The sequence below is a fragment of the Malaclemys terrapin genome, chromosome 2 (assembly GCF_027887155.1).
Source record: "Malaclemys terrapin pileata isolate rMalTer1 chromosome 2, rMalTer1.hap1, whole genome shotgun sequence".
NCBI lineage: Eukaryota > Metazoa > Chordata > Testudines > Emydidae > Malaclemys > Malaclemys terrapin.
Genome location: NC_071506.1, coordinates 269113876 through 270267308, shown reverse-complemented (window position 1 = coordinate 270267308; position 1153433 = coordinate 269113876). Strand labels below are relative to the sequence as shown.

Sequence of the window (1153433 nt, the reverse complement as noted above, 5' to 3'; positions counted from 1 at the left end):
ACCACCACCCAAACTTTAAAATCTACCAAAACAAGACACTCCAGAGCACATGCTTCTACTCCCCAGGGAGAGGATGAGAGAACAAACACATGACAGATGTGTATTCGTGGTGCTTAATACACATTACTGGAAGGTGCTCAAATACTATGGTGATGAGGATGGTATGAAAACCTAGAATAGAGCGCGACCTTAATTCAACTCATTTACGCATTTTGATAGTTTTTTAATTACATAATTATGCATTTAGTTTTGATACTGTCATTAATTACATGATCCCACAGGAGTTTTGGGGATAGCAAAGCATTGTCAGGTGGGGCCAGAACAACCACCATTTCTTCTGATCCTCTGTTTCTTCCCACCTCTGTCTGGGATTGGTGGTGTCATTAGACTTCGGTGAGTGGCTCTGAGCCTTTTATGTGCTCTGTCTACCCCTTCTCACTTACAAACATTCCCTGTAGCCAGCTCATTTGCTCCAACTGGTTATTTAGGGCAGGGGGCTGTATGTTTGGGGGTGGGGAGGGAGGGAGGAGAGATTATTTCTTAGTGTCTCTTACATCACTATGAACTATAGCCAGCAATTGTTCTATAAACTGCTTAATAGCTCAGCCATTTCACATTACATTTGCCTTCTTCAAGTCTCTCTGAGTCACATCTTTGCATTTGGTCATTGTTCCCTAAAATCTTCTCACTGGCTCATTAAGTTCTAATTTTTTGAGTGTAAATTTGAAGTGTTTGTGAAGGGAAAACTGACTGCATTGGCTAAAGCCAGGCATAGTTCATGGGTATCTATAGGTTTCTTCACAGAGCTCTACTATAGCAAGGAAGGATGGTCTAGTGGTTAGAACCCTAGGCTTTGCAAGAGCAATATTAGTTCCCTACTCTGCAACAGATTTCCTATGGGACCTTGAACAAGTCACTTAGTCTCAGTACCCACCAGCAGAATGGAGATAAAAGCACTGCTCTACCTCACAGGGCTGTTGTGAAGATAAATGCTTTTAAAAATTTGAATTCTACAGTTAGTGCTATGATGGGGGCCTATAGCGGGGTGGATATCTGCTGCTGCCCTGAGGGGTTGGAAAAGCCCTTCAGAGGGCTTGGGCTGGGCAAGGTAAAACCCTGGCTGTTTGGGGGAAGTGGCTGCAGCTGGGGCCATGCCCTAATCAGGCCCCAGTTAGCCCTATATAAGAGGCTGGGAGCCAGGAGCTCAGTAGAGTGTCTCTCTCTGGCTGTAGAGAGAGAAGGGCCTGGCTGCAGGGAGCTAGACACAGGGTACCTGAGTGGAGCAGGACTGGGGAAAGGCTGGGGAGCTCCAGCCTGGAAAGCCCCAGGCTGTGGCCTAGGAGAAGGCCAAGGAGTACTGGGGGGTTGCAGAGGGCAGCCCAGGGCTAGTCCAAGGCAGCAGGTCCAAACCTCCCTTGCCAGTGATGAGTGGCCTATGCTGCAGTCTGCCCCAGGGTGCAGGGGCTAGATGGTGATTGGCAGTGGCCTAGTGCTGAGGCAAGGTGGGGATAGTGGGCGGGGGTTCCCCAGGGAGGGGAGACCCAGATCTGTGGGGTACTGCCAGGGGGCAACATCCCAGTAATAGGGGCATCGGGTCCTGGGAGGGACACAGGCGCCAGCATAAGACAAGGCGGATCACTGGCCTGCAGAGGGCGCTCCAGAGGCTGGTGAGCTAATTCCCTGGATGACCAGTAGGAGGTGCCGCAGGGGTGAGTCGACTCCTCTACAGGGCCATAAAAGTGCATTAGGTGGTGTGACGGGGCAGGTGCCCCGCATTGCCCCTGAGAGGGTTAAAACTAGCCTAGGGAGGCTGAGTGGCAGGCAGCCAAAGGAGTGGCTACCGCTGGACTGGCCAATCAGGGCAGCAGCTGGACTGGCCAATCAGGGCCCAGCCAGGCCATATAAAATGGAAGCTTCTGACCAGAATGAAGAGTCTGCTGCAGGGCACCCTAGAGAGAAGGTGGGCTTCCTAGAGGACTCCTGGTGGGTTGCAAGGACTTACAGGCTCAAGGCCCTGGGAAGAGTGCAAAGGAGTTGGAGTCAGAAGTAGGAGCAGGAGGAACGGAGGCTGCGAGGAAGTGGCCCAGGGAATAGAGACAATGAGCTGGAAAGAAGAGGTAGCAGGAAGCTGCTGTTTGCAGAGTCCCTGGGCTGGGCAGGCCTGCCTCCCCCCTGGCACTAGCCGCCGAAAGAGCGGTCTGCTTGTGGACTGCCAAGTGGCTGCGAGGAGTGGCTGGACTCTTGTTGGAAAGTCCCGGAAGGGAGGGAAAACGGGTGGTGACACCCCAGGAGGGCTGAGCCATGAAGCAGACGCCGAGAGAAAGGAGCCGTAATGGCTCTGCAGGCGGCGATGCGGACAGCGGCGCCACCACCACCCGAGGGCACACCTACTGGGACTGAGCTAATTCATGAACCGCCCAGGAGGAGGTGGCAGTGTGGTGAGTGACCCCATGACAGTAGATAGAAGCCCTCTACAACAGCCTTCTCTAAAATGTATTTCTGAAGCACATTTTATGCATGCAATATGTTCCTTGTACCAGCTGCAATAAAAAATTCACATGAGCCTTTGCAGACAGAGTCAGTAGGGAGCTGTCTGCCTACATGTGGTTTTGAAACACGTTTCTCACAGGGGCGTTGTGAGGCACTCGTACTACAGTAATGGGGGCCATATCAGCAGGGCTGGCTCTAGGTTTTTGGCTGCCCAAGCAAAACAATTTTTGCCTACCTCCCACCCCAGCCCTGGGTTCTCTCTTTTTCTCCCCCTCCCCCCACCCCAGCCCTGGGCTCGCTCTCCCCCCATACACACCCACCCCCTGCTGCCCCAGCCCTGGGCTCTTCCCCCCCACCCCACCCCAACCCCATGCCACCCCAGCCCTGGGCTCCCCCACCAGTGATGACTCTGCCCGTTCCCCCCTCACCTCCAGCCAGTCCGGCACTGGCAGGGTCGGGGTAAGCAGCGGGGCTCCCGGGCTGCGCCTCAGCCCAGGGTCCCTCCATCCAGGGCTCCCGCCTCCAGGACCAGCCGGGATCCGGGAGGGCAGAGCCGGGGGACCGCCCAGGCTGAGGAGCTGGGGCAGGGTAGCCCCAGAGGCAGCAGAACCCCGGAGAGCGGGACGCAGGCCCCGCACGACAGTGCCCCGCCCTGTATGGCCCCACTGCTCCTTCTGGCCACCCTGCCACAGTCCCTGGGCAGCTTGGGCTGCAGTGCTGGGGGCAGCCACCCTGTGGCACCTGCAGGCGGCTCCGTGTGCCCCGTGGGGTGTCCCCCAGCCTGAGTGTCCCCAGCTCGAAGCCTGCCCGGCCCAGCCACAAGGTGTGGGTGCTGCTCCCCCGTGACGCGAACCGCAGCGCCTACACGGCGCCCCCCGTGCACGACGCGCTGCTGCTGCCAGGGCCGGCTCTAGGCGTTTGCTGCCGGAAGCACAAAAAAAAATGGCCAGAATGCTGCCCTTGAAAATGTGCTGCCCCAAGCATGTGCTTGGTTTGCTGGTGCCTAGAGCCGGCCCTGCATATCAGTAACTTAGGCCTTGGTTACACTGGTGCTGTACAGTGCTGCAACTTGCTGCGCTCAGGGGGTTGAAAACGCCCCCCCCCCCCCCCCCCCCCCCCGAGCGCAGTGGGTGCTGTAAGCGCCAGTGTGATCAGAGCCTGCAGCGCTGCACGCTCACTCACAGCACTGCAAGTTACTGGTGTGTGAAATTGTTCTGCTTGAATTTCCTAATGGTTAGCTTGCAATCCCTGGATCTTTAATTATTCAGTACCGTGCACAGCATTTATTAGGCAGTCTCATTCCTCTCCATAATTTTGGGTATCTTGACTTCTTCCAATAACTGTAACCTCATTAGCCATTATTTACAGTAAGCAGCCAAAATAAAATCAAGGTAGTAATTCCAAGTATGAGAACTAACAAGAGCCTTGCATATTAACACCATCACTTCTTTACACTTGGTTCATTTTCTGTCCTTCCATTGCTGTCCTCTATCCCCTATCATGTTCAATTTCTTCCTATATAGCTCATGCTGGTCTGTGAGTTACGGATATTTCCATAACTTATCCCTACATCATCAGCACTGTACATTGTATGGCTGCTTCATTTCATACATAAATACTTTTTAGCTAAATGGCCTCTCTGTTAGTTGCCATTTCATAGAATCATAGAAGTTTAGGGTTGGAAGAGACCTCAAGAGGTCATCTAGTCCAACCCCCTGCTCAAAGCAGGACCAACCCCAACTAAATCATCCCAGCCAGGACTTTGTGAAGCTGGGCCTTAAAAATCTGTAAGGATGGCAATTCCACCACCTCCCTAGGTAACCCATAGTGCTTCACCACCCTCCCAGTGAAATAGGTCTAGGTTGGATATTAGGAAAAACTCCCGCACTGCAACTTGAGACCATTGCTCCTTGTTTGGTCATCTGCCACCACTGAGAACAGCCGAGCTCCATCCTCTTTGGAACCCCACTTCAGGTAGTTGAAGGCTGCTATCAAATCCCCCCCGCACTTTCCATGTCTCTTAGAATCTAGCTTTGTTATTCACCATCATTTGTTGTTCTTCCAGGTGTGGGTAGAGTGAGTGAGTGGGTGAGGATCCTACCTACATACACATGTGTTGGAATACCCAGGCACAACCGGTTGGTTGTTGGATGTCACTTTTGGGTAGGATTTTCAGAAGTGTTTGGTGTTGGCCTAACTCTGTTTACATTGGAAATAGGACCATCCTTCATTGTTCTATTACCCGAGGGTTTTTAGATAGATACTAAAAGGAGTTTAGCCGATATTTTTAAAAACCAATGTGCCCATAATTAGGCCCTTAAATCCATGTTCAATTACTTCAGTGTAAGCTGCAGGTGCTCAGCACCTCCAAATCAGGCTACTTATTTGAGGTGCCTAAAATGTGGATTTGTAGGCCTCATGTTTGGAGGCCAGATTTGAATATGTTCCTCTGTGTGTGGAAAAAATTTCCTCTGAGGAGGAAATTTCAAACTTACCTTGCTCTGTTTGATTAAACTGATCTTTCTTGAGAGGAATAACCTTAAATACAGCATCCAATGAGTGTCTGGTTCAAAATACTTAGAGCCATTGAGAACAGAGAAATAATCCATGACCCAAAGCTTGCTACCTCCCTTCAGAAATATACTAAGCTTTTCTTGATGTGTGGAGAGTATATTTAATTACTTCTAAATTTATACAGTCAAAATCTATAATGCCAGTGCTTTTCTACTTTTTTTTTTTTTTTTTTTTTAGGGGAAATGGTAAATATGTAGCTTTTTATGGCTTTCTGGGAATAAAAACTAAGTCAAATGCACTGAACCTGTTAGCAGAAGATGAACCAATGACAAAGATGTAAGGGATACCCACAAGTGCCTTTCATCAAACACTGCACAATCAATATGACACTAAATGAAATCTAGACGGCTGGGGTAAAAATAACACATTCAAGATCACTTTGGAAATTGGGCTAAAAATAAAGATTAGGTTTTGTATTAGGATTAGATGGCTTAATAGTTTTTTAAACAGAGGAGGTCTAGAGACACAGTGCTTAATGTCCCTCGTGGGATATGGGGTTTTTTGTACATGCAGCTTAATAGAAAATTAAATGCGAAGAGAGAGAATTTTCATCTCATTCTGAACACCTGTTTTTCCCACACACAGATCCCAGTCCTGCAGCTCTTCTCAGCCTGTGTGCATTGTAATCTCTCTGAAGGCAATAGGATCGCATTCGTGCAGCTTCAGGTGCTCAGATGTGCAGGCACAACTAATTTCCTCTTGCGGGGGTAGCACCTGCGTGCACTACTCAAATGCAAAATTGCTTTCATGATAATCAGGCACTCAGCCAAAATACAGCTGGATGCCACAATTAAAGGAGCAGTTAGAACAGTTTAGCTAGAGTGGGGGTGTGGGAAGGTGGATCAAAAGCCACTTTCAACTTAGTTGTAGCGTTTAAGACCAGAAGGGACCACCAGATCATCTTGTCAGACCTCCTGTATATCCCAGGCCACCAACACTCCCCAGCACCCACACACTAAACCTGACAACTGAAATTTGGGCAAAGTATTACAGCCCATAAGAGACTAGAGCAGGGGTCAGCAACCTTTGGCGTGTGTCCCATCAGGGTAATCCGTTGGCGGGCCATGAGACATTTTGTTTACATTGACCATCCACAGGCACGGCCCTCCCCCAGATCCCAGTGGCCATAGTTCCTGGTCAATGGGAGCTCCGGAGTTGGTACTCGAGGTGGGGGCAGTGTGCGGACATCCTCCCCTCCCCCCAGAGGTTGCAGGGACATGCCGGCTGTTTTTGGGAGCAAAGCAATACAGAGGGAGGGAGACAGAGCAGGCAGGGAGTCGCCTTAGCCCTGCTACTTGCACGTCTCTGCACACCCCTTGGGGGAGAGGTCAGCGGGTCTCCGTGCGCTGCCTGGGGTGAGGGAAACGCACAGAGCCACGCCAGCAGCCGGCCGCTTCTGGTTGCGGTGTGGGGCCACGGCAGGCAGGCAACCTGCTTGCCTGAGCCCTGCTGCGCCACCGGCTGGGTCTCGAGGGCAGGTTGTCAGATATTTGTCCTGCATTTTGGGGGGCCACCCTGTCGTTGGGGGGGCGGGGCATGCCATTGCATGGTTTGTTTCATAGTAAATCTGCTCCTGAGGCAAGAACTAATCTTCTGGAGACAAGATACAAAAAACTCCTTTTAAAAACATCAGAAACAAGCTTCCTAAAGCAAGGCGGTTATTGCTATTGTTAATTACACCTGTGACAGTAAAAAACTGGTAAGTTTATAGCAGAAGGGAAGTGGAAGAAAGTGAATATGAGCATGCATGTGAACCTGACATTTTGTCTAATCTAAAGTCTCTTGTTCACAGTGGGAATTCATAGAAAAACTAATTGAATTTCCATCTGTGATACTACAATGAGAAGTGGATTTTAACTGTACAATGCAGTAAAACAATTTAAGTGAGATCAGTCTTGGGGGGGGGGGGGGAAGGAGATTTCATTTGTCTTGGAGTACAAGATAGTGGTAGTTTTCCATGTTTTTATAGTGTGACTTATTCCCTCAAAAGAGCTAGTGTACAACTAAAGAAATAGAGCACTGAGCATAATGTGATAACCCTGTGAAGCTAAATAGAAAAGGATGCTCTTTCAGTAAATCTAAGCATTCATCTAATACTGATATGTGGGCTCGATTTTTATTCTCCATTATTTGTTCAAGTAAAGGAATAGTTTAACTTTTTTGCTATTTGTTTTTCAAAAGCAAAACATGGAAATGTTTTTGTACTTTGATTACATTTAGTGCTATCTTCTAGTCCTCTTCATTGGGAAGAAGAAGAATAAAGAGTAATAGTTAATCTGTCTGCTGAATCAAAGGGCCATATTCATCCCTAGTGTAACCCCTCTGAATGCAGTGGAACTTAATGTAATTATACCAGCAAGGAATTTTGGCTCAAAATATTGGTCTACATGGTTAGCTCTAATGTGTCCTCCTAAGGCGTGCTGGTATGTGAATATATAATGAGTTCTGTATATATCCTCTCCCATCTCTCACACACACACACTCACTCTATCTCCAGAAGTCCAAATATCCTACAGTCTTCCCCCTTTGGTCTTATGTCTTTCTTTTTTTCCCTTTTATTGACATGGATACAAGCCTGAGAAGGACATTTTATGTTCCGTCTTCAGTAGTCTTTTAAATGTAATGCCTTGCATATTGATCTTTTCAGGAAGACCATTATTTCCAATTGAATGGATGGGTGGTAAGTATCTTGTAGGCATATAGTAGATTCACACTGAAACGGGATGTACAAGACCAAATTCTGTTCTGTTTTACCACTGTAAATACAAAGTAATTCTAATACTGGTGTTGCTCTGGATTTACATGGTGTAAAAAGCAGCAGAATTGGCCCACCGTGTGATCTTTCACTAATTTACTGTGAGTAAATACATAAGGAATCAATTGAAAAGGAAATAATCTTTTCTCCTGCCACTCTCCCACAAATGCTAATTTTTTTTTCTGTACATTGTTGTGGTGTTAAAGAAGATTCATGGCTGTGTTTAAAGCAATGTTTTCTCATTCCAGTCATAGTCTGATTCAGGAGACTTCTGTACTTGCTGGATGAAAATGGTTATGTTCGCCATCCATCATCAGCATGGAAGTCACAACACGAGAAAGGTGTCACCTAGGTTAGACTTGCCTTGTCAATCTAATCACACTGTCAATGCTAGGACACTGCTGAGCTGCAGTAAGTCATCAACCTGCCAAATGAAGTGGGAGGTTCCAGAACATTAGAATTTCCTTACTCATGCCAGCAATTTCTGAAAGAACAAACCGCTCTGCATACATATGGATGGGAGGGAAATATCTTGCTGGCCTCTACAAATTGCCATTTTAATAACCATGTTGATTGTTCTTCTTCTGCTTTTTGAAGCAGACATCATGCAAAAGATTGAGGGGGAACTCATCTTGAAGGACCACTCTTCACATGTATGTGATTATTTAAAAATGCATTTCTCTAAAGCCCCTGAATCTTTCATATTTCTCCTACATTTTTCTCCATCACTGCTGATTGCCAAGATACTTGCCTGTACGTTGGAAACTGTCTCTCCCTATAATCAGCTACCTGTTTCTGTTTGATTTATTTCTTCATTGATGTCATACTAAAATGTTTCTTCTAGCAAAATCACGCCTACCACGGTGGTAAATTATAATAGATGGGCTGTGACTTGATTGTGAATACTGAAATTTGACATTGCTGAGAAAGAGGGGAGGGGAATTATTATTAGGAAGTACATTAGTGTGCTGAGTAAGCTTTCTAATAGTGGCAATGGGAAAAATCACAAAATCCGTATGCCACAGTTTTGGTAAAAGGAGGGTGTAATAACTAACACTTACCTGATCTCAGGAGACTGAGTTACGGCTTCCAAGATCTGTCCTTCACTCTGTTCCTGTTTTGCTGAGGGAAGTTACTTAGCTTCTTTGTGCCCTGTGTACCCTCCTGTAGAGCGGGCACAATACTTTTTTCCTATTTCAAAGGTGTGTTGGGAAACCCAAAGACTTGATTAATAAGCATCTTCTTATGGAAGCCACTCTATGGGTCCAATGTGATGTCATTGTTGAAGTGTATCTGGCAGTGGTGGCAACTCTTCAATGCTGGAACGGAATTCAGAATTCCTCAAGCAACACGTTTATGCCGCATGTCATCTGATCTACCGGTGAGAGCTCTCCAATATGTTGTTGCCAAATGGTTAAGACGTAGTGTCTGGCCCTGTGTCTGTGCACTATGTTGTAGTATAGTACTGCAGTTTGGAAGCTCCGTAACAGTAATTGTCCTTTAGATTTGAGAGAGAGTTGAGAAATTGCTTCTCCCGCTATAGAAAGACAAGTGTAAGCAGAACTGACCTTGGGTCTAGAATGTATCCCATCTTACAGCAGAGTGGAGTTCAAATGTAGCTTAATGTGGGCAATAGTCTGCTCCTGGAGTTTGCCAATGATTTAAACAGTAGTGGCCAGATCCTCAGTCCTGCTATGGCATTAAACATGGCTTAAAGAGGCTTTGGGCAGTTGGGGGGAATGCTTGGTTAGTGCACAGCTGCTGTAGTGGCCCCTATATCTGTCTCCCAGGCAGGGGTTGTGGCTGGGTTATTCCTATGCCCAGGGAATCTCTAGCTGTGAAATGGTCCTTATGAACTGGGGGCAGTCAGCATGATGCAATGCAGCCTAAAAGGGGAGATTAGGGGAGCACAAAGTGGGTACGGATCTTAGATTTAATGTTCTTCTTTTAGAATGGGAGCTGCTTGGGGCAGGAACTGTCACTTACTTACTATACATGTACTCCTGTTGTTCTGTCTGTACAATGGAGACCTGGCCTGGTTAGGCTGTAGGTGGTGCCACACTGTCAATGTCAGACAGTAATAACATACAAAGCCTTGGCTACAACAGGCATGAAAAGCCTGGACCCCAGAGTCTAACCCTGGATGTATTAAAAGGACAGGTAGTTTCTTGTTCGGGGTCCATGCTCACAGTGGGGCTTTAAATCACGTTTCAAATACAACTATGCCCAACCATGGTGGGTAGAAGGCTTGCCCCAATACTCAACACCACTACAAGCCATTGGGCCTGGTCATGCCATTCTTTCTTAGTCCTTTGTCCTTGAAAAGTTGGGATTAATGGGAGTCCTGATAAGGGAAGGACTGTAAAGACTCAAGAATTGAGCTCCATGGTACAGTGGGGTTAAGGAGCCATGCAGAAACACTGCTACTGTGTCATTATGCACTCTTGCCTAGAGAGGAGGATGGTCTGGTGTTTTGGTCCTAGTGTAGGCCTAGGGTGATATGGGTGTTGTCAGACGGGCACTGGTGTGGTGCTCTGATCTGTTCAATGTTGATATCAGTGGGCTGCGTGCATGTGTTCCCTCTGTGTGCTGCCCTGGCTCTGCAGATCGCTGGTACAGCAGACCCCGAGAGAACCCCCAATGACCACAGACCCTGAGAAGGTACGAAGGCACCCGGACAGGTTTATTGTCAAATGAAACACAGTCTCTAGCTCCCCGGATCAGATGTCTACAGTTCTGCTAGTACATATGTGCTCCCTGACAATGGACCCGGCTCAGTCAGTGACGGGACTCTCCATTGCCCCCTAGGCCAGAGAAAGACACCGCCCCAGGGGTGCATTTTTATACACAGGTACAAACAAGTTACACATCACTCCTGACGTATTGAGGTGCAACCTCCCCTACGTAGTAAGGTGCTGCCTCTCACCTTGTACATGTTGGTTTGGACAAAACAACTCCATCCATCATATTACCCTTTTGACCCTGTCTTTAGGATGGGTCAGCCTGTTCCTTGTTATCTGTGTGGAATGTGCAAGTATCCAAATGTTCTGATATCTAGTGTCAGTATCTTTTAGGTATGTATCTTTTTGAAGCATCAGCCCTTTCCTTGCCAGCTCCTGTGAGCAGGGCCTTCCTCTGGCTCACAGCTTAACTTTGCTTTATGTTACCAAAGTCTTGACCATTATTTTAGTTCAGGCCTCATATCGGAACTCTGATACAAGGGTTTGTGTTTCAGGGCTTCATCTTACTACAGTGGGTTCAAGTCCCTTCCCTGCCACAGACTTCCTCTGTGATCTTAGGCAAGTCACTTAGCCTCCTTGTTCTGCCTATTTGTCCTTATTTGTAAAAATGGGCAAAAGTGATTCTCTACATCACAAGTGGCGGTAGGGATAAATAAATTAGGCAGTGTTGCCTAGTGGATAGAGCAGCTCACTGGGGTTCAGGAGATGTGGGTTCCTTTCCCAGTTCTGCTGCTGCGTGACCTTAGGCAAATCACTTCACTGCCTGGTGCCTCAGTTTCCCCATCTGTAAATGGGGGTAATGTTATGTATCTACTCTAAAGTGCTTTGATCTACTGTATAGAGCAAGGTGGTGGTATTCAAGATGGTGAGTTGCACGTATACTATGGCAATGAGGGCTATGTAACTACTTTAGATAGCAGACTTGTTTAAAATAAATCTGTCCCCACTGAAGGCCCAGACTGTAGTAAAGACATAACAATTAGGGCTGTCAATTAATCGCAGTTAACTCACACTGAACTGAAAAAAATAATAATCCTGATTAATCTCACTGTTAAACAATAGAATACCAATTGAAATTTATTAAATATATTTGGATGTTTTTCTACATTTTCAAATATATTGATTTCTATTAAAACACAGAATACAAAGTATACAGTGCTCACTTTATATTTTCATTGTTCAAATATTTTCACTGTAAAAATGATAAACAAAAGAAATAGTATTTTTTTAATTCACCTCATACAAGTACGGTAGTGCAATCTCTTTATCACGAAAGTGCAACTTACAAATGTAGATTGTTTGGTTACTTAACTGTTTTTGAAAGCAATGTAAAACTTCAGAGCCTACCAGCCCACTCAGTCCCACTTCAGCCAATCGCTCAGACAAACAAACTTGGTTACAATTTGCATGAGGTGTGGAGCATGCTTTCAGAAGTCTTAAAAGAGCAACACTCTCTGATGCGGAAACTACAGAACCCGGACCACCAAAAAAGAACATCAACCTTCTGCTGGTGGCATCTGACTCAGATGATGAAAATGAACATGCATCGGTCCGCTCTGCTTTGGATCGTTATCGAGCAGAACCCATCATCAGCATCGATGCATGTCCCCCGAAATGGTGGTTGAAGATGAAGGGACATATGAATCTTTAGCGCATCTGACACATAAATATCTTGCGACACTAGCTACAACAGTGTCATGCAAACGCCTGTTCTCACTTTCAGGTGACATTGTAAACAAGAAGCGGACAGCATTATCTCCTGCAAATTGTAACCAAGTTTGTTTGTCTGAGCAATTGGCTGAAGTGGGGCTGAGTGGACTGGTAGGCTCTGAAGTTTTACATTGTTGTGTTTTTCAATGCAGTTATTTTTTGTACATAATTCTAGATTTGTAAGTTCAACTTTCACAATAAAGAGATTGCACTACAGTACTTGTATGAGGTGAATTAAAAAATACTTTTTCTTTTTTACGGTGCAAATATTTGTAGTATAAAGTGAACACTGTAAACACTGTATTCTGTGGTGTAATTGAAAACAATATATTTGAAAATGTAGAAAACATCCAAAAATATGTAAATGATATTCCATTATTGTTTAACAAGCGATTAAAAAAATTAATCCTGTTGACAGCCTTAATAACAATCCATAATCTTTCTTACCAGTTCCCTATTCAGTGTTGGTGACTTTATAGCCTTCTTCCAAAACTCCTCATTGTACACTAGGCTGTCCTGCAGATTGATCTTTCTAAAGTCCACTGATATCTGGTTCATGTACTGAGTCTTTGGCCTCCCCCTTGGTCATCTTCCATCCACAATGTTGCAGGGGCCATCCTACTGATAACTCTCCAGTTGCTGCTGGATATGCCCATACCAACCTAGCCTAGCCTCCCTCCACAGGGCTTCAAGTGGAGCAACGCACATTTGGCCCCTTATAACCTGTTTCTTTTCCTGTCAGGTGCTATCCAACCATCTGATCATTTCAACATCTTCATTTCCATAGTGGAGAGCATCTTGATTTCATTTCTTGTGGCTTTCTCTGTTCCGTACATTAAGAGGGGTCAAATTTATACACTCACCTTTTAGCTTTATTGGCATCTCTGGGAACTATATCTGTTTGCAAGCAATTCCTGTGAAGTTGTTGGACAGGCGAAGGGTCTTGCACTGAATTCCAGAATGATGACCTCTCTGAAACCCGGATGCTGTTTATTGCTGTGACCAAGTCCTGTTTCGTGTACTCAGTGAGTGCCCCCAGGAATATTTCTGAAATGTATTGAGAGAGTTCATCTTGGAAAATGTAATTTCATGATTAGCAAAACATTAGACGTGGTGATAAAAGGCTTAATATATGGTGGGTTTTGTTTTTCTGTCAGCAGTAATTTTTTTTATTGCATTTTAGAGTGAGTTGCTTTTGATTTTCTTCACTGTTTTCTCAGAGAAATTTTAAAAGCAAACGTTTCTGCAGATCTCTGACTAACTTGTTCAGCTCTTAGCAGTGGCAGATTAATGATTTTGCTGCCCCTAGGCCCTGAAATAATTGCCGCCTCTGGCCCCATATGAACTTGTTTTAGTTTTTTTACAAATTTGTTTGAACTAAAATTAATCTAAATATCATTAAAATAATTGAACATTTACAAGTTTTATCATCAATAAAATTGCAAGTACAGCAGACACTCCCTTGAATGGCTGTCTGTATAGCACGATTTCACTTATAGCGCGGGACTGCATATGGATCCAAAACCCCGCGTTCAAGCGGGGGTCCTGTGCAGTTTAGGGTTCTTACGAGTATGTTTACTAAATGGCGTAGTGCCGTCATTGGTGGTTTCAATACGTGCTATGATCGGTAGAATTGCGGCGTTGCTGATGCCGCGATTACAAAAATGCTGCTATTATAAATTTGCCGCCCCTGCAAATTTGCTGCCCTAGGCCAAGGCCTTGTCAGCCTGGGCGATAATACAGCACTGGCTCTTAGACATATCAGCAATAGTAGCTTCTCTGCTATATGTACCCCAGCAAAACAACCCAGTCAGTGTAAATGAAGGTGATGTGACCTCTGAACAGTACAGCATGTCTCTGAGTTTATTTAGGCACTTGGAAATGTCAGTCTCTTGGCATTCTTAATTATGGGGTGAATATTCAAAGTGGTGCATAGAACTTTAGCTTTCCATGTCCTCCCAATAAAAGCAATGGAATGTAGTGCAGCTAAAACCATATACAGTGCTATAAAATCTTATCCTTTGTGCATCTATGCTTAAGCATTCTTCTCACATAGAGAATGACAAGAAGTTTATGAAACGAATTTTGAAACGCTTATTTTCCAAAGCCACACTGAACAACTTACAACAGCTCTAGATGTAGTAGAAGGTGTATATAACACCTGAGAGATAAATACCATTTACTGAAATGTAGTTGATCGGAACAGAAGAATTTTGAGTAAAGGAATGGTTAGATGAGATGGAGAGACAGATCTGGGAGTCAGTCAGTTCCGGATGGACCATTGTTCCTCACCCTCCTAGTAGCTTCGCTGTCACATTTAACAAGCAGACAATCCTCTAGAATACTTCAAAAAGAAAGGAGGGAGCCATTCCATAGCAGGGCTCAAGGAACTTGCGAGCAACCACAGATGTCATCAAAATGTCATGATTACCAGTGTCAAAGGCTGTTAATAGGTCTAAGAATGAGAATAGCTGCATCACCAGAAAGATGGCATTGACTAATGATACTGGTGCTGTTTCTCTAGTTAGGTATTCCCTAACCTCAGAATAGACTGAGGTCTCCTGGGAGTAATACGTTTGTGTCCACATCTTTCCACCTACTTTTCTGAAATAATTAGTGAGGTTCAAAAGCAGTCAGTCAGATAACAGGAGAGACCCAGGTCCCACCAATGCTTGAGGCCGCTGCAATGTCAAGGAATTGATTAGGTGAGAGATGCCCATAAGAATTCCCCACTCCTTGTAAAGCCTCACTCCTAGAAGCAACTGATTACAGGAGAAATCTCCACTTTCATTTAAACAAAAAGTTTCTGTCCCTCATGGCTGCAAGTAAAGCCTGGAAAATATGAATCATTTGGACCCTTAATGGCTAGAAGGCAAATAAAAAGAAACCAAGGTGTTTTTTTTTTTTTTTTTTTCAAATCTCACTTCTCGAAGACTTTCATGATTTATGAACACTTGGTTGGCAAATTAACTAAAATAATCTTCCACAACATCCCTGTGAAGTAGGGGAATACTGCTATCTCCCTTTCACGGATGGAGAACTCAGACACAGCTGAATCAGGGTCTAACTGACTTGCCCAAAGTCATGGAGAAAGTCTGAGATAGAACTGGGAATTGAATCCATATCTTCTGAATCCCATTCCACCGCCTTAACCCCAAGAACATCCTTCTTCTGCCGCCTTTTTCAGTTTTCACCAAAAAAAGTTAGCAGTGATCAGATGATTAACATAGGAACATCAGTGTAAATGGGGTAGGAGCTGAGGTTAACATAGGAAAAGAACAAGTTAAGAATTATTTATACAAGTTACAGAGGGTCCTGTGGCACCTTTGAGACTAACAGAAGTACTGGGAGCATAAGCTTTCGTGTGTCAGAACCTCACTTCTTCAGATGCAAGTAATGGAAATCTCCAGAGGCAGGTATATATCAGTGTGGAGATAACGAGGTTAGTTCAATCAGGGAGGGTGAGGTGCTCTGATAGCAGTTGAGGTGTGAACACCAAGGGAGGATAAACTGTTTCTGTAGTTGGATAGCCATTCACAGTCTACGCAAGAGGATAAATGGACACAAGTCAGATATCAGGAATGGCAATGTACAAAAACCTGTAGGAGAACACTTCAACCTCCCTGGCCACACAATAGCAGATGTTAAGGTAGCCATCTTACAGCAAAAAAACTTCAGGACCAGACTCCAAAGAGAAACTGCTGAGCTTCAGTTCATCTGCAAATTTGACACCATCAGATCAGGATTAAACAAAGACTGTGAATGGCTATCCAACTACAGAAACAGTTTATCCTCCCTTGGTGTTCGCACCTCAACTGCTAGCAGAGCACCTCACCCTCCCTGATTGAACTAACCTCGTTATCTCCACAGTGATATATACCTGCCTCTGGAGATTTCCATTACTTGCATCTGAAGAAGTGAGGTTCTGACCCACGAAAGCTTATGCTCCCAGTACTTCTGTTAGTCTCAAAGGTGCCACAGGACCATCTGTTGCTTTTTACAGAATCAGACTAACACGGCTACCCCTCTGATACTTATACAAGTTAGATGTCTTCAAGGTGGCAGAGCCTGATGAAATACATCTTAGATCACTGGTTCTCAAACTAAGGCCACTGCTTGTTCAGGGAAAGCCCCTGGCGGGCCGGGCTGGTTTGTTTACCTGCCGTGTCCACAGGTTCGTCTGATTGCGGCTCCCGCTGGCCAATGGGGGCTGCAGGAAATGGCACAGGCCAAGGGACATGCTGGCCACCCTTCCCACAGCCCCCATTGGCCTGGAGCGGTGAACCATGGCCAGTGGGAGCCGCAATCGGATGAACCAGCGGACGCGGCAGGTAAACCAGCCCGGCCCACCAGGGGCTTTCCCTGAACAAGCAGTGGCCCTAGTTTGAGAATCACCATCCTAGAGTACTTAAGGAACTGGCTGAAATCTTTGAGCCATTAGCAATTATCTCTGAGAACTCATGGAGGAAGGAAGAGATGCGTGAGAACTGGACAAGGGTAAATATAGTACTTATCTATATATAAAAAAGGGGAATAAGGACAATCCAGAGAATTCTAGACCAGTCTCAATCAATTTGTGAGCGCCTAGAAGAAAATAAGATACGTAAAAGTCAACATGCATTGTCAAAAACAAATCATGTCAAAGCAACCCAATATCCTTCTTTGACAGGGTAACAAGCCTTTTGGATAGGGGGGAAGCAGTAGATGTGATATATCTCAAGGCTTTTGATACGGTCTCAGATATCCTTCTCATAAACAAACAAGAGAAATATAGCCTAGACGAACCTACTATAAGATGGGTGCACAACTGGCTGGAAAAACTTACTCAGAGTAGTTATCAGTGGTTTACAATCAAGCTGGAAGAGCATATTGAATGGGGTCACCCAGGGATCTGTCCTAGTTCTAGTCAATATCTTCATAAATGATTTTGGATAATGGCATAGAGAGTACACTTATAACGTTTGCAGACAATACCAAGCTGGGACAGGTTGCAAGTGCTTTGGAAGACCGGATTAGAATTAAAAATGATCTTGACAAACTGGAGAAATGGTCTGAAGTAAATAGAATGAAATTCAATACGGACAAATCAAAGTACTACACTAAGGCCTGGTCCCCACTAACCCCCCACTTCGGATTAAGGTACGCAAATTCAGCTACGTTAATAACGTAGCTGAATTCGAAGTACCTTAGTCCGAACTTACCGCGGGTCCAGACGCGGCAGGGAGGCTCCTCCGTCGATGCCGTGTACTCCTCTCGCCGAGCTGGAGTACCGGTGTCGACGGCGAGCACTTCCAGTATCGATCCCAGAACATCGATTGCCTGCCACCGGACCCTCCGGTAAGTGTAGACGTACCCTCTGGAATGAATAATCAATTGCACAAATACAAAGGGTGAAATTTCTGCAGTACTCGTTCCTAGGTGGTCAAGAATCTAGGGGTCATAGTGCATCACTAACTAAATGTGGGTCAATAATGTAATGTTGTTGCCAAAAAAGAGAACATCATTCTGGGATGTTTTAGCAGGAGTATTTTAAGCCAGACACATGAAATAATTCTTCCACTCTACTCAGCACTGATAAGGCCTCAACTGGAGTACTGTGTCCAATTCTGGGCACCACACTTCAGGACCGATGTGGACAAATTGGAGAAAATTCAAACAGCAACAAAAATTATTAAAGGTCTTGAAAACATGACATATGAGGAAAGACTGAAAAAAATTGGGTTTGTTTAGTCTGGAGAAGAGACGACTGAGGAGGGACATAACAGTTTTCAAGTACATAAAAGGTTGTTATAAAGAGGAGGGTGAGTAAATTGTTCACCTTAGCCACTGAGGACAGGACAAGAAGCAATGGGCTTAAATTGCAGCAAGGGAGATTTAGGCTAGACACTAGGAAAAACTTCCTAACTGTAGTTAAGCACTAGAACAAATTACCTAGGGAGGTTATGGAATCTCCATCATTGGAGGTTTTTAAGAGCAGGTTAGACAAACTCCTGTCAGGGATGGTCTAGATAATACTTAATCCTGCCTCAGTGCAGGGAACTGGACTCCATGATCTCTCGAGGTCCCTTCCAGTCCTATGTTTCTATGATTCTTCAGACAGTCCTTGGTTAGCCAAGCTATGAAGTGGCCATAGCCACCAGTGTTGGCTAACTGCTTTTCTTGGAATAATAGCATCAGTGAAGACCTCCCTTTATACCAATGTCACTTGTGCTTAGTACATTTCAGTCATGGCAATGGAAGAGCAGCAGTGCACTCCTGCCCCTTCTGACATTGCAGCCTGTTCAATGATCCCAGGGATCATTGGCAACATTACTAGCGCTTATTGTGACCATGGTCAGTGTGAGGGTGGCATGTTGGCAGATGATATGCTGATAGATGGGACACTTCTGTTGGTCCATAGAAAACATCTGTGCCTTAATTTAATCAATTAATAACATTAGTCCTTCCTCTCTGTCTGGACAAATGGCAGGGAGATGTCCACTGCAGCAGTGAGGGTCACTGTGATCGCTAAATGGTCAGTATTTGCATGATGTTATTTACCATGTAGTTACATACCATGCATATTTTCCCATATACTTGTTAAAGGAAATAACTCTGAATAGCGTGGGACCTGATGGAAAATACTGACTTTCAGTGATCACTGATCTAGTCCTCTTCTTTTTTTTTTTTTCTTTCCCTCCCCCCCACTCTCCCAATGCCCCATTTTACTGTAACTTGTCGAGAGGACAAACTGTTGGGGTTTTTTTCTTTTTCTTTTTTAAATGCAGAGTGTGGCCTGGTGGAGGTCTGGGTTTTTCTTGTTGGGGTTTTTAGTTGTGTTTTCAAAACTTAAATAAATGGGACAACTGCTTAAGAATGCTGTTTCAGCTCTGACTACTTCAGTGACAATTATAAAGGGCTTTGGGAGGTGTTTGAAGCGTGGTCCATTAGGCAGAGCAGAGAACAATGCCCTTGCTGATATAATTGTACATGATTTGTTAAATAATTGCTTTCTCATAAAGACTGTGTTCAGTCATGTAGTAGGTAAAATCCCATCTGGTCTGTACACCCTGAAGAAACTGCTCCATTGGACACTTTTTCTCTGTTGGATCTAGGTAAGAGCAGTCTTGCAAAACTCTCATGACAATATACCAGCTCATGCACAGATTAGACTTGCCTGCCCTTTGTCATGATGATAATTCAAAAAAATTATGCCACTTTATTTCCCTAGCAAAAATATATATTAGGGCTGTCAATCGCAGTTAACTCCCGTGATTAACTCAAAAATATTAATCACGATTAAAAAATGTATCACAATTAATCACAGTTTTAATCTTTCTGTTAAACAATAGAATACCAATTGAAATTTATTGAATATTTTGGATGGTTTTTCTACATATTCAAATATATTTATTTAAATTACAACACAGAATACAAAGTGTACAGTGCCCATTTTATATTTTTTACAGTGCAAATATTTGTAATGATAAACAAAAGAAATAGTATTTTTCAATTCACCTCATACAAGTACTGTAGTGCAATCTCTTTATCATGAAAGTGCAAATTACAAATGTAGATTTTTTGTTGTTGTTATATAACTGCACTCCAAAACAAAACCATGTAAAACTTCAGAGGCTACAAGTCCACTCAGTCCTACTTCTTGTTTGTCTTTGCCATTGGCTGAACAAGTTTGTTTACATTTACAGGAGATAATGCTGCCCACTTCTTATTTACCTGAAAGTGAGGACAGGCATTTGCATGGCACTTTCGTAGCCAGCATTGCAAGGTATTTACGTGCCAGATATGATAAACATTTGTATACCCCTTCATGCTTCAGCCACCATTGCAGAGGACATGCTTCCATGCTGATGACACTTGTTTAAAAAAAAGTGTTAATTACATTAGTGACTGAACTCCTTAAAGGAGAATTGTATATCTCCTGCTCTGTTTTACCTGCATTCTGCCATATATTTCATGTTATAGCAGTCTCAGATGACTCAGCACATGTTGTTAATTTTTGGAACACTTTCACTGCAAATTTGACACAATGCAAAGAAGGTGCCCATGTGAGATTTCTAAAGATAGCTACAGCACTCGGCCCAAGATTTAAGAATCAGAAGTGCCTTCCAAAATCTGAGAGGGAAGAGGCATGGAGCATGCTTTCAGAAGTCTTAAAAGAGCAACAATTCGATGTGGACACTACAGAACCCGAACCACCAAAAAAGAAAATCAGCCTTCTGCTGGTGGCATCTGACTCAGATGATGAAAATGAACATGCATTGGTCTGCACTGCTTTGGATCGTTATTGAGGAGAACCTGTCATCCGCATGGACACATGTCCTCTGGAATGGTGGTTGAAGCATGAAGGGACATATGAATCTTTAGCACATCTGGCATGTAAATGCCGGCTACAATAGTGTCATGCAAATGCCTGTTCTCGCTTTCAGGTGACATTGTAAACAAGAAGTGGGCAGCATTATCTCCTACAAATTGTAACCGAGTTTTTGTCTGAGCAATTGGCTGAAGTGGGACTGAGTGGACATTTTAGGCTCTAAAATGTTACATTGTTTTCTTTTTCAATGCAGTTATTTTTTGTACATAATTCTAGATTTGTAAATTCAACTTTCATGATAGAGATTGCACTACAGTACTAAGGTGAATTGAAATACTATTTTTTACAGTGCAAATATTTGTAATAAATGAGCACTGTACATTTTGTATTCTGTTTGTAATTGAAATTAGTATATTTAAAACATAGAAAATGTCCACAAATATTGAAATAAATAGTATTCTATTAATGTTTAATAGCACGATTAATCACAATTAATTTTTCAAATTGCTTGAAAGCCTTAATATATATTATATACTCACCATGGAAGAGAAGAATTTGCAAGGCTGTGTGAGAAGCTCATGAACTGAATGGCTAAGTTGAGTGCAAATTTCACTATGCACATAGGAAAGGCACCATAATTTAGTGAATGGGGCATTAGACTGGGACTTGGAACACAGACGGGTTCTATTCCTGTCTGTCACAGACCTGCTGTGTGATCTTGCGCAAGTCACTTCATGTCCCTGTTTCCTGCCCTAGTCTTTGTCATGTCTAGCTAAATTGTAAGCGCTCTGGTGCGATCACCGTCTCTTACGATGCATCTGTACAGTGCCTAGCACAGTGGGGTCCTGATTTTGGTTTAGGGCCTCTAGGAGCAACCATCTTATAAACAATTGATAATAACAGCATGGTCACTTCAAACAAATTACAGACTGTGGATGTAAATGAGTCCAGAATCTCCCTAAGTGCTTGTGTTTTACTGATACTATTTTCTGAAATGAAGAAGCCTTCTGAAGTGAGCCAGTAGTTACAACATTCCATCAAACCCATCCCACAGCAAGAGCAGAAGGAAATGTTACCTAGGAGCACAGCCATTTTCTCTCGCATGTGTTGCTGCCTGAGTTTCTACTTAGGACTTGTCTACACTTACATTGTATTGTGCTCTAACTGATGCCACCAATGCCTGGCCCTGAAGCTATGCCAAAATAAAGAATGCTAGTCCACACCCTCTCTGTCAAAGACAAACTAGTATGCTGCTAGATTCCAGGCATTTGGCTATTGGTATACAGCCTGGCTTAACATCAATAACTTGCCTCATTTCTTAGTGGGCATGCTTGGGAAGGTGAATGGTGTAAATAGGGTCTTGACAAGCAGTATTATGGAGTCAGGCTGCCTGAACTAGCTAAGATAAGCAGCAACACCCTGATGCTAGGGACAATGGACAAGATAAACTTGGAGTGTAAAGATCAGGTTTCATGTGGCCACATCATAGGGATTGGTTCCTGCAAAGTAACCAAGCCAAGCCAAAAATGTGTGATGTAATTTATAGCAAATGCAATGTAATGTGTAAACGTATATCAAGGAAGAGGTTTTTCTGTGTAACTTTGGATGTGTGGTACATCCTATACCTACCTCTCTACATTTGTGTCTGATCAACTCAGCAGGGCTTGAAGAAATGCCACTGGGAAATGTGGGTAATGATTACACCACGGCCCTAGAGCACAGTCTGCCTAATATTCTGTTGGAAGACTCACTTTGCTGCTTAAAATAACAAGTGTGGGTAGGTGCGGTTGCTTCTGGCTCCAGGGAGATTGGCGGTGGTGTGCTGCCATTTATTTACTCTGGCGCTTTTTTCCTGAGCTAGTCCAGCGAATGTCTCGGCCTCCTGAAAGCTTGGGACAGAGACTGGTAGCTACAGCCAGGCATGGTTCTGTGCACAACAGGCATCCCTACCTCTCCACCAAGAGTTAATGTGAGTCTGAAAAGCACGTGGAGCCCACAGATTTGGACATCACATGCTTGAGCGTTACATGATGACGATGAGAATGTATCTCACATTCCCTGAAGGGTGGGTAGGAGGAGTGTTATGCACCTACCCTTGGGCACTCTGGCAAACTGGGCCTGGATTTTACAGCAGAGTCCCTGGATTCGGAGGCAAGCTGCTGCATCAGTCTGGAACTTCTGCTGCAGTCTCATTTAGAGCAACAAACACAAGGGTTTAAGAAGCTATGCAAACTGCATTGTAGAAGTTGTTGGGATCAGAGGCAGGTTTTTGAGGGCAGACATGGAGGCTTTAGGCAGTTGGGGAGGCAGTTTGGGATTAGCTCATTAGCAAGATACTTCTACTAAAATGATCAGCAATGAAATAGTTAACTGGCTGGGCATCTGAACGGTGATTGTTAGGTTTCAGAGTTAACACTGTGTTGAGGGGGAGGCCAGACATCATGGTTTCCATGTTTCTTCGGATGTCCTTTTGCAGCCTCTCACCTCAGTCCCATCATGCCTGGGGACCCAAGGGCCTCCAACTGCCATCTCATTTGTAGGTTTTTCCTTGTCAGAGTCTGGGTTAGAGAGGAACCCAGGGGATTACATAAGCAAAACCTACATACAAGTAATCGTTTTCCAGTGTAATCAGTGAAACAGATAAAGGTAGGCTGTTCCCTTTCTTTATTCTGCCATATTCTAGACTGGTCTACAAAAACTGTGTGCATTTTCAACGTGCTAAAATGAAACCACTTAAAACATGACTGATTAACAAGGAGAAACTACACTTCCAACAGCAAATGGATCAACTACTACTAGTTGTGGTACTGAGCTGTCTCTGCCATTGCATGCAACTGGATCCAAAAAGAAGTGGGTCACAGCTGAGATGTTGTTGTCCTGTATATTAGTAAGTTGCATCTGACTGGGGGCGGGGGGATTAGCAGGAGGTTCTGTAGCCCCAGAATTTGACAGTACTTCAGTCAGCCATTTTGTATGTTCAACCACTGCCAGCTGAAACCCAAACATCACGTAGCTAGGGATAATGTTAGGACCCTGAGATGCAAGGCTGTGCAGCTGCATGTTTGCAGCTCTGCTAATCAGAATGGGAGGTTGGGACAGGGAGTTTAAGGTTCCATGAAAATAGAAGCAAAGTTTGGACAGCTGACCTTAGTTTTAGGCACCTCTGACATGTAAGTTTTACTGGTATGATTAGAAATGCTTTGCTGATAAGGAGAATAATAAATTGTTGTTGGCTGTTGCTAGGGGAAATGTTAGCCTGTTAGGAGCTATTATGAGTTATGTGCTTTGTTCAGAGAAAATTTTATAAAAAGTTTAGTTACAAAGTGTGTTTTTGGAGCAATATGAGGAAGCTTTCTTTGGGCAAGGATCTGACACCTAAGTTCCCCAGCAGCTAGATGGAAGGAGCCCCTCCCCCTGCAAAAAACCCCAAACAGCCTGGCTGTTGATTCCTTGAAACCATCTTAACTTAAATATAAAGGTTTAAGATGCTCTGAACCTACTGCTACAGCATAGATATGTGCTTGAGACTTAATAAAAGTAGTTTTAGGTGAAAGCACTCTTGTTTGTATCAATCATATAGCAGACAGAGGAGCTGTGCCCCCATTGATTTATTCCTGACACCACTTGGATTGAAATAGTTAAGGTACCACTGTTTTGGGTTCTGAAACCCTGGTAACAGTTCAATCTTGCCTGTGTGTGCTTAGGGTGACCAGATGTCCCGATTTTATAGGGACAGTCCCGATTTTTGGGTCTTTTTATTATATAGGCTCCTATTACCCCCCAACTCCGTCCTGATTTTTCACACTTGCTGTCTGGTCACCCTATGTGTGCTGGAATTGGTTCTAGCCAATAAATCCCTGTGATCCTATAAGCGAATATTACACTATTTCAAAGGAGCTGAAAAAGAATCAAGAGAAGGCCAGTTATTCAAAAAACTTACGCGTTGTGTGTGTCTGTCTCTCTCATACACACGGTGTGTCTCCTCCCTCCATTCGTGCTACCTTGTAGAGTGTGAGGCTACATTAACAACAATGTGTTAACCCTTGATGGCTCAGCCAAATGCTAGTTCATCATCTAGCAGCAAGGCATTCCCTGGGAAATACCCCACCCTCTTCCACCCTCTAACTCCACCATCTCAACCAAGTTTCACAATCATCGTTGCTGTGTGCAGTATTAAATTTTTTGTTTAAAACTTATATTGTGTATATGCGTATAGTTTATTGTCTGGCAAAAAAAATTTCCCTGGAACCGAACACCCCCTCCCCAAATAAAATTAATTCTGATGGGGAAATTGGATTCGCTTAACATCGTTTCGCTTAAAGTAGCATTTTTCAGGAACATAACTACATAACAGATGAGGTCTGTCTCATCTTACGCAAGGGTTCTGTTCCGCGGTTAGCGCATAAAGCAAAAACCGCGTATAGCCAAAACCCCATTGAGTTCAATGGCGGGCAAAATCGCCCGCACTACAGGTATAGTATTAAAACTGTTTTTTTTTTTCCGACTGCGTAAAGTTGAAATTGCCCATGTTAAATGCGCGTAAGACGCGACAGACCTGTACAACGTTAACCAAGGAGTTACCGCACTGGTGGCTGTTACAGTAAGTGAGCATTGTTTCAGTGCTCTATACTATGTTAAAACATGGCTTGGATGCACAATGGGACAATCACAGCTCAACTAGTGTATGGTTTTACATGTACACAAGGATAAAACTGATGACTTACAGCCTATAGATGTTGCAAAATAATTCATTTCAAGAAACCCACTGAATGGAACTTTTTCATATTTATAAGTTCTTTTTAATCATGTTTACAAAAGTAATGCTCTCATGAATACTTTTATATTAAATTTGTCCACTTTTAACAAAGTGAGAGAAAAGAGCTTCTGGTCCAAAGTATGTTTCCTTTATGAATGCACTCGCTAATTCTGGGGGGATGGCACTAAAGCCCTCCAAGCCCCCAGTTGTCTATGTCCATGCAGTTTAATCAATAAGTTGTCAGAAATACAAGGTACTGCAATGGGTGAGGAGAAGAGTATTCTGCTTGGGATACAGTTGCTCTTTATGCTGCAACAGCAAAATGGGAATGAGTAGAAACTGGAGCAGACCCCATTGTTTTTCTTAATGGGGAGGGGACATAGATGGCTGGTTTTAATACTAGCTGGTACTATCCCTCCCCCAATACACACACACAAAAGCTCCTTAAATAGCTGCTCAGCTGTGGTCTCCCACACACGCTCTTTTTTTACACACCTGAATTTCCTAATAATACTGGAGCTAACTGCCACTTTTATGCTAACAAAGGCCCATGTGCTCTATTATATGAGATGGAGGGAGGTAGTTTGATATCAAAAGGGAAGAAGAGATAATAAGGAGAGCAGAAGAGGCAATAAGCTACCACCAAGCTGCCATCAATCCCAGTCACACATTCTCTTTACCTATACCTATCTCCTAGAGCTGGAAGGGACCCCGAAAGATTATAGAGTCCAGCCCCCTGCCTTTACTAGCAGGACCAATTTGGCCCCAGATCCCTAAGTGGCCCCCTCAAGAATTGAACTCACAAACCTGGGTTTAGCAGGCCAATGCTCTTACAGCAGACAGTCCTTGAAGAAAATAATAGGGTGGCCAGGTAACAAGGGTAGTGTGGTTAATGAAAGGTGAACTTGTGTTCAACAAATTATTCTTTTATTTTAACATTGCATCCACCTAGCTTAACTATGGCATGCAACCCTCCATCTGCTCACATCACGGTGCCTTGCATTGCAATGTGAAGGTTGACCCTTTGGACTCTCCACCCATCTCTCACATCCTCACAATAGCAGCTACTCCACACAGGTAGAAGTCAGAGAACCACAGCCTAAAACAAACTTACATAGCCCATTAAGATTTGACCTGAGCAGGTCAAGAAGACAAGGAGTCCTGCTCTGTACTTTTTCTTGTCGGCGACATCTTCTCTGTGTGATTCTACTAGGAATCATTTGCATGTTGGCAAATTCAAATGACTTAAGGGTGGCATCTGGATTAGACTGCTACCAGTTTTCTGTAACACTGTTACACCTTATGTCTCTGCCTATTGCATTTAAATGTGACCTTTCATCCACGAATGGCCACTTGCAAAAGTTACTTCCCTTCAGCACCTTGTTCTTAAAGTCATCACAACCAACTAGATTCCAGGGTCTTGTAAGAGACACTTAACTATGTGAGGACCTGAGACACATGGTATTACTATCAGAAAGTCCGTTTCAAAGAAACAAACACAACATTAATTGTTTGCCTGCTGTGACGGTTGACTTTTAAATTGATAAAGGCTAATTCAAATCATGCCTTCATTAAAGATGAAAACGCGCTTGGACAATCAGAATAAAAACTCAAGCACCATCCGAATTAAACTGTTAGGTTTAGAATTAACAGACCATACCCTCTCTTCAGATTGACAGAAAAATTACTCATTAAGTGGTGATAGATTGTCAATTTTTTTTCACCACGTATATTTTCTAAATTTGCAGCATGCTGCTCGGCCATACTAGTTGGAGAATCATAAAAATTGAATCCTGTTATTTACAGTTTGTAATAACAATCCCTCCCATTCCTGTAAATAATAGAAAAAATATACAGCACCCAGACAGATATGCTTTCTAAATAGGATACTAAGAAAATGCTACATTTTGGTATATCGCTTATTTTTCTGCTTCTAATTGCCAGTGGAAATTTGTTTACTGGACACAGGATCTAAATTGGGTTAGGATATTAATCTTTAACTGTCTTGTGCAAGTGGCTAATTAGACATATTTCCAGATTCAGTTACATGACTTATGTGCACCATTATGTTAGTTGCATGTGCAAATTAGGCGCACAATTGTGTTTCTAATGTGTGCATGCAGTTGTGTAGCTAACATGTTTGAAAATCTGTCCTTTAGACTTTATTTTTGAATAATAGCTTTTTAATATCTGTCTGAGAAGAGAGAATCTGGCTATTTTTTTATCTGATGCAATACCCGTTGAAGTCACTGGAGTCTTTGCATTGATTTAATAGAATCTCAGGTCTGGTCTATACTACCCGCCTGAATCGGCGGGTAGAAATCGACCTCTCGGGGATCGATTTATCGCGTCCCATCGGGACGCGACAATCGATCCCCGAATCGGCGCTCTAACTCCACCAGCGGAGGTGGTAGTAAGCGCCGCCGACAAAAAGCCACAGAAGTCGATTTTGCCGCCGTCCTCACAACGGGGTAAGTCGGCTGCAATACGTCGAATTCAGCTACGCTATTCACGTAGCTGAATTTGCGTATCTTAAATCGACTCCCCGCTGTAGTGTAGATGTATCCTTAGGCTAAGTCTTCACTACCCGCCTGAATCAGGGGGTAGAAATCGATCTCTCGGAGATCGAATTATCGCGTCTCGTCGGGACATGACAATCGATCCCCGAATTGATGCTTGTACTCCATCAGCACAAGTAGGAGTAAGCGCCGTCGACGGGGGAGCCGTGGAGGTCGATTTGCCGCCGTCCTCACAGCGGGGTAAGTTGGCTCGGATACGTCGAATTCAGCTACGCTATTCGCGTAGCTGAATTTGTGTATCTTAAATCGACACCCCCCCCCCCATAGTGAAGACGTAGCCATAGATATGCAGGGCTAGAAGGGACCTTGAGAGGTCATCTAGTCCAGTCACCCATGCTGAGGCAGGACAGAGTATACCTAGACCATCCCTGTTAGGAGTTTTTCTAACCTGTTCTTAAAAACTTCCAGTGGCAGGGATTCCACAACCTCTTTTGGAAGCATATTCCAATGCTTAACTATCTTTACAGGTAGAAAGTTTTCCTTAATATCTAACCTACATCTCACTTGCTACAGATAAAGCCCAGTGGACATGGAGAACAATTGATCACCACCCTCTTTAAAACAGCCCTTATCTAGGGCTGTTGATTAATCACAGTTAACTCTCATGATTAACTTAAAAAAATTAATCGCGATTAAAAAAAATTAATTGCACTGTTAATAGAATACCAACTGAAATGTATTAATTGATTGTTTTTCTATATTTTCAAATATATTGATTTCAGTTACAACACAGAATACAAAGTGTACAGTGCTCACTTTATATTCATTTTTATTACAAATATTTGCACTGTAAAAATGATAAACAAAAGAAATAGTATTTTTCAATTCACCTCATACAAGTACTGTAGTGCAATCTCTTTAGCATGAAAGTGCAACTTACAAATGTAGGGGTTTTTGTTACATAACTGCACTCAAAACCGAAACAATGTAAAACTTTAGAGCCTATAAATCCACTCAGTCCTACTTCTTGTTCAGCCAATCGCTAAAAGAAATAAGTTTGTTTACATTTACAGGAGATAATGCTGCCCACTTCCTAATTACAATGTCACCTGAAAGTGAGAACAGGCATTCACATAGCACTGTTGTAGCAGGCGTCGCAAGATATTTATGTGCCAGATGCGCTAAAGATTCATACGCCTCTTCATGCTTCTGACATCGTTCCAGAGAACATGCTTCCGTGCTGATCACGCTTGTTAAAAAAAAAATGCATTAATTAAATTTGTGACTGAAATCCTTGGGGGAGAATTGTATGTCTCCTGCTCTTTTTTTACCTGCATTCTGCCATATATTTCATGTTATAGCAGTCTCAGATGATGACCCAGCACATGTTGTTTGTTTTAAGACCACTTTCACAGCAAATTTGACAAAATGCAAAGATACCAATGTGAAATTTCTAAAGATAACTATAGCAGTCGACCCAAGATTTAAGAATCTGAAGTGCCTTTCAAAATCTGAGAGGGACAAGGTGTGGAGCATGCTTTCAGAAGTCTTAAAAGAGCAACACGCTGATGCGGACACTACAGAACGCAAACCACCAAAACAGAAAATCAACCTTCTGCTGGTGGCATCTGACCCATGATGATGAAAATGAACATGCTTCGGTGTACACTGCTTTGGATGGTTATCAAGCAGAACCCGTTATCAGCATGGACACATGTCCCCTGAAATGCTGGTTGAAGCATGATGGGACATATGAATCTTTAGCGCATCTGGCATGTAAATATCTTGCGACACTAGCTACAACTGTGCCATGCAAACACCTGTTCTCACTTTCAGGTGACATTGTAAACAAGAAGCAGACAGCATTATCTTCTGCAAATGTAAACAAACTTGTTTGTCTGAGCAATTGGCTGAACAAGAAGTGGGACTGATTGGACTTGTAGGCTCTAAAGTTTTACATTGTTTTGTTTTTGAATTCAGGTTTTTTTGTAGATAATTCTAGATTTTTAAGTTCAACTTTCATGATAGCACTACAGTACTTGTATTAGGTGAATTTAAAAATACTATTTTGTTTTTACAGTGCAAATATTTGTAATCAATAATAAAGTGAGCATTGTACACTTTGTATTCTGTGCTGTAATTGAAATCAATATATTTGAAAACATCCAAAAACATTGTTTAACAGTGCGATTAATCATGATTAATTTTTTTAATTTCTTGACAGCCCTATCCTTAACATATTTTAAGACTGTTATCAGATTCTCTCCTCAATCTTCTTTTCTCAAGACTAATCTTTCCTCATAAGTCAGGTTTTCTAAATCTTGTAGTATGTTTGTTGCTCTCCTCTGGGCTCTCTCAAATTTGTCCACATCTTTCTTAAAGTGTGATACCCTGAACTGGACACAGTAGTCCAGCTGAGGTCTCACCATGGTAATTAGAGTAGAACAATTAACTTCCGTGTTTTACAAGCAACACTCCTCTTAACACACCCAAGAATATCAGCCTTTCTTGTAACTGCCTCACACTGTTGACTCATTCAATCTGTTATCCACTATAACCCACAAATCCTTTTCAGAAGTACCATGCCTAGCCAGTTATTCCCCATTTTGTAGTTATGCATTTGATTTTTTTTTTTTTTCTTCCTAAGTGTACTGCTTTTTTATTGTATTTCATCTGGTTGATTTCAGGCCAATTCTGCAATTTGTTGAGGTCATTTTGAATTTTAATCCTGTCCTACCAAGTGCTTGCAACCCCTCCCTGCTTGGTGTCCTCTCTAAATTTTATAAACATATTCTTCACATTCTTCCAAGTCATTAACGAAAATATTGAATAGTTCAGAGCCTTCCATTGTTAAATACAATGTAATAGCTTTGTTTTGTGTCTCCCTCCAAATGCTCAGCAATCTAAGCCCTTCTTTATCTGTATAGCTGTGGTTTCAGAAAATCAGGGTCACCTCAGGGCTTGTCTACATTACCCGCTGGATCAACGGGCGGCGATCGATCCAGCAGGGGTCGATTTATTGCATCTAGTCTAGATGCGATAAATCAACCGCCGAGTGCTTTCCCTCTACTCCGGAACTCCACCAGGGGGAGAGGCACAGGCAGAGTTGGCGGGAGAGCGTCAGCCGTCGACTTACCGCAGTGAAGACAAGACACCGTGGTAAGTAGATCTAAGTACGTCGACTTCAGCTATGTTATTCATGTAGCTGAAGTTGCGTAACTTTAGATCAATTCCCCACCTTTCCCTCCCCCGCCTCCCCCAGTGTAGACCAGGCCTCAGTCTTAAATGGATGGGTCTTTAAATTAGCATCAAATCTTCCTTTGAAGATTGTCAGGACACAACAGTCCTTCCTCTTTAACCACAGAAAAATTTGAACTGACTAGGGTGTTCTAGAAGGACACTTAAAAATGTGAAAGGAATTTTGCCAAATGAATTTGCATCCCACCCCTTATCTGTCAATTGCTGTCTTAGATTATAAGTATTTAAGAGTAGGAACTGTCTCTTCTTACTTGCATGGTGTGTACAGGATCTAGCATGCTGGTGGCACCATGGCTTACATTTTCAAAATGTAACGGACCTTTTCTCTACCACTGCCAAGGGAGAGTGATTTGGTGAAAAAAGTGGGTAACAAAGTTAGGACTTCTGAGTTACAGGTTAGCCACTGATTTGTTGTGTGACCTTGGGCAAGTCATTTAACCTCTCTGCACCTTGGTTTCCTCATCTGTAAAGTGAGGTACTATCTATCGAAGCATGGGGCTGTGAAGCTCAGTAGGAGTTTGCCAAAGCACTTGTTTTGTTCCTAGAGGACAGGAGCTGGCAAAGGGGCAGGGCTCCTGTTGGAAGGAAAGAGGAGAAGGGAGAGCTGAGGCTATTCACCTTCAATCCCCGTGTGAAGACCACTGGAGTGTTGTTCTGGTATTCCAAGGGTTAAACACTGAAGGGAAACCTTTGGGATAAACATCGAGAATTGGGAAGCCCAATTCATGGGGCGCCCTCGATGCTACTCGGGTAAGGCCTAAATCAGATGGCCCTGGAATTAGTGCTGGAGTTTTTTGTTTTGACGGAGCGGGTAGATCATAAGGGGGGAAAAAAACGTGATGGGAGGGATTTGTTAAAAATGGGATATGTGGATTCTCGATGCCTATGAAGTGTAGGTCCATTATTTAGGCCCCTAACCTAAGAACCTGCAGGTCTAGAGCCTGGACCCATGGGGGTTGTGGGCTGCTGATGCTGCCACATCACCAAAGGAGGCTTAGGCTAAGCTTCCACGGAAGGACTCTGTGAAGCTGGCCTCAGGAGGAAGTACTGTTCAGCAGAACCTGAGTGACAGTTCCTTACACTCCACTGATTGGCTGGCACTAGTGCCTAAGCCAGGAAGCCGTGATGGGGGGCTGTCTGAGCACAAGCACAGCCTGCATGCATGCTTCAGAGCCTGTGTGTAGCAGACCCCAGACTCTGGCTTCTGACTCTGCCTGTCTCCTGACACCTGACTCTTGGTTTGTCCTCTGGTCTGTCTTGGACTCTGGCCTTCTGGTACCTGACCCGGCCTGACTCCCACTTTTTGATCGTGACATCCAAGTTTGACAAATTCGTTCTTGATGATGATCTCTAGTACAGGGGAGGCATGAGTGGAAGTGCACGCCTGTCCTGAGATCTCATGTGATTTCAATTGAGATAATGAGAAAATGTATTATCCATCAGGCATTTCATAGGGCATCCATGGCTTGTGGTCCTTGGATTTCACATCAATATTTCCCTACCTCCCAAGAGTGTTGTGAGGATAAAATCCATGAATGATTGAGAGGTGTTCACGTAGATTGGTGTGAGGGCCATACGAGTAAATAGAAAGACATCAGTACTTGATGGGAAATGGTGCAAAAATGGGGGCATAATTTATTTTTTGGGGAAGAGTTTTTGGTCCTGTTTTTATAAACATGTTACATTTGTTCCAAGAATTGTGAAACTCAAGCCAGGGCCACTTTATCAATTAAAACACTATGGCCTGAGACTACTGGGTGGTGCCATTAAGGCACTTCACCACTGTATCACTGGGTTGTTGGAGGATTTTCCCCTTCTGATTAGCAGCAAGTGGCATATTGCACTGGATACACTAGCATGTGTCTGTGTCCTTTAAGCAGAAAAGATATGGGGCTGGCTGGAACTTGCTAGTTTATTGAGAAAACTGAAAAATAGCCTTTGGGTGTGCTCATGTGCTGTCAAGGAGAAGATAAAACTCCAGGCATTCAATGTAAAAACATTCTGCCACCAGATTCAAGCAGTTCAAGGGAGCTATCAGCAATGAACACCTTCCCCCACCCAGTTTGTTTGCTTTACGTTTATTCCCACTTTGGAGAGCTCAGCAACACATTGTTGTCCTGCTGCATCTGGATCTGACACTGCGGTAACCAGTGCTTTGTAAACACTTGGGCAGACAGAGTTTATCTAATTCCTCAAAGTTTAAATGTCAGTGTCTGGAATATATTCTGAAAAGTGAGGGGCTGGATTAATACTGCTTCTACTGTGAAGCATGTGTTTTGCACTTTTTTTTATTTCCTACTGGCCAAAATCTTCAAAACAGGGTGCTCAAAGATAGGCTCCTAACACCATATTTAGGCACCTAAATCTAAGTGGCCTGGTTTTCAGAAGGGCTGAGTGCACACAAGGCCCATTGACTTCAGCTGAATGAGTTATAACGCTGTAATAATAGTAATTTGTTCTTCTGTAATATCTCCCATTGGAGGAACTCCAAGGCCTTCACAGAAGTATTAAAGATTGAACTTCATGACATCCCTGTGAAATAGCTAAGTTAGTTTATTGATGGGTGAAATGAAACACGGAGAAAGTAGGCAACATGAGCAAATTCACACAGTCAGTCACAGAGCTGGGAGTAGAAGCTAGGAATTGTAATTTCCAGTTTCCTTCTCTAACCATTTGGTACACTTCCCTCACTAATGCTAATATGCTCTGGCAAGTACTTCAGATCTCCTATGCTAATTTCCTCACCTTTGCAGAAACTCCCTCTGGGGTTGTAACTACCATAATTTTTTTTTTCTATTTCTCTTTTCAATTATGATCCACCTCTTGTTTACATTTATCAGCATTTGCAAGTCCTTTCTATGTGTTCCTTACACCTGTGTCTGTTAAGTTTAAATTCGGACGCATGTGTCTCACTTTTAATACCATGTTTAATACAGGAAGGCTATTGATCTAATAGTGTGAGCACTTACAACTGGTGGAAGGGAAATGAAGGACCATCCAGCTGAAATTGCAATTACACTGCATTTTACATTAGGTTGAATCATGCTCCCCGTTATCACTGATATTCCCCTATCAGTAGGAAATGTTTGTGTCAATGTTTCAATGTATCATGAGGGTTTTTTTTTGCAATTCTATATTTAGGAATAAGGATACATAGCCAACTATGGATTACTAACATATAGTAAAGTTGCCAGTTCATAGATTCATAGAGTTTAAGGCTGGAAGGGAACATGGTGATCATCTAGTCTGACATCACAGGCCACAGAACCTCACCCACCCCTTCCTGTAATAGACCCCTAAGCTCTGGCTGAGTTACTGAAGTCATCAAATCATGATTTAAAAACTTCAAATTCGACCATTTACTCTAGTTCAAACCTTCAAGTTACTCGTGCCCCATGCTGCAGAGGAAGGCAACCCCCTGCCTCCCCGGGTCTCTCCCAATCTGACCTGGGGGAAAGTTCCTTCCTGACCCCAAATATAGCAATCCGTTAGACCTTGAGCATGTCGGCAAGACCCACCAGCCAGACACCGAGGAAAGAATTCACTGTAGTAACTCAGAGCCCTCCCCATCTAACGTCCCATCTCTGGATTTGCTACTAGCAGTTGCAGATGGACCATATGCCGTTGTAGGCAATCTCATCATACCATCCCTTCCAGAAACTTATCAAGCTCAGTCTTAAAACCATTTAGGTTTTTTGCCCTCCACTTTGAAGGCTGTTAGAGCTTCAGTCCTCTGCTGGTTGGTAACCTTCATCAAATTTCAAGCCTAAACTTGTTAATGGCCAGTTTATATCCATTTGTTCTTATGCCAACATTGGTACTTTACCTAAATAATTTCTCTCTCTCCCTAGTATTTATCCCTCTGATGTATTTATGAAGAGCAAACCTATCTCAGCCTTTGTTTTGTTAGGCTAAACGAGCCAAGCTCCTTGAGTCTCCTCTCATAAAGTAAGGTTTCCATTCCTCTAATCATCCTAGTAGCCCTTCTCTGCACCTGTTCCAGGTTTGAATTAATCTTTCTTAAACACGGGGGACCAGAACTGAGCACAGTATTCAAGATAAGGTCTCAATAGTGGATTGTATAATGGCACTAACACTTCCCTGTCTCTACTGGAAATACCTTGCCTTCTGCAACCTAGGATTGCATTAACCTTTTTCACAGCTGCATCACACTGATGGCTCATAGTCATTCTGTGATCAACACTATATCCAGGTCTTTCTCCTCCTCAGTCACTTTCAACTGATCTATCCCCAGATTATAGCACAAATTCTTGTTGTTAGTCCCTAAATGCATGACTTTGCACTACTAAATTTCATCCCATCTCCCACTTTCAAAGTCATCCGATCTTCTTGTATATACACCTCTACCCCAATATAACATTGTCCTCGGGAGCCAAAAAATTTTACCACATTATAGGTGAAACCACGTTATATCGAACTTGCTTTGATCTGCTGAAGTGCACAGCCCTGCCCCCCTGGAGCACGGCTTTACCGTGTTATATCCGAATTAGTGTTATATCAGGTCACATTATATCGGGGTAGAGGTGTATTCCCGTCTTTCCAACTTTGTCATTTGCAAATTAGCACACTCCCTAGGTCATTAATGAAAATGTTAAATAAGATTGGTCCCAAGATCCATTTCTGAGGAACTCCTCTAGGAACCTCCCTCCAGCCTGATATTTCACCTTTCAGCATAACCCACTGTCGTCTCCTCTTTAGCCAGTTCTTCATCTACTGCATTTCCTTTGTATAAAAAAGATCAGTTATCTTCTCAAAGAAAGAGATCAGGCTGGTCTGGCACCATCTATCTCTAAGCCCATTCCTATTGAAAAAAATCTCCTTTAGAATATAACAGAACATACTAACATTTTTAACTACTCCATATCATTTAGTAGAAAATTATCCCTGCTATAGAATTCTGTAGGATGATTCCAAATATTATAGAAAGAATATCTTTCTTTATCAAATTCTCCAGGTTTTTAATTAATTTACAATTCTACAGATTTCATCCCTATTTACATTCAATAGGAGTTTCCTGTAAAGGAAGGATATCTCTTTCTACCTCAGTAAAAAGAACAGGAGAACTTGTGGCACCTTAGAGACTAACAAATTTATTAGAGCATAAGCTTTCGTGGACTACAGCCCACTCAGTGTTATCTTTAGGAAACTGGTCCAGAACTCATTGAAGGTTTGTAGTGACGTCTTCTTTTACTACTCCTACTTCTTCCAGTTAGGCTGGGTGGACTCCCAGTTAATTCCTTTCATTTTTAATTGGGCCATAGAATTTGAAATTGGAAAATAGCTATCAGCTCAAGTCTACCCCCCTTGTGATTTCAGGACACAGTCTCCCCAACTGAAGCTATATTGGCTATTAAATTTATGGTGCACTTCATCTTAGCTGAGATGCTGAGCAATAAATCACTGTAAAGCAGTAGAAAGGGTTACGCTGTAGCTGAAATGTTGGTGCCACTACTGCAATCTGGAGGTCATACTTAGTTAAGCACACTGTAAGCTTCTACTCTTGCTGAACAGGAGGTCAAGAGAAGTTCAACGTAATTAATAGTTAAGAGATACATAGGATGGAAAAGTACCAGGCAGCATTTATTTAAGGAACTATAAAACTAGTAAGAAATAGTTTCTCTGCCAGAGTGGGAACTATTAGATTCAGTCTTGGTTGGGAAAGTTTCTGTAATAGTGTTGTGATTTCATAAATGTGTGTGAAACTGTCTGAATAAAACTACATGAAACTGATTTCAGGAGCCAAGAGAGTACCAACTAATATTCAGCTCATTCTGCCTTATGAATGAGTGTGTTTGGGATGCTACTGACTCTTAAGTGGCAAGCATGCCACGATACACTAATAATCATTCCTAGCTCTTATAGCTCTTTTCAGCAGTAGGTCTCAAAAAGCTTTACAAAGGAGTTGAGTATCATTAGCCACAATTTACAGACGGGGAAACTGAGGCAAGGGACACAATCGCTCCAGGTCATCTAGAAGGCCAGTGGAAGAGCTGTGAATAGAACCCAGATCTTCTGAGTTCCTGTCCAGTGCTCTCTCAGTAGGCCACCCTGCCTCAGATATTTCCAAGGGGCCTGCTACTGTAGTATCATAGCACTGCCTAAGGGAGGAATCATCACTGTGCTTCGGTCACTTTACATTGGCTCTATCAGTGTAAAATGGCCTCAAAGCAGCCACAGTCCCCCCACCCTCAGGGCAGGTGCAGAGCCAACCCCATGGGCTCTGTATGGCTTTGCAGAAGCCCCATACTCAAGGGTGTGCCCATAGGAATGGGGAGGGCACAGATGTAGCCAAGCCATTCCTATGTCCTGCTGATTGATTGCTGGCACAAGCCCCATTGGGGCTATAGCAGCATGGACCATAGTTTAGGGCAGCACTCACGCTTCCCCAGCTTGCATTAGGGTCCAAACTGGGCCACACACCAGCTGAATAAGGATGGCACAAGCCACCTGCCTTCAACACCTGCGCTGGCCGTTGCGCTGCCACAAAGATGAATTGGGCTGAAGAAGGGTTACTTCGCATCCCCTCCCACTGCTACTGCCCTTCCATTGAACTCAAGGGCGAAGGCTTTCCTTCCTTTCTGATGGGGGCAGGCTGATGCGATCAGCTCAGCAAAGGGAAGGGAGAGGTGAAAGCCGCAAAGTTCAGATCTGCATGTGAAACGCCACAACATTTCAGCAGTGTCGAGAGCTGGGGGTAAGAGGTTATTTCATTCCATTATAAAGTCGGGGTGTTTTCAGAAAACAGGCACGTGTTTTCCAAGCTTCGAAATGTGGCTGTGCCAGTGAACTTCCATCCTGGTGGACAGCACCATTCCATGCCTGGGACTCCCTCCCTCCCTGTGCTCAAATCTAATTGAATTTTGTGGCTAACTAATGGTGACCATCAAATTCACCTGACCTTTGGGAACCAAACCAAAGTCTCTAGAGGGGCAAGGCTAGTACACACAGCCACTTAACTATTGCTGTGCCATTAATGTGAAAGCTCTGCTTGTCTTGTCTTGATGCTGTGTGTCTATCTTCTAATGCAAAGCCATAAAACAAAAATACAACGTTTGAGCTAAGAGCTTTGCAGAATAATGCTCTTAAACACCTATAATGTCCTTGATAAATATCCCTGAAAGCTGCTACCATTCATTTTGTAAACAGAATTCTATTATCCTTGCTGGAAGTTAGTTTAATATTTAATTTGATAGGTCTCGTCTTAAAATTGTTTTTCTTTCTTCCCTCCATTATAAATCCCCTGTCAAGGTATCCATGGGACTATAAAGCATCAGAAATAAACAAAGATACTGCATTAAAATTATGATTCATATTGCAAAAATAACAAAGGGTTGACAAATGAGCTGTCATTATTTAATGTGGACATTAACTCACAATGATAGATCAAATGCCCCTTTTAGTGTGAATATATATCACTTGTTTTAAATTCACCCTGTCCTCACTCTATTACAAGTGCCCAGCACGCTTTGGTGCTATATAAAATAATGACCATCATTAAATTCTGCCACATGTATAAAGTAGAAGTTTTGCCTCAGTCAGGACAGTGTAAAGACTACAGCGTTTGGCTCACTGTATTTTCCATTTTGTACAGTACTTTTATATGAGTTTTTGCACTTGCACGAAGAGACTGGAGCCTAGGATGGAAAAACTGATCCATGAAATTTCACATTACTATAATAAACGGGGGGTATTTTTATTATTAATATAAATTTATACAGCACTTTGCAAACCTAGCAAGATGCTTTCTATGCCCTAAATACCTTACAGTTTTAGAGAGACATGCCAAATCATGGATCAGTCATTCATGTTCCAAGCATCTGAAATCATTCTCTGCAACGTTTGCATTTGAGAGGAATTTCATAATCCTTTTTTTATAACTGATTGGCAGTACAGACTCTTGTGGCCTAAAATGGGGGTCTTGGTACACCCCCATCTCAGCTTCTCCAATGAAATGAGGTGGCATTGCTCTAGGTATTGAGTCAGAATGACTTAACAGGAATTCCTTGTGTGGCCCAGAGAATATCACCCTTTGGGAGTCAGGCTGTGCATTGAATTTCTAACACAGTAGAAACGTTCTGCAGGAGCTTGTAAAGGCAGAGCAGACTCTCAGAGGAAACCTATTCCCACTTACCCAGATAATTTAAGGAATTAACTTCGTAGAAATCACCGTCTACACTGAAGGTTTTATATAGCTAGCTCAGTGGCACTGGGCAGATCGTTTGGGTCTCGATGCTGTAAGGTGCTGAGCATTCGAGTCCTGATCCAGCAAAGCATTTAAGCACATGCTTAACTTTAAGCATGGGACAGGACAGTTCATATGCTTAAAGTTATGCAGCGCTTAAGTGCTTTGCTGATTGAGGGCCAGAGCGCTTAGCACCTGGCAGGATCGGGCCCTGGAATCGGACTACCTTTGTATGTTTCATGTTTCCAAACCTAATAAATGAAGGCTCATAAGATATAATTTACAGTACTTTCTTTAAGTGGAAGAATCTGTGGTGGTTTGCAGTGGGGAACAAGAACTGTTTGTGGGTGGCTTGTTTCTTCTTCAGAAAAAACAGCATTTGACTTTAACAACAAAATCTGAAAGCTGCCATCTAAAACATCTCTCTCCTTTGTGGTACCATGTGAGAGGCTGTCAAACAAAGGTTTAAAAGACTCAATGCAGAGTGAGTGAAGGATGGGAATTGTTATAAAGGAAGGATTACTACATGACTTTCTCCATTTTCTTTTCCTGTAGTTTGATGGTGAGCAGCAAGCAAAACTCAGTCCCCAGCAAGAGAATGCTGAATCCAAAGGTTTGGTCACATTGCTGCAGTAAGAAAAGGAGCAGCTGGGGTCATTTTAAAAACAAATTTGAATTTTCCTATTGAAAAACCTGGAACACTTCATCAATGTTGACATTTCCCGGGAAAAGTTTCTATTTCAACTAATCCCCATATGTCATCGGGGGGGAAATGGTCACAATTATTTCAGCTGAAGTTCTACAGTGCAGAGACTGTAAGTGTCCCTCACCTTGGGCAGGTTGTGCTGGCTGACACGAGAGCTCCTTGCTCCATCCAGCCACCACCTCCACACTCCCCACATGCACAGAGCACTTACATCTGGTTTCTGTTGGGAGCATGTCCACCCCAATCCCCATAACAAGAGAGAGGTTGATGTATGATAGTTATACTGTAGTTTTTGTTTGCCTATTTTTGCTCCAGGTTCAGTACAGCTTCCATCGAGTCAATGGGAGTCTGCAATTGACTTAAAGCAAAGTGAGTTTGGGACCTATAGCAGGATTATTTGTGCAATCTTGCCCTCAGTCTTCCCTTGTGCTCCCCTGTCTACAAGCATATGTTGTCTTTTGTCTTATACTTAGGCTCCCAGGGGTGGCGGGTTTGTGGAAATTTTGGTGGTGCCCAGAACCCACCCACCCTGAACTCCACCACCCCACCTGCCTAAGGCTCTGGGAGGGAGTTTGGGTAGGGGGAGGAGGTCTGGGATGCAGGCCCTGGGCTGGGGATTAGGGTGCAGGAGGGGTGCAGGGTGCAGGCTCTGGGAGGGAGTCGGGTGCAGGGTTTGGGACGGAGTTTGGGTGCAGGCTCTGGGCTGGGACAGGGGCTGGGGATGCAGGAGTGGGTGAGAGGTGCAGGCTCGGGGAGGGAGTTTGGGTGGAGGCTCTGGGCTGCGGGTGGGAGTGTAGGAGGGGTGAGGGGTGCAGGCTCTGGGAGGGAGTTTGGGGATAGGAGGGGGTGCATAGGTGGGGCTGTGGGGCTGAGGATGAGGGGTGTGGGAGGGGGCTTAGGGCTAGGGCAAAGGGTTGGGGTGTGGAGTGAGGGCTGTGGCTGGGGATGAGAGGTTCATGATGCAGGAGGGGGCTCAGGGCTGGGGCAGAGCATTAGGGTGCAGGAGGATGAGGGCTCTGTCTGGGGCTGGGGATGAGGGGTTTGGGACGTTGGAGAGGCTCAGGGCTAGGGCGGAAGGACAGGGTAAGGGCAGCCTGCCCAGCCATTAGTGGATGGGGTACTAGGACCCTGCGGCAGCAGTTGATGCCGGGAGCTGGCAGAGCGGAGTCAGCATGAGCTGCAGGCTCCAGGGCCCGGGGAGGTGAGCGGGGGCAGCAAGTGGGCTGGGGGACACTTGCGGGGGTGGGGGGAGGCTGGCAGGCAGGGCTGGGGGAGAGACTCAGCCCCCAACATTGGTGGAGCAGGGCCCCTGGGCCCTGAATATTGCTGGAGGCCGGGCACCACGGGCCCATACAACTCGCCGCCCCTGCTCCATCTACACTATGAGAAAGGGGTGTGAGTCCCCTGCTCCAGTACACATACCTGCACTAGCTCAATGAGAGCTAGCATGAGTATAAGTGGCTACAATAGCACCGGTAATGGCAGCAGAGGCACAGCTGAGCCATGCCAAAGTATAAACCAGCTGCCCATGCTACCATGGCTACACTACTATTGATCCTTGCACTAGCTCTCAATGAGCTAATGTGAGTATATGTACACAAGCAGAGGAATCACACCCTTAGCTTGTGGTGTAGACTTAGGTTGTAAACTCTTTGAGCACTGGACTATGTTTTTGGTGTGTGTTTGTATAGCGCCTAGCACAATGGGGTCCTGGTCCACGTCCTTGACAATGCCCCCACCTTGCAATGTCTTAAGTCCCGCAAGCCTTTCTGGGAACATTCGTTTAGTTTCATGCAATCAGTCTATGATCAGAAGGAGGCTTGGAAAGCAGATTGGGCTAAACAAGACTTAAAAAATAAGCACCATGCGCCGGATCCCATGCAGAAGGTTCCTGGTCATCTTGGTCACCTCTGAACCAAATCCAAACCAACCATGGTAGATGTGCACATCTATTGCACAAATGGAAAATCAAGGACTCCCCAGCATGCGAGTGTGGTTCCCCATGACAGACCATCAAACATATCACTAACTCTGCCCAATTTATAAATATGAATAAGGCATTACTGCAATAAATTCTGCTACTCCTGATGTAGCCATTTGGCTCAATCAACTTCAGATGAAATTGTACTTGCTGCTCTACACCAGCCATACGAAAGAAGAAGAAGAACTGGGGCTGCTAGGTGCTACAATAATATAAATAATTAATAGTAATAACAATCTACTTAGTGTGAACATAATGGATTTTAATAGTATGCTGCAAATTATTCTTTGTTGGTTAAGCACCAGCACTATACTTGGATTTGTAAGTACTGAAGCAGTGACTTGTTTTCTAATATTTGTATTTGTTGTGACTGGGTGAAGGTCAAAATGTGGTTGTTAGTACATAACTTTAACTCTTCATGCTCCATCTGACAAAGTTATTACTCAGCAGGCACTTTGGTAAGCCAGGATTTTCCGATAGTGGCAAGTCTGGGTTCATTACTGCTTTAATTTTCAAGAGTTTAAGGACATTTAGCCATACTTATAATAATGTTACAAAATGCAGAAGGTAAGGGATTGATTTGGTCATGGTTTCCATACACAGAATAATCTGTGTCCTGTTATGTTAGCATTTCTTCTAAGACCCCACAGTTACTACCTTTACAGCATGAAAGTATTGTGTGTATTAAAGGCAAGCTGCCCAGTAGCGATCACAACTCACTGTGGACACCCAAACTACCATGTCTTAGGTTCATCAATGATAATTCTGAGGACTTTATTGATCCATAAAAAATGAATTCAGCAGCTTAGAGAACATGGGTCCCAATCCTGTTCCCACTGAAGTTAATTGGAGTTTTGTCACCGATTTCAATCGGGATCAGATATGACTTCAGTAGGAGTACTGGCATGCAGGGTACCATGTAAGACCTGTAAGCTTGGTCAAGCTTTCATGTTTATCTGTGGGATCAATTTATAACAAAGGATGTTACTCTGTTACAATGCAGGGACTCTGCTTTTCAGTCTTTAATCTTTAAAGTGTTATGTTTTGTCATTTTGAGTGTTTGGGTTGGGTTTTTTTAACAGTATAAGATGTTCAGACACAACAGTGCTGAAACATCTAAATATAAGTTAGCAAATGTGTTTATTGTTTTATACACTTACATTTATGTTAACCCTCACACTAAGCTTTTGTGGTTCCCAAGAGAATTTCCAGGCACCCTGATGCACTTTCCAAGTACTAGGTAATTATTATTCATCATAAGCCCCTGAAGACTGGAATGAGAACAGGAGCCATATACCAGTCACCTTTCAAGTTCCCAGCTACGGAGCCTGGCCCAACTGAGGCTTGGGCCTGGGTTGGAGAGGATTCGAGAACATGGTCTGAGTTCAGTCTAGAGGGTCAAGGCCAGAAGCAGCAGTCCATAGTTGTGTCACATTGTAGGATAAGGTTGGATTGAGGTTGATGAACCACACCGCATTAAAGCCCAGGGAGTCAGCTGAAGTCAGGTTAGTGGAATGGAGACTGTGTGAGCTGTCAGGAGTGGAGCAAGGCACCAGGAACCAGGGCCTGGAATGAGGCCAGATATCCGGAGTGAACAGCAGGATCTGTTTGCAGCAGCAAGCAAGGGATCCACCTGTTTGCACAACCAGCCTCCAACTGTTTTCCCTAGGCCTTAAATAGTGTGCCTGGGCCAATCAGAGAACCATGGGATTAGAAGGGACTGCAATTAGGGAATGCGGTAGGCTCTGCCAGTAGGGACCTCCATGGGCAGGACATCCACTGGTGCTTGAACATGTAGGGCTCAGAGGCTGCAGCTCCCCATTTCACCGGAGCTGTTGGGCAGCAGTGTGGACACAGCAGCCGCCCAGGCAGCAGGAGACCAGCTCCCAGACCCATCATCACACAGACTTCTTAGAACCTTTCTTCTTAGTCACAGACAAATGCTTCATTATCACAACTCCACCAGACCAACATCTCCCATATACTTGTGCCGTTTTGTGAGCTCTCATCAGGCATTTCACAATAAAAGACTCAGGCCCATAGGCTTGGCCAGGGCCATAATCAGGGCAAGTAGGGCAACCGCCCACGGCACAAAGCCATGGGGATGGAAAAATGGGGTGGCATAGGGAGGCACGCAGATTCACATGCCCCCCCAGATTTCTGCCTTCCATTTAGCACACTGATTTTCAAACAGGGGGGGGGGGCATGCCCTAGCGGGGTTCTCCCCACAGTTTGAAAAGCGTTGCCTCCTGCCAGGAGCTGGTGGATCGGAAGCTGATGGGAGCCACCAGGCCCCTGGATCTCCACAGTGTGGGACCCGGGTCGTTGGCTGGCTGCCCAGCAGCCCTCCCTGTCTTGCTTTGCAAGCCGGGCTGCCTCTGCACAGCTGGGTGCTCCCCAGGCAGAGTGGGTGGCACAGATCTGAGCTGCACCCCAACACGCTCTTGCCTCTCCCCAGTGCCAGCCCCTGCCTGTGGAGCCTGGCTGCAATGAGATGCTCCCTGAGGCTTGCACTCACCCCATAGTTTGAAAACTTCTGTGCTAAATGGAAGGCAGAAATTGGGGCGGGGGCATGTGCCCCCCCAATGTATTGCATTGTGGGGGAGGGGGAGCGCAAATATGGTTGCTCACTCCGGGTGCTAAAATGCCTAGTTAGAGCTCTGGGCTTGGCTGTTTCCTTCCTCCAGCTCGCCATAGTCTGATAGTCCTCCTTTGTTCTGATCATTTGGCCGACTCCTCTGCTTCTGATTACTACTTATCTAATGGTAGGGCCTAACAGCCCCAGTTAAGATCAGAACTCCATTTTGCTAGGCACTGTTCAAGCACATGACACGTCCCTGAGCTGAAGAGCTCACGGTATAAATAGGTACAGTGGACAAAGTGGGGACGAAAGGAAGTATTAACCCCAATTTTACAGAAGGGGAGTAAAGACATTAAGGGTAAAATTTTCCAGTCCTGGAACTTAGACTCCTAAAGCACTTAAGCCCCAATTTTTAAAGGTATTTAGGCATTGCTCCGCTCAGCGCTGCAACACCCAACTGATTTAGGATCCTAAATGTCATTTTCAAAAATGACTTAGGCCCAGATTTTCAAAGGTATTTAGGTACCTAACTCCATTTCCTAAATGCCTGTTACTTTTGAAAATGAGATGGAGGCTCCTAAATTAGTTAGGCATCACAACACTGATTGGAGCCATGCCTAAATACCTTTAAAAATCTGGGCCTTAGGCACTTCTGAAAATGTTATCTTAAGGGACGTGCCCAAGGTCATGTAGGAAATCTGCCAGAGCTGGCAAATAACCCCAGATCTCCTGAGATCTAGTTTAACTGCAAGACCATTCTTCCTCTCTCTACTTCCACCTGCTGCACTTTGTGAAACATTACAAGCTTTCCCCTTTATTCCATCCAGCTACAAGTAGAATGCTTATCATCCTTCTGCTAAAGAGATTTTCTTACCTCTCACATTTCAAATTTCCCTTTATACAGCACAAGCCAAAGAACAAAATCACCTCAGTCCCCCAATGTCACTTCTGCTTTTGCATGGTTTGTCACTTGTTCAAATCCAACATTTTTGTGGGAGGTAAATTTAAGAACTCATTTCTTTAAGACCCCAAACTTTGCCAGTCCTTCCCATTTCTCACCCTGGGCAATTAAATACATGAATTACTTAGACTTTGATAGTTCATCAAAGGTCATCATAAGCTGCCTTATCAAAATAACTCAATTTTTTTCTTTTTAGTGATGACATTATGATTTCATGGGAAGAACTTGCCAAAAGTGCTTTCTGGTGGGTAATAAATTCATGTAGTAAACATCAGCTCAAGTAATACTGAAAGTAGAAGGCACTTTTGGAGATTAGCCAAAAGTAGCTATGTTTTAATACTAGCAGATGTTTTGCGTCCACAGCTATCATATTTCACAGCCAGTGTGTTATAATCAGAATTATTTTGAGACAATAAAAACAACAATCACACTCGCTGTTTCCAGTTTGTTTATAAACCATTCAATCTATTTGGCCAATTTCCTGGAAAATCAGCTCTGTATCCCTTTACCTTAGCTATGATGAGCACCAAGGCAACCATTTGGAAAGGTTCTTATGTGTAGCAATATTTCGCACTAAATCCACATCACAAATACATTGTCTTTCCAGAAGATACTGCATCCGCATGCAGCCCTGTAGTACTATATAAACAAACACTTTAGCAATCAAACAAATAGATTTACTGATATTTTGAGAAAGAGGCATTGTGACAACAAAACATGACCACGTACACTGAAGTCTGTTACCATCAATACAAAAACTATGGGATTAACATTTTTTAAGATGTGAAGGGACACTGTCAAGTACTGTACCTTTAACTCTGTTTAACTTGACTGTAGTTATGTTATTATTTGGCAAGTTCCATTGGTATGTTTAAAGGAAGATATGGTTCCTGCCCCTAGGAAATTGTCTTCTAAATTAGACAGATGATACAGTTTGATATATGGTCAAATGAAAAGCCAACATCAAAGCAATGTTGGTGACCGTTTTTAAAACAAAAATCTTCACCAGATTATCATTTGAAGGCTTTATAGCAGGTATGATTTTTGGGGAGGAGGGTTGAATGATAAGGGTGGTCAGTGTGCATAATACTTATTTAGAAGTTGGTTGTCCTGGGTAAAACTTTCAAAAGTGCTTAAGTGACATAGGAGCCTAGGTCCTATCCTCAAAAAATGACCAAGGCACTTAAGCCCAGATACAGGCCTTGAAATCAATGGGAGTTAGGTGCCTAAATGCCTTGTCACTGGTAAAAATGGGTCTTAGGCTCCTAAGTCACTTGGGGTATGTCTATACTTAAGCCATGTCTACTCTACAAAATAATGATGACTTAAGTTGTGTTGGCATACAGCCACCGCAGTTATTACATCACTTGTGCATGTCCACACTACACTCCTTCTGTCGGTGGTGCAAGTCCTCACCAGTGCTTGTGTCGAAGTAGCTTGCAGTGCACTGTGAATAGCTATCCCATTGTACAACTTGCCTCCTTGCAGCGCAGGGTGTTTTGGGAAGTTTTCACAATGCCTCATGGGGTCGAAACAAGTTGCACAGGGACCACTGGGAGCATGGTTCAACTTCCCATAATGCAGTGTTCTCTATCCCATAATTGCATCTACACTCCATAATGTTTTGTGCCTCTTTTCAAAATCCCACAAACCCACGCGTGCCCCCTCGCTGACCGCCATCTCCGACAGAAGCATGGAGCCCGCACAGCTCTGTACTGTTGTGATGAGGAGTGCAAGCCTGGGTCTACCTACCTGATCCTGCAATATTTACAGAGCCACAAGATGAGGCAAAGGGACCATGACGATTCCTTGGAGGTTAGATTGCTGTGGAACATAGAAAGACACAATTCAAGGCTGTTGGTGGTGTTCACAGAGTAGCATCAGAGAGTGGAGTGCTGCTTCTGGGCCCGAGAAACAAGCACTGACTGGTGGGATCACATTGTCATGCGGGTTTGTGATGACGAGCAGTGGCTGCTGAACTTTCAGCTGCACCAGGCCACGTTCCTGGAGCTGTGTGCTGAGCTCGCCCCAGCCCTCCAGCACAGTGACACCAAAAGTAGGAGTTTATCAGACCCAGATGGGCCTGGTTAGCATTTAATTCCTTGACAGGCTGAAAGAGCTCAATTGAGGTGGAGAGTTATGGGAAGCAGGTTGGTTATTGCAACAGGGGACTCCCAGATAGATGGCCTGTAAAAGGACTGTGGAAGAAGTGCCATGAGCAGGGAGGCTCTGGCAAGGAAGCCCGTGGGCCAGGGAATGGTAGCTGCTGGATTGATGTTGAAGTTTTTTATTTTGGCGTTTGCTGGAGGTTGTTGGTGCAACCAGTAAATGGTGCCCCGAAGGAAGGGCCTGAACAGCTTCTGGGTGTGGTGCTACTGTGTCCTGGGCTGGGGAAACAGGCTAGCAGCCAACAGTAACAAACAGCAAAGACTTTACACTCTTCACTCTAGCCATGGTGTGACACGTGAGTTAGAATCATAGAATATCAGGGTTGGAAGGGACCTCAGGAGGTCATCTAGTCCAACCCCCTGCTCAAAGCAGGACCAATCCCCAACTAAATCATCCCAGCCAGGGCTTTGCCAAGCCTGACCTTAAAAACCTCTAAGGAAGGAGATTCCACCACCTCCCTAGGTAACCCATTCCAGTGCTTCACCACTCTCCTAGTGAAAAAGCTTTCCTAATATCCAACCTAAACCTCCCCCACTGCAACTTGAGACCATTACTCCTTGTTCTGTCATCTGCTATCACTGAGAACAGTCTAGATCCATCCTCTTTGGAACCCCCTTTCAGGTAGTTGAAAGCAGCTATCAGATCCCCCCTCATTCTTCTCTTCTGCAGACTAAACAATCCCAGTTTCCTCAGCCTCTCCTCATAAGTCATGAGCTCCAGCCCCCTAATCATTTTTGTTGCCCTCCGCTGGACTCTTTCCAATTTTTGCACATCCTTCTTGTAGTGTGGGGCCCAAAACTGGACACAGTACTCCAGATGAGGCCTCACCAATGTCAAATAGAGGGAAATGATCACGTCCCTTGATCTGCTGGTAATGCCCCTACTTATACAGCCCAAAATGCCATTAGCCTTCTTGGCAACAAGGGCACACTGTCAACTCATATCCAGTCTGAGGACTGTGACCCCCAAGGAGGCTGTAAACAGGTCACGGGGTTGCAACCACCCCTCCCTGGTGGCTAGATGGGAGGAGAAGCCTGAAAGTCTGGGCAAGACTGGAAGATCTATTTTTCACTGTAATATTAGTTCACAGTGCAGAAAAACGTCAACATAACAGCAGAGACAGAACACAGCAGGGTAGGGCCTATGTCATATCACTGAGCATTTCTGTTTCTACCCAGCAGAGGGCAATAGTACATATGCATAGTGTGCGTGTCTATCCAGTCATCCTTGTTTGCATACAACATCCTACATGTGGCCATTGCTAATGCCCAGACAGACGTGTATAAATTTTTCTCTCTCTCCTCTCTGGCGGACTGCCTCAGCATTGCAGCATGAAGAAATAGGAAGCAGGTTTTTTTCAGTGGTTAGGACCAGGGGGTTAGAAGTCACAATACCTACATTCTATTTCCATTTCCGCCAGTGACACGTGACTTTGATCCAGTCACTTAGACCAGTGTGCTCAGACAAGCCAGGCACCTAAATAAGAGGCCTGATTTTCAGAGCTGCTGAGTACCTGCCACTCCCATTGACTTCAATGAGACTTCATTACAGTGAACCATTTACAAAGAAGCAACATTTTTGGGTTAGCTGTTTGCTACTCTTTAACATTAAGGTTACTTTTTAAATTGGATGAAGGTTTTCTGACCAAAAAGGAATGATTCCCATTACAAATAGTTTGTAACCTTCCTAAAAATTAAGACACAATCCACTGTGTATTTCTGCTAGAGAAGAGAACTCTCTCTAAAGCTGAGAGAGGAGAGTACTCGAGTGTGATGTTTTTAACTCGTGTAAAAATGTAACATTTTACTAGATCGTCATAAGTATCACACTTCCAGCATATACATAACTACTTTTTGATACAGGGAGTGTATTTTACAGCAATATTTAATAGTTGTGGAAATGAAAAGCCTGAGGGGGTGTCTAATTAGAATGTTTGTTTGGTTTTTTTATAGTCAGATTTAACAATTATCTTGTTTCTTTTATTTTGCATTAGCTAATTGCTTTTCTAATGAGGATGACTAGAAGTGGAGTTCCTTTGAGATTTTGATGGAATGCTTGGCGCGTGTCATGTTACAGCTGCTCATGTCACTTTGCATTGTATCAAACTTTGAAATGTAATGCTGTTACACTGCCACATGCAGTAAGACACATTTGTATTTGAACACTACAAATCCAGGGCCTGCTCCTGCTCCCACTGAAGACAAGGAGAATAGAACTGGGCCCTTTAAAAAGACTCCTTTTTAAATTTAAGTATCAGCAGTTTTAGATGGATGAACTATCTATGGTGCTAGTATTACTTATATCTTCCATTTCACAAGTTTATATATTGTTTCAACAATATGAACCTGATCCAAACTATTGACGTCAATGGTCTTTGGATCCAGCCCTATATGAATCGATTCACTGCAGGATTACAAGTGCCAGAGCACTAGTTAAAGAACCAGTATAAATTAACTCTGTTGAATATTGTTTATTACAGTACTGCCTAAGGCCAACCAAGAATGAGGCCTCATTGTGCTAGGTACTGTACAAACACTTAGTAGCAGATAGTCCCTGCCCCAAAGCGCTTACAATTCAAATAGACCAGACAGGCACAAGGTGTGGCAAGGGAGTGAACCATGTAATGGCAGTAAATGGCATGTTAGTCCTATGGTTTTATTTATTTATTTTTGAGGGGGTGCATTTAGGATCAAGTAAATGGAAAGAAGAGTGAAGGGAGAGGGCACGTTGGGGGAATTGGGGTAAAGGGGACAGGGTAGGAGGTAAGAGGATCAGGTGTGGAGCGAAGCTGAGGTTAAGAGACTGTGTGGGAGAGGGTTGAAGTAAATAGCCAATCAACACAGGACAGAGAAAGTCCGGTCAAAACTATAGTATGTTCTATGAAGGTCTCTGCTTTGGCTGCTTCCGCAATTGCTCCTTCTGGCTGGTTCCTACCAGGAGTTGTTCTCCAAGACAGTAAGGGGAGAGGGGGAGAAAGGAGGTGGCACCTGGCTCCTAGTGCCCCAAGAGTGTGTGTATTTGGGTCAACGCATACAGTTCTGGGTTGGGGTGCGTGCTGAAGGGAGAGGTTCCCCATTTCACCCCTTTCCCACAGTACTCCAGATGTTTCTATTCTCTGACGATCTGATGGAAAAATAATTAGGGCGTATGGAATGGCTGCCTGCGGTGGGGTGACGACTCACCGCCACGGTGCCTCCTGCTGGTCGTCCAGGGAATTAGCTCTTCCAGCCCAGAGCGCCCTCTGCAGGCTAGTGTCTCCCTCAGCAGGCTGCCGCTGGCCCCCATGTCCCTCCCGGACTCCAGTGCCCTTTGTCCAGGGTTTCTGCCCACCGCAGTACCCTTCACTCTGAGTCTCCCCTCCCAGGGGAACCCCCTATCCCCACCTTGCCTCAGTGGCTACTGCCAGTTTCCATTTAGCCCCCGCTCACTGGGGCAGACGGCAGTCTGTAAACTACTCCTCATCGGCAAGGGGGGGTTGGACCAGCTGTCTCTGCTTATATCTGGGCTGCGCCTCTGCAGCCCCAGTACCCTTTGGTGGGCCCTTAACTCGGCCTGCAGCCTGGGGCTTTGCTAGGCTGGAGCTCCCCAGCACTGTTCCACCCTAGATACCCTTCTCCGCTTCCCAGGCAGCCAGGTCCTTCTCTCTCTAGGAAGCTAGAGAGAGTATCTGTCTCAGTCTCTGGCCCTCAGCCCTCCTTTAGGGCCACCTGTGATCTGATTGGGGCGTGGCCTCACCTGTGGCTGCTTCCCCCAATCAGCCTTTCTTTTCCCAGCTGTAGCTCTCTCCAGGGCTGTTTTAACCCCTCCGGGCAGGAGCAGGGTGGCCATCCCGCTACACTGCCGTATGAGGAGAGATTAATAAGACTGGGACTTTTCAGCCTAGAAAAGAGATGCCTAAGGGGGGATACGATAGAGGTGTATAAAATCATGAGTGATGTGGAGAAAGTAAATAAGGAAGTGTTATTTACTCCTTCTCATAACACAAGAACTAGAGGCCACCAAATGAAATCAATAGGCAGCAGGTTTAAAACAAACCAAAGGAAGTATTTTTTTCACACAATGCACAGTCAACCTGTGGAACTCCTTGCCAGAGGATGTCGTGAAGACCAAGACTATAACATGATTCAAAAAATAAATTCATGGAGGATAAGTCCATCAATGGCTATTAGCCAGGATGGGCAGGGATGGTGTCCCTAGCCTCTGTTTGCCAGAAGCTGGGAATGGATGACAGGGGATGGATCACTTGATGATTACCTGTTCTGTTCACTCCCTCTGGGGCACCTGGCATTGGCCACTGTCGGAAGACAGGATACTGAGCTAGATGGACCTTTGGTCTGACCCAGTATGGCTGTTCTTATGTTCTTATGATCTAAAACAAATTGCAGCTTGAAAAATCTTTCAAAAACTTTAATGAATTGCTTTAAAAAGGTGAAAACAGTCCCTGGAATCACTCAAGTTTAGGTGATGAACCCTTCTGAATTTTGAGAAGGGTGCCAAATGGAAGGCAGACCGCAACACACTTCCATTTACCCTGGTGACCTTGTTAAAAAAGTTATATTGCACTGTACTTGGTAACAGATTGCATCTGAAACCTATGCAGAGTACCAAATTCATGCTGTCAGTGACATTAATTTAAATCTAGAGTAAGTCAGTGGAATTACTTTGGACTAAGGCTAATGGAAGTGAGTGGAGAATTTGATCCAGAATCTCTTCTTGAAACTTGTAATATAGATTGATTGAAACATTATTTCAGAAATATAGTGTAGTCGATACCATGACTTCAAGGCTCAATGTCATCTTAGCTCTGCTGGCATGAATACATGACATTTATTAATAGAGGTACAGAAGGACTAGCATATTTAAATCCAGTTGATGTCATCAGCCAAATTACTTCTCCATTACCTATTGATTAAAGATGTGCTTGGCATAGAATATGTGCTTTCTTCTTCTACCAATGGGAAATAGCAAAATACAATAGCCAACCACCCCGGTAGTTATCCAGTTCCTGACACACCTTAACCATGGCCAACTAGGAACGCCAGCTTACTCAACATGCAGCAATCCACCTCCTAAATGTGGGGAGCCATCAAGAACATATCACACTAGCGCTCCTCATGCTTCAGCAGCTCTTTCCCATCTGATGCTGGGCTGAATTCAAACGCCTAGGACAGATTAAGTCAAGGGCCGCTTTGTGATGTGTGATCCCCAAGTCAAGAGGGAGTCATCAGTAGAGCTGGTCAAAAAATGTTGACCAAACTGTTTTCCTCAAAAAATGGCAGTTTTATTGAAATTTTGTGGGAACGTGTTGAGTAAATTTTCAGTGGGAAAAAGTCAAAATGAATTGTTTTCGTGTTTTTTGTTTTGTTTCAATAAGGTAAAAACATTTCATTTCATTCAGATTTTTCGGTTCTAATAAAATATTAAGTTTAATAGATTGTGAAGGTGCTAGTATAGGAGCTAGGTATTATTATAATTTTATTACAATATTTCAACATTCTCAAAATGAAAGGTTTTTGTTCTGTGGGAAATTTTGAAATTTCAACTTTTCATTCTGGGGTGGGATGAAAACAAATTTCAAAATGTCATAATGTCACATGGCTCAAAAGCTCCATTTTCTGGCCAGCTCCAGTCATCAGCAACTTTAACTAGAGGGTGACTCATTGGAACTGGGGATAAGGCATTTTCAGTGCTAGGTCTAAGGTTTTGGAACACTATGCTTGGATCTTCTTAAGCGCTCTAGTCTGACCACCTTTCCGAGCTCAATGCAAAACCCACTTTGTGTGAAAATACCTAGACTATTATGATGTATTCATTTGTATTCTGGCAGCACCCACAATATAAAGTGTTTTCTAAACACATATCAGAACATAGCTATAAGGACCAAGAGGGTTCTTCATTGTTTTTAAGCCAGCTCACCCCTCCCTACAGAAAAATCCATAAAAGGTGCACAGCTATTATTCCTTCTAAATAAATCTTGTTGTCTCTTGCTCACTCAGAGGTGCTGTCTGACCATAAACTTTATTTACATTCTGGCTGCTTTTGAGCCTTTCCTAAGGAGAATGTACATGTAGCTGCTGCTCCGCTGTTGAAACCAGCAGCTCCTGGTCTAGAATGTATTATAGATAGCTGCTACTCCCAGCTGAAGTACAGTCATCTGCTGAGATGTATTTTTCATGATTGGGCAGAGAAGGCTCTTGATTTAAGGTATCTTGGAATTATTTGAAAAATTACTTTGAGGGTTGGTGGGTTGAACTCTGCTCTGATTTATATCCTGGGCGGTCCCAAAGACTTCAATTGACTTGTGTGGGGAGTAAATCAGGACAGAATTTGTCCCGTTGTTTATGCTCAATGAATATGTGACTGAATGGAAGCTCTTTGGATCTGGCAAGCAACAGCTGTGGGGCTTCATGAGCAATTTCAACATCCTGCAAAGCATAATGCAATAAAAAAAAATCTGTATTTTTCAAACTTAAAATCTATGCTCCTAGGGACAGAGCTGTCTGAATCACTGCAAAAAAAAATGCTAAATGAATTGAGCTTCTTAGGTTGAAAGAGAAGAGTGCACAAGCTGACTTACTTTGTTTTCCAGGCTCTTATTAATATTATTCTGGCTGTGATCTAGTCCTTGAGCAGCCCTGAAAGAAGCCTCTCAATACATTTATTTAAGAAAAACAACAATACAGAAACATTACTGAATATAAGTTTAAAAGGGAAAATTGCAGCCTTCCCTATACTGTATAGACATTGACCATTCTAAAGCATTCACAATCTTCTAATAACCATAACTCCACTGCCATCCTTTAATCCACCTGCTTTTCTGAACAGAAGAGGAAAACTATTATAGCAGTGGTTCTTAACCTGGGGTGCATGCACCCCCTGAGGGTGCGAGATGCCCTTTCTGGGGGTGTGAGACATGCCAGATTTTTTTAGAAGATAAATCATCGAAAACACAAATTAAGCACAGGCATGTAAGTACAACTACTTAGTTTCATCAAACTATGTATTTATTAACATTACAAATGTATAAACGATTACTATAATATACAAACAAAAATATATCTGGGTTTAAAGGGTGCGAGAACATATTTTTTAGGTTTAAGGGCTGCAAGAACATATTTTGAGAACCAAAGGGGTGCAGGCTGCAGTAAAGGTTAAGAACCACTGTCTTATAAGCAGAGGGGGTGGGGGAGGGGAGGGAAATCGTAGGATGCTATTTTGTCCAAGAGTGACCTGAACTGAGTGAGTGACTAAGTTATCTGTAGCTACTGGTGTGTTTATAAATGCATTGTCCACATGATGCCTGGCCAGCTGTTTACCATGGATGTTAGTTAATATCATGAATGGTTCGAGATGGCATTTTATAAGGAGCTGCCTGAATCAGTGTCTAGCAACCAATGTTAAGCTCCTAAATTAAGTTGACTGGTAACTGTAGTTATCGCTAATGAGTCCAGTCCTGCAAGTGCTCCACAGGCTTGCAGAAATGGACCCTTTACAGGCCCAAACTTGGCTGCTAGATAACCAGTCACTTGTCAGGTGGGCTGGTCACTTGTTGCATCTGTAAGTATGATTCACTGGCACGTAGGCATTAGTTGCACTGCACCATCTACCCTGTTCCATCAGGGGATATTTCCACATGGACAGTTAGGACATGACTGCTGCTCCGTCTTGCAAAGGCCCGACTGCTGCCACCCTATGTTCCCTGGGCTGGCCTGCTGAGATCTTCTGCCCAAAGCCTCCTGCCTTTGGTGCCTGGATGTTCCATACCCTAAGATGTATTCTGAAGCAGGAGGGGCAAGGATATAATATCCATACAGGAGCATGGCTACATTATAGCACCTCCCTGTTAAAAATGAGGGTTGCTGTTCCTGTTTCACTTGTCTGAACTGCGGGTAGCCTCCAAGCTGCTGGTAACGTGAATTCAGTGTTTGGTTGGGAAAAGCTTGGGTACCCTACCTTATAGGGTACATTATTACCCTGGTACAAAAGGCGTTACACAGTCATGTGCCATTATTTTTAACAGGCAATAATGTATGTAACTGTTTGTGCCCCATGTGGAAGATTTAACCACACATCCCAAACCCCAGTGAACTGATCGTTAGGAGCCATCTTTCATACCTGAAAGGCAGATCAATGAAGAGCTGTGAGCTTTTTATTACAGCTTCCGTATCTGTAAATATAGCCAGTAGATGACTACCTTAGTGTTAACAACTGCAAGTTAGGAAGGCTTGGAAATGTAGTACCGTTCTGTGCTCACTGAAGTAGAAAGGATAACTTTTCTGGAGTGATGGGGAAGTTTGAATGCTATTGCAAGCCCTGTGAGCATGTAGGTTTTAAGATTACAATTCCAGAAACTGAACCAATTGGGTGATACATCAGAGACTTGAGTCTGAAACCTAAGTCATGTGTGGGTCTCTGAGCAGAGGTCAGACCTGTGAAAGGCATGTAAAACAGCACCCAAAAGGTCTGCACATCTCCTTTAAAGCAATGGGCTTTAGCAGAAGTTAGGTAGATGGTTAGAGTTTCTGTGGGGTTTCTAAAGATTTCTCCTCCGAGAAAAATTGAGTGCAAGAAAACAAACAATAAGGTGAGGTTTTAATGGTCATGGATAAACACCATTCTTCCCTATCCCCCTAGCATGGGGAATAGACAAAATGGGTGTAATCAGGGTCCTATTGAAGTCAATGGCAAAACTCCCATTGGCCTAAATGTGGTCAAGATTTCACCCAATAACTGTACATTTCCAGATTATAGAAAACACACGAAGATCTCAGTACTAGATACCTGTTTGCCCAGTGCTTGAAATACGGTAGAAGGAACAGCACTTTACAGAATGAAAAGATCCCGTGTAGATCAGTGGTGTTTTATAATGGCTTGTTTCTCACACAAAAACTTCACTGCAGGCGGAGTTTCAATATCTCAGGTGAGGACCTGTCTGACAAAAATGATATCAGAGGGGTATAGGAGATGGCAGGAGGGACTCTATTCCACTCTTGTACATGTGAAGAGTACAACTGGAATCTGTGAGGATGGGAAGAGTGTCTCTCTTAAGAAGTCAAAACTTCATTCCCAGTGGCCAGTAGGGGGCAGCGCCCCTTCACAGCCCACTTACGCCAGTTGCTGTAGAATGGGGAACTAGAGATTATTCCTTCTCCATTTAACCATTTTTCTTCTCCTCCTCCTTCCCCTCAGGTGGGGTGTGTGGCCTTCACACTTACCAAAGGGCTGCATCCCACTGACATTAGCACAGTGGAACCTGTTTATAGGGCCTGATCCAAAGCCCTTTGAAGTCAATGGAAAGATCCCCACTGATTTCATTGGGCTTTGGATCAGGCCCATAGCATCACAGAGGCTATAAGAGGGTAAACTTCACTACCTAAGAGGCGTGGAAGTGCATTGAAACAAGTCAGGACTTACCCCGTGTTCAAGTTTGTATGGGGAGGTTACACTGTCTTTGATCAAATTCCTTTTTACTGCTGAGAAGCTGACACAGGAAGAACATAAAACAAATGTGTGCAAATCTACTTAATAAGCAGATAAAACAGGTGCATTATTACTTCACCAAGTACAATTTGCTTCATCAATGTGGTGACAGCAGCTACCTCTGATGTTTCTCAGCCTTTTAGCTTAATTGTCTGGATACAGGCAAAGCAGGACAGATATTCTACCATTGTTCAGCAATGCCCTTCCTCAGGAGCATTTGGCCCATGTTCAGCCTTCAAACATACTTTACACAACAGTACAAAATATAGCTAAGGCAAGTAATTACACCGCTGTGAGTCTAAACCTCATCAGCCTCCCACTACATGGCAAAGAAATGGGGAATGAGATAAAAAGATGAATACAGTCGGAAAGGTCTTTTTAAAATAAAAAACACCGAGGGATAAATGTCAGCCCAAAGATCAAAAGTTTATGATGCTTGGAGACAGGTTGTCGACAAGCAGAACACAGCCTGCCCATAGAGTAGCATACACGCAATTAGAAAATGTCCAGCCTGAGAAACCTAAGTCATCTTTAAAGAGTGCCAAGAACTGATACATAATGGATTTGATTCTTCATTCCTTCCACACCCAATGCTGTCCTTGGAGTCAGAGGGAATTTTAGTCATGCAGGGAGAGTGAAATTAACCCCCACGCAGGGATCCAGAATAAGGCCCAAGCACCACTTAAATTCCACTTACCCCTTATCTGTCCAATGCAGACGGTAGCCTGTGTCCAGGGGTGAATCTATCTATCGTAGGGTTTTATACTGCTGCCCACCCATCACCCTATTATCTCAGCTCCTATCTCAGCCACAAAACAGGCCAGGGACCTATCTAAATAAGATTGTACTTGATTTTGCTTCACTGGAAGAGAAGCGCTAGCTTTTGCAATTAATGATGGATTTTGGTGTGTTTAAAAACAGAAGAAAACGATTCATGGAATAAAAAGAGAGTGAGGATAAAGACCCTGGGTCAGGAAACTGCTTAGGTATGTGTTTAAATCCATCACTGTTCAGGATAGCACTTAAGCACGTGTTTAATTTTAAGCATATATTTAAGTCCCAGTGAGAACTAGAGTCCCATTACAATAAATGCCTGTGCTTAAGCATCCTTCCTGAATAGTGCTTAAGCACTTAATGGTGCTTAAGCATCCTTCCTTCCCCCTCCCATACACACATGCAGTGTTTATTTACAATGCCGGACAATTGTTTTAGGAGCTCGCCAGAAGAACTTTTATAACTTGTTCAGTCAAAAGCTCGCCATTGTCAATGACAGGAACGAAGCATGACAACAGAGTAGACAGGGACATATTTCACCCGAGTGCCACAATCAGACACCCCCTTCAATTTTACCTTGTCATTTATTTTTTTGGTGGCTGTTTTATTTGCGCATTTTGGTAAAAAAACAAAGAAGGGGAAATCAGGATACATCATTCCCATGACTGGAAGCACTTGGGTAACCTCCCCAATCTTTGCATCTCCTTCTGTTTAGAGTTAATGGTAGGGGTTATGGTATGGACAACAAGGGCATATATTACATGTGAACATCTGTCTCGTGTACAGCGGTTGATGGATCTTGTATGTTTAATAATAGTACTTTTCACTTATATAGTGCTTTCCTGCTGAAGACCTCCAGGTGCTTTTCAAAACTGGGTGATTATTATTGTCCCTGTTTTACAAACCGGAAGCTGAGGCACAGTGGCTGTGATGTGCCCAAGGTGACATGGCTTGCCAATGGAAGACTAAGACATAGAACTTGTGTCCTTATTTTCAGCCCTGTCTATGCTCCATCCACCAGACCACAGCTGCCTTTGTGTTCAGTAAATCACAGGGTAAGCTTATGGGCTCTATTATAAATAATAATCCTCCATATTTATAGTTTGATAATCTGAGTTTGTGGACTGGAGCATGAAATTGTTGCAGTAGCCTACAGGCTTCTCAAAGAGACAAAGGAGAGCAAAGTGAATCACCTGGTGCAATTGTGAGAATATGGGAGAAGTTCTAGCTGCTGAGCCGTATTTTAAAAGACCTTTTCAATGACAATCAATACACATTTCTCCTCCTGGTCTCAAATGAAGGTCCCACATAAGAATGTGAGCTTTGCTTCCTTTCAGGCAGGCTTCATTGACATCGGGGTATATCTGACACTTGGGCTTACCTCACCTGATCAATTCCCTTCCAGTACTGGGGCCATATACACAGTGAAACCTTGGTCTCTCCTATTCACTGCCTGTGGCACACAAGAGTTTAGTCTCCTGGGGACTGAAATGTTGTTATTGGGTTCAATATGGAGTAACTGGATGAAGTTTAATAGCCTGTGATATACAGGTCAGACTAGATGATCTACTGATTCCTTCTGCTCATTAAACTACTACACAAAGAGAGGACTAAACCAGTGTTTGGACAGGAGCAGGAGCAGGGGTGCTCAAAAGTGGCTTAAAGACACTTCTGCCAACCTGCTATGCCAAGTGGTCCTTGGTAGCATCTGAGCATCTGAGCAATAGCCTCCTTTCAAACACCTAATCCATCATTGCATGGAAGGGTAATGGACTCGGAATCTAGTCATCTGAATTCTTATATCTACAACATTTCTTGTCACCAAGTACCTTAACTCTGTCACATGCCAGCACTTCAACTCCATCACAAACACCATATGTATGTTAAAAAAAGCCAGTTACTTTTGACTTGATGACAAGAGTCCCAGAATGGCAGGTGAGCCAAAGGAGGAGACCTCTGAAGTACTTAGGAGTAGGTGGCATTCATTTCCATTAACAGAGCATGGAGTGATGTGTAGGTTATACTGATGTATGGTGCTTCTGACTGCCGGATGTTGGGACTGGATGACAGGGAATGTAACACTCGATAATTCCCCTGTTCTGTTCATTCCCTCTGAAGCACCTGGCATTGGTCATTGTCAGAAGACAGGATAGTGGGCTAGATGGACCCTTGGTCTGATGCAGTATGGCCGTTCTTATGTTCTTAAAAGGAAACCAACTGCTATTTAGCAGAGCTGTGTCTTTGCAATGTTAGAAAAAGCCCTAATTATTCTGATACAAGAAATTGTGGGCCAGATTTTTAAAGGTATTTAGGTGCCTAAAGATGCAGACAGATACCTAGTGGGGTTTTCAAAGTTCCTATGTGGATCTTCAGGTAGCTAAAAACATTTAAAAATCTTCTCCTGCATGATCAGATTAAGAGCAGACAAGGTGACAACAAATTGGACACTACACAAAGGGTAAAAAAACACACTGATTTGTTTGGGTTTCCTCCAGACAGCTGTTCACACCACCACCACTACCACCATAAGGATGAGATGTTTTTAGCTTGATAGAATAGATATAACTTGAAGTAATGGAATGAAACTGGGTGGAGGGAAGGCCAGTATAGTCTGAATATTAGTAAGTATTTCATAACACTGGACTAGTAATGGTCTTGGTAACGGTCCCTCAGGTAATGGAAGCTTCATCCCTGGAGTTACTTAAAATTGGACTAAAAAAGTACTGAATATGTAGACTATTTTCAAAGCTGACAAGGTGATTTTGATACCCAGTTGCCAGGTGTTCAAATCTTCCAAGAGGCTTTGAAAATTTTAACCATATTGTGATGAAAAACCCTGCACTGGCAGAGCAATGAAAGCATGGAGAATAGGTCTCTCCTATCTCTGACATATAGGTTTCCCTTTCATTTGTTAAACTGTACAAGAAGTGGAAGTTTCTCAAAGGCACAAATGGCAGCTGGGCTACTAACTCACTTTGTAACTCATTGGGAGTTGGGCACCTAACTACTGTCTGTGCCTTTGAAAATCTCCCCTGAATTCTTCAGGTTTTGATGACATTGTCTTTTATTACCATGTGTTCTGGTAACAGGCATAGGAAAATATTCTCCGCTCAGCTCATGAAGTTTTAAGTATGAATCTCTATTCATAAGAAAATATGCCCTTACACAGAGAAACCTGTTCAATTTAATCTCCTTAACTCTTCTTTTCTGTCCTTTCAATGACATGAGTCAGTAGCTAGTGCCAGTGGGTGTGCCCAGATATTGTTTTCAGAGATTGTGTTAACATTAACATGTCCTGGCTGTTGAGGAAGAACTTTCTGTGTTATGTGATGCTGCTTTTTCCTGTTTGATGGTCTCACTGGTACAACCAATGGAGGGGGAAGGGAGGCTGGGGACACAATAAATGCAGTCTGGCAAAGAGTGAAGACTTTGCTTTCCATCTGAATTCCCTTCTGGCTGTCTGCTGTTATCAGAAGCAATAATGCAGCAACCTAAATGCCACAGTACAATACAAGTTAATAAGTGCTGCTGTTTTACTTCTACATGATATTTTTTGTACTTTCAGCTCATGAGTTTTGTGTTTGATCTTTGAGCCTTTCAGCATGAGTTTTTATAATCTCTTTAGTGTACTTGTGTGGGGAAAAAATCTATTCAAAAACCTTTTGCAAGAATCTCACCGAAGCTTCCACTTGAGGATGCGCCAAGCACCACACACCAGTATAACATCTACACATCACTCCAAGTGTTGTTAATGGAAATGAATGCCACCAACTCCTAGTAAGTCCTTCAGAGGACTTCTTCTCTGGCTCACCTTCCATTCTGGGGTTCTCGTCATCAAGTCAAAAGTAGCTGGCACTAACTGATACTTTTATAACATACATATGATGATTGTGATGGAGTTGAAGTACTGGTATGTGATAGGGTTAAGATGCTTGGTGAAAAGAAATATAGATATTAGAATTCAGATTACTAGATTCTGAGTCTGTTACCCTTCCATACAGTGATGGGTTAGGTTTTTGAAAGACGACTATTGCCCAGATATTGAGAGGTGACCAAGGACCACTTGGCATAGCAAGGTGGCAGAAGTGTCTTTAAGCTACATTTGAGCTCTCTGCTCCTGCTCCTGTCCAAACACTGGTTTAGTCCCCATCATAAATTAAACAGCCTGTTTATTTCTCTTTGTCGCTCTGCATCCTAATGTCAAACAAGTTGGTTACTTCAGCCAAGGAATAGAGTTGGAGAAGATAGGGTGTAGAATCCAAGTCTAGACTTGACTTTGAAGTTGCTACCATTCCCTCCATAGCAAAAGGTTTAGACATAGTAGATGATGAAAAAGTGTCCCAAGGAACGTAGTGGATGCTCCATTGCCTGAGTTATTCAAATTGCACTGGGCTAAGCACTAAATAATATACTTTATTATTATTATTATATTATATTATTAATAATAAACATATATATTACAGTAACTCTAAGAGGCACCCAGGCCATGGCTCCATTGTGCTAGCTGCTGTATGAACAAATTAAAAAAAGTCCCTGCTCCAAAGAGCTTATGCTCTTAAAAAAGACATAACAGGTGGATGAGACAAACAAAGGTGTTGGGAGGGGGGAAGATCAGGGAGACAAGACAAAACGACACAAACAGTTAGCAAATCAGAGGCAGTATCACCTGCCTAGCCATTCCCTTAATCTAGGGAACAATCCATTACTGGTTAGTGAATAAACTATATGATGTAATTGGTCCATCCCATCTGTAAGTTAATCACGCTATGTGACTTTAAAAATATGAACTTGGTTATGAGAGGGTTTTGACTTTTCCCAGCAGTAATGTTGTCAGTGGTTAGTTTCATTGTGTGTCATTCTAAACATTCCCTCTTCTTAAAGGTGTTCCTGTTTGCTTCTTTGCTGTACACATTATCCGTATACTTGACAATTCCAAGGGGGAGGTTATTTTAAGGCACATGGGGCAGTTAGGCATCCAACTCCTACTGAATAGCAAGGAGAGTTGGGTATCTCATTTCTCTTTGTGCAAAGGAACATCAGTTCCCTTCTTGTGTTTTCTCATATGGCTGTGACTAGATGTGCTAGTGCAATAGATCTCAGTATACCAGGAATCTTATCCGAGCGCTACAATAAAGTCTTATACAATAAACCCTTACATAATTATTGATGCTTCATTTCCCTTAGAAAATCCCATTACACCTGACTTCACAAGATAAGGCTTTATCAGATATACCAGACAGCTAGTGACTGTCAGTAAATTCCATGTCTAACACCACCTCTCTTTTTTTATTGAAATGTAAATTATTATTTTGTTTTATTGGTTGGTATTTTCCCCCTTAAATACATTGCATAAACATATATCGTTCACTACCAAAGCATCAAAGCTAAGCTATGCAATGTTACTTGCAAAAACCAGACACTTACTGGCACTCTTCCACAGAATGTAGTGGCAAAAGCCCAAATTCTGTCCTGAGTTAAACCAACATAAGAAGGAGGAACTTCACTGATGAGTATTATTATTTATTTTATATTGCAGTCACACCTAGAGGCTTGATCTCTAGAATACAAGGGTACCTCAAGATTAGTGCAGATCAGTGTGGATACGTTATAGGCTGGAAGCATCCATGCAGAGCTCTATACTGCATGCCTCCCCACTGTCTCTAGGTTTTCCTATCTTCCCCTTATCTCCTTCCAGCTCCATCGGAATCACATTGGCACAGACTCCTTCGCCCACCTCTGCCTCTAGAAGACACCTCAAGAGGCTTCCACAGCAGTGAGTTGGCTTAGCTTCTGTTTGCATTCATTTATTATTATGTGGTTTACAATTAATGCCTCGAGCCCCAGTCAGGCATCAGTCGGATTGTGGCAGGGGTTCTAATATGCAGATTGTGTAAACCCTGGACAAAGATGTACCTTATATCAAGTTCTAAAAGTGGGGAAGTTGGGGATCACATGTACATTGAATGGGACACCAAGAGGCCACAAATGAGAACAACTTGTTTCCCAACCTCAATACTTGGGACAGACTGCTGAAAGCATCCCTCCTGCAGCTGCCAAAATGAACACAGGTAAAAGCCTACCAGTTTAGGGCTTTATAGATAGTATCCAGTGCATTATATTTTTAACTGGAAGTGGATGGGTCCCAGCACAGCGCACAGGGTGTGATGTGCTCTGGACAGTGTGCTCTACTCAAGAGATGGTTGGCCAATATGGCAAAAGAGCAAATTTGCCCAAATAATATTACTATCAATTAGTTATCGCCGCCAGACGCTGATGTTTGTCATTGCTTTACCACGGGGTACTGCTGTGGCACGTTTGCCATTATCTAATGTGGTAAAATCCATATCTATTTAATATTGAACTAAAGTTTAATATAGTTTGGGTTTTTTTTAAGTAATAGCACCCACAAATCAATGTGTATTGTTAGCTAGCCACAATGCAATAGTTAGTCCCTGTATGCCCATGCTTTGTGTGCTATCTGCATAAGCTATGCGTGGCATACCTAGCTTCCTGTATTAAATATAGGCAGTAATGACTACTTCCAATAAATGAACTCCATCGTAAGTGAGTTAAATGATATCTGTTCATTTGAATTTAGGGTTGACTCTAAATTAACCAACCAACCTTGCAAAGGGAACAGTGACCTCTTCAAATAAATGGATTGCCTTAAATTTCCAAGTGTCTTATGATTTTTGGATCTCTTAAATTTTGTGTGGGCAACTTGAGATGAGTTAAGTAGGGAGGAGTGCTCCTACCTGAGTTGTATTGACACTTAGGTCACTTTATTTTTGAAGTTATTTGTTCTTAGAAACATCTATATAATATACTCAAGTTAGATCTCGTGGTCTTCCATTACCGGAAAACCAGGCTTAAGGATGGATTGTTGGCAAAAGGAATACACTGTCAGAAAGCCATCTGGACAGTACTTTATTACATGTAGTTTTTTCCAGCATCCAACAAGTTGTTGATCTAATTTAACTAGCCTTAAGACAGTGTGGCTGGCCCCTTAAATGAAACTGGGCTCAGCTCTCCTGTCCCAGTCCAGTTGACCTAGTATAGTGTAATGAGGAGGATGGGCTGCCCCTGGTAGTTATAAATGAGAGTCCTGAATTCTGAGAGAGAGAGTGTGTGTGTAGAGGGATAGTTCAGAACCCAGAGTTCAGAAAGGGAGGGAGTCCAGAGTTCTGATTGCTCAGAAGACAGACAAAGCTGGGGTGAGAAGATGCCCCTGAAGAAGGGAGCAGTGAAAGTTCCCTGGCTGAGCAGTGGCAGCAGATCAGGCTGATGAAAGCAGAAGGCAATTGGGGGTCACCTACAAACTTCCCCAGGCCACAGCGCCATGGTCAGAGAGAGCTGTGAAGCCTGAGAACAGCAGAGGGAGGTGCTTGCTGGCTCTCTGAGCCAGAGAACTGAAGCCAGGGGACCAGAGAAGGCTGATGGCTGGAGAGTGATGGAGGTTGAGTCCACTGATGTTTCCAGGCAAGATCAGAACCCTACCTGGGAAGGAAACAGGGCTGAGAGGCATGGTGAGAGATGCTAGAGCAGTAGTTGATGTTGGATTGTTGGGGTGAATGTATTGTTTGGACTGTGCCATGCTGGGGGGATTCTGGTTGTTGGAAGTGGGACTGTGGGTGATAAATTAACTCCGCAAAAGGGCTATTTATATGCTCTGAAGGCTGTAATAAGTTTTTCTGAAGAATCAAGAGGTAAACTGCAGTGAGGAGCCGAGCCACTTGCAGGGCTGCCCTGCTGGCATCAGGGGATGCCTGGGCGGAGGCCACTTGTTTACAGACAGTCTTAGAGACTTGCAGTGTTGATCACTGTTGTGATTTGTATCACAAGCCTGGTAAACTCTGTTTTTTCCAAACCTCAGCTCCTGAAGTCATGTGATCACCTGAGACCCTCAGCTTTCTATTTTTAAAAAGTAAGTTTCTAGTTTTCCTGGAGAAATGCTTGGAAACATGACTTGAGTGCTCCCTGATAGCTGTTGTCATAGGATCAAGGTGAAACTGTTGCTGATGCTTTTCTCCACTGTTTTGTAGCATGGCTCAGATTAGGAAATAGCAGAAACTTGCTGCTGGTTGTCTTTCTGTGTTCCCGTAAAACGCCTCTCTGTCTTTCTCCGCAATCATTAGAGTGGCTATTAGTGTGCTGCTTACAAGACTTTGCATCTGTCCCTTAGGAGGGAATCTACGGTAGTGTTCAGAGTACATTTTTGGTCCTCCTAGAGGCCAAACTCTAACAGAAGAGGTATTTTACATTCTACTAACTCCACTATTTCCTGTGTAGAGAGAGAAGAGGAGTGGGCTGAGGTCAGGGCCTTGGAAAACCCCCACAAAGAAGAGGATGACAGCCCATCAAAAGAGATGCTGAGACAAATGCTTCTGAGAGGCAGGGAATGGTGGTCTATTGGCTGGAGTACGGGCGTGAGTGGCAGGTTACCTGGGTTCTGATCTCAGCATTGTCATTCTCTTGCTGTGGCCTTGGGCAAATCTCTTAACCACTCTGCCTGTTCTCCCATCTGTAATCTGAGGATAATAATGTCCACCAACGAGAGTGCTGGGACCAGTTACTGTTCGTGAAGTGCTTTGAATGTGCAAAGGTCTGTGTAAATGCTATGTTTAAATATTATATATTCTTGTTATTCAGGATTATGTGAACTGGAAATAATCTTAAAATTCAGACCTTTTCAAACAGAAGTTTCTCAGTTGCCAGTAAGCGATCAGAAAGGAGAGCATGACAAACAGAAACTATTTTAGAAGCTTTCACTTTCTTTACTTTGGATTTGATATCTCCTTTAATCCCATAGTTTTTACAAGTGGCAATGAAATTCAATTTACAGAGACTAGCAAACTCAGTGGTTTAACATTTCAGATGTGTGCCATTTGCTGGATGTATTATCCTCTTTACCTACAACCAAATGGAGTTTAGTAATTAAACCTCAGAAGTTTAATGTGAGAGTATAAAACTTCTGCTTTGAGATTTTTTCCCCCCACACAGGTACCCATCTGGATGCTGTTGTCTTAAAAATAATCCTTTCTCAGCGTTTGGAAATAGCTAGGATTGTGACTATCGGTTTAAAATGATAAGGATTCCCCTGCCTTTTTGCACTCTTGTTTTATGGCACATTCACTCCCAATAGAACCTTGTCACTCTTGGCCCTGTTTCTGTAGCCATTGTTCTATCATCTGCTACACTGCCTGCTGTATATCTCTTTGCCTGCAGTCAGTAGCAGATATCAACAGTCTTCATCAGTCAGACGGCTCGGTTTTAGGGATTTTATGTGTCCCTCTTCCCCTCTCCCTCCCCCCACCACCTGTCAGACTACTCTATCCTATCCCATGGTTTGCTTTATTAGAGAGTTATTTAATTGTAACATTCTGCCAGTGAGCTGGAGAATGCAGGGAAGAAAGCATAAGTATAAAAGGCTGATCCGGGGGGCAGGAAGGGCCCTCCATCCACCTGCTGCTGTACTGTGTTGTACCTGGAGCTTACTAATAAACAAATTTGGTGAAGGTACCTCAGTAGATTGTGTGTGCTGTATAATTCACCTGGACGCCTTATCAGCCCGGGTTTGCAGGAGCTTCATGGGGGCAAAAGGGGTAGTTTGCCCTAGGCCCTCCACTGGAGAGGGGCCCCAAACCCGAGTCACAGTGCCACTCAGGTTTGACCTGGCTTCCCCTTCATCTATGAAGGGGCGGATGGGTCAAATCTGCGGTGTTGCAGCCTGCTTTAGTCACTTGAAATATTTGGAGGAATGCAATATGCAGGGGCCAGAGCAGGCTCACAGTCCCTGAGTAGCTCTGCTGTGATCTCAGCTTCAACCTGCTTCCACCAATGAAGAGGTGAGCACTTGCTTTTGTAATGCATTATGGGGCATATCAAGACTTCATTCAAAGGCAGCTTCTGCTTTGGACCATCTGCAGGGTTTGAACCCAGGAACTTAATCATCTACTGCTTGAGCTAAAGGAGCTATAGCACTAGCTGATAGCTGTAGTAGACTCTTAACTTCTTACACAGAGTAGCCACAACAGAGGGAGAAAGACAATCAGCCAGCATGGCTTATATACGCAGAAAGTAAAAATGTATTGTACAGCATGGATGAGAAAAATTATTGACATCAATATCACTCTAGAAAGAAATTATCCCTCCTTTCCACCCCATATATATATACAAAACTCACATGTGGTCTCTCAAATCACGATTAGTGTGTATATGAGTCAGGCACATGTTCAATTCTGCATGTGCCCTTTGAAACAAATGCCTGTTTGTATGTTGTCATATCTTTGTAGGGAACATAATTACAGCAGGGCCAGTCCTGCAAAGTGCTGAGCACACAGGAGGTTTATTCCAACAACTCTGTGCTGTAACAATAGTGTTCTTCTCTTTCAGCATGGGTAAGTGAGACCTTGGACAACTAGAAAATGATACTGTTTCTTATCTAAACAAAATGATCTTTCTCCCTGAAAACAAAGGGTTGTGCTCTTCCTTAAAAAGGAGGTTCAGTGACTGTCCTTGCTCATAGAAAGCAATTGACATGGAAGACAAATTATCATTAGCGATTCTCCTGGAGATCTTCCCGGGAAAAATCTCCTGACTGAGAGGGTGAGAAATGCAATCTCCATCAGTTACACCTGACTGTCCAGGAAATTAAGCTTGTCATAAGAACGATAACAAATGTGTTTTCTGTCAGTGGGAAGTTCACTGTACAGACGTTAAAATTTATTTCAGAAATTGCTTTCTCCCATGAAGGATGCTGTTAATGTTTCCTTATGGAGTCTGGTATGTTTGGATTTCCTGCAGACAGCTTTCTACCTTCTACTCAGAAACAGTGTGATCAAGTGGCTAGAATACCGGACTACAGTTGAAGAAACCTAGGTTCTACATTGCTGACCTGCTGTGTAATGCAGTGCAAGTAATTTCTCTCTGGTGTTTCCCCTTCCATCCTCTGCCTTAGAGAGGGGCAGAAGGACTGTCTCATGCTGTGTGTGTGTACAGTGCATTGCATAAATGGGCCCAATTCTATTATGTGTGTTGTGGTAGCATTTAGGAGCTCCTGTCATGGACCAGGACCCCATTGTGCTAGGTGCCGAACAAACCCAGAACAAAAAGACAGTCCTTGCCCCCAAGGCACTTAGTTATTGGGGCCTTGAGATGCTACTGGAATACAGATAATAATGCGTAGACATGGATATTAGCCATTAGATTGATTTGTCTCATTCTTGTGTAACGTCATGTTCCTATTGCTGTCAGCCTTGGGGGCCGCCTCCTTCCCTCCACTGGGTTCTGTAATCAGTGGTGATGTCTCATCCCTGCTTAGGATCTGATCCAAAGCCACTGGTAATCAGTAGAAAGTATTTGCTTCAAATGTCTTTGGATTGGGGTCTCAGATTGTAACCTCTCTGGGGCTGGGATTTTAATTTTGTTTGCACAATGTCCAGTGTAATGAGACCCGATCCTGATTGTGACATCGGGATTGGGGGAGACCAAAGGAGGAGGAAAAAGAAGGGAACATAGGCTTGGGTAGAGGAGGAGGAACCGCTGGGACTCAAAGCAGAGGGGGTACATTAGGTGGAAGGGATCCTCCTCAGGGCTAGAGAAGGATGAGAAGGAGGCTGCTAGGCTCAAGGACGGGGTACCTTAGGGATCACAAGGTGGGTAGAGGAGGAAGGAAATCTGGGTTACAATAGGAGGAAGGGGGGCCCTCCCTCAGGGCTTGAAGAGGTTGGGTAAGGTAAGAGAGCCTCCTAGGATTCAAAGAGGCCCAGGGGATGGGGAACCTCAGGGATCAGAGAGCGGCCAAGGAGGAGCAGCACTGTGGATGTTTTTGGAAGAGCTCTGTTGGGGCTCTGTGTTGCTGGGGGTGATGGGTTTTGGAGAAGAGAGGCTGCATGTTGGGATGGAAGTTTGTGCTCCTTTCAGCAGTGTCTGTGAGCAGGGTTCGAGGCTGCTCTGTGGCAGAACCTCACTGACAACTGGGAGAACCATTGGTGAATTGGGGCAACAAAAGAGTAGACTGCCTTATGCCATCCTTACTGCCTCTGAGCAGAATGTCCTGAGGGAGAAAACATTATTTGGCTCCTGTCAGAGCTTTGCGATTATCCACTTGCTAGGGGACAGAGTCTGTAATGCTTATTTATTCCTGCTTCCCATTTCCTTCAGCAGGACTACCTGTCTGAGTTAGCATGACTCATGGTGAGCGAGGGCTGCAGGATCTGACCCATCTGGAAGAGAAAGATACCTGCACCATCTACAGTGAGTGAATAAACACAACTGAGGGCAGATCCAATCATTAACAAGCCCACAGAGGGCAGATGGAAATATTTTCCATGAGGATGACATTTCCCATGAGCCTTTGCAGCGCTGTTTGTTTTCTTCATCACTGCTATGTGGGTCACATACAGACGTCTTGCTCCCGAACTGTCAGGGTGTTTTTTTATCTGCCAGTCAGACTGCCTCAGTTCTACTTGCTATGTGCCTCCCTGCCTTGCTTTTGCTCATGACTGTTAACCCTTTGAGCTCATGAGATATGGCACAAGCTGCATTTTTCTCCAAAGCCATGTTCACACTATAAGGAGTAAACGGATCCTGGGTGGAAACTACACACAGCTCAGAACAAGGAATGGAACAAAGCAGATCTCTCTCCTTCCACCCCAGGAGCCTCCCCAAACTCCCTTGTGTGCAGGGAAAGAAACCCAGTGCTACACGCCCCTTCAGCAGGTGCAGCATGAACCCCAGTGTGCATTGCCCCTGCTGCAGAGGCCAGTGCAAGGAGGGGAGGTACAGCTGCACCCCACAACGTCTTGGGGGTAGACTGCACCACAGGGGCATAAACAGGAAGCAGTTTCTTTTCCCACACCAGGCACCCTCCTGCCCCTTCCCTGTTGTGCAACTGCTGTTTTGCTGGTAGAGTCTTCAGGACAGGGACTCTCTCTTACTCTTGTCTAAACAAACACTTAGTTCCCAGCAAGCTGGGGTGTAAATAGACTCTGCACTAGCCTGCCGCACACCAAGTGTCCCTGTGGGACGTGCTGCTCCACACTAGAAATTCCCTAGTGCACTTCAATATAGGTCCATTTTGGCGAGGGTAGATTAAAGGGCACTAGGGAACTTTTCGTGCACGTCAGCAGGGTCCATGCGGTCACTTCGCGTGCTGCAGGCTCCTGAGGAGTAGATTTACACCCCAGCTTACTGCCCTTACTGAGTGTGCGCATGTGCAGCACCTAGCGCAAACGGACCTTGATCCCAACTGGGACCCTCCAGGTATGGCTGTAATAGAAAGAATAATAATCTGTCCATCACTGTTTAAAGCATTTTAGCAGCCTGGCAGAGGTGGAGGATATTTGATTTGTGCTTTAGCTAGAACAATGAATTAGGCTGTTACTTACTTAGATATATTTAAATTACTCCCCCATAAATCACTCTAAATCCATTTATTTCCCCTAACACAGAAACACAGGGCAGATGGTTGTGTAGAATAGGCAGCCCAGGGGGTTCGGGAGCCTTCCCCTTCCTGCCCTTTACAGAGGTCAGCCAAGGTCCCAGTCTTTGTGCTCTCTGATCCAATTCATCTGCTTTGCAGAGTGGGGGCAGCACTAGGTGAATGCACTGCTCAGGTCCCACGTAGAGTCTCGGACTTGAAGGGTGCATAGCTTTTGAGCTGGCCCCCTGCACTGCTCTGGACTCGCCCCCTTGGGCAGGCGCGAGCAGCCCGGCAAAGGAAGGAGATGAGGAGGCAGCCTGTCATTGGGCCCGTGCTCCTCAAGAACTTGTCAACGATCCGAGCATCTGGCTCAGCTTGTCACTAATAACACAGGTGCTGCAGTCAATCAGGGAAAGGATCCGGCTCACTTATTTGTCCCGCCCCTCACCAAACTGGGGAAAAAGGAACAGAACAGAAATAAGTAAGCAAACCACCACCCCTCTCAGGTTATCAACAATCTCTATCACTAGCCCCCGAACAGCAATCATTGGCTATCCTGAACTGAGGTCTCTTCTCCTTTCCATATGCTGCCTTGTTAACTTGCTGCAGATGAGAACTCAATCCCTAATAGTCACTGGTAACCAACACCTCATTCCCAGGTGCATACAATCCACCGACCATCCAGACCTGTAAATGAAAAACAAACAAAGCCCCAGCCAGTCTCTTAAAGCACGTGCTTCTGCCGTGCTGTAGGGATCTTAGAAGAATTGTGGCTGACACTGCTAGAATTCCTCTTCTACTTGTTTTCAGATCCTCCCTTCATCCATTCCCATTTGCTCAGCCAGTGCATCTGTTCTGTGAACCCAGAGGAACAGAAACCTGGCAATGGCTTCTGAAGAGGTATAAAATTACTGTAAAGTTTGCCCTGAACTTTAATTTTTGTGGTGCTGGTTTTTTTTACCAGAATGTAGTTACATCTGGGTGTGCAGGTTGCTTAGTTGTGAGCATTTGGCAATTTCCCGTAATCCATCTTTATTTTAGGAAAAGAGAGAAAATGAGCATTTTGGCTCTTATATGTAATGTAATTGTTCAAATGATTGATATCCATAAGACAGAGCTGCTGTTGGAATGACAGTGCAGTTTTAGCATGCACTTATATTTCCCTTTATTCTCCAATAAGACAAGCTTTTTTTGTTTATACCTAGTGCAGATTGTATTGTGACGATAAAAGACTTGGGGATGAACAAAGAAAACAATGGGCAGGCAACAAAGAGAAGCAATGGCCCCCTTTGGTTAAGGATCACTATCTCACTTTCACACAGCATGGGATGTGTAATCAAATAGTTCTCCTGGCTAGGAAGAAAAGGACCCTCCCTTCCAAGTCAGTGCACTGTCTTGTCTACACTACAATTAAAAAACAGTGGCTGGACCATGCCAGCTGACTCCAGTTCCTGGGACCCAGGCTAAGAGTCTATTTAATTGCAGTGTAGATGTTTGGGATCAGACTGGAGCCCAGGGTCTGGGACCCTGTGAGGTGGGAGGGACTCAGAGCTTGGGCTACAGCCTGAGCCTGAACATCTACACTGCAATTAAACAGCCCGTTAGCCTGAGTCAGCTGGTATGGACCAGCCACAGGTGTCTAAATGCAGTGTAGAGACGCCATTCATTGGTGGCTCCAATGAAAGCAAAGCGCATTGCTGCTCAAGGAAGCTCTTTCAGACAGGGATGTGGGGGAGCATAATCCAAGTTGTGTGACTATATAATCTTTGGGGACACTGCATGTGGCTTTGCACTGTATAAACCAGAGATGCTGCAAAAGGAGAAGCTGACAAGACTGTAAATGACGGGATGAAACAAGGGGGTCACTGTTTGCAGTGTATCATAATTAAAAGAACACTGTCAAGTTATTAACTAAGGGTAGGATTTTTCAACGCGTTTGGTATTTGCCTACTTCTGTTTCCAGGGAAGGCAGTCATTGACTTCCGTGGGAGCAGAGTTAAGCCAATGCTGAATAATTCTGAAAATTCTCCCCTAAACGTGTGTGTGTTTATCTTGCTAGGATCAGTGACACCCTCTGAGGTTTTTGACTTTCTTTGCAAACTCTGAGGTCAGACTCTCCAGATTGTTAGCAACACTTTGCAGTAGGGTGACCAGACAGCAAGTGTGAAAAATCAGGACAGGGGGTGGGGGGTAATAGGCGCCTATATAAGACAAAGCCCCAAATATCGGGACTGTCCCTATAAAATCGGGACATCTGGTCACCCTACTTTGCAGTACCCTCCCGGCATGCAACTGCCTTAAAGCCGGCTGACCTGAGCACTAGAGGACAACCAGTGTGTGGTGGAGTCTTCCAGTGGCATAGAGCTACTGTAGCAGCTCCTACACCACCCTCCTCCAACCCTAACCCTGGTGTAGGGAGCATGTCCTGCGTGGGGCTGGCCAGAAGATGACAATTCTGTTCTATGAAGAATTTCAATGTTTTGGATCTTGTTTTCATTCTTAGAGTGTGGGAGAGAGTCTCTGCTTCCTTCCACCACCCTCTGCTACCCCTTGTTAATGGCCCAGTGGATAGGGTACTAGCCTGGGTGTAGTAAATCTAGGTTCAAGTCCCTGAGTTTCCTATGTCCCAAGTTATTAGGCCCCTCTCTCTCTTATTCCATGCTGGACCTGAGAAAGCTTCCCCAGGGAAATTTTTGTTGAAATTTGCATGTTTCTGTGGGAAAAAAAATCTTGTACAAATTTCTTTGGAACGGCTCTAATTCTGGACAAAGAGGCTGTTGCTGGAATGTGCCTGCAAACCAGTGCTACTAGAATGGCCTGAGGAGGCTATTGGCAGCTGGTGTGGTATAGAACAGTGGTTGGGCTGCTGTAATTTGCACCAGAAGACCAGACCAGACCAGCACTGGCTGAGGGATCTGTTAAAGCCATCTTTTCCTCTCCTTCTCCTCACAGGCTAACTGTAGGGCCTGGCCCTTTGCTTTCTCTGCTTAGCAGTCATTCAGAGCCCCATCACCTCCTCCTAGCCAACCCGTTTCATTAGCAGAGTGGGGGGACTGGCCTCTGGAGACCGCTCTGCAGCCTGTTTCCCAGCCCTGCAGGGGGACCGTAGGGGTGAGTGGAGGTACTAGGGGAGGACCAGTGTATTATCGGTCCTTAACGCCTATAGGAATTCCCCCCCCCCAAAACACAATGGTGATGAAATCAGCGCTATCTCACAGGTTCCTGCTTTGATTAATGTCACACCACTGAGCATGGGGGAGGCAGCAGCTAGCGGGGACTCATTGCCAGCACAGCTCCTTCAGCACTGCCATGTGGGCTGGGAGTGGCACCGGGAAGCCATGTGGAGGCCTTGACCTCTGTGAATCACCTGTCAACCCAGTGACATTGTACATCTGTTATCTGTTGTTTTCTGTGTGTAGTTCTGCGCCTGTTAATGGAGAGAAGGCCCTCTCCTTACCGTAGAGGCAGCTGCCATTTTGTTTCCAGGTGCAACCTGCTACAAAGGGGAGAAACATGCTGTGCTTTCTCATAGAGACCTTGCTTTTGGTTGGTTGTTATTCTTTTCTCAATATAAAGCAAATGGTGTCACGCTGTCTGGAGTGGCTCATGACTATGAGTGCCTTCCTCAGGGCAGACTGTTAGAAACCAGGCAGACACCCCAAACGAGTGGTGTGTTTTATAATCAGATTTCATTAAGCCAGTGACAAATGTGAACTCCTGGATCACTATACCAGTCTTACCGTGGAGTCACAGACAGTCCCCTTAGACTCTCCAGTCTATCTTGCCCTCCAGACAAACTGGACATTGTGATAAAATGGTTACTTACACCAAAAATCACATCATATTTAAGTTAGTTCCAGTCCCAAGGGACCAATCACTTACCCCAGATCTGTTGATACTTTAGATCTTACTGTGACGGGTTGGGTCACAGAAACCTGCTTGGACTGCCACCTGATGTGCTGAGACTACCTCTGAGCCTGTTTTCCCTGGCAGCTTGGGACTTCAGTACCCTGTCTTGTTGAGCCAGACACACTAGCCTGCTGCAAACACAGACCCAGGTCTGAACCACATCTCCCAAAAGCTGCAGGCTTACCAGAAAACAGCTTAGAAAGTGCTCTTGTCTTCGCTCCCAATGGGATCCAACCCCAAATAAATCCGTTTTACTCTGTATAAAGCTTATACAGGGTAAACTCATAAATTGTTCCACTGATAGAGAGATATGCACAGCTGTTTGCTCCCAGGTATTAATTACATGCTCTGAGTTAATTAATAAGCGAAAGTGATTTTATTAAATACAAAAACAAGGATTTAAGTGGTTCCAAGTAATAACAGATAGAACAGTAAGTTACCAAGCAAAATAAAACAAAAACACGCAAGTCTAAGCCTAATACATTAAGAAACTGATTTTGGATAAAATCTCACCCTCAGAAATGTTCCAATAAGCTTCTTTCACAAACTAGACTCCTTTCTAGTTTGGGCCCAATCCTTTCCCCTGGTACAGTCCTTGTTCCAGCTCAGGTGGTAGCTAGGGGATTTCTCATGACTGCAGCCTCCTTTGTTTTGTTCCACCCCCATTATATCTTTTGCACAAGGCGGGAATCCTTTGTCCCTCTCTGGGTTCCCACCCTTCCTTCTAGATGGAAAAGCACCAGGTTAAAGATGGATTCCAGTTCAGGTGACATGATCATATGTCACTGTAAGACTTCAGTATCCACTTGCCAGCACACAGGTATACAGGAAGACTTACAAGTAAATAGAGCCATTTACAACCAATTGTCCTGGTTAATGGGAGCCATCAAGATTCCAAGCCACCATTAATGGCCCACACTTTGCATAATTACAATAGGACCTCAGAGTTATATTTCTTATTTCTAGTTTCAGATACAAGAATGATACACTTATACAAATAGGATGACCACACTCAGTAGATTATAAGCTTTGTAATGATACCTTGCAAGAGACCTTTTGCATGAAGTATATTCCAGTTACATTATATTCACACTTATTAGCATATTTTCATAAAATCATATAGAGTGCAACATCACACTTAGAACAATAGCTAATTCTGTAATAAACTAATTAAAGATTTATTAGCTAAGAAATGGAAATGAGAGTTATTGAGAGGTTAAAGCAGGTAAAACATACACAGGTAAATTACAGTTTGTAATTCCAAATGTAATAAACTGCTAGTTTGCTAAAAGTCTTTTCAGGGTACCCAGACTGTCTGGTACACTTCCCTGTAAGAGTCCAAACAGTCAAGAGATCCAGGAACTTTCCATGAATCCATATTTATAGCTTCTTCTCACAGAAAACAAGCTGTCAGTGTCACTACCCATGTGGGCTTTTCCTTTGATGACGGAGAATGAGGAATTCATTTTGAGTCTTTGACCTCTGATCATCACACTTGCTTTGAAATTAGCACTTTTCTGTTAAAGTTCTTCGTTTGCATTCCACAAGGCTTCTTGTTCATTTGATGGGTTATTCAGTTACAGGAGTATACACAATGTAAATGTTTGCTACTATACAGTAACTTCTCGCTTAACACTGTAATTATGTTCCTGAAAAATGCAATTTTAAGTGAAACAATGTTAAATGAATCCAATTTTCCCATAAGATTTAATGTAAATGCGGGGGGTTAGGGTCTAAGAAAATGTTTTTAGGGCAGACAAAAGGCATTATATACTGTACATTACTGTACTGTACTATGGTTGGGAAGTGCCCCTGGCTTACCCCACACAGGCACAGCCCGCTGCAGGCAAGGACGCTAGGAAGCACCTTTGCAGTAGCAGAGGCAGCTTCCCCAGAGAAGAACAGGCTCTGACTTTGCCGGGAATGCTCCAGGCCCGCCTCTTCCTGTCCCCGTTCCACTCCAGGCCCACTTCTTCCCACCCCTACTCCACCTCCTCTCCAGAGCACGCCACATCCCTCCCACCCCCCCACCCCAAAGTCCTAAGCGCTGCCAAACAGCGCTGTTTGGCAGCGCTTAGGACTTTCTGGGAGGGAGGGGGAGGAGTGGAGATGTGGCGCTTCCCTGCTCCTGCCCCTCCCTCCCAGAAAGTCCTAAGTGGGGGAAGGGGGAGGAAGCGGACAAGCGGAACTTGCGCAATGCTCCCTTGTAAGGTCGCTGCTCTTCCACAGAATCTTACAAGCAGGCAGCCAAACGATGTTATAAGGGAGCATTGCACAACTTTAAATGAGCATGTTCCCTAATGGAGCAGGGCCGTAACATTGAAACGACGTTAAGTGGGACGATGTTAAATGAGGAGTTACTGTATTATAACATGATACAGAGAAGTAAAAATAATGCAAGTAACATCCCACTAGTTTTCATGAAGTTCAAACACCAAATACACTCTTACACATTTAACTATCACTTTGATCTATACTAACACACAGGTGATTTTGTAACCCAGGCCTGCTTGGTGTGGTGCTTTGTCCCCCTTTAGTAGCACCTAAAGCAGTGATTCTCAAACGGGTTTGTGTACCCCTTCGGATACACACGGGTCTTCCAGGGGGTACATCAACTCATCTAGATATTTGCCTAGTTTTACAACAGGCTACATAAAAAGCACAGTGAAGTCAGTACAAACTAAAATTTAACAGAGACACTGACTTGTTTATACTGCTCTGTATACTATACATTGAAATGTAAGTACAATATTTATATTCCAGTTGGTTTATTTTATAATTGTATGGTAAAAATGAGAAAGTCAGCAATTTTTCAGTAATAGTGTGCTGTGACACTTTTGTATTTTTATGTCTGATTTTGTAAGCAAGTAGTTTTTAAGTGAGGGCACACAAGCCAAATCCAACTCCTGAAAGGGGAACAGTCGTCTAGAAAGGTTGAGAGCCACTGGTCTAGAGATTGATGAGTCTGCTACAGCCTTCACTAATAGCCATGTGGTTTTTAGCTTCTGTAGTAGAGGCTCATACAATAAGGTTCAGAGATCCCAGGTTTGATCCTGCCTGCCAGCAAGCAGGGTCTGTCAGCCTTACAAATTGCTCTGGGGCTCTGGCATGAGGTGGCACCTGGTCTGCCAATGTCACAAAGGCATCCTGACTGAAAGTACAGGGTTGCTCTTTGTCTGGAAAAACCATGACATCCCTCCCATTTCCTGCTGGGGAGTAGGAGTAAAATGGCAGCTGTCACTGAGGAAGACAAAAGCTTTCTGTTGTGATGATAGTAAATTAGCTTCAGCTATTTCAGAAAAGGTGATGAAAAATCAGGTTGGATTGTGTGTGGGGGTGTAAACATAAAAGAGATGGAAAGAGTGTCAATATTTTATTAGCTATGTAACATTTTAGAATGAATCACTGTAGTTTAGCTTTCATGCATCATCAGATGACAATAACCTTAGGAGTCAAATATATGATCGGTTCAACAGATTACCTCATTGTAACAAAATACTGTTTGGGATTGTTAAAGAGTACAAGGGAAACCATGACTAGGCATGACAGACGCTCCATTGTTATCCTGTCTACTTTTAGACCTTCTTATGCTGTTAATAAAACGTTACAATTAATCTATAAACAGTGAGTAATTACTATGATCCCATCATCTTAACAGCAAACATGGGGGTAGTCAAAATCAAGGACCTCTGCAGCACACTGCATATTGTGCATTTCTTCATGTATATTTCCATGTGCTAATGCATACAAAGGTCCTGTCATGATGCACTAGACTAGAGCACCAAATCACAGCACATGGAGAGATGCTTAGGGACTCACTGCAATATTCATGCAACTATATGAGCAGTCCAGTCATACATCCCATAGACCAGCTCCCCGTTTGAAGTGCTGCTTGTATCTTCCTGCACCTCTGCCAGTTGTTGCAGTCAGCTCTGTTCCACTGTATCGGATATGTAATGAACACAGAAGCCTGCCTTGAAACTGTAACTTCTTGTTTCTGACCCCAATACCAGGAGTTCAAGAAACTGAATGATTCTGGAAGACTTAAACAAAATGGGGATTAACTTCTTTCCAATTTGCAACACTCAGTACCTCAATTTCATGGTTCAGCATTTGATCCTCAGTAAATAAGTTACATTACCAAACCCAGTGTGGGAAAAGGTAAATATGTGTCTAAAATGAAGGATTTTTCTTGGAATGGGAGACAGTTAAGAGGTGCCGCTTTTTGACCTACTTTGTGCTGCTCTTTTTCTGGTGAGAACTATCTGAATTTTGCCAAGAAAATCAGATGCTATATGGGAAATCTTGCCATAGGGAGCAGGTGCAGTTGGTCACCAGTGCTCCTGGCTAGTGACTCAAAACTCAAGGCTTTTAGTGATTAGTGCATTTTTATGTAATGTTTCTTTTTTTCACTCTTGTTGATGACAAAGTCAAAAATTGTTGGACTGAAAATTATCACATTTAGATTTCTTTTATGTTAAATGTGTCACTGAAGCAGCAAAGTGCTTTTTATGTTACTCCATTGCCCGAGGCATTTCTTAAAACCTCTCTTCATGAGCTACTTTTCCCAATGTATGAGCACAGCTATTCATTTTTAACACACATTTTGATTTTTTTCTTAAATGAAAGAGACCTAGGCTGTGAATATTATTGGTGCTAAAAGTCCTCTTCATTCATATTAACTCATATAATCATAGAGATTAGAGACAGAAAAGACTTATTGAGTCACTTAGTTCATCCTCTTGCCATTACTGGGCTGTCATCTAGTGCATATACAGTGTTTTGTCCAGTTTAAAATCACTGGAATGATGCAGTTTCAAACAGTTCTCTTAAAGTAGTAATTCCACGCTCTCATGTTGACCTGAAGAATAGGAAAAAATGTTCAGAATTTCTTTGCTTAATTATTATTATGTCTAGCTGTACCATTCGTACCACTGTAAGCCATTATCAGCACTTCTATCTTTTCAAATTAACACCTAACAGTACCACCCAGACAAGTAACTATGATTTTGCGTTCTGTGGGCTGCACCTTTAAATCTTTAAGAACTCTCCCTAAGGCAGTGGTCCCCAAACTTTTCAGGGTCACGCCCCCACTTATCCCTCTCCGCGCCTGCCCTGCCCCGGAGTCAGGAAGGGGGCCGTGGCTCCAGGAGGGGGGATGCAGACTGGGGTAAGGGGACCAAGGCTGGGGTTGCATCTGGAGGTGGGTCTGGGGCCGGAGCCTGGAGTGGAGCCCTGGCTGGGAACTGCAGCTGGAGGCAGGGCTGGGAGTGGAACCCGATCTGGGGGCCACAGCTGGGGGCAGGGTCTGGAGCAGAGCCCCGTCCGGGAGCCAAGAATGGGGGTGGGGCTGGGAGTGGAGGTGGTGCCCCAGCCTGGGGCCAGGGGCAGATACGGGGCTGGGAGCTGGGGTCTGGGGCCATGAGCAGAGCTGGGAGCAGAGTGGGGCTGGATGGTGCTCCCTCCCCATCCTCTGTGGGGGCTGGCCACTTTAGGCACCTAAATGCCAGAATCAGGCCCCATTCAGATTAAAACCCCCACTCAGCTGCCACTGAACCTTGTAGGCGCCTAACCTCAATCAATACCTACATTTTTGCAGTAGAAGTTCCCTAGGTGCCTATATTTCTGCTTCTGGGCATGAGCACTGCCACCCCAGGGTGATGCATGAGCCAGGTGAAGACAGTGTTCCTCCACCTAACTGACCTGTGGGACCCAATCTGGTAAGTAGGCTCACAGCTTGCCTATTGGATCAGGCCCCTATAGGTGAACTTACAAAAAATGGCCGGGGGAACTTGAACTGGGGGTCTCCCACACCCCAGGTGGGTACTTTAACCACTAGGCTAAAAGTTACAAGGGAGGGCTCCATCATCCGCCACTTCTTGCAAAAAATGGCGTAGGTGCTTAACTCCAAGAGAGGGTTTGTTTGCAGCTGAGAATCACATGGAGAGTGAGGTGCCTCCCTGCAGCCTGGTCTTAGGCCCCAAACTCCCTTCGGGGGTGGGGCTTAGGACACACGCCTCTCTTCAACATCTCCCACTGGCTAGCTTAGGTGGAGAGCGGACTAACAAGCTGGCTTTTGTGTATCCCATTCTGAGGCACCTGTCTCCCCACTGATTGTATAGGGAGTCTCAGCCACTGTGAATCGCATTGGTTTTTATAGGTTCCTAAAAGTTAGGTTTGATGATGCTGAACATCTCCATGCCTAAATTTCTTTGTGAATCTAGCCCTGGGTGCTCTCTCCTGAAGACTTTCCTTTTGTTCTCTTGGGATAAGATGGTCTAATTGAAAGCAGCTGGGTTTGTTCTTTGTATGTGATGACTACCAGTCAGGGTATGTCTACACTGCAAAAAAAAACTCACAACAGTGAGTCTGAGCGTGGGTCAGCTGACTTGGGTACATGTTAGGCGATTAAAAATAGGAGTGTAGACATTCTGGCTTGGGCTGGATGCCAGGCTCTGAAATGGGGGGGGGGAGCATCTCAGAGCCCAGGCACCAAGACCAGGCCCCCTTGCTGGAGCCCAACCATCTACACCGCTATTTTTAGCCCTGTTGCACAAGCCTGAGTCAGTCGACCTGGGCTCTGAGACTCACTCCCACGGTTCTTTCTTGCAGCGTAGATGTACCCTTAGTGTTCATGTCCTGCTCTATTCCCCCACCGGACATCCCTTTAGCTGTCATTTGGCTATATATTTAGACCTCTTTCATCTTTCCTCACAATTCTACTCCTCCAGATCTATAGTCAAGCCAATTGAGTCTTTAAGTTCCTTTCCATTTGCTGGTATCTTTGTGCAGTCTCATCAGTGCCATAGAGATAGCGACTCTTGCCTCTCTGCAACAGGATGTGGAGCCTGTGCGTGCACAGTCCAAAGTCACAGTGTCTTTTGTCTGCACCATTTTGAATTACAAACTCATGGCTGTCTGACAGCCAGACTACTCAGATCTCTCAAGTCCGTGAGGCAGTATAGGGGTAAGTCACAGCACAATCTGGCTCTAAGCACCCCCATATTAAATGTGCCGTTGGAACTTCCATAGAACTTTTTTGAAAAATCAGAACTAAAATTTTGACTCAGGTGTGGCATTGACTTTAGTATCTTGTAGGGCCAGAATATAAACAATTCAGTTAGTCATCTGGTACTCAATCCTCATGAATGTGCTTTATTTTTTATTGGAAAATATCATGCCACTCAAGCTTAGGTCAGCACAATCTTTACTATTTATATATTTTCCAGCTTCCATAAAACAGCAAAAGTCCTAGGCAAGGTGCTGCCTGTCCCTGTCCCTTTATATGGATTAGGGCCAGTTTACCAGGCAAAACTGTTCACTGGTTCAGTTTCTCCTTCTGCAGGCTGATGGAGCTCTGGTGGATTACAGAACTCCCTTCATGGACTGGTGCAGGGTTTGCTTGATACCATGTGTTCCTGGCTGGCCAATGAATGGGACAGTAATTGCATCAGGCTTACAGCAGATGAGGCCATTGGTTCAAAATTTCAACCAATGGATAAAATGTGATTGCAACAGCTGATGGTGGGAGTGGGGGAGGAAGAGTTTGGAAGGTTTTGCCCCCAGTACAAGAGGGATTTCTATTATCCATCTGATCCGATCTGGGCTGGGAACAGTGATGGATGGAGAATCCAGTTAGGTCACCTAAAGGAAAACAAAATTCTGGGTATGGAAAATTGTGCCTGGGAGAGCAACATTGCTAAGAGGGATTTGATTATTAGCAGGTAAATATGCCCGATAGGATGTTAGATGGGGTGGGACCTGAGTTACTACAGCAAATTCTTTCCTGGGTGCTGGCTAGTGAGTCTTACCCACATGTTCAGGGTTTAACTGGTTGTCATATTTGGGGTCTGGAAGGAATTTTCCTCCAGGGCAGATTGGCAGAGGCCCTGGAGGTTTTTCGCCTTCCTCTGCAGTGTGGGGCCTGGGTCACTTGCTGGAGGATTCTCTGCACCTTGAGGTCTTTAAACCACAATTTGAGGTCTTCAATAACTCAGGCATAGGTTAGGGGTTTGTTACAGGAGTGGTTGGGTGAGATTCTGTGGCCTGCGTTGTGCAGGAGGTCAGACTAGATGATCATAACGGTCCCTTCTGACCTTAAAGTCTATGAGCTGTCACGGAAGGTAAAAGATTGTTCAGCTTTTCACTGGTCGATTACGTGTGCGTGTGTGAATCCTATCGCCCATGGCTCACCTGCAATGGACAGGAGATTGTTGAAGTGGTCACTTGTAAGTATTCCCAGTGTTTCCAGGACAATAATATTCAACAGTTAGTTAAATACCATCTCTGACAGGCACCTGATACTATTCATGTCTCTTGGGTGTTCACTTAAGAAAGGCATCAGTGTAGCTTATTTATGGAACTGAAGGGATCATTTTCAAACTTGGGCCCCTAAACCCCTATTTAGACACCTAAAAAAGTGGCTTGATTTGTCCAGTGTGAGCACAGGCATCTCCCATTGACAGAAGTGGCAGCTGTGGGTGCTCCCTATCTCAAATCAGGCTATGTATTTAGAGGTGTAATTTTACACACAAGTTTGAAAAGTTTGGCCTAACACTATTAATAGCCACTAGCTCCCAGCCCCTCCAAAGCCTGGAAAAAACAAAAAACAGACCTTGCATTGTACCCCAAGTCAACAACCCACTCAGCATTAGGTCTCTACATTACCTGTGATACTAACTGGTACTGCCATTAGCACTCAGTCAAAAAGCTAATAATGCTTCTGTCTAGGACCTCCCAATGAGTAGGTGCCTTCTATGCCTCCTGTGAGTTTCCCCTCGGGGGCTGTCAGCTGGTGTCCCGTTTGATTATAGCTCATTGAGTGGTAAACAGAGGAAGAGGCAATCCCTGAAACAGCTTGGGCCTAATCCAGTGAGGTCTCTAAAGGGTCTGATCCTGCAATGGATACGGAGCCAGTGGGGAGCATTCCCTAGCAATAAGTGATCAGGCAAAATTGTAGGAAGGAAATCTTTATTAACTATGGCCAATAGCCACATTACATGCTGAGATGCTAGAGTTCTGCGTTTCAACAATGTGGGCTAGCTTACATTCCTGAGCCTCCTGGTGCCACGCCAAACTTTGTCCCTCCAGACATCTGACCTTGTTTCTCCATTTCCACTCATCATACTTCAGGGAGCACAAGCTACGCTCTTTCTTCTATCTCTCGCTTAGGAGGTGGGCTGCTGCAACCCATGTGGGCTACGCTGTCAGTCCCAGAGAGAGTGCATTTGCAGACACCCAGGCTGGTGGTGACAATTGCATGTAGCACAGCGACTAGGCACTCTTCAAAGAGGAAAGGACAGCGTCTCCTTATGGAGTCCATATTGTCCCATGGCACCACTTGAGAGATGATTGAGTCCTGCAGCACTCCAGAAATGGAGCTCTCAGAACAGGAAGAATCTGCTCATTATGACCATCTGCAGGAAGTTTGTTCCTTATATATGTTCACCGTTGGTTTGTCCTGGCCAATTCTAAACAAAAGCAATGAGGATTCCACCTTTTCCCTTAGACTATCCCATTCGATTGTAAGCTCCATGGGACATGGACCATCTCTTGGGCACTGTACACACACACAGCACAAGCACTAGGGGTCCTGGACCATGACTGGGGCTACTAGGTGGTGGCGGTGTTTGTTACTGTAGTGCCTAACTGATTTCACTATTGGAAACTGTGAAGTTGGGACTCACCACTACGGCGCCTCCTACTGGTTGTCTCGGGAATTGGTTTGAGCCAGTAGAGTGCCCCCTTCTGTCATCCTACCTTTAGTTGGCGTGTGGACCCGCGTTGCTCCCGACGTACAGTGTCCTCTTCTGGAACACTGCCCTCAGACAGTGTCCTTTTGTCCATTCACACCCTCTTCCAGGGGCTGGATGAGCAACAGTCCTACACCTCCAAGTCCGATCCCTACAGTCTAGGATCTGGTGTCATTTCAGCTGGCCACTCCCTGCAGCCTATGGCTGGGTGTACTGCCAAGGGGAACAAGGGGAGGGGGGTGGGGAACCCAGGCCCGCCCACTACTCTGAGTCCCGGTCCCGAGGCCTTCTAGCAACAGCCTCGCTGTCCTCCTTCTCCTTCCTCCTCTGTCTGTTCCTCTGGACCGCTTCCCCAACAGCCCTTCTTCCCCTAGGCCCTTTCCTTCAAGGCCTGCCAGGCTACAGAGTAGGACCTTCTCCCACTCTCCAAGGCTGGCCTGCACTGCGCTATCCATGGTGCTGGCCTCCCAGCTCTGGAGACAGACCTTCCCCTCTGAAGGCCTGGGACAGACTGCCTGCTTTCTCCCTGAGCAGTCTTTTATATGGCTGAGCTTGGCCCTGATTGGCTGTTCCCAATCTGGGCTCTGATTGGCTCGCAACAAGCCCTTCTCTTATTGGCTGCCGGGATATACAGGCACCCGGGCCTGCCATAGCCCACACTCTCCAGGCATGGGGCAGCCGCCCCACCACAGAAACGTTTCCTAATATTCAGGTTACTTTCGCCTTTGTTTAATTTCATGCCATTACTCCTCTTCACAGGGCCGGTGCAAGGATATTTTGTGCCCTAGGCGAAACTTCCACCTTGTGCCCCCCTTCCCCTCCCCTCCCCCGGAGCATCACTTAATATAAACTTTCAAAAATGAATACTGCATAATGTGGCATTGTTCATTAGAATTAATACACGTTCGGCTTGAAAATTTATTAATTTCATTATTTAGTCTACATGTTTAATGCAAATAAATGGCCTTAGGTCTCCTGCACGTGACTAGAGTCCCTCCTTCCTTCCCCCGCCCCAATGGATCTGGAAAGGGCTGTTTTGGGGATCAGAGCACAGAGCTGGGAGTCGGGATCTTGCTTCTATTCTCCACCCTGCAAAGGCAGGTCCATATACCCCCCTCAATCCACAGCAGATCTCCCATCAATAACAATACATGCAATCAGGAGAATGATGGGGGGCAGTTGGCCCAATGCTGGGAGTGGGGAGGATATGTCCCTAATGTGGTCACTAAACTTCTACCTAGTAAAGTTACTGGAGCATCTGCTGTCATTCAGTGGGAGAACAAAAATCTCTTGGGTGCTGCAGCCTGCCCAGGGTTCAGCTGCACTTAACCTGAGTTGCTTGCACACTTGCAGTGGTTGTGCACCACGCAACTGGTCACCCATGTTACATGAAAATCTGGCTCTGATGGTTTGTAATAAGACTTAACAGTTACTGCTGCATTTCCTAGAGCTGTTGTCCCAGGCTTGATGCAGACTCAGGCAGACAGAACTGTGTCGGCTAGACACCCATCACCTTTGGAAGATTTTCCTTGTAGCCATAAGGGCTCAAGACAGCCGTGTTTCTTCAATGAAAACTTGCAGTGTGCTGCCCCTGAATCCCAGATTAATACCATGTGTGGGCAGGTGCAGAGCTCAGGGCTTGAAGGCCTCTGGTCTAATGGTCTGAGCTAGCGCAGAGCTAGGAGCCTCGATCTCCTGTGTTCAAATCAGGACTCCGCCAATGACTCTCCGGGTGACCTTGGGCAAGTCACATCCCTGTTCTCTGCCTCAGTTTCCCCAAAAATGGGGCTCTATTTACCTGCTCCACCGGGCTGCAGGGATAGATGGGGATGAAGCCTTGGAAGGTGGCACATACTGAGGACGGTTGCACTTTTGCAGCTCTTGAACCCTGTATCTTCTGGCAGGGCCATGATCCACCCCTGCAGGTGGACCGGTGGTGGCCACAGTCTCCTCTTCCTTTTCCCCACCTCCGCACCCTCTCCCGCCGCTGCATTGCTGTCAACAGGGCCAGCTGCAGGCGGACTGATGTCACCTGCTCCGATCTGCAGCTGGCAGCCCTTGGGCAGCAGCCACTGCTGCAGCATGGGGTCTGGGACTGTCAGAGCCAGAGGGAGCGGGCTAGGGAGCGATGCGGCAGCTCGGGGAGGAGGCGGCTCCGGGCTGGCAGGGGGTGTGCGGGCGGGCAGTGATGTGGGGCACGGCAGAGGGAGGCGGTGGGGCCCACGGTTGCACAGGACGCCCGCAAAGGTAAGTGCTAACACGGCTGCGAGTAGCCCATCCCCCCGCAGGGAGCAATGGTGTAAAAAAAAATTGGGGGGCACCGCTTTTTGGCATCCCCAAATCTTGGCGCCCTAGGTGGCCGCCTAGTTCGCCTAGTGGTTACACCAGCCCTGCCTCTTCACCTCCTACATGCAGTGTGCTTTGCAGCACCTCTTCAGTGACGAAATATAAATCTCAGCAATCTGTTTGAGTTTCTTAGAAGTTTGGGGTTGAGAAAAGAAGCCACTAAAAAGTCTCACAGCTGTGACCTGACCATTCCTCTCAAATGCCTGGGTGTGGTGGAGGAGCAGTTGGCTGAGGCCAGTGAGATCTGCAGCCATACACACATTATGGTGCGTGTCAGTGGCAGAGGCAGGGCCACCCAGAAGGAGGACAATATGTCATAGGCCCCCTATTGAGAGGGCCCCCAAACTGAATGGAATTGTGACCTTTTGCTCCGGGTTGCAATGCTACTCATTGAAATTTGGCACAGTGGCTCCTCTGACATGATGGAGGGCCAGCCAAGCCAAACGGAGGGGGGCATGCTAAATTGAAGGGAGAGAGTTTCAGTTGTGCATACCATGTGAGAAATTTCTGGGGCGCTCCGGCTGAGGCCGTTCCATTCAGGGACCCAGGTTGAGGAACAACTGAAGAATGGAGGGAGAATGGGGAGTCATTTAAAAAGAAGACTGAGAATAATAATTCAGCTCTTTCTTGTGAGTAACTTTAGCTGGGAAGTGGCGGGGTTGTTTGTTTATTGGTTTTTAGGATGAAACTTGATAGAAGTGGGAAGATTTGCTCAAATTGAAGAGATTTCATCAAAACTTTGCTCTACTACTGAGGTTTGGGGTTTTTTGGTAGCTTTCCCTTCACAAAAGATTATGAAATGCACGATGCCAGAGACTGAGAGGAAAAGATCAAGGCAGAAAAAAGATAATTTTCTAATTTAAACTGTTGCTTCTAGTAATCATTGGAAATGAAAAGCTGTCAGATTGCCCTGCCTAGGCTTGGGGTCATAGAAAGACTCTGCTTAAGAAGTGAATGTACAGGATGTAAATCCTTTTAGTGAGTTTCTATAGACTTTCTGGGCCTGAGTCTCCATTCACATTGGTTTTACACCAGTGTTACCATCGAACTCCATTACTTTCCATGGAGTTTCTCCTGATTTACATTAGTGTAAGGGAGATGAGGATCAGGCCCTCAGGGTATGTCTACATAGCAATTAAGCCCAAGGTTAGCAGAACTGAAGTTAGCAGACCCTGGGTTTGTTAACCCAGGGCTTGAGCATCTACTCATTTGTAATGTTAGGAATTGTTGAATACTAGGTCCCAACTTGGGGATCTAGTGTCTACACTGCATTATATGGGCCCGAGTCCAACCACCCATAATCTAGACTTCCCAGCGCTCTCCTAGTATGTGGCCACTCTAGCCCTTTGGTGGTGGTGCAATGTGGGAAAACTTGACTGTTCACAAAACTTGACTGTCCAGAGGACAAAGACAATTGGCCTGTGGGATTGTGGGATACTTTTGGCCAACTCCCAGAGCAGAAGTCCGGTGGGATTGCATCTACACTGCAAAGCAATAGAGCTTGAACCCTGGGTCCTGTCTTGACTCAGTCTCAGAACCTCCACTGCCAAGGGGGCCTAGGACCCTGGGTCCAAGCCTTGCGTTAGGGCTATTTGTGTGTAAAAGGAAGGGGGCTAGGCTAGAGCCTGAGTTTGAACCCTGCAGTTACACTGCAGTGTAGCTATACCCGCCAACACCCGCAGCTGGGCTGTATCACCTGACTCAGGTTCATGGGGCTTGAGCTGCAGCGCTATAAAATTGCAATGTAGACATTTGGGCTCAAGTGGGAGCCCAGGCTCTGGGACGCCCACAAGGTGGGAGGGTCCCAGAGCCCGGGCTCCAGTCCAAGTCAAATATCTATTCTACATGGCAATTTTATAGCCCTGCAGCCTGAGCCCGAATCAGCTGACAGGCCAGCAGCGGTGTTTTACTGTAGTGTAGACATACCCTTAGTAGCTGGAAAAATCAGTATTAGATTCAACTGGCCAAATTCTATCCTATATCCCAGTGCAGAACACTCCTTGGTCTAAATAGAAGCTATAGGAGAAGATGCAGGAAGAATACGGTCCTTAAAGTGCAGTCTGCATTAATAAGGTATTGAGACACCAACTCCCTGCATTTTTAATGAACTGCATGGGGAATCTTGCCGCACAATTCCCATTAATGCCAGGGAAGGCTCTTTGCTACGCTTTGTGATTACCACTCTGAAATGTTGAGGCTAGATTTGTGTAGATTTGACCTAGGAGCATGGAGTATGTTTAGATGACTTGGAATGGATGGATAGATCTTAGTACAGCTTGTGATAAATCACAGGGTGGGTAAACATGTTGTTGTGTCAGATGAAGTCAATGGAACCAGGCCAATTTATGCCAGATGAAGTTTTGGCCCACTTTTTGTTTGATGGATTTACACCAGTGTTACTATCTAAGGGCTCAACCCTGCAAGGCACTGAGTACTCTGACACCAAAGTACTTAAGCCTTCATTGTTAGCATGTGAGTAGTCTTGTTGAAGTCTGTTTATTTGTGCATTCTTGTTTGTATTACTGTAACTCCTAGGTGCTCCAGTTCCCCATTGTGTTAGGCACCATACAAACACAGAACAAAAAGATTGTCCTTGCCCTATGGAGCTTACAAACTGGACCGCAGGTCTGAGTAGCCTATGTATGGTATATGTAGGTGTATGGAGGGTTCCTGCCACCCTGTTTGCCCCTGCACATGCTAATCTAGCCCGCAGGGAATAATATGCAATCATTGTTGCTTCTTGGGAGAATGGGTTGGGCTGCAATCCCCTCTAACCTTTAAGAAAATGAAATGGCGTTGTAAAAAAATGTTGCATAAAATACAAGTATTACAATAACATAGTATAGCAGGGACACGCTGTCCTGCTGTAATTCCCAAAACATCACCATTCACTGGATTTTTATAAATAAGAAAGATGCAAGAGGTCACTGAGTGGAAAATCAAAGGCAAGTTCAGCAGTCAACAGGATATAATAAGAACAAATAGAATATCTAAAGAGCATAAAGGCACCAGGACCTGCCCTTGTAATTTGTGTGTAAAATACCACATTTATTTAACAGATCTTCATTATCTCCCTGTGAAGCAATAAACTGATCAGACTAAGATTGTATTGGTGCGGGGAGGTGTTTGGGAAATGATGTGTTACTATTGTTCATTCTGAAGCACAGTGGAAACTAGCAGTGGGTACTCAATGATACATGATACTCAATGATACTAGGAGGGTGGTGAAGCACTGGAATGGGTTACCTAGGGAGGGGGTGGAATCTCCTTCCTTGGAGGTTTTTAAGGTCAGGCTTGACAAAGCCCTGGCTGGGATGATTTAGTTGGGGATTGGTCCTGCTTTGAGCAGGGGGTTGGACTAGATGATCTCCTGTGGTCCCTTCCAACCCTGATATTCTATGATTCTATCTGAGGAAGAACAGTTGTGAGGAGCTTTGGATAGAACTTCGGTATGAAAAAGGCTGAGAACTGCTTTCTCCAACTCATTGTCTGTGTCGTGCTAAATAGAAGCAGTCTCTTAATGTCTGTAGTTTGCAGCTATCTTAACATACACCTACACTTTAACAGGCTTCCACACAGCTTGAGTTCCAGTTTTGTCTCTCTTGTTTACACGGGACTGTGCTCTGCCTAGCACACTGCAGCATAGAGAGATATCTAGTGGCTGAACAATATACTGCAAATAAACATGTTAGTTTCTTATCAAGTTCCTTTCACTGTCCCCTCCTCAAGCTAGGACGCAAATTTTAAGTTTCACTTGTGATCTTTCAGGTACCATGAGACTTACTGAAGGAAACTTAATCTGCCTTTGGGCCACTGTGGTTTTAAATCTTCTGTGATTGTGACAGTTTGAGAAATTGGTCTATGTGAATTCTGGGTGATTTTACAAACTGTATCATTATGCCTCAATATATATTGAATCAGCCATTTGCTAACAGGGACTGTGGCACGTACTGCAAAGACCCATCTAGAGAGCTGTTACAGGAACATAAAGGCTCATTAGGAACATAAATTTGATCTCGTTGGTATTACTGAAACCTGGCAAGATGATTCACACAATTGGAATGTTAAAATCAACGGTTATAACCTATATAGGAAAGATCAAAGGAAAGTGGCACTCTATGTCAAAAATATTATTGCCTGTTTCCGAGTCACTCATCTTGAATGCTTATGGCTCAAAGTCCTAACAGATAAAGCACAAGAAGGGGTATTAATTGGTGTCTGATACAGACCACCACATCACACTAGGGAACAGGATGACCACATCCTTATGTATTTATCTATAATGTGTAAGAAAAAAGACTGCATATTCATGGGGGACTTCAATTTGAGTGACATGTGCTGGAAGTCTCATGCTGCCAGTAGTAAAACATCGTTGGAATTTTTAAAGATTATAGATGATGGTTTCCTATTTCAAAAAGTATTACAGCCAGCACAGGGGAATTCTTTATTATACTTTGTCTTAACAGAGAGAAAGTAATTGCTCACAGAACTAAAAATTAATGGTTGCTTGGGTACAAGTGATCATAACTTGATCACATTTATAATCAATTTACAATGAAGTACAAACCAGTAATATATTTACTTGGTACTTTAATAGGACCAGTTTTGCAAAGCTGAAAACAATTGAGCCAAATCAGCTGGGAGGAAGAATTTAATCAAAATATGTGAATTCTAATTGCAATCATTTAAGAATATCTTACTAGATGCCCAAATAGCCAGAATCCCACAATCGAGGAAAAAGACTATATTAGTTTTAAAAAAGATCTGGTTTGGAGAGGAAGTGAAGGCAACTATAAAACTAGTATATAACAAATGCAAGAAAGGGGCAATTGATAGTAATGAATATAAATCCAAAGTAGGGAATTTTAGAAAATCGATAAGGGAAGCAAAGAGACACAAGAAGAAATCTATTGCCAGCAGAGTTAAGGACAATAACGAGGTTTTTTAAAAAAAAAATATTAGGAACAAAAAGAATTCTGACAAGGTCCATTTCTAGCTAGAAATGGTAGAATTATCAGTAATAATGCAGAAAAGGCCAAAGTATTCAATACATATTTCTGTTCTGTATTGGGGTGGAGGAACAGATATACTCTCATCCTATGGTGATAACACTCTTTCCATTCAACTAGTATCTCTCGAGGATGTTAAACAGAAGCTACTGAAGTTAGACTTCTGGACCTACTGATTTAACAATAACTTGCATTCAAGAGTTTTAAAAGAGCTGGCTGAGGAGCTTGCTATACTTTTAATGTTGCTTTTTCAATAAGTCTTGGAGCACTGGGAAAGTTCCAGAAGACTGAAAGAAAGACTATGTTGTGCCAGTTTTTAAAAAGAGTAAATGGATGACCCAGATTTTTATAGGCAGTCAGCTTGGCTTCAATCCTAGGCAAGATAATGGAATGGCTGATATGGGACTTGATTAATAAAGAATTGAAGGAGGGTAATGTAATCAGTGCAAATCAACATGGGTTTATGGAAAATAGATCATGTCAAACTAACTTGATATCTCTTTGGTGAGATTACAAATTTGGTTGATTAAAAATAATGATGGAATCTCCCGTCGAGTTTGACAGATGAGTTGAAGTCACTTATCGTGAGTCCTAAGAAGAGGTAATAATGTTACTTAGATTTGTGTAAGATGTTTGACTTGGTATTACACACCATTTTGATGAAAAAACTAGAATGACATAAAATTAACAGGGCACACAAATGGATAAAAAAAAATTGACAAGTAGGTTTCAGAATGTAATTGTAAATGGGGAATCATCATTGAGCGCATGTATTTCTAGTGGGATCTCTTGGAGATTGGTTCTTGACCCTACGCTATTTAACATTTTTATCAGTGACCTGGAAGAAACATAAAATCATCACTGATAAAGTTTTCAGATGACACAAAGGCTGGGGGAATGGTAAAATAAATGAAGAGGACAGGTCACTGATTCAGACAGACCTGCATTGCTTAGTAAACTGGGTGCAAGTAAACAATGTGCATTTTAATATGGCTAAATGTATCCATCTAGGAACAAGCCATATTTACATGATGGGAGACTCTCTCCTGGGAAGCAGTGACTCTGGAAAAAGATTTGGGGGTTGTGGTGGATAATTAGCTGAATGTGAGCTCCCACTATCAGACTGTGGCCAAAAGAGCCAAAGTGATCCCGGGATGCATAGAGAGGGGAATCTTGAAGGAGCAGAGAGGTTATTTTACCATCCTATTGGTCACTGGTGCCAAACATTGCTGGAATATTGTGTCCAGTTCTGGTGCATACAATTCAAGAAGGATGTTGATAAATTGGAGAGAGTTCAGAGAAAAGCCACAAGAATGACTAAAGGATTAGAAAACCTGTTTTGTAGTCATAGACTCAGAGAGCTCGGTCTATTTAGCTTAACAAAGAGAAGGTTAAGGAATGACTTGATTACAGTCTGTAAATACCTACTTGGGAAACAAATATTTAATAATGGGCTTATAGCAGGGCAGTCACCCCGCTCCGGCCCTGAAGGGGTTAAAACAGCCCTGGGAAAGGACTGTCCCAGGGAACCAATAGGATAGGCTGATGGGGAAGGCAGCCACAGCTGGAGCCATGTCCAATTAGGAGACAGCTGACCCTATAAAAGGGCTGTGAGCCAGGAGCTGGGGCAGTCTTTCTCCAGCAGTGGAGAGAGAAGGACCTAGCTGTCTGGGAGCAGGGTACTTGAGGTAGGGCTGTGCTGGGGAAAGGCAAGAGGAGCTCCAGCCTGGCAACTCCCCAGGCTGCAGGCCTTGTGCAAGGCCTAAAGAAGGTGCTGAGGCTGCAGAGGTGCAGTCTGGGGTTAGGCAGAGGCAGCTGATCCTAACCCCCCTTGCCAATGATGAGTGGCCATGACAGACTGCAGTTTGCCCCAGTGAGCGCGGGCTAGATGACAACTGGCACTGAGGCAAGGTAGGTGAGAAGGTTCTGGGTTCCCCTGGGAGGGGAGACCCAGAGCATGGTGGGGTACTGCTGGGGCAGAACCTCAAGGTAAAGAGCACCGGAGTCCAGGACGGACATGGAGGCCAGCGGCAGGTGAGACACCGGCCAACAGGAGGTGCTCCGAGTGCTGGAGAGCTAATTCCCTGGACAACTAGCAGGAGGCACCATGCTGGTAAGTCTTGACCCCCGATACAGGGCTCTTCATTCTAGCAGAGAAAGGTATAACATGATTCAATGGCTCGAAGTTGAGGTAGATAAATTCAGACTGGAAATAAGGTGTACATTTTTAAGAGTGAGAGTAATTAACCATTGGAACAATTTACCGAGGGTTGTGGTGGAGAAAGGGTTATTTTTGCAAGGATCTTTAAGTCCCTTCTGCCTTCCCTGTGAGTAAAGTGCATGTATGTTTGGAAATTTCTTTGCAGAATCAGTGTGTCTGGCTTATAGTGTTGCACAGTCCCAAGAGGGGTATCAGACATGAAATCTGTACTTGGAGTGTACGTCTAGGAGGCCTGGAGCTCTCCCGGCTCCAGCAAGCCAAGTGTACATGGTTTGTGTCCAATACAGCAACGTGGTGAGTATCTAGCAGGGGGAGCTCCTCAGGAGTGGAGCAGCCATGTTTAAATTAACCCTGCATGTATCACGTTAAAATGTAATGTATTTCTAACCTCGGGCAGTTTGACTAAAGTGCCATGCCCTGGCATGCAGGAAACTTGCATGTGGAAACAAGGTTTGTACAGCATGTTTATGTAAAGAGTAGCCAATGATGTGCAGTTTGGAGACCAAACAAAAACCATCATATTCAGCATGGCATAAATACTAAAAGGACATTAAAGGGCAACAGCAGTGAGTACAGTACAGGTCTCCCACTGCCTATGTATTATATAGGACGTTACACAACCCAGGCTCTGCTGCTGCTCCTCTTATGGCCATAACAGGGGGGTTGAACTTCTTCCTCGGAATCTGGAACAGTGATGTGGTCCTCAATAGAGTCAAATGGGAGCTGAACAACTTCTACCGGAAGCCAGTGCCTAACGCTGTGTGACAGAGACAAACAGAGCCACTCTTTTCCCCCCTCTCCCCCGCCCCAATACATCAAAGACAAGCAAATAAAAATAACTTGAATTATCAGCGGCCTGCTGAGAAACCGCTGCAGAGAGAGAAAAACAGAATAGCCTAGTATTACAACAAAGGTTAGGAGTTAATCATCAGGCAAATTAAGCCTCTGCACTCAGCAAGACCTGACTGCGATGACTGAGAAACAGACCTGAAGTTGAAGTGTTGCAAGAAAAGAAAGAAGCTGGATCTTGGAGTGAACTTGGAGTGTTATTAAAGATGGTAGAAGCAGCTGGGATCATCACAAACAAGTCTGAAGAGAGAACTTTGCACCCAGCGCCCCAGGCCAGAGGGTCTTGGGCTTTCCTAGGGTGCCAGCCCAGCCAGGGGCAGTGGGGGAAGGAAGGAGCCTGCCGGCCAGGCTGTTGGTGAGCTGAGCACTCCGACCAGGGGCTGGTTTGCTGCACAGCGCTGGGAGCGGGATGCACCCCGCTGGGGGGGGGAGGGATATGGAGGAGCAGCGGGGCTGGGGTGGCAAAGGGGAAAAGCAGGAAGAGGACAGCAAGATGGGAAGCACGTTAAAGGGCTGCTGGGTGAGCAGCAGAGGTGACATGTAACCGGCCGCCGCCTGGCGCCTACCCACACTCACCAGCCACCGCATTTCTCAGCACGCAGCCAGCGCCAGCCAGAAACAGGACAGGGTGGGGTCCTGCTGTCCAAGAGCAGGTACGCAGTCAGGGCTTTGCTGATGGAGCAGCAGAGGGAGCTGCCGGCCCCGCGCTCTGCATCTTCACCCCATTACTAGCCTTACACACCCACCTCCATCGTCAGCCACTAGACTCCCCACTCACCGCTTGTGGGCAGGCAGCTGGTGAGCAGGGATCTTGCCAGTAGCAGGATCTTGCCAGTACTGATGCGGGGGAGGGGACTGAAAATATGGGACAATTTGTGTGTTTTAAAGAAAAAGTCAGCACACCTGCAGGAGGGTTTAGATAGGGGATTGTCCCTTTAAAAACAGGATATCTGGTCACCCTACTCAAGACTAGCTGAAACCTGGAAAAATTGCAAGCTGTTGCTTTCAGTTCTGGTCCTGCTTGCAGAGTGTGGGACTTTGTAGGAAAGTGTGAGATGTGAGCCTAGCAATCTCTTTGCAGCCAACTAGCATTTGGTGGGGTGGCTGGTACCTCTTTGTTTTAGGGAACCTCTATGGGGGTTCCTGTGCATTCTGAATTCTAAGAAATGAAGTTGTTACTTTGCAACCTTTCAGCACAAGTATTTTTCTTTTTATCTAATTTCTCTGTATGCTGTGAAACATAACATAAATCATCTAGTCCATCCCCGGCACTGAGGCAGGATTAAGTATACCCTATCCTGCTAAATTTTATTAAGGCAAAACTTCCATTAACATGTGAGGCAGTTTTGCCTGAGTAAGGGCTGGAGAAATGAGCCCCCTTAATGAGACAATAAAATGCTTCCAGTGGCAACGTGACTCCTTTACCCAATAACACACCCAAAGCAGACTGCAGGGAGTGCCTCCTCTTCTTCTGCTGGGTGCTGAAACATGTATAGAGGGGATTTCATCTTGTAGTCACTTCACATTTACACGATTGATGGAGAAAATTTTTGATCCTAAATTTTAACAGCTCAGCAAACTTAGGGATGCTTATTATATTTCTGACAGTCACTGCATTGTCCAGGAATGCAAGCAAGACAAGCCTTCAGTCACTTGTGTGGACAGAGCCAGCAATGTGCAGGAGGCTATCAGGGAAATTTTTTGACACTAAACGCACTGTGAAAACAGCAACCCATAATTTCAGGCCCTGTCAGCCCCACCATTGTATGGGGTGTCTTCTCTCATACTTCATTTTTGCCAAAATGCTGCAATTTTCTGACATCTGGTGACTTGATGAGAGACGCAGCAGAGACCTGATCCACAATGGCAGTCACAAAATCTATTGGCTGCAATGTATGAGCCCAAACTTGTAAAGAACCGAGCAGCATCTACAAAGTGCTGAGTGCCTTCAATTCCCATTGGCTTCAATGGAAATGGAAGGCTCTGAGCCCAACTGTCAGGGTTGGGTGTTTTGGAAGAGAATCTGCCCATAGCAGTGAGATGTGACTCTGCTTTTCGAATGCACTCACTGCCCAAACCACCTCTTGGTCTCAGAACTATAGGCGCTGGGGGATAACAGTAATGGCTGCAAGAGTTTTTCAGATCGCAGCAAATGCCAACACCGTTTGACCTACTTTTCTTGAACTTATTTGTGTTAAATTACCAGCCCAAAATCCCTAATTGAGACTGGGGCCCTGTTGTGCTAGGTACTAGACAGACACATTATGAGAGACAGTCCCTTCTGTTCACTTCTATGCGTCCGATGAAGTGGGCTGTAGCCCACGAAAGCTTATGCTCAAATAAATTTGTTAGTCTCTAAGGTGCCACAAGTACTCCTGTTCTTTTTGCGGATACAGACTAACACAACTGCTACTCTGAAATCTGAGTCCCTGCTCTGAACACCATGCAATCTAAATAGAAAAAGATGGGAGGGGGAAAGGTGCAGTGATTTGCCCAAGGTCACCCAGTAGATCAGTAGCAGAGCCAGTAATAGAACCCAGATTTCTTCTTCAAGTAGTGTCCCTACAGCTGCACCACTCTAGGTGCGCTAGCCCCCTCTGCACCTTTCATAGAATCATAGAACTGAAGGGACCTTGAGAGGTCATCTAGTCCAGTCCCCTGCACTCATGGCAGGACTAAGTATTATCTAGACCATCCCTGACAGGAGTTTGTCCAACCTGCTCTTAAAAATCCTCAATGATGGAGATTCCACCACCTCCCTAGGCAATTTATTCCAGTGCTTAACCACTCTGACAGGAAGTTTTTCCTAATGTCCAACCTAAACCTCCCTTGCTGCAATTTAAGCCCATTGCTTCTTGTCCCATCCTCAGAGTTTAAAAAGAACAATTTTTCTCCCTCCTTCTTGTAACAACCTTTTATGTACTTGAAAAGTAGTGTTATGTCCCCTCTCTTTTCTTCTCCAGACTAAACAAACCCAATTTTTTCAATCTTCCCTCATAGGTCATGTTTTCTAGACCTTTAATCATTTTTGTTGCTCTTCTCTGGACTTTCTCCAATTTGTCCACATCTTTCCTGAAATGTGGCACCCAGAACTGGACACAATACTCCAGTTGAGACCTAATCAGCATGGAGTAGAGCAGAAGAATTACTTCTGGTGTCTTGCTTACAATACTCCTGCTAATACATCCCAGAATGATGTTTGCTTTTTTTGCAATAGTGTTACACTGTTGACTCATATTTAGCTTGTGATCCACTATGACCCCCAGATCCCTTTCCGCAGTACTCCTTCCTAGGCAGTCATTTCCCATTTTGTATGTTGCAACTGAGTGTTCCTTCCTAAGTGTCAAGTATCAGAGGGGTAGTCGTGTTAGTCTGAATCTGTAAAAAGCAACAGAGGGTCCTGTGGCACCTTTAAGACGAACAGAAGTATTGGGAGCATAAGCTTTCGTGGGTAAGAACCTCACTTCTTCAGATGTTCCTTCCTAAGTGGAGTACTTTGCATTTGTCCTTATTGAATTTCATCCTATTTACTTCAGACCATTTCTTATCATTTTGAATGTTAATCTATCTTCAAAAGCACTTGCAACCCCTCCCAGCTTGGACCAATTCCCAACAAACTTTATAAGTGTTCTCTCTATGCCATTATCTAAATCATTGATGAAGATATTGAACAGAACCAGACCCAGAACTGATCCCTGTGGGACCCCACTCATTATGCCCTTCCAGCATGACTGTGAACCACTGATAACTACTCTCTGGGAATGATTTTCCAACCAGTTATGCACTTTGCTTGGAGATTTCTCATAGCCATGTCTGTTCAGCCTGCACATGTGTGTTAGTCTCGTGCCCCATGCCGTTATATAGCACTGTGCGGGCAATCAGCCCTCACTTCCTTCTCAACCATCATGGTCTGAGATGGAGCTCTGGCAGTTGTCTCGTTGCGATTTCCTTAACTTTATCCTCTGATCCTAATAGTTAGTCATAGTAGATCTTCGTGTTAGTTAATAAGTAGTGTAAGCAGGATCTGAATGAGTTCTCCCCTGACAGCTAGCTGGGAGAGGGAGAGACTTCAGGAGCAAACTGTATTTACATGAGCACACCTACTTTGCGTAGGTATCCTACAGACAGGAGCTGTGATCAACTTTGGCTGGTGTTGGGTTAGAAAACACTGTAGTACTGAATGCAGGGGTAGTGAAATGTTGTTATCCATGCTGATATCTTTATTGCATCAGTAAAGGGGAGCAGAACTGTGCTGAGCCTGTCATGATTGAGGGGTCACCCTCAGTTGAAAGAAACTCGCTAAGGCAGAGCTCAAATGCCAGAGCCCTGTGAAAATAAAAGAGGTGAGGACAGGTGCCCCAGGCAGGAGTTGTGGACTCTCCCTAAGGGTACCCAGTCTGGTTTAGCCTGTTCCTCCCCACTGTTCAAAGAGAGAGCTAAATAGGCTACATTGGGAACTCTTCGTTATTTTAAGTACTCAATAAGAGCTTCAATCACTTGTGGTGGGGCAGTGTTTCTGCCTGGCCTGCTGAGAGCAAAAAAATCACTAAGGCCCCTGTCTACACTGGCAATTTTCTGTGCAGTAAAGCAGCTTTGAGCGCTGTAACTCCCGAGGTGTACACACTGCCAAGCCACTTAGTGCACAGAAACTGCGCAGTTGTAGCACTTTAAAAAAAAGATCCCAATGAGAGGCATACAGCTTTCTGCTCCTGGGCTACAGTGCTGCGGTGCCAGTGTAGACACCGTGGCAATTACAGTGCTGTGATTGGCCTCCAGGAGGTGTCCCATAATGCCTGTTCTCACCTCTCTGGTCATCGGTTTGAACTCTACTGCCGTACCCTCAGGTGACCAACTGTCATCCCCACCCCGTAAATTCCTTTGGAAATTTGAAAGTCCCTTTCCTGTTTGCTCGGTGATGCGTCCGGTGGTCTCAGCTCATCTTTCCAGGTGGCCTTGCCTGCTCCACACACCAGGCAATCCCCCACTTAGAGCAACGCCGAGCTGCTGGACCTCATCAGCATTTGGGGAGAGGAGGCTGTCCAGTCCCAGCTGCGCTCCTGCTGTAGGGATTATGATACCTACGGATAGATTTCATGATGCATGACAGAAAGGGACCATGACTGGGACACATTGCAGTGCAGGGTCAAAGTGAAGGAGCTGTGCAACACCTACCACAAGGTGCAGGAGGCAAAACCGCCATCCTGGTGCTGCGCCCATGAGCTGCTGGTTCTACAAAGAGCTGGACATAATGCTCGGCGGTGACCCCACCTCCACTGTGATATTTGTGGATATTTCAGTGGCTTGTGTGCCAGTCAAGAGTGGACTGAGCCAGGAGGAGTAAATCTTGGATGAGGATATGGGCAGGGACCCAGAGGCAGAGGATGACTCGGAGGCCAGAGATGCATGCAGCCAGGAGCTCTTTTCTACCCCGAAGGAGGCTAGCCAGTCACAGCTGTCAGAGCTTGGCGAAGCACAAACAGGAGAGGAGGCCCCTGGTAATTGGCTTTGATTTTGGGAATCGCTGAAGCGAGTTGTTGGGGGCAGGAGGGTTGCAGAAAGCAGGCTTGTCTCCCACCTCATGCCTAGTCTGAGTGGTGGAACAGGCTGTTGATTGACTCCCTCACTTCACGTGACTCTCCCTCAGAGATCTCCAGGAAACTCTCGTGGAGATACTGGGCAATCCGCTGCCGCAGGTTCTTCGGCAGAGCTGCTTTGTTTCTTCCCCATTAACGGTAACTTTCCCACACCACTCTGCCATCACAGGGGGAGGGGGAATCATTGCTGCACACAGGTGAGCTGCACAGAGCCCAGGGCAGAAGCCACAGGCTTGGAGAAGACCCTCCCTTGATTCCCTGCTCACCCTTAGCAGCAAGGTATCTTCCATAATGATCAGAGCCTGTGGAAAGTGTGGGGACAGAAATGATTATCAGGCCTCTCCTACAGTGCTGGCTCTCCCCAAGAGCCATGTGCCCAGTGTACAGCAAGGTCCAGTAAAAGTGATTTACGCTGCCCTTGCGGCTACTCACCATTTTGTGGGTCTTGTCGCTCATGTGTGCTTGCCTGGGGTCAGCCAGTTAGTGACAGGTGTGTGAGTACTGGCTGTGTTTTAAATCACTGAATCAGTGTTGTGTGCGTTGCAAACAATACTGCTTCTGTAAAATGTTGCATTTAAACTTCAAAGAGATGAGCTTGGGGCCCAGCCTCCCTCTGTTATTGGCAGCTGAACAGCTGCGCAGAATTAGAAAGCGGCCAAGAAGAACTAAGGAAGACTTTCTGCGTGATGTGGTGATGCACTCCGCCGTCGAGAAACAGGAATTGAAGGAATGGCAGGACAGCGAGAAGAGGGACCAAAAGGAGAATGCGACACGCCAGAATGAAGCCACGGAGCAGCTCTTAAAGGTTATGGAGCACCAAGCAGACACGCTCCAGGCGATACTAGCTCTGCAAACCGAGCAGCTCCGCACCCGCCCTCCCCAGCAGCCGCTGTCGCAAAACTCTTTCCCGTGCTCCTCCCAGACACGCCAACACACTCTTATTGTTATACCAATAGAATAAAAACCAGCAGGATCTTATTAAGAGGGATAAGGCAAAGATGCCACATTTATTGTAAATATAATGATAAAGCAAAAGATAAAAGTAAACAACGTTGTTTTGACTACTTATTCCTTATATACACACACACACACATATATATATATAGAGAGAGAGAGAGAGAGAGAGAGAGAGAGAGATTCATTCACACAATCATTCATTCAAGTTCTGTATAGGTGTTATAGTTACCAGCCTAGAAGTTGCTCATGCCAAGTTACTGGCCAGGTATCTTGGTCATGAGGATGGAGCCGAGTCTGTGTCAGGTGCACCTGATGCTCCTGGAGGTTGGCAGCAGAACTAGAGACTCAAAATCCTCAGTCTTGAGAGTCCATTCTTATAGGAATTAATTCCTATGTTAGTCTATGGGAGCTGTTGAATCAGCAACAGCAGGATGAATCAGCAGATGGCACATTCCTGGTGGCTCCACACTGTACAAAGTTTGTGTTTCTCATCCTTCCAGGTGATGGGGTGGATCCCAGTTTACCCTCCGGGGGTTTTGGAGGTCCACTTTACACATTCTTTGGCCGATGGATACTCCCTTTCTAGGCTGGCACCTCACTAACCATTCATATATATCAAGCATTCATCAGCATACATTCCATATCTTAACCATATTTTAATTTACTGTCTCCACCACTTTCGGGGTGTGTGCTAATTCATTTGAGACTCCCGGCCCTTTAATCACAGAGGGTGGGGGTCTGTCCTAGGAGCCGTTGAATGAAGTGAAAGTCACTTAACAGCTTATAGTGTTTGTTTACATTGTATCAATCACTTCAAGAACAAAGTCAATTAACTCGTTTGTAAGTTTTACATAGTAACAAAGTATCTTTCACAGGATAGATATAATCAATGGTTTCTACAGACAGTAGCTTACAAGTTTTAACAGAAGACCCAAGAGATTTTTGTACTTGGTGAAACTGTTGGATTTTAAAGTGTGGGGGACAAATTATGAGGGGGTCACTGTCACTTGGGGGAATCACTGTTAGTACCTTCTTTAATATCCCTACATAATCAACCTCCTGGTTCCAGTCTATACCCGTGGCATTCCACTCCTCCCCCCTCACAGTCCAGCACTGCAGACTCCCACTACCCACTGCACTCAACACCCAGCCCTCTGCAGTTTGGCTCTGCTGAAGTACAGTACCCACTGTATTGTACTCCAAAGGAGAAGGTTGGATGTGATCCCTGGACATACACAAATCTTTAGCCATCCCGGTATGCCGCCTCCTCCTGGGACCTTCCCTTCCCCCCATTCCCCTCCCTGCTGATGTTTTTGTTGTGTTTGACTCTCTCCTCTGGTTGTTGTCTTTTAATAAAAGAATTGTGTTGGTTTGAAAGCAGTCTTTATTCTATCACTTGAACGCAAAAAGAGCACTGCAAAACAACATACAATTATGTTAAACCCCCTTATTGCATCATGTGCACCAATCACCTCCTAGCATTACAAGCACTGCTATCCCAAGCATAGCAACAACTATTAGTGGCTTTCGGCTTCAAATTGCTGCCTCAAGGCATTCCTGACCCTTATAGCCCCATGCTGTGCCCCTCTAATAGCCCTGGTCTCTGGCAGTTCAAACTCAGCCTCCAGGCACTGAACCTTTGTGGTCCAGCCCTGAGTGAAGCTTTCACCCTTCCCTTCACAAATATTATGGCGTGTACAGCGCGCGGCTATAAGCATAGGAATATTGTCATGGGCCAGGTCCAGCTTCCCATAGAGGCAGCGCCAGCGGGTCTTTAAACGGCCAAAAGCACACTCCACAGTCATTCTGCACTTGCTCAGCCTGTTGTTGAACCGCTCCTTACTTCATAAGCCACGGCATTTAGGGGTAGGCAGGGTCTCCTAGGATCACAATAGGCATTTTGACTTCTGGTCTGGGAAGAAAGTCCCTGCTTGCATCTTCCTGAACAGGCCAGTGTTCTGAAAGATGTGTGCGTCATGCACCTTTCCGGACCAGCCTGCTTTAATGTCTGTAAAATGCCCACAGTGATCCACAAGCACCCAGAGAACCATTGAGAAATACCCCTTCTGATTAATGTACTCGGTGGCTAGGTGGTCTGGTGCCAGAATTGGAATACGCGTCCCATCTATCGCCCCTCCGCAGTTAGGGAAGCCCATTTATGCAAAGCCATCTACAATGTCATGCACGTTGCCCAGAGTCACGGTCTTTCAGATCAGGATGCGATTAATGGCCCTGCACACTTCTGTCAACACAGGCCCAATGGTAGACTTTCCCACTCCGAACTGATTAACGATGATTAACGACTGGAGTAGCCAGCCTCCACAGTGCGATCACCACTCGTTTCTCCAACGGTAGGACAGCTCTCATTGTTGTGTCCTTGTGCCGCAGGGCTGTGGCGAGCTCATCACACAGTCCCATGAATGTGGCTTTCCTCATCCGAAAGTTTTGCAGCCACTGCTCATCATCCTAGACGTGCATGACAATGTGATCCCACCACTCAGTGCTTGTTTCCCGAGCCCAAAAATGGCATTCCACTATGGTCAGTACCTCCATGAATGCCACAAGCAATCTCATGTCATAGCTACTACACGTGATGAGATCAATGTTGCACGCCTCTTGCCTTTGTAGTTTAAAGAATGACGCCACTGCCACTTGTGATGGGTTAGTCAGAGCGAGCAGCATACTGGTCAACAGTTCGGGATCCATTCCTGCAGCCCAAAGAGGCAGGGCGCGCAAACCATTGAAAGATGGCACCAAATGCGGACGGAAGTTGCTGGTTCCTCAGGTACCCAGGGCGTGGCCTGACCGAAAGATGGCAAAGCCTTGGGCCCAGAGAGGTCATTATTACTGTTAGTAGACAGATGTGGCAAGAGCTCTTCCTCTGCTTCCCCTGTACCGAAGAAGCCCACTTGGGCTCCGACCACGCTTCCCTCAGAGAGCCCAATACCTACAGTTCTGTCAGCGCCCTTGGCCACAATCACCTAGGTACAGACTACAGGCTCCATACTGATAACACCCTCGGTACTGCAGGAGTTCTGTTTTCCCCAGGACCTGGCTGTATCTGAGACTCCTGAGTCTCCGCTGCTTGACTCTGACATGCTGTCAGTACCAAGAACATCAAGATCTCCTGAAGTTCTCCTGGTAGCCAATGGTCACCTCAGATCTCCCCAGATGGAGACTGGCTGACACGCATGCATGGGCTGAACAGACACTACTATGGGAAATCTCCAATCAAAGACACAGTGCGGCTAGTGCACCAAGAGCGGAGCACCCATAGGGACACACATCTTGAAGAACCACAGTTACTGCACAGGGTGAGTAACCATTTCTTTCTGAGTCCCAATCCGTTGTTTTCTCCACTAGATCACACTGCTGCCCCTAAGTTAGCCTGCCAAAACACTACCTAGTGGTTAGGCACTGGCGTGTCGTGATTATTGCGTATCAGGCTGACCAGTTCCATCTCCTTGTTACTTTGTGCTTCCCTATGTCTGTTCATGCCTTGTCCTCAGATTCTAACTTGTTCCAGGCAGGGACCATTTTCTTGTTATATGTATGTACATCACCTAGCACAGTGGAACCCTGATCCATGAATGGGGCCCCTGAGCACTACAAATAATACTGAGGGTTTCATTGTTTTAAGTTATTGTCTTTCCAGTGGAGGAGGGAAGGAAGTCAGCTGTTCATCACTTCTTTTATGCTCTGTGCAGATTTATTGAAAAAGCCCCATCCGTAACTTCTCATTTACTTCTGTCATTCCTACCTCTGTTCTATCCAGAATATTTTATCTTCAGTTGTTCTCATTCTATTTTGTTGTTTTGGCTTTGGTCCTGCACCCCTTTTCTCCACATAAGCTGCATGTATTTGTGTGTTCATTTGTTCTGTCTCCATATTGTCTTCCCATCTACTTTACTTTCTTCTTTAATTCCTGGCACTACACTCTTTGCCTGTGATTTTTTTTCCCCCTCTCCCTCCCCACTTCCCCCCTTAAGCTTACTACAAAGCCTATTGTTCTTCCCTGTAATGTTTGCATTTTTTCCTTCTGCTCAAGCATTGCTGTTATCTCTGTGATTCAGCCTTTATTTCACATTATCCCTTCTCTCTAATTTGTATTTTTGACAATATCTGAGGTGGGTTTTTTCCCCTGTGTTGTGGAAAGTTTCAGCATTGCACTTGTCACTCTATCTTTTCTTCATTCTATTCCATCTGTTCTTTTTTCCTATTTCCAGTATCTTATTTCTTGAGGATTGCCATTTTTCTTATTATAATTAATTCTTTCCCTGTGATTTTATTTCATTGTTTTTTTCTGTCATTTTATATTGTACTACACTTCTGGATTTAAGCTTTTTCAGTGGCATATTTCTGACTTGTCTGTATATTCTCTCACCCACCCACCCTCAGCCTATCTGCATTTCTTCTCTGTGTATGATAATATGACTCACGGCTGCTACTCCTTTCAGAAGTTGGGGGCTTGTTTGTTTTCCCTTTTGCTTCCTATCCAATTTGTCTGCAGAGTGACTGTGACAGCTCCTGAGGTGGATTCCTTTGATTATGTATTCACAGCCATGTAGGCCACGCTCCACCACAGCACTAGGGAGCTGATCCTGTACCCACCAACGTCAATGGGAGACTTGCCATTGCTATCAATAGGAGCAGGACTGGGTTCTTAATGTTGTGCCCATTTACTTGTTTCATCCTGACTGTCACAGAGCTGTGACGAGTGGCAACCACACAGGGTCCCTCACCACTAAGCAAAGCCCGGATACAAAAGGGTTTTCTTTGCCTGCAAGCAAAGTAGTAAAAAGAAAGCGGGGCTGATCCTCACGTGCTGAAGTCAATGGAGCTGTGCTGATTTACACTAGCTGAGGATCTGCCCCAGGAGGTCTGAGAAGTGACAGTCTCATTCCCCCCCATGTGCGTTAGGGCACTGGCACGGCTGACTCACAGCCGCTGTAGCTAAGTAGAAGTGGCAGATGTCTCAGCTGCTCCCTCACCAGCGGAGGTACTGGTGGTGTGGAATTCCACCGTATGACCAATGATTCCCACACATCTCAGTTCGCAGTTCACCCTTTGACTTCTGTAGGAGAGTAACGTGTACTTGGAGCTTCCATGCCTTGGTCAATCCCGCTCGCCCCCCACCACACACACACACAGCAGAAACACATCGTTTTCATTGCGTTAAAGCTTTTAAGGGCTTGCCTAAGCATTTTCAGTACTGGGATCTAAATCATTATTTTGCTGTCAAAACGTTCCATTTTCTTTTCCTTCCCCAGTCTATAATTCTTTTGTGAGTGGTGACTGCATAGTTAATCAGCAATTCATTATACGGCTGTGAAAAATCCAAGCCTGTGCTCCTCTTTATATACTTAATCAGTATTATTGGCTTGTGTACAGTAATGTGTGGTATTTTTTAGATTAAACTATTATTATTGGTTTTTAACAGGTTATACATCGAAAATGTAGTCATTGCAGGACTTTGGAGATGCCTGTGTGGATAGAAAGGGATGGGGTGAGCGGCAGAAAGAACACAAGCTATGGTGAATTAACAGGGAAGAGAAGTAAACGGAGCTCTTGCTACTTACTTCAGTCTAGCCCAGATCAGTAGTGGCTGAAAGACATGACCATCTGATGGATGTTCTGTACTTTTTGTGAAGGGTTTGCTGGTTTCAATCCAGTTTAAAATTATGCTGTGGAAAGAGGTGACAGCAACAGGAGACACCTAGTGGGGGGATGAGAATGAAGAAACTGATGCCCCCAGCAAGTCTCACTTTCCCTTTCAAAAAAAAGTAAGACTGGCACTGAAGCGGCAATGATAGTGTATCCCAAATCCATCTCTTAACACATATAGCATTCAGAGACCTTAGCCTGGCAAATGACGTACAGATAGATCACACCATTCCATCTTTCACCTTTAGATTATTTGTCCTAGAATTATTTTGGTTGTGTAGGGCCTCTAGCGTGGGCCTAATCTAGCTGCATTGTTAAGAATTAATTGCATTAGGTTGCTTAATTCAAAAAGATATATAAATCTGGACTGTTCATAAGTCACTACAGCAATTTTCCTCTTCATTCCAGTTCAGAAAAGTGCATGACTAAGTTAAAGGCAGCATAAATCAGTCTACACCCTAATGCAAAGTGTCAGCACATTAAAACAATATACCCCTTCTTAGCTATTCTGTGTATATCCAGTACCTAGCACGAGGAGGTCCTGGTCCACGCCTGGGGCTCCCAGGCACTACCACAGTACAAATAATGAGCAATAATCTTCCCATACAGGACCCAGTTCTGCCATTGTTACTCTTGTTGAGGAAGACCTTGCCCTTAAAATCAATGGATCTACTCGTGGAGAGATTCACTGCTCAGTATGAGGGAAGGAAGCAGAATCAAAGGGTCTTTCCCAGATGAGAAGACATGGATCAGAGGAGCAATGGTCTCAGTTCAATCATTTGTGTTGGGTGGTTAAAACCTACTGGTCCCCGAGTAGAAGCACACAAGTGATTTCAACATAATCTGACATGAGATGGTGAACTACAGCAAGCCAAGTAAGAACAGCTTTGATGCAGAAGAGCTTTGTCCTTCTCTCTCCTGGTGAGAGCGGAGTGTGATCTGAATCACAGAAGGCACTGGGCTGCTATTAAAACAGGTGAAATGGTTTGATAGTAAAGCTTCTGATGGATGAGAACTTTCAAAGTCAGGAGCCTCATTTATGCTACCACTAAAACTTAAAAACGACCAAGCGACTGTCTAGATTACTGTTGTAATGCAACAAAATGTATATTTATCTCTTTTTGGAAAGATTTGTTTCTTTTCGGCTGGGAAACGCTCATCAGCCTATAAATCACTTCTGTATCTATAGTACCTCTAATAATAGCATATAATCTGTCTGCTTGGGAATCTAGTACAGAAACTCTTGGTGAGAAAATCCAGGCAGGTCTTGAAATGCAGGTGCCTGCCTTGGGCGGCAGAGGTAGATAGTATAGCAGTGCTTACCACATTAGTTAACTAACATAACATTGGTTGATTGGGGATTATAGACACTTTAGTCTCCATATAGTTAGGGTGGAAGCTATCTGGTCATTGCAAGCCTGACTTTGATAAATACATGCTCACTCCTGACTTGGCCAAAACTAAAGTATTTCACCTGGTGATAGATTTGAACTCTTCTGCAAAGTGTAAGACAGAGAATAAAAGGCACTGGGGAAGAGAAGGGTTCAAAAATGGAGCTCATTTGGAAATTTTCCTAATGGCCTTCTGGCTTGTAATATCCCCACCCCGCAAAACCCAGCTTGGTCTAGAAATGCTAAATGTGTCTTAAATCTGTTGGTTGTGATGTGGACGCGTGCCTCTAGCTAGGTATGGGGCTAGGTTGGGGGAGTTGTGTGGCTATTAAACGCACTGGCAGTATTTCTGGTCGCACACAGTGTAAATGCAAGACTTAAGAAGCTTGCAGCCATTAACTGAAGACCTCCTAGAGCACAGCTCTGTGCTACAGCATGTGACCATCAATAACTCCACTATTCGTGGACGTCGGCTTCCAGCAGCTGCAGCAGCAAACCCTGCTGTGGCGTTCACTCGCTGCCATTGGCAGCATGGCCTAAAGAGGAATGAGTGCAGAAATGGAGCTGCTTTGAGTTCTAGTCTCACTCCTGCAATCTGGTCTTCACAGTATTTTACACATATAAAGTAGCACCCCTGTAAGGTAGATGAATATCACTGGCTCAGTTTTACATAGATTAATGGCTATACTTTTTCCCAAAACTCCATCTACATTTTGGTGCTTCCTTTCTTGGGTGTCTTGACTTCACAAACTTGCGTAGTGTTGAATTGGCACCCAATACTGGACTTTGGAAAACATGACCCTCATTGTCTCATCAGGACTCTAACCTTTTTGCTTTTACTCTGTGGCTACCTCTGTGACTTCCCAGCATGGGGCCTTTTGGTGCAACTGTCAAGTCATGTACTGTAAAGGCTTCTCTTAGTCCTGCTGCTGAACATGTCATCTCCTCAACCCTCTGACTGGTGTGAGAATCAAACCAGGTCCACTGAATGACACTCTAATGTATTCACTAGATGACAAGGCTGACAGTCTAGCACCAGGAGATCAACATATTAGACAACAGATCTCGCTATCGTACTAAGATGGCCCCCAGAACCAGAGCATCTGAGCACCTCAATCTTTAATGTAGTTATCCTCACAACACCCCCTGAGAGTGAGGAAGTGCTGTTATCCCCACTTTAGGGATGAGAAACTGAGGCTTGCAGAGATCAAGGGCCAGATTTTCAAAGGTAATTAGGCATCGAAAGCTGCAGATGGGTGCTTTGCAAAATCCACAAGGCATCTGTCTGCAGCTTTAGGTGCCAAAATACCTTGAAAATCTGGCTCTAAGTGACTTGCTGCCCAGGGTCATACAGGAAGGCTGTAGCAAAATGGGGACTCAAACCCAGGAATACTGAGGCCTAGGCTCGTGTGCTAGCCATGGCACCATCCTTCCACTTTCTACCAACCTGGCACTGATAGTCTCCTTACGTTTTTATTAGGGAAGTACTGGACTCTTATACCAGTTTTAGTCTATTTATACTCTCACCTACTTGAGACCTTGCCTCTATTGTGTATAACTGCATTGAAGCAGCCAGATAGCAGCTGGTGCAGTTGTGACAAGCCCCACTGGGAATGTCTACGCTGCCGTAAAACACCTGTGGCTGGCCCATGTCAGCTGACTTGGGCGCACAGGGCTCGGGCTGGAGCCTTTTACTGCACTGTAGACATACCTTCTCTTTACTCCTGGATGTAGTAGGCAGATGCTTTCTAACAAAGCCCTTCTAATGTTACCTGAAGAGCAAATAACACCTGTAAAATTATGGATTCTCTTTTTAATACATCTGAATATTGTCATCAGTTCACTATTATTTTTGTAGATTGGTTACATCTCACGCAATGTGCTGCTGTCCAGCTCCATTTCTTCACCAGTGTTAATACTAGTTTGGTTTGTTTGCAGCTCAGGATTTGGTTTTGAGGGTGTAGGAGGAGGAGGAGGGGCTCCCTTCTCACATACTCATAATGAGCCTGGTTCTGTAAGGTGCTGAGTACCTCCTGCAAAGTGCCAAACTCCCTGAGCTCCCACTGCACTCTGTTAGAGTGGAGGGCGCTCAGTACCGTGCAGGATTAGGTCTGCAAACTGGAGGAATAATTCAGCAGGAAAAGATGATCCAGTAGCGCTCAGCGAGTCTTTCCCAGGAGAATTAACGTTTATTACAAGAAAGCAAAAGTAGCCGGAAAGGAAACAGAACATTCTGCAGCATGGAGTCCAATCAACGTCTCTTACTCTGAGTGCAGAGCCCCACCTACCCACTGCCAAACTTCTTGCTCTTTCTCCCACGCAGGATATCTTTGCTTAAACCATTCTCCATGAAGCGGGTGTTCACATCTGCCTAGTTTTTTTATAGCACTGATGTTTCCCCATGTCGGGTGTTATAGCTATCCAACTGAGTAATTGGTGACTATGACAGATGGCCCTCTGTGCATGTGTGCACCCTCGGGAAAAACAATGTACACAGCAAATTAAATGTTCATTTGAGCAGACCTCTCTTCCTCTGCACAGTAGGCTGATGTGCAAGGTGAATATTTAGGCAGTGTTGAGTATAATATTTCTATAGCAAACAGAAATATGGCACTTGCTATGCTCCTTCTCTTGGTAATAGTGCCACCTGCAGCTTCCAGTGTGCACTTTAACTGAAGACACAGGCCCAGATTCTGATATTGCTTACGCCATGTTTCCTCAGTCTGTTGACTTTGGTGGAGTTGCTCTTGACTTTCACCAGTGTGAAGCCAGAAATGGGCCCTCCAATGTGGAGGGGAGGGATAGCTCAGTGGTTTGAGCATTGGCCTGCTAAACCTAGGGTGAGTTCAATCCTTGAGGAGATCATTAAGGGATTTGGGGCAAAAATCTGTTTGGGGATTGGTCCTGCTTCGAGCAGAGGGGTGGACTAGATGACCTCTTCAGGTCCCTTCCAACCCTCATATTCTATGAAGGGCAAGATATAAAATAGACATTCATAGCTGCTTTTTTATTTCTCACTTCATTAACTCATCATTTCCCTGTGCATCTCCACAACCCCTCACACATGTGTACTGTTAATCCAAGTAGACAGACAGTGTCTTAATGCTATAGCTCTGCACAGTATAGATGCCAACTACCCTGAATTGCAGTCATTCCCACCATGACTGCTTCTACAGTAGCATTTAAGGAAATGCTACAAGTTAGAATCAGAAGACTGATTGTCTCTGCATTACCCAGGCAGCTGGTTTGCTGTCACCACTGCTTATTACACACATTATCATCTCACTATTACCTTGTGAATACATCACCGAGGAAGGCATCTGTTAGCGCCAATAACTAGTTTGTAAGATCTTTGGGGCAGGGACACCTTTATGTTATGAATTGGAAAGCACCTAGTACATTGGGATCCCAGGGTCTTACTGGGCCTCTAGGCTATACCTCAAAACAAATAAGCAGTGATAATTGAAATGCTTAAGAACAGATGGGAGGGAAATGACATTGCAGTTTGTACTATTATGAGATACCTACATGAATGTGAAACCATCTATGTGAGTTTGGTGGTGGTCTTTGCGTTGATAAAACAGTGATCTGCTCTACAGCACCTCTTCCTTTCTAACTGGTTACACCCACTAGAAATGAAGCTGTGATGTTAGCTCAAGTAATGCTGTCATCTGAACCTCTGTAAGTAACTAATGTTCTCAGCCTAAGAAATCTTTATCTCATGGACTCCTGAGTTGGTTAAATGTAAATGGTTTGAAGAACATTTTTCAGGAAGGGATTGTTTGTTTTGATTATATGCTTTATACATATTACTTGAACAGTTCTTATCTAAAAGCTGAGTTGTTAAGATATCATTTTACTTCCAATAGCAGTGGTGAAAGACTGATAGATTGCCCATGCAATGCATGAGTAAAAGAAGCAAGTTAAACATCAGGGTCTGGATGAATGATTATTTAATCTGTTTACCAATGGCAATATATTATCAGCAATTTTTGATAAATTCATTTTATCCGCATCTGCTTTTCCATAAGAATGAGGATATTTAGTTTGATTCAAATTTCATGGTCTGAGGGAGCCTTTAATATCAATCGTGCCAATAATCTATGAATATAAATAGACTAAAGTACTAGAGAGATATGCAGGAAAATGTTATCTACCAAATGAAACTGGGAAGAAAGAGTAGGGAGAGACAAAGGTCTTTCTGCCTCCCTTGCAGTTGCAAAAGGGGCAGAATCTTAATGAGTTTTAAGCTAATACCCTCCCCTCTCTCTCCATTTGGGTTTCTCTGGCTACAGTCAGTCTCTGAATGGGACAGGAACTGAAGGTCTCTATTCCCCTGTAAAGTGCTGTGCACACATATGATGCTATATAAATAATATAACAGCAGCAACTGCTAATGTCCTCTCTAGACTGCCATAAAGGTTTAGCTTACCCATGATATGTTACAAAAACTGTGTGGTCTAGGCTTTTTTGGTCTACAGCCAACATAAGGGTGAGGGCGTTCAGCTGACACAAAGCCATGTGTAGTGGGGTTGCAGAGTCACCAGCCCCCAGGAAGAGCATTAAGAACTGCTTGAGGCACATGGGGAGTGTGAGGTCTGTGCCATCTCTAGGGATCATGTAGCTTGCTGCCTCTGGTGCACTGGCACTCTTCTGTGGGCTAAGGGTAGGGGTAGAGGTGGGGCATGGCCTCAATTTTTCCCTACCCCTTTCAGGTTGATTTGCTCTCTGGAGGGAGTAAGGACCATATAGTCTCTGCGCAGATGGACTGCTGATGTTCTCTGCTCTTCCATGTGCAAGAGCCGATCACATCTCCCATTTGGACACTCCCCGCTCTCTGAGCTAGTGGAATTTTCTGTATTGTCATTCCAGCTCAAGATGGTGGTGACATATATGCGGCCACCATTTCTGCCTGCACACTTATCAATCTCTTATATCAAGATTTGAATAACGTACTGGTTTTGGTGTTTTAGTTCCGCTCTGGCTCAGACAGACAATTGCTCAGTTAGGGAATGGGAGTTCATAAAAACAGGTCTTTCAGTCTGGTTCTGCAGGCCTCCTATAGCTTCTCTGTTGGCTCGGGGAGAGAGTTATTTAGTCCACAAAATTGCTTTTTCAGTATAGCACATTTTTTAGCTTGAAAGCAAGATATTCTAACACATAGGGCTTTTGTAAGTAATGAGAACATGACTTGTGTCAGACGTGTGAATTTCTCTCCCACCTGCTCTGTAGTCTACCTACAATCTTCTCTCCCCTTCCAGGAAGGACAGACTGCACTGGTCAGAAGTAGGAACCCTTGCTCAGCCAGTGGAAGGCGAACTGGGCTGGAGGGAATAGCAGCAAGGACAAGACTGATGTCCTTGAATCCTCCATTCAGTCTGTTTATAGAGGTTAGATACCAGCACATTATTCAAATCCCTTCAGACTATAACATTGGGGTGAGATGGTGTTCAGATAGATCCTGCACACTCAAGACCTCATTTTCTATTCCTAATGCAGTTAACCTAACACATTTCACCTTACTACGTACAGAGCAAACTCTCTAAATAAACACCGAGGAAATATAACTTAATAGGAAAGTTAGAACTTTGTTTAAACATCTTGTTTAAATGTTGTTTTTAATACCCTACAACAATAATGATAGGTTGGAGCATGTGTGCATCACATCTCCTATACTGCAATTGTAAAATAAAGGAAAATATTTTTACCATTTATTATACAGAAAAGGGCAGCTCCCAGATTTAATTTTAAGGCGCTATGTACCTGTCAGTAATTTAGTTGTTTGTTGGTGGCTGAAAATTACCAGTTTATAAACTAAGAAGCGTTAAAAAAAAGAAAAGTAAAAACAACGAGGAGTCCTTGTGGCACCTTAGAGACTAACAAATTTATTTGGGCATAAGCTTTCATGGGCTAGAACCCACTTCATCCGATGTATGATGTAGGCAGCCCCCCAACCTGAAGTAAATACTCACCATCAACTACACACCACACAACAAAAACACCAACCCAGGAACCAAACCCTGCTACAAACCCCAGTGCCAACTCTGTCCACATATCTATTCAGGGGATGCCATCATAAGACCTAATCACATCAGCCACACCATCCGGGGCTCGTTCACCTGCACATCTACCAACGTGATATATGCCATCATGTGCCAGCAATGCCCCTCTGCCATGTACACTGACCAAACCCGACAGTCTCTATGCAGAAGAATAAATGGACACAAATCTGACATCAGGAATCATAACATTCAAAACCCAGTAGGAGAACACTTCAATCTCTCTGGCCACTCAATAACAGACCTAAAAGTGGCAATTCTTCAACAAAAAAAACTTCAAAAACAGACTCCAACGTGAAGCTGTAGAACTGGAAATAATTTGCAAACTGGACACCAACAGATTAGGCCTGAATAAAGACTGGGAGTGGTTGGGTCATTACAAAACCTAAACTTAATTTCCCCAATACTAATTTCTCCCTACTGTTACTCACACCTTCTTGTCAACTGTCTGTAATGTGCCACTCTTACCACTTCAAAAGAGATTTTTTTCTCCCTTGGTATCTGGCTGTTAATTGATTTATCTCCTTAGACTGGCCTCACACTTGGTAAAGCAACCCCCCATCCTTTCATGTATTTATACCTGCTCCTGTATTTTTCACTTCATGCATCGGATGAAGTGGGTTCTAGCCCGCGAAAGCTTCTGCCCAGATAAATGTGTTCGTCTCTAAAGTGCCACAAGGACTCCTCGTTGTTTTGGCTGATACAAACTGCCACTCTTAAAAGGTAGAAATCTTGGCTAGATACAATGGTACAGAACAGGCTATTCCTTCTAGTGGCCTTGACCCTGCAGAAGACACACACACACACCATCACCCATCTGGTTTCAGTGGGGCTCCTTATGGGTGCAGGGCTCCTCCACATGGATCCAAGTCCAGGCTCAAATGCATGCTTGTAAAATCAAAGTCCTGCTAGATGTAGCAGGAATCTGAGTGGTGACACTCATACGCCCATTTAAGAGCATTAAAAAGTATTTAGTTGTAAAAATTCATAAATGAATCTGGAAAATATCTGAACCTATGTTGACTGATGAGCATTTGAGACTAAATTGACCATCTAGAAATGGCTGCTTACAAGAATTGATTAACTGTAGCATTCTCTGATCTCTACCCAGCAATTCCCCTTAGCTTTGCTGTAATTCCTGTATAGCAAGTAACTCAATCACAATTTTACAACCACAGCTGGTTCTTACTACCAGGGCCGGCTCTAGGTTTTTGACCGCCCCAAGCAAAAAAAATTTTGGCTGCCCCCCACCCCAGCCCTGGGTTCTCTCTCCCCCCCCCCCCGCCACCCCAGCCCTGGGCTCCCCCCCACCAGTGATGACTCAGCCCGCTTCCCCCTCACCTCCAGCCGGTCCAGCGCTGGCAGGGTCAGGGTAAGCAGCGGGGCTCCTGGGCCGCGCCTCAGCCCAGGGTCCCTCCATCCAGGGCTCCCGCCTCCAGGACCGGCCGGGACCCGGGAGGGCAGAGCCGGGGAACTGCCCTGGCAGAGGGCTGAGGTGCCGGGGCAGGGTAACCCCAGAGGCAGTGGAGCCCCAGAGAGCGGGACGCGGGCCCCGCACGACAGCGCCCCGCCCTCTATGGCCCCGCTGCTGCTTCTGGCCGCCCTGCCACAGTCCCTGGGCGGCTCTGGCCGCTTCGCCCAGCCCCGGCTGCAGCGCTGGGGGCAGCCACCCTGCGGCATCTGCAGGCGGCTCCGTGTGCCCCGTGGGGTGTCCCCCAGCCTGAGTGTCCCCCGCTCGAAGTCTGCCCGGCACAGCCACAAGGTGTGGGTGCTGCTACCCTGCGGCGCGAACCGCAGCACCTACACGGCGCCCCCCGCGCATGACACGCTGCTGCTGCCAGGGCCGGCTCTAGGCGTTTGCTGCCGGAAGCACAAAAAAAAAATGGCCAGAATGCTGCCCTTGAAAATGTGCTGCCCCAAGCACGTGCTTGGTTTGCCGGTGCCTAGAGCCGGCCCTGCTTACTACTATTAAATCAGAACTTTCCTGTCTCTCCAGGATTTCTGCAGCTGTCAAAACAAGGCTAAACTTGCACTAAACTTGAAATCTTGGACTTAAAAAAATCAGTCTTGCTATGACAGTCTGACTTGATTAAACATCAATGGGTCAGCCAACAACTAGCATATTAACTCACTCGAAATAACATTTAATCTCGCTTTATCCTTCCCAAAACAAGCTGAATGTTTCAGTCACCACTAGTAAAAAGCTGAAAATGATCAAACCAAAGTTTGTATCGCTAATGCAACTGGTGGTACAAAGCTAGAATAGAAGCCAAGCAACCAGGAGGCAGGGGCTTTAGGAGAATACAACAGCCTCATCTTAGCCTTTGACCTTCTATGTAGATCTCTTCTGGATAATCTCTTTGCTTCATCGTTCCCCTTCGCACTTTCTGTTTGTTCCAGGTAGAGAGAACAGACTCCAGCTTCATTTGTGCCATCGCCCCTTCAAAGCTCTTCTGTAAACCAGCTTCCTCCAAGCCATTCTGCAATGCACGACATTCAATGTAGAAATTGTACGTCCTATAGGTTCTGAGAAACTAGTCTGGAAATCTAAGCGTAGATCTTAATTAGATTGTAAGCTCTTTGGGCAGACCACTTTTTGTTCTGTTTTAGTACAGTGCCTAGCACAGTGGGGTCCTCGGCCATGACTGGGGCTCCTAAGTGCTACTACTACACAAATAATCTTCATGCTGCTAGCCTAGACAATTGTAACAACTTAACCCAAGCTGATTGAAGGCGTCTTCTAACTTCTGACAGCAGAGAAGCATGTAAAATCTTTGGCAAAATACAGTGAAGCCATCTGAAGCAGGAGGGCTATGATTATGGCTGCTGTGTGTCTGATATGAGCATTCTTTGCAGTTCACCCTAATTGAGTAACTCCAGTATGGCTCCCTGGGATCCGGGTCACACAGGGCAATTGCGTGGGGCCGCACGTCACGGGGGGCCCATGAAGCTAAGTTGCTCGGGCTTCACCATCAGCCCCAGGTGGTGGGGCTCAGGGCCCCAAGCTTCCCCACATAAGGTGGGGCTTTGGCTTTCTGCCCTAGGCTCCAGCAAGTCTTACACTGGCCCTGTTTGGTGGACCCCATGAAGCCTTCTCACAGCCCCCGGTCTCTGGTTGAGAACCACTGCTTTATTGCACATTATATGTACAAGAAGCCATGGACCAGAATTTTCAAAAGTAACTAGTGATTTTGGGTGCCCAACAGGAGGAACCACAAGGGGACTTGATTTTGAGAGTGCAGTTTCTGAGTATCAAATCCCTTTAGGGTGTCTGGAGTTGGGCACCCAAAAATCACCAGTCATTTTTAAAAAACTTGGCCCTATTCCATGGAAAGAATTGGGGAAATCATCAAGGCACAAATGGTAGTTAGGCTACCAATTCTCGCACCAACTCAAGGGGAGTTGGACAACTCCCTCCCCTATGTGCCTATGGAAATACTCCCTAGGATCTAAAAACTGCATAATGGAAATGAGAAATCAGCACACAATGTCTGCCTGTGTTTTGGTGATGCTGTTTCACTGCCCAGCTAAAGGCAGTTAGATGAGCAAGCATAGCTCCCCCCTTCTCCCCAAAAGCAGAGTCTATTTAATAGAAACAAAAATGAATTGCATTAGAATAAACATATTTCCTTGTCCTTGAAGGGTGATTAAACTTCTTTTACGGGTAGAAAAGGGAGCTTAATAGAGTTATAGGTGTTTTAAAACTCATAAAAGAAATTTTTACATTCCCCCTTCACGGGTGAGCTGTCATCAGTCATGTGTTTGCAAGCTTATTACTTTTTGCCATTCAGAGACTGGCAGCACGGTTAGAGAGCTTTGCGTGTACTTTCTTTCCTTTCCATGCTTCGCACCAGGGGTTCACGAGTGCTTTTGCTTCCTTTCCGGGAATTCTAGCCACTTGCAGTCCTGTGTTAAAAGAGGACAAATAATGGATTCAGGCACTCACTCTTTTTCTTGATTCACCCAGCTCTTTATTTGCCGGATATCTAGCCCTCTAAGCTCTGGTTGGTTTTCTTCTGTCAATTGATGAAAACTGTATAGGTGAATATATGTTAGACTGTAAGCTCTGCAGGCCAGGGACTCTCTCTTCTTGTTTTATGCTTGTACAGTCCCTAGCACAATGGGGTCCTGCCCTGGTTCATAACTGGGGATCCCCTACGGATCCCCCAGTACAAACAATATATATGTTCATGTTTTGACCAACTGTGTCAGATTGCTATGTTTCCTAATGCTTAGAATAGGAAGTAAATGCAGTACCTGAGACAGTAGAGTGTAGACAAATGACTTTTTGTTTTAGTGGTCACTATTGTATCTATAGAACTTAGAATTTAAAAGAAATATTCAGCAAAAAATATAAGGACTGGAGCTTTAGCGCTGTGGGCTACATTTCCATTTCTGAAGTGACTCGGTTCAGTTGAAGGATGGATTCCATAGGCTGAAACGTCAGAGAACTAGGGCTCCAATCCTAGAGAGAAGTAGCCGAGCACAGCTGGAATTTTCAGACGGGATTCGCATGCACACATCCAGAACAAGATTGTCAAGACCTCAGCTCCTATTGAACCATCTTCGTAAGTGGCCAGCTCTTCAAAAGCTCTCCGCACATTGAGCCAACATTGAATGTTTTTAAAATCTGCCCCCGCACCCCCCCTCCCATGTGTGAAGTGCTGAAGCCTTTAAGAACTATTTCTCAACACAGTAGCATGGGGGGGAGAAGCACGTGGCCTAGAAATCACCCCTGCAATGGTCTAAAAGATTCTCCCAACAAGTTCTGGAGGCATTTATTTTAAATACACTTCAGTCAACAAAAACATAAGCTTCTATAGAAGTGTTGGGTCAGTTGTGCCCAGTTTTTCTATTAGAAGATTCTGCATCATTCATCACATCATTACCTTTCTCCCTTTCTATACTTTAATAAACACTCCGTACACATCACACCCCACATGTTCAAACACATACTTTAGAGAGAATTTACCTTTAAAGTGCTCAGATACCACACTGAGGTAGGCAGTATATATACATGTATACATCTATCATCTCCATTTTATTTTGCTACATATACCAGAGTTCATTTCAATAAACCTGCTAAAGAAATAAAGCAGGTTTTTTTAAATCTTGGTACTGAAAATAACTTCTGAAGCAGTATAAATAACCTTAAGTCAATGTTCTTTTACAGGCTTAGCTCTGCCACAAGATAAAATATTGTCTATTCTGACATACACCCTCAGCAAACTTCAATAAACTTGAATGGGGGTACAAATCCCAGAACTTGGCCCTATATATGGTAAGATCAAAATGATAATGCGTTGATAAAATGTCACTTTCTAGACACAAGTCAACAAGCCAGAATGCTAGGATGGAGCCTAGCACACGTGGGTAAAACAAAAATGGAGAAGAATTTATTATTTTAGTTCACATAGGCTATATATTTAACAAATGTCTCCATCAGTCACAAATTCAATAAGCTCTCAGCATTCTGAATGGAGCCCAAGCATAACAGTTACTTGATGCCTGCTACTTTACTGCTCTCTATTATAACAAATCTCTAGTGTGAAATACTGTTAATTGATCACTATGAAATCCTCATCGTTTTAGTGCTGCTGTAAATTAAAAAAAAACAAGATTTTGTATTTGAGTTGCAGTGAAGGTATTATTAACTCTTACAACATGGGCAGGATTTGGGGGACCCATTTGATAGTCAATACTAGCTTCAAGCCCTGTATGTAAATCACAAACTCAACAGGTCATAATTCATTAGTCTGCATACTTAGTTGCCAATAAAAAGGCAAGGAAAAAAAGAACGGGAGAAAAATCTTTAACTCTATTCCCTTTTGTTGTGTGGTGGTGTCTCGTCTCAGAGGAGTATAAGTACACTATGGGCTTTAGCTACATCGGTAGCTTGACGCTGTAGCATCTTCAAAGGATCTGTCTATTATAGCCACAGGTTAGCTGACTCATCGGGGGGGTTGCTCTTTGAAGTTGCGGCAGCCTAGAGGAGATGCCAATGTGTTCACAAGAGACTGTTCCATTAAAAGACAATTATGTTGCTCAGCTCCAAGTTCTGAAGACATTGCACTTCCTAAAAATGCAGTTGTTTTTCCAGACACCACTGCAGCGTCAGGCACAGCAACTGCAAATCACCCACTGCCTAGGTAGCGGCAGGTGGAGAAGAAACCTGGCATGGTCTAGTGGCTTGACCATCACCAAGGAAACGAAGAACTCCTGGGTAATAATCTTGGCTCTTGGATATAACATGTGTTTTGTGGTCTGAGGCAAATCACGTAAGCCAGCGTTTTCAAATCCAGTAGTATAAATTTAAGTATATGGTCTGACTTCCCTCCACCCCTCACCAGGGCTGACAATGCAGAGCTGCCGTTAAAGTACCAATGTTCAGCAGTCTGATGATCACAGTTACGCTAACTGTTCTGTCTCATGCTGCATCTCTAGACAGATATTTGAAGTGTCTCCTATTTAGCTGCAGCATTCTCTGCTGAAGGCTCTTGCATAAGTTTCCTATTTAATCAATAAATTAAGATGCCAAATATCCAAGGGGTTTGAGGCCTTGTGTTTCTAAAAGGGCTCCTGAAGTTTACACTGAGAGCATCCACTCAGAATTTGTGGTGGGTCTGGAGAACCCACATTAGTGAGGGGCCCTGCATTTTTGGCTGCTCCAGGCCATGCTAGGCCTTAATCTGACATTCTCCTCCACTGAAATGGTTTGCTGGGTCACAGAGCTCCAGTGGTGCTGACCTGAGCAAAGACAACTTGAAGAGCATTGTTTGTGGCTTCAGACACAATGATCTGATCACTCTGACTCTTCACTCATTCAGGATAGGTATTACTGCTGTTACTGGTTCCAAAAACTAGGGGCTGCATCCAGTGGTGTAGTCAGCTTCTTAGTGCAGGGGGAGCAACCATAAAAAAGGCGCCCCCCCTTGGCTCCTCCTCTGGCCATGCCCCTCCTTGGCTCCTCCTCTGGCTGCTCCGCGCCCCCCCCCCCGGCTCCTCCAGCCACTCTGTGGCCATGCTGCGCCCCTCTCGGAGGGGCTGGGGAGGGCGGGCGCTGCTCACTTCTCCCGGGGGCTGGTGGGGGAGCGGAGCAGTAGGGTGGGCAGCAGCTGGCGAGATCCCCTCTCCGCGGCAGCTTCCTGGTTCCCTCGTCCGGGCAGCCCAGCATTTTTTTTCAAAAGCGGAGCCTGCTGGGCCACCGCTGGGCTCCTGCAGCCAAGTGGGGGTAGCACGGCTGGACTCCGGAGGAGCCATTTGGGAGGGCGGCGGGCGCGGCCGGAGGAGCGAAGCGGCCGGGCTCCTCAACCATCGCGCCCCACGCTCAGCGCGGCCGCCTCCTGCGGCGGCTCAGGGCTCAGCGGCCGAGCGCCGCACAGCTGGCGGGCAGATCCTCTCTCCCTGGCAGCTTCCTGCTTCCCTCGGCTCGGAAGCAGGAAGCTGCCGGGGAGAGGGTATCTGCCCACCAGCTGCGAAGCGCTCAGCCGCCAAGCCCTGAGCCGCCGCAGGAGGCAGCCGCGGCAACAATGTTGGAGCCGCGCTGAGCGTGGGGCGCGATGGCCGAGGAGCCGGCCCCTTCACTCCTCTGGCCGCGCCCACCGCCCTCCCCCCAATGGCTCCTCCGGAGTCTGATCGTGCTGCTCCCCCACTTGCTTGCAGGAGCCCGGCAGGTGCCGCTTTTGAAAAATGTACTGAGGCAAAGCGGCTGCTTCCCCTGAACCCCCCTAGCTACGCTACTGGCTGCATCATTCACATAGCAAAGAAGAGCTATGCACAGTGACTCCACTCCCTATGCGAGGCTACACTGCAGTAAACACTCTCAAAGGGGTGGAGGGGGGGAAGCGCATTGTCGGTGCTGATGAGCGCATGAGCAGGTGAGCCAGATGCTGGAGTCTGGCAGTTTGATTTCCCCCCAATGCCCATTAGGGAATATTAATATTATGGCTTTTGGCAGCTGAAGCACCCAGCATGCAAACCTCTTGCTAAAACAAATGCAAACGCAAATTGAAATTGAAAGAACACTGACACTGCAGTGATTTTACCCCTTAGCTGTTCACAAACATGCAGTGGGCGTAGTGTTGGAGAGAGAATGGAAGCTGGCCTGCTGCCACTGTTTTTCCTGCATTGCTGGCTTCTTATTGTATTTCAGCCAAGCAAAGTAACATAAAAATTTGTTCCATGCTCTATCAGACCCCACTGGTCCTCCTAGTTCAATATCTCATCACCTACCTTAGCTTCAAAGGAAAATGCCCATATTTATCTGTTACTGTCGGGATATGTAAGGGTTAAGCAAAAAACTGGGAGACCGCTGGTAAACAGAGATGGTATTAAGGAGTAGAGGCACAGGCAAGTACCACTTCTGTGCTTGATAGATAAAGTGCAGGCACCTCTCTGCACTGGACAGATTTAGGCAGGGCCGATTTTAGGACGTGCGGGGCCCGATTCAAAAGAGCTGCTGCCGAAATGCTGCTGAAGACAGCGGTGGCAATTCGGTGGCAGCTCAATCGGTTGCCACTGTTTCCGGCGGCACTTCAGCGGAGGGTGTGGGGCCCGATTCCCAGGAATTGGGAGAAATCACCCTAAAGCCGGCCCTGGATTTAGGGCTACCCCTCTCCCTTCCCTTCGTTAAGGGTTTGATAAGGTTGCAGCTGCCTAAGGAATGTGGGGATCTAAAGAATACCTTTTGGATAAAGTAGTGTTATCTCCCCCTTCCTTTCCCAGCTACACAGGTGAGTTTGGGATCATGGCCCCTTTCTCCCTTTCCTGCAAACTGCTAATCCAGGGAGTTCATGACTGCAATTATAGCAAAGAAATGTATCTTCAAAGTAAAAATTATCTGTAGAATATGCTCATGCTGTAATCGGGGGCGGGAATAATTATATTCAGTACAGGGTTATTAATATTCATTGTATGGGCGTTCATATTACTCCATAAGGGTTTTGGGGGTGTTGTAGTAAATATAGGAATTTACAGACCAACTTAAATAAAAGGAGTGTGCTGTGACTAATCCAGTGCTTACTCCACAACGGGGTCAAGGGGAACAAGTCCTGCAATAAAGAAGCCCGTCTACTCAAATCCACCTCTGGCTCAGCCAGTTCTTCTTCCAACAGTTACTCTAGCGGCCGAGTACCTCACAACACCCTGTGAGGTAAGGAAATGCTATGATCCCCACTTTACGTAAGGGGAATGGAGGCACAGAGAGACAAGCGGACAGATTTTTGAGGCTATTAGGCACCTATCTGTGTTTGAAAATCTGGCCCTAATTGAGTTGGTCAAGGTCCCGTGGCAAGTCTGTAACGGGGCAGGGAATTAGGTGTCCCAAATCCCTGGCTAGCACCTTAACTTCTAGATTATCCTTTCACTCTGTGGATAAATATGTACCAGCTTCTGTGTACAGAAAGTGTATCCCTATCCCCAGGCACATATGGGTTGGCATTTGCCTTCTGTGATGGGGTTCCCGCACCGCTCATGGAGCCTCCTCCTGGCCGTCCTGGGGATTAGCTCTGCCAGTGCTGCGCTCTCCTCAGCGGGCTCTCTACCCATCTTCTTCTCTCAGTCTGCAGCCTCTCTCCCTCTCGAAGCAACAGCTTCTGGTTCGTGGCTTGGCCCTTCTGCCAGGTCACTAAGGTCCTCCCCTCCAGACCAGCTATTCAGCTGACGTCTCCAACACTCTGTGCCACAACCCAGCAGTTGGTAGGGGAATCCAGGCCTGCCCTCTATGCTGGGTTCCAGCCCACAGACCCTGTAACATGCAGCCAAGGCCTGTACTGTCCTAGCCCTTGCTGCTGTTTCCTGGGCTTCTTCCTGCATAACTGGCTCCCCTCGCTCTTTTGGGTTTGCCAGCCCACTCTCCCACCTCTCCGAGAGAGGCTGCAGACTCCTTCCCTGCAGGCCCCCTTTACCACTTGCCGCTTCTGGGCTTTACACAGGCCCCTCCTGTTCCTGCCCAGCCAAGCCTGCTTCTAATTAGTGGCCTCTTTGTAGCCTACATCTCTCCCCTATGTGCTGCTTAATTGGTTAATTAGGCCTGCCTGGCCTAATTTACCCTCTCAGGGCCAGTGTGGGGAATACACATCACATCCTCTTGCATGAAAGTTCTATTGCTTATAAATGTATCATCAATGTAATGTCTAATCCTTTTTTAATCCTACTAAACTGTTGCCAGGAGTTCCAAATGAGTTCCATATTATTCATAATATGATCCAAACAACAATAACAAAAAGGATCCCCTGCTTTTATTTGTGAATCAGGTTTCTTATTATGGAAACTGTTTTGAAACATTAATTATATCAGTTGTTACCTATGTCCCTTCAAATTAAACCAAAAATAGGTACATATATTTGCTCCTTGTAAATACAGTTCTGAAATAAGCACTTTGGGAAAAAAATAAAGCTAAGGAAACAGCAGATTTAGGAAAAGTAATAAAAATGCTTTTGTTTTTCTTGGAGCAATCAGGCATGACTAGTTCCAAGGTGGCATTAACAGAAGAACCTGTGTTAAATGGGAAATAGCTCTGTTTGCTCAAAATAAATGTAAAGAAATTGTGAGATCTTCTTAATTCATTGTTGAGAAGACTAGGTCAAAAACTGAAGTGATGTCAGTGCAAGAATTATTAAACACAGAGAAGTCATTTCTCCTGTCAGTACTATGGGGATTCCAATAATGTCTATGGATTAAGCACCCTTTGTAGTAGGTTTCTGCACCCTGCTGATCCAGTAGCCATGAAACACAGCTGAGCAGTGGAAATTGCTTTAGTTCATTACTTCCCAAAGACTGGCTGCTTCTTGTCTATCCGAGAAGTGAATTAACAGCAATATTAATCGGAAGGAGTGGGATCCAAGTCATTCAGTCCTCTGACTTCTGTGTGTATGTCTACACTACAGTGGTGCAGATACAGCATTGCAGCTGTGCCGCTGTAGCGCTGTTGGGCAGACACTTCTTACCTTGATGGAAGGGTTTTTCCTGTCAATATAGGTAATCCAGCTCTCCGAGAGGTGGTAGCTAGGTCGATGGAAGAATTCTACAGTGAGGATTAGATCAACCAAATTATGTTGCATAGGGCACAACACTTTTTTTACAGTACTGAGTGATGTAGCTGGGGTCAACCTACATTCTATGTATAGACCAGGCCTCAATGAATCTTCTTGGGTTTATTGTAAACTCTTCAGGGAATGGCTCTGTATCTTGTACAGTGCCAAGCACACTATCAGCAGTTAAATAACTCCACAGTGGCTTCCAGTGGGGAATCAAATCTCATTATTTTATTTTAACTATTTTTTTAAACAAAATAAAAAGCCCCATACAGAAGTAAAAGTTATTCCTTTATAACCTGCTCTTTAGAACAAGGATTGTCTTTTCTTTGTGTTGTACAGAATCTGGCACAGTGGGGCCTTGGTCCTTAATTGGGGCCTCTAGCTGCTACCATAATACATCATAACATGACTATCAATAATGTTACTTCTATAGAGTCGCTCTCTTCTCCTTTAACACAAATGGGTGAGTTCAGGGTGGACAGACCTTTAAACGTTCTTGTGTAACTTGTGCCCTCAACATTCACATCTGACTCATCTACATAGTCTCTTGACTGCTCCCACAACCATCTGTTCACACGGCATGGTGCCCGCTCAGAAACTGGTCATACCCTCGCCCTTGGATACATGGTTGCAGCCAATGATGAGCTTAGAAAAGGACAGCTTGCATGATACTACAAGAGACCTATCCAGCAGAGATTCCCTTCCCTGTGTCTTACGGATAAGTGTAGGTGAGAGCTCCTCCTCTTCTCCCTTCTAGCTTTTTCTTAGTCCCTGCTGGTGATGTGAGAAGACACAGGAAGGGAGTCTTTCATTTCTTCCTGAGGACACTGAGGTCCCTGACCATTCTCTGCTCAGGGGCACTATCTCAAAATTAACCCCAGTTTCTAGGAAGAGCCTGCTCCTGCCCTCCTTGAATCCAATGGCAAAGCTTCCACAGACCTCCACGGCAGCAAGACAGGCCATAGTGAGTAGAGCACCAGGGTGATGTATGCGCAATGGCTGGTATTGCTTAGGAGACCAGCTGCTGCGTTTTGAGCTGACTGGTACATTTTTTTCCTTATGGCGGGTGCCACTATTCAACTGCTCTGGTACGAACCTTGGAGGTGCAAATTGTATCCATGAGAAGGAAGCTGCCCTTCTACAGATCTATCCCCAATTTAAACGAGAAATGACACATGATATCAGGAAGATTTTCTTTCATGTATTCATGCAGGCCATTTTTCACCATGTGGAATGTGAACAGGAGTAGCGAGCACTGGTCCTTCATTTTTAAGGAGGGTTAGAACAGAGAGACTTATTTGAAGGGAGTAAACATCCTCAGAGGAAAGCAGGTGGCAGGTCCAATTCAACACAAGATTAATTAAACTAGAGATTCTGGTAGCCAACCGTCAGCTGGTCCATAGATAGCTTGTAGGAACTTTTTCTATGAATTGATTTCAGAGAATGTTTATTGCAACTTTTTATTACAGCTAACAAAAGCTGGTCAAATACCGTGATAAATCTTTATCTCCTACCATGATCATAAACTCTCCGTGAACAGATAGTGATTTACGCTCCATGGTGGAATCCTCACTTCTATACGTAGTTCTTGGTCAGTAGCTTGTGTTCATTGCAAATATCCTGGCTGGGCTATTCAAAAGCACTCAGCATGGGCCTATCTCTGCGCCCCTTCAACTCAGGGGCAGGTTTCCCAGTGGCTTCTGTGAGAGTAGAATTATGACCACTGCTATCTTGGCTGACACACCAAAGATTAAACTGGCACCTCCAGAGCCAAAAGCATAAGTCTTTACAGCTTGAACTAAAGAATGTATCAATGCTGTACCTACTCCTTTTAACATACATGTTATATGTTCTCCCCTCAAGTCAGTGAATTGTGTCCAACTGGTATTTATGGTGGCCATTGTTATATTGATCATTTTTGGCTCTTAATATTCAGAAGCAGCAGGCATTGTATTGACAGTCAGTACCAAATCTAACTAGAGAAGCACTCTGATTACAGTATTTAATTAATTAAGGGTAAGTGCCTGAGCATTAGGGTAATTGGAATTATCAGTATTATGCAGTGTACTACTGTAAATTGTAATGCACTGAAGTCCTGCTCGCCTGACTTATGTGAGTAATCCCATTGAAGGTAACAGAACTACATGTATGTAGGATTTCCCCCTCCGGGCATACTGGTTTGATGGGATATTTAGGTTCTGCCTTTACTGACGGTCATATTAGCTGGGTTTTTTCTCTGTTTCATATTAATATTCAGTTACAGGGTCATGTAAGTTTCAAGGTCACACACTATCACCATAAACCTTGATTCTGTGCTTCATGCTCAGGCAAAGCTCTCATTGAAATGAATCAGTAAGGAGTGTCGGATCAGCTTCTTGATATAACTTGCTTGTCTTTTGGCTCCAGCTGAGCCCTGCTTAGCTGTATGATATCTCAGCTCCACTTCCCCATTGCTGTTCCTGAACCTTTCCAAGAATAGTATTAAGACTGAAGCCAAACACACATAAAATACTACAAATAATAGATTCAAGGCTTATCTGGGTTTCTCCTCACACTGGCTGAAATGCAGTTCACTGTCTCCAAGTAAGCGAAAATCGCTTTTATAGCAGTCACAGGTATAGGGTCTGGGTGCAGTTTTTACCTCCCAGCACCAGCCTTGCCTCTTATACTTGATTGGGGATCTACCCCAAGGAGAGCAGGGAGTTTCTATTAACTAGGAGTAGCTTTAAAATCTACCATGGATTCTACCATGAAGATTGAGGAGAGGATAATTTGCACAACCCTTGCCAACTCTGCTCATGCCGTTTCACTAACCAGTTTTGCTCGCTTCTGAGTTGCAACCATTTTGCATTGCCATAACCTCTGCTTGACCCCACCTTCACCTTGACTACTGATCAGGATCTATGATGGACCATGGACTGAATCTGTAAGCTTTGCTTAAATGCATAGCCTGATAGATTCACGGATTTATTTTTAAAGACTAAAGTGCAACCACTCTAATCATGCAGTCCAGTGGTTCTCAACATCTTCACTGTCTGACCCCATATTTCAACAGAAAAAAGTTTGGGAGCCCTCCCTCACCCCAACATCCCGTCTAGCTATAAAGTAAGGGGGAATGGTTCCAACCCCTAGGTTTAAAACACCCACTGTCTAGCCTAATTTCCTGGCTAATACAGGATGCCTGGTCACCAGGCCTAGATGCCACAACCACATAATAGATGAAGAAGGCCATACTGATTAAAAAACTATCTGGTTTAGAGGGGAAGTGAAGGCAGCTATAAAGTATAACAAAAATGGAAGAAAGGGGAAGTTGATAGTAATGACTATAAATCAGAAGTTAGGAATTATAGAAAATTGATAAGGGAAGCAAAGGGACACAAGGAGAAATCTCTGGACTGCAGAGTTAACAATTAAAAGGAGTTTTTTAAATATATTAGGAACAAAACAAATCCTGACACTGGTATTGATCCCTTACATCAACCATTGGTCAATTATTTGTCCACCTCTACTCCTTGCTCCCTGTCCTGTGCATTGAATAAAGTGGAATGACTCTGCCCAAGTGAGGGTGTCAGAGTGAGGGTGTCAGAATCGCTCAGACCCATGATGTTTGGCAGGCTATTAGAGATTAAAGGGACTTAGATCACTTAGTCCATCCACCAAGCCATGTGCATGCTAATTTCATACTGTGCATTTGTCCAGTCTAGTTTTATAGGGAATGTTCTTATTCTAGGGGTTCCCATAACTTCCCTTGGAAACACAGGATTGGGGACTTCAACGGTAGAGTCCAGGGAAGGGTCTTGCGGCCTGCAGCATGCAGGGGGTCAGACCAGATGATCATAATGGTCCCTTCTGACCTTAATGTCTATAAAGCTATGGTTAATTAACTCAGTGCTCAGAAAATGAACCAACAGCAGGAGCAAAGAGAAGCTGGAAAGATATATCCTTTAGTGTTCGGATCTTGGGAGAGGAAATACCCTTAATAAGAGAGAAAATAAACTGTACTGCAGCAGAACTATAATAAAGATGGGAAAAGGTGGAGGTGGAAACAGTTTTCTACAAAAAACCCTATGATGAAAATGTAATAGGTATCCAAAAAAGGGGAGGGAAATATACAGTCTGTATTAAATACAATCAGATCTACTGTAATCTCTGAAAATAAGAGAAACCAATGGGGTGGAACAGTCATGCAAAAATCACCATAAACTATAAAGAACATTAATCATTCCAAAAATATATCCTGTAAGGTTTGGGAATGTTAATTATGGCCTGATCCTGAGAGGTACTGAGTGCTCATCACTCTTCTTGCCTTCAGCAGGAACTGCTGGTACTTTCCGCCTTGCAGGAGGAGCTCAGCATCTTTCAGGATCTGGACCAAAATTAATGAGCAGTTAAGTTATTAGTAAAACAGAGGAACAAAACTTACAAGTGAACGTTTATTAAATCAACCTCCAAACTGAAATCATTCCTCATGTCTGTCTTGTCTGGATAAAGTGTCCAGTTCTAAATGGAGAATCAAAAATAACACAGCCCAAGTTAACTGCTATACTTATCTAGCATAGGAAACAAAACTGGGGTTGGGAAAGCAGTACTGATACATCCAGCCAAAATAACACTAAGCACATATGGCAAGATTTTCAGAAGTGCTGAGCATGTAAAACTCCACCTGAAGCCATTGGAGCTGCAGGTTCTAAATGCCTCTGAAAATCAAGCCCATATTGTTTCCATCTTCTAAGTGACTTACAAATGTTTAACTCTCCTGAATCCTTGCTAGGCAAGAAAATATTATCCCCATTTTTACAGATGGGAAAACAAAGGCAGAAAGCTTCAGGTGCCTAAAACGGACATTAGAAGCCCAATTTAGACTCCATTTAAAAGTAAAATCTCCACCCTAGTTGCTTTGGGTATTCTTAGAAAGGAAATGATCAAAGTCCCAGGACTGTATTGTGTGATTGCTGTATACACAAACTTACTCTCAGAACAGTAGGATGGCAATTCTATACCAACTACCATCAGAAGAGCTATTTTTTCCCCACAAATATCAATGAATACAATATTTCACAAGGAAACTGAGGCACGGAGAAATCATGTCACTTGCCAAGGTCATACAGGAAGCTTGAGACAGATCTGAGAATAGAAGCTAGTTCTGCCAGACCTCCTAGCTTTCAGTTCTATGCCTTAGCCACAAAACTATTCTTTCTGCCCGCCTATAAAAATCAATGACAGAATGTAGCCCATAGAAATGTATTTCAGGCCCTTTGTATGATCAATCATCCTTCACTTTACAGGGTAGACAATTGATACCTCTGCTCCTACACTTCAGATATTTCCTTAGAAAGAAAATTGTTTCCGTCTGTTTTGAGTTGTTTGGTTTAAGGTCTGGAAAAAGATAGATCTATTTACATGGAAGTAAATTTCCTTTTTATTTCTAGCTGCATCCATAATCCTGTCGTCTACTGCGGTTGAAGCAAAGTTCACATGATGTGCTGCTAGAAACAGGTTTATGATTATTTCCTTCGAATTATCTATTTATTTATGGGCTAGATTATCCTATTTTAAATAATGTACTTGATAATCCCCATTGTTTGTGTCAGGAATATACGATGCCATCACCATTCAAAAGGTTCATTCTGAATTAATACTCAACCCGTTAGAAATATTTTCCAATGTAGTACTTATTAGTGTTCCTCTCAAACCTCATTCATAGTCCTGACTGGGATAGCTTTCCAAGAGAAGTTATGGGAACCCCTAGGATGAGAACATTTCCTGTAAAACTAGACTAGACAAATGCACAGTATGGAATTAACCTGCCCCAGTGCCTGGGGGATAGACTAAGTGATCAAGGTCCCTTCCAGCTCTAATAGTCTAGCTAAATATCATAGGGGCTGAGTGACTCTGTCACTCTCACTCAAGCAGAGCCCTCCCACTTTTTTAAATTAATAGGACAAGGAGCTAGGCGTCTAGCTGGACAAATAATTGACTCGTTGTTTCGGTTAGCAAATGAGAAAATATTCCGTTCAGTTCTGAAAATGTTTAGAACTTGTGAGCAAATCAGGGAAGTCTACTTCTGGCCAGCAGCGTCTGTGTGGGTGCACACCTGCCTTTGTAACCTTTAGCCCAGTGGTTAGGGCACTTTCCCCGGGATGTGGCAGACCCAGCTTTGAATCCCCACTCTGGAGCAAGGACTTGAAGTCAGATTGCGCTGCTGCTACGTGAGCATTCTCCAGCCACCAACCTGCAGACTGCTTCTGGGTGAGTTGCTCTCACTTGCTCCTGTTGTTGGAGCTGTTCCACTTTGTATATATTCACTGAGCCAAAGAAAGGGTGAGTGAGAATGACTGGATAGCCTGAGCATTAAGGCACTCACCCCAGAGGAAGTCAATGGGGATTCAAATCTTCTCTCAGCCTGATCCAGAGGAGGGATTTGAATCCATAGTGCCTACCTCCTAGGGGAATGTCTTAATTGCCAGAGCCATTCTCTCTCTTTGACCCAATGAATATTTAAGTATTTACGGCTTCAACAGGAACAAGTGAGAGCACCCCACCCCAGAACAGCCTGATGGTTAGGATGCTCAGCTGGTAGGGGAATGTTATGAGTTCATTTGCTGCTCTAGAATGGGGATCGCAGGCAAGTGCCCTAGCTGCTGAGTTAAAGGTAATAGAGGGGCTCATACACAGAGTTTTCTGGCCCTGAATAACTTTTCCCCAGCTGAAACTATCGGATCAAATTCAAATATAGTTTTGGGTCAACCAAAACTGTATTTTTCAGCAAATACATTATTTTGTCTGAAGAAATTTGCCCAGCTCTAGCTAGGAGCTCTGCCTCAGACTCCCTGTATGAACCTGGGGAAAGTCCTGTAGCATCTCTATGCCTGCAGAATAGAGTGTTGTGAGGTTTAATTCTTCAGTCATGTTCCTCACAGAGTGAGGGCCTACTCAACGTGAGCCAGTCGGGGGAGGGAGGGAATCTGACTCTATGTCAGCTTCTGTTCTTACATTTTCCAGATTTTCTGCTCTCCTGTCAAGGAAACCACTGCACTCCATCAGGGTTTCACAAAAAAGCTGCTGTACAGAGAAGTCAATTGTAATATTTCTCCACCTTGTCAGTTTCGGTTCTGTTACTTCCAGCTTCTCCTCTGCAATAGTTAGCCTTGGGCACTAAGAATCAATTCTCATCTTCAGAGACATTAAAGCAGGTAATTAGGTGTTAAGGTCTTCAGATGATGCTGGCCAACTTTTGGCCATGTAGCAATAGCTCCGCCTCCACTAAAAAAAAAGCTGAATAAAAATCATCCCTTGGCCCAAATCATCCCTAGGCTTGGCAGTTCATCGCCCTGTCACCTCTGGGCTTGCCGTGTCATTTATGAAAGTAAAAAATTTGCTTGAGCTCCGGCACGTAATTGCTTGAGTCACAGCATCTCTTTCATTACAAATTAAGCACTGGCCAAATCACATAGTTCTTTGCAGCCACAAAGAATTGTGGGATATGATTGGTCACAGAACAGTTTGTTGCCCATTCTGTGGGTTGTGGTCCACAGGTTTAAACTATTGAAAATGAAATTCTGGGCCTCTAATTATCCATCAGCTCCTACTGTAGCTATCTCTTGTATCTTTCTTAATATCTAAGTATTTATAACAATGCCTTATCTTCATTGTATTTACACCCAATCCCAGTCATCACCACAGGAGTTTTGGGTGTACAAGGAATGGAGGATTGAGCCCTCTGTTTAGAACAAAAACTGGCACTAACTAAGGAGCATGCACAGTCTTCCCTGTATAGGTGGGAGAACCAATGGTTGCAGAATCTCTGTGTTTCCTCTGCACAAGGGAGGCAGTATTTGGAGTGGCTATATAGGAGGGTTGAGCACAGGTTTGCTCTGCAGGCTTAGTGCATAGGAGCTGCCCAGGAGCAGGGCCGGCTTTAGGAAGTGCGGTGCCCAATTTGAATACCCAGCGGTGGTCCAGGTCTTCGGTGGCACTTCGGCTGCGGGGGTTCCTTCACTCGCTCTGGGTCTTCCGCGGCACTGAAGGACCTGCCACCGAAGTGCAGCCGAAGACCCGGACCACTGCTGGGTGAGTAAAAAAATTAAAAAGGCATCTAAGTTACTATGTGGATCTTTCAATCCTCCCATCAAGAGAATGGCTGTGTCACTGAGTTTGGCAAGGACACATTTCACGTTGATCATAGACTTCAAATTTGCATAAAAAATGTAAATATATATCAATAAAACATTGTTTTATCCCTCCCTTAGGGGAGGGATAGCTCAGTGGTTTGAGCCTTGGCCTGCTAAACCCAGGGTTGTGAGTTCAATCCTTAAGGGGGCCACTTAGGGATCTGGGGCAAAATCAGTACTTGGTCCTGCTAGTGAAGGCAGGGGGCTGGACTTGATGACCTTTCAGGGTCCCTTCCAGTTCTAGGAGATAGGATATCACCATTTATTTATAACTGATACTTATACATGTTGTGACTAGGGAATCTAAAGTTCAGCATTTCATTTTAATCACAGAAAAAGATGGATTTTTATGTTTTTTATTGAAGAATTTGGGGGGGGTTATCACGGAAAAACTAGGATCCCTGGTGTTCACATAATTAAAGACATAGTGTCTGTGCGCAAGGGGGCCAAATTAAGGTTACACAAGCAACTTTCATTCTGGCATTTTCCTGGCTTTTGAGTACTTCACATTGTAACCTTACTGTTCTTTTAATATTGTGGGAGGGTGTGCGGGTGTGTGCGGGTGTGCATTTGCATGTGTCTTTGTGTGCGGGTGTGTGTGTGTGTATGTGTAATTTCCTTGATTTATAAAAACCAAACTAAATAAATAGAAAGTCGATCATGTAGCGTCATTGACACCCATATGGTTCATCAGCAGGGCTGGAACCTTTAGGTCCAGTGCACAGACCTCTGCCACTTGAGCTAAAGGAGTAATTGATAGTAGTACTAGGTGACCAGCTGCTATGTGGACCAGTATTACGAGGGGATGGGACACTTTACCAGTGGGTTTCACAGATATTTGCTGACAGCAGAAGGAGGATGAGCCTCAGGAATTTGGGGTTCCATTCCAGGCTCTGGAGAGGAGCATGATCTAGTGGGCACAGACTCTTCTGCCCATTTACCACCAAATTTGACACCTTTTGATGTGTTCCCTCCAAACTATTTTTGTCCTACCCTTGGCTCCTTGTCCCCAGTCTCCTTGCTCAGCCAGTCCCAATTCCAAATCCATAATACTCATCCTCTCTCTCTCGTCTTTGCCTCCCTGGGCTACTCATCTAATCAGTCTCGCACTGCCCTGTGCAGGGCTCCTTGTCCAGCCAGTCCCAGTCTCCAGCTACCCCCAGCTCCTTGTGCAAACTCAGGCTAGGTCTACACTACGGGGGGGGCGCGGCGGAGGGTCGACCTAAGATATGCAACTTCAGCTACGTGAATAGCGTAGCTGAAGTTGCATATTTTAGGTCAACTTACCTGGCTGTGAGTACGGCGGCGAGTTGACCGCTGCCACGATGCCGTCGACTCCGCTTCCGCCTCTTGCCGCGGTGGATTTCCGGAGTCGACGGCAGAGCCATCGGGGATCGATTTTATCGCGTCTTCAGTAGATGCGATAAGTCGAACCCCAATAGATTGATTGCTACCCGCCAATCCGGCGGGTAGTGAAGACGTGCCCTCAGTGTTCCCACCTTGTTCCCAATCATCCATCTAACTCCCTGCCCCACACACACACCCTGTTTCCCTCACTTCTCTCAGTTCCAGACCCAGCCTTCATCCCCCCTTCCCTCCCAGTCTGGATCTTGCCCCTCTGCATTTGAATCAAAAGGCTTCCTCCTCCATGATGCCTAGGTGCCAGCAGGGGAATCATTGAGAGCACACGAGACACATACTCTCTGTTCTCAGATCCAGTGCCTGACCCAGAGGAGCTGGAGGCAGCCATTATAGGACATGGACAGTCTGGTCAACACTAGGAGCTGTGAGAGGCTTGAGCATGCTCAATGTGGACAGAATATTTGGAGATTTTCTAGCTAGTCTCTACTGAGCATGAGCAAGCTGTGATTCTTATCCCCCTGCCCAGGTTTATAACTTGGCCAAATTTTGGTAGATTTTCATGGGGAATGGCTGACATAAGGGACACCCCCACCCAAATTTCAAGTCCCTGTTCCACAGCATGGGTGAGGATAATGTTGCCAGAATTTTTAATATGGGCAAAACAGTGCCTTTTCCCCTGGCCTTGTTCTCAGCGTGGCTGAACTACTTTGGCTGAAATGTCCCCCAAAAATCCAAGTTGAAGCAGACAGCTGGCATGTCAGCCCAAAGGATTAAAGTTTGGCAAAGTTAGAAGCAACTGAAAAGGGGTCTTATAATGGGAAGGGTTGGGCAGCCTTAACAATAGGCAGCGCTATCAGCCCTGCCTACAGGGTTTGTGAATTAAAATGTCTGGGGAAGTGTTTTCCATTGGGTAATCAGTTAAAATAGCCAGGGTGACCCCTTCAGTACAGAATCAAAAGCCCCCCAAAAGACAAGACATTCAACCCCCACCTCAGCCTACTTGCCTCCAGCCCTGTTGAACAAATATAGCTGCACTGGTTAATTAAAAAGTCATACTAGTCAAACCAGGGAAGGGATCCACACACACACACACACACACACTCTCTCTCTCTCTCTCTCTCCTAGGCAAATTCAGAAAATGGGATTTCCTTACAGACGAGAGCAGTGAAATCAGGTCCTGACCCTGCAAACTCTTGTTTGCATGAGTCATTCTGCTCAACTGGCAGGATCAGACTAATAAAAGGGAAAGAAATAGTGACCCACACTAATTCCTCTAGTATGGGCCATAACATACTCTTCATCTTTGTTCAGAATTCCCACCCATCTCACGTCACTTGTTACAAGTGTAGAAATGTATGGCGTACTACCTTTTTCAAATGAAAATGGTACGTATTTATCCAAATCATTAATCCGATTTTAAAGCCCAGCAAATGTGTAGGATGGAAATGGGTAGAGGAAAACCCAGGTGACTTCATGAAAACGAGGTTTTGCTTCACTAGCTTGTTAAAATTCTTTGAGTTTTACTGTCAGTGTAAAGGCTGCTGTAATGAAATGAACACTACACAGTGCTAGGATATTCATAACGCTTTTAAACACAATTCCTCAGTTTCCAATTAAAATAACATCTAAGGGCAAAGCCATGGAGCCATGAGATATTAGTGCAGTGCTTTAAATTAGACTAATGCTAGAAGCAGTAGTGGGGTTTTTTTTTTCCCCTTTAAGATTGTCAGAAAAACTCCACAGAAAGCAGCATTGGGACATGAGGTTTGTTACTGTTTATATTAACAATGTGCATAATGACACTGAAATCAACGTTTTCAGGTTTGTAAATTATGCTAAAGACCAGCAAATGATAATGAGCTTTGAAATTGGACTCCGAAGTAATATCTAAATGGCAAATGTGATTAAATATAGATAAACAGAGAACAATCAGTCATGGAACAAAGACCCAGAAGAGGAATTGCAAAATGGAAATGTACTGCTGCATAGTGCCAAGAGAAAAGCTTCGGGAGTGCTTGTAAGAGGGGGAGAAAATCAAATCCAGGATGTCCTGAGCTCAGGCTGTGGTTTCTCTAAAGAAGGCAAACAGGATTGTGGGTTGTGTTGCTAGAGAAACAGTAAATCAAAGGAAGTGGTAATACAGTGTTGCTATATAAGGTACTGGTTACAGGTCACCTAACGTGGCTGTCAGTATACCTTTGGAAGAATAGAACTCCTTTTAATGGGGCACAGCATGGAAGGAGTGAAAAGTTACACATCTCAAAGCTTTGAGTTATGAGGGAAGAGAATGAAAATTAAGCTTATTCCTCACCACCTGTGATTAAAGACCACCAGGCAACAGAGATGTTAAAATTCTCAAATGAGATTGATGAAACTGCTCCAAACTAACACTTCCCCCCCACGGGTATGATAACCAAGAGGGAAATGCATTCAATTTGGAAAGCAAGTGTCCAAAGGGACTCCTGCATCACACTGGGAGTGGACAGTGGAGCAGTACAAATAAGAGAAAATGGACATACAATGTTCAGCAGTCATCTACAGTTGTGACATGCTCCCTGGGAGGAAGGGTGTTCTTTGGATTGTTATTGTTATTAACTACTTGTAGTTAATTCCGGTAGCATCTTGAGGCCCCAACATGTTAGGGCCTAGGAAGAGACTGCCCCTGCATCAAGGGTTTACAAACTAATGGGACAAGATAGAAGCCAGACCTACCCACGGTCAGTGGTGGAGCCAGGAACAGAACTCAGATCTGCCGAATGCTAATCTGGTGTGTCTGAGTCTAGGGTCCAAGCTGCAGGCCCACGTTGCTTCTCTAAGGCAGAGAATTGGGCTGTAATTTGATCCTGGGGTCTAGCCCCACCTTTTCCATAGCTTCCTGAGTAACAATCTGTATCTCCATTTCTCCATCTGTCGAATGGTGGTGATGGTATTTCCCTGCCTCCCAATGGTACTGTGAAGCTTAATTCAGAGTATGTAGAGGGCTTAGAGATCCTCAGAGGGCAGGTGCTGTATAAATGCAGAGTATTATGTGTGGATTTTCGGGCCCCCACTAGATCCTGCTCTCTTTCCCATGTCATTGCTATTCATGGGTCTTGCACACAAAGTGGATAAGACCACAATGCAAAGGACAGGGAATTAGAAATGAATACAACTAAAATTCCAGATATGGTATTGCATAATGAATAGTGACTTTCTTCTCTCTGAAACCTCTTTCCGCTTTATGTTCAAATCAAACCGATTCATTTATTACCCTGTTTCTAAAAGAAATGCCTATTCTGCCCTCTACATCCTAATTGCTTTTCAGATTGTGTATATCATTAGTACTGTATATCTTCATTTATGTAGTAATTGAAAGTTCAGTCACTGTTATACTCACCATTCTGTCAACATTTATTAAAATGGAGCAATTAACTATTGTCTTAAATGGAATTTAGAGGTAAGGCTCATTGGGTTTAGACTCATTACAATTAACTGGGATGATAAATGTAAAAGTATTTTAGTGCAGCTTTGTACAGAAAAGTTGTTCGAACTGATTAGCTAGTGTAAATGTTCTTCCTGCACAGTGTGCTTAAACTAACGTTTCTTCTGGACTGGTTTAATAATAAAACTCTCCCTCTCTCTCTAAAACGGACCCTGTAAAAAACAGTAAATCTCACAACTGCTCATGTAGCATTTGAAACACCATGCATCTTGCCCGCTGCAAACCATTGTCAGAAAATGGGGATTCGCTCTGCTGCTTTTCGAAAGTACTCAGACTTTAAATCCCGGTGTCCATTTCATTCTTCACCCTGGCTCCTTTTGCATTTGATTTTCCATCATACTAGTTGTGAAGACCATAGTTCAAAATGGTCAGTGCAATAGCGCAGAAAGGCTATTATTCTTCTATTCCCTTGGCAAGTGCTCTCTGTGTTACCGTAAATGCTGTTCTGTCAGGGTTAATTGGCTCCAGTGTATAATGGTGTATCAGGAAGCCAATGAATTTTCAGGTTCCACAGCCCTACAAAGCATTGTACAGAAAATTCTCCTTCACTCCCATACCTAATGGTTAGGAATGGTTACTTTTCTTTCTGTGGGTCGTAAACAGCAGCTGGTCAAACTTATGGTAGGGTTTTCAAACCTGGATGCCTGACATTAAGCACCTAAATCTTGCTGTGGCATGGAGCGTGGCCTGACTTTGAGGCTGAATGCCCACCATTTTCATTTAATTTAATGGGAGTTGTGGGTGCTCTGCACCTCTGAAATGAACGTCATTTTCAATTAAGGTCCATACCATGGGTCTAGGCCCTGATTCAGCAACGTGCTTAAAAACATGCCCAGCTTCAAAGATCTGAGTAGTCCCATTGAAGCTCAATAGGACGATACATGTGCTGAAAATTTTGGCATATGACAAAGTACCTTGCTCAATTGGGGCCTTAGGTGCTAAGTTTTAAAATAGTGGCCCCAGCTCTTACAGTATGTTACATCTATGGTAACAAAGTTGTTGCCAGCTCCAGATCAATGCTCCAGACTCCATTAAATCAGTACGGAAGACGTTGCATTTGCTTCTCTCTTTGAAAGTTTCTTGTCTTTCACATAACTTCCAGAACTTTACTTAATTACTTTCCCTCATGTAAACAGGCCGTTTACTATTTAAAATGGTGGGTGGGGGAGGGGAAAGAAGTAGGGATATTACTAATAGATAAGAAACCAGAGACTGGAGAAAAACAAAACTATCAAACTCAATAAATGCTCCTCTAATGGTCAGACCATATCATGCAGTCTCTCTGTCTCTGTCCTTTCACAGTCTTCATAAGTGCTTTGGAGGTCTGTGAGAGATCCAGACAGTATGCATTCTTGGATTCATCTTGGGAGGAGCATATTGCTGCAGTTCAGATGTCATTGGACAGATAGGCTACAGCAGCAACCTTTCTAATACTCCTTTAGGGCAGAGTAGAAAAGCAATGGGAGTGGGGGAAGTCCCTAGATCTGTCCTTTCCCCCCCACCAACACACATACTGCAAACAAACTGATGTGGTTTCTGGTGAAGGTTGTGGGTGGCTTCCTGAAAGCTTCCTGTCTTCCCCCACTCTGCTGATAAGTCTTGAGAACCCCCAAAATGGTGTCCAAAATTCTATTGCAATGCTCGCTCTGGCCTGTCCAAGGCCCTGACCAAAAAATATCTTTGTCATTGACTTCAGTGAGGTCGGAATCAAGGCCAAAAGTGCATAAATAAAACCCATCAAGTTAGAGCAGGGGTGGGCAAACTACGCCCCGGGGGCCGCATCCACCGCTTCAGATGTTTTAATCTGGCCCTCGAGATCCCGCCGGGGAGTGCGATCTGGGGTTTGCGCTGCTCCATGTGTGCCATGGCTTTGCGCGGCTCCTGGAAGCAATGACATGTCCCCCGCTCCAGCTCCTACGCATAAGGGCAGCCAAGGGGCTCCACATGCTGCCCCTGCAGCTCCCATTGGCAGGGAACCACGGCCACTGGGACCTGCAGGAGCAGCGCCTGCAGATGGGGGCAGGGCACAGAGCCACCTGGTTGCGCCTCCACATAGGAGCTGGAGAGGGGACATGCCGCTGCTTCCGGGAGCTGCTTGAGGTAAGCACCGTCTGGAGCCTGCACTCCTGATCCCCTTCCATGCCCCACCCCCTGCCCCGGCACCGATCCCCCTCCCAACCCCTCAGTCCCAGCACAGAGCACCCTCCTGCACCTCCAACCCCTCATCCCCAGACCCACCCCAGAGCCCACACACCCCACTGGAGCCCTCACCCCCACCCTGTCAACCCCCTCCCCCAGAACCCCCTCCCACACCCTGAACTCCTCATTTCTGGACACACCCCAGAGCCTGCACCCCCAACCAGAGCCCTCACCCCCTCCTACACCCCAACCCCCAATTTCATGAGCATGCATGGCCCGCCATACAATTTCCATAACCAGATGTGGCCCTCAGGCCAAAATGTTTGCCCACCCGAGTTAGAGAATGACTTTGTTCATCATAGAAATATCACTGAAAAGCAAGAAAAGTTGCCTCTTCTCTCACAAATCCGATATGTAAAAGATTTGTCTCTCTGCCAGGTACATTTCTGATGCTGAGCAAATGTACAATCTTGAGGAGACATGCTATGTGACAGTGGTAGTTTTATTATGCAAGCCTCTGGGGAACTATGTGGTATCTGACAGGAGTCAATTCTTCATGCAGAGCTGCTCCCTAAGAACTGGACACTGGTGGAAAAAGGCATTACCCTGCATGCTGTTTAACCATCTCTGCTCCAGGACTAGTATAACTAAAACAAGTTACACTGGGCAGTATTCCCAGACTGCATCACTGATTTCTTTCCAATGGGAAATAGACCTGCAAAGCCCTGGACATCTGCTACCACTCAACATCCTTTCTCTGATGTTGCATTACTCTGTTGTGTCACAGCAACAACATCATAAGGCTCAGGAATCCAGCGTTCTCTCACTAGCCTCCAGGTGTAGTTTACAGAATGTGGGACATATCTGTGAAAAGTCAGGATCATGGTGCCAGGATGGGGATGGGTGGTACTGCTTAGCAAAGCATCTTCCAGTGGCAGCGAGTATTGTGGGTGCCAGAGCTGGTGCTGTACTGCATATTCAGTGGGACTTGCTTAAATTCACTGATCAGCTGAATGACTTTCTTACTGAACAATAATTAATAAAATCTAAATTACTTCAAAATTGTAGGCAGAGCTTTATGTCTCAGAGCAGCAACAGGAGAAAAGATGATATTTTTCATCTGTTTAATGGACGGGAACTTGAGTTAAAGGTTTCATTCTCTTCAAGCCAATTATGGGTAATACCAGTCTTTCATTCTACTCACATTTTCATAGAATGTTTTTCATATTTTAGAAACAAAAGGGAATCATGTACAAAACAGGATAGATGAGAATAGTGTGGAGAAGACAAAGATGTGTTCGTGAGAAGTGGGGGAAGAGACGGAGGAAAAAGACTGGATAAAATCTTGGCTCTCTTGAAGTCAATAGGAATTGTGCTATTGACTTCAGTGGGGTCAGGATTCTACCCTTTGTGTGTGTACACATACATCTGCATACTGGCAGGGGGAGACTTTTCAAAGGAAAAAAAACAGGAACGAGGTCCCCAACTCCTAATGAAAGCCAATGAGAGCTAAATTTGTTCTTTCAAAATTTTTTCCCAAATCACAAACCCTGCTAAACAGGGAGCAGAAATTGACTTTTAAAGTGTTTTGTACAGCACCGAGCACAATCCAATCCTAACTGGAGCCTCTGGACTTTGATTAATCAAGACTGTATAGTATAGCTGAGAGTGAACAATACTTGAAATATAATTACAGAGGTTATATTATGTTACTTGTAGAGCCGGTCAAAAAATTTCCAGGGAGTTTTCCATTGGAAAATGCTCATTCAACTGAATTGAAATGTTTTGCAAGGCCATACCAACTTCATTGAAAATTTCAATGGGAAATTATCAAAACATTTCTATAAAGGTTGAAATGTTTCATTTCAACCTGTATATTATAACTTATAATAAAAAACAAATCATTTCAACCTTATCAAAACAAAACATAAATACAATTAAAGCAAAATATTTCAGAATATTTTGTTTTGTGAAAAAATTCTAATTTTAGCTTTTCATCTGATTTGGGATTGAACCAAATTTTGGTTTCTTGGAATGTCCCACGGGATGGAAATTCCAGTTTTGGACCAACTCTAGTTACTAGTGTGCTGAAAGGGCGAGGGGAGTTAATGAGTTAGCAAACCAGAAGTTAGAAGAGCTATAGAGATTCATCCCCTCTCAGAGAACAGATGTCCAGAAACCTTGTAAACCTTCATTAGTGAAACAAATATTCTGTGCAGTTTTTAAATGTTTTTGGTCATATGCCACTGCATTGCTGTAACCAAGAGAAGAATTTAGTGCTTTCTAGGGAACATTCTCAGCATCATTTGCCTCTGTTCTTCAGTACCAAAATCACTGAAGCCAGCAGATTCATATTTGCAGCAAATAAATAAATGAAGCCAAGCTACTGGCTTCAGCAGTAAACATCCTTCCAGCAGGTCTCATTCCTCTTGTTTGGAAGAGGAATTTAAATAAAATACAAAGAATAAGACTTGCCCTGTCAGGCTGCGAATGCCCTATAATTCCTGTAAATTATTCCCTTTCTCCAGCTTTCACAAAGGCATATCATAGACTGTCTGCTCTTGACACTTAGCCTTGTGTTAAAGAAATGTTAGATGCAGGTGTAGGCATCTTCGATTGCCTGTTATAACCTAGGCATTCTGTATTTATAAAACAGACTGGAGGATTCACTGATTTACTAGACTGAATATTTCATATCCAGCTCAGAATAGAGTGATCGAAAATCATTATTAGTTGTTATCTGTGAAATGTCCAAAGTGAATTGAGACTTTGTGGTCTCATCTAAATCCCTAATGGACTATAATCCCTAAACATAGGGGCTGAGATGCATTGAAATGACGTAATATCATCTGTAATTGGGTAGCTTGGAATAGCAAAGCTACTTCAGCCTGCAGTGTAAATCCTGCATTCATCAGGCAATGTTTTTATACAGAATAAAGAGAGAGCAACAAGGAAATCACACGATTTAAAAAAAGAAATTGAACCAAATACTTCTATAGCTCCAATCCCTCCCCGCCCCCCGTTTGTTTCCTAGCAGAGCTTTATATGTTTGAAGTTGAATGATAATGTATAACATTGGCTTTTATTTAAAAAAATAGCACCTCCTTCTCATTAGAGGTGATTTGAATAGCTCAGTTATGAGTGTAAAGAAAAGGAAAGCAGAACCACATTAATTTAGATCCCCATTTCATGCACATTTAGATCATTGCTGACTTCAGCATCTTTGGAATGAATATGTTCCTACTTGTTGCAACTTACATGGCTGGACATCTGATTATAGAAGGCTTTTTCTCAGTCTTTCATGCTATCTTTTTTACTGCTAGCATTGATCCTGTGCTCTTGACTTTCATGGGAATGTTGACGGAGTAAAAGGGGAGTTTTGCATGACTTAGGATTGCAGGCTCCAGCCCGGAGTGCTATTTCACATTGCCTGTTGACATTTCAGTCACTCTGCAGCATTTTCACTGTTCAGTATCCAATCCAAGATTATCTGTGCCCATCTGTTATCTATCCTGCTGCTTATGTGACCTGTGCATCACCCTACATTTCTTTTCAAATCTAGTTCAGTTTGTATCCAGTCATTATTTGAGGTTTGTTACCTCTGTCCAAAAACTAACAGCACACACTTTCCTCTAACACGTATTTTAAACAAGAGTAACCTGCAGAACATTATTATAATAGAGGGATGTATGTATATGTATTTAAATCATATTATGTGTTTTACACTGGGTTACATCACTTCCTCTGGGTTTATATTACCCTTGTGCTAAATGGGCAATGGAATCATAAGAGCCAAATGATTGCAGGATGCAATGTCTCAGGAAAGCCAGATGGCCATCGTATTAGTCTTTGCCCATGAACCCGAAATACAGCCCCCTTGTGCATATGCATTATGATAAAGTCCTTAATTACTTCATTGCATACTATTTTTTCCACAGGACCCCTGCCTCATTCAGTGCACAGAAGGGGCCTGTTCTGGGGATGGAGCAGAGCTGTGTGGTGAAGGACATTTATCTGTGGACTTTTCTCCTCTTCATTCAACTTGGGCGGCTTTCCTCCTCCATGCTTCATGGATACAAAGGTAGGCTCCCTGTTCTGGTGCCCAGCCCAGACCTGCAAGGGCAAGGAAAGTACTTCTCAGCCCCTATGCAGATGGAATTTTCCAGGAATTTAGCTGTGAAGTTCTAGCAAGCACCTGTTGAGGATGTGCAAACTGTGACTTTTCAAAGGTATAAACTTGGCCACATTTGGGTGGATTTACATGAAGACAACAAAAGGCACATCCCTGACACAAAGGCCACCCCTTTCCTAAATGTCTTGTCTGAATCATGTGTGCTTAAGAACATCTCAAAAAAGAGGTTGCCAGAATTTTTTGAACATGGGCAAAACAATTTTTTATTTTTTCCCTTGCTCTTAGAGATGGCAAAACCAAACAATTTACACAGGGGCAGACATCCAGCATGGAAAACTTCTTCCCAAACACTTTAAAGTTTGGCAAACTTATAAGCAACTGAAAAGGTAAGTCTTATAATAGGAAGTGTCAGGCATCCTTAATAACAGGCAGGTAGTACCAGCCTGGCAGATGTCAATGGTCGCTATTGCTAATCCATTTAAAGGGGGGAACATACTTTCTTCCCCACAACAGCTTCCACTCCCTAGTGATACAGAATGAGGTCCATGGTCACACCCCGATACTTTGCAGACGGTGTGGTATTATCTGACCTAGTGCCTGTGTTCATGCTTCACTGCACATTATGCTCAGGGTGCAAGTCCCAGAATTCTAACTGCTACTTGTAGAAGTCAGGAAGGGCACCCTGGCCTCTTTCCTTTCCCACCCCACTCCAACCTGTGCACCTCTGCATGAGCAGGTGGATTCGTGCCCAGCATGCATAGATGTCTCTGCACTTTTGGAAGAAAAATAGCATCTCCACAACACCAAACTAAAGGCAACTTTCCCCACCCCCAGAATAATTTACAAACCATTGCCCGTCTCAGCCAGAGTATTACTGAAGCAGTCATGAGAAAGGAATTCATGTAGAAACATCACTTTGCTGGGAAATGTAAAACGGCAACAAGTGGTTCCCTCTTCAGCATGTCCAATACTTAGTATAAAATGATGTATAACTAACCTGCAGTGAGTTCAGTGCAGCAGCTCTCTTCTGGGATGCCTAGTTGTAGGTTTTGTGCTTGTTCTGAAAAAATAGAGCTTTTTAAAATAGTGAATGAAAAAGCTACATGGCCTTTTAGTTGTCAATGTGATCGTGGTAGGGAAATTTTTTTTTTCCATTCCTGATTATTTCATCATAGCTTTAACTCTCTCCCCAATTAACATGTGGCTTCCAAGCTATCGGCCAATTAAATCTATCAAGTCAGTGGTTGAGTCCCTTCCACTTCATTCTCTCCTCTTCCCTTCTTACCTTAGCCCCTCTCTCCCAATGCACAGTCTGTTTCTCCAACCCCATCTTACACCCAATAGCCAATTCATCTGCTCTTGAGCCACCTCTAGAGAAAGTTCCTAGTGACTTTACAGATGTCTGCCACAGTGAGTTTGTCTTGTGCTCTTTCATCTCTATTTTCTTTGTCAAACAAACAGTGTCTTTCCACCTGCATTAATTTCCACATCAACAAACCACATTGTCACTTGCAAACCTTTCTTAACTCTCTCTTTTTTTTTTAAACCCAAGGTCTTGTCAACATCTTCAAAAGAAGATTGACAAGATCCACCAAAATGTCCCCTCTTCTTTCTCTCTCCAACTCTAAGGTCTCTTGCTTGCTGTTTTCCTCCACACTATGGACTTCATCCTGGCCTGGCTACTGGTCTCCTTTCCCTCCTCTTTATCTTCTCTCTCTCCCTCCCCCACTCTTCTGATTCACCCCTTCAGAGTTCAAGTGTGTTCTGGTGTTCCATCCCCACCTGCTTCTCCAACTAATGCCACATCTCTAAATTCATTGTACATGCCATGTACAATCACTTTGAATTCCTTGTCCCCACCACAGTCCTGAATCCCCACCCCCTTCACCGAGACTGCTTTCAGCAAGGTTTTGAATAATCTCTTCCTGGCCAAATCACAGGGTCTCTGATCCCCATACTCTGACACCTGCTGCTTTTGACACTGCTTGATGCTCTTTCTCAACAGCTTGTGCTCTCCAGACTTCCACACTATTGGCTTCTCCTGGTTCTCTGCATATCTCTGTCGCCATTTCTTCAGTGCCTCTTTCAGTGGGTCTCCTGCCCTCTTCTACTTTCTGTGGGGGTCTCCTGGGCCACCTCCACTTCTCCCTTCACATTTTTCTGTGTAATCTTATCAGCTGATGTGGCTTCAGTGACTCTTTATACTGATGTCTCACAAATGTACCTCTGTACTCCTGACTTGTCTCCCTCCATTCAGTCTTGCAACACAGTCTCTGGGTGCATCTGGTCAACTTAAACATAAGATGACCCAAAATGGACTATTTTTCCTCCAAAGGCTTCTCCTTTCTCCCTGTTTTCTGTCTGGTGGTATGTTCAACTATGTCTCCCTATTGCCCAGGCCCACACCGTTTAACTCCCCCATTTCCCTCACCCCTCGCATCCAAGCTGTGTCTGAATTCTGCTATTGTCATGGCAAAACCCAAAGGGGCATATCTTCCTTGCAGATCAAGTGACATCCAGATTAATCTCTAGTTAGGTCCTTGAGATGGCAATAAGGCAGGTTGTCCTCTTGAGATGGGCCTCTTCTCCTTTTGAGTAATACATGGAGTCTCCATAGAATTATTGCTGAGAAAGCACTTCATACAGGAAACACGCAATATGTAACTGATTTCTCTGTGTTCTGCAAATTCAGCAGAGTTATTTGAACTTAACTGTTGCAGGAAATGCACTTTGTGTGGTCCAAACATTTGTAAAAACTAGGTCAGAGTCTAGCACTTCTTAATAGTGTGGTAGAAGTCCTAAGGCAGGAATTTTCCAGTTCCTACTAGACATTATTGCCTATTAAGATGATCTGTTGTAACCGCTGTTCTTCCCCTAAGAAGCAGTGGAGAGTGACTCTTATAAATTATCTGAGTTGAGCTCTAGGCTGAGTAAATATATATGGTAATCCTGAAAGTATCATTTTGCACCTCACTCCTTTTGTTTTAATCACGGTTGTAAGACACTTGTTTTGCAGGCATTTTCCATCATCGGATCTTTGGGGCTAGTAGCAGATCTCCAAATGTAATGTATGCATTTTGACGGGGAGGATACAGACAACATTTAAATGGAACTGATTTAATAAATAAATAAATAAACAAACAAACAAAACAAACCAAGGTGTTTGTCACCCAGACAAAGAGACAGCTGTGTATTGTACAGCTACGTCACTGTTTCTTAAACTGTCTGTATTTGAAAATCAATGACAGAGGAAGGTGCAATGTCCCTCTGGGCTTCCTGCCATTCCATTATCTTAATCGTGCTGTAACTTCATGGTCATTAAGAATACAAAAGGATTTTCAGTTATACTAAGGCCCCTTTACACCACACTGTAGAGTAAAGGATGTTATAGTGAGTAGGCCTGTCACAGGGAGGGCTGGCCCTTTCAGGAGGGTTGGATTCAGCCCCACCTGGGCCTAGTCATCTTGGTTTTGAGTGATTTGGGGCTGGGGTGGTAGTTGGGTCAGGTGACCAGGCATCAGTGGAGGCATTGCTTCTGATAAAAGGCAGCCCGTTCGCCTGGGAAAGACTGACAGGCAGGGTGTCAAGAGAGGCTCAGGAAGGGGTTCTCCACACCCGCCACAGGGAAAAGCCTGGCTACACTTACCTATAGCGAGGGGCACTAGGGAATTGATGGCCCTGAGGAAGGGTCTGGTCCTTCCAGAGGGAAGTAGCCTGGATTGGATAGAGCAGCTGGGTAGTGAAGGGAGTTGACACTTGTTTAGGAATCCAGACTGGGACATCCAGTGAGAATGGGAGGCAGTACACCTTCTCGTGCACTGGGTTTCTGAGTCCTGGGAGGGCACGTGGGCCAAACAGGGCAGGAGCCAGCGTGAGGCTGCTGGGCATCTGTCCAGTTTGTGTTGAACTGTGCTGTGTTAATAATAAAGTAGATCCTGGCAGGGGGGGGGCTACTTGACTTGCATGGTGTCAGGGACAGTTTTGAGAACCCCAAGAATGAGGAAACTAAGACAGCAGCCGGGTCTGATGCTGGATGAAGTGAAACCTTGTTACACAGCCCTCGTCTATTACCAGTGGTGTAAAGAGGTGATAGTGCACCTGTCCCTCTGGACCAGATAGGAGTCTTTTGCCCACCCCAGGCACCCGCCAGCTTGGCTGGCTGGCTAGTCTGGGTGTAGGGGGTGCTGTGCACGCCCTACCCACTTACTCATACTGACTCAGTCCTCACTCCCTTCTCCTCAGCTAAAGTAGTAGTTTGAGCAGGGCTAAGCATGTGAGCCCTATTCCCCTACCTGGCTGAATCAAAACCTCTGTTGAGAAGGATAGTCTGGTGATTAGCATGCTAGGGTAGGGTGCTGTAGAAGCAGGTTCAGCTCCCTACTTTGCCACAAATGTCATATGTGTAAGTCATTTAATTTTGTGACTCAGTTTCTCATCTGTAAAATAGGGATAGTCATCCCTAGCTCATAGGGGTGTTGTGTGAGGATAAATACATTCAGAATTGGGAGGTGCTCAGATACTATGGTAACAGACAGGGCCGGCTCTAACTTTTTTGCCGCCCCAAGCAAAAAGAGTGCTGCCCTCCATAGCGCCGCCATAACACACACCCTCAGCACCGCGCCGCCGAATTCCCCCAGCCCCCCATGGAGTGCCGAAGACCCCCCCCGCAGAGCGCCGCCAACCCCCCCCGCCAAACCTGCCAGCCCCCCGCGGAGCGCTGCTAAACCCCCCCAGCCCTCCGCAGAGTGCCGCGCAGCCGAACCCCCCCCGCCGAGCGCTGCCGAACCCCCCCGCCGAGCGCCGCGCTGCCGAACCCCCCCGCCGAGCACACACACCTCCCGATGAGCGCTGCCAAACACCCCCACCACCGAGCCACGCTGCCGAACACCCTCCTCCCCCGCAGAGTGCCGCTGCCGAATCCCACCCCCCGCGCGCCCAGCCGCCGAAACAAAAACAACCCACCCCACCCCCAGCGCCGCCCGACTGAACCCCCCCCCCAAAAAACCCTGAGCACCCCCTGCCACGCCAAGATTGGCCGCCCCTTACCATGTGCCACCCCAAGCACGTGCTTGGTCGGCTGGTGCCTGGAGCCGGCCCTGGTAACAGGGGCGATAGCAGTACCACAGACAAGACTGACAGCCTAGCCCTTCATTTTTAAATAACACACAGAACCTTCTCTCTGAAGGTCTCTGTTGCTGCTGCAAAATCCATGCATATGTGCACACACTGTGCAGTAATTTGATTAGGGAGACCAAGATAGTAACAATTAAACAAGTAAAGCCACATATTTATTCTGTCAGTCTGACTTGCTCACACTTCAGTTGACACTGTTTGAAAGTTCCACCACTTGAGAGAAAACCCTGTAGCTCAAAGGCATGAGAGGGGGTGAGGAATACGTAGATGAGATTTTGGTTTGTAGGGAGAGAAGCTCCAGTCTTGGAACTTTTGATTAGGATGATACGATACAAAGGTTCCTATCTTAATGTGCCATAATTGATTGATTGGTTAGTTCAAAGGATAGTGCTGGTCAGTCGATTCATGCAGGCTGAGATTTGCTCCGAATGGTTTAATGAATTTGGGCTCTCTTATTTGAATAGGAAAAAAAAGTGTGCATAGGTTTGGATCATCTGGATCTGAACCCAGGTATTAATTTGAGGTATCAGGTAGAAAGATGCTACAGCAAGTATTTCTGGGGGTTATGTTTTTCACAGCTAGAGAGCTAGTTTCACATTTTGGCTCTGGGCTCATGGGTAATGTGTTGGTTTGCAGGACTCTTGTCAGGGCCGGCTCCAGGCACCAGCCGAGCAAGCATGTGCTTGGGGCGGCTCCTTGGGGCAGGCGGCGCTCGATTTTTTTATTTTTATTTTATTTTATTTTTTTTATTTGGCGGCGCGGTGCTTGGAGCGGGGGCTTCGGGCGGTGCTCGGAGGGGGGGCGAGGGCTTCGGGCAGCGTGGTGCTTGGAGGGGGGGGGAATCTTGGGAGGGCGGGGGCTGGCGCGGTGCAGCGCTCAGATCAAAGGGGTAGCCATGTTAGTCTGGATCTGTAAAAGGCATGCGTCTGACAAAGTCAGTATTCACCCCCGAAAGCTTATGCTCCAATCCATTTGTTAGTCTATAAGGTGCCACAGGACTCTTTGTTCCTCATTTAAAGAGAATGGCTGCACAGCTGCCCTGTCCTGTTCGAAACAGGAGCACAGTATTCTGCTGTTGAATAGCAGAGGGCAAGAGCTGATGTTCAAAGTGTCGGGGTGCTCACACCTCAGGTTGAACCAGCCAATTTTCTGGGCAATTTGTTCTGAGTACTGACTTTGAGCACCAACTTCCTCACGTGGTTGCACGATATTAATGACTTGTCCAATGTCACACTGAGGTAAGCAGGGTTTGGGTCATGCTGCAGGCTTTGGCTGTTGAAGAAAACATTTAACTCATGGCTTGCGCTTGCCTTATGCAGATGAAATACACTAGAAGCCATCTTGGAAAAGCTCAGCGGCAGGCCGCACCGACTACAGCAGTCCACCATGAACTTCCTATCATTCAAGGCCTTGTCAGTTTTAAGAAGGATTAAGCATGGTAGCTGCAGCAGATGTCGTCAGCATAGATCAACTTGCGCTAGAGCGCAGCTGCTCATTGATGTACACATTGACCAGGATCAGTGAAAGAACTGAGCCTTTAGGAAGGCCATCGAGCTGACACTTCAACAGCTACAGCAGTTTCCCATGTGTACTCTAAACCGCCTGTTTTGGAGAAAGCTGTACTATTTCGACCACTCGGCAACTTAGAGAGTTTAAACAAAAGGCCTCTGTGCCAACCTGTGTCATAGGCATAGGCGTCAACTCTGTGGTTGCTCCGGGGCTGGAGCAGCCCCACTCCCCCTCCCCCAACAGCTCCCCCCCCCCTGCATGTTGTAGGGGTCCTTGCCTAGCTTAAGAATTGCAATAATCTTTGCTGGACGCCAAATACGTGGTAACTTCTTCTCGTTAATGACCCATATGTAGAAGATAGTAAGCCACTGTGATGCCTTTGGTCCAAGGTGTTTAAGGATTTCCGGTAAGATGTTATCAGAGCCCACCACTGTGCCTGGCTTGATGGAGTTAAGGGCCTTATCTAGTTTGTTGACCGTGAACGGCTCTGGTTGTCTCCTACCCACATTCTGATGTCGCAGTTGGTGCCATTTGTCATATACTTTGTGTTTCAATCGCTTCTCCAGTGGGATCTTTGCTACCTGCAGTAGATGGCTTGAAGTAAAGACAATATATGAATATATCAGCCACTTGGGTTGAAATTCACCCTCTTTCCAGGTCTATGCAGCAATTAATTGATTTTAAGGCCAGAAGGGACCATTAGATCATCTAGTCTGTCCTCAGGCATAACACCAGCCATGGAACTTCATTCAGGTTACTCCTATAACAAGCCCATTTTGAGTGTGTATAGGTGGTTCATAGGCCTTGTGTGAGCACACTTTCAGGAGGGGTGAATTGTTTAAGAATGAAACACTCTCTGGGCTACAAATTTACAAGTATCAAATTCCAACCTCTTCCTTCCCCCTTTTAGTACATGAACGCCTTCCCAAGGTGAAGAGCCAATGGCACCATCTTTTGAATGTTCAAACTGCTGTGATTGAAAGAAGTGGGTACTGTTTTCTTCCAACCATGTATAAACTTGGCAACATGCAAGGATGGAAGCTGGCTCATTTAAACTGCAATGGAACAGTGAGCTGCCTCTCTGTAGTAGTATGCTACATGCAATCAGGGATATGACTTAGTGGACCAACTAGGACCTGATAGAGAGCACATGAACTTTTACTGTGGCATTGTAATATTTTTGATGCCTATTGTTTGAGAGAACTCATTTAGAGCAATCCTTTGAATCATCTGAAGCTCTTCTCTTTTGGCTCTATGTTTCAGATTACAACCCTGCAACTGATTCCTAGGGCTACATATGGGTGCAGAGGGTCCATCTCTATGGACCCAATTGTATGATCAGGGCCTATGTATCCACAGATAGGCAAATGCTCATTATAATTTCAGATTATTAAAATTAGGCAGTCTGTTCTGTACTTGGCAGATCAAACATTACTTTGAACAGATAAAGTATACTCAACTATAGCAACACACACACACACATATATAGCTAGCTATTGGCTGAACAATGGCCATTCATTTCTGGAGTGTGGCACTTCAAACTCTTTCCCCATCCCTCAGGAAAGGTATTAGATCAAAGCTGTGCATGTCAGGGCCTGCACAGAGACTAGAATAAAGTTGAAAGCTAAGTGAAAATCTCCCAGATGGAAGAATTTTATCCTGAGTTTGGATTAATATTAACTGAAACCATTTCTGACACCTCTTCTCTTAAAATACATATGTAGTTAAAGACAGACTGAAATACAATATAAGGCCGAACTGTGGAATCTTTCATTCACTTCTGATAGTACTTTTGCTCCACGAACAGTTCCATTGACTCCAATGGGATGTCATCTTGGAGTATGGCACTGCCTCTGTACAAGTAAGGATATCACAATCTAGCCCTTCAAAAATCTGTATTTTAGAAAGCATTTCCCTAATTCTTATATATCAAAGACTCTTATCTATTGGGAATCTAACAATTTCAGAAGAGATGAATAGTATCGCTGTCCAGATTTGCATTTTTTGAGCTCTGCTAGAATATCAAAGGAGAATGGACATAAATTCTCAGACCTTTTAAACTGGTTATTAAAACAAAAAAAGAGCTTCCTTGTTCTGTTCCTTTGTGTCATTATAGGAAACATGCTATATTCTAGCACTAGCCTAAATTAGATACTTGGGAAAATATTGGAACAAATTATTAAACAATCAATTTGTAAGCATGGAGGATAATAGGGTTATAAGGAATAGCCAGCATAGATTTGTCAAGCACAAATTGAATTTCCTTCTTTGATAAGGTTATGAGCCTTGTGGGTAGGGGGAAAGCTGTAGCTGTGAAAGATCTTGATTTTTAGAAAGGCTTGGCACAGTCCCACATGACATTCACATGAGCAAACTAGAGAAACGGGTCTAGATGAAATTAATAGAAGGTGAGTGCACAACTGGTTGAAAAACCATACTCGAGAAGTAATTCTCAATGGTTCATTGTCAAACTGGGAGGTTGTATCTAGTGGAGTCCCGCAGGGGTCAGTTCTGGTATACTTCAATGTTTTCATTAATGACTTGGATAATTGAGTGAAGAATATGCTGTGAGGGATTACAAGCATTTGAGGATAGGACTCAAGTTCAAAGTGACCTTGGTGAATTGGTCTAAAAACAAACAAACAAACAAAAACAAAAAAAACAAGATTAAATACTATAAAGGCAAGTGCAAAGTACTTCACTTAAAAAGGGGGGAAAAAATCAAATGCTCAACTACAAAATGGAGTAACTGGCTAGGTGGTAGTACTGTTGAAGAGGATCTGGGGATTATAGTGGATCACAAACTGATTATGGGTCAACAATGTGATACAAATGCAAAAAAGCTAAGATTCTGGGGGTGTTGTAACAGCATGGCACCCACCTCTCACAAGCACCCCTTCTGATCAGGTGTGTTTGTGGTCTTTAAATAGTCTCAGCCCTGGTATCGGGCCATAGACCCAGTGCTTTGTCCCTGGAAACAACAATTTTGCCCTCTTAGTCTATTCTGGTCTGAGCTGGGTCACTAAGTAGTTCAGTTCCCTTTCTAGGGTTTAATCATTGTCTGATTGTAGGTCAGTTCCCCAGTGACCCATGTAGGGAGACCCAGGCAAACCCACTATTCTGGGTCCCAGCCCAGCAACCCGAAGAATAGCAGCAACATATTGCCATGTCCCTTTAATTACACAATTTTCAGTTCCCTGGGCCACTTCCTCACAGCCCCAGACTTCACCCTTACCTCAGTGCTCATCTAAGTTTAGGCCCACCAGATAAACAGGAGCTCTTCCTCACTGCCCCTCTCCATACCTGCACTGAGCTGTCCGTGGTGCTGTCGTTCTCTTTGGCTAGCCAGGAGCACCATCTACACTCCTTCCAAGCTCCAGCAAAGAACTGATTGTCTCTGCAGTTCTTTTTATATGGCCATCCTGGGCCCTGATTGGCTGCTCCCTGAAGCCTCTCTGATTGGCTGCTTCCCCTGCATTCACTCTAGGCTGCTTGGAGAACTCTTCTACTGCTCCTTTCCTGGGACAGGTGTGGCAGGACACTGAGGCCTCTTGGCCTACTCCATCCTGCCCCAAAAGTATATTAACAGGAGTGTTTATGTAAGACACAGAAGGTAATTTTCCCACTCTGCTCAGCACTGGTGAGGCCTTTGCTGGAATACTGTACCCAATTCTGGGTGAACAAATTGGAGACATTCCAGAAGAGAGCAACGAAAATGATAAAAAGTTCAGTAGAAAACCTGACCTATGAGGCAAGATTACAAAAATTGGGCATGTTGTCTTGAGAAACAAGACTGAGGGGGAACCAGATAACAGTCCAAATATGTTAAGCGCTGTTACAAAGAGGATGGTGATAAATTGTTCTCCATGTCCACTGAAGTTAGGACAAGAAGTAATGGACTTAAGGCAGATTTAGGTTAGATATTAGGGTAAACTTTCTAACTATAAGGATAGTATGTGGAAACCCCCTCACTTGAGGCTTTTAAAAACCAGTTGGACAAACACCTGTCAGGGATGGTCTAAGTTTGCTTGGTCCTTTCCAGCCCTACATTTCTATAATTCTATCATTTCTGTAATTTTATATTCAGGAAGCAATTCTGGGGAAATTATGGCTTCTATTCAGCAAAGCACGTAAGCACATGCTTAAGTCTCATTGACTGCAAGGTTAAGCATTTGCTTAAGTGCTCTGCTGAACTAGGGCCTAGTACACCTCTTATTACACCAAATTAGATAGTATTAAACACACAGGGCTAGATACTAACCAAGACTGTGCACTCAAACAGGGACCTAAGGGCGTGTAAGATAACAGTCCTGGATCAAGGGGAAATGGGGGAGAATCATGGCTCTCCCTGTAATGGTGCAGTAATGCACCGCTCCTTCCTATGAGCTGTATCCCACGGACATAATCTAGCCCAGAGATATCAATTATGATTCTGTGTTTTGAAAGCCTTTGGTATTGTGACTGTTTTTTAATGTGGAAGTTGTGCATTTATAAAGGTAAGGTTTCCCATTAATGCATCTCTCTGTCTGTCTTTGGCAGTGGAACTAAGGTACACAAGCTTAGTGCCAGGAGATGAAAAATATTGAAATTAATAGCAGTTGAGCTTTCTCCATCTGATCTGATCTGTTTTCACTCTCGCTCGCTCTCTTTCTGTGTTATTTTTCAATGCTTACTCTTGAAAGTGAAGCTCTGTCAGCTATGAGGCATCAACACTATCAGAGAGAAATTGTTGAGGTACATCTGTCTGCAATCTTTCTCATGTTGCTTCTTTTCTTCAGTCCCTTTACCAACAGCGGAATGTTTTGTTCTTGTCTGTCACTGTCACATTTTTTTTCACCCTCCTGGTAATGAATGTGCTTTCCAGGAGTTTGAAAGCTACTTGGGATTCTCTGGGTGCCACATAGAAAACAATGGGCTCTCTCTAAAGATACGTTAACAAAATGCACTATAGTGGGGAAAGGTAACAAGATCTGATTCCTTCAACTGGATTCTTTCAACTCACACTGTGAGACAAATAAATTATTTTTCATCACTTTAGAAAGAATGTTTCATGCTTAATACATTCCTGCTGCTCTTATTTACTCTGTACAAAATATAGATTGTGACCATTTCACTTCTGTTACCTATATCCTATGTAAGCAAAGTCTGAATGAACTCTCCCCTGACAGCTAGTTTGGGAGGGGGAGAGACTTCAGGAGCAAACCGTATTTACATGAACACACCTACTCTGCATAGGTATCTAGCAGACAGGAGTTGTGTTGCTACAAGTGATCAGCTTTGGCTGGTGTTGGGTTACAAATCACTTTAGTATAGAATGCAGGGGTAGGGAAATGTTATCTTCATTGTATGACTAAGGGGGAGCAGAATTGTGCTGAGCTTGTCCCAACTGAGGGGTCACCCTCAGCTGAAACAAAACTCAGAAAGCCAGGAGCTGGAATGCCAGACCCTTGTGAAAATAAGGGGGGAGGGGATAGGTGTCCTAGACAGGCTGCATGTACTCTTCCTAAGCGTTCCCTGTCTGGTTTTTAACCTGTTCCTTCCCACTGTTCAAATATAGAGCTAAATAGACTTCATTAGGAGCCTTGTCTTATCTTAAAGTACTCAATAAGAGCAGAAATCACTTGGGGTTTGGGATTCTCTGGATGCCACATAGAAAAGCAGTGTTTCTGCCCAGCCTACAAAGAGCTGAAATCACAGTAGAGAGGCAGGTGGCAGCAGAAGGTGACTGATAGTTGGCTGGCGAATGAAGAGGTGGTGAGCAGAATGAGTGGCTGGTGAGGCGGCCAGTGGAGAGGAACAGTGGCTGGTGGGATGGCCAGCCAGAGCAAGTGCTCAGATGGTGGAGCAAGCCAGGTATCTTCTTTCCGGGGTGGGAGGTGAACTCACACAGATCCACCTCTGAACCCTGGGTCCTCACTGACCAAGGACAACCACTGTGAGTGGGGTAGGGTGAGGGAGCAGAAGGGGGCACAGAAAAGGAACTTTTGGTTGTAGAACTCAAGAACAGGAGGAAGAAGATTGCCCCACACACTCTCTGGAGCGGGTCTCGTGCTCACAGTTTTATGATTATGAATCCTGCTTGTGGCATTTTCCCTTATTAATGCCAGGTGACTTCCCTCCTTTCATTAAAAGTTTCTTTTCTACACTCAGACTCTGTGCTTGTGAGAGGGGAAGTATTGCCTCTCAGAGGCATCTAGAAGGTGATGTGTAATTTTCCCAGGTTACTGGATGGGAGCTCGAGCCAGTTCTCTGTTGTATTGTTGAAGAGGAACCCCTAGATATTGAACCCGGCTCTGGTTGCTGCCGGCTCCACCTGGCAGCAGGGTTACATCGACCTATTGTTGTGGAAAATTAACCACTCGTGTTTGAATCAGAAAACACCTGAGGCTCCTTTATTTTATGCGAGCATATATGCAAGGAGAGTCAGCATAGCCCTCTGCAAGGTGGCAAGCTGCTCTGCCCTCCTTAAACTTTAACCATCTTATAAAGGTTAAAACCACAGACAAATTACACATACTTCCATATTCATTACCTTATTTGGAATACATTGCAAAATTAATACAGGCCAAAAGCAAAAACAAGCATCTCCCCCTCTAGGCCCCTCTTGTTACTCACTGTCTGTTCTTTTGCGGTTATGTATTTCATAAGCCTGGAAAATTACAAATTGTACTGCTTGGGGATTTTTTCCACCCTTCTTTCATGCCCTTTATGCACAGAGAGCCATAGTTCCGTTTTGGGAACTTTCCACTGTGACTCCTTCTACCCCTTGACACACAGAAGCAAGCAGGATCTTAGTTTAGGGCCTGCAAGCAAGCTTGACCAAAGTCAGGGCCTTGACATCCTGTTAATTTTCCCTCACACTATAAAGTCGTGTCCCTTCATTTCTCTTCTGTTTTATCTCTGTCTGCACAAATCGTGGTCCTAATTCTGACACTCTTCCTCTCATTGAGCTCTACCTTCTTCTACAAGCAATCCCAATTAAGGCCCCTGATCCTGCAACATGCATGTGCAAGTTTTACTCATGTGAGTAGTAGCATTGAGTTCTGGGCCTTATCTACAATTTGAGAAAAAAAAAACTCCCTGAAAATTAGATGAACAATTGCCTGCCTATTTTTTTCTCCAAAATAAGGGAACTACCCACATCAGTAATTGGCCTCCAATAAATAAATGTTTTTTTACATAATGTTGGTATCAATAGACCTATGTCAGTTTACACCAGCCCTGTATAATATTGCTGTTCTGCAATTAAGCACCTGATCCTGCAATCCTTTCACATCCAAAACTCACTAACTGTGTTATCCTTCTATTCGTTTTGTTCTGCTGTGCACTTTAATATACTAAAATGGCATTGATAAAAATCCAGGGAGTATACTGAAGAATAAAATAAGTATAATGTACATGGCAAACACATATGGAATCATGCATACTCCTAAATATACACAATATCTTAATTTAATTCAGAAGATTTCAAATGCAAGATACACACACTATCCATTTATTTTTGCTTTAATTTTGTGGAGGAAAGCAAATTTCTAAACTGCTGCCAGACTTACTCCTGGCCTTCCCTAATGGTTATCTAGTTAATGAACTGTTAGGTGTGGAGATGAAGAAATGACTACGGGGTTATTGCTCAGCCCAGGCTACCATTAACTACAGGGATTTGTGTGCCTTCAATGGGTAAGTCTCTTTAACTACTGTGTGACTATAGTGCTATGCTGTATTTGGAGTTTACAATATTGGGCATTAATTTTGCAGTATAAAAAAGGGTGGAAATCAAGCTAGATCTTAGTGCTATAGAAAGGTTTTGATTGAGATATTTTAAAATGTATTGCTTTTAGTATTACTTTGATGTCGGCTAAGTTATTTGTTAGTCTCTGGGAAAGCAAATGAAGTGGTTAAAAAATGAGGACATTGTGTGAAACCTTGAAGGGTAGTGTTTTTGTTAGTAATACAGACACTTAATAGGCACAGTCCTTCAGTCATCAACATGCATAACTCCAACAGACTTCAGTGGGAGCTGTGTTTGTGTAAGGACTGTGGTACTGAACCAGTAGTGATCTCAGGCACAGCTTTAGATGGGGAAAGGGCAATGCAGAAACCAACTACTGTATGTCAAAGAAGTCCTCCATAATTTTAAACTGTTTGAATAGAACACTCTTACGGCATCGTGTAGAGTACTGATACTGCACACCCAGCTAGCACAGAGCAGGCAACTGAACCTGGTTCTCCCACATCCTAGGTTAGTGCCCTAATCACTGGCTCTCAAATAATTGTCTGGATAGATGTTCCAGGAGAGGAGGTGTATCCCACGAAGTCCAGTGTAGATGTACATTGAATGCCATTTGATAAGACAGCACTGACAGAGTTACCACATTGTAATATCTGAGATACGGCAGTTATACCCTGTGATGGGGTGTACTAACCCCACACTGGACAACAAGGAGTTAAGGAACTGGTCTGGGCTCACCTGTAGGAAATGAACCAACTGGAGGAGGAGTTAAAAGGCAGGGAAGCAGCTTGCTTGGAGGCAGACCAGGGAAGAGAATAGACATGCAATCTACAGCTCCAGCAGAGAAGGGCTGAGAGCAAGGTAGACTCTCTCCTCATGACAACTGCCCCAAGGTCCCTCCCTGAGGCAAGGGAGGGCCTACTACAGAGACAGCCTGAGAGGGAAATGTTCCCCTCTCCCTCTCTACAAACTCTGGACTTTGGTAATTCCCTTTGTTTGGCTGGACTATACCAGCAGGGGAAAGCCCTAGGACTGAGCTGGCCCAGGAGGTTGGGCCATACCACAGAAGGAGGTAGTTGTTGCCTGAGAGAGGAAGAGAGCTACCATGCTACACACTGCCTCTAGAAGGTACCTTGGGGTATGTGGTCACCCTTCATACCACCTTAACCCAGACGGTGACTTTGGGAAAATCACAGGAGGGAAATAGGATGTGGCCCAGTGAGGGCAGCCTTAAGCAGCCCCCTGGCTGTCAGAGCATTGATAGCCATCAAAGGACCTGGGTTGGAGCCCAATGAAGTGGGAGAGCCCTGTTCCCTACCAAGTCCTGGGCCTAAGCCCTGACCACTAGGTGATGCTACCCTACCAACCTACTCCCCCAAGCAAGGACTGTATTTTGAATAGGAAATAAAGCCCCAGTTCAGCAAGACACATATGTACATGCCTAACTCTAAGTAATGAGAAGTCTCATTGAAGTCAGTGGTACTATTCATGTATTTGGTTAGTCATATGCTTAAGTATCTTGCTGAATTTGGGTCTAACTGCAGAATCTCCGTTACCCACAAGTATTGCATATCCCATCAGTAAGTGTTGACACCTCAGGGGTTACCACAGTCAGCAGGTGGACATTTGTGCTTCACTGATATAAGCAGGGTCTGCATGAGCATCTCGAGATGGGCTGGGGGAGAAGACTTCAGGAACTGACCTTGTTTTCATAGACACCCACTCTGCTTAGGTGCACAGCATGATGGAGCTGCTTTGCCCAAATGATCACTTTGACTTGTGTTGGATTGCAAGTCACTTTGTTATTGGGTGCAGAGGTAATAAAGTGTAGTGTTAAGAGCTGGGTTGAGTGATGGGAGCTCAAGATATCCCAGAGACTTCAGTAGAGAAAGCAGTGGCGGAGTGAGCAGCTGACGGAGTAAGCAGAGCAAGCAAGCGGCAAATGGTGGAGCAAGTGGCTGGCAGAGCAGCCGGGCGACGGCCAAGTGAATGGAGAGCAGCCAGACAACAGCGGCACAGCCAGGTGACAGCAGAGTGGCAGCTGAGGCATTGTTCAGTTCCTTCTCTCCTCACCTGCAGGTGGGAAGTGAACTCAGGTGAACGCACCTCTGTGCTCTGGGTCTTCGTTGACCAAGGACAACAACTGTGAGTGGGGTGTGGAGGAGGGATGGGGAGTAGCACATTGAAGGAACTTTTGTTTGTTGAACTTTCTCACCACAAAAGTTGAGTAAAGCACACTGCCCAACATACTCTGGGGTGGGTGTTTTGCTCATGATAATATGCTTCTGAATTCTGCTTGCAGCATTTTCCCAAATTAATACTGGGTTACTTTCCCCTTTTTTATGAAAAGTTTCTTTTCTACACACAGACTCAGTGCTTGCGAGAGGGGAAATACTGCCTCTTAGAGGTGCCAAGGGATAGTGTGTAACTTTCCCAGGTTACTGGGTGGGGGCTCAAGCCAGTTCTGTGTTGTATTGTTAAAAAGGAATCCCTAGATATTGAACCTGGCCCTTGTCGTTTGCGACTCCACCTGGGAGAAGGGTTACACTTTGTTAAGCAGTTGAACTACTCCTGATGTGTTCATCTCATATTTTGATAAGTAATAGTTGAGTATTTTGGCAATATAAATAGTTTTAATCTCTCCCTTCATCCCTGTACGTAGTGCGGCTACAACAGCAAATTAAAGCTGACTGCCTCTTTTTTTAGCTATCAGCTCTGTTGGGGGAGTGGAGAGGTTTCTATGCTTTGGAAATAATAATGAATGTACTACATATCTAGAGCAATTCAAGGGTTCCGTCATAGACTTTTCTAGTGATGGACATGAGTGAAATCTCTTTAGATAGATAATAAGAAAGAGAGCTTGTATTTTTCTCTCTATATGGGTGTAATCGGGATCATTACCCACTGAAATTGAGCAGTAAATCTAGTGTCAACTTCAAGGTTAGTATCATCTGGGGGGGTTCCAATAAAAACCCAGATTTGCTGGGTTGAAAAATTTTGACTTACTGCTGTTGAGCTACTCTTGATGTAGTTCTTCAGCCTTCTGAGGACACCTCTGGGGCCACTTCCCATCTCTGCCTCCTTAAGAAGATTTTGGGGGGAAGGTCATTTATGCACAAAGGATGACTTTACACACACACACACACACATCCAGGCCGGGAGTGGTCATTTGCTCATGCTGCCCCTCCTTCAGCTTTTTGAACAGTGAGTGGCATGAAGGAGTGCAGCCACACTTTACTAGGGTCTCCTCTCAGGTGCAGGGGGTGGAGGAAAGCCACCATACCTAAATACCTAGATCATTCACAGATGGTTGGGCAGGCTCTGCTGAGCCGCCATTGCTTTTCCTTATCTACACCTTCTCCAGCCTCCCTGCACTCAGGGCTGGTTACTAGGTTTCTCAGCTTGTTGCTTCACTGAAAGATTCTTAAAATTGCCTGCAGTGTGGCTCCAAAACAGGCTTTCATGGTGGTCCTGTGCAGGCCCTGAATCAGCAAAGCCCTTGAACACATACTTAACTGTAAGAAGTAGAAGTGGACTTAAGCATTTGCTTAAAGTTAAGTATATTGTTGCCCCTTTTCAACCTGAGTGGCTAGTCATGGTTTGGGGCCCAGGGAGTAGAGACTGGTGATAGGTATTTCTTTGATGCAGTTTTGTTTATTTACAAAGTCCTCTGTCTCTAAACACAGAAGGAATCAAATAGCAGGAAGCAACTTCTTTTGCTCATACCTAAGGCTGCGAGTTTGTCACCAAGAGGTCACAGATCCCATGACTTTCTGTGACATCTGCATTGGCCAGTGCAGTTGGCCCGGGGCCCTCTGAGCAGCTCAGGCAGTCCCTGGGCCAGCTCCTCCAGCTGCTGCTGGGGCAGTCTTGGCTCACCATCCCCTCCCCCGCCAGCAGCAGCAGGAGTTTGGGTGGAGGGCTCAGGGCTGGGTGTTGGGGAACCGGAAGGGGTCACAGCTCTGGGCAGTGCTTACCTCGGGGAGGCTCCCCGGAAGCGGTGACATCTCTCGGCTCCTAGAGGGAGGCATGACCAGGGGGCTCTGTGCATTGCCTCCACCTGCAGGCACCACCCCCGCAGCTCCCATTGGCCACAGTTCCCAGCCAATGGGAGCTGCGGAGCCGGCAAATGGGGAGGAGGCAGCGCGCAGAGCTGTGTGGCCATGCCTCCCACTCTGCCTAGGAGCTGAGGGATGTTGCCACTTCCGGGGAGGCACAGAGCCAGGTGGGGAGCCTGCCAACCTTCCCCTCCCCTGCACCACCGGGGGTCAGGAGCCGTGCACCGCCTCCTCCAGCACCAGCGGGGTTCCCGCCCCCCACCCAGCACCTGTGTGCCACCCCTGGGCTGCCCCCACCCCAAGATTTTGTCCAGGGTATATAGTATGAGTCATGGACAGGTCACAGGCCGTGAATTTTTGTTTACTGCTTGTCCATGACTTTTACTAAAAATATCCGTGACTAAAACGTAGCCTTACTTGTAGCACCCACAACTCTCTTCAACCTATACCCTAACCTAAAAATATTTCTCCTCGGGCTATTCCGGAATCACCCCCTGTGATTTCAGCTGTTCCTGTAGGCACGCCTGTGCGCACGCTCTCTCTGTTTTTTTAATTTTCTGCTCTCTCTGCGCGCGCACGCACACACACACACACGTCACAATACCCAATCAAACCCTCCATCAACCTGGGGCTAGTTTCTGGGCAGACTAATAGGCTATATTTTATGTGTGGCCTCTTGATTGTCTCTTACAGCTGTCTTAAATGGGGGATTCATTCACACATTTTAACTCCATCCATAACAAGATTTCACTCAGTTCATAACAATATGCTGAAGTGTTTTGCTGAATTAAGGCTATGTGGCTGATGGAGTTGGTTCTCTCTAATGCTGCCTCACCTCCAATTAGATTTGAAAGGTATCAGTGCAGCAAAACCTCTCCAAAAGAAACCAGAGAGGTTTCTCCAGCACTCTCACTTTGAAAGGCTGTATCCACTTTCTTATCGCTTGGCTTATAAGTGGCTCCAGGGCCTCCCAGATCCTAGCTCTCCTACTGAGACACAAATCTAGTGAAATAGAGAATTCTGCCCCAGAGGGATTATAAGGGCAGGAGCCTCATATTTATCATAATAAAGAACTGGTGAGACTGTAACTACAAATTATAAAATTGAGCATAGATTCTGAGCGGGTGTAATTACAGAAACCAAATTATACATGTTGGCTGCCGTTCCAGAGCAGCAGGCTTTAAATGTGGAGGGTCAAAACACAATGCTCAACAAATAAATTAATGGGAAGCCAGTGAAGGCATTTAACTGATGGAGTTGCAAGAGACAGTGAGAACAGTGAAAGCTAATTTCAGCCATTTTGATTCCTGACCATACTTGTACTATGCATACAGTGATATGTTTTGTATTGCCTGAGCACAGCACAAATGTTAAACAATTTACCCACACAATACCCCTGTGAGATAGAGAATTGAAGCACAGAGCGGTTAAGTGACCTGATGCAGGTCACACGTGAAGTCTGTGACAAAGTCAAGGACTGTAGCTAGGTCTCCTACGTTCCAACCCACAGCCTTTATCACAAAACCGTTCTTTCTCCCCAGCTGATACCGGAGAGCCCAGGGCCAGTGCAAGGAAGTTTCGCTCCCTAGGCGAAACTTCCACCTTGTGCCCCCCCCACCCTGCGGCAGCTCCCCTCTGCCCTGAGGCGCCATCCCCTCCCCACGGCAGCTCCCCCCTGCCCTAAGGCGCCCCCTGCAGCAGCTCCCCCCCCCACGGGGAGCCATATGGCAGCTCCCCACCCCAGCTCACCTCTACTCCACCTCCTCCCCGAGCATGCCACCCCCGCTCTAATTCTCCTCCCCTCCCAGGCTTGTGACGCCAAACAGCTGATTGACGCCGCAAGCCTGGGAGGCAGGAGAAGTGGAGCAGTGACGGCGTGCTCGGGGAGGAACGCTGTGAAAAAAAAATTGGGGGCACCGCTTTTTGGTGCCCCCAAATCTTGGCGCCCTAGGCAACCGCCTAGTTTGCCTTAATGGTAGCACCGGCCCTGGGAGAGCCTCCAATATTAGAATAATCCAACTGGAAAAGGACTATTGTGCTATCTTGTTTGCAGTATTGTTGTAGCTATGTTGGTCCCAGGATGTTAGAGAGACAAGGTGAGTGAGGTAATTAATATCTTTTGTTGGACCAAATTCTGTTGGTGAAAGAGACAAGCTTTCAAGCTGCACAGAGCTCTTCAACATTTCCATCTTCGCTACAATGCTTTATTCCCTCCTAACTCATTAAGATATGCTTGTAAAAAATATTGAAAGTACTGCTTTATGGCTTGCGGCTGGAGCCTGGGTTTATTCTATTGTTACACACCAACCCAAACATCAGTAAAGAGAGTTCTGAATAGGTTTTCTGTTTTTTTCTTTAGTCAAGAAAGTACTTGCGTAAGTCACATTATCTGTCTTATAAATCTGTCCCTGTGCTATATTTCATGAATCTTTCCCTGACTTAATGTTACATGGCTTTTTTCAAGCTTGACTAACTGTATTATGGCAAAATGCTCATGGAGGTAATTGAAAGGATCTCCGGTTCTGAATTGTGCAAAATGCTCAGAGTAAGCTAATGCAGTTATTTCTTCTAATATGGTTGAAGTCACAGTAACTCCCAAACAAATTCTACTCTCGTTTTACACCTGTGCAGAATTTCAGCCATGATATTTCAAAGCCACATTTGAATCACAAAGGTTTTTAATTTTGCAGAGCTCAATCAGACATTGAGGGTCAGATTTTCAGGCCTAATGCTCATGCATATTTTTAGGGTTACCATATTTCAGCGAGCAAAAAAGAGGACGGGAGAAGCCCCGCCCTAGCCCCGCCCCTGCCCCTCCCACTTCCCGCCCCCCCTGACCTCCCAACCCTCCCCCCGTTCCTTGTCCCCTGACTACCCCCTCCTGGGACCCCTGCCCCTAACTGCCCCCCAGGACTATCTAAGCCTCCCTGCCTCTTGTCCCCTGACTGCCCCAACCTTTATCCACACCCCCACCCCCAGACAGACCCCTGGGACTCCCACGCCCCATCCAACCACTCCCCACCCCCTGACAGCCCCCCCCCAGAACTCCCAACCCATCTAAACCCCTCTGCTCCCTGTCCCGACTGCTCCGATCCCTCTCCCCACTCCCCACCCCCTGACAGCTCCCCCCCAGAACTCCCAACCCATCTAAACCCCTCTGCTCCCTGTCCCCTGACTGCTCCGATCCCTCTCCGCACTCCTGCCCCCTGACAGCCCCCCCCAGAACTCCCAACCCATCTAAACCCTTCTGCTCCCTGTCCCCTGACTGCTCCGATCCCTCTCCCCACTCCTGCCCCCTGACAGCTCCCCCCCAGAACTCCCAGCCCCCTACCCCCCCGCTCCTTGTCCCCTGACTGCCCCCTCCTGGGACCCCTGCTCCTAACTGCCCTCCAGAACCCCACCCCCAACCTAAGACTCCCTGTTCCTTGTCCCCTAACTGCCCCCTCCTAAGACCCCCCCCCAACTGCCCACCAGGACCCTACCCCCTACCTGTACCCTGACTGCCCAAAACTTTCTCCACTCCCCCCAAAAAGCCCCCCCCCGGTTTCTTGACTGCCCCCTCCAGAACCTCCCTGCCCCTTCTCCTGCCCCCCTTACCCTGCTGCTCAGAACAGGGTGTTGGGCTCTGTGCGAGCCGGCACAGCTGGCTGAGCTCCCCAGCACAACAAAACCCGGTCCCTGGCCCTGCACAACAAAACCCGGTCCCTGGCCCGGACCGGGTTGCAGGAGAGAGCTGCCCTTGTATCAGCACAAAGTGCTCTCGCTCCCGTTTTGCTACGCTGCATGGCAGTAACCGCTCCCAGTTGCAAAAGGGGAGGGCTGCACTTTGTGCTGAGACACTTGCTCAGAATGCAGGGCGGAGCTCCTCTCCAGCTGCTCCGGAGTCCAGCCCGGGACTTCCCTGCAGCCCTCCCAGCCGCTCCGGGGGAGGGGGGAAATCCCGGACATTGTGAGTGCTTTACAAATTTCCCCCGGACGCTATTTTTAGCACAAAAAGGAGGACATGTCCGGGTAAATCCGGACGAATGGTAACCCTAATATTTTTCCACTTGCATACCTACATTTATGTATGCAAGTATCACAATTGCATGGGCAAATCAGGATTTTGCTCATACAAATGGGTGCTTAGATGGCTGATTTGTATACCTATTGTTGTACTTGTACTTGCAGAAAATAGATATGCAAATGCAAAAGCAGTAATGCACGTAAACCTCAGTCTTCATTTTATGAAGCTCCAGCCAGAGGTTTATTAGTAAACCTGGGTGAGAAGCAGAGTTCAGCAAAGATCTTTGCATGGTTGCTTTTATTATAAATGCCTGAAGCCTGCCATTGATTTCAGTGGGAGTTGATGTCCCTCTGCACCTCTCAAGATTTGGTCTGTTAGCATCACTCTATAATCTAAGGTTTCTATCTCTTGGGAAATGGGCTGAAGCATGGGCAGAATGGGTTTCACTTTACCTTCCTAAATAGAATGTATATAACATAACCCAAAATAATCAGCCTGTCTATGGTTGCTGTAGGAACTGGGTACTATTTTCTCCACAGGTTGCTCACTGGCATGATAACTTTATTTGGTAATATCTCATAACATGATTGACATGTCCATGTCTCCTTGTAGGGTCAGGATAATGGGGGCTTTCAAACAACATTGCCATGGCTTACTTGGAGATAAAATACCGTGTGTGCTATCTGGTAACACATGGACCAAGTTGATATTTGCAATATAGCATGTTTCCTTCTTTCTTCCTAATGTTGTTTTTAGTAGACAGCCTAATAATCTGTAACATACAATTATAATTTATTATAACTAATAGGCATGAATATTATCCAACCCAATCACAGATGCACTGAAACATGAAGGACACAGAAAAATAATCAAGCTGTGATTCTAACTCTTATGATGAATCAGAGCTCTACAAATGCTTTTTATGAATAAATACCTCAGCATGCTTTGGTGACTCAGAAAGAAAGTATTACAACTCAATATTTAGGAAATCTGAATAATTCCTAGTAAGGTGCTGTGTATTATTAGGCTTGGCAGAATTTTACTTTTATTTTCTATCATTTTGATGGATAACAATGTTAATTTTTAAGCATTTTTTCCAGTTTTATTTATGCAAAATTATGGGCTTCAAGTATTTTTTTTTTCTATTTTTTATCTATTAAATTTTCAGTTGTGAGAAAGTATGGAAGTAGATGATGATTATTTAATGACAGTAGACACTGAGATTCAAAAAGTTAAATCTTTATAATCATTAAAACACAAATTGTCAACATCAGATGTCACAATATCCTAAGTAAATATCCTTAAACCAAACTCTAAGTTTTCAAGCTGCATTTTTTTTCTCACTTTGCCTACTCTACATTTTGATTATTATTGATGGAAAGATTTTTTTTCCCCATCAGTTTGTGTGTATGTGGTGAAATCAACATTTACTGATAAAAATCTAAGCCTTCCAAGCCTCGTTATTATTCACCATTTTTATGATACCATATAATCCTAGTCAGGAAAGCACTTAAATATGTGCCTAACTTCCATCGACTTCATTGGGATGGTACGTGCTTAGTGCTTTGCTGATCAGAGCCTTACTCTGAAAGTAAGCCCATGGGAATCCACAGGATGTGAGTACTACTCCTCATGAGTTAGTGTAGCAAAATCAGAGCAGAAGGATGCTCCACTGGTTAGGATGCAAGTCTGGGGCTTAGAAACCAGCTTTAATTCTGTTTGACCCCACAGACTTCCTGCGTGACCTTGGGCAAGTCCCTTAGAGCAGTGTTTATCAACGGCCGGTCCCTGAGATCTCCCTGACACAGTTTAAGAAGGCAACAAGCCAGTCCCTGGTATCAAAAAGGTTGAGAAACCGTGACTTAGGGCGAGATTCACAAAGGGACTTAGGTGCAGTAAATCCAACATGGAGACACCATTGGCATTCACAAAACCCCTGCTCAGCTCCCACCTAACTCTGTAGGTGCCAAAGTCTTCACCATTAAAGTTCCCAAGGTGCCTATAGTTCGATAGCTGGGCAGGGTTGCCTCAGTCTTGTCACTGCCCTGCAGCTTGGCACCTAACTCACATCTAAAGTTCCAAGGAGGGCTGCAAATTGAGCATTACATCACTTATGTCTTGCTTGTGAACCCCACCCTGTGTGCCTCAGTTTCTTCACTTGTAAAATGGGGCTATCATCCAACCAACCTCACAGGGGTGTCGTGAGGATAAATAAATTAAAGACCATGAGGTGCTCAGGTACAACAGTGATGGGACCATTTGAGTACTTTAGACAGGTAGAATCAGACACTAAGCAATTGCATTTGCCTGAGAAGAGCCACCTGGAGGGAAAACCAGATCAAAGCCAAGAAGAAGATACAAATGGAAGGGGAGGAAAAGACCACCTCCACCCCTCAAAAATAGAAGGATTTCTATCTTAACACTCCACTGGACTTGTAAAAAGAATAACCCAATACAACAAACCTCCATGAAAATGGCATTGCTACTTTATCCCACAGTCTAGCTACGCTCTAAAACAGAACGTAAAACCAGTGCTTATATACAACATTTATATCTCTAGTTTTTTGGAAAATATTACAAATCCAGCAAGGAAAATCTCTCTAATTTCAGTGTTCTGCAGATAGGAAAACAGGTGAAACACACTTCTTGCCGTTTCACGAGTCATGTTTTCTTGGTTTTATCCAGAGACTCCTCAAAGTCATGATTTATGACTACATGGTTTAACCTCAAATCAGATTGTCAGGGAAGATTAGCTTTCCCTTTCTGTCCCATAATAGGCATTTAAAGCACATAGATCTTTCAATTTAATTGCAAGCTTCAGTCCCATACAGTCTAGTTTTTTGGGTTCACAGCGATCCTGTCCATTATGCTTTAGCTTTCATAGATAACAGCTAAAACTTGCTTTGGAGAAATATGTGAATGACTAATTTTTGATACAAAATTAAAAAACTAGAGACAGATGAACCCTACTTCAAATTTTCTGGACGCTTCATAATTTTGAATGAGTCAGAATAAAGGCTCTGATAGATGCCTGGAGGACAAAGTCGATTGGAGTTGTCCGTCCTTGTGCATTATATTGAAGAAGTTCACTTACTGCAAAACTGCTGCTTAGTAGAGTGGAACTAAAGCCCCAGTTCTGCAAGAAGTTCCATGTGGGCAGACTCCATTGAAATCAATAGGGTGCCACACGGATGCAAGGGGCTACCCCCTGCATGGGGCTCACTGCTGGATGAGGACTTGTGTGTGTGGTGCCTTCATTCACCGGTTTCTTAATTCTGTTAAGAACCAACCCCAAAAGGCTGAGACACAGATACTGGCAAGTCTGCTGTTGATCATTCAGAAGCTCTATTCCATGCTGCCATTGGAAACATTTCTGTGTTCATGAGTGTTGTTCTTTGCATAAGAACTCAGAACACTTTCCATTGTCTGTAATAGCCCAGATGCCTTAAGGGCATGATGCAAGGCCTATCCTTTCTTCTGGACCCAGTGGCAACTGGTAGAGGGCTATGACTGCAGGTGGATTCTGACTGTGATTTTCTTAGAGACTTACTACATTTCTTCCAACTGTCTGTGCCTTTCTATAGTGCTCCCTATGGATAATTGCTGGAATTCATTTATTTTAAAGTAGATATTTTTAAGAGTTTGTTGAGGAAGCCCACAGCTTGGGATGTACACACTTTTCTTTACTGCACCATACATTTATAAATAAATATTCCATTAAGAAACGTTGGTACTGAGACCACACTTACTTGCTAGAATTGGTATTAACATCGTATAATAATAATACTGGAATTCAAGCTCTTTGGGGCCAGGCTCCCTTCTCTTTTTGTGGTGGATGCTGTACAAATACAATGAGCCTCAATCCTGACAGTGAGGTCTGGCACTATCACAATATAAATAATTAACAGTGGATCCTGTGATGCTGTATAAAAAGAGTGATCACCAGATGTACATTACTTCTATGATCACTAATGTATCATTACGGTGGCACAATTGCACTAGATCTGATACGAAGTATGTCATTTAAGGTATCAATGGAAAAGTAATGTGCTAGGTATGATCATCCTGTTTATTTGCATATATCATCTTTGTATCTGAAGTTATGAATATTTGCCATGTATGTGTATCTCAAACATGCATTGTGTTCCTGGGTGACAACCCGCCCCCAGACAAATTTATGTTCAGACTAACCATCACTGGTTGATGGGCCATCCATGTGGTGATGGGCTGTTGAAGGGAATCAGCTCTTCAGTGAGTCTTTCCTGAGGCCGCCTCAGACAGCATGGAGCCAGTGGCTACCCCTGTGATTCAGCAAAACACGTAAGGACATATGATCTAAGACTCCATCTTTTGCCAGTAACTTTCCGTGCACATGAGCTGAGCTATAACTTGCAAGCTGGGACATCTCTGCTTTGTTTTCGTTCCTGCTTCTCTCTGAACTGTGATTTTTCTAAGGAAGCTTTGAACAAAGGACTGAATGGACCCCAACTTGCTTGGGCAAACCAGAGAGACTCATTACAAACAGGGCCGACTCTAACTTTTTTACCGCCCCACGCAAAAAAGAAGAGTGCCACTCTCCCCCCCCCGCGAGCGCCACACCGCGCCACCGTACCCCCCCAGTGCCGCCGAAATCCCTGCCCCCCCAGCACCACGCCGCCTGAATCCCCGCTCCCCAGAATGTCGCCCCCTCCGAGCACCGCGCCAACCCCTGCCCCTCCTCCGAGTGCCAGCCCCCGTCCTCCCAGCGCCGCGCCAGCCCCCGCCCCTCCTCCGAGCGCCAGCCCCCGCCCCCCCAGCGCCACGCCAGCTCCCACCCCTCCTCCGAGCGCCAGCCCCCATCCCCCCAGCGCCGCGCCGCACCAACCTCCGCCCAATAAATAAATTAATAAAAATCTGAGCGCCGCCCCGGCCCAAGGTGCTGCCCCAAGCATGTGCTTGGTCGCCTGGTGCCTGGAGCCGGCCCTGATTACAAATTAGCAGATTTATCACTGTTATTACCCTGATCTGCAAACTCTCTGAAAATGAGTTGTAATGTTTGTTTCCTTAACCATTTGACAACTCCTTTTCTTTTCTTTTTATATTATTAAACCCTTAGTGCTTAGTTACTAAAGGATTGGCTACAAAAGTGGTTTTGGGGTAAGATCTGAGCTATATATTGACCTGGGGAGGTAGCTGATCCTTTGGGATTGGAAGAACTTTATGAATCTGGTTTTCAGTAACCTCTCATCATAAAGACCAGATGTCTGGGTGGTGATAAGGGCTGGATATCCTAAGGGGACGGTGGTTTTTGGCTTCTTGTTAACCAGTGTGGTGTTACAGAAGCTCATTTTGTTACTGGTTTGGTGAACCAAAACTTCCAGTGAAATTAAAGAATGCAGGTCCTGCTGTTCTTAACATAACTTTTTGTATGGAACATGGTTCCTTTTTTAATGAAAGGCCTGATTCCTAATGTTATATGTGCGTGTAACTTCTGTTGAAATAAATGGGAGTTTTATGGGTAATGTTTCTTCAGTCCTCCCTGCACGGACTAATTCAAAATGTAACATGTCAAACAGAGCACATCAAGGGCTTTATTTGTAGAATCAAGAGTATGTGTGTTTTGATTGCTGATTGCCAATGTGTACTCCTAGGGTCTTGAAGTTGATTGTTTTTCATTTTGAATAATTCATCGCTAGAGGATCAATTTAATTTCACCCCTCTCCGTTTTCAGATAGACTGTAATTAACAAAGACCACATTTCTTATGAGAATTTACAATTTTATATGAAAAATATGTTACACTTTTGGAGTAAAAGACTGTTGTGTGTTCCTTTAATGTTAATTAGAATAAGATGGCATCTGTTTGTCCTGAAAGCCCTCTTATATCATTATTATGATGAATTTGTTATCACATCACAATGCAAATTAGTCTTTATTGATCTCTTAGATGGTGGTGGTGGTGGGGAATCTAGATGGCAGCTATGGGCCTGATCCATTGAGCTTTGGGTAAGGCCCTGTATGATCTGTGCCTTTTATTCAGTAAGAGTGTTTGAAAGAATTGCTTTTTAATAAACTGTTTTGGAAAGACAAAGAAACCACATTCGTATGACTTGGTTTTTCCTTTATAACTGTTCTAACACCTGCACTCCATCACATCTTCATTCCACTGATAAATGATACAATTGCTCCATGTGCTGGGCTTGGTGCAATGAGAATTTTTGTCTCAGAAAATCATGGTGGTACCTTCTCACTCTCTGCGCAAATTCTAGGAATGCTGAACACTTCTTTCATGCACTGTGGGTTTTCTCATCCTCTCGCAATTCATTTCTGGGACCACTAAAATATCTCTAATGCCTCACTCAAATTAGTTAGATACTGAGAGATGATATGCTCTGCTTTTTAAAAGAATTCAGCTGAATCATTATAGATTTTAGTGCTAAAGTGGATGTTACTATGTGCATTTTAAGCATTCACCCTATAATATCACCTTTACGTACCAATTTCTTTATACATCTCTGATCATCAGTAACTTTTAAAGTTAGCAGCAGCTCTATAAAGATACTACTACACAAGATACTGTCAGGGATGCCTGAAGATGTGATTATACTTTCTTTTAGTGTAATGAGTGATTGTGTTTAATATATATGGCTAAAACAGACTTACAAGGTAACACACCCTGCCATGGGCCCAATCCTGGAACCTATACCTAAGCTGAGTAAGAGGGTTCCACGCAGGGGCATTGCACTGGGGTGCAGATGGAATCCACCACTACAGAGTGCAGCTGAGCCATTCTGTGCATGCTGCTGCACCTTCAGGATTGCAGAAAACCAGTGCATACAGCCAGAACATGCTTAATCCCGATCCACCTCCCAGGGTCTTTCTCAAAGGTCACATGTATCAGCTCCCTGGTGCAGTTGTTGCAGGGGAAGAAGTCCATTTATATCACAGTCAGCCTGAACTTTTATATATGGAGATTATGCATCTAATTTCCTCCTGATTTCCCTCTCCATTAGATTTTTAGCAGCCTCCACTATTCCTCTGAAGATGGTCTCAGTTTGCCAACCAACACACTGGTATTGGGGCTGTTTTTAGTCTTTTAGTTACAGTTGGTGATGTAAATGTCTTGTCTTTCATTTTTTCTTTAAAGCCTCAGTGGTAAACCACAAAGTTTTTGTAACTTATATACTATGGAGAATAACTCAATACAATCTCTTGCTATAATTATAAGGTAAATTATGTACAGCCCGATACAATTTGTACAGAAAGTGCAAGGTAAAATCTTTAAGACATACAATGCCTTCCATGTAGTATTTATGAGCCATTATTGCATACATTGATGTGGCCAACCTGAGCCTGAGAAGGAGCCAGAATTTACCAATGTACATTGCCAAAGAGCCACAGTAATATGTCAGCAGCCCCCAATCAGCTCCTCCTCCCGCCCACCGGCAGCCCCACTGATCAGCGCCTCACCATCCCTCCCCGCACCTCCTGATCAGCTGTTTCGCAGCATGCAGGAGGCTCGAAGGGGGAGGAGTGAGGGCACCGCAGGCTCAGGGGAGGGGGCAGGAAGGGATGGAGCAGTGAGGACCTCCCAGCACATTGGAAAGTTGGCGCCTGTAGCTCCAGCCCTGGAGTCGGTGCCTATACAAGGAGCAGCATATTAACTTCTGAAGAGCCGCATGGAGTTCCGGAGCCACAGGTTGGCCACCCTTGGCATGCATTCTGTGGGATTTGTAACACATAAGGGTGAGCACCATATGACTTCATGTGAGCAGTACCTTCCCTAGAAAGACAACATCTAGAATTTTTTATTCCTGACAAAGTATGTTTGTTTGTGTGGGGGAGGGGGATGCGGGGGGGGGGAGGGAAATAGGTCTTATAGCACTTATGCTAGTGATTGCTATATTTAAGGATGCAACACAACTTCCATTCTAAACCTATTTGTTCAGTTGCTCATAATTTTTGTGAACAAATTTGCTATTTGAAGGTTGCTGAAATTTGCCATGTGTGGGCTTTTCCCAGATGTAATTTTTATTTTCATTTCCCAGTGGTTAAAAACAAATAAAAAGGTAGAACACACACTTGTGTCATAAGCAACAGAGGGTCCTGTGGCACCTTTAAGACTAACAGAAGTATTGGGAGCATAAGCTTTCGTGGGTAAGAACCTCACTTCTTCAGATGCAAGTAAGAAGTGAGGTTCTTACTCACGAAAGCTTATGCTCCCAATACTTCTGTTAGTCTTAAAGGTGCCACAGGACTCTCTGTTGCTTTTTACAGATTCAGACTAACAAGGCTACCCCTCTGATACTTGTGTCATAGATTCAGATCCTAAGTTGTGAACACGTATGGGTTTTGCTCAAAGTTGGCTTGTTTTGTAAATCTCACTGGGAGCTAAAGAACAAGCAAGTTTTTAAGGAAATTGGCTGAATGGTTTAGATGTTGAAAGCTTGCATGCTACAGTAGGAGTTTCTTTTAAGTCCCTTTGCTCAATCTTCTGTTCAGAACATTAGGGGCACAGATGTAACAGAATCTTTTGCTGCATAGTATTTAGTCCCTCTGAAGCTGTAACCTAGTTTGGAAGAACTTTAAAAGTGTTCAGAAAACATTGTAAATCCTGAAGAGGATGAAACTCTTTGGAGGGAACATGACCTACATGAATAACCCTAGGCTGTGAGACCAGAACTCCTGCATGTGGTTTCCTCTTCTAGCCCTTGATAGTGTTGTATGTTCGCTGTATACAGCACTTCACATGAAGGCTTGTCACCACACCTTTGAAGAAGGTAAATACCTTGAGTCCAGCTTTACACATGGTAACACTTACTGCACCTCAGTTTCCCCATTTGAAAAACTGGGCTGATAGTACTTACCTTCCTCACAACCCTGTTCCCTAATGTAAATGGCCCCCACTTTACTGGCATTTCATCTGTTGACTTGGGAATTACGTGGGGAAAACAATTCATCATACAGCAAATATAAGAGGACAGACCACTGGCAATAAACAGTTGTTAACCTGCTAACACTATGAGTCTGATTTGCAAGCGGTGTTGAGGACCCACAGCTCCACCTGATGCCAGTGGGAGCAGTGGGTGCTCAGCATTTCTTCCAACCAGGTCAGGTGTGTTAGCACATTCAGTTGGTCAGCAAAAAAAAAAAAAGGGGGGGGGGGGCGGGGGGACATTACACACTGGGCATCTAGTTTCCAATAAATAAATAACATTCTACCCATAATCTGCACAGGATGAGGCAGGTAGTGAATGCATCCACTGCCTCTCTCTCTACCTTGCTTTTGTGGCCTAGAGCTCTAAAGCCAATGGAAATTGTGTAAGGTTTTACTTCTGGGGGAATTCTGCACCACTGCACACACGTAGAATTCATGTCCCCCACAGATTTTTGTTTTCTGCACAATATAGATTCCGCTGGAGAACACTGCGGTTACGCCTTTTGTCCACCACGGGCTACTGTGGTACCAGAAGAGAGGGCAGCCAGCCGGTGGTGACCAGGTGAGGAGGCATGGGGCAGACAGAGTGAGGCACTCAGAGCTGCTAGGTGGTCACAGACTGGGATTCAGTGGGGGAGACAGACAGGTGTGGGCTCAGGAGTTAGTGAGGTGACAGCATTAAGCCAGGGCTGAATGGGAGGAGGGCTGCAGGTCTACATTGGGACAGAGAATAAGGGTGCAAGGATACACAGGGACAGGGTAGATGTGCCTGAATGGGAGAGGCTAGGGGTCAGCCAGGGTCTGCATGGGGAAGGCTCCCCAACTCCCTCCCCCACAAACCTGTTCCATACTTCAACCATACCCAACAACCCTCGAGGTCCACTCCCAGCCACCTTCCTACTCCCTCAGCTCCTCTGTTACCCCTGACTCCTCCAGGCCTTTGCGCTGCTTCTGAGGGGTGCCAGAAATACATTTCTGTATTGTAGCTTAAATCAATTACTCACAGTTCTGTATTAATATGCCTAGTAAGGAATCTATTTGTCAAAAAAAAACATTTCCTGAATCTTTTTTTGTTGTCTGTATTGTTACCGGTATTTTTAAATAAATTACCCAAATAATTGACACTGGTGTGACTATATTGTGTTATTTTGAGAAATAAAATAGGCAGAATTTTGCAGACTTTTAAAATATTGTGCATTTAAATTTTTGGCTCACATTTTCCCCAGGAGTAATGTGAAGTTTGTAGTAAAGTGGTGAACAATGGGGTAAAGTGGGTTACTCAGTATATTATGGGTTGGAGTATGCTCTCTTGTTTAGAGAGTGGGACACCCCTCCACCCATACCCTGTTGTTTGTTATGTACCTGAATAAAGCTGCAGGTTCACAGCCTGAAGTCCTGTGAGTAGAGTATGTTTCTTGTGCACTCGGCAATCCCTTTACAAGAATGTTGTTGTGTAACAACTGACCTAGACAGAGGCTCACATATGACATGGTTTAGGGGACTCTTGTGTGAGGCATACGGTCTAGTGCAGTGTTTCTCAACCTTTTTGATACCAGGGACTGGCTTGCTGCTTTCCTAAACTATTTCAGGGAGATCTCAGGGACCGGTGTCAGTCCATGGACTGGTCATTGAGAAACACTGGTCTACTGGACAGGACCTGTGACTGGGAATTACAAGACTAGGGTTCTGTGCCCAGTTCTGCCACTGATCTGCTGTGCAACCATGAGCAAATCACTTCATCTCTGTTTCTCTGACCATGCTTTGTTTCCTCCATTTAAATTGTGTGTTGTTAGGGGTAAAGACTGTCTCTTACTATGGCCATGTCTACATTTATCAGGGATTAACACTGATGCGATCGATGCAGCGGGGGTCGATTTTGTAGGTCTACTGAAGAAGACCCACTAAAATGACCACAGAGCACTCTCCGGTACTCCACCGGAACGAGAGGAGAAAGGTAAGTTAGCGGGAGAGCGTCTCCCGTTGACACAGTGCGGTGTCAACACCGCAGTAAGTCGACCTAAGCTACATTGACTCCAGCTATGTTATTCATGTAGCTGGAGTAGCGTAACTTAGGTCGACTTACCGCAGTAGTGTAGACAAGGCCTACATGTCTATACACTACCTAGCACAATGGGGCCCCTTAGTCCTACTGTTAGACAAACAACAAATAATCCTAACAATATCAATGTTCTGGTGGATGCACATAGGTCTGGGAATCCCAGTTCTAACTATCAGATTGAAAGCTACATTTGTGTACAGCATTTTATGACCAGCTTGCAAATTGTCATATCAATTACATGGCTGCAAGGCATCTCTCATTCCTTCAGAGCTGTTTTTTCCTCACAAAAGCTCACATACAAATTTTCATACAAAATCAGCAAATTGTGTACAGTGGGGTCACAACCTGTGAAATAAGGCAGAGATATCTGACAAACAGGCAGGGCCGGCTCCAGGCACCAGCCCACCAAGCTTGTGCTTGGGGCGGCACCTGGAGGGGGGCAGCGCGACGCTCCGGCCCCTGGGGAGAGCGGGGCCACGGCCGGGCTCGCTGCCCTCCCCCCGGCGCTCTGGCCACCCTCCCCCCCCGGCGCCCTCCCCCTGGCCGCTGGGGGGAGAGCAGCCGCCCTCCCCCCGGGGCTCCGGCCGCCCTCCCCCCGGGGCTCCGGCCGCCCTCCCCCCCCACGGGGGGGGGGGGGGGGGGCGGCCGGCGGCTTTTTTGCCTGAGGCGGCAAAAAAGCCAGAGACGGCCCTGCAAACAGGCCTTGTAATTGCTTTATTTTACTTCTTGCGTAGAATTTTAGGGAAGTATGAGCTGTCTTCAAATACAGAAGTTTTTCACTGTTGCACTTATTCAAGACTGGTTTTCTTTTTTATATTCAATTGCAGTGAAATTGAGAAGACAGATAGTCTGGTGCCATGTTAAAGGCATCTCATTTCACAGCATCACTTGCTGTTTCTAAAAAACTGATATTACCTCTAGATAAGAGTGTCTTTCTGTGTTGTGCCAGATTGTCTACTTTTCCTGCTTGACTCATACCCGTTGCTTTATGCAAACTTCACAAAGCTGGGCTTATAGCTCTGGGAAGGGTTTAAAGAAATATTTTCAGCTTCTTCCTCTCTTTGATATTGTATTATTGGCAGAAATTACTCCAAGTATGTCTTGACAGAGGGAAAAGGGTGTTTTTCAATTAACATAAGAATGGCCATACTGGGTCAGACCAAAGGTCCATTTAGCCCAGTATCCTGTCTTCTAACATTGGCCAATGCCAGGTGGAATGAACAGAACAGGTAATCATCAAGTCATCCATTCCCTGTTGCCCATACTCAGCTTCTGGCAAACAGAGGCTAGGGACACCATCCCTGTCCATCCTGGCTAATATGGACCGATTCTCCATGAATTTATCTAGTTCTTTTTTTGAACCCTTTTATAGTCTTGGCCTTCACAACATTCTCTGGCAAGGAGTTCCATGGGTTGACTGTGCGTTGTGTGAAAAAATACTTCCTTTTGTTTGTTTTAAACCTGCTGCCTTTTAATTTCATTTGGTGGCCTCGAGTTCTTGTGTTATGAGAAGGAGTAAATAACACTTCCTTATTTACTTTCTCCACACCCGTCATGATTTTATAGACCTCTATCATATCCCCCTAGTCGTCGCTTTTCCAAGCTGAAAAGTCCCAGTCTTATTAATCTCTCCTCATATGGCAGCTGTTCCATACCCCTAATCATTTTTGTTGCCCTTTTCTGAACCTTTTCCAATATATCTTTTTTGACATGGGGCAACCACAACTGCACGCAATATTCAAGATGTGGGCATACCCTGGATTTATATAGAGGCAATATGATATTTTCTGTCTTATTATCTATCCCTTTTTAATGATTCCCAACATTCTGTTTGCTTTTTTGACTGCCGCTGCACATTTGAGTGAATGTTTTCAGAGAACTATCCACAATGACTCCAAGATCTCTTTCTTGAGTGGTAACAGCTAATTTAGACCCCAATTGAGTTAACTTAAGATGGAGGCAAACACATTTGAAGTCTAGGCTTAACAGGACTTTTCAAAGGTTTTGAGCTAATTTAACTGCAAACGTGAATTGGAAAAACACTCCTTTTTAGTCTGTCTGGGCAGAGTCCTGGTGATCCGGAATTATTGTCTTAGAATGGATTCATTGTGAATCATTTTCTGGTTTTGTCACAATCAGCGCAATAATGAAAGCTGAGGCCCAAAGCCCTCCTGAAGATTCCTCTACTTAAAGCCATGCAACCCTATTGGGGCAGTTCTGCTTTGTCCTACTTCTGTAAACTTGGAGTAACTCCATTAACTTCATTGGATTTACACCAGGATAACTCAGAGCATTCATTTCTTGTACGTACTGTATGTCACTGTGCTTATCTAATTGTTCTGTGTTTCATGGAAGGAAAATTTGGATTTAAAACACCTTGGATGAAATCCTGATCCCATTCAAGTCAAAATCATGGTTTCACCCCTTGTGTTTCTCTTAAAACCAAATGTACACTATGGGCTTGATCCTGCAAGGTGCTGAGCATACTGGCCCTGCTCCAGCAAAGCACTTAAGCATGGTATTGACTGTAAGTGCTGCAATGGGACTACTTATCTGCTTAAAGTTAAGCAGGCACTTAAGTGCTTTGCTGGATGAGGGCCAATAGAGAATTGGGCCTATGGAATTTTTGTAAAGAAATATGAGGTTGGTTCTGTGACTTAGCTGGACTCTGCTGAAACACAAGTTAATATGTATATATTAAACATTTTTGTTAGTGAATTTAGACAGATTGTCCAATAGAAGTACAAATGAAGAAGTGGAGAGGTGCGATAAAACCACCTGCTAGGTGAGAAAAGCTTAAAACTGAAGAAGGATGAAAGTCTTCAGCTGGTATTTCTCCATCAGCGGATATAACAATAATAATATAGTAATGAACTACCACAATATCTTTTGTCTGATTATCTCAAAGTGCTTTATAAACACTTAGGAGTGGTCCAATTGATTTAAATGGAATTGATCACACAAGTAAAATTAAATATGTGCATAAGTACTTGTAGAAATCTGGAAGTGTTGAACATAGCGATAATCTTTAAGCTACTCCGATGTGTAAAAGAGAACAAGATTTTTTCCAGTACCATATATCTACTAAGTACCGTTAGTCTATCAGAGTCTATTCCTGGTCTTACTGAAGTTACTAGAAACACTTACATTGATTTAAATGGAAGCAGGACACCTGAAGAAGGTTAGATCAAAAGACTCAAAGCCAGACATCATAATGATGATGTCTTGTAAATTGCATTCATATTTTTTAAAAGTCTTTGATTTCATAGTTAACAAACACAATACGGTTTTTACAAGTATATGACCCTCTCACACCAATTACCACATGTGTGTTCCTTTGTTTATTTATATTTATATCTCTATACAAATAAATATAGGAACATAGATGTGCTAATTGTTCCACAATTGTATGCAAAGCTACTCGTAAACAGTGTTCTTAATGACCTATAAAATAAAGGGGTATTTAATGAAAAAAACATATTTATTTTAAAAATTGGCAAGGTCACCAGGCACAGAGAAACTTTTTAAAGCTGTGTATGAGTGAGAGCAGAGGTAGAGGGATAAGGTTGTATCAGAGAGGACTAGTGAAGCCAGACTGAGACAATCGGAGATCTATGTTAGCTGGAGGAGGAGGTGAGGTGTAGACTATGGCACACTGTGAGCCAGAAGCAGTTATTCATGGTCTGTGGCAAACTGGTTGGTCACAAGATGGTGACTCACCACCCTGGTTCCAGGTGCAATGCTAAGTTGCATTAAGAGATAGCTAAAAATACATTAAGGCCAAGATTTTCAAAAGCAACTTCATTGTTTTGGGAGCCGAACTTGAGGCTTTTTAAAGGGGCCTGGTTTTCTGCAAGTGGCTGATCACTGCTCAATACTTCCTGAGAGCCAAGCGTATTTAAGTTGTTTCAGGTAGTTAACCAAAAACGGAGGCATCCAAAATTACTGGTCAGTATGAAAATCTTAGCTTAAATCTTTTCCAGCTATTACTTTCTCATGTACGCAATTGTTGTAGTTACCTCAGGGATATTCTGTGTCCATGATGCACCCTCTTCATATTAAAATACAGATCTCGCAGAACGTGTACGAGAACTAAAACTGGTCACGAATTTTCCATTTATACTGTTTTTGAGAGAAAATTGGGTTTTTGATGCAATAAACTTTTTCATGAGAAATTTCTGCTTTCTGTGGAAACTTTCAGTGTTTTTTCAATTGAAAAACCGAAATATTTTGACTGGAAAAGTGAAATATTTTGATTTGGAAATGCTGCCATGGCACTTCGTAGGAGCTGTAGTTCAGTTGCCTCATGTCCCCATTCTCCTCTATGCTCCTGGTTGGGCTTCAGCTCCTGTGATGCACCATAGCCAAGGTCTCCCATGATGTTCTCCAAGAGGAGAGACTGCAATGCATCATGGGAGATATAGTCTGACCATGGAGCCTGGCCCATAGAGGAGAATAAGAACACTGAATTACAACTCCTGTGAGGTACTACGGCAGCATTTCCAAATGGAATTTTTTCAGTTTTAACCTGGAATCTTTGTTTTTGAATTTCTGTTGAAAAATTGAAAATTTCCATGGAAAACTTAAATGCAAATTTTTTTTGTCAAAATTTTCTTCTGGGAAAAAAAATGTTAACCAGGTCTCATGAGAAGCTCTGGCTAAGAGAGAGTCTTTTGACAGAACAACTTTTCCTCCCTTTTATGAATTTTCCACCTGATTTGAAAGATGTGAACAATGGGAATTTCAAAATGGTCTAAGTGATTAGAAGCACAGATCCTTTTGATATTTTGTGTGTGTGTGTGTGTGTGTGTAGCACTTACATTGCTAAATCACATGGTCACTTTTGAAAGTCTCATCCAACTTGTACAGTGCTAAAACACTGCATAATCCTGTGGAGGGTCGGATTAATAGAGTCACAGCATAAATCCTCCTCTCCTCCTCTTATCCTACATGTGGTGCCAGATCCTCAGCTGGTGTAAACCGCTTCGTTGACTTCTCTGCAGCTATGCAGACTTGCACCAGTTGAAGATCTGAGTTATGGTCTTAACCTGCACATTCCTGCAGAAGTGGGATCTAAGTAAAATAACTTCTTATGGACCTGTTAGAGTAAAAGGCAATGTATTCTTAATCTAGTCCCAGAAATATTCAAAGGAAATGTACAGTGGGTGATTTTTCTGATGTTTATATAATCTATAGAGATTAAGAAACCTTTTTGTAATGTGCCATATATCATAATGTGGTTTAATACCCCTTAGGTAGACTTTCAGACACAAGTAATGTGAAGATGGAAGTCTATGAAAGGCCATTAAGTACCAATAAATGAGAGTAAGATCTGTACTTGTACTGAATGAATAACCATCCTTGATAATCTTAAAGTCTAAAAGGTGTAAGTAGATTATTGCCAGAAGCATGCTAAGTGTTTTACTAACGAAGAGACAAGATCCCTGGCTCAAGGGTCTTACAATCTAAGGCCCCAGCTCGGCAGGGTGTTATGCACAAGTTGAACCATGTATCTGCATAGAGCGCCACTGAACTTAATGGAGATCCAAATGGATGCAAAGATGTGTTTGTGAGCAGACAAGGTCAGACTGAAAAGACAACAAGCAGGCAAGGGAGTGAGTGAGCAGTGTTATCTGCAGGCATTGTATGGGCCACTGTTTGTTTTTCTTTTCTTTGTGGTAGTTTTGAGTCTCTTCTCCTCCTCTCATTCTCACCAGCATCTCCTGGGGTTTGTAGGCCTTGTAGAAGAAGTAGGTTTGAGGGGGGTGAAAGATAGGCTTGGCTAGGATGGGGACTGTAGTTGTAGGGGCTACATGGAGGAAGGCAATACAGATTAAACACAGCATTGTATGTGTGCTTTATACATTTCATGGATTGTCAAAGCTTTTGGAAAGATCAATTGCGATACTCCTCCCAGTGTCAGTGCCTGTTCTAGGTCAAAGTTGTAGGTGAGTTTCAATAACTCACATTAGTTGCTTGTGTCCCTATTAATAAAGCCTGGAAGCCAAAGCAGAAGGGTCCTTTCATTGCTAACATCACAGAGGCTGTTTCTACGCTGGCATTTTCCCACCACTGCATTAGCACTGATTCAGCTCCACAGCTGGTAGCAACAACAGGAGCTCTAGTTTAGACCACCATTAGCATTTTACCACTGTGTCATCTAACTTTGCGTAGAGCAGGCCTAGAGAACACAGACTGTCAGCCTTTCAACCAATTTATACTAGTGCACCCACTGTTGCATTTACAGTGGTGGAAACGTTGAAGCAAAATGCTAGCACAGACGAGGCAAAAGGGTAGGGGGCATATACTCACAGGGGACATCCTGATTAATCATTTTTTTCATATCGGCCTTAGCTGAAATTGTGAATGATAATGTGACTCTCATCTGTGAAATCTTCATGAGCAGGCTTGATTGTTACAATTCTTCTCTTGCCAGGCTCTCTGCATTAGCTGTGTCCACTTCAGTGGATTCAAAAAGCTCAGCCTGGCTCCTGGCTATGACTAAATCATCTAATTATAGCATTCCCATGCTGTGCTTTTTGCGTTCATTCCAAATCCATCAACACATTGATTTTTGGAATGGCATTCTTTACTACTCTATAGTCTTGTTTCTCAAGACCTCCTTGTTCCCTGGGCTTCTTTCACGGGTCCAGGTTCTCCACCTACAGGCATCTCCTTTTCTCCAAGCCTTGCCTTTATTTTACTTGCCACCAGGTATATGCCCACAATTCTCCTCCTAGATGGAGCATCCTACCCAGTGTAAATTGTTTCAGTCCATGTGGATTCATACACTCTGGGTCAGATTCTCCATTGCCTCTACTTTTTGCATAGTCACTTATACCTGTGCAAAATGGGTATATACCATTACCATTCAGATGTGATTAACTCATTGTGAACCAGTGTGATTGACTGACTACACCTGGTGCAGAACAAGGGCGAATCTGACCATCACTGAGTTTTGCACTCAGTTTGCAGTGAAGACAAATGGAAAATTTCAGTCAAAATTACATCAAATCAGCAGGGTTAAGTTGAAAACCTGCAAAACCATGAAGTGCATATAACAGTGAAGCAAAACCCTAAGTAAGCCCAGTTCTATGTGACAATGAGCTACCTTGGAAGGCTCATAAACATTAGCAAATCTTTCAAGGGTCCTGGTCTAAGTCTGGAGCTTGTGATGAAACCAGGTGAGTATCCCAGCATTGCAATTCTTGCAGTCGTATCTCGAGTCTAGCAATATATGGGATTTCTCTTAAAGCCCTGACTCCTGACTTTGAGGCTGTCAGGTTGTTTTTTAAATATGTTTCTAGTCCCTCAAGGGTACAGAGAAAATCTGGGACATGTGTAATCTTTAGGCTCAAACCAGAAGGTAAATAAAAACCTATGGTATTATTTTTTAAACAAGAATCTCATGATTTTAAAGCCAGTCATGAGATTTCCTTTTTAAAATAATACATTTTGGGTTCTTTTTATTTTGGAGGGTCTAACTAATGCCTCGAGTACTTACAGTTGGCAAAATGATTTTGCATAATTTTGAGTTTGGTTGTGAATATTTTGTACAGCTCTAACTCTGCTCCCCAAACAAAATTATTAGATGTTCTTAAAAGTAGGACTAAGACCTCTCCTTTTTTAATACTGTTCTCAGCTGAGTGTATATATATAATCCTTTTCAAAGTGTAAAATGCCCTAGGATGTTTCAACAGTGCTTCTAAAATGACAGCATATGTTTGTTCTTTTGTACTTCACTGAACAGCGTATGTTGATCTATATGCTACTTTTTTGTCATACACATTTTAAAATTAATATTTGAATTTATACCACTTCTGGAATTTGTCTGTTTGCATAGCTTTCAAAGTAAGACATGCAGTATAATTTAGCCTAAAAAGCAATACTATAATTATTTTATTTGTATTATGGTAGTGCCTTGAGACCCCCAACTGAGAAAAGAGCTGAATTATGCAAAGCACTTTGTAGATACATAACAAGAGCCAGTCCCTGCCCCAAAGAGTTTACAATGTAGACATGACAGACAATGGCCGGGAGAAAATCCCCATATCATCCCCATTTTGGAGATGAGGAACTGAAGCACAAAAAGTTCACTTCCCTTAGGATGTACAGGAAGTCTGCAGCAAAGCTGGGAACATAAGAATGGCCATATGGAGTCAGACCAATGGTCCATCTAGCCCAGTATCCTGTCTTCTGACAGTGGCTGATACCAGATGCTTCAAAGGGAATGAACTGAACAGGCAATCATCAAATGCTCCATCCTCTGTCATCCACTCCCAGCATCTGGCAGTCAGAGGTTAGGGATACCCAGAGCATGAGGTTGCATTCCTGACCATCTTGCCTAATAGTCATTGATGGACCTATCCTCCATTCACTTATTTAATTCTTTTTTAAACTCTGTTATAGTTTTGGCCTTCATAACATCCCCTGGCAATGAGTTCCACAGGTTGACTTTGTGTTGTATGAAGAAGTACTTCTTTTTGTTAGTTTTAAATCTGCTGCCTATTAATTTCATTGGGTGACCCCGAATTTTTGTGTTATGTGAAGGAATAAATAACACTTCCTTATTCACTTTCTCCACATAATTCATTATTTTATAGATCTCTATTATATCCCTCCTTAGTCGTCTCTTTTCCAAGCTGAACAATCCTCGTCTTTTTAATCTCTCCTCCTACGGAAGCTGTTCCATGCCCCTAATCTTTTTTGATGCCCTTCTCTGTGCCTTTTCCAATTCTAATCTTTTTTTGAGATGGGGCGACCAGAACTACACACAGTATTCGCAGTAGGAGTGTACCATGATTACCACTGGAACTGAATCCAAATCTCCCAAGTCCCAGACAGTGCTTTAACCACAGGCACTACCTTTCTCTTTAATATTTTGATGTTTATTAGGCCTTTGAAACAATTAGACAAAACCAAAGTATTAACAGATTCTTTAAAAGCAAAGTTCTCCTCTTGTGAACATTGAACTCTAAGCTAATTGGAGGCTGCCATTTTTTTATGGCAGTGTGGTCCAATGCTCTTTTTTTCAGGGAAACTGATGAAATCCAAGATAAAAGTGCCTATTGGTGGGGAAGACATGTAATACCGGGTAGGCCTTTGTCTGGGTGAGGGATAGAATGCAAGACGACTTCCCTTCCTGCTCAGGGGCTTCTAGCCACCCCACTTGGGTGACACATAGAGAAGGCAGAGCCATAGCCCTGTGTCTCCTCCCTTCCCCTCATGCACCAGCTAGTGGAGCTGGTTTGCTGCAGCACTGTAGTGATTCTCCATGCAGCCAGTCTCTTAGGCCTGATCTACGCTAAGGGCTTGTCTCCACTACGGGGAGATGGACGCTGTTGCAATCAATGCAGCATGGGTCGATTTAGCGGGTCTAGTGAAGACCCACTAAATCGAAGGCAGAGCGCTCTCCGGTCAACTCCACCTCCAAGGGAAGCGTAAGGTAAGTTGACCGGAGAGAGTCTCCCGTCGACGCAGCGTAGTGAAGACACCGGGATAAGTCGACCTAAGCTATGTTGACTCCAGCTATGTTATTCACATAGTTGGAGTGGCGTAACTTAGGTCGGCTTACCCCGGTCGTGAAGACACGACCTAAGAAATTAGGTCAGTATAACTGCGTTGCTCAGGGGGGTGAAAAAACTACACTCCTGAGCAACACAGTGTAGACCGCACTAGGTCAGCCTAGCTTACACCTCTTGGGGAGGCAGATTACACTACTGTATTTTAAGTGCAGACAAGCCCTTAAAGACACAATCTCATACTTATATACCTGCTGTATCCTGCCAGTGGTGTTCAGGTGGTAACTCCTTTAAAGAAACAAATTTTAAATACAAAAGCCATTCTAAAAGAAGAAGACCTGCCAAGTATTCAGTCTGTGTAACAACAGTGTATGTGAGAGACTGAGGAGGAATATTGCTTTTAACACTCTTTTTTTGTTGTATTTACTTTTTGCAGACCTAAAAGATAGGAGGGGAGCAAAATAATAGAACTTTCTTCTGTTCCATACAGTGGGCAACAGGGTTTAAGACATTTAAGATCTCCTTTGTCAGTCTCACTCCCCACCCCGTATTTTGTAACTGCAACTGCTGATTGTTTCACCAAGGGGGCGCACTGCATGCCCCAGAGCAGCAAACTCTGCTAAAAGAATAATATGCAGCACTACCAATAAAATATGCAACTCGCAAATTATATCATTTGATTTATTAGGGGGCATCTTGCTCAGTAAAGTATGAAAACTGAGCCAGCAAACTATCCAGCCTGATCTGTAAACTTTAAATCTTAATCCGTATGAAAAGGAAGAGCCACCAGAGATGTGGACCAAAAAAACCCCCAAACAAACAAAAACATCACTGAGTGTGTAGTAAAGTTTGCCAGTCTAAGATGCCTGATCAGCGACTGTAATGCTCAAAGTGAACAGAAGTTTACTGATGCTGCTTCTCAGGAGGAGCTGAATGACATCCCTGGCATTAAAGATTGTTTTACTAAAGCAAGGGAAAACCTACCGAAAATTACAAGAACAGAGTATGGGCAATAAAACGTGAGAGCACATGGGGGAACAAGGGTTGGCCCCCGAGGAGATGGTTTCTTGCCTGGGGGACCTATTTCCACTATTGTGTATCCCTGGTGTGGTGTATGACACCGCCGACTCTCTTAAAGCCCAGGCCACCCTACTAAGAGGGAGGAAGAGAAGCTATTACATTCTGGATCAGGGACCAAACACTTCCCTGGCTAAGAAGTTAGAGGAGTGGCTCTGACTGTGTCTTTACCTTCTAGCTAAGCTGTTTTATGGTTAGCTATTTCCATGACCCTATTCTTGCCCCAAAGATCTAGAGTTGGAAGAAAAATTTGTCCATCCCCCTAAGCACACTACATGGTAGAGAAAAGAGCTCTTCTGGTTCCTGGGCTCCTCTTTGGAATGGTTGATGGAGGGAAAGAATATTTCTCTGGCCCCCTGGAAGGATCCATTTTACCACCCCTAACATGTGTGGTGGAGGGGGTAAGGGTCATATGAACAAAGGCTGCAAGGGGATCTTGTGGGCAAAACTGCACAGGTCAAAGGATGTAATCCACTGAGGCACCTTCTGTATCACATCAGAATCTTCAGTGAGTTGTGGATCCTTTGTTATCACAGGAGAAACTGGTGGCCCAACAGCTGAGGGGAGGAATTTTGGTGACTGCAATGTTCAGGTTGAGAAAGTAAGCACCCAGCAGTCAGGAAATCAAAGTCAGGAGATTGCAACATTATGGGTCTTAAAGCAGCTTTAACTCAGCCATGTAGGTTACTCACACAATGGACTCAGGTCTCCCTTCTTCTGTTTTATCTTATGGGCCAAATGGACCCTGGGGCAACCTCTGTGTAGTCAATGAAGTTACTGCAGGGATGAATTTGGCTCTATACTTGTAAATGTTTACCATGCCATGCCTGGGCAGTCCAGCATTGCTAACCCCTGCATTCATGAGGGAGGCACCCAAAAGCAGGAGACTGTCTTAAAAAGGGTGAGATTAAAAATAGTAAGTGTTGGGTTCTTTTTCTTTGCCCGCAGGTTTCTGAGTCTTCAGGGTGCCTTCGGGTCACATTTTCAAGCTTTTCTCTGCAATCATGAGGGCTACAAATGTATTTTCGTTTAAAAAATGAAAGCTGACATTTTTTCTTAATTAACTGATGCCCAGAGATGGGACTTTAAGAAAAATACCAACTATGGAGTGACTTGCAGGCATACTGAGAGTGTTGGCGATGCTAAGGGTATGTCTACACTGCGGTTGGGAGCATGCTTCCCCATGCAGCCCCGCCCCAGCCAATCCAGCACCTGGCTCTTGGCACTATTTGGTCCCCAACCCCAAACCATACAATCTAAACAGAAAACAAGTGTAATTGCTCTTACTCCACTGCAAACAGCTGGACCCTGATTCATCCAACCCCAGAGCAGCTGGAAAATGCTTCTCTGGTTCCTGCCAGTTTTTAACCCCGCTCTCTCGAGTCTTCTGGCTACACAGGAATAAAATATAACTGGTCCTTGCGAACACCCAGCTCTCGTGGCAATAGAAGTTTGGGGCCAAAATTGGGCAGGATTCAGACTTTGGGAGATTTTGCTGGCCCCAAACCTGCTGCCATCAGCCAGGGCTCGCTGCGCTCAGAAAGCGGCCGCTGTGCTAGTTAGTGCAGGCGCAGTGGAAGGAGTGGGGCGCGGGCCCCCACGCAGGCAGGGCGAGAGGGGTCCGGCTCTGCCGGGGAGCAGCCAGGCGGGAGGGGCCCCTCTCTGTGCGTCTTCGCCAGCGCGTCCCGCCGGTGCTCTCTGCTGCTGCTGCTTACGGGGGGAAGGCTCCTGGCAGAGCCTCGCGTGCCACCTCCTGACGGTCCCGGGAAGGCGGCCGCAGCTGGAGGAGGCAGGCGCGCGGCGCGTTCATTAACCCTTGCGCGTCCCTCTCCCGGCTCTGCAGGTGTCGGTGCGCCCCGAGGAGCCCCGGAGGCCGCGCGGGGGAGCGGGGAACGGTCCCTGCGGAGCAGTCCCAGCCGGAGAGAGGCGGGCTCTGCCCTTGCCACGCAGAGGGCGGGGGTCCCGGCTGCTGCCCAAACGCGCATGACTCGGGGCCTCCGAGTAGGAGCACGTTGGGGACCAGACAAGGCGGCATCCCGGAGCCTCCTCCTGCTCCCCGCCCTCTTCTCCGTCCAGGCTCGTCTCGTCTCCGGCCGGACCTGGCCGTGTCAGCAGCCGCCGGTGGAGGCGTGCGGGCCGGCCTCTCTTCGGGGGGGACGTGAAACGCCCGGAGCCCCAGGGCTTGCTCCGCGGGGCCCCGCGCTGCTTGGGCGGCCGGGGCCAGAGTGCGGGAATCCCCGGGAAAGTGCCCCGCCCTGCTGGAGCCCGACAGCGCCTTCTGCAACTCTCCGAAGTCTCCTGTCCGGGAGGAGAGGGCGCTTTGTGCTGCGGGCGAGCGCGCCAGAGGGGACCTTCCCAGCAACTTGCTCCGAAGATGAACCAGACAGCCGGAGTGTCCAACAGCGTCCGCTGCCCTAGCGGGAAGGGGCCAAAGGTAAGGGCAGCTCCGCGGCGCGCTCCGCGTTTGCAGGGGACAGGGCTTCGAAACAGCCCTTTGGAAAAGTTGTTGGTGCAAAGCAGGGGGAGAGGGGGATGGTGACATCGGCTAGTGATTCAGTGCCCGGGGTGCACAGTTATTACAGCAACACTAGGACAGTGCGCCTGGCCTGGCTGGTGTTTGCAGCGCTGGCTGCTTTATCGCGGTGTTGTGTGTTCCCCCGAGGAGAAGATGTTTGGGGGAGAAGGGGTTTCAGCAGCGCCGCTAAGTCCTTGACTCAGCCCGTCCTCTGTATTAAGAGATGCTCGGACTGCTCCCATCGGATCACTTCAGTGCAGTGTGTGTGTGTGTGTGTGTTGTTCTGCTGATAAATAGCAGCGTCAGTTTTTCCATACCGGAGAGCCTTGCTGGAGGGATGAAACTGTGATTTAGCGGCGGGAGGGGAGATGTGGGGAGTGGATGGGCAACACTGAAAACTCCTGGAAAACTGGAGTTTTGCCTTTCCCGTGTGCCCCTTGTGTGTGTAGCGAACGCTCTCGTCATTAGCGGGTGTGCATTCCGCAACCCAGTGAGCCACCGACAGCGAAGGGAAACCTTCTCCGGCGAGGAGTTAGTGCGACCCAGGCAACGCGAGGGACAGCGAGGAGGAAACACACGAGCACACGGGGCTGTGATGTGTAGGAACGAGGGGAAGCCCCAGGGAAAGGATCCTGAGTTGACACACTGTGATCTACTTTGCTCCTAGATATTCACTCCACAGGCATGAAAACCAAACTCCTCTGTCTTTCATTTAGCCGTTTATGCGGGGAACTCCGGCATCTCCGTTTCTGGCGCATCCCTGGCCGTAGCAGCTACTCACTTCATGCGAAAAAGCACCACCGTAAACTTTCCTAGAGAGACCTTGATAGTCCATGTGCTGTGCTTCGGGTTAGCTGCTTAACATATCTTAAAAGTTTCCTTAACAAAGACAAACACTGCTAACCACATGCTGTGCTATTTAACCAGGTACAGACACTTTGATTGCACCATGCGCGGTCTGTTCAGGATAACCTTTCTGATGTTTCCAGGGCAAGTTTTCCGGTTTTGTAAAGAATTTCAAATACGTGGCTGTAGCTGGAGTTTTGCATTGGATGTTCTGTGATAATGAAAGGGACGCATTTCAAAGAAACACGGAATCACAATTTTTTTCCAGAAACATTATACACAATTATTTTTCAACACTGAAATCGTTCTCTCTTCTGGGTTTTATTTCATGTAGTGTGGTTCGGTGCTGATTCTTGCATGTTCTGCAGTTTTGCTTTTTAACCACTGGAGTTCTGACCCTGCAAACACTTGTGCATGTTAATCTATCCTGTATCTTAGTTCCCCAGCTGTAAAATGGGGATAATTATACTGCCCCTCCTCACAGGAGTGTTGTGAGGCTAAACTCCATTAATGATTGAGTTCATGTGCTTATTCACATGATGAAGACCTACAAGTAAGGCTATGATTTAGTCCATGGGTATTTTTAGTAAAAGTCTTGGACAAGTCACGGTCAATAAACAAAAATTCACAGCCTGTGACCTGTCCATGACATGTACTATAAATACCCCTGACTAAATCTTAGCTGGGGATGGGGGGCACTGCTCTGGGGGACTGGGGGGCCGCTGCTGTCGGGGGGCAAACCCGGGGCTGCTTACCCGCTGCTGCTCTGGCCACTCCTGGGACCAATGTCAGGGGCTGCGGCTGCTCCTCCTGCCCCCAGGCCCGCTGCTCGGGCGGTCCCTGGGGCCAGTCGCACGGGCTGCTCGGGCGGTCCCCGGGGACAGCTGCCCAAAGCCACCTGAGCAGCAGCCAATGCAGCTGGCCCCGGGGCCACTCCAGCAGCACCGGTGCAGCTGGCTGCGGGGCTGCCCGAGCGTCTGGCTGAGGAGTCGCTCGAGGATTGGCCGGTGTGACATTCTGCAGAGCTGCTTTAGCAGCTGGCCCCAGAACCAGCCTCACTGGCCACTGCAGAAGTCACAGAGGTCATGGAAAGTCACGGAATCCATGACTTCCGCGACCTCCACAACAGACATGGAGCCTTACCTATATGTATCTAGAAAGATTAGATGAGCTCACTGAAATCAGTGGGCTCCTCTTCATGGCTAGTCAGTTAAGCAGATGCAAGACTGGTGCCTAAATCTGCAGAAATAAGTCTTGTAAATATTTTCAAGGCGAGGCCTCCTTTGACAACCCTGTTTTTATTCGGGTGAAGGTTATTATTTATTAATTTAATCATATCAAATGCTGCTCTATCATTTATTTAGTGGAAGGGGAAGAGAGGGAGTCCTATTTTGTGTTCTGCATTTATACAGTGCCTAGTACAGTGGAGTCCTGGTTCATGACAGGGGCTCCAAGGTGTGATAGTAATACTAATTAATAATACGACAGTGTGACCCGGTAGGTCAAACCCGAGTATACCTACCAGATAATTCATATAGTTTTAATTTAATTCAAAGACATCGGCAGCATATTTTCAAACATTGTAAGCTGTAGCCATTATTTCTTTTGGAAGTGTATTTCTTTTTCAAGACAGATGACTGATGATTTAAGCTTTTTAATTAAAACATACAAACTCTGTGCATGACTAATTCTGTTGCAAGGAAGCCTTCCAGAATTCAGACATAATATCACACAGGAAAGGGCTGAAACAAATAGCTATTTTGCCTCTTGTCTCTTTAAAATTAGTTAACTTGCCCGGGATGCTAGGTTTTGAAGAGCACAGAAGTTTTCAAGAAGTTTATTCCCGCGGCCCTCCCCCCCCAGATGTGTTGGCAGACAATGTCGATTCAGTGCCTTAAAAGAGCTGCGATTGCCAACTTGTTGGGGGCAAGGTCAGGCTGAGTCCTGGGGTAGATGTGTTTTGTTTTGTGTTTTCTCTCTCTCTGCAGAGTAAATCACTCAGACAATAACTTTCGTTTGCAAGATTTACAGCTTTGTATGGTTGCGATGATCAATGGAGCTAAAATTTTAAAGATGGAGATGCTATTAAATGAATGATACAAGTGAATAGATTGATTGTAGCAATATGTAAGCATCCACTAAAACCATTTGCATCTTATTGACAAAACCATTTGACTTCTTTAGCAGGCTTAATAAACATCTGACTCCATGTTACTCACAGTTACCACTGAAAGACTATAACTGGTTAGCACTGCTTTTGAGAAAATATTTTGTATACTCATAAAGGGCCTACTCTACTTGCTTTATACCATGTGAGTAACCCCATTGCCCTCACTGGGACAGCTGGTGTGAACAAGATGAGAAGAATTTTTCCACAATAGTACTCATCTGGAAACGTCCTCTATTTAAGCTTCCTAAATTTGCAAACATTATGGGTATGGGGTCCACCTCTGTTTACAATGAAGTCATTGGGGAAAATCTCCTATTAATTTCAATGGAAGCAAGATTGGACCCAAGTTAGTAAAGTCTCTATTAAAGGAAGGATGGTCCAGTAGTTGGGAGTATAGCTTAGGACTTGGGAGACCTGTATTCAATTCCCTGCCCTACCAAACTTTCTGTGTAACCTTGATCAAGGCGTGTAGGCCTTGTGGGTATGTCTACACAGGGAAGGGCAGCCGTGGCAGTGAGTCTCAGAGCCCGGGTCAAGGGACTTGCGCTATGATGCTATAAATAACTGTGTAGACTTTGTGGCTTGGGCTCTCAAGTACACCTCCCTTCCTAAGTTTCAGAGCCTGAGCTGCAATGTTTGCACAGCTGTTTTTAGGGCCATAGTGCAAGCCTGAGACTGTCATTGCATGCTCTGAGACTCATGGCCACTTGCTCTGTAGCTGTCCCCTCTGTGCCTTAGTTCCCCGTCTGTAAAATGGGATAATGTCCCTGCACTGCCTCACGGGCTGTTGTGAGGTTAAGTACAATACAGATTTAAGCACTCAGATACTGTGGTGATGGGAGGCATGTAAGCAGAGCTAAGCAGGAAATGGTTTTCTTATCCTGTGGATATTTTGTAGAATTTGACTGTTTTCCCCATCTCCGAATAGGACAAAAAGTCAAAATACTGAAAATATGAATAAGCTGATAACTGAAATGTTTTTCATGTTGGTTCAATCAAATGTTTCATTTTGATTCAAAACTTTTTTGGGGGGGTCAGTATAAGTAGCTTAAAATGTGAAACAAAATAATTTGCAACCAGAAAGCTGGAATTTTTCATTTAGAAAATGTCTGTGTTTGTTTTTTCATCAAAAATGCCAATTCACTGAAACCATGTATTGAAAATTTCTCAACCAGCTCTACCTTAGCTATCTAGGAAATAGAAAGGGATTCTGGAAGCTTCCAGATGGGAAAGCATTGTACCTGCCACAGATACAAGTAATACCTCCAGTCACTGTCACTGAAAGAAGCTGGGGGGAAAATATATCTTTGTCTTGTTTCCATCAGGGCCGGCTCCAGGCAGGGCCGGCTCCGGGGTTTTGGCCGTCCCAAGCAGCCAAACAAAACAAAACAAAAACACAGTGGGGGAGGAGAGAGAGAGAGCGCCTTTCTAGAGCACTATACAACTTTTGCCCTCGCTGTCCTCCTCCCCCATTCGGACGCTCTTGTCAGGGCCGGCTCCAGGCACCAGCTTACCAAGCAGGTGCTTGGGGCGGCCACTTCGGAGAGGGACGGCACGTCCAGCTGTTTGGCGGCAATTCGGTGGACAGTCCCTCACTCCTGCTCGGAGCGAAGGACCTCCCGCCGAATTGCCGCTGCAGATCGCGATTGCGGCTTTTTTTGTTTTGTTTGGCTGCTTGGGGCGGCCAAAACCCTGGAGCCGGTGTGGAGAGCTGTTTGCGTCATTACACCGGCCCTGGTTTCCATTGTGCCTTTGACAGGACCTTGTGCGTAGTCAGCTTCACTACTTTGCTGATGGTCAGTGTCACTTCCTGTCTCTTGCACTCATGTGATGATGGCATTCTCTTGTGCTGCCTGGAGGGTTGCTCAGGTGCACTCTCTTCCCCAGGTCTTTCAAGAGGGTGTTTGGGGTCAGGAGGTTGACTCCTTTTCCCATACTCCCTGCATGGAGCTGGGGTGGGGGAGGACTATGGGAGAACTTCCTCCTTCACTCAGTCCCCTGCATAGAGCTTGGGGGGGGAGGAGGGGGGGCAAATCAAGGGCAACCAAACTTCACTACCCAGTTCCCTGCATAGGGGTGGGGGGTGGGGCCAGGATCACCTTAACTCCTTGTACCTGGACTCAGAGTTGGGGTGCAATTGAAGGCTAATGGGGAGCAGCTGGGGACAGGGTCATTCTTTCCCTGGCACTCCCCTGCAGATCCCAGAGAGAAGTTCAGAACTGGGAGTGGAGCTTACCTGAATGCAGCTGCTTAAAAGCCTGGTAGGCAGCAGGCATGGGCACAGATGTGGCGGTGGTGTGGAGAATGGGTATGAGGAGCAGAGCGCTGTTTGACTTGTTCTTCCAAACATCGTCGGGGAGATTGAAAAAAAGTGTGTGTGTGTGGAGAGAGAGGTAAATTTAGGACATATTGAGGATGTTCTCTCAGAAAATTCAATTTTTAAAGACATTAGTCCATTCAAAAAGCTCATCTCATCCCTTTAAGGGCCAGATCCTATGCCTTTTGAAGTCAATGGGACACTTTCCATTGTCTTCCCTGCACACTGGGTCAGATCTTATAAATTGCCAGAGTATAAATCAAAAGACTGAAAAGGTTTGAAATCACTCACAAATAGAGTAAGCATGAATGATGCATTTTGGTCAAATCTAATAATATTGCATTAAAGTTGAGCAAATGGGAACTCAGGTGATGGAAATAGTCACTAAATGCTACTAATGGGACACTCTTTAGGCTATTGGGGAATCATTTACTAAGCATGAGCCATATCTTGGCATTAAAAATATAAGTAACAGGAAAAGTTGGTGCGTTAAAGAACTGGTTTTTTGCACAGCCGTCCAAATTATTGTAACCTGACCATTCCTTAGCAATAAAGAATGCCTGTAGATAACAATGAACGATTTATGCAGACTGTTTTGAGAAAAAAAAACTGTACTAATTAGCAATACCAGCCTCTAAAAAAGGGGCTGGGGAAAACAATTAAAGGGTTTTTAAATTGCTTGCTGCCCCTATATGAAGTCCTTGCTCCCTTAAGCTTAGGTTAAATAAGATGTTCAGGACTGAGTGTGCTGTTGGTAGCTACCCTACTACTGTGAAAAGAATAAATTTCATATATGAGAAGGACAAGCTGCTAATTTGTATAGAGTGGAATCCACAAACATACTTGGGTGCCTAAACACCATGTTTACACATCTGAGTCCTGGGTTTAGGCACCTAAGTCCCAGTTTTGGCTCCACTGTGATCCACAAAACTCTTATCAAACCCTGTGGACACCTAAGCTCACTCGCCACCTAAGCATACCTCTACCCCGCTATAACGCAGCCTGATATAACACGAATTCGGATATAACGTGGTAAAGCAGCACTCAGAGGGGATGGGGCTGCGCGCTCCGGTGGATCAAAGCAAGTTCAATATAACGCGGTAAGATTTTTTTGGCTCCTGAGGACAGCGTTAGGTCGGGGTAGAGGTGTATTTTCAAGCTCTGGGCAGGCATACTGCTGCTCCCCTCCAGATATCTGTGCACCGATCTCCCACATAAGCCTCAGAGTGATTCAAGAACCAGAGGAAGATTGGTCATCACATACCACTTAGGCATTTGGCCTATCTCATAGGTGGCCTCTGAGCACATCTACCAAATTGGGTCCAGTTCAGAAATCCAGTGGGGGGTGCGGGGGAGACTCATGCTATCTTTTAACTTTTACCCCATTGGTTAGAGCACTTGCTTGGAATGTGGGACACCCAGGTTCAACTCCCTCCTCTATGGCAGAGGAGAGATGATTTGAACAAGGGGTCTCCCACCTTTCAGGAGGCTGCTCTAACCACTGAGCTATGGGGTATTTTGATGTCAGGCTGTCTTCATCTTTCCTGTTGAAGCTGTTCCACTGAGGCTAAATAATGAGAGTGATGGGAGCAGGGGGACTGGACCTGGGTGCCCTAACCACTGGACTACAGAGTTAGTGTATCTCTCTCCCTCCCACCCACCCACCCACCCTGACAACTGTTCCCCTGTGGATAAATACTTACTACATCTTTCTGTGCCTACATTAAGGTTTTGAAATATGTTAGCTGGGACATTTTAAATATATACCTCCTAGGCTAGTCTAGCCAGTCCCTTAGTAATCACATTTCTGTCTGAACATTTTTACCTATTAATGCTGTATTACTGTAACACTCTGGGATTAGGGCCCCATTGTGCTTGATGCTGTACACACACATAAGAAACAGTCCCTGCCCTAAAGAGCTTACCATGTAAATAAGACAGTAAGTGGGAGAAATGAGAATTGTTATCCTTATTTTACAGACAAGTGAGCCGAGGTTCAGAGATTAAGTGACTTGCCCAGAGACAACAGGAGGTCTGTGACAGAACTAGGAACTGTTTGTTAAAAGTAACACCTAAGGCTACTATAATGACGCACTAGAAACATTTTTTTCGTATGTGTGTTTCATTTGATAGTATTTATGTAGAATCAATTTTACTCTTTCCTCTGTATTGTCAGTCAGTTTTCCCCCTTGTTTGTGTGGGTCTTTCACATGGCAACAGAGGAGAGAAAAACATGTCAAACATAGGAAAAAATATCCAGAAAACTTAAAAAAAAAAATTGACAGCAGGATTCTGGAGGGTCTAATCCTTGACACTACTTTTCTCTCTTTTTTTTTTTTTTTCAAATTGATGCTGTCTCTTTAATGAGTAAAATTAGTGGGAAATGTGTTTTGCAGCTGTTGATGTAAATTAAAAGAAGTTGCTTTTGTAAGCCTCTTAGCCAGACATTAATTAATGCTACAGTGAGAATTCTAGTATTAATGACTCCTTGTGAGGTTCTTGGCCAGAGCTTCTGTCTCACTTTATTTCAGACTTCAGAGTTTCTGCCCTCTTCATATTGTTCCTTGTAAGTCTAATGTTTATTTTCAGTGAACTTCATATATGTTGCAGTGGGGACTCATTTGGGTCAGTTCTACTATCAGCCTTCCTCCAAACTCCCATTACCATTAATGGGAATTTTACATACAGAACAATGGCAGATTCAGCCCCATAAATTGCAAAGAAAGTCTTGAGTCATCCTTTTAGAAACAAAATGACCCCCAATATATTCTCTCTTCAAGAGAAGAAGGTGACACCATAACATTTATTGGCAACATAAATATCTGTTAGTCACTAAACAACTTTTGAAAGTTAATGCAATAGATGACCCATCAATTTGTCTTCCTTTATCAGTCTTTCCAGGTTTCGAACACTCCGGCAAGGGGAGGCAACATGATCGAGTGGACGCAGCACTGGACTGGGAATCATGGTTAGGCCACACTCCTCTCCTTGGCATTTCCTATTGGTTTGCTTAGGCAGCTCCCTGCTCAGTCTGCTGCAGGGGGGCTGGAACAATTTGTATAGTGGGAGTGCTGAGAGCCATTGTATCAAACTGTAAACCCTGTATATAATGGAAACCAATCCGGGGGTGCGGCAGCACCCCTAGTTCCAGCACCTATGGTCTACTGGATTTTGTGAATCCCATTTTTGGGCTCCCAACTCTCCCCATGCATTGTATAGGGAGACTGGGTACCTAATTTGCAGTTGTGAATTCCACCAGGCGGCAGGGTGTTTAAACACTGTGCACAGCAATGCTCGGTGTTGCAGCACCTCAAGGTGCTAGCTAGTACATTAAAAATTGCAGTGTAGGTGCAGTGGCACGAGCAGTAGGATGGGGTAGCCGCTCCCGGGAAGGATGGTATTTGGGCGGCGAACCTGTCCCATTGCCTGCGTCACTGCAGCTACATTGCTATTTTTAGTGCACTAGCGTGATAAAGCTAGCACGTGTATATGTACCTGAGCTGGGAATGATGCCTCCAGCTCGAGTGTGGACATATCCTAATTCCCCTTTGTAAACCGAGCCCTATGTGTTTGTAGAAGTCTAGTGCAGGGGTCGGCAACCTCTGGCACGCGACTCGCCAGCGTAAGCACCCTGGCGGGCCGGGCCAGTTTGTTTACCTCCCGTGTCTGCAGGTTCGGCCGACCGCAGCTCCCACTGGCCACGGTTCGACACTCCAGGCCTATGGGGGCTGCGGGAAGCGGCGCGGCCGAGGGATGTGCTGGCCGCGGCTTCCTGCCGCCCCCATTGGCCTGGAGCAGCGAACCACGGCCAGTGGGAGCCGCGGTCGGCTGAACCTGCGGACGCGGGAGGTAAATAAACTGGCCCGGCCCGCCATGGTGCTTACCCTGGTGAGCTGCGTGCCAGAGGTTGCCAACCCCTGGTCTAGCGTAATAGGGCCCTGATCATATTTGGGGCATCAAGGCACTATAATACAAATAATAAGCTGATTGCTTAGTCCCCTCAACTCTGCCTAACATCAGTAGGAGCAGAGGGTGCTCATGACTGAGCCCTTTAAATCCCCCACCCCAAAGTAATCTTTCGGGAATACATTAGTGAGCCCATGTAACAATGAATAGGAAAGCAACTTAGAGTGAGTCTGTATCCAGCCTGATGCAGCGATCCATGCACTGTGGGGCTTAGAGCTGGGGAGGGGTTGGAAGGGATGAGCAGAGTCTTTCCTTGAGTTTCTTTCCCAAACCGGTTTAGAAATTCCTGACTTGGTTTTTTCCATCTGCACTGTATTTTTTTTTTTTATATTTTGCAGCATAAAGGGAGTGAGGCGCTCCTTGCCCCTGGCTTTTTCTCCCGCAGTGTGAGAGCTACCCAGAGCTTGGGCTGCTATTATCTCCAGGCTCTGCCAAGTGGGTTGTAATGGGGAGGGGGATGGTGCTCCCTGCAGCTCCAGGAGTTAATGTATTAGTTCCTGCTTCAAGCACACACCAGCTCTTGGGTTGGTGTATCACTGCACTGACCTCCAACACAAGGGGGTGAGAGAGCCCTCAGTGTATGTATCATTGAGGTTGTATGTCAGGTCAGCATTGGGAGGATTACAGTGCTATTCTGGTCTGTGGGTGCTGATCTCTGCTACTGTTTTTCATCACTAATGAGAGATAAACACATCATAAAATTTTATTGGGTGTTCATGCTAACAAAATTAGCTAACAGTTGGTGGTTTAAAAACTCCGGCAGAGCACCATCACTAGAATATGCAATGGCTTTTTAACTAGCGTACAGCAGAGAGATCTGCAAATGTCTGAGAACCTAATATGATTTAACAGCTTCATATTAATATATGTTAGTTAAAACAGGTGAATGGAAATTCATGAAAAATCTTACTACATATGCACAAATTAAGCGGCTTTCATCAGATTAAAAACTCCTTAAAGGAGCTCCGTCATTAAATAACTATGAGCTGTATTAAAGCAGTGATGTTAACTCGTAATATTGAGACTAGAACAACAAAGAGTCTGGTGGCACCTTAAAGACTAACAGATTTATTTGGGCATAAGCTTTCGTGAGTAAAAACCTCAAGACTAGTGCACTCGAGGAAAAAATAAACTAGCCTACCAACTTCAGTACTCAAACACTTAATTCAAATAACGCGAAGAAGATTTATTTTAGCATTTAAATGATTTAATGTCCCCATAAACCAAAAATTATATGCTGTGAATATAGTATGGGTCATCCAGGGCCATTGCCATTGATTTCATTGGGAGTCAGACTGGTCCCCCAGGCTAGAGGGGTGGCGAAGGCGGGGGCGGGAAGGTGACTTCATTTCAGGCTCCTTGTTCACTGGAATCAGGTTGGGTCATTTTGATATCAATGTTGTTATATCAAGAGGGGAAAGATTTATTTATTGAAACTTCACCAATGCTGGGCCCTTTTATTCTCAGTGAATATGCGGTCTGGATAGAGTTTGATTTTAAATCTCTAAATTGTGAAGAGACTCTATAGTCCTTCATTCCCACCTTTAAAACAGCAGGTAAGGTTGACCCACCTGTGTGGAGTTTTTTCCTGTGGATAAGTAGTCTGAGTATTAGTTAGCTTTCACTGAGTAAGGTGCAGGTGGGTGTGTCTGTCTATGGGTCTGGGTACATGTACAGCTGTCATCTCAATAGTGTCAGAGAGGAAGGATGGCCTTGTGGCTAAGGCATTGGGCTGCGATGCAAGCGTTGGGTTGATTCCTGGTGTTAGGACAGTTAGACTTAGAGCAGTGGCTCTCAACCTGTCCAGACTACAGTACCCCTTTCAGGAGTTGGATTTGTCTTGCATACCCCAAGTTTCACCTCTCTTAGAAACTACTTGCTTAAAAAATCAGACATAAAAATACAAGAGTCACAGCACACTACTGAAAAATTGCTGACTTTCTCACTTTTACCATACAATTATAAACTAAATCAATTGGAATATACATATTGTGCTTACATTTGTGTATAATATATAGAGCAGTATAAACAAGTCATTGTATGAAATTTTAGTACTGACTTGTGCTTTTTATGTAGCCTGTTGTAAAGCAAGGCAAATATCTAGGTGAGTTGATGTACCCCCTAGAAGATCGCTGCATACCCCCAGGGGTACGCATACCCCTGGTTGAGAACCACTGACTTAGAGTCTAATCCTGCACCATTGAATCAGTGGAAGATTTGCCATTCCAGGATTGGGGAGATTTGCCATTCCGGGATTGGGGCCATTATCATCCCTATTTTTATGATTGGGGAAATGAAGCACAGATAAAGTTTACTTTGTCTGTTTTCATTTTAAGTTATTAGGGGCAAGGACTGTCTCTTACAGTACCTAGCTCAATAGAGCCCTGATCCCAGGTGGTACTACTGTAATATAAAATAATACAAATCGGAGCACCTCACACACCTTAGTGTCATTAGTTAAGGGTATATAGTCTTTTTCCCAGGGGGGAAAAAAACACCTAGAAGGGACAGAAATGCATAAAAATGTGCACAAAATATGCATAGGAAGTTTCCATGTGTCATGCCATCAGATATGCAGAAAGAAATAAGTTGTAGCAAATCAAAGGTATGTCCCTTGTGAAAACCCCAGAGAGCTGAAACCTGCAGATCATGGGCTGGGGAAGATCTTAAGCACTGTGATCCTTCAGGTGTGCCTGCAAATTGAAAAGGAGGCAGGGGATCAATGTTTTTGAGCCCCTTACTGTGTGAGGTCAACAAACTCTCACATATTTGCAGATGGCCTTTCTGTGCTTGGCATTCCAGAGACATTGCTGAGAATAATTTACTGCTACCCAAGGCAGCAGTAACTTGCAATGTATTTTTTTTTTCTTTTAGTGAGTTGGACTGTGCTTGCAGGTTGCTAACTCCTGTACTTTGGCTTTACTCTGACTTCTCCCTAGACATCAGACATATCCTCATGTTTGCTAAGTTTTGGCCAGATATCTTATTAAAGCAGGAACTGCTCAATGTGGCATCATCCCGCATCTGAGGTTTTAAGAATCTCATGAGCTTTTGGGATAGAGTATCTGCCCTGCTCATCTGAACCTATGGAAACATATGACTTTACACAAAAAACAGTATAATAAACATTTGATAACTGCTACTCCATTCTAATACTACAATTTGTATTGAACTAGCCCCTAGGAGCCCCAGTCATGGGCCAGGACCCCATTGTATGGCTCTACAAACAGAAGAAAAAGATGATCCCTGCCCCAAAGACCCTGGAGTCAAAGCTAGTTTTGATTTGTTTGCTGATTTGTTTTTTCATGTGCTTATACCTTAGTCACATGAATTAAGCAGCATCAGGATAAATACTACCAAACTGCATATGTATGCATAGAACTTCTGCTAAGACATTGGCACCTTTCATTCCCTCCCCTGGTGTTCATCACAGCTTCTTCCCTCTTCCTGCTCTACCTCTGTATTTTTCATGGTGGGAGGGGGAGGGAATGGGACGCTGCATATGCTACTTCTAATGAAGTATTTTAAAAGTGAATTTAGCCTTTGTGAATATAGTGAAATTAGTTTTGCTTTGCCACAGAACAGGTATCCTTCCCCAGCTGTCCTGGTGATACCCCTCAATCCTGACTCGGGGGGTGCCTTTGGGGCCCCTCTAGAAGGTGTAGTTCAGTCTCCATTCCATTTTAGTCTGTGTGGCCTATACTGAGAGGGTTTTATTTGTTTAAGTGTGTGTGTCATTTGCTGCTTGCAAAAGGCCCTAGATGGATAGCCTCAGAGAGAGGAATGTTCTTTTTTTTTTTTCCCCACAGAAACAGCACAGCCAGCAACAGTTATAGCTACTCCACGCTGCCCTGGCAATGCGTCTAACTCTTGACCTGGAAAGACCACTCACTAATAGATACCTGTCCACTAGGCACTGGATCAACACCATCAAATTTCTTCTTGCATAGGACGCGGATAGGCCTCACAACTCGTGGTCACTCTTGACCTGGGCTCTTTAAGATGCCTTCAGTTGGGCATCCAGAAAAGCAAGGCACCTAAAATTACTAGTCACTCTGGAAAATGTTGGGCCTGTTCTAGCCAGTGATCTAGGTGAAAGACTCCATAGGCTGCCATTACTAGCTGCTTCAAAAACTGTATTTCTGACCATACTCTGCGTGGATTTTTTTCTGCAGATGAATGGAAGACTACAGTGCATTACTATGATTTTAATGCAATGAGCTAAATGTTATGTGAGATCACCTTATTATGATAAAAATATCTTGTTTGAAATTACACCTTTGACACGAGGACTATAAGTAACCTTCAGTTATTAGCTTTCCTCAGCCAAGTATTTTTCATGTTGTGGTTTCAGTGTATCTTGCAGTAGATTGTTCCCTGAGAAATTTTGATTGCTGACTAACATTGACACACAAAGAGATTAAAGCGATTTCTCCTTTTTATGCAAGGGGATTTATGTGTCTAACTCCCATTAATGTTAATGGGAGCAACACACCTAAATCTGATGTTCACTGATAGGAGAGAATAGCTACTAAAGCTTTTTCAGAATATAAAGCATAATGTTTATTGAAGAACTGGTAATGAAAACTATGCTTCCTGGCACTTATACTTCAGTGACTGTACAAAAATGAGGCCTCCAGCCCTTTAAATTATAGTTTGCAGTGACATTACCACAAATCACGTAATTTGTTATTAGAATAGATGAGTGTAGCACTCATCTAGTCTAACTTTCCTGTAGTCATTTATTTGGATGGTCTCCATATCAGAATCCAAATCTGAGCACAAAAATCAATGTGTTAGCCATGGGCTGTCACTTGCAGGTTGTTAACTCATGTACTTTGACTTTTCTCTGACTTCTCCCTTGACATCATCATAGATACATCCCCATGTTTGCAGATTTGGGCAGGGTATCTTAATAAAGTAGGAACTCATTCAATATGGCATCGTACCAAATCTGAGATTTTAAGAATCACATGAACTTTTTTGACAGTGTTGTTTTAGGTCCTATCTCTAGCAAGGAACTTGGTGAATTTTTTTGAGCTTGTAAACATTCACAACACTTAATGTACGCAGCTGAGAAATATCGACTTCTTGCAAGAGCTAAACAGGCAGATGCACCCAGATACTGAGATAAAAAGAGAAGATGTAAGTTTAATCAAAGCAGAGTCCTATGTGCAAACCGGAATATATGAGCTCTAACTCTGTACCTCTCCAGGTATAGTAAAGTCAATATGCATGTAATTTTCAATAATACAGTGCAGTTTAAGCGCCCATCAGGGCATGCCAAAAGGAACCATGATGCAACTGGAAAGAGGACTGGTGTATCTGTGGAATTAACTGGTTGGTTGGTTGGGTGTGTGTGTGTGTGTGTGTGTGTGTGTGTGTGTGTGTGTGTGTGTAAAACGTGAGGGCAGTTGGTCATTAACCGGCTGTTTTAATATTTTAGACACACAACTGGAACAGTGTTTCCCAAAGTGTGATTTTCCCCAGAGGACGATGTGAGAAGGGGGAGGCATTTAAAACAATAAGTAATAAGTTCTCCAGCTGGTATGGATGTAGAGAAAAAACATCAAACCATGAAGCAAGTGTAACCAATGCAGGGATGTCTGCCTGAGTGTTCAGAGAGGCTTAAACAATCACTCCTTATGACGTGCCTAAAACATTTCAATTGGTGGTCTGATCTTTACATGGCAGCATTGTTAACTATTTCATTGCTTGTCAATGCTTGTAAGAAAGGAAAAGAAGGATCATATTATAAAGAACTTCTCCGGCATATCCCAAATTGTGGGGCATGCCCCCTAGGAGAGGCAGCACAAAGCACCTGTTGAGGCAGTGTGTCCTACTGGATAGAGCACTGGACTGGAATTCAGGGAACTTTGGTACTATTCCCAGTTCTGCCGCTCACCTGCTGGGTTGTGACAAGCAGTGACGTGACTTTCCCAAGGTCACCCAGCAGGCTGTAGTTAGAGTCAGGAATAGAACCCGGGTCTCTTCAGTTCCAGTCCAGTGTGCTTGGACACGGTGCCTTCCTATATGTAGCTTAAAATGGGACTCAGGACGTTCAGCAATTTTTATCTTAGAAATCTGTGACTTCTTTGTCTGTCCCCCTCCCCCGCACACGCTTTACCCTACCTTGCGTGTGAAGAGGGGCCCTAACTCACACAGGATTGGGCCTTTCTATGTATCTCTGTATTTGGCTACCTTTGTTTTAAACTGATAGTGATGGCTACTGAGTGCTCTTCTAATGAAAAATGAATGTGCTAAAATTAATATACTGAGCACCATGGCTTTTCATTTTTAAACTAGCATTATGGTTTAGCTTTTTTTTTTGTTTGAGTTTTTGTTGTGATAAAGCCATAATTCGTCCCTCCTTTTTCCCCTCATGACAAATAACCAGCCTTGATCATAGCTGATCACAAAGCTGTCCTTTTTTTTGTCAGATACTCGACTTAAAGGCTTTAGTGTTTTTGCAGTTCTGTTTACTTGTGGTGTTATATTTAGCAACTAGGGTTTTTTGTTTGTTTGTTTATTTCCAAGAAGAGGTTCTATATCGGGCTCATTTCTTTCCTCAGTTGTTTAACATATATCTTGCCATTTTCCACATAATTACAGTGAATGGCCAAGATTTTCAAAAGTGACTGGTTTTTGAGGTCTTTGGTGTTTTGGCTCCTCAACCTGAGGGCAGCCTGTATAGAGGAGACAAGGTGGGGTGAGATAATATCTTTTATTGGACCAACTTCTGTTGGTGGCAGGTTCAAGTATTTGAGCTACACAGAGCTCATCTTCAGGTCTGAGGAAGGAAACCAGAGTGCAAAGAGGGTCTGATTTCCAGAAAGTGCTGAGCCTCCCACCTTCTGAAAATCAGGCCCTTTTAAATTAGTTAGGCAGCCAAAATGTGAGGAGTTAAGCACCTAACCACCTTTATCTCTCTTGAAAAATCTTGGCCAATGTGTGTGGATTGTCATTGACCATGTGGTTGGTTGGTTTATTGCATTAAAAGAATTTGCAAAGTCTCATAAAAAGGAAAGTGTTGCGTCCATTTTAACAAAAAGCAAATGTTCATCCTTCGACATTTCCTCCTGAGGAAAGTTCAGTTTTTGAGTGTTTTGGGTATTGCTTACAAGTGCAATTTATCTGTCAAAGATGCTTTCATTATGCATTTCCCCCTGCCTGGCCAAAAAAAAAAAAAGTTTTAGATCTAGGCCGCTAACTAGTTGTGTAAAATGCATGCAGGAAAGCCAGAGAATTTGAATAGACTATTGCTCCTTAAAATGTGTTTGTTTTAACAGCACATGGCTTCCAAGAGAATATATACATTTTGGTTAGCTAGGTGCACAATGACCTGTTTCTGGACTATAAGCAGCTTTCTTATTACAAATTGAGATTAGGATCCCAGTTCCTTGAGGTCCAAATCTTTTTGCTCAGAGCAGCACTGCCCAGGATGTAACGGAAGTGGTGCACTTCTGCTGTGTGGTGGGAGGAGGCAGGATGTGAGATGTTTACACTCAGGGATTTCATGGACTACCTTACTGCTGCACTCTGTCACAGACCTCTAACCAGGACCAGCTCTAGGCACCAGCAAACCAAGCACATGCTTGGCCGGCACAATTCCAGGGGCGGCACTCTGGGAGGGTGTTGGGTTTTTGTTTTTTTTTTCCTTCAGCAGTTGCGCTCTCAGAGGTGTGGTTGTTTGTTTGTTTTTTGTTTTGTTTTTGCTTGGAGCAGCAAAAAACCTAGAGCCGGCCCTGCCTCTAACCCCTAGTTGAAGAGCCTGGAAATGGGTCCTAGTCTGCCCCAGACCAGGAGGTCTTAGCCTTACACAGCAGCCTTTGTGTAGTCCTCTTCAAACAGTGCATTTCTGGGGGATATTTTATGCATGCAAAATATACCTTGAACCAGCTCCAATAAAAAATTCACATAAGCCTCCCCAGACACAGAGTCAATAGGGAAGTCTCAGCCTACATGTGATTTCCCCCCCCCCCCAACATCTTTCCACTAACTTGGAAGTCCAAATACAAAACCCAGAGCATGGAGCTATCCTGTGGATTTGTGACACATTTTAGGGAACTGTCTAAGGTCTCTAAAACAATGAATGAATGAATGACTTCAGTCAGTGCAGTTTTTTACTGTGATATGTATAACATGTATTCTTTGTTTAATAATCTAAAGTGATAGTTCAATACGTGACTGATATGTTAGGAATTAGAGCTGGGCTTGAGCTAAAAAGTTCAGCTCTGGGAGTCACAGGTGTTCAGGGCAGGGCTTGTGGTTTGGCCAGTGATAGTCATGAGGGCCCAACACATAATTCAGGTACCAATTAGGAATCATAGTGTTGAACTTGAGGTTTATGGTGCAGGTCCATCGCTTTTAGGATCATATAAATGAGGAAAAGTGGTCAAGTCAAGTTTAAGATGGGGTTAGCTAGCTGCCGCTCCTGCTTGTGATGTTATATAAGACTGATATAAACTTAACCTCTTCCCCAGTGCAGACAAAGCCCCCAAAACAAGTGTCCTGCCTGCTCCTCTCTGACTCAGTTTAATGCTGCTTTACTGTGTTCTCTGAAGTGCCAAAGCAGGGAGGATTTGTGACACTTCGGGTTTCAACCCAGACAAGTAAGAGGCTGTGTCACCCCCAGCTCTGCAGTTCTGGGTGCCTTACATGCTGTGGTGCTGTGGCTCACAGACCTGACACTAACATCAGGTCTTACAAGCATGCAGGTTGCACCTTGTCTTCCACTGCCCAGTAACTTTTTGCAGAGTGACCCCAACACCCTCTCAGTCCTTTTTTCCCCCTCAAAACTGTCTCCCTGCAGCGTCCAGCCCTCTCACTGAATACTTACAGAAGTTAAGTTAGTTGCTCCTTTAAAGAGACAACACTCTGCAGCTCATTCATTTAACTGGGGGTTGACTAACACTTTTATTTCAATCACAGCACTGAATTGGTTTATTGTAAAAGTAAAACAAGTTTATTAAATAAAAAGTCCTAGGCTTAAGTGATAGCAAGTATAAAGAGCAATGGCAGAAAGGGTTACAAACAAATAGTAAAAATACGGTTTTAAGACTAAAGTTTGCTTTAATGCATTAGAGTTTTTGAACAAAAGAATTGTTTCCCAATAAGTCTCTCTTTTCCAGCATGGCTGACCAGATCCTCTGGCTAGGACCCAACACACAGCGCTCAAAGTGCTGGGCTTCTTTGACTCCTCTGGTGAAGGATAACTTAGGGGTTCATTCCCCCTCTCTTTATAGTCCAGTAAATCTTTGAAATGTATTCTTCTGAAATGTATCCCCTCCAGGGGATGCCTTGCTGTTTGGTATAGACTCCATGCTGTCTTCTCCCCCAGAGGTGATTTTTATAATGAAAATGTTCTTTTCCTGAAACCTTTGGTACAGATGAATAGCCCACTGAATTTGGCCACACCTGCTTTGAGGTGTTGCTCTCTTTCCTTTGTCTGGAGAAAACCTGTTTATCAGTTCCCCCTGATATGCCTTGTTTAAATACATTTTAGTCACACATTTCCACCATATTACGATGAAGTTCTTTTTGGGTTTACTGTACATACATCATGCAAGAATATTAATATTCAGTGAGGTTTTTAGTTTTCCAGTGATATCACATGCCACTGTTTGAGCATATATCATGACAACACTGTGTTAGGTGTAGTAAGTATATCAGGCCTGACCAGAATTGCTGACATAGACTATGAACTACCAACAGGCCTGTGTGTGTCAGCGTTGTACCACGCTGTCTCCACATAGGAAAGTGTTACAGTCTGTCCCTTAGGCCATGCCCATTGTATGTTTTACCAAAGTCATTTCCTATTACAGTCATGGCCTCTGGGTAAACGAGTTCAGGCTCCTGATTATTCTGTACCATTTTTACATTTTATCGCCAAATAAATACTCCTCAATCCAAAGACCCTGTGCCCTTCTTTCTACAATAATTAATGTATTTTTTGCAGGCTAGAGATATAATTGTCCAGACTAGAGCGGTCCACCTGGAGCCAGTTCTGTCTGACTTAAAAAAAAAAAAAAAAGCTGAGGTCAGATTTTTATTATAAATCCTTCTTAACTTTATTTCTACTCTGTATCAAATGTGTATTATTGACAGGCTAAAGTCTTTCATTTTCACGGTCCTACTACTAGTGTTAGCTAAGGCTACTCTCCTTTAGCTAATGGGATAGAGCTCTGTGGATTTGGAGCTAAACGACCAGGGTTCTAATCCCAGCTCTGGTGTGTGATTTATCTAGTAATGATGGCTGTTGTATATGTGATGCTCATCAGAGCTAACTTGGAAGAGGCAGACTTCAGCAGTTGCTGGAGCCTATTTTAACTTTAGAGTGTGATCGTCTATTAACATTTGGTGCAATGGTTCAGAGTAGCAGCCGTGTTAGTCTGTATCTGCAAAAAGAACAGGAGTACTTGTGGCACCTTAGAGACTAACAAATTTATTAGAGCATAAGCTTTCGTGGACTACAGCCCACTTCTTCGGATGCATATAGAGTGGAATAAATATTGAGGATATATATATATATATATATACACACACACACACACAGAGAGAGCATGAACAGGTGGGAGTTGTCTTACCATCCTATTCATCCTCAATATTTATTCCAGTCTATATGTATCTGAAGAAGTGGGCTGTAGTCCACGAAAGCTTATGCTCTAATAAATTTGTTAGTCTCTAAGGTGCCACAAGTACTCCTGTTCTATTTGGTGCAATGTTTCAGCTTGTCTCAGAACGATAGCACATTCACCACTGTCTTGCTAGACACTCCTGACCGTGGAGTTCTGTTGGACAACCCTGAAGTTTCTCTCCAGCATGTGCAGTTAGTTCATTTCTCCTTTAATTCAGCTGTGATGTTCCTAATACCACTCTAGACCCTCTCTTACTATTGCTCTTAACACAACAATATGGAAAAATGAAAATCTTGCCCTCTTCCATATAGACACTTACAAAGCCATGACAAATATTTGTTGTGTTGCCCTTATAATGTCCAGTCCAGCTGTCATAGAAGCAAATGGCCAAAGTCCAATGATAGTAGGTTCAGGACCACCTATTCCAGTCATTCACTTTTTTCATGCTAAGGACAGAATCAAGACATAAACTACAAAAATCTTGTGAGTGTCTGGCTCCAAGCCTGGAACTTCTTGTGTGGAGGGGGGATTGCTGACACCACTCTGAGCCGGAAGTCAGTGGGACTCAGTGATGGCACAGCACTCTATCCATGGTTAAGAAACTGCAGAATTCGGGCCTTAGCATCTCTCCATCCATCCTAAATGTTGGTACTCAATCTGAGCATTAACTGGGCACAAGCTTTATTTTACAAGAAAACAATTGCAGCATGCAGTACAGTCATGCACACCTTTCTCGGGGGCAAAGGAAGGAGAATAACACAAAACTAGGTCCCATGAAAGAGAAATAAAATCTTTTATTGCCTATGGTGGAAAATTGTAGGAGTATAATTAAAGAGATATAGTCTGACCCTGGAAGCAAAGCCTTAAATTGTGCCACTGAATGCAGTCAGTAGATCCCAAGAAGCAATATTCATAAGGCATTGTAACACCATTTAGATATTTTCTACACATTGTATTGTAGATAAGTCATCCCACTTAGTGTATATCGTTATAATACAGATGCCACATAAAATCACAGAAATGTGACTTAGAATGAAGTATATGCATCTGCTAAGATCAGAGCTGAATTTGGCCCATTGATTCGACTCCAATTTTGCATTTGCTAATGTGAACAAAGCTTCTAACACAATTCATAATATGCAGTTAACAATACAGGGCCAGATTCACCCTGGGTTTTTGCCAGCTTCGACTGGAATAAACCCTAGCACAAGTCACCAGCAGTAGAAAGTCCACCAGTGGTAGGGGAGTGGCAGCCTCCTTTTTGCAGGTAAGAGGGGCTATAGGGGCAGACATCCTTTTCGTGTCAAGTCCCTGTGGTGGTGGCCTTGTCTTCACATAGGACTAAGTGATGGCATTTAGTTGCTGGCCTGAGGTAGGAGTGAGCCCCAGCAGGAGCTCCACAATAGCTTGCGTATCAGAGAGGGACAATTGGTCCCTGTGTGGCACAGTTTATGTGGTACCAACCAAGTTCATGGTGCAAGCTGGTGTAGAGATGGGCAGCTTCCCTGCTCACCCTCCTCGCCTCCTGTGAGACATTGGCTCCTTTTGGGGATGCGTGGGGGAAAGAGCTACGACAGAGACCAGCGCCACTCACGCTCCCTGTCCATCTGTGAGCCTCTGTAAGTAATTAATGGCAAGAAAAGCACTGCCCAGAAAGTGGGAGGGGAAGGCACTGGCTGGGAAAAATGGGCTTGGCTGGGGAGTGCACTGATTCAGTGCCTTAACTCAGTGGCTTCTGTCGGTGGAGCTCCTATAGAGCCCCAGTTGTGGATTTAAAAAATACTCCCCTCTCGAGAGGGGGAAAAGGTGCTGTTCACCCTGCCTGTCCCTTCCCAAATGAATACTCTGCAGGATGTAAGGGGGCTTGCTGGCTCAGGGAGTTATACAGTACGTCCTCCCTGCACGAGCTATGGTGAATCCAGCCCATAATAGAATGCCCGGTGTGATCTGAATGCAAAGCCATTCCCTGGCACCCGTTTCCAACAGAAATTTAATTTCTCTTTGCTATTATTTTTTTCATTGGCCCACTTAAACCCATCTACATCTGCCTTAACCACAGGGGGCCAGCAGCCAGACGTTGGGAAATGTGCTAGCATAGTTAAAATGTACTCCTGCTGCAAAAGAACCTTTTTACATTTCTGACTGTTAATTATAAGCAACTACTTTGATAGCAGCGAAAATAAATTAACTGTTCTCTTACCTCTCAACACGTGGCATTGAACTTGTCATTGTATTAAGATATGCATTCATACACAGTTTGATCACAAACTGGAATAAATAGGCTAAGACTAGGCTGTTGTAAATGAGTCTATGAAAACCTGAAAACATTCTTTTACTATTTGGAACTCCGTTTCTGTTGGAGATAATGAGCATGGTGCTATAAATATCTAATTCCCACGAATCTGAGAAATGAAATATGTGGGGGTGTCAGTATTCTGAGAGTGGCATATTTATTCATGCTGCTGTTGCTGCTGATTGCATAATATTAGCACCTAGAGGCCCCACCCAAGATCAAGGCCTCAATGTTTTGTAGGTGCTTTTTAAACACACAAGTCCCTGTTCTGAAGCGTATACGATCGAAATATCAAAGATAAAGGATGGAAAAGAGAGATTTGAAGTGACTCGCCCAAGGTCCCACAGTAAGTCATTGGCAGAGCCAGGAAAAGGAACCCAACTCTCCTTCCCAGTCCAGTGCTCTAGCCATTAGACCATGCTGATTGCCTTCAATAACTACTGTGAAGCTTAGGACATTGGTACACAAACTCTTATTCTTTGACCATTTGTGCTCCATAGAGCTTTACTGGTAATCATGGAGATCTGACAGGTCACATGTGCTGTCTCCTCCTTGCTTCCCAGTGCTTCTATAGGCATCAGTGCAGAGCCTAGAGATGACCTATAAATGTAGGTAGAAGCAAGGAGGAGAGGGCAGCTGGACGAGAATCTTCTCCCCCATTGCATTTCCGAATGCTTTATAGATTTGAAAAGGAAGCTATAGCTCTTCTCTGTAGGAATATTGGATTTGTCATTCTGGAACATTATTCTCATATTCATTATCCTTGCTTTGGCAGTGACCATTACCTGACACTCCAGAGGAAGGCAACATCTCCCATGTCATGTATTTGGCTAATAGTGCAGGGGGGAAAAGAAGCCCTCTCTACTTTCTGCAGCAATGGGCAAACAACCAGATATGGAAGGCCTGTTTACAATGGCTTTGGCATGCATACCTACTTGTAGTAATAGACCTAAATTACCCAGTGCCCACATGAACCCACCAGCAATATTAATGAGAATCTGATCCTGCGCGGAGGGGAGAATATACACCTCATACCGTCTGCTTGACAGCTTAAAATACATTTTGTTCTGAGCCTGTAGGATTGCTCGTACCAAGATAAACCACTGGCAAGGTGTGTTACAGGATCCCCTCTGTACCTGATCTGCAGAAGAGATGAGTCTGGGCTTACTGTCCCAACCAGAAAGCATTGGCTCTTTAACACAAGATATAGCAGCTCATAGAATTCTAGACTTTAAGGCCAGAAGGGACCATTGTGATCATTTAGTCTGACCTCCTGCAGGCCACAGAACCTCGCCCACCTCCTCCTGTACTAGATCCATAACCTCTGGCTGAGTTACTGAAGTCCTCAAATGGTAATTTAAACACTTTTTAAGGTACAGAGAATCCACCATTTCCACTAGTTTAAACATGCAAGTGGCCAGTGCCCCATACAGTAGAGAAAAGCACAAAAACCCGAGGGGCTCTGTCAATCTGACCCGGGGGAAAATTCCTTCCTGACCCCAAATATGGTGATCAGTTAGACCCTGAGCGTATTACCAAGACCCACCAGCCAGACACCTTGCAAAAAATTCACTGTAGTAACTCAGAGCTCTCCTGCTTTTATTTCGGCTGGTCTCCAGTTCACTCCCCTGTGCGTGGGGCAAGATGGCAGCTTGAATACTCTGAATGCTTCCAAACAGAGCAGGAAAGGCTCATGTTTCTGAACAGATGGAGTTAGGAGCTGAACTGGCAGGCTCTCCTGGACAGACGCACAGAACTAGCATTGATGTCAAGGGGGAGCGCTGTTCGTGGACAACTTGCAGGGTCAGAGCCTAAACTGATATTTACAACGTCCACTCTGGTAAGGTCAGAAACTCAGCTCTACAGGGATCTGCAGGAGGCCATGTGCCGCTGCATTACTTCTGTCCTCTCCATCTCCCAGTCCTCATTTCAGAGCTCAGTTCCCATTACTACCCTCCAGTCGTCCAGGAATAGTGGTCATATTGGGTTGAGTGAGCCAGTCAAAGTTAATGCTAGTGGAGTAAATATTAACTTACCCCTGGAATCCCAAAGGGGTTGAACAGGGAATGATGCCTTGAGAATGGTCATCCCACCCTTGTCAATGCTCTGTTCCAGCACTGTCTCGTCTCCAGAGCCCACTTCCCATAAAACACCTGCAGAAGGAGGAAGCATAGAATCATGGAAATGTAGGGCAGAAAGGGACTATGAGAGGTCACCTAATCCATCCCCCGGCACTGAGGCTGGACCAAGTATCTCTAGGCCAGAGACAGGTGTTTGTCTAACCTGTTCTTAAAAACCACCAGTGACCGGGATTCCACAAGCTCCCTTGGAAGCCTATTCCGGAGCTTAACTATCCTTCTTTAAAAAAAGGCACATGATAAAAACAATGTCATTCCACTGCTCTCAGTATCATTAAACCAGTTGGCAAGGGATCCCAACCAAACAAAAAAGTTTTTGAGAGGAATATAGTCTGCTAAATTAGTTTGCTGCTTCCAGATGTCTGGGGACAAGAACAAAGTACACTTATCCCTGCTCAAACTGCTGAATTGAAACTGCAAAAAGAACTGAAACTTTGTACTTCTGGTTTGCATTTTAATTCTGTTATTTAATTCTAGTACATTTGGCATAGGCTGTACATAATTATCACTGGACAGGTTTTGAGGATGTGTGGTGGTATAGTCTGAATAATTTGATACTTGTGAAATTGTTAATTCAGTGACATGCACCCACAGCAAGATTTCCCCCCTCCCCCATGGTCAACCCACCAGCAAAATCAGGCAATGTCAGGTGCTTTAGGTTCACCAGCAAATAAAGAAAATGTGGACTCCAACACAAAGCAGTTCTGGAAATAGCGCAGCACAGAAATAACTAGCACTAGCAGGCATACTCTAGAATATAGTGCCTTCCTCAGGGCACTCCTAATTAATGAAGGCTTCCACCCTCTACAGCCTCCACTCATATCTATGGGGGTTCCCGGTGAAAGTTAGCGCTGACCTTAGCATGGGGCTGGATGAGGGTCAGAATCGGCTGCAGAGGCACAGGACTCTTGTGTGGCAGGTCTTTACCATGACAGCCTTTTGTAACCCTGACCTATGTAATGGGTCTGAGGCCAGGCAATAAAGATCAGACTTTTACCAGTACACCTGTGCTCTTGTTACACCTCGGTTTCCCCATTTGGGGGATAAGCAGGAGCCAGTGTGATCTGGTGGACAAATAGGGCTGCCAACTGCCTAATCGCAGAAACCCAAACACCCTTGCCCCATCCCTTCCCCGAGGCCATGCCACCCGCTCACTTCATCCTCCCTCCCTTCGTCACTTGCTTTCCCTCACCCTCACTCGCTTCCCCCTGCTCCAGCCCGGTAATTGGAGGGGGTGTGGGCTGGGTGGTGGAGCTGAGGGGTTTGGAGTGTGGGAGGGGGATCTGGGCTGAGCCTGGGGCAGGAGTTTGGGGTGCGGGAGCGGGCTATGGGAGCAGTTTGGGTGTGGGAGAGGCTTCAGGGTTGGGGCAGGGGATTGGAGTGGGTGAGAGGTGTGGGCTCCGGCCGGGCGGCACTTACCTCAGGTGGCTCCTGGAAGCAACCAGCATGTCTGGCTCCTAGGCTCAGGGGCAGCCAGGCGGTTTTGTGTTCTGCCCCTTGCTGCAGGCACTGCCTCTGCAGCTCCCATTGGCTGCGGTTCCTGGTCAATGGGAGCTGCGGAGTCAGCGCTCGGTGCGGGGGCAGCGCCCAGAGACCCCCTGGCTACCCCTGTGTCTAGGAGCTAGAGGGATGTGCTGGTCCCTTTGGGGATCCACACAGAGCCAGGGCTGGCAGGGAGCCTGCCTTAGCCTCGCTGCACCGCCGACCGGACTTTTAGTAGCCTATTTAAAATCTCCTGGATTGGTTTCAATAGCCACCAGGAGATCGATTCCAATTCTGGGAGACTCCCGGCCAATCTGGGAGAGTTGGCAACCCTATGGACAGAGCACTGTACTAGGCAGCAGGACACCTGGACCCTAATTCCTACTCTGCCTCTGATCTGCTGTGTGACTTTGTGCAAATCACTTCACCTCTCTCCTATCTGTCTTGTTTCTCTAGCATGACAACTCTTCGGGACTCTCACTCCTGAATGTGTTGGTGGTGATGAGCTGTAACTCCCTAATGCCTCCTGCAGTGGCATTACATCCAGAAGCATCGCAAGGGGAAACTATTGCTCCATAAACAGTTTGAGTAAATCTGAAGCTGGGCTCAGCATCCTCGGTGCTTTCCAGTAATGCTGTTTAAATGAACAGGAATTTAAAAGGAAAAATAACATAAATGAAAACCGCTAATGAGGGCAAGCTGCAGTTCCCTGGCCTACCCTCCAGCACGGTCTTAAATATGTGGGGAATAACAGGAAGGAAATTACCTAACTGTAAACAGCTTATTAGAGTAAGTCAGCACCTGGAGAGAGCATCTGCCCTCCAATAACACTGTTAAATACACAGAAGGCAAAAAAATCTTGCAAATAGATGTATCTTATGAGGGTGAGCCATGGCACTGCAGTGCTAATGAAAGCTCTCTTTATAGGGCCACTTCAGCAATCCTAATAAATCCCAATAAAATAATTAGCAATCTGGGCCCCTTGTTGTAGCATAGTCTTATAAGGCTGAGTAGCACTAACCTATTTAGGAGCCCAATTGATGTCAGCGGAACTGCTCCCTTGAGTAAATATAATTAGTAGGAGTTGGGGATACAGAATCGGGTCCGTCTGTTCTCCCCCTCCCCCATTGCATTGTTGACACTTTCGAAAATACTTTAGGAGCCTGGATACGATAGTTATAGGCACTCTCGACACTGATAGCTTAGGAGCAGACCCTCAGCTGGTGTAAATCCGCATATTTCATTGAGTTCAGTGGCACTGCACTGTTCTACACTAGCTGAGGATCTGGCCTTAAACAGAATTACTTTCCATGTATGCTACTGGAAGGAAATGACTCCTTTCTTGAAAGTCAAGGACGAAAAATGAATTCAGGGCTGTTTTCATTTGTTAGGTAATTTTTAATAGGGTCTAGGTGGGGGGTTCTCTCTGTCCTACCACAAGGGACACTTATCTTGAATCTGTACAGTATTTCTGCTGTCCCTGAATGAGGAGTCTGCTTGGATTTTCTCCAATTCTGTTCATAGGCCTTCTCCTACCTACTTTCTTGAGTATTTCTTGGAATCTTCCTTGATGCTTCTGTGTTTATAGGTCCCCTTCTAGGTTAAGTCCCTCAGAATGCCAGGTGGGGAACCCTGGGTCTGTAGTTCAACCTGTAGCAGCTCATGCTCTTAGCTGTTTAGGTCTCCAGTTTGATCTTTGCTGTGTCAGCCTTTACAACAATTAATCTGGATAATAACAACAACGCTACTTACCATCCATGAAGCTTACCACTCTTTCTCACAGAATGCAAGTATCTGGATTTCTGTTTTACACACAGGGAAAATAAAAGCTAGGAGTGGATGAAATGTTTTGGCCGAAGTGGAGTTTTTTAGTGAAAACGCTATTTTGCAAGTTCATATCCATTCATTTTTTAAAAATCCCATCATTCCAAACAAATCAAACCATTTCCTTTCAACATTTTGAACATTTAAAATTTTCCTTTAATTTTGTTTTTGTTTTTTTTTAAATGCTCAAGATCAAAATGAAACATTTTGTTTGGGTTGAACAGAATGTTTCATTTGACCTGAAATTAATTTTTTTTACTTTTTTTGATTTGCCAAGAACTTAGAAAATTCTTGTTTTTTTTTTTTTTTTTTGTCCAACCCAAAATGAATTTCATTTCAACTTTTCAAAATTGCCAGCAAACCAAAAGGTCAGTTATTCTCCCAGCTCCGTTAAGAACCATGATCTGCTGCCCTTACTCATGTTGAGTAGCATCTTACTTCCCAAGTTTAATGGGAGGCAGAGATGTTGAGTGACTTGCCAAGGTCTATCTATCTGTCTTAAGTGCATCTATAGCCTCCATTGCTGTAGTTTGAGCACCTCACCATCTGCAATGTTTTTATCCTAACACTTTTCTACTTCTCAGTTGTTGTTGTTATCTCCATGTTCCAGAGGGGCAGACAGAGAGGCTATGTGACTAGTGCAAAGTCACACTGCTAGTTTGTGGTAGATCAAAGATTTGAATCCAGGACTCCCAAATTTGAGGGTAGGAGCTTAACCAGTGGGGGAGGAGGGATAGCTCAGTGGTTTGAGCATTGGCCTGCTAAACCCAGGGTTGTGAGTTCAATCCTTGAGGGGGTAATTTGGGGATTTAGTTGGGGAGTGGTCCCCCTTTGAGCAGGGGGTTGGACTAGATGACCTCCTGACATCCCTTTCAATTCTAAGAATCTATGGTTCTATCTACTTCTCTGCACGTTCTGCACAGATTGAAACTCAGTTAAGTGTCCCTGCAAGGATTTTCTCTGTGTAGGATGAGATCTAGCTCATGGGTTCTTTTTTTCTTTTATTATTGTTTTTCCAGGGCATGTTACCTTTTCTCTTTATTGATCAAAAGGTCTGGCTGTAGTTTTTTTTTTTTTTTTTTTGTTTTCCCTTTGTTTATACCAAGCTTGTATTGGCAAATTTGTCAATCTTATCCAAGTCTTATGTGCAAATGTTGAAAATCTGGCAACCTGAAGCTTACGTTCCACCAGCAACTTTTTCCATCGCTTCTGCAGGTATTTATTTTCTGCTGTGAATGCCCTGGGGGTGGGGAGGGAAATAGTTTCCACACACCCCTTGTACACAGGAAGAAACTAAACACAGGGAAGACAGAGCATTTCTGCTATTGTAGTGTTAATTTATAATGGTTTTCTAAATTTATGTGCAACAAAATGTTAATTTGAGAACAGGCAGCTTTTATAGTGAGAGAGCCATCTGTACAAACCTGAACTCAAATTTAATTTCTGTATTTATAAAACACAGCTATCACTCACATCCCCAGACCTGTACACCATAAAAACAGACACCAGACTTCTCACTATATTGTTTTGACAGCATGGGACTGTATAACTTGGCACTCTTCATGTGGTATAGTGAGCAAATGGGAACCTCTGTGACAACAGTCTGAGACTGTTCTGGCTTTTAGTACTTTGAGTCAGAGCAAAACTTGACTTGCTTGTGCACTACTATTTTTGTTTATGTATTTTTTTGTATAAAGCACAGAACATATGGCTGGCTCTACATTGATCAGTGAAGCCAGACCCTGCCTTGAAGAACACTGCGGGGGGAAAAACCCAACAGTTTCCACAATATTGTGCAGACTCATGAAACATGGATGCTGGTCTCCCTTTTGCTCTGTCATTTCCATGCAAACGAAGAGCTGATCCTGCTGAGATGCCCCTGCTTAACTTTATGCAGTGCATGGTCCATTGACTTCAATGAGACTACATGTGTGTATTACGCCTTTATCTCCTAATCCTGCATGCACAACAGAGTTTAGAGTTTTCTATCATGAATAGTCTCACTGGGATCATCCAAGCATTGTGGATGGCAGTGAGTGTTAGCAGGATCAGACCCTAATGCCCTTTCTTTCATGTAGTCCTTAAGCCTCCTGAAGTCCATTAGAGCTACATATGAGTAAGCAGCATTGAGTGAGTTAATGTTGCAATTGCAGGCCCTGAAATGGGGATCTTCATGAACAATTGTGGCTGCATTTCAGACCCCTTCCTGCTTTCAAGACTCTTTGAGGCAAATTCAGAATTGGTGTGAACAGTGACTTCACTCAAAGTGACTAACATGTGACTGGCGCTCCTGTACAGTTTAGTCACTCTTGAGGTATGTCTATACTGCAGTCAAAGGTGTGACTACAGCACTTGTAGACGCACCCAAGTTGGCTTTGATCTAGCTAGCTCAGATAATAGCAGTGAAGCCAAAGCAGTACCTTTGAATATGTTCTGAGGGTACTGGGTGGGTAGGGCTAGCCCCCCCTTCCATGCTGCAGGGCCGCCCAGAGGGGGGGGCAAGTGGGGCAATTTGCCCCGGGCCCCACAGGGGCCCCCACGAGAGTTTTTCGGGGCCCCTGGAGTGGGATCCTTTACTCACTCCGCTGGCCCCGGAAAACTCTCGCGGGGCCCGGGCCCCCGGAGCTTCTTCCGCTCCGGGTCTTCAGCGGCAGTTCAGTGGCGGGGGGTCCTTCCACCCTGGGACCCGCCGCCGAAGTGCCAGGTCTTCGGCGGCGGGGGCCCCCTGCCACCGAAGACCCCAGGTCCCCTGAATCCTCTGGGCAGCCCTGCCATGCTGCTATGGCTTAGCCTCAGTTACAACAGCAGTTAAGCAATTAACTTTGATCTAGCTAGCTGGGTATGTCTATACGTGCTGCAATCATCCCTCCCCACTGCAGTGTAGACATACCTTAGCTCTGGAGTTGACCCTTTGCATGGGTGGACAGGTCACGTTTAAAATGCTCATGGATGAGTAGAATTAGATGCCTTTATTTTGTGGTATGTCAAAACCTTCCCAATTTCTGAATGCAATTTCAGAGTTTGTTGCCACAGGCTTCTTATAAGCAAATACAAGAAAAATGGAGGGTGCTTTTTATTGAATGTCGGCAAAAAATGCAGTGTGTGTATAGTATTTAACAAAAATGCTGTACCTTGCTGTAAAATAGGTAGGAACATGGTATCTTGGAATCTAAGGGATTGAAATGTTACCAGTTGTTCTTGTATTGGTACCTCTTGGTATTCTGGGGGTGGGATCTATCAATTAAAAATTCTGTCTACTTTGCATAGCCCTTGGCTTTTTAGAACTAAAATTTCATAAGTATGTTTAACATAAGAATTCAGGATTAGTCTCACAACTCTCTGCACATTGACATGAGCGGGTATGCCCCTTAGGGCAAATGCCCCAGATGGATTCATATGCTAGATGTAAGACAACCCACCAAAAACTGACAGAAAAAAGGTTAAGGTAACAATAGCAATCCCTCTTGCCCAGACATTAGAAAGTGTCTGTGTATTTCTAATGGGTATTTTTAATTATGCTGTACAGATTACACCTGAACTGTGGCACAGGTGTTATAAACAGCCTAAAGACACAGACAACATAGCAGATCTTTGTCACTGTTTCTAGAGACGTCGCCTTTCCACACTGTGCAGCTGCCTTTAATTACAAATGCAGGCAAACTATCAGGAAAAATAGTTTAACAATATTTCTAGTTAATTTATGTTAAAATGGAATCTGTTACAGGTCTTTTGAATACAGTGTATCTAAGCAATGTCTTTTAGTTTTCATTTTCAAATGCAACTTCTTCCTGTGACCTTGGCCTCCTCTTGGATAATGCCCTGAGACCAGTTTCTCTAGACAGCTTGGCTTAAGCCAAATGATTATAGGGGAGACTTTCATGATTTACGTAACTACAAAGGAAAAATGAAATCGTGGGTTTTTTTGTTTGTTTTATATATATATATATATATATATATATATATATATATATATATATATATATATATATATATATATAATAAAGACACTTTGGACAGATGACTGACGTAAACCTACATTCCATATCCATTTCAAATGTATTAGTGGAGAACATATCTGTTGAAGGGGGATTATGTGAGGGGTTTCACCAGAGTCACTGAGAGTGCTAAGAGCTCACCCTTGGAAAGCAACTTTAAAAAGAAATACTGAAATATTGTTTTGGAAATGTTTCTAGTGCTGCCATACTAGCTAAGTTTTGGAGTCTTGTTCTAGTACAGCAATGGAGTCAGTGGCTAAGAAATGTGAAATAAACAGCTTTCTGTAATTGCAATCTTTCAAAGAAGAAAGATCTTTAAGGGACATATGATACAAACCTACAGGACTGGAATTAATGGCCCGGAAATTCCCATGAACATCCTTTCAAAGGGTTTCCATGAGAAAATACTTCCTCAGGAGAAAAGGCAAGCAGGAGAGGAAATTTCAGACCCAAAGCATGCTAAACCCTCCATGGTGATAGTTGATTTCTTCCCACCAACCTCAGTGTTGATATAAGTAAAAAGTAAGGCGTAATGGTACTTGAAGGAGAATTATCTCCTGCATGAATATCCACCATACTTGGTGGGGAGCATTTTACAGTATGGTGGATATTCAGGACCCACTTTTGCTGCCCTCTGACATGCTCATGTCTTATCTGAAGATCCAGAACGCCATGGACTTGGACAGAGGGGCTTCCATTGAACCAAGAGTGGGTGGAAGGAGAACATAAGAATAGCTATATTGGATCAGACCAAAGGTCCATCCAGCCCAGTATCCTGTGTACCGACAGTGGCCAATGCCAGGTGTCCCAGAGGGAGTGAACCTAAAAGGTAATGATCAAGTGATCTCTCTCCTGCCATCCATCTCCACTGTCTGACAAACATAGGCTAGGAACACCATTCCTGACCCATTAAGGGACTTAACCTCCATGAATTTATCTAGTTCTCTTTTAAACCCTGTTATAGTCCCAGCCTTCACAACCTCCTCAGGCAAGGAGTTCCACTGGTTGACTGCACTGTGTGAAGAACTTCCTTTTATTTGTTTAAATCCTGCTGCCCATTAATTTCATTTGGTGGCCCCTAGTTTTTATATTATGGCAACAAGTAAATAACTTTTCCTTATTTTCTTTCTCCACACCACTCATGATTTTATATACTCTATCATATCTCCCCTTAGTCTCCTCTTTTCCAAGCTGAAAAGTCCTAGCCTCTTTAATCTCTCCTCATATAAGACCCGTTCCAAACCCCTAATCGTTTTAGTTGCCCTTCTCTGAACTTTTTCTAATTCCAGTATATCTTTTTTTGAGATAAGGGGACCACATCTGTATGCAGTATTCAAGATGTAGGCATACCATGGATTTATATAAGGGCAATAAGATATCCTTCATCTTATTCTCTATACCTTTTTTAATGATTCCTAACATCCTGTTTGCTTTTTGACTGCCACTGCACACTGCATGGACGTCTTCAGAGAATTATCCATGATGACTCCAAGATCTCTTTCCTGATTAGTTGTAGCTAAATTAACCCCCATCATATTGTATGTATAGTTGGAGTTATTTTTTCCAATGTGCATTACTTTACATTTATCCGCATTACATTTTGCTTGCCATTTTGTTGCCCAGTCACTTAGTTTTGTGAGATCTTTTTGAAGTTCTTCACAGTCTACTTTGGTCTTAACTATCTTGAGAAGTTTAGTATGATCTGCAAACTTTGCCATCTCACTGTTTACCCCTTTCTCCAGATCATTTATGAATAAGTGGACTAGGATTGGTCCTAGGACTGACCCTTGGGGAACACTAGTTACCCCTCTCCATTCTGAAAATTTACCATTTATTCCTACCCTTTGTTCCCTGTCTTTTAACCAGTTCTTAGTCCATGAAAGGATCTTCCCTCTTATCCCATGACAACTTAATTTATATAAGAGCCTTTGGTGAGGGATCTTGTCAAAGGCTTTCTGGAAATCTAAGTATACTATGTTCACTGGATCCCCCTTGTCCACATGTTTGTTGACCCCTTCAAAGAACTCTAATAGATTTGTAAGACATGATTTCCCTTTACGGAAACCATGTTGACTTTTGCCCTACAAGTTATGTTCTTCTATGTGTCTGACAATTTTATTCTTTACTATTGTTTCAACTAATTTGCCCCGTACTGACGTTAGACTTTCTGGTCTGTAATTGCCGGGATCACCTCTAGAGCCCTTTTTAAATATTGGCATTAAATTAGCTATCTTCCAGTCATTGGGTACGGAAGCCGATTTAAAGGACAGGTTACAAACCATAGTTAATAGTTCTGCGGTTTCACATTTGAGTTCTTTCAGAACTCTTGGGTGAATACATCTGGTCCCGGTGACTTGTTACTGTTACGTTTATCAATTAATTCCAAAACCTTCTCTAGTGACACTTCAATCTGTGACAATTCCTCAGATTTGTCACCTACAAAGGACAGCTCAGGTTTGGGAATCTCCCTAACATCCTCAGACGTAAAGACTGAACCAAAGAATTCATTTAGTTTCTCCGCAATGACTTTATCATCTTTAAGTGCTCCTTTTGTATCTTGATCATCCAGGGGCCCCACTGGTTGTTTAGCAGGCTTCCTGCTTCTGATGTACTTAAAAAACATTTTGTTATTACCTTTTGAGTTTTTGGCTAGCTGTTCTTCAAACTCCTTTTTGGCATTTCTTATTACATTTTTACTCTTAATTTAGCAGTGTTTATGCTCCTTTCTATTTACCTCACTAGGATTTGACTTCCACTTTTTAAAAGATACCTTTTTATCTCTCACTGCTTCTTTTACATGGAGCATGTGCAGAGCTGCTATGCCACCTTTTACACCTTCCAGTCCCATTCTGGTTTTGCTCCCCTCATGCTTGTGGAAGGGAACCGAGGAATAAAGCATTAACTACCTGAATGCATCTCCCTATGCAACGTGTGCTCTCCAAAGCAAAAGCATAAAGTCATTTGGCCTTTTGACTTGCTTCTCTGCCATGGCACAACTGAAGAACATATTATGAGTGGAATTTTCTAAAGCACTTGATCTAATTCTGCTCTTAGTGAAGTCAGTTCGGGTTATATTATGAATGCTTTTCAAATATTTTTATATCTACAGTTCTGTCGCTTGCTATCAGAGATGTAGGTATATTTAGACACCTATGGAATATTTAATCCTCAGCAGTCTAATAGTTATACATTATTTTGTTACATTTTGGCCTTTGAAAAATCTTGATGTGCCTTTTTTAAAGTTTGCCTTAAACTAGTAGAAAGATGGACATGCAGAGTGAAAGCTAAAATTCTAGCTTTGCCTTGTTCCATTCTCTCTGTTACAGGTATAGTTTTAAAGGACCAACTTGTCAAAAAGAATAAAAACCCTTTCTTGTGTTGCGAGTTCTCATAAAAGGCCTTAAGAGCTTCTGTGGAGTTATTATTGTCTCTTGTGTACAAGAGATCAGTAAAATACTGACCCAGGGCTATGCTCAATGGACTGAACTCTGTTAGCATGATTTGGGAATCAGCTTATTTTCCAATGGAACTGGGAACCTTTTCCCCCGAGCACGCACATGCTCGCACATGCAATATTGCAGTCTGTTAGTACTTCACTTTGCTTTGAAACTGTTTCATGTTGGAGCCAACTGTTTAAAAAAACAAAACACTGCACTGTGACAATATAGCTACTGTGAGGTGAGGTTGAGAAAAATTAAATTTGTGTTCAGATTAAAAAAGAGGTATGTGAGAGGAGACTGAACGAGCTATATTAAAAACAAGGCCTCCAGAAAACAGCGGATGCCACAAAACTGTATGACGCTCAAAAACAAGAGACAGGAACTTAAATGGAACCAAGAAAGCTTTTAAGTAAAAGTAGCTGCAGCAGGTTATAGACCAGAGGGCAGTCCTTTCTGCACAAATTCAGTGACGTTCTTAATTTTGCATTTGGTTGATACATAGAAGGGCAAGGAATGCATTGAAATGTATTAGACAGAAAAGAAAGGAAGATGATATAGCAAGAGCCGGGAGAAATGTATTCTTTAACTGTCTAATTTTATTTTAATCACTGAAGATGCAGGATTTCTTAGGATATTAGTGTTTGTTTTTTCCCCCCAAACAAACAATGCACAATGAGCTTGTGGGACTTATTTTCACAAGATAGTGTTCAGTATAAGTCTGATGTTGCCACCCCTTTCTATCCAACTAACCCCTACCTAAAAAATAAAAACACTGCCCCTAATCCCAAACAGAGCTTTTATCCTATAAATTGAGAAATGCCTGAGACTCCATGAAGCCACTTGGATATTGTTAATGATTTTATATGAAGGGCACTTAGATCCTGTGCTAATGGGCAGCAGTATAAAACTCTAAGGACTTGTCTACACAAACAATTAAACTATGGCAAGCTGGGGTGTGAATCTGTCCACCTTAGCCTGCCCTGGTCTAACTATCCATGTGCACCCTGCTGATGTGCATTAAGTTTGTTAATATGCTTTGAGATATTCTGTTTCAAAGAGGACTAGATGAAAGTGCTCTAACGAACTGCTAACATGTGCCAGCAGGGTGCACATGGACCGTTAGACCATGACAGGCTATTGTGGGGTAGATTCACACCTCAGTGTGTCCTGGTCTAATTGTTCATGCATAGAAGCCCTGAGATAGCTAGATATCATTGAGGGCAAGAGCTCAGAAAGACTTAAACAAGGACTGGTTACGTATATGAATAGCAAGAACATCCAGAGTTATATTGGTGACAGACTGACATTGTCCTGATCAAACCTTATGGAATTAAGATAAACTTTATCGAATTAGGGCTAATACCTTTGAGGTACCCTGTATTAAAAATGCAAAGTGTGCATGTGTTGTAGCACTGGATGTACCTTCTCTAGTAGGGAGGGGGATGCTAATATTTTTCCTCCTATATCAGCCCTTTAAATCCACACCCACCCACCCCAGCATCAGATATGCATGTACTACTTCAAACTGGATTGCCAAGGGACCAGGAGACAAAAAATGCGCTTTCAGATAAACAGCCTGGTTTTAAAGTGGCGTATGGCCTCCTTCCTGATCCAGGAAATGGACAAGATCCCAGTCATTAGAGCACCCCAGCCCTTAGGGTAGGGTTGGAAGGACTGGATCTGCTGAGGCCTAAGAAGACTGGGGGCTTGTTCAGAGCAGGAGCTGTGACAAATTTGTAACCACAAGGAATCCCCTTGGGTGGGGTTTGAAGGACTGCTCCTGCCAGAATTCATGTTAGAGTTGGGGATTGTAACCATGTGGCACCTACCTCTTGCCAGTGCACTCTTCTGATCAGGTGTATCTGCAGTCTTTAAACTGTCCTGGTATTGGGTCATGCCCCCAGGCCTTCCCCCCCCTGGAGGCACTGGTTTCACTGTCTTGATTGTTTTGGTCCCAGCTCTCCAGCTGGGTCTCTTAACAGTTCAATTCCTCTTCCAGGGATTTATCACTGTCCGAGAGGAGGCCAGTTCCCCAGTAACCGCCTGTAGGGAAGACTCTACTCCAGGACACTACTCCAGGTCCCAGCCCAGCGACCCTACAAATAGTAGCCACATGACATCATATCCCTTTAACTACACTGCTTTCAGTTCCCTGGGCCACTTCCCGGCAGCCCCAACTTTCACCAAAGCTTCACCCTTACCTGAGGGCTCATGTGAATTCAGGCCCAGCAGCCAGCCAGGAGCTCTCCCTTGCTGTCCCACTCCCTGCCAGCACTGAGCTGTCCATGGTGCTGAAATTCCCTTTGACCAACCAGGAGCACCAGCTACATTTCTCTAGTTCCAGCAAGGTACCAACTTGTTGCTGGAGCTCCAGGTGCTTTTATATGGCCCTATTGGGCTATGATTGCCTCTGATTGTCTGCTTCCCCGCAGCCCCTCTAGACTCATCTATTGTACCTTTCCTGGGATAGGTGTGGCAGGACACTGAAGCCTTTCCAGCAAGGGGCCTAGTCCACCCCATCAAAGGGAAGAACTTAGATATGCTTATTGGCATGCATGCCACTTCATTTTTACTTTTAATATGTTTTCTCTGTAATGCGTTCTACCTTAAGAATAGAATAGGCTTGCACAGGAATTGCTGCATGGTACTAAGATGGGGTTTACAGACCCCACACTAAACCAGGACAAGGCATTGAGCAGTATTGGGGAAAGGCTGCTCCCCCTCAGTAGGTGCAGGGCATACGCCGGGTGGAAAAAGTTTTTTTTTAAAAGGGCATTGGCAGCTCAGGGGAGCAGACAGCAGGAGGTGCTAGTGTGAAAGAACCCCTGCAATGCTGTGTCCTGGTTCAAGAGAGTGCTCAGATGGTGAGCTCCCCCATTACATCTCTTATCTAAAGTTTACTATTGCCATATTAGCTTTTGGTGCCTTTCCTCTCCTGAGACTATAGAACTTAATGATATCATGGTCTTTATTACTTAATGGCCATTTTTGATTTATTTAGTAGCTTCTCTTCTTCTGTGTTCTGAACCTAGCTATTCCAAGCAGCAATCATTTAAGAGAGCAAGAAACTGCTTCTTTATCTGTCCCAGTGTGATATTTGATCAGTTTACATGTGGGTAATTAAAGTCTCCCATTATTACCATTTTATTGGACTTTGTCTCTTTGATCTCTCTGAAAGAAGTGTCCTTTTCTTGGTCTGGAGGTTGAAAGCCTAATCCTATCAATATATTTGTATGCATATGACTGGGGATTTAAAAATGTGATTCTCTTGACTCAGAATTCTGGTGACCTGAGATTATGTGGAATTTTTAGGTATAGTACTACTCACTGCTTTCTCACCTAATCTGTCTTTCCTATATATTTTATAGCCAGATATCACACTATCCCATTGTTTTTGTTTGTTATTCCACTGTGTTTAATGCTTATTATGTCAAGGGACTCTTCCCTTGCAAGCATTCTAGTTCACATGTTTTTGCTTTCAGAGTTCTTGCATTGACATGCAGACATATTGAACCAGATCTTGAGCTGATATAAATTGGCATAGCTACACTGATGCCAACAGAGCTACACCAGTTTACACCAGCTCAGGATCTGGCCCTCATGGTTTATATTTTTCACATGAGCTTATTTTTATTTAACTCCTCTTTCTGACATCCTGTTAATGTATCAGAATAAATCATGTATAATTAGGTCAAATTATACCTTATACAAGCATTACTTTGCGTTTGCCAACACTGAAATTCATTTGCTACTGTGCTGCCAATTCACCTAACTTAGTCAGATCTATCTAAAGTTTCTCATAGTATGTTCTAGTTCGGGCTCATCTAAGTAACTTTGTGTCACCTGCAGATTTTGCCACCTCATAGAACATGCCATGACCTAAAACATGATAAATATATAGTAACTCCTCGCTTGACATTGTAGTTCTGTTCCTGAAAAATGCGACTTTAAATGAAACGATGTTAAGCAAATCCAATTTCCCCATAAGAATGAATGTAAATGGGAGGGTTAGGTTCCAGGGGGAAAAGAAATAATAAAAAAATTATTGTGACAGGGTCAGACCAGATGGCTACAGGAGAGTGATAGAAGGTAATACATTAGCCCCAGACTAATCCGGTCCCTTTTTCCCTGAGTAAGATGGGCAGGGGGGAGCCTTTCCCCAATACTGAATAAAATGAAAGCTTTGGGAGGGGGCTTCTACAGCAGCCATGCCTGACACACCTAAAAGAATTTGGATTAGAAAATGGCCTAGAAAGCGAATTGCAGTTTTCTGTTCATATTTTTATAGCCATAAGGCAGCTTCACTGGTCGCAGGGTGTGTCCCTATCAACAGGCAGTAGTGGGAGGCACAGAGAAATGAAAGGAGAGAGACTATACTTATGCAGAATGCAAAGCACGGGAAGTAGGTGGACTCATGCGTCTCTGCACATGCTTCCACTATGCACCAGAATGGGTCAAGGCAGAGTCCAGTGGTGCACATGATGCACAAACTAGGTACCATGGGTGGGTGCCACAGGGTTAGGATCAGGAGGAAAGCTGCTTTGTTGGCTAGCTGGACCAGGATGCTTAGCAGGAAACAGCACAACAATGTGCTCTCTCCCCGGCAGCTATTGATAGAGCCCTGAATACACAGGTCACACCCTTTGACCCCCACTGATGAGGAATGCAGCTGGGAGGGGGGGCATGCAGCAGCAGGGAAAGGACAGTATGCCTCCTCTCTGTGCTAAGTAATCTCAATCTACTTCAAATTCCTCCACAAATTCCCTTCCTTCACAGGCTTTGCCCCACTAATCTTATCTCTGCCGCAATCTGCTCCCACCGTGGTACTTGATCACTAACAAAAAGAAATGTTATAGCTAAGAATTATATGAAACAAAACAAATGTGATTTGATTTCCTAAAACCCCAGACTCTTCCACGACCCTGATACCTTTCCCATTGTCTGCTGTTGTCTTTTCACACCCATTTTCTGTGCACCACAGCCTCTTTTATTTGTTCACGCTCTTGAATTTAGAATATAGGTCCTTAGTGCAGGGATCTTATTATCTTTTATGTTTGAAAACTACCATGAACGCACATGTACTATACAATGGGTGCACTTAAAAAGGTGATTCTGGTTTTAGAAATATTACCAGTTATGGCATTCATTCTCTATATTTAAAATGGAAGATCTTCAGTTCTAGTGAATAATCTCAAGAGCAGGGAATACATTTTTTTAAGTTCCTCCACTCTATAAATAATGAGTAATAATCGACCACCCTATGTTAAGTTCAAAAAAGAGATACAGTTTGTATTAAATAAGCACCCTGCTTATACTCTATCAGGAGAAGTTATGCATTGTTTTTGGTAACACCTACAAAGTGCTCGTTGCTTTCTAAACATAAAAGAAAACCCATTCCTTGCTCTGGAAGGCTTACAAGCTGAAAAAGAGCAATTTTGTCTGCTGTCCCTTGCTGTGTACATCTAACAGGATATTATTTTCTACCACTCATGGCAGATGATTTCCACTCCCAAGTGCCTTTCCCATGACAGGCTGGTTTCTGAGTAGTTTGGCTGGCCTTATTCCTCTGTTTGGAATGCTGCCTCATCCTGGTGTGGAGGTAAAGATCTGCTTTGTTACTTGTCAGAATGATCCAGTTCTGTTTCACCTTAAAATCTGCTTTCTCACATTTTGTCAAGACCGTGCCTGCTCTGAAGGAATTATAAATTACTGTTTTATTGTACTATGTTTATTTTCTGGTAAAACAGATGATGTGCCTGGTGCTGTACAAGACACAAATAGAGTTCTTGTCCCCAAAGAGTTCACAGTCTAAGGCTTTGGTCCAACACAGATTCAAGCATATGCTTAACCTTTAGGACACAAATAGTCCCTGGTTCATGGGACTGCTCACATGCTTAAAGTGAAGCAAATGCATAAGTCTCTGCACTACTGCAGGTAGATGCAGGATAAGATGAGATGCACTGGGAGGTGTGGAGGAAGGCGTTAACTTAGATGTATTGATTTAATTATCTCTCTCTCTCTTTTTCTCTTTCTCACTTCTCTTCTATAAAAGGTGGAGAAGGAATATGACTGACAGGTTAATGTGTACGGGCCTGGCAGAAGTAAAACTTCTGGAGGGATTTGAATGAGTGAAGAGTGATGGCCTGATGCTTTGGGATTGGGAAGCCATTCTGTGCATGGGGACCAGCATGGAAGAATGTACAGAATTTCACTGACATTTATCTAGGGAGTCTATATTGGTCTTGTACCTCCGTACATGACTAAAGAATCCTCTCGTCATATAGCCATTTTACAAACCTAATATATCTCTTCAGGCCCGTGTCTTCTATTAAAATGCTTCCTTACTGTTTTGAGCAGTGGATTATACTGTTCTGAGGCTCCCACGTGAAGCTGGTTGAAAATTATGCGATAGACCGGTTTTGTCAAAATTGAAACATGTCGTGGGAATGTGTCAATTTTGATGAAATTTTAGATGGGGGGGAATGGAAACAATTGTTTTGACTTTCTAATTTTTGTTAATGTTGAAGCATTTTGTATTGACTTTATTCTTTTGATTTTTGTTTTGACTTTTATATTAAAATATTTAATTTGTGTATACTATTTGCCGTGTGTGTGTGTATGTATACATAGTATGTATTTTGACATTATTAAAACAAACAAAATCAGAAAAAATTCTGTTTGGAAATTGAAATTTTCTTATTTTGTTTGTTGGTTTTGTTTTAAGTTTTGCAAAAAATTTCAAAATTCCATCTTTTTGTTCCAGTCTGGATTGCAGAGAAATTTCAGTGTCAGAATTTCCCATGAAATGGAAATTCTAGTTTCCAACCAGCTCTGCTCCCAGTGAGCCTCCTTTCCATAAATATGCAGGATATAGGTTCCCCAGATTTCCTCTCCGTTAAGCAAGTGAGTCAGATAGTTTCCACTAATACTGCCTCTGACGTCAGTGGAGTCTCACAGATGTCAATAAGAGCAGAAACTGGCTCAGTGGATATTGATGTTTCTTTAGCCAGAAGGTGATATATAGGACAAAGAGGCAGCAATAGGGACTGCACCTTTGTGTGTAGTTAAAAAAACATAAGATCAGTTCCAGGAAAGAAGAGTACAAAGATTACATGTGTGGTATGATGGATGAGCCTACGAGGGCCACATGCCCTCAGATGTTGCTGCCTTAAAAACAAATGACTGTAGCATGTAAGTTTTGAGGTTGATATCACACTATAGGAGAATGGATAGTACTATGTGACTTCTGAGTTCTTATTAAAATGTGGATCCAGCTATCTTTGCCATCAAGTGCAGTGCTAGCATTTCATTAGGTATGCCATTTGTGGAAAGTTTTAAAACCATATATTTCACTAAGGGTTATGCATCAAGTGTTTCCTTGGTTTTCAAGCCATGCTCAGACATATTTCAAAATGATTTGTAAATATTGATTTAGTGCCCTGCTTAAACATGCATCTCTAGCACAGACTCTACAGTATGTGTGCCTGTGTCAAACAGAGAATTCAATTCACAGCCGGAGTTCAGTATAATGATGATCTTATTTATCTGGTGCTGGCTTCTTGCTGAAAACACTTTAAAGTGTGATACAGCTCTGAAAAGTGATTGTAAAAATGATGTGGTGGGGTTCCATGTTCATTTTCTCTACATGATGGCCTGTTGTGTCTCATGATCTTCCTTGTCCATTTTAGGGTTACCATATTTAAAAACTAAAAAAAGAGGACACTCAACGGACTCTAGCCCCGCCCCGCACCTTTCCCACCCCTGGCCCCGCCCCAACTCCGCCCTTTCCCCAAAGTCCCCACCCTAACTCCCCCTCCTCCTTCCCAGCCATGCGAAAAGGGCTGCCCGAGCGCTATCGGCTTCACGGTTTGCCGGGCAGCCTCCAGACCCTGCGCCCCCGGCCGGCGCTTCCCCAGCGCAGCTGGAGCCCAGGAGGGGAAGCGCCCAGCTGGGGGCGCAGGGTCTGGAGGCTGCCCGGCAAACCATGAAGCCAGTAGCACTCGGGCTTCGGGCAGCCCCTATGCCTCCGGACCCTGCGCCCCCGGCCGGGCACTTCTCCTCCCTGGCTCCAGCTGCTCTGCTCCTCCCTGGACTCAGACTTCGGCTCTGTTTAAGAGCCAAGCTGCCTGAGCCAGCGCTACCGGCTTCGGGCAGCCCCCTTGACTCCAGACCCCAGCCGCCGGCTGGGCACTTCTCCTCCCCGGCTCCAGCTGCTCTGCTCCGGCGGCGCAGGGTCCGGAGGCACGGGGGCTGCCCGAAGCCGGTAGCGCTGACTCGGGCAGCTTGGCTCTTAAACAGAGCCGAAGTCTGAGTCCGGGGAGGAGCAGAGCAGCCGCGGGAGAGGAAGTCCCTGGCCGGTATTTTTCCCGGACATGTTCGGCTATTTGGCAATTCCCCCTGGATGGGGGTTTGATTGCCGAAAAGCCGGACATGTCCGTGAAAAACCGGACGTATGGTAACCCTATCCTATTTACAAATTAAATGATAGGTTGGTTTTTTTTTAATTGTTAGTACATCACACTCAACCTGAGATCTGCAAGCCAAGCTGGGCTCTTCTCTGCGTACATATCATCAGCAATAATGAAGGTTCTACAGCTAACTTTTGCTCTTGGTTAATCCAGTGAAATTCCACCATGTACAATGGGGATAGGGTGTAACTAAGTTTCTGTGGGGCTACACAGGTGAAATGGAGTTGTGATTTTACCCCGATGATTAGAGCATAGTTAACAATTATTTCCTGATGTGAAAGCAAACAAAATCCATCTCTCTCTATGCCAGAATTGTTAAACAACAGCAGGACTAAGGACAGGTAAAAAGTAGTAATAAATTGAAAGACACAAAGATATTTCTGAATAGACACAAGGAACTGATCTGTTGAGTAAGGTGGTGTCATTTTTGTGCAGTCCCTTTTCAGAGTAGAACCATGCTTTGGGACAGATTCTCAGCAAAGAATGTGCCCCTATATCCCAGATCCAGTTGAGCACTGGGCCATAGTTCAGATCTGCCTCAGGGCTGCTCTATATTCTGCTAGCTGTTAGTGGTCCAGAGGGTTGTTTTGGCATATGGGGATTGCCATGATGTGGGGAACAGGGCCGGCTCCAGCTTTTTTGCCGCCCCAAGCGGTGAAGGGAGGGGAAGAAAAACAAACAAACCCCGATTGAGCTGCCGCCGAAGAGGAAGAGACAGAGTGAAGGACCCGCCGCCGAATTGCCGCCGAAGACTAAAGTGGAGCGCTTGAGCTGTAGCCGAAGTGCCGCCCCAATAACGGAGGGAGTGCCGCCCTTTTCTATTGGCCGCCCCAGGCACCTGCTTCCTTTGCTGGTGCCTGGAGCCAGCCCTAGTGCGGAAATCCCATCTACATCCTCTCTTTTCTGGACATATCTCTGATGCTAGGGCCCTGAAGGTTCTGGAGCTGCTATGGCATTTCTACACCACTGGACTCCTTGATCAGCCGGATCCATGGGGCTTAATTCTTCTTGGGCTCAACAGTCCAGCACAAAACAGGCTTGACTTAAACCCTGGAATCATCATCATCATAATCATCATCATTCTTTTTTCAGTGCAAAAGTTTTTGTAGTGCCAGTTTTGAGCAGATTCCATCCATGTCAATTTTGAGCTGGCAGTTGGGCCTGTTGGGAGTTACGTGGATGGTTTTGAATACTGTGCTATGCCACTGTTGTCTTGGACATCCACATTGCACACGCACGCAGAAACTTAAAAAACAATAAAATAATGTAACCGCAGACAAACAGTGAGATAAAATTGGGAGGGGAGAAACCAAGTCAGCTTATCTGTGAAAGCACAGTAGCCTTGACCATCATTGGTCTTTGAATGACCGCCTTCTCTTGTTGGTACCTTCCACCGGTGTTGAGTGGAAGGAATATTGAACTCTTCCCCCCCAGACACACACACCTCCTGGTATGTTTGTGGGAGGGGCATTGTGAACAGGGTGATGCTTGCAGGCAGTTCTGCAGGGGCTACAGAGGGAATCTAGCCTCTAGCTGTTTTTCTTGATGCTCAACCAGATGCCTCAACATGTCTGATTGGTCCTTCGTAATCTGCAGCATCTCATCCTACGTGGAATGCTCTTGCTCCTGGGATGCTCTCCTATTCTCCGTGTCTATGTCCAGTTTTTCAGATAATGAAATCTTCCAGGCTCTTAGCTCTGTCTCAGCTGTCCCAGAGGTGTTCATTATCTTGCTGAACATGTCATCATGCATCCAATTTTTCTGCCTTCTAATCTGGAAAAGCCTCTCTCCCAGTGTGGAGGATGCGCTGAAGGACAAGCTTTCTGCTGTAAGGCATGCAAAGCACAAGGCAACCATTATCAGCATGTATCCTGGTGCAAGGTTGCTATGTAAACAATACTCCCCTTATTACACTCAAGTGCAAGCCAGAACATACTCAGAATCTCTAGCTAGTCAATGAACCGGTTCCAGTCATGGTGAGTATGGCCCTGCAGCAACTTGTGGCAAACTTGCGTTGGGAGCACAGGTGGACAGTGCTCCCTCCCCCTAGCAACATGGACATTGTTTTGAGACCAGGGATGAGAAATAAGCCTCACAAATTGCTGTCTTTGGCCCAGGCAACTCCAGGGTTGTAGGGATAGCTGCCACGAGAGAAATCAGGAAGCCCACCCACCCCCTTCCCTTAACGCTGCTGGCAGTAGTCACCCTGAACTTGCAGAATCTGAGGTCTATGCCAATCCCTACCAACCAAACCAACAGCATATTCGGGAAAGCATGGTTGAGGGACCCAGAAGTTATCATGGGTGGTGGATCACATGCTCTAAATGTTTGTGATATGAGCACTTGTAATGAAAACTTCCCCAATTTCCCCTAGGTGTCCCTATATGATATCAGTCTCCTGACGGTAACAGAGGCGGCAAGGGAGCAGATCCTGCAAGTGTTTTGGTACAGACCTGGTCCTTGTGCTGCTATGCTGTGTACCACAACGATGCCAGCAGAGTTAATACTGGAGTGATGTGGGAAAGTGTCGTCCTGTGGTAGAAGAGGGGCAGCCCTCCCTAGAAACCTGCAGAGTATCTCCCTGAAAGGTTCCTAGAGATCTCCATGGAAGATTCCCAGGCCACCCCATCCACATAAATGGTCTTTTCTGGGTGGCACCCTGTGTGTAGCTGGAGCAGCCACTGAGAAGCAGATACTCACTGCACCTCACTTTTTCTTCAGATTATACATAAACTATAAAAGTCCGTAACCCCTACAGTTTGATTGCAATTGCATACTTACCAGAGGTGCCTTCCCCAGCATCATGCTCTGCTATCATGCTGTTCTGGGAGGGACTAGGCTCCAGGGTTAAAAGCAGCTCCTGGCTCTTGGGGAGAATGGATCCACTGCTCGCCTGTCTCCCATTCTCCTTCTCCTCCTCCTCGTCCAGAATGTCCTCCTTGTTGTTGCCTCAGGTGGCCCAGTACTCAGACTCCTGGGAGGTGTCCACACCGCGTTTGGGGGTAGTGATGGGGTTGCCACTGAGAATCACATGCAGCTCATTGTAGAAGTGGCATGTCTGAGGTGCAGAACCAGAACGACTGTCCATCTCCCTTGTCTTCTGGTATGCCTGCCAAAGTTTTCTGATTTTCATGTGGCACTGCTGTGTGTCCCTGCCGTAGCCAGGGATGGTGGGTAATGGAGGCTGGGGGAGGCTAAGCCTCCCCAAACCTCTGCTAATGCTGTTTGCCGCAGCCCCGGGGCCGAGCCATGGCAGAGCTCAGAGCTCTTCTGGGTGACCTGCACTCAGGGTTTGGTGCTGGCTGGGGCTTGGGGCTCCTTCAGAGACTGCTCTGGGTGCCGGCGGTCCGGTAGGGCTATTCCGGGCACTGGCGGGGTGGCCCAGGTTCAGGACTGTGCTGGTGGGCCGGCTAGTGAGAGCAGCAGGGGCAGAGTGGAGGCCGGGCCTCAGGTGGAAGGAGCTGGGCTTTGGGTGGAAGAGGTGAGGCAGGGAGCTAGCCTCCACGAACAGCGGGGTACACATGCTACCCATGGCTGTAGACTTCTCCTCTGTGCTCCATCTGATCTTTTCATATATGTCTGTGTTTATTCACACAGACTCTTCTCCCCACACACCAATAGGGTCCACCACCTCCTATGTACTCCAGGCGGGAGCGCGTTTGGGGCGTTGAGTCGCCATGATCAGCTGGGCTGGTGAGCTCTCCACGCTGATCAAACAGGAAATGAGAATTCAAAAGTTCCTGGTGATTTGACAGGGGAGGGGCTGTTTCCTGTGCACCTGGCTGCTGTGCAGCGGAGTTGAAAACTATCTCCAAAGCAATCACAGTGGAGCATTGTGGGACGCCTCCTAGAAGCCTATTCAGTCGACTTGCACAAAGCTGCATCTAAACTGCCTCTCTGTTGACCCATCAACTTCAAATTGAGCGCTACGCCTCTCCTGGAAGTGGAGTAATGAAGTCAACATTATAGATGAGTTAGGTTGGCTGAAGGGATGGGTAGTGTAGATGCATACATTATTAGGTCAACATAAGGTGGCTTCTGTTGACCTACGTTTGTAGTGTAGACCAGGCCTTAGAACCCATGGGGCTGAAGAAGCCATGTTGGAAGCAGCCACAATAAAGCTGGAGTTTGTTCATTAATCTTGTGTCAGACTGAGGCCTTATATGGCCGATGGATCCGACACAATGAAGCATAAAACGCTAACCAGCCATTTCACAAGAACTGAACTGTGAATGAAGGACTATGTGTATGAAAGGACATAGCAGAAAAGGCTCAGAGGTGGATGACTAGGATGATTACAGGCATGGAAAGAGGTGAAGTAGATTAATTTAATAAATGTGACTTCCATGCTGTGAGAAACTCTACAAAGCTGTGCAAGCCCCACCAAAAATATTTTTTCAAGACATCAGTGGTGTGAATGGTGATGTACAGTATGATTTTGTTGAAGAGTGCTCAACCAGTAGCATTTAAATGTAACCCTCGTTTTTCTGACTGCGCAGTATTATAGGAATTTGGAATCCTTCACAAAGAGTATAGCGGTTGCCATACTGGATACGTTCATTAATCCATCCAGTCTGGTCTCCTGCATTCAGCAGAAACACCTAATGCTTCAGCCGACTGTGACCCCCTGTGGCCCTCATAAGCACAAACCTTTCTACGATCTGTCTATACACTATGAAACACGGAGGAGAAATTCCTTCCTGATGCATATAGATGTCAAACTTATGGTCTGAAGTATTAGTTTTGATGGGCCTTATTGTAGGGAGAAATTCTATCCAGTGGCAAAGGAGGCATGGGAAACCCACAAAGGAGAGGAAGTTTCCATGCTTGTAAGGTAGTAGGGGACAGAGCAGTGGAGCAGAGGGGCTTCACGTGGAGAATGTGGATTTCAGCCTTAGCTTGCATAGCAACCAGTGTTGTTGGAGATACTAGATGAAACTGAAGGCAATGGGGCCTTGACCCCAACCTGCTCAACTACTGCTGCCTGATCTACTACCCCCCTCTGAAGCAGTATGCCATCAAATTCACAGCCGTGAAAAATGCATCACAGACTATGAAATCTGCCCCCCACCCCCAGTGAAATCTGGCCTTCTGTGTGCTTTTACCCTGTACTATACAGATTTCATGGGGGAGACCAGCATTTCTCAAATTGGTGCTCCTGACCCAAAAGGGAGTTGCAGGGGGGTCGCAACGTTATTTTAGGGGGGTTGCGGTATTGCAACTCTTACTTCTGTGCTGCCTTCAGAGCTGGGTGGCTGCAGAGCAGCGCCTATTGGCCAGGCACCCAGCGCTGAAGGCAGCGCCCCCACCAGCAGCAGCACAGAAGTAAGGCTATAGTATACCGTGCCATCCTTCTGTGCTGCTGCTGGCAGTGGCTCTGCCTTCAGAGCTGAGATCCCAGCCATAAGCCGCCCCCTTCCAGCTGCCCAGCTCTGAATGCATCACCACTGCCGCCAGCAGCAGTGGAGAAGTAAGGGTCGCAGTACCACAACCGCCCCTTCAATAACCTTGCAACACCCCCCACCATCATCACCACACACACACCCACAACTCCTTTTTGCCTCAGGACCTCTACAATTATAACACTGTGAAATTTCAAATTTAAATAGCTGAAATCATTAAATGTATGATTTTTAAAATCCTATGTCCATGAAAGTGAACAAAATGAACTGTGAATTTGGTAGGACCCTAAGTATGCATCCTGCTACGGAGGATTAAGTGTCTTTCGGAAAGCATTCAGTAAGTGTTGTGTATCTTTCTGCAAACATCCTCAAACAACGAAATGCACATGATAGCTATCCGGCCACTTCTGCTTCCATCAACTTTCTCAGAAGTTTAACTGAAGTTTCTTTTGTCAGTTAAACTTCAGATTAATAAAGATGTTTAAGAAATCTGGGCCTAATGCTGATTCTTCTAGCACCCTGTTATTTTTATAACAGAGGCAAAATTAATATGGATCCCCACTGTATCCGCTGCTGCTTCTTTGTGATTTATCCCAACTTTTCTTCCAAAAAGCCTTGCCCTTAGTCCTCTCATTTACAAAGATGAAGGCCCACTATTTTGTGATAAGCACGGTGAGAGGTATTGAATGTATACTATGGTGACCAGACAGCAAGTGTGAAAAATCGGGACAGGGGTGGGGGGTAATAGGAGTCTATATAAGAAAAAGCCCCAAATATCGGTACTGTCCCTATAAAATAGGGACATCTGGTCACCCTAATGTATACTCGTCTGATGGCTCTGTGCAAGTAAGAGAATGTTTGTTTGTTACTTGTAGTGTTGTCACTTTAAGGCACTGATGGATCAGGTTGCAGCTTCAGAGAGACAGGTTGATGTCCTCAGGAAGATAGATGATATGAGAGGTTAATTAATGGCACATGGTTAATTTTAGATTTAGGAGGGGCACTAGCTGTAGAAGCTGCAAGATAGGTTTGTTGGAAGGGCAACACCATTGAAACTAGAGGAGCCAGATTCCCTCTTGCTGGACCAGACTGGCATATTGCATTTCCCTGTTCCAGCCTAGTTAACGATGGTCTTGGTATATTCATCCGAGAGGGAGTGATGTATTGGTTCCACCCTTGGCCTTTTATCTTTCAAAAGAATGTTTGGCACCAAAGCACTCCCAGGACCAGTGGTTCCTAAATGGCCAAGTTAAAATTGGTTCCTTGAGATAAGGCTCCATTCTGCAAGGTGCTGAGCACTTTGGCCCCAGTCCAGGAAAACACTTAAGCACCTGCTTACATTTTGGTATGCAGATAGTTCTAGTGAAGTCAAAGCATACGCTTAAGTGCTTTGCTGGATTGGGTCCAGGGAGCTCAGCACTTTGTGGGATGGAGCCCTATGGTGATCAAGTACTACTTATAATCATAACAATAATCATAATTAATTCCTAGCTCTTATATAGTGCTTTTAATCAGTAGATCTCAAACCAGCACTGATCTACTTTGTCAGTTGTTCTCTCCATTTTATAAATGGGGAGACATAGGCACAGAGGTGAAGTGCCTTGCCAATGTCACCAGGCAGGCCAGTGGCAGAGCTGAGAGTAGAGCCGAACTCTTCTGAGTCATGTGTATATTCATGGAGTGAGTACTGCTGTCCCGCTGGGAGGATCTACTTCATCAAGTTTGTTCAGCGGGGCCCTATTCCCTGATCGGAGTCCTTAGTGGAAATAAATGAGAAATTAAGATTAATTCCTGTCCTCCATCCCATGCTGAAACGCTGTAAAATGTAATGGCCTGGATCACCCTGGGCAGACTCAGGAGGTGGGATTCCTTCATATGTGGATCTCCACCTTTCAGCAGCGAAGGGGTGGGGAGAGGGGGAAGTGCCTCACTTGTGACTTCTTTGCCTTGTCTTGGAGCTCCATGGACTACAGGGGGTGGAGCCAGGTCAGGGGCGAGATGGGGAAGTTGAATGGAGGCAGGAGAGGTGTTGCTGACCCAAGATCTTTGCATGGTAATCCAGACAGGAGTTAATATTCCCTCCTGGGTGAATTCCCTGGCTGCTGTTGCACAGTCCTAGGAACCCTTGGCCTTGATGAAACCAGAGGAAAGCAGGACCAGCTGAGACAGGGGCTGTGCACGTATTGATGGCTCCTGTCCTTGTTGTTAGGACTGTCCTGTCTTGATCCTTGTTGTTAGGATATTCATGTTGCTCTGGAATTCAGCTCATTGAAGCAGGCAGGAGAGTAGTTTGACTTTTGTTTTGATCTGTCTCCCCCTGCTGGTTGCAGGGGTTGGTCCATTAGCTCTTTGCTAGTACAGAGAAATACCCAGGGAATCTATTTTTCAAACAGAAGAGGATTAATTTTCTGCCTATTAAATCCATCCAGCCATGAATCTTTTCAGCTAAAACCATTCCTTGTAAAAGTCCTGTTGGTTTTGCAGAGTTGTAATTAAGGGGTAATTTTTAAAATTTGTGCCAGAGGCAGCAGGTACTTTCAAAAAATGTTCTCAGAGTATCAAAGAATTGGATGTGTCATGGTGTGCCATTCTTGGAATAAATGTTGCTTCTTTAGACAGGAGCTAAGTGTTAAGGAAAACTGAGCTTGTTGAATGGCTAAATATACTGTCATTTACTCAGTAACAGAGCAGGAAAGTGAGTTCCTTGATTCTCTGTATGTACACAAAGAAACCTCCAGAAAATATGTATGCAATTATAATGAGTTCAGGGGAGGATTAATGGGATGACACAGTAGTTTACTGATATTTAATGTATTGTTTCTTGTCAGTTTGCTGATTTTGTAAAATGTTAACTGACTTGACTGAAAAGCCATTGAGTGACAGGTGCGATTTATGCTGATGCATCTCTTAAGCTCTGTTGCTACATGTTGCCACATATCTTTATAGGTTATCAGATGAAAGATAAACATCCAAAACCAACAGTTTTCTCTTACTGTCTTATGAACATTTTGAGAATATATAGACTAAGTTTGCCCTCTACTGGATGGCACAGTTACATCACTGACATTATGACCAGTTAGAGAAAAGGGACAATAGTTTAGAATACACAAGTATTACTTCCTAAGGATTTGCTCCCCTTTAGTATCACCTGTGCAGCCAACAGGACAAACTGGTCCTTGGATTTAAAAAAGCATGGTGTTCATCTGAAAAATGACCACATACAAAATTAGTGGCATACAGTATTCCTTTGTATAGACTCGAGGCCAGTCTATATATCAGCACACAGCATTTTGGCAGAGTTAGGGGCATCCATGTATTCAAATACAGGGTGGGTTTTTTTTTTAAGTGTGGGTGGGGCAAAATGGTTATAGAACCATGACAAGGAATTGTGTTGCAACCTACCAAAATTCTATAACCATTTTGTTACTTCCTCATTGCCAACAAAAGGGTTTTTGTAGTAGGTTGATGGTCTTAACAGTGCCAGGAGACCATACGCTAGCAAGGTTAGACTTATAGGGCCAGATGGGCCCTGAAATAAAATCTAAGCATCTTTTACATTTTTTTTTTAAACCATGTTCGTTCCTGTGTGGAAATGGTGTGGTATTTGTTGTTTTATAATAATTTCCCCCATTCAAACCCCTACAGAATGTTAAAAGAACTCTGAATAAATGTGAGGAAACATCCAACCTCTTCACATGATTCCTATTAAAGAGATACTTTGACGGTAGTGAGACCTAAACTAACACGGCTGTTACTCTGAAACTAAACATTGACTTACTCTGATTTTTGGAGCCTACTTAACAGTTTATTTATAATAAAAGACCGGAAATAGCAGGAGATGTGGGGAAGAATACAACCACCCATTCCACCCACTCAGGAAAACAGCTGATTTCCTATGCCATTTGCTGCCTGAAACTGTATGTGGGGAGAGAAGACAGGAATCAGGAGAAGGGAGAAGGTTAGGGAATTTTGCCTTGCTTTGGGTCTCCAATGAACAGCTGTGATCTTGTTTAAATCTCAACAGCATAACCGACGGCAACAGGAACTTTTAGGGTGTTGCATTTCTCCTAATGATGGAAGCAGGAACAAATAGTGTCAATTCAATGGAACAGCTGCAGCTGGTTGAATAATATTTGTGAGTAGTTTATTTGACAAATAATTGTTCGGGAATAAAATTTGTCATTATTCAGCCCACTCTAAAAATGATTTTCTAATTTTATATTTATAATGCAAGTCAGAAAAACTATAAAAGGGAACAAATTTTGCCTTCAGTTACTGATGTCACCTCAGGTTCATGGGGTCACACAGAGGTAACCAAGGGAGAAGTTTGCTCTTTAAGGAACAGTTAATCGTGTGGGGCCGGATCCTTGGCTGCTCTATTGGATTTCAGTGAAGTTATGCTGACTTACACCAGTTGAGGAGCTGCATCATTTTTCAAGTTTGTTTTTGTTAATAGGGGAAATTTTTCCTCCTTGGGATTGAAAGAGGGACTTGTAATGCACATTTACTGATCTCGTCTCACCATTTTAAACTGGTTCATCACTGTGTGATTTCAGAAAGTGCTGTTTTCCTACTGGTATATACATTATTTCAGAATGTTCTATTTTTCTCTCGAATAATACTGGCTGGGGGGAAAAAAAGCATTTATATTCCATCAATAGTCTGTACTATGGCCTGGAAAAGTCAGAAAGAAGTGAGCTCTTAGGGCAGAGACCTTTAGGTCTTCGTTTTGTGTGTGTGTGTTCAGCCCCCTACCACAATGATGTCCTGGTCCATGACCAGGGCTCCTAGGCAATACAAATAGTCAGTGATGTAGACGATAATTAAAGAGTCAGGTTCCTATCGTATTCACTGAGTCACTTCTGAAGTCCTTCTGGAGAGCATCTTCAAAGGAAAAACATGGACCCTTAATTTCCCTGGGCAGATAGCCACACTGAGAACTGTAGTGTTGACAGGACTCTGGTATCTTTACTCCCATGTCATGGCCTTCCAGTCCAGTGGAGAACTGTGTGTCTGAATTCTCAAAGTGCAGACAAGCCTATTCAAGCAAAACTCCTATTGCCCTGGGTCAAAAGAATGCCAGAGGGACGTGGGGAAGGGCTCTGGAGGTCAGAGCTGGTGCCTAGGCACAGGGTCGATGGTGTTGGTTTCCTGCAGATCATCTGGGTAAATCTTACTAAATCATTTCCCTGCCATTGCAGGGGCCTGGAGCATTCCAGTTAAGCCCTGGAACAAATTACTTACGGAGGTTGTGGAATCTCTGTCACTGGAGGTTTTTAAGAGCAGGTTAGACAAACGCCTGTCAGGGATGGTCTAGATATTACTTAGTCCTGCCTCTGTGCAGGGGACAGGACTAGATGACCTATCAAGGTCCCTGCCAGTCCTACAAGGCTATGATTCTGTGATTGGTGGCACAGGCGTTGACTTTTTTTATTTTTTCTGGTGTGTAATCCACCCCCCCCCCTTTGCCCGAGGCCCTGCCCTCCCTCGCCTCTTCCCGCCCTTGCTCTGCTCCCTCCCCTGAGGCCCACCAGTGCGGCTTGCTGCTTTCCGCTCTCCCCTGAGCACCTCCCACCAGCTGATCGGGAGCCCCGCCCAACAGCTGTGGCTGGTGGGTGCTGAGCATCCCCTATTTTTTGTGGGTGTTCAAGCCCTTGAGCAGCCACAGAATCAGCACCTGTGATTGGTCGCACCTCAGCACCACCTGTTCTCTCCCTGTGGAACGCACTATTTAGTCTCCTGAGGGATGTTGTGCTTTGGTGTAATTCTGGTTGTTGGGCTTCACTTGGAGGTGGCTGGGTGGTGCTGAGTAGCCTATGATATACAAGAGGTCAGACTAGAGGATGTAGTGGTCCATTCTGGCCTTGAACTTTGAGATTCCCAAGAGTCTGGGGAAGCCTTGTCTCTGAGGAGCGAAAAGCAAAACCTGCTACTTTGGCAGGGTGATCTGGGATGGATCTTCACAGAGCTTGCCTTTTCTAGAGCACTCTCAGAGCGTTTGAGTCCTACAGTGCAGAACTCAAAGGGAGCCATAAGAATCTATGACAGTAACCGTAAAACAGCTTTGCTGCACAAAAAAAGTCACAGATTAAAAGTCTGGTACCTCAGGCTGCTTTGAGGCTAGGCCCCATTAAGAAGTAGAAAGTCTTCCCTTTCCACTAGTATAAAGTTCCTGTCTCCTGCCATTTGAGGCTATGAGAAAATCAGCTTTAATGCCAGGACGTTTTCATGTATACAAAACCCGATACAGGCCCAGGACTGAATACTGCCACTTCTGGGCCTCGGGTAAATTTGGAGGTGGGGTGAGGACTCAAGAATTCTACATTTTGGGCTAAGAAAACAAACATTTATCTGGCAAGAAGACTTTTTTTACACAGGGTCTTTGTAACTTCTCAGTGCTTTGGAAGTTAGAGTAAGTCCCAGGGGAGATGAATTAGTGAGCAGAGGGCAGGTAAGTTGGTCAAAGGAACATGATAAATAAAATGTACTATATGGCTCCACAGTTTATCACAGGGATATCCAAACTAGAGGATAATATGGCTGCTTGTTGTATAGCAAAAGTCCTGCTTCTTCAGATAGGGCTTGGATTCTTAATCAATGAAAGGGGTGCTACTGTCTGTAACAAGGCCATCTGGACTTCCCCAATGTACAAACACACATACTTCATCAGTTTATATCACTCAGGATAGTAATGCCTGATGAATGTTCCGTTTCTGAGTATCTGTAAACCTCTGCTTTTGTTCCTGTAATTCACAGTTCTTATTTGAATGATGTCCCTATGGACGCTCCGCTATAGGTGCAGCAGCGCCTGGGATCGTGGCTCTTCACCAACAGTGCCTATCGGATTGCACATGTGCACTGCCCTCTCTCACGCGCTGTGCACGCAATGTATCTATAGGACTGTGTAGTCCAACCTCCCCCAATTCCTTCTCTACCACCTTTGGTCTGGGATGGAATTCTCTAGCAGAACCCGCTTCTCTTATTTCCTCATAGATAGTGCCTTACCTGTTAGTGTAGTTAGTATCTTCCTCTTCTTCTTTCTCTTTCTATCTTAAAAATAAATACATTTTTTGTTTTAACTTTATCTTTACAGTTCTTCTCATAGCTTAGGTTTCGTTTTTCCTACTTCCTGCCCTTCCTGACTGGGAATCCTTTTCCCTTCACACTTATGCCTGGCTCTCCCGGGTTTAAGAGGTTCGTTTTGTGTGAGGCCACCTTCTCGATAATGGACGGCCACCCGCAGTGAGGCCTGGACTCTTCCCCAGATAGGCCCTCATGCTCTGCCAGGTCGTTGGCTGACCCCTGACTCTCCACAATCTGTGAAGAGAAAGTTATCCTGTGATCGTGTAAATGACAAGAAAATGGCTTCCTCCTCCTCATGCTGTGAGGCACAGCCTGCTAGAACACCATTCCTGGCAAGGTCAGTGGCTTCAACCTTATCCGACAGGGGATATAGCTCCCGGGCTTGCCTGAGTACTTCTGGTACTCGCTCAAAAAATGGTCTAAAGTCCCTGTCTGGGCAGACCTTCAGCCCTTGGCGCCATTTCCCAGCTTTGGGGATTGAGGCGGCCCACTTGCAAGAGCCGTGGCATCGAAGCCATTTCTGGCACTGATGAAGCCATCAGCACTGACCAAGTCACCGGCACCGACCGAATCATCGACACCAAAATCTTCAGCACTGGGCAAGTCTTTGGCACTAAGTCTCTGGTGCAGACTACCTCTGGCCCCAATCCTGGAAGGGACTACTGTGGATGTAGACACATGTCACTCCCACCAAATTGGCCATATTGGCACCATGTTCAGGGCACAATTCGGGAACCCTCCCAGAGAGCAAAGAAGGAGACTTACACCTCTTGCTTCTCCATCAGTCTCTCGCCCTTGGGAAGTCGAACTACCACTGGTACCAACTGAGGAGGAAGAACAGGAGGAAGAGGAGGCTTCCCCAACTTTACTTTTTTCCTCCTCCTCCTCACCTGTTGAGGCGATTTATGCCTCCGCCCCCTACATCTGCCGATGACTTCAGGCACTTTCAAAATCTAGTCCATAGGGTTGCAGACTCCCTACAGATCCCATTGGAGGAAGTCAAAGGCCAGCAGCATAAACTGATATATATCTTCCACCCATCATCTTCCTCTGCCTCCACTATCAATCAATGAGGCCCTTCTCGAATCCGTTAAGGTTCTGTGGCAGACCCTGGCTTCTGTCCCTCCAACCTGCAAACGCGCCAACAGAAAATATTATGCTCTGGTGAAGGATGCTGAATTTTTATTTTTGCACCTCACCCCAAATTCTTTGGTGGTCAGTGTGGTGTAGGAGAAAGGCCATCAGTACCAATCTCGATCTAGTCATCCAGACAAAGACTGGAAATGCTTGGACTTATTTGGGCGCAAGACATACTCTTCAGCCATGCTCCAATTTAGGATTTCAAATTATGAAGCTCTCATGGCCAAGTATAATTATCCAAACTACTCCAAATTGGAGGAAATTTGCCATGATCTACCAGAGACCAAAAAGGAGCAATTACCCTTCTAATTCTACAGGATTAAACCCTTCCAGAAATCACCATGATTATTTTTCTCCATCACCGAACGATCCAGAGGCACTGCTCCATCTAAACAACGCCTCTCTAAATGGATCTCAGTGTATACATCTCTTATGAACTCCACAATACACAACCGCCTACCTTAATCAGAACACATTCCACATGATCATTATCTACCTTGATTGCCTTTCATAATAGTGTCCCCATTGATGATATTTGTAAGGCTGCCACATGGGCATCGACAGACACTTTCACCCGGCACTATGGTATTATGCACGATGCCGCAACGATCACTCTCCTTGGACATTCTGTCCTATCCTCGACAGTACATGTCGCTCCGAAGCCCCAGCCTTCCAACTAAGGGCACTGCTTTATAGTCCTCTACAGTGGAGCACCCATAGGGACATAACTCGAAGAAGAGAGGGTTACTCACTCTTTGCAGTTACTGAGGTTCTTTGAGATGTGTCCCCCTATGGATGCTCCACTACCTGCCCTCCTCCCCTCTTCTTCAGAGCTGAAAACAAGCTCTGCAACAGAGAAGGAACTGGGGGTGGTTGTACCGCACAGTGCTAGATATACATCCCGCCCACAGCATGCGAGAGGGGAGATGTGCATGTGCAGTCCATCTGGCACTGCTGACGAAGATCTCCAGTCCCAGGTGCAGCGGGTGTTGCCTCACTACAGAGGAGCACCCATAAGGACACACATCTCGAAGAACTTCAGTTACTGCATAGGGTGAGTAACCCTCTCTTCTCAGTCCCTGGTCTCTGTTAGGGTTTCCTTGGAGGCTAAGCAATTACTACTGGTTTCTTAGGCTGGATAAACTCTGATTCCAGGTAGAATTGGGTGTATAACCAAGAGTGCAAGTTGGTTCTGAGCCCTAAAATCAGCAGGTGTAACTGACTATATGCTGGGGATAGATCTGTCGAATAAGGGTTGTTTTTTTTATTTAAAGAACAAACAAACAAACAAACTTTCCAAGTAGTTTTTGCATACCAGAGTAAAGCTGCACCAGGGGTCAGATTAAGGTCTTTCCGCACCTGATTTCCTAACACACCAGATTTCAGCTCCCTCTTCTAGGATAACCAAAAGTGTCTCTTGGCAGTGGAACAGGTGCAGTTGTTCTGCATGAGCACAGTTGAATGTGGAGTACCATTTGATGTGGATCCCTGCTCAGTACAAATTCTCTATGTGGCAGTGCGAATGGTCTATATGGGAGCAGGGCACAAAGAACAGAAAATGGCTTGGGACTGCTGGTGCATGGATCCTCCCTCACCCAAATGGGCGGGGAGGGGGGGGCATGTAAGGCCAGGCAGAGGTACCATTGGTCTGAAATAACCTCTGTGATCTGAGAAAGACCCTCCCCTAGCTTGCGAGTTACCTGCCCAGTGCCTGGTACAGCTACTCTTTGGCCATACCCAGGGCTCTGGATTTGACCCTCCATGTATGCAGCTCTGTTAACATGGCTACAGGTATATTCTTGTTCTGTAATCTCGGCTCCCTTTTGCAAATTCTGCCTTTGATTTTATGCAAATTTTCCCTTAACATCACTGGGAATTCAGATGCACAATATGCACCTGCCATTAGGAGCTCAGTAGCATGGATCCAAGAGCAGGATTTTGAGCATAATAAAGTAATTTTTTGGAACAAAATATATTGATTGTGGTGCATATCCTGAACATTAATAACCTGCTCCACAGGTGTACACAACCTGAAAGGCAACAGGACCTGTGCGGTTTCACTGCATGGGGAGGAGGAGGCAGGTATGGAGAGCTCACACAGGGATCTGTGACTACCTGGACCTCCAGCAAATACCTGTGACATCATTTGTAGCTACTGTATGGACTACAACAGACCTAAAAGTGGAGTACCATGCACTGAGGAGGTCCACTGATACTCTGCATCCTGAAGGAGAGGAGATAAGGGAAAACTTTTATTGGGACTATGTTTTGTATCCTTCCACCTGTAAAGCCAAGTTGCCCTAGCACCCCAAGTGCTCCAACCACTGACTCGTCCTTCCTGTGTGCTACACAGATCTCCTACTGTACTATATTTAAAAAACCTAGGTACATTACCTAATAGCTTTCCTATGCATAACAACTTCACAGTAGCTTGGCTCCTTTTTAAGGATAGAAGCAAATTCTGTGTTCCCCCATCAGCAAGCTGTTCTTATCCCCCTTCTCATGGAACAATGATGAAGAGCTGAGATATAACAAATCTTAAACATCTCATTGCTCTAGGACTGAATTTTGCCCCCCCCACCCCGCCCCCATGGATCACAGGCCATTGTAACTTTATGGGGGTGGGGGGAATTAGACATGTGGGATAAAGAAGAAAAAAATTGTTGTGGTACTTTGATTGTTTTAAATGGATGTTTGTAGCTGCTCAGAGGTTTGGAAATGCAAATATACCAGGGGAGCTGGAGTAATGGGTTGAGTGCAAGCCAAGTTGTCAAAGGATCATAATGTAATTTCTCACAAGACTGCCATTAATCACATAGCTGTGCAATTTATCATATTGATATATAGTATATCATATATCATAGTGATATATCTAATCTCAAGAGAGGATGGTTAAATTAAAGAAGGGGTACTGGGCGTCAGGGTTATTCATATGTTCTTTGGCTAGTCCTTTATGTATAATGATTATGCAACCCAGTGGCGGAGGAGTCATGTTTTGCCATGTTTGTACTGTGTACAACACCCAACCCAATAGGCACAGGAGGATCCCGATGTGGTCTCTGAGCACTACTATAATACCAGTAATACTGTAAATACTAATACAGTCACTTTTAAGCATTTAAATTTAAGATGATTCTCTGAATGTGGCTCTGGCCTCCCATGCATCCCAGGGGATCAGCCAAGAATGGAGATGAGTCCCAAAGCCTTTTCCATGGGGAGCGCATAGCCCTTGAGGAGACAATATGGGGGGATTTCCATAAAGGGATCCTCTCAAATTCCCTTCCTACTGAGACCCTTACCATGTTGTTGTGTTCCCCTGCCCTTCTGCCCCACCTCCTGGAGGGGATGGTCTGGGCCAGTGGATATAAGTAGGAGCAGTACCATTAAGTGGTGTGTGAAGTCCCCATGTACCCCTGACAATGCACCTAATTTATGACTTAGAACTCCTCCTCTGATCCATGCTGTGGACAAAAGTCCACTAGGGGCCAGGCTGAGACACTCCCATTCATTTCACTTGCACATAAGCTTGGCTTTGAATTCAGTTCTTGAGATATCCCAGGCTAATGTATTGCCCTACTCTGCAAGCTGTAGTTCTGTTTTTACTTTTGAAAAACAGTAGCTGTAGTATTGAAATGAATTCACAAGCATTATACAGAGAGGAAAATTAATTTCTCTTGCATTCCATCATATTTGCTCTCATCTAATTTATTCACCACACATATGCATAAACCACAAAGAAGCTGGAGTCAGCTGAAAACAGAATGGAGGCAGCATTTGTTGTATATGCAAGATGTAAAGCATTCTAAGAATGATGCTGTGGGGGAAAGAGTGCAGAAGTGGGTAGCAGTAACCTCTGCCCTAAAAAGATGATTTTCACACTGTCCTGTGCAGGGGTGAGGGGGGAATTGTTGTAATGTCTGGGCAGTAGCTTTTCATTACAGCTGGCTAAAGAACACATTCATTCCTCTTACCAAAAAATGCCCCCATAAAATCATATTAGGTTAAATTTTATATTTTTGCAGACATTTAAGAGGAAATGTGTAACGACTGTAATTGCCAAATCCTGCTCTCAGATTGGAGCAGCATGAATGGAAGTGCAAACCAGCTTTGGTCCAGTATTGTATCATCATTTCAGAAATTATTATTTCACTTTTTTCTTTTAAAATATTTAAACAATTTAAGTACATGGGGGAGGAGGTGTTAGGCAGGAGGAAAAACGTTTCTGCATTTATGTGAGATTGAATGGGAGATGGACAAAAAAATCTTGTATTTTACTCAGATTATTATTTTTTAATTTAACTGTAGGTGGAAAATTTATTTTTCCATTTTTATTTTTTTTCTTACAAATATCCCACTTAGCTGGTTTATAAAACATATGGGAAAAAATAGCTATAATCTGATTCACAAAATAAATGATCTTAAGTCTAACTACCAAATGTAGAGGGGCTTGTGATGGGGTGTACCAGACATTTGCTGCTCCCTGCTGGAGGCCCTGCCGCCTTGGTGTACCCGCTCCAAGGGGGTGCCCTGCTGGAAAGGAAGAACATCAAATTCAGACCTCCAGGGACTGCCTAGAGAGGCCTTCCATGATCAACTACAGGCAGAACCAGTCTGAGTCAGTCCTTTGGCAACTAGAAGGGCCAGGAACAGGCAGAGGCCAATCAGAGCCCAGCGGACCACATAAAAAGGGCTGGCTGTTTTTAGTAGGATCTACTTTTGGGTGAAGCCAGACAGTGAAGGATGGCTCTCCCAGCCTTAACCCAAGTAAGCTGCCCCAGTCAGAGGCCTAACCTTGGCAGCATTTGCTTTGGACCTCGGTGGAGGACTAATATTTATGTTCTGGACTTCAATGCCGAGGTGGCTATTTTGAGTTCAGCATTAATTGGTGTTCTGTAAAAGCTGAGGTGAGCCTGCTCCATGGGGTAGTTGGCTCAGGCGAGCCCTTGACAGGGTCTTGTTCTCATTTACACTCAGTTATATTTAAATTCACTTTAAGACCCCTTTCCACTACTAGACTAGGCCTTTATTGTAAGTGAGTATCAAGCCCACGTAGTACAATGCAATTCTGAGTGCAGAATATATTAATACTGTGTGTTGAATTCTAAATTCAAGTAAGGTTTGAGGTTAACAGTTTTACCAATCTAAAAAAATCAAAAACCATTAGTCCTACTCTTGTCAAGAGATCAAAAATAATGCCTCAGATCCTAAAAGCCTTGATTGTCCCTCAAAATTATAAAATTTAGACCATAAAATCATGTTTTCTAGTCTGTTTTGACTTTAACCCTCCTCTATTCCTCTGCCAATGTTTGAGAGAGAATTTGAGATTGAAAAATCAAACTTTAATTCACACACAAAATACATACCTCTCCCTGGCTGTTCAGATGGACACTCTGCTTACCCTCTCCTTCACCCCTATGACGGGGGAACTGCCATCCATTTTCTGTTATTGTCTTGACTCAGTAAGAACACCTCTCTGCCCCCTGCCGCTACCTGGGTCCCAGCAGCACCACTCCCCTGACTCCCCACTCCCCTGCTGCCCTGGGACCCCCTCTCTGCTGTAGGGCTCAGTGACAGGCCAGGCCTCTGTCCTCAGTCCTGAGGCTCTCCCACACAGCTCTCCCCAGTCCTGAAAATCATGGGATTGGAGGAGCTTTTCATGCCATCACAACAGGATCCTGCAGGCATCAAAATCCTGTGACTCACAATCAGTTTGTGAGGATTGGCAATACCGTCTTCCTCTGGTCTGCTCAGAGGGGACTCCCCTGATCTGCCACCACCACCAGGCTGGAGGAGCTGCCATTCAATCCCTCAATCTTCTATCCTATCGCTATCCTCCTGCCCCCTGCAACCCATTCCTCTACACCCCTAAATCTATCTCCTTTCCCCACAGGACACCCTCATTCTCCCCATCAACCTTTCACAGTGTCAATGTCTCCTCTCATCCCCTGAACCATAAAGAGGCAGCCTGTGGGCACAAGCTTCAATCCATTGAAACAGTGGAAGGTGATAAGCCAGCTTTATTAACGGCAGTCTCACTTCCACAGACAGACAGGCTACAGGGAGATGGTGCCTATCTTGTTGGCTTCAGCCCCATTGACAGTACTAGGAGATGGTGGCCATTTTGAATAAGTGAAATGATTCACTTATAAAAATATTGCTCAGGCATGCAGGAGTGAAATCAGGAAGGCCAAATCACACTTGGAATTGCAGCTAGCAAGGGATGTTAAGAATAACAAGAAGGGTTTCTTCAGGTATGTTAGCAATAAGAAGGTGGTCAGGGAAAATGTGGGCCCCTTACTGAATGAGGGAGGCAACTTTTTGACAGAGGATGTGGAAAAAGCTAATGTACTCAATGCTTTTTTTTGCTTCTGTCTTCACGAATAAGGTCCGCTCCAAGACTACTGCACTGAGCAGCACAGTGTGGGGAGGAGGTGACCAGCCCTCTGTGAAGAAAGAAGTGGTTCAGGACTATTTAGAAAAGCTAGATGAGCATAAGTCCATGGGGCCGGATGCGCTGCATCCGAGGGTACTAAAGGAGTTGGCGGATGTGATTGCGGAGCGATTGGCCATTATCTTTGAAAATTCATGGTGATCAGGGGAGGTCTCGAATTACTGGAAAAAGGCTAATGTAGTGCCCATCTTTAAAAAAGGGAAGGAGGAGGATCCGGGGAACTACAGGCCAATCAGCCTCACCTCAGTCCCTGGAAAAAATTATGGAGCAGGTCCTCAAGGAATAATTATGAAACACTTAGAGGAGAGGAAAGTGATCAGGAACAGTCAGCATGGATTCACCAAGGGCAAGTCATGCCTGACTAACCTAATTGCTTTCTGTGATGAGATAACTGGCTCTGTGGATGAGAGGAAAACAGTGGATGTGTTATTCCTTGACTTTAGCAAAGCTTTTGATACGGTCTCCCACAGTATTCTTGCCAGCAAGTTAAAGAAGTATGGGCTGGATGAATGGACTATTAGGTGGATAGAAAGCTGGCTAGATAATTGGGCTCAACGGGTAGTGATCAATGGCTCCATGTCTAGTTGGGAGCTAGTATCAAGTGGAGTGCCCCAAGGGTTGATCTTGGGACAGGTTTTGTTCAATATCTTCATTAATGATCTGGAGGATGGCGTTGATTGCGCCCTCAGCAAGTTTGCAGATGACACTAAACTGGGAGGAGTGGTAGATATGCTGGAGGGTAGGGATAGGATAGAGAGGGACCTAGATAAATTAGAGGATTGGGCCAAAAGAAATCTGATGAGGTTCAACAAGGACAAGTGCAGAGTCCTGCACTTAGGACAGAAGAATCACATGCACCGCTACAGACTAAGGACCAAGTGGCTAGGCAGCAGTTCTGCAGAAAAGGATCTAGGGGTTACAGTAGATGACAAGCTGGATATGAGTCAACAGTGTGTCCTTGTTGCCAAGAAGGCTAACAGCGTTTTGGGCTGTATAAGTAGGAGCATTGCCAGCAAATCGAGGGACATGATCATTCCCCTCTATTCAGCATTCGTGAGGCCTCATCTGAAGTACTGTGTCCAGTTTTGGACCCCACACTACAAGAAGGATGTGGGAAAATTGGAAAGAGTCCAGTGGAGGGCAACAAAAATGATTAGGGGGCTGGAGCACATGACTTATGAGGAGAGGCTGAGGGAACTGGGATTGTTTAGTCTGCAGAAGAGAAGAATGAGGGCGGATTTGATAGCTGCTTTCAACTACTTGAAAGGGGCTGCAAAGAGGCTGGATCTAGACTGTTCTCAGTGGTAGCAGATGACCGAACAAGGAGTAATGGTTTCAAGTTGCAGTGGGGGAGGTTTAGGTTGGATATTAGGAAAAACTTTTTCACTATGAGGGTGGTGAAGCACTGGAATGGGTTACCTAGGGAGGTGGTGGAATCTCCTTGCTTAGAGGTTTTTAAGGTTAGGCTTGACGAAGCCCTGGCTGGGATGATTTAGTTGGGAATTGGTCCTGCTTTGAGCAGGGGGTTGGACTAGATGACCTCCTGAGGTCCCTTCCAACCCTGATATTCAATGATTCTATGAAAATTCATGAGTTGGTGCTTCTCGTCATGTTTTCATGATACAATTTAAATCCCCCCTCCTCCCCCGAAATCATGATGTATTGCCAACTAATGTGATTTTGGGGTTAATGGTTGGTATTAACGTGCCGCTTGCATAGGGTTGCCAGGCATCCGTTTTTTGACCGAACGCCCAGTCGATAAGGGACCCTGGTGGTTCCAGTCGGCACTGCCGACCGGGTCGTTAAAAGTCCAGTCAGCGGCGCAGCTGGGGCTTGGGGCTAAGGCAGGCTCCCTGCCTGCCCTAGCTCCGCATGGCTCCCAGAAGTGGCTGCCAGGCCTCTGCATATAGACACATGGGCGTCTAGGGGCTGCAGGGATCTTGTGGCGGCTTCCCGGGAGACGCGGTAAGCGCTGCTGGGATACTGAACCCCAAATCCTCTCCTGCACCCCAATACTCTGCCTCAGCCCAGAGTCCCCTCCTGCACCCAAACTCCCTCCCAGAGCCCGCATCCCTCCCAACACCCTGCCCCGGCCTCCTCCTGCACCCCAAACACCCTCATCCCTGGCGCACCCCAGAGCCACACCCCCAGCCAGAGGCCTCATTCCCCCCTGCACCCCAACCCACTTCTCCAGCCTGGAGCCCCTTCCTTCATTCCAAACCCCTCATCCCCAGCCCAGAGTCCACACCCCCAGCTGGAGCCCACACCCCCTCCTGCACCTTAAACCCCTCATCTCCAGCTCCACCCCAGAGCCCACACCCCCAGCCCAGAGTTAATGTTTCCCCTGCACTCCAACCCCCTGCCCTAGCCTGGAGCCCTCTCCCGCACCCCAAGCCCATCACCCCTAGCCCCACCCCAGAGCCCGCACCCCCAGTCGGAGCCTCACCCCTCTCCTGCATCCCAACCCCATTCCCCATCCTGGTGAAAGTGAGTGAGGGTTGCGGAGAGCAAGCGACGGAGGGAGGGGGGATGGAGTGAGTGGGGGCAGGGCCTCAGAAGGGATGGGGCAAGGGCAGGGCCTCAGGGAAGGGGCGGGGCAGGAGAAGGGGCAGGGGCGTTCGCTTTTATGTGATTAGAAAGTTGGCAACCCTGCACTTACATAGGAGGAGGTATTAAAATCATAGAGTTTTTTCAAAAGTTAATTGGATTTAGGCAAGTTACATTAATACTTGTTGCTTTAATATTTGTGTTGGGATAGCACCTAGAGGCCTCTATCAGAAATCAATGCCCCACTGTGCTGTAGACCCTGTACAGACACAGACAGACACACTGAAAAGACAATCCTCTGTTCCAATGGTCTTAGGCGTAGATCTTGTAAATGGATCCATACCGATGCAGAGTCCAATAGACTTCAGCCCTTAGTATATGACTGGAGACAACAGGTGGATACAAAAAACAACATGTGGGGAGCATAAGATAGCTGTGAGACAAGTGTGATCAGTGTAATAAGCAGGAGTCATTCCTTAGCTACTGTGTATTTTCAAATGTTTAGTCTTCCTTTCACATCCCATCCTTACACAATCTCAGTAATGATAAAATTTTGAACAAAATGTTTATACTTCTGAATTTATTCATCGAGCACTTACTACTTCTGGTGGTCAGTCTCTCTGAATCATAACCTAGTTGCTTTGATGTAGCCTATTTCCATCAGAGAACTGTTGAGGCTATCTTTCCCTTACTATGGTTTTGGGATTGTTTTGTTGATCTGTCTCTTTTACAGGAAGGATTTAGCTATGCTGTTTATGTTTGTGATAAATGAAAGTGTGGGTAGCTCCCTTTGATGGACACCAAGCCAGCCAGTTAGCTATAAAATCCCTTTACTTGCTTTACCTGTAAGGGGTTAAAAAGTCTCCCTGCATAGGTAAAAGGAAGGGAGTGGGCACCTGACCAAAAGAGCCAATAGACAGGCTAGAATTTTTTAAAATTGGGAAAAAACTTCCCCTTTCTCTGTCTGTTGTTCTTGGGAAGAAGCAGAGAGAGGGCTGGACCTATGCTGTAAGAAGCTTGGGACCAGGTATGAAAAATCCTCTGAATCATACCTAGAAATTATTCACTTGAAACCCCCAGATATGTAAGTAGATCAGGAAATGTCTAGGAAGATGTGATTAGGTTTATTTCTTTATGGCTTGTGGACTCTTTTTGTTTTGCTTGTAACCTTTAAGCTGGACCTCAAAAAGGTTATTCTTGATGCTTAATTCTTGTAAGTGTTTTTTTAAAATCTAGCAATAGCCTGAGTTTTCAGATATATTTCCTCTCTTTTTGTTTTTAATAAAATTTACCTTTTAAAAAAAAACAGTATTGGATGTTGTGTCCTAAGAGGTTTGTGCATGTTGTTTAATTAGCTGGTGGCAACAGCTGATTTCCTTTTTTTCTCTTTCTTTCTCAGCTCTTCCCAAGGGGGGGGGGAGTTGAAAGGGCTTGAGGGTACCCCACAGGACGGAATTCCCAAGTACGCCTTCCTGGATTCTCAAAGGGGTTTTTGCAGTTGGGTGGTGGCAGCACCAATCCAAGGTCAGAGAAAAGCTGTAACCTTGGGAGTTTAATACAAGCTTGGAGTGGCCAGTATTAATTTTTAGAATCCTTGCAGGCCCCCACCTTCTGCACTCGAAGTGCCAGAGTGGGGAATCAGCCTTGACAACATTTTGTATCTGTTGCTAATTCATTCTAGAAATCAGCTATTCTACTTCTACATTTTGTATGACTTTTTTTTTAATGATAATTTAGGTTAGTTCACTTTGTACAGTTATTCTTAGGAAAAAATAGCTTTCCTGGTGTAAGTATGCAACTGCTATTTACATAAGTCACTTTTTAGTCTTGTTTGTGAGGAATTAGGACCTGATTTTTCAGTTGTCTGTGGAACTCCAACTGAAGTCAATTGGAGCTCAGAGTGCTCAGCACTCGAGAAATCAGACCCTTAGTGTTGGATTGGTCAAAAAAATATTTGTCAAACTGTTTTTCAATGAAAAATTGGGGGGTTGACTGACTTAAATTTTTCATTAAAAATGTATGCTTTCAACAGGAAAATTGTTTTTTAATGAAAAAAATCAAAATATTTTTGGTGAAAACTGAAATAGTTCAATTTAGAAATGTAACCAAGATGTTTCATGGCAGTTGTAGTTCATTTGCTTCATGTTTCCATTCTCTTCTATAGTCTAAGCTCTCCTGTCAGACTACATCTCCCATAGTGCACCCTGGTCACAGACTCATATGATGAGCCACCTCCCCTCTCTTACAGGAAAGATTGTGGTATATCATGGAAAATGTAATCTAACCAAGGGGATAGGCCTATAGAGGAGAATGCAAACATGAGGTCCCCAAACTATGACTCCCAGGAGACAAAGTGGCTGCATTTACAAATCAAAATATTTCTACAGAAGAATTTTAGATAGAAAATTTTAACAAAAATAAAACATTAATTTTCATTGAAATTTTCGGGGGGGAGGGGGAGGGGAGGGAAACAAAACAAAGTTCTTTACCAGCTCCACCCTTGCACCCTGTTCTAAATACTTAATAAATTCTAAATTCTACCAATTTTGCATGCTGGTATTTAATAAATCTGGGTTTGTTTTTCAGATATGATAGGAGAAAATGAAGGTGCTTTGCTTTGGCTGAGTTAATTTAGATGCATTGTGTAATTAGAATTATGAGCCTGGCAGGCTGTGTTGTTACTGTTTATTGTTAATGTAGTAATGCAGTTAAGTTACATTTACATGTTTGTAGCTATATTGCCACACACAAACTTATACAAGGAACAAATGTCCAAGACTTCCCACGAGTCCTACTCTTCTCAGCAAAACAAATTAGACTGGAAATCCAAAATAAAATAATGCAGACAAAACCCACAGAACTAACAAAGCACATCCAACCCCCACACCATTCAATCAGTCTGCTTTTCATTACATCCCAGTCCCTGTTCATTTGTCCATTGTTAGTGTAATTTGAATGCTCTTCAGGCCAGTGATTTTGGCCCTGATTCTGAGCTCTGGGCAGCTTGGGGCAGAGGTGACTGTGCAACATCTTTGTCATCGGTTGGATTCTGGGAATGGCCACAGCCAATTTGGTCCTTGGCATAAATTACAGCAGCTCAAAGGCTGTTCTATGCCAGTGGTTCTCAGCCAGGGGTACACCTACCCCTGGGGTATGCAGAGGTCTTCCAGGGGGAACTCCGCTCATCTAGATCAGTGTTTCTCAACACGGGGGTGGGGTGTCGCAGGATGGGTTTAGGTGGGTTGCAAGTGCAGGGCTGGCGTTAGGGCAATTGCCCGGGGCCCCACACCTCAGGGGGCCCCACGAAGCCAGGTTATATGCTTCAGCCCCAGGTGTCAGGGCTCCGGCTTTAGCTCCTCCACTCAGGGCTCCAGCTTCAGACAATGCTCACGAGTGAAAAACAGACGCAAGTATCGCACTGAAATGTAAGTACAATATTTATATTCCAATCGATATATTTTATAATTATATGGCAAAAATGAGTCAGCAATTTTTCAGTAATAGTGTACTGAGACGTTTTTGTATTTGTAAAGTCTGATTTTGTAAGCAAGTAGTTTTAAGTGAGGTGAAACTTGGGGTAGGCAAGACATAGACTCCTGAAAGGGGTACAGTAGTCTGGAAAGGTTGAGAACCACTGCTCTATGCTGTGCTTGCCTGCCCACAGCCCCAAGGAGCTGTACGGGAAATAGCTATACCCCCTTTCCCTCCATGGATCCCTGACATGCTCCCTTCTATGAAAGAAGTGGTGGGTTGGGCCTTTGTGAATCCACACTGCCCAGAAGTCTCTCTGTGTAGGGGAATTCCCAGATAGCTGATTCAGCTAGTTCTCCTCCTGCTATGCCCCAGAAGAGTAACATAAAGCAGAAGGAGCAGGGCTCAGAATACCTGTCTGTAAAACACCTAGACAAGGGGTAGCATGAGTAATACATTAATGAATTAGAGAGAGAGGGAGAGTCTCTTTGTAAAGATTGTTAGATATGTGAAGAGCCAAGTTAGATCATGGTGTATCTGTTTAAATGGCAAATTTAAACAAGAGTCACAGCTAGTTCCAGCTCACCTCACACAGTGGAGAGCTGTCAGTGAATTTGCCAAATACCATTGCAGTCAATGGAACTTCTTGCATAAGTAAGGCAAGCAGGATTTGATTCATAGTTTGAAATCCATATCTCTGTCATATCCATCCATACCTCTTTATGATAGAATAGCATTTTCCTCCCTCATAGAGGTCTCTGTGAGGATAAATACACTGAAGACTATGGGGTACTTGGACTAACATGATCGGGGCCATATAAGTACCTAGATATATAGAAAGAGGGTCATGATAACCCATATGTTGTCTGATGGGACCACCTAGAGGGTTAGAAACCTTTTATAACATTTGTTCTCTGCTGTAGTCACTTTTTTTTCTTTACTTAACTCTTTACCCATATTTAAATGATTGTGCCCAGATATCACTTCCATTGCATTTAGAAAGTAAAGGGAGAAAATGTAATTATGTGTAAGTCCAGAAGACACAGAATTTAATGAAAACACAATCCCGTGCAGGATTAACGCTCATTCTCTGAGCCCAAAATTGGCAGGCATAGTGCCTAATCCTTCATCTAATTAATTTTGTTAAAACTTCCATTGATTTCCTTGGGAGCAGCACTGGGCCATAATTGTCACACTGCATAGAATCTGAACCTGCCCAAGGAGATCAGATCTTAATCCATACCTCCCAAAAGTATGTGGGTGTTCAGAGCCAGGGATTTAAGTTTGCGTCCATCTCTAACTGACATTAGAAAAATAAATATTCTGCTTTTATTTGTGTTATAGAACAGAGGCTAGGGCCCTATAGGCACTAGGCACTGTAAAAGCACATGGTAAAAGATAGTTCCTGACTCAGAGTTTACAGTTTACTGGAAATAAAGGATCAAGAGATGGAGGGGATGCAGAGAGGTAAAGTGATTTGCCCAAAGTCTCATCACAGATTAATGTTAGATCAGGGAATTAGGACCTAGGTTTTATAGTCCCAGGCCAGGACACTATCCACTGGACCATGCTAGTGCTGATCTTCTCCCATTGAAGTTAATGGAAGTTTTGCCATTAAATTCCATGGGATGGAAGTAGGCACTACTGTACTAGGTCCATGTATGTAGACTGCATCTCTTGTGATCCAAAACTTGGAGTTGCATTCATTTCAATTGCACTTAAAATTTAAGCACCAAAAAAAATTGTAGATAAGGGGGAAACAAGAGACAGCCCAGCAGCGAAAGGATTTAGCATTGTACACAAAGGTGTAAAAAGAATTTAAAATTCTTTAGTTCAAAATGCATTAACTAGCTTTGTCAACTTGGACCTGTATAAAAATGTAATACAATTCAGTTTAGCCTTATTTATTGAAACATTTTTGTCAGGTGCAGGGCGTTTCTGGCTGATTCAGATAATTAACAGTGATTTAATTATCCATATCTCAAAAAAAAAAATCTAGAATTTTTTTGTCAAAACACAAGCCTGACCTGATTTGAAATTAGAATGTTCTAAATGTAAGGCAGACACTAGGTCTTCTAGGATAGAGAGTCTGACTAAAAACTAATGGGAATTGGCAAGCGTTAAATTATCTTCCTGAAAAAGCCTATATAATTTCACGAATGAAATAATTTTGTTTTTGTAATTTTCAGTATATTTATACGTCTAAGGCTACAGTGTTCAAATGATAATTTTTTTCAGCTTATACCAAGAGCAACACATCAGATGTGCCACAAGCCATGTAACTAGCATATGTATTAAAATAAGTCTTCATGCATGGGGTCAAATCCTCTACTGATATAAATTTCCAGTTTACTCAGTAGAGTGGTGCCACTTTATACTAGCAGGTAATTTGTTCCACAGTGTTATTGTATAGTTAAAGTAAAGTTTTAGGGCTAGATTCTGTACCATATAATTAAATGACAAAACACTTCAGCAGAGCCAGAGCATTTGGCATAGTCATGGCAATATGTCAGATTCTCCATCAATTTTTGTCAAGCTAGTAATGGTAGAAGTGATTTGTTGCCAACTTGGCAGGAATTGCTGCCATGATTGAACATTTGAGTGAAAAGGGACTTCAATGTGTTTTGCTTTTCCAACATAGTTGTCATCAGATAATTTCAACTGTCAGACCAGTCCTGGAATTGAAATGTTTTAACATAGAACATTTGCTATAACAAACTTTCACATGTTTAAAATAAAATATTTTATTTCAATTACTAATAAAAATTTATAAGAATTTTATTTTTAGCATGTTATATTTTGAATATAGTGAATGTTTTCATGTTGTTCATTGTGTGTTGAATAATTTTGATTTTTTTTTTTGAAGGCCTCTGTCTACACCAGGAGAAGACATCTGATAATATAGGGTTCTTTAATTTAGCAGACAAAGGCATAACAAGATCCATTGGCTGGCAGTTGAAATTAGCAAAGTTAAAACTGGAAATAAAATGCATATTTTTAAAAGTAGGAGTACTTAACTGTTGGAACAGATTGCCAAAGGATATGGCTAATTTCCATTATTTGAAGTCTTCTGAGTCAAGACTGGATGTCTTTTTAAAGAATATACAGATCAACCACAAGTTGTTGGACTAGGTGCAGGAATCACTGGCTGAAATGCTATGATCTATGTTATGCAGGAGGTCAGACTAGATGATTATAATGACCCCTTCTGTATTTAAAATCTAGTAATCGATGAGCAAAAATTGTACATGAGCTTCCACACGTTATGGAAACTCAGTGATCTGGCTTCCACGGCAGAGCCAGAGGAAAATGTTAACTAAGGACTGGTCTACACTAGAAAATTGTCATCTTAACCACATTGTTCAGGGATATGAAAAATTCACACCCCTGAGTGGCGTAGTTAAGCCCCCCGTTTCCCCCCGCGAGGAGTCGGGCGGCAGCTCCCCACCAAGCTCACCTCTGCTCCGCCTCCTCCCCGAGCACGCTGCCCCCACTCTAATTCTCCTCCCCTCCCAGGCTTGCGGCGCCAGGAGAAGTGGAGCAGCGACAGCGTGCTCAGGGAGGGGGCATAACAGAGGTGAGCTGGGGTGGGGAGTCCTGCGGCAGCTCCCCCCTTCCGTCCTGAGGCACCCCCCGCCCATGGCAGCTTCCCACCCCCCCCGTCCCGGGGAGCCATGCAGCAGCTCCCCACCCAGCTCACCTCTGTTCCGCCTCCTCCCCGAGCACACTGCCCCCGCTCTAATTCTCCTCCCTTCCCAGGCTTGCGGCGCCAAACAGCTGATTGGCGCCGCAAGCCTGGGAGGCAGGAGAAGTGGAGCAGCCGCTGCACTGGGAGAGGGAGTCTGAGCTGCACGTGTCAGCGCACCGCCGGCAGCCCAGCCCAGGAACGCTGTAAAAAAAATAAATTGGGGGCACCGCTTTTTGGCACCCCCAAATCTTGGCGCCCTAGGCAACCGCCTAGTTTGCCTTAATGGTAGCACCGGCCCTGGTGGCATAGCTGCAGCTGTGCCATTGTGGCAGTTCAAGTGTAGACAAGCCCCAAGATCATCAAGTACTTTCAACAGCAAGCTACTCAAAAGGTGATTATTTTTAGATTAGTGTTTTCCTGTATCCTTCTAATCCCCCGCACCCTGCAATGCATCCTGATTCCCAAGAGTCCTAGAACCATCCCAGGGTTCTCACATTTTTATATAAAGTGGACCATATTTTCATACAGAAATGATTTCATAGACACACCTTCTCCCATTCATCATCACATCACGGATCTGTGGCAACGTCAGCAAGTTCATGCATGGAAGAGTAACGTTTGGAAAATATTCCATATTTTTTTTTTTTTAGTTTTTCATGGAGTTTAGCAGCTGGAAACATGGAGAAAAAATCAGCACTATGTGAGCATAACCCACATGTTTGTACAACAAGACTTGATATTGTTTCTTTTGAGTCTAAAGAGGGTAGAAAAGCAGTGGGGAGGAAACATGGATTTTTGTTGAATTCTCTTTGCCTCTGCACTTGTAGAGAGCAAGGCAGGGCACTTAGTTTGAAGGGCCCAGGAGCTTCTAGAGGAGGGAGTGTGTGGTAGTTGCTGGTCATGCTCAATATCTGTCTCTGAAGCTGTGCAGAGGGTTTCCATTAAGGGCAAAGAGTCTAGCAGGTTCCATGAATCTGCCATCTAAGAGCTGAGTCAATTGATGCTCAGCGGGGGAAAGGTTATAAATAAGGGGAGGGGTTTTTTGTGCATTTCATTTCTTTTATTGAGAATAAAAACCCAACTACAGGAAGCTCAAACCCAGCCCGCCCCACCCATCCGAGTGGTGTGGCATCCCTCCGAGGTCCTAGCCTCTCCAATCTATCTCCCCCTCCCTGCCATATTACACAAGACATATTACATATTTATATAAATATAGCCCCCACATACAATCCAGCATTGGGTGGAGAGGAGGCTGACATCCTTGGGAAGCCAAGTAGGGAGCAGGGGCTGTGCCCTGGCAGATAATGCCGCAGATGGGGAGGTAGCCCCAGCTGGTGCAGTTGGAGACAGCCCTTTGGACTCAGTGTTTGAGCAACATAGGACCAAGATCTGTTTGCTGTGAGAGCAGCATCCCAGAGCCTGTGCTATTTTGGATCCAGACCGTGGATTCCGTCTCACAGGAAGCTGAGGGCATGCCAACTATTGATACCAGGACTGGAATTGCTGTTAACTAGGAGGATCTTTGGGCTGTTTTTGCTGAGGAGATTGAGGAGTCTGGAGGGGAACTTTGGGGCTGCCATTCTTCTCTGGCTTTGAAGAATCTGGGTGACGCACACTGTCATGGAGTTTATGGGAGACAAGGCCCTGCACCTCCGGCTTCCTGCGATTCACCATGACTCTCAGCCAGCCAGTAAAACAGAAGGTTTATTTAGACGACAGGAACACAGGTCAAGACAGGTTTTGCAGGTACAGACAACAGGACTCCCTTAGTCAGGACCATCTTGGGGGGCCAGGGGAAGCCAGAGCCCTGTCTGGCCTCCCCTCCATTTCCCCAGCCAGCTCCAAACTGAAACTCTCCAGCCCCTCCTCTCCCTTTGTCTCTTTCCCGGGCCAGGAGATCACCTGATTTTCGTTCTCCAACATCTTCAGTTGGCACCTTTGCAGGGGAGGGGCCCAGGCCATCAGTTGCCAGGAGACAGGGTGTCAGCCATTCTCTGTGCAGACCCTTGCACACCCCTGACCTCTAGGGCTCTGCAACAATCACACACCCTTATCCCACCACCTAGATACTTAAGAAATGCATAGGGGAAACTGAGGCACCCACACAGTATTCAGAGAAAACGTTAAGAACATTCCCACTTCGTTACACAGGCACTGAACTTTTGATGCCACACTGCAGAGACTGAGAAGTCATCTCTGTAAGAAGATTGGAATGGAGGGGCAGGGGGTACTTGTGTAACAGCAACAAAGTGAGGAAATCTGTGTGGGGAACACCAAGTGAATTGGTGGGTAATAGTTGATTAAGAAAAAGTTTTCAAATGCTGGTTACAGGCAGAGGAGTGTGTGTGTGTGTGTGTGTGTGTGTGTGTGTGTGTGTGTGTGTGTGTGTGTGTGTGTGTGTGTGTGTGTGTGAGAGAGAGAGAGAAAAAATCCTTAAGAAGTTCTTGATTTCTCTCTCTCTCTGTAATACTTTTCTTTTAAAGTCCTGGAAAGACTGAGCTCTGGAATGTGCTTTAGCAGAGAAGTAGGCAGAGGTACAGGAAAAAAATGGAGTGTGTTCTAGTTCTACATAATGTGACCTCAGCACCCTGCAATCCATGGCAAGAGGAGACCACTGCAAGTGCTTCATAGGGCACAGTGTGAGAACCTCAATCTTAATCTGCTTTTCTGGGAGTTCTGTTATTTACTAACTTCAATCAGATCTGAACTGCAGTCACCTCCATTCCAATCTCAAAAGCTGTGCACAAAGTGCCTTTTCAACCTTCTTTGTACCCTCTCCTGCAAACCAAAACTGATGTGAGGGCAAAGGTTTATATTTCAAACAGGTGCTAAGTGTAAGATGTGGGTGAAGTCTCTCAAACAATTTCAGATCATATCTACCAATTCCTGTGTTGTCTAAAACCCAGACATCAAAGCACAAGTATGTACGTTTAGTGGTTGAATAGAGTCGATAAGCGAAACAGAAAGGCTTTCAGGTTCCCCACAGATTTTCAAGCAGAACTTTGAAGAATGAGAAATACACTGTCCGGTTACTCCCTTAAGGAAGTACTTCCTCAAACAGACCATCAGTGTTAACATCAGTAACCCTTTTCTAGTGCAGTAACTTTTCAGCTCTTATACAGTAAATTTTCATAGCATTTTAGGTATCTAAGTAATGCCTCTCATTGAATGAAATAGCTCCTGTATTTTATGGGAAGCACATTTTAAGAAAGCTGGAATTATGAGAAATGAAGGGAGAGGCTAAAGAAAAGGAAACAGGTGGAGAATGAGGGGAAGGAGTCATTGAATGCTAACAGTATTGCAGCTAATATGCCTATAACTTGGTGTGCTAGGATACAATACGATAAAATAATCAACATTCAGAAGATCAGTTTTTCGAAGACATATTGCCATTGAAAATTCAAAATTGTTAACATAGTGATACAGTATCTGGGTTAACACAGGTTTTTTTTATATTCGAACTATGAGGGATAGCCCACTGTGCAGCAGCTGCTGGCAAATGTTGACTTCTTAATAGCAACCAGTGTACAAATCAGTCCTAGTATTCTTGAGACAGCAGGGAGTCCCAGATGTCAATGAAATACTTTTATTTAACAATTATATCAACATAATGGACTAAACCAGATTAACTGTCTGATTCAGGAAACATTTAAACCTAGTCTGTCTGCATGTCTCCTTCTACTACTCTACACCTTACCTCTGAACTTCCTGTTAGAAGTTGTTCTTGCCCTCTAATTTCCTGTTAGATACATGTGGCGTCCACAAGATGGCACTGTACCACATCAGCCAATACTGCAAAGAGGTCCCAGTGGGGCCTTTTATTATACATTTTAGATATGGGTCTATGCTGCAAGATTTTGGCACAAATCCTGAACTATCAAGGATTAGGGGTGTTTGGATCTAGGATTGTTTTGTGTTTTGATATGGCCTGTTACAAACATAGGGGCAAGCTGCAAAATTCAGAACTGGATTAGGTCTTTGATTCTAAAACCTTCTAAACAGTGAGGGTGTTCCAATCCATAGCTTTGGCTTGTGTATAGTTTTAATACATACCCAACTGATTTTACAGATGTGATGACTCTTTCATTGTTTGACTAAACAGAGTGCTAGAGTCTATCACTTCTAATACAGCAGAACCTTGGAGTTACGAACACCTCAGGAATGGAGATTGTTCATAACTCTGAAATGTTCATAACTCTGAACAAAATGTTATGGTTCTTTCATATGTTTACAACTGAACATTGACATAATACAGCTTTGAAACTCTACTATGCAGAACAAAAATGGTGCTTTCCCTTTATTTTTTTTAATAGCTTACATTTAACACAGTACTGTACTCTATTTGCTTTTTCTTTTTGTCTTTGCTGCTGCCTAATTGCGTATGTCTGGTTCCAGATGAGGTGTGTGGTTCACTGCGCAGTTCATAACTCAGATGTTCGTACCTCTGAGGTTCTACTGTACTGTTATTTGACTTCATGCCTCTAATGCATTGTGATCCCTTATCAAAACTCTGGATTTTTTTAATGTATCAGTTTTGCTATCTACTAGCCAGTTCCTAAGGGATCTTACCATCCTCTGCAATGGGGTCTCTGCAACTTGCAAATTAATTGGCTAAGTTTAGGTCACTGTTCAGTATTTTCTATAGCTCTGTTAATCCTATCAATGTTTGTGTTATACATCGGTTTGCAGGAAATGGAAGTTCTACTTGTTTCTCCGTGATGGATAAGCAATTTTGTTTTCCTCTGAAAACTATGAGAATATTGTGGTATTCCCTAGTTCCCCTAGGATACCAATCCCATACCCATTGCAATCAATGGCAAAACTCTCTTTGACTTAACAGAAGCAGGTTGGGGTTGTAGATGAGTTTTAGCCAAGCCATGCTACAAGTTGACCCACGTTGGTGAGGGAAAGCATGCTAATTACAATAGTGTGTGTGTATATATACGTGGTTGTAGCAGCTACTAGTTATCCATTGTGTCCAGGGTCCAATACTAATGCCCTGTTCACGGTCTCCATTATTTCCTTGCAGGGTGGATTGATTTAAATCACCAACTTTAATCAGCTTTTCCATTTGTACTTCAGTTATTTTCTAAAGAAAGGTGCATTCTCATTGGTTGATTTAACCATTAAAACATATAAAGGCTCTACTTAGTTGTAAATCAACAGTAGATTTAGTACATCTTTTTGCTACCTGGAAGAGTACGCTATAACTGTATACATTTATTTAAACAATCATAATGCATAATATTTTCAGATTCTTATTGTTTGTACATTTTAGTACGTTAGAAAATGTTGAGTGATATATTTCTTATTTACTAGATAATTTAACTTTTTGCTCATGATTTGTGTCTAGCTGCATTAGGATGGTAACTGGAATTTAATGAAACACAATACAGCATATTCCATTCATTTTTATTAAACAAAACAATCTTAAATGTTTAGGACATGTAAACCTCTAATTATAATGTTTCACCTTTACAATTAAATTATAATAAGTTTAGGCCTTAACATATTTTGTATTAAATTAAGATTTCATTTTAAACAGGTTTATTTTTAAAGAAAAACTTGTAATAAATAACAAAATAAAAGTATCATTGGTGTTTATCCACCCTGCCATGCAGTATTACTCCCAACTATTTCCAGCATCTGACATCTGCGTGTTGTATTATTGATCACAATTCTCCCTAATATGGTAAACCAATTGTAAGGCAGATTCTACTGATAACCTGAAGCAGGCAAGCTCTTCATGGTGGTTCCCCCTCCCTCTCCACAGTGTATTTCTGTTGTCAAAATAGGATCATGTTTCCAGATGGTGTTACAGCCAAATAATAGATGTTAATAGAGTCACCATTTGGGATGGAAAAACTTGGTGTTTTGGATTTCACAAAACTTTTAAAACCATTTTTTAAACTTTTGGTTTTTGTTAAATGTTTTCACGTTTCACAAAATATGGTCCCCTTTGTCAAAGTGAGAGCTGGCCCTCTAGGGGCTTGGGGCTGAACAGCTGCACCCTGTGGTATGTTCAGACCACCTTCCCAGATGAAAGGGATAAGACCCAAACTGTGACCCAGAGCCAGGCCTGCTGGCATATAAAGGGCAGACTGAATTCAGGGAAGGAAGTGGAGAACCTTCAGCCTCTCCTTGACTGCTAGGCAGAGAGCTTAGGGGAGTACAGCCCTGCAGGCTAAAAGCAAGTTTTCTGGAGGAAAGCTTCAGTAGAAGGGAGCAGAAAGACTCTCCTTAACTTGCAAGCAGAGGGCCTGTGAAGTGAGACCTGCAGGTAGTAGACCACTGCAGGAGACCCTTGGGTAAGGGAAAAGCACATCGTTTATATGTGACACTTACAGTAAACTGTTTTGTTTTGGGGAGAAAATAAAGGGTTATCTTTAAGAATGGGACTGAAATCTTGATGCTCTTGGATTGGTTTTTAAATACACTGACTGGTGAGTTGGCCCACTGCCTTATAGCCTTAATATATATATATTTTAAAAATACCCTGAACAAATGAAAGTCTCTGCTATGCATACAATAAATATTCTGTTTGAAATTAAGTCTTGAAATTAGTACTTGTGATCTCTGGGGCTTTCCAGCCTCAACTGTATTCAGTGGGTTTGTATTCGATAAAACAAGTTCTCCCATGCCTGTTCATCACAGGTTTAAACAGAATACTTGTGAACAGGAAATAGTTCTTGTGATCTCTGTTGCTTTCCAGATAGTCCTCCCCATCATAATGAAACCCACACTGAGCTGAATATTTATGGTACAAGTGAGAAAAGTACTGTTTCTCAAACAGACCCATAAAAACGACAACATACAGGGTGCTATATTTGTTACCGTGATAGCAGCTGAAGTTTGGAGAAATAGTCTTGTTCAGGTTTATATAAATCCTTCTGAGTGTAAGAGTCTCCCATTGAGAAGTGTCTTTGCCTGTAATGGGTAGATCTTCCAAAGTACTCAGCAGCCAGTGGCTCCCTCTGAAATCTGGCAATTAAGGCCTGATTCTAATAACAACACTTTCACTTATGTAAAGAAGGAGTAAGTCCACTGAAGTATATAGTTAACACCAGTGAAATTGCAATGGGCTCCCACACAAGGAACAATTAGCCATACTTGTTCTGAAAGCTTACCTCTGACCCTATATAATGGTTTATATAGCATTGGCGTTAACTGTGTAGTTGGGAAGTGACAAAAGCTGCTATGATGAAGGCATTTTTTGTGCACACATTTGAACTTTCTTTGTGGAAATCCTCTGACTCCCACCATTTGGTCCTAAACCCAAAACAGCCACTGCTGACAATGGCCACTGTAGCAAATGTCCTGCCCTTATAAATCAAGACGTCCTGGACAATCCTTTCAACCTATTACAAGTGTGTACTAACAAAATAAATTTAACAAAATTGGAAGTGAAAAATAGCAGGTCATTTTCATGCAGCTCCCAGCTACCTACCTTGTCATGCCTGAGTCATAAAAGTCAATTCCTGCTCCAATAGAGCGAAGTATCACTTGGAACTATATAAAATTTGCCTTACAATGACATTTAAATAGATAGATGCATGACAGATATCCTCAGCCAGTGTCAGGAAAGGCAGTAGCCTGAATCTTGGCAACCTCTTGGAACATGATGGATACATGTGAAGGCATAAGAAAGTGTTCATCAGTAAAGAATATTCCAAAATCTCTTGGAAGATGATACAGGTGGCTATCTCTCATGTCAAGAATTTTACCTACCTCTTCAAATTCACTAAGTAGCCTCCTGGCTCTGTGTAAGGCACTATGATGGCCATTAAAAAAAAATTGCTTATGCCTTTCTGTGGGGGAAGCAGACAGTGTTTTGCATCCTATGGATCATAAACCTTTGGTGATCGGCTGCTGACTCAGTTCTGAAACCATCCTACCCTGGGGTTGGGTTGGGGACGATGTCATGGAGCAGAACTTGCCACAAAGACAGGAATTTCAGTTTTGTAAAGGATTTTTTTCTTTCCCCAATGTACCCACTCCCATTTTTTTGTACAGCATTGGAAAACATATATACTGTAATAAGTGACAAAGAGTCCTGTGGCACCTTATAGACTAACAGACGTATTGGAGCATAAGCTTTCGTGGGTGAATACCGACTTCATGAGATGCATATGGTGGAAATTTCCAGGGGCAGGTATAAATATGCAGGCAAGAATCAGTCTAGAGATAATGAGGTTAGTTCAATAAGGGAGGATGAGGTCCTCTGCTAGCAGTTGCGGTGTGAACACCAAGGGAGGAGAAACTGCTTTTGTAGTTGGCTAGCCATTCACAGTCTTTGTTTAATTCTGAGCTGTTGGTGTCAAATTTGCAAATGAACTGAAGTTGAGCAGTTTCTCTTTGAAGTCTGGTCCTGAAGTTTTTTTTGCTGCAGGATGGCTACCTTTAAATCTGCTATTGTGTGTCCAGGGAGGTTGAAGTGTTCTCCTACAGGTTTTTGTATATTGCCATTCCTAATATCTGACTTGTGTCCATTTATCCTTTTACGTAGGGATTGTCCAGTTTGCTGATGTACATAGCACAGGGGCATTGTTGGCATATGATGGCGTATATTACATTGGTGGACGTGCAGGTGAATGAACCGGTGATGTTGTGGCTGATCGGGTTAGGTCCTGTGATGATGTTGCTGGTATAGATATGTGGGCAGAGTTGGCATCGATGTTTGTTGCATGGATTGGTTCCTGAGTTAGTGTTACTATGGTGCGGTGTGTGGTTGCTGGTGCGAATATGCTTAAGGTTGGCGGGTTGTCTGTGGACGAGGACTGGCCTGCCTCCCAAGGCCTGTGAAAGCGAGGGATCGTTGGCCAATGTGGAAAAGCAACAGTGCAGTAATGCTAGCCAAATGGACCAGGAGTGTTTGTGCTGAAGGCGGAGGGGGAGAAACCTGAATGGTATCAGAAGTGAAACCAAGCATTTTGCCAGCAATCTCAACTTCAAACTAGACTCTTTTAATCAAAGCAATTGCTACAGCAATGCCAAAGACACATAAATTAGACCTTAAATAAGAGTAAGCAGACAAAACCAATATGCTGCATTATGAGAGATTGGGGGCGGGGGGGAAGACTGCTGCCAGAGTTAGTAAGTGATTCTGTTGGTATATAAAATCATTCAGGAGGCAAATGGGAACTACCTACGATGAAGCATGTATCAAATACTCTGTCTTCATACATAATTAAAACATCTGAAGATAAAGCACTCAGATGCAATAGACAAAGCCTGATAAAAATAAAAAATGAAGTAAAGAAAGCAGGAGGCAAGATTTTGGGGAGCACAGTGAAGACCTTCCAGTCAAGATGAACAACATACATTAGCTTTAAGCACCTACCCCATAAAGGCAACTGAACTGACAAAATCAACAAAGCGGGGGTGAGATGTTTGTAAATCTTCCTGTACGAGCAGGCCAGCCAGGCAGGGTTAGCTCTAGTACCATGTGCAGTTCCCAACCATAAGAAGCCGACCCAGGGGTGCCACCATGCCCTTCTTTTTGGAGAGTTGTCCTCTAGAGCAGATAGGCTTCTGACAGTGTTACAGAATAATTTGATTTTTGCATGTGTCTGTTTCTCTGAGCACTCTGACATGTGGGAATCCTAAATCGTAGGAGCAAGGCTTCTATCTGAGCCTCTTTCAACCAACAGTCCATTTTGTGGATAGTCACTTATTAATTAGTTTCTTTTAGCTACGAAACAAAGTAGGTTGTAACCCACACTAGGAGATTGTGGGTCTGTCTCTTCCTCTCCTGGCTGGTCCACCTAAGAAGCTAGTGAGTTTGCTACAGCTGCTAGTTAGGAGCCTTAGTTTTTGAGCTCAAGCTTGTGCTTTTAACAGTAAAGGTCCAGAGTATAAACCTTTTTGCAAAGTGAGTTACAAACAGAGGTTAAAGCAAAGGGGAAATATAGAGACATGCAGCTCCTCCTCCTCTGTTTAAAAAAAAGGAGTTTTGCCTCCTGTGCCTGGCTTGAATAGCAATGCACCCCCCCCCCCCTTCCTTCCGGTTTCAATCTTCTTTAACCATTGGTTACAATTCTCTTTTCAGGATCTTTTCCTTCCCCTTTGATTTAATGCATTCTTTTATTCCTACAGTCAATATTTATCTATCAGCACCAGAAGGAGCAGCAGAGCCCTGAAAAGTGAAATTGATAGCATCCTAGTCAGTTCCATTTTGCTCCTCCTAGGCAGACTACTTCCCTGAGTAGTTGTATCAGTTTCACTTTGCTGCTGTTCCTGACAGCGCCACTGGGCAAATTACACAGGTAGGAGGGAGAGCAGGAGCTGTTCTTCAAGAGGGAATTTTTAAAATGTTAGCTAGTTCAGGAATGTGTAGCTCCTGATCCAAATGCAACCCTATAGTCACTGGGGGTGGTTGGTGAATGGAAAGCTGATACATGTTTCAGAAGCAGGACATTGTACCTTTAAAAAGTCTGTCATCCCCTAAAAGTAACATTTGAACAGGTCAGCCAGTGAGCCCCCAGCTTGATTCTAGCGCCCTCCTCTGGTGTAGTGAGAAACAGAAACGGCTAGGTCCGCCAGGAGTCACCTCTAGCTTTCCTCCATTGGAGAAAGTAGTGATAGCATGAGGCCCCTGCTCACGTTAAAGAGGAAAATGAAAAAGTGAGGCAAGACTGGTAGGTGAACCAAGGAGTAACCAGCAAGAGACTGGCCCACGTTTGGCCTTATGAAATATAGACAGTATCTGCCCCTCTCTTGGCATTTCCCAAATTGCATCCTCTCTAAATCCCGCTTTTGCTGCCTACATCAGGGTTAAACCTCACACAATATATTGCTCCTGAGCCTTGACATTTTTGGAAAGCCTTTTCGATGATCATCCCAACATTTCTCTGATGCGGTGTTAAGCAGCCTCAGGTTTTATGCTAATAGGATTGTATTGAATTTTCTGCTGCTGTATATCCTCCAAATTGCCTGTTTTCAACAGCGTTGAAAAAGACAGGATGGGGTTTGTTTTACGTTACTAATAAAGGAGGCATAAAAACATAACACCCCCCCCCCCTACACCTTTAGGAGTCATCGTCCCTCTCTCCAAGCGATTTCTTTGCCCTGCCAGAAGAACCTGTGGAAGAAAACTGCAGCAGGAGGGTCATCGCATTAGAGTGACTGGCCTGTCAATGAATCCTGGCTCTCTCTCAGGCAGCCCAAGACCAAAGTGGGGTTGTGAATGCCGGGGGTAGCCCGAGGAGGAAGGGTCGGAGAGAGGAGGGGATGCACAGAGGCAGGCACCAGCGTGCTGAATGAAGGACAGGGGCTTGGGCCGAGCCGCAGCAGCCAGAGGGGCTGAGAGGGGTGTGGTTGACGAGGAAACAGTACCACCCTCCAGGGCGGCTGGGCTGGGTGTGTGCAGGCCACGCACCAGCCCCCCGGGGGGACGAGCTGGGGACGCGGCGGCAGGCGGGGGACGCTAGAATGCAGCAGGCGGGATGCGGCTGCAGCCCGCGGTGCCGGAGGAGCGAGAGCAGCAGCCGGGAGCCTCGGGGGAGGGCTGGGGACGTAGCCGCGGCTGGGCCGGGAGGAGGGACAAGGTGGCCCCGCAGAGCGGAGTCTAGGCAGGAGGGGCGGGGTGCAGCGGGGCAGGCGAAAGGAGCGTAACCATGGCAACGCGCCGTGCGTCCCCCGGCCCCCCGGTAAGGCCGGGATTTACAGCCCCACCCTGTGGGCAGCCGCCGGGCGGGTCCACTTCCTGCCTCGCCGCGGCCGGGCAAGAGTTAACGCCGGGGAGGGGCGGGTCCGGCTCCCGGGCCAGACGGCGCGGTTCCTGTTTGTGCTGAAGCCGTGCGCGCCCCCCCCGGGAGAGGGGCGGGAGGATGCTCTGCCCCTCCCTCCTCCGTATCGCTGTCCCCCCCCCCCCACACACACACACTCTCACACACTCCCCCGCAGCTGGGGCTGAATGTGCTGGACCTTGATGCAAGTGGCGCTTCCTCCCTTCCCCGGTGTGAGCCGCCTGCCCGCGGACCCGCCCCCCCCGCCGGCCGGCAGCGAGTACCAGTCAGCTCCCGCTCCTGAGACAAATCACACCGGCTACTCGCAATAGCCGCCTGCTGCGTGCGTGCGTCCGAGTGTGTGTGTGTGTGTGAGAGAGTGAGCGTGCGGGGCTGGGGCTGGGGCTGGTGCGTGTCTCTGTTTACCCGGGAGCTCTCGCAGGACAGGAGCTGAAGCTGCTGGGTGTTGACTGAGGATCCCCTCCCCCTCCTCCCGCAGGACGTTTCTTCTTTTTCCTTTGCAAAAGGGGAACAATTGTCAATTATCTTCTACAGAGGTGGAAAGACACCAGCCCCCCCCCCCTTGCCTCCCCGCCCCACCAAAGAGCCACCGCAAGGGCAAGCTGGCTCGTGGCTAAAGTGCTGGAGCCGCTGGATTAAGTAACTCTGGGGGAGCCGCTCTCACTCTCTCGCACTCACGCACACAGCGAACATGAAGGAAAAGCCAATGATAAAAACCGCTAAAATGCAAGGCAACATGATGGTAAGTGGCCGCTGCCGCCTCCAACGACTGTAAGTAATTGTGGGGCTCGTTCCTCGGGTTTGCTACTAGGCTCACCTCCCCCCTGTAGTGGAAGCATGTTGGGTGCCCCTGGCCGGCCCCCACACCCCCACTTTCGCTTTGCTCGGAGATCCCTCCTCTCAGGCTCGGGTGATGGTGAATCGTGTCTGTGGAGTGCAGGGTTTTGCTTCGGCAGAGGCTCCCCGTGTGTCCGGGTCCTTTCTCCTGCCCTTGTTACGCTGTGTGCCAGGGAGAGGGGAATTGATTTGAACCTGGGGGTTTGGAGGGAGCCCCCCGGAGCCCCCCCCCCCCTCAACGCAGGCGACAGCTCTGCAGCCTCTGCACTTTGCTGGGAGCTGCTGATGTTGTTGCCCGGACCCTTGTGGAGAGAGAGAAGCAGGCACAGGCTGGCTGGGTGATCGCAAGAACCTCGCGCCCCAGGATTACAAAATGTCTGGAGAAGGGGATGAGGTTGTTTGGGGGGGAGCTGGCGAGCAGAAGTGGATCGCTGCACAGACAACTTTGATAACTTGAGGGCCATAGTGGGGTTTTCCCTCTTCCTGTTCTGCTTCCTGCGTGACTATAGCGGTTGTCTTGATGTATGTTCTTTTTTCTCCGCCCATCCATCCCTGGATGCCTTCTCGTTCAGCCAAAGGGGATGGGGGGGAAACCCCCACCAAAGGCGGATGATCTCCCGGAGGAGGTGCCGGTTGCCATCTTGTGCTGCTAGAGAGATGTTTGTCTATTTTGTCTGCTGTCTTGAGCCGCTTTAGGTGTTTGGGTTTTTGCTTGCCTGGGGTAATTTCCCCCCCGCCCCTTGCTTGCATGAGCTGATACTCGCCGAACTGCAGGGATGCCATGGGTAGTGAAAGTGGATTGCAGCTGTGTCGTGGCGGTCTTTGTGCTGAGCAAGGGATGCCGTGAAACGTGATGTCTTTATAGAGGACTCGGCTTCCAAAAACAACTTATTGTAAATAACCCTGAAGCCTTTTAAAGACACCTGTTGATGATTAAAAAAACAACCACCACCACCCAATGCAAACATGTGAGATTTGTATTCCGCGTGCCCGCCTCTTAGGGAAATGCTCACATTTAATGTAACGAAGGCAGCACGCGTTTCCCCCATCCTGAAACGTGTAAGAAACGGCCAAGGTGTTCTAAATCCCGCGGTAAAATAACTCATTTTCTCTACTACTAGGGCAACCGTGTTGCTTTTTCTAGCATTAGTTTTAACAGCAAGGTGCAGTGCGATGTGACCTGTGAATTCAAGTAAGGGAACTGAACAGGAACTTCTGCAAACATTTCCCCCCTGGAATATTAGGTTAAATGTGATGGCAGCATATTCTTTTTTTATTATGCCTGTAAAAATACTTGGTGCTGGGGTTCGCTAGCACACGGGAATCTGATTTTTTTTTTAAACTACTGTTGTAAATGTCATTATAGTCCTTGACTAGAGTGGTATCTACCACTAAAAGAATAATGAACCACCTGAGATGATGCTGTCTGTTTAAAGGTCGGCATTAACCTAATTTACATTCACAATGTCACAGAATTAATAAAAAACTATAACATATTATCCTTTGGTCTCTACAGTCAAGAAATAATTGGAGGGAAGGGATCCCATTACTATTACTTATTCAAACTGCTGTATCTTCTGGTGGTGGTTCTCTGTGTGACAAAAATGGATCCATCTAAGCACTTCTGTGCTAGACATGCAAGGCTGGAGTGCCTGATTTAAAAACAAAATAATATTGTAGGAGCTGTCCGCCCCATCAGAGCCTGATGCGATAGGGACTCAATGGAGGTTCGGCCACTGACTTACGGGTTAGCAGGGTCTTGCTAAACTGCAGCCATAACATCTTATCGGCCACTCAACAGTCTGTCCCCCAAATCCAGTGCCAGTTTTTATCTTGGTTTTGAAAAAATATTTTTGAACTGAATTGTAATGCATACTCTGAGATTTTAGAAGAGCATAACTGTTAAACTGACATGGATGACTTAGATCCATACTAAATTTTGGTGGTTTGTTTTACTTGGAGGAGAGCTTGCTTCTGTCATAATTTGGCCATAAGCACTTATAATTGGTTTGTGGCAATTGAGCATGCAGCTAATATTTAAAGTGAGGGTTGATTTTTTTTTTAATGTGATGGTCTCAGAATATTTTAGCCAGAAAATACTAAATAGCTCTTACCTTTCCTCAAAGTAGCATTAGTGGATCCGATCCTGAAGTCTAGGGCAAAACTCCCATTGACGTTAATGGAAATTCTAGTAACTTCAACTGGTGCCTTTCTTATCGTGACCCACTTTTTGTAAAGTGTTATTTCAGTAAGTTTCATTTTACCCATTTATCATTTTTATTACTAGGAAAAAATGTAGTCTTTGGTCATTCATATTAAAGCCTAATATTTTAAGTGTCCTTGCTAGATAATGCACATGGCAATATACCGGTACTTAAAAAAAAAATCCTGCATGTGGTGTGTGTGCCTGTGTGTGTTGTCTGAAGTGACTCTGATTGTATTACAGTATGTATTATCTTAATTACCTGGCAGAATTTGAAAGGTCACTGAAAATTCAAAGCTCGCTGTGGTGGGTTTTTTTGACAGTTTCACTGGGATCTTGACAAGCAACTAAGTACATATTGATTTTCTTCCTCTCTCTTTAAAAATCTCTCTTAAAATGAAACTTTTCTTCTTAAAATGAGAATCTTGGTGTGTGAGAATCTTGGTCCATTGGCCTCTTACCTCACAATGCGCCCAAGAAGTGTGGTGATAGCTCACGGTGTCACTACATCTGGGGATGTCTTTTTTTACTTTAATTAGACCAGCCAAAAGAGAAGTCATGCTTGTGAGAGTAAGATAAATTTTTGTATCCCTGTGGCAGTCTTTCACACTATCTTAAAAAAAATATTACCTGGACAAGTGTCGTTTTTATTTTACTCAACTCTTTCCTATCCATCATTTGAGCTGAGGGACTATCCTATATGGAAACACAGTTCACAGCTTTGATAATGGAGCTTTTCTTATTTTCATAGGAATGTTTTGGCAAATGGTCAATTGTTTTCTTTTATAAATTAGGTCATATTCCATGAGCTTGTCAGGATATTTTTCAAATTGTGTGGTAGCAGGACTTGAATGCTCCTGTCCTTATATACAATTATTACTTATTAGTTAATTTTAATTAGAACTTTATTCCCTTCAGTTCCCCATCAATCTGAGCCAAGTCTGGCAAATGAATACAATTCCAAGTATGCATGTTTTATAAATCTATAGCTCCCTGGCTTTGCAGCGGCTGTCATCTTACACGTGCCAGGTTTCTTATACATAGCTGTTTGTTTTAGAAAAGAATCTCCAAAGCAGTGAGACCTACAGGACCAAAGACTGCTCCCACTTACACCAGTGAAAACCCAATGGGCCGAATTCATGGCAGGCACAATTGCATTGAAGTCAGTGGAGTTGCACCCACATTTGCCAGTTGTGAACTTGGCACTTAGAGTTCAGTGAGAGAACGGCTTTAGTGAAGTTGTGCACGAATAACGAAGGGCAGAACTGTATGGAGGGGACCGTTTTATGACTGTGTTTTGTCTAAGCAATTTATTATTCAAAGGAGCAGTGAGAGGAACATGCACATCAATAGAGCCAATTGTGTCTGTTAGCAACAGAGTGGTGCTGCTGTCCAGTTCTTGTTCTGAATTTCATCATCTGGCTACAGTATTGTCTGTATTTAGAAAGTATCTAGACATATCTTAGGCTGCTACATCACTTTTACATTTTACGATGATAAACACTGTGTATGTATATGCATGTATAGGGCCTTGTATCTGTATTATGCTAATGCTTAGTTGGAGGGCTAAGATGGTTAGGGTAGGAACATATGGAGCCTTTCACATCTTGGCTGAATTAAAATCCAGGCCACATTAGCTGTGGCCAAAAACTGTTGCTATTTAGAGGTGACTGTCAAATAAGATTAGTGGCAAGTGTTCATAACACAAGAACTCAGTTGGCATCCCGTTTGATGCCTCAGAGCGCCCAAGGATTGGACGGATATAGAGACCGAGCTACTCTCTCACCATCACCAGAGGACCATCCGTGTCATATTGGAGACATGTTGGTGCAACAAATTGAGACACTTGATTTGCCACTGCTCTTTCTGCTGTTCAGTCTCTGGTCTGTCAGTCTGGTGCCTGTCATGAGTAATAAATTCATATTAAAAAAATAAATAAAAGACATCAATGATCTGTTGTGATTTCCCTTATTCACCATATTTCATTCCTAGGGTTATTGCTTGAAGATATAAATCGCATCAGGCTGAAACTTGCCATAATGGTTCTCAGCCAGAGTACAGTTGTCTTTGCACTGATTCAGTGTAATCAGCCCATGTGGCAACTGATATGTCTGGAAATCCACACATTGAAGTACATTGTGAAATCTCCCACTTTTGACTATCCCTTCACCCTGGCTTCCTCTTCTCTGAGCCCCACATATCCTGTTTCTTTAGAGCGTGCAATACTTTGATCGCACATCCAGTTCATCGTTGGTGTGCTATTGGGGTGACTGCTATCTTGGCTGACACGCCAACGATTGAAGGCAGGATTTCCAGAACCGAAAGCGTGAGTCTCTACAGCTTGAGCGAAAGGGTCAGGCTCTGTGTCTGGGAGCTGTAACAGATTCACATCTCCTCTGGATCCGACATAGAGGGGAATATGTAACACACCCTGGCCAATGGATTACACTATGATGTTGTGTGCCCCAGACTGTGCAGTGCTCTAGGAAGTGCCAAAATATTCAAATTGCTGACACCGAGGCCTAGCAGAAAAGCCCGAAGACCAGCTGGGCTTGTTCTGTTGCTGTCTTACATGTAAGTGGAAATCAGCATCTTGACACACCTAAGATGGGATGGGAGAGGAAATCTCCCTGAGGACCCAGTCATGGAAATTACCCCACATCATTCCACAGGGGGACAGGTTCTGCTCCCCTGAAGCAGACATGGGACCTACCCATAAACTCTGCAGATCCTGTGGGAACCTCAAGAGGTCAGGCCCACTCTCACAGTTGTCTTGTGCCTCCATGGCAGCTCTGGTCCCAGTTGTCGCCTCCTTCCCCCCAGTGCCTGGCAATGTGAAAGGTCCAGGGATAACACTGGGGTGAGAAGCCCAGCACTCAATCTACCAACTTGGAAGGTGGAGCCAGTAGCGTATCAAGGCTGCAAAGGACCTGGTGCAATAATAGGTTAAGAGCCCCTTTCCTGATTCTGAAATTTGCCCCCTTCAGCTCCCCCTCCCCAAGCCTGAATTCCTTCCCCTTTATCATAGCTCTGGCCTAGCTCCCCCACCCCAATCCAGCCCCCGTCCTCTAGCTTCTCTCCAGACCACCCACAGCCTAATCCAGATCTCCAGCTCCCCCCAACTCCCCATATCCACAGTCCAGCCCTCCCATCTCCTCACTCTCCTGCATCCTCCTACAGCCCCCATTCCCCCATGGCCTCCCTTGCTCCCCTCCAGTTCTGATCCTGTCCCCTCCCCCTACTCTCCCTCAATTACCCCCCAGTCCCAATCCAATCACCCCTTCAGCCCCTTTTACCTCTCCACTGCCCCCCCTCCCCAATCCTCCTGCCCCAGCCCTGTTTCCAGCCCTCAGAAGCCATCTCTCAGCTTCGCCCCATCCCCTCCAGCTCCACTCCATCCCACATTCCCATTATCCCCCTCAGCTGTGCTCCAACCACCTCCCCCACCTTCATCAGCTCTGCTGCAGTCCCCTGGCTCCACTCAGTTCTGCTCCATTCTCCTTCCCCTAAACTTCCCCAGTTTCTCCATTCCATCATCCCAGTTTTTCTTTGTGCTCCATCTGTGGGCAGGGGGAGGAGGAAAAGGGGGGAGGGGGCTGCATCTTCTGCCTGTGCCCCTCCACATTTCCTGGTGCTGCAATTCCTGCATGCCTTCTCCATGTGTCCTTGCCAGCTGTGCGTGCTCAGGGCCTGGGGCTGCCTTGGCTGGAGGGGGGCCCCCCATTCCAGCCACCTCTTATTCCAGGGACCCGCAGGTTCCACTCTACTCTGGAGGCTCATCTGGTTGGGCCTTGATAATCTCCTTGGCCCTGGCGTGATTGCATCACTTGCACTATTGTAGTTACTCCACTGGGCAGAGGGATAGGAACTCATATCATGATACTTTCCATCATAATTCTGCCCCAGTGCTCCAACTTTCATATTAACCTTAGGTTAGCAAGTGTCTGATAAATCAGAGCTTTTCTGCCTCCTCCTGATAGCTAGAAAGGAGAAGCAGCATTCTCTTTGCTCATTCCCCCCCTCATCCTCTGAGTCTTCTGATTGTTCAGAGTCTAGTTGGCCCCTCCTCAAGCCTCCCTCTTTGGGGGTCTTCCTTTCCTGTGAATAGCTCCAATGCCTGCATCTGCTCCTCAAAGCTTTCCTAAGCAGCAGCAAAGGGGAAATTCACATGATTCCTGTTGATTTTACTACTACCCACAGGTTTCTGAATAGAGCTGTGACTGTGACCAGATCTTGTCAATTCCACTCGCTGTTGCTTCTTATATCTCTAAACAATGGAGGCCCCCGAGCTGTGTCTTTGCCTGCAGAGTCAGGAAGACAACACCACAGTGGTCCACATTTGGAAGGTTACTGTCACTAATAAAGTCTAGAAATTTTATTTATTTAAAAAAAAATCCAAATTTGTGCAGAGATTGATGGCTTAACCTCCTAACCCTTCACTTGCCTATCAAAGTTCCCTACTTTTCATTGATGAATTAATTTTTCAAGTCCTGTGAAGATATGGCATGTTGTCCTTTGTTGCCATGCTCCCTCCATGTGTTGTCACCGACATCTGTGCAAAATGAGTATCAGATGGTACTGTTCTGATTGGTTAGAATTTTGCACTCACTTTGCATGGGTGTAAGTTACTACACAAGGGGGATGGCAATGGAGAATCAGGCCCATAGTGACCACAGAGCAAATATCAGGTTGGGAGAAAATTTCTGATAATAAAAGGCTCTTTAATCTAGCAGAGAAAGGCGTAGCAAGATCCAATGGCTGGAAGCCAAAACTAGGCAAATTCAAACTAGAAATAAGGCACACAATTTTACCAATGAGGGTAGTTAGCCATTGGAACAGCTTACCTAAGAACCTGGTGGATTCTCTATCACTTGAAGTGCTTAAAACAAGATTGGATTTTTTTTCTAAAATATATCCTCTAGCACAGCCAGAAATTGTGGTCTTGATGCAAAAATCACTTGGTGAAATTCTATGGCATGGGTATACAGGAAATCAGTCTTGTTGATTTGTAATGGTCTGTTTTGGCTTTAAATCTATTAATGTAAGTGGTTTGATATCCTCAAAAGCACAGTACATATGTAAACATGTTCTGTTTTCTGGGATTCTGGTGCATGTGTGTTATCTATATATTACGCTGATACACAGTGGCTCATGTGAGATTACCAAGCAAAGCCAATTTATTAAATTGTTTTATGTATGGTAAATCTTGTATAATCCACTAATGCACAGTGCTGTCATTTAGAAAGTGAGGCCTTCCTACTGTGGAGTACCAAATACAGACGACTCGTATGGTGTTATCTTCAAAAGGAAGGTGATGGCTGGAAGTGAAGTTTTTAAACTATATCAAGCTTGCAGAACAGGGGCACGGATGCTGTCATTGTTTCTTCAGCAGCCGCCTTGGTTGGTTCTATGGAAACTGCAGGTCTGCCAGTCCCACCCATTTTGGGCGTGTCTACACTACTTTGAGGAAAGCTCTTGCAGGCATGGACTGCATGAAATATCTGGATGTCTTGCTTGCCCTTGCAATGGTTTAGCAAGTCCCCACTGAAATGCTGCTTCTAACAGAGCTATATTGGTGCATCCGTGGTTGTATCAGTGCAGTTCTGGGAATTCCTGAAGCAACTACAGGTGAGTCTCCTCTTACGCTGGGGTTACGTTCCGCTGTCAGCGCGTAAAGCGAAAATCGTGTATAGTCAAAATTACATTGAGTGTAATGACGGGAGGAATCGCCCACACTACAGGTACAGTATTTAAACTGATATTTTTCTTGTTTGTTTTTTGTTTTTGCCAACCGTGCAAAGCTGAATTCGCGCATGTTAAATGCACATAAGATGAGACTCGCCTGTATTCCATAATGCTTAATGCCATTGCTGTGGGTTGTGGGGGACCTACAGGTAACTTCCAAATGCTAGGCACTGCATTATGGGAACTGCCTATCTGTTTAAAGGGTTAGGGTGACCAGATAGCAAGTGTGAAAAATCAGGATGAGGTTGGGGGTTAATAGGTGCCTGTATAATACACAATCTTGAATATTGGGACTGTTCCTATAAAATTGACATCTGGTCACCCAATATAGGGTCCTCACTGCTGTACTATATGAGGGTGGGGTGGAGTTAAAAGAACTGAATGAGCTGGCAGTTGCAGCATTTGCAGCTTTTTGGCCTGTGGGAGAAACCACTGCAGATGGCAAGAGTTCAGCTGGATCTGAGTTACAACCAGTGCTTGTAAAACACTTAGGATTGCTGTTGTGTATGTCTGCAAGGTATTGTACAGGAACTGCAAACCCAAAGCTTTCCCATTGCAGTACAGAGGATGTGTGGGTTTGTTTTTTGTTTTTTTGTTTTTTCCCCACCTAATATAGATAAGGCCTCATGGGTGATGTGGCCCATTGTTTTCAGGTTTTTTTTTTCCAGGTGAAAATATCCTCCCAAACCTGTTAAAGAACAGGTCAATGTGAAAAGCTCCCACTAATTTGATCAAATCTCCGTGAGTCTGAAGATGGTCCAGAACTGGCAAACATCAGGCTTACCTTCAGATGCAGTAAAATCATCTGCACGCATGGCTGCTGCATGCCCTGATGCAGCAGACAGCATATGTGATAAGCAAAGTGGTCAGCTCTAGTGTGAGAAATCCCTTTTAGGTTGAGTTAGAATCATCTGCCTGGCAGATGATTCTATCAGCTCAGGCATGCATACAGACAGTATGTAAGTTCACTGGGGATGAATTCTGGTAACCCATTTAAGGACCTAATTCTGAAATCATTATTCAGCCTTTATTCAGGCAAAACTTCCACCAAACTTAATGGGATTACTTCTCCCATTGAACTCAATGAGAATTTACCTGAATAACTGACTTCAGGATTGAATCTAGAGACACCCTCTTATATTACAGTAAGGGTTTTTCATTATATTTTACAGATCTGAAATGGTGAAATATATTGAATTTTACCAAAAGAGGGAAGGGCAAGGAAAGAAAATAAAAGAAAAACAGAGCAAGACACTTAAAACTCAGGCAGTTACAATTTCAGGTCTTGATTCTGCAATTGACTGTGCACAGTCACGTATATATTGGAGTGAATGTGGTCTCATTCTGCATGTTTTCTACCTGCAGAACCTCATCAGTCCCTCAGATTGCTCACAGCATTTGCCAGACTCCAGGACTTTTGTTCAGCTATGACTTTACTGATGATGCAGATGTGTGCTAGAAATATGGCAATCAAGGATGATATCTAGCATGTTTTGTTTGGTTACCCTTTTGCACTGATGTTATTAAAAACACAGATGGAAAATGAAATTATAGTAGCGGAAACATGCCAAACTACAAATACTGAATGTTTTTTTCTGTAATATATAACACAACCAGAACATCCCAGAAATGAGTTTATATTGCTTTTTTTTGTGTGTCTAATTATGAGGATGTGAAAAACATACTTGTACTAATGTCTTCTCATCAGGCTTTAAGAGGGCTGAAAGTACCTTTCATGAAGATCTAGTTTGTGAAGCAAATGATTGTAATGCAAGAATATTACTCTTCATGAACTCTGGTTATTGATCCAGTTAAAAACAGATCTGTGGTCCATAGGAAGGATATCTGAAATGCTGGTGAATGGAGCAGTAGTTAAAAAATTACAGCATGTCTTAATTTGAATAGGGCCCAGTCCTGCCTAATGTTCCCATACATTGGGAGCTTTGCCAGTGAGGAAAGTTCAGTGTCGGTCAGTCCCATACTGTTCTCGTACTGTGTTGTTTCTGCATACTGTATGGCAACTTAATATTTTAAATTTGTTAAAATCCTTTTTTTAATAAAGATGCTTTTCTAGATGATCTGGACACCTTCCTTGGATACAAACATGTAAAAGAATCTAACAATGAGCTACATTAAAATTATTAAATTTTCTGTTGATCTTGTTTTCATTTCTTTTGAGCTCTAGAAAGTTGTTTTTATAGGTGTGTTTTGCCTTTATAAAGGGACTGTTTCTTACTGTGTGTTTTGTACAGCACCTAGCACAACAGGTACCCTGGTTGGGGGCTGGGTGTCTTTGGATGCTACCTAAGGCAAACAAACAAATACATGATATTTATAAGCATAGGTGCCAACTTTTTCCTGGTGCCGGTGGCTGCTCGACACCCCCCAAGCCCCGCCCCGACTCCGCACCTGCCTGCCCCCATTCCAACCCCTCCCATAAAGTCCCTGCCCTCTCCCTGCCCCTATTGAACTCCTTCCCCAAATCCCCGCCCCGGCCCTGCCTCTTTCCAGAGCACGCCATGTTCACCCTCCTTCCCCCTCCCTCCCAGCGCTTGCCGCCGCGAAACAGCTGTTTTGCGGCGGCAAGTGCTGGGAGAGAGGTGGAGAAGCAGGGATGTGGTGTGCTCAGGGGAGGAGGCAGAGGCGGAGTGGAGGTACAGTTGAGCTGGGGCTGCGGGGCAGGGAGCTGCTGGTGTGTGCAGAGCACCCACCAATTTTTTCCCGTGGGTGCTCCAGTCCTAGAGCATCCATAGAGTCGGCGCATATGTTTATAAGCAATAATGGTTATCATATACACCAGTGGCATATTCCCTATTTTGGCCTTACTTCAGCAAAATACTTGATTATGTGTTTAATTTTAAAGGGTAGCATATGCTCTGGTGCTTTACTGAATCAGGACCTATTAGAAGACTATAACACAGACACAACAGTCTAACACCCGTCCAGCCATCTGTCTTATAGTTCTGTACTGGTGTCCAGCACTGTGCTGGACAAGCACTTTCCAATTTAATTAGCTTGGTGTAACAAGTTCCTTAGTGGACTTCCCGGGATCTTCAGCTTGTCTATGTTTTATGGTTATAGAGGTTCTGTCTTGGGGTAGTGTAATTTTTGCTTTTTCACTTAGTAATTTGAAAACTGATGCACGGTTGTATAGCCAACACATTCCAAGGGATACTGTGAACACACAATAAATATCAATTCAATTCCATATTGCTAACATGAATTTGGAACATCTAACATACATGGTGTCCACCTAGGAGTACTTACACAGGGCTATCAGTAATGGCTGTGTTTTAATGAATTACATATTTATTAGCCCTAAACTGTACCTAACCCCAGTTTGGAATATTATTTAAGGTTTGAAGCTGGCTCTGAGTATGCGTGGTGGCTACTTGTGAGGATACTAAACTTTATAACAAGTTTCTTTGCAATGTCAGTCAAAGTCCATTGTGGCAATGGCTGTGGTAAAAAGTCAAAGGAATTCTGAGGCAGTGTAGGAAAATCAGGGCTGATGTTCTGAAAAGAAGTGAGGTAAAGCAAAGGTGTGTCAAGTCAAAGGAGATCCAGCCATGATGTAAAGAAAATGAGACTGTTTTCAGTGTGAAGGGATGGTTAGCACTTTACCCAACAAAGACATGCAAGTAACACCAAAGCAAGCCTATTGGCAACTAGCTTCAGTGTGGACAAAGTAGAAGCTATGGCAGTGAGAATTATGTTGTTATACCAGGAAGAGCCAACAGGTGTCAGTTCAAGTCTTTTGATGTGTATAAATGCAGAGAAAGGAAAACTCAAATCTAGAGAGATTAAATTATGATACAAGGAAAGGCACAATGATGTCAGTGATACCAGAATGTGCATTTAACTCTTTCTGTATTTTGGATGGGCGGCTCTTGGGTTTCTTTACAAGGTTCCCTAATTTGCTTTCTTATCTGTCTATCGAGTTTGAGATTTACAGCTTTTAACTACAGTAGAACCTCAGTTACGTACACCTCGGGAATGGAATTTGTTCGTAACTCTGAAACATTTGTAACTCTGAACAAAACATTATGGTTCTTTCAAAAGTTTGCAACTGAACATTGAATTAATACACCTTTGAAACTTTACTATACAGAAGAAAAATGCTGCTTTTACCATCTTAATTTAAATGAAACAAACACAAAGTTTCCTTACCATGTAAAATCTTTTTTTAATCTTTACCTTTATTTTTTAGTAGTTTACATTTAACACAATACTGCACTGTATTTGTTTGGAGTTTCTTTTTCATCTCTGCTGCTGCCTGATTGCGTATTTTTAATTCCAAATGAGGTGTGTGGGGTTGACTGGTCAGTTTGTAATTCTGGTGTTCGTAACTCTGAGGTTTGACTGTAGTAGAAAGCATTTTATTTTAGTGTGGGATTTGTTTTACCTGTACTCTTTAGGTTTTTAAAGATTTGTTGTGTACATTGTGACATTGGAACATAATGCTGACATAATGTCTTAACAGTTCGTGGTTGACAAATGCTTACACTGGTGCTGAGACCTCTGCTTTTTGCTATTGTAAAGAAGGCTTGTTGCGTGTAGCTGTGACTGAGGAAAGGTAAACGCTTACTGATATTAAGCAAGATGGAAGAGATTGGAGGCCTCGGGGTTGGTGATGGGGGTGTGAAACCTTTCACTTTTAGGTCAGTTTGAGTCCAGCCCAGGCTAGTAGCTGATGAAAGTTTCTAATATCCATTGACTGCTTGATGGTCTTAGTCCAGCTGTGGACTAGTGTCCCCATTGCAAAGAGTACCACCACAACTGGCACCTTCATTGGCAGACACAGGTGGACCTGACTGGGCAAGGAAAACGAATGATTTCCCCGCTCCTATAAGTGGTCCCTTTAGAGCAGGGTTAAAACACATTGGCGAGGTGGTTTGGGGGGGGGAAGTTGCATTGTTGTTTCCCAGGCTGTATCATTTCTGTGAATAAATGGGGCATCAATCACCAAGATGCTGGCATAAGCACTATAATGTAAAACAAAAATGACATCAAAATGCCAATCAGTGTTTGTGGCAAGGAAGCATGGATGAAAGTCTGGGGACAGTGGCTCTTATAAAATGAGGGAAGACGAAACAACATCAGTGAGAGAGTCTGGTCAGAATTCTACGGTGTCAGTAAAATAATGATACAACTTGGGTATCCATACCAGCATGGAAAGTAGTCTGGGAGTGTGGTGGTATTGTTTACTATACACTTCTTACACCTCTACCCCGATATAATGTGACCCGATATAACACGAATTCGGATATAACGCAGTAAAGCAGTGCTCCGGGGAGCGGGGCTGCGCACTCCGGTGGATCAAAGCAAGTTCGATATAACACGGTTTCACCTATAAAGCGGTAAGATTTTTTGGCTCCCAAAGATAGCATTATATCGAGGTAGAGGTGTATTTGCCAGCAGAAAGAATGTCATGTGATGGTGTGAGGAAAGGCAAAAATGGTATTCTACAGAAACAACTTTATGACGTGAAGAAAGGCAGTAACAATTCCCAGCTATTAAGAAGACATGCTGATATAAAAAGCAAAAGAATATTAATGCAACTCTATTGATGCAAAGCTATAGTGTGAGAAAATATAATTGAAAATCAGATGCCACATTTCTCCAATACAGAGATGCTTAAGAAGTTGTTAATGCAAATACCTCCTGCTCTGGTGGGAAAGGCAAGTCTAGAGACATAACTATAAACATGAGAAAGGACAAACATATGGTAATGCAATGCTAAAGGTCTGATCAACATGCAGATGTTCACCTGAATAGTGCGTTGTTGTTGTTTTTTTAATAAATGTGTCACTCGGCTCACATAGTCCACAAGATTCTCCTCTTACAGCATGAGCTGCCCTTGATATCCTTTTTGATTGCAGAGTCCAGTAAAATTTCATTGTTACCACTCGTTTGCTTGCACAGCTGCATGAACTCAAATTGCTTTGTCCAGTGGTTTCCTGACTCTTGCAGGCTGCAGTCCATGTAAGACAACTGTGACTTGTTTAAAATGGAAAGCTTGGGACATCTGCTCACAGATAGGCCCATTTATAAAATGTCAGTTTTTCCTTTTTTTCTACAGTGTATCCAGTCATAAAGCGAGGAAATGTAAAATGAAAACGACATCAAAATGCCAATAAAGGTAATACACAAAAGAAAAGAAACTAAGCTCTGGATGTCATGGTGGCCTTAGCTTTATATAGGTATTGATGTAACATTGTATAGTTCCTGAGAGGAAACCTTTGTCTTGCAGCTAAGGCACTGAACTGATGCTCAGCAAGTCTGGGTTCAACTCCTAGCTCTGCCACAGATTTCCTGTGTGACTATGGGTAAGTGTCTTAGGCTATGTCTACACTTACGATGGTATGTAGAGTACAGGCACTACACATGTAGCCACACGCTGCAGTGAAAGGCTCTAGCAGTTGGGGAAAGGCTCTGGCGGCGAGAAGCTGCCAGAGCCTTTACTGCCGTCATAACCTTTTCTCACTGCTGGAGTTTTTCACTGCGGCGCAGAAAGGCTCCAGCAGCCAGAGGCAGAGGGACACAACACTGTCAAAAATAGCAGTAGAGATGTGGGATGCACTGCTTGGGCATGTAGAGAGTCTTATAGGTATGTACTCTGGGGGTTCAGGTATGTAGGGCACTCTACTGTAGTCCCCTAAGCTGTGCCTCATCAGCTACAATGCCATGTATACCTATGCTAGCAGGGCTTGTAGTGTCCGTACACTACACACCATTATAAGTGTAGATGTACCTTTAAACTCAGTGTGTTAGTTCCCATCTGTAAAATGGGTGTACCTCCTTTGACTCTTTGTCTGTCTTGTCTATTTAGACTAAGCTCCTTGGGGTAAGGACTGTCTCCTGGTGTGTGTGTGTTACCTAGAACAGGATTCCATTGTGCTAGTTTGGGGTGTTAGAGTGCTTCTGTGTTTCTAAGAAATTAATAAGCTTTTGGTTGATGTATGGAAAAATTTTATGTATAAGAGCAATGAATAATTAGTTATAATAACATTTCTCCGTGCGAATCAAAATGCACCTACAGTATCTACTGTTTTATTTTCATTTACAAAGAAAAGTAAGGAAAATATTGTAGAAGTTCGATTTTTGCACGTGATTTTTGTGTGTTTGTGTTTGTTTAGTGTGTTTTTCATTTTCTTTAATCAAAAACCTGAGCAGAGTTTTTCATATGTGGTGGACAGCAATGTACTCTTATTCCTGGACCAGACATTATCCTATGTGTAAAAGTAAGCTATTAAATATTTTTAAATGGCTATGACAGTCTTTGAATGATTAGAACTGGTCAAAAATTTTCCAAAGGAATGTTTTTCTATTGGAAAAAGCTGTTTCATCAAAACCAAAACATTCCACAAGAACATATCAATGTTGATGAAATTTTGTTTTGAAAAAAATAATGGAAAAAAAGTGTTAAGATTGAAATACTCCATTTTGTATGCAGTGTTGTAGCATATTGGTCCTAGGATATTGGAGAGACAAGGGGGGTAATATCTTTTATTAGACCAACTTCTGTTGGTGAGAGAGACAAGCTTTTTAGCTACACAGAGCTCTTCTTCAGGTCCTATGTAAGCTCGAAAGCTTGTCTCTCTTCCCAACAGAAGTTTGTCCAATAAAAGATATTACCTCACTAACCATGTCTCTCTAACATTCAGTTTTGACATTTTGGAAATGGAAGGTTTTGACTCTTTTTCCCCCAACCCCCCCGCCCGCCCCGCGCACACACACACAATGACTTTTGGCTCTCTTATTACCCAAAAAATTAGAATGTTGAAATTTTAAATGAAACATTTTGATTGACCTGAACTGAAGTTTGTTTCATTTGAAATTTCAAATGTTTTTGTGTTTGGACCAATTGGGAACTAACAAATTTTGTAATTGCAGTATTTTCAGGAAAATGGAAATTCCAGTTACTGCACATATCTAGCGATGATACATATTAACACACATGTTCTTTCTCACACCATGCTTCATAACTCAGGCATACTCTGAAAAAATATTATTAGAACACTGAACTGCCTGAAGAAAGTATGCTGAGTTATAATCTATCAATTGGTATTTGTAGTTAACAAGTTTATTATGGCAGTGCCTAAGGGCCAACCAAGAATGGGGTCTCTGTGTGCTAGACACGGAACAGGGTAGTAGACAGTTCCTGCCCTGAAGAGTTTACAATCTGCAGGGACAAGACTGACACAAGGTTGGGGGAATGGATATAACACACAAGCAGAGTGATCAATATGATGGCAACAAATGTCGTGTTCCACAATTTTTTCATCCTTTACTCTTATAATCTATGTCAGGGGTAGGCAACCTATGGCACGTGTGCCAAAGGCGGCACGGGAGCTGATTTTGAGTGGCACTCACACTGCCGGGTCCTGGCTACCGGTCCGGGGGGCTCTGCATTTTAATTTAATTTTAAATGAAACTTCTTAAACATTTAAAAGTCCTTATTTACTTTACATACAACAATAGTTTCGTTATATATTAGAGACGTATAGAAAGAGACCTTCTAAAAACGTTAAAATGTATTAATGGCATGCAACACCTTCAATCAGAGTGAATAAATGAAGACTCGGCACACCACTTCTGAAAGGTTGCTGGGCCCTGATCTATGTTATGAGAGGTCACACACTTCTATATAATCCCTATAATATCCAGCACAATATTTTAAGCATGCATTGACTTCCGTTGAATATTTGCAATAATAAAGTGAACAGGATTTGGTCCAGAGTGGTTTAAATTACAGTAATGATGCTTTCACATAGTTGGGGGATTTCATTTTGTTTTCCTTTTATTAAAAAAGAAAATAAATCTGCCATTTGAGATTGTAATGGGTTTGGTAGATACCTGTGTGTTTCTGTCTCTTTGGAGCTGATCTGATTCCAAAGCAATCATTCTAGCCTTCCCAGTAAAAATGCATTGGGTGTTTTGCAGCTGTTATGATCCCTATAAAAACGTCCTGTTTAAGTCATTACCCAGCGTGCACAGAGGTGAACTGACATAATCCTCGGTGCCTTCTTCAAACACCATGGTATGGCTTCCAATGTATTGTTCCCAAATCTCCTTGTGGACAAATCTCCTTCAAATGTAGCCCCCTGAACAAAGTCTGCAAACCCTGCACTGGATGGTGAAATCCCTTCTCAGGCGCTACCACAAGCATAGTCTGAGCCTTTAGACTTACCCCTGCAGAAGGGGAGAGTCTAGCTGCATCTCCCCAGGAGGAGCGCAGTGAAGAGAACGTGACTCAGTCATAATTCCTCCTGGTTTGCCCTTGTTCTGGGGAGCAATTTGCTCCCCCTCTTTTCAGGATGTAACATAAGAATGGCTATATTGGGTCAGACCAAAGGTCCATCCAGCTCAGTATCCTGTCTACTGACAGTGGCCAATGCCAGGTTGAACCTAACAGGTAATGATCAAGTGATCTCTCTCCTGCCATCCATCTCCACCCTCTGACAAACAGAGGCTAGGGACACCATTCCTTATCCATCCTGGCTAATAGCCATTAATGGACTTAACCTACATGAATTTATCTAGTTCTCTTTTAAACCCTGTTATAGTCCTAGCCTTCACAACCTCCTCAGGCAAGGAGTTCCACAGGTTGTGCGCTGTGTGAAGAAGAACTTCCTTTTATTAAACCTGCTGTCCATTAATTTCATTTGGTGGCCCCTAGTTCTTATATTATGGGAACAAGTAAATAACTTTTCCTTATTCACTTTCTCCACATCACTCATGATTTTATATACCTCTATCATATCCCCCCTTAGTCTCCTCTTTTCCAAGCTGAAGAGTCCCAGCCTCTTTAATCTCTCCTCATACGGGACCTGTTCCAAACCCCTAATCATTTTAGTTGCCCTTCTCTGAACCTTTTCTAGTGCCAGTATATCTTTTTTGAGATGAGGAGACCACATCTGTACGCAGTATTCAAGATGTGGGGGTACCATGGATTTATATAAGGGCAATAAGATATTCTCCATCTTATTCTCTATCCCTTTTTTAATGATTCCTAACATCCTGTTTGCTTTTTTGACTGCCGCTGCACACTGCGTGGATGTCTTTAGAGAACTATCCATGACGACTCCAAGATCTCTTTCCTGATTAGTTGTAGCTAAATTAGCCCCCATCATATTGTGTATATATAGTTGGGGTTATTTTTCCCAATGTTCATTACTTTACATTTATCCACATTAAATTTCATTTGCCATTTTGTTGCCCAATCACTTAGTTTTGTGAAAATCAACAGAGGGTCCTGTGGCACCTTTGAGACTAACAGAAGTATTGGGAGCATAAGCTTTCGTGGGTAAGAACCTCACTTCTTCAGATGCAAGTCACTTAGTTTTGTGAGATCTTTTTGAAGTTCTTCACAGTCTGCTTTGGTCTTAACTATCTTGAGCAGTTTAGTATCATCTGCAAACTTTGCAACCTCACTGTTTACCCCTTTCTCCAGATCATTTATGAATAAGTGGACTAGAATTGGTCCTAGGACTGACCATTGGGGAACACCACTAGTTACCTCTCTCCATTCTGAAAATTTACCATTTATTCCTACCCTTTGTTCCCTGTCTTTTAACCAGTTCTCAATCCATGAAAGGATCTTCCCTCTTATCCCATGACAGCTTAATTTACGTAAGAGCCTTTGGTGAGGGAACTTGTCAAAGGCTTTCTGGAAATCTAAGTACACTATGTCCACTGGATACCCCTTGTCCACATGTTTGTTGACCCCTTCAAAGAACTCTATTAGATTAGTAAGACATGATTTCCCTTTACAGAAACCATGTTGACTTTTGCCCTACAAGTTATGTTCTTCTATGTGTCTGACAATTTTATTCTTTACTATTGTTTCAACTAATTTGCCCAGTACTGACATTAGACTTACCGGTCTGTAATTGCCGGGATCACCTCTAGAGCCCTTATTAAATATTGGCGTTACATTAGCTAACTTCCAGTCATTGGGTACAGAAGCTGATTTACTCCCTCTGCTTGCCCAGCCAGTTTTGGCTGTGGTGAATGTGTAGGGAGAGTGGAGCTAGGGGTCCACCTTTTCCCTACCCATTTGCCTACAGCTGGCAGTACTGGGTGCACAGTGGGGATGGAAGATCTTATGCCCCTTACACTCCTTTCTGTAACTGCATAGGTTTGGGGCACAGTCTATAGGCCATGGTGTTGATATCTGATGTACAGCTATGAGCACTTGTGCATAGAACAATTTGAACTACTCTGTGAGGGATCTGGATGTTGCACTGAGGTGTCCCCATTTGATCTATGTTCCTTATTATCTTTGGATTACTGACATGACATATGGAGACATGGTGGTGCATTATTACAAAATATATCATATAAACATTTAGTCTTAAGTGCTGAATTTTGCACACTAACCATATGTTGCTGTAGACAAAAGCAGGCACTGAACATGTGCAGTGGTGCTACACTGAGTGACATAACTTGGCCCTTTAAAAAGCAAAGCAATGATTTATCTTAAGGTCAAAGGGCACATAAGAGCCCTGTCTAACGGAAATGATACCTTCAGCCTTCTGTGTTCTATAGGTAGAAGACCACAGATGCTGGCTGCACGGCAAGCTGACCTGACCTAGTCAGAAAGCTGGATGGCCTATTACATAGAGCCATCTTCCTCTGAAGGAGTTCCAGGCCTGCACAGCAGGGACTTGTGGAGCACTCCTGTAAATGACCCTGATTATCACTTTCATAAATGACTCTGCATTTTCCAGCCTAATGGGTAATGATGTGAAAGACATTGAACAAGATTTTTAATTATAGCAAATGGAATCCGTACTCTCTAATCGGATTGCTGAATAGGTGGCTATTATTCATTGCTAAAGGTTAAAACATTAAACTTCTGGCTGTCATCGGGCATTCATAAAAGCAGTGGCTAGGTGTTTGTTGTTTTTAAATTACCGTCTCTTGCGGAAGCTCATAGTAAATCAGTTTTCCAGTCCTGTCTGAATGTATCAAGTCAATAGGTGCAAGGGGGTAGCAGCATAAGGCACAAATATCCATCATCTAGGATCAGTCATTTCAGGAGTGAACAAATGGATTAGAACTTGTTGCTCCCTTGTGCTTTCAAAAAGGCAAACTTTAGTAGCATGCACCGGACTTGGTGTGAAATTCTGAGAGAGATCAGAGTTAGGCTTTGTCTACACTACCTGCCTTTTAGCGACGCAGCTGTGCCGTTACTGCCGTGCTGCTAAAAGGCGAGCAGTGTAGCCGCTGTTTGTTGGCAGGAGAGAGGGCTCCTGCTGACAATACGTTGTTCACACTGGTGCTTTTTGTCAGTAAAACTTTTGTCGTTGGGGGGGGGGGGGGGGCGGTTTAACAACCCTGAATGACAAACGTTTTGCTGACAAATTTCCAGTATAGACAAAGCCTTAGTGGGTGATGCTTTTGAATCGCCTTCTTTCTCTCTCCTTCCTGATGTGTGCCTCTTTCCCATTGTTTTCTTTTTCTGGTCTGACTTGGGGACTGAGTGTCTGATCTCCTGCCTCCTTTTCACAGCCGCACTTTTAATTCACTGACTGTGTTTAGGCAAGCCAGGTAGGACTTGTCTATAAACGCATTTTTTGCAATGGTGGTGCATAAATACAAACCGCTAGAGTAGAAGTGCTGGTGCAGCTTATCCTGGTTTTTAGAGTAAGCCACATTGCTGCAAATCACCTTTTAGTCTGGTATCCCACATCTACACTAGGGATTTGCATTGGTGCAGTCACATTGGTGCAAAAATCCACATTATAAACAAGTCCCAATTAACCTGTCATATGTTTACCTATTTGTAAAATGGGCATCTTAGCACTTATCTATCTCACAGGGGTGTTATGAGGCTTAATTAATTGAGGCTTATAAAGTGTACGGAGATCCTTGGATGAAAGACATTGTATAAATGCTAATAACTCTTTGCCCCACTCCACTATTGCTTTTTTTTATTAGAATCAACTTGTCAGCAGCAGAGAAACTAGCACTCTGCTCTTGCACAAAAGCAACTTTGCCCACAGTTCTTATTGTAGAGTGAAATTTATATTAATCAGAAGTGGCTCTCATACAGCCTTGGAAATTAGACTAAAGGCCCACAATCGCTAGTCAATTTAACTCACAGCATGCACCACAGGTGAAGTGTATTCATACAGGAGCAAAGTTTTGCCAGCTGCTGGCAACATTTGTCTAGTGGAAGTTAGTTGCTGAGGAAAAAATTAATTCATGTGTATTTAAAGCTGGATCTCTGATGAGGGGAGGGGCTACTTTTCTTGTCAGTCCTGGTCATTTGGTATAATAGAAGCATCTACATACTTATATGGACCCATCACCATAGTGTCTGAGCATCCTTGTTAAGGGATCAGAGTTGCCTGCTGCTACAATATGGCTGAGATTTTTTCCAAAGCTCTTGATGGGATTTGGATATCCTGTTCCCATATATTTTAATTATCCCCGGGCGACTCTGACGATATCAGCCTGAATGTTTTGCCTTCAGAATGACCATTATTTTCTCTAAAACATTTTCTATATAAACCTTTTACCTTTCAGTTAGAATATATTTGTTTATGCTGGTCATTTTGTGAAGTTTTAGAATAAGAAAAAGGCAGGGAGGGTTTGTTCATTTCAAGTTAAGACTAAAGATGCCAGATTGATAGCACTGAAAACCAAAGTCCATCTGCACAGCTGGGATAGCATGAGTAGGTAAATTGTCTGTCATCATACTGCCCAGTCCAAGAGCATCTGCTCTGTTCCAGGGGATATTGCTTACAAGCCTGTTCAGTGCTTGGCCATTCTGCTGAGATTGCCAGTAAACCATTTGAAATGTGATGTGGAAACCTGTCCACTAGTAGCTGCACTGAGACCCATTTCACATATGCAACCAGTGATGGCGTTGAAATATGGTCCTGGCTGGCCATGACTGAAACACTGATCTCAAGGGATAAAGCAAATCTCCTAAGTCCCGACAGTCCCCACTAAGCATCTGATCCAGCTCCTGTTGACATTGATGGGTATTTTCCCATTGATTTTAATAGTCATAACATTTCAGTGGAAGCAGAATCAGAAACGAAGATCCTGATTCAGCAAGGTCGCTTATGCATGTCCTTAGCTTTAAGCATGGGAGTAGTCCCCCGACTAAGTGCTTTGAATCAGGGATAAAGTGCCTAGGCTTTTGCATGACACTTATGTAGTTGTAAGAGAAACTCCAATGACAATCTCTCTTCATAACTCAAAAAGTTCTTCTTTCCTTAAAAGTTTGTATCCATCTGGACAGTTCAGTATTTTTGCTGATTTGGCTCCTAGGTTCCTTAGCGCCTGCCTTGCAGAAAGCGACGTACTGATTACAGTTTTATTGCAGGAAGCAGGAGGATTTGGCTGTAACTCTTTTTAATTAAAATTGTTTGTTACTTATTTAGTAAGGATACATTTAAGCTGATCCTATGGAAATAATGACTCAAAGGGATCACTGGGGAATCACTGCACGACACCACACAGATTTCAGAGTTAGTTTGAAATTCACAGGTTTCTGCAGCAGGTGAAAACTTCTGTCAAATATGATAAATAAGATTTGGCATTTTAGTAAGGTCCCTTTTTAAAAAGATATATTCTTTAAAGATTAATACCCCTAAATTAATGGTTTTAACGTCTACCTAGATACCTAAAACTTATAATTGCAAGAATGACTGTTTTTGCACTTTGTTTTTTCCGCTGTCATTGGGCTGACAGAAGAACTGACATTTTAGCTAGATTGCTACTTGAAGGCTGAAAAATTCTGTGAAGCAATCTGAGTAATTATTTTATAACTTCTGTTGATGCCTAGGACAAGAATGAACTATCTGTGGGGTTTCTGCAAATACGAGGGATACTCTCAAGAATGCACAATTGTAACTCGTGATGAATATATATTATTTACCAGTGAGATGCAGGCATTCTTTTTTCTGTGTGTCCGAACTCTGGTGCTAGGTAACATTATTTTTGAATTTACTGACAAATAGAAAAATTAGTAAATTAAAATAAATTCATTAGAACAACCCCCCACTAAAAACATAACAAAGAAACCTTCTGTAGTGTTTAAAGAAAAAGGAAAAAGCTTCCTTTTAATGATCACAGCTTGGCTCTTCTGCTGCTAATTTGCAATGAGTTTGCACAGCTATAAAGAAGTATATCTATTTTATAAGGATTCATTTATGAATTGTTTGTAATAAAATGTAAACTGCAGTTTGGCACAGTTTAGACACAATTTTCCTCATCTAGGGCCCGATCCAAAATCCACTGAGTTTAATGCAAAAACCCTCCTTGACTTCAATGGGATTTGGATCAGGCCCTCTATCTCCTCCTATCCTGCCAGCGCTTGTGCATGTGAGTAACTTTACATATGAAAATAGTACAAAAGTATAGCTGGGTTCAAAAAAAGAACTAACTGGGTTCAGGGATAGGTCCACCAATGGCTATTAGCTAAGTTGGTCAGGGATGCAAACCCATGCTCTGGGTGTCCCTAAGCCTCAGACTGCCAGAACCTGGGAGGGAGAGACTGGGTGGATCACTCCACCTGCTCTGAACTGTACACTCCTCTTGAGGCTATGATACTGGCCACTGTCCGACACAGGATGTTGGGCTAGATGGATCATTGGTCTGACCTAGTATGGCAGTTATATTCTTAAGTGCTATTGAACTTATTGGGGTGACTTGTGTGAGTAAAGTTACTCACCTGGGTTAGTGTCTGCAGGGAGCAGCCCATTAGTATGTTTCACAGTTATGTCAAGTAAACTGATGCAACTTTTATTTTATATCCTTCAAGTCTTGCCACTGTGGCAAAGATGACTTCCCTTTAACTACTTGATTCTGTATTTTTAGTACAGGACTGTTTAAATTACAGGACCTGTTTAAACTATCTGTTCTGTCATTTGTAGTTGAGACACTCATTGGCTGTCACTAACAACATCTCCATGGTGCAGTTAATATTAGGATACCCCATGCACAAAATTACTTCACAAATGCATTTTTCTCCATTATGAATTGGGTTCTAATAGGTTAGCCTTGAACATTTATTATGGCTTTAAGCAATGCATTTCAATTGTCTTTAAAACATTTTTATAAAGAGATCTGAAGAGCAATGTCTAAATTGGTGTGAAGATTTTAGTATTTCAGCTATTTTCTTCTGCAGGCCCAATATTCAATGGAAAACACATAAAACATATCTGCCTTTGATTATTAAAGTTTAAAGACATTCATGGACTGGAATAAAGTTGCATCAGTTTTCTTACTAGTGTTTGAATATTGTGGATTTTCTAATTGTGCTGATCAGAATCTCAGTATGGGCCCAATTGATCAGATTAAAGACCTTTTTTATCAGACATTCAACTGAACAAAGAGCGGTACAAATAAAGAAATGAGGAATATATTTTTTTTAGCCTGATTTACAATTTTGTGGATAAGTTACGTACTTAAAATTTTTTTTTTATGGGAGTCACAAGTGACTAGTGATTTTGGGCTGCCTCAATTTTTGAGTACTGAATTTGCAATACTTTAACGAGGGTATGTTTTCAGGGGCAGATGCTCATCACTTCTGGAAAATCAGGCTCCTTTACAGTGTGACAAGATGGCCCAAAAATTGCTAGTTACCTTTTAAAATCTTGGCCTGTGGAGTAGAGAGGTTATTTTACCTCTGTATTTGGCACTGGTGCGATCACTGCTGGAATACTCTGTCCAGTTCTCATGGTCACAGTTCAAGAAAGATGTTGATAAGTTGGAGAGGGTTCAGAAAGGAGCCATGAAAATGATTGAAGGACTAGAAAACATTGATAGACTTAAAGAGCTTAGTCTTTTTAGCTTGACAAAGAGGAAGTTAAGAGGTAATTTGATTACAGTCTCAAGTATCTTCATGGGGATCAAATATTTGATGATGGGTTCTTCAGTCTATCAGAGAAAGTATAACCGGTAGATACATTCAGACTGGAAATAAGTTGTTAAATGTTTAACAGTGAGACTAATCAACCATTGGAACAATTTACCAAGGGTCATGGTGGATTCTCCATCACTGACTATTTTAAATCAAGATTGGATGTTTTTCTAAAAGATCTGCTCTAGGAATTATTTTGGGGAAGTTATTTGGCCTGTGTTATACAGGTGGTCAGACTAGATGATCACAGTGGTCCCTTCCAGGCTTGGAATCTATGAATGTATACAAATCTTCTACTCCCATCCCCCGTACAAACACGCTAATACATTTTTGTGTCACTGAAAAAGCACTGGGTGACCAGTCCCAGGATAACAAGCTTTGTTTCTTTCATATGCTTGTACTTTTCGGTGCTGTTAGTATATGGTTTTTGTTATGCTTTTTAAAAGAAAACAAACAAATGGAAGATGCTGGATGGATGTAAAAAAGAGCCATAAACTTTGAAAGGTCTCCACCAGGCATTTTTCATGTCTCTCCATCATTTCTACTATAACACATTATTGGAAGCTTGCAGGTACATCTAATATCCTGTGGTCTCCTCTTTTTGGCATGCAGTGATTGTTTGCCTGTATTTAGAATTAGAAGAGCATGGGCTTTTCACAATGCCGTTTAGATCCGGGGAGTACTACAAAATACTGAGGGATAGGGTTGCCAATTTTGGTGGGATGTATTCCTGGAGATTTAATCACATGGCATAATCACATAAAAATTGATCTTTAATTCCTGGAGACTCCAGGCCAGTCCTGGAGGATTGGCAACCCAACTGAGGAAGAACCTGGGAGTGCAGGGACTGTGTGGGATGGGCCGGTACACACTTAGCCACAGTGCTGGAGCTCGGTTCGCCAGCCACGTGATAGAATCCTCTGCACTGATCAATGGGAACGGTTCCAACTGAGATGGGAGCAGAGGGCTCTAGCGGGCATTTTTGCAAAGGGGGAAATCCTGCCTTTTCCTCTCTGGGTGTAGAGTTCCCCCTTGGAAGCAGAACTGGTATGATTCCAGTGCAGGAGTGTGTGTGTGTACATGTGTGTGGGATGTTAAATGGGGTAGGGAGGATACACACACCCCTCCATACAATGTGAAAATTGGCTTTGCAGGGGTGTCTATGCACAGTGTATGGGGTGGAGGTGGAGCTGCCAGATCTGCTCCTTGATGGATCCTATTAAGTCAGATACTGTGGTGAGTACCTGGATGGATGGATCCTCCCCTTAAGGGGCTACTTCAGCATGGTGGTAACAGCGCATCCAAAGCAGCGTCCCTGCCACTTCATGAAGTTGGGGGATCATTCCTTTGCCTTCATCCACCCACAGCTGATCTATCCAGAGCACAGATCTCAATAGTGTTGTGGGAAGCAGCATTGGAATTCGAGTAATGATTGACTTGCTCAGAATCCATTTGATCTAATACTTATGCAGTGTGACGAGACTGATTTCAGTCAGGAAAGTATCCCCAACAGAAGGGTTGATCCAAGTACAGTATTATGGGTGTGTTTATGGGTGCTTTGCTATTGGCTATACAGTAATGGGAACAGAGTTAGGCCAATGGAGTATGCTTTTGGAATTGCATGCATGTGGGTTTACTTCAAATGGCTTCCCCCCTAAGGCCCTTCTATCTTGCCCTGCTCACAATTTGATTCTTTTGTATGTCAATGTTTATCTTGAACATACAGGGCCAAATTCACCCTGTGTCACTAATATATATATGCCCATTCAAATCCATGGTATGATACCATTGCCTCCAGTGGGGTTGCACCAGGGATGAGTTTGGCCCACTGCCCCTTGTATCCTGTCAGAAAAACTGGCATTCTGTTTATCTTTTCCTCTATCTTGTAGCAGCAGCTATCCAGTCCTCAGTCTTCCCCAGCACAGTCAGCACCTACCACAGCCTAATTAAATTCTGCTACTGACAAGAGACTATACAAACCTGATTTAGCCAAGCAAATCATCTTAATTAAAAACTAGTAGAACTTGAACACAAAAGCACACTTCCCTTAAAGATGGCTGGAGAAGGTATTATCAGGCTCCCTACCTGTAATTGTAGAATTGACCCCACTCCACTTAATTCCCCCCCCCCCCAGTTTCTTTAGAGAAGGCGAGCAGAGCTATCCATCCTCAGCTAAAGCAGAGGACAGAGCTCCGTTTCTCTCCCTGGCTTGTTTAGGCAGTGCTCTCACAGAGCTCCCCCTTATCTGTGGCTGTTTCAGGCTGCTTTAACCATTGAATAAAGGGAAGCAGATGCTAGTCCAGGAGAGCTTCAGGAAAGCAAAGGAATGGGAATGGGCGACAGGACAGATCACTCGATAATTATCTGTTCTGTTCTTTCCCTCGGGGGCACCTGGCATTGGCCACTGTCGGAAGACAGGATACTGGGCTAGATGGACCTTTGGTCTCACCAAATATGGCCATTCTTATGAGACGGGAAACTTGGACCCCAGTGTCTGCAATCAGAGGGCTGGAAGTGTCTTCTAGAAAGCAAAAAAGATGGCATGGTATTGGGGTCTGGCTGGCTTCTAGTGGAATAGCTCATGGACTCGCTGGAATTTGGGTCTGTGTATCTGGGCAAGACACCCAGGGAGTTGAACCTCTTTGAAGTGTCTGTTAGGGTTGTTTGATTATCTAGCCCAAGCGCTAAAGATGAGATCAGTGTTGTTGTTATTTTGGTTCTTTTGTTGAGTCCTGAACATTATTGGTGAAATCCTCTAAGAGAGGGTTTTCTTTGATATTTTTTCCCCGCTTCGGTAAAACTCTGCTTTAATTTGTAGGGATTTGGAACTACAGCATTTTGTATATTTAAAAGCATATTCAAAAGAGGCTAAAAATGAGGAAAATCTAACACAATTCTTGCATGCAAGAAAGAATTCCGTGCACACATGAACTGTGCTCTTGAGCTTCAGTTCTGATGCCAGAATTCTGGCACCAAATAGCTCTGAGCTGTGGCGGAGCTGTGAGATGGAAAAAGCATTCTGGGGATTAGCATGCAAATAAGGACACAAGTGTAGCACTTCTTTTCCAAATTTCCGTATTCAGTACTGCTACAGCAAGTGTCTCTTTAAACTGGAGCAGAGTTTACCCACAAGGCAGATTTACAGGAGTACTTCTTGTATACCTGTTTAAGAGTGTTAAGGCTTATCACTCTAATGCAGTAAACCAGTCCAGTACACTGCTATTTCACAGCTATTTAATGTCCGAGCGCTGGGGACAAAATGTGAGATTTGGCCCAGTTAGTGTGGCCCAAAACTCATGGTGCAGCACGTGAATATACAGTTTTTAATTTTTTTTGATCAATTTAGTGCTGGTTAAAGGTACCAACTTAGCAGGTCTAGCAATTAAAGTCCTCTGTTCTGCCACAGTGCAGGCACATTATGGACATTGCAAGCTTCCAGACGTTGCCTTATCAGTGTGTGTCTAGCCTGACCTGGCGGGACCAGAAGTGGACATTCTCGATGACCATCCATGCTTGGCCTGCACTAAGTGTGCATTCGGTAGTATGGGCACTTGTCCACTAGGAACTGGAGTGAGAGCACAAACCTGCACAGCACTTAGCGCAGTAAGGCGCAGTCCTGAGTGGGGCCTTTGGAAACCACAGCAATACAAAGTGAATAGCAACCGCCCAGCCTGCTGCCTCGGGTGTTAGAGTTTTGAGAAGTCAGGAAGAGGGGCTATGGTGAAATAATCATAAGCCACTAATTAATTTAATCACATCTGAGTGACAAGTAAAGAGAAACAAGTAAAAACTTGTGAAGATCAGACAAAACATTACAATGATGCTGAATTGTAAGACCTTTTCTTGAGGCTCTTTAAATACCAAAACTAAACTTGAAAGGATGTGTAGCCCAATGTAAATGTAGCTAGTGACAATTCCCTAAACTAGGGAGAGGAATTAACAATTAAGGTATTACAAGGGGATAGATATGGCTAAGAATAAAGAGATGAAATCCAGCAAAGGATATAATTTAGGATGAATATCAGGAAAGGTTCCTGGTGGACTAACATATTTGGTCTGACTGATCCAAAGGACAGAAGCCCTGCTGTGCTGGGAGAGGAAGAGGAGACCTATACCTGACCTGTGGTCTAGTAGAGTGGTGCGATTTGGGGAAGGGTGTGGCAGTGACTGCTACTCCTTCCCCTGAGCAATCCTATATAGATCCTAACCCTTCCACCCTCACCCCTTTGCCAGGGTCCTGTAGTTACTCCAACCCTAGTGCTGTCTCCTCTGATCTGCCCACCCTGTCACCATAGATAAGGCTTCTTTAGTCCACATGGCCCTTCTCCGCCCTGTAGCTGAGGGCTCCATTTTGGAATTGTCAGGAGGGATCTATGTTTGCCTATCCAGCTCGTTCAGTCTTTCTCCAATTGTCAGTCAGCCATAGGTCCCCACCAGCTAAAGGGATGTTAGTGAAGCACAACACATGTCTAGGGCTTACCTTAGCAATACCCTCGAGGGACTGATTGCTATGTGCCCCTCAGTTGTGGTTGGTGGGTTGAGCCAAGGCGCTTCACAGATACCTTTGATGATTCCCAGGCCCCTTGAGACCTATGGAGCTGGAGAGCCCAGTAAACCAGCATAACACCAGCGCTGTTGGAGACAGTTTTACTCTCAGCCCAATAAGGTGCACTTTGCTGGTACACCATGCTGAACAATTAATGTAAGGCTGTGACAAAATATTACATCTAATTAATTTTTGTTTATTATTTGTATTGGGGTAGCACCTAGAGACCTGGCTACAGACCAGGACCCCATTGTGCTAGGCACAGTGCAAACACACAACAATGGTCTCTGCCCCAAAGAGGTTACAATCTAAGTAGGAAAAACTAATTACAAACAGGAGCTAGTCACCAGCACAACCGAAGGGCATGAAATACAATTTTGAAAAAGTCATTAACAATGCGACAGGAAGTCACCATCTGAAAGGCTGGATAGAATGGAGAAAATTGAGGTCCCACTAAAAATCTGACAGTGTCAAAGTTGTTGTAAGGTAAATTCTATTTTAAAAATATTTTCAGTTAATTTAGTAGTCCATTAAATGTTCGGTGGAGCTAGTTAATATTTGTTGAACAAAAAAGATTTTTCATTGGGAAAAAAGGCCTTTTTCCAGAAAGGAATTTTTCTGAGAAAAAAAATTTGCTTTATTTATTTTTCCATTTGTTTTGCAAATGTTATAAAAATGTTTGTCAGAATTTTCCATTTACTGAAATATATCCACAACCTTAATATGAAAAATTCTGATAACCATTTTGATAACTTTTTATATAAAACTTTAGAGAGAAAAAATTCGCAAAAAGGCAGAAAATGGCTTCATTACAAACAAGCCAAATGCTGGGACTGGATGACACAGGAGGGATCATTTGATAATTGCCCTGTTCTGGTCATTCCCTTTGAAGCATCTGGCATTAGCCACTGTTAGAAACAGGTTACTGGGCAAGATGGACCATTGGTCTGACCCAGTATGGTCATTCTTATGTTAACATCAACATTTCAAAAATAGGTTTTTATTTTTCAATCAGCAGATTGATTAACTTAACTAAGATTTTGTGAACAGATAACTTTGTAAAATAAATAGCTTTTACCTTACAACAGCTTTACAGTTATCTACTTTTCAGTGAGTTTTTTCTTTAGAAATGAAAAATATTAAGCTCTCATGTATCTCCATGGAGTCTGATGACCTGCTGAAATAGAGTGCTTTAGCATTAACGGTGAATGACAAAGCAAAGTGCTCTTTTTTTGCTTCTCGATTAGGAATAAGACAACATTTAAGGCTTTGTTTCCACTGGGGAAATTAAACATTTTTGACTGCTTCATCTATATTGGGTGCACTGGTATTGATGGGCCACTTGCTGCTGGCACTGTTTTAAAATTTGTGTCCAGTAACCCTGCTGAGAGCAGATCTAAAGTACACAGCAGTGATGGCCCATCTGTGCTAACAGTGATGGGAAGTACCAAGTGTAGAAGGAGCTGAAGGTATTTCTTTAAATGTTGTTTTCTTTTTGTTTTTTATATTAGGAATATCAGATCTTGATTTTCCTCTTTGGGTTGGAGAGCTTTTCTTACTGCTCAGGTAATCATGTAGTGTGTTCAGATGGTGCCAAATTATTATGAATTGCTGTGACTGATAAGAATGAATGTGGTAAGCATGAGTTTGGTATGGCTTGATACGCATGAATTTGCTAGAGGATTCTGGGAGCAGTATTCTCTTAGCATTAGATAAATGATGTGGAAAATTACTGGAAGTGTTGAAACTGCATTTGAATGGTTAATATAGGCTTGATCTGTGTGTATGTTTCAACATCAAACTTTGGGGGAACCAGCTCACCAAAGTAAAGAAGATGTAAAATCATGCGATCAGTGGGCTTGGTACAGGCTGACCTCTGGATGGCATCATGCTAAGAGTTTAAGTGAATGATTGATGAGAGGGTAAAGACTGATTGAGCTTTGGTCTGTGTCTGTTTTGCAGTCCCTTCTAAAATATTTATTAGATAAAACCAGTAACGAATGCCCACAAAGCATATTTCTGGGATACTTCACTCCTTTGAGGAAAAAAGGGTATAAATGCTAAGCAAAGTAAATTAGTTAGTTCCCCAATTGACATCTGAAGAGGTTCAAGACTGAGACAGAAGTTCTTGGGGCAACCTAAACCCCACTTTGAGGGATGTTTGTGAGACTTTAGAACCAGAGGACCTCAGGGTGACCTAGACCCTGCTTTGGGGGACACTTGACAGACCAAGTACCTGAGAGGGGAAAGAAGAGAAGAAAAGTCTCCGGCTAGAACTGATAGCTATACCTGCTTTGTTTGCTAAACAGGATACTGTGTAAGGACAACATAGTCACTGAGGGTTTATGCTTGGGGAATTGAGGCTTATTAAGGAGTGTGTGTTATGTAATCTTTACTGCTTGTGTGATTCTTTCTCAAATAAATTACTATGTATTAAGCATATTTGTTTTCCAAATTTTCACTGGTACCGGTAAGTAACTATCTGCCCAGCTGTGGGCTGTTAAAGATCCATTTCAACATGGTGCTGTAATCTAGGTCCTCCAAAGATCTTGCAGAGGTCTCTAGCCAAAAGAGGGAAATTGGGACCACCTGGTATTTCTCACGTAATAAACCGATGAGAAGAAAATTGAAACAAGCAGCACTGCGTTCGAGGACATCTGTGATGAACTGGGAAATACCAATATTATTTTGTCTGACTATGGTGCATGCCTGTGTGTGTTTATGATGGGTTATTTGTTATGGAGTTGGATCAAAGGGGATTGTGAGGGGAACTAAGCAGGAAAGATGAAATAAATGGCCTAAATAAGCAGCACTCCAACACATGCTGAAACTGAATAGCCAGGTTTATAGCTGGGAAAAGGTGACACTTCCACCACCCCAACCACTTCTGTTTTGCCACACCTGAGAAGAGAGCGAATAAAGGAAATGCTAAACCATTACAGGACACCTGGACCTAGAAAAGGACGGGGAGCTAAGAGGGCATATCTACACAGCACCTGGGAGCATGCTTCCCAGCATGGGCAGACAGACACACTCTAGCTCTGCTCAAGGTAGTGCGTTAAAAATAGCAGCAGCATAGGTAGTGGCTCAGGCTAGCCACCCGAATATGTACGCAGGGGATCAGGCGGGTTTGGGCTTGGGCGGCTAGCTCAAGCTATCACCTGGGCCACTGCAGTCACACTGCTATTTTTGAGAGGGGTAGCTGTGTTAGTCTGAATCTGTAAAAAGCAACAGAGGGTCCTGTGGCACCTTTAAGACTAACTGAAGTATTGGAGCATAAGTTTCATGGGTGAATGCCCACTTCATCAGACGCAAGTCTTGCAGTCTTGCGTCTGATGAAGTGGGCATTCACCCAGGAAAGCTTATGCTCTAATACTTCTGTTAGTCTTAAAGGTGCCACAGGACCCTCTGTTGCTTTTTACTGCTATTTTTAGCACTCTATCTCGAGCGGAGCTAGTACGTGTCTGTCTGCCCGTGCTGGGAAGCATGCTCCCATCTGCTGTGCAGACGTACCCAGAGAGGCTGCCCAGGGTGTCAGTGACGCCTAACAGGCTGGCAAGGAAACGCACCGAGACAGATAGAGCCTGCTGCGAGCAGGACAGTCTGTTTCTCTCAGCCAGAGATGGGCTGAGGGGCACTTACAAAAGCTGGCAAGGAAAGATTAAAGTGTAAGAAAGTCCCATGCATATATGCTTTTTATTGTTTTTACCCTTTGCTCCATGTGCTTTGTACCTATGGGGGAAGGAATACATGCAGCTTCATCTGAGAGAGACAGCCTTTGAGTCGCTTTAATCAAAATCACTGATCGTAGGTCCCTGGAAGGAAAGGGTTTGACAGGTGCCAAACACAGTTGTGCCTGTTGTATTAACATGGGTAGGAAATGAGGGCTGCAGCCAGAGACCCAGTTCCAGAGTGGTTGGATCATGTGGTTCGCCCAGAATGAGGTGCAGGAAGTCAGGCCTGTCACCTAAGGGGTGCACTCAAAAGATCCGGAAAGGGGTATAAGGTGCAGTTCTCTCGGTAACCGTGACAGCGTCTTTATGTAATAAAATACAGACACTGTACAGGGGTGACTGACCATTCATTTCTATGTTTTCATTGAGCTAGAATCTCAAAACTTTGTACCCTCATTCATTATAAGCTGCACAATGTTGGGGGAGGAACCTACATCTGTATTTTGGCCTTTCCAGAAGAGGTCAGTAGACTTTCTTAGTGGATTTCAATTGTTCAGGTATCTTATTGCGTTAATCTTGGGATAGTCCTTTCTTATAGGATGCTGGTTACAGGTTATAAACAGCACATTCCTAAGGGTTGAGAGCACTGTCCAGAGCGGTCACAATGGAGCACTCTGGGATAGCTCCTGGAGGCCAATACCGTCGAATCGCGTCCACAGTACTCCAAATTCGACCCGGGCCCAGCGATGTTGATTTCAGTGCTAATCGCCTTGTCGGGGAGGAGTACAGAAATCGATTTTAAGAGCCCTTTAAGTTGTCAAAAATGGCTTCGTCGTGTGGACGGGTACAGGGTTAAATCGATCTAACGCTCCTAATTTGACCTAAACTCGTAATGTAGACCAGGGTTAAGTATTTTTTTATCATCATAGGTCATCAGTCTAACAGTTAACAAAAACTATTTGTTTCTTGTATGTGGAGGTCAGTTTGGGTCTGAGGTTGCCAGTATGGAAAAATGAAGATCCCCGAAGGTCACCATTTATATTTATCAGATTTTAGCCAAGGACATAATTTCATAATGATACTACTTTGCTGGTATAGTATTTTTCACCCATAATTATATTTATCTAAGCAATTGGATCTTTATTTTAATTATTTTGGTGGGGAACAGAAGTGCGGTGACTTACTCAAGGACCTAAACCAGATCAGTGGCGGAGCTGGTACTGGAATCCAGGTCTCCTGGCTCCCAGTCCAGTGTATGATCCATTAGACTGCACTTTATGGTCCTGATCTTGCAAAGACTTACACACATCCTTAACTTTAAGCATGTGAATAGTGTCAAATGAATACAGTGGGACTACTTGTGCTTAAAGTTAAGTACATGTAAAGTCTTCAGGATTAAGGTCACTACAGGCAGTGACGCAAAGAGGTGCACCCACCTGAAGTATGAACTGTCAACTGGAATATCCTCAATGAGCTGTAAAGAGTACAAACCAAAGCAGCTGTGATGGAATCCACCCCAATATTCACAGTCTACACACCATTGTGATGATCTTTGTACAAAATATGCCTTGTAAGGTGGTATTTGAAAACGAATAACTCACTGGTCAATAATATCATGAAATACGTATATCAACATTATGTAAAATTATGAATTCCCCCTGAATGATGTTGGTGGCACATGTTCAACCCACATAGTCCTGATTAGGCCGGACTGGCAAACCAGATCCTAAACAAAGGAATGTGCATTTACCTCAATTTACATATAAGTAGTAAACAAGGTCCTTGAAACAGCAATAGGGAGACAAGGCAAATCTGCATGTTAGCAAACAAGGGCATGAAGCCTCTTTTCCGACAAGACTCCTTGTCTCTTCCTCACAGCAGGAATGAACTGTAACAAGGGGTACCCCTCAGGAAAATGCATTTCAAAGGGGAATGAACTATAAAAGAGCGTGGCAGAAACCCCGAGTTCTCTCCCTATCCACCTCTTCTTTTCTACCTAAGAAGATAAAAGAAACAGCCTATGGACTTGGGGAGCAGATCCAGATCTGAAATTTGGTCAGTCCCGTATCTGGAAGCATGTGGTAAGAACTTCACCTTGAACCCTGTCTAGTTCAAGTTTAGAAAGTGTTTTATCTTGTAACCATTTTTTACTCTAGTGCCTTATACTTGTACTCACTTAGAAGCTATGTCTTTGTAGTTAACTAGACTTGTTTTGTTCTTTAGTTACAACTAATTCTGTAACTTCATTTAAGGTAGCAGATTGTTGTATGCTGATCCCCTTAGAGGGACAAGGGACCTAATATATCTGGACTGTCCAGGAGAGGACTGGATGGTACAAAACACGCATTTTGGGGGGAAAACCTGGGACTAGGCATATGTTATGATCACCCTGCAAGTAGTAACCAAGGCTCCTGGAAGCCAATGTGTGGCTAATGTGTGCTAATAGGCTGCTGGGGTCAGAGTTGCTGGACCAGGGCTGTGGCTATACACACAGGGCCGGCTCCAGCATTTCTGACGCCCCAAGCAAAAAACAAACAAACAAAAAAACCCACGATCGGCGGCAGTTCAGCAGCAGGTCCTTCGCTCCTAGAGGGAGTGAGGGACCTGCCGCCCCCGAATTGCCGCAGGTGCCGCCCCTCTCCCTGGGTCGCCCCAAGCACCTGCTTGTTAAGCTGGTGCCTGGAGCCGGCCCTGTATACACAGACACTTGGGGTGTGACCTGCGTGCTGTTTGTGAGGAGTCCAGGTTGGGAGCTACAGATGCAAAGCATTGTGAGGCACCCCAGCTTGCTGAGCAAGTGGTGACACAACAGCTCACTGCTCTGGATTGCATCCTGAAATGTCATAGCAGCTTCTGGGCGTGGCTTCACAATTCACATTTAATTTGTCAGCCTCATCTCAATCAAGTATCTCTTTCAGTGAATGGCGAGGATGAAATAGTGACAGGTATTTCTGAAAAAGATTCCTATGTCTGCATGTAATACAAAAAAAAATAGGAAATATAATAGACATTTAATAAGTGTTTCATTTTGTGCAGTGATTTGTTTACAGTGTCTTAGTTTCCCTTTCTACTGACCCAATGGCCATTGAGATCAAAGTCGTCTTGCATGGGAAAAGTATGGAAGTACAGTATGATGTGTAGATCTCCTGAATATCCATAGACCAGTGATGGATTCACTTACTTTTTCCAGTCAGGAGAAATGCATCTGAACTTATTAAAGCCCAAATGTGGGGCAAAAATATAGAATGAGGGAGGCACAAAACCTACTCATTCAGGACTCGCAGCTGTGCAGGATTTATTCATGTAGTGTTAACAATGCTTTTCTGTAAATCACAGTTTCATGATTCTTTATTTCTGAAATGTTCAACAGGTAAAATGAGGGGGATGCCAAATGTGCGAGCAGCACATGCAACTTTGGGACTGAAGACTGGCCTACACTTAAAACTTCTGCTGGTATAGCTAGGTCAGTCAGGGGTATGAATTTCCCCCCCCCCCACCTCTGTGGCCGGTTCTAAAGCCCCTGCAGTCAGGTTCCCTGGGCCCTGGTGCACAATGCATCCTGAGGGCTTAACTCCTTCCTGCCCGCGCTATAGCTGGTATTTCTTTTTAACACACTAGTTCTTTTTAACGGGCCCAGTCAACTTGGTGTTAATTTGAACGTTTGTACTGCATAATTCTGATTGATTGCCATGAAACTCACTTGAATACGAGTAATTTTACCAGGTGTCCCATATTCAGCATAGGTAAATATGGTCACCCTAGTAAGTGGTGTAAGCTATACCAGCAAAAGCACTCTTCAGCCAGTATAAGCTGTACCTGTGCGAGGGGGAGTTTACCCGTTAACATTTCTAGTATAGACAAGGCCTAAACCAAGGGATGGTTGGTTGGTATGTTAGGAGTTTTTCCCTCTGATAGTTGCAATGCAGTGGAAGAAGCAATTGCTAAAAGGACTTTTACTTTGTCTGGCGATCTGAGGCCTGGCCTACATCTAAAACTTCGGTTGACCTAGTTACGTTGCTCCAGGGGTGTCAGAAATTCACACCTCTGAGAGGTGGAGTTAAGCTGACCTAAGCCTTGATTCTTCCGTAGATCTAGCTACTACCTCTCGAGGGGGTGGGTTTACTACAGCAACAGAAAAACTCCTTCAGTTGCTGTAGTGTCCAAGCTGCAGCATCGATATAACCTAAGCAGAGGTGCCGACTTTCTGATTTGCCGGGGGGTGCTCGACCCCTGCTCCGCCCCAAGCCCCACCCCTGCTCCTTCCTTCCCCCAAGAGCTCCGCCCAGTACCCCCTGCACGCTGCTGAGCATCTGCACCTCAGTGGGTGGGAGGCGCTGGGGGATTAAGGGGAGGAGCTGATCAATGGGCCCGTCAGCGAGTGGGAGGCTCTGGGGGGAGGGAGAGGATTGGTGCTGAGGACCCAGTATTTTATTTCTGTGGGTGCTCCAGCCCCAGAGCACCCACAGAGTCGGCACCTATGAACTAAGAACTTGTCAACACATGACCAGCAGAGCTGTAGTGGTATAATTGTTCTACTGTAGCTATGCCAGTCAATTTTCCAGTGTAGACAAGCGCTAAGAGTAACTTGCTTTGAAGCCTAGCTGCAGCATAATAAGTTAGATTAGATTCAGTGTGAAAACTAATCAGAACGCCACAGTCAGTAATGTAAAAGATACAGCTACCTCTTAGCACCTCTGAAGTCACACTCTATACCACTCCAGGCATACATGAGTAATCACTGTGTGAATTACCCTGAGTAGAGCATCATTTGAAACCATTTGTTGAAAATCAGTTCTCTGGTCCGTGTTCCAGTTAAGCAAGGGCCTCATTTAAACTACATGCCAATTAATGGGATTCTACTGCATACCCTTATACAGAGAAAGAGGTACCCCAACGAGGCGGTGTATTTATCTCCAGTAACCTTGGTTTGCTATTGAAAACAAAACACATATGCCTCAGCAACTCTTTGTTCATATCCTGCTGTTATAATATTTCTGCCTTTACTGATTTCATTGTATGTTGAAGTGGGTTTGACCCTTCGGTAGGGGTATTCTGTTCTCATGACTGAATCAAGCAGCCTGATATTATATTGTGCTAACTCTTTTGTTCCAGATCTGTCAGTTCATTAGAAAGTGATTTTGAGAGATGCCAAAAGAGGGATTTCATAATATTGGTTCAGTGTATTAGGTGCACAGCCTTCTATAATACAGAGTAGCAGACAAAAGGAGGAAATCCTAAAATAGGTTTGTTCACTGAAATCAAGTGAATTGCTGAGATAGATTCCAATGAGATACATTCCAATGAAACAATCCAATACATGCTACCAGTTACCAGCACCTGACCCACAAGACCTAAAGAGAAATGAAGGTGTTCTGAGCATAAGACTAGGAGGCAGGTAGTGGTAGATTTGAATCCCAGCTCTGATAGTGATGCCTTCTGTAGTTTTTTAGAGCAAGTCATTTAGGAACAAAGCAGGATATTGCCCTTAAGCTCTATGCCTCAGTTTCCCTCTGACTGCTATAGGGATAAAAATATCAGAGTTACTAGACAGGTCTGTATTAGTATTAATTATTGCTGCAAGAATTCACACCAGTGAAGACATTAAAATACATGTAGATATTGGGCCCTATATGGTTGTGGTATAAAGAAACTCAGTTCTTAGGGAGGGAGTGTTCCTTACTATTTTGTCTACACAGTGCCTAGCACAATGGAAGCCTGATCACGGTTGGATCACCGAGGGTACAAATAATAACAGTGAATCAATTGTGTCCATTTATGTGGAGATTAATTTGGCCTTACACATTGTAAAATTGTTTTATGTCTATGCCAGCCAGCACAACTGATTGACCTGGTGGTTTTGGGACTTTCTATTGAAATTTTAGGTGCCTTAATAATGAGGACACCTAGCACTTCCAAACACATGACAAACATTAGTAATGTGAGCTTGCTCTCTCTCTCTTCTTATTGCAACCCAGAGACAAGGTTATATGATTTTGATAATACTACTAGTAAAATGTTACACGCCTATTAAAAGCAGCTGGTTAGATACCTAAGTATACAAAATATGGAATGATTAGATACCTAACAGAAGCTGCTTTTGCTTTGCTGTGGATAGCATATGATATAGAACAGATGTTGAATTTTACTTTATACAGCTGTTTTCATGGTGTTGTGTGTTTTACTTTTGAATATGTCATCACTTCCCTATCAGAAAGGACTTTTGTAGAAGTATAGTGGTCATGTATTTACAGTATTATAAAATGTATACGTCAGGGATAAATCACTTTACTATGGTAAATGGGATCCCTTTTCAAAGGGATACTGAGAAGGAAACAGACATTTAGTTAGGAAGATCTTACACCATCACCTGTGTGTAAGATGTTGCTCATTAAACATTTCATTTATTCTAACCAAATTCAAATGTGTGATCCCCACAGGCTATCGCTTTAAACTACTATCAGCTGATCAATCTTTGAATAACTGATGTAACTTCAGAAGCGTGTAATTGAATACACTAAAGATTTTTGTCCATTACATTTTACTCTGAAAGTCTGCTTATGCAAAATCTATCTTGATCACCCCAGAATATAAGCATCAAGCTCATTTGGAAGTATTGGACAAGAAATATGCACGTTGTTCTCATCCTTCATTAGTCAGCAGAGCAAGTTGCTCAATAGTGCAGGGCTGAATTATTTTCCATCAGAAGCTAGTATTGATCTATACGGCCTAATATTCCAAATATTCAAATTACACAGAAGTTTTCTTGAATTACAAATATTTTTTCATATTAATCTGAAAGCAAGAACACTTGTGTTATTAACAATTACACACTGGTACTACCTATTTCTCTGAATCTTGGCATATTAGACAATACTTCTGAGAATGATGCTAAGTGTGATGAGGAACATGTCTCCAGTGGTGAGTTGGGTATCCAGATACATGGTCTTCTCCTTAGTTAGATGCTAATTCAGTTATTTGTACTGTGGTAACACCTAGTAGCCCCAGTCATGAATCTGGACCTCTGGATTCTAGGCGCTGTACAAAAACATGGTCTGGTGCATCCTCAGTTTCTTACTGGCTCTCATTTTGTCCAGGGCAAGTGGTAACCTTTTCAAGGGAAGTTTCTCTTGGATTCCAAACTCTTCACATGACTAATTTTCATCTAAGAGAAGAATTTTATCGTTTTGAAACATGAAAGAATCCATTCTCCCAAGAACCAGACTCTTTTTTAAAAAGAAAAGGCAAATAACGCCAGGGTGTCAGGCTTTAGAACCCTGCATGGAGATGCAGACCTATTCTGGTGACTCATCCAAGCAGCCAGACCAAAGAGGTCTCATTAGCTGCTACACAGTATGATTAAAAATTCTGAGGGCCTGATTCACATCAGTGTGAGATTAAACTCAGGCCCTGTGTGTGTGGCTGTAGAAAGAGACAAAGTGAGCAGTTGAGAGAAGAACAGAAAGAAGCCTTGCAGCCAAGGGTCCAAGCCAGCCCAGGAGGATCTCCCCCATGGAGGGGATCCTTAGGTGGCAGAGAGCCACTGTAGGAAGGAAAGCCTATGCCATCATCATTCACAGGACTGGCATAGAGGACAAGGCCATGACTCCCTGGCAATGCTTTGCTGCACTAAGAGTCCCTTGGCAAAGTGCGTACCCATCATAAGAGTACACGAATCTAAGATTTTTAACAACGTACAGAAAAAAATGAAATGTTTGATGGAGATTTTATATGCTCCATTTCTTGATGCCCATAATAAGGGGGAAATCTGAGCCCATGACACTTACATATTGATTACTGAATAAATTAATACAATCTGTATTGTCTTGTAATTGGGCTAAACCAATTCTACCAGGGAAGTTTGTATCCTAAAAGCCAAACATCAAACAAATACCAACAATTACAAATGAAGATGAGCAGGGAACACAGAAATTCCAACAGAAGCATACAAATAAGGTGTTTGTCTGCTCATAAAGGGCTTATAATATGAATTTTCCACTGACTTCAATGAAAGCAGCCCCAGACTCAGAGGGAAATATTTTCAAAAGATCTTGTTTAATCTATCTAGATGTTTCTTGTGAGCCCATTGTGACACTGGCAGACCAGGTGCCAGCTCATGCCAAGGTCCATAGGCTGTGTGGTTAGATGTTCGGCTGCGTGTGTGTGTTCTCCCTGTGTGCTGCCTCAGCTCTGTGCAGACAGCCACAGTAGACCGCAAGCAAACCACCCAGTGACCACTGGATTTCTCTTCCTACTACATTCCCCCACTTTTTGCCTTTTTATAGGGAGGATCTCTTTGCTGCTTGGACCTTGGGAGAGCAAGATTTCTAAGCAAAGGATCCCCAACCAGCTTAGCCTGGGTTAGCCCTAAAGGACCTATAGAGCTTGCATATTACAGCAGCTTCTATCACCTTTTGGAACCTAAGACTGTAACTCATTTGTGTGCGTATGTTTATCTGCTTTAACCTTGTAAATAACTCTTATTTTCTTTTCTTAGTTAACAAATCTTAGATGGTTTATTACAGGATTGGCTACAGTTTGTCTTTGGTGTGAGATCTAAGATACAGTTGACCTGGGGTAAGTGACCGGTCCTTTGGGATTGCGAGTAACCTGAATATTATTGTGATTTTTGGTGTAAGGGACCATCTGTCACAAAGGAAAGCTTGCCTGGGTGCCAAGATAGATCTAACTCCATGGTTAGGTTGTTATAGTGCCTGAGGCGTTAAAACTTGGTACTTGGTTGGTGAAATCTAAGTATAGAACTCACAACAAGTTTGGGATTTGTGCCCTGCTTCTTAAAGCCTTCCCTGAGGTTGGTCCTCATACTCTTTTTAGCCACTCCAGACAGCTTGACACCCATCACCATGGTGTTTGGGTGTCTAATCTAGCATGTAACATACTCTCGCTAGTGCCATAAAGTTGAACAAATTTATTCATGACAAGTTAATGTGCCTGTGAAAGTGCTTACTCTGAGTGCTCATTCAACGATGTGTGCCCTTGTTATAAACCACAGACACCCAGTCATTGAAAACATTTTTAACACATTTGGGCAGTAAATGCCCTCATTCGGTCATAACCATAAAAACATCCTGTTAATACTGTTTTGGTACTTATCAGATAGGTGATTCTCCAAAGATTTGCGGTTTGGGTTCATTTTGGGTGACCATTCTTGATACTTACCAGGCCTGGCTAAATCTGTTTCCTGAAAGATTCTGAAACGGATTTATTTCGTGCACAATGTGTTGCTGCTGGGATTTTGCATGTTACACATTTTGCAAAAGGCTCAGGAACTTTTTTACTCTGTACTGCGGTATTGTATATGATTGAGACACTTTCTCAGAGCAACCTTCTTACCCCTTTGCCTTAGCAAAAGAGAGACTTGTGGGGCTAAACTGGATGACAGCTGTCTGTCACCCCAGTCTGTTAGCCACCTAAACAATCTCCTCCAAAGCTCTGCTAGCCCTTACCTGCAAGGCAAAGTAACACTTGGTGCACCCTAATTCCCGAGCCTTCTGGAAGAGCATTCCCTAGGCGTATCCAGCTCCTCTCACTGGACACTCACAAAAATTACCAAATTCACTATCTCCAAAAAGACAGTGTAAACACCAGCTTGTCTGATTAATCTGAGAGTTCATACTTTGCGTAATATTAATGCACTGAGATCTACTAATGATAAAACAAAGAAGTTTATTAACAAAGGTAGAGGTGTATTTGATACTAAGTAAGGGCATGGCTACACTTGCAGATGTAGAGCACTGTGAGTTAAACCAGCCCTTGGAGACCGCAACAGGGAAAGTGCTGCCATGTGTTCACACTGTTCCCTGTTAAAAAGAAATACTGCGTTAAAAAGAAATACCAGCTACGTCACGGGCAGGAAGGGGTTAAGCCCTCAGGATGCATTATTAAGAAACCGGATGTTGGGGGAAGTGGGTTGGCGGTGACATGGGGGCACAAGGGAAAGAGTTTTGGGACAAGGGCTGCAGAGGAGGTGGCAGTGAATCTGCTCCGTCTGCAGTGCTAGGAGTGCCTGTATCGAGTCCGCTTGGAGCTCCATAATGCTTATGAGCTGCTCCGTGCTTTGGTGCCGGCAATCTGCATTCTGCTGGCGGAGCCTCCTTTCAGTCTCCCGCCACTCCTGTACTTTTTGATTTTGCGTACGCTTCCTGATTCTTCGTAGTCTTTCGGCCGTTAATAACAAGGATGGCTGGGATCTCAAGGTTGCATCTGTAAAGCCAAAATGCAACATTTAACAGAGACCCAGACAGAGCAATGATTTGGCCTTACTTAAGGACAAGCACAGTTTACACAATAGCAGAAATTGCCCGTCCCAAAGCGAGTACACACAACCCACATGAGCCCCAAAATCATGAGTAAGCACAGGGACAAGGGGGACTGATTGATTCAGGGCCGTACTGTCCTCTAGGGTTGGTTCTGTGCCTTGGGAAGAGCCAACAGCTGCAGGGGGCCCCTATACTGAACACTGTCCCCACATTTTCCACAGGATGAGTTCATCCTGGAAGATACCTTGCTGCTGAGGGTGACCTGGGAAGCAAGGGAGGGTCTTCTACTACAATGCGGCTTCTGCCCTGGCCCTTATGCCACTTGCCTGTGTGCAGCAATGGTCCCCCTCGCCCCTCACGGCACAGTGGCGCGGACATGTTAGCCTTACTGCGACAAGGAGCACAGTACCTCTGCCAAGGAACCTGCGCAAGCGGATTGCCCAGCTTCTGCATGAGACTTTTGAAGAGATCACTGAGGCCGATTACTGCGATATGTGAGAGCACATCAACACCCTATTCCACATCTAGGCATGCATGCAGCCCTAACCCTTCTTTCTGCAAGCCTCCATGCCCCAAAAACCCGCACCAAACAACTACCTTCCCAACATAAAAGCCACTTACTGGGCACCTCCTCTGCTGTTTGTTCTTCCTCAAGCACCATCTGCTGCGACTGGCTACCTTCCTCCTGGCTTGAAAACAACTCTTGGCTGCATGCATCTAGGAATGACGGGCCATCCTCTGGCTCTGGGCCCTCCTCCTCCTCAGCACCCTCACTTCCGCTTTCCTCCTCCTGCCTTGTTGAACTTTGTGCTGCTACAACCTGTGAAATGTCCATGCTGGTCTTTGGAGCGGAGGTGGGGTTGCTCCCGAGTATGTCGTCCAGATCTTTGTAGGTCGTGGGGGCAGCATTGGAGCGGCGGTTTGCCTCGCGTGCTTTGTGGTAGGCATTCCGCAGCTCCTTCACTTTAACCCTGCACTGCAGTGCATTCCGGTCATGGCCCCTTTCCATCATGGCCCTTGATATCTGCCCCTAGGTATCATCATTCCTACAGTTGGAGCGCAGCTGGGACTGGACAGCTTCCTCCCCCTAAACACTGATGAGGTCCAGCACCTCGCCATTGCTCCATACTGGGGATCGCCTGGCGCATGGGAAAGATGCTCTGAGAGCACTCCATGCCTAGCTGAGCGAACAGGAAGGGGAATTCCAAAATTTCCAGAGAATTTAAAGGGTGGGTCTGATGGTTGGTCACCTGAGGGCAGGGCAGTAGAGTTCAAAGTGATGACCAGAGTGGCTAGAACAGGCATTGTGGGACACTTCTGGAGGCTGATTAGAGCACATTAACAGACCAGGGTGTCCACACTGGCGCCGTGGCGCTCCAGCCGTGGTGCAACAAGCTTTATGCTTCTCACGGAGGTGGATTACCAGGGGCACTCCAGCCGCAGAGTCAGGGCGCTCTACATGCCTTGCCAGTGTGGACACCTCAGGAGTGAGGGCGCTAGGGGCTGATTTAAGGCACTCTAACTTGCAAGTGTAGACAAGGCCTAAGTATAGTGGAAACAGAGTTAGTTACAAATAAAACAAAAGCATAATATGACTAAGCATAACCTTAGGGCAGGGGTCTCCAAACTACGGCCCATGGGCCGGATCCGGCCCGGGGCTTCCATTTGTCCGGCCCTCCAACCAACAGGGGAGAAGTGAACAGCCGAGTAGACAGGGGGAAGGGCTGCCGGCAGCAGCTCATGTGGGGTGGCAGCACAGCTGAGCTGTGCAGAGGGGTGAGTGCCTCTGGGAGCCAGTGTCGCCCCAAAAGGGGAGCCAACTTAGGGGAGAGTTGCTGCTGCAGCTGAGCAGGCACGGACCCCTGCCTTAGAGTAAAAATACAAGCCAGATGCTTAATTACATCTCCAATAAAGGGAGTAAAGAAGATGGAAATTGACAATTTCAAAACGTTACATTTTAACAACAACACTAATAGAACCAAACAGTATTTGTATGATACAAATGTGGGTTTTTAGAAATGAAACAAAAAAAGTCAAATGATTTTTAATGTATTGACAAATATTTTGTGTGATTTCACAGTACCTGCAGCCATTAACTTTTATACCTGATTTAGAATTTAATGCAACACTGACAAAGTAGAGTAGTGTTGTTTTTTTAACAATTTTGCATATATTTGCATATATTTAATTTCTTTCACAGTCTCTTCAGCCCACAAAGCCTCTTCAAAAATCTAATATGGCCCTCGCCTCATAAAGTTTGGAGACCCCTGCCTTAGGGCATAGCTACACTTGCAGATGTAGAGCGCCGGGAGTTAAACCAGCCCTCGGAGACAGCAGCAGGGAAAGCGCTGCTGTGTGTTCACACTATGCTCCTTGTGACTGTGGAGCATGTCCACGTTAGCAGCTCTTGCAATGCCACAGAGAGCAGTGCATTGTGGTAGCTATCCCAGTGTGCAAGTGGCTGCAGCGTGCTTTGGAAAGGGTTTGCAAAGCATGGGGGGCAGAGTGGGTCAGCATGCTATCTTGTAAGTTCAGGCAGTGGCGGGGGAAGGAGGAAACCCGACATCAGCCCCCACCCCCTGCCCCTCTCTCACTCAACCACACACTCCTGCCTCTGCAGCAGGAGCATTCCACAGTACAGTAACTCTTCGCTTAATGTTGTAATTATGTGCCTGAAAAATGCGATTTTAAGTGAAACGATGTTAAGCGAATCCAATTTCCCAATAAGAATTAATGTAAATGTGGGGGTTAAGTTCCAGGGAAATATTTTTCACCAGACAAAAAACTAATATATATATATATATATATATATATATATATATACACAGTATACATTTTAAACAAACAATTTAATATTATTCACACCCATGATGATTGTGAAGCTTGATTGAGGTGGTGAAGTCAGAGGGTGGAAGAGGGAGGGATATGTCCCAGGGAATGCCTTGCCGCTAAATGATGAACTAGCACTCGGCTGAGCCCTCAAGGGTTAACATGTTGTTAATGTAGCCTCTCGCACAAGGCAGCACGAACACGAGGGAGGGGAGACAGCATAGCAGACCGAGACAGACTCACACCTGGTGTGTGGGAGAGAGAGAGATGCACACTGCCCCTTTAAGTAAGTTGACCCACTCTTAAGTGCAGTGTCTTTTTAAGTGGATCAGGAAGTTGAGACAGCAGTTGCTGCCCCAGGCTCTCTCTGTCTCTCTCAATCCATGTCCCCTTCCTGCTCTATATGGAGAAGGGGTAAGCGGGGTGCAGGGGGGAGGGGGACTCCCTGACATTAGCCCATCCTCCCCCCCGCCCAGCAAGCGGGAGTCTCTGGGAGCAGCTCCAAGGCAGAGGGCAGGAGCAGCACTTGGCAATGGGGGGAGGGACAGCTAGCCTTCTGGGCGGCTGCAGCACAGGGAACTTAGGGAAGCGGGGAGCTGATAGGGGGGCTGCCGGTCTACCCTGGTTCCAAGCCCCCACCAGCTAGCTGCAATGAGCTGCTCTTCCTGCAAGCAGTGGACAAAGCAGGCGGCTGCCAAACGACATTAGAAGGGAGCATTGCGCAACTTTAAACGAGCATGTTCCCTAATTGATCAGCAACAAAACAACGTTAAGCGGGACGACTTTAAGTGAGGAGTTACTGTAATGGTTTGCTTTGTGTCCCGGAGCAGATAAGCATGCGGGCTGTCAGAAACGGAGCTTTGAAAGGGGATATCTGCATGCCTGCTGCCGAGTTCAAAACAATGACCAGAGTGGCCACTTGAATTCAGGGGATTATGGGACATTTCTGGAGGCCAGTCACAGCGCAGTAATGCAACACGTTGTCCACACTGACACACCGGCACTCCAGCAGGAGTGCAGAAAGCTCTATTCTTCTTGTGAAGGTGGATTACCAGGAGCACTTCAGCCACGGGGTCCGGGTGCTCTAAGTGCCTTGCCAGTGTGGACACCTCAGGAGTTAGGGTGCTCGGGGCTGATTTAATGCGCTCTAAATGGCAAGTGTAGCCAAGGCCATAGCAAGCTACAATCTTTTGGCTAAAGCAGTTTTCTCCCCTTCTAAGTCGTTTTGTAGGAACAAACCATCCTGATGTGTAGAAATAATAGTAAATATGGCAGGCGACCAGCTTGGCTTAACAGTGAAATCCTTGCTGATCTTAAACACAAAAAAGAAGCTTACAAGAAGGGGAAGATTGGACAAATGACAAAGGAGGAGTATAAAAATATTGCTCAGGCATGCAGGAGTGAATCAGGAAGGCCAAATCACAGTTGGAGTTGCAGCTAGTAAGGGATGTTAAGAGTAACAAGAAGGGTTTCTAAAGGTATGTTAGCAACAAGAAGGTCAGGGAAAGTGTGGGCCCCTTACTGAATGGGGGAGGCAACCTAGTGACAGAGCATGTGGAAAAAGCTAATGTACTCAATGCTTTTTTTGCCTCTGTCTTCACGAACAAAGTCAGCTCCCAAACTCCTGCACTGGGCAGCACAGCATGGGGAGGAGGTGACCAGCCCTCTGTGGAGAAAGAAGTGGTTCAGGACTATTTAGAAAAGCTGGACAAGCACAAGTCCTTGGGGCCGGCTGCGCTGCATCTGAGGGTGCTAAAGGAGTTGGCTGATGTGATTGCAGAGCCATTGGCCGTTATCTTTGAAAACTCATGGCGATCGGGGGAGGTCCCGGATGACTGGAAAAAGGCGAATGTAGTGCCTATCTTTAAAAAAGGGAAGAAGGAGAATCCGAGGAACTACAGGCCAGTCAGCCTCATCGTAGGTGCCGACTCCAGGGGTGCTCTAGGGCTGGAGCACCCATGGGGGAAAAATTGGTGGGTACTCAGCAGCCACCATCAGCTCCCCATCCCCCCACCCAGCTCACCTCCGCTCCGCCTCCTCCCCTGAGCACGCTGCGTGCCTGTTTTCCCTCCAGCTCCCAGCATTTGTGCCGCGAAACAGCTGTTTCACGTGGCTGGGAGGGAGCGGGGAGAAGGGGAACGCGGCATGCTTGGGGAAGATGTGGGGCTGGGATTTGGGGAAGGGGTGGGGAAAGGGTGGAGTTGGGGTGGGGACAGCAGGGGCGCGAGCACCCACCGGCACCGGGGAAAGTTGGTGCCTATGAACCTCACCTCAGTCCCTGGAAAAATCATGGAGCAGGTCCTCAAAGAATTAATTTTGAAGCACTTTGAGGAGACGAAAGTGATCAGGAACAGTCAGCATGGATTCACCATGGGCAAGTCATGCCTGACTAACCTAATTGCCTTCTATGAGGAGATAATTGGCTCTGTGGATGAGGGGAAAGCAGTGGATGTGTTATTCCTTGATTTTATCAAAGCTTTTGATACGGTCTCCCACAGTATTCTTGCCAGCAAGTTAAAGAAATATGGGCTAGATGACCGGACTATAAGGTGGATAGAAAGCTGGCTAGGTCGTCGGGCTCAATGGGTAGTGATCAATGGCTTCATGTCTAGTTGGCAGCCAGTATCAAGCGGAGTATCCCAAGAGTCGGTCCTGAGGCCGGTTTTGTTCAATATTTTCATTAATGATCTGGAGGATGGCATGGATTGCACCCTCAGCAAGATTTCAGATGACACTAAACTGGGAGGAGTGGAGATATGATGGAGGGTAGGGATAGGGTCCAGAGTCACCTAGACAAATTAGAGGACTGGCCAAAAGAAATTTGATGAGGTTCAACAAGGACAAGTGCAAAGTCCTGCACTTTGGACGGAAGAATCCCATGCATTGCTACAGTGGCTAGGCAGCAATTCTGCAGAAAAGGACCTGGCGGTTACAGTGGATGAGAAGCTGGATATGAGTCAACAGTGTTTCCGTGTTGCCAAGAAGGCTAACGGAATTTTGGGGTATTAGTAGGGGCATTGCCAGCAGATTGAGGGACGTGATCATTCCCCTCTATTCAGCATTGGTGAGGCCTCATATAGAGTACTGTATCCAGTTTTGGGCCCCACACTAAAAGAAGGATGTGGAAAAATTGGAAAGAGTCCAGCGGAGGGCAACAAAAATGATTAGGGGGCCTGAAGCACATGACTTATGAGGAGAGGCTGAGGGAACTGGGATTGTTTTGTCTGCAGAAGAGAAGAATGAGGGGGGATTTGATAGCTGCTTTCAACTACCTGAAAGGGGGTTCCAAAGAGGATGGATCTAGACTGTTCTCAGTGGTACCAGATGACAGAACAAGGAGTAATGGTCTCAAGTTGCAGTGGGGGAGGTTTAGGCTGGATATTAGGAAAATATTTTTCAGTAGGAGGGTGGTGAAACCCTGGAATGGGTTACCTAGGGAGGTGGTGGAATCTCCTTCCTTAGAGGTTTTTAAGGGCAGGCTTGACAAAGCCCTGGTTGGGATGATTTAGTTGGGGATTGGTCCTGCTTTGAGCAGGGGGTTGGACTAGATGACCTCCTGAGGTCCCTTCCAACCCTGATATTCTATAATTTGCAGAGTTTGCTGATTTTCAGTCAAACCAGGTTCCAGATCTTTCGTGAATCATTCCCCTCTGCCAGGAGTGTTCCTCAGTGAAATGGATAATGAAATGCCTTTTTATTTCTCCTTATATCTCCTCCAAACTCATTGTTATGACCCCAGAGGCTAGACAACCCCCCCGTTATGGTTTTAGTTTCCAGTGTCACCCCATGGTAATTTCACATTCTCTCTTCCCCACCTCCCCGGAGGTCAACCTGGCTTTTCCTGTTGACTTACATGCAAATGCAGTTTCCTTTGTGTTGGTTTTCCAATGCTTAATTTACATTAGAGGCAGGGAGATAACTGATTCCCTCCTGTCTGTTTCTCCCTGTGTCTGGTTTCAGACTTTAAAGCACGATATCAGTAAAAATTCATAATTCCTTCTATGGTAATGCATGTTTCACAAAGATATTAGTAACCCCAGTGTCACTGGCTTTCATTTGACACATTAGAAAACTCTTGGTTGAACACCATGACAGTGACATGTTAGGTGTAGTGAGTTTGCTAGACTTGACAAGAGTTGCTGACACAGAGTAGTGAACCACCAATGGGCCTCTGTGTCACAGCGATCTACCCTGCTCACGCTTACAGTCCATGGAAAAAGTCTCAACAGTGCAGGGTCAGGCATTGTATGTGGTTGCATTAGAGTCCAATTCTGCCATCTTTACTCAGTCAGAAACTCTCATTCACTTGAACAGCAGTTTGCCTGAAAAAAGATTTGAGACCTAATTTTACAACCCTTGGTGGAGAATGAAATCCTGGCTCCATTGAAGTCAATGGCAAAATTGCTCTTGATTACAATGGGGTCAGGAGTTCACCTGCTGAATAATATAGTAAACCTCTACCTCGATATAACGCTGTCCTCGGGAGCCAAAAAATCTTACTGCGTTATAGGTGAAACCGCGTTATATCGAACTTGCTTTGATCCGCCGGAGCGTGCAGCCTCCCCGCTTCCACCCCCCCAAGCCCTGCTTTACCGCGTTATATCTGAATTTGTGTTATATCGGGTAGCGTTGTATCAAGGTAGAAGTGTACCTTTATTCTGGGAGCCGTTTCACAGATTTCAGTGGGACTACTCAAGGAGTAAGTATATTGCAAGGGTGTAATTGGGCTGTTAATAAGGACTTCAGAATTGGGTCCACTGTATAATTTTTCAGTGTGATCCAGCAGACACCCAGGATGTGCTGTAGTAGCACAGAGCATTTCCCAAACTAGCAAAGCTTGATTTTGGTTTGGTCTGACTTGGGTAGCCTGGTTCAGTTTGTCTAGATAAGGCTGATGAGTCATGTTATCCTTTCTGAACATAGAATAGGACCCAGGAAAAGTGAAGAAAAATATTCCCAGCTCTGTTCTGTCTTGAACAGCATTCATTTTTAGAAAGTATGAAGGCTTTCTTTGTATTGCACTAACTGTACTAAAAATGTGTCTTTAATATCAGTTCACCTTTTTGAGTGATCTCTTTCTTAGAGACATTCCATTCTTGTTGGACAAGGTGTCTAGTGGGTTTGTGCCTTGATAAGTGTCAGACAGAGAGAAAATGTGGTTTTTGTTTTTTCTAATTTTGTAGCGCTTTGGGGAGGTATAAAAAGGCATTAAAGACAAGAACAGCTTTAGAGACAGGCCAATGTGCAAGCTTCACCAACAGCAGAGGCAAATCATAAAGGACAGCAAAACAATATTGCTTTAGACAATCACTACTGACAAGTGATGATGCTTTCAATTTGTTTTATTTACATTATTAAACACACAAATGAAATGGGCCCGATCCTGCAGAGCTCATTAAGCCAAAACTCCCATTGCAATCAAGGGTGTCTGAAGGATCTGTCCCATGAGTCTATTGCATTTGCATGGCCCATGGTGATTTCTGTGGCTTTGTAATAGCTAAACCATTATCTCATTGTGCAGTATTTATGTGAATTTCAATCCAATCTTGGGAGAAAATCATAAACATAAATGGAAAATGCCATCAGATACACTATGTGGCTCTTTAAAGCTCACCTGTGTTTCCTTGATATGTCTGAGACACTCATTCTTGCAACCTAACCTTCAGATAATTAGAAATCATTGTTAATGTACTGCAGATTCCAATAAATAACTTTGTTCAGGGAGGGGGACCCAGTTCAAAGAAATTTTTTAATCCCAAATCTTCTAGATAAATTCAGGATCAATCAAATATTGTCTACTTAATTCCCTCCCTTTTCTTTGAGCACGTTTATTTTAATGCACACTGAGAACAATTGAATTGGAAGGTGATTATTTTCCAGAGATAAGGGTGGCATGCCGTTTGCTAGGATGCGCTTATTCTACTTTCATCAGCAATTGTTCCCCATCCTCCTTCATAGGATTGTGTTTTGGGAGGAAAGCTAAAGACTTTCTGCTGATTTTCTCCCCCCCCCCCAATGTAGCATTGATTTGTTGTCTGATTTAAATACAGAGATCAATATTCAGATATGTAAGTGCAACATAAATACAATGGCATCCTCTGCGGAGCCACAGGGGCTATCTCTTCCTGGGAGCTGCTATAACTTATGACAGGCGAGGCAACCGCATAAATATTGTTGGTGCTTTATCGCACCCAAACAGTAAACCACACTGGGCTGGTGGAAGACAGGTGGGCGTGGGAAAAGAAGAGAGAGGAAAACACACCCTAGGAGCTTTTGCAGCTCCAAGCTGGGGTGAAGGATTCTTGTCAGATTTGCCTTGGTGTAACTCTGAATAATTGGACCAGTGCTGCCCGCTGCAACACACGAGATCACCAGGTGAAACGAGGACGGTTTTCCTGAATGGGGGGAACAGAGATTTCATTTTGAGGATCCAGCAAACTCTGAGCAGGGGGGATGGCAAGATGCTGGCTGCCCTGGGTGTGATTTCCTGATGAGCAGAGGAGGGAAGATCGGACTCTTTGGCTGGGGAGGAGGGCATGGAAGAGAGAGACTGTTGATCTAACTGGGAAGGGGATCTCTCTCCTGCTTTGCCACAATGTCAGTGATGATTTCGGCTCACCAGAAGGTGACTACCTCCTTCTCCACAGCAGCCACAGCCGTCAGCAAGCTGGTAGGTGTCCTTCCATCTCATGCTCCCTGCAACCACAAACCTCTTTGTACACTTACCTTTCAAGTGTACCTGAACCAATAGCTGAACAGAGGGTGTGTGTTGTGCAGTTGCTTCTTTTTGATCCAGGCTGTGCAGACGGAGAGAGCCTTTAGTGCATTGTGTAGGGAGAAACTTTTCTGTGAGCTCTGTATCCTTGCTTTGTTTCGCTGATTAGTAGCAGGCAGCTCCATTGTGCTGTGGTGCCTGGGAAGGGAACTTTGCTAGCGGGTGAACATTATGCGAACTTGATTCTATCTTAAATACAGGAGCCAGGAGGAGCTCCTATAGAATCATAAAATGGAAGAATAGATGAATCTCCAGGATGCAGTTTCACTGTTTCAGCGAGCCACAAATTACTATGGAAATTGCATTTGTTTGTCCCTCTTTCCGAGGCATAAAAAAGAAGAGTCAGCTTAAAGCTGTGCGTGATGTATAGAGGTGTGGTGAGGTGGTGAATGGTGCGAGGTGAATTACTCCATTCATTCAAAACAGCAGCACCAGCATTTCTGCATTTGCTAAGTCTCCAGCTCAGCATTTACCCTGGGAATACTGTATGTGTCCTTCTAAAAAAGTGAGGATCGGGATCAAAACCGGGGTGGGGGGCAATCCCACAAAGAAAGAGACCAGGGAACCCCCTAAAAGGCGTCAGATTGGGATTTAATGCACAATGCTGTATCTCCCGCCTGTTCTTAGAGCAGGGGTGAAATGTGGATTGCTTCTGAGAGTCCTGCTGCTTCCTTACCCGTGTGCAATTTGTGTGGCCCATCGCGCCGTCCTGCACCATAAATCAGCAATTGATCCACGAGTCTCTGACACCAGCCTCCCAGCTGGGCAGGGGCGGAGAAGCTACAGCACCAGCTGGGGAGCTGTGCCCGGGGGCCATCCAGGCCCTCAACAGGCTGCATCACGCTGCCATCTCCAGCGTGTCCTAAACCACTGTCCGAGCGGCTCCTTTGCACCCCGGGGAGCAGGCACCCAGGCACGCTGACCAGTTAACACAAGTGGCTTTTTGGATCTTAGCAAGGGGTCAGCCTCTGTGTCTTTAAGTTGAAAGGGCAGCACATGCTGCTATGTGCTTCCCCCCTCCTGCCCAGTATATGAAACTGGAGCCCAGTACAGAGTGCCCCCTGGAGGAGTTGAGTTTCACGTGCATGCTGCAGGGTCATAACACTCCCCCGTTCTTCGTCTGCCCCGCTGCTGGCTGAGAGCTGGAGCTCTGGGCCAGCTTTGAGGGGCTCCCCCAGGTGGCAGTGTAATTCACAGCCAATAATTTGGAGATGCACTTAGATTGAAGCTGGGACAGGTTATTGGCTTGACTGCAGTGCAGCTGGGATTTCCCCCCCTCACCCGAGCGATTTCTGCCACCAGCAAATGTTGGCGGAATGCTTGGCAATTATGATGATTGTTTTTAAAGGAAAGACCTCTCCAACGCACACATGCTGCTCGGCTAATGCTCTTAGGTGGGAGCTCTGAAGGCTGCTAAACCACAGGGTACTTCTGAGGTTACATTTGTCACCTGCAGCTCTGATCACCTAAAATACATACAGAAAAGCTTTTTTAGAAGCCTGAGCCGTAATTGTCAGGTAGGAGACAGTGTAGGGGGAAGGCACTCTCCCGTACAGGGCATGAATAGCACTTCAATCACATTTTAGCACTTCCATGGCACTTTTAATGTTTGAAGCCCTTGACTAACAGCAGCTAATAAGTGGGTTGGTAACATGTTTGGTTTGTTTTATTTTGACTCCAACCAAGAGAAATGTATTTTCCCTGATTTTTAAATTGTTTTTCCTGTTATGATTTGAAAACAGATCAAAATTAATCTTAGGGCTTTTTCTTATTTAGTTATTTACGGTAACACCATAACCAAGTTGAATTTGTATCCCATCTCTCATATAAACTGCATGCTTTGCAGAGTTAAATAACAGCCAGAGCATTAAATTGTAAGTAATGGCAGAGGCAGAGACAAATTAAGAGCTGCAGGCAAGAGAAGAATAATGCTTTCTGCTGAGATTTGAAAATAGATGGTTTAGGCAACGATTAATATTATTTATATTCCATTAGTTCCTAGGTGCTCCAGGCTGGGACCGTGGCCCCATTGTGTTAGACAAGCATAGCAAGACACAGCCCTAGCCCCAAAGTGTTTACAATCTTGATTGAAGACAAGATGTAACAGGTGGATGAAACAGACAAATGAATAAGGAATGGAAGGGGGGGGGAGGATGATGTAACAATAATATGACCAATCACATTGGCTAGCTGTGTTCACAGTATAGCTTCCCAGCTGCCCTACACTGGCAGCAGTTCTGGGAGCAGCTTGGCATACGTGGGTTTAAGGAGAATAAGGTGATGGTGGGGTGGCTCTGGATTTTTTTTTTTTTTTTTCAATGGAGCTTGTTACATTCCGAGGGTAAAAAGCAGTGAGCAGGAAAGATACGGGAAGGCTGTTCCGAAGAGCAGGGGATGCAGAGAAGGTCCTCCCACCAGCAGGGCCTAGATTGTGCAAAGAGACAGAAATTAGGGTGGTGGCAGATAGATGGAGGGGAGCAATGACAGAAAAGATTTGTGTAATAGGCTGTGGCAAACAAGAATGAGGGCATCCTGGCTCTGGAAATGATGGGGAAGCCAATGGAGTCACATTTCCAACTTCCTTTTGCAAGCCTTCCCCTAAATATTTAATCATGTTGTCTGATATAGGAGTAAGTGATGTGTGAGCACAAACTCACACAAGTATCTGTGCAAGCACACTCCTAATTTTAACAAACATCCCATGTGCATGTGCAAATCGGACATTTTCATGGCCAGTTACTTAATGCAGTTAGCATGTATGCATGCCTATAGCTGACTTTTACATGCACATAGGATATTTGTGTACAAAAGTTAGTCATGGATAAATCTATACAGGCACTTGCTCATACCTAACTATGATAATCAGTCGCAGTTCCTACTACATCAACATCTAGACACTGTGGGCAAGAAGCACAGTTGTGCTCATGAGTAAGTCACACAGCTTTGTATAATAGAATCTGATAGAATATAGCTTTAGAATATTGCAGTCATCTATGCATTTCTTTTTAAATTGCAACCAAGATTGCCACTAAAGACGATATGACTGCAGGACCTTGGTATGACATCTGACCTGAAGTCTTGTATTATCTATATCTTTCAATAGTAGACTATCCTTAGAATAGCACTGCAGTTAGGTACAATCCCAAATCCTTGTGTGGGACTTGGACCCACAGTTGTCCAGCTGAAAGAGGAGAGTGTTGCCAGCTGAACCATGCTGACATTTTCAGATGAGAGAAAACAAGTACATGGGAAATGAATTGATAAAATTTCAAATATTAAATGTTTGTATGAATAGTTAATTTTGTTCATTAGTAACAAAATGTTGATCCAGTGCATTTAGATAATATTGGCATTTAATACATTACTCTGATCACTTTGCAAACATTTCAAGCTTACCTCTTCACTGCTTTGTGACTTAGGCAGTCACTAACACCCAGGTAAGGGGTGTAATACACTATCACATCAGAATGGTTGTGATTTATACTCACTTTGCACAGGTGCATATCGTTTCATGTACTGCATGCTGGGTATTAACATGAGGGGGCTCTATGTTTCTTCAACTAAACTGGCTCTTCATTAACAGAACTATTTACAGAGATGCCAGCCATGGGCAAACAGACTGACTTCCTGGTGCCTCTCCAGTCTCTTCCCTCCTGCAACCTGTGCTCCTCCTGCCAAGCTCCATGCAATTTTCTATATAAATGACTTAAGTTGCCAAGCAGCACAGAACTAGGCCCTTAATCTTATTTCTTGGGTGAAAACTAATTCATGAAGATTGTCCGCAACTCTGCAAATGTTTGTCTGTCATGTCCATTGCATAAATCCAGAGAGTTAGAAATGAAACATAAATATTCTTCCTGAAGGGTTGCAATGTAACGCTACTTTATTTCTTAGAATTCAGAAATCTACTGCACAGCAACCAAATACACAGAGAGACTTAGCAGGCTGCTACCTAAGGCAGAAAAGCACAACTCAACCTATGTTGCCCCAGACCGCCTCTTGTGCAGACTGAGTGCTGAGGATAGATCGCATGCTCCCCCCTAGGCTGCAAGAAGGATCATGAAACCCCTTAGAATTTAAAGTGATAGCTTGTAATTTTAACAGTTTTCCATATACCACATCTTCCACTGTCTATCCATCTCTTGGCATTGGTGATCGCCACAATTATCCCTTTTTGCATAAGATTATTGAGAAGGGGATGAGGTAACTTTGGTGCAATCTGGACCTGAGATTTCCTCAGTCCTTCTCAGTCTGGTTTTTAGCAAGAAGACTGTACTAATTTCAGTGGGCTTTGGATCAGTCCCCAATGATGGACAAAGGTCAAGTATTCGTACTTTTCTGTTAATAGCTTTTGGTGTCACGGACTATAACATTTTGTTGACTCTTGCACAGACCTTAGCTAGTGTTGTGGAATAAGCATGTTTAGTCTAGGGAGTGAGTCCTTAAAACTGACTCTTCACCTGATCAACGTCTAATTGATGGACACATGTGAGGACAGGAAGGAATTTTCCCTCAGGTCAGATTGTCAGTGACTTGGGGAAGTTTCGCCTTCCTCTGCAGCATGTGGGTGCAGGTGACTTGCCAGGATTATCTGGATATATCTCACTTAATCAGTTCCCTGCCACTACAGGGGCCTTGAGCACCGGTGCACCTCAGTGCCTTCTATTCTCTATCTGTGGCATGTAATAGTTTAGTCTTCTATGGGGTTTAATACGTTGGTCTCATTTCAGTTTTTGGCTTTAGTGTGTGGGTGCTGGTGGCCTGTGATACACAGGAGGTCAGACAGGATGATCTAATGGTCCCTTCTGACCTTAAATGCTGAACTTTAACATCAGCCAAATGTACAAATTCAGGCTTGAGTACGTGGGGGAGAATGGCCTGTGGGCAGAGCTGGATTAAGATTTATTGGGATTCAGGGCACAAAGAACATTTGAGCCCTCCACATCTCCCTTGCCATGGGGCTCCACCCCCTGCTCCTCCTCTTCTCCCCCAAGGCTCCACTCCCTGTCCAGACTGTAGATGGGAGCCGGGCGGTGGTAAGAGCCACCCAGGGAGCCCAGACCACTGTGGAGAGCCCCGAACCCTCCACTTGCCCTGGGCGGCATGCTCCATGGGAAATTACCCATGCAAACAGTAATCTTAAAACAAGATTTATTAAAAATAGTGAGAAAATGGAATTAAAACAAAATAAATGGTTTGCTTAACATATGAAATGTACATCTAGATAAGCTAAACAAGTGAAAGCATTCTCACCTTAGCTACAGAGACAAAATATCTTGTCTTTGACTCTTCTAATCAGTCTGTCAGCATTGTTTGCTATCCAGAGACAAATACCAGCTTAGATCCAGAGATTTCTATTAAGTCCACTCCCCAGCTGCCCCGATCTAGGCTGCTGCCCCCACTTTCCAAAACAGTTTTCTCCAGTTACCTACATGTACAGTAAGATTTGTTCTCACTGTTTTCTCAAGGAGATGGACTATTAAGGATACAAAGACCATTTATTAATGGCAAATAGCTATATTTCAAAGGCTTAATAACCCAGCTTGGTTACCAAGGGCCTCCTAAATTCCCATCCATTCCATTTCATAGAGCATTTGCCTAGTTTCAGTCAGACCTCTTGCTAAAACCCCATAAGCAATTTTTCTTTTGCTAAGAAATAGAATTTGGGGCTGTGTTGTGGGGTATGCGCACCCTGTCCTCCTTTGGGGCGGGGCACGATCCCACCGGGGTTACAGCCTACCAGACTGTCCTTTGGCGGAAAACAGCATGGCCTAGCGGCTGGAGTCAATATGACTGCCCTTAGGGTCAGGGCTGTGTGGCCTAGTGGCTGGAGTTGGGAAGCGGGCCGCCCCCTATGGGAGTCAGCGGAGAATCCTACTGCAACACGCTGACCTAGGGGAGTCAGCGAAGAATCCTACTGCAACACGCCTACCTTGCTTGGGTGGTAGATACCACTCCCCTTGCCTCCCTGGGCCACTTCCTACCACAGTTCCTGAGGTAGCCGCCGCTATGCCATCGGGACCTCTGGGCTCAATGGTGGGGTTAACTCCCTGCAACTCTGGCTCCCAGCTGCTCGCTGAGGGTAGCAGGTCACCAGTCTGGTCTCTGGGTCCTCAGGCTCCTGCAGTCCGCAGCTGTAGCAGCTCCTGGCCTGGAGCCTCCACCAAGCGTTCTCTCTCCTTGGCCCTCAGCCTAAAATGAACTGGGCTGCTCCTTTTTATTCTGTGGTAGCAGTTGGAGCGGGACGTCCACCACCCATAATGTGGAGTTAACCCTATCTTGCCCAGTGAGGGGTATGCACACCCCATCACAGGTTGTTCCCCAGACTCTCAAGTACTGGTTTCCAGTGCAGTTTTATACACTTAGGAGTCTTATCTGAGGTGACCCATAAATCCAAACTTGATTGCTTTTTGCACATCACTGCTTTTTTGGTTTGTCTCCATTGCACCATCTCTGACTAACCTCAGCAGATGAAGAGAGAAGAGTATGAATTACCTCCAACCACATCACCACTAAAACCAGCCATAGTGAGACAAGTTTCCTTACAGCACACCAAGCCCTGCCGGACTCCCCACAAGACTTGTCTCAGACACTGGTTAAATCTTCCTCTGCCAGCAAGTCACATGGTTAGAGGCAAGGGCAGGACAGTCACGTCACAGGAGACAACAAAGGGAAACCAGGAAGCATTGCCAGACTGAGTAAGATCTATTGTAATGTAAGAAGCCTCACTTCCAGGAATGGCCTCAAAAGGTTGCTGCTCTTGGGTTTTCAAAGAAGCCTGCCCAAATCCAGATGAGATTTGGGCATCTAACTGCCTTAGGCTCCTTTGAAAACTCTCAACCTCAGTTTAAAAGAGGAGAGGATTTAATCATGTATTCTTGGTCCAGCTCTTACACCGCCTTAGATTCGTGCCCCTGACAAACTGGGACAAGAAACTCTCCTGCACAGGTCATCTTCAAGGAAGACGAATCCAATGAAGCTGAGCCGGGAAGAATTCCCCAGGAAATTTGGGAAACAAAGGGCTAAAGGGCTGAGTTCAGACCTCTTCTCTTGCTTGCTCACTTCCAGTGAAGAAGCCACTTAAATACCCCTTTTGGACCTGGGGAGCGGGAAGAAGGAACAGGTCTCCTCTAGAAAATTTGCCTCTTTTACATAAAACTCTTTCTTTTCCTAATCATTTCTCCTTTTCCAACCCGGCCGTAGATATTTATGGGAGAATTAGCTCCAATTGCTGAGAGAAGAAAAGACCAAACAGCAGGCATTTCCCAGTCATCCCTCAATCAAGGCATTACTGACTAGCATGGGATCAGCTCCAGGTTCTGAATTCTCCCTCCCTACTCAGACAGGAACCATTTATTGTCTGCCATCTGGGAAGAAAGAAGTGTGGGGGAAGGAGCTGGCAAACATATTGGGAGACGGAGGGTCAGTTCTGTGCTCTGGAATTCTAAAAATAAAAACTTCTCTATGGAGAGAGACAGGCAACACTGATGGCGACTAACAGCCACGCCACCCACAGATGAGAATGGAAGGCTTCAGAATGTAAGGACAAACAAGGTGATTCACTATTCCAAAATCATTTACTGCTCTGTGTATTGTATCAGGGGGTAGCCGTGTTAGTCTGTATCTACAAAAACAACAAGGAGTCTGGTGGCACCTTAAAGACTAACAGATATATTTGGGCATAAGCTTTCGTGAGTAAAAACCTCACTTCTTCGGATGCATCCGAAGAAGTGAGGTTTTTACTCACGAAAGTTTATGCCCAAATATATCTGTTAGTCTTTAAGGTGCCACCAGACTCCTTGTTGCTCTGTGTATTGCAACATCTCGCCTAAGTCAATTGCACATAGTTGTATTCTAGATTTGTGGTTTGATGTGTGTAATCAGTGGAAAAACAGAGCAAACAGATTTTTGTGATTTAATTAGTTTTTTATTTTGAGGTGTAAAAATAGTAATGTATTAAAAAAATTAGAAGCTATGGGGCCAGTCTCTCAAAACTTATCACTTCTTATCCTAACCAGGCCTCATTTTTCTTAGACTGCAGTTGTTAGATGGTATTGCTTCCGCTAATTACCGCTTTCCCCTTATCTTCAGTAAGTCAACACTAACCTAATAAACCCATAAGCGCCAACTTTCTCCGGTGCCGGTGGGTGCCCGAGCCCCCCCGCCCCTGACTCCGTCCCCTCCCTGCCCCTATTGGATCCCTTCCCCAAATCCCCGGCCCCGCCTCTTCCCCCAGCACGCTGCATTCCCCTTCCTCCCCCCTCCCTCCCTGCTCTGCGAATCAGTTGTTTTGCGGCGCAAGCGCTGGGAGGGAGGGGAGAAAAGTAGGACACGGCGGCGTGCTTGCGGCAGAGGCAGAGGTGAGCTGGAGCAGGGGGGCAGGGCGGGGCCACCGCGACCTGCTGGTGGGTGCTGAGCACCCACCAATTTTTTTCTGTGGGTGCTCCAGCCCCGGAGCACCCATGGAGTCGGCGCCTATGAATAAACCTGTTAAATAGTAAGTGCCTAAGGGCCAACCAAGAGTGGGGCTCCATTGTGTTACACTGTATTAATAGAGTAGTAGATGGTTCCTGCCCTGAAGAGTTAACAGGCTGAGTAGACAAGATGGACACAGTAAACAAGCCAAGCAATCACTGTAATGGTAGCAAATGGCATGTTAGTTCTACAATTTTTTAAAGTTATTTATTTATGGGGTTAGTGAGGAGGCGACCAGCTAAATGGAAGGAAAAAAAAAGGAAGGGAAAGGGAGTGGGAGAACGGGGTAAGAGGGGCAGGTGTGGAGGTAGGCTGAGGTGAAGACACTGAGTAATATGAGAAGCGTGTTTGCTACGCCTAGTCTTTTACCCCTGCAATCTGGCCACGCAGACTGGCGATCCCTCTGATTCCACTCCTCCATGATTCCCCATACCTGTTACGTCTGAGGGTTCAGAAAACTGAACATTTTGTGCTAATGAACCATGCTCTAATTTGCATATTGAGGAACATACTTTACTTTATGTACATAAATGGTAGCCAATGTCCTGGTTCTCACTGAAAAGGCTGTCTCATAGAACTAGCTTTAGGAACACCGGAATTGCTGTGTTCCTGGCTGGTTCCCATCTCTCTTGGGCATGATGTCCAGTAAAACTCTTGCCCCAAAGCTACAAGTTTACCTGAAAACAGCTCACAGAAATGTGCTTGTCTTTAGCACTCAGATGCCCAACTCTCAATGGGGTCTAAACCTAAATAAATCCGTTTTACCCTGTATAAAGCTTATACAGGATAAACTCATAAATTGTTCGCCCTCTATAACACTGATAGAGAGATATGCACAGATGTTTGCTCCCCCAGGTATTAATACATACTCTGAGTTAATTACTAAGTAGAAAGTGATTTTATTAAATACAGAAAGTAGGATTTAAGTGGTTCCAAGTAGTAACAGACAGAACAAAGTAAGTCACCAAGCAAAATAAAATAAAACGTGCAAATCTATGTTTAATCAAACTAAATACAGATAATCTCACCCTCAGAGATGCTTCATTAAGTTTTTTCTCAGACTGGACACCTTCCAGGCCTGGGCACAATTCTTTCCCCTGGTACAGCTCTTGTTCCAGCTCAGGTGGTAGCTAGGGGATTCTTCATGATGGCTCCTCCCTCCCTCTGTTCTCTTCCACCCCTTTATATATCTTTTGCATGAGGCGGGAACCCTTTGTCCCTCTGGGTTTCCACCCCCTCTCACTGGAAAAGCACCAGGTTAAAGATGGATTCCAGTTCAGGTGACATGATCACATGTCACTGCAAGACTTCATTACCCACTTGCCAGCACACACATATACAGGAAGACTCACAGGTAAACACAGCCATCTGCAGACAGTGGGAGTCATCAAGATTTCAAACCACCATTAATGACCCCCACTTTGCATAATTACAATAGGCCCTCAGAGTTATTTCATATTTCTAGTTTCAGATACAAGAGTGGTACATTTATACAGATAGGATGATCACACTCAGTAGATTATAAGCTTTGTAATGATACCTTACAAGAGACCTTTTGCATGAAGCATATTTCAGTTACATTATATTCACTTCTTATTATGTTTTTATAAAACCATATAGACTGCACAACGTCACAGGCTCTTCACCCCTGCTGGTACTAGTCTCTAAAAGACAAGTAGGGAGAATGCCTTGTAGACATGTTTGAAGAAGGACAGTGATTCAGAAACTACAGTGGACCAGATGCTGTTTTCCTGAAGTCTGGTAGAGACTGGATGGATATCTGCTTGCATTTCAGAACTATTCTATTCATTCCTTGGCCACTTCCAGGGCAGAGAGAGAGGTTTCAGCAAAGATCTTCAAGATAGTCTCTAGGGCATTGAATAGATGGGCATCTATTTTGGCAGGTGTGCAACCTTTAGGTGCAGGGTTCTCCAGACTGTCCTGCAGAATTTGTAGTGTCCACCGCTACACTATTCTCTCTGACAGATTCTTCAGTCAAATCCTGTCCATTTCAGACTAGTGCTCTGAAGATGCAGAATGTAAGATTTGTATTTGTAAAGATGATCTTTACATATCAGAGGTGTGAGCTATGGTACTGATGCGACACTTCTGGGAATCTTTAGTTTTCTGTGAAGGAACAGAGTGCTGTTAGAATATTTCCCCCTTACTTTACTCTTGCTACAGAGTTGTTAGTTGCACTTACTTACATCACAGGTATTTGTTTAGAGCCACCTCCGTATAATCCTTTGCACGTTTGCACTATTCATGCTTCTAAAGGCTTTGTTTAGGGGTCGGGGATCTGGGTCCAAAAAGAGCTCAAAATTCTTGGTATTCTCACAGTTTCCTGTTACGTGTGTGATCTCAAAGTGCATCCCATCAGACCCTAGAGAGGCAAAATTTAGGTTAAATCTTGATTCTGGAGTTGCTGCTGCATACTGGTCTTGTTCTGTGGACGTTTCTGTGGATACTTTTTTTACAATGAAATTAATATACTCGGTTGCTTTTTTTCTTTTAGCAGTCTGCTGTATTCAGCAGTTTGCTGAAGAGATTTTCAATTTACCTGTATTTAAAAGCTGCTGGAGTGAGTGCTGCAGGGCTCTATGGTGGTTCATCTGTCTTTTTGTTACAGTGTAAGCAAGTGTGTCTCCAACAAGCACATTCATGCCACGCTCACCAAAAGGGATCATGAAGGCAATTTATATACCTATGCCCTGAAACCTAGAGGACACTAGTGGCTTGCCACCAAAAACCCCGCCCCAGAAGACTGAAAAGCATGCAGTCCCATGGCCTTGTTACATATGTAGGGTTGTTCCTGGTCTCACTTTGCCTGGTGTAAATCAGTAGTAACACCACTGTAATCAGTGGAAATACACCCAGGTGAACCCAATGTAAGTGAGAGTGGAAGCAGGCCTGTACTGTACTATAATGGAGGCCATCTTAAAATTTGATCACTTGAAGTGCCAGGTGTATTCTGAGTGTGGTGGTCTGAAGGTTAATGTGCCACTCTGTCACTGATTCCATATCAGACGTATTCAGTTTACATAAAAAAGATATTTTTCAAATGCCAGCATTGCAAACTCCCTCCGGGATCTGAAAGCCAGGCTGGGTGCTGATCTTCTTGAGCATCATCATCAATAATAATTATTAATAAATAGTGACAATACTTAGCTCTTCTATAGCACTTTTCATCTGTAGATCTCAAAGTGCTTTACAAAGGAGGTCAGTATTATTATCTCCATTTTACAGATAAGAAATTGAAGCACAGGGTGAAGGGACTTGTCGAAGTCACTCCACAGGCTAGTGTTGGGGCCAGGAATAGAACACAGGTCTCCTAAGTCCCTGTCCAGAGCTCTAGCTTTTAAATTCTACAGGTCAAATTATGCTTCCCTCAATTAACACCTGTAAAAATCCTGCTCCCCTGAGTGGTGGTTGCACCAGTGTAACTGGCTAGGACCATAGACGTGGGAACTAAGGGTGCGGGGGTGCTGCAGCACCCCCAGGTTTTACGCGGGACTCCGCATGCGGGGTCCCAGCTGCTGGTCCTGCACCCAGGGTCCTGGCTGCCAGCTCCAACCTTGGCCCCCTTACCACTGTGTGGGCCCCCTCCTCCCAGAGACATGGTCCTGCCCAGATTGGGAGGGCGTGGCTAAGGGTAAGGGGGCTGGCTTTCAGCACTCTATTAAGTGTTCCCGTGCCACTGACTGAGACTTAGGGTATAGTTCCGTTGATGATGCACCAGAAGGAAAAGAATCAAGCTCACATCCTCTCTGCTATGCTGACTCTCCAGGGTTTAATAGGCGTAAAAACATCTCTGTCACTGACATCCGCAGATCTAACTCTAAGTATGCACCGGGAGCAGATATCCCGTGGAAGATGGTGACATGTTTACATCACTTTTTGAAGTAAAGCCACATGTTAATGGCTCAGTCCTGGAAGTTGCTGAGTAACTTCAGTAATCTGCCAACCACCAGATATTCCCTGTGACTCTACTGGGGGTTGAGGGTCCTCAGCACCTTGCTGGGTCAGGCCCACTTCTGTTTTGTAAATAATGAGCTTCTACAGCATTTTCCAAACCATCTTATTAATAACCAGGAGGTGTATATGACAGTGATAAAAAATCACTACAGCCTTCCCTAGCTTTTCTATCGCTTCTCAAGCTGAAGGCATAGTAGAAAAAATGTATTTTTTTTTTCTGCAGTGCTTTTATCCTCTGAAAAAATCAAGGTGAACTCAAACCCATCAAAGCTGTGCTGAAAAAAATTTGCATGATGAGAATATGAATGCAGTCGTTGGGGAAATTCTATTCTCTGCCTCTGTACACTGAAAATACAAACCAGATGACTGAATTCTGCATCCTGGCTGTAGGTGCTTTGTGTATGTGTATGTTGGTCCTGGGTTCATAAGCACTTGCTTTTACATGTATAAACAGAGCACTATTATATACATTTGGGGAGAGATTTTGAAAGGCAAAAATGGCAAGTCAAAGGGAGTGGCGTGTCTGACTGACATTTGTGCCTTTGGAAAATCTCCTCTTGGATAAAATGTTCTAAAGCTCCTAAGTGACTTAGGTTCCTAAGCCCCGTTTCCAAAAGTCAGTGGCACTTAGGGTCTTAAGTCCCAGTTTCAAAAGTGACTTCAGGACTTAAGATCCTAAATCACTTAAGTATTTTTAAAAGTTTTACCCTTGAACTAGTGATTGAGATGATATGATGTGCTTGAGATGCCTTTTTTTATTTAAAATATACTGTAGAAACACCTATGCATGCTAGTAACAAAACCATATTTGGTTTTCTGTGATTTTTTTTTTAAATGCCTGGGATTGGTTTAACACTCATAGCAGTGAGAGGGGATAGTGCTGGTTAGAACCAGGGGGCACAAGTGTCAGAGTAAACACCATATTTAATGGTTGCAGTGTCTCTGTGCTCTGCAGACCTGATATTTCTGTGACTGTTCAGTGGATAAGGGACTGGACACTACAGGGAATGCTTCAAAGGGGCTCAGGGACTGGGATGCACCTGTTGTTAACAAGCAAGGAAAAGGAAGGGCTGGCATAGCCCCGAGGAGAGTGCTTGGATGGCTAACAGGCTGGGGGTGTCAGGGAGCTGACACCCAATTAAGCGCAAGCAAGTCTGCCTCTTGCTGGAGGCAGGATAACAAGGTGACCCAGAGTCCTAGGCACCCCAAGAACCATCACACCAAGTCCTAGGCTAATGCCCTCATCAGTCATTGGTCCTTTGGCAGCATGGGTGCAATAGCAATGTTGCCATGCATCTGTCCCTGTACCTCGGGGCGGGGGGGAGGGAGGAGTGCACGGGTGCAGAAGGTGAATGCACAGGACGTGATGCTAACTGAAGCACCAGCAGTTTGCACTGAAGTGCCTGGAGGGAAAGCAGAATGCAATGCAGTATGGCTGGCTCTCTGCATCTCCTTCCCGCTGACTCAGCCTGAAGACTGTTGACAATTTGTGAAGGGGAGCATTTGGTCTGTAGGATCAGAATATCAGGCATGAACACCAGTCCTTTTTCTTTTGCTGAATGTTTTAGTATATCCTCTTAGCTATCAAGGAGTTGGGTGAAGAGGAAAGACTTATTGTGTTGCAGCCTGGAAACTCTGAGGCTGGTGCTCTGTATTGATTTAGTAATAGTTGACAAAGAATACTAAAAAATTAGACCTGCTATGCTTGTTATGTCTTTCATCATAAAACCTTTATTGAGCAGCATGGGCCAATATTAATTGATGGAACTCTATTAAACCCAATGGTCCTGCAGGTCAAATAAAGTCTTCTCGAGCAACTTGTAAAAATTCTGCATAACATTCATTTGCCTATGTTGCTGCAGTGCAGTTTTATTGGATAGAGAGAATGCTTTGCTCTATTGTTCCCACCCCTGGATTGTACAAAAGTGCTGGTGTTTCAGGTAAGGGGACTCTAGCATGGGTCTGGTCCTTTGGGCACATGCATAACTCAACTTGACTGTTACATAGGTGTGGCCCTTTTAAGTTCTGAGTCTGGGGAAATTTAGTTGTTAGATAGAGCATGTGTCTGAGGGATGAAAGTGACTGGGGATCATGTGGATCTCTTGGGATTATATAGGACAATCTCTTGGCTTAGTGTGGGAGAGATCAGGGTTGGGAAAAGACCTAGGAAGTAGCTAGGCACAAGGCCTGGCCTGGTGAAGTTCTTAAAGCAGCGGGATGCTGGGGCAGATCAACAGGAGGTCTCGCTAGGGCGGCATGGCAAAGTTATCATTCATGATTGACAGCTGAAGTTTGAGATGAGTGAATATTATGGGGCAGGTCCTCTGTCTCTCCTACCCCCACTCAATTGCTTTCCAGCTCTTCTAATGAACCTGTGGACCTGTGAATTACTCTGGCATAGATGAGGTATTTGAGGAATTCCTGGATGGCGTAGAGCAGACATAGGTGGATTTATATCATCATAGCAAAGAGGATGTGACTGCATGAAGGGGATGTGAGGAGAGTCACTGTGCTCTGTTGATTCCAAGCTGTTTGAATGGCCCTGGGGGTGGGCATTGTAGCTGGGAACAAATGAGAGTAGCCCTGAGGGTGCTCTAATTTGTGCCCAGGGCATGCAGCCACTTTTGTACCCCTTCCCCTCAGACCCTTCACTATGCAGAAAACAGCTGGACCCAAGGGCCAAGCCCAGTGTCAATAGAGCAACAAAGAGAGGCATGTGTTTGGCTGACTCAGCGGAGACTCTAGAAATGAAGAAAAGAAAGTAAGAAACAAAATATGGTGAGCCTGACCCTGGAGTCCTTGCCCAGGGAAAACTCTCCTTGATTTAAATGTTAACAGTGCCAAGGATCAGGTCCAATCTTTTGGTTCAGCTATACACCTCCCGGGCAGTCCAGGAAATGCATGCACATTTAAAGGAGGCCTGTCAGAAATGCAGGTACTGTGGTGTAGATTTCAACTGCTCAGATACTGAACAGGAAAACAATAGTGGAACGGTTAGTGAAGGAAGCCTGTATCACCTCAAGGAATGGGATTATCCCCTTATGCAGTGGGCTTCATTTTCAAATAGATGTCCTTGTTTTTCTACACTCCAATCTGGTAACTGTGTACCAGATAACTGCACTTGCACTCTGACATCATCAACTGGTGGCTTTGAAGAGTTTAGAGGTTATTGTACATCCAAATGAGAGCCCCAAATCCTCAGGGCATCGAGCTCATTGGAAGGGACTGCAGGTGTACCCAGCTATGATGGTATGTACATTAAGTGCCTATTCAGAGTTCAGTCCAGCTGGTGTAGCAATGGATATTTTATCTTTGACTCCAATGGGAGTAGCTCTCAGAGCAGGTAGATGCCTAACTGGCCTTTTAAACCTAACTGTTGTATTTCCACATGGAAGTCATTATGTTTAAAAGCACTCTCATTGGAATGCTTTGTTCTCCATTGTCTTCAAATCCAATTATTGTGGAATTGATAAAAACTCAACCTCTTCAAGTGGGGTATTTCGAAGGCTGAGCCACTTCCCCAAAATGAAGTGGATTGACAGAGCGGTGGGTTGGTGTTGTGTGCTCTTGTGATGGTGGTGAAATAGGTAGATTCTAGCAATGGTTACGTTTTACTTTGGGGGAGCTGCTAGACTTTGAAGGTAGGTTAAATTTCAGGTCTGTAAACCATGACCATGTTTCTCTAAAAGATTTTAACTCTTGGTGTTTCTTCTCTTCTATCTTCCTAACAAAATCCTCCTCTCATTCCCTCAAAATCTTATTTCTTATAGCCTACTGAGAGTGCCTCTGCTGCTTTAAGAGAAGTTAAAAAAACAGAATTGTAAGGCTAATTTCTTAAGGGCATGAATTATGAAAATTTGGTGATATAAGGAATTTTACACAATAGACTGAAGCAAAATGATAAATTTATTTAAATATTCACTTGTGAATGGGAATCTTTCTTTGACTCTGTATTTTTATACACTGGGTGTGAGTGTATGCATGTGTAATGTATGCGTGCACAGGTGGGTGCATGTGAACATACCCATTCATACAGTACATTCCTAGGTGATCCTGGAATTAAAGCACCATCATCTAACTGTTGATGTAGTAACCGAATGCTTTCCCTTCATATGCCAAATGCTGTACAAACAACTCTAATACAAGCAGCCACGCACTGATCTGCCATCTGCTTGTCTTGCCATCTCTAAGGTAGAGACATCTCCTGAGAAGACGTGTCAGCTGTGAATAACTTTTTGGCAATCTCAGTTGGGACCAGTGAAATCATCATGAAGGGAAATTGGTGAAACCAATACAAAATAAGGGTCTTAAAATAGATGCTTATTTTTCTGCTGTCAAAAAGGCACATGAGTGAGGTGGGAGTGGGGGTGTGTGTTAATTTTTGTTGCCTTTGCTTGGTGGTCTTTATTTTTTCCTCAAATGACTGATTAAAGTGTAATTAAACTTAAAATGAGAACATGAATTATGCATAGAGGCATGTTAAGGGATTAGCAAAGTGCAGCCCATCATGTTTATAAATTATAAATGTATTATAAATTAGAACATAAGAGTCGTGGAGATGTCAAAGAGTGAGAGAAAATATTATTTATTTTCTGTAAAGTCTAGAATCCTGAAGTTTGCAAACAAAACTAGATTCAAACCATTTGCCACCTTGTGACCACGCTCAAATGCCTTAAGAGATGATTTAATGGCAAAAATCTTTGCATTCTCTCTGTAAGGGCTCACATTGTGTTGTTTAAGACATGCTGCAGAAGTGAAACAAAGATATTTGTCTATTCTTAGAACACCCTGATGAACCTTGCAGTTGTCCCCATACCTCTTTCAGTGGAGAGGATCATAAACATGGCAGGGAATAAATCTTCTTTATGCTTTCATGGGGTTATGGCGCCATATTGCAGGAGAAAAGGTGAACTACTTTTCTTTTATTGTCCTTTCTTTTTTTTTTTAAAAAAGAGAGAGAGAAATAGAGGACAAAGGAGCAATACAATTCTCTGGATTCCTGAAGAACTGTAGCTGAATAAGCTGGCCATTTCCATTTCATCATTTAGGTGTGATTCAGCTGCCTTTCTTTGCCCACTCACTATAGCTGAAGTAGTAGTGACTGTGATTCCACAGAGGTTAATATTGAAGGTGTTGAACTATTTGAGTTCATATTTTTGTAGTTATTTTAACTGACAGTGTGATCTAGAGGTTAGAGCGTGGTAGTGGGAGTTAGAGGGATCTGGGTTCTGTTCCTGGTTCTGCTAATGAGCTTGCTATTGACAAGTTAGTTCACTTTTCTACGTCGGTTTCCCTTCCCACCTTTACTTGTCTTGTCTCTGTTGTAAGCAATTTCCTAAAAGGTCTGTCCCCTCTTCTGAAATATGTTGTTTTACAATAAGGGAAATATTAGGAGATGTAGAGTTAAAGCTAGTGAAAGAAAAAACAAGATCATTATTTGTATTTCAGTAGCATCTGAAAGCCCCAACCAAAGTCAGGGTCTCTCTGGTGCCAGACACTTTACAATCTTGATAGTTCCCTTGTTGTAAAACATTATTTTGCAGAACTGGGGACAGACCGCTTAGGAAATAGCAATATGTCAGAGGCTCCATGCCTTTGAATTGCCTTTGAGATTCCCTGCCACACTTCGGTTTTGTAACAGTACCGCTCCAGAGGGGTGTGCTACTGTAGACTTCCCCTAGAACGCCACCAGGAATAACTTTGGTACAGAATCTCGGTGGGATTGGTGGAGAGATGATATGCAGAGAGCATCCACTCCTACAGAGGGGTATTTTTGGGGTCTGTGGAAATGAGGGACAATGCTGCAGAGTTGGGACTCCCCTCTGGGATCCACAAGGTTTTCCTTCCCAGATTGCCTTTGTTTTCCTTGCTTGCTTTCTCCCTCTTTTATTCGTTTTAGGCCAGTTGCTGGTTTTTGGACTAGCAAAGCCAAGCAGTGCAATCTGGAAGCAGCAGTGCAAAATACCATGTACCGATAAAACTTAACATTGACATATATCAGTCTAAGAAGGATGTATGGGGAAATGGAAAGCATCAAATATCAAAACCATAACTAAAGCCAAATCCTGCACCCTATGTAATCCAATAGAATTGTGTGAAGTTAAATCAGTACAAATTTGATCTATATTTTTTTAAAAATTAGTCAATGAGGAACAATCTATTTCCAGAGATCATGATGATACGTATAAGAAGTAAAATGTTTGCTTTTTTAAAAAAAGAAAGATTGATTTTTGATATAAGGAGAAAAGCTCAGTTTATTTGCAATGTTGAGATGAACCAAGTGAGTGGTGCCAAAGATTGGTTTCATTCAATTCTTTTTGTGCTGCATCAGTTCGCTGCATTATTTCAATGAAGAGAAACCAGAATAATGGTACGGGCCTGTGGTGTTGACATGGGAATAGGCCATATAGTATAAGAAATATAGAACATTTTTCTCTTCTTATGTATATGAAAACCTATTTCTTTTCATGCACTCGTTTGGTTTGAAAACAGCAGGAAGAAAATTGCCCATTACAAATGTTCAGTTCACTCAGCCTCGTATCATTTCATAACCTGCAATGCTGTTTTTTTTTAAACTAAGTTGCATTCCTAGCTTATACCATTTATGCATCTTCAGTGGGAGCCAGGTTTCTGAAATAATTTAGATGTATTATTTTGCTACAATATGTTGTACATCATACAGCAGTAAAACACACTAGTAAAATGGCTAAAAATACTTTTTCCAAAGAAACATGCAGGTATTAAACATCTGCTTTCAGTAGACAAAGTAATGGTTTCCATTTGTGCCATTCCAACTTAAAATATCATGGAGAGCGTACATGGAACACGACATGATGGATGAAGTTCGAAGTGAATGAAGAGAGTAAAATATTGCTCCATTTTAAATCTAACAAAAAAAGCATATTTTGAAAATATCAAAAGCCTTCCTGTTCATTTAGGCTGTGTTGTGGCTATCCTTTTCTTCTCATACAAATACACCAAAAGCCTGGTTCTTTGCTGTATAATAAACTCTAAGTTCAATACAGTGCATAGGAAATCCCCACTACCTTATGTAGTATTATCTGGCTATATAAAGTTGTCTATATAAAGTTAGCCAACATTGGGAGATATTCATATCTCTTCCACACATTGCACACAAGGCCTAATCAAATGCCTACGAGGTCAGTGGAGAAATTCCTATTGATGTCAGTGTTTCTTGGATCAGGCCCACAGTCATCAATGGCCAGACTCAGATCCATAGGTTGTAAAGCCAGAAGAGACTTTTGTGATCATCCAATATGACCTCCTGGATAACACAGGCCATAGGACTTCCCTGAGGAGAGCAGATCTCTCAGAAAAACATCCAATCTTGATTTTAAAATTGCTAGTGATGGAGAATCCAGCTTTAGTAGGAAGGGGTAGGGCTCTTTGTATAGTGCTGGTTTTTTCTTTGTTTATTACAGTGTGTGTTTGAGGCTTTTGGATTTGTAGCATTTTGTAAAGTAGCTTTTACTCCAAATTAATCTGATACATTTTAAAGCAAAACATATTAAAAACAGGCACAAGTAAAAATGTAATGAAAATTCCTCTGACCCGGGCTGTGGCATACCCAGGGCCGATTCTAGGGGTAAGTGAGCAGGGGGCAGGGATCACCCTGCGTGCCAACTTCCAGGGGGCATCATACTGTTGGACTGCTTGGTTCATTTTTTGTTTTTGTTTTTCGCTTTGAGGGACACACACTGAAAACATTTTCCGCACTGGCAAAACATCTATGGCCACTCCTGTGCGTGCCCATTGTCTAGTTGAGGTTCTAAATCCTGACATGTAATATGCACATTAATGCTTATATTTTGAAAATATTATAAAATGTAAAAATGGGTCAAGATTTTCAACAGTGAAATTTGGATCCGTGGGACACATCCACGGCCCCACCCAGATCCTTCTAAGGGTCTGCTGTTGGGTATCCAAAAATTGACACACGCCCCTCCCTCCCCCCCCCCCAATACTAGCCACTTTCCAAAATGTTGGCCATTGTGCATGTGCATATTACACACGTAATGTGGCATTTGGAACATTATCATAACCGTATTACAGGCAAGGATACAATTACTTCAGACCCTTCATGTGCCCCATGTCCGGAGTGACTGCAAAAGGGCAGTTACTCCAATCTGGTACTGCACTGACATTGTTATCCACGTAACCTTTCCACCCAAAGCATGTGTTTAAGCAGGTGGTATTTGTTTTTGTTTGTTTTTTAACTGTTATGCTGTGGCTGTGCAGGAGGCAAAGACAATTCTTTTCCTCCACTGCAGTATCCTCAAAATCTCAGATAGCAGATTTGTTTCATGTGGTAGATAGTCTGGTAAATCTGGACTGTCTCCGCTGTCTGAGTCTGTCCTGTTGTGAGGAAATGGCTTGTTGTTTTGTGGATTGATCAGATTAGGGATGGGCTGTCTGTTTCTGTGGTAGCAGAGCAAGGTCATGAGGGCACAGGCCTCCTCTTCTCTGGTGAATTTCAGCCAGTAATGCTGCCTGAGATACTGGAAGTGTGGGAATAACTTCGTCCCACAGTCTTTAATTGAATCCATGTCCTTCCTGGATGGTGAAGGCCAGTGGGTAAGTACTGAGTCCCTTACTTGTGGAGGTTGTCAACACCTCTCTTGGAAGGGGCAGGCTGCTTATGGCTTTGAAAGAATCATTTGCATGGCCTTGTGTAACACCGACAGACCCTGGTCGTTGGCAGGCGGGATTGAACCTGGGACCTCTAGAGCTAAATGCTTGAGCTAAAAGCCATAGAACCCTTAACTAAGGCTGTAGAGCAGACTTATTAATCTCTAAGTGGTCTTGGTGCCACTAGATGGGACAGAACACCACACCCTGGAGGTGTGTGGGTTACCTTTGCTCAAGAAGTCATCACTGGATGCTGACAGTCTTGCTAATTATCAACCAGTATCACATCTTTCCTTTCTGGCTAAGGTCATGGAAAAGGTTGTGGTTAGACAATTCTCATGGTATCTAGATTATTTTGATTTCCTTGACCCTTCTCAGTCTGGGTATAGACCTGACCCAGAGAGTGCACTGGTTGATGATGGATGAGGACCAGATATCCATGCTGATGGTATTAGATCTATCAACATTCAATATCTTTGGTCACAAGGTGTTGCTGACTCATCTGCAGACCCTGGTTGGAATGGAAGGGTCAGTTCTGTTCTTTTCCCACACAGATCTCAGTGGGTAGTTGTGGGCAGTTCTCTTCCCAAAGTCCCCTCAACTGTGGGGTGCCACAGGTTGCCATTCTGTCACCTTTTCTGCTCAATGTTTATATAGGGCCTTCAAAAGGGTTAATAAGAAGCCAGGGGGGTTGGAGTTTTTAGTATGATGATGACACTCAACTGTAGGTCTCTGTCTTGTCTGATTTGGATGATGAGGTTCCACGCCTCAGCCTTTGTCGGGATGAAATTGGGGCCTGGATGAGGGTGAGGTGGCTGAAGCTAGACTCAGACAAGACTGAGGTGGTGATGATGGGTTGGGGAAGCAACCCGAAGTGGTGGTGGAGGCGATATCAAGGAATATGGCTGCCATAAGTTATTAGTGTTCACAAGGATCATATTACAGCAGTGACCCTGTCCGCTTTTTACCATCTGCGCCTGACGAAGCAGCTGTGATCTTTCCTTTGGGATGTAGACCTTGCCACTGTTATCCCTGCTTTTGTCACCTCAAGACCAGACTATTGGAATGTGTGCTACGTGGGGCCATGCACTCAATAGGGTTTATGGAGAGGGCTGAGAGTTTGCTTCCCACAATGGTGAAGGGATAGAAAGGTGTCTCTGTAGTTGGCTGGCTGGATGTGTGCCTGTTAAATTGATTACTGCAGTGCTGCTGGGATTTTATTGTTGTTAGGGCATTGAGAGCCTTGCAGAGGTGTCTTTTTAAAAATTAATTTAAATCTACATAAATAAATTATGGTAGTGTTTCAAGTGTCTCCATCTGCTGTTGACAATGACCACCACCATCTCCAGAACTACCCCCCGCCCCTTTCTACTCTTCTGCAATCATTAAAGCAGAGGGAATATGCGTGCAGGGGTTGATCCATAGTTGTAATGCGCTGCAAGGGGGTACAAATTATGGAATAGCCAGGGCACAGAAACCCCACCCTTATGCCTTTTCCTTCCTCCAGCCTATCCTGTCATGCAGTCAACTCTACGGCCCACGTGCAAGGTTCTCTTTTAAGGTGAGGCATCACAGATTAGGTCAAGGGTAGGTGGGGTGTGCTGCTGCAGAGGAGGCATGGATCTGTGGTGTTCCTATGGCAACCCATAGTCTCAGGCAGGCCCAGAGTGGGAAGGGACAGTGCCTTCCCTCTGTCCCTGCACTGACAGGGATGAATTGTGGCTGCAGAATATAAAACAGCATAACACATGGAGCTCCCACTGCTGTGCCGGGTGATCTGTGAAGCCGTGGAGGTGATACATGAGCAGGTTATGATGGATGATGCTCTATTTACACACTGCCTCAGTGCTTAGCTCCTTGCAGGACAGGGTCCCAAGAGAGGACACCCTCTATAAAGCTAGAAACAAAATCCAAAAGAAAAATGGAGTAAATGCCTCAGAAAGGAGCAGGAATAAATACCTGGTTCTAATGTGTATGTGTTGTCAAATTCATCTTTAATCTTTTCTCAGCTAAGGTGTGGCATTAACTGCTAGCACTTTCCCTCCCTCCATACCATACATTGGCTCTTTGAGCATGTGCTGCCCTTAGCTTAGCTACTCTTTCCCTTTGCATCACTTGATTGCTTTGGTTATATTATGCATATTGCAGATATTAATGCAAAATAATTATAATACATCCAGTAGCTATAATCATAGTAACCAGAACAATCAAATGATACTAAAGGCCAACATTTTTCTCTGCTACACTATTGTAAATATGGAACCACCTCTGCTTAACTAAGGACAAACTCTACCGACCTTTGTGGAGTTGCTGTTTTTATACCAATGTAATTGAGAGCAGAATTTGTCTCCTAGTAAAAACTAACTAAACCAAGGGAAGTCCCATGACACATTCTATAGAGATTAAGCATGATAGTTACAATGTTCAGAGCAGATTCTCTTTAGCGAAGACCAACTCATTCCCCTCTATTCGGCATTGGTGAGGCCTCATCTGGAGTACTGTATCCAGTTTTGGGCCCCACACTACAAGAAGGATATGGAAAAATTGGAAAGAGTCCAGCAGAGGGCAACAAAAATGATTAGGGGGCTGGAGCACATGACTTATGAGGAGAGGCTGAGGGAACTGGGATTGTTTAGTCTGCAGAAGAGAAGAATGAGGGGGGATTTGATAGCTGCTTTCAGCTACCTGAAAGGGGGTTCTAAAGAGGATGGATCTAGACTGTTCTCAGTGGTAGCAGATGACCGAACAAGGAATAATGGTCTCAAGTTGCAGTGGAGGAGGTTTAGGTTGGATATTAGGAAAAACTTTTTCAGTAGGAGGGTGGTGAAGCACTGGAATGGGTAACCTAGGGAGGTGGTGGAATCTCCTTCCTTAGAAGTTTTTAAGAGCAGGCTTGACGAAATTCTGGCTGGGATGATTTAGTTGGGGATTGGTCCTGCTTTGAGCAGGGTTCTGGACTAGATGACCTCCTGAGGTCCCTTCCAACCCTGATATTCTATGGTTCTATGATTCAACTGTCTTTATTAACTAATTTTAGATGGAATTAATACAATTAGGAGCCATTAGTCACATGTTTGCTCCCACTGATGTCAGTGGAACCACTTGTGTGAACAACTGATCACTAATATGGGGAAGGAGTTTACAATCTGGCCCCTGATTTTAAATTTTGGTGTGGGAAAGTTCCAGATAGTCTAAACTACTTGCAAGTAATTGTGATGAGAGTTAAAACCTCAAAACATTTAAAAAAAAATCTTTTTCCAATTCTTTTATGATACTGGAGGAAAAATAGAAAACTGTCTGAGGGGTCCTTATTTTTGTATATTGGCAAAGAGGAAACTTACAGGGAAGATTATTTTAAAGGCAGAAAATGCATGTGTCTGAAAGCCAGTGGGACTCAGGCTTCTTCTAGTTAGGCTGAGATTTCCCCAACTGTTTGAGGTGTACGGACACTTAGTTTGACAGCTCATTGAAAAAAAATCAATGGAATGGTTTTGTCATTTCCCTTTGATAATGTCAAAACAATTTTCTATTATGTTATTAATTTTATTATATGTATATATGTTATAGTTAATATTTTAATATAATAGAAAAGTTAAAACAAAAATTAATTGAAACGATAAAGGCAAAACATGTTTCAAGGGTCCTGAATCAAATTTTTTCAGAATTCTTGTTTTGTGGGAAATTTTGACTTTTTGTTCAATGTGGAGTGGAAAAAAATTAGAAATGTCAGTTTGCAGGGGAACAAAAATGCTGGTACCTGGCCAGCTTTATCCAGTTCCCTTAGATCTCAGCCTTAGGATTCTAACTGATTTCACAGGGGATATATAGAATTTTATCAGTTAAGGGCAAAAGTTAAGGCCCCAATCCTGCACAGAAGGATCTCTGCACCTGCGCAGACCTTTCTGCAGGATGGGGGCATGTGACTGCACTTCTAATATCACACTATTCAAAAGTTTCTAACTTGAGGACCAATCCTGTTCTCATTGAAGTGATGGCAATAGTTTTATGACTGTAATGGTGCTGATTGGGACCACTGGTGTGGAGTGCATCCTGTGTGTATGCAAAATATTGTGAAATCTAGCAAAAATTGCACTGATCACCATAATTCTGGAGTGTGCAATTTCCCAGTCCCCGGCCCCCAAGCTTTTAATTTATCTTCTGTTCTAGCTCCTAAAGCTTTTACAATTTATTTTTTGTTATATGTATTTTAGTAAAACATTTACAATCTCTCTTTCATGCAAATTGTTTCAGAGAGGTAACATTGTCCCTGTTCTCCCAGTTGGGTCATGGAAAGAGAATATAGACCTGATTCACCATTGTGTTACTCTAATTCTACACAAACATTACACAGCATAAATCTGGAGTAATAGATTAGGTGATGAATCAGACCCTGTCTGTGCTGAAAACAAAAATGCTCAGCCCTTTGGAGTTTGGAGTAAGAATTAAATCCATTTCATATTGAAGCTATTAGAATTTTTCCCCAATGGAAAGTTCATTTTATGACACTTTGCCATAACTTAATAATATTAAATACTCTCTCTCACCCACAGGCGTGCACACCCAAATCCCAAACGGTTCATGCTTGGCATGAAAAATTTAAGCCCCAAGACCAACATTCTTCAGAAACTTCAGAGCATGTGAAAGCAGAATGTTTAATGGAAACTGTTTGGCATTCTCCGTTATAATGGGTGCATTCAGGCATCTGCTGTGATTCCAATATTGCACAGAAAGGAAAATTAGAAAAATTAGAAATTGTGATATAATTAAACTGAATGAACTGTAAGATAAGCACTCAAATAATACAAATGTTTAATTAAAAATTATGTGCCCCTAACATAATTCTAATACCAGAGAACCTAGAATGGCAGACATAATAATAAATGCACAATTCTCAGAGAGTTTTCTACAAAACATAAATCCTTTTTTTAAAATAAGGCATTGCAATAAATCACGTCATACTGGAAATAAATAATTTATGCAAGTTAGACTGTCTGAGTTGTCCTAGTATAAGAGGACGTCACACAGTTGTTACACTGACCTTTACGTAATCAACTATATTTACAATGTTGCATGTCGTCTGTTGTTAATTATGTCAATTTATTCAGATCTGTAGTTCCAAAACTCTTACCTAGATACCATGGATTAAATCTGAATTAATTGTAACCATCTGCTAAGAGACAAAATCGTCTGATTATTTTTCAGTTATAGACTTAAATAGAACAAACACCTATAATAATACTTCACATTTTCACACTAATTTCCCAATGCTAACCCTCACAAATCACTGTGGGCTAGGTAGGGATATTGTATACGTTTTATTCATGGGGAAATTTAAATATACAGAATTAAAGTATCGTGGTCTAAGGTAAAATTCTGGCCCCATTGAAGTCAAGGGAAATTGACAGGACCAAGATTCCACCTTCAGTGTCTAAGCCAGGATTAGAACTCAGGAGTTCTAGATCACCAGTCCTGTGGTCAGAGCACTAGACCATGCCACTGTCTTACCTGTCGTTCCTTTTGTGTGGGTCAAATCCTAGTCCCATTTAAGTCAATGAGAGTTTTAATCTTGCCTTTAATGTTGCCAAGATTTGGTTCTATTCTTCTTACAAAATCATCAGAGTAGAATCTCATTACAGTGGTTGCCATTAAAGTGTTTACTATTTTCTCTTTGCACACTGGAAATGTTCCCCGTGGCATTTGTGGTCTTAGCATAGAGAAGTTGGTGAATATTTATTCTGATAGCATTAAGTACTTGTAGAGCATTTATAAAGCTACCAGATGATGACTTCAGGTGCACCCTTTGTGAATTATTGAGATTTACTAAAAGTGAGTGTGTGAGTAAACACAATCTACTAGTAAATGTTCTATACTAAAAATCAACCTGGTGTCAGCACCGTCTCCATATTGGGTGGGTACTTTTTTTTTTAGGTGGACTTTGTGGGGGTTGTTCTAATTTCAGCTACCAAGGTGGGTTAGAGAAAGCTCCCTGTAGTATAGATTCAGTTGTTTAGTGTTCCTGCTTGCATGTGTGGTCAGAGGAATGAGCAGAGAGAGCTTACTTTTGTTGCCTTTTGATTTTGTATTCTAAATTTTAATTAATTAAAAATTTAAAGTATTAATTAAAAATTAAAAATTATTTTTATGGGGGGGGAGGATAAATGCACAATTTTCAAAGAGTTTTCTACAAAACATCCTTTCTTTAAAATAAGGCACTGCAATAAATCAAGTCATAGTGGAAATAAATAATTTATGCAAATTAGACTGTCTGAGTTGTCCTAGTATAAGAGAACGTCACACATTTGTTACACTGACCTTTACATAATCAACTATATTTACAATGTTGCATGTCATCTGTTGTTAATTATGTCAATTTATTCAGATCTATAGTTCCAAAACTCTTACCTAGATACCATGGATTAAATCTGAACTTATTGTAACCATTAGTTGTTTAGTGTTCCTGTTTGCATGTGTGGTCAAGGGAGTGAGCAGAGAGAGCTTAATTTTGTTGCCTGTTGATTTTGCATTCTAATTTTTTGGGGGGGGAGGGAGGTGAGATGTGCAGATCCCTGCTGTCTGTCCTTGTTGATTTTGATTTTTGTTCTGTGTTGTTTGATGTTGGCATCCAGGGAAAGAGGCTCTGGTAGGGAGGTTTATGAGGTGGATAAATGTGGTGGGAAGGGGCTGAACTAGGGGGTTTACAATTGCCCATCATCATGACTCTTTGTGGGGGAGGCAAGCCTTGGAGTTGGAAGAGATTGCCTGGACCAAACCAAAACCACTTGGTATGCACTGATGAATTCATGAATGGCCTGGCAGGAATAAGTTGATCTAATCCCATCTGTTTGAAACTACAATTGTGATGAAGGCCAACACTATCCATGATTCTACCAGAGTTGTCATGAATCTCTGATCAGGTGACAACATGGTTGTTGGAGACCACCATAGACTGTTGCTGCTGGAGTCTTTAATGCATGTGTGATATTAGTTTAGATGGGCCAGGATGTCTTTTCTTGGAAGTGAAGGATTCTCTGAGCTTTATCCAGAATATTCAGGGACATTCCCACTGGGAATTTCTCAATCTTGCCTTTGAGTATTTCAAGCAGCATTAGATCACTCCCCTATTGGGTGTTTATTATCCTGTGTATTTCAGCACAGAGGTTGCTTCTCCGCCATATCAGCGCCAAAGATAGTCTATTTCTATTCACATAAGAATCTGGTGGATTTCTGCAATCTCCTTCCTGGTGCTGAGTTAATGGCATTATTGATGTCTGGCTGCCAAATTGCTTCTGTCTATTAGCAGGAATAAGGCCAAAGAGGGGAGTGTGTAGCTAATCACCCCATTTGCATGCTGAGGTTCCAACTCATGTTATTAGACATGCCCATTCTTGGTGCATACTCCTTCCCTTTGTCCTCCTTTGCTGTAGAGAATGAGAGAGATGGCATGCAAGGGGTTTGGGGCTTGAGACTTTCTACCACTCAGTGCAGAGGTCTGCTGTTAGCATCTACCCCATCCTGCAGCCTCCACTCACACTTCTGCTGGAACACCAGAATGTTACTCTCTGTGCTAGTACCTTGTCAGGAGTTGCAGGATCAAGGTCCAAATTGTTGTCGTCATCGTCATTCTGAGTGCATCTATACAGCCTTCCCAGTTTGCACATGCAAATAGCCACATGCCAGAGAGAATTACAGCTGGGTGGGAAATGGTTTTCCCATCTCAAATTGGAATGAAAAGTTGAAATCTTGAATATGATCACAAATTGACAATCTGAAAAAAGGGATATGGTTTGGGTCAATTGAGACGTTTCGTTTTGATTTTGACCTTTTTTTATTTTCAATCTTTTTTGCTACAATTAGCTTACATTTTTAATCAAAAAATGTTTTAAACTGAAAGATGGAATTTGCATTTTGAACATGTCTAATGGGGCCACTTTGATTATTTCAAAACTTTTTCCAAAAATCTTTGAAAACAAGATATTCGCTGAAATTGACCCTCTCCTGTGAACAAATTCAGGTTCGACCAATTGACATTTTCTGATGAAAAATCATTTCATCAAAAAATTCCCAACCAGTTCTAGTGAGTGTGCTTGTATAATAAGGGCCAATAAGATACCGGAGCCAGTATCAGGAATTCCAAGCACCCCAAAACCTTAGAAACCTCAATTAAATTAGCATCATGACATTCTTGTTATAACAGGCAACTTTTCCCCTTTTTTACATCATTCACTCTCTTCTTTTCACACACACTGTCTCACACACCTGCATGTGCAGAACTGCCTTTATAGGAAAAGGAAGATAGTAACAAAATAGGAAGATCCATGGCAGGGGGGTGGGGTTTGACTCAATCCATCAACATAGGCTGTTGTGTGCCTTTTGAATCCTTATCTGTTGTGTTTATGGCTTGTTTTTTGTTTTATTGACTATTCAATAGGTCTTCTGCAGGGACTGGTCCTATTTATTTCCTATGGCAGAGACTATTCAAATGTCCTATAATCCTATACTAGTTTATAGCAAAATCAATGCACTGGAAATATTCTATTTTATGGCATTCAAATGAATGTTTTCACTTAGCCTCAGAATTTATATTTATGATGAATTTCTGAAGCATGGAATTGTGTGCATGTGCATTATTGATGTTGCCTTGTTCTTCTGTTAATCTCATTAAAAAAAGAGAGGGAGAGAGAGAAAGATGATCCCATTTGGTCACTCTAGTTACCCAGAAATGTCCAACCCTAGCCTTTGCTGTGAAACTAGTTCTAAACGTTCAGTGCATAAATTGAAATAATTAGATGAATTACTGCAGTGTAGCTCTGTGTACAAGTACCAGTCTCACAACACATTTTTGAGCTAATATTTTAAGAACTACTGTAGCACCCTCAAGTGGTGATGCTGATCTTTATGTATAGCTTTTTCTAATCTTTATTTCCAGGCCTTAAATAATTCAATTTCATGCATAGGGTTGAACTGTTTAGATATTAAGTCTGATCCTGCACTCTTAGTTCAGGTAAAACGGCCATTGATGATAGTTAGTCACACTGCAATCTGAAGTGGGGGCTTGGGAAAGATTTTCTTGCAGTGCCTGATGATTTTATGTGGCCCATAAAACATTTCCTGTACCCCTGGGAACTGGTGTTGCTGCTTTTTGTGCTGGCAAATACAAATGTGCCGATCTTTAGAACACTCTACAGAAAAGAGAAAAACTAAAGCTAGGACTTTCCATGGCAAAGGACAGAGATGGATGGTACGGCAGAAACTCAAGAGCACAGCGTCTGGAACTTGCTGAATTAGCTGCACCCTTTCAGTGAAGCTTACTGCAGTTACTTATGACATTTACTGTGTCTCAGTGAAGTTTTCTAGGTTAACCTATGAAGCACTGTGGTTTCAGCTTTTCTCTTGTGGCTGCCTGTTTAAGCAGGCTTCCATCGTCTGGCCCTCTGAATTACCCCTTGTAGATACCAACAAATGGGCAAACGCTTGCCTCAAAAAATAACAAGTAGCATCCTATATTCATGATGCCCTCCCCTGGGACTTCACCTCTTTCCCAGTACCCAAAGAAGGAGGAGTCAGTAGAACATAAAACTATGAGAGATCAGGGTTCTGTTCTGTGCTCTGATACAGATTTGTGAGACCCTGGACAAATCACTTAATCCCCCAATGCCTCAGTTTCTCATTTGTAAAATGAGTGTTGAGGCTTAATTCATGTTTGCAAACCACTTTCCGGTCCTTGGTTGAAAATACCTATAGGCCTGCTTGTTGTCAACCAAATATCTTACAAAGTCCGTTTTCTTGAGTACAGAGAATCTCTAGACCAGACTGGTGTCTTAGATGAAGGAATGTATATGGTTTTGTGGTTTGTGTGCCTTTTTGACCAAATGGTTACTAGATTTATGCCCTACCATTTTCAGTATATTTACCAATTTGCAGTTAAACGCTCATATAAAATATTCTACATAAAGCACAGATCACAGTAGCTAACACTTATATGCATCTTTCAAAAGACAGTATAAAAGAAAATAGCAGAGAATGTTAAAGCAAAGTAGATGTTATAAACCTGTATTCTAGAGTCTGTACAAACACATTTGAAGGTTTTAGCGCTCAGGAGGTGTTATCTTCTTTGACACTTTTGGTGTGTCCCTGGTTGACAGAAAGTACAGCTCTCCTAGGAGTTTCCTTAATTAGCTTGAAGATTCCATATAATGAAATAAGCAGCTAAAACATAAGCATGTGAGCTACCATGTTCTCCAAGTATGATGTGTATGAGAATAATTGTATCCTTTAAAAATTCAGTAAAGGCACAGGCAAGTTTGTAATAACCTAACATTATACGAATAAATTATTATAATTTTATTAACATTTTTGCATCAACAGTGTGCTGTTTTGTAGTTGGGAGATATTTTTAAATGTTAATTGACATCTATTCCATTGCTATATGCACAGAAATTCATTTATGTTTTTAACTACATGACCTAGTCAATCAAGATAAACCAGGGGTCTCAAACTCAAATGACTGCGAGGGCCACATGAGGACTAGTGCATTGGCCCGAGGGCCGCATCACTGACACCCCCCCCTCCCTGCCCCTGGCCCCGGCCCCACTCCACCCCTTCCGTGAGGCACCGCCCCTGCCCCATTTCTTCTCCACCTCCTCCTCCAAGCGGTTTTAATAAAATATATACACTCAGTAAAGTCCCCCCACTGCACTGGGCTACACCACCACTCCCCCCCTGCTCTGCCTCTTCCAGGGGTGGCAGGTTTGTAGAAATTTTGGTGGTGCCCAAAACCTGCCCCCCAAACTCCGCCCCCACCTGCCTAAGGCTCTGGGAGGTAATTTGGATGGGGGAGGGGGTCTGAGGTGCAGACTCTGGGATGGAGTTTGGATGCTGGGTGCAGGCTCCGGGCTGGGGCAGGGGGTGGGGGTGCTGGCTCTGGGATGGAGTTTGGGTGCTGGGTGCAGGCTCCGGGCTGGGGCATGGAGTGGGGGTGCAAGCTCTGGGATGGAGTTTGGGTGCTGGGTGCAGGCTCCGGGCTGGGGCAGGGAGTGGGGGTGCAAGCTCTGGGATGGAGTTTGGGTGCTGGGTGCAGGCTCCGGGCTGGGGCAGGGAGTGGGGGTGCAAGCTCTGGGATGGAGTTTGGGTGCTGGGTGCAGGCTCTGGGCTGGGACAGGGAGTGGGGGTGTAGGCTCTGGGATGGAGTTTGGGTGCTGGGTGCAGGCTCCGGGCTGGGGCAGGGAGTGGGGTGCAGGCTCTGGGATGGAGTTTGGGTGCTGGGTGCAGGCTCTGGGCTGGGGCAGGGAGTGGGGGTGCAGGCTCTGGGATGGAGTTTTGGGATAGGAGGGGGTGCAGGGGTGAGGGGTTTGGGGCATTGGAGAGGCTAGGGGCATTGGAGAGGCTCAGGACTAGGACAGGGGAAGGGCAGCCTGCCCTGGGCTTAGGGGAGGGGGGCACTAGGACCCTGCGGCAGCAAGTGATGCCAGAAGCTGGCAGAGCATAGCATGAGCTGCAGGTTCTGGGGCAGTGAAGGAGCAGCAAGTGAGGCTGGGGGACACTCGGGGGAGGCACGTGGGGGCAGCAGCCGGGGCCGGGGGAGAGACCCAGCCCCAAACATTGGGGAGCAGCGCGCGGGGAGCTTAGCTGCCACATAAAATAACTTGGGGGGGGGGGGGAGTGAGGGGAGTTTGACAGTGACAGGAAGTAACTGTGGGGCGGGGCGGGGGGAGCTTGGCGGGCCGCAGGGAAGGGCTCCAGCGGGCCGCATGTTTGAGATCCCTGAGATAAACCCAGGGTACACACAATTGAGAACATAAGTTTTGGGGAGTTGTTTGTGTAAGAAAACATATTGCTTAGTTAAGACTGTAAAATTTACATGGGCATAGTTAATAGGCAAAAGCCAAACCTACTTGCCTTGGGCATATAGAGCCAGACTTTTAAAGATATTTAGTTGCCTAAAGATGCAAATAGGTACATAAGTGAGATTTTCATAATTGCCTTCGTGCCTAACTCCTATTGATTTTAAAAGCCTACATTGATTTTAAAATCCCACTATTCACCTGTCTGTATCTTTAGAAATCTGCCCCATAATCCCTTCAGTTGACCCACTCTGAGGGAGTGGAGTAAATTTTTAAAAGAAAGCTTATATCCTAATAAAGTAAGTGCAGGAAGATTTTTTGAAATGAAATCTCTTCTTGTGTGACTAGCAAGTTCATGAAGTCTGATGTGCAGCTACCTGTACTCATAAATGTCTGTCTAGGCATGTCCTTACTGGTTTAATAATCTTCCAGCAGTATTTCATTCTTCTCCCCATGTCTTGTGTTCCATGAGAAATTAGTACATTTGCCTGGACACCCACTTATAAGCCAATTTATTTGCTGATACTTAATAACAATTGACCGAAAACATTAACAAACCCTTCAACTAGCGTCAGAGGTCCTAAATTGTTTCAGGACTTATGTGACCAGGAGTTGAATAAATGGGGCAATTTGCACTTAGAAAAGTATTTATAAATGGATTAATTAATTTCTTTTAACTTTTTTATGGAGATGAATGGGCAGGAAAAGCTATACACCAGCACTAACCTTCCTTCCTTTTCGTATTAATAATAATGTCCGACTGATCTTCAGTTGTACATCCACGTATTCAATTTCCTTCCTTTCATGCCAACAAGAAAGCTGTCTATCAGCCAGAGATTGGGTGACAAGAAGTCCCAAGAAACACAGTGCTGTTTAAAGGAAATCTTTTTTACCATAGGGGAGAAGTCTTGCATTTCACTAGAATTTTATTTTGTCTGCAAGTTCCTTTTGGGAGGTGGCAAATTCGGAATTTCTCTAAAGTCCATTTGTTCTGTGCTATAATCTTGATTATAGATTAAATATAAAGGGGTGGCACTGGACCATTCCAGAATGGGGAGTCAAAGAGGCCCAGACATATTTCAGGTGCTAGGATGGAGAGAGAGAGCCCTCTAAACCTGCATCACATGTACAGCTACATCACACCTCATACTTCTAGTCAGCAATTTAGAATGTAAGAATGGGAAGAATAATGTCAGCGGTATTCCTGCAATAGGGATGGAAGTGTTCCGGGTTATACAATAAATAGCGACTTTTCAAACATGACAATGTGTAGCTTCACAGATAACTTCTGTAGATAACAACCATCTATTCTTTATAAGGCTTCAGAGATAAAACTCACGTTTCTGTAACAGTCACCTCAGCCTTTAGAGCTTCTTTATGAAGCATCATCTGATCATTTTTTCCATTGATAATTTCCTTCAGTAATCACCTTAATCAGGCAGCCTAGCTGGCACCTCTACATGTACCCAACTTTACCATCAAATATTGGCAAAACTTTGCTGCACAGTGAACTAGTGAAGAATATACATGTTAGAGACTAGATTCCAGCATTTGCCCTATTCTGCAAGAAAGACTCAGACATTTTTTGTACTCTGAGGACAGCTGCATCTCTCCATTACTGTTACAATAGAATAACAGAAATGTAGGACTGGAAAGGACCTCAATAGGTCATCTAGCGCCGTCTCCTGCTCTCAAGGCAGGAATGTTTAGTGTCTCTGCCTGTCTTAATGACATAGTTTTGTAGTTTCATCATAACTTCTTTCAGGTAAAGGTTTTAAAGAGGGAAGTGCTTTTTTTGAATGAGAGGAACAAGCTCAAGCACAAATCATTATTTATTTATTTTATTTATTTGTATTGAGTAGGAGTAGTAGGCATGGCCCCATTATGTTAGGTACTGTACAAACACATACATCCAGTCTCCTTGAACTCCCTTTGCTAGTCAGGCTTCCCAACTGCCTCCACTGGCAGTGAGTGTGACTCCATCCTTGCCCCTGTACTCTCCTTTTCCTCAGTGTCGTTTGTCTGCATTTCATTACCTCTGCCCATTTGCAGAATTGTAGACATTAGAGCTGGAAATGACCTGTCCGATCATCTAATCAATCCCAACTAGTAGGATTGCCAACTAGTAAGATTGTTCCTTACAGTACATTTCCTAATGCTTTGCTGAGGACCTTTAAAAATAGGTTGAAGAATGGGATTTCTGTCCCTTCCTTTGGAGACTATCCTGTTCTTTGGCGGTCTCATTTTGGGAAGTATTTGCTGATGTTCAGCCTACATCTTCCATCTTTTTTATTTTTACCCAGTTACTCCTAGTTTATAGATTCATAGATTCTAGGACTGGAAGGGACCTCGAGAGGTCATCGAGTCCAGTCCCCTGCCCTCATGGCAGGACCAAATACTGGAGTTGGGACCTCTTCTATCTAATATATTTATCTATCTCAGGCATTTTTAGGATATCTGTCACTATAAAGTGCAGCATCCCAGGTAGCATTTTAAGGTAATTCATTTTCATCCTTGGTGTTTACAACATTGTCATTGCATGCGTTGCTATGGCACTGTCTTCATTCTACCTCTGCTCAGCCATTCCTTTATCTAGTCACCTTAATCGCTGAAATTCAGGTCTGTTTGGACCCACCGAGTCTCATCACTTCAGACAGCCATGTCTGTACAAGCAAAGCAGCATGATTGTGCCACCCCAACCTCAAACAACTCCACTAGCTTCCATTTCAGGAACTAGTTTATAATTTCCTTTGTTTTTAAAATCTTCTGTGGTGTGACTCCACTTAGTCTCACTGGGTTGTCTCTTTGTTCCCCACCCTGTTCCTCATTAACCTCCTCTCTGTCCACCCACACACACTATGGCTACTGCATGTGAGCCTTCTCCTCTGCAGCATTTGCTGTTTGACACAGCCGCTCTGTTCCCTTCTGCCTCATCGACTCTCCATCTCATTTAAAATCACCCCTGAAAACCAATATTTTTTCCTCTAGTCTGTACCTCTTAATTATTCTCTGTCTATTGTAGATCTAGGATTTTATAATGTTGGTTGATGGAGGAAGTAGAATCAATATCCAAATTAGATGCTGCTTTCAGAAAGTCTGCAATTCATTGTCTATCTCAGTGGTTCTCACCCCGGGATACATATACTCCTGGGGGGTATGCAGAGGTCTTCTAGGCGGTACATCAACTCATCTAGATATTTGCCTAGTTTTACAGCGGGCTACATAAAAAGCACTAATAAAGTCAGTAGAAACTAAAATGTTCATACCGACAATGGCCTGTTTATACTGCTCTATATATTATACAGTAACATAAAGCGCATATATACATGTATTGGACATGCATTTTATGTCATTTACTGATGTGTGCAAGCACGTTAATGACTTTGAAGTTGTCGTGGTGTGTATGTGGTTGCTATGTAAAAATGGATAGATTTTTTTTTTTTAAATGAAGAGCTGGAAGCGGCGGTAGTGGCAACAGTGAAAATTGTAAGAAATTGAAAATGACTAGGGAAAAAACCCATCATCAGTTCTGCCTGGAATATATTGCTTTTGGGTTCACATCTACAAATAGCAATCCACCTCATGCTTTGTGTTTCCTTTGAGGAGAAACTCTATCAAATAACAGTATGAAAAGGTGCATTTGCAATGACATTTGAAGACAAAACACTCTGTGCATGCTGGTAAGCCAGTAGAATTTTTTCAAAGAAAGCTTTCTGAGTTCCAGACTTGAGAGCTTAAAATGAAAAAAAAAGGTTTCAACTATTTCCACAAAAGCACTTGAAGCTTCCTATGTAGATCGTTTGGCCCACTTGACATCTGAGTTCAAGTGATATTTCCCCAACATTCAACACAACTCAGCTCAACTCGACTGGTAAGAAACCCATTCATTTTCTCAGAGGTTAGCAGCAGTAACCTCTCTGCCAGTCAGCAAGAAAATCTTCTTGAGCTGTCTTCAGACCGTGGTCTGCAAATGAAGTTTAATGACTTCACACTAACCCAGTTCTGGTGTTCAGTACAAAAAGAGAACACTGACCTTGGGAACCAGGCGTCGGATGTTCCATTACCTTTTGGGTCAACATTTCTTTATGAAGTCTCATTTTCTGCTATGACTGCCATCAAGACAAAGAGCAGAAATAGACCCACTGTGGAGAAAAACTTAATTGTGGCTGTCGCTTCACTGCCTCCCAGAATGACAAGACTCACAAGTGAAAAACAGGCTCAAAGATCACACTGAAATGTAAGTATAATCTTTAAATTCCAATCCATCTATTTTATAATTATATGGTAAAAATGAGAAAGTGAGCAATTTTTCAGTAATAGTGCACTGTGACACTCTTTTATGTCTAATTTTCTAAGCAAGTAGTTTTTAAGTGAGGTGAAATTTGGGGGTATGCAAGACAAATCAGACTCCTGAAAGGGGTATGCTCAAACCACTGAGCTATCCCTCCCCTGAAGCTATCCCTCCACTGAGCTCCCCTGAAAAACTCCAGATACACTACGGATTAACCCTGATGAACACTCATGAAGAGTTGACCCAAGACACTAACAATGGAGATCAAGTATCAGAGGGGTAGCCGTGTTAGTCTGAATCTGTAAAAAGCAACAGAGGGTCCTGTGGCATCTTTGAGACTAACAGAAGTATTGGGAGCATAAGCTTTCGTGGGTAAGAACCTCACTTCTTCAGATGCAAGACATTTCGTGGGTAAGAACCTCACTTCTTGCATCTGAAGAAGTGAGGTTCTTATCCATGAAAGCTTATGCTCCCAATACTTCTGTTAGTCTCAAAGATGCCACAGGACCCTCTGTTGCCTCTAACAACGGAGAGAAAATACAACTGACCTCTTCGCAGGACAGCCAAGATCTTTAAAGTTTGTTGCTTATGTGACACACGAGATAGACCAGCGGTTCTCAACCTTTCCATACAAAACCCTGCAACAAACCCCTGTGCCAACTCTGTCCACATATCTATTCAAGGGACACCATCATAGGACCTAATCACATCAGCCACTTCATCAGGAGCTCGTTCACCTGCACATCTACCAATGTGATGTATGTAATTTCCCCCATACTAATCTCCCCCTACTGTTACTCACACCTTCTTGTCAACTGTTTGAAATGGGCCACTCTCATTACCAATACAAAAAGTGATTTTTCCTCCCTTGGTATCCTACTATTAATTGAATTGTCTCGTTAGACTGACCCCCATTTGGTAAGGCAACTCCCAGCCTTTCATGTGCTGTGTATTTATACCTGCTACTGTATTTTCCACTCCATGCATCTGATGAAGTGGATTCTAGCCCATGAAAGCTTATGCCCAAATAAATTTGTTAGTCTCCAAGGTGCCACAAGGACTCCTTGTTGTTTGTCTGTCTGTGCAGTCTGTGCTAGCCCTAGCTTAAATTTCCAATACTCCAATTCCCTCTTATTCCATGACTGCTTACTTTGCTTAAGAGACTTTGGTGTGGGACTTTGTCAAAGACTTTCTGACAATCCAAGTACACTATGTCAACTGGATCACCTTGTCCACATGTTTGTTGACTTCCTCAAAGAAATCTAATGGATTGGTGAGGCATAATTTCCCTTTACAAAAGCCATGTTGACTCTTCCCCCAACAAATTGTGTTTGACTATGTGTCTGATTATTCTGTTCTTTACCATAGTTTCAACCAGTTTGTCTGGTACCGAAGTTAGGCTTGCTGGCCTGTAATTGCCAGGATCACCTCTGCAACCATTTAAAAAAAATCAGCGTTACGTTAACTACCCTCCAGTCATCTGGTACAGAGGCTGATTTAAGGTTACATTTCACAGTTGTTAGTTCTGCAGTTTCATATGAGTTCCTCTGGAACCATCTGGTTCTGGTGGCTTATTACTGTTCAATTCATCAATTTGTTCCAAAACCACTTCTATTGATGCTTTAATCTGGGACAGTTCCTGAGATTTGTCACCTACAAAGAATAGCTCAGTGTGGGAATCTCCCTTACATCCTCTGTGGTGAAGACTGATACAAAGAATTCATTTAGCTTCTTTGCAACGGTCTAGTCTTCCTTGAGCGCTCCTTTAGTACATTGATCATCCAGTGGCCTCACTGATTATTTGGCCGGCTTCCTGCTTCTGATGTACTGCAATTTTTTGTTGTTGTTGTTTAGTTTTTGTGTCTTTTCCTAGTTGCTCTTCAAATTCTTTTTAGGCCTACTTATTTGTATTTTTACACTCGACTTGCCAGAGTTTAGGCTCCTTTCTATTTTCCTCACTAGGATTTGACTTCCAATTTTTAAAGGATGTCTCTTTGCCTCTAACCACCTCTTTTACTTGGTTGATTAGCCACAGTGGCATTTTTTGGTCCTCTTACTGTTTTTTTTAAATTTGGGGTATATATTTAGTGTCTATGATGTTTTTAAATAGTTTCCATTCAGCTTGCATGCATTTCACTTTTGTGACTGTCATTTTAATTTCCATTTAACTACCTTCCTCATTTTTGTGTAATTCCCATTTTTTGAAGTTAAATGCTACTGTGGTGGGTTAAATGCTACAGTGGTGGGTATTTTCCCTCATGCAAGGGTGTTAAATTTAGTTACATTCTGATTGTTATTACTTACAGGTTCAGCTGTATTCACCTCTTAAGCCTGGTCTACACTGTGGGGGGTGGGGGGGATCGATCTAAGATGCGCAACTTCAGCTACGAGAATAGCATAGCTGAAGTTGACGTATCTTAGATCGACTTAGAATTAATTACTTCATGTCCTAGCAGCATGGTATCGACGGCCGCCACTCCCCCGCTTCCAGAGTCGACGGCAGAGTGATTGGGGATCGATTTATCACATCTACACTAGACGCGATAAATCGATCTCCGATAGATAGATCACTACCCCACCGGTCCGGCGGGTAGTGTAGACGTACCCTTAGATCAGATCATTTGCTTCGCTTAGGACTAAATCAAGAATTGCCTGTCCCCTTGTAGCTTTTAAAATGTCGTTAAAAAACATAATATATTTTCTCTGAAGTAGCAATTCTGTTTGTTAAAATAATACATTTATATGGAAGGAAATGTTACTAGTTAGGCATTTGTATTATGTATACAATATTGTATCCTAGACTACACAACCAGCAGGTGTTTGGAAGGAATCATATTTGTTTTTTATTCTTGTCTTCAGTTGGGGATGTTGGGGAAAGACAGGATTTTTTAAGAAGGAGATTAATTTAATTAAATACCTCAGATCTCAGTATTTGTATTTTTTTGGAAGCTTTTATGTTTGACTTCTAAATGTATTTCACAATACAAATTTCTTTCTTTACCAAAATAACATCCCAATCTGACTTGCTCTTTTTCTGCAACGAAACCACATTTGTGCAATGTCTGTAGAGGAGTTATTTATTGCCACTTGGCTGTTACATTTTAAATGCTGGCGCTTTTTCCTTTTTTGAGGGGGATCTATCCTGCTCTCTATGCCGCAATGGTGCATATGTATTATGATGCACTGTTTCATTACATAACCACATACACAGACCAATGCCATTCAGTGTACAGATGGACAGAGTGAATGACGCACAGAATTAAAAGAAGAAAAGGGGAACTCTGTTTCAGACATTAAATTGGGACTTGGGAGTGCTGGGCCTGTCCCTGGCTTTGCAACATGGACAAGATATCATAATTAGTCTTGGTAGAGTTTAGTTTTTAGTTTTTTAATAATTGTGATGGATAATATTGATGATTATTTTTAAGCATTTTTATATTTTTGTCCATATAAATTTTCACAGTGGAAACACTTCTGGGGGGTAATCAGACAATAGGGGAGGTCAGGCAACAATTATTTAATGATGATAGATATTGAGATTCAAAAAGTTAAAGCTTTATATCCATTAAACACAAATGGTCAACATCACATGTCAAAATATATCAAATAAATATCCATAAATTAAACTCTAATAAGTTTGCAAGCTTCATTTTTTCTTACTTTGCCTGTCTGTAAATTTCAATTAGTATTTATGGAAATATTTTTGTTTTTTGTGTGTACAGTGAAATCAATATTTACTGACATTTACTGATAAAAATCTAATCCTTCCAAGCCTAATCATAATGTATATGCACAAGGGGGCTTAAGTTAGGTTGCATGGTCAATTTAGATTACAACCCTGAGACTTCCTGTGAACAGGCAGCATTCCCTGCCCTGTGAGAACCCCATTGAAGATAGTGGGGTTCCACATGGGGACAGAAATTCACCTGTACACAAGAAGGTGCAGGATCAGGGCCTTAATCCTGCTATTTCCTAACTTTTGAGTATTTGACTTTGCAATCTGAATGCTCTTTTAATATAGTGTTTTGTATGTAGATATATATACATTATCATTTACGTTGTATGTGTGGGTATAGTCCAAATTTGAATACATGAAATCTCAATTGTTAATAATTTTAAAAATACTTGAAAGCTATTGAAATTATATGGGTTGCTCAAGAATCTTAATCTTTCCCTTTTAAACTGTGTTGGACCAGATATGTTTTCTTTTTTCTGTCATCAGTTATTTTTCTCACTTTTATACAATCATTCATGGTTTCTGTGCTATTTTTGCCTTTTTATAGATGCCTTTGATGCTTCCTTTATACCCATCTTGTTTTTTTTAAAAAACCCCAAAACTATTTTTCCTTTTAGTTTGGTTCTTGTTGTTACCCTTTTTTGTTGCTGTTTGTTGCTAATAGTTCCAATTAGTCATGAGATCCCAGGAGAGTTCATTGACTTGTTCATGCAATTTTCCAGTGATCATAATGAGATTTAAATGAGGAAACTGACAAGAACTCTGGACTAATGTTCAGTTCACTGGTGACAGAACTATGAATCAATCCGATGGACTGCTGACCTATGAAAAGTTGCATTGGTTACATTTAGGTAACTGTGGTAGAATGCATACCAAGACCTTTACTTCTAAGAGTCATGAGTTCACCTTCTAGTTTTAATTAAATGTCAGGATCTAAGTTCTGAAGATCAAAATGATTATTTCTTTCTTTCAAGTGCCGCCAGGAAGGAAGCACTGCATGTGTTCTCTCCCCCCCCCCCCATGAGATAAGGGTTCCTTTTCATCTAAATGTTATGACTTTCCATCCCTGACTTTGAAGACATAAAAATAGTGCATGAAATTTGTTTGGGTATAAAGTGATTTATGATCAGACTGGTGTTTTAACAGGAAAAGCAGGTTAATTGCACAACTGCTTAATTTTTTCTTCAAACTATAGGGTTTAAGTTGTTAATCTCATCATCCATCTATCTTTTTTTATTTTTGTAATCACACTAAAAGTTTCAGTAAGATCCAAGCGTTTAAAAAATGAATGATTTCTCCATGGGCTTCATTCCCTGAACTATAACTGAGGGAAAGGATTTTCTAAACAGCTTGAGTGATCTGTACCTAGGAATGGACAGGCATGGTATATGTTGGGTGTTGCTTGTCTAAAAGGGGGTAATTCCTATAGGGGTTGGTTCACTTGGCTATCAAAGGGAAGAAGACGACTTCTGGGAAGAGAAGGAGATTGCAACTCTGGCTCCTTTTCTCCTTGGCCTCCGACTTTAAAACCTAAGCATCTGTTGCTATGGAAACCCAGGAGCCTGATGCTCAGAGAAGAGGAATTGTAACCCTCTGCCAAAGTAATCACATTGGACACCAATTGCAGAAACCCCCGTGCCCACTTTAATCGTGTGCACATTTTCTCCTCCATTAGCTGTAAAAGTGCATTAATTAGTGGCCCCATTTAGCCTTGGAATTAACACCGCACGAAGGCCAGGTCGTATTGTTTTGCCCTGTAACTGAACAGTGGTGAGGGTGGTGACACACACAGAGCGAGAACCCCTCACAGTCCAATTCGCTCCCCACCCCAAGCAGTTCCCATTTGTTTATCGCAGGCTCCTCTGGCGAGGAGCACAGTTCGGGTGGATTTCCACAGAGGGGCGCTGAAGCACGTTTTAATGCAGCAAAATGAATTAATACAAAAATAGTATGAGGCACAATATACTCGATTTAATAAAATAAAATAAATCGTGAAGAGCGTGGGGGTGGGGGCGGGAGCGGGAAAGCCCCCCCCCCCCCTCCCCTCCGCTCGTTTCAGAGGGATCGCTGCTCATTGCCTGGAGCCAGAAATCAAAGCTCACTGAAACTGGGGAAGCAGCTCGCAGCCAGTGGCATCAGGCGACGCTTTCGTCCTCTCCCCCCTTCTGATTTTTTTCCCCTCCCTGGGAGTTTGCTGTGAGCCGAGCTGGGTTTTCAGGCATAGAAACCTCGTCTGGCTCCCTGCTCCCGGCCGCAGGGTCCTGCCTCCTCTGCTGCGATCAGGTGTCTGTTGCTCCTTTTCAAGTTCTTTCCCGAAAAGCCACAGGGAGATGGCTGGAGAGCAGCCCGCTCTTCCTCCCCAGAAGTGCAACGTGCTTTGAATGAGGTTCCCAGTTTGCAGCCTGCTCCGCTCGCGCGCTCTGTGGCACTCCTGGAATGCGACCTCGGAGACGCCTGCCCATCCCGGGGAGGCACTGACAGCTGGCGATCCACCCCCCCCCCCCGGCTGCCCAGGCACACCCCCCGGACCCCATTTAATACCGATCCTCTCCGGCGCCATTAGCGGGGGTTCGGCGTATCTGGGTGGCTTGCAACCTTGGCTGGTGCAACATTCCCGGGGCCTGTTCTTTGTTTTTTTTTTAAACCCCCCCCCCAATGCTGTTGAAGCCAGGGAGAGAAATAAATATGCGGTCTCCCTCCTCGCTCTGCCCTCCACCCCAGCTCCACTGATGTGCTACGGAGAAGAGCAGAGCTCACCTGTGTGTAGCATGCTGTAACCCCCTCACCCCACACACACACCCCAAAGCGTCTCCCCCCTCCCTTGGATTGACTTGATGGCTTCACTGTACCAGAGATTCGGTGGGAAGATCAACACCTCCCGGTCTTTCCCCGCGCCACCCGAGGCGAGTCACCTTCTGGGGGCTCAGTGCACCGAGGAGAACAGCGCTGCCGGCCAGACCGCCCGCCCGCTACAGCAGGAGAGCCGAGCCCGCTTCCAGTACCAGCCCCGGAGTGACGCCGAGGAGGAAGATGTAAGCCCCCAGCCTTGTTTGGGTTTTGCTCTGTGTGTCCGAGTGTGTGTCTCGTGTGTGTGTGTCCGGAGGTCGCTTGGCTGCCTTCTCTGTCTTGATCTGCGCCCCGCTTCCCCGCAAAAGGCCAGCGATGGTGCTTTATTACTGGCCATGTAAAGCCCCCAAACCCCCTCGGCTCCCGCTCTCCTGGGGTCTCTGGGAATGAGTGGGGTGGGGAAGGTCGGGCTGCTGTGCAACATGCGTAGGTTGGGTGCGTTTGGAAACCGCCCGTGTAAACGGCACCCATGCCCCTCCGAGTGAGGCTGGAAGTTTTTGCCTGGGGCAGAAGGCTCCGCTTTGCCCCCTTTTGTCCTTCCTGCCCAGCTCCAGAGCCCTGCCGGGGAGAACTTCGCATCCGACGCGGCCATTTTTGTTTTGGTTTTGCTCGAAACTCCTGGATAATGACACAACACGATGAGACGCGAGCCCCCGGGAACGTGTTGGATGCAAACTTCGCTCCCTGCACGTTCCCTCCCGCCGCGGCTGCGGGGAGTAGCGGTTTCAAAGGGTTTCATTTGCATATTGCCTTAGTAACAAATGACTCATCCAGGCCACTGGCTTGCTGCTGGGACTCCTGGATGGAAAGAGTTAAATCACCTTGGATCGATTATTTCTTGGGGGGGAGGGGGGAGAGTTAGAAAGGGGAGGGCCCCGGAAGAAGATCCAGACAGAAAATCAAACAGATGGTTCCCCATGACTAGTTCAGCCTTGCATGCTATTATATTTGTAAAGGGACGTGTGTGTGTGTGTGTGTGTGTGTGTGTGTGTGTGTGTGTGTGTGTAAAAACGGCAAGGGGGAAAGTAGCTGCAATTTTGGAATAATATTTCTATCTATTAAAATACTTATTTTCCCCAAAGGTAGGTTTGGAGCTGTGATCAGTTTTAATGATAAAAATCACTGGTAATAACCCTTATAAGTACCAACTCAGAACGTAGTTTTATGTCTGAATCCCTGAAATCCCCGTTGAGGGGGGTACTGTAGCCAAGGGAGTTGTGGGGTTTTGGTTTTGCCCTGTTTTCTTCCTTCCATGAAGACTTTTTGTGGCAGGTAAAGCGGACTAAGTTTTTCTAGCAGAGAGGAAAGTTGGTCTGAAATCCTCCGGCAGAATTTCCATTCTGTTCATTCCAAGGGCCAGTAGGTAGCTGGAGATGAGTTTACTTTTCCCGGTGACTGGTGAAATCCTCACTAACATCCTAAACACGACACACAATTCCCAGGGGTGGCGGGACGCACAAACTAAAAACACCCGAGACTTTTTTTAAGTGTTGATTTAAAAACTTTTCATTCTGAAACTGTATCTCCAGAGGGCTCTCTGTGATGTGACCCTGTAGCGGAAATGTGCCGAAACTTCAGCCCATTGGCCTCTAGGTGTCGCTACGAGAAAGCGAAATTGCTGCTTTCTGTTATTGGTCTCCGGAATATTTTTCTCCTCTGGATTTTTGTTTGTTTTAAATTTAGCTTGGAGCGTATCTTTGTGGGTTTTCAATAGGACAGATGTCTAGAACTGTTTGTCTGATCATCAAAAGCGTCGAGCCAAGAAACAAAGGGAATTTAACGTGCAGATGATTTTTGCTGACACTGCTCTAAAAAAACCAAACAAACCCTCTTTTCCAAAGTTAGGCTCATCAGCAGAGTGATCTGTATAACAAAAGTCTGCATTGCAAAGGCCTTTTCCCTTTAAGCGGGGGGCAAATATAGGTTATTTATGTGCACAAACAGTTCAGATTAATTCCAAAACCACGTTGCTAGACTGTAAACGGATTTATTTTATTTTATGTTTTTAGAAAAAGAACTGGGCCGTTGACTGCGAGAGTTAAGTGTACCATGTCAGGCAGTTAGCGCTTGGGAACTGCAATGCAAACGGAATTGATTCATACACTTCACATACATTTCCCTAGAGAATCATTCACGTAGTTAAGGTTAAGATGTAACCAGAAAGGAAGTAATGACATTTGCCTTTAGAGTGACTATTGTAGAAATATACAATGAATATTTCTGACTCAGGTTGGGGTAGGAATAGTTGAGGTAACAACCCTCGGTTTGTTTAGATCTGTACAGTAAATCGGCATTTGTTTTTGGAAACTAGTTGTGCTAAGGGTAGGAATAATGAGACACCTTAAAGGTGGTAAAATTTAATTCTGAAAATATATTTTTTCCAAGAAGCAGAGGCACAAATTATTCTATACACCTCCCTCCCCCGCACGCGCGGGCTCTCACACACTTCCCCTCTGGAGAGCTGTGACTTTGGGAGCTGTCCCAGGTCCTGGAGTGATTCAACTCTGCCAGGGAATGAGTACTCTCTCTCGCTTTGCACTGGGCAATTCAAACGGAAGCTGGTGGCTTTATTGCTCTGTTGTGCCTTGTTGTCAGTCTGGGAAGTGTGCTCAGATATACACTAGGCAGATTTCTGACCTTGGCCATTGAACACTCCTTGTAAACAGAACGTTTTTTTTCCCTTTTGCAACCGAACTGGCTGCTGAATATCTGGATGACAGCGGCAATAAGGCTCTTGCAGGACAAATTAATGCAGCTTTTGGCATAAAATCCCTAAGGGGAAAACAAAATGTGAGGCTGGCACAAGGACAAAACTGGGTGCATGAAGTGCAAAGGTTGTGTGATTTGGTGATATATATTTGCAGAATCTACTTACACTGAAGAGAGAGAATACTGGCTGCTGGCAGTTCTTTTGAATTGTAGTGGCATATGATATTGCTGTCTGTAATTAGGGGGGAGCTTGCCCGTGATTGTATGATAAACCCCTTTTGAGAGAATTAAATCTCTCGTGTAAATTTCACCCTGAGGCTGAAACTGAACATTCAAGATATTTTTCCCAGCAGAGGATTTTTTTTCTTTTCCAAATTAATCAGTTCAACAGTTTCTAAGTCAGAGGTAGGAAATAATAATAATAAAAAAAGCTTGTGTGTGTGTGTGTAGGGGGGAATACTTCAACTAAAATATAGCTAAGATTTCTTTTTAAAAACCACTAAATTGTTTTATAATGTGCTTAATAATCAGGCAGATTGAGAGGTTTTTTTGAAAAGGCTAATCATGATCATAAGGTTCTTATACCTTAAAGATATTTATTCTGCATTCTATATCACGGATTGGTTTTTATGGGTCAATTATTATCAAGTATTTCTTAAGTATCAATACATTCCCCAGTGCTATACAAGACAGAGATGAAGACAGGGGTCTGGCCTTTCCAATCCATGCTGTTGTTTTTATGCAATATTTCCCCTTTCCTATGTATTACTTTCAGTACTAGAGGAAACTTGCATGTAATTAAAATAAGAAACAAAAACCTGTATTGAAGCAATGCAAAGAGTTTGATTTGTACCCACACAATTAAAAATGAGGAAATGTCAGAGTTAAGATTGAAACGCCTCATCCCACCATGAAGTAGCTGATGAGAGTGAGGTGAGTTTCATCATGGAATTTGAACTTTTATAAATGAAAAATCACAGTTGTCTGGATGCAATTGGTATTTTGGCATCTAAACTTCACAGTATTTAATTCTGATAGCTGATTCTGCACACCAAAAAGAAACAAACATGTTCAGTGATTTGGGGCATCCTGAGTAAAATATTGATAAGTTTATGACATTTGTTCTTGATTTTGTTATACTTCTGTATCACCCTAAACTAGATCCCTGATTCAGTTCTCTTTGCACAAGTCAATCTCCCATTGGTTTCAGTGGAAGTACTGAGTTGGCCAGTTATTAAAACTGTAAAAAATGACTGGTCATGTAAACATATCCCAGACGACATAATAGTTTTTCTATAAATGTGCCTTTTCAAAGTAATTTATTGGAATATGGTACAGTACCTGTGAAGAATGTAACCAAAGTCCAGAGTGTTGTAATAGCAGAGTATTAATTTATGTTCTGGCAATATAATCACCTTTTTTTCCCTCTGAGATTCATGCTTTCCATATTATCATGTAAACAGGAGATCTTTCTAGATGTTGGCTTTAGACTCTTCCCCCCCCCCTCCACATAAAATAGAGCTTTTTCATTTTTCCTAAGCTTTCTTTTCTTTGGAGTCATAGTGATTAATGAGTTTAATTTTTGCAGGCAACTGCCAGGAGGTGCTGAGTAAGATGTACATGCTGATTGTGTATAACCCTGTTCCTTTTAATTACTGTGATGATAACAATGCATTAATCAAGTGCATAAGCAATTGAGCACTTCTCTGTAATACAGAATATTGATCTATTTCATAAGGCATTGACTATTAAAATGATAACCACAGTAATCCTTTTAAAATTAAATTCCTGATGATGAATTATGTGTTAAAGCTTTCTACTGAAGTGTCATATAGATTTTCTGTATAAAGAGCCAAATGCTGCATTTCTTTTTCATTTATTCTTCAGGTAAAACTCCTATTGACTGAATGGGATTTTTTGCCTGAGTAAAGGATTGGATCAAAATAAAGTAGCTCTCATTTTTACTTTGAAATGTGGAATACTTTTCATTCAATTGTATTTTGAATATTTGCCTCGTTGTATAAATTGATGCTAATTTTTAAAAGAAATGTAGCTATATTGTAGTTTTATAATTTTCAATATTGATAATTCAGACTGAGACTATTTTACAAAGTGATCATTTCAGTTGTAAATAGAAGATAAAAAGATCTGAGATTGCTGCTTTGAGAAGTAAATCAAAGGTTACATGTTTTATTATTGTTCAGCTTGTTTGAACAATATTATAAATATTACAGCCCCTGGAAATATTTGACACTTCATATGTCAGATTTGCTAACACATGCAATAAAAGTATTATTTTTCAATCCATTATTTTACTGTTGGAAAAGCTATTGCTTACCAGAAGAGAGTGTCAAGGTCAGTCTTGTATAAAGGGTTATGCAAGAGCTGCAGAACAACTTAAATGTCGGAAATGGCTCAGTCCTTTCCCAAACAGATGAATGTTTCTTATTTTATATATTCTGGAGTGGTCATAAATCAGTATAAAGTGAAGTAGTCCATATAGCTCCCAAAAATCTCTATATAGCTCAGATCAACAGTTTTCTTTCTGCAGTATTTGATGCATTCTAATAGTCTCTCCTGCAGCCTATTCATGGTAGGCTGTAGGATGTTGGGCGCAGTTATCCTGCTGCCTTTATGGGACTGAGGCCACTAACTTCAGTGGAAGCAGGATTAGGTCCCCATTGATTCGTTCAGCCCTTCTCTTGAAATTAATAAAAATGCAGTTTGGTTCTATGAAGAATAATAATTATACATTCATAAAGTTAATCTTCTCTCTGATTTGTCTGAATGTGAGTTAATTATATATTTCATTATGTAACTTAACATTGGATAATTTAAAATTACAGCAATAGGGGTTTTTCATGCATTGCTTTACAATTGCTATATTTGGAATTCAATGGCTTCATGATTTTTGTTGCTGGTTTAAAATTAACCTTCCTGTTTTGCAAGCCTTCCTAACAGTGATCAGGCCTTTGATGTATTATTATGCATCTATTAAAAATCTGCTAGGTAGAATATATTTTTAACACACAGTAACAGCTATGCAAAGAGGTTGACTCATCTCTCTAGTGGTAGTGAAATGCACAGTAACTTGAATCTCACCGAGTTAGAGTACTCAGCTCAGGTCCTTCCTCCTGAGCTTGCAGGGGCTGGGAGGAATGGGAAGAGAAGGTACAGAGTTCCAGGAGGGAGTACTATGCTTTGCTTTTAAAGGAACTTTCCAGCAGACTGAAAGAAAGACGCTGGCGGGCTCCAGATGAAGCTGTATACAGCTCTCCATTGTCATGGATTCAGTGAAAGGCAAGAAATGGGGGAGAGAAGAGTGGATTCTCAGAGCTTCAAGAAAGGCTTGGAAAACTCCCCTGGAGCACTAAAGAAATACAATCTGCAGGAGTAGAATCATCTATATAAATGTACTTTAAGGGCTCGATTCTACAGTCTGCAGTCTAGTAAAGATCCCCTTCAAGCCCAATGATTTCAAGTTGCTTTTACAGGGAGTTTTTGTCTAAGTAAGGCCTGCAGGATGTGATTGGCAGAGTGCAGTTCGACGTATGGATTTTCACATTGTGACCAAGGGGTGGCAGCATCTCTAATTTAGTATTTTGCCATAGATTACTTAACATAGCAATTTTTTTGTAGTAAGTCATGATCTATTTGTTCGGGGTTACCTATGTGTTTCTGTTTATTAAGGGTTAGTTTCCCAGATCTGAAGAAGAGCTCTGTGTAGGCTCAAAAGCTTGTCTCTGTAACCAACAGAATTTGGTCCAATAAAATATATTACCTCACCCACCTTGTCTATTTATTAAGGGTCATTTTTGTTGCTTATGATTTTCTGAAGGTTTTATAATTTTGCCTAAAATTTGGCATGCTCTCTCTGTCAGGGACTAATGGTATTTTCAAAGTTTCTTCAAAAATGGTTGAGCCATTTTAAAGCACAGGAGGAGTGGGGGAGAAATTCATGCGTTTGCTAAGAAAAAATGTTTGCTACTTTTTAATAAACATCTCTCACACCCCAGAGGAAAGGGATGGAAACTTTTTATTTGATAGGGTTATAGGATAAATTTTCAAAAGTGCATAAGGGATTTAAGAACCTAAATCTGTTTTTAAAAGTGACTTAGATACTAGGACTTAGGCTCCCAAGTCATGTAGGCATTTTTGAAAATGTTACCCATAATCCTTAGATTGTAGATATGCCAGTTATTGGTATAGTGAAAATTGGACTTCATTTGGCTAAGTTATATGGGTTAAAAGTGCACTTTGCCTATGTGCATTAGATTATGCTAATAAATCTGACATTCTCCTACTGGTCTATTGGCAGTATCCATGTGTGTATAAAATGAGTAGAAAAGTCCACAGAATAGTCAGTTTCTCAGGATCTCACTGGAAGTGCATGAGTATGCACCATGAAATAGAATGGAGTGTAAATATTAATAGGTACAGAATCGTATAGTACGATCTGGGAAGATTTTCTGGGGAGTGAATGTATTACACTTGTTCTGTGCTTGTTGTGTGGCGGGGATATCTGTGCGCACCCCTACTTGAATGCCCATTAAGTGGCTGGGCACATTCTGTCCTCCATCCCCCAATTTTAATTTTGTCTATTAGCTTGGAAGCACTTTGAGGCAAGAACTTTTTATTATTATTTATTTGTTTGTTTGTATAACAGTAGCACCTACATTTGAGATTGGGGCACTATTGTGCTGGGCCCCAAAGAGCTTACAAACTAAATAGAAAAGGCTGACAAAGAGTAGGAGAAAGTAAGTATCATTATCCCCATTTTACAAATAGTGAAACTAAGGCACAAAAGGATTAAATGATTTGCCCATGGTGACATAGGAAGTCTCTGGCAGAGCTAGGCACTGAACCCAGATCTCCTGAGATCCCAATCCAGTGCTGTTCATGCCACCTGACCTTCCTTCCTCGCTATTTCTTAGCTCTTACTTTGTCTTTTGAGGCTTAGATTTTTCAGAATCCTGCAGAATGCAGGACCTCCCCCCCCACCAAACAAAACAAAACAAAAAAACTACAGAGAAACCTAATATCACTGGCTTTGGAATATTCTTTTGTTCCTGGAGCTATTTTATTTGTTGGAGGGTTTTGCTGTGAATGTTTCAGCAGAATGCTTAAACATTCTCTCATGTAACTTGTCCCGTTAGTAGCCCTAGAGCACTTGCTTTTTGTCTGCTCAGGCTAAGCAGACAAAATAAGAACATAATAACAGCCATACTGGGTCAGACCAAAGATCTATGTAGCCCAGTATCCGGTCTTCCAACAGTGGCCAATGCCAGGTGTCCCAGAGGGAATGAACAGAACAGGCAATCATCAAGTGATCCATCCCCTGTCGCCCATTCCCAGCTTCTGGCAAACAGAGGCTAGGGACACCATCCCTGTCCATCCTGGCTAATAGACGTTGATGAACCTATTGTCCGTGAACTTATCTAGTTCTTTTTTGAACCCTGTTATAGTCTTGGCCTTCACGATATCCTCTGGCAAGGAGTTCCACAGGTTGACTGTGTGTTGTGTGAAAAAATACTTCCTTTTGTTTGTTTTAAACCTGCTGCTTATTAATTTCATTTGGTGGCCCCTAGTTCTTGTGTTGTGAGAAGGAGTAATAACTCTTCCCTGTTTACTTTCTCCACTCCCGTCATGATTTTATAGACCTCTATCATATCCCCCCTTAGTTGTTTCTTTTCCAAGCTGAAAAGTCCCAGGCTTATTAATCTCTCCTCAGATTGCTGCTGTTCCATACGCCTAATCATTTTTGTTGCCTGTTTCTGAACCCTTTCCAATTCTAATATATCTTTTTTTTTAAATGGGGTGACCACATCTACATGCAGTATTCAAGATATGGGCATACTGTGCATTTATATAGAGGCAATAGGATATTTTCTGTCTTATCTACCGCTTTCTTAATGATTCCCAACATTCTGTTTGCTTTTATGACTGCTGCTGCACGTTGAGTGGATGTTTTCAGAGAACTATCCACAATGACTCCAAGATCTCTTTCTTGAGTGGTAACAACCAATTTAGATCCCATCATTTCATATGTATAATTGGGATTATGTTTTCCAATGTGCATTATTTTGCATTTATCAAAATTGAATTTCATCTGCTATTTTGTTGCCCGGTCACCCAGTATGGAGAGATCCTTTGTAGCTCTTTGCAGTCTGCCTATGATTTAATGCTCTTAAATGTTCAAGATGTCATAAAGAGGATGGATCCTCATGAATATCTGCTATATTCTTAGCAGATTTCTGTTGAACATGCTCAGAAGTGTGTTTTTAATTGCTTATAACATCTATCTTTTTAAATTATTTTCCTCCAAACAAAGCAGACACTAATCAGTAGTATTCCTGCTTCTGTCAGTTATCTCAAAGCCCTTTAGAAATGCAGATAAGCATAAGTCAGTGGCAGAGCCTGAATAGCCCCATTTCTCCTGACACAGTCTGGTGCCCTGTCTAGTCAACTACAGTACATCATTTGTCACGGCTCAATCGAGTGAGGTACTGAGCACGCTGGACCCAATCCTGCCCAGGGCTTAACCACATGATGAGCCCCATTGACTCATTGAAACTATTTATGTGCTTAAAACTAAGTACATGCTTAACTGCTTTGCTGAGCCAAGTCCAGCATGCTCAGTGCCTTTCAGGATAGAGCCCTCATTGACGACAATATTCATGTGGCATTTCAAACATTAGGTGATTTCCTGTGGCTGCTTTTTAAGAAAAAATGTGGTTAGAATGTTTTTACAAGGAGAAAATGTTTGTGCTTTTTCTTGTTTTGTCAATAGGAACTGAAAGCATTTTGCTCCAACTTTCCAAGAAAGTTCAGCCCCAGACAGACACTAAACCAGGGATCAGCAACCTTTGGCACGCCACCCGCCAGGATAAGCACCCTGGTGGGCCGGGCCGGGAAGCGGCAGCCAGCACATCCCTTGGCCCACGCCGCTTCCCGCAGCCCCCATTGGCCTGGAGCGGCGAACCGCGGCCAGTGGGAGCCACGGTCGGCCGAACCTGCGGACGCGGCAGGTAAACAAACCGGCCCAGCCCACCAGAGTGCTTACTCTGGTGGGCTGCTTGCCAAAGGTTGCCGATCCCTGCACTAAACCATGAACGTTGCTTCTGAAAAGCTGAATATTTGGAAATGCAGAAGTATGTGAAATGGGAAGGAAACAGTGGAAAAATGCTTTGCGACCTTTACTCTTGTTATGCTGCAGACATTTATTTGTGGGAGTTTATACATAAATACATTTTTATTACTTATTTATTACTAAAATGAGTTCTAACCCCACGACAGCCCGTTGAGTTTTGCCCATCTTAATTTGATTGCTATTTATTGTTAAATCTCTCCTAATGTTCCTCTAGCTACAGATTCCATGATAAAATTACTTGTTTTTCTCCTACTTCTATTAGGTACCAGAAAAGAAAGAGGACACTTAAAAGACCAGGCATCTATCAAAGTGCAGATAGGAATGCTGTAGAAAACCACAGTGATGTTTCTATAGAACCATAAATGGCCTATAGTGAACCATGTCTCTATTCAGTTCTCATTGTTTTGCTGTTAGCTATAGTGAGTACAAAAGCATTATTGATACAGTCCTTCATTGTCATTCTCTGTTTTATATTAGGTAACACAGTATCTACTGGTCAGGCATTTGTAATCCTAGGTACAAAAGGGGCACCTGAAGAGAATTCTAAGGGTACTATAGTGCTTCACAATTATATCTCTAATAATACAGTCTCTGCTGAAACAGCTGTTTCATTCGCCTGCAAACCACAGGGTAAACAATACTTGTCAAAACACATACAGTGATTCATTGCAAACATTGCAATTAATGAAGACGGACACAGCCATGGTTTAAGGCCACAATAACCTGATCCATTGCAGTTCCCTTGTGAAATTCTGCTTTGCCAGGACTGCTTTATTGTCTGTAAGATGATTTTACTCAAAATACAGATGGAAGTTTAAATGTTATAGGTTGTCACTTATACAGTGACATGTTAAGGAAGGCAGCGTGGACTAGTGGATAGAGCCTTGGGCTGGGCGTTGAGGAACCTGACTTCTATTCCTGGTTTCTCTACTGATCTGCTGTGTCACTTTGGGCAGATTACTCCTCTTTCTGCCTCATCTATTTAGAATGTAAACTCATTGGGGCTTCCTATCTGTTCGTGTTAGAGTGACAAGGTGGGTGAGGTACTGAACCAGCGTCTGTTGGTGAGAGAGAAAAGCTTTCAAACCACTCAGAGCTCTTCTTCAGGTCTGGGAAAGGTACCCCAAGCCTCATGACAGCTCACACCACAGGGCCCAGATCTCAGCTGAGGCCTGTAGGTGGTGCTGCACAGTTAAAAAAGTGCTGCCTTTTGACCCAGAAGTGTCTGCACTTCAGTGGCATGGTGACGTAACTCTTGTATATAGAATTATAAAGTGCTTTGCCTTTGGGATGAGAAGGATCTGTAGAAATGAAGATATTGTTCCATTGATACTACTGTGGTCCAGTCACCCATTCTGTACCAAGCAACACTTGTCAGAGCATCACTAATCCCCCAAATATCTGATTATGCCCTGCTTGCGGTAGGTTAAAGGTCTTTCAGTCATTGCTGCATGTCACATGCAGTGCCATGAGTGGATAATCACTACAGTGCACATGTTCTTCTAGCTAAGGAACACTAATAAGCATCTGTAGCTTTGAAAATGTCAGAATGAGCCAAAGTGCAGGCAATTAGATAAGGATAATGTAGCAGATAATAAGAATATACATGATGCTGGATGAGTAGTTATCAGACTATTGTACTTTGGCTGTTAAAGTGCTATGTGTCATAAAAGCAAGTGGCTTGTTGGCTGTGGAGAACATGCTGCAAGTTGTCAGAGACGGAAACGAGTTAATGTGGTGTAGTGACAAGGTTAACCCTGGTGAATGTAAACATACATTTCAGGCTGTTGATAGATGGAAGTGTTGCCTGGGTTAAAAGTCACGTGCTTATAACATGAGAAAAGGTCAAGGAGAAAAGAAATGGGAGCAAATATGGAAGAGATGGCTGGCAGGCTGGGGTCCTTTCTTAGAAGGTGTTTCAGGGGATTCTGGTGTTCAGTTTCTATTGTCACTTGTTTTCAGTGGTGGGTGTTTGTTTTCTCTAGTTTAGTGCCTTTGTAAGGTTCTAGAAAACATCTTTCTTTGAACAGTTTCATTGGTTGTTCATACCCTACATTCGCACCCTGTGTGTACTCACAGCAAAAAAACAGCCACTTACCATGCCACTGCTGTGTGTGTCCAAGATGAGCACCTCAGGGTATGTCTGCACTGCAGTAAAGCAGCTGTGGCTGGCCTGCGTCAGCTGAGTCGGGCTGGGTCTGTGGGGCTATACAATTGCAGTGTAAACGTTTGGGCTCAGGGACCCTCCCCCCTCACAGGACCCCAGAGCCCAGCCTCCAGCCCGAGCCCAAATGTCTACGCTGCAGTTGTATAGCCCTGCAGCCCGAGCCCAAGTCAGCTGACATGGGCAAGCAGCAGGTGTTTCATTGCCTTGTAGACCTACCCAGCAGGTGAAATCCCAGCCAAACACAGCTCCGCTATTTGGGCTTTATATGGGGGTTGCATGAGGGAGGAGAAGGGAAGGTGGAATCCATGCTCCCAAGCCAGGGCCAGGTTGCAGTGCTGCAACACAGTTCCATCCCACCTCTTCCAACTTCAGTGCCAGATGGATGGCATGCTGGGGCCTTTGGTGCTGTGTTAAATGCAGATTTAGTGACCCCTCCCTTGACCAGTCCACACTGCAGCCTTCAGCACTAGCCATGGGCACTCTGATAATGTGGGAAAGGTGGCCAGATAAGTACATCTATCTATCATAGAATATCAGGGTTGAAAGGGACCTCAAGAGGTCATCTAGTCCAACCCCCTGCTCAAAGCAGGACCAATTCCCAACTAAATCATCCAGCCAGGGCTTTGTCAAGCCGGGCCTTAAAAACCTCCAAGGAAGGAGACTCTACCACCTCCCTAGGTAACGCATTCCAGTGCTTCACCACCCTCCTAGTGAAATGGTGTTTCCTAATATCCAACCTGGACCTCCCCCACTGCAACTTGAGACCATTGCTCCTTGTTTTGTCATCTGCCACTACTGAGAACAGCCGAGCTCCATCCTCTTTGGAACCCCCCTTCAGGTAGTTGAAGGCTGCTATCAAATCCCCCCTCATTCTTCTCTTCTGGAGACTAAACAATCCCAGTTCCCTCAGCCTCTCCTTGTAAGTCATGTGCTCCAGACCTCTAATCATTTTTGTTGCCCTTCGCTGGACTCTTTCCAATTTTTCCACATCCTTCTTGTAGTGTGGGGCCCAAAACTGGACACAGTATTCCAGATGAGGCCTCACCAGTGTCGAATAAAGGGGAACGATCACGTTCCTCGATCTGCTGGCAATGCCCCTACTTATACAGCCCAAAATGCCGTTAGCCTTCTTGGCAACAAGAGCGCACTGTTAACTTATATCCAATTTCTCGTCCACTGTGATCCCTAGGTCCTTTTCTGCAGAACTGCTACCTAGCCATTCGGTCCCTAGTCTGTAGCAGTGCATGGGATTCTTCTGTCCTAAGTGCAGGACTCTGCACTTGTCCTTGTTGAACCTCATCAGGTTTTTTTTGGCCCAATCCTCTAATTTGTCTAGGTCCCTCTGTATCCGATCCCTACCCTCTAGCGTATCTACCATGCCTCCTAGTTTAGTGTCATCTGCAAACTTGCTGAGAGTGCAGTCCACACCATCCTCCAGATCATTAATAAAGATATTAAACAAAACCGGCCCCAGGACCGACCCTTGGGGCACTCCGCTTGAAACCGGCTGTCAACTAGACATGGAGCCATTGATCATTACCCGTTGAGCCCGATGATCTAGCCAGATTTCTATCCACCTTACAGTCCATTCATCCAGCCCATACTACTTTAACTTGGCGGCAAGAATACTGTGGGAGACCGTATCAAAAGCTTTGCTAAAGTCAAGGAATAACACATCCACTGCTTTCCCCTCATCCACAGAGACAGTTATCTCATCGTAGAAGGCAATTAGGTTAGTCAGGCACGACTTCCCCTTCGTGAATCCATGCTGACTGTTCCTGATCACTTTCCTCTCCTCTAAGTGTTTCATAATTGATTCCTTGAGGACCTGCTCCATGTTTTTCCAGGGACTGAGGTGAGGCTGACTGGCCGGTAGTTCCCCGGATCCTCCTCCTTCCCTTTTTTAAAGATGGGCATTACATTAGCCTTTTTCCAGTCATCTGGGACCTCCCCCGATCGCCATGAGTTTTCAAAAATAATGGCTAATGGCTCTGCAATCTTATCCGCCAACTCCTTTAGCACCCTCTGATGCAGCGCATCTGGCCCCATGGACTTGTGCACGTCCAGTTTTAATAAATAGTCCCGAACCACTTCTTTCTCCACAGAGGGTTGGTCACCTTCTCCCCATATTGTGCTGCCCAGTGCAGCAGTCTGGGAGCTGACCTTGTTCGTGAAGAGAGAGGCAAAAAAAGCATTGAGTACATTAACTTTTTCCACATCCTCGGTAACTAGGTTGCCTCCCTCATTCAGTAAGGGGCCCACACTTTCCTTGACTTTCTTCTTGTTGCTAACATACCTGAAGAAACCCTTCTTGTTACTCTTAACATCTCTTGCTAGCTGCAACTCCAGGTATGATTTGGCCTTCCTGATTTCACTCCTGCACGCCTGAGCAATATTTTTATACTCCTCCCTGGTCATTTGTCCAATCTTCCATTTTTTGTAAGCTTCTTTTTTGCTTTTAAGATCAGCAAGGATTTCACTGTTTAGCTAAGCTGGTCGCCTGCCATATTTACTATTCTTTCTACACATCGGGATGGTTTGTTCCTGCAACCGCAATAAGGATTCTTTAAAATACAGCCGGCTCTCTTGGACCCCTTTGCCCTTCATGATATTCTCCGAGGGGATCCTGCCCATCTGTTCCCTGAGGGAGTCAAAGTCTGCTTTTCTGAAGTCCAGGGTCCATATTCTGTTGCTCTCCTTTCTTCCTTGTGTCAGGATCTTGAACTCAACTATCTCATGGTCACTGCCTCCCAGGTTCCCATCCACTTTTGCCTCCCCTACTAATTCTTCCCTGTTTATGAGCAGCAGGTCAAGAAAAGCTCTATGTACTGTACTGAGGCCCTCTCCACAGCATGCAGGGACTCTTGCTTGGCTGCTGTGCCCACAACCCATGCCTATGCAATGCAGTTCAAGACTTGCAATAAGATGTGCACACAGCCTTGCTCCAGGCCCCTCCTATCTTGGTGAATTTCACCCAGGGGAGCAGGAGTGACCGAGCTCCAGCTCAGTGATTGTGATGCTGTATGTGAATTTCCAAACCACATCCTGTTTAAATCATCACTAGGTGAAGGAAAGACACAGAGAATCCCAAAGAGAAGGAAAGCAGCAGGTAAAAGAGAACCACAAAAAGGCAACGAAGGAAGAGAAGAAAAAGAAAATGAATTGGGGGAGAGGGGAAGAGAAGCTCTGTCACACGGGGCTAGGTTCCAGCACTTACAGCCAGCTACACCCTGGAGGGGAATGCAGGGGAGCTGTGCTCTAAGCAGATAGCCAAGGGCAAGTAGGGCTGTAGCATGGGTTGCTTGCTAGACTCTGCCTGGAGTCTAGCAGGCAGCCCATGCTGCAGCCCTACTACCTGTCCCTCTCCCCAGATCTAGTGTTAACCAGATCTAGTGTCCATTTGTGGGGGTTGGGCAGGGCCCCCCAGGCCACCCCTTTTTGGGGTAGCTTACATCTATACCAACAGGGAGCTGTGCTTGTTTTCCTCAACAGCACTCTGCCCTCTACCCTTACCTGAATGTATTTGCGCCTGGGCTCTCCAAATGTGTCCCACAGAGTTCAGCGGAGTGACATGCATGTTGCTTATACATCTCCCTTCCTGCATCTTCCTGGGCAGACTTCCCTAGAACTCTATTAATTTGGAATACAAGGAGGGAGCCAACACACTGGCTCAGATCAGGTCTCCAGCATAAATGCTCACAGAAAATGATTTAAACATTCCCTTCTTGTGATTATTTGAGCATGTGGATTTAAATTCACGTTTCCTGAACATTTATAGAATCATAAAACCGTAGGGCTGGAAGAGACTTCAAGAAGTCATCTAGTTCAGCCCCCTGTGCTGAGGCAGGCCAAGTGTACCTAGGCCATCCCTGCCAGTTGTTTGTACAACCTGTTTTTAAAAACCTCCAGTGCCAGGGATTCCTCACTCTCCCTTGGTAACCTATCCCAATACTTACAATCCTTATAGTGGGAACATTTTTCCTAATATCGAACCTGAATCTCCCTTGTTGCAAACTAAGTTGATTACTTCTTGTCCTCAAGTAGTGCTCAGTTGCTCTGAATGTTCCCAGAAAGCAAATTCAAAAGCGGTGCATGCATAGTCTAAGTGATTAATTTCACAATCTGAATGAGTGCTTGTGGGAGAGTTAGGAGTGGTTGATTTTTTTTTATAGTTCAATCAGTAGCAAATTAGATGCCCCAAAATAAGTTGCTAAAATCTCTGCAATGAATACAGTGTTACATAACCCTTTATTACAGCCTCCCATGTTGTGGGAGATCTGCCTGCACCAAGATGAGTTCTGAAGACCTGTGCTTTCAGAGAGATGGCAGAATAGTGCTGGATTGGGAAGATATACAAGAAGGCTGCTGTCAGAAGGCTGCTAACTATGCAATTTAGTATAAAATTTAGGGAGCTGCAGTGTGAATCAGCAGGCTGAGTTTCCCCTAAAATTTCCACAAAAGGCTCTTCTTTTGTTAAAGACAGATTGTGCCACTCCAACCTGAACAAGTATAATTTAATTTGAAAGCAATGTTCTGCATTCCCTTTCACCTGATCTCAGTTGGTGACGAGCCATAAAATTTCTCCTTGGTCTACTGGAGTTCAATAGATGAGAATTTCCTAACTTGGTAAAATGATTAAAAGCACTCCAAATGTATATTATCAGTGAGGCTTCTGAGAAAGAGCTCATTCAGTGGTCTCTAGGAGCCAGGGTAAGAGGCTTTGTGAACATGGATTGAGTGGGAGATTGCCAAAGTAAATATTAATAGTAGGGAAGGTTAATAAAATGTAAGGCTTTATGTTCAAATTAAATTCAAGAACAAATAATGGCATATGTGTAAGAGAGAACTTTTACGGCTTGCTGCAGTGTATTTACATTTTGCAAGGCTCAATGCTTTTAGCAATGGTGAGAGGTAAATGGTATGCCTCCTTGGCTAGCAAACCTTTCCTGTGCCTTCTCATTTCAAACAACATTTGAAATCAAGGCGGACTGAGAAGATCAGTTTTGGTTTATTTTGTTTTTTTAACTACTCAACTAAGTCTCAGCTAAGAAACCCACCTCCAGCAGCAAGCCATAGGGTAAACTACATTGATTAGTGTTTTTACATGAACTGTTCTTGATTGGGGAATCATATCAGGAAAATCGTGCTCTATTCATGGATATTCCAGATCCAGAATAAAAAATGGTGAAATTGCGAAATGTGTGCTCGTCCCTAGTATCTAGAGCAGCATCTTCCTGCTTCCCTTTTCCCACATATTGGCCAAGATTTTCAAACTGACAAATGACTTTGGATGCCTCAATTTTTAGGTGAGACACATTGGAAGCCAAAATGGCTAGTCACTACTGAAAACCCTGGCTGCCACCTTTAGTGGAATGGATTGCTAACGGGCTGATCCAAAGCGCACTGAAGTGAGTGGGAGTCTTTCCATTGACGTCTGTGGGCTTTAGATCAGGCTCCCAATATGTATCTAGCACACTTAGCACTTACAAAGTGCTTTTCATCTGTATATCTCAAACAAATTCAGAAAGCTGGATCCCTTCTGAAAAATCTGAAGAGCTTATTCTAATCTCAATATACATGGAAGCTCCAAGGATGCTCAATGGAATTATGCATGTCTTCCGAGAGGCAAGTACCAGTAAGCTTTCTATACCTAGAGTAGGGATCCTCTTCTAAAAGAAGGACAATATAGCTGTCTGTGACACAGATTCTTCCTTTGTCTGGAAATTGTGGAAGTGAAGAACATCTTTCCATCTTTTAGGTGCCCATCTGGGATTAGGCACATGAACCTTGTCCTGTCCAGGTGGTCTCCATCTTTTTTCTGTTCTGACTCCACATTCAGCTTTCTACAGTCATTGCTCCAAATATGCATGTGGTGGCAGTTCCATCAGTATTTAATAGCAGGTGGTGCAGCCAATGGGGAAGACCCTGCCTCCAACCAGCAAGTGCCAAATAGAGCCAAAACACAATTGGACTTGCAGCTAGCAAGGGATGTGAAGGGTAATAAGAAGGGTTTCTACAGGTATGTTAGCAACAAGAAGGTCAGGGAAAGTGTGGGACCCTTACTGAATGGGGGAAGCAACCTAATGACAGACGACGTAGAAAAAGCTGAAGTACTCAATGCTTTTTTTGCCTCAGTCTTCAAAGCCAAGGTCAGCTCCTAGACTGCTGCACTGGGCAGCACAGTATGGGGAGGAGGTGAGCAGCCCCCAGTGGTGAAAGAACAGTTAAGGACTTTTTAGAAAAGCTGGACATGCACAATTCCATGGGTCTGGATCTAATGCATCCGAGGCTGCTGAGGGAGTTGGCTGATGTGATTGCAGAGCCATTGGCCATTATCTTTTGAAAACTCGTGGCAATCGGGGGAGATCGCGGATGATTGGAAAAATGCAAATATAGTGCCCATCTTTAAAAAAGGGAAGAAGGAGAATCCAGGGAACTACAGACCATTCAGCCTCACCTCAGTCCCTGGAAAGATCGTGGAGCAGGTCCTCAAGGAACATTTTGAAGCACTTGGAGGAGAGGAAGGTGATCAGGAACAGCCAACATGGATTCACCCAGGGCAAGTCATACCTGACCAACCTGATTGCCTTCTATGATGCGATAACTGGCTCTGCGGATGTGGGGAAAGTGGTGGATATGATATATCTTGACTTTAGCAAAGCTTTTGATACGGTCACCCACAGTATTCTTGCCAGCAAGTTAAAGAAGTATGGCTTGGATGAAAGGACTATAAGGTGGATAGAAAGCTGGCTAGATCATCGGGTTCAATGGGTAGTGATAAACGGCTCGATGTCTAGTTGGGAGCCGGTATCAAGTGGCCATTTTTGTTCAATATCTTCATTAATGATCTGGATGATGCGATGGATAGCACCCTCAGCAAGTTCGTGGCAGCAGAGGAGCAAAGTTAACCGGCAGGAGGCGGCTCCTGGCCACCGGCATGTCAGAGATCATCCCTCCTCTGGCCTTGCTGAGCCAGGAGCTCTGCTATTCCCCTACCCTGCAGAGCAGCTGCTTGGTCCCACTCTGGTCTCTGGCCTTTACTCCCGGACTCCCCCTGCCCTCTCTGGAGCTGCATGTGCAGGGGCACCTGGGCAGCATGCACTGTGAAGGCAGTGAGTGGGAGCCAGCCCCAAAACTTCCCTGCAGCCTCCCAGGGATCCCTTATCCTTACCACCCCAGGTGGGGCAAGGGCAGGGATAAGGGATCCTCAGGACATATTGCCTTTGACTGAAGCAAAAAGAAGGAACCCAGCTGAAATGAGAAAAAGGAATTAAAAAGATGTTGATGGCATTTTGCCAGCTGGTGGCAACATCTAATTTATGTCAAACTTGAAAACAAAAACACCTTCATTGAACATCCCATCTTAAAAACTAAGAATTGCAATATTTCATTTGAATAGTTTGACAGCCCTGGAGACTGATGTCCTGATTATCTTCAGAACCTGTGCACATGAGCATTTTCCTGCCACTTGTGACTCAGCCTAGAGGTGGAGAGCCCAATTCTCAGGTGAGATGGTAGTTCAGTATAAAACCTTCAAACTGCAGCCATTCTACTGAGACACCCACCAAAGGAGTTAATTATGCAGTTTATGGACTCATGCACCTTATGGGCACCTGAGTCCCATTAATAGCACCATCACAGTTAGAAAACAGGGTGGGCAGTAGAGTTTTCCCACAGTGCATCACATTTCTAGGGCTAGAGTGTCGACATTGAGGAGGCAGTGCTTGGCACTCTGGTATAGGGTTACTTTGACTTGGGTCTGTGCACTGCAGTGTGGATGTCAGAGCTGTGGGTTTGAGCACAGCTCAGAAAATCCTTAACCTTCAGTTAAAATGCAATGTAGACACTGAAGTCCATGTTCAGCTGACTCAAGTCCCACTAACCCTAGCCTTGCATTGCTGTGTAGGCATACCTAAGGAGGACTCTGGTGATGAGATTCTTGTGGCTGAAGCAGCACCTGCTTCAGCACTGAGGCCCACATCTGGTCTGCAGTCACCTTCGGATGTGGCAAGTGATGCTGCTCCACACTTGGGCTCTGCTGTTCCCCCCGCAGGAGGAAGAGAGGCCGTTCCCCCTCCTCTTGTACAATGAGAAAGAGGCCATAAAACAATCAGGACCATTCCAGGACTTGGGGAGACTCCTCATCATCTTTTAAGAGGACTAATGACCAGCACTGTACTCCCTCCAGCTTGCAGGAATGGAGCAGATCCATCTAACTGCTCCCTGGTACCGCACAAAGAGAGGCGAGACCCTGTATTGTTGACTCCAGTTCTGGCCAGGGGGCATCTGCTGAGTCCCATACTGATGACACTGGCACCAGCGCCAACTGTCTCCACAGTGGTGGTGTTGCCGGCACAGAGTGCCCGAGGACAGCAACAGCGGGGTCCGATGCCTGGTGTGCTTCGCGCCAATGAACACACCAGGGTCGAGAAGCAATCAAAGTTTATTTGAGATCTCAAAGTGGTGCAAGGAGACAGGCACATCTCAAATCAAGCACACCAACATAAGCGGCCTTTATCTTTTATACATTTTGCAGCTAACCCTTTCCCTTCGTCCCCCACCCTTTCTCACCCCCCCCTCCATTCCCACCTCTCCCCCTTTCTCCCTCTGGTTACATTACACGACCTTGGCTGTGCAGCTTGTTCTCACTGTTTCTTTCTGCAAGTAATCTTGTCCTTTAGCTAGAAGCATGTAGGTTTCCCTTATCACTACTGCTTCCCAGCTGCTGGTCTGTGAGGTTAGTAAAGTTTAACATGCAGGGGCTTTGATTCACTTTGGCCTAGAGTGGGGGGGCTTCATCGACTCTCAGGTCTTCCAACCCCCCCGAGTTACCTAGGGTGATGCCTAGTGACACCAACAGTGGCATACTAGGTGGCATCAGACCTTTGCCCCTCAGTTCTGGACTCCCCACTGTTTCAAGAGTTCGCTGGTGCCATGAGTCTGAGCGTTTGTTTCTCTATCAGGGTTGGCTCCTCCACTGTCACAAGAGAACCTCTTCAAGATCCAGATTGGGGTTGTCCTCTCCCTCAGCATTGGAAAAGCGCCAGAGTTTACCCTTGGATCACCATTAGTACCGAGATCAGCATCTGTTCCACAATCAGGATGGGGCTTTTGGCCTGGTGCCTACTGGCCACCAATACCTTTCCATACACCTGGTGGTCTCCTTGGAGTCCTTGGATTGCTCTTCAGTCCCTGAGGTCCCACTCCTCGACTTGCTCCAGCGTGAGATCACCAGTCTGGATGGTGACTCCTGCTCTCAAACCTTCTCAGCCACAAGCGACTGCAGAGTCCGGTCCCTCTGGATCTCTGGGGCTATTCTAACTGGAACCTGTGGTGCAAGAATAGTGTTTGCACAGCAAACCACCTCTTCATCCTCTCTGGTTGACTCTACCATGCCGGAATCTTCCTCTCCCTCAGTGCCCGAGGACTTTAAAGTGTATCAGGACTTCTTGAGGCATATGGCCACAATTTTGGGTATCCAAGTGGAAAACCTGCAGGAGACTATGCATAAGTTGCTGGATATTCTCCGATCGTCAGCTCAAGGGAGAGTAGCCCTCCTGATAAATGATGCTTTCTTGTACCCTGCAAAGGCCCCTGGAATGCTACAGCAGCTTTGTTGCCTCCCACAGTGAAGCATTTAGAGAAGTGGTACTTCATCTCTATTCAGAGTTTTGAGGGTTTTTACTCCCATCCAGCCCCTAATTTGCTAGTGATAACTGCAGCAAATGGTAGGGCATGGGAAGGGAGGTATAAGTCCACCCCTAAGGACAAAGAATCCAAGAAAATGAATTTAAGGGGGAGGAAGATTTATACCTCTTCTTCCCTGCAAATGCACATTGTGAACTAGCAGGCATTGCTCTCTAGATATCACTTTGTCAATTGGGCGGCCATGTCTGAGTTTGCAGACAAGTTGCTAGAACCCTCCAAGGAAGAGTTGATGGCATTCATTGCGGAAGGCCATATGCTGGCCAAGATCTCACTGCAGTCACCTCTGGATGTGGCAGATGCTGTATCCAGAATTATGGTGTTGGCTGAGGAAGGCCTCAGAACTGCAGAATTCAGGCCTTGCACCCAATATGCAGCAGACCATTGATGACTTACCGTTTGAAGGCCAGGTTTTGTTGTCAAAGAAAGATATAAGCCTGCACTCTTTTAAAGACTCCCGAGTTACTTTACATTCTTTGGGAGTATGTACTCTGGCCAAGAAGAGACACCACTATAGTGGTCAGCAGCAACAGCAACAAAACCACTCGCAGGATTTTTTCGGACAGTCCTCCTTTCCTGTAAGGCAGTGGGACTGCTCCCAGAAGAGCCACAGATCCCAGAGGAGAATGTCCTCCGGTTCTGGGTTTAACTAGCTGGCTCATCCGCACTCAGCATCCAGCAAGTGCCCATTTTGACTAGTATGTCCAGGACAGTGATCCAGTAGTAACCTCTCCTTCTCTGTCCTCCCATTTGGGAACAGGCTGATTTATATTTGGGATTCGATTACCATGGACAACTGGATCCAAAGCATTGTCAGGTCGGGTTATGCCATATAGTTCCTCTCCATGCCCTCTCCCCACCCCCTCACCCATCCCTCTTCAGGGGTCCTCTCATGAGATACTGCTCCTCGAGCAGTTTCAGCCTCTGCTGGCTTTGAGGGCTGTAGAGGAGGTTCCCCAGCAGCATCAGGGAAAGGGATTCTACTCCTGGTATTTGCTGGTTTCCAAGCCCATGGAAGGGATGAGACCTATCCTTGACCTCTGCGATCTCTACAAATACATCAGATATGTGAGGTTCTTTATGGTCACCCTCGCAAATATCCTCCCCACCTTAAACCATGACTGTTTGCTGTCCTGGACTTTCAGGACACTTATTTCCATGTAGCAATCTCTGGGGTTTCTTCGGTTTGTTGTGGTGGACGATCACTGCCTGTACACCATGTTGCCTTTTGGCCTGTCTTCCACTCCCCCGGTCTTTACAGCGTACCTCAAGAAAAGGGGAATTCATATCTTTCTGTGTCTTGCTCAGTTATAGAAAGCTGTCCTCCCAAGTGACCTACTCAGCCAAATGGAAGCAGTTCTCGATGTGGTCGTTGGTCTGGGGAGTTCAACTGAAACTAGGTGGTATCCAGGACATAATGGAGCAACTGTTACACGTTCTGTCTTCTGGTCTTGCGCTTAGTTCATTAGGAGTCCACCTAGTGGGGATTTTGGCATTTCATCTGCCTATCCATTGGAAGTCTTGTTACTCCTTTGTTTTAAGGTTTAGTTAGTAAGAGACAGGATTTTGTATTGTGTTTGTTAAGGAAATGAAAGGAACGTTGAAGGCCTGGGCTTTAATGTGAATTGTTTTGGTTATAAAATTTAGCAAAGTTTAATTTATAATTTTTTTTGCTTAATATAAAATACTGCTGTTTGTATTTTTAAAGGTTTTCGTAAAAACTGTTTGTGTAAATAAATGCATGCATTAAAAAGAAAGCTGTAAAGGCCATTGTTAACCACATGGTTAAAAAAGAAGGAGCGAAGACACTTATCAAAACTTACTAATGCCAAAAAACCGTTAACGTGCCTCCATAATTACGAAAGGGCAAATTAACGACCCTGAGGTGGAGGCTGGCACCCCTAAAGACAATTAATTAAATCAAATCCAGAAGAGAATAACCCTCTCGAAGTTATTCTAAAATGTTAACATAAAAAAATAACACCAATTAAGGAGTAACCAGACTAAAAACTAAAAAAACCCAATTTATAATACATATAAAAAACATAATCCCATAGTCCCAAAAAATCATTCCTTTCTGCTATTCAAAAAAAATAGCTAGCAAAATAAAATAAAAGCATACATTAATTTTCATAGTACAATTATAAAATTCTGCTCCTACAGTCTTCTTACCCCGTGACAGTGAGGTTCTTGAAAGGAGTCACTCTTTACCTAATGGTTAAAGAGCCCATTTCTTTGTGGGACTTTAATACTGATTTAGCAGCTCTTATGGGACCTCCATTCAAATCTCTGGCAACTCCGTCCTTCTCCCTTCTCTGTCAGAAAACTGCCTTCCTTGTGGCGATAATGTCTGCAAGGAAGGTGGGTGAGTTACAGGCTTGGATGGCGGAGCCCCCTTACGTGCAGTTCTCTAAAGACAAAGTAATCCTATCACCACACCCTAAGTTTTTATCCAGAATAGCTTCCCAGTTTCACTTCAGCCAAGCTATATATTTACCAGTGTTCTTCCCTAAGCCGCATTCAATCCTCAAATGTTGAAAGTCAGGCAATGTTTAGCTTTTTATCTGGATAGGACCAAACCTTTCCTCTCCACCTCTCATTTATTTGTTTCATATGTGACTGAATGAGGGGTCAAGGGCTCTCTTCACAGATGATCTCCAGGTGGATAACTTCCTGGATCATGACCGCATATGAAGTATACCAGGCTATGCTGCTTCAAAGAGTGCAAGCCCATTCCACAAGAGCTCAGGCAACAGCGACGGCATTTTTAAGTGACCTTCCTGATTTGGACATTTGCAGGGCTGCCCTTTGGTCCCGGGTGCATATTTTTACAAACCACTATGCCACCACTGCTGCATCCAGAACAGATGCAAACTTTGGGAAGGCAATCCTGCAGTCCTTGTTTAAATATACTCTGAGCCCCATCGCCTATAAGTACAGCTTGCAAGTCACATACATGGAATACATGGCTGCATCTACTCGAAGAAGAAACAAACAGTTACCTATCTGTAACACTTGTTCTTTGAGATGTGGTACAGACGTGTATTCCACGACACACCCTCTGGCCCTTCTGCATTGAAGTATGTGATTCTGTCGTTCACAGTAAAGGAAGTGAGGGGGTCAGTGTGGCATTGCCCAGGAGAGAGGCCAGGGCCACAGGGTATGATCACCACCCTTACGGGTACTGCATGGCAAAGTTCTCCAGTTCCATTGTGAGGGGCACACACACACCTAAAACAACAAGGAGTCCTTGTGGCACCTTAGAGACTAACACATTTATTTGGGCATAAGCTTTCGTGGGCTAGAACCCACTTCATCAGATGCATGGAGTGGAAAATACACACCTAAGTAGAACACATGTCTGCATCACATCTCAAAGAGAATTAGTTACAGGCAGGTAACTGCTTTTTTGTCCGATTTACCAGCAGTCTGATGATCTGTTTCTTAGAGAACTCTCCCCTTCCTATGGGCCAAATGCTGCTCTTTGCAGGAGAGAGACACATGGTGAAATGTTAATGGAGCTCTGCTCACTATAAGGGCAGTAGCATTCACAGCCCTTTTCCTTTCCCCCATTTTATGCTTGCAAATATGGCTCTGAGCATTTCTCTCTTTTACCTTTCTGTTATGCACTTTTATGACTTTGTTCCTCCAGAGTGCTTTGTTCTGCCTTTTCTATACAGGACAGGCTTCCTAAACGTTTCTTTACCTAAAAGAGCTTTGACAATCTCACTAAATACAAATGGAGGAGCCTGGATAATAGGAAAAAATAGGGCAAATGTCACATAAGCATTTCTTTTATGTAGCAGTACAGTGTATGAGTCACTGTCAGGGGCCCTGAGGTTTCACTTGAACATACATTATCCAAGTCACATTAATTAAAATGGTCAGGATTACTGCAGGTAAATATTTTGTCCTGTCTCAATAACACACAGTGGGGTTTCCAAAAGTGCTCCACATTCGCCTAACTCTGATCCCATTGAAGTCAGCCAGCAAAATTCAGCATTTCCGAGAGACTAATACAAACAACCATGTCTTCAAATATAGTGATAAGTGGTACAGGAATGCCTTTATGTGTGTGTTTGTGTACAAACACACACATACATATACACACTTAAATTTAGTTATAAAATTTAGTGAGTTCAGTGTTGTTGCCTGATTTTAGGAGGTTAATATTATTAATTTGGACATTATGGGTTATAGGCTCGCCAATTAATCTGATCAGAAGATAATAAGGTTCTTGTCCCAGAATCAGGCTACACAAAGTTTGCAAAGGCTCCTCAGAGGTATGACAGGATGCTCACACTGAGAGAAATATAGTCTTAAAGACTTTTATTGAGATAAATGGAATAGTACTCAAATAGTAATCAAATGGTAAAATAATCAGAGTTACAAATGCAGTGATATTGTTCTAGAGGTACATGTGATATTATATACTATAAAGCTTTTGATTAATATACTCACCCCCTTCTTTGATAACCTGGTGGTCAGAGATAAAGGACCAGCCTCACCTCTGGCATGCCAAGAGAGTTCAGGTCCAGGTTCTTGAGGTCTTGAGTGGGAGGTGCAGAGCTTAGGAGAAGCTTAAGAGCTATCAAAGCTGACTTACAGTTTTACTTAACTAACTGACTTAAAACTTACAAGTAGGAACCAACAGACCAATAGACTAATAAACAAAGAAGCCTTGAAACTTAAAAGCTTAGAAACTTAGAAGCTTTGGAACTCAGAAGCTTCCTTGACATGGTGGGTCACTGCTCTTGTAGAGCTTGAGCACTCGGGCCCTCCTTTTATGTCCAAACTCAGTTTCCTTGGGTGCACTTACTCCATAGGCTGTTTTGTTTGTAGGTACTGATGACATATTCATACATATTAATAACATGAGCTCATTCTCACATCTGTTATTTTTGTCGGTTCTCTCCTTGTGGTGAACCTCTTAAGTTTTAAAGGGTATGAACTTAGAAAGCCCCCTATGCCAAGCTGCTTCAACGCATCCTTTATCTATCTATTTTAAAGGTCAAAGCCATGTATGGACCTTATGCTTTAGCTCATCACCACTGATCTAGGTGAAAGGTCCCAAACATACGTATGCTAACTTTGCTATCTGGGTGAAAGGTCTCAGACATGTATGCTAACTTTGCCTTAGCTCAACATACAGGATGTGACCTGTGGGTCCCTTGCGTTACAGCCAAAATACTTTAATATAAACCAATAAACCTATTATAATAAAACAAATAAATCCATCAGAAACTAAGAAATCCATAAGAAAAGATATATAGGCAAGCAAGCTGGCTAGCCCTAGAGGCTACAGTGTATAGTGATGGTTTCTCTTGCTTAGCCACCTCACCAATTATTCCAGCACTATGGTAGTGGGAAAGGCTAATGTAGATAAGAACCCCCTCCCTTGTCGAGAGCGGCGGGAGGAAAGGGAGAGTTTGGATGGGGCAGGATGAGTACTCTATGGGAGTGACATACCTGCGGGATGTGGGTAAAAAAACATTGTTAACCCTTTCTATGACCATGAGAGCCTCACACAAAACAAGGTGGGGTGGGATATACGTGCTAGTTTTTGGTGAGTATGTTCAATATGGTGGGGCTCAGAAAGCTAACCATCAGTTAGTGGTGGGGGTCAGAAAGCTAACCACCAGTTATGACACCTCAGCGGCAGAGGGCAGGGAATGGCCCTTTACAGCATGCTATGTATGAGTAACAGTATGTTAGCCAAGAGTACAGTGGTTAGAGTTCACGATTGAGACTCAAACCATCTGGCTTTCACTTCATATGAGTCAGAAGCTTTGAAAACACGATGCAGCTTTGGACAGATTTTCCAGAAGATTTTGGTTTATACAAAGGAAGCTATCTGTGATAATGTGTCTGCTCTGCACTGAGGATAAAGTGTTCTTATTATATCCTATAATCTTACAGGGCTTTCTATTCTTGATGGTTTTCATAATCCCTGGACTAAAAGATATTGCGATGGAAAGGATTCATCCAACAAAGAAGTCAAAATTCTTAAGCACTAACAGTCATACAGGCCTTTTCTGTATTTCTGCAGACGTTACACACACGTTACGCAGACCATGCAATCCAATTTATACGATAGAAAAGTGACAATGCACATGGAAGTCTCCTCATTTTTATAGTTATTTGGACTGGAGTTACAGATGCCACCAAACACATGGCTTGTTTGAGTCAATGCGACTCCATGCAGACTCTGGAGTCTGCCTGCCTGCATGGAACTCCTTGAAGTGTAGGGGACGATCTGAGTAACATACACTAAATTACATTACATTAAATGACCATTATTAAGGTTGCCAATCAAGCATTCAAAAATTAGAAAATGTCAAAATAAAGGTTGCCTGTTGAACATTTAACGTGGCCCCCTTGTGTGCATATGCATCAGGAGGCAGTCTTTAATTACCTGATTACGTACTATTTTTTCCACCAGACACCTGCCTCTTTTAGAGACTAGACTGGTGCTCACTTACTGAGCAGCTATTCGATATTTTGTTTTCTCCTCATTGTTCAATGTGTGGCCCCAGGCCTTATCTAGTGCACGCTATTCAAACCCCATTCTGAAGACAGGATTATTAATTTCCTCATGAGCTTTTTCTGTTACATCAGTATAGTATCTGAGCGCTTCAGAAACGTTCATGAATGTATTTTCACAACTCCCCTGTGGGGGAAGGCATTATCATTATCCCCAATTTATGGCTGGTGAACGGAGGCACGGCAAGATTTAATGTCGTAAGTGTTCATTAATTTCGGAGCCTGATTTTTCAGAGAATGTAGCATTTTATAGCACTTTATATGTTCAGAGCACAACCCAATGTCCCACTGGCTTGAGTAGCAGACGTGACTGCTCAGTACTTCTGTGAATCAGATTGTAGGTGTCTCAAGTTGGGCACCCAGAAAATGAAGAACACACAGTTAATGGCCACTTCTCAAAAGTTTGCGTTAAATATCTTGCCCAGTATCACACAGGGACTGTATGGCAGAGTCAGGGACAGAAGCCAGTTCTCCAAGGTCACACTCAACTGCCTAAACCACAAGACCATCCTTTCTCTTCCTGTAGTCCCGTGCCCCATTAATTACACACCTTCCAACTGCTGCAACAAATGGGGGTGGGGTCATACAAACAACAGCCTTCTTCACTACATAACCTTCAGTCCCAGAGCACCATCCATCCCGTGGCAGGGGTTCTGTGGGAAAAATAGCATGTGGGAATGTAGTTTAAGATGCTCCATTTCCTAACTCTTGAGTGCTTGACTTTGCTTGACAATCATGTTCTTTTAGTGTAGTTTTCTTGTATGTAATTTCCTGTGTTTTTAAAGAAGCAAACTGAAAAACAGAAAATTCAGGGTGTGGAACCATATTGATGCCCAGATGGCTCATCAACAAGGTTAGAACTGTTAGATCCATAGCACAGACTTCTGCCACTTTTGCTAAAGGAGTGACTGATAGCAGTATTGTTATTTGTTAGTGTATTATCGTAGCCCCAAGGTGCCTCGCTCCTGGACCAGGACCCCGTTGTGCCAGTCACTGTACAAACAAACCAAAAAAAATGGTCCCTGCCTCAAGGAGCTTGGTCTCTCATATCCCAGGAGATTGCCCTAACCATCAAGCTATTGTCAGTCTCTTGTTTTCTTGCCAAGGGAATATTGAATTAATTATACAAAGTGGAACAGCAGGCGAGAGAGAGAGAGAGATTGCTTCCATATTCTCTGGTGCTGATGGCACTTTACATATGTGCGAAAAATGGGAACAGTCATGTCTTAAGGAGATGGGGGGAACGATGTCTGGGGAAAGATTAAAAGAAATGCATACAGCTTTGCCAAATTGTGACCACCTGTGAGGGGGGGAAACAACTTTCTAGAAGTGTTTGAAGCATGTAAACAGCCAGCATGAAGAGGGTTTTCTTGTGGTAGTAAAGGATGAAAACCAGAAAATATATAGCTTGATATAAGGAGAACTTTCTAATGGTGAGATCTATAAGGTCGTGGAACAGTCTCCTAAGGAAAGTGGCAAAAATTCCACAGTGTTGCCAACCTTGAGATCAAAAATCATGAGTTGGACCCCCTCAAGAGAGGAAAAATAATGAATCAGATTACAAAAATCATGAGATCGGCCCCACAAATCATGAGATTTTAAAATAATCATCAAACGGTGGTTTTTTCATCTGTCTTTTGACTTGTTAACCCCCCTCTACTCTTCTGCCAATGTGTGTGAGATAATTTCAGATTGTATTAATGCACCCTAAAACACACACCTCAGATTGAGACTCCCCTTACCCTATACTCACCCTCAATATCCTTTTTTCTTGTTTTCACTAACACTTAAAATAGTCTTTCTCTTCCCTTGCACCAAATGACCTTCCATTACTCCTTAAAATACTTCCTCAACACACGTTATTTCTGCAAACCCTTCCTTTGATTGCCTTAAGCTCATATTGACACCCAGATCTGACACCCGGATTTTAATAAGCTTTCTGGGGCATAAAGGCCTGGTTATGTTTGTATTTTATGGATTTCACAGATTTTAAAGCCAGAATGGCATCGTGATAATCTAGTCTGACCTCCTGTGTAACACAGGCCCTAGGCTTCCCTGAAATAATTTTTTGCTTCAAGTCCAATAGCTGTGATTGAACTAGAGCATATCTTTTAGAAAAATAGCCCGTGTTGATTTAAAATTTTTCAGTGATGTAGAGTCCACCACAGCCCTTAACGACTTGTTCTAATGATTAATTACTTTCACTGTTAAAAACTTAGTTCTAGTGTAAATTTGTCTAGGTTACACTTCCAACCATTGGATCTTGTTGTGTCTTTGTCTGCTAGATTGAATTATCACAACTCTGATCCCCATGCAGGTACTTACAGATTTTGGTATGACACCAGGCCCATGGCTGGTGCTTGATAAATACACAATTCATGCTACTGCCACTTTCTCTTCCTCATTTTTCCACAAACCTCATCTACTGTCTTGTTAGTGTGATGAGAAACCTGCCCAGATTCTGCATAGATTCATTATGGAGTCATATTATCCTAATTTATTTCCTCCTTCTCCCCATAATCTACCGCTATTGTCATGAAATCCAATTGAGGATTAATTCACACCGCTTAGGACTCCACAAGGAAAGTGAACTCTCATCTCCATCTAACTCTTGGCCCTTGGGAATGATTAGAATGGAAATTCTTCTGAAGATATTAATCCATTTTGAGTAAACTGCCCCTTCTGCTAGAATGTGTTGGCCTTAGATTTACCAAACAGTTGAGGCTGAGACTGTATTGCGCTGTTAAACAATGTTAATGAAATGTCTTAAAAACCGAATCGCTTAAACCCTAGAAACTCAGAAAACTTGCAGCTAGTTCAGACTCCAGCAGTTACTGCTGGGCTTCTGCTTGTAGACCCCTGACCCACATTCAAGGGGAAAGAGAGAAAGGGGTTGAAAACACCTATGTCTCCAAAGCTAATAGACACAAGAGAACAAACAGATGGTGGGGGGGTGGGGGAGGAGAGAGCAGAGGCAGAGTCACAATGCAGGTGAGAAAAGGTATAACAGTAGAACCCATGTGACAGAAGCAGCATCTTCCTTCCTCTGATGTACCTGATGAGCTGGATTTCACCTTTCAGTGTGTAGATTTTCAGTGGGGAAGTCTTTGGCCTGCATTGGAAGTGTAAATGGAATAAACTGATCAGGTTAACTTTGGGCAGATTAAGAGGTGGGTGTTGAAACCTTGATTGCAAATTTCTTGAGGGCCTGATTTACAGATATGCTCCTTTTGACTTCAGATAGAGTTGTGGGTGCATTGCTGAAAATTAAGGCTTGATTTTCAAATATTTAGGTGTTTTTAAGCAAACAGATCACAAAATTCTGCTAATATTGTTGCAAAGGGCAACACAGTCTTAAGCTGAACTCTTGCTCAACAGAGTTTCAAGTCTTGGAATGACTAGTAGAAATGGCAAAAAACAAGTAGGTAATCTTGTCTGTCTCCCTGCCTGCTACAGCAGGATGTTTCCTACAGTATTTTCCAGTGTTTTGTCTAGTCTAATTTTAAATTACTCAAACCATGGGCTTCTCAGAAGTAGCCTGTTCCGTGCTCTCTCTCCCCCGACTCCCTTGTAACTAGCACAACAGTAAATCTAGTGGAGAGCCATACAGATCCTGAGTCCACAGAACAAGCCCGCACTGATGCCAGTGGGCGATGTGTGTGCTGATCAGGGGTAGGTTATAGCCCATGGAATATAAATTCTTCAAGAAGCAAGAGTTCCATTTGTCCCCATGCTCCAGATTGTGGATCTTCCATTTTTAAAACAAAACAAACGAACAGTGTATAGATTAGTCTTTCTCTCATGAATCCAAAAGGCATTAATGACCTTGGGGAAAAATCTTGGCCCCAGCAGGAGTCCTGGTATTGACTTCAGTGGAATGAGGCTTTCACCCTTGGCATCTAAGCATCAACGGGGCTACCAGCAAACGCCATGCATCAACATTTGATTTGCTAGTATTCTGCCATTCTCTAAAAACTGCAGGTCTGTACATCTGCATTTATGATAGTAGATTCCTTCCCTTTAAAGGTCTGATCTGAAAGCCCATTGAAGTCAGTGGGGGTCTTGCCATTGACTTAACTAGTCTTTAAATCAAATGCCATAAGAGCTTGGTTTGGCACTTCAACACCAGATGCATTCTTAGTATTGTGCCTCCTGAAACAGTCATACCTTAAGGACACCTCTACCCCGATATGACGCGACCTGATATAACACAAATTCGGATAGAACGCGGTAAAGCAGTGCTCGAGGGTGGGAGGGGCTGCCTGCTTCAGCGGATCAAAGCAAGTTTGATATAACGCGGTTTCACCTATAATGTGGTAGATTTTTTGGCTCCCAAGGACAGCGTTCTATCGAGGTAGAGGTGTATCAGCTGATCTTTTCACACTGTCTTGCAGCATAAACTGCGGGGTCCAGAACTGAAAATGTATATTTTATTTTACTCCTGGGGGAATTCTGCGCCACTTTACATATGCGGGATTCATGTGTCCTACAGAATTTTTCTTTTTCCCACAGAAAATGCATTGTCTAAGAAGTGCTGTAGTTATGCCTTTTGCCCACCAGGGGTCACTATGGCACCAGAACAGCCAGCAGCATGAACACAGCTGGCTGTTCTGGTGCCACAGCTGTCTCTGGTGGGCAAAAGGCAGAACTGCAGCTCTTCTGGGGCAGAACGTATTTTCTGTGGGTGGCGGGGGGGAATTCTGTGTGCACACAGTGGTGCAGAATTCCCCTAGGAGTAGAAGCTCATCACAGCACCTTGCCTGCAGAGCCAGGCTAGGACAGATAGTGGGGCACACGGCGCTGCTGGGGTGGGTCACAGACGGGGGATCAGAATGGCTAGTGGGGAGGACAGACTGGGACACAGGCTCAGGAGCTAGTGGGATGACAGTGTTGAGCCAGGGACTGCATGGGAGTGCGGTTGTGAGGCCACATGGGAATGGGGGAGGAGGCTGCAGAGGCCAATGGGGATGAGTGGTCGGGAGACAGGAGAAGATGTGCCTGACTGAATGGGAGAGGCTTGGGGTCTGCCAGGGTCTCCATGGGGGAGGCTCCCAAACTCTCTAACAATCCCACCACTCCCCACGAAAAACCTGTTCCATATTTCTCCCACCCACTCCCAACAACCCCCTCCAGGTTCACTCCAGGCTCCTTCTCTCTCCCTCAGCTCCTCTGTTACCTCTGACTCATCCAAGCCTTTGCCCTGCTGCTGACAGGTGCAGGAAATACAGTTCTGTATTGTAAATTAAATGAAGTACTCAACGTTATGTATTAATATGCCTAGTAAGGAATCTATTTGTCAAAAAAAATTACCAGAATCCTTTTTTTGGTCTGTATTGTTACAGACATACTTGCTGACAAGTATTTTGAAATAAATTACCAAAATAATTGAAACTAACAAGATTGTATTGTGCAGAATTTTGCAGAATTTTAATTTTTTGGCACAGAATTCCCCCAGGAGTATTTATTTATATAAAGCTACTTCATTTATAACAAAGATGGGTTATTCCTCATATAATGCCACCCTTCTCACTGAATATTATGGGCTAAATTCACTGTTGGTTTAAATAGACATAGCTCCATTGAATTTCACCCATTTACACCAGTAGTGTATTTTGCTGTATGTCTTTAACAACGGTATGGACATACATATTGGTACGGCACCTTCCATCTGAGGAACTCAAAGCACTTTACAAACTATTGACTCTCAAAATAGTCCAGTTAATATGTTGGCTAATGCAGTAAAAGATGTGTCTGCAAAGCCCATTTTGAATTGGACAGTGTGTCTAAAGCACATTGTGTGGGGAAAAGGAGGGGTGCAAAAATTGTTGCAAAGTTATTGCACCATTTAGCGGTGCAGTCAATGTGAGACTGGATTTGCTGCCTCAGTGGCCCCCATGTCACCAATATGTGCCAGAGCTTAGAGAGAAACCACTGGTATCTCCAGGACAGCTTGACATGGGCAGAACTTTGGTAGGCAGCTCCCAAGTGAGAAGCATTTTAAAAATCTTGTCAGTTTCAAGCTGCTACAGAGGTAGCATTTGCAGTATGTGCTTGAGATGTTTGGAGGAATAGAAAAGGTGACGATAAAAGACAGGAAACACAGAAGAAGGGACAGAGGAGGGAGCTACATGGAAGTGGAAGTCTTGTAGCCTAAGAACAGGGCTGGCATGTGTGTGAATCATAATGGATTTGTCAAGCTATATGGTGATTTGCAGCCATGTAGAAAATCTGAGATTACAGTAAAACAGGAAAGCTGTCAGCCACATGGCCTGAAATCCATTCCTCTGCCCTGGCTTTAAGCTACCAAAATGCAATCAAAGCAGCATGAATAGTATAAACAGTATAACTCCCTGAAACAAAGACTGCAGTGTTCCCAGTCTTCCAGATGCCTCTTCAAGAGGGCTCACGAGAGAAGGCAAATCTCACAGGTGGTTGTACATCTCCCAGGTGTAGGTTTCACAGGCCAAAGGACCTGTAAGACCATCCAGTAATTAATGTCATAAGCAGATATGTTAAAAGGCGGCCAACAGGGGAAAAGAGGGAAGAATGGAAATGGAGGCAAAAGATAAATAAAATAGAGCCCCATTATTCCTTCCTCCTTTCCCAGTACTTTCTGTAGCACAAAGAGCAAGGCTCAGCGGGCCACTGAGGTTCTGCCTGCATTAGAGAAATTTGCACCATATCCCTAATGCAGTCTTGCTGAGCAGCAGTTTACCAAATGTAAATTGCACCAAGGTAAGCCCTGTGTTATATTCTTGCATTGTCCCTAATACAGATAGGACCTAAGTATCTTTTTAGAGCAATGAGGCCATTCACCATTCTAGTGCTGTACAGCCTGCTACAGTGTTGCAAATTCCAAAAGCTAAAAAAATCATGCCTCAAACCCCTCCAAAATCACGATATTGATCCAAAACACATGAGATTTTAAAAATATATCAATTAAATGTCTGTTGGTTTATCTTCTGATCTCTGATCTTCTCCCCTCAGCCTGTGAGAGACAATTACAGTGTGCCCTCTCTTGCAAACGTACAGTGAGCCAGGCGATTTTGGTCCTGCTGCAGGAGCTCTCTCTAGAACAGTGGTCACCAACCGGTAGAGTGCGATCGACTGGTCGATCCTGGAGTCTCTGCCAGTTGATCGCGATCTCCAGCAGCTAAAGTCCAGCGGGTCTAAGGCAGGCTCCCTGCCTGCCCTGGCCACACGCCGCTCCCGTAAGCAGCTGTCTTGTCTCTGAAGTCAACGGGGGGGAAGGCAGGCTGCTCCGCGCACTGCCGCTGCTCCGCCTCCCAGCAGCTCCCATTGGCTGGGAAGTGCGGGCAATCAGAGCTGCAGGGGTGGCGCTTGTGGGCATGGGCAGCGCATGGAGACCTGCTCTCCACCGGGTCCGCAAGTGCTGCCACCGCAGATCCCATTGCAGCTCCCATTGGCTGGGAGCTACAGCCAGAGTCGGAGCTGGGGGTCGGGGGCAGCGACAGCATGCGGCGCCTCCTGCCCTCCCCCGCCCCCCCCCCGTGGCTGCCTCTTCCAGGCACGGCACGGGGCCAGGGCAGGCAGATAGCCTTCTTTAGACCCGCTGCACCACCACCCGGGAGCCACCTGTGGTAAGTGCCTCCCAGCCGGAGTCTGGACCCCACACTTCCTCCTGCACCCCAACCCTCTGCTCCAACCCAAAGTCCTTCCTGCACCCCAACTCCCTCTCAGACCCCACCACCTCCTCCTGCATCCCACCCCTCTGCCCCAGACCTGAGCTGGCACCCTGTACCCAAACTCCCTCCCAGAGCTTGCACCCCTCACCTCCTCCCGCACCCCAATCCCTTGCCCCAGCCCGCAGCCCTCTCCTGCACCCAAACTCCCTCCCAAGGCTTGCACCCTTCACCCCCTTCTGCACCCCAATCCCCTGCCCCAGGCTCTGCCTGGAGCCCCCTCCCACATGCTGAACCCCTTGGCTCCATCCCAGAGCCTGCACCTCCTTCCATAAAATTTTCAGCAACATACTTCATATTTGTTGTCCAATCCAGAATGAGTTTTCTGCAACATCTTCCCCACAGTAGCTCTCAGACTTTACAACCCAGCATATATATATATGTATAACTCAAAAGTAGCTGGTATATGCCACCTTCCTGGTATTAATCAGTGTAGATGGAATGGGTTCTCATTGTGATTCTATGCTTCAAATTAACCTGTGTGCCCCTGAGTGTGGCCAATGTACCAATGCTGGAACACATACTAGCTTTCAGTAGAGCAGCTGTTCTCAGACATCGAATTAACATGCATGCTAACTTGACAGTTAATGAATGGCTTCCAAGGAGCTGTAGAATCCTAACATGAAAGGTGTTTTCTATGTGCAAGCTATTGCTAAAAATAAAATCTCATCAACAATAAACAAGAGAGAGCCCCTAGGAGACTGTGGAAGAGAGGACAATGGTGCTGCGAATACAGATAAGGCTATCTGTAAGGCAATCTGTAACTTGCTGAGATTGTTACAGGCCCAGAGAACCTTCCTGTCAGCCTCCACTGAGGTGCCAAATCCTGCCTCAAGAAACTATCCTGGGTGGTAAACCTGCTTCGTTAATCCCAAATGCCTAGCCCTCAACAGAACCTAGCACCAAGCGCTGCAAAGAACTATCATCCAACTTCACTGAAAAGATCATGCACGTTTGGGAAGTCTTCTCAGTCAGCATGGACCTGCTCCCCCTCTGCCAGCCACCAAACACCTGCCTGCATTCCCAGAGTTCAGTACATTTGCTCCTCCAGAAGTATTGCATGCTCGAGCCTTGACCCAAGTCCTGTACGTCTGACTCATGCCCTTCCGAGGGGATGAAAGAGCCATGAGCAACAGGTGCCACTCATGACGGAAATAGCTGATGTCTTGTTTGGGGAAGGATTCTTTCTTATCTCCTTCAAATTCCTTCCCAGTGTCAAAGCTTCCATTTCTGAGCAAGCTGAAAGAGAAGCTAGCCAAAGGGCAATGACAAGTTCATCTAATTGAATGTAATATCTTAGACCCAGCACAATCTGGAAACAGCTTTTGTAGTACTAAGGGATGATCTCCTGTCAATGGATGGAGGGCAAATATCCATTCTCATCCTCCTGGATTGCTGGGCAGCATTTGGCACTGTCGACCTATTGAATAGTATTGCCTGAGAGAGGTGGCAGCGACTGCTAAAATGGGTTGAGTCCTACCAGAAGGGAAAAGTAGTGATGGGTTACTGCACCCCCAAAACCTCACTTGCAGAATCCCAAAATGGTCAGTTCTCTCTCTAGGTCCTATTCAGTGTCTACATGCCAGCACTAGATGAACTGATCAGATTACGTGGACTCAAGTGCCAGCAAAGGACAGATGAAACAAAGCTCTACTTATTCTTCACACTACTACCACCATGACAGCCCAGTGTTGGAATAAAATCAGATCACAGATTAAATATAGCCAGTTGAATCTAAACCTAAGCAAAACAGAGGAGATGCTTGTGGTCAAAGGGAAGCATTTTGAAACATTTAGTTTGATGCAGTATCCTTTGTGTACCCACAATTAATTAGTCAATTCAGTCCCTATCTTAGGTGTGCTCCTGGATTTCTCCTTCCTTGAGGGATGACCACCTGGCCTCAATTATTCATGCCTTCAGTTCCTCTCAGCTGGACCACAGCAATGCAGGATAGCTGGGCATGAAGACAATAGCCTTTAGGAAACTCCAGATGTTACCAAATGCTGCAGCACATCTCCTCAGCCACACATGCTAATGGGAACACATCACACCTGTCCACTGCTCCCTGTGCTGGCTTCTCATAGACTTCTCATAGACCAAAGTCTTGGTCATTTTCTTCAATGCACTCAATGGCCTGGGCTACGCATATCTAAAAGATCGACTGCAACTTTGGGGTGAAGGCCATAGTCGATACCTTCACTCCTCAGGCACAATGTAACTTTCTACACTAAGGATAAATCTCATCTGTGTGGGAGACAGCTTTCTCAGGGGCCAGCCTGAGCCTGCAGTACAAACTCCCCCAGGATCTAAGGACTGTTGCAAACCTTATCACCTTCCACTCCAAGGACAAGGCACCCTTCTTCAACCTGCCTTCTCTACCATAAACACAGAGCAGTGTGTGCATTTAAAACTAAAACCCTACCAATCAAAACACTCTACTGCACGTGCAGTTCTCCCCCTGGGGAGATGTTAGTCACATCACATACAGTACTGGTGGAAGTTGTGCAGATACTATGTTGATGAGGACAATAGAAGAGCCTATATAGAATAAAATAGTCTGTCCTCTTAAATGTTCAAAGTGATGTGCAAGGTATGAGCCATGCAACTCATGATGGTGTTAGCAATGGAACAGTAAACTCTGGGTGCCTTTCTGGAAATGTTGTGACATACCAATCCCTGCCCTTGAAGTTCATGGGCCTGATTCTGTGGCCATTGAAGTCAATGACAAAGCTCCCATTAACTTCAGTGGAGTATGACTGGGCCTATACATTCATAGTATGACCCTTACTGAATAAAGTCCAGTTTACTTAATTTATACAAGTATCAGAGGGGTAGCCGTGTTAGTCTGGATCTGTAAAAGCAGCAAAGAGTTCTGTGGCACCTTATAGACTAACAGACGTATTGGAGCATAAGCTTTCATGGGTGAAAGCTCATGCTCCAATACGTGCATGCATCCGACGAAGTGGGTATTCACTCACGAAAGCTCATGCTCCAATACGTCTGTTAGTCTAGAAGGTGCCACGGGACTCTCTGCTGCTTTTAATTTATACAGTAGGCTAGTTCTAAATCTCTGTGTACTATTGGGATTCAAAAATATTACTTATTTTTAACAACATTCCAGGGTGTCGAGGGTTTTAGTAAAAATTTAGAACTTTCTTCTATTTCTATGAACCATGATTAGGTGACCTTATACACAATGGAGGGCCTACATTAGATGCATACTTCAAATAGAAAAATAGTCATTTTGTATTAGTCTGATATCTACCTGGGAATAGAATTTAGAGAAGAGTGGATTTACCTATGGAGTATGAACGTTGGAAAATGTTTCTTGCATATGATTATATGAACAGCTGGAATTCACAAGTATCTTCATTTCAGCAGAAAAGCTAGTAGCATTCTCCACCAACAGGAATAATAATGTGGCACAAAATAAATCTACATTATACATTATGTACAAGCTTTTAGTTTAGAAAAAAAAAGAGAAGAAATCTATAAATATATTTTAAAAAGCATCTCAAATGATCACCTCAATATATTTTTAAAAAAGGATATCTAATCTAGTTTTCTAATTTAAATAGTATGCCATGTCCTGTTTCTGTGACCTTAAAAACTGTTTAGTCTTGAAAAACCTAGGTTCCTGATTGGCCAGATGTGATAAGTTTAAGGCCCTGATCCTACCAAACATTTACACACATGCTTAACTTTTGCTTTGTGAATAGTTCCATTGCATTCAGGGAGACCATCCATAATGCATGGAGTGAAACGTGCACAAGACTTCGCAGGATTGAGGCCTAGTAAACATGTTTACTCTCCAGTGCGCTAGAAATGCCTGCTCCTGTTCCAGTGAAGTCACTGGGACTTGTGCTATTGCGATGGATGAAAGCCTTAAGGGACTTTAGTGGCATTCTGTGACCGTGTGGTGAGTCAGGGAAAGGGGGGTCAGTTTAGTGAAAGAAGGGCTGAATCAGAAACAAAATTTCTGTATATAATGCTCAGTGCTGTGCATCTCTTTTGTGGAAGAAATGTGAAAATGGAACACACTTCCCGTTTTTAATGATTACGGATTAAAGCTCTTAAGCTGAAGTATGCAAAACCCAGAGGGCTCACCCTGAACAGCTTTTTGTTTCATTGCAGTCTAATTGCAAAGAATGAAAGCAGAAAATCAAAGCAATGAGCAGAGACTGCACTACTGTGATATAGTCACCAGAGGGCAGAATTTGCTGACTGGAAATTGTTGCTGGTAAGAAAAATAGGGCTTGGAATGCAATAAATGAAGGAGGAATTTTACTTATTTAAAAGAACTCTTTCAAATTTCCTGGGGTTCAGCTGTGGCCTTGCTTCTTCTTACTTTGTCGAGTTTCTGTAGTTTGTTGTGGGTTTATTCCACAACATATTCTTAGGGCCCCAGTTGTTTAAGCATGTGCTGAATCAGGGCCTGTCTGCTAATTTTCATAAATATTTGTAAAAACAAATCACTCAAGTCACCCTCGCACTCTTGAGAAACCTTCAAATGACAATACAGTGCAATACAATAAAATTGCAATTCAATAAAATGAAGGGTGAAATTTATCTCTGAGCTGAGGGTCAGGAAAAAGCCTGTCTCTGAGAAGGGGTGAATTTCACCCACTGTGAACGAAAATAAAGTCCAGGCTTCTTTGTCTAAGTATGGTTATTAACAGCAGGTGGTATTGGAAATGAGAAGTTTGTTGACTGCGTCCCTTTACTCTATGGGGATATGTATACACTGCAGTCAAAGGTACCGGAGCTAGCTTTGATCTTGCTAGCTCAAATAATAATAGCAGGGAAGCCATAGCAACAGGAGCAGAAGCATGGGCTAGCAACTCCAGTAGACATACAGGGCCCCTGAGTAGGCTAGTACATCCCGTGCCACCCTGGTTTCATTACTATTGGTATTTGAACTAGCCAGATCAAAGCCAGCTCTAAGATGTCTACACATGCTGCAGTTACACCTCTGATTGCAGCATAGACATATCCTGGGTGATCATTCCATGAGATAATATTCGGTAGTCCCAAAATTCTTTTTGATTGCTATTTCCAAAGCCAGTTTGCTTCTAGGATTTGTTGATCTGTTAATAGATTTTAACCAAGAGCTGTATACTGGTAAATAAGTTTATTGAACCATCAGGGCTGAATAAAACAATAGTTCGCTATTCTCTTCCTATGGTCATAGGATGTCTCAGTCTTGGAGTTGGGATTTAAAAACGTTTTGGGGGGTTTCCTCTTTGGAGAACTGATTTCTTTTAAAACTGCCAGAAGGAAATCTTATGTGTGAGGAAGAAAAATCAACTTTGGGCCTTTCAACTTTGACAATGTCCCTTTAATGTATTGCTTGTGTCTAACGCAGGAATTGACTCCATGTAGATATTCCATAAGGTTGCACTCACATTGTGTATGCAGAATTATTCAGTAGGGAGAAAGAAACGTAATGGTACAGTATAAAGAAATAAGTGTGATGGGTTTGGTCACAGGGATCCCCTTGGGACTGTCACCTGATGTGCTGAAATTACCTCTGAGCCCATTTTCCCTGCCAGCTTGGGACTCCAGTACCCTTTCTTGTTGAGCCAGACATGCTAGCCTGTTGCAACATAGACTCAGGGTCTAGGCCAGGCCCCCAAAGCTGCAGACTTTAACCAAAAACAGCTCAGCAGGTTACCTCTCCAGCACCCAGACACCCAATTCCCAATGGGATTCAAACCCCAAATAAATCCATTTTACTCTGTATAAAGCTTATACAGGGTAAATTCATAAATTATCCGCCCTCTGTAACACTGATAGAGAGATATGCACAGCTGTTTGCTCCCCCAGGTATTAATCACTTACTCTGGGTATATTAATAAACGAAAGTGATTTTATTAAGTATAAAAAGTAGGATTTAAGTGGCTTCAAGTAATAACAGACAGAACAAAGTAAGTTACCAAGCAAAATAAAGCAAAAACACGCAAGTCTAAGCCTAATACATTTAGAAACCAATTACAGGTAATATCTCACCCTCAGAGATGTTCCAATAAGTTTCTTTCACAGACTAGACTCCTTCCTAGTCTGGGCCTAATCCTTTCCCCTGGTACAGTCCTTGTTAAGTTCCAGCAGACATCTCAGGTGGTAAGTCGGGGTTTTCTCATGACTGGCCAGCTTTGTCCTGCTCCACCCCTTTTTATAGCTTTGGCACAAGGCGGGAATCTTTTCTCTCTCTGGGTCCCCCACCCTCCTTCTAAATGGAAAAGCACCAGGTTTAAGATGGCTTCCAGTATCATGTGACATGGTCACATGTCCTGTGAGACCCCAGCCTCCATTCTTGCTGGGCTGGCCCACAGGTACACAGGAAGGTTGGCAAATAAACAGCGCCATTTACAGTTCATTGATTCTGAAGCATCTTTAATGGCTTCCACTTAATATGTTTACTCAGTAATACAAGCTTATATCTTATTCTCGTAACTCTAGACATAGAAATAATGCATGCAAACAAATAGGATGATCACACTCAGTAGATTATAAACTTTGTAATGATACCTTACAAGAGACCTTTTGCATAAAGCATATCCCAGTTACATCATATTCACATTCATACGCATATTTTCATAAAACATATAGAGTGCAACGTCACAATAAGTATTCTCCATATTCTCTCAAATATAAGTGAGATGGTTAGGTTTTATATTGAGCCCATTTCTGCTTTCATTAAGCTCAAAGGGAGTTTTATCTTACTTTATGTTTATTATTTGATGAGTTTTGTCATTGACTTCTGTAAAAGCAATTAGATTCTGTGGTAATGGATGTTCTAGAAATGCCTATAACAGCAAGCTAGAGAGCTGGACCTAGGGGATTAGGCATGCAAACTATGGAAGAGAATCCTTCCATGCTTTCTTAGAAAGTGTTGCCTGCACTTGGACTGAGCGCTGAACTGCTCTGGTTAGAATAAATAGAAAGCAACTCAGTGATAGGTAGATAGAGGGAGATGTCTCTCAAGAGGAGTTTGTTCAGGTACCACCTGACGTTCTGATGTTGGCATCTGCACTTGCACCCTTGTTATCCTGGGAATCTTCTGATTCTTAGGAAGCCTTATCTCATAGAAAAGAGGGATTTCCTTGCATTGGCTCCACTAGGCCTTGCTGCAGGAGCAACAGATGCTTCAATCACTTTCTAAAAAGAGAGCAGCAGCTCTATGCAGACTGCCAAGCAGAACAGCTGTACAGCACACACAGTGCACGCTGGAGGAAGCAATTGGGGAGTTGCAGCCAGGTATTGTGAATGTCACAGGATGGTGTGATACTATTTTGAAAAGCCCCATAACTATCAACTTATCTTACATACTTACATGGCCCCATTTCTGTAGTATCTGAGTGCCTCAAAATATATTTAACCTCCCAACACCCTTGGGACGTAGGACAGTGCTATTATCCTCATTTTACAGATGGGGAACTGAGGCACGGAAAGGCGAAGTGACTGCCCAAGGTCACACAGGAAGTCTGTGGCAGAGCAAGGAATTGAACCCCAATCTCCCAGCCTAGCATCTTTACCATTACACCATCCTGCCTCTCTCTAATACAACTAGTGACATTAATTGTCTCTATCTCAGGTGTTTCTAAGGCACTGTAAACACTTAAACACTGAGCTATTTGCACAGCTCTGCTCTTAAACAGATCTGTTCATAGCTACAGATTCACAGAGAAATATAAGAATGGCAAAATGGGTTCAGATGAAAAATAGTTTCAGAACCAAATTGTGCCTGAAAGTTAATTTTCACACTAAGCTGTAGATTTGTTGGAGGTTTTAGGATTACAGTGCACTGCAGTACATTGAATATTTTAGGAACTGTCAGTAAGGAAAGTCTGTGTACAGTATAAATTAGGACTCTCTAGAGACTGAAAAGATATGTGAGATTTTTTTTAAAAGTAGATAGTAGACTATTGAAAAATAATGAGTAGTTGCCATAGCAATGCCACTTTCTCATGGTGCACACATACCGTACCGACATAAAAAAAGAACAGTATCAAAGAAGGAATCAAACCTAAGCTTTGCACATTTGAATTCTATTCTCCCATCCCAAACTATCCATTTCCAAAGCAAAAATATTTTTTTCACATTAAATAATTATTATAATTTGCATCTGAATATATAGATATATATATATATATTAATTTGAAAAGGGGCGGAAAGTTAGAAATATTGCAGATAGAGGAATGTCCAAGGAAATAAGGGCTGTATCCTTTTATAATCTGCAGGCTGAATGAAGGGAGAGCACTTCAAACTGTCATCTTTTCCTGCCTGTTTCTATTTCTGAATCAAGTCCAGAATATACGTGAAGGCTCATATCATTTACTTCGTCAGCATCTCTCAAGGCAACATGACACACATGTTGCTTATAACTTGAGCTGTGCAAAGCATTTGTGGCAAAGCCCAAAAGCAAGCCAACTTCTTTTGGTCACAGATCCTCAAAACCCAGCCTAGATTTGTGCCAAGTGTTGTGATTTCTTCATGCAAACCTGGATTGATTTGTAATTACGCAGAGACCTACTGAAACCTACATGGTCTCAACAAAAATCCAGGTGACACTTGGTAATTTTGACTGAGTTTTGCTTTGGTCAGTTTGAATCCAAAACTCAAACAACTGTTAGGGGTTATGAACTCATGTGAATTGAAGCTGAAGAAAACTTGGAAGAACCAACACAAACTGAAACAGCCAGATGTATTTGACCCTATCCTCTTATCAGACATGCTGATCTTTCACTATATATGTCTTACTCTCTTTAAGAATCAATTACTAAATACCCAGAAATCCACAATCAAGAAAGAAAACTACTCTGGTTAAAAAACCAACCTAGCATAGAGGAGAAGTGAAAGCAGCTATAAAAAAACATATTTTATATAAATTGTGATATATATATATATATATATATATAATGTTCCCTCTATTTTTTTCATCCATGTGCAGAATGAATTTTATGTGCCCCAATATCGAGGTGATGTGTGCCACCAGTAGAAACAAAAAACCTAGATATAATATATATACTTTAAAGTTACCCTAGGGATAATTCCTCAGCCAGGACAGGTTAGGTATTTTAGAACTCACAACTCAAAGTATTAAATTTAAGCGTAAGAGAGAAATTAAAATTATGAAATGCACAGACCAGTCAAAAAACTAAAATAACACACTTTGAAACAATAAAATCACAGAGAATATATGTGCATTGCAGAAAGTACCAAGAAGTAACACCAACAACAATAATACAAGTATGTGTTGGGAGGTGAGCGGTGAAAGACTGAGTGTGTGTGTTTGTATGTGACACAGACTGTGTGTATGTATGTGTGTGTGTATGAGAGAGAGAGACAGAGACTGTGTGTATGTATATGTGGGTGTGCGCGTGAGACAGCGTGTGCTGTCTACTGAGGAAGTCTATGAGAGATTGTGCTCTGTCTTTTTAAGGCACTCACTCACCAGAAGGCTCCTCCAGACCTCAGACCACAGCATCTGCCAGCAGCTCTCCTGCTCCTGAGCCCTGTCCCCATTCCCCCGCTCTGTGGAGATGGGGTACATGGGCGGGGGGAGGGGAACACCCTGACATCAGCACCCCCCTCACCCTCTGCTCTGCACAGTAAGCAGGATGGTCCCAGGAGTGGCTGGCCAGGGGCTCCAAAGCAGAGGGCAGGAACAACACAGCTGCAAAACAGTGGAGGGAGGGGCACCTGAGCACATGCTGCCGTATGTGCATGGCTCTGCTAATGAAGTACGCAGCACTTGATTCACTCCTGGGTAACTGCACGACCGCACAGCTTAGAGGGAACACAGATATAGATATATATAAAAATAAATGGAAAAAAGGGGAAGATGATAGCAATAAATATAAATTAGAAGCTAAGAGTTGTAGAAAATTGATAATGGAAGCAAAAGGACACAAGGAGAAATCAATGGCCAGCAGAGTTAAGGACAATAATAAGGTGTTTTGTCAGTACATTAAGAATAAAATGAATCCTAACAGTGCTATTGGTCCATTACTAGATGGAAAGGTAGAATTATCAATAGTAATGTAGAAAAAGCAGAAGGGTTCAGTACATATTTATGTTCTGTATTTGGGGAAAAGCCTGATAATGTATTCATATCATACAATAATGGTATATTTTTCATTCCGACAATAAATTTGGTAACTGCTGTTTAACATCCTCCAAAGTTAGATATTTTAAAATCAGAAGGTCTAGATAACTTCATCTGTGTGTTCTAAAAGAGTTGGTGGAGGAGCTCTCTGCACTGTTAATATTGATTTTCAATAAGTCTTGGAATACTGGGGAAGTTCCAGAAGACTGGAAGAAAGTTAATGTTGTGCCAATATTTCAAAAGGATAAATGGGATGACCTGGGTAATTATTGACCTGTCAGCCTGACGCTGATTTCAGGCAAGGTAAGGGAATGAATGATACAAGACTCAATAAAGAATTAAAGGAGGGTAATACAATTAATACTAATTAATATGGCTTTATGGAAAATAGATCTTACCAAATTTGACATCCTTTTTGATGAGATTACATGTATGTTTGATAAGGTAATAGTATTGGTGTAATCTGCTTAGACTTCTATAAGGCATATGACCTAGTACCCCGTGACATTTTGACTAAAAAAGAAGAATGATACAAATTCATGATGACACACCTTAAATGGATCAAAAACTGGCTTACTGATAGCTCTCAACATGTAATTGCAAATGGGGAAATATGAAGTAGGTCTGTTTCTAGTGGGGTCCTATGAGGGTCGGTTCTAGGCACTATCCAGTGAAGATTTTTACAAATGACCTGGAAGAAAATATAAAACTATCACTGATAAAGTTTGCAGATGACACAAAGATTGGGGGAGTGGTAAATAATGAAGAGGACAGGTCACTGCTACAGACCGATCTGGATTGTGTGGCAAGCTGGGTGCAAGCAAACAATATGTGTTTCATTATGGCCAAGTATAAAATCCTACATCTAGGGCATTCTTACTGCACGGGGGACACTATCTTTGGAAGCAGTGACTCTGAAAAAGAGTCGGGAGATTTGGTGGAGAATCAGCTAAACATGAGCTCCCAGTGTGACACTATGGCCAAAAGGGCTAATATGATCTTTGGATGTATAAACGGGAATATTGAGTAGAAGTAGAAAATGTACATTACCTCTGTATTTGGCACTGGTGCCACCACTACTGGAAGGCCAATTCTCATGTCCACAGTTCAAGAAAGATGATGAACAATGGTACGGTGTTTAAAGAAGAGCTGAGATAATGACTAAAGGACTGGAAAACATGCCTTATAATGAAAGACTCTGGGTGCTCAGTCTCTGTAGCTTATCGAAGAGATGGTTAAGGGGATACTTGATGATAGTCTAAATATCTACACGGGGAGCAGGAATTTGAGACTAGAGGGCTCTTCAATCTAGCAGACACAGTTATGACAAGTTCCAGTGTTTGGAAGTTGAAGCTAGACCAGTTCAGCCTCAAAATAAGAGGTAAAACTTTTAAATCACAATTGAATGTTTTTTCTAAAAGATATGGTCTAGTTCAAACAGGAATTAATCAGAAAAGTCCTATGATCTATGCTAGGCTGGAAGTCCGATTAGATGATCGCAGTGGGCCCTTCTGGCTTTATAATCTAAGAATCTGTGTGTCTCTGCCACTCTCTAATCCTCATGATACCTGAGGATCTAACAAATTATGTAGAAGGTCTGCTATAGACATATTCTTTCTTCTCTCCCAATTTTCAGAAATGGGTGTTTATTATTTTTAAATAAAAATTGGCATTAGTTCCAATTTATCTGAGAGATCTGTTAAAATAAACCTTCTACAATATGAATGACTTAATATTTCACAGCAAAAATTCAAAAGGTTATTAAAATAATGAATTAAGATTTTGCTTTTGCAATAAAAATCCTTTTTGTTTATTACCATTTTTGGCACATTCAATAGCTATGACTTGGTATCTTTCACAATCGTGTGTTAAATTTTACTTTTAGGCCCCAATTTAGAAAAGCATTTAAGCATGTGAATAACATGCTAAGAACTTAAGAATTTCCTTACTAGATCAGATCGAAGGTCCACTTAGTCCAGTATCCTGTCTCTGATAGTGGCCAGAACCAGTTTCTTAAGAGAAAGGTGTAAGGGCCCCACAATAGGCAGATTTGGGATAATCTGCTTCTCTATAAAGAAGCACAAGGTTTAATATCCCTTGCAAAATTTGTATCCTCTTTATGGATAGATGTAAGCATAGCATTAAAGTAAAGCATATTCTTCAGTGCTTTGCTGTATTGGACCCATGCATTTACAGGGAAGATTCCTTCTTCCAAACTAGACTGATAAAAACGGTTGTTTTCCGTACTGGATTTTTTCCCCCATCCGTTTTTCTCACTGAAAATCCCGAATTCACCTTACTCATTGTGTGCAAAGAACTTTTCATCCAGGTTTAGTCCTGTCAAATATTAAAGTGCAAAGCACCACCCATAAGGGTCTAATTTAAAAGCCAGAAAAGCAAATTAATAGGTAAGTCCCAAACTTTCCCTAGCCTCTTATTAAAACTATTCTAGATGTGCTATTTAAAACCACAGCAGCCTTCTTGATAAAATACTGCTTAATGCCAAATGCTAATTATTAGTGGGAATACGCTTTTCTATAGCCCCAGGTTGTTGCAGAAAATGACAGCTCTTGCTGTTAATAAATAAAGTAATATACGATTTCTCCTGTGGCAATTCAGTGCATGCTACATACAATGAAAAGTGGATTTTTAAGGTCATTTCATTACTAATGACCGACCCCATTGGATTCTTTTTTGTATCTGATAATACAGTAATATATTTGTTGAAAACATAAGAACATAACCAAAGAATGGCCATATTAGGTCAGGCCATCTAGCCCTGTATCTTGTCTTCTGACAGTGGCCAGTGCCAGGTGCCCCAAGGGGAATGAATAGAACAGAGCAATTATTGAGTGATCTATCCCCTGTCATCCAGTCCCAGCATCTGGCAGTCAAACAAACAAACTTACAAGTGATTATTTTTTATCTGGCAAATATACTATGGTGTCTTGAACTCTGCAATTCTAACTATTTTTCTTGACATATATCGGAGCAAATATTTTGTCTTTGGCATAGATAAAAGCTGATCTAATTGGCTGAAGAAGATTCCAGTCCATATTTTTTCTGTACAGGTCAGAACTGTATTTCCTCTTCACCAGCCATATTGTTTGCTTTCCCACTGTTCTTATTTTTCAATTAATCTTTTTTTTTTCTTCTGCAATCTTTTGTATCATATTTTTAATCATTTCAGGAATCCTCTTTTGCTTCCAAGGCACTTGGATCTGTTTCAGATCATCCCCATGTGAGTTAAGTAAGGCTCCAGCTGCTACTGCTGTACCTGGAGCTCATTGGGAACTTGTCTTAACCACAAAAATGCTGTGTATAGATCTGATCCTGGTCCCATATGAGTCAATGGGGTGTTTTGCCATTAACTTAAGTGGGAGCAGATTGACTATAATGTACCAGATCTGTGGCACAAAATGAGATGTAGATTTAAGGATGAAGACCAATTGGCAAATAAACTGGGGATCCCAATGGTTCACAATCTCTCAAAACCCCTGGCCCTGTAATAACCCAAAGCAGGGAGGGCCAGGCCAGCATTTGAGACACTTGTCCTCTTTAAATATGTTCCTGGAACATGTGCTTGAGCTACTTCCTCATGCACCTGGTTTCACCTTTGGTACCACTGTTACAACCATAGAATGAGACTTTTATACCATTAAAGATGCTGCTAAAGCCTCCTGCAGCATAGAAGTGGTTAAATGATTTCCAAAGGCTGCTCTCAGTTCTAGGTGACCTCTGCTGATGGTTAGCATCTCTGGGACCACTTGAGTCTCCTCACAAGCTACCCAGCTGACCCATGCTGGTGTATCTTCTTCAAAGAATCAGTGTTGCAGCTGCCGCTCCCTTCTGTGCAGGGAGCCTTTGAAACTGTTGCAACTCTGCAACTCCTCCACCTCATCAGAGTAACGACCATTAAAATATTTTAAAAATCAGTTCATTTGTTTTGAATTTTGCTGGATTCCATGTAAATAATTTAAATTACGTTTATATCTCTCTATATATGGAACATTCCCTGGCAGTCTCGGTAGCTGAGTCACGCCAGTTGCTAAGATCCCCCATTTTCTTGCACAAACCTGGGTGGCCGTGGTGATGGAAGAATTCTTTGTAGAGGAAATGGCTCCAGGGGAGCAGGTAGGCAGACTTGGATGGGCTCTGATCGCCCCATGCACTTGGGAACTGCAAATGATCAAGCAGGCTCAGGTTCTGTGCAGTTAAAGGAGCTCCCTTACCTGACAAATAGCATTGTTTGAAGACTGGATCTTTCAGGGATCTAATGGGATTTGGTTCAAAGCAGCCTAGAATGGGGTGTAAGGACACCATTCACGGTCTGGCAGGGAGAAGATTAAAAACGTCCCCAGCCAGGCAATAACCCTTGTACTCTGCAAACAGGGCAGGTTCTGCTGGTAGCAGGTAGCCTATTATTTGATGGGAGGATATAAACCACCAGGAATTAAGTTGGAAGAGGGAAAGGGCTGGAATCTGAAGAGGAACTGGGAAGGGTGAGGGAGTTGGGGTTTTATCCCTCTCGTGGCTTGCGTGAGGATTGAGACAGTCTTACCACTGAGGCCTAGCTGTCTTTCTTTCTGTGATAGTGAGGCTGTGTCTACACTTACCAGGGATGGATGCTGCTGTGATCGATGCAGCAGGGGTTGATTTAGCGGGTCTAGTGAAGACTCACTAAATCGATTGTAGAGCGCTCTCCGGTCAACTTCGGTACTCCATCAGAACGAGAGAAGTAAGGTAAGTTGACAGGAGAGCAGTAAGTCGACCTAAGCTACATCGACTCCAGCTATATTATTCCCGTAGCTGGAGTAGTGTAAGTTAGGTCAATTTACCCCGGTAGTGTAGACAAGGCCTTAGTCTGTTACTTGAGTACCACATTGTTGTTTTCACCACAATTACAGTAGGGCAGAATTTGGCCCCTCTTCTTTAGTGTGTACCCTAAAGGGACAGGATATTTTTCCTATTTGTCTTTTTAAATTATTCCCACTAGCTGCTACGCCTTATGCCTCAGCACACCATGTCTATGTGTATATTAAATGACGAATGCTTGTCACTGAATGACAAGCACTGGGTTGCGTTAGACATGTCCCACTCTGTAGTGTAGTAGAGTTTGATCAAAGAGATTCAGTACAATACAACAGGTAATACACTAACCCTGTGATTTTTCAGAAAAGAGATTGATTTGAAAGAATCCCATCCCCACTTCTAGCTTTCCCATTTGGACTTGGACTTGTGCTACCACTCAAGAAAAAGATATTGGAGTCATTGTGGATTGTTCTCTGAAAACATCTGCTCTATGTGCAGAGATAGTCAGAAAAGCTAACAATGTTAGTAACCATTAGGAAAAGGATAGAAAATAAGACAGAAAATAGCATAATGCCACTATATAAAGCCATGGTACGCCCATGCCTTGAATATTGCATGCAGTTCTGGTCACCCCATTTCAAAAAAAGTATATTAGAATTGGAAAAAGTACAGAGAACGGCAACAAAAATGATTAGGGGTATGGAACAGCTTCCATGGGAAGAGCAATTAAAAAGACTGGGACTGTTCAGTTTAGAAAAGAGATTACTAAGGGGGATTTGATAGAGGTTTATAAAATCATGAACGGTGTGGTGAAAGTGAATAGAGAAGTGTTATTTACCCCTCACATAACACAAGGACCAAGAGTTACCCAATAAAATTAATAGGCAGCAGGTTTAAAACAAACAAAAGAAAATACTTCACACAACGCAGTCAACCCTGTGGACCTTGTTGCCAGGAGCTGTTGTGAAGGCCAAAACTATAACTGGGTTAAAAAAAGAATTAGGTAAGTTCATGGAGGATCGGTCCATCAGTGGTTATTAGCCAAGATAGCCAGGGTGTCCCTAAACCTCTGACTAAAACTGGACAAGAGAGAATGGATTGCTTGAAATTTGCCCTGTTCTGTTCGTTCCCTCTGAATCTTTTGGCACTGGGCACTGTCGGAAGACAGAATACTGGGCTAGATGGATCAGTGGTCTGACACAGGGTGGCCATTCTTATGTTCTTTCGAAGAATCAGAATTTCAGTCAAATTGTTTCTTACATCTCTGTCCTTAAGCCATGTTATGCAGTAATGCTTGGAAGGTAGTTAGCAATATTGTGCCCTGAGAGGTAATTTCAAATGCTATTGACATTTCCAAAGCTCATATTTGGAAAATAATGGAAAAGTATTAATAATTCATACTGATCTTTTGAATAATGGATACATTTTAAAAATACATTAGAGATTGTCTTCTACTGTGTCAGTAATGTGGACCGAGTCTTGTTGGTATTTGAATAGCTGCTGAAAGCATTGGCTCCATTAGCTCCAAAGGCGCTCTTTCTGCTTCCTCCGTGATCCTCATGCATAAATGCCATATAGACTATAACAGCTCGTGACGCGCTAGTGTCTTAAACCTGATTTTTCAACTGCATCCATTACAAACACTGGGTGTATCTGTGATAGAAATTTATATTGGGAGAGGCTGAGTCAAAGGTTCCCAGAAGAAAGAGGAGCAGCGTGAAGAAATTAAAATCAATAGGCCTGGTTCTCCTCTCATTGTGGGCCATCAGTGACTTTAGTTCTGATTTACCCTGGGGTTGATAGTATCTGAGAGGAGAGTGAGTAGCTAACACTCTTGTGTTAAATAACAGATCAGTAATAGACTACAACATCTTTAAGAAGATTTGAGTGATTTTAGATATGAACTCATAATTCACACTAAATGCAATCCTTCTCTGCTGTGTGGCTAATTTTCAGATGCTTCCATGCAGATATTTAGCTGCCAACAGGACAAGACCTCAGTTTAATGCTAACTAATATCTGAAGTTTAGGATTTTGAAGTAGTCTTGTATAACTGCATATTTTGGAAGTTGTAGGCTGCCTGTGACTAGAGCACTGTCTAGACCCCGGTGAACAAGGAGTTCATTTCAGCTGGACTTATTTACCCCTTTCCCTGCACAGGTGCTTAGGGGAAGGTCTATGAAATGGCTGCCTGGGAAGAATGAGTTTACAAAGGCCAATCTTCATGCCCATATTCACAGGGGACTTGGTTGAACCCCGAGCAGGAGAATTTTCTGTTTCTTCTCATCTTGAGAAAAAGACCTTGGTGACTGACTGTATCCTTCTGCCGATTCATTCCACCAGCCTGGACTCATCTTACAAAGCCACGTTTTAATTTGAAGAGAAAACAATTTCTGCTGTAAACTATATATTTATGATAAAGCCGACCAAATGTGTGCGGCATGCTGTGAAAACATTCTTAAGAGGTGTGTTGCAGAAGGATGGAAGTGCTGTGCAAAATGTTAGTATCAAAACCCAAATGCCAGCTCTGCCAACATGCCCCCATTGAGTCTTTTGTGCTTCTCATGTGTAGAATGTTGCTGCTATTGTATTAATTTGGGCCAGTGCCAATGCTATATTTGCATAACCTCTGCAGATCAGCAACATACTAATGATGCCTGGGCTAGTAAATATCCACTTCAGAACACGATTGCTTCTGTGTATAAGACAACCAGACAACCAGATCTTGCTCAGCAAACCCTATCATCGTAAAGTAATGGGAAAGACCAAAACCTGCTGTTACAAACAGAAATTCCCTACAGGTAGGTCTGTTTGTGGAGACCATCATTATCCCAGTGCTTGCTATCATTTAACTGAGTGCAGAATATGTCATTAGGTTTATGGTGGGGTTTGTGGTGTACCAAGGAGGTTTGAGGTCAGGTTAAAGCTTCAGGTGTAGGTGCAGTGACTGTCTTTCAGGGAAAGACTGCTTTCCTTTCAAGGTAGCTGAAGAGTATAGTAAATAAAAGCAGTCTTCCTTCCAGGTTCAGATAAACATAGTGAATAAACCCAGATTATCGTCTGCTTGACCTGTTCATGAACACCTACAATAACATATTAGAAAAAGGATTTTTTCCAGTGACACAGAATCTGAGCAAGTTCTTAGACTCAAAGCAAATAAAACAGGAGGTTGTTGGTTGGTTTTCCGCCTCTAGATTCTTTTTTAAGCCAGTGATGTTTGCAGCAGTTATATTACAAAACAGGAAGAGCTGTCAATTTTCTTACTCAACCGAGTGGAATGTAATAGGCTGAACATCTTTATACTGGGCAACAAGGCATTTTAAGGAGCACCCAGGATGGGTCAGGCATGTTTATGATCATTTGGTGGCGCTTGTGCCCATGAAGTGTTGTTAGGGCAACAAGTCAAAGCTGAGGGGATTAGAAAAATATATCATAACCCATAAAAGAGATTTAAGCCTTTAGAATAGATCTAAAACACTGACATTCTGTTTGAAAAATGGTGGTTTTGGCTATAAATAAAATCATGTACCAGCAACCAGCTAATTAAGAGAGCTCTTGTGACTGCTTTTGCTTTCCACGGTAAAATATCAGTGAACTGGGAAAACTATGTTAGTATTGTTGTTAGATCAGGTTGAATTATTCATTGACAATAAATTATCTAGAGAATTTAGTTCTTTTATTTCTTTTTGAATTGTTTGCAAACCAATACTGATTTCTTTTCGTGTACTTGTTTTCAGGGTTCATATCATGGTTTATACATGCGGGTTGTGTGCGAACTTTGACCTTTTGCTGAGTGTGACTGGTCACTTAAATCTGATGCCATTGTTTCTGTTCATTAATTGGATGACTGAACATTTTAAAAAGATATTTAATGATTGATAACAATGCATTTCTAGCAGGAATGTTCAGACAACTAATCATGCTAAAATCCATGAAACTTTTGTGATTCACAAACACACTCATTAATAAGCTGGTGCACATCTGAATATTTATGAATAACAGACACAGCAAACAGTAGCAGGGTGAAATCCTGCCCCCACTGAGTTACTAGAAAAACTCCTATCGATTTCAGTGCGGCCAGGCTTTCATCCATGGAATTTATGCACAAAAATATTTTCCAGTCACTCAACCACCTTTCACTGTTATTCCTCAGAAATCCCACTTATCAGCCAATGAATCATGTCGATCTCAATTTTCTTTCACCAGCCTCCGTCCCTGTAGAGCTGATCTTGCTCCCATTGAAGTCTACTGGAGCATTGCTGTTAGAACTGTATGAATTATGGTTTTTTTTCAGTTCATTGGCAATTTCAAAAAGTTTTAAAAAATCATTTCAGGTAGGACCAAAACCAATTTTTTTTTTAAATTTTCAGTGACTCAGGAAGTCAAAACAACTTTTGTTTAAGGTTGAACTTAACATTTTGTTTTGATAAAGTTGAAATGTTTAATTTTGATGTTGACATTTATTATTTTTTTAAGCATATAATTAAAGAAAGTTGTGACTGTGAACTTTAGTGGCAGCAGGATTGTGTCCTGTACTTGCCATGTTATGATCGCCACTCCCCAGATCAGTTTCCTCCTGGCAGCACGTTAGGCTGAGACCTCAAACCACTACTGAGGCACAATCGTTGGGTCAGGAAGAGAATAATTTAGTTAAAACTTCCAAAGTAAATCATAAAATAAACTGGCACTTTGGGATTCCTGTTATGATTCTTGCTGTTTTAGTGTTAAACCTTGGGAGATTTTACTATCTGAAAATTTTAGTCATTTTTATGAAGATAATTTGTCAGTGGTTTGAAAATTGGACATCCTAGATTTATGGGGCTGGCAAACTAATGATCTCTTTCTTCAGTGCTTTGTCAAAGTCTGGTACATTGCCCGTAAGCTAGTCCCTGCATTAGTTACTTCTTTGGGATGTGCTCTGGTGATTAATAAGGCACAGTTTTGATCTTAAAATTAATACACTGACTCCTTAAGAATTCTTTTGATTCCAACATGCCGTGATGGGGTTTACAAATCCCATACTGAGCATAGGCAGAAGGGAGACGAGAGTCTTCCTGCTTTACAGGCAACCAGGTTGACCGCACCCCAGCACAACTGCCAATCATGGAGGCAGGCACCCACAAGAGCTCAAGGAAATACTCCGCAGACACCCACTGTTCATAGTCCAAACTTCAAGAAGGAATTTGTATTGGGACAGATGCATCAGAGGTAGGGATGGGGGGGGGAGGGGTCCTTTCCCAAGAGGTAGATGGAGAAGAACACTTGATGATGTACATCAGCTGGAAACTCTTTCCTCACGAGAGGGTATACTCGATGATAGAGAAGGAATGTTTGGTCACCAAGAGGGTGAGAGAGAGCCTATGGTGCTACCTCCTGGGGAGTGAATTCACATTAGTTACCGATCATGCCTCCTTGTGCTGGTTGAATGTAATGAAAGAGATGAACCAGAGGATCATGAGATGGTATTTGTCATTGCAGCCATATGCCTTCTGGATACAGCACCAGGCAGGAAGTTTGCATTGCAATGCTGATTTTTTTGTCAAGAGAAGTAGCCTTTGTCAGCCAAGGCCAGGCCTCGGCCTTTAGGGGAAGGATATGTAATGGGGTTTACAAACCCCATAGACGGAAGGGAGAGGAGAGTCTTCCTGGCTTACAGGCAATGAGGCTGACCACACCCCAGCACAGTTCCCAGAACTGCCAATCATGGAGGCAGGCACCCACAGCTGGGACCAATAAGGAAAACAAGCCCAGCTATAAAGGAAGGAGAACAGAGAGAGATGGGGAGACAGAGAGGCCTGGGACAGAGGAGGTGCAAGAGCCCCATGCCAAGCTGTCTCTAAGCAACTGAAAAGGAGATACAGAAAGACTGCGAGCCCTGGAATTTAAGGGCTGATTGACTCATTTTAGGTTAAGTTGATGGAATGGGCTAATTTGAGATAAACACAGGGAAAGCATCTGAAGAAGTGAGGTTCTTACCCACGAAAGCTTATGCTCCCAATACTTCTGTTAGTCTCAAAGGTGCCACAGGACCCTCTGTTGCTTTTTACAGGGAAAGCAGTTAGGAGAAATCCGGGACCTATAGAGAGACTGTCCGAAGAGCAGTTGACACATGCTTATCCCTCTTTGTGATCTTTGTATATATAATACTATTGATCCCATTGTGATAAAAAAGCCTCAGAAAGATTGTATGTTTGCATGGATGTTATTTTCCACTTGTGGAAAAGTGAATTATTATATCATCTAAAAATACTGGGCTTTCTTAGTGTTCTGAGAGAGCCTTGCACTGCATCCTTCAGCCATCTGATAAATTCCCTGGGTCAAGTACGGTTGAATGAGTTTACCTTGATAAGTCAAAATAAAGAGGTGCTAGCAGCTGAGTTAGTTTGGTGAAGTTGCAAGGTGAAAGGAGAATGAAATTGAATGGCTTTTGAAAATGAAAAGAAGGAAGATGGGTGAGTTTGCACATCTGAACTCTGGAACTGTTCACCCTTGTGCAGGTTGTAACACTGATGAGTTAATTTCCCAGACAGGGAATTGTTTGTCCCCTTCTCTGTGTCTTTTTCTGTGATTTGCATTAACAGTATTATTCACTACATCTTATTGTTAAACACCATAACTCTGCACAGCACTTTTTGGAGTTTTAATAAGTCATAGGAGGAGATTTTGAAAGGCACAAATGGCAGTTAAGTGCCTAACTATCTTTAAAGGTCCGTGGGAGTTAGACATGTAATGGCCATGTGTGGCTTTGAAATGCTCCCCCATAGCCCCTGTCCCAAAGAACTTACAATCTGAGTGTCTGATTCTATGGCCATGTCTACACTAGAGAACTTACAGCAGCACAGATATATATAGAGAGATATAAGATCTCTCGTGTAACCACTTTGTGCTGACAGGAGAGAGCCTTCCCGTCGACATAATTAAACCGCCCCCAACAAATGGCAGTAGCTATGTCAGTGACATAGTGCTGTCCACACCAGCACTTCTGTCGGTGTAACTTATGTCACTCAGGGGTGTGGTTTTTTCACTACCAGACAAATGTGGTAGTGTAGACATAGCCTAAGATAGATAAGAACATAAGAACGGCCATACTGGGTCAGACCAAAGGTCCATCCAGCCCAGTATCCTGTCTACCGACAGTGGCCAATGCCAGGTGCCCCAGAGGGAGTGAACCTAACAGGTAATGATCAAGTGATCTCTCTCCTGCCATCCATCTCCACCCTCTGACAAACAGAGGCTAGCGACACCGTTCCTTAGATAATGTGGGTGTGGTAATATCTTACACTGGACCAATTTCTGTTGGTGAGAGAGACCATACCGAGCTCTTCTCCAGGTCTGGGAAAGGTACTCCCAGTGTTACAGCAAAATGCAATGTAGAACAGATTATTTAGCACAAGTAGTTAGCACATATCATGAGGGACCATTCAAGGTAGGGTGGCCCATTAACACCTCTGCAGTCATAGGACAAAAAGAGGGGGGTTAGTGAGTTACAGATTGTTTAATAAGCCATAAATCCAATGTCTCTGTTCAGTCCATGTTTTTTAGTGTCTAGCGGAGTAATGAATTCAGACTCCCAGGCTTGTCTTTGGAAAGTGTTGTGCAGGTTTTCTTTGAGGATGAAGACTGATAGGTCAGATAGTGATCATTTTGTGAAAAGATCTCACCCACAGGTGATCGGGTGTTTTTGTCGTTTATCATTTGCCTATGTGAGTTCATTCAAGAGCATAGTGATTGTCTGGTTTCACCCATATTGTTGTTATTGGGGTATTTAGTGCACTGGATGAGGTACACCACATGTAATAGGTATGTGTAGGATCCATGGATCTTGAAAGGTGTGTAATTGGGGCAGTTGATCATTATAGCAGTGTAGATATGTGGGCATGAGATCTATCACATATCTTAACCACCTTCTGCTCCAAGTGCAAGATGCACCTTTCCAGCCTTGCCTTTGCTAATATAAACAAAGAGCACAGTGTATATATAATTTTTAACAACCAAAACAAAATGCTACACTTCATGCACAATTTTCCCCTTGGGGAAAGAATGAAAGAAAGAAAGAATGAACCATGTGACTGAGTTATCACGGCACTTAATGCACTTCTGGAAGGTGCTCAAATACTACAGTGATGAGGGAGGTATAAGAACCTGTTTAGAATGAAGCATAATCAGAAGGGGCCCTAAATAAGATAAACACACAACACGAAGAGTTAAAGCAAAGGGATTAGGGTTCAAACAATATGAGTCAAAGGAAATCACAGAAGTTCTGATATTTTTAGACTTTGGGCTCAATTCTGCCCCTCCCCCCTTACTCATGATGAGTAGTCCTTTACTCTGTGAACTCATGCTGTCCCGCTGAAATTAGGCATTCATATAGAGCAGGGTTTGGTGAAGAGGACAGTTACTAAAATTGCAATTATTTTTTTTCCAAATAAACCATTCTAAAACTTACATTTTAAAATATTTTCAGAAGTATACTTTCTGCATATAATATACCATCTCTATTAAACTGCTGCAAGGTAGCTTTAAAAAAAATACTATGTGGCACCTGAATTTTTGGTGATTTAATCTGATCAAGCGATCTGCAAGGTAAACATGTTGTCCTGTGATTTGTTGATGGGTAATTTTGTTGCAAATATATTTCTAGCCTTCTGTGTTTCCACTTGTTTTGAGGTACAGGTTTCTTAGCTTTTAAATAATATTGCAGTATCCCCCTATTATTCAGGGTAAGATACCCGGCCTCCATGACAACATCATTCCCTTTTCCCCTAGTCCTTTAGAATAAGTAACAACAGAGCAAGATCACAGGTGTAAAAAGATAGAGCTCTGTCTCCTGCTTCTTAGAATGTATTAGAGCTTGGCATTTGATATGGAAGACATGAATGTAATTGTGTAGCTGACTGCTCATGGTGACTAATTTATTTTAATCTTTTTTTCCAGTTCATGTCAATATTTTTTGTAATCGTTAGGATTTTCAAGGCTGGAAACAGATTCCTATATGGAGGAAACCTTCAAGAAGGTGTGTGTGTATGTTGTAACACAAGCTAGATATGGAGTGTGAATTTTCCATATTATTTCAGATTGTTCCTGTAGTGACCTCTTCCTTTCAAGGCCTCAGCGGTGTCCTTGGAATTGATGCTTTTTAAAATGCCACAAGCCGAAGTTTCTTTTTGTAGGCAGGGAAAGGGTGGAAGAGGCCTAAACCCCTTCCAACTAGCAACTCCTTTATGAGGAAGACTTCAAATTCCCCTTCCTCCAGCAGCTCCTGAGAAGTGACCCTCTTGCACTAGCAGCTCTCCTTCAAATGGGAAGACCTGAGGTCCTCTCTCAGCTGTTCGCATGCTCCATGGTGTATTGACTGAATGTCAAATTTGAATTCCACAGCAGTTGTATGCAAGCAGAGACGCTGCTGGAGGTACTGGCGCCTGGAGCAGTGACTACTGAGGTAGATTAAGAAATTTAGGGAAGAGGAATATGAGTGATGTGAGGGGAAAAGGGACAGTGGTACATACCACTTACGAGGGTGTGGCGAGGGGGCTGAATCAGAGGATCATGGAGAATGCTGGGAGGGAGGTAAGGAGGAACTCTGTTTTATTCATACAGTAAATACTGTAATAATATGTGTACCAGCAGTATTGTGCAGCCACTAGAGGTCTCTGGGACCTCTACAGAGCTCAAGATAATGTCTTGTTCATAGTAAATAACATGGACAAAGCAGGAACTCAATCTGGGTAGAAGCCTGTTTGCTTCTGTAGTTCATAGTTGTTGTCTATATAAGATGCCTGTTTGAGAAGGGCAGTGATTTTATATATAATGACAGATACTGTGTGTAGTTGTTGAAACACCACTAAACCTATTTATTCATTCAGCTTTGCAAAACTGCCATGGAAATTTACCAGCCCAGGCACAAAGTCTAATCGCCTACCCTTAGCAGGCTGGAAAAACTGATGACATTTTACTTGTCCATCAAAAATAATTACCTGTCTCCGTTGAGTGGACAAGTAGAATTTGCAAGACTTGATTAAATGCCTACATTTGGGGGATTCTATATGATATTGTCGTAAAGCACTTTGATATTTGTGATCAGTGATGTATAAACTAACTACTTCAATGCTGCCTAAACTACCAGGTACATGGGCAAAACTCAGATTCATTGGTCTCTTATGTAGCTTCTACAGGATGTTTCTACTGAGAGCCCATGTTGGAAGATGGCAGTTGCAGCAAAGAAATTGCAGCCCAATGCTGCAGTGATAAATAAACACTAATAATTAAATGTTATGGCAGCATTGTGCTGAAAGGCCAATATTTTCTTAGTTTTGTGTGAGGTTGTGGTGCACTATGTAATCAGTGAGTAACAACAACTCAGTGAGAGAGGAAGTGTGGAGCTCCCAAGGCACAGCCCAGCACTAAGAGCATTGTAGAGCCAACCTGCCCCAGGGGAACTTGGGAAGGGGGTTTTTCTCAGTGAGATACGATGCCTCTCTGATCTCTCTGGTGTGGCTGAAGTGTGCATTCTGCTGTCCCTGATCTACCCAACTTGGTCTGCAGGCCAGTCTTGGGCAGGTGAGGTATATCCCTGTTTCTTCTTTCCCTGTGCATTGTGTGTCCCTGGGAGAGAGTGGAAGAGCAGGGTCTATTCTCCCCTGAGTACTGTGAGTCTCTGATGGTAGCTGGCCCTCAAACAGATTCTGCCAAGGAGAAACACTGCTTCCACTTCCTCGCCAGGTACAATCTGGTCATTTGTGTGCCATGTTCTTGATAAGGAAAGTCTTTGAAGATGGAAAGCTAATATTTGTGATGAATGTGTCACGTACAGCACTGAGGAATGAGATTATCCACTTGTCAGAAGCTTTAATTTTAGACACTGAGTCAGATAACGAAAGTTTTGGAGTAATAATGGTCCAATATCAGCCACCCACAATGACTTTGAATCAGCCACCTATGCCCTTCTCTGCATACTGTAAATAGAGTCCCCTGGTTCTGTTCTAGCACCCTCGCCCTCCTCCAGCAGCTCAGTCAAAGCCAGGTTCCGCTGTTGCTAAGCCAAATCTTCCTCAAGTAGGTGCTTGCAAGTCTAATTTCTGACAAATAGGAGCTTAGTGGAGGATTTATGCAACAAAGTCTTGTATGTAGGGTAAATTAAATCGCTCCGATTATTTCCTGACATAAGTCACAGAGCACCTGCAGTGTGAATGACTGTCCCTTACATGTCACAAGGACATTGATTATTCTGGAAACATTACAGATCTGCGTCATGTTACTGAATAGAATCATAGGAACTGGAAATCAAAGAGAGCTGTTAGCACATCAAGCCTGTCTCCCTGCCAATGATGCCAGTTCCCTATTACTCATCAAGCACGGTGTCCAATAACTAGAGTTATATTCTCCTCTCAGACTGCAGTTAGTGCAATACCTAGCTTGAAAGCTACCAAGGAAATATTAAGCTGTTTTATAGAAAAAGGCTCTGATCACACCAATGCATTTAAGATTTATTTTTTTTTAAAAAGAGCACTTCTTCCCAGGGAGCCCAGGGTGCTGTGAATAATTCTAAATACTATAAAATAATAGAATTAATAATGATATAATAAAAGCCCTCTCCTAACACTTCCGAACAAAGGAGACAATTAGCGGAAGATCTGAGTGTGTGGAGTGAGAAGTTTGATATCAAGTAGTGAGACAACATGCAGAAAATCTGTAAATAATAAACTATTTTGTCTTGAGATTTAAACAACCCAAAAAACCTCATCCATATAAAAAGCTCTAGATCACCTAACAATTAATTGAGCTTACGATAAAATGACCACCCACCAGCATTAACTACTCATAGTTAGGTAACAAATTAGCTCAGTCAGCCAGCAGCATTAAATAATCATTCAGATATACATAACCTCAGCTGGCCAATAAATCAAAAAACTGAAAAGCCCTTTTCCCCACCACCTCCTCCAAACCCTGTCAAACACACGGCTTCTGTACAGTGTCTGGGAGTCCATCGAGTTCTGGCTATTCTGGACCCGGAGGGGGAGCCAGTCCCAGAGTGAAAGGCTCTCATAGACAACACTCTACTGGCCGTTCGCTCCCTAGAGCAAGGGCTGTCCACCTCAGGCGCCTCTGGGAAGAAAAGCGAGCCCTCAGACAGGCAGCTGTGAAGGGAGAGGAAGGATGGGCCAATGGTTAGAGCATGAGCCTTGGCTGAGGGAGACCTGAATTCAATTCCTGCCCTACTACAAATATCTTGGGTGACCCTGGGCACCTTACTTCGGCTCTGTGCCTCAGTTCCCTATCAGTAAAGTGGGGATAATAGCACTTCTCTCCCTCGCAGTGAGGATAAAGACATTAAAGATTGGGCAGAACTCAGATACTACACCGATGGGGCCATGTAAGTGCCTTCCATAGACAGGTTGGTCCCTGGTCATTGAGGGGTTTCTAGATCATGGCTGAGGCTACGTGACCTGTCCTTGACTTACACTATAAATACCCCTGACTAATTCTTGGGGGTAGGTCACTGCTGGGTGGAGGGGGCGGCCTGGGGGGTTGCTGCTGGGGGCAGTGCTGGGGAGGGCGGGACTAGCGGCACCAGCTGCCAGTGGCCTCCGAGCAGCAGCTGCTCCATACATCCCGGTCGCTGCAGAAGTCACAGAGGTCGTGGAAAGTCACGGAATCTGTGACTTCTGCCACCTCCATGACAGACATGGAGCCCTAATCATAACTAACCCTTAAACTCCACCCAGAGACCAACAGGTGGCCAGTGCAGATCCCAGAGCACTAGAATCAGGTCAGATGCAAACTGCCACACACTGCACTAGCTTTTGTCTCTGGCTTTAAGGGGTGGCCTCATGAAGAGCACATTGCAGCAGGCTAATCTTGAAGTGACAAAGGCATGAATAGCTAGTAGCTAGTGCCACGTCCGAAAGCCTAAAGGAGGTCTTTGTGGCAGAACCTGTGTCCTTGTGGCCCCTAATGGCTCCGCACAACTGGAAGGGACTTCCTGCATAGATTAGCTTGCAGGATTGGGGCCTATATTTCCCAGCTGTAGGAAATCAGGCTTCTGACCAGCTAGCCACTGTGAGAGTCTAATGATCGTTTTACATTTAATACATAAAAACAGCCCCAAAGCACATCTGTGAATCAGTTAACAATGGAAGGCAAATGCTTCACGAAAATGCACTTTAAAAATATTACCGTTAGCAATGGTTTTGAAGTGTTTAAAACTTGTCACTTTCTGAATCTGGTCTGCTCCTCATGAGTATAGGGGAAGGAGGAGAAGGGTACAGACTCTGAAATAACAAAGGGATGAGACACAGATTGCTAAGTGTCCCCATAAGAAGAAACACATATTGGAGATTATGAGCGAAAACCCTCAGAATAGCTAATAGCCCAGTGGCTAGGGTGTTCATTTGGCACACAGGAGGCACAAATTCAACCTCCCTGTCCCAAGAAACAACCTAAAAAGTGACACGCTTAGGGTTGCGGGAAGGGCTATAACATACGGATGGTTGTGTTAACCATTTCCTATTAGGATCAGTACACTATTCCCAAATGATTCCTCAACCTTGTCATCATTAGCCAGCAATTGTGGCATCTTTGGTATTAAAGAAATGTGGTGTTTGATGAGGAAGTGTCTGAGTGCAGAATTAATAATCTTTAGTATGAAAGATTTCAAAAAGCCAGAATTTAAAACCCCCACATAACAGTACCAGCCTGTTGGGAACAGTGTCACAGTTCTAAAGCACTGGTCTATCAACTTGAACAAAGTGTGCATTGGTCACTTCAGCTCCAATTTTAGCACTAGTGACATGTCTCTTACAGATCTATCCAGAAATGTGAACAAAATACTAACTGATCAGGTATGCTGAACAAACCCAAACTGAGTTTGTTAGGTATTTAAACTCCCAGATATATTGATGGGAAATTCTTGGGAAATAAATAGCAGGAGAAGTTGATATTATAATTGCTTCTATTTGTGAACAACCTTACCTGACTATAGGACCTGATATGTAAGCAAGCACTCTCCAGCGTGGCTTAAGGAGGCAGTGTCGTATAGTGAGTAGGGTGCTGGACTGGGCGCCAGGAGACCTGAACTCTATTAATGATGCCACTTGAGCAAGTCATCTCACTTCTGTGCTTCTGTTTGGGTTGTCTGCCTTGTCTGTTCAGGTTCCTATCGCACAATTGATAGCACATGCATGGAAATCAATAGGGGTCCATACAGGCTCAGAAGTCTGTCTACATGGTATCAATTGCAGGATTGGAGCCTTAGACTGTAAATTCTTTGGGGCAGCTGCTCTTTCTTACTATGTGTTTATATAGTGCCTAGCACAAGGAGACCCTGATCTCAGCTGTGGCCTCAATTCACTACTGTAACAAAATGGATAAACTCAACGAGGTATATGCCCCAAATGCTGGCAGGATTGGGCCCATGAATTGCATCTGCAGAGGTCATGGTTCTATCTGACAAAATGTCTGTAATATGGTGTGTTGCCCTACTGGGAATTAGCCAATAACTTATTCCCTGGTTCATCCAGAAGACCATCATTTGCCAATTTATCCTTTAATAGAAATTAATACATGGACAGAGAGAGAGTGGTTCTTCGTGGGGTGTTAAAGGATTCAATAATCTAAACGAGCCAGAGAAAACTCTAACCACCCTGAAAAGATAAGTGTGACACGGATCTTTATTCATGGGGTGTATTTACTCAGAAAGGATTTAGAAAAACGACAGAAACGTATTCAAGTTACATATTTTTTTCCAGTTTATGAGACGATATGTCACTCAGCCTGGCCTGCGCAACCTTTGAAAACACACATAATTGCAGAAACAAAGGTATTAAGAAAAATAAAGGCCTTGGGAAATATGTATATTTGCTCTAGGGATGACAGGACACTGAACAATATTGTAGCATCATGGGTATCCACATAAAGAAGGAGCGACAATGTTGTCTTGTAAATTAACACGTTCTTGAATGCACCCTTACACAGCAGCCCCTGTCTCCCTCAGAGTGGGGTGCAGGCAGCACCATGCCAAAGAACATTTTCTTTTCCCCCTCTCCCTTTATTATAGTTGTTGTTTGAAATTTATATTGTGCTAGCAGCTAGCACTTAAAGGGTAGCACTGTGCTAGGTGCTGTACAAGCCTACCATAACTGACAGCCTCTGCCCCAAAGAGTGCAGCAGTCTAAACAAACAAGACAGACCAAAGGTGTGAGAAAAGCAATAGCATTATCCTCATTTTTAAGTTGGGAAAATTGAGCTACACACTTCACAAGTCACACAGCAGAGGAGCCCTACAAATAGGTCAGAGGGGTCAAAATGAATGGGGTACAGAATCAATCTATTTGGGGACTGGGGTGGATTTGAATGATTTGGGGGAATGAAGATGTTCCAAGGGAAATCAAATGTTCACGGATTTGGAGGGTAGGGCAACAGAGTTATTTTTCATTCAGACTACTAAGCTGAGCCCTATTTCCCATTCCCCCACCCTCTCACCACATCCACCTGCAGTCCAGTCAATGGAAACCCATTACACTAAATTTCCTTTAAAATACAAATTCCACTCTATTCTTAATGAAAGATCAGGAAAATCTCTATTGTGCATCTGAACCAAATACTGTACAGAAATAAATTAACATTGCTGCAAATTATATAGAGTCTAAAGAATCAGAAGTTTCAGAGTAGCAGCTGTGTTAGTCTGTATCCGCAAAAAGAACAGGAGTACTTGTGGCACCTTAGAGACTAACAAATTTATTAGAGCATAAGCTTTCGTGGACTACAGCCCACTTCTTCGGATGCATATAGAGTGGAATATATATTGAGGAGATATATATACACACATACAGAGAGCATGAACAGGTGGGAGTTGTCTTACCAACTCTGAGAGGCCAATTAAGTAAGAGAAAAAAACTTTTGAAGTGATAATCGAGATAGCTCAGTACAGACAGTTTGATAAGAAGTGTGAGAATACTTACAAGGGGAGATAGATTCAATGTTTGTAATGGCTCAGCCATTCCCAGTCCTTATTCAATCCTGAGTTGACTGTATCCAGTTTGCATATCAATTCCAGCTCAGCAGTCTCTCGTTGGAGTCTGTTTTTGAAGTTTTTCTGTTGTAAGATAGCCACTCGCAGGTCTGTCATTGAATGGCCAGACAGGTTAAAGTGTTCTCCCATTGGTTTTTGAGTATTATGATTCCTGATGTCAGATTTGTGTCCATTAATTCTTTTGCGTAGAGACTGTCCGGTTTGGCCAATGTACATGGCCGAGGGGCATTGCTGGCACGAGATGGCATATATCACATTGGTAGATGTGCAGGGGGCTCGTTCACTCCTGCTCTTTTTAAAGAATCAGAAGTAACATTTTTACTTTTGGAAGGGAGCTCACTTAATAAAAAAGTCAGCCACCAGTGTTGTGGGTTCTGCCTTAGTCCTTTTTGGAACTGTACCCCGGTTGGTTTGCTACGGGAAGAAAAGGGGCATGATGAAGATATAGGGCATGATTTTGGGAGTTATTGATTTCCTCTTATAATGTACTGAGCTTTCTCACCTCCCAATGGCTTTAGTGGGAGCCAAAGGTACTGAACATCTTGAAGGATCAAGCCCTTTACGAGAACCATAGTACGTCACACATAACTGGGGGTCAACCCTGTCAGATAGCAGCAAAAGACTGACAATGATAGCGATTCCAGCCAGCTGTCAGAGAACGTTTTCTATGAAAATAATCAAATGGGATGAAACCACTGATGACTCTATTATTGATACACAGACTGTGGAGTTCTGAGTAACACAATCAGATGGAATCCCAGGGGAGAGGGAATGCGACATGGGAAATGAACACTAGTCGGTAGCATTTCCTTTAATAATTCCCCCCAAGTCTATTATATGTGTACCACATCAAATAATTATATGTTGAATTTCCCTCTCTATTATGATCTGTTTGTTACCTAAGGCTATGTTCGATTTGAAAAAAAAATCTAGTTAAATAGTTTATTCTTTTAATACTGTTGGGCCCTGCTTCTTCACCGCCTTGTGCAGTTACTTGTGTCTGGGCAAAGTGAAAAAAAAGCAATCTCCGAACAGACGTGTAAATGACTGAGCAAGGTGTAAGGCAATGAGAATGAGGCCATTGTTTCTTGTAGTGCTTAGGCTCCATTGAATGTACTGATTTATGTGGGTACACGGTTTTCAAAAATTGTCCCTGCAAGTCGTTTTTATGCTGACCTTTCATTTTGCATTAGAATAAGGCAGAAAAATGTATCTATAACTTTGAATTTAACAAGAATGAAGAATTTTCTGTCTGTTTATTTGTAGTGATAGAACATCTTTCTCTATCTAAATATGGCCCCACTTTTGCAAAGTGGTGAGCACCCTCAACTTGGGAGTGAGTGGATGATGAGAGTGCTAAGCAGGATTGGTCCTATATGAACATAGTGTGGCCTCTTCTTCCAACAGCAGAATGCCACTACTAACATCAGTTGTACCCCTCTGCCAAGTGGTAGCAGAATTCTGGGTCCTTGCAAGATGGCTTTCCATTGGAGGAGAAATTGGTGATGTGGATTCTGGGTGTATTCTAAGTGTAATTTGTTTTATTTACACTAGTACTGGAACAGCATAAAGGGCAGTTCTCCCAGAAATCGCAGCCCTCACACCAATGCCGGTTTCCAGAAAGATACTCTGCTTCCAAAATTTCCTCCAAATATAGAGAATATAACTCTCTGTTATCTGGTACAGCTTCTATCAGAGAACTGCTACACACGGCTAACAACAAAGCATTTCCTCAAAGACTAAAAACCTGCTCTCCTACTAGGAAAAAGAAGTTACTTCCACCGTAGCCATAGGGTCATGTAGTTCACTCCATTCTGTGGTCACCTCCTTCTCCCTAAAGCTAAGTTCTCTGATTACTTTCTCCATACTGTAAAGGGACAGTGGAGACTTTCCATTGGCTGCTCAGGCAGAATACTTTGGGCCAAAGCACCCTGGTATAAGCAGGTGAAGCCCCTACTAAATTCAATGGGCATTGGACTTGTTTACACCAGGGCTGGAGGTGGATCTTTGTTTCTCCTAGGCTGGCCATTAGTCCAAAAGTCATGCTTGTCTTTGGAATAATTTGTTGGTTTTTTTAATCAGTTTGCAAAGCTGTGGTAAGCAGAGCATTTATTCTGCTGTGGAAGGTCCAAATTTCTTCAGAATTTGAATAGCATCTCTCAGCCTTTGGCAATTATCAGATGATTGTGTCCTAGTTGCAGTGATCTCTGGGGGCACTTTTAATAAAATGTTTTAAAGGAGACATAAAGGGCCAAATTGCATCCTCCACTGAAGGGTCCTGGGGAGAGAGGAATGAGGACAGAAAGATCTGTCCGCTATCGGGAAGGGCTAGAGAGTCTTTGAAAGAGGCTGGAAGAGTGGCCTCCCAAACCAATGGATCACTGGGGTTCAAAGGGTGTGGCACCTCCAGTCCAAATCCATTTTGCTGCTCCTCAGTGTTCCCATTGGTCAGGTGGCCAGGTGCCCATCTCCCCTCTTTGTGAGTGAGCTCCAGGCACAGAGCAGGGGTTAATTTTGCTTTCTGGAGGAAATGAGGGAATGCCCCTGGTCCCACTCTCTAAAACCCGATGGGGCCTAATCTCCACAGAGAGGGTTCTGAGAGTCTGGGAGAAGGAGGAAGATGCCCCTTCCCCTCCAAATCCGAGTCCCCTCTGCTTGAAGAAGTGGAGGGGAGGATCTGACCCAGGGCTGATCATTCCATCCATGTACAGAGTGCTTTAAATATTTCAGGAGTGTACACAGAAAAACTCAACATTTCCATCCTTGAAAATTGGTCCTAGGAAACAAAGTAATTGAAGTGGTGGGTGGCAAATTCTGTACCAACTTACAATCCATTGAATGCAATTGCCTTGTTACCAAAGCGTGTGCAACTGCACGGGGTGCAAGCACAGCATTTCACCTTGGAAACATAAATGGACGCTTTGGCTGTGGTTTGAATTTGTGTTTGCAGATGCATTGAAGCATTCAGTTGGATGGGTGAATTTTGTAAAGTTGAGTTCCTTTTCCAGAACAGCTTTGCATAGCAGTGTAATACCATGTTTGTGATAACATGAAAGCAAACACCACATTAAGAGGTCACAATAACTTCTTTGTACTACGAATGACAGCATTCACCATTTCATGCCAGATTACATGCAACTGAATGTGCATGCTGATTACCAACACCCCCTTAATTAAGCTGTTCTAGACTAGCCATAAATCTCCTCTCTATGTGGTGGTGTTTTTCAGCACTGCACCCTGTGGACTGCTGCAGTCATTCTGCAGGTGTGCTGCAATAAGCCATGAAATGTCTAGGAGTACAGGGCCCAAATTACTCTCACTGCATTATGTTGGTTTGATCAAAAGGACAAATTGTTTGACAAAAATACACAACCAAATTGAAAGACAGCCTTTGTAAGAGCTGTACAAGCTAAGCAGGAAAAGATAGGACAAGACTTCAGTCAAGAGCCTAACAATTAGATTGTCCATTTCTGTTTTATATCTTCACTAAATGCCACGAGACTTGTGTGTTCACTGATTATAACTGTAGATGGTATTATTGCAATAAGAGTAGTATGTGAAAGCCACAAGTGATAGCTTGTTTAGTGCTTTCCTTGTGGCTTCGGCTCATCGCATTTCTGACTTGGCAATTGTGCAAATGGGCACACACAGCGAGTCTTTTCAAACTGAGGACTGACATCATGGATTTAATTTTCAGTTAATTGAATCTTCTCTGCAACATACGCACGTGCTTTGCTAGTCAGAGGACAAGAGTGCAAGGTAGGCAGTTCCTTTGGTGTTAGTTCTTTGTACAGTAGCAGCAGACTGTTAGTGTCATGCTTTTGGGGGAATCAGGAGCAAGGATGGCTTGCTGATGCTTGCTAGAGGTGTCTCCAAGCGCTGTGTAAGTTATGTCTAAGGACGGCATAATGCAAAGACAGTCAGAGACAGGTAGGATATCGTGAGAGACTTGGAAAGGTCGGATTGGAATGAGGATTCTGGATAGCTGGAAATGTAGCGTGACTCCAGGGAGTGGAGTGAAGGAATTACTGAGGACAGTAAGTGTCAAACAGAGCCATAGGAGAAAAATCTGATGAGGAGTTTGAGGTGGCAGAAGTTGCTGTAGAGTGCACAGAGGCACGAGGGACATAGGACATAATAGTGTCTGAGGGCGGTAAGGTATTAGGATGCAATAAGGGCTTCTGAATGAATCCCAGATGATGAGAGGTGAAGAGAGACTGGAACCAGTAGACTGTGAAGAGAAATGAAGTAGCCAATAGACAACATGGTGTGATTTGAATAGGAGTGTTATACCCAAATCAAGGATGCATTTCACTGCTACCACAGAACCTCACAAAGTCTCACATCTCTAGTGTGCAACGCAGTCATTCTAGCGTGGTCTAGTGATGGGGCTCTGGTCTGGGTGTCAGGAGACATGGAATCTGTTTGCAGCCCTGCTACTGATCTCCTGTGTGATTTTGGGCAGGGCCACTTCTTTCTGTCTCTGGTTCCCCTCCACCCTTTGACTGGCTCGTCTGCCTAGGGTGAGACTGTAACTTACCCAATGGGGGTAAGGCGCTCTCTTAGTCTTCTGTACTGACTACCCATGTTGCAGGTAGAAGTACAGTGAGGAGATCAGCCTCCAGGCATATGTGAGTGGGGAACGGCAGAGCCTCAATTCCAACCAATTCCCCAATACCCTGACCAGCCTCCCAGAGGCAGTGAAGGAGGAGAAACAATCTACATCAGCTAAAGGGTCGTCATAGATTACTTCACCCTCTACCCTTCCCAGAGCTCTAGGGGAACCAGGAAGCACTATATAGGTTTAGGGGACTACAAGTTGTCATCAAAGAAAAAACACCATTGCAAAATGCTCCTTCTGCCGGATGTATTGCTTACACAGAATAGTTTTGAATACTTGATTAAAAACTATTTTATCTGATCAGTAATGCAACAGTAAGGAAGTCAGTTCTGTTCTTAATCTTCAATTGATTATAGCTATAGGAATTAATGTTGCCAAAGTTTGGGAGAAAATAAGGATTTTAGGACATTTTTAAGGAAGAAACTAATTTACATGTATGAAAATGCTCTCTTAGCACATTCCTGTTTGCTTTAAAACAAATGCATAATGCAACATGAAATGAGGCCTGTCTACTGTGTAAATTCCGATTGCAATTGAAATAAATTCCATGTAATAGACTGTATGCTGTTCTGAAAAGTTAAATAAGAGCTTGAAAATGTGAAAATAAATTGGGTCTTTTCATTCTCTCGCTAGCAAACTTTAACAAATAAAATGTAATATCCCTGAAGGACAAATGATTCAGAGCACTGAAAGCAAAAAGCCTCTATGGATTAGGGTCATGCACTCAATCATTTCTTCCAAACTTAAACATAGGTATGAGAAACGCTCTTAGGTCTTTATATATCAAATCCTGGGTCTTGACTCCATACTTTTGTCACAATTTGTTATTGGGATATAAATCACTCAACAGAATTCTCCATAAAGCCTCATTATAGAAAGGATTTCTGCTGGTACCACTGATTGATTTGCTGATTTACTGCTTGCTCATCATTGATCTGATCAGGTCATCCTTTCAGCTTGCTAAATATATTCCACATGCATCAAGTAAAATTTGTAATGTTTTCAAGGCAAATAAGTTGAGAGTCAGACACACATTCATTTTCCAGTACCCAAACCTAGCTCTGGCCTAACCAGTCAGTGCATTATAGGACTCCTCCAAAATTAGGGCCCCAATACAGGAATTACTTAAGAACATGCTTAACTTTAAGAATGCGCTTGTGTCCCATTGAAGTCAATGGGAATTAAGACTATACTTGGTGCTTTCTTAAATCTATATTTAGGTGCCTAAGAATGGAATGTCTAAAAGTGCCTAAGTGACTTCGGAGCATAAATCCCCAACATCCCACCCTGAGGTGCCTAAAATGGCGGCAAGAGTCTAGTTTTAGGCTCCTATTTTTCAAACATTTGGACCAATGTACTCAATGTTAGATTGAATCTAGAAACAATTTCCTTTACAAAAATCAGTTTTGTGCTTTAGGAAATATATAGACATCTTTACTGCTGGGCTTCTTGGTGGGCAACGCCAACCCCAGAAGTCAGATACAGGCTGATGTGCCGGTAGCATGCATATGATATCCAGCTCTGCATCCACTGTACAGTGAACAGCTTTCTCGGTGTGGTCTGGAAATGAGTGCCTGGGTAAACAGCAGTTGACTAAAGATCAACCCAGGCACAACACATGAAATGATAGACACCGACTCCGTGGGTGCTCCAGGGCTGGAGTACCCATGGAAAAAAATTAGTGGGTGCTTAGCATACACCGGCAGCAAGCTACTCCCTTTCTCCCCCAGTACCTTCCATCTGCTGGTGGCCCTGCCAATCAACTTCTCCCTCTCCCTCCCAGTGCCTCCTGCCTACAGCTGTTCCACAGCATGCAGGAGGCACTGAAGGGTGGGGGTGGGAGGAGCAGGGAAGAGGCACACTCAGAGGAGGGGGTGGAACTGGGCAGGAAGAGGTGGGGTAGGGGTGGAGCGGGGTTGGGAAGAGGCAGGGCAGGAGTGGGAGCTTGGGAGAAGGGGGTGGTGCCTGTGCATGAAATGCTGATTGAAAGAAAGAAATGTTTTGAGGAACTTGCCTCCTGTACAACATGCTTCGCTATGGAGGAGGCACATGCTCCAATGGGATCCTTTAGGGCTCCTCAATGGGTTCCCAAGATGGCAAAAAAGGCCCATGTCTGCTTCATCTGCACATGGCCAGAAAAATGTACCCGAATGAATTGGATGCTGACTGGGCACAGTGATGTACATGTTCATCATGATAGAGTCATAGTGGTTAAGGCCAGAAGGGATCATTAGATCATGTAGTAGTCCAACCTCCTGTCTATCACAGCCCACCTACACCACCCAGCACCCACACACCAAACCCAACAATGGAAATTAAACTAAAGAAAATGAGACTCACAGGAGACTAGACTATGATGTGCCCCAGGCAGCAAATAGGAGGGACCCAGGTGCACCCAGTGCCCAAGACCTCTGCAGTGGCTGGGAATGATTAAGTGAGATATACCCAGATAATCTTGGCAAGTAAACCACACCCACCTAGGAAGATGAAAAACCACCAAGGTCACCGCCAGTGTCCCCTGCGGGAAAACTATTTCCAGTACCCACACATTGCAATCAGTTATACTCCAAACTGAGCAAGAACCAGCCAGCCAAGCACCTGAGAGAGAATACTTGGTGCCACATCAGAGCCCTGGTCGATCTTGTGTCCCATCTCCAGCCGTGGCAATCTCTGATGCTTCAGAGGAAGGAAATTAAAAAACCCCTCCCAGAATACATTGGGGAAGGAAATACCTTTCTGACCCTCTGCAGGTAGTTGGCTGAGCTTTTGGAACATGATACAAACCAGAAGTGAGCCCCTGGGCTGTGGAGCCCTGCCCCCATCATCACAAGCAACCATGTTATATAATCACACTCCTAAATTTGCCCATCTTGCTCTCAAAACTAATTACATGTTTTTGCTCCACAACTCTTGCTGGGAGGCTGTTCCAGAACCTCACCCTTGGGATGGTTAGAACCCTTCTTCTAATTTCCAGCCTGAATTTGTTCATGGCCAGTTTATATCTATTTGTTCTCGTGCCAATGTTGTCTGTTAGCCTAAATAGCTCTTCACCCTCCCTGCTATTGACCCTCCTAATGTACTACTAGAGAGGGGGGAGGGATAGCTCAGTGGTTTGCACATTGGCCCCCTAAACCCAGGGTTGTGAGCTCAGTCCTTGAGGGTACCACTTAAGGAGCTGGGGCAAAATCAGTACTTGGTCCTGCTAGTGAAGGGTCCCTTACAGTTCTATGAGATAGGTATATCTCCATTTATTATTATATATCCCCTCTCAAACCTAAACAAGCCAAGCTCTTCCAGTTGCCTCTGGGACTGTCCATAAATTATATAACTCGCTATCGGTTGGGTGTGTCCTCAATTTTGTGTGTTTGTTTCCATGTTACAAAGGGGAGGGGAGTCTTGAAAAATCACCAAAAAATGTGTTCTGTAATTTATGGACATCCCCTCTCATAAGATAGGCCCTCCAGCTCCCTGATCATCCTACTAGCCTTTCTCTGAACCTGTTCCAATTTACATTTGTTTTCTGGTCACCCGTGGTCAAGAAATGATGCACAGTAATTCAGATGAGGTCGTACCAATGCCTAGTACAATGGTATTAATACTTCCCTATTTCCACTGGTAATACCTCACCTGATACATACTAGGAAACACTTCAGCATTTTCTGTCAACATATTTTAACCAATACACAAATGCAAAACTATTAGGACTGCTAAAGTTTGAGTTGAATTATTTAACCATTATGTACTTACCAATGTCTTAATTCTTTTAGTGCATATCTAGCATCATGAAAAAGCTCCAAATTGTAAAGGTTGAACAGTGGCCTCATGGTTAAGGCACAGGATTGGGACTCAGGTGCTCTGGGTTGAATTCTCAGCTTTGCTATAGACTTTATGCATCACTTCATCTCTCTGCACCTGCATCAGTCAAATGGGGATAATAATACTTCCTTTCTCCCTCTCTTTGTCTGATTTGTCAATTTAAATTGTAACCTTCTCCTTTCAGGGACCATCCCTAACCCTATGTTTGCATGTCAAACAACAGAAATAACTGCAGCATTAGTATAAACCAGAGGTGGGCCAACTACGGCCCACGGGGCCATCCTGCCCAGCCCCTGAGCTCCCGGCTGGCCCCAGCCCCTGCCCTGCTGTCCCCTCTTCCCCGTGGCCTCACCTCACTGTGCCAGCAGCGTGGCGGCGTGGCTGGCTCCGGCCGGGCAGCGCAGCTCAGGGGCAGATTTATAAGTGAACACATGGTGCCCTGGCACAGGCCCCCCAACAAAAGGAGGCCCCAGGACTGGGCACTCGGGCAGCTCAGCACCGGCGCACCCCCCGTGGGGGAGGGGAGAGCTGAACTGCGGGGGCAGGAGAGCAGGCGGGCGGTGCGGGTGGTGGGAGCGCGGAGAACGCGACCAGAGGACTCAGGAGGAGCACTGGGCGGCTGCGCAGTCGGCCGGAGAGAAGCGGTGCTTTGAAGGGGAAACCGCCACTTCTCTCTGGCTGCACGACTGCCCCCATTCCTCCTGAGTCCTCCACCCATGTTCGCAGGGCCACATTCCAAAAGGGGCTTGCAGGGGGGTGGATAGAGGGTGGGGTTCCGGGGGGCAGTTGGGGCGGGGATCCCGGGAGGGGGCGATCAGGGGACAAGGAGCAGAGGGGATTGGATGGGTTGGGGGTTCTGAGGGGGGCAGTCAGGGGGCAGGAAGTGGGAGGGGGTGGATGGGGGCAGTGGCCAGTCTATTTGGGTAGGCACAGCCTTCCCTACCCGGTCCTCTATACCGTTTTGCAACCCCGATGTGGCCCTCGGGCCAAAAAGTTTGCCCACCCCTGGGATAAACAGTTTGCCTGCTTTTCTGTGGTTTGGATTTACTATATGTTATAAATAGCCATAGAAGTAGCTGCCCACACATAGTGTACCATGTACTCAATGTGATTATCAATGATTTTTTGTCTGATAGCTTAACTACTTGAAAATACTCCCTATAGGAGAACACCACCACTAGTGAAATCAACAAACCAATGCAATGGGCTCCATTTCAGGCTAGTTAACATCCTGAAAAGCTTCTAAAATACTCACTCACTGTATACTTATGGTGGGAAGCACCTGATAGAAAAGGTGGACGATGTCCTCCGCTCCATGCACTCGTCACCAGTTCAATTAACTCCCTGTTTGAAATGATCACTTAAGATATGGGGATATGCAAGTTTAAGCCAAGTGCTAAAGCTGCTGACTTAGTATTTCCACTACTTCACCTTAAAACGAAAATGTACAGAGAATTTGAAGCCAAAGGAAGCAAAACTGCAACCTCACAGGTCGAGTGTCTGACTTATCAGATTTCTTTCAACTGCACAATTAGAATATTTGAAGAACAAGAATAAATAATATACCCTAGGGGAAAACACTGAATACCTGCTTTCATCCTGCGCAGAAAGATCGTTTGTAGTACAGTATGTTTTCTTCCCTGAGTTCCAGAGGAACTTGGACTGTCCTCGGACAGCTGTGCAGAAAAGAGCCAGATCTCTCCTGCTACATACCTGTGCTCTTAACGGGTGCTCCTAGAGCACTGGGCTTTACTGCTTTACTGTGGCCTGCCTCTCTTCTCACACAGCATGACATCTACAACATTGCAAGCGACAACAATGCAGGGTCACAACTCAAGCAAATTAAGAAGGGATTTTTGTACTGTAATGTACTTGCTTTGGGTTGGATTTCTGTTAGACTTGTATTTCTCTGAAACTGTTCATCCATCTATTATATTAAAACTCCATTAGGTAGCGCGCAACTTTTCCAAATGAATATTGCTAGTATTAATTCTTTTGTTTATTACAAATATTGCCACGACACATCATTCACACATTAATCTATCCTTAAATATACCCTCTACTCTAGATACCCAATTTAACATGATTATTGTGTATCATTATAATTAGTCAATACATTTTGACTAATGGGGGAAGGGGTAGCTCAGTGGTTTGAGCATTGGCCTGCTAAACCCAGCGTTGTGTGTTCAATCCTTGAGAAGGCCCCTTAGGGATCTGGGGCAAAAACAGTACTTGGTCCTGCTTGTGAAGGCAGGGGGCTGGACTTGATGACCTTTCAAGGTCCCTTCCAGCTCTAGGAGATAGAATATCTCCATTAAATTAAAATTTTCCACCTTCTAGTTAATACAAGCTTTGGAGAGTTTAAAGAAAAAAACAACAACCCAAAACATTTATATTAAAGCATTCAATCATATCTAATATAGTATCAGGTTTACCACGGACAACACAGGGATGAAATGTCTAGCATTTGGGAGTTTTAATATAATATTTTACTCTGGTTCTAATACTACACCCATCACCAGGGCATCTGAGCGCCTTCTGGAAGTGCAGTAAGTGACATGACTAATATCTGCTCTGTGCAATTCTTTCCTTTTTTCTCTCTTCCTTTTGCCAGGGGGAAAATTGGGTGTTGAGCTCGAAAATATTGTTATTTTCTTTAACATGTGGTATGTTCTGTGGTTTGATAGTGAAGAGACAGTCAAAGAAATGTCCCTGGCATTCGAAATAGATGCTGGTGGAATTTGTGGTTCTTCTGAGATGCTGTCAGGAGCTAATTTCACAGTGTTGTCTAGCTCCTTGAGAATGCTCAGTGTCCTGTACAAGGAAGCTTTACGCTTGTGGTAGATATAGTCCCACTGTGCCTGAGGAGTGGAGTTGTTGATTGGGGTCTGTGACCGGAGACATCCTTCTCCTGTCTTCTGCACTGTCTACACAGACTTGGAGATCTTCAGATGTTAGATACCCCAGTGCAGTTTATTCATGTTTTGCTCGTTTCACCATCTGACTGATCTATACACCATAATTATTTATGGTTGCACTATCTCCTCAATTTTCTGCCAACAAGAAGAGAGGTCTCTCTACCCAGAGAACCTTTCTAGTCCTGATTCTAGTTCTGCTAGCCTGCCTCTCTCTCTCCCCATGCATTTTCTTCCCCTGCCTTCCTATACCTCCCGTGTTAATGGGCCAATTTGCTTGTTAGTCCTCCCTCAGTCCATTCTAATCCAGTAAGTACATCCCGTCCGGTTCACTCTGGGGGGAATTAATTGATGTTTCAGGGACCAGAATGATGGCTCAGCTGTTGGTTCCCAGCACTCTGTCACCTACCCTTCTGTTTCCTTCCACACTTTTATATCCTTTCGGAAGATCCCTAGAAAGAACAAAACTAAGAAGACAAAATGGTGTGTGTCTTTCTGGGTCACCTAGCCCCCAGCAGTCAGTGTATGAGGCCTTTGCATCAAGCTGACATACAAAGGAAAGGTTGTGCAAAGGTCAAAATGAGGTGGGTGGGTGGGTGGAAGCAGCTCTTCACTTGGGGAATGAGTTTCCCATCTCCTGTGAACCACAGCTCCTAATTCTACCCCTCTCCCTCTTTTCCTACCCTCACCCTGTCAGTGGGGCTGGGTTGGTCACAGCACTTAATGCAATTCTAGGGCCTGTGTGTTTTCCATGAGGCAAAAAAAGAGAACTGAGTCTTGGACTGGGTTTGAGTTGCGACTGTTTCCACTTTTATGTTCACTCCTACCAAGGGGGTCTCTTGCCCTCAGTTATCAGAGGTGGTAGGTGAGCCCCCACTCTTTGAATCATGAAGGAGAAGGGGCTGTCCTGAGTGGAAGAGATTCCCCCATGATTGCTATTTGAGAAGGGAAATCTTCAACCTTCCAGGTTCTTATCAACCCTTTGAGCATGAATGGAGCTATCAGCCAGGGAGAAGCATTTCGGTCTATACACCTCCCCACCCTTTGCATTTTCTTCTGTGGCTAGCTGAGATCAGATCTCATCCTCCAGATGTTTTTCTTATGAGCCTGACTGTCTTATGTTGCAACAATGGGGAAGCGTGGAATCTGGCACTCCCTGTGGGTAAGCAGCCTACTTAAGCAATGGCAGCATTTCTGGTGTAGGGCCCTACTAATGACAATTCAGTTTCGTTCCTGATCGTCGGTTCCATGTCACAATGGTTCTATTTAGAGTATTCGAAAATATCACTTACCAAAATGTCAGTCCTTTCAGCTTGTTTAAATGCAGACATTTTCAAAGCAGCAAGAATGTGTGCAAGGTATGTAGGAGTCATTAAAACTCTAGGTAGGCAGAAAGTCACGAGTTAGCTATCTCCCTGCCCACAATGCAGAGGGTGACTAGCCTCTGAATCGCCTTCTCCAAAAAATGCCGGCATTTCGTGTTAAAATGCTTTGCTTTTTGGGCCCAGGTTTGGTCACTATTCTGTGTGAATACAAGTGTAACTCCTTTGACTTCAGTCTAGTCAATTCATGATTCACACTGAGATTATTGTCTGTTATTTGCATTGCAGTAGCACCTAGGAGCCCCGCTCCTGGATCATGACCCCGTTGTGCTAGGTGCTGTATGAACACAGAACAAAATGAAAGCCCGGGCCCTTTGTTGACTTTTACCCTACCTTCAAGTTGGAAATAAATACTGTCAAGCCAGAGCCACTTGTTAACTTCCCCTGATGACCTCTTGTTTTCAAATATGTTGCTTTCAGCTGAGATTTGCATTTCTTTTTTCTATAATGATCCCGTACAGCTTTTTAAAATCTTTCAGACTCTAAATGGTATAGTCCAACTCAATCCAATCCGTCCTCATTATTGATACCCCCTAAAAGCTATATCAATCTGGCAATTGTCTGTAGAATTACTCCTTGTCTACAAGTGCACTGGCATTTTGTATGGAAGTAGAAACATTTAATATATAATTCACTAGAGGAAATGACTTTCTGCTGCAGAGTAGTTATGAGAATTACAGTCTGATGTTAATAAAGTGCAGACACAGTATTAGGAGAATTGTTAGCTATTACTGGGCAAAAAATCCAATCAAATCCCAAAACAAAGTGCTATTCTTGTCTGCAAAGTGAGCAACAGCTTGTTCCAGGAGAAAGCAACATTTAAGGAACCAGCTTGCAAATCTCTCATAGTACCTATTGCCTTCCCTTTGCTGGGGAGAAGACTGAGAGCTCTCTCTCTCTCTTCTTTCTAGGGCTGGAAATTTTTTGCCAGAAATTTTGAAAAAAATTGTTTTTTAAAATTTCCCCCCATTTCCCTCCCCCTTTTTGACACCCCACCAAATGGTTTTGGTCTGTTTGTTTTTCCTGGCTTTCTGTCCCTTTTCCTCCCTTTTACAGTTGAGGGGGAAAGGAGGAAAGTTAGGGAAAAAGGGGGCAGGGAATGAAAAAAATTCACCCGTTCATATTTTCGCGGTTTGTTTTGTCACTGAAAAACTGTTAAGAACTGAAAAAATTCCACAAAAAGTGTGTTTGGGGAAAAAAAGGTAATTTTCCATTGAAAAATGTTTTCAATAGAAAAATTTTCAACCAGCTCTATTGTTGACCCTCCCTTTGTGTTTTTCCTCATTCCTCCTCTTTCTTCTCCTTCCACTGGTTGGTCTGTCCTTTTATATCCAGCCTCATTTTTCTCCCTTCTTCTATAGCCTGTGTGTCCTAATCCCCTTCCTTTATTATTTTATACGTGTCAAACAGGGCCGGCTCTGGCTTTTTTGCCGCCCCAGGCAAAAAAGCCTCCCGCCGCCCCCCGCGCCCCCCCCCCCAGCGCGGCAGGGGAGGGCACCGAGCCCGGCCGCAGGCCGCTCTCCTCAACCGGCCAGAGTCCCGGGGAGAGGGCGGCGAGCCTGCCGCGGCTCCGCTGGCGGCCGGAGCCCCGGGAGGAGGGCAGAGAGCCCAGCCGGGGCTCCGCTCTCCCTGGCGGCCAGAGCCCCGGGAGGAGGGTGGAGAGCCCGCCACGGCTCCGCTCTCCCCGGCGGCCAGAGTGCCGGAGGGAGGGCGGAGAGCCCGCCGCGGCTCCGCTCTCCCCGGTGTCCAGAGCGCCGGGGGGAGGGCGGAGTGGCAGCCAGAGCGCCAGGTGGAGGGCGGAGAGCCCGCCGCGGCTCCACTCTCCCCGGAGGCCAGAGCGCCAGGAGGAGGGCGGCGAGCCCAGCGCAGCTCCGCTCTCCCCGGCGGCCAGAGCGCTGGGAGGAGGGTGGAGAGCCCGCTGCGGCTCCGCTCTCCCTGGCAGCCAGAGCGCCTGGAGGAGGGCGGAGAGCCCGCCGTGGCTCCGCTCTCCCCCGTGGCCAGAGCCGGAGCACCAGGCCTCCCCCCTCCAGGTGCCGCCCCAAGCACAAGCTTGGTGGGCTGGTGCCTGGAGCTGGCCCTGGTGCCAAATTATACAGCTCTATATAGTTTGAAAGCTTGTCTCTCTGACCAACAGAAGTTGGTCTAATAAAATATATTACCTCATGCACCTTTTCTTTCCGAATTGTACTGGGCATTTTCCAGATAAAGATCAAGCCCATTTTCTGTCTTAAATGTAGATTGTAACCTCTTTCAAATAGGGGTTGGGTAATCTTGTATGTTTTTACAGCACCCAATGTAATGCTCTATTTGGAGCACTGTAATACAAATACATTCATTATAAGACAAGGTCCCTACCTAGAAGTCTTTTTTTTTGTCCATTTCTTTTCTTTTATTTTTTCTCTCTGCCCTATTTCTTTCCTTCCATTGTTACTGCCCATCTCTCTCTCTCGATGCTCAGTCCTTGTCTTGGGTTTTGTACCTTCTATCATTCTCCTCTTGTTCTCTACCTCCCTTGTTTCATCCTATCCAGCCATGTTCCTTCCCTGCTTCCCCTTACTTCAACCTTTCCATCTCCTCCTCTCCTCCTTCTCCAAATCAACGATTTCTGCCACCCCTGCTGATTTATCACTTGGCAATGGTGGGGAACATATTGCACCTATTTGCAGTGTTTAACTTATCAGCACATATTTACAGTGATAATCCAGGGGTTTAGCACGAGAATGCAGTGCAAATTTAAATTATATCAGTTTAGAGAGTATGCAATCAACTACATTAAAATTTACTGCAGAATTCATGAAAGTCACTGGTTCAGCACCTCATCCCAACTGGCAGTTATTATCAACACTTTATAACAAACAGATGCAGATGGTTCTTCTTCGAGTACATGTCCGTACGGGTGCAACACTGTAGGATATGTGCGTGCTATGCACTTTTGACCAGAGCAGCACCACATGCTCCCATATGCGGACATATAAGGAGGTGCGGACCTGCCATCACTCAATGCCTTCTCAGCTGCCTGTGGATTCAGATGGAGCACTTTTGGCATCAGCTGTTCTCAGCATCCTGCCTTTTCTCACTTACAGCGAACCATTACTTTTTTATTTTCTTAATTTTTTATTTCATTAGCTGTTATTTTTTTCTCATTTTCAGCACATTTGGGCTTTGACATGGAGGGTCCTCGCCTCCCATTGTCTGGACTTTTTATTTACTGCTTCGGCACTTCCCTGGGTTATGCTGAAAACCCCAGAGTTCCAGCCCTGCCACAGGCCTTTTCCCCAGAGCAAAGGGCACTCCAGCTGTTTATGGTGTCTCTGAGACACCCACATCCCGTCAAAGTGTAAGGTCTGCATGGGGTTTCAAAGCAGGTTTCAAAGGACAGAGAGGCTAGGTTGAAGCTCCTCTCAATGGAACGCTCCCTACTCCAGCAGGATCCACTTCCCTCCTCCCCGCTACATTGGCCTCAACATCTCAGGCTGCTCCAGCGATTGCCGGACCTGCAGCAGCAGTTTTGGAGATGAAGATGTTGAAGAAAAAGAAGCCCTTTTCTCCTTCCAGGGAGTCTAAGAAAAGGCTGGGTCACCCCATAAATCTGGCTCCCGGGAGACCTCGTGTCCCACAAAAGGCACCTCTGAGGCTCCGGCTGAAACCCATACTGAGGTATCTGCCTTGCCTAAGAAGCCTCAGTCTGGGAAGTTTTCTGCTAGGCAATACAGGGAAGCGCCCACCTCAGTACCATCTGACACCGCTTGGCATCAAAAGGTCCTTAGCCACTGCAGTAGTTATGTGGCAAGCATCTTGGCTCCAGTCTCCTAGACTCCCAAGAGAAGTACAGAGCTCCAGGGCCCAAGCTCTTCAGTGCTGACATGGACTTCTCACTCCACTCCCTTAAAGATTCAAGGGCAACATTAGACATACTCTCACTGTACTATACAGCATTGCCTTCAATGGGGCGGAGCTGGTAGCCAGGACACTTAACCTGTTTAGGAAAAAGTCCTATCATTATTTAAACTTTCTGCTTCTAGCGACTACAGGTCTGTCGCATCTTACGCGCATTTAACATGCGTGATTTCAGCTTTGCACAGTCGGCAAAAACAAAAACAAAAAAAAGAGAAAAATAACTATTTTAATACTGTACTTGTAGTGCGGGCGATTCCGCCCACCATTCAACTCAATGTAATTTTGACTATACGTGGTTTTCGCTTTACGCGCTAACTGCAGAACGGACCCCCCGCGTAAGATGAGACTCGCCTGTATATTTTGGGTTTGGATCATTCTGATCTGTGTACTTTTTGGCTTATGCTCGTCTCATGCGAACTGAGCTTTGTGTGCGTAGAAGAGGTACAGACTACTAATATTTAACGTATACTAGAGAAGTTCATTAAAAACCTACATAGCTGAAACGTAAGTCTATATGAGATACAACCCAAAATATTTAATATAATACATACTGACAGGAAATGTACTTCTCCAGCAGGAACTATTCTCAATGATGCTAGACAAGCATTTAATTAAACTAAATGGAATAATAGATTTATATAACATTCTGGTTAGAGTTCTTCTATCTGCTGTATTTTACTAAGTATACAATTATTTGAGGAGTCCAAAGCTATTGAACAAATGTTGTGAATCTCCAGAACTTGGGATGATTTCCATAACTTTCTTTTTCTGCATTCCTAAGAAGTACTGCTCCCAGAACCAGGGCTATATTCTGATATCCTCACTCATGGTGAGTACTGCCTTCCGCTGGGCACATTCCCAGTGAAATCAGTGGGGCTGCTTGTGGAGTAAGGTCCTATTCTGTTTGGGCGAGGGTGTCAGCATCTGCCCCCAATTATTTTAGGGGATAACATGATGTCATCTGACATGTTCAGAGAGATTAAAACTGTAATCGCATTCCAAGGCCCACAGTTTTCTGAAAGTGGTTGTTTTTGGAGCAATATCAAGAGAGAGCAACAGTCCCTGCGCTGTTAGAGGAGTCAGAGGTAGAACATTTTTAGTGAGCTCCTGCTAATGCCTGAGATTGTAGTATCCTCTGAATTCCCAATGTGATAGTATAATGCAAAATGTCTTAGTGCTCCCCACCAATTAGCGGGGGCCTGATACTGCCTCCTTTACCCCCTCGAGTACTAACTTACCCTGCAAGTAGTCCCACTTGGGAAATAAGATATTATTCAAGGGGAGATAAGTAACAGATGGCATCTTTGGACTGTAGAAGTTGTCAATGACCCCCAATAGGTTGAATAGCTTTTACTCTTTCCTCCAATAGTAATTGTGAAGGAGTAAGACAGTTTCTCAATTCCTCCATTTTGTTGCTCTTAATTGACCAAACAAAGGAAGACACATAGAAGGATTTGTTATATACATTTTCAAAAATTATCTCTGATTTTGAGGCTCAACTTGAGACACCCAGGGTCAGGTGTTCCGAAGTCGTGAAACCAGTGGGAGCTTCCGGTGCCCAGCAACCCTGAAAATGCAACCCACGGTATTGGAGAGGCAGAAACTGAGGCACCCAAAATCAAAAGCCCACTTTTAAAAAAAATTGTTTACTGCTGAATTAAACTACATTGTGTTTTTGGGAGCTTTATAAAAGGACTGCATGTACTATTGAAAGAGACACTGGAGTACATAGTGATTTATTTCAGTCACATAGTGTAGAAACTGGTGACATTTCTTGGGTAACTCTCCAGACAAAGGAAAACAATCGAGTGCAGAAATATCACTTCAGCCAGATAAGGTGTATTTTATCTACAAACGTTTCAAGAATAGCCCGGGCTGACATTGACATTGCCCAAAGAAACCAATCAGAACAGGAAGATAAAGCTTGCAATCACCCCTTGTATGCAGGTTGATATTCTTCTTGGCTACTCCTATTTGTCTTTTACTAGATAAACGTTCAACAGCCTTGTGGACTTTCTTAGCTCCTTGGGGTCTACTGCTTCACCTGACTCCTCCAGCTGCGGAGCTGCATTTCTAAAACCCCAAATCTTTAAGAAAGCCCAGCTCTTTTTCCAAATCTACACACGCCACAAAGAAAAATCTCGAAGCGAATTTTATTACTTGTACAATTGCTTTTGCTGTAAAGGATTGAGCCAGAGTTCTAATTGAACACACATAATACTGCTAAAATACATCTATATACCTTTCTCTATTTTGAGCAAAAAGAACAAGGCGTACTTGTGGTACCTTAGGGACTAATAACTTTATTTGAGCATAAGCTTTCGTGGGCTACAGCCCACTTCTTCGGATGCATAGCCCACGAAAGTTCATGCTCCAATAAATGTGTTAGTCTCTAAGGTGCCACAAGTCCTCCTGTTCTTTTTGTGGATACAGACTAACATGGCTGATACTCTGAATTCTATTTTGAGCCTAAGGGCAGGTCTTCACTATGGGGGGGGGTCGATTTAAGATACGCAAATTCAGCTACGCGAATAGCATAGCTGAATTCGATGTATCGGAGCCGACTTACCCCGCTGTGAGGACGGTGGCAAAATCAACCTCCGCGGCTCCCTGTCGATGGCGCTTACTCCTACCTCCGCTGGTGGAGTAGGCGTGTCAATTCGGGGATCGATTCTCGCATCCCGACGAGACGTGATAATTCGATCCCTGAGAGATCAATTTCTACCCGCCGATTCAGGCGGGTAGTGTAGACCTAGCCTGAGTCTACTTTCAAGTGACCTCTATAGGTGTGGGCTTGTACTCCATGCCAAATTAGGTGTAAATTCTGAGCAAGGGTTCTCGGTTTTTATAGCACATTAATGCAGCAACTCCAGAAACATTCAAAAAGAGACTTTTTTTCTTGATTTAAATATGCAAAGGAAGACTACAATTAATGCAGGATTTTGATATTAAATAACATCTATTGTCCCTTACCTTTTCTGTTTTCAGCGTAGCACAGATTTTTGTATTTGCAATTCATGAATGCCTTCCTGAAGTTGGCAGGGTGGAAGCTGGAGATTTTGGTAAGAGACATCGGGGGCTTTGGGCAACAAAAAGGCATGGGAGGCATTTTAGGATTGTAGGATAATACATTTGTTGGATTTTTCTGCTAAAGTGATCAGCAGTGAAATAGTTAACAACGTTGATATTTCCAATGTTATCTTTACGTTTCAGGGTTAACAACCTATTGAGATGAATTGAACTGCTTAATCCGTGAATTGTATTTGTAGATAGACCTTGCTGCATTCACTCAATTCACAGGCTTAAGGATTTCTTTGCAACCATTCAGGCTAAAAATAGTGTTTCTAAATAATACCTAGCACTTAGATTGAGGTCTGCTAATGAAAACCACTAAGTACTTTATAAAGGAAGGTATCATTATCCCCATTTTACACATGGGGAACTTGAGGCATAGGGAGGTGAAGTGATTTGCGCATAGTCATGCAGTAGGCTAGTCGCAGAGCCAGGAATAGGTCCCAGGTCTCCTGAGTCCCAGTGATATTTTCTTTTAATATACATGAAAGAATGCAACAGCACCCTGGAAACTGGGCCAGTCACATTTCTGTCCATAGAGACATGATAAGAAGAAAATGTTCGCAGCCTGGGTGGTAGGTTATTAATCACTGAATACACTTCACTGGGGCTAACAGGTGCAAGAGTGGGAATGAGCTATCCATATCTTAAATAATGTTTAGTTTTGTAATAGTGGATTGTTTAGGCTGTTAAAAATCTGATACCTTTCTAGCTATAAAAATACCCATGGATTATTTAAAGTGATCAAAGCCATAGAGGGATTTATAGCTTTTGGATCACTTATGATCATTGCTCTCAGCTCTGCTCTTCCATTCTAAACCCCATAAACCCCATTTATTTTTTCTTTTTCATTGTAAGTTTGACTTGGCATTGGGCAGTGTCACTGCATGACAATCCCATACCATTGCTGCTGTCTTCGACATTGTTGTTATCATACCTAGGCTGCTGCTAACAAAACAGCTGTACTGTTAATCTTGTATGTTATTTGGAGAATTACGGTTAGGGTTACCATATTTCAGCAAGCAAAAAAGAGGACGGGAGGAGCCCCGCCCTAGCCCCGCCCCTGCCCCTCCCACTTCCCGCCCCCTCAGAACCCCCAACCCTCCCCCCGTTCCTTGTCCCCTGACTGCCCCCTCCTGGGACCCCTGCCCCTAACTGCCCCCCAGGACTCCACTCCCTATCTAAGCCTCCCTGCCTCTTGTCCCCTGACTGCCCCAACCCTTATCCACACCCCCACCCCCAGACAGCCCCCTGGGACTCCCACGCCCCATCCAACCACTCCCCACCCCCTGACAGCCCCCCCCCAGAACTCCCAACCCATCTAAACCCCTCTGCTCCCTGTCCCCTGACTGCTCCGATCCCTCTCCGCACTCCTGCCCCCTGACAGCCCCCCCGAGAACTTCCAACCCATCTAAACCCCTCTGCTCCCTGTCCCCTGACTGCTCCGATCCCTCTCCGCACTCCTGCCCCCTGACAGCCCCCCCGAGAACTCCCAACCCATCTAAACCCCTCTGCTCCCTGTCCCCTGACTGCGCCGATCCCTCTCCCCACTCCTGCCCCCTGACAGCCCCCCCCCCCAGAACTCCCAGCCCCCCACCCCCCCGCTCCTTGTCCCCTGACTGCCCCCTCCTGGGACCCCTGCTCCTAAATGCCCTCCAGAACCCCACCCCCTACCTAAGACTCCCTGTTCCTTGTCCCCTAACTGCCCCCTCCTAAGACCCCCTCCAACTGCCCCCCAGGACCCTACCCCCTACCTGTACCCTGACTGCCCAAAACCTTATCCACTCCCCCCAAAAAGCCCCCCCCCGTTTCTTGACTGCCCCCTCCAGAACCTCCCTGGCCCCCTTACCCTGCTGCTCAGAACAGGGTGTTGGGCTCTGTGCGAGCCGAGCCGGACACATGGCTGCGCTCCCCAGCACAACAAAACCCGGTCCCTGGCCCTGCACAGTGCTGCTGGACCGGGCTGCAGGGGAGAGCTGCCGGCTCAGAATGCAGGGCGGATCGGGCTCCTCTACAGCTGCTCCAGAGTCCAGCCCGGGACTTCCCTGCAGCCCTCCCAGCTGCTCGCTCTGCTCTGCCGGGGGAGGGGGGGAATCCCGGACATTTTGAGTGATTTACAAATTCCCCCCGGACGCTATTTTTAGAACAAAAAGGAGGACATGTCCGGGTAAATCCGGACGAATGGTAACCCTAATTACGGTACTCCTCAGCCCCTCCCTAAAATTACAGCTATTTACTAACAAACTGCTTTCTGCAAGTGACAGCACTGTATTATTAAAACTTACACAGCCTCTCTGGTGGTATTAGTCAGAGTGATGAGTGATTGAGAAAACCAATGGACTAATGCAAGATGCTGTTTGATAAACATTTAATTTAATCAAGTAAAAGCAGGCAAGTGAGAGCCCCTTTCTCTCTCTCATCCTTTGTGGGAGCTCTAAAATAAAATTTCTTTCTCCTCCTCACACCAAACTCTTCCATTCCCTCCTTTTCCTTGTCATATAAGAAGTTTTTAAAGAATCATTTAGGATTGGATTCTGCGTTGTGGAAATTGTGGAGATTTCAGTGGGAGGAGAAATGGGCCCTGCATTTAAAGCAGTTGCCAGAAATGACGTTAGGAAGAATCACATGTGAAATCAAGTGTGATAACATTATATCAGAGAGGCAGTGTGGGCTAATGGTAGGACACTGGAATAGGACTCTGGAGACCTGGTTTCTACCACTGACCATGGGCTAGTCACTTCACGTCTCTGGGCCTCTGTTTCCCTCCCATTCTTTATCTATCTTGTCTGTTTTGATTGTAAGCTCTTCAGGGCATGGGCAATCTTATACTATGTATTTGTACAGCACCTAGCTCAATGGGTTCCAGTCTCAGTCGGGACAGCTCTATGTTTTTTGCCACCCCAAGCACTGCAGTCAGGCGGCCTTCGGCGGCATGCCTGCGGGTGGTCCACGGTCACGCTGATTCGGCTGCATTTCTGTGGGTGATTTGCTGGTTCCGCGGCTTCGGCGTACCTGCCACTGAATTGCCGCCAAAACCGCTGGATCGGTGGACCTCCCGCAGGCATGCAGCCAAAGGCTGCCTGACTGCCGCCCTCATAGCAACCAGCACGCCACACCCCGCGGCTTGCCGCCCCAGGCATGCGTTTGCTGCACTGGTGCCTGGAGCCGCCCCTGGTCTCAGTAAGGGACTCTAGGTGCTACCATAATATAAATAGTGATTATTATTCTTTAGCAATTTATTTAGGGTTGCCATCTGTCCAGTTTTCAACCAGAACATCTGGCGAAAAGGGAACCTGGCAGTGGCTGGTCAGCACAGCTGACCGGATGCTAAAAGTCTGGTTGACTGCAGTAACTTGCCTCCTCCACTGGGGGGTGGGAAGAGCAACAGCTATGGCTGGAGCCACATGGAGGAGCTGCTCTCTTCTCCGCTGCTGACACCTGACAGAGAGCAGTGGCTGGCTTCTGGACCGGGCTCCAAGAGGTGGGTGCCACTGCCCGGGGGGGGGGGGGATCCTGTTCGCCCCCCCTTCTCCCCCAATTGCCCCAGCCCTGACCTCTCATTAATTAACCGGTCACGACAAAGTGATCAATTCCTTCAGCTGACTGGCTAAAGGGTTTTAAGTCCAAAGGTCCCCTGACTTGGAAATCTTGTTGTGGTGTTTGTTGCATATCATTGCAGTATAATTAGTCTTAGCCCCGTAGTAAATGTAATGACATGGCAACAAGCATGGCCACCACAATTTTTTTTTTAAATGTAGTTGTGCATCCAAAATTTATTTTTTAAGGTGCACTTTAGTAGAGGTGGGCAAGTTTTATGGTGTGCTAAGGGTGTTGAAAGCACACTTGTGTTCATAGATTTTAAAGTTAAAAAAGAACTATTGGATCATCTAGTTCAGGGGTCGTCAACCTTTCAAAGAAGAGGAGCCATTTTTTTGGTTTTGTCTTTGACCAAAATATTTCAAGAGCCACATCACATGCAAAGCTACTTGTAGAGTTAGAATTTATCAACTAATAATAATTAAACATATTAAAGTTATTACTACTGACTAATACTTTTAATGCGACTTCTGCTATTTGACTTTGAATATAAACAGGAGGGGGCTCTGGGCTGGGGCAGAGGATTGGGGTGCAGGAGGGTTTGTGGGTTCTTGGAGGGAGTTTGGGTGCAGGACGGGGTTCTGACCTGGGCATGGGGTTAGAGTGTGGGAGGGGGTGCCAGGTGTAGGCTGCCTGTCTGCCCTGACCCCACGCCGCTCCCAGAAGTGGCTGGGTACTGACAAGTCTCTGTGTGCCCCTGGCAGGGGGGAGGCGGTGCTGCCCCGCCCCCAGCACTGTCCTCACAGCTCCCGTTGGCCCATTGGTGGTGGAATCTACCACTTCCCTTTGTGGTTTATTCCAATAGTTAATCACCCTCAGTGTTAAAAATATGTGTTTTAAATGACTGTGTATCCTAGTACACTATGCAATGAACGGGCTTTGGCAGGTACTGTGGGAGCTTGGAAGAAGAACAGATACTCAAGGTGTGTAGAGCCGGTTTGAAAGCAAAACTTTTGTCCCAAAGGAAAGTCTCATATTTTTAAATTTGTCTAATTCCCAAATTGGGACAAGATATCAAAATTTTTCACAGAATAGAAAGCTCACAATCATTTTGGTTCAGAAATGTCAGGAAATTCTGCATCCAACTGTAAAGAAACATTTCGACATTCCCAAATCATGGAGTTTCATTCCAGGTTGTTCAGTGGAATCAAAACAGTTAATTTTGGTTTGGTTTGCCATTAATCTGTGTCTCTTTGAGCCTCCTGCAGTGCCTCATGGAAGATATAGTTCTGAAACCTCATGCCCCCATTCTCCTTTGGCTGGACTACATCTTCCTGGTGCACACTGGTCATGTGACTCATACAACATACTACATTGTCAGTTTAACTAGAGGGGCAACTATGGTGCATCATAGGAAATGGTGTCCATCCAAGGAGACAGAGAAGAATAGGGGAATGAGGCCCTTGAACTTTACAACTGCCACAAAGCTTTAAGGTCAAAGTGATCCAAAATGTAACATTTTGATTTGGATTGACAAATCACGAGGTTTCATTTCAGTTTTCCTGATGGAAAATGGAAACATTTTTGCAAAATTGACATTTTCCCGTGGAAAATTTTGATTTTGCAGGAACTGTATTTGTCATTAAAAAAAAAAAAAAAATTTCAGTGGAAAATTCCCAACCAGTGCTAGTGTTCAGCCTGTATGAATCAGAGCATCACCATCTGGTGTGCCATTAGAGAAGTGCAATAACATGCATTTTCCTGATGTTACTGTTTAATACTTACAAGTAAGACAACATGGTAATATATTGTATTTGGGAATTCATGGGAACATGTTGTGAAAGTTCAATAGCTTTGCAGAACGGGGGTGGAGAGGAAGATGTTTTCAGTCTGAAAATAAAGAACAAACCTAAAACAGGTACTGTAGGTCTTGAAATAAAAAATAGACAAAGCACTGTAAAAGAAAGATTCCAGTCCTGCAAGACACTGAGCATCTCCTGCCAGGCATTGAACATCCTCAGTTTCTACTGAAATCAACAGGAGCGAAGGGCAGTCAACACCCAAAGAAACAAAAATGATTTTGGTGTAGTTATAGTGGTAAACGTTACTGTTTAAAAGTGTCACCATTTTATTCGTATCAAATCGAGATGGTCAAAAAATTGGGTTTTATTGTTGGAAAATTTTGATTTTTTTCAGAAGAAATTCAAATACTGAAAACTTGGGCCAAAATCCAAAGTATTTTGATTTGGAAATATTGCCACGGGGACTCTTTGGAATTGTCATTCAGGTGCTTCATGCCCCCATTCTCTTCTGTGAGCCAGGCTTCCTGGTCAGACTACATCTTTCATGGTGTACCACAGTCTCTCCGATTGAAGATACAAGGCAGTGCATCATGGGAGATCCTGTCCATTGTGCCTCATGGGAGATGTACCCCGGCCCCTAAAGTAGAACGGGACATGAGGCAACTGAACTGTAGCTCCCATGAGGCACCACAGCAGCATTTCCAAATCTAAACTTTCTGGGTTTTGACTGAAATATTTTGGTATTTAGAATTTCATTTTTTCAATGAAAAATCAAAAATTGTTTGCAGAAAGACACTTTTTGCGAAAAAAAATTCAATTCCGTTAATTCAATCAATTAACCCAATTTTCTGTCAAAAAAAGTTTAATTGGAAAATTTTCAACTAGCCTTAGTAACTACTATTTGTATCTCTCATCTGCAGACTTTACTGACAAGAAAAAGTCTACACTACCCTTAAACCTGCAGAGCCAATGTAGCTATGGACGATGATGCTGCATTATATTATAACGTATGTAGAACACACAACATTGTTGTCTCCATTCTAGTTTGTTATTATTTACTGATGGCAGAATTTTTATTACTGGCAGTGATTTCAGAGGCAGGTAGAGCATCGCCTGATTTTCAGATCTCAGACTGAGTTTGCAGCGATGAGAAAATCATATTTTGACATGTAAGCTAAAGAAGTTTGATATGGAACTCATTGAAGCCTGATCCAAAACTATTGACCTTTATGGAAAGACTCTCATTGATTTCAGCAAGCTTGAGATCAGGCCCTGAGGGACGGTATGAAACACCACAATGCTACTTTAACAGATCCACTTTTTAGAATACAACATAATTTAACAGATTAAACTGCACAACAAAGAAGGTCCTATTTTTAGACAGCAGTAGAGACTCTACGGGTCCTTTTTAGAGAATGTGTGCAAAGAAAATGAGACAGAACAAATGGGAAAGTATTTACTATAGAAGATGGCAGGCAATCTCAATCATTTTTTTATTGGCATGCTAACTAATGAGTCTTCTAAAGAAATAATACTGTGTAAATCTGCTATTGCTATGGAAGATAATAAAGCAGTGAGAGCCACTGGGTCAGTCAAATTTCATATCTTCTACATTATGCAAGAATTCAAATGCAGAAACACTGCAAAATTCTGTGTCCAATTAATAACCTGTTCTGAAGAACTGCAAGTGCTTGGTAAATGCAATTTGAAATGCAGATACAGTGTAAGGGCTGGTCCCCACTTAGTCCGGACTTCGGACTAAGGTACGCAAATTCAGCTACGTTAATAACGTAGCTGAATTCGAAGTACCTTAGTCCGAACTTACCGCGGTCCAGACGCGGCCGGAAGTCTCCCCCCGTCGACGCCGCGTACTCCTCTCGGCGAGCTGGAGTACCGGCGCTGACTGTGAGCACTTCCGGGATCGATCCGGGATCGATTTATCGCGTCTTAACCAGACGCGATAAATCGATCCCAGAACATCGATGGCGTGCCGCCGGACCAGCCGGTAAGTGAAGACTAGGCCTAAGTATTAGAGACATTAGAGGAGAGACATTAGAATTTCAAGTTGTGAAACTTAAAAAACTCTTGAGCTATCCTGGGTCTTGCAGCAGTAATTTGTTTAAATCTGGTGCAGAAGGTGAATGCTGAAAGGTAGGGGAGGCATTGGACATAGTCATTCCCTCCCGACCCTCCTGAGTTCATGGATTCTTTGAAGGCCCAGGTAGTTCAGCAGGAAAATATTAATGTTGAACACACTTCAAAGGGTTCGGCTGAGTTGAGATAAGTGTTTGAAAGTGTGGATACTTTTCTGAAGCTTAGAATAATTATAACAATAATATGTTTCACTTGTGTAATTAGTTAGTATTTGTTGAGCATAGTCAAGATGGAAATTTCTATATGGGTACCGAGAATTCTGTATTTTAGCATCTATTGTGCTTTTCACCCAAGCATCTCAACGTGTTCATGCATTATCTAAACCCCCACCGAACCCTTGTGAGATTGGGAAGGATTATTAATTATTTCCCCCCTTTCACAAATGGGGAAATCGTGGTTAAGTACATTATCTAGGGTCATGAGGACAGTCTATGGCAGAGCTAGGATTGTAACCCAAGTCTCTTAACTCCCAGAATATTAGATTGCACTGTTTCCTATCCCAATTATCCATATGTTTGAGTCTCCTTCCACTATCTTCATAACATCCTCTTTCTCCTTATTGTGTATGTCTCTGACAATCCTGGCTTCTTTCCTATATTATCTGCCTTGGCTTCTTCTACCCCTGCAAACAACCCATTTACGTGTCCGGCCTTTCAGCCCCTCTGGGTGTGCTGAATTAAATTTTTGAACACATGGGGGTAACAAACCCAAAATGCACTGTGTGCCTGAGAGCTCTTAGACAATACCATGGAATAGTACAGTGGTAATGAGAGAAGAGTAATTCATGAGTAAAGCCAGTAGCTGGGAATGCGTGACAGGGGGATAGATCACTTGATGATTACCTGTTCTTTTCATTCCCTCTGAAGCACCTGGCATTGGCCACTGTCGGAAGACAGGATACTGGGCTAGATGGACCTTTGATCTGACCCAGTATGGCCGTTCTTATGTTCTTAATGTGTTTATTCATGGGAAAAGACCACAGGGCCACATTGTGATCAGTGGAATAGAACAGGGGTGTAATTCAGGGAGGAATTTGTTCCACAAGATATATGGAAAAATCTATGAACCCACAGAGAACCTGATCTAGAACCTGTTGAAGTGAATGGGACTCTTTCCACTGATGTCTGTGGGCTTTGGATCTGCCCCACACCTAACTGTGACTGTAAATAAGCCCTGTAGGGCAGAGGTTCCCAACCTTTTTATTGCTGTGTTCCCCCTCGGGGAATTCATGTCCCTTGAATGCTCCCCTCTTTCTAATAACCAGTATTTTTGTGTAGAACAAGAGGGTCTGCTCCACAGCCTCGGGCGCCTGGCCAGGAGTCTCTGTGAGGGTGTTGATTGGACAGCAGCTCCCCTGGGCTGGGGGTTTCAGTCCACCTCATCCCTCCAGGCACTCTGGGCCTGGGGATGCAGCTCCCTTCTCGGCCACCTTTGGGCAGCAACAACCATTGTGTCCCTGGAAACCAACTGCTGGGCAGTCAAGGGCGGTGCTTTGGCCCTGTCAGGCTGCAGCTCCAGAGCCTCTGCTGAGCAGGGCCAGCACTGCAGAGTTCAGCTGTGCCCTTCACTAAGCTCCTGTGCAAGGGGTGTCCCTGAGCAGGTCACTGGGACTGGAGAGGTTTGTGGAGATGATCAGAGCAGGTTCATGCCTAGGGGACGTCTGCACTGCTGCTTGGAGGTGTGATCCCAGGTAGACAGACTTGTGCTATCTCAAGCTGAGCTAACACATTAAAAAGAGCAATGTAGATGTTGTGACACAGGTGGTAGCATGGGTTAACCACCTAAGCTCGGACCCAGGGGGTCAGTGGCTAATCTGAGCCATACTGCAATGTCCACACTGCTATTTTTAGCTCACGAGCTCAAGCAGAGCTAGCACGAGTCTATCTACTCGCTCTGGGAATCACATCTCCTAGCTGCAGTGTAGACCATACCCTAGAGGCAAACTAAGTATTAGAGACATGGATGAAGGTCCTGAAAGACAGCAGCAGAAACTTGACTGGTAGAAGAAATAGTTAGCCAGTCAGTGCAGCAATGTCTGCACTATTGGACATTGCCAATGCACGGTGACAAACCTAAACGAGAAACATTCTGAGGTGCATCATTCAGGCAGAAGATGTTCATATTTAGGAGATTATTGTTGTGATTGTGTGCAACAATATAAGAGATTCAGAAACAATACATGACCATCTCTGGGGGACTTGGCTGGCAAACACTAAGTTAAGCGAGACTGAAGAACATGGGACAAAGGAAATTATGAGTAAATGGAAAAAGAATAAATAGAATCAGAAACATTAACCAATAGTCGTTGAAAACTGAACTTTAACTGTAAGGATGTGGGGAAGAAAATATTATATATTGTCGTATTTGTGGACATATATACAAATCTAAAAGCTCATTTGAGCAAAAAGGGCTGCTAACAAGTCTTCAGCATTAAAGTACATGAATGTAAAAAAGTAAATGAATGATGGGTGGAAGTTGGCTCAATTGAATTAGGAGTTGACCTACTAGAAAATGAGGCACCAGCAATAAAATAAACAATGTAGCATAATTACAGTTGTGACCTCCCGTAATTAACAAAGTTACTGCTTAAGGTCTTAGTGGATTTATTGTACATTTTGTAGCAATCTTTTTTTTCCCTTCCCCAGAAACAACAAGCATTCCTAGACTTAGAGAGAACTAGAGATGGAAAAGATGGGGGAGGGATAGCTCAGTGGTTTGAGCATTGGCCGGCTAAACCCAGGGTTGTGGGTTCACTTCTTGAGGGGGCCACTGAAGGATCTGGGGTAAAAATCAGTACTTGGTCCTGCTGGTGAAGGCAGGGGGCTGGACTCGATGATCTTTCAAGATCCCTTCTAGTTCTAGGAGATGAAATATCTCCATGTAAAAAAAAAAAGATCATTTAGATCCGACTGCCATGCAGCCTTGTCCAGTTGGGCTGTGAATATACTCATGTAGTGAAGGATTGTTTCTTGTTTCACTTTCACTGGGAGACTGTTCTGCAGCCTAATTGATCTTGCCCTTTATTAACATTTTTGCTTCTATTCAGCTTATATTTGTATTTGCTCAATTCCATCCCATTACTACTTTTTATACTTTCTTTTACCACTCGAACTCAATATTATCCCGCCTTTAAATACCTCTGCATGATCACTTGGTTCCCCTTTATTGTTGTTTTCCCAAGCTCTAAAACTGAGTAGGGTTAAATTCTTCTGTCCTTGTTCATGGAGAGAGACAGAGTAGGTGAGGTAATATCTTCTATTCCAGTGGTTCTCAACCAGGGGTATGTGTACCGTTGGGGGTACACAGAGGTCTTGCAGGGGGTACATCAACTCATCTAGATATTTGCCAAGTTTTCAGCAGGCTAGATAAAAAGCACTAGCAAAGTCAGTACAAACTAAAATTTCATACAGGCAATGACTTGTTTATACTGCTCTATATACTATACACTGAAATGTAAGTACAATATTTATATTCCATTTGATTTCTTTTATAATTATATTGTAAAAATGAGAAAGTCAGCAATTGTTCAGTATAATGTGCTGTGACACTTTTTTGTATTTATATGTCTGATTTTGTAAGCAAGTATTTTTTAAGTGAGGTGAAACTTGAGGTACGCAAGACAAATCAGACTCCTGAAAAGGGGTACATTAGTTTGGAAAGGTTGAGAACCCCAGTTCTATTGGACCAACTTCTGTTAGTGAGAGAGACAATCTTTTGAGCTTACATAAAGCTCTTCTTAGGTCTCACTCTGAGTTAGTTTCCCAAACCTGAAGAAGAAGTTGGTCTAATAAAAGATGTTACCTCATCCACCTTGTTTCTCTTAATATTCTGGGACTGACATGGCTACAACAACACTTGTTCATGGAAGCAGTTCTACTTTAGTTAATATGACAACTCTTCTGATTTTGGTGCAAATATGGATGATTTTCAGTTTTGCACCCAAACCATGCAAAATTCATGCTATTACTTCTGCGTAATAAGATGAAACTTGACTGTTTTGCCTGGAGTTCGCTGTGAAATTATGGGTTCATTGTAACCTCAAACTCAGAGAAACTCCTGTGTGCCATAGTAACAATGGAAGCAATTCATAGGCTAAAAGAGACAGGTTTCTGCAAACCTCCTACCACACATATGGGGCCCACATGGAATCTTGAAAAGTCTGTTAACAACCACAGTAACAGGGAGGAAAATAGAAACAGCTACTGTAGCTAATACCTCACTGAGATCACACTTGTAGCCAATAAATGACTCACTGATACATGAAGATGATACTTTTGCACATCTCTGAGCTCCTGTTTTCTTTTCTCAGATCAGAAGTTTAAACAATTTTCAGAAATCCGCCATTAATGAGATATGGCTGATAAAAAGTCATTTAAAAATCACTCTTAAGGGGTAGTCGGAAGAAAAATTCAAGAGACTGACTGCTATACCAATAAATCAGCTGAAGTAAAATCATTATATGTGTGAATGTATTCTATAAGTATGCACACACACATTAGATGGTATATATATATAATGCACACATGAGACATATATAAGAAACCAACTGATGTAACTGAGATGCAAACAGCCAAACTTATATAAGGGTACATCTATACTTACTTCCTGGTCCGGATGTAAGCGATCGATCTTCTGGGATCAATTTATCGCGCCTTGTCTAGACGCGATAAATCGATCCCAGAAGAGCTTGCCATCAACGCCGGTACTCCAGCTCGGCGAGAGGAGTACGCGGCATTGACGGGGGAGCCTGCCTGCCGCGTCTGGACCCGCGGTAAGTTCGGACTAAAGTACTTCGAATTCAGCTACGTTATTAACGTAGCTGAATTTGCGTACCTTAGTCCGAAGTGGGGGGTTAGTGTGGACCAGGCCTTAGTAACAAACACATAACCAGCTGATAAAATAACTGTTAATTTTAAGGATGAATTAAGTATATTCAAATGGTTAGTACTCAAATATTAGTGAGTGGTAATTCCAGGGACTCTGAATAAAGAAATTCTGAACAAACAGGAAATATAGTTAAGAAAGGTAGAGAAAGAAAAAGTTAATGGCCCATCTTAATGGCTCAGACAGAGCTGATTGTTAATATACCGAGAGATAGTATAGAGTAATCAGGATAAAACAAGAATAAGAAATACAAGTAAGAACACTGCCTTATGAAAGACCAGACAAATAATAGAAAATAAATGCACTGAAGTTTCATGAAAGTGATTAACTAATTTGAAACATTCTCTCACAAGAGAATTTAACATTCATTGTAAATTGAAGATTTCCAGACATCACATACTTAAAGGGAGAGTAAGTGACAAAGGGACTTGCTTAGTATGAAGAAGTGATGTACTTAAGACACCAGACTAGCTGTTAGGAGACCTGGGTTCTATTCCCCAGCTCTGCTACAGACTTCCAGTGTGACCTTGGACATGGGGGGAGACACTTACTCTGTGCCTCCATGCCCTGTCTTTTCATTGCCTCTTTTGGGGATGACTTGCACTCCTGAGGGTGCAGAGAGGCAGTGATCCCTGGACCTTGGATGTGGAAGGCAAATCACAGTAGAGCCAGAAGCCAGATAAAATGTAAAAGACTTTGCTTGGAATTAAATATTTTACCCACATGAATAAAACATTGAACAGCTATATGGGGAAGTGTGCCTGATCTTTCTGACAGACCAAGTAATTTTTCAGCTAATCTCATAGCTGGCCCTCCAGAGCCGAGGGCTATCACCTGTCCTAAGGAATTCGGAAGGTAACATCGTGAATGATAATAGTATAATTTTTGAAGGAATTACTACCTTTTATGCAAACACATCCCTCTGAGGTCTTAAGTCTCATTTTCAAATACAGTCCTCCTTAGATAAGCTACTTCTGCCAAACTTCTAAAAACTCATTCAGAAGATTTAATTGAACCTCTCTCCCTTGTGAGGAGGTGCTACACATAGGCAAAGACTTCCATAATAACAAGTCCCCATGTCTAGATAGGCCCCCCTCTGATTGCTACAACAATTAGGCCTGTTACTACCTGCACAACTGGATGCACTACACAGCCATACTTTCCCTTTACTTTACTTAAAACTGGGATAGGAGCACATAGCTCTGTGGTGCTGAAGAAATCAGGTTGGCCTGATGTTCCTGCAGAGCATAATTTTGCATGATCTAAATTATCAAGTGTCCAATAATTCCCTCAGCTGGCCTATTTTAGAGCCAGGCCCCATTTTCCCCCCTCTCATAATAGTCAAGATATACAACTCTGTTGTGACAAATATAAAGGCGATTCTTTCTTGGAGCTGCTGGATACAGATATACCCTGTAGTTCTTGCTGGCACACTGCCTACCAAACTAAGATCTTACAGGGCCTCCCTAAGTCCTGTCCTGGATTCAGCAGTCATGGAATGGACTGTCAACTAAACCAGGGGTTCCCAACTGTGGTACATGTGCTCCTGTGAGTACGCAAGACATCTCGGGGGAGGGGGTACATGGGAGAAATTGTGCAATTGTGTAATGGTGGATTTTATTGATTAATTGTTTTATTTATTGCACTTTCATAATCAGCTACTCAGACGATTAAAACTCTGTGGAAATTTGGTACATCTTGAAGCGAATTGACTACCACATTTTGTATAACAATGAGACCACAGCTACACAGAGACGTTGATGTACAGAGCCCTCCCCTCCAATCACTATACAGCGCGGGTTCAGTTGCCCAGCAACTGTCCAGTCTATTTGAGCTCAGAATTTAGGGGGTTTGGTGGTGGGGTTTTTTTTGGTTGTATACCTCGCACTATAACTAGATCTGTACTTAACAGTGAAATATGGACAGATGGCGAAAGACAGGTAGTGTTCAGTAGAACACTCAAAGTGTCAGTGATGAGAAGGATAAGGGTACATGGCCAGCTAGTAGATCTGGAAGGGGGTACTCAATTAGAAAAGTTTGGGAACCTCTGAACTAGACTATAGGTCCTACTAGCAAAATGTATATCTCTATTCAGAGATTGAGGGTTACAGTTCAGGCCTATGTCTATTTAATATCAATGCGATGGACTTTCCAAAGCTGTAAATAAGGCACCCTACCATTTTATATCATAATATTAGAGTAGAGGTGTACAGGCAGTTTCAAAGAGACAAGCTAGCTACTAATTAGTCTTTTTAATCATTCTGCTTGTATATTAAATAGATTACATTCCTTTTGAGATGCTTGTAAAAATAAACAGAAATGGATAAAATTGGCCTATAATAGTTTGGATTTTATCTTTAAAAAATCCATAACTTTTTCAGAGGACTCAGCAGAGATATTACCTTCTCTTTTCTCCGCCCACCATTCATTGCATTCAGAATGGAATTAATGATTTTCTTAAAGGCCTATTCCCTACAGAAATGAATTTAGAAAAATCATCTGCCCTGACAAAACAGGCAGAATTTCTCTAAAACAAGCCTTGTGTTTTTTCTGACTAATGAACTGATCCTTGAACTTGGATGACCTGCACAAGCACTTCAGCTTGAAAGGTAGTTTTCATCACTCAGAAATTTCAGTATGAGCTTTCCAGCTATGCAAGCAAGGACATTTTTATGAATGTGCATAGCACCACAGATAAATGATGAATTGTCCCATATGGGCTTTATTATAGTCTTGAACTCACTGATTGTGACTGGTAACTGTAGTTGAAGAGGGATGAGGTTTTGATGGAGAGAACAGGGGAAAAGAGAAGAAAAGAAAAAAAGGGTGGCTGATATATAATATGCCATAATGTTATCTCTTACTCTGAGCAGTGGAGAAGATTGTGGTATCTCAGATACCTGTGTGGTGACTGAGAGTAGAAGCTGACTTTTTAATGGTGACTATTGGGCGTTTATTTGACTGGCCACTCACATTTTTTCACATTCAAATCTCTAACATCTACCTGAATAATAGCTTGTAGGCTGAGAGGCTTTAGTCCAAATGGAAATTTGTTCAGCAACTTATAAGTAAGGCTAAGATTTAGTCACGGGTATTTTTAGTAGAAGTCATGGGCAGATCATGGGCTATAAACAAAAATTAATGGCTCGTAACCTGTCCATCACTTTTACTATATAAATACCCCTGACGAAAACTTAACAGCTCCTGGGGCCTCAGGACACCGCTGCTCTGGGGGCCCCCGAGGGTCGACGACTAGACTCTGCACTGGCCACGGGGGCTGACTGCCCCCAGCCACCCGCTGCTCCGAGGCCCCGGGGAGCACTGCACAGGCTCTCCCCAGGACCACCCCACGACTGCTGTTTGGGCACTCCCCTGGTCCAGCCTCCCCGGGTCGGCTGCTCAGGGGCTGCCCCAGAGCCAGCCGTAGTGGCTGTTGCTGAGGGACCACTCCCAGGACTGCTGCTTGGGCACTCCCTGGGGCCGCTCCCAGGACCGCTGCTCGGGGGCTCCCCAGGGCCAGCTGCCTGGGGTCGCCCAAGCAGCGGTCAGTGCAGGCTGGCCCCGAGGACCACCTGAGCGGCTAGCCCTGGGGCTGCTCCAGCAGCTGCCGGTGCGGCTGGCGATAGGGCCGTAGGCTGCTCTGGCGGCCCTGGGGTCAGCTGCAGCAGCCACTGCAGCTGTGAAAGTCATGGAGATTGTGGAAAGTCGCAGAATCTGTGATTTCCGCGACCTCCGTGACAGAATTGCAGCCTTAGTTATAAGGCCTAGAAAATGAGCTTATAATGAAAGTGCACAGCTGTGATTATAACATCACGCTCCTGGGGTCTGAACTGTATGGGACATAGAGCACAGTAAATGGCTAAATGAAAAAAATGATTGTTTTGCTATCCTTACCTATATTGGTTCACATTCTGCTGCGTTCACTGTTAAGCTGGGAGTAGAACTGTGTGAATCTGTCATAATGAAACTCAGAGATTTGCCTCCTTTTTGGTTTTGCAACGAGAACCAAATGGGGCCCTGGCCAAAACCACTTCTGAAAAGTTCATCTGAAACTGGGCTCCTCCTGGGCTACACAATGTCCCTCTCTTCCATGAGAGACCATGGGCACATGGGTTAAGTGACTTGCCCAAGGTCATCAGGACATTTGTGGCAGAGTCGGGAATTGAGCCCCATCTCCTGATTTTCACAAGACCATCCATCCTCTTTCTATTTGTTATCTACCTTGCTTCCAAACATCTCTTGCTTCCAGCCTTTCCTTTACCAGTCTCCTAGTTTTCTCAGGCCAAAAGCATACATTTGAGAAGCTCTCCATATACCTCTGCTGTTGGTTCCTTACTACCCGTTCCTCTTCTCCCATAATTCAACTTACTTTCAACATGGGAACAGCCATTAGAGATGAAAGGATTAAATGGAACATCAGACTCCAAGTTTTTGGCTCCGTATAGAGATTGTGAACCTACTGTAAAAATGTGGCATATGTTTGGAAAGTGTGCTGTTCCCTTTACCCCATGTTACTTTTCATCCATTTGTATGGATACTCTACGACACCTCAGTCAAAATATTCCACTCAGTGCAGAGTACCAACACTTGACATTCAGGTAAGATTAAACAGTAAAGATCTACAAGTCACATTTCACAACAGAGAGATAAAAATCTCCTGGCTGCTATTCCCATGCTCAGTATATGCACCCTCGCTAGACTGGGTACAATCGGATCGCTCTCCACTCTGAGGCAGAAGAAGAATTCTGGCAAATGTAAATTGGTTACATAAGAGAGACATGATGGCAAGAAAACAAGGAGAACTCTAATCTGAGCAAGGCACAACAGTGCTATCTACCTCTGCTCCAGCTTTCCTAGCATTGGGCTATATTGTTCCTGGCATTCACATGGGTGCACAGGGAGGGTTGAAAGTCTTTCCCCTGCCCCTATATTCTGAGCTCCTTGCTCAAGATGTCAGGGAGAATTGCAGACCCTGCTTTTGATGGAGTGCAGGGACTGCTCTCTACATGTGCCGTCTACCCATTCCCCTTGCATAGCAGGGAGCACAGAGAGGGGTTGCGCTTCTGTAGCCACAATCTTTCTCCCATGTGTATCTGGGGTGGTGCAGCTTTGTACCATAACCTTGTCAGCGCTGTGCCTTCATGGCACTGTCAAACCCAGGGCAATTTAAGTATATAGCAAACTGCATTTAATAAGTAATACAGAAGTCATCATCATCAGTTCTCTAACCCAGCCCAAGCTAAGGGGGACCAAACCTGGGCTTAGAAGTTGCCCTCTATGGTTTTGAATGCATTCATGGCATTTATTTAAGAGGGTTGGAAAGCATTTCAAGTTCCAAATCAAGATGATCATAATGATTTTATGTGATATTTTTCTGTAAAAGTTACAGGGATCCTCATTTGCCCTTCACTGATCTTAGCTGGCAGAACAACAAATCTACTTTTTATGTTGTTTTCAGGCCTTGTTCAACTGATGACAATGAATGGGGTGAAATTATGTACTCCCCTTTTTTGGTGGTGATTTTTTTTAACAGTTCATACAATTTCTTGACTTGTAGCAGGGTTGCTCTACCAGAAACTGAGGCAATTTGCCAAAGGCTAATGATCCAGTTTTATGATTTAGTTTCCTTAGCCAGATCCTGAGTTTTAAAGGAACTACTAATTTATTACATCACTAATCTCTAAAATGCTTACAAAGCCTCCCATCTAACCGCATCAGTACTTTAAGCCTGATATTCTTTTGTTCATGTTTCTGTTCCATTTTGTTTGGAATCAATACATTAATGTAAGTACTGAACAGCTACTGGATTATATGACCCAGATAATTTTGCACAGCTTGCTACCACAAGGATTTATAAACAGAACTACATGATGGAGAGGCATATAGGAAACTGCAGGTTTCATTAGAGGAGAATGCTGGGGCTATGAAATTATCTTCCTTTTATATCATCTGCCATTAAGCTTGATGCTCAATCAAAATGGTTTTAAGTGGGGATGGAGCCTAATGTTCTGGACACCGCTGGTGTTTTTCTGCGGCTCCAAGCAGACTCGGACACTAAGCTCTCAATTTTCAAAAGTAACTAGTGATTTTGGATGCCTCAATTTTTAGGTCCCCAACTTGAGACAGTGAAAAGGAGCCTATGCCATTTGTATAATGTGCCCTTCTCTCTCTACACTCCCTCCTGCAAACACCAGCAGTCATGATTGGGGCTTAGCAGAGAACCTTTCAACACCTTATAGGATGTTGAATGTAATTATAAAAAATTGCATTTATATAGTGTTATCCCATCAGAGGATCTTTAAAAAGTGAAGGAAGTTTAGTCTCCCAGTGCTTCTATACTAAGGTATGCTATTCTACAGGTGAGGAAATGGGCACTGAGATGTTGAGTGGTTTGGCCAATGATACTTGAAGTTGGTTGCTCAGCAGCTGTGAAAATCAGTTCGCTTTTATTTGGAAGACTAAAGTTGGCTGTAGGAGCCTAACTTTAGTCTCTCGAGTTTGAAATGTTTTGCCCTTGTTGTTTTCTGAAATGCAGTGGTGTGAAACCCACCGTTTGCAAAACAGCACTCGCATTCTTCACACAGAAAAAAAAATCCTTTTCTTTTTAACAAAACAGCCTCAGTTGGGGTTTGTGGCCCTCGCCTATCTAAATTGTTGTATTAACATAGGAATCGCCAAATTGGAATGCCATAAACTAATATTCTATTGGGCCCAATGTTGTTTCTAACAGTGACTCATGCGAGGTATTTCAGGGGATTAAATGCTTCAGGGGAGGAAGAGGGAACTACCTAACTAAGTATCCATCCACTAACTTGATCATTGGGCCACCACTATCAAAATGTAGTAATAGACGGAGCCCACCAGCACTTCTGCTTCTCTAGTAAACAGCACAAAGAAATATATTTCCCTGGGGAACATCAGTATCTTACACCCACTTCTATGCACATACCTCCTCTCCCCTCTCCTGAGCACATCCATGCACATACCCCCAACTCTTGTCCTCTAAATGCAAGCAGTCCATGATGGTAGCAGTGCACAAGACACCACCAAGCTGAAAACTTGCTATGGTGACTAGGGTATGTTTACACTGCAGTTAGACACTTGCAGCTGGCCAGTGCCAGCTGACTCGTGCTCGTGGGGCTCCGGCTGTGCAGCTGTTTAATTGTGGTGTAGACATTCCAGCTCTGGCTGCAGCCTGAACTCTGGGACCCTTCCTCGGTATGTCTAAATGGCCAGCAGAAACCTGCAGCAGCGAGTCTCAGAGCCCGGGTCTGCAGACTTGGGTTTGCGCTGTGGCGCTAAGAATAGCTGTGTGGACATTCAGGCTTGGGCTCTGAAGCCCAGGAACGTGGGTGGGAAATGACTACATAGCTGCTTTAGCACGTAGCGCAAGCCTGAATCTGTAGACCTGGACTCTGAGGCTACGTGTCCACTTCACACGTGTGGTGGCATGTAAAGTATGTGTAGCTACATGTCACAGTGAAAAGCATGCTGAGTCCACGCTGTGGTGTGTAGCTACATGTCAGTGAAAGGCTCTGACAGGGTGGAGGAAAGACTCCAGCAGTAGGATGCTACACTGCTAAAACTAGCAGAGTAGCTGTAGGGGAGGCACTGCTTGGATGTGTAGAGAGCTGTGTAGGGTGCATACCCACAAGGTGCAGGTGTACCTTAACTCTACTCACCTCCGCAGTACCTCACTGTCTACACTGCTATTTACACCCATGCTAATGGGGACGAGTAGTGTTTGCACTCCACACACCACCGAAAGGAGTGTGCGGTGTAGCTGTACCTTCAGTGACAAAGCTAGCATTTTTAGAAGGATGGGAGGAGGAACTCAAAGGCTTAGCATCCAAACCAGTTAAGGCCTGGGGACGTAGTTCATTATATCCCTCTTCTTACCTCCCACTCCGGTCTAGGCAGTATCATACATCTAGCAGAGTATAGGTGGTTATGGTAATAGTGGAAGTAGCGTTTTGCCTCTAAATAGTCATCTCAGAATGACACAGCTCAGTAATGACCAATAGTTGTTAGTATTAGATGGCTGTGACATGGGTTGGTTGTGTCGCTAATGGGATGACGGCCAACATCGCACAAAACACTGTCTGAATTAGCAGCCTCCTGGGAAGTTTCAGCCAAAAAAACAAACAAAGCCCCAATAAACATTGATACTGACTGGGCTTAGATATCACCTGTACAGTTTGTTACTCAAATTCAGATGGAGAGATGGAATAGGGGACGCTTGTACTACTGCTGCCTGGGGATAAAGATGACTGCGTTCTCCAAGTCTGTTATTTTTTCAAAATCACCTCATTTACTTTTCTTAAAAACAAACAAACAAAAAAACCCTCTAGAACTGTGTTTTTAGACTTCAACATTGGTTAATTATAATGCAAGATTATTTTCCTCATACAAAAAAAAAGTACTTTGCTGTGCATGCTCTTAAAATCTGTCCTGTTGATACTTATTTAATACAACTGTGTTTGCTGTGGTAGAGGGCTAATTTACTTCTAAGTGGCCTCAAAATTGCTCAAAGCTTAAGCAACTGTGAACTGCGATGTAAATAATTCCATGGCTTGAAGCCCATTAACATTCATAACAATCTATGCCTAGAAAGGACATACGTACAAAAGCAGAAAACTGCAAGGCATCACATCGGGTGCAAAATGTTCTACCATGAATTAAAGTCATACAACAAGAGATATTAAAAACCTGCTGTAAAAATGCTTTACAAATAACAAAAAAGACTTCAGGAAAAGACTTGAGAATTCCTAGGTAGAACAACTGAAACCGTTTTGTTAAAAACAAAATGGTACCAGATATGAGACATAGAGCTGCTGTATGCATGGAAAATCAGTCTGAGAACTGTAAGGCCAAATTCAAACCTGGTGTAAATGGGTGTGACTTCACTGACATCAGACAAGTGGGACATTCTTGCATGAGGGATGAATTTTGTCTATTGCATATTATGCATTCAGACCGCCTATATATTTTTGTGGTTTCACTGAGCTCAGTTGAGCTACTCTAAGCTGGTCCTAAAAGTGACTAATAATTTGGGGACCCTCAGTTTTTGTAGGCCCAACTATAAACACTTGAAGGGGGCCTGAGGATGAGAGGGCAGGTGCTCAGCACTTTCTTACTGTTTTATCAGCACCTTTCAATACTCCTATGCGGTAAGGAAGTGTTATCCCTGTTCCACAGCAGGGATGCTGAGGCTCAGAAAGACTAAGGGCTGGTCCACACTAACCCCCCAGTTCGAACTAAGATACGCAACTTCAGCTACGTGAATAACGTAGCTGAAGGCGAAGTACCTTAGTTCAAACTACAAGGTACTTACCGCGGGTCCACACGCGGTAGGCAGGCTCCCCCGTCAACTCCGCGTACTCCTCTCGTGGAGCAGGAGTACCAGCGTCGACGGTGAGCACTTCCGGGATCGATTTATCGCGTCTAGACAAGACGTGATAAATCGATCCCAGAAGATCGATTGCTTACTGCCGAACCCGGAGGTAAATATAGACGTACCCTAAGAAACTTTACCAAGGTCACACAGGAAGCCTGTGACAGAGCCAGAAATTGAACTCAGATTAGCACCCCACCACTGGACTGTCCTTCTACATTTTAGATATCAGCTTTAGGGGGTCTCAAGCTGGACACCCAACACTTGAGGCATCCCGAATCTCTGGTAACTTTTAAAAATGTAGGAAAACATTCCTCCTTTACCAGTTTTAATCCAAACACACACTTTTTCAATGGCCAATATGTTCAGAAATATTTTTAACAATGAAAATTATTGGGAAGTGTTGCCTTTTGTTGGCATGTGCCTATTGTCCAGAGGATAAAGGTACAGCCTGTCACAGTTTAGGGCAACTGCACCTGTGTTTCCCTTTAGCATTCAACAGGCTCCCACTCTTGGCTTCCAGCTCCCCAGTCATTGCCTTGATGGATAGAGACCTGCATCTCACTGCCTTCTGAGCAGGGTATGTCCAGCCTGAACAGTCCTAGGCCTTCACTGTGTATTCTCCACCAAGGACAGTCTGCCTAAACAGATCTGCTTGCTTTCTCTTCAGAGATTGGCAATAAGTTACCACACAGATCTTTCTATGCAAGCCTATTTTTTTCTTAAGGTAAAAAGCATTATTGAGAAAACATTAAAAACAACCTGAACGCATGCTAACGTCTAAGTTTACCAGTATTCATCCCAACTCTAATATGGGCTTTGTCAGGAAAAGCCTTTCAAAACCCCACCCTTGCTGGTCTGTGTTTGGACCAGAGGTGCGTTTGCTGGATCAGGAAGAAGGCTCTGCGTTAGTTTAAACTGAGGCTATTTATCCAAAAGTCTCTTCTTTGTTTGTTGGTCTCTGGAGAATCCTGTCAGAGCTAGTATATGCGTATCTCTCCAGCGGGGATGGCTTCAAAGGCCAATGATGAGGAAGTTTGTTAGTATCCCTCCCCTCCCTACTAGAGAAGGTACATACAATGCCACAACACATATACAACTGCATTCTTAATACAATGTACCCCACAGGTATTGAGCCTAATTTAATAAGGTTTAACTTAATTCTGAGAGTTTATCTTAATTCCATAAAGTTTACTCAGGGCATTACAAGATATTGTCAGTCTGTCACACAGCCCATTTGGTTGTTGTGCTGTTCTGCCTGAGAGATTGGTGGAGGATGAAAATTGCTGGTCTCATTGCCAAACTGATTTGGGGAATTATGGACATAACTCTGAGCTATAGCTGAATGCATGTCAGGATCACAAAAAGTACTAGGTTTGCAACATTTGTGATGTACCAGGAAGATTAGTAAGTCAAACTTTTGAAAAATCGGTTAGTAAATACATCACTTATCAGCTGGTAAATGTAATTGGCATAGGGGGAAAAGATTGAATATCTGTAAAGGGGAAGTTTTATAGATGAGATTGTAATGGAAGGGTCAGAAAGGTACAGTCCTGTGGCCCTTCCTTAGAGGAATAAGGACTGGGTTCTTTCTTTGACCAACTATGTGTAAATAGAAGAGGATTTATATTCCACAAATCCACATGGCTTATAACATCAGAGTAATAATACTAATTTCCAAGATACATTTAGCTTGGGCACTCATGCTGGACTCCTAATTTTTCTTTGGTCATTAATGCCCAATTTTGTAATGGTCAAACAGAGCTTAAAAAACAACAACAAAAACACCTCAGGATAGAACAGGGTTTATTTATTTGTTGAAGTTCATGGGTCAGCTGCTTGGTTACTTCTGGCCTCTTTATATCACCTGAGGGATTAGAAAATAGCTGCTCTGGATAGATGAGAATTCCTGTGGCATGTGGGAGCTGTGAACTTTTTACAGGGCTAGTCTAGCTGATGCCTGATATTAGGGGTGTCACTAAAGCTCAATGTACTCTGGCTGTGCTTAGCTGGCAGATGGTCCCTTATCAGCCATTGTCAGAGAATGGAAGTTAGAGTAGCCCCTAAGCCACTGCTTGGGGCAGAACTGGGCCGATATGTAAAGTAGAACTCGGTTTAACTCTATCTCACATAAGTAATACAGTCAGGATAAATTTATGTCTCCACAGCTAATATTTCAGGAAAAGTCAAGCTAGCGTTTGAAATTTGACTTCAGCAGGTCTTTCAGTGGGGCATTGCATACAGAGGTGGCTGCAGGGGATAGGGTTAGGCACCACAGCAGTTAATCTACAAACACTGTGCACCAGACACAGCTTTGCAGTCAAATGTATAAATATAAATGTTTCTACATCTTTCACCACTCTTTGTGACGCATTGCACTGGAGGTGCTCTCCTCCAACAGTTGCTCCCTTTTTTCCACCGTCAACTACAGTACTCCTGGGTGGAGTAGGAAATCCTTAGCAAGTTACTTATGGTAGTATGTTAATAATTCTGATATATTTGTTTTTTTTTACTATTGTTTGTTTTTAAATGTATGCGCTAGTAGAGCATAGTCCAGTGGTATTACAGAGAGAGATTTATGGTATCAATACTGCCAGTTTGACTTTCCTGTGGCGGAGGAGTGTCTTCTTGATGGCACGTCCCTATGTCCCAATGAAAAGGGTACACTGTACTGGCAGTGTCACGCAATTAGTCAGCAGAAGCAAAACGGCTATCCTGTGGCTGATTTTCCACACATTAAAGTGGGCACAGAGAATAATCTTAGGTCTGCTGTAAACAATGGGCTAAAGTCTGCTTTCAGATAGACACGTGCAGCCCCACTGCTCTCAGTAGGGTTGCAGGAGTATAGCAGAGGATACAATGTGCAGTGTAAATGCACTGAGATGACTTTGGCTCATTGTATTTAACTGAAGTACTTCACTAATCCATAAAAGGTTGAGCATCTCAATGTACTGGAAATGAAGCAGCAAAAACAAAAAGTAACTCTTAAAATATTCTTGTCCTGAACTCGCTGTTATGGTCCTTTCATTCAGCCAGCAAGTTGACACTTGCAGCTCTGTGTATAGATTTGGCTAAACAAGTATTTCTGTTGTCAAATTTCTCATCTTGTGGCTTTGGAGTGTGTTATGCCAAACACCAGAATGAGTTTTTTACAATATCACTAAGAACGGTGGTGCCAACTCTGGAGATTTTATTGTGAGTCTTGTGATTTTTGGTGTATTTCTGAAAACCCCTGATGCTGGAATAGAGAAATGCATGGGAATTAAAAAAAAAAAAAAGTTCATGATACCCAAGAAAACTGCAAACATGAAGCAAGTGCAACCTAAAGGCTCAGAAACCAGAGGGCAAATAAAAAGGACCAAAATTTATATATAAAATCTCAAGTATTTTTAAGACAATCTCATGATTTTTAGGCCTGACTTATGATTTTCAAATGCTTGAGTTGGCCAGACTGTAAGAACCTGACAAAGACCATGTCTGGTTTTGGTCTTAGATTTTGACACTGAACGTCGGACACAAAGGGTGTTAGAGCATGTAACTGGAATCAGCACCTCAAGGAGCTAGTGACTGGGGGCTTGGTGTGGACAGTGGAGGATATTAGTTGCCCAGATATGTCTTTCCACATGGTTCACTGAGATTTAGCCACATGATTCTCATTCATGAGTTGTGTGGCTGAAGTCCCGAACACAGGGTTGAAAATATAGTTACAGTCTAATCATGTACTGATTACAGGACAGACAGTGGCCAATCCTGCAAGCTGGCACAAGGGAATAGAGGGAATATAATTAATCCTCCCTAATTTACTTTTTTGCACTTGTGCACCATATTCCCACTTCCTGTGTATGGCTGGGGGGGGAGGGAAGCAGGGTCCGCTGGGTGGGTGGAATTTTGACTCCTGTCATCATGCCTCAGTTAGTCAAAGCTGAGAATACCAGATTCAGGACAGACTGCTCAGACCTACCCCAAACTGGTGGTTATTCTTCCATAAGATATACCAAGCCAGTAACACAAGTAAACTTCTGTCTCACCATTCTGGTTAACAAGAAGTCAGAAATTCAGTCTCCTTAGATATCTCAGCCCGGGTTTCACCACCCAGACACTAGTCTTAATGATCACTGGTTGTTTAAAACTAATTTCATCACACAAAGGGTTCTTCTCATCACAAGAGATCAGCCACATAGCCAGGTCAATATACAACTCAGATCTTACCCAATAATCATGCTGATGCCAGTCCTTTAGTATCTAATATCTAAAGGTTTATTTATAAGAGAAAAGAAAGAGGAGAGAATTAAAATGGTTAAGGAAATCAAATACATACACTCATTGCAAAACTCTTTTGAAGCAATGATGGAATAAACTGCTGGCTTGTAAAATCTCTGGTAACTTAACATACAAAAGATTGGAAAAGTCCTCAGTCCATTGGTCAGAATGCTCCTTTTAGTGTAAGTAGAGATCAGAGCAGTAAAGAGGCAAAATGGAGATGCTTCTCCCGTGTGGAGGGACTGCTCTCATTCTTAGTTTATGGAAAATTATTGGCACAAAATGGAGTCCACGGTCACATGAGCAAGTCATATAACCTTGTATGCTCTGATGTGTCATAAGAGCAGCCATTACCCATACTCTGGCTAAGGCAACCATAGAAAGGCTCACCGGGCGCGGATAAACTTTATCCCATTGTGTTTGTTAATGGGCCACAATGTGCTGGCTAGACTGGCTGAAAACTACCTGGTGGGTGTTACCCCAGGAGCAAACACATTTGACATACTGGTACATAGTCAATATTCAGAACTTCAGATATAAAAATGATACATGCATACAAATAGGATAATCATATTCAGCAAATCATAACTTTACCAATGACAGCTTACATGATATACCTTAAAAAGCAACAGAGAGTCCTGTGGCACCTTTAAGACTAACAGATGTATTGGAGCATAAGCTTTCGTGGATGAATACCTACTTTGTCAGATACATGTAATGGAAATTTCCAGAGGCAGGTATAAATATGCAGGCAAGAATCACTCTGGAGATAACGAGGTTAGTTCAATCAGGGATGGTGAGGTCCTCTGCTAGCTGTTGAGGTGTGAACACCAAGGGAGGAGAAACTGCTTTTGTAGTTGGCTAGCCATTCACAGTCTTTGTTTAATCCTGATCTGATGGTGTCAAATTTGCAAATGAACTGAAGCTCAGCAGTTTCTCTTTGGAGTCTGGTCCTGAAGTTTTTTTGCTGTAAGGAAAGGAAGGGAGGAACACTTCAACCTCCCTGGCCACACAAAAGCAGATGTAAAGGTAGCCATCTTACAGAAAAAAAACTTCAGGACCAGACTGTGCCTCAGTTTTCCCATCTGTAAAATGTGGATAATGACACTGGTTTCCTTTGTAAAGGACTTTGAGATCTACTGATGAAGAGCACTATATAAGAGCTAAATGTTATTCACTATTATTATATATTTAAAAGAAAGAAGACGAGATAAAAATGTCCTGGAATGGATAAATTAAAAAGATAGCTATTGTATGGACAGATATTGCATGAAAGGAAAATACAGGAGAGATGAAATTAAAGCCAAATATAAAATTAAGAAAAAATATGCTGATTTGGGAAATAAGGCAATGGGAAAAAATAAAAAATAAGAAAAATAAATGTTAAAAGGTAGAAATTGCTTAACAGGAAATAGGTGGCAGTAGATGCCCATAGGGAAAGGAGAGTCTGGTAGCAACACTACCTGTATGATATTGAATGATAAATACATTTTTAAAATGTTTGACAATTATGTCTTTCTAGATAAAAATGGATACAGCTTTAAAGCTGTTGAGGCATGTAGGGCTATGGCTTACTGAGAGCTGACAGTGGGTTCTGCACTGCCCAGTAATTACATGTGAGACACTGCCCCTGCCGCTGTCCCAGGAGCTTACAAGCTGAACGGACAGTGCAGTAGGCTTATTATATACTTGGATCTAGTACAGGCTCGCAGCATTAGTGGTGTCCAAGAGAGGTTACTGGGGAAGAGATTGAAGAAAGGGAAGCAAGGCGACTGGGACATAAGATGAGGGAGATGCAAATGTATTCAAATAAATTTGGGGGAAGGTAGAAAGGGCACAGTCGGAATGGAAGCTTGGGAGGAGCAAGGGGAGCCAGCGAGTAGGCAGATGATAATGAGGCAGCAAGAGGTTGGCAATGAGAAGAGTTTGATCAATGTGGAAAACGAAGGGTTTTAATAAGGGAGCCATGTTGACAGAACTGAGGGAGAGGGCGGAGCTATAAGAATTCTGGGGGAAAGGATTTTGTTATGCAAAGTGGTATTTGTTCCATTTCCACATTTTTAGCCAATGTCAGTTTCCCTTTAGAGAATCCAAAGACTGGAGTTGTGTTCTCTCTCTCTCTCTCTCTCAGGTCTACTGTACTTTTCTTACAAAGTGTAGTTCATCTGGTAAATGATCAGTGGGTTAATAAAAGGAGGGCAGCTATTGATTTGAAGATAAAAACCACTGGACTGTTGGCACTTTTTTACTGAATGGAGCCTGAGTTTCAGGTCATGGTGTACAGAAAGAAGGGGTGGACTTAATGTTGATCAGGCTTGGTAATACCAACTGGGCTGCATTCTGCACCCTTTCAGGTCCCGCATCTTAATCAAGGTAGTTACTGAATGCCATTGCTTTAACATTTGTGGGCTTCAGCCTTTTGAATACAGTGACAAGTGATTTTTCTAAAGCACATGTTTCAGGTAAAGGAGTTTGGCAAATTAGGCCTTTATCCTGAAATCTACACCTAGAGAAAAAGTCAGATTGAAATGTTGGAAGCCCACAAAGCTGTCAAAGCATTTTGTATGATTCCAAATGGGATTTAATTCAGATGTAACCATAATTTCTCTTGGCTCTAATCACAATACCCAAACCACAAAGAAGAAAGCCGCAAGACTGAATAGTGTTCACCTTGACCTTGACCCAGGCATACAGTGCTATTTATAAGCATTGATCAATGCAAGTGAACGGATTGCACTGAACAATTTTCACCCTGTACACTCATTATAGGAAGTAAGGGTCAGAAGTTCCTATTATGCTTCTGAAGGCAAGGAACTGTAAGGTGGATTCTTTTTCTGCTTAAAGAGACTGGCTCAAATATGAGTAATAGATTTCATTTTGGATAGCCACTGGAATCTAGATGAATCACATACTGTGCTATGAACACCAATAGGAGAGAGAGGGTGGGCAGCATTAAGATAAGAACAGAATGGGCCAGGTTCTGGCCTCTTCTTCAGTAGTTTAATTGCAGCAGCTTAAAACTGACTACCTGAGGAGGGGAATCCCGCTCCCTGTGTAAGGAATCCCCAAGTGGCATAAGGCCAACACAGCATCTCTTATACTACTGCTCTCCCTGTTCCAAGAATAGAGGGAGTTGCTGGGACATGGGGGCATGGCCTGTGAGCCTCTATGTCTGGCTGATCCTTGGCTGGACCAGAGAACTTGGTCCATTGTCATCTTAATTCACAGCAAAACCAACCTACTTCCAGATATATTGATGGCCTTCATCCAGTGTCTATTAATTTCCCCCTTCTCATGTCCAGATCTTCCTTCTCCTTCCCCTTCCAAGCCTTGGAATTAGTACAAGAGTTCTGTCACAGAGACATGTGAGCTATGAGAACTCTGGAAAAATAGGAGACCTGGTCGTATAGACCTCATATTGTCTTTGGGGACTGGCTTGGATATTTAGGTGCAAACAAAAGTGCAAATTTGACCACTGAGATAAGAGCAGCTTTCACAGATCAGTGACTCAGTTCAGACCTAATGTACTGCACTTCCTTGAAGACCACACTCATTCTACAACATACATATAATCGGACGTTAAATCCTAAATGAAATAATCGGAAATCTCAGATGAAGACGCTAAGAGAAGAAACTATGTGTATTGTATAAGATTTTTGCACCATGTGATAAAAGGCAGGATGAAGTTTCCTACATCCCAACCATTTTTAAGGCATTGATTTGTCAAGGTGTCAGAGTCCCAGCCTGGTCCTGTTGATGCAGCTCTTACCGGTCAGCCATGTTTTTAGTGGCATATAGTGGATATCAGTTCAATTCTTATGGCTTTATTGCAGGCAATATAGTTACCTCAAGATTCTTGTTGCTTCATTTACTACTCCTTTTTTGAGGGGGGAAGGGTTATTCGACTGCTCCACTTTTCAGTATTAATTTATTTTGTCTCCATGTCATCACTGCTCTACATACAGCTTACCTGCAACTACTACATTCTTAAGTACAAATACCACATAACTTCAAGGGGACATGCTAGAGATTCTTGTACCTTCTAAATCCTGGGGTGCCTATGAAGATGAAATTGCTTTATCTGTCGTTTCAATATTAATTAGATTAATAACAAATTGTCAGCATGATTGAAAATAGAATTGGGATCCTATCCCGAATCAATGTGATTAGAGAATTTCTGAAACTCATTATTAAGTAAAGCATCAAATTAGATGTAATAAGTTTCTCTACCAGACATGAGGGGCTTTTATTCTTTATTAAATAAGGATCCAATCATGCGCCCATTGAAGTTAATGGTAAAACTCTCATTGGCTTCACTGGAAGTAGGATCAGGCCTTTGTCATCAAACATTAGAACAAACTTATCAAGAACTAAGGAAATCCACAAAACCAGTCTGTCACTTCTAAAAACGAATACAATTTTTTCTCTTACTGTATATGTGAACCAAACTTGATAGTCATTTTAGAAATAAAGTCTTACACATAGTATCAAATTTCTTTACGGTTACAAACTGTGGGCCAAATCCTGAACTTATTCAGTTTTTTATGTCCGGAAGGATTTTGCCTTCAGAAGTGCACTGATGACCCACTGCAACTGTTAGCAGCAGGATTTCATCCCTATAGCTTCAGATCTATAGATCTTTGCCTCTTGAGCTAAAGGAGAGTTGGTAGCAGTAGTAGGCTGTTAATCCTAAGACACTAGAGGGAGACATGAGATACACTTTACTAGTGTGTTTCACAAGAACTTCATGAGCTCTAATAAGAACATTGAGATTTGGTCCTGTGTACACTGGGATCACGGTACCCAGCAACACTATGCAATATTTCAGTTTCCAGTTAAAACTGTAGGTGAAGTTTAGGCAGGTGGGATGTAAATCATGAAGAATGAACTAGAATTTGAATAGGATACTGGGGATGTCCTCTCTGCTCTTGTGAAAAGAGCCATGTAATGTTTAATGACCATTACAAGTGAAGACCTGTTTTTGTGTTTCATCTGAACGACTGACTTCCAGAACCACAGTGCTCCATTGCACCATGCTTTGGATTACTGTTGGCTCAGAAAGAAAGGTGAAACCTACTCAATCACCAAGGGCACTTCCTGGAGCATTCTGTGGTTTTTCTTTTGCGGTCCACCTATCAGAGTCCTTACTATGGCTGATGTTGCTTATCTAGCGTGAAGTGACTAGACTGCATGCTGAAGTGATATAATTGCAGGGGTTTTTTTGTGATAGCTACTGGAACAATCAGATAAAGATCTGCCTCACAGTCAGTACTTGCTCAAAAGAAATAAGAATGTTCTGTAAACAAATATATTTACTCATTCCAGAAACGGATGATGAAATAATGTTATATTTTTTACTGAAATTGAGTTTCTGATGCTCTTAATCCTTCGTTTTCCATTTGCTGAATTTATGCCAAGGAACATAATTAAACAAAATCGAAGCTACTGCATGAGGAAACTCTTAGTATCATTCCACTAGAGATTATTTCAGACATTTTTTAATGTCTGTTCATTTCCATATATTTTGAAGCAGCTTTGGGTTTTATTAATATAGGATTAAAGCAATCCCTAAGTAAGTTAAAACTAAGCGCGACAGTATCTCAAACCACCACCCTTTTCAGTTCATGTGTCTTCTTAAGTTTGGATGTCTGACAATATTTTTTTCTCTGACCTAAATCAAGCATTGGATGGATCAAGACTGCTCCCTCTATGATCTCTGTAGAGCGTGGTGGTTTTTTTTAATGTCATGTTCAGCTATTGGTTACATTATGCTGAGCTGTGAACTGTGTGGTTATTGGAAGCAGCATTAAAAGCTAGGGAGTGCCTCTGTTTTCAAGAATAACTAGCACTTGACTGTTTTGGACATCAAGCTGATGTAGAACATACTTGCTGCTACATAGGAGACATATCTGATCTGCAGACATCAGGAATGAACAAATCAAAATTGTCCAGAGTGAAGAGATTTAAAAAATTGTGGAGGGTGAGTGAAAAATATACATTAGCCTACTCAAAAAAATGTAAGGGTAAAAAATAAATGATAAGCAAGTGATCTATTTCAGGACAAATGACCAGCTGCAGGGGCATTATCTGATCAAACTTAACAATGTAGAATTTGATTGTATATGCTTTGTTCCTTTGCAAATTAATTTCATTGTAACACATTTTTGGTAGGCACGTTCAGCTTCAATTTGATATGGTATGAGAAAAGTTTTAGAGAATTTGAACGAGAAGCAGTGTTTGTACGTAGAAAACACTTACGAATACCAGCCTGATTTCTTCCATGTCCATTAAAAAATAGATTTACTGTAACCTGTGTATAGAATAGCATTTTTTCACTCTCTTTCCACTGAAGCTGTATTTCAGAGCTAAGGGTAAGGCTGGTATGAAAAGTAAAACACAGTGTGAAGCAATCTTCTTAGTTTTACCTTCTTGGAAAGTGGAACAATTGAGGGGAGGAAAGTTTGAAAAAGCTGAAGTATTTTTTCTTGCCATTGATAATGAAGTATTTTTGAGATTATCAAGGAATAAATAATATGCATTACCCACACTGATATTATACACATTTCAAATTTACTTTGTTATCCACTGCAATGGTCAAATGAACTCAATTCTAATATCATAGCATCTTAATCCTAATAGATCTTGCATAGTTTGTGGGATTGTAATACGATCACAGAGAAATCATACAGATCATTCTTTGGAATAAGTAGGCTTAATTTGATGCAACAAGTGAAATGGTTACATCTGTCATGTCTCCTGAACTATTTTCTTCAGTTTTGATGGAACAGATTTGGAGTATTTTTTGTATTGTGAATACATATGACATAAACACATAAACATATGAGATAAACATAATTTATCTCAAAGCTTTAGGAAAGCTTTGAGATAAATTATCTGTATGTGTTCAGAATATGGGAACTGGTATCACTTAATGAAACTACATGAAGTGGCTTGCATACAGTTATTAAATAGCATATATATTTTCAGTGACCTGAAATCATTTTGATTTGCTTCACAATATTGATTTGGCTATTTAACGTTAGCTGTGATATTAACTGGGAAATGGATGATTTTCATGATTATACAGCTATTTGTAATCGAGAGCAGAGTAATATGGGATTTCCCTATTTTAAACGCTCTATCTTGCAAAGACAGTGATGTGTTTATTTAGGTATTTGTTTATAGGAAAATATGCATTACTGCTTGAGTGAAAATTACATTTTAATCACCAAACCATGTTTCAGTTGTGCAAAACAGAAACTATTTCCTCGAAAATTAAGGCATATCCATTACACATAAGTAGACATTATATCATATTAAGTGACATGAGATAATTACTGCTGTCAAATCATAGCACTTAAATGGGCTTAGGAAGCAGTTTAATTTTAAGAAGGCAAGATGTCCTCCTTGAATAGAAATATTTTATTTACATATAACTTTTTATAGTGTTCTGCTGCTCAGTATTTCATCTTTTAGCATCGGAAAAGCTGGAAACTGTTCGTAAGAGCTATTCAATTGTAAGAACTTAAGCTTCCTATATTTAGTGCACATACTGCCTACCTACCTGAAGCTCTTGTACCATTTCCATCACCCTGGTATCTGGTACTTTAAAGCTACATAGTTCTGGAAAGGAAAGTTTCAGTTTTCAGTTTTATTGTTTGAGGTTTTTTCCTACTTCGGACTATTCCAACTAGAAATACACCCAAGCCTTGCAGAGAGTTATTATGGCTGGAATTAGACTATAATGGATGGACAATTTACCATGAAGCATTTACAGTTATAACAGACCATAATATATTTAAGCAGTAGATTATATATCTGTATAATATGGCACACACTCCCTTCACCCACTTAACTCTGACCCTTAACTTGCTCAGTATTGATGGCTATATGAAAGTAATGTTTTACATAAACTGATCTTTAATATCCCAAACAGTAGCTCTCCAGATTTCAGAGTAGCAGCCGTGTTATTCTGTATCCGCAAAAAGAACAGGAATACTTGTGGCACCTTAGAGACTAACAAATTTATTAGAGCATAAGCTTTCGTGGGCTACAGCCCACTTCTTCGGATGCATATAGAGTGGAACATATATTGAGGAGATATATATACACACATACAGAGAGCATGAACAGGTGGGAGTTGTCTTACCAACTCTGAGAGGCCAATTAAGTTCTACTTAATTAAGTTCTACTTAATTGGCCTCTTAGAGTTGGAAAGACAACTCCCACCTATTCATGCTCTCTGTATGTGTGTATATATATATCCTCAATATATGTTCCACTCTATATGCATCCGAAGAAGTGGGCAGTAGCCCACGAAAGCTTATGCTCTAATAAATTTGTTAGTTTCTAAGGTGCCACAAGTACTCCTGTTCTTTTAGCTCTCCAGAGTTCTTCCCACCCTGTGGAATACAGTAGTAAACTGAATCCAATACCAGATAAACTAAATCCTTAATTGTTTTGTGATGATGAATTCACAGGATGATTGCAGAAAGGTTTAGAGAGCCTTCTCCTTAGCTGGTGTAAATAGTATAGCTACATTAAAACCAATGCGGTTGTGCTGTTTTACGCCAATTGAGAGTGTGGCCCATATCGTTAATTATCAACTCCCCTTTTAAAATTTATTAATAATAATAATTGAATGCGGGAAGTGTTTATTAAAATAAGAAAAATTTCAGAGATAATTCTGAAGTAATCTCAAATTAATTAAATGAAAACAATGCTTGAATATTATCAATTATATTCACATCAAAAAAGAAAATTGTGTGTTGCTGAATAAACATCTAATTTAAACCAGCAAAAGGCACTTGGCCTTTATCCTTTCCTCCGATGTCCATTGAAGTCAATGGAAAGCCTCCCATTCTTCTCAGTTGAGTCTGAAATCAGGCCCCTGGGGGCACTCTGGTCTCCAAAAAGTGGATGATTTATGTGACGGACGATTTTCAAAAGTGCTCAGCACTGAGCCGCTCCCGTTGAGGACAATAGGAGTGGCTGGATGCTGAGGATTTGAAAAATCGAGCCCTATTTGTGCTGTGCAGCTAGACTAATTGAGGACAGAGGGACAATTTTACTGCTGCTAGAAATCTGAAGAAACATTTAATCAAGGCTACATTTGTCCCAAGGTTGGCGGTGGGAAGAAACCCTACTGTGTTTGATTCTGAATGTGTTTGCTTTAAAAAAAAATCTGTTTGTACTAATTAAAAAGATTGAAGATAATAATTAATTTACATATGGGGGGTGTCTTGAGGATTCATTAGTAATGTTTGTTAATGTGAGCGAAGTGTTTAGTTAACATTTGTTCTGTGCTTCGATACACAGTGCTAAGTATTTAGTTATAAACAAGAAAAGGAATTGTCATGGAATCATATGAAAATTGTTATGAAAGGATATAACAACTTCTTTAAGGCCACCGCAGGCTTAGTCTTTAATTAGAAAATGTTTAAAGCACGCATTATTTACTCAATAGAATACCCCACTGTGAACGTACACATAAGCATTTAAGTGCTATTTCAAAATTGATTTTGACCCAATAGAAAAGAACAGCTATAAAAAAAACTATTTTGTGCCAAGTTTTTGACGGGGATGTGTACACAGTAAACATGCATTATAACTCCCTCGCACCGCTCCCCGGCCCCCCAAAATCCCAACCCTATAATTTATTTAGAAAAATACTAATGGTGCTGGATTGAGGCAATAGCCACTCTTCAACATCTAGCTCAAGGAATCATCAAGGTTTCCATCAGAAACCTGTATTTTCCCACCTTTATAATTTGTTCATACATCTGTTTTAAGTTGAAAATTGATATAAAAAGCATCAGCCCTGAAGCAATTTCTCTGTCTTTCTTTTTCTCTCCACCTTCAAAAAACAGTCCATGGGCTAGCTGCTTTTCAGTAATATGTACAGAGAAAAAGGGCGATGACCCTGATGTTCCTAAATCCTCAAAACCCCTCTTATTGAAACGGTTTAAAAAATTCTGTCACATTTTTAAAAATACACCTCAATCCTTCACCCCCTCAATCCAAAAAAGGTTAAAAATTTCAACTCACTACAGGCCCAATCCTGTCATCCTGATTTAGTGAAAACATTGTGACTACAGTGAGAGAGACAAGGTGGGTGAGGTAATATCTTTTATTGGACCAACTGCTGTTGGTGAAAGAGACAAGCTTTCAAGCTTCTTCTTTAAGTGACTACAATGGGAGTTTTAACTGACTACCGTTTCATTTGAGGGATGTTGCCCTCTACTGTCTCTCTCACAGACTAAAGGAGCTTCTCCTGATTAGTTACTAAAGGAGACCTCCCTTAGCTCAGGTGGTTTTTGTGTTGAAGGAGCAGGGTTCTAATACATGCCCCCCTGAGGGCATATTTACAAGGAATACTCCAGAAAGTTAAGGTGTATCAACTAAAGAGCTAAAGTGAATTAAACCTCTGTATGGTATCTCTTGCTCAGGGTTTTACTTCTTTGTAACTTTATCCTCAATTACACTGATGTAAAGCCACTTTACTACTGGGTGAAAGCATCCGTGGGGGTGAGGAGAGAGTTCACACAGCTTAATGTATGCACCTTGACTTCATACCTTTAGTAGATTCATTAGGTTTCCTAGGTTCCCCCAGGTAGCCAAGTTTCATGAGTGTGGCTTTATATAATAGTTGTGTCCATTTGCTTGTAGCACATAAAATAATTAGCAATAGGTTGCAGCTGCAACTCTGCTGAGAATTCTGTTGCGTCCATGCAGTGTTCAGGGTCTGCCTTTTCCACAATAGCATGACTTCTGCATGAGCCATAACCCCCCCGTCCAAAGGAGATGTGAGTACATAGGGTAAGTTAATGGCGCAAGACTTACACATGGACATACGATGGTTTTGAAGGGTGAAGGGAGCATGTTGCATAGATCATCTGCTCCTTGGTTCCTCTTCCTCCTTTCCCAGTGGTGGTTGCTAAGGAGGGGCTCACGGGACTAAGGTCCACCAGTTAAATAGCCTCTCCTTGATTAAGGAGGTGCCTTTCTTTTCTGTCATCTGTCAAGCAGGACCATGGACAAAGCAACAATGGGTAGGAGAGCGTAGGAGATGAAAGGAGGGACTGGAGTGTTCTCACTCTTCAGTGCAGCAGCATAGAGGGCAGGCTGGGAGGGGCCAGCAGCCTCCCCGGAGACCTCCTCCCTCCTCCATTGGCAGCATGCAGCAGTGCGGAGATCGCACAGGTTGCCCTGCAGTCTTGTTCGGGGCAGAATCAGAGTAGCCTCCCCAGAGCATTAACGCAGACCCAGAACCACGCCAAGCCTCGGGAGTGCACCAGGGAAGGAGACTGCTGAGCCTGAGCAGAGGGAGGCAGCCGGTAGGGGCTGGTGGTCAGGGGAAAAGGCTCTGACTGCCCAGGGAAAGGAGTGAGGGTGGGTGTGTGACCTGGCTGGGGAGAAGGGCGAAATAGAGGAAAGAGCAGTGGGAGCAGAGCAGGGAAGTTATTGGGAGTGGTATCAGAATGCCTTTACTGGGGAGGAGCAAAGGGAAGACCCACTCGTCAGGCTGGTTGGTGTTGGTTGATTGATTTTATCTGGGAGATCGGAAATATTTATGGAGGGGCAGAAATGTATTGAGGGGGGTTGGGCAGTATCCAAGTCCCACACCCCACCCCACCGGCCAACTCTTATTTTGGGCATCAGTCCCCAATTCTTGAAATCCCACATGTGGTGCGTATAGAGGGCAAGTCAGAAGCCCCCCTCCCTGTGATATGAAGCAGCACATCCTGCATTCAGTTAATCTGGGACGTAGAAAGCCAGAGAGAGATAAAGGGCATGTCTGTGTGTCCAGGGGCCTCTATGTTGTTTGGGGGAGTATAGGCCCTGGGTTGGCACTACGGGATGAGGCTCTATATATACCCCTTAATATCACATGTTTTAAAAGTAAACAGATGATCGTATTTTTACCTGCCAATACATGAGAGTCAGGGGCCTGTGTTTCTCCCCTTCAAACAGCCCATATTTTCAGGCTATGCAAAGGAACCAGAACTCTGCCCCATTAAAATGATGCCCCCAGTGTTTGTTCAAATCCACTTGGAAAGTGTTCAGAAGCGTGAGCCAGTAAAACTATTAAATATAAAACAATTTTATATAAATGGCAAATAGGTTATTTATTTATTTCCTTTTATGATGGTGAAAATGTCAAATTATTTATCTAAAGGAGACCATTTGGCACCACTACTTTGAATGCAATGCAATTTGCTGCGCAGAGAATGACTGAAAATAAAACATGCTTTGCTATAAAACAATAATGCAAAATGTTTTCAATTGTTTCGGCTGGTAATTAGTTCTAGGTAAGACATTAGATGCTTTTAAAGAACATTAGTGTTACATTTCATAAAGATTACTTTTGTTCAGCTGGGCCTATTTCCTATATGTTATGAAAATACTGGGACACTCCTTAAATAGGCAAGTTCAGTAATAGTTTCAGATGCTGTTGTACGTTGCATATTGCAGATTCTTAGTAATGTAACTGTTTCATTTCATACTTTAACATCTGGCTTTTAGGGCCAGATTGTGAACTCCTTATCTCATGTGTGAGCAGTGGGACTTTTCATGTGAGAGTGCATAATCTGTCCTCAAAGTTCAGTAACGATATTCAGTGTAAAATAAATTGAGCAAACTTCTGCAAGAATTAGTGAGTCTTGTAAGAATTAGTGAACTCTGATCAGGCTGGAATCACTGAAATCACTTGATTTTTTTTTAAATCATTGATTTAAATCAGACTTTGTAAAGCTCATTTGAAAGTATATCCTTCAGTGTTAGCTAGCAATGAAAAGCTATTTACATTTGCAATACAATGCAAACATATTGTGAATTTTTTTGTACCTATGAGCCAATTTTTTAAAAAAAATAAGAGCCTAAAGTTAGGCTCCAAAGGGTGATATTTTCAAAAGCACCCAAATAACTTTGGATATATGTTGTGTGAGGTAGTATATTTTATTTATTATTTACAGCTGTAGATCCAATAAAAAAATATTACCTTACCCACCTTGTCTCTCTCACGAGCACAAATCATATAGACTTCAAACTGTAAAGCAACCCCTGATGAAGGAGTATAGCCTTGTCAAAGCATTTCAGCTTTCTTAACTTGTGGAAGTCCAGTATATCAGAAGGTCAGGCTGGTTGCAAATACAGCAGGGACTACTTGATTATCAAATTTGTGTTTTGAGTTTTTGTTCCCAGCAGAAGGATGTTAATGAGGTCCCGGGCTTGTCTCCTTTGGCATAGGGTGAGCATTTCAAATGTGACATTTTATATTAGAAATAATCTCTGTGTAAAACTGAAACTCTGCTAAATAGGAAACTAACAAATGAAACAAATACAAAACAGCCACATTAGCAATTTAACATTACTAAATGGGAAGAAAGTAAAGCACTAGCAACATGTAAATAAAAAATCATGGTTTAAATATTAAAGATTTTTTTTTGTAAATCATGACTCTTATCCACTGATTCTCATTGTGACAGAAGATACTAAAAACCACCCATAACTCATCCATTTTTAATTCTTTTTGGCTGATGCAGTACTAATGTGTGTTTATAACCATCACTGTTAGCAGTGAAAGCACACTGTATAAAAATAATGTTGGCATTTCTATTTAGCATTCTGATTATGAATTAAAAGACTCTGGGTTACTGAGGTGAAATCCTGACCCCACTGAAGTCTATGGCAGAGCTCCCATTGACCTCAATAAGATCAGAATGTCACTTCTAATTTTTCCAGTAAGTTCACCCAATTGAAAAAGTTGTGCTGTACCTGAGCTTAGATGCATCAATTGCACAATCAGGCAGTTTGAAAGATTTTATGCTTATTCAAATGAGATGCAACATGTTCCTACTTGGTTTAATTTATTTTTTAATTGACAGCACTGGAAGCTCAAATGCTGCAGTTAGCCACAAAACAGGAGCAAGTGAGCAGCTGCAGTTGGAACTCCTTTGGAGGGACCATTTTCAAGCACAGCACAATCTCCTTGGCCTCTCTACTGAGACTGCCAGCGTGGGATATGTTGTTCTTTGTGGTTTGGGCTTTTCTCCATAAGGCACTGTCAGGGAGAAGCCATTAGTCCATTTCATGTAGACCTCTGGTTAATTTCAAATGCGTCACTAGATAGCCATGATGATCTTTCAGTGGCTAGCATCCTGGTTCGGAACTACAGCTGTACGTCATTATCAGACACTGGAACTAACCAGTCCTCCCCCCCACTTTTTTTTTTTAAATAAATAACAAGCAAAACAGGAAACAGACCAAAGTCTTCATAAAACTTCCCTTCTTAAATCTACTGTTTAATTTTGAAACATCTGTGAAGAGCCTACTGTTGGATGGTGAGATTGTAGTTGTTGAATTAATTGGCAAACAGCTGGGCTTAATTTATTTGCATTCAGCAATCATATTTTTACCTGGGGAGGGCTCTCTTTTTTCTGCTGATGTGACAGCATTAAGTTATAATGCTCTGGTGATGTTATTGTGGCAAATAACTTTCTTTCTTGCTGGCTGGCTGCAATATTTCCCATGTCACAGAAATGATTGCCGGTTATTTATCTGTACTTTGGTAGCACCTGGGGGGCCCTACTGAGACTGACATCTTATCTAAGTAGGTATTGCAGAAATGGTCTGTGGGACAGGGATTGCCTCATTCTAGGCTTACAATATAAACAGACAATAAGTGAGAAGGGAAACTGAGGCATATACAGCATAAGTCACATGCCCAAGGTCATAGGGCAAGCCAATGGCTGAATGAGAAATAGAACCCAGGTTTCTTGACTCTAATTCAAGGCTCTTCCCATGGGACCACACTGCCACTCAATTAAACAGTTAGTGAGTTCTACAGAATGCATTCTATTATAGCTCATGTGCCAGAGCTACCCTGAATGGTGGGGGCGACGAAGACCACAGCCTGAACTAGGGGTGAGGAAGAGCACAGCCTGAGCGGGGACACTGATATGTCCTAGGTGGGTCAGTGAAGGAGCAGGCATAAAGATGTTAAGGGAAGCATACTTCAGAGCAGCAGCCGATATGCTACTTCTATAGGCATAGCCTGTGCTTCCCCCACCGCTGTTCGGCAGCAACAAAAAGGTGCGCAGGGAATAGGAGGCAAAAACATCACTGACTGGCTGGTGCACCCTCTCTGGGCTTTAAGCATTGCAATCAGTGCTGCCTGGCCAATCTCAATCCCTCACGTTTCTGGCGTAGTGATCATGTAGCTATGGCTGACTCCAGGGTAAGCAAATGTGGCTGGGATGCTGCCTGAAGTCTCTCTCACCCCTCCCCAGGGCACACCAAATGGATACCCATAATTTGGCCTTGGGTGTTCCTGCTCTCTCAGAACTCAGCACTGGCATAAATAGATACTGCTTCATTGGCATTGGCCCTTTGTGTTCTCTTGTTAATCATATATACACATAGGCCTATTTGTACAGTGTCTAGCCATACTCAATCAGCCCCATAGATTACAGAATCATAGAATCATAAAATGTAGGACTCAAAAGGACCTCGAGAGATCGTCTAGTCCAGCCCCCTGCTCTGAGGCAGGACTAAGTAAACCTAGATCATCCCTGACAAGTGTTTGTCCAGCCTGTTCTTAAAAATCTCCAATGATGGGGATTCCCCAACCTCCTTTGGAAGCCTTTTCCAGAGGTTAAATACTCCTATTGTTAGAAAGTTTTTTTCCTAATATATAACCTAAATCTCTCTTGCTGTAGCTTCAACCCATTACTTCTTGTCCTACCTTCAGTGGACACGGAGAACAATTGATCACTGTCCTCTTTATAACAGCCCTTAACATAGATGAAGACTGTTATCAGGTCCCACCTCATTCCCTCCTCAGTCTTCTTTTTCTCAAGACCAAACACGCCCAGTCTTTTTTAATCTTTCTTCATAGGTCAGGTTTTCTAAACCTCTTATCACCTTTGTTGCACTCCTCTGGACACTCTTCAGTTTGTCCACATCTTTCCTAAAATGTGGTTACCCAGAATTAGACACAGTACTCCAGCTGAGGCCTCACAAGTGCTGTGTAGAGTGGGACAAATTACTTTTTGTGTCTTACATATAACACTCCTGTTAATGCATTGCAGAATGATATTAACCTTTTTTGAAGTTGCATCAGATTTTTGACTCATATTAATTTGTGATCTGCTATAACACTCTGATGCTTTTCAGCAATACTACGACTTAGCCGGTTCTTCCCCAGTTTATAGTTGTGCATTTGATATTTTTCCTTCCCAAAGTGAAGTACTTTGCACTTATCGTTATTGAATTTCATCTTGTTAAATTCAAACCAATTCTCTAATTGGTTAGGGTCATTTTGAATTCCATTATACAAGTCATTAATGAAAATATTAAATAGTATTGGACACAGGTCTGACCTCTGTGGGACCCAACTAAATATTCCCTCCCAGTTTGAGAGCAAACCTCTGATGATTATTCTTTAAGTATGGTCTTTCAACCAGTTGAGCACCCATTTATAGTAATTTGATCTAGATCACATTACCCTTGTTTGCTTATGAGAATGTCATAGAGTCCTACCTGTGGGACTATGTCAGAAGCCTTACTAAAATCAGGATATATCATGTCTACTGCTTCCCCTATCCACTAGGCTGGTAACCTTATCAAAGAAGGAAATAAGGTTGGTTTGGCATGATTTGTTCTTGACAAATCGGTGGGAGCTACTCCTTATAACCCTATTATTCTCTAAGTGCTTAAAAATTGATTGTTTAATAATTTGTTCCAGTATCCTTCCAGGTATCAAAGTTAAGCTCACTGGTCTATAATTCCTTAGGTCCTCTTTGTTCCCAATTTTAAAGATATGTACTATGTTTTCCTTCTCCAGTCCTCTGGGACCTCACCCGAGTCCTGTGAGTTCTTGATAATAATTGCTACTGGTTCGGAGATTACTTCAGCTAGTTCCTTAAGTACCCTAGGATGAATTTTATCAGGCTCCGCCAACTTGAATGTATCTAAATATTCTTTAACCTGTAGTTTCTGAATTTTGGCTTGCGTTCCTCCCCCATGGTAAATGTTGTTGAGTATGGGGTCACCATTAACCTTTTTGATGAAGACTGAAGCAAAATAGGCATTAAACACCTTGGTTTTCTTGGTGTCATCAGTTATTAGCTCTCCTTCCCTGCAAAGAAGAGGACCTACATATTTCTTCGTCTTTCTCTTGCTCCTAATGTATTTAAAATACCTCTTCTTGTTACATTTTATATCCCTTGCTAGGTGTAACTCATTTTGTGTCCTACCCTTTCTGATTTTGTCCTTTCATGCTTGTGCCATTCTTTTGTATGCCTCCTTAGCAATTTGTTCATATTTCCAGTTTTTGTAGTATTCCTTTTTTGATTTTCAGGTCATTATCGAGCTCCTGATGGGGCCATATTGGCCTCTTTCTATTCTTCCTATCTTTCCTTCACTGCAGGGTAGTTTTCAGCTTTGCCTTTAATATAGTTTCATTGAGAAACTGTCAGTTCTCCTGAACTCCCTTTCCCTTAGATTTTCTTCCCATGTTTGTTTACTTATCAATTCTCTGATTTTGTTAAAGTCTGCTTTTTTAAAGTCCATTGTCCCTATTCTCCCACCATCTCCCCTTCTTTTCCTTGTAATCATGAAATGTATCATTTCATGGTTACTTTCCCCAAATTCCTTTCTACCTTCAGAATCGCTACAAATTCCTCCCTGTTGGTCAGAATCAAGTCTAAAATGGCTGCCCCCTGGTTACTTCCTCCATTTTGTAAAACAAGAAGTTGTCCACAATACATTTGAACAACTTCTTGGAAATGTTGGGTTTTGCTGCATTACTTTTCCAACAGATGTCTGGGTAGTTAAAGTCCCCAATTCCTACCAGGTCTTGTGTTTTGGATATTTTTATTTGTTCTAAAAATGCCTCATCCATATCCTCCTTTACCATGTTGTCATCCCTATTTTCCCTCCTTTTATCTTCACCCAGAGACTTCCACTGTTTTCCCTCTCACTTCCTTCTGGACCTGAGAACAAGTGTGAATATTCTTGATGTATAATGCAACAGTTCCTCCCTTTTTATCCTGCCTGGCCTTCCTGAACAAGTTGTACCCCTCTATACCAGTAGAGGAGTCATAAGACTTAGCCCACCAAGTAATTCTATGATGCCAGTTAAGTCATAATTTAGGTTATGTACTAATACTTCCAGTTCTTCCTGTTTATTCCCCAAACTCCTCGCATTTGTGTCTAGATAGCTAAGATATTGAGCAGATTCCCTCTTGATTTCCCTCTTGTTACTTCTTGAACACAATGTAAATTTCTGTGTTGTTCACTTCCCTAACTCCCCCCCCCCCCGACCTTTTTATGGTTACCTGTTGGCTTTTTGTCATCTGGCCCTTTTGAACCTAGTTTAAAGTCGTCTTCACTAGTGAGTCAATGCATGACGATGCTGTTCCCCTTCTTTGTCAGGTGGATCCCATCTCTTCCCAGCAGACTTTCTTCCCAGAACAGCATCCCATGGTTGAGGAAGCCAAAGCCCTATGAAAGAAGCAGTGACCTTTCCCACGTTCACTACCATCTCCAACCAGCTGGGAAAGTCGATTTTCTCAATGAAGGGTCTTGTACCCTATGAAAAGTTTCATGCCAAAATACCCATCTATTTTGATTGTCACTCTTCAATATATCAGCACAGCTGAGCTGTGTTAAGAGTACCAAAATGGCATCCCATCAGAAATAAGTGGTTCAGGGACCACAGAATTACAGGGTTTGATAGTCGGTTACAGAGCTTCTCCCTAGGATGGTATTCAATTCTGGATGATGGCCCTGATTCTGTATTTATTGCAGGACTTGTACAGGGGTTAAGCCTTTTCAAAGAGACCACAAAATTGGCTTAGCTAGTGAGAAACCAGTTATTGCACTGGTCTCAGCTGGTAGGCCACGGACAGAATGGATATGGAGACTATCATCTGTGTGCCCATAGGGATCAGCTTCTAGCCCAAAGGTGGGACTAGTGCTAATCAGAAAGGGGAAAACATTTTTAGTGAGAATTTGTACACTTCCCTCCCCCATCCCACTTCCTCATGGAAACTTTGTTCTATGATAAATTTTTCAACCAGCTGTATCAGGGAAACATGGATGGGACAACATAGAAGATTCACTGTGGCAGCCGTCCATAGAATCATAGACTATTAGGGTTGGAAGTGACCTCAGAAGGTCACCGAATCCAATCCCCTGCTCAAAGCAGGACCAACACCAACTAAATCATCCCAGCCAGGGCTTTGTCAAGCTGGGCCTTAAAAACCTCTAAGGATAGAGATTCCACCACCTCCCTAGGTAACCCATTCTAGTGCTTCACCACCCTCCTAGTGAAATAGTGTTTCCTACTATCCAACCTAGACCTCCCCCACTGCAACTTTAGACCATTACTTCTTGTTTTGTCATCTGCCACCACTGAGAACAGCCTAGATCCATCCTCTTTGGAACCCCCCTTCAGGTAGTTGAAGGCTGCTATCAAATCCCCCCTCACTCTTCTCTTCTGCAGACTAAATAATCCCAGTTCCCTCAGCCTCTCCTCGTAAATCATGTGCCCCAGGCCCCTAATCATTTTCGTTCCCCTCCGCTGGACTCTCTCCAATTTGTCCATATCCCTTCTGTAGTGGGGGGACCAAAACTGGATGCAATACTCCACGTGTGGCCTCACCAGTGCCGAATAGAGGGGAATAATCACTTCCCTTGATCTGCTGGCAATGCTCCTACTAAAACAGCCCGATATGCCTTCTTGGCAACAAGGGCACACTGCTGACTCATATCCAGCTTCTCGTCCACTGTAATCCCCAGGTACTTTTCTGCAGAACTGCTGCTTAGCCAGTCAGTCCCCAGCCTGTAGCGGTGCATGGGATTCTTCCTTCCTAAGTGCAGGACTCTGCACTTGTCCTTGTTGAACCTCATCAGATTTCTTTTGACCCAATCCTCCAATTTGTCTAGGTCACTCTGGACCCTATCTCTACCCTCCAGCTTATCTACCTCTCCCCCCAGCTTAGTGTCATCTGCAAACTTGCTGAGGGTGCAATCCATCCCATCATCCAGATCATTATTAAAGATGTTGAACAAAACCAGCCCCAGGACCGACTCCTGGGACACTCCGCTTGATACCAGCTGCCAACTAGACATCGAGCCGTTGATCACTACCTGTTGAGCCCAACAATCTAGCCAGCTTTCTATTCACCATGTAGTCCATTCATCCAGCCCATACTTCTTTAACTTGCTGGCAAGAATACTGTGGGAGACCGTATCAAAAGCTTTGCTAAAGTCAAGATAATCACATCCACCGCTTTCCCCATATCCACAGAGCCAGTTATCTCATCATAGAAGGCAATCAGGTTGGTCAGGCATGACTTGCCCTTGGTGAATCCATGTTAACTGTTCCTGATCACCTTCCTCTCCTCTAAGTCCTTCAAAATGGATTTCTTGAGGACTTGCTCCATGATTTTGCCATGCTCTCTATCAGTTCAGTGGCACCTTTTTGAGAACTAAAAATCCCAAATAATGACTGTAATTAAGTGGGATATTAATGCCTATAACATCTACTACAGGATCAGATTGCAGCTGGCTCCAGTGTGTGGGTACCGGTGGGGAGGACACAAAAAGCAGTTGGATCCCTGGCACAGGTATAGACAGCTGTGGTCCCTTTGCTGTCCTGCGTGCAGAGATTGCTCCCCCCTGAGCCACATTGACTCCAACACAGGGTGGTGACTGACAACCACAATAGATGAGGAGAGATACTTCGATTATAAACTCACTGGGGCAGGGAACGTCTCTTCATATCTATACAGTGCCCTGCACAATGTGACTGGGACGTCTAGGTGCTACTGCAATGCAAATAATAAACAGCAATAATAAGGTAGAGATTTTCAAAATTCTCCAAATTCCTAAAGGATTTAGTAGCACAAGGTCAGTGAGACTTGTGTTCCTATATCCCTCAAGTGCTTTTGAAAACTTCCTTCAGTAGTTACTGGGCTCAATACAGGGGTAAGTGGGCAAAATTCTATCACTGGTTTTATACAGGAGGTCAGAGTAAATTATCTAATAGTCTCTTAGTTTTATATATGTACCTAGGTAAGTAAATAGGATGTTCAAGTCCCCAGCGTCCTGGGTCTAGGTGCAATAGTCCATATCACTGTAGCACAGAAGTACTTTTTATAGTCTGATAGTAAATACACCATATTTCAGTGTGAACTCTGTAAAAGTTTCATATTAATTGAGGGAGGCTTCAGAACTCGATTCCTTAAAAGAGAAGATAAGAGAGGCCATTTTTGCAGCTATGTTGTGTATCTCTTTGCACACTGTGCTTCAAAGAAGTGCTGCTAAGAAACGTGACACAGAGAATTCCTGCTCTCAATTTCAGTCGTATTTCCTGTCAGCTCTGCCAGTATCACTTGCTTGCACAGAAAAATGTGGTGTTAATGTTAAACATTATTAGGAATAAATTTAGTTATTTTTATAACAAAATAAAACACAGCTGAGATTTTTTTTATAAGGCACTTGAATGTCTCCCCACAATTATTGAACGTATGGTAACTCGTAAATTCTTTATAGTTTAGATTCTTCTTTGACAGGTTTTTGCCTGTTAAATATGATCTAGAGTTTGTTGTTTATTTTTCTAATTAGCTCCCTTTTCTTAGATACTGCACAAGCTGGTATGTGAAATAGTCATTGAAGTTAGGGATGGAAGAGACCTGTTATATAATCCCATCCAGCTCTGTATCAATGCAGGGTTGCTTTCTAGAGTGCATTTTCTAGTACAGGTATCTTGTGCAATCTGGTTTTAAATGTTGCAAGCTATGGCTGTGATCTTGCAAAGAATTAAGCACATGCTGAACCTGATGCACTGTAATTCCGTTTATTTCAGTGGAGCTTGGAGCTAGTCACAATGCATAAAATAAGCAGATGCGTAAATCTTTATCGGATCAAGTCCCATGTAACTTACTCTCACTGCCCTGGGATGCCTCTGTAGCCTAGTATTCTGCTTCTCACAGTTGCATTTTTCCTTATCAGTTTCATCCCTTTATACCTTGTAAAGATAGAAACATTAATTATATTCATATAATAAATACCTGCTCTCCAGTCTGGGTTTTATCTTGTGTGCCATATCCAAGTAGCTGAGCTTGGCCGATGTGGGTTCTGTGGGAGGAGACATCTGTGATTTGTGCTACAACTCTGGGCAGGGCCGGCTCTGGCTTTTTGGCCGCCCCAAGGAAAAAACAAAACAAAACAAACAAACAAACAAAAAAAACAACAACTGTGGCACGGCCGGAGCGCGGGTGCATGGGGACCGGCTTGGGGCCGGCGGGGGGGAGGGAGTGGGCGGGAGAGAGAGAGAGAGAGAGAGAGAGAGAAGGGGGCGGCCAGGGCTACAGCAGGGGTGCTGCCACGCGGCCCCTCCCGCTGCGCCGCCTCCTGCCACGAGGGCTCTGCTCCGGTCAGCGGGGAGGGAAGGAAAAGGACTGCCCTGCAGGGCACTCTGGTTCTCCGCGCCACCGCCCCCTACAGGGCGGCCGGAGCGGAACAAGAACAAAAAAAAAAAAGCGGCCGTGCCACCCTAGGATTTGGCAGAATGTGGCCTCCAACAATCTGCCGCCCCAAGCACCAGCTTGCTCAGCTGGTGCCTGGAGCTGGCCCTGCTCTGGGGCTCTCTCCTACTCTCTCTGCCCTATTAGGATTTGCATAATGATGGCCCTGCCTTGTCTCACACGATGCTTAATTGCTGAAGGATGTGCAAGAAACCTCTGCAGAGCCTGAGCTTCAAATCCTTCTCCCCCAACCCTGTGCTGCAGCACTGCACAGATTCCACTGCATTCAAAGCCCTTCTGTGCTGCAGTGAGGAGACAGGATTAACCCATTGGTGTCTACGCCCCTCAAATATTGTAGACTGTTACCATTCCCCTTCCCTCCCCCCACTTGGCCGTCTGTTACCCAAACTCCTGTCTGAATATTTAGCTCTTTTAATCTGTCATTGTAAATTAATACCTCCAGTCCTGTATTGCTTTTGTCGATCTTTTGTGATCTCCCACCAGTTTGTCAGTCTTGAAACATGGGGCCCAGAACTGAATGCAATACTCCAGGAGTGAATCCCTGGCCCCAATGAAGTGAATGGCAAAATTCTCATTGATTTCAATGGGCCAAGGATTTCCCGTTTTATGTGATAATGCCAGCACCACATAGAAGATGATTGCCTCTCTGCTTCATGACATAAGTCCTCTAAGTTGTTAGTTCAGATTTCCATTGGCCTTTCTTTGTGCAGTATCATATTGCAGATTGTTGTTTACCTTACTCTCTGCTATGAACTCCTAGGTCTCCTTCACTGGTATTGTTTCCTGGATCTCTCCTTCCTATTATATGTAAAGCAACAAAAGTGGTCAGGGAGTTGGAGTGATAAGTGTATGATAAAAGATTAAAAGAGCTAAATATGCATATAGTGGCTTGGCTAAGTAATGACTAAGAGAGACAGGTTATAACAGTTTGTAACTATATGAAGGATGGAAACACCAAGGAAGGTGAGGAAATATGTAGTGTGGTACATTGAAGTATAATGTAGAATAAGAGATGGAATTTTAAAAGGGAAATGCTGCCTGAGAGCTGCCTGGACCAACTACTCTACTACTATAGACTACTGTAGACTAGTCTCCCCAGGGAAATGGCTAAATCCCTATTCCTTTATTTGAGATTTCTAAAACTGGACTGAAGGAAACACTAGAGTATTGATTTTAAGGGAACAATCCTGCATTAGCAGGGTTATGGACTGGAGGATCTAATGATTCTTTTCCATCACTAGCTTCAGGGATCTGATGGTTCTCTGAGTTTACCAATATCTACTGAGGATAAACAAAATATAAAAGATGTGCCTTAGTTTGCTATATGATGCACTGAGAATATTCTGAATTTGAGGAATAAATTGTAGCTGCTGAAATTAATTCTGACCTTCATAATTAGTTATTATATCTAATCATATCCTCAAAGCAATTTGATATTGTTTCTCTTGATGCTCAGAAAAAAGTTGCTGCCTGTTTCTAACAGTAGTTTTTATTCCAAGGTGCTGTAATAATTCTAGTATAAATAGTATCAGTGCAGTATAACCAATATAAATATCATGGAAATTTTGCTCTTTCTGATTACCTGTAGGAAAGACTAATATTAAGCCCTTGCACAGTGTTTTAAATGTTCAAAGTGCAATATAAACATTAACTAATGTTTACAGCAGCCTTCTAAGGTAGGCATCAGTATCCTCATTCTGCAGACTGGAACAGTAGGACAGAGATTAAGGACAAAACTTTCAAAGATGGATGCCTAAAGTTAGGCAGGTAATTCACATGGAAGTCATTGGGTGCTCTCAAAACCAGGTCACTTTGATCTGGGTATCTAAATATGGGTGTAGATACCCTATTTTAGACCTTCAGATTGTAAAATTTAGTCCTTAGACACTAGCTCGAATCTACAAGAGTCTTTACCAAAACTGGGATTAGAACTCAGAAATTGACTCTCTCTTGTGTTCAATTCCATGGATAGGGATCCCCATCCCTCTAGTGATGTCAGTTTCTTCAAAGGTTTCCCAAGGGGCTACCCATGTACAATAACAATTCTCAAGGGAGAGAACATACATTACTGCAGTGAGGGAGGGGTGTTTTGAAGGAACTTCATATGCTGTAGACATTGCTGGAATGGGTTTCTCTTACTGTGAGTGGGAGGCAGATGAACTCCTCCCAAGTGATATGAACTCTCTGTAGGTTGAAAACCTCTCTCAGCAGTGCCAGATCTTTGAAGTGGAAACCTTCACAGTGTGAGGGAATGTTTGAAGTATGAACTCCGCTCTGCTCAGGACACCCACCCAGCTCTGATCAGTGGGACTGTATAATGAATGCTAACACCTGCACCACCGTTTTTCTTTATACTTGTACATTTTTACATGTCTCTTTATGGCTGCTGGTCTCCCAGGCTACACAGCAGTAATATGGGGCCACTGAAGACTTCCCACTTACTAGATGCAATATTGCAAGCCATTCCTATGGTGGCATTCAGTGCTTCCCCCCATACACACGCAACTCCTTGGCATGGGGTGGGGGCACATTCTCCTCTGGCTGGCTGACACTCAAAGGGTAAAAGTGTAAAGCGGCCACAAGACCAAGAGCCAGATCCTGAGTTGGTGTAAATCATTGTAGTGCTGTTGATTGAATGGAGCTATGTTGGGTTACATCACCTCAAGGTCTGGCCCCGTATCTCCCTGGCTGGTGGTATGAATAGAGAGCTTATCTGGGAAGATACAAAGGGTTCGTGGGGCTGAAGATTCCACCCTTTGGCAATAGTTGGGAGGAACAGCCTTCTCTGTTTGGGAAAGCCCTCCACAAAGGAGCTGGGCAATTGCCACCTCCTATGATCAAAGACAGGAGCCCCCACCACTCACCCGGCTGCATTGATAGGATGTGCTCTTGCATGAACATGGGTCAATAACCCAGCTTATGACTGTTGTAATTCTCATTGGATGTTCAGGCCCAGCAGTATCATGCTGCAGAGGCCGTGGTGGCAGGCGTGACATAGGTGGTCTAGCTATCTTTTGAGTAGGCTGTTCTTGAGTGAGAGATAGCATCCTGTGTCTGGAAGACCACAGATAACTAAAGCACTTCCTGTATTGTGCAAGATCAAGGGGACTGCAAGGCAATTCGGAGTGGCTCTATGATATTTTAGCAGAGAGTGAAATGATACTTGGGTACAGACATTAGAAAGTACTCATGGAGCATAGACATTTTTCCATAGGGAAAAAATAACTCCCTAAATCTATTTTTTCTTAACGTATCCTCCCTTCTCACCAGTAACCATAACATAATTATTCTATTAAAGAAATGGAGGTGATGACAACTCTTCAGGCAATTGGGTGATCTGATTGGCTGTGAATCTGTGAATGCTCTAATTGAAGCAGGATATTTAAATAAATATTTATTTTAAATGTTCTGCTTCAATTAGAGCCTTGCTGCACAATCCATATTTAGACTTCATTTTCAGCCAGAGCCACCATTCTGCTTCTCTTATCACAAAACTGGATCAAGAAAGTGGGTCGCAGGTGTTTTGATCCTTCTCACAAAGTTCTTTGCTGTTGTAGGCTCCTGTACAACCATCATGTGTTTTCACAGTCCGGAAGATGTCTCAGGGTGCCAGACAGAGGCATTGTAACTTGGCCTACTGCAAAGAAAAATATACTAGGTTCCAGTAAAAAAAAGGTTGTTAATGTAAAAAGTGCTCTGAATGCTTTCAAGGATGCTCTAAAGAGGAGGGCATTATTACTCATGTCAGAAATTGCTTCTTCTGTAGCATATCTGAACAAACAGGGTTCCAGGAATGAGTAGATGTCTCAAAATTGTCCATTGTATCCTCTCTGTAGAAGACTATTGGTCAGATCTCTTACCCAAGAGAGAAAGTGCAATCTTGACTTATGAATATTGTTTCTGCATTTTACATACACTGCTTGGAAACGTCCTCGTGGTAGCTTAGTATGTTATGGGGTTATTATTAATTTTTTAGGAGTATGCAATTTCCCTTAGGATGAGTGACTGCATTTGAGCTATTCCTGTTCTACGCAAGTGGTAAGCAAGACCAGAATCAGGCCCCAGAAACTTCCATAAGAGTTTTGGGTGCACAAGAAATGCAGTAGCAACTGCTTTGCTATTACTATGAGGGCCACTAAGGCTGATGCACAAATATAAGTTATCCCCGACCCATGTGTAATAGTTCCCTTATGCTCAATAATGGAAAATGTAATGAAGGGAAGAGAGGTATAGGTTTGAAGAAAGTTATGCCCCAGGGCTCCAGACAATTTTCTGGTTGGCCTACATACTGTGTTTATATCTACCAATTATCCATAAATATTCAGATAGAAAGCTCCTAGCCTGACCAGAGTATCTTAAGATATAATTTATTATGAGTGCATATTCTGTTTATGTAACTTTTTTTTCACTTTTTCATAACCACAGCTTACCTGTGATATTTCAAGCCCTGCCTATTTCACAGACCCCAGGATGATTTAACCCATCGGGATACATTATGGATAGTTTCTGTACTCATGTCTCACTTCTGCACACTATAATAAGTACTGAGCAATTGCTCTGTGCTTATATAATTTGTAAAATTGATCTGATAACTAAACGTCTGACTCATTGACAAAGGAAAAGGAAAGACAAATTAAATGTCTTATGCAATGGTTAAATGCACAGCATTATTTGTAACTGGGTATTGGTGATCTACCTAGCAGACTATGGGAGCATCTGAAGCTAGCACACTTATGCAGTCTCTCTATTTGTCATCACACACACGTATCAGCTACAACATATTTCAAGTGAGGGGAACTTATGCAAGTGCAACTTCCCCTGCCCACATGGAAGTGCTGGTTGTTGTAACGGATCCTTCTCCCTGGATCCCAAGGGATGTCCCTCTGCTGAGACACTGCAGAATCTGTGTTCCAGAGTAATGGGTAGAGGTAGTGAGAAACAAGGCACTGGCTGCTCTGTAGAAAACCAGCTGCGGTGTTAACATTGCTGAAAACCAGAACTCCTGGGGAATCCTCTCTGTGACTGCTCCTGACCAGCCACAGCATCCTAGAGTCATGCTGGCGAGGGATGGCAGAGGGATGTTGCTGAGGGATGTCTAATGAAACCTACCCAGAGTATTGTTTTTTTGTAAAGAACAATAATGATCCTTTCTTTCTGAAGAGAATTGTTCAGTAGTATATTTTACTGCAAGTGCGCTATTCCTGAGGGGTGGGAATCACTTAATAGATTAGAGATTTACAGTATTTTGTTAATGTGTATATTCATCTCCTATATGATAGGGTAGTGCAGGAGAAGGCCTTTTTAATTAAAAGGCAAGACATAATGTTAGGGGGCATAAAGGGGTGACTATATATGGTCACCCCCATGGCATCAGCAATGATTCCCTTCCATAAAAGGAAGCCACCTTTGCTTTTAGTTATCTTTTCTCTCTTGGGGCCAGTCTTTTTTTCTCCCAAATCAACTGATTTTTCAGAAACCACAAAATCCCACTAAGGTCCTATATTCTACCCTCAGTAGCCTTGTCTGTTCTGGGAAAATGCATAATGTTAGAAAACTTGTTAATATACATGTTCTAAATTATGATATTTAGATATCATTTTGCTCTTAATGTGAACAGGGACAACTTAGCAAAACAAACCGTTTCCCTGGGTTTCTATGACGTGTTAACCACAACCAGTCAACACATTTTAAAACATGGCTTGTCTAAGCTAGGTGCTAAATCCTGTTTAATGTATTTGTTCTCATGCCTACACTGGGAAAACTCATCATGATGCAAACCAAGTCCAATGTATGCACATAACTCCTGTTGATATTTAACAAGAGCTACGTGCAGGTGAGCTACTCTCGATGGCTCAGTGCCTTAAGACTGGGATGCAGAGCCTCTCCCATCAGGTCCAACAGTTTACATCCGGATCAGTAGTAGCCATCCCATTGCTGTTTGTTGGGCAATGTGAAGTGTTCCAGATGGGCCAGTGGCAGTGCCACAAATAGCACCATTCTAACTGGCACTAATTACCAGCCTCAGCTTCTCAAATGTTCATGGAGTCTGAACTTAAGTTAGAAATTGTCCCTCCAAAATAAGGTGGAGCCACATTGTTTGCCCAGCACGATCAAGCTTGTATTGCCACTGTTTTGTTATTTTGTTGATAACTGGAGGATTTCAGCCTCCCGGGCTGTCAGTCTGGCACTTTACATGGCCACTGCGTTAATTTTTTAAATTCCAGCATAAACTAAGAAAACCACAAGAATCTCAGGCAGGTGCTGAGGGAATACTGACCCAACACAATTTCAGTACATTTTACTTTGCAGGGGCAGATCAAAAATTGTCCAGGGTCTCCTACAGAATATCCTGTTTCTGGACTATAGATGGAGAAATGTGGCCAAGAACAAAGTTGAGCAGAGATTCTTGTGTCTGAGGATGGAGACTGACTGAAATAGTAGAGTAGAAACTAGACTGCTCAAAATTTTTATCCTGCAGTTCTGTATCTTTGTATTCTATAGACTCTGTTGTCAGTTTGTGTGTGAGAGCTGGGTTTTTTGAGTGTTTGCTTTTGAAAGCAATTGGGTAATTTCACTAAATCATAAATCTGCTGGCTGTTTCCTCTTTGAGGTTGTGGAGACAGATGGGGCAGATTCAGTTTATATTGTGCTTTCTTCAGTGAAGCACAGCAAATTTGTAATCAGAAAAAAAAACAACACCCCACAACCCTGCATAAGCAGCATTGCTTATACCAAATGCTGTCCAATTATTTAATGTGAAAATAATCTTTGTAGTTCCTCCCTGATGTCTAGACTGCAGTTCACCATATCTTTTCCATAGCCCACGTATCTTTCCTAATCTCCCTTCTTGAGTGGTAACAGCTAATTTAGACCCCGTAAGGGTGCGGACTCACCCCCTGCGGCACCTCCTGCTGGTCATCCAGGGAATCAGCTCAATCCAGCCCAGAGCGCCCTCTGTAGGCTGGTGATCTGCTTTGTTGTTTGCACTGGCCCCCTGTGTCCCTCAGAGGACCCCGGTGCCCCTTGCTCTGGGTGCTGCCCCCTGGCAGTACCCACACAGTCCCCCTCCCAGGGGAACCCCCACCCACATACCACACCTCGCCTCAGTATCAGGCTACTGCCAGTCCTCATCTAGCCCCACGCCTGGGGCAGACTGCAGTATCAGCCTACTCATCACTGGCAAGGAGGGTTTGGACCTGCTGCCTTGGCCTACCTCTGGGCTGCCCTCTGCAACCCCCAGTACCTTTGGCCCAATGCTAAGCCTCAGCCTGGGGCTTTCCAGGCTGGAGCTCCCCAGCGCCTCTGCCTTTCCCCAGCCCTGCTCTACTCAGATACCTTATCTCACACTCCCTGCAGCCAGGCCCTTTTCTCTCTGAATGCAGAGACAGACTGTGTGTGAGCTCCTGGCTCCCTGCCTTTATAGGGCCAGCTAAGTCTGTTTGGGGCATGGCCCCAGCTGCAGCCACTTCCCCCAATCAGCTCAGCCTTCAAGCTGCCTTCTCCCTGGGCTATCTCAGGCCCTTCCAGGCAGGAGCAGGTGTCCACCCTGCTACAGACCCCATTATTTTGTATCATTCCCATAATTGGAATTATGTTTCTCCATCTGCATTACTTTGTATACATCAACATTGAATTTCATCTGCCATTTTATTGCCCAGTCACCCAGTTTTGCGAGATCCCTTTGTAACTCTTCGCAGTCTGCTTTGGACTTAACCATCTTGAGTAATTTTGTAATGTCTGCAAACCTCACTGTTTACATCTTTTTTCCAGATCATTTATGAATATATTGAACAGCACAGGGCCCAATACATATCTCTGGGGGACCCCACTGTTTACCTCTCTCCATTCTGAAAACCAACCATTTGTTCCTATCCTTTGTTTCCCATCTTTTAACCAGTTGCTGATCAATGAGAGGACCTTCCCTCTTATCCCATGACTGCTTACTCTGCATAAGAGCCTTTAGTGAGGGACTTTGTCAAAGGCTTTCTGAAAGTCTAAGTACACTATATCCACTGGATCCCCCTTGTCCACATGCTTGTTGACCCCCTCAATGAATTCTAATAGGCTGGTGAGGCATGATTTCTGTTTACAAAAGCTGTGTTGACTCTTCCCGAACATATCATGATTATAGATGTATCTGATAATTCTGTTCTTCACTATAGTTTCAAACAATTTGCCTGGTACTGAAGTGAGGCTCAGCGGCCTCTAATTGCCAGGATTGCCTCTGGAGCCTTTTTTAAAAATTGGCATCACATTAGCTATCTTCCAGTCATTTGGTACAGAGGCTGATTTAAATGATAGCTTACATACTACCGTCAGTAATTCTGCAATTTCACATTTGAGTTCCTTCAGAACGTTTGGGTGAACGTCATCTGGTCCTGGTGACTTACTACTGTTTAATTTATCAATTTGTTCCAAAATCTCCTCTAGTGACACATCAATCTGGGACAGTTCCTCAGATTTGTCACCTAAAAAGAATAACTCAGGTGATGGGAATCTCCCTCACATCCTCTGCAGTGAAGACTGATGCACATAGATGATGGAACTAGAGGTGCTGGGGGTGCTGCCAGACCCCCTTTTAGAAGTGGTTTTCATCATGTACAGGGTTTACAGTTTGGTTCAATGACGCATACCCCCACTATATAAATTGTTTCAGGACCCCTGCTGATGTAAAGAATTCTTTTAGTTTCTCTGCAATGGCTTTATCGTCCTTGCATGCTCCTTTAGCAAGTTGATCATCCAGTGACCGATGGTTTCTTAGGAAAACTGTGGTTTCTTGGCAAAACAGAAACAATGTTTCATGAATTGTGGCCTGTACTTATCTTGTTTTATGGTAACATGGTCCTGGATTTTAACCTAGACTTAAACTATTTTTAAAATTAGGTACCATGTGGCCATTAATGTACATATATGAAGCTTGCTTCTTTGTGTTCTATTTATTGATTCTTTGGCACACAGTTTGCCAATCTAGATGTCACTTCATTAAGGAAAATGGAGAAAAAATAGTAAAGGGAAGGAATGAGTGGATGAATTGGAATTCTGAATATGCAATAATTATATGCTTCAGACTCACATATATATGAGTAAAAGACTACATCTGAAATTATAGTATAGTGCAAAAATTTGACATTTTAATCTATTAATATATGTTTAGTTTATCGTCAGTATAAAGCTAATTACTGTGAGCTAAAATGTAATTTTTTCTGGGTACAATTACCAGTGAGAACAATGGCTGTTCTGGTCAGGTAATTGAAAAGCTGGCACCATTCCTGTCACTGAGTACAAAAGAAATGCCACCAAAAAGCATAGCAGCTTTTCTCCTGTAGTTGTAATTTGAAACTGTGCATCCTGTTTTTCCCCCCTCCCCTCTAGATTAGACAGCTGTACAGCAATTGCTGTCAGCATGAATTGAGCAAGCTTGCAAATTGCCTTCAAAGTCATCCAAGAAAGCAACTTTATCCTCCAAAGTTATTGAAATATTATGTTGATATTATGTACAATTATTCAGATAATTTATCAGTTTTCTTCAGGACAAGTTAAGTGCACTCTGTGTGTTTTTATCTGGATGACTCCTAATGCATGGCAACTTGAATTATTCATAAATTGTCCTTTGGTTGCAGGAATCTTTATATAGCTTTTGTTTGCTAATGCATTTGATAGGCTCCTTTGTGCAATAACACAGCTGTATATTACTAGCAGTAAAATAAATGTTAAATTATACATTCCATAGTTCTGCATTAAGAGGTGGTACAATATGATTCATCATTTTTCCTGTCTTCCTGTTTACAGATAATTCATACTATGAAATTGTCTTGAAGTTCATCTAAAATACACTATTATTGTACAACTATAGTGTCGTGTGTTGATGCAGAATTGGCAGTGTTGACCATTCATTGTTAAAACAAAGGTAACACTTAAATCCCAAATTCCAAAGTTGGGAACCTCAGTATAACACCCAGATTCCATATTTAGCCCATACAACTTTCATGTAGACAAATACAACTGGAGTTTATATATGTAAGTGATGGTTTGATCATCATCGAAATGCAGAATCTGAGCATCATGTAAAGGTGCCCATGTGTGAATCTGAAGTTATGAAGGCACTAGTGGACAAAAAATTAGGCCTGGGGTCTGAAATGCTTGCAGACACAAATTCAGTTTGTTTCCTTTCATACGGTATATAGTTTCTTATGGAATAAAGGGCTAGCTGATGCAAAGATCTATAACTGCCTGTATATGCATGCCATCGTGAATCTATCTATCTATCTATTTATATGGTTGTCATCATCTGACGATATGATAATCTTGTAATCTGCATTGGATTTTAACTTCACAATATGTCTGTGAGGTATGGAAGAATTATTACCATTTTACAGATTGGGAACTGAGGTACAAGGCAGACAGTGACTTTCCCAAGGTCGTACAAGGTGTGTGTGGTTTAGCCAGCAATTGAACCCAGGTCATCTGATCCCCAGTTCAGTGCCCTATCTGCTAGACCTAGCGCCTAAATGACTATCAAGTAAGTTTATCAGAAGTAATAAAATAAAGGGTAAGAGGAAAGATAACGCAACTGAAAAAGGGCTAGGCTTTGTAGAGTAAATTGTAAAAGGAAGATTTTATTGTTTGAAAATAATATATAAAAATGGTGATTATTTTTAAAAATATCTTAATCTATTGTCTTAGAATTCCAATATTCTAAATTTCCAGGGGAGCATGTGGTTAAAAGTAATCAGAGAATTGTTATGAACCTCTCTTGAACTAAGAGGATGGATGGTTGAACAACCTTGGAGGGATTCCAAACCTTCATAAACTTTGTGAGTTAGGATATAATAGACTTGTTAAATCTTATCATGTTTCAATTAATCCTTAATATAAAGATTATTCCTTTTCTACAATTCATAATAATGTTTCGATGGCTGTTAGCCTACAAAACATTGCAGAGATCAGCAGGATATATTTAAAGAACAACTGCTTTAACTGAAGCTTATGGGCCTGGTTCCCCATTGCATTACAACCAGGGCCGGCTCTGTTTTTTTTGCCGCCCCAGGCAAAAAAGCCTCCCGCTGCCCCCCACCTCCCCCCAGCGCGGCAGGGGAGGGCGCCGAGTCCGGCCGCGGGCCGCTCTCCCCGACCGGCCAGAGCCCCAGGAGGAGGGCGGAGAGCCCGGCTGGGGCTCCGCTCTCCCTGGCCTCCAGAGCGCCGGGAGGAGGGCGGAGAGCCCGGCCAGGGCTCTGCTCTCCCCGGCGGCCAGAGCGCCGGGGGGAGGGCGGCGAGCCCGCTGCGGCTCCGCTCTCCCCAGTGGCCGGAGCCGGAGCGCCGCACCGCCCCCCTCCAGGTGCCGCCCCAAGCACAAGCTTGGTGGGCTGGTGCCTGGAGCCGGCCCTGATTACAACTTTGACAGTCATTTATACCTGAGTAAGGTGGGTGTGAAATGCCACTAGATCAGTGGCATTCACATCAGTGATAGTGTTTTACAACTACCTTGTGCTTGCTTTGCACACGTGTAATGACAAGACAAATGGTAGGGGCTCGTGGGTGGGTGGGTGAATCATTCCAACAATACTGTTTAGAGACAGGAGACTAGGAAAGTGCAACCTCTACCCTACCCCTTAGTGAGAATGCACCATACATACCCAATGCAGAGGGCCAGCACTGCTGGTCACTAGGGGGATTTGCTCCTTCCTATCCCTTTTTGGACCCTTTTGAGTGGCTAGTGCTTTTGAGGGCACCAGCTGCAAGCAGCTCTCTGAGCATGCCCCTGAGTGCAAGACCTGTAATTGTTCCAGGCCCTTGCATCTTTGGGGCAGGGACTGTCTTTGTGTTCTGTGTTTGTACAGTGCTTAAACAAGGGGGTCCTGGTCCGGGACTGGGGCACCCAGGCACTGCAGTGCTATAGCAGCTAGGTGCTATACAAATGATGACACAAGAGGGAATGAGCCTTCTCCTTCTCCTCCTGCCCCAGCTCCTTTATGTCCAAGGACCAGCCGGGTTTAGTCTTCAGCATACAGTGTGTTTGAAAGGTCATTTTCTTGGGGGAGGAGGGTTGGCTTTTCCAAACATGACTAAACTTTCACTACTAAACTAACTACACTACTAAACTGTCTTCCTGGGGGTCTGATGGAACTGTGATGACAAAGTGTGGCCCCAGGAAAATGCTGCATTAGACAAAAGTGTTAGAGTCAGATACTCCCTTCCATTGTATAGTATGAACGGGTAGCAAAGGACTGGAAATCCTTTCAGACAGGGTAAAAACTCTCCATTCAATCCTGTCCAAGCCCCTCTGTGTGAACACTATGGGGTTCTGGTTCCGCAGGTTTTGTCGGGCTCTCACCACTGCGGTATGATGGAGCCAGGAAGCAGTTACTTTGTATGGGGTATGCGCCCCTCTCAAACAAATGGGTATACTGCAAGGAATCCCTCTTGAGAACAGCGTTATCTTCAGCTCAGTGCTTTCTAGTCCCCTTTCGAGTGAGTTAGGTGTGTATGCAGCAAAAAAGTGCCTTGGGCTTAGTCTGCATGACAAAGTTGCATCAGTTTCACTCAAATCAGTTGTTTAACTAAGCTGATTTAAAAACGCAAACCTCTGTGTTGACAGGCTTATTTTGGTTTAACTTGAACCCATTCCTAATTTGGTTAGTTAAACTAAGTTAACCTGAAATCAGAGTGTCTACTCAACCTGTTGCACTATTTAAACTAAATCGATTTAAAATCAAAACTTTAGGTAAAGGAATGCAGATGAGGAATGTAAATATCGTTTAAAAAGTTAACCATTTAAACGATTTAAAATATTTCATTTAAATGGTTAACTGATTAAAGAGCCGGCTGGTTCGCCGTTCCTGGCCAATGGGAGGTGCGGGAAGCGGCGCGGGGACATGCTGGCCACCACTCTCCGCAGCTCACATCGGCCGGGAATGGTGAACCGCAGCCACTGGAAGCTGTGAGCGGCCATGCTTGTGGACAGTCAATGTAAACAAACTGTCTCACAGCCCGCCAGCGGTTACCCTGATGGGCCGCATGTGGCCAGCAGGTGGCAAGTTGCCCACCACTGAGTTAACTGGTTAACATTTTACATCCGTAGTGCAGGCAGGCTCGTAGACACCAATGGTAGAATGACTAATGAGCAAGTTGTACTGCTTGGGAGACGCTGGGCCATTGAGCAGTGCAGGATCAGGGATGGATTTCCCTAGAGATCCTTTTGCTCTGCATTGCTAGTGGCTCCACCCCTAACTACCTATACGTGGCTAATAATCCTTCATACTAGACAGCAGAATCCATTGATCTTTTTTTCTATGTGGTCACCTGCCCCAAGTTTTGTGTGTGTACTTTCCTCTGCTTTTAAAGGAGAAAAACAACAACCTTGTGGCAGTGAAAAATATAGACTAGGTCCCTACCAAATTCACGGTCCATTTTGGTCAATTTCATGGTCATAGGATTTTAAAAACCATAAATTTCATGATTTCAGTGATTTAAATCGGAAATTTTATGATGTTATAACTATAGGGATTCTGACCCAAAAAGGAGTGGTTTTTTTGGGGGGGGGGGGGGGTTGAGGGGTTGTAGGGGGGTTGTGGTACTGCAACCCTTACTTCTGTGCGGCTGCTGGCGACGGCGCGGCTTTCAGAACTCGGCAGCTGGAGAGTAGCAGCTGCTGGCCGGAAGCCCAGCTCTGAAGACAGCGCCGCCGCTAGCAGCAGCACAGAAGTAAGGATGGCATGGTATGGTATTGCTACCCTTACTTCTGCACTGCTGCCTGCAGAACTGGGCCCTCAGTCAGCAACCACGACTCTCAGGCCTCCCAGCTCTGAAGAAAGCAGCACAGAAGTATGGGTGGCATGGTATGGTTATGTACTGCTGGTAGGGCACTGCCTTCAGAGCTGGGCGCCTGGCCAACAGCTGTCACTCTCCAGCCGCCCAGCTCTGAAGGCACACTGACCCCCCTGCAACTCCCTTTTGGGTCATGATCCCCAATTTGAGAAATGCTGGTCTCCCCTGTGAAATCTGTATAATACAGGGTAAAACGCACAAAAGACCAGATTTCACAGGGGGAGACCAGATTTCACGGTCCGTGACATGTTTTTCATGACCATGAATTTGGTAGGGCCCTAATATCAGTAGCGTAGCTGGGGGATGCAGGGGAAGCAGCCACTTCACCTCGGCATATTTTCCAAAAGAGGCGCCTTAGTTAGGGGTTACCCTGGCGCCAGTGGGTGGGGCCCACGCTCCGCTCTGAAGCTTGGCCTGCCGGGCGGGCGCTGGGCTTCTGCAGGCAAGGGGGGGCCAGCACAGCCGGAGGAGCCATGGGGGGGGCGGCACGGCTGGAGGAGCGAGGGGGGCTCGGAGGTGCTTTCAGCGAGAAAGCCGCTTGCGCGCTGTGCACCCTGAGCCTTGGAGAGGTGGGGGCGCTGCGCCCTAGCGCACGGGCCCTTCCCCAGCTCAGGCAGCAGGGCCCTGGGGTGGTATCCGGTGCCTCCGCTGCTGCTGGCGAGAGGGAGAAGCCGCTCAATCCCCGGGGCCATCTCAGCGCCCTGGAGTCGAGCCGGTGGGTGGGGAGCCTGGCTATGGTGCCCGGCTCCCGGCTGCAGCACCCGGGGAGAGCCTAGCGGCGGCGCCCTGGGAGGCGAAGGAGAGCCCCCCAGCGCGGGGCGGTGATGCAGCTGGGAGCTGCGCGCCGGTGACCGTGGTGGGGCGGGAGGGGGAAGGTGGGAAGCTTGTGGCTGGCCCTGGCGCTGCTCCGCCCACCGCAGTGGTTCCCTGCAGGGGCTTGTACCATCCGGCTGCCGGAATCCCTGAGCCTCAGCCGCCGCCTTGCACATGGCAGACCGCAGTGCGGCCGGAGGAGCCATGGGGGGGGGGCGGCTGGAGCGGGGTGGGGGGCGCAGCACATGGCAGCCCACAGAGTGGCCGGAGGAGTCATGGGGGGCGGCGCGGCTGGAGTGGGGGGGGGGCGCAGCACATGGCAGCCCACAGAGTGGCCGGAGGAGCCATGGGAAGGGGGCGCGGCGCAGCCGGAGGAGCCAGACAAGGGGAGGAGGAGCCAAGGGAGCATGGCCAGAGGAGGAGCCAAGGTGGGGTGCCTTTTTAATGTTTGCTCCCCCTGCTCTTAGAACCTGACTACGCCACTGCCTAATATGGACCCAAATATCTAGAATCTTTTATATATATTGAATTATTATAACCTTGAATTCTGAGAGCAATTCTAATGGCATAAAAGTCTATTCCTTTCAAAATGGAAAGTGCAATATCTCCTAATATAGCAGTATAGATTGATTGTTAACTACATTGCGCCAATTTAGATAATCAGACCTAGAATCCCTTAACTTCATAAATCATGAAGTTGGTGTGGTCATGCTGAGAAGAAGAGAGAATATTAATAAGAAAACCATAAGATTTGATCTCCTCGAAATATTATTTGATTAGTTTTTATTTTAAAAAGCTAATTAGAAAAGTGACTCATATTTCACTGATTTCATCTCAGATAGTCTGTATAAGGATGTGAAAATTATTTATAAAATATCTGTGTAGAATACTAATTTTGGTATGTCTTTCTGCAAGTCCTATTTGAACTTTATGTTATATTTATTCTTCGTATACTGCAGTGCTTTATGGATGTGATTTTTTAAAAGACACATAGGGGATTTAGACACACATTTCCCTCTGAAATTAATGGAGTAATGTATCAGAATCCAGCAGGTGACTTTGAAAATCTCAGACCATATCTTCAAAGTGTTGTGGAAACATTAATTATTTAATCTTTGGAACTCCCCTTTGAGAGAGGTATATAGCCATTAAATATTGTATTTGTGTAAAGCTTGGACATCTAACATATGTACTAGAGTCAAATTATGTGTAACAAAAGGCAGGTCTACACGACCGCTTAAGTCAATGTAACGTCGCTCAGGGGTGTGAAAAAGTCCCCCCCCCCCGCGAGTGATACAAGATACAGTGATCTAAGCAGTGTCCACACGGGCGCTATGTTGGCGAGAAAGCCTCTCCCGCTGACATAGCTTCCACCTCTTGTGGAGGTGGAGTAATTATGCTGACAGGAGAGCTCTCTCCCATTGGTGCAGCTGCACTAACGTAGCACTTCTAGTGTAGACTAGCCCAAAGGGATGAAAGACATAATAGACCTGATCTCATGTCTATCCAAGTCAATGGATAGACTCCCTCTGACTTCATTTGGCACTAGTAGGAATCATGAGCCGGATCCATTATGTATTCTGGCCTATAGAAGAGAAGGGGACACGAGGTAACCAAACTACATCTCCAACGAGGCAAACCAAAATATTTCAGTTTGTGGGTGTTATTTCTTGACCAAAAAAACCTAAAAGAAAACAAAATTGTGTGCAGTAAGCAGACACATCGTTAAGTTGAAATCCTTATTTTTACATTGAAAGTTTTGATAGGAAATTTTTGACCAGCCCCACTGTTAACCTAATATGCTCTTATGCCAGTACAATTTTTTACTTTTAATACTCCTCTCCCTCCCCAAAGTAATAAGGATAATAGAGACTCCAGGCCCATCTTGTTGTAGCTAGGAGGGACAACCTCCCTTCCAGTTAAATTTAAAGGACTTTTTTTTAATTGGGCCATAGAGAGAGAGAGAGAGAGACGGGATTTGAATTCTGGAGCTCCTGGCTCGCAGCCCTATAGTAGACAATATTTACAACTGTTTTTTCTATTCTCTGTAAGTTGTGATCCTTTGTGTGGGTGGTGATGGCTGGTACAGACCTCAGAGGTCCTCACTGTTCTAATACACCCTTTATCTCAGTTTTCCCAATAAGGGGAAGCAGCATTGCTAGATAGGGCTCCTGGGGAAGCTCAAAGCCAGAAGAGTTGCTCTTTCAACTCTGGCCAGTTGAGAGGAATACTTGGATATTTCTGGAGCCTGATTCACTGAAGTCAAATGCTCTAACGGAAATTGTCTGGGGAGGTGCTCTCCACTTTCCTCTGGATCTTGAGCTGCCCATTCCTAGTGGCAGTTTCTGGAAAGTAAGCCCAGCCCGGGTAGGATATTTCGTAAGTGCTTGGATTTATTTTAGCCACCAGCATGCAGGCTCTGGGAGGAGGGACTCCAAGTCCGTTCCTTTTCTGTGTTGCTCTCCAAACCAAAAAATGAGCCTCTCTAAGGCCTCTTCTAAACTTAAAAGTTTTGCTGGTATAGCTGTACTGGGAAACCCTTCTAGTGTAGATGAAGTTTATACTGGCAAAAGAAACCTTTTGCTACTTTCACAAACTTTTTCACTGGTATAACTGTGTCTGCACTAGAGCTTTTCCTGGCATAGCTGTGCCAACAGACAGTCACACCCCAACCCACATAGATATGACAGCAAATTTTTAAAGTGTATACCTGGCCATAGAAGGCAATTTTGGAGACTTTTTGTTTTTTGTTTTGTTTTGGACGAATCTCTTGTGGGGGACTGGAAGTGTGGTTGACTTATGGTGTTTGACAGAAAACCATAACGTACCAGCCATCTTTAAATTACAAAAACCACATTGAATCTAAAAATCACACTATTGCCAACTCCCTTGGGTTTTATCGCCGGTATCGGAATTTCAGAGGGTCCTGCAGCCCATCTCGGAATGATGTGAGAAACTCCAGCCCTCTCACAAAGTTCAGCCCTGCTGAAAGCTGGTGGAGTCTCTCGCCCTCTGCTTGCAGTGTTCTCATGGGACGGGAGGAGGGAGCAAAGAGTCCAATGGCACTGAAATATAGAAAGCTCTGAAAGGTGGCTGATGTTGTAAAGATATTCTTGCCTGTAAAGATATGTAAATCTTTATTGGAAAACTTGATACGTAGAGTGAGCACTTTGTGTTACTTGGATGTTTGTTGTTCATTTTTCCAGCTCCGTTTTACAGGCCTTGTACAGTATATTTCTAAATATAGTTGTGAGTTAAATAAGTTTATCATATTTTAACTTTATCACACTATAGAGCTGCCCACTGAATACTTACGTTATACCAGTGTACAGGAACTTAAATATGCTCCACTTTTTCCCACCAGCATGGATGCCTTCTGTAATGGGGTTGGGACTCAACACTGCGGCGCCTCCTATTGGTTACTCCAGGAATTAGCTCAGTCCAGTGGAGCGTCCCCTCTTGGTGGTATCCCGCCCGTTGTCTTGCCCTCAGTTGGCTTCTGAGCCCACGTTGCTCACCAACTCGCGGCGTCCTCTTCAGGACCACTGCCCTCCGGCAGTGCCCCTCAGTCCATCCACACCCCCTTCCGGGGGTGGTGGGGTGGTGGTTGATCATCAGTCACTATGTCCAGCCACTGTAGTCAACCACACACCCCAAAGTCTAATCCCTCCTGTCAGGGATCTGGCGTGGTCTGTTATGGCCGCTCCCTACGGCCAATGGCTGGGTGTACTGCAAGGGGGGAAGGGAGGGACCCAGGCCCGCCCTCTACTCTGGGTCCGGACCCAGGGACCCTCTGGCGGCAGCCTCGCTGTCCTCCTTCTCTCCCCTCGTCAGTCCGCTTCCCTGGGCCGCTTCCCCTATGGCCCCTTGCACTGGCTAGGCCCTTCTCTTCAGGGCCTGCAGCCTGGCAGGCCTCAGGCTAGAGCTCCTCTCTGCTCCCTGAGCCTGGCCAGCACTGCACTGTCTGCGGTGCTAGTCTCCCTGCTCTGGAGACAGACCTTCCCCTGTCAAAGGCCTGGGACAGACTGCCTGCTCCCTTCCCTGAGCAGCCTTCTTATAGGGCTGAGCTTGGCCCTGATTGGCTGTCTCCAACCTGGGCCCTGATTGGCTCCCAGTAAGCCCTTCTCCCATTGGCTGTACGTCTGCGCAGGCCCACTGGCCTGCCGCAGTCCATACTCTCAGGGAGTGGGGCAGCTGCCCCACTACACCTTCCCTCCAGCCCATCTCTCCTCTTTTGAAGGGATACTTGAGAGGGAAAATCCATCCTAATAATGAGATACTATTAACAGAAGCATTTGAATTACCTTGAAACAAGTCTCTTGTTACCTAAGACGAGACCAAATAAAACAAATGCTTAACCATTTCACATCTTCTCCATTCTAATTCTCCTTAAATATGTTTGTGTACCTCCTGTATAAATAGAGTCTCCATTTGAGCAGCCAGGAAGAAGCATGTATGCAGTGTAGGTTGACTTTTCAACCAGAACTTATCACACATATGTTGCCAGAAGAGTAGAAGGGCGTTAAAAAGTCAAAAGATGTATTAAAAAGATGGCTTAACGTTTGTTTGTTAAATTTCATGATTTGTCGGACCAATATAGTGGTTTTTGAGGATCTGATTCATTATTTTTGATCTCTTGAGGTTGGCAATACTGTTATCAAATACTCCCATTTTGCATAAAAGGGAAAAGAACTGATTCCAGTCCTAACACAGAATGTGCTAATTCTCTGTACAGGAAATAAGGTTAAAGCAAAAGCTAAGCAATGTTTGTATCGAATGGCCAAACGGCAATACTAGCGCTATTACTGAACTAGCCAGACTAGTACACACTCGTGTGTGAAGGATTTTACCCACCTGACTGCAACCCTGAAATCTCATTCTCCAAAAGATTCCTCCTACTGTATTACATAAATAGAACTTAATTTGTTCTTTATGATAAAATGCAAGGCATTTCAGTGTTTAATTCATGATCATTTTACCATATGAACTTTTTAATCTCTGTCTGTGATGCTCACGTGTTGGGAGATAGCTCTGTTATGCCTCCATCTAGGAGGCAGAGGAGATTGACTTACTTTTTTAGAGGGTATTTCTGTGAGCCATTATGAGGAGATGAAGCAACTCTCATGGTGAAATTCAGAGGTTGACCCTGTGAGGAGATGTGTGCCCCCAAGTTCATTTAGCTTTAGTTAAGAGTGCTCAGTACCTCATGCAATTGGGCTTTGAGAGTTCATAGAAGGCCATAAAGGACCATTGGATCATCTAGTCTGAACTCCTGTATATCACAGGCAACTACATTTCACCCAGTTACCCTACCTGTATTGAACCCAATAACTTGTTTGACTAAAGCACATCTTCCAGAAAGGCATCCAGTCTTGATTTGAAGACTTCAAGAGATGGAGAACCCACCACTTCCCTGGGCAGTTTGTACTCAGTGGTTTGAGCATTGGCCTGCTAAACCCAGGGTTATGAGTTCAATCCTTGAGAGGGCCACTTAGGGATCTGGGGCAAAAATCAGTACTTGGTCCGCATAGTGAAGGCAGGGGGCTGGACTCGATGACCTTTTGAGGTCCCTTCCAGTTCTATGAGATAGGTATATCTCCATATATTATACCAATGTTTAATCACTGTGACTGTTAAAAATGTGTGCTTTGTTTCTAATGTGCATTTTTCTGGCTTCAACTTCCAGCCATTGGTTCTTGTTATGCCTTTTTCCACTAGATCAAAACAGCCCTTTTGTACCCAATATTTTTCCTTTCAAAGGTAGTTATATACTGTGCCATCAAGTTGCCTCTCAATTTTATTTTTGATAGGCTAAACAGATTGATCACTTTAAGTCTCTCAAAAGATCTTTAAGGCTCTTTTTCTAGTGCCTGAATCATTTTTGTGGCTCTTTTGTGCACTCCCTTCAGTTTTTCAATATCCTTTTTAAAATGTGGACCCCAAAACTGGATGCACTATTTCAATATATGTCTTGCCAATGCTGTATACAGAGGTAAAGTCACTTCCCTACTCGTATTCGCCACTGCCCTATTTATATATCCAATAATCGCATTAGCCCTTTTTGCCATACTCTTGCACAGGAAGGTAATATTGGGTTGCTTGTCTGTCCACTGTGACCCCCTAAATCCTTTTGAGAGTCACTGCTTTCCAGAATACAGTCCCCTATTCTGTATGTATGGCCTGCGTTCCTTGTTCCTAGTTGTATAACTTCGCATATGACTGTATTAAAACTCATTCTATTTGAATGCTCCCAGCTTACCGAATGATTCAGATCATACTGTGTGACTACCCTTTCCTCATCGTTATTTACCATTCTGCCAATCTTTGTCATCTGCAAATTTTATCCAGCAGAAACTTTTTAATGTCTACTTCCAAATCTTTGATGAAAGTGTTCAATAGCATCAGACCTAGTTCCAATCCTTGTGGAACATAACTAGAAACACCGCCATTTGAAAGTGATTCCTCACTGACAACTACTTTTTGAAATCAGTTAGCAAGTTCATTTAATGTGTGCTTTATTGATAGTGAATAGTGCTGATTTTGTAATCAGAATTTCATGTGGTATTAATCCAAATGCCTTACAAAAATCTAAATATATTACATCTGAACAGTTACTTTTATCAACCAAACTTTATACCATGTTGAGTGGCAATTATTAATTATATTCTTATCCTTTATTTCTTCTTCAGTGAAATCCTGTATCAGCTTTTCTATTATCTTTTTTGGGGTCGCTGTCAGGTTAACTGGGGTCTCCCCGCTTGCCCTTTTGGAGTATTGGTACAACACTAGCATTCCTCTAGTCTTCTGGAATTTCTTTGGAATACCAAATAAAAAAAATAACATCAGTAGACGAATGATGTCCTCAGCCAACTTTTTCAGGACTCTTGGGTGCAAGTTATCTAGGCCTGCTGGTGTTAAAAAAAAACATGTTTATCCTCAGTAGATGTTATTTAACGCCCTCCTTAGTTACTAATGGACTGGAAAATATCTCATCATCCTCATGTGATATGAGTACATCATCCTGCTTGTTTCCAAATGCAGAACAGAAATATTTATTGAACACTTTTGCCTTTTCTGCATCCTTATTAAGCATCTCCACCTCGTAATGGGCCTATATCCTCGCTAAGATTTCTTTCGTTCCTAATATCAGGGCCACCCAGAGGATTCAGGCGGCCTGGGGTCTTCGGTGGCAGGGGGCCCCTGCCGCCGAATTGCCGCCGAAGACCCGGCACTTCGGCAGCGGGTTCCAGGGCGGAAGGACCCCCCGCCGTGGGTCTTCAGGGCACTTCAGCGGCGGGTCCCGGAGTGGAAGGACCCCCCTGCTGCCGAGCTGCCGCCGAAGACCCGGAGCGGAAGAAGCTCTGGGGGCCCGGGCCCCGCAAGAGTTTTCCGGGGCCCCCGGAGCAAGTGAAGGACCCCGCACCAGGGGCCCCGAAAAACTCTCGGGGGAGCCCCTGCGGGGCCCGGGGCCTGGGGCAAATTGCCCCACTTGCACCCCCCTCTGGGCGGCCCTGCCTAATATACGTAAAAGAACAAACTAAAAACACACACACACACACACACAAAACCAACTTCCTTCCTGTTGTCCTTAGCCCTGCCAGCCATGGATTTTTCTTTGACATTTTTAACTTATCAATTTTCTACATTTCATAGCATTCTAATTTATATTGATTGCTATTTCCACTTTTTTTAATTTGTTATATATTGCTTTTTTTAAATTTCTAATTGCCATCTTCATCACTCAGCCACGGTGGGCTTTTAGCCAGAGCTATCCTCCTCCTTGATTGCAGAATTGTGGTATTTTTTTGGCCAACTAATGAATAAAAAGAATGAATTGCTGTGTCTGTAAAGGTTTCAAGGTAGCAGCCGTGTTAGTCTGTATCCTCAAAAAGAACAGGAGTACTTGTGGCACCTTAGAGACTAACAAATTTATTAGAGCATAAGCTTTCGTGGGCTACAACCCACTTCTTTGTTACAAGGATAGGTTCCTGGGTCAGTGTTTTTGTGCAGTGATGTGTGGTTACTAGTGAGTATTTGCTTTAGGTTGGGGGGTTGTCTGTAAGCGAGGACAGGTCTGTCTCCCAAGATCTGTGAGAGTAAAGGATCATCTTTCAGGATAGGTTGTAGATCTCTGATGATGCGCTGGACATTTTAAATATTGTGTAATACATTTTGAAATGAAGAATAACTTACAATAGTATCATCTCGAGGCCCCAACCAAGAGCAGTGATGTTAGGTGATATACACACACATAGCAAAGTAGGAAGGACAGTCCAGTGGGACTGAGCACTGGATTGAGACTCAAGGACTGTCTAGCGGACAGTTCATGAGATCAGACCAGTGTAGGCACCCTTTACTAGAGGGGCCTCTGAACTTTAATGGGAGTGTTCCACGATGCCTTGTGGAAAGGGTGAGAGTCTCTCTCTTCCAGGCAGTGCAGGAAGAGCAGGGATGGACTCCATTTTGGGAAAAGGAGTGAGATTGCTGCTGTGGAGCTCTGTCCATACCAGGAGCTGCTGTTAGGAAGCCAGAAGCTGCTGCTGAGAGCCTGCAGGGGCTTTGATCGAGCAGGGAGCCTCAGAGGCTGTTGACAGCTTCACTGGAGCCAGGGCAGAGACTACTGCTGTGGCTAGAGCTGACTGAGCTGGGCCTGCAGTGAAGGAACTATGAGTAACCCCCACTCTTGTTTGGGAAAGTACTTGCAAGGGAAGGGGCACAGCAGAGAGACTGAGTCTGAGGAGAGGCAGAAGGATCTTCCCACCAAACCAGGACCCAGAGCTGCTGACATTTGGTGGGGCCGGCTCCAATCGTCAGAGGGGTTGTGCAGCTTGTTGCCTTGGCTGGACTGATACACAGACCCGACAGAGTGCTGTCTCCAGCTGCAGATCTTCCAGTGCGCCCACGCAAGCAAGTGTCTAGGACTCTGAAATCCAGAGGAGTGGACAATCTGGGGTGGGGTAAATGGTGGCAGTGTAAATGCCAGTTAGAAAAGTTTCATTTATCACCATATATTATATTTGTTAATTGATTTTATTCAACTGCCCCCTGTGGATTTAAATTAGTAGTGACATTTAATCTTAGTCTGTTATACCTTGATTTTTTTAAGTTGTTAAATTAAGGTGTGTTAACTCTAATTGGATATATATATATATTGGATATATATTATTTATATTTGGTATTTGAGTTAGACCCATGCCACAGGTTATTTTTATTACTATTTGAAGGGATTTATTCCTGGACGTTCCCAAGGCAGGCCATTGAGTGTGTAGAAGGGCCAGCCAGGTGGAGCCACCACCAATTTTAACTTCCTTTAGGAGTAAAGGGACTGCAGCAGAGAGGTGAATAGAGGATTCCCACTTATCCAACATCACTACCGGGATACTCAGGATCGTCTTTAATGTCAACAACATCAGGAGCCCAGGCACACAGGTGAGTGTTGCCTGCTCCCGAGTAACCCAGGGAAGAAAGGGGGGTCACACCAGCATTAATCAGTGCCACTGGTACACAATAATGGACTAGTAGATAGTGCGCTGGACTGGGTTCAAATTCCTGGCTCAGCCACAGACTTTTTGTGTGACCTTGGGCAAGTCACTTAATCTAGTCCGTGCCTCTGTTCTCCAGCTGTAAAATGGAGATATTACTGTGCCTTACAGGGGTATTGTGGTACAATCCATAAATGATTGTAAGGTGCTAGGATACTACAGTGATGAAGGCCTTATTGGAAAAAAATCACAATAAGAGAATGTCCTTGTCCTGAACAGTTTACAATCTGAATGGACAAGATATAAAAAGGGTGTGAAAAACAGAACAAAGGAAGATTACAGATGGGGAAACAGAACAATAGATAGAATAAGTGATTTGCTCAAGGTCAGAGGGGAAAGTTTGTGGCAGAGCTGGGAACTGAACTCAGATCTTTCGATCCTGGCCAGTGCCTAAACACAAGACCAGTCACTCTTCCTCTTGTAGTATATAAATTCAAAACAAATATTATTGTAATTTAGTTAAAAATATAAAGCTCACCCTGGCAATTCATTGTTCCATTGCATGGTATCGTCACTAGAAGTGGTCAAGCACGCAGCCAGTGGATTAGCTTTTATGGTTTCATCATGGTGGATATGTCAGAATTTACAGTGCACTCCTCCTCCTTTCTCTTTCGCTGTGTCCAGGCCTTCTTCCACGTTGGCCAGGGCCATGCAATGCCTTCCCTTTCTTAGCTGACCAAACTACCACCCTCCCGAAACTGAAATCTTTCCTAAAGACTCATGACTTCCGTGCTGCCCAATTAATAATAACCCACCCCCCATGTTATTTCCTTGTCATGGCTTCCCGGTGTATCTTGACATGCCTGTGTCTTCTAGACTAGATGCTCTTTGGGAAAGGAACTGTCTATACTTTAGCTTTGTACAGATCCAAGCATCCCACCTGATACAATGCCAATTCAATCAATGAGCATTGAGTCTAAGGTCTGGTCTATACTACCCGCCTGAATCGGCAGGTAGAAATCGACCTCTCGGGGATCGATTTATCGCGTCCCATCGGGACGCGACAATCGATCCCCGAATCGGCGCTCTAACTCCACCAGCGGAGGTGGTAGTAAGCGCCGCCGACAAAAAGCGGCAGAAGTCGATTTTTCCGCCGTCCTCACAACGGGGTAAGTCGGCTGCAATACGTCGAATTCAGCTACGCTATTCACGTAGCTGAATTTGCGTATCTTAAATCGACTCCCCGCTGTAGTGTAGATGTACCCTAACTGGTGTTGGGTCAGGCCCCTGTCATTGCTTACATAACAATGATAATTACAGGTCTGTTGTGTTTTATAGCATTTGTTGAGGCCAGAGGCAAACTAGACAAAATAACTGATTTACTTAGTGAGATGAATTCAGCTGAGGGAACAAACAAAAACAATGTAACAAGGAGAGAGAGCAGATTGCCATCAAAGCTCTCTTACCAGTACTGAGTGACAGTACATTCAACCAATGACTCATCCGATTATTGCATCTTTGGATGATCCATGATGCCACTAGCAGGACAGGACAGTTACCTAGCAACTACTGAGTTGCTGTCTTTACAATTAACCCTTCAAAATGGCAACATATGCCTCAAAAACCTATTTATACAGACACTTCTGCTACAATTGAATCAATATTCTTATTTCAGTGCGCTCTGAGCAATATAGGGGGCAGGTTAGAGGGCTCTTGAAAAGTAACTTGGTTGAATCGGACAGGTCAGTGGAAACATGGCCTGCAAAACTTTCTCCCCTGCTCTCACCTCTCCTTTGCATTAATCCCTGAAGTGTGTACAAATCTCCATCAGGAGTCTCTCAGTTAGACTCACTGAAAAGTGCTCATGGTGTGAAGCAGGAGTGCTGAAGGCCAAGATGTCCAACCTAAAGAGGCAGTGAAGCCATGGGGCTTACCCTGGAGGAAGAATGAGACCCATAGGGGGTCTGGCACACTGCAGGGTTTCCTCCTAGAGACTGTTCCAGATCTGGGGCCATAGCACTGATACTATGGAGCCAAGAGAGCATGCAAACACCTTTTTCAAGAAAATCTGTGCAAAATCTTTCCCTCATTCATATGACATGTTTTTCATAGATTCCAGGGCCAGAAGAAACCATTGTAATCATCTAGTCTGACCTTCTGTATTACACAGACCATAAAACATCCACCAAATAATTCCTAGAGCATATCTTTTAGAAAACATCCAATCTTGATTAAAAATGTTCAGTGATGGAGAATCCACCAGAACTCTTGGTAAATTGTTCTAATCGTTTTCACCAGGAGCCCTATGAAAAGTTGAAAAGCCGCTGCAATTTCATGTAAAATTTTGACCAAGAGAAGGAATACTTATTTTTTAGAAGGACTGGGGGCAGGAGTTTGTGTCTTTATTCATAGGCGCTGACTTCTAGTTTTCCCCGGGGATGCTCCACCCCAAGGCCCCACCCCAATCTGCCCCTTCCCCCAAGTCCCGCCCTTGCTCCGCCTCTTCCTGCCCCCGCTCTGCCCCTCTTCCCTGAGGCCCCACCCTCACTCTGCCTCTTCCCACCCCCGCTCCACTCCATCCCCAAGGCCCTGCCCGCCTGCTGCTCGCTGCTCTTCGCCTTCCCCCAAGCCCCTCCTTGAGCTGCCAAACAGCTGTTTGCTGGTGGCTGCTGCTGAGCTGTTTGGTGGTGTCGCCGAAGAGCTGTAGCTGGTGGGTGCTGAGCACCCACTATTTTTTTTCCAAGGGTGCTCCAGACCCAGAGTACCTATGGAGTCGGCGCCTATGTCTCTATTTGTAAAATAGGGATAAGAATTCTTATGTTTCTTTCATACACAAAGTGCAAACTGACACCTTCAATCAGAAGAAGCTTTAGTTTTAGATTAAAAGAACAACAAAATAGCTGTTCTTGTGTGCTCATTATTCTCTCAGCTTGTAAACTCTTACTGAAGCAAAGCCTTGAATTGTTGATTATTTAAAGTTGCTAGAAACTTCTCAGCCCTGTCATTTTTCAGATTTACTTTGCTGACCAGAGGTGGGTGCACGATTTACCAAACACTGCATAAGTAGTAAAACAGTGCAGGAAAGTGGAACTTATTTAATTGCAGTGAGTTAAACAAATGCGACTATGGTGCCATTGACTTACAGATTTATAAAATGTAGTGTTCATTGTCTGTGTAGTTAGTTGGCAAGAAAAGCTATATATAAAATCAATAACAGTGAATGGATGGTTAGTGCACTAGCCACAGGTGCATGTACTGACCTGTCACTTCTGGGGACCCTAGCTTAAATTTGACTTGGGGTCACAATTGAAATTAATGTGATTTTTTTTGCCTCATCCCTAATGTGTACATACATGTGGGCATGTATGTACTTATTCACATTGCAAAACCAGCCCTCAGTCCTTTGCTTCTAGGTCACTGGCTTCAATCCAGCCCAGGTTCACTTGGACAGAATGAAGAAACTTGTCCCAGTCTGGATGGTTGTTCTATAGCCTGTGAGAAATGTGTTGGTCATATCAGTCCAGTGACCGGTGTGCATACATACAAAGCTATCACCGTGCTTGGCACTGGTTTGGCATCTTCATTGGGAATCTCATCCTGAAACACACAAGACTGAATAGACTCTAGGAGATAGGCAGTGGTGTTGTAGCCGTATCGGTCCCAGTATATTAGAGAGACAAGTTGGATGAGATAATATCTTTTACTGGACCAACTTCTGTTGGTGAGGGAGAAGCTTTAGAGCTCTGTGGAGCTCACCCACCTTGTCTCTTTAGGAGAGACTTTCAAAGGCTGTACTTAGACATCTGACTCCTACTGAAAGTCAATGAGAGAGAGACTGCTAATTGCCATTTATGCATCTGAAAATTTCCCCTGTGGTGACTGAGCCTCATTCTCGTCCCTACAGGGTGTCACTCCATCTCTTGATTGAGTTGCAACTGGTAGGGAAGGGTAGGTAGCAGGTACATGAGCAAGGAAATGTTACTGCCTCTGCTGTGTGTATTCTGAAGATAAATAAAGGAGTTCAGAGTACAGGGCTCTCATTTTATCAGCTCTCACCAATTCTAAACCCCAATAGCATTCACTTAAGTACATGCTTAACTATATGCATGTGAATAGTCCCATTGCAGTGGCACTATTCACAAGCAAAATTTTTTGCTGGAGTGGAATCTATCTTCTGGAAAGAAAAAAAAGTTACAAACCCGCCACAGTTTGATGTTATGTTGCAGATCTTGCTATATCTATTAAGTAGAAGCTCAGGGCTCAAATGCTAATTATACTACAACTTAAGAACGAGGTGATCTGGCAGAGTTGCCTGGGGAAGTTTTCATACACTAATATCTCTGCCTCTTGCCGGTGAAAATAATCTCTCATGAGAACTAAACTTTGCCTAACTCATCTAGAAATGTCAAGGAGAAAACAGAAAATCAATAATAATGAACACTATCACATAAGGAAGATCTAACTGGGAATTGTTTCCCCTTATTGCACTGATAATTGTACATTTTAAGAATGACATCATTACAGAATTCAATAGTTTAAGTATAAGAGAATGAATTAAAAAAAAAAACCCAAAAAACAAATGACCAGATCAATAGCTTCACACACCACAAGATTAGATTCTACAGAAACTCCCAATAAACACTACAGGCTGAAATGTGATATTCAATTTTAAAATAAATGGTAGGGAATTTTGTTCTTGTGAAAGTTGTTGTCTTGACATTTCTGGGGAGTGAGAAATGCTATTTCGCCTCATCACAAGCACAGCTTGGGCAGTGGGAATAAAAGCTTCTCTACTTGGACCTGTCTGAGAGTCAAAATTTGGACATGGAAGCAGCATCTTCCTGCAACCATCCAACAAATAAACCTGCTCAGAAAAACTGGTATTCTATCATGTGTTTTGTCTGTTTGTCTGTTGTTGTTGTTTTTTTTTTCGAGGTTGGGAACCAAAGAAACACTAGAAAAACTCAAATTCTTCCTCATCACTGCAACATTGTCCTTTAAATAACTTCCTTAATTTCTCCTAAAGACAACCCTAACAGCACCTTAAATGATCTTTTAGTTAGTGGAGGTTGGCCCAACCATAACCTTTGGCCTAGCCTCTCTCTACTCCACATGATCAAAGCAGCTCTTATTCTGCAAAAGTAAAATCCAAGCAATGAGATTTTGCAAATCCAAAGCATGGCTCCCTGGGTCTAATGCTTAGAATTCAGCAAGGTCTGGATTGGGCAAAGCACTGAAGCATGTACTGAAGTTATAATAATGTGCGGAGTATCTGTTCTATCCCATGGTCCAAGATATAATTTGCCAATGGCAATTTGAAAAAAATCTACACAGCTAATCTTGACTCAGTCTGCCCTCCCTCCTTGCATGAAGTTCCCATTGGGAAAGTAGGATATCTAATGTATAATCGCTCTAATGAGCCTATTGTTATGGTTTCTAAATAGAATTCCACCAGGCATATCTGTGAACAGATATTTCTGTATTCTCATTAGGAAATATCTTAGAAGGAGTAGTTATTTGGGAAGTTGCAATGTTAAATACATTTATATAAATAACAAAAATAGAAAAAAGATCATATTTGAACAGATGAAACCTACTATATAAAGAAGAAAATTACAAAATTATTTATTTAAAAAATAGCAGTAAAGTATTGCAGCGTATGTAAAAAGCGTAGCTAAAGGATGAAAGGACGAGATGAAATTTTCGTGGCAGAGGACATGCAGAGAAAAGATAAGAAACAACATACTGCATATCATATTTTTAACCATGATTTGAATGAAAAGAGCCTCAGTTATTGGAAATGGAGCTGAGTGCTGTAACGCACAGCTCTGCAAAAGGAGTTCATCGCCAGTAACAGAATTTGAATGACTCTTTACAAGATTTCCTGCATATGTCAAAAATAAATAATTGCCAATTGCCCTGCTCAGAAGTGCTGATGAGATATAATCATTTCACCTGAGTGCATAAGAGCAAAGCCAGAGACCGCTTGGGAAGGATCTGTGCAGAGAGACGGAAACTTCAAGAAATAGATGCTGAGAAATCAAAATAAGTTGAACAAAAGGAAAGGTCAATACTAGCATGGTTCTGGAATGGAGATGATCGGCTCTGAAAAGAAACTAAGGTACAGCACCACACAGTCTAATGTATTTATCCTAACAACAGTACATCTAGGAGCAAAGATATAGACCATACTTGCAGGATGGGGGACGACTCTATCCTGGGAAGCAGTGATTCTGAAAAAGATTTGGGGGTTGTGATGGATAATCAGCTGAACATGAGCTTCTAGTGTGATATTGTGGCCCGAAGGGCTAATGTGATTCTTGGATGCATAAGTAGGACTATCTCAAGTAGGAGTAAAGAGGTTCTTTTACCCCTGTGTTTGGCACTGGTGTGACTGCTGTTAGAATAATATGTCCAGTTCTGGTATCAGCAATTCTGGTGTCAGCAAAAAAAAGCATATAGATAAATTGGAGAGGGTTCAGAGAAGAGCCATGAGAGTGATTAATGGATTAGAATACATGCCATTGACAGATTCAAGGAGCTTGATCTATTTAGCTTAATAAAGAGAAGGATAAGGGGTGACTTGATTGCAGTCTGTAAGTATCAACATAGGGACAGATGCCTGATGATGGGCTTGTCAGTCTAGCAGAGAAATGCAATACTCGATCCAGTGGCTGGACAGAAGTTGAAGCTAGACAAATTCAGACTGGAAATAAGTTGCACATTTTTAACAGTGAGGGTAATTAATCACTGGAACAGTTTGCCAAGCGTTGCCATGGATTCTCCAGCCCTGGCAATTTTTAAATCAAGGTTGGATGTTTTTCTAAAAGATCTGTTCTAGGAATTATTTTGGGGAAGTTCTCTGTCATGTTATACAGGAGGTCAGACTAGAGAGGTTCCCAAACTTCTTTGCACCATGACCCCTTTCTGACAACAAAAATTACTTCATGACCCCAGGAGGGGGGAACGAAGCCTGAACCTGCCCAAGCCCCACTGCCCTGGGGTGGGAGGAGAAAGCCCGAATACCACCACTCCAGGCAAGGGGGCCAAAGCTGAAGCTCAAGGGCTTCAGCCTCTAATCAGTACCAGTACCATTATCCCCATTTTACAGGTGGGGAAACTGATGCACGAGCAGACTAAGTGTCCTGCTTGAGATAACACAAGAAGTTGGTGGCAGAGCAGGGAATTGAACCTGTGTCTCAAGCTAGCACTGGACCATTCTTCTTTTTGAAGGCAACTAGTTAAAGCATTTAATTACTGTTTGTTGTATCCATCTGTGGAAGGTTTATAGAATTCATATGGAAGCCAGTATATCATTTTTCCACCAATTAAAATGGGTATAATACCACGCTTGCAGAAATATCATGAGAGTTGGCTGGTGTTTGTGAAGTGTGTTGAGACCCTCCGATGAAAGGCACTCTCGAAATGCCGGGTGTTGGAGCATGACTGCCTTTGTGATATGTGGAACAGTGCACATAAAAACTAAATGTGTCCCCAATAAAAAACACTAAACTCCGTTTCAAATGGTACGTTCATGTTATGCTTCTAGGATCTTGCCTATCGATGCAGCTATCTACAAGACACAATGCTTGGTACAATAACAAAACTCCTATTGGCATCAGTGGGGCCAGGATTGGGCCTGTGACTCTAATAGCTGTAGCTTTTTAATAAATAAATTAATTAATAATTAGGAAATAAATAATAAACTGACTTGTGAGAGTCAGAGTAGATTGCAGATAAGGAGTATTGGGCATTCACTAGCATGTATCATCCTTATCCTTGCTTGCATAAATTTAAATTCTTAAGATCAGAGTTTTGCCAGCAGGGCTTGCAGAAAGTGTGCACAGGTCAGGGTCGATAATTCCCAAGAGGCACAGGAGACAGCAAGGTGGTCTCTTGCAGTAGAGAAGGGACAGGATTCTGTTGTATTGAGTTTAGAGGAGATTCTTTATCAGACAGCCAGACACAGGCAGACCCTGTAGCTTTCAGACTGGCTAAAATAGCCAGTGTCACCACCCCGGAGACAAGATCTGGCCATGGGAGATTTGTCCCTGCATTGGAGGATCCTGGGGTGGCACCTTTCTTCCCTGAAGCTGGCACAAGGGCTGTGGACAGGGCAGCCCTGTGCCTCGACAATCTCTGGCTGCTGTAATGGCTCCCTGTGGGGGCTTGTCAGCCCACTTTAAAACTTGTGCCGGGGACAAACGTAACCCACTCAATGGCAGGTCTGATGTCAAATGAATAAAATGGGTATTATTATTAACATCACTTCGTCTGGATATGTTCTTGGCCCACTCTCTTAGGTACCTTGTTGTTTGATCACACTGGAGTTTTCTTTCTTTCTTTTTAAAAATTTCTTCAGACCTTCTGAAATTCTCCAAGCTGTTCTTTACTAGCCTATGTGCTGGCTTAATAGCTTTTGGAGCGGTCTCTGGGAAGAAGGGGCTTTTAATCTAGTAAGGAAGTCACAGTACATTATTTAGAAACAGCCTGAAAGGAAAACTTAAGACAATAAAAAAGACAAAATCTATCAGATCAACTTGGTAGTTGGTAAAGAACACATTGTGAGAGCCCTTGGAGGGTAGGTGGACCCTATACATGAAAGTAATAGACGCTGTGAATGTGAAGAAATGGTCCATGCCCTGAAGCTTGTGACTAAGGCTGCACCGGAGACACTGTGACACAGAGACACCCCTTTAAGCCATAGTTCCTCCCCTGCTTGCTGGCCTGTACTAGCATGTAATTAACACACCCACAGCAAGGGCTCAGCTGTGCTGGCCAGTGAGTGGAGGGTTGCACCTGTTCTTCACTTGCTTGACTCTGGGCCTGTTTTCTCCCATCCACGGTCTGGGTATGGTAGCGTGCGTAATGATATAAAGGAGCAGTCTTACTTTTTACAGAGGCATGTAGTCCATCACAATCTAGCTTTAAGAATCCTCCTGCTTAATCCACTTAATTAAATTGTGGTCACTTACTTAGTGGCTCAATCACCTTAATTACTAAATTAACGTCTGTATATTACTTAGGGCTGTGTAATCCTTTTCCTTCCTTTCACCTAACCTCCTGTTTGTATAGCCAACAACCCTTAGATTTTCTCATCTTACCTATTATTATGAAGGCTTACCCTCAGTATTAGATAGCCCACTTTACAACTTTTTTGTTTTTTTGATGGAGGCTTTTATGCTTCTTGCATTTGTAGTTGCTGGGACAGAATTTGGCCTCAGTTACACCAGCTTACTCCTGATTTACACTGGTGTAACTGAAATCTGAGTCTTGTCCCTTATTTCTAATAGTATAGTGGTTATTTGTATTAACCTTGTCTTCCAGGCACCTTGGACTGGATTGCTTTTCCTTTTCCCTGCCTGCCATCCTCAAAGTTCAAATAAATACTGTCCTATCCCCTACTATTAGATACAGAGATTAACTAGTACCGCTGCTTTCCCAGAATTAATTGTCTGACCTAATTTTTCCAAAACATCTGCTGGCTTTCTCCCAACTCCTAGTTTAAACAATCTCCCAAACATTAGTAATTTTCATTATCAGCAGTCTGCTTCTCTTTCTCTTTAAAGTGAAGATCATTTCTTCTTTTACAGGCTCTTCCTTGAAAGGTTCCCTAATGACTATTAAAGTGAAACCCCTTCTTTCTATCCTCTCTTCTTATTCATGTATGGAGACAATGCAAATAAAACAGACATAGTGAGCTGAAATGACACAAACCTTTGTAAAATGCAACAGTTGCCAATTTAACTGGTTGTTGCTATTGGAATAAAGTAGTACACCACTACCTCGATATAACGCTGTCCTCGGGAGCCAAAAAATCTTACTGCGTTATAGGTGAAACCACGTTATATCGAACTTGCTTTGATCCACTGGAGCACGCAGCCTCGCGCCCCCGGACTGCAGCTTTACCGCGTTATATCCGAATTCTTGTTATATCGGATTGCATTATATCGGGGTAGAGATGTACTGTATTCAGTTCTTAAAGAGGTTAGCATGTTGATTCAAGCATCAGCTCAAAGGCACATAAATAATGCCACGTGTTTCCTATTTTACAGCCAGCTGAATTTTCCTCTGTGGGCTGGTAGTGCTGTGTGTCTTTCTTGAAAAAGGTCATTTCTAGAGTTGTCCAGATAAGTCCACTGACTTTTTTTAACCTTATGACCCAGTTTATGGATTCAGATCATAGTTCTGGAATGATGTAGTAGGCAGATCCAAAATAGTCTGAGAACAACGTCATTAATGCTCTAGATGGTGCCAACATGCTTAAAAAAATCTATAAAATCAGTAGCTTTCACTATACTAAAAATGTCATAAGAATATAAGAAAGGCCGTACCGGGTCAGACCAAAGGTCCGTCTAGCCCAGTATCCTGTCTACCGACAGTGGCCAATGCCAGGTGCCCCAGAGGGAGTGAACCTAACAGGCAATGATCAAGTGATCTCTCTCCTGCCATCCATCTCCATCCTCTGACAGACAGAGGCTAGGGACACCATTCCTTACCCGTCCTGGCTAATAGCCATTAATGGACTTACCCACCATGAATTTATCCAGTTCTCTTTTAAACTCTGTTATAGTCCTAGCCTTCACAACCTCCTCAGGTAAGGAGTTCCACAAGTTGACTGTGTGCTGTGTGAAGAAAAACTTCCTTTTATTTGTTTTAAACCTGCTGCCTATTAATTTCATTTGATGACCCCTAGTTCTTGTATTATGGGAATAAGTAAATAACTTTTCCTTATCCACTTTCTCCACATCACTCATGATTTTATATACCTCTATCATATCCCCCCTTAGTCTCCTCTTTTCCAAGCTGAAGAGTCCTAGCCTCTTTAATCTCTCTTAATGTCCCTTAAACTAGGTTCTTCTTCAGCCCTCTACCTCTTGGGAGTTACCCCTTCCCCCAAACTCAACAACCCACATACCAAAATGTCTGGGACATTTACAGAAGGATCAACAGGTAGCTCAAACATTCACTGCTCTCACTCTCAAGACTTTCGGGGCTTCAAGCTTGGAAACCAGCTTTTCCAACTAGTTCCAACTGTGGGAAGCCACCAATGTCACCAAAAGAAGTTTATGAAGGTTATTGGGTAGGTCAATGCAGCCCACAATTAAAATTTTCCCTTTATTCTGCCCCGGCCTCAATTAGATATGAAAAGAGTCCCTACATGAATCTGTCTCCAGATGAATCTAGCAAGCATTCAAAAGCATTTCTGATCTCCAAGAACCCAAAACCAGAGAGAGCAAAAACAGGCTGCTCTGGAAAGCAGTGAGGTACAACTCACCCCACCTTGCTTGAAGATGGCTTTTTCCACAATGACTCTGACTGCTTTCCTACACAGCCCTGTAGCCTGTAAGCAGGACCAGGAAACCTGCACTCCCCCTTCACTCTTAAAGTGATAGTTTGCAATTCCAACACAATCCTTAATACACCACACAACCCTCCCTAGTGTGGGTGAAACTATGTTGGTATAAAGGTGCTTTATACTGGTATAGCTATTACTGTACAGAAGGGGAATAAGATCTACTGGTGGAAGGCATCATTATTCTGGTCTAACTGCGTCCACACTAGAGGTCATGCCAATATTATACTTTTGGTAAAAAAAATCATTACCTTAACTAAAATAGTTATACTGGTACAAAAACTGTGTATAGACCAGGCTTCAGACTAAGACACTTACCATTTGGGAAACAGTAAGAAAGTAAATGGGAGAAACACTTTGATTTTCAATGGGGGAAAAGACAAAAAGTGTGGGAAGCCTTTTTGTTTCATTTAATTTACTTTGTTTCAAAATGTCATTATGAAATGAAACAAAAATTCTCAATAATTTTAGAAAATTCCTGCAGAGAATTGAAATTTTTCAAATGAAACATTTTTATAAATTCCATTTTCCAACCAGCTCTAATTTTAAGACTAAGGAATATCTCAGAAGCTATTATTTATGTACACCTCTACCTCGATATAACGCTGTCCTCGGGATCCAAAAAATCTTACTGCGTTATAGGTGAAATCGCATTATATCGAACTTGCTTTGATCTGCCGGAATGCGCAGCCCTGCCCCCCTGGAGCACTACTTTACTGCGTTATATCCAAATTCGTGTTATATTGGGTCACGTTATATCGGGGTAGAGGTGTATAATTTGGTATCATCTACGGACTCAATCTGAGATTTATTAATTGTTTGTATTGTGTTTGTAAATTCTACATGCTATTTAAATAGACAAAGGCGGGAGACAGGAAGTGTTATCCCTATTTTACAGATCTGTAACTGAGGCACAGAAAGATTAAGTGACTTATCCAAGTTGACACAGGGAATTTATGGCAGAGCCAGGAATAAAACCCAGGCCTCCTGAATCCTGGTCCAGGTCCTTAACCACAATATCATCCTTCCTCTGCCTGAGGTCCCATTCTGCTAGGCACGGTACACATAAATAAAACGAAGGCAGTTACTGTAACCAGAGTGGAGAACTTGCAATCTAAGATGAGGGCAAGATCCAACATATTGATAACAGACATATAGAGCAGGGGCAAAGAAAGGGGTATTTGGTAGGAGTAAAGATGGGTACCTTTCCATCAATTGTGACAAGGTAAGTGAGGTAACATCTTTTATTGGATCAACTTCTGTTGGTGAAAGGGACATGCTTTCAAGATTTACAGAGCTCTTCTTCAGGTCTGGGGAAGGAAATGTAGTGTCTGAGCTAAACACAAGTTGGAACAGATGGTTAAGCATAAGGGGTTCACATGTGATACAGAAGACCACTTAAAAATGAACTGAACAATTAACGGTTATCAGGCAGTAGGGGGGTGCAGGGACATGCGTAGGAATTTAAATTTGACTGCTTCTGGAGGGGCACGTTAGACACACACAAATGAAAGGTTCACGTTAACTCCCCTCCCCCTCCCAGAGTTCTCAGGATGATGCCAAGCAGCGAGGAGGCAACAGCTCCACCTGGCAGTGGTATTCTCTTTGTCCCTGCTGCCCGGGGAGGAGAAAACAGCAAGGGAGCTGGCGGATGGCTGAGCTCCTCCTTCCCCCAACCCTACAGCTTTGCTGCTTCTCTTTCCCTGCTGCTGGAGTCGCAGTGCTGCTGCCTGCTTTGCAGACCACCTGCTCAGGTGAGACGGGGGTGGAGACAGAGGCAACGTGGGACTCCAGCAGCAGTTTTAACAGGGGCGCCATTTCAAATTTTGGTAGGGGAGGGCAACTTGAACTGTGATTCCAGAGGCTACTTAGACAGCTGAAAACTCTAGTTTTTTTGCAGGTAATAACTTAGAAATTAGCTGACAGGAGCATTGTACCTAATTCCTATATAAAGAAAAATATAACAAACACCAAATAAAGCCACATTTAAGTTTATTTGTAAATAAACCCCCAAAACCTTACCCCCTGGCCTGAGGGGACAGTTCAGGGAATAAGGGGTCCCCCAAACAATTTCCCTGACTAGCTAACTAAAAGGTAATTCACTCACAAACGCCGTGAATTATCATTGGGTTCAGAGGTGGCTCTGGACTCCTCAGTCCCTGCAGAGGGGCTGACAATCACTGCTGGCAGGTTTCCTCTTCATGCAGGAGTCAGGCTACTGCTAGTGCCAGGATTTCCCCTCACCACAAAGGGGTGCAGGGCACAATCTTTAGTCTTCCATCTCAGCGCTCAGACACACTCACAGGAGGTGGCAGCCCTGGACTAGCAGCCAGAGCAGAGCTGGCCATGTGGTGACTGATCTCACCTAGGGGGAACATAAGAGTGGCCATACTGGGTCAGACCAAAGGTCCAGCTATCCCAGTATCCTGTCTTCCGACAGTGGCCAATGCCAGATGCCCCAGAGGGAATGAACAGAACAGGTAATCATCAAGTGATCCATCCCCTGTCGCCCATTCCCAGCTTCCGGCAAACAGAGGCTAGGGACACCACCACTGCCCTGGATGGTGGAGGGCTCACTCAGCCTGGCTGGGGGGAAGTTTTCCCAACAAAGCTCTACTAACTGGGTGTCACTTTGCAGTGGGAAAGGCTCAAGCTGAGGGATCTTGCTTTCAGGTCTTCAGAGGCCACTTTTCGGGGGGACCCTGCATACAATCCTGGGGCTCCCCACAAAGCCAGTCCTGCCTTTTTCCTGGCTGGCTCCAGACAGCCCCAAAATGGCTCCTCTCCTCTCCTGAGCTCCTAGGGAAGGGCATTTTACTCCCTATTGGTTGCGGAGCAGACTATGAGTCTGCCTTGGCTCTCCCTCCCCCAGGTCAGTGTGCTCCTCCCGGAGCTAACAGCGCTCAGAGCCCCAGGAATCTAGGTAAGCTCCTCGGGGGTAACAAATGTAATTAATATCAAGCTTCAAATGCTGTAATTCTTCAATCATCATTTTTGAAACAGATTCAGCGTTTAGATTTTTCCTGTGGAAGCAGCCGAGATATCTTTCCTGAATGATTCCTTTTCAACAGTAGTGTAAAAGGAGCCACAGCTGTTCTTTTTTATTTTTTGGATGAATTTTTAGTTTCATCAACAAGGACAGAAAGATACTTGGCTTGTCTTTTTCACCACTGTCATTTAGAGTGTGTCTACACAGAAAAAGCCATGCATGGGTTAGTCTATCTGAGGTAGCTTGAATCCAGCTAGCAGAGGTAACGATAGCAGTGAAGACAGGAAAGGCAGGCTTCAGCGTGGGTAGTGCAAGTCTGGTATGGCCTTTGGGTGCATTCCGAAGCCTGTGTTGTGCTGGGGTACTGGTCGATCTGTGTCGCCCAGCAGCACTGCCTTCATCCCCCGTGAGCTCAGCACCTGCTGGCAGAATTTGCAGCACAGAACAGACACACAGCTGTCCTTGAAGCCGCAACCACTAGTGGACATGATGGCTCTGGACCAGAAGGGTCTGTCCCCAGTCTCTTCCAAGGGAGAGAGGAGGGTGTTCCCTGATTCTCTAGGGGCAAACGGACCCCCAGACTTAGCTGCTCTTAACACCCCCCTTTTTTCAGCTCCCCATCCCTCAGGAGCCTTGCCCAGAGACTGTTCCGTCTCAGCTGCTTCTCCAACACTCACTGCCCCCTGTCCCAGGGCACAACCCTATGCCCTCACCTCTCCCTTCCCCTGGAGTTGACTCCCTTTCCCACCCCATTGCCCCCCACCAGGCTCCAACACCCCCCACCTGCCACTGGGGACTCTGTGCTCCCCCAACCACCCTGGCTGACCCCTTCCTTGCCCGTCGTACCCCCAGAGGCCCTGGGGACACAGAGGCTGTAGCCCTCCAAAAGCTTTGCTTTCTATGTGGTGCCCTGGTCGTAGGGCCAGGCTGTCATAGGCACTTGTTACATCAGCTGGGATGGCTGTCCTGTGTGGTAGAATGCTACTATTGGTTAGGAGGATTGTCACTCCAAATCATGTCTGTTGCTGATTGGTGCAGGCAGACAGCAGAGGTGGGGTAGGTAAGCTAGTGCTGTGCAGGGAACTGACCACAGACAAGATCTGTGCCTAGGACTAGGGTGTGCTCTGGGTGCAGACTTCCGGTATAAAATTTAACTTGCCCTCCCTAAATTGCGCCGCTGGCAGGAGGAGGCGCTCAGCTGGCAACCAGACAGCCTGCTGCTCCTCTCTCTCTCTGGGCTGCAGGGACACACAGAGATTTTGGGGGAGGGGGGATGCCCCAATTTGTCCCCCCTTGTGCACACCCCTGAGGGTGTGTTACAAATTGTTGTAGTGAGCCATAACCCAGTGTCTTTATTTAGTCCATGGTTTTTAGAGTCTAGCAGAGTTATGAATTTAAGTTCTCCCAGGCTAATCTTTTGAAGGTTTTGTGCAGATTTCCTTTGAGGATAAGTATTGAAAGATCAGATATGGAGTGATCACTTTGTGAAAAGTGTTTGCCCACAAGTGATAGGGTGTTTTTTTTATCATTTTTCTGTGTGAATTCATTTGAGAGCATGGTGATTGTCTGGTTTCACCCACATAGTTGTTGTTGGGGCATTTGATGCACTGAATGAGGTACACCACATGTTGTGATAAGCATGTGTAGGACTAATGAATCTTGGAAAGTGTGTTGTGGGGGTATTGAACACTGTAACATTGTAGATATGTCTGCAGGTTTAAGTGTGTATCCTGGACTTTCTCTTTGGAGAAAATTCTATGGTATCTGAGTGCCTGGGTGTAGATAAAAGATTTCTTTGTGTATTTGGGGTGTGTGGCTCAAGTGGTTGCTGGATCTGTGAAGGTACGTGTGGTGATCTGTGGGTTTTTTTCTATAGTCGTTTGTAGGGTGCCAGTGTTGAAGCTAATCATAGTGTCCAGGAAGTTGATGCTGGTGTGGAGTTTGATGGATGGGTGGTGATTGCTGAAGTTGTGGTGGAAATCTATGAGGGAGTTTAGATCTTCTGTCCAGAGGATGATTTTCATATCATTGATGTAGCTTAGGTGTATAATTTGTTTTGTGCTGCATTTTCCCAGAAATTCTTCCTCCAGGTGACCCATGAAAAGGTTGGCACATTGCACAAAGTGTTTGTTGTTAAATATGAAGTTGTTATGGATGAGGATGAAATAGATGAGTTTGGTGATGTGCTTAGAGTTGATTTCTGAGCATTTTAAATGATCTTACAGGTATTTTGAGAAAGGCAGTGATGAAGGATGTTGGTATATAAGGAGGTAATATCATGGTGGCAAAAATGGAGTTCTGGGGGAGATTGTTGATTTTGCAGAGTTTCTAGAAGAAGTCGGTAGTATTTTGGAGGAAGCTGACACTTTGAGGGGTGAGTGGTTTGAGGTTAGTTTCTATGAATCCTGATGTTCCTTCACTAAGAGGTCCGTGGACAGATATGATGGGTCTGCCTGGGTTCCCTTGTTTGTGTATCTTAGTAAGCATGTAGAAGGTGTCTGGGATGGGTTTGTGGGGGATGAGGTTGTAAAGTTTTTCTTGGAGTTTGGGAAAAGATTTCTTGATATTTTTAAATTCTTGTATGAGTTGTAGTGTATAGGGTCTTTGAGTTCTGTATAATGGGTTGTGTCAGAGAGCTTTCTGTTGGCCTTGTTGACATAATCATCATGATTAAGGACTATGATGGCACCCCCTTTGTCTGATGATTTGATCACTATATGGTGTTTGGATTTCAGGGACTGTATAGCTATCCTCTCAGTGGTAGAGAGATCGTGGTGGATATAATGTTCAAAGATTTCACAGTCAATTTTTTTTCCTGAGCAACTGATGTAATGATCCGCTGTGTGGTTTCATCTGCTGATTCTTTCTTCTTATGACTGTTGGTGGGAATGTGGGAGTTGTGGGCGGTGTCATCTTTGTTGTGAAAGAATTCCATAAGGCACAGTCAGTGGAAGAATTCATCTAGTTCTACACATGGTATATTGTATCAGGTTCTATGGTGGGGCGGAAGAACCGTATTTTCCGGCGTATAAGACGACTGGGCGTATAAGACGACCCCCAACTTTTCCAGTTAAAATATAGAGTTTGGGATATACTCGCCGTATAAGACTACCCCTCTTCCAACGCACACCAAAAAAAAATTAAAAAAACATCAGATTTGATTTCAATATGGTAATTTTAATTCAAATGCTTATGACATGCAGGTACTTAGCAGGAAAACTGTCACTTATAAACATAAGGCTGTTTGTCATCAAACATGTAAACATAAAACAGTGCAAGTGGATTAAACTTTTCCTAATTCACTCTAAAGCTGAAAGGAAGGATAAGACAATAAACCCATGGGAGCTGCCATGCTGTTTGTTTTCTAAGCTGTCAACCAAACTGGAACTGATGATGATAGGAGGAAGATAACAAACAAGAGAGAGAGAGCAAGTGCCGGGCAAGTCCCTGGCGAGTTAGCAACGCCCATCATAACTGCAAGCTACGGTATTTTTACAGGTTTTGCTGGCGTGACAGTTTCCCTTTAAAAGCCTTCAAAATCCTCCTGTTCGTCATCTGATATCATAAGTACATCAATGACATCTTGTGATACATTTGTAAGGCAGTCGTCGTATGGATCGAATTCCGTATCAGATGGTGTGGTCTCAGCTTCGGCTTCCTCTTCATCTTGCCACAAGTAGTCGTCCTCCATACCATCTAATGAATTTGATATGCCACACTTCTTGAAAGACTTGATTACTGTTTCTGCATCAATATCATTCCAGGCTTTTATGACAAACTTGCACAAAACATCCAACTGTGGAGCACGCATGTTTCCTTCTTTTGTGAATGACTTTTCGCCGCTAACCATCCATTCATTCCACTGTTCTTGAATGCGATCTTTAAATGGTTTGTTTAGGCACACATCCAGTGGCTGTACCAACGATGTCAATCCTGCAGGAATAACTGCCGCATCTGTGTTTAGTCTTGCAAGCATTTGCTTGGTGCTGGGAGTTAAATGAGCCCTGAACATATCCCACACCAGTAGACTACATTTTTGAATAAGTCCACCTGGTTGCCTGCTCCATACATTATCAAGCCATAGCTTTACCACTTCTTCATCCATCCAGCCTTTTTCATTAACATGTACAAAACAACCAACAGGGAACTTGAATTTCGGCATTGTTTTTCTTTTAAAAATAATCATTGGTCTCAGTTTGGCGCCATCAGCTGTGCATGCTAGTACCACTGTAAAACTGGACTTCTCATGTCCTGTTGTTTTAATTAAAATTGTTTTTTCACCTTTTTGATGGACAGTTTTATTTCCAACCATATCAAAATTCATTGGAGTTTCATCCATATTTCCAATACTACTTAACGCATAGCCATGTTTAGTGCGCTGTTGTATTACATATCGATGGAAACTATTTACTTTGCTATCAAGATCTGCAGGTAATTTTGGGGCAATTTTCATCTTTTGCCTCAGTACCATATTATGCCTTCCCATGAATCTAGTACACCAGGATACAGTGGCCTTAAATCTGTTGCTGTGATCTGGGTTAGATTTGGCCCACTGAAGTGCAAACAAATGTATTTTATTTCGTGTCACTACATAACCGTTTTGGCGATGCTCATTCACCATGTCTGCTACATGTTTTTCGAGTTCTGGCCAATGTGCAGTGCCTCTTCTTAATGCACACTTACCCCTTGGCATACTCTTTAATGCTTTTTCATTTGCTTTCCAGTCCCGAACCATCTTTTCTGTTACTCCATATTGTCTTGCAGCAGCGCAGTTATTATGTTCCATGGCAAAGTTTACAACTTTAAGTTTGAAACTGGCTTCATATTTCTTTCTTCTTGCTGGTGGAGCCATGATGGGGTTTTGACTGTTGGACATTTGTATACTGTACTGTATGTACTGGTGCTATACTGTATGAACAGGTACAGATACTGGTGCTGTACTGTATGTGGTACCCAGTATACAACAACCAGCCAATCACGGCAAGCGATGTACCTTACTGGCGATTGGCTGGTTGTTGTATACAAAGCCTGCTTGGATTGGTCAGCTCTCCCTGCCTGCCCAGCCCTCCCTGTCTCCAAGACTATCAGAGCGGTAGCGCAAACACGCCTCTTTCACCCGTCTGGCCCGCCCTTGTATCCTATTACCTCCTTCTCTGCCTCTCAGATCTCGCACATGCGCGCCTGCGCCGCTTCACTGCAGTCCTCAGGAGCGAGATCTGAGAGGCAGAGAAGGAGGTACGGTAATAGGATACAAGGGCGGGCCAGACGGGTGAAAGAGGCGTGTTTTTCTGGGCACAGCGCCGCTCTATCTCTTTTTTCCATACCCCAGGCGTCCCGGACGCCTGCAGCTTGCTCCGCCCTTCACTTACACCTTCCCGGTGAGGCGCCCCCTCACCTCGTCATCGGGCGGGGATGCAGCCGCGGCCGTTTTTGAGCTCCCCCCACCATATGCGGCGACCGCAGATTCTCCAGTCCGTCTCGGAAGTTTCAGCACCCGCCCTATAAGATGACACCTGGCGTATAAGATGACCCCCGACTTTTGAGAAGATTTTCCTGGGTTAAAAAGTAGTCTTATACGCCAGAAAATACGGTACATATATACAGTTCTTGTGAGGGGTAGTCTTGATAGGTTGATAATGATGGTGGGTCATGTAGTGTCCAAGAGATGGGTCCTGGTGTCATGGTTTCTCCCAGAGGTGGTGTTCTGTTGGTTGTGGAGGAGTTGTAGTTGGTTCCACCAATTAGTAATTTCAGTGCTCACAGTAGTTGCAGGTAACAGTCTCATCTGCTATTAGTGAGACCAACAATCTCCAAAAGAACAATGAGCTCTGTAATAGTCTACCCCCATTAAGTACCCAGAGAGATGTCTATTTAAAATAGCGTGTGTGTCAGAAAACTACTCAACCATTATCACCATCCTTTTCAAGTGCATTTTGTAGAAGGCTCAACAGACAGAAACAGATATTCACAAGGAAGATTAGTAACCTTCCTAACCTCATCAGCTGTTTCCCAGATTTTTATAAAATAAGAAATGAATGAAAGACTTAGTGAAATTAAAATGCAAAATCAAGTGAAAGAGGAAACAGCTCGGAACATAACGAAAACTCTTTTTGAACAATCTGAGAACCCACATCAAGCAAGCAAAACTTCCTTCTTCCAAAATGAGAGTGATAATAGCCCACTTCACTGCTTTGTTACTTTTGAAAGAGAAATACATTAACATTTTCTGCATTGTCTTTCTCTTGTAGTATCCTAAAATGCAAATTTGATGAGGACAACATGTAATGTCTATGAGATTTTTTTTTGCGGAAGTGATATGTTGTTCAGTATTTTTAATAGCACCATCTGTCACAGCAGCTAGTGCCAAGCTGCAATATTGATCTTGTCACTTTGGGGAACAGTATGATATTTAGGATTATAAAAACATTTTTCTTTGCTCTGTTCAGATTTTTAGTTTGTATATGGAAACTGAGCTCCAAAAAACACTACTGATATCACCTAATCAGACATACAAGTGCAGTCAAGAACTAGCATGGGCTTCCAAGGGAGGCTGTGAAATCCCCATCATTGAAGGTTTTTAAGACTAGGTTGGACAAACACCTGTCAGGGATGGTCTGAGTTCACTTGGTCCTGCTTCAACACAAGGGATTGGACTTGATGACTTCTCGAGGTCTCTTCCAGGCTACCGTTCCTATGATTCTATCTACCTTTTCAGAATCTACAAGAGAAGTATTACTGGATCCTGTTGATAATATTAGCTGTCGGACATTAGCACTGTGAATAACTTAATATGTCTACGGTATTTTATTTACTGCCAATCATGGTAGTAGCCTCGGCAAAGAAGATGGCTAATAGTTGTCACAAGGTCATCACTGGGCAGTAGCTTTCTCTGTTTAAAATAGGGATTGCTGTGCTGGTGAGATTTTAAATAAGGAACTTTCCATTTAGCTTGTAAAGGAGGCAAGTACTGCATTGCTATCTATCTTCTCCTTCTGTCTTAAAGTATTGAGTAACAGGCCCCCAGGTATTTACAAGGCCCTTATCACCTTGGTATCAAAGTGTCAATCATCAACTGGATTTTGTTTTAAATCTTCATTTGGGAAAGAAAAGCTGTCATACACGGCTGACTTTTGTTCCAGCTTCACTCTCTAGAGAGAATGGGGCATTGGAACCAGGTTGAGGTTATCAGGGAATTGGAAAGGTTAAAGCATATTGTTCTGCTTGATTCAAAATAGTGACTCTCTTTAACTGAAACAGTATCTGGACTCTTCTGTCAGTATGGAAACTTCTGCCTTTTGTCTCAGTTTGGGATCTGTTGAGTTGGATGCTTTCCTAAATCCATTGGGCTAAATTCTGCTTATAGTTATTTGATTGAAGACAGAGGGGCTCAAAAGGGGTAAATGCAAATTGAATTTGGCACGTATTTTACAAGAGATGCAGGGTTTGTGTACTTTCATCCGTAGTTCTTTCTTTGACATTTGACAGTGGAAAAATTACTGAGATTTTAATGAGGTGCCAATATTTTTTCCATTCCACAGTCTCCTCCTTTTTATTTTTTAAATTACATGGTGTGTTTTTGGCTAAACATAGCAGGGTTTCATTTGAGATTTGTAGAGTTAAAGTATTAGAATGGAAATGTTTTAATAGCATCATTTCTATGAGGACTTTTCCAGCTTCTCAATGTATATTTATCCTCCACAGAGCAATTTCACTCGCAACTTCAAGGCATCCCTCATAGCTCCATAAGTACTGTACTTTATAGATTGTCAGTGGTTGTCATTAAACGTCTCTCTTGAAAAAGCACTGATACAAAACATCAAATGACGGTGCTAAAATAATCCATTATGATCCCATTCTTCATTCTTGATGGGATGAGCAATGTTCAGATGAAGTCAATTTGCACAACTATGTACAAGGGGTGGTTAGGTGCCCTTTTCTTTAAAGAGATTTACTCTTACAAAGTGCAGTATTTTTTAATGGAAAAAATTGAAATCTTGTAAATGGGTTTCTAGATATAGATATAAAATATGGTATATTCAGCAGTGCAGTAAGGTCATTATTTGTGGACTTAAATGCAATATTTAACAGAAATCAACTAGCCACTATAGAAAATTATACATACAGTACAGGGTAAGGGCAGTATGTCAAAGACTTGACAGTGATTCCAGAGATGTTTGAAATCCCAGATTTAAATCTCTCAGCCTCACTGCAGCAAACCCACAGAGTGGAGGCTGAGAGAGGCTGCATGGAGAGGAAAGGTGGCTACAGGATAACAATGCTCCTCTGAGCAGCTGTCTCCAGCCATTACGCAGCCGCAGAGTGGGAGCTCAGTTCCACATTGCCAGTGCCTGGTCAGCTGCAGTAAGAAAATAGTAATGTGCCATTCACGGAGCATGTTACCCTTATGTAAAATTGTAACGTACAGTGCATTTTAAGCTACTGCTACTGTGTGTAGCTGTGATTCTCCCTCTGCAGCTTTTATGCTTTGTGGATGGATGGCTGCAGACTGCACAGCAGCTAAATGTTGCAGGAGTCCTGGGCAGAAAGCAGCCAACCTGAGATTCATGGGAACTGGCCTTGATCCCACAGATGTCAGCCTTTCAAAGGAACTGACAGCAAATGCCCCTGGCAGTTAAGCTCAGTTGCCACGGCACCACTGGGGTCTCAAGCAGGGGAGGTGAAGTCTAAAAAACTTACCGAATGTTTTCCGAAATTTTACTGAATAGTATCAGTATCAGTGTGTGACTAGAATCAGGGGCTGGTATGGAGGCCACAGGGGGTGGGTGGGAGATAGAATTTAGGGACTGGGGATCTGGGGGTATGGAGTGGGATCAAGGGGTTGGAGGGGAGGAGATTGGGGTAGATGCCCAGGGGTGGGGAGGGTTTAGGGGCCAGAGTCGGATGGGTCAATGGGAGTGGGAGATGGGTCTTGCCAGATCTGATCCCAATCCAAGAAGTTGAATTTCTGGGCGTGGTTGGTGTTTTTCTGCAAACCCTCCCCACCCCGTGCTGGTGCTCCCTGGTGGCCAGTTTGGCCTTTTGCTCCAGTCAAATGCCTGGCCCCAACCCATGCTGCCTCAGGTGATACTAGGAGACGTACTAGTGGTGGTGTTTGGGCTCCTGGGTGTGGGCTGCGCAGTAAAAAGGTTCTGGCAGTGGCAACGCCATTCCCCAATCTACCACGCCCCTTCTCCAGAGCCAGCGCTCCCAGAGCCAGCTCCCACACGGCACCCCCAGAGCCTCCGACTCCTAGGCATCCCCCCACCTCTGGGCAGCATCAGGGTAGCCCCAGGCAGGCAGTGCTGTCCCCACCAGCCAGCAGCAGTAGGAGCATGAGGTCCTCCACTGCTGCTGTTCTCTGTGGGCAGGGAGAGGAGACCCCTGGTTCAGCGCCGCACTGCCTCTGAGGCCGCAGCATCCTACCAGCTGGGACACAAATTTCCCCCTCTCTCCCCCACCCCCCTGCCTTGTGGAGCCCCTGTGGCAGCACCTCCAGGAGGGGTTTCTAGATGTGAGAAAATGAAAATGGCTTCACACTGGTGGATGCCAAAAGCAGAGTTCTCTCTTTCCATCCCCTTTTATGCATGAAAGAAAATGCCTTTTTGCTGTGGCAAAACTTTAGTGCAGAATATTGTATGCAAATATAAGGGTTCTCTGTATGGCATGGGAGCGTGCACCAGTGGGCTGTGAATTCTAATGCGCACCAACATGACATGCACTAAAAGTTCCCTAGTGCACGTTAACGTAGCACTGTATAAAACAGCTTGGTGGGGAGGAGCAGGGGCATCTTGGGAAGGAAAAGAATGAGACAGGTACAAGTGGCAACTTGGGGAGAGGGCAAACAAGGACAAAGCCCGCTTTGTTGGGGAGGGGAACAGGGACAGGGGAATTTCTATGAGTCTCTGTGACCAAATAAAAGTGTTGCTAGTGGTGGATTTGATCAGAAGTACATCTCCAGCTCATAGTGAGACACTCTCATCTGGGCTGGGTTATGCTAGCTGCATGCTCCTCAGTGTGCATTTCAAATGAAGAGAAAGGGATTTCTTCTCCTTGTTATGATCAAATATGGGAACTGTATGAAAATGAGTGTATCTGTCTGATTAGAACAAAATCCCAAAGGAGGCTAATTCTGACAGTGGTCTTTAAACAGGTGAAGCTTTGTACGCTGTATAAGCAGCCCACATAGATGGGCTATACGTGGGAGAAATGAGCCCTGAATATTGTCAGGGAGATAAGCAGAGCTGTGCAGAGACGCTGAGGTGGAAGGGGCAACTGCGTCATAAAGAGGATGCAGAGAAGAGCAGAAGCATTGTTAAGAGGAAAGATAAAGAAAAACATGCACTTTGAGTGGAAATCAATTAAGCAGCAGATTTAATGTGGAATTTACGGGCATTAATATGAAAGGAAATCATCTCCAAAACATATTCCTGTGGAAGTCCAGATATAGTCAAATGCACAAATCCCGACGAGCAACGAAAAGCAGCTGATCTGGAAACATATGGACATTCTAAATGTGACATTCTAGCTATTCCTGAGCCAATGTGATGAAATTGGCTCAGAATAATCGCTTGATGACTGATATTAAAAGTCACAGTTAAGAAGAGATGGGTGTTAATTGTAAGGATGAAGCACAACTTTATTTGCAAAAGAGAATTTTGTAATCCTTAAGGCAACATAAACTTTTGAGGGCAGGAATTGTCTCTTCTTAATTGTCCATGCTGTCCCTCGCACATTTTGCGTGCTACTGTAATATAAATAGTAATAATCTGGCAGAAACTGAGAAGAGAATCAAGTGGCACGAGGACCGAGATCTTCTGGACTGTAATGTCCTCTTAATGTTATAGGCCTCTTAATTAAAAAGAGCAACAGGACAATGAATAATGGTAGATATATATAAAAAAAAGCATGTTATGGAATTCAAGTGGCAGTTATGGGATATTTTGCTTTAGCTAAGTATGGTGTGAATTATAAAATGGGCTAATTATAAAATGTGACTTTCCCAATCACCTTTCACAATTTTCAGAAATGGCCATTCACTTTTAGTGCCTGTGGTGCCCCTTGTAGATGTCTCCAGATAGGCACCTATAACTGAGGCATCCAAAACTATTGGGAAGTCTTGAAAACTTTGGACCAAGATTATTGAGGTGCAGCAGTTGCCATTAAATACTCAGCACTTGCCTCTACTATGGTGCTTGAAGCATTTCCTGTACTTGTAACAGGAAGTTCGTAGATGCAGGAGAGACAACTGCTGCAGTGCACTAAATACCAAGGAACTGTGGGGAGAAACCGAGGCCAATGTGCAGCAATGGAGCCTTTTCGTGGCTCACAGTGCAGAGTTCGGGCTGCAATAGTCCTTGCTGCAGCCACATCCCCACACAAATGCCCTGTAAAATGTAGCCAGTGGATCTATATAGTGCCGTAGCATCTATCAAAACCCTGCGCACTGGGGTGACGGGAGACTCCACAGAGCACAGCTCAGTGGTATGAAGGGTGTGTGGACATCTTATATGAGCTCCTTCCATTGCGTGCAAAGCGCATCAGTGGGGAGTAGATAAGGCAATATTAATCCCATGCAAATCAGCCCACCTGGATGATATGCATCTTAGAAAATCATGGGGCCCTGCAAAAAATTCTCACTGGTACAGCACTTTATTTCCTACTCGGGAAGTAATTAGAAGACCGGAAATAAATAAATATAGTGACAGATCTTCAGAAACAGGAAAAGAGAGTGATCTTGTCAATCAGTCCTCACCTAATAAAGGTAACTTCTGCACCCAGTAAAATAATAGAACACATCTTACAGTGAAATGTTACGTGTGAATTGGCTTGGATAGAAACACTAATACAGTAAGTGGATTGAAAACTGGCTGAAGGGTTCTGATACACATTAAACAATCTATCTACAAGGAATTCTCTACTGTGGTACCCTAGGATCTGTATTAGGCTGGGTCTCGTTTAACATCTTCATTAATGATCCTGATGAGGGAATAAACAGCCCATTAATGAAATTTGTATGTGATGCTATGTGGAGAAGAGCTGCAAACAGACAGGAAAGAAATAGTACAAAGGGAGCTGGAGAAAGTAAACATTAACAGAAAAAAACAGAAGAAAGTTCATCTTGGAATAACACAGACTAATACATTGAGGGGGAAATAAACTGAAATGTAGATAGTATAGGGGAGAAACCATGACAAAAGTCATTTAGGAGGCTAGCAGGCAGCAAATTGGACATGAATCTGCAACATGATATGGCTGCAAAAAAAGGCCAAAGCAGTTTTGGGCTGCTTAGGGTTCGGCAGCACGTGTCACTAGTCAAGTAGGTAACAGTCCTTCTCTGTCCATTGTCATTTGACCACAGCTGGAATGTTGTGTTCAACCCTAGCTTGATACCAAAAAAAAAAAAAAAAAAAGATTTATATAGTGAGATAAGCTCAAAGAATAGTAACAAAACTAGTTAGGGGGCTGGATGAACTGATTTATGAGGCAAGATTAGAAACGCTAAGTTAAAGCATTGCTAAGTGTTAACTAAAGCTGGGGACAAAACAGAGATTTCGGGAGGGTGCTAACAGCAAGGAAGGAAAGGCAGCACTTAGGGTGACATGAGGGGATAAGTAGGAGTAATCAAATGAAATTAAGAACGGGGAGATTTGAGCTGGCTATCAGAGAATTCTTTCTGATAATCTCCCAGTGGAAGTAGTCGATGTCTCATCCAATTGATTAAGATCAGCCGTGGCAAAACACTAGAAAAGGTACAATGGGGAAAAATCCTACATTGTCAGAATGGACTAGATGACTTATAGGGTGTTACCCTGTGGACCTTGCTCTCGATGATACTAATCCTGCATCACTGTACATTACCAGAGTAGTGTTACAGGGGTTTGCAATGCCCCTCTGCCATGTATGTTGGCCAAACCAGACAGTCTCTACGCAAAAGAATTAATGGACACAAATCTGACATCAGGAATCATAACATTCAAAAACCAGTAGGAGAACATTTTAACCTGTCTGGTCATTCAATGACAGACCTGCGGGTGGCAATTTTGCAACAGAAAAGCTTCAAAACCAGACTCCAACGAGAAACTGCTAAGCTTGAATTGATATGCAAACTAGATACAATCAACTTAGGCTTGAATAGAGACTGGGAATGGCTGAGCCATTACAAACATTGAATCTATTTCCCCATGTAAGTACTCTCACACTTCTTATCAAACTGTCTGTACTGGGCTATCTTGATTATCACTTCAAAAGTTTTTTTTCTCTTACTTAATTGGCCTCTCAGAGTTGGTAAGACAACTCCCATCTTTTCATGCTCTCTGTATGTGTATATATTTCTCCTCAATATATGTTCCATTCTATGCATCCGAAGAAGTGGGCTGTAGCCCACAAAAGCTTATGCTCTAATAAATTTGTTAGTCTCTAAGGTGCCACAAGTACTCCTGTTCTTTTTAGGGGCTTTAGTGTAAATGAGAATCTGGTCCTATGATTCTCTTCTCTAGGAACAGGCTTCATCCCAGCATTTTAGCACTTCAGTTTCCTGTCCTGTCTGGATCCAGAAATGAAAATAATTAGCCAGGCATTTCAGTAACTCAAATGTTTGGACTGAATTCCCATCTAAAAATAGGTGATTTGCACACATTTGGATCTTAATTCATCTGGTTTGCCTGCTCTCTCCTGAGTGTCCCCAAATAACAGAAGAATATTTTGGGAATGTTCTGTACCTAAAACTAATATTTCAAAAACTGATTTCTAAAATGAATGGAGGCTGGTGTGTGTGTGTGTTGCTATTGCTAACCTTTCATAATGTTTTTAGGCCTCTTACCTAGGTAAAGTGCTCGCTGCATTTATTTTGCACTGTGCCTGATAACTCTTGTCATGTCATGCTGAGAGAGAAATAAATAATTGCCTTTTTAATATATCAGCAGGGAGGAAAATTTGAAAAAGACTGTGAAATTAAAAAATGTATCTAAAAACTTAAATTGGGCCAGCAGGCCAAGTAATAAATAAGTAATTCATAAAGAGCAACAATGTCCTTAACCAGCGTACAAGCAACTTGGCAGTCAAGAGGTCAGTGGGGGCATTAAGAGACATGAGTGGGAAGTGACGGATGAGGCTGATATTGCAGAAACCCTCCGTGAATTCTTTGCCGTCAGTATTAACAGAAAAAGCTGAAGGTCACATCGGAGAGACTAGAATACATTTTCCTAGGGGCAATGTGAAATGTTAAAAGGTTTTATGATTATGCCAGAGCAGATAGTTAGGCAATTAGAACTGTTTAAAGTTGACAAGGCACCAGGTCCAGATGAATTACATCCCAGAATTGAGAAGGAAGCAGCAAGTAGAGCTTTGGCAGAGATTTCTGATAGCCCTCCAAGGATAGGGTGGTTCAAGAGGACTGAAGGGGAAGAGGGGCTAATGCAGTTCCTATATTTAAACAGTGATCAAGAGGAGATCCAGGAAATTGCATCCTGCCTACAGTCAGTAGGTAGGAGCATAATGATATTGATAAAGGAGAAGCATATTCTGCTTATGCAAGTGTGTGATAATGGATTGTTTTCATGGATTCGGGGAAAAGAGCTGCTGGCTGATGAATGTGCTTGAATTTCTGAACCACATTATTGCACCAGTAGACAAAAGTCAAACAATGCCTATAATTTATCTGGATTTTCTGAGAGCCTCACATGCAAAATATTGATCTATTTAATAAGCATGCGTTAGCTACTAAAAATGATTCAAAATTAGTGTAGGTCGAAAGAACAAATAGTGTCAGTAACCAGGGGTGGATGTAGCCTCTACAATAAACTCTTTTTGGATGTGATTCTGAGTTGTAGTCAAGGAGGGGCACCGACTACCACAGCAGCGCCCTCTGCCTTGGCACTGCAACAGGGCAGTGGGGAAAGGGGGAGAGCGAGCTCATCCCACACTCACCCCACAGCAGTGGCTCCTGTCCCATGGACATGGACCCGGCTCCCCACTCCAGGCATTGTGCACGGGATCACAGCACCACTCAGGCCTAGCACCCTTGGTTTTGTGATTTCTGTGGGTGCAATGGAACCCACAAACCCACACTGAAGCCGCCCCTGTCAGTAACATAGTTGAGGGTAAAGAGACAGCAGGAGCGTGAACACACATTGGATGCTGTACTCTAGTATTAGACTTGCTTTTAAGGACCTGATCCTGCATTTCTTACACAAAGCTCTGGTGATTTGACACCGCATTCCGTATCGTGGAGAAAAGGGCCAGATCGTGCTCTTCTTTGTAGATGCTGAGGTGCTGTTCAGCTGCACAAATGTGATGGGCTATGCAAGGAGTGTGCAAGCCAAACATGGTAGCTAGGGGGCGACTGGCTATGCTATCTACATCCACCATTTTGCTAAAATAGCCTCAGTTGAGCAGCTCATTCTGGGTAGCTCAGCAGTGTGAACTAGGCTGAAAATTGATCCCCTGTGTATTAATGATATTTCAAATACTGCTAAATTTGATTCATCAAAGAAATGAAAGGGCGGTAAGATAGAATGGTTGAAACCATTTGCATAAATAATCCTTCCTGAGCAAGTATCCACTAGCACCAGTAATATTTTATCACTAAAAAAGTAAAGGAGACAATCTCTCTTAACTGCATCCTGTGTGGTGTTCTGCTTTCCTTTGATGTTACTAAGTATAGAAATCGAGGATTTAAATTGGTAGGCCTAATAGCATGTTGAGCTCCTGATGTGACAGTGTTCTGGCCAGAGGACAAAAATAATATTAGGAAATACAGTCAATCGTGAGCATGATATGGAATATGAACAGAGCGATCTGGGGGTGATCATGGATATAACACACACAAGGTATCTGCAAAATGTTTGGCATTATTTTTTGGGTTTTTTTAAAGACAAACAATGTATATGTTTGATGTAAAGCAGCCAAGATTATTCTGGCACTATCAATGGCACTAATGAGGCTGCATTTGGAATATTGTCTGAATTTCTAGTCACCATATTCTATCAAAGTTACTGAAGAAGTGTAGCAGAAGCCAGTGACAATGATTCAAGATGTAGAGGGTAGAAGTTAAGGGAGAACAGGTTAAACATCCCTAGTGTGAATGGAAGAATTGAGTTACTGTTTGTGATGTAACAAAAGAAAGGAATTGAGTAAAAGTTAAGGCTCTGATTCTGTCACCTTGAGATGTTGGGGCTACTTGCGAAGTAAAGTTCTCCTCAGTCCTTTTTGTGTTATAATGTGGTGTGAAAGGAAAATGGCGGTACTGATAAAGTGATGTTGCAATAATTGGCTTAAAGTAGGAGATTGTGGGTCAAGGTTAAGGAAGAGAGAAGCTGCTATACAGAGACATATTTATGGAACTGCAGAAGAGATGAGTAAAATTGGTCAAACTATAGGTCATCCTGTATTTGGCAAAGATTCTCCTCCTTCCCTTCTCACCCATGTCTGCTGTGTTACATTGCACTTGAGTAGCTGCTGTGAGTGGGTCCTAAATGTTAGAGTACTGGGCATATTAAAAGAATTGCCATTTGATTAATTAGATCAGTTCACATTGTGAAGGTCGCTGTGGTTCTGTTGTTTGTATCTAATGGCACAGTGTAGGAATCACTGTCGTTCTATGGCCTGTGGTATGCAGGAGGAGTCTGACGAGGTAATCATAGTGGTCTCTTCTGACCTTCACAGTTGGTCTCTGTCTAACTGTATTAGAATAGAAAACTTGGGTGCAGAACTGGACTTTTTCACTCTCAGGGCTGGAAAAGATGAGGCATGGCAAAGGTGTGTGTTGAGTCTATGAATGCAGCTGTCCTGACTCCACCGGGTCTCCTTTGCCAAATTTAGCAGCTCCTAAAAAAGGAATCCCATCTTCCATTGAACTCACTACAGAGCAGGAAAGGTTAGGAAATAAACAGGACGTGTTCTAAGGATGAATGGGAGAGAGAAAACCTCTGTGTCCTTCCACCCTGTACAGCAAGAGAAGAGTAAGCAGAAGAAAGGCCCACCATGGGGGGAAGATGGCCACCCAAGGAGAAACAATATTTGATAATGGTACATAACCTCTGACTGTGTGTTTCTGAGATTACTACTAATGTTGCTTAATAATGTCCACGTTTAAATGAGGTTATGGCCCCGGCCTTGCAATTGCTCCTGTGCAGGCTGATGTCAGTGGGGCGCTGCAGAGGACTGGGGGCCTGAAGTGATAAAGGTGAATTTGGATTGGGGTGGGGCACATAGTTCACATCTGCTTTGCAGCTGGAGAAAAAATTTCTTCATGGAAATTTTGAAAGCATTCTTCGCAATGGAACAAGCTACCAAACATATCTTTCAAATGAAAGCTTCAACTTTACAGAAAACAGCAGAAGGGTGTGGTCAGATCTTAATGCAGTGGCATCTGCCCCTTGATGTAGGGAAGTCCTCATCTTTTTTGGCTTGCCTTTGTTGTGGTTCTCTCTGCAGTTCTCCATGGTGTGCTTTTACTTATAACCCCAAATAGAAGTTGTAGGTTTTCAGCATCTTTGGGGAGCAGGCACTGGGATAGTCTTGTATTCCAGAACAATCTGCATAGCTGAACTGTTGCTAATTTGTTTATGATTCAGCTGTCCCAGTATGTAAATAGTGGTAATGACATGCTTTTGTAGTGGAGTAAGATGACCTTGAGTTTTGCTACAAATAGTAGAAAACAGTTGATAACTGACAATAGTAATTCACTGTGTTAAAATATGCCTCTGGAACTCATTGTCATTATGTATCATTGAGGCTGAGAGCTTATCAGGATTTGGAAAAGGAAGGGACAAAATGCAAATAAGAGGGTAGGATACATAAGGAAGGAGATGGAGAATTTTATGTCATCATGTAAATCTGTGTGCAGCAGCATCTGGAATACTATGCAGTACTGGTCACCCCATCTAAAAAAAGATATTGCAGAATTAGGGGGGATTTGGAGAAGACTAATTAGGGGCTTTGGAATACTCTCACACGAAGGATGATTGAAAAGTTTGGGATAATAAAATAATATAAAATAAGGACTGGTTTAGAGAAGGCAGATCAGGAGCTTGTCCTTTCATAACCCCAAAACAAGGGGACAGACCTTTAAATTAAAAGGCGGAAAATTCAATACAAGGAAATATATTTTGATATAACACATCATTAGACTGTGGAACTTATGGCCCCAGGAAGATATTGACTTAGAATTTAGCAAGCTCCAGAAAAAGAATGACTAGTAAGACTATCCAGAGTTGCTATAGTTAATCGGAACACATTTTGGAAGAGATAGTAAAGTTCATGCTTCAGGGCTTAAATCAGTCTCTATCAGAGACCAGGAAGAGAACTGATTTGAGGGTTTTTTTGGTGTGTGTGTGTGTGTGTGTGTGTGTGTGGCGGTGGAGACTCTTACACCTGCTTCTAAAACATTTGGTGCTGGACAGGATCCAGTCTGGGAATCCATGTTAACTAGATAACAAGAACATCCAGGGTTATAACTATAAAATTAGAAAAATAAAGTAGAGTTTTAGAAGGGGTATAAATACTCCTTCCTGGGGATGTCCTGAAGCATTTTTCCATCATCTTCTTCTTAATGTACGCACAATGTGCCTCAGGTGGCATGTTACCAGGATTCATCACTGAATTTGGTCCTCTGGTTGGATCATTAGTTTCTCTGGCTTGGACCGGGTACTGACAGGGAGTGTGATGTAAATTCTGATCCATGCCCCCCATAACTTCCTATTACAGGTTCTCTTGCATCATCCTCTGAAGCTAGTGCTGTCTGCTGCCAGAGACAGCACACTAGACGAGATAGACCATTGGTTTAATCCAATATGGCAATTTGTATTTTCTTACGGTTTGGTAGAACTATATCAGTTGCTCAGGATGTCTTCACCCAGCAGGTATCCTTGCATGGGCTCCAACTCAGGAAATTGCATGACAACACTTGGCAGATTGACACCCTCGTATCATTCTGGACTACTGTGTCACAGATAGTATTAGCATAACTATATAAATAAATAAATAAGCCTTTACATTGTAAAATATTCTTCTTATTGAAAATGAGCATAACTTCGTTATTTTGGCCAGAGGGCCTTCTACATGCTGTAGCGAGAAATGTTTAATTTTATTACAGTAGATTAAATTATGTTCTGTTCCTTTTCTACATGTTTTTTCCCACTAACAGAAAGCATCCTGTCTAAAATCTTCTATGTCTTGTTCATTTTGATCTGAAAAAAAAAAATCCAACAAAGAAAAGGGAAGTCTTACTTTGTGAGTGTCACAGCAATGAAACAAAGCTGTACACAGGTGTTGCTTTGCATGTAGGTTGCAATGGAAATGTATGAGTGTATTACTATTTTAAATAGCTCTGTACATGAAGTGGTGATGTGCCCATACTACTTTGGGCTCTGATGTCCTCAGCTCATAGAAACTAAGCATGGTCAGTACTTGGATGGGAGACTTGCAGGGTTGCCAGCCACAAGAGTTCAAAAATAATGAGCCTGGGCATTTCAAATCATTAAGAACCACAACTCTTTCAAAGCAGTACAGTTTGGGTTCTCTTTGCCTTCTAGTTTTGAGGCTTTGGAGTTAATGCTTTCAAACTTCTCTCCAAAGCCATAAAGGCTAGAAACTTGTGTTTTTAAATGAAATCTGAGTTTGTCACATAATCTCATGACTCCAGGAGCTGAGGCTTTAAGGAAAAGACTAAAAATTGTGACACTCATCAGATGGCTACCTTTACATCTGCTATTGTGTATATATATACAAAAACCTGTAGGAGAACACTTCAACCTCCCTGGCCACACAATAGCAGATGTAAAGGTAGCCATCTTACAGCAAAAAAACTTCAGGACCAGACTCCAAAGAGAAACTGCTGAGCTCCAGTTCATTTGCAAATTTGACACCATCAGTGCTAAGTATTGTTATAAATAATAATTGTAGTAATTAAAGCTCCCATAGCACTTATTACCAGTATGGGGCGGGGGAGTGTTAGTGTACAGCCTGTTTAAATTCCACTGAGAGTAATTACTTTCTGCTTGTCACATTTTCCTATGCCGTTTAAATTGGCTATGGGTCGTGAATCCTCGGGGGGCAGGGAAGTCATACAAGGCAATCAGTGGGGTTACAAAGTGTTGAACATTTTATTAAAATCTAAAGCAAAGAAAAACTTGCCCCCCTCCCCCATTTTCTGCACAGCCTTATCCTTCAAGGCCATGTATTCTCTGTCAAGCTCATGGAACGAACACACACACACAAATTTTACAGGCTTATCAGCGATACATGGTTTTACACCTACCTTTATAGTAAATGTAAGAAGGTTGTGAATATTTTTGATGTTGAGTATGGGGTCACGAACCTGGAAAGGTTGAGAAACTCTGGGCTATGGTATTCTTCACTTGCTGGCCGAAATTGTGGTCAAATGTTGAGCAACTGCTCAGTGTCACTCCAACGTTGGCTGCAGTTGTTGAAGCAGTTACCGTAGGCGAGGCTTGTAAATTCTGAAAGGTGATCTTCTGAGTTGAATGGTGACTTGGAAATGGATGCTAATAATAAAAATAATTACAAAAGAAGGCTCCTGGAAAGAATCCTGATCTGTAAGGAAAAAGTGACATTTTAAAAGAGCTATGTTAAAGGTCTGATCAGAATTGGTAGTGCCCTTTTAAAACCTCTTTACCTTTTCAAGCTGACACCACTGGTCTGATCAAGTCATATCAGCTATGTGGAATTACATTATGTTAAACTACTGCTACCTGAAAATGTACATTATGGCACAATGCAATAATTGACAATTTTCCCCCTGAATGTGGCTTTCGGAAAGAAGTGATTTTAAGGGGAGGGCCATTTGAATTATTTCCTGAGTACCTAGGAGCTTAGGCTGGTAAATTCCACTTTGCCATTAGGGAATCTCACTGCTGCAGAGAACGAGGGAAAATCTGAACCCCAGTGACTATTGCTAGTCACCTGGCCTGGTGTGACTGTCAGTATGCTTTTACAGACCAAAAAAAGTCAAAAGTAGAAAATGACAGGAATATGTGAATTATCTTGTGAAATTCAAGTTTCTCAGAAGCTTGTAATGTGAATGTAGAAAGTTGTGGGTTAATATGGAGTGTCCTTAATTTCTGGTTCACTTCTACCCCGCATAATGATTTAAGAGGCATAGTTTAGTGCAACAGCCAAAGAGTGCAGTTGGAAGAAGCTTTTAATCACTGTTATTAAATTAGAAGATTATTTTAGAGCTGTAATCCAGTTTTATACAGCGTGATAACACTGTTGGTAATGGTCCTGGACTCAGACAAAGTTATGTTGAATCAACGTTTGTCATTTAACATTTCCTGAATCAAGGTAATATTCAGTGATCCTTAATTGAATAAAACACAAAAAGGTTCAATTGGAATAAATGCAGATGTGAAGAATTTCTCAAAGGAAGAATGTTTTCATTTTTGTTTAAACCAGAGCATCAGCTTATTGAAAAATGTAATTGATACTGGCTTGAATAGTATTCCTAGAGTACATTAAGTGAGATAGCACATCAAAATAATATTGTATTTGGGGCAGAGCAATTTAAATAGTGCACAATTAACCATAATGGATTTCTGAAATGAAAATGTACTGTCCCTATTTGTGTAGATCAGATGTTCTTCATGAATGGCTCTCTAGACAAGTTCATCACTTTTACTGCTAAAAATAATGCTTCACTTTGAAATGCCCCCTAACATTAACTTGTGATGTGGCTATTATTTCTGTGGTACCAGCACGCTAGGCCCTCTACAGGCAAGGGTGAAGACTAGGGCTTTATCCCCAAAGAGTTTACAGACTCAGGGCTTACAGCCAATACTCATTGAAGTAAATGGGAGCAGTGCTACTGACTTCAATTGACTTTGTGTCAAGCCCCACATTATAGACAACTTACAGGCAGAGGATGGCACATGGGATACAACAGAAGCCAAATCTGTTGGGTAGCGATGTGATTTTAGGGATTTTTAGTTGGTTTTTGATACCAGGTATTCATATGTTTTAAAGAGGTGTCTGAAAGGAGGAGAGGGACAACACATAGCAGACTTGCCCAGGAAGGGTGTTTCAGCTGTAGGGTGCCTCAGAAGCGAGTGTTGGGGAGACACTCTTCTATCTTGGAAGATTTAATCAGACAGCTTGGTATTAGTAAAAAAAAAATGTACCCTGAGACAGAGCTAAATGTTGTACTGATGATAGCAATAATATTCTTACTTGGATTGTAAGCTCTCTGGGGCATGGGCCATCTTCTGGTTCTGTTTGTACAGCACCTAGCAAAGTGGGGTCCTGGTCCATGGTTGGCGTTCCTAGGTGCGAACACAATACAAATAATAAATAACATAATGAGTTCATCTGCTCATGCTTTAGCTTCAGTCCAGAATTTTGGCTAATACATAGATTTCTAACACACTAACTACAATACACAATAGAAATTTTCTGAATCGATGCCTTTTTCTGATCATTTTGGATACACAGGGCCAGATTCTCATTTCCACAAAGGCCTCTTGCTGTCACACAAAGCAGTGTAAAGTGGCCTTAGTCTAAATGAGAACAAGGCCCATGGTATTCTGTCTGGATAGATACAATATGTTTGTTTATTTATTTACCTTTTAATTAATCAGATGTTCCTAAAGATAAAATCTCAAGTCTTATCTACCATACAAAATTTGAAAGGAAAACATAGTTTCTACATCTCTAAAAATAAACGGATTTTCTAGAAACACCAATTTACTAACAGCTGTACCTTCAGTCAGGCAAAGCCTCAGAGAAGAGATGGGTCTTGCATTGTGCCATAAAAGTATGCAGACTTGGGCTCAGCAGAAGTCTAAATATATTTTAGGGGTCTGCTCTCCCATTATGATCTGTGATTAACTCCTGTTAGCTTCATAGCTTCAATGACTCACACTCACATCAAACGGAGAACAGAAGCTTTACAAGAAGCTATTCAGCATCCTATTATAACGATGATCGATCAAGAATATATCTATAGTGAATGATGTGATATACTACTTTATTTAGTAAAGAGGTACAGAAGAATTCATTTTTATTGTAAGTCATTTCATCTGAATGGCCCAGTGTATAGGAAAACAACCTTTACATTAAATGTAATTATACATAGACATGCTTCTTATGAATGCAGTCTATTTACCTTATATCACTAACCACAAAGGTAAACCAGTAATCTTCCTAGATGAGTGCATAACATGTAAAACACATACCTTAACCACAAATATTGAGCTATGTAATTCCACCTCTGATACCATCCTATATGAAATCACACTGAAGAAAAACATATCCTATTAGGACTGCAAGAGGCCTGTCTGAGGTTTGTGTAACAGCTCCTTTAAAAGGACATACACCTACTGTCTGTGACATCTAAGGGGGTAGGGGGGAAACCTTGTTGAAAATAAAACCATCTAGTTTTGAAATCTTGTCTGTTGATTTAACTCTTAAGCAGTAATTAAAGACCTTATTCTGCTCCATTGAAGTCAGTGGGAGTTTTCCAATTGACTTCAATGATCTTGCCTTTGTGGAAGGAAGACCTGTTTCCAACTTTAGGAAGGATCTTAGCCATGAGACAAAAGCCCAGGGTATAATTTGGACATTCTACATGATTCCCTGATGCTTGACTGCCAACCTTTTTGCCACAATTTCCTTTCCTTACCAGGATTATATTCACTGGGGAAAAGGAATGTGTCCACTTCCTCCAATTCTTTCCCCTCGTGTTAGCCCTTCTAGGGTGTCATTAGCATTTTTAAAACCATCTTGACACGTAATACAAAAATGCAGTTTGTGGTAAATCAGTGGTTCACCAACTATTTAATTCATTGCACTGCTTTGTAAAACAAGATATCATCATGGGTCAGCTTCCTTTCCCAACATTCCAATCTCCAACAGCTTCATTCACAAAATGTTTCATTCTACAGGCCACCAGGAACAGCCACTCCTCTAAATCAAGTTTCAGACCATTGCATACACAATACAAGTTTTGACCCATAAAAGTCATTGGGCTGGGATGAGGAGGGGAACAGAGCAAAGAGAAAGGTCCCGTTCCCTGTCTAAACAATATATACAATGTCTATCTTTAGGAAATATGACCAGAAGCCCATCTCCGCATAATATTTGAAATAAAATGATAAAGGTATTTGGGAGTATGATAAAATCCTGTCCCTGCAGTATCTCAGTGGCATACCTGTTCTGCAGCACAGTGCAGTGTGTGCTTTGCAGCTTGTTTTTTCTAGTGTCAGGCAAATCCTTACAAGCTTTCCTAACACAATCCCATTACAACTGCAAATATTTCCACATGTGGACACTAACACATGACGTGAAGCTAGGCATAAATCTTGGACCTTCCGAAAAACCATGTGTACAAAGCAGGCTGATTCTAGCTCATGATGATTCAAATACTGTTCTGGTATTGACTCCTGTACTTGACAGCAACTCTAAAATTGGATTTTCCTCCTCCTCCTCCTCCTCCCCTCCATCTGTCTTTCCAGAGTTCCCCAAGCAGATATTTCACAAGCTGTGCTAGTGAGCTCTAAAAGCCAAACTCTTGTGCATGTTTGCCCCATATGGACATATTGTTATATTGTAATACTGTGTGCATTGGTTGTCCCTGTGATTCTGCTGGTGGCCTTTTAGCATGTTCTAGTTCAATGATACTCAGACTGAGACTCAGGAGCCGCAAATGGCTCTTGAATGCGTTTCCTGCAGCTCTTTGCAGCACATGATATTAAAAGACTGTGTCATTTAATTATTAACCAATCCAAGTTATTAACCAATCAGGATGTTTTTACTATGTTATTAGCCAACTGTAGAATACTTGGTCAGTGATTTTGCTGTGAGAATTTATATAACTATGTAGAGTAAATGAAACAATGAATTCACACTGTTGTGGCTATTTTGGGTAATGTTCATTGCTAATTTGGCTCCTGAATCACTGAAGTCTGAGTATCACGGTTCTAGTTGCTTTTAGGAAAGCTGGAGTTGCATACTTCCTTGGGTTCTGGTTGGATGCTCATTTGTAAGGACTTTGCACATTCTTGCAAATTTATATGTTACATATGAGACAGACTGGGATACTGTAGAACTTCCTGTCCGTCCCCAAAGCATCTGAAACTTTCATCCTCATGCTATTTTATAAAAATAAAAAGTGCCTTGCATCAGGTGCATTTCAGGGATGTGCTCATTTTATTCTGTCATAAACTATCTTGAAACAATGATTGAACCATTATTTCGTCCTTGCTGCTCTTACAATATGGCAGAATGTACAGAACAATAGTATGATCAGAGAGCTTTTACTGCGCACAAACTCATTTGTGAGTAGTATAGCGTGGATGTGTAGCATCTAGTTGTCAATTCAGAGTTACATGGAGGGAAGAGCCTATTAAATATGTCATAGCAGACAGTCCCGTTTTCAGTGTTTCAGAAATGCTGCAGTGAATGTTATTCATATTAACACAAACATACATATGGACCACGCTGTGAGGTCGTTATGCAGGCAAACTCCAATGGGCCAACGCCTGAGCCAGATTGAGCCATCTCTTTTTAAGCAGTGCTCCCCAATGATTTTCTGGTATGATACTGCTGCGCACATTCAGTGCCCACTGAAGTCAATGGAAGTTTTAGATGTTCAGTACTTTACTGGAGGTGGAATTCACCTGATGCAGAGGATTTATAAACTGCCCATGCCCCACTTATATCCGTGAAATGAGGTTTATGTTGTACATAGGACTCATGCTGGCCCTCTGCGCAGGGGCAAATATTTCACCCATGATTTAGCTCAGAGCGAGTTCATCTGAATTAGGAGTGAATAGAGTAAAACTAATAAGAACTGTGGGATTTGGCCCATTTTTACGCCACTTTATGTAGCTTGGTATTGGTCGGTGTATTCAGGAATTATATATAGTAAAACTTTGCATGGCATGTGGTAAAGCATCTGCTCTCTACATGTTATCAGCTGGTTGCAGGGGAGTGGATCTGGTTTCATGCCGGATCCCAGCAGTGAGGGTGGAAATTGGTGCTATATCATTTTCCGAAAGCACTCAGCACCTTTCCAGGCGTGTCATGCTGGGCACCCAGAATCACGAGGCCATTTTGAAAATTTAGGGAAAGCAACTTATTGACTGATTTCATCGTAAGAAGTGAGTGAAATCTTGAGGCTTTGCCAGTAACAAGCAAACATCCTTCCTTTTTTTTACCCACTCTTCAAATACAGACACACCCAGCTTCCTGGTAAGGATTCTGGGCAGAATAGTCCAACAGGCCTTTCTAGTTCTTTAACTAGCATTTCCACTAGAGGGCATTAAAAACACCAGGAACATACCACAGCCATCATATGCTTTTAAGGTATATTCTAAAAAGACATGTAGGCCAGACATTTGAGCGCAATAGCAGCAGTGTGTATTGAGAATGCACAGTTATATAGAGTACTTAGTCCTTTCTCCCTCTGTGCCTCTTTGTTTCATTCTTGTGTGCAGCTACTAAAGTGAAATTACCTACAATCTTGTTCTGCCAACCCTCTTTGCACTTCAGAGCGCATTGCTTTTATATAGTTGATATTTCCGTGGTGTCTCTCTCTCTCTCTCTCAAAAAAAAAAAAAAAAAAAAAGCGGGGGGAGGGAGGAGAACAGGGAGGCACAGCAGGGGGAAGCAATATGGGCTTTTGTGTGCCTGTGAAGAGAGAGAAAGTGGGTCTCCTGCAGTGTGTTTGCTGTTTGTGCGCTTAAAAATGCTGCTTTGGGGGGAATAAACTGTCAGGGGATCAGATGAATGGTATCAAAAATGTAATAACATATGTTTACATGTAACACCTTTCAATCCTACGGGATCTCCAAATAACTGCAGCCATCATAGCCCACAGTGATAGTTCAGGGCAGGAAGTGTGGAAGAATACCATATGCCGTTAAACTTCAGTGGGTGTTTAGATTGACAGTATTCAAGGGCCTTTAACCAAGGTACCAAGAGCAACACCCCTGTACCTCTGGTATTAAGTGAAACCTTTGACAAGCAGGTGTCATTTTGAAGCTGTATATCTCATCCAGTGCTGAGGCATTGGTTCAGAAGTGACCTACAGGAAAGAGTGTCACCTCCTGCATCACACCACTTCCTCTAGCACCTGGGGGAGAACTCTCAGCCACTTCAGATCTGGCTTGAGCTCTCTGCTGAGCTTGTGAGATTTGTCACCTTGATCCTACTGGGTGATGAACCTCTCCCTGGAGGTGCTGAGTGCCCTCAGCTCCCATTGACTTCAATAGAAATGGAAGGCATTCAGCATGTTTCAGGATCAAATCTGACCTAGCCCATATCTGCTACTTGTGCAACCTCATAGGATGAGGTGGTATGAGCTGTGGCTAAATATGTCACTTTTAGGGCGGGGTTGTATATTAGACCTACAATGTCCATTTAATTACCTATTCTGTATCATTGTATTGCATGGGGTCTGTCACTGGAACCATAGTAATCTTATTGTGAAGTCAAGTATTTTTACCCTCTTTCTTGTTTTTAAGTCCAATATAAAATAAATGAAAAGCAACGATCATTGCAATGAAAAGCATACTTCATAAAACAAATGCTTAAATAGCCACTCACTCCAGCTGTGTCTTTTATGTACAAGGATCTCTGAGGCAATGGTATGTGCTTACATAAGATCTTTCATAACATTTACATTAAACCACTCATCATCTTACATGCAGATAATTTATTCAGCCTATAAATCTGTACAGTTAAGCCTGGGAAACAAGCAGGGAGAACTGGAAGTCCTGGCACAGTCAGGGAACTATGATGTGATTGGAATAACAGAGACTTGGTGGGATAACTCACATGACTGGAGTACGGTCATGGATGGATATAAACTGTTCAGGAAGGACAGGCAGGGCAGAAAAGGTGGGGGAGTTGCGTTGTATGTAAGAGAGGAGTATGACTGCTCAGAGCTCCGGTATGATACTGCAGAAAAACCTGAGAGTCTCTGGATAAAGTTGAGAAGTGTGAGCAACAAGGGTGATGTCGTGGTTGGAGTCTGCTATAGACCACCAGACCAGGGGGATGAGGTGGACGAGGCTTTCTTCTGGCAACTAGCAGAAGTTGCTAGATCACAGGCCCTGGTTCTCATGGGAGACTTTAATCACCCTGATATCTGCTGGGAGAGCAATACAGCGGTGCACAGGCAATCCAGGAAATTTTTGGAAAGTGTAGGGGACAATTTCCTGGTGCAAGTGCTGGAGGAACCAACTAGGGGCAAAGCTTTTCTTGACCTGCTGCTCACAAACAGGGAAGAACTAGTAGGGGAAGCAAAAGTGGATGGGAACCTGGGAGGCAGTGACCATGAGATGGTCGAGTTCAGGATCCTGACACAAGGAAGAAAGGAGAGCAGCAGAATACGGACCCTGGACTTCAGAAAAGCAGACTTTGACTCCCTCAGGGAACAGATGGGCAGGATCCCCTGGGAGAATAACATGAAGGGAAAAGGGGTCCAGGAGAGCTGGCTGTATTTTAAAGAATCCTTATTGAGGTTGCAGGAACAAACCATCCCGATGTGTAGAAAGAATAGTAAATATGGCAGGCGACCAGCTTGGCTAAACAGTGAAATCCTTGCTGATCTTAAACGCAAAAAAGAGGCTTATAAGGAGTGGAAGATTGGACAAATGACCAGGGAGGAGTATAAAAATATTGCTCAGGCGTGCAGGAGTGAAATCAGGAAGGCCAAATCACACTTGGAGTTGCAGTTAGCAAGAGATGTTAAGAGTAACAAGAAGGGTTTCTTCAGGTATGTTAGCAACAAGAAGAAAATCAAGGAAAGTGTGGGCCCCTTACTGAATGAGGGAGGCAACCTAGTGACCCAGGATGTGGAAAAAGCTAATGTACTCAATGATTTTTTTGCCTCTGTCTTCACGCACAAGGTCAGCTCCCAGATTGCTGCACTGGGCAGTACAGCATGGGGAGAAGGTGACCAACCCTCTGTGGAGAAAGAAGTGGTTCGGGACTATTTAGAAAAACTGGACGTGCACAAGTCCATGGGGCCGGATGCGCTGCATCCGAGGGTGCTAAAGGAGTTGGCGGGTGAGATTGCAGAGCCATTAGCCATTATTTTTGAAAACTCATGGCGATCGGGGGAGGTCCCAGATGACTGGAAAAAGGCTAATGTAGTGCCCATCTTTAAAAAAGGGAAGAAGGAGGATCCGGGGAACTACAGGCCAGTCAGCCTCACCTCAGTCCCTGGAAAAATCATGGAGCAGGTCCTCAAGGAATCAATTATGAAACATTTAGAGGAGAGGAAAGTGATCAGGAACAGTCAGCATGGATTCACGAAGGGGAAGTCGTGCCTGACTAACCTAATTGCCTTCTATGATGAGATAACTGGCTCTGTGGATGAGGGGAAAGCAGTGGATGTGTTATTTCTTGACTTTAGCAAAGCTTTTGATACTGTCTCCCACAGTATTCTTGCCACCAAGTTAAAGAAGTATGGGCTGGATGAATGGACTGTAAGGTGGATAGAAAGCTGGCTAGATCGTCGGGCTCAACGGGTAGTGATCAATGGCTCCATGTCTAGTTGGCAGCCGGTTTCAAGTGGAGTGCCCCAAGGGTCGGTCCTGGGGCCGGTTTTGTTTAATATCTTTATTAATGATCTGGAGGATGGTGTGGACTGCACTCTCAGCAAGTTTGCAGATGACACTAAACTAGGAGGCGTGGTAGATACACTAGAGGGTAGGGATCGGATACAGAGGGACCTAGACAAATTAGAGGATTGGGCAGAAAAAAACCTGATGAGGTTCAACAAGGACAAGTGCAGAGTCCTGCACTTGGGACGGAAGAATCCCATGCACTGCTACAGACTAGGGACCGAATGGCTAGGTAGCAGTTCTGCTGAAAAGGACCTAGGGGTCACAGTGGATAAGAAGCTGGATATGAGTCAACAGTGTGCTCTTGTTGCCAAGAAGGCTAACGGCATTTTGGGCTGTATAAGTAGGGGCATTGCCAGCAGATCGAGGAACGTGATCGTTCCCCTTTATTCGACATTGGTGAGGCCTCATCTGGAATACTGTGTCCAGTTTTGGTCCCCACACTACAAGAAGGATGTGGAAAAATTGGAAAGAGTCCAGCGGAGGGCAACAAAAATGATTAGGGGTCTGGAGCACATGACTTATGAGGAGAGGCTGAGAGAACTGGGATTGTTTAGTCTCCAGAAGAGAAGAATGAGGGGGGATTTGATAGCAGCCTTCAACTACCTGAAGGGGGGTTCCAAAGAGGATGGAGCTCGGCTGTTCTCAGTGGTGGCAGATGACAGAACAAGGAGCAATGGTCTCAAGTTGCAGTGGGGGAGGTCCAGGTTGGATATCAGGAAAAACTATTTCACTAGGAGGGTGGTGAAACACTGGAATGCGTTACCTAGGGAGGTGGTGGAGTCTCCTTCCTTGGAGGTTTTTAAGGCCCGGCTTGACAAAGCCCTGGCTGGGATGATTTAGCTGGGAATTGGTCCTGCTTTGAGCAGGGGGTTGGACTAGATGACCTCTTGAGGTCCCTTCCAACTCTGATATTCTATGATTCTATGATTCTATGATTCTACAGTTATAGATAAAATTAAGATGAAGCTGTCCCCTTTCCAAGCATTAAAGGGGACTACATAGTCAAACCTAATATGTTTGCAGCTGCTTAAGAGATGTGGATTCTCTGTTTTTGAGTATAGTGGGGTTTTTACTTCTTTCTTCCTTTCATTAATGGAGAGCTTACATTTCTTACTGTGTGTACTTGGAATACTTGAGTGGTCATTTTATGGATCTCACATTTTAATAATAAATTTAAAATTGTTAGTAAATAAACCTCCAAACTAGAAGCAAAAACCTCATTCAAGCAACAAGGAATTAGCTCAGAATCTATCAAAAAATAAACAGGGAGGATTTTTTTCCTCAGCGAAGACTGATTTATAAGACTGGAGGGAGCAGAAGGGCAAGCCAGGCCATGAGGACCCTATTTCACAGCTGGCACTGACATTGGGACCTCAGAACTCTCTCCCCTACAGATAAACAGCTAGAACTAAGCATCTGTTGCATTACAGCTGCCAAGGTCACTCCAGCAGGGACAGAGAAGGAGGGGAAAATGGTAGTAAAATCCATATTATAAGCAGCAGTAATAAAATGCCAAGTGACTATGATGATCATATGCGTGTACCTTTGGAGTTATACTGAGATAGTGAAAAGTGTTCAGTGATTCAAGGAACAACCCCAGTAAATAATCATGAGAAACTTTTTTGTAAAACGTAATCCCTTTAAATGGTGAATCCTGCGTATTAGCACATATGATTAATCTTTATTTACAAGGAGTCAGATTTTCACAGCCATGCTGCACACATTATCCAGATGGGTGTGGCGCAGAGATGGCTATCATGATGCATGGAGTCATAGTCCACTTTAGACAGGAGACATTTCTTACACAAAAGTGATACAAGTTACAGACAAACAAGCAGGCTTCTTCACAGCTTGAGTCCCAGCATTGTCTCCTTTGTTTACCAAGAACCACAGCCTGTCTGGAATTCTGTACAGCACCCAGAAACATCTAGTGGGCAGCAAATAAACCTTGCTTTATTATTCAGCAAGTAAACCTATTATAGTGATGTTACATTACCTTTCTACACCCACCCTCTCAATTATGGGATCACAGCTTAGAGCAACTTCTAAACTGTGTCAACAATAAGAGCCTCTTCAGGCCATTCTACAGGCCTGGGATTGCTCTGGCCACACCCACAAGGCAGTGGATGGGCAGTTCAGTATCATCCATTTGACGTATAGGAACGGAAGGCTTTCTCAAACTAGTAAAAACAGTAGAAACACTTTTAAATGTGGCCTCTATAGCAACAGATATTTATCTAAATACACAATTAACTGACATCTATTAAATAAACTAGCTGAAGCTATTGACCGAAAAGATTGCATTAAATAGGTTTCTTCCTAAGGCAGTTCATGGACAGGCCATGGATAATGGAAGCCTTTTGTATTTTCATCTGTAACTTCATCTTTGAACTGTTAACGTCTCTAACACACTAGATCTTTGGAGAGCAATCTGCGTGGGCGGGCCCTGTGCCCGTACAGAGTCCCACTGAAGTTTGTGGGAGTCCATGGTGTGTAGGCATCTCCAGAGGTATCTTTTTGCAGGATCAGGGCCTTACAGAGACGCCAGGAGATGGATACCAAGGGCAAGGCTATTGCAAGATAAAGCTCGTTTGTTCACATTATTGAACAATGGTGCTCTTTTTCCTTTCCAACAAAATATATTTTGTGACGCAGCAGGTCCTTTAAAAACTATCAATTCTTCTTAAGAGATGGGTGTTTGTTTGTGAGCAAGGTTATATGTGTGTTAGCTGTTCCACCGTCGGTAAGATATATAGGTGGCAAGTAGTGTGGAAGGTGGGATGGAGGTAATGACTATAAGTACTTCTGCTGCCCTTCAAAGGAGTAGAGAGGTGTGTCCACTGAGCTCGTCATTAAGTGTTTCAAGTTCTCCATTGTGACTGAGGCCATTATTGTAATATCCCTCGTGGTGAGGTCAGCACGTTCGTGAGAGGGGCAGGGTACAATGTGCACTTTCTGAACAAAAAAACAAATTCTCCTCATCAGAAGAAAGTCCAAAGAACAAATAACAAGCTAAAAGAATAAACAGCCAAACTACTCTGGTCCCCACAGACAGAAATCCTTTTAAAGAGGGTCTTTACTCGAAGGAATACCAAGCTGTAAATTATATAATCATGGCCCGGAGTTCTGGGATCTGATTCTCTGTGTGCTGGTAGTCCTTTGATTGTCATAGGTAAGGAGCCCGTGCTGTATATATCTGGGCGCAGCGATGAGTCTTCTAACATCCACCCACCAGCAAGCAAAGGAAGGCTACAATGTGCCCTTTTTGCTACTGAGTGTGTGCAGACTTCTCCAAAGGTACTCCGTGAGCTCGTGTAGGGCAACCGTACATTACACTGCCAGAAGAAGCTGAGGCGTATTTTGATGGAGGGGAGACACATTTAGACATGGCCATGGTCTTGCTAATGAGCTGCCATGCACAAATCCAGCTGTCTTGTTTTCCACCTGGCACTTAGGGGTAAGTTAAGCTCCCGCCTCTGCAGAAGAACTGTGATCAGGGAGGAGTGAGGTGGCTGCAGCCCTTCTCTGTCAGGCCTGAAGGATGAGCGGAGCTCCTTCTCCAGCAGGCGTCCGCCGCTGAGCTTAGGGGGCCCAGAGCACATTGTGACTGAGCAGATAGCTCAGCTACGGAGCAGAGCCACTGGGAGCTCCCTGCAGCTCGCTGCTGCTGCTTCTGCAAGACCTGCCAACCTTGTGTCCTGCTCTCCTGTTTCCTCTCCGGAAAGCAGCGACATTGCATATTGAACACCTTCCCCTCTGCCTCCTGTGGGTCTGTTTTGATCCAAGTTTAATCAGTCTCCTTCCACATTAATAACATTAACACATGCACAAAATAGAAATTCCACTGGCTAAATCATTTGACAAGCTCCTCTCCCCGCCCCACTGTGGACTTGACCACTCACAGGGTTGTTTCTTGCTGGTTCTCTCTTATTTACCTTGCTAACGCTTCTTAGGTCCACAACACCACGTTCTAAAACCTTCGCCGGGAGGGTCTTTTCTTTACAACCTGCATGTGAGCGAGCACGGGAAGAAGGGGATTGTACATTTGCTCATACACTGCCACAGATTGCCAGAGCGAGTGCTCCCTTATGTCACGTGACACTCCTGAAGTGAGAGGAGACCAGGCAAAACAACAGTGATTGTTACTGATTAATATCACAGAGGAACTACAGAGGGCTTCGTTTGCACAAAAGCAGACTACATTAAGTGTGACACTCAGGACTTCTGCCAAAGATGTGAATGATAGAATCCTCAGGACTAATGGCTTGGACTCAGTGGGGTTGCAGGTGCTCTGCACTACACTGCATTTAGTTCCACCTGTGCAATGCCATGGACTTCATCTTTCTCAATGTATTGATGACAGATGAGCAGATGGATTTGGCCCAGTCTGGGTCCTGTGTGGCCTGGGGGCAGAAGAGCCACCATGCAGCTGCTATTGCCGCAGGATGAAAAAAAAGCTTAAAAAATAATAAAAAAGAAAACCCAGACAAATACCTCTGATGCTGCTCAGCCTCCATTGTTTACCTCCCACTCAACTGCGGGCTACAGTAGCCTCATTTGGGCCATACCCTCTTGCTTTACATGTGGGGTAGGTGGGTTCCCAGTATGTAAGGGGTGGCCTTGGAGCTGGAGCGTGCAGTACCGTGGGGCAACATTTTTCACCTGAAACTATTTATCCTTAAATGGTAGATTCGGGTTGACCGAGACATCTCATGGATCTGTATCGAACAGTTACAGTAAAAAAAAAAAATCTTAAAAAGTAAAAACTCTGAAAACTCTGAAAATTCCAAATGTTTCATTTTGACATTTTCACAACAAAATGTTTCTATTTTTTATTTATATAATGACTGTTTCAAAATTTTTCACTTTTAGTTTTAAAATAAAAGAAGACTAAAGGTTTAGGGGAAAAAAAACAAAATATTTCATTTGAGGTGTTTGGTTTGACCCCAAACATTATTTTTTACTTCATGATTCGCTGAAAAATTTGATATCAAGTCGACCCCCTCCCCACAAATGTTTTATGATTTTTCTATATGGCCAACAAAGCAAAAAATAAGGTATATGCAGCGCTCTAATGTGCAAGGAGTATGGATGCCCTGCACTGACACCTTAAGTCCTACCTCCACCCTGTGTGATGAGTAGGGACTTCCACAGATATGGAGGGAGGGGTCAGGAGATAGCCTTTTGCAAACAGATTCCCTTAGGAATTCATTTAGGTGGGAAATAGAAAACAGGGTCTCTGTTCCTTCCGGAACACACTCACCACCTTGACGTGATGGTGGCCGTACAGAGTAGCTACTCTACTTCAGCTATTAAGAGATTCACAGGGAGTCATGGCAGTTCTAGTCTTTTTAAGCCTTCAGTCGTCTCCCTCTTATTGACCCCTGTAATGTTATCTTCCTTTGGTAATGAAGTAGTTTTTGTCAGACAGGAAACGTGTCCGTTGAAAAGATCAACACTGCACCAAGGGGGAGCTAAAATGCTGGTACTCACTTGGTTCATAATTTCCTAACAGTGCTGGGCAATTGCCATCTCTGAATTAGGCTAACTTCCAACTTGGTCAGACAGGATTATGAGAGCCCCACCAACATCTTTTTCTGTCAGCTCCTTTCCCCACTACTCTAACTGGTACAGTTGGTGTAAACTCCTATGTGTCAACAGCCACTGGACTCTGCAGAAAAAAGACTTTTGTCAAGTTACAGGAGTTTAGTTAACCTTTTGTAACTAGTGACTCAGGCCAAACAACGAAGTCCAGTCTCTAAGCTAGCTTGGTCAAGATAGAAGGCCTGAACACCACCTGTGCATGAGAATTATTCTGCCTGCATCAGTCAGTATTGTTTCTCAATGGCAATGGCTTTTGGTGCACATGGCCACTGCATGTTCTCATAACAGTTCCTTCTGCAACAACCTGTTTGTTGACTATCTGAATCCCTGTTTGGGAGGGAACTTGTCAGAGAACTGGAGAATATGGTTGCTTTGCTGCTTCTGTGTTTTTCTAGAAGAAAGTGGTATTGCACAGAAATCTTTGAGGATGAAATCCTCCATGCATCTAAGTGTGGCATTTCAAGAGGCAATGGATATCTACAGTACATTCCAGTGGAATGCTGGGATCCAGGTAAAAATGTCACCAGCAAAAAGCACAAGAAGCTGGCTGCCAGGTGAGAGCATAGAACATGAAGTTATGGACCTAGATAGCAAAGCTAAATGTGAATTTGGATAGTTAACTAATGGACTAATTTGGACAATGAACATGTTGTGTATCTGAGGCCACGCTTATTGGAAGAAATTAGCTTAACATTGCAAGCAAGGGTGGATATCTGCAAAGCTGGTGAAAACTGTGCTTAAATTTAAAATATTAACAGTGAAAGAATATGTAAATTGAAAAATGCATGCCAAGGGATGGAGGCAGAAGAAAAGGGTAAACGAACAGTACAAACCAAGTTTGTTTGCAATAGGTGTCACACCACACATCACAACACACTCCAGCACAAAGGGTGTGGCGCATGCATGCAATAAAAGCAGCCATTTTTGCAAAAGCTTGTTTTCCTAGGCACAAACTGCAAAGAAAAATACAAGCAAAATGTATTTTAAGTACTCCTATAAAGAGGGAAAGTCGGAAGTAAACATGACTCAAGTGCTATGCATATCTGAAGGAAAAATAGACAAAGTCGGGTGTGAAACAGAAAACCGCCAAAAGTTTACAAGACCTGGAGTATAATTCTAGTTGGGTAGGTGGGGAAAAAAACAAACAAACCAAAAAACAAAACCCAAACAACCTAAGTATTTGGACCATAGAACTGATATTGGTCCATGTGATGGGATTGTGATGAAAAGATTTTGTGTTACAATATCACACAGCATGAGATCAGAAATGCTAAGCATGATCCACAGTGCACATATGGCTACTGAGAAGTGTGAGAACAGAGTCCAAGATATCCTATTCTGGCTAGGTGTAAACGCTGCCACTGAAGATAATTATCTGCGTGTGAGATCTGCAGTGAATACAGGGAACAGAATGCAAAGAGTCCCTGGAACCACATGAGATTCGTGATCACCCTGGGTCCAAGTTTGGCCCAGCTCTGTTAGAATTAAATGTGAACCTTTTGTTAGAGGGCTTCTACTTTCAGTTTTCTTTAAGAATTAGCCACTGCACAGCCTCAGGTGAGTGGGGACAGGCCATAATATTCTGTTTCTTACCAGCTCTCCTGTGTTTCACACCTATTTCATGTCCGAGTTACTCTGAAGTTCAGTTTGCTGGTGGTAATGCCGAAATGCTTGGAAGGCCTTTGGTGAATTAGTGGAGAGACTCTTAGGAAAAATTAGCCTGATTTTGTCCCATCTTCTGCATTTAGGATCAAATTCACTATGGTCTAAGAGGCTCATCTCCGTCAACTTCAGCTGAGTTGTGCCCATGATGATTTTGACACCAAGTGATGAATTCTTGAAATAAAAATTGGACATTCGTCACCTGCCTGCCCAAGAAATACTCTGATATTCCACTTTCTTGATCAGCAATCTGAAGATTCATCAGGGGGCCAAGCACTGGACCTTGAGGAGGGGTGTGTAACCTTTCCAAAATGCTAGAACAAAGTGTAATCACATTCTGAACTACAATGTAAAATCCAATCCAGGGCTGTGGTTCAGCTGGCAGAGGAATGGTGGCAAAGGTGGCTTTATGTCACCTTCATAGCTGTCCAGTATTGGAGCTGATTGGAGACTGGCTCTGTGCCCAGCGTAATTTAGAGCATCCTCAGAGCTGCTCTAAATTATTCCCAACTGCCTGTGGCTCCAAAGGGGCCATTCAAGAGTTGTGGTTTGCTAGATATAGCAACCAACCATATGTCCCCTTTCTCCCAGGAATGCCCTTGTTGAGGGCTAGTTCCATGCAGCCCTAGGGATTCCCTTTATTCCAGAGGAATCTTCAGGGAGCTGGCCAAGCTGTAATGGACCAAAGCAGCTAGAGCAAGTGCTATGTGTAAGTTGACTTACAGAGACAGCTGGAAGTTAGTGTAAGACAGCAACAATAACCAAAAAATGTGAAGACAGCAAGTGTCTGTGTGGGGGCAGGAGCAGAGAAGTATGCTATACCCTTCTCAAAGTGCTGGTCTCTAGCCAGTGAGGCAAAGAGCTGAGTGCAGAGCAGTTTCTGATGCATGCATGATATCTGTTGGAATTTGCCCCAGAAAGGTCTGTTATATTCTCGGTGATTTGCCCCGTCTGCATTGGAGTGGGGGTTCGATGTCTGTGGAGTGCATTGTAACCCTTGGGATACATTTCCCTTATAGATAGGGGGTGCAAACAGGTGGGAGATGGGGGCACTTCCATGTAAGCAGATATGGGGGGAACAGCAGTTTTTGTGGAGTATGTCACTTTCATCAGAATCTGCCCGCTCTGGACAGAGGAAAACACCGGGGGAGGGGGGAGAGATGAGGGCAGTTTATGTGGCGTGCCCTGTGTCCCCTCAACATTTGCACCCCTAGATCCTTTATCCCAAATGCTGGGAATGATAGTGGCTGCTGAGCTACATTCTCAGAGGGAGGCACATTCTGCTACAACACCAGCTGGTGCATGCGCAGCTCCAGCGCTGACTGTGTGTGGAGGTGGGGGAGTGAGGACCACATCGCTGTCTTCCAGCTCTGAGCTGCCAGTTGCTGGTTGCCAAGCAGTTATCATTGTTTCTGTGACGATTGCAGAGGCTGTTGCTAATTGAAGAAGCCCCCACAGCATCCTTCTTTTCCTGATTTTATTTTAGAGGAACAGGGAGAGAGAGAGAGAGACTGAGATTTATTGCTTTACATTTTTATTTTATATTTTTGTGGGGGAGGGGGAAATTTCTCTCTCTCTCTTTCTCTCAGCTAGTGATTAAGTGATGGACTAGTTACACATCCTTATCCCTTTAGCTTTTGTGTGTGTCCCTGAAAACACACACACTCTGTAAAACCCTGCTTACCACTGCAGTGGGCACAAATAGGTGAGCATGACTACAGCCAAGGAACAAAATGCATCAGGGAAACAAGCCCAACAACAAGAACAGGTAATGCTGTTTATTTTCCTCAACTGGAAACAAATATAGATTTGAATTATATCGCTATCAATATGGCTTTTGTTTTTGTTGTTCTCTTTGTTGGCTGTTACTAAAATTGCCCCCTGAGTCACTAGGTAGCGGAGGGAGCAAAGCACTGTGGAGCAGGTGTGTGGTTCGCTTGTTTGGGGCTTTTTTTGTTATGTTTAACAGTAATCAATAATGTATAGGTGAAGAGCGTTCTGCTCTGTAACTTCCTTGCTCTGTCTGCTGTGTGGGGGTGATGTTTGGCACAGTGGGCTGGGATAGGGGTTCCTTGGAATAATCTGAGCTTTGCATGTGGAACTTCCTAGGCTTTTTACAACTACTTTGTAGTTGGGCACAAAATTGCAAAAGTAGATTTCAGTTGCTTCAGAGGCATGTGTGTATCTACACATTCAGGATGTATTTGCCAGATGTAGCCATAGTATAAAGTAGGCACAACTCCCATTGACTTAAATGGAAGTAGCAGCTGCTTACCCCACATCTGAATTTGATTTGCTATATCTATGTGTTTCTCTTCGCAGGTGTGTGTGTTTTTACATACAAGCAGACAGTTAAAGACTTTCTGTTCCATTGTCTCTGTCAGGTTTTTGAATATGTATCTCTGCTCATCTTCATTCTGTGCTTGTAGGCAAGGGGGAAACTTTCTCTGACAGAAAAGCAGGAGGCATGTCATTAGCCCTAAGTGATATGCAAGATAAGAAGTGGTGACATAAGGGGAAGTCAGGCTGAGATACAGCTAAGGACGGCAAAGATTTCAGAGATTCTTTATATGGCAGCATAGCTCCAGTTGCGTTCTCTCCACAACCCTGCTTTCCTCTACATATTGTCAGAGTCTACAGGGAAATAAAGATGAATCTTGAATTCTTGTATTTTCATTGTCTCCTTAAAAGATTGGAAGTTCACAGCTTTAATCATTGGTTAGGATAGCACGAGAGGATAATTTAAATCTCTCGGGACACAAATTAATTCTTAAAATAGTTTCTTCCTAGCTCGATACATTGAGAGCACCAAACATTTCCCCTGGTGTTACATTTTAAAGATAGGTGGGGAAGGGAGAGGTTGAAATCTCATTGGGTGTCCTGCCACCAAAGGTAGCACAATCTGATATTTATTTTCATTTTACTAATGGCCAGAGCTTTATCAGCTGTTCTGTTAAAATGTGAAGAAAACAACTTTGATCCTGAGAGCAGAGAGACTGCCTTTAACTAAACCTGTCATCTACAGCACACACGCTCTCTTTTCATTGTTTGTTTTTGGGACATACCCATTGTATTGCTGGCTGCAGATAAAAATGAACAAAGCTGTATGTCCAGGAGGAAGGAAAATAAAAGTGCTTCTTGTGAACAAAGGCAGCTATAGGGATTATTCTCCCCACGCTTAGTAAAAGTGTTGATATTAGTTAGGCTCTGTCAGTTCAGAAAATGTAAATCAGTTGTCTTTTGTAAAGGAGCCCTGATTTTGTTTTTAAGTATTGTTACCTTCCTAATGCCATTTTGTTATTGACTTGTCCCTTTGTGACCTTTCCCCATTGTTAGTGCACAGCCTGTGTGTCCACCTTTTCGCATGATGCAAAGGTTCTTGATTGTTTTCAATCAGTTATGGAATTAAGTAGCAATTCAGTCCATATGGTACATTTAATAATTCCAAAAGCGTGCATTGCCTCAGCACAGCCCTAACGTGAGTATGAAATAGAAATATCAGGCATATATCAATATCAGTGGATATTAATCTTTGAACCAGTACAAAAGTTTGCCAGCTGCTATAAAATGTTTGTTTTGTTTTCCCACTGCATAATCTGACTTGACACCCTGGGCCAGATCCTAAGTTGCTGTAAATGGGAACAGCGCCATTGACTTCAGTTGCACCCACTTACAGCAGATGAGGAACTGGATCCCATCAGACTGAAGTAAGTCGTTCATAATTGTAAAGTAGTACAGAGTTCGCCAACCATTTCCCACTGGGTGTTGGTTTGCGGCTGTTAAAAATGGCTGTTCTTCTCTTGAAACTGATCAAGCTGAAGATTTTCCCTGGGATAAAACTGAAGGTGAAATTGCTACTCTGACTGTGTAGAGGACTGAATGTTCTATAGAAGCAGCTGCTATTGTCACATAAGATTGTGACTGGTTCTTTTCTGCATTCCTCATTGTGACATCTTGATCCGGAGGCATTCAAGTTGCACTGTTGGCAGAGGTATATTTTCTTTCCTTATAATACTAAGCTAAACAGAAAATGGCCAGTAAATGACACTGCAGGAGGGGGTGGAGAAAGTTGTTGTTGTTTGTTTTTCCCACAGAAAAATACAAGCAAAGGTTTTATACTTAAATCTTAACCTTTATAGTGATCTGTATGCCTGTAAGGAAAATGAGGTGGTATTGAGATGAAGGTATGATTGCTCTTGAACTGTGAAATATAGAATTGCTCAGGACGGAAGATGTACTATGCAGAGATTCAGCAGCCTGAAGAAATGAATGAACACCCCCCTTGTTAATTAAAAATGTTTATTTCGATTTTCTTTTCTGATTGGCCACCTAATTTACCTTCATTTTGCTTACATTCTCCAGAATTGTAATAGACCTTCTACTTCCTTGCTTGCTGTATATTTTACCAACTTATAACATTAAACCTCCTAAGTAAAGGCAAGATGCCCTCAAGTGATTTTTGATGCTATCTAAAACCCACAGTTTGTGATGGCTTTACCAAGGTGGGAGTTGCAGTTTTCTATTTATGCTTAGTTACCTCTGGCACAATACTGATTTCCCCCCAAATGGTTGGAGAGCACTGCATACTAGTGACTGTGCAGGTTGTCACAGAACCTCATCCAGAGCCCATTGAAGTCAGTGGAAAGACCTCAGTGGGCTCTGATTCAGGCCCAGAGAAAATACCAAAACTTTGCCTGTGCCTTTGGGGGCTGCTAGCGGGACATGTGAATGAGCTCTGAGAGCTATTTTTGCATGTTAAAGATTTAAACAAGTGAATATGAAGAAAGATCCTTGGCTAGTGGAAATCAGCATAACTCCACTGAAGCCAGTGGAACTACAGTGACTTACATTAGCTGTGGATCTGGCCCAGTGACTTTAATGATAATCTAAAACAATTTGCTTGTTGCATGTAGCAGACCGTATTTTATATATGGTTAGTCTCATTTTCTGCTACTGTTACATGGCCTTTTGTGATGTGATAGGCACGGGAATGCACATAGTTCTGTATTCCTACATAAAAATAATTGGGCCAGTTTTCATCAAAATTTGGTACTCGGCCTAATGCTAAAAGGAGATGTTTAGACATTTTAAAAGTCGTGTATGACAGGAATAAAGAGAGAGAGTGAGGGAACAGTCCTTCTCTTTTGAAAACAAAAAGCCTATAATTTAAAAGGTTGCTGGGTTAGCGTCATACTTGAACATACAAAATTGATTAAGAGGCTGATCCTGCTTCCATTGTAGTTAATGAGAGTTTTGCCATTGACTTCAGTGGGAGCCGGATTTTGCTCAGACACATAGACATTTCCTAGACAAGCTTGAGTTAACAATGACCATTTATACCTAGTGTGTTGTCACATGCGCTGACCAAATGTTAGATAAAAAGGCAAGAAAGAGGAGGGCTGCTTTGGAATGAAATATATTCCCACAAGGAAATGAAATGAAGTGAGATCGATAGAATAGCTCTCTCTAATACTCATTAAGTTAATAATTTTTTAAAATTTATTTTCAAATGTGCCATTCTAATTTCAAATTATAGGAGTTTGAAAAGGGGTGTGGGGTAGTTAATTCAGGAAACATAATCTAAGCTCAGTGAGGAGTGGAAAGAAGGAAAGGTTAATATTTAATGCTCCCAATCTACCACGGCACAGTGTACTTCATAGGCAGAACTGTAGTGTGTTGTCAAAGAAGTACATTAATAGTGTCTTGTACAGTGCGCTAAAGTCTGCCTCTACTTCTGCAAGTTTGCTCGAAGACGGCCAAGGGGCACCAGGCATAATGTGGGTGGCTCCAGAAATGGTATTTCTGGTCATGTGCCAGAGCCCCATCTCCTGCCAGGATGGCTGCTTGGAGGGAGATCTGGGTAAGCCTATTTTACAGCTATAGCAGGGGTTCCCATCCCAAATATATTCCCTGAACTGAAAAATTTGAAAGGTTTGGTATTCCAAGTGATGCTACTTTAAATTGCTCTAGGCTCTGCAAACCTGATGGCTGGTCCCACAAGTTCTCACTGATGTGTGCTGCATATGGTGGGCTATACGATATGTACATTGTACTGAAGGGGATACAATAAATCCGAGTCTCAGTTACCCTAAAGCCTCCTCATGCCACCTTGGCAATATAAAGTGGCCTTAAAGAGTGTTAGACCACTCTACGTTGCCAGAGTGGTGTGAAAAGGCTCTAGCGTAGCTGAGAATCAGGCACAGTCTATCTTGCTCATGCCACTTTGTAATGGAAATTGTGAAGAATATTCTCGCCTGTCTATTGGGCCCATCACTTTGGTGTTGATGTGTCTTATGGGAGTTCTCCAATTGGTTTCAAGGGGAATGGATCGGAGCCTCAATGTTTCTTACAACAAGAAAGTTCTGATTCACTACGCAGGTTCTGCCTGCTTGTGCTGTCAGAATTCCTGATGCAGGGCTCTGGGAGCACAACCTCCACCTGGAATAGAATTGAGGAACACGGTGGCACAAACTGTCTATCTGCTACCCAACTTCCACAGGTGGCTAGGAGTAGTCTGGGGTGGACCAGGTAGGGCTATGGCACGCAGGAAATGAGCTAGTTCATCCCATCATCTCAGCAGCCTGGGATAGCAATGCTCCCACAGAGCCTTGGCTGGAGCTGGAAGCTGTCCTTTCCCAAAGGTGAATCCCCACATGTGCGTACCAATCTTTCTAGCCAACTCTACATAAGGTCTTGGCTCTGCTTACGCTAGTTATGCAGAAGGCAGAGAGGAGTGTCCTTCTCTGGATGCTGACATTCAAGAGTAGGAAAAGAGCAAGGATGCAACTGACACTGACTTAGACCGAAAACAAAGCTGGATTTTTTTTAGTGAAAAGTGTGTGTTAAATGCACATTTTATTTTTTTAAGAGAAAACTGTTGACATGAGAATAATTTTCTCATTTGATAACTATTCTATAAACCACGTATCATACAGGAGATCCAAAAAACGACTTTCTCCAGGAAGTCACAGTGAACATTTGTGTTTCATTCCATTAATGGTATCTGATCTATTTCACAAGAGATTAAATTTCTGTAATAGGGCTCCTGAGAACCCGTATTCAAGAACATGAAATTGCATCAAACTGTGGCAGTTTTTTCAAGCTGCTAAGTTGCTGTATGGAGAACAGGCCACTAAAAAGTGGTGGAGGACAGAGATGGAAAGGAGTAACTTTGGCACATAACCATTTACAATTATTAGTATTTAACATGTGTATTAAAGTAGAACCCAGAGGCCTCAACCAGATCAGGACCTTGCTGGGTTTGACACTGTACAAATACATCGTAAGTGGTAGTGTCTGTCCCAAGCATTTAAAATACATTGGGCTTGACTCACCCCTGCTTTATCTCCCATAGTCACCCTACACACACACGGCACATCCCTACTGCTGCTCTGACGGTTCCTCCCCTCTTTGGGGATTCCACTTAAGGGGAGTACATGTGTTAAGTTGTAGTCCTGACTCCGTGGGAGGCTTAAGCAGAGATTGCCTGTAGGATGTGCACATCTCCCTGCTTAGCCATCAGCATGCTCTATTGGGACAGATCTGGTTGGCTGTTGTCCCTACATCACTGCTGAGGAGGAGTTTGTGGGTAGCATGTGTTGCAATTTCCCCCTAGCTGCCTTTTCTGTAGTGGGATGCTCTGAATTTGCTGCTAGAAACCAGAGGAACCCAATTGTTCAGGTAGCCAGTTAACTAGCATTTGCAAGACATCGCTTTAAACTCCAAAAGAAAACCTGCTTTATCAAGGAAAAGGAATTAACTGGTTCCTTTTTGTCCTCGTGTAGGGCATCTAGCAGCTTGGATTCAATTGTGATGCGTTGGAGAAATGTTGTCATGCACTGCCGCAGTCAACCAGTGAACTAAGATTTTCTGCTTTGTAGTCTTCTGACTTTAATGCTGTTCCTTTGTGTGATCTTTGCAATATATTAAGTAGCTATGAATCATGATCACTTTAGACTGTGAATTCAAAACAAGGTAGCAAATTTAAAATAATTTAAATGACAAAATACCTTGTATTCATGTTTTGTACCATATATAATAGAAAAAACCCACTGAACTAAATGTTTCTCTTTAGTGTATTATCTGAAACACATCTTGTGACCAAATGCTGTGAAGAAGGAGTAGGCTAAATAAAAAAGGACAGTTTTACAATGGGATTTAAATAAGGAACAGCAGGGTAGCAAATCTGAGAGAATAGGCCCCATCTGTGAATTGTGGCTGGGAGGGCACAGACTGGAGGAGTGAAATGGGTGGTCAAAGCAAGTCCACAAAGTGTTTTGTAAATTAGAACGGCACTTTGGAGGTGGAGCTGTTTAAGAAGCCAGTGCAGGTGCTGGAGGATGGGGGCGACTTGGCACCACTCCCTAGCTCAAGAAGAAAGTTTGGCTGTGGCTTTATGGACTGCTTGACATTTAGAGAATAGACATATGGGGTAGACTGTAAAAGAGAGAATTGAAATAACTAGTATGCAAAGTAAAGGCATGAATGAAGATTTTGGCCAAAGAGGGTCAAGGTGAGGACAAATACTGGCAGGATTCCAGTGGTGGCAATAAACAGACTTGCAGACAGGAGAGATGTGGGAGGCAAATGGAAGCTTAGGTTTGTATATGACACTAAGGTTTCTGGAATTAGAAGCAAACAAGGTTGGAGTGAAGGTGCAAGAACAGAGGCATGCATCACTTTACATAGGGCAAAAGGACATTTTACTTACAAGGGAAACGTCAGCAGTAGGAGTGTGCAGTGTAGCTGGAAGTCGGCAAAGGTAAGACACATAGGCAGAGCTGCAGATGGGAGGAGTCAGGGATGATGGGAGAATTGGGTGGCATCCTGGGAATGGTAACATTTAAGGTTGAAGTGAGAACGTGCAGCAGGAGAAGACCTGACCTACATGGTGGAGAGAAGAGGGTTAAAGGGAGGGGCCAGACCCGTGGCAGTTGGGGCATGGAGCAATGGACATAGCTCCACCAAAGCCGATGGAGCAGTGCAGATTCACATGGGCTGAGGTTCAAGCCCAGGGGCTTGTGGCACTGCATAGTGAAAGGTAAAGGCTCTACCAAAAGCAAGGGGGGGGGAGAGAAAGATTCTTAAAAAGGTAAGATGGAAACTGAGAGAAAAGAGTGCTGGGGGCACCATCTCTTCTTCCTTGAAGCAGGATAGGAGGATGAATGAAAACCATTCAGAGACGAAGCAAAATGAAGGGAGAGAGGATCCAATGTCTAGAGAGGTGCCAGGCAGAGAAGGGAAGCCTCAGTCCTGTGAAAGGTGCCCGAGCGGAATGAATTTAGGTTTGATGAGGCGGTAAAGGAGGACCAACTTCTCCAGAAGCTTGCTGAGGAGACTGATGGTTAGTAGCCGAGCAAGGAACAATTGTGAACACCCTCTCTTCTGTCCCGCAGGGAGTGATGATGACAGTATCTGTGAGACAGGGAAAGATCAGATGAAGTGATTAATGGTTAGAGCCCCTGGTTTTTCACAAATATGAAACAACAGGAAAGAAAACAAAAAAGACATAAAATGAAATAACAAAACAAAACAAAAAAACACTTGTTACCGTAGCCACAATTTTTAGCCCCACCACTCCTTGGATGCTGCTGCCTGCTTCAGGGACCACCAGCCTCTCCGCAGCTGGATGCATGCGCCTCTGCTCCCTGCTGACGAGGAGAACAGCTCAGCTTGAAATGATGCCACTGCGTTGCAACCTTGTGCTCCAGGTCGCAACGCCACTCACTCTGGTTTGGCCTGACCACCGCAGAGTGGCTGGTCCCTGCTACTGGCAACAGTGCCCCAGCGCTGGTGGTGTTGAAAGGAGTCCCTGGCAGCCTGGCCCATTAGGGAGCTGTGCCATGGTGGGAGGGGGAGCCTGTGCAGTTACTGAGGCAGGGGTGCCTGGTCCATGTGCTCCTCCCCCGTGCTGCGATGGCAGCTCCCTCTCGGGTGGCAGGGGGAGGGGAGAGCAGGGCTTGATGTGGGGATTTATAGATGGTCATTTGAGGTATTTGATTAATGTAAATGTAATAAAAAGAAATACAATATTTTTAATGGATAAAATGAAATAACATGAAATTCCTGAAAAATAATGTATAAATTAAATAAATTTAATGGAGATATCCTATCTCCTAGAACTGGAAGGGAGCCTGAAAGGTCATTGAGTCCAGTCCCCTGCCTTCACTAACAGGACCAAATGCTGATTTTTGGCCCAGATCCCTAAGTTGCTCCCTCAAGGATTGAACTCACAACCCTGGGTTTAGCAGACCAATACTCAAACCACTGAGCTATCCCTCCCGCACCCATTATACAAATTAAAAGGATTTCATGGGGCTGTATTAATGATTGCTGTAATACAGGCTCTCCACTGCACTGCCCCTTGTGTAGTCCTTTGCACCCGTGCAGCATGCATGGAAAGCGTTACCAGCTTAGAATGGGAAAGCTTTGTACCCACGCTGCACACTTTTCACAGGTGACTGTGACTGCACAAGGTGGTAGAGAATCGGGCCCTAGGTGTTTCAGGTGGTCAATATCGAATGAGACATAAGCACATAAGAACATAACGTATAAGAACAGCCATACGGGGTCAGACCAAAGGTCCATGTAGCCCAGTATCCTGTCTTCCGACAGTGGCCAATGCCAGGTGCCCCAGAGGGAATGAACAGAGCAGGTAATCATCAAGTGACCTGTTCCTTGTCTCCCATTCTGGAAAACAGGGGAAGTACTTTTTTTAAAAGAATTAAGGTGGACTTGAGGAGGAAATGACCATAGAAGGCAACTTATAGAAAAGACCAATGGTTTGATGATTAGAATAGTAATAAAACAACAATCTGAGAATCTGAGACCTTAGTGTTTTCTTAATATACTCCTGGGGTTCCCCCTGCCCCGAGTTGGCAACAAAAATGTGCAGATTTTGCTATTTATAAAGAATAGCTCAGGTGAAAATAAAGGCAAATTTTATAAAAAGATTCACAATTGCATTGTCCTAGAGTAGTTTATATTACTTCTTAACTGCTATGGGGCTTGAAATTGGAGCAATAATAAGCGTTCAGCTGAAGCAATTAGTCTGCAGTTTTTGACTCCATTACCTTCACTTATGTCTGTCTTTGAATAGCTACGCTAAGATACTTAAAGCTTAGGTGCAGTATATTACTTGTCAAAAGTGAATTTACAACTTAGAAGTTGATTTATTGTTAACTTAGCTGAGCAAGATACCACTATAAACATGGGAGTTGACTGGTGGTGAATCTATATAGTTTCATATTATGCAGAATGCATTTTGCATCTTTAATTTAGCATAATCATACACTATGACCAGCCTCTCAACTCTTCTTGTGTAGAGCCTACAGGGACCAAATACTTAATCTGTGTATGGTTGTAAGAGTTAATTAGCATATATTAAACCACATAACTAGGCTTGGGTATGTTGACAACCTTAAATTTTTACCTTTCCATTTTTATGGCCAAGAGCAAATAGATTATCCTATGACATAGCATTGTCCAGCTACTAACGGAGAGAAGCAGATGGCTATGGAAGGAAAAAAATATTGAAATTTAGCCATTATTAAAATGAGAGAGAGGGGGGGACGACACAAAGGCATTCTTTGTTAGCTCTGCAAAATTGGCTGCTGCAAACCAGAACTAATTCTATAGCTTGAAAGAGGCAATAAGAAGGTAGGTTCTTTGTTATACTTAATAGAGACCAGAGTGGTGCTTAATATTTAGAAACCCAGTGAAACTTTTTTTTATTTTTGGTGTTCTGTAAATGTCAGTTTCTGTAGATGTCCCTGCATTGCTCATCATCACAGGAAATTTGTGTATTTCTTTCACTTAGGAAGTTCCGGCATTCACAATATATGCCAGTTCAGGAGAACCTAATAGTATTCAAAGCCTCTCTCTCTCTCTCTCTCTCTCTTTGTGTGTGTGTGTGTGTGTGTGTTAAATGTTGCAATGTGGTTGACACAAAAGCTCAACACACAAGTATTTCTTAGAATGTTGCTCCATTGAATGAAACGGCTTTCACAGATTAATCTTGGTGAAACTTAATCAGCACAGGATTCAGTTGCATTAAATCAGGGTCTTTTTCTGTGGTCTTTTCCTCTTACGGTGTAATACATGGTTTTACATGGATTATATTGATGCTTGATTTTATTGTTGCAGTCTCATTATCATTAGAAGTTTTATTACCCCACACTGAGAGTTAAACCACCCAGGTAAAACACAGAACAGTTGTGAATATAAAGGATAGCAAAATCCAAGGAGAAATTGATTGAAATAGCCCTGTAAAGTACTTAGCACATAAGGGTTGTCCATTAGTAAAATGTGTATTGATTAGTGAACCTTTTGACTTTCCTTGTTGGGAAGGTTGAAGATTTTTCAGTTCTTTATTGTCTAAATACTCAGCCATCCTCTGTTGGTAAAGCTCTTTCTAACTGCAACACCCTGTGGTATTTTTGTACAGATATCCCGTTCTGCTCTCACTGATACCCCTCCATCCTCATCTCCCCTAGCCCAGCTGTTAGTGGAGAGAGCTGTTTAGTGCTGATGCACTCTTCTCCCACAATCACTGTAAATGGCAATGCTTCTTGCTCTACCTGACACACATGGCCAAAGAGGGGAGCTGATTGAAAGAGGAACAACTGGTACTAAGCAGATTTATTCCCTGGGCAGTGTGTGGCTCCCCGGTCTGGCCAGATGTTTCAGGCAGAGAAGGCATTATGTGAGATTGCAGTAACAAAGAGAAAAGAAGGATAGTGGAGTAGCCCAAAACTTCCCAGATCCTCCAGCATGTTGGGAGAATTGTCCTTGAAGATTGCTCTAAAATATTAGATTCTATGGTATCGAGTCTCTTACTGGGGACATATGAGTATCATGACTTCACTCTGGGATCAGGAAAGAGACAGTGGACTATAAGGGAGCACAGCCTACCCTTGTTTAAAATACAGATGTCTTTGGTACATAGCAACACAAAGTTGGAAAACTTCTGAAGAGGAAATCGATTTAAGGTATGACGAGAAGCCTTTTGATCCAATAGTTTTCAGTGGGTATTGGATCAAATCCCTTAGCAAGTTTTTTTACTAGTATGGAAGTCCCTCTGAAGTAAATTGGGACCATGAGTCTGACGAACAGAAGAGCTTGTTGCCAGCACTCTACTTTCATCTGGATTCTGGGCTTCAAATCAGAGTGTTTTGAATATTGGAAATGATTTCTTCTCTATACATCTGACTCATTAAATGGTTTCCTGGTCAAATAGTGAAACTATTTCTACTTCCTCCTCCCCTTCCCTTCCAAAAATATATCCCGCCATTATCAAACAGGGAGCCCTTTTTCAGTTTGATCAAGCACAGTATCACCCTCCATCCATCATTCTGTGTTTTTTCCCCTTTGCAAAAGGTTTTAAATCAGGTGTATTTTGTTTTTCTAAGGGTCAGTGAAATAATGTTTTGAAATAAGGGAAGGGTGAAGAATAGCACCCTTTTCAGCCACTCCAGATAGGAAGAAACCCACTGGGAAACTCCACCAATAAGACAAATGCTACTTTCAACATGTGACCAATGTCTCTTTAATTTTCCGCTGCCTGAACTCGGTTGGTGTTTTGGCTAAGGACTGAAGGATCAGGACCATTGTGTAAATTACTTTACTGTATAGCTAAGCATCTGTCCAGTTATTTGTAACACACCCATCACAATAGTACCTTGGTACTATATGAAAAGAAATCAGCATCACAATATTTCCTGCCAGGAAGGCAAAATCCTTCTAGCTTGCCAGGGCATTGGTGTGAGCTACTGAAAATCTGATCATGCAACTGGCTCTCCATTGTTGTTAGTGTCTACTTGAGCCCCTTGTATGATTTAGTCTGTCACAGGATTGGTGCCAGATCTGGACTCTCCAGAATTCACATTAAGGCAGATTTGACATGGTTGGGAATTTTTCAATAAACCATTTTTACCCAAAATGCCCATTTGTTGAAACTGAAACTTTTAGAAAACAGGGTTAGTTTTAATGACTCTCCTGACTCAAAACTTTTTTTGGAAAAAATAATTTTGAAATTGTTGCAACATCCCATTTTGACTTTTTCAAAAATGGAGAATTTTGGTTCCTCAAGTTGAAATGACTTTTCATTTTGAAATTTTAGTAATTTGCACTTAAAGGCTAGAAGAATTAAAAGGTCAAAATCAAAATGAGATTTTTGAAATTATTGAAACTAAACATTGTGATTGACCCGAACCAAAAAATATTTTGCATTTTGATGTGTGAAAATTTTGGAGATTTCACTTTTTGTCCCAGTTCTGGATGGGCAAATTTTCAGAGGACAGGAAAACCATTTCCTACCCAATCCTATATAAATTATGGGATTTTGTTTTGACTCATTATAGAAGAGGGAGCAATCTGAAAAAAATATTTTTGGATCCAAACGTAAGAAGTGTTCAACATCCTCAAGAGCTAGTATTTAAGACATGAAAGAAAACTAAGTTATTAAAGTGAGAAAATAAACATTAAAAACCCACTCCAGTTTGGAGTTCAGTCCAGTCCTTTTTTCCCTTGGTGTGAAGCTAAGACTTATCAAAGGTATTGTCTTCGCTCTGTCACCCAAACATTTGTCCTTATAGCCATCTCTTTGGCCCCTGTGCAAGGAGAGGGGGACTCTGAGCTGGAATTAGTTTGTTCGTTTGGACAGTACTTCGGCACCCTGAGAGAGAGATAGAATGTGGCTGTGATCTATTATTATATGGAGCGTTTTGTTTAATAATGTAGACAAGAACAATACATGTGCTGGATACATATTATGCAAGTAGATATCGGATGAATATAACAGATCTGAATGAACTCTCTATTGCTCCTGCATGTCCATAGTGTGAGTGAACAGAAGTCTACATACTTCATCCACACTATGTATACAGGTTGATTGTTCTATTCTGTTCATTCTATTCAGCTGCTTCTACCGTGCTCATCACAAGTGCTCACAGGTTGCCACCTCTAATATCCAGCAAAGTCACGTTTTGCCATTTCTTCCCCTTTCTTGAGTAAATGCTTGGTGTCAGTTAAAGAGAAACCCTTCTTGTGGGTAAAAGGAATTAATTTGTTTCAAGCCGGGTATCAAATACTGTTTGTGTGTTTTACATTTGGTTGGTTGTTCATCGGCTGTAACGCATAACTTTTATTTATTTTTACTGCTGAAATGGTTGATAAAACAGGAAATGACAGGTGCTCTACAGAGACTGAATTTAGGTGATGCTACTATGTTTATATTTCATTACTTTTCACTGTCTTGACAGCTGCCATAGAGTTTCTTTCCATCCTACAACCCTTCAATAACCACATGAAGATTGGTACATGGCCTCAAGCCAAGAGACTATTGAATAGGAGTTTTTTTTATATTCTTCAGCAATGTGGACAATACAGCTGACTCAGAAAGATCAACCTCAATTAGATTTTCTTGGCGAATAATTGTCTTGGCAGAGTGAAAAAGTGAGGCCTAAGGTTGGAGTGCAAAAATGTGTGTGTGAGCGCTCCCTTGCTGCATTTGTGCACCCAGATGCAGTATTTGGGTGCACAAATAGTAGCAAGCAATTCCCCATGCATTTTTACATGCAGATGAAAGGATAGGAGAGGAAGCGGGAGTTGTCAGCCCCAGTAATGCCAGCCCCAAGTATTCAAAAAAATCACAAGCGAGGCCTTAAAAAGAATCTTGAGCTTGGTTTAAAAAACTGTTGGTTGGGTTCTGTGACGGAGCTCAGCTCACCACTGCGGCGCCTCCTGCTGGCTGTCCTAGGAATTAGCTCTGGTTCACCAATGCGCCTTCATCTAGTGGCATCTTGCCGCTGTCGCTTCTGCCATCAGGACCCTTGTCGCTCTCAGAACCGCAGTGTCCTCTTCTGGACACAGCCCTCCGGCTCTACCCCGCTCAGTTCTCACCTCCCCCTTTTGAGAGGGGCCGACAGTGCTCCCTCCAGTCACTTGTCTCAGTGGCAGGCTGCAGTCCAGGGTCTAGCCACCTGTGTCAGTGGCAACTGGGGCCATAGGGGTGGGGGACCGGCTTCCACACACCGCGTCACTTCCAACTCCTGCCATCTGTTTCCCTGGGCCACTTCCCTGCAGTTCTAGCACCTTCTTTGCCCTTGTATCGGGCCTCAATCTAGCAGCGGTCAGCCGGGAGCTCACTCATACTCCCCTGTCCCCACCCAGCACTGCTCGGACCATGGTGCTGTCTCTTCTCCCTCCTCCAGGGCAGCCAGTTCTCCATCCTCAAACTCCAAGGAGTGATTGAAGCTGCTCTGTTCAGCAGCCCTTCTTATATGGCCCAACGTGGCCCTGATTGGCTGTCTCTCTAAACCTTCTCCAGATTGGCTGTCTCTACAAGCCCTTTCCTAATTGGCTGCCTCCTGCGCAGGCTCCCTGAGCTGCTTTAACCCCTCTTCTGCCAGTGTGGAGCAGATGCCCCACCACAGGTTCTTTTTATTTACCTTCGGGTGTCAGAACCATTTAGCTGCACTTGAGTCATATTTTTAGGCTTTTCTCTGCAGCCACTAGATGGTTTATGTATTTATTTTTAAATAAAAGCGGAGATTCTTGCCTGCAGGATCAGGGGCTTTAAGGAAAGCAACAAAAATTGTGAGACTTGTGAGACTGAGCAACACTGCAGTCCCTTTCCCGAAAGTATTGCTCTGAAGCCTTTCTGGCCCCCTTATATTCAAATGTTAAATTTGTTGCCTATTCCCTGGCTAGTGTCATTTTCCCTCTTTCTACTGTGTTGTTTGAGTCTTCAGCAGAGAGGAGAGCAGTAGAGGCAGGGATGAGATAGGACTGAAGTAGCACAGGTACCTCCCAATGCCTTCTCTAGTGACAAAAGGCCATCTGCCCTGCCTTCTTCTTACTCAGCTGGTGCTCAGGACGTTGGCTGGGGCTCTAAATACCCACGAGAGGAGTTTACAAATGGGGAATAGCCTCAGATTTTTAAGAAACCACATGCGGGGGCAAATCCTGCCTTCCATTATTCCTGTGCAACTCAGTCGAAGTCTGTGGCAGTGTTTGTTTAGAAATGGAGTTGCAGATATGGACACCCCTGGCTGGCATTCTGCATTTAAAAAAAAATTATATAAAAACCTGCAGATCCTTATTTAGACAGCTGGGATTTGGCATGAGCTGACCAATTAACTCAAAAAGCCAGGAAAAAAATCAGATAGCTGTGGGAAACATTGAAGATAACAGATGAGAGAAAGTTGCCTGCAGAATCTTGATTCTACACAATAAATTATTGCAGTCAAATTGAACTCCTACCCACTTTTCTGTGGTATTAGAGAGCTGGAAATGATGCATATTTTGGCTAGGAGATCATTCACTATCTCTTATTGACAGGCAAGTAAAATTGGAACGAGGAAAAGCACTAATTAATCATTACTTTATGTAACCTTTACTAGGGTGTTCTAGTCCTGACATTTGAATCCCACTTTGCAATGTTCATTTTAATACAGTGTGTTTTTTATGCAATGTCATCTGAGGAAAAACATGCACAAGTAGTCGGAGTGGGATTTTCAGAGGCGCCTAACAGAATTAGAGGATCAAGTCCCACTGAAAATCACCGTCTCAAATCACATTTACTCATCGAGTACACCATAAACTAATTTAAGATAGTGTATGCCACATACCCATGGGAGACATTGTTGAACCATGTGATAAATTGTTGGGCTCCCAGCAGCTCTTGTTGAACTCATTGGAGGCTTCTGCACGCTTGAAAATCAAGCCATTTATTTAAGAGCTTCAGTATGGACTTGGTAGCCCCGCTATTCTTGCCTATGAAGAGGGATGTTTTTAATAGTATTCTGGTGAATTGGTCTTTATTTCCTAAATAACTTCATTTTAAAAGAAACTATCATCTAAATTTGGGAAAGGGTGGATAACCTTATGGCCAGTAATAATAAAGATGACAAGGGGAACTAAATCCAGAGTTTCAGGGCAGAAGACAATATTGCTGGGTTTGCTTTTTTCTTTGCACCCAACTGGTAATTGTGGCACTGCATTGCCATTTTAGTGGCAGCATAGTTATTTAAAAATTTCAGTGGGAGAGGCCTTATGAAAGGGGATGCTTTAAAATAACTATTCGTATTACTAATACTAATATTTGAATATAAGTAAATGGCTATATTGCTGTAATATATCCCCTTGCAGAATGGTGTGTTATTAAACCAGCTCTCCTAGAAAAATATAAGTAGTCAGATAATAATATTTAGCATTTACTACCTGGAATACTTTGTCTTCAAATCGCTTTAAAACAAACTATTCCACATGACATCCCAGAGAAGTAGGTAAATTGTAATATCCTCAGTCGACCGATGTGGGAATTGAGACTCTAGGGGGAAGTGAATTGCCCCAAGCCACACAGCAAGGCTGTGGCATAGTTGGGAGGAAAACATGGGAGTTTCTTTCTCCCACTTTCATGCTCAAACTATGCGACCATGCTTTCTTTACTCCAAGTAACGCCCCTTGTGGATAAAGGATATACAGTAATATTTTCAAAAGTTCGTGAATGACTTTGGAGTCAAAGAGCCTAAAGCTCTTTGGAAGAAGAGGCTTGGACTCCTAAGTCACTTAGACACTTTTGACATTTTTACCCATGATATTAATTTATTAATTCAGATTTCTGTGTATCTTTAAGTAAGATAAGATCCCACGCTCTGGGCACCTTTGGGGCACCTCTAGGGGTCTTGACAAACTTTTAGAACACTCTTTGTAAAATAGACTCCAGCAGTTACCCCGAGATCACAGTACCACTACAGCAACACAAATGATAAAGCTTCCATGTAAATCCCCACCAGAATTCCCCTACAGCTACAGCCTTTACCAATGTGAAAAGAACCTTCAGGGTATGCTACAAGACCTAACAAAGTCAGATTGTTACATACCAAGGAGACTGAAATTAGCATGGAGTATTAATGATTGTAGAGTGCAGAAGCCCCAAATACGATCAGGCTCATATTCTGCTAGGCATAATCTAAGAGCCAATCCCCGCCCCAAAGATCTTGAACTGAAATTATTACATGTGCAGTGTGTCCACAGTGTTGTGTTTGTGAAGCTCCTAAAGTGAGAGAACCTAAAATCTCAGTCCTTGTGGTGTCTGGGTGAATTCTAGAGCAGTGTGTGGCTGTGTGTGTGGTGACAACAGAGCTGGGCTCACGTTCAGTCTGTCCTGGGTACTTACTGTACATGGCTCCTGCTACTATACTATCTGAGCACCTCACAATCTCTATTGTAGTTAACCTGGCAACACGCCGGTGAGGTAGGGAAGTAGATTAATAGTTAATAAGGAACCATTGTGATCATCTGGTCTGAGTTCCAGCATAGCACAGGCCATAGGACTTCCTTCAATTAATTCCTGTTTCCCCATTTTACAGCTTGGGAACTGAGGCACAGGGAGTCTAAGCTAATTGCCCAAGATCACACATGTCTATGGCAGAGTAGACAATTGAATCCATGTCTCAAGTTTGGGCAGTTCCCTAATCACTGGATGTTCCTTCCTCATTCTGAATTCAGTTTCTCACTTCCTTGCTTGATAGAGGCCAGGGCACTAGAATCTATGTATATGCCCAGCTCCCTTGGGGACTGAGTTAGTTTTGTGTCACTCTGGAGGACTACCTGTAGACCGTCAAGTGTGGCATTAGTGAGCACTTTGGAGAGAGCTCCTTTTAACTCTCCTGGTGGGCAGATGGTTTTGTTGATGTGAGTCATTTGGGAAGAAGGAAGCTTATAAGGCTTTCAGAAAGGCCCAGGTTTGACCTCCTCCTAGCTTTTATAGCCTGGTGAGGTGCTCCCTTTTGTGCAACTTAGGAGGACATTTAGGCCAAGCAAGTGTGTGGAGGCTGATGGGGAAGGAGTCCTAGCATTGACAGTAGATGGAGGAAAAATAATATTAAAAACATCTAATGGAGCGTAAATCCCATCACTTCACCAGAAAGCCATATAGCGTCTCCATTTCCTTGCGTTGACTTTGGCAAAGCTGCAAATAAAACTGGAGACAGTGTCTGCGATGAAATATTCTGAATGGGATTTTTTCCCCTTTGGCTCTATGAACAAAAGCAGTTGTAATGGTGGCTAGACACAACCTGTTTGCCCTCAGAGCAGCCACTCCATTTTTAAGAAGAGAAGTGTTCTGGCAGTGGGAGGACTGTGATAAATGTTGTTTTGAGGAAATACTTTCCAATTAAGGAAGATAGCTCTTTGCCTCTAACTAATGATTGCAAATTACTCCCTTCTCCTGGCTTAATAGTTCAGTTTTAAACATACTTACAATACCTGCTCTGCTCTCCTGGTTGTTTGAAGAATTTGTACTCTTCTGTAAATGGTTTTAGGGTTGAACAACATTATGTTTTTCTTGTTTCCTAATTAGACTAATTGTCAATAATAACACCCTCCACCCCTCACTCCCCCAAAAAACCCTACCTGATTTTAATATACAGTTAAGGTTGTGAACACGTATTAATTAGAAATGGGGAGACGTGTTAGAACTGTAATTATAAATGTTTGAAACCTAGACAATTCTAATTTAAGGGTAAAGTTTTTAAAATTACACTTCTGGAAAGTCAGGATGGCCCTGCTCTGGGGCTGATTCAAGGTTGCTAAGTAAAGAAGGCTTTTGTCTGTAGGGCCACTGCCTCGTTTCATGCAGAAGTTGGAAGGTGTGCAGTGGTTGAGGCAGGGGAATACAGGAGAAGAAGGGAGGTTCTTACGGTTAAGGTTAACTGAGTGTTAATTCAACTGAATGTTGCCATGCAGTTCCTGTGTGATGCTGGGCAAGTCACTTAACCCAAACTTTTCACAGGTGGTCACTAACTGTGTCCTCCTAATTTTCTGGGTGCCCGACTGTAGACCTTGGTATCTGAAGAGCTGAGCACTCACAGCTGCAACTGAAGTCAATGGGAGCTGATCCCTGAGCACATAAAGTGCTATAAAATGCTAAGTACTCTGAAGAATCAGGTTCTAGGCATCTCAAATCAGGGACCCAGAAATCAGTGGATATGCTTGACCTTAATCTCTCTTTATGCTTCATTTCACAGTCTGTAAAATGAAGATAGTACCAACCCCTCAACTCATAGGGGGGTGGTGGAAATAAATCCATTGTGGTCTGTGAGACACAGATAGAATAGTGATGCACAACATTTGGAAATTAATTAGGAAATTAATAATGCATAGAGTTTAAGGCCAGAAATCTCATAGACCTGGGCATGGGTGGTCAGGCTTAGTGGTCAGAGCCGTGGTGGTCAGGAATCAGAAGCCAAGCAGGAGGGCAGGAGCAAGGCTGGGAACAAGACAGGCATAGGAGTGATCACAGCTGTGGGTGTAGCGTTCGGCAGCCCCTGCCTAAGTGCCCAATTTGCTGAGCGGCATTGCCAGGCCTGCTCTTAAACCCAGCAGTAGCAATCTGGCCAATTAGGGATTTCAGCTGCAGTTAGCTAGCTGATCCCAAGCCCAGATGCAGGCCCACACTCCTAACAAGAAGGGACCACCAGATCATCTAGTCTGATCTTCTGTATCTCACAGGCCACCAGCAGCACCCAACACCCGCACACTAAATCAAACAACCAAAATTAGTCCAAAGTATTAGAACCCTTAGGAGATAGATTATTATGTGCCATAGCCTGAAAATAGGAGGGATTGAGGTGCACCGGTCCTCAAGGGTACCACAATGTCAAGGAAATGATTAATTAAGTGAGATTGACATGGAGTTCAGAGTGCAATCCACACCAGTGAGGGGTGTGTCACCAACCTGCCCTGTAACCTTGCTGCAACTCCTAGCCTGTGATGCTCACAGCCAGCCTACAAGCATGCAGGTCACACCTGGAGTGTCTGTGTGCTGGACAGCCCTGCTTCAGCAGCTGTGATCCCCGTCAGCCTGCCCCAGCCCCACTCTGACTTCCACCAGCCTTGGTTACAACCAGCACGGTGACTCCAGCACACTCCCACTCCTGAATTTTCCCTACACCATGTGCTCTGCAATATCCAGCCCTCTGCTGGACAGTTCAGAAAAATAATTATGTTTGTTTGTTCCTTGTAAAGAGACAAAAGCACATCACAGCTTCCTAACTGGGGTAAATCCACCCTTCCCTGCAAACAAAGCACTGAGTTGATTTTTAGTAAAAAGAAAAATAAAAGATTATTAACAGGACGTAGGTTAATGATGCCAAATAAAGGAAATAATGTTAGAAAGGGTTACAAGCAAATACAAGTGAAAACAAGTCTAAAAAGTAATCTAGAAAGGTACACGCTTTGTTCAAGGTGGTTTTGCTTCTTCTTCCCAGCTGTGGCTGACTTTCCACAGAAGTACCAGATGCAGACTTCCCATATCTTCCTAGGTCAAAGATCTTTGCCTGAACAGTTTTCTCATTTGTATTTAATTTCAAGAGGCTTCAATCCCTCCTTGGTTGAAGGACCCATTTTCTCAGTTTGCCAGAGCTCTGGCCTCTTGTGTCTGTCTAGTGATAGATAACTTCGGGATTCTCTGCCCCTCCGTTTTCACAGTCCAGTAAATCTTTGGGAAAGCATTTTGCTCAAAGTTCATTGACCTTGCTTCAAGAGGCAGGATGACCTCATGCTGTTCCTCCCATCCTGTGCTCTTCTTATCCCCCTGATGATTTCTATGTAAATGGGGCCTCCACTGTTTTGGGGTCACACCTAGCTTAATTTATTTGGAGACAAGTAAATAGCTGTGGGGTACACTGAATGGTCAGGCCAGCTGAAACCCATTATCTGATACTAGTGAGCTCCCTGCCCTCTGGCATGGGGATGCCCATAGGCTCACACCAGCAGAGCACATGGTTTGGGGAAAATTCAGGGGTGGGAGTGTGCTGGGGTCATTATGCTGGTTGTAATCAAGGCTGATGGAAGCCAGAGTGGGGCTGTGGGCAGGCTCCTGGGGTCACAGCTGCTGAACCAGGGCTGTCTAGCACACAGACACTCATGGTGTGACCTCCATGCGTATAGGCTGGCTGCGAGTGTCCCAGGCTGTGAGTGTAGCTCGGAGCTACAGCAGCAGGACCTTTCAGGCACCCCAGGTTACAAGGCAGATAGTGACACACCCCCTCACTGGTCTAGATTGCACTCCGTGACAGAAAGAGTCCCAGTTAATCCAGGCAAGTGACTTGTTCGCTATGCTGCAGAGGAAGGTGACAACCCCCATACCGCACTCTCATTCTGCCCTGGTGGAAGATTCCTTCCTGATGCCACATATGGCGATCAGTTAGACCCTGAGCATGTGAGCAAGAACCAGCCGGGCAAGCACCTGAGACAGTATGCCCATCCCATCCAGTGTCCCATCTCCAGCTGCAGCCATCCTTGATGCTTCAGAGGAAGGAGACCAAGCTCTGCCCCCAGAATACATGGTGGGGGGAATCCCTTCCTGACCCATGTGGTTGGACGGCTGAAGCCCAGAAGCATGAGCTTTTAGAAAGACATATACTGGAAGCAACCTCCAGGACTGCTGAGCTCTACCATCTTAAGCAACCCTGTCATTCAATCACATTCATAAATTTGACTGACTCTCTTGAAACTAATTAAATTGTTTGCTCTCACAACTCCTTTTGGGAGGGTGTTCCATATCATCACTCCTCTAATGGTTAGAAACCTTTTAATTTCCAGCCTGAATTTGTTCATGGCCATTTTGTATTTGTTCTTGTGCCAACATTGTCCACTAGCTTAAATAGCTCTCCACCCTCCCGGGTGCTTACCCCCACCCCCAATGTATTTATGGAGAACAGTCATATATGCGTCTGACGAAGTGGGTATTCACCCACGAAAGCTTATGCTCCAATACGTCTGTTAGTCTATAAGTTGCCACAGGACTCTGTCGCTTTAGTCATATATATATTTCCCCTGATCATCCTAGTAGCTCTTCTCTGCACCTGTTTCAATTTGAATTAATCTTAGGCTATGTCTACACTACCCGCCGGATTGGCAGGTAGCGATCGATCTATCGGGGATCGATTTATCGTGTGTAGTGTAGACGCAATAAATCGATCCCCGATCATTCTCCCGTCGACTGCTGTACTCCAGCTCAGCGAGAGGTGGAAGCAAAGTCAACGGGGGAGCCACGGCAATCGACCCCACGCTGTGAGGACGCGAGGTAAGTTGAACTAAGATACGTCGACTTCAGCTATGCTATTCTTCTGCCATTAAAGTCAATGCGTGTTTTACCATTGACTTCAGTGGAAGCAGAGTTAGGCCAGTGTTGAGTGCGTTTAAGATCCCACATGATGACTGTAATACTGCTGAACCATAAGTGCTCTGAAAAATACACGGATAGAAAATACCGTCGCTTACTTCAATGTGTGAGGTCTGCAAAGGACTTGTTACTCCTAAGAGCTGTTTGATTTCTCTGTTAAAAAGCAATCTCATATGCGATATGCTAAAATTAGTTGTTGGCAGTGTTTACTGTTGTTTGCTATTGCTTAACATGAGTGTACACAATTTCTCATATTAACCTTGAATGCAGACTTTCAATAACCTGACTCTGAATTTTAGCCTCATTGAAGTAGCATAGAGTATTTTGTTTGGTATGCATAGGTTTAAAGGACCTAGGGTACAATTTTATTATATTATACTAGCACTGCAAGCCCCAAGCTAGACCAGAGCCTCATTGTGCTAAGTATTGTACCTACACGACTCTGAACAATTTACAATCTAAAGAAACACAAAATGGGAGAAAGGAAGTACAGTATTTCTTATTCCTGTTTTACTCTTGGGGAGCTCAAGTAAAGAAAGATTAAGTGACTTGCCCAAAGTCATACTGGAAGCCTGAGGTAGGACCAGTGACTGAACACAGATCTCCTGAGTCCCGTGCCTGTGCTTTAACGTCAAGACCCTTGTTCCTCACTTTTCCTTTAAGAACGTCATATTCAAAGTTGATGTATATGCTAAGCTATCTCTGTATCTTATTACGTTTTTTCCCCCAACTCTTTCAGTATGCGATATACTTGAGAATATTAGGATAGTGGCAAACGGTTGCCTCCCTCTACCAACAAGACATAAACATTTTATTGAAGCTAATGTTAAAAAAAGTATATTATACATAGGTTGAGAAAAGAGTGTCTGTACATCTGGGTATAGTGCTTAGGTTATCCACAAATACAGAGTTTGTTTTTAAAAGTCATATGATACATAGAGTACATAATCAGCAATAACCCAAATGTAGATGAATAAATTTAAGAATACAGTTTAGATATTAGCATCCAAGTATTCGGGTACATCACTCATGAGAAGTTGTACAGAGATTTGGTTGTGGAAAGCAAAATATATCAATGAGTGGAGATTGCCTTTAGTAATTGAGAATTAGGGTAGGTTGTCGATTTAGGAAATACAATCTCTCAGACAAGTCTTTCAGTTACTTTCTTATTGTGCTTCTCATCGACACTCCGGCTCATCCCTCCTGGTATTGTTGATGTCCGGTGATGTGTTCTATGTAGATGTCCCTCGGCCATCTGATGGCGTCCGACACCATGAGTGGCCACATCAGCCGAGTGTAGCATCGACCGATTCCGCGTTCTCACAACACTCACTCATTATTGGGGTCCGACGATCAGTGTGTCTGTCTGAACTTATAAAAAACAACAAAGAGTCCTGTGGCACCTTATAGACTAACAGATGTATTGGAGCATAAGCTTTCGTGGGTGAATACGATCAGTGCGTCTGACGAAGTGGGTATTCACTCACGAAAGCTTATGCTCCAATACATCTGTTAGTCTATAAGGTGCCACAGGACTCTTTGTTTCTTTTTACAGATCCAGACTAACACGGCTAACCCTCTGATACCTGTCTGAACCTGGTAACCCCTAACTCTCAAGGTGTCGGCCAGAGGGGCTTATTTCTCCACCTTTCGAGTTCGGGCATTGTGGAAGGCCGGGGTCCTGTTCTTGAAGGGAACTGTGATGTCCACCATGATGATCTTCTTCTGATCCTCATTGGTGATGACGATGTCCGGCTGCAGTTGGCTGTCAGTTCCGGGGATGGTGGGGTTCACAGCAACTTTCCCTACGGGTGATGGGATGGCTCTGACCAGGCGATCTTAGATGGCATTGCGTCGCAGCTGCCAGACTCTAGAATGGGGCTTGCAGCTAATACACAGGATGTGGGGTAGTGTCTCATTGGCATAGCCGCACTTCCTGCATCGCTTGTCCCAATTCCCGTGGTGAACAGCTCCGTTCAACAGAACACAGTTGAGCCAGGCCCTGTGGATGAACCTCCGGTCGGCAAATCGGCTGAAGCTGCCCCTGGGGACGAAGTGGTTGCTGGCGTCCCACTTGCATGTCACCTCGAACGCCTTGTCCTGGTCCGGCTTCCGCTTCAAGTTTTCAACATACTGGCAGCAGATGGCATCCTTCAGGGTCCTCTCCAGCATGGTTCTAGCTTTCAGACTGAGGATTGTGTGGTCCGTGTTCTTCACATTATTATTTCCCCATCCCACCTACCACATCCCTCTTTGTACTTTTAAACAATTGTAAATCAGAAGGTAGTCAGTGCTGACGCTACAGCAAATGACTGACTACACAAGAAGGAAAAAGTCACAACAACATATAAGTTCATGCATTGATTTTTTTTGATGTCATGCAAACATTTTCAACATTAAGAAACAATATTAATTAATCCTATTTTGTTATGATTTATTGTGCAATGCAAGAAAAACTTACTTTTCTTAAATATGTGTTACAACTTCAAGTAGAACTAGTCTTTACTGTGAGGCATCACAATGTATATAAGACAAGGTCAACTCACAGACTGCTGTGGTCAGCACAGTATGGGGAGGAGATGAGCAGACCTCAGTGGTAAAGAACAGTGTGGTGGGGCGGTGCCCCACCCCCTGAGAAAAAGGGCTAAACCAGGCCAGAGAGGCTGTGCCCACCCGCAGCCAATCAGAGAAGGCCTGGGGAGAGCCAATCAGGGTGGGGGGGGGAGGCAGCTAATCAGGACCGGGCTAGGTCCTATATAACGGCTGCCCAGCTAGGGAGATGCAGTCACTCCCTGGCCGGCAAGGGAGAAGGACGGGCTCCTGGCGAAAGGAGCAGCACCTTGGACAGAGCAGTGCTGGGCAGGCTTGGGGGAGCAGATAGGCGCTCCAGCCCATTACCTGCCAGGCTGCGGCCCAGCTGCAAAGGGTCAGGAAGGTGCATAGGGCCAAAGGGAAGTGGCCCAGGGGAACTAGGCAGGCGAGAGGGGAAGGAAGAAGGGCAGAGGGAGGCTGCCGCTAGAGGGTACCTGGGTCGGGGCCCAGAGTAGCAGGCGGGCCTGGGTCCCCCCCTTCTCCCTTTGTACTGCACCTCTGGCCATTGCGAAGAGGGGCCGAGACAGACCGCAACTGGCCCCTTAGATAAGGGGCTAGACTACAAGGTTGCGGTTGGCCACCGAGGCAGGTGCAGACAGAAGGACTGCTGTTACCAACACTCCCCCGGAAGAGGGAGAGACTGGACTAGTGGGCACTGCTGGAGGGCAGTGTCCTGAAGTAAATGGAGACTGTCCGGAGGAGGACGCCGCTGAGCGGGAGCCATGCAGGTCCCAGGACCTCAGAGGTAATGATGGGTCCGACATCATGTGTCAAGGACGCTCCGCAGCGGTTGAGATCTAATTCCCGGAGCGACCAGCAGGAGGCGCCAGCGGTGATGAGTCGAACCCCATCACAAACAGGTTAAGGACTATTTAGAAAAGCTGGACATGCACAAGGGTGCTGAAGGAATTGGCTGATGTGATTGCACAGCCATGGGCCATTATCTTTGAAAACTCAGGGAGATCGGGGGAGGTCCCGGATGATTGGAAAAAGGCAAATATAGTTCCCATCTTTAAAAAAGGGAAGAAGGAGAATCCGGGGAACTACAGACTGGTCAGCCGCACATCAGTCCCTGGAAAAAAATCATGGAGCAGGTCATCAAGGAATCCATTTTGAAGAACTTGGAGAAGAGGAAGGTGATCAGGAACAGTCAACATGGATTCATCAAGGGCAAGTCATGCCTGACCAACCTGATTGCCTTCTATGATGAAATAACTGACTCTGTGGATATGGGGAAAGCCTTGACTTTAGCAAAGCTTTTGATATGGTCTCCCACAGTATTCTTGCCAGCAAGTTAAAAATGTATGGATTGGATGAATGGACTATAAGGTGGATAGAAAGCTGGCTAGCTCGTTGGGCTCAACAGGTAGTGAACAACGGCTCCATGTCTAGTTGGCAGCCGGTATCAAGTGGAGTATCCCAGGGGTCGGTCCTGGGGCTGGTTTTGTTCAACATCTTCATTAATGATCTGGATGATGGGATGGATAGCACCTGCAGAAGGTTTGCAGATGACACCAACCTGGGGGGAGAGGTAGATATACTGGAGTGTAGGGATAGGGTCCAGAGTGACCTAGACAAATTGGAGGATTGGGCCAAAAGAAATCTGATAAGGTTCAACAAGGACAAGTGCAGGGTCTTGCACTTAGGACAGAAGAATCCCATGCACTGCTACAGGCTGGGGACCGACTGGCTAAGCGGCAGTTCTGCAGAAAAGGACCTGGGGATTACAGTGGATGAGAAGCTGGATATGAGTCAACAGTGTGCCTTGTTGCCAAGAAGACTAACAGCATATTGGGCTGCATTAGTAGAAGCATTGCCAGCAGATCGAGGGAAGTGATTATTCCCCTCTATTCGGCATTGGTGTGGCCACAACTGGAGTATTGTGTCCACTTTTGGGCCTCCCACTACAGAAAGGATGTGGACAAATTGGAAAGAGTCCAGTGGAGGGCAACAAAAATGATTAGGGGGGTGGGGCACATGATTTACGAGGAGAGGCTGAGGGAACTGGGCTTGTTTAGTCTGCAGAAGAGAAGAGTGAGGGGGGATTTGATAGCAGCCTTCAACTACCTGAAAGGGGGTTCCAAAGAGGATGGAGCTAGGCTGTTCTCAGTGATGGCAGATGACAGATCAAGGTGCAATGGTCTCAAATTGCAGTAGGGGAGATCTAGGTTGGATATTAGGAAACACTATTTCAGTAGGAGGGTGGTGAAGCCCTGGAATGGGTTACCTAGGGAGGTGGTGGAATCTCCATCCTTAGAGATTTTTAAGGTCAGGCTTGACAAAGCCCTGGCTGGGATGATTTAGTTGGGGTTGGTCCTTCTTTGAGCAGGGGGTTGGACTAAATGACCTCTTGGGGTCTTTTCCAACTCTAATCTTCTATGATTCTATGATAATTTAACACCTAGTATAAGAAGTGCCTGTGCTAGCCACTGGAAGCTGTCCAATTTGGCAGCCTAAAACGTGCTTTGAAAAAATACCTATTAGCTGTTTCCTCCAATGGAAGCAGCATTGCTCTGCTATATTTTTTTTCTCCATTGGTCTGCTGCTTCATATCTACCATATAGAGTTGGGATAAAGCTAATGATAATACCTAGCACTTCTCCTTTGCAAAGCACTTTACAAACATCATTATCTTAATTGCTCTTCAGAAAGCCCCATAGTAATATGGTTCCCACTTGCCAGAAGAACAAATTGAGATGCAGAGAGGTTAAGTGACTGGCCCAAGGCCAAGGTGGGAGGAGTCGATTCAAAGATGGATTAGAATTCAAGGAAAATGAGTAACTCCCATTGACATCAGTTGATCTCACTTACTTGAAACGGAATTATATATATCCTGCAGGAGATATACTACTCAACTTCTCACACCATTAGACTACTGCTCTCTCTCTCTCTGTGGCTTTCATTAGCCAGTGAGTAGAAGTTCTATTTCTGTTATTATTTTATTTATTTGTATTGTGGTTGCACCTAGGAGCCCCAGTTATGGATTAGGACCCTGTTGTGCTAGGCGCTGTACAAACACAGGACAAAATACTTAGACAACAGGTGGAGATAGACAGACAGGCAGTGGAGCACAAGGAAATAATCAGACAGTGGAGCCTGTTTTCCTCCCAGGAGAGGGAACAGGGTAGCAGATGTGTGATAAGTGTTTTACAGTGATCTATTAAAGAAGGTGATCCATAGCTAATAGCCTTGAAGAAAGTCCATAAAACTACAGATAAGTGAACAGAAACAAATGGGCCTCCCATGTGAAACTGAGCACTATTTTGGAACACAATGTTGTCTTCAAAGGGACTTCAAGTGGAATCCCTTCCCCGTCTTCGATTCAAGAAGAAAATCCAGAGTGCAGCTCAAAAAGGTCTATAATAGGGCTAGATAATCTAGGTAGTGGAGACACTACAATGCTTACTGCATGAAATGGCTACAGAATCATAATTCAAAGGGTACGTCAAACACTCTGCTTTCATTATTTCTCCTCTCCAGATATTTAACCCCTTCCTCTGCTGTATGAGTTTCAGAAATGTCCTATTTTAACTTGCTCTGAAAGTCCTAATCAAATTATGACAATCCACAGGACTGAGATTTTGAAATGCTAGGTACAGAATGAGTTCAAGTAAAGCTTCCAGCAAGCTGAGAGTCTGATCTTGCCCCACATAGGCAGGTACATGCCACTGTGCATCTTATAAAATTAGCCACCAGCCATGTGTGTAAAAGAACAGTAGCTGATTTCACATGATGTGCATTGATGCATGCCCACATCTGAGAGATAGGCCAAGCTCTATATGTCTGTTAAAATTCAGCAGAATGAAATCTCAGTCCTTTATCAACCACACATCAAGGGTTATCTCTGCAAGAGGCAAGCTTTCCACTGCCAGAATGTGTTGCAATTAGGTGGCTGAATTCTGCGCTTTAGTGCACACCTGTCAGGGCTGGCTCCAGCATTTCTGCTGCCCCAAGCAGAAAAAAAAAAAGCGATTGGAGCGGCAATTGGGGGGAAAAAAAAAAAGCCGCGATTGGCGGTGGCAGTTCAGTGGCAGGTCCTTCGCTCCTAGAGGGAGTGAGGGACTTGCTGCCCCCAAATTGCCGCAGGTGCCGCCCCTCTCCCTTGGCCGCCCCAAGCACCTGCTTGTTAAGCTGGTGCCTGGAGCCGGCCCTGACACCTGTGGTTCTTGTAGTCATCCTTGGGAATGCTACGCATACATCTGAAGGGAGAATTCAGCCCATCATCTCTAAATGCCTTTTTCAAACAGCTGATTTAATGAGCTGCAGCGTGAAAATTCTGCTTTTTATTCATCTCACAAGAGATTTTTGTAAAATAAAGGGAGACTTCTAGTGCAAACTGAATTATTGTCATGCGTTACAAAGATCTGTTCAGTAATAAAGGAAATTATTACAAGATTTGGATACAATGTGTGGCTAGAACTTTACCAATTTCTTCTGAAACTTTAGTTATTTACTTAGGGCTAGATTGAGACTTTACTCCCCATGCTGACTAAGGGACAGTATATAGCAGTGCCCTCCAGGAGAATCCCCGGGGAGGAATTGTGACTTCCCCAGACATCTGGAGGGAAGTAACTTACTGTAGCCCTAAAAAGGATTCAGTTTTATCTCTCCTTTTGTGCTGTCCCACCTCTGCTAGCTGGTGAATTCAAGGGTCTGTAGTGGCCCAAGGTTCTACCCAGAGATGGCTCATGTCTACCGATAGTGGGGTGGGGCGCAGAGTCAGGGCAGCTGACTTCAGCAGTGTTACTGAGCATGCTCAGTCCATGTGAGCATGCTCAGTACAAGCCAAGCAGCAAAGGGAGGCGGGGACACGTGACCCTTTATGCCCCCCCGCCACACACACATCAACTCTGCAGGCCACGATCCACCTTTCTCTACCTCCCCGTCACCCAGTTGTGTCAGGGAGTTTACAGAAAGTAGATTTTGCTCCTTTGCACAGCTGAATAAGACAAGGTCACTATCTAGCCCATAATGGATTAAAAATTGGGCCATCAATGGGAGTATTTAGTAAAGTGATCAGGATTTGGTCTGTTATCTAAAGTAATTGGAATAAATGCTCCAGTAATTGGTATGAAACCCTCTCTGAACAACTTCAACAAAACCCTCTAACCAAGCCACTATAAATACAGAACAAGTGTTAATCTTGGAAACTTGGATTACGATGCATTTAATGAGAGACAGAGAGAGAATTCAGTTTAACCAGTAATTGCATGTCAGCTCCATCAAATGTCTGGGTTATTTAAAACGCATCTACCACAGCAAGTGATATCTGGAGCCATTAAAGCCTGCTATTCGACACACTGTTATCCCTTTTAGTTACTTTGATTTTTTCACTGACTCTCAGATTCTTTCCCATTTGCTTACATTTCTCACTAAAACAGCATATTATCTGTCTTCCATAATATCTTGCGAGTCAGTGTTACTTCAGCAAAATTCCATCTCTTAGGGGGCTGCTCTAGATGGCATTTTTGCAATTTTTAGCCAAGATCTAAATTGTTTTCTTTTACTGAAACCCAAATTGTTCCAAGATCTGGGTGTCTTGTGAAGCACTGGTGGAGTGGACTATGTGGGGGTAGTGCTGAGTTGCGTTGGCCCAGGTGGTAGCACTGGCATGCACTCGGCAGACAGGAAAAGCAAGCCTACTCTCATCTCTCTTTGGGATGGTGCAGCATTCTTTTTTCTCTGCCCTGCGTCTGCTCTTCTGGCCAGCACATACATTTGGATGGAACTTCCTCCCTGCATCCTTCAAGATGCTTTGTGAACCTGAGAGCGCTAAGAGGGAACAGCTCCTATTATCAAGAGAGCACAGGAACTACAATTGTGATTGGCCTCTAGCTAGGAATATAACGGGATGGGTGAGTTCTTGCAGCATTTTCCCATGGGGCCATTACCAATCGAGCCCCAAGGAATTATTTATTAGGGTACAACTCTGATCTCAGAGACACAGGGATAGTTATCCATATATCATGATAAAGTAGATTTGTCTGTGCTGGTTTTTGTTACAAACTACATTCTCCTCCTCTCCATATATGTGATATCAGAAGGGGAAGCTTACTGCAATGCATTAAAGATTTTTTTTCTGTTCAGTTTAATTAATAATGACAGGAAACTTTTGCTAGGTTTTTCAAAAAATATTTTTTACTATGATTTTTGAAACACAAAATTAGCTGCCCATACCCATCTAGATTCAGTGACTGCATCAACTCAGTCCAGTCTCTTGTTGTACAATACAAGCCCTTGTCACATTAAGGATCAACTTGGTTACAATTAAAAAAAAATACTATATGAAACATGAAGGTTTCTATAGAATGTCAGTCTTACAAAGATTTCTGTAGTTCCCTCCTACATCTATTACAAACAGTGTTATATTTCTCACTTAGTAGCAGGTTGGTTTTAATTTTATTACATTTGAAAGTGGTATGAAGCAAAAATTCAGTGTTCCAGCCCCTTGTGGCCAAGTGACCTGAAAATGCCTGCATCCATTTAAACATTCCCAACCTACTGAACCGAGCCTAATTGTTTTCTGAAATTACACTGCCAATTATAACCAATGGTATCATTAATCACTGGCGTCATTATTAACTTAAAGGATTCGTCTGGTGAGCTTACAGTATATTTAAATTGCACAAAAAGCAGTTAGACATTTTTTTCTAAATAAAGAGCTTGTTGCAAATGTCTAAACAGTTATGTAATCAGAATGACTGTCTGGCCCTGGTGATTAGTAATGGGATCATCTTTAGGGGCCAAATGTCGGTCCCACTGAATTCAAAGGGAATGTTAGCATTGATGTCAGTGGGCTCCCAGTTTGGCCTTAAATGACTGCCTTGAAGTTAAAGCATGAATGGCCTTGAACATAAGTCATCATTACCCTGTAGTTATTCATTAGTTTTGTGAAATGAGTTGGTGTCTTCAGTTCAGTCCCTACTAGGATTATAATTCCATTTTCTTCCAGTCTCCTATAGAGATCAGTTATTGTTAGCTAAAACAATAGCAGTGATCATGGATTGATCTAATGCCCACTGAAGTCAGTTGAAATCTTTTCCATTGACATTGGATCAAGTGATGTATGAGCCAATGTATAAAGTGTCTTCTTCCCTGGCCACTTGCTGTTCTATAGGTCAATTCTACAGTGTGCCGAGCACTCCTTGGAGTGGTTGAGCATACTCAACTCTATCTACAGTGGACATTGAGGGTACTTGGGTATCTTGTGGGAAAGCAGCCCCTCATACTTCCTCCCACTGGTGTCGGTGAGAGCAGAATCTGGCTCAGACTGCCAATATCTGTGGAGCAACCTGTTTGTATTAATGATGCTCAGGATCTCAGCACTCAGTACCTCTCCATGCTGCCTGACCGCAGTTGGAAAATGGTGCTAGCTTTCAAGAAAGAGAAGAATTATGGAATGCCAGGAAATGAATCATGGGAGCTGTTTAGTTTGACCCCAAATCCCAGAATTCCAGTAGGTTCTGGTCGGCATCTCACACTGTATCATGAGAAAAATCCCAACGTGCACAGAGCCAAGTGTCAGAACATTGCACTATGGGATATCTGCCCAGAGTGCTGTGAGGTAGTTTTGAAAAAGTCCAAGGCTATGAGGACACAGCAATTCACAAGGGAAGTCGTTTAAACCAGCATAAACAAAGCATGTGGATGTACTCTTTCATTATAGCTATTCCATATTATTTATAGAGGGAAAAATTATTTCAAACAAACTTCTCTGTGTAAACAAGGCCTTGGACACTCTGTAAAACCCAGCCTGAAGGAATGAAATTTACTTAAAGATCTTAAAAGAACATATTGCCCTCTAGTTGGAGTGGTCTGTGTATGTTTGAAATGTTACATGAACATCTCTTATGATTTGGGTTTCTATAGGCCCAAACGTGTAACAGTTTCAAAACTTGAGAAATCCCAAAACAAGGAGTGGCCCCCTGAGCATCATGCTTGCCAAAATTAGTTTTCCTCAGTGTAATTTGCCTCACTTCTTCCTCATCCCCCATCCATTGCCACGCTCTGTTACAGCAGACACACATCTAGTTCTCTTGGCTTAAATTCATCAACGCTCTTTGGTTCAGTGACTGTTCTGAATAAATGATTCCATTGAGTTTTGTATGAATTTTGTTTTTATTCATGTACTCCTAATTAGAGATCTGCTCTGCTTTGATCGTACACGTGACAAAGTTACATCCTTATATACCATCTGTTTGCTACCACAATGAGAGATTTCCTTTATATATGAGTGCGAAGACATAAATGCCACACGGATTACTCCAAGAGTTGCTTCTTTTGTGAGGTCCTTAGAAAGTAAATCAATAACCACTGCCTCAGAGAGTTTACAGTCCTGAGCCCTGAGCCTGCAATTGACTCCGTGTGGCTGGACCCTTGTGCCCATGCAGAGCCCTTTTTGACTTCCTTGAAGCTCCACACAGCAGACACCACTTCAAGATCAGGGCATAAGACCTTACATTATTAATATCTATGTTGCCGTGCAGCTAACGACCACAACCAGGTTAGGCCTGTAGTGTAGGCTCTAGTACAAACATATGGCAAGTGACAGTTCCTGCCCCAAAGATTTATAATCTGAAAGACAAGATTGGATAGGGGGATGATACAAATAAAAAGGCAGAGGTGGGGTGGAGGAAGATTGTGCACATCCTATTAGTATTTATTTGTTACCTTTATGAGTACAAGGATAATAAATACTAATGATAGATGCACAGTACTTCTAACCCAGTAGAGCAGTTAAAATTAAAGTGCTATTTGTGTTCAGTACTTCAACAAGAAAATGATATTTTTATCATCAGGAATTAGCTCCAGTGGGACAAACTTGGTATACTGGGGACACCTGTTATCGCCTGCATTGTTATGATTCTCTGTGCGTGTTGATGCTTCTGAGTTCCATCACTTGCAAATGAGACAATGGATTTCCAGATAATATGTGTCACCATTAGCTTAAGTTTTCACAGTGTGTTAATAATACACATGGTTCAACTTCTGAACTAATTTACTTATTTATTAAAGATAAAACCAAAGAAGCATTGTGTGCCCTTCCTCGCCCACCACTGTTGGCTTCCTTCCCATTTCTAGTTACATAAACATATTAATTATACATTGTCTAATGACTAAATTATAAGATGTTATCACAGTTGCGGCTTTTTCAAGCCTTTACCTTACTAGTTGTACATCATATTTATGCGTGCTTTACTCATGCGAGAAGTCCCCTTAACTTCAGTGTGGTGACTTTCATGGTTAAAAATTACTTAAATATGGGTGGCAGGATTGGGTCCATATTTTTAGTGGCATTCAAACAGACCATTTTACTTCAACGTCCATCCAATATCTGCGGACAGAAAATGTTAAGTTACCCATGAAAGATAGGACAACAGATCCTATTCTGTTTTAATTTGGATCTTACATATAGAAAATACAGACTACTGGAACTTTAAAGTACCATCTGTCCTCCAGGAAGGAAGTGTCTCAAGATTAGCCGTACTGTAAATTCAGCAATCCACTGCAGGACAAGCAAAGGATTTTACAAAAAGACATGGTCCCTTTTTAGCTTCCATCTGATGTATAATGTAGACATGGAAGGTTCTTTGATTTATTTCCTTTGTACATAGATACATTTATAGATGCATTTTCTGCTTGTTTTTTTAGCTTACAGACATCAGGAATTCCCTGGTTTTGTTGGAGCCCATGGAGGCGGTCTCAGGGGTGCTTATTATGAGCTCTCACACTTTAATTGAAAGGATCCAGACTCTTTGCTCTCTAACAAAGGCTTCCTGCCCTGAAAATGTTAGTCATTGAAGGGCATTTTTATAAATATGATGAACTCATAAAATAAAATAAGAAGTTTCACTTGTTCTCTGCTCATCAGAGTCACCATAGAGTCTCAGGAGGTCATCTAGTCCAACTCCCTGCTTAAAGAAGGACTAATCCTTAGACAGATTTTTGCTCTAGATCCCTAAATGGCCCCCTTAAGAATTGAACTCACAACGCTGGGTTTAGTAGGCCAAGCCTCAAACCACTGAGCTATCCCTCCTCCCATGCATCAGAGGAAGCTGAATTTCTAATTTTAAAAAAACCAAGCAGGCAAGGGGAAAACAAACAACTACCCACCTTTTCAGGCCTTCTTCATACATAAAGAAGCATTAAAAGAAGTTAAAACTCCAATTTAATTTTCCTTCAGTAGGTCGCAAGTAAAACTCCAGAACTGCATGTGTCTGTATTATACATGCACGGAAGGCTTTCTATTTATATTAGATCTAAATAAGGAGCTCCCAGTTCATATATACTAACCAGAACTTCTTTGTGCTTTGCGTATTTTCCATCTTACAAGGTATGTGATTTTTTTAACCTTGTCTTCAATACTTCGCTGTTTCTTCTGGATGTTTTGAACATTATTTCAAGTATTTTTCAGCTTATTTACTGAATTTTTAGTATGTTTGCCCCAGTTTAAGGACCCTTTAACAAGCTACCAGCTGCGGTTGAATTCAAAGACTTAGGCTGTTAATATGGTAGTGTGGGTTTCCTTCACTGTGACAGCAGGTGTTGGCCTCAGGGCACTAGTTGAACAGGCAGTGGAGAAGGGGTTGAGATTAGGTGCAAGTGTGAGTGTTGGTTTGTATCTCCTGGTGTTCAGAATTTATTTGGAGACTATTTTTTTTACCCAGCACATTTCAGACTGGAGAGTTTAATTATTTTCTCTGCAGTGATGCTCTCAGTTGTAACTAACTGCTGGCATTTCATTCTCTCCTTCTGCAAAATGGTTATGGCTGCTTATCCTATAGGCTATTTTTTCCCTTCGGTTTCAGTTGTGGTGTTGTCTCTTAATGGAGCAATTCAGAAATATTAAGTACTTAATCTTAACTTGGTTCATCAGATGCAAACAAAGGGACATCTGATGACATTAAATGATAGTGCATTTAGGATCAGTGCAGTCAATACAGAAAAACTCTGCAACATCCCTGAGAACATCATCCTTGCCACAATGGATGTCACTTCCGTATTCACTAACATCCCTCACAATGACGGCATAGGTGCCTGCCTGAAGTATTTACGAGACACTGGACAACCCTCAGATATCCATCCCAAACACATCACCAAACTCATCCATTTCAACCTCATCCACAATTTTACATTCAACAACAAACATTTTGTCCAAACCTTGAGAGTAGCCATGGGTACTAGGATGGCTCCCCAATATGCCAACCTCTTTGTGGGTTGCCTTGAAGAAGAATTACTGGACATATGCACCATGAAACCAATGATATATCTGAGATACACTGGTGGTATTTTCATCCTCTGGGCAGATGACTCATAGATGTCCATCACAACTACAGTAAACATCACCCATCCATTAAACTCTCTGGAATACACCCACACTAGCATCAACTTCATGGACACCCTACAAACAACTATATCCAAGAAACCCATGGATCACCACACTTACCCCACAGATTCAGTAACCAGCGCAAACACACTAAGAAATCATAGAATCGTAGGACTGGAAGGGACCTCGAGAAATCATCTAGTTCAGTCCCCTCCTCTCATGAAAGGACTAAGTATTATCTAGATCAGGGGTAGGCAACCTATGGCACGCGTGCCAAAGGCGGCACGCGAGCTGATTTTCAGTGGCACTCACACTGCCCAGGTCCTGGCCACCAGTCCGGGGGGCTCTGCATTTTAATTTAATTTAAATGAAGCTTCTTAAACATTTTAAAAACCTTATTCACTTTACACACAACAATAGTTTAGTTATATATTATAGACTTATAGAAAGAGACCTTCTAAAAACGTTAAAATGAATTACTGGCACATGAAACCTTAAATTAGAGTGAATAAATGAAGACACGGCACACCACTTCTGAAAGGTTGCCAACCCCTGATCTAGATCATCCCCAGGTGTTTGTCCAACCTGCTCTTAAAAAGTTCCAATGACGGAGATTCCACAACCTCCCTAGGCAATTTATTTCAGTGCTTAACCACCCTGACAGTTAGGAAGTTTTTCCTAATGTCCAACCTAAACCTCCTTTGCTGAAAGTTAAGCCCGTTACTTCTTGTCCTATCCTCAGAGGTTAAGAAGAACAATTTTTCTCCCTCCTCCTTGTAACAACCTTTTATATACTTGAAAACTGTTACCATGTCCCCTCTCTGTCTTTTCTTCTCCAGAAAAACCTATTTTTTCAATCTTCCCTCATAGGTCATGTTTTCTAGACTTTTAATCATTTTTGTTGCTCTTCTTTGGACTGTCTCCAGTTGGTCCACATCTTTCCTGAAATGTGGCGCCCAGAACTGGACACAATACTCCAGTTGAGGCTTAATCAGCGCGGAGTAGAGCGGAACAATTATTTCTTGTTTCTTGCTTAGAACATTTCTGCTAATACATCCCAGAATGATGTTTGCTTTTTTGAAAGAGTGTTACACTATTGATTCATATTTAGCTTGTGATCCCAACTCTGTTTTTACAGCCAGGCATTCAGATACCACAGAATATGTTCTGAGGAGAAAGTCCTGGATATACACCTTAACACACTCAAAATTGTCTTCACCAAACAAAGACACTCTACCAGAAAAGTAGATCACATTGTGGAACAGGCCACCTGAATACCCTGGAGAACCTGCTTCAATACAGATATCACACACACACACACACACACACACACACACACACACACACACACACACCTTGTGACCCCCCCCTTCCCCCACAAATCCCCTTTGGAAGTTGGACCCCCAATTTGAGAAACTCAGGTCTCCCCCATGAAAACTGAATAATAAAAAGCACACAAGAGACCAGATTTCACAACGGGAGACCAGATTTCATGGTCCATGAAGTGTTTTTCAGGGCCATGAATTTGGTAGGGCCCTAATCAGAAGCAAGCTTCCCATAGAGCACTCAAAGTGGTATTAGACCCTGCCACAATGATCAATACCCCCCACAAACACAACTTTCAAGATCCATGGAGCCTACATGTGCCCATCACAACATGTGATGTTCCTCATCCAGTACATTAAATGCCCCAACAACAACTATGTGGGTGAAACCAGACAATCACTACACTCTCAAATGAATTCTCACAGGAAAATGATAAAAGACAAAAATACCCTGTTGTCTGTGGATGAACACTGTACAAAGCGATCACTCTATGTCTGACCTATCAGTCCTCATCCCCAAAGGAAACCTGCACAACACTTTCAAAAGATGAGCCCGGGAGCTTAAATTCATAGTTCTGCTAGACACTACAAATCATGGACTGAACAGAGACACTGGATTTATGGCTTATTACAACAATCTGTAACCAACTATCACTCCTCCGTTTTTTGTCCTGTGACTGCAGAGGTTTTAACAAGCCACTCCATCTTGAATGGTCCCTTAGAATATGTGCTAACTACCTATGTTAAATAATCTGTTCCATCTTGTAGTTAGCTGTGATGCTCTGAGTACTTTTCCCAGATCTGAAGAAGAGCTCTGTGTCATTCAAAAGCTTGTCACTGTCACCAGGAGAAGTTGGTCCAATAAAAGATATAACCTCACCGACCATGTTCCTCTAATACAGAAAAACAATAAATACACACAATTGTCTCCACAAGAGAAAGAATGGAGAGGAAACCTCACTCAACAGACATAAGTCTGTCTCTTTAATTTTAACTCAGATACCACGATGATGAGCATGGTATAAAGCCCTGAATATCATGGAATACTACTGGGGAGAAATCCTGCCTCTATTAAAGTACATGGGAATTACCTGGAGCCTTAAAATCCCTACTGCCCTGCAGGAAGGGAATCCTTTGTGGCATTTACTTTGCAGAGCAATGGAAATGTAACACTACGAGACTGTTTTTTGTGTGCAATACTTAACCCACTTGTGGAGTTCAATGCCATGGGAGATCTGTTAGAAGAATATGATGGGTGGAGTTTTATTATATTATGACTAATGTCAGCCTTTGTACTAGTAACTATGTGAGATAAAATTGAAGATAAAGCTTTTCTTAAAGAGACCACCTGTCTCTTCACTGGAAACAATAGTAGTAGTGATAAGCCAAAAGCCCTGGGAGTCCCGAGGTTTAAATAAGAGGAAGATGAATGCCTAGGTTTCTGATGATAGTCTGTGGGGTTTAGGATGTATTTTTCTTCCACTATGTGAAACATGGTGCAATTGTCTAGGTGCCTTATGAGTGGCATGTTTGCAATCCTCTGAAGCTATAGGTATCAGCTACTTCTGGAGACAGGATACCAAACTAGGTGGAGCAATGCTGTTATCCTGCATATGTATTCTAGTGTTCCATAGTTGCTTTAGTTACTGTGCTTGTGGTGTGTTAGTGATTTTCCTTGGTTGGGGTTTGAAGGTGCTGAGGATATTTTGTCAGTTTCCCAGTTCAAGTGAATCTCATTGATTCCTTCTGTTTGTATTGTATATAATCTGCTATAGTCAATAGCAGCGAGGCTGACCAGACGTCCTGATAAAATCGTACGCAAATTGTCCCGATATCCGCCAGCAGTGCTTTTTTTTTTTTGCTCCTCTGGCAGGGACTGATTTTTCCTTTCCCTCATCTGGTCACCCTAATAGCAGCATAAGTGAATTCCAGGCTCTTGCTTCTATCTATGATTGAGAAAATGTTGAAATTACACATTAGAGGCATTGAAAATGTTGACCTTGCAAAGGGCTTCTGAAGACTTTTTATAATGTGGCTCACATTTTAAGAAAGAGGGTGTCTCATGGACACCTCCCATCCCATTAAGAAGCACATAACATCCAAGTGGCAAGTGTGACAGCTATGGCAACTACATGCAGTGTCTTTTTATTGCATGTTTAAAGCATGACAACCTCAAAAATCAATATATTGCAATGGGCCAGACAATATGAGCTGTGGAGTAGTCATAGCCCTTTGTACCAATACATGTGGCAGCCATTACAGCAATACTTTATGTGGAATAAGTAGCATTAAACAAGTATTTAATATATATTTTAGCTGTATTTTAATGCAGTTGTCAACTTGGAAAAATATCATTAGACAAGTGTGCAATGTTATTTTTAGCGCAATCTAGCAGCTGGAAACAAAGAGGAGAGCAAGGACTATGTGAGCAACCAGCTCCATCCTCCACCAGCAGATATTTTCCTGATCGCCAGTGATCTATGGACCCACTTTGGGACTCTCTGAACTAAGATATTATCTCACTACTTCTTACAACATGAGCCATTTGTTCTCACACTTTTAATCCCACCATCTTGGAATTCGAAGGGAAAAGACGGTACAAATAATTTTGACTTGTTTTTCAGAATCATATGCACACAGTTGCCAGCAAATATTTATACGTTCTTAACTTGCTTACCCAAATATCCTGTGTGCGTGCACAGATAAGGATCTTGCACATGCGCATTGCCAGTTGGATACATGCACACATCGATAAATGTGCTTGTTGGATATGCACACACATGAGCTAACATTAAATTATAGGGGGGAATTTTCAATAGAACCTACCTTCAATAGAGCTAGGAATGCAAATTTCAATTTCCATTATTTTTACATAATGTCCTTAGTATACAGTTCAATACAATGTTTTACAGTGAGTCAAAACAGAGCAAAGTGACTCAGTGAGGGAAGATGATATAGGTAGGGACAGTCAAAACAAAAGCATCTGCTTTGCTGGGAGATGTGAAGATTGGAATAGGGGGATGTAGATTAAATCAGAGGGGTAAAGTAGAGCATGACAAGGGAGAGTTTTGAATTCGAGAGAGCAGTCTGAATTTGGTGAATGATATGGAGTCAATGACTAACGCATGGGCTGGAATGCTCCCATATTTTGTTTTGAGAGACCGTAACATTCTGGCCCCATTGATTTTAGAGAATAAGGATTTAGGGAGCAATAGATTGGGGGGGGGAATATAAGAAAAAAATATAAAATGTCCCTAAAAATAAGTTAAATGTGCTTTCCTTGGTAGAAAGGATTTTGTCTGTGAACTCACGTATTCTGTTTCATATTAAGGAGTTGGTTTCTAAAAAATAAATTCAGTATCGCACTCTTAGCATTTAAAATAATGTATGAACTGTAACAATACTTGTAATTTATCATATATAAGTAAAATAAACTCACTTTTTTATCCTCTTGATAAATGATTTACTTAGCTTGTTGAAGCAAGAATGCTTTATTGAATTCCAGTAGAGACCTCCATGAATGAAACATAAGATCTCACTTAATTGATCCTTTGGTCTTTCCATTTCATGCTGTATTCCCTTTGCTTCCTGAATAAGTTTAGTGTATATAATATATGAACTTGCTATTTGAAAGGAACGTTGCTATTAATATTGGAGTGGTTCTCAGAGGCCCCAATTAAGATTGGGGCTCCATTGTACGAGATGCTATAAACATGCATATGATTTCACAGTCATTGCCCCATACGAATATGCACTCATTGCTCCAAGAGCTTGCAGTCTGTGAGCCCAAATCTCCTGCTCTTACTCACCTTCTTCACTTTATTATTTTGAGTAACTTCTTATTCCATGAGTATTTCTTTTGAAATCATACCTTCTTCTATGCTACTACTACTCGGCAGCCTTGGGAAGGGTGGCAGAATCTGGCTTGTAATGATTGGACTAGGTATAGGAAACAGAGATCAATATGAGATTAAATAAATTTGTGCCTTCCTAAAATGAAATTGGAAAACACTGACTGTGTCCTCCTGGGGGCTGTGCGGAAGTAAGGGCTATTGAGTATGGACCCTTTCCTTCAGCACTTGGTCTCATGAATAGGTCTGGAATTCATCAGCGCTGCTCACATGAGCAAGAGCTGCAGAGCTGGACCCTGAGTCAAGAGTTGAGGTTTTGGCCCTGTGTCATTACTATATCATAACTATAACCTCTAGTTTATTCATAGAATTGAATGGCTGGATCACAGGTAGCCTCGCATGGGTTTGCAAAACAGCTGGTGGCTGGCTACTCTGATGAAGGCTGGCAGGAAAATGTATGTCCCTGATTTCAAGGTAGGTGCTATCATGGGCTGCTTGGAGTCTATAGGCTCGGTCCTGAGGAAGGGGTGGTGTGAAGTGGAGGCGCACAGGGAAGGAATTGCAACTTCAAATCACCATTCCTTCCCGGGGCCTCTTCATGTGTTAGAAAAGGAGTAATTTACCACATGCCTTTTTAGGCTGCACCACCTTCGTGCACTGGGGAGGAAGAGCCGTGGCCCCACCTATTTGCTCATGTTGGAGAGAACTGGGCACACAGACCTGATATCTTGCTCTGCACTCAGGTTCTGAGCTGGTCCTACCTAGCTGTGCAGGAGGGTGGGGCCTTACTGCCCTCACTCCCTGTATGACAGCGAAGGACCAAGGCACATTCTAGCCTTGTAGAACTACTATGACTGCAGGGTCTCTGTTCGATTGTAAGGCGGGTTTAATACCACCTGTACTACTGTTCAGATTCCAAATTCTATATTTGATTATACCTTTTATTTACACATTGTAGATTATAATTGGTTAACCAAGGAGTTTGCAGTAGACACTTAGGGAAATATGAAAATTAAGTGCTGCAAGGGCAGAATTAATATGCTTCCATTAAGAGATCTAACAGGTACCTCCACGGTGTTGGAGATAATCTGAACATCGCATTCAGTATGCAATAGCAGTGACTGTTCGGAGGTTACTGCGTGGGAACTGGAACTCCTGTGATGTGTTTCTAATTCTGCCACTTGTAACCTTGGGCCAATCACTTATCCACGCTGTGCCTCAGTTTCCTCATCTAAAGGCTGGGTACAGTGATTCATACTTCACAGGGATGCTGTGTGGCTTAATCGAATAGTGTAAAATGCTTTGAAATTCCTAGGTGAAAGGCACTTCATCAGTGCCATGTACTGTTACCACTTCACCCCAAACCTCCTTTTGAGAGGTTAAAGGTAGAATATCAGCATGTTTCCTTCGAGATCTGTTCCCTAATTCCAGAATTAGACCATTTTGCAGGTGTGGGCATCTCACAGGCCACCTGTCCCTGCTGTGCGAATGGTTCGATAATCATTCTATCTGCTCTGTTGGCCTGTGACTGTTGTGAATTGCCATTTGTGTCTGAGGGAAGAGGCAAGGAGACATTCACAAGAGACTTTCTACTGGGAGGAATCTGAGCCTGACCGGTGCGGTACAGCCCCTGCAATTCCTCAAACTATGTATATTTGTGATTTTTCTTCCAGTCTCGTTACCTCCTCGTTACATCTAGAAAATGTGATGTTTACCTATCCGCTTCCCTGCCATTGTCTCAAATATGTGAGCCTGAGGGAAAGATACCAATTACTCACCTTTTCATCGGTTTCATTTACTTGGAAGAAATGGGCAATTTTAAGGTTCTCCGTGGTTTAGTGTTTAATAGTAGCAGTGTATTTCTAGCACATTTCTATTTTTGGCTTGAACATACTTTATAAATAGGAGGAGAGAGGATCTTGCAGAAACAATAACTACAAAAGATGTTGCTGGTCCAATGTTGGGTTTTTTTGGCACTGATTCAGTGATGTTTTTAAAAAGGCCAAATTATTGTCACACTCGAACCATTTCAACTAACAGAGGAACATAAAACAGCAGGAAAAGCAGCGAGTGCTGAATACTTTTCCTTAGATCTGAGCACAATGCTCCCATTAAACTTCATAGGAGCTACACATAGGTCCCTCTCTGGCCAATTTGTGACATAGTGACATTATGCAGATGTAGTCCCTTCCTCAGGAACATCTTCCTGTGTGACTGCTTGGTCTCTACCTTACCATAGGTTGCCCCTTTACCTTTTTTCGGAGCATGCTTTTCTGTGGGCTTCCCCTTTAAATCAGGCAGAGACAAGCCATAGCTGCCCTGAGTGCTGTTTGCTGCATCTCTTTTCTTTCAGCTGGTAAGTATTCTTAACTTCTCAGATGTATTTTCTCCAGTTTTCCCCTCATCACTCCTGAGCAGATGGCACATATCTATTGTTTTCAAATGTGATGATCCCAAGAAGAAGGATGTTTGTAGTTAAGGCCCAATACTACTGGGCCTCAGGAACCATGAATCTCATTCCCAGTTCTGCCACAGACTTCGTGTGTGACCTTGGCAACTCACCTTATGATCTGATTTTTGGAAGCACTGAGCATCTCTAGCTCCAGATGGCTTCCATAGAGGCTCAGGTTGGTGAGCATTTCTAAAAACCAGACATTAAAATCTTTGTGACTCTATTTTATCACCTGTAAATTGGGGATCATATTACCAACATCTGTCACAAGGTTTTGCAAGCCTACATCGAGTAACATTTGTAATGTGAGATCAAGTATTTCATGAAGTAGGGGATACAATCAGACACATCCTCTTTGTTGCATGGGGAAGGCAGGGGAAGACTGGTAGCTTATTTCGAAATTGACTTGTAAATTGGGGGAGCAGATCAGCTGGTTCAACAAAGAAAGAACAGCCCTTAGGTCAGCAAGGTTTCCTTCCCGTGCTATTCTTGGGGTGTTACGGTATGTGGGTTACACGATAAAAAAAAATATATATTTATATAACTAAGAATCAGAGGAGGAATTCCAGCTTGCAATATAACCTGGCTCTTTAATAAAAAGCTGTGGCCTTCTCAAAGTTCTACTTCCCTCTCCCCACAATTTCTGCAAATCAAGCAGGTTTCTAGTTTCCTATGTTTCCTCTTGGCAGGGCTGGCTCTAGGCACCAGCGTTCCAAGCATGTGCTTGGGCAGCACTTTTGAAGGGGCGGCACTCCAACCCTTTGGGGGCGGCAATTTTCAAGGGACGGCACTCTGGGTTTTTTTGTTTGTTTTTTTGCTTCGGCGGCGGCACTCCGGCTTTTTTTTTTTTTTTTTTGCTTGGGGTGGCAAAAAAACCTGGAGCCGGCCCTGCCTCTTGGAGCCTGACCTGGCCTTAAATCCCCTGCCCTGGATTGTTCCTCCACCCTATCTGCTTCTGTAAGGTCTGGCGTAGATCCTGAAAGCTGTTCCCTGTGAGGGGAACTCTATGCCAGTGTGGAGCCCTGTTGACAACAGTAGGCTTACACACGGCACAGAAGTCTGCGTGTGCAAAGCAGCTTGCTGGCCTGGGGGGGCGTCTCCACTCGGCACTGGGGCTGGACTCTCTAACCCTACACAGGCTCGTACGTAAAAAGTATTTTTCTAAGGATAACTAGGACTTGCCTGAGGAATTAAAAAATAATTTGCATCACTTGGTGTGTGCGTGCATTAGTGGCCACTGAAGTACTGTATAAACTTTCTATGACCAAAACATGACATTAACACAAAATGAATTGTAATTAATCATAGCTGGCTGCTAATTACCTGTAAAATCCGATTAAAGGGAAAACTAAATTTACTGTAAAGTAATTAGTGTTTTGATACTAAGGCTGTGTCCGTGTAACTATGCCTACCTCCCCTTGCTAATTTATTACCAGTGATGTTTATGAGCATTTTATTTTTTTCCTTTTCAAAGGTTACAAAGATTGAAGGACAAAATTAGAATAATGAATGTTTGTTTATTAATACAGCAACAGAACAAATATTGCACAGACGTTTGTAGATGCCAACATTGTGATTCTGTCAGAGGAATGTAGCTTCTCAAACGTATTAGCATAGAAATAGGTTCTTTTCCTGTTACTTCAAATAATTTTACTTGCACTGGTTTGTCATTCAGCTGTCAGTGGCAAGGCAACAAATCTTCAGTGTGAATTGACCTCCCCCCCCAAGAAAGGTCCTGACAAATGGATCCTGAAATATTCATATAATTAAATCCCTTAAACAAACAGACTTCAATAGCTAATGGGGTTTCATAAGGCAGCATAAAATCACTTTATATTACTACAGCAGGACATTCTGGGGTGAATTTTCAAGGGAGTATGCAGGGGTATATACCACACACTTCTGTGGTTAAGAAAAGGATAATGCATAACTCCCCACTCCCTACAGATGCATACAATCCCACGGAGTCACTATAGAAATTACAAGTTTCAGAGTAACAGCCGTGTTAGTCTGTATCCGCAAAAAGAAGAACAGGAGTACTTGTGGCACCTTAGAGACTAACAAATTTATTAGAGCATAAGCTTTCGTGGACTACAGCCCACTTCTTGCATCCGAAGAAGTGGGCTGTAGTCCACGAAAGCTTATGATCTAATAAATTTGTTAGTCTCTAAGGTGCCACAAGTACTACTATAGAAATTGTTCTCCAGTGAGAGTGGCGTGAGCAAATGAAAGCTCTTCCCTGTTGTGGAGAAAAGAGCATGCTACGGTTCTTTCACAGGCTTTGCGTGGAGCAAAAGTAAGCATAGATTCTATTACTTATATAAAATAGCATTATGGTTTTCAGGCATCCAACCCCCAAATAAATGTAATTTGGAGTTCAGCCCCTTAACTCCGCCCTAATATGCCTAAAATTACAGCACAAATGGTCAATTAACATATGGTCTGATAACAAAATCTATTATATTATAAAGCACTGGCTGGGATGATTTAGTTGGGGATTGGTCGTGCTTTGAGCAGGGGGTTGGACTAGATGACCTCCTGAGGTCCCTTCCAACCCTGAGATTCTATGATTCTAGATCTACTGTGTGTGCTGATTTGAAAAGCTGTGCTGCAAGGTAAGGCATGATGGAACAGAGTTTTACTCCTGAGGGCATTCTGTGCCAAAAAAATTTGCAACAAAAAATTAAAAATTCTGCGCACAATATTTTACAATTCTGCACATTTTATTTGTCAAATCAATGTGGAGGCTCCAGCATGGCAGTGGGGAGCACAGGCCACTGGCTGCACAGAGGTGGAGATCACTGTGCACATGTGCAGTGGCACAGAATTCCCCCAGGAGTAAGAGTTTGTTCTCGTAAACGATGAATGATAACATATTTAATAAGCATGGTAAGCCAAATTCTACCTCTAGTTACCCGTGTGTTCCCAGGGGGTTAACGGGTGTAATGAAGGGCAGAATTTAGCCTCAAATGCAAAAATATGTGTTGTGAACCAGGCTTACTATATTGGTTAAAGTGTCCTGCTCAGGGTATATTTAATGTGGTATGCAACATTTCATCTATATGTCATGGATTTGACTCCGGTCCTGCTCTTCAGTGACCCAAAGCAGATACCCCTCTGATGACTCTTCAATCGCTTGTGTGAAGTGACTTGGTAGACTCCAGGCCCCAATGAAAGCTATGTACATCACAAAAACAACTATCACAACTGGCACCTTGGTTGACAGCTTCAGCAGAGGCCAAAGAAACAATGACCATGGAGACTCAACTGCTCTCTTGATCTTTGAAATGGTCCCTCCCAGGTTCAGGGCTGAGCAGAATAGCAGGCTGGTGTGGGTCAATGTTTTCTTCTGCTGTCCATCCTTTGCCTGTTCTGTGGATAAATAGAAGACTTCAGTCTTCAGGGCACTTTTCATGACCTTTAATTTAACTAAGAAAAAATAATACTATAATTCAAGCTAGCAGCTTGCCTGTTCAGTTCCATAATAAAGTTAACATTGATTTTGCAACAGTTGGGAGCCATCAAATTGTATAGCAAATACCTATGTAATGGCATGATCGTATTTTTGTTATCTTGGTTTTCCCTTCAGTCCTTCTGGTTGTCAGACTCACTGAGTTTCGATTGTTCAAATTAGATCATAGGCTCCTTTTAGCAGGGACTGTGTCTCTCAGGTATGGTGCCTGACACCATGGAGCCCCTGTCCTGATTGGGGACTATTGCAATACCAATAGGAATGCAATGGTAGCCAGTGAAAAGTGTAGAGAACAATGAGAATGCCTTGTATTTCATCCTCAAGGGCATATTTCCAGTCAACAGTGTCTATTCTTATTTTGAGATAGACAAATTGCTCCCACCTTCAAGGACCTCCACCACCTGCTTTGCCAAGCAAAGCCATGCTTTGTGCTTCTGGTACGTAGTTGTGATGATAATAACTTTGTTATTTTAACTAGCAGTAAGAGCTGTCACATATTTCATTATAATTCTCCTGTGTAATATTGCTGAGTGCTATAGGGCATGGGAATGTAAGTCTTATTTATAGTGGAGGTTAACCCCAGATTTGGTGGCATAGCCATTCCATGCAAGCCTCTCGTGTAGACAAGGAGAGCCACAATTGAAGTGGATGGAGCTCACCCAGGCTTCAAGTAGGAGTAAGCCATTGGTGCCATGTGCAGTCTTCACTGGTGCATCAATTACTAAAATCAGAGCTAACACCCAGACAAAGTCTCAGGTACTAATCAGATACCCAGAAATTCAAGAGATAGATACGATCTGGCCCAACCAACTGCTGTAGAATCCGTAGCACCAAACCCTCAGATGAAAATTGTTTGGCCCTCCTGCCTGCCCCTGGTAACCCTCACATCACAGGCTGATGTAGCTGAGGCCATATCTATGCTACAGCGGCACAGCTACGGCACTGCAGCTGTAGTGCAGACACTTCCTACATTGTCGGAAGGGTTTTTTCCATTGATGTAGGTAATCCACCTCTCCCAGAGGTGGTAGCTAGGTCGATGGAAGAATCCTTCCGTGGTCGTAACTGCATCTACAGTGGGGGCTAGCTTGACCTAACTATATTGCACAGGGCATGAAATTTTTCACAGCCCTGAGCAATATAGCTCAATCAATCTTAATTTTTAGGTATAGACCAGGCATGAGATGCAGCAAAATTATGATTTACAAGTAAAACTTTTCATTTCTGTGGCAGAAAAGATTTTGACAAATGGCTAAGCCTGCATCTTGTGAACATCTTCAACAGCTCTAAAAATGACGGAATAGCTTTAGATGTAAAAATTGTTTTGTCTCGGAGTCAAACCTGTAGATTGATGGCTTAGGCAGTAAAAGATGCAAAATGCAAACTGACTGGAACTGCCAAGTGAACTGTTACTATGTCACTATGGACGATTTAAGGACATTTCCGTGGTAATTTAATAGGGCAAAGGACACATTTCTGTTGATAACTGGTATGAAAGAGCTGATACAATATCTAACCAGATTAAAAAATCATTGGTTATTATGGACTGACTAACGGGATTTTAACAGTGCTCTCTTTATTCAATGGGCATTTGTTTTTGTTGGCACATGGAGGAGTTTTTTCTTGGTGTTGAGACACAGCTCTGATTACAGAGGCTGCGATTCTTCTTTTATATAAAAGATAAAAACAGCTAATGATTCAGTCTATTAAAGTCAAACTGCATCTAAATGAGTGGTGATTCTGTGTTCAAAATCAACACAATAGGCCACTGCTAGCATTAGAATATTGATCCAGGAGCATCAAGTCGGCATCTTTCAAAAATTCACAAGAAAAACAAAAGGAGTCAACTACAAAATTTATAAGATACTTAAAACACAGACTGAACCTCTCTCAGTGAACCAGATTTTCTCTTTTTCTCGCTCTGTCTGTCTCTTGCTCTCAAAAAAAAAAAGGAAATTATGCAAGCAGATACATATATATTTGAAGAGAACTATAAAAGGAACTAGTGGCAAACAGATTGTAAGCAAGCTCTATCCGTTTCTTAGGCAGGAATCCAGGTAGGATTAAGCCACTTGGCTTCAAATAGAGCAGTCTCTTCCTGGCTGTGAAAAGAGAATTAACAGGAGTGAGCACTGTGAGCCGAGCTGGTATAAATTCCAGTAGAGCTACCCAAGTGCCCCTTCTTGCTAGTGTTCTATCTGTGCCTGTACTGCTCCCACCTGTATGAACCAAAGCACCTGGGAGTTAGCAGTGCACTTGAAACATCAGATAAATAGTAAATAGCAGGGCTAGAATGTGCAGCTAGATGAGTTTGCTGAAAGTCAGGTGTACTGTTGAAGATCTTTACAAATTCTAGGAGAATATGAGTGAAAATGAGCATGTTCTTTAATCTACTATGTCAGCAGTTTCTCCTCCTCCTTCCACTCCCAAAAGGAGACAGTACTGAAAGAACCAATGCTGTCTTTCCCTACTGGAGATTTCTGGAAATCCATTCAGCATCGGCAGTTGTTTTAAGTCGCTAAAGGAGGTGTGATCAATGACAAGTCTGGGTGGAAGACAGGATTCTTAATTCAAATTGTGTCCCGTCATGTGGTCTAGCATCAAACTACTGCATATAAACTCTCTTGTCTTTGCTGGCTTTTCCTCTGTTTGAAAGGGATGCTGCCAAGGTAAAAAAACAAACATATACTTACACAAAAACAAAACGACAGCAAAACACTCAGAAGAGAGGAAGAAATTCCCATATCTCTTTCACAAATAACATTTTAGTTGATTCAAATTGAAAGAATATTAATATAGGGCCAGATTCTCAGCTGGTGTAAATTGGTATAGCTTCACTGTCTTCAATGGAGCTATGATGATTTACACGAGCAGAGGATCTGGCCCATAATGTACAGTACTTTTCACTATTTACTTACTCACTCTTTGCAACCCAAGAACTTCTTAATGCCAACTGGTAATAAGCCAACAAACTGTAACCCATAAGCCGCCCTTTTTGTCCTCTGGCTACAGAGGAGTTAATGGACCCACTTCACGTTGAATGGTCCCTTAGAATGTGTGCTAACTACTTGTGCTAAACTATCTCTTCGCTCTTTAATTTAGCTGTGACTTTCTTAGTACCTTTCCGAGACCTGAAGAAGAGCTCTGGGTAGCTCGAAAGCTTGTCTCTCTCACCAACAGAAGTTGGTCTAATAAAAGATATTACCTCACCCACCTTATCTCTCTAATATCCTGAGACCAATACGGCTACAACACTTCATGTCCAAATACTATGTAAAGAATTATGTATATACACCTCTACCCCGATATAACGCTGTCCTCGGGAGCCAAAAAATCTTACCGCATTATAGGTGAAACTGCATTATATCAAACTTGCTTTGATCCGCCGGAGTGCTCAGCTCCCCCACCCCCCGGAGCACTGCTTTACCGCGTTATATCCGAATTTGTGTTATATCGGGGTTGCGTTATATTGGGGTAGAAGTGTATACTGAAAATGTGTTTATAAAGTGCGTAGAGACTGATCACCAGCAGGTTTTCTGTCAGACAAGTGACGTTAATTCATCTATCTGTTTTCATGCAAATTGAGTATTGTCTCATTCACAGTGGGCTTCATATCACCCATCTGAACTGGATGCAAATAAAATATTGTCAGAACTTCAGAAAGAATCAAACAGGAAGAGAAAAATGGTGGGGGGAGAGACTCTTATCTGGAGGTGCACTTCAAAGGTTGGCTTAACTATATTTGGGGGCAGAGAGGACATCCATGAACCCTTCACTGAGGAAGTAAAGGGACAGTGGTTTTGCTTAATGAAAAGGGGGTCTCAAAGAGGCTTGGCTGAAAACATCGCAGAGGACTTTGGGTGAAATAAAACATCTTTAGACAAGAGGTTAACCTGTTAGCTAAGTTTAGTCTCTAGAAAGTGTTTTATGATTTTGCTTTATATGTAACCATTTCTTTCCTTTATTCTTACTCACTATTGCTTGAATCTCTATTCTTTGAAAATAAATGTGTTCTGGTTTTTTACTATAAATATATCTAAGTGCTGTAGTGTTAAACAAAATGATTGTCCTGAACTGCATCTTACAGTTCCTTTGGGAACAGCGGGCCTGGTAGTTCTGTGAGTGTTCAGTGGATAAGGGCTGGACCCTGCAGAAAGTGCTCCAAGGACTCAGGGGTTGCTGTGTACAGAGAGAGAATGAGGCCTGAGGAGGCCTACCTGTCAGTGCTGTGTTGTCAGAGGCTGCTGATTTCAGGGAGCTGATCCACAGCAAGAACAGAGAAGTTGACTTCACGCTAAGGGCAGCTGGTGATGAGGTGCCTCACAACTCTGGGTACCTCTCAAGAGCATCACCCTGTTTGTTTTGGCTCAGATTCTCAAAGGAGCCAACGGAATTTGGTAGTCTAGTTCCTTTAATCACCATTGGGAATTGAGTGTGTAATTCCCTTAAGTATCTTTGAAAATCCCAGCCTTTACTTTTGCTTTTCTCCCAGCTAGGACAATGAAAAATGGATGCAGTGGCATTTTTTCCTAGTAAAATGCATTCTTCTCAGGATACCCACACCCAATTGGTCATTATGTGGAAAGGTGGCAGGACCATAGCTCTGACCCTGTCCCTTCACACCTCCTTTGTCGTATCACCGCGTCTGCTAGTTCTAGATACTCTTGGCCTCCTGCACAAAAGTGGTAAAATTCGTGCCTCATTGAAGTCAATGGCAAAGCTCCCATTGAAGTCAATGGCAAAGCTCCCATTGACTTTCGTAAGGTTAGGATTTCACCCCTGAGCGTGGGCTTTATACAAAGGTAGGCGAGGCTCTTTGTTCCTTCATTCCCACCATCTTGTCACAATCTGTCCCTGGATATGCTCAGGTTTCTTATTCAAGATTAAGGCTAAAACAGATGTTTGAATGAATTGATTCTAATGATTTACATTCATGTGATATGATGAATGTAAATCAGATGAACCGCTGCATCTATCTACCTACCTGTCTAAAACCTAATGCTTGAATCAATAGAGTGAAGCTCAAGGAGATCTATTTGTAATAAACATCTCAAGAAAAGATACTAATTCTCTTTGAACTTGAACCAATACGTTTATAGTGGCTGTTTCGTTAATGCATTATCTCCCAAAGGTAACTGGGTTTGTCGGAGTCGAAATAAGATTAAATGAATCAGCTATTGTAGTTCATCTGTTAAATCACAGCACTTTGCTCTCCGTTTGTAAAACGATTTTCAGACTAATGAAGTAGGGTCAATCTCATGCATTTTTGCAGGAACCAAATTGCCATTAATTGTATCATAGCTTTGGTAAGGTCGATAATTGTTGCCTTCGTACACTGAGTATCACAATGGCAGAAAATAAAACCATTTTTCACTGTCGTGGGTACAGATTTAGGATAGGGCACAGATCGGAAGTCTAATTTCTACCATATAACAGGCTTCCCGAACAACTTGCATTGTTCACACAAACATCAATAACCTGAAAGTGTGCTTTGCCTAAATGTGTGCAGTGGAAGCGAGAGCGGGGATTGTGCAGAGTGCAAAGCTTTGAGTCCATTGGAAACAGTGGGCAGCTGGAGTAATCTTATAGTGTTCAGTAAAGGGCCGGATCCTAGAGCCATTCCACAGGTACAATTGCCATTGTAATGTTAGTTAGAGTTTTTTGTGTTAGAGCAACTTTTTGGGGGGGAAAAGTCCACAGCCATCCTGTTTTGGTCTATGACTCTCGCTAGCGTATGTGGGGGATAGGGGGGACTGATCTTTAATGATTTATAAATAAAATATTTTGAGCATGTATTGTGGTGTTTAAACATTATTGTAGGCATATATTGAGTTTGATTTGCTAGCAGGTTAGTCAGGAAATGAACCCAGAAAGGGAGGAGGTGTTGGATCCTGATATTCATACCCCCTGGCAAACACTTCAGGGTATAGGAGACAAGGCAGAGACATCCAATTTGAAGTGCACCTCTGACAGCCCGTGGAACTCTTGGATTTACCAGGCTCAGGAGACACTGGCGAGAACAAAGACCTTTTGCTGGATTTAAAAGGGGAGTCCTTGAAAGACAGGGAAGACTGAGGCAGAGACTACTGGGGACAAGTCTCACCACCTTTCCCCAGATCTTGGGTGTATGGGATAAAATAGGCCTGCCTACGTCTTTAGGTATGATAGACATACATAAGATGCTTTTATGTTATCCTTGCTTCCTGCTATCAAGATTGAACAGTCAAGGGGGTGCATTCAGAAAGACCAGTGAGGAGACACAGCTAGCTCTGTAATTGTCACAGTGAATACTTCTAATGTGCTAAATACCACAGTGTGGTCTCTTCATACAAAGTCTGATGCAGTCTCCTCATAAGGTAATAAACTGTTTACATAGGCACACAGGGAAAACTTGCCTCTGGTTCAAATACTGTATCTTGGTTTCAGCATTCAGCTTTCCCTTATGTGTGAAGAACTCCAACTGGTATCAAAAGAACGTCTGTAGTAGTGACTAGAGAGTAGTGGAGTGGAGCTGAGGCATTTCTGCTTAGGTGTGTGTTCAGTCAAATCACACTAAAATAGAAGCTCCAGGCCACCGATTTTTTTCTTGTTGTATTTGCTAGACACTGTCCAGACATTATTGTATTGGCTAGACTTTTTATCTGCCTTTTTATCCAGATACTGATATGGCTCTCATAAGTAGTATATGAGCACCTAATTTCCCTGCCCCTAAAAGCTCACGTCTTAATTTGTTGTTAATATACCTTGCGCAGAACAGCCAAATAGAAGAATCTGGTAAAAATGAAAGTAAGGTACCCAGAGCTGGTGGAAGGATGCTTCACGCCCTAGGCGAAACTTCCACCTTGCGCCCCCCCCGTCCCCGAGCCCCCGCCCTGATGCGCCCCCCCCCCCGGTGGCGGCTCCCCCCCTCCACTCTTGCTGCAGGCGGCCCTCCCCGCGCTCCACTGCCCCAGCTTCCTCCACCTAAATGCTGGCGGTGACCGGGGCGGCCAAAGATCTGGCCGCCGCGGTCGCTGCCGAAGAAAATGGTGCCCCCCAAATCCTAGTGCCCTAGGCGACCGCCTAGGTCGCCTAAATGGTTGCACCGGCCCTGAAGATACCTAATTCAAATATAGAAGAATAGAGGCCAAATACTAGGCTAAAGTGTGCTCTCACTTGACTCGCATGAGCTTTGCACAGGTATATACCAGGAAGGAATTGGGTCTCACGTTTGTTTTTTTAGGTGTAGGAATTGAACATATACCAAATCAGTATGAAAAGAGAACACCAAACTCTGGAAAGGTCAGTACACTTCAGCAAGTCAGGTTGTGTCCTCAGATGTACACAATTCCTTTGTTCTCTGCGTTCTCAGCTGAGTGAAAACTGAACACAGAATCTGGCTCACGAAGCAGATTGCTTCTCATCCCTATCTTCTAGTTGTCTATACCCTTTAAATTTGGTATATATCTACATTGTACAGCTGTTGGATCTCAGGGAGGCTAACAATCAAATGTAATACTTGGGACTCAATGCTGCCTTCAGTTTCCTGGTTGCAGCTGTCGTTAAAGTCAGTGGGAGGTACTCACCTGTAACTGAGGGCAGAACTTATCCCATTGGGTAAGAATTGGCAATAATGTTCCGTACTGCGGTGTTTTGTTTTTGAAAATTGTGATCTCTAGTACACACTCATGGATCCCTGTTGAAATTAATGAAGGTGGAGTGAGCTCAACTGAGAGCAACATTTGATTACTGCTTATACCGCCTGCTTACCTATCTTGAATTAAAACCAGGCAAGGCAAAGAGAATATTGTATTTGAGATCTTAAATAGAAAAAGGACTCATGATTCTGAACCGTTCTATTAGAGGGGCATGGGTTTTTTACACTTTAATAAGAAGAATGCAGCATGTTTGTCAGTGCTGCTGAAGTCTAGGCATGCTGTTAAATTCATCTAGGCAGCAGTGCTTGCCAAAAACTGGTATCCACTGGAAGCAAGTAAACAAAGAGAGGGTTTTTTAATTATTATTTTGATTAAAAGCAAAGCTACATGTGGTTGTCTTTATGCTCCTTTAGTCAGTCCCCTGCAGGGGCAAATGTGTAATAGCTGTTGTTTGAGGAGGGGAAAGGATATGTGAAAAGGGGATTTGACTCAGTGCCATGTGAATCATCATTTCACAAGGAGGGATTTTGTTTCTAAATGCTGTGTTACTGCAGTGCTGTTCCACAAAGCCAGCACCACATTCAGTGATTGTCACTGGAGACACAGGACTGGGCAATGAGGCAAATTGTATTTCTGCATGGGAGAGTGATTGTGGTAGCTGCACAGCATTCAGCATGGAGCAGCCAGCATGTCCAAGTCTTTGTAACGCATTTATTGTCTACTCTCATTCCTCTTGGGCATATGGTAGCAGAAGCCAAGCAACTCATTACAACCTAGAGAGGGCTCCTGGAAAGTCCACTTGCTGGGTGACCTATTAGAATGGGTAGCTGGGAATAATACCTCATGGTGAAACAATTTAACACCTTTTCTTTGCACTGTATTCAGCACAGCACTAGATTTCAGTAGCTATGACTTCATTACAGTTGCAAGCTGACATTGTTCCTCCTGGCTTTGTATCTTTAGGATCCCACATGCAGAGCCGTAATTGCAGCATGTTTACACTGCCAGGCAGAGCACTCACTCACTGGCTTGTGGGGGATGACTTCAAATGCTAAAATGAGGAAAATGTGTTTCACTGGCCCAGAAACTGCAGGCACAAAAGATCCAAAAGCAATAGCTGTTCTTTCATGGCCCTAGCAAGAGTCTCTGTGCCCCACCCCACCTGCCTCAGACTTAAGCCTGGTGCCAAAATACGGATTTGCACACACCATAAAAGTGTAATATTAACCGTACTGCATTTCCATAGCACCTTCCATCTGAGGATCTGAAAGTGCTTTGTAAACGTTACAATGCTGCCAGCCTCATGTGTTCAAAAATCAGGAGCCAGGTGCCCCCCAACACCAATGGACAGGATTACAAATCAAGACATTTAAGAAAAGTGATAAACGTGTATTCTTTTTAGTTGTCTTCTGGTTTTTGAGCCTTTAAGGATACACTTGGGTCACACTTTCAAAAGTCTCCACAACCATGAGGGAAGGAAACTGTAAAAAAAACAGCTGTGAGTCTCACATAATCACATGATTCCAGGAGCAGGGGTTTTAAGGAAATGACTAAGTGGGCATGATTTTCAGAAAGGCTGAGTGCCCTACAGCTTCCACTGAGTTCAGTAGGAGCAGCTGTTGGAGCTCTGAAAAGGAGAACCTAAATCATTAAACCTTTAACAATCTCAAAGGGATATTGAAAGAGCATCACCATTTCACAGACTGAAGCCTGGCCTGTCATCTCATTACTGTCCCTTGCTACCTCATCACCTGTCTCCGTATCAGAGCAGGGGCTGATCCAAAGGAAGAAAAGTACTGCGTACAGTGGTCTGGACCTGCGGAGCTGCTCTGTGAGCAGGAATTCAAAGCAGCCTCAAGGAGGCTCGTTCCTTGTTTTCACTGCACAGGCCCTGAAGAGGTTACTGAGGAATGGTGGAGCTGCTGCTGCTGAGTGAGAGAGGGGTACTATAATGGTTCTCCAACACGAATTAAAAAAATAATGATCTGTACCTTGGCATTGAGGGGCTGCTATATCAGTTTTCCTGCCCTTATCTCCAAGCAGGAGGAAGAGCCTTCTCCCCTCTAGGTGCCACCCTCTCCTTGGATGGGACAACTCTCAGCCATGATGATTCTCTTTACTCACACAGCTGTTCTGGCTGATTGACAGCTGGGAGAATGCCTTGAGTCAGCATGTGGCTTGTCAATATCCTCCAGGTGATGTGGGAGTCATGGGCCAGTGGCAGGAGCTGGGGGCTGCATGCTTACTATATGTTTACTGCCCCTGCTTGTATGTACAGTATGAACCATCATAAATTGGATAGAAAATGTATCAAATGATTATCTGTGGGGGGGATGAGGGGGATGGTCCAGTGGTTAGAGCCCTGACCTGCGACCCAGGTTCAATTTCCTGTTCTGCCACAGAATTTGTCTGACTGTGGGCAAGCCATTTAGGATGAAATCCTTGCACCACTGAAGTTGATGGGAGTTTGGCAATTTCACCCTGAGCATCTCTGTGCCTCAGTCCCTTTTCTGTAAAATAGGGACAGTACTTCATGACCTCTCAGGGATGTTGTGAGGATAAATGTATTAAAGATTGTGAGGCATTCAGGCACTGTGGTAATAGGGAGGAGGGCATATAAAAGAATCTTAGCTAGTATGATAAATGCCATACATGAAATCCTTATACAGGACTCACACTGAAGCCAAAATGAGTTTTGCCTGACTACTGACTGAAAGATCAGGCCCAAAGTCAGAGGAATGAAGCTGTGAAAGATGGTAGCTCTTTATGGATCTGACTTGCTTCCACTGAGTATTCCTGAAAGTGCGGATTTCCCTCCAGCAATCAATCTTATTTTAACAAGGCGAAGCAGGAAAAAAAGTCCCTGTGTTTTACATACCATCCCACAGGACCCAGCTGAAGCAAGCAATTCTACTCCCCTATTTCAAGAAATAATGGAATTAAGGAATTGATTAAACTACATTATTGATTGCAGATTAACCGCATTAAATTAAATGATTTCATTCAATATAAGATGATTTTCCAGATTTACCAAACTATGCATTATTTTAAACTTGCATGTCAATGAGAAAAGCCAAACATACATTTTAAATGGCTAAAAGAGTCGGAGTCCGAAAAATAACTTTCCAATCAAAATAAATAGGTAGGGTCAACTTCCAATCTTTGTTACTCCATTACTAAAGTTAACGGAGTTACCATAGAATTACACCCGTGAAGTAAATGTTAGAATTTAGTCCCTAGGGTTCTGCCAAAAGAAATACTACTTAATCCCTTCCCCTCCAGAATAAAAGATAATGAAATATGGGACATACCAAAAGAAGGCAAAATACATATCTTTAAAATGAACCAGAATCCAATCAAAACCAAGAGTGAAGGGGTATCTGTGGGATAAAAATCACACATCAGAATTACAAAGAGGAATTATACAGTAGTTTGCTTCTTTGAGTCCAATGGTTTCTCCAGGATTCATAGTTTAGATATAAAGTGTTTCTGACTGGTGGAGCTGTCCATGCTGACTGGTGTTCTCCCGAAACTGATACATTTAAATGTTATCTTAGCTGGATGACCTTGTTGATGGCCTGCAGCCCTATCATTTCAGACTACGTCAGGTCTCTAAAACGAAAGAAAGAGAGGTTTCATCAATGCCCAGAAAACCCCAGTTGTTGCTAGAAGCGAGGTTTATGATTTAGTGCATTTAACATTGTGAAAGGTATAGGACAGAAATGGCAAGAGTTGTCATCACACTGTTCCAGATCTGAAGAGCCTTTTACCTGTTCCTGGTCCCTCATTGCTCCCTCTGATTCTCTATTGAGTCAGTGGGCCAGTGTAATGCTAGTTGGCATATGCTGATGAAGGTGCTATTTTTCAGATGAGATGTAAAACCCTTGTTCCTGCCCATTGTAGTTTTTTAAAGATCCATGGCTTTCCTCCCAACCTTTCCCACCCCCCAAAATATAAAGGTAATATATACTTCAAATATCTTTGCTACGTTTCAGCTGAGGTCTGGTGGGTGTTCTATTAGCTGCCACATTACATCCTAGAGTTAGCTGGCCAATATAGTGACTGTTGAGTTACTTCTTATCTGTCTAGGCAGACAGGGCCACATGCAACCCCCGCTACTAAGAGTGGTGGTTAGCAGTGTTGTAAACCCTTGCGATTTTATCACAAGTCTGGCGATATATGGTGTGTGCTTAAAACCGCAGCTCTCATCTGTGAGTGACTATATAAAAACATCAGCTTCCATTAAAAAGATTTGAACGGAGTCAGTGCACTCTAAAGGCCCCCAAACCAGAAGGCAAATATCAAAATTCACTATTGCATTTCACGTCTCAACTTGGGATTGGAGGTGCCCATGATCCTTCACCACTTCTTGTGGTCCATAGCATGGGCGTGTAGGTCTTGGTGTTCCAGTCCTTGTGTCTTCAGAGTTCTCTCTTTCCATTGTATCCTCAGTCTTCCACATCCTTTCTTGCTGTCCTCTTCCTCCCATGCTTTCTTTGCTGTTCATTCCTCTCCCATTCTTATCATGTGTCCAGCACACCGCAAACGTGCACTCTGCAACCTATCACTGACAGTCTGTAGTCAGGTGTGGACTCACTCCTGCGGCGCCTCCTGTGGGTCATCTCAGGAATTAGCTCACCCAGCGTCCGGAGTGCCCTCTGCAGGCCAGGTGTCCCGCCTGTCATTGGCCCCCGTGTCCCTCCTGGACCCCAGTGCCCTTGGCTTGGGTGCTGCCCCCCTGGCAGTACCCCACTCTCTCTCTGGGTCTCCCCGCCAAGGGGAACCCCCACCCCCTATCCCAGTGTCGCCTCAGTTGGGGCCACTGCCAGTCACCATGTAGCCCCCGCTCCCTAGGACAGACTGCAGTCTATCAGACCAAAATATTTTAATTCCATTTTTCAATATTTTACCTTTGCCACCACATCCCGTAGTTTCCTGCAGACATAGGATATGGGTTCTCCTTCTAACCATTGCCTCAACCACCTTTCCTGACCTGCCTGTAACTGAACCCTGCGCTCCGTCACTCTGCCTCTGCGAAATGCTCCACTGCCCAGTGATGGTTAATAGTTGATACCGGTGAATGCTTGGTCCTCAGAGCTGTACTTTCCACTCATTGAGTGTTACCACCCTCTACTACATTAGGATTTTCCTTTTGTGGGAGTGGCACCATAGGGGCATTACTCAAACTCCTCCAGTAATTTGGGTGGGGGTGGGGGAGAAATTCATTATTTATATTTAAAAAATCAAAAATAAAAAACAATCAAAAAACCCCTCATGACTTTTAAGCCAGTTTCATGATTTTGGGGGGCCTGACTCATGATTTTTCATCACTTTAGGTTGGTGATACTGGATTAGCAAGTAAGGGGCGGGGGAGAAACATGGTTTTCCTGCATTGTTACATTGGCATCTGGACCTTGTTGAGGCCCTGCTGTAGAGTAGGGGCTCTGTTTGTGGAACTGGGGTTATGGATTTCCTAGTGGAAGTCTGCTTGCAAGTTACTATCATCACACCAGCAGTAACCTCTCCTACAGGACTCTGAACCTTTCTGTGGAAAGGATTTTGATTCAGCCACTGGTGAAGGAGGGAAGCTGCATGATTACTATATGGTAGCACTACCATAATGGAAGAGTGGAACCAATGGGCACTGTGAATGCCTTCCCCCTTGGGGCTATCCGGAGAGCCTTCTTCACCCTTTCATGGGTGACCTCCTTGCCATTTCTCTGGAGGTGAATTAGGGGGAATATCCAGCACATACTCACTGGATTTCCAAGTCCTAATGCAGGAAAAACTGTGTAGGGGTAGCACGGGTGGGCTTTCAGCTTGCAAAGCACTTTGGGTCCCTTTTGGTGAAATATGAGTTGGTTTGGTAATTACACTAAAAGTGTCCATCCATGGCATATTATTTTCTTGTTGGATTTAATTGCTGTCTGATGCTTAGCTGTGTGATGCTTCATTTGTGTTTTGTTTCTTCCAGCATATGTTTTCCCACATGGGCAATACAACGTGCTACAGAAAATGTTAAGTAATTAATAAAACTGTATGCTTTACTTCCCTTTCCAGGGAAAGAATGATGGCCTTCTTGTCTGTCACAGATATTAAGGCCGTGACTGTTACTCCCACTGTATTACTCACAACTTGTCCTGAGCTGCAGCAGCCAGGTTGGGGGAGGCCTGGGAAGGATTGTGCACAAGCTGCCTGTTGCACATGGAGATGATGGTGCAACCTGTTCTCCATAGAGGGTCATGCCCCCACTTCTTTCCACCTCTTTTGGGAATATGTGCTCACCCCAGGGTGCAGTGAGGGAGCCGTCTCTGTGCTTCCCTGAGCACAGTGTGCACTGTGGGGAAGCTCCTTGGGACACTCTCCTTGTGCACCCACAGAAAGTCCTGTTACAGCATGGCCCCCAAAAAATAGTCAGTGGAGGGGGAGAGGATTCCAGTCAGCCGTGATGCTCATTTAGCAGTTGTCTGTAGACTAATTGGCACAGACCCCCCCCCATATCTAAAGATGTAGGCTCATGTTTTTGAAAGGCAGGTGCATGAGTCAAGGATCCGGATGCACAGAGTTTTGCATGAGCACAATCCTGACATCGATGCATGTGGTAGGTCTTTTAAACTTTTGCATGTATGCTTTTTTAAAATGTGCGCCTTAAATATTCAGATCTATCCAGCATCTTAACCTTAGAGCTTTGATAGTGGCTTTCTCCCTCTCCATTCCAAGGTTCTGGCACACAGGGCCTATCTATCCTTCTGTGCGTATAGAGCTGTATATCCAGAACCCACCAGTAACCTTCTGGGTAGGCCAGAGTCCAAAAGGTGGAATGCACAAGCACTGTGTTGTCACCAGACAGGCACAAAAGCCTGGTGAAGTTTTTAACTACTCATGGGGAAGCTAAAAGAATTTCCCTAACTTGCTATTTTCTGATTCCAACAATTAGGAAGTCAAGTGGTTTGAAGATGGTTTTAAAAATGTAGCTTGTACAAAAGCAAATTACCATGGTACTAGTAAAGTAGGCGGGAGACTATATAATATAGCATCTAAGTATGCATAATTTAGCTATTCTCCAACTGAACATTTGTTTAAACATTTGAGTAGTTTTTGGGAGAAAACACATTTTTCTTTAGGCAGGTTTATTCTCCCTACTAATATTGAGGAAATTTTACTCCCCAAATGGAGCTATTGTTATATATTCTAGGTGGCACAAGTATCGATGCCTACAATTAAAGTAGCTCAAACACTTTCCATTATAAGACCCTGTTTTCAGTAGCTTATAACTTTGCCACACTTCATTGACTTGGGCTGAAATTTTCCAGGCGAGTATCTCGCTCAGCCTAAGGGTTTGTGGAAAGTTTCAACTAAAACGGTGCAGCCATTTCTCAGAATGAGGTTGGTGGGGGGGGGGAATCTGTTGTTTTCCCCATGTTAAAAACCTTCTTACAACCACTTTGTTGAGAAGCTCTGATACCTCTATACTTTGGAGCAGTGATTTGAAATTTGTCTAGGGCATGGGCAGTCTGTCCTCTCAGTGAGAGGGAGGTGCCTTTTGCCATCCCTGTGAAAATTCACAAGCAAAGTTATAAACCTCTGAAAAATCTCCGGTTGCACATGTTCAGCAGAGACTTGTTAGTTTGGCTTCTAAATTCTTTGAAGATTCCACCTGCACTGAGCATGCTCCATTGCCTGATAACTTCTACATGTCACCGCACTGTGTATGCGCCATCTCACGGAGTGACTGAGCATGCTCCATCCCAGGGCTGCTGGGGCTGGGCAGGGCTTTCCCTGCAGTTGCTGCTCTCAGGGGCCACTGTAGCACCTGGAACAAAAACTGAGAGCAGGGAGACTGTCCGTCCCCCTTGTGCCCTCAGTGCTCCCCCTGCTGGCATCCAGGCAGCAGGGAGAAAGAAGCATCTGCCCTGGAATGCTGAGGTGAAGAATTGGGACCTGAGGAGGGTTAGCAAGGTTGGGAGATTGGGATATGGTGTGAAGAGGAAACTGGGAGGAGAAGCTGAGGAAGGGTGGTGGTGGGGAACTGGGATGTCAAGCTGTGTAAAGGGGAATGGAGATGAGGAGCCAAAGGAGGGCTGTGGGAGGGATAGACAGACTGTGAAGAGCACCCAAGGTGTGTGTAGGGGTGACTGGGACGAGGAGCTGAGGCTGGCAGGGGGGTAAAGGGATGCTGGGACTGGAATAAGAGAGAGAGGATTTGTCCAGTGTTTAGAGCTCTAGACTGGGACTTGAGAGACCTGGGTTTAATTCTCTGCTCTGCCTCAGGCTTCCTGAGTGGCCTTCGGTTAGTCACTTCGAGCTGGAGGTGTGATTCCCAGCCTGAGGCGACATACCTGTGCTAGCTCCGATCAAGCTAATGCACTACAAATAGAGGGTAGTCACAGCAGCGCGAGTGGCAGGAGGAGCTACTTGCCTGGTCCCACCCAAGATGCTATGCACATCTTCAGCACAACTAGCCCCTCCTGCCACTTGTGCCACCACAGCTACACTGTGTTTTTAGCACGCTAGCTCGATTGGATCTAGCGTGGGTGTGCCGCCTTGAGCTGGGAATTACACCCGCAGCTTGATGTGAAGACACACCCTAAGGGCTTGTCTACACTACCGCGCGGGGTCGATCTAAGATACGCAACTGCAGCTACGTGAATAGCGTAGCTGAAGTTGACGTACTTAGATCTACTTACCGCGGTGTCTTCGCTGCGGTTAAGTTGACAGCTGACACTCTCCCATCGACTCGCTTGGGCAACTCGTTCTGGTGGAATACTGGAGTCGACGGGAGAGTGCTCAGCAATCGATTTATTGTGTCTATACTAGACGCAATAAATCCACCCCCGCTGGATTGATCACTGCCCGCCGATCCAGTGGGTAGTGTAGACAAGCCCTTAGTCTCTGTACCTGGGATCTGGGACAAAAATCTGTCTAGGGATTGGTCCTGCTTTGAGCAGAGGGTTGGACTAGATGATCTCCTGAGGTCCCTTCCAACCCTGATATTCTATGATTAAAGAGGACAAAATATCTTATGATAGTCTTTAATTTCAGGATCAAATGTTGCTTGTTCCACAGGACCCTGCTCTCATTCAGTGCACAGTTCAAGAACGTGCTCTAGGAATGAATCAGGTTGTGTAGTGAATGAAGCTGTTGTCTGTGGGACCCTTGCATCATTTGTTGCAGAAGTTGGAAGGTGTGCAGTGAATGAGGCAGGGGATTTCAGAAAGAGAAGGGATGTTCTCATGGTTAAGGCTGGTGGAATGCTGTCCTGAAGAAGTGGATTCTATCTGCCTCCGCCACAGAGTTCCTTTGTGATGTTGGGCAAGTGTTTTAAACCAAACTTTTCACTAACTGTTCTCTGGCCACTAACAGAGTTCCTCGTTTTCTGGGTGACCACGTAGGTCTGGTTTGTGCTCAGCACTTCTGCACATAACTGCAGCTGACGTCAGTAGGAGGTGTGCGCTAAACATAGCAAGTTCTGTAAAAATGCTAAGGTTTGTGAAAAATCAGGCTATCAGCATCTTAAGTGGGACACCCCAAATTTCACATTCATGTCTCTGTGCCTGCGTTGCTTATCTTTGAAAGGGCATAATACCAAATTACCTCACAAGGGTGTTGTGAAGATAAACTTCTTAATGTTGTGAAGCACTCAGATGCTAGGGTGAGGAGCAGTGTCAAAAAGCCCGGGAGGAAATTAATCATTGGTATTCAGAACAGGATTTGAATGGTGTGCAGTAAATACGGTAGGGGGGGACACAGGGAATAAAACTAACAGTTGAATAGTAGCTCATTCAGTGAGCTTCATCCATCCTGTGGACTGAATGAGTCCTGTGGCCCTGTGGGGAAAAAAAGTATATCATCATGTAATTAAAGACATAATGTGTATCTTCATGCATATGCCCAGGTGTTGAATGGGCAACCGTAACTCACACACACACACACACACACACACACACACACACGAGTATCTTCAAATGTGCTAGCATTTTTAGAGACCATATGCATTAGCACTCATCTGTAGCAAACATGTTGGATATTCAGATTGTTCATATGGTGCTTTGGAGAATCTGCTGGTAATGGGTAATTTGCTGGAGATTTGTGATTTGGGGCGAAGGACAGACTAGCCATGTATTTGAGCAGATGGTGGTCATTACTTTTGCCAGTATGTGACTGCATTTAATTATAATGGAACTGCTGAGACGGATCATTTTGCAGGGCTCTTTATTTTACATATACCTTCACAGAAAAAGGAATTAAGTATTCAAGGAGGCATGGAAAATAAAATGTCAGAGTTGCAATAAATTCATTTTAATCACATCCGTATTTAAAAACCAATTTCCAATGTTTAGAAAATCACAGTCTCACATTTATTTTCATGTAGATACTTGGCTCAGGAGTAAGAGTGCTTATTCTTCCTAATTTTACAATAGCCAGGAATTACGGTTCAGCACAATGAAAATTGCCTTTAATTGCAAATCCATCAGGCAGTACAGAGAAGAGTGTGCTTTGCACAACTATAACAATAAAGGTGGCTGCACATCTTAGAATACAAATACAACTTGCTGTTTTAAACCAAATTATATAGAATTAGCTTTAAGGCAATATGATTTCACCTTGGATCTCATGCTTTTTTATATGTAAATGATCTCTTTTAATCATATTTTCAGATTAATCATATTTTCAGATTTTTATGGATTATTTTATTATTGTTGTGCTGATGACATTCAAATCTACTCCTCTCTCTCCCTGAAAATGCACCTTTAGAGACAGGGAATTTGGTATCGTTGGCTGTAAAATTATGGTACTGGAATAACTTTAAAGAATTAAATACGGTACTGACTAAATTGCTTCTTCTGCTCCGTAACTGCATGGTGTAGAGAGGAGAAAAAAATTGCTGAAACAACTGTAATGGGGTAATGTGCAGGGAAAAGGGGGAGTATGTAGGATGCTTACTTCACATACCCAAATTATTTCAGGCACCTTTTTATAGCTTCACCAGCATCCTCTGGCCAACAACCCGTGTGGAAATGCTCCAAGTGGACTGTTCCATATTCAGTCAGATGGATGCTGCTCAGAGTAGGAATGAGATTAGCCACAAGCTTTGAGATGTGTATTGGAGGAGCTCAACGTTCCAGCCAGGGGCCTAGCAGTTAGTTGTAACTAGCCTGACAGTACTTCCAATGGCTTTGGAAGGTGTGCCCGGATGGGAACATGGGTGGGGTTCAGTGCTGTCCTTGTGCAGCCAAGAGCCAGTCTGCCTTTTTCACAGATAGCTCATCTCGGCAACTGTTCCTAGCTCTACATTGCCACATGGACCGGTGGTGTGACTTCAGCTGAACTCCAGCTCGTAAAGAGCCATTGACTTCACTCTGCTTGTACGCAGGAAGAGTTTGCTTGTGCACGATGGCACTCTAAGAGGAGTTTTGTCATTGATTTCAGCATTGGGGTTCAAGGGCCTAGCACCACCTTGGGGGCAGTATAAATAAAAATGCACCTTTATGATTCCTTGGTGTGTCTGTCACCTTTGCTCCTTTATAATGGTCATATTGTGACTGTCTCCTCTGCCAGAAATTTGCTTGTAGTTTAGATGCCAGGCTAATGGCGGGCCATGAATGCTCAGAAAATTGGGGTTGGGGTGCGGGAAGGGATGAGGGCTCTGGTTGGGGGTGCAGGCTCCGGGGTGGGGCCAGAAATGAGGAGTTCAGGGTGCGGGAGGGGGCTCTGAGATGGGGTGGAAGAGTGGGGTGCGGGAGCAGGGAGGTGAGGGCTCCAGCTGGGGGTGCGGGCTCTGGGGTGGGGCTGGGGAAGAGGAGTCTGGGGTGTAGGAGGCTGCTCTGGGCTGGGACCGAGGGGTTCAGAGGGCAGGAGGGGGATCAGGGCAGGGGTTGGGGTGTGGGAAGGGGTGCAGGCTCCGGCTGGGGGTGCGGGCTCTGGGGTGGGGCTGGGGATGAGGGGTTTGGAGGGCGGGAGGGGGATCAGGGTTGGAGTCCAGGGAAAGGCTCAGGGGTGCAGGCTCCGGGCGGCGCTTACCTCAAGCAGCTCCCAGAAGCAGCGGCATGTCCCTTTTCTGGCTCCGGCGCGGCCAGGTGGCTCTGCACACTGCCCTGTCTGCAGGCACTGCCCCTGCAGCTCTCTCTGGAGCGCCGGAGCGGGGCTAAGCCACTGCTTCCAGGAGCCATGTGGAGCAGCCCCCGACCCTGCTCCCCAGCTTGAGTGCCAGAGGGAGGCCATGCCACAGCTTCCAGGAGCCGCGTGGAGCGGCCCCCGACCCTGCGCCCCGACTGGAGCCCAGAGCCCGTTCCCTAGTGGGAGCTCGAGGGCCGGCTCAAAATAGCTGGCGGGCCGGATCTAAACTGTAGGCCATAGTTTGCCCACCCCTGTGCTAAATCAATGGAAGCCTTGAGCTTAACCAGGTCTCAGAAGCTACAATTTTGCCCAGGGCTCAACTAACCCAGCCTACTGTCCTATCCAATAGTGTATGCCAAGGTTTTGGGTACCATTACATGGTTTTTGTTAGAATTTTGCTAGTGTCCTTCAAAGCATTTCTGGAGCTTAGTCATTCTGATCTTTTAATTATATTAACCCCATATTTTTCACCCCATATTTTTGTATAGCTATTAGAGATGGGGCTGCTGTTTGATTCGTCATTTAATTTGATGGCCTTTTGAGGTTATCTGGCTGCTTCTAACGGCATTCTGCCATGGAGATTGGCAACTGTGGGGCTACAGTAGCTCTCGAGTGGAGGATTTCAGCTTGGTTACCCGGGGCCTGGGGAGATTCTTCTCTTGTTTAGACTTAGGGCCAGTTAGTGAGGGAAGTGGAGCAGACCAGCCTTGGAGTGGCTTCTTTGAGCCGTTGTGCCATCACAGAAAAGAATAGCTAAGGGAGAGTGGGAGATGCACAGTGCCGACTCATAGCACTCAAGGAGTCCTCAGGGGACTCATATTCTTTTGCTGAACACATGCACTGGAGGCCTGGGGAAAATCCTTCTTGCACCCCGTTCCCATTTTTATCACAACCACATCTCAGGGCAGCTTTACCCTTAATATTTACTTATTTGGTGGTATTTTAATTTTATTTGAATATGGAATTCTTTGAGACGTCTTTTGTTAATAGCACTAAACATTTTTTTATTGCAATGCATGCAGGTAAAAGACACTTCGGAACAATGTACATGCATAATTTTGCTGGTGATACAAACCTATTGGTAGCTGGAAAATCAACTGCTATTGTGGTGTGTTTATTTTTGTTTGCTGGATAGATTTGCCTAAGCTGCAGCTGTTATGTACTGTATTCCTTTGAGCCTTATCACACCCCACAACTCTTTAATTAAACTAAAATGACAAAAATTAGTTAAGCCTTACAGGAGGTGGTTTTACTCTTTGAAGTCTTGTCTACTACTGACCTTCACTTAAGCATTTTGTACTATATAAATATTTAAAGTGAGCCATGAATCAAGATTAATGCATTAGTGGCTACCAAACCATTAACATTGCAAGATGAAACAAGGGGTTTTATTAAACGGGGTGTGTCAATCATTAAGGATAAAAGGACAATACTGTGCGTGAGAGCAGCACCCAGAGTCCCCTAGGCATCCAGCCCAGTGTAGCTCGTAAATCTTGGTACTTTAGGTAAAAACAGCAGGGCTGTGTACCTAACTTGGCTGAAATCACTACTGTGACTGAATTCTGATTAGGTGATTTACTCCATCTCTTCCCACAATGATAATGATGACAATTTACTTTATTCCCCATCATCCTCAAAACCATAATCTGAATAGTGATGAGAGGAGATGGATTTGTTAGAGAGTCAGAAACAAAACATTGAAAAGAACAAAGTGCAAGAGTGCAATATAAAACTCACAGATTATAGCAGGTATTAAAAGTCTAATCTTTTTTTTTTTTTGGTGGGGATTGGAACAATAACAGACACTGAAACATTATTAATCCAGTCTCATGATAGACAATTCAAAAGATAAATGGAGAAAACCCAGAATCCTAATTTTGTTTACACTTTGAATTTCTGTAGCTCCCTTGAATGTAATTTGTTTACTTTATTTATTTTGTTTAGTTCCCCAAATAGTTAGAATTCTAGCTTTTGGCAAATACAACATAGAGAGAGAGAGAGAGAGAGAGAGAGAGATTTGCAAACATTCTTTTGAATAATAACTGCAAATTCACTTTGGTTTCATCTTCTTTTGCTTTTCATGAATAGTTTTTATGAGTGATTTTTTGTTTGCAAGTATGATGGCCATAGGAGAAAATATCACAGATATCAGTGTGAATATGTACTCAAGTGAATGGTGTGCATTATGCATGTGTATTCACACTGGAAGTGTTTGGCACTCATCTTGAAAACCTTTTTAGAGTTATCCAGTCAGGGAGCAGAATGACAGGACTCTAGGTGACTGGTCCCTAGTCTGGAATATGAGTTCCTTACCTTCCTTGCCAAACCTTCTCCAGTTTTCCCCTTTCTCTGTTACTGTTGACAATGTTGCCATCCCAGTGTTTCCAGTCATTTTCATTTTATTGCTAGTCTTGCGATATTTGGTGCCTTTTTAAAAGCCCCAGCTCCTGGAATCCTGTGACTGCATGAGACTATCAACTTTCAGTTTTAAAATGTAAGTTTCTAGCTTCACAAAGAAAAGTTTGAAAACATGAGCCAAGTGCACCCCAAAACCCAGAAGAAAAATAAAATAAACTCAACCATTATGATTTGTTAAAAATCTTGAGATTTTTAAGCTAGTCTGGTGACGTTTTGGAGGCCTGACTCATGATTGTTGAACACTTGGGGCAGCAATGTTACCATCTTCCCAGTCATTCAGGTCAGTGCTCTGGGGATTCTTTTTAACTCTTCCCTCTCCCCTGCTCACTCTCCAATGCCATATCCACATTCTGGTGCTACTTCCTCTTCAGCAGCTCCAAGCTCTATCCTTTTTCATTCCTTGCCCAGAGCCAAATCTCACATTCAGGTTGTTGCTATCACCTGCCTTGACAATGTGATGTGCCTTCTTAGCCCACACATTTAAAAAATGCAATATGAGTCAGTTGAATGTAAATTCACGACTCCATTAAATCCATATAGTTTTCAGGGGCAAGAATCTGAAGTCCTCACGATTTCAGCCACTTTACTCAAGGGCTGAACTCTGCATCCAGTGTATATGCACGATTCCCATTGACTTCCGGAGGGCACGCTGCAGTGGATAATTAGCACTTCGCAGCCTCAGGCCTCAACTGCAGCCAGCAGTTCAGGATTTGGCCATTGGCGAGGAAAGAGAACAGCCTGTACCTGGCCAACATTTTGTTCATCTCCTTGCTGCTAACATCTTTTGTCCACAGCACAACCTTTTTTCTTCCTGAAATATCATGTTCCCTTGAGATATCAGTTTTCTTTCCCCTAAGGTATGGGTGCATCTTTACAAACATGTCAGCCAGAAGGAGAATGCCAGTATTTGAAATGGCCAGATTTCCTGGAGCATCCTGGAAACCACTCTTCTCTTTTGGGGGGTTACAGAACAACTACTGTGATTTAGGATACTGATAAAGATCTGTATTCTACTCTTATTGACATCAATAGCAGAACTTCCAATGACTTGAATAGGATCAGGCTAAAAGAGAGAAAATTCCAGCAAGTTACTGTTGTTAAATATCATAAGATTTACATTGATTTGTGTTATAGGCGTGGTACTGTGTTGTAAAATGTTGCTGCCTTTTATATTACATTTTCCAGAGCTGAAGTTAGCATTTTTTGCATTGCTTATTTTTCATAAGCAATTACTAATGTGTGATTTAAAAGATCAATTTTTATTTGTCCGAGGTTTATGTCTTATTTCATAATGATTTATTTTTGTGTAGAATGTGGTTTTACAATATGTGACATTCTGATAGCAGATTGCAGTCTCTGGAGTCCTTGAACTATTTCCAAGCAGTAAACCTGCTGGGGTTTAAGCCAGTTTGGAAATCTGTCTGTTGAGTTGATGGATTATAGCTCATGTAGTGAGCACTCAGCCTCCACAAGGTTCATGGCATCTTCACCTTTAAGTATCTAATTTATGTAGAAATGCCGATAAATTATTTAGAACGACATTCTTGTTGATATCAGCAGTTCTGGAGCAAGTAAAAGAAAATGGTATGACTTTGCAAGTCATTGGAAATGTTGGCAGATCTTCAGCAATTCTTCAGAGGTTCATACTATTAAATATTTGGGAATTGAAAAGCATATTCCCCTTCTTCCCTCCTCCTCCCCCCAGGTTTTCCTGGCATTTATTTAGAACTCTGTTATCATGTTTTGGGAGTTATGTCAGCACTGAAACAGTAGAAATAAATTAGGGGAAAAAACAAAATAAAAAAATTATTTAACCTTGGTAAAAATATAAAAACTTCTTTCCTTCCCTTGGTTTATTAAGTATTCAGACTTGAGTTCACATAGTGGTTAGCCAGGTAGTCACTTTACTGCACAGCTGAAAATATGTTTGGCCACCAGAATCCTAAATGGTCTGTGGCCAAAATTTTCAAACTTAGGAACTTAAAATGAGACCCCCCAAATCCATATTTAGACATCTAAATAAATGACCTGATTTTTCAGAAGAGCTGCACACCCACACTCTTTGTTGAAGTCAACAAAAGTTTGACAATGTGACTCTGTGGACAGAATTGAGTGAATGTCTTGGATAAAAGTCTTGTATTGTCTTAGATAAAAAGTGCAAACTGTTATTATAATTTAATCATTATCCCCATAATACCATTCAAAGTTGGCCTTAAATTATATATCCAAGTAGACATGCTATATCAATCCATGCAGTGAAATATATTTTAAAGGAATATGACACAGTGCATTGATTTTCTTGCATCCTGAAATTCACTGAAACAATCATTCAATTCTATTTTTAGCTCAGATCCTTTTATATAAAACATTTATGATTACTTTTTGTGAAGCCTAATTGAATTTTCTAAACAGGATTAAATCTTTAAACTTTGAAGTGTAACATAGTAACGATTATGACAGGTAGATTAATGTAATTTGCTCTAATTCTTGACAACAGCATTGCAAACCATTCCCTAATGGTATCATTGTGCATACATCACCACTCTGTGGTCATGTGGCTATTGGCGCATGGCTTTGGGAATACTCTAATGATCTGGAAGTGTCTATACCTTTTCACTCAAGGCAGCAACTGCAAACCACCAGGGTATGATTTGTGTGTGTGTGCGCACCACAGAACAGCTGTCAAATAGCAGCTTTCAGTCCTTATTAACACAGGCAGAATTTGAACCAGCTACTTGCAGTTGTAATCCTTTGTACCCTGTTACCACTCCCCTGGGTCATCATGTTCCCCTGTTGCTATTTTTTAAGTTCTTGTTTTATTCATTAATGCGTTTTTTAGGCTATTGTCTGACTAGAAGGATATATCTGTCAGCTGCAAGCAATACTCTGACAGTAATCAGTAAACACATACAGTGAACATAGCTGTTTCTTCTCATCCTTTTGGAGTAGGCCATGAGACTGTAATTTGAGTATGTGATCTGCTCTAGGATACAGTACTGAGATATCAGTCATCAGAAGAAGATAAATGTTTTTCTAGCACTGCCTAATTCCCATAAATTGGACTGATCAACATGAACTCTCTGACCTTAAACTTCAGGAGCTGATGAGAAGCGGAGAGTGTCCCTCAAAGCATTTAATTATAGAGGAGGGTGGAAAAAATGCTTAACTTGCTTTAAAGTATTTCACAACTTCTTGCTGTTCTCAGTCTTGGAGATATGTTGGTGATGCAGGTGAGTTTCAAGTTGTCAACATCAAACTCCTCAGTTACTGGACTCAAAGCAATGGAATTCCTTCAAAGAGGATTTGTAATTAAGTTCTTTTTTTGTTCTGGGTTTGTACAGGACATAGCAAAATGGGGTCCTGGTCCCCGGCTGGGGCTCCTGGGTGCTATTACAAATAAATAATAATTATAATAATGGAGGTCTAGGTTTTCCAGGTAACTCACTTTCCCCTTAGCCACTGAAATAAAAGGCCAGATTTTCAGAAGCAATGAGCACATTAGATGCTGACTTCATTTGAAAATCTGGCCAATAAGTATCAGAATGAGAGATGCTGGGTTTTGAGTACAGTACTTCTGAAAATCTGGCTGTTCGTTAGGTGCCTGAATGGGAACGGAGCTCTTCTGAAAATCGGGCTCCCATTGTGGGTGCTGAGCACTTGAAAATCTGGTCTCTGAGAGGATCTTCAGTGATACACCCAGCACTAGTACCATCTGTTTTGTTGGTCTCTGATATGTCAGACTCTGATTGCTGCCCCAGTCTAGACCTCTGATATATGGTGATGTGGAGCCTCAATGGCACATTGGTGCACTAACAATGCCACAGCATCTTTTCTGCTAGTGGCAAATCCATCCAGCTCGCCTGCCACCTCACTTGGTAGCAGGAGGGTTATGAAGGCTTCTGATAGCAAGGACTGGGAGTGGGGCAGGAATCTATCGATGGCTGATTAATCGGAGAGAAGAGTGGCTTGGAATGGTGAAAAGGGCTGGTGTTCATATATTAGTTCTGGTTTTGCATAGTCGTGTTGATTTTAGCAATGAAATTTTGTTCTCTATATTTTTTCTTGGGGGCTGGGAAGTCTCTTTGAATTTGTTTCTGTGCATTCTTTTAAAATTATTTGGACTATATTAGGATCTTTCCTTTAGACATACACCTCTACCTCGATATAACGCTGTCCTCGGGAGCCAAAAAAACTTACCGCATTATAGGTGAAACCGCATTATATCGAACTTGCTTTGATCCACCGGAGTGCCAGCCCCGCCCCCCCCGGAGCACTGCTTTACCCCATTATATCGTGTTATATCGGGTCGCGTTATATCGGGGTAGAGCTGTATGTGCATCATGTCCTATAGAAATAGCTCTCTAATTCTGTAACAAATAATGACCTGTTTGGAGACCCCAACAACTGTGTTACTGGTCGCCCTTTTGATCAATAAACACCCACCTGTGGCTCAACAGAAGCTGAAATTTTATGGTTGGCAAGAATGCTTAGAGCTTTAAGCCAAAAGGAAACTGGCAGTGGTAGCCTATGGTACATTAATATATGGTCCGAGCAAGTCTTGGCTGTTAGACTGAATGGGTGTTGAAATGTTTAAATCTCTCAGAGCTCTCCTAGTCCAGGTAGTGAGAACTACACAAGCTATTATCATCCCAGAATGAGTAAATGATAAAGTAAAGAGGTAGATATGTAATTTACCTTTTGGTTTATGAAGATGCAGTACAGTAGGAAAAAAGTAATGAAAAAGGTAATCAGTACAAGGATGGAAGAACAAGATTTATATTTCTGTTTTAATTTTTAATCAGTAGCAAATCCATTAGGGAAGAGGAAATATAATATCACCAATTGATATAAAATGATATTTTCCAAAAATGTTAATGTCTGTATTATGTAGTAGCACCTGTTACTGCATAGAAAGTTATTGTACTGCATGTGCATGATATAATTCCTGTAGAAGAAATTAGATAAATAACCCATAATAAATCCTATGCCACAAGGGTATGTAGTTAATACCAAGATTAATTATGTACTGATTTGTGAGTCATTATAGTATAGATTACAATGTTGAGGTTTAATTTTTCTGCAAAAACTGATGAATTCTGATATAGTTGTTTAACTATTTAACTAAAACACCCTGGAGATGCAGGCTAAAGCAAGATGTGAAAACATATTACTACTACTTTGGTTTGCCTGGCACAGTGGAGTGGTTAAATCTACAATATCAATCATAATAAAGCTTAATTAGAGTTTTTGGTTTCTGACTCTACCTTATGAACGTCTCTTTGTTATTGTGTTTTGAATTTTACATTGTTTTAGAGAAAGATGTTAGTAAACTGCAGTTACTCTTTTTTAATCTCCTTGATAATTTTCTATTGAAATTATACCACGGTGGCACCATTTATATCTGATATATGAAACTGATTAAAAGCAGGAAAATACAATATAGATTCTGGCACCTTGATCAAGTTTTATGAGTTGTTAATATGCAGTTTGTGTCAAATGTAATTTGTTTTCTTGACTAACTATCATGTTAAAACTATACATATTCTTTTAAGGTGTGGTTGAAGGACTCAGGCCTTGATGCAGCAAGGCATCCCTCCCTATTCAGAAAAGTACTTAAACTCAGCTTTAAGTCCTATTGAAGTTCATGGGATTTGAGCACAGTGGCTGTCTGTATACAGATGGATTTAAGGATTTCCTGAATCATGGACATCTCTGGACCCTAGGAGAATCTAGGACAAAAGAAGGCTATTACTCTCCCCCAAGCACTAACCACATCATCATTCACCTCTATTTTATTAGGAAGGGGAGAGCATCCTATCAAAGAGATAGGAGAAGACTAACCATAGTAGAGTATCATTCCTTATTGATTAATTCCTGTTCTGATGGCACTGTTTTCTAATCTATACTGAAAAGAATTTAATTGGGTATTTCATCTCATTAGAAACTCTCCATAATATGCAGTTGTTAAAACAGAGAAATCAGCAGTACCATACGGCATAATGCAGTTACAGTTAAACAAACAAACAAAAATCAAACAAGCAAAATCAAAATACATAAAACCACCACAATACGGGACATGCTTTAGCTGCATCAGGAATGATAATGTTTCCTTTGTCTGACCAAAACAAACAAACCAAAAAAAAAACACACAGAGGGGGAAATTTACAATGCAGAAGGATCACCCACATCGTCCATGTACATCAGGGAAACTCTGAGCTAATTGAATGAACGAACACAATTTGTGGGAAATATTTTCCTGAGAGCTGACATGCAGCATGACCCTAATATCCTGAGGTGCTGGATATGTGTTACAAGGTGCCGAACACTTTCAATTCCCATTTACGCCTATGTCCGCTCCACTGTGTCAGTTCACGTCGAAGATATTTTCAGGATCAGACCTCATGAAAGAAATTATTAAGCATTCCACTGTGACCTCTCTAACAGTTAGAGCTCCCGAACATGGAAGAAGGATTCTTCTCTGCAACCAATATTTTAATAATTGATAATGAAGGTATTAATGTGAAACTAAACATAGTATTCATTCATGCAGCATAATAGGAGCTAATAAAATATACAGAGATTGGATCTACCTGTGTAAGATAATGGAAGACGAATAGTATGCCCAATGGTATTCTTCCAACAGAGTTGAAATGTTCCTCTCCTGACAAAGTAATGAGAAAAGCTCTGATTGTCTGCGGTAATGACAGTTGATTAACAGTAACTGCCTGCTTGCCTTACTCAAAATGATGCCCTTCCTTCCCCCACGCTGCTCACACCACAGCTGTGTTGCTGGTGGATATGGATGTAAGATTAGCTGCAGTGCTGGAACTTGGGCATAGGTGCGGGTGTAACTCCCACACCTCCTGGGTGTGGTGCTCTGTCCCATCTAGTGGCACCAAGACCACTTAGAGAGAGAGAGAGAGATTAATGAGTCTGCTCTACAGCCTTAGTCCTGGTCTACACTGGGGGGATCGATCTAAGTTACGCAACTTTAGCTACGTGAATAACATATCTGTCTGCACCTCTCATGACTCTGCCTGCGCCTCTCAGGGCGCTGGAGTACAGGAGTCGACAGGAGAGCGCTCAGGGTTCGATTTATTACGTCTAGACTAGACGCGATGAATCGATCCCTGCTGGATCGATCGCTGCCCGCCGATCCAGCGGCTGGTGTAGACATACCCTTAGCTAACAGCCATATGGCTTTTAGCTCATGCAGTAGAGGCTCATGCATTTAGTTCCCGAGGCCCCAGGTTTGATGCTGCCCGATGACGACCATGGTCTGTCGGTGTTACACGGGGACTAGGTGTTCTGGGGGTGCTTCTGCACCCCCTGGCCTGAAGTGGTTTTCATCATATACAGGATTTACAGTTTGGTGCAATGGCCCTCAGCATCCTCACTATACAAATTGTTCCAGCACCCCTGAACTCGGGTATTATATTATCTGTCCTCTGTTTGCAGTAGGGTGTAGAACTCTGTTGATTTTGGTGGAGTTGGGCCTGCATATGCTAGGAGTAGGCTTTGGCCTTTTGTGTTTCAGAGAAAACCAATGAAACTGTACCTTTCCTCAGTGCCATAGCCAGCAACCTGCTCCTGAGACTTTTCTGTTCTGCAGTCATTCCCATCTCTCAATATGTTTACACAGGCAGACGCTTTAGAATTGCACAGGCAGACTGGAGAGTAGTGTAGAGAAAACTGGAAAATGCTTCTACTTACACCAAGCCATACCATTCTACGTGTAAGATCAGTTCATTCTCACACTAATGCTGATCCTCAAAGGCTCCCTCCACGCTCTCAAAATCCTTGGGGAAATGGTTTTGTTCCAGACGTGGGCAGGGAACTAGTGGAAACATGGCTTCTAAAGGGAGTTGTTCTGTCACGGGTGATAAAGAACCTAGGGACCTGGCCTCAGTGTAAATTCCCAAGCCCCCCCTGTAGATGCCCTGACAGCTACAGTATTTTTCCACAGGCCACAGGGCAATCCATAGGGCTAGAATGTGCCATCTCCTCAGGCTGTGAAGAGGAGAATGAGGGGAGACGCATAGGAGTAGCTAAGGATACATACCTGCTAGTAGAGAAGGAGATGCAGAATGGCTACCTTAGGGCTACTGCTGCGTGTAGAGGCTCAGTTACCAGAGAGACATGCTGGGAGAGGTTCCAGCGACATAACAGTGAGGAGGGTCAGTATTGATCATAAAGGTGCTTATAGGCAAGGGCTGATTTTGTGTCCCTTCCACCTTCTCTCCCCCCAAAGTGGGATGACTTGGGGTCTTTACCCCAGTGGGTTCTCCTTTGAACTAGCCCTGGGCAGATTGAGCGCAGAAACCAGAAAATCAAACCACTATAGTACACAGAAGACAATAGTCAAAATAAACATTCTTAGTAAGTTCTTTCAGTTGGGCCCTTCTGCTCAGATGTTTCTGCAGCAGGAGCATTTTGCTGGTTCTCAATCCAGAGAGGGAATGGGAAGGCATTTGGGTTCCATAATTAAAAGGTACTTGGGTTGTGCAGGGCATAGAGCAGCTTAGAAGTATGTCTGGGAATCTACTCCCTATGTGATCCTCGTAGATGCTTGTGGCTTGATCTTTCAGGGGTCTGCATTCAGAAATACTTTTCGCTTCAGTGGGAATTGATGACATGGGTAGATCTGTAGGATTCAGTCATTCCCACAGAGAACAATGCCATCCTGAATAATGTCCTTGATGGCAAATGTGTGTCTTTCCTCTTCAGAGTTATTAGCCAAAGGTTAAATGCCTCTAAAAAATTCTAAACGGAGATTTGATTCAAGCCTCTGGCTACCTTTCTGTCTGTGGTATGCAGTTTTTTTGTTTTGTTTTGTTTTGTTTTGCTAGAACTCTGCCTTGTTGTGCAGTCAGTAACACAGGGGTTTGCTAAGACCTTGGAGGTTGATTATTTTCCAATTCATGTCTTTCGCTTGGAAAGGGGCTATGCTGTGGGACTGAGTAATCCATACAGAATGTGTGTACTGCATGGAACTTGTATCGGGACTCACAGCATCTTTGGAATTATGTTACTGGACCCCAGGGAAAACCACGCATCAGTGCTTATTACCTACAAGAGAGAATTCTTTTTTTTTTTTTTACTAAAGCATAAAAGGAGGTACAGGAAAGAGACAAATCTGAACTCCTTTTTCTCCCATCAGAATCTTTCTGCCAGGAGGAAGCCCAAATAAGTAATGAAGCAGCTATTAAAGATAAATCAAATTAAGGCGAGGTTTTGAAAGATATCTGAAGACTGTGGAATAGATGTACGGTGTCTGAACAGAGTGTAAGGCTCTTTCCCATCTCACATATTTTTCATTAATTAGTCAGTATGGTCAGAATCCCTCTCCACATTGGGAGGAGATTACCTGAACGACTCATTTCTGTTGCACCTTATCACGGTTGGGTCTGTGTGCGCACAGTGGGTGAAGCATGGGGCAAATGGCTCCAGCTATTGACTTGCTGAATATTTGTTGAGAGGCGCCAAGCTCCAGCACCACCCATCTAAGGAGGAAAAATTCACTTGTAACCCACCATCACCTTGCAGAAGGTGCCAAAAACTATGAACAGGTGGTAGACTTCAGCTGGATTTGTGCTCATATCAATGGGGAGTTGGAGGAAGAGAGCACCTGCTATGCTGTGGTCAGAAAGCAGAGTCAGCCTTTTTCTATTTGCCACTTTACCACAGCAATATACTGTAACAGATTCACTAGTGAAAGGCCAGTTGCTTTTTTTTACCCCACCAGCACCAGTGACAGTAGTCCAAAGAAGTGTGAGATAAATACTTGCAAATATTTTAGTATCATGATTTTCAATTTCCAGACCAGATAATGGGTTCTACCATTTCATTTTATCACAGTAACAGACAGCTGGTCCAGACTCTCCCTGAGTTGATCCTCAGACCAAGGTGTTGGTGGAAGGAGTAAATGATTCATAGTGAGCAGGCAGAAGACAGTAGGCAAATAGGATGGATGCACACCTACACCCACAGATAAGCTAAGGTGAAGGCCACACATGTTAGCAATTTAGAACATCCAGTTAGTTGTGGACCCATTTGGAGGACATGGTGTTTCTAGATGCCACATAATTGAGTTGGTAGCTTATGAAGGATGGAACTTCCATATCTCATGTATAACCACAACGAATTGCACTAATGTTATTCTGTATTATCGGCATTATGTTAATGCTCAAATATGTGATAGGCATATGCACTGCGGGCCCCAAAGAGCTCATCATTTGCAAAAAAATAAAAGACAATGGGAGTAGAATGGGGAAAGGGACACATCACACAAAGAAGTGTGTGTAGTTTTTCAAAATATAAAAGTACTCATTTTTTCACATGTAATGCTGTAGAAGTAGGTTTTTGGGTATGATTTGAATGAGGTAGGGGTGAAGAACACACACATTTCAAAAAGGGTGTTCGGAGTATAAGGGCAGCAGGAAGAAAGGCACAGAGACAACTGTGCAAGTGAGAGAGAGAGAAATCAAGAGTACTGAGGTTGGTATTTTTGGCTTAGCAGAGAGTGCTGAAGCGGTGGGAGATATGAAGAGGTAGCAGGGCAGAAATGCTGGCAGGGTCCTCTCTTATGATGAGACTTGAAATCAAGGGTGAGATGTTTGAAATTGATGTACAGCACCATGAGGAGCCAATGGAGTGACTTAAGAGGAGGGTGGCATGAAATGATGATCGAGAGAGTTTTGGCAGCAGCATTTTGAATGGACTGGAGAGAGGTGAGATTAATATGAAGAAGACCTGAGAGGAGATGACAGATATGATCAGGGCTTGAACAAGTGATTTGGCCATTGGAAAGGACAGGAAGGGAAGGATTTTAGAGATCTCACTTCTTCTTTCAGAAGTCTGGGATATGGCTTGGATGTGTGGAGTGGGGATTGCATGGCAAGAAAAGAAAAAGAGAAGGAGAGGGTCAAAAGATTATCTTCCTCACCCTCTCCTTCCCCCCGGTTGTGGGCTTGAGTCACAAGAACAGAGGATTTGTCAACAGTAATGGAGAAAGGATGAAGCAAGAGGGAGGAAAGATTAGGACTTTTGATTTGGCCATATTGAGTTTGAACTGCCATCAAAATCAGAATGAAATACAGTGATCACTGAGAGATCTGAGACCAGACAGCTGGCAGTGGGTCTGGAGTGCAAAGTAGACTCAAAAATCACTGGCACAGAGATGATAGATGATAGCAAGTGGATACAATCATCAATGACACGGTATAAATGGAGGAGAGGAGAGGGCCTGGGAGAGATCATGGGGAGGATCTCCCCCTGAGAGAAGGGTGGAGTAGAGGAAGATTTTCAGAAAGAAGCAATGGGAAAAAAATGTGTGAAGAAAAAAAAACAGGTGAAGAAGATATTATCAAAGGCAAGTTAAGACAAAATGTCTAGGATGAGAGTGCGAGTAACAGTTTCAAAGGCAGCAGAGAGGTCAAGGGGATTAATGGTGGGTACAGGTTCTGATACTTGGATGGTGTGCTTCAAGACATCATTTAGCAATGGCCAAAGACTCACTTCATGCTGAAAGGTAACTCAGTCTCATTGTACCATTGTATACCTACATCCCTTATAAATATAGATTTCATGGATGGACCAAATGAGAACCACATGCTATTAACAAGGTGTGAGGGATAAATTAGCCATTTGTATCTTTGAAGTAAAAAGAACATGACACAGCTGCTTTATCTTGACTCACCCATGCAATCTATTACCTTTGCCATGGCACGGCTGTCTTGCAGCACAATGCAATAAGGCTGGTATACCAAACCCACATTAATTGTCATATTCTTTTTTCCCCACTTCATTGGCAAACATATAACATGCCACAAAATATTGCCATCTTTAATATTATTTTTGAGAACCTAACTCCTTGGTGCAGTGAACAAAACCTGTCGGAGAGGTCAGCAGAAGGGTTACAAGTGATTCATGGGACACGGTGTATGGAGTAGTGTAATCTTGAACAGTCTTTCATATTATGTGTTTTTACTTGGGTCTTGCAGCGCCAACATTCAACGGATCAACTGCATAGGGATTAGGAACCAAATTCTGCCTTTAGTGGACCTACAGGCATAGGTAAAGTAGGGCTGAATTTGGTGTATGTGGTGACAACTGACAAATGTGATTTGTATCCAAAATGACCTTATATTGCACTAGATAAAATGCTGGGCTCTTCAGGCTGGCAGAAGAAAGAATGCTGCTTCTATTTACGACTCAACATTTTTTTCTCTTATAATAGCCTTTTTGTAGTCAAAGAATGTAAAAAATGAAATGGATGTTGCTGGTTTTTGAGTGCATTGATGAGCATTACAATGTAGTTTCAAATGAAATTCTTTGGTTCCCTATGTTAGTATAAATTTTGATTTCTCCCAGTGCCACAGCCTAATTTACAACAGAGAAAATTCCCTTTAATTGTTTTTTAAAAGTGCACTCACACCTGCTGCATTAACCTTTTCATTCCCTTACAATATGTATCAAAGGAAAAAGTGATTCTTCAGCTCTGGGTAGTATAGACACAATACATATGAAATATATTAATCTGATGGAGTTTCTATTCTGCTTTGAACAGAAACTATGCACACTGGGAGAAATCCTAGCTCTGCTGAAGTCCATCTTTGGTACTTCTGTCTCCCCATCACTCAGTGAGCACCTCACAGCGCTCCAGTGAAACAGGGCAGTGCTGAGGTACTACATGACTTGCCTGAGATCACACAGAAAGTCTGGAGGAGTGGAGAATTGAACTCCCATCTTCCAAGGGGAGGAAGGATAGCTCAGTGGTTTGAGCATTGGCCTTCTAAACCTAGGGTTGTGAGCTCAATCCTTGAGGGGGCCGCTAAGGGATCTGCTGCAGAATCAGTACTTGGAGGAAACTCCACAAGTACTGCCCTTTCCTTCTCCTGTGAGTTTTCCCATGGGTCAGGCAAACTGGATTATGGGACCCCAACACATCTTCACCAGCTCCACTGGGCTGTTTTTTTCTTTTCAAATCCTTAAATTAGTATAAAATCATTGTGTTTGGACTCTGTTCCCAGTGTAGAAGGGCCTTGTTAGATAGTCCTGCAGTCATTGATCCATTCTCTTGCCCTTAAATTCCTAAGCTTAGGTGCAAGAAGACATCCACCAAATTTAAAGAAAATACATTGCTAATGGAGGAAACTTCTGGTTTGAGACTACAATAGTATACAGGTCAACTAACAGCCTCTTCCAATAACAGAAGCATTTCTCTCTGGTCCATTTTTTCTCGACACTAAGAGGCTTAAATGAGTTACCATGCTGCAGGAGCAGCGGGGATTCAAATCACCATTACAATGCACTGGCTCTGCTGTTGTGCTGTAACTGAATGGCACGGCAGCCTTAATGGAATGGATTATATTATTTTCTAGCAGGAAAATGATGGTTTCTGTGTTTTTTAATTCATTTACCCTGAACCCGTTTCCAGGGTTTTATTTTATTTCATTAAGGATATTTCTTTTAGATTAATAGTGACCAAGAACAGTGTTTCTCAGATGTAAGAAGACATGTTCCTATATTACTGTGTCACAGATAAGATAACCTGATATATGAGATAGAATTAGCATATTGCTTTCCTAAGGAGAAATGACTTGCTATCTATTTGCTGCTGTCCAATAAGTTGCTCTTTGAAAATGAAAATGAATGAGTTCTTTACAAAACCTTTGCAATCTGCTGTAGAAGCCTTAATAAAAAAAAATCAATTAAAATAAACCAAGCATAAGACTTGTAAAGCTTTGAAGACCTTGGAGCCACTGTGTCTGATAGCGGCATTCTGTATTGAGCCAAAGTGAACTGGCATTTCATGACAAAGGCCCTAAAACCCTCCAATGAGTTATAATTCTTCAGATTGCATTTTTACCAAGCTAGAGCAGGACAAAGGCCTGCGGGGTCAAGACTTGTTTAAACTTGGAGACCATCAATCCGGAACATGCACATACTGCACTTGTAACACTGTTCAAGGAGAGCTGGAGAAACTATAACAACATGCCACTAGGAAAAGAACTAAGAGGGTACAAATGGCTCAGAGCCATTTTCAATAAAGCCATTAATTCCAGACTATGTTCTTCCACCACAGGATACAAGCAGCTCCCATTGAAATCAGCGGGGGTTACTGATAACCTGCAGAAGGAAAATCAGGTGTCATTTTATTGTCTTGATACTCAATTCTGCAGCTCTTTGCTTGAGAAGCACTTACTCAAGAAGTGCCAGTGAGGAAGCACTGTTCAGAGTGATGAAGGGTTTAAGAAAAGAACTGAGTTAGTAACTATGAGCCATACCTTCTCAGATTCCCCTTCTTTTTAATAGGAGCTTCATGGGTAGGTTCAGGCTGCATTTCTCATCAGGATCAAGTTAACTGATCACAAGAAATAGTTCAAAACACCTCACCCAGGTTGTTTGATGTGATGTCATTGTTTCGAGCTGAATAATAGTGACCATATGCAATCACATGATAGGTTTTGTTGGCTGCATTCTCATCCTGATGAGTGTGGGGGTTTTATTTGTTTTTAAGAAAATTATTTTGCAATTTGTTTTTTGTAAATTATACTTCATAATATTGGAGAATGGTGTAAATGGCAAAACAGCCTTATGTCCTACAGGCTTTTTCTCCCACGGACTAAATACTAGCAGTAAAGGGCCCGTTGCACTGAACGTTAGTCAGCAAGTAGCTCAATGGAAATAAAGCGGGCCATTCAAGGAGTAAGATATGACACACTATGAATAATGGTGCTAGAAACTGATCTAAAGCATCCCTGAATGAAATTCAGCGTTTGCTTTTTTTCTTTTTGTTATGGTCAGGGCCGGCTCCAGCCACCAGCCCACCAAGCATGTGCTTGGGGCGGCGCCTGGAGGGGGGCGGCGCGGCGGGGCACTCCGGCCCGAGAGCGGAGCCGCAGCGGGCTCGCCGCCCTCCCCCCGGTGCTCCAGCCGGTCGGGGAGAGCGGGGCCCCGGCCGGGCTCTTCACCCTCCTCTCGGCGCTCTGGCCGCCGGGGGCTCTCTGCCCTCCCCCTGGCGCTCTGGCCGCCAGGGAGAGCGGAGAGCCACGGCCGGGCTCTCTGCCCTCCTTGCGGCGCTCTGGCCGCCGGGGAGAGCGGAGAGCCCCGGCCGGGCTCTCTGCCCTCCTCGCGGCGCTCTGGCCGCTGGGGAGAGCGGAGAGCCCCGGGCTCGCTGCCCTCCCCACGGTGCTCTGGCCGCCGGGGAGTGCGGAGAGCCCTGGCCGGGCTCTCCGCCCTCCTCCTGGTGCTCTGGCCGCCGGGGGCTCTCCGCCCTCCCCCCGGCGCTCTGGCCGCAGGGGAGAGCGGAGAGCCCCAGCCAGGCTCTCTGCCCTGCTCCCGGCGCTCCGGCTGGTCGGGGATTGCGGGCCCGTGGCTGGGCTCGGCGCCCTCCCTTGCCGCGCTGGGGGAGGGAGGGGGGGCGGCGGGTGGCTTTTTTGCCTAGGGCGGCCAAAAAGCCAGAGCCGGCCCTGGTTATGGTGCACCCTCCTTCATGGTATCACACCAGATCTAGACTTGAATGGTGTTTTCCCAATGCCCGCACCTTTAGAACATATACAAGCAAGGCAATTGAAGCAGATTCCTTCCATAAATTATCATGAAAATCTCAACTATATGCTACAGATCTGAACAAAAGATTCGAGCCCCAAATGTGAAGAACTCACAAATCATTTCTCCTTTCTCTGCTTCAAGGCATGGCTCCTTTAGAAGTTCCTGAATTGAAGGATTGAGTCATTTAGTTTTATATTTTAAAATATAGAATATACATTTAGTCAAAATGTGATGCCTGTGGATTCTTTATGCACCCAAAACTCCCACTAAAATCATATTGAGCAGTAGGGTGTGTGAAGAATACAGACTGACTCCAGAGAATATGGGAGCACAGAAATTTATGGAAGGTTATCAAGAAACAGTGGAAGAGCTACAACAGCTTTAGCATAATTTTCATTTGAACCACTGAATGTTTACTGCTTTGAAAAATACAAGATGGATATATTACTTGTCATGTCATTTTACCATTAATATAATCTTCTTTTTCCACTCTTTCTAAGACAAAAAGCATTTGCTGTCCAAAATACCTTTTGAAGTCATACTTAACATTTGGGGCTCAAATCTTTTGTTCTGATCTGTAGCATATAGTTGAGGTTTTCATGATAATTTATGGAAATGGCCTGACGTGCTGGGAATATCTGGGGATTGCTGCAAATACTGTTATTTATCAACATGTAAGGCAAAGGGTACATTTTTAAGTGGTTAAGTGCCATCACTGTATTTAAACAAACAGTAACGAGAGACTCACCATTTTCCCATTTTTATTAACAGCATATGCTGAAAGTCTTTTATTGTTAGCTGGACCTGGAGAGGATTCCACAACCGTTCTCATTATAATGCTCCTTAAGCCATATGATTATGTACATTTCATAAGTATGCATTTTTGCACTACCCCTTCACTTGCTTCGTATGTTGCCAGAGCTTTCAGTTAATGCTGTATCCAAATTGTTTTTTTAGAAGCATTTCTGCTTAATGGTAACATTGGGCCTGATCCTCAGTTGGTATAAGTGGGTGTTGCTCCATTTTGCTCTAAAATCTTCAGAAGAATTGTCATCTGTTAAAGCTAACGGTTAGCCTGTATGTGTAAGCGGCAGATGGCGTTTGGTTTCTACTTTTGGCTCTGTAATAACAACTTGAAAGATTGGAGGCTTGATCTCAAGACATAAACTATGCAAGGATTATTCTTATTAAAGGCTGAAAATGACAGATATAGGCCTTTTCTCTATCATTCTCAAATATTCCCTTAACATCAAACCACAAAGCATTTTTAATGTATATTTTATGTTAAATGATGACAAGAGACATACCCGCAAAGGCAAAAACAATGGTTTACTGATATGAACAAAGGGGTTCCTAAGATGAGCTCTGAGGCTAAGATAGTGTATTGCAGTTAAGCAGGATACAAGATTCTGTCCCACAGTTTCACGCACTGGGCAATAGTGACGGTAAGTATAAAACTAAGCCATTGCTCCTTGCTAGGAAATACATCTTTTAGCCAGTCAGGTGAAGATACGCATAACCCGGTTGCCTTTTATCATTGCAGCGAGCAGGAAGTCATGGCCTGCTGTAATGTTTTCCATTCTGTAATCCTCTGAATCTTTCCAGAGGACACTTGTAATGAGGTTGGTATATTATCCATCCTTCCTCTAAAAGCAGGTCCATGCTTTTTAGTCTCTCCAGCACCAGAAAGTGAGGTGATTGTTAGCACTGTCACCTCTAGCGTCTGAAGCACAAGGGTTGAAGAAACCTTTTCCACATGGAAGAGGCTTGTTCTTTAGCATCACTCTTCAGCTGGAATACAAAAAACCAGAAATGCACAGGGAGTCTGAAGAAGGCAGGCTATTAGAAAGGGAATGGGAGAGAGATGAAAAAGTCACTCATGTAATTAAAAAAAAAATAAAAACTCCCTCCTGAAACCAGAGAGAAGAGAAGTATTGATATGTTATTGTTATTGGTAGTGTTGTTATTTAGTTGTACTACGGTAGTGCCAAGGAGCCCCCATCATGCACCAGGAACCCATTGTACTAGGCGCTGTGCAGACACAAAATAAAAAGTAGTCCTGGCCCCAAACAGCTTCCAATCACAGTATAAGGCAAGAAACAAAAGTGGGTACAGACAGACAGGAGAGCACAAGAAAACAATGAGGCGATAATGGTCAGCAGTATAGGCAGCGGTCTCAGCACCCCAGCAGACTGGGTTCAGGTTTTAAGTGTACTGCCATTATCCCCATAACAACCTTTTTTTTATTGCTACTACTGTTAGTACTGTATCAGTAAGAGGTGTCCATGCTGTAGCTCATTGTAGCAATGCTTAGCGGCTGATAGTAACCTACAACAATTTTTCATGATAAAGTACTAATTCATGGCTGGATTCCCACTTCCCTCCATTGGAGTTTTGCCAGGGACTTTGGTGTTCATAGGAGTAGATTCTAGTTCCTGAGGAATGCATTTACTTTGGGCCCAGTTGTAAAATCAATGAGATGACTTACCAAGTAAGATGCTGCTCAGCACGAGTAAGAGTTCCGTGAATAGCCCTTTATTTGTTGTCTTTATGAGTGTGCTCTTCATTATCATACTTCAGTTAATTAACATTTCTGAGCAGATCCTTCCCAGGACTAAAAAAGATGCCCACCTGAGGAAGTGGAAGCCCTAATCCTCATCCTTCTCCCTTCCCACAGCCCCAGGTGTGTATCTCCAGTGCTCCCACATGCCTGCAGGAGTGGGATTTTTCAACAAAACAGGCACTGCCTGGCAGAACTTGGTCTTCTGGATTGGAATAATGTGTTTTACAAATGGCTACACCTCCTTTCTGCCTACATCATATCTCCTTGTCCTATTTACATGCACACCTGAGGAGCAAGGCCTGTGTCTGTCACTCTTGCACTGAGTATTCATAATTAGATATACTACTTAGTAAACAGATGTAAATAAAAGGCATTTAATTTTATGCCTGTAATTACGTGGAGTGCACGTGTTTCTCTCTAAAATGTTATTAAGACTCTTCCAAACCTTGTAGCATGCATTATTCTGAATACCATAAGTACATAGTATATACCTTAAATTGAAAAAAATCATGTCATTTTTAACTGTTTTCTTCTCCACCAGCAGTTTAATTATTTTTAATTATAGGCATGAAGCAAGTTCTGTTGTTTCTGGTTATATATACTTAAATTTGGGATGTATTTGTTTTCTTTTGGTTGTAAAACATTGTAGCCTTTCACTGTGATCTGTGGCGGGTGGGCTGTATAAATGAATACATCATACCCCACCGTTGTTATTACTTAGAGGGTGCCTAAAAGTGAGATAGAATAATAATTATTATTCAATGAATAAAAGCAAATACGTGGACCCTACCCCCAAAATTTCACAATGTAAGTCCACAATTCTGCAAACACATGAGGCACGTTACTCAGCCCAGTGGTCCGAGATCCGTCCTTGATTTTAGATGTGACTCAGTGAGTGGGGGCCAGCTGAGGTCACTCAGTTAGGGTGAACTTCAAAGAATGGGGCAGACAAACCCCAGAGCTGATGGATAATTCAATACTTAGATTTACCGATCCAGCATAAAACAGCTTCTTTATTACCTCACTGGTTGCCCAAAAACCAACAACACAGTTCCCTTAAAGTAATCCGGCCTCAGGCCTCTATCCAGGTACCTGACTCAAATATGATGAAGATTTCTGAAAATTTTATTTCATCATATAAATAAAAGGTTCTACTAATCGCAAAGGATCAGACACATTACCTCTCAGGTTATTGAATATTCCAGATCTTACGCAAGTACACGCATACAGCCAATTCTTATTAACTAAACTAAAATTGATTAAAAAACAAGAGAGAGAGAGAGAGAATGATTAAAAGATCAATATACATACAAACATGATGAGTTCAATTCTTGAGGTTCAGATACATAGCAGAGATTATATAGTTTATGCCCAAATAAATTTATTAGTCTCTAAGGTGCCACAAGGACTCCTCTTCTTTTTTTTTTTTTTTCTGATACAGACTAACACGGCTACCACTGAAACATAGCAGAGATGGTGAGCTTTATAGTTGCAAAGAGTTCTTTTAGAATTTAGTTCATAGGTTATAGTCCAATGTCCAATATCATATTCAGGGTGGACCAGTCAGCACTGGGATCCTAATCTTGTGGTTTAAGCTTCCCCTGAATTGAAGCAGCAAGCAGATCTGAGCTGAACAGGATCAGGACCAATGGATCTTTTTAAGCACTGTACTAGCATCCACTAGACCACACAGTTGTGGGTAAACAATAGGCTTTTGATGTAACCTTCTGTTTTCTAAACACCACCAGTAATTAGTTACACAAATTAACCTAGGGCAATTTATTTATTAGGCAGTCTATCACAAACTTCAAAGAGACATATAGACAATGACATTACTTCACCCAAGATTCATCTAAATGTTAATATTCCCTTTTGATCTCTGAATTGGTAGCTATAGTGACAGACAGGAACTGTCCATTTACACGGGTAGCATCTAAGATACACAATTAATATTACCTCTAACTTTCAACAACATAGGTTTGCATTTCAAAGTTCTAGCCTATTTAGCATGCAGTGGCCCTAATTAACATTTCTAACACGTCTTTAAAGGTCGGCTTTGGGTTAGTTAGCCTGCAAGCTGTTTAACCCTATCTGGCCATGAGTTATATTTTGTATAAGATTCATTGCAGTTATATAACAGTGGTAGCAATAATGATTTGCATGGTTATATTTTAATTAGACAACGTCACAGTGAGATTCATAAACAATAAGAAGGTTGGAGAGAGGAGTGATATAGGTAGGTGTTTTCCCACCATTTGTATTATTATGAGAGCAATTTCTCATTAAAAAATGAAAACGGCTGCTTTTACAAACTCTTCAAGACAAAGACAGAGGCACTCAGCCATGATCTTGATTGGGGCTTTTGGGTGCTAACTTAATACAAATAATGATCCAACACTGATGGAAAGGAATAAAGAAAATAAGGCTGTGTTTGCTATGTAATTCTCACGCGTCTGAATGACACTGGTTTTCCTAGGGAACTGTATATGACAGATTAACATCAAAGTTTCAAGGAGCTTGTTATGCCACCATTTTGAATAACAGCGGCCATTAGTTGCGAATACTGGGGGTGAACTCCTGGCCCCATGGAAGCCAATGGGAATTTTGCCATTGACTTCAGTGGATTCAGGATTTCATCCTATGACTTTATACACTTGTTAAAGCACATACTGCAGTGCTAAACATTTTCTTAACCTTGGAATCATACAAATTGGAAAGAGAATAGATCTATTACAGTAGATCATCTTTTCCATCATCCCACTAATCACAATTATTCCCTTAACTATATTCTTGATTGCTTTGTGCAATCCAGTCTTAAATGACTTAAGCAATGGGGCTTTCTCTGGCTTCTTTGGCAGGTTATTACACAGTCAAATGAAACTCACTATGAGGAATTTAATAAAACCAAAAACTCAGCCTAAATTGCCCCGTGGTTACTGTTATCCTGTTATTCCGAGTTATAAACTCCAGGACCATCCTAAGCGATTTCTCTACTTCTTTGGGGTTGTTTTTTTAATATACAAATTTAAATAAAATGAGCCACATCCTCACCTGCTGCAAATAGGCAGAGCTGCATTGTGAAGTCAATGGAGCTGTACCAATGTACACCAGTTGAGAATCTGGCTCAATAAAAGGGCCTGAGTCTGATCATGCTTATCACTGGTTGTATACCATATATGGAATTTCATTTCAGTAGAATTACTTCTGAAGTACACAGATGTAACTCAGAGAAGAGCCAGGCCCTGAATGTGTTTATACATGTACAGTGTTACCCTGACTTCAGTGGAGCTACACCAGTTAAAGCACATCTTGTGCTGGTCCGGGGCACCACCCCTGCCACTGAAATCTCCCCTCTCTGTGGAGGGGACATTGCTATAAAACCACTCCATTTTGGGAGATACAGAGTGACATTAGTGCTGGCAGAAGGGACGGGCTGGGTCAACAAGCTGGGAAGCTGAAGGCCTCACACCAATGGGCCACAGAGAGCAAGGATGGCCTGATGGTTAGGCTATAAGCAAGTCCCTGCTCTGCTATGGACTCCCTGTGTGACCGTGGGCAAGTCTAGACTGCAGAGTATGTCTGGACTGCAGTTGCTGGGTGTAGTTGCGGCTTAAGCTGACATACCGGAGCTGGCTTGGGTCCCGGAGTGGTGAGGCTGTGGCAGGGTGGGCTGTACACCCTAGATAATGACTCACGAGCCTGGTCCGTGCTGCTGTGGCTTCGTTGTTCTGGTACCTGAGCTAGTGAGATTAAAGCTAGTTCAGGTATGTCTGTTTGGGTTGCCATCGCCCTGTGCCTCATTTCCCCATCTGCGCAATGGGGATAACAGCACTGCCTGACCTCACAGGGGTGTTGTGAGTGCACATAGGTTTTGAAGTTCTCACACCATCAACCAAGCTGTGCCAGTGCGAGCCGCTCTCCACTGGGGAGCCTCACACACTATGTGCTAGTGTCATTGCACAGCCCGAAGGGGGAGCTAACACTGTGGCTGGAGAGGGAGTACACAACATTGTTCGATTTTTTGTGGGTCCTGAAAAAATGGCAACTCCTTCTCAGAGAGAATATCTAAAAGACCCCACATGACTAGCCTAGCTTGAGCAGTTACAAACTACAGTAAGTTGGGATTGAGGAGCTAGTTGCTATGCATAGTATTAATCAGTTATATTAATATACGTGGGCATAAGTAGTACTGACAGGTAACATCAATATCTGTCCTTTGTTTTAAGTAGCCGTATAAATATTGCTAAATGAAAGGGCAACAGAAGCTATGCTTGATGAGCTTTTCTTTTAAGAGGGTTAGGTCTGTATATTATTATTCTAATATGGCCACCTAGCTGGCAGATTTTTGGCAGGTTTGAAATAAACATGCCAGAAATTATTTTGCTGACAGCCTCCCACATTGGAGCATTTCCAGTATTCATCCAGTGCATGCCAGTGCAGTGATTCTTTTACATTCATGAAAACAGCCCATCGCAGATCCATAGTCTAGAGTCTTAAAATACTGTAGGTGGCAGGGATTTATGGCTTCAAAGTCATCCTAGCAGGCGGACCACATTATGGTGCAATCATAAAGAGAGAGGAAAGCGGTAACATTTATAAGGTTTAATACGCAGCTTGAGTGAAGTGTGCTTATTTTAAAACCTACAGTAACATCTGTTTTACTTTTCTAATCCAGAAACAATTACGCTTTTTATGTAAGAGTCCGGGGCAGGGAGAATGAACAGCAAAGAAAAAGGGAGGGGGAAAATAGGGTTAAGGACTTTGATTTGTTTGCAGAGGTCTTTTGAGCTTTGTGTTAATTCTTCACCATTAGTAGCATTAAGCAAGGGAGTTCTTCAAATGATTGACATTGTTTTCATGTTTCCTTTGAGCTTATGTCGGTATTATTGGTGCTCTGTTAGAGTGGAAATTTTGTGCACTTGGTTTGTTTTCATTTGAGTAATAACCACTCAGACTCAAATGACATCGCTATTAAAAACAAAGCAACATCTTTAGGATTAACAGGCTAAGATGATTTATGAGTGGTGTCTGGTTGGTTTATTTTTTTATCTGCATGCTAGTATCTTTCAGTACTGGGCAGATTATGCTTCTCCTCCTCATGGTGGAATCAAATGGCTCTGAGACCCCAAATCTGAAAAGCACTTAAGCACCTGCTTCACTCCGTCTCTGCCCAGGACATGTGCTTAGGTGCTATCTGAAATGGAGTTGCTTTCCTGAATTAGGGCTGCAATGGAGTGGAACTGGTGCTGTTCCTCTGTGCAGGGATTTCGGGGGAGAGAAAGAAGGGAGGACGTGCAGGGGGTGCATGCATCTTTACTGGGGAAGCCGTACTGGGCAGGATGCCTGCCAGTGAAAATGACTTTGTGAAGTCACCAGCCAATCTCCCCATTCCCAGTGGAGACACAGTGTGGCTCCATAGCTTTACGAGACGGGTTCTTTCCATCTACACGCGGCAGAAGTGGCCCATGTGTAAGGGACAGATTCGGCCCCAGGTGAACTTCAGATAGCCCAAAAAACCTCACTTAGTCAATGGGAAATTTCATCTCCACTAAGGGTGAAATCATGACCCGTTAAAGTCAATGGGAATTTTTGCCATTGACTTCAATGAAGTCAGGCTTTCATCCTAATTAGTTCATCTCAGGAAGGACTATATGGGTGTCATCCAAAGTCCATTGAATTCAGTTGAAGCCTTTGCATTGACTTCAGTGGGTTTTAGATCAGGTTTCCTGTAAATGGTACAGGGTTTAGATCACAGGGTTGGTGTCTGTAAGAACTGTTTTCTAGCTTTCATTTTTTAATGTACTCCATTACATCACTTTATCTTCAGATTAAATCAGTTCCACAGAGGGCCTTAACATACCCTTTTTTGTGTGTGGTTTCACTGTTACACACAATTAGAATGATATCCAAAGTTAACTATAAATTGGGTACTTTGAATGTAATACATATTAATACCGTCGGGCCAAGAAGTAATAAATTAATCAGTGGTAATAATAAAATTGTGGTAGGCGGCATTGATCAGGTTCTGAATTCTGTATGCTATGTAGGTATGTTAACATCTCAAGATTTTCCCTCTTCTAATATCATCCTACAAGAAACAGAAATGATTAGAAACCTGTTTCATATGCCTGAGATGTATGCATCATTGGTTTTATAATTTGTTGTTACCCTCTCTATCCATGGTAAATGGCCCATGAAACATAAAATAAATGTATAGCATATCTTTTCAGCATCAACAAATATTAGGAGGAAAGTTTATTTGAACTATACCATGAAATAACTCAATGAAATATTTCTTAGCTCAGGTTCCCCTGCCCCTGCCCGTCCCCTGGACTTTATGTAGTTATTCTGTTGAATTTCAGTTGATTGTCTATCTGAATTCACTGTTTGTCATATGAATAATACAATAGCTTGTTTGATTTCCCCTCGAAAATTCGGGGAAAGGTATGGTTAAGGCAACAGATTGGCACAATGTGCATTTCAAAAGGGGGGGAGATTTGGATACTTAAAAAAATTAAGCTAAAGGTAGCAGAGGAAGGCTTCCTAGAAATAGGCTACTTAGGATAGGAAGCATGTCCCTATGGATAGGGCACTGGCCTGAACTTTCAGAAAACAGGGTTCAATGCCTGCCTCTACTGCAAACTTCCTGAGGAACCCCGAGCATGTTGCTTAGTCTCTTTATCTCTCTCTCCCCATCTATAAAATGAGGGTAAAAGAACTTCCTTTGTCTGTCTCATGTATTTAAATGGTAAGCTCTTTGGGGCAGGGACAGACTCTTATTACATGTTTGCACAGTGCCTAGCACCCAGGGGCCTTGATTTTGGTTGGGGCCTCCAGCCACTACCATAATGCAAACAATTAACAACAAAAATTAAATACTGGGGTAATAAGAAATAAGTGTTGTTAGACTTCATAGTCCCTTAATGCCACAGAGGATCCCATCAGTGGGATTAGTTGCTAGCATTTCTCTAGAACTACTTTAATGCTTTGCAGGGTCCTACCCCAACTTCTGTCAGTCTATGTCATGGTCATCGCTGTGAGCTGACAGCACTGTAAATCCTGAAATGTTGGAAGAGGCTTTCTATAGGGATGGAGCTCCCACCCCATAGGTCAGCAACAGAGCTGTGCAGACTGGCTCTGCCCGCAGAGCCCCGATTGGTTAAGGAATGGGGAGAAAGTAGGAGCTAGACTCTCCATCCCCGAGCCCTGGTTGGCTAGAGCCCTGGCAGGAAATCCCTTCCTACTGCTAGTTGAAATCCCTTCCTACTCCTGCCATTGAAAACCGAGACGCCATTCCATCAGAGACTGCAGGATTGGAGGAGAGGGTTTGTGCTGCAGAGTTTGAGTTCCTTTGTGAACAGGGCTGGCCTACAACATTTTGGCACCTGAGGCGGGGAGCTCAAACGATGCCCCCATGCCCCCTCACTTGGGTCAAAACTTTGAAAGGTCTCAATTCTGCCTTCTTCCTGTTCTACTCCTCTCATGGTACTGCTCTGCTACCTATCCCAATAAAGGAGAGCTAACAACTTAAAATACCTTGTTCGAAAATTTTAAGTAACTCAACTTTCAAACGCCTGAACAACAAATGTAACTTTTCTTGTCTGCATAGTAAACAATGGCATTTTTATCTGTTTGAATAATCAAATCTTTGCAACCAAAAAGGCACGGAAAGCACCACTTTGAACTGCTTCTTGAAGGTCCACAGTCTGGGCCAGCCATTGCTCTATTGAGATGGTTGCAAGGCCGACCAGCCTCTCTTGTGTCATTGTGGAGTGTAAATGTGTTTTTATTAACTTCGGCTTGGAGAAGCTGCGTTCTCCACTGGCAACTGTTACAGAAAGTGTTAGAAGTATTTGCAGAGCAGCAAAAGAATTTGGAAAGAGGATAATCATCTTATTTATGCACATATATTCCAGAACAGCCTTTGGAGTTGATCCTGCTGAAATGTATCTTGAAAGGGCTTTCAGTTCATCACCTAAATCACTCGCATCAATATTGCGCATGTGTCAACACTGTCTCTAGTGTCCTGCATTGCTGGTGTAGGTCTTCTTCAGGTATAGTGAGGAGTTTTGGAATATTGTACAACATCCCAGATATACTGCTGTGTTCCTTGAGCTGCATGAAACATTCTTCAACTGACTGTACTGAACAATCTAGCACCTGGTTAAAGAATTCAACTTTGAATTGTTGTTTGGGGTCTCTTATGGGATTATCCTGTGCCTCGTAATCAAAATGTCTTCTTCTTCGGTGACTCTTGTATACTTGAATGGGTGGGAAAATATCTTCAGTGTGAAGTTCCTCTGCCAACTTCTGTGCACTCTTCAGAACGTTTTGAAATCCCTCATCTGACCGGTAAGACTGTAGGTATGACTTTGCTTTGTCCAGTTATTCCATTGCTCCAGATATATCAAGGTCAACACCTTGGAGTCTCTTGCTTACAACATTTATTTCAAACAGTATGTCATGCCACAACACTAAGCCACACAGAAATTTGAAGTTATTTATGTTTCTGGTGATTCCATTTCCATCTGCCACTGTTCTCTCATGAACAGTTTCTGTCATAGCATTATCCTCCATAATGGTAACTATGGCATCATCTATCTTCCCAATTTGGTGTTTGATAGGCTTTATCGCCTCCATTCGACTTTCCCCTGGTGTGGCACTCGGTGGTTTCAGTATCAGAGAGGATGTTCCCAGATGTTGCTTCAAAATTTGCCATCAATGAGTTGAGGCAGAAAAAAATACATAGATGCTTTGAATTACATTAAAAAATTCAGCAGCCTCACTAGAAGCTAATGCTACTTCACTGATCCAAGTTCAATGAATGAGAGCTGCATGGGACAAAAAAAGCTTGAGTGTTTAACTCTCGGATCCGTGTCTGCATTCCTCTGTTCTTTCCTCTCGTGTTGGCATCATTGTTGTAGCCGACCTCTCATGCTATCACAATTCCCGTATCTTCCAGCTTTTTAAGAAGCACATATGTTATACCAGCTCCTGTAGTATCATCAATGTCAATAAATTCTAGAAAATGCTCTCCGACAGTCACCATTGCAGGGACATTTTCACTAGATTCTGTTGTTGTTACAAAACGCACCATTAAAGTAATTTGTTCCGCATGGCTGATGTCAGGTGTGCAGTCCAGAATAACAGAGTAATATCTTGCTGACTTCAGATCTGCCACAATCTTCTTTTTGACTTTTGTTGCCAGTAACTGTATGATCTCATTTTGAATTGTTTTTCCAAGGTAGTGGTGTGTGTACATTTCTTGGGTGGTGACTCTTCTTAGATGCTCCTGGAGTACAGCATCAAACTCAGCCATCAGGTCCACAATTTTAAGGAAGTTTCCATTGTTTGGCACATACAGCTGATCTGAAGTGCCACGCAGTGCTAGGTTTTGGATAGCGAGCATTCTCACAATGGCAATGAACCTTTTCATAACATTTTGCCAGTAAAGAGACTCTGATGCAATCTTCTCTTGATGCTGATCATCTATGGTGGCCTTTAACCTTAGTCTCATCTCAAGCTCTTTCCACCTATGGAATAATGATCTCTGGTGATTTGCTGCCTTCTCATGGCATGCCAGATTTCTAGCCAGATTTTTCCAGTCCTTTTTTCCTGTAGAACCCAATGTGGCTGGAACATTAGACTGGAAGAGTTTGCAACAAAAACAGTATGCAGTATTCTGGGTTTCTGAGTACATAAGCCATGGCCTCTCCACTTTGTCACCATTGGGGATTTCACGCCAGTAATGTGTTGGATGGAAACTTCTATTTTCATTGTCTTTGGGGAACATGAAATTTTTCACCTGCCCATGTAGTACAAGGAAGTCCTCAGGCTACTGCTCAAGTGGGTCCACAGTCCTGGATCATCTAGACTTAAGGAACTAAACTCAGCAGCAGCTATTTCTTGCCTGCACCACACTCTTCTCTGATCTACACTTTTCTTCAGGAATGTGCATGATTACATCCATTTGAGATGGAGATATGGATGCTGCAGTAGCTGCCAGGTCACCTGCACTCTGACTAACTGGAAGATCAGGCATCTCCTCACCACTCACATCCTCACTGGGGCCGGAAGACTCACCGTGGACATTTGTGTCTCTGTATCTCAGGAGAGCTCCTTCCTGCTTAGACAGAAAAGCTTTCTTTGCTTTCTTAATTTTTCTGAATGCTGCCCCAGAGGGGCCTTTTCTTCATTCACTCATGACTGCTGTTCTGTGCCAGCTATAGTGGCTCTCAACACTCAATTGAAGGGCACAAATAAGCAGGCTGGTAGCACAGCCTGAGTTAGGGAAGATATCAGCATCTTAAGGGCCTAACTGGCTCCTACTAATTCAGTTGACTGCCTGTTCTCCTCAAGTGGGTTCAGGGAAGCAGCAGGAAACAGGAAGCTCCATGAGGAGCTGGTGTTAATCAGCCCAGGCTCCTGGGGGTGCTAGAGAGGTACATAAGAGCAGGGCCGGTGCAAGGCCCTGCGCCACCCCCACTCCCAGCTAACCCCGCCCCCCCCGCGGCAGCTAACCCCGCCCGCCGCCACCCCCTGCCCGGGGAGCCCTCCCTCTGCAACCACCCCCACTCTGCAACTAACCCCGCCCGGGGAGCCCCCCTCCATGGCAGCTAACCCCGCCCACCGTGGCAGCCAACCCCTCCCGGGCTCCTGCCGCCGCGGAAGCTAACCCCGCCCAGGGAGCCCGCCCCAGCTCACCTCCGCTCCGCCTCCTCCTCTGAGCATGCCGGCGCCGCTCTAATTCTCCTCCCCTCCCAGGCTTGTGGTGCCAATTGGAGGAGAATTAGAGCGGGGGCCGTATGGTCAGCGGAGGAGGCAGAGTGGAGGTGATCTGGGGCAGGGAGCAGTTCCACTGTGCACCCCCCTGCCTGTTACTGCGGGCTGCCCTCCCCGCACCCCGCCGCCCCAGCTCACCTCCATTCCACCTCCTCGCCTGAGCGGGCTTGTAGGCGCCCTCAATCACTAGTTCGCTTAGTGGTTGCACCCTGCATAAGAGGATTCTCCTCCTCTCTCTATCTGCAGCTCCTGCTGCTTTCTGTTATTCCCTCTCACCTTTTCTCCTGCCTGCCTGTTATGTCTCTTGTGCCCTCTTTCCTCCAGCACAGCACTCCACCAGGAATTAATGGATTTATTAAAAAGTGACAACATTTTTCTGGCTAAAGGGAAGCCTCTTTTATATAGGGAACAGTTCCCAATGACTTAGCTGCTCTGTACACAGTTCTGTATCTATTTTTATCAGATTTTTTTCTTTCCCCTTCTCTGCTCAACCTTTTCAATCTCTATTTGTTTTTCACTCTGATGGCTTTCTGCTCTATAATGCACCATGTTCCCTTATGTTTTCTCTCTCCTCTCTGCTCCTGCTGTCATCCTGTCCTAGGTGGAGGGCAAACCCAGGAAAACTGGAATTTACATCAGACTTTCAAGTCATAATATTCAAGTAGATTCAGTTTTAGGCAGAGTGAATTCTGCCTTCCCTAGGAGAAACCAGCTGCTTTGACTTCCCCTTTTCTCTATTAATGCTACGTGGTCTGTGCCAGTTTGTTCTTACAACACTGTAAGGGCTAAGATATTTGAAACCTCAGGACTGCATATTCCCTGAAATGACCTTTTATCTATTGTCTATAAGTATTGTCTATAACGTTTTTCTTGGCATACAGGTTTACCTTGCTTCAGTTCCTTCTGTCACGCTGAGGGCTGTAAGACAATAACAATTGATTGTGACTGCATTAGTATGTTGATAGGATTACAACATTCTAGCCAAATGCTTCCACAAAATGTAAGATCTCAGATAAAATTCAATAAGTGTAGGATAAAATAAATCTTTGAAAAGTATATTGGTCTGTGTAGCAGCATCAAGACCTACACACGGCTGAAATCATCATTTAATGTATTCCATGTGCTGCATCCAATATGAATTTTTAATATTTAGGAAGGCAGAAAAGACACTGTGAGCTACATTTAGATTTTGCAGCTGGAACCCAACACTTCAGAGATCAAGCTTTCCAATATAGGATCATGCAAAAAATATGTATGGATTTGTTGCATCCCAATAGACCACCACATTGACTTGTTCAAATGGAGCATTAGATTAGCAGCTATTTAGAGCTTGTCTATAGAGTGAGTAACTTCTCATGCAAGCTGGGATATGAATCGTACAGCATACCAGCTTGCCACACAATAGCTCACTGCACAGAAAAGCCCTTAATCTGTGCAAGAAAATCCTCCTGAGAATGCAGAAAGGTTGGGTTTTGTGGGCAAACCTAAGCCCTAGAAGAACAAGTGCTGATACATTAACACTCCTTTTCATCTACAGTTTCTCCAAGGACCTAATCCAGCTGTCACTGAAGTTTTTCCAGTGATTTCAATGGGAGCTGGGTCAGGCTCTAAGGCATATAAAAGTCAGATATTTGCCTCAAAATGTTTCCACTTCTCACCCATAACTATGCTTTGCATTAGGATAACGCAGTGCAGTACAACTTGCTCGTTTGTTGAAATGTTTTCTCAGGTAACTCTGACAAACAAAATTCTACAGCTACCTTTTATAATTATACCAGGAGCTTTAACTCCTGGTACCACAAATGTGGACCACATGTTTCCATGGGAATGAAGGCCACAGTCACTACCAAGTGCTTCCTTTTTCCTGGGAGTGAATTTAATATTATAGGCTGCGTGGGTACCACAGGCCTCATTTTAGATTGTCAACAGAGTGACTTGGTGTGTGTTTCTTGTGGTACATTTTTTAAAACTAGAAGAAACCAGGATTTCAGAAATAAGGAGCCCCACTTTCTAGTGCTCTAATGTTCTTTATCAGCAAACCCCTCTTCTGTAGGATAGCCCCAGTTTTCATGAAGCAAAGTTGTGTTCTGTAAGCTAAACTGCACTTTGGGTTGCAGAATGTTGAGGTATCAGAGGTAGCCCATCATCCACAGTGTGGTTATCATGAACATCATCACAGAGGCCTTGATGGTCACAGCTTTTACTTGGCCATGTAGGGGGAGTAAAAAGCAATAACCCCTCCCGGCTCTCCTACTGAGACGGGGGGAGGGATAGCTCAGTGGTTTGAACATTGGCCTGTTAAACCCAGGGTTGTGAGTTCAGCCCTTGAGGGGGCCATTTAGGAATCTGGGGCAAAAATCTGTCTGGGGATTAGTCCTGCTTTGAGCAGGACGTTGGACTAGATGACCTCCTGAGGTCCCTTCCAACCCTAATATTATATTATTGTGAATATTGCCTTAGTGAGTAGAGCAGGGACATCTTGCCCAATACTACTTCCCCCAAAAGTGAGTGGGCAGGGAAAGAGATGAAGGGGGAGTAGATGGAGATTTTGCTTTGCTCTGCAGCTTCTCCCACCTTCCACCCCCTACCACAGCCAGAGAAGCTGTGTGAGAACATGGGGTTGAGTAATTTCCTCTGAGCCAGGGGGACCAGGGAGGGACTTTCAACTAGTTTTGCAAGCCCAGGTGTGACACAGGAGCTAAGACTAAGTCAGGCTTTTTTTGAAACTCATATTTTAATATTTCATTGCCCATTCCCACTCCCAGCTCCAGTGAGCAGAAGCTACCAATGTCATTGACCTAATGATTGATTAGTATACTTTGTGTAATGCACAGAATGTTACTAGAGAGTGTGGTATGCTTGATGGAATGAAACTACATAATTCTGCTCTGAAGTCACAAGGATTAGACATTGCCTTTGTCTGGTTAGTGGGAGAAGTAGAAGACACTGCACCTAAAAGAGTATCTTTAACAATTACTGCTGTTGCCAGCCTCAGCTCTCTCTTGTTAGTGCTTTTGCCATGTTTGTAGCAGTGCTTTGCAAGGGAGGAAGTGGGGAGTAGATCAAACCCTTGCTCCATCCTTCTTCCACCTTTGCCTATTGAAGAGAAAGAACTATTTGGTTAGGCTTTGGCTGCCCTCAGGTCGAAGCACTGTGCAATTCAGATGCTTTCTTTCCATATATCCCTCTGTTCCTTCTGCTCTTGCTGGGCCCTTTTACAGGTAAGGAAGAGTGGTCCTATGGATAGGTGGCACGTCCTAGATTCTTTTCCTGGCTGTTCCTCTGACTTCCTTGGGGAAAATCACAAAATCTCTCTGGGTCCTGGGTTTATCACCTGAAATATGGGGATTGCAGTGCAACCCTGACTCACAAGGGTGTTGGAGGCTACATTAATTAATGTTTGAAAGATGCTCAAATGGGAGGCACTGGATAATGTCAGGGCATTTCTATCCTCTCTATTTAGTTGCTGTCAGTCTTGCATTTCTCAAAGCTCCTGACCTACTTTTCAGATTCTTCTTCTAAATATCAATGATAAAACAAAATTATTTGCTCTTTCTAATTATATTTTTCTTTCAAGTACAAAGCCAAGAAACAGAATAAACAGCTGAAATACAGATGTCACTTTCAGATGCTTACTGGCATACAACATGGGTTCTCAGCCTGAGTTCAAGACCCTTTGTATGCCTTGATCCCAAACCACATTAAAGGAGGGTTCCAAAATTTTATTTGGTTGTGACGTGGGGGTCATGAGGTGGAAAAAGTTGAGAGCCACTGACATATAGCATTATCCCCAGCATTTCTCTAAGATCAAAGGGAGTGAGATTTTCACAAATGTCCCACTTTACTTACCGTTGGGGTGACATTCTTTGTACAAAAAAACCCTCCACATCACAGCAAATGGAATTACTCTTTTGAACTCCACATGCGCTTAATTTGGACAAAACACTTTTGCTGTCAAAAAAAAAAAAAAAAAAAAAAAAAGGGCACCTAAAACAAGAACCAGTGCAAAGCTACTTCTCCCCACCATCATCCATAATTTTTCAAAGCAGGCAAAATCCCAAATTAATAGAGTGTCTAAATGTGAAGGTTTTAGTGCTGCTCTAGCTATGAGCCCAGATTTGCTGAGTGATAATTCAACCTGGTCAGAAAGCAGAGTCCATTGGATGTTTCAGTGCTAAGGGAAATCCAGTGGAAGCTAGGAAAATAAGGCAGGGAGAAGGTGCAATAAATAATATTTAAGATCCTGTGAATGTGTTTGTTTCGGTCTCTGAGTGTTTCTAAGTCAAACTTGGTCCTGGTGAACTTTGGCCGGACGATTTTCCTTAGCCACAGCCAAAAATTTAGCATCACAAGGTCGTGATCACTTCCAATATCAGCACCAGGGAAGTTCCTTGTTTTAGGTCTGTTAATCCCAGAATGAGATTGGTTTTGCACCATGAGGTAGTCGATCTGGCTGTGATGTCGACCATTAGGTACGTGCCATATTGATTGTCTGGATGCTTTATGTGCGCCTAATGTGTTTGCAAGAACCAGATTGTTATAGCTGGCAAACTCCAGAAGTCTCAATCCTCTCTCATTGGTTACCGCATTACAGAAAGGACCACAATAATCTCGCCAGTCTGCCTGTGCGTCAGTACCCACTTTAGCATTCCAATCTCCTTGTACAATCAGGATATCTTTCTTGGTACCTTATCAATGATGTCTTGGAGCTGATTGTAAAAATCTTCAATTTGCTCATCGTCATAGTCTGTTGTAGGGGCATAGACTTGTTCCACTGTGATATTAAATGGTTAAAGCAATGATTGGCTGAAAATTTGCCCCGCTGCTTGTTCTAGAGGAAGACGTAGAAACAATAACCAACAATTTTGACTCTGTAATGAATGAGGCAGCAATGGACATCCTTGAGAAACATCGTAAGAAGACAAAACCATGGGTCACAAATAAAATACTACAAATGTGTGACAGTAGAAGAGAACTTAAGAGAGACAAGAACAGCACTTAGGGTGTTAATAAATACAGAGCAATTGGCAGAAAAATCAAGAAAGGAATGAAAGAGGCCAAGGAGATATGGATTGAAAAACAATGCTCTAAAACTGAAGAGTATCAATAATAAAAATAGCAAATGAGCCTCCCAGGTTGAAAAATATCTGATGAAGGAAAGATGGACCAAAGCTAACACAGTTCAAGACAAAGAAGGGAATAGTCTTATAGAAGAAAGGGACATCATCAATAGGTGGACAAACTACTGCTCGGATCTATACAACCACCAGACAAATGGAGATCCTAGTGTCTTAGACAGCCCAGATTCAACAGAGGACAATGACTTTCCAGTACTGCGTGAAGAAGTGGACACAGCTGTGAAATCATTCAAGAAAAGAAAGGCTACGAGTATTGACAACATCCCAGCCGAATTTATGAAATTCCGAGGAGAAATATAATAGATGTACTCACCAAGTTCTGCAACAAGAGCTGACAGACCAGTGAGAGGCCCTCCACATGGACACAGTCACTAATCATCACTCTGCCAAAGAAAGGCAACCTGCAATTGTGTCAAAATTACTGGACTACAAGCTTAATTAGCCATCCTAGTGAAGTGATGTTGAAAGTCATATTGAACAGATTGAAGCCACAAGCAGAGAATTCATTGCTGAAGAACAGGCTGGCTTTCATGCTGGAAGTACCACAGAACAGATTTTCAACCTTCATGTTCTATGTGAGAAGTACTTACAACACCAGGACAGCTACCACATCTTTGTTGACTTCAAGAAGGCGTTTGACAGAGTATCGCACAAAGTTCTCTGGGCAACCATGAAGAAGTACAATGATGGTCGTCAGCTTATTCGTACCATTAAACAGCTGTATGCCAAGGCCAGCAGTGCAGTTCTCGTCAATGGCACAATAGGAGGGTGGTTTTGTGCCACTGTTGGAGTCCAGCAAGGCTGCCTTCTTTCCCCCACACTGTTCAACATCTACGTGGAGCACATAATGATGATGCCCTAGCAGATCACATATGCACAGTCAGCATTGGGGGCGAACAATCTCAAATCTTCGGTTCGCTGATGACATTGATGGCCTGGCAGGCAGTGAAGATGAACTTGCCAACCTTGTGAAATGATTGGATGAAACCTCCACAAAATACGGCATGGAAATCAGTGCAGAAAAAAACCAAGCTGATGACAAACAAACGTGATGGGATCAGCTCACATATCACTGTCAGTGGACAAGAGCTGGAGACAGTAAAAAGTTCAAGTATTTGGGGGCAATCATCACTGATGAAGGATCCAAAGCAGAAATTCGGGCAAGAACTGCACAAACAGCAGCAGTGGCAAAGCTAAAGCCAATTTGGAGGAATAAGAATATCTCCCTGGAATCCAAACTGAAACTGCTGTTGGTCATCTCCATTATTCTGTATGCGTGCGAGACATGGACCCTTATGGCAGAATTTGAATGGAAAATACAGGTAGTAGAGATGAGATGCTTCCGTAAAATCCTGGGCATCTCCTACTTTGACCACATCGCTAATGAAGAGGTCAGCAACATCATCACCCAATGCGCTGGGTCATATGCGGACCTCCTGATGACTGTGAAGAAGTACAAGCTGAAGTGGTACGGTCATGTAACAAGACCATCTGGCCAATCCAAGATCATCCTCCAAGGGACAGTACAGGGGAAGAGAAGAAGAGGTAGACAGAAGAAGAGATGGATTGATGACATAAAAAAGTGGACAGGAATGGACTTTGCGGAGACTCAAGCTCTGACACACAATTGTCAGGGGTGGAGACAATAGGTTGATTGCTCATCAATGATGGTGTCCCAATGACTTATGTGGTTATGGCAGTGATGATGATGATGAATGTGTATGCAGTACTTCATAAAACCCTCAGTCAGAAATGCCAGAGAGATCAGAAACAGAACTATATGGTAAAACCTCAATAATGTCCAGCTTATCGGTAAATAGCAGTGTGGCTTTTTGAATGTTTGGGGCCAGGATCAGAGCTGATGCGTAAGACTCACATCCGATGTGTCAGTGAACAGAAGGAGGTCTACGTTGATGCAGTATGTTCTGAGGAGCAAGAAAAAGGTGTAAGTCAAGGAAGGGGGTGGCCTAGTTTATCTTCTATCTACTTACACCCTCCTGTATATTGCTTTTCTTTCTGTACTCCTCTCTGGTGTTTTGGTGCGAGACTTCCTGAGAGTCACATTAAAACACCTTACACTCAGTGAGGGGAAGGGAGTGAGTTGTTACACGGTGGTAAGTGGGAGTGAGTCTAAGCGAGTCTTGGTCTACATGAGGCTAAGCTGGTGCAGTATGTTGGGGCGTTGTAAGAAGGTGGTGTTTACATGACTGTAGCTCCCTCTAGACTTCTTGGACTCATTCACACCCACCTGTGACTCTGGCTCTTGGCCATTTTAAAGGAATGTGTATCACACAGCCCTTTTGATCTAACTTTTTTCCATTTTAGATATGATGACTACACATATTTATGAAGTCCTATTCAGTGAGTGCCAGATGATGGCTGCTCCAAAACCTGTGCCCTGGGGGAGGGGGCACCCACACCAAATACGCTCACAAAGGAAGAAGCAATGTTATGACCTCCCTCACTCTGCAAGCGCAGGGGTTTGGGGAGAGGACCCTAGCATAGCTGTGAGCGCTGACTAGCCCTGAGGAAGTATGCCTGGGCATTGCTGTCACAGCAGACAGAGGCTGACGAGCTGTGCTGGTAAGGCAGGGTGAGGAGGGAGGAGTGTGCTACCCCTTTTCCACAAGTGTAACAAGGGTAACAGTACAGGGGATACCCTTTCCTCTCTCCCTTCAAAGCATTCTGGCTGCTCCTCCCATGGATACACACAGTTACCCAAGAGGAATCATCTCAGATATGGATGTGGCCCATCATATTTATTGGTCCTATACTTTGATCGAGAGTGAATGAAATAAACACCAGAATATAATACTATGAAATAAACTGTAGTCTGAGTGACTGTTTGTGCCACTATGTTCACAGTGATATATGGTACTGTGTGAATTAGGGTGACCAGATGAGAGGAAGAAAATATCGGGACACATGGGGGGGGTCACCTGCGGAGCAAAAAAAAAAAAGGAGTGCCACGAAATATCAGGACTAATTGAGTCCCGACCAAAGATCGGTCGGGACGCGGGACAAACACCTAGATATTGGGACGGTCACCCTATTGTGATGGGTGGAAAAAGTGCACTGCTGTTTGGATTTTGTTGTTTGTTTCCTTATTCTGATGCCTTTACGTAATATTCCCTGTCCTTTGTTATTTCTAGGAGCTGGTGGGGAGTAATCCTCCACAAAGAAACTGGAAAGGAATTGCAATTGCTTTACTTGTTATTCTGGTTATCTGCTCCCTGATTGTCACCTCTGTTATACTCCTGACACCAGGTATTTATAACCTTTAACTCACTTGCGTTCTGTTTTTCTTTTGTAAGTTTGCACTTCCAAGGGCAGAGACATGATAAAGTGAATGCAAAGTAGAGATCAAATAGTTTCCTATTCTTTAGCTTCCTTTAACATTGGGTGCAGAACACTGTCCAGAACATTATTTTATATCAGGGCTCTCTAGAGTCCTGATCCAAAGCCCTTTTCAGTTGATAGAAGGATCCATTTGACTTCAGTGGGGTTTGGATCAGATCCCAGCTCTTTATTTTTCTAAGAATATAAAACACAACCGTGCAGTACACAGCTTTGTCGTGGAGTAAATAATTTATACTTCCCAATGGGTGATCTTTAAACTTCATCTTTCAGCTGTATTCTGTATGCCTAGCCTTTGTAAATTACTTCTCTTACGATAACTGCCAAGTACCAGGCAGAGGCCATAGGCTTGAATTTTAATGTGACATCATTATGTTTATTGATTATTACATGTTTCTATGGCTTGTAAATTTCCATGGCTATTTACAGAATAGAGGTAAGATGCTTTCCCTGCCCTGAAGAGCTGGCAATCCACACAAGACAAGAGAAACAAATGTAAGACAAGACATAGCACAACAATTCAGTAACAGGAAGGTTTAGTGGTTGCTAAAGATGGAGGGTGGAAGGTTTCCCTGAAGAGATGGGTTTGACGGAGGAAAAGAGAAGGTTCTCTGTGAACAAGAACAGATGGGTGGTTGCAGGCCTACCAAGCAACATGATAAGAAGCCCAGAGCCAAAACAGGGAAAGGAGACAAAGGGAAGCAACAGGAAAGAGAACATAGGGTATGCAAATGCAAGCTGTGGGAGCAACATTGCACCAAATTTTGTGCAGGTACCAGTGCTTCATGTACTCCTTAGTAAGTTTGACCTACCTTCTGTGGCAAGATGGCTGGAGTCTACAATCCCAGAGATTCTGTGTCAGCGTCAGATAAATCAAGAAATGCAGGTTTCTATTACACTCAATATGAAAATGAATTAGACAACCACTACATTATCCCTTCTGCTATTTAACTTGATACCATATTCAATTTATTGGATTCAGCTCTCTACATTTTAAGTGTGCTGCAGAATTTTGAACTAGGTCTTCAGCTGGTGTAAATGGACATGGCAGTATTGACTTAAGTATAGCTATGCCAAGATCAGTGGACTGACGATCTGGGTCCTAGTACTGGAAACACACCACTGCATTGTAGGATTTATCAGACAGAAGCTGGAGGTTTGGCTAGCTGGGGTAGGGGGCAGTTGTAGCGTTTGACACCTGAAAAGATGTAGCTGTCAGTTTGGCATTGTGGGATAAGCACGTTAGCTGGATGTTTGTGCTAAAATGATCCACAGCGAAGTAGTTAAGGTTACTGTTTAAACTTCATAATTAGGTTTCAAAGTTAACACCCCATTGAGATGAATCTGTCTGTTCAGTGCACAGTGAGCTATTTTTTTTAGATTTTCTGCGGACTCAGCTTGCATCATCTAGGTAGGCAGAAATTTTCCTGCACTGCATCTTCAGAGCTAGTAGTTGGTGAACAACTTGTCATTGAAGTAATCTGCTGTGACTCAAAAGACATGTAGGGAACAGATATGATGAGTAAGCTCTTATTTTTACATAATAGTGTGTGTATATAAGCACATGTGTGCATACAGATATACCTTTTCTCTCTTGGGATGTACATATATGATATAACTATAAGAACACACAGAGCAAATAAAATGTAGGGAAATTTTCCTGGAAATAATAGTGTTCCAGACTCAATCCTACAATTGCCACCCCTATAATACCATAGTCCTGTTCCTGTTGGCCTGCTGCTGAAAACCTCTTCCTTTCTTTGTCCAGTTACTCTTCCCTCATACCTACCTTTAATACATCTATCACTGACCTGGAACCAGCTCTCAGTTTAGTCCATTGCTTTGAGCCACTGCTCCAATGGCCCTCTCTACAGTGTTTCCCCCAGGCTTGCAGTGTATAGATCTTCAGGAATCAATCATGAGCATGATGCAGGTAGGTAGAGTCTGAGGCACTTTGGGAACCCACTGCAGAATGAAGGATTACAATACAGCTTTAAGCAAAGCAGCAGTGATTAATTGTATCCATGCCTAGCACATGATGGTGGGGTTTTCAGGCAGGGTCAGAGTCAGGGCATGCTCTTCAGAAAGAAGGGTAAGTGGGAGGTGTGGAGAAGGGGGAGGTTAGGTGGCTGGAGCCCAGTAATGGAGGAAGAGGGTTTTATATGCCTTTTTACATTTCTCTTCCAAATTGATCAAAACCTTTAAAAAAGGTTTAAACTCTGGGTTCAATTTCTGGTTAGGCTGAGATTTATGCTGGTTCAAATGTTTAAGAAACAGGTCACTCTCCCTGTTTTAAGCTAGCCCATAAATTATGAGCGGAGTTCACTACATGCATTAGAAAGTCTAATTAGTAACAGCAGTGCTTAATTTTCAACTGCTTTTTTATTTCTTATTTTACAAAACCCTACTAAAATGGTGAGATTTCAGTGATTTATATTCCTTTAGACTTGCAGGGGCAGCATTTTCAAGTCCCGTATCTGCTTGTCTTAGCAGATATTTGCTAGTGAGTATCTGCTTGTGCAAAATTGCCCACAAAACCCATAGTAGTTTGTGGCTTCAAATACAGGTTTGTGTGAGTGCAGCTGTTCCAACCTGCTTTGAAATGCAGGCTAGTGCCTGCTGCCCATTCACATCAATGAACCCCCCCAAACTTTGCTTGAGTCTAGTGTTGTAGGATTGATACTTTACCAACAATATTTAGCTCCCTTCTCACAAAAGGGTGATAGAAACTAATATGTAAATCAAAACGAAGTAGGAGAGACTTGCTATCAGTTGGCCCAATCCTGCAGTGCTTTCTCAATCAAAGTTCTCATTGACTTCAGTGGGTGTTTTGCCTAAGGAAGATCTTCAGGATCAGGCTCTGTATTCAGAAAGCAAAGCTAAGCAAGGACTTTATGCATGTTTCCTCTTAGGGTACGTCTACACTGCAGCTGGAAGCATGCTACCCAGTGCAAGACACCACCAGCTGTGCTCAAGCTAGAGTGCTAAAAATAGCAGCGTAGCTGGGGATTGTGTGTGGGGCAACTCAGAGACAAACCTGCCCAGACCCCGCCCCCATATACATACTTAGACAGCTAGTCCGAGCCATCGCCTGTGCTACCCCGGCTTTGCTGCTATTTTTAGCATGCTAGCTCAAGCAAAGCTAACACATGTCTGTCTATCCATGCTAGGAAACCTCCCAGCTGCTGTGTAGAGGTACCCTTAGTCTTTAACATTTTCTGGAGATACACTTCAAGATGGTTCCTTTCAAGTCTGACCTATAACTGTATAAGTAAGTGCATCCAATTCCCTATTAAATTTTTAGCAGATGTCACAGGCACAGAGATAGTCTGAAAGGCAGTCACTGTAAAGCATTAGCTCACTGAGCACTACCAGTAGCTGCACAGTCGGTGAGCCACGAGCATGATGCAGTGTGCCTAGCATCACACAGGCTGTTCTAAAACAGTGGCAAAAAAACCCCTCATATGTGTTTTCCATTTTATTTTCTGAATTTCTATTATTGAATTTCCTGTTGTTGTAATTGCCCAGAGGGGACCTGAGCATAAGTTAGAGTAACCTTTCCAGAATATGAGGCATGCAAAGGTGGCTTAAAGCCACCGTATCCTGCTGGGATATCAGTTTCTGTGTACCAGCAAGACACCAGAAATCCTATTTTTCTAGCTGCACAAATCTGGGTTTTACAGCTCTAGCTGTGGTAAGGTGTAACAGGGAGTCCTTAAGGGCTAGGGAGTCTGGGCCCAGTCTGCCTTTTTCAATAATCAGACCCAGCTGAGAAGGAGTCACATGTTTCCTATAAAGGGCTGAGAGAAATTGGTTGGTGGAGCTGTGGGTTCCTGTGGCTGGCTCTGGAGCAGTATAGGAAGATGTAAAGGGAAAGACCTTTGGGCCCTGCTTGGTCAGGGGAAGCTTTGTTTGTATTGCTTTGTGAGTGTGTGGTGTTGGCTCAAGGCACCTTATTCCAGCTGTTCAAAACACAGAACAGGGTCCTTGGTTAGTCTCCAACCTGAAAGTACATAGGCCAACACTAACTGAGGTTAATGTACTCCACAGCATGTTGTGGGCTACGTTGTACCCATTAGCGTGTTGGTGTGGAGCTCAAGGAGAGACTGCCACAGCAAGGCTGCTCTGTGTGTGTGATGGGAACAATAGTGCCGCCTAATCCTCCACTCCTTTGGAGTGTTAGGATTGCCCAGGCCCTATATAGAGAGAGTGGTCCCGGTGCTTGTCTGAGTGCAGTTGTCCCTGGCCTGTGTGGATAGGATCATGCCCTCTATCCATTCCCCATCCCCAGGCTCCAATGTTGAAACAAGGGAGTGTCTGTCCTTATGACTGTGCTGGAAGACTAGGGACCCCACGTATATATCCAAATGTTTGTTCCATAGTGGATTTTCCCATTAAATAGTTTCCCCCTCAACTGGTGGCCCACCTTGCTATTTAGGCTTTGGCAGCTCTACTGTTCCTCCCCCACCTACTCTGGTTACCCAGTTTGCTGCCACCAGGTACTAAGTATTAGCACCCTGCTGTTTATCACTCATTGAAGAGATCTGTTTCCTTGAGTTCCTCAGAATCTATATTGTTGGTTTAATAAAAATGTGAAGAGCATGGAAAAATATTATTGCATAGAGGGGTTTGACAGGGGATTTGCGTGAGGCTATTTCAGTTCCTGTAGCGAGTGAGGCCAAATCAAGTAAAACAATTAAAGACTCCATCATAGTTTGAAAATAGGAAAACTGAAAGAACATGTTATAACCTGGTACAGGATGTCTGAACACCTGCTAGTGAAACAAAACATGTTTCACAGTTATTATTAACTTTCCTTTAAGAATCACAAGATGTTGATCTTCTCTGCACTTGCTTTGGATTGTCATGAGACTTCTAATGCCGTATTGGTTCAGGGCCCACAGAGGAGACACTCACTTAACTACTTGAATCCTACATGCCATATTGCATTACACACTGGAATCAGAAGACTTTTTAAAAAAATGTCAGCAATGTCTGGGAATCTTGATGTCACTGCTGGCTCCCCCCCCCCCCCCCCCAAAAAAAAAAGACGCTAGATTGCTTTATCTGTACCAGTCTCAGGCTAGCCAAAGTATGTCTCAGCAAATTCTAAAGATGGGCAAGAGACTCAGAATTCAGAGCAGAAGGGGAACCATGAAAATATTGTGGTTCTTGCTGAAGAGTGCTGAGAAGATAGCATCTTAATGCCCTCGAGAAGTTCTGCCTCTTCAGTAGAATGCCCCCACTAGTTCTGTTTTCTAGCAGCTGGTACAAAATCCCTCTGTTGTATAGTGCACCAGTTAGGTGCCCTGTATTTAAGTTTCACTGCATAAGCACCTTCAATATGTGTTCAACACTACATTACAAGGGTGGGGATGGGGCACCATAAGAGAATAAATAGTACAGGAACCAGTTTTCTTTTTGCTTCTGCTATTCTCCTCTTTGTCTCTCCCCCTCCCCTGTTCCACAGCAATGAGGCTAGTTTCTGAAAAGACAGCGTTTGGCCCAACCCCAGCCAGCTGTGTTCAGGCAATCAGCTGGTGCCTCAAACACCTGACCTGAAGAATTACACATCAAAGCAATCTTTGTTTTAAAAAAGTGAAGTTAGTTCATACCTGAAGATACATGAAGATTTGACATTTCATTGTGTGAAATTAGTGCCAGACAATGAAAGACTTGCTCGCATTTATGTTTGAATTCCCTTGTCTCCCTATTATTGTATCTCAGTGTACCATTGGATGAGTTCCAGACTCAAAGGATTCTTTTTAAGTCCTTCTGCCATAGAGCAGTTGCTACTGTTTTGTGGTCTTCTGTACCAAGATTTCTACCCTTTTGATGTTGAAATTGATTCTCCTCCTATTATGTGAAGATGTATAGTGGGAGTCCTGTCCTAGTGCATGAGAGTTTGTGATGATAGCATCCAAGATATGTAGGAAGCATTTTTTGGGGGTGGGGAAGGAAGGGCAATAGAAGTAGCATCATCAGGAGACACAGTATGGGTGAATGATGCTGAGCCTATCCTTCTGCCATCTACTAAGAAGTCTTCCAGAGTCTCAAAATTATGTGCAAGTAATCCAGAGAGCAGCTTTGTTTTCACAGTTATTGCAAATGAAGTTTTGTCTTTTTATTATAAATGTACCTGAGTAGGGGGAAGATTTATAAAGGAGCCTAAAGATGCGAAGAATCACCTAGTGGGATTTGCAAAAGCCCAGTTTAGTACCTAACTCCCCTTGAAATAATTTGTAAATCCCACCAAGAACCAATCTATATCTTTAGGTGCCTAACCACCTTTCTCAATCTAGACTTGTGTTTTGTTTTTCTTTTCCCACTGTTTGAATGTTTAACTTATGGCATAATTTAACCAGTGGTGTTAGAACAATCTCTTCAATAATTTGTATTGCTGTGACGAATACATTTAAAAAAAAAACAAGTTTTGTTCAGAAGAAACACATACTTTGGATCAGACTTTGGTCCTTTTGTAGTCATTGGGACCAGGCATTTGCTCCTAATATACAGTATATATGAATTTCAGAATATTGGGCCAAATTTGACTTTACATTAAGGTCCCATTATACCACTCAGCCTGCCTACAGGGGCCTTAACATGACTGAGAATTCAGGCCATGGTGTTCTCCCATCTATTCTGAAATGTGGAAGAGCTCAGCATGGGGAGTTATATGCCATTCACAACTGTTGCATTTGCAGATACATTTCAAATTAGGAATAACGCCTATTTCCTTCTGAATATTTTACAGTTGAAGATAACAGCCTATCTCAAAAGAAAAAGATAACAGTGGAAGATCTGTTCAGTGCTGATTTCAAAATTCATGACCCAGAGGCTAAATGGATAAGTGGTGAGTCTTACACACACACTTGACAATAATTCTACTCTCACTTTTTCTTTCCTCTTCCTGTCTTTCTTTCTTCCTCCTTTTCTCACTCTTTCTCCTGACTTGTGTCTCTAGTACCCAAATTCTTACTCCAGCTTTCCTCAGGGTAAATGTGTAAATTATATTTCTCCATTATACACAGCATCACATATGTTTCAGTAACCCCTAGAGGCCCCAATCAGGGCTGTTGGTTGGTGCCATTCAGACATGAAGTGAAAAAGACAGCCCCTATCCCAAACAGCTTATAATCATGGTAGCTGACAAGATGCAACAGGTGGTCAAAACAAATGGTTAGAGCACTATCATGGTCAGTCTTTATTTTACCATAAACAAATCTTCTGATTTATATTTTCATAATGTATTCCCTCGCCAAAATATTTTTTTCAGGCAGAGAGGTGAAGCATTGCTAGGCAACTAGCAACACAGTGGTCCAGCAACAGCTGGTCTGCTCCTTGTATGTGAGCGATGTATTCTTTTTATCCTGTCTTGCGATCTATATTTTCCAGTACCAAGGGGAAGAGACAGAATAATACCAGAATTAATGCACACCATATTTGCAGCAGTGGAAATTGTTCTACAGATGCAAATTCCAGCCCCCCACTGGCATCTACTACAATCTAAATCAGCTCTTGCTGGAATGAAACAACAACGTGCTGTACCGCTCATTTAGGGACCAACCTGACTCTCATTAAAGTGAACGGGAATCTTTCTATTGACTTTAATTGGAGCTGAACCAGGTCCTTGCTGCTGCAATCTGCCTTTTGGGGGTGGGGATCTACCCTGTGGGAGCAATTTTAATCCCCGGAGAGGGGTGGGGAGAGAGATTGCCAAGGGAATAGGCTGGATCAGTGCATCCCCCAGTCACCCTAAGCACATCCATCTCTGGCCAACCCCATCCACCTTTTTTTCTGCTGCACTAGCCGCTGGTGGAGAAGCCATTGCAGGCAGTGACTGTCACTACAACCAATCAGCGACTTGCCAGAGGACTTCTGGCTGGTGAGTGCCCGTTTTCAGTTTCTGCACACCTGTTGGACTGTCTCTCCCAGTACTGCAATCTATGGGGAGAATAAAGGTGGAAATACTTCTTGCATTTAGGAGTTCAGAAACCATTCTTTAGCATTATTATGTAACCTTTTCATGCCTAAAGGCTCCAATCAAGAGGCTGCTCCACTGCTCTGGGCACTGTACAGACACCTATTATGAAACATTCCTTGCCCCAGGTGAATTTCTTTGATTATTTTGCTTCATAATATCCTGTTCCTATGAATATTTTTGCACCTAAACTCTGCCACTAGAATATTTGTGGGATGATAACGCAATATATTTTTTTTATTTGAACAAACATCAGGAGAATTTTCCAGCTCCACTTAGAGCTGGAAACTCAAAAACTAATTTCTTTCATGGTTAAAATGTGTTTTTCTGCACAATAATGTTCTTTTTTTTTTTCCTGTGCAAATACAAGCTTTCCCGAACTGTTTGCATGCTGGTAATATCTATATGTTTTTATTAGCCTCTAATTTTTGGCAGGCATTATAACTCCCACATTTAATTGTTGGTAAAGGTCTGGATCCAGGGCCCACTGAAATCAATAGACCCTCTTGGACTTCAGTGGGCTTGGATCATACCCAAATAATCTAAGGTTCTATAAAAGTAAAAAAAAAAAAAATTAAGCTGTCATTGGTCAAGCCATTATAAACATTTCTGATTAAATGATTTTCCCTTTGGTGGTGGTTATAATAATTATGTTTCAGATTCTGATGTCAGGTACACCAGTATAAATCTGGAGGAACTCCATGAAACCAGTGATATTCCTTTAGAGTCACACCAGTGTAACTGAGAGCAGAGTCTTGCAGTAAAATACTATAATGCCCTTCATCCAAGAACCTCAAAGCACTTTACAAACATTAATTAATTCTTACAATACTCCTTTGGATAGGGAAATATTACACTCTTTTTACAGCTGGGTAACTGGTAAATCAGGATTACGATGACCAACAGTTCAGTGGAAGAGCTTGAAATAGAGCCCAGTAGTCCAAAGTTCTAGTCCATGCTTTGCCTACTACCCCATCCACCCTCTGTCCTGTTGTACCCAGCTGTTCTTGGTTCTCAAAATGCAAGTTCTTCTTCCCTTAGGACTCACTGAAGAAGCCTATTTCGCACTAACACAGCTTAGTAGAAAATAGCGCTGAAAGATGTGTGTAAAAGTGGGAATTAATGGGTGGAAAGAACCCTGGTTGTTTTGGGATTCCGACAAAATAATTGAAACCGTAACAGTGTCATATATCCTTGTCCCCATTCTTCCCTTGTTGTTAACAACACAACATAAACCACTCTAATGTAAAGAGATCTGAAAGCTAGATTGCAAAAATCGATGCTCTTGGCTCTTTTCGCGTCTACCAGATTTCCTTTAAAGGGTATTACTCTCTCGTTTTATTTTTTGTGTTGTTATAAAAGACAAGAGTTTGTTAGCCTAGCCAATGATAAGCATGTTGCATGGCTAGGAGTATTCAAATGGTCTCAGTGATTTGCTTTCAAAGCAGTTCAGCTAATGAAATCTCTCAATTCTGATCCATTTGCTTCAGTGGGTTTTGGGGGTCTTTTCATTGATGTCAGTGAGCATTGGATCAGGTTCTAAAGTCCCAACACAAGAAGGCATCTCTCTTCAGGACAAAAATCCCATTGAAGTAAATGGAACATGCATAAGCACTTTTCTGAATTGGGGCTTGAATGCAGGAAGTGTGTGATTCTGACCTATACCGATGTAATCCCATTGATTTAATAGTAGTTAACAGAGAGAGTTAATTCATGGTATGCCCACATCTTGAATGCTGCATGCAGATGTGGTCGCTCCATCTCAAAAAAGATATATTGGACTTGGAAAAGATACAGAAAAGGGCAACAAAAATGATTAGGGGTATGGAACAGCTTCCATATGAGGAGAGATTAATAAAACTTGGACTTTTCACTTTGAAAAGAGATGACTAAGGGCAGATATGATAAAGGTCTATAAAATCATGACTGGTGTGGAGAAAGAAAACAAGGAAGTGCTATTTACTCCTTCTCATAACACAAGAATTTAAATGAAATTAATAGGCAGCAGGTTTAAAAACAAACAAAATGAAGTATTTCTTCACACAATCAACCTGTGGAACTCTTTGCCAGAGGATGTTGTGAAGGCCAAGACTATAATAGGGTTCAAACAAGAACTAGATAAATTCATGGAGGATAGGTCCAACAATGGTTATTAGCCAGGATGGGCAGGGATGGTGTCCCTAGCCCAGAGGTGGGCAAACTACAGCCCGTGGGCCACATCCGGCCCACGGGACCGTCCTGCCCGACCCCCAAGCTCCTGGCCCAGGAGGTAGCCCCCATCCCCTCCCCTGCTGTCCCCCCTCCCCCTCAGCCTCAGCTCGCTTGCTCCGCTGCCGGCGCAATGCTCTGGGCGGCAGGGCTGTGAGCTCCTGGGGCAGCGCAGCTGCAGAGCCCGGCCTGACCCAGTCTCTGGGCTGTGTGGTGGCGGTGGCGGTGTGGCCCGGCTCCAGCCAGGCGGCATGGCTGTAGCGCTGCCAGCCATCGGCGCTCCAGGTAGCGTGGTAAGAGGGCAGAGAGCAGGGGAGTTCAGGGTGGTGGTCAGGGTGTGGGGGTGTGAATAGGGAGTAGAGTGGGGTGGTTTGGGGGGGAACAGGGAGTTGAATGGTGGCAGGGGCAGTCAGGAAGGAGGGGGGGTTGGATGGGGCAGGGGTCCCGGGGAGGCCGTCAGGAATGAGAGGAGGGGTTGGATGGGGCGGCGGGGGTCCGGGGATGGTGAGGGGACAGGGAGTGGGGAGGTGTGGATGGGGCAAGGGCCCCAGAGGGGCCGTCAGGGAACGGGGGGGTTGGATGTGGCAGGAGTCCTGGGGGGGGGGCAAATACGAGGTGGGGGCCAGGCCATGACTGCCTCCCCAACTGGCCCTCCATACAATTTACCATGTGGCCCTCAGGCCAAAAAGTTTGCCCACCCCTGCCGTAGCCTCCGTTTGCCAGAAGCTGGGAATGGGCAACAGGGAATGGATCACTTGATGATTACCTCGTCTGTTCATTCCCTCTGGGGCATCTGGCATCAGCCACTGTTGGAAAACAGGATACTGGGTAGATACATCTTTGGTCTGACCCATTATGGCCACTCTTATGTTCTTATGAGATGAGAGTTGACCTCAGAGTGTGACACAGCTACACTTCAAGTGCTAAGAGTGCAGATCTTCCTCAGACTTTGAGTATCTCTTTTAAGTTGGTTTGTGTGTTTTTATTGTAATGGCAGGTAGTTATAAGTTAGATGATTTTCATAAATTCAAGAGAGGAGACAAAATTGGTACGTTGACTCTGAACCCTTGGAGTTTTTGAGGAGTTGGGGTGTTTTTGAATTCATGGATGCAAACCCTAAAGATTTTGGTTCCTGAATTCAGAGCAGCACAGGAATCTTCATGTCTCCATGGCCCATCTTTAATAATTCCCCATGGTTTCCAGACTGCTGACTACAGACGAAAAAGATCTAAATCAGCCCCACGAGATGTCTTCTGGAGGACAGGATCACAGTTCAGCTCTCAGTGGGAGTAGGCACAGCCTTAAAGAAAAAAAAATGTGGCAGTTGTCGTGTATGTAGCCATGTAAATGTAGGGGAGCAATGTTGTGGGCCAGATTCTGAGCTGGTGTAAATCGCCACAGTGTCATTACGTGCTGGGGAGTTAAAAAACTGTCCGTCTGTTTTCTGTATGCTGCACTTTCAGATCTCAGGAGCTTCCCTCCCTTTTCACAGGGAGACAGTATTGTGAGTCATGTCCAGGTGGCTGTTAACGAATGAATCACATACTGTACGTTTGGTCACTGAGACTTACATTTGTTCTTTGTTGCTTTTCCTCAAGTACATTTCCACACCAAAAGTACACGTTTTCTTTGTTAATGGGAAACATAACAGCGGTCTCTTCACTGGTTACTGCAATTGACTGGATGCAGTGTGCCGCCAGTGCCTGCTATTTACAACAGGATGTTTTTCCAGCCCCGGTTGAATTAGTGTTTGTGGTGACATCTGGCAACATGTGGTTCTTTATTTTTTGTATTATGGTAATGTTTAGAGGCTCCAACTGAGATCAGGGCCCCATTGTGCTAGGCACTGTACAAACACATAGTGAGAGCTGGTCCTTGACCCAAAGAGCTAACAGTCTAAACAGAAAAGACAGTAAAGGATGAAAGAGAGTACTATTATTCCCATTTTACAGATGAGGCCTGAGGAACAGAGACATTGAGTAATGAAATTGGGCCCTGTTCTCTTGAGTCCCAGTTCACAAGACTACCCTTTCTCACTGACATAATATTCCTCCTCCTACATGAAGAGGCACAAGGGGTACAGTTTTCAGAAGGACCCAATTCCCATTTTCAAAAGTGACGTAGGCACTTAGGAGCCTAACTCTCATTGCAAGTCAAAGGCTTTTGACTAAGTTACAAGCCCTTTCGAAAATGTTACCTAATAACTGAGATCTAAACAAAGCAAAGCCTTTTTTTGGGTTATGCTGAACATCACATTAGTTTTATTGTATATTTTACTAATACAATTATAAAATAAATCTCTAGGCTCTTTTAAAGTTTGATATTGAATTTAATGATCTAGAACTAATATGTTTTATTTACCATGCTGAAAAATGTTGTCTTGTACTAGCAGCGGTAATTTATTTCAGTTTACCTTTAGTAATAATGCTCAGATCAACAACACCCTGAGAGCCCTGATGTCCCCAAGCCTATTCCGCGTAATGGAAATTCATTGCACTGTATTGATAGAACCACTGATGCATTTCAAATGATGCAGATGCATGTGGAGTAAATGAATTATTTATGGTTCACTCTGCATAAGTATTAGAACTTTTTAAGTGCTAACATTTTTCACTTTTTAAAAAAGTATGAATTAAGGTGCCACAGTGACAGTCCTGGGGACTGGTCACAGCGGTATAGCACAGTTGGCTGGGATTGCAAGTTTCTCCAAACTGCTCTTGTAATGAATTTAGAGGACCAGGGGAGTGACTGAGTATGGGACCCACCCAACTCTTGTCAAAGTCAATGAGACTTTCATTGACTTCAGTGGGTGTTGGACGAGAAATAATAATAATATATGGAGATATGCCTATCTCCTAGAACTGGAAGGGAGCCTGAAAGGTCATCAAGTCCAGCCCCCTGCCTTCACTAGCAGGACCAAATACTGATTTTGCTCCAGATCGCTAAGTGTCCCTTTCAAGAATTGAACTCACAACCCTGGGTTTAGCAAGCCAAGGCTCAAATCACAGAGTTATCCCTCCCCCTTATAGGGTGTTGGACTGCTTCCTATAGGACTGGAGAATAGTTCATCTTCCTGGCCCAGTCAATCCCTGCCCCTTCTGATCCTAGTTCAGATGGTCTTGTTTCTAATCTTTCCTCTTAAATACGTCCCACTCATCTACTTTTTAAACTAAGTACATTTTAGTGTTCTCAGATGTGGGTGCTGGCAGATTAGGACAACGTACTTGTCCTGATTCTCCTGTCACTTACAGCAGTGTAAATTAAGCATAACTCCGCTGGCATTAATGCTGATGTGAATCTGGAGGAAGTGGGAAAAGAATCAGGTCTGTTATGTTTTCATTTTTGCTTGGCTCTTCCGCCATCTGAACTCCTAATTAATCAAGTTTTATTTCATTGCATTCTCAAATGTGTTGTGCTGAGATGGCTGAAAAGAGACCTCCCCCACCTCTGACCCCGCTGTGGCCAATGCTGGAATCATCATTCACGGCAGCCTATTTTTGTTCTACTCCGGTGTGCTTTTTGCCCTTTTGTATGCAACTGCAATGTTTTCTGATGGATGTATCAAAAACCACAGGCCCATTCTTTCACCACAGGGTGAAATCTTAGCTACCAAGTCAATTGTCGTGGTGTCTAAGAGCTTCTACCCCCACATGCAGAGGGTGGTGAAAGCCCTGCAGTGTAGCAGTTTCAGTGGGGAAGTAGGCTTGAAGGAGAAAGAGAAGCAGGTGGGGGAAGGGTCTGAGAGAGGCTGTAGGTTCCTCCAGTGTGCAGATACATTAGCCACAGTCCCCTAGGTAGGGGACGTGTTGGAGTTGCAGCCAGTTTTTGAACCATGGCAGGGATACCAAGCTGCCTTGCCCAGGGATTGAGCATTGGGTTCCTTCCATCCCAGCCCTTGTGTAATTCCTTTCATGAGGCTCATTTACTAGGGTTTTGTAGTTTGTGTGCACCAGTTAATCAAGGTGTTTAAGCACATGCCCAACTTTCAGTATGTGAATAGTCCTATGGAAGTCGGTGGGACTGTTCATGTGCTTAAAGATAGTTCCTATTCATGTGCTTAAGTGCCCTACTGAACTCAGGCCTAACGCTGCAAAACCAGAATTAATATGGGCCCATGGTCTGTCCAGCCTGAGCTTCTGCCCCCAAAGCCATGGAGATCATTCATTTTCAGTGCAGGATGTTACAAAGGGAATCAAAGGACAAGCATATTTACACGGACCACAAGCCCTGATTTGAGACCCCACCCTGGAATGGCTCCTCCATGACACTCTCTCTGCAGATTGTGAATTCCTGAGAGCACCAAAAATGAGCCGCAGTGTTCCTCTCCTGGCCTCAGCTTTCTGGGATTTGCCTAAGCACAGCCAAATTGGCCCCTAAACGAGAGAGAGAAAAGCCTGCAATTAGTTGTTTTTGAACGTTCCTTCTCCAATGAAGATAGGATGTGAAGGGAAACATTTCTATCATGCAGCTGTTTTGTTTTGTTGCTGCTAAAGAGAAGGAAAGAGGAAATCAATCTGGCCCTCCTGAAAATGAATGTAGTCCGCAGAAGCATGCTGGTGTGAGGCTACAGTCTGTTCTTTCCCTTTAAATGTATCCTAGTGCATTGCAGGGGAAGGCTGTGCTTCTCTGCAGCGCTAGAAATGCTCTGACGCTTCATATAGCTGTTAAACGGAAGGGCTTTGGGCATCCTTTGGCCAACCACAATTCTGCTTAGTACTTGTGTCTTATTGACAGGACTCTTTCTAGGCAAGTTCCTCCTCCTGGACCATCCGCTCCTAGGCATTGCCTTTAACATTATATTATACCATAATGTTATTGTTTATGGCTACAGTGTAATTGTGTGCAATGCACTTCACAAAAAATGGCAGGTCACAGCTCCTCAGAGTTTACAGTCTAAACTAGAATGCAGCACGGGATGACAATGAGCAAAGAGTGAGTGGGGAAGCTCTGGGGAAAATTGGGACTGCAATAGTAAAAGAAATGGACATTCTCTTTTTGTGTCTGCAGGCCAAGACTTTCAAGCTTGGATGACTAAAATAGGCACCTAACCCTATACTTAGGGACCTGGTTTTCTGAAGTGGGCTGAACCCCCATAACCCCCACTGACCTCAATGGTTGCTGTTGAGTCTCAGCACCTCTGAAAGTCAGATCACTTTCCCTAGCAACCCACTGATAGCCTGGCCTTGCTCCCATTGAAGTCACTGGCAGGATTCCTATTGATTTCAACAGGAGCAAGATCTGAATACATACATTTCCTTAACGCAAGGAGACCCATCTTTCACTGGGCCAACTTCCATTGGGGAAAGAGACAAGCTTTCGAGCTCTTTCCCCAACAGAAGTTATTGCACCCACCTTGTCTCTCTCAGATCCTGCAGGTGGGGTCAGCAAGCAGGATTTCTACACGTGTTACAGCTGTCAGGCATGCAAAAGTAATTACCCTGTTTCCCCTCACTCAGCAAAAGTAGTGCTTTCCTCTCAAACTAACACTCATACATACCTCCTGCTGTGATAGTGCCTCTGAGCGAGCAACGGGTATCAGGAGAACATTTTGGAATGGTACAGGTGTGGACTCCAGGAGGCTGCTTTTGCGTTATAAGTTTGCTCACAGGTTTGAGGTACAAATCCATGAAAATTAAATGCCTGCTCTCCCTTTCCGTTCCTCCTCCTCATCTGTCATCTTCTACCTTGTCACCCAAACTACATTTCCATCCTTTTTATAATGTGATGTGTGGCAGCACAGAATGGTCCCAGACAACGTCAAGATTATAGACTGCTAGTGTTAGTGGCTAACACATAGCTGTTGGGTGTAGTGCTTTATCTCTGTAAAGTGGCAGATGGACAGAATTATTGCTATTGCCCCCCTTCTCCAAGGGAGCCTCTTTATAAACAGGATAACAGTGGGGGTAGGAATGGCACACTGCTATGCTGAGCACCTCCATTTGTGGGGGACTTTCAAAGATGCAGCTCCCATGCATCTGTTTACCTCCTATAACACCACAAATTCAACATATGTGCTTAAGAATCTGCAACCAGTTAAAAGACAGGGCCTGATTCTCCTCTTACTTGTGGTTGTTTACATCAAGAGTTGCTCCTTTTGAAGGCAATGCAATTAAACTGGTTTTACACTGGTATAACTGGGGAAAAAAATCAGGCTTAATCTATCTAATCTATAATTTTAGAAGTCTGTGTGACTAATTGCCTGCACAACGGGAGTGCCTAATTTGCATGTGCATTTACCAGGTTTACACATGCATATCAGATGATTGTTTTTGTGGTTGGTGTTCACGCTAATTATACACCTAACTTCTTTAGAAAAAATCAGGTCAATGACCAGCTAATTTGGATACACTGTATCAAACTAACAAATAGCCATTTGAGCCACCTTATCCCAATACTGTTTCTGAAAGGGATATGAACAATGACAAAGTCTTAAGACTTAGAAGTTATTGCGGCGCTTATAAGACAGCAGGTCAACTCACCAACCAGTTTTAGGGTTGCCAACTTTCTACTCGCACAAAACCAAACACCCCTGCCCCACCCCTCCTCTGAGGCCCCCCCCCCATTCCCCACCCCTTCTCAAACACCCCACCCCCTGCTCACTCCATTCCCCTCCCCTGTCACTTGCTCTTGCCACCCTCACTCACTCGCTCATTTTCACCGGGCTGACTCAGGGAGCTGGGGTGCGGGAGGGGGTGTGGGTTCCATGATGGGGCCAGAAATGAGGGGTTTAAAGTACGGGAGGTGGTTCTGGGCTGGGGCAGGGGGTTGGAGTGGGGGCTCTGGCTGGGGGAGCAGACTCTGGGGTGGGGCTGGAGATTGAGGGGTTTGGGGTGTAGGAATGTGCTCTGGGCTGGAACCAAAGGGTTCAGCGGGCAGGAAGGGGATATGGGCTGGGGCAGAGGGAGGGGAGGGAGGGCTCCGGTTGGGAGTGCGTTCTCTGGGGTGGGGCTGGGGATGAGGGGTTTGGGGTGCCAACCACTTTAGCCCACAGCTATCATCTTGAGTGGAGCTTTCCAGAAATGTCTGTTTACAGCAGCCGAAAGGCTACCTTTAAGGTGACCCCAAGCTTTGTAAGGAACATTAGTTAGTAACTTACGCATGTTGCCCTAAAGAAGCTCCCAAGTTCTTCACCCCTCTCCACTTAGAAACATAGAAGATTAGGGTTGGAAGAGACCTCAAGAGGTGATCTAGTCCAATCCCCTGCTCAAAGCAGGACCGACACCAACTAAATCATCCCAGCCAGGGCTTTGTCAAGCCTGACCTTAAAAACCTCTAAGGATGGAGATTCCTCCACCTCCCCATTCTAGTGCTTCACCATCCTCCTAGTGAAATAGTGTTTCCTAATATCTGACTTAGACCTCCCCCACTCCAACTTGAGACCATTGCGCCTTGTTCTGTCATCTGCCACCACTGAGAACAGCCGAGCTCCATCCTCTTTGGAACCCCCTTCAGGTAGTTGAAGGCTGCTATCAAATCCCCCCTCACTCTTCTCTTCTGTAGACTAAACAAGCCCAGTTCCCTCAGCCTCTCCTCATAAGTCATGGGCCCCAGCCCCCTGATCATTTTCTTTGCCCTCCACTGGACTATCTTCAATTTGTTCACATCCTTTCTGTAGTGGGGGGCCCAAAACTGGACGCAATATTCCAGATGTGGTCTCACCGGTGCCTAATAGAGGGGAATAATCACTTCCCTCTATCTGCTTGCAATGCTCCTACTAATGCAGCGCAGTATGCCGTTAGCCTTGGCAACAAGGGCACACTGATATCCAGCTTCTCATCCACTGTAATCCCCAGGTCCTTTCTGCAAAACTGCTGCTTAACCAGTCAGTCCCCAGCCTGTAGCAGTGCATGGGATTCTTCCATCCTAAGTGCAAGGCTCTGCATTTGTCTTTGTTGAACCTCATCAGATTTCTTTTAGCCTGAACCTCCAATTTGTCTAGGTCACTCTGGACCCTATCCCTACCCTCCAGCGAATCTACCTCTCCCCCCCCACCAGCTTAGTGTCATCCGCTAACTTGTTGAGGATGCAATCCATCCCATCATCCAGATCATTAATAAAGATGTTGAACAAAACCAGCCCCAGGACCAACCCTTGGGGCACTCCGCTTGATACCGGCTGCCAACTAGACATCGAGCCGTTGATTACTACCCATTAGCCCGATGATCTAGCCAGCTTTCTATCCACCTTATAGTCCATTCATCCAATCCATACTTTTTTAACTTGCTGGCAAGAATACTGTGGGAGACCGTATCAAAAGCTTTCCTAAAGTCAAGGAATAACACGACCACTGCTTTCCCCATATCCATAGAGCCAGTTATCTCATCATAGAAGGCAATCAGGTTGGTCAGGCATGACTTGCCCTTGGTGAATCCATGCTGACTGTTCCTGATCATCTTCCTCTCCTCAACTCTTGATTCCCTGCTGGAATTCAGACTTGGCCCAAATAATATTTTCCAGGCCCAATTGCATTTATTGAGCAGGCAGTTCTAGTTGCACATGCAGACAAGTGGAAGAGTGCAGTCCATATTCCTCCACTGGCCCTGTGCTATAAAATATTAATTTCGTAATAATTCAGCAATGGGGAATACCATACTCCTGGTAATTAAATTTTATATCAGATATTTGTAATTGAAAATGTGCTGGGTAAAGTTTTATTCATCTAGCAAAGAAAGTCTCTTGTGACTTTCGGATGCCTTGATTGTAATGGTGCTCAATAGCTTAATGATATAAGCCAGAATGTAACTCTTCCCTCCCTCCCCCCCCCCCCCCCCCATGAGACACTATGTTGGATTTACATCATTCATTACAAGCAACTGTGGGAATTTATAATCAAAAGAACATCACAGGCTAATTAAGTGTAATCCAGCCTCTCAAAATGTGAGCCCACAAATCTCTCATATCTGTGAAGAATAAATTAAGAGTAGGAAAGAAGCACTAAGATATCATGATAATTAGAGTATCAGGGAGTACCGTGTTAGTCTGTATCCACAAAAACAACAAGGAGTCCAGTGTCACCTTAAAGACTAACAAATAACAATAACAAATAAATCTGTTAGTCTTTAAGGTGCCACCGGACTCCTTGTTATGATAATTAGAAGCAAGAGTTCCCTTAATATACCAGTAGTTAACTTGACCCAGAAGAAGAGCCAAAAGATTTTCAAGTTGCATTGTATTAGAATTCAAGACTATACGTCTCAAGACCTACTGTTTACATTGCATCACATAAAAAGTTGGCATAATACCACATAATGTCATACAATCTAGTACATCGTTCTGCCCTTCCCAGTTAGAGTGCCAGTTAGTTTCTGGGTAGAGATCAAGGTCTTGGTTCCTAAACTACTTAGGAACCGGTTACCTCAGTGTAAGGGGGAGTCCCAGCTAGATGGTGAAATAATCTTGTGGTGGTCCCAGAATGGAAAAGGGGGTTCTCTGAGGTAGGGAGAAATGGTGATTTAGTGTAATATGTCTCCTACAAAATTGTCTTCTGTTCCACTTCATATAGTATCTATACATTTTAAATAGCCCTATAATTCTTGCACTCATTTATATGAAATAGTCTCATTATTTTGTAATGTTTAGGTGTTTGACACTCATTCAGATTATTTGAAGCAAAGTGTGTAGAGTTACTTAGAATAAAACTTAACATGTTCTTTGTTGGATCTAATGGACAAAGTAAAACTTGGCATTCATTCAGAGGTGCGGGAACAATTTGTATGGGGAGGGGGTTGTGAGAGCTATTGAAACAAACTGTAAACCCTGCATAAGATGGAAACCACTTCGATCCACCCCTCATTCCAGCACCTATTTTAGAAAACTAATAAACAAAACTACTGCTGTCCTTTTAAGGGATGGGAGGAGTGAAATAATATGCAGTGACAAACTCCTGCTGGAGAGGCTACTGCCCAAAGCTTTTGACTGGCTGAGAGAAAGAGACCTTAACTTTAAAAGCAAAACTGTGATGTGTCTCAGTGTGGCCAGAAAGAGAGCTGGCATGTACAGTGTTGCAAGCTCTCATAATTTTATTGTGAATCTCTTGTTATTTCATGTTTTACTTAAAGGCCCCAACTCCTGGAGTCCAGTGACAGCTTGAGAATCCTGGTTTTCATTTAAGTTTGTAGCCCTCATGGTTGCAGAGAAAAGCTTGAAAATGTGACCAGGGGGCACTAGAATGGTTGAAAAATGAGAACACAAATGAAAAGAATGTGATATTTTAATTTTAAATTTCATTATTTTTAAGCCCATCTCATGATTTTTGAGGGAGCCTGACTCATGATTCTTTGCTGTTGGGGGCTGGCAGTATTGCAGGCAGTAAGCCTCAAAGCATGTTTGATTTCTAGAGCAAGCAGACCACATAAGAGACATAATAACAGTGAAGACAATCTAGGAGAAAGGCAGTGTTGCATGCTGAAGCAAAACATGGCAATGTTCCAGACTTGCCATGGGGCTTAAGTCACATTGAACGCCTTTTCAGACTCTCATTTACCCTTGGTTGCTGTGTGGGAGACTGTTATATTTTCTATCCATTCCATGAACATTCAAAACATTCCTTTCCCTCTCGCCCAGTCCTTCAGCTGGTTGTTTTGTGTTCTTACCATTTTATATCGTATTAACATAGTTGAAGTGAACTGATGATCTTCATCCAATCCCTAGCAGACCAGTGCCTGTATAGAAACCCCACTGCCACAACTGGCACTAATGGTACATCCTGTTGGCTGTGTCAGCAGGGACTGGAGACCATGGAGACTGAACTGTCATGTCATCGATAGCATAGCAAGGGTTGAAGCACATTAGCAGGGCCATATGTTAAAACCTTCGCTGCTGCTGTTTATTGCATCATTTGATTTATTTCTATTAATAAATTTAACATTTTGTGGAAGATTTATACATAAACCAAGACCCTTATTATTCATTTGGAAGGCTCTTTCCTTTCTTCACTTTCATTCCAGAAGGCAGGACTGATTCTGTTATTAAAATTGGTTCCTTACATTAAAAAAAAAATTCTGTATATGCAGTTCTGGTTGTGGATGGTGGGTGCGTGCGTGGGTGGGTGGATTTTCAGTCCTTCTTCCAGGTTCTATTCCAAGGGAGACAAGTGCAAACAAGTCCTTTGTGCCTTTTACTGCAGTCCTTACTTAGGCAAAATTCCAGTTGAAACCAGTACTCAACTAGATGGAGAATCTAGGATATTGCTATGACAACACTAATCAATTAAACTTTATTCTTTCTGTTTTCATGCAGGAAGGGATGTGGAAAAAAAATTGTGAGAAGTCTAATTTATGTAGGAATCAGCCACCAAGATATTAATTAGTCTTTTTTTCCTTCCGTACCCCCCATTTTTTCCTGATGGGAGCATTCTCATGAAAATGTCCATTCCATGTAGATGTGGGCATAAAAAAGGAGAGATGTGGTGTTGGAATTCTGTGGCCCCACATTTGTTTTTTGTCCCTTTTGGGCAGGCAATTGAAAACAGCTTATAAATGTGCTGTGCCAATCTAAAAAGCAAGCAAGATGATAGGCTGTGTTAAGAAAGAGTGCGCGAGAATAATACTGAGAATATAATGCTGTTATCTAAATTGGTGGGACACACTCACCTTGCTCACAAACTACGCTGGGTTTGGGTCAGCCATCTAAAAAGGATACATTGTAGCAGAAATAGAAAAGGTAAAGAGAAGGGTAAAGAAAATGATAAAGGCACTGAAAGGCATCCATATATGGAGAGATTTAAAAGATTACACCAATTTAGTATGGAATGGAGATGAATAAGAGGTGACGTAATACAGATGTTGAAAATAAGGAATGGTATAGAGAAGGTCACAGCTTATCATAATACAGCCATTCAGTAATTATAATGAAGCCCATTTAAAACAGGTCAAAGGAGATCCTTTTCTAAACAGTACATAGTTAACCCATGGAACTCATTGCCACAAGTTCTTATTGAGACTCAAAAAAGGATTGAGTGTTTTTTTGAACATAATGTTATCCACCACATTTAAACAACCTGCAATCAGAATTATAAACAAATCCCTCATGCTTGAGTACATAAACCAATGAGTTTGCCTGTGATTAGGAAGGAACATCTCTGGTAAGTGTGTTATTGCATAATAGTCTATTATGGGGGTTTATACCTCTGAAGCAGGTACATGCAACTGCAGGATACCAAATGTGATTGATCTTTGATCTGATGGGCTAAAGCATTTCCTATGGGAGAGGGGAGGGGGTTTGTGCAGTAGAGAAATTTGAGGGATCAAAGGAGAAGAAAACATTGTAGTTCATGCTCTTTCCCCTCTGTAGTTGCTGTTCAATTTAAAATTAATTCATGTGTTTGTATAATTCCAAACTACTTCTCGCAATGTGCATTACCTTGCATTTGTTTATGCTGATTCTCAGTTGCCATCATGCTGCCCACTTGCCTTCCTTTGCTAGGTCCTCTGCCCCAGGTCATATTCAATTAGTTAGCATCATTTCTCTGCATTTCTCAAGATGGTCCTATTGACTCTGTAGAAGAGTGCCCTCTTGTGGCCACTCTGACATCAATCCATTTCCACAGGCGGTTTAACGAAAGTGTGTAGGTTGTTGAATAAAGTGCCTGCCTTGCATCTCAAAGGCATTACGTTCAAATCTTTTGGCAGCTGAGGGTTGTTGTTTTTTTTTAATTTAGTTATAAACAGACTCTGATATTGTGGTGATCAGTGTGCTAGACATACCTTGAAGTAAAGGGAGCGTCCAATACTGCACTCGGGGATAATGAAAACAGTAATGCAGAGCTATAGGCACAATCTAATTTGCTTGTTAATATTCAAATATCGCCTTCAATCTGTACTGCAACTGCAGCACCCTGCCGGCCTGAACACGAACAGAAAGAGCGAAACTTCTTTTAACTGGCTTTGTGCTCTATCAGGACTGCTAACATCTTTAATACAGTTGGGAGCAGAAGCAAAGAGATAAGGAAACGCACAGGGGGATTAAGAGAGCCAGCCGTGGGGTCACATTTTAATGAAAATTTATTCATAGAGTCTGTTTCTTCTTGGTGTGAAATGGATTATTACATTTAAGGGTAACACTTAGGGTCACATGCTCCCCTGTGTGAAGCCAAGCTAAATGAGGCAGATAAGCCCCCATGCATTTGGGAGAGAAGAGCAATGTCCTGGAGTGATGCTCACACCAACATCAGACTGTTGGAGTCTCTCTGCGTGAGAACTGTGTGGGACTGGGGAAGTATGAAAGGGAGCAGACGCTACAAGGTGTCCTCGCCTAGGAGATTACCTGCATAGGGTAAGGCTGACCCATGGACTGCGTGCCATTTAGTTTCTGGGTGGAGATCAAAGTGTTGGTTTTAACCTAGATTGCCCTAACCGATTTAGGGCCTGGTTACCTGAGGGACAGCTTCTCTTCCCATGTCCATAGCACCATGTCTGGGATCTGCAGAGGCACTTGAGCTGACCACACCCTAGTTATAAAGGGAGGGGCCCTGTGCCAGGGCATTTCCAGGCAGATTCCTTGGCTTTGGAACGTCCTGTCTGTGCTTGGTGTGCCAGCATTGGTTCACCACAAAGCCCACCTTTCCCCCGGGGGTTTTGTGAGGTTTGTGGATGGTTAGAGGTGGTTTTGCTGCTGCTATTTTGGGGAGATTTTATATTGACCTGGATAGGTTGGGTTGGGTTGAGCAGTTTATGGGTATGCTTGTGGAGGGATTTTTGTTTGTGTATTTTTTGTCTATGTCGCAGGGTCCACCCTCTTGTGCCTGTATTGGCTGGTTAAATAAATAGACCTCACGCCTTCTTCAGTGCCTCACCCTTGCGTCTTTATTTACAGTGCAACAGTGCAACCCCACTGCGTTCCCCCAACAGTTATCCACATTTAGACCCTCCCGGGGTCTGCTGGCCCACGAGGCTCCTCTCCTTGGGTGGGGAGACAGAGATATGGCCCTCTTGTCTCCTTCCAGGCTAGCCTCCTGACTGAGCTTTCCTCAGGGCTTTTATAGCCCTCCCGTCCTCAGCCCAGCTGCTGGCATTTAACTCAAGTCATTGCTGTGAGTCAGCCCTCATTAGGGCCTGCAGCTGGGCCCTCTGCTGGCTGCCCGAGCCCCTGCACTTGGCCTCCTTACCAAACAGCAGGGCTTAGCCAGCATTTTAGCAGGGCAATTAAGGGCCTGCCCTGCCACAGTCTATTTTAAATATTTTGTACGTGCTGCCATATTGTAAAAGCAGCCAGAGCCAGGGTAGAGGCACTTCAGTGAAACTGAAATCAGTTCCCCATTTCTCATCCAGATCTTTAGAGAGCACAGCTTTACCAAAGATGGACACACCTGAGCTACAAAGCTGGGATCCCCATCCAAACCAGGGCTGTTCTGACCTGGGGGATTGGTTCAGACTCTTAGAGCTAGCTGCAGAATCTGGTTCTTAATCCGGAACTCCGCCTCATCAAATTTTGGGTTTAAGACTTGGCTTTGGGCCCAGTTCTTCTCCGTATCTGGACAAACTAATCTTTTTCTAACTTGGATTTTCCAGGGTTTGGGATCAGACAAAAGATATAAAGAGAATTTTGTATCTGATTTATATTTTTTTTTCTAGGAGGCCTCAGCCTGTCTTTTAACCTTGAACATGTAAATTTAAAGGGCTGCTAGATGCATGTAGGTGGGGGGAATCTTTCCACCTTTAATTTGCCTGGGATATAATTGTTTTTTACTTGAATGCTGCCACGGAAAAAGCATCAGATTGTTGCAGTGGGTATGTGCTGCATTGAAGTGATGAATGATTAAAACTGCTTCTTGCATAATAAAGCACACTCTGTCATGTTGTGCTTACTTAATGTACCAATGCAGTGTGATATTCAGCAGTTAGCTAAATTACAGTAAATCACCTGTTTAAAAAAGTTTTTTCATCTTAGCTCTTCATGCAAAAAGTGCTAAAGGCAGTAAAATGATAATGACCCATAATGCCAGAAAGATAAAAATGAGATTCCTCTTGGAATTAAGGGCTGTACTCCTGTTGTTATAGGCAAGCTGTTCCCTGGTCCTAGCTGCTTCCTTACAGCAGTGTCTGGCAGTATATTAAACGGTAGCTTATTTCTGAACTGCTGAGTAACAGCCCTCAAATAAAAGAGCTTGTTGGTGGAGAGCGGAGCTGAGTTGAGGCTGGAGAACAGTGTTCCTATAGAGCTGTATGAGGGGGCACACCTGTGTGCCATGGAGGCCAGCTCCATTGGACATTGTTCTGTAGCAATACTCATGGGTGAGGGAGGTGGGAAGGTACAATTGTGGGTGTGTCAAGGGTGTGCCTAGGGTGGGAGCTAGAAGTCTCCTGGTACATAGGTTCTCTTATTTCCTGATTCCCTCACTGCAGAGCAGCTTTAGTGCCAACCCAAAGACTGGGTAGATGGGAGGATTTCTCTCCTTTTCCTTGTTGTGTTTTTCCCAGCCTCTAATCAAGGTGCTTGGGGTGTGCATTGGGTTGTGGATTCACCAGTAATTTGGGGGTTTAATTGTAATTGTTTGTGACTAAACTTCATAGAAGATTGAAAGACACACTGAAGCATGGCTGGTAAAAATGAGATCTTAATTTTATAAGGCTTCATACTGCCGTTCCAGCTTTGCCCACATCTGGGGGCGAGCTGCAGTTTTTGTTTACGTGGATTACAAAGCAAGCATTTTAGGAGCGCAAGGCTTAGTGAGCTTGTACTGTGTTCTTTCTTGTTTGGCGTCATCTGAATCCTTGGTGCTATATTGAGGAAGACACAATGCCTGCCCCTCAGAGAAACTCTGAGTCAGCTCTGCCTCCTTTGCACTGAGTTACTATGCAAGTTATCCCATTGATTGCAGCAAGAGAGGTACTACCCAAAGTGAGTAATTGAGCCAGAACCAGACCTACACTCTAATATATTAAAAAATGACAGCTTCTCATATCGTGAATGCAGAATAAAATTAATATTACTTTCTAAGCTTGGCTATGCTAGTGCTTCTCTGCCATCCTGTTCTTAGCCGTTCTTTTCCCACTCATTGCATTTTTATTAATCTTCTCTGTTGTGTTTGTCTCCCACCAGAGTTTCCCTCGTTCCTGTTTCTGTTGCTTTAAATGTCCTCTTTTTTGTACTTGGCCTCATTCTATCCTCGTTTTCTCACCATCTAATTCCCCCGCTCTCGAAATCAGTCAGTGGGAGCTGTGGTTGCTCTGCACCTTGCAGGATTGGGCCCTTTGGAATGGCACTATTGCGTGCGCTGGTCACAGACAGAGCAGCCTCTTCACCTCAGCCTGTTGTGCTTGCTATTTCCCATCACTCAGAAAACATTGTTTTGACTGGAACTCCCAAGCCCCTCACAATTTACATTCCATGTGTGCGTGTTCAGATGTCCAGGTGAATCGTTTGGCTGGATGGTTGGCTGTTTTTAATCTGTAAGCCTATTGCAGACTCAGTGCTTGCAGGCTGCTTTATTACCTCAGTGGTTTGTTGAGAGAGGGCCTGGTTACCTAGTGAATACAAATGGGGACTCCAGGCAGACACCCCATTGCCATGCCACACGCAGCATTTCTAGGTACAAAGTTTGCAGGTTCTATTGCTGTTGTGACAATAAAATGTTATTCTTTAGCATAAGAGCAGAAATGCAGTTCCTCCCACAGGGCCTTAAATCCTCCCCCACAATGCACAGAGGCTACAGTGATCCCTTGGAGAGTTGCATCCCCCTGTGGTGTGAATGGCTACTGGATCTGTGTAGCCTTGGGTTTGCTGCCTCCATCCTGTCCCTTTTCTTCATCCTGTCCCCAAGCCTTCTACGCATTGAGGTGCAAGGACCTTGGTACTCTGTGCATGAGATTTCTGAATCCCATCTTCCCCCAGTGGATTGTAACCATACTGCTTCTGGAGGCCCTGTGTTTGTTAAGGTAGTGTGGCAGGATTTGAGCCTGAAAATAACATAAATAGAAACTTCAATGGGAAAGAGTGAAGTAAAATATTTTTCTCTCATTCAGTTCCATTGTGTGAATCATTTATTAATTCCCAATGAATATTAATACAGTTTGTGTCTCAAACACTATCTTACAGTCCTACATCCTGTCTGTTAGCTGGTTTGATTGTAAATGCTAACCAGGGAGGCCTGATTAACATTGACTGGGACAAAATCAGGGAAGTCCCAGGTAGGGGTAGGAATTGGCAGTGGTGATTCAGCAGATGGAATCTTCCCGCTGCCATAGCGCTGAGCCACGCCTCCCTTCCCCCCGGCATCTTGGTATTATGGGTCATTGCACTGCAGGAAGTGTTGTCTTTCAGATGCAATATAAAACCAAGGTCCTGACTGCCTGTGGTTATTAAAGATACTATGGCACCTTTCAGGAAGAGAACAGATGTTAATATTGATGTCTTGGCTCAATTCCAACTCAAGTAATTACATTCTTCCTATCTGAAAAGTTCTTTCCCAGTTAGAATTGGATACAGTATTTTCACTTCCTGTGAAGCTCAGTGGATTCATTGAGAGAATTCTGTAAGTCTATCAGATATTAACTATTAGCTAGTTAATGTGGCTAACATTAGTGGAAGTGGGATCTGTTGCAAATGCGCTCCTTCATGGGAGCTGCAATGGTGGGAAATAACACAACAAAAGATACCTTACCTTCCTTCCGATGGTCCAACAACATTAGGTATGCCCAGTGAACAACTAAACCACAGCAGGTTACATTGCCTACTCCAGAATAACTTCAGTCCTGAGAAAGCTGAGTCAAACTGCTCTCGTAGGGTGGTCTACAGCCTACTCTGTTGACATTGTCTAATTGTCATTGTCTGGAGATGTCATTTTTTCTTTGAGTGATTCTTGATTAGACCGCTAATTAGGGCATTCTCTGTCACAGACCGAACCTGTCCTAACAGTTCTAATGTGACCTTCTGGTTTTTTACTGTAATGTCTGAAAAGTTGCTACATGACAATTTTAGAATTTCTGTTTTTATGCCTTTCAATCATTTGCTGAAGTTTGAAAAGGTAACAAAAGGCTACATTATTTTGTATTTATCTGGATGAAATTCTTGTTGCTCTGTATCATTGAACAAATAGTTATGCTCTCTCGAGACAAATGTAATAAAAAAATTCTTCTCAAAAGTTTATCAGTCTCTCATGCATCTTGTGTTACTATCTCTGAGCTATAATATTGGATGTTATTACTGTACCAGTTTAATATTGATGGAATGGATGTACAATCATTATTTCTTTCTGTTCTTTGACACTGATGTAAATATTTGTCCCCTGTTCCCTGTAATTCCTTAGAACTTCTCATGTCCGGCTGTGGTCAACCTTATTTTTACCATGGGATATCTGGAAGGATCACCAGCACAATATTTCAACAGAGGTCAGTTATTTGGGTGCCCAACTTGAGACATCGTGAAGGGACCTGATTCTCAGACACCCAGAGCTCAGCATTTTCTGAAAATAAGGCCCCTTTAGGATGTGTCGAGTTGGAATTCTGAAAATGGAGGCACCCAAACTCACTACTCACTTACGAAAATTTGGGCCACAGTACAGTGTACCACCCCTTTAAGTGGGAGCTGTGTGTGTCTTCTTGGTTCACACTAGTGGAGAGGAAGCAGGATGTGCTGCAAGAGAGTAGAGAGCTGACCATTCTCATTCTCTCTCTCACACACACACACACACACACACAGAGTCGCTGACAAATGATGTCATGTATTGGTTACCCAGAACTCTTTCAGGTTTGAAGTTAAAATCCATTTAATTTCAAAGAAATATTGATACCCATTTAGTATGGTAGCCATAAAAAGCAAATGTAATCAGAGAGTGTCCTCGTTTAGATTGCTTATGACCCCTGGGCTGTGCTTGGTTATGTCCAAAGGGCATTTAGAAGCACAAATGTCGTTTTAACTATTGCCTTGTAAAACATACATTAAATTGTGTTGGCATAATGATTTCTTTCATTAGTTTCTCTGCATCTCTCCTTCTGTTCTTCTGTGGAATTGTTCTGGCTGGTGGCTAAAAAGGGCACAGAATATTGGGCCTTGTAAGCTGGCAGAAGTCCATAATAAACTGTGTAACGAGTTAAAAGGTGTTAAATGATTCTCAGTAGACACTCTCTTCGCTGACAGGATCTTTTGACAGATGATTTGAAGGGTGACTCTGGAAGAACAAATCATTAAACTGATATAAGTCCATCTAGTCAATTGGTATCTCTATAAAACATTCAGTTAGGTGCACGTAGTCCCTAAAATGATATTAATTTAAGCCTTTGGTGGTGGTGGTGGTAGTTGTTCAAGAATATATACATTGCTCTCCATTTGTATACAGCTCACTCCGTTTATTTTTTTAATCAAGGGCCAAATCCTGGGCCTTGTCTACACTTAAAAGTTTTACCAATGTAGCCATGTGTCACCAGATTTGCCCATTACTTTGGGGTATGCTCATTTATTAGGGTTACTCTTCCGGGGGAGGGGATTCTGTAATACTGTCAATGTACTGCTTGTGTCACTTGTGTTTTTAAATGGAGCTCTTCCTCTCCCGGCTGCAAGTTCCCTCCCAATGGAGCTATCCTGCAGGACCTAGGTTCCCAAGGGCTGGGTTCTTCCAGCCCCAGAATCAAACGAATGCGCACACACACACATTAACAGAGCATGCCTCAGCAGGCTGGGTTAAGCAGCACATTCAATCTGCCACCCTTATATGCCCCTGGACTCAGCAGGCTGGTTGAGTAGCACTTCCAAGCTGCCACCCTCATATGCCCCAGGTTCAGCACGTCCTTATCCCCACTTTTATGTTACAATTGTTCTGGTAGTAACCCACTTGATGAGCAAACCCCACAAGATTTTTTGGGCGCTGCAGGGATCTTTAGCTTAGGTATGAGGAGCGTTGCTGCAGAGAGAGAAGCAACCAGCTTAATCATGAAAGTTAGTTATTGCCAGGTAATAAACATATAAGGGGAGTCCAACAAAACAGTGATAATATTAAATCTAACTTAAATGTGATTACAAAAGTCAGATTTAGAAAACTATCACTGATCACACAAGTCAGGGTCAGAGAGAGAAAGAGAGTTGGGTTCTCACCCCACTCCGTGAAGCTTGAATCGATCCGGGTTCCCAGGTGGTGGTGGTGATAGCTGAGGGTCCGGAGTGCTGGAGACAGGCAGAGCCCCCAGCATGATCAGTCAGGAGAAGATTAATTCCAATGGAACTGATGCAGATTTTGGATCCAGGCATCAGAGCACTTACTTGAGCGTGGGTAGGGGGTTTTGTAGGGAAAGAACAATGATTCAAGGGAGAACACTAGATTTATTTGTGGGTAAACTGATGGCTCAAGGGAGTATACCAAAGTTGTTTTGTTCAGGCTAGACAATAGGAACTGATCATTCCTGGCTATGGGCAGTGCTCCTTACAGAGAGCTCACAATGCAGTTCGGCAGCTTCAGTATTTTGGATACCAATAAAGGATTTATTACTAGAATTGGTCTGATAACTACTGAGCTGGGTGTGTGCAGGCATGGGTTCATTAACAGCTGGAGCAGAGATCCCCCATCATGCAGTGCTTCCCTGTTTTTCTGGTCCCAGAGTTCCATGCAGTTCTTGCCTTGGTATCTCTGTTCTCCATTCTGTATGCTAATGAGGATGCCTCCCTGTCCCATCTCCTATGCAAATCAGGCTAGGGGCGTTTCCTTAATCCTGTCACGCTTGTCTGGAGGGGTTTAGGTGCGTCTCCCACGGCCTTTTCATTGCTCTTCGTAAGTCTTTCTTCTGATCAGCTTTGGTTCAAGCAGAGGTGGGGGGTGGGGAAGGTCTTTCGTGAGTCAGACAAGCTGAGTACTGCATCCTGGTTTCCCAAGAACACAGAGCTGATAGGTAACACATATCAATTAGGGGTCTGATTTTTTTTTTTTTTTTTTTTTTTTTTTTTTTAACCAAGAACTCTATACCAGTAAAAGCCCCAGTGCAGTTTTACTGGTATAACTGTGCTCGTACTAGTATAGCTTCGACTGGTGAGAGGAACCAATTTGATGATTGGACAGCCGCTTTTGTATCTGTGTTCGAGTGCGCTGGTAGGGCGTTTAAGCTCAGGGCAGGTTGTCAGCTTGCTCTTGTAAAATTCCTGGGATGGGAACCTGCAGATGTCCTTTTGCATGCGGTACTGTGTGTCCAGCATCTGGGCTTGGTCCCGGTAGCGTTCAAAGAGGGACATCTCCATGCCAAGGCTCTTGCAGAAATCGTTGTGGACCACAGGCCGCAATTGTTTATGGTCCCCAAGCAAAACAACCTTTTCTGCCTTCCCGTAGCTGACCAGGGGTATGAGGGTCTCTGGCTCAGTGGACATGGCGCACTCATCAATGAGGATCTGCTTGACGTTCAGGTTGTCAACAAGGCTGTTGGCAGAGGCAGCGGAGCACGTGCACAGGATGACATTATACTAGTATAAGCACTTGTATACCTATATAACTTCATCCACACTAGTTGGTCTTGCCAGTTTAACTACACTGGTATTACTGTACCAGCAAAACCTTCCCATTGTAGGCAAGGCCCAACTCTTTTTATTCATTTAAGGAGTTCCATGGATTCAGTGGGACTACATGCAGGTGTAAGATTAGCAGAATCTGTCCTATGTGTTTGTTCAGTCTAGGAGAGGTAATGATCGTACATTAGAGGTTCACTTGTTCATCTTATGCACAGTGAAGCAGGACTATATAGAATTCTTAGATTTAGGACAATGCATGGGAAGGTTTAATAATTTACATCATCAGTAACTTTAACAAAAAAAATCCTATCCATGCAGATAAAAAGCCTTCAGAAGAGGAGGTGGGTTACCGTGAAGTTTCCCTTTTAAGGAATGAAGCCAACATAGTTGTGGCCTGTTGTATTTCAATAAAGGCAAGTTCTGCATTATAGACATTGAGCCTTCAACAGCAAAATTCTCACCTAAGTCCCATTTTTGAAAGAGACATAGGCACTTAGGAGCCAAAGTCTCCTTGACTTTCAGTGGAATTGAATTCAATTGTTTGAGACTGTCAGTTGATTTCAGTGGCAGTTAAGTGTCTAAGCAGCTTAAGCCCCTAAATCCCCTTGAAATAAATTGAATTCAGCAGGATAGGTGCTTTTCGAAATCCTAGTGGGTGCCTATCTGTATCTGTACCTGTAGGCCTCTAAATACCTTTGATAATCTGGTTTAAGGCCCTTTTGAAAATTTTACTCCAAGTCCTTGTATAGGACCCAATCTTGCTCCATTGAAATCAATGGGAGTTTGACTATTGACTTTACTGCAGCAGGATCTGGCCCCTGTTGTGTCCAACAAGTAGAAGCTTCATGTAAGGTTATGCACAACCCATCTGCACTGGGTAGCAGAACATCTCAAGTCCTGTGTGCACCCTTTCCCTTATTTTCAAGTGTAGAGGGTGAATAAAAGAGGCAGGGCGAGGGCAGAGAATAGCCATGTCTGAGGAGGCAGGGACTTCAGAAGGATATTCAGCCTGCTGCTAAAACTAATTCCTGCTTCCCACCACACTCACTAATGCAGAATTGGGTTCTGTGGCATTGTCTGGTCTTCATGTCATTTTTTTTTTTTACCTTATGCCAATACTCTCAGTACTTCACACCTGTACTATGTAGGGTCAACCCATAAGGTTATTTCTGAGCACTTTTGTCATCATCAGTAATGGAGAAATGTGACAAGTATCAGAGGGGTAGCCGTGTTAGTCTGGATCTGTAAAAAGTGACAAAGAGTCCTGTGGCACCTTACAGACTAACAGACGTATTGGAGCATAAGCTTTTGTGGGTGAATACCCACTTTGTCAGACGCATGGAGAAGTGTAAATTTTTTTTAGAAATTCTTTCAAACAGTCAATTTCCTGGAAGTTGGAAGAGGGGGAGGAGTAATCTAAGTGACTTAAACTTCCGACTGGCTGACGGGGGATGGATCACTCGAAATTTCCCTGTTCGGTTCACTCCCTCTGAAGCATCTGGCACTGGCCACTGTCAGAAGACAGGATACTGGACTAGATGGACCATTGGTCTGACCCACTATGGCCATTCTTATGTTCTAACTCTGCTGTTCAAGAAATCCATTATATAGTGGAATAAACAACATTATGCCTAAAAATTACAATTTTCAGCAACATTTACACTGAATAGCAGCCACACTGAAAGGCAGTTATAAACAATGAGATTCAGTGATGACCTTTATCAACTACAGTGACAGCTATTAATCAGACTGCAAATTCTCATCAGCTCGCTGGACAGAATTCATTAGAGACAAAGATTGCTATGTTACTTTTGTCTTTGATTGAGGTACGTCCCATTAAAATGAATAGTCTTTTACTGGAACAAATCATACATTTCAAAACAAAAGCCTGGGATTCTTATTCACTGATTCGTTTGATAACTAAGATAACATGACTAGAAGACTAGCTAAACCTTATTGTGTTTTGCCTGGAATACAGTGCGGTTCAATTTGTTCTTCCTTTAAGCAAACCAATTTTCTGTTCATTAAATCGGACCCTTTATCAATGGCCTGTTTTGAATATAACAGCAAGATATAGAGCCTTGACAAATGAATGCTGGTTTTCTTTTTAAAATGTGTTTTAGTAATGCTAGAAACACATAGAAGAAATTAACACAAGATTTTAAGCTTGTTGAACTTTTAGGAAAAAAAGTTTTTCATCACTTACTTCCAACTACGGAATAGCATTTACAGAGTAACTGTGAAGATTTACAGTTCATTAAAGCATTTTGTTTTCATGAGGGTAAGTGTAACCAGGGAAAAAAGAAGTAATACAAGTTTAGTAGAGATTTCATTAGAGGGAGCAATATAACTCTTGTCAGTTTGTCTTATGGTCTGAGAAATAAGTACTAATTATTAAGTATCAAAGGGGTAGCCTTGTTAGTCTGGATCTGTAAAAGCAACAAAGAAGTGGATATTCACCCACGAAAGCTCATGCTCCAATACGTCTGTTAGTCTATAAGGTGCCACAGGACTCTTTGTTTCTAATTATTAATAAACCTACAGACCCATTTGATTAAAAATATACTTCACCTATGTGTTCAAGGGGATTGAGGTTCTGGAACAGCCTTCCAAGGGGAGCAGTGGGGGCAAAACACCTAACTGGCTTCAAGACTGAGCTTGATAAGTTTTTGGAGGGGATGGTCTGATGAGACTGCCTACAATGGCATGTAGCCAATCTGCGACTGCTAGCAGCAAATATCTCCAGTGGCCAGTGATGGGACACTAGATGCAGGGCCGGCGCAACCCATTAGGCGACCTAGGCAGTCACCTAGAGTGCTACAATTTGAGGGGCGGGACCTTCCGCTGCTTCTGTGGGGGGCGGCATTTCAGGGCGGGACCTTCCTCTGCCTAGGGTGGCAGAAAAGCTGGCGGCGCTCCTGACTAGATGGGGAGGGCTCTGAGTTCCTACAGAGAATTCTTTCCCAGGTGTCTGACTGGTGGGACTTGCCCACATGCTCAGGGTCTAACTGATTGCCATATTTGAGGTTGTAAAGGAATTTTCTCCTAATCAGATTGACAGAGACCCTGCGGGTTTTTTGCTTCCTCTGCAGCATGGGGCACTGGTCACTTGCAGATTTAAACTAATGTAAATGGTGAATTCCCTGTAACTTGAAGTCTTTAAACCATGATTTGAGGACTTCAGTAACTCAGTTGGATGTTACGGATCTATGACAGCAGTGGATGGGTGAGGTTCTGTGGCCTGCCATGTGCAGGAGGTCAGACTAAATGATCATGATGGTCCCATCTGGCCTTAAAGTCTCTGAGTCAAGCTTCCAGTTGGGGGTCAAGCTTTAATAACCAATTTACTTAATTAGAAAATATCCTAATATTTTGAATGGTGTATCTGACCACACTTAAAGTTGGCCTGTTGTATTGAATATAATATATAATTGGAAGATCTCGCATGTTGCTTACGTAACACGTTGGCTAATATCTGTGTGACTAAATACCCAATCTGTCTGAAGAGTTACCACTGTTTCCCAAATGCCTGGGACAATGAAACGTGGGACTGTTTTTTGTTCTTTTTAAATAATTATCAGGAATTTGGGAAGAATTGCACTGTTAAATTTTCATTTATTATCAGTTGTATCCCTTAGAAGACGCTGAGGCCTGGGGTGCATACACATAGCTGCCATTGATTCCATACAAGGAAGACTTTGGCACATCTGTCTTTCCTAGATTCCACTATAGCACCTATCACCTTGTATCTAAAGGGTAAGTGCAAGTCCCAGTGAAGTCAGTGGATGGAATCCCATGGATTTAAGGGTAACCCTACGAGCTGCAAATGCCTATTACTTAGGCATTTACCAATATGGAAAAGCTATCAATGTTAGGCTATTGGTACCCCCTTTTATTTCACCCCAAACAAGAAAAATACATTTCAAGCATGTACTACAGAGATTTGTAGAAATTACCCTTGACAATACAAAATGAGTAAACTAAGGCAATGTAAAGCAAAGCATACAAGTCTATAAATAAGATGTCACAGCCCTAGTTTATCTTTTGTGAATCTTGCACCTTTTAAATTCTTTTTATTGTGGTATTGATGATGAAAATAGCTGGGGTACATGTTTGTTCTGTAGGCTGCTGTTGTGGATTCATGCACTGATAAGAGATGAATTTTTTTTTCTACTTTATTACCATAAGACTTCTTATCTTCTACACTATGCCAATTAAATTGCAATGGTATTTTATTCAAAGGGAGGTGATGGGTTGCAGGCAGATATAGAAATATGCTAAGCAACGTTACTTGTACTACACCTCTACCTCGATATAACACTGTCCTCGGGAGCCAAAAAATCTTACCGCATTATAGGTGAAACCGCATTATATCGAACTTGCTTTGATCCACCGGAGTGCGCAGCCCCGCCTCCCTGGAGCACTGCTTTACCACGTTATATCTGAATTCGTGTTATATCGGGTCGCGTTATATCGGGGTAGAGGTGTATTAATGTTGTACACTTAAACAATACCTTCTATCCAGAACAGAGGTGCATAGACCAGATGGCTTTTGGACTCAGATTCGATTTAGGTTAGAATTTGAGGCCAGAATAAGGCTAGAGTTTAGATTCAGATTTGGATTTGACAGTCTTGGAATCTTGTGAGCTGTTCTCATAAGACTTTGCCCCAAGCTGGTAGAATTCTCATGAGACTACCTGATCACATTGGGCTGAAATCTCTTAAATGTGGCTGCATCCAAAACAAAAAGAGGCTCCACTTGGCCCAGGCTAGGGTTTAAATTAGTGAAAGGAGGTGAGAGAACAATCAGCTCCCTTCCTCCCCAAGCTAGTCAATGAGTGGCTAGAAACTCTGAAGGGGAGGGGCACCCTGCATCCCCTCAGCATGTATTCTCCTCCCCATTCAACTGGGATTGTCCCAGTCACTGCTGGCTTGATCAATTTTCCCACCTGTTAAGGCAGGTGTGTGGCATTTTAAGACAGGAAATGAATAATTTCTTCCCTAATTGGAACTGGAAGGGGGAATTTAGGCAGCTAGAATTTAATAGCTCAAGTTCTTAATTCAGCTAGGTCTGAAAAGTGTCATGGGATCTTTTAATGACAAAGTAGTCAGGATCTCAGTTTTAGGTTTTATTTGAAAGATGCTGTCTCCAGCCAGCAGCGGCTCCAGGCACCAGCGCTCCAAGCGCGTGCCTGGGGCGGCAAGCCACAAGGGGCGCCCTGCCGGTCCCTGCGAGGGCGGCAGTCAGGCAGCCTTCGGTGACATGCCTGTGGGAGGTCGCCCGGTCCCGCGGATTCGGCGGCAATTCAGTGGCGGGTACGCCGAAGCTGCGGGAGCGGCGGACCTCCCGCAGGCATGCCGCTGAATTCGTGGAACCGGGGACCTCCCTCAGGCAGGCTGCCGAAGGCAGCCTGCCTGCCGTGCTTGGGGCTGCAAAAAACCTAGAGCCACCCCTGTCTCCAGCAGCATGCTCTACTGGAATGCAAGGACATTACTGACTCTAGAGAAGAGATCCACCTTCAAACACCCCTTTGTGCAGTACCATGATTTTCCCTGGTGTTCGCCCATCAAAGTACTGATCAAGCCCAACCCTCATCTAAAGGGCCCTCACAAACCTCACCACCTTTCCTGTCATGGCTTTGTCCTGGCTTTCTATAAGATAAACATATAGTGCTCTTCCTCTTGCTCTGTGCATGTGTATGTGTATATCATTAAAAAATCTGAACGAAAACACTCCCTTGCACACACTTCTCCCGGGGAGAGAGGATGAGAGAACAGAAACATCACAGATGTTAGTACTGTTACTTAATGCACTTCTGGAAAGAACTCAGCGACAACAGTCATGAGCAGGTTTTTAGAACCTATACAGAATAGATTAGAATAAGTGTGGTATAAGAACAATAAATAGAATAGAAAACAGCAGGTTTTTTGGCACAAATCCATAGTAGTTCTCTGTAAATAAGCAACTTCATTTGCTAAAATCTGTCCAATTTCCTTAATGTTCTTTTTTCTTTTCCTGCAGATAAAGAATTCATTTATAGAAACCAGAATGGCACTGTGATCCTGCAGAATGTTGAAACAAACAATTCAATGGTATTAATAGAAAACAAAAAAATCGTAAGTATCTTCTTTAATAAGCAGGATAATTTCACAGTTTTCTTGCATTCAGGTCAATAAAGTAGAAAATGACACTTCATTTTCAACTTCATGTATTGCCAAGCAGAATACTATGGGCTAAGCAACTACAGATAATGTGAAATGGAATCTGTGCTTTCTTTGTTAAGCCAGAAGCTCAGTTTCCTTCTGTGTGCAGAAAACTCTCTACTACGGGTATTTGAAGCAAGCCTTGCAGATCATATGTCATTGAAAGAGACAGGGCTGGCTCCAGCATTTCTGCCGCCACAAGCAAAAAAAAAAAAAAAAGCCGCAATCGGCGGCGGCAGTTCAGCGGCAGGTCCTTCGCTCCTAGAGGGAGTGAGGGACCTGCCGCCCCCGAATTGCCGCAGGTGCCGCCCCTCTCCCTTGTTAAGCTGGTGCCTGGAGCCGGCCCTGGAAAGAGAAATACCTTAGGCTTTTACACAGTTACTTTACAGAACATTGCAATTATGTATTTATAATTTGCTTTACACTGCTAGGACTTATTCTCTCACCCTCCCTCCCCCCCAACACACACACAGCACAAATATTTCTTCAAACACTTGGGAGATGCTGATTTCATTTGCACAAAGTTTGAACTGTAATGAAATTATAAAAAGAAATGTTGTTTAAAACATCTGGAGCAATGTAATGGGGTTACTGCATGTCGGGTTACAGGGAAAAATTGAATGGGTTATTGGAATAAGGTGTTAGTAAGGGGTTCCTGTAGTAAGTTGAGAGAACCGATTGACGCGTAAGACAGAATTGTATCTATGCAGAAGATAATGAAAAAGTTTTGTAACATTAAATCATATACCAAATGAACACAGCGTGATGACGAAGCTAACATGTTAAATACCAGAATATTACCAACATTTGCTGTAAAAATGAATAGATCATGTTTGTAAAAACCAATTGCCTGACATAAAAAGTACTCTTGTAGTTACAGTAGTAATGAAAGATGAACCCCGTTCTCTTTCTAAAATTAATGCTCATGCATTTGAGCTGAAGACATTCTGGATGAGAAGCTAATACCGCAAATTAATATCATACACTACTCCATTATAGACAAGAGATCCCTATCACTTTGGACAACGTGTTCAGCCTATCTCATCTCTACAGTGCACTCTGGTTCAGATCATTCCCACATAATTGTATCCATCAAGGGGACACTAGAGGCATTTAAACACCTCAGTCAGGAACATGATATAAATACCTATCTAGACTGAGGTGAAAAGTGCAGAAGACCTCAAAACCCAATACTGTATTGGAGGGAGCAGAGCTGGATATCAGTGGTATATTGCCTCCTTCTCTGATGCTGTGAAAGCCCTTCTGGAGATATAAACCTGAAAGGATTAACTCTTCTAGTCATTCATCCCCTCCTGCTGAGTTTTTGAGGCCAGGCAAGGATGAGGGGAGACAGCAGCAATGCTCTAGATGAAGTTGTCTTGGAAGGCAGAAAGCAAGGTGGCTTGGGGGATATTGCTGAGGGTCTGATTCTTTGTTCAGATGCCCGAGTCCTCTGCTAATGCACTCAGATATGTAGAATTTCTCCCTTTTGCTGCACCCGAATGCCTTCAGAAAAGACTATGTAGCAGAAAGCAGAAAAGGACGTAGGGGTTACAGTGGACAAGAACCTGGATATGCGTCAACAGCGTGCCCTTGTTGCCAAGAAGGCTAATGGCATTTTGGGCTGTATAAGTAGGGGCATTGCCAGCAGATCGAGGGACATGATCATTCCTCTCTATTCAACATTGGTGAAACCTCATCTGGAGTACTTTGTCCAGTTTTGGGCCCCACACTACAAGAAGGATGTGGAAAAATTGGAAAGAGTCCAGCGGAGGGCAACAAAAATGATTAGGGAGCTGGAGCACATGACTTATGAGGAGAGGCTGAGGGAACTGGGATTGTTTAGTCTGCAGAAGAGAAGAATGAGGGGGGATTTGATAGATGCTTTCAACTACCTGAAGGAGGGTTCCAAAGAGGATGGATCTAGACTGGTCTCAGTGGTACCAGATGACAGAACAAGGAATAATGGTCTCAAGTTGCAGTGGGAAGAGGTTTAGATTGGATATTAGGAAAAACTTTTTCAGTAGGAGGGTGGTGAAGCACTGGAATGGGTTACCTAGGGAGGTTGTGGAATCTCCTTCCTTGGAGGTTTTTAAGATCAGGCTTGACAAAGCCCTGGCTGGGATGATTTAGTTGGGGATTGATCCTGCTTTGAACTAGATGACCTCCTGAGGTCCCTTCCAACCCTGATATTCTATGATTCTGTGAAAGCCTGCTGCCTCAAAGCTAAGTGTTTACTACCTAATGTTGCCCCCCTATATTGGAGGGATTGGGCCTTCTCTTAGCCATATGTGCTATCCTCCCAATCCTAAGCCATTTTGCTCTAAGTTGCACTGATTGGAAACATCCATCAAGAGGCCATTTTGCCAGCCAACAATCACATTCCCGTATGCAGGGGAATCCCCCCGTGGCTGGTAGAGCTGCTTTCTTGCCTGCTTTGCAGGGCTGGAATGGTGCAAAGCACTGTCAAAGAATCCACTGTCCTTTGACCGCAAACTTTTGTTCCTCAAAGTTTTGGTGCAGTCAAAGGTTCTTCTCCTTCCAAGATCCCAGAAATATGTCTGGTTGCAAAAACAGATAATTATGTTAAACTTACCTTAGCTTTGTTCTAACAGCTGTTAAAAAGAGCTCTGGAAATTGTGGACTGAAAAAAAAAAAAACCCACAAGAAAGCCTTGTTCAGAAATCTGTTTGGCTTCAAGAAAATACTAAAACCATGGTTTTCATATTTTCAGCTTGCAAGAAAGCCCATAGTCATCCAGCTATTTCTTTGTTTAGTAGTTCAGCTCTATAATACAGCAAATATTTCATGCTTTCCTCCTAGGAAACCCCCATGTTTTTTTTCCGTATTCATTTCCCACTAGCCTCAAAGGCCACATGCTGAGGTGCCTCTGTGCCCTGGCAATGACTGTTGAATGGAAGTTTCTCCAGAACCTGTGGGTTGTGCCTTTCGAGTCAGTGCGGAGCACTGTCACACAGTGTATGCTCCCCCTAATATGGCCTAAGAGCCCCATCAGCCCATGAACAGACTGAGGCTCATTGTCATTCATTCTCTGCGTGACAGCACCACGTGCTGGATCTAGACCAGCAGGCTGTCTCTGTTGAATACTTTCTGCCAACTGTATGTAATAATTGTTCCTATAACTGCTCTATGCTGTTTTTCCCCACAGAGAGCATCAGCTGTGCTCTGTAGAGAGGAATTGACTAGATTCCTTTAATAGCTGACTTTTCTTAGCTGAATTCATGAGTTTTATTTTCTATGGCTTCAAATAGCCTTTCACTGTGTGCTCTGTATTCCATTGGTTCTTAGTTTTTGGCCATACCATAAAAGAAAGATAGTCTCCAGACTAGCCCTCCTTCCAACTCCCCAGACCCCTACTACTTTGTTTTCCCCCCAAAAAATATTTAATTCTGCAGATTTCCAACGTGGGTTCTCCAGCCCAATTGATGGCAGTCCACGGACCTGGTATGAGAACCCCTGCTCTACCTTATTCAGATGTTACAATAATACTATGACTTACAATAACTCTTGATGATACGGTATGCAGGACCTCACACAATATTCTGAATATGTCCTCCTTTGTTTGGCGCTAGAAGATCTTCCTCTCTGTTACATTGGGACCGTGTCTCTAAACACTGCAAAGCTGTATTCACTTTCTCTTTACTGCTCCTCATGCTGGAGATTTTAGATGTGTTCTTTGGGGAAGACCCTTTTCTCATGCACTGTTTTATCATATAGCCACTGAAGGAACATCTCATTTTTGGTTGTTTTTTCTTTGTCTCACTACCTTAAACTGTATGGTATAAGCATCGTATCTGCCTATGCTTCTATGCTGCCTAGTTTGTCATGGATTTTATTATCCATCTTGTTTACATTGATTTATTCCTTCAATCCCATCCACCCACTTCTTTCATCCTAGTCTTGTGTCAGAGAAACTTTCATTGTCTTGGCACAGATTCCTTCCTTCACATTATTAATATATCAGCAAACAAAACCTGTCTTTGTGCTGCCTGGCACACTCCTACAGGCACCCCTCCAGTCTAAATCGCTTTCACTGCCCTCTGCCTTTGGATAGCTCGTCTGATTCTTAATGCACTCATGCAACTCGAACCCGCTCGCTGACCTTGTGAATACCGTCTGCTTGCACTATGTCCAAGATCCTACTTCATTGTGTTTCTTGGTAATCTCTCAAAAAATTCCGTCCAATTTGTTATGTGGAAGAAAAGGATTTAAAAGCAAGAGGATGAAAGGCATATTAGAGTGACCTCTCTTTGGCCTTGGCAGTGTTGGAGCTGGCACTGCATATTAAAACACAGAGGAAAGGGGAAGGGACATCTGCACTAGACAAATTAGAAGCAGAGGAGGGAAGAGACATCGCCAGACAAGTATCAGGAGTTGCTGTATATTAATGGTAATGCTAGGGCTAATTTTAGGCTCAGCCCTCAGGAAAGGCTGACGCATAAACTACATCACCCCAGAACCAATCTTGGGAGACATGGTGACTCAGAGATCCCTGTGAGGGACAATCCCGACCCTGATTCTGCCTTGCTCTCACTAGGGGTGGGTGGCGGTAGTGCTTTATGGTTGGCCTGTCCCAGCAGTGATTTACTATTCTCCCACCCCTATTTGGTGGCTCAAATACCTCGGCCAATGACTGGGGAGAATTGGGTGGAACCAAGGCTTCTCCCATGTCCCATTGCTTCTCATTCACTTCCTGCCCTTCAGCTACAGGAACAAGTAAACCAACAAGTAGGCCTGTTTACTCCTGTGCTGTCAGGCCCGAGATAGTCTGCATAGGCATGCAAGGGGGGTGCTTACTCCATGGGGCAGGCACATAGCCGAAGTCACAATGTAGCTTTTATGCAGCACCAACAGTGTGCTGGGCATGTCCCAGGTATAGAAGATCGCAGGGGTTACTGCCTCAGGAGCTTACACACTAAGGAGAAGACAACAACACAGGCTCAGCCACTGAGGGGAAGAGAAGAACGGAGTCCTCTCCAATTTTTACTATCCTGTGTTTTCTGTCCCCATCCTGACATTCATTCGCACCAAGTTCCCACCTCATCAGCTTTTTGCATAGGACTACACCTATGTGGCACTGTAGATGGACATTAGTGTGAGGGAAGGACATGAGCAGGGAAGAAAAACACGTGAGTGAGACATGGTGCTGAGTCTCCACAGGGTGTGCAAGTGTAAGGGGACATGCACAGCTGTGTATGATCTGTTCACCTTTTTATCAAGACAAAGTAGGATTTACAAGTGTCTTCTAAAAAAACGAAGTCAGACAATACTTCCCTCCCTCCCCCCATGATGAGCATGAAAATAGTTTGACATATGAGGCTTTAGAACTAAAAAATCACTTGTATTTTAACATCTGATTATTTTTTTAGGTCTCCTTAAAGGCCATTCGCTATGAAGTGTCACCTGATCGGGAGTATGCGCTTTATGCATTTGACGTTGAACCAGTAAGTACATTGATTTCATTGGCAATATACAATTAATCACTTTTTCCACTTTGATTCTGATACAATATTTAACTTCATTCATCATTATAAAACAAAGAAAGAAAGAAAAGCCCCTCACTGCCATAAAATATATTCTCCAAGTGGGTGTGACTGCCATCTACTAGAGGGGAAAGGTATAAATAACACCATGGGGTAACACCGTCAATGCCAGAGTTTTATAAGGTTTGGGAGGGAGATTGTAAGGATATGTCTTTGCTACAAGGATTTCTGTTCCCCTGTAGTGTAATTCTTTTCCATGACTCCTTCCTCAAGTCATCCCATACATTTCTTCCTAGGAGCAAAAAGCAACTGTCAGTATCTCCCACAACTGAAAGAATACATTCATTATAGTGTCACTGTTCCCAATGCTGCAGTTAAGGTTGAGCTATCACTTTCATTATAAAGCCCTTTTTTTCAGAGATTTATACATAAATCATCCATAAAAATTCACCTCTCGCAGCTACTAAATTTTAGATTAGGGCTATTTTTTTTCAAGTTAAAAAGAGAAAATTGTAGTTTGGTTACTTTTAAATGATCATTAAATAAGAGGAAATGAGACATTGCCTGGCTGCGGATGTTCCTTTTGGGCTTCCATAATGTTTCGTTTTCCTTTTAAATCTTGTATGTTTAAAATCTGAAAGTTCTGAGTGATGGGTGTGTAGTCCTATCTGGGGATGCTATAAACCACACAAGTTTTGCTTTCAGAGTTTACAGTAGCACCAGAAACTCACAGTGGAAATCATCCACTCTGCCTGTTGTGGAGGGGTTGTTGGTTTTTCCTGTATAATGACGTAATTACCCAAAGGGCCAGCACATTTCTGCTGCTTTAGTAGAGGTTGTGGTCCCGGTTCTCATTTTGCTTACTCCAATACCTTCACTGGAGTTATTCCTAATCCCCAGTAAGGAACAGGAGAATCATGCCTGGTGCTGTTAGATAAAGGTCAGGTAAAATTGTGGTGGAATCTTTGAGGGTGATTTTAAAGGCTGCTTGATGTGGGAGACTGCCTACTGGAAAATGGTCCTTAGTGCATATGTCACCATATGCTACTTTAAAACCCTTCTTAATGTACATTTCCACAGAAGGTTAGCACAGTTCAGAGTGAGCCGTTCCAGACTTGGAAGGCAATACAACTTTCTTAAATTAAAAAATACTGACACAGTGAAGACTGCCTAATGCTACACTAACCCAAGCAAGCAGAATCTGCCCCTGGGAATCCCCTGACTGTGGCTAGGTCTACACTACCCGCCTGAATCGGCGGGTAGAAATCAACCTCTCGGGGATCGATTTATTGCGTCCCGTCGGGATGCGACAATCGATCCCCGAATCGACGCTCTTACTCCACCAGCGGAGGTGGGAGTAAGCGCTGTCGACAGGAAGCCGCAGAGGTCGATTTTGCCACCGTCCCTACAGCGGGGTAAGTCGGCTGCGATACGTCGAATTCAGCTACGCTATTCACGTAGCTGAATTTGCGTATCTTAAATCGACCCCCCTCCCGTAGTGTAGATGTAGCCTGTGTCTCTGTTAATTATGACAGACATGGAGGAAAGGAGTGGATTAGATACTGCCAGTAAAAATGCTGGGCCCACATTGTCCGCTTCCGGGGTTAAACAGCACAAAAAAGCTGAGGGGGAGAAAACTCCCAAGATGTGTCTCGGTTTTCTCCAAATTCTTCTGAGAGTGAGGGTGGGGTTTGCATCCCTGCATAAGAAGCAGCAAAGCCAACAGATCCCCATTCCCCTGAAATCTGAACAGACCTCAGAAGATATACAAGATGCCAGGATCCTTTTACACAGTAGCTCTGCGACTCTACACCAGTTCAGGGGCCCTTGAGGATCAAACCAGGTTCCCTGTTTTCAGCAGAATTCCTGTTGCAAGGGAGAGGCAAGGTGCGTTCTTTCCACTGGCCCCTCCCCTCTCCACACTTGCAATCTCAGATCCATGAAGGGTTCTTAATAGGCTCCCAGGCAGGAGTTTTGAAAGTGGTGTGGAGGTGGAGAACCCTTCCCAGGGATGGATGGAGGATTCTGTCCACATGCAGAAGTAAGGAGCACCATCTCTTCATGGTTTGCACTCCCTCCTGATGCCTCATGCCATCAAAAAAGAAAAATGGTAGGTTTAAGGATGGAGAGTCACTCTTTGCAAAGATATCAGAATGTTTCACACTTGTGATTTTACAGCCATTTGTATGTTATCTGTATCTCTGCTTTTCCTGCCATGGTCCCTGTTTACAAACCTGGACACTTAAGTTAGGATGCTCCTTTCTAAATCTGAAGGTTCAAATGAGTTTTTAGGCATCACAAGCAGTTATTTGGGCAACTGGTACCACTGAGACCAATCTAGATCCATCCTCTTTGGAACCCCCTTTCAGGTAGTTGAAAGCAGCTATCAAATCCGCCCTCATTCTTCTCTTCTGCAGACTAAATAATCCCAGTTCCCTCAGCCTCTCCTCATAAATCATGTGCTCCAGCCCCCTAATCATTTTTGTTGCCCTCTGCTGGACTCTTTCCAATTTTTCCACATCCTTCTTGTAGTGTGGGGCCCAAAACTGGACACAGTACTCCAGATGAGGCCTCACCAATGCTGAATAGAGGGGAATGATCACATCCCTCGATCTGACAATGCTCCTACTTATACATCCCAAAATGCCATTAGCCTTCTTGACAACAAGGGCACACTGTTGACTCATATCCACCTTCTCGTGCACTGTAACCCATAGGTCCTTTTCTGCAGAACTTCTACCTAGCCACTCAGTCCCTAGTCTGTAGCAGTGCACGGGATTCTTCCTTCCTAAGTGCAGGACTCTGCACTTGTCCTTGTTGAACTTCATCAGATTTCTTTTGGCACAATTCTCTAATTTGTCTAGGTCCCTCTGTATCCTATCCCTACCCTGCAGCGTATCTACCACCCCTCCCAGTTTAGTGTCATCTGCAAGATTGCTGAGGGTGCAATCCACACCATCCTCCAGATCACTAATGAAGATATTGACCAAAACCGGCCCCAGGACCAACCGTTGGGGCACTCTGCTTGATACCGGCTGCCAATTAGACATGGAGCCATTGATCACTACCCGTTGAGCCCATGATCTAGCCAGCTTTCTATCCACCTTATAGTCCATTCATCCAGCCCATACTTCTTTAACTTGCTGGCAAGAATACTGTGGGAGACCGTATCAAAAGCTTTGCTAAAGTCAAGGAATAACACATCCACTGTTTTCCTCTCATCCACAGAGCCAGTTATCTCATGATAGAAAGCAATTAGGTTAGTCAGGCACGACTTCCCCTTGGTGAATCCATGCTGACTGTTCCTGATCACTTTCCTCTCCTCTAAGTGTTTCAGAGTTGATTCCTTGAGGACCTGCTCCATGATTTTTCCAGGGACTGAGGTGAGGCTGACTGGCCTGTAGTTCCCCGGATCCTCCTCCTTCCCTTTTTTAAAGATGGGCACTACATTAGCCTTTTTCCAGTCATCCGGGACCTCCCCCGATCGCCATGAGTTTTCAAAGATAATGGCCAATGGCTCTGCAATCACATCCGCCAACTTCTTTACCACCCTCAGATGCAGCGCATCTGGCCCCATGGACTTGTGCTCGTCCAGTTTTTCTAAATAGTCCTGAACCACTTCTTTCTCCACAGAGGGCTGGTCACCTCCTCCCCATACTGTGTTGCCCAGTGCAGTAGTCTGGGAGCTGACCTTGTTCATGAAGACAGAGGCAAAAAAAGCATTGAGTTTATGCAAAAAAGGTTTACACTTTTCTCATTCTGTAAAAAAAAAAAATTTAAAAATTCTTGCAACTTTAACAATGCTAGAGTCAAAAATGGCTGGGATTTAGAAGTTAGAGTTTGACATGGAAAAGGTCACCATTGTGCATGTTTTATTCTAGACGAGATTGGTTTTGCATTGACCGGCTTACGGGAAGACTTGGCAGAATTTGATTTTTATTTGTTGATAAATACACATAGATATGATCTGTTGAAATTGTAAGCATTTTTTTTTATTTTTATTGATTTAAGTTTTCTCCATTGCAGGAAGGTAGGAAGGTCACAGAATGGGGATGGGTGGGGGTAAGTGTCAGACAATAATTTATTGAATGACCATAGATGTTGAGATTCAAAAAGATAAAAGCTTTATAACTGTTAAAACACAAATTGTCAACATCACGTCAAAATATACAAAGTAAATATCCTTAAATGAAACTAATAAGTTCTCAAGCAGCATGTATCTTATTTTGCCTATCTCTAAATTTTAATTATTATTCATGGAAATATTTTTTCATCAGTTTGTTTGTGTGCAGTGAAATCTATGTTTATCGACATTTACAGACAAAAATCTAATCCTAATTGCAAAATCGTGCTGAGCATGCTCAGTAGATTTTATTCTGCTTGCTCAGTAAGTGCTCAGCTAAGGAAATGTATGCAGCTAAGTTAACTTTATAATTAGGGTCATCACCTGGGATCTGACTGAATCAAGGTGCACAGAGCAGAACCTTGACCTCATCCCCTGCACTCCATCTGAGGTTGTAAATGAGCAGGGATAAAGCCAGGGCAGTAGTAGACCTTGTGAGATGCACAGAGGCTGAGTTAAAGGTACACTGCACCAGATCCTCAATCTGGTTAAGTCCTCTTGGTACTGATCCAGTTTAAAGCTGCCTCAATCGGGCAGCCTGTATTGTATTGTAATATGGGGCAGAGTTAGGTCACTAATTGCCTGACTCTTGAGCACCTAACCTTGCAACCTGAGTGCAGCTTTTTGTATAGGATAGAGGCAGGGCCGGTGCAAGGAAGTTTCGCGCCCTAGGCGAAACTTCCACCTTGCGCCCCCTCCCCAGCCCTGCGGCAGCTCCCCGCCCGCCCCCCGCCGCCCTGAGGTGCCCCCCCCGTGGCAGCTCCCCCCCCAGGGAGCAGTGCGGCAGCTCCCCACCCCAGCTCACTTCTGCTCCGCCTCCTCCCCGAGCACGCTGCCCCCGCTCTAATTCTCCTCCCCTCCCAGGCTTGTGGCACCAAACAGCTCATTGGCCCCACAAGCCTGGGAGGCGGGAGAAGTGGAGCGGTGACTGCGCGCTCGGGGAGGAATGCTGTAAAAAAAAATTGGGGGCACCGCTTTTTGGCGCCCCCAAATCTTGGCTCCTTAGGCAACTGCCTAGTTCGCCTTAATGGTAGCACCGGCCCTGGATAGAGGTAATATATTTGCTAGAGATGGGAAGAGCAGGTGGTGTTTGTATCCTGGATTAAATTTAGATTAGAGTTTGGTTGTCTTAGCACCAAAATTTAAAAACACCACCATTTGAAACTTTGGCATTATTTCAGCTAGGAGAGCCCCTTTGCGTTTGGTTCTGACCTGGAACTAAAACTGTAGGATGTCAGTCGGGTGATCAGATACAAAGGCCGTAGCCCCCTGGAATTCAACGGAGTTTGGATAGAAGGGGATATACTCACTAGCATGCTGGCTTTTCTTTGGGATTCCTCTTTCTTAAAATATGCCTGGATTCTAGCCAAAAAGTTCAGTGCCTCCGAAATGCGTAGGCATATGATGCCATAGCACTTTGATGTTAAATACATCAAATCTCAAGGCCAGCTCAGCAGATTTATGCTCTGGCAGGAGGCCATGCTTGGATCCTGGGTGTCAGGAAAGGGCACTCTTCTTCACCATTTCTTTCTGCATGTTGTCCGCCCCCACTTGCCAGCTGTACTCCTGGAACACGCTCCTGAAGAACTGAAACTGCAGTCTACTGAACTGACCCTGCTCCATTCAGGTTGGGCATGTGCCACTCATGCAAGTTATAATGATTTGAACTTCTGCAGCGCCTGTCTTCAGAGAATCTCAAAGGGTCCTGCTGGGTTATGATTTCCACTCAAACTGCATGCCCAGCATGTTTATGGATAACATAGCTTTTAGTGACTGAATTTTAAAATATCCTGGCAAACAGACAGCTTTTCTGTATTCTGTCCCATATCCATAGCTTTTTGGATATAAAGAATAATAATTAAAAAAAATAAACCATAGTCTTGTGCAAGTTCTTCTGGTAATCTGAATAACCAGTGGAGTCCGTATAATTGGTAATAAAAGAACTAGAGGAAAGTAAATGAGGAGAAAAGTGGTTTTGCTGAGTGACACAATGAGATATTAAATAGAGAATACTTAATTGCTTTTGTTATGAATGGCTATTATTGTAATGTGGCAGCAAGGGGAAAAAAAATTGCCCAGATCCTTTTTAAAACTATTTGTTCTTCATTTCCAATTTAGCAGTCCATTACTGTGTGTGAGCTAGTTAAGAACAATAATATCCAGGGAATCCAAGCTGATTAATATGGACCAAACTACTAGAGTTTTCTGCACAACAATTAGGACTTAGGGACTTTTATGGCTGGTACAACAGACACTATTATCTATTTTGCAGCTAAAGCAGTTCATTTTATATTGCTGAAAACTATAAAGAATTAATCATTGTTATAATTAGAGCTGGTCCGACTGTTGAGAATAGTTTATTTGGTGAATTCAGCCTTTTGTTCTGTTTTCAAGTTGTCATAGAGCCCAGGATCATTTACAAAGTTTTTGTTTGTGTGTTTAATTTAGCATTGCATGACAAAAAGTTTGTGAACAAATACCAGCTCCTACAGGCTACTTACTCACAAACTGTTGCACTTAGTCAATTCCAAACAGTAAATAACTATGTAAATAGCTTTACTGGTCACATGGTATTCCTTCTGTGGAGCCATGACTGACCAAAGCACTTAAGCACATGCTGAACTTCAAGCGCAAGCAGACTTCAGCATTTGCTTTGCTCATTCTGGGCCTAGATGATTTAATTTTATAAACTACTTCTATGTCCACCCAGAAAAAAAAACTAGGCCATTTTGCTACTCAATGAATTTTGTTTCTTGATTAAATAAATCTCAGCTTCGGGTCTAGAACGTGTGAAAAATCGTGTCAACAAAACCGCACTCACATGAATATTTTCCAGGCCTAGATTTGTGCTTTTGACTCCAATCACACACTTATCCTACTTTAAATAAACATTTAAAAATTAATTGTTGCCTTCAAAGCACTAATGTTTATGGAAGGATGGTTCCTCCTGTCGCATTAGTGGATGTGTGTTCAGCTAGTGCTGACTTGAGTTCGGGGTGTGTTTGTTTTTATGGCTTCTCACATGGGAAGCGAGTCCAATCCGGGATTTGAAAATGGGGTTGCATGTCTTGCAAATGTAGTCGTCGTTGGGGAGTGGGTTTAAGGCATTGGCCTTACAAAATGCTTTCTTCTCCTGCAGACACCTCACACATCCCTCCTCAAAAGCATCTGGGTCTGTCCAGTGCCACAAGTTCCCAGGTTCTAATTTCTATCTTTCATGCTTTTCATGGTCTTCAAGGTGTCTTTATATCTGAGGATGGGTTGACCCTTAGTCTGGGTTCCTGTGCTCACTTGGCTGTAGACCACCTCTTTCAGTATATGGGAGTTCTCCATGCGGACCCCATGTCTGACCCAGTGAAGCTAAGCCCTGATGAGCACACTCTTGATGCCAGGGATTTGGCACCTCTCAAGGACTCCAGTATGGGGGATCCTGTGCTGCCACTTGGTGTTGCAGGTGGATCTTAGCCAGCGAGGATGGAAGCTCTCCAGCTGTTTGATGTGGCGTTGGTAGAGCATCCGTGTCTCGCAGCCATAGAGGAGCGAGCTGAGCACAACAGTGAGGTAGATCTTTATCTTGGTTCTGAGGCAGACTTCATGCTCCCTCCAGGGCCTGGCCTTTGCTAGGCACTGAGTGATCTCATCATCTAACAGGGTGTTGCTGCAAAGTATGCTACCCTCGTAGAAGAATTTCCTGACCTATTTAAGGGGTGTGTTGTCATTTTTGACAAAGGGTTAGTGGTGCTCGTGATGCTGGTGGCCTGGTGCTGACTGGTGCATGACCTCCATCTTTTTCAGGCTGACTGTGAAACCAAAGCATTTTGAGGCATAGGCAAAGTAGTCCATGATAAATTGATTGTCCTTGAACATGTGTGCAGTGAGGACAGAATCATCAGCAAACAGGAGCTCTCTTAATAGCTGTTCGTTAACCTTAGTGTGGGCCCGGAGTCACTGTAGATTGAATAGACGCCCATCCAATCGGAATCAGATGTATACACCTCTATCAAAGTCCTGGAATGCAAATAAAAGCATGGCTAAAAAGACAATGACAAAGAGGACTGGAGCCATTATGCATCCTTGTTCAGTGCCATTGGTGATAGAGAAGGCTTCTGATGAGTTACCACACTCCATCACCCTGGCTATCCTGCCATTGTGAAATGAATGGATGATAGCACTCGTCTTCTTTGCACAGACAAATTTATGAAGGAGTTTCCATAGGCCCTCACAATTCACCATGTCAAAGGCCTTCATCAAGTCAAAAAACACCATGTACACGTCCTTGTTCTGTTCACAAAATTATGTCCAGGGTGCCACAGCCAGTATGAAAGCCACACTGTGACTCTGGATATACCGAGTTCACTAGGTGAGAGACAAGCCTGTTGAGGACAACTCATGCAAGAATCTTCCCCACTGTAGACAGCAGTCAGAGTCCGTGATAGTTTTCACAGCTAGATATGCTTTTCTTCCTTTTGTATAGATGAACTGTGAAAGCATCCTTAAGGGCACTATACCCTGTTCCTGTATAGTCTTGAAAAAGCTGGTGAGTTTTCTGACCAGGTGTGCACCTCCACATTTGTACTCTTCAGGTGGAATACCATCAAGGCCTGCAGACATGCCTGTGGACAGAGGCTTGATGGCTTTAGTATCCTCGTCTAAAGGGGCCATGGACAGCTCCTCCAGGATAGGATGCTGCAGGTGTGAGTTAGTGACTTCATCGGACGTAGTGTCTTGACCGTTCAGGAGACTATCAAAGTGCTCTTCCCACGAGAGAGAATATTGTCTTTGTCTGTGAGAAGCCAGTTACCATCTACTGTGAGGACAGGGGCTGTACCATTGGATTTGGTGCCATACACAGCACAGAGACCTTCGTGGAATTCCTTCATGCCGTCTTGTCAGCTGCTTCCTGCAGTCCTGCAGCCTTCTCTTCCCATCAGTGGTTCTTCATTAGCCTTAATTGGGTTTGTAGTATATGTTTGGCCTCCTTCATTGCTGATTTATTTTCCAAGATGTAGGATTTGTGTGTGGTGTGCAAGGTCTCCAGTAGCCAGTCTATCTCAAGGTCATTCTCATTGAACCACTCTTGGTGTTTCTGCCTTACAAAGCCAAGAACCTTGGATAATGAATTATATGAGACAACTCTGAACTTCTGCCAGGTTGTCTCAATGGCTGAGGAGTTCTCTGGGACCTCAGCTAACAGTCTCTAGTGTCTGTTCCAACTTTGCTTGTTTGCTAGGGTCATTCATATCAGCCACATTGATCTTCTTTGGTAGTGTGAGGCATCTTCTGGGGCACTTTGGTGAGGAGTGTAGTGACACGATGCTTCTCACAAGCTGATGGTCTGACCAGCATCCAGTACTTCTCAAAGAGCAAATGATGTACACATCTTTAATGTCTTTAGACCACACAATTACATAGTTCAGCATGTGCTACTGTTTTGACTGGTATACATCCATGTTGTCTTATATTCGTTGGCACTCGGAGAGAAGAAGTTGGCTGTTGGAGTTTGACCTTCCAATGCTGTGATGGTCTAGCACAATGATCCATGTGAGCAAAGTTTAGAAATGAAGATATTGTACCAACCAACTACAAGGGCATTGTGGATGCCTTTCATCAGATAATAAGGGATGAAGGAGTCTTGGCTTTGTGGAATGGTACTTTCCCCTCCTTGCTGCTGGTCTTCAATCCTGCCATACAGTTCATGTTCTATGAAGGGTTTAAACGAAAGCTTTTGAAGACACGACTGCAGCTTACCTCTTTGGATGCATTCGTCATTGGTGCAGTAGCTAAGGCAGTTGCCACCACCATCACCTACCCCATGCAGACAGTACAATCAATTTTGCGGTTTGGACGTCACAGATTGAACCCCGAAAACCGGACACTAGGCAGTCTTAAGAATGTTCTCTATCTTCTTCGACAGAGAGTAAGGCGTTTTGGATTGGTGGGACTCTACAAAGGCCTTGAAGCAAAGCTCCTGCAGACGGTCCTCACTGCCGCACTCATGTTCCTAGTCCATGTGTCAGTTGACTCCCACACAAGCAGTAAAGTTTCCAAAGACGATGAGCTTGTCCTGGTGTGGCTCTGGTGAGATCTTCAAAAAATATCTCATTTCTGTCGTCTGAGAGTCATTGTCCATGTGTAAGCACTGATAATGGTGGCATACCATTCTCTGGACAAGTTTTATAAAGTCAATCATTGACTTCCTTGGGGAGCAAGTCAACCTTGTGGGCAATGTCAGACTATACCCTAACCCCAACTATCTCAGCTCATCCTCGGCCTGTAGGAAATGTAGCCTGCTTCCACCTCCTCAAGGTGATTTCGTCAGCCAGTCTGGTTTCACTGAGGGCAGCAACGTTTATGTTATACCTCTCCAGTGTTTTGGCAAGAAGGGCTGTTCTTCATTCCAGTCTTCGGTCACTGTCGAGAAGAATTCTGACATTCCATGACCCAACCTATGAATCTTTGTTTTTCGTCAACCACTGAGTGGGATGACCAGCCAGGAGCAGTAGCCTGTCAGGTATGGAAAGGGCAGGCAATGTTTAGGGTTCCTTTTCAGTCCCCTTTCCCCAGATTGGGGAGAGCAGCGCTGTGCCTAAAAAGGCCTGCTCTGTCACCTCAGGAGGATACCGGCTCCAGATCTGCCCTGATCTGTGGAGAATGACCATCACCCTGAGGCTGCCAGCGTACAGAGTTGTGACGAAGAGACTGCCAGCTGCATCCTCTGCCTGTCCCCTCACCCCTTCCCCATCACCACAGGACTCTGGTGAGTCGATTAGGTTAAATGAGTTAAATGAATTGAATGAGTTAGCTGAACAACCTGCACTATGAATGGATTTAAGTGAGAAAGGTTTGTGCAGAGCCTTTCCCACTTTCTCGTGCAAGCAGCTGGTGCAGTAGATGCCACAAGCAGCTAACGTGGATGCAGGATTTGTATTCAGAGTTGTCCTTCTCCTAGATGAGCTGCCAACCTGAGTTAAAGAGCCTTAGATGCCCATAAGTGTAATGATTGGCCAGTGACTGCATATCAACAGCGCCGGAACCGGGGTGAGGGAAACAGAGGGGCCATGCCCCTCCCCCCACTTTTAAAAGAGGATGGGCCATCCCCCCACTTTTTAACAAATGAAATGTGCCCTCCATATTTCTGCCAGGGTTTGTGACCAGCCACAGCCTTTCAGCACTGTGCGGGCAGGAAGCTGCTTCCAGCCGCAGGGAGGAGGAGGAGAGAGGCCCGTGGCTTTACAGAGCTCATCCCTTCCCATCTTCCTTCCCCCTGTGGCTGAAAGACAGCAAACACCTCCGGGTGAGCTCTGCTTAACTCCTGTCCCGTTCGTCCTTCTGCTTCCTGTGTTGACCTGGCAACTCCTACCTCTCCTCAGCCCACCCCTCCCTCCTCAGCCGGCCAGGCAGCCCATGGCATAGGGACACCACTGGGCTGTGATTTGTTCGCAGGGTTCAGCCAGTGTGTGCCCGCACCATGTCCAACCGCCTTGGGCCTGTAGGGGGTGCCGTGCTGCAAGGAAGGGCTGGCGAGCCCCGCTGCCGCCCCCGCTATGTACCCAGTGGTGGTGGATGTGGGCAGCACGATGCTGCGCTGCCACATCTACAACAAGGCAGTCACAGTCAGAGGCTCCAGCAGGAAGAAGGTGAATGGAGGGAAGAAGGGAGGAGGCTTCTGTGGGTAGGGGGAGGAAACTCAGCCCCACTCCCTACTACGTGCTGTGGGGGTCGTCTTCTTCCCCTTCTCCTCCCCCACCCCATTCCGCCCGTGGGCACGGTGTAACCCACGCACCCCCCCATCTGCATCTTGAAGATGGGGCCTTGCCCTCACTCCCTCCCCCAGCCCTGCCATGCATTGGCCAGACCCAGACCCCACCCCTCCATGGACAGACTCTGCCCTCCACACCCCCGGAGAGGGGCTTTCCTCACCTTCCTGTGGTGGTGGCTCAGACCCTGCCTCTCAGCAAGGTTAATTCCTACGGTGCAGGGGCTCTGTTCCAGCTCCTCCTAGTACAGGCTGCTCCTTTTCCCACTAATGGTGCCAGAACCAGGGGGGCCAGGAGGTCATGGCCTCTCACATGGGAAGCGAGTCCAATCTGGGATTTGAAAATGGGGTTGCATGTCTTGCAAATGTAGTCGTCGTTGGGGAGTGGGTTTAAGGTGTTGGCCTTACAAAATGCTTTCTTCTCCTGCAGACACCTCACGCCTCCCTCCTCAAAAGCATCTGGGTCTGTCCAGTGCAACAAGTTCCCAGGTTCTAATTTCTATCTTTCATGCTTTTGCTGCATATATAATGCAGGTTGCCCTTATATTGCCATCACAAGGCATGTCCTTCATTGCCGTTCTCTCTGTTGACACTAATGTGTTCTTCTGCATTGTCTGCCGATAAAGACTTTGTCATAACCCTAGCAGGGAGGCCTAGCGGGTTCCTCAGACTTATCCAAGATGTGACCCAAGATTAATGGAGGGCGGGAACATCACACTCTTCCCGTACAGACCTGTCAGATCTTCCTACTGCCCTAACTAATGTGCATAAATAGTAATAAATCTTCAGAACATCCCTTTGAGTTAGTTAAGGACTGTTACTATGATAAATATGACTCTGAAAATTAGATGTTATCACAGCTATCACCAGTAATACTGCTAATACTGTAGCCATGATATTGAATGCAAATTGAAATAGATTTAACCAGTTCAGTTGCATACTGGGACCTAGTCTGTAGAGAGAATTATTCCCTTTTATTTTATATGGGTGTGAAAATGGAGGTTTTGGTACTTGCTTATGGAGACTAGCTCCCTTGTGTACTTGGCAACTGCAAAACTTAAGAGGAATGTTGACTATCAGTGAATGCTAATTGCTAAAACTCAGGCGAAAAAAGAGCATTTAACAAGTTCTGCCTCTAACCAATCTTTTCTCGGATTATTGCCATTTTCATATCCAGAACATTTTAGCACCGCTAAATGTGAAAAAATGCGTACTTGTTATCTACCATAATTACTCACACATTAGCTGGATAAATGACTGCAGCTTTACTCATACCTACGAAAATTCAGCCTTGAGAATGTCAAACTTCTTTCATCAGCTGAATTGTTTTGTGAGGATTATGTCCAGGAACACGTGAGCATGCATCTCAGGCAATAATAGTTCTCTTTTCCTGTCTCAGTGAAGGACAATAATCATTCAGTGATTTTTTTCCCCCTCATTCTTTGGTTTGTTGCCATCAGACTCTCAGCAATTTCATGGAAACCCATGGGCCCAGGCGCCAATCCACTTTTTCTATCGGTAACAATGAATCAAGTTTTCTAATCAGTGTTGGATCCCTTCCATGGATATAGCAACTTCACTTCTTTTAGAATCCGTAACTATACATAGATTCTATGTCAAGTTTTTCATCCATTGACCACAAAGCACTTTGCAAAGGGTACTCATTAGTCTCTATTTTACGGATGAGGAAGCTGAGGCAAAGAGAAGATGCAGCCAAAATTTTCAAAAGAGGTCATTGATTTTGTGTATTTTTGGTTGTTCATCTTGGGACAAAAGTCCTAACTGGAACACAAGTCCTAGAGCTGATGAGAACTGGCTGCAAGTGTTCAGCTCTTCTGAAAATCGGGGCACTTGCATTTAGATGCCTAATTTAGGCACCCAAGTTTGAAAATGTTGGCTTTCATTTCTGGAACCCACTAGTACTTTAACCACCTTATGCCTTTTTTTATTCATAATACTCCATTTCCAAAGAGCAATAAAGTCACATCTTTTTGTTTAATCATGTTATTTTGTACCCTATTTATAGTGATAAGAATGAACAGAAAGGCTCCAACTCCATTTACATAACAAAAGCTGAGTCTTGTAAGCACTAAACTATTGTATTAACAAGAGAGCACTGGAAACACAAATGAGGTTAATTTTGTGTGTGATAGTTTATTTTAGATTCAATAGCTGTGGAAGTAGCTATTATTTGAGAGTACTAGAGGCCAGTCAATTGTTAAGACACTAATTTAAAAGTATGTTGCTTAATATTTTTAAAATTATGAATCTGATCTATTTACAAATGTGTTGCAAAATACTCTCTGCTTTTTCTAATCTCAAAATCACAATGAATAAATTCCCTGATCCCCTTTTTGCAATGCTGGGTGCACAGCACGAACAAAATAGGCAATGGTGATTTTAAAAAGCATCCAACAAAATTAATTTGAAAAGCAACCCCATGCTTTCAATCATCTTTCCAAACTGCCAAAATGGAAGTGTGCAACTTGTGCAGGAAACCAATGCTTCCCAGTCACGTTGAATTAAGTATGCTGTATTGCCAATGGGGTGTGAGGAGTAATCGGAGGAAGTGACAGATGTTACAGCTACTACAAATTAATCACTGTCCATACATGAATACCAATATTTCTGTCAGACATAACAGCATATGGAGTTTTACTTTACTGCATTGGTAGCATACATTAATTGGTTCAGGCTAATTAAAGCTTGATTTATGTTATGAAGCAAAGGGAGAGAACACAAATGCACAAGTCTTGAGGGACTGATGTTGCCTTTCGGGCCGAATTTTTACAGCCGTCCTCAAATTTTGTACAAATAACAGCTTTCCAAATGTCATATTTTGCAAGTTCTACAGCAAAGAATATTGAGTCAAGAATGATCAGTGCCTTTTCTCTGCCTTCCTTCAGTCACTCATATATTTATAACATTAAAATATTTAACTTGAGCTGTCCTGAGATGTACGGATTTCATCTGAGTAACCCCACTATTAAATTGCGGTAACCCTTGTTCCTTCCCGTTATCTGCCTCTTGTCAGTCACTCCCATTCTTGTCACATTTAACTTGGAAACTTTCATTTGGCCACCAGCACAGGATCGTGGGAGCAGAACTGGAGGCAGGTTGGACATCTATTAGTTCTTCTGAAGGAGAAGCTGCAGAGTGATTGGAGCAACAAGCATTCAGGGCTGGTTTTGAACTATCTTTATTAATTACAAACAAGAAGAAACGTGCACAAGTGCACCCTGTAATTTACTATGCCTGAGCACCATCAGGAGGAGCTCATTCCAATTCCTGACAAAGAAAATGTGTCCCTTGATGTTCTCTTCATATTGCTTTGCCCTTAAAAGTGACCTCGTTCACTGACGCAGTGCAGATTGATGATAGAGCATGTCTTGCTTTAAACAAGAAGGTGGTGAGTTTCAAAGGTGCCCCAGGAGGTTAAGCACTCAAATCCCATTGTAATTCAATAGGAGTTGGGTGCCTAACTTCCTTAGGTTCTGCTGAAAAAAATCCAGATTAAATTTAGAATCTGTCATTTTCAAAACATGCCCTCAGGGGGTGGAAACATAACTTGTTGCAAAAATGTGGTGGAAACTATGACTCCCAAATATAAGCTGTTTTCTTTTAATAAAACAAGTACATGATAAGTGGCTAAAACTGCTCACTGGGAGGAATTCCAGGTGACATTTAATAGACAGCAGCCGTCCATTGGCTCTCACATCCATTTCTACCGGTTGCTAAAATAGTGCTTTTCAAAACACTAACAGCAAGATTCTGGCTGTTGCAACATGGCTGAAAAAAGAGAAGGGAATCATAGAAATGTAGGACTGGATGGAACCACAAAATGTCATCTAGTCCAGTCCCCTGCATTCAATGCAGGACTAAGTAATAATAATTCCTGACAGGTGTTTGTCAAACCTGTTAGAAAAAAACCTCTAATGATGGAGATTCCACAACCTCCCTAGGCAGTTTGTTCCAGTGTTTAACCACCCTGACAGGAAGTTTTTCCTAATGTCCAACCTAAACCGCCCTTACTGCAATTTAAGCCCATTGCTTCTTGTCCTATCCTCAGCAGTTAAGGAGAACAATTTTTCATCCTCCTCCTTATAACATCCTTTTATGTACTGAAGACTGTTATCATGTCCTCCCTCAGTCCTCTCTTCTCCAGGCTAAACAAACCCAATTTTTTCAGTCTTCTCTCATAGGTCATGTTCTCTAGACCTTTAATCATTTGTGTTGCTGTCCTTTGGACTTTCTCCAATTTGTCTACATCTTTCCTAAAATGTGACGTCCAGAACTGGACACAATACTACAGTTGAAGCCTAATCAGCGTAGAGTAGAGTGGAAGAATTACTTCTTGTGCCTTGCTTACAACACTCCTGCTCATACATCCCAGAATGATATTCCCATTTTTTGCAACAGTGTTATACTATGGATGGAGGTAGGGAGGCTTTGCATGGAGGTAGGGGGGCTTTCTTTAGCCTCTATGTGTCCCTATGCAGGGACAATCAAAGAGAAAATGTTTGTGCTCCCTAAGTGAAAAGATTGAAGGGTAGCCAAAGCATGCCACACTCCCATAGGATCATGGATCAGCATGTTAGAATGGGGCTGTCTTGTAGCTGGAGGCATTTGCTGGGGGGCGCGCATGCTGCTCCTGTACTTAGATCACAGGCTCTTCAGGGTATGGACCATCTTTTGGTTCTGTGTTTTGTACAGTATCCTGCACAGTGGGGCCCTGATCTCTGATTGGGGCCCTTAGACACTACTGCATTGCAAATAATAAATAACCTCTGAAGGATATGTAGGATCCACTGCTTAGTGGGCTTCCAGACTCAGGTCAGCATGCCTTAGCCCTGCATAGACAGTTTCCCTATGGCCGTGGTTGCTGGAATGGTGCACCTCCACTCATACCCCTGTCATGGCGCTGGATGTAAAAACCACGCTAAAACCTCATTCATTTAGCTGTGTAGCTCCATATGACTCATTTGATTTTCAGTAGTAGGTGAAATTTACAATAGGCAGAATAAGAATATGAATACACACTCCCCATATGAACATAGCAACATAAGAATGGTCATACTGGGTCAGACAATGGTTCATCTAGCCCAGCATCCTCTCTGATTACTATGGCCAATACCAGATGCTTCAGAGGGAATGAACAGAACAGGGCAATTATCGAGTGATCCATCCCATCTTGTCCAGTCCCAGCTTCTGGCAGTAAGAGGTTTTGGGACACCCAGAGCATGGGGTCGTATCTGTGACCATCTTGGCTAATAGCCATTGATGGACCTATCCTCCGTGAATTTATCTAATTTTTTTTAACCCAGTTATGCCTTTGGCCTTCACAACATCCCCTGGCAATGAGTTCCACAGATTGACTGTGCATTGTGTGAAGAAGTACTTCCTTATGTTCGTTTTAAACCTGCTGCCTATTAATTTCATTGAGTGACTAATGGTTCTTGTGTTATGTGAAGGGGTAAATAACACTTCTTTATTCACTTTCTCTACACAAATTATGATTTTATATACCTCTATAATATCTCCCCTTTGTCTCTTTTCCAGGCCAAACAGTCCCAGTCTTTTTAATCTCTACTCGTATTTTTAATCTCTACCCGTACAGTTCCATACCCCTAATAATTTTTATTGCCCTTCTCTTTATCTTTTCCAATTCTAATATATCTTTTTTTGAGATGGAGCAACCAGAACTCAATGCAGTATTCAAGATGTGGGCATACCATGGATTTATACAGTGGTATTATGATATTTTCTGTCTTACTATCTATCCCTTTCCCAATGGTTCCTAACAGTCTGTTAGCTTTTTTGACTGATACTGCACATTGAGTGGATGATTTCAGAGAACTATCCACAATGACTCCAAGATCTCTTTCTTGAATAGTAACAGCTAATTTAGACCCCATCATTTTGTATGCATAATTGGGATTATTTTTTCCAGTGTGCATTACTTTGCATTTATCAACATTTAATTTCATCTGCCATTTTGTTGCCCACTCACCCAGTTTTGTGAGATCCTTTTCTATCTCTTCACAGTCAGCTTGAGTAATTTAGTATCATCTAACCCTATCTTGAGTAATTTAGTATCATCTGGAAACTTTGCCACCTTACTACATACCTCTTTTCCCACATCATTTCTGAATATGTTGAACTGGACAGATCCCAGTACAGATCTGTGGCAAACCCCACTGTTGACCTTTTCTCCATTTCGAAAACTGACCATTCATTTCCTACCCTTTGTTTCCTATCTTTTAACCAGTTACTGATCCATGACAGTGCCTTCCTCCTTATCCCATATCTGCTTATTTTACTTAAGAGCCTTGCAAAGGATTTCTGAAAGTCCAAATACACTATCTAGATCACCCTTGGCCACATGCTTGTTGACATCCACAAAGAATTCTAATAGATTGGAGAGGCATGATTTCCCTTTACAAAAGCAGTGTTGATTGCTCCCCCACATATCTTGTTCATCTATGAGTCTGATTATTCTATTCTTTACTATATTTCCAACTAGTTTGCCTGGTTCTAAAGATAGGCTTACCAGACTATAATTGTGAGTAAGAATGTTTTAGGTACAGATGTACCATAGCTCAGTTTCTGACTGCCATCTCCATTTTAGGAAATGCACTATTTGTGTCATTGACTGGATGCATGAAATTAACAGCATTATAAACATATATTGACTGCAACAGTTACATAGGAACATGTAGTTTCTTAAAGGATTAAACTCTTTCACTTTATAAACTAAGGGTTGGATTTTGTCTGGCCTCTTCTCCAAAAGGTCAAAGAAAACTGAGCCAGGGACAAAGAGTAAGCCCTGTGATTTGGGAAGATTCTCTTCAGCAGGTTTGCACACACATAACTGAGGGCAAAATTTAACAGTACGTTTTTCAGTGGAAGCAGGGCAATTTTGTTCACATAGCAGAAGCCAACAAATTCTCTTACCCATTTATTTACAGTTACAGATATACATCAGTAAAATCAAATCCACAGTGCCGGGGAACAAGAAAGCAATATCAAGAAGTCAGGAATAATTAGCCTGTCATGCAAGAGTACAGAGAGGTGCCGTGTATCAATATCAGCAATCAGCAATCTTGCTCTGTAAATATTTTGGTTAGCAAATTAGATTTACTTCAAACAGAAAAGAGGGAATTAGAAAGAATAATGATAAAAATATGTGATATAAAACTATGCCTCGCTTTGTTTGGGCAATATAACACCATTTTTCATTCTGGTTTTCGTTAACTCAAATATATTTTTAAAAAACCTAAACGAAACAGACACACAGAGATTACTGCCTTTACAAAAATTACCAGACACCTCAAGGGTGATTTAAAAAATAAAAGAGAAATGAACTAACTGTGCATGTTCCTCCAAATGGTTGATGGCAAAGGGGTATTCAACAAAGAACTGATTGGAAATATATTTTTCTATATATTTGTCTCAGAAGAGAGTAGAGTAAAACCCTTATAGAGGAGTCTTGTAGACTGTGATAGGGATGAAATAAATACAGTTTCATAGAAATTACTCTAAAAGCCTATATAACTTAATAGAAAATTATATCCCTTCTATTATGGCAGGGTGGTGGTGGTGGTGAAGGCTTCATAGTTGCAACTGCGTTTCTATGTTAAGTCCAATTTTGCCTGCCCCCATGCCTGTAAAATACATACTTGTCATCTGGGCCTGAAAATTGATATGTAGAAGTGATTGGGTTTGTTTAAAAATTTGGTCGACAGGAAAACTTTGAGACTGGAGCTCAAAATTGGAAAGACGAGCCCAGGGAAAAGGCACTAGAAAGGCAAAGTTTGAGAGTTGTGAGGTGAAATTCATTCTTTTTTCTGGGCACTGCACAGATACAGAGGCTATTTCTACACTGCACCTGGAAGCAAGCCATCCAGTCCAGGCAGACAGACCCACACTAGCGCCACTCAAGCTAGCATGTTAAAAATAGCAGCGAGGATGTTGCTGCTTGAGTGGTGACACAGGCTAGTCACCTGAGTCTAAGCCTGCCCCTCCCCCTGATCCAAGCTCAGGTGGCTACCTCTACCACCACCTCTTCCACAACATCCACATTGCTATTCTTAGTGCGCTAGATCAAGGCATGCTGCCAGCTGCAGTGTAGACATACCCATAGGAACAGAGAGGCCCTGCCTATAATAGTTTAAAACTTATTTTTTCTGATCCCCCCCATCCTCCTGCCCCCCCAACTGAAATCTGAAAAATATATTTAACACCAAATTTGGCTACATAAAGAATCCTCAGTTAAATTCAGGTGCTCAGAAACTCCAGTCTTAATGACACAAATGCTCTCCTTTTGCTTGAGTTATGTGACTAATTCCAGGGAATGTGTTGCTCTGTGTTTACCTTGAACAAGTCTCTTTAATCTCAGTAGCTGCCTGCAGAACTCTCTTGATCAGAGATTGTGTTAAAACCAATCATTAATGCTCCTCCTTGGGCAGCTAATGTCCCAGTTTTGGAAATAGGATCTCTTTCTATTTTCTTCTCCCATTCTCCTATCGCAAAGGGCCCTGTCCTGGAAAGGGGAGTAAATCAAAGGGATTTCTCATATAAAAATGTGCTTCAACAGAGTGGAGCCTGAATTCTCAGCCCTAATGTGTTTAAAGTGGAGGAACCCCTGCTTACCTAGTCTGGTACTGCTGCTATGGGGGATAAGCCATGCAGGGAGTATTATTATTATTTATTATTTCCATTATCATAGCTCTTAGGAATGTTAGTCATTGACCAGGACCCAATTGTGCTAGATGCTGTATAAACACAGCACAAAATGACAGTTCCTGTCCACTTATAGTCTAAGAGACAAGCAGTAACAGATGGATGCACACCGGTGGAGGAGTACGGGGAAACAATGAGACAATATTGGTCAGCATGATAGGCAATGGTCTCAGTACACCAGCAGCATAACCATGGTGAATGCTGCTTCCCTCTTAGTCCCATTCACCGTGCCCCAGCAAACATCCATGTTCCTCAAGAAGACACACCACTATGTCACAAGCATGACACACAAGAGGTGCAGAGTGCCCATGCTCTAGGGTCTTCTCTCTCCTGTTCTGAATTCCATTCTCGGTGTCTCTGAGGGCATGTCTTCACTACCCGCCGGATCAGCGGGTAGCGATCGAGCTATCGGGGATCGATTTATTGTGTCTAGTGTAGACGTGATAAAATCGATCCCTGATCGCTCTGCTGTAGACTCCAGAACTCCACCGCAGCGAGAGGCGGAAGCGGAGTCGGCGGGGGAGCGGCAGCGGTCGACTCGCCGCTGTCTTCACAGCCAGGTAAGTCGACCTAAAATATGCAACTTCAGCTACGCTATTCGCGTAGCTGAAGTTGCGTATCTTAGGTTGACCTCCTCCTCCCCCCCCGTAGTGTAGACCTAGCCTGAGATGTCACTGAGCACATTAACTTTATATAAGATTTCAAAGCCAGTGTTAATCTTCCGAGATTTTCTTCCCCCTGCATATCATTCACTCCTGCCATTTTTATATATAAAAAAGGACTTTTATACTGGAGCAAAGACTTAAAAAAACAGACCATAGATGAGGACGATGATTACTCTATATCTTACTCATTTCCATGTTGGCAGAAATTAGTGTGTAGGCCTTTCACTTAGAGGATAAAACACAAATTAGCAAACAGTTTTGTTTTCTTTTCTTTTCTGTCAGTTTGTTTTTGTCACTCATTTCCTGTATTCTGCCTCTGACACTGCAGGTAGATATTGGTGTTTGTTAGCATTTTAATTCTTTACCAAGCCTTGTTCTTCCTGCTTGAGTCTACAGCAAAGGCCTAATCCTAGTCTCCACATCATGAAATACATCTAAGGGAGCTGCATATGAACAAGCCAAGAAATGGTCACAGAAATAATCCAAGGTGAAATTTCCCATCTGAGACAGGGAGAGGCCCTTGGCCACAGTCATTCCCCCTAGGGGCGGAGAGGTGGACCTTAGCCACTATGCTGTCCCCAACACGGGTGGGGAGCCAGCCCTCAAGCAATACACCACTTAAGTCCCATCTGTGCCTTCAGTAGGACTTCAGTGGTGCATAGACCTTATGCTCACCCTCTGTGCAGGATGTGAATTTCACTCTGAGTTATTTCTGTGAATATTTCTTGTTATTTTGTGGATAGTCCTTAAGTCCCACTGGAAGCCTAGGTGGTATATAAACCTAGTGCTGGCTCCCTGCACAGAAGGGACATCACCTTGGGTGAATAATTTTGTGTTATAAATACACTCGAGAAAATTGCAAGCTATTCAGGGACAGTTGGTGAAAGACAAAGGTGACATGAATTGACTGTGATATTATGTGACTGTGAATTATTCGCCCAGCTCTAGTCAGTAAGAGTATTAAAAGTGAAAGAATTCTATAAATCTAATTTGGGGAGGGCTTCCTGCATTCCATTCAGGCCTTGATCTTGCACTTAAATCTTCTTACCTGGAGCCCTGCACCTGTGCAGAATCCCATTGAAGGTCTGCACTAGCCAACCCCAGTGCAGATTTGGGGGCCTCTGCTTTGGCAGAAAATATTACTACCTAGATCTTATGTCGTCTTTTTATTAGTAGACCTTAAACTGCTTCACAAAGGAGGTCAGTATCGTTATCCCAGTTTTACAGGTGGGGAAACCGAGGGCTAGTCTACACTACCCGCCCGGATCGGCAGGTAGAAATCGATCTCTTGGGGATCGATTTATCGTGTCTCATCTAGACAGATAAATCGATCCCCGAATCAACGCGCATACTCCCACCTCGTCAGGAGGAGTAAGCGCCATCGACGGGGGAGCCTCTGCGGTCGAATTGCCGCCGTCCTCACAGCGAGGTAAGTCGAATAGGATACGTCGAATTCAGCTATGCTATTCGCGTAGCTGAATTTGCGTATCTTAAATCGATCCCCCCCCCCAGTGTAGACCTAGTCTGAGACACAGACGGGGGGCAGGGGGGAGGCATAGCTTGCCCAAGATCCATGGCAGAGCTGAGTGCTGAACTCAGCTCTCCTGAAACCCATTTGGAGCTTGCTCCATTAATCCACAGTTAAGCTATTAATACTCAGCTGCATGTCTTTGTTCTCACGGCACTAGCATAGTGGTGCAGCATTTGGTTTGCAAAACGTTTTCCCTGCCATTTTAAGAAATGAGTGAAAGTATTTTTTGTTAATGTTTGGTTTTGTACCAACACCACCACAGCTACCTCCTTAAATAGGAAGCCTTTATTTGCTGGGTTAACTCCTTGTAATGTACCTTCGGCACTTAGTCTTGCGCCATCAAAGTCAATGGGAGTTTTGTGACTGACCAGTCAATACAGGATCTGGCACTAAATAGGTTTATGTGTCTGTTTGAGCCTGCAAGGTTCTGAGGCTTTTGCAAGGAACTTTATGGGCCATTTAACTTTGCTGCAATAATTTTTAAGAATGCGTGTGTATAGGTTTTTCTTCACTGATTTTTTAAACTATAACAAATCTGATTTTAACAGGATGAAGCCAAATTCTGAGAAGAATTATGCAAATTATCCAGGTTTACTTTACCTTTTTTGAGTATGCTTGGAAATATTTTAGAATTTTATTGGACTAAATTCTTTCCTAGTGTAACTCCACTGGAGTCAGTGAAGTTACACCAGACATGAATTTGACCCAATGTGTGTGGCTCTGCTAAGAACTCATTAGAGCAGAAGGGCTATAGGAATCTGTCATACAGAATAGGATTAGCCTACAGAATTAGATAAGAAACCATGTAGTCATAAAAGAACTGTTGACTCCATAATTAAGGTTGAGTTCTGTTTTGCATTTAAAGGGGTTCAACCACTTTGTTTTTCATGAAAAATACAGTGTGTCCTCCTCAAACTTGCAGAACTTGTTCTTTGAGGACAAAATTAATTTTCTAAAGTGTTTACAGGTAAATCATTTAATTAGTTAAAAATAATTAAAAACTGCATGATATCATGAAAGGGAAAAGTACACCTCTACCCTGATATAACGCGACTCGATATAACACGAATTTGGATATAGCACGGTAAAGCAGCACTCGGGGAGGGGCAGGGGGGGCCTGCACTCTGGTGGATCAAAGCAAGTTCGATATAACGTGGTTTCATCTATAACGCGGTAAGAGTTTTTGGCTCCTGAGGACAGCGTTATATCGAGGTAGAGGTGTATTTAAAAAGTAACATCTTTAAAAATCATTTAAATTTAATGGGGGACTACAAATGCTAACATGCCTTCTTCATAATGGTGTCTTCAGTGCATGATACCACCACAGAGCAGAAGATTGGTTGGGTGCCTTAACTGTGCATTTCTTACCTTGACATATTTGTATTTATTTTACATGTGACCATAACTCTGAATTTCCTGGGTTTGTAAAGCTGGGCTTTGGGATAATTACAATATCCCTGTAATGCTTTTTACCCTTAACTTTCTGATACCCTGAACTTTCAATCTTAACTGCATTTTAATGTAGTTTTTTTGTGTCTAGGAATACTGTATAACCTGGTAGAACAATAAGATTAAGCTAGAGTTCTGTAAGACCTTATCCTGTAAGTTCCTGTCCAGGACTTTATAACAGGCAGAGACATTACACCTGGAAAATCCATGCCTGGTTGTACACTGAGCTTGTTGCATGCCAGGACAGAGCGTTGGGAGTTTAGTCCGTGCCATGTGAATGCTTAAACATATATAAAAAAGTTATGAACAATAAATGCTCATGCCCTTCACTGTCAGTTCTCAGTACCTTGATTGCAGCTTCTCCTCAGTAACCTGGAATATGATCAGTACAAAGCACAAATGTAGGCAGGAAATGCTCAGAGTATTTTGAAGCTGCCATTATTTATTTAGCAATAAAAAATTAAACCGTACTTCTTCTGTAAGTCACTCAGTCACTGCTAGCTATTGCTGTTTCCAGTGGTGCCACTTCAGTGCTGTGAAGGACAGATGTCTCAGGAGCAAAAGCAGGTTTTTGTATTGCTTGGCAGGTCTGCTCTGTATTAGAGTAAAACAGCGGTTGGCAGATTGGATTTACATTCTCCTGAGGGCTGGATCTGGCACGCCAGCTGTATGTTTAATACCTGTAGGTCATATTGATTCCACACTGCATTTGTAAAGAAGAGCAGCCACTTTATCTCAGCTGCATCACAAAGGGCTCAGTCCTGAAGCCAGTGGAAGCTCCCATTCCTACAACATCCGCAGGATCAGACCCCCAAAAAGTGGGATTTGAAAACAAATATTTTAAAACGAAAAGTATAATTATGAAATAACAGAGCATGGCACTAGCTAGTTATGCTCTAGATAGTTCCGTTTGTACAACATTAACTAGCATTGTTATCTAGAGTCTATCCATGTTAGTCTGGCTAAAACACTTTATTTTACTGATTAGCACTTGACATACTAGAGCTGGGGCTGTCAGCTAATGGGGGTATTCTTTTAGCTTTGCTGGTTTAGAGGCATTTGACTTTGGAGCTGAGGAACCAGGATTCTGCTCCCAGCATCCTCTGCGTGTGAGATTTGCATAGTGATTTTGTCAGTTGCCTGCAGCATGTAGATTTATTACAACAGGTTTGAGTTCTAGCCACAAAAGCTTAAAATGTACCTGGACCAAGTGACCTTTGGCACAGATGTTTTTTCACTTCATGAGGCCACATCACCCTGGAAGTGTTTGTGCTCCAAGGAACCGGACCCAGAGTGTGGGTAGCAGAGAAGACCTGGGCAGTTCTGGAATCGGCTACTCAACTAGCTTCATGAGCCCCCTGCCTGTTGTGTGACGAGAAGGAGCCACCCGTCTCCACTGTCCATGCTCTGGGGATGGGCTCACAAAGTGAAGGCTGTTTTAGGCTGTTGTTGCATTCCAGTGCTGTGTCGTACAAACCCAGCATGTTTGGTCTAAGACTAAGTGGGCCACACCATACAAAAACAAAAATAAATAAAAATCAGCCCCTCGCACAGACTCTTCCTGCTGTTCCACCTCTCCTTCCTCTTCCTCTCAGGCTCCATCCCCTGCACAGACCATTCCTTTCTGTTCCACTTCCTTCAAAAAGCTCTTCTGTTCTTCCCAGTGCTTGGTAGAGTCCCAAGCCAATCTCTGATCTGTAATGCTAGCGTAACCCTGGAGTCTCTCCAGTGACATTCGTGGCGTTGCTCCATGTTTAAACTGGTGTAAATGAGATCAGAATCTAACCCTTAGTTTGTCCCTGGCTCAGTGTTCGGTTGGGCTCTTTCCACTGCCTAGCCGGAAACTAGGAGCCATCCTTAATCTTCTGCTGCTGTTCGGATTCAGCTGTGCAGTCTTAAGCAGATTGATTTGAGTGGATTTGGATAGGCTCCCTTCTCTCAACCCCAGTACAACGCTTGTTAAGTATCATTCACTGCCTTCCCTCTCCATGTGTATGGGAGGTGAGCTAAAAGCCCCTCAGGGGCTTCTGTGCCCTCTACTGCTACCTGAGGTATGAGTAGCTGGTGCCAGGGAGTAAGGATAAAGGAGGGAAGTTTATGCCCCCTCACTTCCCTGTCTGGCTGCACAGGATAGGCCACAATTTGGCCCTACACCTGTAAGTAGATATAAATGTCACTGGAACTAATATATATGGTCCCAAATTAAGTCAAGTCAGTTTCCAGAATATGAAGAGAATAGCAAAGATCCTCCGTGCCAAAATGCTTTGTCTGTCCATCAGTTCCAGCGACACAGACACAGCTATGTACCGAGCCCACTTCCACCATTCCTGCTCTGTCAGAGGCTCTGCTCACCTCTATATCCTTGTATAGGATGTTCACGGTAGGCTTTCTTTGTAGCAGTGGGTACATTACATGTGTCTATCCTTTTGTTTAGCCATGTGAGTACTGTGCAGTGGGACATGGGGAGATCTCCCTGCCAAATAATGCGCTTAACAGTCTCATCTGTTTATTTGACTGTCAAGTGAGCCGAGACACAAGAGGTGCCTGACCTTGATTAGTCTTCTTAATTTAGGATAGCTGCAAAGAACGTGCAGCGTTGCTTGAGGGATGTGATGACAAGCAGACACACCCAGTCCATAGCACAGTAGTTAGGGATATATTACTTGGGCAAGAAGAAAGCAAATAGAATTCTGTGATGGCCCTCACTAGGGGTAGGTTGGTAGGGAAGTGCCTCCTAGTGGTCAGGGCTTAGTCCTGATGTGCAGGGGGGTTGTTAGTAGGGGAGCCCAGGCCTCCCACTCCACCAGGCTCTGCCCCAGGACCCTTTGAGGGCTATCAGTGGTCTGACAGTTGAGGATGCTTAAAGTGGTCGTCCTGGGCCACTTCCTACCCATCTCCCCGCTGTTGTCCCAAGGTTGCCATGTGGGGTAAGGCAGTATGAGGGTTGTCTGTTCAGCCCAAGGCACCTTCTGGTGGCTGTGTGTAGCAGGTCATTCTCCTTTTGTTCTTGGATAACAACTGCCTCCTCCTGTGGTATGCCCCAGCCCCCTGGGCCAGCTCAGTCCAAGGCTTTTCTCCCCACTGAGGTAGTCCAAACAGAAAATAAAGGGGCTCAATCAAGTCCACAGTTTATATTCCCCTCAGGCTGTCTCTGGAGCAGGCCCTCCCTTCCCTCATGGAGGGCCCTTTGGGCAGTTGTTTAGGGAGAGATTCTGTCTTCCCTCAGCTCATCTCTCCTGGAGTTGCCAGTAGCCGGTCTGTTCTCTTTCCTGGTCTGCCCCCAAATGAGCTGCTCCCCTGCCTTTTAACTCCTTCTTTAGTTGGCATATTTACTACAGGTGAGCCCAGAGTATTTCCTTAACCCCTGGTTGCTCAGTGTGGGGTTTGTATACCCCTGTCACAGGTGCAGAGAAAAAGCAGAATCCTGTGCCACAGAAGGAAAGGTGACACATCAGAGAGACACTACGATAAATAAGAAAGATTGGAGAGGTGCAAATAAAGCCTCCAATTACATGAAATTATCTATTGGCTCTCTCTCCTTGCAAATAGCAGAGCTTCCCTGAGTTTAGGACACAGGTATAACTGCATGGATTCCACATTCTTGGATTGCAGTGACTGTAGAAGGTGTAAACATTTACATAGTTGAATTGGATTCTGCAGGAAACAAGGTTCTTACGGAACTCTTGTTAGCGGTAAAATGGCGATGGTGTTTTGATCCGATAATAATGATAGGTGGGAAGAGCGTTACCTCACAATCTGTCGTCATCTAGAGGGGAAGCTGAGAGCCATCTCCAAAGCAGTAGGAAATGCCTCACCTGGAGGTTGCTCTTGGTGATATAAGTCATTCATATATAAAAGTGTGAAGAAAAATGTAATTGCATTTTATGTGTTTGAAAAGGTAAAAAGTTTAACAGAACATTGCCATGGTTAATGTCCAGTTAACAAAACTGGATCTTTCCTGCCTATGAAGTAACACACAGTAGCCAGTACGAAAATAGGACTTTATTTACAGCATTTGGTTAGTAAACAGGAAAATGGTCCAAATGATGAACTGACTAGTCTCAGCCCATACAGTCCCATTAAAATCAATGGGATCTCAGGGTGGTTTACAATGTAATTAATCATACAGTGAAAATTTAGCCTTTTGTGTTATCTTTGTACAAACATACAGAAATACTACCCAGTGGGGTGCATTGATTTGTTCCAATTTTTTAAAGAATTTAATGAAGAGGAACGGCGATGATTTTTAAAATCTGACAATTAGTCTTTTCAGTGCAGGAAGATTTAAACCACCAGGAAGTAACAACCCAGTATTACTTCTTGGTGATTGATTGACTCAAGAACGGATGTGACAATAGACAAGTGAACTGGCTGTTACTGTGGGTCATCTGTTTTAGCATGCATAATGCACGCTATATGGAGGCAGTCTTAATAATGTGTAACAGAGTGAAATGCAAGCTACCACTAACACCCAGATCTTATTTCCTCTCTGAACACAGTTCTCCTGTTGATCTCTTTAGTAGATGATAAAGCAGGTCCCTTGCACCCCCACCTGTCCCCTAGTACAGCAGAGAAATATGCTGTCACTCTGTTCCACTCATGATCTTGTTTTTCTCCTTCTTGGTACTCTTAGTTTGTCAGCTTCAGAGCCTAGTTACATTCCACAGGCCTAAAGAGTGAAATGTCCCAAGACATCTTTTATCCTGAGTCTCCTGCATCAGAGTGTGGGTTACTGTTGTCAGGCTATCAGGTCCACTCTGAAGTGGTATTAATAGTTAACTCTCTTAAAGTGCCACAGCCTCATATGTTTGGTCTGACACTGATATATTCATTTCTGCATTGTACAAGTGCAGTGAAGATAGGAAAAATGAACTATATAAACCTTCTCCTGACAAACCACTTTGTTAGATATATTAATGGAGAACTTTGCTGGCAGATCTAGCAGCTCATTTCACACACCATCTGAGCTTTATGTGTACTGCTTGTCTCATTGGAGAGGGAAAGGAACAGATGATTACAAGAATAGTTTGGGTCCAAGGAGGATTCAGAGTGAATCTATTCTTTGGGGCTACTCTTCATTATTGCTGACAGAAATGTGGTGCCATTCACACAGAAAAGCACTGCGGGGTTCATGGTTAATCATTTAAAAACATTTAAGCCCCAATTTCCTATTGACACCATGGTGTTTCTGGTAAGTATTTAGAATGTTCACAGAAATTATCTAACTTGGGCCTTTCCAGAAATTGGCTGTCTTTTTTCATTGTGATGCTTTCCCTGGCATTTTCTCCCAAACTCCAGTTTTGTTGGTTTAAAAATCCACCACTTCATCTGCAAGGGCCAAATCATGTCCTTTCAAAGAACCAGACTGTCATAACTATAAAGGGAAGGGCAACAGCCCTCCTGTGTACAATACTATAAAATCCCTCCTGGCCAGAGACTCCAAAATCCTTTTACCTGTAAAGGGTTAAGAAGCTCAGGTAACCTGGCTGACACCTGACCCAAAGGACCAATAAGGGGACAAGATACTTTCAAATCTTGGTGGGGGGAAGGCTTTTGTTTGTGCTTTTTGTTTTTGGGGAGAGTTCGCTCTTGGGACTAAGAGGGACCAGACATCAATCCAGGCTCTCCAAATCTTTCTGAACAAGTCTCTCCTATTTCAAACTTGTAAGTACAGCCAGGCAAGGCGTGTTAGTTTTATCTTTGTTTTCTCAACTTGTAAATGTACCTTTTGCTAGGGTATTTACCTCTGTTTGCTGTAACTTAGAACCTAAGGCTAGAGGGGGGTCCTCTGGGCTCTTTAAGTTTGATTACCCTGTAAAGTTATTTTCCATCCTGATTTTACAGAGATGATTTTTACCTTTTTCTTTAATTAAAGGCCTTCTTTTTATGAACCTGATTGCTTTTCTTTGTTTTTAGATCCAAGGGGGTTGGATCTTGATCCGCTAGGAGTTGGTGGGAGAAAGGAGGGGGGATGGTTAATTTCTCCTTGTTTTAAGATCCAAGGGGTTTGGATCTGTATTCATCAGGGAATTGGCGAAGAGTCTCTCAAGGCTACCCAGGGAAGGGAATTAGCACATTGGGAGTGGTGGCAGCGGACCAGATCTAAGCTGGTAGTTAAGCTTAGAAGTTTTCATGCAGGCCCCCACATCTGTACCCTAAACAGCGGGAGAAGAAGTAGAGGATTCACCTCTAAGGCCCTGATCCTGTAATGAATTCTACCCAGGTGCATAGGTCTGCTCACATGGAATCATCTTCAAACGAAGCACACACAAAAAGGGGGGAGGTTATTCCTGCATGTGTAAAACACAATAAATAAATACATAACAATGGTACTAATTATGAGAATGACCAGGATTCAAGAACACTAGGGGCTTATCTCAACTCAGCCATCCCCTTCATACACTTGGGGTTAGGATTCTGATGGACTATTTGAGAAACTACCTGTGGGAGGATGGGGACGGGGCTGAATCCCAAACTTGAGAACGTTTTCTGTTACATTTTTTTATCTCTGCTTATGGACATCCTTGGAAGAAAACCTTTGCTGACCACATCCGTGTCTTGTTTGTGCAGAGTCAGCCTACCAGTTATAAAACAGTATAAGAAAAGTAAACTCCTCGGATAAATGTTAGTTACTGCTGATGCTAGCAAGAAGGTTGTTTACAAAACATGATAGAAACTAACATAACAGATGGAGGTCTATAATATAAAATAAACTCTTCCCATTCCTGAAGCAAGTGATAGATCAGGGGTCGGCAACGTTTGGCACGCGGCTCGCCAGGGTAAGCATCCTAGCAGGCCGGGCCAGTTTATTTACCTGCTGACGCAGCAGGTTCGGCCGATCACGGCCCCACTGGCCGCGGTTCACCGTCCCGGGCCAATGGGGGCGGCGGGAAGCGGCGCGGGCAAGGGATGTGCTAGTCGCGGCTTCCCGCCGCCCCCATTGGTCCAGGACGGCGAACCGCGGCCAGTGGGGGCCACGATCGGCCGAACCTGCCGCGTCGGCAGGTAAATAAACTGGCCTGGCCCGCTAGGATGCTTACCCTGGCGAGTTGCATGCCAAACATTGCTGACCCCTGTGACAGATCCTTGCTAGGTAATGTCTCTTTATGTTGTTCAAGCCAAGATGTGCTGAAAATGAAAGATTCCCACCACTTCCCCAACTTCCTTCTAAAATGTTTTTCCTCTTGTGAACTGCCAATAAATTGGACTTCTGAGTTCAATGACCAGTGGTGCAAGAGTAAGATAATTGATTGCCCTTGGAGGACCCTAGTGAGTTTCATATTTGAGTAGGATTTGGTGAGTTACCACGCCTTTGATTTTCCCCTTTTAAACTGGCCCAATGACATTCTTAATAAGTAATTTTTCAATTTATAAGGTGATAATTGTGTTTTCAGCTTTGAGTCTCAAGCCTTTCAGTTTGTGCTCCGTGTTTTTCTCATGGGCAGATATTACACATACCCTGGAGCCTTGGCGTCTAAGACACTTTCTGATCCTCAGCTACCCTGTTTCTGTTTTGTTTCTGAATCTTTCTAATTAGTGATTCATTTTTCTCTGAAATTTGATTACTTTTCCATCTGTAAAAGCAAATCCCTTGCATGGCAGCAGAGATAGCGGAAAATAGATCAGTCTTCTGTCCTTCTCTTCTAACCATTTCCTTTCCGGGAGGTGGTCTGATCTCTTAATTTGGTTTTCTTTCTCTTTATGTTCCTCTTTGGGATATAATTGTATGATGCAAAATCTAAAATCTTCTAGTGGCATTTTTAAAGAAGGTTAGGAAACCTTTAAAATCAGTGATGATAGGAAAGGAAACAACCATTGTATAGCCAGATTCTGGCTGTCTGTGTGTGGCTGTACTGGAAGATAGGAAGAGTGGAAACACACCCATGTTAGGGGCAGCTATGACCTGACTGTGAAGCACAGGAGCAGGGGAAGATGAGCTGTCTGCGCCAGAGTCTGGGAGGAAAAGAGAGCCATGCCCTCCTTTTGATCCTTGGAGCACTATCAGATGCTTCTGGGGCTGTGATGAGTTTTGGGGCAGGAGCAAGAGCTATGGGCTCCCCAGTCCAACACCTCATTTAAACAAGCACTTAACTTTAAGCACTCTCAATGAACAGGTGAAGTCAAATCCATGGAACTACTCATGTGCTTAAGCAGCACATGCTTAAGTGCTTTGCTGGCCCAGAGCTTCTATGGAGACATTATAGACACACTACCCTATTCCTCAGTGCTAGGGGCTGAAAGGTGCTTCCCATGCCTTGTGTTCCCCTGGCTCTCCCCACTTACTCCTTATTATGGGAGTTTAGCAAAGTGATTATTCCATTCTTGTATCCTCTTGTGTTTTGCATCCCCAGTATCAGGACCCAGTTCTACTCTTGGGTGGATGCATGTTTGAAATGAAGTCAATGGTTTCAGGGCAGCAGATAGTCAGATCTGTACATCTCTGAATTTTAGATAAAATAATTGCCTTTCAGGCTCATAGGTACTGAATCTGTCTTGTCATTTGGTACCATTGCAAAGAAGGCATGCGACTGTTGCTGTGGGTAATGTGGATGAGAAGTGCAAAAGACCTATGTAGCTGGCCACGGGATGATCAGCCCAATAGAGGGAGATCCTTTGATGGCATAGGTTTGGCACAGTGACTTCTATGCCACCTGCAGCTGGCATAGGGAACATGGCTGAGGATTTTCTGTCGCCTGATCCTCCTCGGACTCACTGGCAGCAGATATAATATAGAGCAGCTCTAAGCCTGCTCTACTTACACTTGGGAAATGGCCTGGCACATATCCAGACCAGGAGCTAGGGAATAAAATGAGGTTGCTTCAAACCAAGCCCTTTACACACACCCCTATCCTTGGTTGTGCTGCAAGCTGCTTGGGTTTAGGCAAGGATCAGGGCCAAGAGCTCCAAAGCTGTGAAACTCCTCACAATGCCCCAGGGAAGCAGATAAGTAGCATTATCTTCCCTCTTCCCCTCTTCTCCTTGTATTGGTGCAGAACCTGAGAGACAGAGAGATTTAATGATTTACCAGAAGCCACCAAGCGAGTCTTTGGCACAGTTGGGATTAAAACTAATGAGTTCCTGGCTCTCCCTTTGTCACTCACCTCACTAAACCATACTATCCCTCTAAATAAAAGTTTAGCCAACTTGTGTGAATGGAGAAGTGAACTGACCACTGGAGGGGAGAGAGTTCCCTCATGTCCATGCTGTTAGGAAAGTCTGATACTTATCATGAGAAATTCTTCAGTTGTTCTTTTATTGGAACGTGTAATTTGAACACATAGGAAATAACTTTTAAGAGTTGGCCAGCCACAAAGCCTGAGTCTTTGATTCCAGGTCGCTCTGTCCGGTGTTTTGCCCTGTGGGAGACATTTTGGCAGGTAAATAAGAAAATTGCTCCATCAGAAGTCAACAGGAGATATTAGATAACTCTAGCCATTCTCCCAGGACTTTGGACTAATTTAGTTCTGATTCTCATACCAAAGAAAGATGCAGCTATTTCATATTGCACCAAGGTATTATATTCTGTCTCTTTTGCATCCCTTTCTATTTTAGGAATATGCCTACCCATGTGTAATCTAAGCAAGTATGGGACAGTGGGAGTAACCAGGGCCATTGGGCCCATGATCTATTAAAGATAAGAAGTGAAGTAGTACAATTAGGACCTGTTCCTGCAAACTTTACTCTTGTAACTAGTCCTTTGATATCAGGGATTCAATGGGATGGCTCACATGAGCAACAGTTGCTGACATGAGTGAGCTTTGTAGGCAAGTCCCCTTCGGAGAGAGCACACCACAGGTAAAGCCAATGTAACATGGTAGACTCATAAGACAGAGAGAGATTGGTCTCTCTCTTTAATGAAAGAAGATCCTGTGTGCATCTGTAAGGGTTGGTCTCAGACCTGAGTGGGGGCGTGATGACAATCAGATAATAAAGCGGTCCTCACAGGAGGAGCAAGCTTGGACATTTGGCCCTCTGTGAGGCGCAGGCTCTTCCCTTTCTGCGGCTCCCGTACGAGCTCCCTTCCACTCCCATTTTCCCCACCCCATCCAGTTTACCCTCTCAATCTCTGTCTCTCTCTGCACTTAACAACCTCTGTGCCTCAGACACTGCTAATTGCTGTAGCGTTGCTCCGTCTAACACGGCTGCCTGTGTTCTGTAGTAACCACAGGAAAAAGCACTAGCCAATGCCTTTCCCAGCAGTTGCCCTAGCTGTTTGTCTGCCCGCTCCATTTGTCCTCTCCTCTCCTCCTCCTTTGTGTGAGCCTGACAGTGCTCATACTGGTACTTCAACTGTCTTCAGATACATGGGATAGTCCTGTCCTGTTTGAAAACCTGCCTGTGTTAATAAGCAAGAGGGTTATGTTCTAGTCCTGAACTTAACCTGTCTGCCCCATTTTTTCCCCTTCCTAGAGGATTTGGAGGAGTATTTAGTGTTTCCGAGGCATTTTAAAGATCAACAGTGCTCAGTATTTATGGACCCTGGTAGTTTTAAATACAGGTATGAAGGGAATTATCTTGAGGACAGTTTGGTCTGACTTCACATGAAAAATCTTACAGGACATTTCCAAAATGCTTTCTAGCTTAGCTGTGCCAGGATTTTACTGTATGGCTCCATGCAGCGTTTCTCCTTTGTATTCAGGATTCGCTATTCACATTCTTTCCCTTTGGGGAATCATAACAGCTTTATAACTTCAGTAACACTAAAGTAAAACCTAGGGACCTATGCTACCTTCAGATTCACACTGCAGCTCTCCAAGTTTAAACTTTGTGACCTCTGAGGAGACCTCAGCAAACTTAATGGAATTAAGGACTGGGAGGGAAATACAACACTAATTAGCATTGCACCATCTCAGACTGGTGGAGGGGACATGTTCAGCATAAATAAATGCAAACCTGCAACAAAATCATTTGCATTCCTGAGCCTTCTCAGGTGTGTAGTCATGAGGTAGTTGTCTAAGCTACAAGTGATTTTGCATATCTATCAAGTAAATCAGAGATGCAGACTCCTAACACACATTAATAGGATGTGATTTTGTGATACTCCCTGAAGGAGTCTGTGTCTGTAAAGGAATGAATGAATAGAGACAGAAGGTGCAGATTGCCATCTATAACCAATTAGATATTGGTCTGGTGTCAGACCTCCAGCTTTTGGGAGACACCTCCCTGATGGCTGCTTCCCCCTTGTATTCACTGGCTTTCATGCACTAGCACAAGGCTGCAATGTTTGGGTTGCAGTTGCTACAAAGGAGTGGCTGTGTTGGTAACCCCGTAATCAGTGTGTATTAGGTTTCCCTCTCTGCTCAATCCACAGAAGAGGTGGGTCTGTTAAAGCCACGTGCATGAGGCTAGCTCAAGCTGTAGCAAATCCTCATATCAGCTCTGGAGGTCTCCAGTTCAATCCCTGTTGGGTTAAGCAAGATGTTAGCCCTCATACTTTCACTTTTACAAATTTCACAAAGCTCTTCTATTATTATTGTTTTACTATCTATTTTGTAATGTATATAATGAAACCTACCCTTTTGCCCTAACCTACCTGACTTTGTCCCATTAATCACTGTCTACAACGTGAACAAAACAAGGAGCAGGATAAAGAAGAAAGGGAAGGGAAGCAGCTAGATACTGCAGCCAGTTTTTAAATGGATTTCTGCCATTGCTTCTCCTCAATTCTATAGCATCCTCTTGGGTTCTGTGGCCCTGGCTCTGGCATCACAATCAAGCAGATTTAAGTTAGCGCGTGAGGATAGCAATAGGTCTGTGTTATGGTCACATCAAGGCTTCTATCACCCTTAAGGGTAGCTGTTGGTCTGTGGGAATACTCGGGAAATTTTGTACAAGATAATAGGTAACTCCTGGAGAGAATACAGTGATGTTGTGTATGTATACAGGGCTACTATTCAAGAGGTCCCTCTCCATCAACCTAGGACAAAGTTCAAGTGCTTTACAAGCAATGGTGGGGGCCAAATAAACTAGACATTGAAATCAGAGTGGTATTCCAGATGCCATGGAGTGGTCTATGTGGGTAAATGTTGACTTTTTAATGTGCCCTCACCACCCAGAAAAGCCAGTGAGAGTTAAAGATGCTGTTCAGCATCTCTCAGGGTCAAACAGACCTTAAGTCATTGCTGAGCCCACAATCAGTCAGCTTTCCTCTGATGGCTACGAAAGGATGCTGCAGCATTCACTGTCATTAGTGAGTTTTATTCCCTGCTTGATTTATGGAGGAATAAAACAGGGAGTCTATACTATATCCCTGCTGTGTCTTGTTATAACCATGTAGCCTGTCTCCAACTGACCAACGTGTCCTCATTAATGATTGTTCTATATTTAGCCATTGCTGGGAGCATGTACCCCTACCTTAATCAAAGACCTGGTAGCCATGGCAACGACACAGAGCATCTGGATGGAGACAGTTTGCCAAACATTTTAACAAGGTGTGAGATGAATATCACACATCACCATTAGGTGAATTAATTTATCGTTCCTTTCCAGTACAGATTACAAAGTATTCATAACAGCTCCCTTGCCATGAAATGCTAGACTTTGCATTGCTAAGAGCCCCATTAACATAGATTACATGACTAATCTTGTTTTCTTTTACATTTCATTTTGCAGGTGTATCAGCATTCGTATACGGCATATTATGTCCTCAGCAAAATACCTTTTGGGTAAGTAATAATTCAGTCTTCATTTTAAAACATAGCAATTTAAAATTCTACGAAGTAATAGAAGATACAACTAATGGTTTGCCTATAACAATCCTGTGTAGCAGTCTAGCATCCAATGTAGAACAGAACACATAACCTGAAAGAAACAAGAGTAGTCCACTTCCTCCAGAGGGCCTAGTTTTCATGTTGTTGGCTGGAATGTAGTATAAACAGCTGAAAACTGGGAAGTGAACATCAATTTATGTGCTCTGAATATCACACAGGCTACTAGTCACATGTGCAAATTTTTACCAGTAAAAATGGGGAGATACAATAGACCTGTACTTTGCTGTTACTGGAATATTGTAAGTGCAATTCTCAGACTAAAGCTCTAGTTTGCTATTCATTGTATTCTTTCTCTGGTTTATTATTCCTATATAGAGTCTCCAAACAGGTGGTAAGTGTTTCGCATACCTATAAGTCAGCTCCTGCAAGGACTTGCAAGTGTGCCTAATGTCATGCTCCTGAGTAGTTTCGTTGAAGTCAGTGACACTACACATGGCCTTTACCTAGCAAAGCACTTAAGCACTTGCGTAAGTCCCACTGACTTCAATGGGATTTTTTACTTCAATTGAACTTAAGCATCTGCATGAAATTAAGTATGTGTTTAAGTGCTTTGTTGAATCAGGATCCTGCAAACAGTTAAGCATGTGCATAAATTTTGGCAGGGTAAGGGTCGAAGTAGACAAAATGGGAGGAGGAGAAGAGATGTTACATTCCTTTTTGTAAAGTGCTGGATTGCAATATTCTATAGTACCTTTCTCCACATGACGCCCCACTGAAGTCAGTGAGTATTTGATGAATAAGTTACCACCAACCACAAGGAAGGGGGTATCACAATGTGGCCCAAAAATTGGTTTTACATTTTTCAGTATGTTTATCCTACCCTATTTTTATATGTAACAGGAAAGTAGAAATACAAAATATTTATAATTATCTCTTGGAAAGCAATTATTAATATTGTACTTTATATAAAAATTCAAGTGTGAAAGAATTTAGTCACGTCGGCACACATTTTTAAAGGTATTTAGGTGTTGCTATGCTCAGCATGGCAATGCCTAAGCGATTTAGGAGCTTAAATATCATTTTCAAGAGGCATCTAGGTACTCAGCATCATGTTTAGTTTCTTTAAAACATTGGTAATGTGCAGATGTTGTGTCAAGGAGCTATCTCGGTATATTCCTCCACTTAATTAAAAAAGAGTTCACATTGAGAATTTCTTTCATTGGTATCCAATTAACAGCCAAGAAACATCATTATGCTTTCTTTATAGAAATTCTGTATTCGGCACACACATATATATATATATAAAATATTAAAATCCCCAAAATGTTAGAAACTCTCTAAATTAACAATTTAGGAATCCAGGCAGTTCCCTACTACCACAGAATCATTCATCATCAACCCCACCAAATTTACATCGCATATTGAATCTTTATTTTGTTCTGTAATGGAACCATGCTGTGGTATGAATACTTTTGATTTCATTTATTTGTTCAGTGCGAAGTGAAGATTCTGAAAGGAATATAGTTACAGGAAGCACTGAGTTATGTCAGAGTCAGGGCTGGCTCTAGGCACCAACGCTCCAAGCATGTGCTTGGGGCGGCACTTTCCAAGGGGCAGCACTCCGGCTCCTTTTTTTTTTTTTTGCTTGGGGCGTAAAAAGCCGGGAACCGGCCCTGAGCAGAGGTGAGCTGCAGCAGTGGGGGGTGCGGGGAGGGCCGCAGGAAGTAACCCGGGGGGGGGGGGGGGCAGAGGAACTGCCCTCCACAGCCGCAGCTCACCTTCGCTCTGCCTGCTCCCCTGAGTGTGCCGCCACCACTCCACTTCTCCCCTCTCCCTCCTAGGCTTGCCGCGCAAATCAGCTGTTTTGCGGCAAGCCTGGGAGAGAGGGGGGAGAAGTGGAGTGGCGGTGGCACGCTCAGGGGAGCAGGCGGAGCGGAGGTGAGCTGCAGCGGTGGGGGGTGCAGGGAGGGCTGCAGGAAGTAACCCTGGGGGACGCAGAGGAACCACTCCCCCCACAGCTCACCTCCTCCCCCGAGAGCGCCGCCGCTCCGCTTCTCCTCCCTCCCTCCCAGGCTTGCCTGGGAGGGAGGGGTAGGAGGGGAAATGCAGCGCACCCAGGGGAGAAGGCGGGGCTGGGGATTTGGGGAAGGAGTTGGAATGGGGCGGGGAAGGGGCAGAATTGGGGCAGGGCCGTGGGGGCGCGGGAAAATTTTTTTGCTTGGGGCGGCAAAAAACTTGGAGCCGGCCCTGGTCAGAGTCCTGTCTGTTTTCTCATACTATGATGTGTTGGTGGAGCAGGAAGATATTTTAATGGAGAGAATTGGTAGGATTGTTCTGTTTGGCGTTATAAAATGTGTTGATTACATAGTGTGGCCAGGTTGTGTAAGTGTATGTAGATCTTGCAAGCTTATATTTTTATCTGTATTGTAGAGCAATTAGCAAGTTGTTGGGTTTTTTCCCCCAGTGGGTAATGTTGCATGATGCAATAGTGGAATAAGTACATTGTAAATGCATCCCTTGAATAGGACTACTGAATGGGAATTTATAATCTAGTAATATATTTGGAATTTTTCATATGATTTAAGAAATTATAATGGGTATAGTTTAAAGGTGATCCCAACTGAGTGGAGTGATAGTGGGCAAGGAAAGATGATGCACAACCCAAAAGCAATGCTTTCATTTAGAGAACAAAATTCTCACATCACGCTGGGTGGGGGTGAGGAGGGAAGGCTGTTGGCCTAGCAGGGAGAGACACACACACACACACACACACACACACCTGCCTTAGAGCAAAGTATTTATTTTATTGTATTCCCTTAGATTTGACATTAACGAACAAAGCTCTTGTAAATGCTTTGAGCGCCTTGACAGCAATTAACTTACAATAACCACCCAGCAGCTTTAGTACCAATATGCAAACAAATTAATGTCACTAGCCACCAGCCTTAAATAATCAAATGGAGGTAACCATTTACCTCAGCTTGCAGACAGTAAAAATGACAAATCTCCCGGAAAGCTGTCCAAGAACACCCTCATGTCCTTCCCCCAAAGTCCTGGTAGGCGCAGGGCACCCTACTTCTGCTGCAAAAAGAGGCAGCCTATGTACCCTGTTAGTATGTGCTGCCAATTGGAGGGCTTGAGGCCTGATTGTGCTTCCAAGCCAGTGGCCATAGCTTGAGCGTAGGTGGCCACATTAGCTGAGACCCCAGCCCATCTCAGTCCTTCTCTTTCTAAATTCCACAGAACGTATACCCCATAGGCTGTGCCAGTGTAAGTTTCCCTGAACTGTCTCACCCACCTTCCTCGCCCGCAGCTCTGACCTTTCATAATGAGAGGAGTAGGTAGTTCAGCCTTCATGCTCATTCAGCCCTTGCTACCTCTGCTGGGAATTACTAATCAGGGAGCCAATTAGTGTCACCACTTTTAAAGAATATGGCATTAATTCAATTCTCTCCATAAATTGCATTTTTTTAAGGGAAATCACTGATTTTTTTGCTGGTTTCCTGCAGATCCTGGTTATGATTGCAACAGAGATGGATCCGAGCCACCAAAGTTTGGCTTTAAATTTGAACTTTCCCCAAGTTCAGGGGTGTTCCAGTTGGGAGCTTAACTTGGGCCCACTTCTAGTTTATAATATACAGTTCAAGTGAAGACACTGGCAAATAGTGTGTGAAATGTCCCAATCTGTTAACCCTTACTCCTATCAGTGCCTTTGGAGAAGTATAACAAACTGTTTGCGTGAGTAAGAGAAGCAGGTTTGGGCTCCTTGTGAAGAGTGAGTGATAAATGAGAGCAGAGATAAGCCCCATAGTATCTTATTAAAAACAAAGTATAAGGCTGAAGTAGAAAGGAAAATAATCCCGGCAGAGTTTTAAACCCTTCCCTTCCCCTCCTATTATCTGAACTTTCTACAGATTCTGTGTAGATTCAGGATAAAAATCCCCAAATTTGCCAAATTTCCCTTCAGATTTCTGTGGCCCACTGGTTTTAAGAAGGTTTTTAGGGTTTTTTTTTAATGAAGGGATTTATTTATGGTCTATAATTGTTCTTATTTTCAAGACTGAAGGGGTTTTTTGCCTCTTTTTTTTTAAAAAAGGTTGCTCAACAGAGCTGGAAACATGGCATCCGCTACCTGTACCCCTGTTTTCTTTCTATCAAGTGTCAGAGCAATGAAGCTCATACTGTTCTTGGGTGCCATCTAGTGGATTTGTTACTTCTGTAAAATTTATCAGTTGTTTCATTGGACACAGCTTTGTATCCCATGTTTGCTTTTTTCTTACTGGTGCTGTCAAGATACATGATGGAACTTGCTTGTTACCTGCATTTTAAAATATTTTTGCAAAGCTTCTAGTGCAACATGATGGCTTCGCTTGCCAAGCTGTCATTGGCAACCTGTTGTTATTATTTATTTATTATTTGAGTTGCATTTATTTATTATTTGAGCTCCATTCCTGCACCAGGACCCCATTGTGATAGGCACTGTACAAACACAGAACATAAAGACAATCCTGTTTGTTAATTTCTCATCATTGTTCTTTTGTTTACTCATGGGCGCATGAATTCTGCTCACTAGAGTTCCTCAGTGTAATTGATCCTTGCTAGGTAAGCTGGTGCCTGGAGCCAGCCCTGCCGGTACTGCCCAGCCCCGCAGACAAATCTTCCACTGAGATGGAAGAAATGTACGATTTGTGTACGGCCTGCAGGATGAGCACCATATTCTTCAGATAGATTGAAAAAATACCTATCTGCTTGACTCTTCCCCTTGAGAACCACTTGCCAAAGTTTTTGTACTGAACTACATCATATGAATCCCTATTTCTTGTTAGGTTGTATTACATGTTATTAGTGCTCTTGCTGTGTGGTGCCTGTTACTGATTTTACATTATTTAATAAACCAACACAATGTTTAATGGGTTGTCTGTTTTTTGTTTTTTGTTTGTCTTTTCCACTGGGGCTCTGCACTGGGACCTTGCACTGAATAATAATAATCTCTTATCTAATGTTTTTCATCCATAGCTCTCAAAGCACTTTACAAAGGAGGTCAGTATCATTATCCTCGTTTTTCAAATGGGGAAACTGAGGAGGAAGTGACTTGCCTAACCTCACCCAGCAAGACAGTAGCAGATCTGGGACTAGAACCCAGGTCTCTTGAGTGCTTCAGAAGGCGGGTTATTGCATGAGTGCCTACTGCACTGACTTCGAGGTCGTTGGTTACGGGCCGCTGTTGAAAACAGCTTACGGCACTAAATGGGCCACAAGTCTATTCTGGTATGGCAGCACCTATGGAAGAGGTAGTGTTTGATTGTTCTTTTACCAAGTACCGGTATCTGCTGCCATCACCATGGCCTAAAAAAGACACCATTTTCAGTTCTGCTTTGTTTTTAAAATGCCCAAAGTAAAACCTAGCATAAAAAGTACAGCCTGTCAAACTTCCTGCTGTTCATTAGTTTCTGAGCGGATTGTTATCCTTTAGCGCTACTGGTAGGAAAAGATTGCTACTGACCATCAAGCAATGAACCCTCGCCACAATATGTGAGAGTAAAAAAAAAAAAACCAAAACAGAATTCCAAATGTGCTTGTAAGGCTCAGACGGGGAGATTTAATAGCGATTATATTGTATGTGGAGAGGAGGGAATTGTGCACAACAGCTTCTAGGAAGGATTTATGCTTCTTGCCAGATTTATACTGTGTAACAAGAGGCAGCTGGCAGACCTATCCAAGGAGCAATCTTAGAGCACAGTTATACTCTTCATATCCACACTGTAGAACTCTATTCAATATTCCACACTCATCCCCCACACAGAACTCTGATTAGCATCAAGCGAAGTTCTGTGTGTGGACTAAGTGCCAAAGCTGCAGTAGAGATCCTCACAATGGATAAGAAATAGGAGAATTTTGCTCTTTGTGCTTCAGGGATACATTTTCAAAGCAGAGTGTGTAGATTTCACTGTACAACTCCCACTAATGTTCAAATTCACCCTGTGTCTCTTACACCAGCTATTGATAGTGAACAGGATAGTATAAAATAAAATAAAGCCAGATCAGACTTTGTATATAGGAAGATGGTTGTCACAAACACACAAGAATCTCATTGCAAAGCAGTAGAGGCTAAAATCTTTCCTGTTGAAGGTCAGCAAGATTTTATCATAACACTTTGTGTCTGTGACAGGAGGAAGAAATTATTTAATATTTAGTCTCATGGCTAAAAGAAATAAAAGTGCTGGGAGTAAAGAGAATTGGGTTCAATTCCTGGCTCTGCCACAGACTTCTTTTGATTTCACCTCTTCCTTTCTGATTTCTACACAATGGCCCATCACTATGGTATTTGAACACTGTGGCAAGTCAAGTAACTTCACCGTGCCTCGGTTTCCCCAACTCTTAAAACAGGGATGATAATGCTGTTTATCGACCATGCACAGGTGTTGTGAGATTTTATTCATTAATGTTGATAAAGTGCTTTGAGATACTTGGATGGGAAATGCTACAGAAGTGCAAAGTACTATTATTATATCTATTTTCAGCTAATCAGATTTTAACTAGAGGAAACGAGTGATTTTTCTCTCTCTCACGTACCTATTCATTGAAGCTGTATAGCTCCTCATACAACTGTATGTAAAAATTTAGCAACCTGAAGTATGTTAAACAAATATGGAACCAAATACCTTTCATTCACTTAGAAAATTCTATGCTCTCCTATCACTGCTACTTTCTTTTCTTCCTCCACTTGCCTAAGTATTGCTGCCATCTTTTTTGTTGTATGTATTGTTGTTGTAGCCTGACCTGAAGAAGAGAGGTCTGTGTAAACTTGAAAGCTTCTCTCTGTCACCAACAGAAGTTGGTCAAATAAAATATATCATTTTTGTTGTCTTTTCAATCTAATGTACACTGTGAGCTCAGGGACCTTTGCCTGCAAAGTTCCATGCACGCCTGTGACTCTATAAATAACAACATCTTCATGTTGCAACAGGCTTATTTTTTATTTTGTTCTTGAGAACAGAAGAATTAGCAGTGATCTCACCCTTTCAGAGGGTAAGCACAGTGTGATAAGGGTCTGATCCAAAGCCCACTGAAGTCAGTGTGAATCTTTCCGTTCATTTCAGTGGGCTTTGGACCAGGCCCTGATGGAGATGATGTTGGGCCAATGAACTTGTTTCTATTTTAAATTAATCTGAACCTCAAACTCTACAGGCCAGTGCATACTGGCTAAGTTATTACAAGGGCATTTGTTTGTTTGTTTTTAAAGCCCATTTTGTTTCCTTTAGTAAGAAAGCGCCAGCCATTTTATCCAACAGAACCCGTGTTTAGGGCAACATCCCCCATCTAGTGACTGTTTTGCAAAAGAGATTCAGATTTGAAATGCAATTCCATTTGGATCTCTGATGTGCACAGTTCGAGGGGAAATCCCTTTCAGCAGATCAACACCGCATCATCTCCTCAGGGGGATTCCCTGTTCATCCCCGGGGGTAGATTGTTTTCTACCATTTGACTTTTAAATGTGAAACATTTTGTCCATCTGTGTGCAGAGCAAATCTTGTCTCATCTGTCTTTTGCTGGGGTCCTTTATAACATGGGCAGGCACCTTAGAAAGATGTATAATAATAATAATAATTAATAATAGGCACTGAGTGGGGAATTTGATATTTAGAACTGCAGTAATGACTGCTGCAGCTAAAAATAATAATCTTTAGTAATTAATAGTTAGGAGCAGATGTTAATGGAAAGTGGGGAGCAGCCCAGCAAATCACCAGTCTGCTTTGTCACAAAGGTTAATAGCTTATTACCTGTCAGCAAACTGACAGTATATTTTTTTAAGTCGCTAGACTTAAAATTCTCCTGTGCTATAAGTCTGAACCAGTGCTCATTGATGTCAACGGAAGGACTCCCATTAAATTCCATTCTAGAATGAAATAGACAAAGTTTTAGACTTTCAGACCTAACAAAACTGGAAACTTGTCCCAGCTTTGCTGAGGTTCCTGTGCCTTTTTGGTGAATCTCTTCCATCTTCCCCCAGCCTAGATCTAACCCTCAACCCACACCCAATTCTGCAAGGTGTATACCCTTCACCAAACTGGCCAGCACCAACTCTCAGCAGCTTGGGTTGAGTTTCACTCCTTGTTTATATCCAGCATTTTAAACATGGTACAAGGACCACAGTTAGAAATGGAACAATGAGGATAGAGGAAAGTGAGAAGCATTCACCACAAAGCAGGCCACACAAGCTTGTAGAAGCCCTTTCAATTGTTCTGCTTTTCTGTATCTCACATCCTGAAATAGAATAGAAGAGAATGCATGGCGTTTTCTTTAGCTGGGACTTTTTCTGCCTTTGTTTGGAGGTTGGAGGAGCTGCTTTTTTTAGTTTCTTGTTTTGTTTTTGCTGATGTACAAGATGCCGTGTGATTTTCACGTTACACAGAAGTAAACCAGATGCGTTTCCCCAAGGGGCCCATTTGTGTGCTGGCCCCTATCACACAGTAGATAGACCCTAGAAGCATGAGCTTTGATTAACATTTGCAGCTATGCACGCTGTAGGCTCATAAAGTTGTTAAGCCCATTTAAAATCCGGGTGCATTATTGTTCAATTGTGTAACATGCTAATTTGTGCATAGCACATTGCAAAGCACAAACAAAGGCATGGTGGTCCTTAGAAAAAAATTGCAACCTCGGGGACCAATCGTGCAAGGTTCTGAGCAACTCCCCACTCCCATGGGTTTCAGTGGGGGCTAAGGATGCTAAGCACCTCTCCAAGCTGTGCACTAATGCATGCAATGATGTTAGTGTGTCTCATGGGCTCTGGTTCCCTTCACTCATCTTCTCCTGGCTACATGGTTCCGTTAGCACTATGCTACTAGGGATTCTTCTGGCTGCTGCTGACCCTGGGAGCGGATTCTCTGTGGAAAACATAATATGGTCCCTGGCTGGTGAGGCACTTTGAAACTGGAAGTGGGGAACGATACATATCCACACCGGGTCTTCCTTCTCCCCTCCCACTCCGTGGCACAGACCTTGGCCTCACAGAACACCCACCATGGAGTATGGAAGAGGAGAAGGAGCAATGGGACATAGAGGTGACTGATCTTCTCCACCATCATATATGTGAGGGGGAGATCGAGGCACAAAGGGTCCTTCCATTTTCCGGGGTTGCGTATGAGGGAGAATCCCCACCATGAGATTTCAGATGAGAAGACTTCCCCTTACACATATATTTCAGGTGTATACATTTCTTTTGTTTGGCAGAATTATAGGGATGGGATAGTATGTTGTTCCTTCTAAATAAGAAATGTGTTTTATAAATCCAGTTTTAAAATTTATCTAAAATCAAGTTAATTGCAGCATTGCCTATCAGTGATCATGTCCCCATTGACAAGAGTCTAGTAATAATGGCTCTTCTAAATGTACATCTTGGATCTTTTGTCTGATGAGTAAACCCATCGTGAGACGATGGCATTTAACAGAAAGGTGTGTTCCACTTCCTTGAAACAACAGAGGGTCCTGTGGCACCTTTGAGACTAACAGAAGTATTGGGAGCATAAGCTTTCGTGGGTAAGAACCTCACTTCTTCTTCCTTGAAACAAACACACACACACACACACACACACACACACACTCCAAGATTGCCTCTAGTCCTGTTGACTTGACATGAAAATGAAATCTGAACACAGTCTTAGCTTTCAAAAAGATAGGTAAAATACCAAGTCAGTCTTGTTTATCAGAAACCCACTAATACAAGGTGATAGATACAGCAGACAACAAACCCAAGAATCAATCTCTTGCCAGAACTGAGGGCCTGATCCTGCTTCCAGTGAATTCAAAGTTTGAGGTAGGGAATACTCATTGATTTTGGTGGAAGCAAGATTAGGTCCTTACTGATTTATCTCAACCATATCTCCTCTGAGATCTTGGTGCCCAGAATGGCTCTCTGCAGGCATTGCCTCCATGTGCTGTAATCCCATTAGATCTTACAAGTCAGTCCAGGGCAGTTGGATGGGAATCTCTAAGGCAGCAGTTCTCAAACAGCTTTTCTTGGTGGTAGGCAGAATTAACCACATCTAGGAACATCTGTAGTGGAGGGAATGAGGTGGGGTAGCAAGCAGTCCAGGGGGGGAAGGGAAAGGGACCAAACCTTTCTCAGTAGAGCTGCTGCACTAGGGAATATGTAGGTGCTGTAGGAAGGTATTGGGGCTTCAATAAGTGGTGCTTTTCGATCTGATTCAATGACCCAGATGATTTTTAGGAGATGCAATGCTGAGGTGTAAATATGAGGTTTGTTGTTCCTAGGATCTTCCAGAGATCACTTCTGAAGTATATAGGTTTTACATCAAGGTCTCTCCAGCCCATTCCCTTCCCATTTTCTTATTTTGGAGGGCTGATCTTCACATTATTATTTATTGTTTGCACTGTGGGAGCACTTAGGAGCCCCAGTCAAGGTCTGGGACCCCTTTGTGCTAGGCGCTGTACAAACACAGAACAAAAAGAGGGCCCCTGCCTTAAAGAGCATACAGTCTAAGACAAGTGGGAACAGATGGATACAGATAGATGGGGGAGTACAAGTGAACAGTGAGACAGTATTGATCAGTGTGACAGGTAGTGGTGTCAGCACCCCAGCAGCCTAGCCATTATCAAAGATGTTTGTATGCATCGTGACAAAGGAGCTTTTAGAGAAGGGATTTGAAGGTGGAGAATGAAGTAATTTCGTGGATCACCTTGCAAACATGGGGGGCAGCTTGGGAGAAAGCATGAAGGTGCTTGTTTGAAAAACTAACAAGTGGGCAGTGGAGGCTGACGTCATGGGTCAATTGGAGAAGGCACACGGCTACTGAAAATGTACGGTATCCCTTGTAGTCCTACTTGCTTTAACATTTCTAGTCTCCCTCTCAGGGGAGTCCTTTCAAGGTCTAGGTTTTATTGCTACATCTCAGCTGTTGATCCCTAACCTGAATTATTTGAGATCCTGCTGATTCCAGTGATAGATTCACCTTCTGCCTCATGGAGCCCCAAGACTAGATGGCTGCAAAAACTTAATGGAGTTAAACACCAGTCAGAAAAAATTGCTTTTAAGTGGCTTATTTTGTCCCGTGGAGGCTGTCACCTCTTCACCATCCCTTTGAGTGGACTAGATATGATTCCAGCAGTGGAAGCAAAAGTTTAAAAAAAAAAACAAAAAAAACCTGCCATCTACACTTTTGAGATATCACATGAGGAGCATGATCATGTCATTATTTTAAAAAGAGCCTTTCAGTATCTAAAGACTATTTCCAGCATCTGCAGATGCTTAGAGAAAACTAAAGATTCCAGTCAATGCCTCCATTCCTTCAGACTAGATTACTGTAACTCCTTACCATTTCCCAGTCTCTGCTGGATTTTTAAATCACCTCCAGTATTTGCAGAATTTCACAACAAAGACCATCCTGTGCCATGAATTTTACATCATTCCCAATGGACATTCACTGGCTCCTGCTATGACAGATGATTGATTTTAATGTTGTATTAGCATTTTTGCCAGGTTTTGCCTGGCCTGCTGCCAAATATTACATTGTTGTATGCGTTAGCCACCCAGGCAGACTGTAGTCAGCTAGACCGGTTAGACTCCTTACTTTGTGGCTGAATTTGACTGGGTTGCTAACTCTGTCGAGCAAACTTGTTTTGTTACCTGGAGCTTTTCTGTTTTATGCTCTATGTCTGGAATTCAGTGCCCTGTGGGTAAAATGTGTGGGATCCCTGGTTGTTTTTAAAACCAAACTACAGATCTGCTATATATCTGTACTTGAACCTTTAATGAGTTTGATTTGCTTTCATTGCCTGCATTTTCCTTTGATCACTGAAAAACACTGTTTGTAGCTTACATGAAGTGGGCTATACAATAAAATGTTGGGTTATTTCTCAAGACGTTTTAAATATGTTTGAGTGTGTGTGCTCACATACATTCATGTGCGCACTCACACATGCACGCTTAAGAGAGAAAGAGCCCAAAATATCTCAGGAGTGGTTTCCCAATCTATTTAAGCACTTACATTAAAATTCAGGGTGGGGGGTGCCTAGTGCTGCATCTTCAGACCGTCTAAGTCAGGAGTAGGCAACCTATGGCACGTGTGCCAAAAGCGGCACGCGAGCTGATTTTCAGCGGCACTCACACTGCCTGGGTCCTGGCCACCGGTCCGGGGGGCTCTGCATTTTAATTTAATTTTAAATGAAGCTTCTTAAACATTTTAAAAAATCTTATTTACTTTACATACAACAATAGTTTAGTTATATATTATAGACTTATAGAAAGAGACCTTCTAAAAACGTTAAAATGTATCACTGGCATGCGGAACCTTAAATTAGAGAGAATAAATGAGGACTCGGCACCCCACTTCTGAAAGGTTGCCGACCCCTGGTCTAAGTCCTTGATTAACTGTTCCAGCATGTCTTTGATTCCCTTCAATATTTTGTTTTCTTCTCTCTCTCTTTCTGTAGATCTGTGTGCCTCCTGGGAAGTGTTTTTCTTTCTGACATCTGTCTCTTCTCCTCCTTTGTGTACATTGAAGTAAACAAGTCATTTAATTGTTTAACAATGTCTTTTCCTTTTGTCAGAAATAACCTTCCCATCTCTTAGAAGATTTGCTTTCTCCCTCAGTCACTACTGTACCTTTGGTTCTTTGTGTACTTGGACACATTTTTAGTTACCATAATCTCTTCTACAATGATTTTTGTGCTCCATCGTGCTTTTCTTATCATACTTCACACATGCTTACCTTTTTAGTCTTCACAGTTCTTTAGAGTCCTCCTGCTTGTACATATCTACCAGCCTGTTTGGAACAATTTAGCAGTCTCTCCTCTAGAGAGACTTAGGCCTAGCATAGCAGAGTTGAAACAAGTCAACTTTGAGGCACATTGGGGATGTTTGAACACCTGCTCCATCTTATATCTGGTTCAAAATAGTGAGTATTGTTCCCTCACTTCCCAAGCACTAAAATCAATCACAAATTTCAGGGACTAAAGAAGAGACAATAAACCTTTAATAGGAATGTCTTCAGTGATTTCCAGGTTTGGAAATGAAGGCGAATGTACAGAGTGTTTGGTTATAGAAAAGGATAGTTTACAATGAAAATAATATAAATGTGTAATGGAAGTGGTTCATTAATAAACATTGTATGAACTAACTAATAGTGCATGAAAACTGCATCCAAAATCACCCATTTTGAAGCCAAAATCCTGTACAAATGAGACCACAAGGGAAGGTTAAAAAAAACTGCAAGGCCTACATATAGATAGCTGTGAGAAGCACAAGATCTTCAGAGAGGCCTGGGTGATTGTTATAAATGATAGTTCTATACTCCTGGGGAAAATTCTGCACCGCTGCACGCATGCAGAATTCATGTCCCCTACAGATTTTTTTGTTCCCCACAGAAAATAGATTCTGCCAGCGATTACACCTCTCACCCACCAGGGGCTGATGTGGTGCCAGAAGAGAGGGCAGCAGGCTCAGGGCCTGAGCAGCCAGCCACGGAGAGGGAGGAGGAGAGGCTGCTTTCCTCACAGCACCCTGCCCATGGGGCGAGGTGAAGAGGCATGGGATATGGGGGAAACAGACAGAGTGGGGCACACGGGGCTGCTGGGAGGTTACATAGACTGGGGTTCAGAAGGGCTAGTGGGGGGGACAGACTGGGGCAGGGACACAAAGGTAGTGTGGTGACAGAATTGAGCCAGGGGCCTAGTGGGAGTGGTGGTGCATGGACATGTGGGGGTGCAGGGCCACATGGCATCGGGGGGAGGGGAGTGGCTGGGTGCAGGGACATATGGAGACAACGGGGTGAGAGGTTCAGGGACACATAGGAACAGAGGAGGCAGATGGCTGAGTGGGGGTGCAGGGACACATGGGGATGGGGGCAGATGTGCCTGACTGAATGGGAGAGGCTAGTGGTCAGCCAGGATCTGCATGGGGGAGGCTCCCCAACTCCCTAACAATCCTGCTCTCCCCCTCAAAAAAACCCTATTCCATACTTCTCCCACCCCAACCCAACAACCCTCCAGGTTCACTCCCAGGCTTCTTCACAGCAATTTACTTCACTCTCCCTCAGCTCCTCTGTTATCCCTGACTCCCACAAGCCTTTGCACAGCTTTTGAGCTGTGCGGGGAATAAGTTTCTATATTGTAGTTGAAATAAATTACTACTCACAATTCTGTCTAGTAAAGAATCTATTTGTCAAAAAACATTTCCTGAATCTTTTTGTGTTGTCTGTATTGTTACAGACGTACTTGCTGACAGGTATTTTGAAATAAATTACCAAAATAATTGAAACTGGCATGATTATATTGTGTTATTTTGACAAAAATAGTCAGAATTTTGCAGAATTGTAGAATATTGGGTGCAGAATTTTTTAATTTTTTGGTGCAAAATTCTCCCAGAAGTAAGTTCTAGGAGATGATACACAAGGGATTGGAGACAGGAAGTATCTGAGAGAGTGGCTTCCACACAGGTATCTAAAAATTAGGGAATGCCACTGCAGTTTCAGGTAAAAGTTTAGCCCCAGCTGAGGGGATTCCGACGTTGGTACAACATCCAAGAAACCCAGGAGAGAATCAGAAAGGGCTGGGTGAGTCTAAGGAGTGTTTTATAGGGATTCAAATAGGAAAACAAAGCTGAAAATACTTTGAAGATTAAATAACAGCTTTTCCAGTGAAGTAAAAATAAAGAATTGTAGCCAGTTCCACTTGCAAATGTCATGGGTAGAATTTCATCTTTTTCCTGCAGATATTTTAACACTGGTCTTCGACTCACATGGACTGCAACACACACTTCTTCATCTCACAGCCATCCACCCTTGCACTGTGCATAGGGGGACTTGCAAGTGCTCCTGAAAGGGAGAGTGAGAGAAGAACCCAGGATTTTTCATACTTCTCTTGGAGGGCAGTGTGACAGATTTTCATTACCAATCTGTCTGGGCCCACAGTTGACCAGGCTGGGACCACAGGATCTTTTTGGGGAGGAGATGATGAGGCACACCACGTGTCTGAATTTTAAAGCTTTATTGATAAAATAATAAAACAATAGAGAGTGCAGGGAACGCTCCCACATCACTTAGGGGAAGAAAGAAAGCATTAGAGCCCCAAGCCCTAACCCACTTTCGTACTCACAAATGCCTGACCCACGGCTGGCCAGGCCTGGGTGTAACGTAAGAAGAAGAGGGGGAGGGTGGACGGGAGTTCTTGCCCTGGGCCCAGTCATCGGGGGAATCCGCTGTAATCTCCAAATTGTTGCAGCTCTCAGGAGAGTTTTAAGTCCTGGGTTCCTTTGGGGGTGTTGTCATCCAGGGCCCCCTGTGCCTGGTGCTCTTTGTACCAGTCCCAATCGGCTTACTGTGGCCTTCTCGGCTGCCCAAAACACATAGGCTTTGGATAATTTGTTTTTCCTTCTGTTGGCCTTCACCGTCGCCACCTCATTCGTTCTGTTTTCGCTGCTATCTTTGCAGCTCTGGACTTTGTTTTCTTCTTTGCTGGTCTTGCTGGCCTGCAGGTGCAGGTCTGTGTAGTTGGATTTTTGTTTTCACGGCCGCTCAGGCAATTTTCAAGTCCCCGTCTTTCTCGGCTGTCAGCCAAGTCTTGGCTGCGAGCAGTGTCCTTGGGCGGTGGCCAGCGTCTTATCTTTGAACTGAGCTTGTTAGCTGCACCATTCTCTGCTCTTTTCTTTTTCTTCTCCCCCTTTTCAGCCTCTTGTGACCTACAAAGAAACCTTCCACTCTCCACTCACACACCTTTAACCCTCCCCAAAATGCTTTGCGATGCTTGCAAAAGCGTTAGCAATATACAGTGCTGATCTGCCTTCCCGGGGGGACTCCCTAAGGGGAAGGGCCATTGCGGTGTGACAGCAGCTTCTGCAGGATAAGGTGGTGGGGCGAGGAACAGACTCAGTGGGCAGGTGCAGCTGGAGTCCCTATGCTCCTCAGAGTCTGATTTTCAAAAGAGCGTATCCCCATAACTCCCCTGGAAGTCAGTGGGGTGCTGAGGGTGCTCAGCACTTCCGAAAATCAGGCCTAGCAGAGCGCAGCGACTGCTCCCTTCTGGCTCCCCTTGGGCAGGCATTAGCTCAAAGAGGATAAGGAGAAGGTGGAGCCAGGGCTCTGCCCCCCCTCCACACTGCCCAGCACAGCTGGACTGGCACACAATGGGAGGCAGTATGTTGTATCCTTGTAGGGTGATGTAGCCCTGGGCGGGCCCCCTCTGCACACCTACCTGAGGCAGAATCCCTTCCCTCCCCCGAGGTCCTCCTGGGGTCATGTGACTTCACCTCACTCCCAGTGCAGACCACTGATTGCTGACTGAACCCTTCAGTTCAAAGCTGGCTAAGGCTGTAGTGCCTTTATGATGGATGCTTGGGCCTTAATAAGGCAGGACATTCCTGTCATTCCCTTTTGTTTCACACTAAAGCATACCACACAGGTGTTTATAGTCCTTCCCCTGTTTTCCTTGACCAAACCCTGAGCAGTGTCACCCCTCAGAGCATAACAGGGATGCTGCAGGGGATGGTCCTATCTGAGAGAGAGAAAGCAGCATTAAACCCGAAAACAGAATTATCAGGAGCAACTCAAACTGCAAAAGGAAAATGTTTAGGGGTGGATATTTATCAGTCTGTCAGTGTGCACCTGTAATTCTTATCCTAGTAATGGGAAATCCATGCACCCCTTGAAGACAGAAAAATAGGGCCAGCTTAGAGTAGGTCTGCACTGTTGCCAGTGTGTATCGTGTAGACACTACATGCCCAGCTAGCATGGGTATAAATAGCAATGTAGACGGTGAGGTGCAGGATAGGCGCGTAAAGTGCCCCACACACCTGAACTCTAGGGTATATTCCCTGCACAGCTCTCTACACATCCAAGCGGTGCCTCCCCCATCTAAACAGCTATTTTTAGCAGTGTAGTGTCCCGCTGCCTCCCCACTGAGAGGCTCCAGCAATGGGGAAAGGCTCTGGCAGGGGGAGGCAGCAGGAACAAGCTCTAACAGTTCCCTACTGCTGGAGCCTTTCAGTGGGGTGGGGAAAGGCTCTGGCAGCTCCCCCCTGCCAGAGCCTTTTTCAGGTGTAGTGAAAATCTCCAGGAACAGGGAGCTGCCGGAGCTTTTCCCTGCTGCCTCCCTGCTCTGGAGTCTTTCACTGCTGAGTGAGGCTACACACTGCAGTAAGTGTGAACACAGCCTGCCTTCCACTGTGGCGTGTAGCTGCTTGTACCCTACACACCACCTTTTAGAGGCTTTTAGAGAGGAGAAGAGGGATGGTCCAGTGGCTACAGTGCTAGTCTGGGATTAAGGAGACCACCACTCCACCAATGCCTTCCTGTATAACTTTGGGCAAGTCGCTTTATGCCTTAGTTCCCCATCTGTAAAATGGCATAATAGCCTTTCCCTATCTCAGAGGTGTGGTGTGAGGCACTCAGATATTACGGTAATGGGGTCCAACTGCCTAAGAGAGAGTTTCAGATGAGCTCAGGATCAGAGTTGCAGGTGCTTGGCACCCACAGTTGGGGCTGGATTTTCAAAATGGCTGCGGAGCTCTTCTAAAGATCTGGCCCATGCTGTGCTCCTCCATGCTGTGGCGACACACTGCACTGAGCAAGCTATTGCTCTCTGGTTTGTAGCACTGAAAACAGTGACTTTGAGCGCATGGCTTCTTAAATCCTGCAGCCGCACAGTATAATATGCTCTCCGTTATCTTTGCAGTTGGCAGCACAAGGTTTGGAAGCGAATAAGCGCAACTGCAGCAATGTTTTTGCTGCTATTTAAACCCCACAAACATCAGATAGTCACAGCTCAGCTACACAATTTAGGAGCTAGTTCAGTGGATAACATTCTTTTGTCTTTAAAAATAGGTGTGAGAGAAAGAGGATGACTCTTGCTGCTTCGTCACTAGCAGAGCACCTTTCTGGTAGAGTGAATTGGGGGGGAGGGATAGCTCAGTGGTTTGAGCATTGGCCTGCTAAACCCAGGGTTGTGAGTTCAATCCTTGAGGGGGCCACTTGGGAATCTGGGGCAAAATCAGTACTTGGTCCTGCTAGTGAAGGCAGGGGGCTGGACTCAATGACCTTTCAAGGTCCCTTCCAGTTCTAGGAGATGGGATATCTCCATTATTTTTTTTTTTTTCAATTGGTGGTCTTGTCCTTCTGTGTTGTGTTACCCCTTGTTAGTTACCAAAGTTTGTTTATGCTGCAGTTCTCATTGTAATAGAGTTTAGCTCTCCTGAAAGATGACGCCGTGAGCAGAACTGACATGACTTGTCTTTTATTGATCTGAATTATTGGCTATAATTGATATTCATGTCCCTCAGCTCCACGTGCTTTCTTTGATGTGTAACTGGTTTGAATTCTTGTAGTTTGTCCAATCTGTTCATTTGAGGGGAATATTTCAGTATTATAATATTTTACTTGTCTTATTGGCACAGGTGAAAAATTGACCTAAATAATTTGTGTAACAAGTAGTTGAAGTGTGTTTTGTCTCTCAGTAAATCACAATACAATTTCTCATAATTTATCAGCCCGCTACATTTCTGCCACACAAAGAGGCTACTCGCTGTTGAGGTAACCAAAATGACTAACCACATGCTGGAATTTTGATAGAAATGGCCGGCTAGTGGCTTAGGCATAAAGTACATGTAACCCTAGAATTAATCATAAACAGCTGTGAAGTTGTTCCATTGTGGTGACTGGGAGCTTTGTGACTGATTTTAATGGGAACAGAGAGCACTCAGGATAGAGTGAGTCATTTACTTGCTCCCCAGCTCATATCTTTCAAAAGCAACTAACGACTACAATAAGCCCTTTACAACCAAACCTTGCGGGACGGAAGCAGAATTTGTACTGCTCCTGAAGCAGTTCCAGGAGACATTCTGCCTTTGGAGGACAAAGGCCGTACGAATGCCACTGGGGTCATGCATGCTATGCTGGAGCAGCAAATGTTATGCACCTTTTAAAAATGAGTGCAGTGGCTTAATAGCTTTCTTTGACAGTGTAACAAGCTTTGTGGATAGGGGGAAGCGGTAGATGTGGTATACGGGCAGTCCTTGGAATTACAACACAATTGGTTCCTGAAAATTGCGTCCTAAGTCGAAACATCGTAACTCGGGACCGCAATCCACTCCGATTCAGAAATGTCGTAAGTCCTGTTTGTCATAAGTCGAGCGTCGTAAAGTCAAGGACTGCTTGTATCTTGACTTTAGTAAGGCTTTTCATACTGTCTCACAGGACCTTCTCATAAACTAACTAGGGAAATACAACCTAGATGAAGCCACTATAAGCTGGGTGCATAATTGGTTGGAAAACCGTTCCTGGGGAGTAGTTATTAGTGGTTCACAGTCAAGCTGGAAGGGCATCTCAAGTGGGATCTGGCAGGGATCAGTTCTGCATCTGGTTCTGTTCAGTATCTTCATCAACCATTGAATCGTAGGACTGGAAGGGGCCTCAAGAGACCCAGGATTTAGATAATGGCACAGAGAGTACACTTATAAAGTTTGTGGATGGTACCAAGCTGGGAGGGGTTGCAAGTGCTTTGGAGAATAGGATTAAAATTCAAAATGATCTGAACAAACTGGAGAAAAGGTCTGAAGTAAATAGGATGAAATTCAATGAGAACAAATTCAAAGTACTCCACTTAGGAAGGAACAATCAGTTGCACACATACAAAATGGGAAATGACTGCCTAGGAAGGAGTACTATGGAAAGGGATCTGGGGGGAAGAGTGAATAACAAGCTAAATATGAGTCAACAATGTAACACTGTTGGGGAAAAAAAGCAAACATTCTGCGATGTATTATCAGGAGTGTTGTAAGCAAGACACGAGAAGTAATTCTTCTGCTCTACTCCACACTCATTAGGCCTCAACTGGAGTATTGTGTCCAGTTCTGGGCGCCACATTTCAGGCAAGATGTGGACAAATTGGAGAAAGTCCAAAGAGCAATAAAAATTATTAAAGTTCTAGAAAACATGACCTATGAGGCAAGATTTAAAAATCATGGTTTGTTTAGTCCGGAGAAGAGAAGACTGAGAGGGGACATGATAACAGTTTTCAAGTACATAAAAGGATGTTACAAGGAGGAGAGAAAAATGTTCTCCTTAACCACTGAGGATAGGACAAGAAACAATGGGCTTAAATTGCAGCAAGGGAGGTTTAGATTGGACTTAGGAGAAACTTCCTTACTGTCAGGATAGTTAAACTCTGGAAAAAATTGCCTAGGGAGTTTGTGGAATCTCCATCACTGGAGATTTTTAAGAGCAGGTTAGACAAACACCTGTCAGGGATGGTCTAGATAATACTTAGTCTTGCCATGAGTGCAGGGGACTGGACTAGATGACCTCTCGAGGTCCCTTCCAGTCCTACGATTATATGATTCTATGTGCTTCCTCAAGCACTAGGCCACCAGTGCATGTGGCAAAGGGCAAGACTACGGCCTTGGTTACAGCCACATTCTATCATGCCCCATTTGCGGGTCCTGCATTTCTTGCACTGTGAAAGCCCCTGGTTTTAGCTGTCCTCTGGACAGGTGTGCAAGGGAAGGGCTCACTCTACCCTCATTTGTACACCCATGCAAGAACAGGCAGAACCTAGCTGTACATATCTTTGTTTGTTGCCAGTATCTCTAGACCCCAATACTGCAAACGTTCCACTGAGAGAACACCCAGAGAGGAAAGGAAGTTTTTGGCTAATTACAAAGAGCAAGATCAGGCCCTTATATATAGCATCAGCCACAAAATATAATGCATGTGAACTTACTGTGTTTTCCAGTCTAAAAGGGAAAAGGGCACACATTTTTAGACATAATTGGATTTAACTGGTGGTGTCTAATTATTGCCTTTCATTTCATTGTATTGTAAAAGAGGCAAGATAAAACAATGTGCTTACGGAAGGAATAAAAGTCATACAAGTGAAAGAAGAGAGGCAGTATGGTCTAGTGGTAGAGCACTGAATTGAGACTAAGGACACCTGGCTTCTATTCCCACCTCTACCACTGGGCTACTGTGTGACCTTAGGCAAGTCACTCCTCTGCTCTGTGCCTCAGTTTTCCCATCTATAAAATGGCAGTAATGATACTGACCTCCTTTGAAAAGCACTTTGAGAGCTACTGTGAATAACACTATATGAAAGCTTTATTAATATTCTTATTTATAGACTTGTTATATAAATAAAAAGGGTTGTAATAGCGACTTCAAAATATCAAAAATAATTATTTGCATTGAGTATAAGCACCATCAAAACAATGGAAGACAGCATGATGCCTATGATGTGACAAGATGACATTATGCAGCACTGACATTTACAGAAGCGCACTATTTTTGATTGCATTTGCCATGTTCACTGGTGTTCTTCTCTAAAACAAAGGTAACGGATGAAGGAACAGGAAAAGCATTTCAATTTATTTTTAACAGATTGAGATTCAGTATTATTAATAACAGCTTTTCCCCTGAAAGCCAAGTGTATGCGCTAGTAATAGAGATGCCAAAGTTCCCTGCCATCATGTTCAAAACGAAATTATCAGGCAGAAAAGCCATGGGGTGAAGAAGATGAAATTATATTATCTCATGGCAGTGTGTTTCAGAACTGTAATTATTGTTTGTCATTTGTAGATATCACAAGTGTTGATAAATACAATTACACCTCTACCTCAATATAACGCTGTCCTCGGGAGCCAAAAAATCTTACTGCGTTATAGGTGAAACCGCGTTATATCGAACTTGCTTTGATCCACCAGAGTGCTCAGCTCCGCCCCCACGGAGCACTGCTTTACCGCGTTATATCCGAATTTGTGTTATATCGGGTCGCGTTATATCAGGGTAGAGGTGTATTTTGTTTGCCTTCCCTTGACTAATACTTAAGGCTTAGGCTAGTCATTGGTAGAACTAATGTATTTCAGTCTTGTATTAGTGAGAAGAGGTATTTGTCAGCTGATCCTACCCACACTTGTTACCAGAAGTAGTGCTGACTACATGTTAAGGAGTCATTGAAATCCAGTAGTAAGTGCTGGCAGGTTCTAGCCAAAGAAACGGACGCAAGTGGATGTAATGGAACTTCAGAGTAGGGACTGCACAAGTTTAAAGGATGAAACTCTAGAGGCTGAAATCTTTGTTTGTCTTTTTTGCAGGGACCCCCAGAGTTTGTATCCACCCGAAGTTAGTAATGCAAAGCTTCAGTACGCTGGATGGGGTCCAAAGGGGCAACAACTGGTAAGATAGCACAAGCATGGAAATGAGTTTATACAAACACATACTGTTGTAATTTTGAAAAATAATTATTAATAGATATTGTGCCAATTACCCCCTTTTCTCTTAGAGCCATTCTTCACTGGCTGATTTCTTACAACCAACATAGCAGATCTGGGTCTGGAGCGTTTATGGTATATTGTCCTCACACTATTAAAATCCTAACTCATCTCTGAATGTTGTGGCCCCAACTTTTCAAAAGTGGGCATTCTAGGTTATGCCTGTCCATCAGCACACACCCAGCTTGTACATGTTCAATGCACTTGTTCGATGCATGGGGATACACTGGCATTTTGTGTCTGCACATACCATTGCTCATGTGGTATCAAATATCAAAACATATGTTTGTTGAGAACAATGCAATGAAGCCATGATCCCCTCAGTACTACTGCAGTGTAAATATTTAATAATAGAAAATATTCCATAGGCAATGTCACCAAAGCTTTGTTTCCCACTTATCTAGTATAAATTGTCTCCTTTCATAGATTCTAGGACTGGAAGGGACCTCGAGAGGTCATCGAGTCCAGTCCCCTGCCCGCATGGCAGGACCAAATACGGTCTAGACCATCCCTGATAGACATTTATCTAACCTACTCTTAAATATCTCCAGAGATGGAGATTCCACAACCTCCCTAGGCAATTTGTTCCAGTGTTTAACCACCCTGACAGTTAGGAACTTTTTCCTAATGTCCAACCTAGATCTCCCTTGCTGCAGTTTCGTGCTGGCTCTGCCCTGCTCCACTCCAATCCTTCCTCAAGTCCCTTCTATTGTTCAGTCCTGCATGTTTCTAAAAGGCGTTGATTTAGCAATAGCACCTGTACAGGGGTTGTTCTTAATATTAACAAATATATGTCATTTATTAATATTCTATAGTAGGAAGATAAATAGATTTAGTTCAAACTCCTGATTATTTGAAATATAGAAAACGAGTACTTTGTCAATTGTGACTTGAGATCCTGGATTTGATTCTCCTGGTGTCAGTTGTAGGGCAAACTTCTCTATCCCAGTCTCCCAATATACTTTAGGTGAAACATCCCTGCTTCATGAGAGGTTTCTGCTTCCATGGAGTGTCTCCAGATTTGCAATACTGTAATTATTTTGGCAGACTCAGAAGGGGACATCATCCTCTGGGGTAGCAGGGCCATGGCAGTTTAAGCCTAACATGTATTGACAGACCTGTGTAGAGATGAGCTATGTGTACACAGCAGCTTCCACAGAGCTACTCTGGATTTGCACCCGAATTTGGCCCACAATGGCTTGTGAAATGGACAAATGTAGACAAGGACCCAAATCTGCAGGGGTGAAAAAGGGAGCCCTCATGGAGTGCTTTGTTCCCAAAATTATCATGGTCTCTTCATGGCCCTTGCAGGTTTCCACACGGCGAGAGCTTGTGCAATCTCAACTATGTCAGCTCATACCTCCTGCCACCTTAGGCGTGTCCTTCCTTAGAGCAAGAGTCCCCGTCCTCATTTCCTGGTGCAAATCCAATATCTAAGCTTTTAAAGTGCCAACTGTCACCTTCTCTCCGAAGGCACAATTAAAAGGGGGCAGCCACAGGTTCTGTTAAGCAGGCAGTGAAGCCGTGATGTTTTTGCTTTTATAAAAAGCTTGTTTTAACGTTTGCTTGCAGGCTGATAGGCTTTCTGTGCAGTATAGCAGGAGGAGGAATCCCTGAATGTTTTTGATAGCGTTGTCAGGAGAACTTAACACCTCTCGTGTTGAAATCGTACCTTCCGGGAGAAAGTGTTTGTAGCCGGTTCTAAGGATTTGTTATCTGCTAGAGGCCTTTGTGCTACTGCACGTTCAAATGGGCTTTTACACAGAAAATTAATCTTGAAAAGTGGCCAGGGGAACCACACTTGTTTTCCTCTCAAGAAATATTCTCACAGGCTAGCTGTCAAAATGTTCAGTATGTGGCATTACTGGAAGATGGCTTCCAAAACACTGAAGGAGCCTTACATGCACTGCTGTGGTTCATGACAAAGAAATGTTAGCAGCTGCCACTGCTTGCGTCTAAGTCCTCTCTTCAGCACTGCGGCTTGTAGGAGACACAGGAATGACACTTGTCTTCTGCTTCACCAGAAAAGTCAGCTTTGACGCAGCTGCAGACCTAGAAGTTACTGCACAAAGAACTTAGCAATAATGATGCAGGGGTTTTCCCACATGTGAAAAATGATTAGAAAGAGATTCCTCTTCTCACTGCACATACTGACACACCCTTCTCTCACTCCATCTGCCATGTGTACCATTGGATGCCTTCAGTATGTTGACCTTGTGGCCATTGTGTTGTGGATTGTACTAGCACATGTGAGGTTTGGGTTTGAAAGAGAGCTTTGGACTCCTGACTAGTGGAAATGTGGGGTGTTCACACTGATGTAACTCCATTGACTTCAGTGGCATTCCTTCTGATTTCCACTGGTGTGGGTGGAAGGAGAATCAGGCCCTACTGTTCCCAAGATGTAAAGAATCTGTTGTCAGTTTTCTTGGGAACATCTTGCAGTCTTATAAGAAGAAACTTTTTTTGGTGACCTGAGTGAAATGACTTTGTGAGCCTCATTCTATTGGCTTCCTGTGCTATGCGTACCTTTTGTGCTGATAAATATCAGATGGCTGCTTCAAGAAGTAAAAATGTGGCACTTCTTATAAGGTATAAACAATAAGATACTGGTGTGGACCTTTAACACAAGAATGGGAACACTGAAAGAGGAAAGCTTGTAAAGAATTCAGTCATCTTATAACAAAAGCAAACACAGTTTAAACAGTTTTACTACTTTTATTTTCTGTTGGAAAAAGAAAAGATTATACCATGATAGGACTCTTTCTAGCATAAAAGGATAACACAGGCTCAATAGTTCTGGCTGGTAAGATTGTTTGAGGATGATTTCTGATGCTGACAGAACTGTTTGCAGTATATTAACTTTGGCAATGCTGTATCTATTTCATTGGGCTTCCAATCAGTACCTATAATGCCATATGTATAAAGACATTTTCATTAACAAGGAACTGCCTTTAGAAAAAGTGAAGAATAGAACAAAAGCAGTTTTTTTTCCCTGTTACTTAACTGTTTAATTTTTATTTTAGTACAAAGTGAGCTGTTCAAAGCATAACAAAAACTGCACTCTTCTAATCTGAAAGACAAGGCAACCTGAATTGTGCTTGGGCCATTCCTTATGTCATGAGTGTATCTTCCTTTCTTCAACAGATTTTCTGCTGGGGTCGATCACTATAGTTACCTGCCATTCACTCCTGGAATCATATTGTAATACTACCAGTTACTTTAGATTTATATGATGGTCATCAAGGCCAGCCCTCTGCACTGAGACAGGTGTCCAGGACCGAGACTATCCCTGAGAGGTGTTTGTCCAAAACCTTCATCAATGGGGATTCCACAATGGGCAATTAATTTGCATCTTAGAAAAAGGAACATAGCCATACCAAAACTCAGACTTTTAAACACAATGTTGTTGTTGTTGTTGTTTCAAAAAAATTCAAGTACATAGTCAGGCATTGAGATGCGCTAATGTAGACTCTCCAATATACAGAAAACAAATCAGTAACATATCGTGGCATAGATGCCCAGAAAAAAAAAGGTCAGGATAAAGAAGATGGAAAAACATTCTGTGCTCATTATTCAATATTCCAAAGCTACTTAAACTGCCCCAGTGTGTAATGGTCATCTGCTTCCCAGTGGACATAATGCCTTCTCATAGGGAAGCAATCCAAACTCCAAAACCAAAGGGCCTATTTTTTCTCTTTGAAAAAGGTTGGTAAGTTTCTGAGAGTTATACCCAGTCTCTCACACATTAAGAGGAGAACAGACTATTTGATTGTTTATTTCACTTGAGTCTTCCCAGTCTTCGTAAACTCCCTGGGCTCAGTCTTCAGCTGTGCTGAGCTTATACGTGGTACAGCTGAGAGCAGTGAAGGGCTGGGAGAAGATGGCTAGCTGTGAGCCTCATTTCTGCTCCCCCAATCCTGGCCTGCTGGAAGGCCAAAAGCCCTTGGAGTGACTCAGATCTGCTCTAAGCTGTGTCAGCTGTAGGCCCTCCATTAAGTGTTTTCTCCCCCGTGTGTGGGGGGGTGTTTTTAATTCTACCCACCCACCCCCACTCATCAAGTCACTCTCCCAAAGGTGCATGCAAAAAAACTAGACAAATAACTGCAGATTTGGCAGCCCTGAATGTCATGATTTGGTGCCTAGGACAGACAGCCTCATTGCCTGCCCCTAAGCCCAGCCCTGATGAGCTGGGGCCTATTGTTATGCAGGCCAGGGATCTGTCAGATCACCATCCCCTCCTGCCCACTTCCTTCCTTCTTTTCTCTTACACGGATTGGAAGGGACAGGTGACATGAAGCCAGCTGCACTGGCCTTGCACCAGCTGAGAATTCCTCTGTGTTGAGAGGAGGGTTGTCTCCCCCTTTAGGACAGCTTTCCAGCTGGTGTGTGCTGCTTCAGGGCAATAGGAGTGGAGGATCTGGCTCCAGTGGTTTAACCATTCTGTGGCTATTTTTTTAAAATCCCTTTCTTCACATTCCTCCTGGGGGAGCTTTCAGTCACTAACGTCAGCTACAATGCTGTCATCTCTTACTCTGTCTTGTGTGCCTAATTATATTAAAGAGAGAGAGACAGAGACAGAGACCTGAAACAGAAACAAACTAAATGATCTGCATTCTTTGTAAAAATCCTCTCCCAGGAGCAATTTCCCTTTGCCCAACTTTTCTTTTGTCTTTTCCTGTTATGTTACCTGTCTGTTTTAGATTAAAAACTCCTTAGGGCATGGTCCATAATATCCATTTATAGGAGCGTCTTACTCATCTGCAAAGTGCCATGCGCACCAGTGGAGCTAGCTCGATAACAAAAAATACCATAGCTGAGAAAAGCTTCTTGAGTTACAAAGCCAAAGTGCAGATGTATTTCACTTCTGACCCGTTGAAACAAATGTTTCTCAACCACTCTTCCTCCACTATTCGAAAATGAAAAATCCACTAACGGATAAAAATATCTCAGTGTGTGCTACCAGACTGGTGTAAAAATCAGCCACAAGTCCAACACCCAGGGGAGTCAATAGAAGGACTCTCGTTAATGTCATTGGACGCTGTAATAAGTCTCAGCTGAGAAGATATTACTTAAATACAGGTGACTTAATGGGCCTGATTTTTTATCATCCTGCATCCTGTGTGATCATTTCTGCCTGGGCAAAGTAAATGCAAAGCAGTGCTAAATCAAAATGGTAGTGTGTTATATTCACTTTCCAGAGGTGTAAATGACTGCACCAGGTGCCGGGCAATAGAGAATCAATCCCTTTCATCACTCCTCCTGTAGCCTTCACCCTTTCTCAAGTGTCACACCACCATCCTACAGCTAGTAACAGTACGTTGCTAGCTGGGTTTAAATTGATCATCTGTATTTCCGTCAAACTATCGAGATGCGATTTTCTAGAGATGTGGGGAGATTGATGGTAGACGGCACTAAAAGTATCATGGGATAATCTGTTCATTTGTGATGTCTTTGCCTTATTTAATTTATGCCTGTCTTTCAGGAATTCTTCTTCCCTTCATCCCACAGATATTGGTACCCATGACCCATCGCTCTCTACCTTCCTTCTCTCTAGATTCAAGTGCTATTCTGTCTGGCACAGAAGCCCCTATAAATTGATCTGATTGGACTCTTCTCTCTCTCTCCCAGTTTGTAGTTTTAAGTTTTTACGGTGAAATTCAGTCTTGTGCAGAGATCTCACACAAGGCTTCGATGGTACATAGCCCTCTTGAGAATCATCAGCACGGGTAAATTTCCCCCTTGGTGAATTCATTGATCTTGAAAGATGTGAGACTGACCAGCCTAAAGCCCTCTATTTATCCACAGGACAGGTGTAATATGAGCAGCAGCAGGCCAGGCTTCCCTGCCAACTTGTTTCAGCTTTGGCCTAGGGAACCACCTTTAGGAGCGAGTGTGTCACCACAGCTCAAATTCACATTTAGGCACTGGAATAAAAGTGCCCAAAGAATGCAGTGGATATTGGCCACTTTTATCTAGGTACTTAAATAGGGATTTAGGTGACTACATTCACATGCACACAGGTTTGAAATGTTTGCCCTACGGTATTACTAAGAATGTGTATGGCTACTGCTCTTCTGGCTAAGGCACAAGCAATAGGGCTTCTATAATTAGTTTGCTTAGAAATAGTACCGGCAAAATGTGCCTCAACAAGTTGAAAGCACATTTCACAAGAGTTAAATATAATGGAGATATCCCATCTCCTAGAACTGGAAGGGACCTTGAAAGGTCATTGAGTCCAGCCCCCTGCCTTCACTAGCAGGACCAAGTACTGATTTTGCCCCAGATTCCCAAGTGGCCCCCTCAAGGATTGAACTCACAACCCTGGGTTTAGCAGGCCAATGCTCAAACCACTGAGCTATCCCTCCCCCCCATTTTCAACTCCCATTTTGAAATCAGATGGATTTCTGACATGCTGCTATTTTCAGGTTTCTTCTGTGAGAATTCATAACTGTCTATCCAAACAGATATTCATGCTACAGTCACATATCAGATGCTAGGGGAGCAATTCGGTGGAGCCCTGTGGCCAGGAATTATAATCCAAATGTTCTCTCTTCCTCTGATTATACTACTCGTTCTAGACTGAACATTTATGCTGGTGCTCCCAGCCCTGTCTGTTCTTTGCTGTTTCCACTGTCTTTTTAAATTGCATGAAAGATGTGGAAGGGGATTATGTCTGTCCCTAGCAGCTAAATACTTTTTTTTGCTCTGGAGTTTATTACAAATCCACAGGATGGTCAAAATTCATTAGGGTTACCATATTCAAACATTTAAAAAAGAGGACACTCCACGGGGCCCCGGTCCCGCCCCTGGCCCTGGCCCAACTCCGCCCCCAGCCCCGCCCCTTCTCCGCCCCCAGCCCCACCCCTTCCCCAAAGTCTCTGCCCCAACTCTGCCCCCTCCTCTGAGCACCCCGCATTCCCCCTCCTCCCTCCTGCTCTGATCTTGGTTGGGGGTTGCTAAGTGCTTCCCTGCTCCCCACTCGCCCTGCAGTCCCTGCAGCCCCTATGCCCTTGCCTGCCCTGCTCCTCCTCACCATGCAGCCTCTGCACCCCCCTGCCCCTGCAGCCTCTGTGCCCCCTGCTCCCCACTCGCCCTGCAGCCTCTGCACCCCCTCACCCCTGCAGCGTCTGTGCCCCCTGCTCCCCACTCGCCCTGCAGCCTCTGCACCCCCCCACCCCTGCAGCGTCTGTGCCCCCTGCTCCCCACTCGCCCTGCAGCCCCTGCACCCCCCCGCCCCTGCAGCCTCTGCGCCCCCTGCAGCCTCTGCGCCCCCTGCCTGCCCTGCCCCTGCAGCCTCTACACCCCCCCGCCGCCTGCCCTGCTCCCCCCGCTCACCAGGCAGAGGGAGAGCTGCAGGCTCCATGTGGACTCAAACACTACCGCGCTGCTCTGTGGGGGAGGAGGGAGCGGGGGAGGGACTCTGGCTGCTAGAGGCCCTAGTGGCTCCGAGCGGCTTTCAATCAGGCCAGGCGTCCAATCAGCCGCGCCACACTCTGCATGAGGGGAAGGGGGAAATCCCGGACATTTCTACTTGATTAGAAATCCACCCCCGGACGGCCATTTAAAGCTGAAAAACCCGGACGTGTCCGGGGAAACCCGGACGGATGGTAACCCTAAATTCATCCCTCTTGCATTTCCACAGAATCTTTCCAAATGTAAACTCTTTGGGGAAGAGACGGTTTTTATTTTTGTGCCTTGTACAGCACTGAGCATGAAGTCAGTGCTAAACAAATAAATGATGGTGATGGAAGCTGTAGTAATTCCAAGAAGAAATCTCAAATTCACTGAAATTCTTATGCTAGAAAAAAAAGCAACATACATCAGCCAGTGGCAGATTAAGGTTTTGTAGAAGCCCTCAAGCAATGAACATTAATGCAGGTGAACAGCTCCCTGTAATTGATGGCACTGTATAGAAAGTGCAGTGTGGATAAGAGTAAAACGGGAGTTCTTATATATATTGAAGAGTTGAATCACAAAAGCTACTGCACAGGAGTAGGACATGCCTGCTTAATTCCTCCATATGGCTGGCATTGAATTAGTTCATCACTAGTACGTGTCCCAGCTAGCTGGGTTTTTCAGTTGCAGAATGCTGGTTAAGTGATGGCACCTGGAACTAAACTGGACTGACTCCTCTAATTAGCTTTTTTTCGCTTGCCTGAATTCATGCCTGTCAGTCTAGCTTAGTTCCAGGCAGAAGTGCTGAGCAGATATCAAGTGAGGAAGACCTCTTTCACAGGAGTAAGTGAATCATCTGTTGTTGCTTCTAATCCAACAGGGCCTTTGATCTGCAGTGAGAATATAAATCCTGGAGGTATGTTTGTTTCCAGCATTATATCATAGATTCTGCATCATTAATTTTTCATGCTGCCGTTCTCCTATATTTTCCATTGCAATGACATCTGAATCAATACTGAGCTGCAGTCTGCTATATGTAATTAGTCTGGTTTGGTTTGCTTGTTAGGAGCAAGGGGGAAAAGGTAGCCCTTCTGTAACGCCAAATCTGTCCTGTTTCAATGAAACATTATGGGGCAAATCCGAAGCCTAGCAGCCAGCTGATGCAGACAGACAGGGACCTGGGTAAATGAGCAGAGGTGGAGGAAAAGATTCCCTGCATAGGCTTCTGTAGCCAAGTGATTGAAGCAGTGTACACAAGTCCTCACCCAGTTCTTCTGTCATGGGGAAGACAGGAGGATAGGTGCAACCATGGATCATCCAATCTGTCTCTTCCCCTGCCATGCCCTGAACTCATGGTACTTCCTGATCCCCAAGTCCAAGGAAGGGATGAGACCTGTCCTTGATCTCTGCAGTCTCAACAAGTACATCAAATACACGAGGTTCCACGTGGTTACCCTAGCAACCATTCTCCCTGCATTGAATGACAATGACTGGTTTGCAACCCTCAATCTCGGGACACTTACTTCCCTGTCACAGTTTTCCCAAGTCACAAGAGGTTTCTGACATTTCTAGTGGCAAATCAGCATTATCAGTACAACATGCTTCCCTTTGGCCTGTCCTCTGCTCCATGGGTATTTACCAAATGTGTGTCTGCGTAGCAGCATATCTCAGAAAAAGAGGAATTCATGTCTTCCATGTGTAGCAGCATATCTCAGAAAAAGAGGCATTCATGTCTTCCCATGCCTGAACAATTGGTTAATTAGAGGCAAATCCAAAGAACAAGTCCTCAACCATGTCCAATTCACACCATGTCTCTTCGATCATCTGGGCCTGATTTTAAACAAAGGAAAGTCTATATTAATACCACCTCAAAAAATCAAGTTCATTGGGGCCCTACTAGGCCCTAGGAGTTCAAGAGCATTTCTGCTGAACGAATGATTTCAAGTAGTTCATCACCTGTGTCTGGCACTCCAATCTCAACCTTCTCTGCATATACCTGAAGTTACTAGGTCATGTGGCTGCATGTACTTACCTAGTCCAGCATGTGAGATTGCACCTTCTTCCTCTTCAAGTGTGGTTGAAGCTGATCTGTCACCTGAGTTGTCAATTGTTGAACAGGCTTGTCTTCAGCCATCCTGGAGACTCTGCAATAGTGGGCAATTCTAAGCAATGTGTGTCAGCGTGTTCTCTTTGCTTGTCCTCCACCAATCAGGACTATAGTCACCATGCTTACATAATAGGTTGGGAAGCACATCTAGTGACATTGAAAATTCAGGTCTTGTGTTTGTAATAGGAGGCTTCCTTTCATATCAACATTCTGGAGCTTTGAGCTTGCCGAGTGTTTCAGGATCACATCAGTGTCACAGCGGTTCATATACTCACTGACAACACCGCTGCGATGTATTATGTGAACAAGCAGGGAGGAGCTCACCCCAACCAGCTTTTTCAGGAGCCAATAAAGTTTTGACAGTTCTGCATCAAGGAGAGCATCATTCCTGCAGTCCCTCACTTACCAGGGATTCAGAATTACTTAGCTGATCACCTCACTGGAAATTTGTCCCAGAATCAGGAGCGGTCTCTGAAGACCAGTGTGTTCAGGTCCATCTTCACAGAATGGGGCATCTAGACTACCAGACTGTTTTCAACGAGAGACAGCTGTTTGCCTCTTGAGCGGGTCTCAGTCCAGGCTCCTTAACCGACACTTTCCCTCTTAATAGGGGATCAGCTCTGATGTATGCCTTTCCCCCATACCACTCATTCCTCATCTTATTCTCAAACCAAAGTTGGATCATGCCAAACAAAATCTCATTACACCAGCTTGGTTCTATGACCTATTCAGTCCATCGGTTCAATCTCCCATATCTCTTTCTCTTTCTCCTGATCTACTGACTCAGCACCATAGTCGAGTTTTGTATCCAATGCTGAGCAGAGTGCACCTCATGGCGCGGATGCTGCATGGCTTGATGAGTAGGAGGCATACTGTTTGGAAGCTGTTAGACAAATGCTACTCAATAATAGAAAATCCTCCACTAGAGCTACCTATTCTGCCAAGTGGAATCAGTTCTTGATTTGGTTACTAGTCTGGGGTATTCAACCAAAGCCAGCCCTCATTCAGGAAATTTTTGAGTATCTACTATACCTTCAATCCTCTGGTCTATCTCTCAGGTCCTTGAAGGTCCACTTAGCTGTGATTTCAGAGTTCCATCTTCTGATCCAAGGGAAGTCAATTTTTTTGAACTCCATGGGAGCAAGATTTCTAAGAGGAAATTACTCATCTCCACCTGCTGGTGAAAGAACCAATTCCCTTGTGTGGCCATAATACTGTGTTAGCTTCTGTTTGAGCCCCTGGTGACTTGTTCTCCATCAGCTCCTGTGCCAGAAGACAGCCTTCCTTGTTGCTTTAACATCTGCAAGGAGAGTAAGTGAGCTGCAAGCCTTACTGGCAAAGCCCCATATATGCAGTCACATCCAAAATTTTTGTTGAAAGTGATTTCCCAATGTCACCTTAACCAAGTAACAAACTTACCAGTAGCCTTGCCTAAACCATGCTCAAAGGCAGGTGAACAGCGACTTCATACATTGGATGTGAGACAATTTTATCTAGAGAAGACTATGTCTTTTTGTTCATTACCCTGTGTTGTTGCTATTACCACTGTGTCTAAGTCAGATGCAAACTTTCATTGTTTAAGTAGAGTCCGAGCCCCACCTCCTCTGAGTACCGCTTATGAGTCACTTGAGTGGAATACACATCTGCAACCACTGGAAGAAGAAAAAATGGCTACTACCTGTTGTTCTTTGAGATGGGGATGCAGATGTGTATTCCATGACCCACCCTCCATCGCCTCTGCATCAGAATCTCTACTCTCAAAGTTCAGCGTGGAGGAATTGAGCCAGGGGGTGGGAGGGAGGCATCAGGGCAGCACTGTCTTAAATATCCAGGAGAGGAGCTAAGCGTCAGAGGGCGCAAACACAGCCCCTGTGGGAACTGCTAATCAAAGTTCTCCAGCTTTGGTGTGCTGGGCATGCGCACACCTAAGTGGAATAATGTCTTCACCCACATCTCAAAGAAGAGCAGTTACAGTACAGGTAGGTAACGGTTTTGTCCAACAGGCCTGAAACATAATGCCAATTCTTTCTTTGGGTCTGTACAGAAGTATTTCTAGCACTTTATGAAGATGTAGTTGGTTGAAGCTGGCCTTTAAAATAAGTGTTTATGAAATTCAATGTTTCCCCTTGAAAGTTGCTGTTTTGCACCATGAAAATTGTCCCATTTACCAAGAGGGGTAAAATGCAATCTTAACTGTAACCAAAAGAGCATTGACTTAGTATGTTATCATGACAGCTGTTGTTGGCAGGTTAGCCCAAATGGAACAAAAGAGTGAAATCGAATGGATTGTTGAATAGTCTCTCAAGGGCAGTAGTGGAAGCCCCACCTTCATTAGGTGCAATCAGAACCAAACTGGACAAAGCCACACAAAATATATACCTTAGGGAACAATCTAGTACTAACAGATGAATGAAATAAGCAAGTTGACCTAACAGACATAGGGGATTTCCATTTCTAATAGCTTTTTTTGCAAGGAATGTCAAGTGAATTGTCCAAGATCATTTAGCATGTCGGTGAAGGAGCCCAGAATCTCAATGCTCAGTTCTGTATGCTAACCACTAGAAAATGCTCTCTTCTTAGTTAGACATTGTAATGTAATAAAATATTTTCAACGAAACAGCGTATCATCCCAGATGACAAAATCTAATTTACAATGGTGCCCTACATAGCCATCACTGGTATTAGGTTACAGAACAACAAGGTAATCCATCATGCAGAACTTAAAAGCACAATCAGAGTTCCATACTAAAGGGCACACTTACATATATACACTTCAAATAATGTAACAAGGCAGTTATAAATTAAAATAACCATATTAGAAACTGGGACAGGGAATTTCAATCAGCCGTGGTTCTATTAGAAGATATAGCATAGAACCCTCTTTTCAGTTCTGCAAGAAAGAAAACAGAGCTGCATATTTTTTAGAAATTTCCAAAAATACTATATCTGTTTATTTGGCTGGACACCTGAAATTAAAGGTCTGATTAGGATTCATACAGCTTATGGAACAGCTTGCTCACAGAATATAAATGTGAAATGCATTGCAGTCTGTAATGATGAAATATCTAAAATTAAAAGAAACTTGCAGAGGCATGTGGAGGACATTAAAATAATATATACAGACTAGCCTGGGAGTGCCAGGATAAAAATGAGAGGGAGAATTTTGGATGATAAGACCAGGTCATAGAATTCCATGAAATTGTTCTTGCTGGATCTGATCTATGACTATGTATCATGCATATCAGTTTTGACAGTTATGGATTCTCACAGAAGAACTTTGAAACCTGCAGCATGTCACAAATCCTTCTGATTTCAAAAAGCTGTCTTAGCAGCTCCCGTGAAAAGTGCTTTCAAGCTGTCAGTGCAGCCAAAAGCTATGGACACACTATTAAAATGGACTTCCAGGATCTGTGTCTTAATAAGAATAAAAGCAGATGTACATCCTTAGAAATACCTTAGCATCACGGGTGCTGAAGTATAGTACTTGAGGTTTTACAGAAAATGCTTCATAGATTAATATTGTTATCTATAGGCTATTGGTTTACATATGTTCTTCTTCTAAAATCAAGCTCTTTTACAAAAGAAAAAAAATTGTAAAGCCACTTCCTTGACCTCCTGCAAATCCCTCATTAAAACTTACTTTACCATATATCATACAGCTATGGTTGCTACTGGTGGTGTATTTATTTGGCCATGTTAACTTACAAGCCAATAAAAAAATACACTGTACTAATAATCTGTGCACACAGCTAGCGTATTAAAATAGCTCATATTACTGTTACCCTGATCTCCCTTTCCACCTGTGCCCAGGTTGATTGCTTTTACCTTACTGGTCTGTCTTATCTTAAACCAAAATTATAAGCTCTTAGGAAGAGAAATGGTATTTTACTATGTGGTAGTACAGCGTCTAGCACAATGGTGCTCTGAACTGATTGGAACCTCTCCGCACTACTGTAATACAAACATAAATAAATAAATATTTTTATGTTGAAGAATTGATTGAATTATTTTTCACCCACGCTGAATCAGAATTCTTCCCTGGGTTGCCCTTGTGCATTTCAGAGCAGAACTTGACCCTTAAATGTCTATTATAAGAGATACTGGAAACCTCAAAGATCTTTCGTTAAGTTGACATGGATTGTGCTCCATTTGAGTATGGTAAATGTTCTGCCATTTCTCTACTGACAGATGTTTAAACAAACAATCTGTCTGACGGTGCTTCCATTTGTCTTTTATAGTAACTGTGACTGGAGCCATTTCTAGCTCATTGTGTTGTATTGACCCCCAAGCACTTAATTTCTTAGGCTACTAACTTTAAACACATGTAAGCCTTGAAGCTCAAACAAGGAGACACACATGCTGCTTTTGATGTGTTTGCAGATCACCCAGTGGGCTTCGTGAACACTTCAATCTCTAGTGCTGTCTTCTGGGTTTTGAAGCATTTCATTGCCTTGCCCTTAGAACCTGCCCTGCTGCCCTGGCTTTGCCATTCACTATTAAAAGCCTTAGGGAGGAGTGAAGTAATCTTTCTCCATCCCTGAAGTCTTTGTTGATACCAGTTGACCAGCCTTCACCACCACTGGTGTCTTCTACCTTCAGGGAAGCTGCGAGGGCCGTGCAGCTGTCCTCCTCCCCTATTAATATCTGGTCATCTGCGGGGAAGACCCCCCCTCCTCTCATCATTGGTGCAGGGTAAGAGCATCTCACAAATATGACTCAATGCATCTCCTCACCTACTCCTATAGATAGGGAGCTGAGGCACAGAGACATTAAATTATTCACCTGAGTTTACACAACAGTCAGTGTCAGAGCTGGGAATTCAGACCAGATTTCATGTGACACACTTGCTCTCCTTCCTGCAGCCTCTGCCTCCAGGGGCTATACTAGAGATTCCAGAAGTCCTTCTGCGGCTCTGACCCGATTTGACAGCTCTCCCACCTCCTCTGGTGCGAAGTAGAGGGGGAGCAGCTAGCCAGTGCTCCTGAAATCCCAGAGAATAGTTGGAGGCCTGAGGGTCCCCAACCCCCAAGGTTTTATAGATTCCCAGGCCAGAAGGGACCACTGTGATCATTTAGTCTGACCTCCTGTATAACACAGGCCAGAGAACGTCCCTAAAATAATTCCTAGAGCAGATCTTTTAGAGCAGGGGTGGGCAAACACATTGGGGTTCTGAAACTGTATGGAGGGCCGGTCGTGTATTAAATTGCTCCCTGTAGGAATGTGCTACTTATGGTGTACTACTTACGGCTGCAAGTCCTGGTTCTCTGAGCAGCATGGTAAGGGGTGGGGAGGTTGGATAAGGGGACAGGGAACAGGGGCGGTTGGATAGGCGTGGCAGTCCTGGGGGGCCTGTCAGGGGTCGGGGGTGTGGATAGGGGTTGGGGCAGTTGGGACGGGGAGCAGGGGAGGTTGGATAGGTGGTGGGATCCTGCGGGGGGAGGTTAGGGCGGGGGGTCCTGGGAGGGGGCGGTCAGGGACAAGGAGTGGGGGGGGGTTGGATGGGTCGGGAGTTCTGAAGGGGGCAGTCAGGGAGCAGGAATTGGAAGGGGCGGATAGGGGGCTGGGGAGGCACAGCCTTCCCTACCTGGGTGTAATGTATTAAATTGCTCCCCATAGGAATGTGCTACTTATGGTGTACTACTTACCGCTGCCAATCCTGGTGCTCCGTAAGTAGCATATTCCTACAGGGAGCAATTTAATACACTACATCCCCGGTGGCTCTTGCAGCCGTGCTGCCGGGCAGGAGCTCGCGCCCTGCTGCCCAGAACGCTGGCAGCATGGCGCGCTGAGGCTGCGGGGGAGGGGCCGGGGGCTAGCTTCCCCAGCCGGGAGCTCAAGGGCTGGGCAGGAGGGTCCCTCGGGACGGATGTGGCCCACAGGCCGTAGTTTGCCCACCTCTGTTTTAGAGAAACATCCAACCTTAATTTAAAAATAGTCAGTGATGAAGAATCCACCACGACCCTTGGTAAATTGTTCCACTGATTAATTGCTCTCACCGTTAAAAATGTACGCCTTATTTCCAGTCTGAACTTGTCCAACTTTTTAATTGTGGGTGCCTGGGTGAAGAGAACTAAGGAGACTACTTTTTCCCTTTTTGGAGTTGTGGCAGGGTCTGTGAGGGGCTGGGAAGAAGAGCAGGAAATTTTGCAATGACATCTGTTCTGCTGCTTCAGCCATCTTGGTGGTTTGGCTTTGGATCCAAACTGCATTTGGGCTTTGGTTAACATTCCAAGCACTCATTTTAATACTAGCACTTTCCAGATACCAATCTAAACACCGCCTTTCTTTGCTGAATATGGCTCCAAAGGGACTAAAGTAAGCTATGCAACTATACAATATTCCCTCAGAAACAATCGCATTCCTCCATATTCTCTCCTTGCTAAGGAGCAATTTAGCCACCTACATTCAATTAACATAAATGGGGGTTTCAGAACTAAATCTCAGTATGATGAGTTGTGACTTTGATCTCAGTTAAATTATCAATATGTGATGGATCACATGGAAGATTTGCATGGGACCACCAGTGAAGATGCTAGTGTAAGGCTGGAATTTGTAGCTTATAAAGAAACATAAATCCCATTGAAAATCCCCTCCATCCCACACCTCCATTTTAGAATCAGAGAATATTAGGGTTGGAAGAGATCTCAGGAGCATAGGCGCTGACTTTCCCTGTTCCCGGTGGGTGCTCAACACCCCCCGCCCCTGCACCGCCCTCACCCGGCCCCCATTCTACCCCTTCCCAAAGTCCCTGCCCCCATTCCATCCCCTTCCCCCAAGTCCCTGCCCCACCTCTTCTCCACCTCCTCCCCTGAGCGCACTGTGTCCTCACTCCTCCCACTTCCTCCCAGAAAGTTATAAGCACCGCCAAACAGCTATTAGGTGGCGGGAAGCGCTGGGAGGGAAGGTGAGGAGCGGGAACGCGGCGTGCTGGGGTGGGTGGGGAGAAAGAGGTGAGGAGGGGGGAGCTTGGCTGTTGGTGGGTGCAGAGCACCCACTAATTTTTTCCCATGTGTGCTCAAGGCCCAGAGCATCCACGGAGTTGGCGCCTATGCTCAGGAGGTCATCTAGTCCAATCCCCTGCTCAGAGCAGGACCAACACCAAGTAAATCTTAATCTGGTATATTTCTCTTTCCTACCATGCAAAAAATTGACCATTTTGGTAAAAAAAATAGATAATTGCTGATGTTTTACCTCCATTTTCAAAACTTATTTTTCCCCCGGCTGTCAAATTTAAACAACTATCTTGAAAAGCTAATTGGAAATGCTAGGTGTCAGCAAAAGTCGTGCTCATTAGTATTCAATTTTGTCAGTGAAAACCAATGTTACAATTTTGTTGTAATCTATCTGAAGAAATGATAAGATCTGGCATAATTGTGTCAAATGCATAAAGAACAACACCAGCAGCAGAAGGTATTAATAGAAGCCAGCTGAACATCAAAGGTTGGATTGTTTTGTAGATCCAAAAGAAAAGATACATCAGTGAAGTGCTCATTAAATAATGCATACTCAATCAGCAACAAGCTTTAGAAATGATTGCTAGTTGATCATATAGGTTTATACTGCTGTCTTTGATGGGAGACTAGTAAAGGCAAAGTGACAAGACATTTTCTGTACAATATTTGTGAAATTTCTTTTGTACCCCAAAGAAAAAGCACTTGTGATTCTCTGATGTGCCTCAAGGTGCATTATGGGCAATGATCGGCAAGCTAGTTCCATTCAACAACAACTCTAAATCTGTCACCAAAATAAAACAGCAAGGACCTTTTTCTCTTCATTGTTTTTCATTTTCATGGGCCTCTGTGGGTACGTCTACACTGCAGTTGGATACCCGCGGCTGGCCCGAGCCAGCTGACTTGGGCTTGTGGGGCTTGGGCTAAGGGGCTGTTTAATTGCAATGTAGATGTTCGGGCTCAAGTTGTAGCCCGAGCCCTGGGACCCTCTCACCTCACAGCATCCTAGAGCCTCGGCTCCAGCTCAAGCCTGAACATCTACACCACATTTAAACAGCCCATTAGCCAGAGCTCTGTGACCCCAAGCCAGCCATGGGATTTTAACTGCAGTGTAGATGTATCCTGTGCTTCCAGGTTTCATTCAGGAGTGGAAAAGCCGAAGTACTCGAGACAGACTATAGTCAAAGTATTTGCCTGGAAGTGGGAAGTACTAGAAATCTCGAGACAGCCTGTTCTTCATATGCAGCCAGGGGACCCAATCTTGCTCCAGCTGAACTCAGTGGCAAAACATACATAGAGTTCAGTGCAAGCAGGTTCAGGCCCCAGCTTTGCAGAAATAAGAGTCAGATAGTTAGGTTAAGTGTCTATGAGGATAAGGACCTGGCCCAAGACGTGGCTCTGCCACGGATTTCCTGGATGACCTAGGGCAAGTCACTTAGTGTGCGTAAAGGGGATAATATTTCCCTACCTTCCAGGAGAGGGGTATATGAGGATACATCTGTTAATGTTTGAGTGCCTTTCAGATGCTGCAGTGAGGGAGACCATATATAAATAAGTACATAACAGTTACACAGTTCAACTCAAAAACCTCAGAGGCCCTAACATTTTTGCTCTTGTATGGTTGGCTAAAATAAGTTAACAGAAGATGCTGAAGTGTTTCCTATGGTGTATTAGGTAAGTTATTTCCAGTAGAGATGGGGAAGTATTAATACTACTCTATAAGGCACTGGTAAGACCTCATCTGGAATACTGTGTACAGTTCTGGTCACCCATGTTTAAGAAAGATGAATTCAAACTGGAACAGGTGCAAGAAGGGCTACTAGGATGATCAGGGGTTTGGAGACCCTATTTTATGAGAGGAAACTAAAAGAGCTTAGCTTATTTAGTCTGGCAAATTGTAGGCTGAGAGGCGATCTGATTAAGAACATAAGAACTGCCATACTGGATCAGATCAAAGGTTCATCTAGCCCAGTATCCTGTCTTCTGACAGTGGCCAATGCCAGAATTGTACATTTGGGGTGGGGGTGTTAAATACAAAGGAGGGAGATGAGGTGTGTAAGCTAAAGGACAATGCTGGCACCAACACAGATGGGCTATGAATCATAGAATATCAGGGTTGGAAGGGACCTCAGGAAGTCATCTAGTCTAACCCTCTCCTCAAAGCAGGGCCAATCCCCAGGCAGATTTTTGCCCTAGATCCCTAAATGGCCCCCTCAAGAATTGAACTCACAACCCTGGGTTTAGCAGGCCAATACTCAAACCACTGAGTTATCCTCCCTGGACATTATAAGAAGATTTCTAACTATTAGAGAAGTAAGATTCTTGAATAGCTTCCCCACAGGAGTAGTGGGGATAAACAACTGGTTTTTATATGACAGGGTTACCTGCGATAGCTGGGACTGGACTCGATGATCCTGGAGATCCCTTCTAGTCCTGTGTTCCTATGGTTTTTGATGAATCCTTGTTCAGTATCCCGTTGTGGGATTGCTCACATGCGTAACTGACAGAACAAACAGTGAAAACAGACTGCCGCCAAATGTGTGAAATAAAAAAACTAAAAATTATTTTTCTCTAATCTTTTAGTTACAGTGATTTTATGGAAGGTGTAGTTTGTGACAGTTGTAGGTAAAATATTTTCAGGCAGAAGTGTAATTTTGAAGTTGATGTTGCTCCAAGGTCAGACTGGTAGTTCATGAGAGAGCAGGGTTTAAATTTTGAATCTCCTGACTTCCAATCTTAATTGTTTAATCATTGTTACATAATAACTAGAGGAAGGCTGGTTTTGTGATTAAAGCATTGGATTGGGAATCAGGAGATGCAGGTGTAATTCCTGGCTCTGCACAGAATTCCTGAGTGACCTTGGGCAAGTCTATTAAACTCTCTGTGCCTCAGTTCCCCCATCGATAAAATGGGAATAATAGTATTTCCTTCCTTATACCTTTTGTCTGTCTATTTCGAGTGTAAGCTCTTTGGGGCAGGGGCTGTGTCTTTCTCTGTGTTTGCACAACAACTAGCCCTGTGGGGCCCCGATCTTGCCTCATAATGCAAATAATAAATGATCATGACAACACAGCCTGTATGTGCTGAAACTTTCACTGCTTCTACGGAATTTGTGTGAGCACTTTTCTGGGAAGTATAGAGTCTGCAGAGCAATCTGTTGTTTATTCTGCCAGAAGACTCCTTCATGCAAACTAGTTTGCCAGTTTTAAAAAATAGTTCTTTAGGGAGGAAAAATGAGTCATTAACGCTAAAAACAAGAGAGAGAGTGCAATGGAGCTAGCGAAGTCTGGTTGCAGGGCAGAATGCTGACTTGCTTATACATTTCCCCTGACTATCAATGGGACCTGTTAGTTCAATGTCTTTTCAATTTATTGGAATTTGGGGGCTGATTTGAGAGGGTTTTCAATTTTAAAATATCAGAAATACCAAGAAGTTAGGTCTGTATGGTACTCTCAATAATGCCAAAGCCCAAGCATGTGATCAGGGCTATAACCCTGATCCTTCAGTTGGATCTGTGTAGGCAGACACTTAAACTGGACAGAGACCTGTTGAAGTCAGTGGGCTTCTGTGTGAGTATGAAGGTTTTCCTCCAAATGCAGGATTAGAGCACAAATATGAGGCACACACAGAGAAATAAAAAAGGAGAACAAGAAGCTTAAAATGCCACAAGAGGTACCTCTAACTTGTATGAAAAGTTCCCTGTAACCATGTCAATAATGTAATACAATAAAGAGCCAGAACTCCAGGCTTGTGCTTGGTGGCGATACATTTGGGTAATGTTGCTCATTCAGTTGACAGGGTATACATGTTGGAAATTATAGGGAAAACAGAACATCAACTTCGAATCCTAACCTCAAATTGGAAAATAAATAGCAGCAGTAAAAAATACATAGGGGTAAATCGATTGTTCTGTCGTCTTGTGAGGAAATTGGAAATGCACTCACCTGTGTTGGGCGTTTTGACAAGGAGTGGGAATTGTAGTGCAATAGAAAGAGTAGGATATGAAACAGCACTGCTCAGCCCTGGCTGGTACGATACATTAAAGAGATTCTTATCAGTAGGTTCACAGAATGTCACATATTCAAAAAGTTCTAATTAGTCCACTATATTCGTTACTACAGCTTAAAATTGTTAATACTCTGGTAGGTCCAGTTCAGCAAGAGAACGTGCACTTAGAAGCCTGAGAATGACCAGAAATATTAAAAAACTGAGTTTTCCATAGCCATATTCATGAAGAAGCCCTGATGTCTTTTAAATGAATCAGGCTATTTTGTTGCAGTTAGTTTAAACAGTAATACTTTTTAAAGGGGTTAGATCTGAGAGTGTAGGCTTCTTATAGATCTTCCTCTCCTATGGACTTTTGCTACTTTTTGGCACCCTTTTTCCTGAGGCAGGAAGGAAAAGATGACCTAATCTGATCTCATTGGAAAAGTACCAGAGTTGTCATACTGGATCAGATTGGTCATCTATTCTAGCCCAATGGTTTTCAACCTTTTTTCATTTGCAGACCCCTAAAAATTTTTGAATGGAGGTATGGTCCCTTTTGGAAATCTTAGACAGAGTCTGCAGACCCCCGGGGGTTGAAAACCACTGATCTAGCCCAATATTTTGCCTGCAACAGGGCCCATCACCAGATGCCTCAGAGGAAAGTGCAAGAAATCCTGCAACAGGCTGTTCTGGAATAAATTGCCCATAGCGATATATTCTCCCAGTCCGTATCAAGTAATGGTTTGCTGATGCCTAAATGCATGAAGAATTTTATCCTTCCAGAACTTTTGGGGCAAATCCTGTTCACATTGAAGTCAGTTGCAAAAATCCCACTGACTACAGTGGAGCCAGGATTCCGCCCTTGGCATTTTTTTTTAATCCTTATTATAGTATCTGTGAATGTTTTTGTTATCTTTATAAATAGATGCCCAATTCTTTCAACCCTGCTATAAGAGAGGGTTTCATGTCTTTGATGATACCTGTGCCAGTGAGTTCCATAGGTTAATTATACATGGGGGGCGGGGAATCATTTTATCCATTTTAAATGTTTTGCCTCTCAGTTTCATTCAATGTCCTCTTGTTTTTGAAAAGGGGTGAATAGTAGTGCCCTGTCTACCACCTCTGCACCATTTGTTAGTTTATTATGTCCCACCCCATTGTTCTTCTCCACTCTAGAGTCATTTCAGTCTGTCAGTGTATGGAAGTTTTGAATTGCCTCTGTTCATGCCGCCTGTCTCTGAACCCCCTCGGTTTCTGCTATTTTCTTTTGGGGAATAAATTGACCAGAATGGATTGCAGTATTCCAAATGGAAGCATGTTAATAATATTATAATATGTTCTGCTTTATTTTCCATGCTATTAATTATGCATCTTAACATTTTGCCTGCTTTTTTTTTTTTAACCATTGTGGCAGTTTCCAGAGGCTGTCCACAGTAAAAAAGGTGGATAATTATGCATTTAATGCAGACACATAAATCCCATTGCAGTTGCATGTACACAGAAAAAGGAAAAGGCACCAGTAAATGTAGTGCTTGATTCTACTCCCATTGAACTCAGTGGGAGTCAGATCAAACCATCTAATTGCCATGCGTTATGTTAGAGTTGAAATGTACAGTACTATATAAAGTAAGCATAAAATAGTGTAGAATTAATGTCCATAAAACGTTGTTTCACAAATAATTCTTATCACGTACTGATTAATTCAAAGGAATCTGGTTATTTTAGACATTTCTCTTCTAATGTAAAAAAATTGAAAATATTGTAATTGTATTTCATAAAATCATCTAATATCTCTGTAACCTGGGATATGGAGTAACGTAAAGATATTTCTTTTTGATGGATAGCAAAAGTTCAAAAGCTTTTTCTTAATTTATAAGCTACTTACATAGAAGTCTTCCATGTGCTGCTTCAGTTATGTTTTATCTTGATTATGGTTGACATTTTCAGGGTACAAGGCAATGTAGTGAAGAGGATAATTTTAAATTCTCTATGAGGTGCTGCAGTTTGGCTCTAAATTATATGGAAGTTACTTTAACGTAAAAATGCTGTATTCATTTTCCATTGCAGCTCTCTGGTGCAGTGTGCACACTGATTAGTGTAGCCAAGCTCTGAAAGATGCAAAAAGTGAAGAAATATAAGCATCACTATGCAAAAGGATTGCTACTCAGCTTTGTTTACTTTTCCTGTAGATTTGTTTAAAGGTAAATAACATACAAAGTATGAAAACCACGAGGAGTCCGGTGGCACCTTAAAGACTAACACATTTATTTAACAGATGTTTTTATTTATTTATTAGTCTTTAAGGTGTCACCGGACTCCTCGTTGTTTTTATGGATACAGACTAACAGGCCTACCCCCTGATACTTGATACAAAGTATGGCAAGCCCTTCTGTTTCAATTACTGTGAAACTCTGAGCAAGGAACATGTTGCATCACTTGAATAATTCCTTCTAATCTGGATGTTTGATTGGATGATCTTTGCAGAAAAGAGTAATAAATCTCAGCTAGAGAAGACTAAATAGAGAATCCTCCTATACAATGACAAGGTCCCCAGAATATACTGTGTTCATTACTATTCATCTTATCATAGAAAGGAGGATGTTGTCCGGGAAAAGCTTCCATTAACTTCAGTGAGAGTTGGGGTGGGCCTAACAGTCAAAATCTAAGGCCAAAATTTTCAAACATGGGTTTCTAAACCAATAGTTCCTCCTGTATGTATAAGAGCTGGGAGTCTGGGGGACCCCCATGCTCTCCTGTCACTGGGAAGAGAAGGTGTTGGCAAAGTGCCCAGAGGCCAGCTATAATCTGTCCTTTTCCCTTTTGGGAGGCTCTTCTGTTCAGAAGTGTCGTCATCTAGGTTTGGATATAACCTAGTGTAATGTGCATGCTACCACAATCTAAATAAATAGCCATAATACCTACCACTAATGGTGCACTGCCCCATGTCTTTGGTACTTACAACATCACCGAAACCCCAGACAACTATGAATGTGGCTATCTATCTTAGGTACTTATGTGGCCCCTATTACCTTAGTATCTGAGCATCTCACAGTCTTTAATGCATTTATCCTCACAACACTCCTGTGAGGTAGGGAAGGGCTGTTATCCCCATTTTACAGATGGGGAACTGAGGCACAAAGAGAGTGACTTCCCTTAGGTTGCACTGGAAGTCTGTGGTGGAGCAGGGAATTGAATCCATGTGTCTCAAGTCCTAGGCTAGTAGCATAACTACCGGACTGTCCTGCCTCTCTCGCAGCAGAGATTGGGAGTTGCTAGAAGCTGACGTATCCTGGAGAGAGCTAGGTCTATTGTGGAGAGCAATATAATTTTTTTAAGAACCACTCCTACACACAAGGGAATTGTGGAACAGGTTGAGTGAAGGAAGGGAATTTGTACAACACTCACAACGTACCCTGCCCTGGATCCCCCACCTCTGCCACTGGGACTGCAGAACCTACAGGAGTTCCCACACCCCTAAAGCTGATATAAATGCTGTGCAACAACATTTTTCATTATTAACATTCCTCGGATTGCAGTAGCACCCACGATGTGCTAGTTATTTGACAGACAGGTGAAGACACAGACCTCCTGCCCCCACACACGCACGGTGGCCACAATTTGCTCTCTTTAATGCAAATTAGCTGTAGTCCTTTGGGCTCCTTGCTAGTTTACATTGTATCTAAGCAAAGTTTGGGCACCTCTGGGCTTGACTCTGTAAATCAAGAGTAGCTCCATTGAAGTCAGTGAATGGATTTATACCGATGGCGATGTGATCATAATCAGGTACCCTGGTTTTATGTGGCTTAGTGTTTGATTTGTGTTCAGTTTTCATGACCACAGCAATCACTTTGATTTTTTTTTTTTATTTCATCCATGAGGGAGAGTGCTGGTTTTAGAAGTGTAAAAGAAAAATCCAGTATTCTTCTTGCAGTATGTTATTCTGCTTAGTCCTGACTTTTTGTGTGCATCTAAACTTCAGCATATGCAAAATTGTTAGTTAATATAACAGTCTGTGCTCAGTACCTCTCATTTGTTTTATCTGCATACTAAAAATAAAAAAAAAGCCAGGAGAGAGAGGAGAATTTAATATCTGTCGCAGAATATTTTTACTTTCAGAATATATTAATTGGATGCAGCTCTTTTTAGCTCAAAAGCTCATGTAATCTGGAAAAGAATAAAACAAGGTACAATTTTAGTTCTACTTTTTACCCCAGGCAAACTCACCATAACAGCTGCTGAAATTAAATTAGGATCTATACTTGCTTTTGGCAGCTTTCCAACTCATCTCTAGTTGAAACACTACTGTAATAGGATATGAAACATGAATTGAAAGCAAATATTTTTTCCAGTTCTACCTTTTCATAAGTACAATGTAAGAAATTGCATTTTTGTATCATGGAAAGGATACTTAACATTTGTTCCAATATCATTAAATTTATAAAAATCCCATCCTTAAACGTCCATTAAATGTCATTAACAATTTGTCTTTCCCACTAAATCGCTTTGGTGATACTCCTGTGCCTTGCATCTCTGCAGCCTGGTAGAATGAAGTTTAATAGTATTTTTCAAAGCAAGAGTGTTATTTTTAAAAGGATAAAACTTGTTACAGAGAAAACAAAAAGAAGCCCCAAAACATCCCTTTATTGCATATGACAGTGATACAGGAAACAGAGTGTTTAGTCAGCGATAAGGACAAAGATTGAGGCCAAGGACCAAGATTTTCAAGAATGGGTGCCTACAGTTTTGCTCTCATGTCCATATTTAAATACCTAAATCAGTGGCCTAATTTTCAGAAGGGCCCAGCACTCATCAGGTTCTGTTGACGTAAGTAGAATCTGTGGATGCTTGGTACTTTGAAAACCAGGATACTTAGTTAGGAGCCTAGCTGCAGGCACCATTTTGGCAAGTCTGGCTTGAATTCTTGACTGTTCATAAATCAACGCTGCAAACCTGTACTCATGCCAGTAGCCTTTACTCAGGCAGATACTCCCACTGACTGAGTAGCGCTGCTTGTGTGAGTAAAGGTTTCCAGGGTCAGGCCCCTTGGTCCTGACCAGTCACTGTCATTACAGGAGGACAGACTAGATGATCACAGTGGTCCATTCTGGCCTTGGAATCTATGAATTAAGGATCCCCTGTCACCTTTCTCAAGAGTATGCATATTAATATTCATATCCTGGCCAAATTTCAGTATGGGTAATTACCTTCTAACAACCCAAAATTACCCGGTAATTTCAATAGGATGTGGCAGGAGATTTCACAGCCCTTTCAATGTGGGCCACATGTTAATAGAGAGATTGTCTTGTGGGCCACCTTCCAACCCACTAGTAAACATACAATGCACTTCCCCTCCTATTCAGGAGCACATGTCATTCTTGTAGCATCTACAGACGGACCTTGCATTGTAATCATTCTTTTAAAAGTATTTAATACACCATCAGCTATCTTTTAAGGAAACACATTCATCTGCAAACATGGAGAACCAGCCTTCTATGACCAGTCAGGTCTCCACACTGCAAAACATTCTGCAGACCACCAGTGGTCTATGCACCATGTTTCAGAAACTACTGGGAGGATATGGTATTTTTCACTTCTTGACCTTAAGCTGCAGATCATAGCTGTTTAACTGCCATAATTCAATATCTAAAGTGATGACAATATTTTAGTAATGAGAGAAGAAATACTTGTTTGTCAGGCCAGACCCTCAACAGGTTCTATTCAAGTCAATGGAACTATACTAACTTAAATCAGCTGAGGAGTTTGCAGTATAGTTGATAAAAGGCTTTGGGATCCTTTTTGTTAAAAGTTGCTGTAGAAATGTGATCTATCACCATGCACTGCTGATTGTTGTGAAGGCAATGCACTATTTTATAATGAACTCCCTGCTTAACCATGTTCTCTTTTCCTTTTCCCTTCAAATTAGATATTTATCTTTGAGAATAACATCTATTACTGTGCTCATGTGGGGAAACAAGCCATCCGAGTGGTCTCCACTGGAAAGGAAGGTGTTATTTTCAATGGCCTCAACGACTGGCTGTATGAAGGTAGGACACAATATTGAAGGCTGACGTTAGTTATGCGTTTAAGCTCTAGATTTGCAGTATAGGGTAAAATTAGAAGTGAAACATTTGAGTTCTCAGGACTATGGCCCATTAGTTGGAAATTCAGCTGTTCCAACACTTATCTTAAGTGCTGAACTGGGAATAATGTGAGAGGATGTAAGAATTGTATTTTCCAGGGCTTCCCCCTTGTTTCAAGGGTGATAAATCACAGGGTGTTAATAAACAGAATTGTTTCATTATGTAATGGCACCTGCAATAACTCAAGGTTTCCATCAGAAGTGCTTATTTTTTAATCACAGTAAGTGGCAGACGTGTGTGTGGGGAAGGGGTTGGGGGGCTAAGGGTGAGAAGTTAACAAAAAAACTGCTCTGATTTAAACTTCTAAAACCAGGTGCTCTGGCCCTTTTGTACCGGGCAGGTAGCTAGACCAGGTAGCACAAAGAAGCTGGGAGCTGTGCAGAACTCGGTAGCTAAGAATTTCCCTGGCATGGGGAAGTCCACAGCTGGCACAGAACCAGTGCAGTTGACTCCTACTCCACATAATGGTCCTGTAAGGGCAGGAGGGCCATAGCTAATACAATGTTGTGCATCTGCTATTCTCAGCTGGCAGATGTCCCCTTGTGTGCCACTGCTAGGTGGCATAGTGTAGAGCAGCCCCTAGGCTATTCTACACTGTGTCAAAGCTAAGGCTGGTAAGGAACTGGCCTCAAGAACCAGAAAACTAAAACCAGCCCTTTTGCAGTCATCACTCCCAAAGACTCAGGGCCCTCAATTATTCACACACATCAGTGGAAGTGTTTGCTACCTGTTTGTCATTGTTTTTGATGTTTAAATGTACGTTGAAGCTGAAATACTTATGCATCACAGAATACTTAATATTTTCCCTGTAATGGGACAAGGTGGGTGAGGTAATAACTTTTATTGTACCAAATTCTGTTGGTGAGAGAGACAAGCTTTCGAGCTTACACAGAGCTCTGTGTCTCTCTAATACCTGAAGATAAACATGGCTACAATGACACAGCATACAACATTTTCCCTGTAAAGCATTTTGCAGTTAGTCGGAGTGGCTGATGGGATGTTGCGAAATGCTAATTTAATCTAATTTTTGCTAAAGAAATGAGGTTTCCTTGTTGTGACTCTGTAGGTCAAGTGTACATGTCAGTATCTCTGTTTTGCTGATAAACAGCATTTAGTACATAAGGTCTTCTCAGAGTGTGCTGCATACAGGGCATAATGCTGACAGAAAGAGTTTATCATGTCAGTGAACTTCAAGTGATCAAGCTAGTACACAGTGATGTACTAATGTTGTGTTGTGCTGAAACACATTTTTATTCAATTACTGGATTGCTCAGCTTATTTCTTAGATGACATTGACTTTCAGTTTTGTCCTTTGTAAAAAAATGTCATGTTAAAGCCGTGTTAATTTACTGATTAAAATAAGTGATTCTTTGATCAAATCCAATGTAAATATACAGGGCCTGATTCTACAACCCTTACACTGAATAGCACTTACAAAATAAGTAACCCCATTGAAAGTGCTGCTCAGTGTGAGTAAGGGTTGCAGAATCAGGTCCACAGTATCCATTTATTTCTTGGTAATTTCATTGTTATATGATGATCATACTTAAGCCTTTTGTCTGTGATGCTAACAGTGTCACAGACTATGTGGCTGAAAACAGCTGACATTTGAATAATAGAGTGACCAGTCCCCACGAGAAGGGTAGAGAAGTATCCAAAGCAAAACCCCAGATACAAACACCCCCTGAGTTTTGAGGTGGAGTTCAGAATCGGAGTTTTGCAGGTTGGACCTGTCTCTCTGGCCTAGCTCATAGGCCCCACACTCCTCAGGGAATTGTGAGCAGGAGAACCAGGAAGCAGAGAGCTCTGTAAACCTTTGGAGCTCTGGATGGCCTCTAGTTCCCAGCTGGTCTCCATAAGTGAGCTCCCTTCCACATCGCAGCATCCCCCAGGCTTTCTAACTTGATTCCCAGTCTTCCCATGAGCCTGATGTGGTCTCCACTAGGTTCTACAGATTTAAAAAGTCTGTAGGAGGCAACACTGGGACTGGAAGTAGGAATCAAGATATTGATTGCTGGGGAGCAGAGAACTGTTGACTGGGTGAAACCAAATGGACAGTAAGCAAGCAGGAGGGCTACAGGATTTGGTGTGGCCCCAAGGCAAGGCTGTGGAGCTCAGGAGCCATGTAGGCACACTGAATTTGGGGTCGGTGGGAAGTCCAGAGGAACTTAGGAGCTCAGTAGTGCTAAAGGAATCACCAGGACCAGTGGAAGTTGGAGTCCAGGAATGAAATCCTGGCCCTATTGAAGTCAATGGGAGTTTTAACATCAGTTTCAGTGGAGCCAGGATTTACCCTAGCTGCCTGCATTGTGCTGTGTTGTTATATCCCAGCTGATGGCGGCCACCTTCCCACTATTAATATGTGCTCTGTGGTACTGCCTCTCTCTAAGAATGAGCCAAACCAAAACCTTCAATCCAAACATGCCTGATTGAGAAGCTAATTGAAATCTGGGCAAAGATCTAACTTTTGCTTCTCAGGATCATCTCTTAGTGCTCTGCCTTTTTCATGGGTTCCTATAGCAATGTCTCCCCAACCTCACCTGTGTAGACAGACCTGATATTCATACCATATTCATAGTTGTTTGTGCTGTTAACATCTCAGCAAGTTCTTGGGTGGATTCTGAACATATTCAAAGATCTCGCTCCATTTATGCAAATATATGCACCATATAGTCAGAGAATGAGCTACAGTGAAGGCTGCAGTATTGGCATAACGAATGAGAGTGTTTTCCTTTTCTCTTTTGTGTTCTTGTTGTCATTGATGTTTATGACCTCTGATAATGTTAGCAGCTGAGGCTCTATTGAGCAGTTATTTGGGTTACGGTTACAATTTATGACCTATTTAGTACCTTCTCCAAATGCAATACAAAAAACTTCCCAAATTTCAAATTTAAAGAGTAGGATTATAAAAACCTTTTACAGGTAGTCTGTAACTATGTGCTATCAAAATCCCTACTGTCCTTTCTCAGAGCTGTTTTTCATATTAGGCTATGCAAATTACAGCCCCAGCAGTGCTATCTATTGGTGTGCCCCTGCTACTGGTTAATACAAATGACAGCCCCCAGAGGGACCATTTTTCTTCATAACATGATTGCTTTTGTCACGATAAAATAGGTATTATTAGTATTAATCAGATGGTTTTGGTAAATCCAGAAGCAGAAGCAGCTTTAGAGTGGATGTGAAGGGTTTTTTTTCCCCCTATAAACATGCAGAAATTCATTGTGATTCACATTAAGCATTTGCTTTTGTAAATCTGCCAAAGGGGAAAAACTTTCTTCAGGGTACTTATGCTGAACTGTTGAGTCTTGATAATATAGTGAAAAACATTTCAAATCAATCAAAGCTGATGAAGCAGCTTAATCTACTTAGTGCATTTAGCTGGAAGGTTGTAGGCTGATATATAGATTACTATAACATGAAAGGCTAGATTAAGCATGGTTTTTATAAAGCTAAAATAAACATGTCTAGTGTTTTCGTATAGTCTGATATAACTTTTTTCTGCCATGCTGCTTACATGTCTAATGTAAAAATGAAGTTATAGCATAGAAGAAAGAAAACAGATCCATGGAGTCATTCCAGGTATCTATGTTGGATGCCCTTTGAGAGTCCTGGGGCTGTAAACAAGCTATGTATATAAATGAGTGTATAACCTGTCACTATAGAATGGTGTAGTTTGTTATGCATGACCACTGTCAGTTTGTGTGTGTGTTAGAAACAGTGAAATTTAAAGATAATTTTTAAAATAAAGAGAGGCATGATTGAAAGTGTTTTCTGTGAAATGGAGTGCTGTTTTGACAAAAGCATTGTACACTTCCATAAAAAATGTAGTGAATTTTAGAATGCATTGCACTCATGCATTTTGTTATAACACACTCTGACAGCCAAACCTAATATTCTCACCCACATTGTTATTAATGTCTCTTCATAACTGTCAAAATTCTGAACACCTGAACATATTGTCCAGAGGTCTTGGTAAGTCAGAGGACGGAGGGTCATGAGACCTAGACTCTGTTCTTGGCTCAGATTACCCGTGTGACCTTGGAAAAGTCACAGCCTCCTTGAACCTCTGTTTCCTCACTTGAAAATAAAGAGGTAAAAATATTTCACAATCTCACATGTTGTGAGGCTAAAAAATACTTAATTGTTCTGAAGTGCTGAGATACTGTGTTGCTAAGAACCATAGAAAGGCCTATGAATAAATACATGCCTACACAATACTGCAGTGCCTATAATGAACAGTTTGTGGTGTGTAAGTACTGTCGTTCAGGCCCAGTATACAAAGCACCAGAGAAGTTACACTGAATAAAAAGAAGTTTATCATAAAATCACTACCTTACCTTCTTTAGCCAGTTATAACCACAGTGTTCTCTAGAAGTTGGAGTCACTTTGTGCTGCTAGATGTGTTGCCTCCTACTGCTTGGAGAACATGAGGGGGTTTAAAAGAGACAAGGTAATGTACCAACTTCTGTTGGTGGAAGGGACAAGCTTTCAAGCTTCATAAAGCTCTTCCTCAGGCCACTTTAAAACATGAACTTCATTCATTTGTTGGCCATTTTCTGCAAGAGTGGAGGCACGGACTTTATTTAGGCTCTTATCTAGGTCTACCCTGTTTATATACCATCAAACTGAGCACTTCCTTTTTGTTTTTTGTGTACATTTCCTTGGATATAAAAAGTAGCCCCTCACAAAGTGACAGAAGCTGCTTTGTGAGTTGATATATAAGGCAGCGTGACAGAGTATACCCGGCCTTTGCGGCTCCACACAGGAAGCCCTGCAGTTCTACTATATCCAGACCCAGGAAAGGAGGTTGTCCAAGCCTTCTTAAGGAGGCAGCCAATCAGAGCCCAACAGGCTCAGATAAAAGGAGCTGTGGGACCTTAGCAGTTCAATTCCTGGTGGGGACCAGAAAGGCGAGGAAGTGTGCTCCTCTCTGGGCCAACAGATCTTGAGGGCCAACCAGGGTGTTTCTGGCTGCATTTGCTTAAGCCTGGTTTGCAGGGAGAGAGGACTAAATTACCTTAGCCCTGAGGTAAGGATGAAGATAAATGGGGCCAAATAGGAGGAGGCCCAGGGAACTCTCAGCAATGAACTGAAATCAAGCGGTGCATAGCTGCTATTTATATGGTGCCAGCCACAGGTAAAGTGGCGTAAACCCCAGGTAGGAGACAGGCCTTATTTTGGAGACAGAATAAAGGGCCAAATTTAAAGGGCTGAAGACACTAGTGAGGGCAAATAGGCTGTTATTTTTTGGCCTCTTTAATATCCTGGAAGGGATTCATTTGAACTTTGTGACGCAGCCAGAGGCCCAAGCCATGAAAGACCCACTAAGGTCAGCTGGCAGCCTGCAGGTGGCACCAGGGACCAGATGAGGTCTATGGTACCACACACAACCACTAGGAGGTGCTCAAGAGGTGAGTGCTGCCCATTACATGCAGACTATGTGATTTTTATGGACCTTGTTTTCCATCTGGAAAAAAATAGATGTTGAGTTTCTTCCCCATCTGGTGTGGCTGTCAAAGGGGATGATCAAGCAGGAAGTTGACCTGCGAGTCTGTCATCCAGAAACTGACATCCTCAAGTAGACAGATTTGTGTTGCCTCAACTTTAAAGCTAGCCCTGATTTTCTGGTTACAACACCATGCTGTTGGTGTTTGTCCCAATTGTGAGAAAGGGACCACCATATCTGCGGCACTGGGCAGCAACAGCATCTTAAATATCAATCTCTTACAGACTTTTATGCAATAAAAGATATTTGTATCCACAATTTACAATTGAACCTCTGTTCTTTTGTTGAGCTTCACACAAAGCAAGTGTTGTTATATTTTATTTTTGTCTAGCAGGGTAGAGAGCAAAAAAAAAAAAAGAAATGAAAAGAGATTATTTTACTCAGCAGTGACCTTTACATAGCCTCATAATCCACAGTTTGTCTGCATCGAATGTTATTGCTAGATACTGTAATGTGTCTTTGCAGTGACACCTGGTGGGAGAGGCCAGGATGTCATCCTCATTAAGACTAAATATCTTATAACCGTACAAAAATTTGCTGCAAGGTGTTGTAAAATAGCCCCAATGTCTGCCCTCAGATACTTCTATGCAATTCCCCCTGAACTTGTGGCAACTGCATATACACAGCTGCTGGCAGAATCTTGCCCGTGTAATTATGCACCCTTTCCTGACTTTAAGAAGACAATGCAGGATGTAATTATGAAAAGTCTTCCTCCGTAATTTAATCAACACCTTGCAAAAATTAGAGTATATTAAATCCTGTATTGTTATATTAGAGGTGCAGTGCTTCACAGTATCTGCCAAGTTATATAGTGTTTACTTTGAGGAGCATCTTTTATGCTTTTCACATTTTAAGTACCTGAAGTAGATATATTTCCCTTCTTAGTATAGACTGGTGTCAAATGAAGTATTAATACAGGAGGCTTGTAAGGTCTTGACATTGACAGCATGATAGATACAAGAACGTTATTAGAGTCTGCTGAAAATATTATCTTCATTTGTCTGTTTCTATAATGTTTAACATTATACTATTAGAACCGTGAGTCCCTCTTACCTGAAACTGAGAACTTTCACAGTCTGTTTATGCTTGAAGTTGAAGAAGAGTCAAGCACGACGACAGCTATAAGTGAATTACTCTTAAATTCCTGCTAGGTGTCGCCTGAGAAAGAAAACGGACATTGTAATGTTTCACACTAAAAGGTAAACCATAGCCAATAAATAGTAACCACACAGTGTGATGGGGCAGATGAAGGAAGAAGAATTAGCCTGAGTCCTCTCTGATGAATTATTCTCCAAAGGAGTGTCTGTCAAAAGTGTGTGAACCTTAAGGGCTCCAGAGACAAGGAGAACACAGCCCCTGTGGGAATATCAAATGGAGCAAGATAATCCATTTTGAGAATTCATGCTAAGAGTCATTGGTTCCACAAGGGCAATAAATGGCAAGATTTTTGAATACCTTAATTTCTTTACTCACCCAGAGCACTCTTCACCATGGGAGATGTAGAAATTCCACAGATCTTCCTCTAGCATAAGGAGGCAACCATGACACTGGGCCCTTTGAGTTTGTGCTTGAAGGTACCCCCAGTATGCCACAGAGTATGCGTCACACCTGGAAATCACCAGATTGCAAGAGATTTGATACTTAATGAACAGGGATGTTTTGTCATGCTGTCTTAATAATGTCAATTTAGTTCCAGGGGAGTTGCAAAGAATTCAGCCCATACTGTTTTATAGCCGGTTATTGAGTGGCTGACTGTTGGGGTATGGCCGAGGGCCTACATTTTCCATCTTTCTCTATGGCAGCAAAAATATAGCACTGCTGGAATGATATTCTCGGAAAGCTTAAATACAAAGTTTCCCCATGTTGTATGGAGGCATTATTCAGGCATTGTCAGATACATACCCATCATTAGGTTTGTCTCTACAGCAGCAATTTAGCACTTGGGGCAGATTACTCACATTTACTAGGACCCTACTCATCAGTTGAATTACTTGTAGGGTAAGGTACTAGTGAATGTGAAAGAGGATGGCTGTAACAACAAAGCTTGGTCCACACTGGGGCGGGGAATCGATCTAGGAAACGCAACTTCAGCTATGAGAATAGCGTAGCTGAAGTCGACGTTTCCTAGCTCAAACTGAGTTTACTTACTGCGGGTCCACGCGGCGCAGGCAAGCTCCCCCGTCGACAGCGCTTCCTCCTCTCAGCGAGCAGGAGTTCCGCAGTCGACGGGGGAGCGCTTCTGGGATCGATTTATCGCGTCCAGATGAGACGTGATAAATCGATCCCAGAAGATCGATCTCTACCCGCCAAATCAGGTGGGTAGTGTGGACCTAGCCCAAGTGGGAATGGCAGATTAGTTCTCACCTCAAGCACAGGTTTGAGGTGGGTGCCTCCTACTGTAAAGAATTCTGTTTCAGGGAAGATTGATCAGATTTGGGACAATCTTTCCAAAGTATCATGCACCGTACTATTATTGGAGGGAAAAGGCAACTCAGTCTTCACAAATCAAATTTCATCCAGTCATGCAATCAAAGGTTCTTGATGCATCGGAAGTTCCTTGTTCAATTTGATGCATGGGGTAAACTTCAGTTGTCAAGGTGAGTTATGCATTATAGATTGCATCAGATAGATGGACCGGCTCCTTGTCGTTCTCAGCTGGTTAAAGCCAGTGAAGGCTGTTTGGGCCATTTACCAGTCCAGACTGTGAATGCCTGCATGGAAAACAGAAAGCCCCTGAAGAATTTTAAACATGCTATTACCTGGTCCTTCCTCAAAAAATAGCACTGGGCAGCAACAGCCTTACCAACTTCATTTTTTTTTGGTGGGTGGGAGAGGCAGGTGAATGTAATCAAAGTATTTTTGTACAAAAAAAATTAGACCTGCAAATGCTTGCTTTCAGGGGAGGGGCATTTTTGAGGGGGAGGAGTAGGGGAATAGGGGTGAAAGGGGTTTGGGCTGCATCCAGGGGAGGGGGGATAAATGGGGGTGCGTGGTGTGGGAGGTCAGAGGCATTGGTGGCTCATGGGAGGGACATTGGGAAGGAAACCTGGGGGGAGTGGCATAGGGGCTGGAGGCGCCTCTCAGTCCCACATTCTCCCCTTCTGTGTGAGCCAGTATCTGGGACCCCTCTAGGGGAGTCTGAGCAACACTCTCTGTTTCCCCTCATGTGAGCTGGGATATGGGGATGCCTTGCCTCTCTTGGGGTTTCTGAGCCCTGCTCCTGGCCCCTCTGTGTGTGTGACAGGATCTGGGGGACATATGGGGATCAGACCCCCTCTCCATGCCCCCCCTCCTGTGAGTCACATTCTTTACTCCCTCATGTGAGCTAGGATCTGGGCCCCAGGGGGCATCTGAATTGTGTATGTTGTGTCAGTAGCAAGGTACTAGGATCTTCTTGCCATGGGTATTGTCAGTAGTGAGGTGGAATGTGAGAGCAGTCTGTGGATTTAGCAGTGGGTGCAGAAAGTTTAGATTTAGGTGGCATGTTCAAGTGTGAAGGGGTTGTAAAAGGGTATGAAGTGGTTGTTAAAGTCCAGAAGTGGTATCTGTTGAGCGAGTAGGCTCAGTTTTAGAGCTTAGGGCAGGTGCAGGTAGCGCCTGTCCATTACGGTGAAAAGGCCGAGTCGGAGTGTGTGTGTTATGGGTGTATTTGGTTAAGGTTGCGTGGCCATTTACCTGACCTCTGTATTTCCTGGGTTTCAGAAGTTTGAGTTTTGCTAAACTCAGTGTTCTGGAAGGGCAAGAGCTGTCACTGTCTTAACGCTGCGTTAATGAAGTTTTTGCCATTTAATTATCGGAATGGTTTGCAGTCTTGGGATTTTATTGGTTTCTGCTCTGTCTCTGGACATTGCAAGAACAGCGTTAGCCAGGAATGATGTCCTTCGTCTTTGACTGACCAAAAGATTGTGGTCATTGCTCTTGGGTACAAGCCTTCGCAGGTTAATCTATGCCTTTGTCATCTTAAAGTGGGACTAATGCAAAAACTCTACCATTGAATACCCTCCAAGTCTACTCTGAGTTTGTGACTATCCACTTGTGAGGCAGATTAAACCAAGATCATCTTACGCTTCTACAGCATACATTCTGCTGGATACCGGTTCACTCCGGGATGAAATTAAAGGTCACAACTTAAATGGGCTGAACTCCAGCTGTCTCAGAGACTGCCTTCCACTGTCCCCAGTTATGACAGCTAATTTGGAGGCTGTGTTTTGGCTAGATTCCTCTTGAGTGCAGCTCAAGGGAATGAGGGCAGGTTGTTGTCGGGGGCAGACCCTCCTGCCTGGAATTCTGTCCCTCCAGAAAGAGTCTGTATCTCAGCCTGGCTGCATTCAAGGTGAGATTTAAAATGAATCTTTCCAATTGGGCTCTCTTAGTCAATCGTCTAGATGTTACCCTCCTTCTTGAGTCTCTTCAAGGAAAATGAGTCAGCTACTGCAGAAAGGCACGGAGTAGGTGCTCTTCATTCTCATGGTATTTGGCTCGTCATAAATGGTTTATACTGTGCCTAGGTATCACAGTGATAGGAGCTTTGTAAATATTTGCAGCAATAATAGAAATAGTATCAGCATATACTGCTGCTGCTATCCAGAAGTGCCAGTATTTTGATGTTTTGAAGCAAACATAGCATTGACTGCTTTAGTTGCTGCAATTTAAGAGTCTGTTTAGCTGTTTGATTAAGCAGGTCACTGAACTTGTTATGGATATCCCGGGCATTAAAATAGGATGTATCATGTCACATACAAGAGGCTGAATTCTTCCTAGATACATCAGTTTAAATCTAGAGTAACTCCACTGACTTCAGTGGATTTACTGTGGATTTACAGTGGTGTAACAGACACAGAATTTAACCCCCAAACCCTGATCGAGTCTCTTCTCCTTTGCAGTAGTATTACATTGCAACTTTAGTAGACTTAGCTCCTGGTTTACACCAGGGTAAAGGAGAATCAAACACATCGTGTTTGCAAATAATTAACCTGAGAAGATAACCATAGAATATCAGGGTTGGAAGGGACCTCAGGACATCATCTACTCCAACCCCTTGCTCAAAGCAGGACAAATCCCCAGAAAGATTTTTATCCCAGTTCCCTAAATGGCCCCCTCAAGGATTGAACTCACAACCCTGGGTTTAGCAGGCCACTGCTCAAACCACTGAGCTATCCCTCCCCCCCTTATGATGCTTAAGTTAATTAAAAATATTCCCCAATATATGGTATTTAGATTAATCTCTGAAAGGTGAAAAATATACCTCCATGTAGGTATTTGAAGTTAGTTAACATCTCAGACAGTAAGAGAAGAATATTCCTGAAAAATGTAATGTTTAATGTTGCACAATATGACTATTTTGTGTTTCAGTTTGATTTTAATCTGTTTCTAATGTCACTTGTATTAGCCCCAGGTTGAATACAATACTCGACATTTCTGATGATGCTTTTATTTTTGATTCAAGAAATAATATACTAGCACATTTAAATATTACCAGCTAGATTTACTGGCTGTCATACTGGTCTAAGTCTGGAGTAACTCCATTGAAGTCAGTAGATTTCCTCTGGATTTACATCAGTGTAACTACAACAGAATTTTGTTCAAGTATAATGTTTATGCTCTCCATTCACTATAGCCATAGCTGCACAGGCTATGTTTTATACGTAGACATTATTCCTAGAAAAAGATGTATGACTGTTACATGCCACCTTGTGGTAAACTCACAGAATTTTAGGAGTTTCATTTTTTCCCCCTGAATTGTCAAATATTTGATCTGAAGATGCTTGTAATAAAGCAGAATAACAACAATTGTATCCAGACTGGACCAGAAATTTGTTCATGTTTTAAAAATACATGTGTGACACTATAAACATACAACATTTACATTGAAAAATGCTTTCAACTTATGATTTTTTTCTGCATATTGATTTTTTTAACAAACTTTGATCCAAATCCCTCTGCAGGAGTTTGTGGGTGAAATATGCATTTGTCATGTTAGCTATCGAATAAATAAAATTAAGGCATTTCTATGTATAGAAAACTATTTCAGGTTATTTTAGAAGGTGTTATGGCTTCCTCTCTGCAATTAGACTCATGACAGCTCAGAGGATTACAAACAGAGGGTAAAAGTAAAAATGAATGTATCCAAATTAAAACAGGTGAAGGCTACATGTGAGAGTAGGAAAATTTTGCTGAGGAGGGTGAATTTCACCAGAGAATTGACCTCCTCATTTCTACTGTAAAGTTTGTAAAATCAAAAAAGCATCCAGAAATTATGATTGAAGTTGGAAAAAAAAATCTATCAGCCCTAGGTTATGGAATTTGGACACACTATCCTTGCTACCAAAAAACAACAACGTAGAGCTTAACGAGCTACATCTTGAAGTCCCCAATATCAAGCTAAAACATTCACAGGTCACAAAGTTTCTGTGAGTGGAAAGCCAGAGGTGGCAGTGACCTGTGAAATGTAAAAGACAAAGTTACTATTGTATGTCATCTTTGGATGCCATCAGGTGTGGTCCTACAAAGTTGAAATTGACTCTTTCCTCCTGCTACGCTAAACTCCTAAACTTCCAACCATACTCTACTGTACTCTAAAATACAGAACAGTAGAGGCATTGAGATGACTGAGAAGTTTGGATGTTAGAGAGAATGTATATTATTCAAAGTGATCTGTACCAAAAACCACATGGAATTATTTGTTTCTATAGTGACTATAAAGTGACATTAACCAGGAGATGGAGGTGACTCAGTACCCTTTACCTACAACCAGCAGAACTGTTCAGGGTACATGGATTGAAGCAGGCCCTTTCGCTGACACACCAGCAATAAATAACAGATAAAGCATCCAGAGATTATGTCCCCATCAATGCTCAATTAGGTTTATATTGCCATAAGTAACTACCATATGGCATAGCTTCCACACCAGCTGTTTTCCAGTCATCAGTGGATATTAGTCTACAAAGGACACTTGAGCAAAGTTATGTCAATGTTTGACAGTGATTAGAAAAAAGGAGAGAACTAACACATTTCAGAGGCTGTCTTAAAACATGTAGATTAGTATCCAATATAAGGGGCCAGATGTGGTCTGACTGCACTGTAACACTCTGGGGACACCGAGTAGCTGTGAATCCATTTTAACTGGCTGGTTACACTGGGTGTATGGTTGTTTTGTGTCACAAGATTGGTAACTGGAATGTAGTCCAAAAAGTCCACAGCCGTATTTTTCAACTCACAAACCCACCATCCATCAAGTTGCATTTGCTGTGAATGCTGAGGGAATCCATCCCGCACTATCACCAGTGGAAGCTGATGTAAAAGGTTCTGCCCTAAAATACGTGTAAAAGCTGCAGCCATTGCTTGGACATTTTAAATTACCACTGAAATATATTTTTACTGCATCCACAATGGTAAACCTCTGAACAGTCTGAAATCTGAAAGGAGTTTTCACACACCAGCTTTTATTGTCCACTGATGTGGAGCCAGCGCAGCAGCTCCCAGAGTCAAGTGACATTGATGATTGTTAAGCCAATGCTGAAATGTCCAGCAGGAGGCCACTAGAGCCAAGGAAGAAACCTCCTGTCCCCATACCCACCATCTAGGGTGACCAGATGTCCCGATTTTACAGGGACAGTCCCGATTTTGGGGACTTTTTCTTATATAGGCTCCTATGACCTCTCGCCCCATGTCCTAATTTTTTACACTTGCTGTCTGGTCACCCTACCGCCACCAGAGCCGACCTGATGCCCTGCTTTGGAGGTATTGCTATGACTCTGCTTGGACGTGGAATGGGGGCTATGCTGCCACTCTTGCCACATGTCCTCTCTCTGCGGGGTGGCCCCAGGGCCCCATATAGAGTGTGAGTAGGGCCCAGGTTCTTTTAATCCAGCCCTGCAGTGTGAGGTCTTAGTGCACTGTGACCAGTTGCGCTTCCTGCTCATTCAGTCTGGTTCTCTCTCATGCTGACCAGCTTGGAGATCACTCTCTCCTCATTTCAGCAAAATTATGCACAGACTAAACAAGAGGTTTTAGCATTTTTTTTTTTTTTTTGTAATAAGGCTGGAAAATTAGCGTACATTCATCTCTGATCACAAACCATTTTAGGACTAAAAAATAAAAGATATTCTAGTTCTAGCTGCATTGAGATGCTAATGATGAGAAGTCTAAATGATGGTCCATTTGAATGATATCAGATAGCCCTTCAACACAAAATGCTGCTCTCTTTTTACCGTTGGACGATTCTGTGGCATACTGTTATGCATCAGGCACAAAACGACGTCTAGCTCTACATTGTTTTGGTCTAGTAGAGTGCAGTGCTGCTGACAGTGCCACTCTATGCTTGTGTAAATGCAGTTAGCCATAATGAATGCAGCTACATCCACCAAATGATTTCCTCTTGCCCTGTGCTCCTAGGCCTAAGTAAGATAAATATGCAACAGGTGCAGCTAAAGCTCTAGCATGCATGATATATCACTGTTCTGTTAGCAGCAGCATATTTCCGTCAGTGTGATATTCATGCCTGGGAGTAAATGTGTCAGAGGAGAAAATGGACACAAAGTTCATGAGTTATGGTCCTGTTTATATTTCCAGCCCAGGGCAAAAGTGTGTAGTATGATCAAATGCTACTGCAGCTTTGTTTGACATGTATACATTCAGCAGGGTATTAAAAGCTCACTACAGCGTAACAACTTCATCACATCTCAGACCATATTTCTATTCACAAAATGCACTGTGCAGAAGACAGTGCTGGGTTTTTTTCTTATTATTCTAATTAAGTTCCTTGTTCAGTGTTAGAAGAAAGTGGCTCCTTCTGCCATTATTTTTTTACTGTAATCATGTTAGAGGATGGGGCCCAGAACTCCGGGCCAGACAGAAGGGCTCAGAGAAATAGAGTCCTGGACACAGAGCAGGGGACAGGTCATGGAGACCTCAGTCCAAGGCAGGGGAAGGGGAAAGGAACCTCAGCGATTACCTAAAGAGAGGCAGAGTCTTGGTTTTTGAGCCCAAAGGGTTGCAACTGTGTTTATACCAGGGAATATGAATTAAGCCAGCACAGCCTGAAAAGTGGGAGAGGCTGGGCAGAAGGTGGCATAGACATTGTGGCTGGTGAGCACACTGATTCACTTGCACCGCATGACACCTTCCATTGGTGGAGCTTCAGTGTGAATTAAAGCTTTCCACCACCTCAGTGGAAACCCTGAGGGAGGACAGAGGGGGGAGCTGTACCTGCCCTCCCACTCCCCAAGCACAGGAGGTTAGCTAGCACAGAGAGGTGCAACTGACATCAACGGGGTAAACTGAGAGCTTCCCTACAACACTGACCTGTAACAAATGAGCACCCTCCTCCCACCAGCTTTACTGAATCTGGCCCTGAGTGTTCTTGAAATGGTCCTGCAGACATTACGCCTTGAATTGGATTGCCATAGTTGAATATAACCAATTAAGCCTTAAATTTGTGCTGTAGGAGCAGAAAAAAAGTGGGTTTAGGCTAAGCATAGTTAGGATTTTAATTTCAGTCTGAGAAGTGTCAGCAGTTTCCCAGAAAGTGAGGGTTAAGTGATACGTTAGTATATCAGTGCCATTTTGTAACTGGAATTTTACTTTTAAATACACACAGCAATCATAGTAATTAAAGACAGGGCAGGTTTACTCCTTGCAGTTGTTTGCTAATGTTTTGTCCAGTCTACCTTTAAATCTCCTATGCAACAGGTTTTCTACCACATTCCTTTCCACTCCTCTCTTTATCATTTTCACTCTGTGCCTGTGCCTTTCTCTTTTGTGCTTCAGGCCTTGCTCTTTTCATGAGTCATTTTAAAACTATTTTGAAATAATGGAAATTAGTTTTAAAAATATTATATTACAGAGAATAAAGGAGAAAAGGATTGAAAGGAAGGAGTTAACACAGAGAGACAAAAGAATGCATTGAGCAAATAAAAATAATTCCAAAGTCGTCATCTCAATTTTGGGTTTAGTTGCAGGTTTGGGGAACTTGTAATATTGCATTAACTGAAAGGGAAAAGCTACTACATAATAGTGTTTAGTGTTCTTTGAAATGAAATATAGTTTATTTGAAAAAAGAAACCCATTATATTTTAGTAAATTTCTAGAGGAAATGGAAAGCAACCACCTAAAAGATTCTAATGGCCACCTGCTAGGATAATGATGATTCTGGATAAGAGGTAATGAAACAGGAAATCAGAAATGTAACTTGTCCCCTTATCCATTAACAGAAAGATGGAAGTTATACTGCCACCTTGTGGTAGAAATATTGCAAGTTAGGAAACAGCACTTTGATGCTTTGCTTTAAGCAGCAATTATTTGACATAAACATTTCAAATGATTATAATTCTGAGTGATTATGTTGGAAAAATCTAACATGTAAATAACATCACCCTGATTAGAAATGGGAAGTAGTACAAGGAAAAAGCTCAGTTTGCTTATTGATTAGTATAGGCTTTTTACCCTGATTTTAGTTCAAATCTCTACCTCTATTAAATATTCAGGGGGAGAGGAGAGTGAGCAGAGTGTGGAGAAGAATAAATAAATTGTTCTCTGTTTTAAAATGAGGACATTTACAGGCCTTCATGAATGCAAAAATCCATCATCATGTTGTTTGTCTTTTGCAATTGTTTCCAAGCTTCTCCATGAATTTTGATTTTCTCAGATACTGCATGTAGTTCTGGGACACATTCCAACTCTATCACATTTAGAAACAGAGCCTCTGAAGCATCAGCAAAAAAAAAAGAAACCTGGAAAATTCTCTGCTTAAGAAATAATTATGCTCATATATAGTGTGTTCTAAATTTTCTTTTTGTTACTAAGAATATTAGTATTAAGAAGAGGATTTGGGTTTCCTAAGTATTTGTGTGAGCCTGTGCTTTTCCTCCAATTTTAGTTCATAATCCCTTGTGCTATTACAACTGGTTGCTGTGGAATTTATTGTGATGTCAGACATTTATGATTTCAGAACTTGAACCTGATGAGCTCTTAGCAATCCTCTTTTCATACCAATTTTGTATCAGATTATTGCTGACTTCTGTGCTAGCGTGTGTAGGCAGGGAGGACAAAATGAACCTCTCCACTGGCACCTTCCTGAAAAAGGGACTGGCCCCAGTTGTTCACTATCTAGCTTCCCACGTGTGTTCACTAACCCAAAGAGGGCATGGAGGAGATGGAGCAATGGTGGGGTGTTTCAGTGCTGCAGTGCTTAGTAGAGTTAGGGTAGCCACCTGGTGACAGCGAAAGAAAGAAATCTTTCCTGAAGTGAATTTTCTGGAAATCATTACATTTATTGCATTTATTTTGATTTTTCCAGCCTCTGTCTCAGGCTCTAACCACATCTCATTACTCAGAACAAAACATACAGTACATATTTTTTTAAATGTGTTTGATTATTGGACTGTCCCATGTTAACATGGTGATTATTAGTCTGATTTTATAGCACACGGCAGCATGCTAGGCACCACGAAATACAGAAAGGGAGACAGGATGCATGCCCCAAATAGCTTAAAAGCTACTTTAGACATTTGATGGCCGAGATTCTGTGCCATGCCTCTAATAGACTGGGCACATTTTCCATAAAATAAGATGCAGGAGACATATTTGGGGAAAAGTAGGTAAAGTAGTTATCTTCCATAATTTGAATGTGCTGAAGTTGAAAAAAATGTTTCCCGAGCTGAATTTTGAATATTGTGCCTTCTAAACTTGGGTTCAAAATTTAAGTAAATTTTGAAAATTAACATATTTCTATGGGTTTTATTCCACTACAAACAGTTACTATATATCCTGCACATTGTTTAGCCAAGCATAGTTTAACAGTTCCTACACATGCCAACAGACCCATTGCACTGACAGGCCCCAGTGCATGCCAGTGTCGCATTTCTGTAGCTATCCCATTGGGATATGCACCTTTTGAAACATCCACAGGCAGGGGCGCTGGAACGATTTGTGTAGTGGGGGCGCTGAGAGCCGTTGAGCCAAACTGTAAACCTTGTATATGATCGAAAACCCTTCAAGCCAGGGATGCAGCAGCAACCCCAGCACCCCTAGCTCCAGCACCTATCTCCACTGGTAACAATTCCTGCGCAGCTTTCAGGGATTGGCTCCAGGAACATTAGCTTGGGTACCAGTTCTCCACTGAGTTTGGTACAATTTATATTCTCTGATGAGGGTAGTGTGGGATTGTTGCAATTTGCCTGCATCCATGGCTTGAAAGTGAGTTATTTGGATACAATAGTGCAACACATCACTTGTTAGGGGCAGTGCCTCTGGTGATCAAATGGTTGGAGAACAATACCACCTATGCCTTGTTGCAGCTCTCCTCAGCAGGCAAATTGTACATGTTGCAGATGAACTTTCTGCTGAAATGATTGTTTCAGTCTATCAATCATCTTCCCCGCGTTTCTTAGAAGTCCATGTTTCTTCATGAATGTTGTCCAAGAAGTTTTCTTGCTGTGCCCAGCAATATGGGAAACAGTATCACAGCCTGTCAGTGCATGGAAGAAGAATATTGTTTCTATGTCTGCTTGATAAACAGGCAGAAGCTTCCCTCGAATAGCATGAACAGGATTTTTTTTTTTATGTTCCAGCCTTCATCTACAACTTGTTTCAAGGCATTTTGTCATAGTGTGCCACTAACAGAAGAAGATTATCAGTATCTTGTGCTGACACAATGACACAGTCATTATGTGTATGCATGCAGTGCAATACAATCCTGGTGTCTGCCTCTTCATAGTCAGCTTGCAACTGAATTATGTCCAGGGTTGGGTTTGATGATTTAACCATAGTGTCTTCTTTGAACCTCTGGATATGACAATGGTTTTGTGTTGTGGAACACTATCTAGGAGTTCTTGAGAGAAGAAGCAAGCCAGACCTGGCTTATTTTTGGGATGGGCCAAGAAGTCTGGCCATCTGTTAGGAAGTGGAATAGATCTGTCCTCAGTGATTTTTCTGAATTGACCTAGAAGCTTTGGAGTGCTTCTGTCGCATAATTCCTCTAATAGAATCCCATCGTAACCTATCAAAAGTTACATCAATCCTGTTGAAATGCTGTCCAGAATGAAGAACTGACTTAACAAAAATGTTTGCAAGGTCACCAAAGGTTGTATATTGAAGAGGTTTTCCCAGTGCCATTACAAGTGCTTGGCCATCCATCAGCACAGAGGATGTACTAGTAAGTGTTATCTCAGGAGAACAAAGGATGTGTCTGGTTAAAACATCTATCATAACAGACTTACTTCCAACTCTAAGACACTTGTACTTCAGCAAGAGCAAATGGAATGCAATATTTTATGCCGACCCATTGTCCTTCCCGCATAATAGGCACTAATGATGCGCAGTCGTATGAGATGATCAGCCTTTATTGTGACTTTCTTTTTTCTTTTCTTTTCTTTTCTTTTCTTTTCTTTTCTTTTCTTTTCTTTTCTTTTCTTTTTTTCCCCCCAACTGCATAGTGGGAGGAAAACGTCAAAGTCCATGTCTTTTTCTGTGGATCACAGAATTTGCTATGCGGGCTTCCCTCCTTCAGCATCATGAACCTTTCCTGACAGGGTCGGCTCTGGCTTTTTTGCCGCCCCAGGCAAAAAAGCCTCCCGCCGCCGCCCCCTCCGCCCCCCCCCCCCACGGGGAGCACGGCAGGGGAGGGAGGCGAGCCCACCGCAGCTCCACTCTCCCCGGCGGCCAGAGCGCCAGGAGGAGGGCGGAGAGCCCGGCCGGGGCTCCGCTCTCCCCGGCAGCCAGAGCGCCGGGAGGAGGACGGAGAGCCTGGCCGGGGCTCCACTCTCCCCGGTGGCCAGACCGCTGGGAGGAGGGCGGAGAGCCCGGCCGGCTCTCTGCTCTCCCCGGTGGCCAGAGAGCCCAGCCGGGGCTCCACTCTCCCCGGCGGCCAGAACACCGGGAGGAGGGTGGCGAGCCCAGTCGCGGCCCCACTCTTGGGCCAGAGCGCTGCACCGCGCCATGCCGCCCCCCTCCAGGTGCCGCCCCAAGCACATGCTTGGTGGGCTGGTGCCTGGAGCCAGCCCTGTTTCCTGAACAAAGCTATTCAGTTGCTCCTGGACAAATACTTTTTGTCATCAGCAGAGCTTCCTGAATTGTTTCTGTAGCCAAATCCTTCACTGCAATGTTTTGTAGTATGTTGGAGGATGGCTCACTAGTGAATAATTTGAATCTTTGAAGGGTCATTAACATTTTATTTTCATCAACATGATCACACTGCTTTCATGCTGGTATGGATTCATTGCATGTCATTAGGTCAGCAAGTTCAAGACTGAATAATTATCTGGTTTGGGCTGCAATTTGGGCATGTAGATTATACAAGAGAGCCCATAAGCTGAGGCTGTTCTTGTGAACCACTCTTGGGAGTGAACTGGATCTACCTGATTGAATCTTTGGTTGGAATCTTTCACAACCCATTTACCCCTATAGAACTCTTCAATTACCCCCAGAGTGAGCTGGTTCATTTTTGCTAAGTACACAGATCCCTATTGAGCAGAATTTGTGTGGTCATATCAGTAAAAGAACAGAAGCATTCTTTTGAAGGCATGCAGATGAAGCTCCCAGATTCCATCCCGTGGAGCTCTGGTGAAGTGTAGGAGGATGCACACCGTATCCATGTACTGCCATCACTACTGGAAATTGGGATGGTTGTGTTGCTCAGCAAAGATGATGCCATCTGGTGACCAAAAGTTGCTGATGACAGAATAGACGCTAGTTCATTGTGATCTTCCGCAGCATCAGATTTTGCACAGTCCAGGAGTTTTTCTTTGAGTTTCTTGTCATTTAGCTATAGATAGCTCAGAGGTACTGGTAATAACAGTTGCCTTGTTGCCTGTAGAGTGATCTTGTGAGCACAAGATAGCTTTTGCATCATTTTTACCAGCAATTACATGCTATATCATTCATCTACCTAAAATTCCACTTTCAGTCCACACACTTGACAATCCAGAATCTTGTGTATGCTTCCCCAGGGCTTTTAGGAAGTTCATCGATATGTGTAGACATCCTAAGTGTGGAATCAGGATATCTTTATATTCTTGTACTGGCCATTTTAGCTTCATCAGAGCAGGGAAGAATGTTTGATCAACAGTCAAGATTACATGTTTCTGTTGAAGATAATGTGTAACTTGTGCAAGTCTTTTCACGACAATATTCACTGTTTCAACTTCATGATCTGGGGACTGAATGAGAGGTAAGTAGCCCTATGTAGTTAATGGAGAGTTATTGTTACTGTGATTTTTATTAAAACTTGTCCTGCCAGATTTTGGATTTTCAAATTGATGTTTAAGTAAAAATGCCATATTTTTATGCTTTCAAAACTGACTGGCAATCATTTATGTGTCGATTAAACCATTGTGCCAAGACATCTTCATTGAGTTTTGGTTCTGCTTTACCTTATGTAATATGAGCAGGAAATAGGGTGACCAGATAGCAAATGTGAAAAATCAGGACTGGGCTGGGGGGTAATAAGAGCCCATATAAAAAAAAGCCCCAAATATTCGGACTGTCCCTATAAAATCAGGACATCTGGTCACCCTAGCAGGAAAGATGGTGTTCATTGCATCTGGAACATTCAAAGTAGCATGCTTTGTGGACTCAATGCCCTGCATATCAGATTAGATGTGGGTCCTCTCTGTCAGGCTGCGTACTGTATGGCATGAAACATCTTTTGCTCATCAAGTATACACTCGTTTATATCAATGTTCTCTGCAGTGTCCTTTTTTACTTGTTGTCAATAATGCATTGTTCATACGATACTGTTGAGGGATGCATCAGGTTCAAACTACCTCCATGTTTCGTCTGTGGAATACCTGATGATGATAATAAATATAATTAATAACTATCACATGAATATGAATAAATAACAAATATATAATAAATATTTACCAGTATCTCGCCTATGCCATGGCATTGGTATCCAAATCAAAACTCAACTCACTTACACTGTAAGCAAAACTCAGCTATTTTTGAAAGAGGCAAACTTACTGAAATAAACTATTTCATACTATGTGCATCAGACTTTGTGTAATGCATAGCAGTGCATTTAACTCTTTCACATATCAAAAATACCTGAAAAATAGTTAGTTTGCTTAATCTTAAATGTCGTCCTTACTGCAAAACCAACAAAATTCAAGTGCATGTCATCACATGACCCGAGGAATCTGAGAGTATAATCTTCAACAGAGATCTATCCCTGCGTTTCCCGAAAGCACAATAGTCCAAATTAAGAACTTATTCCATATTTAGTACCTTTCTTTTACTTCCTATTTATTTTTTAAGTTACAAATGGTAGCCATTTTTTTTTACTTAGCTTAAAAGTTCAAAGTTCAGCTTGATAAACATCATTTTCAGATTAAACACATTCTAATGATGAAAGAAAACATGTTTACCAAGTTTTCCCTGGAAAAGCTTTCTGTTTCATTAATACAGATTTATCTGGGAATTTGGCATACTCTATAATAGGCACAGGACAAACTTGCAGCCCTGGGGTCAGGTGGCTTTAAATCACATTTGCACCCTCCATGTTCCAAGCTCTTCCAGGGGCTATCCCCGGATGTAACTTAGACAGCCCTTGAGGCCTGTTTGAGTTACAGCAGTGTCCCAGACTGCCCAATGGTATGGGTCACAGTACTGTGGAGATTCCAGGCTGCTCTGCTTGCTACAACCCTGCCCCCACCCCCACCCATGACTGCAAGTGCCTTGTGCTAGAGTCAACAAGGGGATGCTCAGGAGGCAGCCTTACAGCTGACTTCCTCAGTGCCTACTCAAAGGGAATCCTCTCACAGCTGGATACGGGGCTTTCATGGCCCCTTTGCACTGTTCCTGCCCTTTTACCTAGCATACAGAGGTCAGAGCAGCAATGGGATTGTAGTAGGAAGGGCAAGGGCAACTTCAAGGAGATGACATGGTTACTGGGCAAAGGCTAGCGCACAGCATAAAGGAGCAGAGAGGGTTTTGTAAACCTGGCACACCACAACCTTCAGCTCTCAATCTATCAAACCAACTCTGTTCCAGTACCCACAAATAGATGTATTTAGTGGGCAACGGTGTATATGAATTAACTATCGACCACTGAAGTCACTGCTCAGAGAATCCCCATCAACAGAACTGGTGGAGAATACACTAAAAAAACGGTCGGGGGGATTTTTAAAAAAAAAATTGTATATTTTTTAAAATAAGTTTGCCAGAAAATTTCACTCAGCTCTGTTGCTGGTGAGAAAACCTGCAAAACTTGGACAAAAGGTTCATTGCTTTTTTGTTTTTGTTTACAAGTTGCATTTTCAATTGAAAACTTGAAATTTGGAAAATTTCTACCATCTCTATCTATCAGCCTTGTTCTCTGCATGGCAGAGACCTGCAGCCAGATCCAGAGATTGAATATCACTGGTGGAAACTCTGGTTTTAGGCCTCCACTGGTGGTAAATCCACTTGGAGCACAAGATGCTCACTGCTCATGTACGGTGCTTGGTGCCAGTTAGCACAATCCCTATAGTATACGAGGCCATCCCCAGAGAGGGAGAGGTCTGGTTGGTGGGGGTGCACTCATTCAGTGCCTCTCTTATGCAGCCTCTGCCAGAAGAAAGGTGTCCTTTGGATCCCTGACCAGTTCTGAAAACTATCCTCGTGGATAAATCTCTCCTCTGCCCCAGGAGGTGCAATTTGTACCTCCTTCTAGCTTTCAGGGCCCAGGGATGAATCTTGACCATACTCTAAATACTGGGCTCGCGTCAGTGCTTTTCTCCTCACATCTCCACTTTGATATTCATGCATTGTCTTCTCCTGGCTAAGCATGGATGTTTGAATAATATTCTCTAATATGCCTCCCATATACAGTGGGGAACTGGGCCAGATCCTCAGCTAGCGTAAATTGATCCAGCATTCGCAGAGATTATTTTTGACTAGCACAACTCTGGACCAACGTGATTGATCATAGAGAGGGATGGTTTGGCTTCTTTTCATAATAACTTCTTTGGGAAAACCTTAGGGCATGGCTACACTTGCAGATGTAGAGCGCTGTGAGTTAAACCAGCCCTCGGAGACTGCAGCCGGCAAAGCGCAGTTCACACTGTCAGCTGCAAGCGCACTGGCGTGGCCACATTTGCGGCACTTGCAGCAGCATTGGGAGCGGTGCATTATGGGCAGTTATCCCACAGAGTACCTCTTCCCATTCTGGCGCTGTGGCTTGTGGGAAGAGGGTGGGGGGTGCGGGGCATTCTGGGTCCTGTCCCAATGCCCCGTGATGCATCGCTTCGCATCCCAGCAATCCCTGTGCTTCCGTCCACATTTGGCGCCATCTTTCAACGGTCTTTGTACTGCATGTTCTGTCTTCCCTTTCAGTCTGCAGGAATGGAGCCCGAACTGCTGAGGAATATGCTGATGGGTCTCACCAGCACATCACAAATTACCGTCGAGTTACTCCTTAAGCTAAAAACTGACAGTGAGGAGTCTGAAGATGATGTCGACTCGCATAACGCATACGACACGAGATTGCTTGTGTCATTAACAGACATGCTCACCTCCATGGAATGCCACTTTTGGGCTCAGGAAACAAGCACTGAATGGTGGGATCACATCATCATCAAGTGTGGAATGACTAGCAGTGGCTGCAGAACTTTCAGATGAGAAAAACCACTTTCATGGGACTGTGATGACCTCGCCCACACCCTGCGGCGCAAGAACACGAGATTGAGAGCTGCCCTGCTGGTGGAGAAGCAGATAGCTATTGCAATCTTGAAGCTGGCATCTCCAGACAGTGGGAAAGTTGACCGTTGGAATCATGTTGATGCAAGTTTTCAGGGCCATTTAATCACATCCTGTTCAGAAGAACTGTTACTCTGGGTAACGTGCATGACATTGTGGCTGGCTTTGCACAAATGGGTTTCCCTAATTGCGGAGGGCGATAGATGGGACGCATATTCCAATTCTGGCACCAGCCCACCTAGTCTCCGAGTACGTTAACTGGGTATTTCTCTATGGTTCTCCAGGCGCTTGTGGATCACCATGGACGTTTCATTGACATTAACGCAGGCTGGTCTGGAAAGGTGCATGACGCACGCATCTTTCGGAACACAGGCCTGATCAGGAAGCTGCAAGCCGGGACTTTCTTCCCAGACCAGAAGATCACCGTAGGGGAAGTCAAAATGCCAATTGTGATCGTTGAAGACCCTTTAATGCTGTGGCTCATGAAACCCTACACAGGGAGCCTTGACAGCAGCAAGGAGCAGATCAACAACAGGCTGAGTCGGTGCAGAATGACTGTGGAGTGTGCTCTTGGCCGTTTAAAGGGCCACTGGCGCTGTCTGTATGGGAAGCTGGACCTGGCCGATGATGACAACATCCCCACAGTTTTATCCGTCTGCTGTACCCTCCATAACATTTGTGAAGGGAAGGGTGAAAATTTCACTCAGGCATGGACCTCAGAGGTTCAATACCTGGAGGCTGAATTTGAACAGCCAGAGAGCAGGGCTATTACAGGGGACCAGCGCGGGGCTGCAAGGATTAGGGATGCCTTGAGGGAGCAATTTGAGGCTGAAAGCCACCAGTAATGTCTGGTGCCCTGCACGGGAGTGAAGTGCAGTGGTTCCAATGTTAGTAAGAACCTGTGTTTGCTACGTATGATGCACTGACTTGCAGTGCCTGTTGCTTTCATGGGCTATGGTATCTTTTACTTAATGCAATAATAAAGAATGTTTTCAAAGCCAAAAAATTCATTTATTGAAAAGAAAATTCATTTATTGAAAAGAACAACTGCTTGGGAAACAGAAAGGGCGTGACACTTCTGTGCTGTGTGGGACAAGGGAAGGGGGTGGGGTAGGGAACAGCACAATCACAGATTTGCTTATGTCCTGTTATCATACTCAGCCTTCCTGTCTGGAGTGCTGTGCAATGAGTGCTGCACTTCAGGATGGCTATACTGCATGGTGATGGGGGGTTGAGTGCAGTAGGTAAGGGTCGTAGTTTGCAGGGCTGGATGGTGAAGCTACAGGTGTTGGAGGCAGCTGGTGGCAGCATGTCCTCTTTGCTTCTATGTGGCCACTTCCTGATTCTTTGGAGTCTTTTGGCCGTTGATAACAAGGATGGCTGGAATCTCAAGGTTGCATCTGTAAAGCCAAAATGCAACACTTAACAGAGGCAGCATTGTTCACCCCAGACAGAGCAATGATTCGGCCGTACTTAAAGACAAGCACAGTTTACACGATAGCAGAAATTACCTGTCCCAAAGCGAGCACAGATAACCCACAGGAGCCCCAAAATGGTGAGTAAGCACAGGGGCAAGGGGGACTGATTGTTTCATGTCAGTACTGTCCTCTGGGGTTCTGTGCCTTGGGGAGAGCCAACAGCTGCAGGGGGCCCCTATACTGAACACTGTCCCCACATTTTCCACAGGATGAGTTTGTCCTGGAAGATATCTCACTGCTGAGGGTGACCTGGGAAGCAAGGGATGGTCTCCTACTACAATGTGGCGTCCGCCCAGGCCCATATGCAGCTTGCCTGTGTGCAGCAATGGTCCCCCTGTCCCTCACGGCACAGTGGTGCGGACATGTTAGCCTTACTGCAACAAGGAGCACATTAGCTCTGCCAAGGAACCTGCGCAAGCGGATTGTCCAGCTTCTGCATGAGACTTTTGAAGAGATCACTGAGGCAGATTATCGCGATGTGAGAGAGCACATCAATGTTCTATTCCGCATCTAGGCATGCTTGCAGCCCTAACCCTCCTTGCCCCAAGAGCCTGCAGCAAAAAATTTTCCTTCCCAAAATAAAAGCCACTTACCGGGCACCTCCTCTGGTATTTGTCCTTCCCCAAGCACTGTCCATTGCGACTGGCTACCTTCCTCCTGGCTTGAAAACAGCTCCTGGCTGCATGCATCTTGGGATGCTGGGCTGTCTCCCTCCTCCTCAGGACCCTCGCTCCTGCTTTCCTTCTCCTCCTCCTCCTCCTACCTTGTTGAACTGGGCTCTGAAGTGTCCATGGTGGTCTTCGGAGTGAGGTGGGATCACCCCCAAGTATCGCGTCCAGCTCTTTGTAGAAATGGCAAGTTGTGGGGGGAGCACCCGAGCGGCTGTTTGCCTCGCAGGCTTTGCAGTAGGGATTCCGCAGCTCCTTCACTTTAACCCTGCACTGCAGTGCGTCCCAGTCATGGCCCCTTTCCATCATGTCCCTTGATATTTGCCTGAAGGTATCGTAATTCCTACGGCTGGAGCGCAGCTGGGAATGGACAGCTTCCTTCCCCCAAACACTGATGAGGTCCAGCACCTCGCCATTGCTCCATACTGGGGATCGCCTGGCGTGTGAAGGCATGGTCACCTGGAAAGATTCGCTGAGAGCACTCCACGCCTGGCTGAGCAAACAGGAAGGGGATTTTCAAAATTCCCAGAGAATTTAAAGGGCGAGTCTGACGGTTGGTCACCCGAGGGCAGGGCAGTAGAGTTCAAAGTGATGACCAGAGTGGCTAGAACAACCAGCCTGGCGCAGCAAGCGTTATGCTTCTCGTGGAAGTGGATTATCAGGAGCGCTCCAGCCGCGAAGTCCGGGTGCTCTATGGGCCTTGCCAGTGTGGACACATCATGAGTTAGGGCGCCCGGGACTGCTTTAATGTGCTCTAACTCACAAGTGTAGCCATGTCCTTACAGTGTGAAAAAATTGTGTGTAAGCCAGTGGGAACTGCAGGTGTTCAGCCCTCTGAAGATGAGGCTACTTTTATTTAGGAGCCTAAATATGAATTTTAGGTTCACAACTTCAGTTAATCAGTTTAAAACTTTTGGCCCATGTATCTTCCCAGTAAGCAGTTGAGCTTGGGAAGTCTGGCATTCATCAGGAAAGGCTCTCTTCTCTCAGTGCTTCAGTGAACGTCTGGGAGAATGCAATAAAGTATAGTAATCTTTCAAAGGAGAAAGGGGAGCTTCCAGTGGGTTATTCTGGCTCTGTTAGCATAGAGCACACAGTACCAACTGAGAGGTGGGAGTAATAAGATTGAAATGTAGACATAATAACAATTTTCTTTCAGTGTGAGCTGCCATTCAAAAGTGCTGTACTACATGATCTACTCATTATAGAGGCCCAAGATTATCTTTAATAAGCAGTTCATGTAGTACAACAATTCTGAATGGCAGTTCAGACTGAAAGAAAATTGCAAGTAGAACGGAGTATTCGTATGATGGAGGAAAACGTACTTGTTTTTTTGTTTTTCTTAACAGGAGAATGTTGTTGATCCTGTATCACAGCCAGACAAAAGGGTCAGATAATAACAGTGTACTTTGAAGGAAGACGTATTTCAATATTCTGCCTTTACAGGGATACTGCAAGATCAAATTAGGCACCAAATTTAGGGTTTTTTTAAAAAAATATGATTTTTTATTAATGTTATAGAATATTATGAAATATATAGGACTTTTCCATAAGGTTGGTTGTTTCAGTCTTTATGCCCTTTATATGTATCACTATGATTACTTCATTGAGGCATTCCTCATCATCTTCTGCTTCAAGTGCCAGGTGCATTTCTTTAATCTTGCTTTCACTAATATAAATACATAGCAACATGTATATTAAAAAAAATGAGGAAAACCCTACTGAAACAAGACACTCCCCTGCTCAAACTTCTCTTCCTGGGGAGAGGATAAGAGACCAAACAACACATGACAGATATTAGTCGCATAGTTTAATGCACTACTATGGCGATGAGCGCGGTATAAGAACCTCTATAGAACAGAACACCCTTTACTGCCATTAACCCTAATGAAGCACAGTGTTGTTCAAACCAACAACACTTTTGTTTCTGTATCAGGCTGGATGTCCTCCATTATGATCTGTTTTCCTTGTGTCTGGGTGTAGATGGCTATTGCAGATTTTCTGAAAGATTTGTAGTGAAGTAAAAGTCACTGGTGCAGAGGGACTGGATCCTGAGTCCCCCACACCTTGGGGGAGTTCTTTGACCACCAGGGTATTGAGTCATTCTCATGCGTCTGCTTCCTCCTCCTTGGACCAAATGACTCTTTAAGAGAGAGCGGGTACAAGCGTGACAGTGACTCTGTGGACTGGTCATTAGTGCACTCACCCGAGAGGTGGGGGATCCAGTCCCCCTGCTCCAATGACTCTTTAATCATTTATCCAAAGTGCAACAGGAGAAAGCGAGTGCCCCCCCCTACATCATAACAGCTCAGTGGTTAAAGCCCCCGCACCTGAGAGGTGGGAGACCTCTGTTCAAATCCTTTCTCTCCCTCAGACAGAGGAGGAAATCGAACTTGACTCTCACATCCTGGGTGAGTACTCTAACCACTGGGCTAAACGTTATAAGATAGGCACCAGCATTGGGCCTCACATATGACTTAGCTGGCTGAGCGCTTATCTTCCCCCTGTGTGAGAAACGCTCTGGGGCTTAGGCGAGAGATAGGTGCCTTTGTGCTTACTGGGAGACAGCAATGCATATGCTCAAAAGCAGAAACATAAGTAGCAGGCAACTTTTAGTGCACAAAGTTAGGTGCCGAGTAACTTTAGGCACCTACCAGATTTGGCAGGGGATCTTGTTTGTTGACGTGGTGCCCATACTAGGACTTAGGCACCTAACTCCTTTTGAGCATCCAGGCCTTTATATTCTAGAAGAAGAAGGTGTATATTAAAAAGCACAATGGTGATACATTTTATAGCAATATTGCAAAAGCCTAGCACTCTATCCGTATTTTAACAGCTGAAATGTGCTAAGCGAGGCCCAAGAGATCATTTTGCTGTCTGACTTTGGCCTGAATTGGTAGTTTAAATTAATGGAAATGGTGTGCTGTTTGATGGACATCTGAAAACAAGGAAGGGTGTAAGACAGATGTGTGCTCACGTAGTTTTGCTATGTAAATATCTCTGGTTTTGTTTTTAAGTTGCTAGTGATGAGTTATGCTAGAAATCCACGCAAGGCTGTGAAGGAAGAGTTTTGGCCCTTAAATACTTTACAAGACTTCATTGACCAAGAATAACACTGTGGCATTACATTGCTGTATAGTAGAGTGGAAACTAAGGGCTGGGTCCTCAGTTGGTATAAATCCGCAAACTCAGTGGAGTTACGCCCCTTTACATGAGCCAAGAATCTGGCCCTAAAATTGTGCTACGCCAAGTTTCTAAATACATAATACACAGGTATACAATTTGCAGGCTACTGGTCAGCAAGGAGGCTGAGGTTATGGCAATACAACATAATTAGTTTTTTGTAGCTAACAAGCACACATTTGTAAATGGAAATTAAACTCTCAGTGAGTATTTCATACAAAAGTCTCTAGGTACTTTAAATTGAAAATAATAAAAATCTGTCTCATACAGTGGATCACACATAAGCTCGTCTCTATTATTTTTAACACATTTTATAATATTCCAGCTGAAATCTTCTAAGCCTGATGCATGATCATGATGAAACCTCACACCTGTCATGCTGATATGAAATAACCAGAATTTATAACTACAGAGTAAAGCAGGAAGTCACTACGGGTGCGAGTGAGCAAGAGAGAAATATTCCTTTGAAGACATCGGAATGATAAATCATTGCAGCCATTTTTGATGCGCATTTACAAATATTGATCTGTTTTCCCCTGGAGCCCAGGGCATGTATATCAGGGACTGCCCCGAGCCGTTAGCTATTGGCTACAGGGAATATTTAGTCAGCATGCAGAATGCTAACTTATCCAGGGGAAAAGTGTTGTCGTGAGAATATCATCGTAGTGATCCAGGAAAGTTTAAATGTTAACTTGAAGTGCACACAATATTTTGTTTTCCTCTGTTGGCAGCAATGAAGTTAGAACCCAGATCCAAATGCTCCAAAAATAACACCACGAATTAAAGGAGAATCAACTTTCGCTGTTAGCATAGGAGCTGGGCACATGAGTCAGCAGTTCTGATTCCATCTGATAAATGACAGTGGTTCTATGTGCTTTTATAATGCTTTTCATCCAGACATCCCACGCACTTTAGAACATTAATGAAACCTCAGTGAGACAGGCAGATCACTGATTAACTTGTTAGCAAGTTAAATGTTGTTGCTGTTGTTATTTATTATTTGTTTTGTGACAGTCAGCAGCGACCCCCCCTTAACAGCTACCAGCCTTTATGGCAGCCAGTGGCCATTAGGGAAAAGCAGACACCTCACGTACACAGTGTCCTGAACTTTTGAATCATCTTCTCTTCTCAGCCTTGAGGCAGTTGGAGCTGGTCCCAAACCGGTTTTCACTGACCAGATTGCAGAAGTGCAGGGTTTGTTAACCACCAATCAAATGTTAACACGACTGGAGCCTGTGTTTGAGTGTGTATAAAAGATCTTTGGCTTTTGTATGAGTTAGAGTTTATGTACCAAGGTGCAAAGCTCCCCTTTCTTCTGCAGAATAAAGCAACCTCTTCCTTATCCCTGTCTGGTTGTTACTGGCTATCAGCTAGGCGGACCCGACATTAGGGTAACAGTTTCTGGCACCCCAGATGGGACCCTCCTAGCTCGGACATTGGACTCCGGATGGCTGCGGCGAACTAGGAACGGCGCCAACGGGGTGCTTAGCCCCTCCTCCTTACTTCACCGCAGCCCCTGGGGTTCGTGCTCCGATAAGGTGAGTCCTAATAGAATAAGGAAACACTACCTGGCTCTGGTTCTGTTCTGGTTAACTGGTTAATATTTCTGTCTCATACACTTGGGTGTTAGGTGTGTGAGTGGAACTGAGCTTCTCGTTCATAATTCCTCAGGGTGGAAGCCATGGCGTGCGAGGAAGCCCTGAGGTCGATTTGAGACCCTTCTGTCCCGTCCCCTGTAGCAGTCGGTGTGAGCAGAAATCCCTGATTTAAAATTTCTGGATTAAACCATTATTCCCTCCGTCTTTCTGTTTAATTCTCTATTTGAGTGTCAGAAGGGGATGGGTGGGTCTCAGAGGAAACCCTCTAAAAATAGCCCATTGAATTATTTGTTAAGTAAATGGCCTTTACCCGGTGTTCAAAAAGGAATGTCGAAAAGACGCTTGTTGCAGCTTTGCACCCAGAATTGGCCAGCCCTACGCACTGATTGGCCCGAATTCGGATCTTTTGACATTCTGACTTATTTAACTCCCTTGCGCCTGGTACTGAAAAACCAGGCACCAGGACAAATGGATTATTGGTTTTTGTGGGACGATGAAGCTCATTGTCGCTTAAAAAAAATACTGATTCAGGCCCCTCTATACCCAAAATCTTCTGCCCCTAAAAAGGCCGATTATTGGAGGAATAATCCCCCCATATATTGTCCTCGACCTCGGCCACCTGTAGCGGCAGCACTACCAAGCAAGGCAGACTCGGTACCTTTCTCTGCAGCCACGGGGTCAAAAATAGCAGTAATACCAAAAAAACCCCAGCCAACAAAAATTGAGGACACTACAACTTGAGTAAATAAATCAGCTACTGGCGGAATGATGAACAGTGGGTTCGTTACCTCTCTGTCTGTTCCCTTTAATAGCCCATCCCACACTAGAAAAGGGGCAATTTATTGAAAAAAATCTTCGGGTAAAATCCAAGCACCCCTCCGGACCATCCCAGTCCCCACGGCAGAAGGGAATGTTCTAGACTGTTATGTTCATGTTCCGTTTACCACAGCAAACCTTATGAACTGGCAAACCACTACGCCTCGCCTCAGGGACAACCCGGATGTCGTCCTTACCGATTTTGCACCATTTTCCAGTCTCATAATCCTGATTAGCAAAATGTGGGCCAACTTTTGGATTGTCTGTTGCGCACAAAGGAAAAGGAACGGGTCCTTCAAGCTGCCCAGGTTGCTGTGAAAGCCAACGACCATTTTCGTAACCATATAACCCTTGTTAACCCGGCCCACTGAGACCTGAACGATTCGGCCCACCAGGCGAACCTAAAGGTATTCCGAAACTGTATTTTGACAGGTATAAAACAGGCAAAAAAAAACCCTCTAAACTGGTCAAAAGTTCATAATACTGTGCAAGGAAAAGAGGGACACCCTTCCGACTTTTATAAAAGACTTTGTAAAGCATTCTGTACTTATACTAACTTAGACCTTAAAACCACGGACACACAGTCCACGGTCCAGCTTATTTTTATTTCTCAGTCAGCCCCGGACATCAAAAAACAATTGCAGCAACTCGAGGGCGCTAAAGGGAAATCCCTGGAAAAACTGGTAAGCATGGCCACCCATATATATAACACACACAAAAAGGTCCAAAAAACGAAGCAGGTAAGAATGCTGGCGGCTCTTGTAAATGCTGAAAATAAAAAACAACGAGGGTGAAGGGGACCCCCCAAGGGGCAATCAAAACTGGACAAGGAGGGGGCCCCGGGTCACGCCAACAATATGTATAACTATTGTAAACAGCTTGGTCACTGGAAAAGGAAGTGCCCATACTGACGCACTGGGCGGCAGCCCCGCCGCCCAGACCAACCGCAACACCAGATGGCTGTGGAGAGAACGAACGTTAACAATAGTAAGGAATGACGGCGACCAGAGGGTCCTTCTGTCACCTGTTCAAAAAATTTTACCACTTATGTTTATTCCTCCAACGATCCCCAGTCCACCTAACTTTGGGAGGAACCATTTATTCTTGCCTTCTGGACTCTGGGGCTGCCCTATCTACTGTTACTGCCAAGCCAAAAAAAAAAGCCTCACAAATAAAAATATTCCGGTAATGGGTATAGGTGGAAAGCCATTTAACTGTTCTGTGTTGCAGAAAGCTACTGTAAAAATCTCTGGTGTCTCCGCCTCCCATGCCTTTTTGTTAGCTCCTGACTCCCCAGTTAATCTCTTGGGCAAAAACCTGTTGTGTAAATTGCGTGCTCAGATTTTCTTTTCAAATGATAGAATCATCCTCCAGTTACCTCAAAACCAACTTCCCTAGCTGCGTGCTGCATTAACCCAGGCTTCAGAGGACCCGATCCTGCCTGCGGGCCCGATCCTACCCAAGCAACTCAGACAGGAGGTACAAGCCTCCCTATGGAGCACTTCAAAAGCGGACGTGGACACTCTCCGGACAGAACCAGTACGCATAACCCTGAAGCCAGGCATTAAAATTCCTCGAATTCATCAGTATCCCATCCCCCGAGAAGCTCTGCTCGGCCTCCGGAACCTTATCACCACATTCCTGCGGTTGGGACTGCTAGTTTGCACCAAGTCTCCTTTCAATACCCCCATTTTGCCAGTCAGAAAACCTAACACGAATCCAAATGGAAAACCAGTATACCGATTTGTCCAAAACTTGCGTGCAGTAAATAAGGTCATTCAGGCTAGACACAATGTGGTACCTAACCCTCACACTATCCTGACTGCCATTCCAACAGGTACTGTTTGTTATTCGGTAATAAACTTATGTAATGCCTTTTTCAGTATTCCTCTAAATCAAAACCGCTGGAATATTGTCGCATTTACATAAACAAATCCAAAGACCAAAAAAGCAAAGCAGCTAACCTGGACTCGGCTACCGCAAAAATATGTTAAGTTGCCAACCATTTTCTCCTCTATCCTGGCACGCAATTTAGCTAATATTAGGCTACCTGGTGGGTCCACGTATCTCTTGTATGTGAATAAAGTCCTGGTTTGTTCTCCTAATCAGGTAATATGCAAAACGGACACTATTCACTTGTTAAATTGCTTGGCAAATAAAAAACATAAAGTGTCCCCTTCTAAGCTTCAGTTTGCCAAAAACCAGGTAACCTATCTCGGTCATGTACTTACCCCGAAACATCAAGCGTTATCTAGTACCCGTATCCAGTCAATCCTTAACATCCCACAACCAAAAACTAAACGTGAAATGCGGGGGTTTTTAGGCCTTGCAGAATTTTGCCATTCTTAAATTCCAGGTTTTAAAAAAATGGCAAAACCCCTTTTTAAGGAAATCACCCATAATGCCGAAAAGCCCCTTCACTGAGATTCTGGGGCCGTCAAAGCCTTTCAAAAAATTAAAGCAGCTTTGGCCTCAGCCCCAGCCCTTGGGCTCCCCAATTATCGGAAGCCCTTTGTTCTCTATGTACATAAGCGACTAGAGATGGCCTCTGGCGTCCTCACTCAAACTTTTGGGCCCAAAAAACAACCTGTGGCCTACTATTCCCCAAAATTAAATCCGGTGGCACAAGGCTTTCCTGGCTGCCTTCGGGCGGTGGTTGCTGCTAGCCTTCTGGTGCCCCAAACAAAAAAAATTACTTTAGGCCATCCAATAACCCTACAAACCCCACATGCGGCCCAACAACTGCTAGTCCAAAAAAGCACTCAACATTTAACCTCTCAGAGACTGACACATTTAAAAGTTTCCTTGTTGTCCAAAACCAAATTAAAAATTAAACAATGCCATACCTTGAACCCTGCAACCCTTTTACCTTTCCCGAACAACAATCATAAGCCCTCACATAATTGTCTTCAAATAATACATCATCAAAAAAAACCTCAACCAGATCTTTCGAATGTGCCCATTCCTAATGTTAAACTAAAGCTGTATACAGATGGCTCAGCATGGGTTGTGAAGGGCCAACAAATATCTAAATTTGCAGTAACTACCCAGTTTAAGGTATTACAGTCAGCGCCTCTGGAACCCTCCACCTCAGCCCAGGCAGCAGAATTGGTAGCCCTCACCCGAGCATGTAAGCTGGCAGCAGGTCAGTCTGTAAACATATATACTAACTCAAAATATGCCTTTAGCATTTGCCATGCCATGGGCCAACTCTGAGCAAAGCATGGGTTTATTACCGCCAATAGCACTAAAATAGCACATGGGCCCTTAATCCTAAAACTTATTAAAAGCCATTCACCTGCCATCCAAAATTGCCATCATCCATATTCAAGCTCATCAAAAAGAAAACAATCCCACCGTCCGTAAAAACCAACTGGCTAATACAACATCAAAATATTAAGGTAAATTGGCGCCACCAAATAGCAAAGAGCTCTCTCACCCTTTATTTATAGACCCCCGATCTGTATTTTATTTATAGCCATAATGCTTATAAAGCACTACTGCCGGGTTAACGTGGCCGGTATAATGTGGCCAAAATATTACCAAATGTTCAGGTAAACACCACGCTAAACTCATGCCAAATCCTCAACCTAAAAACCTATTCTCACAAGCTCTTCAACCCCTTAAAAGGGGCTCAAATTAAACAAGCCAAAAATCCCCTAGTAATCAAGCAAACAAAATTTCATTCCTTTATTCATGGGCTTATTCCTAAGCTAAAAATAGCAAAGCTAAAAAAAGCAATAATAAATATTTCTGCAAAGCTTAAAAAGGCAGCTAATGCCTCCTTAAACACTTTTCAAAAACAACAACATAAAATCAATAAAATAGCAAAAATAACACTGCAAAATAAGTGTATATTAAATGCCATAAATACTAAAGTAGGAGGGGCTTGTGCTCGCATTAAAAAAAATGCTGTTTTTATATTAATCGCTGTAGCTTAATTAAAAAAAAATTGCAAGCTATTAAAAATGCTGCTGTTGTTTTTCATGCTGTATCTCTTAATCATATCTTTAGTTTTAGAACCTCCTCCAAAACCTTAAGTCATAATTTACAGGGCTTTTCCAAAAAATTGTCAAGTAAATTATTTTCCTTCTATATATTAAAGTAATGTTGCGATATGCAAAATGTTTATATAGTGCTATTACTAAAAGCTCTGCTGTCCATAAAAAAACACAATATCTTTCCCTCCAGCTTAATCGCAAATTGCGCAACGGGCCTGACAATTTGGGGTTGTCAGGCCCAAAGGGGGGACTGTAACAGTCAGCAGCAACCCCCGCCCCTTAACAGCTACCAGCCTTTATGGCAGCCAGCAGCCATTAGGAAAAAGCAGACACCTCACGTACACAGTAGCCTAAACTTTTAAACCGTCTTCCCTTCTCAGCCTTGAGGCAGTTGGAGCTGGTCCCAAACCGGTTTTCACTGGCCAAATTGCAAAAGTGCAGGGTTTGTTAACCACCAATCAAATGTTAACACGACTGGAGCCTGTGTTTAAGTGTGTATAAAAAATCTTTGGCTTTTGTATAAGTTAGAGTTTTTATACCAAGGTGCAAAGCTCTCCGTTCTTCTGCAAAATAAAGCAACCTCTTCCTTATCCCTGTCTGGCTGTTACTGGCTCTCAGCTAAGCGGACCCGACATTTTGGTAACAGTTTTACAGTACTGCCTAGGAGCCCTAGTCATGGGCCAGGACCCCATTGTGCCTAGGCGACATACAAACCCAGAACATAAAGATGGTCTCTGCCCCGGAAAGCTTCTGATCTGAGATGGATACAGATAGATGGATGGGAGAGCACAAGGAGACAGTATTGGTCAGCATGGGAGACAGTGATCTCAGCACAATAGCAGCCTTACCGTTGTCAAGTGTTTTGTAGGCGTCATGGAAAAGAAGAGTTGAAGGAGGATAACTGAGCTAGTTTTGTGAATGTTATGGGGAGCATCTTCCATCCGGGAGGGGCAGCACAAGTGAAAGCATGAAGGTGCTGGTTTGAAAATTTAGCAAGTGGGTAATGAAGGCAGGTATCGTAGTCGGATTGGAGGGGGGAGTTGACATCTCTACAATGAATGAGAGATGATAGGTAGGCTGGGGATAGGCTGTGAAGGGTCTGGAAAGTGAAGACAAGTATGTGACGGGTTGGGTCACAGAGACTCCCTTGGGACTGCCACCTGATGTGCTGAGACTACCTCTGAGCCCGTTTTCCCTGCCAGCTTGGGACTTCAATACCCTGTCAATACCCAGACACGCTAGCCTGCTGCAAACACAGACCCAGGTCTGAACCACATCCCCCCAAAGCTGCAGACTTAACAGAAAATGGCTTAGAAAGTGCTCCTGTCTCCAGCACCCAGATACCCAGTTCCCAATGGGGTCCAAACCCCAAATAAATCTGTTTTACTCTCTATAAAGCTTATACAGGATAAACTCATAAATTGTCCACCCTCTATAACACTGATAGAGAGATATGCACTGCTGTTTGCTCCCCCAGGAATTAATTACTTGCTCTGGGTCAATTAATAAGCAAAAAGTGATTTTATTAAATATAAAAAGTAGGATTTAAGTGTTCCAAGTAATAACAGACAGAACAAAGTAAATTACCAAGCAAAATAACACAAAAACATGCAAGTCTAAACCTATACAGTGGGAAACTAAATGCAGGTACATCTCACCCTCAGAGATGTTCCAATAAGCTTCTTTCACAGACTAGACTCCTTTCTAGTCTGGGCCTAATCCTTTCCCCTGGTACAGTCCTTGTTCCAGCTCAGGTGGCAGCTAGGGGATTTCTCATGACTGCAGCCTCCTTTGTTCTGTTTCACTCCCTTATATACCTTTGGCCCAAGGCAGGAATCTTTTGTCTCTTTGGGTCCCCACCCCTCCTTCTAAATGGAAAAGCACCAGGTTTAAGATGGATTCCAATACCAGGTGACATGGTCACATGTCCTATGAAACCCTAAGCCTTCATTCTTCCCAGCCTGACTCATAGAAAGGCTTGCGAGTAAACAGAGCCATCTACAGTCAATTGTCCTAGTTGATGGAAGCATCAATATTCCAAACCACCATCAATGGCCCACACTTTGCATAATTACAATAGGACCTCAGAGTTATATTTCATATTTCTAGTTTCAGATACAAGAATGATACGTTCATACAAATCGGATGATCACATTCAGTAGATTATAAGCTTCGTAATGATACCTTACAAGAGACCTTTTGCATGAAACATATTCCAGTTACATTATATTCACACTAATTAGCATATTTTCATAAAATCATATGGAGTGCAACGTCACAAAGTAGTTTATTTGAAAGACAATGTAAAGTGTTGTGTAACTTCTGTGTCTACAGGGTTCAGTGTCTTAGAAAAATCATAGCAAACCACTCAAGAAAAAAGTGCAACAGGTAAATTTTTTTTAAAATGTAGTTTTCCAAGCTAGTCTTGATCAGCAAAAGCAGTTAGCACCTGAAATAGTCTTTTGATGGGTGGGGAATTGGGGGCACGTAGATTACATTTATTCTCTGGTAGGTTATAAGCTTTATTAGAATTTTGAATATTTGCCCACTACATCTTGGGAACAATATTGGCAGGATCTTATGTATGTCATTTATAAATCTGTGCATCTCATTTATATGGTAATGGGGGGAGTTTCCCCTCATCCCCAGCGAGTTCTGTAAAATTCTCCATGCTGGCTTATAGCATATTCAGCTTGCTCCAGTCTAAATTAAAATGCATATTCGTGTTCTTTAAACAGTGCAGGCAAAGATGATTAGTAATTTGATACTGTGGTATATAGAGCAGTTCAAAGTAATACTTATCATTTGCAGTTAATTAATCAGGGTTGGGGTTTTTTTACTTAAAATTCTTAATTGCCTTCCTGTGATATCCATTTTTGACTACATACTTTCCCCAATTTTAGACATATTTATGCTGACAGTTTCTCTCTACTGCCAGTGCTCTAGTGTGTATATATATTTATATGCATATAAATAGGAATAGGAATAAAGATATGTTAATATTTGTGTGCACTATCTCTGATCCTAAAGGGAAGGATTATGGATGGAATTTTTTGTCAATTTAAACAAAAGTATTACAGAAAATAACAGCCGCAATATGAGCTTGAACAGCAAGATGCAACAAGGAATAGGAAAACTCCAAACAATACCAAAAATAAAAAAACTCTGGAGTTCCTTTGCCAATGTGAATAGTTAATCTCATTTGGTATTTAATTCACTATCCAATTAAAACTCTCATTATAAGGCTCTAATTGTTATAGTTTTACAGTGAAATAATCAGTTGTTAGAGAAAAGTCATCAGCACAAACTTCAGACTCTCTAAGGAAATTAAAAATTGGGATAAAGTCAGTAATAAAAGCTGCCGCACGCACAGGCAAGCAGTGGATTCTACCTGCGTGAAAAATACAGCTAGGCTTCTTTAAAAATCCCAGCCAATTAGTCTAAGGGAGTTAGGTACCTATATCCCCTTGGTATCAGGTGACTTTATACTGTTCACAATCTTTGCTCATTAACATTTCAGCCCAACACGTTACAAAAATTACTGGTCAGAGCCATGCCTGTCTGCAGCAGATCACTGATGCGCAAGCTGTGGTATATGCTCCATCCTTGGATTCATTGGACCCCTCATTGGGAGTTTCCCTGTTGGTCTTCATTGTTATTACTGTTTGTACAGTAGTAGCACCTACAGCTACAATCAAGGAGCAGGGCCCTGCTGAGCTAGGCACTATAAAGTCACACCGTAAAAGGATGGTCCCTGCCCCAAAGAGCTCAATCAAAATTAAGGCCAAGCAAACTAGGTGGATGAGACAAACGAACGGAGAGGTAGGAAGAGATAACAATACAGTCAGCAGGAGGTCTCAGCTCACCTCCTTACTAGCCAGCTTCATTGTGTGTTTATGAGTTTTTCAAAAGAATGGACCTTCTGTACAGAAGTCAGCTCGACTCTGCTGGAAACAGGAAATACCTTGTTTTACCATAGAAGAATATCAGATATTTTATTTTATTAGTTGTATTGTGGTAGCAACTAGGAACGCCAGCCATGGATCAGCACCCCATTGTGCTAGGTGCTGTACACACACAGAGCAAAAAGATGGTCCTTCCCCCAAAGAGCTTACCTCTTCTAAATGTTTGTGCAAGTGAGGGTCTTGTTTTGTCACTTTTCCTCATGCTGAGGAGTTACCTCACTCTGTGAGGGTGACAGAAATGGGCCTTCCATGCCTTAGGAACCCAGGCTTTCGTTTTCATTCTCTCTCTCCCTTGTTCTTGTTTCTTTGTTGATTTGGGATGTGTTTGCCTAGTTATTGTAAAGAGCTCTTTAAATGCCCACGCCCGGGATGCACTTCAATGCAATCCTTTAGAGCATTTATGAATCCTATGAATGACTGTGCTTCATCCAAGTTCACCTACTGGAAGAGATGTATACACACAAGGTTAAGTTGTACGTACTGTTTTGTGAGGGGCTGTACATGTTTTCTGCTCCATTCTCTTGGCCCTCCTGTTGCATAGCAATAGCAGGCTTCCGCCGCATTTCCATACGAGCTGCAAGCTGCAGGTACAGAAGGGATTTCACTGAGTGGGCACTTTAAAGAGAGTAAATAAAATATATTTTTTTTAATTTAAAAACTAAGCATGTGTTTTTCTGGGTGAGAATGGGTTTCAGTATCTGCTTAAGGGCTTTTTCTGAACTGGGGTCACATTGTCCCCCCCAGAAGTGAGTACATACTCGTCGGCTCTAGTATGTGTTAGCATACATAAGATATGACTGCAGTGGTGGTTATTTCTCTCTCTCTATTTCTCTCCACCTTTGGCAATGACTTACTCTGCTCTATAGGGATGACAGGTTTCAGCTTGATAATGTATCGGGTTTTGGAGATTGGGCATAGTGCATTAAAACAAAAAAATCCCAGAGGTTAGTTTTGTTCTTAGAGAGACAGATCATGGCTTGTTTGTGCAGAGGTAAGAAGAGATGTACGATCCCCACTTTCCTGACAGCCTCTTCACATATCCAGTGTAGTCATGGGTAGATAGAAGGGGCTGTTTGTCCATTACTCTCCCCCAACGCCAGCCCATGCAGGTGGGCAGAGAGGATCAGGGATAGGCAAGGCCTTGGTTTCAGCCCCCACATGCCGGCTGGTGCAGCTGAGTTGGTATGCGGGATGATAATCTGCTACTGATAAACCTTAGTAGTAGATTACTTTCTCCTGGGATCAGGGAGCAAATGGTGCCTCTCTGACTTACCGTCCCTTCCACGGGCTGTTCCGGGCTGCACTGCCACTCCATTCACAGGGCTAGAAGTAAAGAGACAATCTAGCCGGATTTATATTTTCAAGAGCAGCAAGAACAGAAAGGATTTCAGTGGGTGGATATTCTCATATAAATCCTTTTCTCATTAATATGTTTTTACCTGATTCCATAGTAGGGGACTCCCAAGACTTGCACAGAAGAGGAATGGGAACTCTGGTCAGTTTCTGAAGTGTTTCTATGAAATACTTCTCCTTCAGTTGGTGGGAAGCCTTGTTTTCCAGCATGCCTCAGACCCATTTTATTTCTAGTTTTGTTGCACAATTCATGCACAGTGCAATAATGCAGTAAACATCAAATGATTTCCAAACCTCTCAAGGTTCTGGGGGGTGGTCTCTTTTATGGAACTGGGATTGCTTTCCAGTCATCAAAGGCTCTGGAGATGAGTGCTGCATGAGACATGAGTGCTAGTAAAGAGTGAACGTGGATTGGCCCCAGACAGGCTCAAAAGCACAAGACTCTGTTACCCCTCCCTTTGCCTGCATCACTGTAAATAGGTTTATTGATTGCAAAATTGTCCATCTCTTTTTGTGACCCTGCCACGTCGTTACTGGTCTTGATCACAGAGTCCATCTCCAGTGAGTGAGTATAGCACATGTTTAGGGCAAACTCTCATTCCTTTCCAATGTTTGTAACAATTACTGTAAGAAGTTCATGTTTTCTCTTGATGGGCTTTGTTCACAGAACTTGAAAAAGTTACATACCTCTTATCACCCCCTGTCTCCATGTCCTGCCCCTCTTCCTCCTGCCACCACGGAACTGTCCTGAAATGTGTTTCCTTGGTGAATTATCTGTTGAATGCAAACCACATTATTCTAATGAATGCAGTGAAACCACAGTCACCAATCTAGAGCCTAACTATTTCATGCCATCAGTATAATAATAGCATTTTAATAATAAAAGTTGCTATTATTTAAAAAGACAGCTATTCTGGCATACTGTTATGGACTCAATCCTGATCTCACTCCTATATAACACCAGTATAACTCCCTTGACTTCAGTAAAGTTACTCCTGATGTACACTGCTGTTAGATCATTTCAGGCCCATCACCTTTACTCAGATAAAACTCTCATTTGACCAGAGCCTGAATCCTTATTCACTGTTGAAGATAATGGGAGTTTTGCCTGAGTAAAGACAGCATAACCTCTGAGTGAGGGTTTCATGTGTTGGCTCATAGGATTCTGTTTTCCTTGGTAACGGCTTCAGGACTGTATCAAGGTCTCTTAATGTGCAACAATTTCCCCATTTTACACGTTTGGACCTAATGGTGCAACATTTACTGACATATATTAGCACTTACACCAGGCGACCTATTTGAAGTGAACAGGATTACCTGGGTGAGTAAGTGCTACACAGATTGAGTAACAATTTACTCTCCCAAGTAGTTTTGACTTCAAAGAGGGCACCTTGCATGAGTACTAATAAAAGTCCCATTGACTGCAGAATCAGATTCTGTAATAGCAACATGCTGCTGTTCAGCCTTCTTGTCTTTCATATTCCTTATGAAACTTCAAGGGAGATGACAATATTTCAGGAACACAAGTGCCCCAAAGCAATCTTTTAATGAATTTTGGATAGTCGAATTCAGGGGGGTTTGTGATTGCAAACTTTCTCAGTATGTCACTTGCAATTGGCACTGGTCCCTTGTGTCAAGCTCTGCAGTGCATTGTTTTTCGTTCTTAAAGCCTACAGGTCAGCCAGGCAGAGTCTATCATGCTTTTATTTAAAGGGAAAGGTGCAGTGAAACCTACTCATCATGAGTTTGAATAGACTAAATCTCTGTTCCTCGTGAAAGCCCCGATTTGTTTCATTTCATTGCACAGATGAGCAAATTGTATTTCCAGCCACAGTGAAGTTGTTATGTGGAAGAAGAAAGATTTCTCTGTGAGGGGATCTACTGCCGTCCAATCAGATGTGCAAACATCACTTCTGTCTTGGTTAAGTCTTAACAACTGAAACCTTATGACAGGCCTGGCCAAACCATGGCTCGCGAGCTGCATGTGGCTCTTTTACAGTTAAAGTGCAGCTCACAAAGCCCCCTGTGCTGCCCCAATTCTCAGTTTACCAGCCTGAGGGGCAGCTTGGGGTTCCTGCTATGTGGCACGGTGGTGGGGCTAGAGGCTTCTGCCTTTTAGGGGGAGGATCTCAGGGCTTTAGCCCCACACCCTGGCAGGCACTGCCCTGTGGGGCAGGTTGTATATGTCTTGCGGCTCTTGAACTTCTGAAGATTATTGTATGCAGCTCCGAGGGTCAGTAAGTTTGGCCACTCCTGACTTTTGATATGACCTCCTTGCAATGAACGCCTACTACAATACCAACAAAGCGTGCTTGTGCAAAGTATTGCAAATCCTCAGAGGATTTCTGCCAGGAAAAGGCTATTATATATTCAATACCTCTATCTCACAAGCTTTCATGGAGAACTGTCAACAGGCCATGGATTTATGTTTATGCCAAGTGATGGGAAATTACATTCTTACTGTACATTAGTAATACACAAGCAGACTGCTGCTTTGGACTGGGTTTTCCAGGTGTGTGTGCTGTTTTGGAATGGATGTTAGAAATGAGAACGATTCATTATGAAATCTGTAAGTAACATCCTTACTTTCATAATTCATTCATTGTTTTGATTGTCGCCAGGTATGTTGGCAGATGAGAGACTCACTTGTTCCTAAAATATTTTCTATGCATTGATCTGGCAACAGTGGTACTAGAGAGATTTTACAGTGACAGTGATTGATATAAACCAGGGGAAAAGAGCTTGCTCAGCATTGAGTGCCATCCTGAGAAATACTGTGGACATGAATCCATCACATGCCTGAATGTATTTAACAGCAAACAGCTATGGCTGTTTAGAGAGAGTGAACTGACTGATCTCCTCCACTGCAAGGCATGGACAAAAAGCCAAAAAAGGGCTGGAAGGTTCTGAAATCAGCAGAAGTGGGAAGAAAGAGAATTGTACTTGCCTGAAGGGCCACGTCTTCCTATGTGATAGTACAGGGCCTAGCACATCAGGGTCCCAATCCTGATAGGGACCTCTGAGTGCACTGCAAAGTAAATCAGAACAGCACTGGAAGGGAGAGTCAGACCTCAGCAGAGGTGAGATTACTCTGCTCTCCACAGAGACACGTTTGGTTTCCAAGTGAAATCCATGAAGAAAATTCCCCCCTCCATGATCTCTTTGCCTCCTGGAGTGGAGCTATTGGCAGTACAGTTCTTGTGTGAGCCAAGACTGAAAGGAACTGAGGGGCACAGACACGATTCACAAGCCCCGGATCTGCAGGGCTGGGCCTGACTTTGAACTCCGTGGAATTTCAAGGCTCCTCAGCCCCCTGAGTATCTGCAGCCTCTCTCCCCAGTGAGAAGAATCTGCCCATCCCCCCACGCATACACCATGGGTAGCACAATGTGTTTCTGGCCCTTTTTTTCTTTTTTGTGTTTGTTTCCATGGATGGGGGAGCTTTTGACCCACCATGATTACCTGGTTAGTGCAATTACACGTCAATAAGACGTCCACAGCCCAATTCTGCCCTCCCATATGTACGCCAGTGGGAGTTGCAGGATTTATCTGAGGGCACAATTAGGTCCTTAATGGGTACCATCAGCATTTTAAGCCCTCCAAATGTTCTGAAAGAAAGGATGTTTGCCAACTGCTTATCGATAATCCTCGGTGCTAATGATCTCACGTGCAACATCCCAGTGACCTGCTGTATTTTATGTAGCTGACTCATAATCCATTTCGGAGAGCTACTGCCTCTTCCATTGTATAACATGCAACCAAATGGGAGTAAGATTGGTAATAGGACACACAGAGCTTTTTAGAGCAGCCGTTCTGAGGTGGTTCAAGTCAGTGGGGTTGAAAAACCTTTACTATCTGTAGACAACTTCGTGGCCTCTTTTGAAATGAGTTGATGATCTCAGTCCAGTACCTAGTGGACAGGTGTTCACTTTGTAAAATCGTCATCCCAGTTGGCACTGATGGGCATTCTTATTGGCAGTCTCAGGAGAGAGGCTAAGAACTACATGGACTCAGCACTTATATTCTATGGGTCAGGATTCAGGCAGGTTGAGAGGCAATGTAAGGATATGCAGCTGCCCAAGCTGTACCTGTTCTCTGGGCTCTCAGTCTGGCACCATTCACTCTCGGTGCACATTTAAAATAAATGCATTCAAAACCTGTTATTATCAACAACAATGCAGAAAAGGCAGAGGTGTTCAGTAAATATTTCTGTTCTGTATTTGGGGAAAAGACAAATCATGTAGTCTCATCCTATGGTGATAAGACTCTTTCCATTCCACTAGTATCTCTGCAGGTTGTTAAACAGAAGCTATTAAAGTTACGCATTTTTAAATCAGCAATTCCAGTTAACTTTAATCCAAGAGTTTTTAAATTTCTGGACGAGGAGCTTGCTGGGCCATTAATGTTGACTTTCAAGAAGTCTTGGAGAACTGGGGAAGTTCCAGAAGACTGGAAAAAAACTAATGTGCCAACTTTTAAAAAATAGTAAAAGGGATGACCTAGGTAATTATAGGCCTGTCAGCCTGACATTGATCTGGGGCAAGATAATGGAGTGGCTGATATGGCCAATCCATTATCTTGTATTATGAGAAGGAGTAAATAACACTTCCTTATTTACTTTCTCCACACCGGTCATGATTTTATAGACCTCTATCATATTCCCTCTTAGTCATCTCTTTTCCAAGCTGAAAAGTCCCAGTCTTATTAATCTCTCCTCATATGGAAGCTGTTCCATACCCCTCATCATTTTTGTTGCCTTTTCCAATTTCAATATATCTTTTTTGAGATGGGGCTACCACATCTGCACGCAATATTCAAGGTGTGGGTGTATTGTGGATTTATATAGAGGCAACATGATATTTTCTGTCTTATTATCTATCCCTTTCCTAATGATTCCAAACATTCTGTTACCTTTTTTGACTGCCGCTGCACATTGAGTAGATGTTTTCAGAGAACCATCCACAATGACTCCAAGATCCTTTTCTTGAGTGGTAACAGCTCATTTAAACCCCAGTATATCAGAAAGCTAAACTCTCACAATTATTTGGGGACATTCTATGCCCTGTGTTACACAGGTCAGACTAGATGATCACAATGGTCCCTTCCAGCCTTAGAATCTATGAATCTTTCACTTTAGAACTTGAGTCTCTCTGTCATTTCTGTGATAGATCTGGCAGCATATCAGGGGTTGGTGGTTTTGGTCACTTTTCAAATGGGGGGAGTCCACACAGTCCTCTTGATGAATACTAGAGACTAAAGAGGGCGTTTTGTGTCAATGCCGGGGACTGGAAGGCTGCGTGAGCGGAAAACAATGTGTTCCAAATAATTAAACTTCACAATTAGGATAGCTCAGTGGTTTGAGCATTGGCCTGCTAAACCCAGGGTTGTGAGTTCAATCCTTGAGGGGGCCACTTGGGGATCTGGGGCAAAATCAGTACTTGGTCCTGCTAGTGAAGGCAGAGGGCTGGACTTGATGACCTTTCAAGGTCCCTTCCAGTTCTAAAAGATGGGATATCTCCATTAATTAATTATTTATTATTTGGCGGGGATACACAGTGACCCAGCTGTTCTCATTTCCCTTTGATTACGGCTTTTAAAACCCTTAGGCCTGCCACTCGCATCCAGGCATTTCCTAAATACAGGCTGTTCATTTTGCTCTGTGCCTCATAGGGATGGCCTCTCTATAGCACTGCTGCCACTTGGCTGTGAGGTCCTCAGAGCAGGACCTTTGTTGTTTAAAACTGGCTGGCTCTATAAAGCACACTCTACACCAAGGACACTATTTATGAATACTTATGGCATTTTCCAAAATCAACATGGTGTCCTTTCGTTTGGTGTTTATGTTTCAGGTTCTTTAGAATGTGTGTGTTTGAGAAGGGGTCTGGGGCACTACCTGGTTGTCAGAAGTGCAGCTCTGCCTCCCCCTCACTTTGCACAGCTGTTTAAGGGAAGGGCTGCCTGGAAGAGCTGGATAATGCCTTTTAGGAGGTTGGGTTTTGCACACAAGATTCATGGGACTGGATGGAACCCTAGCACAGTGGGGTCCCAGTCTATGACGAGGGCTCTGAGACAATATGGTAATACTGTTGATGATAATCTGGGAAGTTTCCGTCTTTGCTTTCCTATAATACATTCACCCTTCCTTCGGGATTGCATTTTTTTAAAGGTTTCAGAGTAGCAGCCGTGTTAGTCTGTATCTGCAAAAAGAACAGGAGTACTTGTGGCACCTTAGAGACTAACAAATTTATTAGAGCATAAAATTTCGTGGACTACAGCCCAATTACTGCAGAATAATGCTTGATTCTGATATCATGCCAATGTAAATCAGGGTTATGTCTGCCAAAGTTCATAGACTCATAGACTCATAGACATTAAGGTCAGAAGGGACCATTATGATCATCTGGTCTGACCCCCTGCATGCTGCAGGCCGCAAGACCCTTCCCTGGACTCTACCGTTGAAGTCCCCAATCCTGTGTTTTAGTGACTTCAATCGGCTGAGACCCTCCTGCTAGTGATCCCTGCCCCATGCTGCGGAGGAAGGCGAAAAACCTCCAGAGGCTCAGCCAATCTACCCTGGAGGAAAATTCCTTCCCGACCCCAAATATGGCGATCAGTAATACCCCGAGCATATAGGCAAGAGTCTCTAGCCTGACCCTTGTTGGCCATTATGCTGTTCATGTACCATTGCTTGGTTTTCCTTGGCTACTATGTTTTATCATTAAACCATTCCCTCCATAAAGTTAGTGGTACTACATGAGTATAAGTGAGATCAACATACACCAGTGGTATAGAAATACCACAGACAGACTGAGTCAGGCACTACCTATATAATGTGTATTACTTTGACAATTTTGTACGCGCAGTAGGGCACATAAAATTGTGGAGTCGGTGTTATTCTGGGATTACACCAAAGTAACTGAGAGCAAAATCTAAGTGAGCACATCGAGAATATGACACTGTGGTCTTTGGAAACAATCAGCACAATAAGTCTCACTGAAGGCCTGTCTGAACAATGCATTTTCCCTAACCAGGGGGGGCTCTAACTTTTTTGCCACCCCAAGCAAAAAAAAAAAAAGGCAAAAAAAACCCCACGCCAGACTGAACCAAAAACACCCCCCTGAGTGCCACCCCGTCTAACCAAAAACAACCTCCCCGAGCGCTGCCCCGCCGAACCAAAAACACCCCCTCCCAGCGCCATCCCGCCGAACCAAAAACAACAACAAAACCCCCCAAGCGCCGTCTCACAGAACCAAAAACAACCCCCCCGAGCGCCGCCCTGCCGAACCAAAAACAACCCCCCCCAGCGCTGCCCCGCCGAACCAAAAACAACAACAAAACCCCCCAAGCGCCGTCTCACAGAACCAAAAACAACCCCCCCGAGCGCCGCCCTGCCGAACCAAAAACAACCCCCCCCAGCGCTGCCCCGCCGAACCAAAAACAACAACAAAACCCCCCAAGCGCCGTCTCACAGAACCAAAAACAACCCCCCCGAGCGCCGCCCTGCCGAACCAAAAACAACCCCCCCAAGCGCTGCCCCGCCGAACCAAAAACAACCCCCCCAAGCGCCGCCCCACCGAACCAAAAGCAACCCCCCCAAGCGCTGCCCCGCCGAACCAAAAACACCCCCTCCCAGCGCCACCCCGCCGAACCAAAAACAACAACAAAACCCCCCAAGCGCCGTCTCACAGAACCAAAAACAACCCCCCCGAGCGCCGCCCTGCCGAACCAAAAACAACCCCCCCCAGCGCTGCCCCGTCAAACCAAAAACATCTCCCCCCAGCGCCGCCCTGTCAAACCAAAAACAACCCCCACCCAGCGCTGCCCCGCCGAACCAACAACAACAAAAAAACCCAAGCGCCGTCCCGCTGAACCAAAAACAACCCCCCCCCAGTGCCGCCCCGCCGAACCAAAAACAACAACAAAAAACCCCAATCGCCGCCCCGCCAAACCAAAAAAAAAAATACCCCCGAGCGCCGCCCCGCCGAAACAAAACAAATAAACAAACAAAAAAAACCCCAAGCGCCGCCCCGCTACCCCTAGATTGGCCGCCCCTTACAAGGTGCCGCCCCAAGCACATGCTTGGTCGGCTGGTGCCTGGAGCCAGCCCTGTCCCTAAAACAGCCTGCTTTAAGACTGTAAAATGGTAATCTAGTTGGATGTGTGGTGGGTGATTTGAGATGATCTAATAATTGATTTTTAAAAAGATGGCACCTGTCAAAGAAGCATTTGTACTGGTTTGCTATTTCAATGAAGACCCCTGGGGTTTCCCTTATCTCTGAAGGCTTTGTTTTCTCTCTTTGCAGATCCTCTTCCCTTTCTCTGATCTCTCTTCCTCTTATCTTCTTTTGATGGTTCTTACTGACAAATTCTTTGAGTTTTCACTCCTAATATAAGATGTGGCCTTTCTTAGGCTTTAATTTCCTTTTGTTTAAACTTCCTTTTTATTAACAATTTTAATAAAACAATACAGTGTTTTCAGTGCACCATCTGCAATATACTCTATAAATAAAACTGCTGATTTTCCTTGATCAGCAGTTCCTCTTACTAGGTTTAATACATTAGCAATCAAAGTAACAACAGAAGAAAAGGAAAGTCCCTTAGACAGAGAACATTTTGCATAATTTCTTCTGGGAAAATTAATATATGCTGAGATTAATTGATCTATTGACAGCAAAGAAGTGTGTGGAGAGAGAGAATCAAAGTATTTACTTTCTGTCTATATTATCACCTGTGGTCATGGCTTTCTTGGTCCGTGTTTTGATTTCTTACTGAAAGAGAGAGAACATGAGTTTTGGAGCATGAACAGAATAATCATGTGAAAGATACGGATTTCTTGGGGGGTGAGGAGGCGATAAATAAAAAAGTCCTTCAACCCATTTCACCCTCCTTAGAGGTTGCTTCTCACCTTTTGAGATGCAAAAGGCTTCTGCTTGTGTAGTTGCAGTAAAAAACATAACCTTGACTGCTGAGCCATTTCCAGGGACGACTGGTGTGAATTGGCATAGTTCCATTGAAGTTAATGGTGGTGTACCAGTTTATACCACCTGAAGATCTGGCCCATACAGCTTAATAGAGTTCATCACAGCATACTCCAAATTCAAATCTTTAGAAACTTTCTTGTCTGCCACAGATGTGAGTCTATACTTTAGTTATTACAACTGAGAGAAAATCTGGGCTTCTTTATTCTCCGCAACCTTCCCTGCTGGGCATGCTGATAACAGTCATAGAAATTAAGGCTAGAAAAGACCTTGGGGGCAATTGTGCATTGATTTGCACTATCCTGCAGACAGGGCCGGCTCCAGGCACCAGGCACCCAAGCACATGCTTGGGGCGGCACCTGGTAAGGGGCGGCGGGGGGAGCGCGGGGTGGCGCGGCATTCCGCGGGGGGGGGGGGGGCACTCCGGCGGTGCGGCGCTCGGCGGGGGGGGCGGCGCGGGCGCGGCGCTGGGGGTGTTCCGGCAGCGGGCTCCGGCGGTGCGGCACTGGGCGGGGGGGGGCGGCGCGGGGCTCGGTGCTCGGGGGGGGTTTCCGGCGGCGCTCGGCGGGGCGGACTCCGGCAGCGCGGCGCTCGGGGAGGGGGTGGTTCCGGCGGCGGGGGCGGGCTCCGGCGGCGCAGCGCTTGGCGGGGGGGCGGCGCAGGGCTCGGCGCTCGGGGGGGGGTTCCGGCGGGGGGGGGCGGTGCTCGGCGGGGGGTGGCGCTTTTTTTTTGCTGCTTGGGGCAGCAAAAAAGTTAGAGCCGGCCCTGCCTGCAGAAAGGCTTTGTAAATACCTGCAGGAGAACTGCATTCTGTACAAATCTCCACGCAGTGCAATGCTCCGCTCCACATGCACTGGTACAAATTGAAATGTGGATATAGAGAGAGGGTGACCATGGTTGGACCTCCTTCCATGTGATCCTGCTGCCCTGAAAGCTGATGTATATAGGCCTCTTCCTGTATAACTAGTCACTCCAGCTCCGTTGCAGGAGTTATGGAAGATAAGCCGCAGAGGCAGAGTGGCTGCTTAGGGGAATATCTTCCCCACCCATCACCTGCATCAGCTGACGCTAGGATGTTTAGCCCCCTAGGATGTTAAGCTGTCTGCAGATAATATGGAGACCTGTAAGTACTCTCAGCACAGCAGGGGCCCAGGATGTTGGCTCTTTCAAAATACAACAAACATTATAAACTGATGTTAGTGTTTAGAGCTGGTCAAAAACGGTGAACACAACTGCATGAAAAATGAAAATAATTCCAAAATGTTGACATTTTCCAGGGATATAAACTGATCTGTGGGGTTTTTTTTAATTATTATTATTATTGGCCCAGGGGGGAGGGAGGGAGAGAAAGAGGGTTGGATTGATTGATCGATTGATTGATTAGAATGTTTAGGGTTTTTTTCTATGTATTTTTCTGTTTATCTTTTTTCACTTTTTGGTTTTTCCTTCTATTGCCTGTTTTGATTTTTTCCATTTTTTTTTCCAATTCATTTTTTTTAAAATGACTAGGATGGAGAGAACTGGGGGATGGGGAGAATAAAGAAGAAAAAAACGAAATATAAAAATGATAACTGGAAAGATAGAGAAAAATGTTGCCAACAATGCTTTTTATGGCAGCGCTAAGGGTGGAGTGATGGATAGGCACTTAACCCACGTGCTGCAGACAGTGCTAGCCAGCACCTAGAGTGAAATGATGATGATCACATTCTGCATGGATGGACAAAGGACAGGAGCTTTCTCCTTCCAGTGCACTCATGCAAGAAAAGAAATAATTTATCCCACAATTTCAGCTCTTGCTTAGGCCAACCTATTCCCTGACAAGATATCAGGACAGGCAGGTCTTAGTGTCACATCATGTCATTGCAGAATTGGGATGGTAGCTGCAACCCACAATCATACAGAAAGAGGTGCCCTTTTCATTCCCATCCTCAGCAAAGAAACTGATTGTGGATGCAGTAGGGCCAGGGTGGGGAGCTCATTTGGATCACTTATAAATTCCAGGAACTTGGTCTCTGGACAACATGAGACAGTTTATGAAAGTCTTGGCGCTCAGGGCCATCAGGCCTGTATGGCATTCCTACCTGTCCTTGAAACCCCAATGATACAAGTCTTCACAGACAACACAAGAGCCAGGCACTACATAAACAAACAGAGGGTGCCTACTCCTTGCCACTCTGCTTGTAAGTCATCAAATTCGGGATCTGGTGCCAGCAGAACAGGGTATCCCTGATGACTGTCATCTCCCAGGAATTAGCAACAGCCTAGCAGACACCCTGAGGAGGTAATCCATAACTAATCCTGAATGGTCCTTGCACAGCTCCATCATAGGAGCAATAATCCATCTTTGGGAATTTCTTATAATAGACTTGTTCGCCAACAAGGAAAACAGCAATTGTCAGAACTTTTGCTTCAGAGGGGGCCAGAGAGCTCAAGACCAGTGGAACAGATGTTTCACCTCCTGCAGTGGAACAGATGTTCTGTGCCTTTCCACCAGTTCCCCTGATTGCCAGGATGATTTCCAAGATCAACAGAGACAAAGCCGTGATCATTCTCATAGCTCCATACTGGTTGAGGCAGTTTGGGCTGACTGACCTCTCATAGATGGCTATTCAGTGTCTGTTCCAGCTTCCAGACCACCACGGCCAGATGCTCCAGCCAGACCCAAAGTGACTGTACCTGATTGATGGCCTGCCCATTGGCTGGCTGAGTATGATGGACAGGGGCTGCTCCCTGCAGCGCCAGAAATCCTGATACAGAGCAGGAAAACATCTACCAGGAAAATGTATTCTAAATGGAAGAGATTCTTGATATGAGCACAGTTAGTACCTTATACAAACCCCAGCATCAAACACCCTGGACTATATATTGCTCTTAAAGCAGGCCAGCCTTTTGTTCAGCTTCAGTAAGGTGCATCTGGTGGCAATTTTGGTTTGCCATCTGCCTGTGCAGTCATATATGATCTTTTCTTACCCAACATTATCAAAAGTTTCTCACACTGGGAACTACCCCTGCCTGAGACTTCAATATGGTCCTTCTGAAGCTCATGGACCCTCCATTTGAACGTGTTTTAGACAGCTCAATGCATTACATTACTCTGAAGACTGTTTTCCTGGTGGCTGTCATTTCAGCCAGAAGAGTGAGCAAGCTTCGGGCACTTATGGCCAAACCTCTCTATATGATGTTCCATAGGGACAGGGTGGTGCTGAGAGCTCACCTGAAGTTCATTCCTAAGGGGGTCTCAAAATGTAATCTAAACCAGTCAACTTGTCTGGCTTCTTTCGAAAGCCACACTCAGCACCATGAGAAAAGAAATTACACACATTAGATGTATCCAGGACTTATTATGTTGACAGGCTAAGTCATTCTATTTCTAGCCATAGGACAGGATGTTCTAAATATTAAGCTGTCTCATTACATAGAAAGCTGGCTGATGCACCTCTCCCCCCTCTGTCTGGTTCAGGAATGTGCCAGTATTGGAAAGTCGCAAGGCAGCAATATGGAGTAACCTACTGACTTTTGTCAAGCACTGTGCCTTGAACTTAGGCATCAGGTCAAATGCCACACGCCATATTCAGGAGAGCAATACTGCAATCGCTGTTTCATTGATACGCTGAAACTCTTCATTCCCACCATCCTGAGGGGATACTGCTTGCCATTCACCTACAGTGGGTTCCACACTGACACACACGTGAAGAAAGATTTCTTGCCTGACAGTAACTGTGGTTCTTCCAGATGATGTAGTCAATGTGGATCCCATTACTCACCTTCCATCCATGCTTTTCAGTGACTTTAGATACCATGGGCTTCAAGCTGTGAGAGAGCCAAGGGAGGGTCGCAGGAGCCCTGCCCTTTGTGCTCACAGATGGGCGCATGAGAAGGCAGAGAGTGCGTGCACAGCCCCAATGGACACTGCCAGACAAAGACGCTGATCCCATGTTGCTGTACAGTGGGGTCGATGTTTACAACATCTTGAAGGTGCACAGTTGCTGTAGGGTTAGTAAACTTTCCTTATGTTCATGAGCTGATTATGAATACGAAGAATAAAGAGGCCCCTGCTCTCTGATACTTACTCACTTTGTATTCATAAATATGTTCTCTGGTTTGCTAAAGCTAATTGCTCTTTCTAATAATGGCAAGATCCTGGCTTTGTTTCAAGGCAAAGGTTCATGCAATTAAATCTCAGCAGCAGAGGCCTACAAAATGGGCACTAAAACCTCACTTGGCATGTGACCTTCAGCTGAACTGCTTCATTAAGCCTGAGAGCTTGGAGAAAATGTTTGCTGAATAAAGTCATTCCTAATTAATGTGAAAATGTCAAAGATTTGTCTGCCATCCTTTTTACCCCTTTCCTTCTAATGCTTAATTATGTCTCTAATGAGCTGCTAACATAAAAAGCCAAGAGCCGTATTTTTATAGGACAATAAGACAATACAACGAAAATATTCCAACAACATTTTGCCAAGTAGATCTGTGCTGCTGTTTGTAATATTTCACATTTCTTACTTACCCTCCCAAGCTTTTACTGGGAAGATCTTGGGTTGTCATTAAGTTATAATTATTATTAGTAGAAGTAGTAATTATTTACATTGGCTGCCATCAAAACCTTTCCAATGCTGCCTTGTATAACTGGACAGCAACCACAACCTCAGTATTTGCAATGTTCCCTATATTTAGGGAAACATTATCCTTAAACATAAAGGAATATTGCCAATACTGACCTAATGTATCTAGCTACCTCAGGCAACCTAAAAAGTTGTAAGAATGACTGCTGTATATAGCATTGTGTAGCGTTATTAATTTTGTTGTGCTAAAATTGTACATGTTGCTTTAAGATATCAAACAAGAAATAATGTCCCTGTCCCTTAGATGTTCCAGTCTGACAAATGATTTAAAAGAAGGTGAACAGAATGGGCCCAAACCTACTCATCGACTTGGGCAAACTCTCACTGAACTCAAGGGAGTGAGATTTGGCTCTTGATGAAAATAGCCTGCGAATGTTTGGGTAAAATGAATAACAGTTATCTAACCCAAGGCTGCATGATTATCATCTGTTCAAAAAAGGTTCTCTTGATACATTTGCCAAATTATGTAGTGGGATTTTGTTATTATTTCTTGTTTTATTTGAGCTTTTAGGGACTAGGATGAGACAACCAAACCCTTTCAATAATATATACATGAAAAAATATTTTAAAAGTTATAAAGCAGTTTACGCATAGTAATTACTATAGGTAACATGCCTAAATTCTTTCCCTATGGAACGATAAACAGCATTCTGTGTCCATCTCTCTCTTACCTAGCTTGTGTGGAATAAATCCTTGATCACTCTATACACCCCGTGTGTGAGCAGGTGCCTGGATGGGCCACACAGAGAATGCCGCACCCAGGGCACACTGCAAGAAATAGGGGAGACAATCCCCAAAACTGGTGGTTTATTTATAATTAGATTTACCGAGCCAGTAACAAAAGAATAGTACCACACTGGTTAACAAGAAGCCAAACACAGTTTCCTGTAGGCAACCCAGCCCTTGACTCCCATCTAGACAACCAAGTCTAATATAATGAGAGGTTACTGAAAACCCTATTCAGTATACTTAAAGTTCTGCCAATCCCAAAGGATCAGACACTCACCCCAGGTCAATATGAGTCTGAGATCTTACCCAATAACCATAGTGATGCCAATCCTTTCGTAACTAAAAGCTAAAGGTTTGATAATATAAAAAAGAAAGAAAAGAAGAGAGTTATCAAATAGTTAAAGGATCATATACATTCAAGTGTTTTTCAGTGTTCATAGTTCAGTATCATAGCAGTGATGTTATAGCTGCTGTGGGTTGAGCACTGGCCTGCTAAACACAGGGTTGTAAATTCAATCCTTGAGGGGGCCATTTAGGGATCTGGGGCAACATCAGTACTTGGTCCTGCTAGTGAAGGCAGGGGGCTGGACTTGATGACCTTTCGGGGTCCCTTCCAGTTCTATGAGATAGGTATATCTCCATATATTCTCTCTGGAATCATCCCAAAAGGTTTGTATCAAAATGCAGTTTAGATGTAGAGTTTTTTCATGGGTAAACCAGGTAACTACCTGGTGACCTCGGTCCTATACTTTAAACCAGGGGTCTCAAACACGCAGCCCATGGGGCTATTTCCTGAGGCCCGCCCCCGCCCCCTCCGGCCTACCTCCAGGCCAGGGGTGGGCAAACTACACCCGCGGGATTGCCCCCTCGAGCCCCATGCCAGCTGGCATCACGTCCCTGAGGCCGGGGGGGAGGGAGAAGCAGAGGGCTCTGTCCGTGTGTTGCCCTGGCTTCCAGGCATGCCCCCCCTGCAGCTCCCATTGGCCGGAAACAGGGAACCGCGACCAATGGGAGTTTCGAGGGAGGTACCTGAAGGAGCGGCAAGCAGCATGCGGAGCCCTGCGTCCCCCTCCTCCAGGGGCCGCAGGGACATGGTTCCAGCTACTTCCCCAAGCAGGGCCGGGGCTAGCAGCCGGCCCTGGCCCCGGTGTGTGCTGCTGCCACCCCGGAGCCCGGAGCCCGAAGCCCGAAGCCCTCCTGCACCCCACCCCCCAACTCCCTGCCCTGAACCCCCTGCCACATACCACACCCCTCCTGCACCCCAGCCCTCTGCCCTGAGCCCCTGCTGCATCCCATACCCCTTCTGCACCCTGAGCCCCCTGCCTGCACCCCAATCCTCTGCTGCACCTCAACTCCCTGCCGTGAGCCCCTGCCACACCCCTCATGCACCCTCTGGGGGCAGGGAGGGGACGGAGTTGGGGTGGGGACTTCGGGGAAGGGGTTGGAATGGGGGCAGGGAAGGGGTGGGAAGAGGGGGGGGCCTCATGGAAGGGGTGGAGTGGGGGCAGGGCCGGGGGCAGTGGGGGGGGAGTGTCAGTGATACAGCCCTCGGGCCAATGAACTAGCCCTCATGTGGCCCTCGTGGTCATTTGAGTTTGAGACCCCTGCTTTAGACCTTCCCTGTTAAAATTTAAGCAGGCCTGAGATGAAAGGATCAGGCCCAAGGTTTCACTTTTATAGCTGAAGTGGGCTGTTAAGTGTTTGGAGCACAGCATATGACTGAGGATTCTTCTTTGTTGAGCACACACTGTCTCATCACTTTGAACTTAACATCCTATTTACTATGCATACACAGTTATACTATCTCACATCTTTTATTTTAAGATTAACTGACCCATCCACATTCATGATGTAAGGAAATTAAGACATGGCAGGGAATTAGCATCCACAAGCTAATCTGGTTACATTGTTAAACTTCTAACAAGATATAGGTAAACACTGACAAATGGATTATACACGGGTGGACTGGTCTGTCAGTGTCACACTGTGGAAAGCCCAAAAAACACTTGAAAGTTGTGTGTGTCTGTGTGTAGTGACAATAATGCAGATCTGGCATATGGGGACTCTGTAAACCCATCCCTATGCACAACAGAGGGAGGTCATATTCTGGTCAGACCAGAGGATCTCTATGGTGTGGTATGGTGCACAGATCCAGTGGACCAAAACCTTGTATGACCAAAGCTCTGAATGCTTTCACTCTTCTTCATAACTTCTAGTTTCCCACACTCTCTCTAATCCTGTCTGCAAAGAGGCTTTCAGCTTTTAGATGCATACAAAGGCTGAAGAAATCACTCTTTAAGTCCCAAACTTCTCTATTTATTGGCATTTGGAAGACACTAACTTGACTTCCTAAAGTTCCAGTTTTGTGAAAGGTAATAATCTATTTTCTGTAAGAGGTTTAATGTCATAGGAGTGATCCTGACTAAAGCACAGCAGAAGGGATTGCATATGCTGTACAGATTACTGTACGGAACTATGGGTTTCGTTCTTTTGATGTGAGACTAAGAATCACAGATTCTGTAGAGCTAAAGCTCCTAGAGGATTCAGCCCTAAAAGGCACAGCTATGTAGGCAGGCAAGCCCTGTCTACTACTACAGGTTCTTGGAATTCATATTAGGTAAGCATTAGAGGTGGTTCTGGGCCTGGCATGTTGCAAGACACTGTCTTTCTGATTACCATCTTGATTTCCCATCAAACACACACACGCACTTGAATTATGACATAATTTTTGTGGCTCATGTCTGAACAACCAGTAGATACAGTATTACTGCATTATATAGATGCCACCTGAAAGTCTGGAGTCTCAGCATACAGTACTATGAAGCATTAATCCCTGACTCCAGCAGTTTATAAAATACTGGTTTGAAAAAATTGACAGAAATGAAGTGGTAATAAAATGCAAGATAGTAATCAGAATGATATGCTTTTAAAGGCCAGTAGCTTATGATGTGCCAGTGTTACCTGCCCTCTTCAGACCAGCAAACTTTTCCAAACCTGGGAGCAGTAATTAGAAAGATAAAAATTTCAGTCCTTGACATGTGCTTATATCTATGTTTCAGTGCTATAGCAATTTAAGACTAGCAATACCTCCTTAAAGAGAATAAAATCTCAATCTCTGAAGCATTTTCAGTAGGCCAAAACAGCTATGAAATATCATCCTTTTTGTTGCCAGCAATGAGCTATAGGGCCAAACTCTCAATATACTTAGATATGACATTCTGTACAGTATGTACTTAATATGTACATTCACATATCTGTGTACAGTATACCTAACACAGCGACAGCAGTGCCTTTTATGGTGTCATGGGTATATGTGTCTGATAATATAAGCAACCTGATGTTTCTTGGGCAGTATTTATGCCTAGTAACCTATATGCTGAGAATAATGATTATCAGTTGTGTTCATTAGTGATATTACAATTTAATGAGCATTTTTTACTGATTTTCCTGTTACATCCTCCATGTGCTGTGATTAGACTAGGATCTTCAGCTCTATGCTATTTGGTTTCATTGCTAACTAGCATTTTATGTCTAATAGGTGCTTTTTTCTTTTTACATTAGAGGAGATCTTGAAGACTCATATAGCACATTGGTGGTCTCCTGATGGAACCAGGTTAGCATATGCAACAATAAATGACTCCAGAGTCCCTACAATGGAAATTCCGGTCTACACTGGCAGCCTTTACCCTACTGTTAAAACATATCATTATCCAAAGGTAAGGGAAAATATAAACAAACACTCAATGGTTTTTGAATTTTTCATGGTTTTGTTTCTAGCTGACTCCGATATGGTAATATGTAATCGAACATATTCATAAGCAGTGCAATTAACAGAGAAAAGATCATTCATTCCCCATTGAACTGTTAAACCGTGGTCTTCATTATTCTTTTGCTCCCTTTGTAAAAGTACATTTTTCTGACACTAGTATTAGTCATTCAAAAATGTAAAGAGAAAAAGTAAAGGCTAAACCCTTTCTCCCTCTTGTACCTGGAAAAAATCTGTTGGGTTTTGATGCAAGATGGGGCGTGACTACATCTGAGAAGTTCCAAACAAAATTATTATGTTTGTTGGTTTTGTGCCTTAAATCAAAAGGGCAATTGGGAAACTTTAGTACTTAGACCTCCCTGTAAAATTCAAGATGGAATAATAGTCAGGACAGATAGTCAGGCTTCTGAGACACACTGCACCTTAGCTTTAGGGAGAGAAAATGAATTAGGGATGAAAAAGGCCGATCCTGCATTGCTTTACAGAGCCCTACAGAAGATTGTCACTGCAGGTGAGCAGCATCTGGTGCAAATCTCAAGCCAGTGTGGACGATTATTATTACTTTCTGCTGCCGTATAGTATGTTGTTGTACTGTACTGCACAGCTGCTTCCTGCAGACATCTCACTATGTGCAGTGGTCCCCTCAGATCTCACATGCTAAGCCAGGTCTAACCCAGCCACTCCTGAAGATAGGAGACATCAAGAGAATACAGAGATGCTGCAGGAAGTGGTGCTGATGATTCGGTAGGAGGCGCGCTTTCATGTAAGCCAGTGTTTAACTAATGTCCAACATGGGGCTTAAGGACACCCTGCCATTTTCAGATAAGGCATCAAATTGAGATCCTGACCCTTGTTGCTAAAAATACCATCACATTTTTCACAAATGTGGCAGATGTTATTGTCAATGTTCTAGCCAAATTTTAATGTGGGCAGTTACATCCTACCATCCTAAGTTCCTCATACTTCAATGCCTGCTCTAAACTGCTGTATGCTTTTTCTGTGCACTGTTAAACAGTGTCTGCATTCCAGCCCAGAGGTGGTTGCACTTCATAAGATATTTTTGTGTATATTATAATTACAAAGCATTTTAGGATCTGTTCAGATAAATGTAAGGTGTATATATAGCTATAAATGTAAGGTGTTATTTACTGTAAGATATATAGTAATGTACTCTCATTTTTAATTTCCAGGCTGGAATGGAAAATCCAAGCATTTCTTTACATGTCATTGGTTTGAATGGCCCTACCCATGATCTGGAAATGACTCCCCCTGATGATCAAAGAATGAGGTATGTTGCTTAGTATTAAAGTGGTAGCCGTGTTAGTCTGTATCAGCAAAAACAACGAGGAGTCCTTGTGGCACCTTAGAGACTAACAAATGTATTTGGGCATAAGCTTTCATGGGCTAGAACCCACTTCATCCGATGCATGGAGTGGAAAATACAGTAGCAGGTATAAATACACATCACATGAAAAGATGGGAGTTGCCTTACCAAGTGGGAGGTCAGTCTAACGAGACAATTCAATTAACAGTAGGATACCAAAAGAGGAAAAAATCACTTTTGTAGTGGTAATGAGAGTGGCCCATTTCAAACAGTTGACAAGAAGGTGTGAGTAACAGTAGGGGGAAGCAAAACTTTTTGCTGTTTCTGCGTAGGCTTGAGTTTTTAGAAAGTAAGTCCCCAATTCAACAAACTAGTTAAAGATGTGCTTATCATTAAGCATGTAGTTAAGTCTATTACTATTCAGCAAAAGCACTTAAAAACCTTACTGGGATTTAAGCATATTTAGTGGCCAAAAAACTATGTTAACACACAGTTAAGGTTGCTTGGTGATATGTCATCCCCTTGCAGAACATGAGCAAAACACCAACTTCTGAAAAACAGGAAATGCACAGTTAAGGTTGCCTACGTAACCTAACTCTGCCCTCTTTCAGAAGTGCCCCAGAATGCCCCGTTAACACACATACCTTTACTCTGCCCACTCTACAGTTGCTGAAATGTACAAGCTGTTCATCTTTTACAGCCCATCGACTCCCACCCACAGGATTCCATCCAGTACGATTAAAGGGGGAAAATGGTTATTAAATCTTTATGTTGCCCAGGTATATAAAGGTTTGGACTAGAACTGTCACTGGTGGGGTGCTCACTAGGGGCAATGATGTTGGCACAGTCCCTTGACTTACCCAGGCAAGTATAAAATGGTTGCATAGAAACCCTCTCATGGGTTTTTCCTTTTCTGGGGACATATACACTGTAATCACAGCACATCTACGCAAGTGAAGAACCGTATGTTCTCTTAACACCATTCACCGTTTGGATCCCTCAAAGACTTAGTGGGTGCCATGTACTATCATGTGTAAAAACGACCAATTGAGACCATTTTTTAACCTGCGTCACAGCAATACAATCATTTACTCTCTAGCGCAGTGCAAAAAAATTCCACCCAGAAACTTTTTGAAAAATAGTTCTTCTTTTTGGGGCTATGTTTCTGGAACTCCTGGCTCAGCTGACATCACATTTGGGTCATTAATCCTACCTTGCACTCCCATGAGGCATAGCAAATTTCACGATAATCTGTGTCTGCATGTGGATTTCAGGGCATTTTAAAGTGTCTTCCTTTGCATAGGAAGGATAGAGGCACAACACAGGCATCTGCAGCATAGGAGGCTCTGAAAGGTGTGAACTGTCTTATTCATCTCAATGTGATGTTTTCAGTTGAATGAGAACACCCCTTGGAGATTAATACAACCTGAAACAATAGCTCTGAGGCTCGTGAACTGCTCCAGTCATCTGAGTAGGTTTTCCCTTCCCCTTCCTGAGTGCTTTAGAGTCGCCCTGTGGTATGAATGAAATATGCCTGTTCTCGGCTCCCCACTCAAAGGGCAGAATTTCCCCAGATCCTGGCTCACATGGGTGCAGGGAGGGAGCCTCAGACCCTCTCAAAAGGGCAACCCCTTCCCCCCCCAGAATTCAGCTCATGTAATGGAGAGTGGGGGTCCAACCCCTGTAGATGGGCAACGGGACTCCCAGACACTGGCATACACATGGGGGGCAGTCAGAGGGGCTTAGAGACCCCCAGAGGGGCAAGAGCCCCCCACATCTGGGCATACATACAGTAGATAGAGCAATGTGGGTCTGACAGGCGCCCCCACACCTATTCTGCCGCAGTCCTCCTTACACTTACATCACATCCCCTTCCCAGTGTCTCACCCTCCACTGCCCCCAACTCCCATGCCTTCCTCACCTGAGCCCCAAATCTCTCTGCCCTTCTTACTCCTGGGGAAATTCTGCACCACTGTGTGCATGCAGAATTCATGTCCCCTGCAGATTTCTTTGCTTCCATGGAGAAAAATGACTTCTGATGGGGAAGCGAAGGGAATCCACATAAGCAGTCACTCTATGCATCCGAAGAAGTGAGGTTTTTACTCACGAAAGCTTATGCCCAAATAAATCTGTTAGTCTTTAAGGTGCCACCAGACTCCTTGTTGTTTTTGTAGATACAGACTAACACGGCTACCCTCTGATACTTAAGACCACTGTTACTGTCATTTTTCTGTTGGACTGCTGATTGGGAAATAGCATTGTCTGTATGCAAAGAGGGGCAAGCTAAAATTCTTTAACATAGTTGTATTGTTATAACAGCTTGAGAGAGTTTATAGAACTGCAGTATCTTAGTACTAATAAATATGTGTAGTGTGGGATTAATCATGGATTAAAATAATTTATTTGATATAATTGATATTATACAATGATGCAAAATATACCATAATTAATGACTCTATGTATTTCATCAAAAACATAACATTTCCAGATCATAGTACAAGTGGTGCTGCTAGATTCAGGGGTACATTTTCATTATGTATATATTTTTCTGAAATGAGGGGCTTAGTGTGATTTCATTGGACCAGACAGTGGGAATCTCCTGTAGAATTAGGGCTTGCCTACACTTGAAACATTGCATCACTGCGGCTGTAGTGCTTCAGCGTAGACATTACCTATGCCGACAGGAGGGATTCTCCTATCAGCGTAGGTAATCCATCTCCCTGAGAGGTGATACCTAGGTCGACAGGGGAATTCTTCTGTTGACCTAGCGGTGTCAACACCAGAGGTAAGGTTGGCTTAACTATGTTACTCAGGGATGTGGATTTTTCACACCCCTGAGCAATGTAGCTGGGTCAACTCAATGGTATAGTGTAGACCAGGTCTTAGGGCTTGGCTACACTTGCGAGTGACAGTGCAATAAAGGAGCCCCAGGCGCACTAGCTCACTTTTCAATATTTCACCGTTTTTTGTGATAGCTGATATCCGTATTATTATGTGCATGCACAGTTTGGATTTTTGATTCCTAGCTGCAAACCATACATGTAGTTATAGGAATGTAAATGTCTCGTGATGAAACAGTGAGATGATCTGTGCTATGAGAAGCGATGTGATCCTCTTCAAAGGGCTCCAAATATCTCCTGAAAGAGTTCTAAGCCTTTCAGGAGAATTTCCTGTGAGAACAAATGAAATTAATTATTATTGGTGTTTATTACTATTCCATCTGTATTACAATAAAGAATCGGGGGCCCATTGTGCTGGGTGCTGTGCAGACAACAATAAAAAGATGATCCCTCCTCTTGTGAGCTCACAATCTAGGATTGTGATAGGATGGACTAGGTGGATAAATGGACAAATGTTGGGTGGGGGACTCAATAATGCAAGTGGAAAAATGAGGAATCCTGAACACTAAACAGGAGTTTCAGTTTGCCACTTGCCTAGTTGTTAAGTAAGAAGAAATACGATCAAGTGCTTAGCATGGGACTTTGAAGACCCAGGGCCAATTCCATGCTCAACTATAAACTTCCTGTGTGACCTTGAGCAAGTCACTTAGTCTCCTTGTATCTCAGTCCCCCACCTGTAAAATGGGGATAATAGCATTTCCCTACCTCACAGGGAGTTGCTCAGATACTATGGAAATGGAGGCCACATAAGGCCACGTACTTAGATAGATTGCCAGCTGGTCGTGTTCTGTAGGCAATGTGGCAGAGGTAAGTGATAAGGAGGGAATTTGAGGTTCCACTACCATCTTTATTTTTTTGCAAGGGAGACAATATTGGACCTGAACTAATATTTGTAGTTTCTAAGATAAGAGCTGTAGATGTTACATCCCAGCCAGCTTGTGTGACATCAAAATTTAACATAGAATCACAGAATATCAGGGTGGGAAGGGACCTCAGGAGGTCATCTAGTCCAACCCCCTGCTCAAAGCAGGACCAATCCCCAACTAAATCATCCCAGCCAGGGCTTTGTCAAGCCTGGCCTTAAAAACCTCTATGGAAGGAGATTCCACCACCTCCCTAGGTAACCCATTCCAGTGCTTCACCACCCTCCTACTGAAAAAGTTTTCCTAATATCCAACCTAAACCTCCCCCACTGCAACTTGTGACCATTACTCCTTGTTCTGTCATCTGCTACTTCTGAGAACAGTCTAGATATATTCTCTTTGGAACCCACTTTCAGGTAGTTGAAAGCAGCTATCAAATCCCTCCTCATTCTTCTCTTCTGCAGACTAAATAATCCCAGTTCCCTCAGCCTCTCCTCATAAATCATGTGCTCCAGCCCCCTAATCATTTTTGTTGCCCTCTGCTGGACTCTTTCCAATTTTTCCACATCCTTCTTGTAGTGTGGGGCCCAAAACTGGACACAGTACTCCAGATGAGGCCTCACAAATGCCGAATAGAGGGGAATGATCACATCCCTCAATCTGCTGGCAATGCTCCTACTTATAAAGCCCAAAATGCCTTTAGCCTTCTTGGCAAAAAGGGCACACTGTCGACGCATATCCAGCTTCTCATCCACTGTAACCCCTAGGTCCTTTTCTGCAGAACTGCTGCCTAGCCGCTCGGTCCCTAGTATGTAGCAGTGCATCGGATTCTTCCTTCCTAAGTGCAGGACTCTGCACTTGTCCTTGTTGAACCTCATCAGATTTCTGTTGGCCCAATCCTCTAATTTGTCTAGGTCCCTCTGTATCCTATACCTATCCTCCAGCGTATCTACCACTCCTCCTAGTTTAGTGTCATCTGCAAACTTGCTGAGGGTGCAATCCACGCCATCCTCCAGATCATTATTGAAGATATTGAACAAAACCGGCCCCAGGACTGACCCTTGAGGCACTCCACTTGATACCGGCTGCCAACTAGACATGGAGCCAATGATCAGTACCCTTTGAGCCCATGATCTAGCCAGCTTTCTATCCACCTTACAGTCCATTCATCCAGCCCATACTTCTTTAACTTGCTGGCAAGAATACTGTGGGAGACCGTATCAAAACCTTTGCTAAAGTCAAAGAATAACACGTCCACTGCTTTCCCCTCATCCACAGAGCCAGTTATCTCATCATAGAAGGCACTTAAGTTAGTCAGCCATGACTTGCCCTTGGTGAATCCATGCTGACTGTTCCTGATCACTTTCCTCTCCTCTAAGTGCTTCAAAATTGATTCCTTGAGGACCTGCTCCATGATTTTTCCAGGGACTGAGGTGAGGCTGACTGGCTTGTAGTTCCCCGGATCCTCCTCCTTCCCTTTTTTAAAGATGGGCACTAGATTATTTACTTCAGATTCTCAACAGGAGTTACGGAAAAATGCTCCAATCAACAATTTGTCCTAAATGAATAGTTACTTTTTTATATTTTTATTTATATGTTTATTTGTTGCCAAATCTGCTGCTGACTGTTATTTTTTTAACACAATTTATTTTTGCATGACCATTTTCCCCCTGCCTAGGGAATGTGCTACTGCTGATATTGAGTAAAATCACAATTTATTTCAGCCACTGAATTTCCAGGACACTATTACCTTGCCCAAAGGTGCCCTGTCTTCCAGCATTGTGCATGCAGCTGAACTCATTTGTTTTTTCCCCAGCCAAATTCATGCTCTAAATATTGCTGACAGCTACAAAATTAATTTCCAGCTTGTTATTTTGCTAGACAAACAGATCTTTGTTGTTTTCGCCCTTTCTCTGCACTTTGTATGGGAATCGTTGCCAGAATACAGAGTACTCTCTAGTGACTCAGCACATTAATCCCAATGAGAGCAACAACTCCTTATACATATTTTATAGCAAACAAATGAACTAATAAAAATTTTATAGAGTGCACACTATGAAAAGTCATTGTATTATAATTTAAGGGTGCTTTTGGCCCGCACACTCCTCCACTATATTATTGTGTCAAGTATCAGAGGGGTAGCCGTGTTAGTCTGAATCTGTAAAAAGCAACAGAGGGTCCTGTGGCACCTTTAAGACTAACAGAAGTATTGGGAGCATAAGCTTTCGTGGTTAAGAACCTCACTTCTTCAGATGCAAGAAGTGAGTTTCTTCTTGCATCTGAAGAAGTGAGGTTCTTACCCACGAAAGCTTATGCTCCCAATACTTCTGTTAGTCTTAAAGGTGCCACAGGACCCTCTGTGTCACTATATTATTATATCTCTACATTTGTCAGTTCAGCAAGAGTCTCCCCCTTTAGATTAATCCCTCTGTGACTGAAGATGGAGAGTTGTGATTGCTGCCACTAACTGGCTAAGAATTTGCACCTCCTATTATGGGTATTTGTTTACACATCTCGTCCATTCCACCCCAGCCTGCTTGTTTGTATCATCCAGCTGTTGCACCTTGTCTTTTATAAGCTCATTTGGGTCAGGGGCTGTCCTTTATTATATGTTTGAACAGCACCTTGCACAATGGGACCCAAACTGATTGTGCTCCCGAAGAGCTACCATAATGTAAATGTTTAGTAACAAGAAGATGGTGACAGAGGTTGTGGGCCAGGATCTGATCTAAACTGGTGCAGCTCCATTGGCTTCTTTATACAAATTTTTGCTGTGCTAAACGCCTACAGTCTGATTTTCCACTCCGTAAAACTAGTTTATTTTCAGCATGGCTCCACTACTACGCCACTATAGTTTCATACTGGTTGTAGAGGTCTGTTTGAATGGGGGATTAGTTTGTTCCTTAGCTGGGTCAGACCTCTTGGGCCAGTCACCAGAATCTATAAGCCATCTTTTTCTATTCCTCCCCAGACCCTAAGAGACATTTTAACTAATATGCATATTTAAAGGCCAGTAGTTCTATATGAGAGTAGAAATAGTCCATGTAATTTGTTTCTTTGGTCATGTATGCTTGGATATGTAGCCCAATGCACTTTCCACCCATTCTTGGGAGGTTCTGAATAACATGTGTGATGCTGTGTTGGTAGATCTGACCCCTCTATTTTCACAGCTGGCAAGCAGAGTGGGAAGTTGTAGGTACATGCATAGCCCTAAAAATGCCATTTTCAGGTGTTCATATGAATGCATAACTAGCCCTAGAAATATCAAGACAGAAATATTCTAATAACAATAGACTTTTCCTTTCCTGTCCAGTCACAGTACGATCTACAAACCCCAGTGATCTGCTGAGCTGCAAAATACAGTGGCATTAGTATCTCTTGCACGTATGTTACTGATGTAAATGATCACTGCAGCAATGATAACTCAGTGCATTTACATGTTTCAGGGACTATTACATAACCATGGTGAAATGGGCAACAAGCACCAAAGTGGCAGTAAATTGGTTGAACAGAGCACAGAACGTTTCTATCCTGACGCTGTGTGATGCTACCACTGGAGTCTGCACAAAGGTAGGAAAGACACTTAAAAGAAGATTGTTTGACCTTCCGTGTTTGTAATCCCCCGGGGGAGAATATCCTTTTATCTGAAAGTAGGTCACCTGACACACAGTACTTTATGTATAGATAGAATTTAAGAGACATATACAATATTTACTGTGCAAGGGGTCTGGGCTGATTGTGGCCCCCTACAGAAAAGCTAGTCGCAATCCAGTCCTATCTGTACAATATATATGTGTATGTGTATTTATATATAGGGAGAGAGAATGTAGGTGCATTCTCTGTCACGCACTCACTCACACACACACCCCTACTATTTTTAACTTGGGTGTCCTTTTTAACATCTGAGCTCAATAGAAATATACATGGGTTTGTCTATACACAGTTTTCTACCAATTTAATTAAATTGCTGCGATTCCCTAATGTGGGCACTTTTATACAGACATAAAGACATGTATATCACTATAGTTTTTTTCAGTACCAACATATAAATAACTTTTAACTAGTATAATTACATCCACACTATGGGGATGCACCAATTTAACTAGTTCAGTTTTTGAACTAGTATAAAGTCAGTGCAAATGCTATGTGTAGACAAGGCCCCACACAAAGTAGCTGGGAACAGTGTAACAACAACTACATTGCTATCTTTCTTTAGGGAGTAATGTATCTGTTGGGATTCCATTTTTTGGCAGTAGGATAACATACCTTCCCATATGCTCACTTGCTTGTTTATCAGAGAGCAACAATAGAGGACGAGAAGAGCAGCCCAAGATTACATTCCGAAACAGCATGCTTGAACAGTTTCTCGCTGCTTGTTCACCCCTGTTCAAATTCAGTCAAACTGCTTTCTGCACTGATGAACAAAATGTAACCCATGCAAACTCTTTAATTATATCATTTCATTTTAGAAACATGAAGATGAAAGTGAAGCCTGGCTACACAGACAGGTAACAGTGATCTTTTTTCGTGATTATCTTTCCAAATGTTTTTCCCCGCAAGAGAAAAAGCTTATTTTTGGAATTCCAAGTGGTACTTTGATATCATGATAGTTCATATTATAGAAGGGATTTTCTTAACAGAATATGCAAGCTCTTCTTGTTGAAGTAAGGAGCATCTTCACCTAATGTATCTGAGACGCCTTCTTACGTAGCAGACCACAGTGGCTGGAAACATAATTCCAGCGTATGTTGAACATGGATTTAAACAACCTGAAAAACAAGTGTTGGGTGAAATTCCAGAGAGCCAGCACATGGTCTGTCCCCTACTGAAGTCCCTGATTAAGCCTTATTTTGGGGCTTATATTGGATTTAAGTGGTGTATTGACCTTTTGCTGGCCCTCCGCACAGGGTGAATTCTACCCATTGCACTTAAATGATCAAAGGTCAAATTATCAGAAAGGATGTAAGTGACTTAGGAGTCTAAGTCCCATTTTCAAAAGTCACTTAGATGTTTAGGAGCCAAAGAGTAAAATTTTCAAAAGCACCTAAGTTGTGTTTTAAAATCAAAGTGACTTAGTGCCTAAGTTACTTTTGAAAATGATACTTAGGCTCATAAGTCTACACTACACACCACTTTTGGCAGCATGAAAGGCATGTGTAGCTGCATCCACACTGTGGTGTGTAGCTGCACAAGTCAATGAAAGGCTCTGGCAGGGAGGAGGCAGCAGGGAATCCAGGGTGAAATCCTGACCATATTGACTTCAATGGGACCAGAATTTCAAGCCAAGAGTTTTACATAGAGATAGAGAACTGACAACACCTCCTACTTTGGCTGAGCACAGGTCCACTCCTGATTTTGTTCCCCTGGGGTTTCCCTCTTCACACCAGTCCTCCTATTTCCATAGCTGCCTGAGCTCAGCCTTGGAGGGATAGCTCAGTGGTTTGAGTGTTGGCCTGCTAAACCCAGGGTTGTGAGTTCAATCCTTAGGGGGCCACTTAGGGATCTGGGGCAAAGTCAGTACTTGGTCCTGCTAGTGAAGGCAGGGGGCTGGACTCCATGACCTTTCAAGGTCCTTCCAGTTCTAGGAGATGGGATATCTCCATTAATTATTATTACAATGAAGAATGTTGTTGCGTGTTACAGTGAGATACTGAAAATCTTATTCAACCTCCCTGGTTCCCATCACCATGGCAAGATGGCCCCAGCAATGGTTCTCTCACAGGTAGTTAATATGCAGCATCAGTTACATTTTTCAATAACGCCAGTGCTCTGGGAACCTTACAAACGAGTCTGGCTTTTTAACCCTTTACACTCAATTTTCAGTGAGGATTTTGCATTTAGAACCGATGAAGTATAAAAAATGCCTAGCTACCTTGGACTTCATTACTGCTGCACTGCTATCGCCTTCAAGTTCCTAGTGACCATGGTGCACAGCAGGGATAGAACTCAGAGCCTCATGATTCAAAAAGTATAGGCCCCTCCTGCCTGAGCTAAAGGGGAATCCCTGTTTGGTGTGAGCAGCATGGGGCTAATGGCACTTAGTTGAATCCATCTTGTAGAGAGCAGGGCTACACAGAGACACACACGTGCTACCCGGTTAATCAGAGTATTTATGTTGTGTTCTAATATTGTTGGGGGTGGACCCTCTGGCTTCAGAGATGGGGATGGTTCTCACTGATATTAAACCACAATACAGACATTTCAGCAAATTCCCCCAATTCACAATCTCACTGAAAGGTGAACTGCAAAGGGTTAAAAAGCCACACTCATCTGTGAGAGTCCCATACCATCACTGCTACTGAAAGCTGCCATGCTTGGCATGAAAATAATTCATGGGGCCATCATGCTGGGAATTAGTGAGATACTGTACATACCCAACAAAAATGAAATCTCACTCAAACCCACATGGTGAAATTATTCATTGTGGGACCCTGGGGTGAGCTGGGTCAAGCAGACAAATGGCAGGACTGACCTGAAGAGTGTAAAGGGAGCAGGGAGGGCATCATAGGAGTTATAGGAGACGGACAGGGTAGTTCAGATTATCTGTTTCTGTGTGAAACTCCTCGACCCTTTAAAATGAAACAAGAGCAAATTCATTCAAAACAAAACTATATGTACCAATAAATAAATACACATTGACCCTTACTTAAACCGGCCTTCAAAGCTCCCTGCTTTTCTCCACTGATCTCTATGCAGAATTATTATAATTAGTTAGTATGGTAGCACCTAGAGGCCACAGCTAAGATTGGAGCCCCATTGTGCTAGGCATTGTACACAGAAATAGTAGGAGATAGTCCTTGCACCAAAGGGTTTGTGGTGTAAAGAGACAAAGGGCGGGAGGGAAAGACAGAGGTGAAGTATCTTACCTGAGGTCACACAGCAAGTCAGTGGCAAGCCAAGGAATGGAACTTCACTCTCCCAGGTCCTGGTCAAGGCCCTGTTCTCTGGTTCACCCTGCCTCTTAATGAATGAGTGAATTCTTCCTCCCCCCAGTTAGCCTTGCTCCCTGAAAATGGTTGCATCCAGAGTTAATTTTACTTTTTATTTTCATCTGCACCATGCTAATTTTTCTTTCAATGCCAATTTTAGTATTTGTATACTAGACGGTGTGAACCTAAAATGCATCTCCTTCCAGTTCATTTTTTCTCTTTATATTAATAAGATGAAAATATTGTGCACATCAGCTTTAACTCAGGCCAGGTTTGTTTTCAAGATCCTTAGTTCTACTCTATACAATAAGAAGATTATATCCCCAAAATCTCTGTCCCAGTGGCCTCTTTTTGTATGTGTCCATACTGAGTCTCTGTAATACAACTACAGGTTCTTAAAAAAACCTGACTATATTAAGGGAGTTTTTCCACCAGCAGATACAACAAACAGACCGCTCATAACCTCAGAGGAGTACTGATGAAGACCAGTAATCATTTGTCTGATGTATGACTTTTCTGTATACCTGGAAATAGATTCAAGTAATCTGTTAAACCAATCTGTACAAAGTCTACTTCCACTGCCAAGAGAAATGCTGCTACAATAGTACAAATTTATACAAATAGTACAAATTATGTACCTTTATTGATTGGTACAGCTCTATTGACTATAGTCAAAGTGTGCCAGTTTACACCAGCATAGAATTTGGCCCATGGCATGATAGTAGTTTGCCAGTGGGTTTTTGTATCTTCTTAGCATGCTTCTGGAAATAGTCATAAAGATTTTCTTACTTAAAGTTCTAGAAACTATAAGAAACAGGTGAGACTTATTTCATGAAATTTTGCCAAGTGAGAGATGGTCGTACTTTTACAATGTTCTAGACAGGTAAGGAAGGAAAAATAAAAGGAAACCTGGTAGGTTAGGCCCAAAATGTAGACTCTGTAAATCTAACACTAATAGAAAGTGAAATAATTAATGAATGACGAGGAGCGAAGTAAAATGAAGCAAGAATGCTGTGGCAGCATTAAAAAAAAGTAAAATGGATTCATTTGTTGTTAATGCAAATAATTAATCTATAACATTAACACAATCCCCAGTATGATCAAGTTGTTGTTATTGATCTTGGTTGGTTCTGCTTGGTGTTTTGACATGTGTTAAGAATGAGACCAGAATATCTGCCATGGCAGGTGTGTCCATTGGGTGGCTTGTGGAACACACAAGGGGCCGACAGAAAGAATTGTTCCATTGAACAGTACTCAGAGAGGGGGAAACTTATGGGACTTAACAGCATACTAAATATGCAAAGAGTGCCCCAGGATAGACAGGGATGGCAGAGCCTTGTTCGTACTCTAAACAACATCTGATGACATGGGAAGGAAGGCTTCAGATTCTTCCTAAATTCATTCAATATGCACTTTGGAGAGATTAAATTTTGTACTTTAGTAACCAGCCTGTCTACCAGTAAGAGCTAGAACAAAGGAGGTGCAACCAGCCGAATGCCATGATACATCAAGCTAATGATTTTTGCCACCCTCAGGTATCATATATATCAAAGTCTTCTGCGTTCCCTGGTAGTCTGCTACACAACTATCTCCCCCCAGTAGAAAGGTCCCAGCCACTCATGGATTCCTACAGCAGAAAAGAAAACAAAGCAGTCTTCAGAAACTAACTAGTTGCTGCCTGCAGTGTTTGATTTCCATACCTCGCACCTTGTCTCTCTCTGACTGAAAGTTATAATAATGGGATGAAAATCAATCATCAGGTTCACCTGGGAGCCTTGAAGCAAAGACAGTTTTAAAAGACCTTCTTTCTTTTTATTCTCTCCCCCCACCCCTTGTAAATAATTTTGTGAATTAATCATCTGTGAGAAGGTAGGGAAGGAGACAGGACTTAGACTCTGAAGGACAGGTTGGTGATGTTTCTTTAAGGAAATATATGTGGAATGATACACAGCCCAATGCAGTTTTTCCAGCTGAGTAAACAAGATTTGCTAGGCACACACTGCTAAGTCTGTGTTTATTAAAGCGCTTCATTCCGGTTGCCCCCAGATAAACTTCTCTGTAGGCATGTAGGTTTTTCTGTGCTTCACAAATGGGTATTGCCTTTGAAGCCAAGAGTGCTTCCTTACTGTCTCCCTTTAATTCCACAAGAGGCTACCTGAAAGATGACTGCTACTCAGGAGATACAAAAAAAAGGGGGTGGGGCTCAGAATTTCAGGGCTCATTTTTCTCTGTTTTGAGAGGGCTGTTTATTTTTTCTAAATGGTTGTTAGAAGTCCTCCATTTTTTGCAGTGTTGAACAGTTTTTAAAAAATACCAAGAAGCCCTAACTAGTGATGATTAAACCTATTCAATTGACATTTACAGAATGAAGAGCCAATATTTTCCAAAGACGGACGGAAGTTTTTCTTCATCCGAGCCATTCCTCAGGGGGGGCGAGGAAAGTTCTACCATATTGCCATGTCATCGTCACAGGTGAAACAACCTTTGTTAATGTTTGTCAGTGCTGACTATTACATGCCATGAACATAATACCTGTGTTGAGACCCAAGATATGGCAAGGTGTCTATGGAGAATTTTAATCCCTCTGACCATAAGGATGAATACCTTAAATGGGCTAAATGCTAGTAGCATTTCAGGCATGCATAGGAGGAACAAGAGTTTCAAATGACGGAGTTTGCTTAGATTTATAATTAAAAGGTCTTCACATTTCAAGCAAAATTCAAAGAATGTCACTTTTGGGGTTTTTTTTAAACAAGCTTCTCCTCCATTATTCCTAAATAAGTGGCTCTCTGCACAATCATCCGAGGTTATTATCCAGAACTCATGGGCAGAAGAGGATCACAGGAAAGGACTTCCATCTGTATTCTTTATGCTGGGCCCAATTAATCCCATTATCATCAATGGAGTTGTGCCAGAGATTAATCTGATTCAGTATATTTAAGCATGTCTGCACATTCATAGCAATACTTTGGGGAGAACTACAAATTAGTGATTACTTTTAACAAGTCATGGAGGAGTCACGAGGGCTTCATGTTTTGAGAAATAAAAATATATTTTTTTTAGTCTTGTTCAAGTGACGTGTTTTCAGAAAAAAAAGAAAACACACACTTCTTCTTTTTTTTGGCAGCCCAATAGCAGCAGTGATAACTTACAGTCCATTACATCTGGTGATTGGGATGTGACAAAGATTTTGGCATATGATGAAAAGAGACATAAAATGTAAGTAAAGAAGTCGGTGTAAGTAGCAAACAAAACAGACTTTCATCTTTTAGTTCTGCTCTAGAGTTAGCGAGTCTACAGGAGCCATCTTGAAAGCAATTTGTGCGCATGAACAGCTAGATGTACAGACAGCAGGAGAGGGCTAGTGTTTCAGTGAAGTCTTGCTTTGATTTGTTCCCTCCCCTACCACTGACTTTGTGTGTTTAATAATCAATCTCATTTTGATATTTGACACACAGAAAGAAGCCTGGTTTACATATATATATATACGTGTGTGTGTGTTGCTATGTTTCTTCTTCAACAACTTTTGATTCAAAATTTGAAGAGAGAGTTCTGTGTTCATTGGTTGGCTTTGCTCTTTTTAGTCCTCCTACTCTTGGAAAGAATTCTGTTTGACACACACAAAAACTATTGAAATGAACAAACATTTCTGCTTGGTAAACTGCCATCAAGTTTTTACAATTTCCCTCATTTTTACCTTGATCCTTTGTTAGTGATGTTCCAGTTCTTGGTGTGCTTGCCATTGTCCTAAATCTCAGCAAAATACCATAGAAGAGAGCACTCTGAAGGGGTTTCCAGTTCACATCGTGTGGAGTTGCTCTTTCAGGCAAAGTTTCAATGAGATGCAAGATGCTGAATTCTAGACTTCTTAAATTTAAAATGATCTATTGTCTCCAGCACTATCCTACATTGGCACTAAATCACTGAGTCAAAAGGCATAAGCCCATCCTAAACACTGAATGATAATTAAGGGCCCAGTTCTGAAAGAAGCTAAAAATGCCTGCAGTTCCTGTTGACTTCAGTGTGAGCTAAGGGCTAAGCTGGCATAATTACTCACATTGCAGTTTTAAAGGCATGTGATATTTGTGATTTGACTGCACAATATGAGAAATCTACATATTCAGGTGAGCCCAGTTTATAGGAAATAGACCTGCTGGATTAGATACTCCAGCCATTATGTTATTCAGTCCTCACCCTCACCCCCACTAAGACAATATCTGCTCCTGTGGGTCATTACCACCCTTGTAAAACTCATGGCCTTTGGTACCCATGGAGATGTCAACCTGGACTTTGTCCTCTGAATTGAAGTTGGCCACCCCTTGCATATGCAGCTAATTCAAGGACCTGAAACAGTAATGGGTGACCTCAGAAAGCTGGTGCTTTCACTACTTATCACACCGAAATGGAGCTGGCTACAGTGTCACTGTGACGCTTAGACAATGACATTCCTCCCAAGTTCAGGCTATATCTTCTTTAACGGTTGGAATCCCCTCTTCAAGCAGAGTCTCTCAATGGGTTTTTCAGGTGCCTGAAGCCATATAGCTGTTCAAAGAATCAAAAGTGATCAAATGTTATGGGAAGAGGGGTGGGTTGCTTTTTTAAAACCTCTAGTTTAAAAAAAAAGTATTTAAAGGTACTGTGCACGGTAAAGCTTTATATCTTGTTGGGATCATTTTTCTGTGGTGAAAAAAGAGGTCAAGTTTTCTTGCTTCATATCACTTACAACCACTTTTATTTTGCATAGTATGTATTCCCCACATATTACACATGATATTATTATTTTAACACATTGACTTAATTCCATGCTTCTTTAAAAACAATTACAATATTATGTATATTATATACAGTTAACAAAACTTCGTTAATGAGTCTTTGGTTTTGCTTATTTAGTGGATGCCGTACTTTTGCTGCTATCTTCTGTTGAAATGGTTGGTCATGTTCCCACAATTGGTTTCTGAGTGACACATCAATTTTAAACACTCCTCTTCCTGTGGCTATCCTATTAAGTTTCTTTTGGTGTAGTTGCCCTCCCATTCTAAAGTGTACATTTCTGTTTAGAAACTTTTTCAACAGTTTTTAACTATATTTCACTAAATTTTAGTAGGCACAATTCTTTAAGTAGACCTGCAGACCTGTAAAATTTAATAACACTGATACATATATAAAATGAACATTTTTGAACAATATTTTCTTAATAGGTCTTAACCCTAAACCCTTTGGACTTGTTTTTAGTCTAACACATTTTAATCTCTTTTTTTTTTTTTACTTATAAAGCTCCACCATATTGTTTTTGTTTTATTTTCTTAGTAAAATTTATTGTACATCACAGATAAACAGAACTTTTTAATAGGATTTCAATGGTTGGAGGTTTTGTCATGCTTTTGAGTGGCCGCTGCACCATTCAAAGTAGCTCTGTTATTCGTAATTAATAACTTGTTGAAAGAAAAGAGAATTTGGATTTTAGTTTCAAATAGGTTTTGGGTGGTTGGGCTTCACTACAGTAACTCCTCACTTAACCTTGTAGTTATGTTCCTGAAAAATGCAACTTTAAGTGAAACAATGTTAAACGAATCCAATTGTCCAATAAGATTTAATGTAAATGCGGGGGGTTAGGTTCCAAGGAAATTTTTTGGGGCCAGACAAAAGGCATTATGCTGTATACTGTACAGTACTGTACTGTGGTTGGGAAGTGCCCCTGGCTTACCCCACACAGGCACAGCCTGCTGCAGGCAAGGACGCTAGGAAGCACCTTTGCAGCAGCAGCGGCAGCTTCCCAGGGGAACAGGCTCGGATTTTGCCGGGAATGCTCCAGGCCCGCCTCTTTCTGTCCCCGCTCCACTCCAGGCCCACCTCTTCCCACCCCCACTCCACCTCCTCTCCGGAGCACGCCACACCCCTGCCCCCCCCCCCAAAGTCCTAAGCGCCGCCAAACAGCTGTTTGGAGGCACTTAGGACTTTCTGGGAGGGAGGAGGAGGAGCGGAGAAACCCCGCATCTCCACTCCTCCCCCGCCCTCCCAGAAAATCCTAAATGCCGCTAAACAGCTGTTTGGCGGTGCTTAGGACTTTCTGAGAGGGAGGGATGGTGGGGGAGGAGTGAAGACGCACAGCTTCCCTGCTCCTCCCCTTCCCCCTCCCTCCCAACACTTCGCGCTTAGGACTTTCTGGGAGGGAGGGGCAGGAGGCGGAGAAGCGGAACTTGTGCAATGCTCCTTTGTAAAGTCGCTGCTCTTCCACAGAATCTTAAAAGCAGGCAGCCAAAGGATGTTATAAGGGAGCATTGCACAACTTTAAACGAGCATGTTCCCTAATTGAGCAGGGACGTAACATTGAAACAACGTTAAGTGGGACAACGTTAAATGAGGAGTTACTGTACTTATATTTATTGCCACACCCCTCAACTGTTTAATTCCCCCTGAACTCTGCAGTGTTCATTTGTGCAAAAGCTACTTTTAACTTCACACTCTTTCCTTAAATCACTTACTTATTTTCCAAAGTGACACATTTCTCAGCTGAATTCTTTCAGCATCTCTAAGCTTATTTTTTAATGTTTTTTTTCCACTTGTTTCTTAATGTAGTACACTTTGCATGCAAAGCTGTGCTCACTAAATACAGTCCTTGAAGGATGGCTGCTTTTTATTTTGGATTTATGCAAATAGGTAACAGATATTGTTTTTTCCCTGACCTTTCAGAAATTGTTTCCATTTAGTTTATTTCCTTCTTTACAACTTTCATTTGCTTTTTATGCCTTTTACGCTCATCCCTTAAGTTGGCACATTTCATTTGTAAAGTTTTAGCCACTAGAAATAATCCATGTGAAACTTCTGCCTTGATTCGGTTTTTCTTTGCCTTAGGAAAAAAAGAAACTAAATACAATTTTTTCATGGCTGCCAATGGGTCCTGTTTTTTAACATTTCAGTGGCATTCAACAGACCTCTGCTGTTCTCTGCCAAGCATTCTTTTACATAGGTACTGAAAGTACCTCTCTAATGTCCACTTTTATTTTGTTTTAAACATGCCTTGTTAGTCTGCACAGCATATGCCTTATGTATCTCTTTGTGCTCTTCCAGCCCATTCTTTTCTCTCTCAAAATTTCCCACATAATGGTTAACTATTTTACTTCTCTACACAGGGCTTTTATTTCCAGGATTAGTTCCTGCAATAACAAACTTTTTGCTTCTCTTTTCTGCATTTTTTATTTAGCACTATTCGTTGGCATTCCTTTCCCACCCAGTCTCCCCCAGTACCTCTCTGGGAAATCCATAAGGTTTGCCCTTAGATTTAACTACTACTCCAGTGCCCAGGAAACTTACTCAAATTTAAAACCTTCCAATGCCATTGCTAAACTGATGGGTTGTGATCCTTGACAGTAAAGCTATCTGTATAATAAACTATATGTTCCCTGCTCCAGATGAATTGATCCGATCTGAGTCCTAGCACCACTATGTTGGGGGGAGGCTCTGAGACACCTTCCATTCAGTTCCCACAGAACTCAGTTTGACTCTCGTCTTGATGCTCAGGTTCCTTTATTTGACGTACAGAGAAGCTTTGCTGAGTTGATTAGACCTGACCGTATTGGGTGGGTACAGGGTATACCACACATCCAAAGTTACACAGAAGCCCCCTTCCTTTATATACCTTTACACACTACATTGCATCAAATGTTTTGGGATTGGCTTAGTCTCTTTGCTGGAACCACTCCCTGTACAACATGCTCTGTCCATTCACTGTCTATATACAACTCACTCTTTACCTCATCTTTATGTTCCCAACTTATTGTATTCATTGTTATCTTGTCCACTGTAAATGGTTCCCTGAGTGTTCCTCCCCTATCTTAGCTAGTAAAGACGTTCTGTTTCCATTCCAACCTCCTGATCCATTTACCGGCCTAATCCTGTCTCCCAAGAAATGAGGCCTCACCCTTGTCCAATTACTGATGTCAAGCCAAGCCTACATACCTGAATTCAGGGGTTTGTGCATGGAGCATTTTCCCCTTGAAGCACAGCTATCATATATACTTCAGAATTGAAATATTTTTGTTTTTATTTTAAATTGCAGTGCAGTTTACCAAACATTTCCTTGATTCTGTGCTGAAGAGAGGTCCCTTCTGATTGGTTTTCTAATTCAGTGAAATGGAGAAGTCACGTATCCTTGCAGTTTGCTTCACAAGATCAAGGAAATGTTCAAAAGATGGGTGTGAGGATGGAGATCCTGTTTTATAAGGTATTTGTAAATCCCCTTCCAAAACTCTAATTCTCACTATTGTACTTTGTATTTTTAGTTACTTCCTCAGCACAGAAGATTTACCAAGACGGCGACACTTATATAGGTATGTTTTTTAGTCCTTTCATAGAGATCATTTTCCAGTTATTCCTCTATGAATGAGGTCATTACAGAAAATGGATTGTGCCCATCATTACTGACATTGTTTATTCTCCGATTGAATCTAAGGAATAAATATGAGCATGTCACCAAGTGGGAAAGGAGTTTGCAACCAAATTCGAAATGCTTGAAATTTGAGCATTTTCTCATTTCATTGCCAGTTAGAAATTGGTCCCATGCTAAAGCAAATGACACATTAATATGGAAACATTTTCAAACAAAATTGTTATGCACTGCAAAAAGTTGCATCATTGCATACATTTGTATTTTTCACAATCATGTTACTGTCTGTATGGAAATCTAACCAAACCACAGAAGTGCTGGTACTTGAAAACAGGCAGAACAAAATTGCTGAACATTTGTGAATGTTTTTCTGCAATTTCATGTGGCTCCCTTATGTTCTCAATGGTGGTGTAATAGGTAAACAATGGTTAGCTTATGTACATGGTATCTATAGTACAGCTAATAAATACATTGCTGTGTGAGAAGGAAAAAGGAGAAAAAATAAAAATTCCATCCTAGAAAATGCTTGTTTCAATTGCCAAGAGGCTTTAGAATCCAGCCTTATTTTTTCTCATGCAAGATTTCTAAGCACTGGAAAATGCAAATTTATTAATTCCACTGGAGGGAGGTGGTATTATCCTCATTTTACAGACGAGGGAACAGAGGCACATACTGACAGTTAAGTTTGTTGTATTCCTCGCTTCTAACATCCTTCCTTCATCCCATCTTGTGGTATTTTGTCCTGCCTTGGAAGCATCCACAATGAAGGGAAGGCGGGCGGGGACAGTGCTAGCTTCATTTGATACGAGATTGTCAGTATATTTACATCCTGCAGTATGATGTAATGTTTTTTTCTCTCAGGCGGGGAAGGGACTACAACAAACTGAATTACCAGTAATTTAATTCTTAAACCTCTGTATTTGCTCACTGCTCTTCACACGGCTTTGTGAGGGGCTAGGCTACTTTCAGCATTTTTTAATTAAATAAATCATGCTGAGTCTGTTTGGGCATGAATAAAATTCAGTGGGAAAGCTCAGTTCAGGGAGAATTCTTCACAGGAAACAGTGGCATGATTCACATTGCTTCCACCTTGCCGTACCCCACTAGCCTTTAAAGGTGGCTCATGTAGTGAACTGTCAAGGACGGAGCCTTGACTTATGTAATTGTCATAGCCTCATTGAAGTCAATGGAGCTATGACAGTTTATATCCGCTGAGGATCTGGCCCTCAGTTTGTGAATTCTGAGTTAGTGAATCACACTGGGATTCCTCTCATGAAGAAAAGTGTGAGCTGGAGAGAACACAGGAACGGGAGTCAGGGACAGCTGTGTGATGACCCTAGCTCTGCCACTGACTGTTCCTCTGGTCTTCAGCAAGTCACACAGCTGCTCTGCTTCAGTTTTGCTACCCGTGAAATGGAATAATAATCTTGACATGCCTCACAGAGGTGTTCTGAGGATCAGTTAGGTAATGTTTGTAAAGCAATTTGAAGTTGCAAAGTGCTATAGACCTTCTAAGTATTATTTATTATTTGTTAATAAATGGTTATTTAGCCTTTAACCAGCACGGTGCTCTTGAGCACACACACAGGCCAAATTGTATACTTCAAAAACAAAGCTGGCAAAACATGATCTTTTCTTTCTACCTGGATGTTGTGGTTAACACTCCACGACCCACTCTTGGAATGTGAAGGGAGAAGATTGTCTATGAGGTAGCCACTAGCAAGTCAGAAAAACTGCCTCTTAAAGAAAAGATCTCTAGTTCTCCTTTGTCTGCAATAAACATCATCTAGCACAGAAATAATCCCTAGTTTCATGTCTACTCCCTGAATTAAAATGTGTTGTGTTTATATTGAAAGTTCAGTTGCATCCATCATTTTCTGGAAAGCTGTAGCATCTAACATAATCACCTGCCTTGCACAAAAGCCATCAATCCCCTTTAATATCTTTTCAATTCTGGCAACTCCCACCCACCCAAAACCCCAACAATTTAGCAAGTTAGAATGCCTAGTCTCTTAGTAATGCTGAACAAGTTATGTTCTTTTTTTCCAGTGCAATGAAGTTTAAAAAATGTTGTTTCAAGATAACTCTCGCTCAATTGACCATTATGTACATGTATTAACTTTTTCAGTGCAAGCACAAATGGAAACTTCAACAGGCAGTGTCTGTCCTGTGATTTGATTGAAAACTGTACTTATTTCAGTGCGTCATTCAGTCACAACATGGAGTACTTCTTACTGACCTGTGAAGGTAGGTTTATTTTATTATTAAGGATAGATTTTAGAGCAGGCAATAACCAAGCTCAGTATGTACCTTCGAACTGCGACCAGCAGCACAAAGGTCTGTTGCCTTCAAATAATCCGTTTTGCTTGATGATTTAAAAAACACATTTTAAGGGGGGAAAAGTCTTATTCCTAACTGAGGACAATGGTTCTCTCTAATTCAGGCTTTAGTGATTTTCTTGTTCCATGGTAGTGTGTTATATTGTGACATAATGAATTTAGCGACTGTGGGTAAAATTTCCAGAAGTGCCTAAATCCCATTTTCTAAAGTGACTTGGGCACTTAAGAGCCTAAATTCCTTTGATTTTCAATAGATTTAGGCTCCTGATTTCAATGGTAGTTAGGCACCTAACCTGCTTAAGAGCTTTCAAAAAGCCTCTCTGCATCTTTATGCCCCTAATTACCTTTGAAAATCTGGCCTTAAATACTCAAGTTACTTTTAAAAATGGGGCTTAGGCTCCTACATCACTTATGTGCTTTTGAAATTTTACCTAGCATGTCCATGTTTTAACACCAGACTTTTGAGTATTATTATCAAACATGGGTGTATATATAGCACTACAGTTGTGTATGGGGGATTTTCGTGGTGAGTAAAGACAGTACACAAAACAGGATGCTGTGGGAGGTAACTAAAGGAAGAGGCTTGGGGTATGGAGTTGCCTCGTGGTACAGTAGTTGCACTGAACAAGTTTATTTTATTTTGAAAGATTCTTCCAGTTTCAAATTCCCTGTACTTAAAATGAGAATACACCTGAACCAATAATATCAACACAGAGGTAACTTTAACTGTCACTACTGGTCCTAGTTTTCTGTCCTTTTTAGATAATTATATTTTTAAAGAAAATTGTTATCTGAGGGATTGTGGGAAAAGATGGGGAGGAGGGATTTGAAGAAGTGGGGAGGTTGATTGGCCTACAGAAACGGAGTGTTGAAGGGTAGATTGGGAGAAGTGTGTCCCAGTCATGTTTGACTTTAATAATGTTCCATGTACTCAATACCGTTGAATTATCTTTTTAAAGACATATTAGGAATAAATGCAGAACTCTGTAACTTTCTAATGCAGTCACCACTTAGTTCTACCAAATTACATATAAACATAGGCCCAGATTGCAGGGCCCTTACTCACCTTGGTGAGCAATTACTCACACCAGCAATCCCACTGAAGTGAATGGGGCTGCTCAATTGTGTAAGTGCTCACCAAAATGAGGAAGGACTTCACGATCTGGCTCCCACTTTTTATTGTGGTTGCAGAGTAAAAGGGGTTCTTAATTCTGAGGAGTTTGTAATCCTATAGTAAACATGCAAGGACTAAGGGCCTGCTTTGCAAAACCTCAGGCACCAGTGACCATCATGGTACAGTCAGTGTGTGTGTGTGTGTGTGTGTGTGTAAATATCCAGTTTGTGCGCACAGTCATGATGTAATTGTCCAAGTGCAGTTAGGTACCTTTTTTTTTTTTTTTAATGTCAGCAAACTCTCAGTCAGGATGTGAATTGCTCCTTGTCTGACTGTAAAGCACTTCTTGTGAGCCAAGAATTGTCATGTTATAATCAACTCCAAAGACAAAGAAGAAGTATTAAGGATGCTACATGAGGAGATAACCAGAAGCAATGTGATGAAACTGAGAAAGGGAATAGTTGGAATGAATATCAGGCAGAACTTCCTGAGAGATATGTAAGGCTGTGGAGTATTCTACCCAGGGAAGTGGTATAGGCCCCATCATTTGGGACATTTGTCATAGGAGACTAGATAAAACATTAGAAAATGCCCTGTAGGGAGCATCTCCACACTATCACTGTGGTGAACTAAGTGGCCTCAGGGATAATTTCCACTTGTAATTTCTGTGAATCTATAACAATGTAAGATGTTTACACTGGAGTATAATTGACTGGAAAACGTAGAGTAGTACAGTAAATATTATCATGTTGATCAGGTTTGTCTTTTGACAAGGAAAGCTGTGGACATTTTTTTTAAAGTGTCAGTTTCAAGACAGGCTGTCAGTAATTGCTGATAACATTGCCCATTTCCCCTTTTTATAGAGGATAAATGTTTTAATAAAATTAGAAGCACATGTGAATAACAAGATTATGTTCTTATCCACCCCTAAGTGTTGATAAGTTCCTACTGCATTATAGCCAATCTACAATAAGGCTGCTGTAATTCTTTGAGAGATGCATATAATTTATTAGAATATACGTCCCTACCGTAATAAATTACCCAAGTACAAAAGATAATCACTTTCAACTAAACAGCTCTGGACCAGCTCCACAGCAGGTGCAAGTCATCATAACTTTATTTACTTTGATGGAGTTGTGCTGATTGACACCCACTGAGGAGTTGTCCCTCTGTGTTCTAATTGTACAGTATGATGTTCTCAAAATGTAATCTCAGTTTAAATGCAAAAGTCAACCCACCCTTAACTATGGGATCACTAGCCTCTCCATATTGACATCTCCATAATGACTGGGAAAATATATGCATATAAGAAAAGACGGGGTCCTGATGTGGCTTTCCCATACATCGGTTTTAGATCAATGTCATTCCACTGACATCAGTGGAGTTATTCCTGATTCACACTATTGGAAGTGAAAGGCGTATCAGGCCCTTTATTTTCAACCAGCGTACAAGGAAAACATTGTTTTGCAGCAGGTATGGGCAAAATATCAACGATGAGGCTTTGAGCTGTCTAACATATGCTGAATATGTGGAGGCATTTCATAATTTAAGCTTTTTCTTTTGCAGTGTATCCATCTTCATTACACTTCATATTAAGTGGCACAGAGAGCATGTTGGTCTTTATTTGCCTTTCACTCACAGTGGTGAAAATTGAAAGTAATTCCCACAGAAGTCAGTGGAACAACACTAGTGTAAAACTGGTGTAAGTTAGAGGAGAATAAAGCCCCTTCTGTTTTATGAGTTGGAATAATATGAGAATTCTTTTTTCGTGGTTCTTTGTCATGAATCTGGCCCCGCTTAGGAATCCAAAATGTTTTTTTATTGCTGCTGGATAGCTCAGACCCAGGGGTTTTGGAAGGAACTTCCTCATAAGTAAGTAGCCATACCTCCCTGTGTGACCACATATAAACATAGCCCACGCAGACATAAAACTACTTCAATGAGCATGTTGGAGGAGCGCTGCCTTTCCCCTAGTAGAGAGCTTTGAGGTTGACTCTGCAGCCAGCCACTTTTGAAGAAGAATGCAAGCGTTTTTCTAATGTCTTTGCCTGTCTACGCTTTCCATGCTCCAGACATTTCCATGTTCCAGTTCTCTAGATTACACTAGTCACAATATGTTGCACTTGTCCGTGACTAGTGATCAGTTGCTCTGTTGTTCCTTTGCACTACAGTGTAAGGGCCATTAAAAGTCGGGTCGGTGGCATGCGGGGCTAAGGCAGGCTCCCTGCCTGCCCTGACTCCGCACAGCTCCCGGAAGTAGCTGGCATGTCCTTGCAGCCCCTGGGCACAGGGGCAATAAGGGGGGCTCCGTGCACTGCCCCCTCCTCCAGTGCTGGCTCTGCAGCTCCCATTGGCCGGGAACCACGGCCAATGGGAGCTGCGGAGGCAGCACCTGCAGGTGTGGGCAGCGCACAGAGCCCCCTGGCCCCAGCACCTAGGAGCCGGACATGCTGACTGCTTTGGGGAGTTGCGCACAGCCAGGGCAGGAAGACCCTGCCTTAGCCCTGCTGCGCCACCAACTGGGAGCCGCCTGAGGTAAGCGCTGCCCAGCTGGAGCCCACACCCCGAACCACCTCCCATACCCAAACCCTCTGCCCCAGGTTGGAACCCTTTCCCAGAGCCCGTATCCTGCACCCCCAGCCCCCTGCCACAACCAAAGTCCCTCCCAGAGCCCACACCCCCTCCTGCACCCAAATGCCCACCCCAGGTCGGAACACCCTCCCGCATTCACAGAGCCCGCACCCCCTCCCACACCTCAACCCCTGGCCTGAGCCCCCTCCCACACCCAAACTCCTTCCTGGAGCCCACACCCTGCACCCTCACCCATACCCCAACCACCCGCCCCAGCTCTGAGCCCCTCTTGCACCCCAAACCCCTCATCCCCAGCTCCACCCCCAAGCCTCCAGCCAGAGCCCACACCCTCCCCTGCATCCCATCCCCTACCCCAGCCCTGTGCCTGCTCCCACACTCTGAACCTCTCGGCTTCAGCCCAGAGCCTCCTCCTCCACCTCAAATCCCTTATCCCCAGCCCCACCCTATAGCCTGCACCCACAACCAGAGCCCTCACCCCCTCCTGCATCCCAACTCTCTTCCCCAGTCCAGAACCTCTGCCCGCACCCTGAACGCCCAGAGCCTGCACCCCCAGCCAGAATCCTCACCCCTTCCCGCACCCCAAACTCCTGCTCCAGCCTAGTGAAACTGAGTGAGGGTGGGGGAGAGTGAGCGATGGGGGGGGGAATGGAGTGAGTAGGGGCGGGGCCTCAGAGAAGGGTTGGAGAAGGGGCAGGGCCTTGGGGCAGGGGGCGGGGCAAGGGTGTTCGGTTTTGTGCGATTAGAAAGATGGCAGCTCTAGTTCTCCTGTTGGAATAGGTAATCCACCTCCCCGAGAGGTGGTAGCTACGTTGACAGAAGAATTCTTCCATCAGCCTAGTACTGTCTACACAGAGACTTAGATTGGCTTGACAGCGCCGCTCCTGGGATGTGGATTTTTCACACCTCCGACTGCCATAGTTAAACTGGCCTAATTTTCTAGTGTAGACCAGGCCTCAGTGACACTCTCTGACCCCTGAAATGTAAACACACAAATAGTATGGATGAGGGAGAGGGATTAAATTGCATTTAAATTGCTCATTGTGGTGATGGTATTTTCTCCCCTAGAATGTGCTGTGAAAACTCAACAGTTGTATAAGCAGGGGAAAGTGCTTGTGTACAATGAAGAAAATGAAAGGCATAAAAATGACAAGGCTTGGCTAAAGAAAGCAAGTTATTTTTGGTCTCTGTAATGGGCTCTATGCTGCAAGGTGCTGAGCCGTCTGACCCCAATCCAGGAGAGCACTTAAGCACATGCTTTACTTTACTCTCATGAATAGTCCCATGCACCTTGCAGCATCAAGTCCTATCAAAGGATATCCCTGTAGCCACACTCCCTGCCACTGGTCAAAGGATCCTTCCCTCACTCATTACCTTAACCTAATGGCATTGCCAAAGGACCAATGTAATTAAGATTGTGCATGATGCTGGGAGGGAGGGAGGAAGGGATGCACACCCTGTTTTGGTTGCATAGCAAATTGTATACTTCTCCATCAATTTACATCAACAGGCTTGATTCTGGTGTCTTCTCTCTGACAAAAATCCCTTTGAAGGCAATGGGATGTTGCCAAAGTAAGGACAGTGGGGTCCAGCCCAGTATATTTTGGGAGGCAGGATCTTCCCCACAAAAGGTTAATGTTTGATATTCCAGAAACAAGATTAATTGTGAGGGAGACCTGTGGTGCACACATATATTATTGCCAATTAATACATGATCAAAATGATATGGATGCATGCAGTTCATGAAACACTTAGCAGCCCTCAAATCAAAGCACTCCATAATCATACGTTATCACGAAGGAATTAAGTAATTTATTTAAGGATAACACAAAGAAAATTGATAGATAGAAGGGTGAGGAAACTAAATGCAGGAGAAGCAAAAGCTATTGTATTTTGCTCAGAAATGTCTCTGTGGTTGGTAATCACTCCTTAGCCACTGGAGTACAAAATATCCTATTATTTATTAAGAGTACAATCAGTGGATAGGAAAAAAAAAGTCATCTTGCCTTAGGAGAGACACAATACCACCTCACCGTGAGCTAGATGATGGACCGCTTTATCTGCCTCCATTGGATACCAAATCCATTCTCCTTTCACAGCACTAATATGTTTGTTTGGAATATTTGCCATTAAGTGTGATCTGTTCCAGCTCTTTTGGAAGACACATCTCATATGGTTTCTCTGCTCCCCAACATCTCCTGTATTGGTATGCTTGAGGGGTAGTGCTTACAGACAGTGCAATGAGAGTGCAGGGAAGAGATGTCAAGAGAAGGTAGACTTGTAGCCAAAAAAAAACCCTCTATCTTCTGATTCAGATGTCATCTCTGCCAACACAGCTGTCACTAAATAGCCTTGGCCTTGTTGCTGTAGGTCATGAATCACACATGAGCAGTGATATCATTCCCTCTCTTCTTGGCAAATAAATGTTGCAGATGTAGGACCAGATGCTCAGATCCAACCAAGCTGTGCTTGACACAGGAGCTCAAGGGTTGTGGGAAGCCAGGATACAGCTGGGTGCAAGTGCACCCCAGCTAATACCTGCCTTTCCTAGCCATGTCCCCTACTCCAGTGGCGAGGATGGGGTAGCATTGAAGCCACAGTGGTGACCCCACAATGCTGGAGGATGCCTCTAGACATGAGGAATCCTACTGTGGGGGCAGTAAAGCTGGTATTAGAGCTCCTTTGTGCTGCCAGATCACACCAATGAACCAGACCCATAAAGCAGAGAACAGGAGATATAGAAGCAGAGGACAGGGAATGCATTGCAACATATGGGACTCCCTGGAGAGAGTGATTGATACCAGTGTAGAAGCAGCACTCTCAAAATTAATGATAGCCTACATCAAATTCCAAATGACCTTGTCTTAATTGGTCATGACACTGAGGCATCTGGTACTATGTTCATCATCATAGCTAGATTATTATAGTTATTTAATATTTATATCGTGGTGTGCCCTGGATCCCCAGTCAGAATCGGAGCCTCATTGTGCTAGATGTCAAACACACCCAAAGGCAGGATCTCTGCCCTCAAGGGTTTATAATTTCAGTTCTCGTACCTGCACATTTATACATGTTCGCTATTCTGTTCAGGATCTTATACGATGCCAGGGAATGCACGGTGGTATCTAAGCATCTATCGGAGTTCAGTGGAGCTACACATATGCCTAAACTTACTCGTGTATGTGTTTGCAGGATGGAGGTCTAAGAAGGCAAGTACATATATAGGGCCATGGGGAGGCCCTATATATAGTCAAATACTGTAAGGGACTGGGGCGTAGGCAGTTTTACCTAGCAATCACAGCTGGGTTGGGGTCCATATGTGAAGAACGGTAGTTGGTGAGCAGGGGTTGGAAGAATCACTAGAGCCAGGTTCAATAAGCAAGAGTCAGGCCAGGGTTGGAGGCCAGAGATCAGAAGACAAGGTGAAGTCTCGAGTCACATCAGGCCAGAAGTCTGTATGGTTGCCTAGACAACATCCTGGGCCTCCTGCCAGGGTTAAATTGTGTGCTTGGCCAATCAGAGGGGAGCAGGGTATTAGCACTCTGAGTCCTTTGGGCGGTACTTCCTGCAGTGCCTACTCTCCACAGTTCTCCCTTGCTGCAGTGTTGTGTGGCACTGTGGGGCTATCAGCCGTCCTAGGCCCTGCAGATGTGGGTTCTAGTCTACCGGGCCTTACAAATCCATACAAGTTTCATGTGCATTTGCCATTTTTAAAAAGGTATAACTAAAATAAATGCAAACTATCCCCTTCAACTCCCTGGAGCCACCCTCAATTAGGTGATTAATGCCAGAAACCATAGGAGAGGCTACCCACGTCATCCATGCCGAAGTGGCAAAAGACACGTTCAAGAGTAACAGTAAAACCTGGGGGTATATCTATGATTGAATGCAGGTTATTGCTATAATGAGTGAAGATAGTAGAGAAAGTAATTGGGAACCTTTACAGGAGCCCCTTTGGTATGACAAATGTTAGACAGAGCGGGGAAAGCATAAGACTAATGAGTACCTGTTCAGAACATATAGAAGTTATTGTTTAAACCCTATACAGAATATTTGCCATTTTATGTTTATTAGAATAAAATCTATGTGCTACAAGCTTAACGTTTACAGAGTCTCCCTGTAGCTATAAACACTTAAGCTCTTTCAACTGTTTCCTGAGGACTTAATTTATCTTCTTACCTCCCTGTAGGAAGTGCCTAATATGTCATATTTTTAAGGAGCATGCAAACATCTGGAAAGTGGAGCACATAAGTGCAATAGATACTTGCTGTCTCCATTTTTCAAGTTTATGTCTAAGCATTTGAAAAATGTCTTCGTTATTCTGCATTTATTTTATTTTCTAGGCCATTGTTGGAGTCGTCAAAAGCTTTCACTACCAAGTTGTGCTGACTCAGCTGTTTCAGAACATCCCAATTCCTAGGGCCCAGCCATAATCGAGTTTTAGCCATGTTGTAACTCAGCAATGTCCAGACCACGTTTTAGCAAGGTTGGGCTTACCTGTGTGGACAGGTCCAAAACCATGCTGTGGAATCATTTGATTACATCCCTAAGCTTTACAACATGTAACATTGGGTTACAACATGGTTAGTTCCTGTTTACATATGTACTATAAGACCAAGCTGTATTATAACAAGGTTGGAGCACTATCATGTAATGACATGATCCCTTGACATGATACATTTTGCATATAGATGAGCCAAAGGGACATTATTAATCATGCTGTGAAGTCAATTATGTGTTCTGAGGGCAACTTCAGCAAGATATGTCAGCTTTGCGTTTACCCTTGTAAGGACCTTTGTGTCCAGGGATCGGAACTTTGGTAGCTACAATCATGTTTAAATACAGCTGTTGGTAGCTGGGTTCTAGCATGGTTTCTCACAACAATGTGGACAGAGAATTTTTACTAAGAACTGTACTAGGCAACCTCCCTAGCGAAAGGGGCTTAAGAAGAAGTTGGACTTGGTCAGGAAAGTGGGCAAGTTAGTTGATTATTGTGTCAGCATATGCTGCTAACTGACGGTGCCATATTCTGTGAGATGAACCTAGATAGGATTCTGGTAGGCGTTAATGTTGTTTGTATGCATTAGGATCAGAATATGGCACTGCGTAGTCCAGAGGCTTAAAAGACCAGTGATGGTCAAAGGATATGTGTGAGTAGACACAAAATTCACACCATTGCTTGTATTGTTATATATTCTTTGCCAGATGACATTACTGAAAATCAGCTGGCTTCAACTTTCATTTATATTGACCATTAGTATCACATTAAATTGTGTACGTATTTTCAATAAGTATGCACATTAATATAGGGCCCTACCAAATTCATGGTCCATTTTGGTTAATTTCACGGTCATAGGATTTAAAAAATCTTAAATTTCATGATATCAGCTACTGTATTTAAATCTGAAATTTCATGGTGTTGTAATTGTAGGTGTCCTGGCCCAAAAAGGGGTTGGGAGCAGGGGGGTCACAACATTATGGTAGGAGTGGCCATGGTATTGCCACCCTTACTTTTGCACTGCTACTGGTGACAGCACTGCCTTCAGAGCTGGGCTGGTGGAGAGCAGCGGCTGCTGGCCGGGTGCCCAGCTCTGAAGGCAGCACCGCTACCAGCAGCAGTACAGAAGTAAGGTTGGCATGGTATGGTATGGCCTTATTTCTGCGCTGCCTTCCGAGCTGGACACCTGGCTAACAGCCGTCACTCTCTGGCCACCCAGCGCTAAAGGCAGCGCAGAAGTAAGGGTGGCAATACCATGACCCCCCTACAATAACCTTCTGATCCTCCCCCCCCCCCCCCACAGCTCCCTTTTGGGTCAGGACCCCCAGTTTGAGAAACCCTGGTCTCCCCTGTGAAACCTGTATAGTACATGGTAAAAATACATAAAAGACCAAAAACACGTCATGGACCATGAATTTGGCAGGACCCTATTAATAAGGGATTCAATGTTGCTTGAGTTAGTACCCCAGGATTTGCTCAAATACTACAAAGGTAATTTTCCCCACAGTTTAAGATTTTGCCCTTTTTAGGTGTCAGTGTTTTGCTATCTCTCTATTTAGCAGTTACAGTTTCAGATTTAAGTTAACCAGGCTTCCATGTATTACTAATAAATGATAAATTAAAACCAATAAAGCATTTGGATTTATTGATGAATTTTACTGTAACTAAGCAACATTTTATGTTAAGCTCCTTTTTCTGGATTGAAGCAGATACACCTTATCAGCACATCTTATAATGCTGGGTTTTGCAAGCTTTCTTCCGGAAAGCCAAGTAAACCTCTGAATAATCTGGTTTTTAATATTCAAGTATCTACTCAGAAAAAATATATTAGTTTTAGTGAGTTGCCATCCAGCAAACTCTGATCTGTAAGATTGTAACAAAAAGTTGCTCAGATGCTTTATCCTGCAACGGTCCCATATGAAGTGCTGAGTTCCTTGTTCCCCTTTAATAGGGTTACCATATTTTAATGCTCCAAAAAGAGGACACTCCACGGGGCCGGGGCCCCGGCCCCGCCCGAACTCCGCCCCACCCCAACTCCACCCCCTCCCCTGAACGCTCCGACCCCCTGCTCCTCCCCCTCCCCTGCTTCCTGCGAATCAAATGTTCGCAGGAAGCCTGAAACAGGCAGGCAGGCAGGCAGTAGGTAAGCTGGGGTGGCGGGGGAGGTGCGAGGAGGCACAGCCCAGTCCGGCCCCCCCGGCCGAGTGGCTCCCTCCGGCGTCCGGCCCCGGCCAAGAGGCTCTGGCCCCGGCGTCTCAGGCCCTGGGGCGCCCGCCCCGGCCCCGGTGACTCCAGCTTGGCTCGGGCCCCAGGGCACCAGCCCTGGCCCCAGTCAAGCGGCGCCGGCCGGCGGCCGAGCATCCCCAGCCCCGGTCCCAGCGGCTCCGGCTCGGCTCGGCTCGGCTCCTATTTTCCCGGACATGTCCGGCTTTTTTGAATTTCCTCCCGGACGGGGATTTGAGTACCAAAAAGCCAGACATGTCCGGGAAAATCCGGACGTATGGTAACCCTACCTTTAACCACTGGAACAATTTATCAAGGATCATGGTGGAGTCTCCATCACTGACCATTTTTAATTCCAATTGGATGTTTTTTTCCTAGAAGCTGTGCTCTAGGAATTGTTTGCGGGGGAGATCTAGACCTTGTTACACAGGAGGTCAGACCAGATGATCACAGTGGTCCCTTCTGATCTTGGAATCTATAAATCTTTAAAGATTCTCTACATCTTATGGTTATCAGGCACTTATTCTTTGATCTTGGGCCATTCACTTCACCTTTTGCTTCAGTTTCCCCATCTTTAGCGCCGGGATAATGTTTAGCTCCCTTTGTCATAGGGATATTGTGAGGATTAGTTAGTATTTGTAATTCACTTTGAACATCGAAAGTGCTGTGTAAATGCTAAATATTATGATATAATTCCTCTGTATTTCTCTGCTTTGTGGATTACCAAGATACAAGTGTGTAGATGGAAGCTTCCTCCTTTGTAAAATGAATATTACCTTACCTTTTCATTTTGCTTTGCAACATTAACTCTCCAACCCTTTCAACATCTAGGTGAAGTACGTAAGTACTGTAACACCCATTTTACAAACTGGGAAACTGAGGGTATGTCTACACTACCTGCCGGATTGGCAGGCAGTGATCCATCCAGCGGGGGTCGATTTATTGGTCTGGTCTAGTCTAGACGCAATAAATCGATCCCCAAGTGCTCTCCTGTACTCCACCGCCGCAAGAGGCGCAGGCAGAGTCAATGGGGGAGTGGCAACAGTCGACTCACCCCAGTGAAGACACCACGGTAAGTCGATCTAAGTACGTCGACTTCAGCTACATTACTCACGTAGCTGAAGTTGCGTAACTTAGATCGATCCCCCCAGTGTAGACCAGGCCTGAGACACAGAACGAGTAAGTGACTTGTACATGGCCAAACACTGAGTCGACTGTCCTGACCCCATTGCCTTGCTCTGATTACTAGACAGCACTCCAAGGAAGATGCGCATTGACATTCTAGATCTGATCAGTTATGTGTCAAGGTCAGTAGCTGTCACCAGTAGTGGAAGGTGCCTAATTACCAGCTTCAACATTCTTGTAATAATCTGTCCTTAGGGGACATGTCTTCCTAACCCCCTCAGTGGAAGGTTGGCTCATGCCCTGAAGCATGAGAATAATGAAGCTCTTTCTACTCCTTTCCCAGTTCCTTAATCAGACCTTTTAACCTACGCTTTTGGGGCCAGAGCCAGTGTCCATGGAAGTCAATGGAAAGACCTGAGATCAGGCCCTCTGATACCACCTTAGAGGCCAAGGTGAAAAGTCTAAGGTTATGTCGACCATTCAATTAAAAACCTGCAGCTGGCCCATGCCAGCTGACATGGTCGTGTGGGGCTCAGGCTAAGGGGCTATTGAATTGCAGTGTAGACATTAGGGCTCGGGCTGCAGAATGGGCTCTAGGACCCTGCAAAGTGGGAGGGTCCCAGAGCTCAGGCTTCAGCCCAAGCCTGAATATCTACAATGTAGTTAAACCACCCCATAGCCCGAGCCCCACGAGCCTGAGTCAGCTGGCACGGGCCAACCTGGGGTGCCTAATTGCAGTGTAGACATAACCTTAGATTGATTTAAGGCTCCTCCACATCAGTGGAACCAGTTCTTAATCCAGTATTTTGTATCCAAAACCTAGCCCACTTACTAGTGTTGTACCAAGCATCAGATAGAAAATTTGTATATCACTGTTTCAGCAATACGGTTCCCTAACCTTAAAATCTGATTGTTTTTAGTAGTTTTTCCCCTAAATCTCAATCTCATTAACATCAATGAGAGTAATGGTGAAAATGCACAGCTTGGGGGGGTGGGAATATGTTGAGCTTGACATATTTCACACAGCAGCCAAGACTTTAGGCAAATTAGAGAAAGCAGTAGGTGGACTGACCTCTTTATCCTTTTCATGATTTATAATAGAAAGTAGTCTTTGTTTTGGAGCATCTGCTGATGCTCTAGATCCCATGTATTCTGAATGTGGACCTGTCCAGTGGGCATAATCACAAAATATGCATAAATTGCTGGACAGACTCTAATTGGGCTTGGCAGAATTCAATTTTTTGAAATAATTTGGCGGATAATATTCATGTTTATTTTCAAGCGTTTTTCTAGTTTTATCAATTTAAATGGTCACAGTTTTGAGAAATTATGGAGGATCTGACAATAATTATTTAACGAGAGTAGATGTTGAGATTCAAAAAGTTAAAGCTTTAAAACCGTTAAAACATAAATTTTCAGCCTCACGTGTCAAAATATACAAAGTAAATATCCTTAAATCAAACCTTAAGTTCTCAAGCAGCATTTTTCTCACTTTGCCTGTCTCAAAAGATTTTTTGTTGCTTTGTGTGTGTATGGCAAAATCGACGTTTACTCACATTTAGTGATACAACTCTAATCCTGCCAAACCGAGCTCTGAGCTGTAAGTGTGCAAAGGCATTTAACTGATGTTTATGGGGGTGAAAGGATGGTTTAGTGGTGAGGGCTCTAGCCTGAAAATTACGAGATATGGATTAGATTCCTGGCTATGACACAAACTTCCCATGTGACTTCAAGCAAGTCACTTAATGCCTCAGTTTCCCATCTGTAAAATGAGGATAATACTTCTCTAGCTCACAGCACTGTTGTGAAGCTAAAATCCATTAATGACTGTGAGGTGCTCAGACACTATGGTAATGTGGGCCATGTAAGTACCCAGATAGATAAATTATAAAAGAGCAGTTCTGTAAGATTCAGTGAGTCTTGAATCCCTTAATTGCACAGAAACCTACCTAATAGAAACCCAGCTATTAACACGCAGCCCAAGATTCCTGTAACAAAAGCAGCATGCTGGATGATTAGACCATGCAGTGAGGATTTAACGAGGTTCAGTGGTTGCACCCATCTGTTTTTAGCACACAGCAGTGTACAGTGTTTTGCCTCAGTAGCAACTCAATAACCATGCTGTAATTACATAGCAAACTTTAATAACTATGGGCCTGATCCTCCAAGATGCTGAATGGTCTTAGCTCCCACTGACTTCAATGGGGGTGGAAGGCACCCAGTATCTCATAAGAGATTCTGAGCACAATGCTAGATTGGATCTGCAGCTTGCATCATCCTAGTAAGTGCCAATAGGTGCCTTCATGTATGTATGTGAAATTCAATAGTCTCTTGAGCAGGGACTGAGATTCGAGTCACATCTGTGCTAGAATAAAACAATTATGAGAAGTATAACAAGTTATTTTAGATTTAACTCTGCCGTCTTACTGCGGTGGTATCATTATTTGTGACTTGTCTGTGTAGTGTCCAAAGTGTGCTCAGAACTTGACAGGACACATATAACCACAGATGCTTTGTCCTGTAGTGCTTACAATCTAATTGTAGATATGCTGCAACATGTGAGGGAAGGATGGGGTGAGAAAGGAAGAAGGAGCAGTACTAAGAACATACAGTTAACACTTACCGGAGGGTCCGGCGGCAGGCAATCGATGTTCTGGGATCGATTTATCGTGTCTGGTTGATCCCGGAAGTGCTCGCCGTCGACGCCGGTACTCCAGCTCGCCAAGAGGGGTACGCGGCATCGACGGGGGAGTCTCCCTGCCGCGTCTGGACCCGCGGTAAGTTCGGACTAAGGTACTTCGAATTCAGCTAGGTTATTAACGTAGCTGAATTTGCGTACCTTAGTCCGAAGTGGGGGCTTAGTGGGGACCAGGCCTTACTCTTGTTTGGCATGTGCAGTTCTTCGTGGTTCTCTCTGTGAGTGTCTATGAAATTAGGAGAATTCACTCCTTTCTTATAGGTGACACAGCAGGTGTGAGCTTTTAGGAAAGATTTGAATAAGGAAAGGGCAGTTGTTTGGCAAACAAGAATTGGGCGATTGTTCCATTTACTGTATCAAGATTAAGCTGTTTGACCCTCTTTTGGGCCTGGAAAGTGAAATTACTCTTTAACCTCTGCATGTGGCCACTTCAGGCCAGGTGTGAGGCACTTCTGTTGCTCAGCGGAGGATGGCTTGTATTGCCGCTGTTTGTGCCAGGCTTTCAATCAAGGACTGTTCACAAGCACTAAATTCACAGAAAAAAAAATCCAAATTGAATCCCTTCTTAAACTCACTCAGTTATGTAGAATTTCTACTGTCAGGAAGTGTCTATGAGGAACGTGGTTTCGTGTCTTCTAGCAACATCATAAAATTACATCCAGTGGATGGTGATGACAAAGCATTTTGGAGTAAGCGTCTGTGAAGCATTTCCTGCTTAGATTCAGGTTAAAGCTTTTTAAATGTTGCTGGGCCAGCTAGGACATCTGAAGCTTGGGATTCAGGTGACCTCTGGCAGGGATCATAATAGATGTGGTCTGCACAAGTGTAACTTGAAGTTGAAATAATCACTGTGGCTGAGACAGGAGTTTTATTGACAGCCAATAGCTGATGAATAAAAACTACAACAGACATGCTTATGTGTCAACAAAGGTAAAAGGTTGGCTCTTTAGCAAAAGTAGCTAGAGCCAGCTATTATTTATTATTTATTTATTTATTTATTTATTACAGTCGCATCTAGAGACTCCAGTGAGATCAGGACTCCATAGGCTGGCTACATATATATTGAGAGACAGAATGCCATTATAAGATTATAATCTAGACTAATCCAACTAAGGGCCTGTCTACACGGAGACACTCAGGGGATGCCCGCTCTACAGCGGCACAGCTACACCGCTGCATAACATGGCTACACGAGTGCTCTTACAGCTGTGCCGCTGTAAGCTTGTAAGTGTAGACCTGGCCATAGTTAGGTCGACCTAGCCTCTGGTGTAGATGCGGCCAGACTGACAAAAGAATTCTTCCATTGACCTAGCCTACCGCCTTTTGGTGAAGTGGATTAACTGCATAGTTGGAAAGGCCCGTTCCATGGATGTAGGAAGTATCTACAGAATGGTAGTCAACTGCAACACCATACCTGTGCCACTGTGGTGGCTGTCATGAATACATGTTCTCAGTTCCCCACATAGACAAGTCCTAAGGCTGGGAGGAGAAACTGAGGCACTGAGAGGTGAATTGACTAGCCCAAGGTCATGCAGCAGATCAGTTTCAGAGTTGGGGAGAGCCCAGGTCTTCTGAGCCACAGGCCAGTGCACTTGTCTCTTCAATCCCCATTAAAGTTAAAGAGCATTGCAGGTCGCATCTTATTTCATGATTCCTAGTGTCTGTCAAGACACTATATTAATAATTGAGATGTAGACAGGACATGGGGTAAGATTTTAACCTGCAATCAATTTGTCTTTAAAAATAAATAAATAAAGGCAGTGCTGATGAAAACTATGGAATAAAGGTTGTTGGAAATTGAAGTCTTGTATTGAGCTGTAGGTTATGACTTGAGCGGGAAGCAACAGTGCTGGAGCGTTTCCATGTTTCCTCTGCGAATCGGCCTCCATAATGGTAGTATCAAGACAGTAGCTTATTCTCCAGGCCTATTCAGTCCATGCATCCCCTGTGCTAAGATTGCCAGCAGTCAATGCTAACTGCAAGGGGAGGGAATGTGTGGTGTGGCGTGGCATTTCTGTGGAAACCACTAACCAACTGAAATGGGACTCAAGACACCAGGGTTCTATTCTGGGCTCTGCCACTGGCCTGCTGAGTGACCGTGGGCAAGTCAGTTTGTCTCTCTGGGCCTCAGTTTCCTTTTCTATGAAACTGGGATGATGCTACTGACCTCCTTTGTAAATCACTTTGAGTTCCAATGATGAAAAATGCTATATAAGAGATAGGTATTGTTGTTATAGTCATCAAACAGCTACTATAGAAGTCCATGGTATACCCACACCTTGAATACTGCATGCAGTTCTGGTCACCCCATCTCAGAAAAGCTATATTAGAATTGGAAAAGGTACAGAGAAGGGCAACAAAAATTATTACATTTCCATATGAGGAGAGATTAAGAAGGCTGGGACTTTTCAGCTTGGAAAAGAGACAGGTAAGGGGGGGATATGATAGAGGTCCATAAAATCATGACTGGTGTGGAGAAAGTGAATAAGGAAGTGTTATTTACTCCTTCACATAACACAAGAACCAGGAGTCATCCAATGAAATGAATAGGCAGAAATCCAAAACTTTAGTGGAGTTCAAAAAAGAATTAGATAAGTTCATGGAGGATGGGTCCATCAATGGCTATTAGGCAAGATGGTAAGGGATGGAACCCCATGCTTTGGGTGTCCCTAGCCTCTGGCTGACAGAAGCTGGGAGTGGACAGTAGGGGATGGATCACTGCATGATTGCCTGTTCTGTTCATGCCTTGTGAAGCACCTGGCATGTTCTTATTAGATGACCATGACTTTCACTATGAACCAGAGCAGGAATTCAAGCCAATAAACATATTATTCACAACCATGTATATGATTATCATCCGTTTGCCTAGTATCCCCTTGTTTTCTAGCTCACACAGTGCATATAGGAATGAAGCATACCTAAATTGAAGTTAAATGCAGTTCAGAACTGCCCTTGCCACAAGTCTAGAGTGCCATAAAGGGTGGAAAGGTGGTATAAAGACGCCTTTGTATTCTGTCATCCTCGTGTCGATAGCACCAACCATTTACCTGGGCACATGGGCAGCCCCAGCCACGTCCCCTTTCTTCTGGGGGCTGGGAGAGGGATTTGAAGTAGGCACCATTATTCCACTCTTAGGCCACAGCAGCAAAGCAGATTTAGCAGGCCAAAGAATCTGGCCCATAAAATCTGAGACAGGTGTGTAAAAGTGAAAATAAAATGTCACTGCATCTCACATTGAGATGATGATCTGCAGAACCTTGTGCATGACAAAATAACAGGGATGCTTGTTTCCCATCCTGTAAAATACTAAACAAGTGCAGCGTAGGATTCTTGGCTGGAAGGATGCGTTGGTTGTTGCTAGCATATTAGGTCACTGAGTGACTGTTATCTGTTGTGGCCAGAATGGTTTCCTACACAAGGACAATTATGAAGATTTTTTTTTTTTTGTATACCCAGTAGCAGGAGGCTGTAATTAGTGCTTCAAGGCAAATGGTGACCTTTTGGAACTTTTCCTGAGGCTTGTGAAGCTTAAATTAGTTTCTGATGTTTGAAAGCTTGCACAGACTTAATCTCTGGGTCCCATTTATATTATAATTACTGCATGATTCACATTTGCATTCACTTGTCCCTAGTTCCAAAGGACCTGTATCCTTAACCGTTAAGGATGGCTTCGTGTCTCCAAGCTCCTTTGTGTATGGCTCTGTGTCAAAACTCCTTTGGGTGAAGGAAATAAGCAGTGTGCCCTCCTTCTCTTTCAATGTCGCATTGCTTCAAAATATAAGGCTGATATGAAAGTCTCTTTCACACAACCAGAAGCCCTTCTAGGAGCTTTTCCTCCAGGAAAAAAAATAGGATAGTATTAGCTTGTTTGGTTTTTAAAAGAGAACATCTGTTCTGTCAATCGTTTACAACATAGTTATTAAAGTAGCCTGAAATTAATTAAAATTGTCACTTTTGTGGATGTTCAAATTACATTTCCGCTTCCTTTGATCAGGTTTTCATGTATCTGTTATAAAATATTTCATTGTAGTGTTATGCATAATTAATTTTGCGTAAATTACCCTTAATTGCTCTCTGACAGGGATAAAAAGTGAATAGGAAATGATGCATAGGAGTGTTTAATAAAAAAAAGAAAGAACAAACACAAAGAGCTCCATATAGTTTCCACTGTAATAAAATCAGAGCATTTATGGGATGAGAAATGAAAATCCCACCACTCCCAGATTCTGAAAATCACTCCATTCTGAAAATGGTGCAGTTACTCGTTTTACATAGTTTGATCCTGTTTTGTCCTTTAGTTTTGCTTTGTAAATATGAGCCACCCCAAAGCGCCCAAACATTGTTTGTTTATAGCCAGGAATCCTCATTGCTCGGTTGCTCTGTACTATTTTTATATATTTAAACTCCACTCCAGGGACATAAATGACCATGACAACAGGATCCCCATGACGCTTCAAATAATGAATCTTCACAAATCAGGCAGTGGCATCCTGCACTCTGAAAATTATTTTCAGCTATATGAGCGACCTGGGATGAACTCATTATTCTTGAGTGTACAGTACAGATGTTACTAAAGCTTGCTCTAAGGAAAACTGCTTCATTCACCTGGACCACCTATTAGGTTTATTGTTGGCTTTATTTCTGGTTGTGAGATACATGTTTAGCACCTTATTAATGCAGTCAAGGACATATTAAATCCTGGGAATCCATCTGAGGAAAAATAGATTGATATAAACCTGAAAATCAAGGTTTATAACTTTTCAAGTAAGAATGATATCCAGCATTCGATATCTAGCTAGGAAGCTATTATTTTGTTGTAGGAGAAATTTTCTTATGGAAGAGAATAACTTAAGATGGTTCTTTAAATCAGCTATGCTAGTTAATTGCAAGAATCTGGCAAGCTAAATAGAGGCAAGTGCACATGCAACTGTACATTGAGGGGTATATCTCTCTCCTTTGCACCTGCATTTGTTTCATTAGTGCTAATAAGTTACATACGTGCTTTGAAAAGAGAATATCATGTGATCACGAGGAAACACGCTTTTCTCCTGCATTAACTTGATTGGACATTATATACACAGGCACACATCACAAATGTATGGGCACGTACCTGTGAGAAATGTTCCACTGCAAATGGTGTTTCTCTTAATATTAGCATATTGAACGCTATAACAAACTCCAGTATATTTGAGAAATACACCCAAATGGTAACCTGTGCTCCAAACTGACTCCTGAGCTTGGGGAAAGCTTGGCTTAAAACTCCTTGCACAAGCCTAACTTGATAAAGGACCCAAAGCAGAACATGTCTGATTCTGAACTTGGGGAAAGTTTGGATCACAGCCTGAACTTCACAGCTCAGGCCCAGCTCCCAATCCTGGCTTGGAACCACAATACTGGATCCAAATGTTGTTTTATTTTGGGGGATGTGGGGAGAAGGGTTTTTAGGATCCAGCCGTGAATGACACAGCTCACTCCCCCTCTCTAATATTTACACATCCAAAGCCACAGTAATGGTGGAAGTGTAGCTCTGTGCCCTCTGCTCCATGCCAGATGGGTCTGAGCTGCATGCGCCCCTGGTTTAGGGGCCCTGTTCCATCTGACCTGATCACTGGGAATGTGTGAAAGTGCCAATGACTTTTCCTAAGTATCGCAGATTATTCACATTCCTCCTTACAGCCACCCACCAATATTAAAACCGTGGCCACAGGTCACTTGATAGGCGAGAGCTCTCTGATCAGTGTGTGGCTGGAGAGGAGAAAGAGCCATCCAAGTTACTCCTGAGGGCACTAATACCATCACAAGCACCTGCCCAGCCATTTTCCTGCAGCAAAACTGTCTCCTCACAAAATCTCACAGGTTATCTGTGAAACTGGCTTATTTTCCAAAAAACCTTGATTTTTTTCAAACTGCCCTGATCCCGCAAATGCTTATTCACGTCAGTAATCTCTCAGTGAGCTACTGACAACAGGGATATTCATAGATATAACATTACCCAAGTTCTTGAGTGCTTACAGGATCCAGGGCCAATACTTGTTTAATTTTTCCTCACTCCGTTGCCCTCCAGACTCTTCTTCAGGACAAGTAGGTGTGTCTGTAGTTCAGGCACGTAAGCACGATATCTCCATATAGTAGTACAGAAGCCTGCAGCACCGTCAATGTATGAACACCTCACTGTATGTTACATGAAAAGAAGACAGGAGTGATGACTATTTTTCCAGACTAGACACATATAAGGAAGTAAAGATTAAAAAATGAAATGTCTTGGGAGAGGGTGAATAGCAGCATAAATCTCTGCTTGATGTTTGTGATAACAAGGTTGCACAACAAAACATCAGGAAAATTTGTCTGTGGCACTGACTAAGCAATACTGTTGATGGGACAAAGATTTTAATTATAAGCATTGGCTCAGAAGACTCCCCATGCCTTTATTTATTAGTATGATAATATCACCCGATGTATGAACTTTATGCATTATGTATAAATAATTCATGAATTAGCAAATAAAGAGATCTGGAATCTATACGCAGAGATGGCGGATGCCAATTATCTCACTTCTGCAGAGCCAGACCCTCTCGGTTCACATTGTTTGCAGCTGCTCTTTTAAATCATTCATCAGCGCTTAAGAGATATGCTGGTAGTGCTGGCAGAGACAATTTGAATTTTCATTGTTTACACATTGTGAATTTAGCTTCTGGTCTGAAATTATCTGCCATACTGAAGCCTCTGAGAGACTACAGATGAAAAGAATAGGACAAGCAGCATCTCTTACTTTTTAAAAAATATTATATATATATTCTTGATTATTTTTCTTTTGCAATTTTATATCTTTTTAGTGGTTGCTCTTTAATTTTAATTTTTAATTGTCAAATTTTTGCCATGCTGCTCAGAGCATGGAAGAATCACAACCATTTTCAGAACTCTCTCACAAGTTTTCTGTATGAACGCATGACAAATATTTTGCTCATGGAGGTGTAGAGTGATAGAATGTGAGTTTTCAGTTTTTAATTTAGCAATCTATTCTTTGCCACCTACACACCTAGGATTGTTTCTTGCTGTCAGTTTTTAAGCTGAATTTCTGATTGAAAATAACGATAAAAGCGGCTTAAAAAATGATATGCCATGACCACTAATTTTTTTCTTGTCAAATCACTCATTCTGTTCATACTTATTTTCAGAGTATTGCCAGTACTGTATTCATGCTAAATTTATAACGTAAGAACATCTATAATGTGTCAGACCAATGGTCCTTCTAGCCCAGTGTCCTGTTTGACAGTGGCCCAGATGCTACAGAGGGAATGAACAGAACTGGCCAAATTCGAGTGATCCATCCCCTGTCGTCCAGTCCCAGCTTCTGGCATTCAGAGGTTTAGGAATATCTGGAGCATGGAGTTGCATCCTTGACCATCCTAGCTAATGGCCATTGATGGACCTATCCTCCATGAACATAGCCAAGTCTTTTTTTAACCCTGTTATACTTTTCACCTTCACAACATCCCCTGACAACGAGTTCCACGGATTGATTCTGCATTCTGTAAAGAAGTACTTCCTTTTGTTTGGTTTAAAACTGCTCTCTGATTAATTTGCCCTTGTCATTATGGTGACGTGGCTTAATGTTACTTCCAGCATGGATAATGACTGTGATTGTGTTTGCATGAAAGGCTATCTGAGAAAGCCAAATTATAAGTTTTATTAATTGAAATCCTGTTCCTGTAGCTATGGATTGATACAGGCTTGTTCACTACAGTACCATCTTGGAACACCCGGCATATTAGATTTCATGTGTATGTTCCCCAGTGAAAATCTTCGGGCCTGATTCCCCTCTCACCTATGCCAAATGAAATCAGGAATGGAGATGTCAGTGACTCTGGATTCAGTGGGGTTACATTGATGTAAAACTGGAGCCAGCGAGAGGAGAAAAGGGCTGTTTATATGACAAACCCATGTTATATTGGTTTCCTTTTGATACTGATGGGAAAGCACATTCTGCAGATTGATAATTGCTGTATCATTCCATGACTATGCTTCTCTCTCACCCCCTTTCAGTTACCGGGCACCCCCAATCCCTGTACTTCCCTACTGCCTGCGATGGTGTTTGGCTTTTCATGGGCCATGCAAAGAGTGGGAGGCTCCATTCTGGCCCACAATAAGAAGTTTGATCTAGTCTTGGACTATTTTGGCCTAATTCTGATCATCTTTACACCGCTTTTACCCTGATGGAATTCCATTGATTTACATGCATTTGCTACTCTTGATTTTGGACTCGATCCTGTGAAGTGCTGAGTGTCTTCAACTCACTCTGAAGACAATGGGTGGGTACTAAAGGGCTCAGTACCTCACAGGATCGAGGCCAAAATCAAGGCCATCTCTGTTTGGCAAAATAGTTAAACAAGTGCTTACTTTAAGCATATGCTTAAATCTTATTGGGATTTAGGCATATACTTAAGTGCTTTCCTGATTCAGGGCCTATCTGAAAGCAGAACCAGGCCCTGGTATATAGCAGGGAGAAGGGAGGAACACACCCAGACATCAATACTTATTTAAAAAAATAATAAATAAGTGGAATATGTCAGGACTCAGGAGTCCCAATCAAACTTCCATTTGAAAGGGCTCCAGAGAGAGAGAGAGAGTACCGTGCAAACTGTGCCCTCGCTCTGTTTCTGTCATCTCTGAATATTTCATCGAACAAATTAGATTTTGCTATTAGATCTGTAAATGACAGTGGATGGCATTTGCCAGATGGTGTGTGTATTGTAACTGTCACATCATTATAGGTTTAAAATTAAAGTATGGGAAGTTGGCAAATGAACATACAGTATATAATTTCCAGAATTCAACTCCGCAACGGTAGACATTAGCCACTCAGCACATTGTGTGTGGGAAAAAAACAGTTACGTTTAACAAATGTCCACATTTTTAACTAGGCTAATCTCTAAACTGGTTTGTTCAACTTAGTTTAAAAGTCAACATTGAACAACATTATTTACTTTGTGCCTAAAATTACAGATTTTTTTTCTTGAAGACTTACACCTTGGCCATAACTAATATATGTAATTATCTGGAATACTTAACTAAATTGTCAGGAATAAGCTCTCAAATTAACTGGATGACTTTATTCAATATACTATGTCTACAATTTTTCCACTTGTAAAGAAAAACAATTAATAACTCTAATTCTTTAGTGTTGTGGATATATTTGTTTCAAGTACCTTTATTTGATATTACCATAAAATGAGAGCCTGGGTGGGAGCTTTGCTTAGCTTTATAAAATTTGTTTGAGAGGAGGGCAACAGAGAGTGAGAGAACACCCAAATAAAATAATACATAATATATGTATTGTTGTTAAATTACATAACTGGATTGTTTCTATTTATCTATTGACTTCTCACAGTATTGCCAATGCTAGCACAAAGAGGACAGAAAGAGAAATCAATATACATCATGTTTCTCACTTGCATTCTCTTCTTTGTATAAGGGATAGCTTTATTAGTAAGAGACTGATCCAGCCTCCACTGAAGCGAATTGAAAGACTCCCATTGTCCTCAATGGAAATTTGATCAGGCCCTACTTGAATAGTACTTTAACTTAGTTTCACTCTGAAGCCTTGGTTCAGTGAGTGAGGGAGAAGCTTTATAAATCAATATGTTTAGTATGTCATTGTATATCAGTAGCTGAAAAGCTGCACAACCCTCTTCAGTAATATTTAGCACTGTGTTTGAAATCGACTTTCTATTCAGCTTACTACCTCCAAACAAAATGACTGGCCTCTCTCCATGCTCTGTGATGATTCAGTTTCATTCTGAAACCATTTAGCAAACAAAGAATGAAGGAATCACTTTGTTAATGAAGAAAATTCACTGTTACCAGGGACTGAAAATCAGACCAGCCATATCAGTCAAACTGTACAATGAATAAACCTTCTCTGCTTTCATTCATACCAGTGCTACACCAATGGCAAACCTGTCTGAAATGAAGAATGATATAAATTTGGCAACAGTATGTCTTCTCTCTCTGTCAGATCCTGATCTCATTTACTCTGATGTAAATCTGGAGTAACAGCATTGCCTTTAACACAGTTGGTGTTTGATTTACCCCAGTGTAATTGACATCAGACTCTGATCCACTTAATTTGATTGATTCCTTGTGTTCTCTATGAAGAAAAAATACAACATTTTTGTGCTACTTTGTCCCTTTCTGCAATACATACAGTGCTGTAGTCCTCAAGAACATTAAATCTAGTATTTTCTGGGTCAAATGGCACATCATAGCCCATGTATTTTTATATTGCATGTAAAGAATTAGTGCTAATCAGAAAATGATAAGTATTTTGCATGAACATTTCAGAACGAAAAGTAAAAAATAGTTTTGTTTGGTTTTTCAAAATTTTTCATAGTCTAGGTCTACACTTTTGCTGGCAGAGTAATGCTGGGTAGGGTGCAGGGTTTTTTTTAAGACATAGATGTAGCCCTGGTATAGATGCAGTAGTGCTGGCATAAAAGTGCTTTTTTCCTGTATAGCTTATATCGATTACCAAACCAGTATAAGCTATACTGGCAAAAGCTCTTTTCTGCTAGGATATGCTGCACCTACACAAGGAGGGTTTACCGGCATGGCTGTACCAATATAGTTATACTGGTAAATCTTTTCTAGCGTAGACCTGACCACAGAAATTTTCCAATTTTTCAGTGAAAAACTAAAAATGTTTGGTTTTCTGTCCCTGATCATTTTTTGTTTAGAAAAAAGTGACTAATGATTGTGGGTGCTTAAAGGTTTTGGGCGCTGAATTGAGACACCTCCGAAAATCAGGTCCCTGTGAGGGGCGTTAAGTTGGCCACCCAAAATAATTTAGTCGCTTTTGGAAATCTTGGCCTGTCGGCTGGAACCCGCCATCCTCTCCTGGTAGCGCCCACAGTAGGGGACTAAGAAGCTGGGCAACTCTGCAAGGTCTCCCTCATGGAGTTTCCCCCACATTATGTCCTTAGCAGGGTTTCCCCCTGTATGGAACATGCTACACTTCTACCCCAAGCAGGGCCGGCTCCAGGCACCAGCTCAGCAAGCAGATGCTTGGGGCGGCCAACGGAGAGGGGCGGCACGTCCGGCTCTTCGGCAGCGGGTCCCTCACTCCCTCTCGGAGGCGAAGGACCTGCTGCCGAAGAATGAAGCCGCGGCGGTAGAGCTACCTCCGAAGTGCCGCAGATCGCAATCGCAGCTTTTTTATTTTTTTTTTCTTTCTGCTTGGGGCTGCAAAAACCCTGGAGCCTGACCCCAAGCACAAAGGGATCCTGAGTGATCTGCAGGAGACAAGACCCCTGTGTCTCCATAGCAGCTCTAGGTCCCGGGCAACCTACCCCAGGATATTTCCTGGCAGCTGAATTCCAGCAGAGCCATTCTACCAAGGGCCTCCCCTGGCCACAGCTTGCCCGGAACACTCCAATGCAGGGAAAACAAAGGAACAATGGTGCTGCTGAATGGATTTGTTGTTGTTTTTTTAAATCTTGAACATGTACTTCAGGGCTTGATCCTGCGAAGTGCCGAGCACCTTGCAAATTGAAGGTCAGTTAATTTCAGTGGGACTGCTCGTGTGCTTCAAACTAATCCCATGCCTCAGTGCATTGCGGGGTGGGTGCCAGAGGTTTCAGCACTTTTCAGGATCGAGCCCTTAGCTGTAGGATTGTTAAAGCGTATCTCCAGTTTACTTTCCACAGGCTTACAGGTCATGCAACTCAGAGCGTGCTATGCCCTGCAGATCACTTAACATTTGAAATCGTCAGCACAAGGGGAAATGCAGAAAGGAGCCCCTTCCAGTGCCACCTTAAAGACAGTGGTGGGATAAGGTTTCTGACAAGTCTTCTGCTGGGTTTCCCTACGCAGCCAGATTTAAACATTGCAACCTCAGCAGGGTGCACAGCCACGTAGCATGCGTGATTTGAATTGGAAATAGACACTGTATGTGCTTCTAGCAAAACCCTGCCACTAAGATTTGAGCCTGCACCAGCTGCAGGGAAGGGAGCAGTACTGACCATGAATCTGGCACTGGAGACAGTGCCACAGAAAGGTTCAGGATGGAAAGTGCTGCCAGGAGCACCTTATTGTCTTTCCATAAAGCTAGCATGTATTGTACTGCCAACCATAGCGTGCACACAGCGTGGCTGGGAGTATGGCCAGCTCCCCTTGCTGCTGTGATCCATCCCTTGGTATTGTTCCCTCTTTCTATTGCCTGGATGCAATAATGGGGGGAGAAGACAAGGAACATAAGCTAGCCAGTATCTCTGGGGTTAGGAAGAAACAGTTTATCCATTATGGGGTTTTCTTCCTCATCAACACTGCTAGTGACAAGATATTGGGTTTGTTGGACTCCTGGTATGGCGGTTCCCACCTTTCTGCCCCATCCCTACCACTCCTCAACACACCTTCCCACACGACTCCTCCAGCAACGAAGGGCAGGATTTAGACTTTACTGTCAGTTGTCCTGCAGAGTGATGGCCAACTTCTCTGAGAAAATCACTCCCTGCAGCTGGCAGGTGTTGGTACAGCACCTACCACAGTTTGGACAGCACCTAAGGACACTGGTTGTGGTCTTTTGGTGCGACCTCAATATAAATATTAAATAATACTCATCCTCTTTACATACTGGCTGATATCACATTGCACAGTAGCTGTGCACCGCAGTTGTAGGGTGAACCTGTGACCTTTTGTATTATTGGAACCTACCTGGTGTTTGATTTAAAAAAACATACAGCATCTATGTAACAGCAACTATTAGCCAAGGCACATAAAATGTAAATGTTTTGTGTAATGATGTTTGTGTGGCATTAGAATAAATTAAAAAGCAAATGATTTAATTGTGTTTGTGCTAATTAAAATATTTACAAATTAGAGAGAGATGCATTTATTGTCCCATTGGGAAAGGGCCTTGACACCTCGCCTGTCTTGGAGTCGACAGTGCTGTCATTTATTCATAGACTGCTATGTATACCTGGGTGATTTGCTTTTTAGATTACTCTTCCGTGACACGTAATTCTCAGGAGCCTCCAACTTCAAGGGATTCAAAAACAGGTTTATATGTACACATATATATGTGTGTGTGTGTGTGTTTTAACCAAATGCTGTTCTTTCCCCTTCTTTTCCAGGTCCAAGAGTTCCAATTGTGACTGTTCACAACACGACAGATAAACAAAGTAAGTACTGGGTTGTATTTGGTGCGTCCTCAAAGAGAAGCAGTCAGGCAATGTAATCAAATACAGCCATTCTCCATTACTTTCAACAGGGAGTACCCAGACTTTGCCTATATGTGGGCCACACAGACCTCTTAGCTGGAGCTGAAGGGTTGAAACTAATGTATATTATACCGAGAAGATTGCAAGGCAGGTGGTGTGCCTTGAGTAAAGCGCATTGTGCTAGATGCGCAACGTGCATGTTTTAATGTTACCTTGTCCTCCCCTCCCCTGCTGTGTGTTTCATCTACCTGTTGCAGGTTTTTGGAGCCTAGACTGAAAAGGGCTGACTTTCAATAAGGGTTTGTACAGCCCTTAGGACAGGGGAGCCCTGGTTGCTGAGAGGAGCCCTAGGCACTACTGTAATACAAATAATAAGCAATAATAACAGACGGCTGTGGAAGTGTAGCCAGCAGAGACCACAAGTTGCATCAGACAGTGCTTATCTTTACTGTGGAATGTGGCCCAAAGCTTGAGCAGCTGTAGCTCCCAGCCAGATGGAGCATCGCCTCCTGGAACTGTAGTCTCCACACCACCATAGTAAAACTAAGTGCAGCCACTCCTGAGCTTCACGGGCGGTTCTTACTCCAGACTTAAAATTATGGGCTGAACACATGAGCAAACTAACCAGGTTTCGGTGCACCGTGTCCAGTGGCTATTAGATTTGTTATTCTGCAGGCTGTCAACTTTCAAGTAGTCATGAATAGTTGTAAGAATTACTAAGGGGAATGATTTTCAAAGGCACAAAGGGCAGTTTGGGGCCCAACTCCTGCTGAAAGCCAATGGGAGCTGGGACCCTAACTTCCATTTGTGCCTTTGAGAATTTCCTCCTGTGTTATTTATTCAAGTGGCATGTAGGTGGTTAACATTGTAGCTAAGTACTTACTTGGCCTCCATTGCTGTAGTGTCTGAGCACCTTGCAACCATTAATGTATTTATCCTCACAACATCCCTGTGCGGTAGGGCACTGCCATTATCCCCATTTTACAGATGGGGACTGAGGCACAGAGAGGCTAAGTGACTTGCCCAGGTCACACAGGAAGTCTGCAGTGGAGCAAGGAACTGTACCCAGGTCTCCTGCCTGCTAGGCTGTCACTCAAACCATTGCCGTTTAATTTCTGAAAGTTACCTTCAGAGAAATATTTCTAGAACTTTTTATGTATATGTTCGCTGATGAAAAGCGAATTGGAAATACCCGTCATCATTAATATTGTATAGTTGCACAATCCAAATATATCTCTTCATTAATCTGATACTATGTCATCATGGAAAAGACACGTTTAACAACCAATTGATGGAGTGATAAAAGCCATTACAATAGGTACCTACCAAGTGTGCTTGGGGTGGAGGGCGGTTATCTATTGATTTGAGCACCGGACTTGGACTGCGGTGTTCTGGATTCTATTCCCAACTCTGCCATTAACTTATTATTTATTTGGGATAGTGCCTCGGAGCTCCAGTCATGAAGCAGGACTCCATGGTACAAACACACAACAAAAAGTCCCTGCCCCACAGGAGCTTACAGTCTGGGTGTAAGACAAGAGAAAACAGATAGATACAGGGGGGTGGGGGAGTACATGGAGCAATGAGACAATATTGTCTAAGGTTATTTCTACATTTACAGTTGTGTTCAGAGTACCTACACTGCACACTCCCCCCCCCCCATAAATAGCCATGTAGATGGTGAGGCACTGGTTAGACAAGTCATGACACACCGGAACCGTAGTATATACACCCTACGCAGCTCTTTACTAGCCCAGGCAGTTCCCCATCCACACTTGCTATTTTTTAGCAGTGTAGTGTCTTGCTGCTGGAGCCTTTCCACATGCCCGAGCCCTTCCCTGCGGTTTGTAGCTACAGCCTGCTTTTCGCTGCGGGGTGTAGCTACATGCGCCCTACACCCTGCCACTAGTGTAGATAAGACCTAAATAGACAAGACAGATACAGAGTGGGGGTAGAAACCACAACGAGAGTGAATCATGTGATGGCAGCAAATGTCATGTTAATTCCATGAATTTTCTTGGGGTGCTTACTTAGGCGGGGATCTACTAAATGGGAAGGAGGTGAGGGTGACAGGGCAGAGGAGGACAGGATAGGAGGCGCAGGTGTGGAGTGACCTTAGGCTTTCTGTTTTAGTCTCTCTATGCCTCAGTTTCCCTATCTGTGAAGGGGAGATAGTAATACTTGCCTGCCTCAGAGGCGTGTGGTAGTGAGAGTGGGCTAGATTCTACCATCAATTACGCCAATATGAATCTGGAGTAACGTTATTTACAGGGTGCAACACCAGAGCAGCTCCCAGCACCCAGAGTGTACCAGTGAACCTGGCTCCCACCTAAATAGACAAGACAGATACAGAGTGGGGGTAGAAACCACAACGAGAGTGAATCATGTGATGGCAGCAAATGTCATGTTAATTCCATGAATTTTCTCGGGGTGCTTACTTAGGAGGGGATCTACTAAATGGGAAGGAGGTGAGGGTGACAGGGTGTACACTGGTACACTGCTGCATGAGGCTGAGTACCCTCATTTCCCATTGAAGGCTGTGGGAGCTGAATCTGTCCGTGGGAAGAGAGTGGGTCAGGCCCAAGGAGTGCAGGGGCAGAGTGGGTGCAGAAATCCAACAGCCAGAGTCACAAAAGAAATGATTTGGAAAGATGGGGAGATGTTTAGTGGGACAGAAGTGGGCAGTTGTTCCAAGCATAGAGAGTAGCATGGAAGAAACCGTGAAGCCAAGGGTTTTGTTATCAAATAACAAGCCTAGACGTGAGCAATCTTCGGGTATGTCTACACTTTGAGCTGGGGGTGTGATGCCCGGCTCGAGGAGGCAAACCTGCCCTCGCTCTGCTCAAGCTAGTGTAGCCACGGTGACGCAAGCAGTGGGAGGGGCTAGCGTACTTGAGGTAGCTAACCCCTCCCACCATTCCCTCTCCTGTGGCTACACTCTGTCTTTAGTGCACTAGCTTGATCAGAGCTAGTGTGGGTATGTCTCCTTGAGCTGGAAATTTCTCCTGCAGCTCAAAGTGTAGACACATCCTAACATTGTCTTTATGGACCTGATCCCGTACTTTTTGCTCAGGTAAATCTCCCATTGAAAACAGGATCAGGCCTGATACAGTATCATGATGTGTAAAGAAAAACACAAGGCTCCCATCTGCTGTTTAAACGTTGTGTGGGTGATTTCATTCTTCCTGCTCTATCAATGCGCTTTGCTGACAATGTGCCATTCAACTACTTCTCCCCACACCCCACCAGAAGAGTCTTGTACATAAGCAGAGCTGGCAGGACACAGCCACAGATGTGTATCTGAATGATTTAAAATCTCTTCTTGTAAGAATGCAGTTGTGACTGGGTAAAGTTATGGCTAGAGAAGGCATGTAGTTTAGATTCAGATGGGTGTTTGGGGGAAAAACACAAATAAAATCAAGGTTTGCCTGTCGTATGGTTTAACAGAAATATAAGGGTGAATCAGAGTGGAAAATGTCCAATTTGATGTATATTGTAACTTTTGTTGTTAAGCCATAAGCACTGAGTAGAATAGTGTGCTTCATTTGGGAGATTGCCAAGGAAGATATATTGTACACTGTAACAGGGTCCGATGCCTTCTGAGTGCCACCACCTGGCCTGCCTCCATTTCCCCTCTTGGTTCCTCAAATAACTCAGACTTCTCTCTGTTCAATAATACCCCTCCTTTGGGCCTGGTTTTATTGGCAAAAAGCTAAAAACAACACAAAAAGCCTTCTCTCCCCGCCCCCACCTTAAACTGGGCACAGCTCCTCCTTTCTGGGGTACTGTCTCAAAACTCCCCTGCTGTCTCATGGCCCTCCCTGCAAAGAACCTGAGCCCAGGTCTTCCTGCCTGGAAACTTACCTGGTGTCTCAGGGACTTCCCTGCTTTAGCAGGCCACTCCCAGCCCTTCCTAGTTGGAGCAGCTCCCCTTGTCTCAGGATCTTCCCTGCAGGACCCTTTCTCACTTTCTGCTACAGTTTCCTCTTCCTGTTTCCTGCTCTCCTCTGGCTCTGTGTAGAGCCCTCTGTCAGACCCCATTGAGAGGCTGTTAAAGAGGCACAGGGGGGCTGGACCAGTTCTCTCTCGAAGGGCCCAATCCACCTGTGACGTACATTTAACCATCATTTATTTCCCTTCCCCATCTCCAATGAACTGTTTAAAATTCAAAGTTTTCTTTATGATGAAATTCAGACAGAAACAGACAGGCACAGAAATCAGCAGCATCCGTCGGAGTAGTTACGTGCATGACACACAACATGCCTCCCATCTCTGAGAGCCTTGGCAAAAACAGAGCATGGGGCTGGGATTCAGAACACCTGGGTTCTATTCCCAGCTCTGCCACTGGCCTGCTGGCGGACCTGGGGCAAGTCCCTTCACCTCCCTATGCCTCAGTTTCCTCATATGGAAGGTTGGGCTAGCGATACTGACCTCCTTTGTAAAATGTATTGAAATTCTGGATGAAAAGCGCTTGGTAAGAGCTAGGTGGTGCACTTCTCACTGACGCATTCCTGGAGGAATAGTACAGACACAAGAAGCAGGAGCTAACCAGGAGCAGATCACCCCTTCCTGCAAGAAGCACCTGAGGGGGGGAAAAGAGGTTTCCCCAGATCATTGTGCCTGATAGGGAGGGTTTGTCCCACATGGAATGGACAGAAGGGTTCTGCCTTACCCCGCAGATCCCCCAAGATCTGGGCTGATCTCCACTGGAAGCACAGCGCCACCCACCCCGTCTAGCTTGGTTGGATACCCTGGAACCTTCAAAGGACCCTTTCTGGAAACCACCCCTAAGGGTGTTTCCCAGCATGGCTACCATGAAACCACCTTTAAAGGAGGATTGTCAATATGGACCGAGCTGTGTAGAAAAATTATTCCGGCCTGGGCCTGCATTTGTTTGCTGTTTCCGCAGTGGGCGTGGGAGAATGGTGTAACTATCCCCAGGCCTGTGGAACTCCCTCTCTGGGATCCAGGGCAGAGCAGATGGAAACAGTGCCATGGAGGCAGGACAGATCCAAGTACAGAAGGAATTCCCAATGTGTGGAGCTGGGCCCTGGGGAAAATGCAGCTTTTGCCACGCATAAATACCAACTGATACTTATTGATAGATACTAGATGCTAAAACAGTCAAAGAGGCTCAGAAAATACCTCTTTACATTTCAGGTTAATAATATTGAGAACATATTGCAGACATGCTGTTTCTTTAACCTTAACACACTGTATAAGTATCTACCAGCATCTCAGCCTCTCTGTGCTCTCTACAGCTATAATGATACATCCACCCATTTTGTCCCCGATGGAGGCTTTGGCCTGACTCCCCCTTTGCACCAGTTTAAGTCAGGAGTTGTCCCACTACAGTCAGTGGAGTTACACTGGTGTAAATCTGAAGCAACTGGGAGGAGCAGCACGGCCATAGAAAAAGCCAAACTTCAGCCAAGGCAATCTTTGGGTTTCTGCAGGTTACCCAGTCCTAGGAGGCTACAGCATTAGGCTGTCAGAAACATTTCCACAAGTCAGGAATAGCTTCATAACTCTGGGAACTGCAATTACAAGGAGGCCATGTGAGCTCGTCTTAATGAGTAATAGTATTCCTGATCTCACCCTCGTGCCTCGCGTATAGTTTTTATGCAACTCGTACCGTATTGTTTGGTCACTGTTAAGCCTAGGCCAGTTTTTCATTTTGTTTCTTACAGAAGGGGTAAGGGGTGGACCAATGCTAGGAGAGGGGGATCTTCTGGAATAAGCTTCTTTATTTTACATTTTAAATAACAGAGAAAATGGCCTGCTCTGTATCTGCTTATTTTATGTTTCTATCAATGTCAATGAGGCTAAGAGCATGACTAAAGCAGTCAAGATTTGGGCCTGATTTTGGACTTTTGCATAGAGTGATTTAATTTTTGGACATTCATGAGTCTTTTTTTGGCTGTTTTTTTCTCTCCGTTTTCTTTTTATGTAGATATTTTGATTTCCCCATGGCTATAGATGTGACCGATTGCATATAATGGCATATACCTTATGCCATTATCTCATGATATTGAAAACAGGATCATAAATGACTGTTATGTGTATAGCGTGAGAGCTATCATGGAATGTAAAAAGCAAATAAAATACTTGACAGAAGTGGCATAAAACATACTGAGAATGTTGCTGTATATTGAAAGTTATAGATGTATAGTATTTATTGCATAGGTAATTAGAGAGAGGCATGCACAAAACTCATCCTGTTTGCTAGAATGCATGATTTCTACATTTGATTAGCATTTCCCCTGATTCCTCATTTTCCAGCATTTTGTTGCTTCTAAATAAAGGAGACAATTATGACAGTTGAATTTACTCATTAATTTGAGGCCATTACTCTATAAAGGGAGTTTGTCTCAGTATTCTGCAATAATCTGATAACAATGAGTCATGCCAAATATTATAGAGTGCTTACATTTAATTAAGCACTGACCATTTGTACTTCACAGACGAGGGTTCCCTGTAGTCCTAAAGCAGAAAAGAAAGTCCTTTAGGAGATGTGCCAATCTTTTCTTATTTCCTTCACTCTGTTCCTGCCTTTCTCTGGATGCAATTATATGAACAAATAAAATGGGTTTACTGAACTCCCCTGTGTGTCAGACCTCGTTCTGCTGATAAAGCTAGTTGTGTGGGCCATAATTAAACGGGAATCCTAATATTTAACTAAACTTAATAGTCTGTTGCTTTGAAGCTTTTGTGGGAGTTATGAATTCAATAGAGATGATCCAGGCTTTTCAGAAACACGTTGAATAGCCATTGAACCATTAGAGCCACTTGCTGAAAGAGCTGTGAAATGTATTAACTGGTAACGGCATGTTTTTGTGCTGTGCCTGCTTTTCTATTCACTGGAGATGGGCATGACTAAATGTGATTCAGAACATGATTATGAACTACCTATGGTATTATATTTTCAGAAGGGCCTGAGGGAGTAGTATCCATAAGCATAAGTGTCATTAAAGTGCAGTTATAGTCAATAAAATGGGTAATTGGTGTTGGGAGGTTCCACATTATATTTTACTCAGTGTCTTCCAGATCAAATAGACCATATTTATTATAATTTCATAGGGAAAAATAATTCTGGGTCAGACACTCAGCTTAAAGAAGATGAAGTGTTCCTGGGGTCCAGATTTCAAGAGGGATGGGGTCAGAAGGATGGGCCTCTGCTGGAGAAGGTCCTTGTATGTTGAAGCTGAGCCCTCAGTACACACAGATGAGGTTCGTGAATCACTCCTGCCTCAGCCAGACTCTGGCTACGAGAATCAAAAGATACTGACCCTTGTCAGAACCCGCTATATCAAGGAAAGGAGGAAAGGTATCAACTGGCTCCCTGCACCCATGACACAGAAAAGTTACCCTGTGCCAAGATATTAGGGTCCAGGCATGTGATGCAGAATCCGGGAACCTGGGAGTTACAGCTGGACTTGAAGAGATTGATAGAAGGAGGCTGGGGGCAGGTGAGTATTTGGTTGAAGGCCTGCTGGTGCAGGGACCACTCCTCTGACAGAGTCGTTTCTGGCCCAGCCCGTCCATTGGAAGATTCAGAGAGCTGGGTACATACAGGACTTTGAAGGACCCCAGAGGAAGAGGACATTGGATTCTCCCTGGAATGGAACATTCTAGTCCTGCCTTGATTCAGGTTGGCCATCGTGGTTGTGTTGTCCAACGTGATCAGGATTTGGCTGAGGAAGGAACTGGAGACACAATCTTCAACAGCCTTGAGCTCCAGGGAGTAGCTGTGGCACTTCGTTTCCAATGGCCTAACTCTGCTGAGTTGTTAGATGCTAGAGGGCTTGAAGTAGGGCAAGGCCTGCCCAGCCTTCACTTGCTAAAGGGAATGAATTAGGCCTTTTCTGTCGAGAGGGAAAAGAACAAGTCTTGCCAGAAAGGCTAAGAATGGAACCTGGCCTGCAGCAAAGCCATGCATGATCAAATACAGTTGCTCCATGTTGGGATGTGTCTCCTGGCCTCCTCTCCATGTAGCACATATTGCTGCTGAGAACCCTCAGAGCTCTTCAGCCAAGCAGCAGCTCCAGGTTCATTGTTAAGCTGTTTTGGAGAGAAGTCACTCAGCTGCTGGCCTCCTGCTTGGAAGGGAGGGGCCAGCTGGAGATGAACCACCCCATGAGGGCTAGAGCGTTTGGCTCCAGAGCAGGAGAGAGGTTGCTGCTCAGCAGGAAACAGCTCAGCGTTCGGGTACAGCCTGGGCAGAAGGGAAGGGAGTGCCACCTGGAGACCAGCTGATCAGGAGAAGGGAACAGCTCAGCAGGGGGCAGTGGAACAGCCGAGAGGAAGATGTCACCTTAGGCAACTGCATAATCTCCCTAAAACATAGGGCCACTCCATGAATCCAGTCAAAGTCGGAGCCACATGGGCTCAGCCCTCAAGTTGAGTTGGGAATCCAGAAACTGGGACACTCAAGTTTGGTGGAACACTTGAAAATATAGGGCTTAGGCCTTAACCACTAGATCCCTCCATAACACAAGCGCTGTCTGTCTATGTCGTCTCTGTGCATGGCTGTCTGTCTGTCTGATACAGAGCATAGTGCTGGTCCAAGGGAGATGTTTAGAATGTGAACCAACTCTACTGCCGTTTGCAGAGCTGTGTGGTAGATGATGAATGATGCTCTGTTTAGAGCTTTCATTGACTCTTAATTGTTTCATATTGATTCCACATGCCTGGAGAACTCTCGACCAGAATATCTTCCCCCAGAGTGAAAATCTCAACGAATATACATCTGCGCCAAAAAAATCCTCTTCTCCCATTCCATTTGAACTGCAGAGTGAGCTCTTAAAATGCATCGATTCCACTTTAATCTTCTGCTGCTTTGTCTGAGGCGAAAACACTGTTACAGCATGTAGACTTAGAAGGCTAGATCCTCAGCTGGCATCCACTTAGTTCTATTGATTTCAGTGGATGCCAGTTGATACCACCTCTTGATCTGGGGCAAAGGTGTTTTTTCCCCCTCTGGGATAATAGAGCCCATAATAATTCTTTGAATCTGGAGCATATTTCAGAAACATTGCAAGGTAACTACTACATTTTAGCTGTGCCTCTCTCATCATAGACTTTAGAGGGGACAGTGTGTCTAGAAGGAAAATATTTGTTTTAAAAATATTAGGGGCCTGGGTAAAACGTTAAGTTGTCCATGAATAACTCCAAAGGGTTTGTATGGTTTTTGTCCTTATTCTTTCAGAAATCTTTGAGCTGGAGGTAAATGAAAATGTGCAGCTGACTGTAAAAGATAGGCAAATGCCTAAAGTGGAGTACATGGAAATCAAGATAGATGATTACAGTAAGTATCTCTCTTCGCCTTATGCTATTATGGTTGTGAAATAATCATCCTGCCTGCATAGGCAGGAGGAAAAATTATTGTGGCTCTCAGTGACATCGTCCAGTTTGGGAAGCACTTAGCTGGGAAATGCGACATAGAAGGAAGCTATTCTGGAGACAGGAGTTGATGAGGATGGAGGAGACAGAAAGAGAAAAGGATAAAAATTAGCTTCTATATAAAAAAAAGTAATTGACACTAGGAGATGACATGATGTGGATCACCTGTCCATTACAGGGCGTGTTTGCTGTAACATGACTGGTTTATTAGTTAAAATAGGTTTGAAATGGAATATTATATGTGCTTACTAGCTACAACTGTGGCAGTCTCTCAGTACAGAGCAGTAAACTGCAGTGAATCAAGCAGTAATCACCAATCAGGATACATGCATGTAACAGATTTTTAGTCTCAGTGATTTAAAATTTTTCATGAAACCCACGTCATTTGATAGAGGTTGGAAAAAACAGCTGTACAAGAAAAGGAAAGACAAAATCAAAGGAAGATCTTATTTGCAGCAGGGAAGAATGAAACTTGGAGCAGTTTAAAAATGCAGCTAGTTCTTTTTTGTGCCACTCCTTAATTAAATATTCTCTCCACAGCTGTGTGCAAAAGAGGAGAGACGAAAGGAAGGGGATGGGGACAGAGATACAAACAAACGTAATCTAGACAAAGCTAGGGACCAAATAGTTCAGATATTTTCCACCAGCCTCCAAAGCTGCACCTGCAACATTTTTAAGAGTGTCTGTTTTGTTACATGGAAACTCCACATTTGAAATCCCCAAATATGTAATGGCTCCTACAGATCCTAATTTCTGCATGGCATTTGTGTGGCTATACTTGACAATTTGGAAGCAGTTAAGGAAACAGGGCTGAAAACATGTTCCTTGACATTTTCTCTATGATGGGATTGGTCATAGCAGAGATTTCCTTCAAATGCAGAGTACTGTAATAGAAAACATCTGTTCAGATACGACATAGAATGACACTTACACAGAAAGGAAGAGAGATACTGTGTTACTGCGTAATCTGGACCAGTGAGTGATGTTATAAAACATGAGGCCAAAAGCTATTTGAACACAGCAGTAATTACCTAAAATGCTCTGCCTCAAACATTGATATTATGAAGAGAAACTGATGCATAGAAATAAGGAAAACAGAACTGTGCATTTCCTGAACATTATGGGCAAAGATAGAACATCAGTGACAGCCTATCATTAAGAGCCAACTCTATCCAGGCCACAGGAGCCATTTCATAATTATATTTTGAATTTACTATAAATAACTCAAGAACTGTTGCTAACATTATTAACTGCAGTTGTTGGTGAAAGTATCTTCTGCTGATCTTAACTAGCCTGTTTTTTGTGTGTAATAAATACAAGCTGGCTGTATTTTTTCATGTGCCTTCACCACGTATCCAAGATCTGCCCTAAAGGCGTCCCAGTAACTGGAGCAGTGTGTGCCATGTTTTATGTATATTTAAAGTCAAATGGTGGTCTCTCTGACTGTCCCTGGGCCATTGATCCAATTTGCAGTCCATTAGCATTCAGATGGAATAAGTAATTAGACTGAGCATCAGAAAATGATTGCAAAACAAACCACTTAAAGCTAGTGGTTAATCTGTATATTAATTGTATTGAAAATCCTGCTAATACTGATTTAATTGCCATGCCTTTGGTAATCTGGATTATAGGTAATATTTTAAAAACAAATGCTGTCTCCTCATTAATGCAGAAAGCATTTGTGTGGGAGCACTTTCATATACCAGTTGGTGGTCAAGAAGAGCATATCAGAGTACGTAAATGAAGTTTTGGGGGTTACCATAGCACAACTGGGGCCTAACTCAGATGTCACATAAACAGATTTTATACCAGTGTAACTCTGTCAATTTGGAGTTACTCCTGATTTGTATTATACCAGAGGAAGTGAGATCAAAATCAGGCCCCTGGAATTTAGGATTAAGAGGCAAGTCCATCCCCTACCTGTCTTGAAGCCCCTAAAGCAAAAAAATTCTGCCTGTCACATCATCAGCCATGTTTTAATTGGCAATTGTACCTTACATTCCTGTTGTCTTAAGCTATTGTTACCCTCCCTTTCTCTGCCTCCCCAAAATATTGATTCTTGGCAGTGTCACTCATCCAGCTGCCTAAAGGGAAAATAATAGCTATTGCCAGATGTTAATTGCCTGTTGTGTAAGTGATGCATGACTAAATAGCTCACTCTAGGTTTAGATTTCTTGTCACCTCAGCTATTACGGTCTGGATCTTATCCTTGATTACATCTGTGTTTTTAGGGTTTTATTTACCAGAGCATTTAGGAAATGCTGTTTTATTTCTGTTGATAAGTGGCCACAACATTGTCAAAATCTGTGATAATTATCTCAACATTCCCCTATTAAATCCTTGTTGTTGTTTGTTACTTTTGCCTAGAATTGCCAATGCAAATCTTGAAGCCAGCAACCTTTGCGGACACCATACACTATCCTTTGCTACTGGTTGTGTAAGTTTTCTTATTTTTATTTGTAATCTGTAATTCTTATTTTTACTTGTAAACACCTAAAAGCAACCAAGATCAGCGCCACAGTGGGCTAGGTTCTATACAAACGGAGGATAAAAGACGATCCATGCACTGAAGAACTTACAATCTATGGCTCCAGTTCTGTAAAGAATTACACACATGCTTAATTATACACACTCTGCGTATTGCCATTAACTTAAGGGAAAACGTACTGCATTTTTAAGAGATCTCTTACACCTAGCCAAGTGCAATGTTGGTACCAACCACACACAATACTCCCTTCACACTATGCCAACTTCTTTAGGGCTAGTTTACATTGGCAGCGTGGCTTGTGTAGTCACTCTAAAAAAAACACCTCCTAGAAGGGCGTAGTTACCAGCACTGTCTACACTGGCATTTTACAGTGCTGAAACTTGCTGCAATCGGGGGTGTGTGTGTGTGTTTTTTTCACACCCATGAGCAAGAATGTTGCAGTGCCGTGAAGTACCAGTGTAGACAAGCCCTTAGACTGAGGGTACATCTGCAAAGCAAGTAGGATTTCACGGCCGCAAGTCTCAGAGCCCAGGTCTACGGACTTTGCTACAGCCCTAAAAATAGCTGGGAAGACATTCAGGCTCCATCTGTAGCTATTTTTAGTGCATAGCGTGAGCCCGAGTCTAGACCTAGGCTCTGAGACTTGCTGCCGTGGGGTCCAACTTGCTGTGTAGACTTAAAGACCTTCATAGTTAAAGCCAGAGTGATAGCAGACCCAAAGCCATTGGAATCATGCTATTTCAGGATGATAAAGGAGATGTCTTAAAAAGGAGGGCTGCCTATGAAAGAACTGCTCAAACCAAAAAAAAATCAGCAATTTTTTTAAAATTCACATCCTGCTCCCTTTTGGGTGAAGCTCAGGGGACAAGCTACAGAGTTTCCAGACTGCTACAGAAATATGGAACTTCCTTAAAGATCTTCAAATAGATTTTTCACTGAACAATTTGCGTCATCTCTCCACCACAAATAACAGTGCTGGCTCCACTCCACTCTTCCAAATTGGTTATTATCTCTCTCAAACCTGGCTACAAATGCTGTAAATTGCATTGGGCAAAAATGGACAAGGCCTTAATGAAAATTCACTTTAAACCCAGCAGAGAGTTGTGAAATCAGCTTTTCTCAATACTGCAACTATTAAGAGGGATCATTTCTATTTAACGTGAATCCACTGCAACCCCTCCCTCCCATGGCACTTCAATAGTGTAATATCAGGGGATCTCTTAGCAGGACTTGGTGAGCCCACGCACATTAGAATACTACATTCGGGGATGTGTTGTCTTCCTGTTAAACTGTGGCAGCCCCTGTTGGGGAATAGTGACATGTTTACTTTCTAATGGCTATTATAGCCTCTGCAAAAGCTTGAACCTATAGTGACTCTGCCCTGTGGTCCTAGAAATAGCGGTGAATAACCAGCCACCTCTGTCCAAATGGTGCCTTCCTCATAGCAGCACAAAACTATCAATGCCGTCTAGCCCAACAATTGAACTGTCTTTACAGCTAGTCCACTGAGTCATTTAGGCCCAGATCCTCAAAGATTTTCAGGCACCTAACTCCCATTGATTTCAATCCGGGATGCACTTTGCTGAGAGAAAGGAGTCTGATATAGGAATGAAGGAGGCAAAGATGCATTGCAAATGAATTCCAAAACACCATCCTGCAGCTTTTTTCAATGAGGGACAAAAACACTGCAATAAACAGGCTGCCACATCACAAAATTACTTCAGCGAAAACGTACTTCATTATACAAGTGCTTGAGGAAGATTGGTACTCATCAAGCTAACGACACTTGATTAGGCTGCCTCTGAAAGTGGATGCTCCTGGGCCTTTGTGGAGCAAATGCAAATAACTAAAGCAGGGGTCGGCACCGTTCGGCACGCAGCTCGCCAGGGTAAGCACCCTGGCGGGCCGGGCCAGTTTATTTACCTGCTGACGTGGCAGGTTCAGCTGATAGCGGCCCCCACTCGCTGCTGTTTGCCGTCCCAGCGCGGGCCGAGGGATGTGCTGGCCGCGACTTCCCGCCACCCCCATTGGCCCGGGACGGCAAACCGCGGCGAGTGGGGGCCGCGATCGGCCGAACCTGCCGCGTCAGCAGGTAAATAAACTGGCCCGGCCCGCTAGAGTGCTTACCCTGGCAAGCCGCGTGCCGAACGTTGCCGAGCCCTGAACTAAAGTCATATGCATGTTAAAAAATTGAGAGATGTTTTCTTGTGTCTCTGGAAGCCCATAAAAGGAACTGAAGTAGGTGAAAATGCCAGTATCCCTAGTCATTGAGAACTAGCTCTACAAAATCTCCTGTCCCTTGCTCACCCTATTTCTGTGGGTGTATTGTAATTTCTGCTTTGTATGGAGAGTTTGAGAAGCTCAGCTCAGTGTTGTTTGCAGTGTTTGTGTGGTCATGTGTGTTTCTTGTGATCATTTAGGACTAAGTGCCCCCAAAGAGCATGCAGTCTAAGGCCTTGATCCTGCAAAGAGAACTGCATTGGTGGGACCCGATTTGGGGGGTGGGTGGGAGAAATCTGCTAACACAGATCTCTTCCAGCACCAGGATTTCCCTGAAGAGAGCCCTGTTCGGCTGATCACCCTGCCCACCCATTGCAACCAGAGCTGAACTGTTATTAAAGTCAATTGTTTTATCACCAGTTTGTTTTTTAATTTGCCTTTCCCTTGTATCTATTTTAAGCAATAGTGACATCAAGTGACTGACGGTCACATCTGTAGCCACTATCCAACACTTCTGCAGGAGAGGGGAGATTTATGATGGGTGACAAGAGTCTTTCCTCCCCAAATTTTCTGCAGTGCTCCCAGGGTAGGCCCTCCCAGTTAACCTCTGCCAGGACCCCCACAAGAGTTCAGACCCTACAGACTGGAGGGATGAGAGAGAAAGAAAGAAAATATAGATTGGGGCCAGCTCCTCAAGTGGTGTGTAATGGCATAACTCCATTAACTTCAGTGAAGCTATGCCACTTTGGCCAAGTTGAGGATCTGGCCCATTTATGTGACTGCTTCCTAGTTTCACAAAATGCTCCAATATCATGGTGATGGTTGCCAAATAAGAATCTAGATAGATAGCTGGGAAAACCTTCCTGCAGCTTCCTTGCCTGCCTCAAAAACCATTCCACACACCAGACCTCCCTGCGACAGTGCTGTATGAAGACAGATATCATGGCTTTCCCGTTAAAATTGATGTCACCTTATAACGCATGTAGCATTGGTGCAAGCTGGTTTGCAAATTCACCTTTAGAAGGAGAGACTGTATTGTCCTTTTTAAAAGAGATTATGTGGCATGAAAGGTCTCTAGTCTTGGGCAGCCTTGACATTGTTCCATCGAGCATGAATAAGACGCATTTGGTTTGTCTCTGTTTTTGTTTCAGTGACGGAACACCTGGTAGCCAGAGTGTAACAGAAAAGTTTGAAGTGAATTGGGAAAGCGTGCTGGTCAGCTCCCACAATGCAATTGTGATGAAGTTTGATGGTCGGGGCAGTGGATTCCAAGGCACTAAATTGTTACATGAAGTTAAAAGAAGATTGGCCCTTTTGGAGGAAAAAGATCAGTTGGAAGCTGTCCGGTGAATGACACTGTCCTTATTGAAATGAATTGCATTTATAATTGAAATGTATTCTCAAAGGCTCCGCAGCTGTATCTGGACACTAGAAAATACTCTAAGGCCCTGATCCTGCAAAGAGAACTGTGTCGCTGGGACCTCACTGAAGTCAACTGGGATGTGTGAGGGAGGGGGTGGGAAAAGTCTGCTTACACAGTTCTCTTCTAGGATCAGGGTCTCCCTGAGAGGGAGCCCTGTTCATCTGATCACCATGCCCAGGTGCTGCAACCAGAGCTGAACTGTTGTAAAAGTCAATCGTTTTATCTCTCTAGGTATCACTCAGCAATGCATCTCCTCCTATTTGAATACTGCTGTGTAAACAATTGAAGAAACGTGATAAATTGAAAGTACAAATACACTCTTGTATATTTCAATATGGGGAGTAAAATGTCAGCTAAATAATGATTCCATATATAAGCCAAAAAACTTTTTCTGATGTTAACATTAATAGGAATGGTGCTAAAGGGCTTACCTTTTAAAAGTTCAAGGGTCTGCTTTAAAATATTTGGGGGAGGGAGAGGCGGAGGAATCTTTTTAAAAAAATGGTTGGGTTCGGTTGAAGGCCCATTCAGTTGTTAAGAAAAGGAATTGCTGGAGTCCCGTGAGGTCTTCCACAGAGGTGTTGCAAAAGCATGAGAGTAATGCATGCCATGTGACTACAGCAATAGCCTAATATATAGGAATGGTGGTTCCATGCCATTATGAAGCTAGTTCGGTTGATAAAAATATATACTTGGTCTCTAAGGAAGTGGGCACGTATATGGATGATGCTAATGTTTGTTATAATAAATAAACAAACAGCCTTTATTAAGGCTAATAATCTAGCATCAAAATGGTGGATTAAGATGTTTAAGGACTGATGGAAAGATTATTTTAATTAACATTTTGGGGACTGTATTAAAGATGACTATGAATGTTTCTGAAAAACAAACAAAAAATTTTTTCTTACATTTTTAGTCTTACAAATAACTTACAATGATGTACTTGCTTATAATTACTTTTTTGCTGCACAGGTAGAGACTTTGGCTAATTTAAATAGCGTCATTTAACAATGTTTAAATATCTTCCACCTGCTTATATTCAAGTCCTATCCACTTACTTTACTGGGGGGGAAAAATTCCCTACTGCTAGCACTGTAGAGCGGCTATAGATACAGAAGAGTTAGCTGGATTCTGAGCTTCCCTGTCCATCACAACGTTCTGATTTCAGATTCTGTGCCACTGGGGATAAATAACGGAAGGGGCGGAAAGAATACTGCTTGATTTTTCGTGCCTGGATTAATTTTGCAGTGCTAGCAGTGGGGGAAAAAATCCATCTTCTGTCTTGTAAAATGAAGATATTTTTGATACGGAAGTTATTGCAAGACAATAAATATGTACTGTTTGCAGAGTTACTGTTCTAAGTATATCACACCTTAAAAATGACATCGAAATCATGTATAAGTAAGAATTTTGCCATTGGTTCAACAGGTAAAATGTTGTGCTTCCATGATCCAATCAAAATTAACAGAAATTAGGGTGTACCTGGTACATTTTGGCTCACAGGAGGTGTGTTCTGCACGATATATCTGGAATGTTCCATATCAGGCAAGGGGTTAAAAGAGCAAGAACAAATCAAACAGAAAGTTACATGAAAGCAGTAGCCATCAGTGTGAGTTTGGATTAGCCTATATAATTCGCTTGTGGCTTGGGTAATACAACCATCCTAAAGTCATGCTGATAAAATCTTCAAGCCACCATATGCCATCATGTATTGCATGTATCTAACAGAGTCCTCCTTGAACTTAACTATTTCTCGTTGTTTCATATTTTAGGATAATGTTGAAAGAACATTATATTGATAAAATGCGAGTTGCTGTATTTGGGAAGGTAAAATTTTCCTGTGATCCCTACCCTCTGTTATTGTTTGCTGATGTGTTTAAGCACTTGCACTTAATCTTGATTTATTGAGTGTACCTGCGGTTGTGGTTTTGTTTTTGGAGACAGGCTGCTTCTTGCTTAGAGATTCTAAAGATGAGAACTTTCATTTTATCAGCCCATTTATCAATGTTTCCTTTGAAATTATCTTGAAAAGGAAAAACATCTATTATTTGTGAGGAAAAAATGCTGTCAGATATGAGAAGGGGCTTGTTAGAAGAAATTATTCTTGCTATCAGTATAGAGGTACAGTGGGTGAATAGTGCTGAACGGATAATAGAATCCCTGTCTCAGAGATTGCTTACCAGTTCATAGCAGCCACTGACGTGCTAATAACAGTTTTGCTATTAGCACTATTTCTGAAGGCGGTGAGGAAAGGAGATGGGTTCTTGGCTTGGTACCAGTTCATTCAGACCTGATGGAAAACATACTAAGGTTGACAATATAGAATGAATGTACCATTGTAGCTTTGAAAACTCAGACCTTACACCCCCAAAATGGGAGTTTTGCCCCAAGCAGGGACTGCCGGTTCAGGGTCTAAGTGTAAGCAGTGTGAGTCCGACTGTATGTTCTGTTTCAGATAGATGAGACACATCCAGAATCTTTGCTGGCACATTGGGCATTGCAGTAACCAAATTCAGTATCAGTGACTGATGTTTTTTAGAGGATGCTGTAGTTTTACAGCCTCTGCAACAGAGCAAGACGTGAATACAGGGCCCAATCCTGGACACAGACACATACAGTTATTTTGAAGACACAAGTGGTCCTCATGGTCCAGATCATTCCTCTCCTTTGGAAGAGCACACAGTAAGAGGTTCTGGGGGAAGTGAGAATTGCCAACAGGAGCTAGGGGGCATAGGCTATGGGACCCACCCTTGAACCTGGGAGTTCCCCAAAGATCGAGAGAAGGCTTGGCCATCTGTATGGACCCCCCTGTACCTCTGCACTATCAGGGACTCCCATGGCCACTGCTTTCCTTAGAGATCCTGACTGAGTTATCTTTCCCTCCCATACACTCTTCTCACCCTGGTCTGATGAGCCTCCACACCTTGTCCTGCACAGAGATCAGACTGCAGAGGTGTCTGATATCTTTACACAAGGGGGAGGGTCCCCTCCTGTGTACACATCTGCAGGCGGACACTCGGCTTATGACCTTTAGCCAGTGGTTAGAATACTCACCCAGGATGTGGGAGATCCAGGTTCAAATCCCACTTCCTCTGACTGACATGGACCAAGGATTTGAATCTAGGGCTCCCGCCTCTCAGGTGAGTGCCCTAGTCAGTGGGGATTTGAGGTATGCTGGAGTGGGTCTCATTCAGTCACTCCTGCTGAAGCTGTTCCACTTTGTATGAAATACTTAGTAGTCATAGGCCAGAAAGCGTGAGAATGACTGTACAGTCCAGATGTTAGGGCATCCCCTGGGCCGTGGGAGACCCAAATTCCAGTCCCTCTTCCAATGCCTATGTAATTGTTTATACAAGTGAACAGTTTCCATAGAAGAGATTGAGAGAGATTCTCTCCAGAAAACCCCACAGTCCAGTGGTTAGAATGCACCACCTCCTCCACCATCTCTGTTCTGGATGAGGCCCGTAGGCGAAATAGGTGGGGGAACACCTAGTTTGAGGATGCTACTTGGGTAGCAGGACTGAGGCAGCTGTGCAGATGCCCAGCAGCAGAAATGTATGTACCACAGGACTTTACCAGTGGCAACTTAGGGGCCTAGGGACATAGGCACCTGCAGGGTTAGGCAGCAACTGAGCAGGGTTTGAAAATCTAAATTTTGGACATAGGTGCCTAAATCCCTTAGTGGATCTAGCCCAAAGTTCTTTAAGTACATAAATGGTTGCAGGATCAGGCCCATAGTTAGGACCGAGGCTTCCACTGCTTACGTGTACAAAACTCCCATTGAGGTAAAAGGGAAGATTTTCCTGTGTAGGGCCTGCAAGAATCCGGCTTTAGGAACTGGCTAGTTTAGTAACTCTTTGTGGGGCTGTGGCACTGGTTTAGAACCCTGTTTCCCATTCATTAAACTGTGTATTGAAAACACCACTGCCCCGCATGCACCTAGGCATACACAATGCTAGCAGGTTTGTCAGAACGCACCTGACTGTGCCCCAGTGCGTCTCAAATTAGCTACCAGCCCGTTACATTGGGAAGCAGAGTTGAATGGTTTTTAATCTAATGAACACTCTGGTCTGCTGTACCTCGGCCTGGTGGGATTTTGTGTCATCTAATGGCAGGGGGGGAGTTTGTGTACGCTTAACACCCAGGCTAAGGCATTACCTTGTATTAGTTGCGCTCAATTTACAGCTAATCCGCACGGAGCCACAGCCAAGTCTCAGGGAATGTCTGTACTGCAGTCAGAGATGTGCCGGCAGCTCATGTAGACATACTCAAGCTTGCTTTGATCTAGATAGCTAAAATAGTAGTGCAGCTCCAGCAGCATGGACCAGGTGGGGTTGTACAGCCCGTGCTTTAGCCCGTGTTAGCGAGCTATCTAGATTGAAGTGAGCTCAGTATGTCTACACATGCTGCAATCACACCTCTGACTGCAGTGTAGACATACCCCAGATTATAAGCATTCTAGGCAGGGAGCCATTTTTGCATTCTCACCGACAAGTGTGTCTGTCTGTACTCTAGGATTACGGGGGCTATCTGAGCGCTTTTATTCTCCCAGCTGGTGAAGAGAATCAAGTATTCACGTGCGGAGCTGCTCTTTCTCCATTGACAGACTTGAAATTATACGGTAAACACCACTCTCCGGAGGCCACAAAATGCCAGCTCCCAGCCACCAGTGACATTCCCACCCTCCCCTTACTAGGTCTCCCTTCTCTTTGTTTCTTAAAACCTGGCTTCTGCATCTGTGCAGCCATCCACATTGCCACTGCATACCCCAGTAATTTTAGAAGCTCACCCATAATAGCATAGATAGAATCATAGAATCGGAAGGGACCTTGAAAGGTCAACTAGTCCAGTCCCCTACACTCATTGCAGGACTAAGTATTATCTAGCAGAACAGAAATTATATAACTTGTAACTCCCAGTATATTTCAGTTGCATTCAGAAATCAATAGCAGAGCCCCCCTGTGACTAATGTAATGCCTCTCTATATACATTGATGGCAAAAGGCCATGTAGCACAGTGGATCATGTGGTAGCTGTAGGTTGCAAAGGTTTGGCATTACAAGTGTGTTTTGACTATTCTTTTATTAGAATTAAGTTTTTTCTGTCAATGTTATTACAGACGGAGTCATTAGTTCTGACCAGGTTTCTAAAACAAAACAAAAACAAGAGAGTCTAAAACATTTCTCATTTATTGAAAGCTGAGTCAGAAAATGTGGTTTTTATTTTTGGAACGGACTGCACTGGAGTAAAAACTGACCAATATGTTTTTTTTAATTTCTTTTCAAGCTTCTGCCTTTTCTGAAAGGTATTTGGGACTACATGGCATTGATAACAGAGCATATGAGGTAATTGCATGAAGTTGAGAACAGAGCTTTGAGTCAGTGTGCACACTTTCATGACAAAATGTAAACCTTTCTTTAACTTTTTAACCCTATCTTCTTATGTACAATTTGGGGGAGGAGGGAAATACCAAAACCAGTGCCTGAGAGTAGTAAAAAGGTCTTTGTTTGAAAGTTATTTTGGCTTTAAGTTTACAGACTGACTAGCTGTTTTGGTTTCCTTGAATTTAATGGTAAAGTAATTAATAGCCTTGTCATTCATTAATCCTCAGGCTATCCCTCTAAAGTAGGTAGGTATTATAAGCTCCATTTTACAGGTGGGAAATCTGAGGCAGAGAGGTTGAGTGACTTGTCCATGGCCACAGGATGAATCAGTATCAAAGCTATGGTTAGAACTCTGTTCTGGTGCTCAGCCCATTAGGTCTTGCATTTTAAGCTACAGTCCATTTAAAGTCCCTTTAATATTTCACCAAGGACGAGATGCTGATGGTCGTATGCCCAGAATGGGTATTTCAGAATTCTGAAGCTTGAGTTGCTGGTAAGCAGAACTCTGGGCTTGAGTCTAGCAGGGTTTAAAATACAGATAGCTCATTAGTTAGGGTGTTATTGTTCAGGGTCCGAGGGAGGCTCAATGGGTGTGAATGCTTCAGCTACTCTGAAGAAACTAGAAAAGAGTAGCTAAGTGGAGGGAAAGGGTCACTGGGCTGTGTCTGTATAGTGCTGAAAAATTGGTGCACACAGCCCAATGAAATGGATTTTGCACAGACATTCGCCACTGGGGTTTGAAATAATTGCCCACTTCACAACAAAGAAAAATCAGCCAGACCCCCTGTGCTCCTCCTTAAGAGGTAGGGCTTGTGGGTAGGTGATCCATATAGTGAATTTACTGGCCCTCTGAAATTTCACAAGCATAGCTAGGCCATGGTCGATTTTTTTTTCTAGAAAGTTGAAGGCAAATCAATCAAAATGAAAGGGGTTCTAAAGCAATCAGTGTTCTCATTTGGATGTAGTGCAAAATAGCTTGGCTGTATGTTTCAGAAGGTTGGTTTGGGTAAGTATTGGTACTTCTGACTAACTTGGGGAGGGAACCATTTAACTGTTAAATGCCATTGACTGCATCTGCGGAACATCGCAGTGTTCTAAGTGTGGCCTGCTGTGCCAGACACTGATGTAACGCGTGCTTCCTAAACTCCACAACTGGGCCGTGCACTCTCTAGGAATCAAGGAGCACAAGACTGCCATTTCCTGAGCCCTGGACCTGTGAGGTGGAATTGATAAAGACTGCATGGCCCAAGGCCTGATGCAGACTTTATAAGCCACATTATTCTCCTGGAGGCAATGTTATAACGGAGGGAGCGGCATGCAGGAACTAGATGAGAACCAAGAGACAAAGAGTCTGTGTGGAAGGATGTTCCCTGCTAGGTTTTTTTCACCTGTGTATGCTTACATTCAGGTTTCCTTTTGTTTCCTCCCTCCCCCATGTCTGCTTGATAACTCCATTTACTGCTTAAATGCAAATTAAACCAAACACACATTCCTTTGTTTAGGACAGATTTGTTTGCTGACTTCTGCCTGGGCAGGGATATGGGGAACATGTGCTAATAATATCAGAATCTTATAACTTATGTTGCTATATATATTTCACCATGACAATGCTGACAAGCAATTTATGAGTTTTCAAATGGTACCTCACAAGGCATACTTTGTACAAAGATTATTACAATAGTGTGTAAGGTGTGAATGCAGGGGTGCATCCATCACACCCACCATCTACTGTTGGGGCAGGATTGGTCATGAAGGGCAGGAAAAGGTTAGAGAAATGGACAGCATAATTCCTCCTCTATTCTGCTGCTGTAATGATTCTAGCTGCCAAGAGGAAGAGGTTGCAATGATATCAGCTTGTTATTCTGGTGATCAAACATAAAACAGAGTTAAGTGCTACTTTGCTATGTATACAGAAATCACTACTTTCTGGCATGATGCTTAATCTTACCTGCAACTTCTATCTTCACAGATTACCAAATTAGCACACAGAGTCTCATTACTGAAAGATCAAAAGTTTTTGATCATTCATGCCACAGCTGATGGTAAGTGAACTCACTATTTTAGTGCGATACATTGTGTAGTTTATGAGACTCTTTGATTTTTTTCTTAATTAAAGTTGCCACTTCTATGCATTTATTGATACTAATCTGATTTTACAGAAAAAATCCATTTCCAGCATACTGCAGACCTTATTACACACCTAATTAGGGCAAAGGCTAATTACAGCTTGCAGGTACAGTATATGTGTGTTTCCATTTTTCATACTTAAGCAGTCACTTGCACTTTGAACAGAAAACAGATGGTATGAAGTAAGCGTTAGAAAACCCTCACTGTATATACAATACAATATAAAAATACAAATAGAACAGTAATTCTAACTTATGTGTATATTATATAGTTTCTCTCTCTCTCTCTCTCACACACACACACACACACACACATATTATATCATTATTTAGATTTGGCCCAATACTGCACAGTTGTTAGAGCTCAATGCAGAGGTGAAAGTAAGCCTGTGCAGTCCGGTACGGCGTACTGGCAAGAGCCGGTACGCCGTGCCAGACTGGACTGGCTTCCCCGGCGCTCAGGACTCCAGTGTACCGGTAAGTCCTTTAAGTTACTTTCACCCCTGGCTCAATGCATATGTTCTTAGGCTGGGATTCTCAAAGGAATTTGGAATTCAATTCCTGCTGACTTTCAGTGAGAACTAGGAGCACAGCTCCATATTCCCCTTTGAAAATTACAGCTTTAGAAGTCTGTTATAATCAACTGGCATTCATATAACATGTAAACGAGTTGCCTGTTAGACCTAAATTAAAAGCATAGTTGAGATTATGTAGGACATTTCCTTTAGAGAGTTATCAACGTTCCTTCTAACAAAAAATAAATTCCTTTTTCAACAAGTTTGCATTCAACTTTTTAAGTAATGAAACTATTTTAATTCACATTGGAAGGAGTAGATCCTAAGGCCTACGTAGGACTACACTCATTTAGTTCAACTGGAGGATACCCCGTGTGGTCACATTACAAATTTCTGTCAGCATAGCTATGTCGGTCAGGAATGTGAAAAAACCACCTCCACCTCCAACCGGCATAGTTATGCTGGCAACACTCCCAGTTCATGTCCTTCAGGGAGCTGGTGGTACAATGCTGACAGAAAAACTCCTTCTGTCAGCATAACTATGCATCTACACTAGAGGGCTCTGCTGATATAGGTATTACCTGCAAAGCATTTGTACTGTAGCTAAGGCCTATTTAGGTCTAACTTAAACCTGATCAGAATCTACTTTTAAATTGAAATAAGAATGTCCACACAGACGTTGGCACCAGTTTAACTCAATTGGTTTAAATTCAGTCTGTTCGTTTAGCCAGTGCAAGACAAGCCCTAAGTGCTATATGACAGTGTTTGTATTGATGTTTATTGATGGGCCTGAGCTGCAGAGGTCAGCTCTGGATGGATCCTAGGTGTTCAGATCTGGGACTGCAGTTCGGGCCCATCTCTAATCTGAATGTAAAGCTACTCACGGTCTCCTTGGTTCCTTTGCAGATATACCCCGATGAAAGCCATTACTTTAACAGTGCAGCACTCGAGCAACACTTGTACAAGTCCCTCGTCAATTTCTTTGTGGACTGTTTCAAAGTTCAGGACAAACTCCCGATAGTCACACTGAGAGAGGATGAGGAGGAGGATTAACCCTTTTGGTTCGTGCAAAGCACAAGGCCATTCTTTATAACAATATGCAACTGAATCATTTTCCTGGAGAAAGAAATGTTATGTTGTTAGCATGTATTCAAACGAAACTGAAAGCAGCTCGCCTGCTTTACGGACAGCAACTCCTTCCTGAATGGAAGAACATTAAGCATGATAAACTCAGCAGAAACTGCTGTCTGACATGAATCCGTCACAGACATCACCGTCTTATTTGCCACAAAATGACTTCTGGAGTAAAAGGCTCTCAAGAAATTGGACTTGAAGGACCACCCCAAGAAACTACCTTGAGGACTAGTAGGTTAAATGGCCCTTTTGCATTCAAGAAATGAAGCAGTAGCAATGAAATACATCATCTCTATTAGGGTTACCATAGTTAGCATCCTGTTGTGTCAGATAAAACTTAATAAATGGAAAAGATTATAGCACAATTATTTTAAAGGTACTGATTCATACATATTTGCCTGCTCTCCCCCATGTTTAGAAGATTCATCACTGCTATGGGGCATACAGATTCTAATTATACAAAGTATCACTGTAGTTACACTAATGTTTAATTAGCCTCATGTAATTAATTACTATTTGATATTGTTTTTACCTGTTCCTCATTATATTTGATCTCATGCTCACCTTATCAGCTTCACAACTTGTCATGGATGTGGAAGAAAACATGCATTGAATTAACTAGACCAGTGTTTTTCAGTTGCTGGGTCATGCTGGGCCAAAATGCGGTCACAAAAGGCAATCAGGGAAGGGGGGGCGCAAGGTGTTAAATTTTTATTACAATGTAAAGCAAATTAAATCTTGTTCCCTCCCTCCCTGCATGTGCTTATCCTTCAATTATTCTCTGTTAACCTCTCCAAGCACACACATAAATAAATTATTTTGGGGCAGTTTAATGGCTTGTGTTATACAGGAGGTCAGACTTGATGATCACGGTGGTCCCTTCTGCTCTTGGGATCTATGAATTTAGGCTAAGCTTTGATATAATTTTTACTCTTCTAAAGTAAATGTAAGGGGGTTGCAAACATTTGTTACTTTGAATAAGTGGTCAGAAAAGATTGCGAACTGCTGATCTACACTCTGGTAGAGGGAGTTTGCATCAGATACTTTGCTGATCGTCTTCTGAAGCATTAAAAAAGAAAATCAATGTGGATAGACTTATTTCATAGGCTGTCTGCAGCTTAGTTTTGATTTTGGATTCCAAGGCAATGATTATCACATTCCACTTTTAGTTATGTCTTCTGTTTGCAGGAGGTTTGTAAAATCAGAGCATCTAAAATCATACTGGTCTTTGCAGGGGTGGAAAACAATGTTTAAAAACCCATGTGAAAATCTTTCAAATCTCAAAAATCATTCTTTCACCTCCAGTTACCATAGCATAAAGATTTTGGCTAGTGTTGCTCCTTGTAAGATATTCTGACCAAATGTACAGCCAGTATTAATATTGTATATTTCATTTTGTTGTATATAAAGGAATGTAAGTCAGTTATTTGTCAGGTCTCCAATCCAATATTAGTCTTGTGTTGAGCCTGCATGCTATAACCTTCCTTTGCTGATCAGGACTCTTTAGAAGTACTAGCTTGGAAATATATCAATTAATGTAATTTCTTTTCTTGTTTTGACAACTTGAATGTCAGCGCAGGTTTCTACATTTTTACACAGTACTGTGGGTAAACTCACATCCTGACAGCAATGATGATGTATCCATTGTGTTCCTTAATGTGTCAAGTTTTTTTATTTTATTTTAATCTCTAAGCTTTGACTGCTGGTTGTAATTAGATCATCCTGGACACTATATTGGTAAATCACAGAAACAATCTAGTTTGGTTTGGGGTTTTTTTCTTTAATTTACAGTGCATTGACATTTTGCGAACAGGAACTACAGTATAAATCTGCTTTACTCGGCAGTATGCCAAATAGACAATACGAATGCTGTGTGTCCAGATCTTACTACACGAAATGGGCTCAAAAGTCTGAAATGAACTGGATCAGAAAAACATCGAATCTGCTCTGTCCGCAATCTTTTGTAGGAGGACATTTAGGATGTGGCATGGTAGTGTTCGTTCATCCATGAAATAAAACATTATTTTACCACCCTGCTTGCTACTTTTGGGGTTTTTAGTTAAGTATTTAAATAATAGTTACCATGCGTGTGATTTCTGAGTTGGAACCCAACCCCCAGCTGAACAGATGCCATATATAGCATCTCAATGTGACTGCAGAAAGCCACTTACTGCGCACCTCACCCTAAGGAGTGATTGCTGTTTCTGAGGAAGTCATGAAGTCCTGTAGAATGTGTTCAGTCCAAAAGAGCCTCCTACTGTGAGGGCCTCTGTTATTCAACCATCTTTTATGGCAACTGTGCCCTTCGATGTATATTCTCTTTCTCTCACAGGAGAGTCATCAGTGTCCTTTCTACCATCCACCCCCATTCACCTTGGTGCCTCCCTACTTCTTGCCTGCCTGCGGCTGAATGGCAAGGACATAGGCCAGTATTCTCAACTAGGGAAAATTGGCCAAATGGACTTTTAACATCAAGTACAGCAAGTTGCAACGGAGACCACAAAAGAGGTTTAACTCTATTGCCATCTCTCCCCTGTCTCTTCTGCTGGAAGAACGACGGTTTTCAGGTTAAAGTGAAAGGAATGGGAGTGAGAACGTGCTATTCCAACAGATTTCCTGTGTAATTATGGGCAAGTTACCTGTGGGTGTGCGTGCCTATCAGTAAAATGGGAATAATACCCATCACTACATGGCACGGAGCGCCTTGGTTACTAGGGAAGGGCTACGTTTTCTTCACATCTTATATGTAGCCTCTCTCGAATTGGAAAAGAATCCTTTACTGTTCTAAATGCTGGTGTAAATTGGAGAGTTTTCTCCCATTACAAGCCTTGGTTACCTTCCTACCCCCTTACATACACGCAAATGTCACACGCTACCCTGCACCGCAGGCTGCTACCTCAAGGGGAGTTGGAAATCTGCACTCCCAGAACTCATTATTCCACCAGAGGATTTTTTTCCTATTATCCCTTTAAAAGCATAGGATTGGGTGCTTGATCCTAGAATAAATAGTAGGGGATGGAAGGCATGTTTTGCAATAGCATCTTGCTGATTGTTTAGGTCACATGGCCTAAGCTCAGAATGATGTGACATTATCTGATTCCGTGTGCTGGACCCTATCTCTGAAGGAGTGCAACAAGCAGATTTTACAATCAACCAAGGTAATGGTGAACAAAGACATTTTAACCTCTGCTACCAGCAATTCAGGCATCAAGAAGATTTGTCATTGCTATGGGCATAAGTAGTCAAGTTATCCAAAGTATTGCTGTAGTTACACTACAGTTTAATTAACCTTATGTAATTAATTACTATTGCACTGGGTGATCAGAGTGAGCTCTTCAATTTGATGGCGTGTTTGTCTTGCTGGAACACGATAACTTTTGAACGTTGCCTCTGATCAATTCCAAAAATTCAAGGACCATTCAAGGATTGAGCAGAACCCCGTTGACGTTGGGGAATTAAGGGACACAGTGCCCCTGCCAGGTGGTGAGCAAACCCAACAGTTTCAGACACCTTTGTAACTATCTATAGGTTAAAAAAAAAAAAGGTTGATGGCAGCCATTAACATCTTCCAGGATATCCCTCACTCCCTTCCCCGCCCCCATATCTCAGCTCTATTCATCCTCCCAGTACAGTTTAACGTGTTGACTCCGCGAATGACTTACCTCTCAGACAGAAAGACAAGAAATAAGAATTGGGGGGGAATTGTGACACATACAGAGCCCCTGCCTTGGTGGGAGAGAATGGAGGACCCTGTCATGGAGGAATGGGGGAGGCATACAGACATCCTTGCCAAAGGAAGAGAATGGGGGTAGGGAACATGGATACTCAGCTGTGATATGGCACAGGGGAACAACAGGGCAGGCACACAGCCATTGGCAGGGTGAGACTAAAGGGACACAACAAGCCCTTGGCCTGAGCCAGGGTGTGGCTTTGTACCGAGTCTCTGAACTAGAGACAGGAACAGCGTTTTTGTGAAGGAAAATCAGGCCTCACCAACCTATTAGAAATCTTTGGGGGTGGGGAGGTTAGCAAACATGGACAAGGGTGACCCAGTGGCTATAGGATCTGTACTGGGACCAGTTCTGGTCAACATACTCATAAATGAGCTAGAAAAGTGGGGGTTAAGCAGTGAGATGGCAAAGTTTGCAGCTGATACTAGATTACTCAGTCCAAAACTCACTGGGAAAAGTTACAACGGGAATCTCAAAAAATTAGGTGACTGGGCAACAAAATGGCAAATGAAATTGAGTGTTGGCAATGCAAAGTAATGCACATTGGAAAACAAAATCCCACTTATATATACGAAGTGATGGGGTCGTAGTTAGCTGGTACCACTCCGGAAAGTGATCTTGGAGTTATTACAGCTAGTTCACTGAAAACAGCTGCTCAATGTGCAGTGGCCAGCAAAAAAAGCTTACAATGTTAGGAGCTATTATGAAAGGGCTAGAAGATAGGACTGAAAATGCCATAATGCCACTTTATAAATCCATGGTATGTCCACACCTTGACTACGGCATCCAATTCTGGTCATCCCATCCCAATAAAAAGATATATTAGCATTAGAAAAAGTACAGCGCTGGGCAACAAATATGATTATGGGTATGGAACAGCTGCCATACATGAAGAGAGTAAAAAGACTGGGACCTTTCAGTTTTGAAATGAGACGACTAAGGGGGGATATGATAGAGAGCTATAAAATCATGACTGGTGTGGAGAAAGTTGAGGGAACTGTTATGTACGCCTTCCCGTAGCACAAGAACTGGGGGGAGGGGTCACCCCATGAAATTAATAGGCAACAGGTTTAAAGCAAACAAGAGGAAGTACTTCTTCATACAATGCACCGTTAATGTCTGGAACTCATTGCCAGGGGATGTTGTGAAGGCCAAAAGTATAACTGACTTAAATAATGAGTTAGATAAGTTAATGGTGGACAGGTCCCTCAACAGCTATTAACCAAGATGGTCGGGGCACAACCCCCAAGCTCTGGGTGTCCCTAAAACTCTGACTGACAGACACTGGGACTGGACAACAGGGAATGGATCATTTGATAATTGCTCTGTTCTGCTCATTTGTTCTGAAGCCAGGGTATTGGGGCTAGCTAGGCCATGGTCTGCTTCAGTACAGCCAGTCGTATGTAATGCCAGGAATCCTTGGTGTGCCCAGTGAGAGTCGTTGACAGAAGCAGCAACAAGTGCAAGCCTCTAATATAGTGATCACGCGTTGCTTTGTTTTCTTTAGACTCATGATCCCCTATTAGCTTCTCTCAGGCCCCCTACAACCTTTCTCCAGTGCAAACAAACCCCTCCTACCGCACCCTGTTGCTGGCTAGAGGACTGGTGCAACGTGGTGTAGTGTGGCTGGTGTGTTCGCTCCCTGGCTGGTGGCACTCCCCTGGTTTAGTTGAGAGGGAAGCCTCATATTATCCGCAGCGCCTCCCGTGAGAGTGTCACATCGCTCGCTCTCGCCCCACCCCTTGTCTCCAGTTGTGCTAGGGAGGGGTCACTGTTCTTGCACCCAGCCCAGCTGTCATCGCAATGCTTCTGCTTTGTCCAGGCATCTGGGCGCCCATTGCCCAGCTCCTGTATGTAGGTTTGCCAATTTCGGTCAGACGTAGTCCCAGTGGTTCCATCACATGACATAATTTTTAATTAAAGATTAATCTTTAATTCCTGGAGGGGTGGGAACCGGGTGGGAACCCTCCCTGTACCCAGGTAGCTCCTCCTCCCTGGAGCAAGGCAGACGTGCCAAGGCGGGGGGGGGGGGGGCACGCACTGGGTGTAGAGTGCGCTAAGGCCCCCCCACAGCAGCAGACCCTGTTGCGCCGGCGCAGTGGACAGCAATGCAAGTGTGACACTGCCACAACAGAGGCAGCACATCGCCCTGGTCCACAGGCTGGCCAGGGGCCTCTGACCCAAACAGGAACTACAGCCCAAGCTGTACAGTGTGATGCAATGCAGCTGACAATACTAGAGGCAGGGTGGCTTAGTGGCTAGAGCTCTGGAGTGGGACTCACTCTGCAGCCTGGGGGGGGGCTTCCTCACTCTGCCACTGGCCTGCTGGGTGACTTCGGCCACTTCGCTATGGCTCAGTTTCCCAGCTGTAAAATGGGGCTAACGCTACTGCCCTTCTCTGTAAAGCACTTAAATAATAATAAGCCAGAGATTTCAAAGCACAACTAGACTGTACCCTCACAGCATGACAGAAACTGGCTCTGTGCTGTTCGGGGGGGCAGGGTGTTAGAAATAACAAGCGGGAGGAAGCACATGGCCTCAGTTTCCTATTTTAGTAATTGTATGGGGTTTAAGCTCATTTTTCTCAACAAACATCCTCCCCCCTTTCCTGTTTGCATCCCTCTATGAACCGGACACTTTCAGCCTGGCGCATCAGTGTGTTCTCTGGTCCTCGGCTTCACCACTGACAAATACTAGTAAAGCTGGAAAGCACGCCCAGGGCCCCCTTGCAGGGCCAAAACTGATAAACTGCTCCAACAATAGCCACTTCAGTCCTTGGGAGCGCCTTGTGGTTTGTATTTATTCCCCCTGTGGCTGATTGCAAGGCCCAATGAGTCCTTTTCTAGTGTAGACCCCCCCCTGCAGTAGGCTGGCGGCTTCAAGGATGCAGCGCAGTGCTTTTTAGCCCTGCCCCAGTTTTCTTTGCCGCCCACCGGTTTTAAATAGTTGTGTATGTTTGGCTGCGTTGCTGCAGAGCAGGATTGGTCAAAGAGGACACAGGGGGCTGGATACAGTCTTTGGAACCATAAACCGGCTCTTGCATTGGTCACAGACTTGATGGTTACAATGAGTCTGGCCATTCAGTGTCCTGACAGCCACACAGCACCAAGCACAGAATGGGCCACTGCACATCAGCTGTGTATTGGGCACATTGAGGGCACTGTCTCATGCTCACGCTGTGGCTACATGGTACAGTAAAGCCCCACTGGCTCAGGCATTTGGTCAAAGGGCAGGACTAGTAAGGATGACACCCTCCACCCCCCGATCTTGAATTTATCCAATACACTATTGAAAAGTAGAGGAACTTACCTCCCCATGACACATGGCACAACGTGCAAGTCCTCGTATTCTCGGACTCATTCTGTCACCATTCATTCAGCACAAACTAGCCTGTGCCTGATCCTGTTTCCATGCAAGTCAGGCTGGCTGCGGAGGTGAGAGCCTGGGGCACCATAGGGGAGGCTGTGTGAAGGCTGGTACAGGAGGAGGTTGGGTAGGGCTGGGCTACCTGGGGACTAACTGCAGAGTTGGGGGCCAGGCAGGACCTGGGAGGGGAAGCGCAGAGTTCCAGCAGGCTCCAAAGCGCTGGGCTTACAACACATTGCAGCTTAAAATCCCATACACACAGTCTCTTCGGTCCCGCTCTTTGCCCTCCCGCCCCCTTCACCGCCTTCATTCATTCAGTCCCTCCCGCTCCACTGACTCCCTCCATGCAGCCCATGCCCCACATGCATGATGCTGCCTCTGCTCACCCTGTGCCACATGCCCCCCCTCCTGTTCACATGGGGGCTGAAGGTGAGTCCCGGGAGGGGGGGCAGGGACAAACGGGACCGAGGGAGTGCTGATATGACAGAGCTCACTATTGCGCTCAGTGCTGTCAATTACCCCAATAGCAAGAGGCATAGGTGCCGACTTCCTCTGCGCCCAGGCTGTGCTCGACCCCTCCCCCCGCTCTGCCCCAGGCCCCACCCCTTTGCTCAGCCTCTGCTCACTTGGCACGTTTCCTGAGTTGCTGGGCAAGACGGACACCGGCAGCGAATACGTGTTTGCACTCAAGTCTGCGTCTAGCTGTTAAAGCTTAGAACCAGTCTTCACCGTCTGTGTGTGGGGGGGGAGCTATAGGGGGAGGAGGGCAGAGAGCTCAGGCACTGCCAAGCTAGTGGCAGGTAGACTAGCAGTCACGCTATTAGGTCTACCCTTGGCACTGGGGGTGCGAGTACCAAGATGACTAGCTGTACCCACACTAGCGCAAGGAGCCCTACTGTGCTAAAATGGGTAGTGTAGCCATGGTAGCGCAGGCAGTGGCCAGCAGTGACACAGGCTACCTGCCCTGAGTACAACCTTTCCCGGGCCCTATGGGCATGTACACTATGGTTCAGGCATTGCGGGCAGCAGCTCTAGTGCTTACGGGGGTCAGGCAGCTAGCCCAAGCCACCGCTGCCTGTGGCCAATCCTACCCAAGCCCTTGGTATGGACTCTCACAGCAACCTGGGCTGCTGCAACCACACCGCTATTTTTAGCACACTAGCTGACGTAGCGTGCGCGTGTGTACGTCACCTATACAGGGCTTTACACCTGCCAGATGCAATGTAGCTGTATGCGTCACTAAACACAGCCTAATGCCACCATAGTCGCCAAGGAGCCGTCACTGCCTTGCACACAGGGCCATTGGAACATGGCCACCGCAGCAAGAGTGAAAGACCTTAACATGACCTAGTGCAAAGGCACAGGGCGCTATTGCTTAAATTGAAGGATCCGCTGTTAGCTGGATCAGCAAGGTGACCCTCAGAAGAGCAGTTTGGTGTCCTTCCAGTAGAGGGCAGTGGTGCACACAAGGCAATATATGGCATTGCACACCTTCACAGGGACACATTTTAGCTAAGGCCTTCTCACAGCCTTCGTGTGAGGTGCATGTGTTTAAATCCCCAATTTACAGCGGGAGAAACAGGCCGACCGTTTAAGGCGACTCTTTTTCAAACGTAGGTGCCTAAAATTAGGCACGTCTAGTCGAGTATAATTCTGGTCTAGTCTTAATATAGCCATCCTGGCCTGATTGTCAGCGGTGCTGAGCACCCACATTTCTCACTGGCTTCCAGTGGGATTTGGGGTTAGGAGGGGGCGTTGCTCCAAAGGTCAGGCCATTTCCAGGTGACTAAACAGATTTAGGTGTTAACGTCCAGGCTTGAACTATTTCATCCAAGTGACTTGTTTAAGATGAGAGGCGAACACAACTGCAGCACCAGGAAGGGGATTTAGTAGGTCCTGGGCCCCTGTCCTATGCTCAGACCACTAGCAGCTTTAGTTTCTGAGTTTGTTGAACTCAAGGTATGACATTATGTAAACTGAAACTGGGGTGAGGGCTCCTAAGTAACTGGGCAGCAGGGAAATATGTCTCAAAGAACTGCTTCTGCTCTTACTACCCACAGACATAATTCACATGGGCCCAGATTCACAAACGTTAGGCTTCATTGATTTCATCCTGACACTGATTTCAATGGGCGTTCAAAGGAGCCCAAAGACCTTTGTGGAGCTGGGCTATGATTCGCCCTAAAAATTCATGTGCTCCCTATGAACTGGAGCTTTGGTTTTTCATAGATATGTAACCCTGCTGCCAGGTGGAGCCAGTGGCACCCAGAGCCGGGTTCAATATCTAGGGGCTCCTTTTCAACAATACAACAGAGAACTGTCTCGAACGCCCAGCCAGTAACCTGGGGAAATTACACACCACCCTTGGGCATCCCTGAGAGGCAATACTTCCCCTCTCACAAGCACAGAGTCTGAGTGAAGAAAAGACATTTTTAGTGAAAGGAGGGAAGTCACCCAACATTAATTATGGAAAATGCCACAAGCAGGATTCATAAACCTAAAAATGTGAGCAGGACACTCACCCCAGAGTGTGTGGGGCAGTGCCTTCTGTTCTTGAGTTCTACAATCAACAGTTCTTTTTTTGTGCCCCCCTCTGCTCCTTCACCACACCCCACCCACAGTGGTTGTCCTTGGTCAGTGAGGACCCAGGGTTCAGAGGCACATATTTGTGAGTTCACCTCCCACCCGGGGAAAAAGGCCTTGCTTACTCCACCATCTGAGCTCTCGCTTTGCCTGGACGCTCTGCCAGCTGCCGTTCCTCTCATAGAATCATAGAATATCAGGGTTGGAAGGGACCTCAGGAGGTCATCTAGTCCAACCCCTTGCTCAAAGCAGGATCAATCCCCAGACAGATTTTTGCCCCAGATCCCTAAATGGCCCCCTCAAAGATTGAGCTCACAATCCTGGGTTTAGCAGGCCAATGCTCAAACCACAGAGCTATCCGTCCCCTACTAGCCCCGGTTCCACTCCGCTGGCTGACCCACCAGACGCTCGTTGCCTCACTAGGTGCTCATTCTGTTCACTGTCTCACCAGCCAATCGCCCGCCAGCCAACTGTCAGTCACCTTCTGCTGCCATTTGCCTCTCTGCTGTGATTTCTAAACACCAGTCTCTTAGGCTTGGTCTACACTAAACCCCCAAATCGAACTAAGATACGCAACTTCAGCTACGTGAATAACGTAGCTGAAGTCGACATACCTTAGTTCGAACTTACCGCCGTCCAGACCCGGCAGGCAGGCTCCCCCGTCGACTCCGCGTACTCCTCGCGGCGAGCAGGATTACCGGAGTCGACGGGGAGCACTTCTGAGTTCGATTTATCGCGTCCAGACTAGACGCGATAAATCGAACCCAGAAGTTCGATTGCCTGCCGCCGAACCAGTGCGGTAAGTATAGACAAGCCCTTAGTAATTGTCAGCTCTTTTCAGGCTAGGCAGAAACATTGCCCCATCTCAAGTGATTTGGGCTCTGAGTGATTTTTTTAGCTCTTAGTAGGCTGAGCAGAAACACAGTCCCACCACAGCTGAGTTCAGCTCTGATTGAGCATTTAAAATAACAGAGAGGCTCCTCACAACGCCTAGTCAGCTCTTTCTGGTAACAGGTTAAAACCAGACCAGGGACCCTTGAGGAGAGTCCACATCTTCTGGCTAGGACACCTGTCCCCACCCCTCTTATTTTCACAGGGCGCTGGCATTGAAGCCCCTGGCTTAACGAGGTCCTTTCAGCGGAGGGTGACCTCCTTATTTGGGGCAGGTTAAGCACAGTTTTGTTCCCTTTTAGTCATACAGTAATAAGCCCTAGGTTGGACACAATTGTACCAGCATAAAGGACAGTAAATGTTTAAGACATTTATAAAAAGAACATGTAACAAAGTTCCGTCCTGTGCCCATCAATCAGCATGACCAGGTTAGCAGAAACTATTTCAGTAAAATATTCCTTTCTGGGCACAGCTGCATACTGGAGTCAGGGCCAGATACAGCTGTGACTGGAGCCAGAGTAGACTGTACACTGTGGAATAACAAAACACAAGCACAAACCATGCTCCCATGAACCATGCTTCACCTTTACACTTTAATGAGGTATATAAATTAAAATGAGAAACGGTGTCTTTTTGGTACAGCGAGCATTATACAAATTGAGCTCGGTGTACTGAGATCTATTCCTTCGTACTCACTGGTACAAACACACAGGACATACGTTTCTCATGTTTGCAGCAGCTGTTGTCAAAATCCTGAAATGTAATTTGTGCTGAGCAGGCACAGGTAATTTGAACTGACATGCAATTTGTCTGGAGGATTGGCAGCTGGATTGCACAAGCCTTAAAATACCTACTACCCACTGCCTCCTTTAGGACGATATTCTAAGCGTATAAACTGCTCATCTGCAAAAACAACCCAAAACAAAATACAAACAAGGTAACTCCTCTGCTATAGAGTCAATAAATCCTCAAAACTGCCGCAGAAACTAGCACACCAGACCCAGGAGTCCAACAAACCAGCTCTCTATTAGCATCCAGCCACTTTGTGTCTACTAGTAGAAGTCCCAGCCGCAAAGAGTTTACCATCTATATAGAAGAGACAGAGACTATATAGAAGGGAAACAGCAGTACAGAGCGAGGAAACAACCTGGCCTAGGTCAGAAATAGAACCAGGGTCTCTTACCACTCCAGCCAGTGCCCCGCTTGACTGTGCATGTTTACCATAGCTCATCAGAAACCCTCTCTGACGTAAGGCTCTCCAACTGCTACTTAATACCACGCCTTCAGCTCATCCAATTGTCAATCAAAAACCTCCTCTGTGCTGATAAATCGATATCCAATCTGTTATACCCATCAGATCCATTTGCAGCTTTAAAAAAAGGGTTTCCCATTGTAAATCTCCAAATTTCAAAGACATTTGGCTTTTGAGACACTGAGTGCTGTCAGGAGATGGTGTCGTGTTTAATGTCTACAGTCCTCGCTTACAAGCCAGCCAAGCTACTGAGCTGGGGCAGCTCCCTGTAATTAGTTTTCAAGAGTATCCCTCTGAATGGGAGAGTTCTCTATCAGATATACATTATTACAGTTATGAGCTCTTGTCCCAGTGTTTATCACATCATAATTGCCTCCTATATTACAACTCCATTCTCGCCGGCTGGCTCCACACCACACAGTGTGGTGTGAGAAAGGCTCTGGAATGTATCACCCCACAATCAGTGATTACTGCAGGAGTTGTGGAAATAACTTATGGCTCCCTTTACCTCCTAATGACCCTTTGTGGTTTGAGAGGGCACTGCTAGCACTAATATTCATTAGTTATGCAGATTGCAGAGTTTGCCTGTGTCTTGCACACTTCATTATTATTAGTAGTCGCACCTATAGACTCTGACCATGCTCAGGACACTGTTGTGGTAGGTGCTGTACAAACATCTAGTAGAAGTCCCAGGCGCAAAGAGTTTGCCATCTATATAGAAGAGACAGAGACTATATAGAAGGGAAACAGCAGTACAGACAGAGAAAACGACCTGGCCTAGGTCAGGAATAGACCCACGGTCTCTTACCACTCCAGCCAGTGCCCCGCTTGACTGGACCACACTGTCTCTGCTTTGAAGAGTAACTCACCATTCACTTCTCTTTGAGAACCACAGCATTGAACCCTGCTGCATGGAGATACTGTTGCTTCTGTATCTTCAGCTACAGTCATCTATAAAAGCACAGAAAAAGCTGACCTCTGTGTCCAAAGCATGAGCTCTGTTTGCTCAGCCATCACGTCAAGACAGGTTTTGAGTTGTGGAAATTGCACTGCTTGTAGCGTTTAGAGGTGCTTGGCGCAGTAGGAAACACACACATACAGAGATCGGTCGAGAGCAACAAAGATAGAAAAAGGTGTGTGGTGTTTTTACCTTAGAACCATCAGCCCAGCCAGTGACTGTACCCCCATCCTCCACCCATAAACACTAATGGGAAAGTGTCTTTTGACTGAGAATTGGAAAACATTAAACCTTATGAACTGTAGGGGAGTTATCCTTGCCTAGCAGGAAAGGGATGGACTAAATGACCCAGTCAGCTCTCTAACTGCTATGATTATATAATTCCAAGGAAACTGAGCTGGAACTAACTTTCTCTGTAGCCACTAGTGGCAGAATGTAAACGCTTTATCGTCATGCAGCACATGCCAACAGCAGACAAAAACCTCAACTCAAATACTTCTCCGACAGTGTCTCCACCCTCTGTTCCAATAGGTAGTATGCTGAGTCACATCCCAGAGCAGTGCACTTTCAATACATGAACCCCCCCTTATTTTTAAAACACAATATCCATCATTTCTGCATTCTGCCGCTCCAAAACAAACTCTCCCCCTACAAAGTACTTAATTGAAGCGAGATCTGTGGCCCCAGTTTTTGCTTTCCAATGCCCCTAGGTTTTTGACAGGCTGGTAGATGCTGTAGCCATGTGTACTTTAAAGATAGGTTCAAGGCTACATCTGCCTTTCTAGACAAATGGTAACTGTTATATGATACCTACAGTTAGTGAAGAAGTACAAGGCAAGCATTCCCCTGTGACCAGAGAGTAGGGTCTGGGATATAGGAACCTAGGTTCCATTCTTACCTCTGCCACCGGCCTGCTGAGTCACTAAACTTCCGCAAGTCATTATGAAGCTCTGTGAGGAGGATAGGGATATTCTGCAAGGAGACTTGAATAACCTTGAGAATTGGAGTATTAGAAATAGGATGAAATTTAATTGTGAAAAATGTAAGGTGATGCATTTAGGGATGACTAACAACAATTTTAGTTACAAGCTGGGGACGCATCGGTTAGAAGTAACGGAGGAGGAGAAAGACCTCGGGGTCCTTGTAGACCACAGGATGACTATGAGTAGACAATGTGATGTGGCGGTGAAAAAAGCCAATGCGGTCTTGGGATGCATTAGGCAAGGTATATCTAGTAGGGATAAGGAGGTCCTGCTTCCGTTGTATAAGGCGCTGGTGAGACCTCATTTGGAGTACTGTGTGCAGTTCTGGTCTCCCATGTTTAAAAAAGACGAACTCAAACTGGAGCGGGTACAGAGAAGGGCCACTAGGATGATCAGAGGAATGGAAAACCTGTCGTATGAAAAGAGATTGAAGGAGCTCGGGTTGTTTAGTCTGACAAAACGAAGGCTGAGGAGGGATATGATTGCTCTCTTTAAATATATCAGAGGGATAAATACAAGGGAGGGAGAGGAATTATTCCAGCTTAGTACTAATGTGGACACGAGAACGAATGGATATAAACTGGTCGTGGGGAAGTTTAGGCTTGAAATTAGACGAAGCTTTCTGACCGTCAGAGGGGTGAAATATTGGAACGGCCTTCCGAGGGAAATGGTGGGGGCGAAGGACTTGACTGGTTTTAAGATTAAGTTAGATAATTTTATGGAGGGAATGGTTTAATGGTAAAACATGATTTTATCCAAGGAATACTGAGCCATGGCAGGTAAATAGTATAATGGGTAACAAGGGTCAGGCTGGAGACTCTTGCCTACATGCTCGGGGTTTTACTGTTCGCCATATTTGGGGTCGGGAAGGAATTTTCTTCCAGGGTAGATTGGCTGAGGCCCTGGAGGTTTTTCGCCTTCCTCCGCAGCATGGGGCAGGGATCGCTAGCAGGAGGGTTCTCTGGCAATTGAAGTCACCGAGCCTCAGGACTTGGGGACTTCAACAGCAGAGTCAAGGGAAGGGGTAGGGACGGCTTTGTGGCCTGCAGCATGCAGGGGGTCAGACCAGATGATCATAATGGTCCCTTCTGACCTTAAAGTCTATGAGTCTATGAGTCAGTTTTCCCATCTGTAAAATGAGGATAATGATATTTGCCTCCTTTCTAAAATGCCTTTAGATTTATGGATCAAATCTGCTCTACAACAGTAAGAATACCTACATCTTATAGTAGAGAGACAAGGTAGGTGAGGCCATCTCTTTTACTGGACCAACTTCTGTGGGTGAGAGGGACAAGCTTTCGAGCTTACAGAGAGCTCTTCGTAGCTCTTATAGAGCATTTTTCATCAGTAGTTCTCAAAGGGATTTGCAATGGAGGCAAATATCATTATCCCCATTTTACAGAGGGGAATCTGAGGAACAGAGAGAGGCAAAGTGACTTACCCAAGGTCACCCATCAGGCCAATGGCCAAGTCAGGTATAGAACCCAGGTGTCCTGAGTCTTAGTCTAGAACTCCATCCACTAAGAGATAGGTGTTATTGTAAATAAGTTAGGGGGGAAATCAAAATGAAAGTACAGGTAAACAATTTAAAAAAAAACGGTTTCTGTGTCTACTGCATTCTAAGATGTCAGGTTAAAGCCTTAGGACACATTGTTTGGGCCAGGGCTTTGGAGCTGTGCTCCGGCTCCGCTCCAGCTCCAGGCAAAAACCTGCAGCTCCACTGCTCCGGGGCTGCTCCACGCTCCAACTCCAGGCTCCGCTCCAAAGCCCTGGTTTGGGCAACTCCTTTGAAAGAGCGAGACATAGGAGAGTCTATCTAAGAGTGAGTGTTTTACCAATAAATAAATATTAATTACAAGACAATATTAAAGTGAACAAAATCCCCAGCTTTGTTACAGAGTCCTTGTCATAACGATAACCAAAGAATTCAAACGTTTGCTAGTCTATATTGCATTGTTACACTTTTACACAGACAGGGAAGCTTCCGGGTGGTAGGATGCCATCTGCTGCTTCAAAATGTTATTTTCTTGTTTCCTGTACCTTCCAGGATCATTCAGGCACGTGACTCATGCATAGCTGGGGGGACAATTTTGTATTGAACTGAGTTTATTTGCAAAGGAAAACATGTTGGTTAATGAAATGGAATCTGCCCAGAGAAAAAAACGTTGACTAAAAAGTTTTAAGATAGGGCAAGCCTGGTTTGGTTAATGAATGAGAAGAAGGGGAGGAGTTATAGAATAAATGAGGCATCTCAGAGAACACATACACTCTATCATGCTTTGAACACGATATTGGAGTGTGTGTAATTTTCAGTTTGATCCTGGGCTTTGGCTATAAATGCAATTCTCTGCTATTAAAACAATATCTATTCCCATGAGCCAGCACAACAGCCTGTAATCCTGAAATATAGATGCAGCTTGTCATTTTAAAGAGTGAAGAACAAATTAAAATATTCTGTCAGATCTTAGGAACTGGAGTTTAAACCTTCAAGCAAGGTCTATTAAGTCCAGTAATAGACACCAGGCATACTCAACACCACAATGGAAGTAAAATGAAATGAATGGTATCTCATAGTCACTGAAACTCTGGCAGTAATAAGCATCACACTGGGCTCACTGCACTGGCTAATGCATAATTTATCTGGCTTCATAAATATCAAAACACACCACAGCTGTTAGTACTTCAGCGCAAAACTGGCAAATATTCTTTCAATTATTCAGTAGCTCATTTTAGGGAATCAGTTGACTCCTCCAACGTTGCATTTTTAGAAAGTATCAATTACTCAGGCGTTGCAAGGAAGTGATGCCACACCAGCTCTAGTGGCGCCTCGTGGAAGGTACAGGGACGAGAGTTCGAAAGTTGCTTCTCCTTGCAAAAAATAAAATCCTGCTGAGTGGGCTCGCAAAAGTCTGCAGAATCCTGCAAAAATCCTGGTTGCAATGCACTGGCACAGCCCAGAGGAGCCCTCTCCAGGCCAGTTTCTAGGGAAGTTTTTAAAAGGATTGCTCCGGGAAGGTCTAGCTTTAAAGAAGCTGCTATAGCATCGCTAAACAAAAGGGGGCTGAATTATTCAATAATAACGTGAATCACCAAACAGTATATTTTCCAAAAAGAGCGGGGAGAGGACTTTGGGGAAGGCAATAATTGAAAGTTAAATATCCAGACGATATCGACTGAACTGTTTTAAACAAACACACAAGTATTCAAAAGTCCATGGTTAGTTATGCCCGTCCAACCTTATTATTGAAGCAGTAGCTGTGGCCAACCAGGATGCTCCTGAGAATAATTCCAGCCCCTTAGAGGAGATATTTAAATGCCACAATGATTGCGGTTTTAGAAGTACCTAAGACAGGGACTGGCAATAATGACTGATTGGTTATCTGAGATCAGGGTTTTGGTTATAGTATCACACAGTGACCAACACACAACCACCAGTTCCAGGGGATTTCGACATTTCCGATCATTCATTGGGTCAGTAAAGTACATCCCCATTCTTTATTTTACTATCCACTATTCTTTTAAAATATGATGGTCTGTCAGGGACCATGTATTTATATTTTCTCTGTATAATATAGTCCACACGTTAGACTCAGTACACAAAACCAAATGTAAAACATATGTAAAAACCAGGTCAGATTAATCCATTGCCAACAAAAATGACTAGACCTGATTGAATTTTTGTCAAAGAAAGTTTTTTATACTTTTGGCCTTCACAACATCCCCTGGCACCAAGTTCCACAGATTGACGGTGTGTTGCGTGAAGAAATACTTCCTTATGTTTGTTTTAAACCTGTTGCCTAGTCATTACATTAGGTGGCTGCTAGTTCTTGTATTATTTGGAGGTACTTCCTTGGAGGTGCAACTGTGACAGCATGAGTGGCAGGAAGAGCTGCCTGCCCTATGACCCTGTCAGGGAGCCTAGGGTCCCCAGGCAGCTAACCTGTCTTGCCACCCATCCTGCAGTGGCTACACTGATATTTTTAGCATGCCTGGGTATGTCTCCTCTAGCTGGAAATTATACCTTACAGCTCCAGCATAGACATACCTTAGAACAGAGTGCTCATAAATAAATAAAGATATCCTATCTCCTAGAACTGGAAGGGACCTTGAAAGGTCATTGAGTCCAGCCCCCTACCTTCACTAGCAGGACCAAGTTCTGATTTTGCCCCAGATCCCTAAGTGGCCCCCTCAAGGATTGAACTGACAACCCTGGGTTTAGCAGGCCAATGCTCAAACCGCTGAGCTATCCCTCCCCCCCATGATGAAGCAAGTCCTGTTGTATCTGCTGCAGGATCTATGCACTCAGGATACACGTTGAATTCATTTCCTTCAGTGATCCTTTCTCTCCTTTACTATCTCCCTCTTTGTTTAGTCTTGAAAAATATTTAGGAGTAAATAGGAAACCGACACTAACTCCTCCATTACAGAATTTGCTATAAAAAAAAGAGATGTCTGTATATCTCTCAACAGACAATAGATAAGGTGCCGGTAGATGGTGATCAAGAATACACAGTATTGTTCTTGGACTTTGTGGGACCAATGCAACCTCTTGTTGTGCACTACAAATGGCTCTATGTGTGTGCTTTCCCACTACTTAAAGCAACAGAGCACCTTGCATATAATGGTAATGCGGTGTAATAGACTGGGTTTTTATAAAGACTTTAAACTAAACTGTTTAAGTTTAAGTTTAACTTAAGTTTGGATATGGATATGTACTCCATATCCAAACCCCCGCAATGAGTAAAGTGCAAAGTCTCACTGCAACAACTGCACGGCTGTTCAGGAGGGACAGATCAGCCCACATAGAATAAGAACTAGACCAGGCCTTTAGCTAAGTCTAACCAATTTGAGCATCTGGAGTTAAACTTTGTGGCTTAAGCCCATTTTATTCCCAGAGTCCTGATCGTGGTCCAGCCCCTAATGTTTGGCTGTCTGCATCAGTGCTGCTAATACAGAAATCGCAAAAGTGATATGCTGTTCTGCCCATTCCAGTGCTCCAGGACCTCTTGCTCACTCTCCCAAGGCCTGGTCATGCATCACTGGGAGGTTTACCATGCCTTAGTGGGAACAGGAGCAGATTCCTGAACTATGATGCCCCCATGGCTGTGAGCAGTTCCCTCTATCTCCTAGCCCATCTCATATTTTTTGGCAAGTGACAGTTTTCTGGTACCATGACCTTTGCAAGAAAAATAATGTCCTATATTTCGATTAAGAGCTTTGCTCAAAGAAAGCTGGGCATTTTCCTGCAGGAACTGAAAGGACAAGTCAGCAGGGAGACAGACACTGCTGCTAGGCACAGCTCTTGCAAGACACAGCATGACATTTTCAGGCAGATGTTCCCCATTGGGAATCTCAAAGCCCATTCTCAGACCTGAATCCCTGCCCCTAGTGAATAAATCACTCCGCCTAGTTAGTGGCATCGCCAACAACAAGGCAACAGGTGGTCACCTAAGATGCTGAGCTTATCAGGACATCTGACATTATCAGGGAGAAATGTTAGTCTTAAATTTGTGCCAAAGAGGACAAAAGAAAAGAAGAAAAAAATAGTAGAATAGTCTGATATACAATTACGGAATATGGGCATAAGTGAGACTTGAGTGCTTTTCAGGTGTGAATTTCTCCTGAATTTTATCTCCTTTGGTATGTTAACAAATAATTTCTGAATCAATCCCAGGTTTTTTTAATGTATTTGTTCACTGTGAATATTCACTAAATACTGTGGGGGGAAATTCTTACTATGTAGATTGTAAACTCTTTGGGTTAGGGACTGTCTTCTTGTTATGCATTTATGGCACAATGGGGCTCTGATCCCTGACTGGGGTCACCAGGTGCTACCACAGTACAACCATTAATGATGTTGGTTGCTCAAACTATTCACTTGGGTTACATTTGCCATTCATTATTCATGTTCTGTGGTCGATCACCTGAGTCACATGATATTTACTCTGATCCCTGATTGGATGGTAAAACTTTCTGAAATGGAAATAAAATAAATCGTGAATAAAATTAATTCAGCCTGAATTTATGGAGGAATAATCATTTGTGCTAAAATGCTGGACACTTTCTGGAATCATGAACATTTTCACGAAGAAATGGAGATTATGCAAATACTCACAAATAAGGACTGAATCATAGATGGCTTAAGGGGCACGTAAGTGGTGGACAGGCCTCGCGTAAAAGTGAATTTCACCCAGAATGAACACTCATCGTTTGAATGGCTCCGCTTTGTAACACAGATGTTGTCCTGATACAGTAACTCCTCACTTAACGTTGTAGTTATGGTCCTGAAAAATGCGACTTTAAGCAAAACAACATTAAGTGAATCCAATTTCCCCATAAGAATTAATGTAAATGAAGAAAATCAAGGAAAGTGTGGGCCCCTTACTGAATGAGGGAGGCAATCTAGTAACCGAGGATGTGGAAAAAGCTAATGTACTCAATTATTTTTTTGCTTCTGTCTTCACGAACAAGGTCAGCTCCCAGATTGCTGCACTGGGCAGTACAGCATGGGGAGAAGGTGACCAGCCCTCTCTGGAGAAAGAAGTGGTTCAGGACTATTTAGAAAAACTGGACGTGCACAAGTCCATGGGGCCGGATGCGCTGCATCCGAGGGTGCTAAAGGAGTTGGCGGATGAGATTGCAGAGCCATTAGCCATTATTTTTGAAAACTCATGGCGATCGGGGGAGGTCCCAGATGACTGGAAAAAGGCTAATGTAGTGCCCATCTTTAAAAAAGGGAAGAAGGAGGATCCGGGGAACTACAGGCCAGTCAGCCTCACCTCAGTCCCTGGAAAAATCATGGAGCAGGTCCTCAAGGAATCAATTATGAAACATTTAGAGGAGAGGAAAGTGATCAGGAACAGTCAGCATGGATTCACCAAGGGGAAGTCGTGCCTGACTAACCTAATTGCCTTCTATGATGAGATAACTGGCTCTATGGATGACGGAAAAGCAGTGGATGTGTTATTCCTTGACTTTAGCAAAGCTTTTGATACGGTCTCCCACAGTATTCTTGCCGCCAAGTTAAAGAAGTATGGGCTGGATGAATGGACTGTAAGGTGGATAGAAAGCTGGCTAGATTGTCGGGCTCAACGGGTAGTGATCAATGGCTCCATCTCTAGTTGGCAGCCGGTTTCAAGCGGAGTTCCCCAAGGGTCGGTCCTGGGGCCGGTTTTGTTTAATATCTTTATTAATGATCTGGAGGATGGTGTGGACTGCACTCTCAGCAAGTTTGCAGATGACACTAAACTAGGAGGCGCGGTAGATACACTAGAGGGTAGGGATCAGATACAGAGGGACCTAGATAAATTAGAGGATTGGGCAAAAAAAAACCTGATGAGGTTCAACAAGGACAAGTGCTGAGTCCTGCACTTAGGACGGAAGAATCTCATGCACTGCTACAGACTAGGGACCAAATGGCTAGGTAGAAGTTCTGCAGAAAAGGACCTAGGGGTCACAGTGGACGAGAAGCTGGATATGAGTCAACAGTGTGCTCTTGTTGCCAAGAAGGCTAACGGCATTTTGGGCTGTATAAGTAGGGGCATTGCCAGCAGATCGAGGAACGTGATCGTTCCCCTTTATTCGACATTGGTGAGGCCTCATCTGGAATACTGTGTCCAGTTTTGGGCCCCACACTACAAGAAGGATGTGGAAAAATTGGAAAGAGTCCAATGGAGGGCAACAAAAATGATTAGGGGTCTGGAGCACATGACTTATGAGGAGAGGCGGAGGGAACTGGGATTGTTTAGTCTCCCGAAGAGAAGAAGGAGGGGGGATTTGATAGCAGCCTTCAACTACCTGAAGGGGGGTTCCAAAGAGGATGGAGCTCGGCTGTTCTCAGTGGTGGCAGATGACAGAACAAGGAGCAATGGTCTCAAGTTGCAGTGGGGGAGGTCCAGGTTGGATATTAGGAAACACTATTTCACTAGGAGGGTGGTGAAGCACTGGAATGCGTTACCTAGGGAGGTGGTGGAGTCTCCTTCCTTAGAGGTTTTTAAGGCCCGGCTTGACAAAGCCCTGGCTGGGATGATTTAGTTGGGAATTGGTCCTGCTTTGAGCAGGGGGTTGGACTAGATGACCTCTTGAGGTCCCTTTCAACCCTGATATTCTATGATTCTATAAATGAGGGGGGGTTAGGTTCCAGGGAAATTTTTTTCACCAGACAAAAAATTATATATTATATAGATATACACACCGTATACGTTTTAAACAAACAATTTAATACTGTTCACAGCTATGATGATTGTGAAGCTTGGTTGAGGTGGTGAAGTTAGAGGGTGGAAGAGGGAGGGGTATTTCCCAGGAAATGCCTTGCCGCTAAATCAGTGGTTCTCAAACTTTTGTACTGGTGACCCCTTTCACATAGCAAGCCTCTGAGTGCGACCCCCCCATATAAATTAAAAATACTGTTTTATATATTTAACACCATTATAAATGCTGGAGGCAAAGCAGGGTTTGGGGTGGAGGCTGACAGCTCGCGACCCCCCCCCCCATGTAATAACCTCATGACTCCCTGAGGGGTCCCAATCCCCAGTTTGAGAACCCCTGTGCTAAATGATGAACTAGCACGCGGCTGAGCCCTCGAGGGTTAGCACGTTGTTGTCACTGTAGCCTCTCACTCTACAAGGCAGCAGGAATGGAGGGGAGGGGAGACAGCATAGCAGACAGAGACAGACACACACCTTGTGTGTGGGAGAGAGAGAGAGAGAGATGCACACTGCCCCGTTAAGTAAGCTGACCAACTCTTAAGTGCATTGGCTTTTTAAGAGGATCAGGAAGTTGAGGCAGCAGGTGCTGCCCCAGGCTCTCTGTCTCTCTCCCTCCGTGTCCCCACCCTGAAGATGAGGTAAGCAGGGTGTAGGAGCAGGGGGAGGGGGACACCCTGACATTAGCCCCTCTTCCTTCCCCCCCCTGCACAGCAAGGAGGAGGCTCGGGGAGCAGCTCCAAGGCAGAGGGCAGGAGTAGCACATGGCAGTGGGGGGAGGGACAGCTGCAATTGCAAGCCTGCTGGGTGGCTGCTGCACAGGGAACTTAGGGGAGCGGGAAGCCGATAGGGGGAGCTGATGGGGGGCTGCCGGTCCACCCTGGTACCAAGCCCCCACCAGCTAGCTGCAACGGGCTGCTCTTCTTGCAAGCAGTGGACAAAGCAAGCAGCTGCCAAACGACGGAGCATTGCACAACGTTAAACGAGCATGTTCCCTAATTGATCAGCAATGTAACAAAACCGGGAGGGTTTTAAGTGAGGAATTACTGCATTATCCTAAAAACTTCTTGAAGTTGTTTACTTCAAGACCAGCTACAAGGAAAAATTTTTTTCCCTTTACCTCATTCATTCGTAACCTTTTCTATCCAGTGCCGTCATGTTACAAAACAGAAAAGTGTTCCCTGCTAACCATAAAGCAGGGGTGATCATAGCCCCCCTGAACCCTATTTGTGAGCTGTTCCGCTATTGCATTTACAATATTCTCTGCATTGTTCTGCTCTGACGCTGACTTTCTCCAGCCCCTCTTTCCCACTAACAGGAACTGTTCTGCGCTCAGAGACATATTTGGAGACATATTTGTTAGGGTTACCATATTTTGAGCCTCCAAAAGGACGACACTCCACAGGGCCCCGGCCCCGCCCCCAGCCCCGCCCCCGCCCCTTCCCCAAAGTCTCTGCCCCAACTCCGCCCCCTCCCCTGCTTCCCGCGAACATTTGATTCGCGGGAAGCCTGAAGCAGGTAAGGAGGGTGTGGGGGGAGGAGGCGCGGCCCAGTCTGGCCCCGCCGGCGTCTCCAGCCTGGGTCGGCTCGGGCCCTGGGGTGCCGGCCTGGGGCCCGGCCCCCGGCTGAGCACCGCCGGCCCGCCCAACACTGCCAGTCCCCGGCCCGGCCCCCGGCACTGCGCCGGCCCGGCCCCCGAGCCCCTGAGCCCCCGGCCCGGCACCGACGGCCCGGCCCCCGAGCCCCCGGCTCGGCACCGACGGCCCCCAGCTCGGCACCGCTGACCGCCGGCCTGACCCCCGGCCCAGCACCGCCGGCCCCGCATGTCCCGATTTTCCCGGACATGTCCGGCTTTTTGGGATTTCCCCCCGGACGGGGATTTGGAGCCCAAAAAGCCGGACATGTCCGGGAAAATACGGACGTATGGTAACCCTATATTTGTATTTCAAAGAAGTGAAAAATATATTGTGCAGAATCTTCCAAGTGGCACTTTCAATCCATTTAAATTCACACTATGACACTTCCAGACTCCATGCTTCAAACAGGCCTGCTGTAACAGTCCCCCTTGGGCCTGTGTCCAGCAGGTGTCCTTCACCAATCTGCATACAGTCATGACAAGCATTAATAGAATACGACATAATGCTGAGCAAAGGACTAAAAGGCTGAGATAATGGGAGGCTATTAATGCACGGGGCAGTGTTTTGCTATGGTCAAGGAGCTTCATTTCCAGAATGATTACAACTCTCGGCCCTTCATGCTGAGAGTGTCTTTGCACTGAGGGTGAATTTTGCATGAGGCGCACTGTTCACCCACTGAGCTTTTCAGCTTGGGAATGCCCTTTTGGTGCCAAGTTTACAAAGGGTTAAGACAATTGCAGGTCTTGGGCTAGCCTCCTATTTTCTTAGCCAGAGGCACATTGGAGGGGAAGAACTACAGCAAAAGAGCCAGCCAGAATTCCTCCTAGGCTCTCTCAGGGGGGCATGCTGCAGTGGTGGCTAGGCCCCCCCTTGCATGAGGTTCGGTATGAGCCCAATGAACAGCCACTGGCTAGTGGAGAGGAATAGAACCATGGTCCACCCTCAGCATTCTTCATTCCCTTTAGGGCAACTAGCACTAGCAGCACTGTTAGCAGGGAGTGGGCCTGTGCTCCTGAATGGGATTGTGCCAGACCAGGGCAAAATGGTGCAAGGGAGGGGAGGTGCCATGTTCCTCCTGGTACACCTATGTACAGACGGGTACAATCCGGTCCATAGACTAGAGATGAGCCTGAACTGGCACTCTATATCCAAACAGCCCTGAATTTGAGTGGGCTGGGGGAGCCAGATACAAATACTTGAAGCCAACATTCACAGAAGGAGGCAGAAATAAGGTTGCATGGGCAGTCTTAGCTGTCAACTGTCAACGCAATTTAACATTCTTTTAAATTTTTTAAAAAATAATAATTGTATATATATTATATATACATACATACATATACCTTAAATAATAATGTTGCCCCTTCTTCCCACTTAGCAAGCAGTAGCAAATGTCTGGGGCCTTGCAGGCTGGCTGCCCAGTGGACAAAGGGGGAAAAAAAATCCAACAGTGAAACAAATTTTAAGTGTCACAAACAGCATGCCGGGAAATCCCTACTGTCAGATATCTCAGCCCAACATCAGGGCCCAGTTGCCAGGGAGAAACTCCATTAAGAATTGACACCAGTCAGAGACCCAGGCTGAGAGCAAACTCTGCTGCTGCTCACGCAGTTCCCTCTCCCCCAAACCCTGCAGAACAAAACTAACACCACACAGCATGATTTGTTCACATGCTAAGAAAGAGAACTTGGAAGATCATATTTAACACCACCATCTGTTGGCACCTGCCATAATAGTTAAGAAGTACAAAGTTCAAATCCAAAATTCACACCATCAGGTGCTATCAGGTTAGCACTGCAATGCGGCATCACATAGCACTAGCAATCCATTTACATGATGATTGTCAGCCCCCTTTTCAGTGTGACGGAATAGCAAGTCCAGTGCATGTGCAGGGGTTAGAGCTGTGCTCAGAGAGCACTGTTTATAATCGTGATGGGCAATGCACTCTACTAGTATAGCTACTCCCTAAAAATGACAAGGACTAGCAATCTACATGCTTCTAGGCAGCATATGACCATATGTGCTGCTTCTAAACTCCACAGCCCTTTCATCCGGCAGGGTTCCATAATTACCAGCTTCTTTGTATATGCGTCAGACCACCTTAACTTCAGCAAGATACACAAGGAGAGCTAGCAGGCAGGCAGGCAGACATCTGCTATGGCCCATAGCCCAGTGGCTGTCTGCACGCTGTCAGCTGGAGTAGATAAACACTAGCTTCTTTAAGAGCATTGCAAAACCATCCATTGTCGATGGAGTCCATTTGCTTAAATGCTAGGCTGATTTGAGTTATTTTCAGGAGATTTCCCTGGCTACATGCTGTGGAGACAAATGGAGGTCAGTAATTTCAGGCTCATAGGAGGGCTATTGCTTGCTTTATTAAAGCCTTTTTTCCAAATCCATACGCTTATTTCAACAAAAAATATTTGGAATAATAGGGGGAATAAAATACCTGGATTCAGACAATTTCTTTTAAAAGAACAACAGGACATAGTCTGCACTGACTTACCCTCGGGGTATTGAAGGGTCACCAATTCTAGGGTCGACAACAGAATCACAGACTATAAATCGGTGCAGAATTTGGCCCTAGACGTATGTTTTGTCAGAATGAGCTAATGTCACAACTTTGTATAGACCAGCTCATAAAACTAACCCTAGCCCATCACCTTGGTGTTATCTGCTCACCCACAGTCAATTGTTTGTGTGGAGAGGTTTATATTCTATCTAGGGAGTGGTGGCACAGGCTGCTGTTTGAGTGCCTTAACCTACATCTTCTGAGTTATATTTGTAGAACCTAGAGCACCCTTGAGCACTCCCAAGTGCTAAAGCCATGCCCCCCCAAGCCTCATCCACTTGGAGCACAGGAGTCTCCTAGAGCTCAGGGGACTTAGGCACAACCAAACAGCAGCTTTGAAAATCCCCATGGCACCCAGTGTCTCAGATGTTATAACAATGGGGGCCACGATTGACACCATCATGACCTTTGAAAATGTAGGCCTAGATTCAAGTATTTTGGGTTATCTAGAGGACAGAGGAGCTCATTTCTTCTTATAAGAAACATGACTGAGATCTGTTTAGCCTTCTGGGGCCATTTCATCCCTGGATTAACTCCCCAAGGAGTCCTGTTATTGAGTATGCTTAAAATGTCTTCTAGGGAGCTAGAAGGTAGACAGCTGAACGGTGTCCCTGTAAATCACAACACACTGTGAAGAGGAATGGAGCGAGTCATGGTGTTTTGCCTTTGCCTGTTGCTGGGTCCTTCTCTATATATTTGTCACTAGTCAACCCTACAGCAGCTCCATTGATTAAAACTTTGATGAAAACTTTGCAAACATTTGTTGCTGTTTTTCAGTCCAGGTTAGGTTTTAAAAATGGGAAATGTCAATGAAAAATGTCCTCTCCCAAAATGTCAATTTGTTTTAATGAAAATAGAGTGGTGGTTGTTTTTTTTTAATTTTTCCACTCACTCTAACCCCAGGGCTTTAAATTAACCCCTCTCACAATTTACAACAGCACTCTATGGTTCACACAGTGAGGGTCAGCGAAAGCAGGGCTCCCCTGCACTTCAGTTCAGGGTGCCTGAGAAATCCAGAGTAGAACTGGCTGAAATAAGTCCAGATGCTTGGATAAGATGAAGGACAACAGGAACCTTGAGACGGGGGCTGCAGATTCCCACCAAGGACTTTGAGGAGCTGTAAGTGATTTTGGGGACCTCTGTTTTCCAGTGCCTAACTGAGATGCCTAGAAGGGGCATGATTTTCAGCACTTCCTGAAGCCAGGGTGCTTTGAACTGTCAAGCTAGGCATCCAAAATCACTAGTCATCATTGTTGAATATTTAGGCAATGGTTTTTTAATGGTCTGATTTTGCTCACAGCGCAGCACAGGTGGAGCATTAAATACAGAGCAAACAAATTGCATATTAGTTGGGCTTTTGGTCTCATAAATGACCTTTTTACTTTAAATTTTGGTACTGCGATGTACAATAATCATTAGGACTGTAGCCTAAACTGAAGCCATCAGTCTTTTGTCTCTATGCAGCTCTCTTTGGAACTATATCTAAGGCAGAGGTTTCAAACTCGCAGCCTGTGGGCCGCCTCCCAAATGTGGCCTGCGGAACTCCAGAAGTTTTTGGGCCGGGTCTCTCCCTTGGCCCTCTTGGCCGAGGGCCCCGGCAGCACAGCGGAGCTGACCGGCATCTGCCTGCTCGCTCCATGCTTCTGCCAGCTCCTCCCGGTGGCCCCAGGGCAGGGCAGAGCCGGGCAGGGCTGTGCCTCCACGTGCCCCAAGCGCCCCTGTGGCCAATGGGAAGCTATGGAGGTGGTGCCTGGGGGCAGCAGCGCGCGAAGGCCACCCTGCCCGCCCTTGGAGCCTCAGGTAAGCACCACCCCCCGAACTCCCTCCCAGAGCCTGCACCCCACCCCCTTCCTGCCCCCAAAATCCCTCCCAGACCCTGCCCCTCCTCCCCCTTTCCACACACCCCCTCCTGCCCCCAAACTCCCTCCAAGAGCCTGCACCCCCTTCCCCCCCAAACTCCCTCCCAGAGCCTGCACCCCTCCCCCCTCCTAGAACCTGCAACCTCACCCCCTCCTCCTGCACCCCACCCCCTGCCCCAGCCCAGAGCCTGCACCCAGCACCCAAACTCCCTCCCAGAGCCTGCACCCCAACCCTCTACCCCAGACCTCCTCCCACACCCAAATTCCCTCCCAGAGTGGGCGGAGTTTTGGGGGCGGGTTCTGGGCAGCATGAGTGACATTATTGGCCCGCTGGGAGGATTTGAGGACTGGAACTGGCCCTAAGGTAAATTGAGTTTGAGACTAAGGTCAACCACAAATGCTCGTTCTTCCACTGGGGATAAAAGTTTACTTTTAAACTTGGGATTTTTAATGTTCTTGTTTCTTACTGTTTGGCTGTCTCAAAGACTGAAGAATTACTCTGCAATTGACATAGGATAAACTGGAACCTGTAATCATGGAGTCATTTCATGGTCTCATTTCTTCTAGCCTGCCAATTTACCATTGATTGCCATTGGATGCACAACAAATCATTTGCAACAGGAGTTCAGAATTGCATTTTGTCTGGAATAAACCTTGATTGGTTGCATTGTGCTCGTAACTGATCAGCACTGCCCTGCCTCATCTTTTCACTGCTGAAAGCAGTTAATAATGTCTCTGCCGTTTAAGCCTGGAGCCCTTAGAGTGCCCTTTTTGCTGAGCTGCTGGGATCAAAAGCATGAACACTCAAGGCAATCAAAAGTCTGTGGGCTCAGCTAGACTTCAGCTACATGGATGTAGCTGCTATTACCTTTGTGGGAATAGCACGCACCCCGCCTCCCCCCAGTGTAACTGAATGCAGAGTGGAGCTCTATATGAGCTAATTTAGGGCACTGCTCTGAACTACGTACTTGGGCAAAACTCCAGCTAGATTCAATGGGAGTTCCTCATCAGTAAAGGGTTCAGAAACGAGCCCTCAGTGGCTGTCCTTCCTTCTTCGGTCTCTTCCTTAGGGCCCAAGCCTGTGAGTTTCTGAGTACCCCCAGCTGCCATTAGCAACAGATATTTGTAGGGTGTAATAAAGCCCCATCCAAAGATATCAATTTGCCAAGCTATATGTAGTCAGTTCATAATCTTTTCTAGTGTGTCAGTGCACTAATTATTTTTGTTGCTCTGAATTACATCCATTTTGTCAATGTCTTCTTGGTAAAGAGGGGCTCAGATTTGGATACAGGTGATGTCACATGAGCAGGGTCGGTTCTAGGCACTGGCAAACCAAGCATGTGCTTGGGACGGCACAATTTCAGGGGCGGCATTCTGGGAGGTTTTTTTTTTTTTTTGCTTCTGCAGTTGCGCTCCCTGGCAACTTGGGGCAGCAAAAAACCTAGAGCCGGCCCTGCACATGAGACCCAAACAGGAAAAGCACTATATCTCTCTGGGCCAGGAACCGATGGGGATATCTTATCAGCCTACAACTGTACTGGCCTTCTGGGGAGAGGTGGGAGGGAGGGTCTGCCATTACTCACTGTAGAACCACATATGGAAAGGGTGAAAGAAGGTTGTGAGAAAGGGTGATTTTGAGATTAGGGCACTGGAGTAAGACTCAGGAGATCTACATTCAGTTCCCACCTCTGCCACAAACATCTTTGCCCAGATTTTGGCAAGTCACTTGAGCTTGCTGTGCCTCATCAGTAAAAATAATATAATACACCTCTACCCCGATATAACGCGACCCGATATAACACGAATTCAGATATAACGTGGTAAAGCAGCGCTCCGGGGGGGGTGGGGGCTGCACACTCCGGCGGATCAAAGCAAGTTCGATATAACGCGGTTTCACCTATAATGCAGTGAGATTTTTTGGCTCCCGAGGACAGCGTTATATCGGGGTAGAGGTGTAAAACTTCCTTCTTTCCATAGTCTAGAGGACTAGAGTGTCACACACTTTGCCACTCATGTAGACCAAGCACTGTGTGTTATCTGACTTTTTAAGTACAAATGGCTTTTCAGGTCTGAGGACCCTCTGAGAAGATATCGGGGGAAGGTGGCAGAATCTGAGCATGGCTACCCCCAGAAACTGAGAACTTAGATATGGAAGCTGAGGCTGGAAGAGTTGGGACAGTAATGAATTCTCCATGAGAACAGAATGGTTGAAGTCTGCCCCAGATAACAGACTCCACAGACACAATAGATATTCATTAAGAGCACATGGAGGAAAGCAGTTCCTCCTGCTTCACTGAGAAAACATTGGGCAGAGAGAGAAAGCTCCAATGTATCTGTTAGGAGCTTCTTGCCCATCTACTCAGGGTTTAACTGATATTTGGTGCTGGGAAGAAATTCCCACACCCCAACCCCAGTCAGATTGGCAGAGACCCCTGGAGGGGTTTTGCCTTCCTCTTCAGGTGCGTCACGGGTCACTTGAGAGTTTGAAATAGAGTAATTGGTGGATTCTTTGTAACTTGAAGTCTTTACATCAAGATTTGAGGACTTCAGTAACTCAGCCAGAGGTGTGTTGGGCCTATTACTGGAGTGGCTGGGAGACGTTCTGTGGCTTGCAATGTGCAGGATGTCAGACTAAATGATCATGATGGTCCCTTCTGTCTTTAAAGTCAATGAGATTAGGATGGGAGCAAAATTGATTGGGATTGTGAGGTGAAATGTCCTGGCAGAAAAACAGTATGTTAATATTGCACTCCTGTTGTTGTGCTCAAAGGCGTTAATGGCTGCCATCAATCAGAGACCTGGTTAAAGCTGATGGGGGTGCCACTCCATTTCCACTATTCTCCCCCAATGCCAGGGCTCTGCATGCCCCCCATTCCCTTCCTCCCATATCTGGATCTCCCATTCTCTGCCCTCGTAGGCCAGGGGATCTATGCCTACATTCCTCCACATTCCTCGTAGGCCAGGGGATCTATGCAGGAGTGGTAGAAGCTCTTTAAAAATGGGGGGCCACCGGTGCCCGAACCATGGCCTCATCCTGCCCCTTCTCCCCAAGGCCCCACTCTTGCATTGCCTCTTCCCCCCGCCCCGTACCTGCCCCCTGCTCGCTCCTCTTCTCCCCCTCCCCACCATCGCTCGCCCTTACAGCTGGAAAAAAGTGATGGGGCCATGCTCCCCCTCCTCGTTCCAGCGCCCCTGGCTCTGTGTGTTTCTCTTTTTTCTCCACCTCCAAAGTCCCTTTCTTCCCCCTGTATGGGAAGGGCGGGACAGACAGATGGTGCCCTATGAGTGTCTTTCCTTCCTCCAACCTTGGAACAGGCTTTGGGGAGGCAACACACTGGGAAGGAGGAAGGAATGAAACCTCCCTCACTGCCCTCTACCTCTGCCTTCCCCTGCTGCCTGGTGGGTGGCTCTCTGCAGGCAGATCAAGGAGTAACTGTTTAAGTGTGAATCGCTTTTCCAATTTTACAGTTTTTACCAAAATCAACAGGATTTTGCTGATTGATGCCTAGAGCAGTCGTGGAAATTTTACCACTGATCAGATGTGGTATTTATAAGTTTTCATGTTACATCAAGGCAAACAAATTCCTAGATTTCAAGGTCAGCCGGAACCACTGTGACCATCTTGTCTGACCTCTTGTATAACACAGCCCATAGGATTAATTAATTCCTATTTGAACAGACAGAAATGCTGAACGTAGGGAGCTAGCCAAAACTCAGGATTTTCAGCTTGTGAGAAATTTAGAGATTTCACAGTTTCAGTTTTGATCCAAACTGGACCAAAACCAAATGTTTCAAAATATCTTGCAAACTGGCAATCTGGGAACAAATTTCTTTCAGAACACTGACACATGGTGTTTCCTAAATGAAATATGTGTCCCAGGACCTGCAGTTGCTAACTGAAGATGACATTCTTGTCAGTTTTATTGTTTCTATTAGACTTTATGGCAGCCTCAGGGCTTCAGGCAGTCTTCATGGCAGGACTGCCATGGACCCCAAAAACCCAGGCTCCCCCAAAGCCTGCCAGGAGAGCTGGCAGGGAGCCAGGCAGTTTTCTATCTGAACCCTGCCTGTGATTCAATGAAAGTTCGTCAAACCTGGCTCACTTTCGCAAGACATTTCAGGTTCAACAAACCAGCATTTTCTGATGAAACTCTGAGAGCCCCCCTATACAATATTGTAAGACAAATAATAATAGAACTTGTTCCTTGTAACATCTTTTTCTGTATTATCAACACCAAGTTTCTCTCTGCACTGAGTATCAGTTTAGTTTTTGCCCCATTCCGCTAGACTCTTCCCCACATTTGTTACCTTGCATTTTTCCAAGGTGAATCTCATTTCCCACCTAGGTTTCTAACCTTCTCTCCCTGTCCTTCATGACATTTTCAACTCGTCTCAATTTATTATCATCTGCTAATTTCATTAATTTGCTGTCAAGCCCCCTGTTCCAGAACATTCACATGCATAAAGTAATGGAGACTCGATTCTGATCAGGTCTCCTGTGTGAAATAATGTGAAAAAAGATTGGCTTGAACACCAGTCCTTGTGCTACCTTATTACATTCCTTTCCCCACAGTTCAATACACTGCAGTTTATAAATGTGTGTGTCTTTCAGCCAGTTTTCAATCCATCTGACAGTTTTCTATTAGAATTCATTTCGGGTGTAAGATTTTTTGATGCTCTATCAGCTACTTTACTAGCAGCCCAATATACTGCATAACATCCACATTCCTTTCAGTCACTAAGGCATGAATCCTGCAAGCACTTTGGCACATAATTCAAACAGATAAAGTTACTTTGTAATTCTATTTAAAAACTGGGCAACATCTTGACCTTACTGAATGGAATTTTGCCATTGACATCAATGGGGCCAAGATTTTACCCAGTGTTTAAACAGGGGAGTTTGGTCCCGCCTATTATCGAAACAAACCAGCTGTGAGTCTGGACTCCTCCTCCCTAAAAGATTTTGGCATGGGCCTGTCTCAGATGGTTATAAGAATCGCTCTCCTTCCAACACTGACATCCAATTCCATTACTGTGTGAAGGACATTTGTGACACAACCAAAGGAAAAAAACTCACACGTGTATATATAATCCTGCTTAATACACTTATGAAATGAGAATGTTATTAAGGCAGAGAGGAATTAATCCACGATGCTGATGCTGTGCCTAGCTGAAGAGGTGCCTAGCTCAGAGAGTGCTAATTAAGAGAAGCACTTTCCGCATAAGAGAGCTCTTTTGCTGCAGAGGAAATAAAAAATTTCTGCTCATTTTAATCAGACATTGACGGATTGCATTAATCAGGTGCAACAACATTTCGGCATTGTCTTCATGCTATAAACCTGCAGATCACTCGGTCTTATTTGCTGAATATCCTTAACACTCAAATAGGGGTACATGTAACCCTGGGAAATGCAGAGGTCTTCCAGGGGGTACAGCAACTCATCTAGATATTTGCCTAGTTTTACAACAGGCTATGTACAAAGCACTAGCAAAGTCAGTACAAACTAAAATTTCATACAATGACTTGTTTATACTGCTGTATATACTATACACTGAAATGTAAGGGCAGCATTTATATTCCAGTTGATTTATTTTATAATGGTATAGTGAAAAATGAGAGAGTCAGCAATTTTTCAGTAACAATGTGCTGTGACACTTTTGTATTTTTCTGTCTGATTTTTGTAAGCAAGTAGTTTTCAAGTGAGGTGAAGCTTGGCGGTACGCAAGACACATCAGGCTCCTGGCAAGGGTACAGCAGTCTGGAAAGGCTGAGAGCCCCTGCCCTGTGGGCTCCGCAAAGCTCTGAAGCATTTGCATGATTTGTAGGTGGGCAAATGAGTTCTAAGAGTTCTCCAAAGGCTTGATCCCACTTCCCCTGAAAGCAGAGTCTTGTGGTTGACCAGAGTGGGAACCAACTGCAAAAGTGGGGCTTCTATAAATTCCAAAATTTGCTCCACCCCCTCCACATGACAGCCCCCTTCATATTCTGGATGCTTCTCCCTACAACTCCATGAAAGTGATAACATTTCCCTTTTCTCCTGACGTCATAGTACAAGGGTAGCAATGGAGAGAAATGCCAACGCCTCCGGAGATTTATTTCGCCTTTTCCAGCACTGATTTGGAACTCCAGGTGCTTCACAAATATTAAAGCCAAAATAATTTTACACACATGTATCCCAACATCACTAGGTAAATCCAGCACAGCACTGAGCCAGAGACTGGGCTGATGTAAATCCATGGAACTAAAGCATGTTATGTCACTTAGGAGCAAGCCTATGGTCTACAATGGGCAATGACTTTGGGGATCTCTATATATACACTGAGCTAGTAGCATTTTTATCTCTTTCTCTTCCCCCACCATCCCCCTCCAAATCATGCATGTTAACATTTAAGTCTTTGAATGGTATGAGAGAGACGCTTTCTAATGTACGTCTCTGGCCACCAGCACTATAGTAGCTGAGCACCTCACAGTCTTTACCCTCACAGCACCCTCGTGAAGTAGAGCAGGGCTATTATCCCCATTTTACAGATGGGGAACTGAGGCACAGAGAGACTAAGTGACTTGCCCAAGGTCACACAGGAAGTCTGGGGTGGAGAAGGGAAGTGAAGCTAGTGCCCTAACCACTGGACCAACCTTCCTCTCCGTAACAACACTCGCTGGTAATCAGAATATCATATCAACATCGTAATCACACTGCACAGCTGCCCAAGGCGTAGTGGGATTCGCATTGCCAGAGCCTTTGTGAAGGGATTCAGAGAAACTGTTCTGAACAGCTCAGAAACTCATTTGCCCAGAAGAATTTAGATAATGTATAGTTGGGTCGAAGGGTTTCCCCGCAAAGATCACCCTGCAGTTTCTGATTTTCAGGGAGCCCAGCAGTGTCTCATGGCTTATTGTTTTGCTTTCCTGCCCTACCATACCCTGCAAACAAAACAAGTTATCTACTAAGCCCACTCAGTGGAAGAAGGCAGCAAGCGGAGACGGAGGCAAACTCATGACACGTTCCTTCCTGCCTCCCAGATCATATAGAAGCCCCCCGGCCTATGCTTTCTGGGATGAGGGCGCCCAAGGGTATACGGAACTGAGGCATGAATTAGTTCCCTCTCCCTACAATAGACACCCAGATCCCTCTCCCTACAATAGCCCAAGCAAACATGAATGCTGCTGCCAGAAGCCATTTTGCTTCCCTGTGGTCACCTCCATCGTTACTGCTGCACAGGGAGGCAAAAAGTTTATTAAGGAGAGAGGGTTGCCATGAGGGCAGCACAAAGAGACTCCAAGATCCATCATCGTCATCTATCCCTCGATACAAGGATGATGTCTGTATGGGGGAAAAAGTTATTGATGAGACTTAAGATGGCTGAGCAGTCCAATTCATGCTTTCCGGGTTTTTCCACATATGTGACAGCCTGGAGCATAACTGCTGGCCGGGATGCTGTACACTTTCCTTCCTCCTCTGCTGTTTCTCAGCCTCTTGAGCAAGGCAATTCTCCTCAAAATGGGCTGAGGCATGATGTATGATGTAATGCCATGGCAATCTATTGCCAGCCTGCTCTTCCCAATTTTGGGGTCAATGCCTCCTTTTTTAAGATATATTTTCAGAGTGTCCTTGTATTGTTTCTTCTGTCCCCCTGCGGATCCTCTTACCATGACTAAGTTGAGAAAAGAGGACTTGCTTCGGAAGACGAGTATCAGCCATCCGCCCACCATGGCCAGCCCAGCAAAACTGATGTGTCATAATCTTTGCCTCAACACCGGTGATGTTAGCTGCAGAGAGAATGCTGGTATTAGTGTGATGGTCTTCCCATCTCCCTAAGGCAGCGCTGGTGGAGGCAGCTGCGTGCCCTGCTCCTGCTGGCCACTGCCACCTCACTGTACTCTGTATCTTGCGGACTGAGGAGCTGCAGCATCTCTCACTCGGTTGCACACACACTGACCCCGGGGGCAGCGGCCGGCAGGAGTGGAACACATTGCCACTGCCGCAGTGACCCCGTGGGCAGGTTTGAGGGGGGGAGGGCCGGGGTCAGGCCAGAGCAGACATCCACTATGCTGCCTCCAAAACTATTCCTCTCCCCATGGAGACCCCACAAAGGGAATCTTGCAATGTTTTCTAGGCTCTGTCCCCTTCCTGTGGATGTTTTCCATGACAGGGTGCAATATGGGCCATACAAGACCAAATTCTATCTTCAGTTACGTCCGTATAGCCCTAGTGGAACTTGTTTGGTTCTGGGTTTCCTGACAACCTCAGAACTTAGATCAGCTTCTACTAATTCAAGTTCGGGACTGGGAGTTTGGAGACTTGGATTCTATCCCTGGCCCTGCCTGTGTGAACCTTTGGTGATCACACAACCTTTCTGAGCCTCAGTTTCCTCCATCTGCAATGTATCTACCTCACACGATGTTATAGCCTAGCTAATAATATGACAGATTCTATTCTCAATTACACCACGGTAAATGTGGAATTACACACACACACACACACACACACACACACACACACACACACAAGAACATTATTAAGGTTGCAAAGTCAAACACTCCAAAGTTAGCAAATGATGGAATTAAGGTTGCCTATCCTACCTTAATTCAACCCCGGTGCATATGCATTGTCATATAGTGTCTAATTAAGTGATCCCATATTTTTCCAGAGGACCCCTTCCCTAGTGCTCAGGATGGACAGTGCTAACCTGATGAGCAGCTAGTCAATATTTCGCTGTTGAGTGTACGGCCCAAGGCTTTATTAGTTTCCTCAGGAGCTTTTCTGTGGTCCTCCTCACTTTGGTATCTGAATGCTTCACAAACATTAAGGAATTTATCTGAATACCCCTGTGAGGTGAGGTCAGGGAGTATTTTACAGATGGGGGACTGAGACATAGAGAGATTGAGGTAAAACTACCCACTAATTTTGGGTGTGCAAGCTGAGATGCCTAGGCCCTGATTTTCAGAATACTTAGCATTATATAGCACTTAATATGTGCAAAGTCCAACTTTCACTGATTTCAGTTGCCGCTGTGAGTGCTCAATGGAAACAGTTTTTACATATATATAAAAAAAGAATGTGATCATGTAATTAAAAACTGCATCATAATTCATATGCATAGGGGAGCTGAATTAAAGTTCCACAGGCAACCTTAATTCTGGGATTTCTTAACTTTTGAGTGCTTGCCTTTGCAACCTTACTTTTCTTTTAACATAGTGGATGTGTGTGTAGTTTCCTAGGTTTTTCAGTTAGCTTTTAAAGAAAACAACAACAAAAAATCCACCAAAAATTCCATCATCTGGTTGCAAATTGACACCCACATGAATCATCAGTGGGGATGGAACCTTTAGCTCCACCGCATAGACCTCTGCCACTTGAGCAGAGTAACTGATAGCAGTTGTAGGTTGTTATCCTCTATACAAACCAACACTAGAGGGGGATGGGACACTTTGCCAGGGGGTTTCACAGGTATTTGCTGACAGCAGAGGAATGGTGAGACACAGATATCTTGGGTTCCATTCCAGCCTCTAGTGGGTACAGACCCTTCTGCCCATTTCCCCCATACTTGACCCATTCTACCTCATCCCCTCTCAGTGTGTCCCACCTCCTGGCTCCTTGTCAGAGTCCCATTCTCCTTGCCTATCCAGTCCCAGCCTACATTCCTCAGGCTTCTGGTCCCAGCTAGTCCTAGCCTAGCCCTCTGGGCTTGCTGTCCAAGTCCCAATTGCCCCCCCCCCCCCCCGGCTCCTGCTTTCTCCCTCTCCACAGCTAGTTCCTGTCTTTGCCCAGCCAGTCCCTGATCCCGCCCCCCAATCACAGACCACCTCTTCGTTCCCTGTCTCCTTGTGCAACCAATTCTAGTTCCACCCCCCTACCCCAGCTCCTTATCCCATCCATCTCCCCCCAACCCCCCAGGCTCCAAGCCCCAACCTCCTACCCTCATCCAATCTCAATCTACCCCTGCCTTCCTCCCTGGCTCCTCCTCCCAGGCTCTTTGCCCAGACACTCCCATTTCTCTCCCACACCACATCTCCTTGTGAGGTTGTGAGATCTACCTCTTCTCCCCTCACCTCTATTGCCCCCCATTGTTTCCTAGTCTCAGCCTCCTTCTTCAGCTAGTCCCAGTATCCTCCCCATCTCCTTTTCAGATCTCAGTGTCTCTCTCAGTCAACTGGTTCCCAGTCCCCCCCCCCACTCCTGCTTCCCTCACCAGCTCTCAGTCTCTGTCTCCCTACCAGCCACTTCCAGTCTCCCTTCCCCATCCAGATCCCAGTCTCAGTTCAAGTTTCTCCCCCTCACTCCCATCCAGCTCCAAGTCTCACCAAATAGTATTGCCAACATTGTATTTCAAAAATATGGAACAGTTTTCCTAGCACTCTCACCCCTTCAGGCCAACCTCATGGAGATGCACTGATTTTTTTTCAGGGATGGAGACCTGTGAAATTTGAGGTGTCTAGTCTATAGATTATTATTAAGCAGTACTTGTCTACATATGCCAGGGATATTTCTTTCTGCTTTTTGCCACACTCAGTAACTCCTGATCCTGCTGAAGAAATCTTTGCAGGATAACTGGAAAGGTATGCAAATTTGGAGTTCGCTTTTAATTAAATCTACACTGCATCTCTGTGTTCTTCATCAGACCATTTATTCCCCATTAAGGAAAAAAAATCCTCTCTACAAACATGTTTGACCTTGGTACACTAAGTACAAATGATACAATTTGGAACAAGTTTTCCAGGTTTTCTTTTCAGAAAAACATCCATCCACTTTTCACCCACAGATTTGGAAATGTCATTTCTTGATGTTTCAATCCTATTTTAACTGGTGCAGAATTCCTCATAGATTGACATTTGTGATTTCCTTCATTTTGAGTGCTTCCGTTACTTCCTGGGTCTGAGAAACGAAGCTTCTTGTAGAAGCCAATGGGATTCAGCTTCATCATTACATTCTCAAAAGAGAAATCAAACCAATTATCTTTGTACAAAAGCACAGAGTCATAAGACTTAATGAAGCCTTGCTTTACCTTCACTTTTTAGTTCTGATGATAGTTTTTCCAATCTGTTGTTTAGGTTGGAATCCAAAAAACTATCCTCTTTCTGCTTTAGCATCTTCATCTTCAAATGGTACATCACTGTGCACACATCAGTAACACAGTTTTGATTCTAACTTCATCAAAGACACAAGCCACATTATGGCAAAAACAATGTAAATTTCGACAATGCAGGTGTAGCGCCCCTTATCTACCCAGTTACCTCCTTTAGTGCCAATCTCCTTATGGGTTCTGATGGACAGGCCTGGGTTCTTCTGGATCCCATTACCCACTCAACAGGGTGTAACTTCTTTTTCTTCCCATATGAATTTATTTGGTGGTGCCTCCACCCCCCTTGCTTCTTCCCAGGGTCACCAGGGCAGATTGGGAGGAAAATTCTAACCACAAGGTAGCCCCCACTTACTTGCCAGATAGTTGGAGACTTCCAAGAAAGAACACACATACATACAATATATTCAACGCAGTAATTATATTAATCAGGAGCTAAATATAACATAACAGGGTACAACACTATTCTCAGGGTCACCAGTGTCCATGCTGATAATACCCATGAATTTCCCCAGTCACGTGATCTGATATAGCCAACATAAAATTAGTGTCCAGTTGGTACGTGCACTTTGTAGGGGCCCTTGATGACCTGTGACCACGATATCTTCTGTGTAGCAGTTAGCAATGTGGTGGACTGGTTTCAGCACAGGCCAAAAGACTCATAAGTGGGATAAAGTGGAAAGTCCCTCTGCAAATGTAATAGGCAGCCGGTAACAAAACCCCCAAAACCTTACCCCCTGGCCTAAAGACACAGTTCAGGGAGTAAGGGGTCCCCCAAACAATCTCCCTGGCTAGCTAACTAAATGATAGTGCGCTCACACCTCCATGATGGATCCTCAGGTTCAGAGGTGGCTCTGGACTCCTCAGTCACTGCAGAGGGGCTGACAATCACTGCTGGCAGGCGTCCTCTTCATGCAGGAGTCAGGCTGCTGTTGGTGCCAGGATTTCTCCTCACCACAAAGGGGTGCAGGGCTCAATCTTTAGTCTTCCACCTCAGTGCTCAGCTGGCGGCAGCCCTGGCCTCGCAGTCAGAGCAGTGGTGACTGATCTCACGTAAGCAGCCAGAGGGATAACTCAGCCTGGCTGGGGGACGTTTTCCCAACAAAGCTCTATAAACTGGGAGTCACCTTGGAGTGGGAAAGTCTCAAACTGAAGGATCTTGCTTTCAGGTCCCCATGGGCCAGTTCTCAGGGGGAACTCATGCAGGCCTGGGACTCCCCAGCTCCCCACATGGCCAGTCCTGCCCTTTCCTTGGCTGGCTCCAGATGGATCCAAAATGGCTTCCCCCTCTCCTGAACTCCCAGGGAAGGGCATCTCACTTCTGATTGTTCAGGCTAGCTCTTCTTCCCCGGCTTTCCCTTGTCAATCTTTTGACTCTGCCCCTTCTTCTAAGCAGGCACGCCTGCAACCCTCCCCATAACCAATAATGGCCTTTGTTGTTCTAGGTATGTCTCTCCCCTCTCAGTTGCTGAGCAGACTCCGAGTCTGCCCTGGGCTCCCCTTTCCTTCCAGGGTCAGTGTGCCTCTCCCTGAGCTACCAGCACGCAGAGCCCCAGGAGTCTAGATAAGCTCCTGGGGGTTACACAGGTATATTTGTCATCTTCAGTAAAAAAAATTCTTTAAAGCTACAGGCCAAAATTCCCCGAGTGACTTGGAGTAGGTTGTAATTGCTATCCAGTTTCTCAAAAGTTGGCTGACTCTGGGTTGAGGAACAGCCATTCTGTGCTGACATGTTGCAGTGCTTCTTTCCATTCAATTTCAACAAATGCAAAGAAACTTCTGAGTTCTTTTCTGCACTTTGCAGATACAGAACAATGGCTGTAAAATTTCAACACAACGATTTCTATGTCAGCTGACAGCTGATCACTCGCATGTTTGCAAGTATTGTAGGCTACGTGTGCGGGGCAGTTCACCTTCATAGTGTGGTCATTTTCAGCACATAATGACAGATAAACCGAGCTGTGTTTGCTATAGCTCACATTTCCATTATCAGCGTATGCAGTAACACAATTAATGTTAAGCCAATGTTTCTCTCGGCAGTTCTTTACAGCATGATGAATGCTTCTTGCAGATTCTTCACTGTCTTCAGAAAAAGTAATTGCACATTGGAAACATCTTTCTGTTCACTTTATTTGAGGCAACAGTCACTATAGAAAAATACACAGGCTGTTCTGGTAGTGGTGTTAATAAATCTCATAAAAATCTCTCACAGACTTTGGAGCAAAAATATCAGTCACCAATAATTCGACCTTGGTTCTTCTACAAGACAATTTGTTAGCAACATTTGAATTGCAAATCATTTCACTAGCAAGCTGCATTTCAAAGGCCATCAAAGTGCTTCCTGGGATAAACCCCACTGTCCCTTTTTTCAGGAAAAATGTCCATTGAGACCAGTGAGAGCTTTGGCTGAGTTTGGAAAGAACCTTGGGATCCCCTGGAATGGCAGGCACTGAGCATCTGTGGGGCTTACGAAAGGAAAAGGAGGAGCTGAGAAACTGAGGTGTGCGGAGAAGAGACAGGACTCAGCTGTAGTGAATGTAAAGAGGTTTCTGTGTTGGGCCTGCTAGACACAGGCAGACCCTGTGATTCCCTCTGGCTCTCTAGCTCCCAGCCTGTGCTGTCTAATGTCACCAGATTGGGGCTTCCTAAGTCCTGCCTGGTTAGTTATGGAAGGGACAGGAGGCTGCAACCTCCATTGCAGTGCACATGTTAGAGCCACAGGGTACCTGATGTGGACCTGGCTCCTGTGTTTAGTTGTAGTGAGAGGGTGACTGTGAACAGTGTTCCCCAAGGGACTGGGAGGAGGAAGGCTCTCTGGCCCTACCTCTGCAAAAGATGATCCACTCCTAAGGGACCTTCTTCTTGGTCTCCAGGCTGGAGCAGCTCCAGCACTGGTCCCAGAACTGGTGCCAGCACTCATGTATGCCCTGGAGGGCAGAAGCTGTCACGTTGGAGTTGCACACACACACCTCCAGCTGCCCGGTCACCCCACTGCTCAAATTTGGCCCAGTCACTGGCTGGACCAAATCTGAGTGGTGTTACAACCCCAAGTGCCAGGTCAAGTTGCCAACCAGGCAGCAGCACTTTGCAAAGTGAGGTGCCAGAGCACAACTCCCCATCCTAGTTGAAATATGGGATAAAAGGCATCTAGTACTGATTTAGTACTGAGCAGCCAATTTTTTATTTAAATAAAGGACATCCTTTATAATATGGGACTACTGACAACCCTATCACCAGACTCCTGATCCAAAATACTCTTTTTCCACTCCCTGCTCTGGCTTTTCTCCCCACTTCCTTTGAATCAGATGCCTTTTTCCTCCACACTGCCTGGATGCCAGCACAAGGGTCACTCAGAGCACAGGACACAGTCTCCGTGGGTCTCATTTCCAGCGCCTGGCCCCACTCTGGCCTGGAGCAGCTGGGAGTTGCTATTACAAGGAAAGTCCAGGTTAGCACCTGTAATCTTGGGATAGAAAGAGCATTCTCAGTCACTCTATGGGGTTAGTGCTTGTGCCGTTTGGTCAACACTGGGAGCAATGCTCGAGCATGCTCAGAAATAATGGAATTTTTGGAGATTTTGCCTGTTAAGCTTTAGCAAGTCTCCACTGAACATTCCCCAGATTTTTAAGATTTATAAACAGAGCTGGGTGAATTTTTTGGCCAAATAGCAAATTCACTGAAACATGTAGTTTCAGGGCAACTGAAACTATTCTCAAATTGGGATCAAATTTGGCAAATGCATAGAACATAAGAGCGGCCATACTGGGTCAGACCAAAGGTCCATCTAGCCCAGTATCCTGTCTTCCGACAGTGGCCAATGCCAGGTGCCCCACAGAGAATAGATTTAGCTGAATAAAAAATGAGGGGAAAATATTTTGAAAAAGTCTGAAGTTAGAGAGACAAGGTGGGTGAGGTAATATCTTTTATTGGACCAACTTCTGTAGGTGAGAGAGAGAAGGTTTTGAGCTACACAGACTCTTCTTCAAGTCTGGTAAAGTTACTCTGAGCGTCACAGCTAAATACAAGGTAGAACCAATCTTTTAGCATAAGTAGTTAGCACATTTTCTAAGGGGCCATTCAAGGTCCACTCCTCCTTGAATGGTCCCTTACAATTTTATCTGAAATAGTTGACATTTGGCAAAGTTATAAGTAACTGAAAACATGGGAAGTGTCAGGCAAATGTAATAACAGACAGCAGGACCAACCCTTCTTATAATAACTCCAATGACATCAGCAAAGTTACCCTGAATAATCTGGAGCTTGGCCTGATGTTTGTAACCTGCAAAGTATTAAGAGCCACTCAGTGACAGCAGTGTGAACAGAACCCAAGCATTCTGCAATCCCAGCCTAGTGATAATCCCTCTAGCATGTGATTTTTTTTTTTTTTTTTTTTTTTTGAGAATCAGCTGTGGTTGAAATTTCAACTCACCTCTTATTTTGAGCAAAACATTTTTTAAGAAGATGCTGCAAGAGGGTGAGAATTCTGGTTTGGTAGCATTTTACATCCAGTTTGCACAAGTTAAATGACACCACAAGAATAGTGGGCAATCTGGCCCAAGATCCTAATTCACCATCCTGTACTTTAACCAATAATTTGAGTTTCATTTCAGTGTCCATCTCCCTGTGATATCAGGGTAGTTTTATTTTATTTTAAAGAGCTACTTCCAACATCCTTGTGATCTGCTATCTTAGCTCCACATAGGGAAAGAGAATAGGCACTGCATGTTGCGTCTCAGTTTAGGGTCAAGCTGCGTGCCAGAGGCATAGTCAGAAACCAATGCACAGCACACAAATGTTATTGTAACGCTGCATGTGCTTGAAGCAAACTCACTCTCTGTTTCTCTCTTGGTAGCCCCCCCCGACAGCCAGTGCCACAGCTTAGATCAATAGTTCTGCCTTCACTTTCTTGAGGCAACGTTCAAGACACAATGGTGTTTCTTTGAATGAAAAGAGCTTTCCAGTGAGCCGGTTGTTATTTTGAATTGTGGGTGGAAGAGCCATGAGGGGAATCTCATCTTAGTTTGCTGCTAGTTGCCAGAAGCTCTGTCCAAAAAAAAGAAAAAAGAAAAAAAAGAAAAAAGTCAAGACATTCCAGGCTCTAACTGAGTACTAGGAGCATCTGTGGAATCAAACATCCCCTCTAGGAAAGGGAAGGCAAAATTAACGTGTGAGTATTTTGGACTGGGTTTTTGGAAAGCCTCATCTTTCCCATTGCTCTTCTCCCACACTCTCAGCTTCACATGGGGAAGAATTAAAATGTTTGTTAAAGGAGGGAGCTGTATGTGTTGGGGTTTCCCTCAGCCCCGTGTGCAGGTGATTTGATGCCTGCCAAATGAGCCAACTTGATGCAGCTGATACAGAGATGCATGCCGCTGGAAGACTGTTTGGTGCCATTGCTACTGGGCCGTATGTCCACCCTTCTCTGCACTGAGACAAGACATTAAGGGAGCTCAGTTACCGTGATGATGTGTGTGGCATAACAGACAAAGATAGATAGGTATAGCATGAGAGAGGGGCATAATTTTGGAAGTAGGGTACATGGAATTGCATGCACATAATCATGTGAGGCTACAGCATGCCTGCAAATATTCAATGTTCTTGCTTGAACTATGTGCATGTGCAAAGGGTGCAGTGTGAGCACATAAGTATGGAATGTCCAATTGTAGGTGCACAGGGACAATTTTAAAAATGAGGCCCCAGTAGGGTGACCAGACATCCCGATAAAATCGGGACTGTCCCAATATCGAGTAGTTTGTCACGTGTCCCGACCGAAGTACGGTTGGGATGCCATTTGTCCCGATATTTTGTTTCAGGCTCTTTTTTTTTTTTTTTTTTCTTGTTGCTTATGTGGCGGTGAGAGGCAGGGGGACCACCTTTTCAATTGTTACACTTTCGGTGGAACTTCGGTGGCGGGTCCTTCAGTCGCCGACGGTCTTTGGCGGCATTTCGGCGGCAGGTACTTCTTTCTTTGGCGGCAAGGTTTATTACCCACCGCCGAAACGTCGCCGAAGACCGTCAGCGACTGAAGGACCCTCCGCCGAAGTGCCACCGAAGACTCTGACGGGTGAGTGTAACAATTGAAAAGGCGCTCCCCCTGTGGCGGTCCCGATATTTTGGAATTCTCATCTGGTCACCCTAGGCCCCAGGAGTGAAAATGGGCCCAAACTAGAACATAAGACCTCAACCTCCAGGAGCTTTGGGGAAGGCTAGATGGATCCCAGCTTCTCAACTTGGACCCATTTCTCTTTAGAACCAAACACATCCTTGTGTTTCTGTTCTATCAGTCCAGGGCCACATTTCCTCTCAGTTACATTGGTGTAAAATAGGAGTCAGGGACAAATTTCTTCTCAATTACATTGGTGAAAATCAGGAGTGAATGGAGTTAAAATGATGCAGGTGAAAGATGAATCAGTCCCTAGAATGTCTGGAAAGAGTGTCTCAGTGGCAGAAAGCTTAACGTTTTCCACGTAAAAGCAGAATGAAGAATCAAGAAAAGAATGATAGTATAAGTAGCAGAAATGAGTCGGAGAATGGGGGTACGTAGATGGTGGAGAAAGAAGAATTGAGAAGAAAGCACCAGATGGCTGGGTTGAGGTCACACTTTCCAGAAAAGATCTATATCCTTCTGTCTCTAACAGGATATCCTAGGACCAAAATTCCAACATTGGAAACCCCAAAGGATAGAAGACCCTAGACATCTGAATTACCAACAAGTCAAATTCTCGACAGGGTCACTATCCCAACACTGCAATTTCTGACAGTAGTTCCCAATTCCCGCTCACCAGCCCCCGTGAATGAAAGATATCTTTCCCTCAAGATGATCTTCCATGGAACCCAATGTGACATGACATGGAGCAGCTGGAGGTTCCCAAACCCTCAGAGAAGCAGAAGATCTTCTGAGGGTTCAGCCCCTTTGGAAATGGCCATGACACGTTGTGCACAAATATCTATACATGATAATGCATTGATAAGGCTTCTTTCTGAAACCCAATGAGGGCTTTCAATTTGGGGATTTTGGTGTAGGGCTTTCGATCTGGTCCTGCCCCATGGAAAAGAGAGTTTGTCTGACGTATGTTCATTTGGGAGTTCACCAGAACTGCCTGGGCAACAGGAAGACTTTACTCAGTTATATATTGTAACGAGGAGAAAAAACAACAACAAAAGCCCTGGAAGCAGCCCGCACCTAAATGCTTCTTTAAGGGAACTCTGAACATGTCCTTTATTCACTGCAAATAGGGAGCTTGAGGAAATGAAAGCCTTCTCGAAGAGAGGAAATCTAACTCTGTGAACATATGGGGTTAGATGTAGGGGATAGTGAACGTGTGTATATGTGCATGCACCTCTGCTGTCTGCAGGACAGAATCAGAACTATTTGACTTAGTGTCTAAACAATTTGAGCCAATGGGCTAGAAGAGATTCTTTGGTAGCACAAGTGGTATTGGCCTGTACTTTTGAGCACAAGGATCCCTGCTGTATTTCCCTCTCTCTGTGTAAAGTTCTGACTTGCTATGGTGTCTAATGTAATAACCATTAACTCCCAGGAGACCAAGGATTGCAATGTACAAACACAGAGGTGGCTGTGTCAGCCACTGGTTTCACTTGTCCTTGAGCAGGCTCATAATTACCAGTACAATCCAGCTGAAATATTATGGTAGCCTAAATTGTCTTGAAAAATAGTTCTTTTATAAACTGAAAAACCAGCTTTAATGTAGGTTCCTATCGGGGGCGGCTCCAGGCACCAGTGCACCAAGTGTATGTCTGGGGCGGCAAGCCGCGGGGGGCGGGCTGCCGGTTGCTGTGAGGGCAGCAGTGAGGCAGCCTTCAGCAGAGTGCCTGCAGGAGGTCCTCTGGTCCTGTGGATTTGGTGGCAATTCGGTGGCGGGTACGCTGCAGATGCGGGACCGGAGGACCTCCCGCAGGCACGCCGCCAAAGGCTGCCTCACAGCCATGCTTGGGCTGGCAAAATACATAGAGCTGCCCCTGGTTCCTATTCTGGGTGGCATGGGCCACACTTCAGGCCTTTATCATAAAGCAAATGAGCGTCACGCACCCATATGCAATTTTCTTTATAACTTTGTCATCAGTCACATGCCATCAGCCCTTGGGAAACTCCCAATGAGTACAGAATGCTGCAGCTAGTCTCCTCAACCACTTGAGCTACTGTAAGCACATCAGACCTGTCCTCTGCTCACTACACTGGCTCCCCATAAATATTGAGTCAAATTCCAGGCTATCAATGAACACGGGCCCAGGATATCTAAAAGCAAATCACCTAAAGCTGTGGGATGAAGACTGTGGTTGATGATTCTGCTCTACAGGCACAACGGAGCTTTCTACAATAATGGCAAAGCTCATCCGTATGATGACTGAGCTTCTCAGGAGCTGGCCTGAGACTGTGGAATGAATTCCCACAGGAAGTAAGAGCCATCACAGATCTCACTACCTTCCGCTCCAAGGGCATGCTGGACTTCTTCATCCTTCCTTCACTCACAGACACAGAGCACAGTGTGTACCTTCAAAACAACAGACATACCCAGAGCAAAACCGTACCCAAACAAAGCACTCCACCACACACACACTGCTCCCCCGTAGAGAGGATGAGGGAATGAACCCCATATGACAGCTGTTAGTCATGATGTGGAATAGCACAACTGGAAGGTCCTCAGATACTATATAAAATAGAACAGGACCTTGAAGATCATTCCAGTCAGTCAGGGCATAGTTGAGATTGTTCATTTTGAGAATCTTCCCTTGAATGTAAAGCATTAATAAAAGAAACGAATCCAAGGCTGTCCACCAACACATGCAATTTGGGAGGTTTTTACCTTTCTAAATCCAAGGCTGAATCGCCGTCAAAGCTATTGTTTGAATTACAACCACATTCTGAAGAGGAATAGATCTAAACAACTGTTCCAGCAAAGAGAAATGCTCCTGCTCAGGTGCTAGAAGGAAGGAAGTGCTGCTTGTAAATAAACTGCCTCAATAATTAACTGCCAGCAGAGATGTAACAACAGAAAAAAACCTCAGGTGATTTTTTTTCAGTAACATTAAAAAAAGCAGCAGTACACAAATAATTAGAAAAGCTGCATTTAAGAAAAAATAACCAAAAACCAATCCCCCCCCCCCAACCCACAGCTCTTCTTTAAAATGGAATGTTAGTGGTGGTGGACGGCATTGGCCTCTCTGACCTAGGTTAGAAAGAACAAGGTCTCAGAAAAAGGCTCCATCCACATGAAACAAATGTCCACCCCTCAGTGAAAGGGGAGGAGCCAAAAATTAATGAGGGTCAACTGAGAGGGAGCATGAATAAAGAAAATGGAAGGGAGGAGAGGAGGAGGAGTGCAGGGTGAGACATGGAGGAGAAGAGGGGAGGGGAGGGAATCACTGTTACTTTGACAATTCTGGAGATGGAAGTGCCCAGATGCAGTGAGCAGCCATACAACAGACAGTGAGAGCTTCACATGCCAATATGCCCCTCATTCACCCACAGCAGCAGGGAAAGTGGAACTGAGTAAAGACTGAAAAGTTTTCTGGTGGCTAATCAGAAAAAAGGAGGGAAGCTCTGCTTCAATCTCCAGCCAAATGGGAGAGATTTGGCTGGTCTGAGGCACAGATGGCCAAGTCCCACCAGAAAACTGTGGCCACCATCATGTCAAAATATGCTCTGCATGAAAAGTGTGTCCTCTTGGCTACTGTGAATATGACAACATGATGACCGCCATCTTGGCTAATACAGCAGGGATTGAACCTCCAGCGCTAAAAGCATGAACTGCTACATCTTGAGCTAATGAGTCAAGGCTCTCTAACTGTGACTGTAACAGACCCATTTCCTCTGTGGATCAGGCACACACAACCTGTAACACACACTCTTCTCTGAACATACCTAGTGGGCATGTGCCGGGGGATACACTGGGGAAGTGAAGCCTCTGCCAGGCCCCTGCCCCCTTGCCCTCAGTTCCAGTGAATGATTCACTCTCCCATCCACACTGTGACAGTGCAGGAATACTGCAATGATGTGCGTTTGCAGTGGCTGGAGAACCTTCTCATCCAGGCTCTTTAGCCTGCACCATGGGGCGTGAACTATATCTGGACACTCACTATGATGGTGGGGAGATTATACAATTAAAAATGATAGATCCATAGGAAGGCACATTTTGATAGGTATGGGGAGACCATCAAAATGTGCCCATCCACCCTCATTTTTCACCCCAGTCCCAAGGAGGGGCGCCTCATACCTGTCAAAATACACAACCCTTCATTACCTTGCCAGGTCCATTTTGATGGAGGGCACATTCTGACATGACAGCACCCCCATGGGGGGGAGAGGGCTGCTGTAAAGTTATTCACAGACCAGGGCAGTGCAATGCACAGGTCAGGACGTTCTATGACTTATAGGCTGATTTCACGAGTTTCTGGAACCAGCTGAACAGAGTGCAGCCATGGATTCTCTTTGCAAGAAAGAGCAGCTGCTTTTGTTCATTACAAAGATGGAGGCATAGTCTTTCATTAATACAGACACAATAAAGATTTGCGAGAATCCCCTCCTGAGGCCTGCCACAGGGTACAGACAGCAAGCCATGTGGCCACTCCCTAAAAGCAGAGCTAATGAGAAATAAATGCACCAAACTAGCAGGACTGCAGCTGTCACTCGGAAACGCCAGCTGCAGAAGGTCGCCAATAAAGGAACAGGAGGCCAATTGGAGAGAGGCCTTTGAAAAAGAAATGGCAAAAAGTCACTAAATCTTATATCCTTTAAAAGAAGAAAATGGCACCTAATTTTACTAGTCAAAAACCAGCAGCTTACAGTACACGGCAATGTACCAAGTTAGTGGCCATCTGGAACCTCCTGGTTGTCCTTAAATTGAAAAATTTGATCACTTGGAATTTCATGGAAACATCTGGGATACAACGCAGACCCTCCTATCCCAGAAGCACAGGTCCCTAGCACCTGGGCTAAAGAAAAGTGGCCCTTCGCTGCTAGGGGTACAGGGCCTCTGGCACTTTTAATTGAGCAGTTCTGATTCTCTCCAGAGGAGGGTAGTGCATGAGTGTTGACAGTTTAGCCATTTTCCAACCACCCGGTAAATTCAAAGACACACCCCTAATTTCAATTCCTGGGGAAGACACTGCAGCTGATGGTCCAAATCCTGGCCCCTGTACTAATCCTGAGTAAAAAAGCTTGGTGCAAGGATACTCTGCATGGGACAGAATCCCCCCACTTCACCCAAAACACACACAAAAGAGACAGCAGAACTACTCCATAGCGACTACTGCACGAAATTGGCTTAAATTTTTGTTCTTAATTTCATCCCATTACTCCTATTTTAGACTCTTTATTACATTAGAAATTAATTTCCTAGATATAGTTGAAGATGTAAGGCCAGATTCAGAGGTGAGTGTCTGGAAAACTGGTTAAAATCTAGATAACGGTGTAACATGCTGCCAGAGGCAGGAAGAGAGGTGTGTAGCCTCTGAATTTGGTTTATGTAATAATAAGATAGTGAAACAAATGTGGCAAAGATGGACTGGTATATGCCTCGCGCTTTGGAATGCTTGTGTTTCAAAACTATGCACTTAAGAAATGAGCTTATTTAAATGAATCATATTTAAAAGAACCAACTGAACTATTTAATACTTAGAATCCTTTTATGTACTTGGTTATAATTGTGAAAGAAGGAAGGGGAAGAAAAGACCCAAGGATATTGTACCTATTTTAGAGCCCCACTCTGTGTCTCATGCTTTGGTGTGTGACAAGGTTGGATACACTGTCATACACACACTCATTAGTGAACCAAACCATTTTTTTAAAATAAAAAGCTGAAAGGACACAGCATTTAAAACTCATGCCCTGCATGTTCTAGGATTCTTCAGAATTCAATTTAAAAAGTCAATAGAAAATAAAGAGAACAAAATGACACTGAAATGAGAGATTATAAAACAGAGTGGTGAAAACACATCCAAATAAGGGTTACAATTACTGTATATAAAATGAAATGCAAAGGTAACTATGCACATCAGGCTAATGAAATTATCCCGCAGACTCAATACTAGCTAATGAAATTGCCTAGTTAGTACCCATTAAGCAAGCTGCATCCCAAATTCCAATACAATTGCATTAGCACAAACACATAAATGTTCTGTCACTAGTGCAAGAGCAGGGATCCTCATAATTCTCACCACTCAGCTAGAGGGAGACAGGTTAATATTATATCATAACTACTGCAGACATGAGCCCAAGGTACAAAGCAGAGACATTAGAATCTGAATATAACCAAGATTCAGGAGTATTCGTATATAAGTTTCAGAGTAACTTAAGGTTCTGGTCCATCTCTCAATTATACCCACAACATCTGACTGCAGAGATTAGAGACCATAGGCTATAGTGCATTGTGTCCTGCTGGTAAACTCAGATGAACAAGCTCCTAACTATGTAGCCCTAGCGTGAAAAGCAATTCTATACCATTGACATTGTGTGGTTCCACATTTATGGTTTTTCAGTGACTCCAGGTCAGATTTGCACAGGTTATAAAAGTAAAAGATATTGTCTTTACTTCGTGCTGGCCCTGCATATTTCACCTGGAATACAGAATTCAAGCCAAGTTCTTTCTGGCTCATGGATCACCAGCAGTAATATTCTGCAGCTGGAACTTCATTAATTAACAATTCTGTTGATTACACCATAAACCAGAACAGAATACAGCTCATAGTCCTGCAGAGATAATATAGCTCTGGGAGTAATAGAAGTGAATTTAAAAAAACAACAACAAACCTACCTTATTTTTACCTCTAAAGCATGACTGAATACAGACAGGAAAGTGACATGATGAGTAAGAGTTGAGATTTCTACACCCTCACTATTCTGACTACAGTCAGAGAGCCCTATTTATTTTGATGAAAACTGGAAAAGCCTGATTTCTACTGGTGTAAGACAGATTAGTCACTGTGACTAATACACCCAGAAGACACTTTCTGGGGAGTTGAGCATCTCTAGTATTTGCTATGAAGAGGAAGATATGAAGTCTTCCAGCTTATGGGCGATCTACCATTTTGAGCACATGAGATCAGGTGGATGAGGATAAGGATAGTTAATCATGTTGGGAATCGCAAGAGTTAGACATTGAAACTGTCTAATGGATGGTCCAGTTTTTCTTCCTGCCAATGCAGGATTGTCCCAGTTTTAAATTATCAATCATTTTGTCAAGGCTAATTGTAAGTGTCCCAAGTGAGGCAGCTTCCACCATTTCCCTTTGCAGATTATTCCACAGCCCAATAGATCACACAGTCACTCGTTTACTTCAGTTTACCCATTTGTAACACAGACATAATTGGCCAAGTGAAGCCAGGCCCTACATTCAACACTATGGCATTTCTCTCTGTTGCTCTGTAACACTATAACTCTTGAATGGTGTATCCAATCAATTAAAAAATCTCAGGGAACATTCTCGACATCAATGGGAAGAACCCTATTGATTCTGAGGAAAACTGGAAAGGCCTCATTTCTCCTGGTGTAAGTCAGATTAGTCACCTGTGCTTTGCTGATGATATTGACCTGATTGGATTGTCACAAGAAGAGGTGCAAAAATTGCAAGAAAGAGTAGCCGTGGAAGTAGAAAAGTTAGGTCAAAAGATATCACTTAAAGAGACAAAAAAGATGGTGACATCTAAGTCTGTTGAAAAGGTGAAGCTAGTACTACCCAAATCTGAGGATGCACTGGACTGTGCTGAGCACATCAGATACCTGGGTAGTACGACTACTAGTGATGCTAAACATCACAGAGATCCGACATAAAACAGGATTTGCAACTGCTGCTCAAGTGACACAAGGCCGCCTTTGGAGAAACAAAGGTATTACTATGAAGTGTAAAATGAAATAGCTGCCGTCTCTTGTCTTCAGCATCTTGCTAGATGCGCGCGAGATATGGACGCTAGGAAAACATGGCATTAAGTGGCTTTCTCCCTTTTAATTGAAATACTGCAGATGGTCGATACACATTAGCTATACCTTGCACACAACTAAAGAGGAGATTTACAGCATAATTGGAATCATAGATTCATAGATTCTAGGACTGGAAGGGACCTCAAGAGGTCATTGAGTCCAGTCCCCTTCCCACATGGCAGGACCAAATACTGTCTAGACCATCCCTGATAGACATTTATCTAACCTACTCTTAAATATCTCCAGAGATGGAGATTCCACAACCTCCCTAGGCAATTGATACTAGATATCATCAAGAGGATCAGACAAAGAAAACTTGAGTTTGCGAGCTGTGTGGGTTGGATGGAAATGGAGGAAGCTTTCCAAATACGAGAGACTGGTAGGCTGTGAAATGTGGAAGAAGGTTGCTGGCCAATGATTCCCATGTGTTATATTTGCTGTTCATTGTGATGCAACTTTATGGTGCTTTGCACTGGAAGAGAAGGTCATGTCTAGTGAGAGGAAAATCAGTCCCACGGAGCGCCCATTTTGGTGCCATCAGGCGGAGGAATCTCTCTGGCGCCTCCTGCAGATGCCTACACATATCACAGGCAGCAGCTTAATATGCTGCTCTCACCACTTATTATACAGCTCGGCCTACAGAAGCAATGAAGCATGAGAGGCCCTAGCGATAGCTACCTTCAAATGTGTAGAGATCTCTGGATGAAAAGTGCTGCACAGCAACTAAGTATTGCCAATGTCTCTGAAAGCCAGCTTCACTGGTGTCCTCCTGCCCATTTAAAGCTGGAATTTGGGTGCTGTGCTGCTGTTGAAATTCAGTTGGGGTTTGGTGCCTAATCACTTCAAATCTGAAAATCCGATGCTGCAGCCCTAAGTAGACACCTAAAATGGTCAACCTTCAACAACCATTTCTATTTTTTCACAATTTAAATATACTCAAACGCCGACGTGTTTCCTGTGCAAGGCTGGTTTCAGATTACATGTTGAGCAACATGAAGTTTCACATAGTCGTCAGATTTGTAATTTTCAGAGTAACAGCCGTGTTAGTCTGTATCCGCAAAAAGAAGAACAGGAGTACTTGTGGCACCTTAGAGACTAACAAATTTATTAGAGCATAAGCTTTCGTGGACTACAGCCGAAGAAGTGGGCTGTAGTCCACGAAAGCTTATGCTCTAATAAATTTGTTAGTCTCTAAGGTGCCACAAGTACTCCTGTTCTTCTTTTTGCAGATTTGTAATTGGCATTTATCAGCACTTTTTTTTTTCAAATCCTGCCACTCACCTATACCACCAAGCAATCCATCTTGCAGAAATCCTGACGGAAAAGGTTGGCTTCATGGATAAATCCATAGCCCCATAGGCCGGGATTAGATCTCAGGTCTGGTCAGCATTTGGAGGGGAACTCTACAGGAAAAATGCAGGTATTATGGAAGTGCTGACCCCCTGAATCAATATATTAGCCTGGCTCTAGTACAGTGGTTCTCAAACTTCATTGCATCACAACCCCTTTCTGACAAAAGTTATTATATGACCCCAGGAGGAGGGACCAAAGCCTGAGCCCACCCAAGCCCTGCCATCCTGGGCAGGGGGGCAAAACTGAAACTCAAGAGCTTCAGCCCCAGACAGGAGGCCTCTGGACTGGGCCCCGCCACCCGGGGCTGAAGCCGAAGCCTGGGCCCTGCCACCCAGGGCTGAAGCCGAAGTCTGGGCCCGCCACCCAGGGCTGAAGCCGAAGCCTGGGCCCCGCCACCCAGGGCTGAAGCCGAAGTCTGGGCCTGCCATCCAGGGCTGAAGCCGAAGTCTGGGCCCGCCACCCAGGGCTGAAGCCGAAGCCTGGGCCCTGCCACCCAGGGCTGAAGCCGAAGTCTGGGCCCGCCATCCAGGGCTGAAGCCGAAGTCTGGGCCCGCCACCCAGGGCTGAAGCCGAAGTCTGGGCCCCGCCACCCAGGGCTGAAGCCCTTGGGCTTTGGGCTCGGGCTTCAGCTTTGGCCCCAGACCCCAGCAAGTCTAACACCAGCCCTGGCAACCCCATTAAAACAGAGTCGCAACCTACTTTGGGGTCCCGACCCACAGTTGGAGAACCGCTACTCTAGGAAGCCCTATGCTGCTGGAGGAGCCATCTTTTAAATGAAGCACAAAAGTTAGGCTTTTACCATCAGAGGTCATTAAAGAACCCCGGCACTGTTCAGAAAAATCAGGAATATTAATCCCATTTTCCAAGGCAAATTCAAACCTGGGCAACTACTGTGCGTGCTGCCTACAGATGTTCCTCACCTTCAAAGTTATTCTTTGCCTCTCTCTCTCAGAGATGCAGAACAGCCACTGTGACCCCAGAAGGGACCACTTTTCACTAGTGGGTGAAGCAACCTTTCTACATACCACGCGTAAAGCTCTTTGGGCTGAAGATTGCAACATCAGATTAAAAGGCCTGTGAGTCAATCTCCTCTGATTAGTTCAGTCTTTGATGAGCAAAGAACTGGCCTCCATTTCCCACATATCCATCTTGCTTCAATCTCAACCCTTCAAGGTCAGTTAAAGTTTTCAAAATGTATTTGAAAAAAGTTCTATCTCCTTAGCAAACATTTCCATCTCCTGGACACGGCCTCATGTTAATAGCGTAGAGTGTCTTTTCGCCTGTCTTTATGACTGATTCCCTGCTTGGATCCTATTATCACTACTCACTGGGGAAACCAGGTATGTTTGAAAGGAGCCAAGTCTTCCAGCTTGTCAGTTCTGAGATATGTCGCCTCAGGCGGCTCAAGATCTTGTTATTCCTTATTCAGTATGTGGTCTATGGCTAGCTGCTGCTCTCACCCCCTTCCCTGCACAAATGTCTTCATGTTTCAGCTGCTGCCATTTAGAAAGGGATGATTTGTCTGCCTCTTTGGACACTGAAGGCCTTTACATTACACACATAACTTTATTCAAGGCTGAGGAGCTGTGAAGTACAGGCTGAGGGCAGGAGGCATTGTTGTCTCATGAGAACCAATAATAAAACCATATCTAAATGGCATTCAAGCGCATGCAGGTCTGCACCCTGATGCGCCGTTTTTAATTTCCTGAATTTATTTAATTTCCTGGATTTATTTTTAGTTCTTCATCAACTCTATCAACACATTCGTTTTCTTTCTCTCTCCCCACCCTCCCATGCTATGGTCTCTAGCACAGCAAGTGCAGCTGCCAAAACCAGCCCGTCAATAGCCATTCCAGGTGCCTACGTGCCAGCCAGCCTACGTGCCAGCCTGAGCACCCAAACGGAGAACTGGGTGCCTAAGTATGAACTTTTGGTTCAGGGTGTGTAATATGGCCCATTTACCTGGAAGCACAATGCCCCAGATTTGCCAAGTTATGCAGATACAAATGTACAGAAATTTGCATATACAGTTTATAGCAAGCAGCTGATTTTTCTGGGGGGTCTGATCCAGTCTGGCGATTCCTGTGTGCACTCTCCAGGTGGGATTTTGACACCGGAGGTGAATCAGCCAGATGTGACCCTCTCTGGTGAGTAAATCTGGTCCAATAATAGTCACAAAGAATTTGACTGCATTTTTTAAAAAAATCAGTGTTTTTGGTTCCGTTATTTGCAAATAAACGTTTCCCACTCCCTGCCCAGCCCTGGAGAGGATCAAACACCTGTTAGCAAGTTATTCATTATCCTTGTCCTGCCCTGACCCACTGGCCAGTAATTCGTTCATTAATACTTCCACCCCCACTATTCTGCCTGCTCTGCTGGGGGATTGTGAGATCAACAAGCCAACCCACCTCTTTGTTTTCCCTTTCTCCCCTTCCTCCGCCATCCTGAGGTCATCACTAGTGCCAATGGAATGCAATGCCGGAGCACCTTATTGGCCCAGATATGCAGCACAGACGCAATATAACATTATTATATTATAGAATTATTTAAGGGATATGACTAGACACCTCATTACAGAGACTGAGGAGTCGTTCAGTTTCAGAGCTTTGTCACCAGAAAGCTGTATTTCACTACAACAAACATACAGCTCGTCAGTTACATCTTATCTGTAACAGATACCTTATTAAGGAAGCGATCAATCAAACAGGAATATTTTCAACCTAAGGCTATTTATAAAATAGTCAGGCAGACACAGCAGCTTTAAAAGCTCTTCAGAGATGACAGACACACAGGCAATGCGCCCTCTGGTGGAAATCTGCCATAAGTTGTCATAAGACATTTGTTTATAAACTTTTGAAATACTATTTGCTAAATCCAAAGAATGCCCATATAGAAGGCTAAAGAGAGAGCCTAGAAATCCCTCAGACTTTGCACTGTGGTTTCCCTGTCATCGGAGCCCCTGGATGGGCAGGTTCTAAGCTCGTCATTTCCAAAGTAGAATCCCATCCCCTCTCTTTCAATGGATATAACAGACATGCTAGTCAGAGCTAGCAAAAAAAAACCCAAACAAATCATAATGCTTATTAGATGTATAGAGTCCACCGGCATGCACCAGCCTTTACTGTCTAATTTTTACTGCAGTAGCATTTAGACGCTCCAATCAAGTTTGAGGTGCCATTGTGTTACCAGCCGTATGTACAGACGCAGGCACAGTCCCTCTGCCGAAGAGCTTACTTACAGTTGAAGCTGGCAAATATACCCAGTGATACAGTCAAAATATGGACCACTTTTTAACATACATATCTATTCTTACATGATAAATCAATACAGATCAGCTATATCCAATTGCCCCTCAGCCTCTTTTGAGCAGTCAGATTTCTAGGGGGATAGCCGAAAGCGTGGGTGTTGAGGGTGGGGATTTGGAGGAGGACAGTGGAGTGAGCTGGTGGATTGGTCTGAGGAAGGCATTTCATGCATGGAAGGAAGCATGGCCTCATTTACAGAAGTAGTGGACAACTGAGACATCATGTTGGGTGTCACTGCTGGAGAGAAGGGGACGAAGGAGTGATGGAATAAGAGCCAAGAGTAGATGAGCAGGGAGGGGCCGAGCAGGGAAGGCCCTGAAGACAAAGGGGAAAAAAGCTTAAATTTGATGCAGTAGACATGGGAGAGCACATAGAGGGCTTCAAAGAAGGTAGGGGAGGGGTGATATGGTCAGAGGATTAGGTGAGGATGACTATCCTGGTAGCTATGTTTGGAATGAACTGTAGGGGACAATGGTGGGTGGCAGGGGGCCAGAGAGGAGGAGGCTGCAGTAGTCAAGATGGAAGATGAGGAGGGCCTGGCTGAGGTGTATTTTAGTGGTGTGGACAGAGAGAAACGGGTGGTTCTGAGCCTCTAATGCATCATCCAGCTGGTTTTATAGATGAGGAAACAGGCAGAGAAAGATAAAGGGACAACATGACCAAGGCCACCGAAGGAGTCCATGTCAGTGCCAGGATTAGAATTCCTGGCTCCCAGTCCCGTGCTTAGTCAACTACATCAGATGCAGTCGCACCATAGCCAGGATGTAATTCAGAGGGCTGCTATCCCATAGCCATGATATACCAGTGGGAAATACGAGTGACATTCAGTCCCGGCAGAGAACAGGTATAATATCCCTGACTCAAGTAGAGTTGCACCTATCTACACCTGGGCTGAATTTGGTCTCACAGATGTTTGAAAAAGTTTGTGGGCAAAACCTCAAGATGACTTGCCCTGCATTTTTCAACCCACACAATTACAATTTCTGGAAGTGAACTGTCCAAGATGGGTAATTCAGCCTGTCATCTGAACTTACGTATGTGGCACCTTCCACACAAGTTACTCAGATTGCTTTATTAGCACTAATGAATAAAGTCTCCTGCTACCTTTCCTGTATTATGAATGAGGAAACTGAAGCACAGCAAGGTGAACTGTGACTAGCCCAAGGTCGCACAGGGAGTTTGTGATAGACTTAGGGATCAAATCAGGTCTCATGGCTCCAATCCTGTGCCTTAAAAACAAGACCACTCCACTTCAGCCAATGGATACGGTGGACCTGCAACTCTCAGAAGGTCTGTTTGGATACATCTATGAAAATGTGGCTGCTTACCTAAACTAGACTGGTCTAGCAATAGGTCTGAAAATTTCACTAGGAACCTGCTGCTATCAAAATCAATGGGACTTCTTGTGTGCTTAAAATTCAACATGTGTTTGGGTGGAAGGAAGACTCAGTGCTGATTGTGTTGTGTCTCAGTGAGGTGAACCATCTCATCTGTTAGGACTTTACTTTGCCAAGTGATGTATTACAGATTCATTATGATGGGTACATCTCTTGTGGCTGGCAGAGTGGTGCTCGTGGTGGTGGTGATGGCAGTGTGTTGTATTTAATAGTTATTAGATTATTATATTTAAACACAAGGACTCCGCATTATGTCCTAGGAAAGTGTGACAGCAATGGTATAACTTTTAGTGTTGCCCTGATCCCATAAAAGGAGTAACTGAAAGGAAAAACAGGCCCCGAATTAAAAAAAACCTGTTCAAATAGTCCCTGTTTATTTGAACACTGCCAACCCAAGGTGGCATAAAACAAACCGGAAGTGCAATGCGTCCAGTGGGTATTGCCACTCTTGGCTTGATGCCCTAGGCAAGGGCTTTAGGATTTTGGCCAAAGAAACTAAAAATAAACACCAGATGGCAGCAAAGGACATGTTGTGGGGAAAGCATGGCCTAGAATACATTCCCATTTTGTCTTGTGGTTACAAGCGTCTCCCACCCTAAATATTATCCTCTGTTTAAGCTTTTCGTGTTGATTAGGAGCTCAAATCCCAATGGAGAAAGTTAATGGGATTTCTGCTCCTAAATCACTTAGGTGCTTTGGAAAATCCCACCCAGAGTCCATCAGTGTTAGGCCCCCTTGTCTTAAAACCTCTGGCATTTTAAGGGCAGAAGGATTAACAAGTTATACTAATAATTATAAATGGCAAATAAAATAAAAGGAAAAAAATGTATGTTGAATTATGAGAACTGAGGCTGAATTGCATTTATGTAGACTCACTATACATGGGCCTGCATTGAAACACCTATGAACTTAGTAGAGGGGTGGAGGAAGCAAACCTGGAGCTGAGCCTATCCAAGCGGGCCAAACCAAACAACTGCAGGAAAGTTCACATCCAGATGTTACTGAGGTCCATCTCTAATAAATACCCCACTTTCTTCAATACTTTCAGCAAGCCAGTGCCAATGATCATTCAGGATGGGCAGAAGGGTGATGTAGCTACCCCTTGAGAGGCGGTATTTACGGGTTTAATGGTTTGCTATCCTGTAGAAGCTCCCAGGAGAAGAATTCACCTAGCTTACCTCCAGCGCCCATTCTTTTAAAGGAGGGAGAGACGAGAGTATCACGATTTTCATAGGTGACTAGTCATTTTGTGTGGCACAGTTTTGAGGTGCTCAGCTTGAGACACCTTAAGAGGGCCAGATATACCGAAGGTGCTGAGCCCCTCCTTCTGCAAATCAGACTCCTTTGAGCTGAACATCCCAACACTGAACAAAATCACTAGCCACTTTTGAAACTCTTCCCATCGGATTTTCCACTGGCAAAGGAGAGGTTTTTTTAATGTCTTGCTGAGGAGGCTGATTTTCCTACTATGGCATGGCCCATCTATCATATCCCTAAACATCCGTTCTCTGTACATCTCGAGCTACTTTCCTGTTTTCTACTCTCTCTTGTCTTCCTAGTACCATTCTTACGTGGCTGACAGGGACTAATTTATTCAAGTTTGAAAAGACTGGGCAGAAGTTCTAGTCTTTATGCTGTTAGAAGAATCTCTTTCCTTACTACCCTCAACATCCTACCAGCTCTAGAGGTTGTTTCTTATGGTAAAGCTTTGCAAAAACATAAAAACAGGAGAACATGTTAACTCAGCCTACAGAAGACGAGGCAGCATCTTTGTCAAATGATGCCAATGTGTTCAGAGCTGCAGCTGTAAATTTGAATGGGCAAAATTAAATTAACTACAGGACTAATTTTTAAAAATGTTCTAATCATGCCAGCAATGCACATATAAACTGTAGAGTACAAAATGTACAACAAGACATAATTAGGTGCACTATTTATTTCAATTAAGGTGTATTATTAGACATAATATTCAGTATCCCTAGGGATGAGGCATCATTAGATCTCCAAAGCAATGTATGCAAACACCCTCTTGCGCGGTGAGTCTGCGCCGCATACTGTGTATTCCGTACAATAGGTACAAAAACAGAACAGCTGCCACCTCCTCAACGGTGTGTGGGAAATATTGCTAGGTGACCATGAAAAATATAATTTTGTGAAAAATATTACAGTACAGGAGGGGTTGGATAGGAGACACACAAACCTTTCGAGGTTACAGATTCTAACCTAGTCTAGATCAACGGGAACTGAAAGTTGCCAACTGGCAGCTGTCCAACAGCTGTCTCAGGCAAGGCCCTGTGGACAGATGTCCACACTGTGGTTGGCATTAACTGCCAGCAAGAGTGCCGTTCTCAGACAGAGACGCCAAGTAGTGAATGAGCATTTAGACAGAACTATGCTCTTGCCCCTAGAGGTGGCCCCTCCAGGCCATGGTTGTGACGCGTTGATGGAGCAATGTGGGGAAGGTTGTGCTCTTGCCGGCTAATGAATAGAGGGTTTGATCCTGCATGGGGCTGAGTGCTCTGGCCCCGATCCCACACGTGACTTATCCTACTTGAGGCAAGCACATGTTTACGTGCTTTGCTTGATTAGGGTCAGGTGTTCAGAGTCTTGCAGGACTGAGCCCAAAGAAAGGAATTCAGAGCTGGCTACCTGATTACCATCCAAAACACTGAAGATGTTTGGGGCCAGAATCTGACCCCGTTGAAGCCTATGGTAAGGGCCCCTTTGACACCAGTAGGACTGGGTGTTGGCTCTTTATATCAACATTTCAAAAACTGACCCCAACACCACTGACATTTTTCTTGATAGCTGGGGGGCTGGTTCTCTTAGTTTCTCTTCTGGGATATGAGAATACAAGATATGGCTCAGTTGTACAAGTGCCTCTTGCACTGAGGTCAATCCAAATATTGTCCAATACGGATTGCAGGACTGGACCCCGCCCCGCCCGAAGTAGGGGAATTGGCAATGCTATAGTCCACATTATGGGATGTCTGTAGCTGAATGGGAAAGCAGGCTAAGGAGAGAGTTCAAGCTATGCCAGAGTGCGGTGCTCTCTCAGAAATCTGCATCTAGCTTTACATCTGCAAAGCTCTACCAAGAGCCATGACCTCAGGCCCTGTGTGTGCCCAATTCCAGGTATGGTCCAGAGCAGGGGTGGCCGAACAGTGGCTCATGAGCCACATGCGGCTCTTTTACAGTTAAAGTGCAGCTCACAGAGTCCCCCACATCTCACCCATTCTCCACCTACCGGTAGGTGGAAGGTCGGGGTAGTGGGGCAGGGGCTTCTGCCCCACGGGGAGGGGGGTCTTGGGGCTTCAGCAGGAGCGGGGCTGAAGCCCCAAGCCCCAGCAGGTGTGCCCCGTCTCTCAAACGTCTGAAGATTGTCATATGCGACTTGGAGGGTCAGTACGTTTGGCCACACTTGGTCAGGAGAGTTTGCAACTCCAGCCCTGTCAGTCAGTATCTCTTTCGCTCAATTGCCTCCTGCTGCCCATACTCCTCTGGGCCATTGTGCATGCAGGTAAAGAACTCAATGGATTTGAAACACCTGCAGGTTTGTAACAAATAATCTAACCCAAGACATTTTCAGATGCAAAAATAATAAAACCACCACCACCACATTAGAGAATTGTTGGACCATATGAAGATGTGATACCTAAACAAATAAATAAAAAATAAAGCAAGCTGTGCTAGGAAAGGGTTAGTCATTTAAATTGTTGAATTCAAACATTCTTCCATCCCACAACTCTGACCATTAGGCCCCCTTTTACAGATCATAAACCCACATGGGGAGCTCTGAGTTGGGGATCTGAAGTTACTTGATGTCTATTTAAACAAACAGGAGCAGACATCTATAGCCAGACAACACCCCACTATGTGGTTGAACTGTTCTTTTTCTAAGTTGGAGCCTGATCCCAGAACCCTTTTCCGTGCATATACCCTTATTCAGTTATATGACCATTCCTATTGACGTCAATGAGATTACTCAAGTGAGGAATCAAGTCCTGGGCTTCTTGCAAAATATTTTGGAGCAACTATTTATTTTAACCCTCCTTTGGGAACTGACAAGACTTAATCACTCTACAGTTATATGGATGGAAAAAAATGAATAGAAATGTACATAAAGGAACCATTCCAACAGGATTAACAACAGGATGTTCCCTTGTTGAATGGAAAAGCAGCAAACTCATGGCTCTTAGCGAGTCACGTCAAGAGGATGAAGGCCTGTGAAATTTTAAATTAAATTTAATTCATATTTTGCACACTGCTCAAACAAACCCATGTTGCAAGGAGGTAACAATGCTTGTGGTGTTTACACCTTTAAGGGAAGAAACACCTCAATATTGCACCTAAATACTGGAGCAATGAGCCCTTCATGAATGCCTACATGGACAAATTCTCAGCTAGCAAGATGTACCATGGAAAGGACAGGTAACGCCAGCATTCAGGGGTGCCTTTGCAGCTTTCCCCAGGCTCAGTCTCAGTGCATAAAACAATAACCAGGATTTGAACTTATGGACACCGTTCCCTGGTGTATATTAAAAGGCTGCAGCCTTTTTGATCCTGTGTTATGCAGTGAGGCCCTGATCTGGCACCATTAAAGTCAATAGGAGCTTTGCCACTGACTCAAAAGCATAGAATCATGCCCTTAGTTGGGATAAAGGGCGGCGAGAGGGGAAGAAGTAGACGATAATTGTCCCCCTCACTCCATTTTCCTGTCTGTACAGAGTTGCTGGGTTTTCTTGAAAACATGGAGGCCAACAGGTCAGGTTGAACCCACATTTTTTTTTAAAGAATCTCTTTACGTTAGATACCGTTAGAATCAACAGGCGTTTTAGTCGTCCTAAGGATTAAACTTACTTAAGATCACATTGTAATAGAACCAGAGTGGTAGCTTGCTTGCTCCTGAGCTATAGCATTTGATCTAGTTGTGGGGTACATTGCTTTTCTGTTTCCAAAGGGGGAAGAAAGAAGTCCACCGATGGCATTTCTAGCAAACCTCTTCTTGCAAAGCAAGTGCCTGGAAATCGGCTGCCTGACTGAGTGTGCTTCGTGCATTCAAAGAAGCAGAATAATTTCAAATCTTTCCCAAGCAGTTGGTTTTGAGACTAAGGCACCTGACTGGGACTCAGGAGACCTGAGTTCAAATTCCCAGCCTTGCCAGGGATTTCCTGTGTGACCCTGACACGTCACCTTAATCAGCTCCCAGCCTGCACAATGGGGATAATACTTCCTTTCTCTCACCCTTTGGGTACGTCTACACTACAAAATTAGGTCGAATTTATAGAAGCCGGTTTTATAGAAATCGGTTTTATACAGTCGATTGAGTGTGTCCCCACATAAAATGCTCTAAGTGCATGAAGTCAGCGGACCGCATCCACAGTACCGAGGCTAGCGTCAACTTGCGGAACGTTGCACTGTGGGTAGCTATCCCACAGTTCCCACAGTCTCCGCCGCCCATTGGAATTCTGGGTTGAGCTCCCAATGCCTGATGGGGCAAAAACAGTGTCGCGGGGGATTCTGGGGACATGTTGTCAGGCCCCTCCCCCTCCGTCAGAGCAATGGCAGACAATCGATTCGCGCCTTTTTACCTAGGTTACCTGTGCAGACGACATACCACGGCAAGCATGGAGCCCGCTCAGCTCAGCTCACCGTCACCATATGTCATCTGGGTGCCGGCAGACGTGGTACTGCATTGCTACACAGCAGCAGCTAATTGCCTTTTGGCAGTAGATGGTGTGTTACGATTGATATCTGTCATCATCATATTCCTCAGTGAGTTCAATCAGAGGCACCTGGGCAGACATGTTTTGTCTCCTGGAGACTCAGTCCTGCCGGCAGTCCTATTGAACCGTCTTGACGATGATGGCTAGCAGTCGTAGTACAGTATCTTCTGCCAAGCACCCAGAAGATGCCGATGGCTATCAGTCATGCTGCACTGTCTGCTGCCAGCTTAAGATGTAAAAAATAGATGGACCAGATTTGTTCTGTATGCATTTGCTCCCCCCTCCCTCCGTGAAATCAACGGCCTGCTAAACCCAGGGTTTTGAGTTCAATCTTTGGGGGGGTCATTCTGTGTGACAGTTGTTTGTGTTTCTCCCTGATGCACAGCCACCTTTGTTGATTTTAATTCCGTGTACCTGTAAGCCATGTCGTCACTCGCCCCTCCCTCCCTCCGTCAGACAATAGTTTTGTGCCTTTTTTCAGCCCAGATGCCAAAGCACTGGGATCATGGAGCCCGCTCAGATCACTGCGGCAATTATGAACACTATGAACATCACGCACATTGTCCTGGAGTATATGCAGAGCCAGAACATGCCAAAGTAAAACCAGGCGAGGAGGCGATTGCAGCGCGGCGACGAGAGTGATGAGGAAATTGACATGGACATAGACCTCTCACAAAGTACAGGCCCCAGCAATGTGCAAATCATGGTGTTACTGGGGCAGGTTCTATTCGTGGAACGCCGATTCTGGGCCCGGGAAACAAGCACAGACTGGTGGGACCGCATCGTGTTGCAGGTGTGGGACGATTCCCAGTGGCCGCGAAACTTTCGCATGCGTAAGGGCACTTTCATGGAACTTTGTGACTTGCTTTCCCCTGCCCTGAAGCCGCAGAATACCAGGATGAGAGCAGCCCTCACAGTTGAGAAGCAAGTGGCGATAGCCCTGTGGAAGCTTACAACTCCAGACAGCTACCGGTCAGTCGGAAATCAATTTGGAGTGGGCAAATCTACTGTGGGAGCTGCTGTGATCCAAGTAGCCAACGCAATCAAAGACCTGCTGATATCAAGGGTAGTGACTCTGGGAAACGTGCAGTTCATAGTGGATGGCTTTGCTGCAATGGGATTCCCAAACTGTGGTGGAGCGATAGACGGAACCCATATCCCTATCTTGTCACCGGAGCACCAAGCCACCGAGTACATAAACCGCAAGGGGTACTTTTCAATGCTGCTGCAAGCCCTGGTGGATCACAAGGGACGTTTCACTAACATCAACGTGGCATGGCCGGGAAAGGTAAATGATGCTCGCGTCTTCAGGAACTCTGGTCTGTTTCAAAAGCTGGAGGAAGGGACTTTCTTCCCGGACCAGAAAATAACCGTTGGGGATGTTGAAATGCCTATCGTTATCCTTGGGGACCCAGCCTACCCCTTAATGCCATGGCTCATGAAGCCGTACACAGGCAGCCTGGACAGTAGTCAGGACCTGTTCAACTATAGGCTGAGCAAGTGCAGAATGGTGGTAGAATGTGCATTTGGACGTTTAAAAGCGCACTGGCGCAGTTTACTTACTCGGATAGACCTCAGCGAAGCCAATATTCCAATTGTTATTGCTGCTTGCTGTGCGCTCCACAATATCTGTGAGAGTAAGGGGGAGACATTTATGGCAGGTTGGGAGGTTGAGGCAAATCGCCTGGCCACTGATTACGTGCAGCCAGACACCAGGGCGGTTAGAAGAGTACAGGAGGGTGCGGTGCGCATCAGAGAAGCTTTGAAAACCAGTTTTGTGACTGGCCAGGCTATGGTGTGAAACTTCTGTTTGTTTTTCCTTGATGAACCCTCCGCCACCTCCCACCCCCCGGTTCACTCTACTTCCCTGTAAACTAACCACCCTCCCCTCCCCCCTTCGAGCACCGCTTGCAGAGGCAATAAAGTCATTGTTACTTCACATTCATGCATTCTTTATTAATTCATCACACAACTAGGAGGATAACTGCCAAGGTAGCCAGGGAGGGGTGGGGGAGAAGGGAAGGAAAAGGACATACTGCACTTTAAAACTTTAACACTTATTGAAGGCCAGCCTTCTGATGCTTGGGCAATCATCTGGGGTGGAGTGACTGGGTGGCCGGAGGCCCCCCCACCGCGTTCTTGGGTGTCTGGGTGAGGAGGCTATGGAACTTGGGGAGGAGGGCTGTTTGGTTACACAGGGGCTGTAGCGGCGGTCTCTGCTCCTGCTGCCTTTCCTGCAGCTCAACCATACGCTGGAGCATATCAGTTTGATGCTCCAGCAGCCGGAGCATCGACTCTTGCCTTCTGTCAGCAAGCTGATGCCACCTATCCTCTTCAGCCCACCACTTGCTCTCTTCAGCCCGCGATTCAGCCCACCACCTCTCCTCTCGTTCATATTGTGCTTTTTTGCACTCTGACATTGACTGCCTCCACGCATTCTGCTGTGCATCTGGCGCTCCGAGAACATATCATCCCGAGTCCGCCGTTTTCTCCTTCTAATCTTCACTAGCCTCTGTGAAGGAGAAACATTTGCAGCTGGTGGAGGAGAAGGGAGAGGTGGTTAAAAAAGATACATTTTAGAGAACAATGGGTACACTCTGTCACGTTAAATTTTGCTGTTCACATTACACAGCACATGTGCTTTCGTTACAAGGTCGCATTTTTCCTCTTATATTGAGGGCCTGCCGGTTTGGTGTGAGAGATCACTCACGCAGTGCCAGGCAACAGATTTCAGCTTGCAGGCAGCCATGGTAAGCCACAGTCTTTTGGCTTTTTTAACCTTCTTAACATGTGGGAATGGTTTCAAACAGTAGCGCCCTCATTTCCCATACCAAGCACCCGTTGGGTTGGCCATTTAAAATGGGTTTACAATGTAAAAGGAGGGGCTGTGGTTTCCGGGTTAACATGCAGCACAAACCCAACTACCCCCCCCACACACACCCAAGTCTCTGGGATGATCACTTCACCCCTCCCCCCTACCGCGTGGCTAACAGCGGGGAACATTTCTGTTCAGCCGAGCAGGAATGGGCACCTCTGAATGTCCGCTTAATAAAATCACCCCATTTCAACCAGGTGACTGTGAATGATATCACTCTCCTGAGGATAATAAAGGGAGATAAGGAATGGATGTTGTCTGCATGCCAGCAAACACCGGGACCATATGCTGCCCTGCTTTGTTATGCAATGATTCCAGACTACGTGCTACTGGCCTAGCGTGGTAAAGTGTCCTACCATGGCGGACAGGATAAGGCAGCCCTCCCCAGAAACCTTTTGCAAAGGCTTTGGGAGTACATGAAGGAGAGCTTTCTGGAGAGGTCCCTGGAGGATTTCCGCTCCATCCCCATACACGTTAACAGACTTTTCCAGTAGCTGTACTGGCCGCGATTGCCAGGGCAAATTAATCATTAATCATTAAACACGCTTGCTTTTAAACCATGTGTAATATTTACAAAGGTTCACTCACCAGAGGTCCCTTGTGTGCCCTCTGGGTCTGGGAGCACACCTTGGATGAGTTTGGGAGTTACTGGTTCCAGGTCCAGGGTGATAAACATATCCTGGCTGTTGGGGAAACCGGTTTCTCCGCTTCCTTGCTGTGAGCTATCTTCATTGTCTTCATCATCATCTTCCTCGTACCCCGAACCCGCTTCCCTGTTGCGTCATTCTCCATTGATGGAGTCAAAGCACACGGTTCGGGTAGTAGTGGCTGCACCCCCTAGCATGGCATGCAGCTCCGCGTAGAAGCGGCATGTTTGCGGCTCTGCCCCGGACCTTCCGTTTGCCTCTCTGGCTTTGTGGTAGGCTTGCCTTAGCTCCTTAATTTTCACACGGCACTGCTGTGCGTCTCTGTTATGGCCTCTGTCCTTCATGGCCTTTGAGACCTTTTCTAATATTTTGCCATTTTGTTTACTGCTACGGAGTTCAGCTAGCACTGATTCATCTCCCCATATGGCGAGCAGATCCCATACCTCCCGGTCGGTCCATGCTGGAGCTCTTTTGCGATCCTGGGACTCCATCATGGTTACCTGTGCTGATGAGCTCTGCGTGGTTACCTGTGCTCTCCACACTGGGCAAACAGGAAATGAAATTCAAAAGTTTGCAGGGCTTTTCCTGTCTACCTGGTCAGTGCATCTGAGTTGAGAATGCTGTCCAGAGCGGTCACAATGAAGCACTGTGGGATAGCTCCCGGAGGCCAATAACATCGAATTCCGTCCACACTCCTCCAAATCTGACCCGCAAAGGCCGATTTTAGCGGGGTGGAGTAAAGAAGGAGGTGGACTAAAGAAACCGGGTTAAAGGGCCCTTTAAGTCGAAAAAAAGGGCTTCGTCACATGGACGTGTCCAGGCTTAATTCGATTTAACGCTGCTAAATTCGACCTAAACTCGTAGTGTAGACCAGGCCTTTGTCTGTCATGTCTATTTAGACTGTAGGCTCTTTGGGTATGTCTGCACTGCAGCTCGGTGCATGCCTCCCAGCCTGCGGAGCCAGACTTGCGCTAGCTTGGCTCAAGCTAGTGCACTAATAATAGCAGTGTGAACGCTGCGGGACTAGCTATGGCTTGGGCTAGTCACCCCAGCTTGGACCCACCTGACACTCTAAGTCGGAGCTGGGGTGGCTAGCCTGAGCCACTGTGTGTGCGGCAGCATCCGTGCTGCTATTTCTAGTGCGCTAGCTCAAGTCTCTGTACCTGGGCTGGGAAGCATGCTCCCGGGTCAGTGTAGACACCCTTTGGGGCAGGGATTGTCTCCTATTAGGTGTGCAGCACTTACCTACCATAGTGGGGTCTCAGTCTTAGTTGGGACCTCTAGTACAAAGAGCAAACAACACCATTCTGAATGGGGTAGCACAGTGTAGGTGAGAGCAGCATTTTCCCCACTGCAACAGTTTGAAACTGGAAATAAGGCCATGGGAACTGTAATTTGAACGGTGACAGTTATTGCCTCAAGTATGTTTCCATGAGGCAAAGAGATTTTAATTAACACTTACGGTACGTTCCAGCCCATTCAGTCTTTATTAAAGCCAAAACACTCTTAAAAGTTCCTGAACAGTATTGCAGATAATGCTTTCACTAATACAAACAGTTAATAACTAAATCAATTCACATTTAGGGAAGAATCATAGAATATCAGGGTTAGAAGGGACCTCAGGAGGTCATCTAATCTAACCCCCTGCTCACAGCAGGACTAATCCTCAGACAGATTTTTGCCTCAGATCCCTAAATGGTCCCCTCAAGGATTGAACTTGCAACCCTGGGTTTAGCAGGCCAATGCTCAAACCACTGAGCTATCCCTCCCCTCTGAAGTTTTTCTTTGTTTTTTGTTTTTAATAGAATTGGAAGGGACCCTGAAAGGTCATCAAGTCCAGCCCCCTGCCTTCACTAGCAGGCCCAAGTACTGATTTTGCCCCAGATCCCTAAGTGGCCCCCTCAAGGATTGAACTCAGAACCCTGGGTTTAGCTCAAACCACTGAGCTACCCCTCCCCCCAAGAAGTAGGCACAAACTGCAAAATTTGGGTGCACATCTCAATCTGAAACTCCCCAATGGTCTTTTTTTCCTTTTCTTTTCTTTTTTTTTTTTTAAGGGAGTTGGAGGTGGGGAAGGGAATTTGTTGAGTCCAGTTTGACAGGTCCATGTAGTTTAATGCAAAAACATTTCTCTTTCTCTGTCTACGTATTTACCCATTATCATTGCACTCAGACTACACAGCTATCATTGCAGTATGATTTCCCCTGCAAGTTCTAAAAGACACACAAAGGTTCTCAGTTTCTCTTCATCTCCCTAATAGAGGGATTTTTTTTAAAACAAAGTAATTATTGTGGGAAAGCAAATTAATACAGTCCCATCTTAATGTACTGCTTATTAAACAGAAAGGAAAGCCTTTTCATGGAAACCGCCTCAGACACACACAGCCACAATCATCTTTTTAAATTCTAAATCAAAGCAAATTAGCAGCCTAGTGCTGAGCAGTAAACATGAATTGATTAGGCACGTCATAGGCAGGATGTGACAGAAGTTTTTGAAGAACTCAATTACGATTTGTGAATCATGCTTTTTCTGTATTATAAAGAGCTCACAGCACAATGATGACAGCTAATGCACACAGGGCCACAGTTTCAAAGGGACCTCAACCAAGCATCGAGATTTAGCTTGGCACTGTTGGTCAAACTGAAATGTTTAAACTCCATGTTGCCAGCTCTCGTAATTTTATCCCAACTCTCATTATATTTGGTGTTTTAATTAAAGCCCCAGCTCCTGGAGGCACGTGAATGCATCAAAATCTAAACTTTCAGATTTTTCAAAAGGATTCAACCTCAGGGTTCAAGAAAAAAGTCTTGAAAATGTGATACCTGAAGTCTCAAAAGCCAGAAGCAAACCCAAACTGCTATTTTAAATCTTCAATTTTTAAGCAAATCTCATTATTCTGACAGGACCAACTCCTGATTTGCAGTGCTTGGGGTTGGCAATATTGTAAACTATCTGACTGGGAGCACAGTCTATCGTCCGTGTCATCAATTGATTGTGGGCATAATGATATCTATGATATGGCAGGATCAGTTTGAGGCACGCTGTGAAAATTCTGACTTAGAAAATCAACAGTTCAGTAATAGTTATCTGACTTGGGTGGCATTTATGTCACTTGGCCACAAAGCTTTAAGTTCAAGCTCAAGTTTAAGCTTTAAGCCACAAAGCTTTAAGTTCAAGTCAGCTGGAGCAAAGATGTCCTTCTGCACCATGCTTGCAAGAGTGTAATGGAGAATCAGAGGGCACTTTACACCTACTCTAATCTTCACTAAAGTTGGGCAATTAATGGGCTCTCTGGGTTACTCTGAGAATCAAATAGGGTCTCTGAAGTTGACTGTGTACGTTCACAGCATGCTAAGGCCAAAGTTTTCAAGTGGGGCTCAGTTTTGCAGACACCCTTTTTTGCTCACAAGAGCATGCGCCTGTCATCCATTGCAGGTGCACATTTAGGAGTTAAAGTAGTTTTCAAAGGTAAAAGTGGCAATTTGGCACCTTGCTCCGATTGGTTTTCAATGGAAGTTAAGCACCCAATGGCTATTTGTACTTTTGAAAATGTCCCTCTTGAGGCTAAGTAGCTCCCCATCTGCCGGTCTAAACAGTGTGAGGTCTAACTACTATTTGAGCCTGCAATTAAGTGTGGGTACAAAATAGAGCTTGGAGAGAAAAAAAGAAACCTCTTTTCTGGTCCTAAATATGTTAATCCAAGAGGATGATTTTAAATGCCCAGAGCATTGTTTTCCAGACAAACAGAAAACATGATCCCTCCCCTGATAATCGTGTGGGCTAAACAGATGTGACAAGAGACTGTAAAGCCAAAGAGAGTGGGATAGGACCAGCATGAAATGACAAGGACGTGACTTTTTGTAAGTTGGTCTATCAGCATCTTGGTGGTGCGTTGTCATTAGAATATAAGCATCTTGGGAAGGGATCTCCTTGTAGAGCTGCCAAACAAGCTTGCACACCTAACAGAGCTTATAGTTTATAAATAATAAAACTGAGCTAACAATAAACGGCTGGAGAAATCTGGTTTCTTGTCAGCTCTTGATTTTCTCCAAGACTCAAGCTGGAACCGAACATCGGGAACATGCCATTCTGACAGATTGTAAAGTACAAGAAAATCAATGAACAAAATAAACCAGCATTAACAAGCTTGTTAAAGAGGAACTGAAACAGGGTGCTGTCACCTTACCTAGCTCCTTAGAACATCCCCCTTTCCTTCTGCATCAAAGTAAAACTGTCAGTGCTCACGGCAGCTCACCAGTTCCTTTGCACTGAGGCGTCAGGTCAGTGTAGTTGTAAGGAATTGTGTGCAACAGCATCAGCCAGAGGTGATACAGGAGGTAGCTGATGGATTGCAGACAGAGACATGCACAAGTGGCAGACACACTACTACTAGTCATATATTACACCACACACACACACACCCGCCACTTCCACAGTACACAAGTGGTACTTTTTAGTCACAACAATCCACTGTGGTCACATTTGGAATTCAGATTTCCGCACCCCCACCCTCAAAACTGACTTTGTAAGAAACAGAAGCACAGAGGACATCTCGAAGAAGATTCGCAGTAGCTAAGAGACTGCAAAAGCCCCATGTGATGTGCCCGATGCTGCTAGGCTGAGTCCAGTCAAATGAAAGGTGCATGTAGGTTTGCTACAAATTGTCCGCGGAGATGTTACAGGGCCATGAAACCAAAATCACTTTTGCTTTTCAAGTGACTTGTGTGTCTATGTGCAGTTAATTCTCCCTGGGGCGCCCTTCCCCTGGATTGTTGTTGGCTCCACTCTCTTTGAATAGGCCCAGTAACTATTTGGGTAGGAGGAATGGAGCCTTGAGGAGTTTCCAGTAATGATTACAATGGAAGCAATGTCACATGTCCCTGCTGGCAATTTGTTCAAAGTGGCAGTCGTGGGTCTATAAGGTTCTATACTGTGAAAGTTTTCAATAAAGAATATGGATTATTCCCAGGCCAATAAACTGCCGCTGTCAAGGCACTTTAGTGTTAGAAAAGTCATCTGCAGTACGATACATACAGCATATCTGTCAGTCACCTGGGCCTACACCCCATGAAGTCAATATGAGCCACACCTATTAAAGATATAGCTGAGCCAATGAATTCTGCATGTGAAGTATGTTAGCCATACAGGAAACAGCAGAGATACGGAGGAACACCAAAGAGTGTTCCAAAATCCATTATATTCATTAATAGTTTGATGTAACTGCCACAACGCACCTGCCAGTTAAATGTGCTTCCCAATTTACAGATGGAAAAATGGAGGCAGAGATTAAGGGTCTGATTTTCTTTTTTAACGCATATACAATTGCTTGGCTAATTTGCAAGCAGAATTTCTGAGATTACAAGCACAGACTGGATGATTGTTCATACATGTCAGAGGCAAAACTAGCCGTTTCTCTTTAAGCATATTTGCAGCAATTTTTGTACATGTTGTTGCATGTGCCTTCCGGAGAGTAGGGTGGGGGGGAATTGGTGATTTGACAAGGCCATGGGGGAAGGGAGAGTCAGTGTTAAAGCTGGGAGATGAACTTGTGAGTTTCTAGCTCCCAGTCTCACAATCATTAGGTGATGCCTCTGTCTACTGTAGGCTAAGTCTGCTATATAATTGGTATTCAGTTAGGCCCTGAGTCAGCACTGCATTTAAATAGGTACTTTAAGCATGGTGGTAGTCCCAACAGAAGCTAATGCAACTTATGTGCTTAAGCTATTGGGCTCCAGTCCAATGGCACATGGGCTAATAGGAGTCTCTCCATTGATTTCAGTAGGGGTTAGGTCAAGCCCTGGTTGAATACAGATAGGACTGTGCACATGATTTAACTGCTTTGCTTTTCTTAAATTCAATTTTATGAATCAAAGATGGGGGTGATGGGTATACAATATCTCTGGGAATTCCATGGAGCCCTTGTTCATGATGGCAAACGAAGCCATGCCATCTACTGGCTGTAACCAGCAAGGGAGCTGCCAAGGATGTCAGACCTAATTCTCAGCTCTCATTGCTTCTCTGTTTGATAGGCAGCCAACCAGAAAAGGAGGCATGGCTGCATATTGGTAAGTTGCTATTTTTCCTAACCAATCTAACATTATGCTAGTTTTGGTGCCTAGTTTGACAGGAGAGGGAAAGTCACTGAGGAACCTGAACTGTTTATCGAGCTGGGTAATTTATGCCTTCTGTTTTTTCTGCATCATGTGTTAAGCCTTTAGGACAATGCTGCCTAGACAGATGGCCACTCTAGTGTCAGTGCAGTGCACGCTGCTGCAGAACATCTCCCCACCCCACACACAGTGGACTCAGAGATGGCATCTTCACCTTTATTCATTCTCAAGCTAACAGCCAGGTCAGTCTAGCTGGAAGTATTGTTTGTGATTTGCATGCGTGTGTGGGGGAAATAACTTCTGAAGAGTTAGGAGAATGAAGACTTGATGACTAAAAAGATTAGGTCAGTATTTGATAGACGACCAAAGAAAACCCAAAGTGATGCACGAAGTTGTGCTAGTGATTCAGGAGATAGCTATTAAGTCAGTGCTAAGCCAATACCCCACACAGTGCTGGAAGCACAATGATGATTGTGGGGGGAGGGATAGCTCCGTGGTTTGAGCATTGGCTTGCTAAACCCGGGGTTGTGAGTTCAATCCTTGAGGGAGCCATTTAGGGATCTGGGGCAAAAATCTGTCTGGGGATTGGTCCTGCTTTGAGCAGGGGGTTGGACTAGATGACCTCCTGAGGTCCCTTCCAACTCTAAGATTCTATGATTGCGCTTCTGTTTCTTGTGTTTGAGATCCTGCCCACTTGCTGTCACTAAGCTCCTACCGTGTGGCATTTATCACCAACATAAGTGTGTTAGACGTTGCATCCTGGCAAAAGCCCATTGTGGATATTTACTTCCTGGCTACTCTCCACCTGGAACTTTCATCTGGATCTTGGAGAATTGGAGAACTGGTCTGAAATCAATAGGATGAAACAAGTGCAAAATACTGGGGTTGCTTATGATGGGGGCGGGAGGAGGGAATGACAGAGCTCAACAGCCCCGAGGTTCACTTTCAGTTCATGTCTTGCGTTGCTAAAGCTCATGCTTCAGGGTTTCAGCCAGCCACCAGCAGGGGTCAGGAAGTGATTATCCCCCATCCCAATGTATCCTGGGAGGGTTTTTTAAAATCTTCTTCCTCTGAAGCATCAGGGATGGCCACAGCTGGAGATGGGACACTGGGCAGGATGGGTTAGGGTTCTGAGGTGGCACTGAGTACTCTGTTTCTCAGCTGCTTAGGTCACTCGTTCTTGCTCACATGCTCAGGGGCTAACTGATCGCCATACGTAGGGTTGGGAAGAATTTTTCCCTCCAGCTCAGATTGGCAGTAACCTTGGGGGTTTTCAACCTTGGCAACATGTGGGTGCGGATCACTTGCCAACATTATCTGGGTATAGCTCATTTAATCAATTCCGTGCCATTGCAGCGTACTACAGCCACTGGTACACTTGGGTCCTTCCTATTCTCTGCATGTGGCACATAACAGTCTAGTCTCCTGTGGTACTTGGTCTCATTGCAGTTGTTGGGTTAGCGGCAGATGCTGGGTGGTATTGTTGGCCTGTGATATACAGGAGCTCAGACTCGATGTTCTAGTGGTCCTTTCTGTCCTTAAGCTCTATGACTTAGAAAGAAAAGAAATCAAATGTACAACTACAAAATGGGGGGTAACTGGCTGGGCAGTGGTACTGCTGAAAAGGATCTGGGTGGCTAGTGGATCACAAATTGAGCATAAGTCAACAATGCGATGCTGTTGTGACAAGGCAAATATCATTCTGGGGTGTATTAATAAGAGTGTCATATGTATGACATGGGAGGTAATTGTTCTGCTCTGCTCAGCACTGGTGAGGCCTCAGTTGGAGCTCTGTGCCCTGTTGGGGGCAGATTGTCTGGAGAGAGTGCAGATCAGAGCAACACAAATGATAAGAGGTTTAGAAAACGTGGCCTATTAGCAAAGTTTGAAATTCTTGGGCATGGTTAGTTTAGAGAAGAAAAGGCTGAGGGAAGATATGATGAGAGTCTTCAAATATGTAGAGGGTTGTTAGAAAGAAAAGAGTCATCCAATTGCTCTCATGTTCACCAAGAGCAGGACAAAAAGTAATCGGCTTAGTTTGCAGCATGGGAAAGTTAGGGTAGATATTAGGTCAAACTTTCTAATTATAAGAATAGTTAAGTGCTAGAACCCGTTACCTTGGTAGGTTGTGGAATCCCCATCACTGGAGGTTTTTAAAAACAGATTAGACAAAAACCTGTCAGGGATAGTTAAGGTGTACTTGGCCCTGTCTCCATGCTGGGGGAATAGACTAGATGACTTCCTGAGGTCTCGTCCAGCCCTACATTTCTCTGACTCCATGACGGACGATGTCTCAGGTTTGAGACAATTCTAAATATTGCAGAATTAATCATCATAAATTAAAAATGCATTTTGAATGTGGCCTGCAGCCCTGCTACTCTGTGCTGTGATCCTGTCCGAGCAAAGCAAGGACAGATAGGTTTGGTTAGAACTGACTGGGAGATGTCTTTAAAATACATCACCAGGGTGATGCAGGAAGTGGTGTTGGTGACTCAGGAGATGTCAGTCAATTCTCTAACTAATGAGACACGGCTTAAATATGTTGAGGGAGCTCTGGGCTACTAGAGTTGCCATTTTTAAATGAAATGTATGATCTGAACACATGTGATGATCACCCTTATTAAGAGTAAGGGTGTCCTGGCAAAATACCAACTCCAATAATTTTGTTCCATCGAAGGGTCTGATTCCTATTGAAATCAAGAGGAGCCTTTCCATTGACTTCAATAGACTTTGGATCAGATCCTCAGTGTTTCACTGCTATACGGTATCCATCACCTTTGACCATGTAGATAATATTTTAATATAATATAAAAGTCAAAATGAAACATTTGGACTATTTCCTTGCAAAAAATGCAGTTTCATTGAAATCAACATATTCCTGCAAAATGTTTAAATTTTGACAGAACTGCATTTTGTGATGGAAAATGATCAAAAACATTTCAACCACCTGTATCCTTGGAAAACAGTTTTGGGACTCAAGATGAAAAGGCACAATTCCAATAGAATATAATTTAACAAATACTATTTACAGAACATTTGAAAAATGGAAGAAGATATTTGCCCATGATCTTCTTGATGAAAGAGACCAAAAACACCCTACAAGGGGAAGAAGTGGAATGCTATTAAAAACAAGCTTTTAGTTGGGGAAAAATCCACAGCTTTGCTAATTAACATTTTGGAAGAATGTCTGTTTAGACTATTAGACACATATGCTTGAAAATTAGTGCAATTCCCCTCTTGCAAATAATACAGGATTATCTGCTGTGTGGATTGCAGAGAAGGGTTTTGCTCAGAGGATTCATGGTGCATTAAGTCAGAGGTTTCAATGGACTGAAAATGCTTATTCTGACTAAGGGAGGATAGAGATCGCTCTTTAAAGCCACAATGCTTATGATTCTGGGCCCTGATTCAGCTTAAAATTAAACATGTGCTTGCACAGGCACTGACTTTTGTTTTTGTTGGTGGGTGCTTCTCCCTGTCCCTCCCCACACGAGCAGTGGGTGGGGCTCAGGGGGAAGAGACCAAGCAGGGGCAGGGCCTGAGGGCAGAGCACGGGCGGAGTGTGGTGCAGGGCTACAGTCTGAGCACCGGGGCCCACAAAAGATTAATATGGCTCTGCAGGTGCTGAGCACCCCCAATTTTTTTTGGTGGGTGCTTGAGCCCTAGAGCACCTACAGAGCCAGACCTATATGTTTTCGAAGGGAGGAAAGGATTCTCTCTCTCTCTCTCAACAGATGCGCAACGTGCCCAGCCATTGAATTGCATCATCATCAGCCAGGTGAAGAGCCGGTAGCCCACTGTCGAAGTCAGGCAGCAGACACTCATCAAGGATATGCGACATAGCCTGAAGTTGACTGCAGCTACATCGTGGGTCATTAGAGACTGACCGCAAAATTGCCCTGTCCTGTTCAAAACGGTTTCAGGGATGACCACAGGTGCCTTGGTAGGTCAAAACCTGGGGGGCATATGGTTGGGTCAGTGACAAGAGAGCGATTAACAACTGTTGTTGCTGACTACTCGTTACGCCAGGAAAGGATAAAAATGCCACACAAATACCAATGAAGTCTATTTTATTCACAACAGGATTTGGTTACAATTCTCTGCCACTTGAAAGACGCTCTCTTCAGTCTTCATCTAGGTTTTTGTACTGGCAGCCATCAGCACACCCATACACTGGGGCCCTCTTTGGGGGGCCCAGTCAGTCAACTCTACTTGTGGCTGAAAGCAATGGAACTCTTCACGTGAGCAAGTGAGGACTACTCACACCAGTAAAGTTTGGATTGGATAATGTCACTTTCAATCCTATCATGTGTTTATTAGACAGGGACAACCCTCCCCCTCCCCCATCAAAACCGAATAATTATCCCATTCTTCGACCTCCCAAATACAGCACTTTTTTCTTTTTAAATCCTGTTTTAGAAACTAGAGATGTGGTGATCAAATGGATAGGGCATTGCTATGACCTGTTGTATGACTTTGCTCAAGACACTGTACCTCACTGTCCCTCTGATTCCATCCCACCCTTTGCCTAACTTGTCTCTTTAGACTGTAAACTCTTTAGGGAAAGGACTGTCATACTATTCATTTGTACAGCACCTAGCACAGTTGTGATTCGGTCACCATGGAGACCTCCAAGTATATAAATAATAAACAGCAACAGATAATGCCATTTGACTTGGAGAGCTAAAGGAGAGGTCTGGCTGGACAGGAGGCTATTTTGCTGCTGAGGTGGATTTTCATTTAAATAAGTTTTACAGGTAATTTAAAAACAACACAAAAAGGGTTGCAAGGAAAGCAGTTTTTCCATCGCTAGCTGAGGATATTATTTGGACTTGGCCGGACCAGGCCAACATTGCGCTCTGCACATTCCCTGTAAATATCAACAAATGGATATTTGAGGAATAAAACGGACGTCACTTCTGACCAGTTCTCCTTTAATGTGTTTTCTACTGTAAGGCAAAAACTTTAGCAGTTTACACAGCAAAGTGCTCTGTAAACTGTTTTTCCCTCTACTTAGGATACAAATTTTTTTAATCACTAAACTTTATGAGCCAGTATATTCAAAGGAAGAAAACATAAATCATGCTCATGCACTCATACTCATGAGATGGCTGCCCAACAGCAAGAATAAAAAAGCCACTCATCTAGCAGATGGTAACACTCCTACAAGCACCCAGGGCAAACTCAAGCCTAACCACTGGAGGTGGGATCACCAATCCAACTTTGCCCATCCCAGTGAAGCTGACCAAAATGAAGCCCACGGATGACCTCGATGCATTCCTGGTCACTTTCAAGCAGGTGGCTGTCATGGCCCAATAGCCCAGAGAAAGCCTTCCTATTGGCTTCTTACTTGACCAGACTGGCCCAGACCACCTATTGGGGTCTCAAGGAGATGACTGCCCTGATCTACACAGCTAAGCAGACTCCTTCAACAAACCTATCAACAACAGTTATACCTTGAGAAATTCCCTGCAGTGCACTCCATGAGCAGTCACTCAAAGCCTGAAGATACACTGCTGGCAGTGGCTCCAGCCAGAGGGGTGGAGTGGGGTCCAGGTGGCAGAGAAGATCATTGTGGAGCAAGTCACCCAAATCCTATCAGTGGGAGAACATATATGTGGGGTGAGACATTGGCTGGAGACACCCATTTTTTCATGTTCTCTCTCTCTCTATATATATATATCTTCCTACTGTATTTTTCACTGCATGCATCCGATGAAGTGGGTTTTAGCCCACAAAAGCTTATGCCTAAATACATTTTTTAGTCTCTAAGGTGCCACAAGTAGAAAAGTCAGAGATTGGCCCAAGAACTCCTGTGAGAACCTGCTGCTGTAATTCTGGTAATAAATTAACCTAGATTATGTTCTTTTTGTTATGATTCAAAATGGCAGCTCCATGACACATGTGAACAAACTAGATAAGGATATTGTAGGGAACAAGCTCTGTCCACTACCCTCTAGTGGATGGAATCACAGCTGGTCAACTGTGTGACACAAGCCCTTTATTTCTTCCAGCCGGTAGGTTCTCCTTTAGCTCACTGTGCAGCTGGAGAATCAGAGTTCTACCCCTGTGCAACTGATAATCGCCAGGTAATCCAAGTGTGCAGCACAGCAACAACCTGGATGTCCTTTGAACCCATAGGTTTGTTACAATATTTATTAGCCCTGCTTTGTTGCCTTCACTTTCCATCTCAGCTCCTTACAGACTACCCCTCACCCATAATATCTGTACACCCTGACTAAAGTATTCATCTCTCAAGTCAGTCTCCAAACACTTGCGGGTCATTACTTTATTCCTTTTCATTCCCACTCAATGAGAAATTCTCCTGGATCCAATTAAATTTATCCAGGAGTCAAAAGTATCAACAACAAATCAGAATCAATTCATATCTCCACTAAGTCTAAAGGAAACCAGATGAATACCATAGAAGTGATTCAAACTCCATCAAAACTTGATTGTTCTGGACTCACCCTTTCAGTATGGTAAAAAAAAGTTTCACACACATTAGTTTCCTGAGTCTAGAGGCATCTGGATAATTGGATGTTGCCTTTTATTTTTCAGTCAGTTTACTCCCCTTTCCACAAAGCCATATGGTATCAGGAAACAGCTGTATGGGGGTTTCCATGGGGCCAAGAATGTAACTAATTCTAGAGCCATTCTGTTCTACTCACGTAAACCTCAAATGATGCAAGGGGTAGCCAGACTTTAGGTGGGTGTCTAACACAAGGGGTGGGGTTGGGACTCAAATCCACAGCTTTCAGACCAGGAGAATGCTTCACAGCAGCCTCTTGCTGGTTCTATGTGAGTGCTACCCCAGCAGATGGGCTAGAGTAGCATTTATTATGCCTCAGCAACCCCATTGGGAGATTTCTTGCGTACGGTAGCCACAGATTCAGCAGTGCCTTTTCCATCCTGTCCTTAGCACTCTTTGGCACAAGTGTCTTCACAGTCAGCACATAGCCTGCTTCCCCAGAGCACCGAGGCCCATGCACACAGAGCTATGCATGTGAGAGCTCATTTTCTGATTTTATTTTGTTCTTCTACCAGAAAGAGGACTCACTTCACTAGCCAACGAAGGCTGATGTAGACACTTTGTTCCTGCACAGCCAAGGGTTGTGGAGAGACTCTCAGAAGCTAGTTTATGGGTAAGGAGGAGGGTAAGGCGAAGCATAAACAATGGTTAAGAGCTATGTCCTTGAAATGGCTGACTTAAGTTTAGTAATGTGCCTGAGTCATTGCAGCACACTGTAGAGTACGGATGAAAGGAAAGAAGAGCCATGACGCAGGGACAGCGTGAGTGTCAAAGGAACAAAACATTTGTGATTGCAGAGGTCCCACTTGCGTTACTTCCACTGGCTAGCTTCACTCAACAAGGCCTTATCCCCAGGGCTGTAGCAGGGAGAATGGGGGAGCAGACAGACTATATGCTGCCCTACTCAAAGGCATCCAATTTGTCATTAAACATCTAGGCATATTTCTATTGACTCCTTAAAAATCCCTCACTTGAAGAAATTGAGGATCTGATCAGTTCTGACTGGGGGAAAATTTTGAGGAGGAAAAGCGGGCACAGGGGAGGAAACCTAGGCCAAGTTACTCACTAGAAGCTCTCTCTACTTGTTCAGTTGTAGGTGTGCAGTTGTAGGTGTGCAAGTGTGCACCCTCCCCACAGAACAGGTTGAAGAAGTGAGGGCTATGCAGGGAGCCTGGGAAATTCACTGATGGCCCAACTTGGAGCTGTGGTGGGCTTGGTTTTTGTCAGAATCAGGCCAGCCAGCTCTCTTTACCTCAGCTTATTCATCTGTGAATTGCACACTGGGCAACTGGCCCCTCAGGTAAATCCATAAGGAAAATAAAAGATTCTGAACCTAGCCCCCAAAATTATGTTATTGGGTTACCTTGCTGGAGGCTCAGACGAGCCAGAAGTCTGAAATTCGCTCAGCTTAAAAGTTAAGCAAAATCTCGTGTCTCCTTCCCCCTCCCCAAGAAAGAACAAACTTCAGCGCTTTTCTCCTCAGCATTTAAACCAACAGAAGCCCTTGAATTACATCTTACTTCAGAAAGAGGGAGCAACACATGAATTCCTAATAGATTTAAAACCAACCCCACACTTGTGCTTTCAAATATCCCCTTCTATGGAGGGTTGACTTCCCTCAGTGCAGCTGCTTGTGCAGCCAAGCACTCCCCTGGCCAACTTCCTCTTCCTTTTCTCTGCTCCAGGCTGATTTCCTAGGATGCTAATGGGCTGCAGGTGTTTTTAGGCCCTGCTGGTTAACCCTTGCCTCACCTTAACCCCTAGAACCCAGAGACTTCCTGACCCAGCCACGCTCCTGCACCCATAACATGTATAGTTTTTGCGTATTTTACAGGGATGTGTAAGGCACAGTTAATACTGGAAAGGGGCTTTGAGATTGTCAGATTAAAGGTGCTATATGAATGCAGAACATTATGAATAAAAAGATTTCTGCAAGCCCTAAGGGGTAAGTTCTTTTTTAAAAGATCTACTTAAAGTTTAATATTATCAGTGGTAATCCATGAAACAGTCCAGGAATTAGGGCTTGTGTCCTTATAACAGGGTAGCTGCCCTCAGATGAAACCAGGCTCAGCTCTCCTGTTCCAGTGTGCCCTAGTGTAGTGCAAAGAGGAGAGTGGGGCTGCCCATGGGTTTATAACTGAATGACAGCCCAAAGGCCAGGGAGAGCTCAGAACCCAGAGCAGGGAATGGGGAGAAGAAAGAAAGAGCGTGTGTAAGCTCAGAAGAAGGGCAGAGCTAGGCTGAGAGCTTCAGGGAAGGTGTAGTGGGGTGGGTCACCGGCTCCTGCCCTGAAGGGCTTGAAATCAGCCTTAGGACAGGGCTGAGGCTGTGAGAGGGCTGCTGCTAGGAAAAGCAGCAAGCCTTGGCTGATTGGGGAACCAGCCACAGATGCGGCCACGCCCCAATCAGGGCCCAGCTGGCCCTTATAAGAGGGCAGTGGGCCAGGAGCACACAGAGTTAGTCTCTCTCTGCTTGTAGAGAGAGAAGGGCCTGGCTGCTGGGGAGCTAAACAGGGCACCGAGAGTGGAACAGGGCTGGGGGAAGGCTAGAGGAGCTGGGGAGCTCCGGCCTGGAAACCCCCCAGGCTGCAGGCCTTGTTAAAAGCCACAGAAAGATACTGGGGCTGCAGAGGCAGTAGGTCCAAACCCCCCTTGCCAGTGATCCCAGGGAACGGGGGCTAGTTGATGATTGGCAGTGGCCATAGACTGAGGTGAGGTGGGGATAGAGGATGGGGGTTCCCTGGGGAGGGGAGACCCAGATCTGTGGGGGTATGGCCCGGCAGCAACACCCTGGCCTGAAAGGGGCACCGGGGTCCAGGAGGGACTCAGGCCTAACGGCAAGCAGGATACCGGCCTGGAGAGGGCGCTCCGGAGGCTGGAAACGCTAATTCCCTGGACAACCAGCAGGAGGCGCCGCACCGGTGAGTCCTGCCCCGTTACAGAGGGGATAGAATCACAGAAATGTAGGACTAGAAATAACCACCCTAGGTCATCTAGTCCAGTCCCCTGCACTCATGGCAGGACTAAGTATTATCTAGACCAGGGGTCCCCAACACAGTGCCTGCGGATGCCATGGCGGCCGCTGGGGCGTCTAAGTGCGCCCGCGTACTGGCTGGCGGACGAGCATCTACCGAAATGCCACTGAAATTCAGCAGCGACGCCTCTGGATGATGCCACTTGTCGGCAGCATTTCGGCGATGCTCGTCGGCCGCCACAGTCCTCTGTGGCTCGTCTGGCGCCCGCCAGACGAAAAAGGTTGGGGACCACTGATCTAGACCATCCCTGCCAGGTGTTTGTCTAACCTGCTCTTAAAAACCTCCAATGTTGGAGATTCTGCAACATCCCTAGGCTTGTTCCAGTGCTTAACCACCCTCACAGTTAAGAAGTTTTTCCTAATGTCCAACCTAAATCGCCCTTACTGCAATTTAAGCCCATTGTTTCTTGTCCTATCCTCAGAGGTTAACGAGAACAATTTTTACCCTCCTCCTCCTTGTAACAACCTTTTATATACTTATTATATTGCCCCCTCAGTCTTCTCCTCCCTGATCTAAACAACCCCCTTTTTTTTTTTTCCCAATCTTCCCTCATAGGTCATGTTTTCTAGACCTTTAATCATTTTTGTTATTCTCCTCTGGATTTTCTCCAGTTTGTCTACATCTTTCCTGAAATGTGGTGCCCAGAACTGGAGACAATACTCCAGTTGAGGCCTTAACAGGGCAGAGTAAAGTGAAAGAATTACTTTTTGTTTCACAACATTCACGCTAATACATCCCTGAATGTAGTTTTAAAAAAAATTTTTTGCAACAGCTGGGTTTTTTTTGTTTTTTTGCAAATGTTATACCGTGGATTCACATTTAGCTTGTGATCCAGTATGACCCCCAGATCCCTTTCCACAGTACTCCTTCCTATGCAGTCATTTCCCATTTTGTATGTGTGCAATTGATTGTTCCTTCCTAAGTGGCGTACTTTGCATTTGTCCTTATTGACTTTCATCCTCAGACCATTTCTCCAGACCATTTTGAATTTAAATCCTGCCCTCCAAAGTATGTGCAACTCCTCCCAAGTTGGTATTGTCCGCAAACTTTATAAGTGTACTCCCTGTACCATTATCTAAATCATTTATTAAGATATTGAACAGAACTGGACATCCAGGACAGATTCCTGTGGGACCCCACTCAATATGCCCTTCCAGCTTGACTGAACCACTGTTAACTACCCTCTGGGAATGAGCAACAGAGGGTCCTGTGGCACCTTTGAGACTAACGGAAGTACTGGGAGCATAAGCTTTCGTGGGTAAGAACCTCACTTCTTCAGATGCAAGTAATGGAAATCTCCAGAGGCAGGCATATATCAGTGTGGAGATAATCTCGTTATCTCCACACTGATATATGCCTGCCTCTGGAGATTTCCATTACTTGCATCTGAAGAAGTGAGGTTCTTACCCACGAAAGCTTATGCTCCCAGTACTTCCGTTAGTCTCAAAGGTGCCACAGGACCCTCTGTTGCTTTTTACAGATTCAGACTAACACGGCTACCCCTCTGATACTTGACACCTCTGGGAATGGTTTTCCAACCATTCAGGATGCCCCTGAAGGAGGGAGTGGTGAGAGTTCCCTGGCTGAACAATGGAGCTGGTTTTGAAAATGTGATCTGAGTGTAGTTAAGCAACCATAGCAGTTTTTTTTTTTTTTTTTAACATGAGAGCTTATGTTATGGAGAACAAGGCGGCAATATGAAAGAGATGCCCGTACACCACTCCACTACAAAGTGGCTGAATCCTAGATGCAAAATTATTATAGCTATTACCTCACCTGCCCCACGTACTCTGCAAGTAAAAACATATATTTGAAAATTCATTCTCTGTTGCAATGAAAGTCACCAAATGCTTTTTTTTCTGTATTTTTTCCCATGGAACAATATATGAATAATTTTTTCTTCTAAGGCTACTACAACTTAGTCTCATTTGTAAAAATGGATGTTGCTTACCTGTAACTGGAGGTTCTTCAAGAGGAGTAGTTCCTATCTGTATTCCACATGTGGAGACGCACACACTCCATGTGCCTGAGACTGGAGATTTGTAGCAAGTACTGTCTGTTGGTCTGCACATGCGTAGTTGCTCTCCTCATGCTCAAGTTGAGGTCATAAAGGGCAGCGTGCACTGATACCTCCCCAGTTCCTTCTCTGACCACAAATCAGATAGGAAGGGTAGTGGAATAAAGATAGAGACCACAAATCTCAAAGAACCTCCAGTTACACGTAAGTAACCCCAATTTCTTCTTCGAGTGCTGGTCCCTTATGTGTATGCCACATGTGGGTGATTAGTAAGCTATATATATGTGTCCTGGACAGCTGATGAGGCAGAAGCGGGAGCACGTGTGGTGGACGCACAGCCATCCGGAGAAGGTAAAGGTACCAGATTTGTCAGGAACATGTGTGGGCTATTAGGATTACTGTGGCTCTGTCCTATCTGACCTTGTGGATCACTCGAGCCAGGAGGAGGGTGGGAGGGAAGGCATATAAGGCGGGGGGAGCATTCCACTCAATGAGAAAGGCGTTGCCTAGAGGCTGTGTGCTGAGACCTGCCCTGGAGCAAAACCAGGGGCATTTGGTATTTTGCATGGTTGCGAAGAGGTCTATCGTTAGGAATCCCTAGTGTTGGAATATGTGTAGGAGCACGCGATTGTCGAGATCCCACTCGTGGGCCTGAGAAAAGTGCCTGCTTTAGGGTATCTGCCGTGGTGTTCTGACATCCAGGTAGGTATGATGCTGTGATGCGGCTATTGTGCCTGATGCACCATTGTCAGAGTCTCATGGCTTCCACACATAGGGAGTGTGATCATGCTCCCCCTTGCCTGTTTATGTAAAACATACAAGCCACGTTGTCTGTAAGGATCTGAATGGCCTTGCCTTTGATGTTCGGCAAGAAGTGGGAGCAGGCGTTGCGAACGGCTCGCAGTTCTAACAGATTTATGTGGAGAAGGGATTCTGCAGGGGACCAGTGGCCCTGGATGGAATGCAGATGCAGGTATACCCCCCAGCCAAAGAGCAAAGCATCTGTGGTGATGGTCAGTGTTGGTGTCTTCTGAACAAAGGGCACCCCCGTGTAGATGTTGCCTAGTTGTGTCCACCAGAGTAGGGAGTTTTTTATTTTGTCTGGCATCGTGAGGTGTTTGTTTATGCTGTGTCTGTGTGGGACATAGTTTATATGGAGCCATGCTTGCAGGCAACGCATGTGTAATCTCATGTGTCTGACAATGAATGTCGTGGCAGCTATGTGGCCGAGAAGTTGCAAGCGGGTCCTGGCAGATACCTGTGGACTGTTTTGTGTCATGGATATCAGGTTGATTAGAGTGAGAAAGTGTTGCTTTGGTAGAGAGGCTATGGCCTCAGGAGAATTGAGATGGGCTTCAATGAACTTCAACTCTTGCACTGGTGTTTGAGTGGACTTTTGTGTACTTATTTGGAGACCTAATCTTGTGAATAGGGCCACCATCCCTTTGGTGGCTTGTAATGCTGCTTTCCATGTTGGTGCTTTCAACAGGCGGTTGTCCAAGTACGGGAATATCATGATTCCATTTCTGCAGAGGTAGGCCGCAACCACTGCTAGTACCTTTTTTAAAAAAAAAACTCAAGGGGGCAGTGGATAGGCTGAAAGAAAGGGCCTTGTATTGGAAATGTTCCTATCCTATAGTAAATCGGAGAAACCTCCGATGTGAGGGATGGATCATTATATGAAAATACACATCCTGGAGGTCAAGGGCTGAGAACCAATCCCCTCTTTCTAGTGCTGGAATTATGGTGCCTAGTGTAACCATTTTGAAGTGCTGCGTCTTCACCAACTTGTTGAGTCGCCATAGATAGAGTATGGATCTCCACCCGCCCGACTTTTTCTTTTTGAGAAAATAGTCGGAATAAAATCCCTTCCCTCTGTGTCTTGTTGGAACAGGTTCCACTGCTCCTAGATGTAGGAGGTGCATTACCTCCTGCTGCAGTAGATGCTAGTGAGAGGGTCCCTGAGGAGGGACGGGGAGGGAGCGTGGATAGCGGGCTTGATAAGAAAGGGGGTGGAGTAACCAGTTTGTATGATTTCTAGAACCCATCTCTCAGATGTGATGGGTTTCCAGATTGGATAAAACTGAACTAAAGGGATCTCTGAATGGTTGGGAGAGAGTAGATGTCTTCAGCATAAAAAGACACGGGGTGCTCAGCAGTGGCGTAGCCAGGTGGAGGGAATAGGGGGAGCGGGGAAAAAAAAAAGGCGCTACCCACTGCAGCACTTTTACTGACGGGGCAGCGCTCTGGGTCCTCGGTGCACCTCAGCGGCGGGACCTTCACTCGCTCCAGTCTTCGGCAGCATTTCGGCAATGAAGTTTCAGTGCCGCTGAAGACACCTGAAGCGAGTGAAGGTCCCGCCACCAAAGTGCTGCCGAAGACCCGGAGTGCCGGCCCGTCAGTAAAAGCGCCTCAGCGGGTGGTGCCTTTTTTTCTGCTCCCCGGTGAGTAAAATTAAAAAGGCGCCACTTGTGCTCGGTGGGGGAGCGGCCACTCCCCCGCTCCTCCCCTAGCTACACTACTGGTTCTCGGGCCCTCGCAAGGCTTTAAATTTGTTGCCTGGATATCCATGGCTGCAACACAGCTGCTGGAGGAGTAGGCTGTTGACTCCTCAATGGTCTGTTTGCGACCCTGTGACTCGTATTGCCATTGTTGTTGTGGATACGGAGTGTGGTGGTAGTGCTGAGGGGCATAGTCCTTTGTCTTTTCTTGGGTCTAGGTGTATAAATCCCCAGAGATTGGAATGTTGCCCATGAATCTTTGAGTGTATGGAGAGAGTCATCAGCCTTTGTGGCAAAGAGTTTGGGTCCCTCGAATGGTAAGTCTTCAACCATGGATTGCAGTTTTCTAGGGAAGCCAGAGCGATGGAGCCATGAGGCCTCTCTCATAACCACTGCGGTCGCTACTGATCTTGCAGCTGTGTCTGCAGAGTCCAGTGCAGCTTGGAGGGCTGTTCTAGCTATGAGTTGTCCCTCTGATACAAGTGCTGTAAATTGTTCTTTTTTGTCCTCAGTAATAACGTCAATGAATTCAGAAAACGTTGATTAGTTGTAATCCTACTTTGCCAGCAAGGCCTCATAATTGGCTATCCAAAGATGCAGTGCGGCCAAGGAGTAAGCCTTGTGGCCGAAAAGGTTGAGCCTTTTCCAGTCCTTATCAGAAGGTGTGTTTTTTGGGCTGCTGTTGTCTACCACGTTCATGGACTGCATCGACCACCAGTGAATTGGGTGCTGGATGGGAAGAAGAGGAACTCTGTGCCCTTCGCTGGCACATATTATTTGTCAGACCTCTTGCAGGTTGGAGAAGCAGTTGCAGGGGTCTGCCAAATGGTCTTGACAGGTTCCATTATCACATGGTTCATAGGTAAAGCAATTTTCGAAGAAGAGAATATATTCAAAATGTCCACTAGTTTGTGCTATGTCACCTGGACCTCTGCCAGAGAGATGTCCAGAGAACTCACCACCCTTTTAAATAGGTCCTGGAATTGTTTGAAATCCTCCCCCACATTAGGGGGAGAAGGCATGAAAATGCCATCTGGGAAGGATGATGAGAGGCGGTGCCGAGGTCTGAGGGTTCTTCCTCCTCTTCATCTCCTTCCCTGCCAGTTCCGACGGTCGAGGTACAGAAGGTGCAAGTGATTGCTGTGTGCTTAGTCTGGATGTGGTAGGCAGTCCCTGTTGTGTTGGGTATGTCACCCACTGATTTCAGTATGCCCACTGGGGTGGAAAGGTCACGGCTGGGCCCCAGGGTTGGACGTACCACTGTTAGATGTCTGGGATCTGTATAATATGCTCCCTGGAGGGGGGGTCCCAGTTTGGGCAGCTCATGGTAGGCAGGAGATTGTGGAGGAGAGTCTATTTGCCCTTCTTCATCCTCCTAATCATTGCTCAAAAGGAGTGGAGCTGAGTGCGATGGAGTCGCAAGGAGATTTGGTGCCGAACGTGCCAGGGTTGCATCCGTGCTGAGAATGGGAGACTCAGGCGTAGATCAAACTAAGATCTTTGTGCCGTAGGAACTGCTGCGGTGTCTGCATGATCTACACTGGAGACTGCATGGTCGTTGGTGCCGGGAGCCACAGCGTATTTGTTGGTACCATAGGCTGTGCCGGTGTGTGTACCGAGTGTGCAGTGGAGGTCGAAAAGTGAGCCACAGTCTGCATTGGTGCCGCGTCGCTGTGGCTGCGTAGATGCTGAGGCATGGGATGTTGATTTCCTCCTCAGTGCCTGGGTCTGAGCTGGCTCTTTTAGAGTCCTTAGTTCTTGTGGTACAGGCAATGCCGGATGGTCCTGCTGTCTCAGAATGGCCAGTGCGGTTGGTGCCGAGACTATCCGCCCATTGGCGGAATGGCATTTCTTGGCCGATTCCTGCGTTGAGGACATGGTTACCTGCTTTTTGGACACTTTTGATCAGAAGCCTGGGTGATGGTTTCTGGGTGAGGAGGGACCCTTGCCAGAAGCCGTGGTTGGCAAGGCTTGTCCAGGTGGGGTGCGGGCTTCAGGCTCAGACACCAGACTGAGGGTATGTCTACACTACGAAATTAGTTCGAATTTATAGAAGCCGGTTTTATTGAAATCGGTTGTATACAGCCGATTGTGTATGTCCACACAATAAAATGCTCTAGGTGCTCTAGTCGGCAGACCGCGTCCACAGTACGAGGCTAGCGTCGACTTCCGGAGCATTGCACTATGGGTAGCTATCCCACAGCTATCCCACAGTTCCCGCAGTCTCCGCCGCCCCTTGGAATTCTGGGTTGAGATCCCAATGCCCGGATGATGCAAAACAGTGTCGCGGGCGGTTCTGGGTACATGTCGTCAGGCCCCTCCCTCCCCCGTCACAGCAACGGCAGACAATAGATTCGCGCCCTTTTATCTGGGTTAGTTACCTGGGTTACCTGTGCAGACAACATGGAGCCCGCTCAGCACAGCTGAGCTCACCGTCACCATATATCCTCTTGGTGCCGGCAGACGTGGGACTGCATTGCTACACAGCAGCAGCTGCTAACTGCCTTTTGGCGGTAGACGGTGCAGTAGACTGGTAGCCTTCATCGGCGATCTGGGTGCTGGCAGCCGTGGGGCTTGCCTTTTGGCAGTAAATGGTGTATTATGACTGTTAGCCGGCCTATTACAAGTCGGGTCATCGCACATTAGCAGAGTCTTCCCTGAGCAGCAGCTCGTGCAATAGGCCTGAAGACCATCGTCATACACCGCCCCGTATTTGCTGCCAAGCACCCAGAAAGATGCCGAGGGCTATCAGTCACGCTGCACCGTCGTCTTAAGATGTAAAAAATAGATTTTCTCTGTATTCATTTGCTTCCCCCTCCCTCCGTCAAATCAACGGCCTGCTAAACCCAGGGTTTTCAGTTTAATCTTTGGGGGGGACCAGTCTGTGACAGTTGTTTGTGTCTCTCCCTGATGCACAGCCACCGTTCTTTATTTTAATTCCCTGTGCCTGTACGCCATGTCGTCACTCGGCCCCCCTCCCTCCTTCCCCTAGGCCGTCAGATACTACGTTTGCGCCACAGCTCGAGCCGCGAAGCGGTTCACGCCTTTTCTTTGAATTCTGGGTTGAGATCCCAATGCCCGGATGATGCAAAACAGTGTCGCGGGCGGTTCTGGGTACATGTCGTCAGGCCCCTCCCTCCCCCGTCACAGCAACGGCAGACAATAGATTCGCGCCTTTTTACCTGGGTTACCTGGGTTACCTGTGCAGACAACATGGAGCCCGCTCAGCACAGCTGAGCTCACCGTCACCATATGTCCTCTGGGTGCCGGCAGACGTGGGACTGCATTGCTACACAGCAGCAGCTGCTAACTGCCTTTTGGCAGTAGACGGTGTAGCATGAGTGATAGCCGTGGGGCTGGCAGCCGTAGGGCTGCATTGCACCAGCCCCTTCCAGGCGATGGTATATTATGACTGGTACCCGTCGTCGTCGTACTGGAGTGGCTGTCAATCATGGCCACCTGGGCAGACATGCTACTGTCTCGATGACGGTGGTTACCAGTCATAATGTACTATTTTCTGCCAATTGCCCAATATTGTCTGCTAAGCACCCAGAAGAGGCCGAGGGCGATGCTGGGTGCTGGCGGACGTGGGGCTGGCAGACATGGGGCTGCATTGCTACACAGCAGCAGCCCCTTGCCTTTTGGCAGATGATGGTATATTATGATTGGTACCCATCATCATCATACTGGTATGGCTGTCACTCATGCTGCAGCGTCGGCTGCCACCTTAAGATGTAAAAAATAGATTTATTCTGTGTTCATTTGCTTCCCCTTCCTCCGTGAAATCAACGGCCTGCTAAGCCCAGGGTTTCCAGTTTAATCTTTGGGGGGACCATTCTGTGTGACAGTTGTTTGTGTTTCTCCCTGTTCCTGTACCTGTACGCCATGTCGTCACTCGGCCCTCCCTCCCTCCCTCCCTCCCTCCCGCCCTCCTTCTCCTGGTCCATCAGATACTACTTTCGCGCCTTTTTTCTGACCAGGCGCCATAGCTAGCACTGGGATCATGGAGCCCGCTCAGATCACCGCGGCAATTATGAGCACTATGAACACCACGCGCATTGTCCTGGAGTATATGCAGAGCCAGAACATGCCAAGGCGAAACCCGGACCAGGCGAGGAGGCGATTGCAGCACGGCGACGAGAGTGATGAGGAAATTGACATGGCCATAGACCTCTCACAAGGCACAGGCCCCAGCAATGTGGAAATCATGGTGTCACTGGGGCAGGTTGATACCGTGGAACGCCGATTCTGGGCCCGGGAAACAAGCACAGACTGGTGGGATCGCATCGTGCTGCAGGTATGGGACGATTCCCAGTGGCTGCGAAACTTTCGCATGCGTAAGGCCACTTTCATGGAACTTTGTGACTTGCTTTCCCCTGCCCTGAAGCGCCAGAATACCAAGATGAGAGCAGCCCTCACAGTTGAGAAGCGAGTGGCGATAGCCCTGTGGAAGCTTGCAACGCCAGACAGCTACCGGTCAGTCGGGAATCAATTTGGAGTGGGCAAATCTACGGTGGGGGCTGCTGTGATCCAATTTGCCAGGGCAATGAAAGACCTGGTGATAGCAAGGGTAGTGACTCTGGGCAACGTGCAGTCAATAGTGGATGGTTTTGCTGAAATGGGATTCCCAAACTGTGGCGGGGCCATAGACGGAACCCATATCCCTATCTTGTCACCGGAGCACCAAGCCACCGACTACGTAAACCGCAAGGGGTACTTTTCAATGCTGCTGCAAGCCCTGGTGGATCACAAGGGACGTTTCACCAACATCAACGTGGGATGGCCGGGAAAGGTACATGATGCTCGCGTCTTCAGGAACTCTGCTCTGTTTCGAAAGCTGGAGGAAGGGACTTTCTTCCCGGACCAGAAAGTGACCATTGGGGATGTTGAAATGCCTATCGTGATCCTTGGGGACCCAGCCTACCCCTTAATGCCATGGCTCATGAAGCCGTACACAGGCAGCCTGGACAGGAGTCAGGACCTGTTCAACTACAGGCTGAGCAAGTGCCGAATGGTGGTGGAATGTGCATTTGGACGTTTAAAAGCGCGCTGGCGCAGCTTACTGACTCGCTCAGACCTCAGCGAAAAGAATATCCCTATTGTTATTGCTGCTTGCTGTGCGCTCCACAATATCTGTGAGAGTAAGGGGGAGACCTTTATGGCGGGGTGGGAGGTTGAGGCAACTCGCCTGGCCGCTGATTACGCGCAGCCAGACACCAGGGCGGTTAGAGGAGCACAGCAGGGCGCGGTGCGCATCAGAGAAGCTTTGAAAACGAGTTTTGTGACTGGCCAGGCTACTGTGTGAAACTTCTGTTTGTTTCTCCTTGATGAACCCTCCAACCCCCCCCCCCCCCCGACCCGGTTCACTCTACTTCCCTGTAAACCAACCACCCCACCCCACCCTCCCCTCCCCCTTGCAGAGGCAATAAAGTCATTGTTTTTTCACATTCATGCATTCTTTATTAGTTCCTTACAGAGGTAGGGGGATAATTGCCAAGGTAGCCTGGGATGGGTGGGGGAGGAGGGATGGAAAAGGACACACTGCATTTTAAAACTTTAACTCTTATTGAAGGCCAGCCTTCTGATGCTTTGGCGATCATCTGGGGTGGAGTGACTGGGTGGACGGAGGCCCCCCCACCGTGTTCTTGGGCGTCTGGGTGAGGAGGCTATGGAACTTGGGGAGGAGGGCTGTTGGTTACACAGGGGCTGTAGCGGCGGTCTCTGCTCCTGCTGCCTTTCCTGCAACTCAACCATACGCTCAAGCATATCACTTTGATGCTCCAGCAGACGGAGCATTGCCTCTTGCCGTCTGTCTGCAAGCTGACGCCACCTATCATCTTCAGCCCGCCACTTGCTCTGTTCTTCCCGCGATTCAGCCCGCCACCTCTCCTCTCGTTCATATTGGGCTTTTCTCATCTCCGTCATTGACTGCCTCCACGCATTCTGCTGTGCTCTATCAGCCTGGGCGGACATCTGCAGCTCCGTGAACATCTCGTCCCTCGTCTTACGTTTTCTCTTTCTAATGTTCACGAGCCTCTGCGAAGGAGAAACATTTGCAGCTGGTGGAGGAGAAGGGAGAGGTGGTTAAAAAGGACACATTTTAGGGAACAATGGGTACACTCTTTCATTACAAGGTCGCATATTTCGGCTTGCAGGCAGCCATCGTAGGCCACAGTGTTTTGGCTTTTTTAACCTTCTTAACATGCGGGAAAGGTTGCAAACAGCAGCGCATTTCCCATATCAAGGATGAATTGGGTTGTCCATTTAAAATGGGGTTTCAATGTAAAAGGAGGGGGCTGCGGTTTCCCGGTTAACATGCGGCACAAACACAAGTAAACCACCCCCCCACACACACACACACACACGATTCTCTGGGATGATCACTTCACCCCTCCCCCCCACCGCGTGGTTAACAGCGGGGAACATTTCTGGTCAGAAGAGCAGGAACGGGCGCCTCTGAATGTCCCCCTTAATAAAATCACCCCATTTCAACCAGGAGAGCTTTCTGGAGATGTCCCTGGAGGATTTCCGCCCCATCCCCATACACGTTAACAGACTTGCTTGCTTTTTTTTTGTAATGTTTACAAATATTTACAAAGTTACACTCACCAGAGGTCTCCTGTGTGCCCTGAGGGTCTTGGGTGAGTTCGGGGGTTACTGGTTCCAGGTCCAGGGTCACAAACATATCCTGGCTGTTGGGGAAACCGGTTTCTCCGCTTCCTTGCTGCTGTGAGCTACCTACAGTACCTCCATCGTCATCTTCCTCGTTCCCCGAACCGTCTTCCCTGTGTGTTTCTCCAGTGAGAGAGTCATAGCACACGGTTGGGGTAGTGGTGGCTGCACCCCCTAGGATCGCATGCAGCTCCGCGTAGTAGCGGCAAGTTTGCGGCTCTGCCCCGGACCTTCCGTTTGCTTCTCTGGCTTTGTGGTAGGCTTGCCTTAGCTCCTTAATTTTCACGCGGCACTGCTGTGTGTCCCTGTTATGGCCTCGGTCCTTCATGGCCTTGGAGATCTTTTCTAATACTTTTCCATTTCTTTTACTGCTACGGAGTTCAGCTATCACTGCTTCATCTCCCCATATGGCGAGCAGATCTCGTACCTCCCGTTCGGTCCATGCTGGAGCTCTTTTGCGATCCTGGGAGGACTCCATGACGGTTACCTGTGCTGATGAGCTCTGCGTGGTCACCTGTGCTCTCCACGCTGGGCAAACAGGAAATGAAATTCAAACCTTCGCGGGTCTTTTCCTGTCTACCTGGTCAGTGCATCTGAGTTGAGAGCGCTGTCCAGAGCGGTCACAATGAAGCACTGTGGGATAGCTCCCGGAGGCCAATAACATCGAATTCCGTCCACACTACCCCAATTCCGACCCGCAAAGGCCGGTTTTATCGCTAATCCCCTCGTCGGAGGTGGTGTAAAGAAACCGGTTTAAAGGGCCCTTTAATTCGAAAGAAAGGGCCTCGTTGTGTGGACGTGTCCAGGCTTAATTCGGTTTAACGCTGCTAAAGTCGACCTAAACCCGTAGTGTAGACCAGGCCTATGAGACTTCTCCATGAGAAGGAATTTTAGTTGTAAGTCTCTAGCCTTTCTTGTTCTAGCAGTTAACTTGTGGCAATGAGGACACTTCTTGGATGGAAAGTTTGTGCGGACTTAATTCCTTAGTACTCACCCGATTTGGAGCGATATGGGGAGGGATCCTTTTTCTTAGAGGCAGATCTCGACCGGGATCTGTCCTTATGACAATGGTAATGTCCCCTACTCTTGTGAGAGGTTTTCTTAGACTTGTTGGGGGCTGTACATGGAATGGTGCTGCTCATAGTCTGAGGTTATTTTATGGGGATGGGGTGTCTCCCCAGCCTTGATCCATCAGGGGCCTCATAGCTTTCTCCATGAAGTATTTCTGCAGATAGAGATTTTGTCCCTTATGCATTTGAGGGGTTGGGGGGGAAGGGACAGCAGATACTGCAGTTGGTGGCAACATGAGCCTCTCCGAGGCAGTAAAGGCAGCACTCATGTTTGTCACCGGTGAAGGAGCTAGAGTAGGAGATATAATTCATAAACCCTAGGACTCTTGGCATAGTCTGGGGAGAAGTTCCCAGAGGTAAGAAGACTACACTAAGTATAAAAACCACTAAACTATTTATAATATGTATTTACAGGAATTGAAGTATAGAAAAATTTTAGTGGACACAGAATTCTGACCCAGGCCATGTGGCAGTAAGAAGGAACTGGAGAGGAGTCAATCTGTACTACCTTTTATTACTTTTGTTGGGAGCATGAGGAGAGCAACTAACTGTGCATATATGGACCAACAGACACTACTTGCAACAAATCTCTCGTCTCATGGAGCAGATGCATACCCACATGTGGAATACACATCCGCATCAGCACTCCAAGTTTTTCTTTATTTGAGATGTACAGTAAATTTCCCTTTTAGCATGTATGTTTTCTTCTTTCATCCACATGTGCTTCTTATGTATTATATCTAATGATTACTCTGTTAACAATATATGAAGGATTTTCCAGTGGTTAGGGTTCTAGCCTAAGACATGGGAAACCTATATTCAACTCCCAGTTACGCCAGACTTGTGATCTTGGGTGTTGAGGATAAAACCATTAAAGATTGCGAGGCACTCGGATACTACAGTGATGGGGGACATATAAATACCTAAAAGAGAGAGAGAACTGGATTCTCAACATATGTGATGAATAAACGGATTCTCAAAACCAAAAAGTTAGTATTAGTGCAGTTAGAATGAGGACTTTCTACAAAGAATACACAGGAATGTTATGAGCTAAAAATGTCTGCTTCGTGTTGCTGTTTACATTGTTCTGGAAGGGAACAAGCTCCTCATTTTGTCTTCAGAAGGGGAAGAGCCATTAAGATCAAGTCAGACACTAAGTGTATGTGGGCACTGCAATGCAAGCCCAGGGTTAGTAGAACTTGAGTTAGCAGACCCTAGTTTGTTAACCCAGGGCTTGAGTGTCTACGCTCATTTGTAACCCTAGATTAGGACTTGTTCAACTCTGGGCCTCAACCTGGGGATCCAGTGACTACACTGCATTATGCAGGCTTGAGTCTAACCACCCATATCCCAGACTTCCTAGTGCCATCCCAAAATGTGGTTACTCTAGCCCTTCATTTTTTTGGTGTAGGGTGGGAAAACTGGACTGCCTACTAAACTTGATTGTCCAGAGGACAAAGAAAGTCAGTCCGTAGGAGTGTGGAATACCCAGAGCATGAGTCCAGTGGGGCTGTGTCTACACTGCAAAGCAATAGGGATTGAACCCTGGAACCCAACTTGACTCAGGCTCAGAGCTTCCACCCCCTTGGGGTCCTGGGTCCCTGGGTCCAAGCTCTAGACTAGCATGATTTGTGTGTAGATGGAAGGGGGGTTAGGTTTGAGCCTGACTTCAAAAGCTGGTCTTACACTGCGGTATATACATCCCCCAAGTAACTATACATCCATAAAATGCACCATTCTTTGAAAATACTCTCTAGAAATCTAATATTAGAATCCTGCGTCAAACCCTCCCTTGACCACCAATCGTATACACAACATCTGTGCAAGCCAGTTGGCTCTGGACAGCTCCTGTGGTTCTTGAAGGACTATTTCTTGGCAGATAATTGTTGTTGGTTTTTTACTCTAATTGAAAGGTTAATCAAAATCCTTCATATTGTGTGTTAGCTACATAAACACTGTCTCCACTGATGATGAAACAGATGCTTTACAGCTCACATTTCCCAGGGGGTTCATTTGTTCCATCATTGCGTTCACTTTTCTTCAAGCTACTCTGTGCAATACCTGACAGTATTTTGGATAGTTTTCATTAAATGAAATTGTGTTACCTTTAAGAGGCGACGACAGTCACCTCTTTTCACTGTTCTATATTTCTGTCAAATAGTAATACATCAACAGCATGGCTGCTGAAGATAGAAAAAATTAATCCTAAAGGTGAGAATAGTTATAAAAGGAGACACAAGTAGGGCCAAATCCAGCAGTTCTATTTCAATCCCTAGGCAAAATTTCTATCACATTCAATGCTATATCTGCCTGAGTAAAGATGACAGGATTTGTGCTACAGTAAGTAGCTCTAACAATTTTAGCGGTAAGATGCCAGTCCTACGAAGGCATATGCATGTGCTTAATTTTATGCACAGTGCGTAGTCCCACTGATTTTGCCATGAGTAGTTACGCACACATGAACAGAGGCAGCTAACGGGAGAGTTTCAGAGGGAGTAGCTCCAGCAGCAAATTCTGTGCTCGGAGGTAGAGGGACTTGGTGAATGGTCTGTCTGTGGGCTGTTGTTCTCTGTATACAGGCTGTGTAGCTGGGGCGTGGGCCTGAATAAGACCATGGGGCTTTGATCAGGGCCTTACTAAGGCTGCAAGGTGCCAGCCCTGTCATATTCTCTTTCCTGCCTGAAACCAGAAGGAGTTTCCTGTGCCTGAAGCACAAACTGGTGGCTGTGCTGGAGGAAAAGATTCTTGAACTGGAAGACAAGTTAAGACACGGTTGAAGAGCTCCAAGACAACCAAGTTCAGGAAACACCAGGAAGGAAGAATTGAGTTGGCTGCAAAGAAAAAATCGGTGAGAGAGGGAGTCAGACAGGAAGTCTGACAGTTCATAACCACCAGGAGCAAGTATTTGGCAGTGGTGCGATTGCTGCTGCAATACTGCGTCCACTTCTGGTGCCCACAATTCAAGGAGGATGTTGATAAACTGAAGGGGGTTCAGAAAAGAGCCATGAGAATGATTAAAGGATTAGAAGAAATGCCTTATGGTGATAAGCTAAATAGATTTGAGCTTCTAGAGTCTAACAAAGAGGTTAAGGATCTTCTTGTTGTGTCCTCATACTGCCTTGTGCTATATCTGTGCACATATGATTGCCCAATCAGTGCACTTCACCAGGTCATCGGAAGAGCATTCATGCTCAAGCAGATGGCACTGCAGGAGATGCTTTATATTTTGAAGCTCCCTGCCACAGTCCAGGTATTGAGGCCAATGGTGTAGCACTACTTGATCATCGCATCTCTAGTCTGGTCAGCTCCAGTGCGGAATTGATTAAGGTAACACCATATCGTCCTGGACTGATCTGTACCAAATGGAAGGTGCTCAACTGTTGGGAGCTGGAGCACACAGGCTACAGGGTCATCTCTACTCTTGTTTGCCATAACTGAACCCTTGTCTGGGTGACAATGTTAGGTGTTTAATGGTGGCAAGAAAACTTTGTGACTTCAGTCGCCTCAGCATCCTGATATATGATATAATGGATGTCTTCGATCTGTGCATTGCCTTGTGCATTTGACTCTTAGCGACTTCGTGGCATATACAAGAAGGAGCAATATCTGCAAGGATGTAGAGGCTGTTGAAGTGAGTAGGCCTAAGGCATCCTGCAATATAACGGCACGCAGTGTGAGGGGATTGGGCCCACACTGCACAGATTTATTCAGCAGAGAAGTAGAAAAGGGCCAGTGCTGTTGGTTGGAAAATGGACAGGTCAGCATCCCACTTTGATGCAACCAGCTTGCAGATGTTGTTTCGGATGGCAACCTAGACTTTAGTTTTCTCAATGTGGACTCTACAGGAGAGTGTGCAGTTGAGAGTAACACTGAGGTATAAAAGATTTATGGAATGAGTAAATTTCATTGAGTTTGTGCTCAGTTTTTGAGACAGAATGTACTGACTTGTGACTTTACTGGGTTTGCATGCAATTGGTTGGCTGTATAGTATTTGTCTAGGGTGTTAAGTGCGTTCACCAGAGTTCTCTCTAATATGTCAAACTTCTTAGGCTGTGTGTTGTCGCACAGATCATCTGCCTAGATAAGGCATCTTGTACAGGATAGCTTGATTGGTCATTTGTGTAGATGTTGAAAAACGCAGGTGCTAAGACACTACCTTGTGGGGGGGCCATTCTTCTGTCATTGCCATTGGCTCCGTTTGCCACAAAGGTTCATGAAGAATCTTCTGTTCTCCAGTATGGTCTGTATTAGCTTTGTGAAGTGGTGGCTCTTCATTACCATTGATACCTTGGCAAGGAGCCAGTGATGACGGACTGTATCGTAGGTGGCTGAGAAACCAAACAACGCCGTTTCTGTAATCAATCCTTTTTCATAGCCATCTTTGATATATGGTCAAATTCAGAAGCTGCCCAGTATATAACTGACCCGGGTGAAAACCAGCCTGTCACTGTTAAGTGGATCAATATCTGGTATAAAGAGATATAACAGTAGTTATATCAGTAGGTTAAGGGGTGACTTGATTACAGTCTATCAGTACCGACATGGGTGTGATGGGGCTGTGGGCTGCAGCCCTGCCTCTACTAAAAGCACAGACTGCACTGAGACCTTCTTGTTTGTAAACACCACTGTGTAGTTTATTTAGTCTTCTAATCCCTCCTCTCATACATAGTGGTGTCTCACACCTTTACACACTGTATCTCAACTTTCTAACCCCTTCTCCAAAAGGGGTGTGTGGTAAGGTGTCACTGACTCTCCTAGCCTTCTATTTCTCGCCTTCTCTTCCCCCAAGCACTCTTTCCTGTGCCCTTTTATATGGCTTCCCTATTAATGGGCTAATTGGCTCATTAGCCCCAATCTGGCCTGGTAATCAAGTACACCTCTGTCCAATTAGGCCTTCTCCAGGGGAACCTAATTAATACTAATAGTGACTAGGAGTGCTGCCTTAAATGCTAGCCCTCAGCACTCTGTCACAATGGGGGACAAATATTTAATAATGGGTTCTTCAGTCTAGAAGAAAAAAGTATAACACAATCCAATGGCTGGAAATTGAAGCTAAACAAATTCAAACTGGAAATAAGGTGTAAATTCTAATTAACCATTGGAACAGTTTACCAAAGGTCATGGTGGATTCCACATCACCAACAAATTTTTAAATAAAGAGTGGATTTTTCCCCCTAAAAGATCTGTTTTAGCAATTTTTTTTGTTTGGGGGGGGGGGGGGGGGGAGTTCTATGACCTGTATTATACAGGAGCTCAGGCTAGAAGAGGATCATAGTGGTCCCCTCTTGCTTATGAACCTATGAATTGCAGGATCAGGGCCTAAGTTTGTTAGAGGATTAATCTTTGTAGTGTACTGTGAAGACATGAAATTCTATAACTGCGCTAAGTACTAGAGCTCAGACTGGCATAAATGATTTTACACTGAACATAATTCTGCTTCAGAACAATTGATTTAAATGCAAGGCCAGGAGCAACAAAAGCAGTTTTTTTGTATAACAAAAAGCATCTTAATCCCCACAAACTGATGCACAGCACAGAGAAAATGCTTTTTAAACAGCATACAACAGCTAATCCATCAGATTTAATTTTTATATCCCAATCTGTGAAATTCATAAACATTTCAGGAACAATACATTCACTATACCAAAAGGGAATATTACCCCATTCAATTTAAAACAGTTTGTATACAACCATAGAATAATAGTGTAGGACTGAAAGGGACCTCAGTAGATCATCTAGTCTAGTCCCCTACACTCAAGGCAGGACTATGTAAAAACTAGACTATTTGAGTGGTGTTTAATCTTAAAAACCTCCAGTGACAGAGATGCCACATTATCTCTGGGCAATTTGTTCCAGTGCCTAACTACCCTGACAATTGGGAAGCTTTCAGCCCATTGCTGCTTGTCCTACCCTCAGAAGTTAGGAACAATTTTTCTCCCTCCTTCTTGTAACAACTTTTTATGTACATGAAAACTACCAAGTTCCCCCTCAATCTTCTCTTCTCCAGACTAAATAAACCCAGTTATTTTTTTTTCTTCAATCTTTCCTCAGAGATCACCTTTTTTAATCATTTTTGTTGCTTTCCTCTGGACTTTCTCCAATTTGTCCATACCTTTCCTGAAATGTGGCACCCAGAACTGGACACAATACTTCAGCTGAGGCCTTATCAGCATGGAATGGAGTGGAAGGGAAGAATTATTTCTTGTCTTGCTTATAACACTCCTACTTTTTTTTTTTTTTTTTTGCAAGGGTGTTACACTATTGACTCAAATTTAACTTGTGACCCACTATTAATCCCAGATCCTTTTCCGCAGTACTCTTTCCTAGGCAGTCATTTCCCGTTTTGTATGTTTGCAATTGATTGTTCCTTCCTAAGTGGAGTACTCTGCATTTGTCCTTACTGACTCATAGACTCATAGACTTTAAGGTCAGAAGGGACCATTATGATCATCTAGTCTGACCCCCTGCATGCTGCAGGCCATAAAACCGTCCCTACCCCTTCCCTGGACTCTGCTGTTGAAGTCCCCAATCCTGTTTTAGGTGACTTCAATCGGCAGAGACCCTCCTGCTAGAGATCCCTGCCCCATGCTGCGGAGGAAGGCGAAAAACCTCCAGAGGCTCGGCCAATCTGCCCTGGAGGAAAATTCCTTCCCGACCCCAAAAATGGCGATCAGTCAGACCCCGAGCATATAGGCAAGAGTCACCAGCCTGACCCCTGTCAGCCATTATACGATTTACCTACCATTGTTTGGTTTTCCTTGACTACTATGTTTTACCATTAAACCATTCCCTCCATAAATTTATCTAACTTAATCTTAAAACCAGACAGGTCCGTCGCCCCCACCGTTTCCCTCGGAAGGCCGTTCCAATATTTCACCCCTCTGACGGTCAAAAACCTTCGTCTAATTTCAAGCCTGAACTTCCCCACGGCCAGTTTATATCCATTCGTTCTCGTATCCACATTAGTACTAAGCTGGAATAATTCTTCTCCCTCCCTTGTATTAATCCCTCTAATATATTTAAAGATAGCAATCATATCCCCCCCTCAGCCTTCGCTTTGTCAGACTAAACAACCCAAGCTCCTCTAGTCTCTTTTCATACGACAGGTTTTCCATTCCTCTGATCATCCTAGTGGCCCTTCTCTGCACCCGTTCCAGTTTGAGTTCATCTTTTTTAAACATGGGAGACCAGAACTGCACACAGTACTGAATTTCACTCTATTTACTTCAGACCATTTCTCTAGTTTGTCCAGATCATTTTGAATTATAATTCTAGCCTCCAAAGCATGTGCAACCCCTCCCATCTTGATGTTGTCCACAAAATTTACAAGTGTACTCTCTATGCCATTATCTGAATCATTGATGAAGATATTGAACAGAACTTTAACCAGGACAGATTCCTGCAGGACTCCACTCAATATGCCCTTCCAGGTTGACTGTGAATCACTGATAACTAGTCTCTGGGAACAGTTTTCCCACCAGTTATGCACCCACCTTAGAGTAGCTCCATCTAGGCTTTATTTCCTAGTTTGTTTATGAGAAGGTCATGCGAGACATTATCAAAAGTCTTAGGCTGTCTACACTACAGCTTATGTCGGCAAAATGTATGTTTTTCAGGATGTGAATATTCCACCCCCCTCAGAGACATAAGTTACACCAACATAAGCATTAGCGCTGTCCACACAATGTCGGCAAGAGAACTGCTCCCACCGACATAACTTACACCGCTCATGGAGGTGAGGTTTTTTATGCTCACAGGAGAGCTCCCTCCCGTTGGTACAGCTGCGCTGCTGAAGCACTGTATGTATAGACATATCCTTACTAAAGTCATGATATACCACATCTACCACTTCCCCCATCCACAAGGCTTGTTACCCTGTGAAAAAAAGCTATTAAGTTGGTTTGACGTGATTTATTCTTGACAAATCTATGTTGACTATTACTTATCACCTTATCTTCTATGTGTTTGCAAACTGATTGCTTGATTATTTCCTCCATTATCTTTCTGGGTACTGAAGTTTAAGCTGATTGGTCTGTAAGTCCACAGGTTGTCCTTATTCCCCTTTTTATAGATTGGCACTACATTTGCCCTCTTCTGGTCCTCTGGAATCTTTCCCATTTTCCCTGAGTTTTCGAAGATAATCACTAATGGCTCAGATACCTCCTCAGTCAGCTCCTTGAGTATTCTAGGATGCATTTCATCAGGCCTTGGTGACTTGAAGACATTTAGCTTGTCTAAGCAATTTATAGCTTGTTCTTTCCCTAATTTAGCCTCAGATCATATCTCATTTTCACTGCGGTTCACTATGTCAGACATCCGATTGCTAACTTTTGGTAAAAACTGGAAACAAAAGTTGTTTCGTAATTCTGCCATTTCCACATTTTCTGGTATTGCCTCCTCAACCCCTCCGTCATTGAGTAATGGGTCTATCCTATCCTTGGTCTTCCTCTTGCTTCCAATATATTTGTAGAATGTTTTCTTGTTACCCTTTATGTCTCTAGCTAGTTTAGTCTCATTGGGTATGTCTTCACTACCGGCCAGATCGGCGGGCAGCGATCGATCCAGTGGGGAACGATTTATTGCATCTAGTCTAGATGCGATAAATCAACCCCCGAGCGCTCTCCCGTCAACCCCTGAACTCGAGCTTGTCAAGAGGCACAGGCAGAGACGATGGGGGGAGCGGCAGCTGTCGACTCACCACGGTGAAGACACCGCGGTAAGTCGATCTAAGTAGGTCTACTTCAGCTATGTTATTCACGTAGCTGAAGTTGCGTAACTTAGATCGATTTCTTCCCCCCCAGTGTAGACCAGGCCATTATGTGCCTTCACCTTTCTAATTTTGTCCCTACATGCTTGTGGTGTTTGTTTATATTCATTTTTTGTAATTTGTCCAAGTTTCTACTTTATGTAGGACTCTTTTTTTGAGTTTCAGATCATTGACAATCTCCTGGTTAAGCCACTGTGGTTTCTTGCCATACTGCCTATCTTTCCTACACAGTGGGATAGTTTGCTCTTGTGCCCTTATAACGTCTCTCTGAAAAACTGCCAATACACAGTAGAAGTTCCTTACTGCTTGAATGAAAACAATAACCCATCAGGAAATACCCAGCCAGTTGACTCCTGCTGCATTTTTCCACCCGTTTCCTTGACTCCCAGAAGTCTTAAAATTAAAAAAAAAAAAAAAAAAAATACTGTGAAGGTTGATAATTTAAACGTCAATAATGAGAATTATTTCACTGCTGATCAAACCCTGTGTCAAGGTTTCTTCCCCACTCTGAACTCTAGGGTACAGATGTGGGGACCTGTATGAGAACCTCTAAGCTTAACTACCAGCTTAGATCTGGTTTTGCTGCCACTACCCAAATTATTTATGAGTCATTTGGGAAACTCTGTCTACCTCCCCCCCCCCCCCCCCGAATATCTCCCTGCCAAGTACTATAACCCTTCCCTGCGTAGCCTTGAGAGACTTCTCCACCAATTTCCTGGTGAACACTGATCCAAACCCTTGGATCTTAAAACAAGGAGAAATTAACCATTCCCCCTCCTTTCCCCCACCAATTTCCTGGTGAGTCCAGATCCAACCCCCTTGGATCTTAAAATAAGGAAAAATCAAGCAGGTTCTTAAAAAGAAGGCTTTTAATTAAAGAAAGAAAGGTAAAAATCATCTCTGTAAAATCAGGATGGAAAATAACTTTACAGGGTAATCAGATTCAAAGAGCCCAGAGGAACCCACTCTAACCTTAGGTTCAAAGTTACAGCAAACAGAGGTAAACCCTCTAGCAAAAGGAACATTTACAAGTTGAGAAAACAAAGATAAAACTAACATGCCTTGCCTGGCTGTTACTTACAAGTTTGAAATATGAGAAACTTGTTTAGAAAGATTTGGAGAACATGGATTGATGTCCGGTCCCTCTTAGTCCCAAGAGCGAACAACCCCCAAAACAAAGAGCACAAACAAAAGCCTTCCCCCTCCCCAAGATTTGAAAGTATCTTGTTCCCTTATTGGTCCTTTGGGTCAGGTGTCAGCCAGGTTACCTGAGCTTCTTTACCCTTTACAGGTAAAAGGATTTTGGTGTTTCTGGCCAGGAGGGATTTTATAGTATTGTACACAGGAGGGTTGTTACCCTTCCCTTTATAGTTATGACACCCTGCAAGAAAGAGATCATATTATGAAGGGTTGCACAACTTGCTGAATGGCATCCCATTTTGGTGTCACAAGGAGGTGGAACTTTTCTTGTTCTGATCCTGGCTAACTTCTGCTCCCTTTCATCATCTCCACCTGCCTTGAAGCAAGAGACAACTTATTTCTCGTGGCTTTGTCACTTGTGATAGGGCAGCCATACCAAACCTCATGCCGATCAAACCTTTCTCACTATTGTCACCATTGTGTATTTTCTGTACCCCCCACACATAAAAATCACTACTCAGAGTAAAAAGATATGAAGTGAAAACTACAATGCTAAAGAAAACTGAAGTGATAGTTCAGGGACCTATTGCCCAGGGTGGTAAGAAAACAACATAGGACAACCGGGCTGTTTTCTTAAATATCCTCACACTTAATTCTCAGATTCTAGAAACGTACACGGTATATCAACATTCAACTGCTTTTTAAACAGTTTCAAAGCTCTTACTGACAATGTGCACATGCTCAAGAGTGAGAATCTGCAGAGGCAATTCTCAATGAAGAATCAATATTTATTTTGAATGATACACGTTTCAACAACAAAAAAATTCCAATAGGTATCACTAGAACTGGCAAAAAAAAAAAAAAAGTCATTCAAAATTTTTAGCAAAATTTTGAACTCAACATTTTATCCAGCTCTAAGATCAGCAGTAAACAGACTGTATAGTTTGAAGATTTCATGTATTATAGTAACCCCAAGGAGGAGCAAAAAATGCTTAAGAAATCACATCAGAGAGTGCAGGACTCCAATTCAGCAAGGTACTTAACCATATGCTTAACTTTAAACATTCCCAGAAGGGAAGCAACAGAGAAAGAGGTCAATTACCACAGAGATTTTATGCATTCTCTAAAACACAAAATACATAGTTTTAAATACTTATATAAATTAAATAGTATGATATAAACCGAGCTTTCTATGGACAAACTGAAGATCAGCTTTGCTCACTTTTTGATATTACTACCTTTGCAAAATCTTCTCAACAAGTGTGTCTAAATAAGAACATAGTGCCTGCTAAAACACATGGTTAGATACTGTTCAAAATACTTCTGAGCAATTCAGAGCACACTTAAATGCAAGAGTTACACTGGGTCAGCAGCATGCATGGTGCTTCACAAGTAAACAGAATGCCTCTCCCCTGACATAACTGCTTGCTGATTAAGCAAAATGTAGGTGCTCTCAGACTGGGTTTTTTATCTATTTGTTGATCAGGATTAAGAATCTAAAGCGATAAAGTAGATGTAATGGCATGTGTATTGCAAGAACAGTTCACTTTTGATAAAATACAAGTTAAAAATAATTTTGAGAGATTTTTAAAAATATTTATTTCATAAAATTGATTACACAGAAGAAAGTTATCACAACAGTATTACGAGTGTGTGGGCTGTAGTCACTCCCTCCAAGTTTATAAATGTGTCGAAAGGAACACATTTATACACTTACAAGAATTTCCTTTTAATTTACCTGGTTTTTATATATTAACATACCCCCAAAAATAAACTTAAAATCTCACACCACTTGGAAAAATGATTCACTTTCTTTTACCAGAGTGCCATAACTGCACAATATTTAAAAAAACACCACTAAAATTTAGAGTAAAACATTTATAGTACATTTATTTAAAACTTGGGCAAAATACCAATATAAAAGAAAATAGAGTGTAAGAAATAAAAATAAAGTACAAAACATTTTCAATCTTCAAATCCATAACTTAAGAGACAACAAGCCCTTTTTATTTTTATTTTCACATCCAAATTTTCCTTTAGATTGAAGTACCATAGTTAAAATATTTAAAAACTAGCAAACTAATTAATTATGATATCTAAAACGGGATCTTTTAAAACGGTAGTATAATACAAAACATAGTAAATTATGTTTCCTCATAATAAAATTACACATCCTAAAAAAGATGCAGTTTTTTTTTTTGCTTTCCTGCTTTGAACTGCTCATCATCCCAAGGAACACAGCTGGAAAACAGCACTCACAGGAAGTATTAGTTACTTTACACGGTGGCTGGAACAGCTAGATTTAATGCTCCAAGGACTCCGAAGCAATAAGGCATTTTACTATCCATCAAGTAAATTTATATGTAAGTTTGTTAAGGGAAAACAACTTTGAAAAATCAGTGCAGAAAAAATTTACATAAAAACATTAACTCAAAGAAGTATAATGCTTGCTTTTCTTAGGCGAATATTACAGATATCTACAGGGTTTACAACATTTTGGACTAACGAGCTATTTACTACTTCTAGAAACCACTGACAGATAGAATTTATACTTTTGCTTAAAATGTTGCTATTGTTCAATCTACTTTTTTGTGTGTTCAGAATAATCTTTTCTAGAATATACTTCAAACAAGCCAAAAAATTTTAAGCCCCTCCCCCCCAATCAATTACATCATATTTATGTAGTACCTTCTTTATCCATCTTTGATACATTATTGCAATCCAAAAATGTTTAGTTTCAGTAATCAGGATAAAATTTGTCATTTTAAAATTAATTATTCAGACCATTCCCCAACTCATCTACCCCATAGGGTTCTCTGCTTCAGGGGAATCTGAAGTAATCTGTCAAGTACTGGGAAAACAGCAAGTATGTTTTCCACAAATCCACCCAAGTCTGAAATTCAAGACAAAGCAGTCTGTGTCTAGATAGGTCCAACTGTGCAAAAAGGGAGGAGGATGAATATAACATAGAGGAGACTACACATATGAGTGATTGGAAAAAAGTCACCAAATTCATTCTACTTTAAATTGAACCTACGTCTCCAGAAACAACAGACTAACGTATTAACTTACCTTGTCTCCTAGTATATAAATACATTTAGTAAAACCTTTCCCAACGATCACATTTCTTGGTTTTCATATAAAAAGGATATGATTCATAATCCAGTGTTTGAGTAAGTACTCCAGTCAGAACAAACTCCGCATTATGGACATCTAGAAATATTTTAAAAATATACAAGATTAATATACTACAGAGAGCCTTCTTCACTCTACATCGCAAGGAGCATGGGGGATTAGCTGAGATATGTCCACTGACAGACCTAGAATTGAACACTGAAGAACTGTAAGACAGGCATTCTCTGTGGGATTGTTTTACTTTGACCCTATTAGCTCTATCAGTGCGACACAGCTATAGTATACTGACTTGGCCTATCTGCTTGACCACTTGCCTGAAATGGGCCCTGATCCTGCACAAAGTTCTGTTTGAGAAGAACCCTGTAAATCACTGAAGCACCATGAGAGTGCAGTTCAGTCACTGAAGCACTACAGGAGTGCAGGGGGAGAGGGGTTTCTCCACAGGATCAAAGCTTTGGTTAGGAAGGTGTTGTGTTTTTTTTGTCTGAAGTGTGATTACTGTTGGTTATTACACTGGGTCCATATTTGTGGCTACTGTATGTAGATGTGCAAGTATTGTCTGTGTGGATCCCGCTATTGGTGTTTGGGCATCTCATGCATGCAGGTTCAGAAAGCTTGGCCAGCAGTGTCAACTGGGTCCGCACATGCACCTTGCATGTCCCAGTTCCCCAAACCCGAGGGCATAAAAGGGGATGCAGCCCCAACTGCCACTCAGTTCTCTCTGACTGCCTATGGCAGCGAGTTGGAACTGTATACAGTCCTCCCTGCTACACGCAGCAGATTTAGAACTTCTCTGTTTATCCCCTCTCTAGTGCAGGATTAGTATTAGTGTTCGAAGTGTTCTTCTGTCCTGTTGACAAATTTATTTTCTTCAGATCTTTCAGGATTGGTACCAAGGCAATTCCCCTACCTCACAGTAAACACAGCCCCAAGTGTTTAAACCCTGCCCTTCAATGATGGCCTCATATCAGTCATAGGTGGGTCTATGAAATGGTTTCTCAGCCTGTGGTTCTTAGGGGGACACATCTCAATGGGTGCTCCACTCTCGGTGTACTTGCGCCCCTTGTGCCTTTGTTCAGAGATTTCACATAGCAGTGTCTGTTTGGCCTGCACATATGCTACATAGTTTCATGCTCCACACCAAACGCTGCATATAGCGCTGTGCAGAATTGCCCTCAGTTCCTTCTCTACTGTGAAGCTCCATAGCACACAACTCCAAAGCAGAGGGGAAGGAGGGCGAATAGTGAAGCACCCATAGGGAAACACCTCTCAAAGAACCAGTTCCTGCACTGAGTAACCATTTCTTCTCGTTTGAGTAGCTAGGGGGTCACAGTTGAGGTAAAAATCAATACGGATGACTGCTAAGGTTCTCTCTCAGACTGAGGTGGTTGAGAAGGAACTGAGGATGGTTCGCCCACAGAGCACCATATAACCATGGTGTGGAGCATGAGACTGGGTAACACACTTGCACAGGCCAAATGGACACTTATGTGAAATCTCCAATTAAAGACGCAGAAGGAGCAAGCGCACCTAGAATGAAGCACCCATAGGGACACTACTTGAAGAAAAATTGTGTGATTATTCTGCCTTGGAGACACTGACAACTTCAAAATCACATTTCCATCTGAAAATGCTGTACCTACTATTTAAATTATAATGATTTTATGAGATATACAAAGATCAGAAAATAAACCTAAAACAGAGAAAGATATGCAGTTTGTGCATTTGTTGCTAGTCAACTGCATTTCCTGTCTTATGAATTGGTATGATGACTAACATGCAGTCTTTTTGGTCCTGGAAGACTATTCTGCAGTAGCAGAGCTGAAACTGAAAAGCAGCAGAAAATTTGCACAACAAGATGGCAGGAAGGATAAGATAGGGGTCTGAACTATTGGGTGACAGTAACAGGTCTGCTCAAACATCAGCAGGTAAGCAGAAAAGCCCTATATATTTTATTTTAAAACCAAGGACATACTATTAAAAAGGTGCTTCATCACGTGTGTTTTTTTTGGTTTTTTTTGTTTTTTTTTTTAAGTAGACAGTACTCCTTTAACTGTATTTTAAATCTATGACTGTTCCCAGTAATGGGTGTATGTACTTATACAATGAAAAATAAATACAGTAAGCAAATTATGAATTGGAATTCTATTAGCAGTTCACACGTACCTATGCCTCTGGCAAAATATTCTCGACATAAGTGAAGATCATTTTCACAGGATATCAAGATTATCGCTGACAAACTCTAAATTAAAAAAAAAACCTAAATATGAGTTCAAATAAGAACAATATATTTTATACGTCATTTTTAGAAAGCCAAGTGATACTGTACTCACTTTGTTTTGTTTGTGTTCCATAAGTTTTCGAAAAGAAGGTTGTTTGGATAATACTTTTCCTCCTGCACATTCCACAATTGCCTTCATGGTGGAAAGGCTAGGACAAATTCCAGGTGTAATGTAAAAATATTTCCCCTAAAAACAAAAATCTTTTTTTAAAAATATATACATACACATATATAAATAAAATGTAAAAAAGGGGAAAGTGAAGAGTACAACTTTTGATCCTTTAGCATCTGATATGTGTATAGTGCTGACATCCACTATAATGCAAGGGTCATTTTAAAAATTATGAAGCAGATCTTCTGCTGGTGTAAACTGTCATAGCTCCATTAAGAGCTATGATAACTTACACTAACTGAAGATCTGCCCCTATTTACCTCAAATCTTTCTGTGACGCTTACAATAATGACCATAAAACCTTCAAATGGTAAATATTTTCTTAATGAATATTAAACAGCAGTTAGGTAAGGATGCAAAAAGAAACACCCCTATTTCAACTGTGTGGTTGCCCAATGGCTAGCAAAAGGACTTCTACAAAGAAAAGGTGAGTCTTATTTTCCAATTTATAACCACTAAATTTCTATTTCTATCTAGCTATCTAGTTTCACTGACAATTTCTTATTGTCCAGTTTATAACCACAAATTTCTATGGTCTGCCAACAAAACTACAACTAGCTTTCTGCCTGCTTGAGACTGTTAATAAAGGTGATTATATAAAGTGTATTTTATCTGTTCCTACTTGCTTGCCATCTGAACTGGTAAAGAGATGCTATTTTAACTTCTTTGACCCTCCAGCCAACTTTACTTCCAGAAAAAAATTGAAATTTTACATTATTTTTGGCTTCCGAATTTCTGATTGAACTATGCCAGGTGCAAAAGGTTTTATGCTCAATCCCTAAAGAGTTATCTTGACATGCCTAAGTAAATTGGTCTCTGTTAAAACAACACTTCCACTCCAAATCTAAAATTGTTTCTTATAATGCACAATCCTGGGACAAAGTTCAGGAAAGTCATCTTTTAGATGAGGTATGTCTCATTATGTATTGCTCTCAGGACAAAGGTGAATGGTTTCCTTGTTTGCTGTGAAAACGTAGCACAGAAAGGCCAACTTTTTCTTTTTCTTTAAGTATAAGAATAAAACCAATAGTGATACAGATGTAGTGTATACCAATAGCAACACTATCTGACATATGATTTTAGTAATTGTCAGGTTATTTCATTGTAAGTTTTACATGAAATATTTAGAAATCTACCTATACAAATATTCTTAGAAGAATCACATCATTCTGCTCTTAACAGGAGTCTGAAAGTAAAGTGATTATACAGATGAAACTAGCTTGCATATATGTTTTCTATTAAGAAGTCAAACTGCTTTAAAAGATTATGAAACTGCATTAAAACTTTGGTTCCAAGTGGAATTCTAATTCAATGCTAACAATAAAAATGTCACATGTATCTGCATTGTGCAGAAAACATATATGCAAGATTGTTTCCCCTATAAGTACATGTATAAATTTCAGCTAATAGCAATAACACACTCCAGGGAGTTCTTTCATTTGGTTTTAGACACCTAAGTTTTTAGCCTTTTGTGTTATTCTGCCTTCTTGCCTATGCGCATGCCTACCAGGAAAGCTGTCTTATTACTTAAGCACATGTTTGGGAAAAGCATTGATAATTATCAGAAAAATACATTTAAGATTGATCAAATGAGTGACCAAGCATGTTTTGTCTTTTATTGTAGCAATGAAAAACATATATGTATTTACGCATGTTATTAAAAAGTGTGTACCTTAAAAAGTGGAGCCACTTGTGCTCTCTTTAGAGACTCCTCTAAACTGAAGCAGAAAAGCACCTCAGCTTCTGCATCTCGGAGCATGAAGTTCTGCTCATCTGGAAAAGAAAATATACACGTTACAAATGTGACAAAGGAAGAAAAGATGTCAACATAACCCTTTGCCCAGATTCAAACCTTATTTCAAATTGTTATCAAAAACGAATGGTAAAAAATTTGGTAAAAACCTCATTTGTTTTGGTGTAACATGAGCATAATCTCATTGCTTTTAATAAAAAACTGCCTTTTATTGAAGTCAAGCTACTAAACAATGTTGTCCATTTAAAAGTCACGACCCCTGTATAAAATGTGTTATTATAATTTAATTTTACTATTATTGAGGATCAACCAAAATTACTGACTGACAAATATTCTTAATATATTTCTGTATTTTTGCTGTGTTTACTTTGTAGATTTCACAGCATTTTCTATCCTATATGGGCCCCACAACTTCTGTATTGGAGAGCTTCAAGCCACATTAATGCATTTATCCCCATTTATGAAAAGGTTGTAGAGCAGTTTTTAAACTAAGGGCTGGGGGAAAGCTGACAGGGGTGGAGAAGCACATGGTTTGGACAGAGACATCCCTAGGGGAGGATCTATAAATGGAGATTCTCTATGTCCTAGTAAGGAGGAGAGGATGGAAGATGATAAAATATGCATAGGATATGATGAGAAACAATTACATGAAAAAAAATCCCATTCAATTACATCATGTAATGGCAAACAGCAAAAAAGTGACAAGTTTTTATATTGCTATAAAACAGGCATCACAGAAACTTGGTGGAATGAGGATAATCAATGGGACACAGTAATACCAGTGTACAAAATATATCAGAAGGACAAAACAGGTCGTGCTGGTGGGGAAGTGGCACTGTATGTGAAAGAAAGGGTAGAATGAAATGAAGTAAAAATCTTAAGTGAACCAAACTGTACCACAGAATCTCTATGGATAGTAATTTCATGCTCGAATAATAAGAATATAGCAGTAGGGATATACTACCGACCACCTGACCAGGGTGGTGATAGTGATTGTCAAATGCTCAGGGAGATTAGAGAGACTATAAAAATAAACTCCATAACAACGGGGGATTTCAACTATCCCCATATTGACTGGGTACATATCACCTCAGGACAGGATGCAGAGATAAAGTTTCTAAGTGGAGCACAGGATATGATTAAATAGGTGAATATAGCTGGACCGCCTGATAATATGACCACAATATAATTAAATTTAACATCCCTGTGGCAGGGAAAACATCACAGCAGCTCAACATGGTAGCATTTAATTTCAAAAAGGGGAACTACACAAAAATTGACAGGTTTCAGAGTAGCAGACGTGTTAGTCTGTATCCGCAAAAAGAACAGGAGTACTTGTGGCACCTTAGAGACTAACCAATTTACTTGAGCATAAGCTTTTGTGGGCTACAGCCCACTTCATCAGATGCATAGAATGGAACATATAGTAAGATGATATATATACACACAATACAGAGAACATGAAAAAGTGGAATTAGCCATACCAACTGTAAGAAGCTAAGCTATAAAAGATGCAGCGAGAGGCAAAAAGGCATCCTTTAAAACGAGGAAATTAAATCTTAGTAAGGAAAATAGAAAGGAGCATAAACTCTGGCAAGTGAAGTGTAAAAATGTAATTAGGAAGGCCAAAAAAAGAATTTCAAGAACAGCTAGCCAAAGATCAAAAAGTAATAGCAAAAAAATCTGTAAGTACATCAGAAGCAGGAAGTCTGCTAAACAACCAGTGGGGCCACTGGATGATCGAAATGCTAAAGGAGCACTCAAGGACAATAAGGCCATTGCGGAGAAACTAAATGAATTCTTTGCATCGGTCTTCATAGCTGAGGATGTGAGGGAGATTCCCAAACCTGAGCCATTCTTTTTAAGTGACAAATCTGAAGAACTGTCCCAGATTGAGGTATCACTAGAGGACCTTTTGGAACAAATTGATAAATCAAACAGTAATATGTCATAAGGTATTCACCCAAGGGTTCTGAAGGAACTCAAATGTGAAATTGCAGAACTGCTAACTGTGGTTTGTAACCTATCATTTAAATCAGCCTCTGTACCAAATGAATGGAGGATAGCTAATGTGATGCTAATTTTTAAAAAGGGCTCCAGAGGTAATCCCGGCAATTACAGGCCCGTAAACATGACTTCAGTACCAGGCAAACTGGTTGAAACTATAATAAAAAACAGAATTGTCAGACACAGATGAACAACATTTGTTGGGGAAGAGTCAACGTGTTTTTTGTAAAGGGAAATCATGCCTCACCAATCTATTAGAATTCTTTGTGGGGGTCAACAAGCATGTGAACAAGGAGGATCCAGTGGATATAGTGTACTTAGATTTCCAGAAAGCCTTTGACAAGGTTCTTCACCAAAGGCTCTTAAGAAAAGTAAGCTGTCAGTGGATAAGAGGGAAGGTGTTCTCATGGGTTGGTAACTGGTTAAAAGATAGGAAACAAAAGGTAGGAATAAATGGTCAGTTTTCAGAATGGAGAGAGGTAAATAGTGTCCCCCAGAGCTCTGTACTGGGACCAGTACTATTCAACATATTCATAAATGATCTGGAAAAACAGGTAAACAGTGAGATGGCAAAATTTGGAGATGATACAAAATTACTCAAGATAGTTAAGTCCAAAGCAGACTGTGAAGAGCTACAAAGGGATCTCTCAAAACTGGGTGACTGGGCAACAAAATGACAGATGAAATTCAATGTTGATAAATACAAAGTAATGCACATTGGAAACATAATCCCAACTCTACATATAAAATTATGGGGTCTAAATTAGCTGTTACCGGTCAAGAGAGAGATCTTGGTGTCATTGTGACTAGTTATCTGAAAACAGCCACTCAATGTGCAGTGGCACTCAAAAAAGCTAACAAAACGTTGGGAATCAGTAAGAAAGGGATAGATAATAAGACAGAAAATGTCATATTGCCTCTATATAAATCCATGGTACGCCCACATCTTGAATACTGTGTGCAGATGTGGTCACCCCATCTCAAAAAAGATATATTAGAATTGGAAAGGGTTCAGAAAAGGGCAACAAAAATGATTAGGGGTATGGAACAGCTTCCATATCAGGAGAGATTAATAAGATTGGGACTTTTCAGCTTGGAAAAGAGACGACTAAAGGTGGGATATGATAGAGGTCTATAAAATCATGATGGATGTAGAGAAAGTAAATAAGGAAGTATTAGTTATGCCTTCTCGTAACACAAGAACTAGGGTCTCCAAATGAAATTAATAGGCAACAGGTTTAAAACAAACAAAAGGAAGTATTTCTTCACACAATGCACAGTCAAATTAGGTGTGCTTAACAGGAACTTTGTGGAACTCTGCCAGAGAATGTTGTGAAGGCCAAGACTATAACAGGATTCAAAAAAGAACTAGATAAATTCATGGAGGCTAGGTCCATCAATTGCTAACAGCCAGGATGAGCAAGGATGGTGTCCCTAACCTCTGTTTGCCAGAAGCTGGGAATGGGCGACAGGAGGATGGATCCCTTGATGGTTACCTGCTAGGATTATACATACATACGTACACACTCACACACACTTCCAGTCCTAAATGCACTTTTATCCACAAGTGCATTGCACTCAAGCTTTCATCTTTACTTCAGAAAAATTCCTGTTAAGCATACCTAATTTGATTTAAAGAAAAGGGTGGATCAACATTAGTTATTTTTTCTTTGTCTACATTATAGTCATGCCTACCAACATAATGCATACAACGTGCAGTTTTTTTTTTAAACCATCTCCCCCTCCCCCCAGAAAACCCCAAACAAACCAACCAACCAACCTAGACATCTAAAAAGCAGCAGAAGTGCAAATGGATGAAGCACTAGTTAAAATTATGGTTGGTATGCAGAGAACAGAAATAAAGAAAAGGGAGGGAGGCTTATGAAGGCTTTAAGTAATATTAGTGCATACTATGCTATTTGATAATTCAGAACATTTAAAACAAAGGAATAATGTTATTAAAAGTTAAGAAAAAAGGAACTAGTTTTCTTTCCTTTGGGTGAAGTAATTGGTATTAAACCATGCGGAGAGCTGAAGGCAAAGGGCTTTAATTGAAAGAGAAAAAGTTAATAGAAAACCAAAGTGAATTTTGTTCCTATGATACCACTACACTGATAGCAGAACCCTTATTCAACCATGAAATATTTTTTAAAAATTAAACATTTTGTCGGTTCTAAAATACAAAACAGACTGCTAAGGTCTTAGCTGTCAACTATGTCTGAAGAGAATTGTTTGAATTTTTACGTACAATTTATTCAGACAATAACTGAATGCCTAATATCACATTCCAAAATAGTGGTCTAAACAAAATCAATCACAAAAAAATATGTTTTGTTCAAATATAATTACCACCCTTGCATACTTTTTAAAAAAATATTGTTCAGTTTATCTATATGAGTGACTCTAGTATTCACTTACCAACAAATTTCTGGCATTTGAAACACTCTTCTAACCACTCCGGAGTTACTATGTGCTTGACTACTGAAATTGCTGTCAGGAACTTTACAGTACGGGTCACTTTGCTGGCAACTAGATGTGTGCATTTCTGTGCAGATTCTGCTACTTCACCCCCAAGAATGTAGAGTTTCTGAAAGTTAGAATCATAGAATTATAGAAATGTAGGGCTAGAAGGGATCTTCAGAAGTCATCTAATCCAGTCCTCTCTGTTGAGGCAGGACCAAATAAACCTAGATCATCTAGATAACCTAATCTGTTCTTAAAGACCTCCAATGATGGGGATTACACAACCACCCTTGGAAAACTATTCCAGTGCTTAATTATCCTTATAGTTGGAAAGCTTTTCCTACTATTTAACCTACATCTCCCTTGCTGCAGATTAAGCCCATTACTTCTTGTCCTATCTTCAGTGGAGATGCAGTACAATTGACCCCTTCATAACAGCTCTTAATATATTTGAAGACTATTAGGACTGCTCCCTCCCCTCCACCAACCAAGTCTTCTTTTCTCAAGACTAAACCTTTTATCATTTTTTTTTAAGATTACATTAATAAAAACATTAAAAAGGATAAAGTGGGAAGCATAAAGCAGTTATCAAACTATTGCATCCCAGAGGCTGCATTAGCTGCTATGGAGTTCTATAGCGATGCTCTGTTGATTGCTAGTGGTGGTGGTACTAAGGAAGGCAGACTCTGTGACACCCCAGCAAATCCTCCTCATATCATGCTTACTTGAACAATGTTCAGGTAAAACTATTTGGGCCTGAGGAAAGATGTGAAAGTTTCATTCCAAACCAATGAAACACCCCAATATTCACTTCCTATAGGGCACATATATGAATCCTATAAACGTTAAATTGGTACATCTATGAAGTGCACACACTTTAAAAAACACCCATTTATTTTATGTAGGAAGTTTCAATATGTTTACAAATCTATGCCATGTAAATATCACAGACAAAACAACTGTAACAACAGGGAGCTTTTGTTTAGATAAGTAACCTCCATTTATACTGTATAATGTTTATCTGTAACTGGAGGTTCTTCTAGAAGTGTGGTCCCTATCTGTATTCCATACATGGGTATGCATACACACCATGTGCCTGAGTCTGGAGATTTTCACTAAGCAGAGTACATTGTTCCACACAGGCACAGTTCTCCTCATGCTCTGAACCTAGGGTATATATGGGAGGCGGTGCAGACTGGCGCCTCTCCAGTTCCTTCTCCTACCACAAATCCAGTTATGATCTACAGCAGAGGGGATGGAGGAGAGGTAGTGGAATACAGATAGGAACCGCACATCTCAAAGAGACTTTAGTTACAGGAAAGTACCCTCCTTTTCTTCTTCCAGTGATAGTTCCTATGTGTATTCCACATGTGGGAGATTAGCAAGCAGTAGTCAAACAGGAGATGGGTGCAAGGATGCAGAAATGATGGCTGACTGTAATACTTCTGTCCTCATAGTTGCATCTGTAGTAGAAGACTGGACCAAAGCGCAATGTTTTGTGAAGGTGTGAAAGGCACTCCAGATAGCTGCCCTAGATCTCTCTTGTAGAGATGCAGTAGTCTAGTCTCACGTACATGCAGTAGAGGTTGCTTGTACTCTGGGGGAATGGGCCCTCACCCTCTCTGGGGCAGGGATGTGAGCTAGCTGGTAACAAAGGATAATGCAATCAGAGATCCATTTAGAAAGTCTCTGTGCAGATATAGCTTGACCACTCAATCTCTCTGCTATAGTAAACAAAAAGACTAGGTGTCTTTCTAATCACCGTTTTTCTTTGCAGATAAATGCCTGTGCTCTTAGGATGTACAGAGATTGAAGCTCTCTCTCTCCTCATCAGAGGCATGCAGTTTTGGGAAAAAGTATCTGTAAGTTGGATGATTTGATTCATATGAAACTCTGGAATTATTTTGGTGATGCATTTTAGGTGGGGCCAAAGAGAGACCTTTTCTTTATAGAAGGCAGTATATGGTGGATCTGCCATCATTGCTCCCAGCTCGCTGACTCTCTTGGCTGATGTGATGGTGCCTAGGAAGGCAACTTTCATTTACAGATGGGACATAGAACATGTGGCTAAAGGTTCAAAAGGAGGTTTGGAGAGAGAAGAAAGAATGAGGTTGAGGTCCCAATGAAGAACTGGCTTCACCAGCAGTGGGAAGGATCTAAGAAGTCCTTTCAGGAATTTAGTCGTCATGGGAGGAGGGAAGATAATGTTAGACAATAGGACAACCACACTATCTGGATATCCTGGGACCAGATGATTGGGAAGAAAGCATTGCCCGCAGGTGGACTGCTCTTAGTTCCAGTAAATGGATAGACACCCTGGACTCCCCCAGGGGTTCAGATGCCTTATGCAGTATGTTTGTCCATCTGAGCTCCCCAAACTAAGAGCGAGGCATCAGTAGCAATCGTTGCCTCAGTTGTAGGTGTGAGCAAGGAATCCCCACTCAAACTTTCTCCAGCTTCGTCCACCAGATGAGAGAGGCCAGAAACTTGGACGGAACAATTATTCTGGCATTGAGATGGACTTTTTCTGGTGAGAAGATGGACTGATTTTGCAGGCAACAAAGATGAAGCCTGGCAAATGGTGTCATATGTGTGCATGTGGCCATGTGACCAAAAAGGGAAAGGCAAGTTTTGACTGAAGACAGAGGTCAGAGAATGACCTGTTTTATGAGCTCTTCCATCGCATGGAATATCTTGGTAAGTAAATAGGCTCTTGCTGTAGTTATGTCCAAGGTCGCTCCCATGAAATCTATGGACCTTGTGGTGGTCAAAATGGACTTTTCTTGGGTGACACAAATTCCCAAGGAAGATAGTAAATGGAGCAGGAATTGGGTAGCCAACTGGACTTCCTTTATGATCTGCCTGTCTGTAGCGGGGTGGTCACTCCGCTCATGACCTGAAGGGCTTAAAACAGCCCTGGGAGAGGGCTGGGGTGGGGGAAAAGCTAGGCTGATTGGGGGAAAGCAGCCACAGGTGGGGCTACGCCCCAATCAGGCCATGGCTGGCCCTATAAGAGGGCTGAGGGCCAGAGACTGGAAGACACTCTTCTAGCTTTTTGAGACAGAAGGACCTGGCTGCGTGGGAGCTGGCAGTAGCCACTGAGGCAAGGTAGGGATAAAGGGTTGGGGGTTCCCCTGGGAGGGGAGACCCAGAGACAGTGGGTTGCTGCTGGGGGCAGAACCCTGAAGTAGAGGGACACCAGGGTCCAGGAGGGACATGGGGGCCAGTGGCGTGCAAGTTACCGGCCTGCAGAAGGCGCTCTGGATTGGAAAGAGCTAATTCCTGAGATGACCAGCAGAAGGCGCTGCACCAGTGAGTCATTGCCCTGCCACACTGTCATAAGCCAGTTGTTAAGTTACAGGAAGATGGAAAACCAACTTCCTCTTATCCAAGCTGCCACCACTGAAAAGACTTTTGCAAAGACCCGGGGTTCCGTAGCTAGGCCAAACTGGGCTCTGCATTGGTAATGGTCTTCACCAAAGAGGAACCTTCTGTGGGATAGGTAAATGTCTATCTGAAAGAATGTCTATGTGAAAATTAAAATTCAGCATGGTCACACTGGCATCAATAATTCCCTGCACTGAAGAAGGCAAACTATTTAACAAACAGTTTGCCCTCTTACAGAGAGAGAATTATTGATGCCAGTGTGACCATGCAGAATTTTAATTTTTTGGATGAATAATATATTTAGTTGGCCTAGGTCGAGAATCAGACTCCATCTCCCATTCATTTTGGGGACTAACAAGTACGGGGAGTAGAATCCTTTCCCTTGATGCTGAGAAGGAACTCTTTCTATGGCTCCCCAGTGGAGAAGGGAGTCCACTTCTTATGCAGAATTTCCTCGTGTGACTAGTCCCAGCAAAGGAGCCAGGAAGGAAGTTTGGGGATAGGGATTGATAGAAATGCGATCAGATAGCCATAGTGAATAATTTCCAGCACCCATTTGTCTGTTGCGAAAGCCCTCCATTTGTGGGCAAATTGGGTATGGTGGCCTCCAAAAAACTTGACGGGTAGGATGATGTGGCATCAATAAAGGGATACAGGTCTCAACAGTCCCATCAAAAGAAATTCTTTCGGTGAGAGTAAGGTGTGCCAGTCGATGTTGCAGGAGCTGTGTACCTTGGCCTTTGTACTGTCTGTTTGTGTGGTGGATCCTGGGAGCACTAGTGGTAAAACGACTGAGGAGATGGTCAAACTCTGTACCACTGCTTGTGATGGTTCCTCTTAAATTTATGGATAGAGATAGCCAGACAACAAACTCAAGTCTTGAGAGAGTGGAGAGATTCATCAGTCTTTTCACTGAACCGGTTGACTGTATTAAAGGGGAGATCTTGAATGGTACTCTGCTCCTCCCCAGGGAAACCTGAGGATTCTAACAGGAATCTCTCCTCAGAACAATGGTCACAGCCATACCTCTGGACACAGTCTGCAGCATCTACTGAAACCTAGAGAGAAGTTTTGGGCACTAATTCTCCTTCATCAATTAAGGACTGGAACTGAACTCTATCTTCCTGAGGGAGCTTATCCTTAAAATCCAACAAACTCTGCATAATTAGTGGCGTTGTATTTAGGAGGAAGGGCCTCATAATTTGAAATTCTAAATTGGAGAGAGGCAAACACCTTTTCTCCTAGAAGAACTAGTCACTTGGCACTCTAGTCCAAGGGTGTAGTTTTGGGGTGCTGCAGCCTGGATTTTTTAGTGACAGCTTGTACCACCACATAGTTGGATGATGAGTGAGAGAATAGAAACTCTGTCCCTTTAAATGGAACAAACTAGTGCTTCTCAGCACTCTTTGGGGTGGGAGTGCAAGAAGCAGAAGTGTGCCACACCGTTCTAGCTGGATCCATGATGGCCTTGGTGATAGGGAGGGCTGCTCAACGGGGACCCAAAGGTTGCAAGATATCCAGCAATCTATGTTGTGACCCCTGAACCTCTCCAAGCTGTATCTGGAGCTTGGACACCACCCTTTGTAGGAGCTACTGATATTGCCTCTAGTCATCAGGCAGAGATGGTGAAGATGGCATAGCTGCCTCATCTGGGAAAGACAATGAAATTGCTCCCAAAACCATCAGAACTGTTGGATTCAGTTCAGCTCAGTCTTCTACATATTCCAATGGGGCCAGCTGGTGTTGGCCAAGAGATGGCAAGTAAGGTTCATGTACTGATTCTGGGTAATGCCAGTATGAAGGCTAAACCGGCTGAGGAGAACCCCATAGCACTGGGTACCACCTGTTTCTCAGAAAGGCCTATTTTGATTGCAGGATGGAACCCTGCTCTCTTTAGGCCCGTTTTTGCATACGGGGGGGGGGGGGGGGGGTCTTTTTTTTCTTTGGGGCAGCCTTGGAAGAATGCTGTCTCTGTGCTTGTGACAATGCCCCATACTCTCATGAGAAGCCTTCACCTTAGGCTTAGAAGTCTCAGTCTCGAGCACTGAGCTTATGCTTGGAGGGACTCTGCCTGTTGATTGAAGCTGATGTCTAGGGGGTTGTCCTTAGCCCAGAAAGTCTGACTTAGATCTCATGGCCTTTTCTATCAGATGTTTTCTAAGTCTTGACTCTCACGAGTTCTGGGAGAGAAGGAGCAGCAAATGTTGCACTTAGCCAAGATGTAAGCCTAAAAGCAGTGCTGGTGTTTGTCACTCACTGAAAAGGAACGGGGGGCGGGAAACACAATTCTGTAACCCTGGGACTCTGGACATAATCCTAGCCTCCCATGGAGGATTTCCCCAGGATGGGGGGAAACAACTAATTACACTAGTACTTAACACTCAAAGAGTAAAGTAGTAAAACTATTTACAATATTTATACACAGACTGAAGCAGTCAAAGGAAGAAGGTGTGGACACAGAAGATTCTGACTTAGGCCATGCAGTGGTACGAAGGAACTGGAGCGGCTCCAGTCCGCACTGCCCCCATATCCTTGGTTCAGAGCACAAGAAAAACAATTGTGCATGTGCAGACCAATGGACACTGCTACTAAAAAGTCTCTGGACTCAGACATGTGTGTACCCATATGTGGAATACACCTCACTGGGCTAAAACTTATGAGGGAGGTCCTCCTCTCTGAGAGGGGTGGGGCTTAGGACACACCCCTCTGCTTGGCATCTCCCATTGGCTGGCTTAGACAGGGAGCCATTTAATGTGTTTGCTTTTCTGACTCCCATTGTGAGGAGCCTATCTCTCCCCATGCATTGTATAAGGAGCCTGAGCATCTAATTCAGGCTTTGGGAATCCCAGGTATTTTCTAGGCATGGTTAGGCATGTTGAGGCTGAACATCGCCACACCTAAATTCATTTCTGAATCTAGCTCCAAGTATGTAGCAAGGTTCAAAGAGGGACTGGACTTTTATATGGGTAACAAGAATATCCAGAGTTTTAACAGTTAATAAGTTTTGGAAGAGATATAAAGCCTCATGCTTTAAAATTTAAAACAAGGTCTATGAAGAAGCAGGATTAAACATTCATGGGAGACAGACAACACAGAGTAGGCAGATATGGGGTAATCTCGCACCTTCCTCTGAAGCATCTGCTGCTGCACAGAGTCAGAGACAAGATACTGCACTGGATTGACCTTGGGTCTGATTCAATATGGTAATTCATACGTTCCTCGCCTGAACTTGGTCATTTGGTTTGCTATTGGAGGTACTGAAGGTATCCTCCCCTCTTTGAAAATGAGCATTAGGAAAGAAAAAATAAGACACAAGCATGAAGTACCTGAGTAATGCTAACTTGGATATAACTAGCAAATAAAACTCAATTTACCGAAAACTATACTCTCTACTGTTTTAAAACCATTCCCTACAATTTTCTATCTATTAGGCCTATTCTGATAAAGGCTTGTAGCCCCAAATTAAACTTGATGTATTAGGGAAAATAATCTAAAGTTGCTAAATGTTCCAAAATATTGTGCATAAGTGACAAATATGAAAGTCACCTTGATATACTGCTGGACTTGTGTTGGCTCAAATCCTGTGAAGAGCACCATTGGGGTCAATTCTGGTGAGAGCTTTTTAGTAGGTGGTGGTATGTCCTCAATTCTACAAAATAGAAAAATACAGGACATCATGATAACTGGGACCAATGTTTTTATTTTAAAACCACTGAAGCACAATCTTGCAAACTTTTACTCATGGAATTACTCGCACAAGTAATGGTTTGCAGGATTTATGGCTTTATGATAAAAGGTTGCAAACCTGAGAACAAGATGTGTTTAAGTTGGTACAAGGGACAGAATGAGCACAGTCCTGACCCAGTGGAGGTCAGACTATCTCCACAAAGGCTTCTTAAGCTGCAGTGCTTTTCCAGAAACATATCCGATACCCTGGCCGCTTTTCTTATTTACACTTTCACCATTATAAAGGACTGTAGACTTTACACAGTGAATGCAGAATGATTCCCTAGAGAAAAATCACCAATGTCAAACCAATCATCCAGCATGATTTTAATCTTAGAGTTAATATAAATGCTTAACAGGCAACATATTGTTTGTGCCATGAATGCTAACCCTTTAGAAATCTCTGCTCAATTGCTGGGCCCAGTTTTGGAGACAAGGTGAAGAAATCTCTCACAAGATGTTGTAGTCTCTGATTCATAAAAGGCTCATAAGCTCACTTTTTAGTTTATTTAAAAAGATGCCTTTGCAATTATTATGTTTTTATGTGAATATGTTGTTTCCATTTCACTTTCTCTTGTCCGTTCTCTCTTCCCCTCCCGACCTTTTCTATGTTCCATTGGCTTTTTAAATCCTTTTTTCAGTTTTGCTTTCTATTTTTTATTTTTGGATGTCTTCTACATTTTCAAATATATTGATTTCAATTACAACACAGAATACAAAGTGTACAGTGCTCACTTTATAAAAAAACAAAAGAAATAGTATTTTTCAATTCACCTAATACAAGTACTGTAGTTCAATCTCTTTATCATGAAAGTTGAACTTACAAATGTAGAATTATGTACAAAAAGCCTGCACTCAAAAATTAAACAATGTAAAACTTTAGAGCCTACAAGTCCAATCAGTCCTACTTCTTTTTCAGCCAATTGCTCAGACAAACAAGTTTATTTACATTTGCAGAAGATAATGCTGCCTGCTTCTTCTTTACAATGTCACCTGAAAGTGAGAACAGACATTCACATGGCACTGTTGTAGCCAGCGTCACAAGATATTTAGGTGCCAGATGCGCTAAAGATTCATATGTCCCTTCATGCTTCAACCACTCTTCCAGGAGACATGCGTCCATGCTGATGGGTTCTGCTCGATAACGATCCAAAGCAGTGTGGACCGATGCATTTTCATTTTCATCATCTGAGTCTAATGCCACCAGCAGAAGGTGGATTTCTTTTTTGGTGGTTTGGTGTCTGTAGTTTCCGCACCAGTGTTCCTCTTTTAAGATTTTTAAAAGCATGCTCCACATCTCATCCCTCTCAGATTTTAGAAGGCACTTCAGATTTTTAAATCTTGGATCGCGTGCTATCTTTAGAAATTTCACATTGGTATCTTCTTTGTATGTTGTCAAATTTGCAGTGAAAGTGTTGTTAAAATGAACAACATGTGCTGGGTCATCATCCGAGACTGCTATAACATGAAATATATGGCAGAACGTGGGTAAAATGGAGCAGAGGACAAACAACTCTCCCCCAAGGAGTTCAGTCAAAATGTAATGAATGCATTATTTTTTTAACGAGCGTCATCAGCATGAACGCATGTCCTCTGGAATGATGACCGAAGCATGAATCTTTAGTGCATTTGGCATATAAATATATTGCGACGCCGGCTACAACAGTGCCATGCAACAGCTGTTCATCTGTTTCAGGTGACATTGTAATTAGGAAGTGGGCAGCATTATCTCCTGTAAATGTAAACAAACTTGTTTGTCTGAGCGATTGGCTGAACAAGAAGTAAGACTGAGTGGACTTGTAGGCTCTGAAGTTTTATATTGTTCTGTTTTTGAGTGCAGTTTTGTAACAAAAAAACCTACATTTGTAAGTTGCACTTTCACGATAAAGAAATTACACTACAGTACTTGCATGAGGTGAATTGAAAAATACTATTTCTTTTGTTTATCATTTTTACAGTGCAAATATTTGTAATAAAAATAATATAAAGTGAGCACTGTACACTTTGAATTCTGTGTTGTAATTGAAATTGATATATTTGAAAATGTAGGAAAACATCCAAAAATATTTAATAAATTTCAATTGGTATTCTATTGTTTAACAGTGCGATTACTCGCAATTAATTTTTTTATTGCGATTTTTTTTTTTTAGTTAATCGTGAGAGTTAACTGTGATTAATCGACAGCCCTATTGGCAACATGTAGCCATTTTTGCCAGATACAACCATCTTAATAAGTAAGGGATTCGATGGTTCCAGGCTGATAGCTAATGGACAGTTTTGTGGACATTCTCTTATGTTTTTTTTATAACAAAGGAAACAGAACCCTGTGCAAAAGGAAGTTAATGAGCTTTTGTCACTGGTAGTCCGTTATTCTTACCTTGCCCGTTTAGAAGAAGGCTGAAGACTTGATTCATTTTGCTTTGGTTTCAGGGGCAATCTCACACCCTGCAATTAGACCACCATACATTTGTGTCTGAAGTAAGCACAAACTTTCTGATTAGCCATCCTAGTTTTTCTGTTTCACAATAAATCATTTAACTACTATATTTTAAAGCAGCGGTTCTCAGCCAGGGCTCCGGGGACCCCTGGGAGGCCACGAGCAGGTTTCATGGGGTCTGCCAAGCAGGGCCGTCATTAGACTTGCTGGGGCCTAGGGCAGAAAGCCAAATCTGTGCAGTGCGGTGTTGAAGTCTGGGGCCCTGAGCCCTGCCACTGGGGTTGAAGCTGAAGCTTGAGCAAATCAGCCTTGCGGGGTCCCCTGTGGCATGGGGCCTCAGGCAATTGCCCTGCTTGCGACCCCATAGCCCCAGCCCTGGTACAGGCAGGCCGTGGAGTTTTTATAGCGTGTTGGGGGGCATCAGAAAGAGAAAGGTTGAGAACACTTATTTTAAAATATATGAAGACAACTAAATCTACACGGGGATGAAAAACGTGCTAGCACAAGCTACATTTCAACTGGCACCTAGAAATTGAAGGCTGCATATCCTATTGCTGCCTACTTAGTCAATCAGTCCCTCCATAAATATTGTGGTAAGTACCAAATAGTGCAGGAACACAAGACCATATTCCTAAGTGTCTAAACTTCAATTCAAAAACTGGAAGATGGCATCAGGCTTAAGGCCAGGTGTCCGGGATACTTTAGTACTGGTTTTGTCAACTGCTGAATGCTTGAAAAAATGGAATTATTTAAAATATTTTGACAGCAAAAAAAAAGTTCAAATGAATTAGAAAGTTATTCAGCTCTTGCTTACTAAAGAGTATGGTAATAAGACTAAGATAACAAATAATCCAGAACAGAAAAGATAAGGCAAGTATTGTGTGTGCAATGTGAAATTTTATCTAAATGCCATCTGTTGTACAACTGAACTGTATATTCATTGGTGCAAACTAGAATTATCCATAAAAGCAACTCAAACATTGTGAAATTGTTAAAAGAATGACCCTGACATGGATAGGGAAATCCTAGTCTAAAAATTTTCAAGATCATAAAATAGGTTAATGTTATTACACATTGACAAAAACAATTTCCTTGCTTTTGTCAGTTTACATTACAGTCTTACTACATTGTTTATCAATATAACTTTTTAAAACATAATATTCTTAAATAAGATTACAAATGCCTTTCACTTGGTACCAAGTCCATGGTTTTGGGACTTGATATTGTGTACTCATAACAGTACTTGAAACCATACGAATGGAACAATTCTGCCTTAATTTTGCGCAGTATAAATATTATGCATTAAGGCCAAAATTTTCAAAGGTAACTAATGATTTTGGTTGTCCAGCCTGAAAAGTCTTAGAAGGGGCCTCAGTTTCAGAAAGTGCTGAATACTGATCCTCTGAAAACCAGAACCCTTTAAGAGGTTTCAAGTGGGCCCCCAAAATTGCTTGGATTTTGCAAAATGATTTCTTTTCTTTTTCTACTGACCTGAAGCATGAAAATAAATTAACGTGGAGAACATCATCAAATAAAGCAAGGAGGCTTTTTTTTAAATATACGTTTATGCCCATCCTGATTTTCACCTACTCTCTCATACATGGATACAACAAAGCCCTAGCAATAACTATTTGAAAACACAACTGGAAGAATAAGTCAACATACCATTAGAAGCTCTGATGATACCTTCAATGGCACTCTCCAAGCATCTACAAGAGGTGAAGAAAAAAAAAAACCATATAGGACCGTGTGAGTAATTTGTTACAAAAAAGGTATGACATAGTCCAACATGACTGAGTATAATTATAATTGTATCCAGTAGACTAATCTTTGTGGTATACAGGATATTGTGAATGGAAATTCCCACTTACCCAGAAGGTTTAGAACTAGCTGCTGAGTGGGAGAAAGGGGGTCCTGAAGATTGAACACTGTATATCGGTTATGTTGAATCTGCCGTAATGCTTCAAAATTTCCAAGCAATATATCGCAAATCCACTGTGCGTTTACACACGGTATCCTCCATTCTTTGGCTTTCTCATACTTTAACCCAGTAGGCCTTATTGTGCAGGGGGGGAGAAAGAAAATATACACATTAATAAAAAGGTACTTCCTTCAGTAAGTACCAACATTCTCTCCTCAGCCTACCCTATGGATTTTTTTTATTGGCAGTTGCAGCCAAGTGCTTTTCCTAAGAGATATTTTTGCTATACATGTGAATGGTTGGTGAGCTAGAATTTCTGCCCATAACAGAAGATCTAAAATGCCTCTAGTTGAAGACCTTTTAACCAATCAGTATTAATCATTTACTTATAAATGGCCTAATAACTGTATCCTCTCTTAAAGAGAAATAACTTTACACTTAATAGCTCAAAAGTTAGCTTTCTAAACTCAGAAGTAAAAAATTGTAATTACTGGAATATAAAAGGACTTAGTAATATAATTAGTAAACCTGGACATCCATACTGCAGTTGTCTAGATCACTCCAGAAAAACAATAATTAAAACATAAGTGCCTTTATCATAAAATAGCTATAAATGAATAACATATAGCGAGAAAGTCACTAACGTAATCAAGGATCATTTTGTAGCTAGACTGGAAATAGGTTATTGAAGATATGAATGCTGTTGAGATAAACCACTTACTCTTTACAGATGAGAACTGTGTTGCTGCGACACAGATAGCCAGTGTATTTGGCCCCTGCTAGGTAAGCCATTAGTTTGAGATCATCTCTGTCACTATCAACAAATCCTGTCACTGAGATAATCTAGTGTAGAAAAGAACGAGATTTACAATTAATAATAATAATAATAATAAAAAACTAGGCAGTATTTACACAGATGCACACACAGGTTGTAAATAAATAGGAGATTATTCTTCTCTAGCCTGGTGAACTTGTCAATGTGTCTCAATGAAATGGAGGTTACTTATTGTAACTGGAAGTTCTTTGAGATGTATAGTCCCTATCTGTATTCCACACGTGGATACACATGCACACCACGCACCTGAGTCCGGAGATTTTAACAAGCAGTATCCGTTGGACTGCACCAGTACAGTAAGTCTCCTTGTGCTCCTGAGTGAGGGTATAAGAGGCAGTGAGGTGGATGCCCCCCACCCGGTTCCTCTTCTTACCACAAATCTAACCAGATCCAAAGCACAGGGGATGGAGGACGGGTAGTGGAATGCAGATAGGGACCACACATCTCAAAGAACTTCCAGGTACAGTAAGTAATCTCCATTTCTTTGAGTGCTGGTCCCTATGTATATTCCACACATAAATGAGTGGCAAGTAGTGCTCAGGCTGGAAGGAGGTGTGAAGAAGCCAGAAACAAAGATGTTTTCAGTATGGCAGATCCCACTGCTACATCTGCAACAGAGGCCTGGACTTGTGCATGGTGTCTAGGAAACGTGTATGGAGTTCAAGGCGGCTACTGTACCTATGTTCTGCATTGGGAGTTCCTGCACAGATGACCCACTTGGATATGGCCTGACCTCGGGATCGCTCTGTAATTGCAATAGAGTGTTTTGGTGACTTTCTGATAGCTTTGGTTCTTTGCAGGTAAAAAGCCAGAGCATGTGGGACGCCAAGAGAGTGAAGTCTCTTCTCTTCAGGAGAAGCATGAGGTTTTTAGAAAAAAAGACAGATAAGTGAATACACTGGTTGATGTGAAATTGAGAGAGGACGATGGGGAGAAATTTAGGGTGGAGGCGAAGCGATACCTTTTCCTTCTGAAAGACCTCTAGGGAGGATCTGCCATGATGGTTCCCATTTTGCTGACCCTTCTGGCCAAAGTGAGGGCCACTAGAAACACCACTTTCATGAACAGGTGGGACATGAAGCATGTCGCTAAAGGTTCAAACGGTGGTCTGGAGAATTTTGACAGCACAGGGTTAAGATCCCATAGCAATATAGGTTTAGTGACTGGCAGGAAGGCCTCAATGAGACCCTTCATGAATTGTGTCATAGTTGGGTGGGTAAAAATAGAGTGCCCATCTACTGGAGAGAAGAAGGCACTAATGGCTGCAAGGTGGGCTTATAACAAGCTAATGAAAAGACCAGACTTTAGATAAAGGAGGTAATCTAAAACAATCCAGATGCTTGAAGTGACTGGGTAAGACTGATTGTGCTGTGCAAAGGTGGAGAAATGCTTCCATTTAGCTAAAGAGCAAGTCCTAGTCAAATCTTTTCTACTCTGGGTAAGCATAGCTTGCACCAGGGGAATAACAAGAGTTCTACTTCCAACGCACATCCAAACACAAGGCCTTGAAGTGGAGCGAGGCCAGGCTGGGGTCTTTGATTCTGCCCCTGTCCTGCATCAGGAGTTCTGGGAAGGGGTGGATCTTGACTGGAGGGTGGGCTGACATTGACAGCTCTGGGAACCAAAACTGTCTGTGCCAGCAGAGTGCTAGGAGAATGACGCGGGCCTTGTAGCACGTATCTTTCTCAGGACCTGTGGAAGCAGAGGAATGGGAGGAAAGGCATACTTGAAACCTTGTAAGTCATGGCCTATGGCTCCCCTGAAGCAATACAGGGGAAGGGGAATCTTTGTTTGTTTGTTTGGGATGCAAAGAGGTCCCAGGAGATGTGCCCCATTTTCAGAACGGGCTGTGGATTTCCCACTTGCAGTCCGCCTAGAAGTGCCTGCTGAGGTTGTCTGCTAAGGAGCTGCAAACACCTGGGAGGTATGCTGTCTGGATAGGAATGTTGTGCCTGATGGACCAGTTCCAAGCCTGACTGCTTACAGATACAGTGGGAAAGATCTTGCTTCTCCGTTTGTTTATGTAGACAATGGCAATGATACTGTCTGACCTCACTTGGATATGGAAGGCCCATATGAGTGGGGGGAAGGCCTTGCATACGAGGCGGACTGCCCACAGTTGCAGTTATGTTGATGTGTAGTCTGGCCTCCTGTGGGGTCCATGTGTCCTGTCAGTGTGATTGTTCAGGAGGGTGTCCTACCCCAGAAGGGAAGCATCTGTTACAATGGCGTCAACAGAAGTGGGAGTAGAGAAGGGGGCCCCCATTCTCACCTTTTCTAGGTTCGACTGACATACGAAGGAAGCGATGATCTTGGCAGAAATGGTCACCTTGGCGTTGATGTGGTCCTTGTTGGGCAAGTAGACTGAATAGGCTGTCATGAATAGATGAAGCCTGTCAAAGGGTGTCACTTGAGTGGCCTCACCAGGATAGGCACATTCTCACTTTAGTTCTTGGTCTGGAGGATATCAAAGAAACCAGGTTGCACATTATTTGGAATCTTTCTGCAGGGAGGAAGGAAGGCACTTGTAGAAACAGAATCCAATGTAGCCCCAATGAAGTTTAGCATCCTTGTGAGGGATAAAATGAACTTTTCTCTGTTCAGACAGATCCTGGGGGATGCAAGAAGCTGAATGAGGAATTGTGTAGCTGACCTGACCTCCCATTGAGCGCATCCTACCAGGAGCCAGTCGTCCAGATATGGAAAAACTGTACGGCCCTGAGGTGTCATCTGGGCCGTCACCACAGAGAAAATTTTCGTAAACACTTTGGAGGCTGTCACTAGTCTGAAAGGGAGGACTTGGAATTGGAAGTGCTCTTGACTCATCATAAACAATAGGAACCTCCTGTGGGAGGGATGAATGTCTATATGAAAATATGCCTTCCTCATGTCGACAGCCGCAAACCACATCTCCTCCTGAAGATAGGGAATTATTGCTGTCAATGTTATCATCCTGAATCTCAACTTCTGAATGAAGATGTTGAGTTGCTAAAGATCCAGACTGGGTCTCTAACCTCTGTCTTTTTTGGGAACGAGGAAATACAGAGAATAGAACCTCTTCCTTAATTCTGAGGTGGGACCTGTTCTATTGCCCTTTGGTGTAGTAGGGATTTCACTTCCTGTTGAAGAATCACCTTGTGAGAGGGGTCCTTGAAGGGGGACCAGGAAGAGGGTTTGTAAAGAGGGAAAGAGAAGAACTTTATAGGGTATGCCTGAGGGATGAGCTTCAAGACCCAACTGTCTGTCATGATTAGCTCTCAACTGTGGGCAAAAAGAGTAAGATGGCCTGCAGAAGTGGCAGGAAAAGGAGTATGTGGCACCAGTGATGGTAAGTGTGAATCCTAGGAGGGGGCTGAGAAGGGGTCACAATCATGGTGGTAGAGAGGGCTGAAAAGCAGAGCCTCTGAGTCTTCTGTTTGCATGGAGGCTTGGCAGGACATTGGTAGTAGAAAGCATGAGGAGGGGGAGTTGGTCTTGGTTTATCGGTCTGACTCTGGTGCCTCCTTCTTTGAGCTGGTATGTAGATCCCCAGGAAGTGGAAGGTCGACCTCAAGTCCTTTAACGAATGCAGAAAGTCATCAGTTTTCTCATTAAAGTGGTTTGACTCGTCAAAGGGAAGGTCCTGGAGTATTCTGCACTTCCCTGGGAAAGCCCAAGGACTGCAACCAAAAATCCATTCTCATAATAATACCAGTGGCTAAATTTCTCGATGCTGTATCCACTACATCAACTGCTGCCTGAAGGGCTGTTTTTGCCACTAACTTGCCTGCTTTAGAAGGGAGAGGAATTGGGGTCTGTCTTCAGGTGAAAGTTTGTCCTGAGAGGCTACCAGCTTAGAATAGTTGCTGAAGTTGTACTTAGCTAGCAGGCATGGGAATTGACAATGCAAAATTGCAAGCCACAGAAGAGAAGGTACTTTCTTCCCAAAAGGTAGAGTCTTTTGGAGTCCTTGTTTGATGGGGTGGTCCAAAAGTATTGTGACCTAGTCCTTTCTGCAGCAGCCTATAGAACCAGGGAATTGGGGGCGGAGTGGGAGAACATAAATTTGGCTCCCTTTGCCTGGACAAAATAGCCCCTCTTGGCCCTGTTAGGTGTGGGGGCGCAGGATACTGGGGTATGCCAGACCAACCTCACTGGTTCCAATATAGCCTTGTTAACCAGGAGGTTAATGTTCAGCCGTCAGGGGTGTGAGTCTTGAACTTCCTCTAGAGGTATTTGGGGATTGTTAGCCACTCTTTGCAGCAATTCCTGGTATTCCCTATGGTTGTTCAGTGGGGTTGGAGAAAAAGGAGAGACCGCCTCACCTGGGGAGGAGGAGGAGATTCTTGTCAGAACTGTCGGTACCTGTGGTTTTAAAACCCCTGGTACTGGTCGCAGCGCCCAAGTCTACAGACTTGGGCTTCTGCTATGATGCTAAAAACAGCAATGTAGACATTGCAGCTCAGGCTCTGAAGCCCACCCTGGGCCTGAACATCAACATAGCAAAAAAGGTAACTTCAAGCTAATTTTGCTCCCCAATATACTCCCGGCTCAAGTGCAGGACCACAGTAACTGAGACCTGGGACCAATAAGATTGGTTTCTATACTGCAAAGAATTGCACGGTGCCGACTGACTACTTGATTTCTTGCTGTCTGACCTCTATGAAGTCCTCATCAAGTTTTCTTCATTGAGAATGCACTCAAGATTAAAGTTGTATTTTAACATCCAAATTAATAGCTTGCTTTTTGCCTTTAGGCATCAATGCAAACACTAAATTCTGCTCATTGAAAAAATTTCCAGCTTTCATTGCCTAATTAGCAGAAAGCATCCTAATATACCTATCTCCTATGCTACATGTCCCTCCTTACTTGAATTCAAAATCTTCTCATAAAAGTTACAGGAACTGAAACTACTGGCTTTGGCCCCAATCATGCAAACATTACTCACTGACTTCATACACAAATGTTTGAAGGATCAGGTCCTGTATGGGGAAAGTCCAATGTCTCGTAGTGGGTTTTGCCATTAGTGTTAATGAAAGTGGTGCAACTAAGATGCCATCCACTGCACTCAAAATAATATCATTTCTTAACCTTAAGTATCAAAATCCAATCTCTTGAGTTTGTGAATGGTTAATTATCAGTCTAAGAACAGGTTTCATTATTCTTTTTGGTCCTGCAAATTGGGATTTCCCAATACTGAGCATTAAAAACCAAAACATACAAACTGCTACAGTTGCAAGAATATCAGCATCTATGAAGTTACAGAAAAGTGATCACAGTCTAGTGGTTAAAGAACAGGGGATCTAGATTCTAATCTCGATTCTTGCTGTCTAATCTTGGACAATTTGCTTAATCTTTGTGCCTTAATTTCTTCATGTGTAAGAGGAAGAACTATTAAAGGGTATTGTGAGGGTTAGAACTCATTAATGCATAAAACACTTTGAGATCAATGGATGGTACACACCATAGAAGTGGAAAGTGGAAAATTCTAACTACCACTTGTAAAAACAAGAGAAAATCCTTTATTTACATGTATCTGAAGCCAATTCCACCACTGGGAAAAGTCAATTAGGTATTTTCTGGATATGCACTGGATACTGACATGCTGTCCCAATACAACAAATATTCGATACTTGGTGCAATTAAAGCTTTTAAAGAAAATGCTAGTTGTTTTAACTTTGGGTTTTCTTACGTGCTGAGAGCATGGTTTTCCTCCTGGTGGGAATGCCACTGGAAAATGAAGGGCTCGATGTGGTGGTATCATTTTCTTCTTCTTCAAGATGGAGTTCAGCCAGTGTGCTGTGATGCACCTCTTCCTTTCTCTCACAGCCTACGAACACATGTATATACAGTTAGAAGTTGTTACTCTAACTTTAACTTATATTAAAAACAGCATGCTAGGACACACACTTAACCCATTAAAAAGACAGGTTTTGCTCTTTTGAGCTCCCAGAGGATATAATTCTTTCCCCCAGCCCCTTAGGTGCCCTCTTTCACACTACATTTCCTTCAGACATACTATGAACACTAGACCTGGGTGTTCCGGAAGATACGTTTTATTTCTCTTTTAATATTAAAGATGTATTATTATGGAGGAGCTGGTCAAAGGAAACAGTTACTTATTGTAATGACAGCTCTTCGAGATGTGATGCAGATGTGTATTCTACTTAGGTGTGTAAACGCCCAGAGCACCAGGGCCAGAGAATTTTGCCTAGCACTACTAAGGGGGAGCAGCGCTTGCACCTCATGGGTGTCACTCCTCCCCTGGGCTCCACTAGGCAGCACCACCGCGACACTCCTCCGTTCCTTTGAACCAAAAATCAATAGTATAGACTCCGATGCAGAGGGGATGGAGGGTGTGTTGTGAAATACACATCTGCATCACATCTCGAAGAACCACAGTTACAATAAGTAACTGTTTCTTCTTTGAGTAGACTCAGACGTGTATTCCACTTAGGTGACTCACAAGCAGTACCTGCAGTAGGTGCACTTAAACATGGACTGCAAGACTGCTCTAACAAAGTTTGCATTTGCTCTGGATGCCGCAGTAATGGCATAATGGTTGGTAAATGTATGCACAGAAGACCAAGTGGCAAACCTGCAAACATCCAATACTGAAACGTCACGTAAAAACACCATTGACATAGCCTGTGACCTCGTAGAGTGAGCTTGCACCCTTTGAGAGGGCATAGCTCATGTTATTTCATATGCAGTCTTCATGCAGGAAGTTATCCACCTGCCCATTGCCTGTGAAGAGACTGCTTGTCCCTTCATCCAGTCTGCATATGACATGAACTGAAAGGGCGAAGTATGAAAGGGTTTAGTCCTCTCCAGGTAAAAGGAGAGACAGCACCTAACATCCAGCAAATGAAGACGCTGGTCCTCCAAGATTGAATGCAGCTTGGGACAGAAGACAGGTAAATAAAGTGGTGTCTCAGTTTCACTTGCACCAGTGTAGGTGTGGCCACAAGGTCACTTTGTCTTTAGAGAACTGCATGTAAGGAAGCTCTGTCATCAAAGCCTGCAACTCACACACTCTCCTCGTGGATGTTATAGCCACCAGGAATGCAGTCTTTTGACATGGAAGAGGAAAAAAAGATGCCACAGGCTCAAATGAAGGTCCCATCAGAGCTGCTAAGACCATATTCTGGTCCTACAAAGAAACTGGTTCTCTCACTGGCAGATGGAGATGAAGGACTCCTTTCAAGAACCATGGCATTCAAAAACACCAACCTCCCCTGGATGGGCAGATGAAATGCTGAAATCACCTTCAACAAACTGAGTGCAAGAGCTGAAGATCCAACAAGTACTCCAAGGCATCCTGAATCCCACTCAACATCAGCTGAACCTAGACAGCCAATGATCACACCAAAAAAGTTTTCATTTGGTCAAACAGGCCAATCTGGTGGAGGGTTTCCTGATATTAAGTTAGATCTGTTGAACAGCCTCCAAAATGTGTTCCTTCTCTTCCTCCTCCTCGTCTAACCATTGATCAGCTACACAGTGAGGAGTAGAGAGCTGAGCGTGGGACACAAGGTCTGACCATGATGCTGGGTCAGAATGAAGAGGGAGAGATACGGGAGGCCAAACTGACAACACCAGAAGGTTGGAGAACCAACATTGCCTCAGCCATGCTAGAGCAATGAGGGTGATCTTGGCCTGGTCCAACTTAAGTTTGAGGATTACCTGCAGGATGATTAGTATCAGAGGGAAAGCACACAGGAATTCCGAATCTCAGCCCAGGTGAAAGGCATTGGTCAGCAAGCCCGGACTGAGGCCCCATGGAGAACAGATGGTATTTCTAGTTGTCTCACAGCGAACTTGATCATAGAGATGTCCCAAAATGCAAAGATAGAACACAGGACTGTGGGCTTCAGAACCACTCGTGACTCAGGGAGAAATTCCTGCTGAGGTGATCTGCGAGTTGAATCTGGGATCCAGGTAACCAATCAGCCACCGGAGTAATGTTCTCTTTGATGCAAACCACCAGCCTGATTGCTTTTTGACACAGCACTGTCAAGCAAGCTCCTCCTTGTCTGTTCACATAATACATTGTTACAAACAACACCACTGCAATGTGAACCACTGAGCTCCTGATATGATGTGGAAAGGCATGGCATGCATTGTAAGTGACCCAAAACGAGAGAGAGATAGAGAGTGTGTGTGTGTGAGTGTGAGTGTGAGTCCTACAGCCTAGAAGATAAATAAAAAGAATCCAACTATGCAGTATTTCTTCTTAATGGGGGCTCAGTCAACTTGATGTTAATTTGAATGTTTGTACTGCATCATTCTGATTGCCATTGAACTCGCTTGAATACAAATAATTTTACCAGGTATCCCGTATTCAGCATAGGGAAATATGGTCACGCTATCCAAAGCAGCAAACCAGTCATTCTGATTTAACACAGGAGGATAGTTGATAGAGTGACCATCCGGAATCTTACATACCTGATATATCTGTTGAGGTTGCAGAAATTGAGAATCAGTCTCACCCCTCCTTTGAATGTGGGAACCAGAATGTTACGGAAATAAAACCCTTGGCTCTGGTGTTGCAGAGGGGCTACCTCTACAACTCCCACTGCGACCAAAGACTGAATCTTCTCGAGGAGCAGTGTCTCATGAGAAGGGTCCCTGAAGAGGGATGGGATAGAAGGGCAGAGAGAAGGGATGGAAAAGAACTCGGTGGCGTAACCTGATCTGATGGTGCTGAGGACCCAGCTGTCGGTGGTAATCGAGCCCCAAACATAAAGAAAATGAGTCAACCTGTCTCCAAATTGGGGAGACAGGGACATAGAGGTCACAAGTGGATTGCTACCCTGGACAAAAAAGTCAAAACACATGCTTGGTAGACACCGGGGTAGGACAAGTCGACTGACTGAACCCAGTACCCGAAGACCTCTGCCTCTTGTACCTATGACCATTTCCCCTGGGGGAGGGAAAGACTGCCCAAATGAGCACCACGAACAACACTGTCGATGCTGCTGCTGACTGTAAAAATGGCATCGCCGCACCGCTGGAGTATAGATACCCTGAGCGCACAGGGTAGTCCTGGAGTCTTTAAACGAATGCAAGGTTTCATCAGTCTTATCCGAAAAAAGCACTCGACCATGAAAGGCAGGTCCTCAGTAGTCTGCTGCACATCAGTAGCAATGCCCAAATTTTTCAGCCAAGATGCCCTTCTCCTGGTTACCGCTGAGGCCTTAACTCTGACTGATATATCTGCCACGTCCAAAGCCACCTGCAAGGATGTCTTGGCCACCAAAGAGCCCTCAGCTATCAATGCTCAAAAATCCTCCCTGGAGGCTTCTTGGTCTACAAATTTAGACATAGTCTAATTAATAAAATCACACTTGGACAGCAATGCCTGCTGCTTTGCAATACATGTTTGCAGGGAAGAAGAGGTATAGATTTTTCTACCCAGCAAGTCCAGCATCTTGGATTCCTTGTCCTTGGGAACAGAGTTTTATCTGCGCTGCCAGGTCCTATCATTCACTTCAGTCACAACCAGGGAATTAGGGACCGGATAGGAACAGAAGCCCTCAAAACCCTGCATAGGTAACAATAACACTTCTCTGAACACTTCACCGCAGGTGGCACTGAAGCAGAGTACTCCAAAGAACCTTTGAAGGCTCCAGGAGTGCATTGTTAATAGGGAAGGCTACCCTCCCCAGGGCAGATGGCTGGAGAATATCCAGTAGTTTGTGAGTATTCTCCAGCCGGAGGTCTGCCTGGATGCCCAAGGTAACAGTCACATGATGCAAAAAGTTCTGGTAGGCCTTTAAGGAGGGAGAACAGCAGCCTGGTAATGCTGAATCGTCAGGGGATGACGATGAAACAGTCAGCTGCACTAGGGATGAGTCCCACCCCCAAACTGTCAGACCTGGATGGGACAACTCTGGAGGCCCCAAGGAGGACAGCTCAACTGATGCCAGAACCTCTGGTAGAACCGACATGCCTGCTGATCTTGCTCTGGAATGGGATGAGGAGTGCAACCTCTGAGACCAAGGAGCGTCCCATGGATTCCAGGGAGGCCACTGGGGATACACTTGGGCAGATGATGGCCAGTAGGCTCTGGGCCAGGGCCTGTCTCAGTATGATGCTGCTCCGAGAACTGTCTATAGCGCAGATCAAGCGATGGAGAGCAGGAGAACTCCAACCTGGATCCCAAGGAGACCTGGGTCTCTGGGAACAGTGGTGGAGCTAGTCCCAATGGTGCAAGGAGCCAGTCCAACTCATTTGCTACCCTGTAGGAAAGAGGTTCAGTTGCCAATGATGGAACTGGCACATCCGATGCCAAATGCATCACGGTTGCATGTGGTGCCAGGAGCTGTGACAAGGTGGAAGACGGGATCTGCTGCCAAGAGAATGGCAGTGCTATGGGGTACATAGATGCCAAGGAGGTCCTTGGTGCCGGGCCAGGCAATGGCCTCAACTCTGAGTCTGTGGCAGGGAGAGACCACGCTGCATTGCTGATGGACCCTGAGATTCTGCAACACGCCCAAAAGGTGCCAGTTAGGCCACGGATGCTGTAACCCCAGCAAAGTCCTGGATAAATGGGGAGTCCAGAATAGGCAGAGTGGGGAGTCTGAAACTGATGGGCTGCTGCCCAGTATGCCATCGGTGGGGAAACAGCTGGTGCCGGCACTGATGTCATTGATATCAAACTCAACGAACACCCCAGGGCCAGAACCAGAGTCAACTCTTGCAAGCCTCTACGCAGAACCAGTGAGCAGTTTGAAGGAACTGCTCCATCCCATATGCCGGAAGTGGCACAGTGCCGGTCCATACTCTTCTTAGACAAAGAGGAAGAATCTCTATAAATCTGGAACAGTCCTGACTGGTCTTATGAGATCTTTTCCTCGGCGAACTCGAGGAGGGCAAACGGCTTCTTCATCTCTTGGGAGAGATGCCAGCCCTAAAGCAGCGAGCGGCATTACTCACCAAGCCAAAGGGTGACCTCTGATCCCACATGGCCCTCAGTGCTGAAACAGGCCTCAAGGCCTGCTCGAGGAAGTGATGCTTAAAGGGGAAGGTCTCTAGCCACCTGAGTCCTTTCAGTGAACAATTTACAAACTGAACACCGCTCCTTGGCATGACCCTCACCCAAACAGAACAAGCACCTTGTGTGGGGATCACTGATGGGGATTACCCCTCCCCTCAAACAATGAGCAGTGTTTGAACCCTGGTGAGGGCATCATCCAAGGCAACTAACTACACTAACTTACTAACACTAAGTAGGATACTAACTATACAACCATATACAGAGAAAGCTCTCAGTAACTGAGAGGGGATTGTGATGTGAAACCAACACAACCCCCAGGTGATGAACTGAGAGGTCAGTACCACCCCTCTATGGGTACTGCTAGGCAAAGTTTTCCGGCTCTGGTGAGCTGGTTGCATGCACATCTAAATGGAATATGTGGCCACATCTACTCGAAGAACTCTGTAGTTAAGGTGTGTGTTCCATTCTTCACTTAAAGAGACAATCTATGAAAAATAGAGCATATCCTCACCAAACTTACAGCACTTACTATTTGAGTAGAGAATGAATTTTCTGAGAAAGTACAGGTAAATCTATTAGTAGCTTATGAGTTAAAATATTAATTAAAAACCAGGTCCCTTGAAAATTTACCATTTGTATCAGTCTTTTCCATGTGATTTAATAACGGAACACAGACTCTTCAAACTTTCCACATAAGAAAAATTAATTGAAATCTTATTCATGGATTCTGTTCCTAGACAAAAAACTATGGTAAGATGCAGTTACGGCTGAGAGTAATCTAAGGGTAACAAATATTACAAGTTATAATTATCCCAAAACTGAAAATTACAAACCCAGGAAATTCAGAGTGGAGGTTACACTTAAAAGAAATCCAAAACATGTTAAGATAAGAAAAGCACAACTGAAGCGCTCAACCATATCTTGTACAGGCACCACACAATAACCATATGTAAGCATTTTACTGTTTGCGGTCCTAGATTAAACTAATTTTAAAGGCATGTTACACTTTATTCATGCTTTTCCTTCATTTAGGGTGCCAGAAGGAGTTGTTTAAAAATTATTTATGAATTTTGATTAACCCCCCCTCTCCACATTAATTAATAAAATAATAGTAGGACCATTTCTTATAAAGCCTATTAAAAGCTGGATTGAGAGAAACAGTGCCAGTCTACAGTCTGATTTTCTCTTGGAGCCACTGAAGCAAGTATTAGGATTGTGTGCATTTATTTTTGATTAAAAATAGAATGTAAAATGTATGCGTTTCAATGCACGTTAGGTGCAGCCCATGTCTCCTGGCAAATACCCAATGAAGCCTATAAAGGTTTTATTGGTATAAAATTAGTTGCAATTTATATAATTTAAACATATATGTATATTTCAGGATAAATTGGTCTGGATTTTCTGTACAAGTACAGTCTAGCTGGTAGATTTTTTTTTTTTTTTTTTTTTTTTACAGTAATGGAGTTCCAAAAATGAATATAAGTTTTATACTGCGTGGTTCCACTTTATCACTTATTTTCAGTTGTATGTACAAATCACGTATCTGCTGAAATATTTAATATAAAACAACTTCCACTTAAAAGGAAAATGGTGAATTAATGGGATCAGATCACAAGTTGTCAGAAAGACAAGCACACAGCAGGTTAAAAAAGAAATAATGAAAAAAATGTAAATATTTAATGTAAAACTACTCTAAAAATCAACTTTCTAGTCTTAAATTGCAGGATCTCATATTTTCTCCAATTCTTTGTATTGCAACTCCACACTGTGAATCTAATAACTGTTACAGTTTCACATATGCTGTCAACTTCTTTCCCCATTGGAGCTATGAAGTTATTAATAGAGTGACAAATCTTGCAGTCTTTACTGAGACAAATTCCCATAAACAGCAATGGAAGTTTTATGTTAGTGAAAACTGAAGAACTTGACCCACAGTGTGTTATTTATTCTTTACAATAAAACCTGCAAACACTGACATACTTCAATGATACTTCAGTACATGAGCGTATGCCAACTTATGTTATTATTTTGCTTACCTGAGCATACATATTACTGACTTGGCTTTCACAGAGAAGATGCGTACATCTGCTTGTAAGCGTGGGGTCCACAGTGCCGCCATGTGCTTGAATGATCTGGTAAAGCATTAAAACCAAATTTTTAATTAAAATGTTTGTTAATCTAACTAGCCCCCAGTTTCAAATGGAGTCATCTGCTTAACAGACAATGTTAGTGGAGTGTTTTTACACCTTAAGTGCTGGCCTCAGTTAAAAAACAAACAATGGCATACTTGCAAGAAGCAAGTAAGTTTTGCAAACAAAGCCAAGTTCTTTCATACATCAATATGACAAGTGTGTTCTCTTGCTTATTCATCTTTAAAAACGCATCCATTCATAATGATTTAAAAATGCATTACTTGGGAACAGCTTCTCTTTGTATGAGTTTAAAAAAAGACAGTGTTACCTGTTCCGTAACTGGTGTTCTTCGAGATGCGTTGCTCATGTCCATTCCATAATAGGTGTGTGTGCTTGCCACATGCACTGGTGCCGGAAGTTTTTCTCTCAGTGATATCCATACGGGACTGGCTCTGGCACCCTCTGGAGTGGCGCGCACATGCCATGGTATAAGGGGCACTGCCGGCTCCCCCCACACTCAATTCCTTCTTGCCGGAATCTCCGACAGTGGGGAAGGAGGGCGGGTCATGGAATTGGACATGAGCAACACATCTCGAAGAACACCAGTTACAGAACAGGTAACTGTCTTTTCTTCTTTGAGTGCTTGCTCATGTCAGTTACATATTAGGTGACTCCCAAGCAGTACCAGAGGCAGGTAGGAGTTCACGGACGCGTAGATTGCAACACAGCTCTGCCGAACCCAGCGTCATCTATGGCCTGCTGAGTGCGCCATGAATGTGTGAATTGAAGACCACATTGTGGCTCTGCAAATGTCCTGGATGGGAATATGCGCCAGGAAGGCCGCCAAGGACGCCTGGTCTCTGGTCGAATGGGCCCTCATGATTGGTGGCGGTGGGACTTGTGCCAGCTCATAACACAGTGGTGGGCTACCGGCAACCCACGGGCCGCACGCAGCTCATCAGGGTAATCCGTTGGCGGGCCGCGAGACAGTTCATTTACATTGACTATCCAAAGGCACGGCCACCCGCAGTTCCCAGTGGCCGCATTTCAACGTTCCTGGCCAATGGGAGCTGCGGGAAGAGGCGCGGGCTGGCCGCCGTTTCCTGCAGCTCCCATTGGCCAGAAACAGCGAACCGCAGCCACTGGGAACTGCGGGTGGCCGTGCCTGCGGACGGTCAATGTAAATGAACTGTCTCACGGTCCGACAGCAGATTACCCTGACGAGCCACGTGCGGCCCGTGGGCCGCAGGTTGCTCACTACTGTCATAACAGCTCCGGATGCAGGAGATGATCCAGTTGGAAATCCTCTGGGAGGGCACCGAAAGGCCCTTCTTCCTGTCCGCTGTCGCGATGAAGAGCTGGGTTGACCTGCGGAAGGGCTTGGTACACTCCAAGTACAACACCCAGGCACGTCTGACGTCCAGGGCATGCACCCTCCTTTCCTCACTACTGGGGCGCGGCTTGGGACAAAACACCAGGAAGAAGATCTCCTAGATGACATGGAAGGAAGACTCCACTTTCGGCAGAAAGGCTGGATGGGGTCACAGTTGAACTTTGTCCTTGTAAAACACCATACATGGCAGCTCCGATGTCAGGGCTTTAATCTCTGACACTCGTCTCGCTGATGTTATTGCTACAAGGAAAGCGACTTTCCATGACAGGTGGGAAAGGGAGCAGGAGCCCATAGGCTCAAAGAGCAGACCCATGAGCCTAGAAAGAACCAAGTTAAGGTCCCACTGTGGCAGAGGAGCCGAAACCGGCGGGAAGAGCCTCTCAGGAATCTGATTGACATGTCATGCGAGAACACCATCTGACCTTGGATCGGTGGGTGGAAAGCGGAGACGGCCACATGGTGCACCGTGATGGAAAGAGGCTAGTCCCTGGTTCTTAAAATGAAGCAGGTAATCTAAGATAGATTATAAGGAGGAGCATGACAAAGAGATGTTACGCTTAGACACCCAATAGGAGAACCTCGTCCACTTCGCCAGGTAGGTTGCTCTGGTGAAAGGCTTCTTGCTTTCCAGGAGGACTTGCTGGACCTCATCAGAGCAGGCCCGCTCTTCTGGGTTCAACCATGCAGCATCCAAGCCGTGAAGTGGAGGGAGGCGAGGTTGCGGTGGAGGAGGTGCCCGTGATCTTGGAAGGGGCCAGGGAGTGGTCGCCGCTGGGTTTATCAGCGTGCTGAACCAATGTTGGCACAGCCACACTGGGGTGATCATCATGACTTGGGCCTTATCTCTCTTTATATTTGACAAGACTCTGCTGATGAGTGTCATTGGGAATGTGTATCTCAGACCCCCTGACCATGACAGGAGGAAGGCATCGGAGAGAGAGCCCTTGCCCAGACCCTGGAGGGAACAGAATTGATGACATTTTCTGTTCTGTCTTGCGGCAAACAGGTCCACTTGGGGAGTTCGCCACCTCTGGAAGAGCATTTGGGCTACCTCCGGATGCAGCGACCATTCATGGTGAGAGAAAAAAAGACCTGCTGAGGCGATCTGGTCATGCCGGGGAGGTGGCAGGCCTCCAGGTGCATCACGTGCTTGATGCAGAAATCCCACAATTGGAGAAGCCTCTTGACAGAGTGCTGACGAGCGTGCTCCCCCTTGTCTGTTGATGTAAAACATCGAGGCCGTATTGTGCGTCACCACTCTCACCACATTGCCTGACAGATGCGGTAGAACAGGGGTTGGCAACGTTTGGCAAGCGGCTCACCAGGGTAAGCACCCTAGCGGGCCGGGCCAGTTTATTTACCTGCTGACGCGGCAGGTTCGGCCGATCGCGGCCCCCACTGCCGCGGTTCGCCGTCCCGGGCCAATGGGGGCGGCGGGAAGCTGCGGACAGCAAATCCCTCGCCGCTTCCCGCCGCCCCCATTGGCCCGGAACGGCGAACCGTGGCCAGTGGGGGCCGCGATCGGCCGAACCTGCCGCGTCAGCAGGTAAATAAACTGGCCCGGCCCGCTAGGGTGCTTACCCTGGCGAGCCGCGTGCCAAACGTTGCCGACCCCTGCGGCAGAAAGACCCTGCAGGCCAAACGTACCACTCTGAGCTCCAGGACGTTTATATGCAACATCATCTCCTCCAGGGACCACGTCCCTTGGGTCTGTAGCTCGCCTAGATGCAACTCCCCAGTCGATGTCCGAAGCGTCCGATATCAGTTCAACTGAGTGGTGTGGGCTGTCGAACGGAACTCCTTCCAGGACAGCCTTGGGATCGGTCCACTATTGCAGGGAGGTAAGTAATGGTCTTGTCCAGGTGATCTTTGGGCTGGAAATAGACAGTTGCCAGCTACTGCTGCCAGGGTCGCATTCTGAGCCTTACATGGCAGATGACATACATACATGCTGCCATGTGGCCCAGCAGATGCAGACATACCCGGGACGTGGTTAGAGGGAATGCAGAGACCCCTGCGATGAGGTCCATCATCGTCTGGAACCTCTCCTGCAGCAGGAAAGCTCTGGTGCAGGTGGAGTCGAGCACTGCTCCCATGAACTCTATCCTTTGCATCGGAACTAACGTTGACTTCTTGTCATTCACCAACAAGCACAGGGACCAGCACATGACCTGTAGCACCGCGATTTCCCTTTGGACTGGAGACCTGGAGCGGCCTTTGACCAGCCAGTCGTCCAGATACGGGTATATTTGAATACCCCGATGCCTGAGGTAAACTGCTATCACCGACATGCACTTGGTAAACACCCTCTGTGCTGTCACTAGGCCAAAAGGGAGACCCGCAAACAGGTAGTGGTCCGATCCCACTGTGAAGCACAGGAAGCTTCTAAGTCCTTGGAAAATTGCTATATGAAAGTACACATCCAAGTTGAGGGCAACACACCAGTCTCCTGGATCCAGGGAGGGGATGATGGGGGCCAGGGAGACCATGCGGAACTTTAACTTCTTTAGGTATTTGTTGAGGTCTCGCAGGTCCAGGATGGATCTTAGACCACCTTTGGCCTTTGGGATTAGAAAGTACGTGGAATAGAACCCCTTGTTCCTGTACTCGCGAGGAACTTCCACTGCTACCTTCACCTCCTGTGTGAGGAGACTTTTGTGAGAAGGGTCCCTGAAGAGGAACAGGAAAGGAGAGTGGGAGGGGAGGTAGAAAGAAACTGGAGGGAATAGCCCTGGGCCACTGAGTTGAGGATCCAGCGGTCCGAAGTTATCGTGGTCCATGCAGGGAGAAAAAAAGAAAGACGCTTTGAGAAACATAGGGAGGATGGAGCCGGGTACAGTCTGGTTGGTCGCCCTCAGCTGCACCCTCAAAACGCCTGCTAGCCACCCTGCTTATTGCGGGAGGCGCCCGATTGGGTAGAGGGCGGAGGTTGGTGGCTCTGGCGACGTTTGTAGCCTTTGCTGATCTCCTGCCTGGGTTGGCTCCCTTGACCCTGGGGCTATTGCAGCTTGAACTGCCTACGGGCCAGACCAGGGATGTAGAGCCCTAGGGTTTTCAATCTAGTACAGGAGTCCTTCAACCCGTTTAATTTATTGTCTGTTTGCTCATCAAACAGCACTTGGCTATCAAAGGGAAGGTCCTGTATCGATGGCTGGGCCTCTGTCGACAAGCCCGAGAGAAGGAGCCAGGACACCCTCTGCATGGAGATGGCTGAGGCCATGGTGCATGCCGCAGAGTCTGCCGCGTCCGAGGCTGCTTGCAGGGCTGCTCTGACTGCAGCCTTGCCCTCATCGAGGATCACCCAGAACTCCTTCCTGGTGTCCTCGGGAAGCGAATCCTCAAACTTGGCCATGGCTTGCCACATATTGAAGCCATAGCAGCCAAAGAGGGCTTGGTTGTTGGCCACCCTCAACTGGAGGATGAATAAATTTTGTGTCCGAACAAATCCAGCCTCTTTGAGTCTTTATTCTTAGGAGAAGCTCTTGGTTGGCCTTGTCTCTCCCACTCATTAACGGTCACTACTACTAGGGAGCTTGGGGCCAGGTGGGTATATAAGGACTTATGACCCTCAGCCAGCACAAAGTACTTTCTTTCTGCCCTCTTGGAGATGGGGGGCAGGAATGAGGGTGTCTGCCACAGGGCGTTTGTGATCTTAGACAACTCTTCATGGAGGGGCAGAGCCTGGCCGGTGTTGTTGATCAGAGGACATTGAATAGGGAGTCCAACGGTTCCTCCAGCTCCTCTGCCTGGAGCCCCAAGTTAGAGGCAACTCTTTTCAACAGTTCCTGATGAGCCTTAGCATCATCCTGAGGAACTGGGTGAGGGGCCCCCAAAATTGCCTCATCAGGCAAAAATGAGGAAGAAGCTGCTGCCATGGGTTCTGACACGTCCATTGGTGGTCCAGCTGGCTGATCCCCGTGGTCCGCATGAGCCTGAGGGGTTCCTGTTTCAGGAACGGCTGGCTCTGGGGGAGGGCGGGATACTGAGGCCGATGGTTTGTCCAAGGCCCCTGCCACTGCCCTGAGCCCTTGTGATGGCTGGGTAAGCCCTGTGGGTTACATGGGTACCAGGCAGCTGGCCACTGGCCCTGGGGCAGTTGACGGTACCGCCGACATCAAGGGGACCACCGGTGCCGGGTTTTGGCACACTAGCAACGATTCCTGTCCAGTGCCGGAGCTCAAGGCCAAGCGGTTGCTCTTAGGTGACCATGAGCAAGTAGATTGGCACTGCAGCGACCAGGATCGCCAATCACTGTGCTTGGAAGGGGAACTCTCCACTCGGGACGAGTCCCTTCCGCGGGTCCTTGGAGACCGACAGCGTTCAGCGGATTGGCGACGGCGTTCCAGCGATCTACACCTCATGCTGCTCAACCAGTACCGGGATCTGGAGTGGGAATGGGAGCTGCAGTGGGTCAGTCTCTGGGAAGACCTTCCTCCCGACCTAGGGGATCTGTGTTGGGATAACACGTACCAGCGAGCCGACAACTGGTGACTCTGCTCCTGAGACCAACTGTCTTGGGCCCGCAACCAGTGACAAGCCATGGGTGAAGCAATGGGCCGGGTCTTGGTGCTACTGATGCTGGGAAGGGCGGACTTCTATAGGCCTGTGCCAGGTCACCGGCGAGGTGCGCCTTGAGTCCTGCAGGCGGTGCCGTGAGTCCGGACACTGGTGAGGGCTTCGCCAAGCCTGCCTCTCTGCCTTCAATGCCTGGTGGCTCCGCGTGGGCAAGCGCTGGTGGGACATCCCCCACGATGGGGAGCAGTGCTGCTGAGATGGTGACCTGTAGAAAGGACCCAAGGTGGGTTTACCCTCAGACCGGGGTACCGCCGTAGCCGGTGTGGACGGCACCGGTAGCACCAGGATATCCTGCACTGCCTGCGGGGCCTCAGGCATCGACCGGACCTCTAACTGACGAAGGCCCTCGTCATTGTCCAGCGTGGCAGGCATGGGTTGGGTGGGCTGGACTGCTCAACCTGAGCTGGGGCCCGACTCCCGGTAGGAGGTATCGAGCTGCCCTCCTCGGGCCTTGGCTCCCCTCCTACCCGAACCTTCCCATTGCGGGATGTAGGAGATCTTCCTCTCCTGGTCTTCTTTTGCCGTTTGGCAGATGCTGGGGAGGGGGATCGGCACCGGTCCATCGATGGCGCCAGTGGGGCTCTCCGCACTGATGCTGTGGTGCTCGGGGCAGAGTCGGACCTCGACTGCTCCAGTGTCGGAGTTAGAGCTGACTCCATTAAGGAGCACTTTGAGACGGATGTCTCTCTTCTTCTTAGTCCGAGGTTTGAAGGACTTGCAGATACGGCTCTTGTCACTGATATGCAATTCGCTGAGACACCTTAAACAACTATTATGCGGATCGCTGATGGGCATCCATTTCTTGCAGCAAACGCAGGGCCTAAAGCCTGAGGACCAAACCTAGACTAAGTCCCATTTGGGACCAACCAAATAAATCACTCTAACCGTAACACAGTAAGGGAAACTGAACTATGTACAACTATTTTACAAGAAAAGTTTGAAACACTGAACAAAGTGAAAAAAGCTAGCTGAAGCAGCAGACGTTACAGAACAGTCACTGGTGGCAAGAACGAACTGAGGGTGCAGGGAAGCCGGCGGCGTCCCTTGTACCGCAGCATGTGTGCACCGCTCCAGAGGGTGCCAGAGCCGGTCCCCTACAGATACCACTGAGGGAAAAACTTCCAGCACCAGTGCATGCGGCGAGCACACACAGCTAATATGGAATGAACATGTGCAAGCACTCGAAGAACTATTAGTATTTGAATGAAGGGGAAGAAACAGACTGTAGTTTACACTTTTTCGCTGAACCATGAAAGATGCATTCTCATCTTTAGAAATATTAGAAAAACAAATACGCAATAACTATTAGTACTCTTTAGAAAATTGAGCAGGGCTTTTTTTTGTGTGTGTATGCTTAGCTATAAAATTAGCTTACAAAATCATGCAATTCAGCCTGGATAGTAAACACAAAGTCTCTACAGAACATTCACTGTTAGAATTTAGCATAATAAAATACAGTTATATGGTAACTTTGACTACAACCTGTCCAGCAGAGGCTCCGAGAAGATCAGCCTCCTCTCAATTGGCAAAACCCCAACACTGTTCTTTTCTAATATTTATTCATCAGCATAGGTGAAAATACACCTCTACCCCGATATAATGCAACTCGATATAACACCAATTCGGATATAACGCGGTAAAGCAGTGCGCCAATGAGGGGGGGGCGGGGCTGCACACTCCGGTGGATCAAAGCAAGTTCAATATAACGCAGTTTCACCTATAACACAGTAAGATTTTTTGGCTCCCGAGGACAGCGTTATATCGAGGTAGAGGTGTACACTCCTCTCCCATTTCATTCACCTCTATCAGAGGTGTGCTTCACAGCCTACTTAGGCCCATTTAACTGCTGAAGTTATTATATGTGCACAACTTTATTTTTTTTTAAACAGTGATGTAAAATGCAAAAAAAATATGATAATGCAACATTAAGATTGCAAAGTTTAAAAACACAAAAGGCCAGGAAATGCTAAATCATGCTGCCAATAGCAGCATTAACTGAGCAATATTGCATATGTTGCATTTTCTATTCCTGTTTTGTCTGGTTAACTCCGTAGTTTAATATTATTGTTTATGTCATAAAATAGATAACAAAACATCTGGAATGTGTAGCACAAAGTTTGTAGTGTTTTTAAAACCACAACACTTGCAATCTTTGATAAGTAAAATAATTAGAAAGCAATCATATTACATTTTGAATAAGGTGGAACCTTACCCGTTTCCAGGTCGCTAACAGCTGTTTGTCAGACATCTGTTCTGGGTAATCAGCAATTGCAAAAACACAGCCCAACAGGAAATATTCTTCTGGAACTAGAACAGTTTGCAGATGAAAGAATAGAAAACTGTAAACTAAAGCAGTTTGGAGGCTACCATTTCAGACCACATTTGTTATATTCAAATTTCCCACCATCAGCTATGGAATAAATGAAATTTGAATTTTTTTCCTTTTTTTTAAAAGAATTTAATGCTCAAAGGTTCTAGAATTGGACACCCTGGACACTGAAGTCCTGCTTCTCTAGAATACAGCTCAAGAAGTGTTTCCCCCCAGTGTGAAATGAAAACTAGGTCAACCAAGAATTATATGCTATTCATTTCATATAAACCACCACCAGTGAGATGGAAAAAATTTCCAGCTGATACCAGGATGGGCAGGAGCTGAAACAGAAATCTAGATGTGAATGGTAATAGAATATCAATTTCTCTCATGACCCATCTAGTTTCCCAGCCTTTGGAATATTCTTCCCCAACCTCTCTCTTTTTGAAAATTTCCCTCTCTACCTCAAAAAGTAAAGTTGTGTTTTGCTTTTATATGTACAGTACATATAGACTAACACAATATATGCATTTAGATGGTAGTGGCGAAAAACACAAACCAGAAAATAGGAAGATCTCAATGCTTTCACCTTCCATCAAGTACTGGATAGTCCCTAGTTTATAGTATATTATATTTTTGATCAAGAACAAAATTTAACCCAACAAACATTTCATATGATTGACCATCACTTTCAGGATTATAAATCAATCATTACTAACTCTCTATGGCTGGATCATGTCCAAACAGCTGATGTTGTTGCAGCTGTGGCTGCTGGTGATGTTGCAGTTGCTGGGCTGGCACCTGATGTTGTAGCGGCTGAGATGTTTGAGTCAAATGTTGCGGCGCTTGAGTTTGCATTTGCTGCTGTTGATGTTGCTGATGTAACCGCTGTAAATGCTGCTGTTGCAACTGCTGTTGCTGAATTTGCTGCTGTTGCTGCTGTAGTTGTTGCTGTTGAAGGTTCTGCTGCTGTATTTGCTGTAATTGTTGCTGCTGCAACTGTTGTTGTTGTAACTGATGCAACTGCTGTTGCAAGGCATGCTGCTGTTGGAATTGCAGCTGTTGCTGAGGCCGGTGGAGTTGTTGTTGAGGATGTAGTTGTTGCTGTGGAAACTGTAGCTGCTGTGCAAACTGGTGTTGCTGATGAACTTGCTGTTGCTGTTGTGAAAACTGATGAGACTGTTGCTGTGGGAAAGGTTGTTGAGGAATCTGTGGTTGTTGCTGTTGCTGCTGCTGCTGCTGCAACTGCATAAGTTGTTGAGGTTGAAGGTGTAGAAGAGGGTGGTGCTGTTGCTGCTGTGTTTGATGTTGTTGTTGTAATAAATGTGTCTCTGGAGTTAATTTCACTTGGCTAAACAACACAGCGTTTGTATGTCCCTGTTGGCTATGATTTACTTGTTGTTCTAAACTTTTTGTAGGTGCTGAAAGGGATTGCAAGATCTAGAAAACAAAGATTAATGTTGTGACCTTTAAGATATAAAAATATAAATAACAAAATTGAAAAATATTTAGCTTTTTAAAAAAATGATTGAATATAATATGCCTACGTTTTACATACCTTCCAAAGTAAACAAAATCCTTCATTTATATGTTATTACATCATCACTACAACAGCATTCAAAAATGGAAAGAGCATATTTAAAGGAATAATTGCACTATAAATGGCATAGCTAAACTCTAAAGAAAACATGAAAGTGGAAATAACTCCAAAAATCTGTGCAGAAAGTCCCAACTGTCTAGGCTGTTTGGGAAGGGGAATTCAGCACCTTTTTCCCTCCAAAAATCTACATGGCATATGGTAAGATTTTTTGTGGGCATCCCAAAATGGATTATGCTGTAACAGCACAAACACCAGCAGTCGCATTACAATCAAAGGAAGTTGTGATGTCATGAAACTACCTATTCCGATGTGTCCTTCACAAAAAAGTCTAAAAGTTGCTAAAATAGGAGGGGTTTTTTTTATTTAGTCTGTCTATGTTAATGGCAACAGTCATATACTTCTGGGGCTTAATTTTCATTTTTTACTTTGCAGTTCACAATTAAGAAAAAAGAACAGGAGTACTTGTGGCACCTTAGAGACTAATAAATTTGTTAGTCTCTAAGGTGCCACAAGTACTCCTGTTCTTTTTGCAGATACAGACTAACACGGCTGCTACTCTGAAACCTGTCAGTTAAGAAAAGATTGCTTCACACTTAACAGAAGCTCAGATATCATATATATTTAATTTTGTTAAAAAAAGTACTGGATAACAGAAAAACTATGCAAACTGTCAATAATACCAAAATGTGTATGAAAACAGCAGATACTTTTCTAACATTAATAAATAATCAACTTCAAAAAGCCACAGAAAGATACAGTAGTCTCCATGAACTACTAATCTACAAATTTCATAAGAGTCTTTCAAAACATGAAATATTCATGGAGAGGAATCTAAAAGTTATTCTGAAACAATCAAAACTGGTTTATTGGACTATTTCACTACATAAAATCTGAATGTACTGATAAAAAAAAGACTAAAATAAATTGTATTTAAAGATGGTAAATTAAAATGATAAACTATCCCGTTCCCCCAGCTTTCTAGTTTAGTTCTTTAGCATCTGAAAAAAACTGATGACGTGTCCAAAACAAAAATAAGGAAGGTCAGGAAGCCCACTTTCATTTTTGTTTAATACATTTTCACTTTTGGAGTTTCAGTGACGTCAGTCTTCCCATACAATAGTAGACAGAAATTCCTTCTGTGATGGCACCAGCCATCTTAGTCAATGCAGGACAGTTTATGAGGGCCAGCAACCATCACAGTTCCCACGAGCCAAAAGCAAACATCCCTTGTTACAAGAGATGCCACTACTCAGGACTGGTACTTTATTTGGTGTCAGGATTGATCAGCAGGCAGTGCAGACCTGTCCATAGGAGACGGTTATGTGGGCCCATCACTTGTAGTTTTTGAACATATCAACAGATAATGAATTAAATTAATGAATTTTGTCCTCCCAAATTCCCGGTTATGTACAAAACCACAATTACCCCATTTTACAGATGGGAAACTGAAACAGAGGAATTAAGTAATTGTTTCACGGATGCATGGGATGCTTGTGCCTGAACCTAAATCTCCTGAGCCCCAGTTTGGTGTCTTAAGCACAGAACCATCCTTTCTTCTAGAAGCAAATCCTTTTCAGATGTCCTCCTGCACAAAGTCTTTACTACAGTAAATTTTACTATAAACACTTTTTAAAAAATCTCTGAGATTGTACAGAATGCAGGGGGAAGAGGGAACACAAGAATTCTAGTGGAAGGGAAATTAAAAGCACATCCAGCATTAGATTTTCCCTTTCAAATCAAACAGAAAAACACAGAAAATCTCTCTTACACAAGATCCCCATTAATATCAATGGTAGTCTTTGTAGAAGGGCTGCATAACTGGGCCCAGTTGTGAAACACAGCAACATCAGCTAAAATTTGACATAGACAGACAAATAGGTTAAAACGAAAGCTTAAGTGAAATTTGCATTAGTTATATTTGGTTGTTCTACTGCTACAAAGGAAGGAAAAATATCTATTTTAAAAGTTGCATAGTATCTTCAAAGGTCAAATGATTAAAAAGACCTGCTTCCACATGCATTGTTGTGTCTGCATGTGCAACTGAAAGCCAGGTATTGGCACAAGCAGGAAGCCAAGGAGACACCTAGTAATCTAAACACACGTGTGTCTATTTACTCAATCAACAGTTAAGCGCGCACAAAAACTTGCCCTAAGGTCTAATTTACCTTTGCAAATAAAAACAATTGAGAATTTAGCACGGTCATTCCATTTTTCAGATTGTCTGATAATGCGTAGGTAATGCTATGTGGTATGCACTGCTCTGCTCACCAACAGAAAGGTTGTCAGACACCCTAGGCCCCTTCTGATCCCATCTTAAAAGGAGAGGATGGGGTAGGACAGTGGTCCTCAACCAGGGGTACCTGTACCCCTGGGGGTAGGCAGAGGTCTTCCAGGGGGTACATCAACTCATCTAGATCAGTGTTTCTCAATCTCAGGGGACTGCGACCCTCCTGAGGGTTGCGGGACAGGTTTAAGTGGGTGGCAAGTGCAGGGCTGGCATTAGGCAATTGCAGGCAGGGCAACTGCCTGTGGCCCCACACCACTGGGGGCCCCACGAAGCTAAGTTACATGCTTCAGCCCAAGACGGCAGGGCTCAGACTTCAGCCCCACGCAGCGGGGCTTGGGCTTCAGGGATACGTAGTCTGGAAAGACTGAGAACCACTGGGGTAGGATTTATCATACAGAAAAAAATATTACATTTGTTACTCAATCCCTTCCCATTTGTTTCTCTTATACACCTGTTATGTCATATCTTTTAAACTGTAAGTTCCTTGGGGCAGTGACTGTTATGTGGTCTATGTTTGTACATCACTTCACACCAACAGGTCCTAACCTCACGGAGGCCTCTAGAGGCTATAATATAAACATTAAATAATAATAAGCACACACAGAGAGGATAGCTTTGGAAGGATCCCCAGTATGCAAGGAGATCTGTACATTGATTCCCAAAATCCAAAAGGTCCCATAGTCTGCAGGACACACAGCAAACACAGGTTATACTTCAAGATGTGGGGCAAAACTCTCAGAAGTGCCTAAGTGACCTAGGAGCCCTTGTCCCATTTTCAAAATTGACTTAGGCACACGGGAGCTTTCAATGCGATTTCGGTTCCTGAGTGACTCAGTCAGTCATTTCTGAATATGGGATGTGCGCTCATATGTCACTTGGGGTATGTCTACACTGCAATGCAAGCCCAGGGTTCAAACTCAGGCTCAAGCCTAAGCACACATCTGTCTACACATAAATTGTGCCAACCCAAAGGTGAGACCCAGGGTCCCAGGACCCCACCGGGGTGGAGGGTTCGAGCCCGAGTCAAACCGGGATCCAGGGTTCAAGCCCTATCACTTTGTAGTTTCGATGCAGCTCCACCGGACTTGTACTCTGGAAGACTGCCAAAAGTATCCCACGATCCCATGGGCTGACTTTCTTTGTGCTCTGGATAGTCAAGTTTAGTGGACAGTCAAGTTTTCCCACACTGCACCCATGAGCAAAAGGCTAGAGCGGCCACATTTTGGGAGGGCACTAGGAAGTCTGGGATACGGATGATTGAACTCAGTCCTGTATAATGCAGTGTAATGCCTCTGGAGCCCTAGTTTTGGAACAAGAATTACAAATAAGTGTAGCCGCTAAGGCCCTAGGTAACAAATCCAGGTCTGCTTACTTGAGTTCTACTAACACTGGGCTTACACGGAAGTGCAGACATATCCTTAGGCACTTTTGAAAGTTTAACCCATGATCTAACTGTTGCACATTCAAGTACAATTATCTGAATAAAATGCACTGTCTGTAAGAGTCAAATAAATTCACCAGCATCCTGCCTTTCCCCACTCCCATCCTTTCAACATGCATTCACTGAAATCTAGTAGTGTGTTTATTTCAATGCGTGATCACTTATTTCATATTCTTTTCTAGAATAAATAAATTAACCATAATTATTTTACACCAAAATCATGTGGATTGCTCTGGAGATAGAATGTATAAGTTAGGACTTTCGCAACTGTACCTTGGCTGTACTGCATAGCAATTAAACATTACTCAGTAGTACCAAACACTGCAAACGCACAATAGGAATCAAATTGCAGCTGTTTGAGAGAACCATCAACTTTAAAACTTTCTGAGTATAGAACATGGTAATTTATTGCACTGAATAAAAGTACTGAAGGACACAAAGTTCAGTTTAATAAACAGGGTAACTAGCTTGAAGACTGAATCACTCTGTGCTCCTGCCAACACTGAAAGTGCCTAATAGGAATCTTGGTATCAAATGCTGGAGTTAAATCCTGATTTTTGTAATATCACTATATTCCACCAGTCCACAAATTTTTCCTTTTGTGAAGCTAAAATACTAATGAATAGGTTGACTACTGGGGCAAAGTTTAATCTAGCTGTATGTAATCTCTATGTAACCTGGGAATATTTTACCCCCCTTCTCAGATTTTGAGGATTTCGAAAGGAAACAAAGTTCTTTAAAATGTTAGCCCAATATTGAAAATTAAAAATCCAACACTTACATGTGCTACATTTGATGGCCTATTAATCTGCTGAATATCAGCACTATTAGTAATGTTTCTTAATGTCCGTACTGCTGGACTCCACGTAGTCATCATTTCTGGTCGTTCAGAGCCTTGGGTACCTTGAACGGAAGCCATTATATTACCTCTGATTTCCGGAGGCAAAATATTGCCTGGTACTGGTGGGACATTGGCACATAAATTAATTAACCCAGAGTCCTTGCCTTGAGGCAACCTGCGCTTTGCTGCAGCTGTCTGTGGGACTTCAGCTGGTGTCCAGTTCAAATTCCTTTCTTGCTTTTCAGGAGAGGAATCTGAGGAATCATCAAACATCAGTTCTCCTTTTGTTTTATCAGCACTAATAGATTTTGGTGAAAAAGCCTGGTCACCCAAAGGTGATCCTTCTCGAGATGATGCTGGGCTTGATAATTTTTCATCGGTACTAGCTTCATTTTGAGAATCTTGTTCTTCATTTTCTGCATCTTCTTCTTCCTCCTCCTCTTCCTCCTCATATATAATTAGGCGGGGATGATAGGATATCTCTTCTTTTTTAGTTTTATCAGATATAGAATCTAGTACCCAATCAGGTGTCACAATTTTAATGCTCTCTCGTTTACAAGCGCATTCATATTTTTCCTGTGGACAAGACATAAGAAAAAAAGACTATAAATAGAATGCATTACATATCCCCTCCCACACATAACTAGACAAGATTGAATTATTTCTAGTGATATGAATAAAGATTAGCTCCGAATATGATTTCATATACACTTAGCCGACACCATCACTATCAACTTTTATCTTGGTGTCATAGTGCACATGACTACACCAGAATCCGTAAAACAGCAACAACTGAACATTTACAAATTACACTTTAACAAAACCCAAACTAAGAACCAAGAAAGAAGTGATCAGACAGATTAACTCAAGTAAGGCAACTGCTTTCAAGCAACCAACTCATACCCTTTCAGTTGCAACCTACTACAACTCCTATAATTATTCATTCACTTATGGATGCACTATAACAACTGCCATGTCATTAGTTTGTTATGCCACTAGCTTTAAAAATATTGTCAATAACTGTGACAGTGACATTTTTAAATAAAAGATAATTCTTGCTGAGAAGTGGTTGAGAACCAAAGGATCCAAACTATTCAGAAGATATACCCATCTGTTGGATGATAACATCCAGTAATCTCTCTTACCATAGTGTGGCCTGTGTTACACTAAAATACTAGGTCGACCAAGCTATGTCACTGAGGGGTGTGAAAAATCCACACCCTGAGTGGCGTAGTTAAGTCGATCTAACCCTGGTGTAGACAGGCCAAGTCAATAGAAGAGATGGACTACCTATGCTGATGGGAGAACTCTTCCCTTTGAAGTAGACAGCATCTACATTGAAGTGCTACAGCGGTGCAGTTCCAGTTGTGCCATTGTAGTGTTTTAAGTGTAGACAGGCCCTAAAACTCAACAGTCACTGGTGGCATATATTAGTCATCAGATTTTGATACGAACTTAAAATAAAAAAAGACAGTAAATTAAATCTTCATATGGCCACACACAATAAAAGTGTGTAACAAATTACATTATAATTTCTTCAAACAAGGGACTTGCATTAAGAACTAATTCAAAACCACATTTTAAAAACTAGCACCATTTTCAGTTCTCAAAGCCCAATGATAATCTGAACAATTTTTTAAACAGTTGCATTCTTGACCAATCATAACTTGGCAAAAGATATTTTTCAAATAAAATACTTCACCTCTGGATTGAGAGAAAGTGTAAGAATTTTCAACTGCCAAAGGTAAATGTTTTAAAAAAGTTATAGGTAACTGCAGGTTCAGAGCACAAGTGCCTTCTCAAGCTTAATCAGAGCACTGCAATAATATAAAACAGCTCCTTAATTAGCTACTCCTATCAGCTGTTAAACACATATTTCTCCTCTCTTGGAATGGAGAATTTCTTTTGTTGTTCACAGTTTGATTTCTCTGTATCTAGTGAAGGTTTAGGCTCTTCTAAATGGAAAAGAGGAAAACAGATAAAAACCAAACTTGTGACAAGCACATTATGTTTTCCATAATGTTTTATAAAGCTGTGCAGTGCAAAATCTGGAAACTAGTTTAATAAGTTTAATTTATAATGCATCAAAAAAGACCACATATAACTGAAATAAATGTAATTTGAACCTAGATCTCCATGAGATAAGTGAAACCAACACTGATCAGACTGTACCTCTTGATATTTTAAAGTATTAACATCAGTATCACCATAAGAAAACATTGAAGAAAACCAAAATCTGGCATGGCTGGCATATATTGAGTTGGAAATACCAATTACTCAATGTTCACTTTATTATTAATGGAAGAGTCCAATATTTGAAGCATAAAATGTGTTCATGCAAATTAAACTGTGAACTTAAACATTACATTTTAATAAGACAGGTAAACGAATCACCAATATATAACAAGCGTTATTACGCTTTAAAAGCAATCCAGCACTGATGTAACTGCTCTGTGTGTGTACATCCACATATAAAAATTTAACACTTTCATAGAATCATAGAATATCAGGGTGGGAAGGGACCTCAGGAGATCATCTAGTCCAACCCCCAGCTCAAAGCAGGACCAATCCCCAGACAAATTTTTTTACCCCAGTTCCCTAAATGGCCCCCTCAAGGATTGAACTCACAACCCTAGGTTTAGCAGGCCAATGCTCAAACCACTGAGCTATCCCTCCCCCTGATCACATTATAGATATTTTCAAAAGGGACCTAAATGAAGTTAGGCATTCAACTAGTGGGAGTTTGGTCCCTAGCATTTTTATACTCCTTTGAAAACTCAGGCTAAAAGTATATTTTGCATTTCTTTTCTCTATTCTTTGGTGGTCTTATATATTCAGACTGTATCACTTCAAGACAGGGACTCTCTATTTCTATGTATTTTTAAAGCACCTGGCACATTCAGATTATGATCCTGACTGGAACTTTTGGATGCTACCAAAATAAAATAAAAATAACTATATTAAAAATCCTAAACATAATCTGAAAGATTTTTTTTTTTAAATCAACTCACTGTAAGGTTAATATGCCAACTGCCCCAAACACCAGAAGTAAGAGGGCCACTCAACACTGATTTCAAACATTTTCCTCACTTATTAGATCACAGATTGCTGACTCCCATGCCAAATGATGCCTGTACCACTAGACTGTTGACATCAGAGCCACTAAGGAACCTTAGTGGATCATACAGCTAGCCTAAGAGGATCAAGTATTCGTCTCATATGACACGATGCAGCTTTTCATTTTACTATTTTAAATCTCAAAAGATGTAAACAGTTAGTGTGTGTGTGTGTGTGTGTGCGCGCACGTGTGTACGCAAAACCTGACCTCCTACAGGCTGGATCCATGCTCCAGCACAATGCTGTAGAAGTTGTGACATCACCAACATAAGGAATGCTGGGGCATTACTTGGAAAGGGAGTCAACAATCTATTATTTTGTGGGACCTGAAAACAAAGACAAATTCAAAAATCAGTTATGTGCTGCAGGCTCTCTTAAACCTCCTATGCACAATCCTTCATTAAGTTGTTGCTTTTAAGAGTATTTTATTTAAAACAAACAAAGTGCAATTTGGTTTGGTGAGCCTCAGTATTTTAAAAGGCATCATACAAAATAAATTTAAGATTCACATTAGGACTATATTGATAATGTGACACAATATCTGCAAGTGGTGCTGCTATGTGAAAACAAACTAGCAAATATTTTAAGAACACAGTGAACCTATAAAATAACTAAGCCCACACTGCTAAGAGACCAAATGTGTAATAAAAGCCTTTGGACGAATCCATAAGGAGTCTCTAAACTACACCACACTTCCTACCATAGAATTAAGCAACAGACATCCTATTGTTTGTGGCCAATAAAACTGTTCAAATCAGCAGGACAGTCACACTTGTGCAGGAAGTTGCCGTATTCAGATTTAATGCTGCTATTAGTTAGTCTGCTTTATTCTCTGGGGTGTGTAGACTGTCAAGATTATACTTACCAGTCTTTCTAAAACAAAGATGGGCTGCAATGGACACACTGTGACCTGTTCCATGGGAGCTTAAGCAACAGCAGGCTAATTAAAGGAATTTAGGCACCTCTTTTCCTTTGTGATCATTCTCACTTAAGACTCAAAGTACAAAAAACAAATTGGACACAGAGTACATGATTTTCATTCCAAACCTCATGGGATCTCACCACGCAAATAACTCTCTCAGGTGCAAATAACTCCAGGAGAAATTTAAGTCATTCAGATATTCAAGCACTTAATTTGTACCTCAACTAATAGTGGCCACAAAATTACAACCACAATGCCACTTTTTGACAAATCTAGCACCAGATATTCATTCCATGGTTCTGATTTTGCTGAATTAGTCGTGAGGACTGAGAGGACATAAGATCCTGGGTATTTGAAGGATCCCTAAAAGGAGTACATCGATGAAACTAAAGGAAGGAGAGAGAGACAGACAGACACACACATTCCTCAAAATGAAATCTAGACAGTGGAATAGCTTTCCAAGGGAAGTGGTGGAAACAGCCTATTGCTTAAAGCACCTAAGTTACATTTTACAATACGCTAGTAAGTATGCTATTGTATTATCCTCAGCCTCTCAGATCTCCCCTTCCACCAGCAGAAGCCAGAACAGCTCTATCTGGGGGATAGGTCATTTTCAAGTGTACCAGATTTTGCTGGTCATTAGAACCTAAGACCAGCCATACTGGATCAGACCAAAGGTCCATCTAGCCCAATATCCTGTCTTCTGACAGTGGCTAATGCCAGGTGCTTCAGAGGGAATGAACAGAACAGGCAATCATCCAGTGATCCATGCACAGTTGTCCATTCCTAGCTTCTGGCAAACAGAGGCTAGGGACACCATTGCTGCCCATTCTGGCTAACAGCCCTAGTTCCACACCTCAGCAGAATTAGCCTGCCTACTGCACAGTATGTTTGCTAACTGGCACAGGCACACATGCCTTAGGCTAGAGAAAAGTGCATCAGGCTGGAAGCCAGGACCGCAAATTCAAAACTCACCTCTTCTACTCGTTTATATTTCTCTCTATTAGGCCTGTACTCCTACCTTAGCTGTCAGCCCTCCCCAACAACACTGATTTTACAAATAAGTTAACTGTGGAGTTGTAGAAGGTCACTTCAGACACAACTCAGAACAGGACTTAGGTCTCTAACAGAGCAGCCCCAAGTCTCAGTCATTCTTTCTTACAAACCCAATGTGACAAATCTGAGGATAACTCAAGAATTAGAGGTCTGTGCTAGGGATCCAAAGGGCCAGAGTTCAAATCCAGTTTACAGTCCACATGAAGAGTCCTTACGACTGAAAATGATAGCACCTGATTTTTCCAGCTCTTTTTAAAAACCAATTTATTTAGTTCACACTGTGAGAAAGCTTCCTTTAAAACTGAATGTATAATTAAAAATACATTATAATCTATAATGACAACGCATAACAAAATACAGGCGCCTCGCATTTCAATAGTCTGTTTCACATTTCTATTGCTTGTATTGCACATTGGTAGATTGCATGGTTGAGTCATGGTCCTGGTCCATTCTCACTATATAAGGAAGCCATTGTTAAAATATTAACTTAGCAGCTTCGCCTCTTACATTGCTCATGTTGGGGCTCAGGACCAGCAGGAGACATTCTGGGCTGGCCTAAAAGCTATAGCTCCTTTTCCTCCACCAGCAACAACAGACACTCACACCAACGCCAGCTTCCTGACATCAGATTTTTACAAACATTTTTACTATGGTCACTTTACAGATGAACAGTTCTGTGTTCCAAATTGTGCACATTACTTGATCATGCATTGTTGTTTCTATTATCCCTGCCTCACCCCAATTCCCACAAACCTGCTGCCTCTTGCCTTTAATTAATTATTCTGTAGACATTTTGGGGTAATATCTTGTATAGCTCCCAGCACAATCAGGGTCTCTAGGTGCTACTGTAACACAAATAGCATCCCAACCTCCCCCAGTCCCTCAAGTTATTCTACTCCTGAAGCAAATCTCAACCTCCCTGCCCACCATTCTCCTCTCCATCATGCTCTCCCTATTTCCATTCTATTTACTCTCTTTCATAATACAAGAATAAGAGGATGTTCAATTAAATTGAATGGCATATATTTAAAACTGATAAGAGAACAATCTGTAGGCCTCACTCCCACAAGATATCAGAGGCCAAGCGTTCAATAGGATTCAAAAAAGGATTGTACAGATAATAAGAACACTACATTTACATTAAATAAATACCAGAAAGGGTATAAACTCTCATGCCCAGGACCTAAATTAACCTTAAGAAGGATTTGGAAGATACTGCTTGTATAAATCAGTTAATCCATAACTGTCCTCTATGGAGTTTCTTACCCCTTCCTCTGAAATACTTTGTTCTGGCCACTGTCACAGATAAAATGCTGGTCTAGATGGACTACTGGTCTGATCTAGTATGGCAATTCCTACAATCCTATTTAGTCCATCAACTTCTCTCTCCATCCCTTTGGTTTCCTTCTCCCTGTCCCAACTTTCTACTTCTTCCTTGGTCTCTATTTCCCTCTTACCTCCTTTCATCCCCCCTCTCCCCACTAACTGCCACCTCATTTTAAACTTTCCTCCCTGACCACATAGAGACAGGAAGATCTCTACAAGCCCAAAATAAAGGTAAATGTGGAACCCTCAAACTCATGTTATATTTGTAAGCCTTATCCCCACAACCCCTACCTGCCACCTTTTTCTTTGTCTCCCGTTTGTTATGTTATCTTTACATGGAACATAAAGGAATAGAAATGACTTTGTGTTTCTGTGGAGTGCCTGACAGTGTTTTGGCATTATGTATAAAAGCACAATTAAATTAAAAAGTTTGGAGATTTTTATTCAATACTTGTTGTGCCCATCCCTGTGGGAACTGCAAACACCACAGATTACGAGTGATTGATAGATAACACTCTCTCCTGTTGCTTTCAGCAGCATGTCAATTTTGGGTAGGAATTATACTTCCCTAAGAAAGCATAAGGAACTTGATTTTTCTTAAAGTACAGAAACAAGAGAGATCTGTGAAGGTGAATAAGTGACCGTAGCCAAAAGCCCAGTCTATATTTAGATTTGGCTGGGAAAGAAGATCCACAGTTATTCTCCATCTGTTCTCTTAAGTATTTAATTGAAAGTTCCTTAGCCATGGAAATCTATGGAGAAGGCTGTAAGGCCAGAACTTCAAAGCATGCAGTAAACACAAAAATAGAAAAACCTGACTAAGACTGACCAGGAGGTGCTGACCACAGAGAGATCAATGGTATAGAGCTCAGTAGGACATTTCCCAAGACCAACTGGAATAATTAATATTCCCTGAGCCAACTACCCAGAACTGAGATTTCAATGGACCTGAACAATAATCTCTGATTTTAGAAGGGATGGTCCCTGAAAGAGCAGATCCAAAGGGAGAACTCTAGATTTCAAAAGACAATGATCTGAGTCTTCAGACAACTCAGCCACCAAAGCTTTCAAAGACCACACACCAATTATAGGCGAGACCAACTGGCTTGGATCTGAGAAGGCCTTCAGAAAAGGAGGTTAGTTACCTGTAACTGGAGGTTCTTTGAGATGTGTGGTCCCTATCTGTGTTCCACACATGGGGACGTATGAGCACCATGCGCCTGAGTCTGGAGACTTTTAGTAAGCATTGTCCATTGATCCACACATACCCAGTTGTTCTACTCATGCTCTGAACCAAAGGTTTAAGGTGGGGTGCAGACCAGTCGTCCCCAGTTCCTTCTCCTACCACAAATCCAGTTATGATCCTCAGCAGAGGGGTCAGAGGGCAGGTAGTGGAATACAGATAGGGACCACACCTCTTGAAGAACCTCCAGTTACAAGTAAGTAGCCTCAATTTCTTCTTTGAGTCATGGGCCCTATGTGTATTCCACACCTGGGAGATTAGCAAGCAGTAGTCAAACAAGAGGTGGGTGCAAGGATGCAGAAGTGATGACTGACTGTAATACTGCTGTCCGTACAGCTGTATCTGTAGTAGAAGACTGGAACAAAACGTAATGTCTCGTGAAGGTGTCTAAGGAACTCCAGGTAGCTGCCCTACATAGCTCTAGTAGAGGTACATCTTGCAGAGCTTGAGCTGGAGTTTGCAGATACTTGCTCCAATAAGCTTAAAGTTCAAAACAACACATGCTAGAACACAGAAAGGCATAACAGAACAGACAGAGGAATGAGGGAGGTATGGGAATGGTGTTAGTTAAAACGGTAAAAGTTTTTTTTTTTTTTTTTTTTTTTTTTTTTTACATATTTTTATATATATATAAAAACACACACACACACTTTTAAAAATAGCATGTAAGTATAGAAATATAAATTGGCCTTATTTACACTAATGCCCCTTTTACTCCCCTCTGGTAGTGTACAGGAGACCGAACATGGGCTTAAATTAAATTTACACCCAATTTAAGGGTGTAAATGAGAATCTGGCCCAATATTTATAATTTTGTCCAAGTTATAATATTGATGATTTATGGGAGCAAAGTTGATTGATGATTTATGGGGGGGAGCTGCGCACTCCAGTGGATCAAAGCAAGTTCGATATAACGCGGTTTCACCTATAATGCAGTCAGATTTTTTGGCTCCCGAGGACGGTGTTATATCGGGGTAGAGGTGTACTATCATTCCTCTGACTATTCAGATGATCTACTGGAAGGAGCTCCCTCTACAAACACAAATGGGATAAAATGCCACACTAAAATTTGTCCACAATCTTATTAGAAGCCTACTTTGACAGTCTGTGGTAGGAACCTGGAGATTTTTGAATCTGAGCAAAAATCAGGTAACCTGTAAAACTGATAACTAAAAATAATGTAGTTATATCTGAACACTGAAGAAAACATAACAATGGGAAAAATTAATTTCACTCACTATTGCACCGATGATTCTCAAATGAACTGTTCAACAAATATTTATATTAGGCACTGAAGGGAATACTTATTTTGCTTAATCTAAAATAAAACTGTTAAACATATCTAATATTTTTAATACAATACAGTTTATTTGCAAGTAAATGCAAATAAATCAAATCTTCTACTCAGTTTCTGGTGCTTAGATATTACAGTGTAGATGTGATGCTTCCTGGGGGTAACCAGGATTGTGAGACACCTCACTACCACCTGCCCTTAGGGTGAGAAGCCTTGTCTTTGCCTGCCACAGGTCAGCTTCCCGACGCAACCAGCCACAGGCAACACAAGCTCTCCCCTAGGCCTACACAGGCCCCTCTCTCTCCACATGTTAGAGACAGGCAGACTTCAACCCCCGAGCCTTCCAAGCAGCTCCCTGGAGTGTCCAGCCTCTGTTCAACAGGCCATTCTCAGTATTCACAGATTCATTGCTCCCAAAGAAGCAGTATATTCCAGTTTCTCAGTTACAACTTAGATCACCACTCCTCTTAACATACAGCACTCAAGCAAATTTATAAGTAAATACAAGCAACAGTTTTATTTAACAAAAGAACAGAGATTCAGGTGATAGCAAGTAGAAGTACTGGAAACAAATGGTTACATATAACATTCTAGAACCTATAGATACTTCATGTCTTATAGAGCAGAAGTTCACCCCCAAAGTCCTTCTAGCATTTTTCAGCTCGGAAGGCGGTGATCCTTTTTTCATGAGAAAAGCCACAGTCAGCTTGTCTCCTTGGTGAAGGATGCTGGGTGTTTCTTGGATCCCTTAGACCAGTGGTTCTCAACCTAATTATCATTGTGGCCTGCATCCGCGGCACACAACATGTTATGTGGGTCACATCCAATACCACCTGTATGGCCCTGAGGAGGTCACATGGTCCACAGCTGTGTGCTGATTGGGCCGCAAGCTGACCATGGGCTGCAGGTTGAGAACCACTGCCTTAGACATATTACAATAGTCTTTATTCTTATTCATACACAGGACATTCCCTGCTGACTGGTTTTTCTTGTGGCCTCCCTCTCTTGTGGGCCTTGCAATCATTTAATTATCAAATAGGTTCCATTATAAGACACACAATATATAATGACCAGATAGGAAAATAAGTGTCTGCTACTTCTTGAAATGAACCTGTTTAAGACAGGTCACCTTTTGGTTACTTGCCTTAACTTCAAGGCTTTGAGAACATAATTTCCAGTACAGAGAAATTACTCCTTAAATACTATCCTTACATACATTTCAAAATGATCATCGTGACCAATGGGATACTGCCTCTGGATAGACACCTCACATGCCACCCTTAGGTGAACTTAATATGCATATAGCTGACCCAGAGAATCCCTGTAAAACCCTATGCATCCCCTATGCCCTCTGGCACCAACAGGTTCTTGGGTCACAACAGACATATCAGTCATTTCAAGGCTTCTGAATCATTCAATGTATGCTTTGGATACCAGTACTATGTATGTACTGGAAGCTATTAAACTGTACTGGTTGATACAGGTGAGTCTCATCTTATGCGGGGGTTCTGTTCCGTGGTTAGCGCGTAAAGCGAAAACTGCTTATAGTCAAACTTACAATGAGCTGAATGGCGGATGAAATCGCCCACACTACAGATACAGTATTAAAATAGTTATTTTTCTCTTTTTTTTGTTTTTGCCAACCGCGTAAAGCTGAAATCGCGCATGTTATTTATTTATTTGGGGGGGGGGGGGGAGAGAGAGGAATACTAAGATTCCCGCGCACAATCAACAGGAATACCTTTACCTTCTCCCAACTCCAGGCCATAAGAGACCCAAAGATTTCCCAGACTAATTTTATATCGGGGCGGGGGGGGGGGGGGAGGACAGGAGGAAGAGGGAAATCACACTGTTGATGTAATGGCAGTAAATTGAATCACTATGTACTTTACAATCATGTTGTCATAAAAATAAAGGGAAGGGTAATAACCTTTATGCATGTAGTAATATCAAATCCCTTCTGGCCAGAGGTACAAAATCACTTACCCGTAAGGGGTTAATCAGTTCCATTAACCTAGTTGGCACCTGACCAGAAGGACCAATAGGGAGAGACGATACGTTCAAATCGGGGGGGGGAGGGGGGGAAGGGGAGGAGGGTGGTTTTTTTGTGTATGCTCTTTGTTGTTCTCTCTGAGACAAAGAGAGGGACCAAACAAGTAATCCAGCTCCTACTGAATGATACTATTACTTACTATTTCTGTAATTTTAGATGTAAGGAAATGCTTTAGAGTATCTTTTGTTTTAGCTTGTGAATTTTCCCTATGCTAAGAGGGAGGTTTAGTCCTGTTTTTTGTAACTTTGAAGTTCTGCCTAGAGAGGAATCCTCTGTGTTTTAAATCTTAATTCCCGGTAAAATTACCTTCCATCCTGATTTTACAGAGGTGCTTCTTTTATTTTTTCCTTACAATAAAGTTCTGTTTTTAAGAATCTGATTGGATTTTTAGTATCCTAAAAACCCAAGGATCTGGTTTGTACTCACCTTGTTTACCTATTTAGTTGGTATATTATTCTCAAGCCTCCCCAGGAAAGAGGGTGAAGGGGCTTAGGGGGATATTTTGGGGAAACAGGAACTCCAAGTGGTCCTTTTCCTGAATCTTTGTCTAACTCACTTGGTGGAGGCAGCGACACTGTCCAAGGACAAGGAAGAATTTGTACCTTGGGGAAGTTTTTAACCTAAGCTGGTAGAAATAAGCTTAGGGGGTCTTTCATGCGGGTCCCCACATCTGTACCCCAGAGTTCAGAGTGGGGAGGGAACCCTGACACATGTATAAAAAAATTATTTCTCAATCAAAAATTTCCAAACTTGACAAAGATCTACACAACAAGTTTAAAAGTATACATTTTAGACCCCCAATTCAGCAAGCCTTCAGACACATGCTTAACTTCACAATTTTTTTAGGCTATTCACATCCATAATGTCAAGCATTTGTTAAAGTACTTGCAGGATCAGTGCCTAAGTTACCAAAGCACAAAACAAAAAACAAAGTAAACCTTGCTGTATCCACTGATAAGATGGCTAGAAACGTCTAAGTAAAATTTTGTGGTTTTTTTTTTTTTTTTATATTTAATTATGGTTTGAGAACAAACACACTAGGACTTTTTTCCCCCAGAAAAGTAAGTACCTGAAATAAGTACTTATACTGGAACTGCTATAATTATAGTGTCCTATTAGTAATGCTCTAAGACTCGGTTCCGGTGTTTTCTTCGTGTGCCATCTTTGGCAAATCCCTTAGCCTGTTATTCAGTTTCCCCACCTGTATAAAGGCAATACCACTTAATTAATCTGAAGGTTAGCTAGGGTTTGTGAAGAGCTCTGAATATTAAAAATTCTGTATAAATGCTCAGTATTTTTCATCAATATGGTGCAGTAACTAGTGGGACAAAATAACCCTTCATCTTCCTCCAAGAGGAAATTTTGTTATTTAGGGTTGCCTTTTGGATTCTTCTCCCCATACACATACACCCCTAAAATGTCAACAAAATGGAAGGCACTGCAAATCTTTTTTCAGTGATAGTCTAGTAATAAGATTAGAGAGTCAATATGTGCTTTTACAGTATTTCTACTCCAGCCTTGTAATTTTTCTTCAGGAATGCCACTAAGTAATTATAAAGGACATATACTAATGCACATGCACTACTGACTAGTGTATATGAGTAACTAGGAAGGCAACTTTAAAGCCAGTTATTTATCAAAAAACTTTAGACATCAAATAGTTATTATGCAGCTACAAATCAGATTAGAAATACATAAATTGAAGCTGGGATACCTTTTGAATTAATCAAACTCAAAGCTTTAGGGAAAATAAATATGAGACAATTAGCTGCAATGCATTAACATGATCAGTTCAGCTGTTCAAATCCAGCAAGCAATTTGAGACTCTAAAGAACTTCAGGAAAGGTGAAAATTGTTTGATTATTCAGAAGCAAATGAGAACTACACCAGGAAAGACTGTACATGTAATAAACTCTTACCCCCTTTGGCTCAGGCACAATCAAATGAGTACACTTATTATTGAGGCTCAGCTGGCAATCCCCTCCATAAAAAGTAATCAAAGCCCACAGCACACTTCGATCTTCAGATGAAATCTAATAGGAAGTTAAAAATAAACCTTTTAGATCTATGCAACAACACTTCTTTTGCTTGAAGAGCATTATTATAGCTTGTAAAATATTGTTTAGCAATCTGACTAATGTTCTACTTCCCACCATTTTTAAATAAAGGATTAGTATGAAAGTTTACAAAAAAACACTGAAGGACAATTCTTTAACCCATACAATGAAAAGAAACTTTAGAGATGTTCTTCACTTTTGCTAACCTGAAAATAAGGTATTATTTTTTGGGTGGGAGGGGGTAGGGAAGAGGGGGAGGAGCAAGTAACAACTATAGACCTAAAATGCCAATATCAAGTTTTGTAGATTCATTCATGAAAGACTATTTATTTAGCTTCAACCATTACCTTACAAAACTGGCTACTCGAAAAAAACCCTCTTACAATAAAAAGGACTGCTTTATGGACTTTACTTGCATCAACATTCTCCAACCTAGGGAATGTCATTATTGAATAACAACCAAAAATCTGTTGGTTATCCAAGGCAATGGCTACCTAATTCCTAGGCATTGTATGTAATTGTAATGATCAAGACACCCACAGCCTTAAAAAAAAAAAACCCAGCTTCAATATTCTTCAAATGAATTTATCCTCATCCTTAAAAATCTGAAGTATTAGTGTCTGTTAGGGAGAAAGGCACTAACAAAAAGTAAAACAGAATTAAAACCAGGAGACCACATTTAACAACACATGAAGACAATCAGAAGTGCTTGTTGCCTCTAACAGATTATGTTCTATTCTGCCTGACATGCCAGGTAAACCTGGACAATCATTCATATGCAACAGAAAATTAACATTTTTCCTTATAGCACCAGCAATAGCAGCAATTTAAAACCATAGGGCACCAACCTGTAAAGGTGAATGCACCTGTTCACACACTGATTTCAACAGGAATGCTCACCGTGTTCAGAGTTAAGTAAGTGCATACATCTTCCCAGGGCTCTAGCCTAGCCTGTCTCAAATTTTAGATGTGGTACCTCCAGTAAAGTGTTAGTGCACAGAAGAATAGGTATAAACATAGTGATCAGGTATTCTGCAAAGTTTTCCTGCTTAGTGCATGGATAACAAGCAAAACAAAACAAAAAATATCCCAAAAATAAGCTGCAAATAATTTAAAAGTAAAAGGCACATAGTTCCTACATGCTGCTCTCTGCATACTATAGTATCTCTTTATTGCTGAATGCCATATAAATCATTCCCCTTTTATGCTAAGTGTTGAACGATTCTGTGGATCCCCATGTGTGATATCCAATTCAGTATTTAGTCATATACTGCTCAGGTAGTGGTACACCAAAGAAGAAAAGTCATGGTACATGTAGAAAGATAAGGAAAACAAGAATCAGAATACAAAAGTATACAAATGTATTGTAATTATTCTAAGTTATATTTCTTTAAAATGGTTATATGCTCACCTGAGAGAGACAAGCAGTGACTCCAAAAAAGATCTGACATGATTCTGGAGAGAAACCATTCACCCTGGGAAACAGATGTCAAGGACATAACAAAACCAAAATGGAAATTTCTTGAGGGGTTTCGGAAGAGAATTAATGATGTTATGCACAGCACTTCGCATAGATTTGACCATTAAAAAGCCAAATCAATCAAACAAACAAAAGCTCGTCCTGCAAAGTGAGAGGTTTTTTCCTTCAAGTTGCAAGTTTCAATAAAAATTTAAAAGTTTCTAGTCAAACTGATCCCGATTACTTCGAACGACTGGGGGGCCTAAATGGCACTGTGAACTGGCTCCTCCTGGACAGCCTTTTCAGCACATTCTATCCCACTAAAAGAAAAAAAGAAAAACAACGAAGACATGAAACCACCAACTTATTTTTCAGACATGTATCTTGTCTTTATAACCATGGACCCTCCATGTAGGAGGATCACAATCACATAACTCTGCCTGACTTCTTGATATTTTATTCCTGTTTTTCTTATGATTTAGCTCCTGAACCTACAAACACTAACACACTCATTGGGACCACTTGTATGCGTCAAGTTAAGCATGTACAGAATAAGGACCTTAATTTTGACTTAGTTTTGTTCCCCCGACCCCACCATGTGCTTTGGAAGGGCAAGGGAATCATAATTATAAACAATACTAAGATTTCGGTTTTTGGATTTCCATAGTCCTTTTCAGAGCAGTTGAAACACAGCAGTGAAATGGTGCTTTTTGTAAAAAGTTCAACAAAATCTAATTAAAAATCGATTTATACTTCACAATTTATATAGAAAGTATGTGTATACTTCTTGCCGATATGCTCCTGTTCTCTGTACCTTTGAGGGCACCAGTGAAACTAATGAGATACTTGGAAGTTATTTACAGAGCTACTGCTGCTCAACATGCTATGAGCAGCTGCTAAGGCAGGGACTGGACCACCCCACCTCATCCAAGCAGCAGAGGATTCTGCCTTAGCTCTTTTTTCCTTTTTAGCGGTATCAAAATGAAACTTAAAAGAACTTTCAGACAGCTTAATAGTACTATACTAAAAAAAAACACACCATATTCAAAGATGGCAATAACATGCCCACATTTAGCCAATAGAAATGTAGAACAGGTTGTCTGGAAGAGCTCTTTTTCAAATGTTTACAACGTTCAGCAGAACTTTGAGGATAACAAACATTTAGAGTCATTTTATGTAGTACTCTCATATGCCTCCATGGCTTCACCTTTTTCCCTTTAATACACACACTAGAGCTTTTGCCTGGCCTTGGTTTCTGTTTGAAAACACTGATTAGAGAATGCTGGAAACTGCCAGGCAACAGAAGGAAAATTCTTCAAATTAAGTCAGCGCCACAGAATACACAGGACATAAACATATTAACAACACTATGCAAATTTTAACCACAACATGCATGTTTAAGAAAAAACACATTGTTGAGACATTATTTTATACAGATGATATAGATATAAATATACACGCACTTATACTGTAACTGCCATCACAAAATGCAAAAACCTCTATGATTACACCTTTAATTCCTACATTACCATAGAGTGCCAGGAACACATACGGCACCTTGTAAATAATAACTAAACCACAAGGACTGAAGAAAGACTGTACATAGCAAGTTGAAAGCTGTCAATGACTGCCACAGCACACTAAAATTTACAAGAATATAACCAGTTTTACTGCTGTTACATATAGTGTTCAAACAGCAATAAGACTAATGAAAAGTTCTTATATGTTTCACTTTAATACTACTTAGAAACATAATATAAGGCAGAGGTTCAATCCTCTGCTACTTGGTGGAGGCCTATTCCCTGCATTAGCAGCTGCTCATAGCATACTCAGAGGCAATTTCCGAGTTTCAGTGGAGATCTCACTTGTATACAGAGCAAGTGTGAAACTGATCCTTTTCATTCTGCCTCTAAGAAAAATTACAAGAAGCAGAACAAAGGTGTGAAAAGTGGGAGTGGAAGACAAAAAAGAAAGAATGGGAAATGTAAATCTGTTATTTTCCAGCAGCAAAGAAGGAGAAGAGTGCAGACTGCCTCCTCCCCTCTGTCAGAGCAATAAGAAAGAGAGAAACTCCTCCCACTGCCTCTTCAGTTGCTAGTAGGGAGGAAGTATAATTGACCCTCTTTTCAGGATGGTAAAATAGGAAAAATGATCTGTGCTTACCTGAGTATTTCTTTTCTTTGAGTAATAAGAACAGCAGATCCATTACAATGTGTATGTTAGCCTGCTTGCAGGTTGGGGACAGAACCAGATTTGTCAGATGCTCCCTTAAGTTCCCTACCGCTGAAATAACTTCTACAGCCAGGATAATTCAATTTCAGTTCTAGTCACTCCCTCTCAAAAGAGATACATTAGAATTGGAAAAGGTACAGAGAAGGGCAACAACAATGATTAAGGGTATGGAAAAGCTTCTGTATGAAGAGTGATTAAAAAGACTGGGACTTTTCAGCTTGGAAAAGAGATGACTAAGGGGGGATAGGATAGAAGGCTAGAATATCATGACTGGTGTGGAGAAAGTGAATAAGGAAGTATTATCTACTCCACATAACACAATAACCTGTCCCGTCCGTTCCCCCCGTCTCCCCCCAATGAAATTAAGTGGCAGCAGGTTTAAAATAAAAGGAAATATTTCTTCACACAACGCACAATCAACCTGTGGAACTCGTTGCGAGGGAATGTAGTGAAGGCCAAAACTAGAACACTGTTCTAGATACGTTCATGGAGGATGGGTCCATCGATGGCTATTAGCCAAGATGGTCAGGGATGCAACCCCATGCTCTGGATGTCCCTAGCCTCCGATTGCCAGGAGCTGGGACTGGATGATGGAATGGATAACTCAAGATTGCCTGTCCTGTTCGTTCCCTTTGAAGCTCCTGGCATTGGCCACTGTCAGATGACAGGATGCTGGGATAGATGGGACCATTGGTCTGTCCCAATATGGCTGTTCTTATGTAAATCTACCTTCCTTAATAGTAGGTTGTGTTAACTATATTTTCAGGAAAAAGCATAAGGGTTTCTCCTACTACAAAGCATGGTAAATTGCACTTAACAACAACAAACCCAAATCTTTGGATGTCCATAGCCATATCTATTCTGTATGATCCATTTGTTTGCAGGATGGGCCGGATCTGGGGACCTCGTCACTCTAAGAAAATAATTTTCCATGTAATCACAGATAATTTTTCTATTCTTCATTCCAAGGTCCACAGAACTGTTACAATGGGGTTTTTATAGCAGTGTGCCTCCAGGGTGAGAATCAGGGCAATCCTTTTAATAAGGATATCCAAAATGAGGTAGTGTATATATTATATCCTCCATCTTCCACTGGGCAGGAAGCATGGAAAAGACTCCTGCCAAAACTAAGGAAATGGCATTCACTAAGACTGGATGACCAATATGCAGAATTTGGTGAAGTTATGTATTGACGGCTATGTGGCAGTCTAGCAGATCTCGTTATTGTATAGGAGACGTGACTACTTTGCCCTGAGACTGTCAGTGCTCCTAAGGACTGGACTTCGATATTTAACAGGACAAGTCTGTTATCTATGGAAGGAACAGTGCTCTGAGACCTCAATTAATCACTGTGTTCTAGCTGGTGGATGCTGTATTCTCTTTCTCGAATCTTCCCTGAAAAGAAACAGGAGAACCGCCAAAAAAAAGGCAGAGAATATACAACTGGCACTAGATCTCTGAAAACAGATAAGATTGGGTAAGAGGCAGAGGAGATATCTATAAAGGTATCATATACACTTTAGATCACAGAAGCATGCCTGTGAATGAGTTCAGAATTCATAATAAGCTCCAATAAGAATTGGATTTTTGTTTCTGATACTACTTGCTTTGCATTATGGCCATCTTCATCTTCTGTTATTCTTCTAAGATGAAACCTTGTACTTGATAGTATTTATCCTCATCCCCAGACAATGACTGACTTCCTTGCTACCATATGCGTGTGTTTGTCCTGAACTCCAGGAACCGTATCACTCGGTGTCTTTGCTTCAGCTTTCTCTTTGTACAGATCCCTGATCAGAAAAATGGTCTAGAAAAAGGTAAGAAAATTTCCTTCTTCCCTAAATCCAGTATTACTGATACCAGGATCCTGGAGAGAGTCCGTAGGGAGCACATTGTAACATCAAATGAAAATGATCGAAGTTGGGAAAAGAAAAAGGCTGTGGTCCATCTGCAAAACATAAAGAATTGTCTGAAGATGGTAAAATGGGAATGCTCTGAAGACAAACCTCCTTTAGATGACTCAGACAGGGCCCTGCTCTGCTTCTCCCTGGTTCGCTGAAGCTAAAAATAGGATGAGGAGCAGGCTGCAATCCATCACCAAATGCGCATGACTGATGACTGAATTCATGCGATGGCCTTTGCATGAGTTGCTGAGACTGGGAACCAGATAAAATTGTTCCTGTAATTCTTGTGTAGCTCCATAGGGTCTGCCCTCTGGACAGTGTCATGTGACCACATTTGATGAAAGCTATACATATTCCTATAAATGCTGGAAAAACCTCAGAAGGGTAAGAGGAGTTCAGGGGAAGCTCCCAAAAAGTAAAATGCAGCCCTGGCACACTAATCTAGTATAATGAACTAAACTGTTAGTCTGAAAATTTGAAATTAATTCTGGAATTTTCCTCAGAAAAGCTCTGCAGCCAGGGGATCTGGTTGAGCCACCTGTTGCTGGGGAGGCAAAAAAGAAAATGGAAGGAACTTCAGAAGGCAGGGCATTTCCCTGCTACCAGTCTCTGACAGGTCTGTTCTGCCCCTACTCTGCAAACAGACTGAAATACCAATTGTAATGGAGCTGTGAAACTCAGCATGAAGACGACAAGCTCCAAAAGAACTTATCAGACAAGTCAAGAATGACATAAAATAAAGGCCCCGCAGGGACAGATACAGGACATGATACTCCCCATACAGGACATGCTCTTGCTGTCTCTGAATAAGTAAACAAACTCTGCAATAGAGCATTGAAAGTGGAATTTCAAAAGTGATTAAGTGTTGGCCTAATTCTGCTGCCAGTGAAGTCGTGGAAGTAGTAAGGCCAATGCTGAGCACTTCTAAAAATCCTATCATAGGATGTTTTCAGATTATCCCTCCTCACGCTTTCTAGCAGCTTCCCCTGGACCCATAAGGGGTGCACCCTCAACAGCTCTCAACTTTCTTATCAGCTTCTGGCAAGTAGCTATAGTCTACTGGCTAGTAGTTTTTTAGCAGCTATCTGGTAAGTATTTCAAGCCCTTTTAAACATTCAAAGGGCAGAAAAAGCTCACTGCATCTTTGGCAGTCAAAAAGAACTCTATCCTTTTATACCTGAATCTGGTACAAAGGGAAGAAGAGGTAACACAAGATTCTGAGCTCATCTGCCAGGCAATTCTCACAGAAGGGAAGCATCAGCCTGAATCATTGTCTGTTATAAAGGGTCTCCTAGGACCAAATTTTCAAACAAGCTTCAAACTTCACCCTTGCAATAAGGTTGCTTCATTACCCAATCTGCATCCCTGGACACAAACAAGCTATGCACAAACAAACTGGTGAGGTAGGCAACTACCTGGTTTCTCTGTGCAAATGCAGACTGCTTATGCACAAGAGTAGAGACCGGTCTGAAAATTTGGCCACCAACATCCAGATAACATGGTATTTTTCTGGTTACTTGTGTCTCCACAGCTTGCAGTTTTTGTTTTATTTAATGTACAGATTGTAAAAAATTCTGAATTGATGTCCTAAAGACTGTGCTGTATCGGCAGGAGCTGCATGGCTTTCCCACACTGCCCTGCCAATATGCAAATCCTTCCTTTTCACAAAGCGATTACCCGCGGCAGCGCTTTGAAGTTTCGAGTGTAGCCACAGCCTTAGATCGATCTCCCCCCGTAGTGTAGACAAGGCCTTAGCATCCACGTCCATTCAATCTTTGGCTTAGCAGAAAAGCCAAAATGTTAAGTAGTCTGTGGCCTTCCACTAAAATAACATCTAAGGATGGCATCGCTACAAACTGAAAAATACACAAAAATTTTAAAAAACTACACCTTAAATAAATAGTACATAGAAGTAATATAGCATGGGGAATGCACTACCACATGCTCCAGTGTTATGAATGCTATTAAAGAAATCACCTGGCAACATGGGCAGCACATGAACCACTGGCTGTGGGAGCCTAGCGCCTAGTCCTGCCCTTTCCACCCAAAGCCCCGCCCCAGAGTGCCGGGAGGGCGGATGGCACAGCCCCAGCCCGGGCCACGGTACAGAGTCAGGGGAACTGGCAGGAGGGGTTTGGGGGTGGAGCATAGGCAGGGCCACGCCTGGCTGTTTGGGGAGGCCTGGCAATAATCATTACAGATAAATTATACCACCATTTTTATATGTTCATATCTTTAGAAATTCACTTATTTGGCTGAAATTTCCATACTTTGCCTCTGCTGAAAGATTATTTGTTTTGAAAGTGTAAACTCTGAAAAAGTGAAAAAAATCCTCACTTTTCCCCCCATTTTAAAAGAATGTACTACTTTTCCCTTCCTCACAAATAATTCACAAATGGCTCAGTTTTGAAACTTGCCATGCTAATAGCCTTCACAAGCAAGTATGTCCTTGAACAAGTTTTTAAAAACTTGGCAAAATAAAGGGATTTAAAAAAAAAAAAAAAAAATCACTCTTGGACATACTAAATCAAGCATCTGCTAACCATTTCTGCAATGCCTAATTAAGGCCTATCACTCTTTGTTACATTAACACTGCATGTTCTCCCCATCCAATCTGACATGCACAGGGGTAGCTACTCATGGGCTGCTGTTCGGAAAACTTGCTGCAGAGATACTGTAGATATCTCATTGAAACAAAAACAAGTTACTGCAAAAGAATTGCCACAAATTGAGGGCATTAAAAAAATAAATAAAGGGATAAACAATTTAGAGCATCTATGAAATGGCTGCTCCATAGGCCAATATACTGCAAATTCAAAACTTTCATTAAAAAGAAATAATTCTGGCCCCTTTATACAAAAGATACAACCATCACAACATAAAGAGACATGCTGCTACTGAGTTAACCCAGACTTGCAGAAAACTGTCTCAAGGCAGCAGTAGAACCAAAGGCTGGGGAACTTGCCACTTTATTCACCTTTACTGAAGGTTTAACTTCAAAGCCTGACTGGAACCACTGAATGCGGATAATGCTGAAGTTGTCTTTGCAAATCATCCATGCGACTCCCACCCCCACACTTCTTCATTTTTTATTAAATGGAAATACAATGCATTGTAAAATACAACACTTAGGTCAGATAAGGTTGCAAAATTAAAATAAAAGTCAAGGAAGCGCTAAGTTATGGTTATACAGCAATACTGACTCAGCTAACCTGCACAAACAGTGTCTTCTGATGCAGATTTTACAGCATAAACACTAATAAAGCTACATTCTTAATCAGAAGGAACAGGTATAGATAATACTAGACATATGCAGTGTAACTGAGTTACTATTTATTATTTGCATTGCGATGACACTATTATTAGACCTTTAGGCCTTGATACTGCAAATGTGTACGCATGTGGTTTACATTTACTACCACAGGTAGTAACAGTGGGACTACCTGCATTAGTAAGGTTAACCACATGTGTAAAAGCTTGCAGTATCAGGGCCTTATCTTCTGTATTTCCTGATTTTTTGGCTTTAACGGTGCACCCATATTGTGGCAACAGATTTTAGCATTTAATATGCAGAATATACACTTTAATTTTGACATATTTTTCATACCGTATGTTACAATTTGAACAACTCAATAGGAAGGATACGGCAGAAGAGCGCCACACTGGACAGACAAAATCACCCAGGAAGGCTGCAAGACAAAATTAATGAAGTATATTTTTAGTGAAGTTTCTGCAGCAAAACACACAAATAATAGTTTGATTTCTGTTTGTATTCATTTTAAAACCACTCTTCAGTTCTATACCTTTCATCTTAGGAATACCAAGTGCTTTATAAACAATTTACTTAATCCTCACAACACTCCACATGATATTATTAGCTTTTAAACACAGCTCAACTGAGCAAGGCAGCAGCAAAGATTGGAATAGAACCCAGGTTTCCTGACTTCCAGTCCCCTGCTTTAAACACCATATATTTAGACTCCCTTAAAGATATGTAGAATTCAAGATATATGTATTTATTTTGAGGATTTAATCCTCTCCTCCTCCCGCCCCCAAAGATTTATTTTGTTTTTCCTTAAACTTTTTTCAGCTTTACCTTTTCCATTTTCTCTATTTCTTTTCCCTATTTTAGCCACACACTATAACTACTTTTAGTCCCTTTGATTTCCCTCTCTCTTCATACTTAGGTTTATCTTCTTGATTTACAAGCTCACACTATGATGTTATCAGATCAGATTAAACAGTTTAGCTGAAAGTCTTGCCCTTCTACTTGACAAATGTTTAAAAAAAAAAAAAGTTGGTACTACTACATGAAATTAAATTATTTAAATTAAAGCCATTAGGAAGTGGAAAACACTGTTAATGCTTCTAAGCCCTTCCTCTGTACCTAAGACTGACAGCAATCTCCTTGTTTGTGAATACAGAAGTAAGCCACAGAGCATTCCATGCAAACAATCAGCCATAGCATACAATGTATCTGCAAGTGCCCCAGCTGAACAGATCCATATCTACTGTATACAAAAGCAGGGGCACTGAGTTACCAGAAGAGATAGAACTCAGAGAGGCAGCATTGTCTAGTGGATAGGGCACCGGCAGTGGTGGATTAGCCACTGGGCCAACGGAATCCGTGCCCAGGGACCCCGGCCAATTGGGGGGCCCCCAGAAAAATGGGTGCCCCCGTGCCCCTGCTTGGCGCTCCTGCCTGGGAGCAGGGGAAGCCCACGTGCCCTGACCCCGCTCCCTAGCAGGAGTACCAGGTGGGGCAGGAGCATTGCTCCCCTTCCAAACTCAGCTCCCTGGCATTGGAAGGGGAGCAGGGGGCCCCACAAACCCCTAATCCGCCTCTTGGCACCGGAATGGGTAAGAATCTGGAAACCTGGGGTCTGTTTCCCAGCTGTCTGTGCCTGGCAGGGAAGTGTCTCAAGGTCACACAATTTTGTGCCAGTTTCCCCATCTATGAAGTGGGGCGTGTGACCAAATGCAACCCTGTATTTACACCCAATGCATTAGTGTAATAATCATGAATAACATATTCCTTGTGATGTATCATTTGAAATCTAACAACTCACTGGTCAATAATATCATGGTGAAATGTGAGTAGCAACATTACATGTAAAGTTATGAACATAAGCTGAAACTGTGACTGAAATGTGTTTACCAGACAAATCTGGGAGGAGTAAACTTGTTCCTCAAAGACAAAGGACAAGCTAACACCTCTAGCCAGGTGTCATCAAAGCAGATTGGCCATCACTGGTCAAGTGGCCATTCTTTGGCACCGGAGGGGAGCACAAACAGATCAATCTGCATTTTAACAAATAACATGGAACCTCTCACCATGAGACTCCATGTCTCCATCCTCAGGAAGATGCATTTCAAAAGGTGACTAGACTATAAAAGTGAGGGGCAAAAAACCCCAGGTATTCTAACTTTCTTTCTCTCCCTATCTCTCTCTCGCGCTCTTTCACCTAAGACAACAAAGAAACCAGACTCTGGACTTTGGAAGGGTTCTGACCTGAGAATTTGGTCAGCCCCATTGCTGAGAACATGTGTAAGGATTTTACCTTGAACGAAGTCTTGTTTCTTAAGTTTTAGTTACTAGAAAACGTTTTATCTTTATTTCTCTTTAACCATTTCTGACTTTAATGCCTTATACTTGTAGTCACTTAAAATCTCTCTTTGTAGTTAAAGAAAATTATTTTAACCTTTGATCAAAACTAATCCAGTGTTGTATTTAAGTTGAACTTTTGGGTATCTCCAGTTAAAAAGCAAACTGCTGGATACTGATCCCTTATAGGGGCAAGAGACCTCTAACATCTGAACCGTCCAGGAGAGAGCTGGACAGTGAAGAACTCAAGTTTTGGGGAAATTTTGGGACTGGAAGTGGGTTGGGGTCATCCTGCAAGTGGTAACCGAGGCTGGTGGAAGCCAGAGTGTGACTGGTGCGTGGCTGGCAGGCTGCAGCTATACAGACGCTCAGGGTGTGACCAGCATACTGTTTGTTAGGGGCCCAGGTTGGGAGCTACAGCAGCAAAGCATAGTGAGGCACCCAGTGTTGAAGGGCAGGTGAATTGCACCCCAGAATGTGATAGGGAGAAATGATACTCCCCTTCCACTGATCTCACAGATGAAAAGCATTGTAAGAGAGCTAAGTATTATAATCACTATTATTAAACTAAAGAGCCAAAAACATCTTAGAAAATGGACTTGTTTGATTTGTGTTTGAATAGAAACCTGCTCCTACTGGAATTTCATTTTTGACTTCCACTATTTCCTGTTAGTTTATTTGTATTTCTACACTGTCATGCAAACCCAGGTACTAGTAGAACCTGAAAGTTACAAACACCTCAGGAATGGAGGTTGTTCGTAACTCTGAAATGTTCTTAATACTGAACAAAACAGTATGGTTGTTTTTTCAAAAGTTTACAGCTGAACATTGACTTAAGACAGCTTTTAAACTTTACTTTGTAGAAAAATGCTGCTTTCCCCCTTTTTTGGGAGGGGAGGAGGGTACTTTAACACAGTACTGTACAGTAACTCCTCACTTAAAGTCATCCCAGTGAACGTTGTTTCATTGTTTTGTTGCTGATCAATTAGGGAACATGCTCGTTTAAAGTTGTGCAATGCTCCCTTCTAACGTCCGTTTGGCAGCTTCCTGCTTTGTCCACTGCTTGCAAGAAGAGCAGCCCGTTGCAGCTAGCTAGTGGTGGCTTGTAACCAGGGTGGAGCGGCAGCCCCCCATCAGCTCCCCCTATCGGCTCCCCGCTCCCCTAAGTTCCCTGTGCTGCAGTCGCCCAGCAGGCTAGCAATTACAGCTATCCCTCCCCCCACTGCCATGTGCTGCTCCTGCCCTCTGCCTTGGAGCTGCTCCCAGAGATTCCTGCTTGCTGTGCAGGGGTGGAAGGAGGGTGGGAGGGGGCTAATGTCAGGGTGTCCCCCTCCCCTCTGCTCCTGCACCCCACTTACCCCTGCTGCATATAGAGCAGGGAGGGGACACGGACAGAGAGAAACAGAGAGAGCCTGGGGCAGCAGCTGCTGTCTCAACATCCTGATCCACTGAAAAAGACAATGCACTTAAGAGTGGGTCAGCTTACTTAAAGGGGCAGTGTGCATCTCTCTCTCTTTTTCCCCACACACAAGGTATGTGTCTCTGTCTGCTATGCTGTCTCCCCTCCCTCATGTTCGTGCTACCTTGTGTGAGAGGGTACATTAACAACGTGTTAACCCTTGAGGGCTCAGCCGAGTGCTAGTTCATCATTTAGCAGCAAGGCATTCCCTGGGACATATCCCTCCCTCTTCCACCCTCTAACTTCACCACCTCAGCCACGCTTCACAATCATTATAGCTGTGAACAGTATTAAATTGTTTGTTTAAAACGTATACTGTGTGTATATCTATATATAATATAGTTTTTTGTCTGGTGAAAAAAATTTCCCTGGAATCTAACCCCCCCCCCCCCCCTTTACATTAATTCTTATGGGGAAATTGGATTCGCTTAACATCGTTTCGCTTAAACTCACATTTTTCAGGAATATAACTACAACGTTAAGCGAGGAGTTACTGTATTTGCCTTTTTGGGGGGGGGGGGGGGGGGGGAAGCGGGTCTCTGCTGCTGCCTGACTGAATACTTCCAGTTCCAAATGAGGTGTGTGGTTGACTGGTCAGTTTGTAACCCTGGTGTTCGTAACTCTGCAGTTCTACTGTACAATATATTATGAGCCACCAGAATTCAGTATTGCCAACTTCTAGCATTAAAAAAATAATAAAAAAAAAAAAAAAAAAAAAACACATCATGAGAGTCATGACCTCTCATCCCCAAACCATGAGATTTTTAAAATAATATATTCTAAGATCTTTATATTGACTTTCTGGCTCTTAAACAATTAGGTTCACATTTTCAAGCTTATTTCCACAAACATGAAATCAAGAAACATACTTTTTTTTTTTTTCTTTTAAATGAAAGCTGAGATTCTGGTTTATTCACAAGACTCCAGCACTTTAAGAAAAAACACCAAAAGACTCACGATAACATCACAAAAACTGGCAACACTGAGATTTATATGGAATCTACCTACGCTTTACTTTTTAAAAAAACAGGTCTCAAAATGTGCATGTGAACAAGAAATGCATATGCAGACTACTTTTTATAATAGAAACGGATGTATTTTATTGCCAGCAGCTGCAGACAGACTTTCCCAGGCAAAATAATTGTAAAGTGACTAGGACCACATCACCCTAGATAACCGAGGAAGAAGAAGAAAGGTGATGGTGATAAAAGAAATTGGGAAGGACAATGAGAACAAACAGGCAACTAGTAACCAAAAAAAAAAGGGGGGGGGAGGGCGGGGGAGAGCACAGTTGTGGTAAAAGGGTTATACTACGCTTTGGAATCCTATATAACTGTCATTCAGAAAATAAGGTGGGCACCAAATTTAGAAGCAGGTTAGACACCCCTCCCCCATTTTCTTCACACATCAGATGAACATGAATGGTACTTTAAAACCCAAAATACAATTCATTACAGTGGAAAACAATTATATTAACACTTCTACCGTGTTATACAGTAGGTACTCACCTTTACCACAGGGAGATCGAAGACCTCACGAGATTCTCCAACCTCGGGATTGTCCCCATCTTCCGAAATAATGTGGGAAGCCAGTGCATTATAAGAAACCTCCTTCGCTTTCCCAGCTTTTAGAAGCTGAATAACCTAAAAACCAAAGAGCAAGACAAATTCAAAGGTCATGTGATAATTTTTGGTTTCAGAAAAATTTTAATGTAGCAACCCTTGGGAGTTGGAGAAGTAATATTTCACTTAGTTCTCTTGTTTTCTTATAGAAAACATAATTACGTTGTAGGCAAGGCTGGTAGCACTGCCTAACATTAAGTTTGCCCAATACTGCCCGTTAAAAGACCTTGTTTTCAGTTGTTTATAACTTTGCCAAACTTTAACCATTTGGCTGAAATTTTACATGCTGAGTTTCTGCCTCATGCTGAATCATTTTGGAAAATTTCATAAGAACATAAGAATGACCATACTGGGTCAGACTAATGGTCCATCTAGTCGAGTATCCTGTCTTCTGACAGCGGCCAATGCCGGATGTTTCTAAGGGAATGAACAGAACAGGCCCTGCTGTCTAGTTCCAGCTTCTGGCAGGCAGAGGCATAGGGATACCCAGAGCATGGGGTTGCATCCCTGATCATCTTGGCTTATAACCACTTGGAACTATCCTACATGAACTTGTCTAACTTTTTTTTTTAGCCCAGTTATACTTTTGGCCTTCACAACATCCCCTGGCAATGAGTTCCACAGGTAAATTGTGCATCATGTGAAAGTAGTACTTCCTTATGTATGTTTTAAATCTGCTGCCTATTAATTTAATTGGGTGATCCCTAATTCTTCCCTGTTCAATTTCTCCACACCATTCATGATTTTAGAGACCTCTATCATATCCCCCTTTATTAATCTCTTTTTCAAACTGAACAGTCCCAGTCTTTTTCATCTCTCTTCATATGGGAGCTGTTCCATACCCCTAATCATTTTTGTTGGCTTTCTCTGTACCCTCACCCTTTTCTGAGATGGGGTAACCAGAACTGCACGCAGTATTCAAGGTGTGGGTGTACCATGGATTTATATAGTGGCACTATAATATTTTGTCTTATTATCTACCCCTGCCTGGTTCCTAACATTCTGTTAACTTTTCTGACTTCCTTGGCACACTGAGTGGATGTCTTCAGAGAACTATCTACAATGACTCCAAGCTCTCTTTCTTGAGTGGTAATAGTGAGACCCCATCATTTTGTATGTATAGTTGGGATGTTTTCCAATATGCATTACTTCGCATTTATCACCAATGAAATTCATCTGCCATTTTGTTGCCCAGTCACCCAGTTTTGTGAGATCCCTTTGTAACTCTTCAAAGTGTGCTTTGGACTTAACCAGGGGTTCTCAAATTTCATTGCACCGCAACTCCCTTTGGACAATAAAAATTACTACGCAACCCCAGGAAGGGGGACTGAAGCCTGAGCCAGCCCAAGCCCCTGGGAGGGGGGCGAGGGGGGCAAAGCCGAAGCCCAAGGACTTCAGCCTCAGGTAGGGGTCCTGTAACCTGAGTCCCGATGCCCAGGGCTGAAGCCCTCGGGCTTTGGTCCTGGGTCCCAGCAAGTCTAAGCCAGCCCTGGCGCCCCCATTAAAATGGGGTCATTGCCCACTTTGGGGTCCCAACCCACAATTTGAGAACCACTGGAGTTAACTATCTTGAGTAATTTTCCATCATCTGAAAACTTTGACACTTCACCTTTTATCCCCTTTTCCAGATCGTTTATGAATGTTGAACAGCAATGGTCCCAAAACAATTTAGCTGTTTACAAGATCCAGACTAGTAACTAATACATTCTTTGTTCATGTTAAAAAATTCTGGCAACCTTTTATTTGAACCACTCTAGTGTCCCGATGCTTTGGAGCAAGGACTTGAAATTTGGGACGGGGTGGCCTCTGTATCAGGGATGTGGTTTTGCCATTTTCATAAAAATCCACTCAAATATGGCTGCTATAAGCCTTTGGCATATGTCAGTTGGCATACGCTAAGTAGAGACTTGTTAAGAGTTTGACAGCTAAAATCTTTGAAAATTTTTTCCTCACTAAGCATGCTCGAGCCCATCCCAGCTCTTACATGTGACCAGACTGCACATATGCCATCCCCACAGAACAACTGAACATGCTCCAGACCAGGACTACAGGGGCAAAGCAAACTTTCCCTGTACTTGCTGCTCCCTGTGACTCTGGGCTGGAGTAGGGCAGAGCACCGGAAATTAGAAAGCAGGGAGCCTGTCTCTCTTGTGCTCTCAGTGACATCCCTCTGCTGGCATCCAGGCAGCACAGAGAGGGAAGCTGTCTGATTCAAATGCAGGGGAGACAAAAGCTGAACCAGGGGAGATGGAAATGAATACACTGGGACAAGGAGTCTGCTGAGACTGGGAGCTGGAGGGGAAGAGAAGGTTGACACTGGTTGGGCAAGCAGACTGAGGTGGAGAGCTGGTAAGGGATATGTTGGAGGAGGACTGGGACAGAGAGCCACATTGCTGGTGGAAGTGGGGTGTTCACTGAGATTGGACAAGGAGCTGAGAGCAGTGTGTACAAGGATGGGACGAGGAGACAGATCTGACAAGGAGCTAGGATGTGAGGGGAGAACTATGACTGGCTGGGTAAAGAGATTGGGACAAGGAGCAGGGGGCAGGAGTGGGAAGATGGGAAAGACAGATCAGATGAGGAGCTGGAAGAGGGGAATGGGAACAAGGTGTGGGAATGGGGAGAGACTGTGATGAGAAGCCTGAAAAAGGAAGATTGGGACTGAAAAGGCAAGGAAAATGGGAATGGGACAAGAAAGTAGGGGTGGGGAAGAGACAAGACTGAAAGAGGGACAGGATAGAAGGACTCATGCTTGGGACAAATTGCCAGAGAGTCTATGCCTGGTAGGGTACATTCCCCTCCATAGGCTGGACTAGAACTCATGATTGCTGAGGCTAACCATTCCTCTGTTGTCAGCAAATATCTATGAAACCAACTGGCAAAGGTGTTGGTCCACACAGAGGATGACAAACACAGCAGAGATCTCTTCACTGGATCTAAAAGGTTCCAACCCTGCTGGTGACCACTGTGGGTGTCAATATAATACCACATATTGGAATTTCTATTTTTTAGTTTGCTTTTTTAAAAACCTAAAAAGTTACACATAAAAAGCTATATTGAAATACCATTATTAAGATTGCAAAGTCAAGCACTCAAAAGTTAGGAAAAGACAAAATTAAGACTGCATTTGTAAAATGGGAATAAATCCGCCCCTCACCACACAGCAGCGTTGTGAAGATTTAATTAATATATGTTTGTGAAGCACTTTAATACTATAGTGAGAGGCACCACAGAAATACCCTTGAGAAAATTAATAATTCTGTCTCCACAGTGGAGTTTGAATAGTGTGCAGTAAATAAGGCATGGGGTCACACACATTGAACAATGAGGATAAAACAAAATACTGAATAGCCGCTCATTAAGTGCATCTGAAGAAGTGAGATTTTTACCCATGAAAGCTTATGCCCAAATAAATCTGTTAGTCTTTAAAGTGCCACCGGACTCCTCGTTGTTTTCATTAAGTAAGCAACATCCATATTTGCAAGGAATGAGACAGGGTTTTCTCATGGGAAAAATAATACATAATCATATAATTAAAAACTTCTCATAATGCATATGCACAAGGGGGCTGAATTAAGGTTGCACAGACAACATTAATTCTGGCATTTCCTATCTTTTGAGTACTTTAGTTTGCTACTTTAATAATAAAAACACTTTTTTGTGTTTAATAGTAAAAAACAGAACAAATCTAGGTAAACTGTCTCTGAAAACTCTGCCATTTTTTTATTCTGTCTCTGATGCAAGTGCACCCTACCATTAAGAAACACCCCCTCCCCACCATCCCTCAGCATGTATCCCTGCAGGTGGCACTTCAAGTTCTGTTTTATTTTCAATCCTGGAATGTTTGTGATTTCTTAGAATGGTCTGATTGGGGCCTTGTGTACTACTTACTGACAATCAGCCAAAACTTTGTGAAGAAGTTAGACTGCAAGAATATTCTGATTTACTTTAAAAAGTAGAGAAAAGTTCTTTTAATCAACTCCAGCAGTTAGTTACAATAGTATTAAAATTGTATAAAAAAACTTTCAGAGATGAAAGCTTCAAGTTTATCATATGAAACTATAACAAGTCCTAAAAAGCCCCCAAAACACATTTTTTGCCATGCAAAAAAAGTAATAACTGCCTGTTTTAACAAAGTTATGTACAAACATAGTAACTAAGTAGGTTGATCACATGCCTAGTCCACACATTTTTAAGTGTATTAATTATAAATCCAAGAACACAATGACAATGTTCTCAGTATGTTCTCCATCCCCCCCACAAGCTAACTTTCTGCATAAAAGCAAATATGACCAGTATGCTCTGGGGCTGGGGAGAGAGCTGTCACTGGGGTCAGTGCCCATGGTCAGGTGCTTGGGGGGCAGGGGGATTATCAGTGCCCATAGCTTGGAATTTGGCATAGGGGTGGTGAAGGGGGTATGTCAGTGGGGTCAATGCCTGCAACCTGGAGTTGGGCATGGAAGAGACGGGGCAGTCAGTGCCCATGGCTTGGGTCTGTCAATGGGGTCAGTGCCTGCAGGCTGGCACTAAGCATATAGGGAGAGGTCAGTGGCGGTGACCTGGAACCGGGCACGGGGAGGACGGGTCCCTCAGTGGGATCTGCATTGGCCGCCTGGTGATGGGCCAGCGGGAGGCTGCCTGTCAGCGGGGTCAGTGCCCACGAGCTGGCCCGGGGAGGGGCAGAGGGAAAGGAGGCTGTCGGGGGGCCGTGGCTGCAGGCTGGCCCCAGGGAGGGGAGGGCTGTGGGGGAGTCTGTACCCACGGAGAGTGGGGAGGGGGCTGACGGGGAGGCCGAGCCCGCGGGCTGGCGCCGTCGGAAGGGGCCTGGCCTGGGGTCAGCGCTGTCCCCGCTACTTGGGGCACTGGCTCCCGGCCCGCCTCCCTGTTCCGCAGGAAGTCCCTCTCCGCCGGCCCGGGCCCGGCAGCTCCGCGCAGGCTGCCGTGGGGCCTGCGCACCAGGCCGGCCGGTTCTGCGGCGCGGGGTACACAGAGGCTGCAGCCCATTCGCCCGCACCCCCCTCGGAGAGAGCGCGAGTGCCTCCCCACCCCCCACCTTTGCGCGGCGCGAGCTTTAAAGCGGCGCGAGCTTCCACGGCTGTCACCGGCGCGAGCCGCGCGGGGAAGCGGTGGAAGAACCCACAGTACCCAGCGGGGGGGTAACTCGGTACCTTGGGGTCGATGTCTCCCACAGCGAAGAACTTGACATCTTTGAACATCTCCTCGGGCACTTTCAGCTCCTCCCCGCCCGCCGACATGGTCCCGTCCGTGCGGAGCCGCGGCCCGCGCTCCCTGGGGCCAGCCCGGCGCTCACGTCCCCTCCCCCGTCAGAGCAGCCGAACCGCGGGAGCAAGGCGCGCGCTGCGGAAGGCACCATCCCCCGCCGGGACCCGGGGGGGAGACTGAGCCGAGCGGTCCGATCAGCGTCCCCGGCTGCCACGGACTCCGCCGGCTGCGCCTCCGGGCACGGGCTCTCCCGGAACCAGGGCCGAGCGCCTGCGTTCAACTACACCGCGGAGCCTGCCGCTCCCCCCTTCTCGCCGTGTTCAATGGACTCTCCCCAACGAACGGGGCAGGCGGCGGGGATGGCTGGTCCCGCCCATTAACAAACAACAGGGAGGAGGGAAGCCGCTCCCCTCGCAGGCCCCGCCCCTCCCTCATGCCCTCCCTCCCTGTGTCCCCCGACCCCCCCCCCCCCTTCCCTCCCAGCCCCGTCCGCCCCGTATCTCCCCCTGCTCCCCGCCCCAGTCCCCTCCCCCACCCCATTCCTGGCCCAGACCCAGGCCGCCAGCTTTCTCCCAGACCCCTCCCTTCAGCCCCCCCCGCTCCTCCTCCTCCTCCTCCTCCCTGGGCACATGTGCGCACCCCTCCCCCCTACACACACACCCACACACACACACACGGGCCCAGGCCGGGGATTGCTCCGGCTCACACAGACACTGCCTGCTGTGGGGGCGGGGGAGAGGTCTGGCTCTGTCCCACAGCCTCCCTCCCCGCTGTGTAGTCAGAGGTTGAGATCCCCTGCAGTGAGATTGACCCACTCAGGGCTTGGCCACCTAGGGAAATGGACCAGAATGGTTACTGCGGAGTAAGCGGGTTGGGCAGTAGCTATTCCGGAACAGGTCCCCCTGTGGACACTCTACTCTGGCATAAATGTCACTTTGTGGCAGAATAATTAGTAAAAAGAAGAACAGGAGTACTTGTGGCACCTTAGAGACTAACAAATTTATTAGAGCATAAGCTTTCGTGGACTACAGCCCACTTCTTCGGATGCATATAGAATGGAACATATCATCTATATGCATCCGAAGAAGTGGGCTGTAGTCCACGAAAGCTTATGCTCTAATAAATTTGTTAGTCTCTAAGGTGCCACAAGTACTCCTGTTCTTCTTTTTGCGGATACAGACTAACACGGCTGTTACTCTGAGAATAATTAGTGTACTCTATGAGTGCACTGGGTCCATGTCTGCACTAACAAGCTTGCAGTGGCACACCTGTACCGATACAGCTGTGCTGCGGTAAGAGCGCTTGTGTAGCTGCATTTTGTCCACGGGAGAGAGCTCTCCCGTCTGCATAATAAAACCATTTCACTGATTTCAGAGTAACAGCCGTGTTAGTCTGTATCCGCAAAAAGAAGAACAGGAGTACTTGTGGCACCTTAGAGACTAACAAATTTATTAGAGCATAAGCTTTCGTGGACTACAGCCCACTTCTTCGGATGCATATAGAAGTGAACATATATTGAGGAGATATATATACACACATACAGAGAGCATAAACAGGTGGGAGTTGTCTTACCAACTCTGAGAGGCCAATTAATTAAGAGAAAAAAAACTTTTGAAGTGATAATCAAGCTAGCCCAGTACAGACAGTTTGATAAGAAGTGTGAGAATACTTACAAGGGGAGATAGATTCAATGTTTGTAATGGCTCAGCCATTCCCAGTCCTTATTCAAACCGGAGTTGATTGTGTCTAGTTTGCATATCAATTCTAGCTCAGCAGTCTCTCTTTGGAGTCTGTTTTTGAAGTTTTTCTGTTGTAATATAGCCACCCGCAGGTCTGTCACTGAATGACCAGACAGGTTAAAGTGGGAGAACACTAGACACAATCAACTCCGGTTTGAATAAGGACTGGGAATGGCTGAGCCATTACAAACATTGAATCTATCTCCCCTTGTAAGTATTCTCACACTTCTTATCAAACTGTCTGTACTGGGCTATCTTGATTATCACTTCAAAAGTTTTTTTTCTCTTAATTAATTGGCCTCTCAGAGTTGGTAAGACAACTCCCACCTGTTTATGCTCTCTGTATGTGTGTATATATATCTCCTCAATATATGTTCCATTCTATATGCATCCGAAGAAGTGGGCTGTAGTCCACGAAAGCTTATGCTCTAATAAATTTGTTAGTCTCTAAGGTGCCACAAGTACTCCTGTTCTTCTTTTTCCATTTCACTGAGCATCTTCCGCTGACATAGAGTTGGGCACACAAGTGCTTATGCCAGCATAATTTATGTCACTTGGGGCATGACCATTTTTTTCCCCCACACACCTGAGACACAAAAGTTTTGCCAACATAAATACTAATCAACAGAGGGTCCTGTGGCACCTTTAAGACTAACAGAAGTATTGGAGCATAAGCTTTCGTGGGTGAATGCATGAAGTAGGCATTCACCCACGAAAGTTTATGCTCCAATACTTTTTAGTCTTAAAGGTGCCACAGGACCCTCTGTTGCTTTTTACAGATTCCGACTAACATGGCTACCCCTCTAAGTACTAATGTAGACATGGCCTAACTCAGGATACAGACTAACATGGCTACCACTCTGAAACCTGTAAACATGAGACTGGAGCTGCTCTACTCAATTTTAAAACACCGGTGCATGTGAAGATTCAATTCCTAGGTTACCTTTGGCTTCTTCATTACTCGAGGCTCCATTCTCTGTCCATGGGGACCTAATCAATATTCAGTGACTAATCATTGCCTGCTGTGATAGTCCAGGTACTATAGATGATGTCTTAATGAGTATTAATATTTGTACCATTTTACATATGTCAAGCAATCCAGAAGTAAATGCCTCAGGGAACAGAGTATTCCCTCCTGGGTTCTTTTCCCAGGTCTGCTACTGATCTGCTACGCTCTGTTCCTCAGCTTCAAGCCCTGATTCAGTAAAGCATTTCAGCACTTGCTTAACTCCCTTTGATGTCAAAGGGACTTTAAACTTGTAAGTGCTTTGCTGAACTGGGACCTCAGTTTCCTCAGTTGTAAAATGTGAATAATAAATTTCTACCTCACAGGGGTATTATGACAGTTAAGTATTTAAGGCCAGATTCTGCTACCCTGACATTCGGTACTTCACTCTGAGTAGTTTCATTGAAAAAGCTACTTGTGAATTAAGATGCTGCTCAATGAGAGTTTGTGGTGGCAGAAGCTGGCTGCTAATGATTGTAAGGTGCTTTGAGAATCTTGGATGAAAAGTTGGACATAATGCTAGTATTATTACTCAGTCACTACATTTTATTAGGTTATTGAATACATGAACAAAAATTACAGACTATGTAGGAAATATCAAATGCATGCTAATTTAAAACAAGACAACAAATTTACTGCAGATAGTGATTGATTTATTAAACACATACTGAATACAACATACAAGACACTAAAAAAATACACCAGGCATAATATACAGTATACAATGTAAGGGCAACATACAAGGAAGTAAGACATTTCATAGGACAGTTACAGGGAGAATTTTTTAAATTATCATTAAATATTGAAGGCACAATTCTGCCCTCACTCACATTGAAAAGTATCTTACTCTGGGAGTAGCCCCATCGAAGAATATTCTCTCAGAATAAGCTACAACTCAATTTGAGTAAGTGAGGCAGAATTGGGTCCTAAATAATTATTGCTTAGATATGCTCATATGCTTACTTGCTGTTATGTCCCAAGTTGTTTAATTGCTATTTGTATACAGGTCACCCCCAAATATTTATATTAAAATGATTATTTAACTTCCTGATGCATTTTTCTTCTTAAAATTCACATTTTCCACGCAATATTTTAACTACTTCAGAATTAGCAATCACATGTGGTTTATGGCTATAATGGTGTAAGTCCTTTTAAATATCATTTAAAACAAACCTTATTAAAGAATAAGAATTTTAGCAGTTGTGTCCTCTCCACTCTTTTAGAATTGCTCTGACCAAACTCAGTAACAGTCTTCTCATGGCTAAATCTGAACATTTATTTATCATCAACACCATTTATTGTTCTCTCTTCTTAAGCTTTCTCTACATTGTTGGCTTATGAGTTTCTGTGCTCTACGGCATCTCCTCCTACCTTCCTGATGGGTCGCTCAGCATCTTCAGTGGATCCTCATTCTTCCCTCTTCCCCAAATGTCTGTATCCCTCAGATTTCTGTCCTTAGTTCCATCATTTTTTTCCTCTGTATACTCTTCTCTTAGTGACCTCACTCACTCCCATGGCTTCATATGCTGTCTCTCAAATCTGATTGCCAAATTTGTCTCTTTACCCATGACTCCTCCCCTGTCATCCAGTCTTATATCTCCAAGTATCTTGTACTGAATGTTTCACTGCCATCACCCCCACCCGAATTTCTTATCTTTCCTCCTGATTCCCCTCCTCTACCTACCTTCTCTATCACTATTAACAGTTCCCCTTGTCCTTCCCATCTCTCAGGCTCACAATCTTGGTGTCATCTTTGACTCCTCTCTCTCCTCTTCCTACATAGCCACTCTCTAAGCCCTGCCCTCCTTGTAGTGTCATCAAAATCCATCCTATCCTCACTAGCCACACTATATGGTCCACACCTTGATTGCTGAAACCTCTCCTCTCCCTTTGTAACTGCTAAAGTCAAATTTCTCTCCCCCTGCTATCCCTCCATCACACACTTCATTCTATGAATCTGTTTGCTGACTTTGCCTCTTACTGGATTAAATGGAAATTCCTTGTCCCCTCTTTCAAGACCTTACACAACCTTGTTCCCTGCTCTCATTCCTTCCTATTCCTGCCTTTGCAGCCTTGTTCTTCTCCCAATCAATTCACTTTATCACTCCCTATATGTCTTTTTCACTCGTTTTTGTGCTTCCTATATCCTGTCCCTCAAAGTTGACACAGTTTACCACCACATCCATCAAGACCCCTCTCTCTTTTTCAAATCCCTCCTTAAAATCTACTTGTTCCAGGAATCCTTCCTTCCAACTTCTCTTCAGCAATCTCTTATCATACTCCCTTTCCTGAACTGTTGATCTAGGTCTTGCATTTGTTTCTTTTTGGGTATCTTAGGGCTCAATTCTACAAAGGCTTACTCAGATGGGGGGATAGCTCAGTGGTTTGTGCATTGGCCTGCTAAACCCAGGGTTGGGAGTGCAATGCTTGAGGGGGCCATTTAGGGATCTGGGGTAAAAATCTGTCTGGGGATTGGTCCTGCTTTGAGCAGGGGGTTGGACTAGATGACCTCCTGAGGTCCCTTCCAGCCCTGATATTCCATGATTTTCATTACTCATGGAAGAAATCATTATGACTTGGATTTTCCTAATATACTAAACCTTTAAATTGCAAACACTTCAAATCAGACACTATGTTTTACGCTGTTTAGAAAGCACATTGCAAATAGACAGCACTGTGTACATGATTTTTAATAATAAATACCCTTGCCCAGGCCTCTGCTTCAGTAGTGCTAGGCAGAGGCAAGCTGGGCCACTTTGATTTTCCAATACAGTAAAATCTCAGAGTTACGAACACCAGAGTTACAAACTGACCAATCAACCACACACCTCATTTGGAACCAGAAGTATGCAATCAGGCAGCAGCAGAGACAAAAAAA

General features: G+C 43.7%; 3 protein-coding genes and 1 long non-coding RNA gene across 13 annotated transcripts; 2 read left to right on the top strand and 2 right to left on the bottom strand.

Annotated features, from left to right (window-relative positions):
- Positions 1–191588: 191588 nt before the first annotated feature.
- On the top strand, positions 191589–959401 carry DPP6 (dipeptidyl peptidase like 6). Of its 8 annotated transcripts, none has more exons than XM_054021141.1 (26): positions 191589–191906; positions 693788–693902; positions 700747–700845; positions 731624–731718; positions 737196–737270; positions 774188–774240; positions 796382–796463; positions 822921–823041; positions 882271–882425; positions 883666–883763; positions 891009–891132; positions 892032–892070; positions 896856–896963; positions 897619–897710; positions 902771–902818; positions 905003–905121; positions 932588–932635; positions 941883–941981; positions 944444–944513; positions 947936–948130; positions 949980–950034; positions 952723–952828; positions 953493–953551; positions 955560–955632; positions 955750–955823; positions 957138–959401. In XM_054021141.1, exons 1-26 carry the CDS (start codon positions 191847–191849, stop codon positions 957282–957284), a joined length of 2409 nt encoding a protein of 802 aa, XP_053877116.1. In that variant the 5' UTR covers positions 191589–191846; the 3' UTR covers positions 957285–959401. The 8 variants fall into 8 exon arrangements, with proteins under 8 accessions (XP_053877116.1, XP_053877118.1, XP_053877121.1 ...); XM_054021143.1 differs by lacking the exon at positions 191589–191906 and adding an exon at positions 277650–277834; XM_054021139.1 differs by lacking the exon at positions 191589–191906 and adding an exon at positions 374563–374864.
- LOC128833166 (uncharacterized) lies at positions 531122–581973 on the bottom strand. 2 transcript variants are annotated; one of them, XR_008444122.1, is made up of 5 exons: positions 581887–581973; positions 570546–570637; positions 568618–568913; positions 546576–546681; positions 532513–533480 (listed from the first exon to the last, which is right to left on the bottom strand). It is a non-coding gene; the product is annotated as an uncharacterized LOC128833166 (long non-coding RNA). The 2 variants fall into 2 exon arrangements; XR_008444123.1 differs by lacking the exons at positions 532513–533480; positions 546576–546681 and adding an exon at positions 531122–531441.
- On the top strand, positions 744907–747514 carry LOC128832802 (peroxisomal membrane protein PMP34-like). The gene is made up of 2 exons (XM_054020422.1): positions 744907–744988; positions 746979–747514. The coding sequence occupies exons 1-2, from the start codon at positions 744907–744909 to the stop codon at positions 747512–747514; spliced, it is 618 nt and encodes a 205-aa protein (XP_053876397.1).
- A 104926-nt stretch (positions 959402–1064327) lies between the features above and the next one.
- On the bottom strand, positions 1064328–1148127 carry PAXIP1 (PAX interacting protein 1). 2 transcript variants are annotated; one of them, XM_054021137.1, is made up of 21 exons: positions 1147756–1148127; positions 1142474–1142608; positions 1137547–1137590; positions 1129718–1129781; positions 1128169–1128282; positions 1115179–1115814; positions 1109789–1110509; positions 1108971–1109065; positions 1100695–1100790; positions 1093349–1093486; positions 1087564–1087685; positions 1086793–1086977; positions 1086587–1086630; positions 1084862–1084929; positions 1082305–1082407; positions 1075327–1075495; positions 1070821–1070921; positions 1069029–1069163; positions 1068862–1068937; positions 1066714–1066773; positions 1064328–1065924 (listed from the first exon to the last, which is right to left on the bottom strand). In XM_054021137.1, exons 1-21 carry the CDS (start codon positions 1147840–1147842, stop codon positions 1065908–1065910), a joined length of 3210 nt encoding a protein of 1069 aa, XP_053877112.1. In that variant the 5' UTR covers positions 1147843–1148127; the 3' UTR covers positions 1064328–1065907. The 2 variants fall into 2 exon arrangements, with proteins under 2 accessions (XP_053877112.1, XP_053877111.1); XM_054021136.1 differs by lacking the exon at positions 1064328–1065924 and having other exon boundaries at positions 1065934–1066773.
- Positions 1148128–1153433: the final 5306 nt, after the last annotated feature.

Coding starts and splice junctions, on each gene's coding strand:
- PAXIP1 (XM_054021136.1), bottom strand. CDS start 1,147,842: ATGTCGGCGGGCGGGGAGGAGCTGAAAGTGCCCGAGGAGATGTTCAAA. Junction 1,129,782..1,137,546: donor CAGTGTGGCGCTCTTCTGCC/GTATCCTTCCTA, acceptor TCTGTTTCCCAG/GGTGAATGGTTTCTCTCCAG. Junction 1,128,283..1,129,717: donor TCACTGCTTGTCTCTCTCAG/GTGAGCATATAA, acceptor ACTTCCTATTAG/ATTTCATCTGAAGATCGAAG.
- LOC128832802 (XM_054020422.1), top strand. CDS start 744,907: ATGGAAGCTCTCCAGCTGTTTGATGTGGCGTTGGTAGAGCATCCGTGT. Junction 744,989..746,978: donor GGAGCGAGCTGAGCACAACA/GTGAGGTAGATC, acceptor GATCCATGTGAG/CAAAGTTTAGAAATGAAGAT.
- DPP6 (XM_054021139.1), top strand. CDS start 374,667: ATGGCTTCACTGTACCAGAGATTCGGTGGGAAGATCAACACCTCCCGG. Junction 932,636..941,882: donor CAACACGACAGATAAACAAA/GTAAGTACTGGG, acceptor TTATTCTTTCAG/AAATCTTTGAGCTGGAGGTA. Junction 955,824..957,137: donor AGGCTAATTACAGCTTGCAG/GTACAGTATATG, acceptor GTTCCTTTGCAG/ATATACCCCGATGAAAGCCA.